Genomic DNA, 841,245 nt, shown 5'->3' on the forward strand with positions numbered 1-841,245 from the left:
CGTCCATTTTCGGCAAATATTTTAAAAAGGCATTTTTTACAGGTGTGCTGAAAAATGAATCTCTGCGCCTACACTAGCACAGGCCATTTTTCAGTGCACTTTAGTAAAAGGACCCCTGAGATTAAACCCCCAACCCCACTGTTTACTAAGCTGCACTAGCGCCGACATAGCCCATTCATTTTGAATGGGCTGTGTCTGCATTGCCGCATGGCTTAGTAAACAGTGGGGGGCAAGTGACCAAAACATCTTCCGAAGTCTTGAAAATATAATTTATTTAAGATAGTAAAATAGTAAAGTGAAAATGAATTAAATCACTGTGTATGCCTTTATATATTACATGATCAAAAAATCATTTTGGTCAAAACCATAACAGTATACTCTTTGTAAATAGGAGTTCAGTGCAAGTGTCATGAGATCTCCACAAAATATAACAGTGTTTACTCTTTAGAAGACCATTTTTATTTTTCCCCTGTGTATTGAAAGTACACAGGGACTTCTGTGGTTTCTTTTTGAAAATTGCCTACATGGTACAGCATACTTGTGTACTTTGCTCTTGCTGTTTATATGAACATCAGAAAAATACTGTACTTACATTTGAAAAAAAAAAACTCATTTATATATGTATTTTCCCTCCCCAAGCATCCTGTCACAGGACATCCCTTTTCCACTACAGGTAAATGAACCTGCCTAGGAAAACAGTGCAATGTGTATCTCAGCTGTGAAATGGACAGCTTTAAACTCAGGGGAAGCCAGCCAGTTACTCAAGCTAGATTCCTTTGGAATCTGTCCTTCCTGTGAACAATACCTAGATTCAAAAGTTAAGGCATGCTCATTTTTACTGAATAAGGTGATAGTTCCTGATTTGCAGCACAACTTTTTGCACCATCGCATGATTTTCATGTGCTGTTTATTTAGCACCTTTTACTGATCAGAGTACATAGAAGGCTCTTCTTCATCTGCAGCCTATGAAAAGGATAGATAGTATAATATGGTACATAAAGAGGTTTTTGGTTTTTTTTTACTAACCTGCATAAAATGTGTTGATTTGAAACTGTCAGATTTAACCAAGGCATTACATCTGTGGATTTACTAAACATAAAAGAGTTCTAGAATATGTACATTGGGGACAATTTTTAAGAAACACTGCTATGAAGAATAAAATGACTGAGGGGCACGTTTAGTAAAGTGCAGTACGTTTTTCCACTTACCACGCCTTAGGTGCAAAACTGAAGGTGTGGGAAGTGCAAAGTTGTGCTGTAAATGCATGGGGCGTGATAAACACCTGCCTTGCATTTACTGCACAGGACAGACATGTACTGCACGGGCCTGTGTTACATTCAGCAGCAGATAACAAGGGTGCGTGCACCCAAGCTCTCTGGGGCATGTAATATGATGCAAATGTAAACACTGCAGCCCAAACTCTCCCCCCCCCCCCCCCCCCGGGAAAACATTATCCATTCAAGCTCCCTCCTCCACAATAAGGTTCCCCCAAGATCAATCCTCCACCTATAGGAACTCCCAAAACACTGGACCACCCATAGAAACTCCCCCACCACCCCAGGAAAGAACACACTCTTTGAAGCCCACTTCCCAAGATCAACCCTTCCAAAGCACTGCCTCCTGCCGAAGAAACCTCCCCCCCCCCCCCCCCCCAACTCACCGGGGAGCTTCCATAACAGTCTAGTTGGCCATGGAGGGAGCAATCCCACTCCATTCCGGCCTAAGGGCTGCGCTGAGTTGGTACTCCCACATATGACAAGATGACTATTGGCACTAATACTATGAGTCTATTGCTAGGGGTCATAGGTGCCATATGGAACCTGGCGAAGCTCTGAGGTGTGAGCAGAAGAGGAACACTCCCTTCCTGACCCATTAGACTACCAGGGAAGTCCCTGTGTGTATCCCAGGAGGGCAGGTGAGGGGGTGCTTTAACTGGACCCTGTGGGGGAAGCAGTGAATTTGGGGGGGGGGGGGGAGGTTGAATGTGAGGGAGTTTCTTTTGGAGGGTCCTTGTGTTAGGGATATCAGAGGGGTTTTGCCCCTGTGACTTGGCCTTGCTACTGAACTGCTGGTAGTGTGGCTGTTGCTGTTGGCAGTTGTGACAGCACATGGCATCGACCATGTGCAATAGCTGTTAGTGCTGGCTATGCCTTGTTACCATCCATTTCTCACTCGAGACGCCATCCTTACTCTCATTAAGTGCAGTGTTTTTACCACGTTGGCTGGTTTTAGCATGTGGTAGCCAGTAGCTCGGATTTGCACTAATGGCTCCTGCACTCTAACACCTACGCTAGCTGCTTAGCGTGGTTTAGCAAACATCTCCCTAAGTTTCTTTTGGAAAACTTAGGACCAGTGGATACTGTAGATAAAGAAGTGCTCAAACTTTGCACCTACTTTGGAAGCAGGGAGCCTGGGATCAGTGGTAACTGCAGGGAGAGCAATGATAAGAGGAAAGTGACTGTATTTATAAGGGTACCTGGCCTTAGAAAAACAAACCCTAGTCTTGAGCCAAGGACTTGAAACTACCTCTTTTTGTATAAAACATGGTGCTTGTTCACAGGGCTCCCTTTTGCTTTGACAGGTTAAAACAAGCCCTTATGAGCTGCATAAAAGTCTCCATTGTTCAAAAGAAATAGAAGGGTCCTTTTACAGAGGCATGCTAGTGTTTTTAGCCTGTGCTAAAAATAAGCACGTGCTAAACGCTAGAGACGCCCATATATTCCTATGGGTGTCTTTAGCATTTAGCAAGCGCTAATCATTAGTACGTGCTAAAAACGCTAGTGCATCTTTGTAAAAGACCCCCAGAGTGAAGTACTTGTGTATATTTTGTGGGGTTGTTTATATCTACGAGTTCAATATTCTACAATCTGGTAAGCAGTAAGGTTTAGATAAAACTATCCGGATAGCTCATCACCACAACCAAACTTATGGACAATGCTGGACCCCCTGAAACACCTTGGTGATAGCTCAATTTTTGTATGTTCATTGAATTGATAGGACAAAATTTAAACACTGTGCAGACAATGTGGACAAAAGATGACAATATCAGAATATGTAAGTGGAATATAAAAGCATTCCAGTGACAATCAAAATGGAAAAGGTGGGGGGGAGGGACAAGAAACAGGAAGAGATGGATGAGTGATCAGAAGATGTCAGAGGTATAATTTTATAGTTTGTAATGGGATAGAAAACTCAGGGTTACTTTTACTAAAGGATTGGCACACAGCAATGGGCTTGCTACATGCCAGTCCGGAACTACTTCTGAGCTCCCCCACCTACCTCCAGCGTGCACCATTTCTGGCAGTACAAAAATATTTTGGATTTTTATAGCACAGGAACTTAACCAGCGGTAATCACTGCCAAGTTAGCACAGGAGCCCTTATCGCCACCTCAATGGCAGTGCGGTAAGTGATTTGATTGACTTACTGCACTGCCATTTCTTTTAAAAAAAAAAAAAAAAGACAGCCTTTTACCCACTAGGTAAAAGAGGGCCTCAGCACAGGTCAAAACCACACGCTGACGCTAGCGCAGGCCCCCTTTTACTGCAACTTAGTAAAGGGACCCCTCAGATATTAGTCTTTCAAGTATTTCATCATCTTAACTTCAAAGTTCTTAGTTTCCTGGATTGTTTTAAAATTTCCCTGTATCATAAGATCATTGATGCAGTGCTCTGGTCCTGAAAAATGCTCCTCTATAGAGGTGTCACCTTAGTTAGGTTTGCGGTATCTGATGTGCCGCCTGTGAAAGTTGTCTTTTGTTGTTGGCACGTGGCACATCGCCCCATCTTTTTTTTAGTTTTATATGGTAGGTGGTATAGGCCTTGTATAATTTGTGTAACGTTTATCTATAGAACTGTTACTTTCTTGAAGCCCTTATGAAAGTGGAGTCTTCCAAAGAAGAAGCTGTTGTTTCTTCCATACTGCTAGCGATTCTGGCATGGATCCTGAACGGGATTGGTTATTAAAACTTTTCTTGAGGCGTAAGAGCAACTCTTTTCTTTCTTTGACTGTAAGAATTTTTCCAGATGTTGCAAAGGTTACTCAGAAATATAATAAGCAGTTTCTTCTGCCATGCACCAGAGCAGGATTGTTCAACCTCAGTCCTAGAGGGCCATAAACCAGTCGGGTTTTCAGGATTTCCCCAATGACTATGCATCAGATCTATTTGCATGCACAGCCTCCATTGTATGCAAATAGATCTCATGCATATTCAACAGGGAAATCCTGAAAACCCGACCTGGCAAGGGCCAAGGTTGGATATCCCTGTCCTAGAGTGTTGCTTTTGGTGCATTATTTTAATTGACATGTTATCAAATATCAGGATGCTACATATATATTTTGATCCATCTCAGTTGATAATTTTTTTAGTAACAAAGGTTTTTTCTGAAGGTCAATTAAAACCCATCTCAGGAGGTCAGGGACTCTTCTGTGTAGTGTGGGGCCTGGATTATTTATAAATGATCTGGAAATTGGAACAATTAGTGAGGTGATTAAATTTGCAGATATACAAAACTATTCAAAGTTGTCAAAACACATGCGGATTGTGAAAAATTGCAGGAAGACCTTGGGAAACTGGAAGACTTGGCATCCAAATGGCAGATGAAATTTAATGTGGATAAATGCAAAGTGATGCATATTGGGAAGAATAATCCGAATCATAGTTACCTGATGCTGGGGTCCATTTTAGGAGTCTGCACTCAAGAAAAAGATCTAGGTGTCATCTGAAATCTTCTGCCCAGTGTTCAGCCAAAAAAGGAAACAGGATGCTAGAAATCGTTAGGAAAGGGATGCAAAATAAGACCAAGAATATTATGATGCCTCTGTATCGCCCAGTGGTGCAATTTCACCTTGAGTATTGTGTTCAATTCTGGTCGCCATATAAAAAAATATATACTGGAATTAGAAAAGGTTCAAAGAAGAGCGACCAAAATGATTAAGGGGATGGAACTCCTCCCATGTGAGGGAAGGCTAAAGAGGTTAGGTCTCTTCACCTTGAAAAAGAGACGGCTGAGGAGGATTATGATTGAGGTCTACAAAATCCTGAGTGGAGTAGAACTGGTAAAAGTGAATCGATTTTTCACTGTTTCAAAAAGTACAAACACCTACTACTCAAATTATAGCGTTGCCTATGATCAGTTACTCAGTATATCTTTAAATATTTCCTAAGCTGTAAACTTCAATGTGTTGTTATTCTGGAGGAAAAAGCCTCAACAGATTCCTGAAGCTTAGCTCAATGGCTATCAATTCAAAGGAGTTCTGTCATCACTGGCTTAAAAAAACCTCCCTGTTGATTATCTGTTAAGAGTCAAAACTTCACTTATCTTTGCTTTGACTCGACGTTGCTCTCCTTAACGCTCAGTCTTTCTTTGCCACGGCCAACTCTGGTCCAGGTTTCAGTATCTCCATCATCAGGCCACACATACGGCACCCTCCACATTTATTGTGTCCATTACTACTCCTAGTTTGCTAATTCATCGGTTTTAAGATAGCTGGGGATAATATTTCTTTAAGATTCCTCCCTCTACTGAAAGCCATCATCACTCCTACTTCTTTGAAATTTGGCAAGGTTTGTACTATGTGCCAGTGTGTCCTGATCATAGTTGCAACCTTCGATGCCATCGGATTGTATCTCCAAACACATATTGCTTTATTGGTCTCTGATGTTTCCTCTTCTAATCTTGATCTCAACAGATATTCTCTGTTATATTTGACTCTTGTATAAGCTTTTTGAACTACTCCTCTTGGATATCCTCTGTCCCATAATCTCTTCCGCAATTCCTTAGACTGCTGTTTGAAGTCCTCCTCTTCTGAACAGATCTTTTTGTATCTTAAAAATTGAGACAGTGGTAAGCTATCTTTTAGCTTCTTAGGATGACAACTGGTGTATTCCAAAAAAGTATTACGATCTGTCTTCTTCCTAAAGATCGTTGTTATTATCTATGTATCCTTCTTTTTCACCAGCACATCCAAGAATGCTGTACACGTTTGACTTGCTTCCATTGTAAATTTTAGAGTCTGATGTTTCTGATTAAGTTGTTCCACAAATTCTTCCAAGTCTCTCTTACCACCGTCCCATATACAGAAGTTATCATCGATAAATCTTAACCACATCTTGATGTGTGAAAAATAGGTGGACGTATATACTGCTTCTTCCTCAAATCGTGCTACAAAACAGATTGGCCACTGACGGAGCCATCGTTGCTCTCATGGCTACCCCAGATAATTGTTTAAATAGCTTTCCTTCAAATTGAAAATAGTTATTCGTCATTGCTATTGAGGCAAGAGTTACAATGAAACTAGTCGGAACCCTCTGGTTCACTCTACGATCTAACTCTCTTTCCAGTACCTGCAATGCCTCATGCTAAGGGATAATGGTGTACAAACTAACTACATCCATGGTGACCATCCACCAGCTATTGCATATTCCTCTCAAATCTTATAAGTGGTTACAAAATTCTGTTGTATCCTTGATATACGACCTTATGTTTTTCACCATTGGTCGAAGGATTGTATCCACATAAATCGATATTGGCTCTAATAATGACCCTCTACTGGATACTGTTGGCCTTCCTGGTGGATCTATTAACCTTTTATGCACTTTAGGTAAGGTATAAAATGCGGGGATTTTTGGTTGGTTGGTTGGTATTCAAAAAGGCAAATTCTTTTTGTGTTAAGTAACTGGAGGCATAGCCACATTGAAGTTTACAGCTTAGGAAATATTTAAAGATATATCAAAACGTACAAAGACTAGGGGACACTCAATGAAATTACATGGAAATACTTTTAAAACAAATTGTAGGAAATATTTTTTCACTCAGAATAGTTACGCTCTGGAACTCATGTGGACAAGTTCCTGGAGGAAAAGTCCATAGTCTGTTATTGAGATGGATATGGGAGAAACCACTGCTTGCCCTGGGATTGGTAGCATGGAATGTTGCTACTGTTTGGGTTTCTGCCAGGTACTTGTGACCTGGATTGGCCACTGTTGGAAGCAGGATACTGGGCTAGATGGACCATTGATCTGATCCAGTATGGGTATTCTGATGTTCTTTCAGGTTGGATTTCTTGATATTATAAACTATTTGATTCTCATTTCCTTATATTATATGATCTCTTGAACTCCCCCAAAATTGAGAACTTGAGGAAGCACTCAAAGGTTTTCATAACATAGTGGGATTTAAAAGAGGTTTTGACAATTTCCTGGAGTGAAAGGCCATTAAAAACTATTAACCAGGCAAACATGAATGCCATCAATTATCCCTTGAAAAGAGCTGTGAGAAATTTGATATGTGTTTTGAGTTCTGCTGGGTACTTGCAAACCAGACTGGATATTGTCAGAGATAGGATTCTGGGTTCCATGGACCTTGGTATATGATTCAGCATAGCTTAGCTTATGTTCCAGTGGTTCTACTTTGAACCTTGCAAAGCTGATCCCTGTGTATCCTAATGGCCATGTTCATCACAACCAGTTAGGATGAACATTGATGAAAATTAATCGAACTTTGCAGTGTATATCTATCACATTGATGATTATTTCTACTCCATATGGACAGAGATTAATGCCAACACAGCCCATTCAAAGTGTCAGCATTGTCGTGCAGTTTAGTAAACAGAGGGGTTCATTTAGCCAAATTACTGAGTGCTCTGCTGTGTTTTGTAAAGGTGTATTTGTGGTAAATATAGTTTGAAATTACTAGCCATCATGTTCAGTATGTGTTTGGAAGCTAAAAGGTTAGCATAAGAAGTAAAGAAACTCATTTTTGCTGATTATATAATTGTATCTTTTTGCCTAGCTGATATTTTCAACCCTTGATACCTGAAATTGTTCAATAAGTAAAATAAGTCGGTTTATAAATGGATTTTTAAGATGTGTATGAAAATATTACTATATGTAAAACTGCCCTTGGTAAGCGTAGTAGAAAATGTTAGTTTAATTTTTTTAATTTATCTTGAAACAACTGTTCTACCAGAAACTTCTATTAAGAAGCTGGATCAAAATTTAACCTACTTATGCCATTAAAATGTTGGTCTATTTTGATCTTTATCATTGGAGATCAATCCAGACAAAAATCTTAATATTTGTAGGATATGTTTTGCCTTTGTAAATCCTGCATTCATAAAACACATGCGTCGTGCAGTTTTATGAAGGTCATGCTGTTAATGCTAAAGACTTATTCAATAGCTACAAAGGGAAAAGGTCACTTTTTGGATAAGACTCTGTCCTTCTTTGTGGTTCACTTAGGGACCCTTTTACAAAGCCGTGTGAGGTCTAACACGCACCAAATCGGCACTACTGGAGTAGCGTGTGCGCCTGCTGGTAATTTCGAGTTTGGCACATGCTGAATCCCGCTGTAGAAAATATTTTTCTGTTTTCTACCGTGAGGGGCGTTCCCATCGGTAATCGGAAGCGCATCCGCGTTGGCGTTGTTGCATGGTTGCCACGCTGGTAGCGCATGAGCCCTTACTGCAAAGTCAGTGACTGACGGTAAGGGCTCAGGCCATAAATAGGTGTGTGCTAGTTTTAATTTTTGCGCATGCCCATTTCTTGGCCTATGAAAAAAAAATGACTTTTTCCCAGCCGTGGTAGAAAGTGGCCCAGCTCGCGCTCACACTACTGCAAGCCACTTTTTACTGCAGCTTTGTAGAAGGACCCCTTAGTTCTGTGGGGCTTAAACATCTGTGCCTTAAACCATGTTTACACTGAAGTTTAACCTGAGCCAAATGCTAAGGAACACTAAACAAATGATGTATAGCATAACATTATAGGTGGTGAGTTTTAGAAGAGTTAGCACTACTTATACATTTAAATGGCCATACACATGAAGGCAGCAATTCTAGAAAAGCTGCTGCTTACACTTGTAACATGAAATGAGTTGAAGAGGCATGGGGTGGACTTCAAAAGTCTGTGGGTATTTTCTATTTTGTCAGAGAGATTCAGCATCTTAGTAAAAATATAGGGGTAAATATTTGGTCGGCAGTGGTCAGTGTAGTTTTAGCCGCCACTGTTATTATTCCTGGATGTTCAGTGCTGAGGCCATGTCATTGAATATCTGAGCATACGTGGCCGGCTACCATTTATGCTGTTAAGTGCAACATTCAGCACTTAACCACATAGGGGAGGATACTATATATGGCGCCTAAAAGATCCGAGTGGAAAACATTTCCGCCTAAGCATATTCTATAAGCCGCACCTAGATTTATGCATGGTATATAGAATATGCTTAGGTGTTAATCATATTGACTTACTCGGTTCTGAGATTTGTGAATATCGAGTAATAGAGAGGTGTTAAGGTAACACTTGAATGTTTATCGTTAAAAATCTTTTTGATATATTAATAAAAAAATACGAGAGAAGTCCTATGATTGAGACATTCGTCCACTCTTTAAAGTGCTGATTAAGTGCCTTGCTTGGGTGAGTTTCACTATCTCTGAGGTCATCTCTCTATAAAAAAAAAAAAAAATGGAGTAATTAGTGTAAAAGGATCACCCGGAACCGTATTAAATCAATCTTTCTACTATAGTAGCTCCAGTAGTATGCTTTTGACATATAGGTGTTAATCATAGTACCTAAATCTATGTGCATCCATTTACACCAATGAAAACATGGCGTAAATCTCTGCGTGTAGATTTAGGTGCAGAGGGCCATATTCTATAACTATGCGTGTAAATTTTGGAAGACCCACGAAACGTCCATTACCATGCCCTTTTCTGTCTGCGCTCGTTAGAAGTTAGGTGCAGTGTATTACAGAATATACTTAGTGAGTTGTACGCATAAATTATAATTATTGCCAATTAGTGCTCATTATTGCTTATTAAGTGCTGTTATCAACGCTAATGAGCTTAAGCCAATTAAGTTACGCTTGTAAGTGGCCTGACTTGAATGTCCATGTTCCAATCTAGGAGCCTGTACAAAGTGGCCCTTTTACTAAATGGCTTTAGAATCTGGACTTAGCACGGCTTAACACGGGACTTTCCTAATGTTAAGCCCAGATTCAACATGGCAGAATTTAGGGCTTCTTTGTTTTTATAGTTTTGCAACTCCTACACTACTCTTTCCATTATTACATGCAGGATTTGCAAAAAAATTAATGTAGGAGCACTTACTTAGTCAATTAAATGGTATACACGTTTGGGTTTTTTGTTTGTTTTAATTAATTAAATAATGTGGTGGCCTATACACCCCTGGTTCCATGCCAGCTGAAAAGGTTTGCATTTAGTTTATCAAAGTTTTAATTTTAACATGTTCCTTCTTTAGATCATTTGCCATTTTTTTTTCCAGAGACATGTAGCTAGAACCTTGTGGTGTTTTTCCCTCTTTATGCTTATTATCGTGAATAGAACTGGTGCAAGTCAAGAGTCTTTTAAAAATTACTTTTGAGTTGTTAGAAATGTTGCCTTGGAGTCAGAAATTCCTGGAAGCATTGTAGGGTGTAGGTAAGCATGACCAAATGTCGGTCTGCTATTTCTGAAAATCTCCATCATTATAAACTAAATCCAACTTGATCCATAGCTGTGGACTATACTGGGAAAAATGAAGTTACTGGCAAATCATATATTAAAAATTAGATGCAACATTTTGAAATGCCTGAGATAGTGTGTTACTGCAAGACAATCAGAACTGAGTGCCATATAAAGGTATAATTGAGTAGTATGCCATAGCAGGCTGTCCACAAATATAGACTTTATCAGTGTGCTGTGCTGTAAGGTGTGCAAGTGCCTTCAACCACCTTTAAAGTGGTATCCATAATAAAACACTATCTAGATTTCTAGTGTATGACAATAAAGTTAACATTTGCACTTCTATTGGTTTTACAATTGTTTTTCTTACTAGAATTTGATGAATAAAATGGCCCTGTTTAACTTTGAACTGTAACAGTGCATCAGATACTATATAGATATGTTTCTCAACTCTGTTGACCAGTGGACAACCTTTATTAATCATATGGTGTAGCAACTATTTTGTGACATGTTGTGGGTATCTGAACTAGATTTTTCTGCATCTGTTCTACAAGCCCTCATCTGTATGAATCTGTTTCAGCAAGTACTGTGTAATATACCATGAAGTTGATTCTTTTTGTATTAGTTTGACTTCTTCCTATAGTACGCTGATGTGCAAAATGAGAATAGGTTAAGCACTGTGCAAATAGTCACTTTTTGCACTGTTTTATTACCTTTGGTCTTCATTAAAACCTTAACCAAGGGATTTTAGAATTGAGTGGAAATACAGTGGATACCACTGCTTCACTATATCACATTTCTTCTGTTAACATTCTTTTACATAAATGTGCTCAACTTATAGCCATGCTGAACCGAACAGAATAAAGTGTGCTTATATTTTTGTGTGGTGACCCAGTTTAATTGTGTTAATAGGTATGGTTGTAATTTTCCAAATATCACTTGTCAAAGTGAAGGAAGAGTGTTTAATTAAATTTTCTACTTCTGAAATGTTCCAGTGTTATGCTGAAACACACTGCCGTCTCTGTTTTTGCTCAGGTATTAGATAGTAGCTCTACTTTCTGTACTGTAACTGGTGATCTTGGTGTACCCAAATAAACTTCTTGACCAAAGGTTTGTGTATGAATCTCACTTGTCCATTTTGGAGAATGATCATTTTCGTACCCATCGCTTGTTATAAAATAGGTATCTGTCTGTCTGAACACACTGCAAGGCTGAGAAATAGATACATACCACCCAGCCTTGGTTCTTTGTCAAAGAGAGTCATTTTGCTTCCCCTGCTAGACCAGGGCTTTTCTAATGTTCATGATGTAGGTCTGAGGAATAGGCTGGCTCATCAGTGCCAACATTTTTACACATTACTTTTGCAAAAAAAAAAAAAATTACACTTTAGCACCCTAGATTGTAAGCCCTCTGCAGACAAGGAAATATACCTACTGTACACGCATGTGACTTTCCTTGAGTTGCCACTAAAATGTCACGGAGGTAAATCCTACTAAACTATTTGACATAGAGGGGCATAATTGAATGGCGCTCCAGAGTTTTCCTGAGGACGTCCTGGCGAAGGGGCGGGGAAACCCATATTATCGAAACATGATGGGCGTCAATCTTTAATTTCGATAATACAGTCAGGGCCGCCCAAATCTCAACATTTAGGTCGACCTTAGAGATGGTCGTCCCCGGTTTTTGGTGATAATGGAAACCGAGGATGCCCATCTCAGAAACAGCCAAATCCAAGCCCTTTGGTCGTGGGAGGAGCCAGCATTCGTAGTGCACTGGTCCCCCTGACATGCCAGGACACCAACTGGGCACCCTAGGGGGCACTGCAGTGGACTTCACAAATTGATCCCAGGTGCATAGCTCCCTTACCTTGGGTGCTGAGCCCCCCAGAACCCACTGCCCACAACTGTACAACACTACCATAGCCCTAAGGGGGGGGGGGCACCTACATGTAGGTACAGTGGATTTGTGGTGGGTTTTGAAGGGCTCACATTTACTACTACTACTTAACATTTCTAGAGCGCTACTAGGGTTACGCAGCGCTGTACAATTTAACAAAGAGAGACAGTCCCTGCTCAAAGAGCTTACAATCTAATAGACAAGTGAACGGTCGGTCCGATCGGGGCAGTCAAATTGGGGCAGTCTGGATTCACTGAACGGTAAGGGTTAGGTGCCGAACGCAGCATTGAAGAGGTGGGCTTTAAGCAAAGACTTGAAGATGGGCAGGGAGGGGGCTTGGCGTAAGGGTTCAGGAAGGTTGTTCCAAGCATAGGGTGAGGCGAGGCAGAATGAGCGGAGCCTGGAGTTGGCGGTGGTGGAGAAGGGTACTGAGAGGAGGGATTTATCCTGTGAACGGAGGTTACGGGCGGGAACGTAAGGGGAGATGAGGGTAGAGAGGTAGTGAGGGGCAGCAGACTGAGTGCATTTGTAGGTAAGAAGGAGAAGCTTGAATTGAATGCGGTATCTGATCGGAAGCCAGTGAAGTGACCTGAGGAGAGGGGTGATATGAGTATATCGGTTCTGGCGGAATATGAGACGTGCAGCAGAGTTCTGAACAGACTGAAGGGGGGATAGATGGCTAAGTGGGAGGCCGGTGAGGAGTAAGTTGCAGTAGTCCAGGCGAGAGGTAATGAGAGCGTGGACGAGAGTTCGGGTGGTGTGTTCAGAGAGGAAAGGGCGAATTTTGCTGATGTTAAAGAGGAAGAAGCGACAGGTCTTGGCTATCACATTTACCACCACAAGTGTAACAGGTAGGGGGGATGGGCCTGGGTCCACCTGCCTGAAGTGCACTGCACCCACTAAAACTGCTCCAGAGACCTGCATACTGCTGTCATGGAGCTGGATATGACATTTGAGGCTGGCAACAAAATATTTTTAATGTTTTTTTAGGGTGGGAGGGGGGTTAGTGACCACTGGAGGAGTAAGGGGGGTCATCCCTGATTCCAGTGGTCGTCTGGTCAGTTCGGGCAACTTTTTGAGGCTTGGTCGCAAGAAAAAATGGACCAAGTCGGCCAAGTGCTCGTCAGGGACACCCTTCTTTTTTCCATTATCAGCCAAGGATGCCCATGTGTTAAGCACTACTACTACTACTTATCATTTCTATAGCGCTACAAGGCATACGCAGCGCTGTACACCATACACAAAAAGACAGTCCCTGCTCAAAGAGCTTACAATCTAGATAAGACAGGTAAACAGACAGAACAATAAGGGTAAGGGAATAAAGAGGTGAGGATAAAGGACAGGGCAAGTAAGTAGTGGTTAGGAGTCAAAAGTAGTGGTAAAGAGGTGGGCTTTAACTTTGGACTTGAAAACGTCCAAAGATGGCGCTAGACATACAGGCTCGGGTAGTCTATTCCAGGCGTGAGGTGCAGCAAGATAAAAGGAACGGAGTCTGGAATTATCAATAGAGGAGAAGGGGACAGATAAGAGAGATTTATCTAAAGAACGGAGTACCCGAGGGGGGGGCGTAGGGAGAGACGAGTGGAGAGGTACTGGGGAGCGGCAGAGTGAATGCTTTTATAGGTTAATAAGAGAAGTTTGAACTGAATGCAGAAACGGATAGGGAGCCAGTGAAGTGACTTAAGGAGAGGGCTAATGTGAGCATAGCGACTTTGGCGGAAAATTAGTCGCCCAGCAGAGTTTTGGACTGATTGAAGAGGAGAGAGATGGCTAAGAGGGAGGCCTGTGAGAAGCAGGTTACAATGAGAGGTGATAAGAGTGTGGATAAGGGTTCTGGTAGAGTGCTCAGAGATGAAGGGATGGATTTTGCTGATGTTATAGAGAAAGAAACGCAGTAACAAAAGAGAGGGTAATACAGCATACAAATATACAGCACAGACAAAAAAGCACCACTGGGCCTTCAAGAAATAAATAATAGCCGTCCTTTTATTGTGAAAAAGACCCTACACGGGCCGTGTTTCGGTGCACAAGTGCCTGCCTCAGGGGTCAAGGTGTATCTTCACAATGTATAAGCAGAAATCCTAAGTGAATTGCCAGCTACTGCTGGATGTACTTTTAATCAGGCTGAGAGCTGGCTGTTTAAGGGACTGATGGAGGAACTGCTTAGCTGAAGTAAGCAGAGCGGAGCCAAGCTTAACAAAGTGAAAGGCATGAACAGCAGCCCTCAGATTGAAGTCCATTGCATCAGAAAGAGAATTCAGAGACGGAGGCAATTAACAACCGGCTGGGAACTGGAAAACAACTTAAGATAAGAGACTGCCTATGATATCAGGGACAGTCTTTAGACTGTTTGGTCTGATATTGAGAACTGTTGGTTGTACAGAGGACCTCAGTGGATAAAACACAGGGATAGGAGTGATAAACAGTGCTGTTAGTGCACAGGCTGGATTTCAATTATGAATATGAGTTAGTTTGAACCACTCAGACTGTGGATTTAAGGTATGAATGTATGTGATTGAAACAGTGAGGACTAGGGAGTTTTATGGATTTATAATTTTGTGAAGGAATAATGAATAAACAAAGATTTGTTAAATATTAAAAGTAATCAAAGTTACTAGGAAATGTTAATTTTATAAAGCTGGGATATACACATCTCAAACACGTGCATATAGCAAGGGGGCATGGCCTGGGTATGTTTTGGGGGGACTAAAATAATAAACAGAATGGCATTGAGATTTACACCTGGGATGTCTAGGTTTGAGGAAAGTGCTGGAGGGGTTAGGGGAAGTCACCCCCTTAATCTTCCAGATGCCCTTCCCGAATGTGAATGGCAAGGAATATCGGGCTCTGCGACATTCTCAGATACAATAAACATATATGTTTATAAAATGGCTGACACGTTTGCGTTCCACCACATACACATTTAGGGCCCTTTTTACTAAATCGCACTAGTGATTCCAGGTGTGGCAAATGCAATGCATTTATTACATTTGCCACGTAGGAATCGCTAGTGTGGTTTAGTAAAAGAGGCCCTTATGTGGGTATTTCAGAACATACACATATATGGCACATACATGTTTGTTGCTGTGTTTGCCTTTTTGATGTTTTAGACATTTATGAGTCTAAAATGAATGCTCCTGCTGCATGTAACCAGTGCATAAACATCCATTCTTGGATGTATTTTAGAACAGGCTCTACAGATGCAAATCCTGTTCTTGGCTTCATGGAAGTAGACAGACTCTGGCTGGATTGAAGGTAGCAGACCCTGTTCTAAAATACTAGCAGAACTTGACACAATTCCAATTTGTATGTCTTTTCTAAAATCCACCTCCACATATTCTAGCTTTAGATTTTAGTTTTCACTGTACTAAATAGCCTTTAAATTTGCTAAAATGCGTGATTAGTATCTCTAATAATCGATCACTTCTAAGAAAACCTTGCTAGTGCTTACAAGCCAGGAAGAAGTGGTGTCATGAGAACAATAAGATGAAACTTTGGGCAAAATGAAACTAAGCAAAAGGGAATGGAAGAAGAAGATGAAAAACAGGAAGCAGAGGATGAGCACTGGATGGAGAACAAGCTGAGAAACCAAATGAAATTCATGAACTAGGAAGCAGAGGTGGACTTTCTATCTTTCTATATGAAGACATAAAAGGCTCAACAGCTTTGTATGTCCAGAGTGTAACTGTCTGGTTTTGAGGAGCCCAAGTCTGGCTTCATTAAAGTGATTAGGCATTGTAGCAGCAGTGAGTGCTATACAAGAGGACCTTGCCACCCCCATGGAGGTCATAGTACTGAATTGGTAATAGTAAATACCAAAAAAGAGAAATGGACTTAATTGTACAGAACAAAACATGCCAGAAATGATCAGTTGTTTTAATTTTATTGTTACCTTTGGTTTGCCCTCACTGAGTCTTATTATTATAAAACGGTATTTTTAATCCAGTGTACAAACGTTCTTGGCACTTTTTTCCTGCACAAAAGTTGCTTCAGGTTTAGTTCTGACTACTAGGACCAGAGCTTTTTTTGAGGGGATACTTGTGGGTACTGAGTACCGGCACCTTTTCCATTGTCTGCTAAAATTGACCCATGGTCCCCAAATTTTAATGAAAGAGCTCAGGCCTTACACACCAATTCTGCCTTGTCATAGGTTCTGTGACTGGTTGCAGGAGGCCTGGCTGTTGTGGGGTGGGTTCCTCAGCAATCACCCCATCCCTGAAGGATGGCCAGGCATTTGAGTAACGGCACCTGTTTTGCTAGAAAAAATGCACTGACTAGGACCAATATTAATGGATAGCGTTACCAGTTAGGGTAAAGGGAAATGTATTTGCTATACTGCCTTACAACAAAGTGGTTTACATTTTTTAAATTATATGCTGGTACTTTGTTCCTAGTGCTTCTCACAATCTAAGTTCCTCAGTCCGCTGCACTAACCTTTAGGCTAACTGCCTGAGGAGTCCTTTTACTAAGATGCGCCGAAAATGGCCTGCGCTGGTGTAGACATGGGTATTGGACACATGCAGGTCCATTTTCAGCACACTTGCAAAAAAAGGCCTTTTTGAGGGGGGGGGGGCGAAAATGGATGTGCGGCAAAATACAAATTGGTGTGCATCCATTTTGGGCCTGAGACCTTACCGCCACCCATTGGCCTAGCGGTAAGGTCTCACACGTTAACCGTGCGGTAATGGTCTACGCGCACGCAATGCCAATTACCGTCTGGCTAGCACTGCACGCCGCAACATTTCCGGTGCGCTTAGTGGACGTGCATAAAAAAATGAAATTACTGTCTGGGCCACGCGGTAGTTCAAAACTGGCATGGCTTAGTAAAAGGGCCCCTGCGTTTGTTATGTAACAGGAGGTGTCCTTTAGTGCATAGAGCTAGGAGTGAGGATCTCTGAAGAACAGAGTTCTAATTCTATTACTGTCTCTTCTTGCTAATCTGAGCAAGCTGTGATTTACCTGAAACAGTGGGAGAGAAAATACATTTGACAGCAGGCACTTATCATACCTGCATGTGTCCTATTGTTTTAACACTGTGTACAACCAGGAATGCAGTAAAAGCAATACTGACCACAGTTTCCAGTAGCAGAGCTGCCGCATGACTGTAAATGGATAAGTAATCCATGTAAAACTCTACGGATTTTTAGCTCTAGGTGTCCTGTTTTATAGAATTGTCGTCATTAACACCATATAGCCTGTCCACTCTGAGGGTAATTTTATATAACAGGGTGTCTAAGTTAACAGGGCAGGAAAGCGCCTATTGGTGCCTACGTGTCTTTATAAAATACTAACCAAACATTGTGCCTATATTGAAGGGACAGACAATATGCCTTCTTAAGAGCAGGTGTAAATGTTAGCACATATTTTATGTGGCTCCACACAAACCGCCTCCCCTGAACAAGCCTACTGTGAAAGAATGTGACACATATACTTTCAGCATCACCTAATTTTTTTAAGAGGCCTTTCCCAGCCATAAATCAGAGTTTCATGTGTGGAAAACTTTATAATGTTACTCTTTGTATTCAGCTCTGGGTTCCCTTCCTTTCCCTTGGAGATCTTCTGTGCTTCTCCCATGCTTTCCTAAATTTTGATACTGTCCTTGTTTCTACTACCTCCACTGAGGGCTGTTCCATCACCTTTTCTATAAAGAATTATTTCCTTCAAATACTGCCTGAATCCACCTCCTTTCACTCGTGTGATCTAATTCTACAGTCTCATTTACTGAGACCTACCTCCTGTTGTGCATTTATGCCTTGAAGTTGAAGTTATTTAAATGTCTCTGTCATATCTCTGCTTTTCTTTCCAGTCGGGTATATACCTATTTTGGTCTTTAAAGCTGAAGACATTGAGCACTGACCATTTTAGAAACTGCCCTTGTTACTTAATCGAGTTTATAGCCAAGTGAAGATGCAGTTTCCAAAATTGCACTCCATACGCCAACTGAGACCTCATAAAACACTTCTGTAGGGCCCTATCTCCTCCTCTTTAATGCTGGCCATTCCTCTCCCTGTGCACCCAAGCATTTTTCAGGCTTTGGTATCATCTTACTCATCTGTTTGTTTATGTTAATATCATTGGATGAGATAATCAAGATTCTGCTCTTGTTTTGTGCACAGAACTGTACGTCCTATATCGCACTTCTCCCTTGGTACTAAGCAGGGGCGTAGCCAGACTTCGGCAGGAGGGGGGGTCCAGAGCCCGAGGTGAGGGGGCACATTTTAGCCCCCCCTGCTGCTGCTGCCGCCAACACCCCCCCCCCCCGCCATTGCCGATCCCCCCCCACCGCCGCCACCACCAACAACAACTTTGACCCCCCCCCCCCCCGCTGACGACCCTCTCAACCTCCCTCCCGCCACCAACCCTCCCCGTCGCCGTTGCCTACCTTTGCTGGCGGGGGACCCCAACCCCCACCAGCCGAGGTCCTCTTCTTCCTTTGTTCTGTTTCTGAGTCTGACATCCTGCACGTTGTACGTGCAGGATGTCAGACTCAGAAACAGAACAAAGGAAGAAGAGGACCTCGGCTGGCGGGGGTTGGAGTCCCCCGCCAGCAAAGGTAGGCAACGGCGACAGGGGGGGGGGTTGATGGCGGGTTGGCGATGGGAGGGGGAGTCGAGAGGGTCATCAGCAGGAGGATCCAGGGCCAAATCTATGGTGGCCCAGGCCCCTGTGGCCCCACATAGCTATGCCCCTGGTACTAAGGACGCACTATATGCTAGACGCCCATATATTCCTATGGGCATCTCTAGTGTTTAGCATGCGCTAATCATTAGTGTATGCTAAAAACACTAGTGTACCTTTGTAAATGGACCCCTAGGTGCGTAACTAGTTTATTAAAAGGACACTTAATTATTTAGGGCCCCTTTTATCAAGCTGCGGCTAAAGGGGGCTGGCACTGGTGTGGCCATTTCGGGGGGGGGGAGCCTTTACCACCTATTAGATTGTAAACCCTCTAGGGACAGGGAAATACCTACTGTACAGTACTTCCATAGCTTACAGGTAGTGTATTAGAAAACAAATGCTGCCTTTAAGCAGACCTGTACATCCGCCCAGTCTTCCCAATAAGATAATGAGTTTGTGATGTGATAATTCATATGTATATCTATCTTGATGTGTCCTTGCCATTTTCAGATCATAGACCATTTTCTAAATTTCTGAAGTTGTGGAAGCCCCTGAAAAGCTCCACTCCAGCCCATCCAAATCTAATCAGCCACAATCAGGGCAGAGACCTTAGAAGTTTTACCCAGAAGATTTATTTTGAGGGTGGGGGGGGGGGGGGGGGAGAAAAATTTTGGATACACTATCATGAAGAAGAGTCAGTCTCTCCCTCCCTCAAAGGTTTTGAATTTAGAATAAATTTCAGTATGTCCTTAAGGAGAAGAGGTATGTGGTATTGTTAAGATGGAGGGTTTTGCTACCACCGAAGACTCTTCAAGATGAGATTCTCAAGGGCCTTTCTGTGACAGATGGACTAATTATTACTGTTCTTTAAACACACCCTGCTAACGTCAATGACACCCACCCACCCACTCTCAGACCACTAGAGATATAAACGGAGAAATGAGTCTGCGGCTAGAGGCAAGCGAGCTAGTGGCACTAGGTTTGCCTAGCCAGAAAAAAAGCCCTTCTGGTAAGTTCTGTTTAGGATATGTGATGTTTTGCAATAAGTTGAAAAGTATTCTAGATGGTGTCTCTCTCTGTGAGAACAGCTTTACATTCTGCCTTGTTTTCTGTCCGTGCATTAGGTTATTTTTCTTTATTTCACCTGTGGCCATAGTGTGCCGAACAGACTGTTGTCTTGATTTTAGACATTAGGCGATCTGCTGGTTTAACTCCAGATAGTTAGCTTCTGCAGGTCTCTCTCTCTCTCTCACTCAAACAGATCACTATGCCTGAAGACATTGGGGTATGACTTTTTCCCTAGCTCAGCTTATCGTGCGATGCACAACCTGGTCGTTATAATCGCAAACGTTCTGCAATGTATCCAACTTTTGCCCTGACAGAGACGGCTATGTGCTGTTGTAGGGGATGTACAGTTATTGCTATGTGGTGTTGCAGGGGATGCACAGTTATTCCTAGTTACTATCTGCCCTTTTTCCAGGTGTAGCTTTCTGTAACTGGTGTGGGCTCCAGCTCCAGATTGAGCCAGCGTCTCGTTCTCTCTCTTCTGCCTCCTGTGTCGTTCTCTCCCGCTCCTGTCCTCCCATCCCTGCAACATGTGCAAAGCGCTGCTTCTGACACTTTGTGCTACCCTGGCTCTGCTGGAGGAGGTGCACGGAGGACCCATTAATGCTGAGGAGAAGTGGAAGCCCCTGAGCAACCCCAGGAACAGAGATCTGGTGAGTAATGCTGCCTAGAAGCACTTCAGCAAACCCTAAACTATTTCTCATCACTGTTATATTGTTCGGATTCTTAATACTTGACCATTTTACTAAGCATCAATATTTTAATGATAAGATTCACCAAACAATGTGGCTGCACAAGAAATAGTTACTTTTTCATCTTCAAAAAGTAGTTTCTGGTGGGGCATATTTGGGGAGCAAAAACATCTCCTTTCGAGACGGAATGATTTAACTTCTACATTTCAGTTTAGCGAAAGTATCTATCAGTTGTCCAGCAGTTACTCTGCCTGAAAGGTTTATTCAAACAAAGGCAGACCTTGGTGCTCTTGTGCTGTGTGAGACGGGAGTCTTCAGACTGAAAACTCTACAGTAGATACTAAAATCCGCCTCCCTCCCCCAGAAAGAAGGCTAAAATACATTAGAAACATCAAAATATTGCAGTGCCATCGAGAATGAGAGTACAGACCAAGATCATAAAGAAACGAAGAAGGCTTTTGCATTTGACTGGAAACTTTCCTATTTCTTTTCAGATGAATATCATTTATATGGGTTTAAAATAACTTCTGTGGCAGAAGTAAAGTAGAAGTCATGAGGGCTTTCTTATTATTTGGAGTGTATTTATATAAATTAGATCATTGGTTTCCAAATGTCCATATACAAGGGGGGGGGGGATCAAAAAGTAAGGTGAAGTTTGGGATGAGGCAGGGGTGTCGCCAGACCTTATGGTGGGAGGGGGCCAGAGCCTGAGGTTGGGGGCACATTTTGAGTGCCGCCCCACCGCCCCCCCCCCCACCACCACGCCTCACCTCGCTCCCTCACAAATACCTTTGCTGGCGGGGGTCCCCAGCCCCCACTAGCCAAATACTTCTTCAGTGTGGTCTCCGGCGCAGCTGCATTCGCTGCCTTCCCCCTGCTCTTCTTTCTTCTTGCTCCTCCTGTGCATGCTGCCGCTAGCGTGCACAGGAGGAGCAAGAAGAAAGAAGAGCAGGGGGTAGGCAGCAAACGCGGCTGCGCCAGAGACCGCGATGAAGAAGGCCAAACCAGGGGCCCAGGCCCCTGTGGCCCCCAGTAGCTAAGCCCCTGGTTTGAGGCAATATTTAAGTTCACCTTATATTCCCACCAAAACATTACTAAGCTGTGGTAAAAAGTGGCCTGCAGTAGTATGGGTGTGTGTTTTTGTGTGGGTGTGTGTTTTGGGCACTTGCTGAGTCATTTTTGTTTTACCACAGCTGGGAAAAAGGTTTTTTTTTTGTTAATGGGCCAGGAAACGGACGTGCACTGAAATTAAAACTAGTGTGCACTTATTAATGGCCTGAGCCCTTACCGCCACCCATTGACTTAGCGGTAAGGGCTCACATGCTACCCATGTGGTAACCATGCAGCACACGCTGACTGCTGATTACTGCTGGAAACACCCCCCACAGTAGAAAATAGAAAATTCTTTTCCACCATGGAATTGGTATGCCCCAAACTTGGAATTACTGCCGGGCACATGCGCTAGCCTAGCGGTAGTGCTGATTTGGCACTTGCTACCCACATGTTTTTTATTTTATTTATTATGATTTATTTACCATCTTTTTGGAGGAATTCACTCAAGGCGATGTACAGTAAGAATAGATCAAACATGAGCAATAGGCAATTACAGCAGTAAACATATTCAAACAACAATACAAAGTATGGCATGGTATACTATTTGCAATGTCAACACAATACGTAATAGAACATTATAATTGATAGTGAAGGGTAAGGCAAAGTTGTAACATATCGATGGGTAAGAAAGTAGGAAGAGTTAGAAAGTAAGGTGACTGATTTGAAGAAAGTTGCACATGAGGTAAAAGAGATGGTTAAATATTAGCTCAGCTAGAGTAGGAGTGGCTAAACATGTCCCACTGCAGTATCTGCAGACCGAGTCACTCCTTGTGTGTGTGAGTGAGACTAACAAGTTAGTTGCTTCTTCCATTAAAGGCCTAGTTGAACAGCCAAGCCTTTACCTGCTTCCTGAAGTAGAGATAGTCTTGTGTTAAGCGGAGCCTTTCAGGCAGTGCATTCCAGAGTGTGGGGGCTACTCCGAAGAAGGTTCGTTTGCGGGTATCACATCATGTAATGTATTTTGGAGAGGGTGCGGTTAGCCCTCCAACACCTTAGTAAAAGGGACCCTATGTAACTTTGTAAGTCTAAGTGCTTTGAAAATACACCTTCACGTCTTCTCTCTTACTTTGAATTGTGTTGTCCCAAAATCCTCCCGTATGGAAAGATAGTTAGTTACACTGCTGCTGCAAGGTTCCCATTAGACACATCCAAAGATTTCAGAGCCATCTAGAGCACAGCTTCCCAAACTGTTGGTCAGAACCTAAATGGGGTCACAACCTGGGTAGACTCCCCCATAGGTGCATCATTATACTGTACCTCAGTCACACAATTTTATTTAGCCATGATCATAGGATCACAGCCACAAAAATGATTAATAATCACTGATCCAGAGGGATTCAACTGAACATTCAAGACAGGTGAGAACTGTTCTATGAAAACTGTCTCCTTACACATCACCCCCCCCCCCCCTTCCCAGGAATGCAGATCACCGTACTGGAGTATATTTACATCTTGGTTAGGATTCTAACTTTGTGTAATATAGTATACATTTCTGGAGGCTTGAGCTGTGCCTCTTCTCTCTTCCTTACCCCCCCCCCCCCCCCTCCGCCACCTCAGAAGCTTTCTTGGTTTCACTACTCAAGGCAAACTTTTATCAGTTATAGCATTGCCTGAGAAATGTGCTGTAGTAGCTCTAAACTATGCCATCTTGAAACATTTTTTAACCTTGCAATGCTCTCATCTCTACCAACTACTACTACTTTGGTGTATTTGAACAATTTTGAGGTGGTCACCCTTTTATCTCTCCACTCTTAAGCAGTGCCTTCCTCCCCCCCCCCCCCCCCCCCCCCCCCCACGGTGAGCAGACCATGGCATCAATTACCTTGTGCACAGAATACACAAAGGAAATTTAAAGCACTCCAGTTATATAAGACTTTTGAATTTAAAATGATACTTTGGATGTGACAAGAAATAAATCTATCTCAGTATGGGCCATAAATTCTAGTGTCTGACATCTTCTGATCACGCATCTCTTTCCCTTTTGACACTTGTCTTGTCACTGGGATGCTTTTTTATTATTCACTTATATTTTAAGGTATTTTGTCATTTTGTTCTCACCCAAAAGACAGTCAAGAAATAGATGAAGCTAGTGCAATAAAAAGTATCACCTTAAGTATTTCCCACCAATATTTAAACACCACCATGCTGAATTCAAACATTGACTGCAGGGTTTAATTTATACCTAGACATATACCCGGATCTTGGCACTGAATATTCAGGAGTAAGGTGGCCACCTGAAGTTATTTGGGTATTACCAATATTCGGTATATACTCAAATAACTATCCAGGTAAGTTAGGACAGCCCGGCACTTCTCAGATGGTACCGAGGCAGTTGGACATGATTTTCAGAAAATCACTGGCTAAGCCCACTGAACACTTGCTATCAAGGTAGCAGATCTTGCTACCCTAATAACTAGCTTTGAATATTGGGCTGTTTGTTTTTATTTGTTAATTTTGGGGGGGGACTTTGAGTGATTTAAGGAACTCTTCCTGACCCAAGAGCAGGAAGAGGCTCATCCCTGGCACTGCTCAAAGGTCAGCAGGGAAGTTGACTTGCCTGTCCTTCCTACGACCTTTGTGACACAGCCATAAGCTGGAGTATCTGAACATGGATTCCAGAGGCACTGATCGTTTTAAGTCATTTAATTTTCAGTGGGCTGTAATAATGCCTGGTTTCTATTGTAATGATTGTTTCTGGTTTAAAATGCTCACACAGAAACTGATGGCACAATATTTTATGCATTCTGCGGGTGTGACAGGAAAATATCATCTTTTCTCCTTTTTGCAGTTTTTCAAAACTCTGCAGGCTTATTTTTCGGGAAGGGGGCTTGATGCTGGAAGGCTCACCAATGCCGTCTCTCTGGATAACGAGAGGCCCCTGCCCATCTCTTTCTACTCAGATCCTATTGCATCTGCATTTGTGGATTATGAAGTACAGAAGAACTCCATTTCAAATGACATCAAAGGCTGAAGGAAGCAGCCAGAGTAAGTGCTGAGAATCATGCTGTCCCTTCATCTTTGCGTATCTATCATCACGTGTACTTCTGCCTAGCTAGTGCATATTGACCTGAAGTTTTCTACTCCCTGAAGGAAAGTTGATGGCTGACTTGTACATCACCACCTTCTTAAGGCACTTTCAAACCACAACCCTGCCACCTCTACCTGCCTATTGTGAGTTGGGAGGTGCCTAACCTGTGATTTCTTGTGAGTGTGAACTCAGTATTTCAAGCAGGCCATATCAGCAACATCTTCCTGACTACTTCACTTCGTCATTTCAAAACAAAGTAAATTAAAGCAGCCCCTCATTTTCTGTGGGAACAATTTTAATCATTCCATTTCTGTGGAGATGTTATCTCCAATTGAGTGGTATATCGAATACCTAATAAACAAACTATTTTTTTTTTTTCATTATTTTGTATGTAGTTCACATTTTAGGGGAAAACTGCAAACTGACAAGAACTGTAGAAATCAGACACCAGGAAAAAGTAGGGTTGGAGGATGGGTCCTCCAACATAGGCCACTGCACTCTGGTTGTTTCTCACAAAAAGTGTTTATTGGATAAATAGCTGGGACTCGACACAGCACCATGTTTTGGCACAAGAGCCTGCCTTAGGGGTCTGCTGTTGGTGAAGAGGTTATAAAAACTCTTCTAAAATTGTGCTCAATATCACAGTGTATAGAACTGATAAGAAAATGCTACAGTCTCTTCCTAGCACAAGCACAGGAAATGACAAAACTTTGTGAGAAATAACCAGTGTGCAGTGTCCTACATCTGAAGACCCATCCTCCAACCTTACTTTTTTCTGCTGCTTGTGGCGATTTTGTAGGGGCCATTGTTCCTCCACTTCAGTGGTTTCTCTGATTCAAGAACTGTAGAAATGGCATTGCTGGCAAGCTCCTTCCTACTCAAATAATTACCTCTGCAAACAATAGAATTGACATTTTTCCACAGGCGTAGAATGGGAGAAGTCCTTTTTTCAACAAGGCTCTCTATTCTTTGGTTTTGTTCTTACTAGGGCCAGTGTTAGACATGCTGGGGCCCAGAGCCTGCCAGCAGACATAAAGGACAATCCTATAACTTGGCACCTAATGTTAGATGCCACGTGCATGCATATGTTATAGAATATAGCACATCTGTGTATCAGAGGCACCAGTACTTGGTAGTTATGTGTATAAGTGCAAGGCACTATTTTAAGATGTACACACCAACGTGACTTAGGGGCGTACATGTGGGTTGTGCATGGGCATGTGATGTGCATAACTTAGAAAATACGATCAGTTGTACACACTGCATGGTCCATTGAGGCACACTGGGGTTATTTTACTAAGGTACGCCAAAAAATGGCCCGTGCTGGTGTAGGTGAATGTATTGGACGCGCGCAGGTCCAATTTTCCGTGCGCCTGCAAAAAAAGGTCCTTTTTTATTTATTTTTTTGCCAAAAATGGACATGAGGCAAAATAAAAATCAGCACACATCCATTTTGTGCCTGAGACCTTACCACCACCCATTGACAGTAACTGGGCGGTAATCATCAGTGCGCGTACACTGCCGATTACTGCCCAGTTAGCACCACATGGTACAAAATATAAATTATTTTCTGCCACGTATTTTGGACACGCGTCAAAATTAGAATTACTGCATGGGGCATGCAGTAGTTCTAATTTGACACGCGTAGGCGCCTATGCATCTTAGTAAAAGGACCCCTAACTTGCTGCAGCCACTGACTTGTTACAAGTGGGTATGCCTTTGTTCTGTCACGCCAAAATAAAGGCACATTCACTGAAGCTATGTATAGAATTGGTGCTAAGCATGTCCTACATCTTGGCACCAAGTTATAGAATTCTCCCTTGTGCCTTCTTTGGCTTAGGGCAAACCTGGACCCTCCCCCCCCCCCCCCCCCCCTCAATAGCATGGGAACCCAGGGCATAGCTGCCTTGTGGTGTGAAAAAAAAAATATCCTTTTAAAAGGAAAGCATTTTAGCCTTCAGAATTTATTTTCTTTCCTGTGAGAAAAAAAGTTAAGCTGCACACATTCCTCCACAGCTGTAAGGGGCATTTGACATCACTGACCCCATCACCTCATCACGTGACCCCATCCAAAATGGTGGCTAATAGTGAAAACAGGAAGTGATGTAGTGTGGCCGGTGGTACCTGGCATCTTGGAGAAAGGGGCATGGCTATTATATCACTTTTCATGACATCAATAAAAGGAGTGGAGTTTGGAGCAGGGTTATACAAAAGGAGTGAGATTTAGGGGTGGGACTATGCAAAGAAGGAAGGGCAGGGGACATGACTATGCAAAGGGGTTGGGTTATGATGTCATATTCGGTGCTGCCACCAAAGGGGTGGGGCATGGGCAGGGAGTGGGTGAGGCTTGGGCAGAACATGGGCATGTCCTTGCTTCTGATTGGCTAAGAACCAGGAAGTTGGCGTATCACCTGTCAAAATCAATTAGTTTAACAAATGCTGGTGAGATACTTTACTGGCTGCTTATGCACAAAAATTATATCTTCTAGAATATTGTCTAGTGGAAAATATGCACCATGTTTTGATGATGCGTATTTTGCTGGTGGCCGTGCGCATGGGTATAGTGTACATATGCAAATTATAGAATACTATAGTGTTCTGTCTAATAGCTAGACAGAGGCATTTAACACCAGGTGAGTGAAAACAACATACGACCATCTAAACTTCAGGAAATCACTAAAAACCTACCTATTCAAAAAAGCATACCTTACTGACATAACCTAAAAGCCTGAATCCTGCTACACAACTAACTAAAGCTAGAATTGGACTCAACGCAACTCCTCCTCGCTACGATTCCCAAATATGTCTGTAACACAAGTATCTATTCTACCATAATACCACTTCGTATTTGTTCTTTACCGGCTGGCGTACGTCTACGGTATTATGTAAGCCACATTGAGCCTGCAAATAGGTGGGAAAATGTAACAAATAAAATAAATGAATAAATGTAAGTACGTTTTCTGCTACTTGTGTAGATGTCTACTTCTCCTTGTAGAACAGACTTAAAATAGACATCATACCCAGCGCCTACAGGAGGTACCGTTATAGAATTACTCTGCAAGTATTAAGCCATTGCATTAACTGTTAGAGTAGATGTGAGCTAACAGTATGTACTAATTCCCATGTTAATGCTTTATGTACCTTAGTAAAAGGGATCCTTAGTCGATTCATGGCACCTTAGTCATGTCCGGAGTAATGCACTGCCAGTTTTTTGCTGGTTTGCCACCACTCAGTGAGCTGCTCTTTGATTTCATATCATGTTCAGTACTTGTTTTTCCAGAATAATTTACCTAGAAGCTTTGGGGCTTACTCACAGACAGATGGCTTGCTTGTTCTGCTTTTCCATACCCCCCAACAGTACAGGTGTTAATTTGGTCCGTTGTTTACGTATTCTAATGGTTAGGACATTCATGTCTATTCTGCATGAAAAATCATAATGAAGGATGTAGCCCAGCAGTTTCCTTGTTTGGGTCTCCACCTCAGTTGGGACCAGTCTCTATTGGGCAGCAAAACTGTGAAACATATATACATATATATATATATATACACACACACACACATTTCCTGGTTTTGCTGCCTGATAGAAAATGGTTTCAACTGCGGTAGAAGCCCAAACAAGGAAACTGCCCACAATGAATATGACGGTGATAAATTTGCATGCACTACCTCCATTGTATGCAAATCTCTCTCATGTATATTCATTGTGGGTATCCTGAAAACCAGAGTGGCTAGCTTATTTTCGAAAGAGAAGGACGCCCATCTTTCGACACAAATCGGGAGATGGGCATCCTTCTCACAGGGTTGCCCAAATCGGTATAATTGAAAGCCAATTTTGGGCATCCCCAGCTGCTTTCCGTCGCGGGGACGACCAAAGTTCACGGGGGTGCGAAGGCGGGTCTTGGGTGTGCCGAACACATGGGAGTCCTCGACCCATAATCGAAAAAAAGGGCGTCCCTGACGAGCACTTGGATGACTTTACCTGGTCCTTTTTTTCTTATGACCAAGCCATGAAAAGGTGCCCGAACTGACCAGATGACCATCGGAGGGAATCGGGGATGACCTCCTCTTACTCCCCCAGTGGTCACTAACCCCCTCTCACCCTAAAAAAAAAATTAAATATGTTTTGCCAGCCTCTATGCCAGCCTCAAATATCATACCCAGCTCCATGACAGCAGTATGCAGGTCCCTGGAGCAGTTTTAGTGGGTGCTGTGCACTTCAGGCAGGCGGACCCAGGCCCATCCCCCCCCACCTGTTACACTTGTGGTGGTAAATGTGAGCCCTCCAAAACCCACCACAAACCCACTGTACCCACATCTAGGTGTCCCCCTTAACCTGTAAGGGCTATGGTAGTGTTGTACAGTGGTGGGTAGTGGGTTTTGGGAGGCTCAGCACACAAGGTAAGGGAGCTATGTACCTGGGAGCAATTTATGAAGTCCACTGTAGTGCCCCCTAGGGTGCCCGTTTGGTGTCCTGGCATGTCAGGGGGACCAGTGCACTATGAATGCTGGCTCCTCCCATGACCAAAGGGCTTGCATTTGGTCGTTTCTGAGATGGGTGTCCTTAGTTTCCATTATTGCCGAAAATCAGAAATGACCAAGTCTAAGGATGACCATCTCTAGGGACGACCTAAATGTCAAGATTTGGGCATCCCTGACTGTATTATCGAAATGAAAGATGGACGCCCATCTTGTTTCGATAATACGGGTTTCCCCGCCCCTTCGCCGGGATGTCCTGCGAGGACGTCTTCAGGAAATCTTGGGCGCCCCTTTCGATTATGCCCCTCTAGGTGCGTTCCGAGGATGAAAAAACCCGAGATATAATATATAGGATAGATAGACGAATTAATACATGTATATATTTATTTATTAACCGCATTTATGAAAAGATTCACCCAACATGGTATACAGGTCCTGAGTCTTGTTAGCTTAAAAACAATCTTTCCTCTACCAATGACTCTTATCTTTGCTCTGTTCTTGCTCTTTATGCATTCTCTTTTTTTATTCTTTCAGATTTTTATCCTCACTCTTTCTGATTCTTCTCTTAAAAAAAACCCCAGGAAATATCCCTAGTGAAAAATGTTTGTAATATTTTTAATGTTTACCCAAGAGTTTCTTAATTTTGATTACTGTACATTGGTACAGTTACAAAGGCCTTCATGCTGAAACCTCAAACCACCTCATCTTTCACGTTACATTGTTGTTTGTATGGCCATCGAGAGAGGTCATTTTTAAGAGACTGTACTTCTTTAGATGTAAATAAATGCAAATTCAAAGACAATGTAGTATTTCCTCTATACTTGATTTAACAGTGTTTTAACATATCCTGATTTAAGGATTGTAAATAAATATATCTTATCTTTTCATTGCTGCCTGTACTGAGCACGTTTCCTTTTTTCTTGTGTGAGATTCTTCTGGCTTGTTGTGTTTACCAGCTCCTTGCTGAGGAGATTTCTTGCAATTTGAGCACTGAAAACTGAAATGGCTGATGTATATGCTCTGGGGAAGAACAAAGATGTGATTTTTTTGGACTTGCTTCTGCTTGACAGGTTGGCGGAAGCTGGAGCTCCTGTAGTGACAGTGTTCAGTCACACGGGAGAGGGAAACCCAGCAGCAATACCTGTAGATTGGATTTAGGGTCTGTGTATATCAGATTCTTCAGTGAGCAAGAGTGGCATGAGTAGTAAGGACTGTTGCTACAACAGATGGGTTGTAGAGAAAATAGGATGGGGAAAGAGGAATAAAAACTGGGAGAAATATTCCTGACGTAGTGTGAAAGAAGGTATAGGGTATCATGCCTCTATGCAGAGTTGAATGCCCTAACAAAGCCACTGGTCCTCCCCTCCCCATCCAATGAACTCAGGGTTCCCGTCACTTCTTAGCAATTATCATCAGAGCTTATCTCATGCATTTTTTGTCTCTGCCACCTCTGCTGGGAGTTCATCCCCTAAAATAATAGCCCTTTCTATTAAAAAATATTTTCTAATGTTACTCCCAAGTTTACTATTGAGAACCTTTTATCAGTTCTAGATAGTGCTGCAAGTTAATCACAGTTAACTCTTGATTAATGCATTATTAGTAGTGATTAAAAAAATTAATCATGTTGCAGAATTTCCTGTCTCTTTTAAATATCTCTTCTGCTGTCTTCTACTCTCAACCCCTATCCTCAGCACAATCTGGCTTTCCCCCACCTGCAATTCAATATCACCCCCACCCCAGTGCCAGTCTACCTTAAAGGTGATCTTCTGTTGGTCCCTAGCAGTGGCAGAATTGCACATATGCTGCCTGCATCCTGCTCCGAAGCTTTCCCTCTGACCCAACCTGCCCATGAAGAAACAGGAAGTGATGTCAGAAGAAGTGGGATGGGCCAGAGGGAAGCTTCTCAGCAGGCCACAGGCAGCGTACGTGCAACGTGGCCACTGTCAGAGATCAACAGAAGACCACCTTTGTGGTAGACTGGCGGGAGGGGGCTGGCGGTGAAGTGAATTGAAAGGGGGCAGATGCTGAACCCCGGGTGGCAGGAGGAGACTGAGCTGCAGACCTGCAAGCAGAATTGGAGGGACCACAGGTGGAAGTTAGGCCAAGGCAGTAAGCTTCAGCAGCCATGAGAAGAGCTTTGTGCTGCTCACCAATACGTTTATGTTGCTACTTATTGGAGTGGCGGGGAAGGAAGGAGAGGTGCTGGATAATGGGAGGGAGAGATGGAGAAAGAGAAAGACAGAGAGAATAGACTCAGGAAAGAAAGAGAGATAATGGACCTGGGGGAAGAGGGGAGGGAAGAAGAAGAGAAAGGGAGAGATGTTGGATCTGGGGGTGGGAGGAAGGGAGATTATCAGTCCTTTAGAGAACGGAAGGGGGATGGGATTTGATATACCAAATTTCTGTAGTTACAATTAAAGCGGTTTACATATTATATACAGGTACTTATTTTGTACTTGGAGCAATGGAGGGTTAAATGATTTTTCCAGAGTCACAAGGAACTGCAATGGGAAGTAAATAAAAAGTTGTAATCATGCAGGGGGACCGACCAAGATGGTGCTGAGACCAGACGTTCTATGCTGAGCTCAGGAGATTCCTTTTTTCCTCTAAGTATTATTTATTGAATTAATAATGCCAAAGAGAAAGGGAAAGATTAGAGGAGGTTCCCCCTTATCCTCTATGGACCCTATTCTTCGTCAGTTACTGATAACAGCATATGCAATGCCAAATGCACCCAGGGGTGCTCCTTTGACCGGCACAGAGAGGAGTCATGGTCTGGAAAGTGAGGTTTCACTTAGCCCGCGGAGTCCAGAGAAGCAGGCTCTAGAACCGAAGAGCATGTTGGGAGGAAATTCCCGTCGAGCCCTCAGAAGTAGGGGTCTCTGGACGAGCTAAGGAGGGCTCTTCCCATGTTACTGCAATGCTTCAAGAGGGAGTTTCTCCTGAAAATCAGAGCTTAGTTACCCCTTCGGAAGCTAGGCAGAATTTGATCAGGCTAGAGGCAACACCTGGAACGCTGATGGGGGTTGAAATGTGGCCTAGCCCTGAGGCAGCCCTGCAGCCGTTGGAGAGACCAGCAAAAGTAACATTGTAGTCCTTATGGTCAGCAATAGAATCCCTGCCCAAGGTTTGTCTTACTTTTGTCTCCAATACAAAGTCAAATGCCTCAATGATAGAATCGCTTCAATCTCGACTAGTCCTTCAGGAGTCAAATATGAAAAATTATGAAACATCTTTATCCCAAGTTAAAGAGGTGGAATGTAAACTATTACAGAATGCTGATGTTGTTCATCATAAGTTGGAGAACTTAGAAAATGGAGCTAGATCAATTGAATTTGAGAATATGAAACTTTCCTTCTATTAAATATAGAAGGAAGTCCCTCAAGGGACTTATTTCACAAATTCTTAAAAGAAGTTCTTCAATATCCTGAGAATGGGCTTCCCCCAATACAAAAACGTTATTATTTCCCATCTCCACTAGCTCAAGAAGCCAGGTTGAAAGGCCAAGTCAGGGTGAATTCATCGTCTGATAGTCTGGATGTCTCAGCGCTTTTAGAGAGATCGCAAGATGAGGGGGCCTTTCGGGCCACCTTGTTGGTCACCTTTGTATTTTTCCAAGATAAAGAGGCCTTGATAAGACTCTGAGTCAATCGGTTCCAGTTTTCTTTATGGAAGAAAAGATTCAGATATTTCCAGATGTCTCCAGATTGACACAGGAAAGAAGGAAGAAATGTGTGTCTATGCGACAGGAAGCTTTGACTTTGGGTGCTAAATTTCAGTTAAGGTTTCCATGTAAATGTATTGTTCAGATAGATAATACTACCTTTCATTTTTTTGAACCTTTACAACTTCGATCTTTTTTGAATGCAAGAGTTCCTAAAACTGACTTATAATGACCCTTTGGACTCGTAGAAAGTAATGATGCAGTTGAAATGATCTTTTGCGCGCTATTTTCTTTTGTTTCCTCTTCCTCCTCTCAGGAATGGTGTATATCAGTCCCCCCCCCCCCCTCATTGTGGACTACAGCCTATAATTATTATTGTATAAGAGGGATTTCCCCTGTTTCCTTGTACATTATGGCAGGTTGCTTGACAAAGCTTGCTTTGGAATTATGTAAAATGTTTAATAAATAAAAATAAAATAAAAAACAACAAAAAAAAGTTGTAATCATGCAGTTCAAGATTTTAACCACAATTAATCACACTATTTTATGTATTTAATTAAAATGCAGCCCTAGTTTTAAAATATATTACTAGGTATGACAGGGGTGGCAAATATATTTCAATGCAGGGCCGCCAACCAGGCAGGATATATTTGTATGAACATATATATTGGCATATCAAATTATGGAACTTGTGTTTTGGTTAAATTGATTTTAATTAATGGATTCTCTGTGCCAGGGGTTTTCAACACCCAGCCAGTTGGAGTTTTCAGGATTGAGACACTTTCCAAACGGACCCAGGAGGAGGAACATTTTTGGCCAGTTCTAGTAAAGTTTGAAGTTTCACACTAGCTGGTTCTTCTGCCCCTGACACAGCCAGATTTTGGTGAAACATAGCCATGTTGGGCAACTGTATTTAAATCCTGGGACTTTTTATGAATTAATAAAGACTGTTTTACTTTACAAGGTCTACTTCCTTTTTGTTTTCCATGTTGGATTCGGTGGACCATCTGCCTTGCTATTTTCTTACAAGTGCAAGAAGGTGCTGCACATTGGAAAGAATAATCTAAATCATAGTTATTTGATGCTAGGTTCCACCCTAGGAGTCAGCACCCAAGAAAATTATCTAGGTGTCATCGAAGATAATACCCTGAAATCTTTTGTCCAAAGCATGGTGGCAGCCTAAAAAGCAAACAGAATGCTAGAAATGATTAGGAAAGGGATAGAAAATAAGATAAAGAATATTACAATGCCTCTGTATCGCTCCATGGTGTGACCACACCTTGAGTATTATATGTAATTCTGGTTGTCAAAACAAAAAAGATACAGCAATCTTAGAAAAGGTTCAAAGAAGAATGACCAAAATGATTAAGGGGATGAAACTCCTCTCATATGAGGAAAGGAATAAGAGTTTAGGACTCTTCAGCTTGGAAAAGCGACAGCTAAGGGGGGATATGATAGAGGTCTACAAAATCCTGAGTGGTGTAGAATTGTTAAACGTAAATCAAATTTTCACTCTTTCAAAAAGTACAAAAACTAGGGGACACACAATAAAATTACATGGAAATACTTTAGAACAAATAAGAGGAAATATATTTTCACTCAAAGAATAGTTAAGCTCTGGAACTTGTTGCCAGCGGATGTGGCAGAGCTACCAAGGGGGTCAACACTAAAAGATCAGCACGCACATTCCTGAACCTCCACTACCCCAGCTGCAAAGGACTAAAATATAAATTAACATATGCATCCAGCTTCTCCTACATAAGCACGCAGTTATGGAATGCATTACCACTCGCCGTGAAAAAAATGCGTGACCTAACTAACTTTTGGAGATCACTGAAGACCAGCCTGTTCAACAAGGCATACCACAATGATCCATCCTAATACCAGACAACGAAACTCAAGCCAGAACTGGATAAAACTCTATATTCGACTACCAAGGTCTACTCTACCACGAATGAACTTTAACGCAATACCACTTTATCTCTCATTCCGAATATGAATTCTTTACACTTGACTGCTTAATCTACAACGTCAATCATGATCTTTAATGTAATACCACTTGTATCTCTCACTCCGGAAATGGCGATCACCATAACGGAACAATGTAAGCCACATTGATCCTGCAAATAGGTGGGAAAATGTGGGCTACAAATGCAATAAATAAATAAACTTTCCGAGTGGGAGATTTAGGGCCCACCTATAGCTCCACCCCACTCCGCTTATAGTGCCACCCCATTCTGCCTATAGCTCTAGACAACCAGCCCATAGCTCCGCACAGTCCTCCCATAGCTCCACCCCAGCAGCAGCTAGGGGCACTAGAAGAAGCCTCCCTTTCCAGCGATAGCAGGAGATGCCTTCATAAAACTCATCTCCTGCTGCCGCAGGACCACAAGCAGCAGGAGATAACGTTTTATGAAGGCACTTCCTGCTGGCAATGGAAAAGGAGACTGTTCAGCAGGAGATCCCGGCTCCCCAGTGGGAGTGTGGGAGATGACCCGCAAAAGCAGGAGTCTTAGCAGGTCTGATGTGGTATTAATGGTTAGAGTATCTGGGTTTAAAAAAGGGTTGAACAAGTTCCTGGAGTAAAAGTCCATAGTCTGCTATTGAGATAGATACGGGGAAAGCTACTGCTTGTCCCTGGGATCAGTAGCATGAATCTTGCTACTGTCTGGGTTTCTGTCAGGTACTTGTGATCTGAATTGGCCACTGTTGGAAGCAGGATACTAGGTTAGATTGTCCAGTATGGCTATTCTTATGTTCAGTGCTCATAATTCGGCCTCACAAAGGCTTCAGAGCCTATCCAGAGAATTAGCTTGACAAAGACCTCTGGGAGATACTGCAGACAGCTTTGATCCTTGGTCTGATTCTTGGTGATGTCTGTAAGTAGACAGGATGTCTTCACTACTACTACTACTTATCACTTCTAAAGTGCTACTAGACGTAATAGAACATTTTAATTGACAGTAAAGGCAGGGCCGGTCCTAGGGTTTCTGGCGCCCTCCTGCAGCCTATTAGTTGGCGCCACTACCCATCCAGGGGCGGGATCACTATGGCATAATTGAAAATATTACAGCTGTCTTCCCTTCCCTCCCCTCCATCTATGTCCAACAATTATCTCCCTGCCCTCCCATCCATCCACCCATGTCCAGCAACTCCCCTGCCCTCCATACATCTATCCATCCATATCCAGCAATTCTCCTCTTTCTCCCCTGCCCTACCCTACCCTCCATGTCCAGCAATTTCTCGTCTCTCCCTGGGCCCTGCCCTCCCATCCATGTCCATCCTTGTCCATGGATGCTCCTCTCTCCCCTTCCCTCCTCCATCCATCCATATCCAGCAATTCTCCTCCCTCCCCTCCCCTCCATGTCCAGCAATTTCTCGTCTCTCCCTGGGCCCTGCCCTCCCATCCATGTCCATCCTTGTCCATCGATGTTCCCTTCCCTCCTCCATCCATCCATATCCAGCAATTCTCCTCCCTCCCCTCCCCTCCATGTCCAGCAATTTCTCCTGTCTCCCTGGGCCCTGCCCTCCCATCCATGTCCATCGATCAATGCTCCTCTCTCCCCTGCCCTCCCGCTCCCTTGTCTACCTGCCCGCCCTCTTTTCTGGTTTAAATCTTGTGTTTAAATTCACCTCCGACGTCGCAGCAGCTGTGCAGCGTCAGTGAAAGCGCTGCTGCCGACGTCTCTCAGCCTTCCCTTTGCTTGTTCGTTCCCTCAGTGTCCCACCTTCTTCTGACTTAATTTCCTTGCGAGGGTGGGACACTGAGAAGGGAACGAATGAGTGAAGGGAAAGCTAGAGATGTCGGGCAGCAGCGCTTTCACTGATGCTGCGCAGCTGCTGCGACGTCGGAGGTAAATTTAAATATAAGATTTAAATGCCCTAGGGCGGCGCGGGTACCAGAGCAGGAAACTGAAGGCAGGGCTGCTGTCGGGGTCCAGGAGCTGAGGTAAGCGGCGAGGGTCAACATGGCGCGGCGGCGCCCTCCTGCCATGCTTACCTCGCTTACTGGGTTGGACTGGCCCTGAGTAAAGGGTATAAGCAAAGATGGAACATACGGACAGGTATGAGTAAGAAGAGTTAGAGAGTAAGTATTGAGTACCTCCAAAAAGTAAATTGGATTGACAATGTATACAAAGAGTTTCTGAAGAGTTGATTGCTGGTTGCAGAAGTGTCAGTAAAATTGGTTTGCATTTCATCGAACTCCTGGAGTGCATAGTGATTTTTCGTGAGAGAGTGAGAATGCTTATTCCTGGACTGAGAGTAAAGCAGCACTATAGAGTCCCTCTCAAGCTCCCAATTTCCCGGATCGCTATTCCAGACAACTGACCCACTCCCAAGTTCGACTGCAGGCAAACTGAACTGTGATTGTGGTGTGTGTGATCCCCTGACACATCTGGTGGTAAAGAAAATGAACTTTGTGGCCTGGGTCAGACCTAAGCTAGCAGGGCCATGAAGTCTAGGTTACACTTACATACATGAGCACTGACTCAGCCACACCTGGTCACAGACCTGTACTCTGCTTCCAAGTGTTGTTCATTTTGTAACAAACTTATTTCTATATAAAAAAATACCCTTTTAAGCCACTTGATTGTGTATTGTTGTGCTACAAACCCCTCTGCCTCTTGAAGGTGGCTCCTAGACCAATGAAGAAGATAAGAATAAAATAACAAGATTACAATAAGATGCAATCAGGTGCTGAGCACTCCCAGTCATCATAGGAGGAAGCTCCACTGGTGCTGAGCAGAGCACTTGCAATCATAGGTAGCAGCTCTGTGTGGGTGCCAGACTGCCAGTGGGGGTTGAGCATTCCCAGTCATAAGGTGCCAGCTGGGGGGGGGTCAGAGGTTCTAAGTACCCCCTGGTGTTCAGTAAACTCTTTCATTGTGCCCAGGGGAGTAGTAATTTGTATTGTTTTGACACCACCAATCATTTTGACATTTTGGTGTCTATGGGCCAGGGTACCTGCCTTGGTTGCTGCCCCTAAAGCGGGCCTTGCTGGGAAGCACAGTGCAAGTGGTGGCAATTGCTTGTCCTTTTGAACAACCGGAACGTCAGTAGCGGGAACTTAGTTTTCTGCCGGAGTCCATTTTTCGGCGGATCAGCGGGTTCGTTCTGTTTGTGTCTCGTCTATCAGCAATGGGAGATGAGGAAGCGAAGATTATTGCTGTGTGACAGTGTCTCCACCTGGCCGGTCAAGCAGTGATTAACCATGTCCGGATTCAGCCCCGAGCTCATCGATTACTTGGAAGGAAAGATTTCCTTTGAGGAGTTTGAGAGGCGCAGAGAGGAACGGAAAGCACAGGAGAAGGAGGTGAGGGCGCGCTCGACGGGGGTTGGGTTTGCTTCTTTCCTAAACTTTCTTTTGAGCTTTTCCTTGTTTTATTCTTTCATTGCTTTAATATTTTTAATTTGCGTTTTTTTTCGCGCGCTGTCCCACGCCTTATGCCGCCTTATGCTTAATTACAGATATACTTTTGCAGCATATAGCACAAACCGGGAAATGGAGGCGCGCAAAATTATTATTAGAAAAAGTACCAGCATTTCCCTTATAACTGGTCAATTATGGGGCTCATTTTCAAAAGAGAAAAACTTCCAAAAAGTGGCACAAGTCCGCATTAAATTTGTATTTCTGAAACCAATTTGTAGACAATTTTCTATGAGGTCTGCTTTCATATCAGAAAGGGGCGTTTTTTTGCCATAATGGAATAAAACAAAAACATCCAGGGCTATAAGTTGGATGTTTTGGTCTAGAGAATAAGCCACAAAAAAAAGTGCCCTAAATGACCTGATGATCTTCCCATACTCCACCTCCCAAAAATGTGATTAAAAACATTATCAGCCTCTATGCCAGTCTCAAATGTTATACATTGGTCCATTAGAGCAGCATGCAGGTTCCTGGAGTAGTCTAGTAGTGGGTACAGTGCACTGCAGATGCAGACACAGGCCCATACCACCCCTCCCTACCTATTATACTTGGGGTGGAAACTATGAATCCTCCAAAACAAACCAGAAGCCCACTGTACCCACATATAGGTGTCCTCTTCACCCATAAGGGCTGTTGCTGTGGTGTACATTTGGGGGTAGTGGGTTTTTGGGAGCTCAGCAGACAAGATAAGGGAGCAACTGTGAGATGTATACCTAGGAAGCATTTATTTGAAGTCCACTGTAGTGCCCCCAAGGGTGCCCTATTCTCCTGGGATGTCTGTGTGGCCAGTCTGCTAAGAATGCTGGCCCTTCCTACATCCAAATGTCTTGATTTAGTGCGTTTTTCACTTGTACTTTTTTTTTTCAAAGTTGAACCAAAAAGATAAATGCACACAGCACAAAAACATCTAGCAAATAGCCATTTTTGAAAAAAAAGGAGAAAATTTTCTGTTTTGAAAATAGCTATATTTTCCACTTGAATTTTGGACATTTTTAGCAAAACATCCAAAGTTGGACTTAGACGTAATTTAAAAAATGCCCCTCTGTGTCTCTGTACTCTGCTGTGGGCTTTGCAATGATAATAAGAGGTAATGCAGTTTACTGATGCACAGCATTTAAACACATTTTGCTGTGATCAATGTAGTGTTGTTGGTTTGGTATCTGAGCTATCGAACCAGTTTGATTTTATTGATAGGTTAGAGATTATAATGCCTGTAGCACTACTGACGTCATAGGAGTCAACTTTTCAAAATGATTGGGGATGTTAAATTCAAGGAAATGACCCCTCCCTGGACACAGTCAAGGACTTTTTGTAATATTGGGCAATATTGGGGGTGCTCAAGCACCCACAGAGCTGGATCCTATGAGGTTGGGTTGTTATTTCAGGATTACAAAGGGAGAACATGGATTCTCCTTTTTTTTTTTGTTTAAATAGTTTTGCTGTTTAGTTTATTTTGCTTGATAAAACTGTGCTGTGATGGATTGTCCAGACAGTGGTATATCTGTATTTAAAGATTTTGCGAGTGACAATAAAAGTGCACTGCCAAACCTCACCTTTCCCTTAACCCCAAATTGGTTCAAAACTTGTCCATAATTAAGTTATTCACCATAACTGAGAATAACAATGTACCAGCAATGGGTTTCATCTATACATTTTTATTTTTATATAAACTTTCTTTTTAACAGAGAATATAGTGTGTTCTTCTGTTTGATATATCCTTACTCGTAGGGGAGTGTTTGCTTGTTTTTTCCTGTATCCTAATTCTTTTTAAGAATACTGGACTCATAAGGTACAGTCTCTATCTATACAAAGTAGGAGATTACATAGTATTAAAACTAGAAAGTTAATGCATATGGAAGGTATGAAGCATTATTCTACATAATAAGTACATGTGTGTCAAATGCTATAAGCACTTTTATTACACCTTACATCAATATCAATTTATTGTTTATATACCGCCATATCCCCTGACAGAGGTTCACTATGGTTTACAATAAAACACATCATGAAACACACAAGCTCAACAATCATTAAAGTTTTGAGTTTCTTCCTAAATACAATATAAGATTAAAGATGCACTATAACATGTAGAGTATTCCACAAAAGAATAATAATAAAGCAAAATAATTAAAATATATTAAAAAATGGACATTTTTTCCACTTGGAGTGCAAAGTATCAAAGATCATTGTAACCATATTGAATAACCAAATAAAATCTTTGAACATATTAATTAACTCTGAAGTGAAGCCATAAATTACTTGTAAAAACAAACAAGCAGTTTTGAATATTATTCGCTTATGTATAGGAAGCCAATGAAGTGAGCGCAAACAAGAAGTAATCCTATCAATCTTTTTTAACCTGAAAATTAAATGTGCAGACGTGTTCTCATTAAGGTGCAGTTTTGACATCAGCTTAGATGATATTTCTAAATATAACATTACAATAATTAGTGTAAGAGAGTACAAATGCCTAATCAATATAGGATCTGACCAGTCTTAGCTGCCTGAGTTTAAAAAATGGTTTCTGCCAGAGATGGTTAATCTGTGGTTCAAAATGAAGGATGAATCGAGAACAATTCCCAATACCCTGGATTTGTTCTCTACCGGAAGAGATAAGTCAGAGGATAAGACTATTGTGTCTGGGATAGTATTATGGAACCATAATAATTTGGTTTTATTCGTATTCCGTTTTATTTATTTATTTACAGCACTTATATCCCATAATTTCCCACCCAAGGGTAGGCCCAATGTACCTTACAACAATCTACATAAAACAAACAGCAGGCAAGGTCAAACAGTTAATGTCCTAGAAGTATAATGGGAAAGGACAGAAGCGAGGTGAAGAAAAAGAGAGAAGCAGAGGTGGTAATATGACAGCGGGGAAGACAGTTCAGAAGTTAGAGATGCCAGACGGGAGTGATGCGTATGCTTTGCCAAATAGAAAGGTCTTGAGGTGCTTTTTGAAGGTAGGATGATCAGCGGTAAATGTCACTAACTTAGATCATTCCAGAGATGAGCACTAGTGTAGGAGAAAGTTGATGCGTAGGTTCTTTTATATTTAAATCCAGAATATACTGGGTAATGGAGGTTTAAATACGATCGTGCTGACCTATGAGAGTTCCGTGGTGGCATGTTAATAGCCCAGTTTTGAATACGATCCAGACAACGCAATAGCCTTGAGGCAATTTCAGACAGCTCATCATATGCTGGTGTTAACATAAAAATATCATTTGCATAAGACAATAATTATTAATTTTTCTCCAGCCTAATGGTTACAAGGGATGTCATAAACAGGTTAAAAAGAAGAGGCAAAAGTGGGGAGCCTTGAGGCACTCCACAAACTGGAGCCTAATATTGGGAAGTTTATTTTTTCTTGCGGACACAATAACTTCTGTGTACTGAAAATCCTGAAACCAATTGAGCACTAATCCAGAAAGCCCAATATCACTTAATTGCTCTAGCATTAAATCATGATCTGTGTCAGAAGCGGCAGAGATATCAAATTGCAATTATATAATTTGCTTACCTAATTCAGTTGTGATTTCACATAGGAGGTCAAGACAAGTAATAAAGGTTCAGTACTGTGAACTGACTGAAACCAAATTGAGTAGGAAGTAAACATGAATAATGATCCAAATATTTAGATAATTGTTTACTGATATGAGATTCAGTTAACTTGATGAAAATGTGTATATTTGCAACAGGATGATAGCTTGCAGGGGCTGTCAAATCTAAACCAGATGCTTTTGGGATTGAAGTCAAAGCTATTCAACCCATTTCTATAGGTGATACACCCCTTTTCAGCAAGTCATTGACCATACTTGTTATCCAGGAAACCAAAGATGTTGAAGTAGAAGAGAATATAAGAAAATGTATCCAAAGCACAGTGGGAGCGAGCTAGCTTTTTTTCATAGGGAACTAATTTTCAGAAATAGGTAAAAAGGTATTCCAATGTTGGTCTAGTGGTTATTGTGCTTCATCCCAGGACTCAATGAATCTAAAGATTTGTTCTTTAATTCTAAATATTTTGCTCCAATCTCTAACCAAATCTGAGTAACTTTATCCTAAAAAAAAAAAAAAAAAAAATCAGCAAGTTCTTGTGAAGTAGGAGGAGAAATCAGATTAGTAGACGCAACAGTAGAAGAAGATGTCATCTTTAACAATACAGAATAGCTTTCTAGTATTTAAATAATCATTGCCTATGATTTTAGCATAATAGGCTCTTCTAACAGCTACCATTTTTCACTTATACAGTTTAAACTGAGCTTTCCAAGTCAGTTTGTTAGTAGGGTCTTTGCTTTTCCTCTAAGACTTTTCTAAGTGGCAACAACTGTTTTTCAAACTCAATAACTCGGGAGTAAACCAAGGAGCGAACTTCCTTACAGTAACTTTCCTAGATCTTAATGGTGCTAGGTCATCTAATACTGAGATAACTAGCGAGTCATCATATGATAAACAGTAAAACACTTCTGTTGAAGGCACTTATTGCATTTGATGCACATGTACTTGGTGTTCTTTCCACACCTCTCTTTTCTGCAACATCTTTCAGTTGTACATTTTTCCAGTCAATGGTTGTGATCATTATAATTTACGTCATGCAGTACTTGTCTAGGCATCATTTGCTGCTGGTGAAATGCACATTGGAGCAAACTGTAGACAACGTAGCAAAGGAACTGGAGGAGGTCAGTCGAGCCTCCAATGTCAATGTACACTTTCCATGCTGTAACAAGGCAGAGGCTGAGCTATTGTGTATAGAAGCAGAATCACCATTTTTTACCCCTCATTGCTATTGTGTACTCACTGAGGAATCTATCCAACAAGCCTCTGCCCCCATTGTTGTATTGTAGATGTCAGTCATTTCAGGACAAGATACCATGATATGATTATGTACACATTAGATGACCCAGTACCTCAGAAGGTAATCCCTAAAAAAAAAAGTCTGTAATGGTTGAAAAAGATACTGTAATACCTGAAAAAACAACCACTGAACAAAAATGGTATGTTATACATAGTCATATTAGAATTGAGAATGTGAATAGAGAGAGAGAGATTCTGATGTGGCTGATGTTGAAAGTTTGAGAAGTGATACAGAATTTGATCAGACTGATATAGATGTGAGTGAGAGAACAACTGAACCTACATGTTCTACCAGGTCAACAAAAGGAAAATGGCCTACTTTTCTCAGCGAACATTATGTCTTGAAATGAAACTGGTTGTAAGAAATGTAGTACCTGTTTTGATCTGAAGTTGGAGTATTTGTGTGAAATGTTGGGGACAACATTTGGTTAAAGAGGGCGCGAATGTAACCCGGTGGGTTATATTTATTTTTTTAATTTTTACCTGGGGTCCGGGGGAGGCTCTGGGCTCCCAGAGATTGTTGGTGGCTAGTGCTGTGACTCCAGAAGCGGTTCTGGACTTACTGTACGGAGATGCGCTGTTTGCAGCTTGCCCCAATGCTCTGAGTGTTGGATTTGGTTTTTTTGAGTGGGCATCGCTTGGGCATGTATGTGGGTGATGCAGCATTTAATTTGATTGAACATTTCTAGTTTTATAAGAGTTTTAACAGATTTATGATAAAAGTCTGTAAATATATTTAAATGTGTGTTTAAACTTATAAAAAATACACTGTATGTATAGTTTGGTACCAATGATTGTAAGATATTTTGATCTGATTATATAGAAATTTTATGGGTTTTTGTCTAAAAATATAACTTTTCTATTATTTCCTATGGAAAGTTATTTTCCAAAATGAAGATTGTGAAAAAAATGTTAATTAGAGTCCATGAGGAAAACACCCTGTGTTCTGACACCTTATTGGCCAGCAGAGGTCAGCTGGTGACTCAGAGACCCAGTGTTCCTTGGCAGCAGCTTGCCAGGAAGTGGAAGGGGGGGGGGGTGGGGCTGAAGACACTGAAGAGGAAAGATGTGTTTGGGAGTGCATGACAGGATTTCTAGGCAGAAAAGTATGTGAAAGTAAGTTTTTCTGTGAGCTTTGAATTCCTGAATGCAGGTGAAGAAAGTTGAAATGTGAAAAGTGTTGGATTTGAGCAGAGAAAGAAAGTTCTAAAACTGATGTTTTTTTTTTGTGTACTGTTTAAGTATCTGAAAGGGAATTTCTCTGCCAGTGTTTAATGGTGAAGTGTGCTGAAGGTGGAAGGTGTTGGATTTGAACAAGAGAAAGAAAGAACTAAACTGTTTTTTGTTTTTTTTTGTGTGTGCTGTTTAAAAGTTTTACAGTTAAGACTATGGTGGAGAGACCCTGTGCAAGGTTGTGTAAGACAGGTTTATGCAAGTGGATTAATCCCAGTTAAGCCACTAGGAAAACTGGTCTCCAAGCTTAAGGTTGGGCTTGCATTATGTGTTCATATGCTGGTGCACTAGAGTGGAAGATTGCATGAGTTTGGAGAGATCAAGTTGTGTGACTACAAGATCCAATGAAGAGTGCCCGTCCTTAGTTAGGGAACTCAGCACAAGAACAGAGAAACTATTTAAGATTATACAATTATTATTTATTTTGTTAGGTAGCAAGCCACAGTTATCCCTGAATCCCAGCTAGTGCTGTTCCTGCTGTTAGGAAGGAAGGTTTTTTTTTGTTGATTTCATTTAAAGGGTGAGGCAGTAGGTTCCTGTACTGAAAGAGAAGATCCTGAGCTCCAGCATACAAGCAAGGAGAAGAACGAAGAAGCTCCAAGAAGGGCCAAAGATAAGTCTTCACGCATATGCAAAAGGACACTGAAAGGTCACAGTTTAATCTGACTTACCTGTTGTAGAGACTGAATCTGTGTGTTCACACCTAAAAGACATAAAGTAATTCAAAATAATGATTCTTGAGACACACAATATAAAGGAAATGTATAGATTGAGAGAGAACAAATAAGATACTTTGGTTAATACTTGTCAATTGGTTTCACTGTTGTTCTACTACTGCACCTGTTAGGAAAATGTATGTTGTTAGTTTATGTTTAAATGTATTTTTATGTTACAAAAGAACCTAATGTGTTAAGAACATCACTTTTTCCATACCCAAAATTGGGTTTAAATAAACAACTAGTAGCTTGTACTTACCATCTGTCTGGTTACTGGGTCCTAAAATCCTTTTACCTCCATGGTCTAGGACTTTGGAGGCGAGGTTAGTTTGTTTCCAAGCTCAAAGGTGAACTGCAGGCTTGAGGTATTCGGCCACGGGTAATAATAGAGCTTGCAGAGCCTTCTGAGATGAGGAAGCTACATTTGTATATGTAACCGAGGTGGTATATTCTGCTGATGTATAGTTTCTGTGTGGTGAATACTATTTGTTCTGATTTCCCAATAAGACATATGTTGGTTGTCTAAGGTAGTGGTTCCAAAACCTGATCCTGGAGGCACCCCAGCTGGTCAGGTTTTCCCGCAATGAATATTCATGAGAGAGATTTGCATGCAGTGAAGGCAGCGCATGCAAATCTCTCTCATGAATATTCATTGTGAGTATTCTGAAAACCTGACTGGCTGGGGTGCCTCCAGGATCAGGTTTGGGAACCACTGGTCTAAGGACTGGTGTGATATTCACAATGCTGCCTTTTTATATGCTCTGGGGTAGGTAAGGGTGTGTGGCATCTATAAGGGTCTGGCCACTCTGGGGATGGAGCCATGGATGGTCACCCTACACTCTCGCTCTTTTTTTTTTTTTCCTAGACATAAAACACTGCATGGAAGCATTTGATTCTGAAAGTTTCAGAACTTTACTAGGACTATATTAACAAAGTTGCAATTAACATTGGTGATTCCCTATGTTAAAAGTGGAATTAAAACTGATTTTCCAACTGTTCATGTCCTTGTTCTTTTTGTTTTTGCTTAATCCATTCAGGATGCAGGAAAAGCAGTGACTGGAGATTCTAAAGATCAGTTTACTTCAGAAGATCCTGATGCACCTTCCACATCAAAGAGGCAAACTGGCAAACACCAGAGCTGTAGTGACAGTGAGGGTATTGTAACCAGCGCAAATGCTATCACTCTTTTTAACTACAAATTAAATACAATTTTAATTAACGATAAATTCTACCATGAATTAAGTAGAGATGTACCCCTATTGCTGTAGAAATCATTTTCCCTGAATGTAATAATTTTACAGCAGGCTTGATGTTATGGCATGCAAAATTGCTATACTAATCCCAGCACAGAAAATTTGCTGCATGTATGGTTTCTGTTTTCTTTTGTAATCTGTTTTGCAGTTTGTAACAATAAGATGGCATATTAAAATAAAGCAAATAAGTTATGGACATAGCGTACCCAGATGCGGGAGATCCTTGGTTAATCAGTCCATTTGTCTTTCTCACATAGACACCAGGCCTCATATCAGCAGTGTAGTTAGTTCTTCGTGTACTGTCTGGGAAGGGCAGCAGTAGCTGAAAGAATGCCACACTGTGTATGTGTCCCTCCTCCCTTACTTGAGTTTTCCTTCCATTTTGTCCCTGCTTTATTTCGTAATCTTTCCTTTATGATATATCTCAGTCTGTGAGTCTTTTTGGTTATAGAGCTTCTTAACATTTTCTAAAAAGATTCTGAGCCCACTAGGAACAGAGAAAATACCTGCATATAATATATATATAAACCATGTTTGGTTGTACCACAGAAAGGCAGTATGTTCCTGTTTTATTTCGTAATCTTTCCTTTATGATATATCTCAGTCTGTGAGTCTTTTTGATTGCTGTTCATGAAGTGTGTTTATTGTTTTTACCCCTCCCCTTGTTTATTGCCTTTTGTACACCACCTAGATTTTAATTATCTTTACAGTATTCCAAATAAATTAAATGTGAACTTAGTGATTTTGGAATGTCACCGAAATGGAATTGTTACTATTGAACTGACTCTTCATTTTGACCTAACATTTGTTCTGTGAGGATGTTGGACTGAGATCTTATTGCCAGGTGTCCATCACAGGTCGACTGTTCTGGTTAGAGGTAGACTTTGGCCTGTTTCGTGGGCTTGTAGTTCAGCTGTGTGTTTTTCATTACACCGTTTTCACTACCCCGGAAGACCCGTTCAGTTTTTAACAACCAGTTTGAGGAAGGGTCACAAGGTCTTTTTGTTTTGTTAACTTTCCAATTTGTCAGTAGTGCTATGGTCCGGTTGTGATAGAAGGAAGTCACATCAGAATTCATAGTGTTATCAAGGTTCCCACTTCTTTTGCCATGGTACTGTTGTGGAAAAACTCTCTGTGGTTTAATCACTTCAAATAAGTAAAATCTTTCTGTTCTAACTTTCCCATTGTACTGTATCTTTTTGCTTTGTTATGTAAAGATACTTTTGACATCCTCAGTGACACAGAGAAAATAACATATGAAGTTCACGATATTTCTTTTGTTCATAATGCTATATAATAATCCTAGTGCTAGAAAGAATGATTTTATCTATTTAATTTCTTATAGGGGTCATGGATTTGATATACCGCCTCTGTGGTACAACCAGAAGTGGTTTATATATATTATATGCAGGTATTTTCACTGTTCCTGGTGGGCTCAATCTTTTTAGAAAATGTTAAGAAGCTCTATAATGGCCATATTTTCCTCATGAAGTAAAACATAGTGGATTGGGAACTGGCTAAAAAATAGAGAACAGAGAGTAGGATAAAATGGTTAGTTTTTTCAGTTGAGAGAAGTGAATAGTGGATTGCCATAGGGATCTGTATTGGGACTAATGCCTTTTAACATACAAGTGATTTTGACAAGGGAACAATGAGTAACATGAATTCGTTTGCAGATGACGCAACATTTTTCAAAGTTGGTACAAAAAACAAGGGGTTAAACAAGTTGTTGGAGGAAAAGTCTATAAATTGTTACTAGTCATGTGAACAATAATGAAAGGATCTTTTCTTTAGGATCGTTCTGGATCGTACCTCAAGGTTCTTCATTATCCCCAAAACTTTTTTGTATCCCCTTCTCATAGTCATTCAAAATTTTGCAGTTATACAGTAACACAGTAAATGATGGCAGATAAAGACCCAAATGGTCCATCCAGTCTGCCCTGCCCAATATGGTGACCAGAACCACACCTGCTACTCCAAGTAGGTTACACTTTATGATTAAACACTGGTATCGCATTCACATTCCATCACCTGTCAAGCCTTTCTCCTTTTCCAGCTTCTTGGTTTGCTGATCCAGTATGACACATTTTATTTTCTTATGGTACTAATGTGATGGTGGCTAAAGATAAGAACTAGACAAGGAATCCTCACCATTGCTAATGATTTTTTAAATATAACCAGCTTATAATCTATGCCAGTGATTCCCAAACCTGACCTGACTTCAAGGACCTGCAATTGTTCTGATTTTCCGGAGATCCAGACACAATTACATGTGCTACCTCCATTATGTACGGAGGACATTTTAGAATCTCTGTGTAATATCTTTGCATGTAAATAGCAGGATTCTGAAATCATCACTTACACATGTGGATTGTAAATATATGTAAATACTGTTATTTATTAGATATGGGCAGCCAGAAAATTTTTGTGGTGTTTCTTTTTTTTTTTTTTTTCATTTTGAATGAATGTTGTGAAGAGTTGTGTGCTCTTTGCAGTGGAGTACACAGTATTTACAAAGAATGCACACACTTCCCCAGTAGTTCGCACAGGTCTGAACCATCTCATAAAGAGTGTACATTCTTTGCAAAGGGTGTGCTCTATTACCAGTGAATGGCATTTTGTCTCAAATGCAGCCCATCCTTACTGTTTACATGTTTGGATGCACCTGAATGCACAGTTTTAAAAGGGGCATGTTTTGGGTGGAATGAAAAATTATACATGTATTTTCTCATTTGTAAGAGCCCTTGTACCAGCTCTTAGACATGCATAAGTTTCAGCCAAGTGCTTATTTTTGACAGGGCTTGCGACAAATGATTAAGGGGGCAATTATACTTAGCCTCTGGTAATTTCTGTCAGTTATAAAATGGTGTTCTGTCCCTAGCTGGCTGTATGTATATTTGTCTAAAATACAAAACCCATACATATAATTATCAGCATTTATACTTGGAAACAGCAAAAGTCTTCATTTTACATAAGTAATTGCCAGGACCTACTCATCAAAACATCAGAATGATGTCACTCTTTAAGGCATAAGTACATAAGTAAATAAATAAGTATTGCCACACTGGGACAGACCAAAAGTCCATCAAGCCCAGCATCCTGTTTCCAGCAGTGGCCAATCCAGGTCACAAATACCTGGCAAGATCCCCCCACAAAACATTCAACACAATTTATTCTGCTTATCCCAGAATTACTGCCAACCTATGCAGCTAACTCCACTCAATGTAACTACTACCAACAAAAAAAATAAGCAGAGTGCTAAGGGAGAATTATATGGTGGAGTTTATAGGTAAAGTCTCATAAACAGGCAGCAGTTATCGTTAAGTATCTCTTATGCTACTTAGTTATAATCATAGATAGGAACTAACTGTCTGCAAGTAGCCCTACCTTGAATTTTTTCTCTCCTTACACATTATGATATAAAACATATTCATAGTGTGGTATATTCTTATATATATGTATATGTGTAAGGGAACCCTCGGAAGATACCACTTATAGGCAATATCATAAATTCTTTTGCCTAGTGGCATAGCATCTCTTCATTGGGCTGTCCCTTGATTCATTATTTTGTAGTGCTATTGCAAACACATAAAGAGTGCTCAAACTGCATGTGCTCTAAACAATAAACTTATCTTTTCTTAAAGTCGTGTCCGTGTCTCCCATTGCTGAAATCCACTTAGGCTTCCCCTTAGGGCGCAATAAGAGGAAGCCTAAGTGGATTTCAGCAATGGGGGACACGACTTTAAGAAAAGATAAGTTTATTGTTTAGAGCACATGCAGTTTGAGCACTCTTTATGTGTTTGCAATAGCACTACAAAATAATGAATCAAGGGACAGCCCAATGAAGAGATGCTATGCCACTAGGCAAAAGAATTTATGATATTGCCTATAAGTGGTATCTTCCGAGGGTTCCCTTACACATATACATATATATAAGAATATACCACACTATGAATATGTTTTATATCATAATGTGTAAGGAGAGAAAAAATTCAAGGTAGGGCTACTTGCAGACAGTTAGTTCCTATCTTTGGTTTTGTAGATTATTTGGTTTCGTTTACTAAAGATCATTCCATTGGGGAGATTTTGAGTGGTTTCTAGTTATAATCATAGACTGTTACCCACCGTCCTACCATTAACTGAGCTACCTAGCACGCTTATTAACCAACTTTTTCCAACTTTTTTACTCTTTTTTTACTTTGTTTCTTGTGTTTTTATGAAGCATGCCATTTAGCTCTTATATTGTAATTATAGCTGATGGCTTAAAGGATCAATCACTTATCTGTATGCCTATACATCAGCACACCCCAACAGGAGCCTGTTTCACCCTCCTGGCTTTCTCAAGGGGAACTCTTCATGCTGTTTCTGTAAGAAAATATAGCATACAAATATGTCAGCCCTTATCTTCATACCGCTCCCCTTTATAGCTTGTAATATTCATCAAAGTTCAAGACTCACCAGGCAATCAGATTGTTCTCGTCTGCCATCTATCAATGATTATAAAATGGCGGCAGTGTCTTTTTAAAATCCTATCTTACCGGAAACAGCTGATCTGAACAGTTGTGTTTCACATAAAGCAGGTCCACTGGATATATGTATTAAGACCACTTGGTTCCAGCGTATGTAGGTGATAAATCCAGTAAGTTTCCCGTTGTAGTAGCTGTCTATTGTGGTCACCCCTGCTGGGGGCTGGACTAATGTGGTCAATAGCCATAACTTGTAGGGTCTCCACTTGGTGGTTAAATTGCATGCAATGCTGCACTAAAGGGGGACCCGGTACTTGAGCTACTATCCGAGAACGATGTTCAACCATACGTTCGTGTAAAGATCTGCTGGTTTTACCAACATACTTTTTACCACAAGGACATACTATACAGTAAATGACTCCGCGAGTGCGGCAGGTAGTATGATGCTTTAAATAATAACTTTTTCCATCATGTGCGAAAGATCGAATTTCCACTGTAATGTCACAGGTTTTACCTGTGACATTACAGTGGAAATTCGATCTTTCGCACATGATGGAAAAAGTTATTATTTAAAGCATCATACTACCTGCCGCACTCGCGGAGTCATTTACTGTATATAGTATGTCCTTGTGGTAAAAAGTATGTTGGTAAAACCAGCAGATCTTTTTATAATCATTGATAGATGGCAGACGAGAACAATCTGATCGCCTGGTGAGTCTTGAACTTTGATGAATATTACAAGCTATAAAGGGGAGCGGTATGAAGATAAGGGCTGACATATTTGTATGCTATATTTTCTTACAGATACAGCACGAAGAGTTCCCCTTGAGAAAGCCAGGAGGGCGAAACAGGCTCCTGTTGGGGTGTGCTGATGTATAGGCATACAGATAAGTGATTGATCCTTTAAGCCATCAGCTATAATTACAATATAAGAGCTAAATGGCATGCTTTGTAAAAACACAAGAAACAAAGTAAAAAAGTTGGAAAATGTTGGTTAATAAGCGTGCTAGGTAGCTCAGTTAATGGTAGGACGGTGGGTAACAGTCTATGATTATAACTAAGCAGCATAAGAGATACTTAACGATAACTGCTGCCTGTTTATGAGACTTTACCTATAAACTCCACCATATAATTCTCCCTTAGCACTCTGCTTATTTTTTTTTTGTTGTTAGTATCCCAGAATTAAGCAGCAGATTTTCCCCAAGTCATTTAATAATGCTCTATGGACTTTTCCTTTAGGAAGCCGTCCAAACCTTTTTTAAAACCTGCTAAGCTACCTGCCTTTACCACATTCTCTGGCAACGAATTACAGAGTTTAATTACATGTTGAGTGAAGAAACATTTTCTCCGATTTGTTTTAAATTTACTTTGTAGCTTCATCACATGCCCCCTAGTCTTAGCATTTTTGAAAAGAGTAAACAAACGATTCACGTGTACCCGTTCCACTCCACTCAATATTTTATAGACCTCTATCATATCTCCCCTCAGCCATCTTTTCTCCAAGCTGAAGAGACCTAGCCACTTCAGCCTTTCCTCATAGGGAAGTCATCCCATCCCCTTTATCATTTTCGTCGCCTTTCTCTGTATCTTTTCTAATTCCACTATATCTTTTTTGAGCTGCTGTGACCAGAATTGCACATAATATTCGAGGTGCGGTCGCACCATGGATCGCTACAAAGGCATTATAACATGTTCGTTTTTGTTTTCCATTCCTTTCCTAACAATACCTAACATTCTATTTGCTTTCTTAGCCACCGCAGCACACTGAGCAGAGGGTTTCAACGTATCATCAACGACACCGCCGAGATCCCTTTCTTGGTTGGTGACTCCTAACGTGGAACCTTGCATTATGTAGCTATAATTCGTGTTCCTCTTTCCCACATGCATCACTTTGCACTTGCTCAAATTAAAAGTCATCTGCCATTTAGACGCCCAGTCTCGTTACGTCCTCTTGTAATTTTTCACAATCCTCTCGCGATTTAAGAAATTTGAATAACTTTATGTCGTCAGCAAATTTTAATTACCTCACTAGTTACTCCCATCTCTAGATCATTTATAAATATGTTAAAAAGTAGCGGTCCCAGCACAGACCCCACTATCTACCATTCTTCATTGAGAATACTGACCATTTAACCCTATTCTCTGTTTTCTATCTTTTAACCATTTTTTAATCCACAATAGGACACTACCTCCTATCCCATGACTGTCCAATTTGTTCTGGAGTCTTTCATGAGGTACTTCGTCAAACTCTTTTTGAAAATCCAGATGCACAATCAACCGGCTCACCTTTATTCACATGTTTGTTCACTCCTTCAAAGAAATGTAATAGATTGGTGAGACAAGATTTTCCTTCACTAAATCCATGTTGGCTTTGTCTCATTAATCCATGCTTTTGAATATGCTCTGTAATTTTGTTCTTTATAATAGTCTCTACCATTTTGCCCGGCACCGACGTCAGGCTCACCAGTCTATAATTTCCCGGATCCCCTCTGGAACCTGTTTTAAATATTGGCGTTACATCGGCCACCCTCTAATCTTCTGGTACCATGCTCGATTTTTAAAGATAAATTACATATTACTAACAATAGTTCCGCAAGTTCATTTTTCAATTCTATCAGTACTCTGGGATGAATACCATCCGGTCCAGGAGATTTGCTACTGTTAAATTTCCGCTGCATATGCCAAGAAATACACATGTGGTTGCTGGCATCCTTACAGATATTTTACAAAAGGCTCTGCATGTGCATTTATCACAACTTTTTCTAAAATACTTGAGGGAAATGTGAATGTCCCATTCAGAACATCCTATTTCCTTCGTAGAGCCCCTATACAAAATAGGGAGCTTCAGGTGTTTTAGGAATATTTGTTGTGGATCTCCTGAAAATCCGAATGACTGGGAATCCTTATGGATAGCATTGTGGAAGGTCCTAGGTATCCATTTCTGCAATATGTCATGTAAACTATTACTTATGTACTCCAGAAGCTTGCTCTTTTGCTTTGTAACTCTCATTCCTTCTCTTATCTCACCATCCTCTCTTGCTCCCCCCTGAAGGAACTTCGAGCAGCTACTAAAGTAAAACTAATTAGCTCTTTGTAAAGTCCATTGGCTACCCAGAGTTAAGAGCTTTCCATTGATTACTGAAAAAGCCATTGGTCTATATTCTGATAAATGTATTGTATTGTATTGTCTTCTTTCTTCAAGGAGAAACAGAGGATGGCGTTAGTAAGTCTGTCCATCGTGTCTTTGCATCTATGCTGGGAGAGAACGAAGAGGAGGGAGATGATGATGATGATGATGACGATGAAGATGATAATGATGATGGTGATGGTGAGGAAATACCTGGGCAGCTGACTGCAGGAGAGGTTTTTGCTTTGGAAATGGAGCTTGATCGAGAGAACAAAAAAATGATGAAAGTGAGTGTCACACCATCTTTTGCTGTGTATGGTAGAATGTAAAACTGTAGTTCCTCATTTGATTGTTTTGGCTTGTTCATAGCTACTAAATATGATTATTACACTGTATCTAACGTCTCACAGCCAAAGGTGATTGCTATGTTAGTATAATGTTCTAAAATAAAATAAAAAGACAAACAGACCTCAGTTTAAACTGCATAAATACTAAGAGGGTTGTTTTATTTCTTTTAATGCTAACTGCTGGATTTATTATTTGGATTTGCTCACACCGTTTTACTAGTAGCTGGATATTCAGCACCAGTATCTGGGTATGGGTTGGCCGCTGCTACTTGTTTGGGTACTGGCAATATCCAGATTGGTACCAGATAGGTAATCAAATAAAGTTAGAACAGCATTTTCTCCGAGGACAAGAAGGCTTATAATTCTCACAAGTGTATGACGCTGACCTGCGTTGCCTAGTCCGGAATTTACCAAAGCTAAATGAGAGTTTTGTGGAGTATGAGACTTGCTCCACCGCGCAAGTGCGAGTGCCTTCCTGCCTGCCGCGATAACACAGTCTCCTCAGTTCTTCTTTTTCCGTGGTGAGGAGAGGGTGTGTTTTTACCGTCTCCTCACATCGCTCAGTCCTAGAGAGCTTTTCGTGTGACTTTCGGCTATTTTTCGTTTCTTTTTTTGTAATTTATTGTGTTCCTGTTGGAACCTCCGTCCTTTAATTTTCCTTTAATTTTTTAGTGATTTTTGCCTTGTTTCAAGTTTCCTTTTATTTTCTGTCATCATCAGGCCGCTTTTAGGCCTTGACTTTGATCGGGAACTTTCCCTTTCTTTTTCTGTGCCTTGCCCCTTTTTTGGGCACCATTGCATCATTTAATTTAGCCAGCGATGTTTTTTCTTCCATGCCCACGAAGGTTCCCAGTGCTTTCAAGCTCTGTACCCAGTGGAATCAGACAGTCTCTGGAAAAGACACCCATTCTTGGTGTCTGCAGTGTCTTGGGCCCGACCATAGCCCCACTAACTATGTTCTCTGTCTTCGCATGAAGAAGAGGACCAAGGTTTCCAGAGAGGCTCAACGAGAGAGGATTTTTGGAGCCAAGTCCAGTTCCTCAACGTCGAGCATCACACTGGCATTGGGAGCGTCGGTAAGCATGGCCACTGCTAGACTCTTAGACACTGGGAGCAGTGAAGCCTGTTTTCTTCCTCTGCTGTGGCATGTCAACTTTCAGCCAAATTCTTCATTCTCAGTTTCCCTCCCTCCTGGGTTCAAAACTGGCACCACTGGGAGAGTTGATATCAGGAATGCATTCAGCCTCAGCGCCTACCATCGGTGTTGGTGGCGGGGAGCTCAGTCTGGGGAGAGCTAGGTCACAAACATAAGGACCACTGCTCTAGCCCCACAACAACGAACACTTCAACAGCTCCTCCTACAGCCTCACAGATGCAGGAAATTATACAGCCAGCTGAAAAGTTAAAGCAACAAGGTACTCATAAAGCAGCCTGTAAAGCACAGCTGCTACCAAGTACCCCTTCACCACCTAGTTCACTAAGAATTCTGAGCATAAAGTAGGTAAGACTGTCAAGAAAATGAAACACTCTGAACCTCAAAAAACCAGCAAGAGACCCTTGCCCCCTTCCACCCTTGTTGCAAGAGACCCTTGTCTTTTGCAACAAGTGTGGAAGGAGCCCCTCAGACAAAATTAGCACGTTCTATGCCTTTCTGCAGAATCTCCCTTTCAGGGGCATGCTGAAGCTCAAAGCATCTTCCTTGCATTTACTACAGTGCTTTGTGCAGGATAGTACAGCCTTTTTGCAACATCCACAGCCACCTACTAGAGTTCCTGCACAAAATATATTGCCACCTGCTCCAGGTCCTCCATATGTTCAGCAAGGCCAAATTTAGTGCCAGCAAAACGTGCCTCAAACACCTATAGAACAGCCTTGTTTATCTACTAGCCCACTTCATGGCAGCATGATCCTAGTTACTACCACATTCAAACATTTCCTTCATGAGTAAAGTGGTATGGTAGCCTTGTTAGTACACTTTTAAAGGTAATAAATAGAAATCAAAACATAGAAAAAATAAGATGGTATCATTTTTATTGGACTGACTTAATACATTTTTCAGTTAGCTTTTGAAAGTAACCCTTCTTCAGATCAGAAATAAGCAAATGTTGACAGATATCAGAATACATAAGTGAAACACAAAAGCGTTCCAATGACAGTGTCACAGGAAGAAGGTGGTATGGGTTAGTTGAGAAACAGGGAGAGCTGTGTGGGTAAGAGACAGGGAGAGATGGTTGGCTGATAAGGGTGTGACAAAGCAGTATTATTTTATGGTTTATAGTGGAATAGAAAGCCCAGATCTTTGTGAAGTCCTGTCTGGTGAGTGTCAAAATATTTCAGCATTTTGACTTCAATGGTCTTATGTTCCTGGATTGTCTTAAAATTTCCTTTTAGTATTCTTACCATGCGATCATTGATAATGTGTTCTGGTTTCGTAAATACTCGAGCAGTGGGTACAGTCTCTCTGGATCCATAAGTACATAAGTACATAAGTAATGCCATACTGGGAAAGACCAAAGGTCCATCTAGCCCAGCATCCTGTCACCGACAGTGGCCAATTCAGGTCAAGGGCACCTGGCACGCTCCCCAAACGTAAAAACATTCCAGACAAGTTATACCTAAAAATGCGGAATTTTTCCAAGTCCATTTAATAGCGGTCTATGGACTTGTCCTTTAGGAATCTATCTAACCCCTTTTTAAACTCCGTCAAGCTAACCGCCCGTACCACGTTCTCCGGCAACGAATTCCAGAGTCTAATTACACGTTGGGTGAAGAAACATTTTCTCCGATTCGTTTTAAATTTACCACACTGTAGCTTCAACTCATGCCCTCTAGTCCTGACTAACACTGCCTCTGCAGTTCCCCCTGGTATAATAGCATCCAGCTCCAGACTTTGCTCCTTCTGTCTCGCTGCACCCTACGCCTGGAATAAACTTCCTGAGCCCCTACGTCTTGCCCCATCCTTGATCATCTCTAAATCTAGATTGAAAGCCCACATTGCTTTTGACTTCTAACCTCTCGCTTCTACCTACCCTCCTCTCCTCTTTCCTCTACACATTAATTGATTTGCTTGCTTTATTATTTTTTGTCTATTAGATTGTAAGCTCTTTGAGCAGGGACTGTCTCTTCTATGTTTGTGCAGCGCTTTGTAGCGCTATATAAATGCTAAATAGTAGTAGTCGTAATAACAAAGTCATGCTAGAGCCAGTGTCCACAAGCCCAGCCACCTGGGTCTGATTCACAATTACTGGTGTGCTGTAGTGTTGTGGAAACTCATTTGCTTCCTTGCTTGATGAATGACCAGTAACTTTTTGTTTCAACAACTGTGTGTGCCTCCTTCGTGGGACTGGAGTGACCCACGAAAGCTGCTAACTTTGGTGCAGAAACTGAAATGCTCTGTATTACAGGCTTGAGATTATCCGCTTTGAAATGTCCTGTACGCCCACACTGGTAACAAGAACGTTCATACATAAAGTCTTAGGTTTGCTGACAGTCTTTGAGGTTGAAGGGATATTTGGCTTAGGGCCCTGGCTGACCTTAGATCCCAGCTGCTGCAGATAAGAATGGCTTATCCATCTTCATTTCCATCTTTAACTCCTGCTCCTCACACCGCTATCGCTCTTGTCGTTCCTCTCGCAGCTGTCACTTTTCCTGTTCTTCTTGCTGCTACTGGAATTCATGCTCTTCACGCCGCTGTTCCTGTTCCTCGTGCTGCCAACTCATGGGCCTCTGCCCACAAGGGGTCAACTCTCGCCCCAGGAGAACTCTGCGCAGGCTGGTCCTGCAGCTCTTCCTCATTGAGGTTATCTGGAGAAAATGAGTTAAATTCAAATATGTCACATGTGCGATTGCCATATCAAAGAATGCAGTTTGTTTATCATGATTTTCATCTTGTAAAATCATGTGTGGTTGTCACGTTTAGTCCATTTGAACTTGATGAACTAGAAGTCAATAGACAAGATATGATGTAGGCACTACTTTTTTTTTTTTAATTGTATTGACTTAACACGTTTGTGAGTAGCTTTTAAAAGTTATACACCCTTCCTCAGATCAAGATAAAAATCGTAGGATCTTCTAATTAACTGGCTTTGAGGCTGAAGCTTTTGTCGCATTAAACCTCTGACTAGTACTGCTTCTTATTTATAATCTGCTTTTTTTCATCAGAAACCATAATGAGTTTTGTCCTTTCTAATATGCAGGAGAAGAGACCTAGAAGCAAGCTTCCAAGAGCTCTGAGAGGCCTCATGGGGGAAGCCAACATTCGTTTCGCCCGAGGAAAACATGAAGAAGCTATATTGATGTGCATGGAGATAATAAGACAAGGTAAGAAACTGTATCATTGCTGACAGTATGATCAAATCTGCAAGAATGTAGTCGGTGACAGCAGATACAGAAAATGATTAATCCAGTTTAGACACGGGCACATACAAAATCCTACATGCAACCCAACACCACCTCCCTCCCCCTCTTTTACTGTCTTTTCAATCCATTTTCAGCCACTATCCTTCACATCTGTCCCAAGCATGCCCAAGTCTGATAAAATGAAGGCCTCTGTTAGTAGGTCATTTTGGACCCTACTGTCTTCAGTTGGCTTCTCACAAAACCAGTACCCAAGCCAGCAGTCAATAATCCTACAACCAACAAGTTTAACTATATTTGGGGGGGGGGGGGGGGGGGAGAATCAGCCTCTTCATGATTTTAACTAGGGTCTGTGTAAAGGAATTAGCACCGTAGGCAAATCTTAACCTTTGTGCCCCTTCAGGTCTTAATATTGAAGCTCGACCGATCATGATCACCCCGATATTGCCTCTTCAAGAACAGTGCTATAAAAACACATAATTAGTGATCATACTTGAATGACTATGTCATAACAAAACTCTGTAAGCCACATTGAGCCTGCAAATAGGTGGGAAAATGTGGGATACAAATGCAATAAATAAATAGTAACACTTGCTATATATGTATATACATAATGAGGACAGTGTCCAAAAGCCATTTACAGGGGGTAAATGTGCTGTTTGGAAATTGCTCTCCCTCCCTGTGGGTGAAAGTACCTGCCTTTGGTTATTTGAGTTTGTGTGGCTCTCAGGACTTTTTTTTTTTGCTTTGATTGCAGATGCTCTTTACTGCCCTGGAGACGGTCTAGTGTGCCTAAATGGTTAAGCAAGCCTTCTAGCTCCAGTTCTGACTGAGTTGGAAACCCAAAAGAGCAGGAAGAAATTGCTGGATGAAAAAAAATGTATAAACCTTTATGTATCTGACCTACTGTAGCAGTGTTTCCTAAGTCCTGTCCTAGAGTACCCCCTTGCCAACCAGGTTTTCAGGATATCCACAATGAATATGCATCAACGTGATTTGCATACACTGCCTCCATCATATGCAAATCTCTTTCGTTCATATTCATTGTGGATATCCTGAAAACCTGACTGACAAAGGGGTACGCAAGAATTGGACTTGGAAAACAGTGTACTACAGCACAGGCGTTACCTGTGGATGCAAGTGCGTAGGACAGTGCTGTTAAAGGCTCCCCTTTCATATTCAGGAAAACCTCTGAAATGCTGTATTGCAGGAACAGTTTACGTGTAATGAAGTTTATGTAAGTTATGTTGTCTTATAAGTTTTGCTACAGAAGATACAAATTTGAACTTAAAATAATTGTGTTTTTATTTCAGTTTGCATGTGTTTCTTTCCGATGAAACAATGTAGAGCTTCAATGTATTTTGCCACATTGAGTGGCTAAAAAGATATTTTGATAAGTGTTATTAAAACTATATGTTACTGTTTGTCTTTTTGATAGCCCCTCTTGCGCATGAGCCCTTTTCCACTCTTGCCATGATTTATGAGGACCAGGGGGATATGGAGAAATCATTACAGTTTGAGCTAATTGCTGCACATCTGAACCCAAGTGATACCGAGGAGTGGGTCAGACTGGCAGAGATGTCTTTGGAGCAAGACAATATCAAACAAGCAATTTTTTGCTATTCCAAAGGTACTGCATTGTCTGTGTTTTCCTTTTGAGTCTAATACTAGAACTTTCATTTTACATGTACAATTACATTGATAATCTTGAGTCAAAAGTAAATCCCAACTCCTTTAAATTAATCTAAACAATATACACCTTGTCAAAAAATACTTGGGACCTCTGTCAGGGTATTGGTTGGGTTATTTAGTTTCCAGGAGACTAGAAGGAACAAAGGGGCCCTTTTCCTAAGCTGCGTAAAATGGGTCCTGCGCTAGCGGCAGCAGCCATTTTTTGCTGTGCGCCAGGGCACCTTTTACTGCAGCAGGTGAAAATTGGAAAAAATGAAATGGCTGTACAGTAAGCACTTGCTGCATGGCTATTTCAGAGAGATCACTTACCACCACCCATTGAGGCGGCGGTAAGGAATCCTGCGCTAACCCAGCGATAACCGGGCAGTGCACAGCACTACCTGATTACTGCCCTTTGGTAATATTTTTCCCTAATTAGTGCGTTGTGCTGGCAGTAGTTCTGGATTGGTGCACGGCAAGCCTGTTGCCGTGTGCCAACCCTTAAGTAAAAGGGCCCCAAAGTTTCTTGGAATGTTCTTCTATTGGTTGTATAGAGGAATGTCATAAAATAGAGGGTAGGGGGTGGAGTTGATAAAACTGTTAAATGTCTGATGATGGACTTTATCATGCTGTGATTACTTAGTTCATTTTGACCTTTGACTTTCTGTTCTATATTGTTGAAAGTATTTATTATGTGTTGTCATCAATAAAAACTTTGTGAAAAATAAAAATATTTGGGACCATATTATATTCTTGAAAATTATAACCATTTGATCAGGGCTGTCCAGGTATTATAGTAATCAGTCCAGTACTCTTATTTCAGAAAACTGTGTTTTGTATTTGAGTCCAGTTTAAATAATTATCCAGACATGAAATTAAAAGTCCCATTGTGACCAGAAGGTGTGTTTCACAACAAAAACAATGAAAGATTTTCACTTATCTCCAATTTTATCTGCAAATCCACAAGTCCGATATGTTTATGTTTTGAGTGACTATCTGTTTCAGGGACAAATGTAATCTGATGGTAGCACTGAGGGGATTTTTAAAAGAACATCCAAAGAAGAAAAAGTACTAGGAGTCTTCAGAAGTGGGACAAAATCTTTATTCACACTACAGGTGTTCCATATATCATTAACCCGACACCGCCCGTGTCGGGTCAATGATATATGGAACACCTATAGTGTGAATAAAGATTTTGTCCCACTTGTGAAGGCTCCTAGTACTTTTTCCTTCTTTTTTTGTCTGGATTTTGGTTTGGTTGTTTGGACCCCCTCTTTTTTGTTGTTGCAAAAGAACATCCAAGTCAGAATTGGAACATCTTGATCATAATGTTCCAAAAAAAACTACATCCATTTTCGAACAGGAAAAATGTTGGAATTTTCTGTTCGAAAATACCTGAGAAAGATGTTCTTATGCTGAAAACATCCAAAATGAACAGCCATTTTCCAAAATGAAACGTCCAACATATGAATGTCAAAAAAACAGGTTCAAAAACATCTGGTACCATTTGTGCAAAAATGGACATACATGTCCTTGCAGAGCAGAGGGGCAGCCTAGTGGTCAGTTCAGAAGACTTTAAACAACAGGACTTGGGTACAAATTACACTTTAATTTCTTTATTTGTTATTGTGAGCTCTCCATGAACAGATAAAAACCTATTGTACATAGTTACATGACTAGTAGCCATCACTCTTGCAAATGCCTTATAAATTCAGGTACAGTTGGTATTTCTGTGTTCAAGGAGAGCTCACATATTTGTACAACAGTAAAAGAGTTAAAGTGGGAGTTAAACATGAGTCCTATTGTTCAAAGTGCATTGCACTGACCACTAGGCTACTCTGTACACTTGCTTGCTGCTTTATTAGGAATGGCCATAATACCTGAAGCTGTCATAGAACCCAGTATTCATTAAGAACATAACAATAGCCATACTGGGTCAGACCAATGGTCCAACTAGCTCAGTATCCTGTTTCCAGCAATGGCCAATCCAGGTTCTCAAGTACCTAGCAGAAACTCAAATAGTAGCAACGTTCCATGCTACCCATCCCAGGACAAGCAGTGGCTTCCCCATGTCTATCTCAATAGCAGACTATGGACTTTTCCTCCAGGCACTTGTCCAAACCTTTTTAAAACCCAGATATACTAACCACTGTTTACTACGTCCTCTGGCAAAGAGTCCAGATCTTAACTATTCATCGAGTGAAAAAATATTTCTTCCTACTTGCACTGGTCAAGGGAAGTTCTAATTTTATCATTCATAGCTGTTTTGAGCATTTCTGTGCTGTGTCTCTGTCAAAATCCTGCTTGTTGAAGGTAAAGAGCTGGAGTTTTGTCTAGAAAGTGAGAGAGCTGGTCAAAGACAATTTTCTCCAAAAGTTTAGAAAATAGAGGAAGGTTAGAAATGGGTCTAAAATTAGTAGGGCCAGCAGGTTCAAGATGAGTTTTTTTTTTTTTTTTTTAAATAGAGGGGTGACAACGACATGCATCCAGGAGGTAGGCACATGTCTAGTGTCAAGACTGATTTGTAAAAATGGCAAGAATAAGGAAAGATGTCCCCAGAGGCTTACAATCTAAGGTTTCCTTTTACTAAAGTTTAGCATGTTCTAATAGAATTAGTGCATGCTAAATGCTAAGAAGTCCATTTTATACCTATGGGCTTCTTAGCATTCTGCGAGCATTAAGCTTTAGTTTATACCTGAGGCAGAGAGTTAAGTGTGCTCAAGATCACAAGGAGCAGCAGCAGGATTTGAACCAGGCTTTCCCAGTTCACAAGTTCTATCCAGCTATGTTTCACTCTCGCACCCATGTCACTGTTTTTGCTTAGAAGTAAGTGGCTTGATGGAGCAAATTTGAGTGCATTACTAAAGAATGTAGCAGGAAAACTGAAACCCTATTATGTAATTTGTTATGGTGGAAAAAGCTTTTGTTTTATGTATTTTATTATTTATTTATAAAATATATACCCTGCGCCATCTACAATTTTGGGCGGTTTGCAAAATTACATTGTAATAATTTTCATATAAAAACACATAAAATGTAAATAAAACCATCACATTAATATACAAACATTATACAATAGCCTTAACTTGCTGGAGTAAAAATGCCTTTAACTACTACTTAAAAGGAAAATCAATTGTGTATTACGTACAAACATTATATAGTAGCAAAAGCTTGCAGAAATAAAATGTCTTTAACTGTTTCCTGAATGGGAGAATCAATTGTGAATCACATGAATGCTGTGGCAAACTATTCCATAATTTGGGTGCTGCAATCTTAAAAATCTTCTCCCTATACATGTCAAGTCTCACTTGATGAAAAGATGGTACCTTAAGAAATTTTGATTCTGAGATCTCATAGTGTGAGTAGGGGTATAGACCTTCAAAGAACTAGCTAAACAGGTTGGAGACTGATCATACAATAACTTGAACAACAACAAGACAGTTTTAAAATTGATCCACCAATGGAGCTGTTTCAGATAAGGTGAGATATGTGAAAATCAAGAACAACCCACAATCAACCGAGCTGTGGAATTCTGTGCAATACTCGGAGAGATCTACTGGATAGTCCTAAAAATAATTAGGTCATCCCAGGAAATATTGGTGTTCATCAGGGCCCTATGTACACTTCTTGAAGTACCGTCTGACCTATGTCTGGGGAGCAATATGTTTTTGGACAGTTGTACACCATGTAAAGCTAATTGCTTGTTCATTTTTTATTGTTAGTGAACTTGTCTGCCATTTGCATTGTGTTCACAGCTGTTAAGTACAGTCCCACCAATGTGCGTTATCTGTGGGAGAGGTCCAGTCTATATGAGCAGATGGGAGAGCATAAGTTGGCTATGGATGGGTACAGACGGATCCTAAATCTTTTATCCCCTTCTGATGGTGAACGCTTCATGCAGTTAGCTAGGGATATGGCAAAGTAAGTAATCCTTGCACCAAGTGTCACACTGCATGTACAATACCTGCAACTAAAAAAAGGCAAAATAGGTTTAATATCAGAAAACAAATAGCACAGTTTTGTTAAAAATTCTCTTGTTGGCTAAATGCATTATTCAGATCAAGCAATATCAATAATTACAATATCCGGAAAGAATTTCACTGTCTGGCTTTGTCATCTGATGGATCTTAGGTTCGGTTTGTGCTTTTTGGGTGGTCTTTGAGTGTTTCAGGGCAACAGGTGTGTATCTTTTGGCTTTTTAGACATGACTTTGGCTCATAAGCTGAAGAATAAGACAACTTTTTAAATTTTTTTATCCTTTGTTAGCTATTTGGAGTATTGGAAAATTTGGTGGCAGAACCTTGGGGGGGGGGGGGGGGGGGGGGGGGAGGCGGCGGCGGAGTTGACTGAGGGAATTAAATATGGGATCTTGTATGCCCAGGAAGTGTCCTAGGTTGGATTAAATCTTTCTTGAACTCTGGGCAGTTTAAGGTATATTAGAAAGGGAAGGAATATAATTTGAAAATGCTGAAATATGGTGTTCTGCCTTCTCATTCCTGTTTTATATGTGTTGCTTCTAACTTTGTCTTTTTGCATCCTAAATCTGCATTGTGTGATTTATTCTGGTGACATTCAAGTGTTTTTGCTAGCTGATTCATTTTCAGATGTTGCCAAGTTTGTGAATCAGGTTTCCTGCAGTAGGTGAATGGATGGAAGTTGACCTTTAGAAACAAAAAAGAATTAGGGGCCCTTTTACCAAGCCGCGTAAGCGTCTACGCACACCCAATGTGCGCCAAAATGGAGTTACTGCCCGGCTACTGCATGGCTCTTGCGGTAAATTCATTTTTGGCGCACGTCTGAAAATAAATTTTATTTTCGGACGTGCGCCAAGTGGCATTTGACGTGCGTAGGTCATTACCGCCCGGTTACCACGTGAGTCTTTACCACTAGGTAAGGTTGCAGACCCAAAATGGACACGTGGCAATTTTGATTTTTGACGCTCGTCCATTTTCGGCAAAAAAAAAAAAAAAAAAGGCCTTTTTTTACAGGAGTGCTGAAAAATGGATCGTCATACGCCCAAAACCTGCGCCTACACTACTGCAGGCCATTTTTCAGCACACCTTAGTAAAAGGACCCCTTAGTTTTTGTATGTCCAAGTACCCTCTTTTAAAAGCCCTTATCTTTTTTATTGATGATGTTGAATTACTAATGTCTTCTCTAGTATGCAGTTTTAGGGGTACTTGTTGATCAGCATATATCCTTGTAGGAACAATTGAAGGTTGTAGTGAGGATTGCCTTTTTCCTTGGACAGATACAGTATATGTTTCCACTAGGAAATTTTCATACCATTCCCCAAACCATGTTTTTGAGTAGCCTTGATTTACTGTCATGATGTTTAACTAGGCCTCCTTGCCACACATGTCTACTTGTTAAAGCAGACCCATGTAGAAAAGTAAAATAATATTTATTCAATGCAGATACATAATATCAGAATATACATAATAAGAACAGCATACAATTCTTCTCTAACCACCCAATATGGCCATGTTTCACCCTCACAAGGGCTGCGTCAGGGGCTTAAGATAAAACCAGCAGGGGGCTAATGCAAGGGCATTGAGGGAACAAGGTAGAAAAAAGCAGAGTAACGAGTGGATTCCAAGCGGGATATGTGGACTGAGGGAGCAGAAAGGGATTAGAGAGGATAGGAAGAGATATAGGGGAAAATGAGGGAGGTAAGGCAGGTGGGGGGAATCGAGGTGCAGAGCCTTAAAAGCCAAAATAAAACCCTTGAATTAAATCTGAAAGAATTTTTTTTTTTTCATTTTTGCCTGGCAGCAACTTTCCTTCTATTGTGAGGAACAGAAATGCTCGCTTCAAAAGGACAGCAGCCAGTAGAGGTAGTGATAATCTCCCAAGAGCGCTCATAGGGGGCCCTTTTACTAAAACTTAACATGCGATAATGGAATTAGCATGCGCAAAATGCTTCATGTCCTGTTTTATACTTGTGGGGGCCACGTGCCACTTAGTACACGCTAATGTCCATTAGTGCATGCTACATTTTAATAAAAGAGCCCCATAGTTCCCAATAAGACTGGGGAAATGCTTCCTTTGAAATGCAGATCTGCTAGGACCATAGATTTTCAACTTTTGGCAACAGGAAGCAAGAGGAAAGAATCAACAGAGTCCATTACTTTATCAACAACCTGTTTTCTGGGAATTTGAATCCCTAGTTTTGCTCTTGAAAACAAATGACCAATTTACAGTAACAATTTTAATTTCTCTATCTGTTCACTGGTGAAATTCACTCCTCTCATATTTTACACTTTAGCAAAAGGCGTTCATCTTATATCTGATTTTTCCCTAGGAGTTACTATGAAGCCAGTGATGTGTCTTCAGCTATCAATGTAATAGAAGAAGCCTTCAGTAAACACCAGAGTCTTGTGGCAATGGAAGATATAAATATTGCCGCTGAACTATATATTTCCAACAGGCAATATGACAAAGCGCTTGAGGTAGGAGAATCTGATGTCTGCTTACTTAACCAGATGCCTGTTTTTGAATATATAAATATGTTTAGATGATGATCAGTGAATCTGAAACTAATCGGTTGTGGCCTGCACCATTGCTGAGGGATGTATGGCATTCTTTTATAATGTGAAAAGCTGTTTACTAAAATGTAGGGTTCCTATCACATTTTATCTCATAGATAGTACTTGAATTTCAGCTTTTGACTTGTGGAAAGTGTAGATTTCCGAGTCTTGTTTTCTCAGACTCCATTATGTTCAAACTTAAAATGTAACCTGCCTTTCTAGCTCCAGGACAATATAGAATGATCTGACCTACCTTTTGTGAATGATGAGGCCACTATTGAAACTTAGTTGATTATAGGCACCTATTTTCAAAGTTAAGCCTGTTATTGATTTGCTAAACCCCTATTTTACTTCAATCAACATGACCCCACCTTTGACCCTACCCACTTTTTAGGAACTTTTTTAGGTGCAGTGTTTCTAATATCATTACGAGCAGCTACAGTACTTGAGGACTGAAGGGTGGGCAATGTAATATGAAATTTTAAGAAGGGCTTACAGCTGACCTAGGAAGTTATAGACGGGGAGCCTGACTTTTATGGTAGGTAAAATAGTAGAAGCTATTCTGAAAAAAAATATTACTGGACATATGACTTGACATGGATTAATAGGGCAGAGCTAACATAGATTTAGCAAAGGGAAGTCCTGACTTATGTGATGTACTAGGTAGCCCTCCACTGTGTTTACATGAGGGAGGTCCAGAGCATGTAACAAAGCTTTGACGGTGAACTAACAAGAGACAAACACAGTAGCAGCGTGCATTTGTGTCCATCTGGTGAACTTAAAAAGCCAGATTTGCAAAGTATCAGAAAATGACAAGCAGAGAAGCTTACGCTAGGGAAGCTCCAGCCAGCCAAGCCAGAAGCATGAATTTAGGAGGAAAATCCATAAATAGGGAACACTGGAGGCTTAGTTGTCAGAATAAACTCAAAACTGTGCACAAGTACTTTTCCACTCTTGTAGTATTATCACAATGAACTCAAAAGGATTTTTTTGGACTTTTTTTCCAGGAGGAAAAGACCTCAGAAGCCTAACGTACTCAGTGCCACAGCACAGACAATTTTAAGCACTTAACAGGGTTCTATGCTCAATCATTGGTCAAAAACCTCTGTTTTTTTTTTTTTTTTTTGTAATTTTGCAGTTAAAAACTATTAGATTCAATTATCAAACATCAAACGGAGGTTTTTGACCAATGATTGAGCATATAGCGCCAGTTAAGTGCTTAAAATTGTCTGTGCTGTGGCACTGAGTACGTTAGGCTTCTGAGGTCTTTTCCTCCTGGAAAAAAGTCCAGAAAAATCCTTTTGAGTTCATTGTGATAATACTACAAGAGTGGAAAAGTACTTGTGCACAGTTTTAAGTTGAGTTTATTCTTACATACTTGTGCAATAGTTTGTGTATGAAGTGGGCTTAGTTGTCAGACCAGTAATAAACATATGAACTTGCTCTTTATTTATAGACTAGTAAAAAAGGCCCGTTTCCGAAACCAATGAAACGGGCGCTAGCATGTGGTTTTTTTTTGTGTGTATGTGTCACAGAGTTATTTTGTGTGTGTGAGTGTGCGGTGTGTGTGCAGGTTGTTGATGTGTGTCTTTTTTTGTTTTGTTTTGTTTTTTGCTTGGGGGTTGGGGGATGTGCTGTGCTGGCAAAGTGGGTTGGATTGGTGTGTGGCTTTGAGGGTGTGTTTCTGTTGTATTGTGTGTGTGTGGTTTTGTCTGTCAAGGAGGTTTGTGGAGGGGGGTCTTTCTGTTGGTGAAATGTAAATGTGGTTGTAGGGGGGTCAGCCTTTGTTGAGTGTTGTTTTTTTTTTCCATGTTTTTTTTTTTTTTTTGTGTTGTGCTGAGGCAGCAGTGTTGTTTTAGATGGGCGGAAGGTAGAGGAGCACGTTCTTTGTCGGTATTTTTTGGCCGTTTCAGGGCTGCTGTAGGGGAATGCTGGAAGAGAAATGTGCTGTTGGAAGCAGCGCCATCCTTTTCCATTGGGCTGGGGTTCTGGGCATCCTGGAGGTGGGTGACGGCTTGCCTGAGGACGGGCATGGTTGTTTTAAGTTGGCGGAAGGGAGAAGAGCACGGTCTCGGGCCATCGGGGGGTGATCCGGTATGTTTGGTCCATTTCAGGCCGGCTGCAGGGGAATGCTGGAACATTTATGCGCTGCAGGAATCAGCGCCGTCTTTTTCCGGGTGCTCGGGGAATCCCCGAGGTGGGAGACAGCTTGCCTGAGGCTGGGGATGGTTGGGCACGTCCTTGGCCGCTTCGGCAAAAAGGGAAGAGGAAGGGGGTGGGGAGTTACCTGCAGCCGCCTGAGAAACCATGTATTCTTTGTTTGTTTTGTATTATTAGTTTGCATTTCTGTTGAAGAAAGAGTGGATGCCTTTCGAATGATGGAGGTGGTGCGTCGGTGTGCGGTTGTTTCGTTAGTTTGGCAGCCAGTCTCCAGCGATTCCTAGGCAGGGAAGGAGTACTCCTCCCCCTTCCTTGGTCGCTGTTTGCTGCTGGCTGGGTCACGGGTAATCCTTCCAGCTGGGCCGCAGCTTGTCCTGTTCGCCCACGTCCCAGATGGTGACGGGCACGTTGTTTTCCGGCTCCTCTGACTCCATGTCAAGCGATCCCAAATATAGTCTGTGCTATAGGCCCTCTGGCACTCTTCAGTACTGGCATTAGGCATTTAAAAATTTCTCCCCCACTCCCCCGGTCTATTTTTGCACATACCCACAGCAGGAATATTCTTCTCTCGTTCCAGCGGTGGTTCTGTGCTCTCCATGCTGCACAGATAATGAGCCATTCTGCTGGGGAATGCTCCTCCCTTATTGTCACGTAGTTTCCTCTGATTGGTCCGTCTTACGTTGCCTGGGAACGGTGTTGTGATGGTCCTTTGTGTTTCAGAATGTTGAGGGTGTTTTTTCTGATTGGTCCGTCATGCGAGGGTGGGGCAGAGAGACATGGTCAGTGTTGTGGCTTCACCACCATGAATCCATGAACCCTTCAGTGAGTGACTGAGTGACTTCAGAACGTTGTCTTCAGAACGTTGAGGGTGAGTTTTATTATAGTAGATAAGGAATTGCCAGTGTCTGGGGCAGAGACAAAGGAATAATATGTATGCTGAGTGAAGTGTTCTGACTAAAAGTCAAATATTGAGTATTGTTGAATATTGCCAGGTAGCTGTGAGAGGACTGGGGAAGTAGCCATTTTATTAGAATTGGATGTAGTTGCACAGGGCTGTACTTAGGTTTTAATGTTTGTAATGTTTGGAGACAATCAAACTAGGAGGAACAACTGAAAATGCTCCATTTTTTTTTGCATATATTTTGCGTTGTGTATAGAGACAAACAAGCTGGAAGCAGTATCTGAACAGTTGTGTTTAGAAAAGCTTCAAAGACCACAATAAACACTCTGCACGGATACTGTTTTTTAAATTTGCAGCATAGAGAACGAATAAATTTCAAAGTCCACACACTGATCCACAAGATCCTCCACAGAGAATCTCCAAGTTACATGACCAATCTAATCGACCTTCCAGCCAGGAACGGGTCCAAATCTTCTCGAACATATCTTAATCTTCACCTTCCTAATTGCAAAGGTCTCAAATACAAAACCTATTACGCATCCAACTTCTCCGTTATAGGTAGCCAACTCTGGAACGCCATACCAAGATATATCTGAACAACCAACAAACACCTGCCCTTCCAAAAGCTGCTGAAAACCTACCTCTTCAAACAAGCCTATCCAAACAACCCAACTTAATTTACGAACCTAATCCACACCACTAACACTACCCATATTTCAATTCTTCCCCCCACACCTCTTCCTTTTGTCCTACTCTGTACAACTGTGTTATCTCTGTGATACCTTTACCCATACATTATAAGCCGCACTAAACCTGCTATCGAGCGGGAAAGAGCGGGGTATAAATGCTACAAATAAATAAATTTATGGCAACTAATCCAATATCATTATATTGACTCAAGACCTCGGTGGTGACTTGTTTTACATGAGTATCCCTAACTCATGACTCGCCAATATCATCATCAGTGTATCTCACATTTTTTTGACCAAGAACAACTGTGTAATCTTTTTATTGTATTTAGAACTAATTCTAAAAGAGGCATATAAAGATTTTTTTTTTTTTAGAAAGTTTTTAACTTAATTTTTTAATGTTATGTTTTTGTTTTCTAGAATTAAGGACCAGCCTTTGAAGCAGTGATTGTGAAACATGGCCTATCTTGAGGTTTTGAATTGCTCTTATTAAGGCAAATATAAGTTAACAAGTTTTTTTCTAAAACATTTTTTTATATGACTCTCTTTTAGAATTGGTTCTAAATTAAAAAAAAAAAGTTCCTTGTCAAATAAAAGTGAAATACAGACTGATGTCAATATTGGTGGGTCATTAGTTAGGGATACTCATGTGAAATGAGTCACCGCTGAGGTCTTGAATTAATATAGTGATATTGGATTAGTTGCCATAAAGGTTATCTATTGATGCAAATTAGAAAATAGTATCAGTGCAGAGTGTTTATTGTGGTCTTTGATTGCTCCCGCTGTGACCTTATAAAGTGTGATTCATTTAGGAAAGCTTTATAGGCAGCTTATGAATCTGTTAAGCCTGCTTTGTGCTGTGCAAAGAAAAGATGTATATACTAAGATAAACTAAAGGTGAGAGTGTATGAAGAATGAACTTGCAAAAGTTCACTGTAAATCTTAATTAGGAAGTAATCTGTTTAAAGCCATGAGCTGTGGGCTCACTGTAGAAAGCCACAAGATGGAAGTTGCTGTAGAAAGCTACAAGCCTTCTTTAAAGGTACAACAAACGTTGGTCTATTTAATGTTATTGTTTAAGGAAAGCACTATGGATAAAGTTGTGCAAGTGGCACCCACCCAATTATTCTAATCCTTGTGTCACATGGCTGAGAATCATATTCCAGCACTTCATCTAGAACTGTACATTCATTACTACTACTACTATTTAGCATTTCTATAGCGCTACAAGGCATACGCTACGCTGCACAACATTCATGAACCCTGAATCCAGCCATTCTTAAGTGATGACTACAGCTCCCTCCAGCTGGGGCTAAGTGCTGCCTCTGCAGCATCCCCGACCAAACCAGTGATCTTCTACAAAGCAATGCATTGCTTAGGCCAGCCAAACCTAGGTTTATTTAATTGAAAGCCATCTGTTATTTGAATCAAATAAAACTGAATTTTATTTTTGTTTGATAGGTCATAACACAGTTTTCTGGAGTTGAACTTAAAAAAAAAGCAGTATCAGAGCCAAGCACTTCAGAACAGACTAAAGGTACCTAGAATATCCGGTGCATTGCATAAGTGTTAATTCATATACTGGTGCTGGTATTTTTGCTTTGCAGCTAGATGGGCAGTGGTAACTGTCCAATGGATTTTTCTGAGAAGTTGTTTGTCTTATATTTGACCATATATTTCAGACTGTTTAATTCAAGCATTGTCAAGCCTTATGGCTCCTGTTTAATTTTTATGTTGTTCATTTCTGTTGTACAGCCCATAATTGTTTGAGGTCCAGTTTAAACATGATTGATCAGATGTTAGGAACTTCCATCTAGTGACGCAAAATCTGAATATTCCTATTATAGTTTCTTGGATCAAAAGTCCTTCGCAGTGCTTCATTTTTTAAAACCCTTCATTAAAGGGTAATTGTAGCTGAAGCTAGAAATTGAAGATAATTAATCCAGAGGGCTAATAGTAATTAGTTTTTGCAGAAAACATACATGTGCTGTCTTTCCTTTCCTTTTTCTTTCCTTTTTATTTCTGTACCAGTCTTATAATAATACAGTAGTATTAAATTGTTCCTTTTACATACCAGCTCACTCAACAATTCAAATGGATTTTCATCATAGAACTCCTCTCTTCACCTAAGAGCTTCACTCTCCCCCACCTTGACCAATCCAGTATTTTCCAATAACTTTCCCATAGGTGTAATAAATCACACTGGAGGAAAGATCATTGAGTGAATTCCTTCAAAAAGGTGGTAAATACTAATAAATAAATTAAGGTGAGCAGTGAATGCTACCCACAGCCCTCCAGCTTCTGCTTTTCTGCTAGACTCTCTCAAGCCTATCCACATTATCCTAAAACTGAGCTGCCAGTCGCATCATTTCATACACACGGTGCAATTTACCTTTCATTATCTCAATGAAATCTTCCTTGTCTGGCTCTAAACCTGTGCAGTAGTCAATCTGGTAGTAGTGTTAATCCATTTTATCAATTCTACCTCTTCCTTGTCTAATCTCAACATTGGCCTGTTCAGTAGTTGGCATCCTTAAAAAAACTTGCACCAATGAACAATCCCACGATACATCCTATTAGACTCTATTCCCCACATTCACCAATGAACAATCCCACGATACATTCTATTAGTCCCCTTCACCACCCCCCCCACATCCCCTCCAATATGATTTGTCCCTATCCTGACAAATTATTGCTACCCAGTATACTGTATAGTACCATTAGAGAGATTTTTAACCATGTTCCAGTATATTGGCTACCAAGCACCTTTTGTAAGGCCCACAGTTGAGCTGTCCTTTTCCTATCTGTGTTTCAATATTCTAATTTGAATGTTAAATCTTCCACCTCCCCTTAATCCATGATTTCAGTTCTGGATTGTCTTGGGTGCTTAAGCCTGTGTACAATCTAGATATTGCCCCTTGTGTAAGCTATCTGAATTTCCTCTAGGGCAGCTACTGTCCATGCTTCCTTCCTCAGATAATGAGACACCTGCAAATAATGGAAGTGATCCCTCTTATCCAACCCATATTTATTGACCAGGTCCTCAAAATCCTCTACTTGCTTATCTTTCTTCAGTTGTCTCAGGGTCTCCAAAATTGCTCACTTTTTAAAGCTGGTGGTCTACAATGACACCTAGACAGTTTTTTGAGTGCTGACTCCTAAGGTTGACCCTAGCATCAGGTAACTGTGATTTGGATTATTCTTCCCAATGTGCATCACTTTGCATTTGTTTACATGAAATTTCATCTGCCATTTTGGATGCTCAGCCTTCCAGTTTCCTAAGGTCTTCCTGCAATTTTTCACAATCCGCGTGTGTTTTGACAACTTTGAGTAGTTTTGTGTCATCTGCAAATTTACGGCCCGCGTAGATTCCGTTGTAGTAGTCTGCATGGCTCAGTACCATTGTTTGTATCAAGTTTTGAAATATTTCCCTCGGGAGGAATGGTTTCACACGCTTAAGTTTCCACATTGAGTAGAACATTTTCTTTATGGTGGAATTTGCTTGATTCTCTAGTGAGAGATTCCGGTCGATTATTACTCCAAGGATTTTCAGATGGTCTGCAATAGGAAGGGTGTGGCCTGGGATGTTAATATTTGTGGATTTGTATGTGTTATATTGTGATGAGATTGTTAGACATTGTGTTTTTTCTGTGTTGAGTTTTACTACTACTACTACTACTTAGCATTTCTATAGCGCTGCCAGGGTTACGCAGTGCTGTACAAGTTTAAACATGGGGAAGGACAGTCCCTGCTCAAGAGAGCTTACAATCTAAAGGTTACAAACTATGTAGTCAGTGTAGGTATCATGAATGGGGAAGGTGGTTAGGCGCCAAAAGCAAGGGAGAAGAGATGGGCTTTGAGTAAGGACTTGAAAATGGGCAGGGAGGGCGCATGGCGTATGGGCTCGGGAAGTCTGTTCCAGGCATAAGGTGATGCGAGGCAGAAGTTTTAGTTGGAATGTGTTTGCCCATGAGTCCATGATGTTCAAACTGAGCTTGATTTTATTGGAGATTTCTGCCAGGTCGTGTTTGTAGGAGATATATATAGTGACGTCATCTGCATATATAAATGGCTAAGGATTTGGCTAGTGGGGTCATCATGAGATTGAAAAGGATTGGTGGTAGTGGGGATCCTTGTAGTACTCAGCAGACTGGTTGCCAAGGTGATGATATGTTTGTACTATCTTTCACTTGGTAGGTTCTTGTGGTTAGGAAGCCTTTTATCCATTTGAGTATGTTTCCGCTGATTCTAAAGTAGTCAGGGAGTCTTAGTAGTATGTTGTGATTGACCATGTCGAATGCACTGGACATGTCAAATTGTAGTAGAAGTATGCTTTTACCTATTGCTATTTCCTGCTTGAATTTAGTTAAGAGGGTAAGTAGTACTATTTCGGTGCTGTGTAAGGGACGGAATCCTGATTGTGATTCGTGTAGTATTGTGAATTTGTCTAAGTAGTCATTAATTTGTTTGGTTACCAAGCCTTCCATTAGTTTGACTACCAATGGGATGGATGCTACTGGACGATAATTGGTGATGCCATTTGATCTTTTCTTGGTGGCTTTTGGTATTGGGGTGAGTAGGATGTTGCCCTTTTCTTTAGGGAAGGTTCCATGTTGAAGTATGAAGTTTAAATGGGATGTGAGGTCTGTAATGAAACATCTTCTTCCGTAAAGACTGAAGCAAAGAATTCATTCAATCTGTCTGCTGTGGCCTTGTCCTCCCTGAGAGCCCCTTTTGGTCCTTCATGATCTAACAGTACCACGGGTTCCCTCACAGGCTTTCTGCTTCTGATGTACCTGAAAAAGGTGTTGCTGTGAGTTTTTGTATCCATGGCAAGTTTTTTTTTTTTTTCATATTCTCTTTTAGCCTTCTTTATCAGTGCTTTGCATCTAGCTTGACAGTACTTATGTTTCTTTTATTTTCTTTATTCGGATCTTTTTTCCATTCTTTGAAGTATGCTCTTTTGGCTCTAATAGCCACTTTCACTTCACCTTTTAACCACACTGGCTATTGTTTGCTCTTCTTTCCACCTTTGCTAATATGTGGAATACATCTGGTCTGGGCTTCCACAATGGTATTTTTAAATAATGTCCATGCCTGATTTGAAGTCCTAATCTTTGCGGCCGACCCTTTTGGCTTCTTTTTAATCATTTTCCTGATTTTGTCATAGTCACCCTTTCAAAAATTAAATGCTGCTATGGTAGATTTCTTTAGTGACTTCTCCAGATATCGACTCAAATTTGAGCATGATATGATCGCTATTTCCCAGTGCATCCAGCACCATTACCTCTCGTATCATGCCCTGCATTCCAGTAAAGACTAGATCTAAAATAGCTCCCCTTCTTGTCAGTTTTTGGACCAGTTGCTCCAAGAAGCAGTCATTTACTACTTATAAGAATTTTACCTCCCTAGCATTCCCTGATGTAGCATTTATCCAGTCAATATTGGGGTAATTGAAATCACCTGTTATGATAATGTTGCCCAATTTGCCAGCTTTCCTAATTTCTGTAAACATTTGTTCATCTGTCTGTTCGTTCTGTCCTAGCGGACAGTAGTACAGCCCTACCAGTATACTCTTTCCCTTCATACATAGAATTTCTATCCATAAGGACTCAACGCTGCTATCTGTTTCATGTAGAATATTTATTTTTTTTGACTCTATTCCCTCTTTAACATATAGTGCAACCCCCCCCCCCCCCAACTTGATCCGCTCTATTGCAATATAATTTGTACCCTGATAACACAGAGGGGCATAATCGAAAGGGATGCCCAAGTTTTTATTTGGGTTCTTCCAGACCAGTCCAGAGCCCACCCTTTTTGTCATGCAGAGTTTATGTTGAGTGGAATAGGGTAAGCTTTCCAGGATGTTTTTCTTTCTTCTCCTTCTCTTCATCAGTATAGCTAACAGAAGTTCTTATGTAACTTTAGCTTTGAATTGTCTGTTGATGGTTTGCTCTTAGAACTTGGGGAATTCTTACTGCCTTATTGCTTTGTTGTAATAAATAGTGACTGGCCAGGAAGCTGCACAGGATTCTTAAAGGATGACATCATAACTCATTAGTTCTCAGACTCTACCTGCTGGAAGGAAAGCATAAACCAAAAGTCTAGAGGGACACAAGGAAAGAAAATTAGCAGATAAGGTCTAAATTATCTATTTTCAGGACTGGAAAATCCCAGGAGTTAAATTACCTGGTACTTAAAATTTTGCATCTGATTCCTACATTTCAGTAGAACAAAAAGAGAATAAGCAAAAACAAAAAAAGTGCAAAATAAAAATACATAAAGAACAGAGCAAAATAGAGGGAGTAAGGCCTGCAAACAGAAACTATAGCATGAAGTAGTGAAAAAGAAGAAAAATTAGGAGTTAAGGTTCCCTGGCATCCTATGTTTTGTTTGGTTTTTAAACTTATTTTCACTCCTGGTTAGTAGTAATAAATATTGTAGTGTAATATGGCTCTTGTATCCCTCTAACTCCCACAAAAGTGGTTCAAAGTGGGTAACAAGAAATGAAAAAAAAAAAATTAACCCCTTAAATTTCTTAAATAAAAATGTTTTTACAAAAAGAATAGTAAGAAACCAAAAAATGCAATTCTAATGGAAGAGATGACCAAAAGAGGAGCTTGATAAATGAAAGAAGCCTCAAGTTAATGGTTGTATCTGACTTCTGAAACAACAAGGCAGAAACAAGCAAAATGGGTCTCTCGTTCTAATGAAACTGTTAACAGAAGGAAATGAAAAAAATCAGGAATATAAGCAGGAACAAAGCCATCAAACATTTTAAATATTATATAGGATAGTTTAAACAGAACATAAGCTTGAAATGGGAGCCAGTGAATAGAAAAAAGAGCTGAAGAACTATCCGATCTTTTAAGTCTTAATATCAATTTGGCTGCAGTGTTTTGCAAGATCTGTAGTTCTGAGCAAAGTTTAACAGTAATGGATAGATATACAGTAGTTAAAATGAGATAATACAGTAGCCTGCATTAAAGTAGCAAAATGTTGAGCATGAAAAAAATGACGATGTTGACGAAGCTTAAAAAATAAAACTTGTGAGATATGATTTACTTGAGGTTCAAAAGAAAGAGTGGTATCCAAGATGATGCCAAGAACCTTTGATGTTCTGTCATCCTTTAAAGAAAGATTATCAGAAATAGAGAATAAAGGACATAATCAATACTTCAATCCAACCAGAGAGGTTTAGTCTTATCAGTCTTCAATTTAAATCCGTGGATAAGACTATAGTTATTAATTTTAGAAATACAGGATGCCACCACTGATGAAATATCGCTCAGTCCCTTCTCAATTGGAATTAATAGAAACATATCATCAGCATAAGAGTAGTATTTTACACCTAGGGAGGAGAAACCAAAGTTCATCTGGGTCATATCAACGTTGAACAAGATGGGTGATAATGGGGAACCCTGTGGGACTCCACATGGTTGATACCAAGATTCTGAAAGCGTATCTCATTTTGACTCTTTAATGTCTGTGATCAAAAATTCTTTAAACCAATGTAATACAATATCTGAGATTCCAATAGAATTAAGCTTAAAAAGAAGAATATCATAATCAACTGTATCAAATGCAGCGGTGAGATCAGATTGTAGTAAAATAAGTGGAATACCTCTAGCCAGAGACCTGGCATCTGAAACGAGAGAAAGCAAGGCCAACTCTGTAGTGTGAAAAGATCAAAATCCAAATTGTAATGGACTTAAGCAATTGTGTTTATCCAGATAAGAAGTCAGTTGAGAGGCTACAATACTGGCTACCGGTCTAAAATTAGCTGGAAGCGTAGGGTCCAAATTAAATTTTTTAAGAATAGGAGTAAGAATGATTCCCCCCAATTCAACTGAGTAGAGGTCTTGTTGTAGTAGGGAGTTAACAAAAGATGTAAGCCAAATAATAATTAAAGATGTTATAAGTAATATAGATATGAAGGGCAACTGTCCAGTAAACAAGCAGAAGCTGAAAGTTTGGGTAATAAACCCTTAACTTCCATGGTACTAACCAGAGAAAAGGCATTCCAATGCTGATTAGCAGGAATAGATAAGGAAGTTTCAGAAGCAGAAATGGAAAAATCAACTACGGATTGTAAATCAGGTGGAACTAAGTTCCTAATTTTTAAATTATTTTTTTTCTGAAAAAAGATAGCCAGACAAGAAGAGGAAGGAAAACATTCTTCATCGGTATCTGAGACAGTATGTTACACTAAAGCCCTAAATAAGCCAAATAGCTTTTTAGAGAAGGAAAATGTACTTCCTGTAAGTGAAACGAAGTAAATTATTTTCGCCTGAAAAATAGCGGATTTATATATTTTCATAGCACTTTTCCACTCTAGTTAAAAAGGGAAAAATGGAGATCAGCTTATCATTACGCATACTTACAGGCTACACACTACATGCAAGGACCCACTTATGTAGGGTGCATGAAGAGGGAGGCCCATCCATTAGAGCTACTGTGTGTTGACTTTAAGACCACACGTGGGTTGATTGCCTCTTTATATCGACAAATAGGAGCCCGGTATAGACCCACTAACACACATAGAAAGAGGTGGGAACAAGAGTTACATTTCACACTGTCGGAGAAAAACTGGGAACAGTTGGAGAAAGGTATATTGAAATCTGTAAGATCAGTAGCTTTGCAGGAGAATGTAGTCAAAGTCTTTTATAGATGGTACTTTACGCTGGTAAGGTTACATCACATGTACCCGTCGGTGACAAGGTTGTGCTGGAGGCAATGTGGGGAGACAGGAACCATGGGACACATCTGGTGGACCTATCGTAAGGCGCAGGCGTACTGGAGGGGAGTCCAATGTAGGCTTCAAAAATGGGCAGGAGGGTCTGTACAGTGGCATCCCTTGATTTATATATTAGGGCATAGGCCTGAGGGTTTAAAGTCATACCAATGGATGTTGGTACGGGGAGCCTTGCACGCAGCCCGGATAAACCTGGCAAAACACTGGAGGGTTTTGAAGGTCCCCTCACTGACAGAATGGATCACGAAAGTGAAATATATATGTGAGATGGAGAGATTGACTGCTAAGAAAAGGAGAACCCTTCCTAAATGGGAACAAGTGTGGCTGCCATTTCTGAATGAGTGCTAACAACAACAGATGCTTGGTCTGGGAGAGGGGGGAGGGGGTTGTCCAGGGAGGGAGACTCGGGGGGGGGGGGGGGGGTGTAGAAGGGGAATTAAGTACGTGGGGGGAGGGTGGGAAGGGTTCTAATAAAATGGCTAAAAAATTGAAGTATACAATGTGTTATTGGGGGTCTGACGATTCTATAAGGTATTTTTATTGTATTTTGTTCGTGGTTCTGGTTGGCTCACTTGGAATACGATGTTTAGAGCCGTGTATAGCATATTATGTTTTATGTTTATTCTGCTCAATAAAGACTTCTAAAAAAAAAATGGAGATCAGCTTGGTGGCTTAGATGGTATGTGCATTACCATGCAGAAGGTCTTCAGTTTGCTTCTTGGGTCAGGACTTTGTTCTCCTGGTTGGATGGAGCTTGGGATGTTCACAGTCCTGAGGGGTGGAGGGAGGTAGTTGTGGTTATTATGTAGAAATAATGGCTAGTTTATTGGACTTAGGGCGCATGAATGTAAGGAGAGACAGGCTACATGGTTGCTGCAGTGACCAAACTGAGTATGATCGGGGGGGAAGGAAATATAAAATAGGAGAAAAACATCCTCAGTAGTGTGATTGAAGGCTCACAGATACAGAACCCTCTGTCGCCTTCCACTCAAGCAGTTCCTAACCCAGTCAGTCACTTTAGGGCCCGTACCGAGGGCACTCAGTTTATTTGTCATGTCTTCGAAACCGTGTCTAAGGCTTTGCTAAAATGTAAATACACCACATCTATCGCTCTACCTTGATCCAACTCTCTGGTCACGCAGTCAAAGAAATTAATCAGATTTGTGGAGGAGTGGCCTAGTGGTTAGAGTGGTGGACTTTGGTCCTGGGGAACTGGGTTCGATTCCCACTGCAGGCACAGGCAGCTCCTTGTGACTCTGGGCAAGTCACTTAACCCTCCAAGCCTATTTCTTTACTTACCACAGAAGTCAGACTTACCAGTCTGTAGTTCCCAATTTCTTCCTTATTTTCACTTTTGTGGAGAAGGGACTACATCTTTCCTTATCCAGTTCTTTGGGACCACTCCTGACCCTAAAGAACCATTGAAAAGGTCAGCCAGAGGAGCCGCCAGGACTTCCCTAAATTCCTTCAGTACCCTTGGATGTATACCATCTGGCCCCATTGCTTTGTCCACCTTTAGTTTAGCCAGCTGTCACAAACCCAGTCCTCTAAAAATAGTTCAGGGTCTACCATATCTCCATTCCTGTTTGTTTTGTCCTCTGTAGCCCAGCTCCCGGTCCTTCAATTGTGAACACAGAACAGAGATATTTGTTAAACAATTCTGCCTTATCTTTATCAGCTTCTACATATTCCTCCCCTTCACCTTTGAGTCTCACAATGCCACTTTTGCACTTCCTCCTATCACTAACGTGTCTAAAAAATGTCTTCCCCCCCCCCCTTTTTACTATGTTGGCTATATTTTCTTCCATTTGCAGCTGTGCTTTTCTGACTACTCAACTAGATTCTCTTAGCTTTTACAGATATTGTTCTCTGTCTTCGTCTTTCTGTGATCTCTTGTAGCTTATTGAAAGCTAACCTCTTTTTCCTTACCTTTTCAACTACTACTTTTGAGAACCAAAGCAGCTTTCTTTTCCTCTTACATGTATTTACTTTCCTTACAAAAAGGCTTGTTGATCTTAGAGTAGCTCCTTTCAGTTTTGCCTGCTGCTTTCCTACTTTATCCAGATGTCCCCATCCAGACAACAGTTCCTTGAAGCAATCTCCCATCTGCACAAAGTTAGTTTTTTTGAAGTCTAGAACCTTCATTTTTGAATGAACCCTCTCCATACTTATCTTTATATTACACCATTCCACCTGGTGACCACTTAACAACTAATGGGGCACCCACATTAACTAACTGTTAATTGTTGTGTCAACAGTGAATGCAGCTTAGTGACTAGGTCTCAGCCCTTACCTTGCGATACTTTCCATGGCCTCCATCCTTTAAGGGGCCCTTTTCCAAATAGCAATAAAAAGTGGCCTTGGTTCACTCTTCTATGGGTCTTTCCTATCCGCTAAGGCCATTTTTACTGCTGGGATAAAATGGCAGAATTTCCTATTTTTGTATTAGTGGCCACATGCTAATTTTGTCATTACCACCACCCATTATGTAGGTAATAAGGGCTCGCATGCTAATTGGTTATTGCACGGCAGTGTAGCTGCGTTAACCGCTTAGCACAGAACATGCCTGCTTTCCACCCCCAGACATGCCCACATTGCAAAAAAAGAAATGTTATTTTTTAAGATGTGGGTAATATACGCATATCCTAAAATTAACACAAAACACCTCAGTGCACCTGTGGTACAACATTTTTTGCTATGGTAAGTACGTGTTAGTGCTTACCGCAGCTTTGTAAAAGGGCCCCTTAATGTTAGAATGCTGGTATTTTTCTGTGGCTAGCAGAGGCCTGTATCTGTATCATTTTTTGCCATTTCTGAACTTGAGAGACTGACTTGGTCTGAAAATTCACACGTTCCAGCAGTTGCCATCAGCAGGAAAGATCCATTAATATTAAGGTATTCCTCAGACTGTATTTGTTTATATCAGGTATCTGCTTTGAAAAATGCATCTTTGCTTTTTTTTTTTTTTTTAATGCAGTCCTCTTCATAAATTGCCATTGCTCTTCTTTTAACTTGAAGATGGACATTAAGTTAGCAGAGGATGTTATGGCTACATATCTCCTTAAATGAGATTTGCTAATTTGCTTTGTTAGTGTAAACCATACTTCTGTTCCAGATCCCATAGACCAAAGAGTATCTTAGTAAGCGTCTGACTTCCTTGGTCCTTTAATGGTCACATTCTTCAATGGAATGTGAATTTAATCAAAACCAAGTTGCTGTATGCGGTTTGTAAATGAATAAAAAATACATTTCACAAATATACAGAAATTCTTTGAATATAAAATTAATATTTCATAATATACACTAAACAAAAAATAACACTTGGAACTCGGTCCCTACTCTCACAAGGGAAAGGGCCATTGGTGTCCAAAGAAATCATGCTGAATTAAATTAACTGCCTTCCCTGTTATATTGCCCAACATAAAACAATTTAAGTATTAGGTCAAAACCCATGTAAGTTAAGCTAATTTGCATTTAGTTTTCCCTAAGTATTTGTGCGGTGTGTGATTTTTTTTTTTTTTTTTTAATCTTATCCTAAAATATCTTTGGAATGTTGATGAACCTGATCACTTTCCTCTAATGTAATTTTGATTTATTTGCAGCTGTAGAGACGGTCCTTTGCCACGTGCCAGATGGAGTTCCCATAGACATAACAGTCAAGTTGATGGTGTGTTTGATCCACCTTAACATCATGGAATCCATTGGTGTAAGTATTAATCTCGTAGATGGGCTAAATAGTATTCTCCGAGGACAAGCAGGCTGCTTGTTCTCACTGATGGGTGACGTCCACGGCAGCCCCTCCAATCGGAAACTTCACTAGCAAAGTCCTTTGCTAGTCCTCGCGCCGGCCAGTCTTCTTTTGTCCGCACTCGGTACGGTCATTTTTTTCGCCGTGTCGAGCCCCGGAAAGTCGACCTCGCGCGTCCAAAGTTTTTTTGAGCGTGTTTTTTCTTCGGAAAAGCTTTGTTCTAGTGCGGGAAGTGCTCCGGAAACCCTCCCCGGGTTTCGTGTCAATCTTCCCCATACTTCCAGCTTTTTGCCCCGATAAGTTTTCTTTCGCGTCGGGGTAGGCCTCTTTCGGCCTCGGTCGAGATTTTTCTCCCTCTAAATTTTGGTGCTTCAATTTTCGCCATTTCGGCTTTTGATTTCGCCGGCGTGATTTTTCCGCCCATGACATCGAAGCCTTCCAGCGGCTTCAAGAAGTGCACCCAGTGCGCCCGGGTTATCTCGCTCACTGATCGACACTCGTCGTGTCTTCAGTGTCTGGGGGCTGAGCACCGCCCTCAGAACTGCAGTCTGTGTTCCCTGCTTCAAAGGCGGACTCAGGTAGCGAGACTAGCCCAGTGGAACGTGTTGTTCTCGGGCTCTTCGTCGGCATCGGCACCGGGATCTTCGAGTGCATCGACGTCGTCAGCGTCCAGACCATCTTCCTCGGCCGCCCTTGCATCGAGTGCATCGAGGCATCGGGCCTCTGCATCGGCGCCGAGACATCGGATAGCTGCATCGACGTCGGTGGTACCGGGACCTCGTCTCCTGATGTCGTCGGACGGTGGTGCATCGAGTGGAGTGCAGGTGAGGGCTGTCCATTCCCCTGCTGGTGGCGGTGAGCCCTCGGGTGGGTCTCCTCCTACCCTGAGGGCTCCTGCGGTACAGCCCCCCCGAGATCGACCCTCTTCGGTCTCGGCCCCGAGGAAGCGACGGATGGATTCTACGTCCTCCTCGTCGGTGCCGGGGAGCTCCGGTGACATGCTTCGGAAGAAATCGAAGAAGCATCGACACCGGTCTCCTCCCCGTGTCGGCACCGAGAGCTCTGGGTCGCCGAGGGATTCGCCACCCAGCAGGCATCGGCACCGAGAGGACCGCTCACCCTCTGTTCAAGAGGTGTCGATGCGCTCCACTCTGGACAGCCCGGAACAGCCTCCTCGCCCGGAACAGGTTCTGACGTCGACGCCTGCATCGACCTCTCAGCCTTTTTCTGCAGCCACTCTGAACGAGAGCCTCCGGGCCGTTCTCCCAGAGATTCTGGGAGAGCTGTTGCGCCCTACCCCTCCGGTACCGGCGGTGCTTGCGCCTCCGGTACCGTCGAGCGTGGCGCCGGCTGGCCCATCGCCCAGGTTGAGGTCCCCGATGTCGGTACCGCGTGCGGTGCCGACTGCGGCCACCTCCCAGGAGGGCTCCCCGACTACGTCGGCGGAGGGAGCTTCGCCGATGCGGGCCAGGGAGTCTACCTCTCGACGCCCCCGTCGTGGACGTGGTTCCACTGAGTCGAGCAGGGCGAGGTTGCAGACACAGGTTCGGGAACTTGTGTCTGACACCGAGGGTGAGGCCTCGTGGGAGGAAGAGGAAGACCCCAGATATTTCTCTGACGAGGAGTCTGAAGGTCTTCCGTCTGATCCCACTCCCTCTCCTGAAAGGCAGCTTTCTCCTCCTGAGAGCCTGTCTTTCGCTTCCTTTGTCCGGGAGATGTCTACGGCCATCCCCTTCCCGGTGGTTGTGGAGGACGAGCCCAGGGCTGAAATGTTTGAGCTCCTGGACTATCCTTCTCCACCTAAGGAAGCGTCCACTGTTCCCTTGCACCATGTCCTAAAAAAGACATTGCTTGCGAACTGGACAAAACCCTTAACTAATCCCCACATTCCCAAGAAGATCGAGTCCCAGTACCGGATCCATGGGGACCCAGAGCTGATGCGCACTCAGTTGCCTCATGACTCTGGAGTTGTGGATTTGGCCCTAAAGAAGGCTAAGAGTTCTAGGGAACATGCTTCGGCGCCCCCGGGCAAGGACGCTAGAACCTTAGACTCCTTTGGGAGGAAGGCCTACCATTCCTCTATGCTCGTGTCCAAGATCCAGTCTTACCAGCTCTACACGAGCATACACATGCGGAACAATGTGCGGCAGTTGGCGGGCTTGGTTGATACTCTTCCCCCCGAGCAAGCCAAGCCTTTTCAGGAGGTGGTCAGGCAGCTGAAGGCGTGCAGAAAATTCCTGGCCAGAGGAGTTTATGACACTTTTGATGTTGCGTCCAGGGCCGCTGCTCAGGGTGTGGTGATGCGCAGGCTCTCATGGCTGCGTGCCGCCGACCTGGAGAATAGACTCCAGCAGCGGATTGCGGACTCGCCTTGCCGTGCGGACAATATTTTTGGCGAAAAAGTTGAATAGGTGGTAGAGTCTCTCCACCAGCGGGACACCGCATTCGACAAATTCGCCCGCCGGCAGCCTTCAGCCTCTACCTCTACAGGTAGACGATTTTTCGGGGGAAGGAAGACTGTTCCCTACTCTTCTGGCAAGCGTAGGTACAATCCTCCTTCCCGACAGCCTGCGGCCCAGGCTAAGCCCCAGCGCGCTCGCTCTCGTCAGCAGCGTGCGACTCAGCAAGGCCCCGCGGCTCCCCAGCAAAAGCAAGGGGCGAGCTTTTGACTGGCTCCAGCAGAGCATAGCCGACATCCAAGTGTCCGTGCCGGGCGACCTGCCAGTCGGAGGGAGGTTGAAAGCTTTTCACCAAAGGTGGCCTCTCATAACCTCCGATCAGTGGGTTCTGCAAATAGTCCGGCAGGGATACACCCTCAATTTGACATCAAAACCTCCAAATTGTCCACCGGGAGCTCAGTCTTACAGCTTCCAACACAAGAAGGTACTTGCAGAGGAACTCTCCGCCCTTCTCAGCGCCAATGCGGTCGAGCCCGTGCCATCCGGGCAAGAAGGGCTGGGATTCTATTCCAGGTACTTCCTTGTGGAAAAGAAAACAGGGGGGATGCGTCCCATCCTAGACCTAAGGGCCCTGAACAAATATCTCGAAAAAGAAAAGTTCAGGATGCTTTCCCTGGGCACCCTTCTCCCCATGATTCAGCAAAACGATTGGCTATGCTCTCTGGACTTGAAGGATGCCTACACACACATCCCGATACTGCCAGCTCACAGACAGTATCTGCGATTTCAGGTGGGCACACGTCACTTCCAGTACTGTGTGCTACCCTTTGGGCTCGCCTCTGCGCCCAGGGTGTTCACAAAGTGCCTAGCTGTGGTAGCAGCGGCACTCCGCAGGCTGGGGGTGCACGTGTTCCCATATCTCGACGATTGGCTGGTAAAGAACACATCAGAGGCAGGAGCCCTGCAGTCCATGCAGATGACTATTCGCCTACTGGAGCTACTGGGGTTTGTGATAAATTATCCAAAGTCCCACCTTCTCCCAGCGCAGAGACTCGAATTCATAGGAGCTCTGCTGGATTCTCGGACGGCTCGCGCCTATCTCCCAGAGACGAGAGCCAACAACTTGTTGTCCCTCGTCTCGCGGGTGCGAGCGTCCCAGCAGATCACAGCTCGGCAGATGTTGAGATTGCTGGGCCACATGGCCTCCACAGTTCATGTGACTCCCATGGCCCGCCTTCACATGAGATCTGCTCAATGGACCCTGGCCTCTCAGTGGTATCAGGCCGCCGGAGGTCTAGAGGACGTGATCCACCTGTCCACGAGTTTTCTCGACTCCCTGTATTGGTGGACGATTTGCTCCAATTTGACTCTGGGACGTCCCTTCCAAATTCCTCAGCCACAAAAAGTGCTGACCACGGATGCGTCCCTCCTGGGATGGGGAGCTCATGTCGATGGGCTCCACACCCAAGGCAGCTGGTCCCTCCAGGAACGCGATCTGCAGATCAATCTTCTGGAGTTACGAGCGATCTGGAACGCTCTGAAGGCTTTCAGAGATCGGCTGACCCACCAAATTATCCAAATTCAGACAGACAACCAGGTTGCCATGTACTATGTCAACAAGCAGGGGGGCACCGGATCTCGCCCCCTGTGTCAGGAAGCCGTCAGCATGTGGCTCTGGGCTCGCCGTCACGGCATGGTGCTCCAAGCCACATATCTGGCAGGCGTAAACAACAGTCTGGCCGACAGGTTGAGCAGGATTATGCAACCTCACGAGTGGTCGCTCAACTCCCGAGTGGTGCGCCAGGTCTTCCAAGCGTGGGGCACCCCCTTGGTAGATCTCTTCGCATCTCGAGTGAACCACAAAGTCCCTCAGTTCTGTTCCAGGCTTCAGGCCCACGGCAGACTGGCATCGGATGCCTTCCTCCTGGATTGGGGGGAGGGCCTGCTGTATGCTTATCCTCCCATCCCTCTGGTGGGGAAGACTTTGTTGAAACTCAAGCAAGACCGAGGCACCATGATTCTGATTGCTCCCTTTTGGCCGCGTCAGATCTGGTTCCCTCTTCTTCTGGAGTTGTCCTCAGAAGAACCGTGGAGATTGGAGTGTTTTCCGACCCTCATCACACAGGACGAAGGGGCTCTTCTGCATCCCAACCTCCAGTCGCTGGCTCTTACGGCCTGGATGTTGAGGGCGTAGACTTTGCCTCTTTGGGTCTGTCAGAGGGTGTCTCCCGCATCTTGCTTGCTTCCAGGAAAGATTCCATTAAGAGGAGTTACTTCTTCCATTGGAGGAGGTTTGCCGTCTGGTGTGACAGCAAGGCCTTAGATCCTCGCTCTTGTCCTACACAGACCCTGCTTGATTACCTTCTGCACTTGTCTGAGTCTGGTCTCAAGACCAACTCCGTAAGGGTTCACCTTAGTGCGATTAGTGCATACCATTACCGTGTGGAAGGTAAGCCGATCTCAGGACAGCCTTTAGTTGTTCGCTTCATGAGAGGTTTGCTTTTGTCAAAGCCCCCTGTCAAGCCTCCTACGGTGTCATGGGATCTCAATGTCGTTCTCACCCAGCTGATGAAACCTCCTTTTGAGCCACTGAATTCCTGCCATCCGAAGTACTTGACCTGGAAGGTCATTTTCTTGGTGGCAGTTACTTCGGCTCGTAGAGTCAGTGAGCTTCAGGCCCTGGTAGCCCAGGCCCCTTACACCAAATTTCATCACAACAGAGTAGTCCTCCGCACTCACCCTAAGTTTCTGCCAAAGGTCGTGTCGGAGTTCCATCTGAACCAGTCAATTGTCTTGCCAACATTCTTTCCCCGTCCTCATTCCTGCCCTGCTGAGCGTCAGCTGCACACATTGGACTGCAAGAGAGCATTGGCCTTCTATCTGGAGTGGACACAGCCCCACAGACAGTCCGCCCAATTGTTTGTTTCTTTTGATCCCAATAGGAGGGGAGTGGCTGTAGGAAAACGCACCATATCCAATTGGCTAGCAGATTGCATTTCCTTCACTTACGCCCAGGCGGGGCTGGCTCTTGAGGGTCATGTCACGGCTCATACTGTTCGAGCCATGGCTGCGTCGGTAGCCCACTTGAAGTCAGCCTCCATTGAAGAAATTTGCAAAGCTGCGACGTGGTCATCTGTCCACACATTCACATCTCATTACTGCCTGCAGCAGGATACCCGACGCGACAGTCGGTTCGAGCAGTCAGTTCTTCAGAACCTGTTTGGGCTTTAGGATCCAACTCCACCCCCCGAGGGCCCTGTTTGTTCTGTTCCAGGCTACACTCTCAGTTAGTTGGTAAATTTTTTAGGTCAATCTCAGTTATGTCCTCGCCGTTGCGAGGCCCAATTGACCATGGTTGTTGTTTTGAGTGAGCCTGGGGGCTAGGGATACCCCATCAGTGAGAACAAGCAGCCTGCTTGTCCTCGGAGAAAGCGAATGCTACATACCTGTAGAAGGTATTCTCCGAGGACAGCAGGCTGATTGTTCTCACAAACCCGCCCGCCTCCCCTTTGGAGTTGTGTCTTCCCTTGAAGTGTATTGTCTTGCTACATACTGGACTGGCCGGCTCGAGCCGGTTTCGGGCGGGAAGACGGCCGCGCATGCGCGCGGGCGCGCGAGGACTAGCAAAGGACTTTGCTAGTGAAGTTTCCGATTGGAGGGGCTGCCGTGGACGTCACCCATCAGTGAGAACAATCAGCCTGCTGTCCTCGGAGAATACCTTCTACAGGTATGTAGCATTCGCTTTAGGCAATGCTTTTCTTTCATTTCTAGTTCAAGGTATGCACTTCTAGAAACAAACTGCAAGTAGTTTATAGTTGTTTTTTTTTTTTTTTTAAACTTTTGTAGAACTTTGAAACTGCCTATTGTTGTTGCAGTTATTCTACTTTTGTCTCCGAAGAATACTGTACATCTCTAGAATCTTTTCACAAATATGAGAAGCTGTCATGGCTTTTCAGGAATATTTGTGGATCTTTTTTTCTGTTGTTGAGGTGTTTTGAGAACCCCGAGGCCCTTTATCATTTTCCATTCTGCTCCCAGGGTGGCAAAGGAAATGTGAAATGACTGCTGGAAATATTTTCTTTTCTTCATGGTGTACTTAGCACCACTTCCTGATGTTCTCTTTTTTTAGTTTCTCCCCTCCTTACTCATAGCTCATTGAAATTTCCCCAGTTGTCTAGTAGTCACTCATGTTTAAATCCTCCCCCCCCCCCAACCAATAGATAACCCCCTGGGGTCATAGCTTCTTCTCAACAAACACACCAATCCTCTTTACCCCATACAGAGTGGGCCTGCTGATCCAAGCTCCCCATTCTTCTGAACTAAAACTTCCACCCACTCTTCCAAACTGCATTTTCAACTTGATCCATAGCGGTAGAACTACCAGGCTACTGCTAGGAGTCAGTCAGCAACATTTTGATGCCTGCAGCCTAGGAGGCAAGAGTGACTGGGCATTACTCCTGTAGACTCCCCCCCCCCCCCCACACACACACAGTAGGCACCAGAGCGAGCCCCGGTATGTCCTGGAGGTGTTCAGAGGGTGAGTGGATCGTGTGTTTTGCAGTGGTCTAGATTCAGGGTGGGGAGCTTGGATTGGCAGGCTCATACTGTCTAGGGTGCAGAATGGTGGGGTATTTGGGGGGGGAGGGACACAATCATACAGTTGGAAGACCACTGGCCCCATCTAGAAGACTCCCCGGATGCATCAGACCTTCTGTTATTCAGTTCACATAATAATGAACTGTTTTCCTTGAATTTGTGTTCTTTGCATTTCATTATTTTCTAGCTTTTGTTATGGTAAACAGACATTAAAGGCAAATAAAGCAAGATTTTGCCAGCTTAACACAGTTAAATGGCCAAATCCTTCTTTATTTGCCCTTAATGAATGTTAATATCTAGCCATCTAAAACAGCCATCTTCTTTCAGATTTGTATTTTGTTTCCAATGAGAAATAATCCATTGTCATCACTATGAATCATTGGAAAATCAGGGAGATGAAAAGAAGCCTGAGTGAGTCATACCTCACTATGTGTAAAATCTGAGTACAGTACAGATAATTGAATGATTGACTGAGAAAAGGAGAGATTTTGAAAACAGCTTGTGAAGAAATTAAAGATTGATGATAAATAAATGGGGCAACAAAGGAAGGAGAGCTAGAAATAGGACCACTTATAGAGTTCAGAAGTATGACCATCGCTTTACGAGACCTGGGATTAAGCAAAGTACCAGAGAAGCTAGGATTCAAATTCCACTGACATTCCTTATGGCCTTGAGCAAATAATTTACTCCTCCATTGCTTTAGATACACATTTAGATTGTAAGGCCTTTGGGGATAGACAATACCTAGCATACGTGAGTGTAACGCACCTTGAGCTACTGCCAAAAAGATATAAGCTAAATCTATACAAACATTTTTCATTCAGAAGTGGAAGTCAAAGGATTGGTTTTAAAGTAGCTGAAAGACCATTTGAGTAGAAAATACAAATGTGATTATTTGGATTTAGTTATTGATTGCAGCTTGCCCATAATATAGCTGTTTTGCTTTCTTGTTTGAAGCCTCTCTTAAACTTGCTGATGGAGCAGAATCCTGAGGACATGGGTGATCTTTACCTTGACGTTGCTGAGGCTTTTCTTGATGTTGGCGAATATAACCCGGCTTTACCCCTCCTGAGTAGCCTGGTCTGTTCCGAAAGATACAACCTGGCTGTCGTTTGGCTGCGCCATGCAGGTAAAGAAATTATTGAAGTTCTTAGCGGTTCATGAAGTGCTTAGCAGTTCAAGCTATAGTGTGGGCTGTCCTGTTTAGTATGGAATATGTGAAAAAGGAAACACAAGAGAGAAAATCCAAAGTACACTCACACAAGTGCGGAAACCAAAAAGCACAAGGAGCCTTCAAGAGTGGGGGTGTCAACTCAATATTTTATTGAACAGACTCGACACAGTCTGTGTTTCAGTGAAACTGCCTATGTCAGGAGTCTGTCAATATAGATGATGTTCAAATGTGCCAAATAATCAAAAATCTTCTTTTTTTAGGTGTAGTGGTCTCAGAGCAATGAAATGATGCCAAAAGCAGTGTGGGTACACCAAGGAGCACAAGTGAAAAGTGTCTGGAACTGGCAGAATAACCTTTTTAAAAGGTTCCTGAAGCTCCTTAGAGTACCCGCACTGCTTTTCAGCATCTTTTCATTGCTCTGAGACCACTACCTCTAACAAAGAAGATTTTTGATTATTTGACACATTTGATAGACCCCTGACACAGGCGGTTTCACCGAAACATGGACCATGTTGGATCTGTTCAGTAAAGTATTGAGTTGATGCCCCTACTCTTGAAGGCTCCTTGTGCTTTTTGGTTTCCACTCTAGTATGAAATATGTAAAATGCCTATGTTGTTGCTTGGATTTTGGCCAAGATCCATTGGGTCAGAGCTATGAGCTGAAGATAGTCTTTTCTTGACTGTTTGGCTGAGATTGAGAACTAGCATAGTACATGGGGTACTATGTACTCATCACCATTGGGGACACTGTTCAAAGTTGTGGACTGTTAGAAAATGCAGGAGAACTTTTGGAGGCTGGAAGACTGAGCAGATAGAATTTAATGTGGAAAGTGCAAAGTGATGCACATTGGGAAGAATAACCAAATTATAGCTACTTGATGTAAGATTACACATTAGAAGTGACCACCAATCTTCTGCTCAATGTGCAACAGCAGCAGCAGCCAAAAAAAAACCAAATAGAATGTTAGGACTTATTAGGAAACGAATAGGGAATAAAAGAAAGGATACCATAATGCCTTTGTATTGTTCCATGGTGAAACCACATCTTGAGTACTGTGTGCAGTTCTGGCTGCTGCATCTCAAAAAACATATAGCGGAGTTGGAAAAGGTACAAAGAAGAGAGACCAAAATAATTATGGGAATGGAAGGACTCTCATGAGGAAAAGCTAAAACGATTAGGGCTCTTCAGCTTGGAGAAGAGATGGCTTAGGGGAGATATGAAAGTGGTCTGTAAAATTCTGAATGAAGTGGAACACACAAACAAGAATCGATTGTTTACTCTATCAAAAAGTACAAAGATTAGGTGACACTTCATGAAGTTAAATAGATTTAAAACAAATATGTTTCAATCATTTTTATTCAAAACTTAAGAAGAAAAGTTAACATCATGTATGAACGTCTGATATTTTCCCCCCATGTGGCTAAACTAACACATAGTAACAGTAATAACAGTGACCATAATATGATCAGTTTTGATATCGACCTTGAAGTAACTGTACACAGAAAGTCAAATACGTTAGAGTTTAACTTTAAAAAAGGAGACTATGATAAAATGAGAAGAACGGTAAAAAAAAAACTTAGGGGGGCAAAAACTGAGAGAGTAAAAACTGTACAACAGGCGTGGACGCTGTTCAAAAATACCATCCTGGAGGCCCAGGCCATACATATTCCGCGAATTAGAAAAGAAAGACAGAACTCCAAAAGACAGCCGGCCTGGTTGAAAAGTGAGGTGAAGGAAGCTATTAGGGCTAAAAGAAACGCCTTCAGAAAATGGAAGAAGGAACCGTCTGAAAATAACAAGAAGCAGCATAAGGAGTGTCAAAGCAAATGCAAGGTGCAGATAAAGAAGGCCAAGAGGGATTACGAAAAAAAGATAGCATTAGAGGCAAAAAAACATAGTAAAAATTTTTTGCGGTATATTAAAAGCAGGAAGCCGGCAAAAGAATCGGTTGGGCCACTGGATGACCGAGGGGTAAAAGGGGCGATCAAGAAAGACGTAGCGGAGAGACTGAATGAATTCTTTGCTTCGGTCTTCACCGAGGAAGATTTGGGTGGGATACCGGTGTCGGAAATGGTATTTCAAGCGGACGAGTCGGAGAAACTTACTGACTTCACGGTAAACCTGGAGGACATAATGGGGCAGTTCGGCAAACTGAAGAGTAGCAAATCTCCTGGACCAGATGGTATTCATCCTAGAGTACTGATAGAACTGAAAAATGAGCTTGCGGAGCTACTGCTAGTGATATGCAACTTATCCTTAAAATCGAGCGTGGTACCGGAAGATTGGAGGGTGGCCAATGTAACGCCCATTTTTAAAAAAGGCTCCAGGGGAGATCCGGGAAATTATAGACCGGTGAGTCTGATGTCGGTGCCGGGGAAAATGATAGAGGCTATTATTAAAAACAAAATTACAGAGCACATCCGAGGGCATGGATTACTGAGACCGAGTCAGCACGGCTTTTGTGTGGGGAAATCTTGCCTGACCAATTTACTTCAATGCTTTGAAGGAGTAAACAAACATGTGGACAAAGGGGAGCCGGTTGATATTGTGTATCTGGATTTTCAAAAGGCGTTTGACAAGGTATCTCATGAAAGGCTACAGAGGAAATTGGAGGGTCATGGGATAGGAGGAAATGTCCTATTGTGGATTAAAAACTGGTTGAAGGATAAGAAACGGAGAGTGGGGTTAAATGGGCAGTATTCACAATGGAGAAGGGTAGTTAGTGGGGTTCCTCAGGGGTCTGTGCTAGGACCGCTGCTTTTTAATATATTTATAAATGATTTAGAGATGGGAGTAACTAGCGAGGTAATTAAATTTGCTGATGACACAAAGTTATTCAAAGTCGTTAACTCGCGACAGGATTGTGAAAAATTACAAGAGGACCTTTACGAGACTGGGAGACTGGGCGGCTAAATGGCAGATGACGTTTAATGTGAGCAAGTGCAAGGTGATGCATGTGGGAAAAAAGAATCCGAATTATAGCTACGTCATGCAAGGTTCCACGTTAGGAGTTACGGACCAAGAAAGGGATCTGGGTGTCGTCGTCGATAACACACTGAAACCTTCTGCTCAGTGTGCTGCTGCGGCTAGGAAAGCGAATAGAATGTTGGGTATTATTAGGAAAGGTATGGGAAACAGGTGTGAGGATGTTATAATGCCGTTGTATCGCTCCATGGTGCGACCGCACCTTGAGTATTGTGTTCAATTCTGGTCGCCGCATCTCAAGAAAGATATAGTAGAATTGGAAAAGGTGCAGCGAAGGGCGACTAAAATGATAGCGGGGATGGGACGACTTCCCTATGAAGAAAGACTAAGGAGGCTAGGGCTATTCAGCTTGGAGAAGAGACGGCTGAGGGGAGACATGATAGAGGTATATAAAATAATGAGTGGAGTGGAACAGGTGGATGTGAAGCGTCTGTTCACGCTTTCCAAAAATACTAGGACTAGGGGGCATGCGATTAAACTACAATGTAGTAAATTTAAAACAAATCAGAGAAAAATTTTCTTCACCCAACGTGTAATTAAACTCTGGAATTCATTGCCGGAAAATGTGGTGAAGGCGGTTAGCTTAGCAGAGTTTAAAAAGGGGTTGGACGGTTTCCTGAAGGACAAGTCCATAAACCGCTACTAAACGGACTTGGAAAAATCCAAAATCCCAGGAATAACATGTATAGAATGTTTGTACGTTTGGGAAGCTTGCCAGGTGCCCTTGGCCTGGATTGGCCGCTGTCGTGGACAAGATGCTGGGCTCGATGGACCCTTGGTCTTTTCCCAGTATGGCATTACTTATGTACTTAGTACTTCTACCCCAACAAATAGGTCTTAACCGTCCCTCCCATTCCCTTCCCCTCCCACCCCCCACCCCCTTTGTTTCCCTTGCTATGGCATCAAATGAACATAATAATGCAGGGTACAGGGCAATATCTAGAAGTTTAACAGTCTACTCCTGGCAGTTGGAGTCAGAGTATTCCAAAAGGGAGTCCAAGTGAGTTGGAAACGCACTCCAGTCTTCGTTTTAAAGTCTTTAATTCCCACCCTCTCTACCCGCAGTAACGTTATCATACGCACACGCCACTGCGATACTGTAGGGTAATTGTATGTAAGCCATTCTGAGAGTATTGCTTGTTTAGCCACTACAATAGCTTTGCGTACAAAAGCGGTAAATCCTGATGGGACAGGGTGTATGAGAACAGGATGGCCCAGGAGCAGCGCTGAGTCATACTTCCAGCCCGCCTTCCACATCTCAGAAACATATTGTACTAGCTCCTTCCAAAATCAGACTATTCCCGATTTAAAACAAATATAAGAAAATATTTTATCACTCAATGTACAATTAAGTCTGGAACTCATTGCCAGAGCAAGTAGTAAAAGCAGTTAATGTTGCTGGATTTTAAAAAGTTTTGGACACATTCCTGGAAGAAAAGTCTATAAACCATTATTAAAGCAGACCTGGAGAAAGCACAGCTTATCCCTGGGGTTAAGTAGCATAGAATATTGATACTTTTTGGGACTCTATATACCTCCCCCGTGGTGTCTGGAATTCCTCCCCCTCCCTCTTTCCAAGCCCCTGAACATAGAGAGCCCCCCCCCCTGACATACTCGAGCCTGTCAGAACAAAGATGCCCCCTCCCCAAGTATTTTCTTAGGTTACTCCTGAATCTTGCCCTTTTCATCTTCATCCTATCCCCCTTCATTCCAGAGCTTGCTTACAATTCAAAGAGACTCACCACTTGTGCATTATGCTACAGAGATATTTAAATGATATAATGGCTCTTGCCATCACCGGAGGGTAAACAAGGAGTAAAGCACATGTTTTAAAAATTCCAGGCATTTTTTTTTTTAGGATTTAATACATGTAGTTCACTCTTTTTGTGTGTGTGTGTAATTAAGCCCAGACTGTTCCAGAGAAAGTATCTTAAACAATTAGTCATCCTTATCTAGGGCTGGCAGCTTGAAATGACCAATTTGCTGCATTTGAAATGTAAATAAATGTCTTGGGTCAATAATCAAAATAAGTTTATACAGATAATAGCATTTTCTGTCCAGGTAAGTGATGCTGATTGAAATATTCAGAGGCACTATCTGGATAGTGCATCTGGTTATTCTTACAGACTGCCACCACACTATGTGGATAGTGTCAGGGTGGGGTCTGGGTGGAACCGGGGTGATCCTGGCACTTCCCAGATAGTGCTGACCACTTTATTTGGATATTCAGTTCAGGCCACTATCTGAAGAGTAGAACTAAATATCTGGATAATTTTTAACCACTGTAGCCAGCATTAAAAAAAAAAAAAAAGTGACTGCAACTGAATATTGACCCATCTGTGTGTAAATAAGGATTCTACCAAACACATGACTCTCAGAAGTGAATTTAGGTAATTTTCTAATAATCAGCACATTAATGGAATAGGAAGGGACTAACCGTAGAGAATGGACATAAGAAAAAAAAAAAACATAAGAATAACCATACTGGGTCAGACCGGTGGTCCACCTAACCCAGTATCCTGTTTCCAACAGTGGCCAATCCAGGTCAAAAGTACCTGGCAGAAACCCAAAGATTCCATGCTACCAATCCCAGGGCGAGCAGTGGCTTCTCCATGTCTATATCAATAGCAGACTATGGACTTTTCCTCCAGGAACTTGTTCAAACCTGGTTTAAACCAGGATATTCTAACCACTGTTGTTATATTCTCCAGCAACAAGTTTCAGAGCATAACTATTGGTTGAGTGAAAAAATATTTCCTCTTGTTTGTTTTAAAAGTATTTCCATGTAACTTCTTTGTACTTTCTAAAAGTAAAAAATTGATTCGCTTCTACTTGTTCTACACCACTGAGGATTTTGTAGACCTTGATCATATCTCCCTTCAGCCTTCTCTTTTCCAAGCTGAAGAGCTCTAACCTCTTTAGTTTTTCCTCATATGAGAGGAATTCCATCCTCTTTATCACTTTGGTCGCTCTTCTTTGAACCTTTTCTAATTTCGCTATATCTTTTTTGAGATACGGCAACTAAAATTGAACGCAGTACTCAAGGTGAAGTTGTACCATGGAGTGATACAGAGGCATTATAATAATCTTGGTCTTGTTTACCATCCCTTTCCTAATAATTCCTAGCATCCTGTTTGCTTTTTTGACTGCTGCTGCTGCACACTGGCAGAAGATTTCAGCATATTGTCTACAATGACACCTAGATCATTTTCTTGGATGCTGACTCTCAAGGTAGACCCTAGCATCTGGTAACTATGGTTCCGATTATTTTCCCAACGTGTATCACTTTTCATTTGTCCACTAAACAGGACAGCCCACTTTATACTGTGGTTGGTTGTAGGATAGATCCCCTGTAGGCAAAATGTATCAATTGTGGTAATAAAATGATTTTTCAAACCATTGAACAAGAGAGAGTTTCAATGTCCCATGTATGAGATTCTATACATCTACTGAAATCCCCAAAATTAAGAGTGCTTTTGCAAAAGGAAAAAAGTTTTGCCTGTAATTTGGGATTTCTGTATAGCTGTATAGGGCTCTTGTACACCTCAAAATTTTCAGAACACCACAGAATAAGATGATGATTTATTTTTTATTTTTATTACATTTGTACCCCGTGCTTTCCCACTCATGGCAGGCTCAATGCGGCTTACATGAGGCAATGGAGGGTTAAGTGACTTGCCCAGAGTCACAAGGAGCTGCCTGTGCCTGAAGTGGTAATTGAACTGAAGTGGGAAATGAAACTGGATCATGAAATGACAGCTGGGTAAAGATTACCAAAGCCAAAAACATCAACACTCCTGCTTTATATGAGCTGAACAGTCATAATGTGGCTCAAGAAGTGGAAGAGGAAAAGTCATGTCAGGATAAGGAAGACCTGAAACTTACAAACCCCAAAGCCGCAGGACCAGCAGTCACACTGCCTAGGAAGTGTAGGGTTGGTGATTGTGACTCTCTTCTGAGGGGCATGGAGGCATCCATGTGTTAACCAGACATGATGTCTTGGAAGGTGTGCTAACAGCCAGTTGCCAAGATCTAAGCCTTTACAGAGGGATTGCAGAGATTCATCAATCCTACTGAGTGTTATCCATTGCTGCTCTTCTGTGTTGGCATGTGTGATACCACTAGGTATCTCTCTGAATATATAAAAAATGACTTCATGTCTTAGAGAAAGAGGGTAAAGCAGGTAGGTGCCTAGATGGTATTCTCAGTCCTCCAGATCGAGGATAAAGGCCAAGGGTGAGAAACTTGCATCTTGGAGATGAATATATTGCTGCAGGGATGGTATAGATGAGTGTTCCAGGGACTGCTGAACAGAGATGGCATCTACCTATTGAAGAAAGAGAGAAGCTTCTTCTTTAACAGATGTTGATCAGGACATCCTGGCTTTGATTCCTTTAAAGTAAGGGGATCCTGGATTCTCTGAGAGGAATCAGTGAAGAAACTGATATGGGAGGGAATCATACTGGAGGAGTAGCCTAGTTGTTAGAGCAGTGAGCTGAGAACCAAGGAAGCCTGGTTCATATCCCTTTGCCAGTGCTTGTGATTTTGGACAAGTCACTTAACCTTCCATTGCCTCAGGAACAAGCTTGAGTTGTAAGCCCTCTGAATACAAGAGAATGCAGATTGTACCTGAATGTAATTTGCCTTAAAATTCTGAGAAAGGTGTTATCTAAATCCAAAGCCTTTGTGCGACTGATGCCATACAGTGTGTGGTAATCTGGGTGGGATCCAGTGATAAAACACACATGAAGATTGTTCATTAAAGGGTCCTAGACTTAAATGTTTTTGGAGGGCTCAGCACACAAGATAAGGGAGCGGTGGTGAGTTGTGTACCTGGGAGCATTTATGTGAAGTCCACAGCAGTGCCCCCCTAGGGTGCCCCATTGCTCTCCTGTGATGTCTGAGGGACCAGTCTGCTAAAAATGTTGACCTCCTACATTCCAAAGGCGTGATTTTGTGTGTTTTTAACTTGTGGTTTTTTTTTCCTTTCATAAATGGCCTAAAAAGATAAACGCACAAAACCTTGTTCAAAATGATATTTTTGAAAAAAAAAGATAGATGTTTTTCTTTTTTCGAAAATAGGCATATTTCCCATTCGGATTTGGTACACATGGAGGCTCATTTTCAAAGCACTTAGCCTCCCAAAGTTCCATAGAAACCTATGGAACTTAGTCTCCCAAAGTGCTTTGAAAATATGCCTCTTAGTGTAAAACATCCAAAGTCCGACTTACTCGCACTATCAAACATGCCCCTTCACATGTAATTCAAAGATCCATTTCTGTTCTTTAAAATTTAGGCTGTGTTCGCTTGTCCACTTGTGAATGTAATCTGAATTTTAAAGAGCAGAGATGGATCTTTGAATTACACACAGTATCGCTTAAGGGAAGTGTGGCAGATGTCTAATTATAAAAGGATTCATTTGAGCATGCCTTCTGATAGCTCATATAAAATATACTGAGGGTAGGGGTTATATTTAAATTCAGTTTTAGATGCTGTATGGTTAGGGGATAGTTACGGAGCTGTTGTTAATTTTTCTACTCCCTTTGAAAAAACTTTATTAATACCAGTGTACGATAACTGTATAAAATGAATGTGACACTCTTTAAAGCCTGAGTCACTGCCGAAGTGGTTCACTGGTTGATAATCAGAGTTTTGCGTATTTCTGTTTGTCCTAGTCGTATTTGTTGGTCAAATCACTACAACTAAAATCCAAATGATCTGATAAGAACTGAAGTCTGTCATATGAAGCATTTTGTTCTTCTGTGTATATTACAGAGTAGTAGATACATGAAGAATGGAGGGAAAAAGGATAACAGAGTTCAAGAAAGTCAGGGAGAGGCACAGAGGTTCTCCGAGGACGAGCAGGCTGCTTGTTCTCACATGTGGGTCGATGTCCGCATCGGCCTGGGAATCGGCAATTTTGCAAGCAAAATATAAAAAAATCTTTACAGAGTCTTCTGGCGTGCGCATGCATAGCCGTCTTCCCGCCTGTCGCGTGAGCGTTCCCACTCAGTTATTTTTTCTCTGCGGTGAGGTGCGGTCCAGTTTTTCCCTGCTCGCAGGCCTGGGAAGGAGTTTTCTGACATAGTCTTTTGTCTTTTTTCTTCTTTGTTGTAGTAGAATTTACAGTTTAAAAAAAAAAAAAAACTCCCTTAGTTTCCTTTACTTTTTTGCCCCTTTTTAAGTTTCCTTTGTTTTTCGAGCGGCTGGGTTGCTTCCTTCTTTTCGTGCCCTTTTTTCTTTTAATAGGCACGATCGCGTCTTTTGATTTCGCCGAAGCCGTTTTTTCTTCCATGTCATCGAAGACGCCCAGCGGCTTCAAACGTTGTACTCTGTGCAACCGGACTATCTCAGGTACCGATACCCATGCTTGGTGTATCTAGTGCTTTGGACCTGACCACAGCCCAGCCGCTTGTAGTCTGTGTCTTCGAATGAAGAAACGGACCCAAGCGTCTCGAGAAGCCCAACGAGAGAAGCTTTTTGGGGCTCAGTCCGGTCTTTCGACATTGACATCGGTACCGAGGTCAGCGGCATTGACATAGAGGGACACATTGACGTCAGGAGCTAAGGTAATGGCTGCGGAACAACCAAGTTGTGCTCGGAGCAGTGTGGCATCGAATGGGTCTCCACCTGTCTCGAGGCCTCCTGTAATGCAGGCCCCCCGGGACTGACCTTCGTCAGACCTGGCCCAAAGGAGACGTGAGGATTCCACATCTTCCTCATCGGTACTGTAGGTATTCTAAATAAGTCTTATAGGAAAACAACTAACAGAGCGTGGGGCACCTCCTCGGTGGATCTTTTTGCCACTCAGATCAATCACAAGGTCCCTCAGTTCTGTTCCAGGCTTCAGGCCCACGTCAGGCTAGCATCAGATGCCTTTCTCCTACATTGGGGGACAGGCCTCCTGTATGCGTATTCTCCCATACCTCTAGTAGGGAAGACTTTGCTGTTACTCAAGCGAGACTGCAGAACCATGATCCTGATTGCACCCTTCTGGCCACATCAGATCTGGTTCCCTCTTCTTCTGGAGTTGTCCTCCGAGGAACCGTGGAGATTGGACTGTTTTCCAGCCCTCATCACTCAGAACGAGGGGTCGCTTCTATATCCCAACGTCCAGTCTCTCGCTCTCATGGCCTGGATGTTGAGAGCTTAGAATTCGCCTCCTTGGGTCTTTCAGAGGGTGTATCCCGAGTCTTGCTTGCTTCTAGGAAAGATTCCACAAAGAGGTGTTACTCTTTTAAATGGAGGAGGTTTGCCATCTGGTGTGACAGCAAGGCCCTAGATCCTCTTTCTTGTCCTACACAGACCCTGCTTGAATACCTTCTACACTTGTCAGAGTCTGGTCTCAAGACCAACTCCGTTAGGGTTCACCTTAGTGCTATTAGTGCTTACCACCGCCGTGTAGAGGGTAAGCCTATCTCTGGACAGTCTTTGTTGTTCGATTCATGAGAGGTTTGCTTTTGTCAGAGCCCCCTGTCAAACCTCCACCAGTGTCATGGGATCTCAATGTCGTTCTCACCCAGCTGATGAAAGCTCCTTTTGAGCCACTGAATTCCTGCCATCTGAAGTACTTGACCTGGAAGGTCATTTCTTGGTGGCAGTTACTTCAGCTCGTAGAGTCAGTGAGCTTCAGGCCTTGGTAGTGAATGCACAACACAACATCACAACAGAGTAGTCCTCCGCACGCACCCTAAGTTCCTGCCTAAGGTGGTGTCGGAGTTCCATCTGAACCAGTCAGTTGTCTTTCCAACATTTTTTCCCTGTCCTCATACCCGTCCTGACGAAAGCAGTTTGCACACCTTGGACTGCAAGAGAGCATTGGCCTTTTATGTGGAGCAGACAAAGCCCTTCAGACAGTCCGCCCAGTTGTTTGTTTCTTTTGATCCCAACAGGAGGGGAGTCGCCACCGGAAAACACACAATCTCCAGTTGGCTAGCAGATTGCATTTCCTTTACTTATGCCCAAGCTGGGCTGTCTTTAGAGGGCCATGTCACGGCTCATAATGTTAGAGCCATGGCTGCGTCAGTGGCTCACTTAAAGTCAGCCTCCATGGAAGAGATTTGCAAGGCTGCAACGTGGTCATCAGTCCACACATTCACATCTCACTACTGCCTCCAGCAGGATACCCGACGTGACAGTCAGTTTGGGCAGTCGGTGCTGCAGAATGTGTTCGGGGTTTAGAATCCAACTCCACCCCCCTGGACCCATTTTTGTTCTGTTCCAGGCTGCACTCTCAGTTAGTTGTTTATGGTTTCAGGTCAGTCTGTGTTATGTCCTGGCCTTTGCGAGGCCCAATTGACCAATGTTCATTGTTTTGAGTGAGCCTGGGTGCTAGGGATACCCCACATGTGAGAACAAGCAGCCTGCTTGTCCTCGGAGAAAGCGAAGATACATACCTGTAGCAGGTATTCTCCGAGGACAGCAGGCTGATTGTTCTCACAAACCCGCCCACCTCCCCTTTGGAGTTGTTGTTTGTTTTGCTTTTTGATTAAACTGAGCGGGAACGCTCACGCGACAGGCGGGAAGACAGCTGCGCATGCGAGGTGCGCACTACACGCGCACCAGAAGACTCTGGAAAGAGTTTTTTATATTTTGCTTGCAAAATTGCCGATTCCCGGGCCAACGCAGACATTCGACCCACATGTGAGAACAATCAGCCTGCTGTCCTTGGAGAACACCTGCTACAGGTATGTATCTTCGCTATCTCTGCTTGTGAATTAATGAAGGGGAAACCAGAGATCAGCTGGAGTCTGTAGTTTTTCAATCAAAAAGTCAACAACCTGTTATTTCATAGGGTGTTCTGATCACCCTCTGTACTCCCAGGTTAGGTACTCCAGTGGCAATGTTAGATTCATTTAATATTTAGGTGTTATATCTTAAATTGTTCTCTTCCCATATTTCTTAAGATTGATTGTGGACTGAAGGAGATTTTATTTGTACTGTTTTATTTCATGTATTCTGTAATCAGCTTACGCTGAATTGAGTTTTTCTTTTCTTTGTAAATGTGTTGAGAATAAGTACATACGTACTTACCAAGGTGTGATAATAGATTTTCATTTGTCCTTTACAGAACATATTTTAAATGTTTTGAAAAAGGACTTTTTTTGTGTTATGTCAGTTGCAGTCACTTAGGAGTATTTTTTCTTATGATGCAGTGTTTCACTCACTTATTCATGTCTTATTGTTTTCATGGATCAACCACAGTAATATAGTTTATGCAGTAATATCTGCCTCTAATTTGAAACAGCTGAAAACACTTCAGAGTTCCACTATGTGGTCACTAAGTACGGCTCAAAGATATGATCATGTGATGCTATTATTAATTCATCATCATTGGCTTCCGGTACATTATAGAGTTGAGTTTATGGTAATAAACCCTGGTGTTTACCCGTAGAGCACTGTATGAGAATACTGCCATATATCTTGCATCACTGACAGTACCATATATTCCTGGAAGAGTATGTAGGTCACTTTGAGATCATAGATTAGTAATACCTACTCCTTCCAAAGCTCATGTGGAGTATAAACACTGGAAGCTGCATTTTTCTGGCTAGACCTACACTCTGGAATAAGTTGCTTATTCCTATCTATGCTGAATTCACTGAATAAATTGAAAATTTTATTGAAAAACCCATTTTTTGTTAATGCCTTCAGAATGTAGGGTCCAGGTGGGTAGAAGTGGACCTATTTGTTTTGGGGGAAAAATGTTTTGTGTGGATCTTGAAGGTGTATGTTTTTATGAGGTGAATTAGCTACTTTCTATCATATTTATGGAGTTCTTTTCTTTTTTTTATTATTGTGAACTGCTGTGATCTGTTTTCAGCTTGGCAGTATAGCAAATTTTAATAAGTGAATTCTGTAGGCTAGGTGTGCCTTCTGGCCCTTAACTGCAGGCATATTTTATATTTCTTTGTTTCCAGAGTGCTTGAAAGCTTTGGGACACATGGAGCGTGCTGCCGAGAGCTATAGTAAAGTGGTCGACATGGCACCCTTGCATTTGGATGCGAGGATTTCCCTCTCCACTCTTCAGCAGCAGCTTGGTCAGCCTGAGAGAGCTTTGGAGGCCCTGGAGCCCATGTATGATCCAGATACTCTGGCACAAGATGCTAATGCTGCTCAGCAGGTAGACTTCTGTTTTGCAGCAAGTGGCAAGATCCCCCTCCCCCATATTTCCCTCTTTTTTTTTTTTTTTTTTTAATATAAATTGCACACCTCCTTCAGCCTCTATCTTAGTCTGTACACCAGTTACAAATAATCTTAGTGGCGAGGGGGGCTGAAAAGAAGTTTCCTCAAGTGTCACTTGTGCTCTGAGTCACCTGCAATTCTGGGATGGGCTGCTCTAAAATACTGTATTTCCTGCAGAATTGCCATGCGAGACTGGTAGGTTAGGTGTAAGCAATGACAGCCTATATCCACCTCTGCACCAATCTGGCTTTTACATTGAGAGCTTAACAGTAGCACTGTTCCTGGGCTGTCATGTCTTCCTGTGCAGGAGATAGAAGGTATGTGGAATCTGTATGTGAGTGAGTGAGTGAGTTGCTCAGAGGGGATGTGAGGTATATGTGTGTGCAAGCTGAAGGAATTAGAGGGAGTGTGCCCATGTTGGTAGGGGGATAATGGCATATATGCATGAGTATAAGTGAAAAAAGAAACCATTGAGAAGAAGTGTGTGAGACTAGATCTCTTCCCCCTCCCTCTACTGATTAGGATCCCTACCTCTACGAACCCAGTTTCTTTAATCCTCCTTCCTTACTACTACTACTTAACATTTCTACAGCGCTACTAGGGTTACGCAGCGCTGTACAGTTTAACAAAAAAGGACAGTCCCTGCTCAAAGAAGCTTACAATCTAATGGGCGAAATGTCAAGTTGGGGCAGTCTAGATTTCCTGAATAGAGGTATGGTGGTTAGGTGCCAAAGGCGACATTGAAGAGGTGGGCTTTGAGCAAGGCTTTGAAGATGGGCAGGGAGGGGGCCTGGCGTATGGGCTCAGGGAATTTATTCCAGGCATGGGGTGAGGCGAGGCAGAAAGGGCAGAGCCTGGAGTTGGCGGTGGTGGAGAAGGGTACTGAAAGGAGGGATTTGTCTTGAGAGCGGAGGTTATGGGTAGGAATGTAAGGGAAGATGAGGGTAGAGAGGTAAGGAGGGGCTGCAGATCGAGTGCATTTGTAGGTTAATAGGAGAAGCTTAAACTGTATGCGGTACCTGATCGGGAGCCAGTGAAGTGACTTGAGGAGAGGGGTGATATGAGTGTATCGGTCCAGGCGGAAGATAAGACGTGCCGCAGAGTTCTGAACGGACTGAAGGGGGGATAGATGGCAAAGAGGGAGGCCAGTGAGGAGTAGGTTGCAGTAGTCAAGGCGAGAGGTAATGAGAGAGTGGATGAGAGTTCGTGTGGTGTGCTCAGAGAGGAAAGGGCGAATTTTGCTGATTTTATAGAGGAAGAAGCGACAGGTCTTGGCTATCTGCTGGATATGCGCAGAGAAGGAGAGGGAGGAGTCGAAGATGACTCCTTCTCCTCCTAATTTGTCCCTCCTCTCCTCTTCATCTTGTGTCCCCTCTTCAGAACTCTAACTAGGCACTTTAGTTCCTGGTGCAAACAGGCTTATTTGCACCCACTCTGTCTGTACTTGATCTCCAGTCCTCTTTCCCATTTTCCCCCAACTCCATGATCCTTCCTGCCCCTTTGTAACCTAGATGGTAGTAGGAGAAAGGCACTCTTACTGGTTTTTCATATGCTGCCAGGTCATGCTTGCACATTTATTTATTTATGACATTTATACCCCACGTTATCCCAAGCAGGTTTGAGTTCAGTGTGGCTTACAGTCAGTTATATTCTCCCAATGGGCTTATTGTACACCACTATTAGAATTATAATAATTGTATGTTGTTTGCAACATAAATTAAACTGGCTAAAATACATCTACTTAACATACACATAAAGGAAGGGGGGCTGCAAAGAACAGCAGACAGTACCAAAAGACAAAACAGCTGGTACATAGGGGGAGGCACGGGTGAAAGAAAATATTTAGGTGGGACAAACTAAAAAGATAGACAACAAATAAAATTAAATACAGTCACACAAAGGAGATGGTAAGAACTTTTTTCTCTCTTCCTCTCAAATAATCTAGGCACACAAGATATGTCAGAGAGAAACTTTATTTTTATAAAGTATAATTAGCTTTATGCTAATATGTTACACAATGAATTTACCTTTCTGCTGCCACAGGAAATGGAAGGCTTGCCCAAGAAATAGTAGTTGTCATCCTTTCCTAATCAGAATTGAGTTGGATTGCACCTCTGGCATTCCTAACCCCTAATGTAACTTAACTGAAGGCCGAGTCTCCTTCGCCGCAGTGCTAAGATCTAACAAATGGGGCTGGCCCCGGAGTGGTTTTTTTGTTATGTTCAAACTTTTTTTATTATTGAACTATAACACACAACAAATAACAAGGTTATCAACAATTATTACAAAAGCCCCCCCAATCCTCTCCCCCCAGAGTGTTTCGTGATTTAATGAAAATGTGAATGAAGATTTGTAAACCTTTTACTTAATGTTCAACCTTTTATTTAGGAATTAAAATTGCTGCTTCATCGATCCACTCTGCTGTTGTCACAAGGCAAATTGTATGATTACATGGACACGCTATTCACTATGCTGGCTATGCTGTTAAAGGTGGGTTCACTCTTGAAGTCCTTCTAGATTTAGCTTCAAAATACAAGTGAACTTCAGATACTAGTACTATTACTACTACTACTGCTACTACTACTCACCATTTCTTTAGTTTTATATAGAGGCTTATTTTTGAAACAGAAAAATGTCCAAAAAGTGGCAAAATGCAGCAGATGGACTTTTTTCTGTTTTTTGTCCAAAACGTCCAAATTGCTGTTTTTGAAACCCATTTTAAAGATGTTTTTCTATGCAGTTCATCTACAGTACATCTAAATCACAAGGGAGTGTGTTGGAGGCAGGATTTGGGCATTCCAAAACTTGGACGTTTTTCTGCCATAATGGAATAAAGCAAAAAACGTTCAGGGCTCAAGTTGGACATTTTGGTCTATACCTGTTTCAGTTACTGACCCCATCACACCAAAGATGAGCAAGAAACAGTACATAGCCTCTATTACAGCACCAGATGTTATGGCCATTCCTATTAGAGCAGCCTAATGGTCAGTGCAGTGGACTGTAGAGAAGAGGATCCAGGTCCTTATCCCATTCTAACTGGTACACTTGTGGTGGAAAGTGAGCACTCCAAAATCCACCAAAAACCTGCTGTATTTACATATAGATGACACCTGCAGCCATGAGGGCTATTGTAGGGGTGTACAGATGGGGGTAATGGTGAGATGTTTTCCTGGGACCTTTTATGTGAAGTCCATTTCAGTGATCCCTAGGGTGCCTCACTGCTCTGCTGGGATGTCTGTGTGAACAGTCTACTAAGCATTCAGACCCCCTTACGTCCTAATGGCTTGTTTTGTGCATTTTTCTCTTGGCCTTTTTTTTATTTTTTTAAACTGAAAATGGTCACAAAAGAAAAATGCACTGAGCACAAAACATTTACAAAATGTCAAGGAAATGGCCATTTTTGAAACAAAAAGATGTTTTTCTGGTTCAAAAATTGCTGTGTTCACTACTTGATTTAGACGTCATATCGAAAATACCCCGCCACATGTATTTGTTGCTTCTCCATGGAGCTTACAGTTAAGTTGAGACCAGAGATGAGACGTGAGGCTTCAGGAAACGTATTTGCTATAGACAGCATGCCTGAAATCAACAAAGCTGTTGTTAGGGAGTGCCAGGGATTAAGAGAAATAAGGCTCAAAAAGATGGTGTTTTAGGTGGGGCTTGAATATGGGTAGCAAGGGGACATGATTTCACCTTGCCGCAGCTTTCCTGAGTTGGTGCATGTGCAGAGTCAGGAGTTGGTGATGGAAGATACTTGGTGCCATCCCCAGTTTTTCAGCTTTCAAACCCAAGTATTCTGGCCTGTAGTTTGTATTGACAAAGCAGGATGACAAAATCCTAGAATGATTAGGTGTAGTAGTTCAGTACACACACATACATACACTTCTTTGCTGTCTTTGAGACACCCACACACACCATGTATTTTTATATCTATGAGTGAGAAAAGCTCCATGATTTCTCTCTGTCAGTGTCTCAGATGGATTAGTTAGCTGAAAGGCATATTAGTGTAGCTGCCTTTCGTGACCAAGTACAAAAACCATGCTTTTCAATTAGAACTGTACCGAATAGCATATTTTACTATTTGGTCGAATACGAATAATGAAAAATATTCAGCCGAATATGAAAAATGGGCATTGAGCTTTTAACATTAAAACATAATAAAAGAAGTAATATGAAATCAGAGATCAAATGTTTATATCAATGGGATTTAGCACAGTAGAGCCCTGGACTAGTTGTATACAAATTTAAATCACTAGTCGGCTGAATACGAATAATGTATTTGGGGGGGGGGGGGGGGGCACTGTTCGAGGCTGAATGGAATCAAGTACGAATATTCGGTACAGCCCTACTCTGCACCCAGATTGCAGAGTTTACATTCTGAAGCTGTAATTCTTTGTTGCATTGTTTTGTTTTTAAATTATAGGAGTGCTAATAAGAGTCCTCAACCTTTGAACCAATGATTGTCTTTAGGGGATATGCTATGATGGATAAGCATTTTGTGTCTTTAGAAATTACCCCAAGACTTGTATGAGCAAGAAAAAGCGTATCAATAATACAAAAGAATAGTTTTATACTTATTAGACTTTATGTATCTATTTGCAGCTTAAATTTTGGTAACATTGAATTTGTGTGACATATGTAGTAAAGAAATTTTTAATTCAGTCCTTGAGCAAGATTGGGCAGTTCATCTAATTGATCTTCGCTTTTGTTTTCTAAGGCAATGACTGCCCAGGTTGAGTCTCAGTTTAGATGAATAGTCATGCAGCTGTTTTAATTTCCACTTGTCTCTGAAAACCAGTTGTTTTAATTTGCTTTTGTTAAAGAAACAGTATTAGGTGGTCCTGGAGTGGGATTTCATATGGTCAGAGATGGGGAAAAACAGCCTTTACATTCTGTTTTTCAGGCAGCAATGAACCGAGCTAAGGTGTGTTTGATATCCAATTCCAAATCTGGGGAAAGACACCTGTACCTGATCAAGGTGTCAAGAGATAAGATTTCAGACAATGTTGAGCAAGAGACAACGAACTGTGATGCAAAAGGTAAAGGTGTGTTTTTTTTTATGTTAGCAATGTCCAGCTATTGTCTTATCAGCTTTCCTTACATTGGGACAATAAGGACATAGACATACACTTCTGTTCTCTCTCAGCAAGTTTTCCTCTACCCACTAGAGTAGCTAATGAACAGCACTTGGCATCATCGTGTAAAGATTTTGAACTTACTGCCACTCCGTCCTTCTTGGCATCTATACCAAGGCTTTGTCTGGCTCTACTGAGGACAGCCTATCCTGAACTACCCTAGGCAGGGTAGATTTATGTGTATTGTGGCCCCTGAGTTGTTGTAATTGAGGCTTCCTCAAGTAGGAAGCAAATTTTAGGTTAATTATAAGGCTGCCAAATGGATCCAGATTCGTAGGACTGGGTTGGTCCAGTCCTGGGTTTACGCCATTGCATGTAGAACAGAACAATAGCCATAATGGGTGAGATCAATGGTCCATCCAGCCCAGGATCCTATTTCCAGCAGTGGCCAGTCCAGGTCACAAGTGCCTGGCAGAAACCCAAACAATCCCAGGGTAAGCAGTGGCTTCCCCATGTCTGTCTCAATAGCAGACTATGGACCTTTCCTTCAGGAACTTGTCCAAACCTATTTTAAACCCAGATACACTAAGCGCTACCACGTCCTTTGGCAACAAGTTGCAGAGCTTAACTATAAGTTGAGTGAAAAAATATTTCCTCCTGTTTGTTTTAAAAGTATTTCCATGTAACTTCATTGAGTGTCCCCTAGTCTTTGTACTTTTTGAAAGAGTGAAAAATTGATTCACTTTTACCCGTTCTACACCACTCAAAGTTTTGTAGACTTTGGTCATATCACCCCTCAGCCGTCTCTTTTCCAAGCTGAAGAGCCCTAACCTCTTTAGCCTTTCCTCATATGAGAGGAGTGCCAATACAAACCTATGGAACTGTTAAATTATGTTTGTTTTTACATTATTGTAAGACTAAGTAAAAGGGACGCCACAAATTTTGTTATTAATTTTTGTAGCTACACAGCATTGGTGAATTAGCCTATATCTTCAGTGGCTTTTTCTCTCAGTTGCAGAGAGTTGTTTCCCACTGATGTTTTTGCAAGTCACTAAATGAGGCCAATAAGAGAAGCCCTTTGATCTGTGCATGTACGTTCAAGTTGAGACTTCACATCAGCTCTGGGCAGTTGAGGCTCATTTGTTTAATACTGAAGTATTAAAAAGGTGATGTTGTTTTTCTTATGACTTTTTAGGGAAAGAGAATTTAGTAGATAGTATAATCACTTGCCTTCCAAAATTTTGTTTTGCTTATTTCTTAAATTGAGCCAGACCTGTTTTTTCAGAACCACTGGTGATTATTTGAACAAGACCAGTTTTTTTTTAAGCGATGAATGTTTATTAATGAATAAAAAAAAAAAGAACAAGCAGAGCAAATATGTCTATTTTCAATGCAAGACAGCAAAACGCCAAAAAAATTGTGGAGTGGAGGAGTGGCCTAGTGGTTAGAGCACCAGTCTTGACATCCAGGGGTGGCCAGTTGAAATCCCGCTGCTGCTCCTTGTGATCTTGGGCAAGTCATTTAACCCTCCATTGCCTCTGGTACAAAATTAGATTGTGAGCCCTCCAGGGACAGAGAAATACCCAGTGTATCTGAAATTCTCCGAGGACAAGCAGGCTGCTTGTTCTCACTGATGGGTGACGTCCACGGCAGCCCCTCCAATCGGAAACTTCACTAGCAAAGTCGTTTGCTAGTCCTCGCGCGCCCGCGCGGCCGTCTTCCCGCCCGAAACCGGCTCGAGCCGGCCAGTCTTCTTTTGTCCGCACTCGGTACGGTCGTTTTTTCGCCGTGTCGAGCCCCGGGAAGCCTCGCGCGTCCAAAGTTTTTTTTGAGCGTGTTTTTTCTTCGGAAAAGCTTTTTCTAGTGCGGGAAGTGCTCCGGAAACCCTCCCCGGGTTTCGTGTCAATCCTCCCCGTATTTCCAGCTTTTTGCCCCGATAAGTTTTCTTTCGTCGTCGGGGTAGACCTCTTTCGGCCTCGGTCGAGATTTTTCTCCCTCTAAATTTTGGTGCTTCAATTTTCGCCATTTCGGCTTTTGATTTCGCCGGCGTGATTTTTCCGCCCATGACATCGAAGCCTTCCAGCGGCTTCAAGAAGTGCACCCAGTGCGCCCGGGTTATCTCGCTCACTGATCGACACTCGTCGTGTCTTCAGTGTCTGGGGGCTGAGCACCGCCCTCAGAACTGCAGTCTGTGTTCCCTGCTTCAAAGGCGGACTCAGGTAGCGAGACTAGCCCAGTGGAACGTGTTGTTCTCGGGCTCTTCGTCGGCATCGGCACCGGGATCTTCGAGTGCATCGACGTCGTCAGCGTCCAGACCATCTTCCTCGGCCGCCCTTGCATCGAGTGCATCGAGGCATCGGGCCTCTGCATCGGCGCCGAGACATCGGATAGCTGCATCGACGTCGGTGGTACCGGGACCTCGTCTCCTGATGTCGTCGGACGGTGGTGCATCGAGTGGAGTGCAGGTGAGGGCTGTCCATTCCCCTGCTGGTGGCGGTGAGCCTTCGGGTGGGTCTCCTCCTACCCTGAGGGCTCCTGCGGTACAGCCCCCCCGAGATCGACCCTCTTCGGTCTCGGCCCCGAGGAAGCGACGGATGGATTCTACGTCCTCCTCGTCGGTGCCGGGGAGCTCCGGTGACATGCTTCGGAAGAAATCGAAGAAGCATCGACACCGGTCTCCTCCCCGTGTCGGCACCGAGAGCTCTGGGTCGCCGAGGGATTCGGCACCCAGCAGGCATCGGCACCGAGAGGACCGCTCACCCTCTGTTCAAGAGGTGTCGATGCGCTCCACTCTGGACAGCCCGGAACAGCCTCCTCGCCCGGAACAGGTTCTGACGTCGACGCCTGCATCGACCTCTCAGCCTTTTTCTGCAGCCACTCTGAACGAGAGCCTCCGGGCCGTTCTCCCAGAGATTCTGGGAGAGCTGTTGCGCCCTACCCCTCCGGTACCGGCGGTGCTTGCGCCTCCGGTACCGTCGAGCGTGGCGCCGGCTGGCCCATCGCCCAGGTTGAGGTCCCCGACGTCGGTACCGCGTGCGGTGCCGACCGCGGCCACCTCCCAGGAGGGCTCCCCGACTACGTCGGCGGAGGGAGCTTCGCCGATGCGGGCGAGGGAGTCTTCCTCTCGACGCCCCCGTCGTGGACGTGGTTCCACTGAGTCGAGCAGGGCGAGGTTGCAGACACAGGTTCGGGAACTTGTGTCTGACACCGAGGGTGAGGCCTCGTGGGAGGAAGAGGAAGACCCCAGATATTTCTCTGACGAGGAGTCTGAGGGTCTTCCGTCTGATCCCACTCCCTCTCCTGAAAGGCAGCTTTCTCCTCCTGAGAGCCTGTCTTTCGCTTCCTTTGTCCGGGAGATGTCTACGGCCATCCCCTTCCCGGTGGTTGTGGAGGACGAGCCCAGGGCTGAAATGTTTGAGCTCCTGGACTATCCTTCTCCACCTAAGGAAGCGTCCACTGTTCCCTTGCACCATGTCCTAAAAAAGACATTGCTTGCGAACTGGACAAAACCCTTAACTAATCCCCACATTCCCAAGAAGATCGAGTCCCAGTACCGGATCCATGGGGACCCAGAGCTGATGCGCACTCAGTTGCCTCATGACTCTGGAGTTGTGGATTTGGCCCTAAAGAAGGCTAAGAGTTCTAGGGAACATGCTTCGGCGCCCCCGGGCAAGAACCTTAGACTCCTTTGGGAGGAAGGCCTACCATTCCTCTATGCTCGTGTCCAAGATCCAGTCTTACCAGCTCTACACGAGCATACACATGCGGAACAATGTGCGGCAGTTGGCGGGCTTGGTTGATGCTCTTCCCCCTGAGCAAGCCAAGCCTTTTCAGGAGGTGGTCAGGCAGCTGAAGGCGTGCAGAAAATTCCTGGCCAGAGGAGTTTATGACACTTTTGATGTTGCTTCCAGGGCCGCTGCTCAAGGTGTGGTGATGCGCAGGCTCTCATGGCTGCGTGCCGCCGACCTGGAGAATAGACTCCAGCAGCGGATTGCGGACTCGCCTTGCCGTGCGGACAATATTTTTGGCGAAAAAGTTGAACAGGTGGTAGAGTCTCTCCACCAGCGGGACACCGCATTCGACAAATTCGCCCGCCGGCAGCCTTCAGCCTCTACCTCTACAGGTAGACGATTTTTCGGGGGAAGGAAGACTGTTCCCTACTCTTCTGGCAAGCGTAGGTACAACCCTCCTTCCCGACAGCCTGCGGCCCAGGCTAAGCCCCAGCGCGCTCGCTCTCGTCAGCAGCGTGCGACTCAGCAAGGCCCCGCGGCTCCCCAGCAAAAGCAAGGGGCGAGCTTTTGACTGGCTCCAGCAGAGCATAGCCGACATCCAAGTGTCCGTGCCGGGCGACCTGCCAGTCGGAGGGAGGTTGAAAGCTTTTCACCAAAGGTGGCCTCTCATAACCTCCGATCAGTGGGTTCTGCAAATAGTCCGGCAGGGATACACCCTCAATTTGACATCAAAACCTCCAAATTGTCCACCGGGAGCTCAGTCTTACAGCTTCCAACACAAGAAGGTACTTGCAGAGGAACTCTCCGCCCTTCTCAGCGCCAATGCGGTCGAGCCCGTGCCATCCGGGCAAGAAGGGCTGGGATTCTATTCCAGGTACTTCCTTGTGGAAAAGAAAACAGGGGGGATGCGTCCCATCCTAGACCTAAGGGCCCTGAACAAATATCTCGAAAAAGAAAAGTTCAGGATGCTTTCCCTGGGCGCCCTTCTCCCCATGATTCAGCAAAACGATTGGCTATGCTCTCTGGATTTGAAGGATGCCTACACACACATCCCGATACTGCCAGCTCACAGACAGTATCTGCGATTTCAGTTGGGCACACGCCACTTCCAGTACTGTGTGCTACCCTTTGGGCTCGCCTCTGCGCCCAGGGTGTTCACAAAGTGCCTAGCTGTGGTAGCAGCGGCGCTTCGCAGGCTGGGGGTGCACGTGTTCCCATATCTCGACGATTGGCTGGTGAAGAACACATCCGAGGCAGGAGCCCTGCAGTCCATGCAGATGACTATTCGCCTCCTGGAGCTACTGGAGTTTGTGATAAATTATCCAAAGTCCCATCTTCTCCCAGTGCAGAAACTCGAATTCATAGGAGCTCTGCTGGATTCTCGGACGGCTCGCGCCTATCTCCCAGAGGCGAGAGCCAACAACTTGTTGTCCCTCGTCTCGCGGGTGCGAGCGTCCCAGCAGATCACAGCTCGGCAGATGTTGAGATTGCTGGGCCACATGGCCTCCACAGTTCATGTGACTCCCATGGCCCGTCTTCACATGAGATCTGCTCAATGGACCCTAGCCTCCCAGTGGTATCAGGCTGCTGGGGGTCTAGAAGACGTGATCCACCTGTCCACGAGTTTTCTCGAATCCCTGTATTGGTGGACAATCTGGTTCAATTTGACTCTGGGACGTCCTTTCCAAATTCCTCAGCCACAAAAAGTGCTGACAACGGATGCGTCTCTCCTGGGATGGGGAGCTCATGTCGATGGGCTTCACACCCAAGGAAGCTGGTCCCTCCAGGAACGCGGTCTACAGATCAATCTCCTGGAGTTGCGAGCGATCTGGAACGCTCTGAAGGCTTTCAGAGATCGGCTGTCCCATCAAATTATCCAAATTCAGACAGACAACCAGGTTGCCATGTACTATGTCAACAAGCAGGGGGGCACCGGATCTCGCCCCCTGTGTCAGGAAGCCGTCAGCATGTGGCTCTGGGCTCGCCGTCAAGGCATGGTGCTCCAAGCCACATATCTGGCAGGCGTAAACAACAGTCTGGCCGACAGGTTGAGCAGGATTATGCAACCTCACGAGTGGTCGCTCAACTCCCGAGTGGTGCGCCAGGTCTTCCAAGCGTGGGGCACCCCCTTGGTAGATCTCTTCGCATCTCGAGTGAACCACAAAGTCCCTCAGTTCTTTTCCAGGCTTCAGGCCCACGGCAGACTGGCATCGGATGCCTTCCTCCTGGATTGGGGGGAGGGCCTGCTGTATGCTTATCCTCCCATCCCTCTGGTGGGGAAGACTTTGTTGAAACTCAAGCAAGACCGAGGCACCATGATTCTGATTGCACCCTTTTGGCCGCGTCAGATCTGGTTCCCTCTTCTTCTGGAGTTGTCCTCCGAAGAACCGTGGAGATTGGAGTGTTTTCCGACCCTCATCACACAGGACGAAGGGGCTCTTCTGCATCCCAACCTCCAGTCGCTGGCTCTTACGGCCTGGATGTTGAGGGCGTAGACTTTGCCTCTTTGGGTCTGTCAGAGGGTGTCTCCCGCATCTTGCTTGCTTCCAGGAAAGATTCCACTAAGAGGAGTTACTTCTTCCATTGGAGGAGGTTTGCCGTCTGGTGTGACAGCAAGGCCTTAGATCCTCGCTCTTGTCCTACACAGACCCTGCTTGATTACCTTCTGCACTTGTCTGAGTCTGGTCTCAAGACCAACTCCGTAAGGGTTCACCTTAGTGCGATTAGTGCATACCATTACCGTGTGGAAGGTAAGCCGATCTCAGGACAGCCTTTAGTTGTTCGCTTCATGAGAGGTTTGCTTTTGTCAAAGCCCCCTGTCAAGCCTCCTACAGTGTCATGGGATCTCAATGTCGTTCTCACCCAGCTGATGAAACCTCCTTTTGAGCCACTGAATTCCTGCCATCCGAAGTACTTGACCTGGAAGGTCATTTTCTTGGTGGCAGTTACTTCGGCTCGTAGAGTCAGTGAGCTTCAGGCCCTGGTAGCCCAGGCCCCTTACACCAAATTTCATCACAACAGAGTAGTCCTCCGCACTCACCCTAAGTTTCTGCCAAAGGTCGTGTCGGAGTTCCATCTGAACCAGTCAATTGTCTTGCCAACATTCTTTCCCCGTCCTCATTCCTGCCCTGCTGAGCGTCAGCTGCACACATTGGACTGCAAGAGAGCATTGGCCTTCTATCTGGAGCGGACACAGCCCCACAGACAGTCCGCCCAATTGTTTGTTTCTTTTGATCCCAATAGGAGGGGAGTGGCTGTAGGAAAACGCACCATATCCAATTGGCTAGCAGATTGCATTTCCTTCACTTACGGCCAGGCGGGGCTGGCTCTTGAGGGTCATGTCACGGCTCATAATGTTTGAGCCATGGCTGCGTCGGTAGCCCACTTGAAGTCAGCCTCCATTGAAGAAATTTGCAAAGCTGCGACGTGGTCATCTGTCCACACATTCACATCTCATTACTGCCTGCAGCAGGATACCCGACGCGACAGTCAGTTCGGGCAGTCAGTTCTTCAGAACCTGTTTGGGCTTTAGGATCCAACTCCACCCCCCGAGGGCCCTGTTTGTTCTGTTCCAGGCTACACTCTCAGTTAGTTGGTAAATTTTTTAGGTCAATCTCAGTTATGTCCTCGCCGTTGCGAGGCCCAATTGACCATGGTTGTTGTTTTGAGTGAGCCTGGAGGCTAGGGATACCCCATCAGTGAGAACAAGCAGCCTGCTTGTCCTCGGAGAAAGCGAATGCTACATACCTGTAGAAGGTATTCTCCGAGGACAGCAGGCTGATTGTTCTCACAAACCCGCCCGCCTCCCCTTTGGAGTTGTGTCTTCCCTTGAAGTGTATTGTCTTGCTACATACTGGACTGGCCGGCTCGAGCCGGTTTCGGGCGGGAAGACGGCCGCGCATGCGCGGTGCGCGCGGGCGCGCGAGGACTAGCAAACGACTTTGCTAGTGAAGTTTCCGATTGGAGGGGCTGCCGTGGACGTCACCCATCAGTGAGAACAATCAGCCTGCTGTCCTCGGAGAATACCTTCTACAGGTATGTAGCATTCGCTGTAACTCACCTTGAGCTACTATTGAAAAAAGGTGTGAGCAAAATCCAAATAAATAAATAAATAGTCAATGGACACAGCATACAACACACCTTAACATAATATCCCTCTCCACCCCCACCCAACCACCCCCTCTTCAAGAATCTTGCAGTAATCGATCCAGGTGAGTCCACTCGTCTGCCAGTGAATCAAACCGACCCACCTGACAATCCGTTAATTTCTCTAGTTCTCCCATCAAGTTTAACTTCAGAATCTAACTAGATAATGTAGGGCCATTGTCCTTCTTCCAGTAGGTGGCAATTACAGTCTTTGTTGCAGCAAAACAGAGGCGTTTAAGACTACGCTGCCATTTCAGACCTCTTCGATTGCCCAAACCAAGCAAACACCACTTTGGATCACATGGGCACTGAGTGCCTAAAGCTGTAGACATACACTGCGTAATAGCTTGCAAAAGCCCCGCACCAGATCACAAGTCCATCAAATAGGAAAAAAGGAACCCAATTCTTTGCCACATCTCCAACATAGATCTGTGGATCCAGGGAACATAGCTTTGATCCTGTCCGGTGTATAATACCAAGTACTCAAAACTTTAAATGCATTTTCTTTTATCAATACACAGAGAGAGGATTTCTTTACCTCCAAACACACTGCCTTCCAATCATTCACACTTAATTCATATCCCAAATCCCCCTCCCAAGCCTTCATATAAGGATGCTTAACCAAGACATTCCCTCTAAAAAAAAATCTATAAATGAGATTGATTGTCCCTTTTAGCTTCCCTAGGGATCCCCACAAAGTTTCAAAGTGCTCCATATCAACCAGGTCCTGTCTTAACCACCCCTGACTGCACATATAATGCTTTAGTTGTAGATATGGAAGTACATCAGATGGGGACAACCCGTGAATCTCTCGCAACTCCTCAAACGAGCGCATGTCCCCCATAGCCAAAAAAATCCCTAAAGTGTACAAGGCCTCTTTGTGCCCAAGTAAGGAAAAGTGGCTTCCTAACCCCCACCGAAAAAGCTGGCTCCTGGGCAACATGTACAAACGATGAGGAGTCACAAGAGCCCCGCAACCTAGGCTTTAGAGAACCCCACAGGGATAGCAAGTGAGACACAAATGAGTTGAGAGACAGCCGTTTATAGGCTAGAGCAGAAAGGGAAGCCCATAAAACTGCATCCAGAGAAAAATACTTCACAAAGTGTTGCTTCAATATGACTGTGGGAGATTGAGTCTCATGACTCAAAATAGAAATAAGCTTTAATTGTTCAGCCCAATAATACCACACTAAATTAGGCATACCCCTACCACCCAATTCTACCAAACCCCACATCACCTTCTTAGCCAACCGTGATGGACTCCCCCCCCCCCCCCCCCCCCCCCCCCCCCAAATAAAACCAGAGATTTCCTACTGTAGCCTCAAGAGCTCTGACCTCGGCACCAAAAGAGGCAAAGACTGAAACAGAAACAACAGTCGAGGCAGCAGATTCATTTTAAGCGTCGCAATCCTGCCCCACCATGAAATCTATCTGTCCTTCCAACCATGCAAATCCCTACGTAACTGTGTTAACAGTTTTTGGTATCTAGGTATTCAGATTCCAAAAGATCTCACTAAATTTTATGCTTTGAATTATAGCCCCCCTAACTCTTGCTGTACGGAAAGCGAAAGAGAGCAGCAAGCTACTCTCCTGTGCCTCTGAAATAGTAACTCCTGGAAATTCTGATTTATCATAATTAACTTTAAATCCAGATAGGTTCTCAAAATTATCAAGTTCTCGGGTTATAATGGGCAAGGTTAAGTGAGGCATGTATACTTAAAACAGTACATCGTCAGCAAACAACACTATCTTATGTTCTACTTCCCCAACAGAAAGTCCTCGTATATCAGGTTGAAGCCGAACTCTGCTCTCAAAAGGTTCAATAAATAATGCAAATAATAATGGTGAGAGTGGGCAACCCTGCTGTGTTCCCCTCAAAACCTGAAACTGTGGAGAATAACCCCCATTAATATTAATTCGAGCTACAGGGGCCTCATATAGACATTGCAACTAACCCAGAAATTTAGGTCCAAAACCCATTCTGTGCAAGACCTCCCAAAGAAAGGGCCATTCCACCCTTCTCAGCATCTGTTGTCAATAAGGCCAAAGCATCCCCCTGGGTCTGCGTTGCCCAAATAATATTCAAAGTCCTCCGTATATTATCCGCTACCTGTTGCCGAGGCACAAGTTGGGGGATCACCCTACTTAGCTGATTAACCATAACCTTTGCCAGTATCTTTACATCTACATTTAGCAATGATATCGGCCTATATGAACCACAAACTGTAGGGTCCTTCCCCGGTTTTAGAATCACCAAAATCCCTGCTTCTTGCATACTAGTCGGGAGCGATTTACCTTCAAAACAAGCATTCCCTACCCTTCTCAAAAGTGGGACCAGATCTGTAGCAAATATCTTATAAAATGTTGCAGTGTACCCATCCATCCCAGGTGCCTTGCCTCCTTTGATATCATTTATCACCCTTTGAATCTCCTTCTCGGTCACTTTCTTTTAACTCCTCCAATCTAGCCCCTGCTATATACTCTGAAATCATAGAAAGTGGTACCTCCAACTCCTTAGAATATAATTTGGTATAAAATTGGACAAACTGTTGCTGAATGTCCACGTCTCGGAAATAAAGAACATCTTTAGGCCCCTTAATTTTTGTAATAGTATACATAAGCCATCGCTTCCGAAGATGACAAGCCAATATTCGTCCTGCCTTATTACTAAATTCAAAAAAACTTCTGTTTGACCACACACCTATGGAATTCCATCTGTTCCACCCTAAACTGTTGTAGTTCACGCCGACAGGCCAACAATTGGGATAAGATTTTATGATCACCCCCCTCTTAGTGCTGTGCTTGTAAACGTACCAACTGCGAACAAAGGCCTAACTCCTTGACACCCCGCTCTTTCTCCGTGCTCCCCACTTAATAAGGTGTCCCTGTACCACTGCCTTCAAGGCATCCCAAAGAGTATCATTAGAAACTTCACCCATGTCATTAAATTCCAGGTAGGATTTAATAACCTCCCATATCTCCTGACAAATCTTCACATCACCCAGAACGGATTCATTAATCCTCCAATAAGTAAGGCACCTTTTCGCCTGTAAACAATAAGTTGAACCGAAAATGGAGCGTGATCAGAAATATGTATACTTCCAATTTTGGTATCCTGCACTTGACCTCACAATGACCGGCCACACCAGATAACATCAATCCTCGTGTAAGTTTGCTGTGCATGAGAGTAAAAAGAATAGGATCTTTGCCCAGGGTGCTGCAATCTTCACACATCCAACAAGTCTAACTCTTTAATCAATTGTAATAATTTCTCTCTGTGAGCTACAGCAGTCCCCCATCCCCTTTGGAATGGTCTAAGGCAGCTGGTGTTAAATTGAAGTCTCCACCAAGAACTACCTCTCCAGCAACAAAATTAGAAAGATCCTCACAGAATCAAAAAATTCCCCCTGCCCTACGTTCGGGCATATATATTAATTAACGTCTCCCATACCCATATGCTACCCTCTATCTTTTCTGCGCGCTCCCAAAACCCATGCCTACACTACCGCAAGCCATTTTTCAGCGCACCTTAGTAAAAGGACCCCTGAATTTTTTATAGGAGAGTTTTAAACAGAGGGACAATGGAAGACAGTTCTATACTGATGGGGCCAAGAAGTATTTCACACTTTCAGATATTATCTCTATTTAGATCACAGTTATACTAGCACAGTTTTGAAACTATTGTATCTCTTGTAACCTGTCAGATATGTTTTCAGGAATTCTTTCCACCAGCAGTGGATTTACTTACAGGTTCTTCCCATGTCTATGTCCTGACAAAACTCCAATGAGTTTTGGAACAGATGACTTACATATAATAATTATGTTTTTAGCAATATTTACTGTTCTGACAAGTGTGTTGACCAAAGATGACTGGTGGAACCTCCTGTTGAAAGCTATATATGCTTTGTGCGACCTCTCCCGATTTAAAGAGGCTGAACTATTGGTAGATTCATCGCTGGAATATTATTCTTTCTATGATGATCGCCAGAAGCGCAAGGAGCTGGAGTTCTTTGGTCTATCTGCTGCAATTCTGGACAAGAACTTTCAGAAAGCATACAACTATATCAGGTTTGATGCATTAGTATACTATTCAGCATGCAAATACTTTGTCTTGACACCTACAGTTGGACTTTTCTTTTAGGAAGATATCCAAACCTTTTTTTAAACCCCTCTAAGCTTGAAGCCCCAGTTTGCATAGGGACTCTATATGGGAAATGGGATGTCCAGGTCAGGATGTTCATGTTTCCCCAGTATTTTATAAAAGTCTCTGCTGCTAAACACATTGATAAATTTCCCCTTAAATTCTTTGATTTTCTTTCTTTCTCTTTGATGGATCTCTATCTTGTAATATAAACTGGAGTAGTTTTCTATTGTTCTTTCTCTGGGCTTGACTGAATAATTGGCTTATGGATTCATGTAGTCTTTTTAAGAAATAATAAATTATAAAGTGTGAATAAATATAGTTTCAGTATAGAAAGCTTGCTGTGTAAAATGAAACCTGTCAAATGTTGTATTTTCATGTAGGGTAATGGTAATGGAAAATGTGAATAAAGCTCAGCTCTGGAACATCTTCAACCAGGTCACTATGCATTCTCAGGATGTACGTCACCATCGCTTCTGTCTTAGGTTAATGCTCAAAAACCCTGACAGTCATGCCCTGTGTATCCTTAATGGGCACAATGCATTTGTTTGTGGCAGCTTCAAACATGCTCTTGGTAAGGATCTCATTCCTCACAAGAACCTGAGAAATTTTCAGTGAATTCTGTAAATCCTGAATTGCCTTTCATGTTTCTGCTAGAGCTGATTAAAGCTCAGGTAGCCAAGAACTGCTTAGGGGGTAATCCTTGGGGAGTCTAATCACAGTGAAATGCCATCATAATTGTGTTAGCATAGAGGTGTGTTTGTGTTGGAATGTTACATACCAGTAGTCCTTAATTCCAGGCCTTATGGAACTAAAACAGGTCTGAATTTTATGGTAAGTAAAAGAGGCAAAACTGACTTAGTATTTACACCAAGGGCATTCAGATATTGATCATGAAAATGATTATAGACATCATGAAAACTCAGAAATTTTAAGGGACTATGTGAAGCCTGGAATGAAGAAACAGTGCTGTGCATAGGGATTTTCTAGGTTTGGCCACATGGACCTGGAGGAATATCAGTACTAATGGAAACCAGATTCTTTGTTTCATATTTCTTTATTGGACCAGTGAAATATTATATAAAATTGTAGTTGTAGGTCTGCTCTTCAGGCCACATTGGCCCTGTCTTCTATTGGTTAAGTACAAGATGTCACCACCTACAAAAAATTAAAAGTCATGGATGAATACATTTATTTGCTGTTTAAAAGTATTGACCATTTGAATTAGGATAAAAATCCTTTAGTGGTCTGCAAGGACAATTTTTCAAAAGCCATTTACATGTGTAATTGAGCTGTCTGAAAACTGACAGTCCTCCCTACAGACTAAATTACATGTGTAGTTCCACAACACATATACTCTTACCCAGGGGCAGGGAATGGAACAACACATATAGCTTTGCATTTTTAAACTACATACATTGTTTAGAAAGGAAAAAGAATCAGCAGAAGAAAACAAGTGCAAATCTCTGTGGATATTTTGTCCTCAGTAGTTCTTAACATGAAAGCATGTGCCTACTTTCTCTTGAGAATTGGTGCAAAGTTTCTAGGTTAAAGTAGCCATGCACTTTGCAGGTCCCCATGTTCTTCTTAAAATTGTCTTTTCGTGGGTATATGTAATCAGATATGTATGTCGTGTTTTGTATTTTCTGTTTTTATTTATTTTAAAATTATGTTTCCTCCTCTATTTATTAGGATTTATTTACCACCTTTTTGAAGGAATTCACTCAAGGCAGTGTACAGTAAGAATAGATCAAAGATGAGCCATAGGCAATTACATCAGTAAAATATTCAAGTAACAATAAAACGTATGGCATAATATACTACTTACAATATCAACACAATATGTAATAGAACATTTTAATAGATAGTGAAGGGTATAAGCAAAGATGGAACATATAGATAGGTAAAAGAGTAAGAGGAGTTAGAAAATAAGGTGACTAATTTAAAGAAAGTTGCACATGAGGTCAGAGAGATGGTTAAATATTATCTCAGCTAGGGTAGGCGTGGATAAACATGTCCTGCTGCAGTTATACTACAGCTAAGCCAGATTTAGTCTTCACTGGTCTATGTGCTATGAACCTTCACTTGCAACTGTCCAGGGGCTTTCTTCTCTTTTGTTTATCTCTTATTCTCCCCCCTTCCCCCACACCTCTCTCTGGACCCCAGTATACATGAATGTTAAGTCCAGGCATTGGGACTCTTCCACACCAGGGGCTGTGATTGCTGCTTCACCAGAATCTCCAGCCCCAGTTAGTCTGGAGTGTTGAATTTGGGTCTCCTGTGGAGGAGTGGCCTAGTGGTTAGGGTGGTGGACTTTGGTCCTGGGGAACTGAGTTCGATTCCCACTTCAGGCACAGGCAGCTCCTTGTGACTCTGGGCAAGTCACTTAACCCTTCATTGCCCCAGGTACAAATAAGTACCTGTATACAATATGTAAGCCGCATTGAGCCTGCCATGAGTGGGAAAGCGCGGGGTACAAATGTAACAAAAAAAAAAAATAGTGCATAGCACTGATGTTGAGCTGCCATGTTTAAGGGCCACTCCCTCCATATGAGGGATGATTATGTGCACTGAGGGAGGAATAGAGTGTAGGGAGGAATAGTTCCCTTTTCAGTCCTGTTTGCCCCCATTATTACAATGGTAAAAAGTCATGCTGCATAAATGTATGCACAATATACAGTGAACTCTGAGCATAAAGTAATGGTTTGCAAAAACACAGAATATATTTTATTTTTGTGATAAGATTTGCGTGGTAGCTTGTTAAATGATTGCTTCTTTCTTTAGGGCAGTATGTGCAGGCCTTCCGTACCAACCCCAGTGACCCTCTGCACAGTCTTTGCATAGGACTGACTTTTATTCACATGACATCCCAGAAGTATGTATTAAAAAGACATGCTCTTTTAGTTCAGGTATGTGATTTTTATATTCTTTGTGTAGAAAGCCTAACATTTTCTCTTTTTTTTCCTTCTATTTCATTGCAAACATTACCTAAAGGTATAGAACAGCAAATTGTCTTTAAACTCTATGTGCTATCACACCTTTAACAAAAAAGGAATGACTCATTTAGCAGGGTGTAAACAAACCTGGTAGGAAGAGCACTGTTGAAAAAGATGCTTTTGAATGCTAATATATTTCATTTAGGGCTTCTCATTTTGTTTTGACCAAGCAATACTGATCAAATAGCCTCAATGAAAAAAGAAATCAGTGGATAAATACAGCAAAAGCCCCACTTCCACTAATGATCTCTCATCCCTCCCTGACCAGCCTTAGATCCCCTTTTGTGCCTTTTCCACACTGAAGACTCATCTTTGGCACAGAAAGATGTATGTTATTAACCCAGAAAGGATACCTAGAAATAGTACTTGTGCTGCAGCCCCCACCCCACCCCACCCCCAAAACCAACAACAAACCAAAAAAACAAAACAATAAACATGGAGATTTGGGATCCTATCTCTAGTCTTTCCTTTCTGAGTAAGATTTTAGAGGTAGTGGTTTTGTTGCAGGAATTTTTGGATTCGGGAAACGTTTTGCATCGAGATGGAGACTGTGTTGATCTCCTTACTGCATATAATTGCATTGGGCACTAGACAGAGGAAGCCGATTTTTGGTGGTATCATTATATGTGTTATCTGCATTTGACACTGTAGAACACTCTTGTCGTGCTTAGACGGGAGAGTTCAGAATGGAGGATGAGTATTAGACTAGTTTTCCTTTTTTCTAACTGGCCGCTGACAACAGGTGAGATGGAGGGATAAGTTGTCTGACTAGACCTTGGGGTTCTCAGGAGTACCTCAGAGATTCACGTTCTCACCACCAATGTTCAACATTTCCTGTTAGATAATAATTGTATCTGCTAGAACATATGTGGATGATATTCAGCTAGCTGCTCCTGTATTGGGTACTATGGAGGAGACATTACATTCCTTGAATAAGAGCTTAGGGGTTGTGGAGACTTGGTTGAAGGAAACATGTTGGTATTAAACAGGGTAAAGACTGAGAATTTGGGTGCTTTAGAAATTCAGAGGCAGAGCAGTTTGGATTTTTTCTGACAGCATTAAATACAGGTGGTTGGATTATCAAGGTCTGAGTTAAGAAGTGGGGTGTAGTGTTAAATACCAATATGCCCTTAAAAAACTAGATGAGTAGTGTTTTATTTTTAAATGACACTTATTCTGACATCTTCACGGTTATCTTTTCAGGATGGTATCTGTTCAGTGGTTCAATTGCTGGTGTTGTCTAGGCTAGACTATTGTAGTGCTGTCTATTTAGGTCTGCCAGCTTCAACTTTATGGGCATTACAGTTGCTTCAAAACTCAGCAGCCCAGTTTACTTGCTGGTACTCTGAGCATGTAACTCCATATCTTAAGGCTTTACATTGGTCACTGATAAAGGAACGGGTAAATTTCAAGACTTTGATAATGTTGTTTCAAGCAGTATATGGCAGAGCAAAATCTTATTTGGGAGACCTAGTGCAGGAAAATATTCCTGGGTATTCACTGTGGTCTTCGGGTCAGCATTTCCTCATGATACCATCACTTTCTGAGGTTAGATTAGTTTTGTCGCTGGCAAAGCTTTTTTTATGTAGCTGGCTTGATCTGGTGGGACACTGTGCTATAGATGATTAGGGATGAGTCTGATGTGTGGTTGCTTTGTAAGAAAATAAAAACAATTTAGTTTGTAGAGATGTATGCAGAGGGATTTTTAGGAACAGTGTACTTGTCAGGAGTTGGGTGGGTTGGGCTTCAGGTTTTTGATTTCTTTTGGAATTATAAATGGATTCGTATGATTCAGTAATTTTTCTGTTTTTTTTATTGCAGTACTGTTTGTATTTACACCTGGTATAAGAGTTGGCTGTCAGATTGGCAGATTGAGAATTTAGCAAAATAAAGAACACCTAATTACAGTATATAAACACCTAAAAATAGAAGCCCTAATTTATCTTCCAAATGAGTTACCTAATTCTAGATTGTTGGTTTATTTTTAAATTAGAAGTATCCCCTTTTGGCCAAAGTCATGGGGCAATGCTTTCGTAGAGATAGGTGGCCTTATTTTTTTCTGTTGTTGACAATTGCCATGAAACATTTGTAGAATTATCAGATTGGTATGTGCAAACCTCTGGAGAATCCACTCATTTTCATTTGGGAATTCTTCCTTTGAGGTATTTAATAGAATTAGAATTGGTCATATGAGCACCATGTTTTGTTATGCTATAGATTTGTCCACACTGCTTTATAGTTTATGTAAGTTTCTTTCTTATAGGGATTCTCTTTTCTGACTCGATATCTGGACCTTCGTGGACCTTGTCAAGAGTCCTTCTACAATTTAGGCCGTGGCCTTCATCAATTGGGGTTAACTCACCTTGCAATACACTACTACCAAAAAGCACTTGAATTTCCTCCTCCAAGGCTTGAGGTACTGTTTGTTTAAATACAAAATATATCTAGAGTTTTCTAACAACTAGGAGACTTAATGGAGGCACCCACATAAGTTCTTTATTTATTTTAAATTATTGCAAGACTTCTGCCTTAGTCAGTTGTCCTGTAGACATTTTTCCCTAGGCCACATGCCTATATGGGTGAAGCACTGTACTATACTCTGGATTCCAAGAAATTTGCTCCCATCTATCTGGAGTTGCGCAAGCCCTTAGAAAGTCCACCTAGTTTGTTTTCTTCTTTATTATATTTTTTTCTTAACTCTTTCATATGTCCGTCTCTCTTCTGCCAGCAAAGATAGGGATATCTTTTTGTTTGTAAATGGAGTTCTGGAAATTGGGATGTTAGTCAGCCCAGAGGCCCGTTGGGTGATTGGAGACTTTTGGGGTCTGAAGGCACAATTTGTTTTGGTGGGGGTGGCAGATTTGAGGGGAAGGTTTTCCACACTGATCAGCCCTATCATTTTTAACCAATTTGCATGAGGACACATAATCCCCCAGATTCTATATAGTACGACTTGCAACTTAATTAATTGCCAATCAGCGCTGATAATTGAACTTAAGCAATTAATGACACTACTTGGCATTAAGTAGAATTTATGTGCACAAATGGTTCAGCATACTCTATAAAGTGATGCGTGTAAATTCTAAGATGCGGATCTGAAAAGGGGGCAAGGCAATGGGCAGGCTGTGGGCATTCCTAGAATTTACACGCACTATTATAGAATATTTCCATTCCGCACGTAATTTAGGCATCTGCTGCATTTACACCAGGTTTTCATTGGTGTAAATGGCTGCAACTAAATATAGTCACAGAAAATGGGTGTTGGGCGCATTCTATAAACTATGCCTAGATTTGGGTGTTTTCTATGAACCGTTTTCTATGAACCACATCTAATTTTAGGCACGGTTTATAGAATATGCTTAGCTGTATTTTTTTTTGGGTCCGATTTTTTTTTTTTTTTTTTTTTGAACGTGATATATAGAATCTAGCCCAATATGCATAGTGCATCAGCATTACCCTGATATTCTCTCTAACATGGCTGTGTAAGACTTCCATATTCTGCATATCATTAGTTTGGGACATGAGGTCTTAAAACCATGGAAGTCAGCCCCCCACCCCCCCACACTCGTTGTAAGTGTAGCTAGATTCACTAAAGCTTCCTCATAAAATATCTGTTTATTCGCGATATAAATTACTTGTACAAGTTAATGGATGACACCCGAGGCTAACTTTCAAAATATATATCTACCTGCTCCATCCCTCGCAATACTGGTCAAGTTTAAAAGCATTAAAATCCGGGAGTCACGTGATGCAGTTGGAGCGATAGCAACGTTTTGGTGCTGCTCCGCGGACCCCGCTCGCTCCCGGCGATCTACAAACTGACTGACCTCAAAATATACTAATTTCGTCCCGTTAAAGTGTGGTGGAAGGTGCATGGACCCATTCCTTGTACCCATGCCGCTTGGAAGCACGAGGAAGAGCTCAAAAAACGAAAAAGAAAAGACCTTGGTAATGAGCGGCGAATCCAAGATGGCGGCCGCGTCGCCGCGAGGCGAGGCTGAGTTTACCGCCAGACAGCTCTCACAACTAGTAGCGGCGGTGGGCACAGCGCTAGAGCCCCGATTCCTCACACTAGAGGGGAAGCTGGAGAAACTGGACAGCCGATTGGGAGAAATCAATAGCAGAACCGCGGAGGTGGAAAGGAGAGTCTCTGAAATCGAAGACACTTGGCAACAACATGAGCCAGAACTTTCCAACCTAAAAAAACGCCTGGCCGCCCAAGAGGAGAAGTTGGATGACTTAGAAAACAGAGCCAGACGATGTAATCTTAGGCTGGTGGGTCTGCCTGAAACAATTCCTGATAAAAATCTGGGCACGCTGCTTGAAAATTGGATTTCTAAAGAATTTGCTATTTCGGACAGCAGAGGTCCACTATGTATTGAAAGAGCACATAGGCTGGGGAAACCACGCCTAAATGGAGCTAAACCTAGAGTGGTAATTATAAAAATTCACAATTATATTCACAAAGAAGAAATCCTACAGGGATTCCGTCAGAAAAGAGATTCGCTTAATTACGCAGGTGCCCAGATCCGCATATTTCAAGACTACTCAGCCAGCATACAAGAAAGGAGAAGGAAATTTCACCCGGTGTGTACCACTTTGATTGAACAAAATACCAGGTTCATGCTGCTTTACCCTGCCACTCTAAAAATTATGGAAAACGGGAAGTGGATATCATTTACATCAGAACACTTAGCACGGCAATACATTAACAAAGAGCTGAAAAGCCAGGAAGCACCGGCTTGAACCAGTTCTGAGCACATGGTGGTGAGCACATTATGCAATTGATTGAAATGTCTTGATGGGACAAACAGCACTGTAAAGACTTTCTATATAGAGGTCATAGTTTATATGTTTATTATAGCATTGTTGGGCCTGGGAGTGAGTGGGGAACCGGCACGTTGTGACTCTGCCTAGATGGGGTTTTCCATCTCGGGGTTAATCTGGGAGCAAAGGGGGGGGGGATAAGGGGGTTAGATACAGGGAGGGAGGGAGGGAGGGGGGTGGGCAAGGATGGGAGGGAAGAGATAGGAGTGGAGTCATGTTATAAAATAGCGAAGAAGTTCTTAACAATGTTTGTTCTCACAAATGGAGTGTTTGGGATAATGAAAAATTTCCCACAGGTTGAACCACATATCCCCTGGGGGAGGCTGGGCTCCCGGAGGAATATTTTGATGCTAACCATAATAGTTTCAATGAAATACAGGAAAGATTAGTCGAACTGGTCTTAAGATACTATCATGGAATGTTTCAGGAGTCATATCACCTGTAAAACGATATAAAATTCTGACACAGATAAAGAGACAAGGTATAGATATTGCATGCTTACAGGAAACAAAGTTATCCGACTCAGAACACAAAAAATTATGTCAGCGATGGGTGGGTGAAAGCCACTTCTCCTCTTCGGGTAATAGGAGGAGCGGGGTAGCAATACTTATTCGTAAGGGATTACCTTGCACAACAAAACTAATCCATAGAGACACTGAGGGACGACTTGTACTCTTACAAATAAACTATCAAGGACAAAAGTTTTACATCTGTGCAATATATGCCCCAAATGTTTATAGCTCAAATTTCTTCCAGTCCCTTATAACACTAGGACTACAGTACAGCGATGCCCCCTGGATATGGGCGGGAGATTTTAATCAAGTACTAGACCCGAGTCTAGATAGATCCTCACCTACAACTATTCCCGGGTCAGGTAAGGGGAAGGGGATACCAATGCTCTGTAAACACCTCCAATTGATTGATCCGTGGCGCACCCTTCACCCCACAACAAAAGACTATACACATCAGTCTAAAGTACATTCCTCCTGGTCCAGAATTGACTACATACTAATCTCACAACCCTGGTTCTTTAAAGTCCAGAAAGCCACTATTGGCCCGATGGAAATATCGGACCATAGCATGATATGGGTGGAAATTAATATAGGTGGGGGTAGTGGAGGAAGCAATAAATGGAGATTTCCTGCATATTTATACCAAGATAAACAACTGTTAGAACACATGCAAGAAAAATGGCAATTATATGAAGATACAAACTTGATTTCATGTGATTCTCCTACAATATATTGGGAAGCCTCTAAGGCGGTTATGAGGGGAGAAATAATAGCATTTCAGTGTGCTAGAAAAAAACGCCTGGCAGCCGGAATATTACAACTAGAAACAACATATATAAAGGCCAAGAGGAAATACTTGGGTAACCCAACAACAATTAATAGAGACTCAATGTCTGCAGCCTTAGTAGCATTGAACTCCCTGATACACGAGCAAACAAAGAAACAGTTAATAGCGCGACGTCTGAATTTTCAAAGATTTGGGAACAAGTCTGGGAAATTATTGACAAGGGTGGCAAAAGCAACTACTACACAGCGATTTATCCCTTTGATTGAAAATGCCAAGGGAGATAAGTTTAATCAGTTACAGGACATAGTAAACGCATTCCACGAGCATTTTACACAGATGTATACTTCCCAAAATAGGGTCCAAGGCCCCCTGACTACAGATTACTTAGAGGATGCAAAAATGCCACGATTGCCAGAGGAAGCCAGTCAAATACTATCTAAACCCCTACAAACACAAGAAGTACTCAAAGTAATAAAAAACTTACAAATAGGGTCGGCGCCAGGATTGGACGGCTTCTCCAATGAGTATTACAAAATGCTAACACCACAACTATGTGGAGTGTTAACTGACTATTTAGAAGCAGTGGTTGCCAGGGGAGCCTTTTCACCCAGAGAGAATGAGGCGTTGATCACCCTAATTCCTAAACCAGGCAAACCCAAAGAGCAAGTAGAATCCTATAGGCCCATCTCCCTCATTAATGTTGATGTAAAGATTCTATCCCGAATTTTAGCAAATAGACTGATGCACCACTTGCCAGTATTAATTGGAGAACACCAGGTGGGGTTTGTTAAGGGCCGTCAAGCAGTTCAGCAGGTACGGAAAGCCCTATTGGCAGTGGCATATGGGCAGGCTACAGGGGATCCCCTCATATTGGTTAGCCTAGATGCAGCCAAAGCATTCGACAAAGTTAACTGGGACTATATGTTCCAAGTACTTGAATATACGGGCTTAGATGGCTGGTTTTTAAAGGCCACAAAAACACTGTACAAAAACACCACAGCACAACTGCTAATAAATGGTACCAGGTCTAAGCCATTTGGAGTGGAGCGTGGTACCAGACAAGGATGTCCACTATCCCCTTTGCTGTTCCTCATATATTTAGAACCGTTATTGCGTACTATGCTTTTGGACCCAGACATACAGGGAGTTACGCTTCACGGGACACTAATTAAAACCCTGGCTTTTGCTGATGATATGCTTCTCACACTTACTCAACCAAAAACTTCAATCCAACGCCTACTAGAAGTCATAGACGAATTTGGGTTTTACTCAGGATTGCAACTAAACTTGCAAAAATCACTGGCCCTTTCAGTACAAGAAACAGTGCAAGAGGAGTGGGAAGGTCCCTTTCCCTTTCAGTGGGCCCGGGGCTCCCTTAAGTACCTAGGGGTCAAGGTACCGAGGGATCTGACAAAGTTGTATAGGGAAAATATAGACCCCTTAATGAGGCATACAAGGGAGGCTCTACAGGGGTGGCAGGGCCTACCTTTGTCTTTGAGGGGAAGAATCACCATGTACAACATGTTTGTTTTTCCCAAATGGACATATACTTTCCAGATGATCCCTGCTATATTGGGATATAAAGAGGAGAGGTGGCTTAAAAAAACCCTTACAACATTTCTGTGGCAAGGAAAACGCGCACGTATTGGGTTACATAAACTTATGAGACCTTGCCTAAAAGGAGGGCTAGGGCTGCTTAATTTAAAACTTATTTCAACTGCTTGTAACCTGAGACATTTATCAGATTGGTTTCGTTCCAGAGAGTTTTTCTCCTGTACGAAAGTGGAAACCTTGCTGATGGCCCCAATGGGATTTGCTTATTGGCTACATGCCCCTCCAGGGGAACTCCCAAACCTGGGCCCATATAGATTTCTATTGAACCCCTTGCGGAGAACATGGAAATGGTTGAGTAAAAGAAACAAATGGAATAGTATGGTGTCCCCATTGCTACCCATTAAAGGTAACTCAGCATTCCCGGAGGGAGGAAACTCTGCGTTGTTTAGGAAATGGGAGATGTGTGGTATTAAATATCTATTCCAAGTAGTGTCGGAGACAGGGGTTATTAAAACATTTCAGGCCCTGTGTACAGAATTTGGACTTAAACAAAAAGACTATTTTCAATATTTGCAACTTAAACATTATATACGAACGTTGCCGGCCATGGCTCTTACCCAACAAACATGGGAATCAATGAGTGAGATGCTGGGCCTAGAAGCACAATTAAAAGTGCCACTCAAATACTTTCACCACCATTTAAGAGAGTTACAGGAAACACTTGACTACGCGCAGGTGTCACAACAATGGCATCAGGAGCTCCGATGGAAACCGGATCCAGAACAGATAAAACTGAGCTTAAAGGGTGTATACAGTGTGACGGAGAATGTAACCTGGCAGGAAATGCATTACAAATTCCTCATGAGATTGTATATATCACCACACAGGGCCTACAAGGCGACTCTGAGAGCAACAGATGACTGCCCAAAATGTGGAACAGTGGGGGCATCTTTGGGACATATGTTCTGGTACTGCCCAAGGGTAAAGCCCTTCTGGATAAAACTTGGACATCAAGTATCGCAAATGTGGAACATACATTGGCAGCCAACACCGGGACAATTATTTGATGTCTATAAAATTTGCGGCAAGTCACCAGAGAGACTTAAAGAATTCTTGAAAAGAGTAATCTTGATGGGCAAACGCACCATATTACAACTATGGTTACAACCAGACCCACCCGAAACACCGCAATGGCGCGGTGCTATGATGCAATGCTGTATGCTGGAAAAAAAAAAGTGGGAGACTTAGCTTCAAAGAAGGGAGACCAGTTCTGTAAAACCTGGCTCCCGTTCTGGGATACCCTGACACCCGTTGTGAGAAGCAGGATATTGAATTGTTAATAGAACTTGTAGCGGAATAATTGAGGGTGGGAACGGGGAGGGGGGGGGGGAGGAGGGAGAAAACGTATAAACTTGATGACATTTTTTTATATGTATTGTTCGCATTATTTGATATGATATGTTCAATGTTATCAATAAAATGATATGGAAAAAAAAAAAAGCATTAAAATCCAACCTCAAAAGACAAGAAAATAGCTCAAGTAGGCAAGTTTGTATCTCTTCCCAGATTCAAGAACCTTGTTAAGTGATACACTCTTGTGCCAAACTCAATAACATGCTGTGAAATCAGTCATCAAATATAGCAATAAATAACAGGGTAGAGATGTAATATTTTTGGGAAATTTTGAAAATGAAAGGAAACATTTTCTCAGGGAACAAGCGGGATCACAAGTCCTCACCACTGGACAATGTCTGACAGAGCCTACAGAGGAAAATTCTCTACAGCTCAGAAAAGACCTGGAAGCTTTCGGGAGGCACTGCTGCACATGCGCATGACTTTCTGCTTTGCTTGAGTGGGACCTCCTATTCTTCCTTTTTCCATGGATCCAGGAGGAAGATGTAACTATTCTGTCTCTGTCAGAGAATAATTTTTGTTTAATTTGTGCTTGTTGCACACTGACCTCATCATTTTTTTTTTTTTTAATTTTTATGAAGGCTTTATTAATAAGTAAAACACAGATTCGCGTACATAGCACATCGTACACAACATAACACATTTCAATTGTACAGAACCAATCTCTGGTAATGTGGATGACAGATAATACAGCACATGTTGAAACTCTCACTGCATACCCAACACACCAGCCACATCTGGCTGTACGAGTGCGCCCATTAAACTATTCAGTATGTCCAGTCCACTACTTCAAGATTTGTAGATTTGTATATATTAGTTCCCATCCCCCTCCACCTACCCCACTTAATCCCCACCCACCCTTACCCCTACCCCTCTATCAAGCATCACCATAACCGATAACAGCAATCATATTATACATGAAGAAGAAAAGGATCCCAGATCAAGTGCCATCTGTTCAGGTGGTTGCGTCTCTCAGCTAGTAATCTTTCCATCTCGCAGATAAGCCTCAGTTTTTGAATCCACCGAGTTATCGGTGGAGTTATAGACTGCTTCCAATGGGCTGCAATTACAACTCTAGCAGCGCATATAGCCTGCCTCAGGAAAGTTTGCTGGGTCTGAGGGCGATTTGCAACACCCGCCAAAAACAGGAAAAAGGTCGGGTTCCATGGTAGTGGGCTGCCCGTCCATCTCTGCAGCCTGCTGCGTACAGATCTCCAGAAGGCACTGACCTTCCTACAAGTCCACCATATGTGTCCCACCGTGCCCTTTACACCGCAACCCCTCCAGCACAGCCCCGCCGTAGTGGGGAAAATGCGCTGAAGGCGCTCAGGCGTCAGGTACCATCGATACAACACTTTCACCGCATTCTCCTTGAAGGGCACATGAGACGACACCTTCACCACATCCCGCTCCAGTCTCTCCCATGTTGCCTCCTCAATTGTCAACCCCAACTCCCCTTGCCAGCCTTTCCTATGATGCGTGTAATTCTGGGACTGCCTATTGACAATGTGATAGAGACGTGAGACCAGCCCACTCGTCTTGGGTGGCCCCTCACAGATGGCTTCCAGTGTGGATTTTTCCCGGTTCACCACCTCCTGAACTGCCCGTGTCTTAATAAAGGTGGATAACTGAAGGTAAGCAAACCGGTCCGACCCAATTATCGGGAATCTCTCAAGAGCCTCTGGATATGACAACAACGAATCCCCGTCAAACAGTTGGCCCCACATTTGTAAACCTCCCTTATACCATCTTGTGAAGACTCCCTTTATTGTACCTGGGTAAAATAATGGATTGTGCGCTATAGCGGACAGACAAGAAAAGTTAAGTACGTCCACGAGGGAACATACTATCCCATTTAGAAAGGGTGACGTATATGGAAGGACACAATCCCCCCTCTAGGGATCTAAGTGAACTCGGGATCCACAGGAGCGCCCCCAGAGGCCGCGTACCTAAGGTGTATTGTTCCAGCTGCACCCACTGTCGATCCGGGTAGTCCTGAAACCATTCCACTGCCGCACGCGCCTGAACTGCTCTATAGTAACAGGCCAGGTTGGGTACCCCCAGCCCTCCTCTCTTCTTATCCTGATACAAGACCGAGTGCGCCAGCTGAGGACGTTTCCCCGCCCAGATAAAGCGCATAATACGTTCCTGCAGTGTTACTAGAAATTTCCGGGGCATTTTGATTGGAAGGGCTTGAAAAAGGTAGAGCAGGCGCGGCAAAACATTCATCTTTACAGCAGCTGTGCGGCTGACCTCATCATTTTTCCAATTTAGTGTTCTTTGTTTATTATTTATTTACTTAAAAATGTATAAACCAATCATACAACATTCTGAGTGGCGAGAGGAGAGCCCTTAGCCCAGCAGATATGCTAGAGTAAGACCTTATAGAGTCACTATTTGGATCTGAGGTTAGTCCCATGGCACACCTCTACAGTTAAGGTGAAGACTTGGGAGGGTCCACTGTGTGGGAGGAAGTAGTCATCAGGGAAGCTACGAGGGAGGTGACTGGGGTAGGTGGGGGGACTAACCCTTCTGAGAGTTAGGAACATAATTCCATGATTGCTGGGAGTGAACGATAGATACCCAGTGACTGAATGAGCGACTTAATTTGAATATGGTTTGCCTAGGCAGGAAAACTGTGGACATTTGGTACAAATTGACCAAGGAAGGGAGAAAAGACCCCTGTAAGGGAAAGGGGGGGGGGGGGTGGTATGATTTATCTTGACCAGGATTTGTTAGGCCAGCCAGGGAATGGACCTTTGGGAAATTGTAAACTCAACCCTGACCTTAAGGGGAGAGCCAAGTCAGGACCCTTTGGCTGGTGGGTCTGCACTGTTAGAGATTGTTCTGTCCCTTGGAAGAGGTGAGATCACCTTCTGCCAGAAGGAATCGAGAAGTGCTGTGGAGCCACGTGGATAGGCCTTTTCTGGGATCCTTGATTGCTGTGACACACAAGGGGGCTGGAGGTCCAGTGGACCTCTAGCCTCCATAACTCCCTCTGACACCAAAATACTGACCCTGGTGGCCCAGTGGGCAACCCCATCCCCACTTGCTCTGGTGGCCTAGTGCCCCCTAAACCCCCCCATACCTTGAGAGGGAGGAGGGATTAGCACTCCCTCCTAGGATGCCTCCTTCAAAATGACAGAATCCTGGGATGCACTGTGCTGGGCTTCAATAACATGTAAGTTAGCAATAGGCCACCAGCGTGGGTGGGAGTGGGGGTAGATATTAACCTTGCGAGGCCACTGCTGGAAGTCTCGGCAGCCATTTTAAAGAAGACTAGACCATCAGGGTGGCTTGAGGTATGTGCTGGGAGGGCACCCAGGTCTGGAGGGAAGGTCTTGAATCATATGTGGGAGAGAGGGAGGGAACTGTAAAAAAAAACCAAAAAACAATATTAATATCTGTTTCCCCTTCCTTGCACAGCCATCATTGCTGTACACTCAAAACAAAGCAAGCAAACCTATGAGCTGCTGCATCCACGTTGTTCTTTATTGTTGGTGGCATTTTTATTTAATCTCATTTATATTTTCAAACATGCCAGCTTCTACACAGAGGAGGTATAATAACGGAATAACTTTTCATAGAATAGTAATTTATTATAAATCGTAATCAGTGTGTCATTTGAAGGGACTGGTTAAAGGGACACCTTAGCTAGCATGTGTTATATTCATGCAGAGATTTTTTTTTTCTCCTGGTAAAAGGCCACTAAAGTAGACATCATGTTATGAGAATCAGGTGCTCAACATTCAGAGTTTCTATCTGTTTATTTTCTTATTTATGACATTTATATCCCACATTCAGCATGAATTAGGTTGAAACCTGGGAGCATTTAAAATATCTTTTTTTTCCTGTGCCTACATCAAAAGAAAAGATGGCATGTGGAAACTTGCTCCTTTGGTTTTGTGGATTGCAGTGGTATCTTATAAAAATGCACTTCCTTTTTTTTTTTAATGCCCATTTGGGTATATATGCTAATCTCAACATTGTTAAATGTTTGACATATCCATCTACTTGCTCCCATGATATAAGTGAATTCTATTATTCTGTCTCACTGTATTTTCAAACATAAGCTACATTGAACCCGAGTTTGCTTTCTGCATTGTCCCCATAGTTAGATGCGTTTCGGGTTGGATTTTTTTGTTTGTTTTTGTGGTTTCCCTACTGTCGCCCCATTTTTAATTGATTAATAGCCTAGCCAGCCTGTTTTGTGAGTCATTTAAGTTTCCAGTGGCTGTATTTTTCAATTATGTGTCCCAGAAAAAAAGTCTTCACAGTTTTAAGATATCCACAACCTCTCTCAGTGCCATTTGCATTCCCAAATGATTAATAGGGAGCTTCATGGCCATGAAGAGCAAAGAGAGAGGATGTTTAGCATTTTATAAGACTAGTCTATTGACATCAGTATTGGAGGCACCATCCTAAGGGATCCAGGAGCTGCATTAGATGCTAGGAAAGCATTGCATTGAGAGAAGCTATTTGGAGCAGACATTGACTAATTTTTGTTTGACCCAGAAGAAGATTAATCATAATCATTATCTTTAACACAGGGAGCCACTGATCTCATATGTCGAATAAACACCCATAAATATCAGCATCAAGCTTCATTAAAGCATGGCATGAAAAGCATCAAGTTACTAGCAGCTGCTCTATCGTTGGCCAGAGGAGTGCTTACCCTCCTCTGTGTCTGGGGGGGGGGGGGGGAGGGGGGGTCACACCAGCCTCCAAAGACCCAGGCATACGCCATAGATGTGACTCAGCAGTACATGGCATTGCCTACTGTAACTTCTTTGACATTGGCATCAACAGGTTTTGAGCAGCCAGATAGGAAGATCACTGAGAGGTTTGCTCAGTTCTTGTTCAATGCAATACCCAGTCTTTGCCAGCATAGTGCATAGAATTGTGCATCTGATGCTCAAGATCCATACTGTTGCTTAGTGGTGTTACATGGATTCTGAGTCATCAGAGGGCCTCGGAGTCTGTACAATTGCCTCAGTGTGTGTCACTGGTGCATCAGGAAGGAAGTCTCCCTCAAGTGCTTTCTCCTTTACAGATTTTATTAGGAAAACAGCTGACTCATTCTATTTAAGTTAGAGACAGAGGAGAACCCCAGGGCACAAATGTTGGATATTCAAGACAGGGTTAATGCAAAGGCAGACTGAGCACATGAGTAGGGCCCAAATGTTAGAAGGGGCCCTCTCAATGCTTGCCATTTTTTCTGTTTCCTTCCACTTTTAGACAGACACAATCTGCAGGTTCTAGACTGGTCTGGTAAGACTAAGGGAAAGAAAATTAGCAAGTAAGATATAATTTTTTCTTATAATTTAAACAGCTACCAAAACTAGTAAAGTTGTTGCACTAACATTTGGCCATTTTGTCCCTGTGGCCTTGCTGAATGGTACCGGGGGTTTTTTATTATATGTTTTGTATTTCATTTCTTATTTGTTAATGTATTTTTGGATGTTCTATTATTTATGTATTTGATAATTACTTTAGAGGGTCTTTTACTAAAGATTAGCTCACGCTATCTGCAGCAGGGCCTGTTGGAATAAAATGAGGACCTGCTGCAGATAACTCGAGATAACCTTTAGTAAAAGACCCCCTTATTTATTATTGATTTTATACCACTCATTATGTAGTCTGCATAATATTGGTCAGCCTCCTGTTTTCCTGGTAGGCTATGTCGGGCATCTGCCATCATCTAAGTGAAGAGGTATCATCTCATGATTATTTTACTTACATATCATACACATCACAGAAGCATCCCAAAGCTGATTAAAATTTTTTCTCCTTCCACTTCAAACCATAACTGGTTATAAGTGCTTTTTTTCATGGCATGGAGAAACATTTGGGAAAGGGAAGGAAAACAAGGAAGAAAGCAAACATTTTATCTTGGTTTTGATTGCTTTTATATTGATGTTGATATTTGTGTGCATACAAAGGGCTCTCTGCTTGATTACTGATGCTGAGGTATTTCAATGGTTTTAATTGCACATTCTAGTGATTTGTTTTCTTTCTTTGTTTTAGGGGATGGATGAGGATCAGTTGGATCTGCGAAGAGACATTGCATATAACCTGTCGCTGATCTACCAGAGCAGTGGAAATTTACACATGGCTCGAAAGCTTCTATATTTGCACTGTGTCATATGAATCTCACTTCAACAAGTTTTGTAGAAGGAAAGATACGTTCACAATCCATTCTGTTGAGCGCTTGAAGCTTTTCAGTAATGTGTCAACCTCTTTGTATTAACAAGTCAATGTGTAAATACTGTATTTATTTTTTTATTTAATATAAATATTCAAGTCAACACTGACTCCTTGTTTTTAGTTCTGCAATTATATTTGCAATTATATTCCTCTTTATAAACAGCCCAAAATAAGCACCTTCTTGGCTTTACACATAAGAGTCTGATGTTACTGCAAATTCTGTACTTTGCATAAAACCATAATGTATTCATGCATGTCACACTTGAATGACATGTCTAAATAGGTACTAAATTAACTCCAATTATAGCTACATAGGCTGTTTAGATTGTGTGTTGTAATTCTTGCCATTGACTGGTTCTGTCGTGGCTGCCATGGTAGACTTAGGGGCCGATGCTCAAAAGTAGCTGTTAAAAATCCGTGTGCATTTAGATCCGGTTACTGATTTCAAAATAGTGAGCGATGCTCAAAGGAAATTGCATGCAAATGAGCTGTATGCAATTTCAGCAAGCAACTCAGTAGGGAAAGCGCCTAACACATGTGTGGAACAGTCACTTAGTAAGCGTCAATGCTATATGCATGCCCAAGAAAGGAACACAACTCCGTTTGCTGTGTATGTGCCTCCAAAACATGATTCAGCCTTTTTTTAAATGTTTTTTTTTTTTTTTGTAGGGTCCATGACAACTTTCACACCCCAGGGGGTTTATTGTTTGTATGTGCATTTATGAAAGCCTTGTGTAGCTTTTTTTTTTTTCTAGCTGCGGGTGCTATGGACGCACCTCCACAACGTGCTTCAGTCTTTTTTGTTTGTTTCATGACAATCTTTTCACAGTGCTGTTACGCTTGGGACACATGCACATGGTATATTTAACACAGAGGTGCAATACTATTAAAATATGACAGCAGGCTGCTCCGCCAAGAAGTCGCTGTCATGCTATGACAGCTCCAGACCTCCCGGAAAATTTTGCATATTAAAGGTAGGCACTCCTTTCTGTGCATCGCACAGAATGCTCATTTTAATACTAATCAGCTTGCTGTAATACATTTGCATAGCATTATAATTGGCTGCTACATGAATGGTAAGATCAATGCAGAACCTCTTTGTTCATTACTCTCTGAATAATGTGAACACTAAACTGGCTAGAACCAGTTTAAATCGGACATTGCTAACATAGTAAGCTTTGTTCATTGGCCCCTTAGGGTTGGTCAGATCTATGTTCTACATTCCATTTCATAGTGATAGTAAAAATGAAGGAATGTGGGCCGTTCATCCAGCATGCTTCTCAAGTAAAGGTATTTCATGTGGTTGGCTTTGAGATGAAAGATACAGAATCAGAACAAGTAATATGCATGGTGATGCCAAACCTGCTTGCATTTGTTGCAGGAAAGTTGCTTGAATAATAGTCACAGTGCTTTTTTTGTGCCGCGTACTGGCACCTTTTTCCCCAGGGCTGGCTCACCTGCTCGCCCTCAGCTCCCCTCACGGAAACAGGAAATTACATCGGAGGAAGGCGGGACAGTGAGAGGGAAGGGAAGGCTGGAGGCGAGCCTGCCTGCTGCCTTCACTGCCGCTGCAACTTGAGGTAAAATAAAAGATTTCAACGTAGGGTGGCAGGAATCTTGGGGAGCTGAGGGCAGGCAGGTGAGCTGGCCCTGTGGAAAAAGGTGCCGGTATGCTGTTTACTTATGCAAGGCAGCAGGAATGAAAAGTTGGGGAGCTGAGGGTGGACAGGTGGGGCTGGAACTGGAACTCGGGGCAGAAAATGGGCAGGTGGAGGCTGGGGCGAGTCACTGCACATGGATGGGAGGATAAGGGGGTAAAGGAGAATCACTGGACATGCAGGGGAGGACAGAGGAGAATTGCTGAACATGGAGGGGAGGGCAGGGTAGAGAGGAGAGTTGCTGGACATGGATGGAGGGGAGGGCAGGAGAAATGCTGGACATAGATGGAGGAGAGGGAAGACAGGAAGGAGATGCACATGGATGGAGGGGAGAGGAGAAATGCTGGACATGGCTGGAGTGGAGAAATGTTGGAGGGAAGGAAAGAGATGAAGGAGATGCACAGATGGAGGGGAAGGGAGAGAAGAGAAATGCTGGACATGGATGTAGGGGAGGGAAGACTGAGGAGGAGATGCACATGGATTTAGGGGAGAGAGGAGAAATTCTGGACACGGAGGGGAGGGAAGACAGGAAGGAGATGCACATGGATAGAGGGGAGAGAGTTGAAATCCTGGACATGGATGGAGAGGAAGTGAGATGAACATGGATGGGGGAGGGGAGAAGTGCTGGACATGGAAGAACGGGAGGGGAGGGAAGACAGGAGGAGATGCACATGGATTTAGGGGAGAGGAGAAATTCTGGACACTGAGGAAAGGGGAGGGAAGACAGAGGAAGTGAGATGAACATGGATGGAGGGGAGAAGAGGAGAAATGCTGGACATAGATGGAGGGGGAGAGTAAAAATGCTGGACATGGATGAATGAGAGGGAAGAGAGAGGAAGGAGATGCATATGAATGGAGGGGAGCGAAGAAAGAGGATGGAGATGCATACTGACGGAGATAAGGGAAACAGAAAAGAGAAAACTGCACATGGATGGAGAAAATAGGCAAAAGCTGGATCCACTCTATACCTCCTCCAGTCAAGGCTGTGGAGGACCCAGCTTTTACCTATGGATGTACTACTACTACTATTTAACATTTCTAGAGCGCTACAAAGTGTACGCAGCGCTGTACAAACACAGAAGAAAGACAGTCCCTGCTCAAAGAGCTTACAATCTAATAGACAAAAAGTAAAGCATTTAAATTTAAAATATTTAAGCAGTCAAGCACAAGAGAACAGTCACAGAAGGACAGAAGATGTTGAAGGGTGGTCAGTGTGATTAGGTGGTCAGTGTGATTAGGTGTAACTCTGGTTGGAGTAGGGCAAGAAATGAAGAAAAAAGGAGGAAAGTAAAGAAATAAATGGAAAGGAAGCCCTGGAAATGGAGTTAAGGACCAACATGATCAGAAAAACAGTCACCAGACAACAAAGGTAGAAAAATCATTTTATTTTCATTTTAGTGTTTGGAATATGTCCAATTTGAGAATTTACATCTGCTGTCTAATTTTGCACAGGGCATACTGGAGCTGTAACTGTTTACAGAAATTATAATGAAAAAAAATCATGTTATTTTTTTCTCCTATACTGGTATAGTATGTTCAATGATACCTGTTTATATGCGCCATGGCTGGTATAAGGGGTGTGGCTACCATAGGGCTACCATAGCCATAGATTGTGACCCCGCTCATAATGAGTACTGGTATTTTTTTTTTTTTCCTACAAAAAAAGCACTGAATAACCATAAGAACGTAAGAATAGCCATACTGGATCAGACCAATGGCCCAGTGTCCTGTTTCCAACAGTAGTCAATCCAGGTCACAAGTACCTGGCAGAAACCCAAATAGTAGCAACATTCCATGCTACCAATCTCAGGGCAAGCAGTGTCTTCACCATATCTGTCTCAATAGCAGGAATGTGTCCAAACTTTTTTAAAACCCAGATAAGCTAACTACAGTTACTACATCTTCCGGCAAAGAGTCCTATCTGTTCTTTCTTCATGTTCAATTGTGAAGCACTGCGTACGACTGGTAGCCACTGTAGAAATGATTTGTAGTAGTAGTGTGAAAAAAATATTTCTTCCTATTTGTTTTAAAAGTATTTCCATGTAACTTCATTGAGTGGCCCCTAGTCTTGATACTTTTTGAAAGAGTAAAAAATCAATTCTCCTCTACCCGTTCCACACCACTCAGAATTTTGTAGATCTCAATCATGTACCCCTCAGCTGTCTCTTTTCCATGCTGAAAAACCCTAGCCTCTTTAGCCTTTCCTCATGTGAGAGGAGTTCCATCCCCTTTAGCATAGTGATCATAAAGCCTGCTTCATCCGTTCACAGTTCATGCTCGAGCTTATCAAATTTGGATTAGCACAATGGCAGGAAAGTGAACTTCACCTACAGGCATTATTTCTTCACATCATTTGACATACTGCTCTTCTGGCTTGCGGCCAATTACAGCGGTTCACAATACATGTCATTGCATAGCTAAAAATCACATCAATTAACCATAAAATGTAAACAATTAGAACTGACATTAAACCAACAGACAAACCCAACATAAAATGGGGAATGTTGCAACTCATAGAGGCTGTTTCTCATCTCAGCTATTAAAATCACCAAAAGCTTGCCTAAAGAAAAAAGTCTCAAGATATCTCTTTAAAAACTAACCAATTTTCCAACCTCCGATGTTAGGGGGGAGTGAGTTCCATAGAGCTGGTGCCAAGAAAAGAAGGCTGATTCTGTAGTGGTGCCTAAATTTTTTTATTTTTTGTTACATTTGTACCCCATGCTTTCCCACTCATGGCAGGCTCAATGCAGCGGGCAATGGAGGGTTAAGTGACTTGCCCAGAGTCACAAGGAGCTGCCTGTGCTGGGAATCGAACTCAGTTCCTCAGGACCAAAGTCCACCACCCTAACGACTAGGCCACTCCTCCACTGTGCTCTTGACTGTCCAAGAATCACAAGATGATTCTGATTTTGAGATATTAGAGCACATATTGGATGATACAGAACTAATAAATTGGCCCGAGTATTGTGGCTTGCATAAATGAAATGTTTTGTATATAAGGACTAGCAGTTTAAATCTGGCACGAAAAATACAGGGCAGCCAATGAGCTTCTCTCAAAAGTGGCATAACGTCAGATCGCCTAGCACTTGATATAATTTTTATAGCTAGATTTTGAATAGTTTGAAGTCGATTTATATTGTATTTTGGAAGTCCATTAAATAAATCTAATCTACTTAGAACAAAGCATGAACTAATTTATGTAAAGACTTTATCTAGTAGGCTGCAGTGCTGCAAAACATGATTTGATAAGTGAGGCAATATGGGGTTCATAGCACAACCTAGAGTCTAGAGTAATTTCTAATATTTTAAATTTCCTTAGCATCTCAACAGATCAGTCCAGACTTGTGGTTATGTCCATCTACCAGCGGATGGATACAGAGAAAGAAAGTAGTTCTTTGTAATCCATCCCAAAGGGTATTGTGCAGCCAGAGAACGTTCAGTATCTTCTCCGTCTCAGCAGTTGGTAGACGCTTCACTGTGCAGCTCCTGAGCTTAAAACAGCTATGAACTCCTAAACTAGTTTTTTTTATTTTTTAGCTTACTTGTCTTCCTGTTCGATATAAGAAGGAGGAATGAGAGCAGCTCTATGTGTAAATCCTTGGAAGTCTCCAAGCCGCTTTCCTTCCCCCCCACCCACCCAGGGAGGGGCTCTTGGGGTTGAGGTGCCTACCCCACCTTACCAAACAAGATCCAGGAAGCTTACAATAATAAAAACAAATTAGCAAAAAAACTCCAATATATATGAATAACTACTACACAATAAAAAATATTTTAAAAAAAATCCCCAAACATACATACAAATGTGCAAAAATCCTCAAAGTATCTTCAAAATCTCTCAGGTGATAGTATGATAACTCGGTGTTGGCCTGTCATGTTTTTTTTTTTTTTCAGGATGCAGTATAAAGTTTCCCGTCAGGCTAATTGCTCAGCATTACTTTAAGGGGGGGAAAAGGTGGTGCCCTGCTATACTCTGTTGTTTGTGACATGTTGTAGTTTTCTTCTTGTTCTGTGTTGTGTTCTTCCTGCCAGAAAATCTTGGTCTCTCCCATGTTCTTTTCTCTGGCATCGTTGTAATACATCAGACAATCTTCCTCTGTGACTTTTCTCCATTTAGGTTAACCTTCCTCTCTCTCAGTACTAAATTCAACATTGTGTGTGTTAAAAAACAAAAAAAATTCCAAAAGGAATTAGAAGAGAAATAGATATGCTCCTCTGCAACCATACCATCAGTCCTAAATTCTGTTGCTCCACCAAGGAAGATATGTCAACACAGGATCTATGGAAACTACTGTGACTTGTAAGATTAGAAAAAAAAAAAAATAAAACAAGGAGCCTGGGGTGCCTCAGACATCTCTCTGCCTTGGATGTCTTTGCTGTTGGTCCTTAGTACTCTTGAGAATGAAATTGGCTGTGACCCAGGCACACTTAGAGAACAGTGATCCTGAAGCCTAAAGGAAACTGCAACCATACCATCAGTCAGTGGTGTACGGTCAGGGCCTTCTAGGGATTCACTGAATCCCCAGCATGCTATTTTACCCTTGAGCCAGTTGGTCCCTTGTCAGCAACTGAGCAGACAGCACAATTAGTGCAAAGGAATAATCCCACCTTGCTGGAGTGCAGTAGGGCTTTCAGTGAATACACTAAATTCCCAAAGGTATTGGGGGGGGGCTGTCAGATGTGCTCAGGATTCAGGAGGCTAGGATTGCCAACTGTCTGGATTTTTTCAGGATTCTAAAAATTTGTGGATGACCAGTCTCAAAGTCGGAAGGATGGCTAAATAAGTGGATATTTTTCAGAGTTTAGCCCACTACAGCTCTCTAACATTCCCCCTTTCCAGTGCAGAAGTTGTGGTAGAATCTAGCCAGTGGGAAGCTTCTAGACACAGGAAGGAGGGGCTGAGCTGGAAGGACTGTGGGGGAAGCTGAACCCTGCACAGGGTCTTTGGAGAGAATCAGTGGAACCAGTGAGTTTTTGGGGGCTGGTGCTGGGAGGGAAGGGGAGGAGATTGCTCAAAAAGAGTAAGACTGAAGAATGAGGGAAAGTGTGATGGGTCTGCTATCAGCTGAGGCAAAGAACTGGCAACAAATGCCAGAATTTTATATGATGTTGGGCAGACCTGGGGTGGGGGCACTGCTTGAATGTGGACATGAGCAGCAGGACAACACTTGAAAAGAGAGCTAGAAAGTGCATGTACATGTCTCTGATGAGGACAGTCTCATATAAATAAAGTTTCCCTTTGAAAATCTGAGCTGGAGTGAAGAAGTTCAGTGAAGAGAAATTTTCAGCCCATGGAATTTTATCCATTAAATTACTTGGGCAAATCCCTTTGAACACTGTCCTAGTGCTGCCTCTACTCTGCCTATATTATTTCAGAAACATCAAAAAAGCTAACCTCCCCTTTTACAAGGCCACACTAGCATCTGCCGATGCAGTAATGCCAATACAGCCCATTCAAAGTGAATGGGCTGTGTTTCCATTACAGTGCGGCTTTGTAAAAAGGGAGGGGAATATTTTATTTTGTTTCTAACATTTGTGCACCTTTTTCACTTGAAAGAGATTTATAAGCTCTGTCAGGCTGAACAAAGCTGGCAGAAGTTTAGAAAAATGTCATATCTTTTAAACATCAGGTAAAATTTATATGTACAGTCAATAAAATTGTACATTGAAAATTCAGAAAGAGAAGTTAAGGACAGAATGTGAAGAAATATGAATGTTTACTGAAAGAGTATGAGAATAATTTGTGAGTGAGATAATTAGGGATTGATAATTATCCATTTGTTTGAGGGGGCAGTTACACTCGAAATAGAAAACAGAAGAAGAGGCCACACTAAAAGAGGGATACATATACTAGCTAGGGAGTCAGAATTGCATTTTTGATTTGTTGAAGTCAGGTTAGTAGGGCTGAGAAGATGAAAGAATAGCAAAGGAGAAAATTTCTTGCCTGAAGATGTCTTCCTGGAATTCCGTGATGCCAGTCCATGCAATAGCGCTCCCTGGAAAAAGAGAATTGGGACCATGATAAGTGACTGACACATATGGGAAATGTGCACACAAAGGGATAGACAAACAAAAACATTAAAATAAGGAAAAAAAGAGTACAGATAAAGAGGCATAGAGGGTAGGGAGAAACAAAAGGGAGGAATAAAATTTATATTAAAAACAAAAAACTGGTGAAGAATTCCAGATCCTGAAGTTCAGTGGATAAGAAGACTCTAAGACTCAATCTGTTACACAAAGATAAAAGAAGTTTAAAGTATCGAGATAGTACTAGCTAAAGCAAGTAATCTAAGGTAAAGATTTTAAATATTTAACTGCAATACTTATCTGATATTAGTCTAGAAGTGCTGAATACATTGTTGCTTGGAAGTGCTGTAATGGGAAAAACAAACAAATGTCATCCTATTCTGTAAATTTGGTAACTACTTTTAAAATATTAGCATCAAAATAAAACTCTCTTAATTGTTAAATTCCCTGGTTTGGTGCAAGTTATTGTGGGAAACCCAAAGTTAATAACAGACCGTGACATAAGTAATATCGTGTTCCCTAAATTGTAACATCACACTTCACCACCAGGGGGTTTACACAGGCATAGTTAGAAAATAGTGCTCCTGAAGCCTAAACTAAAGTGCAACCATACCATCAGTTGATTATCCTAAATTCTGCTGCTCCATCAAGAAAAATCTCTCGATGGAGGATGCATGCAAACTACTGACACTTGGATAACTAGGCTTATAAACCAGGAGCCTGGGATGCCTTAGGCGCCTGTCTGGAGCACTTTAGGTGTCAGGTCTCTCGGGGAAATGTGAGCCCTTGGGCCGCTGTCAAGGAGCAAAACCACCCAACAGGAAACAGACAACCCTAAGACGGGCTGAAGTAGACAGGACTGGAGTGGCTGGGCTGGAGCTGAAGAGGAAAGCAACAAGGAATCCAGGAACAACATCCTACAGCAGGGTACAGGCTTGAGAAGCAGGATTCAGGACACTCAATACAGGCTTCGGGGAAACTGGCACAGCATGACTGGATCCGGGTTCACCCAAACACTAGGCAGGCAGGGTGTCCATGGAAGCCTAGCTTGGCAGGAAAGAGGACACAGGAACTACATACAAGCTAAGCTCAAGGGAATGGGAATGACAGATACACTTGCCAGAGGAAGGTTAAGACTGGAGCTACAGTAGCTAACAGATAGAAAGGAGAGAAATGGCTGCAGCAACAGCCGCTAACCAACCTCAGGCAGGGAGCTGAGCCACTGCACAGGGATAACAGAAAGGCAAAAAGCCCACAGAGAATAATATACACAGAAAGGCTGAAAGCCTACAAGTCAGAGAGATACACCAAGAAAGGCTAGAAGCCCACAGAAAAGGCTGGAAACCCCCAGGCCACAGTAATACACCCAGAAGGCCTGGAAGCCCACATATAAAAGGGATATACACAGATAGAGTGGAGGCCCTCAGAGCAATGGGCACAGAAGGGCTGAAAGCCCACAGGGCAATAGACACAGAAGGGCTGAAAGCCCACAGGGCAATAATACCCTGAGCCAGAAGGCAAGGCCCACATGTGATAGTAACTAGCAAAGCAGAAGGGATGGAAACCCACAAGGAAAGCTAACTGTGCAAACAGCACACTAACCTTGGGACCTAAGGCACTGCATAGGCATTGGCAATGCAAAGGCACTGAAGACTAGAACACCAGTTCCTTAAGAAGGCCCTGACAAATGAGGTCACCCCTTCAGGCCACAGGCATGGAGCATACAGAAGCCCAGAGACCTAACCCACACAGGTGTAGTCTAGTGAGGTAATTAGTGTCAGGCTGGAAACAGCCAGCCCACCCAGCCTGAGACAGAGCTACCTCAGGAACAGCCCACTGAAGTACAGAGAGGCCCAATACACACAAGTGTAGAGAAGTGAAGCCATTAGAGCAGCCAGCCCACAGAGACAGAGATAAAGCTAACTCAGGAACAGTATACTGAGGCACAGAGAGGTTAAACCCACACAGGTGCAGTATACTGAGGCAATCAGCACCATGCTGGAAGTGGCCAGCACCCAGAGACAGAAACAGAGCCAACTCAGAAGTAGACAGAAACCAGCATAGACACTGATTCCCAGAAATAGGGTAAGTCTGAGGGTGGTCACGACCACAGACGTGACATTAGGCCCTTGCTTGGGGTGCCTAACACTCTCATCTGGGGTGCCTTTGTTATTGGTCCGTAATATTGTTGAGAATGGAATTGGCTGTGACACAGGCACATACTGACTTGAATGACTGACTGACTAGACTAACTCAGTGGGTTGACTGACTAACTGATTTAGTTCATTGACTAACTGACTAGGCTGAATGGCTGGACTGACTGACTGACACGGTTGACTGAATCACTGGGTTGGTTGACTAACCGGCTGCGATCAAATATTTTGCAATCCCTAAGGAAAAAAGAGGTTCATATGGCATTCATAGAGGGAATGCATTTAACACTGAACATCTTAAATTGAGACAGGGGTGGGTGTGAGAAGTTCACTTTGCATCAGGGACAATACACCACTTTAATTAGTAAATATATTCTAGTAAAGACACTTAAGGTGAACCATGATCCCCAGGGGAGGCTTTTGGCTATAGTGAATGTATATGCCCTGAGCCAGTATGATAGAGTTTTTTCCAGGTACTGGTCAGCCTCTGCTAGAGAGTTGGATGGGTCAGAAATTTCACCTGTCCCCAAAGGAATTTAACCCATACTTGCTAAGATCCATTCCATCCCCACAATTAATCTCCTTTATCCACACCCTTACTCATAGAAGTTGACACTATTAACTTTCTTGCAGCCCTCTGTTTCCTTCTAACCCCCAACAGCCTCCTGTGGTTTTTTGGATGGTACTCAGTGTTCAACCAATGAGTGTTCCAGTTGCCTCTCTGGGCATTCCAAGCCTAATTCTGGCACGCCAACTGCCGCATTCCATATGTTCCAAGCCTCATTTTGGTGCTCCAGTTGTCTCTCTCAGTGCATTCCAAGCCTCATTCTGGAGTCACCAGAGATTTTGATTACACTCCCGCAGGAATCCACGGCAACTTCTTCCATCCCCATGGGAATCCTATGGCAACTTATTTCATGCTCATGGGAAATCCCACAGGTTCTGTGGGATTCCCGCAATCCCCATCCAGCTCTCTAGTCTCTGCATGGCAGATAATCCAGGCTCCTTAGTAGTAGTTGATTTCAACACAGTAATGGGTGCATACATAGATAAAATGGCTAGGCAGGGATGGGAGACAGGGGTGCACAGAATGGTTTAAAAGCCTTTGTCGGGGCTGTGAATTTAGTTGATGTATGGCGGATTCTTTACCCACTTGCCAGGGATTCTACTCATGTAACTCAGACCCATCCTTCGACGTCTAGAATAGACTACATGTTTGTTAATTCTATATTATTGGAGAAAATAATCAGAATGGAAATAGACACCCCAACCCTCTCCTCTCATGCAGTGGTGTGGATGTAGATGGATGGTCTGCACATATGGTAGAGGTTTCCAGGGCGTTCTATAAAGAACTCTGGTTTAAAAGCTTTCTTATAAAGAAGTACAGTCTATATTGTGAACTGAATATCCCCCATGCTGATACTTTTGTCCTGCTTTGGGAAGTAACAAAGGCAGTTTTGCAGGGAGACACCATATCATGTAATTGCCCATAGAAAAGAGAAAACTAAGATGCTTTTACAATTAGAAAGGCAGGTATAACAATATAAACATACATTTAGTCAGTCACCAACTCATGAGAATAAGGACAGCTTATACATAGAGTTACTGTAAATACACTGGTTCCTAGATATCTGCTAAGCATTATTATTATTATAAGCATAGTGCTTCACTTGGCTGGGTCACCAATTTTGCACAGGTCTTAGGTGACAGGACTTATTGGAAATTAGGAAAGACTGGCCTGTAGATATATTTATCAATCTTATAAGAAATGTTATCAAGAGTGAGCAGTTTTACTGCCAATCCTGTAAGCATGTTTACAAAGACATGGCTGACCAGCTTTGCAGATGCATATGTAAAGTTCTAGAAAAGGGAAAGGAATGGGATTAGATATACTGCCTTTCTGTGGTTACAGTCAAAGAGGTTTTGCATATTATCTACAGGTACTTATTTTGTACTTGGGCAATGGAGGGATGAGTGATTTGACCAGAGTCGCAAGGAGCTGCAGTGGGAATTGATCCAGTTTCCTTGGTTCTCACGCTGCTGCACTAACTGTTAAGCTACTCCACTTATAAAGCAAGTAATATTTTAGAGGCTATTAAAATAAGTTAAAACCATTAAAACACCTGGGCTGGATGGGTTATCAGCCAAATTTTTCAAACTGCTTCAGGTGATAGCAAATCAACAATTTCCCAGGACTCCAAATAGGGCTATAATAAGAGTAATTCCCAATCTGGGTAAGGACCCAGTCCTGGTAGAACCTTACAAGCCAATTTTACTTATAAACTTTTTGAGCTGAAAATTATGGCCAAAATTTTGGCAAATTGGTGTCCATGATGTTCTGTAATACTGTGTGCAATTTTCCGGAACACCCCCTGACCAGCTTATGCTGGAGCAGCCTAGTGGTTGCTGCAGCAGACTTTGATCCTGGGGAACTGGGTTCAGTTCCCACTGCAGTTCCTTGTGACTCTGGGCAAGTCACTTAACCCTCCATTGCCCCAGGTACAAATAAGTACCTGTATATAATATGTAAACCACTTTGAATGTAGTTGCAAAAACCGCAGAAAGATGGTATATCAAGCCTCATTCCCTTTCCCTCCCATGGGAACACCTCCATTGCAGTTGCACGCAGATACACTTGGACTCTATCTTATAACTGGGCTTGTAAATGTATTTCCATGCCAAACTGCTCTTTCAGCCCCATTTTGGCATCTTGCATACGTTGGAACATGTTTTCGCACCTAAATTTGGGCAAAGAAATTAGCACCTAACTTTAGGCAGCATATATAGAATTCCTCAATGTGTGTCCAAGATGAAATTTGAATCTTCCATCAGCCCAACATGAGAACAGATTTTAAAGGGTTTTTCCATACTAGGCAAGTACTGCAGCTCCTTCAATATAATTATAAGCATGGTTTCCTGCAGTCGTATATGCTGCTAACAAAATAGATATTCATCATTTTAAAACCTACATTGATTTATGATGTATATTGAATGACGTTAACCTAAAGTTTGGGTTCTGTTCTCTTTGAAATTCTGAAGCTGAGTTGCCATTATTCTTTACATCCTAGCCAACCTTGTACTTTTCTTGCACCCACATACTCACATGGATGCTGCAGCTTTGGTAAGCCTGTTTAATTATAAGTATTCTCTATGTTATTTTAAGATGTGTGCTGTCAGTACATCTGACTTGGCAAATGCAGAGATAGAGGGATTTCTTGTAAACAGAAGGCAGCAGTTACTGTCAGCATTATCTCTCTTGGTATAGACAGCCATTAATTAGCACAGAGCTTAGAGCAAACTAATTCATTCAATCACTCCAGAAAGAAATCAATAAAGCAACTGGATATAGATGTATTGATTTTATATAATGAATATTTTTTTCCTGCTCATCATTTTTGGTTACTGTAATACTCCCCCCCCCCCCCCCCCCGATATTCAAAGTGATTTCAGTGAGCAGGAGAGGCTCTGGTCCACTGAAATCGCTCCTGGCCACCCAACCACTGATATTCAATAGCACTTATCTGGGCAGTGCCATTGAATATTGGCTCTGACCAGCCTTTTAAAAAAAATGGGCAGAACAGGGGATGCACTGGGCAGGGTTAAACACCATTTAAGGAGTTTTTTCCCTTATATGGTGTTTAGCCCTGCTCCTTGCATACCAGAATACACTGTGTTTTGTTCTGAGCAGGTCTGAGGTAGGAGGGAGGACCTGTTGCCCCTGCCTCCACCTTGTTATAAAGGTACAGGGAGAAGCGGGGGTGTGGGTCGTGAGGTGTGTGCCTGCGCAGGGGAAGGGGGAAGGTTTTTAAAAAAGGTTCTGGGGATACGGGGAGGGGGTGTGGTCCATTGGACTACCAGGGAAATTATTTTTTTTTTCATTCGGTGGGGGCCCCCAGGAGGTGAGAGGTAGGAAGCACAAGCAGGCAGCCTTTATAGCTTCCTGCTTGTGCTTCTCTTCTCTCTGACAGCTCCAAAGCAGCCGTAAAATTTGCTTACTAAATTAGGGCTGCTCTGGAGCTGTGCATCCCATGAAATATACATTAGACTATGAATGAGCTCATTGTAATACATTTGCATGGGGTTCTCAGTGGCAGCTAACGGCACATGTTACAGCCACGGAAAACCCTTTTGTGCATTCATAGCTACGTAAATGTTTGCTTTAGACTGGCTAAAACCAGTCTAAAGCAAATGTTAATAGCAAGGTAAGTTTTGTGCACCTGCCCTAAGCGACACTGCATAAAGACAGGACTGTGTTTTATGCAGTCCAGTTTGGCTACTTAGGAGGATACAGGGGGGATTCAGCAAGAATGTTATTTGGGCCTTAAAGCGACCTAAAAGGCCCTAATGCTGCCTGAACTAAAATACTTTGTATATTTAAGTTGCTTTGGATTAAGTAGTAATGAGATGCAAAATATGCAAATGTATGGTTTGCATCCCATTACCACACAAATGCCCTAACGTGACTTGCAGAGAGACACCGCAAGTCACGTTAGGCCCCAAGCTTTTTGCTGGGGTTATTTTACTGCCCAGGAGCATCAGGCCACAAAAATACGGTCTGATACTCCTGGGTCACAAGGAGAGGGTCTCCTCAAGTCCTTTCTGCATCCTGACTAACCCCCCCCCCCCCCAGAACAAGTCCCACCCACCCCCTCCAGAGGGCTACCTGTTAAAAAGCATTGGTGGTTCGGGGGGGGGGGGGGATGTTTTTGGAGGACCTTGGGTAGGAGCAAGGCCCAGTTGCTCCTGCCCAGTCAGTGTTCTTCTTAACTTTAGCCATCATTTTGAGTCTCATTGTCTACTGAATAGTTTCTCTCCTCCTAATGCAGCTTTGGCGAAACAAGAAGGGCTCCGGAGCCCTGTATCTTGAGAGCCGGACACCACGGACCCTGAGGAAGGATTCGAAACTTGGGCCGAAGTCGGGCCGTGGAAGGTGTCTAAAGGACTGTTGAGTAAAAAAGATAAGTGAATACGATCCATTGAGTAAATATATAGACGGTTTACCTGTTTAAGTATTTGAGCAGAAGCCATACCTTTGAAACAATGAAAGGAGGTTTTTACCCATGATGATTTAAGGGACCTCCCTAATGCTGGGTATACCAACGACGGAGTGTTCCCTTATAATTTGAGTTTTTTTCTCCTCCTATTTAAAAATAAAAAAACATCTTGATACATCGGAATTATCTAGGGATATTTGTAAAGCTTAACAAAAAGTGTAACAGAGGAAAGGGAAGATTTTGTGGAAGGGCACCGAAAAACGTTACTAAGTAAACACTTCATATAGTATATACCAGGGCAATCTCATGTCTCCATTATCTAGGCATTTAGTTTGACTGTTATCTTTTACAAAACAAATTTCTGGGGTAATTAAACCCGGTTTTGCAATTTTACGTATGTTTCGCTACTTACACTACTTTCTTGACTTTGACTCTTTTCATACTGCTCTACCATGCCTTTTTAATACCTTGCCTAGATTACTGTAACACTGTCTATGCTGGTCTCCCCTCATCACAGATTAAGCATCTCCAGACACTCCAGAATTGTGCCACATGGCTTCTCTGCGGAGCTAAAAGATTAGATCATGTTTTTCTTCTCTTTGTATGCTTACATTGGCTCCCTATCCAGTTTTGAATACTGTTCACAATACTGATTCTTACTCATAAAATTTATTATTCGGGAGCATCTTCATACCTTTCAGCCCACACTATTCCTTATACCCCCTCACATATTCTGCGATTGTTAGACACAAATCAACTAGCCCTTCCTAGTCCTAGACAGGCTCATCTGGAGTCCACTCATCGGTCGGCTTTTTATTTTCTTTCCCCTAGACTATGGAATGACCTTTCGATCCACACTCGTAACGAGCAATCGTTTCCTAAATTCAAAACCTTAACACCTATTTTTAAAAATGTATCCCTAAAGACTCTTGGTGGGGGCTGATCTGAGGCATTTCAAATAGTCTGTATGCATGCTGTTGGACGAATGTTGACCTGTCCTATCTGCATTTTGGCATTCCTTTCTTTTAATATACTATTTTTATTTTAATAAATATAAACATTGTCAAATATTTCTCTTAAACATTTAAATACTTTGCTCAACATTATTTATTCAACTAACCCGATTAGAGATTAGATTCTTTAAATTTGTTTTACCTTTTTGTTTCCAATTATTAATTTTATGAAAGAACTTAAACATTTAACTGTGATACTTACCTGGCAAAGTTCTTGAAGTGTAGAATCTATTGTTGCCACTGCTTTAAAATACTGTAATTGAAAGATATATGTGACTGACAACTCATAAAATTGCTGAAAGCTAATAACAACTTAAGATCCTTATTTTAATCTTTAAAAATAAAATTATGTATCTTTAATGTTAAATTCACTGGCTGGTGTTCTTGATTGGGAAACCCTTATATAATAGATACCGCAACCAAAGTAACATAATTTCTAAGAGGGGGTAGTACCTTACTCCATCACCAGTGTTTTACATTTTTGGTGAGCATCTGTGTGGATAACTTTTAGTATAACTTATAGGAGATCAGGACCTGGGTTAGATTACACTGGAAGGCTGACTGGAGTAATAATTTACTAATTCAGCACTCTCCTTGCATCCAATAAGTTAGTCCAGACAACGTTTTAAGTTCTGAACAAAGGGTTTACTTAATTTGGATGTTTCAAGCCAAAACATGGGACACTTCAGCATAAAATAGATACAGTTGGAGGTACTAGAAAAACATTTTCATCACTTGAGGGTCCTTTTACTAAGGTGCGCTGAAAAATGGGCTGCGCTAATGTAGGCACGTTTTTTTTAGGCGCATGCAGATCCATTTTTCAGCGCACCTGTAAAAAAGGCCTTTTAAAAAAATTTTGCCGAAAATGGATGTGCGGCAAAATAATGGCGCGCGTCCATTTTGGGTCTGAGACTTTAGTGCCAGCCATTGACTTAGCGTTAAGGTCTCTCGCATTAACTGTGCGGTAATTGCCTACACACATCAAGTCAGCATTACCGCCCAATTTTCACCGTGTGCCAGAAAATAAAATATATTTTCTGGTGCGCATAGCGGATTCACGTCAAAAATGAAATTACCGCATGGGCCACGTGGTAGCTCCAAATTGACACACGTTCGGTGCGCATAGGAGCCTACACGGGCTTAGTAAAAGGGCCCCTAGGTTTCACAGGACCCCTCTGGGCTGCAGAAGGTTCCAGGTGAAGTCTTTTACTTCTGTACTCTCTGAATCCTTCCTCCAGAAAAGAGCTGCTCTGAAAGTCTCTATCCAGTAGTTGGGCTCTGTGAGCCTTGAAGTACAACGTCCTTGTAGGTGGTCCTTTCCCCAACTGGCATATGGCTAGCGCAGTTTTCTGTTGTGTAGTTTCTCCTGGGACCCTCCTCTTTTTTAAGGCTGCATAAGATCACCTCCTATCACTGTCCTTCAGAGTTAGGATAGCCAATCTTCTGTTGCAGAAGCTACTACAGCACAGTTAAAAGGTCACGCCCAGAGACTGGAAGTAAGATGAAAAGCATCAAAGACAGAGTTAGAGGGGACAGGGAGGAAGGGAAGAAGCCAGTCAGAGTAAAACTTAGAAAATGGAAATGAGATGATGGAAAAGAACTCGGAAGGAAACCAACAAGAAGAAGTGTGAAGAGAGACCAGGGCCAAACCAAATGGAAAAATAAAATGATCAGATAACACATGTATCTTCTGGTATTTGGCCATTCAGATGTGTAGTATGAACCCTGACGTCTGCGTGTGTTCATACTACACATCTGGCCCCTTGACAGGGGTTCGGCAGCAAAAGTTGGATCTGGTTTGTTTTCTTTTAGAAAATTTTATTAAGTTTTAATAAAAGGGGTAGAAAATACAAATTACAAGAAATAATCAGGTAATCACACCAAAGAATATCAGTGGACAGGTAACAGAGGGAGGAAAAGGAGGGAGGTAGGAGGAAGATAGGGGGGGAAGCAATTTATGAATGCATTCAAAGCAAAACCTGCAATTTACACTCGAGTACTATGGAGAACTATTGTTTAAAGAAAGATAGGTTGTTAAAGGCAGCCACACTTGAGCTGGCCTGTTTCTGATTCGGGAGCAGGAGTCAAGAAAGAGGGAGGGAGGGAGGATAAAACAGCTGATAGGACAGTCTGTGAACGGAACAAAAACCTCAGCACAATGCTTTTACCTGCATTCCATTCTCTCAACCACCTTCCTTTCTCTGCACAGCCTACAAATCCCATTCCCATCTTGAAAGCAAAACAGCTTTATTGAAAACGTGTCGGAGTCTTACACAATACCGCGCAGCAGCTTTGGTTCGGCAAAATGGGCTGGAAAAGAACCTGGCTTAACCAATCCGAAGGTCGCGACAGCGGACCAATAGGGAAGCAGATTACATCTGGAGTTGAGGGAGCTGCTGCCGATCTCGGGCTCGGCTGGCTCGGTGTGTAGCTTGTGCTTGTTACACTGTGCAGGTGGCAGGAGAGCGCTGGCGCGCGGTGATGCTTGGTTGCTGCAGGGGTGCGGGGTATCTGGACTCTTGCGTCTGAACTGCAAATTGCTTCTTTAGACCCTAGGATCCTATCCGCTTCTGCACGGCTTACAACCGCCCTGTGTTGATGATTTGATGTGCAGCTGCATAACCCAAAATAATAAGAATACATCGGATGCTGGTCCTAAGCTGCTGGCAGTAAACCAACTCGTGAAACAGGGAGGAGGCAGCTGCGGAACCAGCAGCATTTTAATCTCGAATTAATTGCTCAGTTTTGTTTCTATATAGTGGATCTCAATATGTCTAGTTATTCGTGCCTGGGTACTTGGTGACTGCGTTGTTCAGGGCTTTCTATTGTTTGGTCATGTTCTGAGGGAGCGCAAGTCGGCAGATCCAGCGGCATGAGATGAGTTGCAGAAATCGGGATCGGCAGAAACGAGCTGCATCATTTACTGGCAAAGAGGAAATGTGTTCGGCAACGGCAAGGGCTTTTGGACGACTGACGAAACGAGTTCGGGACCTTTTTTTCCTCGCATTAATCTTGGCGATATCTTTGGCAGCAAAGAATCCGCTTTCTGAAATGTGATTTTTGGAGACGCCCGAGAGGGAGCCCAGGTGTTCACCAGCGGATTGTGGTGAGTTCTATAGAGGGGGGTATTTTGCATGTCTTTTTTTTTTTTTTTTTAATTCATTTCGATTTACAATTGCCACACTATTTCAACTGGTTTGAGTCTGGATCGTAAATGAATGAAGTCGTAATCCCCTTTGCCCCGAAAGCTGTCAGCCTCCGGGTGCATCGGGACTGGATAACGGTAGCAGAGGGAGCGGCTTAAGGCATGTTACAACTCCCATTCTTGCTCACTGTTCCCTGGTCTTGTTCGGCAGCGATGCTTATTCCAGCGGTTAGGAGGGTTTACGTTGTGTGACGTACAGTCCTCTTCGGTCACTGCAGACTAGTGCAATCAGCGCTTCGGAAAGCTTAAGGCAGCGATTTTGTGGGTGAAGGAAAATGCCTTTGGCCTGATAGGAAGTGGCCATGTATCCCTGGGGAATACCTTACCACTTGTAGTTTAATTCTTATTCTCCACCTCTCCAACTTTCCGTCACATCACATCACATGCTGCAGGTATGTGATAAGATGATAAATAATTCGTTGTGTACTATATGCGTAAAAAATACTGTGTAGGAATACTGGTCTGTGGAGTTGAGAGAAGAATAGTTTCATACTGAAATGCAGGTGATGTAATTACTATGCATTCTCTTTCCTATTGTCTGTATTTTGTTAAAAGCATCCTTACTGTGTCCGTTTTACATGCATTTCTTTCAAATCTGGTTAATAGAGTTAAATACCGGATTGGTATAGTGAGCAAATAATGTGCGGATAACATAACGTTCATTAGCCATATTTTTTTGTTTTTATCGGGGAGTTTTTGGACCGTGTAGAATTTTTTATTTGCTGTTTTTGATCAGAAGGTTAAGATGCTGGTGTGTTTGTGTTGGAGTTTTGCTAAAGATGTAAGGGTGCAATGACAAAGGTATTAGTTTATAACCTGTGTAGTCTTTCTTGTTATGCTGTTCAGGCTGTGTCAGATAAATTCCTGTTATACTGAAAACCCAGGGTCTTAAACAGGTTTGGCCTGGCTTTTTTGAGTGTGACTTGGACGAATGGCTGTGTGTTATTTCAGTGTTAATTGGGATTCCCTGGTTTCTGCCTAGCACAAAGTCTGGTTGCTGACTGTGCATTTTGCATCCAGAGTGAGCCTCCTTTCATTGTAGCTTTAATGTAAACCTGGGCACATTCAGTCAGGTCAGATTGCTCAGTTGACTGAATGGCTACTCTCCACCAGTGGGTTTCTTGCGCAGTAATGTGATGGAGGGTATGGGTGAAGGCCACTAGATAGCTGCAGATTTCCTGTGGGACAGTCACGGGCAACTATCTGCAGTGTTTGGGTGGCTCCATGTAAACAGCAGAGCTTCCACAAAGTGCCAGTAGAATGCACTGCACTTCCTAAAATGACATGCCCTCGCTATCCTAGCAGGGCTTAGAGCTGAGTGAAGAGATGTAGCTAAGACTGGGGGAAACACCATATGTAACAGTTGATGATAGGTAGTATAACAGAACAGAGCAGACAACTAAACAGAAGAAACAAATATTTATCGATCAAGAAGCCCGATGTAGCCACATTTCGCCTTCCAAGAGACTTTATCAGGGGCTACACTGTTCAATTAGAACATACGACAGTTAAAATCAAAGAATACTTGATCTCATAACCAAATAAATACATTGAAATCATGCACATGCCAGTACTTAAGATACAAGCAAATAATTAGGGAAATCATAATAAATAATATAACAATAAAAATCAGTACATTCATAAATCGTCACTAAATATAAAACATAAATCTGAAAGTTTAGGACATAAATATAATTCTAAAAGGGACACATACCTATTAGGGTCTTTCAAAACAGTATCTCCTAATAGTGAAAAATATATCCAAAGCCTGAAACAGCAAAAAGTATGTAAGAAAAATTTACAACCAGATTGTGAGCCCTCCAGGGACAGGGAAATGCCTAGGGCCCTGTTTACTAAGCAGTGTTATAGGCGCATTAACGTTTTTAACGCACATTAACCATGTACGTGCCTACAATATCCCTATAGGCGCCTACATAGTGCGCGCGCTAAGTGTAGGCGAGCTAAAAACACTAACACATCTTAGTAAACAGGGCCCCTAGTGTGCCTGAATGCAACTTACCTTGAGCTACTACTGAAAAGGTGTGAGCAAAATCCAAATAAGTAAACAAACAAACCAGTGTGACTTATAAAAACAAATAGGTTAATTGAAATGCAGCTACTCAGAAACAGCAACGTTTCTACAAAACCTAAAACAGCAAAAAATAATTTATTTGAGGATGAAGCCAATGATATCAAGAACACATAAATGAAAATATAAAGATGCAGTTACTCACAAGTAGCAGCAGTGTCTCTGCAGAGAAGAACTCCCCCTCCTTGATCAGCAGAAAAACAACCACACCGTCAAGCTAGCAAATTTATATGCTGCATACCGGATGTCAAAGGTGCATCACATTAAGGGCCTCTTTTATCAAGCAGCATTAGTGGTTCCTGCGTGGCAGTGCTGACGAAGCCCGTTCAAAGTGAGTGGGCTTTGTCGGCATTACCGCACTGAGGACCACTAGCCTAGTTTGACAAAAAAAAAAATAGCCCTAAAAGCATTCAGAATAGCTTAAAGAAGCCAGACAATTTTCAAATAACATAATAAACATACTGAAAAATCTTAAAGCAGATGGCATCTTGCTCAAAAAATTAAAAAATATGCTGTTTCAAAATCCTGATTGTAAAAACGGATCGAGTCATGGAAAATTTAAAAAGTAATAAATAGAAATAAATCAAAACATAGAAAAGAAAATAAGATGATACCTTTTTTGATTTATTTCTATTTATTACCTTTAAAAGTGGACTAATATGGCTACCACACCACTTTACTCAAGATGGAAATTTTAAAAAATCAACCCCCCTGTTTACTAAGCCGCGCAGCAATGCCGACACAGCCCATTCAAAGTCGGCATTAGTGCATGGCAGTGGCTTACTAAACTGGTGTAAAACTAATCATAGATTCAGGTAGAGCAACCTCTCCCCATGTAAAAAAACGCTGCCAAAAACACTCAAAAATGCTAAAAGAAGCTTAACAAATTATGCGTTCCAGGCAGCCATTTTGTATGTATTTCAGTGATGCTAAATGATGTCATCAGAACAAGGGAGGGCTGGAGAGCCATACAATTCCATTGACAAGGCTCAAAAATGCATCTTGAAAACTCTTTATCATGAAAGTTTTTAGCTTAATCAATTAACGAGGGGGCCCTTCTACTAAGCTTTGGCAAAAAGCGGCCTGCGGCAGTGTGAGCACGTCTTTTGGGCGCACGCCGGGTCAGTTTTTACCATGTCATGGAAAAAGGTCTTTTTTTTAAGGGGCTGGAAAATGAATGTGCGGCAAAATAAAATACCAGCGCATGTCCACTTTCTGTCTGAGACCTTACCGCCACCCATTGACTTATTTATTATTTAATTAATTTATTTAGATTTTGCTCACACCTTTTTCAATAGTAGCTCAAGGTGAGTTACATTCAGGTACACTGGATATTTCTGTGTCCCAGGAGGGCTCACAATCTAAGTTTGTACCTGAGGAAATGGAGGGTTAAGTGACTTGCCCAAGATCACAAGGAGCAGCAGTGGGATTTGAACTGGCCATCTCTGGATTGCAAGACTGGTGCTCTAACCACCAGGCCACTCCTTAGCGGTAAGATCTCACACACTACCCGGGTGATAGGCATGCAGTGCACGCCCACTGCCGTTTACCGCTGGGTAAGCGCCACACAGTAGAAAATAGAAAATATTTTCCACCATGTGTTTTTGGTTTGCGCCAAATTCAGAATCACTGCCTGGGGCACGCGGTAGGCCCTTACGCACCTTTGTAAAAGGGCCCTAAGGTATTTAAAAGATGGTCATGTATATAAAGCAAACAGGAATAAATAGGTACATTATTATTTCTTTTTTATTAATTTTTATTTTCAAATCTCAAAATATTGAAATCATAAATACAGGACATAGTAAAATCATAAATACAGAACCAACTTGAAATTATATGTATTTATTTTTATTTATTGGGATTTATTTCAATATTTTTATTGGTGACATTTCCAGGTACATACATCCAAATCTGATCCTATATTGTGACAACAATACATACAGTCATCCATTTTTCAGATATAACCCCCCCTTCTCTCCCTCAAAGTGGGTGTGGTTAGTGGGAGGACCTTGGTGGTGTGTGGAGGAGGATCATTAGATATGTGTAATAAGAATATTTGCATGCCCATCTTTTTAGCTGAGAATACATATGTCCCTTTTATTACAACTGAATCATAAAAATACAGAAAGATCTAATTACATGTTGAGACCATTGGGTGTCATATTTAAAAATGAAGCTTTGTTCTTCCTGTAAAAGCAATCGATTCACATCGCCCCCTCTGCAATGTGTCTCTATCTTATGGATTGCAATGAAATGTAATTCTTCAAATTTATGCTGTATAGCATCATGTGCTCTACAATTGGCTTTTCTACAGCTTTCCTTTTAATGGCACTTCTGTGCTCTGTATATTCCTTTGTTCAAGGCTTTTGAAGTCTTTCCAATATATAAATGTTTACAAGGGTAAATCACTACATAAGCAACTCTTTCACTTTTACTGTTTGAGAAATGCTGTAAAAGTCATATCTTCCTCTTGTAATTGGGTGTGCAGAGAACTTTGAGGTTAACTGTGCAGACGGAACAATTGTAACACGGATAGTGTCTGAAAACGCTGTTCTTTTTATTCTGATAGTACATAGGTAATGCTGACGGGTGCCAAAATTTCTTTAGGATTTCTGTATCTTTTAAAAGCTACTAATAAATGTTTGTCAGCAAATTCCAGTATTGTCTGTACCACATGTTGATGTTTTCTTATCTATATAAATAATTCTCACCTCCAACGTTCTGAACCTCACTGTGTGGCAGGGAAACACTGAAGCCCTGTAGTCTTCTAGGCTGTCAGCACCACTCACTCTCACTCATAGACCCGCCCTCAGCCACGCCCCATCCACACATAATTCACAACCCCAACATTCTAAATGCAAATTTGTAGTTGCAAGATCCCATGAGTGTATGCCCCGCCCTTGCCTCACAACGTGATGACGTGGAGAGCGGGGCTATGACACTCAGCCAATCATCAGTTCCACCGCCCTCCAACGCTACCCCCTCCCCGACGCACTGCGAGAAACACCGGCCTATGCAGGGCCTCCACCTCCCCCCCCCCGACGCACAGCGACAAACACCGAGCTACGCAGGGGGAGGAGTGCCGTCCAAACACCTGATCCGCCGGGGCCCCGAAGCTGCCGCCCGCCAACAAAAAAACTACCCACCTGCACCCTCCCCACGCTGCTACGCTGCCATCCTGTGCCCTCCCGACGCTACCGCAGGTAAACCTTGCTAGCGCCCATTTCATTGCTCACAGAAACTGGCCTTTTTTTACTAGTTATTTTAATAATATCATGGGATAGATGGTCATACAATAAAGTATATACTACTTTTTATTGATTTTCCTTATTTTTGAAGTTGAGTAAATTGTCTATCATGCTGTTATGCTCTTTTTAGGCCCATCTCTAATGTGCCTGTCAGGGTATCCCCTATCTCTAAATCTTTTACACACAGTTGTAGTTTGACTCTTAAAATCTTCCTGCTGTGAACAAATCCTTTTAACTCTAAGAAATTGGCTATAAGTTGAGGGGTCCTTTTACTAAGTTTGCGCTGAAAAATGGATCTCTGCACGTCCAAAACATGCGCCTACACTAGGGCAGGCCATTTTCAGCGCACCTGTAAAAAATGCCTTTGTAAAATTTTGGCTGAAAATGGACGTGTGGCAAAATGAAAATTGGCGCACGTCCATTTTGGGTCTGAGACCTTACTGCCACCCATTGACTTAGCAGTAAGGCCTCGTGTTAACCAGGCAGTAATGGTCTACGCGTGTGCAATGCCTTTTACTGCCGGGTTAGCACCATGCGCCAGAAATGTTCCGGCGCAAGTAGTGGATGCTCATAAAAAATGAAATTACCGCCCAGGTCACGTGGTAGCTGGGTGATAGTTCCAAATCGGCGTGCTTTGGGCGCACATAGGCACCTACATGGCTTAGTAAAAGGGCCCCTAATTTTCTTTCAAGCAACATACTATGACAGCTGTCCCTATGAAGAAAGACTAAGGAGGCTAGGGCTTTTCAGCTTGGAGAAGAGACGGCTGAGGGGGAGACATGATAGAGGTATATAAAATAATGAGTGGAGTGGAACAGGTGGATGTGAAGCATCTGTTCACGCTTTCCAAAAATACTAGGACTAGGGGGCATGCGATGAAACTACAGTGTAGTAAATTTAAAACAAATCAGAGAAAATTTTTCTTCACCCAACGCGTAATTAAACTCTGGAATTCGTTGCTAGAGAACATGGTGAAGGCGGTTAGCTTGGCAGAGTTTAAAAGGGGGTTAGACGGTTTCCTAAAGGACAAGTCCATAAACCGCTACTAAATGGACTTGGGAAAAATCCACAATTCCGGGAATAACATGTATAGAATGTTTGTACGTTTGGGAAGCTTGCCAGGTGCCCTTGGCCTGGATTGGCTGCTGTCGTGGACAGGATGCTGGGCTCGATGGACCCTTGGTCTTTTCCCAGTGTGGCATTACTTATGTACTTATGTAACATTTTGTTTATGCCTGTGGGTTCGCAGTATAAATTTGTCACTGGTCTACGACTAGCATGCCCAATAGCTATGTTGAAGAAGGAGACCTTTTTCTTGCTATAATTAAGTTCAAATCTCAGATTTCCATCCTTTGTATTAACAATCACAAAAGAGAGGGTAATACAGCATACAAGCATAAAACATAAACAAGAAAAAGCAACACTGGGCCTTCAAGAAAGAGAAAACGGCTATCCTTTATTGTGAAAAAGACCTGACACGGGCCGTGTTTCGGCGCACAAGCGCCTGCCTCAGGGGTCAGAGTGTGTCTTCACAATATATGAACGGGAATATTCAGACAGTCTAAGTAAATTGCCTTTAACTTGAGCCAGAGCAGAAATGTCCATAGGCTCTTCTCCCAAGACCTCCTTAGAGAGATCAGGTCTTTTTCACAATAAAGGATAGCCGTTGTCTCTTTCTTGAAGGCCCAGTGTGGCTTTTTCTTGTTTACATCCTTTGTATTAAGCCAGCTATAAAACGATAATAACTCATCTTCATTCCCTTCCCAAATGAAAAGGATATCATCTATATATCTTCTCCATAATTTAATGTGTTCTTTGTATGGATTGTCTGTTAAAAAATTCTCTTCGACATTGGCAGCGTACAGATTGGCTGTTGAGGGAGTCATGGTGGTTCCCATTGCTATGCCTTTTATTTGTTTAAAAAATTGCCCTTCAAAATAGAAATAGTTTTCTTTCATGGCCAGAGCAGCAAGCTCTATGATGAATTCTGTCGGTATTCTCAAATGTAGAGATCTATGTCGTAGTGATTGTCTTATGATATTCAAAGCCTCAGTTTGAGGAATATTAGTATAATGAGACTCGATGTCCAATGTAGCAAGAATTATGTCCTCTACTACTTCAGTTTCTTCAAGAATATTAGTAATATATGTCGAGTCTCATGTGTAAGATGGAATCTGGGGGCCTAAGGGTCTCAGAAATATGCCACAAATGTTGATAAGGGTCATAATACCAAACCTATTGTAGATACAATAGGCCTTCCCATTGGAGAAATAACGCCTATGTTTACTAAGGTGCGCATAGGCGCGTTAGTGCGTTTAACGCTCGTAAATGGTTTACACATGTTAAATGCTATCGCGCCCATAGAAATGTATAGGTGCATTAGTGTTTAACGCACCTTAACTTTACAGGTTCATTAGAAATGCTAAGACACCTTAGTAAACATACCCCTAGGTGATTTATGGACCTTAGGTAATATGTATAACGGAGGTATTCTTGGATGTGGAACATGTAGAAAGTCACATTCTTTGTTCGTCGGGTATCCCACTTCTTTTCTAGTTGTTAATAATGAATCAAGCTTCTTTTGCAATACTGATGTGGGGTCCCCTAGTAAAATTTTATAAAAGCTAGTGTCTTGTACTTGTCCGTGTACCTCTCTCAGGGGCCCTTTTATGAAAGGGTTGCTGCCTGTTAACGGGCTTGCCTCGTGGCAACCCAGAGCTACTACCAGCCCAATGTGGCAACTGGCTGTAGTTCCGGCTTGAGTGCACGCTATTTCCAGTGCACTAGAAATTTTGGGAATGTTTACTGTGGTGCTAACTCAGCGGTAATCGGGCAGCACCATGTGCTGCCCGGTTACCGCAGGTTACCAGCACCTCAGTGGGAGGTGGTAAGTGCTCCCCACTGCATGGCCATTCAGTAAGAGAATCTTACCGCATGGCCATTTTTTGGGGGTGGAGGGCTTTTTACCCACTGCGGGAAAAAGGGCCCTGGTGCATGGAGAAAATGGCCCTTACTGCTACCGCAGGGCCCTTTTTACCACAGCTTGGTAAAAGGACCCCTCACATTGTTCATCACAACAATTCTATCACCTTTGTAGGCTTGCTTGACAGCTATTTCTAGGTCATTATTAAGTGATTCAATAGCCTTCTTTTCTTCTTCTTCTTTCCTTCTAGCAGTTTGATGTCTGTCAGTACTAAAACTTTGAAAGTCTGTATCATGGGGTTCGTTGTTCCCGGAGGGCTCCAAATATTATCTTTTTTTTTTAAATTATGGGCACATCAGGCTTTCAATATATTTTCCACTATTAGAGGAAGTGTTTTGAAAGACCGTAATAGGTATGTATCCCTTTTAAAATGATATTTATGTTCTAAACTTTTAGATTTATTATATTTAGTGACAGTTATGTATGAACTAATGTTTATTGTGATTTGCTTCTCTGTTAATTATTGGGATGTACATGATTTTAATTTACTTACTTGGCTGTGAGATTAAGTATTTTATTCTTTTTATTATTATTATTTTTTAATTTGGATTTTGCTCACACCTTTTTCAGTAGTAGCCAAGGTGGTTTATATTCAGGTACACTGGATATTTCCCTGTTCCTGGAGGGCTCACAATCTTGTTTTGTACCTGAGGCAATGGAGGGTTAGGTGACTTGCCCAAGGTCACAAGGAGCAGCAGTGGGATTTGAACTGGGCACCTATGGATGTCAAGACTGCTGCTCTAACCACTAGGCCACTCCTCCACTCTTTAACTGTCATATATGTTCTGATTGAACAGTGTAGCCCCTGACGCAGCCTCTTGGAAGGTGAAACGTGGCCATGCTGGACATATTGAGCAATAAATATTTGTTTCTTCGGTTTAGTTGTCTGTTCTGTTCTGTTTGTGGACAGTTGTCATTAAGTACAGGAATTTGGTTTATACAGTGGGCGTTCAGTTGAGAGGTAATATAACTTCAGTAAGCCATCTGAGTCATCTATCCACGTTCCATTACAAGTGTATAATATCATAGAATTGGATGGCTGGACTGGAGGCAGGGCTCAAGGTACGCCAAATCCTGGGTGATAAAGCACACCAAAATCCCGGTCTGACATCCATTCCTCTAGGAGTTTGAAGGTAGACCAGATTGGGATTTTAGCGTGCTTTATCACCTGTGCCCTAAGCTAGTGCCTCACCCGGTCCATAGGTTAAGCCAGCCCTGACTGGAGGCAGCCTTAAAAGGTTGTTCAATCCATTTTTTTTGCCTTCAGATGGGATCTACAATGCTTAAAGTCTGCTTTTGCATACGTGAGTTATCTTGTTGGGCAGACTGGATGGACCGTGCAGGTCTTTTTCTGCCATCATCTACTATGTTACTATGTTATGTTAAGAAATGGGACATAGAAGTCTGGATGTTTACAATTTGTAGAATATTTGACCAGAAGCTCACTGAATACAGAGACTTTCATAAAATACCTCTGTCATGCAGCTTTTGCATCAAGTCCAGTAGGAACAGCCAGTAAGGTGGCTAGGCTTGCACCTGCTGCTCCATTCAGTTCACCCCCCCACCCCACCCATGCCCTTGGCTCAGGTTGTACCAGTGTCATGCCACTTTGCCTTCGGGCAACACCTCCCGCATCTCCTTCCTGCTGCGGCACTTCCTCATGGTGTGCTGCTAGAGTGCGCTCCCTTCTGGCTTGGTGCTCCAGCTGCGGCTCTCTCTGCACTGGAGCGTTTCCACTTCCGGCTCAGCACCCCAGCCACCGCTGATGTCAAGGCGACATCAGATGCCCCCACGATCTTATCATCAGGACTGTCTGCACACTTGGGGCCTCAGCAACAGGTTTGCCTGCTCGTGCTGCTGGTGTACGTTGCCTTCTCGGAGCCCACTCCTGCCCTGTGCTTGACTTGACCTGACCTTGTCTGGTTCTGACTGCGTCCCGCTTGCTAGCTGATCTGACCTTCCCTGGTGCTGAGTACATTCTGCTCGCTCCCTGACCTGACTACTGCCTGGTAACTGACTACATCCTGTTTGCTACCTGACCTGACCTCTGCCTAGAATCCTTTTCACCCTTCTCGCTGCCTGATCTGACCTCTGCCTGGTTGTCAACTACTTCCCACTTGCGACCTGACCTGACTTTCTTGCCTCTATTTCCTCAGCCCTTCTGAAGATCTCCTAAGTCCTGCTGGCCGCCCGCACTGTTCGGGGAACAGTGCTTGGTCCAGGTGAAGTTTTGAGGGCTTTGTCGGTCACCACGCCAGTCATCCCTGGCATCGGCACAAGGGCTCACTTCCACAACATACATCTCGGATGCGACAACCAGCTGCTCATCGTATGCGCCCCTCCCATTCATTTGATTTGGGTTGTGCCTACTGCTCTGTGAAGGTTATCCCTTCTTTGCTGTTGTTTAGGGTTGTACCTGTTGTTGTGTGTATGTTACCCCCTCTATGCCTTGCTTTAGAACTATGAAAGTTGTAAGCATTTCTAGTGGAATGTTTCCATCTTGCTATATAGTAGGGATGGGCAGTTGTTTAAAAGGAATATCATTTGCAGTTAAGAATGCACACTGTGTGCACTTTTCTTAAAGAGGGTGCAATATTTGCACATAGTGTGCTCTCTATCCCGATGGGTGTGCACACACACAATCTAGTATGCATGCGCAAACTGTCGCAGGAAAGAGCATTATGTGCTAATAGTGCACACTTTTCTTAAAGCGCGCACACTATCAGGCTCATTTTCAAAGCACTTAGCCTCCCAAAGTTCCATAGAAACCTATGGAACTTAGCCTCCCAAAGTGCTTTGAAAATATGCCTCTATGTATGCTTAGGACTAGATTTAGTAAATGGTGCTTAAAAACGGTGGCGAAAGAAATCCGTGCAGAACGCTGTTTTATAGGGGGCACACAAAGAAGCTACTAAGTAGTAAATTTAAAACGAATCATAGAAAATATTTCTTCACTCAACGAGTAGTTATCTGGAATTCATTGCCAGAGAATATGGTAAAAGCAGTTAGCTTAGCAGGGTTTAAAAAAGGTTTGGATAATTTCCTAAAAGAAAATTCCATATGCCATTAGTAGGTTGGACTTGGAGAAAATCCACTGCTTTTTTCTAGGATAAGCAGCATAAAATCTTGTCAGGTACTTGTGACCTGTATTGGCCACTTTTGGAAACAGGATACTAGGCTTTGATGGACCTTTGGTCTATCCCAGTATGGCAATGCTTATGTTCTTAAATGGGGCTTAGAGCCATTTTTCCACACCAGACTTTGGGTGCAAAGATTTATACCAACTGAAACCTGGTGTAAATCCTAGCGTGTAATTTGGGCGTGGATCCCTGGTATTTAGTAATAATGAGTACATCTTTAGTGAGCGCCTCTGACCCACCCATGCCCCCTTTTGAGTTGCACACTATAAGATTTGCGTGTGAATCTTTATATAATAACGCTCAGCAAGATGCATGCCAAATCCAAATTGTTGCCAGTTAATGCCAATAATTGATTGTTAACACCCAATTGTTGGTGCTGATTGGCTCGTTAGCCAGTTTAGTTACCTGCACATCTCAGGATAGCAATTTTGCGGGTGGAATTTTGTGCATCATTTATAGAATCTGGGGGAATAGTGTGCATTTCTAATGCACTCCTCTAATCTTTAACATCTCCTTTGGAATTCTGTAATCCAAGTGCATCACTCTGCACGTCTTCACCAGGGCCGCCGAGAGACTGGGCCAGGCCTGGGACAAGGCCGCCCCCGGGCCCCCCTCCACCCGCCACCGGGCCCTCTCTCCACCCCCATGCCCTCTGCACTGACCTTAAGTGCTTCACCTTCGAAAGCGCAGCAAGCAGCGGCAGACCACTCCTTCCTTCTGTGTCCCGCCCTAGCGGAAGTTACGTCAGGCGAGGGCGGGACATGGAAGGAAGGAGTGGTCTGCCGCTGCTTGCTGCGCTTTCGAAGGTGAGGCACTTTAAATTCAATGCCAGGGAGCAACGGAGGGAGGGCAGGCCGGACTGCGGCGGCGGTGCCGGGCCCCTCCCCCCCCCGGAGGCCCGGGCCTGGGGAATTTTGTCCCCCCTGTCCCTCCCTCTCTGCGGCCCTGGTCTTCACATTACATTTTAACTGCCAAACCTTTGACTATTCATCTAATTGCTGTAGATCAGATCAAGAGGGAGCAGGATGTTGGCTTTGCCACTTCAGGTGGGCAGGATCAGACCAAAGGGGAAGGAATTGCGAGGGAGGAGGGAGTAGTGTACTGCTGTGGCTGTTCATCTATTAATTACTTATTTTTCTAAGTGGCAATGCTCCCATGCTGTTTGCCACTGCATGTAATGTGGTAGCTCACTGTCTGCCCTATACAGAGCAGATGCTGGTCCCATCCCTGCATTTACCAAACAGGCTTTGCGCTTACCACTTGTTAACTTTTCCTGTTACTGTGTAGTAAGTGCAAAATCTTACTGTACTTTAGTAAACGATTAGTAAACGAACCTCTAAGCACATGACTCAGGCCCTTAGTTTGTACCTGAGGAAACAGAGGATGAAGTGACTTCTTTGTGACCATAAGGAGCATTAATAGGAATGCCCTTTAGAAACCTGAAAATTCTCGGCATTATTATTGACAGCAACCTAACGCTAAAGAACCAAGCCATCACCATTACAAAGAAAATGTTCCACATAATGTAGAAACTCAAACGGGTAAAACAATTCTTCCCGAGGAAAACTTTTTGCAACATGATTCAAACAATGGCATTAACACATGTCGATTACTGCAATGGAGTATATGCGGGTTGTAGGGAACAGATCCTAAGGAAACTACAGACTGCTCAGAATACGGCAGCCAGGCTTATCTATGGAAAATCTAAATTTGAAAGCGCAAACCCCCTCTGGAAAAAACTACGCTGGCTACCAATCAAGGAACGTATTGCTTTCAAGATTTGTACCTTTGTTCACAGAATAATACATGGTCTAGCTCCGAGCTATATGTCTGAACTAATCGACTTACCAATTAGAAACACAATTGAATCAGCCAGAACGTACTTAACTCTTCACGTCCCAAGTTGTAAAAGCCTGAAGTATAAATCAACATACGCGTCAAGTTTCTCTTACATACGCACTCAGCTCTTGAATTCTCTACCAAAATGCCTGAAATCTACGAATAATCATCTAGAATTCTGAAAAAAAACTAAAAACTCACCTGTTCAAGAAGGCATATCCCACAGTATCTGACATAAATACTGAATAATGAAATATGGCATTTTAATCAGGAAATGGACAGTTATCAACCCCAACGCATGATCACACCCTAACATTTTGTCTGAATCACCCCAACCTATTTACCGATACTTCTTTACTGTATTTGTCACTGTAATAATTAAATTGTAAGTTCTGTCAAGCAGGGACTGTCTCTTCATGTTCAAGTGTACAGCGCTGCGTACGTCTAGTAGTGCTATAGAAATGATAAGTAGTAGTAATAGTACCCCTATACTGTATTTGTTGACACCGGAGTCTGTAACCACCTCTCTGGAACTATGTAAGCCACTTTGAGCCTACTAATAAGTGGGAAAAGGTGGTATACAAATGTAACAAATAAAAAATTTTGGGGACCGTGCCAGGTATTTGTGTCCTGGATTGGCCACTGTTGGAAACAGGATGCTGGGCTCGATGGAGCTTTGGTCTTTCCCAGTATGGCAATACTTATGTATTTATAAATAAACAAACAAGGATTTTTGGATGCTTTTGGTTTTGAAACAACCTGTCCATAGATATCTCCACATTCCTGTTTTGTAAGGTTTAGTGCTCAAGCCCCAGTTCCAGTCACAGACCTACTTTACTCCTCTGTCTTTACTCCTTTGTCATCCATGTGATAAGACCCAAAAGCCTTGTGCAGAAAGCCCCTGGCAAATGAATTCTGGTGGGGATGAATGGGTACTGTGGCTTTCTGTAAAGCTCCACTTCCTGTGGAGAGCCATCTGTGGTCAGTGCAAAGAGCCGGAAGAAATATAATATCTGTCTGGAATCTGCATCTGCCTCTCTTACTCGTTGAATGCAGAAACCTCCATGAGTAGAGACTCCAAAGCTATCACAGCAGCTTTCCACAGATAGGACTGAAATAGGCAAGATATATTTCAAATTCATTTGCAGGACAGCTAAAAAAGAAGGTACAGTGCAAATGCTCAACAAAGTAGTTTTTATTTTTAAACTAAAGCCTAGAGTTCTTAGGCTGCAATCAAAGAGTGCACTGTTGTTTTATTTTATTGTGTGAAAATTAACCGAGGTACTGCATGTTAGTGAATCCTCTGGTAAATTTTATTTTTTGCCCTGCTGCTTTTAAAAGATTGGGATGGCAGTTTAAAATAATATCCCTTACTCCCAAATAATTTTGTAGTAAGGGCTTCCCTTCTTACCCCTATCCCCAGCACTTACTGGGCACTCACAGTTGGGTAGCTGGAGAGCAAGAGCGATCCCTAGTCTTTCCTGGAACCCCCTCAGTTAATATGGCAGCCTTGCCCCCTGTAAGTGGTCTTGTGATACTTCCGTGAAGGGTCAGTTTACTCAGTAACGTCTAGAGGGCTCAGGATCATAGGAGTATGGACTCAAAAGAAGAGGGTTTTTTTTTAAATGGTAAATTGGTGTGGTAGAGCAACAAAAGAATGGAAGACTCCCAAAGAGAGGTTCCAAGAAGACCAGAAGTCCAAACGGTTTATTCTCCACAATAACAATGTAAGGTGCACAAACAACTGTGACCCAAGGTGTATGAACAATCCTGACCCAACACTAGATCTTTGTAATCACAGAGCAATTAAGTAATTAACTCCAGTAATTTCATCAACTATTATCTCCTACTCCTGGAAATTTATCAATTAGTTAAATATAACAAGACTGAATACCAGTCATTCTGACCAGCAGACACTCAGTTTGACCCACCTCCTTAATCTCCAGAGGAACTGAAGCAGCAAACAGAGCTGTGAACAGTTTGGGAAAGTTCAGGATTCTCAAGTTTAAATGTCTAGTAAAGTTCTTAAAATTTTTCCTACCTTTTGATGTAGCACCATTTTATCTTGTATCAAACTGGTCTGAGTTGTTTTAAGTTGTTGAACTTGACGAGAGTCCAATAGCTTAAAGTTCTCTGAATCTGCTTTCAACTCTTCCTGACCTTTGATAATCTTATGTGCACTTAATCACTCTGAGCACCATTTATACATTTATTTTGTTATTATTTGAACAGTCATGGGGTATTTTTAGAGGACTAAGTTAATATTTAATGCCAAGAAATGCGTAGACATGCGCCAAAATGAAGTTACCACCCGACTACCGTATGGCTCTTCCAGTAATTTCATTTTTGGTGTGCGTCCGATACGGGTGTCTGAAAAATATCTTTTATTTTCAGGTGCGCGTAATGGACACACGCCAAACGGAATTTGGCGTGTATAGATCATTACCGCCCGGTTACCACGTGAGTCTTTACCACTAGGTCAATGGCTGGCGGTAATGTCTCAGACCCAAAATGGACACACAGCAATTTTCATTTTGCTGCACGTCCATTTTCAGCAAACATTTTAAAAAGCCTTCTGTACAGGCACGCTAAAAAATGGATCGGTTTTGGACCCAAAACCCGTGCCAGCACTATCGCAAGCCATTTTTCAGTGTGCCTTTATAAAAGGACTCCTGAATGAAAGCCAGCAGGCACAATGAGTATTGAAAATGCGTTAAAAGTTGTAATTTTTTGTTTTTGTTGTTGATTACTGTTGAAGCGTTAATGTTTTCTTACATTCATTTTCACTGTTTATTGTATGATTGTAATAAATAAAAAATAAAAAAGTCAGACCTAACATTCTTTTAGCTGTTCTACTGGAAGAATGTTAGGAACATATCATTTATTTATTTATTAGAATTTATTTACCGCCTTTTTGAAGGAATTCACTCAAGGCGGTGTACAGAAAGAATAAATCAAACATGAGTAATAGACAATTACAGCAATAAAAGTATTCAAATAACAATACAAAGTATGGCATAGTACACTATTTACAATGCCAACACAATATGTAATAGAACATTTTAATAGCGTAGGGTATAAGCAAAGATGGAACATATAGATAGGTAAGAGAGTAAGAGGAGTTAGAAAATAAGGTGACTAATTTAAAGAAAGTTGCACATGAGGTCAGAGAAATGGTTAAATATTATCTCAGCTAGGGTAGGAGTGGATAAACATGTTGTGTTACAGTATGTGCAGCCAGTGTAGCTCCTTGTGTGCATGAGTTGGTTACTTCTTCCATTAAAGGCCTGGTTGAAGAGCCAAGCTTTCACCTGCTTCCTGAAGTAGAGATAGTCTTGTGTTAAGTGAAGCCTTTCAGGCAGTGCATTCCAGAGTGTGGGGGCTACTCCGGAGATGGTTCGTTTGCGGATATCACATCGTGTAATGTCTTTTGGAGAGGGATTGGTTAGAGATACCCCTTGGGAGGACCTTAGTGTCCTTGGAGGTGTGTAGAGGGTCATCCTGTTCAAGTATTCTGGGCCATTTCCTTTAAGGGCCTTGAAGATCAGACATATCAATTTAGCCCTATATTGTAGTGGTAGCCATTGAAATCTTTGCAAAAATGGTGTGGTTACATTGCTTGGACATAGCAAACAATGGCCTTCTAGTCCACAACTCAATCTTTTTCAAAATCATTTCCAATTTGTTAGCCCCTTTCATTTATTGATGTACTTTTAACACCTGGATCAATGAAATAGTAGGATCTGACTGACTTCCCATTTGAAGCAGTATCTGTGGGCATCTTTTGCTAAGGTGCACTCACGTTTTTAGCACGTACTGGAAACATGAGCGCGCCTTAGTAAAAGACGCCCTATATGTCTGGCATAGATCATGTAATTTAAATGTAGAGACTGCCAATGATAGCTGCTGAAGGCGAATGTTAAACTACATAGATGGTAAAGCACAGCCTTGAGGAACTGCGTACTACAGTGATCTCCTGGTAGATGCAGATCCGTCACAAACTGCTTGAAAACAAAGGTCTTTCCAAACTTAGAATACAACTTCCAGTGCCCAAGGCTCATAAACAAGGAAGAAAATTGGGTGGTTTATGGAATCAAAGACCGAAGAGATGCCAAGCATCATTAAGAACATCTGACTCCCAGCACTGATATTAGTAAGGTCTCGGAACTGTGATTTTTTTTTTTTTTTTTTTCGAAAGCCATATCGGCACTTATCTAGCAATTCAAATATTTTCGGGTACTCCTCCAATAACCACATCACACTTTCTCAAATATCTTTACAAATGGCAGTAAATTTGAAATTGTTTGCTGGACTGATTAGGTTAAAAGATGATAAGCCATTCTGTAGCAATAGTGTAGCATATTTGCACATAGTCAGAATGTAATATCTACAAAAAGGACAAAATGTAAAAAGGGAAAATATCACTGAAAAATCTGACCAAATTCAATCCAGACTGAACTTTTGATTGCATCGAGTTGCTACATGGGCAGCACACTAACCGCACCTCGAATATTGTGTTCAATTCTGGTCACCGCATTGCAAAAAAGATATAGTGGAATTAGAAAAGGTGCAGAGAAGGGCAAAGAAAATGATAAAGGGGATGGGACGACTTCACTATGAGGAAAGGCTAAAGCGTCTAGGGCTCTTCAAATTGGAGAAAAGATGGCTGAGGGGAGATATGATAGAGGTCTATAAAATAATGAGTGGGGTGGAATGGGTAGACGTGAATCGTTTGTTTACTCTTTCCAAAAATACTAGGACTAGGGGGCATGTGATGAAGCTACAAAGTAGTAAATTTAATACAAATTGGAGAAAATGCTTCCTCACTCAATGAGTAATTAAACTCTGGAATTCGTTGCCAGAGAATGTGGTAAAGGTGGTTAGCTTAGCGGGGTTTAAAAAGGTCTGGATGGCTTCCTAAAGGAAAAGTCCATAGGCCATTATTAAATTGACCTGGGGAAAATCCACTGCTATTTCTCGGATAAGTAGCATAAAATGTATTGAACTTTTTCGGGATCTTGCCAGGTATTTGTGACCTGGATTGGCCACTGTTGGAAACAGGATGCTGGGCTTGATGGACCTTTGGTCTGTCCCAGTGTGGCAATAATTATGTACTTAATACTTATGTACTTGGGGTGCAGAAATACAAAAGAGATATGCCAGATAGGAGAGGAGAGATTGATAAGCTCAGGAGTGGGACCTTGGGGGTCATTGTGTCCGAAGATCTGAAGGTGACGAAACTGTGTGACAGGGCAGTGGCCATGGCCAGAAGGATGCTAGCCTGCATAGAGAGGGGTATAACCAGTAGAAGAAAGGAGTTATTGATGCCCCTCTACAAGTCGTTGGCGAGGCCCCACTTGGAGCATTGTGTTTAATTTTGGAGGCTGTACCTTACTAAGGATGTAAAAAGACTTGAAGTGGTTCAAAGGAAAGTGACATAAATGATATGAGATTTGTGTTGCAAGAGGTACGAGGAGTGATTTACTGACCTGAACATGTATACCCTGGAGGAAAGGAGAAACGGGTGATGTGATACAGACATTCAAGTATTTTAAAGGTATTAATCCGCAAACAAACCTTTTCCAGAGACGGGAAGGTGGTAGAACTAGAGAACATGAATTGAGGTTGAAAGGGGACAGACTCAGGAATAATGTCTGGAAGTATTTTTTCATGGAGAGGGTGATAGTACCTCGAATGCCCTCCTGTGGGAGGTGGTGGAGATGAAAACGGTAACGGAATTCAAAAATGCTTGGGATAAACACACAGGAATCCTGTTTAGAAGGAATGAATCCAAAGAAGCTTAGCGGAGATTAGGAAGCAACACCGGTAACTGAGAAGTAAAGCTAGTACTGGGCAAATGTTTATGGTTTGTGCTCTTATCGTGGATGGACAGATTCAGCTTCAGAAGTTGGAGAACATGTACAGTGCTGGGCAGACTTCTACGGTCTGTGCCCTGAAAATGGCAAGGACAAATCAAGACCAGATGTACTTCGAGCTACTACTGAAAAAGGTGTGAGCAAAATCTAAATAAATAAATATGAAGTATCACATACCATATATAATGAGTTTATCTTGTTGGGCAGACTGGATGGACTGTACAGGTCTTTATCTGTTGTTATCTACTATGTTACTATGACAACTTCACTCCATATGCAAGAATGCAACAATATAGATGCAACAAACAAAAGAAAATAGGAAAAAAGCAAAAATTTTGCAAAGAAAACATTTTTGCCTTGGCTTCAAAAAAAGTTTGGGTGGCTTGCTACATGTTCCGTACTGATGGTAGGTCCTGAAGTGTGGTAGGTGCTATGATTTGTTCTGCATTTGCTTTGTTTGGCATGCCCTAAATAGGAATTTAAATTTGAGATCCATTGCTCACATTTCCAAATTGGAGTCACAAGTTATTTCCTTTTCCAACTGGACTTACAGAGACATCAAGAGCGGCTTTACAAGCTAACAAGGAGTATTAATGGGAGACGTGGGATTTGAGCCCTGGTGCTCTAAGCTAATATTAGGCTACTTCTCCACTCCACATGCAGTATTTTCATGTCAGCATGTTATTTGTTTTAGCATGTGCAATTTTGTGTTACGATATGCTAAAAAGAAACTGAATGAAATGAAAAAAAAAAAAGAATCCAAAGTAAAGGGAAATGGGACTTGATACACCGCCTTTCTGTGGTTTTTGCAACTACATTCAAAGCGGTTTACATATATTCAGGTACTTATTTTGTACCAGGGGCAATGGAAGGTTAAGTGACTTGCCCAGAGTCACAAGGAGCTGCAGTGGGAATTGAACTCAGTTCCCCAGAATCAAAGTCCACTGCACTAACCACTAGGCTACTCCTAAAGCAAAATGAAAGTCAGCACTCTCTCCTGTAAATCAGGCTTCTCCAAGTTCAGTCCTTGAGGTCCACAAACAGGTCAGATTTTCAGGATATCCTTGAGGTTTGCACACAAACTATCTCCACTGAATGCAAATCTTTTTCATGTATGTTCAATAGGGATGTCCTGTAAATCTGGCCTACTGAGCTTGGACAAGCTTGCTTTAATGATTAATAAAACCCCCAAAACAAAAATATGCATAACAAGAAGAATCTTATGTTTCTATGCTAGATATTACTGTATGTTTTTAAGTCTACCTTCCTGTAACTGAGAACAAAGCTTCCTGTTTATTGACTGGAAGCCAATTAACAATCCCATTGAATTCTGTAATGTTTGAATCAGCAATAGATGATACACAGTAAATTGTGTCATCATGTTGAAAGTACCCAGGAGATTCATTTTATAATGGTTTGAAACCAAACTATTAATGATGCCATGAAAACTGCTGTTTAGAAACAAAATTAAACAAGTAATAAAGCTGTTAATAAAATAATACTCTTTGGAAGTCATAAAGGTGAGGAAGATAATTGCTAAGCCTCAGGGATTATAGGAGAGCAGGAATCCTGCATTCTGACTAGTGACAAGTTCCAAGGTTTGCTGTTTTGCCAAGTAATGTTCGTTTCAGTGGAATGTGCACTAGCCTGAGGGAGGAATGGAAAAAGAAGGAGACAAGGATGAAGCTGGGCCACAGGTACCAACTGTCTGGGCCAGATTCACTTATAAACTAGTCAGGCTACAGCTGAGGGCCTCATATTTCACTAACATAGAAAATTATTAAACTTAAAATGTATTTCGTACTCAATTGAGGGGGCCTTTTAAATGATACAGTTTAGAGGCTACAATACACACAAATCTGACCCTGACAAGCAGACTAGGGAACATAAGAACATAAGCGTTGCCATACTGGGACAGACTGAAGGTCCATCAAGCCCAGCATTCTGTTTCCAACTGAGGCCAATCCAGGTCACAAGTACCTGGCAAGATCCCGAAACAGTACAATACATTTTATGGTACTTATCCTAGAAATATGCAGTGGATTTTCCCCAAGTCCACTAAGCTAACTGCTTTTACCACATTCTCTGACAACAAATTCCAGAGTTTAATTACACATTGAATGAAGAAATATTTTCTTCAGTTTGTTTTAAATTTACTACTTTGTAGCTTTATTGCATGCCCCCTAGTCACAGTATTTTTGGAAAGAGTAAACAAGTGATTCACATCTATCCATTCTACTCCACTCCACTCGTTATTTTATAGACGTCTATCATATCTCCCCTCAACCATCTTTTCTCCAAGCTGAAGAGCCCTAGCCACTTTAGCCTTTCCTCATATGGAAGTTGTCCCGTCCCCTTTATTGGTTTCATTGCCTTTCTCTGTTCCTTTTCTAATTCCACTAGTATATCTTTTTTTGAGATGTGGTGACCAGAATTGTATTATAACATCCTCATTTTTGTGAAACATGTTGGGATGTAGTTTGGGGATCCCTTGTCTAGCTGAATCTATTTTTCATAATTATATGTTCAGGATGGCTGTAGGTGAATACAAAAGAGGTATTTTCCCTTCAAAGACTGTGAAAAGCTCTGTACAAATATTTGTATGATATGTTTTTATATTCCAGATGTGGGTTGATACATTTGGAATGCTAATGTTTTTGTATTTTATTTCTAGAGTTTAGTCTTCAAAGAAAGTAAAATGACTGAGCATAAGTTTTTATAGTATTATTCTTACGTGCAGCTGTTTCTAGGATTGTTCAAAAAACATGCTTGCATTCTATTCTCAGTAAGTTCTTGTTTTCTTCACAAAATAATTTACTTCATAAATATTGTAAAAAGTCCATTAAATAATTCCTAGTTAATCGTATCCAAAATAAACTCGATAGTGGCTGTTTTTGTACAGGGCTCATTGTTTCATTGCCTTGAAAGAAATCCCATGATGATAACAGATTGTAGCCCGTTCTTATTTAGAACATTATCTCCAGCCATTCCCAGGCAACATGGAGGAGCATTTTAGAAAGAAACGTCCAAGTTGCGATTTGGACGTCCTTGCAAAACGTCCAAATCCAGGGGTGGGGAAAACCGTATTTTCAAAAAAAGATGGATGTCTATCCTTTTGTTTTGAAAATACCATCAGAGACGTCCAAATCCTTAAATTTGGACGCCCCTAGATTTGGATGTTTCTGACTTTTGGCGATTTTCGAAACCAAAGACGTCCGTGTCAAAAACATCCAAATGCAAGTCATTTGGAGGTGGGAGGAGCCAGCATTTGTAGTGCACTGGTCCTCCTGTCATGCCAGGACACCAACTGGGCACCCTAGCGGGTACTGCAGTGAACTTCATAAAATACTTTACTGATTTTACGACTAGAGGAGTTTGTTCAAGAGAGAGTATATCTCTGTATATTTTTATGCGAAGGGACAGCAAGGTGGCGCAGCACACTGCTTCCATCAAACGTACTGAATTTTATAATAAAGCCGTACGCATTTTGCTGCACTTTGCGACCCCTGACACAGGCGCTCAGCGCCGAAACATGGACCGTGTCGGGTCCATTCAAAGATTTGTTCCCCAAAACACATGATTAAAGGTTTTATTCCCCTGTTTTTTGAAGGCTCCTGGTACTTTTTGTGTTGCTCTATGGAGCTGAGTGTGACATCTGAGGCTGGCACTGTTTTTTGAGGGTGGGAGGGTTTAGTGACCTCTGGGGGAGTAACGGGAGGTCATCCCCGATTCTCTCCGGTGGTCATTTCGGGCACCTTTTTGTGCCTTGTAATGAAAACACGTCCGGCTGAAAACGTCCAAGTGTTTGTCAGGGACGTCCTTGTTTTTTTCGATTATAGGTCAGAGACTTCCAAGTGTTAGGCACGCCCAAGTCCTGCCTTCGCTACGCCTCCGACACGCCCCCTTGAAACTTGGACGTCTTTGTGATGGTCTGCAGTTGGAGACGTCCAAAATCAGGTTTCGATTATACCGATTTGGACGTCTCTGGGAGAAGGACGTCCATCTTCCGATTTATGTCGAAAGATGGACGTCCTTCTCTTTCGAAAATGAGCCTGATAGTGTCCCTTCACAAGGTTATTACAATCCTGGTCCTTTTTTTAGAATATATTAAGACTCCCCCTGATAGGCTGATTCTAAACCATCAAACAGCAGCCTACTGCCAGTGCACTGTCCTTTAGTTGATGGATTAGTACATGTGGCTGTTGCTTATAATACACTGGAGCATCCGTTGTCCTTCTTGTATTTTTTTTTCTTAGAAGGATTATTAGAAGGGATTGTTCACAATACATTTTGGAAACTGGAATATTTCCATAGGGGGATTTTGTTATGTTGAAGCTGCAGTATAATTAGGGGAGCTGTATTCTTTCCTTCAGTACCCTTCTGTATGCTTGTTAGAAATAGTATCTGATAAAGGCCTCCCAAATGTAAGGGATTACCATTTGGTAGCAAGAATAATAGTGGATTACTACATTCAGCTCTGCCTCATAAGCTGCTGTAGTTCCCTGGAGGATTTCTCTATTTTAAACCTTTAGAAATATGTGAATACCAGTACATTAGTCTCTCCATATAATTATGTCATATTATTGTGAGAATTTAAAAATGCCTCTGAACCTAGGAGGCAAACTTCCCAGCCTCTTGGAAAGGGAAAGGGAAATGGGACTTGATATACCGCCTTTCTGTGGTTTTTGCAACTACATTCAAAGCGGTTTACATAGAGGGGCATTTTCGAACGGGGACGCCCATCTCTAAGGGCGCCCATCTCTGAGGACGTCCCCGCGAAGGGGCAGGGCATCCCATATTATCGAAACAAGACGGGCGTACATCTTTCGTTTCGATAATATGGTCGGGGACGCCCAAATCTCAACATTTAGGTCGACCTAAGAGATGATCAACCTAAATGTTGAGATGGTCGACCTTAGAGATGGACGACCTCGGTTTTCACCGATAATGGAAAACGAGGACGCCCATCTCAAAAACGACCAAATGCAAGCCCTTTGGTTGTGGGAAGAGCCAGCATTCATAGTGCACTGGTCCCCCTCACATGCTAGGACACCAACCGGGCACCCTAGGGGGCACTGCAGTGGACTTCAAAAATTGCTCCCAAGTGCATAGTTCCCTTACCTTTTGTGCTGAGCCCCCCAAACCCCCCTCTCAAAACCCACGCTCCACAACTGTACACCACTACCATAGCCCTAAGGGGTGAAGGGGGGCACCTACATGTGGGTACAGTGGGTTTCGGGTGGGTTTTGGAGGGCTCACATTTACCACCACAGTTATAACAAGTGGGGGGGATGGGCCTGGGTCCGCTTGCCTGAAGTGCACTGCACCCAATAAAAACTGTTCCAGGGACCTGCATACTGCTGTGATGGAGCTGGGTATGACTTTGAGGCTGGCATAGAGGCTGGAAAAATGTTTTTTAATTTTTTCTTTTGGGTGGGAGGGGGTTGGTGACCACTGGGGGAGTAAGGGGAGGTCTTCCCCCATTCCCTTTGGTGGTCATCTGGTCAGTTCGGGCACCTTTTCGAGGCTTGGTCATGAAAACAATTGGACCAAGTAAAGTTGGTCAAATGCTCGTCAGGGACTCCCTTTTTTTTCCATTATCGGCCGAGGACGCCCATCTCTTCACCACGCCTCATCCCGCCTTCGGTACACTGCTGACACGCCCCCGTGAACTTTGGTTGGCTCCGCGACAGAAAGCAGTTGAGGATGCCAAAAATTGGCTTTTGATTATGCTGATTTGGGCGACCCTGAGAGAAGGACTCCCATCTCCCGATTTGTGTCAGAAGATTGGTGTTCTTCTCTTTTGATTATGCCGCTGATGGTATATTCAGGTACTTATTTTGTACCAGGGGCAATGGAGGGTTAAGTGACTTTCCCATAGTCACAAGGAGCTGCAGTGGGAATCAAACTCAGTTCCCCAGGATCAAAGTCCACTGCACTAACCACTAGGCTATTCCTCCACTCCACTTCTGTGCCTTTTCCTGTATTTTTGCTCTGGGTATTGAAGACTCTAGTGGGCCAACAGGAACCTGAAAACACTGGGGGGATATGTATTGGATAGTGATGCCACATCTTAGACTTTGGCCTAATGACTTGGGGGGTGAGAGTGGGGGGCAATGCATGGTGCTGACTGATGGCACCACCTCTTGACCTAGGCTGGCACAGCCAGCAGAACTGATTAGTGATGTATGCTTCCTGCATGGGCCTCAGGCAAGCCTCCTTCCTCAAATCTTTTGGCCCTCCTGGGCACACATCTAATTTGCTTATGCCTTAATTCTGACTTGTCAATAACAAAACACCCAGCTCCCTACAATATCACTTATTTTCACGATCTGTAGTAGAAGGTTGCTATTGAATCAGTCAGAGCCGCATGCTGCCACCACATTGGCATTATGCTTGAGCCAAACCATTGGTCTGGGTGGGCATGTAATTGCCATCGATCCAACTTTGCAATTTAGTATATTTTTTTGTATACATGTTTTTATGTGCAATTTCCTAAATGGAGATACGAAAAAGTACTTAACTCCACATGATTTTCATTTTCATGTTCAACCAAAGTGTTCCACTAGTATAATCCAAAATCATTAAGGAGACTTTTCCTGCCAACATGAATTCATGTTTCGCCGGGGGCTTTACCAAGGTTCATCTTCACACAAGTTCTCTTCTTCGCGGTTAATGCTGACTTGGGCACAGGCTGAGCTTATTGTAACTTTGCTCAACTTCATGCAGTTTCCCCTTGATTTCCCAAAGAAAATAATAATAGAATTCATATCTGGGTCAATATTCAGCCAGCGGTGATCAGCGTTTCTTTAAGCGCTGACTGCTGCCAGCTAAATTAGACCCACATCTTCAACGTCAGGAAGGAGTTGTGTTATCAACAGCGCCTGGAAGTTACATTCATATGGCTGGTATTCAGTAAGCAAGCAGGTAAACCACACTGAATATTGACCATATCATTATTATAGTGGACATATGCCACAAAGTTTAGGCGTAATAAATAATAATGATAAAAAATAGAGAGAGGCACAATGGAATGGAGGAGTAATCTAATGGTTAGTGCAGTGGCCGGGGAACCAGGTTCAGTTTCCACTGCAACTTCTTGTGACTCTGGGCAAGTCACTGAACCCTCTATTGGCCCAGGTACAAAATAAGTACCTGTATATAAAATGTAAACCTCTGTGATTGTAACCACAGAAAGGCAGTACATCAAATCCCATCCCCTATTCCCTCTCCCTCCCCAATAGAAAAGGTACCAAGGAAAAAATGTGCACGAAAAACACAAATAAAAAAATAGATGGAGCTCTCTGTAAAAAGTCTTTATTGTCAGTGAGATGTGTTATTTGATCATTCCATTGACTATAAAGACCTTATATTCAGAGCTCTTCCTGTGTTTTTTTGTATTTCTTTAAATTTCTTGTACACACTTTTTTTTTGTTAGTGATGAGAAATAATCAGACACAAAGTATGTCGCTTCCCACAAGAGCTTACAGTGTACATGGGTACCTGAGGTAGTGTAACAAAGGTCTGAACCCTGGCTTCACTGGTTATTAGCCCATTGCTCTAATCACTAGTCCCCTTCCTACAAGTCCGTGCATTTAATGGAAGACTGGCATGCAAAGAATAAGGACCCATTCAGCCTGTCTTTGCTGATCTGGAGCCATCTGGTATCCCTAGGGGACTGAGTGAGGTGAGCCTGAAGATACAGTGCAGTAGACATTATCATTTTGGTTAATTAGATGCGTGCTGATTTGTCTTTGTTTGTGAAATGGCAGTAACCTGGCATTGCCCAGTAAGAGGATGAGTGTATACCACAGCAATAGCATATATAGGTGTTTATTGGGTAACTTGTTAAACCCAGACCTTAAGATTTGATAATCAAGACAACAGCATCATATGCTTGACTCATTTATTATATCAATTAACTTTGTTAACCACAATAAGAAGCAAAAGATGGGCAGTGAAGGCCAAGCAGACAGAATAAGCCAGAGGCAGTGGAAAAGCAATCTGTCCAGTCATGCAGAGATCACAGTGTATTCCTCAATCATTCAAAGAAAGAGAAAGTAATTAAAACCTCCTATCAGTATTTTCTTTGTGGGAGATTACCTGATTCATGATCCTTGGTTTTGATCAGCTCTGTGGACTGCATTTTCGGCTTCATTACTGTACTGCCTTCAGCGATAATCTTCTTTATTCAATTCTTCTTCTTTATCCAGTTCATCCAGGTGTCAATTATTCACATGTCAACTGGGCAGAAATCAGTTTGGCAGAAGATTAAAATAGATTCAAAGTATTTAGCATGAAGTCTGTAAAATACACATTTCTTCATTCACATGGGCAGACAACTCTTGTAGAGCATAACTTTAACTTATATGAAAAACCAGCAAATAATTTCATAAATCCACAGGAGAAAGTGGAAATATTTAGGCTTTGGTCAGCAAACCACAACTGACATGTTTGACTTATGTATACTTAATTAATGCCCTGGAATGGTGAACTAACCAGTAAAATAAAGCACGTGTGCCAAAACTCTACATCCAAGCTTTTACTGGCTTTTATTCCTATGTTGGGCCTCTGGTATCCTGTGATTCCACAGTCACAGGAAGGGCCATAAAATCTGACCTTTACCATAGAATTGATTGGTTTCTAAGGAATTGTTATGGGAGACTGGAGTGGGGTTGAACACCAGCTTCTAAATTCAGCCCTTGATATCTGTAACCAGTTTGGATTTTCAGGGAGTGCTCAAATATCACACCTTGTGGAAACAATGGCTGGCTGGTGGAGACAGGAAGTGGTGTGGTGCTTAGAGCCATGGGCTAAGGACCTGAAAATCCTGCTTCTGCCACTGACACTCTCTGCCCCAGGTATCTAGTAAGACTGTAAGCTCTTTGGGATAGGGACATATGGGAGACAAGAGAACGGTCTACATTTTAGAAGCTTCTGCGAATGCTAGCTTGCATCCCCAGCAAATGAAGCACTAGAATGTGAGTGTGCTCCAAATGCTGTTTTATACCCTCTGCTCAATTATTCTAGATATTTCCGATCTACCTCCAGTGCTGGTCCCATGACACACCTCTGGTCCTCCTTTTAACCCGCCCACTCACACCACTTTCTCGAAGTAGATCTCCTCTGCCAGAATGACTGCTTGTGCCTTGGACTCTGGCCCTTTATCTTGGTTCAAAATCACAAAGCCCCCTGTAAAACCAATACTAAAAAAAAAGCCAATTTGGATCCAGCTATTGTCTCAAATTATTGTCCAATCTCTAACAGCCTCTACATCTCTAAGCTTGATGCCAGCAAGCCTGTTTCCATCCTGGTTAAGGTGGAACTCACTTTTCCAGAATGGGCTCTCACCGTTCCACAGAATGTTGCCCAGTTCCTAACAAATCTAACACTTTCTCCCTTCACCATCATCTCATGCACGCTTGAGATTCCAGAGCTCTGAAGATCATCACAATATACCCTACAAGAACAAAGGATCCTCATATAAGACTGAAGAGAGGAAAGCTCAGAAGGAATGTCAGAAAATGTGTTTTCACTGAGAGAGGGAAGTGGATGCCTAAAACAGACTCCATGGGAGTGCTTCACAGGGTCACTGTTGAACTCCATTTTGGCACACCTGGGGGAAAAGGGGAGGACCTAAATAACATTAATCCACCACAGATGAGGTGTATCCTGAGGGCCTTCTTATGTTTTTCACTGCCTGCTTCTTTAATATCAGGAAACGAGTTCACAATATCAATGTCTCTGGTAACATTCAACTGCTAATAAACACAAACCAGGACTCAAAAGCCACCTACTGCGAGTAAGTGTGGTAATAAACAGTTATTTCACCCGTATGTGATCAATAATTTTTATGTGTAGAGTACCCTCAGATATAAACCACCGTGACTGCAGTCAATAATGCTGCTACAACGTGGCATAGCACTTCTTTCATTGGGTAACTCTTACTATATTTTTTTGGGTAAAGAGCAACCTCTGCTCATATTTTTTTGCTTCCCAATCACCACAGTGCTATAAAATCACTTATACATTTGTTTAAAAGATTACATATACTAGGTGAAAAAAACTGTACACTTATCTCGTGAGTTCTTGCCTCTCTGGCAGAACTGTGTTGCCTTGCTGAAACAATTAGCAATTGCCTTCCCCTGGATCCGCCCGACTCCGCGGGGTTTCAAAACAATTTCCTCAGGGACAAAGGGTTAAGGCTACATAAATCGCTTCTTCTTCTTTATTCTGTCTCAAGCAATCCACAAAACAAGGCGCATTGGTTTGTGTGGTTAGTGTACTGATGCCACCAGGGAAGAAGTTTAAAAACACCTCCGGAGGCCTTGTTAGCTTTGTTGGAATAATGCAGCTTGCAAAGTTTTCTGGAAGCTGTGCTATTCTATTTGCATAATAATTAGCTGCTTTGCTTGCATTTGCATGCAACATAGCTCATTCTTCTTTAATGCATGTTGGTCCTAATTTTTGCTGTTTTAGGCTCCGTTATTTTTCCATATTTACTAAGGTGCAGTACAGATTTGCAGTTGCTATGCAGTAAATTGCCTTAACTGTCGAGAGTGTTCTCAGTGTCTCCCCATATAGTTAACGTTAAGACATTTTCACAGACTTGCATTAACAGCATTGCAGATAATGTGATGCTGTTAGCTACCTACCCTCAACTGTAATACACAGTCCCTGCCCGTTCTGTGTCCAGTCTCTACCCATTCTCTGGTGTTTCACATTAGCTGTTAACATGGAAAATGAACACATTAACTGCAAAGGCCCTTTGTTAATTGCTAATGTGGTGCTCGGGTTAACCTGGCAGTTAACATTTGCTAACAGTTAACAACTAATGCAGCTTAGTAAATAGGCTTCTTAGACTGTAAGCCTTCTGGAGGCAGGGAAGTATCTACTGTGCATGAATGTAACTCTTCTTGAACTAACAGTGCAAAAGTCTGAATTATTAATAAATTAACTAATGATGGAGTGGGGGAATAGCCTAGTGGTTAGAGCACGGGACTGACAGCCAGGGAAGCCCAGTTAATACCCTTCTACTCCTCCTTGTGATCTTGGGTAAGTCAATTTACTCCCTACTGAATCAAGTACAAACTTAGGGTCTCTTTTACTAAGGCACGCTCACGTTTTTGGGGCACACTAAAATTGGGCGCGTGCTAAATGTTAGAGACGCCAATGCATTCCTATGGGCTTCTCTAACGTTTAGGGCGGGCCAAAAACATGAGCATGCCTTAGTAAAAGACCCCCTTAGATTGTAAGCCCTGTGGGGACAGGGAAATACCTACTACTGTATCTGAATGTAACTTGCATTGAGCTAACAAGAAAACAGAACAGACTGGTTAGCACTTTTCCGCCAGCATTAATTTATGTATTGGTTAATGTAAATACCCCTTCCCTGATATGTGGAGTCGCTCGCAGTATCACCAGTATCTGGAACTGGGTGGAAAAAACACACTGGGCATGCTCCAGTTCTGATATCAGCTCAAACCTAGGGCAAGAAGCCAAAAGCGTTTGCCAACACAAGTCCTAAAACTGCCTCATTTCAGAGGAACCAACTCTGTGGGTGCTGAGCGCTCTCAATATTGAGCAATCTCCTTCATTTTGCCCAGGGATGGGTAATTTGTGTTGTGTTAGCATCTCCAATCATTTTGGAAAATTGGCATCTATACCTCAGTTAAGCGTTCTTAGTATCATTTAATATCCACTTTTTTTTCTTTAACATTTTTTATTGATGACACACACCAAAAAAGAAATAGTATTCATCCAGTTTCATCATACACCAAAATGCCAACAACATAACATACACAGTGTAAATAGAACGTGAAAGTCCGTCATCTACTTTTTTAAATATTTTCCTCCCTTCCCCCCAACCCACCCTCCCTCTCCCCCCCCCCCCTCTAAATATGAATCAACCTTTCTATTAATTACTCTGCGGAGATGACACATCTGACAGCATGGATATACAGATCTTCGTATAAATGTAATTACTCAGTAAACTAAAAGACTACAGAGCATCAACAAACTTTTTATATTGACAATCTACTGTATATCATAGCTATGAGATCTCATAAAATGCCAACACCTCACAATTGAGTACAAGAACCGCAAAACTTTTATAGATGCCTCTCCCCCCTCCCCTCTTTACCATGCAGCTCATCCACCCGAACATGGTGCCTGACACATAGAATGCATCTCAGGTTTTCAATTTTATTCTATTCAACCATGCCTATTAACCCAAATTATTCAATACCTGACTCCGAGCTCGTGGGGATATTTTATGCAGGTACGCCCCCCAGATTTTTATAAATCGTTGACGCCTCTTTGGTGTATTACGGGCGTCCTGCATTTCCCATAACATGAGCTCATGGAGCCTGTTTCTCCAATACCAATATGAGGGTTCTCTATCCGTTGTCCAACAATTTAGAATACATTTTTTCCCCAGGATACATAATTTGCTAAGAAACATCTTTTCTTCTACCGTTCCTTTGTTCCATGTCGAAATGGAGCTTAGTATCACCCTCTCAAAGGACAGGTCTACCTGATATCCCAGAACCCAACCCAAGAACCTAGAGAGAGCGAACCAGAACCCCCGTACCTTTTTGCATTGCCACAAACCGTGGCTAAACGATGCATTGGCTTCTGCACACTTCCATATCATCAAGCTGATCAATCCATAGACTGGTGGGTTGTGTCCATCTACCAGCAGGTGGAGATAGAGAGCAAACTTTTGCCTCCCTATATGTGGTCATGTGCTGCCGGAAACTCCTCAGTATGTTCTCTATCTCAGCAGGTGGTGGTCACACACAGCAGCAGCTCTGGCTAGGCCTCCAAGCCTAATCCTTAGGTTTTGTTGAGGCCTGGGGTTGAGGGCTCTTTTGAGCAAGTGCAAACCTGGTGGTGCCAGGTCCCTCCTTTTCTCCCCCCTCCCGCTGGCTCCGTTTAAATAAAAAAAAAAAAAAAAAAAATTTTAAACGTCTTTAAAGGCGTTTAATTCGACGTTTCTTTAAACGTTCATTGCAGCTACTCACTGGGACACCAGTTCGTTACAGCTCGGAGCGGCAAGCAGGTAATTTTACCTTTTTATAGCGGGCAGGGGGTTCCCCGATTCTTCTCCTCGTGGCATATGGCGTCGGAGGGCGAGGGCGCAAAGGGTCGCTCCCCGGATCGCTGGAGCGCTTCTAGAGGGGATGCGGGGGTTTTACAACCTGATTCGCCCTTGATGGGTGACAGTTTAGTGACCGATGAATGTCCCGGTCGTTCCTCCGGCGTGGCGGTTTTTTCCCGCCATAAACGCCCATCCCCCGCTCCTCGCCTCCGCCATCTTGGCCGGCCACGCGGCTCGGACGGCTTCTTCGTGGGCCGCCCTTGAGGTTGGAGACATTAATGCCATGAACGCCCTTAATTTGGGCGACGGCACAAGCGGCTAAAGTTAAGCGCCGTTCTTCCCGCGCGGCTCCTTCGCGGAGTTTCGCGCCGGACGCCATTTTGGATGCGCAGCATGTCTCTCCCCCGCTATTGCGAGCGCCGGTTGAGAGTGCGTCTAGGGCTGTTGCCCAGGCTGCGGAAGTGCACAGTCTGGGGGGTTTCTCCCCCGAGTTTGTTTTGCTGCTGCATCAGGCTTTCCTCATGCAAAACGCTGCCCCTGCTCCCTCTTCTGATAAAGAGGTTGAGGTTCCCAGAGGTAAACGCCCTCGGGTTGATTTCCAGGCCTTGGAGGACTTTGATGAGGGCAGCGTGTCTGAGGTCTCCCAACGGTCCTTTGCGGATTCCTTGGAGGAGATAGATCCCCGCTCGGATGAAGCGGATGACCCCTCTGCAGCGCGGCTTTTTAGCCCAGAGGATTTGCCCAACCTGTTTTTACAGGCCATGGACACTTTGAAGATTTCCTCTCCGGAGGACGTCTCTCTCTCAGCCCATGTTGGCTCTGCCATTATGCTGGGGACGAAGCGCCCGCCTAGATCCTTCCACGTGCATGATGCCATGCACACCTTAATTGCGGCTCTATGGGATGTCCCGGAAACGAGCCTTAAAGTGGCTAGGGCTATGTCCCGCCTCTATCCTTTGGCTGTGAGTGAACGTGAGGCCTATCTGTGGCCTACCGTGGATTCTTTAATCACTGCGGTGACTAAGAAAACGGCGTTGCCGGTGGAAGGTGGCACGGCCCTAAAGGACGCCCAAGACAGAAGATTGGAGGCGGCCTTAAGGTCGTCCTTTGAGGCAGCTGCTTTAAGTTTGCAGGCCTCAGTTTGCGGCTCCTATGTGGCCAGGGCGTGCCTGACTATGGTGCAGCGGGCTTCCCCCTCGGATCCTTCCTTGAGGGCTGATTGGCCGGCCCTGGAATCGGGCTTAGCCTATTTGGCAGACTTGCTGTATGATGTCTTGAGAGCCTCAGCTAAAGGCATGGCTCAGACAGTCTCTGCGCGGCGGTGGCTTTGGCTGAAACATTGGTCTGCTGACCACGCCTCTAAATCCCGCCTGGCTAGATTGCCTTTTAAAGGCAAGCTGCTCTTTGGGGTCGAGCTGGACAAAATCGTGTCCGATCTCGGCACGTCTAAGGGCAAGAATTTACCAGAGGTCAGGGCTCGGGCTAGTACTCGTCCCGGTACCTCCAGAGGACGGTTGCTGGAAGCCCGTCGGTACCGCCCGGGCAAGTCGGGTTCCTCTGCCCCCTCTTCCTTCAAGAGGAATTTCTCCCCCAAGCAGCATTCCTTTCGCAGAGACCGCCGTCCCGGAGGTGCTCCCTCCGGTCCTCCCCCAGGGTCTCGTACCCAATGACGGGGCCTTGGTCCACGCCCCAGTGCAGATTGGAGGACGGCTGTACTCGTTTCTGGGCAAGTGGACCACTATAACTTCAGACGCGTGGGTGCTGGAAGTCATCAGAGACGGCTACAAGCTAGAGTTCTGCCAACCCTTAAGAGACGGGTTTGTACTCTCTCCCTGCAAGTCTCCGGTCAAGCTGTGGCAGTGCAGCAGACCTTGGACAACCTGATCCGCCTGGGTGCGGTCGTTCCGGTGCCAAAAAATCAGATTGGCAAGGGACGTTACTCCATTTCCTTTGTGGTTCCAAAGAAAGGAGGTTCTGTCCGGCCTATCCTCGACCTCAAAGGGGTCAATCGGGCCTGGAAAGTGAGGCACTTTCGCATGGAGACTCTCCGCTCTGTTATAGCGGCAGTGAAGGCAGGAGAGTTCTTGGCTTCCTTGGACATCAAGGAAGCGTACCTGCATATTCCCATTTGGCCTCCTCTCCAACGCTTTCTGCGTTTTTCAGTCCTGAGACGACACTTCCAGTTCAGAGCCCTCCCTTTCGGGTTGGCTACTGCTCCGCGGACCTTTTCCAAAGTAATGGGGGTCTTAGCGGCCTTCCTGCTAAAGGAAGGAGTACAAGTCCATCCTTTTCTGGACGACTGGTTGATCCGAGCCCCCTCTTATGCAGAGTGCGGCAAAGCTATGGACCGGGTAGTTGCTCTTGTGAGCTCCCTGGGATGGATCATCAACTGGAAGAAGAGCCAGCTGCGCCCGACTCAGTCCCTGGAGTATCTGGGAGTTCGATTCGACACCCAAGTGGGCAGAGTGTTCCTGCCAGACAATCGGATTGTCAAGCTTCAGGCTCAGGTGGACTAGTTCCTAGTAGCCTCTCCTATTCGGGCTTGGGACTACGTGCAGCTGTTGGGCTCTATGACGGCCACGATGGAAGTAGTGCCCTGGGCCAGGGCTCATATGAGACCACTACAGCTATCTCTGCTGCTGCGCTGGACTCCGATGTCGGAGGATTATGCTGTGCGCCTTCCCGTGGACCCAGCAGTGCGCAAGGCGCTGAGCTGGTGGACGCAGACAGACAAGTTGTCTGCAGGATTGCCTCTGGTGACCCCGGAGTGGATTGTCGTCACGACAGACGCCTCTTTGATGGGCTGGGGAGCCCACTGCTTGGGAAGGACAGCGCAGGGGCTCTAGTCTCCTGCAGAGGCAAGTGGTCTATCAACCTCCTGGAACTCAGAGCCATTCGGTTGGTGTTATTGGAGTTCATCCCGGTACTGGTGTTGTAGCCTGTACGGGTCCTGTCGGGCAGTGCCACGGCTGTGGCCTATATCAACCGCCAGGGAGGTACCAAGAGCGCCCCTCTAGCCAAGGAGGCTATGAGTCTTTGCCAGTGGGCGGAAGCGAACCTGGAGCATCTTTCAGCGGCCCACATTGCCGGAGTCATGAATGTCAAGGCGGACTTTCTCAGTCGCCATACCTTGGAGCCCGGAGAGTGGCAACTATCTGCTCAGGCGTTCTTGGACATCACGAAGCGCTGGGGCCAGCCGAGCCTAGATCTGATGGCGTCATCGGCCAATTGCCAAGTGCCGCGCTTTTTCAGCAGAGGACGGGACCCTCGATCCCTGGGAGTAGATGCTCTTCTCCAACAGTGGCCGACACAAGAGCTCCTCTATGTGTTCCCGCCCTGGCCCATGTTGGGCAGGGTGCTAGACCGGGTGGCAAAGCATCCCGGCAGGGTAATCCTGGTGGGTCCGGATTGGCCCAGACGTCCCTGGTATGCGGACTTGATCAGGCTCTCAGTCGACGATCCTCTGCGGCTGTCAGTGGAGCAGGGCCGGTTACATCAGGGTCCCGTGGTGATGGAGGATCCCTCTCCCTTTGGTCTTACGGCCTGGCTATTGAGCGGCAGCGTCTGAGGAAGAAGGGCTTCTCAGACAAGGTCATCGCCACTATGCTGAGAGCGAGGAAACGCTCTACTTCTACTGCCTACGCCAGGGTTTGGCGTATCTTTGCAGCATGGTGTGAAGCAGGCTCACTTTCTCCCTTCACTGCTCCAATTTCTTCAGTGTTGGCGTTCCTGCAAGAAGGTCTGGAGAAAGGCCTGTCGCTCAGTTCCCTTAAAGTCCAGGTAGCGGCTCTGGCTTGCTTCAGGGGCCGCCTGAAGGGTGCTTCCCTGGCTTCGCAGCCAGATGTGGTGCGCTTTCTCAAGGGAGTTAATCACCTGCGCCCTCCTCTGCACTCAGTGGTGCCTGCGTGGAATCTCAACCTGGTGCTAAGAGCATTGCAGAAGCCGCCGTTTGAACCCTTGTCAAGGGCATCTCTGAAAGACCTGACGTTGAAAGCAGTCTTTTTGGTGGCTATCACTTCAGCCAGAAGAGTTTCCGAGCTCCAGGCACTCTCATGTCGAGAGCCTTTTCTGCAGTTCGCTGAGGCAGGAGTGACTATTCGCACAGTGCCTTCCTTTCTGCCCAAGATTGTTTCTCGCTTCCATGTGAATCAGCAGCTCTGTCTCCCTTCCTTTCGTAGGGAGGACTACCCAGAGGAGTACTCTGCTCTTAAATATCTGGATGTGAGACGAGTCATCATCAGATACTTGGAAGTGACCAATGATTTCCGGAAATCGGATCATCTGTTTGTCCTGTATGCAGGTCCTCGTAGGGGTCTGCAGGCTGCTAAGCCTACAGTGGCAAGATGGGTCAAGGAAGCCATTGCAGCGGCTTATGTGGCCGCGGGGAAGGTGCCGCCTATACAGCTGAAGGCTCACTCCACAAGAGCTCAGGCGGCCTCGATGGCAGAGGCCGGTTCCGTCTCCTTGGAAGAGATATGCAAGGCGGCAACTTGGGCTTCGGCCCATACATTCTCCAAGCATTACCGCTTGACTGTGGCTGCTCGGGCGGAGGCCCGGTTTGGAGCTTCAGTGTTGCGGTCAGGGATTTCTATGTCCCGCCCTGGGTGAGTACTGCTTCGGTACATCCCACCAGTCTATGGATTGATCAGCTTGATGATATGGAAGGTAAAATTATGTATAATCATACCTGATAATTTTCTTTCCATTAATCATAGCTGATCAATCCATAGCCCCTCCCAGATATCTGTACTGTTTTTATTCTGGTTGCATTTCAGGTTCAAGTTCAGTCTTCAGTTACTTCAGAAAGACTTCGTGTTCAAGTTTTTTCACTTGGATTCTTCAAGAGTTAAGACGAGTTTGTGTTACAGTGAGCTGCTGCATTCCTCTCCCCTCCGTTTTACGGGGCTGGATTGAGACTTAAAATTCTGCCGGCACTCCCTCCCGCTTCGTGCGGCTGTAGGGCAGTTTTGTACCCCTCCCGCTTCGGCGGTGTTAGGGTCAGTCAGCTCCTCCCGCGGTTGCGGTTGCAGGATAAGCCAGATCCCCCCGCATCGGCGGGTGTGGTGTCCCTCCCCCGCTCCGCGGGGATGAGCTGGACGGATTCCCCTCCCCCACTTGTGTGGGGATGAGCTGGGTTAATTCCCCTCCCCCGTTTCGGCGGTGGTGAGCTGGGCAGAGTGTCCCTTCGTGGGTGTAATTCTCTAAGTGCTGAGTCCTGCGGATGGAGCTTTGATATCGACATACTGAGGAGTTTCCGGCAGCACATGACCACATATAGGGAGGCAAAAGTTTGCTCTCTATCTCCACCTGCTGGTAGATGGACACAACCCACCAGTCTATGGATTGATCAGCTATGATTAATGGAAAGAAAATTATCAGGTATGATTATACATAATTTTACCTTAGGACACTTGTTTGTTTCCACCACTCCTGCATACCATGCTTGTTTTACTGAGAAATATGCCCTGTGTATGGTGCAGAAATGGCATTCCTGCAACTCAGCACTATGTACCACCCTTATCCCTCCCCGGAGCGCCCCTAATATCTTCACCTCTGTTATGCGGTCTTCCACCTCCCGGCTCCATCTTTCAGCAACTATCTTAACATCTCTTTCTGGTTGCTTCCCCTCCAATCCCTTGTGAAACCATGACACCGAAATTTGTCCTGTTGCATCCCCAGCCAAGAATTCCCTAATATCCTTCCCAAAACCTGGTAGAAGACTTGCGGTGGGGAGCTCATGTATGTAATGTGAAAGTTGAAGATAAGCTAATTTTGCTAGCATTCCCTCTGCATAGTGCCTCTTAAACTCTGAGTAAGCCATAACTGTCCCATCCTCTTGTAGAAAGTTTTCCAAAAGTATCACACCCTGCTTCCCCAGGTCTCGAAAAAATTTACTTTCTCTCCCAGGCGAGAATTCTGCGTTGCCCGTGACTGGCAGTAACACACTACTCTCTGAACTGTGTTTCCAAAGTTTTGTTATCTCTCTCCACAAGTATCTTAATGGCTGTAAAAGTAAGCTATGCTTAACTTGTTGTGGCAAAGTTCCAAATTTTGCATGTAGTAAGTAATTGAGGTGCCAGGGGCTAAAGTGCACGCATTCTAGTTGTACATCTGTGTAAGTGTTCGTTCCCATGACCCAGTCTCTTAAATGCCATAAAAGGCATGCTTGATTGTATGTATGCATGTTAGGTATCCCTAACCCCCCATCTGCCTGGGCCCCCCTAAGATACTCCCATTTGAGTTTTGATTTCCGTCCAGCCCAACAAAATCGGGCCACCTGTCTCTGGTGAGCCCGGAGATCTTTTTTCCATATCCGTATTGGTAATACCTGCAATACATATAGCCATTTCGGGAATACCAACATGCGGTATAGATGGATCCGGCCCAATAGTGTCAGTGGTAAAGAACTCCACCTGTTTAACTGCTCCCTCGTTTCTTGCAGTAATTGCGGGATATTGGAAACATATATCTGAGCCGGATCTAATGTTAGCTGAATACCTAAGTATCGGAATGATCCCGTTGCCCACCGTAATGGGAACTGTTCCCAGTCTGCCTTCCTAATGTCTGGGCTTACTAAGGCCTCTGATTTTATCAGATTTAAGTGGAATCCGGAGAAGTCCCCATATTCCCTTATGCTTTCCATTAGGTGTCCCATAGTGTTCCTGGGATTTGTTATTAACACCAGCAAATCATCTGCGAATGCTGCTATTTTAAATTCCCGGTCTTGTATCTGTACTCCCTTTATATCTGTGTTGTTACTTATCTCCCTTATCAGCGGGTCAAGTGTTAAAACAAAGAGTAATGGTGAAAGAGGACATCCCTGGCGTGTGCCTCGGCCAATGGGGAACCCATCTGAGGCAAGACCATTAACAAGGACTCTCGCTCTAGGATCGGTGTACAGAGTCCTAATCGCCTGCAAGAAAAACCCAATCATGCCATATGCTTTAAGTGTTGCCCATAGAAATCCCCAATCCACCTGATCGAAAGCCTTTTCAGCATCAAAGCTAATTAACATAGTTGACTTTTTTTCCCTCTGTGTTCTCTCCAGCGCTAAAAGTATTCTCCTCATATTTTTTGCTATTCTCCTGCCCTGGACAAATCCCGCTTGTGGCTCTTCTATCAAAGAGGGGAGATATCTGGCCAGTCTATTAGCTAGCAGTTTGGCCAAAAATTTGGCCTCTGAGTTTAAAAGTGAAATTGGTCTGTATGACTCCGGGTGATGAGCTGTTTTGCCTGGTTTAAGCAGTACTGTTATATAGGCCTGATTCATGTGAAGTGGCAGAGATCCCCGCTGGACAGTTAAATTAAACACCTCGGTCAGCACCGGGCCGATTTCGTTCTGCATTAATTTATAAAACTCATTCCTCATTCCATCAGGACCCGGTGCCTTCCCTAAAGGACTTTGCTTAATCACCCACATAACCTCATCTACAGTAATGTCTGCATTCAACACCCTTAACTCCTCAGCCTCCATTTGAGGCAACTCCATACTAGCCAGATATGTCTCACTAGGCCTGATCAGATCCTCTTGTGGTTTATATAGCTGCTCAAAAAAATCCTTAAACACTCCCGAAATTTCACTATCTTTGTGTACTAATGTTCCGTACTGGTCTCTTAATGTAAGTATCTTTTGATAACCTATTTTCCTACCCATGACCTTCGCTAAGAAACCCCCTCCCTTGTTTGCAAACCTATAAAGCTTGTATTTATAATACGCCTGGGATTTTCTGATGGTGCGGTGCAACAACTCATTGAGGCTCTGTTGGGCCTCTAGTAATTGTACTCTAAGACTCTGAGTATGTCCCGCACTGTACTGACGTCGTAATTTGGTCACTCTCCTTTCTAGTCTAAGAATTTCTTGTCTCCTCATTTTCCGCTTAAAGCTTGTATAAGCTATAATCTCCCCTCTAAGCACTGCTTTAGCTGTCTCCCAGTAAAGCACCGGTTCCGTCTTATGAATCTCATTATTGATGCTGAAGTCTTTCCAACATTTAGTCAAGTGGGGTAAGAATTGTCCATCCCTATAAAGCCAAGTTGGGAATCTCCATATATAGTCCTCTCTCATCCCTCCGTCTAGTTCTAACTTCACCATTACCCATGCATGATCTGAGACCACTATTGGTCCAATTTTCGCTGTGGCCATTTGTGCAAATATATCTCCTGTTACTAATATATAATCGATACGGGACAGGGTACCATGGGCCCTCGATAAGTGGGTGTAGTCCCTTTCTAGAGGGTTCAAAGTTCTCCACACATCTACTAGCGCAAAAGCTTCCTCCAGTGTTGCTATTCCTTTCCCAGGCCTAGCTCTCCCTCTCCCAATAGAACCGGACCTGTCTAATGCCGGGTCTGCTACTTCATTAAAGTCTCCCCCCATTATAATCGGGATTCCTACTAACCCTTGCAGTGCACTAGTGAGTTGTGTGTAAAATCGCTGATCAAACGTGTTGGGTGCATATATGTTACAAAGCAAGACTGGTTGTCTGTCCAATACTACAGATGCCAGCACATATCTGCCCCCAGCATCCCCCACCACCTTGTTGACTTTCACATGTATACCTTTTCGGACTAGTGTGATCACTCCTCCTTTCCCTCCTACTGCCGGGGATTCGAAACTTTCTCCCACCCACCATCGCTTCAATTTAGCATGCTCTGTACTTGTTAAATGTGTCTCCTGCAAAAATGCAATGGATGCGTTTTGATCATTAAGGATTTTCAGGATTTTCTGTCTCTTGATAGGCGAATGGATGCCCCCTACATTCCAAGTAACGACTTGTAATGGAGTCATGTAATCTCTGCTTGTCTGCTAATACTTTCCTGCATTCTTCCTACAATCTCTCCAGAGAGGTGTCCCAGCCACCACCCCTCCAGCTCCTCTTTCCTATCTATTGGTACTCTTTCACCACGCCATGTGTCTTTCATATCATCACTACATTTACACAAACATTTTGTTCTCTTCCCAAACCGTGTCCCTCCCTCCCACCCCACCCCCCAATCTCTCTCCATCCCTGCCCTTACCCCCCTCCCCCCTCTTCCCCTCTTGTCACTCTTCCAGGCCCCCTCCATGCCCTTGACTTCTCTCGCCTATTGAAGCCCCTAATTTGTCTATGAACCATCTTATTCCTAAATCCTCGCCCCTGAAAACGATCAACTTGTTTATAGGTCAGGGACTCATTTGACTTCGTGCCCCAACGGTTGCTGGGACCCCCTGAAACTTTCCCCATATCAACTGTAACTTTTAAACATCAAGAACCTTAAATCCACAATTTGGACTTTCAATACATCTCAAACCATTTACCAGATACCATATCACTCAGGTCCAATCCCTTGTCTTCTCTCACCAAAGGGGAAACTCCCCTAGATTCTTTCTCCTCTCACACTCTTCTTCAAAGTCATGTGTCCGGTTCTTTCATGTCCACGTCTAGGAATTGTTGAGCTTCTTGAACAGTTTGAAAGGATCTCCACTGGTTTCCATGCTGAATCTTTAAGATAGCTGGATAAAGTAGCATAAACCTGGTGTTCTTGGTGACCAGCGTGGAACATATGGGATGAAAACGACGTCTTTGTTCCTGTACTCCTGCCGAGTAGTCCTGGAAAATCTTTATTGGGGATCCCTCATATTGAAGGGAATCACGTTTCAGCCTGAATCCTCGTAATATTTCTTCTTTATGTAGGTAATTTAGCACTTTGATGATGACAATTCGTGGCCGCTGTAGATTTGGCTGCCAACGCCCCAGCCTATGGGCTCGCTCAATACATAGCTCCCCTCTGCTATCTGAGAGGGCTAGTTCTTTTTTCAACCACTGTTCTAGTAATTGTCCAAGTAGTTTCTCTGGGATCTTTTCAGGGAGGCCCACAATTCTCAAGTTGCATCTCCGTGCCCTATTTTCCATGTCTTCTATTTTTTCTTGTTGCAATTTAAGCTGAGCCCTTAACCTGGCAATCTCCTGTGTGTTCTGGGAGCTGGAATCCTCCACTGCTGATATCCGAGCCTCCGCTTCTCCAACTCTTTTCTCCGTTTCAGCCCCTGAAGATTCTAAGTTTTTTAATTGTCCGGCTAGCAAGTCAAATCGTGGGCTTAGAGCTGCGCTTACCGCTGCTGTTATTTGCGCTAATTGTTTGTCAGTGAATTCTCCTTCAGCTGTACCTTTCAAGTCCGCCATTTTGTGGCTAAGCTTAAGAGGTGAAGGCCTCTCTTTATCAAATTTTGTACCTCTACGAGTGGTCCCCGATGGCATGGGTTTCAAGTATTGCTCCATACATTCAGTAGCTGCGCTTTCAGGCACTCTCCCAGCACTGTGTCAAACAGCCCAGCCGCCAATGGATAACTGGCCTCTGCCCGGTCCTCGTTTATGCGCGGGACCCCAGGTACCGTTAAATGTTTGTACCAGATCTTCTACCCGTCGCCTTTGAGTTTTCGTCTCTAGGTACCGGGCAAGTATGGGCGATATTATAATTCCACACGGCTAGAATTTCCTCCCCCAACCCGAGGGTATATCTCCAGCTGCGCAATGGCGGTCACTGAACTTGCTTGTTTGCCACTCCTCCAGCTCCTTTAGTTCACTGTTCCATATTAGTTGCCAGTACTGGCCTGCCAGCTCCTTGCACTGATCCCAATAAATTGTACTCACTTTCACTGTCCTGCAGTGGGATCAATCCTTCCTCCTTCCGTTAGGACTCCCGTCTCTCTCGTTTATCGCCGGGGGTATGTTTTTATGAGCTACGGGCTGCCTCTGCCGCCGCCATCTTGGGGCCACCCGCACGCGTTTCAATTCTCGTTTTTTATATTAGCGACAGCGCCAACAGTGCTGTTTGCGTGTTGTCTCCGGTCCCTGTTGCCCTCCTCACTCATGGGATCGTTCAGGAGCGGGTCCGACGATGTTAAAGTCGGGGCTTCATTCGGGCGGAACGGAGCTCACAGCGCAGCGTCCATCTCGCTGCTCAGCTCCACCGGAAGTCATTTAATATCCACTTTAATTTTTACTGTTCCCCCCCAGGAATTTATCAGTGTTGATTATAACAGCAACAAACATGGGAAAATAGGTGCAAAAAATAAACTTCATGTAGAGAATGACTTATCAATGTAAAAATAGCAATTCATTGATACTGTGTTTGCAAAGCACTTTTATGCCAGAGTCTAGAAATGTACCTTTGTCTTTCATAAAAATCACAGTATTATCCTTTCTTTAAAATGTTCTCTGAGTGACTCAGTTGAAATGTCATGGCTATTACTCTAGCACTCTGACAAATCACTCGCCATCCAAGCAGCCAGACTATGGAAAGACATTGCCGGAACATTTTCTACTTCACTATCATAGCTCCTGTTCCGAAAGAAGATAAAAGCTCTCCTATTTAAGAAATATGTTTTATAATGAACCCCTCTTGCTTTCACAGCCGGTCAATGTAATTATCAGAGGAATGTTCTGATTGCCCTTTAACATGCCTGTCAGCCGCTTAGAACTAACTGATAAGGTAATAGCGGGATATAAGCCACTAATGTATTGTAATGACAGCTGCCATCCCATGGCAAATGTCTTCACAGGTATTGCCCTCTGAATTTACAGTACAGAATGCCTGATAACATGATCATGTCAATTATATGATCTCTGCAGAGGCATCTCCATCACCATATTATATGAAGCAATCACTAGAAGAAAATATACTTTGCAGACTGGTTTAAATCTAATTTAAAATTGAGATGGCCAGTAAATAGCATAAACATGAAATGGAATACATAACAAGGAAAAAAAACTTAACATGTGCATCTTTACTGAATGATTTCAGCTTGAGCCAGGGAAGGAAATTTACATATCACTTCAGTGTGCATTAGGAGGATACTTTTCCGAACAATTTATGTCTTTATTACAGGAGCCAATCCCTATATACAGTATATCTGATAATTGAAACTAAGGTACTAACTTGCTCAATATATACATTTTGAAGGGTGTATAGGAGAATTCATTGTAGCGGCACCTGCAGCAGAGCGTAGATTAAAAGTGAACCAAGTCTATAAACAGCCCATTTAATTGCTGTACACATCACCAATCTTCTTTAATTAACTCTCATTTTTGTATGTGAATGTTTTCCTGTAAATTTAATAAACCCGTGATTGAATATACCAATAGTGATTTTTCACTTATAAATTCAGATTCAAGTAAAAAGACAGGTAAGCAAAACTTTTTTTTGAAGATTTAATGCCTCCATATGCAAAGGTAGACAACTACTTATCTTAATAGTGCTTCATAATGTCCTACAGAGATCCCCCTTTCAGAAACTCCTTCATCAGGCACAAGAGGTGCCAAAAGGTGAAAAACTGCAACTAGATACCTCGAGTTGCCTTGTGACTGTGTACAAATGATTCCTCCTCCCGGAGCAGCGTCTTTGAAATAGGTAAACTGATGTCAGCACGATGATTACTCCAAATACAAAACTATACTGACAACTCAAACAGTAGCATTCCTTTCAATGAACTCATTTAAACCTGCTGGTATGACAGTGTTGAGTTCGTATATCCAATATTGTTCTCTGAAAGAAAAAAAAAGCAAGCCTATTTCCATGGAATTCTATGGAAACCTGTTCAATAATGAACCATCTCATCTGAGTAAACACGTTTAAATTCCAAGCAATGAGCTACTAACGGAGCTGTGAGGGTTTGAGTGTTCAGTCTGCTCCGATGCTCATTAAGACGCTGTCTGATGGTTCTAGTGGTAGTTTTTCATAGGGACAAATTAGAATGTAGACAATAAATGTAGAAGAACAATCACAATCAGTACATGCATATAGTTTGTACTGCCTGAGAGTCCTTGGGTGTTGCCAAACTGAACATTGGAGAGGCGTGGGACAGTGGCCGCATGAACTGTGTTTACCCACATTATTTCTAACTGGAATTTTTGTGATAAAGGCAGGGCTTTTTTTGAGGGGGTACTTGGGGGTACTGAGTACCGGCACCTTTTCCACTGTCTGCTAAACTTGACCCATGGTTTTCGTATTTTAATGAAAGAGCTCAGGTTCTACATACAAATTCTGCCTTGTCATAGATTCTATGACTGGTTGCAGGGGTCCTGGCTATTGTGGGGTGAGTCCCTCAATGATCACTCCACCCCTGAAGGGTGGCCTGGTATTTGAGTACCGGCACCTTTTTTGCTAGACAAAATGCACTGGGTAAAGGTAGAAGATACCAGATGATTAGCCAGATTTTTTACCGTGAGAGTAAGCAATACATGGTCCATTTTGATAGAGATCATGAAGTTGTAATATATGCCGGTGAGAATTAGTACTGCGTGCTATAGCTGAAGTTTTATCTGAATGTGACAAATAGATTCTCTCTATATATATGATAACAAAAGATCAGGATTAGTATTACCATTTACCTCTTCCTTAGTGAGGTTCCTTCTAGTTTTGACGTGCTTTATTACAGGAGCAACAGGTAGGACAAGAGTCACTTTGCATCTAATTTTATAAAACTGTAAAACACACCTTTCCACATCAATGCCAGTGCATAGAAAAAATTTAGGATCATGAATTAGGATGTGAATTATCCAGTAAATAATGGTTATTTGTAGATGTTCCCTATCAGCATCCTTAATTAACTCAGTCTCTCTTCTTTCTGGTTCACCCAGTAACCTGGACCCTGCGTAAATTGCCCAAGATTAATCCCTCTGTTTAGTTTTTACTAGCTTTATCAATAAAGATATTGGAACTCTTGGTTGTGTTCTCTTTTTACCACATAAATGCACAACCTTTCTGGCAGAAAATCTAATGATTTACGGGCTGGATTGAAGTTTTTCACCTCCATAGCCAAGAACAAACTGCAGATCCCAGAGAGTGGAAGACAGGGACGGATGGGTGGTGCAGAGATCTCAAAGACTGGTGAGCTAGATGAAGAGCAGGGGATGGTCATAGTGTCACAGTGGCCCACTTTGAAACAGTATCCCTGGGATTCTATATAGTGTGAGTTAAGTTGCACATGCAAATCTGGTCGTATTCTGGATTTGTGTGCGTAACATAATAGTTAACAAGCCAATCAGCGCCAATAATTGCCAATTAAACAATTATTGACACGTATTGACATTAATTAGAATTTATGCACAGAACTGTCTAAGCATATTATATGGAAACAGGAAGAAGGAGGGGGTCCATGTCTTCCACAGAAATGCAAGCAAAGCAGATCAAGGGTGGAAGTAAAATCAAATCCACCCGGGCCATGCGGTAGCCAGGCGGTAGTTCCAAATTGACGTGTATTGTGCGCACGTAGACACCTATGCGGCTTAGTAAAAGGACCCCTTGATATTCTGCATCATGGCCTACACATAGGCAACTAGCAGGCTTATTTTCGAAAGAGGATGCCCATCTTTCGACACAAATCACAAGATGGGTGTCCTCACAGGGTTGCCCAAATCGGTATAATGGAAAGCCGATTTTGGGCGTTCCCAACTGCTTTCCGTCGCGGGGACGACCAAACTTCTCAGGGGCGTGTTGGAGGCGTAGCAAAGGTGGGACTTCGGTGTTGTTTACACATGGGCGTCCTCGACCCATAATGGAAAAAAAAGGGTGTCCCTGAGGAACATGGACGACTTTACCTGGTCCTTTTTTTCTTAGGACCAAGGCACAAAAAGGTGCCCGAACTGACCAGATGACCAGTGGAGGGAATTGGGGATGACCTCCCCTTACTCCCCCAGTGGTCACTAACCCCCTCCCACCCTCAAAAAAGTTTTTTAAAATATATTTTTTGCCAGCCTCAAGTATCATACCCAGTTCCATGACAGCAGTATGCAGGTCCCTGGAGCAGTTTTAGTGGGTGCAGTGCACTTCAGGCAGGCGGACCCAGGGCCATCCCCCCCCCTACCTGTTACACTTGTGGTGGTAAATGTGAGCCCTTCAAAACCCACCCGAAACCCACTGTACCCAGATCTAGGTGCCCCCCTCACCCATAAGGACTATGGTAGTGATGTACAGTTGTGGGGAGTGGGTTTTGGGGGGGCTCAGCACACAAGGTAAGGGAGCTATGTACCTGGGAGCTTTTTCTGAAGTCCACTGCAGTGCCCCCTAGGGTGCCCGGTTGGTGTCCTGGCATGTCAGGGGGACCAGTGCACTACGAATGCTGGCTCCTCCCACGACCAAAGGGCTTGCATTTGGTCGTTTCTGAGATGGGTGTCCTTAGTTTCCATTATCGCCGAAAATCAGAAATGACCAAGTCTAAGGACGACCATCTCTAGGGACAACCTAAATGTCAAGATTTGGGTGTCCCCGACCGTATTATCGAAACGTATTGTTTCGATAATACGGGTTTCCCCGCCCCTTCGCCGAGACATCCTGCGAGGACGTCCTCAGGAAAACTTGGGCACCCCTTTCGATTATGCCCACATCGAACATAATAGTAAAAAAAAGAAAAGAAAAATAAAGCCTGCATAGAGGCCACTAAGGACTTTTTAAAATCAAGTCACGCTAATAGATCCCGCACAGCAATGCCGAGAAAGCCCATGCAGAGTGAATGGACTTTGTCGGCATTACCACATCGGGGACCGCTAAGGTCTTTTACTATGTCGCGGTAGAGATTTTAGCTCACAGTAGAAATCAGCTTTAGCTCGCAGTAGAAATCAGCTGGCGGTAAACGCCGAGACGCCCATAGGAATATAATGGGCGTCTTTGCATTTACTGCCAGCTGATTTCTACCGCTAGCTAAAAACACTACCACGGCTTAGTAAAAGCCCCCCAAAGTAAATTTCTTAAAAGAGTAGCAGAGAAGGAGGAAAACAGGAAGAAGCAAAGACAGTGCAGTACAAAAAAAAAAAGGGAGAGGGGGAGGTCTGATAGCATGCAGAAAAGATTAGGTAGAAGGTGAAAAGCAGGTTGAGAAGAGGTGGGTTTTAAAGGCTTGCTTGAATGTTGGTAGGGAGGGCTGGCTCCTTATGAACACTGGTAGGTTGTTTTCCTTGCAAATGCAACTTATTTGGGAATCTTTAGCCTTGGCTAATGTCTCATAACAAATTATGATATATAATACTATTAGTTTATCCACTCTTACCCTAGCTGAGATAATATTTAACCATCTGTCTGACTTCGTGTGCACCTTTCTTTAAATTAGTCACCTTATTTTCTAACTCCTCTTACTCTTTTACCTATCTATATGTTCCATCTTTGCTTATACCCTACACTGTCAATTAAAATGTTCTATTATGTATTGTTTTGATGTAAGTAGTATACTATGCCATACTTAGTACTGTTATTTGAATATTTGTACTGCTGTAATTGTCTATTGCTCATGTTTGATTTATTCTTATTGTACACTGGCTTGAGAGAATTCCTTCAAAAAGGCGGAAAATAAATCCTAATAAATAATGATTATATACATATATGATTATAATGTATTCATTGTTGTCAGAATGTTCTAAGCTACTGGCAAGAAATATGTTTGGAATCTGTAACTTGGTGACAACATACACCCTGTCATATCATTGTAGTGCCTCAACATTTTGAGCTCTGTATAGTATCCCATATTGTTGTATTACATTGTAAAAATGTAAACACAGTGGGCCCAATATTCAGTGCTATTTAACCGGTCAGGAACGGCTCCTGGCTGGTTAGATAGTGCTTAGTCAGCTAAGTGCTAATAGTTAGCAAGAGATTTTCAGTTATCTCTGTTGACTATTAGTGCTTAGTGCATAGCGACTAACCGGTTATATCGTGAATATTCATTTCCGGTGACCGGCATCGAGTATTTGGGTTTTTTTGGCTGGCTCTAATTTAACTGGTTACGAGAATATTCAGTGCCGGCTGGTTAAGTTTAGTGGGCAAATCGGACCGCATAAATAGTCCTATCTTTGCCCACTGTTAACGTAACCAGCTGACACTGAATATTCTTGTAACCAGTTAAATTAGAGCCAGCCAAAAAATCCTAGATATTCGATGCCGGTCACAAGAAATGGCCCGGCATTGAATATCTGGGGTTAGCACAGTCAGCGGCAGCTAACTGCGCTGCCTACCACTGACTGAATATTGGGGAGGGGGGGGGGAGTGAACACATTTGAACTAAGAAAAATTTATTTTCATCTTGCTTTTGTTGCTAATGCTTCTCTACTTTCCTCGTTAGTATATTGTCTGAACCAATTTGCAGAATGTCCTTGTCTGTTTTGAAAAGCTGGAGGATTGATTGCTGTCCTTTTAGCTTCTTCCAGTTTCCTTTCTTTTACCTCCTTATGTTCTTGGCTGCCTAATTTGTATTTATAGTCAAATGTGGTATATGGCCTCTGGGTGTGGGTATGAGTGAAGGAGAAAAAGAGAAGAAATGTCTTTCCTGTTCAGGCATAACTCCCTAGGCCTAACTTCCTAGTCATTTGTGGGTCTTTTAACTGGTTCCTTCCTGAGAATCAATATCTCTACCCTATCTGTGTGCAGAAGGGACCTTGGGACTTGTAATAGAGAACATATTTATTTATTTATTTATTGCATTTGTATCCCACATTATCCCACCTCTTTGCAGGCTCAATGTGGCTTACAATTCATCATGGATACTGGAAATAGAAGAGAATATACATTTGGTTTTACAGAGGGTTTTGGGTTACATGGTGGTGAAATACATGATGGTGTTAAAGCAAAGACGTTATAAGACATTTCTGGATATATTAAAGATTATACAATCACATATGCTGGTCTTTGTGATATATCTTGAACATATCACATAGGGATACAGAAATCACCTTGTCTTTCTAACTATAAGACCAATAATTAACTGCACAAGCATACTCTCTTCCTTGTACAGAAGGGCCCTACAATGGACAGGAACTCACTTCAAAATTTTGCTTGTTCTCATTTTAAGACTCGTGCACTTAGAATTTGGAAACCCTATATTACTAGTCCTTATATTTTACCCTTGGTAACAGGGTTGGAGCTTGGGCCTGGCCCCCTAAATCCCCAAGACCTGATATGTGTACACTTCCCCTCCCCATGCTAATTGTATGTTTGGCACAGGAACTTTTTAACAAATGAGAAGTGAACAAGAACAATAAACACGTCAACAGAGTGAAGCCTGAAGTAATGGCAGGATCTGGGATCCATAAAGGTTCCTTTTAAACGTCAGTTTTAAGTCTCTGGTTGCCTAATAATGTATAGTACATAAAGAGGGGCATAATCGAACGCGAACGCCCATTTGTAAAAACGTCCATCTCCGAGAACGGGTCCGTGAAGGGGCGGGCCGAACTGTATTTTCGAAGAAAATGGACGTCCATCTTTTTTTTCGAAAATACATTGGATTAGGGCGTTTTTTGAGCTGGGCGTTTTTGTTTTTTAGCGATAATCGAAACCGAAGCGTGCCAGCTCAAAAACGACCAAATCCAAGGCATTTGGTCGTGGGAGGGGCCAGCATTCATAGTGCACTGGTCCCCCTGAGATGCCTCTATGCCAGCCTCAAATATCATACCTAGCTCCATGACAGTAGTATGCAGGTCCCCAGAGCAATTTTACTTTAGTTGGTGCTGCGCGGGACCCATGCAGAGAGGAAAAATCGGAAGAAAAAAAAAACAAGCAAGCAAGTGCAGTCAGGGACGTCCAAATCAAAAGATAGTAAAAGGGGAATTGAACCAGCAACCTTTTGATTACAAGCTCAGTGCTCTAGCCAGTGCACCACTGATTAGACGTCCTTCCCTTTCCATTAAGTCCCTCCAAGTTTCTGTCAGCCAATCACAGCTCATTTAGCTGACATCTGTGTCAGCTAAACAGCCGTGATTGGCTGACAGAAACTTGGAGGGACTTAATGGAAAGGGAAGGATATTTAAGCACCTGAATAATGTGGTTCACTGGCTAGAGCACTGAGCTTGTAATCAGATGGTTGCTGGTTCAATTCCCCCTTTTACTATCCTGGTAATTTAGACGTCCCTGACTGCACTTGCTTGTTTTTTTTTTTTCTTCCGATTTTTCCTCTCTGCATGGGTCCCGCACAGCACTAACTAACTAAAATTACTACGGGGACCTGCATACTGCTGTCATGGAGCTGCGGATGACATTTGAGGCTGGCTTACAAGTTGGGAAAAAAGTGTTTAACATTCGGGTTTTTTTTTGGTGGGAGGGGGTTAGTGACCACTGGGGGAGTCAGGGGAGGTCATCCCCGGTTCCCTCCGGTGGTCATCTGGTCATTTAGGGCACTTTTTTGGGACCTGTTCATGAAAAAAACGGGTCCAACAAAAGTGACCTAAATTCTCTCTGAAAACGCCCTTCTTTTTTCCATTATCAGCCGAGCACGCACATCTCTGCTCAGCCGATAACCACGCCTCAGTCCCGCCTTCAACCCGCCTCCGACACGCCCCCGTCAACTTTATGCGTTCCAGCGACGGAGTGCAGTTGGAAACGCCCAAAATCGGCTTTCGATTATACCGATTTGGGCACCCACAAGAGAAAGACGTCCATCTCCCGATTTAGGTCGGAATTTGGGCGTTTTTCTCTTTCGAAAATAAGCCTCAAAGTCTGGCGGAGATGGTCCAGTGGCAGATATACCAAGACAGACACATTAGGCTTGTGACACACGCATTTGGGTCCCTTCTCTTGCTCACACACCTAAATGCACTTTTCTCACCCCTGTGGTCTGGTGTCTCTCTAATTCTCCCCCTCCTGCAATCCAGCATCTCTCACTCTCCCCCCAGGCAGACTGCAAACCTTGCCTGTATGGCCGGCAGCATTGAAGCCACACTGCCTCTAGCTGACGCAGACCCCCTTTTCTCTGCCTTCTCTGACACAACAGCAAATAATGCTGTCACAGTATATAACACGTTACAGTAGTCGCATTTGATCTTCGTAGCCAGAAGGGGTGAAGTAATAGCACAACAATAAAAATCCGTTATACAGTGATGGCATTGGGAAACAAATGGGCAAGGAACAGACACAAGCAGTTCATAATGTCATTTTTCTAAGATGTCTCAATGAGTAAGTCTAAAGGGTTATGTCAGGGAAAGCCAGGTTTTAAGAATAACTTTAAATTTCTTTAGGAAGTTAAGCTGATTCCAGAGAATGCGAGTTATACAACAGAACGCTGAATCCCGTGAGGAGGGAAGTGTTGGTTTTTTGACTGGTGTAAATAAATAATAAGTTTGCATTTGAAGAACATAGGGATCATGAAGGCTGATACAGGATCAACCAAGGAAAAAGATAAACCAGTATTCAGGGCCTTGTGGGTAAGATCTTTTAATGAATTCTGCTTTGAAAATGCAACCAATGTTGTTCATACAGGAGAGATGTTACATGATCATATTTCTTAGTATTGTAAATATGTTTGATAGCGGTATTTTGTATGATTTGCAGATGTCTTAAGGAATAAACAATCTAATTAAGTAGACCTTATTTTTAAGTGTGGGGAATATTACAATATCACTTATTCCTCTCCCTGACACAAAATATTTAGATATATGTATATTTTTCAATCAGATATTCCAACATGTATAATATTGATGGACTTATACATATTACTTTGAATATATGGGGATCTTCAGATTTCTATCAGGTATTTCCACCATGTGGGAACAATGTCCCTAGTTGTTGATGGTGTTCCTTTCATCCTCATTGATCAACCCATAAAGTATTGCTCCTATTTATACATATATACAGTGGGGGAAATAAGTATTTGATCCCTTGCTGATTTTGTAAGTGTGCCCACTGACAAAGACATGAGCAGCCCATAATTGAAGGGTAGGTTATTGGTAACAGTGAGAGATAGCACATCACAAATTAAATCCGGAAAATCACATTGTGGAAAGTATATGAATTTATTTGCATTCTGCAGAGGGAAATAAGTATTTGATCCCCCACCAACCAGTAAGAGATCTGGCCCCTACAGACCAGGTAGATGCTCCAAATCAACTCGTTACCTGCATGACAGACAGCTGTCGGCAATGGTCACCTGTATGAAAGACACCTGTCCACAGACTCAGTGAATCAGTCAGACTCTAACCTCTACAAAATGGCCAAGAGCAAGGAGCTGTCTAAGGATGTCAGGGACAAGATCATACACCTGCACAAGGCTGGAATGGGCTACAAAACCATCAGTAAGACGCTGGGCGAGAAGGAGACAACTGTTGGTGCCATAGTAAGAAAATGGAAGAAGTACAAAATGACTGTCAATCGACAAAGATCTGGGGCTCCACGCAAAATCTCACCTCGTGGGGTATCCTTGATCATGAGGAAGGTTAGAAATCAGCCTACAACTACAAGGGGGGAACTTGTCAATGATCTCAAGGCAGCTGGGACCACTGTCACCACGAAAACCATTGGTAACACATTACGACATAACGGATTGCAATCCTGCAGTGCCTGCAAGGTCCCCCTGCTCCGGAAGGCACATGTGACGGCCCGTCTGAAGTTTGCCAGTGAACACCTGGATGATGCCGAGAGTGATTGGGAGAAGGTGCTGTGGTCAGATGAGACAAAAATTGAGCTCTTTGGCATGAACTCAACTCGCCGTGTTTGGAGGAAGAGAAATGCTGCCTATGACCCAAAGAACACCGTCCCCACTGTCAAGCATGGAGGTGGAAATGTTATGTTTTGGGGGTGTTTCTCTGCTAAGGGCACAGGACTACTTCACCGCATCAATGGGAGAATGGATGGGGCCATGTACCGTACAATTCTGAGTGACAACCTCCTTCCCTCCGCCAGGGCCTTAAAAATGGGTCGTGGCTGGGTCTTCCAGCACGACAATGACCCAAAACATACAGCCAAGGCAACAAAGGAGTGGCTCAGGAAGAAGCACATTAGGGTCATGGAGTGGCCTAGCCGACTAGTCACCAGACCTTAATCCCATTGAAAACTTATGGAGGGAGCTGAAGCTGCGAGTTGCCAAGCGACAGCCCAGAACTCTTAATGATTTAGAGATGATCTGCAAAGAGGAGTGGACCAAAATTCCTCCTGACATGTGTGCAAACCTCATCATCAACTACAGAAGACGTCTGACCGCTGTGCTTGCCAACAAGGGTTTTGCCACCAAGTATTAGGTCTTGTTTGCCAGAGGGATTAAATACTTATTTCCCTCTGCAGAATGCAAATAAATTCATATACTTTCCACAATGTGATTTTCCGGATTTAATTTGTGATGTGCTATCTCTCACTGTTACCAATAACCTACCCTTCAATTATGGGCTGCTCATGTCTTTGTCAGTGGGCAAACTTACAAAATCAGCAAGGGATCAAATACTTATTTCCCCCACTGTACAAATATAGTATATAGAATTTTAAAATATTGTGTGCAGAAGTTTCAAAAATTTTGCACAGAATTTTACATTATTTTGTACATAATTCCACCAAGAGCAGCTTGTTCTGTAATTATAGAAATGTTTCTTGAGTTAATTAATTAATAGCATTTATACCCCGCTCTTTCCCGCTCGATAGCAGGTTCAGTGCGGCTTACAAGGTATGGTACAAAGTATCACAGAGATAATACAAAGTATGGTACGAAGTATCACAGAGATAACCCAGTTATAGAGAGTAGGACAATAGGAAGAGACATGGGGGAGAGGATTGGAGTAGGGTAGTGCTAGTGGTGTGGATTAGGTTCGAGAATTAAGTTGGGTTGTTTGGGTAGGCTTGTTTGAAGAGGTGAATTAAGTTGGGTTGTTTGGGTGTTACGTTCTCACCTGATGCCAGGCTTGCGCGTCTAATTCGCCGGCGAGGTGCGGTCCGGCAGAGCTAGCCGGCTTTTTGATGTTTCTCCAGGATGGGTCGGTTTCAGTTTCCCAAGTCTGGCAGCCGTCGTTTCTCAAAGGCTTGTTACCGAGGAGAACTAGTTGCATAGCAACTGGAAGAAGGCCCAACTCATGGACATTAGTCTTTTCATTCTCAATTGTAAAATTCTGTCAGTTACAAATTATGGCAATCTAGTCATCGTGTGACTATGCCATGGATTGCTGTGGCACCTCGTTACAGGTCAGTCAAATTGGGTTGCCCTAGCAAGCCAGGAGATGCCAGAGCCTGCTGACATTTTCAAATTTGCCAACATTTCACATAACTACAGCTGTCACTTTACAATGTTCCATTTTTCATTAGCCACTGTAGCATCCCCACCCCCTGTGTGAATATACCAAGAGCAAAAGTGGTGCCATTCCCATGGATGGCCAGATATGGGTATGGGCACCAGATGACTATTTTTCAAAGATAGTGCTCTATGTTGTGTACTGTAGTATTCCAGGATAAAGTGACATGATTGCACTTTAGTGGAAATTAACATTCAGTGTAAATTCAGTGTACAAGAACTTTGTATTTCTGTTATATACTTAGGACACTGAGGGGTATGTGTACTAAGGTGCGTTAGCATTTCTAATGCACCTTTAAATTTAAGGCGCATTAAACGCTAACGCGCCTGTACATTTCTATGGGCACATTAGCATTTAACGTGCATAAACCATTTACACGCTTTAAAAATGCTAACGTGCCCATCGTGCACCTTAGTAAACATAGGTGTGAAACACCATCAGGCAGTGCTGCCTTGACACAGTAGAAAACGATGTAGCAAAGAAGCCACGGATCTCAGATGCCAATGTAAATGTTTTCACATTTCATCAAACTAACATTCTTTGAACACACCCAATCACCTATACTGGGACTGGTGCTATTTAATATATTTATTAATGATCGGGAAATGGGAATGAGGAGTGAGGTGATTAAATTTGCAGATGACACAAAACTGTTCAAAGCTGTTATAACATGCAGATTGTGAAAAATTGCAGGAAGACGGACTACTGGGCATACAAATGGCAAAACAGATTTAATGTGGACAAGTGTAAAGTGATGCACATTGAGAAGAATAGTCTAAATCATAGTTATTTGATGCTAGGTTTCACCCTAGGAGTCTGCACCCAAGAAACAGATCTAGGTGTCATCACGGACAATATAATGAAATATTCTGCCCAGTATGTGGCAGCGGCCAAAAAAACCCCAAACAGAATTCTAGGAATTATTAGGAAAGGATAGAAAATAAGACAAAGAATATTAAAATGCCTTTGTATCACTCTAAGGTGTGTCCGCACCTTGAGTACTGTATAAAATTCTGGTCACCGTATCTTAAAAAAGATATAGTAGAATTAGAAAAAGTTCAAAGAAGGATGATTAAAATGGTTAAGGGGATGGAACTCCTCTCATATGAGGAAGGGCTTAAAAAGGTTAGAACTCTTTACCTTGGGAAAGAGATGGCTGAGAGGAGATAATGATAAAGGATCTACAAAATACTGAGTGGTGTAGAACAGGTAAACGTAAATCAATTTTTTACACTTTCAAAAAGTACAAAGACTAGGGGACACTCAAGGAAGTTACATGGTACTACTTTTAAAATGAACAGGAAATATTTTTCACTCAACAAATAGTTAAACTCTGAAACTCATTGCCAGAGGATGTGGTATCAGTGGTTAGTGTGTCTGGGTTTAAAAAAAAAGGTTTGGACAAGTTCCTGGAGGAAAAGTCCATAGTCTGCTATTGAGATAGACATGGGGAAGCCACTGCTTGTCTCGGGGATCAGTAGCGTGAATTTTGCTACTATTGGGATTCTGTCAGATATTTGTGACCTGAATTGGCCACGTTTGTAAGCAGGACACTGAGCTAGATGGACCGTTGGTCTGACTGGTATGGTTATTCTTATGTTTAATTTGAATTTGATTAGATTTATAATATTTGATATGCTATCAAGGTAAAAAATATATATCTAAGCAGATTATAGTACAATAAAATACACATAAATAAACAATCAAAAATTAAACATATAATTCCATTAAAATAGAGGCCCTTTTCCTAAGCTGCGGTAAGCACTATTACGTGCTTACCACAGCAAAAATGCATGTGCGCATGCTACCCCCACGCTAAAATAATTGCCGTGCTTTAACCGTTTAGCACATGAGCCCTTACTGCCTTCAAAATAGGAGTAGGTAAGGGCTCGCGATCTCATGGCCACTCACTAAGACCACTTTTTACCGCAGTTTAGTAAAAGGGCCCCATAGCCTTCAATTTTTTTTCTGAAAGTGAATATAAATTCTTTGCGAATCTCCTGTGGTGATAAAGAGTTCCACAGATAATGGTCAACATATCTAACACAGCATCTAGGGGATACTAAACTAATCTCAGGTAAGGGTGGTGTTGGCAGGAATCCCATCTGGGATGAACACAACACATAGGACTATCGAGAGCTACTACTATTATTAAACACTTATATAGCATTACAACATGTACACAAGGTCTTTACAGACACTTAGAAGAGACAGCCCCTTCTGAATGGAGCTTAATGCCTGGTTGACACACATCGAGGACAGTAGGCTAAGGACAAATGCACAGTTAAGAAGAAACACAGATGTTGATTAGGGATCTGCACGACCAAAACAATTTTCAGTTTTCTTCAGAAAATTGGATAATTTCCCACAGATTTCATAGATTTCCTAACATCTGGTTTTGTAAACATTTTTTATGCACATTAGAAACTTTTAACGTGCATAGATAAATTGTACACATATTAATGAGTTAACATGCATTAAATTGAATTTGCGCACATTAGCCCCCTTATTCTGTAACAGGACACCTAAAGTTAGGTGCCAAGTCGCATGTAAATTATAGAACACTGGCACTTACTCGTCTGGTTGTTATATCTATGCACATAAGTGCTAGCCATGTGCCAGCAGTATTTTATAACATGGGGTTGGCGCAAGTGGTGTATTTGTGGGTGGGGCTTGGGCGGGTCATGGGCTGGTCCTGCATTTCCACGCATAACTTTCAGAATGCATTTAGGTGTGCATGTTTATGTGTACTGTTGATGTGGCATAAGTGGATGTGCCTAAATGCTCGCGTGTAAATGCTGACTGACACTAGTATTCTATAATGCAATCTGGGCTCCCAGATGCTCCGTTTGCTGGGTAAATGTCTCCTGTCATCCCCCTTCTCCCCCACTGCTAACTCCCGGCTCCGTTCCTTCTAGCTCGTTGCTCCCTATGCCTGGAATAGACTCCCTGAGCCAGTACGTCAGGCTCAGTCTCTGGCTGTCTTCAAGTCTAGGCTTAAAGCCCACCTCTTTGCTACTGCTTTTGACTCCTAACCATGACTCTCTTACTCAACACTCTCACTTATCACCCCTACCACTGCAATTTCCCCACCCCTAGCTGTCTGTTCGTCTGTCCAATTTAGATTGTAAGCTCTGTTGAGCAGGGACTATCTTTTCATGTTAATTTGTACAGCGCTGTGTAAGTCTAGTAGCGCTATAGAAATGTTTAATAGTAGTAGTAGTAGTTATAAACATAGCGCTTAATGCACTGCATCTTGGTGCCTAACGTTTGGTGCCCTCTATAAAATTGTCCCCTAAATCTTACTAGTGAATGTGCAGTAATGAACTCCCCAAATGCTGAATGTAGTCTGGATGTAAATCTAGTATTTCCTCTTCGTTTTCTTGTTTTCTTTTTCTGAAACTTCATGGGAAAAATATATCATGCTAATATAAACTTGGTTTGAATTTCTGAGCTCATACTTTTCTGCCCAGTTTGCCTCTTTTTCAATTAATTTCTACAACTTTGCAATTTTCCTACTGCTGGCCTGAAAAAGACCTTTTAATTGATGGAATAAAGTTGTCATTATCACAATGCCACCGGAATGCCTTAATATGTTTTACAATTAGTTTTGTCTTCAAATGTAATAAAATTGGTCAAATATGTGGTAAAAGTGGTTTTAGCGGCAGACTGTAATATTTCTGTTCTACCTACAGAGATTCCTAGTATGTACAATATGATCATTAAATAAAAAGGAGAGGCTGATGCTTAAAACACCCGGAGGTATTTCCACTGAAATTGCTGGAAAGCCTTTTGATTGCAATTCATTTGTTACTGAATCAGAAGGTTCTCGATGTATCTGCTTACCAGACTTCTAAAATTATCCCTGGAGAGTGTTCATTTGCTTTAAAGCATCTACAGATCATGTTGAATGAAATGTAATTTTCTCAGCTACAGCTCTGTTCTGCAAGTGCTAAAAATCCATACTATTATAGATTTCAATTTTATTATTTTGAAATCTTATATAGCACTCTGACAGGACACCTTAGAGTAATGCATACACAGTAAATGAACAGTGCAAAGGATAAACTAAATCAGAATACAGAAAGATACAGAGGTAGAGGAGGATGACAAAGATGATGCTGACAATGCTAATGATAGCCCAGACCCCCACCCTACACAGTAGCTGCCCCTAATGCCCAGCGTCCCCCCAGACTCCACCACCCTATGACCAGCTTGATCTCACTGCCCCACATACTCCCACCCCACTGCCCCAGGAGCAGCCTGAGGAGGTGAACCTCTCAGGAGAGGACAATGGCCTCCCATGTGTCTCCTCATCTTACCCAGGACAGGGAGCTTAGGCTCAGGTGAATCCAGGGACAGGTGATGGTGCAGGTGGAGCCCCACATCTGCCTCTGGATCAGAGGCTGTCTGGGAGGAGATGGGGTACATGTGGGACGCCATTGACCAGCAACTAAGGGCGCTGGAAGCTGGTCATGCCAGGATGGATCATGTAGTCAGGTCTGAAATTGTTGTAGCACAGAACTACCAGTTTGATATTTCTCAGGAGTTCCCTTGAGGGGGAGGGTACAGTGGGGAGGGGTTGGAATCTGCTGGTAGCATGGTTTGGGGCATAAGCAGGGCTGACATTAGGGGGTAGCAAACAGGGCAATTGTCCTGGGCCCCCATACCATAGGGGGACCCAAACCTGCCTTAAGCTAAAGTAAGCGAAGGCTGAAAGCCAGCTTTTGGGCCTCGTCCTCTCGGTTTCTGCCCTAGGCCCCTGAATGTTTAATAATAGCCCTGGGCATAAGACTCCAAGCCTCAGCCGTGGTTGTTGCTTTATAAAAACTTTCTTCTTTGTGTTGATTGTTATCGGTTTTGTATAATGTTATATCATCCAGGGGGGGTGGTGGTGAGGTGGAGCAATTTCTATGGAACTGGTTGTATGTCTTTTTTTGCAGCTCAAAAAAAAAGATTTTCAAATTAAAAAAAAAAAAAAAGCATAGTCACCATTTCAGAAGGGGAATGTATGTCAGGAATTACACCTGCTACCTCTGAATAACTAGATTTAAGATACGTGCTCATATTGAGCAGTGCATCACTTGAGGAATTATAGGAGGTCCTCTCCTTAATCACCTCGTGGTTGCTGTCCCTTCTGAAAGTGGAACTGGCAAGGGATAACAGGCTCTATGACAGCTTCAGGAAAAATAAACTTTTATGTTTCTAAAATGCCAAAAATGTTTGTTTTGGAACATAAACAGTTATGTGAATATTTTATAACGTTTATGTTTATTCACAGCATTTGATATATCGCCAGAATTTGGACTAGCCAAGTCTCAGCGATGTACAAAAAAAGCACTATTAAACATTAAAAGAGCAATAGAATAGAACTCCACTAAAAACAGGAAAGGAATATCAATCACACAATAGAAAAGGGATCAAAACACAATGATTGCTCCTCTCATTCGTCACCCAGCATTATTTAGGAAGACTCAAATGCCACTGAAAAGAAGTAAGCTATAAGGCCCACTTTAAATAACAAGTACTTATGTGCTCACATGTAAATATGTGTATCCATTTTCACCTGTTGATATTTTAGGTGTTTTTTTCTAAAATGGATGTTCCCACTGCACCTAACCAGCCTATAAGAGTTCATTTATCCATCTATTGTAGAACAGGCTCTATGTCAGCTGATCCTATTCTAAAATACTAGCAGATCTTGAGATATCCGAATGTTGACATCTTAATTTTAATTTGTACATCGTTTCTAAAATTCTGCAGCGCAGGGTGGGGGGCTTGCAACTTGCGCATGATTCTGACCACCAATGCGGGGATGCCACCAGAACTGCTGAGATCGGGAAACATTGTGGAAATGGGGTGGAGTGGGATGGGGGTTTGCAAGTGAGTGGAAGTCCCTGTACAGTTGCCCGTGACGCTCCTGCCTAAGACTGGTCCTGTACATGCACATCTTACCACACACTATTCTATAAAAATGTGCACTCAAATCCCATAGTGTGCCATCACAAAAGGGGCATGGCCATGGGAGGTGCATGGGTAGGTCAGGGGCAATTTAAAAATTTGCACGCAGTGTTGTAGAATACCAGGGATGTGTGCAGTAAAACAGAAGAACACAAACCCTTTCAGTCACACAAAAAAGTCAAATACAGCTTATACTCTGGAGAGTTCCATCATTTACGTTTTTCTATGAAGAATCAGCAGCAAGGTATACAACGTTACATCATAATTTTTGGTCCTTTATTCTGTAATTGATGAGGGTTGGTCTGTGGTCTGCATGTGACCGCGAGCAGGTGAGAGTTTCTGCTGGCATGTGGTTTGTATGGGGATCTATGAGTCTGACTTGTCTGGCTTTTCCAATGGGATGTGTATTACTGTTGTGTATAGTCACTGCTGCCTTTTTAAAGGTACTGCTATTGGAACTGGTGTTATGGTTTGCAATATAGGCTCTAAGAAGCCTCTTTGCAGGATCACAAAGTATTTGGTAATGAAGGGATTTTGTGGTGCTATTATTGAGGTGCTACTACAATTTGAATACATTGTTCCAGGATTGTGGGGGTGCTAAGCTTTAGTAAAAGAGCAATTTTATTATGCTTCTGCTACCTATGTTGTTGGACATAAACTCAGAAGATCCTTATCACAAAACTTACTGAAGTTATTATGATTTTAGTTTCCAGGAGAGAAAATTCCTTGAAGTGTTCCCTAGATAAATATATTTCCTGACAGTGTTCCTTAGTCTGCCCCCATGGCAAAACAGAGTTCATTACTAAGCTACTTCAAAAAAACACGTGTAGAGGAGCACGGCGAGGATGCAGATAGAGTTGAAAAACCACATCTAGAGGAGCATGGCAAGGATGCTGTGCCCTCAACAAGTTCTACTTTATGCTCACAGATCAGTAAACCTGGTGTGCAACCGATGGAATTACTTTCAGATTTATCCGACATTGATGAACCACCAAAACAGCCAAATTTACAGGCTTTCCCAGTTTCTACAATTAGTGGCAAGTCCCGATGTTTTTCATCTCACTGGTACGATAAATTTTGCTGGCTGGAATACAGTGCAAGCCAGGATGCAGTGTTGTGCAAAGCATGCAGACATTTTTCTGATACCCGAGCTGAAGAAACTTTCACAAGAACTGGCTTTAGAGATTGGAAGCACGTGAATCAGAGCTGCTCAAAACATGAATCCAGCAAGGCACACTCTCTTGCACTAGGAAAATCTGAATACTACAAACAAAGTCACTTACCCGGAGGTTGGGGAAACATTTTCAATCAACTAAACCAAGATACCATGAACTTTTCTGTAGTTGAAAGGAATCGTGAACACATTAAAGTAATACTTGCTATTGTGATATTCTGTGCCAAGCAAGAAATTCCATTACGCGGACACAGAGAGACAGAAGAAGCCTTAAATAAAGGAAACTTTGTGGAAATGTTCAAACTCCTTAGCAAATATGACAATAGTATCCAAAGTTGCCTTGAAAAACTGCCAAAGAATGCAACTCTAATGAGCCCAGATATTCAGAATGAACTGTTAGAATCTGCCACTTTACTACTGTTACGCAAAATCAAATCCGAAATACATGAAACCAATAATACATACTATGCAATTCTGGGTGATGAATGCAAAGATCTCTCTAAACGTGAACTTGTTGTAGTATGTGTCAGGTACCTACACAAAGGGATAATAAAGGAAAGAGCAGTTGGATTTGTTGATACTGCAGACATGACAGCAAATGATAAAATAATAAAAGTGATTGAAGTGCTTGAATTAGATCCAGAGTTATGTGTTGGCTTCAGTTTTGATGGAGCATCTGTGATGTCTGGAAACAAAGGAGGTGTTCATGTCATTTTGAAATACACGTTTCGGCGGGCTGTTTATGTGCACTGTAATTCTCATCGCCTCAATCTGGTTCTCTGCACAGCATCTAAAGCATGTCCCTCTGTTAGCACATTTTTTGAAATTCTGAATTCCTTGCATAGTTTTATGACAGGTACATATAGGCATGCTCGTTTCTTGGAAGTACAGAAACAACTGCATCCTGATAGACAATGTCTTGAACTTGAACGATCAACAGACACAAGGTGGAGCTCAAAATCTGGCTCTGTGAAAAAATTATTGATGCTTTTTGATGTTATTCTTGAAGTACTTGCTGAATTTTCAAATGCTGCTGGACAGAGAAAACTAGATTCCCTATCTCTTCTACATCAGATATAGACAATGAAAGTCTTATTTCTGGCAGTTACATTTGGGAAATGATTTGAAAGCAGTGATTTTGCCACAAAAGGACTACAGAGTGCCATGTTGGTCTGTTACAGATTGCATTAATCTTATAGAGTGTCTAAAAGAAACTTTTGTTCAGTTTAGGGAGAACACATTAAATGACTTTGATAAAGTTCTTAAATAAACAGAGGATCTCATGGAGAAATATGATATTGAAAAGTGGGATGTTTCTTCCTCTCGAAAGACAAAGCTACCTATAAAGTTTGGTGATTCATTGGTTTATTTCCACTTTGGGTAAATCTTCTTCTGTGCAGAGCAATGAAGATTTGAGACATCTGTGGAATGAGATTATTGACTGCCAGCTAAGTGAACTGAATAATCATTTTCAAGATGATGCTTATGGAATGACTAGTAAAAAAAAGCCCGTTTCTGAAAGAAATGAAATGGGCGCTAGCAAGGTTGTCCTGTAATGGCAATTATGTTTTTAAGGGAACTGTTAGGAGAGAGTATATGTGAGAGAGAGTGAATGAGTATGTGTCAGAGAGTGAGTATGTGTGAGAGAGAAAGAGTGTGTGATTGAGAGAGAGACAGAATATGTGTGTGTGAGTGAGAGAGTATAGAGTGTGTCCTGTGTGCACCAATTATGCTCTCTCCCCTGCATTCATCCATATTCAGCAAATGTCCTCTGTGCCCTGCCCCCTTCATCCATCCATGTGCAGCATCTCTCCCCTGCCCCCTCCATCCATCGTGGTGCAGCAATTCTCCTCTGCCCCTTGCCCTCCACCCCCTACATGTGCATGAACTCTGCATTCTCCCCTGGCCTCTCCTCCATCCACCCATATCTAGGGCCCCCCTCCCTCCATCTCTCTCCCCTCTGAGTTCCAGGCCCCCTCCCTACCCCTCTCTCTGTATGCCCTCCCAGTTCCAGGCCCCCCTCCCCCCTCCCTTTTGAGTTCCAGGCCCCCTCCCCCTCCCCTTTGAGTTCCAGGACCCCCTCCCCTTTGAGTTCCAGGACCCCCTCCCTTCCTCCCCCTCCCCTTTGAGTTCCAGGACTCCCTCCCCCCTCCCCTTCGAGTTCCAGGATCCCTCCCTACCCTTCCTTCCGCTCCCCTTCAAGTTCCAGGATCCCCTCCCTCCCCTCCGAGTTCCATGCCCCCCATTCTCGTTCCACACCCCTGCGCCTCCCTCCCTCCCTCCCCTTCGAGTTCCAGGACAACCCCCCTTCCCTCCCCTTCGACTTGCAGGACGCCCCCTCCCTCCGAGGTCTACGCCCCCCTTTCCTCCGACTTCCATGCCCCCGCGCCTCCCTCCCGCCCTCATTTCCTGTTTCTGGAAGGGCGGGACCAGAGGCAGAGCTGAGACACATGCAAAGGCACTTTGAAGCGCCGCTCGCCTTCACTGTGCATGTCGCACCCCAAGGTAAGAATTTTTAAAATACAGCCAGCACTTAGGAAGGTGAGGGGCTGCCGGAGGACAGGTCATGCCTGGAGGGCAGAGAGAGAGAGGGAGGCGCGGGGGGCTGCCAAGTATACAGACTTCCCTCGAGGGCGGGACGATTACGAACACTACACGGCTTCACTGCCATGCTGCCACGGAGTCAGCGCTGCGTAACCCTAGTAACGCTTTAGAAATGTTAAGTAGTAGTAGTAGTAGCTTTAGAACGTTGGAGGTGCGAATTATTATATTAGATGACAGCTTCTGCTGCCTGTATGCCAACTTCTGAGGCCTTTGGCCGAAGAGAGAGTCTACTGCCCCCATGCACTTTATATGGCATTGCCATAGAGGAAGCTGAATTAACAGTGTTTTTTTCAGACATCTAAAACGCAAAGTAGCAGAAGGTAATACATTTTCCATCTTTAATCGAAGTACTAGACAACTGCAATGTGGACATTTCCCCAATTGTCAGTGCCCTTTTAAGAGTACTTATCACTCTGCCGATGTCAACTTGCACTGTGGAGCGACTGTTTTCAACTGTGAACAGGAACAAAACGGCATCAAGAGCCTCAATGCTTATCAGTCGCCTCCATAATCTGTCACTGTTATAATTTGAAAGAGAACATAGTCATTGGACTATGACAGAAATATTGATATATTCAACACCAAAAGACAATGCCTCATTCTTTAGTGAGCATAGTTTCGCGACTTAATTTGCTACATACTGTTATACAGCTTTGGAATTGTACATTAAATGCACTTATTGTTTTTGTATTAAAGCACACTGCACTGTTCTTTTTAAATAGTTACACTTCTTCAGTGCATGTAACCACACCTGTACTTTCTACATTTGAAAAGTAAGAGATGGCTTTGTTCTTGGTTTTAATTTTAAACTGTTTGTTTTTACAAATGTCCCTGACATAGCCTTCAGGCGAAACATGGTCATGTTGGATCATTTTCAGTAAAGTTTTTTTGGTTTTGTTCTTCGTCTGTGATTCGTTCTGTCCTTTGATATACGTTTCTTATAAAGCAAAGTTGAAGGATATGTGCCAAACTGTGGCAATTTTATTTTGTCAGCATCAGAATAGAGAGAAAGCAGTAGAGCCAAAGGAAGAGAAAAAGACTTCAAAGATTTTCTGCCTGTTTTGATTAATCAGGCATTTACATTTGTTATATGCAAAGTGTATGCCATTACTGTAATTATACTGTTATAATTTGCCATTATAGTAGACATATTTGCCATTATAGTAGACATATTTGATCAAGTTTGATATGGCATAATGTAACTATATTTAAAATTATTGTTTTTTTTTCACATTAAGTAAGTGGTTTATGTTAGAAATCCATCATCAAGTGCATTGTAAGGCATTGTTTTGTAGTCTCTCTCTCTCTTATATATATATATATATATATATATATATATATACCCACCCATATTATCTGGGCCCAGCCAAAATGTCAGGTCTGACTACGCCACTGCTATGAAGCTATGAAGAAAAAAGTACCGTGCTGCATGTACAATGCCTTCTAAAAATCGGGCTTATATATAGTGAAAGTATGATACATTGTAAGAACAGAACCTTTTATTATAGGTGGCATTAAATTTTACAATATGTAATTTAGTTACTGCCTTAGAAAACATATATTATTGACTCACCAGTGTTCCTTTTACAGCCAGCCCCAAGAAATGAAACTCTACATTAGTGAGTTTTCTTTAGCCTCTGTGCGTTTGGAAGAAAAAGGCAGCAGGACACTGTAGAAATAGCAGGTTTAGATTTTATGCCTGTAATGCTTGAAAATGTCAGAGTGCTCACTCCTGTGCGAGGTCAGTGCCTGCAGTGCATTCAGGGCTGGTCTTAGGCTGAGGCGACCGAGGCGGCCGCATAGGGCCCCGTGCTTAGGGGGGCCCCGCGCGGCACGCCTCAGTCAGCCTTGACCTAGAAGGCGGGACACAGCGAAGAGAAGCGCTTTTACTGGGAGCGCTTTCACTGACGCTGCCGGACTGGAGGTAAATTTAAAAGGAAAAAAAAGGAAAGGGATCGATCGTGGGGGAGAGAAGAGGGCGGGCAGTTGGGGCAGGGGAAAGAGGGACATGGATGGGATGGCAGGGCTCAGGGAGAGAGGGGAATTGCTGGATACATGGGTGAATGGAGGGGGGCAGGGGAGAGAGGAACTGATGGGAGGGCAGGGCCCAGGGAGAGGAGAAATTGCTGGAAATGGAGGGGAAGGGAGAGGGGAGAATTACTGGATGTGGATGGAGGAGGGAAGGGCAGAGAGGGCCAAGGATGGACTTGGATGGGATGGCAGGGCCCATGGAGAGGAGAAATTGCTGGAAATGGAGGGGAGGGGAGAGGGGAGAATTGCTGGATGTGGATGAAGGAGGGAAGGGCAGAGAGGGCCAAGGATGGACTTGGATGGGATGGCAGGGCCCAGAGAGAGGAGAAATTGCTGGAAATGGAGGGGAGGGGAGAGAGGAGAATTGCTGGATGTGGATGGAGGAGGGAAGGGCAGAGAGGGCCAAGGATGGACTTGGATGGGATGGCAGGGCCCAGGGAGAGGAGAAATTGCTGGAAATGGAGTGGAGGGGAGAGAGGAGAAATGCTGGATGTGGATGGAGGGAAAATTGTTGAATTTAAGGGCTGGATCGGAACACTTTGAAGGCTGATGCTGAAACTGGAGAAAGGATAGGGACAGGGGGCTACAGATGGTAGACAGAACACATAAGGACACAGGAGGATGGTGGACATGGTGAGAGAAAAAATATCAAACGGAAAGAAGACACTGCATAAAACAGAAGACACTGGGACCAAAGCGAATAGAAAAACTAAATGAACAGACAACAAAGGTAGAAAAAAAGTATTTTATTCAGAATTTATTAATTGGAATATGTCAGCTTTTGGAAATGTGCATCTGTGATATTTTGCATGTAAGTTTCAATTTTTCTAGTATTGCTGCATGCTGAGTCTGACTTCTTGAGGTAACTTTCCATTCAGTATTTTGCCTTCATATTTGTTGTCATGTGTTTTTCATGTGTGATCAAGGTACAGTATCCTGCTAGCGTGTAGTATTTGCAGCCCTTTTTTTTTTCACAAGGTAGTGTATTGGTGTTTTAGAGCCTGGTGTAATTACAGTTCTGCCTTTCCATGCGTAAGGTTGTAGCTCGTCCTGTCCTTGGAATTAGTACTGTTATGGTTTGGTAAGGTTCTGACTGTGTTTTTGCACAAGTTTGTGTATAGTGTTTTGCAGTGGAGAGATTGTGTGTCTGCACCTCTGACCCCCCCGGGGTTATGAGAATTGGAACTACTAATTGTGGACTTGAACTGAATAATTTCTTGGGAGGGGGGGTTTTATGATAGCATTGTGCTTATTTCAATCAGTTTTTCTGTACAAGTTTAGCTTCATTTGTCTTTATTTGAAATTTCATAAATAAAAATTTTTCTAAAAATTGAATAATCTTATCAATGGGTGGGGTGGGGGCGGGGATAGGATAGGGGCGGGGCTAGGATGGGGCCCCACCAAATTGGTCTGCATAGGGCCCCGCACTTGCTAAGACCGGCCCTGAGTGCATTAGCCGTACTGCTAGCAAAAGCCCAAAATAAGTTTTCTGTTATAGAAAGCAGTCCCAGTATCAGAAAGAGTAATGTAATACATTTCTTTGAAATTCGCTTCCCCTCCATGTAAATGCAAGCATAAGTGGCTTAAATTAGATAAATATCTAATTCACTTTCAGTTAACAACCCATTGTATGCACAAGATTTATCTGTTTTCCTGCTCATTTGTTCTTATGGTTATGCTTCACATTTGAAGCTTATTGTATTTCTAATTCTACTTTCACCTACTTCATTACAGACCCCAATTTGGCTTTGTAATTTTGTTATATTATAAAATTAATAAACAGAGTTTTATAAAAAAGAAAGAAAGAGTAATATAATATAACAACAGGAAAATCAAGTTATTTAAAAGACAGAAATCTGAAAAACGCTACATTGAAAACATAAAAAGAAACCTCTTAAAATACATTGTGATTGATCAGGCAAGAAACAGGTATGAATTCACTATGCTAAACACTCAAAAGCAGGCAGCAATATTATAACAATATGAAAGAGCAATCAGAGAAGCATTAGGACTTAAATATAATTAGGGCTTCTATTCTTAGCGGTATATAAAAATGTAAGGGCCCTGTTTGCTAAGGTGGAGTGGTAAGGGCTCGCGTGCTAACCTGGTGGTAACCAGGTAGTGCACGCGCTGCCCAATTACTGCTAGCACCGGAAATGCCACGCGCTGGAGGTGGAACTACCACCGGCCGGGGCGTAGCCAGACCTCACAGTGGGAGGGGGCCAGAGCCCGAGGTTGAGGGCACATTTTGAGTGCTGCCCCCGCCCCCACGAAGCCTTCTTTAGTGCAGTCTCTGGCCAGCCGCGTTCGCTGCCTACCCCCTGCTCTTCTTTCTTCTTGCTCCTCCTGTGCAAGCTGACGCTGAGTGTCAGCGTGCACAGGAGGCACAAGAAGAAAGAAGAGCAGGGGGCAGGCAGCGAATATGGCTGCGCTGGAGACCGCGCTGAAGAAGGCTTCAGCTGGCGGGGGTTGGGGACCCCCGCCAGCCAAACCAGGGGCCTGGATGAAATTTGTGGGGGCTCAGGCCCCATGGCCCCCCGTAGCTACGCCCCTGCCGCCGGCATCCACGTGAGCTCCAGATTGGTGCATGGTAAGCTTGTGGTGAGCTTACCACCACTTAGTAAATGGGCCCCTGGGATTGCAACTTCTTAATTTATAGCTCTGGCTGTCCTGGGAAATGGAAGACCTGACCCTGGAATCAAACCTTTGTCCACTGCATTGAGCCATAGGACTGGCCCTAGAAGATGAACGTATAGTTGACTTTGTTTTTTGGGGACAGAGAATTAAAGAATCATTGGCTTGCAGATGTTTCTATGGAGCAGATGACGCTAGTTTAGATGACTACCCTTAATAAAGAAGTAATAGTAAGTGTTTACACTATTGGAAGTGATTTCAGTGGTAAGTAAACAAATTAAGGGGCCCTTTTAAAAAAGAGCGTTAGAATCTGGGGTTAGCATCTTAATGTGGGACTTTCCCACATTCCAAGCTGATTCAAGATGGCAGTATTTAGAGCGTTTTAGATTGTTTAAAATTTTGCAAGTCCCATGCTAATTTTTCCATTAGAGCAAGGGACTTGCAAAAGTTTAACATGGGAGTGAGGAGGCAGTAAGTGTTCCCATGTTAGCCAATCAATGTGCGTTTCTGAGAAGTTCCGAGAGAAGAGGACATTTTTCTGTTAAGTGAACACTATTTTGCTTTGGGAACTTAAAGATTGGGGTTTAAAGGAGGAATTGTAGGTTAGTGATAGGCAAAATAAAAATATAAAAAGCAAATTTTATCAACTAATCTCCATAGTCTTTTCCACTTAGTTTTAAAAACTTTGTACCACAGCATTAACATAGAATCTAGCAGGCACTGCAGGATCTAGCTTAGTCTAAGAAATAAGATGGGAGAGTTAGAATATATTGCACTAAATGAAAAATTAGATATAATAGGCATCTCTGAGACCTGGTGGAAGGAGGATAACCAGTGGGACACTGTCATACCAGGGTACAAATTATATCGTAGTGATAGGGTAGATCGAATTGGTGGAGGGGTAGCATTGTATATTAAGGAGAGCCTTGAATCAAATAGATTAAAAATTCTGCAGGAAACAAAACACTTCTTGGAATCAGTGTGGACTGAAATTCCATGTGTAAAGGGGAAAAGGATAGTAATAGGAGTGTACTACCGTCCACCTGGCCAGGGTGAACAGACGGATGTAGAAATGTTAAAGGAAATTAGGGACGCAAACAAACTGGGCAACACGATAATAATGGGTGATTTCAATTACCCGATATTGACTGGGTAAATGTAACATCGGGGCATGCTAGGGAGGTAAAATTCCTTGATGAAATCAAGGACAGCTTTATGGAGCAGCTGGTACAGAAGCTGACGAGAGAAGGAAAAATTCTAGACCTAGTCCTTAGTGGAGTGCATGATCTTGATAACAGTGATCATAATATGATCGGATTTGATATTAGCTTTGAAGTAAGTATACATAGGAAATCAAATACGTTAAAAATGGAGACTATGATAAAATGAGAAGAACGGTGAAAAAAAAAACTTAGCGGAGCGGCTGTGAGGGTCAAAAATTTACATCAGGCGTGGCTGCTGTTCAAAAACACCATCCTGGAAGCCCAGGCCAAATATATTCCGCGTATTAAAAAAGGAGGATGGAAGACCAAATGACAGCCAGCGTGGTTAAAAAGTGAGGTGAAGGAAGCTATTAGAGCTAAAAGAAAATCCTTCAGAAAATGGAAGAAGGAGCTGACTGAAAATAATAAGAAACAGCATAAGGAATGTCAAGTCGAATGCAAAGCGCTGATAAGGAAGGCTAAGAGGGACTTTGAAAAAAAGATTGCGTTGGAGGCAAAAACAAATAGTAAATTTTTTTTTAGGTATATTAAAAGCAGGAAGCCGGCAAACGAATCGGTTGGACCACTAGATGACCAAGGAGTAAAAGGGGCGATCAGGGAAGACAAAGCCGTAGCAAAGAGATTAAATGAATTCTTTGCTTCTGTCTTCACCGAGGAAGATTTGGGTGGGATACCGGTGCCAGAAATGGTATTCGAATCTGATGAGTCTGAGAAACTTAATGGATGTAATGGGGCAGTTCTACAAACTGAAGAGTAGCAAATCTCCTGGACCGGATGGTATTCATCCCAGAATACTGATAGAATTGAAAAATGAGCTTGCAGAGCTATTGTTAGAAATATGTAATTTATCCTTAAAATTGAGCATGGAATGAGAAGATTGGAGGGTGGCCAATGTAACGCCGATTTTTTAAAAAGGTTCCAGAGGAGATCTGGGAAATTATAGACCGGTGAATCTGATGTCGGTGCCAAGCAAAATGGTAGAGACTATTGTTAAGAACAAAATTACAGCGCATATTCAAAAGCATGGATTAATGAGACAAAGTCAACATGGATTTAGTGAAAGGAAATCTTGCCTCACCAATCTACTACATTTCTTTGAAGGGGTGAACAAACATGTGGATAAAGGTGAGCCAGTTGATATTGTGTATCTGGATCTTCAGAAGGCGTTTGACAAAGTATCTCATGAAAGACTCCAGAGGAAATTGGAGAGTCTTGGAATAGGAGGTAGTGTTCTATTGTGGGTTAAAAGATAGAAAACAGAGAGTAGGGTTAAATGGTCAGTATTCTTAATGGAGAAGGGTAGTTAGTGGGGTTCCCCAGGGGTCTGTGCTGGGACCGCTGCTTTCTAACATATTTATAAATGACCTAGAGATGGGAGTAACTAGTGAGGTAATTAAATTTGCTGATGACACAAAGTTATTCAAAGTCGTTAAATCGCGGGAGGATTGTGAAAAATTACAAGAGGACCTTACGAGACTGGGAGACTGGGCGTCTAAATGGCAGATGATGTTTAATGTGAAAAAGTGCAAGGTGATGCATGTCGGAAAGAGGAACCCGAATTATAGCTATGTCATGCAAGGTTCCACGTTAGGAGTCACGGACAAAGAAAGGGATCTAGGTGTCGTCGTTGATGATACGTTGAAACCTTATGCTCAGTGTGCTGCTGCGGCTAAGAAAACAAAAATGAGGATGTTATAAAGCCTTTGTATCGCTCCATAGTGCGACCGCACCTCGAATATTGTGTTCAATTCTGGTTGCCGCATCTCAAAAAAGATATACTGGAATTAGAAAAGGTGCAGAGAAGGGCGACGAAAATGATAACGGGGATGGGACGACTTCCCTATGAGGAAAGGCTAAAGCGGCTAGGGCTCTTCAGCTTGGAGAAAAGGCGGCTGAGGGGAGATATGATAGAGGTCTATAAAATAATGAGTGGAGTTGAACGGGTAGATGTGAAGCGTCTGTTTACGCTTTCCAAAAATACTAGGACTAGGGGGCATGCGATGAAGCTTCAATGTACTAAATGTAAAACGAATTGGAGAAAATGTTTCTTCACTCAACGTGTAATTAAACTGTGGATTTCGTTGCCAGAGAATGTGGTAAAGGCGGTTAGCTTAGCGGAGTTTTAAAAAAGGTTTGGATGGCTTCCTAAAGAAAAAGTACATAGATCATTATTAAATGGACTTGGGGAAAATCCATTATTTCTGGGATAAGCAGTATAGAATGTTTTGTACTTTTTTGGGATCTTGCCAGGTATTTGTGACCTGGATTGGCCACTGTTGGAAACAGGATGCTGGGCTTGATGGACCTTTGGTCTTTCCCAGTACGGCAATACTTATGTACTTATGTAATGTGAATCTGTTAGCTGGTTAATGCTTCTATGCCCCCTCACTGCCCATGGCATGCTCCTTCTTAAAAAAAAAAAAAAAAAAAATATTTGATGTGCACTAACAGGCAAAATGCCACAAAATGCTTTAATGTGTGTTGCAGTAGCCTGTTTTTCACTTGCTATGCACATGTCAAGGATTAACGTTCTTTAGAAAAAGACATCTACATTTTTTTCTCACAAATATTGCTGTGTTCAGATGTATTATTTTTAAAATTCTTTCCAACCCAACATCGACAAAAAACTCTCCAAACATTTAATAAATAGGATGAAACCCAGCAAAGACACATTGAGTTTGAAAATTGCAGATCACCCCCTCCAAAAAATAGTCAAATGTATTTCTATAAAGTAAAAAATGGGCAAGACCAAACTGGGGATTGCAGAGAAACAACCCCTCCCCTTTGAAAAAAATGGCCCAGTGCATTTCTAGGGGAGAAATTTCAGCTTCAGTAGCATGGAAACTTATGTAAAGTGAAACAACAGTTAGGGAATTCCTACTTTCAAACTGCATCTCTCTATTCTCTACTCTCCCATCTTCCCAAAGTGTCCTAACTCCCTGTATAAACTGCCATGCCTCAAAAACTACCCCTTCGCAACTGCCCTGCCACCGTGCAAATGAACACCCCTAAAACTACACCACAGCAACTGTCCCACCATCCTGCAAACTGTCTGAATCATACCATGTTCTTATTGGTTGCGATATATATTGCCAACTAATGCATATTGCTATCGGCAGTGCTGCATTAAAAGTAGGCACATACCTAGCGTCCACATTTTTAAGGGGACCCTGGTCCCTGCCAGATGTGCTCAGGATTCAGGAGGTTAGAATTGCCAATTGTCTGGCTGTTTTCAGGTTTCTAAAGATTTTTGCTTTCACATCCAAAAGGATGGCCAATTGAATATTTTCTATCTCCAGTGCTCCCCCAGTGTGAATGAGCCTTCTCTGCATGCTTTCAGACTGTGCTTAGGATCAAGGAGATTTCGTTGACAGGAGACAGTGGGAGCTTGCTTGACCCATTATCTGGCCTGAAGCCAGTAGATGGCGCTTGCTGCTATATTGAATCACCCAAAACAATAGCAACTGCTTATTAGAAATAAGGATTGCCTGTGTGTTTCTTGGTCTGGACCAATAGTTTGCTTTGTTCTGAGTGTATTAAGATGGCAGTTACAGCTTCAGCCTTGTCGCTTGGCGCCGTCTCCTGTCAATTAAACCTCCTTGGTTAGGATCCAGCCAATGGGAAATTGGGAAGGCAGTGGGGGCAGAGCGTGGAATGCTGCTCTAGTCACAGGAAGGAAGAAGGTGACCTGGATGAAGTTCTTATGATGCACAAATGAGATTTCTGCATGCTGGGAGAGGTGCACTGGAAAGAAAAATTAAGCTCACCCTTCCAATTACCCCAATGCATTTCAAAGGGAGAATCAGTTCCAACAGCTGCAGCATACAAACACTGATTTTGGTGTAATGTAGTGATTAAGGAATTGCAGTTTTCAAACTGCTCTTCTTTCTCATCTCCTTTCCCGATCACAGATGTACACACACACATACTAACACACCTATGCGTGTACAGACACATATATGCACTGTCACATACACTTTTCTAGACATACAAGCATGTACAGACATACCAGTCCACGTATACACATGCACACACAAACAAAACAGACACAGACATAATTGTTATTTCCTATCTTATTCTCAATCTGTAAAATTGTTCTTCTTGCACTGTAGCCTCACTACAGATTTATGTAAGCCACTTTGAGCCTGCAATCAGTGGGAAAATGTGGGATAGAAATGTAATAATAAATGAATAATAATAAATTGGCATGCAGATACAAATGGATGTGCATATGCATGCATACCCATGCTCATACAGAGGGGCTTGGAAAGAATTCCTTGAGCCATGCATTGCACGCTTTCCTCACTTGTGGGTTTAGGAGGTTATGTTCCTGTTTGTTCCTTGGATTGTTCTGATTCTTAATAATGCACGCATTCACCTCACTGAGGTCTCCAGGTACAATGCTCCAAATGATGCATTTCCTGTTCACTAATGCTAAACTTATGAATGATTTACTGATCACAGCAGGGAAAGATGCATAATTTAAGAACAAGGCATAGTAAGGAACTCTGGCTAATGCTATGGCAGAAGCACATAGATGAGATTTAAAGCTATACTGATTTTTTTTTCTGTGGTCATAAAATATACTTAAGGGCCCCTCCAGTCAAAATTTGTAAACTTATTCCAAATAACAATATAATTTCATAAGATAAAATAGCGTTATTACTAAGTAGAAGAGTGAAAAAAGGCATGATTTTTCTTTGTCTCATGAAATTATCTTGTTTGGAATAAGCTTATGAATTTTGATTGAAGTACCCCATACCTTTGAGTATTTTATTACTATGCTGGATCTTCAGATTCTGCAGCCTCATTTCACTGTGCAATATAATCAGGAGAACACAAAGGAAGTGAGAATTTGGAACATCAACCTGCATGTATCTAACCAAGTATAAGAAATATACAACTTATTTTTGGCCTTCCTTAACCTCCCACATATCTGGGAGTTTCCAGCCTAAATTGGAACCTGCTCCAAACCCACTGACTACCATTTATGATTATGGGAAGGGAACAGGCTGAAATGACATGGATTGTCAGTTGTGGCTATAAGGGGATTTTCTCTCTCTAAAGCCCACTCAGTGCAATAACAGGTCTAGTAGAAGGCCACAGACTGCTGCTTCTTTTAAGTTTCTCTTTCCCACATGCATCACTTTGCACTTCCTCACATTAAACGTCATCTGCCATTTAGACGCCCAGTCTCCCAGTCTCGTAAGGTCCTCTTGTAATTTTTCACAATCCTCCCGCGATTTAATGACTTTGAATAACTTTGTGTCATCAGCAAATTTAATCACCTCACTAGTTACTCCCATCTCTAGGTCATTTATAAATATGTTAAAAAGCAGTGGTCCCAGCACAGACCCCTGGGGAACCCCACTAACTACCCTTCTCCATTGAGAATACTGACCATTTAACCCTACTCTCTGTTTTCTGTCTTTTAACCAGTTTTTAATGCACAATAGAACACTACCTCCTATCCCATGACTCTCCAATTTCCTCTGGAGTCTTTCATGAGGTACTTTGTCAAACGCCTTCTGAAAATCCAGATACACAGTATCAAACGGCTCACCTTTATCCACATGTTTGTTCACCCCTTCAAAGAAATGTAGTAGATTGGTGAGGCAAGATTTCCCTTTACTAAATCCATGTTGACTTTGTCTCATTAATACATGCTTTTGAATATGCTGTGTAATTTTGTTCTTAATAATAACATTGTCTGGGATACCCTCCCTGCTACATTATGCCTGTACCAACCTAATAAGCAAGTGTTTGGTCCAGTATTCTAATTGGAATCTCCCACACAGCAGCACATAGCGTTGTCAGTTGGCTGTTGGGTTGTTTCTACATGTGGAGGGTAATTTTATAATGGGCCACCTAGCTTTGGAGGGCAAGCTGGCACCTATGTGCAGCCTATTTTATAAAGACATATAGGTGTTCTTTCACTAAAGTGAGGTAGCTTTTGCAGTTACTGTGCCTTAACACAAGAAATTAATGCATCATAAGTGCAAATTTAACGCAACAACTATTGGGGGACATGTTCAGCATATCCTTTTCAGGTCCTGCGGTAGCTTGGTTGCAATTAGTGTGGATGCACCTAGTGCCTCCTATTTAGGAGGTGCTGTGGACCCATACTAACTGCACAATTGTCAGCTCGCGGTATGTGCTGCAATATATTCTCCATGCCCATTCTCCGCCCAAGCCCATCTAGATTCTGTCCCTTAACACAGAGGACGAAAGCAACAAAAAGAGTCCAATTCTCCCGTAAAAAACAACTGCTGCGGCTCCTAATGCTACCACCTCCCGTTGCTGCTTCCCCGCCTCCTCTTTACAGCAGATTTGTCCGAATTTGAATGAACCTTTGGATGAATATATGAACATTTGTATAAGTCAATTCATAGACCCCTGAGGAAGGCCTCTTTGGCCGAAACACGGACCGTGTAGGGTCTTGTGCAATAAATTTGGCTTTTCATATCTTTGAGTCTGGTCTTTTTGATATCTTCTGTTCTTTTGTTTTTTCCTTAACACAGAGGGCCAGATTCTATATGTGGTGCCTAAAAAATCCACGTGGAAATATTTCCGACTAAGCGTATTCTATAAGCGGTGCCTAGGTTTAGACACGTTATATAGAATACGCTTAGTCGGTATCCCAGCGCCTAAAACTATGCACCTCCATTTACACAAACAAAAATGTGACGTAAATCCCACCCCGAAGATTTAGGCGCATTGGGCCATATTCTGTAACTACGTGCATGAATTTTGGAATGCCCACAAAATGCTCATGTCCCTTCCTATAACCAAGCCCCTTTTTGCCTGAGTTCATTAGAAGTTAGGCGCACTGCATTACAGAATACGCTTAGCAAGTTGTGCGTGTAAATTCTAATTGTCAATTATTACTCAATATTGGTTGTTAAGTGTTATCAATGTTAATTAGTTATGCACATTTGCACGGATCTCTAGGCGCTATATAGTACCTGGGGGAAATGCCTTTAATGTATGAATTGGTGTGCACTAACCACTAAAATTATTCAAAACCAGTTTAAATATTTGTGTGGTAACAGTTAATGTATGCTAATTTGCATGTTAAGTGCCTAATGCACTTTAATTAAAGGTTCCCATAGGTGCCTAGATGCCTTTATAAAATAGTAGGGTAAGCTGTCAGAAACTGCAGCTATATCGAAGTTGAGACATTTACACTTGTTTGTAAATTATGACTGCCCAAACTCTGTCCGAGAACATGCCTACACATAGATCAGGTACTGCGTATACTGTCACGTGCATAACCCCTGGGGTAATTTTATAAAAGCACAAAAGGGTGTTCAAGACTGGAGCAATCAAGAGTCCTTTATTAAGTAGACCCAACACGGGCTGTGTTTCGGTGGGTTTTCATCTGTGTCAGGGGTTGGTCTCAAATGGAAAGCCTTGAGAGACACACTCGAATATACGGATTAATTTTGTGGTTGCTGCTTTTAATGCTATTGGACTGATACCCTGAGTCTGAGCTAAGTGTGCAGAGGCACTTTCAGTTGCCTCTTCTGTGATTCTGTTTGCTTGATTATTTTGAGGATTTTTAAATATTTGAGTGTCTTTCATGGATTTCCATTTAAGACTGACGCAGGCATAGACACGCCGAAACACGGCCCGTGTCGGGCCTACTTAATAAAGTACTCTTGATTGTTCCAGTCTTGAAGGTCCTTTTGTGCTTTTCTTTTTCTGTTCTTGTTTGTGTACTTTTGAACCCTCTCTTCTGTATCCTGTAATTTTATAAAAAGAAGATTTTCTGCACATAATAAGGCATTTATGCGCAACAATTCCTTTATAAAATTTCCCCATAGTACTTGAATATTGGTTTATTTTATGTATGATTGCATTTTATGCATGATTTTACATGGTATTATATACTGCATTGAATATTTTCAGATATGCAGTCAGCAAGTGGAAATTCTAATAAAATATAACACAAACATCAAAGTGAACACTATTTCCAATATACATCTATTTTAGTGTTTCTGATTTGAAGTTCATTAGATTTTGTTGAAATCAGTGTACTGATTAAAATGTCCAAGACTGCAGTTATAAAACATGTGGTGCTGATTATACCAGTTGAAAACAAATACACTCAATAAAGTAGTAAGGTGATAATAATATAAAATTCATACCATCATAGGAATGAACCTCACTCCTATGCCAAGGTATGCTGTTTTGCTGTTTCAACTGCACTTTTGTGAGAGCCATTTTAAGTTGTCACTTCTGTGTAAACCTGGAAATAAAATGTGCTTTTACTCAGCTGTGGTCCCTAGTTTGATTCTTGGATTCTGATTTAATAGATCAGACATTCCCCCTGTTCAGTATAATGCTACATCTTTTCTGACTTGTTGGTTGTTCTCATTAGATTCATTTGCTGTTGAAAACTGAAGAGGGCAAGACCTAATGTGTTGAAAATCTAAACCAGAATGTCCCAGCAGAGTGAAGAGAGAGACTGATAATAAACAGGTGAGGACACCATGGTAAAAATAAGTGATAAACAGAAGAGAATGTGTACAACTTCAGATAATTTATCATCTGTAGAAAATTGGCAGCTTGTTGCTTTACCTCATGTTTTTAAATGTCCATTGATGTCCCAAAACATTTGCTGTAGGACATCATACAATTAAAAAGAAAATGAAGAAATAACAAGCATAACCTGTAATTAAAAAAAAGAAATCATAAAATAAGTAAAAAGTTAAAATCTAGAGTCAAGTTTAAGTAGAAACAATAAAATGTAAAATATTTAGACCCTCATTTACAAAGCTGTGTTAGCTGTTACTGTTATTGTGCGTTACTTGTCATGTTAAAACAGTGCCACTGAGGGCGGAAGTTATAAACGTAGGCTACTGGTAAGTCGGGTTATTGTACCATAATTCAGGTTAGTTTTTAACACAGGGCTCCATTTTATGCAATGAGACCCTGTGCTAAAATAACCTGACTTATTGTAAAATAACCTGACTTGATAGAAGTGGAGGAGTAGCCTAGTGGTTAGTTCAGCAGGCTTTGATCCTGAGCAACTGGGTTCAATTCCCACTGTAGCTCCTTGAGACTCTGGGCAAGTCACTTAACCCTCCAATGCCCTAGGCACAAATAAGTACCTGTATACACTATGTAAACTGCTTTGAATGTAGTTGCAAAAACCACAGAAAGATGGTATATCAAGTCCCATTCCCTCTCTCTTAGTAGCCCATGTTTATAAGTCAGGTTATTTTAGCACAGGGTCTCATTGCATAAAATGGGACCCTGTGATAAAATGACCTGACAACAGCAATCCATGGAGATAACCCCACCCCCACCCTCAAATATCATGTTTGACCACTTTGGCACTGTTTGGGTACTGCTGGGGGGCAGCGCTAAGGTAGAGCCAAGTTATCCAGGTACCGATAAATTTTATTTATTTAGATTTTTGCTCAGACAGAGTGAATGTGCGAGTGTGTTTGTGTGTGTGTGTTTGACATAGAGTGAGGCTGTCTGTGTGAGAGTGTGTGTGTGAGAATGAGAGTGTGCGGCAGGGCCTCCCCCTCTGTCTCCTGCCCTCCTTCCCCCTTCCCCCTGTCTTGCCTCCCCTTCCCCTTCCCTTTTTTCTCCCCTCCCAGCTTCTGGGTCGTGGCCCCCCTCCCTCCGCCTTTCAGGGTCGTGGCCCCCCCTCCCTCCCTCCCTCGTTCAGGGTCCCTCCCTCCCACTGCCAAGTTCAGGCTGGCTCCCTCCCTCCCACGTTCAGGCAGGCAGGCTGGCTCGCTCCCTCCTTCCCTCCCACCCTCCGAAGTTCAGGCTGCCTGCCTGCCTGCCTGCCTGTCTGCCTCCCTCCCTCCCACGTTCAGGCTGGCTCGCTCCCTCCCTCCCTCCCACGTTCAGGCTGCTTTCCTCCCTCGTTTCCTCCCAAGTGTCAGTGCTCCGCCCTCGGCATCATCGCGTTGTGACGCGAGGGCGGGGTGATGGTAATCCTCCCTTCTTTGTTGCAGGCCGTTCGCTTCGTTTCACGATGCGTCTGACGTTCCGGCGCTGCTTTCATCTCTGTGTCTTCAAGTGTGGAATTTCTCTCTATGTCAGTGGTGTGGTTGTTAGCTTCTGCTTACGTCACGTTTCGTCGAGCGATGCGATTCGCTGAGTGTCAGTGCTCCGCCGTCGACGTCATCACGTTGTGACGCGAGGGTGGGGCAGACACTCATGGAGGAAAAGCGATCTACACAACTACAAATTTAGAACGTTGGGAGACTTGAGGCTTCATTAGAACATTGGAGGTGCGTTTTATATAGAGAGATGCGTAGTCATAAACTGTGCCTAACTGTAGGCGCCTGCTATGAGCAGGCGTAAATGCAGGCACCTACAGTTAAATGCAGTTTGGCCATCTATATCAATATGCATAACGAGGGTGTAGCTAGACGTCGTGGTGGGAGGGGGCCAGAACCCGAGATGGGGGGACACATTTTGGTCTGTCACCCCAGTGCCGCCGCCTCCCCCCGCCGCCTCGCCACCCTTCTGCTCCCTACCCACTGCCGCCGTAAATACCTTGGCTGGCGGGGTCCCCAATCCCCGCCAGCTGAAGCCTTCGTCCAGTGCCAGTCTCCGGCGCCGCTGCATTGCCTGCCCTGCTGTCTCTTCCCCTCACGTCCTTTCCTGGACTAGGGAAGTCAACGTGTAGTTTTGCATTTTTAAAACTATATATGTTCTGTCTAGAAAATGTACCCTCAGAAAAGGCAGATGAAGATCGATGTAGATGCTTTTTCTTTGTGCAAAATCCACAGGTTACAGCAGCCATGGACTTTGCATCTTCTCACATGGGTTCGAACACGGCCTCATAAACGAAGCTGAGAATATATTATGTATTCCGATTTAATGCACAGGAATGAAAATTGTCTCATTAAGAATGTATTATGTATGTGATTTTTGAGTTAAAACCCATCGGGAATCCCAACTGCATGAGTTTTATTCTGTTTTCACAAGATAAATGGGGCCTCCGAGACACATATATTATAAAGCATTTAAGTTGAACATTTGATCAGTTCAGATCATCCAAGCTGGCAAACAACTTTCTGCTGATAATTTTTCTGAGTCCTGAATCTGGGTGAATTAACCCCTGTATTCTTAAGAACTACTTAGCATCATGTTATCTGCTTTTATGCAAACATTGAACAAGGTGCTTAAAGTTGTTAGTAGATTAAAGGCCCTGTTTAGAAAAAAAGGCGCGCTAGCATTTTTAGCACACGCTAAACGTTACAGACACTCATAGGAATATGTGAGTATTTTTAGTGTTTAGCGCGCACTACAAACGCTAGCACCCCTTTAGTGCAGAGTAGTAAATAGGGCCCTAAGTGGCTATTGAACAGCATAATGAGACACCTAGAGTAACATAAGAACAGAAGAAAAGGCATGCTGAGTCAGAGCAAGGTTTATTAATAAGGCTACCAACTGGATCCAGATTCGCTGGACAGGGTTGATCCAGTCTTGCTTTTCTTAGAGAATATGATGGGGAAATCAGAACTACAAGTCTCTGCATGCAACAGGGTAAACCCTGTCCTGGATCAACCCTGTCCTGTAAATCTGGATCCAGTTACATAAGTACATAAGCACCGCCATACTGGGAAAAGACCAAGGGTCCATCAAGCCCAGCATCCTGTCTCCGACAGTGGCCAATCCAGACCTCAAGAACCTGACAAAAACCCAAAAACAAAACAAAAATTGAAATGTTCAATGGACTTTTCCTTCAGGAATCTGTCCAAACCCCCTTTAAACTCAGCAAGGCCAACTGCTGTCACTACATTCTCCGGTAACGAGTTCCAGAGTCTGTCTACGTGCTGAGTAACATAGTAACGTGTAACATAGTAGATGACGGCAGAAAAAGACCTGCACGGTCCATCCAGTTTGTAACTGTCATTTTCAGGGCACAGACCGTACAAGTCTGCCCAGCACTATCCCCGCCTCCCAACCACCAGCCCCGCCTCCAACCACCGGCTCTGGCACAGACTGTATAAGTCTGCCCAGCACTATCCCCGCCTTCCACCACCAGCTCTGGCACAGACCGTATAAGTCTGCCCAGCACTATCCCCGCCTCCCAACCACCAGCTCTGCCACCCAATCTCGGCTAAGCGCCTGAGGATCCATTTCTTCTGAACAGGATTCCTTTATGTTTATCCCACGTAAAGAAAACCTTTTTCCTATTTGTTTTAAATCTACCACATTCTAGCTTCATCTTATGTCCCCTGGTTCTATTATTCTTAGAAAGTGTAAACAAACGCTTCACATCTGTCCGCTCCATTCCACTCATTATCTTGTAGACTTCTATCATATCACCCCTCAGCCGCCTCTTCTCCAAGCTGAAGAGCCCTAACCGTCTTAGCCTTTCCTCATAGGGAAGTCCTCCCATCCCTTTTACCATTTTTGTCGCCCTTCTCTGCACCTTCTCCAATTCCTTTATATCTTTTTTGAGGTGCGGAGACCAGAACTGAACACAATACTCAAGGTGCGGTCTCACCATGGAGCGATACAACGGCATTATAACATCCTCGTGTTTGTTTTCCATCCCTTTATTTTATTTATTTATTTATTTATTGCATTTGTATCCCACATTTTCCCACCTCTTTGCAGGCTCAATGTGGCTTACAATACATCATGAATAGTGGAAATATATTAGAAAATACATATTTAGAGTTATAGGAGGATCTTGGTCAACATGATAATGATAAAACATGATAGTAGTATTACAAGAAGATATTGTATGACAGTCCTGAATATCTGTGGAGGAGTTGTGTGTATTCACATTGGTTGATCTTTATGGTATGCCTTGTTAAAGAGATGGGTCTTCCTTTCCTTTCCTTTCCTTTCCTAATAATACTCAACATTCTGTGCGCCTTCTTAGCTGCCGCAGCACACTGAGCAGAAGTTTTCAAAGTCTTATCCTCGATGACTCCCAGATCCCTTTCTAGGTCTGTAGCTCCTAACGCGGAACCTTGCATGACATAGCTGTAATTCGGGTTCTTCTTTCTCACATGCATCACTTTGCAGCCTTATCTATGATTCTCTCATCCTGTCTCTGGCAGTGGCCAGTGTGGGTAACAAGTACCTAGCAGATCCCATAAATGAGTATGTTAATTATGTTTAATCGGATTCATAATTATCTTTAGACATAGGAACATAAGAGTTGCCCTACTGGGTTAGATCAAGGGTCCATCTAGCCCAGTATCCTGTCACAAGTACCTGGTAGAGTTCCAAAAAGGAGCAGGATTCCATGCTAAACTCCAGGGCTAAGCAATGGTTTCCTCAGATCTATCTTAATGATGGTTTATGGACTTTTCCTCCAGGAATTTGTCCAAGTCTTTTCTAAATCCAGCTACATTAACTTTAATTATTGTAAACTTCTAACAAGAATAAAAATCTAAGCGTATAGTAAGAATTGTTTGAAATGCTCCATGTTGAAACTGTGCTAGCTTGTATGTTTCTTTTGTTGGTTAATTAAAAGATTTCACAATGTATCAAGCCTCTGGTTTTGTCTCGGACCAATAGAGCTATTATAATTCTTCACAGCAGTACTAGCTCAGTTGTTCCAGTGTTTCCTCCCCCCAAGTTGGAGGAAGCTGGGATGGAACAGTCTACAAACCCCATATTCTCTTCTTGTTTTCTAGCTAGGGATACTTTGCGTTGTTGCCTGGATTGAAGAGTGCGGATATGCTTTTTGTCCTTAAATTGATTACTTTGTGTCCCTAGACTGACTAAAAGATTGAAACAACATGTTAATTGCTTCTGATGGACAGTGTGCTGCTGTCAGACTTGTGAGTTCTTGTACCAAGTAGAACGCTGCTGAGTCCGGTACTCGGGCCAGGTTCTGCTTGGTGGCTGGGCAATCCTGGGTTTCACCTGCGCTGACTGCCATTCCCCAGAGGTTGAGCCGCTAGGTGTGGGCGGCCTGCAGGACTTACGGGACGGAGCTGGAAGCGGGATGATGAATGTATCGGCCAGGCAGTCAGCAGGTCAAGAGAGTAATCCAGGTAAAAGTGGCAGTCAGTAGGCAGGCGGCAGGCAAGAGAGTAATCCAGGTACAGGCAAGTCAGTAGGCAGGCGGCAGGCAAGAGAGTAATCCAGGTACAGGCAAGTCAGTAGGCAGGCGGCAGGCAAGAGAGTAATCCAGGTACAGGCGAAAGTCAGTAGGCAGGCGGCAGGCAAGAGAGTAATCCAGATGCAGGCGAAAGTCAGTAGGCAGGCGGCAGGCAGAAGGGTAATCTAGGTACAGGCAAAGTCAGCAATGAGGAACCAGTAGATAAGAAGCAGACTACAGAGTTAGAAACACCTACCAAAGTAGAAGCCGAAACATGGAGTCCAGGGAGAGCTCAGCTGATAAAGTGCTGGCGTCTGACATCAGCAGAGAGAAGAGGCACAGCCATAGGACAAGAGCAGGGGAAGGAGGAACCGGAAGACCAATAGGAGAGAAGCAGAGGAAGAGCAGACCCAGGTGGGTGGAAGCAAAGCAATCAAGGAGCCTGGAAGCCAGGCAGAGAGAGAGAAGAAACAGGTGCATGGAAGCAAAGCAATTAAGGAGCCTGCAACCACCACTCTCTGAACAAATCCAGAGACAACTACACACACATGGCTCAGGCAGTGCCAGTCAAGTGTGCATGTCGACGGGACCCTGAGCAGCCTGAGGACGCTGTTTGCGTTGAGGTAGGGGACATGACAGTTGCATACTTCCATTACCTGACAGGCAGTGTTGGAGGTGGACTAATAATTTATCATTCCAGGTTTGCTTCTGCTTCTTCCTCGCTCCTCTCCCCCATCTTAGTTTTCTGTAAATGCTCTTAGTATCGATGTCATTGACTGAAGCCTTTTACTACTGATTTTTATAAAGTAAAGTGAATAGCTAGGGTTGTAAAGTACCTCTCAGTTAGCTCTGCAATGGGCAGCTGAGAATCAGACCATTCGAGGAATTTGTGTAGGTACAACATGTGAATGTTCTTCTGTAATCTGAAACTAGTTGATATGGAAAAGTGTGTAGCATATTTCCTAAACAAGCTATTGGAAGTACGTCATGTGTTTGATTGTTTGCTTCAACATTTAATGAAAGATTAGTAACAGGGGAAACACATTCGTTCCTTGGCATGTGGAACACAGTTGGGTTACCAAAAAGCATCCAGTCTCATGTTTTTCCCACAGTAGCTGCTTTAGCTAGAGTGTGAACCAACTGTTGATTGTGCATTGTCAATTATGACAGCAAATATTCAAAACTGCCAAAGCCTTGACCTTGTGTTTTAAGAAATCTGTGAGTAGGAACGACTTGAACAACAACTCTCACATTTTAAGCCTTACACTGGTAATTTTAGCACATTTCTTTACAGGCTGTGTGTATTAAGAATGTCAGTTCATTTAATTAGGTTTGAAAATTTGTACTTAGGCGTCTACTGCAGTAGGAACAGGATCAACACCCAAATGTTCCAGAAGCTGCTTAAGTTGGTGGCACACCAGAAAAATGTGCTGCTGCCCTAAGATTCAAGAATAAATTAAGTGCAGACTTAACAAGTTAAATAAGAGGGATAATAGTTTTCAAAGCCAATGTCTTCCCCTTCCCCAAATGCATTAAAAGCCATGTAACTGTGAGGAAATTAATGGCACTGGAGCAGGATATTGGTGGCGAGAAGGTAACCTCTTTGGAAATCTCTCCGACACAAAAATCACCAATTGCTCCTCTGCCTACATGACAAAATAACAATTCAGCACAAGCCCCCACACTCTTGCTGTTCCCCCTACACGACAAGGCACTTAGAGCTCTTGGAAGCTTAACTCATCCTGCCAAAGTCTTCCTGATGTGGTATCAGTGGTTAGTGTATCTGGGTTTAAAAAAAGGGTTGGGCAAGTTGCTGGATGAAAAGTCCAGTCTGCTGTTGAGAGAGCCATGGGGAAAGCCACTGCTTGTCTCTGGGATCAGTACCATGAATTTTGCAACTATTTGGGATTCTGTCACATACTTCTGACCTGAATTGGCCACTGCTGGAAGCAGGATACTGGGCTAGATGGTCTGACCCAGCATGGCTATTCTTATGTTCTTATCCAGTGCAGCCAGAACTCTGCCTGTTTCATAGCACCGAGTGCTTTTCTCCTCATGTAGGTGAAAATGTGGAGGAGTGCTGAGCCTGTCCTATTTTGACAGTGACGGGCAATGCTGCAGGAGGAAAACACCCCTTCTCCTGTGACAGGGGAGGGAGAAGCCATTCAGAGAATTCTAGGTCCTGAGGAGATTTGAGGCATGGGCGGTTGACTGCTCAAGTCTGGATTGTGAATTGCAAGGATACAGGCAGGGCAGAGCTGAAAAAAGAAGCAAAGGCTAAAATAGCAAAATGTATTTTATGTTTCAACGTTTTTATTGATGATTTCACAACAATAAATCCATTACATATCCAGCTATACAAAGTAATGGCTGCACCAGGTCTGATACAATATAAATATGTCATCATATTTTCCATTTCCCCCCCTCCCCCCTTCCATACCTTCTATTGTACAACATCATGTTATCCAGATGGACTCCAAATACAACAACAGGACAATACTTTGCATAGGAAAAACAGTGCATACTTGAAACCCCTCCCAACTTATATTCCTTCCCTCCTTATTATCTCACCATCCCCTTCAACTATCAACAATTTTAGATAACATTCCAGCGTGTTAGTCATAACCTAACAACACAAAACTATATAATTTGTGCATCATAATATGCCTTACTAAACAGAACAATCTCTATATCCCCCTTCCTCCTCCTCTACCCTCCCTTATATGGAGTATTCTTGTTATTGCATTCCACATTTATCTACCTTTTCCCCGTCAACTCCCCAGGTAGCCTGGTTTCTTATGACCCCCTGGGGCAATCGACGGCAATGCAGTAGACTCTGTCCCTTATCTCTATCCCTATCCCTCTCCCACCCCCCTTCCCTAATTCGTATCTACCCCCTTCCCATGCAGCCCTTCCCTATCCACATTGTCCTATTAGTAGTCATTATCTTGTCTTTCTGATGCTCCCCGCGGAAGATTATTTAGTATTTCACTACGCGTTCTTGGAGATACTTGACGTAGGTAAGGTCCCCATTCTGCTAGAAATTTCTGTTGCTGCTTAGGCGAGTGTCTCGCCCCTCGTGATTCCCATAGCATACGCTGGTGAATTTTGTTCCTCCAATACCAATAGGAGGGAGGCCTGTCCAGTACTCAGTGATTAAGAATACATTTCATCCCCACTATACACAATTTGCTTAAAAACAGTTTTTCGGTTTGAGTGCCTACTCTCCACTGATTGGTAACACTGTATAGCATCCGTTCGAAGGTAAGGTTTACTTGGTAGCCCAATACTTTTCTAAAGAAACAGGAAAGTGCTGACCAAAACGTCTTGATATGCCTACATTGTCACAGGCAATGCAGGAATGTGGCTCTCCTGATTACATTTTTGGCAATTGTCGGATCCCACTATGCCCGCATGATATGCTATTATTTATGTAAAATAGGCTCTGTGCACCACTCTGAACTGGAATTCCTGAAGTTCTGCACTATATACAACTCGTGTCACTCCCACCAACGATGTCATAGCAAAATGTATTTTAAAAAGCATTCATTAAGAACTGCAGAAAGATTAGTTCTGAAAAAAAATATTTTAACTCTTCTAATGCATTCTTTTCAAGAACAAGGGAATCTTCTGTATGTCTAAAGTAGCAGTCCAACACTTGTTGATTTACGGTTACAAGTTATACAATAGCATCAGTAAACCAAAATTCAAATTACTACGTGCTTTAAAGGACAAACACCATTCACACTTCATACTGTGAAGCATTAGAAAAGCAATCTGTACCTGGTAAATGTCTATAAGCAAGCACATGTCAAGTTAACCTTGAATTTGATCTTTTGAAAGATATAATACTAAGGGGCCCTTTTACAAAGGCCCGATAGGTGCAACTCACATGCAGCGCGCACTGAAACGACTACCGTCAGGCTACAGCACCCCCTGACGGTAATTTCAGATTTGGCACGCCTATACCGCCGGGATGATTTGTTTAATTAGGGGTCCTTTTACTAAGCCGCAGTAAAAAGTGGCCCAGCGCGTGTATTGGGCACGCGCTGGGCCAGTTTTTACTGCAGCTAAAAAAAAGGGATTTTTTTAATGGGACGGGAAAAGGGCCTGCAGTAAAAGTGAAACCAGCGCGCACCCAAAACTGGCCTGAACCCATAACGCCACCCATTGATCTAGCGGTAAGGGCACACGCTGTACACACGCGGTGACTGGTCAGTGCGCGATTCACCGCTGGAAACGACGCATGTGGGAGGAAATAAATAAATAAATCATCCAGGCAGTATGGGCACATGCCAAATCTGAAATTACTGCCGGGGGGGGGGGGGGGGGGGTGGCACGGTAGCCTAACGGTAGTCTCATTTTAGCACATGCTGCATGCGAGTAGCGCCTAACACGCCTTTGTAAAAGAGCCCCTTATTTCCTCCCATGCACGTAGTTTCCAGTGTTAATCAGCACTTGGCGCACGCTGACCAGTCACCGTGTGTGTAGATCATGAGCCCTTACTGCTAGATCGATGGGTGACGTTAAGGGCTCAGGCTGGTTTTGGGTGCATGCTGGTTTCAGTTTTACCGCCGTCCCATTTCCTGTCCCGTTAAAAAAAGCCCCTTTTTTTAGATGCAGTAAAAACTGGCCCTACACTACCGCAGGCCACTTTTTACTGTGGCTTAGTAAAAGGACCCCTAAGCCAGCCTAAATTTAGTTAAGTTGCTCATGTTACCACTTTGTTGAGATCTGCTCTCTTTTCAGTGTTTAGTAGTGTCCCAGTTTATCAGGCCTGCATACAGCTGGTGGTAGGATACTCAGACAGAAGGATGTCTTCCCAAAGAATATCAGGAAACAGACACAGAGCTTTGTGTGGCATCAACTTGAAAGGCGATATAGTATATCAAGCTGTAATAAACATAATGGTTGATGATGGGGGTGGTAGAATCTGATTTTCTTTCTCTCTTTTTTTTAATAGCTCACATATATGTATATATTCATTGCAAGTACATAAATATACATTAAGTACATGAATTTTATTCACTGCAAATAGATGGACTTCAAGAGAGACAACTGATTGGTCAGTCTATGGTTTTTGTTTTTCCAAATAGACCAAGTTCATTGTAGCATAAATATTCAGTTTGTGGCATTTAATGGTGGTTTTTTTTTTTTTTTTTGGGGGGGGGGGGGGGGGGGGTCACTGCCAGCATTACACCTGGATATTCAGTGCCAGACCATGTCTATGCACCACATGGAGAAAGCTAGGAGGATATGCAGATGGGCTGCAAGTCCTCCACAGCACCACCTTATCACCCTATATATATGCTACTGCACTACTCTCCTAAGAAGATATCACAAATATAGCAGCTATATTAGACTGTAGACCATGTATCTGAGTTATAACCAATCTTTTGCTAGCAAAGACCAAAAACTGGCTAACCCTGAACCATAAAGGAAAATCCCTTTCTCTCACCCTTAGAGGTCCGCAGATTCAGCATCCAATGAGTGATGAATAGGTTTCAATCTGACAAGTCCTTGCTCTGCAATGCAACTGAATTCTCTGTCAAGCTGTGAATCAGCTCTTGAATTCTTTGTGCTGAACTTAGCACAGAAAGATACAATTCATAGATGTTATAGACAGTTCAAGCCGCCTCCTCAGAGAGATGCATACCCCATCAGATGTTCTTTTCTTCTTCTCTCCTAGCCCAACTCACTCTCCCAAGCCAAGGGTTGGCACTGCCCTTCAGGGTCCCCAGGTGATGATCTAGGACCAATCAGGAACCGTATACATCTGTCCAGCAGATTACATATGATCACCACAATGAGAGGCCTTGGACTTCCAGAAAGACCACCTTATCAGGAATAGTCTTGCCACGAAGGTAAGCAATAAGCATTACGTCATTCATGTCCTGCAGTGCAAAACTCTCCTCCACAGTTTCACACAAGGTACCGGAGGCTCTGTGCGTCTGTGAACTTCTCCACCGCAGCTTCCCATGATATAAACTGGAGGCTAGTGCAAGTAAACAGCATGTCCCTTGGATGATGTCAGCTTCAGGATGTCATGCAGAATCCATGTTATTCTTGTTCAGAAAAGATGGTTCATGGCCTAACCAGGCCTCAGGCCTACCAAAGGTGAGATAAAGAGGATACCCCTATAGTACTTAGCTGAAGGCTTGCCTAGGGTGTCAGATACACTTGGGTCAGCCCTGAATATAATGCTTTCACCAGCATTTTTTACTGTGGGGATGGTTTTAGTAGGGTAGGGTCTGTGCTTGTTTTATGCCACATATATTGCATAAAATAGAAACCAACAAGTTCCATTTTGGACTCATCAGACTACAACATTTTCTCCCATGTGCATAGGCGCCAGCATTTCAAAATGATTGGGGGTGCCGTACTCAAAGCAAATTACCCCTTCTTGGATGTGATAAAGTAGCTTGCTCAGTACTGAGGGTGCTCAGAACCCAAAGAGCTGGCTCCTGTGCCCACATGTATAAAGTGTCACCTAAGTGTTTGTTTGCAAATGCTGTGTACATATCATATGACTTTTCTTCCGCTTTTGACAACTGTATTCTGTCTGCCATTATTATAAACTATAAGGTATGCATATTTTGTAGAAAAATGCATCACGGGTGGGGGATCAGTTGGAGAGGGGCTCCACTGACAAATTTTACCCAGGCACCTTTTGATCTAGAACTGGTCCTGTTTTTTAATTGTGAACTTGCATGAACAGCTTTATTTAGCAGAACAAACACTGACTTTGAACAACGGCTGGATGGTTGAATTTGGAATGTAATAGTTTACTGATTTTGGTGCTGCTTTGGAGACGCAATTTGAGCCATCCCAGCTCTCCACAGACAGCCATTACCTACTTTTATTCAGAAGATTTATTGGGATAATATTGTGTCTGCAGTACTGTCAGGAAACTGAACTGAGAAACTAACTAGATGCTGAACTCATTTTTCACTATTAAAGATGAAAGAAGGCAGGAATAGTTTTGCTGTCTGTCACCTGAAAGACATTCTGAAAACTACAGGACGAGCAGCTAAAACCTGCAATTGAGATTGAAAGTGTCACTCAAAGGACTAAAAAAAAAAAAAAAAAAAAAAAAATTACACACCATAATGATGCGCTGTCTCCACTCCTTTCTGATTTTGTTGTACTGATGTTATAGAGTGCGGTATTGTTACTTGTGTTTCTTTAACTGCTGTGTCCTGCTATATATCTTCTACCTTTTGTAACATTACTATAAAGGTCTTTCTCATGACCCATCTTTTGTGTTACAAGACAGAAAAGACACAATATTGGAGATTTTGTAATCTACTCATTATCAAAAGACTCCTGAAGCAGGCCTCAGGCTGAAACACAGTACTGTGTCGAGTCTTTGATCAGTAAATCTTCTTAAAGCACCAAGGACCTTGTTTACTAAGGTGCGTTAGTGTTTTTAGTGTGCCTACACTTAGCGCGTGCGCTAACCATGTAGGCGCCTATAGGGATATTGTAGGCACGTACATGGTTAATGCGCGTACATGGTTAACATGCGTTAAAAACGTTAACGTGCCTTTAACGCTGCTTAGTAAACAGGGCCCCAAGTTTGCTTCCCTTGTTTCTGGAGTCTGTGGTCCATTTCCCACCATCCTTTTGCCTCTGCTAGAACCAGCCACTCTCCATCAGACATCTTCTGATGATGTGCTTCTCAGTCTATGAGGCCACTGTTACTCCACATACATCAATAGAAACCACAAAACTTCAAAAGGAAAATAAGGACTATTTTTAAGTGCTCCCTGCTGACTGGGTATTTCACAGTCTGTTCAATAAATAAAACACATTGCAGGGAAAAAGGAAAAAGAATGCAAGGAAATGTGACATTTTCTGTTTTATTACCTGTGCAGATGGATCATGTAACTAAGATATATACAGTGGGACCCCAATATAATGGTAATTGTCTATGGCTCGTATTTGATTTATTCTTGCTGTACACTGTCTTGAGTGAATTCCTTCAAAAAGGCAGTAAATAAATCCTAATAAATAAATAATAAATAACGTGCCCTGCAATAACACAAATCTATCATGTCTTGGCTCCCCTTTTTTTTACATACAGCTCCTTTTGCAACAGATCAGTTTTTGGTTCAATTGTGTTCATGTTCTATTGACCCCGCTATAACGTGACACCACATTTAACACAATGATATTTTATGGATCCCAATCATAGCATTATATCAGGGTTCCACTCTATATCTGTGTCTATGTAAGAACATAAGTGTTGCCATACTGGGAAAGATTGAAGGTCCATCGAGCCCAGTATGCTGTTTCCAACAGTGGCCAATCCAGTCACAAGTATAGTAACATAGTAGATGACGGCAGAAAAAGACCTGCACGGTCCATCCAGGCTGCCCAACAAGATAAACTCATATGTGCTACTTTTTGTGTATACCTGACCTTGACTTGTTTCTGCCATTTTCAGGGCACAGACCGTAGACGTCTGCCCAGCACTAGCCCCACCTCTCAACCACTAGCCCCGCCTCCCACCACCGACTCTGCCACCCAATCTCGGCTAAGTTTCTGAGGATCCATTCCTTCTGAACAGGATTCCTTTATGTTTATCCCACGCATTTTTGAATTCCGTTACCGTTTTCATCTTCACCACCTCCCGCGGGTGGGCATTCCAAGTATCCACCACTCTCTCCGTGAAAAAATACTTAAAGACATTTTTCTTGAGTCTGCCCCCCTTCAATCTCATTTCATGTGCTCTAGTTCTACTGCCTTCCCATCTATGGAAAAGGTTCATTTGCGGATTAATACCTTTCAAATATTTGAATGTCTGCATCATATCACCCCTGTTTCTCCTTTCCTCCAGGGTATACATGTTCAGGTCAGCAAATCTCTCCTCATACATCTTGTAAAGCAAATCCCATACCATTCTCATAGCTTTTCTTTGCTCCGCTTCAATTCTTTATACATCCTTAGCAAGATACGGCCTCCAAAACTGAACACAATACTCCAGGTGGGGCCTCACCAACGACTTATACAGGGGCATTAAAACCTCTTTTCTTCTGCTGTCACACCTCTCTCTATACAGCTTAGCAACCTTCTAGCTAAGGCCACCGCCTTGTCACACTGTTTCGTCGCCTTCAGATCCTCAGATACTATCACCCCAAGATCCCTCTCCCCGTCTGTACATATCAGACTCTCACCGCCTAACACATATGTCTCCCATGGATTTCTACACCCTAAGTGCATCACTTTGCATTTCTTCGCATTGAATTTTAATTGCCAAACCTTAGACCATTCTTCTAGCTTCAGCAGATCCTTTTTCATGTTTTCCACTCCCTCCTGGGTGTCCACTCTGTTACAAATCTTAGTATCATCCGCAAAAAGGCAAACTTTAACTTCTAACCCTTCGGCAATGCCACTCACAAATATATTGAACAGAATCGGCCCCAGCACCGATCCCTGAGGCACTCCACTACTCACCTTTCCCTCATCCGAGCGAATTCCATTAACCACCACCCTCTGGTGTCTGCCTGTCAACCAGTTCCTAATCCAGTTCACCAAGTCAGGTCCTATTTTCAGCCTGTCAAGTTTATTCAAGAGCCTCCTGTGGGGAACCGTGTCAAAAGGTTTGCTGAAATCTAAGTAGATTACGTCTATAGCACGTCCATGATTCAATTCTCCGGTCACCAAATCAAAGAATTCAATGAGATTCGTTTGGCACGATTTACCTTTGATTCACAGATTGCCTCGTGGCGTTGACGTTCAGGAGGCCGAGATCAGCAGATTGGGAAAGATCGTAGGTGCATCCTTCAACGGGATACACTGGAGAGACAATCGTAGGTGTATCCTTTAACGGGCAAGCTCCCAAAACAGTACAGTATATTTTATGCTTCTTATCCTAGAAATAAGCAGTAGATTTTCCCAAGTCCATCTTAATAATGGCTTGTAGACTTTTCTTTTAGGAAATTATCTAAACGTTTTTTAAACCCCGCTAAGCTAACTGCTTTTACCACATTCTCTGGCAACAAATTCCAGAGTTTAATTATACATTGAGTGAAGAAACATTTTCTCTGATTTGTTTTAAATTTCTTACTTTGTAGCTTTATTGAGTGCCCCCTAGTCCTAGTATATTTAGAAACAGTAAACAAGCGATTCACACCTACCCATTCCAGTCCACTCATTATTTTATAGACCTGTATCATATCTCCCCTCAGCCGTCTTTTCTCCAAGCTGGAGCGCTAGCCGCTTCAGCCTTTCCTCATAGGGAAGTCGTCCCATTCCCTTTATCATTTCATCTCCCTTCTCTGTACCTTTTCCAATTCCACTATATCTTTTCAGAGATGCAGTGACCAGAATTGCACACAGTATTCAAGGTGCAGTCACACCATGGAGCGATACAAAGGCATTATAACATCCTCATTTTTGTTTTCCATTTCTTTCCTAATAATACCTATCATTATATTTGTTTTCTTTGCTGCAGCTGCACACTGAGCAGAGGGTTTCAACGTATCGTCAATGAGCAGAGGGTTTCAACGTATCGTCAATGATGACACTTAGATCCTTTTCCTGGTCAGTGATTCTAATGTGGAACCTTGCATCATGTAGCTATAGTTCGGGTTCCTCTTTCCCACATGCATCATTTTGCACTTGCTCACATTAAACATCATCTGTCATTTGGATGCCCACTCTCCCAGTCTTGTAAGGTCGTCTTGCAATTTTTCACAGTCCTCTTGAGATTTAACAACTTTAAATACATTTGGGCTCATTTTCGAAAGAGAAGGACGTCCATCTTTTGACATAAATCGGAAGATGTACGTCCTTCTCCCAGGGATGTCCAAATCGGTATAACCGAAACCCGATTTAGGACGTCCCCAACTGCACTCCATTGCAAGGACGGCCAAAGTTTAAGGGGGCGTGTCAGAGGCGTAGCGAAGGCGGGCGTGCCTAACACTTGGACGTCCTTGACCCATAATCAAAAAAAACAAGGACGTCCCTGATGAGCACTTGGCCGTTTTCACTCGGACCTGTTTTTCTTACGACCCATACTTCAGCAACTTGTCCAAACTTTTTAAAGCCAAGCTTTACAACTAGATTCATATTTCATTTAGTGATAGACATATTTCCTCTCGCTGTAGATCCAAATCATTTTTTCCCCTAAGGTCTTGGATTGGTTAAAGTTTCCTGCACATAGCTGGATTATTTTACGCATATTTCTGTGCGTGTTGCTTTCTATCGAGTAACTTGGTCCTGGACTTCATTTTCCAATATGACAATAAAGCCTGCCAAGCCTATAATTGTACAGTGTGTAATACCAGTTGACAGCTAGTCTGTTCTTTGGATCTCATTTCTGTGCTCTCATGAACCTGCCTAGTGATCTCTGTTACTCAGCTGCACAACTCTGTTTTTATTAGTTGCTGAATAATTGAATGTTCTCGCCATGTGTGTTTCCTCTATTTCTTATCACTTTGGAGGCAATCAGTCTGCAAGTGGCTCTTTTTTCATGAAGTGCTTTGGGATTCAGGGGATATATAACTTGCAGGTCTGCAGTTCTTGACATCTGTAATAAGACTGTCTCTAGCACAAGAACCACTTAAGGACGGACACAGAGTGCTTTCAGGAGCTCTCTAGTGTTATAAGAAACAATATTCTGCCTTGTACTTAATGTTTTTGGTACCTCTGGTTAGTTTCCTTTCTGCATTTCTGTGATGAAAATTGGCATACAAAATAATACCAGCAGTTGTGATTTCTTATCTCTTCCCCCTCCACTTAAAACGGCGGTCTTCAACACGCGGCCTGCGCAGACCATTTTTGCAGTCCTCATATCCAGCGATTCCCCCACCCCCCCACCAACTGTGGGTAGAGAAAAGACCCCGTGAAGCTCCATTGGTTCGTGTGTGCCTGCATGGACACATTGATGCATATCTGTGCTCACACAAATGCTGGTCAGTTCACCTCTTCTTGTGCGTGCGCATCAATGTGATTACACAGTGACATGCAAGCTAGCAGAGCTTCACGGGGCCTTTTCTGTACCCGCAGGAACAGTAAAACCTCTCAATGTCGCTGCTCAGCTCAGCCAGAAATGGCCGCATCCATCAGGTGAGCAAACATTGCTTTCTGTTTTGGTGTGTGAAGTGTTAAGTATGAAGATTTAAAAATGCCATCGTCAGCAAACATAAATGTGCCCCTGGGAGCAGCTCTTATCAGTTTGACTACAAATTTTCATGTCTTGGTGGCCTACTTTCAGACAACGTTTTGCCCACATAGTTCATTTTGAAAACAGTGGTCTCCTGAAGGACTGATTGACTCTCATGCCAGTCTGCTCTGCTCTGCTCTGCTGTACTAACTTCTAGTTGTCTACCACTCTGAGGAAACCCAGTATAAATATGAGCTTAGATTTTGTAAGACGCCCTTGGTACATTCTTTTCCTTTTATATCCAGAGAACTATTAAGGATAAAATAATTTCTTTCCTTTGGGCTCTTGTGGGATTGGGAAGATTAATAGTAACACAGAAACAGAGAAAACCATGGCAGGTAAAGACTATAAGGCCGAATCCATCAGGTGAGTAATGTTGCTTTCTGTTTTGGTGTGTGAAATATTAAGTCTGTATTTCATTCTGATTTAACAGTTTCAAGTTCTTATCTTTGACTATTATATTGGATTTTTCCACCCAAAATGGAAGATATTACATTTGTGAGAACTCCCCTCCCCGGGTACATTCTTTTCCTTTTATATCCAGAGGATTATTAAGGATAAAAATAATTTCTTTCCTTTGGGCTCATGTGGGATGGGTAGGATTAATAATAACACAGAAACAGAGTCTCATTTTTGGTTTTTGTAACTGTTAACAAACCAAAACAAAGTGATTAAAATAATCTATCCTTGTAGAATCAAAATTAACAATAAAAATTATATTTTTAAGCCTAAAATCTTCTCGTGTCCACTTTGCAGACCTTTACATGGAAAAGCTTGGAGACCATTGCCATAAACTATCATCAGCAGTTAAATGTGAGAGTTTTGTGTTGCAAACTTATAATTTAGCCCAAGCAAATTATCAGCTGATCATGCTGGCTGGCTGACTGCCTGATTGTAGCTGGGCAGTCAATAGTTTGAAACTCATTTGGGTCACCTTCTTAACAGCTAGGCTAGATTCCCAGCAAAGCCTCCTTGTGACTCTGGACAAGTCACTTAACTCTCTATTGCCCCAGGTATAAAAGGGCAGCATATCAAATCCCAATCCCTTTCCCTCCAACCACTTTAGGAACCGTCCCTTTGATGTTTTTGATGCTACGGTGCCCCCTTCTAGTGAGGTCAGCACATTGCATGAAGCTTTTTGAGGTACACTGGGTACTGTGCCAAGCTACTTGCCCAATAGCCAAATGCAGCACCACCTCAGTCATGAACTTGCGTGACTCAGAATACTTCCTCTTCAGAAGGCCCTTGTCACATGCAGTTTAGGGAGTCCCCTGCAGTGAATGCCTCCATTCACCATTATTCTCATTTAGCCTTTGTCCTTTGACTCAGTTATCTAACTTACAGCAAAATCATTCAAGAATGTAGGTGCTATGCAGGTTTAGACCAATGGCCAACAAAACCCAACATCTTTTCTCTGATAGGCCAGATGGGTCACTGGGAAGTACCTGGCAAATCCTAGTAGGAAAGTGCCTTCCATATAAACTCGCTTACGGAAGATGTGGAAACAGCTAAGTCTATCTGGCTTATAATTAATTAATCTGTCTTCCAGAAACTTGTTTGGTCCTTTTAGAAGCTCAACTATGCTACTATAGTCTTGACCACATTCTCTGACAACAATCCACAGCTTAACTGTGTGTGGACTAAAAAAATACTTTCTTAAATTAGAGGGGAAAAGATCAACGCGGGCTACTGTTAAAAAGTGTTATTTTACTGTTAACCAGGGCTATGAGTAACGTGACGTCTAAGTCTGACTTTGGACGTTTTGCAAAAATGTCCAATATCTGAATAGGAAAGAAGGTCATTTTCAAAAAAGAAAAATGTCTACCTTTTTTTTTTTTTTTAAATACTGTTTATTGACCGTTTTTTGAGGACTTCAGCTCAAGAAAGAATGCTCGGGAGCGGTTCTGTAGGAGAAGCTGGCATAATGGAAGAACTATCGGTGTCTCCCGGACTAGATGTTACGCTGAGCCCCGATGCAAGAGCTCCACCCCTGCAGCCACTGCGGACAAGCTCTTCCTCCAAAGGAGCGAGCAGTCAGACGCCAGGGAGCGGTACTGACTTGGCTTTGTGTGAAGTCCAAAGTGAATATCTTCAGCAGAGGGAGTTAGGGGGAAGATTGATGCCCCCAGAAGGAAGAAGTCCGTTGATACGTGGCATGGGTCAAGAATAAACAGGTAATGGGCAGAAAACAGATTTATTAGATATGCCTCTAATGATTTTAGAGAAACTATCTGAGGCAACTCTTGACTCTTTATGGGACCTGGTCGCTAAAATGGTACAACATCAACTTCAACAAACAAATGTATTATCTCAAAAAATTAAAGTTATTGAAAAAGTAATGGAAAAAAATGAAACTGAAATTAAATCTTGTTCTGAAAGGATTAATAAGGTGGAAGAAAAAGTTATAAATGTGGAGAATATTCAAATTGCTAATTTGAAAGATACTACAAACTTTAGAAATAAAATGGAAATTTATGAGAACCATATGTGAAGATACAATCTAAGATTTATAAACTTTCCAAGAGTTAAATTGTTAAACCCATTGGATATGTTACAACGGTATTTTAAAGAAGCTTTGGAGATACCAGAGACAAATTTACCACCTCTTACTCAAGTTTATTATGTGCCTTCAAAACTACAAGAGCAACCACAACAACAACAACAAGAACCTTTGGATGTTACAAATCTTCTGGAAACATCTGATACTGAACAGGCGTCAACTTTGGTAGCCACTGTTGCTTTATTGCCAGACAAACAATGGTGGTTTAAAATGTTTTTTAAACATAAGGACAAAATGTTTCTAGGATTAAAGATATCATTATTTCCAGATGTTTCGAAAGAAACACAAAAAAAATGTAAACAAATTTTGATATTGAAACCAGAAGTATTGCGGCTAGGCACTACGTTTTACCTTCTATTTCCTTGCAAATGTATAGTATGTTGTAACTCACATAAATATGTTTTAATGGACCCATCACAATTAACATCGTTTGTAACATCTAAAAGAATTGAAGGAGCGAAATAGAATTAACCTTGTTTAAATGTCTCCTAGATGTTATATTTCCTTAAAAAGAATGTATTTCTTTATTCCTTTAATTCTCCTACACTAAGGATGTCTCTCTACTTAAAGTGGACTTGAGTGTTGAATTAAATGAAATTTATATTATTTTGTATGTTAATTTGAGAAAATAACACTTTCCAATCAAGTGTAATTCTTTGAAATAACTGTATATATGTAAAAATAAAATAAAAAAAGAAACTATCAAAAAAAATACTGTTTAGAACAAGATTTTGTGATTTGAATGTTTATTTTTTGGTCTATTTTTGAAAAAAACCGTCCGTGCAAAATGCACAAAATCAAGCCATTGTGATGTAGGAGGAGCCAGCATTTTTAGTAGACAGGTCCCCCAAACATCCCAGGAAAGCAGTAGGGCACCCTAGGAGGCACTGCAGTGGACTTCATAAAATGCTGCCTTATCTTGTCTACTGAGCCCCCCAAAACCCACCACCCCCAACTGTACACTACTACCATATCCCATACGGGTTAAGGGGGCTCCTATTTGTGGGGTACAGTGGGTTTCTGGTGAGTTTTGGAGGGCTCACAGTTTCATCCACAAGTGTAACAGGTAGGAAAAGGTATTGGCCTGGGTCCACCTGTCTGCATTGTACTGCACCGACCACTACACTACAGGGACCTACATGCTGCTCTAATGGACTTGAGTATTACATCTGAGACTGGAATAGAGGCCGGCAAGTAATGTTTTAAATCACATTTTTTGGGGGGTGGGAGGGGGTTAGTGACCACTGGGAGAGTAAGGAGAGTCATCCCTGACTCCCTACAGTGATCATCTGGTTTTTTGTGCCTTATTCGTTATAAAAACAGTCTAACTCGGAGTCACGTGACGCGATGCACACGAGCAGTTGCTGATCGCGCTGCTCCGTGCTTCCTCCACATTTTCTGCTGATAAATCCCTTCAAGATAACGATTGAGGATTCGATCTAGTTTATAAACTTACCTAGACTCTAATACGAACGGAGCTGGGAGTCTAGAAACGGCGATGGCGACCAAAACATTGCATCGAGACAAAGAGAAGAGTAAGGCAGGAGACGACAAGATGGTGGCACCGTCGAGCCCGCCGGGAACATCGGTTAGCTCGGCGTGGGCTGCCGAAATTGTTGGTGAAGTGACTACCGCCCTAGAAGCAATACTGGATAAAAAATTGCAGGGCCTGGATGTAAAGCTGGAAGGGCTTAAAAATGATATGTCGCAAATAAGCCAGGACATGGTATTGTTTCAACAGCGCACAGGAGCCCTGGAAGACCAGGTATCTAACATGGAACAGCAGTACTCCAAGTTAATAAAAATGGTGGAGACGCAGGCAGAAAAGATTGAAGACCTTGAAAATCGGTCACGGCGTAATAACTTGCGCTTCGTTGGACTCCCGGAGGAATTAGGAGACAAGGAACTTCGATCGTTTTTGGAATCCTGGCTTGTCAAGGAGCTCAAATTATCAACAGAGATGGGGCCGCTAATAATTGAGAGGGCACACCGCGTGGGACCGCTGCGACAAAATTCCACCAAGCCCCGGGTCATCATTTGCCGGATACTCAACTTCGTGCAGAAAACCGCAATAATGCAAGCCATACGAGGAGGAACGGGGCTAAACTACAATAATCACAAAATCCTATGTTTCCAGGATTACTCTGTGGCGGTGGCTGCACAGAGAAAGAACTTTGCCCCGGTGTGCTCCCAGCTCATACAGCACAAAATCAAATTTGCTTTATTATATCCGGCACGGCTGAAGATTTTTCACCAATCCAATATAAAAATATGCAATTCGGCTCAGGAAGCCCAGCAATTTGTTAAACAAATACTAAGCAGTGGAGATGAATGAACATTTGACTACTGGATCCACTTATGGCAGATACGGAGAGTAAATTTTCAGTTGGTTTTTGGATTACAATTGTTGTTCAGTTCTTATAAGAATTCACAAGTGGCCCGTGGAGACCCATGCGGTTTGGCAACGCTCTAGGGGTGGGGAGCCCTGACAATGTAATACGAGGATAACACCTGAAGTGAAAGGTGATTTAACCCCAAACCACACTGCAACACTGCTGCTGACTCGCATCAGAGCCAACTACAACGCGGTTCTGTCCTTGTGGCAGAACGTATTGTGTAAGACTACAAGGACAGTGTTAATAGGTAAGGGGGACATGCTGATGGATGGCTATTGAAATGCTAATGTGGCAAGGGCAGCTTGCTCATCACTCGGGGAACTGGGCGTGGATAGTTGACTTTTTGGAACTGCCTGATCAAACTTAAATCAATGGGGCAGCTTTGTATTGAAATAGGACTGACCCTGTGATCTTTACATATTGGGCGACAGAATATAAAAGGAGTTACCAGAGACATTTCAACGCGGGTAGAGTGCTCCACATGACCAGGCATAATCGACAGAAAAGAAAGATCTCCTTGTAGCTTATCATAGGAAGACATCGAGAGATCTGGGTTTTGATAAACGGGTTAAGGGCTAAAGTGGCTCTGCTGAACCCCATTGTAGTGAATTTGGGATAAGGAACATAAGTGAATAAAGATTGGTGGGTTGAGAATGTTTATGATGCTTCACAGGGGAGCTCTGCTGGTGGTGTGTACTTCAATCTGCAGGGATAAGCAGCTCCTGATTCACAGATATAATATAACACGGTAACTGTTTATAATGCATGCTGCAGGAGAGCCTTGAGCTTTACATTTTAAGGTTGTTATAAAGTTGATTTGTATAGATATGTGTTCATTATATTTGACAGTTGAATGTGGGAATGTAAGCTGTTGTGGAAGTGACCCTAGGGGGAGATAGAATGGGTAGACTATAGGATATTCTTGAGGGGTAATGACTATATAATTATTGAATATAGGGGAATGCTGGAGGAAGCGTTAAAGTGACTCGGTTCATAGGAACGGGTAAAATGGGGGGTGCAGGGAGCAGAGGGAGGGAAGGGAGGGGGGAAGGGATTTATTCGCTCATGCTGATGCTGGGAAATTCACACAGTGTCATAGAGGAAGAGGGGGAGGCCATGGGCTGGGGTGGCATTTCCCTGGGGATAAAATAATAGTACAGTGGGCTGGGAATCAAAATTTTGACAGCTGCGATTAAAATAGTAACATGGAACGTGGGAGGAATAGGCTCTCCTGTGAGGAGATCCAAGATTTTACGATATTTGCAGAGGATTCGGGCAGATGTGGCTTTCTTACAGGAGACACATTTGAACACCACAGAACATGCTAAGCTCAAAAAATGGTGGGTGGGGGATTGCATTGAGTCGCCTGCAAAGGGGAGGAAGGGTGGAGTGGTTATTCTTTTCCGGAAAGGAGTGGCTGGGAATATTAGTAATATTGTTAAAGATTCAGAGGGAAGATACATTTTTTGCAAGGTAGAGTTGGCTAGAAGACAAATTAATTAGGCAGTATCTATGCTCCGAACCAGCTAGATAATAATTTGTACCAGCAACTGCTAGGCCACCTGTCAAAAGAAGGCTCTGTCCCGCTGATCCTGGGGGGGGATTTCAATATGGTCTGGAACCCACAGGTAGATAAATCACTTGTTACTCCCACGCCGTCTCGTTGGATGTCGAAGGGCCTGCCAAACCTTTGCTCTCTTTTGGATCTATTAGATGTCTGGAGGGTCCTTCATCCACAGGAGAGAGATTATACACACATGTCCAGGGCTCATAACACGCAGTCTAGGATAGACTATTTGTTGATGTCTCATTCCCTAATGGGAGAAATACAAGATACTCAGATTGGTCCATATGCCATTTCAGATCATGCAGAGGTCTGGGCGACGTGGAACCCAGGGGGAGTGGGAACTAAGAACAGGCAGTGGACATTCCCCAGCTATTTGACCAATCATAGTGGATTTCGAGAACACTTGATGAAAAGTTGGGAGGAATATAAACGTTTCAATGAGCATACTGCATCAAATTCCATGATGTTCTGGGAAGCTGCAAAGGCAGTGATAAGGGGAGAGATCATTAGTTTTGTCAGCCAGTTTAAAAAGACAAGAGATAAAGAAATATTGAGACTAGAGAAGCAAATCAGGATATTGAGGAAAATATATGGGGAGAGGCCTACGGTGCAACTGAAAACAGACCTTGTGTCAGCTCAAGTGGCCCTGAATTCTCTCATTCACGAGAGGGAGAAGAAATCTCAGGATTACTACAGATTTCAGTTGTACAGACATGGCAGTAAGGGAGGGAAGATGCTGGCCAGACTGATTGCTCGTAAGCAGGCTTTGAGAACAGTTACATCTCTAAAAGATAGGAACGGCAAAATATGTCACACAGATAAGGAGATTCGAGACATATTCAAAATATTTTATCAGAAGCTGTACCGGGCAGAAGAAGACTCAGGTCTACCGAGTAGTCTATACCTGGATGGTGTGAAACACCCAATACTCTCGGATAAAGAACGAAATGATTTAAATGCCCCTATTACAGTGGAGGAGGTTCATTGGGCAATTGCTAATAGCCAAATGGGGAAAGCACCGGGACCGGATGGAATGCGAGTTGAGTTTTATAAGTTGATGGGCGCAGAGATAGAATCAATTCTGGTGGAAGTCTTTACGAGATGGGTGGAAGAGGGTAACTTGTCTGGGCAACTAAATACGGCACAAATTATTTTAATTCCTAAACCTAAAAGAGATGTGACCTTGCCAGAGTCATACCGACCAATATCATTGTTGAATTGTGAAATGAAATTATTTGCTAAGATATTAGCTAAACGATTGGGGAAAATTTTGCCGAACCTTGTGCAGGATGTGCAAGTAGGATTTGTTAAAGGGAGATCAATTTCAAAAAACTTACGAAAGATCTTGGCAGCCTTGGAGAAAATAGGGATGGAATCAGAACCTGCAATAATGGTCAGCTTTGATGCAGAGAAGGCTTTTGACCGAGTACAGTGGGGTTATCTGTTTGAGACATTGAAAGCATATGGATTCACAGGGTGGTTTGTAAAAGCGGTCACAACTTTATATGCCCAGCCGATAGCACGCATTGTGGTCAATGATAGTTGCTCAGAGGAGTTTTCTATAGAGCGAGGTACCAGGCAGGGATGCTCACTTTCACCTTTGTTATTTGCTCTCTATTTAGATCCCCTGATTAGAGATATCTGCTCCATGCCTGCAGTGCGAGGGGTAAAAATCAATAATCAAGAATTTAAGCTGGCTGCTTTTGCAGATGATTTACTAGTCATGATTACGAACCCAGTAGAGTCTTTGTGTGCCCTGTTGGAAATATTTGAAGAGTTTGGAACTTATTCAGGGTTTAAATTAAATTTAGAAAAGTCTGAGGCTCTGGTCAGTAATGTCAACATCAGAGAGGCCTAGCAGGGTAGATTTCCTCTTAGATGGGCGACGGGTACATTTCGATATTTAGGAGTACAGTTAACCCCCAAGACTGCGGATCTTTATTCTGCTAATATTAAGTTACTACTAGCCCAGACTAGACAACAATTAGAGAGTTGGAGCATTCTGCAGCTGCCGTTAATAGGGCGCATATGTCTAATTCGCATGGTTATACTACCCCGGTGGCTCTACGTGCTGCAAACTATCCCAATATGCTTACTGCGCAAAGATCTTAATGCCTTTTACAAGTTGGTGGTGAAATTTTGTTGGGCAAATAAAAAGGCAAAGGTGAAATATCAATGGTTGCTAGGTGGCTGGGAACAGGGAGGGCTAGGATTGCCGGACTTGCAGTTGTATAATATGGCTTGCTTGCTACGGCATATTAGAGACTGGATTTTTGGAACCAGTTACTATACACCACTTGAAATAGAAGAGGCACTCTTTGAACCTTTTCAGCCGCAAACCTTGCTACAATTGGAGAGATCTCAGATACCTGATAGATGCAAGCAAAATTTGTTGTTGCACCCATTGAGGAGGGCATGGAGGTTTTTGGAGAATAAATTGAGATTAGGAAATGGCATAACCGAGCTTTTAAGTATTAGGGGGAACCCGTTGTTTGAAGCAGGTATAACAAACCAGGTATTTCGATGCTGGGAAGACCGGGGATTGGTCTCCTTAGGAGATGTCTTGAACGAAAATGGAGAGATCAAAACCCGGGAACAATTGTTAGGCACTGATAATACACAGTGGAGAGACATATTTGCATATTGTCAATTGCAACATTTTATTCAATCACTGAATAAGGAAAGACTTGCGCAGAACTTGGGAGCTAAGGTGAAATACTTTTTTGAAAAAAGTTCTATGACAAACCCTTCCATTTCTGGGCTACATAGGGCGCTGTGGGAGAATACAGGCCCCAGGAATCTGACGCAATTGAAAGAGCGCTGGGAAAAAGATTTAGGAATTAGTCTAATGACATGGGATATTAATAAGCAGTTGAAAGGAATACCAAAAGTGGTTGGTGGTGCACAATATAGGGAATGTGCCTTTCGTTTCATACATCGCGCCTATATGTCTCAAGTACAACTAGCAAAGTTTGGAGGAACACAGACATCGTCGTGTAGGCGGAATGCGGAATGCGGAAAATACCTTTTATCATGGCTTTTGGGGCTGTAGGAAAATTAAAGCATTCTGGGGGAAAATATCTAACTACCTGTCCACATTATTAGGATATAGGATAGTGGGCACACCCCAGCAGTTGTTGTTGAATCTGCCGGGATCAGTTGGGGCAGGGACACTTCACGGGACACTCCTATTTCGTAAACTTACCTTGCTGGCAAAAAAATGTATCTTGCAGTATTGGACGTCTGATACAGGGCCTGAGTTTTGGCATTGGCGAAACTTGGTTCATCAGTTGATGATGTGGGAAGCAAAAGAAGCCAAACGTGGGCCCAAACGGAAACTTGCTTTTTTAAAACTTTGTGGCAAATATATAGACTCTTTGACTCACAGGGGGAGAAGCTTGGTCCTTAATACACTGTAGTGGCTGTAAATTGATTAGTTTGGAATCAGACATGAGCGGAGAATCAGGGGGTGGAGGGGTTGGGGGGTGGAAAGGGAAGAGATGTAAAAGGAAGCATAATGGAGCCATTGGGGAGATGGATACCATCGGGGCAAAGAATTTAGTATGGGACTGTAATTTTTGCCAATATTAATATCGTTCTGGGATGCATCTATAAGTAATGTCTAAAGGTTGGGACACATACTAGTCTCTGGGGATGACCTGGAGACTTGACTCCCTTGTTTATGTCATTGAAGAGTTGGTGTCCTACCTGCATTGCTGTTTTAGTGCTGGATGTTGATTTTCTCCAGTATTGATTGATGATTGTAAGACTATGCTTCGCTAAAAAAGGAAGAGAGTGATAATGTAAAGGGGGGGGGGGGACCTGAACACTTGACATGAGTTAATGGTTGCATTATTTTAGTGTATGTTCAATAAAACTTGTTTAATTAACAGTTGAAGAACACATAGAGGGAGGGAAGGGGGGGAGATAAAATGATAAAAAATTTGATGACTGTTAGTAGCACACTGATTCACTTGTTTACTTGATCCGGAATGTATCTATATATATTCAGAATGTGGAATGTGATTTCTGTTTGAAGTGTCATCAATAAAAACGTTGAAACATAAAAAAACAGTCTAACTCAAAACATCTTAGTTTTTGTCCTGGACGGTTTTGTTTTGTTCCATTATGGATGAAAAATATCCAAGTGTTAGGAACGCCCAGATCTCACCCTTAACACGCTCCCGACACGCCCTCTTGTTATTTGAATGCACTTCTGATGGACTTCATAGAAAAATGTCTAAAAATTGGTTTTGAAAATATCAGTTTGGACATTTTTATGAGAAAAACATCCAAATACAGATTTATGCCACTTTTTGGACATTTTTCTCATTTGAAAATGAACTCCATGATCTCATTGAATAACTAGGAACTTGTGCTAAAACAGCATGAGTTAGTGGTCAAATTTTAATGGTAGCCCACATTGATACCCCCCCATATTTCATGTGTTGCCCCCTAATCCTAGTACATTATCCAGAAGTTATACACAAATTATTTGGTTCTTGTTGCTAAACAGATTACAATTAAACTATATGCTAAGAAGTTTTGGGTGATAGTGTCACTGACCTGAAGTGAAGCGCCTGAAGTAAGGTCACATTGCCTGTTATTGAGCTGTACCGGCCTATTGCTCTCTCTACCAGTGCAGCTCATGGTGGGAATTTTCCTGCATATGCTGTGCTGGAAAAAGGGAGAAGGGAAGTGGCCATCACCAGGGCATGGGTGCCATGTTATAAATATGACCACACAAGTTTTTCTTTAACTTTTTCACTGAGTTTTCAAAATAAAATATACGTATACCAACATGGTAGGATACATTAGACCTTATAGAGGTAATTATCTACTATACGCATGAATGTACAGAGTATCTGCATGGTCATTGGTAAGTGGCAGCTAAACAACTAAGAGTTATTCTGTAAGACTGCATGTGCCATAGTGCATAAAAGCAAAACTAGTGTTGTGGGAGTCTAGATTTTAGGCACCCCGATGCCATGTTCCACTAATTTTCTATAACTGCTTCTGGGTGCCCAGGTGCCAGTTAGCTTATTAGCAGTAGAGTATCATGGGTGCGGCGGTGGGGGCGGTCTGCCCTGTGTGCAGGCAGCAAGGGGGTGCGTGGAGCAGGCGTGCAGCTGTCGGCTCTGCCGGTCTCCTGCTCTCCTCTGACGATACCTCCTGTTCAGAGGCAGGGGACCGGCAGAGCTGACAGCTGCGTGCCTGCTCTGCACACCCCCTTGCTAGGAGGAAAGGTGGTGGGGTGATGCACCCGGGGGGGGGGGGGGGTGCAGTGGCAACCTGCCATGGGTGGCAAACAAGCTAAGTATGTCACTTCTTAGCAGTTAGCTTAGCAGGGTTTGAAAAATGTTTGAATAATTTCCTAAAAGAAAAGTCCATAAACCATTATTAAGATGGACTTGGAAAATCCACTGCATTTTCTAGGATAAGCAGCATAAAACCTGTTTTACTGTTCTGGGATCTTGCCAGGTACTTGTGACCTGGATTGGCCACTTTTGGAAACAGGATACTGGGCCTGATGGATCTTTGGTCTGTCCCAGTATGGCAATGCTTATGTTCTTATGCCAATATGGAATAGGTTCTCGCCGCACAGCGTTGGAGTGCCTGAAAGGAGGGACCCACGTATAGAATTACCTCCTACTTCTCCACACTGAATCCATCCATAGTCTAACAACCCTTCTTAGAGGGTATCTTGCCCCTGTGCACTGGAGGCCTAGGCCAAGTTTCCAAGTTTCATTAAAATTTGATATACTGCACATGGGAGCCATCTAGGTGGTTGACAGTTAATTTAAAATTATAAAAGGTTGAAAAGAACTATAAAATCAGTAGGACAGAGGAATCATAGAAGAAGAAAACATTGAAGGAAAGAAACCATAAGGATAGAAAATAATTGTAAACTGAAGGGAAATAGGAAAGAAAGTTGGCAGATTCCAAGCTGCTGCGTACCAATCCATACCATATCTTGATATAATATATCAAAGATCACCATAAGCAACTGAACATAAAAAAGGTTTTTAAGGCTGTTTTAAATGGTGAAAGGTAGGACTCTGAACCCAAATATAGACCTTCAGGCCCTACTGTAATAGCACAACTGAGGCTTGCTCTTGTGGGCCTTGCTTACAGCTGATTTTAAAGTATTCAGGTTTCTAAACCACAAATCCTATTTAGAAAACAAATAAACTGTAACTTCTGCTGTAGTGGGGAAGGTTTTGGATAGAATCTGATTGGTAAAACATACATAAAATTGGACGGCAAAGTATCACTCTAGGGAAAATGACACACCCAAACCAGCCTATTCTGAAGCAGAAGGGCAACATAGTGGAAAATGTGAAAGTAATTCTGTAGTTTGTATTCCAGTGAAGAAATTATTAGTCATCTAAAAGCCAGCAAGCATTTGCCTTCCTTCAGATTATATTCACTTTTTAGACTCTTTGCAAACCTGTGTTTTTATTAAAGCAGAATCTTTAGAGGCCTATGAGCTGCATGAGGAACTACAGCGCTCTGTGCTGTAGGAGATCATTTAATAACAACACATACTAACACCGTTAAATGTTGAATTTATTTGCTGCATGGCCTATTTTATTCACTGGGCCCTGTGGTAAATAGAGCACATTAATGGAATTAGTGCATTTTTAATAAATGACCCTGTTAATATTTATTCAGCAAATATTAAAATGCCTTAAGTAACAATGAGTTTTAATCAGCGGTTAAAGTATTTAGGGTACGATTCATTGAAATCTTTGATTTCTTATTGCCTTGTTATGGGAAAGCTGCTTAGTGAATCAAGCCCTTAATGCTCACATCCTCCTAAGACTCCTGAAGCAGGCCTTTTAGGCCAAAATACTGGCCATGTTGAGTCTTGGATGCTAATAAACATTTGATATTTTCACATGGTCTAGTTATTGTTTTTAGTCATCTTCGCCATGTTTGTGTTTGCTTTGTTGAGTGCGAGGGTTTGTTCTTCTGTTTTTACGTCAAGTCAAAGTATCCACAGCAGGTTCCAAAATGAAAGTATATTCATACTTGTTCAGAGTAAAAAGGACCTATGGACTTTGCTACAATGTAGACAGTTTAAAATTACTCAAAATATTCTCATACCTTTCTTCTGTGAAGTTAATATCTTTGGAAATGTCTACATGTAGAGTGGCTTGATATAGGCTCTCTGTATGGGTTAGTTTCATAACAAAGGATTTAGCTACCTACCTCCATGAAAGGTGGTTAGAACTCTGGAAATATGCCTTCCACGTGCTTGAGAACAGAGGGTGGCTTCCCTACTCTTGTAAAAGGGATCTGTTTGATCTCACAGCAGGGCCGCCGAAAGACTGGGTCAGGCCCGGGACAAGGCCGCCCCCAGGGCCCCCCCCCTCCACCTGCCACTGGGCCCTCTCTCCACCCTCGGGCCCTCTGCACTGACCTTAAGCGCCTCACTTTTGAAAGCGCAGCAAGCAGCGGCAGACCACTCCTTCCTTCTGTGTCCCGCCCTCGCGGAAGTTACATCAGGCAAGGGCGGGACACGGAAGGAAGGAGTGGTCTGCCGCTGCTTGCTGCGCTTTCGAAGGTGAGGCGCTTAAATTCAATGCCAGGGAGCGATGGAGGGCGGGCCCTGTCTCACAGAGATATGTGGGGCCCCTAAACTGCATTTGTTAAATTTAGGAAGCAAACATTTTTATTTGCTGAAGTTGTTGAATAACTTTCAGTCATAAGATTTTTCTAAATCCAAATGTGGTTTAGTGAGACCTAAACAAAGTTGCAGAAGAACTCATCTGACCCTTGCAAACTTGCTACTACTCAAGAATGTATGAGAGGGTGGACGGTAGATGGCAATATAGGTGATAATGGGCTAGTGAGTATGTGAGAGGATAGGTGGGTGCAGGAATCCATAACTTAAGAGTGCCTCATTTTATAGGTGGCTGTTTTTAAACTTCCATGTATGTTTGTTTACTCAGGAGTAGATTCTATTTATGGCACCTGAAAAATTTACGCGGGAAAAAAATACGCCTAGGCGTATTCCTTATAGTATGCCTAAATTTTATAGAATAGGCTTAAATTTTTGTGCAGTATATAGAATTATGCCGAGTGTCTCTCCACATGACCAAATTTGGTCATGTCCATTTAGGCCATGTTTTATTTGGCGTAAGTCCCAACACCTAAATTAGGCGCAGATCAGGTGTATTCTATAGTAATGCGCATAGAATTGAGAAATGCCCATGCCCTGCCCTGCCCATGGCCACACCCCCTTTTCAACTATGCAACTTAGAATTTAGGTACACCACTTTACAGAATACACTTAGCGAGTTGTACGCATAAATCTTAATGCCAATTAGTGCTGATAATTGCTTGTTAAATAGCTGATTAGCTAGTTAACTAATTAAGTTACACGCATTGTTATAGAATATGCTTCGATTTCCGCACGGAAATTAAGGCGTGATATATAGAATTTGGGGGTTAATCTTTATTTCCCAACAGATCAGATATAAGGATCTTCTCTCCCCCTAAGTGATATCCAAAGTGAGAGATTTACACCTTTAGATTGGGGGCACTCTCTACTCCATGACCAGCACCCTCAGAAACAGTTACTTCAGTGGAATGCCAGAAACACCAATACAGGGACTCTATTGTTTGATCTTCTGCACCCATTAGTGGAACTCAGGACCAGAGACGGGTGTCCTCCCTTACCAGCAACCCATTCCTTCTTGCTGAGTCTGGTGGCAGGACAACAAGCTGTTGCCTTTCCCTTCCACTGTCTCCAGCATCCTTAATTGGTGCTTCACTGGGAACAGTATAGACCTTAATAAAAGGATTCAGAGGCCCCTTTATATTTGCATGGAAATAGTGCTCAAATTGGTATACTTTTTTCTCATACATGTTTAGGGTGCAATTCTATATAACGGGCGCTAGCATTTATGTAAGACTTTTTACTCTTGTTTGGCTTTCTGGGTTAGCACTGCCAAAGAGATGTTGTCCCTGTTTTTAGCAGCTTTGGGTAAAGGAATGAGTGCTATGTGTCTGTTGATTGACTTTTAGAATTTTGACTTTTTAAGAACAAAAGATATGCCCTACTGAATCAGATGAAAAATCTATCAAGCCCAGCATCCTATCTCTGATAGTGGACAATCCAGGTCATGAGTACATGATAGGATCCCCACAAGTAAATCCATTCCATTATTACTCATAACCAGAGATAAATGGTAAGTTTTCCAAGTCCATATAGCTAATAATGGTTTATGGACTTATCCTTCAAGAATGTGTCTAAACCCTTTTTAAACCCAACTATGCTAACTACCTTATCACATCTTCAAGCAACAAATCCAAGCGTCATCTTGTTTTAGTACTATTTGAAAGTGTGCCACTGCCCATTAATGTTGATTTTTAAGAAGCGCTGGGTAAATGAGCATAAATCGCAGACCTTTACTATGACACATGGGAGAAAAGCGGTGTAAACTGGCACCTTCTCTCCTGAAGCACCACAGTAATAATCCTGAAAAATTAAAACAGGCGCTCCTTCATAGACTAAAGAGACTCCCTTCTGCTTGAAACCCCTCAGGATTGCCACTTTATGTAAATAGTTATGTACCTTAATGATCATGGCCCAAGGTTTTTACCTACCGTCCTGCAAATGTCCCAAACGATGCACTTGTTCCCAACAGAATGGGCCCACACTATCAGACAAGGCAAGCTCCGTAGATAACCAGTGCTCAAGTAGCGGGCCCAAGTTCCACTCTGGAATAGACTCCGGGAGGCCAATAATGCGAAGATTGCTCCTACAAGAGTGATTCTCAAGCTCTTCCAGTTGTTCCACATTCGTGTTCACTTGTTTCTCTAGCTTTCCAAGGGTTCGCAAGGCCATCCCATTGCCATCTTCAATAGTAGAGACTCGCTTCTCCAAGTCTCCCGTAATCCGAATGGCATCGGTTAACAAGGACTCCATGTGTGGCATCTGTTCTGAGAGCTTACCCAAATGGGGATCCTGAGCTTTGAGTACCACTGCTGTGAGTTGAGTCAGCTGATGTTCAGAGAATGTGGAGGCTCCAGGTAATTCCACTGGCGCCATCTTTTCATCTCCGTTCCATGCTTGATTGTTGTCTTTTTTGTTACTTTTCCCTGCCATCTCGTTCCCAAGCAGTGAAACAAGTCTGTTCATAAATTTTCCACGTAAGAAAACGGGAGGTCAAGAAAACGAGATGCTAATTAAATGTTGAAATTCAGCGTGGGACCCTGGAGAGGGACTAACTACGGCACAACTGTCTCCTTCAATGTATCACATGATCTTCCCCCTTAGTACTATTTGAAAGGGCAAACAACTCTTTCCTAGTTACCCATTCCACCCTACTCATGATTTTGTAGACACTTCTATCGTATCTCCTCTCAGACTTCTTTACTCAAGGCCGAAGAAGCCTAGTCTGTTTAACTTTTCTTTTTTCCTTAGGGGAGCCATTTCATCCCTTTTATCATTTTGGTTTCTCTTCCCTGTTTCTTTTCTAGTTTATTTTTTTTTCCTTACCTTGCCACAGTCGAGCTAGAATGTAGTGATTCTGCCTATGGTCACAACAAAAAAAGTCATTAGCAGAAGCAGGATTTGAGCACTAGTTTTGCTGCCTTTTTTTAAGGCCAGTAGGGTAACCACTAGGCTACTCCTTCATAACCAGAGTGTGATTTCTCGTATCACACACATTGCTTTTCTCTTCCAGTGTTCTGGCAAGCAGTTTCTTTCTCTCTACTTTTCATTATAAATGCAAAATTTAAAAAAAAATCAATACTACAAACATATAAAGGGCTGCAGCAGTCATAAGTACAAACCGCTAATTAAGTGTGATTCGCTATTTCTGGTTTAAATCAGTGAACTGTGAAATACTCTTGAAATTTTGCTGCAGGCTGAACAACTGTATTTTTTGGATACCAAGCCAAATACTAACTTTATACTGTTTTAGATCCAAGAACTACAGATATAGAGAGTAGATTGGTGTTTATTTGTTTTCAGCTATACAGTGCATCAGATTACTGATACTGCTTATCATTTCTATAGCGCTTCTAGACGTACGCAGCGCTGTACACTTGAACATGAAGAGACAGTCCCTGCTCGACAGAGCTTACAATCTAATTAATACAGGGGCCCTTTTACTAAACCACGCTATGAACTGGCACACTAAGCCCGTTTCTAATGTGGCAGTATTTAAGGCATTTTTCAATTCATTTTTTTCAGGTTATGTTTTAACATTTGCATTAGTGTGTATTAACTGAAAATAGTGTGGGAATACTGTGCTCCTTCATTAATTCTGCATGATCTAGTTAGCCTGTGCTGCAGTAAGCCTTTTCCCCCACATTAAGCATATTTATTTGTGGATCTCTGAATTCGCTGACTACACTAACCAGAATTTTTTGAACTCTTACCACGTGGCCATGCCGCGGGGAGCACTTACTGCTGCCCATTGAGGTGGCGGTAAGTACTCCTGATTACCGCCATGTTAGCACTGCAGTAAAAATTCCAAAATTATTTTTTTGCGTGCTGGAAATGGTGCTTGCTTAACCGGAACTACCACTGGAGGCCGCATTGGGCTAGCAGTAGTTCCGGGTTGCCGCATAGCAACCGTTTTGTAAAAGGGCCCCTTAGTTTGATGTTAAAGTGCTTTACCCTCAAATTCTGTATAGGTTGCCCAAATGTAGGCATGCAGTTTTGGGCACAGATTGCAGATAAATGTGTAAAGTAACCGGCTAAATAGGTGATAACCATCAATAATTGGCACTAATTACTGGTTATGTTTATTTTTGCTCTGTGCCCCTATTCTGTAACTATCGTGCCTATTTCATCTGTGTAATTCCTCAGGGGGCTTGACCAAGGGAAGCGCATGGAGGGGTCATGGGCGTTCCCAGGATTTAGGCGTAGAGTTATAGAATACTTCCATCTCCACGCTTTTGACGGGCGTTGCACCTAAAGTTAGGCGTGAAAATGACTTAAGCTAGTACTTTATAAAGACAGTTCTGTGAGTAACTGCCTTTATAGAATTTACACTTAGCACATATCATCCTTTGGGCACTATGGGCCAGATTTCTATAAGCGGCGCCTAGTTTTAGGCACTGTATATAGAATATGCTTAGTTCATATCCTAGCACCTAAAACTATGCGCCTCCATTTACACCAGCGAAAACATGGCATAAATCCTGGCGCATAGATTTATAATCATAGAGGGCCATATTCTATAACAGTGCGTGCAAATTTTGGAATGCCCATGAAATGCCCATTTCCATGCCTATAACCATTCCCTTTTTGCCTGCGTTCAATAATGTTTAGGCGCTCTGCATTACAGAATACACGTAGCAATTTGTGTACATGAATTCTAATTATTGTCAATTAGTGCTCATTATTGCCTGTTAAGTGCTGTTAACAATGCAGGTAGACTTGTTAAGCTAATTAAGTTACACGTATTGTTACAGAATATGCTTGGATTTTGGCGCGGAATGCTAAGCGCATTATATAGAATCAGGAGTATATACTGAATCTATCCCTTAATGCCAGGTGTTCATACCTCAGGATCCATCCTCTTTGTAGTCTGCATGAAGTGTTTCCCTCCCATGGTTAAAAGGCTGAACTGAAACCTACGTTTCAAAACAGATGACTGTAGATTTTTTTTGGTTATGTTAATGAGTTTATTCAGCACAAGATTTACACACGTGCCATGTAATCCAACCTAGCAGAATATGACAGATACAAATAGACTAAGTGGCTGGGGCCTGGAAGATATGAATAATTAGTAAAAAAGGCCCGTTTCTGTAGGCAAGGAAACGGGCCTTAGGCAGGCAAATTCCCCCCCCCCCCCCCCGCGCTACGGCCCCCTCGAAACCCCCCTTCCGCGAACCTGTTGATCCCTCCCCCCCCGTACCGGCGAAACCCCCCCCCCCCACCGCCGCCGTTGTTGTGCTACCTGTGCTTACAGCCGAAGTGTTGTTCTGCCCTTCGCGTAGTTTCCTCAATCATCTTGTCTGGAAGTTCCTCTGCGTGCGTCTGACGTCAGACGCACGCAGATAAACTTTCAGTGAAGATGATTGAGTAACCTACGCGAATGGCAGAACAACACTTGGGCTGTCAGCACAGGTAGTGCACAACGGCGGGGGGGAGGGATCAACAGGTTCGCGGAAGGGGGGGTCGAGGGGGCTGTAGCGCTGGGGGTGACAGATGATTCCGAGGCAGTAGGAGGAGTAGGGAAATACGCTGCGCGTGTTTCCCTACTCCTCCTCTTGCCTTGGAATCAGCTGTCTTGTCGTCAGTGACGTCCGTGCGTGTCTGCCTCGCAGACCACCTCCAGCCAGGGAGCCACGGTCCCAAGTACAGAACGTTGGAGGTGAGAATTATTATATAGGATGAAAGAAACCTTCATTAAAATCACTTCAATAGTCATAGGAAATGGGAGGCTTTTGCCATTTTCTAGTTTAATCCTTTAAAAACTTTTGGCCCAAATATTCAGCAGGACTTATGTGGGTAGGAGCAGCTCCAGCAGGATAAGTCCCGCTTACCAGGACAAACGTGGATTTTCAGTGGCACTTACCTGAATTGTGTTGTTGAAAATCCAGTCAGACTGCTTCGGCACTGTCCCTGGCAGTGCTAGGGTGATCTGGAGTTGAAGTCTGGGCAGAGCCTTCAGTTACCCATTTAGGGCTAGATTCTATATGTGGTGCCTAAAATATCAGCGCCAAAAAATATGCCTAGTTGTATTCCAGAAACTGTGCCTAACTTTATAGAATATGCCTAGGGCCCCATCTATGTGACTAAATCTAGTCACAGGAATTTAGGCCAAGTTAAACTTGGTGTAAATGCTGGCGACTAAGGCGTGGATCGGGTGTATTCTAATATATGTCCTTACAATGTTGCCATCTATTAAGGGCCGCCCCTTGAGTGGGAAAGATGTGAAAAATTTGGGTGTTTTACTGTCCTTGAATGATTAGATTGCTTCAGTTGATCCCAGAACTATGGGTCCCAGAAGTCCTTGCAAGAATGAGAGAAGAGAGTAGTCCTAAAAAAATGGAATGGATTCCCAGCCCCAGCAGGGGGAGCAATGGCTCGAGGCAGGGTGAGCCTGTTACTCCCTTCCCCACTAGAGGGAGAGGGAAGGATGAAGCTCAGTTTCCCTGGCTTCGCCATCAGTATATAATTCCCTCCAGCTGTGAGAAGGGGAGAGCAGATTCCTTGGAGGCTCTCAGTCACCAGGAGAGAGGGGAGAAGAATGGAGAGAGAGATTCCATGGAGTATGTGGAGGAAGGAAGTAGCCTGCCACTAGAGCTGCCCAAGGGAGAGGAGCCAGCTACCATGGAGTGGGAAAACTCAAAGGTTGCCCTGCCCAGCACTTGAAGGCAGTGGAGGAGGCCACACCGGGTGTGCTGCTGAAAGGTGGGAGAAACTGCCAACCCTGCTCCTTACAGGGTTCCCTCTGTGCTGTGAAAAGGCAGGTGATTTGTGGTATTGGTTTGATGTGCAAAGACTGTCCATGAAGATTTGTTCTGAACTGTTGTGCTATATTGGAAGTGTGCTAAACTCTTACTAAACCCTTCTGAAAGAGGGGGAAGGGAAAGCTAATGCCCTAATAGAAGACCTGAGGTCTTGAGGAGCTGAGCGTTTGCTGAGGGATCATTTTGAGACCTAAACTGTACCTTTTTCCTTTTGAAGATTATCTTATGAAGACTGTACCTTTTTCTTTTGAAGACTATATTAAGAGGGCTGTACCTTTTTGTTTTGAAGAATATAATTATGATTTTTGGTATGAAATTGCCTTGATAATAAAATACTTTGGCCCTGAGTCCCAGTATCAGCAGTATTCTGTCCTGGAACCCTGGAAGGCCCGCACGCTTGCTGGCTCCACCCAAGAGGAGGAAGCGGACCCCCTTTACAGGATATTCAGGCATATTCGTCTTTTGTTGGACCAGAAAGATTTGGCGACATTAATCCATGCATGTATTACATTGAAGCTGGGTTATTGTGATAGTCTTTATTTTGGGTTTCTGAAGTAACAGTTGAGGAGATTGCAGCTGGTTTATAATACAACTGCATGTATATTAATAAATAAGAAGTCCACAGATCATATTTCTTCAGTCTTGGCTATACTCCATTGGCTGCCAGAGGAGTACTGGGCTTAGTTTAAGATTATTTGCATATTATTTTGTGCTGTATATTTGGATTCCTTTTGTACTGTGTGAGTTATTTCAGGTGTATGAACCTTGTGGGAGGCTGTGTTTGTCACAGCAGTTTCTACTCTGTCACTAATAGAGTGTCTCATTCACAGTGCTTGACATGGAGTTAAACCAGTATTTAACATCACAAGGTTGACTCAGAACTCTTAATCCAATTATTCTTTAATGCAGTCAGTCAAAGGGAAAGGAAAATCATTTACTATTGAGATGTACTGTAATAAAAGTTAACTGCTTCTGCAGATTGAGGGACCGATGCACAAAGCTTACCGTTCTAGAACGTCCAATTTCGACTGGTTCTATGCAACGATAATCCTATGCAAATGTATTATAATGAGATGATTAGTGTTAAAATGAGCATTCAGAGCGATGCCCAGAAAGGAGTGCCAACCTTTAACATGCAAAATTTTCTGTGAGGTCTGGAGCTGTCGTGTGAAGGCGACTTCAGGGAGATGCATTCTGCTTGTATTTTTCAGTAGCAAAACTTGACTGAGAGCAGAAAGCAGCTTAGGCAGAGAAACAAGCAGGTGGGGGGGGGGGGGGGGGGGGAGGGGGGCTTTCAGGAAGGAAGAGATTTTTTCAATAGCAAATTGCTGTGATGTTGGCTCCATCTGCCTCTTGCAGCTTACTTGCCATCCCTTGTCAGGCTGCCCTGGATGATTTTGCTTGGGAATCTCCTCTTTGCTGAAAGCCTCTTCCCAGCTGACATCATAGGGACCTTCCCCCAGCTGATTGGCTGTCTGGCTGTCTGCCCTTATAATGTTAGCTCGGAGGGGTGGAGAAGCAAACAATCAGCTAGGGAAAGCTCCTATGATGTCAGCCGGGGGGGGGGGGGGGGGGGGGGAGGAAAGAGAGGGGGAGGGGCTTTCAGCAAGGAGGAGATTCCCAAGTGAAAATCATGGGGGAAGCCTAAGGGAAGAAAAGTAAGCAGCAGGAGGAAGGTTGAGCCAGAATCTAAGCACTGCAGGGGAAAGGAAACAGGAGGACAATGGAGACAGCAAGTAATGCAGGGGAAAGGAGAGAGTACAGAGCAGGATTCCTAGGCATGCCTAGAACATGGACACTTACCAAGAGACTGTTCTGCACATGTGCTGGGTGCTTTCCTTATTGAGCTGCTTGCTAAATTTATATAAATCTCCTGTTTAAAAAAATTGATAACTTCTACTGTAGATCTAAATGGACATGGTTTTTAATAGGGACTTTTGAGCATCGGTACCTGAAAGTCTATTCTTTACTAGCCCTCTCAGGCAAGAGAGACTAGGAATTCTGCTAGTAATGGCTGGTAATGTTGTAAATAAGTATTGATGAAAACACAGTGAAAGCACAAGGGACTTCCGCAGCAGGATCACAGCATGGCAGATTCAGTTTCTTAGAGTGAACATAACATGATGATTTTCTATTCTGTCAGACACAATATTTCTCACAGACAGGATGGGAGTAGGGGAACAAGCTCCTTATCCAGCATACTTGGAGCTAAGGCCAGCCAATAAGAAAGGCCCACAGGACTCTGGGAACAGGGAACATATGCCCAGAAAGGGCCAATCACAGAGAACTACAAAACTACAGGGACTTGTAATTCATACCACCTAGTACTTAATATGTACAGATAATGTAATCTGCTCAAATTTCAAATGGGGGCAGAACAGTGAAGTTACAACTTGTTCATTGGCATTTGTGTTACCTGATCCTAAGTTAAGGAACACATTGCCGGTGAAATGGCATTTTGAGAGGAATTACACTTTCTGTCAGAGAGTGGAACCCATATCACACCTGAGTATGGGCCTGTAGAGGAAGGCCTCACACTGGCACTGAAAAGGCTGAACAGCATTGGGAATAGCACCAGCATGGGAATGAGAAAGGGGCACTATACTTGCTGCAGCAGGAGAAGGGTAGGCTATGGGGGGGGGGGGGGGGGGTCATAGGGAAGGGAAAATGCTGAAACCAGCATGAGTGGATAGGGAAGGATTGGGGTGACCTATATGCAAGTCTGCTTATGGGTATAGAAACTAAGGGGCAAAGTAGGGCGCTGACATATACCTGGGAGTGACATGGGAAAGTATGTACGGTCTTCCTGTAACATTCCTTGCTGGATCTTGATGTTAGGAATGAAAAGCTGTCCTTTATAATTCAGATGGGAGTATAGTTTGACACATTTTTATAGTAATGTTGATATACTTAATCAATCTAGGATTTGCTTTGTATATTTTGAGACAAATTATTGTACAAGAGTATAGGATGCTATCAAAAGTTTTTAAAATAATCAATTCATACTGTACTAAGGTTCTATTTTTCTTATAGCAAGCCATAATAGCTTTATTCAACAACAGCTGCTCTTATAGCTCTTCTTTTATTGCTCTTCTGTTCTACATGCATAATTTTATTATAATCTATGTAATTATATATTCTATCTGCATCTGTTGCGGTGAACAACTTATAAAGTGTAGGAAAGTAAGTTAAAGGGCAGTAGATTTGGGGGATGTTAGTTAGGTCTCCTTTATTTTAATATTAATTCTGGTTGTCTGAAAAGTTGATTTTTGCATTTTGCACTTTATCAAATCTCGATGGAGAGATGCTAAGAGGCGTATTTTCAAAGCACACTGAGGGGCATTTTTGAAAGAAACATCCAAGTTGTGATGTGGACGTTCTTGCAAAACGGCGAAATCCAGGGGCGGGGAAACCTGTATTTTTGAAACAAGATGGGCGTTATTTTGTTTTGAAAATACCGTCAGAGACGTCCAAATCCTTAAATTTGGATGTCCCTAGACATGGACATTTCTGACTTTCGGTGATTTTCAAAACCAAAGATGTCCATGTCAAAAATGTCCAAATCCAAGCCATTTGGACGTGGGAGGAGCCAGCATTTGTAGTGCACTGGTCCACCTGACATGCCAGGACACCAACCGGGCACCCTAGGGGGCACAGCAGTGGACTTCATAAAATGCTCCCAGGAACATAGCTCCCTTACCTTGTGTGCTGAGCCTCCCAAACTCCCCCCCCCCCCCAAACCCACTACCCGCAATTGTACACCACTACCATAGCCCTTATGAGTGAAGAGGGGCACCTATATATGGGTACAATGGGTTTGTGGTGGGTTTTGGAGAACTCACTGTTTCCTCCACAAATGTAACAGGTAGTGGGGGGTATGGGCCTGGGTCCGCCTGTCTGAAGTGCACTGCAGTACCTACTAAAACTGCTCCTGGGACCTGCATGCACTGTCTTGGACCTGAGGGGGTTAGTGACCACTGGGGAGTAATGGGAGGTCATCCCCGATTCCAGTGGTCATCTAGTCATTTCAGGCACCTTTTTGTGCCTTATTCGTAATAAAAACACGTCCGGGTGAAAACGTCCAAGTGTTCGTCAGGGACGTCCTTGTTTTTTTCGATTATGGGTCAAAGACGTCCAAGTGTTAGGCACGCTCAAGTCCCGCCTTCACTACGCCTCCGACACGCCCCCTTGAACTTTGGATGTCCTTGCGACGGACTGCAGTTGGAGACGTCTAAAATCGGGTTTCGATTATACCGATTTGGACGTCTCTGTGAGAAGGGTGTCCATCTTCTGTTTTATGTCGAAAGATGGACGTCCTCTTTCGAAAATGAGCCCATAGACTTACAAAGTTACATAGGGGCTCATTTTCAAAGTTTCAAGTTTATTTACATCTTGACTTAGACTTTGTAAGTCTAAGAGCTTCTTTTACTAAGCCGCGCTAGCGATTCTCATGTGGCAAATGAAAGAAAGCCCATAAGAATTGAATGTTTTCCTCTCCAGGAATCACTAGAATGGCTTAGTAAAAGAGGCCCTAAGTGCTTTGAAAATACGCCTTGTAGCAACCAATGGAACTTTGTAAGTCTAAGTTCTTTGAAAATGAGCCCCTAAATGTTTGTGCACATCATGGCCAGCACTCTTTCAGTTTGGGACTTTTCTCAATATAGTTTCCAATTATGTAGGTGCTGCTTCAGGCCTTTTGATCTTTGCCTTTAACAAAGGCCTTTAGCCATGCTGCTGCTCTGTTGTGTTAAAAACAAGCAGGGACAGTGAAGGCAGCTATTACTTTAGATCTTTATTAATCAATCTTCTAACGAGTTGACACGGACCATGTTTCAGCTAGTAGACAAAGGTAATGAATTTCTACTTGTATGAAGCACAGATTTGCTTCACGTGTAAAAGATCAAAACAGCCACGATCTAATTATTAAAATAACACGGAACAGTTTAATGTTATCACTCGCTGCTATTTGCCAATAGTCCATAGTCCGCTATTGAGATAGACATGGGGAAGCCACTGCTTGCCCTGGGATTGGTAATGTGGAATGTTGCTACTATTTAGGTTTCTGCCAGGTACTTGTGACCTGGATTGGCCACTGTTGGAAGCAGGATACTGGGCTAGATGGACCATTGGTCTGATCCACTGTGGCTATTCCTATGTTCTTATTCAGATCTAGCACTAGTGATTCCAAGCAGTAGAGAGGAGACCCTGGGAAAAGAGGTCTTGGAATAGTTTCCTCATTTTCAAGAGGAACAACTAGCAGATCCCTCCTGGAAGGACAGTTTGGAGAGAGCCAAATTGGAGGCGAGTATGGAACAGGGAGCTGAGAGTGTTCGCTTGGTTGTACAGGATAACTTATTGTACAGGGTGGAACAGCAGGAGGGTAGGAAAGAGCAAAATCAACTGATGATACCCCAAGTCTTCAGACAAACCCAATTAACCTTGGCCAATGAAACCAGAATGATAGGCTGCTGTCAAAGGTAAAGCCTAGAATTCTAATGGAAGAATTAAAGTGGAGGGGAGTTCCTCTAATGGAAAAGTGGAATAAGTTATTGTTAGGATTAGGATTTATTTACTGACTTTTTGAGGAAATTCACCCAAGGCGGTGTAGAACAAGAATAAGTCAAATATAGGCCATAGACAATTATAGCAGTAAAAATATTCAAACAGTACATAGAATGGCATAGTATGCTACATTACACTGTCAACACAATCTTCTATATAAATAATTCTCACCTCCAACGTTCTGAAGCTCACCTCCAACGTTCTGAAGCTCACTGTGTGCCAGGGAAACACTGAAGCCCTGTAGTGTTCCAGGCTGTCAGCACCACTCACTCTCACTCTTAGACCCGCCCTCAGCCACGCCCCATCCACACATAATTCACAACCCCAGCATTCTAAATGTAAATTTGTAGTTGCAAGATCCCATGAGTGTCTGCCCCGCCCTCGTGTCACAACGTGATGACGTTGCGGGCGGGGCTATGACACTCAGCGAATTGCCAGTTCCACCGCCCTCCGATGCTCCCCCGATGCACAACAACAAACAGCAACCTACACAGGGCCTCCACCCCCCGACGCACAGTGACAAACAGCGACCAACGCAGGGGGTGGAGTGCCGTCCGAAAAGCTGATCCGCCGGGACCCCAAAGCTCCCACCCTCCAAAAAACAACGAGGCACCTCCTCCCTCCCGACGTTGCCCTCCTGCGCCCTCCCAACTCTGCCGTGCAAACAGCTCACCACAATGCCGCGATCCCAAAGCTGCCACCCTCCAAAAACAACGAACCGCCTGGAGCAAAACATCGGTGTGTAGCAGGCAGGGGGAGGAATAACGAGCCTCGACGCTCAACAGACAGGAAGGTGGGTGTGTAGCAGGCAGAGGAGAAGGTGGGTGTGTAGCAGGCAGAGGAATGAACAACCACGATCGCAGATCAAGAGGCACAGAAGCCCGGAGGAGCAGGAGGTAAAACCTGTCACTGCTAGCAGGCAGGGGGAGGAGTTCAGAATAACGCCGATCAAGTGGCAGGCAGGGGTGCAGGAGGAGTACGAGGTGGGGAGAGAGGCAGAGGGGGGGAGGCCCCTTGGCAGGCACACACGCTGAAAAACATGTCAGTGCTAGCAGCCAGGGGGAGGAGTACCGAATAACGCCTCAAGTGCCAGGAAGGGCTGCAGGAAAACTACGAGGTGGGGAGAGAGCCAGAGGGATGGAAGCCCCTTGGCAGGCACGCAGTCACTGCCACACACACACACACTCACACACTCTCTCTCTCTCTCTCTCACAAACACACTGTCTCTCACACACACTCGCACACACTAACTCTCTCTCTGTCACAAATACACACTTGCATCTGGCATGCAGGCAAGAGGGAGAGAAGGGGGCCACCTGGCACATACTCTCTCTCTCTCTCTGTTACAAACACACACACTTGCTAGCACCTGTTTCATTACACACACTCTCTCTCACACACAAACACTGACACACTCTTTCTCTCTCACATACTCCATCTCTCGCACACAGTCTTTCTGAAACATACACTCCAAGGAAAACCTTGCTAGCGCCCGTTTCATTTCTCACAGAAACGGGCCTTTTTTACTAGTATGCAATAAAACATTTTAATAGACAGTATATGGATTAAGCAAAGGAGTTACATTTTAAAAGGGAGATATGGGGGAAGGGGGGAAGAGAAAGAGGGATGATTGGCAGAAGAGAGAGAGATGAGAGTGTTATGCTATAGGCATTACCACTAGAGAGACAGTTATACCTCTGGCACAAAAAAAGAGAGTGTTGTGCTGGAGCAGCTACTGGAAAGTCAAGGAAGGATGGTGTAATTCTGAATACCTGCTCAGGGTGGAAAAAAATCTGATTTGGAGGAAATGATCATTGATGAACAAAGAAATGTATCCCTAATAGAAAGAGAGATGTGATATTACCTCCACACAGGTATCTGGTGAGTACTTCAGTTTCACTGGCTCCCAGTCCGCTTCCGCGTACAGTTCAAACTTCTCTTACTGACCTTTAAATGCATCCATTCTGCAGCTCCCCATTACCTCTCCACTCTCATCTCTCCCTACATTCCTCCCCGTGAACTCCGCTCACTGGACAAATCTCTCTTGTCATCCCTTCTCCACTGCTAACTCCAGAATTTGTTCCTTTTCCCTCGCGGCACCTTATGCCTGGAATAGACTTCCTGAGCCTGTACGCCTAGCTCCATCTCTACCTGTTTTCAAGTCTATGCTGAAACCCACCTTTTCACCACTGCTTTTGGCTCCTAACCACTACTCAATTCCCCTCTCCTTGTTCCCTCTCACCCAGTACTTTCCTCGCTCTTAATTGTCTTGTCTGTCTGTATTTTTAGATTGTAAGCTCTATCGAGCAGGGACTGTCTCTCTGTGTCAGGTGTTCAGCGCTGCGTGCGTGTGGCAGCGCTATACAAATGTTAATAATAATAATAATAATTTTAGAGACCACATTTAAAGGACATTGCCAAAGTAGAAGCAATTCAAAGGAGGAACATTGAAATGCTGCATGGATTGCACTGTAAGCTATACACACGGAAACTGAAGGAGGTAAAACTTTACTCCCTTGAAGAATCAAGGGAATGGGGAGATATGATACAAATAGTCAAACATCCAACAAGGGTCTATAAAGGTAGTATTTTCCCAAGGAATCAAAATCTCAAGGAGAAGGGGTCATCCTGTGAAACTGATGGGGGTTGGGTGGGGAGGACTGGCTCTTCATGTCCAGTGTGCTGCGTACGTTTAGTAGCGCTATAGAAATGATAAGTAGTAGGACAACTCAATAGAAATGAGAGAAAATACCTTTTCCCTAAGAGAGAGGTGGATATATGAACAGACTTCCCATGAAAGTTATAGGAGACAAAACTGTGGCAGAATTCAAGCATAAACAGGATAGACAGATGGACTTTAGAGGTGGAGGGAGATTGAGTAAGTAGGCACAGTGGACAGACTTGGTGGACCAAGTAGCCTTTTCTGCTGACAACTTCTGTATTTCTGGACAGTTGTATATTTTAGACATGCAGTGGTTTCTAATTCAGTCCTTGAGAACCATCTGGCAGTCTGGTACACAGAGTATCCATACTGAAATAAGAATGAGAAATAATTGCATGCACTGCCTTCATTTTATGCAACTGTGATGGAAAAGTGATAAGAGAGCATGGTAGTATCCCAAATCATGAACTATCTCACCTCCTTTTCTCCTCTTCACAATGCTCAATCTGGTTTCAGACCATGCTAGAGTATTAACCACCCTTATATCTAATTTCAAGAAGGTTATTAGTTTGGGAAAAAGGATTTTAATTTTACAATTTGATATGTCTAGTTCATTTGATGTGGTGGATCATGACATTTTACTAAATACTGGATCATTTTGGAATAGAGGGTGTAGTACTGCAATGGTTTAGAGCAGCATTTCCCAAACTGTTTGCCGTGGCACCCTGGTGCACAGCGGGAAGCTCATATGGATGCCGTGGAGGGAGATCCATACAAGCTGATTGGTCTCCTGCTCCTTTGTGCTGGGACCCAGGTTATTGCGCGTTAACATGTTAACTCTGCTCGGTTCCTTCTTCCTGTCACAGGGCTGAGCTCCTGAGGTAGTGTTGGAAAGGCAGAGTCGTGCACCCGTGAGGCTCTGAGCAGCAGCATTGGGGCCCTGAATAAGTGGCCCATTGAGTTGAAAACCTGTAGCAGATGTGTGCTCAAGAGATTGCTGGGTCAGGCACAATTGCGTAAGTGCAGGACAGGAGGCCCGCCAAGAGTGTGCTGAGCACACCCGCTACCCTATAGTGGCCAGAATGGCCACTGATAGCAGCAGAAGACACCGGGCACCTAGGCAAGGGATGTGCCTGGAGAGGCAGAAAACACTGTAGGGCTGGTGACTGTACTGTGTCTCTGGTTTTGACTGCTGTGTTAGGTGGTAGCCAGCTGTTTTGGCTAAAGGCAGAAACTGATATATGAGAGGGGCTGGGTGCAGACATTAGTGAGTACAAGGCAGCCCTTTCAGGGAATTAAAGGCACACCCCCATGAAAACTTTTTTTTATCCAGAATACCTTTGGTTTTTTTTTTTTTTTTTTTTGGGGGGGGGGGGGGGTTAAGAAATGTGTGACGGTGGCACCACAAAAAATTGCATGGACATTAAGGGTGCCGTGAACTGAAAAAGTGTGGGAACCACTGGTTTAGAGGATTCCTTAAAACAAGATCTTACAGAGTAAAAAAGTCTGGCTCTCTATCCTTCCCTTTATCACCAGAGTGTGGTGTGCCACCGGTCTCCCCACTGTCTCCCATTTTGTTTAATGTTATGATGGCATCACTGGGCTGTAAACTAGAAAAAACAAGATTCCATGCTTTTATTTATGCAGGCGATGCCACTTTATATATCCCCTTTCATAATGAAATTTATAAAATTCTTAACAAAATCAAATCAAGCCTTAATGTCATGGAATCTTGGGCTTACAACTTTAAAAGTGAACTGAGAGAAAACCAAATCCTTGGTAGTAACAGACCCTTTTGATCATACCCCATACAATAACTTTACAATTGGTCAAACTACATACCCAATGGAAAATACAATAAAAGTACTTGGAGTGATCATAGATTGCCACTTAACATTTGAACCACAAGTCTCCTTGGTTGTATCCAAATCTTTCCAAACTCTTTGGAAGCTAAAACGTGTAAGATCTTATTTTCCAACCTCGACTCTTAGACTCCTGATTCAATCCCTTGTACTAACACAAGTGGACTGCTGTAATGCAATCTACACTGGTTGTAAAAAACACAATTGTAGCCTTAGCTAAAATATGTCATGCTTTGACAGTGCAACCCCTCTGCTAACTAGACTTCACTGGCTACCTATAAAAACCAGAGTCTATTTCAAGATCTGCGCTTTTATACATTTAATAATTTATGGAGTGACCCCAAATTACATGCTTTCACTTATAGAACTTCCCCTGTATAATGCAGTCTCTGAAGGAAGAGACTATCTTACGTTACATTTCCTCAATTTAAGAAAGATTGTTTATAAATCTGTTCTATCAACGGACTTCACCTACTTGAGCATGAAATGGTGGAATTCACTACCAAAGTCAATTAAGCATCAATATAATTATCTACAGTTCCGCAAATCTCTGAAATCACACCTGTTTAACAAATTCTTGTCAACAGAAAACTAACCTCTGTTTAATCCCTATATAGCGTCAACTTATATGAAGTATATACATTATGTAAATTCTGTTTACATTAGATCGGTTCTTTGACTACTTCAATTTTATTGTGCTAATAACGATAATACACTAACTGATATTGTACGGTGCTTATAATTAATAATCTCTAATGCGCTGTTGATACTATCTCCCCTCTCATTGTTATAATGACTGTTCTTTGCTATACAATGCAGTCAACTTTCTCTTCTATATCCTTATTATTATCCTCCCGATTTTTCCACTCGTAATCACTTAATCCACTGTTACTACTCTGTTTCCTTCCACTGCTATTATTGATTATTTGTTGTAAGCCACATTGAACTCAAGATTTCTTGGGATAATGTGAGATATAAACGTCACAAATAAATAAATACCTCATGCATATTTATTTGGCAATATCCTGAAAACCAGTCTGACAGCCTAGTCTGCAAGGACTGGGCAAAAATTACTGCTTTGATTGACAGATTATTTTCTTTAAGAATGTAAAAAAAAAAATTGCTGTGTAATTGAACACTGTAATCACTTCTTGAAAAGAACTGTGATTTTGAAAAACCATGTCAGTTTTAAAAAAAGCAGTCTTTTTATATGTTTTTCATGTGTCACTGCAGTAGTGGGTACTTGGCTTTTTAAAAACATGACTATAGGCCAGGAATTCCTGTGGTGACATTTATGGCCTAGTTCCAATTATTGAAATCAATTACAAACACCCTATCGTAATGTAGTCTTTAAAAAAGGGGATCATTAAAAACAGATGCTGTTTCTCAGATCACAACCTTTATGGTGATTGCAGGGTTTGTTTACAATAACAGTTTTAACAAAATATGCATAGTAGTCTTCATTTAAATTGAGTATCAAGCCTCTGTTTTGCTGAAGTCCTGAATTGTTTTGATGGCAGAATATCTGGAAATAGTTGGTTATGTCTCTGTTTTTCTCATGCTGCAAAAAACATGCATAGGTCAGCTGAAATGATATCTATCTGTGACCCGTTGAAGGTTACTTCTGTGTATAGGTTTGTGTACACGTCAAAAACAAAGGAACTGCTGCATTAGCTACATAGGGTCAGCTCTAGCGTAAATGATGCACTGGGTGAAATTGTTGTGCTGCCCCTCCTATAGGCATTCACTTTCCCTTTCTCATCTTCCCTCCAGATATTCACTCTTTCCCTTTCTCCAGACATTCTCCCCTCATACTAATGCATTCTCTCCATTCATTGTTTACCCTTTGTTTTTCCCTCTATTCATTTTTTTCTGTCCTTTCTCTTTCTCCCTTTTATTCCTCATCCTTCTAGCTTGTTTTCCTTCAGAGTTGGCAACCTTAGCCACATTCTTGGAGGGGAGCATCTATCTGCCCAACTTCTCTCCCACAGGGGGAAAGTGGGATGGGTGGACAGATCAGGGCCCTGAAAGACAGATCCGGGCCCAGGGCAAGGCTGCTGCAGCTGCCACCCCCCACTCAGGCCAGGGCTGCCACTGCCCTCCCCACTCAGGCTGCCGCCCCCCTCCCACACACTTGGGCCACTGCTGTCCACTCCCCTTACCTTCCTGTGTCTGCTCCTCCCTCGGTCTGTCACTCTCCTGCTCCTGTGTGCCAGCACCCGAGTTACCGTGTTAATGCAATCACCCAGGTCCCAAAACACAGGAGCAGGAGAGAGACGGACCGAGGGAGCAGAACCTTCTGGATCCGGGCCCCCTTGGAGGCCGGGCCTGGGGAATCTTGCCCCCCCCCCCATCTCAGCAGCCCTGGGACAGATACTCTCCCTGCCCACCTACCATCTCGCATCTTGTGCAAGTTTCACTTTCCTGAACCCCACCAAGACTCCATGTATTATAGAATTCGATTCTCAGACCTCCGCCAATTGCAAACCATACAGAATGCAGTTATTTGGTTGCTATGCTTCTAAATTTGATCATGTTTCATCCTTCCTTTATCGGAATCTTTGTTTGCTAGTACCATATCAGGTACATTTCTTTTGCTTGCTCTCAAAACTTTCTAGACAGGGCTTTCTTTTATTCTCCTTGTTGGTAACACAAGACATACCCTGGAGGACACTTGAATGTCAATGGAAGAATCTTTGGGTAATCCTGCCTGTTTCTCATGTTCTTCTAGGTTTGACCTGCTCTTCATTTTTTTTCTATTTGCACCCCTTCAGAAGGACTGTTTCACTGGCTAATCTGCAGTGAATTATCCTGCATGAAGTCTATGGTGACCTTGAAGATTTATTACTTTGAGGCCACATTTCTCAAAGAGAAAGGCCAAAGGAGTCTGGTTTATAATATCTGGGGCTGGTAGTTGCCTTGCCTGTCCATCCTTTTTAGCACTACCTTTGCAATCCTTGTATTGTTGATTTTTTGGCATTCTTTTCTGTTTCATTATCTAGTATGTGTAAACCTAAAAATTATTGTGGAGGAGTGGCCTAGTGGTTAGGGTGGTGGACTTTGGTCCTGGGGAACTGAGTCCGATTCCCACTTCAGGCACAGGCAGCTCCTTGTGACTCTGGGCAAGTCACTTAACCCTCCATTGCCCCAGGTACAAATATAAGTACCTGCATACAATATGTAAGCTGCATTGAGCCTGCCATGAGTGGGAAAGCGCGGGGTACAAATGTAACAAAAAAAAACCACTTTGAAGTTTATAGGATGAAGGACAATATAGCAAGAATGAATAAACATAAACAAACAGGTTTTTCCCCCAACAGCTGTATCCTCAGCTTTTCTGTGAAACCCCCTCCACAGCCAGCATAAACTCTTCAAAATAGTGCATCACCTTCTTCCGCTGTGTGAAGCCAATCTCATGGATACAACCACAAGATTATGAGATCTTGCAGCTCATGTTCTTGAGACTGGCCTTGTGTGACAGAGGAAACTATTAAGTGCTGCTACTCTTGCTGCTATGCATATAGTAGGGGAGGGTGGGTGTGGCATGGAGGCAGATCTGATCCACCAGTCTTTGGAATGGCATGGACCCATCGGATCTAGCAGACATTGGGGAGACCTAGCTTTTCCAAACTTCTTATACTAGTTGTTTTTCAGCATCTATGCTTCCAAGCTCATTGGCTGATCAACACAATGGACTATGATGATGGTGCTTTTGGGGTTGGCTATCCTTTTGCCCTGCCCAAAGGCTGGCCTACAGGCATAGGCGTAGTTTGACTGTTTCATTTGGGGGGCAAAGAATGGGCGGAGCATATTAGCATATCATTTGCATATATACATATGCAAATGAATATGCTAATATGGAGGAAGGAAATGAAATTTACAGGCAAAATATCACAGATGCACATTTCAAAAAGCTGACACATTTTAATTAATAAATTATGAATAAAATACTTTTATTTACCTTTGTTGTCTGATCATTTAGTTTTTCTATTCGCTTTGGTCCCAGTGTCTTCTGTTTTATGCAGTGTCTTCTTTCCAGTAGGCTTCCCTCTGCTCCCCACCCTCCCAGTCCCATCCATCTCTTGCTCCTACCCTCTGCTCACCATCCCTCCGTCCCATCCATCTTCTGCTCCTTCCCTCTGCTGTGCCTGACCTCTCCCAATCCCATCCATCTCCTGGTCCATCCCTCTGCTCCCCACCCCTCCCAGTCCCAACCATCTCTTGCTCCTTCCCTCTGCTCCCCACCCCTCCCAGTCCCAACCATCTCTTGCTCCTTCCCTCTGCTCCCCACCCCTCCCAGTCCCAACCATCTCTTGCTCCTACCCTCTGCTCACCATCCCTCCGTCCCATCCATCTTCTGCTCCTTCCCTCTGCTGTGCCTGACCTCTCCCAATCCCATCCATCTCCTGGTCCATCCCTCTGCTCCCCACCCCTCCCAGTCCCAACCATCTCTTGCTCCTTCCCTCTGCTCCCCACCCCTCCCAGTCCCAACCATCTCTTGCTCCTTCCCTCTGCTCCCCACCCCTCCCAGTCCCAACCATCTCTTGCTCCTTCCCTCTGCTCACCTCCTCTCCCAGTCCCATCCATCTCCTGCTCCTTCCCTCTGCTTCCCACCCCACCCAGTCCCATCCATCTCTTGCTCCTTCCCTCTGCTTCCCACCCCACCCAGTCCCATCCATCTCCTGCTCCTTCCCTCTGCTTCCCACCCCTCCCAGTCCCATCCATCTCTTGCTCCTTCCCTCTGCTTCCCACCCCACCCAGTCCCATCCATCTCTTGCTCCTTCCCTCTGCTTCCCACCCCTCCCAGTCCCATCCATCTCTTGCTCCTTCCCTCTGCTCCCCACCCCTCCCAGTCCCATCCATCTTCCCTCTGCTCCCCACCCCCGCTAGGTCCAAGATGGTGACTCCGTTTACCCCCTCTCTTCCTCCCTCCCTCCCTCCCTCCGGTGCAGGCAACAGTCTTCAGCTTTTCCAGCGTTCCTGGCAGCGGTAGCGTTGTACACGCTGCCTTCGGTCTGCCCCGGAAGCCTTCTCTTCAAGTTCCTGTTCCCACCTATGCGGGAACAGGAACTTGAAGAGAAGGCTTCGGGGCAGAGCCAAAGGCAGCGTGTACAACGCTACCGCTGCCAGGAACGCTGGAAAAGACTGCTGCCTGTGCCACGGAGGGAGGGAGGAAGAGAGAGGGGTAGACGGACAACAGCTCCTCTCCGTCCGCTTGGCTTCCCTGCCCTCTCTGTCTGCGTGCCGCCTTCCTCTGACGTCAGAGGAAGGCGGGACGCAGACAGAGAGGGCAGGGAAGCCAAGCGGATGGAGAGGAGCGCGTGCCTGCATGTGTTGTTGTTGTTTTTTAACTAATGGCGCGGCGGCGCCTCGCGTCGTTTGGGGGGGCATTGCCCCCCCTCGCCCCCCCAGTCTACGCCTATGCCTACAGGTATTCATAGAATAATTTTTAGGACTTACTACTATATTGACTATGGGAAGGTATATTATAACTGGGGAGGGGGAGGCTAGCACTTTGCATTCCATTTTGCAGTTTAGTCCATACCAAAGGCACATCCCATTAATTACAATTATAATGGTTTTGAATTTTTAAATGAGTGTATCTTATTCTAATTATGTATGCTCTATGCTCATCTTAAATTTTCAGTAAAAATTCAAGGAAAAGCTCAAGTTCATTTCAGAGTGTCAGAGCATCTGTGAGTTTCCATCAGTTCAGAGATTTTGATACAGTGTCCTGGTTTGTAGTGCAGAGCTCCACTGATATTAGAGAAAACTGAGATTTTGTAGGCATTAATATGTTTTCTTGAATTAACAAAAACAATGAAGTGGTATATGAGCTTTCAAGATCACACAGACGGTATGCACTTTTTTTTTGTAGCTACTTCTGACCTTCTGTCACATTAATACTAGTCCCAGAATGTCTTTAAATTAGGAATTCATATGCTTACATCGTTAGGCCATAAATCGAGCTACGCTGCAAAGGTACCTGCGACTCAGTTGATTAGTTGTCAATGTTAACAAGAGTCAGAAGTGTTTTATTTTTCATTCTGTTGTATTCTTGGCATGGTGAATATATTGCAGTTACTTAGAAATGTGAAGCACAGGTAAAAGGGCTGCTATTTTACTGGGTTTATGTTGAAATCAGAGAAAGAGGGCAGTTTTGAAAGGGATCTGGCCTCCTGATCATGGAGGAAGGCAGCTAAGTTCCTTGTATTCCTATGGGCGTCTTTAGAGTTTAGCGCTCGCCTATTTTTAATGCGCGCTAAAACCGCCAACGCGCCTACATAAAAGACCCCCTAACATTTTTGGACAGAGCTGGCAACAGTTTGGTTAGGACATAGTGATCTAAAATTGGTTAACTCTTGTTGGAAGATGAATACCAAACTTTCCTGTTGCTTAAGGTTCTTCAAAAATGAATATGCCATGGGTTCAAGATAGCTGACAAAGCAAAGGTAATAAGACAGAGTTCACCATGGAATGGCTTGTTATATGTCTATATCTGTATGGAGGTAGACTGGTAACATTAGAACAGTACGATGTTATGGTAAAAATGGTAAATTGCATGGATTATGGCTTGACTAATGTGCTGCACTGGGAAATCAAATAAAGGAAGAAAGATGGCTAGCAAGCAAGATGTGAGAAACGATTAAACTGTATAAACCCTTAGGCTCTTCAGGAAGCCCTGTGAGGGATCAAATTTATGGTGAGGAAGATGCTGCTAATTAGTCAAATGACCTTCTGGACTACAGTTGGGTGTAAGAGCAATGAGCAGAATCAATACTGCAGAGCCAATAATAACATTTAATTATGGGCTCACTGCCCATAAAAATTAGACAGAAAGGAATATTTTATTAGAGCAGATAGTAGATTCATGTCATGCTGTTTATGTTGAATACCCAGTCTTGATTTTTCCACATAGATGTCTGGATTTGTTAACACTTTGTGAACTTGAATGGAGTTAATGCAGTTGTTCACTTGCTTTATGTTTTTTAAAAAATGCAAAGGAATGTTAGATTTTGTACATTTAAAAAATGCTTCCAAGGTGCCCTGCTCCTGTGGGTCTGTGTTTCTCATCTGTGCATGTGTGAAGCCTGTTTTGCCCATCATTGGGACTAATAAAATATAAGTCCAAACGTTATGCTGTCCTGAAAAGCCAGAACACAGTAACTCATAGGTTTTGCCAAAACTAAGGGGCCCTTTTACTAAGCTGTGGTAAAAATTGGCTTGCACTAGTTTTGCTATGTGAAATTGGCATGCATTGGGTCACTCTTTACCATGGCGGGGAAAAAGGCCTTTTTAAAAATGAGGCGGTAAATGGCCATGCGCTGATATTAAAATTAGCGCATAGCTATTTACTGCCACCCATTTAGTAGGCGGTAAGGGCTCACGCTCTAACCCTGCAGTATTCGGGCAGTGCATGGCAATATGATTACTGCCCCCCTGTGGTAGAAAATAGAAAATTATTTTCAACCGCTGGAAAATGCATGCGTCATATTCGGAACTAGCTCCCGTGCTACCCCGATAGTAGGGCCGATTTAGTGCACACTACCCATGCGGTATCCCTACTTCACCTTTACTAAAGGGCCCCTAAAGCTAACTCACCAGATGTCCTCTAGTTACTGTATATTTCTTAATATGGAAGCTATTTAACATATGGATGTATTTTCAAGCCTGTAGCAAAAGTCCTAAACATGATCCCCCTGGTATTCAGTGCTATTTAACTGGCTAGAACAGCTGCTAATCGGTTAAATAGCGTGTAATGGGCTATCCGCCCATATTTAGTGGAGAATAACCGGCTATCCCCCGCTAAATATTTCCAGTCAGCATCTAGCAGATAGCTAGTTATATTGCCCGATATAACCGGCTTTCTGCCTATTTTTAAAGTCAGTTTAGTGGCCATATTTGACCGCGTGAAAACATGGGGTATCTTTGGCTGTTTTAAAGATAATCGGCTGAGGGGCCCTTTTACCAAGGCGCGGTAGGCTGTACATGTGTGCAGTGTGTGCCCAAATGAGACTACCGCCAGGCCAGCACACCCTCCTGGCGGTAATTTCAGATTTGGCACATGCCTGTAATGCGTGGATGAATTATTTATTTATTTCCTCCTACCCATGCCAGTTCCAGTGGTAATCAGCAGTTGGCGTGCGCCGACCGGTCACCGTATGTGTAGCACATGAGCCTTTACCGCTAGATCAATGGGTGGTGGTAAGGGCTCAGGCCAGTTTTGGGTGCATACTGGTTTCATTTTTACCACAGGCTGTTTTTCCTTCCATTTAAAAAAAAAAGCCCTTTTTTGTAGATGCGGTAAAAACTGACCTGGCGTGCACCCAAAATATGCGCGTACACTACCGTAGGCCACTTTTTACCGCTGCTTAGTAAAAGGGCCCCTAAGTCTGAATATCTTTAAACCGGCAAAACCCCCCACACGTATATTCAATGCCAGTCACCGGCAGGGGCGTATCTGAACTGCGGCGGTAGGGGGGGCCAGGGCCAGAGTGAGGGGGCACATTATAGCCCCCCCCCCCCCGCCGCCGCTGCCGCCATTGCCGATCCCCTTCCCCCCAGCCGCTGCCATTGCCAACCTCCCCCCGCCGTTGCTGTCGCCGAAAGTTTCTTCTGAGTCTGACGTCCTGCACGTACAACGTGCAGCGATGTCAGACTCAGAAGAAACTTTCGGCGCCAGCTTTGCAGACTGCAGTGGAAGAAATGAAAGGACCTCGGCTTGGCTGGTGGGGGTTGGGGGTCCCCCGCCAGCTGAAGGAATTCTTTTAAAGGCAGCCGGCAGCGGCAGGAGGAAGCGGACCTCGGCTGGCCGGGGTTGGGGTCCCCCGCCAGCGAAGGTAGGCGACAGCAACGGCGGGGGGAGGGTTGGCGGCGGTAGGGGGGTCCAGGGCGAAATCTGCAGGGGCCCAGTCCCCTGTGGCCCCATGCAGATACGCCCCTGGTCACCGGAAATGACCTGATTTTGAATATCCAGGCTCAGCATCAATCGCTGGAGTTAGCTGGTCTAACTCCTGCCATCTGAATATCAGTCCCTGATCTCTTGATAAACGGGAGATATGTTAAGCCAGTGCACAGTACTGTATTAGTTTACATCATGGGGATTTATTCAAAGAAATCAGTTTTTGGATTTTTCTCATATTTACATTCTTCAACAGTTACTGTGGTTTGGATTTTCAGGGCAGTACAGTAGAGAATTAAAAAAATTACAAACTTATGTTGAAGCTATACACAACTAGCAAGTAACAGTGAGGTTGCTGAAAAGTTTAAAAATACAAGGACAAAAAGGACTTCAGTGGCTAAGGTCACATCTAAAGTAAAACTCCAACTAATGACCCACCATACTTTTTCACTAGTCTGAACCTCCAATGTTTAATTAAATGATTTTTCAAAAAAAATTTTTTTAATTTTTAACAACTTTTTATTTAGTCATTCATGATTGAAATCTCCCAGGCACTTATCCGAAATGGAACTGCTACGCTCTACAGCACGGCTGTTTCACACTGGCTTCATCAGGAGCGTTTTTTAATTTGTGCAGCACTACTGGTACTCCGAGCACGTAAGTTAGATGTAGATCCCCGGTATTCTGTAATACTGCACACCTCTTCAGTGAATGCACCTGACTCGTCCATGCCCCTCCCATGGCCATGCTCCCTTTTCAGTTGTGCGCTAAACAATTTGCACGTGAATACAGAATAGCACATAGCATGATGCATGTGCAAATGCAAATGATTGCCAGTTAGCACCAGCAATTGATTGCACCCAATTATTGGCACTAATTGTCTCGTTACCAGTTTAGTTGCGCGTTCATTTCGGAGTCACGTGCATTTTTACATGTGGAAATTTTTGCACCATTTATAGAATTCAAGGGTAATTACATCTTATAGAATACTGAGTATAAAAGTATGAGCCATGATTTGATGGCATGTAGGTTGTCAATGGACATGCATATGGACGAAGTGCACAATGATGCATGTAAGTGATAGGATACTATAATTCACATACGTTCCAACTCATAACTAGGCTCAGGCATTTATAGCAGCTAAAGGGCATGTTGAGATTGTGTAGTTTTTGGTTTAATCGATCATCTGTTTAAATGATTTAAACTATCCCAGAAAAAAAGAAGCAGAAGTCACTTTTGTTTTCAATACACTGGTTTTTTGCCTTTTTTTTTTTTTCAATTCACTTTGTACTCCAGAAGTCTTGGGAGGGAAGTAATTGAGACTTAGTTTATGACCTGATTGTTTTGAAAGTCTAAAATTAACACTGCAAATGTCCCACTGGGAGACTAAGGAAATTAGTCTCTAATACTGAGTGCTGGAGCAGTAGGAGGAAAACAGTGCAAGGGGGAACATATTTTGCTAAAATATTGAGGTAATTGTAAAGCAGGACACTTAGGATTAGAAAGTAAGAATGCACCTATTTAGGTGATATTTTATAAAGACAAGTAGGTGCCTACTTTATCATTCAACAATTTTTATTGATGACAAATGACAAGGCAAGGCATATATAAACACAAGAAATGTACAGGAATATATGCTAGGCATGCATAGATATAACAGAATGTTACTCTCTGTCACCGACCTTTTTCCCCAATTGTTCAAACCCACCCACCACCCTTTCCCTGTGCCAACAAGTCAACCATTAATATACAGTGACATTATAACAAAAATTTTAATAAAGTCCCAACCATCCCTTCCCTCCCACTCCACTCCCACCCTCCCTAAGTGTGAGAACAATATGTCAGCATGGTGGTTGCTAACCCCTTCCTCAACTCTTACTAAAACTATAATATAAGTGGAGAGAGCCTGTATCTTGTACTCTTCCCTCTACCACTTGTAGGGCACAACCTCCATGCCACAGAAAACATTGGTGAAAGAAAGAAAATCATAGGCGTCTACTTTAGAAATGTTAAGCATAAATGTCCGCATCAATATTTGTCACTTACATGCATAAATTATAGTATTTTATAATCTATGTATATACTTGATCTCTCTGCCCATACTTACGCTTGTGCATGTCCACTGGTAAAGTGCACATCATCATGTCATTGCATGTCCTTTTCTACTCGTCACTATTCTGTAAGTATATCTAGTCAGCCCAATTTATTTATTACTACAGCTCCAGAAACGCCAGCTGATCCCTGGCCCTATTTTTGTAGGCTATTTTATGGACCAGAAGCGGTTCTGCTCCTGTATCCCCTGAGGAAGCCATAAATGCAAAACCTGGATCCAAGATGGAAATTTTTTGGACATGTTATCTACTCTCATTAATGAACAAGTATTCTCCAAAAAAGTTGGAAGAAATTAAGCACATTGCTGTCGTTGGAATTGGAAGATGGGACACTGTAAATTGAGATTGAAAGATAAGTGCCTTTTGTAACGTTAAGGATAAGTGCATTTTTTCAACAATTAACAGCATATTGAAGGACTTGTGCGATAATAGATAACAGTGACCATTGAATGGTGAAGGGCATGTTTGTTTTCTGAGCACAATCACTTTATTAGGTGATGTATACATTTTGAATATATTATATACTATGAAATATTATTATATGATAATCATTTGAGAGACTTGAATATTGTGAGAGAAGCTATATTTTTGTAGCCATTGCAGGTGGGGTTTTTCCATTTCTAACAAAAATGTGTAGTTTGTTCTAAATATTGTCTCCTCCAGGTGATTTTTCTATCAGCTTTAGTGGTGTGAGAGCATGAATGATAGAAATACATCCAAGTACTTTTTCCCCTCTTAACCCAACAGAGGACAGATACTGGGCTTGTCTATTCACCTAATTATTTCCTGCTGTTCCCCTATACTGTAGCTAGCCTGAACTAACCTCTAGTCTATAAATAAATAATAATGATTGGCAGGGAGCTCATACCAGTTGTAACTGCACAACCCCTGGGAGTGATTATTAGTATTATAAGTCTCTGTGGGTGGTTTCTCTATAAAGCCTAAACGATGGATCCACTATTCAAGAGTTGATGGTATATTCATGTGATGCATCTGTTTGGTTTTGTTGATAATACAGGCAACAGTATTTCAGTTTACTTAGGTCCATAAGAGTGACACTGTTGAAAGCTTTTCCTGCTTAGCTGCGTTCAAACACTAATATCTCCCAATGCATGAAATAAAAATCAGAATAAGCAAATGGGTAAGGGTTGGGCTGATGTCTGTTGAGGGGGTACTTGAGGGTACTGAGTACCGGCACCTTTTCCGTTGTCTGCTAAAATTGACATGGTCCCCAAGTTTTAATGAAAGAGCTCAGGCTCTACATACCAATTCTGCCTTGTCATAGATTCTGTGACTGGTTGCAGGGGGCCTGGCTATTGTAGGGTGGGTCCCTCAGTAATCACCCCAACCCTGAAGAGTGGCCTGGCATTTGAGTACCGGCACCTTTTTTTGCTAGAAAAAACACACTGCCATTTGGAGACATTACTCTGATAGAGGCCCTAGAACATCAATGTGCCTACTTGTGGAAAAGCAGGACTGTGATAAATAGATCCCTACACAGAACTTACACAACAAAATATTAACCTCTGGCACACACAAAGAACACAGATCACACCTCGCCTAATACAGAATAAGGGATTGCAGATTAGAAATAGAGACAAAAACGGAATTGGAACTCCAAAGTTACACTCTGCCTTCAGTGCAGCATCAGAAAATAAACAGAAATGTGTTGCTTCCAATGAAAGAAGAGATGCCACTGCTTGCCCTGGTATTGGTAGCATGGAATGTTGCTATTATTTGGGTTTCTGCCAGGTATTTGTGACCTGGATAGGCTGGACATGGGGGGAGGGATAGAGATGGGTTGGTGTGAACACTTAGGGGTAGGGAATGAGAGATGGTAGACATCAGGAGGGTCTTGAGCTGCCTTTTGTAGGGCACATGGCTGAAGGTTTGCTTAGGACACCAGATACTCTTGGTCTGGCCCTGTGTGGAGAAAAATGTGAATTTTGAGCCTTGGACACCAAAAATACTGTTTTCTACCCGCATCAGGGGTCACCCTCAGCCCTACTTTTTGAATAACTGGCTGCATCAGTAACTGAAAATGAAATGCTTTTTACTACATTTGTTGTCTAGACAATCTATTTTCTGGTTGCACTGGTCTGTTCTTAATTTTCCCTGTTCATCTTGTTGGTTTTCTCCTAAGTCTCTTTCCATTTCTTCTCTCTCCTGTCTTCTTCCTTTCATTTAATATATCTGACATTGATCTTTACCTTTCATCTTTTTTCAAATATTTTCTTCTCTACCTCTCCTATCCATTCATAGTGAATGGAGCTGCGAGAGAGGAGCGAAGAGGTTGGACCCAGAGCAGCTGGTGATTGAGGCAGCCCGGGAGCAGGACAGTGTAATGCAGTACAGGCCAGAAGAACTCAAAAGGAGTAAGGTCTATGCTGTAAAATTGAAGTTTGGAGTGAGTGGAGCTGTGAGAGAGGAGTGGAGAGGTCGGGCTCAGAACAGGTAATGTGACCAGTGCAGACCAGGAGCAGGATCCGTGTGACACTATCCAGGTGGTGTGGGCCAGAACTCAAAAGCAATTGAGTACAGCTGCAAACACATACCTGAAAGGGTTTGCCCAAAGGGGTATGCCTTAGTACTTTGGATTCCCTTTGGAGCCATGATTGAGCTAGGGAACTTTGCCAGTAAGAACATAGTCAAATAGCTTCCTTTGAAGGCTTTGGACTTTGTGAATAATCTATTAATAAAGGCAAGTCTAAGAACAAAAGAAAGGACATTGTGGCATCTATTCCTGTAGTTCAAAGACTGATGGTTAAACGTGTCTTAGTAATGCTAAGTGGCTTTTTGAGCTCCTCTGCCCAAATTGGGTCCCCATACAGCTCAGGAGCCTCCCTGAGATAAGGGTGTCCCTTTACCCCACTTTTGCCATTGCCTGTCATGTTTGATTCCAGTAGTGGATCTCCCAAGTTGGTATCCTTGTGTACTGGATCAGGCAAGAATTCTGCAAGTACTCCTCAGGTCTCTGGACCTCTAGTACCTATACTAGAATGTGATTTGTGTCCTGTTGTGTCACCGTTGGAGGGGAGAGAACAACATATTCCTCAGGACATCTCTTTGGCAGACATTTGGAGGTCTGTAAGTAGAACTGAGTCTGTGCTGAAGAACTCAGTCTTGCAGTTATGTGATTTTTCCAAACAAACTTCTCTGAAATTTCAGGATGTGGACTCCAGGCTTGTTACTGTTGATAAGCATTGTGAGAGCCTTGAGCCTAAAGTTAATACTCCTTAAGCTATGGAGCTCTCAGCTATTACGGATAGGTTGTCCTTGCATAAGAAATGTGAGGCACTGGAAAATGCAAACAAGTTCAGTAATCTTTGGATATTGAATTTTTCTTATATGTATTTGCTTTCTCCTGAGATTTTGCTTCATAACTACTACAAAGAAGTGTTACTACTCAACACTGAATTGATATCTTTTAAAAAAATGTATCATTTAGGAAAATTAATCAAGGCGCTGAGGGTGCAGCATATAATGTGATGTAATCAACTGTGCAATTTGATTTGTCACAATTTTTAGAATTACACAAGATGAAGTCACTTATCATGTTGCACTCTTACCCCCCTCCCCCATTTACTAAGCCACATTAGCACACGTCAGCGGCATTAGTGCACTCTTACCCCCTCGTTTACTAAGCCACATTAGCATGCGGCTTAGTAAACAGGGGGGTAGTTACTTTTGCTCTTGACATGAATGAATTTGTGGTTTTGATAGCAGATTTCTTGTGTTGTGATCAAAAACTTCAAATTTTTCCTGACATGGCAAGAACTACTCAGATGAGCTGAAAGAAAAACTGTGGACCAAACAATCTTAGAAGAAATCCTCGCTAACAGAGATACGGCAAGATGAAAAAAGCATGTGCAGCTGATAGATATTGGATGGAATTCCTGCCAGTTTCAGAGGAAGAATTCAGAAAGGCAGTGAATAAATATCCTAAATCTCAATGTATACTGGACAGTTGTCCAATCTACTTACTAAATCACCCATTGGAAAGCTTCATGAAACTTGGAAAAAAATGTGTAGAAAACTCATTAAATAAAGGTACATTTCCCGATCAACTTGGCAAAATAATACTCACCCTCATCCCAAGGAACCAAAAGGGTAACTTGGAAGGCATTACCAACTATAGACCGGTCACCTCCATACCACTACTTATAAAGATCCTGGAGGGTATAGTATCGTCACAACTCACCAATATCTAGAACTGTATAATATACTACATCATAATCAGGGTTCAGGAAAAGCTGTAGTATTGAGACATTACTTGGCATGTTATTCAGTGAAATCAGACAGTTTATGAGCCTCAGCCAGCAAGTTATAATTATGCAATTCGATCTTGCTAGTGCGTTTGACATGGTCAACCACCAGGTACTACGGACAATCCTAGACTCAATAGGCATAGGGGGCAATATGTTAGATTGGATAGGTGGATTCCTTAGCCACAGATCTTACAGAGTGAAGATGAATGGAGCTCTGTCAGATGAATGGATTGTCCAATCTGGAGTACCACAAGGATCCCCACCATCCCCGATACTATTTAATACATTGATGGAATACTTTCTCTGATGGAAAGAGAGGGAATACACTGTTTTTCATATGCAGATGATATTATACTATACTTCCCCTTCTCCAAGGAGAAGGATGATGTCAATGATCTAATATCCAGAGGTCTCGCTTTAGTAGAGAAGTGGGCCACTAGCTTACGTTTTAAATTAAACAGTGAAAAAAACAAATGTCTAATTGTCTCCACACCCTGTATAGATACCTCAGATATCAGACTAAACATAAACGGAATCCCCCTGAAACTAGAAGCAGAATTAAAAATACTAGAAACACTAGTAGACAATCACCTGAATTTAGAAACTCATTGTCTTAAAGTAACTAAAAAAGCATTCAACATACTTAGAAAACTTAGAAGAATATCACGCTTATTTTCGAAAGAGAAGGACACCCATCTTTCGACACAAATCGGGAGATGGGCGTCCTTCTTGCAAGGTCGTTCAAATCAGCATAATCGAAAGCCGATTTTTTGACACCCTTGACTGCTTTCCATCGCGGAGATGACCAAAGTTCATAGGGGTGTGTCAACAGGGTTCGCGAAGGCGGGACTGGGGCGTGATTAGGAGAAAGGCGTCCCTGATGAGCACTTGGCCGACACAGCCTCAAAAAGGTGCCCAAACTGACCAGATGACCACCGGAGGGAATGGGGGGGTGACCTCCCCTTACTCCCTCAGTGGTCACTAACCCCCTCCCACCATAAAAACAAGTTTAAAAATACTTTTTTGCCAGCCTCTATGCCAGCCTTAAATGCTATACTTGGGTCCATCGCAGCAGTATACAGGTCCCTGGAGCAGTTGTAGTGGGTGCAGTGTGCTTCAGGCAGGCGGACCTGGGGGGGGTTTGGGGGCTCAGCACCCAAGGTAAGGGAGCTATGCACCTGGGAGCAATTTCTGAAGTCCACTGCAGTACCCCCTAGGGTGCCCGGTTGGTGTCCTGACATGTGAGGGGGACTAGTGCACTACAAATGCTGGCTCCTCCCACGACCAAAGTGCTTGGATTTGGATGTTTTTGAGATAGACGTCTTTGGTTTCCATTATCGTCGAAAACCGAGGACGACCATCTCTAGGTCGACGTAAATGTCAAGATTTGGGCGTCCCCAACCTTATTATCAAAACGAAAGATGGATGTCCATCTTGTTTTGATAATACGCATTGCCCTGCCCCTTCGCGGCACCATCCTTAGAGTTGGACGCCCTTAGAGATGGTCACCCCCATTCGAAAATGCCCCTCCACATCACCGTTTTAACACTGATAGCTTCAGAATACTGGTACAGTCCCTCATCCTGTCGCAAATTGACTATTGCAATGTGCTATATGTCTGCTGTATAACATCAGTTAGAAAAAGACTGAAATTGGTAAAAAATGTAGCTGCAAAACTGATATTCTCCAAATTGAAATTATGAGCACCACCCCTCTACTCACTGAGCTCTGTTGGCTCCCGGTGGAAGCAAGAGGGATTTTCAAACTCTGTGTAACGATACACTTGACTGTGCATGAAAACTTGCCTAAATATTCAAACCAATGGATACCAATGAAAAAGGAGACTTGCTTGCAACATACTAGATCTGCTATTCCCCTCTACTAAAGGTGTCAAATTCAAATCAATACGCACACGTACTGAGTCTGCCCTACTTAACTGCAAAATACTGGAATACCTTACCGACTCAGATAAGGACCATGTTGCACCTCAAGATGTTTTCTGTCGACTTCAAGAAACATGTAAAAACAATGCCTTCCTATTTTTGATTAGTCCTCTAATGTTCCTGTTAGCTTCCCCATAGGAATTTATTTATTCATTCAAATGTTTGAGTGGTAGAACTGATACAGTACAGCTCACTAGTTATTACTCTTCAGCACAGAATAACAGATGAAATGTGTGGTACATTACTTTATCTGGTCAGCAATGTTACTACTTAATAATTCAAATCTGCTAAAATTCATGATAATAAACTGCCTCTCAAAACCAAGTGATTTCTGTAGTACAGAAAATCTAAAATGAGACCGGTTATGTGAAAAAAAGGTGGTCAATCAAGATTAACTATCCCAAAAGTCTGTTGCCATGTATCCGGATGAATCAGTCTTTCCTCAGCCAAGGTCATATGTCAGTGGGTGGCAGAGAAAAACACATTAATTTGTTTTCTTTCTCGCCTGTCCTCCAGAACCTTTACTGGCTTCTGTTGGTGGCCTTACAGGATTTGCTTCACTAGGCTACAATAGCTCCTTCTCAACTCATCAGCTGGTGGGATGACTTTTACTAAGCCACTGCTATATATGCATATAGGAGGTAATTCTACATAATGCAATACAATACTATAGACATTTCTATCCCACATTTATCCCCAAGAGTTCTATGTGGTTTACTAACAAATAGCTAGACATTTCTAAGTAAGTTTTAAGTATTTTTCTAAAAGGTTTATAATTCTGTGAAGATCTTATGGCTACTGGTAAAGAATTCCACCAGGAAGTAGCTTTATATGAAAATTGACTAGCAAACGTTCTTTTATATTTTACCTTCTTTGAATGAGGGTAATGTAAAACTATGTACGATCTCCCTGAAGGCAATTTCTATATGGCAGATCTACCAATTTATACATATATGTAGGAGCTAATCTGTATAGGATTAGACAAATTAAAGAGCAAGCTTTGAAAATAATTCTCGTTTTAACCGGAAGCCAATGGAGTTTCAAAAAACAATGGTGTCACACTTTCATATTCAGAAGATCTGTAGATTAGACATGCTGCTGTGTTCTGCTACATTTGCAGCTTTCTAAATACTAAATCGCTAGCTCCGATATAGACTGAATTACAATAATCCAAATGAGCAAGTGCTGTCAACTGTACTAACAATCTGAAAGACTGTTGATCAAACTTGATCCTGATCCTTCATAATTTCCATATTAACCAAAAGATTTTAGTAATGATTGCATATATCTGTGGTTCAAATGTTTAGCTATCCAAAATAACTTCCAGTATTTTGAGGTGAGATTCCACATTAAAAATGATTCCATTAATAAGAACATTTTTACATATAATTGGTTTATGAGGGCTACCCGCTATCAGGAATTTGGTTTTATCCCCATTTAGTTTTGATTTAAAATCTTTGGCCCAGCACTCAAGCAAATCTAGACCAGATTTCATATCTCTTGGACAGAATTATGAAAAGGAATAAAGTTTGTGATATTGTAATCATAGATGTGGCGCCTTAAATTAGATACATGCGTTGTTTCGTGCAATGCCCCTAGGCCACCCATGCTTCGGCCACTCTCCTTGCATTTAGACGTGCTACTTTATAGAACAGTGTTCAGTGTATCTGTCAATTAAGAGTGGCACTTACATGTGCAAGTCATGCATAACTCCATGTGCCCAATTATAGACTTGCCTCCATATTGTACATAGTTAAAGAACAGTGGCACCTGTTGAGCTGTCTAACTAACAGGGGCAGACTGACCATACAGGCAACTGGACAGTGCCCGAGGGCCCAGAGGCTCTCTCCCCCTTCAAACTAAAGCCTCCCTGAGCCTCGGTGGGCCCTCTCTGGACCCACCTTGAAGGGCCCTGGTGGTCTAGCGACCTCTTTGATGGCAGGAAGGAACCCCACTGTTTCTTGCCCCCTGCAGCTACTCTGTCCGGCAGTGTCACATTTTCAAAATGGCTGCTGAGACTTCCCTACGGCAATCTTGCAAGATTGCTAAGATCCATGAGACTTCCGCAGGAAGTCTCAGCAGCCATTTTGAAAAAAATAAAGAATAAAGCATGCTAAGTACACTTCTGCTAACATTCAGTTAGCATGTTTTATTCTTCACAAAGCAAGTGTGACTGGCACATCCAGCCAATGGAGAATATTACATTCAAGCCCAGGATTTTGTAGCAAATATGTTCTGTAGTTTTTATTTTCATTTGCTTCATTTTGACTCTTTCACTGACTATAGCAATGAAGGCTGTAGAACAGAATCCTTCAGCAATGCTTTTGCTTCTATTGCTATTATATCAGATCAGTTAGTCCTACGAACTGTCTTAGCAGAAGTGTAGAGAATTGTGAGGTTTACTGCTACTGCCGGTGAGGCAGCAGTGGGAGATGCAGATCTCAGAGGCACTGTCAAGGGGAGGAGAGAAATTGTGTATTGAGGATGAGCTTTGAAGAAATGATCTGTTGTGAATTCTGCTGTATGACCTACCTTCCATCAGTGTCACTATACTTGCGTAACTCCTCTCTTCAGGTCACTTCATTGATTCCCTATCCATTTCCATATACAGGTCAAATTCCTTTCAATGACTTACAAGTGCCTTCATTCCTCAACTATCTCTTCCCTCGGGAACTCCGTTCATCGGGTAAATCTCTTATCTGTATCCTTTTTCTCCAACACTAACTTTAGTCTTTATTCCTTCCATGTTGCTGTATGTGAATTCTGCTGTATGAATCTGTGGTATGCTGCACTATACTACCCCTCCTCCAAAAAAAAAGAAGTGTTGGAGGCCTGTAACCCCTTAAACTTACACATCATTGCACAGAAACATGGAAGAGATAGTCCTTGTTCGACAGAGCTTACAATCTGTTCAAGCCAGGCAAACAGGACAAATAAGGGATGGGGAATTTCATTTATTATAGGAATGATTAAAACAACATGGGTATTAAACAAGTATATAAAGGGTTAAGAGCTAAAAGCAGGGCCAGAGCATTTTGTACTGACACAGGAAGTCTATTCCAAGCACAGCAACATTTCTTTATAATATCACCAAAATTCACCCTTTCCTTTCTGAGCACACTACCAGAACCCTCATCCACACTCTTATCACCTCTCGCTTAGACTATTGCAACTTGCTTCTCACAGGTCTCCCACTTAGCCATCTCTCTCCTCTTCAATCTGTTCAAAATTCTGCTGCACGACTAATATTCCGCCAGTGTCATTATGCTCATATTAGCCCTCTCCTCAAGTCACTTCACTGGCTTCCTATCCGTTTCCACATACAGTTCAAACTCCTCTTATTGACCTATAAGTGCATTCACTCTGCAGCTCCTCAGTACCTCTCCACTCTCATCTCTCCCTACATTCCTCCCCGGGAACTCCGTTCACTGGGTAAATCTCTCTTATCTGCACCCTTCTCCTCCACTGCTAACTCCAGACTCCGTTCCTTTTATCTTGCTGCACCTTATGCCTGGAATAGACTTCCTGAGCCGGTATGTCAAGCTCCATCTCTGGCCGTCTTTAAATCTAAGCTAAAAGCTCACCTTTTTTATGCTGCTTTTAACTCCTAACTCTTGTTCACTTGTTCAGAACCCTTATTTTATCACTTTAATATTCCCTTATCTCTTGTTTATCCTGTTTGTCCTAATTAGATTGTAAGCTCTGTTGAGCAGGGACTGTCTCTTCATGTTCAAGTGTACAGCACGACATACGTCTAGTAGCGCTATAGAAATTATAAGTAGTAATAGAAGTAGTAGTAGTAGTAGTAAGGAATGAATTTGAGCTGTATATGGAAATGGATAGGGAATCAATGAAGTGAATTGAAGAGAGGAGTTACGCAAGTATAGTGACACTGATGGAAGGTAGGTCATACAGCAGAATTTTAAACAGATTGAAGGGGAAAGAGATGGTTTAGTGGGAGACCTGTGAGCAGTGGTGTGCTGGAGCCGGCTCGCACCGGCTCGCAAGAGCCGCTTGTTAAATTTACTGGCATCTTGCGAGCCGGTTGTTGGGCAGTGCGAGCCGGCTCACCTCTGCTCCCCCATTGCCCCGGTCATCCATCATCCATCTGCCCTCTGCTCCCACCCCGACAGACCTGGTTTCCTTCCTGCGCCGCTGCTTGCCTTTAAAAATTTTATTTTCCCTCAAGGCGCGCCGGTGTTGAAGCGAAGGCAGCAGGCTCAGCTGAGTTCCAGCCTTCCGTTCCGTTCTCTTCCCTCGCATCATGGCTCCGCCCTCTTCGGACGTATTTCCTGTTTGTGCGAGGGCGGAGCCATGATGCGAGGGAAGAGAACAGAACGGAAGGCTGGAACTCAGCTGAGCCTGCTGCCTTCTCTTCAACACCGGCACGCCTCGAGGGAAAATAAAATTTTTAAAGGCAAACAGCGGCGCAAGAAGGAAACCAGGTCTGTCGGGGTGGGAGCAGAGGGCAGATGGATGATGGATGACCGGGGCAGTGGGGAGGGGGGGGGTGCTCGAAGAAGGCAGATGAAGGGGAGGAGGGCAGGGGGGAGACGAGGGTTGCTGGACATGGGTGGATCATGGAGGGGATGGCAGGGGGAGACGAGGGTTTCTGGACATGGGTGGATGGATGGAGGGCAGGGGAGAGAAGGGTTGCTGGACATGGGTGGATGGAGGGCAGGGGAGGGGATGGTTGCTGGACATGGGTGGATGGATGGAGGGCAGGGGAGAGCAGGGTTGCTGGACATGGGTGGGTGGATGGAGGGCAGGGGAGAGGAGGGTTCCTGGACATGGGTGGATGGAGGGCAGGGGAGGGGAGGGTTGCTGGACATGGGTGGATGGATGGAGGGCAGGGGAGAGCAGGGTTGCTGGACGTGGGTGGATGGAGGGCAGGGGAGAGGAGAGGAGGATTGCTGGACATGGGTGGGTGGATGGAGGGCAGGGGAGAGCTGGGCTTCTGGACATGGGTGGGTGGATGGAGGGCAGGGGAGAAGAGGGTTGCTGGACATGGGTGGATGGAGGGGAGGGGAGGGTTGCTGGACATGGGTGGATGGAGGGGAGGGTTGCTGGACATGGGTGGATGGAGGGGAGAGGAGGGTTGCTGGACATGGGTGGATGCAGTGCAGGGGGGAGAGGAGGGTCGCTGGACATGGGTGGATGGAGCATGGAGGGCAGGGGGAGAGGAGGGTTGCTGGACATGGTGGATGGAGGGCAGGGGAGAGGAAGGTTGCTGGGCATAGGTGGATGCAGGGCAGGGAAGAGGAGAGGTGGGTTGCTGGACATGGGTGGATGCGGGGCAGGGGGAGAGGAGGGTCGCTGGACATGGGTGGATGGAGGGCAGAGGTAGGAGGGTTGCTGCTGGACATGGGTGCATGGAGGGCAGGGCAGGGGGCAGAGGAGGGTTGCTGGACATGGATGCAGGAGAGGGAAGGGAGTGAGAAGAAATGCTGGACATGGATAGAGGGGAGGGAAGAATGAGGAATGAGATGAGAAGAGGGAAAAGGAAGAGAGGAGAATAACTGCACGTGGATGGAGAAAATAGGCTGAAGCTGGATCCACTGGACAGTCAAGTCTGCTGAGGACCCAGCTTTTACTTACAGATGTAGGGCAAGAAATGAAGAAGAAAGGCGGAAAGTAAAGAAATAAATGGAAAGGAAGCCCTGGAAATGGAGTTAAGAGGACAGATAGCAGCAGAATCGGATACTGGGCCAGCATGATCAGAAAAACAAATTCACCAGACAACAAAGGTAGAAAAAATCATTTTATTTTCATTATAGTGTTTGGAATATGTCCACTTTGAGAATCAGGTGCTCAACATTAAAAGTTTATTTTTATTTACTTATTTATGGCATTTTATCCCACATTAAACATGAATTAGATTGCCCCCCCCCCCCCGGCTCTCTCCCCGGCTATAACCAGCTCTGCAATTTGGGGGGGGCGCAGAGGTGGACGGGGACGGGCGCAGAGGTGGACGGGGGGGGGAGGGGAGGGCGCAGAGGTGGACCGGGGAGAGAGCCTGTTGTTAAACATTTACCAGCACACCACTGCCTGTGAGAAGCAAGGTGCAGTGGACTAAGCGGGAGGTGATGAGAGTAAGGATAAAGGTCTCGGTAGTGTGTTCAGAAAGGAAGGGATGAATTTTGGTGATGACAGAGAGAAAGAAATAACAGGTTTTAGCAGTCTGTTGAATGTGTGCAGTGCAGAGAAAGAGAGAGAGAGAGAGAGAGAGAGTTTATGAATCGAGTAGACAGGGAGGAAGATAGTGTTATCCAAAGAAGTAGAGAGTGGGAAAAGAAGGATTGCTCTGTCTATGGGTGGGTCCTATGAGTATCAGTCTCCACCTCTGCTTGGAAGGGCAGCATTCCTGAGCACATGTACAGCCACGTTAAATGTGAGTTCTGTGCTGGCGACACCGGCACACCCTTGACATTTACCATGTCATGAGTTGTGTAGTGTGTCTCAGCACACCTTCATACAGAACTGCAGGAGAGTTTGTAGGTGGTGGTTTGCTTCCTTTATATACTGAATGACTGTAGCTATTAGGCTTATTTTGCAGCAAGATAGTTGCCAATATTATTGAAATAATTGAAATAACTTTTCCTTATCACAGGCTGAAGAAACGAGATTTATAAAATGCAGCTCTTTACACACGAGTAAGTTATTTGATAAGTAAAATATGGCATTTCACAGTCTATAATAAATCAACAGATGCTGTTGGCTAGTCCTGGTCCTTCATCTCTCATACCTGTAGCAAGGTTAACTGTTCAAACATGGGAGATAAAGCAGGGCTGGAAAAATATATGATGGCATTCTTATGCACTCAGCGGGGCATATAAATGTTAGCTCCAGTTGCTGGGCAGCACCATAGCCACCAACCCTCGGATTCTATGTATGGTGTAGCGAATAGCATGCATTAAATTGTGTATATGGCCAATTTACATGCACTACTCAATTGAATAATGAACCAATTAGTGTTGATAATTTGCCGATAACCAATTATCATCACTTACTGGCAATAATTGGAATTTATGTGCTCTTCTTTTTAGGCATATTCTAAAACGAGGCGCATGTACTTTCCAACACGTGTAGCTGAAAAGGGGGCGTGGCCATGTGAGGAGTGTGGGCATGTCAGGTGTCCATCACATTTAACCCCAGATTTTCAGTGATGTAAATGGCCGCGCCTAAACGTATGTACATTCCCTTGGCTGTGCGCTTTTCTATAAACCACATCTTACTTTAGACACAGTTTATAGAATAGCGCAAGCCAGATTCTGTACATGGCATCCAACACACCTTGTACAGAATCTAACATGCCATGTACAGAATCTGGCCCCAAATGTGTTAAACTTCAGCACACATTTTATCGTCAGCAGTGGCTCTCTGCTCTCTGGGTCTGTGTAAAACATGAAGATGAAGGGTGCTGATGGTGGGAAGGGGGTTGAGACTTGAGACATCAAGTAAAAAGCATGGGGAAGGGCGATTTGGTATCAGATTACATATGGGAATTAATATGCACATCTACTCAAAGTAGACAAATATACTGCATACCATTCCTGAACTGTAACTGGCCTCAAGCACAGATTTGGAATGGTGATTAATTAAACTCTATTCCATTCCAGTATCATCTTGGGTCATTGCAGCCTTTATTTGCCATCATTTATTGTGTTATTATGCAAAGAAATATATTTGCCTACACTGCCTTCTTATTATGCAGATGCATCCATTGTATATTCATTGTGGATATTCTAAACACTTGACTTGCTGGGATACTTTAAGACAGGTTTGGGGAATCACTGGGTTATCTGGTTTCAGCTGGCACTCCTCAAAGCAAGCACGTCTAAGGTTGGTCCTCGAGGGCAGATTTTCAGGATATTCCAAATGAATATCCATGAAAGAGAGTTGCATACAGTGGAGGTATTGGGTATGCAGATCTATCTAGTACAATCGGACTGATTCAAACCCACTGTGTACCAAATCTGTGAGGAGCAGTTTAAGAGAGCACCAGAGCTGACAAATAGTGAGTGAAAAAGTGTCTTACATTTTACATTTCAGAATTTTCTCATAAAAATAATGCCTGTGGTACTAGATAGAATTTCAGTTCAGCAAACTGTAGAATAAGAGTCGACAAACTGCTCTGCACTGTTTCATTACTTTCATGTTGAAGAGAGTGTAGCACAGCATAGTATGGGGGTGGGGAGAGAAGTGAGACCTGCATCTACATGCAGACTTTCACTCTCCTGCTCCCCTGACAGTGTACACACAAGTCCTTTGAACAGCATGTGTACCCTCACACCGATTGGTCATTAGATACAAACTGATGGATTCTATATATTGCGCCTAGCATTCTGTGCTGAAATCTAAGCACATTCCATAACAAGACATGTAATTTAATTGGCTTAACATGCCAATCAGTGTTTTTAACAGCACTGAACAAGCAATAATGAGCCCAAATTGGCAATAATTAGAATTTACATGCATAACTTGCTAAATGTATTCTATAATGAACTGCACCTAAATTCTAAAGCGTGCAGTTCAAAAAGGGCGTGGCCACAGACAGGAAATGGGTGTTTTGTGGGCGTTCCTAAATTTGCATGCATTGTTATAGAATATGGCCCACTCCGCGTAAATCTACATGCAGGGATTTACACCACGTTTCCGTTGTTGCAAATGGAGGCTCATAGTTTTAGGCGCTGGGATATCAACTAAGTGTATTCTATATACTGTGCCAAAATCTTATAGAATACACTGAGGTGGTAGGAGTGGGGAAGTAGCCTGGAGTGGAGGAGTAACCTAGTGGTTAGAGCACCAGTCTTGACATCCAAAGTTGATGAGTTCAAATCCCACTGCTGCTCTTTGTGATCTTGGGCAACTCACTTAACACACCATTGCCTCAGGTACAAAATTAGATTGTGAGCCCCCCAGGGACAGAGAAATACCCAGTGTACCTGAATATAACTCACCTTGAGTTACTTCTGAAAAAAGGAGTAAGCTAAATTCAAATAATAAAATTCCTTCTGCACATATTTTTAAGCGCCATATGTTGAATCTGGCCCAAAACACATGTACTGGCTGCAGTATGTGCATTTTCATACCAGGCCACCATCAGACTCATGTGTGCTTCACACACAAGCTGGAACAGTCAGGCTTATTTTTGAAAGAGAAGGACGCCCATCTTTTGACACAAATCGAAAGCCGATTTTTGGGCATCCCCAACTGCTTTCCATCGCGGGGATGACCGAAGTTCCCAGGGGCGTGTCGGAAGCGTAGTGAAGGCGGGACTTGGGCATCCTCGACCCATAATCAGAAAAAAAAGGGCGTCCCCGATGAGCACTTGGACGACTTTACTTGGTCCTTTTTTTGTTACGACCAAGCCATGAAAAGGTGCCTGAACTGACCAGATGACCACAGGAGGGAGTTGGGGATGACCTCCCCTTACTCACCCAATGGTCACTAACCCCCTCCCACCCTCAAAAAAATAGTTAAAAAATATTTTGTGCCAGCCTCTATGCCAGCATCAAATGTCATACTCAGGTCCATCGTAGCAGTATGCAGGTCCCTGGAGCAGTTTTAGTGGGTGCAGTGCACTTCAGGCAGGCGGGCCCAGGCCCGTTCCCCCCCCCCCCCCAACCTGTTACACTTGTGGTGGTAAATGTGAACCCTCCAAAACCCACCAGAAACCCACTGTACCCACATCTAGGTGCCCCCCCTACACCTGTAAGGGCTATGGTAGTGGTGTACAGTTGAGTTATTTGGTTTGGGGGGGGGTTGGGGGGCTCAGCACACAAGGTAAGGGAGCTATGTACCTGGGAGCAATTTCTGAAGTCCACTGCAGTGCTCCCTAGGGTACACGGTTGGTGTCTGTCCTGGCATGTGAGGGGACCAGTGCACTATGAATGCTGGCTCCTCCCATGACCAAAGGGCTTGCATTTGGTCATTTCTGAGATGGGCATCCTTAGTTTCCATTATCGCCGAAAATCAGAAACAACCAAGTCTAAGGACGACCATCTCTAGGGACGACCTAAATGTCAAGATTTGGGCGTCCCCAACCGTATTATCGAAACGAAAGATGGACGCCCATCTTGTTTTGATAATACGGGTTTCCCCGCCCCTTCGCCCGGAACGTCCTGCGAGGACGTCCTCAGGAAAACTTGGGTGCCCCTTTCGATTATATGTGTAAATTGACAAAAATCATCTTAACTGGATTTCTTAATTAATAACATTCCTAAGGGACAATTTTGGGTAGAATACAGGAACGATAATTGCTCACCATGGCCTCAAAGATGATGACAAATATGCTTTTCGAGTGTGACATACTCAGGGACTGACTCACAAATGTAGGAAATTATATATATAGAAAGAGATTTATGTATTTCAACTTAATTACATGCCTTATCAGAAACGCCCAAGGCAAGTTACAGACAGTAAATTATATTAATACAAATCGTTACTATAAATTTCCAACCTTTTCACCACCCACATGTTGGTCCAACCCAAAACCAATGACATAGTGATCCCCACCATACCAGCCCAATCAACCCCCCCCCCCCCAAAAAAAAAAAAAATTACCCCCTCCACTTATATAGCCATCACAACACTTTAAAACCACTGAAGAAATACTAATTAAACCCAGCACTAACCCAACAAAAACATAATCCCTATACTTCCTCAACTGGTTAAATCTTCACCTGTGAATATTTTCAATCCCCTGAAACATCCCTTAGGACACTCAGCAGCTTTGCTTCTTCTACAGCTGATTAAACAGCCAGGATTTGAATCCCTAATGAAAATTTGACAGATCTTCAAAGGATGAGAATTCCACAGCTGGGGCTTCAAAAGCCAAATGCTGTCTGTCCAGTACCTTGTAATCTAGTCTCCAGTTCAAGCCTTGGAGGCATATATAGGGTAAAAAGAAGTGAAAGATATAATTTCCCCAAATGACCAGGCCACCATGAAGATTAGTCACAACATTTTAAACTGAATATGACTCTTGATCTGCAACCAATGAAGAATTCAAGGATATCTTCTTTATCAAAAAGACATTCAATTTGTATTTTGAATGAACTGAAGCTGCTTCAGTTAATCCTTAGCTAATCCACTATAAAGGCCGCGCTAATAATCGTATCTTGTTAATGACAAAGGCATGAACTACCATAATAAAAGTTTCTGTTTCTGAAGGAAAAATCGAGTATGTCATAGCAAATGTTTAAGCTGTCAAAACAATCACAAACCACTGCAGATATCTGCTTGTTTGGATCCAAGTTATGGTCAAACTACGCAGATCAGTCTAAAACTACTAGCAGTGAATCCTGCCCCTCATCATGACTACAAAACATGACAACTAGAATATCATTTTCTGAAAGAGTCATCTTCTCAAAGCATGGCATAAAACTACAAAAAAAAGAGCCCAAAACAAAACAATAAATTCCCAGAAATGTTGAGGAATCTGTTTTCTACCATGAGGAATATTAACTGAACTTTGTAGGCCCTACTGGTTGCCATGTGTTCTAATAGCTAGTGGAAAGCAGAGCAATCAGAGCTGCTAAGTTATCTAGTTACACAAGGGAGATTTTATGCCAGTTCAACTACCCTATCCTGATGGATTATGGGACCTGCAGCAGGGATTTCAATGGCTAGAATCAGCGACTATAAATCCCACACTGCTTTGGAGTGTAAGTTCAAAACCAGGACCATCCAACAGGTCTCCTTTCTGGGACTGGTTAACTTAGTATTTCTGGGGTAATATATGTTGCCTGTTTCAGGCGCTGATGCGCAAAAGTCCCTGTAAAAAAAACCTGTAGCTTTTAGATTCCTGGTGATCATTTAATGAGTTTGAAATAGTGAGCGCATGTGTAGGACAGTCACTTGCTAAGTGTCGACGCTATGCCCATACCCAGAACAGCGTGTGCTATGGACGCACCTCCACAACGTTCCACTGCTGCACACAACTTTAATACATGAATATAAGCAATAAACCACCTGGGACGTGAGCATTTCTTTTTGTGGGGTTCCGTGACAACTTTCACACCCCGGGGGCTTTATCGTATATATGCACATGTATGAAAGCCGTGTGCAGCTTTGTTTCAAAACCGCGGGTGCCATGGGCATGCCTCCACAATGTGCTTTTTGATTCCAAGGCAACATCTTCACAGTGCTGTTACGTGCGGGACATACACACGTGCAAATAATATGAGAGCAAACTGCTCTGCTGAGAAGCTACGGTCATGCTTCGACAGCTCCTGTCCTTCCATAAAAATTTTCTTGTTAAAGGGAGGTGCTCCTTTCTGTGTATTGCTCAGAAACGGCTATGCATTGCTCGGGATGCTCATTTAATATTAATCAGCTTGCTGGAATATATTTGCATACAATTCTTGTTGATTGCTACCGCGAACAGCAAAAAACCATGTAGGACCTCTTTTGTACATTACTCACTGAGGGCCCCCTTTACTAAGCAGCTTACGGTAAGCCCAATGCAGGCTTACCGCTCGCTAAACAGGAAGTACCGCTGGGCTACTGCAGCAGCCCAGCAGTACTTCCCACCTCTAGTGTGCCTATTTTTGTAGCACTGGAGTGTACCTGGCCGTGATCAGCGCGGGAAGTTCTCCCCCCCCCCAATGGTCACGCGGGAAGTACTTTACTTGCCATAGGGCCATTTCTTGCAGGAAAGAGATACTTCCCTTTTGCCTGCTGCAGTAAAAGGGGGCTTCAGCGAATGTGAAAAACATGTGCCAACACCATCACAGGCTCCCTTTTGCAACTGCTTGGTAAAAGGGCCCCTGAATAAGTGCACCTAGCACTATAAACTTTGTGCATCAGGGCCTCAATGGGATCCTTAGTTCAGAGCTTCCCAAACTGTGGGTCCTCACCCCAAATGGGTTTGAGAAACTTGCATTTGGGGGTCACAGCCTGTGCAGGTGTTCCATAGGACATCCTCATCCTGAGCTGCCTGGTTGGTGATACTGTAAAATCCATCCTTTGAAATCTGTTGGCAGTGACATCTAATGGTCAGATCTATTCTCACACTGTGTTCTATGTTTTTCTTTCTTACACACACACACACACACACACACACACATTTGAAAGAATTCCATGAAGCATGCTATGCATGCTTTCCTCACTTGTTTTGCGTGCAATGATCCGATCTGGCAGCAGCTGGTGAGTCTGTGCAGCTGCTCACTAGGCGGAGCTGTCAGGAACAGACTGCAGGAAAAGTTGCAGTTTGGGGGAAGTGCAGGCGACGTGGAAGAGCTAAGGATGTCATCCGAAATGTTGCTGGGCTCACTCTGGCAGAACCTGTCATCTGTGCAAGATCTGCATGCCCAGAAACCTAAGTGAGGTTAGTAGTAGGCGGTCTAACGGAGATTTTCGTCTAGCTGCTTGTCAGTCTCTCTTTTTTCCTGTTGTTCAGCTGCTGTAAATATTTTCGTGTATTGAATTGTTCCAGTCTCCCATTGGGCATGGCAGCAGGGCACTAAGGCATCCTGAATGGGAGAGAGCGTGTGGGTCTGGGGCCAGGTCGACGGTGGATTGTGCAGTCTTGATTTTGCGAGGAAGGAAGGGTTTTCTGCTGCGGGTAGAAATGCGAGCGTGGAGCTGCTGCGCTGAGCCCTTTTGTTTACAGATACAGATCTCATGCGCGGTTTGACAGCTCTTACGCTTTCCAAGCTTTTCTTGTCGCTGGCTGCCTTTTTCTGATGGACCCCATACGTGGTTCCTGCAGTGAATCTAAATCTCCTCCTTTACGATCATGTAATAGTGTTCTGCATTAAAACCCAGCTAATTTTCGAGAGGAAAGCACATCGTTCAACGGAGACGATAAGACCGACTGGTTTTTAAAGATATCTTTGCCTGAACCACGTTAAAGCTTTGTAAGATTCTTTACCCGCTTTTGTTAGTAGTTTTACGTTTTGTAGCTAGATCATTTTGTTATAGCCTTTAAAACAAGCATCGTGGTGAACGAAATAGGAGGAAACTGCTTTTAACAGAAAAATATTAAGAATCTTGCATTAGGAGTTTGTTTTAAGTGTCTCTTGTTTGCTTGAAGTTTGCGGTATTTGCATTGGGGGCTGCATCACCTCTTTCTTCTTGTGCCCTGCGGGGTTGAGCTGCCGGGAGAGATGCTCTTAGGTGTTAAGATAGTCTCGTTTCTTTCTGAGCTTGTGATGAAGACAGGATGCAGTTTTTTTATCTTTTTTTTTAATCTCATATTTTATAATTACTGTGAAGTAAATATTGGGTGGGTGGGGGGGGGGGGGGGAAGTTTGGTGCTAAGGTGTGCGCCTCTTTGATTGTGCAGAATTTTTCTGAAAGAAATATTCCAGTAGAGAAGTAAGTGCAAAAACAGATTTTGTACGTTAAACTGTTCAGGGGCCCTTTTACTAAAGAGCATTAAGCCCTTAGGACTAGATTCTATACATCATGCCTAAAAAAATCAGTGCCAAAACAAAATATGCCTAGGCATATTCTATAAAATACGCTTAAATTTAGTTTAATAGTAGAAACCTAAATTTCCACGCGGTTTATAGAACATGTTTACTGCCCGTCCACATGACTAAATTTAGTCATGGGCAGTTAGGTCAAGTAAAACTTGGTGTAAATGACGACACCCAAATTAGACATGGACCGCGTGTATTCTATAATTACACGCATAGATTTTAGAAGTGCCCACGACCTGCCCATTCCACACCCATGGCCAGGCCCCCTTTTTGACTATGTGACTTAGAATTTACACGCATCACGTTATAGAACACGCTTAGACAGTTCTGCATGTAAATTCTAATTAATGCCAATTAGTGTCAATAATTAAGTGGCAATTATTGGTGCTGATTGGCTTAACTAATTAAGTTGTATGCGCAAATTCAAAATACAACTGGATTTGCACACGCAACTTAAGTCACACTGTATAGAATCCGGGAGTTAATATGTGGTTAGCGTATGTAAAAACAGGCTACCTCAGGAATGTGTTAAAGCGTTTTGTGGTATTTTGCCTGTTTGCATGCGCTAACCCGTGCATTACTGATTTTTAAAAAATATTCTTTCAGAGAGGGGCATGTCCTGGGCTGAGAGTGGACGTTCCTGTATTATCCAACTAGTGTTTTATGATTAGCACCTGCTAACTGGAAAATGCAGAGTTAATGCAGGAGCACTTTGCGCATCCTAAATAGGGGATGGTAAGTGCTCCTGCATTGAGGGCCCCTTAATTTGGACACTGCTATTAGCATTTAAACAATTAAGCACTGCACAAGACTGATCAGACTTATCTTTGAGCAGTTATTATAGGTAACCATATCCCCAATTGCTGAAAGGATCAAATAATACTACCTCCCCAACACAAAGAGAAACTACCTGTCTTCTTCCCTGATGCTTTTTAGGTCAGTGCTTTGCTCTTTGAGCTTTATTTATTTGTTGATCACAATTTAAAATCAAGGTGGTTTACAGTTGAGCTATATGGTCCAGAAGAGAACTAGAGGTGAGGGGCACGCAAAGAGAAATCCATGAATCTCAAATAACATTTATTGTTGTTTTCTCCCAGGGTTCTGGGAGTGTGGGGCCTGGGATGAATCAGCTGGTATTGGTATAGAACCACCCCTCAAGACTCATAATTGATGTCCCCCCTCCATTTTTCTCTGCACTGTACCACTTCTACCTCAATGCTACAACTCCCCCCATCCTTCTCACTCCCTATGGGTCTTTCACTTGAACTTTATTCTATGACTAGTATAAAAGGCCCGTTTCGGTAGGCAATGAAGCGGGCGCTAACAAGGTAATCCCCCCCCCTGCAGCGTCCTTCCTGTCTCCCCTGCCCCCTGCAGCCACCCATCTGGTCTCAGGACCCCCTTCCCACCAACCCTCCTCTGCCCCTGCAGCCACGCATGTGCAGCGGCCCTCCTCTCTCCCCTGCCCCCCCTGCAGCCACCCATGTCCAGCAACCCTCCTCTCCCCCTGCAGCTACCCATGTCCAGCGACCCTCCTCTCCCCTGCCCCCCTGCAGCCACCCATGTCCAACGACCCTCCTCTCCCCCTGCCCCCCTGCAGCGTCCCTTCTGTCTCCCCTGCCCTCCCCTGCAGCCACCCATCTGGTCTCAGGACCCCCTCCCCACCTCCCTCTTCCCTGCCCCCCCTGCAGCCATCCATGTCCAGTGACCCTCCTCTCCCCCTGCAGCCACCCATGTCCAGCGACCCTCCCCTCCCCCCTCAGCGCATCACCCAAACCCCTACCCCCCCCAGCGCATCACCCAAGCCCCTACCCCCCCCTCGGGCACATCAACCCCCTCGCCACCCGCAGCCGCCAATACTAACGCTGTCCGGCCGCTGCTGCGTCTCCTGTTGAACAGCAGCGGCTGGTACAAAAAGAAAAAAGCCAAAAAAAGAATTTAAACCTGAAACACGGCTCTGTAGACAGCCATCTGGCATTGGCTGTCATCTCTGCATTTGCTCCTCCTCTCCCCTCTGATGTCGCTGCACTCCTCCGGGGTCTTCCTGCAGGGGCAGTGACGTGGAGGGGAGAGGAGGGATGAACTTACATCCCAAAGCCAGTGGCGTAGGAAGGGTAGGGCAGTCCGCCCCGGGTGCACGCTGCTGGAGGGTGCAGAGAGCAGCCGCGCGCCTGTCAGCTCTGCTGGGTCCCTGCTCCCTCTGGCCAGGAACAGGTTACTTCCTGTTCCGGGGCAGAGGGAGCAGGGAGCCGGTGGAGCCGACAGGCGCGCGTCTGCTCTCTACACACTACAGCAGCCAATAATGCAACGGGGGGGGGGGGGGGTCGTGCTGCACCTTGGGGGGACGGACCCCGCTGCACCTGGGGGGGGGGGGTGCGCAGCAGCGATCCGCCCCGGGTGGCAGCCGACCTAGGATCGCCACTGCCCAAAGCAGTGTAGTATTTGTAGTCCCTGAATCTACCCATTGAATCCAGTGCTGAAGGTCTCATAATGCATCTGGGTAGGGATTGATAGAAATCTATGACTAGCCTTTAATCTCTGCAGTCCCCATGCTCAGGGAACGAATTGCTTTTGTTGATGTGAATTGATTTTAGCAGGGAATCTGGACCCAGTCCTTGGGATACACCTATCCAATCAGTTTTTCAGGATATCCACAATGAATATGCATGAGATAAATTTGCATGCACTACCTCCATTCTGTGCAGAATTCTGTCATGCATATTCATTGTGGATATCCTGAAAATGACTAGGGTGTGTCCTGAAACTGGGTTGAGACCCCCCTCCCAACAGATTAGAAGGGAGACCTAAGGCTTCCCCACAGTGCTTCCGAAACATTTTGGAAGGGGGACTGAGAGAAAAGGGGGGGGGGGCAGGAATATATGTTATTTATTTATTTAAAATATGTCTAACCTGTTAATCACTAGTGGTGGCAGAGTGGAAAGGGGCAGTTGGACTTGGGGGACCCAGCTCTGCCAGTATCCCTGCTGGCACCAGGGAGGCACAGAGGCAACATATCAAGATGCCTTTGGAAGGTCTTTGGCTGGTGGAATCTCAGATGACTGGTGCTATTTCTGTATTCTTCTGCCATTATAATTCCTGGATGTGGAAAATCCTGGTCACCCGGGCAACTAGAATGTCATTGATTGTTTATTATGAGTGCTTTTATTTCTTCTCCTTTGTACCTTGCCTTGGGCACTTTTGTGGGAGAGTAATTAAATATTTTTAAATAAATAAAATTAGCTGTTCATTAGCCTGCATAGAGCCAGACAAGAATAAGTTAGCCCCTGCTGCTGGCTTCACACAGAGCAGGGAGAGCTTCTGAGCCCAGGGAGATTAGGAGATGAGCAGGCAGTAGCTTCAAAAACTATTGTAGTAATGGGAAGCAGGAGGGGAAAAAAAAGGAGCATAAAGAAAGAACCCAGACAAACACATCCTCTCCAAAACATGAGCCAAAAACAAAAAAAGCAAAATGAAACTCACAAATATTTAATTCTAAGCCAAAATAATTTCCCTGGCTCATAACAATTTTGGCTAGGGCTGATATAATATGAATCTGAAATGTCATTCACTGTGGTAATAGAAAGTTTTACTTTTCTGTGATATCTTTGAGAATATATATGCAGTTACAGTGTGAAAAATGTTCTCACTGCTAAAACGTCCAGAGCTGGAAGAACTATGACCATCTCTGGGAAAGCATGACTAAAGTCACCAGAAACAAAACATGAGGTTTTCATGAATTGTAGTAGAACAAATAATTTGTAATACAGCGGTCCAAACCCCATCCCGTTATCTGAAAAAATAAAAAAAAGTTACAGAAGTTCAAAGATGTCACTGCTAGTAATATTGGAGAAATTGAGCATGTTAGTTCAGAAGGGATCCGTGACTTTAGTCATGTTTTTCCAGAGATGGTCACATTTAGAAAAGCCTAGATTCTAGCAGGAAATTGCTAGGAGGCAGACATGGATGGTGAACAATGGTCCTTGAGTACTTTTGGCAAGGTAGGTTTTCAGGGTGATCAAATTAGGCAAATAAATCTAGATCTTAACCATGTTTTTGTGGTACCAGAGTTTAGTCTTTTTCATCTGTGAACCAGGGAGACACAAATGTAGAAACAGAGAAAATGAAGGCAGATAAAGACCATCCCCCTAATTCTTTATATTGTGCTCAAAATTGCATGCATAAATTTGGGCACACGCCTCAATTATGCACACAGTTAAATTGCTTAATGAGCTAATTAGCATCCATAATTGGGTGCTAAATATTGATTATTGGCTATAATTGGAATTTACGCAAGCATCTTTATAGTCGCTATTCTATAAAGATGTACGCATAAATTGCTCTGTGTGGATCTGGAAGGGGGTGTGTCCACGGGAGGGGCATGGGTAGTTCAGGGGCGTTTCTAGGATTTATGTGTAGTGTGTTAGAATTCAGGGTATCCCGGGGATTTACTCCATGGTTCGGTTGGTGTAAATCCTCATGCCCATAATTCCAGAGCTTCCTTTCAACTGAAGGAGACACCTTCTGTGTATTTATGCTATGTAGGTATTTTAAATGTCTCTATTATATCTCCCCTCTCCTGCCTTTCTTTCAAAGTATACATATTGAGATCTTTAAGTCTGTGCCCATACACTTTATGAGGAAGACCACTTACCATTTTAGTGGCCACCTTCTAGACCGACTCCATCTGGTTATATCTTTTTGAAGGTGCAGTCTCCAGAATTGTAAACAATATTCTAAATGAGGTCTCACCAGAGTCTTATACAGGGACATCATCACCTCCTTTTTCCTACTGGCCATTCCTCTCCCTATGCACCCAAGTATCCTTCTAGCTTTTGCCATCAACGTTTCTACCTGTTTGACCACCTTAAGATCATCACATACGATCACACCTAAATCCTGCTCCCCTTTCATACACAAGAGTTCTTCACCCTCTGTTTTTTTCGCCCAAATGCATGACCCTGCATTTTGTAGCATTAAATCTTAGCTGCCAAATTCTGGACCATTTTCAAGCTTCGCTAGGTCCTTTCTCATGTTATCCATACCATCAGGGGTGTCTATCTGCCCTATTACAGATTTTGACATCATCTGCAAAGAATCAAGCCTTTTAGCAATTTCACTTTCAAAAATGTTAAAAAGAACCAGTCCAAGATCCAAACCTCGCAGCACACCACTGGTAACATCTCTTTCTTCAGAGTGAGCTCCATTTACCACTACCCCCTGTCACCTTCCACTCAACCAGTTCCTAACCCAGTCAGTCATTTTAGGGCCCATACTGAGGGCACTCAGTTTATTTATTGGTCGTCTATGCAGAACCATGTCAAAGACATTGCTAAAATCGAAATACTCCACCTCTAGCATTCTCCCTACTAAAACTAAACATCTCCTACATTTCCCCTCCTTTTCCCATGTTTTTCCTTTCCCTTCCATTTTCCCCCATATCCCACACCATTCTCCTCCCCCCCCCATCCAGCTCACTCCCTCCCATCTTACCTCCTTGTTCTTACAGAAACCAAAGACCAGTAGCACAGGAACAGTTCAAGAGTGTGCACTGCTGGTCTGGGTCCTGCCAAGTCTAATTTTGCCTTATGTATACTTTCTGTTTAGAAAGGATGTACTGGGGAGGAGGAGGAGAAGCAGCCCTGGGGATTCTCATTTTGTTGTCCACAGTGCCAGCTTTCTGAGTCTATGCAGCCAGCTGCCTGGTGAGGCAGGAGCTAGTCACAGCTGCAGACCATCTCCTTCCCTCACTGACCCAAAGTGGTTTGAAGAATGATGGTACTGAATACTGGACCAATCCACTTTAGGCTGAGGTTGCCATCATGGAAATCTTGGGCACTTGTGCAGCTGTGCATCTGAAAAGTTCCCACCCCTTTGTGTTACAGACATTTTAGATAACCTTGTGAGCACAGCACTCCATTTAATTTACTAGCAAGTAACAGTAAACCTGGTTACACAGCAGCTCAGAACCTGAGAATTTTGCTCTGTGTGTGTGTATGCAGGGGCAGCTGTGTTAAAGGGGCCTCTCTCTTCAAAAGCAAGGCAATGGTTAAGCAGCTGACTACTATGCATTTATTTCACTATTTTAATGCATAGAAGTATTCAGATGGTGATATAGATTTTGGGATGCAAGGGGGAGGTGGTGATATAGATTTTGTGGTGCAAGGGGGATAATACACATCAAGTTTCTCTTACATATGCACACAGCTCTGGAATTCTCTACCAAAACGCCTGAAATCTATGAATAATCATCTAGAATTTCGAAAAAAACCCTAAAAACTCACCTGTTCAAGAAGGCATACCCCACAGTATCTGACATAAACACTGAATAATGAAATATGGCATTTTAATCAGGAAACAGACAGTTTTCAACCCCGACCCATGATCACACCCTAACATTTTGTCTGAATCACCCCAACCTATTTACTGATACTTCTTTAGTGTATTTGTTCACACCGGAGTCTGTAACCACCTCTCCGGAACTATGTAAGCCACTTTGAGCCTACTAATAAGTGGGAAAAGGTGGGATACAAATGTAATAAATAAATAATACATAGTTCAAATTTATTTGAATCAGAGTTGGTAGTATATACAATAATAATATATAATATAGTAGATGATGACATCCAGTATGCCCAACAAGACGACCAGAGTTGTAAGTGCATCCCTCTGTGCCCTGTTCAGATTTTGAAGACATTTAAAGTTTTGCTTTGAGTCTTTGGTTGGTCCCCGGCAGTGGCATTGTTGCACATATGCTGCCTGTGGTCTGCTGCTCCAAAGCTTTCCCTCTGGCCCGTCCTACGTCCTCTTAACATCACTTTCTATTTCTGCATGGGTGGGACAAGTCAGAGGGAAAGCTTGGGAGCAGACCACCGACAACGTATGTGCAACACTGCAAGGGATGAATAGAAGACCATCTTTAAGGTAGACCGAAGTAGAGGGGAAAATGATGTTGAATCGATGATGGGGGAAAAATGCTGAATCATGCCGAGGACAGAAGTTGGGAGTGGAAGAGATGTTTGGAGGATACAGGAGACACTGCAACCTGATTAATTGTTTAAAATTGCAATTAATAATTAATGCATTAATCGCAAAGTTAACTGCAATCAACTTGCAGCCCAAATTTTAATGCTTGCTAAAAATATGTTTACTAAAATGAATGTGTGAAACAAACCAAAATCAAATAAGAGTCCAAACAAACCAAAAAACTGTGCACATCCTTATTACTTATATTCCAGTCCCTCATTACTCCAGGGCTGTGGCAAGTCTTTATGAATTTACCATTATCTGTAGAATTTGTCTCTCCTTAATACCCATTTTCCCCCCTCTCTCTCTCCGTTGGTGCTACTGATGTCTACTGCTGCTGCTACTTTTTGTGACCAGCCCAGTGATATCTGTGATTAATAGTCTTCTCAGCCCTTGCTGCTGAGCCCAATGAAGCAGCTGCTGCCTGGATCACAGCAAACCAGAGCCTTGCAGCAGGAGGGCATTTGGCCACAGCAGCAAGAGTCTCTGGTGAAAGGATAAGGACTGGACAGGGATACAATCTGTAAACCTACAGACAGATGATGGCAGGCTGTAAGGCTAATTCAGAGACTAAAGAAAGAAGGGAGGGAGAAAGGGAGAAGGACTAAAATTGGGGGAGGAGGGGACGAACAGCTATGAAGAGAGGGCAGAGATGTTGGAAAGGCAAAGGCTAGCGGAAAGAATGTAGGGATAAACGGAAGGATGAAAAGTTAGTAGAAAGGAGGGAGATGAGGCTATAGGGAGGAAGACTTCAGGAAATATTGGGGAGGGGGGCGTGGAGATGAAGAGACTGAGAAGAAGAGAGGGAAAGATATGGCCTGGAAAAGCAGAGGCAGGTTGGGGACAGAGAGGGAGCATAGCATCAGACGAGACAAAGGAGCAGATGCAAGAAGAAATGTGGAAAACAATACAAAACAGAATGAGAAGTAAAACAAGATTATAGACAAAAATGAATGAAAGAATGATAAGAAATTGAAATCAGAATTTAAGCTATTTCAGACCTTGACATATCTTCTTACATTTTCCAGCTATGAAAGGTATTAAATTAAAAGAAGTGTTTTCATCAACCATCTTCTATTAGGCCTTTGATCTGGAATTCATTACCACAAGACATCAGATCTGTAACTAATTATATTAGGTTTTATATAAAATCAAAAACATTTCTTTTACAAAATTTCTTACAAATGTAACGCTTCTCTCATCCTAGCTGCTTTCACCTAAGGAAAAAATTATTTTATGTAGAAACTTTTATAAAATTAGTTTTCATTTTAGAAACTTGTGATATCCTAGAAATGTCTAGTCTCTTGTAATCCGCATTGCAGCATTTTATGGGTACTGCAGAATAGAAATGCTAGTATTGTGTTGTAGTCTTTGAATCTAGAAGCCAGGAGTTGAGATCTTTCTTGTTGCTCCCTCCTTCCCATCATTGTCTCCACTGACATTTGAGGGGAGGGGTTGAGGCATCCTCTCTGAGATCTGCCTCAGCTCATTAGGGCCCGATTTACTAAGGCTGCTTTCATTTTTCTCTGCCTGAATGAAAAAGAATCTAATAAATAAGACCCCATGGCGCTCATTTTCAAAAGAGAAAAACGTCTCAAAAGCAGCATGAAGTGGCAGATGGATGTTTTTCATGGGAAAATGTTAACATCATGATTTTCTAAACTCAGATTTGAGGCGGTTTTCTCCGCTGTTTGTCTAAATTGCAAGGAGTCGTGTTTTGGGTGGGAGTTGGGCGGGTCCAGAATTTGAACATTTTTCAGGGATAATGGAACAAGATAAAAACGTCTAGAGCAAAAATTGGGATGTTTTTATCTGGATCTGTTTCAATTATGACTAAGTCATAAAAAGGTGCCCTACATGACCAACTGACTACTGTTGGGATTAAGGCACGATCCCCATTAATCCCCCAGTGGTCACTGCCAATGATGTGACCTTGACAGTACATACCAGGTTCTGTGACAGCTTCAGATATTATGGCTGTTTCTATTAGAGCAGCAAGCTGGGTCTCAGGAGTAGGCTAGTGGTCAGTGCAGTGGACTGTAGAGAAATGGATCCAGGTCCATATCCCACTGTAACTAGTACACTTGTGGAGGAAATTGTGAGCCTACCAAAACCCACAAAATGCCAACTATATCTATAGGTAGGAGACACCTGCAGACCTGAGGGCTTTTATAGTGGTGTACAGTTAGGTACAGTAGGTTTTTAGGGGTTCCTGGAGGGATCACAATACACAATAAGGGTGTTAAGGTGGGGTTTGTACCTGGGTCCCTTTATGTGACATCCACTGCACTGACCATTAGGCTGCCTCTGCTGGGATGTTTATGTGGCCAGTTTACTAGGAATGGTGTCACACAGCGTTGCCTTTGGCTTGTTTTTGTGGGCTTTTCTCTAGGACTCTTTTTTTTTAACAGTACCTAAAGAAACACGTACTGTGCACAAAAATAGCAAATTTTAAAACAAAAAAATAGATGTTTTTCCAGTTCAAAAATTGCTATGTTCAGGATGAGAATTTTAGATGTTTTCGCAAAACATCTACAATTGAACTTGGACGTCATATGGCAGCATTGCAAACTGCTGGCAGAAACCAACAGCCCACTCTCCCAAAATACTATCAGCAGTATACAAATGCAACTCTGATAACTGTCTCTGAGGTATTTGCCTCTTAGCTTCACCTGTTGCCATGACCAGCCCCCCCCCCCCCCCAATAAGCCTCCCTTTCTCTCTCTCATATCCCTGCTCATCCCAATCTGTCCTCACCGAGTCTGACTCTGTCTCGTGTCCCCCAACTGTGCCCTCATCTACTTGGTCTCTTTCTTCCAAACCCCAGTTCCAGTGGCAGCAGTCTCAACCCCTCCCCCCATCTCATCAATTACTCCCATAGGTAACTAGCCAGCTGATGTACCTTCCAGGCTGTAGCTATTTACCTCACCTTGCTGTGCACTATTATCAATGCTGTCATTTCATAAATGGACTTTCCAGCCATCTGGGCTATGTGTCTAGGCTCTCAGTAAGTTTACGTTATGTGGTCTATAGGCTTATATTGCTTATCAGGCTGTCTTGAGTCTCATGAGTTTTGACACTGTGAGATTAGTAGGTTGTTCCTGCACCATGTGGCATAAACGTATTGAGAGCCAAACTGCACAGTGCAGACTGCAGGAGAGCCTTTTTCTGTGGTGAAGGTGGTCAAGACTAGGAGGATGGGATTTGATATACCACCTTTCTGTGGTTACATTCAAAGCAGTTTACATATTATATACAAATATTTATTTTGTACCTGAGGCAATGGAGGCTTAAGTAACTTGCCCAGAGTCACAAGGAGTTGCATTAACCATTAGGCCACTCTGAAACAATTTAGGGGGACCTGAAATCTCAAGCACCTGAGCAAGTTATGATAGCCTGGCACCTGGGCTTTGTTATGCCCTGAACTTTAATTTTCAGGAAGCAACTGAAAGCTTTTTTTTTTAAGGCAAGTTTTTGAGTCTTGGCTTGACTTTTGTTTTTATTGTTTTATTGAAAGTTTTTGTATAGTTGATTGTTATGTGTTTTTTGTTTTCTGTCTAGCACTCTTTTTGTATATGATGGAATGTAAAGTAATGAATGGAAATTATCCCCCCATGTAAGAAAGATCGTGCAACTTTCTTTTTGTTAAAAAGTATATATTTGAATTATTTAACCTGTATGCACATTTATACTAGTATGGTATGGAAAGGAAAATGGGGTGGATTTGGCATGCTGCTTTTCTGTGGTTGCAATCAAAGTGGTTTACATATTATATACAGGTACTTATTTTTTTGTATCAGGGGCAATGGAGGGTTTAATGACTTGCCCAGAATCACAAACAGATGAAATGTGACTTGAACCCCATTCCCCTTGGATCTCAGGTTGATGCAGTAACCGTTATGCTACTCCTTCACTCCTAAATTGAATTATTGCATTCATTCAAGACTTTTGCTGTAGAATTCTTAGGTGTCTTGCTTGTAGAAATAAATGACTTGTGTCCTTAAACCTGTTTGGTGCCAAGGTGCATCATGTAATCTCAAACACAATGACCTAATAACCTGTGAGCAGCTAAGTAACTGCAAAACCAGTTAATACTGAATTGTGTTGACATAAGATTGTAGTATTGGATAGTCTAATGATCTGTGTACCATGTTTGATAGGCAAGCATAGTTTTAGGAATGTTGTGACCAAGTTTTAATCTCTTAGAACTGGATTCCATTCCGTACAAAGGTAACTTACGTGCCTCATACTTTTCTTTGTCTTGAACAGACTTTCAAAGAAGAATCAGAGGGTAGGAAGAAGAGGAGGTGGAGAAAATGGCCACTTCAGCCCGGGAACACTTGCTCTTTGTGCGGAGACGCAACCCTCATCTTCGCTATACCTTGAGCCCAGAGAACCTCCAAAGCCTGGCGTCACAGAGTGCCATGTCTGAAAATGTGAGCATTCAGCGTGCTAACAGTGACACTGACCTGGTGACCTCTGACAGCCGCTCTAGCCTAACAGCAAGTATGTATGAATACACACTTGGACAGTCTCAGAACTTCATCATATACTGGGATATTAAGGAGGAAGTGGACCCCACAGACTGGATTGGACTTTATCATATAGGTAGGTCATTGTATAGACAAGGTGTGTTTTATTTATTTATTTATTTATTTATTTATTATTGTTTTCTTTCATTCATTTCTCAATCCATTTGTTCTTGTATTGATAGCAGAGTATTTTCCATCAGATAGCTTGGCTGTTTTGAATATTAAATGTTCCAGTAACATCACATCTGAGGAATCCTGAGATAATCAGCTTGCTGTACCGTTTTATTTTAAACACTGCAGTTTGTAAAAAGAAAAGGATTATTTCAAATACGGGGGTAGACTGGTACTTGTGACCTGGATTGACCACGATTGGAAACAGGATACTGGGTTTGATAGACCTTCCGTCTGTCCCAGTATGGCAACTCTTATGTAATATTCTGTTTACCTGTTTGCTTAGTTTAAGTGTAGTTGCACTGTCTGCCTGATCCCTCCTACAGTTGTGATATAATTTTGGATTAAGCAAGTGTGTTGAATAATATTGAGAAAGTACTGGCGTTGTACTAGGGTTAGCTGATTGTTCTTAATAGGTGGTGTAAAAATGTGAGTATCTCAGGTGTGGAGGAATGCTGCATTTGATCAGTTTTAGCAGAATTGAAGGGGTTAATAGGGAGGTGTTACATGAAGAGATGCCAAGCTACCCAGTTCCAGGCTGGAGATTTTTGATCAGAACGGGTTTTGAACTTACATTCCAAAATGTGTGGGATTTGTAATGCCTGATCCTGCCCATTGAAAACAGTGCTGCATATACCAGGATGGTGTGGTTAGAAATCCAGGACTGGCCCAAAATCTCCAGCCTGGAACTGGGTACCTTGGCATCTTGTACATGGAATGTATGAAAACAATTAAAGGACTGTCCATTTCAAATGCCATGGGCTATGGATATAGAGGAGGAGTACACAGTAGGGGAATATTTAGAAGGGGTTAAGGGAGGAGTGGATTTTATGACTGTGTCTTAATGAGAGAAATTCATTGTAATGGTAGTGATAAACTGGACTCACTACAGAATGTTCCACAGACTACATCAAGTGTGGGGATACACTGGGGATATGTTATCATTGTTGGTGGAACTGTCTGATAATTGCACAGTTTTGGGATCGAATATGGTGATGAAGCGTCCCGTTCCAAAAAGTGCCGAGATACATTTATAGGATCTGGAGGATGATTTGGAGAATGATAGTGTTTATTTATAAGAAAAGCCTGTTTTGTATTTTGTTATACTGGATACAGCAGGATCCTCCAGCACTGATATTATGGTGAAATCAGATGCATTATTTCTCCGAGGACAAGCAGGCTGCTTGTTCTCACATGTGGGTTGATGTCTGTGTCGGCCCAGGAAACGGCAAATTTTCACCAGCAAAATTAAAAAGTTTTGCCAGAGCCTTCTGGCGCGCGCACTGCGCATGCACGGACAACTTCCTGCCGGTCGCGTTGAGCGTGTCTCCTCAGTTTTTTCTTGTCCACAAATGAGGTGACAGGTTTTTTCTGTACTCCTCGTAAGGCCCAGGAAAAGAGTCTGACGACTTCTATTATTCTTTATTTTCTTGTCATTTTTTCTTTAAAAAAATAAAAACTCCGCGTAGCTATTCTTAGTTTAGCCCCCTTTTTAAATTTCCTGTGTTTTTTGACGCGGCTGGCTTTAGGTCACGCGGTCGGGTTCTTCCTTTCTTTTTGTGCCCTTTTTTCTTTTAATAGGCACAATCGCATCTTTTGATTTTGTCGAAGCCGTTTTTCCTTCCATGTCATCGAAGACACCCAGCGGCGTCAAACGTTGTACTTGGTGCAAATGGACCATCTCAGATACCGATACCCATGCCTGGTGTATCCAGTGCCTTGGGCCCGACCATAGCCCAGCCGCTTGTAGTCTGTGTCTTCGTATGAAGAAACGGACCCAAGCTTCTCAAGAAGCCCAACGAGAAAAGCTTTTTGGGGCTCGGTCCGGTCCTTTGACATCGACATCGGTACCAAGGTCGTCGGCATCGACGTCAGGAGCAGAGGTAATGGTTGCTGAGAGACCAGCTCGCGCTGGGAGCAGTGAGGCATCGAGTGGGTCTCCACTTGTCTCGAGGCCTCCTGTTATGCAGGCCCCCTGGGACCGACCTTCGTCGGACCCGGCCCCGAGGAGACGTGAGGATTCCACGTCTTCCTCATCAGTACCGAGGAGTCTCAATGACGGGCGTTGAGCGAAGGCAAAGAACCACTGTCATCGTTCTCCTTCGACGCACGGTACCAGGAGCTCCGGGGTGTCGAGAGAGTTGGCACCGAGAGGATCGCTCCCCCTTGATACAGGAGGTGCCGATGTGTCGGTCTCCTGGCAGCCCAATGCCTGCTCCCGAGCCTTCACAGATTCTGACACCGCCTGTTCCACCGACCCCACAGCCTTTTCCGATGGCGGCTCTCGACGAGCGCTTCCGGGCCTTGTTTCCAGAACTTCTGGAGGGACTGCTATGTCAGTCAGCTTCGATGTCGGGGGTGCTTGCGCCTTCTGTACCATCTGCTGCAGCGGTGTCTGGCCCTTCTCCTGCGGTGAGGTCTCCGACTTCGGTTCCGCCTGCGGCATCGGCATCAGCTGCCGCCCAGGTCGACTCTCCTTTGACATCGGTGGAGGGAGCTTTGCCGCAGTCAGACTGGGCGTCGGCCTCTTGACATCGCCATAGAGGACATCGTTCCTCGACGTCGAGGCAGGTTCAGTGTTGAAGTACCTTAACACAGGCTTTATCTGACACTGAGCAGGAGCATTCGTGGGAGTCAGAGGAAGATCCCAGGTACTTTTCTTCTGATGAGTCCTATGGGATTCCCTCTGATCCTTCCTCTCCGCCAGAGAGGAGACTATCTCCACCGGAGAGTCTATCTTTTTTCTCTTGTCCGGGAAATGGCTATGGCTATTCCTTTTTCTGTGGAGGTTGAGGATGAGCCCAGGGCTAAGATGCTCGAGGTCCTGGATTATTCTTCTCCACTTAAAGAGGCTGTGACAGTTCCTCTGTATAATGTACTGAAGGAAGTCCTTATGCGAAACTGGTCGGCCCCTCTGTCTGGCCCTGTGGTCCCGAAGAAAGCTGAATCCCAGTATCGGATCCACGGTGAACCTGGATTAATGATGTCCCAGTTACCCCACAATTCCATGGTGGTGGACTCCACCCTCAAGAGAGCCAGGAGTACTAGAGACTATGCTTTGGCGCCCCCAGGCAGAGAAGCTAGAACTCTTGATTCTTTTGGGAGGAAGACGTATCAGGCCGCTATGCTCACCACCAAGATTCAAATCCTTGCTCAAAGCCCACCTCTTCAATGTTGCTTTCGGACCTAACCTTTATACCTTTCAGGAAATCTAGACTGCCCCAATTTGACTGCCCCTACTTGACTGACTGTACATTTGTCCATTAGATTGTAAGCTCTTTGAGCAGGGACTGTCCTTCTATGTTAAATTGTACAGCGCTGCGTAACCCTAGTAGCGCTTTAGAAATGTTAAATAGTAGTAGTAGTAGTAGTCTTCATGAGTGTGCACTTGCGGACTCGATACGGAAACTGTCAAGCTTGGTTGATGCACTCCCTACGGAGTTGGCTGAACCTTTTCGCCAGGTGGTCAGTCAGCAGAAGGCGTGTCGAAAGTTCCTGGCCAGGGGTACATTTGACACTTTTGATGTAGCATCCAGGATCGCTGCTCAGGGTATAGTGATGCGCAGACTGTCATGGTTGCATGTCTCTGACCTGGATCATTCTGTCCAGCAGCGAATGGCGGATGTTCCTTGCTGGGGGGACAACCTTTTTGGTGGAAAAGTAGAGGATCTTATTGATCAGATCAAGAAGCATAATGATGCTATGGATCCTCTCTCCCACCAGGCGCCTTCTGCTATTGCCTCCTCATCTAGGAGGTTTTTTTGGGGGAAGAGGAGTGCTCCTTATTCCTATGCTAGGTGTAGGTACACTCCTGCTTCTCGGCAGCCTGCCCAGGCTCAGCCCCAGTGCGCTCGTTCTCGTCAACAGCGTGCGTCTAAGGCCCATACTCCCCAGGAAAAGCAAGGGACGGGCTTTTGACTGGCTCCAGTTCAGCATAGCCTCAGTAAACGTGTCCGTACCGGAAGACTTGCCGGTTGGGGGGAGGGTAATGTTTTTTCACCAAAGGTGGCCTCTTTTAACCTCCGACCGGTGGGTTCTTCAAATTGTCCAGTTAGGATACACCCTCAATCTGGAATCCAAGCCTCCAAATTGCCCATCGGGAGGTCAGTCCTAAGGCTCTCAGCACAAGCAGGTACTTGCAGAGAAACTCTCCACCCTTTTACAGGCTCAAGCAGTCCAACCCGTTCCACCAGGGGAAGAAGGGCTGGGATTGTATTCCAGGTACTTCCTTGTGCAGAAGAAAACAGGGGGGATGCGTCCCATCCTAGACCTAAGGGCCCTGAACAAATTTCTTACCCGAGAAAAGTTCAGGATGGTCTCCCTAGGCACCCTACTTCCCATGATTCAGGGAAACGATTGGCTATGCTCTCTGGACTTAAAGGATGCTTACACACACATCCAGCTCACAGGAAGTATCTTCGATTTCGGCTAGGAACACAGCACTTTCAGTACCGTGTACTGCCCTTTGGCCTGGCGTCTGCGCCCAGAGTTTTTACAAAATGCCTAGCTGTAGTCGCAGCGTCGCTACGCAGACTGGGAATGCATGTGTTTCCTTATCTCGATGATTGACTGGTGAAGAGCACCTCGAAAGAAAGTGCTCTGGAGTCCATGCGAATGACTATTAAGGTGCTGGAGCTACTGGGGTTCGTCATAAATTATCCCAAGTCCCATCTTACCCCAGTCCAAAAATTGGAATTCATTGGAGCTCTGCTGAACACTCAGACAGCTCAAGCTTATCTCCCCACGACAAGGGCAGACAACCTTCTGTCCATGGTGTCCATGGTTTGAGCATCTCAGCAGGTCACGGCTCGGCAGATGTTGAGACTTCTGGGGCACATGGCCTCCACAGTTCATTTAACACCCATGGCACGTCTATATATGAGATCAGCTCAATGGACCCTAGCTTCCCAGTGGTTTCAAGCTGCGGGGGAACTAGAGGATGTAATCCAACTGTCCACCGACTTTCGGAATTCTCTTCAGTGGTGGACGATTTGATCCAATTTGACCTTGGGACGTCTATTCCAAATTCCTCAGCCACAAAAAGTGCTGACGACGGATGCATCCCTCCTGGGGTGGGGAGCTCATGTAGATGGGCTTCACACTCAAGGAGCCTGGTCCTTTCAGGAAAAAGGTCTTCAGATCAATCTCCTGGAATTTCGAGTGATCTGGAACGCTTTAAAGGCTTTCAGAGACCGTCTGTCCAACCAAATCATATTGATTCAGACAGACAATCAGATAACCATGTATTACACCAACAAGCAGGGAGGCACCGGATCTCGCCCTCTGTGTCAGGAAGCCATCCAGATGTGGCATTGGGCATGCCGTCACGGCATGTTTCTGCAAGCCACTTATCTGACAGGCGTAAACAACAGTCTGGCCAACAGGCTGAGCAGGATAATGCAACCTCACGAGTGGTCACTAAACATGGGTGTCGCCCGCAAGATCTTCCGAGCGTGGGGCACCCCTCGGTGGATCTTTTTGCCACTCAGATCAATCACAGGGTCCCTCAGTTCTTTTCCAGGCTTCAGGCCCACGACAGACTAGCGTCAGATGCCTTTCTCCTGCATTGGGGAACAGGAATCCTGTATGCGTATCCTCCCATACCTCTAGTGGGGAAGACTTTGTTGAAACTCAAGCAAGACTGCGGAACCATGATTCTGATTGCTTCCTTCTGGCCACGTCAGATTTGGTTCCCTCTTCTTCTGGAATTGTCCTCCATGGAGATTGGAGTGTTTTCCAATCCTCATCACCCAGAACGAGGGGGCGCTTCTGCATACCATCCTCCAGTCTCTGGCTCTCACAGCCTGGATGTTGAGAGCTTAGAATTCGCCTCCTTGGGTCTTTCAGGGTGGGGGGGGGGGGGTGTCTCCTGAGTCTTTCTTTTTTCCAGGAAAGATTCCACGAAGAGGTGTTACTCTTTCAAATGGAGGAGGTTTGCCGTCTGGTGTGACAGCAAGGCCCTAGATCCTTGCTCTTGTCCTACACAGACCCTGCTTGAATACCTTCTACACTTGTCAGAATCTGGTCTCAAGACCAATTCCGTAAGGGTTCACCTTAGTGCGATTAGTGCTTAACATCGCCGTTTAGAGGGTAAGCCTATCTCTGAACAGCCTTTAGTTGTTCGCTTCATGAGAGGTTTGCTTTTGTCAAAGTCCCCTGTCAAACCTTCACCAGTGTCTTGGGATCTCAACGTCGTTCTCACCCAGCTGATGAAAGCTCCTTTTGAGCCACTGAATTCCTGCCATCTGAAGCACTTGACCTGGAAGGTCATTTTCTTGGTGGATGTTACTTCAGCTCATAGGGTCAGTGAGCTTCAGGCCTTGGTAGTGCATGCACCTTATATCAAGTTTCATCACAACACAGTAGTTCTCCGCATGCGCCCTAAGTTCTTGCCGAAGGTGGTGTCTGAGTTCCATCTGAACCAGTCAATTGTCTTTCCAACTTTTTTTCCCCGTCCTCATACCTACCCTAGCGAAAGCAGTTTGCATACCTTGGACTGCAAGAGAGCATTGGCCTTTTACATGGAGCGGACAAAGCCCTTCAGACAGTCCGCCCAGTTGTTTGTTTCTTTTGATCCCAACAGGAGGGGAGTCGCCATCGGAAAACGCACAATCTCCAGTTGGTTAGCAGATTGCATTTCCTTCACTTATGCCCAAGCAGGGCTGACTCTAGAGGGCCATGCCGCGGCTCATAATGTTAGAGCCATGGCTGCGTCAGTAGCTCACTTAAAGTCAGCCTCCATTGAAGAGATTTGCAAGGCTGCAATGTGGTCATCGGTCCACACATTCACATCTCACTACTGCCTTTAGCAGGATACCTGATGCGACAGTCTGTTTGGGCAGTCGGTGCTGCAGAATCTGTTCGAGGTTTAGAATCCATCTCCACCCCCCTAAACCCATTTTTGTTCTGTTCCAGGCTGCCTTCTCAGTTAGTTGTTTATGGTTTCAGGAAAATCTAGGTTATGTCCTCGCCGTTGCAAGGCCCAGTTGACCAGTGTTTATTGTTTTGAGTGAGCCTGGATGCTAGGGATACCCCACATGTGAGAACAAGTAGCCTGCTTGTCCTCAGAGAAAGTGAAGATACTTACCTGTAGCAGGTATTCTCCGAGAACAGCAGGCTGATTGTTCTCACAAATCCGCTCACCTCCCCTTTGGAGTTGTTGTTTGTTTGTTTATATGCTTTTGATTAAACTGAGGAGGCATGCTCAACGTGACGGGCGGGAAGTCATCCGCACATGCGTGGTGCGTGCGGTTTGCGCGCCAGAAGTCTCTGGCAAAACTTTTTAATTTTGCTGGTGAAAATTTGTCGTTTCCTTGGCTGACGCGGACGTCGACCCACATGTGAGAACAATCAGCCTGCTGTCCTCGGAGAATACCTGCTACAGGTAAGTATCTTCGCTTTACTGTGTGTACTGAGATATTGTCAAAAAAATCTCAATTCATTAAGTTGTGGACTCCTTTTTTGGACTCGACACCTGAGAAGTATTATTTACTAGTTTAGGGGCCCTTTTACAAAGGCACACAAGGGCCTATATGCATCCAGTGCGCACCAAATCAGCATTTCTACCCGGCTACTATGTGCCCCAGGCGGTAATTCTGAATTTGGCAGGTGCCAAAAACACGCAGTAGAAAATCAGAAGCTTAGCGGAAATTGGGTGGCAGTACTGGTGGTGGGAGGCGGGGCTGGTGGTTGGGAGGCGGGGCTAGTGCTGGGCAGATTTCTACGGTTTGTGCCCTGAAAATGGCAGATACAAATCAAGGTCAGGTATACACATAAAGTAGCTCATATGAGTTTATCTTGTTGGGCAGACTGGATGAACCGGTCAGGTCTTTCTCTGCCGTCATCTACTATGTTACTTTAGTTACTGTTTTTTACCACGTCTGCATGTCTACCACCCAGGTAGTGCGTGAGACCTTACTGCTAAGTCAGTGGGTGGTGGTAAAACTACAAACTGCCCAAAACACAGCAGCTCGACTTATTTTCGGAGCATCAAAGTTCAACAGTTCCAGACCTCTTCGTGAGAAATTGCACTGGTTACCTGTACAGGAGCGAATAACTTTTAAAATTTGCACCCTAGTCCTTAAGATCCTCTATGGAGCAGCTCCAGCATATATGGATGCCCTAGTCAACTTACCACCAATGAATCCGCTTCGATCTTCTCGTTCATACTTAAGCCTCCATTACCCTGCGTGTCCTGGTCTCAAGTATAAAACCACGTATGCTTCCACCTTTTCCTATATCAGCACTCATTTGTGGAATACATTACCTAAATATGTAAGAACGGTTCAGGATCATCTGACTTTCAGGAAGTCTCACAAGACCTACTTATTTGGGCAAGCTTACCCTAAAGATCCCGTCCTGCCTCTGTGATTCCTGGACTCAAATTCCTCTAAAGATCTTGTAGACTTACCTACTTTCTCTTAACCCTGTACCTTTCAGCCCTCGTATCACTTTCCATTTATTGTACTTTCCTGTTTGCTAACTTAATGTTGTAAGCTACATTGAGCCTGCCAGTGGTGGGAAATTGTGGGATATAAATGCTATAAATAAATAAATAAGTTCTCAGGCCAAAAATGGACGTGCACTGGCTTTTATTTTGCCACGCATCCATTTTCCACCCATTAAAAAAGCCCCTTTTCCCAGGATGTGGCAAAAACTGGCCCGGCGCTTGCCCAAAAGACATGCTCGCACTACCACAGGCCACTTTTTGCTGCGGCTTAGTAAGTTAAATAGGATAAAACAAATTTGAATTGTTACTGTATGTTACTGAGCAAACGATGTGAGGGTTATGATGCAATTCTGAATTCAATAAAAATATTCTCTACAAAAGTTTGAGGATCTGAAGAATTTAAGTGAGGGTTTTATAGTGCTAGTCTGTTGTATCAGATCTTGTCATATACCTGAGTATTAGGGTAATGAGGCTTTGCTTACTTTGTACCCTTTTACCAAAGAATGTCTAAATACTGCAGCTCTGCAGGTTGAATGAAACTGACTTCATACATCTCTTTTTCTATGCTTAATGTGCCTAAGCCAGTGTTTTCAAGCCCTCTCATGAGGACACAGCCAATTAAGGTTTCAGGTTTACAGTGAGGTGTTATTCATATGTCTAACTACTGGCACTTCCATATATCATATACGTGTGTAGAATCGGTTTTAGAAATCTGACATTTTACACGTGTATACAGTGGTGGAAATAAGTATTTGATCCCTTGCTGATTTTGTAAGTTTGCCCACTGACAAAGACATGAGCAGCCCATAATTGAAGGGTAGGTTATTGGTAACAGTGAGAGATAGCACATCACAAATTAAATCCAGAAAATCACATTGTGGAAAGTATATGAATTTATTTGCATTCTGCAGAGGGAAATAAGTATTTGATCCCCCACCAACCAGTAAGAGATCTGGCCCCTACAGACCAGGTAGATGCTCCAAATCAACTCGTTACCTGCATGACAGACAGCTGTCGGCAATGGTCACCTGTATGAAAGACACCTGTCCACAGACTCAGTGAATCAGTCAGACTCTAACCTCTACAAAATGGCCAAGAGCAAGGAGCTGTCTAAGGATGTCAGGGACAAGATCATACACCTGCACAAGGCTGGAATGGGCTACAAAACCATCAGTAAGACGCTGGGCGAGAAGGAGACAACTGTTGGTGCCATAGTAAGAAAATGGAAGAAGTACAAAATGACTGTCAATCGACAAAGATCTGGGGCTCCACGCAAAATCTCACCTCGTGGGGTATCCTTGATCATGAGGAAGGTTAGAAATCAGCCTACAACTACAAGGGGGGAACTTGTCAATGATCTCAAGGCAGCTGGGACCACTGTCACCACGAAAACCATTGGTAACACATTACGACATAACGGATTGCAATCCTGCAGTGCCCGCAAGGTCCCCCTGCTCCGGAAGGCACATGTGACGGCCCGTCTGAAGTTTGCCAGTGAACACCTGGATGATGCCGAGAGTGATTGGGAGAAGGTGCTGTGGTCAGATGAGACAAAAATTGAGCTCTTTGGCATGAACTCAACTCGCCGTGTTTGGAGGAAGAGAAATGCTGCCTATGACCCAAAGAACACCGTCCCCACTGTCAAGCATGGAGGTGGAAATGTTATGTTTTGGGGGTGTTTCTCTGCTAAGGGCACAGGACTACTTCACCGCATCAATGGGAGAATGGATGGGGCCATGTACCGTACAATTCTGAGTGACAACCTCCTTCCCTCCGCCAGGGCCTTAAAAATGGGTCGTGGCTGGGTCTTCCAGCACGACAATGACCCAAAACATACAGCCAAGGCAACAAAGGAGTGGCTCAGGAAGAAGCACATTAGGGTCATGGAGTGGCCTAGCCAGTCACCAGACCTTAATCCCATTGAAAACTTATGGAGGGAGCTGAAGCTGCGAGTTGCCAAGCGACAGCCCAGAACTCTTAATGATTTAGAGATGATCTGCAAAGAGGAGTGGACCAAAATTCCTCCTGACGTGTGCAAACCTCATCATCAACTACAGAAGACGTCTGACCGCTGTGCTTGCCAACAAGGGTTTTGCCACCAAGTATTAGGTCTTGTTTGCCAGAGGGATTAAATACTTATTTCCCTCTGCAGAATGCAAATAAATTCATATACTTTCCACAATGTGATTTTCCGGATTTAATTTGTGATGTGCTATCTCTCACTGTTACCAATAACCTACCCTTCAATTATGGGCTGCTCATGTCTTTGTCAGTGGGCAAACTTACAAAATCAGCAAGGGATCAAATACTTATTTCCACCACTGTAATTGCATTGTGTATAGATTGCAAGAGGGCACGGTTTGGGCAGGGCTTGAGCAGAACCAAAATCTGCAGGTGTTTTTCCCCATTTCAGAAAGAAGATGCATGTGCATGCCCCACGATATCAACATTGGGATTGACTACTGCTCCTTCCTACTACTACTACTACTACTTATCACTTCTATAGCGCAACAAGGCATACACAGCGCTGTACACCATACATGAAAAGACAGTCCCTGCTCAAAGAGCTTACAATCTAAATAGGAAAGACAAACAATTTGCTCATTCCGGCCATCCCTTTACAGGCAGAATTAAGGGAGTTCACCTCTTTAATCCCCCCCCCCCCCCCATTGTCTAGTTCCCCTTCCAAAATAGAAATAGATTGCAACCTCTGTTGTTAAGTAGCTGCATATATGCATGTAGGTTTGCAAAATGGCAGGCATACACATGTAATTTACACATACAGTATAAAATATAAAACCCCAACTTGCCTGCACTTGTAAGTTGCCAAGTTTCTTCGTTCAGTTTTTTAGCGTATACACATGTACACCTGCATATATTTTAGTAAAGGATCTATGTTTCTAAAACACTGCTGGAAATGTACATGTCCCGTCCCGGACATATCAATTCCAGTTTCAACATTCTAATTAAAATGGGGCTACACATGTGCATGAGAGAGGTTTGCATACACCAAGGGGAGTGGGGGTCTTTTATTAAAGGGTCTTGTGGTGGGTAGCATTTTATTTATTTATTTATTTATTGCATTTGTATCCCACATTTTCCCACCTTTTTGCGGGTTCAGTGTGGCTTACAATATGAGATGAATGATGGAAATACAGTTTGTTACAAATTGGTTAGGGATTACGTTGTGCAGAGTTATGCGAGACAATCGAAGTGTCGTTAAGGAATATAACAATGGAACACAGACATTGAAACATTGGAAGGAGACAATGGGAGCTTAAGGGCGATAATAAAGCATAAAGACATATGGTATGCATATTTCTGTGAGTAAAGGTATGAGTGGTGTGAGATTACGGGGGGTGAGAGTTCAGAAGTGGATGTATGATGCATTAATGAACAGTGAGTATGGACTTTATGTGTTTTGGCTCTTTCCGTAGATTTTTTCAAAAAGATGGGTCTTCAATAATCTGCGGAAGGAAGCTTGCACGTGGATCGTTCTTAAGTTGCGCGGCAGTGTATTCCAAAACTGCGTGCTCATGTGAGAAAAGGTTGACGCGTGTAGCGTCTTGTATTTCAAGCCCTTGCAATTGGGGAAGTGGAGGTTGAGGAAGGTTCGGTATGATCTTTTGGCGTTTCTGGGTGGTAAGTCTATTAAATCAGACATGTAGGCTGGGGCTTCACCGTGAATGATTTTGTGGACTAATGTGCATACTTTAAAAGTGACGCGTTCTTTGAGTGGAAGCCAGTGCAGTTTCTCTCGTAGTGGTTTTGCACTTTCATATTTTGGCTTTCCAAAGATGAGTCTGGCTGCCGTATTTTGGGCCGTTTGAAGTTTCCTCAGTGTTTGCTCTTTGCAACCTGCGTATAGTGAGTTGCAGTAATCCAGATGGCTGAGTACGAGGGATTGCACTAGGCTGCGAAAGATGGATCTTGGGAAGAATGGTCTTATCCTTTTCAGTTTCCACATGCAGTTAAACATCTTTTTAGTTGTGTTGTTTGCGTGATTTTCGAGCGTTAGATGGCGGTCGATAGTGACTCCAAGGATTTTTAGCGTTTCTGAGATTTGAAGGTTAAGGTTTGGTGTGTTTATAGCGGTAAATTCCTTTGTGTTGTATTGGGAGGTGAGTATCAGGCATTGAGTTTTTTCTGTATTTAATTTCAGACGAAATGCATCTGCCCATGTGTTCATGATGTGTAGGCTTTGATTGATTTCGTTGAAGATTTTGTTAATGTCTTGTTTGAAAGGGATGTATATTGTCACATCATCAGCGTATATATATGGGTTGAGGTTATGGTTTGATAGGAGTTTTGCCAGAGGGATCATCATTAGGTTGAAAATGGTTGGTGAGAGAGGTGATCCTTGTGGTACTCCACATTCAGGTGTCCATGCCTTAGACGTGGTTGAATTTGATGTGACTTGGTACGAACGTTGGGTTAGGAACCCCTTGAGCCAATTCAGGATATTTCCTCCAATGCCAAAGTATTCGAGTATGTGTAATAGGATTCCGTGGTCAACCATATCGAAGGCGCTTGACGTCAAATTGTAGGAGGAGTATGTTGTTGCAAGTCGCAATTATTTGTTTAAATTTAGTCATAAGGGTGACTAATACTGTTTCTGTGCTATGATTCGACCGGAATCCTGATTGGGCATCATGCAGTATTGAGTGTTTGTTTAGATAGTTTGTGAGTTGTTTAGTTACCATTCCTTCGGTTATTTTGGTTATTAGTGGTATGGATTCTACTGGCCTGTAGTTGGTTAATTCACTCGTGCTTTTCTTTGTATCTATAAACCTGTAATAAAATAGATAAATATGCATATTTAGTGTGGCAATCCCGAAAACCCGACTGGCTAGGTGTACTTTGGGAGTGGGTTGGGAAATACAGCCTATTGCTTACTATGGCACATAGTTGTATATGAAGATAATACTACTAAGTGCATAATATTTGGTTACAGTGTCGCCTGTGAATGGTAATTTTGCTGCACTGTGGGGTGGCGTTTTGCAGTTGGAAATGGGTTATTCTTTGTTGTCACAGTAGAGAAAAGACTTGCTCAGGTCACTGAAAGTGTTGACTGGTGGTTTGTGTCCAGAAAGCTGTCATCAGCCCTTTTAAGAGGTGGGTACTCTTATGTTAAGTATTTGTGTGGTACCCTGCAGGTTTCCATGGATGCCTCCAGGTTTTAACAGTCAGAAGCATACAGCTTGTTGGCTTGGCAGTAGAGAAGCAATACTATGGGCTGTAGAGAATTCCTTGCCAAGAGATGATTCATACAACAGTGGCACTTATAAACAGGAACATATTTGGCCCTTGTGAAATGAGACTGTAACAGACCCAAAGTATCACAACATAAGGTAACATGGCATGAACAATTGCCTCCTCTCTTCTCCCCTTCTTCCTAGGTGTTTCCCTCTCTGGTTGTTTACCAGATTGTCCAAAATGTAGCCTCACAGGCGACTGGGAGTTCCAGGTGGGCTAGAGTTTACTCACTGCTTACTATGCTGTACTGGCTTCCAATCAGTGAACAAATAGTTTCATTATCAGCTTCTTGTCCTTGCTTTTCATGTCTTAAGAACTGTTAGGCCTTCCTGTCCTTTGTATAATTGGATAAAGTTTGTGATTAAGTGAAGGCTGCTTGTTGATCACTGTGATGACACAGGTCACGCATCATGTTTGTCTGAGAGCGGGTGGCTTTTCTGTGATCACGTCAGTATTTTAGAATGGTCTTCTGTTGGTTATTTGGCAGGAAATAAATCTTCTGATCTTTAGGGGAAAAAATTGAGGGCAATTCTATAAAGTGGCACCTAAATTAAGGTGCCAAAGTGGGGCATGCTTAGTGCCAGTTCTGAAACAGCGTTGAAGCATGCCTAACCTGTTAGAATACAAGTGCAAAGCTGCTTTGACGAGTCATGACCATTTATACTAAGTCAGTATCTGGCATAAGTTGTGCCTAGGTGTGCCATGCAGGGCATGCAACTAATAGTGAGTGGAGGAGTGGCCTAGTGGTTAGAGTGGTGGACTTTGGTCCTGGGGAACTGGGTTCGATTCCCACTGCAGGCACAGGCAGCTCCTTGTGACTCTGGGCAAGTCACTTAACCCTCCATTGTCCCAGGTACAAATAAGTACCTAAGCCGCATTGAGCCTGCCATGAGTGGGAAAGTGCGGGGTACAAAAAAAAATAGTATTCTATAAGTTGTGTGCATCGCATGGTGACACACCCATGCTTCACCCACATGCATGTTTCGGTTATGCACTAGTTGAATGCCAATTTGCTAGAACAGACCCAAGCACTTATGTGCTTATGAGCCAATTAACGATGCCAGTTCCGTGTATAAGTGCCACTGTTGTATGAACTTTGGCGTGCCTCATAGAATTACCTTTTAAGGCTTTTCTGCTCCCTGAATCTATGTGTTAAGAGATTGTAGTGAAATTTGGGTGATATGATAATTAATTTTGCTATCTTTTTATTATTTTGCTGTGTTGCATTTTAGTGTCACTGTAAACCAATGTCTGTGACATTTGGCTGGTAAGGCTGCATAGAAAATGCTATAAATAAATAAATGCTAATACTTAAACTAAGAGCAGCTCCCCCATTATGTCTTATCTCCCTTTCCTGTGTCTTTCTCTGTGCTCTGTATCTGTCTTAGCCTTGTTTAAATTCTGCTGCAGCTGATTTCCACTGGTAGGGCTGGTCTGAGTATGTGGTCTGATTAATGAGACACATGCATTGGGCTTTCTTTCTTTCTTTTTCCTTTATGGCCCAGCAGTTTCTTCTTGCTCCTTTGAGCTTCAACCTCAGCTGGAACCAGAGCTGGTTTCCAGTACTATGCACAGCTAGTAGGCGAGTGGAGGAGTAGCCTAGTGGTTAGTACCTACTACAGCTCCCTGTAAAATCTGGCAAGTCACTTAAAACTCCTATGCCCCCAGGTACAAAAGACTTCGATTGTGAGCCCACCAGGGACAGAGAAAGTACTTTCATTTAATTTAAATTTAATTTAATTTGGGTATTTGTATTCTGCTTAACCTTAAAGTTCAAGGCGGAGAACAGTATAAATTAACTGGTTACATTCTAAAAGAACAGATTACATTTAAACAAAACAGCATTATAACTTACTAACTCCATCAAACATATAACCATTCATGAACATGTGATTGTGTACAGGTGAGCTAGAATGTTGTGATAGTTAAGGACTATATCGATTGAGCATGTAAACCGTGTACCATAAGGTTGGACATAGTGGTAGATAAAGTTAAGGAGTTCTGTGGTTTAAGTCTTAATGTGTTGTTCCATAATATTTATGGAAAAGCCAGGTTTTTAGTCGACGTCGGAAGCTCAAGTAGTCAGATGATAGTCTTGTTTCTAACAGTAAGTCATAACATGTGAACCATCTTGGTTGTACCATGGATAGGTAATATGTCAAATTCGGGCGCCGTTCAGTTAGCCCTGTTACTGCAGTGACTCTGCTGGGCTGGGGGCAGTGCCCCAAGGTGCCCTTCACAACTTCTCAGTCATCAACCTTCAATCCAGTTGCGTGAGGGGCAATTTTGTAACGGGGCACCTGCATTTACGCACCCCTTGTGCATTGGCACCTTCACAGTTAAGAGTACACTTCTGTATGGCACGTGTAAGTAGCATAATGTATCGGTGTAAGGGAGGCGTTTCATGAGGGGAACTGTTACTGCTACTACTACTTATCATTTCTGTAGCTCTACTAGACGTACGCAGTGCTGTACACTAAACATGTAAGAGACAGGCCCTGCTTGACAGAGCTTACAGTCTAATCAAGACAGACAAACAGGACAAATAAGGGAATTTCTTATGGTGGGAATGATTAAACAAAACGAAGGTTGTGAGCTAAGAAAACAAGGATTCCAAAAAGTCAGTGTAGGACCTTTAATATGATGAATAAAGCCAACGCATCAGTGACCTGACACAGCTGTGTTTCGGCGTGTGAGCCTGCCTCAGGGTTCAAAGTACCTGTACTGTATGTTGGTACTATATGGTCTCATATATGTATATGAAATTGCTTGTATTCAACCATGCTGTGCTGTGAAAAAGGTGTGTTCTGGTCGCATTCAAATGCGGAACGCTGGTGGTTTTTCCTGCAGCCAGAACATACAGCACTATCTTTTTCAAAGCACAGTATATTTATTTATCAGGAATTATCAGCACAGAAAAGATACAAACACAGAGAGGATATCACCAGACAAGCCAGGCAGGGATGACAGAATACTGGGGGAAGTGGTGCTTTTTTCAGTGTTTATCCAGTAAATACCTGGGTCACTATTTAAACACCAGTGGGCAGTGTATTTTTAAAACACTGGGCTACAGTATTTAAAGATAATACAGGTGTTCAGTGCCGAATATCTGGATAGAGTGGTGAGTACTGCTGCAGTATTCAGATGGCTATGTGGATATAGTTATTGACAGTTGTCCTAACTTTATCCAGATAGTGGTCTGAATATTGCCGCTCTCTGGATAAGTTGCCACATTGTCCCCACACCAATGGCACTATTCAGGTGATTTATAAGGATATTCAGCCTCACTATTCCTATATTTGTGAGAATACTGACAGAAAACTGGTTGGGTAAATATCTGAAAAAGGGCTGCCATTACCCAATATTTGTTTTGAGTATCTGGCCCACCTATTTTAAATTTTGTTTTGCATTGGAGATGTTTTATTGTATTAATTGGTTAAATCCTAAAATCAGAAACCATATATATTTTTATTTTTGTTACATTTGTACCCTGTGCTTTCCCACTCATGGCAGGCTCAATGCGGCTTACATATTGTATATAGGTACTTATTTGTACCTGGGGCAATGGAGGGTTAAGTGACTTGTCCAGAGTCACAAGGAGCTGCCTGTGCCTGAAGTGGGAATTGAGCTCAGTTCCTCAGTTCCCCAGGACCAAAGTCCACCACCCTGACCACTAGGCCACTCCCCCCCCCCCCCCTGTTTACTGAGCCACACTACACAGCCCATTCACTTTGAATGGGCTGTGTCAGCATTGCCGTGCAGCTTTGTAAACATGGGGGTTAGTTTGATCAAATATATTCAGAATTTAAGTTGATGAGAGAACAAGCCTGAGTTGGTCTTTCAGTGTTTGGTATGAAGCACTAGATGTATTTGCTGTGTGAAATATGATTCAGAGGCATCCGTGCTGTCGAATGTTCTCATCCCCCCTTTCTCTATCACTTCCTCCCCCTACCTTTCCTTTCTTTTTTTTCCCCTCCTTTCCCAGCACTCCCCCTTCTCTTTTCTTTCTCCCCTGCGGACCCCCCTCCCCGACTACTGCAGAAATAAAATGGTCACAAAACCCACTGATCTTCAAATGACCTGGACTCTGCCAATGACAGATCTTGAAAGCAGACTCATTGGCTCCTTACCTTTTGTGTGCCACTGGTTGAATCTTTCCCTGTTAAAAAGAAAAGAGGCAGGATTCCTTTGTTGTGCCTGTCATGAGCTAAATTAATCAATGTGCTCGGCCAGTGCTTGGTAATTTTAAGATTGGCAGCATGTACAGTATATGGATATCCACAGTAGTGGACTGTTATGGTGGCTCCGCTTTCTTATTCTTCTTGTGCTCCAGCTGCCTGGCAGTAAGGTATAAATTAGTCTGAATGCTCACTGCAGGAGACAGCCATATAAATCAGTCTGCTCTGTTTCGTGCCAGTCTAGGGCTTAACATTTTAGAAATAGGCTGCGCATTGGTCCTGTGTGCCCCGCTACCACTGCGGGTGAAATCGGCAGTGACATGCATATTTTTCCCACAGCAGGTCAGCCTTGCCTGACTTCTTCCTGTTTTACCAAGGATGTGTATGTGTGGAGGGTAATTTCATAACCGGTCATCAAGGTTAAGTGGACAGGAAGGTCCCTATTTCTTATCTGTTTGATAAAGATGCACATGGTTAGTTCAGTGGGCTCAATTCCCACTGTGGCTCCTTGTTACCCTGGGCAAGTTATTTAACCCTCCATTGCCCCAGGCATAACAACTTAGATTGTGAGCCCACTAGGGTCAGAGAAAGTACCTGCATATGATAAATATAAATTGCTTTGGTTGTACCACAGAAAAGCGATATATCAAATCTATGATCCCTTTATATTGATTAAAATCGTGATATACTGCTTAGGTGCCTATGAGGGCAATTCAATAAGTTGGTGCCTCTTTTAGGCACCATGATGTTGCACAGTTAGAGCCTATTCTAGAACTGAACCTGGGCACTCAGATTGCATTACAGAATATTTGTGTAACCCACTATCAATGCACCTAACATGCAGTTGCACCAGCCATAGTCCTGGCATAACTGCGGTCACTAAATATGGCATGGATTCATGTAACTTACAGTATAACATGGGCAGCCATGACCATTCCCCTCGCCCTGCCATTTCTTTCTCCTGCCTTTCTCATCTGCCTCAACAGGCTCCGGATAGCTCCACCAAATGAAGGTTGACCTGCCACACAGGTTCTCAGTGGTAAAACATTAGGCTGCAGCTTTATTGATACATTAACATGTATTAACAATTTAGTTCCCAAGCCATCTGATACTTTTATTAACCAACGTGTAGGCCCGCCATGTGATACAGCAAGGCCGTCGTCATTGTTGCACATTGAGTGTGTGATTAGGGTGGCGCTTGCCATCAAGCAAGGCGGCTTCATCCCACATCCTAACAGGTTCGAGCGTGAGCCATGCATTGCCCCGAGGGGTACACTGGCTCTGCAATCAGGGCGCCCCTTTCTCTGGCCATCTCAGTCTCTAGTCCATCCTGATACTTTCTGGCCCGGGTACACCCGCCGCTGCTACAGCTGTGGTTCCAAGGTTGAGCTGTTCTGGGTGGGTGGGCGGGCTAGGATGCTGCCACATGCTCCTGAACAAAGGGAGTTGGAGCTCTGTGGGGGCTGCTTATGACTGCTGCAGCGCGCTCCCGTTGGCCTCCTGTGTCCTGACGGGCCATTATGATGTTGCTGGCTTCTACAATAGCTGAGAGCCACACGTGGAGGGGGGTGCAGAGCAAGGTGACACGGCACTCTTTTATCTCTGGCTGCCTTGCACCGAGGCCCTTCGCTTCCCCATTCTCTAAGTTTCACACAAGTAGCGGCCCAGCCCATATCACCTCTCCCCTTGCATTTATGAGACTTTTTAGAATAGTGTTTAGTTGTTTTTATGTCATTTATGCATGTAAGGGTACACTTACCCACAAAAGTGCTAGTGTTCTGTGCAAGTGACAGATAAATAGCAAGTACCCAGTTTTAGAATTGCCCTTTATGTGTCTTTATAAAATACTTTCAAACAATTTAGGTTATTATCAAAATTATATAAAGCATAAAATATCTAAAAAAAATGTTTTGTGTCTATATTTCACAAATAGAGAGGGTACAACAGCATACACACAAAGCATACAGAAAAAAAGCAACACTGGGCCTTTAAGACTGGGACAATTGAAATTCTTTATTGATGACCTGACACAGGCCGTGTTTCGGCGTTAAGCAACGCCTGCCTCAGGGGTCAAAACTCTGTAACATACACATTGTGTAATTTCAATGCCCCAACGTCAGTTAAAAATGTTCGCTGATGGCCACATGGGCGAAAATAGAGCTAAATGAAAGAGCCTTCTCTGTCGCACAGAATAGCGCTAGTAGTAGGAACCAAAAGCAGTGGTGAAAAGGTGGGTTATTTCTGGGGGAATTGTGCACAAAAAAAATGAAAATTGTGCCCACAATGTTTTGAAAAATCTGCACAATATATTTGAAATTCTTATGCAGAATTTCCCCATTATTAGGGCCAACTCCCCCCCCTCCCGGCTTGAAATCCTTCCTCACAGCTCTTTCCCTCCTCAGGTTCCACCTTGTCCATTAACATGTATCGCTTTCTCTGCCTCTTCTTCAGGGTGAACACCTCCTATTTTTGTTTTCGTGCCCTGCCACCCTCTCAATTTACCTGTTTTCTACCCTCTAACATCTCTCTGCTTTCCACAGTTCTCTATCCTTATACCTCAGCATTCACCGCTTCTCTTTTCTCCCTGACTCCCAGCGAGGCCCCCACCTATACTTTCTTCAGTTCCTCCTTTCTATGGCACACACACTCCATCCACCTTTCTCCAGTACCCCTCCATGGCACACAAACACCATCCACCCTTTTCTGACCACCACCCCCATATGTCATAAATTGCATTCACTCTTCTTCAACCATCATCCTCCCCCTACCTCCAGTGGCACAAACCACACCCCCACCCTTCTCTCCCTCACGGTGGCGTGTTCAAGAGCAGGGGGTACATGGGTGCACATCAATCCTTGTCTTCCTCCTTTGCTTATAAAATGACTCAAAGGTAAGCCATTTCGACCTGCTGACAGAGAGGAACCTCACTTCTTCTGGCATTGCTGTGATACTCTCCATTTCCATCTTTAGGCATCATTTACATTTCCTGGTCCAGCCTATTCTGTGTAACACTGGGCAAGTTACACTGTAAGCTTTCTGGGACAGAAGCATTTTCATAGTTCTGAAGGACTGTGGATAGTGATAATAACAAAATAAACCTTACCATAAACCTGTGAGTCTTCCAATGCCAAGGATGACGTCTCATTAAAACCCTTCTGAGGGGGGAGGGGGGAAGAGAAATAATTATGCTGTTCTTCATGATCCCATTTTGATCCACTTTTTTTCCCAAAACAAATTTAAAAGCCTAGTGGTTAGAACACCAGTCTTGACATCCAGAGGTGGCCAGTTCAAATCCCACTGCTGCTCCTTGTGATTTTGGGCAAGTCACTTAACCCTCTATTGCCTCAGGTACAAAATTAGATTGTGAGCCTTCCAGGGACAGGGAAATACCCAGTGTACCCTCGAGCTACTACTGAAAAAGGTGTGAGCAAGCAATATCCAAATAAATAAATAAAAGCTCTTTGCAGCATTTATTTGAGAGAACTGGAATGACGATGTGGGATTTACACTAAGCTTTGAGAAGTCTGAATTCTGAAAGAGAAATGAAATGTGAAGTCTGTGTTGGTCTGTTAATCAGCTTTTTACTGAGTTCTCTTAATTTGATTTGAGCAACTGAGTGCACATGCAGTGAGAAAGCAAATTAACATATGTTCCCTTGACCCTCTTGCATGCTTATAGACTACTGCTTGCTTAAATGCAGTATGAATAGTCACATATAGATATGGGCTGTTAAAAATATTCAAACAAATCACAAGAGCTGGAAACTCATAAATAGAAAATCACAAAAACACCGAAGTTTCCAAAAACAGATTACCAGTCACTCGGTCTTACTGTACATAAAGGAGGTTAAAGCATTTATCAAAAAGTGGAGAAAAAAAAAACCTCGGTGAACAGCCCATGCTCCTCACTAACATGTAGAGCCAGAGCTGACAACCATCATCGGTCAAAAACACTCCCCAGTCACAGAAAGCAGTAAGTGGAGTGAAAACTGTAGTGATATATACAGGAATAGTTTTTAAAGCTGCAGAGACAAATAGAGCCAAAAAATATCTTTTCTATTAATTTGTTCCCAAATGCAATGCAATCAATCAACCAACAGACACCCGGCAGAGACATCCTGTTTCGCATAGCTGCATCAGGGGATGAACTCCTGCATTCCGACCTCCACTACTTCAAAATGGCGAACCAGCAACAAAGACACCAACCTCTTTTGTAAGAAAGTGGGAAACCCCGCCTTCAAAAATATCCAATAGCTGTCAAAAACACACTAACCAATCAGAAAAAACATCAAAAAATCATGAAGAAAACCATCACATATCACTGGTTATATTCTGGAAGCCCTGGCAAGCAAGAAAAGACCATCAGCTAGCTGTCTGGCCTTGCAGAGCTCAACAGATGCAAGCACAGAGAGGCACACAGGTGACATGGGTTTCAGTTATTAGTCTAACACATGGTTCTTAGGAGATGCCTCTGCTTTTTCACTGTGAACATCCCTCTCCCTCTAACCCATTTTAAATAACTTTTTGTGTGTAGATTTGTAGCTGTGAACTTTAGTTCCTGGTCTGTCACTTTTCTTAGAAGTATTTCCTGCCACATTTCACAGCAGGAATTTTCTGAAATGTTTTCTCTCATTTACCAGACATCTAAAAGAGATCAAAGATGTTTGGACCATTTCCTGCTTTTGTCCTGTTGTGCATATGGACTTTTAATTGTGTCTTTGTATATTTTAATTGCTGTTCACCCCCGCCCCCATCACATTAATTTTTAAAAAGTGAGATATAAGAAATCCTGCTAATGTGTTGATGACCTGAAGCTAGCAATAGGTGAATTTAAACACAAAACAAAAACAACAATGAACGGATGTGAATTTCTGCAAGCCTGTATCAGATTTTGATGAAGCTGTTCTGATTTGTTCTAGATCCATAGGGAAAATCTGAAAATTCTAGCAAGCTTGAAATAGGCAGAAATTGTTCACCTTATCTGTGAATTTTTAGCACGTCTTTTTTTTTCTTTTGTATTTAACTGTTTTTATTCAGTTTTCCAATAACAGTACATATTACTCAACAGAATCAACATTAACACAGCTTTTCTTGAAAACAGCCTAAAGAGCTACAATTATACGAACTCTGTGTGTTCTTTGCCCACAGGTATCATACCGTTAAATCATTATCCCCTATCCCTCCCCCTCCTCCCTCTCCTTCTTCCCCCCCCCCCCCCCAATTCTTTCCTTTTATGGCTTTTCCCCTAATATTCACTCTTCAATCCCTGTATGCAGTAGGTTGTCTACAACTGTCCATTCTTTCGCACTTGGGTTATATCGTCCACTTTTTCTGTTTGTCAGTTTTTCAAGTTCTGCCAGTGTCTTAAGTTTCATTGACCAGTTCTACACCGATGGTCCTACTTTTTGCTTCCAATGCACACCGATTACAGTTTTGACTGCTGCCAAACACATTCTTTTAAGTCTGCGTTGCCACTTCTGTCCTCTTTTGTTTCCCCTGCCCAATAAGCACCATTTCGGGTCCTTAGGGAATTTAGTATCCAACATTGATGTTAACTTGCTGGATCTACAAGACCACCATATGTGGAAGTAACTACCTTGTTCTGATCCACATGTCCAACACTTATCAGAGGCTGTAGGAAACATTTTTTTCACCTTATCAGGCATATAGTAGCACCTGCTTAACACCTTATAAGCATTTTCTTTGATTAGCACACACACTGACGCCTTTTTCACTTCCATACATAACTTTTCCCATTCTTTCATACTCATTTCTTGATGTAAATCCTTTTCCCATGCCCTCATAAATGCTAGTTTAGATTTTAGCACATGTCTTAAGCTAGACTTCACAATACAAAGTAAAACCAGAACTGGTTCATAGGTGCCACATCTTTGGGTGCTCTGGGTGTTTGAGCACCCTCAGTATTGAGCAAACTCCTTCACTGTGTCTAATAAGGAGCCAGGGCTGGCTCAAGGGATTATGGCATCCTGAGCCAACTTCCTTCAGCATCCCACCCTCACATTGGTAGCACTCCACCCCCTTCTACCCACACTGATGCCCCTCTCCTTGTGGTTTGGTATCATTTCTTCTTCCCCTCCTCCCAGCTTCCAACTAGCCCTTCCCTCTGTTGCTCCCGCCTTCTCTGATGTAGTGGCCTGTGGACAGGACGCTGGCTGAGGGAATACCCAGAGGCTACCTCTTTTCATGTTGCTACTGCCGCCTACAGGTTTGCAGGGCTGCAAGGATGGGCAAGGCAGCAATGCTGGAGCTTAGGGGGCAGAGAGAGAGAGATTGAAGATGCTGAACCTGCTGGGAGGAGAGAAACATTTAACCAATGCACCAGATGAGGTATTGGCAGTGATATCAGTGGCTGGGGATTCATAATACATTAGGATAGAAGAGCTTCCAAGTTATCCAGATCCAAACAGGGCCACATTAACCACTCATGTAGCCTTGGGCAAATTTTTTGGATAGACCCCGCCTGCTGGGTCCATCAACACCCTGTTCTCCCTGGTCCAACAGCACCCCAGCCCACAACCCCCCAGGCTAGAAGTATAGCTTACTTTGCTTCCCGGGGATAAAAAGTGACATAAAGACATGAAACTGCCATTGGTCCACACTGTTGTTGAATAATCTGCCAGAAAGTGATGTCGGAAGAGGCAGAACCAACAGAGCCATCAGCAGTGCAGATCTTTTATGCTGCTTTTTATCCCAAGGAGGAGGGAAAGAGAGGGAAGGAAGATGCAGGATTGGAGTGGGCCTTGGACTCGGGGCACTTGTTAAGCCAGGCCCGGGGCAGTCGTCTCCTTTGCCCATTGGTAAAAGCAGTCCTTGGTTCAGGTGGGAGATTTTAGCATCAAGTCCATAGACCGCTACTAAATGGACTTGGGAAAAATCCACAATTTCGGGAATAACATGTATAAAATGTTTGTATGTTTGGGTAGCTTGCCAGGTGCTCTTGACCTGGATTGGCCACTGTTGGGGACAGGATGCTGGGCTCGATGGACCTTTGGTCTTTTCCCAGTATGGCATTACTTATATACTTATGCTAAACTCATTCTGGCGAATTATGGGACCTGCAGCACAGATTTCAATGGGTAAAATTAGGGACCAGATACACCATATTGCTTTGAGTTGTAAGTTTAAAACCAGGACTGTCCAAAAATTCTTCCTGCCAAAACTGGGTGACTTGGCAACCGTGGGATAGGGTTGTCAGAAATCAAGGCCTGGCCCCAAATCTTCCTCCTGGTACTGGATAATGTAGCAGGTAGGGATGTTATCTTCCTACAGGAAGGCGATGGCATAAACATTTATTTACTTTTCACAGGGCATTACTTTTTTGTTAACAGGTTATTTCTTCCTCCTCTGTCCCAGTGGATTGTCTTTGATATCCACTCTCTTTAAAGAAAAGTGTGATGCATTTATATAGATGAATTGTACAGAGATGACATTAAAGCTCTACTGTGAGGCTGATTGTGTAATTGAGGGAGATTTTCCTTGCCAATGTTTGTTTTAGTCTTTTCCGTACAAAAGCTGTATGTATACTTCCAGTTGTTTCTTCTAGGTCTTCTGGAAATTATCCAGGAAAAATAAGCAAATCAGAGAGGATCACCACAAGGAAATAAATTTAGTAAAATTGTTTTAATAAAAGAGCTGTTAAAATAGATGTTCTCAGTTGTCTATTGAAAATGATTTGTATCCTTTATTACTATGAAATTCTATTTCCATCCTAATGTTCTGCAGCCCATAAAAAGAAAGAAAAGCCTGGCGCAATACAAGTGTGAAGAGGCACTCAGAAAGCAAAACAAAATGAGAGCTAACTTGTACCCGCAGTTCTGCAACTCCAAACGAAGGAACATTTCTGACTATGAGGGTCGGTGCAGTAGCACTAATGCATGTATTTTGCTGGAGGATCAATTTTATGCAGTGGGCCCTGCAGCAATAACAGCATATGCTAATACCAATAAGGCATGACCCTATCCATGAATTTAAAACAAACCTAGTTTGGAGATCTAAACCCCCTCCTCCCCCCCCCCCCCCAAAGTCCCAAAACAGTCCAGGAGATTGAGGTTTATACATTATGTACCTTGCTGTAAATATCAGAATGTCAAAGGGGAACAGGATTTTTTAGATGGACATTTTAACACATTCTCCCTGCCCCATCCCATCCTGCTCCTGCCCCACCCACTCTGCCTTCTAGCTCCATCCTCTGCCTCACCTTAGCCCCACAATGATTCCAGAAGATACCCTGTTTACATCAGAGATAAGAGAGGTGGATGGGATATAGAAATAACATTCACCCTATGCTTTGTCATAATTCTTAAGCTTCACTATTGATCACTTTTCTTGTCTTAGGATGTAAATATTATATCAGTCCCTAAAGCATCAATACAGTTACCATTGAGAAACTAGAACAAGCTGGACTACTGCAGATCCCAGGCCCTAGACATACATCTAGTTTGCCTGTGCATTCACCTGTCTTTGAGTAGACCAGAATTAGGTGCAATCCTTATGAATTGTATACCAAACCTATGTGCAAAGGCCGTAAGTAGCATGCAAAATAGTGCAGTGAGAAATGCTTTGCAAAAAGAAAAAAAATCTCATAGAAAGTTATTTATTTTGCAAAATCCAGTCCATGAGTCAAATCTTACATGCACACACTGATAGGCAGTGAGCTGATTTGCATGATTTTGCATCGCAGTAGCACATTAACTATTGATATTAATAATATTTCCTAAATGTAAAATTATATGCAAACTTTACTCTTTGAGAAAAATACAGTTTTCAGATGGTGCTTTGCGTAGTGGAAATAACACATATTGTTTGCCATTTTAATGCTCAAATTCGGTTTCGGCCGAAAATGACCATGAGATCTATGTTCAGACAGCGGGCTGCCTCCCACGTTGGTGGTGAGCCAGAATATTCAGTGCTAGGCCATTTCCAGTGACTGACATTGAATATGTGATTTACATTTGTCCGGTTTCAACTTAACTGGCCAAAGTTATTCTACCTATTGATGTGACCAAAGATGGCTGTCAAATGTAGCTGATGAAAATTGGCGGATAACTGGTTATATCATGCGATATAACCAGCTATCTTCTAGGCGCTAACCGGTGATATTCAGCTGGGGATAGCTGGCTATCGCCAGATAGCTGGCTAAGTGCCATTTAGGCATCTATATTGTTCTGAATATGAGGGAGGGGGCATGTGTCTTTCAGTGGAAGCCGAAAATGTGTGCCCTGTCCCGTTTGTCTCTTTCCCCTCAATTAGGAGTAGCCCCTCCTCCCAGAACTTCCCCTCCCCAAGTGCCCCAACCCATTGACCCTCCTGGGCTTATCTTACAAGCTTTGGTGGTCTAGGAGTGTAGTTGGGAGAGGAGCAATCCCCAGTTACTTCTGCCCATTCTGATTTTGTTCTTGCATTCAGCCCTGACTGAGTGACTGACAGTCATTTCTGACTGACTGACTGACTGACTAATAGTCCGGCGTAACTGTCAGTCACTCAGTGAGTCAGTTAGGGCTGACTGGCAGTCAGTTATGATGTCAGCTGTCGCTCTGAGTGTGACGCAAAGTCAGTAGCTGTAAAAGCACTGTTGCTATCAGTTTTCATTATCTGTAGTCTATATGTGTGGAGGCTATTTTGCTTGGAGGTAAGATATGGTCTTTCATTTTTTTAATTACTACATTTCGGCTTGAATACTGTGGGTTTGCAGGGGATGCAGACTGTAGGCTCTGACAATCCCCAGCATCCCTCACTGGTCCACATTCACACAATCAAACTTGAGTTTTCGATTTCTGCCAAAACTGAAAAAAACAGTTTCGGTTGGCCTCTGTCTGTTTCCTCTCCCTGTTCCCTGCATCTATTTTTGCTTCGCATTCTCGCCTTATTTTCCTGTGAACTTCTCATTTGTTATCCATATTCCAGCAGTTTAAACCTAGTCTCTCCTGTATAATTTCTTACTTCATGTAATGCATTCAATTAATGTTGATTGCTGCTTAGACCTTGCTAAACAAGCTGTTTTTCTGACTTTAAATAAGTAATTTATGTTTTGGTCTTTAGCTGCTACCCAAGTGGGAGCAAAAAAAATAAAACATGAGAAGCGATGACTCATGGCCTGAGTCACTTAGTTTATTTTCTCTTATAGATTTAGAAATGTTTCAGTGAATCAGTCTCTGAGATAAAGTTCAGAATGTAAGCAGGACTAGCCTAGGGCAAGTATGTTGAGCACCCAAGGCAAACTTTGTCTTACATACTTCCTCCAAAATTAACTTTCAGGTCCCTAATCTCCAACCCCACCCCACCCCACCCCAGACACCTGACACCATCAACCATCCTGGGCGGTTTACAAAAATAACATTCATAATAAAAACTATATGAAAACTAAAACAAACACTCCAGTAATGACCTTCACATGAGATTTACATAATAACTAAGCAATCCTCCAATAAAACACTGAATTCTTACAAATCATAGCAGATCATAATCGTGTAACATCAAAAAGCTTGTTGAAAGAAAACAGCTTTTAGCAGTTTCCTAAAAGGAAGAACTAATTGAGTATAACGCAATTGCTGCAGATCCAGAGTTTCCCTGGGTTTGATAGGCCTCAGTTGCCTCAACATTTTCTGATGGTGGAATCGGCGCTCAAAAGAGCCAGGAGTTCTAGGGACTTTGCTTCAGCGTCCCCAATCAAGGAAGCTTGAACCCTAGACTCTTTTGGGCGGAATCTGTATCAAACCTCTATGCTCATCTCTCGCATACAATCATACCAGCTCTACACAAGATTTTTACTTATAGAACTTGGTGTGCAGTATGTCTGATTTGGCAGACTCTCTCCCACCAGAGCATACTGAATCTCTTCACCAGCTGGCCAAGCAGCAGGAAGGTGTGTCATAAATTTTTGGCCAGGGCCGCTTATGATACTTTTGATGTGACATCCTGCATCTCTGCCCAGAGTATAGCAATGTGCAGACTCTCATGGCTGCATGTCTCTGACTTGGACCCCACGGTCCAGCAGAGATTGACAGATGCCTCGTGCCGGGGGGAATAACCTGTTTGGAGAGAAGGTGGAGGAGGTCACTGACCTCATGAAAAATCATACTGATACCATTACTCTCTCCCGCTGGATGCCTTCTGCACCCTCCTTATCCAGGAGGTTTTCAGGCAAGATGAAGAGAGCTCCCTACTACTCTCAGAGGCGTAGGTACGCTCCTTCTTCTTGCCAACCTCAGTAGGCGCAGCCTTACACGTTCATTCTCATCAACAATGTGTGCCTAAGGCCCAGCCGGCTCCCCAGTCAAAACAGGGGATGAGTATTTTACTGGCTCTCGCAGAGCAGAGCCACCGTACAATGACCGTTCAGGATGATCTACTGGTGTGGGGGGGAGGGGAAGCTAATTTTTTTTCCAAGAAAGGTGGCCCTTGTAACCTCTGACTGGAGGGTTCTTCAAATTGTCCGTCTCGGTTATGCAATTCATTGACGCCAGAGACCATCAACTGAGAGCATGTTCTTTTAGCTCTCAGTAAAGGGAAGTACTTGTAGAGGAACTCTCTGCCCTTCTAAAGGACCATGCAGTTGAGCCCGTTCCACCAGGGGAAGAAGGGATAGGATTCTATTCCAGGTACTTAAGAAAACAGGGGGGATGTGTCCCATCCTTGACTTAAGGACTCTGAACAAATTCCTGGTCAAAGAAAAGTTCAGAATGGTTTCCCTGGGCACTCTTCTCCCAATGATCCAGCAAAAAGATTGGCTATGCTGTCTGGACTTAATGCCTACACTCACATCCTGATATTTCCAGGCCACAGGAAGTATCTCAGATTTTGGATGGGAACATGTCACTTCCTGTTGCTGTTTGGCCTTGCGTCAGCTCCCAGGGTTTTCACCAAGTGTCTAGCAGTAGTCACGGCATCACTACGCAGACTGGAAGCCAATGTGTTTCCCTAATCTGAAGTCTGGCATACATAGTTTTGCATTAGTTGCTGTTACTAACTAGTAGTCAACTGGTTGTCAGTCTCAGAGTCCTCGCCGTGTCTGCTCCGCACTCTGCAGCTGTACCAGATCGGATGCATTATTTTTTTGCTACAGCAAGCTAAGCAAGCAGCCCACTACTTAGCCAAGAGAGAGCTGACTGAATATTTGAAGGAACCAATCCTTGGCTTGTATGATCTCTTTAGGGTTGCAGAGGAGGCGGGAAGGGGAAGCGGAAGCAGTGGGCACCTGTGGCTTGTCACCTTGTTCTGTCCAATAGGGTTTCCCTTTCCCAGTCCCAACCTTTCTTGCTGGAGCCTATTATGGAGGTGATTAAAAGACAAAACATTTACAAATGTAAAATTAATCTACATTTAAATATGATATGCATATAGCTATTAAAAAAATTATGGTGGCAATCATTTGAAAATGTAAACACACAACTCTTTCCCTCCTCCACCCTCTCACAAATAAATGTAACAAGCTTTTTAAAAGGTATTTAATTTTAATTTGTAATTTCATTTATTAAGTTTGTTTCATTGTACCCAAAGAGATCTAGACAGATTACAAGTTGATAGGTATATAATCACAATATAGTATTGCTTTAAAGTCGTTTTAAGAGAAGTACTTTTTAACTTTTACTTGAGTATTTTTTTCTTTTGTTTGGATAAGACTTTCTACTTTTGCTTTACTACTTTTGAAGCCAGTACTTTTACTATTTATTTAAGTACTTTTAAAAAGTAACGACCCCATTTCTGCCAAGGAGAGAGGTCCTGACAGATTTTGAGCTGCAGCTGAGAGGCACCTGGAACAGATGCCCAGGAGGAGGGGCTACAATGGTTGAGAGGCAGACATTGGACGGCCTCAGGCAGAGCTGTGGTATGATAGGAGCACCAACCCATCCAAGAGGGAGGGAGGTCCAGCAGCATCTCAGGTGGGAGGGAGGTCCAGTGGCTGAGGAGCAGAGCGGAATAGTGGAGACAGGCCAGGCACCACGGATCCTCCTGATTTCCAGCAGTTACCGGTCCAGTTGCCCTCTTGTCCAATGGTAAGACTTGGGGGTACAGTGGGAAGGAGCATTTAGAGTAATGGATCATAGGGGAAATAAAAGGGTTTCTTATCTAGCCGGTAATATTGTGTTGGGATTGACATTATCTGAATAGTTATCTGATGCTTTATAGGAAGGTACTGTATGAAAGATTCTTGTTCTTTCAATAGCTGTGCTTCAAGGAATGTAATAACTGTGCACTGTTGGTACTTGCTATAAAGCTATAGTTGTATAAGCTGAATAAACTTTTAGGTATCACCTGCCAGCCTTGTTCATAGTCACACTTGTTTTGTTTTTTTCTGGGAGGGCAAGGATAGAAATCCTACCCACTAATAGCATTCTTTCTGAGGCGGAGAGCATTCAGGGACCAACAGAGCCTGCCTGAGGGCACCACAAGGGAGTGCTACACCTAGTTACAGCTCTGTGTGTTTACCCATGTAAAGCTATTTGTGAATTGCATGTCACCTTTATGCTGGTAGAATTAAGCAAACACACTTGCGTGAATGAAATAATGGGCTGGGTCATGTTAGGGGAGACAGTTGTGCAGTGATTGCATTTTGAAATCATTGCACATACGTTCAGGTATGTTGGAAAATTATCCTTAGCATGCCTACCAAGGTTTAGACTGTTCTGCGCTGATGAATATTTGTTTCCACATGTATTGGGTAATGAAAAGTATTGAAACGGTCCACAGCTGTAGTTTGACTGTATATTTTGTGGGGGTTAGTGCAAAGAGGCCAGAATTGGTGGGCAGGAAGAGTTCTTTTCATTTGCCTGTAAACACAGTATTAGAAAAGATTTCAGGGGCTTTCTTGCAGTAAAGAATCTCCCAGCCAATAAAATTTATGATTAAAATTATTTGATGGCATCATTTAACCAGTTCTTCTACATAGGTTTGAAGTCTGGAGTCCTCCTGTACTTTGTCCACAGAAACTCCCCACATTGGGTTCAGAGCAGGAGCTTCCACCATTGCGAAGCACATTGTGAAATAATATAAAACCCCACAAACTGTATTGAATAAATTTGTCATATCATAATAGCACTAGCTCCATAACTCAGGAGTCTTTTTACAAAGGCGCCCTGAAAAATGGCATGTGGTAGTGTAGGCGCAGGTTTTGGGCATGTGCCAATCCATTTTTCAGCGCGCCTGTAAAAAATGGCTTTTAAAAATTTTTGCCGAAAATGGATGTGCGGCAAAATGAAAATTGCCGCATGTCCATTTTGGGTCTGAGACCTTACCGCCAGCCACTGACCTAGCAGTAAAGACTCACGCGGTAATGACCTACCCACATCAAATACCACTCTGCGCACATCCGTTACGCGTGCCCGAAAAGAAAAAATATTTTTCTGACGTGAGTATCGAATGCATGCTAAAAATGAAATTACCGCAAGAGCCACACGGTAGTTGGGCAGTAACTCCATTTTGGCACACATAGAGGGGCATAATCAAATGCAAATGCCCATGTGTATAAACGTCCATCACCGAGAACGGGTCCGTGAAGTGGTGGGCCGAACCGTATTTTCGAAAAAGATGGATGTTTATCTTTAGTTTTGAAAATATAGTTTGTGCCGGCCAAATGCATTTGATGTGGGCGTTTTTTGAGCTGGGCGTTTTCATTTTTCAGCGATAATCGAAACCGTTGCCGGCCATCGCAAAAATGGACCAAATCCAAGGCATTTGGTTGTGGGAGGGGCCTGAATTCGTAGTGCACTGGTCCCCCTGAGATGCCTCTATGCCAGCCTCAAGCAACTGAATAAGTGGTGCAGTGGTTAGAGAACAGGTCTTGTAATCAGAAGGTGGCTGGTTCGAATCCCCCTATTACTATTGTTTTAATTTGGACGTCCCTGACTGCACTTGCATGGTTTTTTTTCTTCCAATTTTTTCTCTCTGCATGGGTCCCGTGTAGCACCAACTAAACTAAAATTGCTCCGGGGACCTGCATACTGCTGTCATGGAGCTAGGTATGATATTTGAGGCTAGCCTAGAGGCTGGAAAAAAATATTTAAACATTTTGTTTTTTAGGGTGGGAGGGGGTTAGTGACCACTGGGGGAGATCATTCCCGATTCCCTCCGGTGGTCATCTGGTCATTTAGGGCACTTTTTTGGGACCTGTTCATGATAAAACAAGGTCCAGAAAAAGTGACCTAAATTCTCGCTAAAACGCCTTTCTTTTTTCCATTATCAGCCAAGCGTGCCCATCTCTCCTCGGCCGATAACCACGCCCCAGTCCCGCCTTCACCACGCCTCCGACACGCCCCCATCAACTTTATTCATTCCTGCGACGGAGTGCAGTTGAAGACACCCAAAATCGGCTTTCGATTATACCTATTTGGGCGCTTTTGCGAGAAAAACGCCCATCTCCCGATTTAGATCAAAATATGGGCGTTTTTCTCTTTCGAAAATAAGCTGGATAGTTGCTTATGCGGCTTAGTAAAAGGGCCCCTCAAACAGCGACAACCTTAAGTATGAAAATGCAACACTATGAATATTACAGTGGGCTCTAGAACACCAATATAGCGCCTACTGGAAAACAGAGAAATGCAGACTTCTACAAAACGCTACAGAGAAACATTTTAGCAGAATATCTTTCGTGTCACAGCCTGGTCCACTCTAGGGGAACACTGGGGATTTTAGGAAATACACTTTCATTTACAACAGTCCTGATGTCTCTAGTTGAACAAGTACTGACAGGGGATTTGGCATTTTAAGAGTTGAGGGCAATCAGTTTTCTGCTTGATGTTTTAACATTTTCTTTTCTTGATAATTCTTTGTAGTATGGCTAATATCAGCCTTATTATTTATTTGGAGTCCCTCTTACTGATGGGCTTATAGTGAACATGGATCACCTTTTTTTTGTTAATGTTAGTGAATAACGTTTTTAGATATTGTAACATTATAAGATTGGAATCTTCTATTTCTTTATACACCAAGTTGATTTTGCTTGATTTTTTTTTTTGTTTTAATATTTGCAATAAAAGTACAGTTTCAAAAAGGGGATTGGGAGGAGCACACATAGTATGGGGCTGCTCTTTGCAACATTTTGGAGGTGTGAAAAATATTGTTCATAGGGATCAATCTGTGTGAGGCAGATCAAAATGTCCTATGTATCCCTCCCTCATGCCACTTAGGGGCCCTTTTACTAAGATGCGCTAATGATAAGAAGCCCTTTATATTCCTATGGGTGTCTTATCATTTAGTGCGTGCTAAATCTGTTAGCATACTGTAGTAAAAGGACCCCTTAAAATATAACTTTTGCAGCATGAGAAAAATTATTGCAGACTGAATATCTCAAGGTATTTAACCATCTACAAAGCTCAGAATTAATTCTGTACTCTGTAGAAGTTAATATAATTATACTGTAAACTTCGCAGCATGTTTGCTTTGTCAGAAACATGAATCTTGCACTTTGGTTTCATTCATACTAGACATTTTTGATGAGTTTAACTCTGTTTAAAGATATTTGCCTATAATTGTGCATGAAGCTCCTGTAAGAAACAGTAATGGAGAGTCAAAATTCAGCTTTTTCTGAGATTAACAGCTATATAAACGCTGTACAATGTTTGGAGCCGTAATTGGAAGGTTTAAAGAACTGAAGATTTTATTTCAATAAGGCTTAATGAGTAGGCAAGGCTGTGGAGTTGGAATTGGAAGCAATTTTGGGTGGAGTCGGTGTTGATAAAAATGTACCAATTCTGACTGTTAAATTTATCATTTGATATATGTAGATAGAGATATATAGAGATAGATAGACACACACACATACCTTTGTCCTGGCTTTAAAGTACTGGTAAATATAAGTTATATTTAGATATTTAGATCCTGAACAAAAAATTTAAAGCCTAGTATCAGTAGGACTCCAATTCAGATAGTAGAAAAAATAGAGGACTCGGAGTCGAACGCTTGGTGTACCGACTCCACAGCCCTGCAAGTAATGCAGAAGTACAATAGTCTTCAAATTCAGATCTTCAGTTAATTTGATCTGTTTTTCAGAATGTCAGCGAGATGTATTTCAATATGTTTGCGCTAAGAATATAGGTTAGTTTGTCCATTTGGTTAATCAGACCTGTTAAGGACCAAATTTCAGAAGCACTGCACTAGGTCAGTGTAAACTAAGGCATCAATATTCAGCAATGTTTAAGTGAGGAGGCGAGGAGCCTGCCTGCTTTAACCATGCTGTGTAGGCCAGCCACAGATATTCAGTGGCACTTAACTGGGCAATGAGGCTGAAGATCAGCTTTGACTACCATGACACTGTCTGGTTAGTGCCAAGGTGGGTGGAGCTTGGGAAGAGCCCGCACATATGGCTGTTTTTACAAAGACACGCTAAAACGTGGCCTGCACTACTTTTAGTGGGTGATTTACCCGCACGCTCAGGCCATCTCTTAGCGCATCTGCCAAAAAGCTGAATTTCTATTTATGGCAGTAATAGCCAGGTGCTAAGTCCAAAATTAGCACCTGGCCATTTACTGCATGAGCCCTTATGGCCGCCTATTGGTGGTAAGGGCTCACCCGCTAACCCCGCGGTAATTGGGCAGCGCACGGCAATGTGGCCATGCTGCCGATTACCGCTGGGAACGCCTCCCATGGTAGAAAATAGAAAATTATTTCTACTGCGAGGAAACTGAGTGTGCCAACTTCGGAACTACTGCCAGGCTCCTGTGCCACCCCTGCAGTAGGCTGATTTAGCACATGGTACCCACGCAATAGCCCTACTGTGCCTTTGTAAAAGGGCCCCTTAACCAGTTAGTGGCAATATTCAGTCCACTAACCAGTTAGGACAGCAAAAAGGCTGCCCTGACTTTTTCAGCAAAGCTAACCGGACACCAGTCTGAATATCAGCCTGTACCTGTGACTGCACTCACCCAGATTGCAATGCCAGAGTCTGGACATGACTCAGCATTGAATATTAGGGCTTAATTCAGTTTATGGCTGTCAGTGGCTTAAACAACACTGACTGCTGTGGGCTGAATATTGGGCCCTAAAAGATTGCTTGGCCCCTATCATCTGGTGAATCCTTTTCTTGATAAGTGCTTGGATTTATTTATTATTTATTTATTTATTGGGATTTATTAACTGCCTTTATAAAGAGCTTCACCCAAGGTGGTGTACAGTAGGTACAGTTTAACATCAAACTTACAATTTTTTTAACACTCCACTGGCTCCCAATTAATGCATGAATCATTTTTAAACTATATGTGCATTTGTGTATCAAATAATTTATGGTTCCTCTCCATCTTCCAGGCAAAACCTAATTGAGCTATCGACACAAAAGATTGAGAAACCTTCTAGAGACTCCCTTATCCTCAATGTAATAACATTAAGTATAAAACGATCCACACTGCTGGTTTTTCATATCGATGTACCAAGAGTTAGAACTCACTACCCAAACACCTCTTTTTGTAAAATGCTAAAAACATACCTGGTAAAATCAACTATTGACGATGGAAGAAACCATCCTAATTTGTAATATATCACAAATTCATGATCTTACTGTTTCCATGACTTGTTTCCAAATGTTTCTTCAATTATGTTGTCTGTAATCAAGTTATCTTGTCTTGTTTAAAATTTGTTTAATGTAATCTAGCAACTGTACAGCTAATGATTTTGTTTTAATGTAAGCCACATAGAAACTGAACCAGTTTTGGGATAATGTGGGATATAAATGTCATAAATAAATAAAATGAACAGCAAAACAATAGTAAAATGAACAAGTAAAGACATAGAATGAAAAAGGAAAACTTGAAAGCAGCAAATTGAGACCTAATAATAGGAATACCATGAAACAGGTTCAAAAATATACACATTTAACAGCACTGAAATTCAAATAACAGAGATATAATACGATATAAGCATAATAGCAATGGAATATCTAATAAGCACACAATTAGAACATTCAAATTGATACTAATGCTTTTCTACAATACAGCTTACCATAGAGCTGAGGGATCAAGTTCAGATGTATAGATTGGGACAAGATGCGTGGTACAAAGTCAGTTGGGATAAATAAATGGGTGGCTAAAGGCAAGTGCTTTGTATATTTAATCAAGATATATGGAACTGGTCTAAGTTACAGTGGGTGTAGCAAGCTAGTCCATGTGCAGAATTGGTGTATTATGAGTCACACTATATAAAGGCTTGAGAGAAGAGCCAGGCTTTTACCTGCTTCCTGAAGTAGAGGTAGTCTCTATATGTAGCCCCTCTGGGAGTAAATTCCAGAGCATGGGGGCTACTCCTGAGAAGGCTCGCTGGCGCTAAGAAGGCTTGCTGGTGGGTATCACATTGCATGATTTCTTTTGGTGAGGGGACAGGTAGTGATGATCGTTGAGAGGATCTTAGAGGTCTCAAAGGTGTTTAAAGAGCTAACCTATTCTTTAAGTACTCTGGCCCATTTTGTCTGAGGGTCTTGAAAATCAAACATAAGAGTTTTAAATTTAGCCCTGTAAGGCACTGGTAGCCAGTGTAGCTTTTGCAGGAAGGGTGTGAGGTGGTCACACTATTTTCAGCCTTCTATCAGTCGTGCTGCAGCATTCTGAATTAGTTGGAGCTGATGCAAACTCTTCTTGGTTTGATCACTGTACAGGGCATTACAATAGTCCAGTCGTGATGTTATCCCAAGATTCCTGACCTGTGATTTTAGGGGGCGTTCATACTTCCCAAAAGGTATTTTGAAGTCCGGTATTTGCCCACATATGTTAGGTACTCGATGAATCTCTGTTTGCTTGGGTTCAGGCAGAGTTTCATTTAATGCTGGATGCAATGGGGTAGCCCAATTTATAAAATATTTTCTGGATTATAAACATATTGTCCACAATTACTCCAAAATCCTTTCCTTAATATGGAACCCATATATTTATGTACCTGTAGATATAATTATTTTTCACTATGTGGATCAGCTTGCACTTGTCCACATTAAATTTCATCTGCCCATGTGCCATTTAGATGCCCTATCCCCTAATCTCACAAGGTTTTCCTGTAGTTCTTCACAGTCCACTTGTGATATTAGCCATTTTAACAATTGTTGTCATCTGTAAATTTAATCACTCCTTTCTCCTTTTTCCCTTTTCTATATGATTTATAAATAAGTTAAAAATCAATGCTCCTTGTACAAATTCCAGTGTTTCTGCTTCCCATCTTTTAGCCAGTGTTGAATCCACAGCTAGATACTGCCTCCTATTCCATGACTTTTTTTAGCTCCAAATTATTGAATTAACAACATTATAATAGCTCTATTAACAACAGTCATGCGAGCATACACCTATTATATCCTTTACAATAATATTAATTATCTCTCATTTGAAGATGACATGTAATTAACCAGCTTTTGCCATTTATATAATCATACAATTTCAAAGCAAGATACTGTATTTCCAAAATATTTTTCATATTTCCTAAATAAACATATCCAGTTCTACCACATGTCTACTATCCATCCAGTGGTTGACTATCAACTTCAAGGCTACTGACATACATAAATCAAATAGATATTTATTTGCTTCAGACATGGGAACAGGAAGCACTAACAATTTCCACATCACTAATTTAAAGGAAATCTCATCATTAATATGTAAGTTCTCATCGATTCTCTTTCAGACATCAGACCAGAAAATTCTTAGATTTGCGCATTTATAGATCATATGAGAAAGTACTGATTGTCCCCTTGTATGACCAACACAAGCTGTCCACAGAATCACATTTCCAAGCTTTAGTTAATTGGTGTCCATAAGGAACAATGATAAAGTACAAGAATTAGCGTCACTTAGCGAAGCAGACAAACAGTCAGGGGCCAAGCAACCAGGTTCCATTGTTGATCTGATAGAGTATCCGCTACTTTGCTTCTATACTTTCTTGGAAAAAGAAACAATTTGTAAAACAAAGAAGCCATACAAGACGAAGATATAATTTCACATGTAGTTGTTTCCTATAACTAGTCATCAGGTAAATCTTTTGAATCTATATTATATGTTAAAGCATGATGTAGTTGGAACCATGCATAAAATTGTGTTTTAGGAAGGCCAAATTGTCTCAAGCATTTGGAAAGTTTTAAGATTTCAGTCATGAATTAGGTGGCCTAAACACCAGATCTGTTTATTTTGCTAGTCTGGCCAATTAATCAGAAAAAATTCAATGAGAATTCAAGAATTATTGCAAATAATCATTCTCACAGAGCCCTAGAAGTGCTCTTGCAAGATTCCATCTAATATGTGGATTGCAGCAATGTAGATGGTATAATTGGGGTTGCTTTGCTTTTGGGACAACTACTCATATTTTTATGGGGATTGGAAAAATAAGCGATTCCTCTAAAAGTAACCAGATGGGCTTATTTTGGATTGGCAGATTTTGAAAGTATAGATTCCCCCCTTCTCCCAAAATAGAGGCAGAGTGATAGTGAAATTGGATAAATTTATCCCCTCCCATCCATGCCAATTAGTTTGCTTCAATTTCCAACTCACAATACACAGGTGTTGCATCTTCCAAAAGAAATTTACCATTATTCTCTCTACAGTTTTATAAAGGAAGAAGGAATATGTTAAGTATATAATTTACCTTGGGAGCCAAGATCATCTTAACAGTCACTAAACATCCCCACCAGCTCAATTATAGAGGAGACCAACATATCATTAGATCTTTCAGGGTGGTTAGTAAGCATTCCCTATTTCTCCTAATGTTTCCTCCAGTGTTCCCCCAAACAAACACCCAAATAATTTAGAAAAGAAAATTACCACTTGAAAGGCTATGCTGCCACATTGAGTTCATGTACAGATTCATTTAATGGGAGGCACTTTTTTCCCCAGTTAATTTCTAACTGGAGATTATGGAAAATTTATCAATAAAGGTCAATAAGGCTGGAATAGACTGTATAGAAATATAGAGCAACAAGACATTTGCATATAAAAACAATGTAATTTCAACTTGAGACAGTCTGAGACTTTGATCTTGGGAAGATTTATTGCTAAGACAAGATACTCTAAGGCAGTATTAAACAAAAGAGGGGGTAGAGGCCGGCCCTTCTCGGGTGTCCCTAGAAACAGAAGAGGCCCTTGATATTTTTCCATGAACCAGTATTCGAGCTCTGAATAACAAATGTGGAGGGGCATTTTCGATATGATGTATGGAACGAACTTTGCTGAAAAATAAATCGGATAGTGAACGTGGCCATTTTTTGAAACAGAAAAAAGTCTATCTTTTTGTTTTGAAATGGCCATTTCTTAGATGTTTTTAGACGTTTTGTGCTCAGTGCATTTTTCTTTTGTGACCATTAAAAAAAAAGTCAAGGGAAAAACACATAAAAACAAGCCATTGAGACATATGGGGGGGGGGGGGGGGCAGCATTCTTAGTAGACTGGCCACGCAGACATCTCGGCAAAGCAATGCAGCACCCTAGGGGTCACTGTAGTGGACTTCACACAAAAGGTTCCAGGTACACATCTCACCATTACCTCTTTATATTGTATGGTGAGCTCTCCAAAACCCATCAAAAACCTACTGTACCCAACTGTACACCACTATAATAGCTCTTATGGCTGCAGGTGTCACCTATATGTAGGTTCGGTAGGTTTTTGGTGGGTTTTGGAGGACTCGCACTTTCTACCACAAGTGTACCAGTTAGAGCGGGATATGGTCCTCGGTCCCTTCTCTACAGTGCATTGCACCGACCACTAGGCTACTCCAGGGATCTGCTTGCTGCTCTAATAGGACTGGCTATAACATCTGAAGCTGTCATAGAGGCTGGTATGTACTGTTTCCTTCACATCTTTGGGGGGTGGGAGGGGGTCAGTGACCACTGGGGAAGTAAGGGGGGTCATGCCTTAATCCCCTCATTGGTCATTTAGGGGACCTTTTTATGACTTAGTCATGACTGAAACAGGTCCAGATCAAAACATCCAACTTTAGCTCTTGACATTTTTGCTTTGTTCCATTATGACAGAAAAATGTCCCAAGTTGTGGGAACACCCAAATCTCACCCCCAACACGCCTATGTCACACCACCTTGTAATGTGGATGCACTGCAGATGAACTGCATAGAAAAATGTCTTAAAAATGTGTTTCAAAATAGTGATTTGGACGTTTTTGCAAGAAAAACATACATCTGCCTCTTTGTGCCACTTTTTGAATGCTTTTCTGTTTAAAAAATGAGCCCCAAAGTCATCTAATTATCGATTGAAAGGAAGGCCCTATCCCAAACCAATATCTGAAAATCAAGACCATTTGCCCTGTTTGAAGGCCTTCTCTGTGTCCAGAGCCAATGCAACTGTTGATTGAGAAAAATTGGGAGCCAAAGCCAAGATAATGCAAAATAACCTGGAATAATTTGTGCTGGATCTGGCTCACATAAAGCCATTTTGGTCGGAGTAAATAAGTGTATCTAAAATTGTGGAAAGTGAGGAAGTAAAAATTTTGGCATCTTGTTTACTATCTACATTTATTAAGGATATTGGTTACTATAGAAAGGCCTTTCTGTGGTTTGGGTGTAACTATCTGTTGTGCCTCCTTAAGTGACCCATGTACTCCTGGTCTGTTATAACTGTTTGAATGTAATAACAGAATCAGTAGAGAAGGCTCAGAATACTGAATGATTAAGCTGTTGGGGCCTAGGGATTTATTAAGCGCCAGAGATCGTAATGCAGTATGCAGTTCTGCCTCAGTTATCTCTGATTCCCAAAATTCTCACTGGGAGTCAGTAGAGAATTGTCAATTTGATGTGAAGAGATCTGCAAATCAGAAGAATATAAGCACTGGTAAAATCTATGGAATAGCTGAAGGATCATGATATATCGCCCTTCTGTTGCACAGCCAAAGCAGTTTACATTTTTATTATATGCAGGTACCTTCTCTGTTCCTAGTGGGCCCACAATCTAGGTTGGGGCAGTGGAGGACTAAATGACTTGCCCAGTTAGAAGAAGCCATAGTGGGAGTTGAACTCAGTTCCCTAGGGTTTCAGGCCACTGCACTAACCATTAGGCAACCTCCTCCACTCTAGTATTTCTACGGTCCAAGTTACAGTACCTGGACTCCTCCTTGTTTACTTATTTGCACACATGTTCATGCTAGCTTTATTTTGTTTGATATAAAACCTGGCTCATAATGTTGCCAACTGGTTTTTGCTTGTTTGCTAACTCTCTGATTGTACTGATATCTAAGCTTACATAAGGTTCAAAGCCCACTGCTGCTCCTTGTGATCTTGTGCAAGTCACTTAACCCTCCATTGCCTCAGGTACAAACTTAGATTGTGAGCCCTCCTGGGTCAGAGAAATATCCAGAGTACCTGAATGTAACTCACCTTGAGCTACTACTGAAAAAGGTGTGAGCAAAATCTAAATAATAATATTCTTCTCATGGACTTATTTATTTATTGGATATTAAAAGTTTGCTGTTCTGACTGATTTCTGCTTCCAGCCTTCTCAGTTCCTTCCTTTGATGATGCTTCCATGCTATTGAATGTCTAATAATTATTCCATGCTTTAAATATGCCCCACCAAGTAACTGTGGATGTGTCCAGTATATTATTGCTCTCACATTAATTCTGTATGGCCTGCAGTCTTTACACACAGCTTTTAGAAGGAGTGCATTAAATCTGAATAATCCATTTGCTGACAGTCTACACAGATCTGTACAGCAGCATGATCTGAGATAGTAGTAGTAGCTAAAATGTGTGTCCCTATGAGTTGGGGAATTGCACTTTTTGTCACTGCGAAAGGTGGGTATGATGGGGTTGGGAATAGAAGGTGGGATCTGCCTTGTAGGATGGTGCAATCTCCAAATGTCATTCAGCTCTTATTTTCACATCTTGCTATTTATTGTGGTGATGTTCTATTTGTAGAGCTTTGGACAGGACAGTTAGACTTCCAATCTAAAATGTGGTCCAATGGAAGATTACATTCCCTACCTACAATAATGAGCATCAGAGTTGTTTGCACTAAAGTATTGGCTACCCTTTAAAAAAGGAGGGATTATTTATATTAGGAGCACAAATGTTACATCATTACGATTTCAGTGTCTCAGTAGTAACCTTGACTGACCTTCTTTATCAGACAACTGAGGCTTTCCTTAGCTTAGCAGCAGATGAATCCAGAAACTGACGGGTTGTGTCCATCTGTTGCAGGTGGAGATAGAGATTACTGAACTGAACTCAGCCTTATAGGATGGCCAGCTCCTCCCTCATTTAGTATGTATATCTCTATCTCCAGCAGGTGGTGGATGGCTCTTCTTCAGTTCCTGGATTCCTCTGCTTGGGGATGCTTCTGGTCTTGATCTGCTGGCTCAGTCGAGTTTGGGGGTGATTGGTTGAGTGGTGCTATCTTTGGGGGTATATTTGGTGAGCCCAGTTCTATATCCCACCCTGTTGTCCCCTTTTCCCTGGTGCCCTTTGCCTATTTTTTGCCTGGACCCTTCCTCACAGATTTGTTTGAAATAAAAAAAACCCCAACTAAAAGACATTTAAAAAAAGAAACACAAGAGAGCATTTGGAGCAGCTTGACTTCTCCATTGTCACTGTGGGCGCATTCGACTCGGGCACTGGTGATGTCCTGGGCGTAGGCCCGGGTTCTTTTTCTTGGAGGAGATCTGTAGGGTGGCCACTTGGGTGTCTTTGAATGCCTTCTCTACACATTATTGTTTGGGCGTGGCTGCATGGTAAAATGCCAGTTTTGGGATGGATATGGATATGTCCGTTCTGCAGGTGGGGGGGGGGGGGGGGCAGCGGCTTCCCTCCCTCTTTAGGACTGCTTTCTTACATCCCATCAGTTTCTAGATTCATCTGCTGCTATGCTAAGGAAAGTAAAATTATGTCTTACCTGATCATTTTCTTTTCTTTAGTGTAGCAGATGAATCCAGGATCCCGCCCTAGCGCCACTCTGTTTGCCTTTGGGGATCTCTGTTCTACGTAGTACATGCATTTTGGTATTATGAATTGTCCTTGGATTTTGTGATATATCTGTGAGGAAGGTTGCCAGGGATTCATGTTCCTATCCTCTACTTTGGTCTGAGACATAACTGACTGAGGGAGGAGCTGGCTGTCCTACGAGGATGAGTTTAGTTCAGCGATCTCCATCTCCACCTGCTGGTAGATGGACACAACCCATCAGTTTCTGGATTCATCTGCTGCACTAAAGGAAAGATAAGACATAATTTTACTGTATAGTGGCATCAAGAAAAGTGTTAAGAAGGATAGCAACTCTGTTTCTTTTGCACAGCACTGAAGAAACTACATCCTGTATATAATGCTTATGGCGTAGCGGGCATAAGGAAAGAAAATGTAAGTGTATCCTGCAAAGGTCTCAGATACAAATTAACCTACGTATCAAAGTTCTCCTACATAAGCACACAACTATGGAATATACTCCCAAAGACTGTGAAATCAATTTACGACCATCTAGACTTCAGGAGATCATTAAAGAAAAGCATTCCCCACCAATCAAAGCTAGATGCCTCCAATCTGCAACACAGCAAACCTCAAGCTGTACTGGACAATACATATTACTTCCTATCCTTTGTCCCCAGACACCCGAATATACTAGTTTTACCCGACCCTAACATCAAATTGTATTTATTTCCACACTGGTTTAGGCGATCGCTTTGACCGGTAAGATGTAAGCCACATTGAGCCTGCAAATAGGTGGGAAAATGTGGGATACAAATGCAATCAATAAATAAATCCTCCTGTAAAAACTATGTCTGAGGAATGATGATTTTTGTCACTTAAAAGGGCTATTAAGTCCTCTAACATTCAATAATAAAATAGAGACAATATAATATGATCTAATAGCTAGTGGAACTGAATGCACTGTAAAGGTGTAATCTACCCATTGTAATACACGGGTATCAAAAGGGAGATGTTGCATATACTCATGGACAACTAACACAACAAACCAAACTGACATAAATACTGTCTCCCCAATATTCAAAGCTATTTAACCGGCCAGACATGTCTGCTGACTGGTTAAATAGCATATCAGTGCCTAAACACTAATATTCAGCGACAGATAATCAGTTATCGCTGCTGAATATTGCTGCTTAGTGCTTAGCACATAACTAGCTATATCATGCGACGTATCCAGTTAGGCATACAGTTCAAGCTTCTCTTACTAACCTACAAATGCACCCAATCTACAGCCCCTCATTACCTCTCTACCTTCATCTCCCCTTACGCCCCTACCCGAAACCTCCCCTCACAGGACAAATCCCTCCTCTCAGTACCCTTCTCCACCACCGCCAACTCCAGGCTCCGCCCTTTCTGCCTTGCCTCACCCTATGCTTGGAATAAACTTCCTGAGCCCATACGCCAAGCCCCCTCCCAGCCCATCTTCAAATCCTTACTCAAAGCCCACCTCTTCAATGTCGCTTTCGGCACCTAACCATTATACCCCTATTCAAGAAATGTAGACTGCCCCAAATTGATTGATTGCACATTTTTTGTCCTTTAGATTGTAAGCTCCTATGAGCAGAGACTGTCCTTCTTTGTGAATTGTACAGCGCTTCCTAACCCTAGTAGCGCTTTTGAAATGTTAAGTAGTAGTAGGCATTGATATTCAGTGCCTAACTGGATAAGTTTGGCGGTCAAATAAGACAGTTATCTATAACCACTAGAAAGTTAACCAGTTAACACTGAATTTTGGCATAGCAGGTTAATTTTAGCAGTTAAAAAACCCAGGTATTCAATGGCGGTTGCCAGAAATGGCCCGACATTAAATATCCAGGTTTAACGCGTATGGCAGAAAGGAAAATTGCTGCCCACCGCCGGCTAAATATCAGGCCCTGTGAGTTTCAGCAAAAGTGCCATAACAGTGGTGCAGCCCAGACACAGAAAACAGTCTAGGTAGACCTGTGTCTCATTGGATCTAGACATTGAAACAACCAGTGGCATACAGAGGGTGGGGGCGGTCTGCCCCAGGTGCACGCTGCAGGAGGGGTGCAGGGGGCAGCCGCTTGGCTGTTGGCTCCGCTGGTTCCCTGCTCCCTTTGCTGTTACTTCCTGTTCTGGGGCAGAGGGAGCAGGGAACCAGTGGAGCCGACAGCTGTGCGGCAGCTCCCAGCACCCCAGCAGGTAAGAAGAATGCACCCAGGGGGAGGGGGAGCTTGGAGGTAATGCGCCGGGGGAGACGCTGCTCCCGAGGGGGTGGTGTCGTGCTGCAACTGGGGGGAGGGACGAACGACGCTGCACCTGGGGGAGGGGGTGTGCAGCGGCGATTCGCCCTGAATGGCAGTCGACCAAGGAACGCCACTGGAAACAAATCAAAATATAATTTTGCATGGTTAGCATCAAACAAGTATTGTCCTATAAGAGTATCTTACTCAATTCTATGATTACCCAGCAAGAAGGCTGCAAGAAACCAGTATTAATAGCAAACCATCGAAAAAGAAAAGTCTTCATATCTGACTTGTCTAAATTATTGTAAGAGTCATCTCAATACCAGCTAATTATTCTGAAATGCAGACTCACTGTTGCACAGAGCACAACAAATGGACCATCTGTCTTTACTTATGGTGGTAGCAAATTACAGAGTAAAGTTCAGTTTTATCACTGATCCTATAGCCAGATTCTTAATCCAGCATTTTCGAGCTGTTTATCTTAATCTGCAGTTACCACCAAATGTCAGCAATGCGGTTCAGGAGTTTCAGCTCTAATCCTATAAAGATGGACCTGGTGAAATGCAACCTGTTCTCAGTGCGTATCCACGTCTGTAAAACCGTGCTGTTGGATTGCATGGTGTTATTGACAGTGATCTTCATTTTCTCTGGGAATAAGAGATTGTATGTATTTATACATTTCAAAACACATGGCTAAAAATTGCTTGTGATTCGCTAAGGTGCGTTTAAGGTCTGGTATGATTAGGATGGTATTGCCTTCATATCATAATGGGGCCTCCATCATAGTAGACTAGCAGGCTTATTTTCGAAAGAGAAGGGTGCCCATCTTTCGACACAAATCGGGAGATGGGCGTCCTCTCAGGGTTGCCCAAATTGGCATAATCGAAAGCTGATTTTGGGTGTCCCCAACTGCTTCCCGTCGCGGGGACGACCAAAGTTCCCTGGGGTGTGTCGGAGGTGTAGCGAAGGTGGGACGGGGGCATGCCTAACAGATGGGAGTCCTTGAGCGATAATGGAAAAAGAAGGGCATCCCTGAAGAGCACTTGGTTGACTTGGTAAATCTTTTCTTACGACCAAGCCTCAAAAAGGTGCCCGAACTGACCAGATGACCACCGGAGGGAATTGGGGATGACCTCTCCTGACTCCCCCAGTGGTGACTAACCCCCTCCTACCCTGAAAAAAGAACTTTAAAAACTTTTTTTTGCCAGCCTCAAATATCATACTCAGGTCCATCACAGCAATATGCAGGTCCCTGGGGTGGGGGGAGGTGTGTGTGTGTCAGCAAAGGCGTGGACGTCCTTCTTTCAAACATTTTGGACGTCCTGAACTGCCCCCCCCCCCAGGGATGGCCGAATTTCAAGGGAGTGAAGTGGAGTGGAGGAATGGTCTTGTATTCCAGAGGTGGCCGGTTCAAATCCTACTGCTGCTACTTGTGATCCAAAATCCAAATAAATAAATAAAGGGGGTGTCAGAGGCATAGCAAAGGCATGGACATCCTCCTCACAGAAACATCCACATTTTGGACGTCCTCAACTGCCCATCACAGGGACGGAGGCATAGCAAAGGCGCCTAACACTTGGACGTCCTTCACCCATACTAAAAAAAAAAAAAGACGTCCCTGATGAACACTTGGACGTTTTCACCTGGACTTATGTTTTTTTAAGGTTGTAGACAGCTATTATACACGCAGCTTGTCTGCGTGTATGAAGCCGTCTTTGGCATGTGCAGAGCAGCCACGCATAATGCCTGGCTGCTCTGCACTGGCTTCCCCACCTTAGCTCATTTGCATGGGATTTCCTTCATGCATGCTCTCTCCTTTCCGAATCGCTAAGGGATTGGTAAGGGAAGGGCTTTTTCTGTTCAGTTAGTGCATCAGTTAATCCACTGTGGTGCCCCCTAGGGTGCCCGGTTGGTGTTCTGGTATGTCAGGGGGACCAGTGCACTATGAATGCTGGCTCCTCCCACGACCAAATGGCTTGGATTTGGTCGTTTCTGAGACGGGCATCCTCGGTTTCCATTATGGCCGAAAACTGGGGACGACCATCTCTTAAGGACGACCATCTCTAAGGTCAACCTAAATTTTGTGATTTGGGCGTCCTCGACTGTATTATCGAAAGGAAAGGTGGACGCCCATCTTGTTTCGATAATACGGGTTTCCCCACCCCTTCGCGGGGATGTCCTGTGAGGACGTTCTCAGGAAAACTTGGATGCCCCGTTCGATTATGCCCCTCCACATGATCGCCAAATCCTGCAGCACCACAAGTAGAGGAGCTTCACACTTGAGATTCTGTGTAATGATGCTTGATGTGCTCTCTCTTGTTTTAATGGTTGTGGGAGCTGCAAGTTCAGAAATTTTGGCAAAAGTTGTTTCAAGAATTTTATCAGGCCCGTACCTTCAGCTCCTTTAGGCAGTCCTAGAATATTGGCTTTGACCATCGCTGCAGTATTTGATTAGTTCCGGGGAGTGATCTGTGGGTGGAGCTTGGGCAGAGCTGGCACTTAACTGATTAGCAGCGATACTCAGTCCAGATGTTGTTGTGACATAATTGATTATTCAGATCTTCCAGATCATGCTCCAGTATCTGGATCGTTTTGGTCATGCAGCCTACTGCTAGTAATTGCTGATCATAAACCAGTACTTGTTCCTCAATCTGCTCTGTTCAGGTGGTATCATCTTATTTTCTTTTCTATGTTTTATTTTATTCTGTTTCTATTAATTTCTTCAGGAATCTCTCATGTCAAATGTCTTCTGAAAATACGGATATCCCATACCAGGAGCTATTGTACTGTTGTCAAGGAAGGGTGAACCCTGCTCATATGGTTGATAAACAGATATTTAAAAGAAGGTTGAAAAAGAGTTTGGATGGCTGCCCAGACCTGTTTAACATTTCCTCAGCTGTATAAATCAGCTTTGGATGATATGCCCAGATGCCAACTAATTTGTTTTTTTCTTATCTAGTATTTTGTTAGGTCATTCAGGTGCACCCTGTGCTTACACCTGATTGATTCAAATGCAAACTCCCTTTTTATTTGTGTACAGATAATGAAGTTTAACAGTAAGAGATGCACATATTTGTGAAATTACACAGTGCGTTAATTACCTTGAAAAATGAAATAGGCATGGATCTCATTTTAGTGCATCCTGAGATCCTCCATGGTATAGATGGGAGGTGACAGGTTTTTATTTTGTACTGGGGTTATTTTAATTGTTATCAGGCAGGTTTTCAAAGGGACAGATGTTTAGCAGCCACACTAAATATATAAGTCCCTATCCATGGATTTTGAGTAGCATTATCCCCCTGATTCTGTAAAGGTCGTCAAAAATTGCATATGCAAATTTAGGTGCGGTCCTGATTTGCTTGCACAATTTAATTGAATAACAGGCCAATTAGTGCCAATAATGGACTTTTAACAAGCAATTATTGGGACTAGTATGAGTAAAGTTAAGCGTGGAATCTGCGCCTAAAATTTGCATGCGTTCAGATAAAGGGGGTGTGGAAATGGGAGTCATGGGTGTTTCAGGGCAGAATGGGGGCGTGGTTTCAAGTTACACATTTAATTACAGAATAATGGTTCTACACATGTAAATTTGGCGCGAGCATTTGCACCACATTTTCGTTGGTGCAAATGGCCGTGCCTAAATTTACACGTGACTTTCCGCTTAAGCATGTATTCTGTAAACCATGCTGAACTTTAGGCACAGCTTATAGAATACCACTTAAGCGTGTTTTATTCAGTGCTGATATTTTAGGCACCATTTATAGAATTTACTCCTATAGGAATAACTGTGGAAAGCAATGGCAAAACCATCCTTCTAATAGTCTGCCAAGAAACCATCATGCAAGTGGCAACCCCCTTAAGTCATTTGCAATTTGGTACTTGCGTGCAGCGGATTTTTTTTACCTTTGTATGAACAAAACAGTAGAAAATTCCTCTAAATGCCCTGGCACTGTCTGGTTAGTGCTAGAGTAGAGCAAGAGTATTTTACCTAACTATTCCTATAGCAACAATACTCAGCCATCATTCCTATAGCTAAGCAGCTGAATTTAGGCCTGTGAAAACCAGTCCTAACTTAAATTTAACTATGCATGTGGCAGCTGAATATCATTGTCATACATATAGCTTACGGTGGGAAGCACTTTCTACATACATTCAGGACTGCTGCCTATCTGGATAAGACATCTTAAACACAAGGGAGAAACAGGTGGAAAGTTTTAAATAAATAAAAGATATAGTACCCACAGGCCCTGTTTAGAAAATGTTCCCTTCCCAATCAAGCATAAAAATATACTCCTCTCTCTAATATTCAGCCCATGTTGGTCAGCATATTCATAAATGCTGACCGCTATGGGCTGATTTGTGCCCAGATATTCAGTGCCAGCCCTTTTCCAGGCTTCAGCACTGAATATCCGGGTGCTCGGTGGCTCCTAGAAGTTATCTGAGTACTAGTGAGTACTGAATATCACCAATGCCTGGATAACTTCAGGGACCACTCTACTACTACTACTACTATTTAGCATTTCTATAGCGCTACAAAGCATACGCAGCGCTGCATAAACATAGAAGAAAGACAGTCCCTGCTCAAAGAGCTTACAATCTAATAGACAAAAAATAAATAAAGTAAGCAAATCAAATCAATTAATGTGAACGGGAAGGAAGAGAGGAGGGTAGGTGGAGGCGAGTGGTTACGAGTCAAAAGCAATGTTAAAGAGGTGGGCTTTCAGTCTAGATTTAAAGGTGGCCAAGGATGGGACAAGACGTAGGGGCTCAGGAAGTTTATTCCAGGCGTAGGGTGCAGCGAGACAGAAGGCGCGAAGTCTGGAGTTGGCAGTAGTGGAGAAGGGAACAGATAAGAAGGATTTATCCATGGAGCGGAGTGCACGGGAAGGGGTGTAGGGATGGACGAGTGTGGAGAGATACTGGGGAGCAGCAGAGTGAGTACATTTATAGGTTAGTAGAAGAAGTTTGAACAGGATGCGAAAACGGATAGGGAGCCAGTGAAGGGTCTTGAGGAGAGGGGTAGTATGAGTAAAGCGACCCTGGCGGAAGATGAGACGGGCAGCAGAGTTTTGAACCGACTGGAGAGGGGAGAGGTGACTAAGTGGGAGGCCAGCAAGAAGCAGATTGCAGTAGTCTAAACGAGAGGTGACAAGGGTGTGGATGAGGGTTTTGGTAGAGTGCTCGGAAAGAAAGGGGCGGATTTTATGGATGTTGTAAAGAAAGAAACGACAGGTCTTGGCAATCTGCTGGATATGAGCAGAGAAGGAGAGAGAAGAGTCAAAGATGACCCCAAGGTTTCGAGCTGAGGAGACAGGGAGAATGAGAGAGCCATCAACAGAAATAGAAAACGGGGGGAGCGGGGAGGTGGGTTTGGGGGGGAAAATGAGAAGCTCGGTTTTGGTCATATTTAATTTCAGGTGGCGTTGAGACATCCAGACAGCAATGTCAGACAAGCACGCTGAAACTTTGGTTTGGATGCAAGGTGAGATATCAGGGGTAGAAAGGTAGATTTGGGAGTCATCAGCATAGAGATGGTAGGAAAAGCCATGAGATGAGATTAATGAACCAAGGGAAGAAGTGTAGATAGAAAAGAGGAGGGGACCAAGAACAGAACCCTGAGGTACGCCGACAGGCAGAGGGATAGAAGTAGAAGAGGATCCACCAGAGTGAACACTAAAGGTGCGGAGGCAGAGGTAGGAAGAGAACCAGGAGAGGACAGAGCCCACTACCAATCTCTCCACTACCAGGCACACTATGAAATACAAAACCTGAAAAAATTCCAACTAGACAAGCATGTAGCAAGCCTGTCATACAGCAGTAGCACTATTCCCTATGATTCAAACAGCAAGAACCCGCCTATGAATCGGCAGCACTACAAATATTACACTGGGCCCTAGTACACCAATACACCTACTACTGGTCAAACAGAACAAGTGGGACTTCTATACATCTCTACACAAACTACATGCAAACAGAATACCATACCTCCAACTAGACAAGCATGTAGCAAGCCTGTCATACAGCAGTAGCACTATTCCCTATGATTCAAACAGCAAGAACCTGCCTATGAATCGGCAGCACTACAAATATTACACTGGGCCCTAGTACACCAATACACCTACTACTGGTCAAACAGAACAAGTGGGACTTCTATACATCTCTACACAAACTACATGCAAACATAATACCATACCTCGGTCACAGGCAAAACATGGTCACATAGGAGCCAGCTCTGTGGATGCTGAGCACCCCCAATATTGAGCAAGCTCCTTTATTGTGTCCAGGGAGAGGTTATTTGTATTGTGTCTGGCACCCCTAATCATAGACCCTCACTAAATACAGGTCACAAGTTTGAAATTGAAATATGAAAACAAAACCTGAACTGCAAACCTCAAGAAGTAAAAACTTGGCATATACCACAACACTGGAGAAATAAATTGATTGCATCTTGTACTGAACAAAATACAAAGGCATTTGTGATGCACATTTCCCCAAAACTAACATATTCCAGTTCATCAATTAAGAATGAAAACACTTTTTTTCTACCTTTGTTGTCTGGGCATTTTATTTTTCCAGTCATATTGGTCCCAGTGAGTTTTTCTTTTCTGCTTCTTGTTTTTCTTCTGTTAACACTTTCCAGTGGCTTCTGTCCTTTCTCCTGTCTTGTTCTGTTCCCTCCGTCTATGATGCATTGATCTTTCCCTTATATTTCTTTCCTCCCCTTCTTTTATGTCTTTCTGTGCACTCAGATTTCACCCTCTTTCTTACCCTCGGTTCTCCAGCTCCTTTTTACTTTCCATCTCCTTCTCTGTCCCTAGCTCTCCCATTCCTATTCTCAGATCTTCCCCAGTCTCCTATTCCCTTCTGAAGCCCACCCCCATTACCACGTTTTTTAGCCAGACTGCAGGATGAAGTCCGCGAGTGGTGAAAACATGGGGGGAGGGGCAGTGACGTCACTTCCGGAGCTGAAGAAGTGCCAGAATGCCATTCCAAACAGTTCCCTTTAGAATAGGTTCAAATGCTTAATAATGTACAGGGATGTACAGTCCATTAGCAAATAAAATTGCTCTGCTAGCAAATTTAGTGAAGAAAGTAAACTAATGGGATCTTTTGCAAAGGCATGTTAACGTTTTTAGCATATGTTAAACGCTAGAGACGCCCATAGAAATGCGTCTCTAGCATTTAGTACACGCTACAAATGCTAGTGTGCCTTTGTAAAAGGTGCCCTAAATTTGCTAATGGACAGCCGCTTCCCTGAAAAAGTTAGCAAAATTTGGCCATGTCGGCATTGTTTCTGTTTTTTTTTCCAAAAGCTAAGTAAACTTGATTCTCTTTCATTTTGAAGAAGCAATGTTTAAAAATTATTATGGTTTCAAAAAAAGAGGACCGATGAAGATTTGAAGCAAGTTGACTCTTAAGTATGAGAGATGCCGTTCTGAGGGTCCACAAAATATTATAAGAAAAACTGTTGAAGTTTTTGGAACTGTCTGATGATTGACTGTGGTTCTACAACTATAAAGATGATCATACAGATGTTTTGTTGCTGGGCATTTTCATTTTGATTGATTCCAAACAGTTTAACTCAAGTTGGGGTACAGCAGGTACAGCTTGACACAGGAATTAATTTATGTTGATCTTTTCATAAAGGCAGTTAATAAATCCCAATCAATTAATTGATAAATTCTTACATTTCATAAAACTGACTCCTTTTCATATGAGGGCTTGTCTGTGCCTTCCTGGGGACCCAACAAACCAGTTGAGTTTCAGGATATAGAATGCTATAATTTACAAATGTATCTCTCCAAGGTAGATTCAAGCATTTACAACAGCTCTGTGGCTAGCACAAGTTCTCATGCGCAAAAACATAATCGTGCATTTATCCGGTTATACTAGTATCCTATAGTAGGCCCTAAAGATTCATATTATTGGCACCTAATTATAGGCATCCTCTTATAGAGGTACATAAGTATTGCTATACTGGGAAAGACCAAAGGTCTATCAAGCCCAGTATCCTGTTTCCAACTGTGGCCAATCCAGGTCACAAATACCTGGCAAGATCCCCAAAAAGTACAAAACATTTTATACTGCTTATCCCAGAAATAGTGGATTTTCCCCAAGTCCATTTAATAATGGACTTTTCCTTTAGGAAGCCGTCCAAACCTTTTTTAAACTATGCTGAGCTAACCGCCTTTACCACATTCTCTGGCAATGAATTCCAGAGTTTAATTACACGTTGAGTGAAGAAAAATTTTCTCCGATTCGTTTTAAATTTACTAAATTGTACTGTTCACATCCATGAGATCACTTTGCATATACTGGGTTTCCAATGTATGCAGATTAATATTGTGGATAGCCTGAAAATTCAACTGGCTGTGAGATCACAAGACAGGATTAGGAAGCCTTGTAATAACCTATTGAATCCAGCTGGAATGTGACTTGCATTAATTGCAGTAGAAAATATTTATATATCTCATATGTGCTGCTTAAATTGTTCACAAAAAGCCTGAGAAATGCAGTTAATAAGAAATGAGTTACATATTAAACCACAATTGCACATAAATGTTTGTAGGGCTTTCCCATAAAATAACGTGAAGCAAGCAGACCAGAGGGAAACAGCAGTATAAACAAAACGTATAGCAACAGTGTATAGTAGGCTGCAGATGGAACAACAAGACGGAGCCAAGGAACAGAGGAAGCAGATTTTATTTGAGGACCCAACACGGCCTGTGTTCCAGTGAATGCCTGTTATTCAGTTCTCTTAAGACTTGAAAACTAACAAAATCTTAATATCCTGAAGCATAAACCTTGGCACACCAGCACACCTTGAAGCCTCTTTGTTTTTCTCATATTTTCTTTATTGCATAAACACATCAATGTACTCACAGTCAGAAAGGGTGCTTCATAGCACAGGGACTTCGTTATTCTGGGCTAAAACAATGCTTGGAGGTAGAAGTCTGAGGAAAAACAATTCTGCTGAGGTGGAACAGGCAGAGACAGCTCAGAAATAGATGCCTGGAACCTGCTATATCTTATTGACCAGATATATTTTACAAGGTAAAAAACCAAGTTCTCTTCAGGGAGTTTATCAGGCCAAGTACTGACAGAAAACAAGATGGAGAAAGTTTCAAAGCTAGAACAAGGGGAAAAGCAGGGGGGCTCCCAAGCCCAAAGAACAAGAGCATAAAGACCAATGAGACAGAGCCATCAGGTAGCAAGACAGTCAAGCTAGGCTGAGAAAGAGAAGAGGTTCAGGCAACATTACATCAATGATAACAGTTTTTAAACAAACAGACAAGTGTGTCTGCAGCAGCTGTGAACTATATTACACATAATGCATTGCTCCTCTAACTTACAGACAGATCTGCAGTAACGCATTAAACACATTTCAGGAACCTACTATAACTAAGGCAAGGCTGTCAAAGGACAGTACACCTGTGCCAGAGGTCTATACACACAAAAATACACATGAACATATTAAAATTGCCTGCTGAATATGAAAATTAAAAAATAGAAATGTCACATTCAAAACAAGCGTAAATACCAGAAAGTGGGTATAGCAATATAAAACTTCCTGTCTTAGTTCCACAGTCAAGTGTGATATCGAATGAGTTATAAGAGAATGATAACAAATCTATGTTAAATAAAATATAAAAGTGTCACAGTCCAGCAGACTAAAACAAATTGTACATGAACAAAAGGTAACCCATTATAATATAAAACATCATGTCTATTGTTCTTGATTACAAATAAAAATACAATAGAAAAGAATTACATATAAGACAATTATAAAACTGTCATCTGAACATAACACTTAAGAGCCACAGTATTTATTTATTTATTGGTACTTATAATCCCACATTGTTCGATTTCCATTATTCAGTTCTATGTGGTTTATATTTGAGAAAAAAGTAGATTCACACAATGTATAGAGCTAAATATATAACATGTGAAGCAACAGAGAAGTTTACAGTAATATTACTCAGACACCAGTAGAAGAATAATTTTGGTTCAGAAACATTGATTCATTACAGTTAGCCTAGAAACTTGTTGAAAAAGAAAGCCTTTAGGAATTTGTAGAAAGTTAAGTAGCTAGAGATATGTTTTATTTCACTTGGAATGGAATTCCACCATTTGACAGCTAAGTGTGAAAAATCCCTATTTAGTATAGATTTAAATATGACATTTTTGTAACTGGAAAAGTATAGAATAAGAAGATAATCCTTTGAAGCTGGAGATGCATTTCGGGCAGGAAGGTGTATCAGTTGCAACATATATTCTGGCACCATCTTGTAAATAATCTTTCCCTTCAGACAGCCAATGATTCCAGAGCTACTCATCACAGTATGTCTGGTGTTCCATGGACCAGCTCTGATAGGGCGCTAGAAGTGACGTCCTTTGGAGAACTCGAGATCACACTGGGCCCTGAGCCACAGGAAGCTCCACCTGCTCCTGCGAGAGCGTCTTTGACTGTAGAGTGGCAGTCAGGAGTGTTGCATGTCAGCACAGTGATTGCAGAGGGGTGTGTCCAGCCCTTGACAACAGCCACAATAGGAGAGGAAGCTTCCAACACTGTGAGCACATCCTGAACAATTACCATGACGGTTACTTCGCAAGTTACCTAGGTATTGGGGAGGAGTCAGGAACTTTCTTGAGTATTTCTCCTTTGACGAAACCAGATACTGTGATGCTTTGAACTTTGTGTGATGCAATTGTTGAGCTTCATAAGTCAATTTCGACTTTAACTTCGGTGGTTCTTGCTAACCAAAAGGCTGATAAAGCAACTGTTGAAAATATTAAAGCTGATCATCTTATACTGGACAAATTAGAGGGGCAGACAACTGACTTGTAAAGAGATCAGTCTGCTTTAATGAAAGATAAAACTGACAGCTAGAAGAATTGAGATTTTGGATAATTCACAGAGAGATATCTGAATTTGCGTTTTCTGAACTTTCCAAAACATCCTATTCTGTCACCTGGAGAGCTATTAAAGAGGTACAGTGGGGGAAATAAGTATTTGATCCCTTGCTGATTTTGTAAGTTTGCCCACTGACAAAGACATGAGCAGCCCATAATTGAAGGGTAGGTTATTGGTAACAGTGAGAGATAGCACATCACAAATTTAATCCGGAAAATCACATTGTGGAAAGTATATGAATTTATTTGCATTCTGCAGAGGGAAATAAGTATTTGATCCCCCACCAACCAGTAAGAGATCTGGCCCCTACAGACCAGGTAGATGCTGCAAATCAACTCGTTACCTGCATGACAGACAGCTGTCGGCAATGGTCACCTGTATGAAAGACACCTGTCCACAGACTCAGTGAATCAGTCAGACTCTAACCTCTACAAAATGGCCAAGAGCAAGGAGCTGTCTAAGGATGTCAGGGACAAGATCATACACCTGCACAAGGCTGGAATGGGCTACAAAACCATCAGTAAGACGCTGGGCGAGAAGGAGACAACTGTTGGTGCCATAGTAAGAAAATGGAAGAAGTACAAAATGACTGTCAATCGACAAAGATCTGGGGCTCCACGCAAAATCTCACCTCGTGGGGTATCCTTGATCATGAGGAAGGTTAGAAATCAGCCTACAACTACAAGGGGGGAACTTGTCAATGATCTCAAGGCAGCTGGGACCACTGTCACCACGAAAACCATTGGTAACACATTACGACATAACGGATTGCAATCCTGCAGTGCCCGCAAGGTCCCCCTGCTCCGGAAGGCACATGTGACGGCCCGTCTGAAGTTTGCCAGTGAACACCTGGATGATGCCGAGAGTGATTGGGAGAAGGTGCTGTGGTCAGATGAGACAAAAATTGAGCTCTTTGGCATGAACTCAACTCGCCGTGTTTGGAGGAAGAGAAATGCTGCCTATGACCCAAAGAACACCGTCCCCACTGTCAAGCATGGAGGTGGAAATGTTATGTTTTGGGGGTGTTTCTCTGCTAAGGGCACAGGACTACTTCACCGCATCAATGGGAGAATGGATGGGGCCATGTACCGTACAATTCTGAGTGACAACCTCCTTCCCTCCGCCAGGGCCTTAAAAATGGGTCGTGGCTGGGTCTTCCAGCACGACAATGACCCAAAACATACAGCCAAGGCAACAAAGGAGTGGCTCAGGAAGAAGCACATTAGGGTCATGGAGTGGCCTAGCCAGTCACCAGACCTTAATCCCATTGAAAACTTATGGAGGGAGCTGAAGCTGCGAGTTGCCAAGCGACAGCCCAGAACTCTTAATGATTTAGAGATGATCTGCAAAGAGGAGTGGACCAAAATTCCTCCTGACATGTGTGCAAACCTCATCATCAACTACAGAAGACGTCTGACCGCTGTGCTTGCCAACAAGGGTTTTGCCACCAAGTATTAGGTCTTGTTTGCCAGAGGGATTAAATACTTATTTCCCTCTGCAGAATGCAAATAAATTCATATACTTTCCACAATGTGATTTTCCGGATTTAATTTGTGATGTGCTATCTCTCACTGTTACCAATAACCTACCCTTCAATTATGGGCTGCTCATGTCTTTGTCAGTGGGCAAACTTACAAAATCAGCAAGGGATCAAATACTTATTTCCCCCACTGTATATGGAAAAGATATTACATATTCCAAGAGGGGAATTGCCTCCTTTTTCTAAAGCTTATTATATTTCCATGAAATAATTACATGAAGGAGGAAAACATGTAGTTAAGATGGATAATGATTTGACTCAAGATAGTTTAGATTTAACAGGATTTTTGGAACATTCTGAAGTTGAAATAGTCAGTAGTGTTTCCTCAAGATCATGATCATGTCTTAAGACTTTTTTTTTCGGTTTAAAAATGTGGAATATATGGGATATAAGATCTGAGTGTTCCCAGACTTTTCTAAGGGCTCTTTTACTAAGCTGTGTAGGTGCCCAGTGCATGTCAATTTTGAGTTACTGCCCGGCTACCGCGTGGCCCTTGTGGTAATTTCATTTTTGATGCGCATCTGCTATATACATCGGAAAATAATTTTTATTTTCTAGCGCACGGCAAAAAACGGGCGGTAATCGTCATTCTACATGCGTAGACGATTACTGCATGGTTACCGTATGAGACCTTACCACTATGTCGATGGCTGGCGGTAAGGTCTCAGACCCAAAATGGTCGTGTGCCAATTTTAATTTTGCTGCATGTCCATTTTCCGCAAAACTTTTTTTTAAAAGGCCTTTTTTTACAGGCAAACTGAAAAATGGATCTGCAGGCGCCCAAAATGTGTGCCTACACTAGTGCAGCCCATTTTTCAACGCACCTTAGTAAAAGGGCCCCTACATCTACTCAAAAGAGAAGGAAGAAATTTTTGACTTCCAGGCACATTGGGTGGCACATTTCCATTACGTTATCCTTATAAATGTGTAGTTGTTATTTCTTCTATAACATATGGTTTTTTTGACCCAGATCAATTGCAGTTTCTTATAGAAGCTAAACATTTGGATCAACCTGTATAGACTTAAGCTAGTAGGCCAATGGAGTAATTATTGGGATGATTAGATAATTCGGACATATCTCCCCCCCCCCCCCCCCCCTTGTTATTTCCTCATTTCTTTTTTTGGTTGCCTTCTATATTTTACCCTGTTGTCTCTCCCCTTTTCACTTGAGGACTAAGCACATATTATTTTTTATTTTATTTTTGTTACATTTGTACCCCGTGCTTTCCCACTCATGGCAGGCTCAATGCGGCGGGCAATGGAGGGTTAAGTGACTTGCCCAGGGTCACTTTTCTTATTCTTGCTTTATGATTGTTATTATCGTGTGTTTTTCTTTCAAGTGTTGCTTGTATATAAATGATAAATTCTAATAAAAAAAATGAGATAGTAATGTCAGGAATATTTAAAAGGACTAGTTTACTTAAATAACCCAGAGAATATCAAATTGCATAGCTAACTCAAAATTTTATTATATATGAATGCACAAAAAGTGTCATTGGAGCACTAAGGGCCAGATTCTGTATATGGCGCCTGGAAAATCTGCACGGAAAAAGATTATGCCTCGGTATCTCTACAGTATGCCTAAATTTTATAGAATAGACTAGAGGAGTGTTCTTTTTTATTCCCGATCTGACGAAGAAGGGCAACCTTCGAAAGCTAATCAAGAAATGTATTAAGTTATGTCCAATAAAAAAGGTATCATCTTATTTTCTTTTCCATGTTTTATTTTGTTTGATTTCTATTGATAATAGAATAGACTTAAATTTCTGCGCAGTATATAGAATACACCAAGCAGCTTGCCACGCAACTAAGGGCTCTGTTTATTAAGGTGTGCTAGCATTTTTAGCGCACACTTAAAATTAGTGCGTGCTAATGCTAGAGACACCCATAGGAATATAAGGCTGTCTCTATCGTTAGCATGCACTAATTTTTAGTGCAAGCTAAAAATGCTAGTGTGCCTACAGAGTGGCTTAGTAAACAGGACCCTAAGGGGTCCTTTTACTAAGTCGCATAAGCGCCTATGCATACCCAATGCATACCAAAATGGAGTTACTGCCCGACTACCGCGTGGTTCTTGCGGTAATTTCATTTTTGGTGCATGTCTGATATGCGCATCCAAAAAATATTTTTTTATTTTCGTGCGCGTGTAACAGACGCATGCCAAGTGCCATTTGGCGCACATAGGTCATTACTGCCCGGTTACCATGTGAGTCTTTACCGCTAGGTCAATGGCCGGCAGTAAGGTCTCAGAACCCAATATGGACGTACGGCAATTTTCATTTTGCTGCTCGTCCATTTTCGGCAGAAATTTTAAAAAAGGCCATTTTTACAGGTGCGCAAAAAAATGGATTGGCGCGTGGCCAAAACCCACGCCTACACTACCGCAAGCCATTTTTCAGCACGCCTTTGTAAAAGGATCCTAAGTAGAGGAGTGTGGTAGCCGTGTTAGTCCACTCTTAAGGTTATCAATAGAAATCAAACAAAATAAAACATGGAAAAGAAAATAAGATGATACCTTTTTTATTGGACATAACTTAATACATTTCTTGATTAGCTTTCGAAGGTTGCCCTTCTTTGTCAGATCGGAAATAAGCAAATGTGCTAGCTGACAGTGTATATAAGTGAAAACATTCAAGCATTGCTATGATAGTCTGACAGGGTGGGAGGATGGGGGTGGGTCGGAGGTATGCATGGGGACATCAAAGCATATCATTGATATTCTAACAGGATGGGTGTGGGTAGGTGAGGGGAGGGTGATCAACAGAGACATACAGTTTTATGGTTTATAATGGGCTAGGAACCCCAGGTCCTTGTTAAGTCCTTTCTGTTGGGTGTTAAAATATTCAATCATTCTGACTTCAAAGGTCTTACGTTCTTGTATGGTTTTAAAGTTACCTTTCAGTATTCTCACTGTGAAATCACTGGTACAGTGTCCTGGTTCTGTGAAGTGCTGTCCCACCGGGGATCCTGTAATTTGGTTGCACGAATTTAGGCCTCGTTTTAAATAAGGCACAGATCGGATATATTCTATAATAATGCGCATAGATTTTGGAAACACCCATGGCCATGCCCCCTTTTCAACTATGCGACCTAGAATTTAGGCATACCACGTTATAAAATACAATTAACGAGTTGTGGGCATAAATCTCAATTATTGCCCGTTCTGGTAATTGCTTATTTGCTTGTTTCTGCGTGGATTTTCAGGCACCATGTATAGAATCCAGGGGTAAAGGTTGACTGCAAACATTACCATCATTGGATGTTGGTTAACTACTTTGCCACTGCAGAGTAAGCTGTGTCCAGTCCTCGGGTTTAATATTATGTGCCATACATATTGCAATACTAACATGGCCTTTCAGATACCATTTACTTCTAATCTTCTGACACAGTTGTCAGAAAGTGAATTTCCCCTTTTTAAAAACGTATAATATTTAGTTACCATCTGTTTCCTTTCCATGGAAGTATAATTCTGTGGATAGTTTGTACTACTGTCTCTATGAATTCCCATGAAGTAAAACGTAGGGATATATAGTTGGATCAGATGAAATATTTTTCACATCTGAGAGAACTGTTTTAATCCCCTTTATGTGTAGAGTGCTGGAGGCTTTTTTTTTTCTAGATGTCCCCCCCCCCCCCCCACCTTTCCTTTTTTTCTCATGATTGTTTTACAACTTGAATTTTCTTATCTTGACTGCATTCAAGTATGAGGAATTTCTTCCAGGATGTTTTGGCTGGCTTCCTTCAGCATTTTGTAAGCTGTCTAAAACATATAACATTTAGGAAGTGTGACTCAGCCCTAGAAAGGAATGTCTTAACTGAGCTGGAGGCCAGCAAAACCACTGTACAGTGTTTCTAAGTTTGGTGTACTGCCTTGGCACCAAGACAGGATTAATCCTGTGGTACCCCCTCCCCCCCATTATAACATAAATACAGTTTTAAAAGTCCCACAGATGGGGACCCACATGCTTCTATCTGTGGAGGAAAACTGCCAGAGGAGGAAGCAGCGGGTGAGAAGCTGGCTTGATTATTCTTGCCAGCTGGAGAGACAATGTACAGGAGCCAGGGAGAACAGACAGACCTCTGTGGGGAGCGGTGGCTCAGGTTCCCTCCTTCCCCACTCTTCTTTCTGCCAGCAGCTGATTTACCAGGGCAAAAATATACCTTGGGAGCCACTGAATTAATACATATGAGAGGACCTTCCTAAGCATCTGGGCCCTAGGAGTGTGCTAGTTTGCTTATGTGTTGCCCTGTTTAGCATTTGCTATGAGTGGTGTGTATTAAAAAAAAAATTATAGCCTACTATCTTACAATCCTAGATGGGTTATGAATAAACATGTATATAATTAAAAACATATTAATAAAACATGTTCAATGAAGTAAAAATGTTTAGATATCATTAAGAACAAATACACACTACTACGCAGGGATCCATCTATAATATACTGACAAGTTGCATAACCTACCTGGATCCTTTATCAGACTGTCTTCACATACCATTGTTTGGGTTTTCTTTTTTTAAACTAGCTTTGAAATCATCATAAGCCTTCCTAAATAAATAAGCCTTTCGATTTTCTAAAAGAGGTAAAGGTAAAGAATTCCACAGAGTAGGGCCAGCTACATGAAATATAGATGAGCAATATTCTTCAAACCATATCTGTTTGAATGCTGGAAGTTCAAGTAAAGCATTGTTCGCTGAATGCAGGAGTCTCGATGGACAATATAGACACACAATGAAGTCACTATTGATAATGGAATGTCATATTACAAAATCTTATGAAAAGGGTTATAATTTTATTGTGTCTATCAGGAAATGGGAAGCCAATGAAGTTTAATTAGAATAGGTGAAACATGCTTAAAACACTCGAAAACAGTACAGTGGAAGCCCCAAATAGAGTGCATTACAATGAGAAAGTACCAGGCTTTGAATCATCATCCTGGAATTCTCATAATTGAAATAATCCCACAGAAATCTTATTAATTTCAGTTTATAAAAAATTGTTTGAATAGTTGACTTTAATTGTGCCCACATAGATAATGTTGAGTCCAATAAAATTTTTAATTAGCATAGTTCTTTGGAAATAGCAATAGACACACCTGGTATATCCAGTTTAGCCGGAATTGCTAAATGAATAATATCCATCCTTTGGATAGAATTTCTTTCATGTATGTTCCTAAAAGCAGAGAATTCTTTCAGTGATTGGAATTAATCTGGCCGATATTTAAAACTATTTATCCGACCAGGAATACCTCCTGGCCAGTTAAATAGTCTAAAACCAGCTAAGCGTTAATATTCATTAAAGATTAGCTGGCTATCTTGACTGAATATTACTGCTTAGCAGCTAGCCTGCTCACTGGCTAAGTTTAGCGGCCAAATAGACCCACGTAAATAGCAGGTCTGTCTTTGGCCGCAATAACTTAGTCAGACGATGAATATCATCTTAACCAGCTACGTTTTGGAGGCCAAAAATCCCGACAATTCAGTGGCGGTTGCCAGATATGGCCCCAATATTGAATTTATGGGTTCCCCGACAGCCGCAGGAGTTAGCCCACGGTCTCAGTATTAGCCCCAATATGATTTACATTAAGGGAGTAATTCTGTAAAGTAGACGCCAACATGTATACACTAAATATGCGAATACTGTTATACTTGTGTGCAGCATACATGCTAATCTGTCTATATGTGCCTATCTTCAGTAGCACATAGTTTGCATAGTGGGTGTTCACATGGGCGGAGCTTAGGCAGGGCTCACACTTAGGCTTGTAACTTATAAAATACTGTAATTACACATGTATCTCCAGAATCCAGGCATGAGCATTTACACCAGCTTAATGGCTCACACTTAAGCACATATGTGTGTATACTGTATACCCAGTTACCGCTAGTATTTTATGATGGAAAGTAGGCACCTACCTTCCTTTATAGAATAGGCTCTAGTTGAGTGCCTCATTTTAGAAGTGCCCTCCATATTTGAGAATAATTAAGATCGTAGGGCTCATATGATCTGCTCATTTTTTCTTTCTGTACTTTTACCACAAAGCATTTTTGGTCTCTCTCTTTACTCCTTGCAGACACATAGAAAGGGCACTAAGATGGGGAACAAAAGACATGTACAGGGAAATACTCACAGTGGGTCACCTCAGTGGGTCACCTCCACCATTCAAAACTGTTTCCTGCATAAACCAGTAGGGCTTCTTTCACATCTCTGGCTCTCCCTCCCATTAACCAGGAGGCAGGATGCCCTATTCAGACTCCCAGACTAGGAGCTGGTGCCTTACTGGGTTAGGGTGAGACCAAAGATCATGAAAAAGGAAGTCATTTCAGTAACTAACTTCATTTTTTGATTTAACCAATACCTTTTCATTGGTAGTTAAAGGTGAATTGTATTCCGGTACAGTAGGCATTTCCCTGTCCACCAAGAGCACATAGTCTAAGGACCCTAATTTCTGAGCTAGCATTATTGGATATTTTTTGCTCATAATGCAGGAATTTCTAATGCAATTCACACTTAATGAGCTGTGAAGCATGGGGAGTGGGGAAATACCAAGGGGTAACCTCATTTTTTAAACCTCCGTAGCTTTTGGAACAAGGGGCAGACTTTTCTGCTTATGATTGACAAGGGTAGGAGGAGACACCCTTGGAGGGAAATTGTGGCTGGTATAAATACCAAGCCCCCAGGTTGAATTTCTTATCTTTGGTTCTAGCTTCCCCAGCCATTTCACCTCCAACCATAAGGGGAAGAGGCTTAGCTCTTACCTCCCTAACTGATGCCCATCTAACTAAGGGAAGAGGGTCCCTGGCTAATATAGCTGTTGCACCTAGAGTGATAAGGAGTGGATTGCATTTACCAGATTTTTTTTAAGCTGCTGCATTTGCCCCCAGGGAGAGCTAGAGCCAGAACCAACTCTACACATTACTACTGTGAGAAAGGGGAGCAAGAGTGAAAAGATCCAGTATACTGAGGGCCAATTGGATGGAACCACCAGCCAAGGATACTATGAGTAAAGGCTCAGAGAACCCTTCTTAAATTAGAGACATACAGAGAGGCTTTTCTTCTGGAAGAGGGGTCCAAGGGAGTAAAGCTGTAATGTCAAGAACCCTTGATTGGAGAAGAAGCCTTCCAGCTCATTCTCGTCCCAGAAATTAGACGCAGTGTTATAGAATAGGGTCACATATGTGCCCAACTGCCATTACCTGCACACCAGTATTTCCACCAGGTTTCAGCAGGCATAAGTGTGGCATCCAAAGTTAGGCGTGAGCAGTGGCAATCCTAGGTCGACTGCCACCCGGGGCGGATCGCCGCTGTGCAACCCCCCTCCCCCCCCCGGGTGCAGCACGACACACACACCTCCCCCAGTACATCAAGCTCCTCCCCCCAGGTGCATTCTTGGCTGCTGGAGGGTGCAGAGAGCAGCTGCGCCTGCCGGCTCCACTGGCTCCCTGCTCCCTCTACCCCGGAACAGGAAGTAACCTGTTCCAGGGCAGAGGGAGCAGGGAACCAGCGGAGCCGACAGGCACTCGGCTGCTCTCTGCACCCTCCAGCAGCCTGTACCCGGGGCGGACCACCCCCACCGCCCTTCCTACGCCACTGGGCGTGAGATCTGTGCTAAGCTAGAATTCTGTAAAGAGTGCTCCGCAAAGAATGCCCTTTGCAGATTACTAGTTTAGTGCAGACCATCCCAGTTCCTATCTTTAGGCCACTTTTACTAAGCGGCTGTAAGCCCAACGCGGGCTTACCACTTGTTAAAAAAGGAAGAACCGCCGGGCTACCACAGCAGCCCGGCGGTACATCCCACCCCTAGCGTGCCATCATGTCAGACGCTACAGAAATATATTTATTTTTGTAGCGCTGGAGTGTACCTGGCGGTAATCGGGCAGTGCCATGCGCTGCCCGGTTACTGCTGGGTTAGCACGGGAGCCTTTATCGCCACCTCAATGGTCACGTGGCTGTTTCCTGCAGGAAAGAGAGACTTCCCTTTTACCCGCTGCAGTAAAAGGGGGCTTTGGCGCACGTGAAAAACACGCGCTGAAGCCAGCGCAGGTCCCCTTTTGCCGTAGCTTAGTAAAAAGTTCCCTTTGTGAGCTATTTATACAATTCTCCCTGTGTGTATAAATTATTAGTACCTTCATCAAGATGATAAATGATCATAAAACTTGAAAAAGCCTCTAGCTGATATGTCTGAGCCTAACCAAATAGGTAAAGCTTCCAGCAGTAAGTAAACTTTTCATCAACCTAAAATTAGAAATGTTCTTTCACAGCTTGTGAATCATGTAAAGAATTACTATATAACAAAACCTTTAGATGTTCACATGCTGTTCCTGGATTTATGATCTTATGCAGTCACCATGCCTTTCTCACTTGCTGCCAGACACATTTTATTTTATTTTAGATTTAAAGTTTTTATTAAGTAACATCAACTTACAAGTCAACTGTTCCAAGAACAACAATCCCAGTACTGTATTATACATAATTGTGAATGCCCACCCCACAAAACTCCTTCCCCCCCTGCTTAGTCTTCTTTCCGTGACACAGTGTAAGTGACTTTCAGTCCATGTCCATAAAGCCTACATAAAGACTTTCCTTTTTTTTTTTTTTTTGCCCGGCTTTGTAACACTTCTAAACCCCATGAAAACACTTCAGTGTAAGACCCTTTGCATTTCCAGGGTTTCAGCTTTCTTCCAACACTTCGCTATTGCCAAGTGAGCTGCAGTAAATACAAAATTCACAAATAGAGCAAAGTCACTTGTCATTGTTAAGCAAGTCCTAATTTAACAGTGCATGCCCATCACATGATCTGTACCTTCCCTGTTATCTATTCTTCAAGCTTCACAACCTCACCTCTTTGGGCATGACCACATAATATGCCTTTTAGTCCACCCTTACGCCATCAACACTTATTATCCCATAGTTTCACCAGCCTCTCAGGGATATAGCACCAGGGAAGGAATATTTTGTAACCATTCTCAATCATGTTGGCAGCAATGAGCCCCATCATTTGCCCCCATCAAACCTCCTTGGTTGTTATCCTAATATTTCTGTCTTTGTTTTTAAAGGAACATTTCAACCCAGCTGATTAAATTAAAACAGTCTATAGTGCTCCTCCCTCTAAAATACAGTGTTTTGTACCCTCCAAAGGACAACATGTCCATAAAATAAAGGGAATTGATTTTCAAAAGAAGTTATCCTTCTGGGAACAGCTCCTACCCTGATAATTTCCACTCATCGAGTGTAACTCGATTTTCAGCAGCACGTACCCAGATAATGTTGCTGAAAATGTGGGCAGATCACCACTGCAGTACTTGGTTAATGCCAGGTGGTCTGCAGGCAGAGATGGAACAGTACTGTGAGTTATTTGAGCACCACTGATATTCCATGGTGGTACTCAGATAGCTAACCAGTTAATTTCGGAGAGAAAAAAGGTGTCTTAAGTTAATCGGGGATCAAACTGGCCTTTGAATACCGCCACAGGCCTGCGTATTCAGTGCCAGTATCCAGATAGGGACCAGCACTGATTATCTGGGTCTAATTTAGCCAGCTGAATATTGCCTCCTAAATATGTTTCCTCTATGATTTAAAGCTTTCTTCCTCATGCTGTTACTTGGCTGCTGTCTGGCCCTCTTGGGAGTCTATGAAGGGAGCCGGAGGGGGAATGCAGGACTTCCTCACAGGTTGTGTCAGGGAAGAAATGGCTTTCTAAGTTGGCTACATTGAAATGTCTAGTTCAGCCAAAGTTTTCATGATTAGGATAAGTCAAATTCCTTCTATCCAGTCTAAATAAAAATCTGAGTAGCAAGAGAAGTAGGCCTGCACTGTTTAACCAAGGGGCCCTGTTTCTAAGCTGCGTTAGGCACTAACGTACGTCTGATGCAGCTTAAAATGGAATAGCATGGAACGCGCTCAGGTGTCCTGTGGTAACTGACAAATGTGTGTGCACTAACTGCTCACTAAAGAAATTTATTTTGGAAGGGGCATCTTGGGATGGGGAGTGGGTGTTCCTGTGCTAATCAGCTACTTTACCTCACTCTAACTGGTTAGTTCATTGATAGCGCGTGAACCTTTGCTGCCTATAAAATGTATGGCGGTAAGTGCTCATATAGTAATTTTTTTAATGGCCGCGTGCTTATGGCTATTAATATAAAAAAAATTCAAAAAGGCAATTTTTATGGCTATGGCAAAAATGGTCTTAGTACTACTACTACTTATCATTTCTAAAGCGCTACTAGACGTACGCAGCGCTGTACACTTGAACATGAACAGACAGTCCCAGCTCGACAGAGCTTACAATCTAATTAGGACAGACAAACAGGATAAACAAGAGATAAGGTAATATTAAAGTGAGGATGATAAAATAAGGGTTCTGAATACGTGAATAAGGGTTAGGAGTTAAAAGCTGCATCAAAAAGGTGGGCTTTTAGCTTAGATTTGAAGACTGCCAGAGATAGAGCTTGACGTACCTGCTCAGGAAGTCTATTCCAGGCATATGGTGCAGCAAGATAAAAGGAACGGAGTCTGGAGTTAGCAGTGGAGGAGAAGGGTGCAGATAAGAGAGATTTACCCAGTGAACAGAGTTCCCTGGGAGGAATGTAGGGAGAGATGAGAGTGGGAGGTACTGAGGAGCTGCAGAGTGAATGCACTTATAGGTCAATAAGAGGAGTTTGAACTGTATATGGAAACGGATAGGAAGCCAGTGAAGTGACTTGAGGAGAGGGGGCTAATATGAGCGTAACGACACTGGCAGAATATTAGTCGTGCAGCAGAATTTAGTACAGAGGAAAAACCCACTTAAGGGTGTTTTAAGGCCATTTTTTTACTGCAGCTTAGTAAAAGGGCCCCTAAGTGATGGAGGCCTTCAGTGTGTCATCTGCTCACTTAGGGGCCCTTTTACAAAGCGGCGGTAAACCCAACATGGGATTACCACTTGCTAAAAGGGAAGTACTGCTGGTCTAACACAGCAGCCCAGCAATAGTTCCCACCCCCAGTGCGTGCCATTTCTGGCGCTACAAAAGTTTTTTAATTTTTGTAGCGCCGGTGTGTACCCGGTGGTAATCGGGCAGTGCTGCCCAGTTACCGCCGAGTTAGCGCGGGAGCCCTTATCGCCATCTCAATGAGTGGAGGTAAGTGCTCCCACATGAAATGGGCTTCACAGCAAGTGCTTCACTTGCCGCACATCCATTTCTTTTAAAAAAAACCCTGCCTTTTACCCGCTGCGGTAAAAGGGGGCCTTGGCGCATATCAAAAACATGCACCAATGTCAGCATAGGCCCCCTTTTGCCGCAGGTTCATAAAAGGACCCCATAGAGATGTCCCTTTTCTTATAACTTTGAATATTTTTGGAGTCTTAGAGATTTCTCATTTCACTCCTTTGGCATTAGCATTGCTCTTTTCTCATCCCTCTTATAAGCTCCATTAATATCAATAGATATTCATTCTTTAACATAAAGAAATAAGCAATAAAAAAAGGAAGAAGAAAGCCAACAATGTAAAGTGATAACAGAAGAAATGTGTCCTGGCATTTTTTCTAAAATTAGCATTTTGTATTGTCAGCTTGTTATCTATTTTTTCCATAGCAATTAGCATGACTTCTGTGGTCTTTGGCTTCTAACTGCACACTTGGAAACATGCCTGATGCATCACGTGCAAAACAATACAGAAGAACCAAATTCACAGTCACAATGACAAGAAAGGACTCAGCTAAAGCTTGGATTTCATAACTCGCTGAATACTAGTCATAAAATTCCACTTCCTATCACCTGCTGATATCTCTAATCACATCAGTACCCTCCACCCAAATCCCCTACACACTGTCTTTTGAAATGGAGGAGAAGGCTAATGGTTAGAGCAGGAGACTGAGAACCGGGGAGTCTGGTTCAAATCTCACTGCAGCTCCTTGTGATCTTGAGCAAGTCACTTAGGGGTCCTTTTAGAAAACGACAGTAAGCCCAACATGGGCTTACCGCTCGCTAAAACGGAAGTACCACCAGGCCACTGCAGCAGGCCAGTGGTAGTTCCCACCTCCAGCGCACGCCATTTCTAGCGCTACAAAATATTTTAAAATCCAGCTGAGCTGGCTTTATTTTTAAATAAATATTTTTAAATCCAGTTAAATCCAGCTGTGCTGGCCTTCTGCTAATCTTCAGCAGGATTAAGTGGGTAGCGCTATAGAAATGATAAGTAGAAGTAGTGCTATTGAATATTGCCTCTGACTGCTGCAGCACTGTCCAGTTAGTACCAAAGCGGTCCAGGGGGTGGAGCTTGGGCAGACCAAAACTTAACCAGTTAGCAATGATATTGAGTTTGCTAACTGGTTAAATAAGTGGATAAAGTTAACTTCCAGATGACTGACTTTACCCGAATATTCAATGCCGGAACCCTGACATAGTCCGGCATTGAATATTTGGACTTAATTCAGCCTGTGGCTGTCAGTGGCTTAAAAAACTTTTCTGGCAGTTATCTTTGCTCATGCTATTGTTGAAATTAAGGACTGCCAACTCCTGACAGTTAATCCAGAAGTTTAAAGTTAGTCTAGTAAAAAAATGTGTTTATTTTATTTTTGTTAGTTTGTTCACCTAAATACGCATAATAAAAGGTAGACTAACATGGGTAAAGATATGGGCTAAACAGAGAGAATTCCTAGTGTTTGGAGGATGGTGATCAATAGGGATGTGCAGTTGTTTGAAACGGCATAGAAAATGCCCCCCATGTCCCACCCCCCTAAAAAAGATTGAAATGAGGTCTCCAAGACTCCCAAAATCCTTGCAGTGGTGACATTTTAGCTTTTGTGTCATGCCGGCAGGATGGGAACCAGCTTCTTCCTCCTGACAGATTTGGAAGAAGCTTTCTGGCTATAAGTAGAGATTTATGGGCCTGTGGGCTTGTAGTAGAGATTGGGAGGGGTGTTTTTGAAGGGTTGGAGATCAGCAAGACCATATTCTGGATACTCAATTTGTTTTGGTGAAGGGGGGGGGGGTAATCTGAGGTGTATTTATGTTGTTGGTGGTATGAGGCTGGAGGTTGTATTGATTGGCAGGGAGTGAAAGGGATTGAGAATCAAAGGTTGTATTTTTGTTTGGAGGAACTGGTTGCCATATCTGTGTTGGGTTGATGTGGGTTATGGGGAGGAATGGGGGCAAAGGCCCATTTTTCAGCCCCTCCTGCTTTAGTGGCGCATGTTAAGTGTTTTAGGGATTAATCCTGGATATTACTTTCAGCGTTAGACCTACTAAACACATTAGAATAATTTTTCTTATATTTGCATATGCTCTAGCGTTACTGCTGTGTCCCTAATGATAGGCCTAATGTGCTTAACACATTTAAGATTATGAAAAAATTTCAAAATTATGCATTTGAATATCCCTATAGGCACTCTCAGTTCCATCATTATAAAGTGGAAACAGTTCAGGTACCACCAAGACACTGTCTCAGTCAGGTCATCCCTCCAAATCAGTAGGATGAACTGAGTAGGTCAGGAAAAAGCTGGTTGGTTGAAAAATCACAATAATTTTAAGTCTGATCATTTTCCTGATGGCTTCTCCTTGCTGCCTTTCAATGCATAGGTGACCACCTGAAATGCTATTTTTTCACATTTTCTTAACAATATAGCCCCTCTCTCAAAAAATGTGTTGCGTTTAACAGTTGCAGTAGTCCTCATGGATTAGCTCTGTTTGAGACAAACTCAATGGGTTGAACACCTCTGGAGAAAAGCTTATAGGATTAGAAGGACAGTCTTTGGGCTTCATATAACAGTGTAAAAGCACTGAAAAGTCCTGGTTTTCTCTGCGGATTTATAGGAATCCCTGTACCCCTAAGGAACTCTTTAGCATTGCTGAGGAATAAGCAGACTACTGTTATAACTCATTTGAACCTAGCTTGTTACCATCAGCAGATCACCTCATATCTTTTCTTTCTGCCAGGATCCTAGAGCTGCGGAAGTCTTTTATTCTGGTTCCATTAAATAGCTCTCTTATCAACTGTCAGTAGACAATCCCTGTGGGTTACACATTCTTCCAGTGGAATCAGAGATCTCTGCTGCCCCCTGACATTAATTTATAGTTGTTCTCCCAGGAAATCACCAGATTTATCCACAGCCCTTTCCCCTTTATGGATGACATTTAATCATGCTACTACCTTTTCCTTGGACAAACTTCTCTCTCAGTCTAGACCTACTACTTCTAGTCTAGACCCTATCCCTTCTAAGCATCTGAAAAATTTTCAGCAGGCTCTCCATTCTTATGTCCTCAGTTCTGGAGAGTTGTCTCCCTTATGGAAGACTGCAGTAGTTAGGCCAATCTAGAAAATAAAAGGAAATTTAAACTATTTTTCGTCTAATAATTACAGACCTGTGTCCAATTTACCATACTTATCCAAATTAGTGGAAAGAGTATTCTTCATTCAACTAAGGTATTTTGTGGCCAAACTGAATTTCCATCACCTTCAGCAACCTGATTTCAGAGAGCTTAATAAAACTGAAACTAGCCTGTAGTCCTTCTGAGTGAGGTTCATGGATTCTTAGATGAAGGCAAGATTGCTCTGTTGGTTTCTCTGGACCTTGCCTCAGCCTTTTATTTAGTGGATCATTTATAAATATATTCGAAAAGCACAACAAAAACATCAAGGAGAGGTCGCAAGTACTTCGCAAGGGGGGTGGTGGAACCAAAATGGTGACTTGAGCTGGTTGACGCTGTTTTGAGATCCTACCTGATCTCTTTTTGTGCTTCTATTCGACATGTCCTATACCAAGAGGAAGGGGATGATTAAGACTGCTCCCCCGATGGTCAGAACTTTGTCCCCAGTCCTGCAAACGATCATCAGGTATGCCGCCAGGACCCCTGCGACTTAAACCAGGTGAGAGCAGCCTGCTGTGGATTCAGGTAGAGGAGAACCTGTTTCCTTTGGGCTGGATATCACTCTATCACCCTCCAATGTTCAACCCTCCACCACGTCTGCTTGACCGTGCGGCACTGGAGGAACATCCACGTGTGGATCTCGCCAGGGTAGAAGCTCCAATCGTGGGCCAGGATGCTGTGAAGTTCAGCAGTGAGTCTTTCAGTGTTGAAGCCTCAGCCATTGAGGTAGTGAGGAAGGCTTCTGTGGTAGTTTCTCTGGAGAGCATTTGAGAGGCTCTCTAGAGAGTGGACTCAACAGTTGTCAGATCGGTGTTTGGAAGTTTCTACATTAGTGAATAAATCTGATTCTTTATCAAAAGGTCTGGAAAGCTCACATCTTGAATTTACAACTCAGATACAAGGAGTTAAAGAAAATGTAAATTCTCTTTAGGAAGTAACATCAGCTATTATTAAGGATAAAATAATACTGATCAGAAAAATTGAGCAGTTAGAAAATTACAACCAGAGATTTAATATACGTCTCTTGTACCCATTGATGCTTTTAAGAGATACTTAACTGAAGTACTTAGGAACAACAAACATAGTTTGAAATGTCTATATGCGAATGCCAGGAGCCTAAGAAATAAGATGTGGGAGTTGGAATATATTGCACTAAATGAAAAATTAGATATAATAGGCATCTCTGAGACCTGGTGGAAGGAGGATAACCAGTGGGACACTGTCATACCGGGGTACAAATTATATCGTAGTGATAGGGTGAATCGGATTGGTGGAGGGGTAGCATTGTATATTAACGAGAGCCTTGAATCAAATAGATTGAAAATTCTGCAGGAAACAAAACTCTCCTTGGAATCACTGTGGATTGAAATTCCATGTGCAAAGGGGAAAAGGATAGTGATAGGAGTGTACTACCGTCCGCCTGGCCAGGACGAACAGAGGGATGCGGAAATGTTAAAGGAAATCAGGGACGCAAACAAACTGGGCAACACAATAATAATGGGGGATTTCAATTACCCGCATATAGACTGGGTTAATGTAACATCTGTACACGCAAGAGACATAAGATTTCTTGATGAAATCAAGGACAGCTTCATGGAACAGCTAGTTCAGGAGCCGACAAGAGAAGGAAAAATACTAGACTTAGTCCTTAGTGGTGCTCATGATCTAGTGCAGGGGGTAACGATACGAGGGCCGCTTGATAACAGTGATCATAATATGATCGGTTTTGATATTGGCATTGAAGGAAGTGAAACTAGGAAATCAAGTACGCTAGCGTTTAACTATAGAAAAGGTGATTACGACAAAATGAGAAAAATGGTAAAAAAAAGACTGAAAGGAGCAGCTCGCAGAGTAAAAAACTTGCATCAGGCGTGGATGCTGTTTAAAAACACCATCCTGGAGGTTCAGGACAAATATATTCCACGTATTAGAAAAAAGGGAAAAAAGACTCAACGTCAGCCGGCGTGGCTAAACAGTAAGATAAAGGAAATCATTAGAGCCAAAAAACAATCCTTCAGAAAGTGGAGAAGAGAACCAACTGAAAGTAACAGGATAGATCATAAGGAATGCCAAGCCAAATGCAAAGCGGAGATAAGGAGGGCAAAAAAGGACTTTGAGAAGAAATTAGCGTTGGAAGCAAAAATACATAGTAAAAACTTTTTTAGATACATTAAAAGCAGGAAACCGGCCAAAGAGTCGGTTGGGCCGCTGGACGAAAATGGTGTTAAAGGGGCGATCAAGGAGGACAAAGCCGTAGCGGAGAAATTAAATGAATTCTTTGCTTCGGTCTTCACCGAGGAGGATTTGGGGGGGACACCGGTGCCGGAAAGAATATTTGAAGCGGGGGAGTCGGAGAAACTAAACAAATTCTCTGTAACCTTGGAGGATGTAATGGGTCAGTTCAGCAAGCTGAAGAGTAGTAAATCACCGGGACCTGATGGTATTCATCCCAGAGTATTAATAGAACTAAAAAATGAACTTGCGGAGCTACTGTTAGAAATATGCAATCTGTCCCTAAAATCGAGTGTAGTACCGGAAGACTGGAGGGTAGCCAATGTTACTCCGATTTTTAAGAAGGGTTCCAGAGGAGATCCGGGAAATTATAGACCGGTGAGTCTGACGTCGGTGCCGGGCAAGATGGTGGAGGCTATTATTAAGAATAAAATTGCAGAGCATATACAAAAACATGGACTGATGAGACAAAGTCAGCACGGATTTAGTGAAGGGAAGTCTTGCCTCACCAATCTAATGCATTTTTTTGAGGGGGTAAGCAAACATGTGGACAATGGGGAGCCGGTTGATATTGTATATCTGGATTTTCAGAAGGCGTTTGACAAAGTGCCGCACGAAAGACTCCTGAAGAAATTGCAGAGTCATGGAATCGGAGGTAGGGTATTATTATGGATTAAGAACTGGTTGAAAGATAGGAAGCAGAGAGTAGGATTGCGTGGCCAGTATTCTCAGTGGAGGAGGGTAGTTAGTGGGGTCCCGCAGGGGTCTGTGCTGGGTCCGTTGCTTTTTAATGTATTTATAAATGACCTAGAGATGGGAATAACTAGTGAGGTAATTAAATTCGCCGATGACACAAAATTATTCAGGGTCGTCAAGTCGCAGGAGGAATGTGAACGATTACAGGAGGACCTTGCGAGACTGGGAGAATGGGCGTGCAAGTGGCAGATGAAGTTCAATGTTGACAAGTGCAAAGTGATGCATGTGGGTAAGAGGAACCCGAATTATAGCTACGTCTTGCAAGGTTCCGCGTTAGGAGTTACGGATCAAGAAAGGGATCTGGGTGTCGTTGTCGATGATACGCTGAAACCTTCTGCTCAGTGTGCTGCTGCGGCTAGGAAAGCGAATAGAATGTTGGGTGTTATTAGGAAGGGTATGGAGTCCAGGTGTGCGGATGTTATAATGCCGTTGTATCGCTCCATGGTGCGACCGCACCTGGAGTATTGTGTTCAGTACTGGTCTCCGTATCTCAAAAAAGATATAGTAGAATTGGAAAAGGTACAGCGAAGGGCGACGAAAATGATAGTGGGGATGGGACGACTTTCCTATGAAGAGAGGCTGAGAAGGCTAGGGCTTTTCAGCTTGGAGAAGAGACGGCTGAGGGGAGATATGATAGAAGTGTATAAAATAATGAGTGGAATGGATCGGGTGGATGTGAAGCGACTGTTCACGCTATCCAAAAATACTAGGACTAGAGGGCATGAGTTGAAGCTACAGTGTGGTAAATTTAAAACGAATCGGAGAAAATTTTTCTTCACCCAACATGTAATTAGACTCTGGAATTCGTTGCCGGAGAACGTGGTACGGGCGGTTAGCTTGACGGAGTTTAAAAAGGGGTTAGATAGATTCCTAAAGGACAAGTCCATAGACCGCTATTAAATGGACTTGGAAAAATTCCGCATTTTTAGGTATAACTTGTCTGGAATGGTTTTACGTTTGGGGAGCGTGCCAGGTGCCCTTGACCTGGATTGGCCACTGTCGGTGACAGGATGCTGGGCTAGATGGACCTTTGGTCTTTCCCAGTATGGCACTACTTATGTACTTATGTACTTAAATATCTGTCTCAAATTAAGATATATTATGTTTCTTCTAAACTTGTAAGTGGGATGCCTGGTACAAAGGGTTAAGAGACTGAAAATTTGAATCAGGGGACTGAAATCTTGAATCAAGGAATTTAGTCTGAGGCATTGAATGTCTCAGAATTGTTGGAGAAGATTCAGAAAGACTAACTTTGCTAGTTTCTTTTGCATTTGAACAGGATTTGAATGCTGTAATAAGATTATTTTTTAGGAACTCCCAAGCTGAATGTACCCCAATGTGATTAAGTCAACACAGGAACATTGGACAGTAGCAAATTGTTTCTGTCTATGGGACAGGAGGTATTGGCCTTGGGAGCTTCCTTTCTATTGGCATACACGTGTAAATGCTTAGTTAAGTATCTTGGATTGAAAAACACCTTCTTTTCTCCTGAACAATTGAGGGCTTTCATAGACAAAGAAGATCACAACCTGAGGAGCCCACTTAATCGGAAGACAATATAATATTTGAACAGGGGTTAAATCATGCTAAGTCTTACTTATATTTTCTTTCTTTTCCCCTAGTGATATAATTTCCTACTTTTTCTTTGTCCACCCTCTCTGACTTAGTTGTCTAAGAAGGATGTTTGGAAAATTCTTTTTGTATTAGAAATATGTAATATTTCTTTGTTTCTTACTGTTGGTTCTGTTTTTCCTACACAAGTGTTAATGTTTGTATAGTTTGCTTAAAATATAAATAAAGATGTTAAAAAACATCAAGAAGATCATAAACAGAGATTTAGTATAAAGATCTCCCCCAGAAACTATTTCTTATGCTGATAACCCCCCACCGCCCACCTCTAATCCTCAAACCTTACTAAGTTCCCCTCTCCAAAATCCCCCCTCCCCCCCCCCCAAAAAAAACTCCCTATGCATTCCAAGGCAACCTTACAGGAAATCACACCATATGAATCAACAATTGAGAATTCTACTCCATGCTGCTGGGGTAAGAATGTCCAGAAGGGCTCCCATGTTGTGTGAAATTGCAGCCCTCCAGCCAAGACCATGTCAGAAACCTTCTGGCGTTAAGACCATACTTTATTACTGACACATTTGAGAGAGAAGTATTTATTATCTTGTGGAGTTCTGCATGGGTCAGTACTCTCCCTGCTTCTGTTCAACCTATTCTTGAGTCCTTTAGCACTTCCAGTTCAATCTGTAGGAGTTAGCACCTATTTCTTTGCTGATGATAACCAATTGATTACTCACATTTCTCCAACTCATCCTGATCTTTCTTCTCTCGATGACTGTCTCTTTGCAGTATCATCTTGGCTAGAGGATAGCCATCTGAAGTTAAACCCTTTAAAGTCTAAAGCTACATGGATTACTGGTCGGGCATAAATCCCTAGTATTGCACCTGTTTTACTAGCCAAAGAAGAAGAGCACAACAGGGCCTTCAAGACTGTGACAACAGGAGTCCTTTATTTTGAAAGACCCGACATAGGCCGTGTTTTGGCGTAAAACGCCTGCCTCAGGGGGTCCAAATATTCTTAATAACATAGAAAGGAGGAACACTGTAAAAAATAGATTCCTTGCTGTATTAATATCTCCCCAGTAAGGTACACACTTTCGTGGTGAACGCCGTCGGTGAAGAAACGCCAAATTTCCACACTCTTATTGTGAACTTACATTTTTTTACCGATGCAGTTTCACAACGAGAGTGTGGAAATTTGGCGGTTCTTCACCGACTGCATTCACCATGAAAGTGTGTACCTTACAGGGGAGATAGTAATACAGTAAAGAACCTGTTTTTTTACAGTGTTCCTCCTTTCTATGTTGTTAAGAATATTTGGACCCCTGAGGCAGGCGTTTTACACCGAAATAAGGCCTGTGTTGGGTCTTTCAAAATAAAGGATTCCTGTTGTCACAGTCTTCGAAGGCCCTGCTGTGATTTTTTTCTTTGGCCTTTCATGCTTGTGTACTTTTTAACCCTCTTTTTTGTTACTTTGTTTACCTGTTAGGCCATGTCTCCCTTTAGAATCTTCACTTAAAATCTTAGGTTGTTTCTTTGACCTTCAGATTTTTTTGATTACCAAGTTAGCTATTCAACCTTTCTCGGACAGATCCGACCTTCTTACATTGGTTTTCAACCTCATGATTAGTAGGCTTGACTATTGTTACACACTATATAGTGGTTTGCCTTTTAACACTTTTACATTATCTTCAAATGGTTCAGAACACTGCAATTAAAATCATTACCCATGTATGGAAATTTGACCATGCTCACTGACTTCCAGTCTTTTATTGCATCAAGTTCAGATTAGTAATCCTGTCTGAGATTTTGCACTCTACCTATATGATCTCTTCATTCCTTACATTCTTAGCAGATATTTATATTCCCAAGAACAAAATTGTCTTGCTGTTCTGCCATTGACTATTGCTAGACTGAATTCCACTAGGCAAGCAGCATTTTTCTGCTTTGCACTAGCTCTCTGGAATGCTGTCCCCTGTATCTTTGGCCCAAAACTAATTTCCTTAGCATTTACTGAGTCCTAGCTGGTGCTGGGGTAATACGGGAAAGCTGCGACTGCTTCAGTACTGAGTGCAACTGGATTCTTTCTCTACTGTCTTCTTTTTTGTGTTTCTTCTCCCTTTTCCTTTTTGAGTCTCTTTGGATATTGCTGAGGCCATTGTAAACCATTTTGATTTGTTTTCCAAGAGGAATTGTATAGCAAGCTTCAAAATAAACACTAACATAGCCGTGAGTTAAGTGCTGAGGAGGAGGCTTAAGATTATTTTAAAAGAACAGTGGTCTCTGGCTGGGTGTAGGGAAAATCTTGATTATTCAACAGTTTCAAGATTATTCCACAAACATGGGCTTTATGGGAGGGTGGCAAGAACGAAGCCACTGCTGAAGAAAAGCCATACGATTTGCCAAATAGTATTTGCGAAGAAACACTTAACAATACACATGCATATGGGAGAAGGTTTTGTGGTCTGATAAAACCAATGTGAAACTTTTTTACTCTCTGTGAAAGCAGTGACAATCCTAACCACTATAATGGGCAGACTGGATGAACCGTTTTAACCACTATAATGGGCAGACTGGAAGAGCCATTTTAACCACTATAATGGGCAGACTGGATGAGCCATTTTGGGCTTTATCCTTGGTCATCTACTATCTTAATATGCTTATTGTGTTACTATATATGCAACTGGGCCCATTAGTACTTAGGCCCTAAGTCCTATGAATTTAGACTAGAGACTTGTATGGGAACAGAGTTCGTGGGAATCCCGTGGAACCTGCGGGATTCCCACAGGGACGGAAGCAGTTCCTGCGGGGTTCCTGCGGGGACAGAAGCAGTTCCTGAGTGGTTCCCGTAGAAGTGTCTGCTGCACTTGCGCCAGTCTCTCACCTACTGAGTACCAAGTTCTTTGAGTTCTGTCTCCTCCTCCTTGCTTTAACAGCACAGATGCGGAAAGCCTCCATTAAGGAGGTGATATAGATACCAATGGTGATGAAATTCAAAAAAGCATGGGATAAACATAGAGGATCTCTAATTAGAAAATAGAAGTTATTAAAAAAAAACCTAAACTTAAATGGCTGCTTGTGTGTGGATGTGTCATGACACTTAGATGGCGACTCTGGCTGTGATGAACTAGGGCTGATACCGGGAGACCTGTATGGTCTGTGTCTCATATATGGCAATCTGGTTTAAGATGGGCTGGAAAGGGCTTAGACAGCAACTTTAGTGGCTGGAACATGAGGACAGTGCTGGGCAGACTTTTACGGTCTGTGTCCAGCAAATGAGAAGATAAATAGGCTGGAGTGGGCTTCGAGGGCAACTCCAGCAGTTGGAACATAAGTATAGGGCCAGGCGGACTTCTATGGTCTTTGTCCCAGAAACGCCACAGAAAGACCATAATCAAGTATATAATATCACATTCATTGTTGATTTAATCATGAATTGATAATGATTATGTCTATTGGGCAGACCGTTCTGGTTTTTATCTGCTGTCCTTTACTAAGTTACTATTAATCCTCCCTGCTCCTGGGCTGATGCGCAGACCTCAGCTCTGACATAGGCACGAGCAACAGATGTCAACTGAACTATTGGCATGTGCATTTGGCGATCTGTTAGCACACAGTTCCAGTGAATCAGAGAAGTCTTACATGTGCGCCAGAGTGTTCCAACTTCCATTCCTTCCTTGTCTGCAGTGCTGCAGCTCGAACCCCGAAAGCAGACAGGAATTTTTTAAAAATCTACCATTAAATTCTTGCGGGGACAGGTTAGATTCCCTGTGGGGATGGGTTAGATTCCCGATGAGGACGGGTTAGATTCCAGCAGGGATGGATGGGGACTGGTTGGATTTCTGTCCCCGTGCAACTCTCTAATTTAGACACAGAATTTTTCCTTATTTTGACTGGTTCACACTTATTTACATTCATTCACAGTGCCATTGCTATATCACTTTCATTAATATGCCTTGTCCCAATTCTCTGCGGCTTGTGTGGTCTACAATTCATCCTATTACAGAGGCTTGATAAGAACATCTACTATAATAAAACTCACCCTCAACGTTCTGAGGACACTGACGTCAGTGAAGCCAAGCTCTGACTTCCTTCAAAAAGGTTCGAAGGTTCGTGGTGGTGAAGCCACCAAAATCGCTCCGGGCCCCGCCCTCGAGGGCGGAGCAATGGCAGAACAACGAAGGGATTGGCAGGGATGGAGGCAGGGAGGCGGGGGGGTGGGAAATCGCTCTGGGCCCCGCCCTTGAGGGCGGAGCAATGGCAGAACAATGAAGGGATTGGCAGGGAGGGAGGCGGGGGGGGGGGGAAATCGCTCCGGGCCCCACCCTCACGTCAAAAATCATGACGTTGGGGGCGGAGCAATGCCAGAACAACAAAGGGGTTGCCCAGGGATGGAGGAGGGTGTTGGCAACGAAATCCTTGCTAGCGCCCTTTTCATTTGCTCTGAAACGGGCTTCTTTTACTAGTAAGAATATAAAAAATAGCCATACTGGGCCAGACCAATGGTCCATCTAGCCCAGTATCCTGCTTCCAACAGTGGCCAATCTAGGTCACAAGAACCTGGCAGAAACCCAATTAGTAGCAACATTCCATGCTACCAATCCCAGGGCAAGCAGTGGCTTCCCTCATGTCCATCTCAATAACAAACTATGGACTTTTCCTTCAGGAACTTTTCCAAACCTTTTTTAAACCTAGATACACTAACTGCTGTTATCACATCCTCCGGCAGCGAGTTCCAGTGCTTATCTATTCTTTGAGTGAAAACATATTTCTTCCTATTTGTTTGTATTTCCATGTAATTTTATTGAGTGTCCCCTGGTCTTTGTACTTTTGAAAGAGTGAAAAATCGATTCATTTTTACCTGTTCTACACCACTTAGGATTTTCTAGACCTCAATCAATCCCCCCTCAGCTGTCTCTTTGCCAAGCTGAAGAGCCCTAACATCTTTAACCTTTCCTTGTATGGGAGGAGTTCCATCCCCTTTATTATTTTGGTCGCTGTTCTTTGAACCTTTTCTAACTCCGCTATATCTTGAATTGAATGCAGTGCTCAAGGTGTGGTCGCACCATGGAACCAGAGGCATTATAATGTTCTTGCTTTTATTTTGCATCCCTTTTCTAATAATTCTTAGCATTCTGTTTGCTTTTTTGGCTGCCGCTGCACACTGAGCATAAGATTTCAGTGTATTGTCTACAGTGACACCTAGATCTTTTTCTTGAGTGCTGACTCCTAATGTAATTATTCAGATTATTCTTCCCAATGTGCATCACTTTGCATTTGTCCATATTAAATTTCATCTGCCATTTGGATGCCCAGTCTTCCAGTTTCCTACTACTACTACTACTACTATTTAGCATTTCTATAGCGCTACAAAGCATACGCAGCGCTGCACAAACATAGAAGAAAGACAGTCCCTGCTCAAAGAGCTTACAATCTAAGGTCTTCCTTCAATTTTTCACAATCTGCATGTGTTTTGACAACTTTGAATAGACATCTGCAAATGTAATCACCTCACTCGTTCTGTTTTCCAGATCATTTATAAATATGTTAAATAGCACCGGTTCGAGTACAGATCCCTGCGGCACTCCACTATTCACTCTCCTCCATTGAGAAAAATGACCATTTAACCCCACCCTCTGTTTTATATCCAATAACCAATTCATAATCCACAGAAGGACATTGCCTCCTATCCCGTGACTTTTTAATTTTCTCAAGAGTCTCTCATGAGGAACTTTGTCAAAATCTTTCTGAAAATCTAGATACACTACATCAACCGGATCATCTTTATCCACATGTTTATTCATGCCTTCAAAGAAATGAATCAAATTGGTGAGGCAAGACTTCCCTTGCCTGAACCCATGCTGACTCAGTCCCATTAAATCATGTTTGTCTATGTGTTCCGTAATTTTATTCTTTATAATAGTTTCCACTATTTTGCCTAGCACTGAAGTCTGGCTTACTGGTCTGGAATTTCCTGGATCACCATTGGAATGCTTTTTGAAAATCGGAGTTACATTGGCCACCCTCCAGTCTTCAGGTACTACAGAAGACTTTTAACGACAGGTTACAGATTATTAACAGCAGATCAGCAATTTCATGTTTGAGTTCTTTCAGTACCCTGTCCAGGTGATTTATCACTCTTTAACTTGTCGAGTTGGCTCAGTACATCTTCCAGATCTTTCAGTTCCTCCACATCATCACCCTTGAAAACCATTTCTGGTACAGGAAGATCTTACATCTTCTTTCATAAAGACCGAAGCAAAGAATTCATTCAATCTGTCTGCTATGGCCTTGTCCTCCATGAGTGCCCCTTTTGCTCCTTCATGATCTAACGGTTCCACGGATTCCCTCACAGGCTTTCTGCTTCTGATATACCTGAAAAGGTGTTACTGTGAGTTTTGTCTCTGTGGCAAGTTTTTCTTCATGTTCTCTTTTAGCCATCTTTATCGATGCTTTGCATCTAGCTTGACAGTGCTTTTGTTGTTTCTTATTTTCACCATTCGGATTTTTTTTTCTGTTCTTTGAAAGGTGCTCTTTTGGCTCTAATAGCCTCTTTCATTTCACCTTTTAACCATGCTGGCTGGTGTATTGCTCTTCTTTCCACCTTTCTTGATACATGGAATACATCTGGTCTGGGCTTCAAGGATGGTATTTTAAAACAACGTCCATTCCTGATTTAAAGGCCTAGCCTTTGCGGCCGATCCTTTTAGCTTCTTTTTTAACCATTTTTCTCATGTTGTCGTAGTCACTCTTTTGAAAATTAAATGCTGCTACAGTTGACTTCCTTAGTGACTTCACTCCGGATATCAGCTCAAATTTGATCATGTTATGAACACTGTTACCTCTTGTACCGTGCCCTGCATTCCACTAAGGACTAGATCTATAATGCCCCCTGTTTAGCTTGATTAAATGTATCTTGCTGCTCAGTTTAAACAAGATATTCTCATCGTAAACAACTGGGCCAACTCACTTAAGCAGAATGAAAATACAAATGCTTGAACTAGTGTGAATGCATGTGTGTTGGGAAGCAGAAAAGTTAGGACATGAAGATCCCAAAAATAGAATCCTGATTAAAAACAAGTGTTGTAAAAAGAGCTATAAATATAGTGTGTCCTATAGTCCTCTGAGCACAAATCTATTAGCACCTCAGTGTCAGACTGGGTACTTAGGAACAGCTAGCACTGGCAAAGAAGTGGAAAAATAATGCTCTTTCTCGCAGATACATTAGTAATATACTAGTAAAAAAGCCCCGTTTCTGATGCAAATGAAACGGGGGCTAGCAATGTTTTCTTCTGTGTGCATGTGGGAGTGTGTGTGTCCCTGCCCTCTGGCCTCTCTCCCCTCCCCCCTCTGAGTCCTTCACTGTTACAGAGCCAGCGATTTGATTTCGTGCTCTGCTGTTTTCCTTCACTGACTGTGTTACAGAGAGGGCGGGGCAGACACTCATAGGGAAACCGGATATCTCACCCCCTTCACACTTCCAGCTGGAGGCTTCATAGAACGTTGGTGTTGCCTTTTATATAGAGAGATGTTAAATGCAAATTTGTCATGGTTATGTGACAGGTTTGATACTGGATAATATTCCTGTACGATATTATACTACCAGTTAACATGCACTAATGCTGCCTAACAGTCAGCCTCTAAGGGAAAAAGCAGTTCCAGGAATGTTTAGCAAGAGCCACATCCAGGATCAATAAGAAGTATTTTTAGAGCTTCACAATCAGCTAGAAAACTAGAGTGCTGTTAATTGTTATGCATTTCCCCCCTCATTCTGTAACTTTAGCACCTAAATGTAAGCGCCATTTGCATTCTGAAATTATAGAACACTAGCCACTCACACAGCTGAAAGTATATCTGCACACCTATGTGTTGAGTGCTGACAACTGCTGTTTAATTTAGGTGCATAATTTGCTTACCTCCAAATTCAATATATGGCGCCTTAATTTGTGTGTGCTAATTTGGTGGTTACTGACTTTTTGAATTGGACCGGAGCTTTTTCTATGCAAATGCTGTTGGCTGCATTCTTTTACGTTTGACATTGGACCTCATTTTTCTTTTAAACACAGATGTTGCAGTACATGCTTTGAATCTCTGAACGTATTGTGGAAACCTATGTGACCCCTGATGAAGATTTTTCTGAAACATGACCAGGTTGGGTCCTGTTTCTATTAAAGTTGACATTTGGATAAACTGTAGCTGTGTTTGTCCTTCCTTGGATCACTGCTGCTGTTGGGTTGTCAGAAATTAGCCTGTGGCCATTAATGCATGACCCCTTACCACCACCTATTTTGTAGGCGGTAAGGACTCACGCTAATCATTGTGCTGATCAGTGCATGGTAATGCCCATATGCTAATTGATTAGCATAGCCACACCTACTCTCCGCCTCCAAACTTGCACCCAGCATTAAAAAATAATTTCAGGATCGGTGCAACAAATGTTTAGGTGTGATATATAGAATCTAGACTTAAGCGGCTAGCCACAAATATTCAAGCACTGGCTGGCTAAGTATAGCAGCCTAATTGGACTGCCTAAATAGCAGTCCTATTTTTGGCTTCTATAAACTTAACCAGCCAGCACTGAGTATTCACTTAACAGTTAAGTTTGAGCTAGCCAAAACCCCCCGGATATTCAATGCTGTTCACTGGAACAGCCGGTATTGAATACTCGGAGTCATTGCTGATCATGGCACCTATGCGGATGCCTCTCACGGTCTGAATATCCTATAAATACAAATAAATATATAAAAGAATACTATAACTCATATATAAGCAAAATCTTATAAATAAATAATTTTAAAACATCAGGTAAAACGCGTAAAAATGTTAAAAGTCCTATAAATTTAGAACACAAAGGATCTCTATTTAGAAAACGGATGGTATGAAAAAAAAACCCCATAAATGGTTGCAGGTGTGTGGATGTGTGCGATGCTTGGATGGCGAGACCAACTGTGAAGAACTAAGGCTGATGCCAGCAGATTTTGTAGGTCTATGTTCTGTATATGGCAGTCCAGTTTAGGATGGCAGTAAAGGGTTTCAATGGCAACTTCAGTAGCCGGAACTGAGGACAGTGCTGGGCAGACTTACACGGTATGGGTCCCGCAATTACAAGATGGATTCGGATAGGCTGGAGTGGGCTTTGATGGCAGCTCCAGTAGTTGGAACATGAGGACAGAGCCAGGCGGACTTCTACAGTCTATGTCCCAGAAACACCAAAAAAAAAAGACCATGATCAAGTATATAATATCATGTTCCTTGTTGATTTAATCATTAATTGATAATGAGTGTGTGACTGTTGGGCAGACTGGATGGATCGTACAGGTCTTTATCTGCTGTCACTACTACTACTACTACTACTTAGCATTTCTATATAGAAAAAGCTTATACAGAAAGAATGAATTATGTCTTGCATAAACAAACATGAGTATCAAACAAATAAAACAAAATTTCATACAAAACATACTGTAGGCACTCACAGGAATAATAAGAAAGTTGAATTCCAAATCAACCAATATCCTTAGACCCTGCTACAACTCAAAACCAAAAGAAAATTGTTCTGATCAATGTACACCATGGCTACAATGATGTGCAAGCCAAATAGGAGAAATAATACTGAGAGGCAGCAGTAGCTCTCTTTTCCTTTCTAAAGTATGCCGAAGCGACGGGTAGAGCAGCGGTCCGAGCCCCCCCCCCCCCCCCCCAGCTTCCCCTATTGTCAGTCCGATGGATCAGCATTTGAGGACTCCAGGGGCTGGAGGAGTGATTGGGAGCAGTCCCATAGAGGATACTGGCTCGAGTGAGACATCTTCAGAGTCTTCTGGGCTGTAAACAACATTGAGCCCCGATCTGAGAGCTCCTCCCCTGCAGCCACAGCGCTCAAGCTCCCCCCTGATCGAATCGACGGGGCCACCATTGGAAAGTGGGCAAGTCTCCGAATCGAGGGAGGCTTGAGTCCAAAGGGAAGAGCTAGGAGAGGAAGGACAAGTAACACTCTCCCGGGTGAACATGCCTGCTGGGACTGATGCGGGAAGACAAAATGCGCTGGACCAAGAGGAGGCAGCAGTAGTCTCAACGTTGGAGACCCTACCTGAATTTCGCACTATGAAACCTGAAGAGGTAACTTTAGACTCTCTTTGGTTATTAATTTCACAATTAGGCAAAACGTTTCTTACACAAGCAAATATTGTCTCACAGAACGTCTCCTATGTGGAGCAGAGAATAGAAAAGTTTGAGACTGAAATTAAATCCATAGTTGCACGAACAGAACAAATGGAAAAGAATATTCTTAAGGTGGAAAATATACAGCTTTCAATGATTAAGGACTTATCTATTTTGAGAAGCAAATCTGAAACCTTTGAAAATTACCTCAGGAATAATAATCTCCGATTTATAAACTTTCCAATGGTTACTCTAGTGAGGCCATTGGATATGCTGAAATGTTACTTAAAAGAAATCCTGGGAATCCCAGAAGATAAACTTCCTCCTTTTACCCAAGTTTATTACTTACCCCAAAAAATATCAGACCAACAACGGCAAAATACCTTAGACGTATCATCTTTATTGGACACTTCGGACTTAGCCACTCCAGCCACTTTGATTGCAACAGTGGCACTATTACCGGATAAGCAATGGTTATTTCGTATGTTTTTCAAAAATAGAGAGAAATCCTTTTTAGGTTTCACAAATTCAATTATTTCCTGATTTTTCAAAGGAAACCCAACGAAGACGTAAGCAGGTGTGTTTTGCAATTAGGGGGTACTTTCTTTTTAAGGTACCACTGTAAATGTATTGTAAGATATAATGCAGTAAAATATGTATTTACAGAGCCTACTCATGTAACAACTTTCATAGCAACTAAAAGATCATTAGGAGGTTAAGTAAGCTCAAATAGTTAAATATCAGCAAGTACAATATTACCTTAGAATATTTTTTTATTTGTTTCCTCATTTTTAGGAATCTTGGATCTCATGATTGTGGACTTGAGTGTTTTTTGTTGTATACATTGATTTTATTTTGTGTACAAGCTACATTTACCTGAAGTTTCTTTTGCGTTGTTGGAACAACACTTTTCTGTACAAATATAAATTCTTGCATTAAAGTTGTAAAACTTATTAAAAAGAATTATTATCATATGAAATCAAAAAGCATGAAAAACTGAAAAATCAAATGTGCTGTCATGTAGATATTATTGCATGAACTCACTGAATTCCAAACTCCCTTCAGTAAATCCTGATGGCTTTTTTGGAATTTTCTGTGTGGTGTTTTCTGCTTTAGCTGTTTAACATGGCAACTAGTGTACACTAAAAGGAAACACATTGTACTATTAGCACGTCATGCTTACTGTTAGCGTGTGCTAAAAACCATGTTAAACAGCTAATGCAGCTTAGTAAATAGGCATCTTTGTGTTCCTTTGTTAAAAACATTTATGTTATTAAGTGAAAGAGCTGGATTTACATAGAAACATAGAAAACAACGGCGTTTCACTTAAATGCGTTTTCAAGGAAGTCCCCTAATATTAGCTTCCTTGTAAAAGTAATTCAGCGAAACATGTGCTGTGTTGGAGAAGAGTGCCCCTAAGCTGAGTAGATCAAGTGTTGTACTTTAAGATGAGTATTAAGTAACATAAACAATACAAGCTAGTTAATTAAGTTTATTACTACAAAAGGTTTACTTAACAATTAAAAATTACATAGGAAAGTGGCAGCTGCTGAACTAATGACGACTTAAGCATGTAAAACACTGTGTATGAGAAGATATAAGCACAGCATGTTACCACCGAGGTTCATTGACCAACACATTTACTTTGGCAATGTCGCAAACTGTAATGACAGGAAGTGAGCCCTTGTGCCAAACAGTGTTTGGCGGCCGAACAACCCCAGTCTTACCTGAAGTAAAGAAGCAGAGCAGAGAACCCAGGCAGGAGTCTGGTCTAAATAAGTCACTAGACAGGCGGAAAACAGAAGCAGTGGTCAGGTCCAGGCAAAAGTTCAAAGGCAGTCGGCAAGCAAAAGCACAGTCCAGGTCCAGGCAAAGGTTCAAAGGCAGACGGCAAGCAAAAGCACAGTCCAGGTCCAGGCAAAGGTTCAAAGGCAGGCGGCAAGCAAAAGCACAGTCCAGGTCCAGGCAAAGGTTCAAAGGCAGGCGGCAAACAAAAGCACAGTCCAGGTCCAGGCAAAGGTTCAAAGGCAGGCGGCAAGCAAAAGCACAGTCCAGGTCCAGGCAAAGGTTCAAAGGCAGGCGGCAAGCAAAAGCACAGTCCAAGTCCAGGCAAAGGTTCAAAGGCAGGCGGCAAGCAATAGCACAGTCCAGGTCCAGGCAAAGGTTCAAAGGCAGACGGCAAGCAAAAGCACAGTCCAGGTCCAGGCAAAGGTTCAAAGGCAGGCGGCAAGCAAAAGCACAGTCCAGGTTCAGGCAAAGGTTCAAAGGCAGGCGGCAAGCAAACGCACAGTCCAGGTCCAGGCAAAGGTTCAAAACAGAACAAGCAGTAGAAACAGTGAGAGTAACAAGCGCCCAGGAGTCTACACCAGTAGAAGCCGAAGCAATGAGTGCCATGAGAGGCTGCTCTAAAATAGCCCTCCCCATCAGGAGGGCAGGGAACCGCTGTTAGGAGGCGGAGCAACCTAGTCAATTACCAAAGAGCCCCGGATTGGCCGACCAGTAGAAGGAGGCGGCGTCAGCCTCGAGTGGCCAATCAGGGTGTCGGAAGGAGAGTCCTCCATGTTCTTGGGTTCCGCGCCCAGAAAAGATCCCGTTGTTCAGGAACACCGGTGCTGCCAACATGGCCGGCGCTCCCCAGCCGCAACCGCCGCAAAACGAAGAGCCGGAGCAGCCCAGACGGCCGACAGAACGCCCCTGGAGCGATGGCAACGACCAGCATCTGACCGATTCTCCTGACCAGCGCCCCCTCCAGCAGAGTCGCAGGTGAGGAACGCAACAGGCAATTCAGTTGGATTCTGCGGGTATCTGTAAAGAGCATTCGATATCCAAATTGTGCATCACTGATAGCTGGCATTATTTTAGACAGGTATGGCAAGTAGGCAGGAGAGGAGTCACCTTCCTCAAGGCTCATTTTATCTAAACGCTTCTGCATTCCTTGTCTTCCTGCAACTGGGGCAGGTTTGGCATGTCATTAAGGATCTCATCTCCGGCTTTAACTCTGTACAGCAGGCTGGCAAATCATTTAGCTGGCATAACTCAACTCTGGAAGGAGTAGCCTAGTGGTTAGTGCAGTGGACTTTGATCCTGGGGAACTGAGTTCAATTCCCACTGCAGCTCCTTGTGACTCTGGGTAAGTCACTTAACCCTCCATTGCCCCTGGTACAAAATAAGTATCTGAATATATATAAACCGCTTTGAATGTGGTTGCAAAAACCTCAGAAAGGCGGTATATCAAGTCCCATTTCCCCTTTTCTTCACCTTCACTTGCTCATATTCTGTGGCCAGACACACACACACACACATACACGATCATGAAGAAGGCAGAGAAAGACGATTTTGTTAATTCTTTTCCAGTTGGATTTATTTATAGCATAAAATCCTTTGCATTGAGAACTTTGCTGCCAAGTTCCTCTTATTTTTTAAAACTTAGTTTCACTGGACAGTTTAAAAGTTAAATATAGTATAGCAAATAAACAAGTCAGTACTGTATGGCTTTGGTTTTGAAAGTGCTTTGCCACTACAGATGGCAGTGAGAACCTTACTCTGTATTTTCCTTGATGTGGTGTTCCCAAGAAACCTGTCATTTGTAGCAATTAAGTGCTGTTTTGTTTCTTCAATGAACAGCATTTCTAATATGTAATTCAAACTGCCTGAAAAGTATTTCTTACACAAATGAGGTATGTAGTTTTCTTGTTACTGTTAATTTTTGACCTGTGGTTTCTTTGAGATGAAATCAGCATGAATTTTTCTCCATGAAATGTACATTCGGCAACCAGTTCTGGAAAGATCTGGCATTCAGGTGTTTCTTGTGGGATTGTTTAGCTGGCACACTAGCAGCATGACCTCACTTTGGTTCTGAGGTCAAGTCTTCGTTCTCTAGACTGACCAGGCCTGTGGCTGCCACAGAAGCAGAGCTCACAGCCCATGGAAGGACAAAGACCCAGTCATTGTGCAAAAGCGACTTCTGGTGACTAGATAGGGCCCATGATTGCAGGGTTCTAGAAGGAGCCTTGGCGCATTGTCGCTATCCAAGTACTGTTGCTACAATAATTGGGCTAAGTGAGTTGGGAGAGTTTATGTGAAAATCCTGGGGATTGTGCAAGATCCTATCCTGATTCCGGTTGAGCTGGAAGCACAAGGAAATAGGAGGATATTGACTGTCCCCCCCCCCCACCCCCCAAAAAAATCCCTTACAGAAATTGCTTTTGTTCTGTATGTAGAAAGCAAGTAACCACTTTGTCAAGGTTCAAATAAGGAACACCAAAAGGGGCTGGATGATTCAGGGGAATTGGCAAAGGGTTTACTGGGCTTTTCACTTCTAGAAAACCATTCCAGTCTGGCTGTGGTTTTGTTTATTGTATTTTTGCTCCACAACTGGTAATTTAAAGTGGATCACAAGCTTTTTCTCTCTGAAAGCTGTTTTGTAGTCTGTGTGAAATGAGATGGTGGTAGAAGTCCACTTTCCAGTGGGCAGGCATCACATCACTGAATCCCTCCCCCCAAAAAAACAATTAACTTGAAACTAATTGGCATTATTTCAACAGAGAGGTCAGACCTACTCGCCCTTTCACCCTTAGAGACGTTCCTGACAGAGCAAGGTTAAGCAGCACTGGCATTTCAATCACTCTTTCCTTCTGTCTCTGCAGATATGTCATTTTCTTCCTTATTGAACTCTTCTCTTCCCTCCATGACAGCTTCTTTGGTTCTTTGTTATTTCAATCCCAATTAGATTTCCCCCAGCAAAAATTATTGAATATTTTTATTGCTGCTGCACTTAAAATGTTTCTTGCGCATTGGAAAGACAACACCACTCTTAATCCTCATTTTTGGTGGCATTCAATACTTCAAATTTACAAATTTGAATTATTTTTAGCAGATAAACTTGGAAAGACCTGTTCAGTGGTTAAAATGTGGTCCTTACTGGACACTTATCTCCAATCTCAGTCCTCCTGACTAATTCATTTCTAGACCGTTACTTCTAATTATGCAGTATCCAATCATTTCTGATTATGTTCATTTATGGCAATATGTTCTGATATGTTTGTACACTTTTTTTATCACTTGATATTTTGTACGTGATAAATACTATATGTATATTTCAAACCCAATAAAATTCATGGACTGGTGAGCAATCATCTGTTGACTTTAGTTCAGCAAAACCCAACCTCCTTCAAGATGATGAGTGGTAACCAAGTGGTCAATTGTTTGTCTTACTCCATTTTCGCAGTCTACAGAAACTGAGAGGTTCCAGCAAAACCTACAAAAATTAAAATGCCTAACACTGATATGTGAACATTTTAAATGGCATAATGTAACCAGGGGTTAAGAAAAAAAAAAAATTATAAATACTTACCTGGGTCCGGGGAGGCAGAGGAGGAGAAGCAGAGAAGAGAGGTGCTGCAGGAGGCAGCAGAGAGTTTTTGGAAGCGCTGGGGTGGAGAAGTGGCGCTCCCCGAGAGTTTTTGGGGACCTCCGGTGTCCCATTCTCGGGAGGGTGGAGAGGCATCGCCGGTTGCTCCCGGGGTTGATCGGAATGGGTCCCGGGAGTGAAGAGTGGCGCCGTGGTTTTGGGGGCCGCGTTTCAGGACGAGTGGTGTCCGGGAGGGTCGTCGGGCCCATTTCCGAGGCTGGAGAGAAGCGGTGCATGAGGCAGCGCTGCGGGCCCAGCATTTGTTTTTTTGAAAATGGCTGGCGATCCGCGGGACGTCGGCGCGAGCGTGCATGAGGCAGCGCGCCTCATGCACGAATCGCGAACGCGCGTCTTCGCGGCTAGGCCGAAGCCGGGGCCTAGATTTTGGGCCGGCTTCGGTAGTTTTTTATTTTTAACTCCGATTTCGTGTGGAGGGCGTCGAGACAGGAACGGATGGGGGTCTTCGAGTGTGGGAAAATTCTTCTTTGAGGTAAGGGGTCTGGTGACCCAAAATTGTAAGTTGTTTATTTTTAAATTGTAGAAATGGGGTTTTTTATTTTTAAAAAATCAGGAGTTTATCAGATTTTGATGGGGTTTTCATATTTGGGATCAGGAATTTTTTGTGGATTTTTCTGGGGGGTCAGTTTTGTGATTTTAACATTTTGAGGGGGTGTTTTGGTGGGAGGTGGTTTTGAAGGGGTTAATTAAGAGTTAGGGGGCTGAATTCGACGTAGTGTGTCCGGGGGGAGTTATTGGAATTTTTGAGAGGGATTTTAAATTTTTTGGGAATTTTTACAGGGATTTTTGTTAGGGTGTTGTAAGGCGGGGGTTAAATTTTGAGATTTTTAAATTTTAAAAAGATGGTTTGAATGAGGACGGAAAGTTTAATTAGCAGGGGAAATTTGGGGAAAATTATTAAAAGTTTAAGGGGTTTTAGGGTTAATTGAAGAATTTCCTATTGATTCCTATGGGAATTTTTCAATTAAAATGGAGATTCAGCAGTGCTGCTCAACATTCCGCTTGTCAGTAGAGGAGCTTGGAATGTTGAGCAGGACTTGGGATTGGTTGGTAGGGTTTAGAACCCCAAGCTCAGAGCTGGTCTCCTAGGTAACGGTGACTCTGGCGGTTGGCAGAGTGGTTTGGACGGTCAAGGTGGAAGGAAGTGTTGTGTGTGGCCAGAGCAAAAGAGGTGTTTTGAATGAAAAAAGAAATTAATTAAAGAGAAAAAAAAACAAAAAACAAAGAGTTAGGGGGAGCATTAATATAGGAGGGTAGTAATATTGTAAGAATAGTGTTGGGGGGAAAATTACATAAATTCATATAGGGGTTAGGAATTTGGGTATAAGGGAAGGTGTTGGGGAGTGTTCATTGGTGGGAGTGTATAGGTAAACAGGTGTTTGAATAAGGGGCCGTGTGTGAAAATTTATTTTAAAGAAAAAAAAAACTATTTACTGTTAGTTAGTCAAGGGTGATTTGGGAAGGGAAAGAAGAGGAAATAGAGTGATGGAATGTTGTGACTGGGGAATATCTGAGGTGTGGTGTGAGTGCTGTTGAAGGTGAAATACTGTCTAACACTCTTTAATTGTAGAGTAAATAAAAGTTTAATTAGAGGTAGGTTTAATAGCTAAGGGAATTTTTGTTTTTTTATTTTAGTAGTTTACTTGGGCCAAAGTCTTTATTAAAAATCTTCCCCAGAGTAGAAACTGTTTCAGCCAGTCAGGGAGAAAGGGTTTTGCCTACTTTTGAGTTTCTTAAGATTAGGTGTAGGTGGAAGAGTTCCGGAGAGAAGATCTGTGGTTCATCAAAACTATCACGGGCCCCACCGCAAGAAAGGCTGCATCGCATTTCAGCGAGAGAAGGTTCTGAAGCTAAGTGACTGTGTGGGACATTTGGGAAATCCTAAATAAAGAAGAGAGAACAAGGATATTGATAAAGAAAAAAATATATATATACTTACCTTAGAGATCCGGAAAGGTGCTGGGTGGAAAACCTGAAATAGAAAATTAGACACAAAGTATCAATTCTTTGTGATTGATGAGTAAAGAAATAAAAGTAGATATTACATGTTAGCCTAATTAAAATTTGGAAATACTTATCTGATAGATCCTCTTGTTGAGGGAGAAGTACTTGTAACAGAAACAGAACAAGAATTATTAATTGAGTTTACTGTTATAAAGCATTGGTTTTGGTTATATGAAAGATGAAATGTTTTCTTACATACACTAGATAGAAAAAGCAAAATCGTTTTAATAAAATTGTTGACATTTTTTGTTAAAGAAATCTTGAAGTGTGTGTTTTCTCAACCAGAACAAATTGGGAAAGAAATCCAAAATTAGTTTATTTTTTCCTCTTCCGCTCTCTGAGAGTGGAAGACGAGGTTAGTTTTTTTTCTGCAGCACCCCCGGGATTCTGAAGTGCAACTCAGGGACTGGCCTGACTACCGACATCTGTCCTGAGGCACTTAAATTTCATCCGGAATTTCAGGGGTGCATGACAGAAATTTGGCGTAGTCGGCAGGATTCTTTCCTGAATTTGGGGGGTGAGAAAATTTGCTAAAGTTGGTGTTGGTGAATTAGACCTTGACTGGTTGTTTCAGGTTCCCAGTGAAATTTGAAGATTTGCTGTGATAAAGAAAAAAAAGTGTCTTGTGTTTGTGTCTCTTGCGGGGTTTCTTTGTTCTCGGGGCGACACCCAACCGAAGATGGAAGGCGAAGCTTCAGGAAGTAGAGCTGCTCCACAGATTTTAATGCATACAGTCATCTTCCCTCAAGATCGGAAGATGCCAGAATTCCAGGGGTTCCCTAAAAGCGCAGAAGATCTGAGCGTGGAGGACTGGATAGACAAAATGAGATCAAGGATGAGAATACTGCGGATCCCTCCAGGAGATCAGGTGGAGGTGGTCAGGGATCACCTCAGAGGAATAGCCCTGGATACGGTGAAGTATTCCCTGCCCCGTGACTGCTCCGTGGAGGAGGTATATGATCTTCTGAGGCAGGTTTATGGAGATAAGGTGGCGCTAGGGCTGAGAATGCAGGAATTTTACAATCTGAGACAGAAGGAATGTGAATCCATCCGAGTTTTTGCGTACAAGCTTCAGGAGAAGCTTGGGGGGATAATGAAGAGAGATCATAGGAGAGTGTCTAGTCCAGATGAAATCCTGAAAGAACAATTTGTAATTGGACTTCGAGATGAAGCGCTAAAAAGAGAAGTGATGAAGAGGGCAGAGGACAATCCCGCAATACCCTTCTCCGAACTGATGCAGGCCGCGATACGATGGGCAGGAGAAGAACGTGGTTTAGTCCCGGTGGAACCCGCTCCGAGAAGAATTCTACAAAGGAGCCGAGAGGATGCCGGAGACTTCCGGAGACCGGAAATTTCAACAGCGGAAGTCATGATGCAGCAAGTGGCTCAGATGTTTTCCCGACTTTGTGAGCGACAAGAAGAAGAATGGAGTCGGCAGAGAAGAGAACGCAGGAGCTCAGGATCTGCTAGTTTCCGTGAAAGTTATAGAGGGTTTAACCCGAACAGACCATCCAGAACGAGTACGGGGGAGATCATATGTTTCCGCTGTCAAGAGCCGGGGCATTATGCCAGGGATTGTTATAGTGAGAAGAGTAACCGTTCTTATTCCGGAGGACCGCAGGAAGCCTCTGAGAAATCAGGATCCAGTGGTACCCCACCGAGAAGTGAGAGGAAACGGGAGGAATCGTCCCCTACAGTGGAAGCCAGCAAGTCTGTGGTTAGAATCCAGAAGTTCTTGGAACCCGGAGAAACGCCGGAGGAAAAGTTGATGGGGGAAAGAGCAATTGGAGCAAGCCCATTATTAAAAATCTTGATTGAGGGTGTAGAAACATTATGTACGGTTGACACCGGGTCAAATGTGTCAACAATCCTTGCTAGTTTTTATTACAAAAATTTCCCTAATACTGAACGGTTGCAGGATGCTAGTCAGCTTACCTTGGTAGCTGTGAACGGATCAGAGTTACCTGTCCTGGGATACATTGATGCGGATGTCAAATGTTTGGGACAAGTAGTACCACAGCGCTGCATTTTCGTTGTGAAAGACAATTTTCAAGGTGGACAGATCGAAAAAAACCCCGTTCAGGGGATAGTGGGCATGAATGTGCTACAGCATCTAGAGGGTTTATTCAGAGACCTCTCAGTGTTTGTGTTGGAACCAGTGAAGATCTCCGGCATTCTGTCCAAAATCTCTGAGAAGCGTGCATCCAAGATGAAGAATGTGGATGGGTTAGTGAAAGTACAGGGAAGTGTTGGCCAGATAATACCAGCCATGTCCGAGCGAATCATTATGGGAAAGTGCCAACAAATCCGTGGTACGTCCGGAGGCTTACTAGTGTCAGCGTCTCGGAAGATAAATCTCCCTGATAAAGTAATGGTGGCGAATACGCTAGTTACTTCACATCGAGGTAACGTGTTTGTCCGCATGATTAACACTGGAGTTCGTGATGTGATAATACCTGGACGATCTCAGATAGCGGAGATTCATGAAGTCCAGTTGATACCGGAATTGGATCTTCAGGAACATGAAAGATTGCTGGAGGGATGGGAACAGGAGATACCAGCTGTGAAGGTTGACTGGAACCAGCTGACTTTAGAGCAAGCTAGCCAGCTGAAGCAGATGCTTTGGAGGTACCGGGATGTGTTCTCGGTATGTGACACGGATATAGGTTTCTCAAAACTGGTCACTCACCGAATCAATACAGGAGATGCTAAACCTATACGACAGCCATACCGAAGAGTGTCTCCTCACATCTTTGAGCAATTCAAAGAACATGTGAACGATCTGTTGAAACAAGGGATTTTGCGGAAAAGCCAAAGCCCTTGGGCCTCCCCGGCGGTCGTCATAAGAAAAAAAGATGGAAGCATCAGATTTTGCTGTGATTACAGAAAGCTCAACACAGTTACCATCAGAGACGCGTATCCACTTCCCAGAATAGACGAATCCTTGGATGCCCTGGGGGCTTCCAAATGGTTTTCGTCTCTCGACATGACATCCGGTTATTTTCAAATGGGAATGCACCCGGGGGATATGGAGAAGACTGCGGTGACCACGCCCATGGGGTTATTTGAGTGGTCTAGAATGCCGTTTGGGTTGTGTAACGCACCCGCTAGCTTTCAACGACTCATGGAAACTGTCTTGGATGAGTACGTTTTTGATATCCTCCTTCTATATCTAGACGACATACTGATCTTTGCATCCTCGTTTGAAAAACATCTTGAGAGAATGGAGCTAGTCTTCCTTCGGATGAGAAAACACGGTCTAAAGTTGAAACCATCCAAATGTCGTCTGATGTGTCAAGAGGTAAAATTCCTGGGCTATATAGTGTCTGGTCAGGGAGTGTCCACGGATGTGGAGAAAGTAAAGACACTGCGGGAGTGGAAAATTCCTACAACTAAGACTGAAGTTAGAAGCTTTTTGGGATTTGCGAGCTTCTATAGACGGTTCGTGCAGAACTTCGCACAGGTGGCAGCTCCTTTGCATGCTCTGACCGGGAAAACTGTTCCTGAGAGATCCAAACTCCTGTGGACTAAGGAGTGTCAGGAAGCGTTTGATATCCTGAAGCAGAAGATGTCATCGGCTCCGGTGTTGTCTTATCCCATTTTTTCAGAGCCTTTCATCTTAACCACAGATGCGAGCAGTCGTGGTTTGGGAGCGGTGCTCAGCCAAATACAAAACGGAGAAGAGAAAGTTATAGCATTTGCAAGCAGAGGCCTCCGGAAATCCGAAAGGAATGCCAATAACTATTCGGCGTTTAAGCTGGAATTACTGGCGCTCAAATGGGCCGCTACCGAAAAGTTCAGAGAATACCTGATTTATCAGAATTTCATTTTGAGAACCGATCATAATCCATTAAAATATCTGGATACCGCAAAAGTCCATGCGGTAGAACAACGCTGGTTGGCTCAGTTGGCAGAGCTGAACTTTTCTGTAGAGTATAGGACCGGCAAGAGTAACGTGGTGGCGGATGCTTTATCAAGACTGCCAGAAGAGGAAGAACCAGAGTTGGAAGGTGAAGATTCAGAAAAAGATTTCCTGAGGTTCTCTTGCGCTTGGATTTCCGCCAGGCCGAAGAAGAATTTGAAGAAAAGAGGAGAAAACAGAAAATGTCAGGGAATTCTTCTAGAGTTCCGAAATTCGGAAATTGCGAGAGCCCAAAGAGAGGATAGTGTGCTCAGAGAAGTAATTACTTGGATCACAGAAAATCGGGTCCCAAGCGGAGTAGAGTTGAATTCCACTGAAAAGAGAGCTTTGTGGAAACATAGGGCCAGATTGCATGTTGAAGAAGAAATTCTTTTCAGGAAGTTCGAGGATTGCCGAACGGGAAAGGATGAGATGCAAGTGGTGGTACCAGACATCTTGAAGGAGCAGGTGTTGACGATTTTTCATGACAGGATGGGACACTATGGGGCTGAGACCACTTTCAAAAACCTGAGAAAAGCCCATTTTTGGGTTAACCTGAAGAAGGATGTAGTACGGTGGGTCAACAACTGTAAGAGGTGCTGTTTTGCCAAGGAACTTTTCCCGAGAGAGAGAGCTGAGATGGGATGTTTTCATGTCATCCGTCCGCTGGAAGTCCTAGCGGTTGACTATACAGTCCTAGAAAAAGATAGAGGAGGATATGAGAACGTGCTCGTCCTGACAGACATGTTTTCACGTTTTACGATAGCGGTGCCAACTAAGAACCAAACGGCTAGAACTACCGCTAAGGTGATGATAGACCGGTGGTTCGCAGTGTATGGGGTGCCGGAGAGATTGCATTCCGATCAGGGGCCTGCTTTTGAATCTCAGCTGATTAAAGAGGTTTGTGATTTCTACGGCATCCAGAAAACCCGCACTTCTCCATATCACCCGCAGGGGAATGGGCGCTGTGAGCGGTACAATCGTACAATGCATCAAATTCTCCGTACTTTCCCACTTGAAAAGAAAAGGAACTGGTCTAGATTTTTACCCGAAATCAACCAGATTTATAATAGCTCAATCCATCATGCTACAGGGTACACTCCAGCATTCCTATTCTTGGGTAGAGAAAGTTTATTACCTTATGTCGAGCTGGTGGATAAAAATGAAGAGGATTATAAGGATATACGCAACCTGGAGGATTTGTTGGCTGAACACCGAGCGAAGTTAGATTTCGCTGAAGAGCAGGCCAGGAAAAATGCAGGAATTCAGTTTGGAAGAATGAAAGAACAGTATGAGAAAAAAAGAATTGAAGCGGAGCAACTTCAAGTAGGAGATTGGGTGTTGCTCCGGGAGCGGGGATTCCGTGGGAGGCACAAAATACAGGACCTTTGGGAGGAACAACCATATAAGGTAGTGCAAGTTTTGGGGGAATGTTCCAATGTAATTAAAATACGGAATTTGGCTCACGGGGAGAAAGTTGTGCACCGTGACTCTTTAAAAAAATATAATTTGGAAGTTATAGAACCTGATATAATAACAAGATCGGGTGCTCAGATTTTGGACAGGGTTGGGTTCTCAAATTCTGACAGGGACTTGAAAGAGAACACATGTGATTATGTAATTGTAACTGAAATTTTGGTTAATCCGGCTAGAGTGTCTACTGCACAAGAGAATACAGGGGAAGTTAAAAGTTCGTCTAGGAGTAACAAAGGAGTTTGCTCCTCTTATTTAAAAGAAAACTTTATTTTGAACTAACCACAAAGTAAGAATTTGTGTTAATATTAGAAATGTTATTTCAGGAAGAGTAAAAATTTACTGTGACTATAGTCAATTATTGGGTCAAACTGGGATTTATCTATAAGATGGAATTCTAAATTAAAAGAATGTTGTTAGGTTGAATTTGTTGTTCCCTAAAGTGAAAAAAGGAATGATAAAGAGCTTTTAAAATTTTTTTTTTGTATTTTACGTATGAAAAAGAAAAATGAATGTGGGCAGCAGTGGAGAACTTGGATGTTGGAGTGTTATGGAAGTGGAATTTGGGAGACAACATTGGGGACAATGTTTGATTTTAAGACCGGACGAATGTAACCAGGGGTTAAGAAAAAAAAAAAATTATAAATACTTACCTGGGTCCGGGGAGGCAGAGGAGGAGAAGCAGAGAAGAGAGGTGCTGCAGGAGGCAGCAGAGAGTTTTTGGAAGCGCTGGGGTGGAGAAGTGGCGCTCCCCGAGAGTTTTTGGGGACCTCCGGTGTCCCATTCTCGGGAGGGTGGAGAGGCATCGCCGGTTGCTCCCGGGGTTGATCGGAATGGGTCCCGGGAGTGAAGAGTGGCGCCGTGGTTTTGGGGGCCGCGTTTCAGGACGAGTGGTGTCCGGGAGGGTCGTCGGGCCCATTTCCGAGGCTGGAGAGAAGCGGTGCATGAGGCAGCGCTGCGGGCCCAGCATTTGTTTTTTTGAAAATGGCTGGCGATCCGCGGGACGTCGGCGCGAGCGTGCATGAGGCAGCGCGCCTCATGCACGAATCGCGAACGCGCGTCTTCGCGGCTAGGCCGAAGCCGGGGCCTAGATTTTGGGCCGGCTTCGGTAGTTTTTTATTTTTAACTCCGATTTCGTGTGGAGGGCGTCGAGACAGGAACGGATGGGGGTCTTCGAGTGTGGGAAAATTCTTCTTTGAGGTAAGGGGTCTGGTGACCCAAAATTGTAAGTTGTTTATTTTTAAATTGTAGAAATGGGGTTTTTTATTTTTAAAAAATCAGGAGTTTATCAGATTTTGATGGGGTTTTCATATTTGGGATCAGGAATTTTTTGTGGATTTTTCTGGGGGGTCAGTTTTGTGATTTTAACATTTTGAGGGGGTGTTTTGGTGGGAGGTGGTTTTGAAGGGGTTAATTAAGAGTTAGGGGGCTGAATTCGACGTAGTGTGTCCGGGGGGAGTTATTGGAATTTTTGAGAGGGATTTTAAATTTTTTGGGAATTTTTACAGGGATTTTTGTTAGGGTGTTGTAAGGCGGGGGTTAAATTTTGAGATTTTTAAATTTTAAAAAGATGGTTTGAATGAGGACGGAAAGTTTAATTAGCAGGGGAAATTTGGGGAAAATTATTAAAAGTTTAAGGGGTTTTAGGGTTAATTGAAGAATTTCCTATTGATTCCTATGGGAATTTTTCAATTAAAATGGAGATTCAGCAGTGCTGCTCAACATTCCGCTTGTCAGTAGAGGAGCTTGGAATGTTGAGCAGGACTTGGGATTGGTTGGTAGGGTTTAGAACCCCAAGCTCAGAGCTGGTCTCCTAGGTAACGGTGACTCTGGCGGTTGGCAGAGTGGTTTGGACGGTCAAGGTGGAAGGAAGTGTTGTGTGTGGCCAGAGCAAAAGAGGTGTTTTGAATGAAAAAAGAAATTAATTAAAGAGAAAAAAAAACAAAAAACAAAGAGTTAGGGGGAGCATTAATATAGGAGGGTAGTAATATTGTAAGAATAGTGTTGGGGGGAAAATTACATAATTCATATATGGGTTAGGAATTTGGGTATAAGGGAAGGTGTTGGGGAGTGTTCATTGGTGGGAGTGTATAGGTAAACAGGTGTTTGAATAAGGGGCCGTGTGTGAAAATTTATTTTAAAGAAAAAAAAAACTATTTACTGTTAGTTAGTCAAGGGTGATTTGGGAAGGGAAAGAAGAGGAAATAGAGTGATGGAATGTTGTGACTGGGGAATATCTGAGGTGTGGTGTGAGTGCTGTTGAAGGTGAAATACTGTCTAACACTCTTTAATTGTAGAGTAAATAAAGTTTAATTAGAGGTAGGTTTAATAGCTAAGGGAATTTTTGTTTTTTTATTTTAGTAGTTTACTTGGGCCAAAGTCTTTATTAAAAATCTTCCCCAGAGTAGAAACTGTTTCAGCCAGTCAGGGAGAAAGGGTTTTGCCTACTTTTGAGTTTCTTAAGATTAGGTGTAGGTGGAAGAGTTCCGGAGAGAAGATCTGTGGTTCATCAAAACTATCACGGGCCCCACCGCAAGAAAGGCTGCATCGCATTTCAGCGAGAGAAGGTTCTGAAGCTAAGTGACTGTGTGGGACATTTGGGAAATCCTAAATAAAGAAGAGAGAACAAGGATATTGATAAAGAAAAAAATATATATATACTTACCTTAGAGATCCGGAAAGGTGCTGGGTGGAAAACCTGAAATAGAAAATTAGACACAAAGTATCAATTCTTTGTGATTGATGAGTAAAGAAATAAAAGTAGATATTACATGTTAGCCTAATTAAAATTTGGAAATACTTATCTGATAGATCCTCTTGTTGAGGGAGAAGTACTTGTAACAGAAACAGAACAAGAATTATTAATTGAGTTTACTGTTATAAAGCATTGGTTTTGGTTATATGAAAGATGAAATGTTTTCTTACATACACTAGATAGAAAAAGCAAAATCGTTTTAATAAAATTGTTGACATTTTTTGTTAAAGAAATCTTGAAGTGTGTGTTTTCTCAACCAGAACAAATTGGGAAAGAAATCCAAAATTAGTTTATTTTTTCCTCTTCCGCTCTCTGAGAGTGGAAGACGAGGTTAGTTTTTTTTCTGCAGCACCCCCGGGATTCTGAAGTGCAACTCAGGGACTGGCCTGACTACCGACATCTGTCCTGAGGCACTTAAATTTCATCCGGAATTTCAGGGGTGCATGACAATAAGTCCTTGCATGGTAGCCTGCAGCCTGAATTAGTAAAAGACAAACAGCAGGCAATAAAGCCTGTCAAAGGGTTTTTATTTTCTTTGGGCATTATAATTAATTCATTCCTTCTAGGTGCCTTCTAGGTGCCATCTGACTGTATTAAAGCCAGGGCTACTCTGATGGAAAGTTTGTATTTTTAAGGCAATGTGCTGGTAGTGTTAGATGAATCTTATGGAATGGCTGGGCTGAATTATTATCAGCTTTGATGTTGCCAACCTAACTGTCTCCGATAATGAGATGTAACGTCTAATGGAATGTGGAAATCATGAATTGATGCTGGATTTAGCCAGTTGCTAATAATGCCACATGACATCTTTCTTTAAATTTTAATGCACAATTACAGCTTTTTTACAGTGAATATGGCAAGTGCAATAACTGCTTCCAAACATGTCCTGCAGCCAGCTAAGAGACTTTCTGTTTTTGCTTTTGGAATTTCTTCCCACTCTTCTAGCTCAGAAATATTGTTAGGTCTCCTTGCATGTACTGCATGTTTAAGATTTCCCAACAGATTTTCAATAATATTCAAGACTGTGGCCTGTGAAGGCCGTTCCCAAACCATCCGCTTTCTTTCCTATAAGTGCTTCATGGTTGATTTCCAGATGTGTTTCAGATTGTCTTGCTGAAATACCCATTTTTTTTTCAGTTTCAATTTCTTTACTAACTATGGGACACTAGTTTCTACTATATGTTGACATTGAGTTGAATCCTTTATTCCTTCCACTTCCACAATATTTGTTGAGCTGCTGGCTGCCAGACAGCCCCAAAATATAATGCTAGTGAGATGTTGTTTTTTTTTCTCCAAACTTATCTTGTGTGGATGTGGACAAATAGTTCAATTTTTGCTTCCTCAGTTAAAGCACTTTGTTCCAAAAAGTTCCCAGCGTATTGAGGTTTTCTTTTGCAGACTTCCTCCAGATTCTGTATAGGTCTCCCAAAGTTGGATCACACAAAGCTGGGTGCAGATGCCAGATCTGAATACAAACTAATTAGTTAATTAGGTGGTAACAATCAATCCTGCAGCTCTAGATCCCTATCAAAGACTCATAGGAGGAACTGGATTATATATAAAGTAGTGAACCATATGGGAGGAGCTGGATATGAATTACCTGAGAAGAGATTATTAATTCCTCCTCTTCTGAAGAACACCGTTGGATCAGGCTGTTCACTCAAGGTTTAGACCTGCAGCTAATCTCCTGATATTGTCGAAAGTGATAGATTAAGTAGTATTGGTCCAGTTTTAGAAGGTTATTGATGAGTATGGGTTGCTAGACTCTCTTCAGTCTAAGGAACGCTGTAGGTACGCTAACTATGGGTGTCTCTAGCGTTAGCGCATGCTAATAAGTTTGTGTGCCTACAGCATGGCTTAGTAAACAGTGTCCTAAGTTTGGAAAGGATCATAGTTCAGAGACTCTATTGCTTTCTTTCTTGAACACCTTTTGTTTGGGATTGAATTAGGGGATATTCTTTTTTTAGTTATTTGTTTAGATCTTCAGCCTTTAACGCTTTGAGTCAATCCTGTTTTGTTGACACGGTTGCAGGCGCTGTGTTTTAAATTCACAAATGTTGAAATCCAGGTACACCAGGTAGTAGGCGGTAATTTCTCATCATGGTAACTATATTATCTCTGTTTTTATTCAACTTATACTTCCATCAGTTCTGCCAGCTTTTGACTTTGGTGGAGGTTATAACATCTGTGTGGATGATATTCAATTAGCATTTCCTATCAAGAATATATTTCAACCAAGACATTAGAAAAGGGTAACTTCCTGTTTATAGGCAGTTCCAATTTGGATGCAAGAAAATTGTTTAGTTTCGAATGTTGCTAAATGAGAGGCTTTATGTGAGGATATTCTGTTGGTCCTAAATGTAGGTTTCTCCCCGATATTGAAAGCTATTTAACCGGCCAGACATAGCCACTGACCAGTTAAATAGCATATTGGTGCCTAACTGCAGATATTCAGTGGGAGATAATCGGTTATATCTCACTAAATATCAATGGTTAGCAGCTAGCCATGCGGCATAACCAGTTAGGCATGGATATTCAGCGCTTAACTGGCTATGTTCAGCAGTTAAAATAGGCCACATAAATAGCAGGCTTATCTTTAACCACTAAAATGTTAACCGGTTAGCACTGAATATTGGCTTAACTGGTTAACATTTTAGTGGTTAAACACCCCTCCCTCCCCACCCTGGATATTCAATGCCTGTCACCGGAAACAGCCCGACATTGAATATCTGGGTTTAACATTGGCAGCGGACAGCAAAAGCGCTGCCTACCGGCTGCTGAATATCGGGACATTTGTCTTTTCCTCTTGACACAGCCTCTGCTAAGAGTGATAGTTGATGCAAAATTAGCTGTGAAATTACATATTAAGTTAGGGCAACCAGCATTTTTACAATGGATTTGGTTTTGTGTGTTTTTGTGTCAGCATTTGTAGTTCCTTTCTTCCTCTATTAGCTCTAGTTAATTTTATATATTGTAAATCGCGTTGATCTGCGAGTTAGCAAAGGCGGTATAGTAAATTCTAATAAACAAAAATAAATTAATCAGTGCTGATGATAAATATTCTGTACCAGTCCTTGAGATCTCAAGACACTTACTCATTATGTGCCATCTTTAAATTGTTTTATTTGTCAGAAAACTGCTCTCAGGCATGCACATTGTGCAATGCCTTATTAACCTCACTACAACAAAAGAACCACTACCTTATTTTTCTTAAGAAGTTAATAGTTTTTTCTGTGCATATGAGGCTGGAGTTGATGTGAAAGAGGATAGACTCAGGAGTACTCGAAAGAAATACTTTTTTTTTTTCCACAAAAAGTGTGGTGGATGCATGGAACAGCCTCTAGCAGAGATGGTGGAGACAAAGACTCTGAATTCAAGAAAGCATGGGCCAAGCACAAAGGATCTGTAAAGAAGAGGATATAGAGCTTGGCATGGATGGTCAGGCTAGACTGGCTTTGGGTTACTTATCTACCATCATTTTCTCTGTGGTCTGGACGGTGTTATAAGAGTGTAGCACTATTTCATAGCTTTATGTAACGTATGTCGGAGTGAGCTTTTTTTTTTTACTTTGTTGATTTTAATATGTTTGTTTTGATTTGATTAAATAATTTGATAGCCTTACACACAAGTTTTTTTTTAAGCAGTTTACAATAATGCCACATTTTTGTAGGTGTAAATGGAAGCATGTAGGTTTAGTTTTAGGATATCAATTAAGGGTATTCTATATACCACGCCTAAATCTAGGCGCTGCTTATAGAATATGCTTAGATGGAAATATTTTCCACATGGATTTTTTAGACGCCTTATATAGAATTATAATAATGGTAAAGATATATATATGTGTGTTAGGGAATTGCACTAACCTACACTTTATAATGTTTAAGAAAATGTGCTCAGAACATAAGGACTAGATTCTTATTCTCAGATACAAATAAAGTTTATTTACAATACAGATAATGCAATAATTTTAGAAGGCAGTTTATGGATTTTACACAAGGGAAATGTGCATTCCCTTTCTGAAATGGGGGATACACATGTAGCATTTGGTATCACAACATGTCCAAACCACACCCCCTTGCCATATGCACATAGTACAGATTGACGTTTAAACCCATCTTTCTAAAATTGAGTTTTCTACATTTATTCAGGGTATTAATTTATATACTGTGAATAGACCTTTTAAAAGAAGGGCCATAATGTCATTAGAAGAAGACTGTTAAGTAGTTTCTTCACCAGCAACAGGACTCTTGGTCTATGAATGGTATTCAGGAATGATGGCTGTCAAGCAGATGAGGCTTGCTGATTGTACAACAGGTCCTGAAGGGTTAAAAATACAGTTCTAGCTGGAAATACTGAAGCTTGATAAGGTAGAAGCTGTAGGGACAATGTACTCTCTTCTCTAATATTTTTCTGGTCAACATGGAGACTTTCACTGTTGTGCTAATTAAGTTTTGAACGCATGGGATTTCCAAAAAACTGAGGTTATATAAGCCTGGGAGAACTGAATGTCCTTTATATTTTCATGTTTTCTTTCTTCTGCTAGATTTATCTTGTTTGTCTATATAAAGGGTTTCAAATTCTGGTCATTGAGGGTACCAAAATAGTTGATTAGGGTTAGCCTGACAACCTGACTGGTTCATGATCGTCAAGGACCAGAGTTTGAGACTCTGGTTTATACACAGAGCAGTACTGGCCATAATGCAATATTGCTCTTTAATCTATGAATAAATTGACGTGACGTTTACATCTTAGACTCCTTTTTGTTGGACCTCACTCCTTTTTGTTTCTTTATATTTTGGGATAAGCATCATTAGGTGAATCTCTCTTGATAAAGCACACCACACTCCAAGACAAGTGTATTCATAATTGCTGAACGTACTCATGGGTGACAGAGAGGAAGGGGTGGTCACATGGATCTTGCTACATAAGCAGATATTTTTTTTCATTCCATTCCCAGTCTATGTTATTTTTAGATCCTACAGCTGCTTATTTTTCCTGCCTGTTGAAGACATGTTATAGACATATAGCATGGCCTTTAGAGTCCACATAAAATGGACTTCTAAAACAGCAGCTGAAACCACTAGAGCTGTAAAAAAAAAAAAAACCCCAAACCAACAACTAGACAGCTGTTGACAACCAGCTGCCTAAATTGAGAAGACGATACTTGCTACCCTTGGCTCCTCATTGACATTCAATGTCTGATAAAGTGGAGACCAGTATCTAATTAAAGGAGATTTCAAATAGTATGAAGCAGCAGCAGCTTACTATCATCTCTTCATCTCAGAGGAAAGAAAGGTGAGTTGTGGTGAAACTCAAAACTTGTGGAGTGCCTCAAAGATTGATTCTGCGGTGATTCTGTTCAATATCCTTGTAAGTGATATTGCTGAAGGGTAGAAGGAAATGTTTGCCTTTTTGCAGATAACGCAAGATTTGCAATACAGCGGACTCCTGGGGGGGGGGGGGGGGGTGATCTACAAAAATTAGAAGTCTGGTCTAATATTTGGCAGTTAAGATTTAATGCAAAGAAGTCTGGTATACAAATTGCTATATGTGATAGGAGGTGAGAGGCTGATGTGCACAGATCTAAAAAGACACTTCAGGATGATAGTGTCTGAGAATCTCAAGGTGGTGAAATAGTGTGACAAGGCAGGGGCCAGCACCAGAACGATTGCTAGGCTGCATAGAGAGGGGCATAACCAGCAGAAGAGATGAGGTGATTTCTCTGTACAGATCATTGGTGGCACCTCACTTGGAGTACTATATTTAGTTTTGGAGGCCATGGGGCTCACTTTCAAAACACAAAAAAGTCCAAAAAATGACATAAGATAGCAGAAGGATGTTTTTCTCTCAAAAACGTCCAAGTTGCGATTTTCGACACCCCAATTTTAGATGTTTTGCTCCACAGTTCAAATTTCAAGGGGGCGTGATGTGGGCAGGACATGGGCAGCTCCCAAATGTAGACACTTTTCTGCAATAATGGAGCAAAATGAAAATGTCTAGGGCCAAATATAAGACATTTTTGACTAGACCTGTTTCAGTTATGACTAAGTGACCGAATGACCACTGGAGGAATTAAGGTATAACCTCCCCTTACTGCCCCAGTGATCACTAATCCCCCTCCCAGCCCCCTAAGATGTGACAGTGTCAGTACATACCAGGCTCTGTGACAACTTCCCATATGATGGCCATTCCTATTAGAGCAGTAAACAGATCATAGGAGTAGTCTAGTGGTCAGTGAAGTGGACTGTAGAGAAGAGAACCTGGGCCCATATCCCACTTTAAAGGGTACACTTGTGGTGGAATGTGTGAGAGCTCTCCAAAATACACTAAATACCTACTGTACCAACATATAGGTGACACCTTCATGCTTAAGAGCTGCTGTAGTGGTGTACAGTGAGGTATAATAGGTATTTTTATGTTCCTGAAGGGCTCATCATACAAAATAAGGGGATTATAGTGAGATGTGTACCTGGGATCTTTTATGTGAAGTCCATTGCAGTGCCTACTACTCTGCTAGAATGTCTGTGTGGCCAGTCTACTAAGAATAATGGCCCCCCCAGACATCCCAATGACTGTTTTTTGGGTATTTTTCTCATGGATGTTTTATTTTCCAAAATGGTCCCAAAAGAAAAACTCACTGAGCACAAAACATCTAGGAAAAAGGCGATTTTGAACCAAAAAGATACTGTAGATATTTTTCAATTTCCAAAATGGCTATGTATACCACTCAATTTTTAGACGTTTCTAGCAAAACGTCCAAAATCAGACATAGCATTTTATTGAAAATGCCCCTCTATATCTCTCTAAGGATATAAAAAAAGATTTGAGGCGCTTCAGAGGAAAGTAACCAATCTGGTATGGTTTCTGCATCAAAAGACTTATGAGAAGGGTCTTGAAGACCTGAGTATGTATACCCTAAAGGAGAGGAGGGACAGGGGAGATATGATACAGACTTTTAAATACTTGAAAGATATATTAATGAACAAATGAACCTTTTCCATAGACAGGAAAACTGTAGAACCAGAGAACATGGAGCAAAACTGAAGGGAGGAAAATTTAAAAGCAACATCAGGAAATATTTTTTTCACAGAAAGGTTGGTAGATGCTTAGAATGCTCTTCTGGTGGAGGTAGTGGAGACATAAACAGGTATGGGGTAAACACAGAGGATCCTTGTTTGGCCAGCAGATGGAATCAAACTATAGAGCATTTCACACTTTAAAAAGTATAGAGGGGAGTAGCCCTCACAGAGTAACAGTCACAACCATAATCATCTTACCAGGCAGACAAGATTGGCTATACTGGTCTTTATCTGCTGTCATTTACTATGTTGCTATGTAAGATGGTGTTGGTTTTCTCACTGTTTTCCCTGTGTTTTGGGTCAGCACTGGAGCTCCCTGCTGATCCTCCCTCTTAGTGGGAGAGACTGATGTGCACAGACCAGGAAAGAGACCTGAAGGTGATAGTGTCTGAGGATCTCAACGTTGCAGGACAGTTTGACAAAGCTGTAACCATAGACAGTTGCATAACCAGCAGAAAAGAGGAGTTGATAATGCCCATGTACAAGTTGCTGGTGTGCCTTGGAGTATGTTGTTGTTTGGGAGGCTGTATTTCACCAAGTTATAAACTAGAAACAGTCCAAAAGAAAGCAATCAAAATAATATGATATCTGCACTAAAAAAAACATATGAGAAGAGAATGAAGACCTAAATATGTCCGTACAACAGAAGGGAAAACTGTAGATCTAGAAACATGAAATTAAGCTGCAATGAAGTAAACTTTAAAGCAACACCAGGAAATACGTTTTTCATGGAAAAGGATGCAACTGGATCATCTGGCACTGGCAGAGAGAGGAGAGGACTGGAGACAGACAGGATGGGGACATGGGGCACAGAGGACAATAGAAGATGGGAGAGAGAGGACAGGGTCCAGGAGGTCAATGGTAAATGGGTGAGATGGAGAGAGAAGGAGCAATGCTGGAGCCTGGATGGGAGTGAGGAGAGAGATCAGATAGGTGTAACCATGTGTTGTGGAATCTGTTACAGGTATTTTCCATCTTATACAGATTTTATTTTGTTTCCTGACTTGCCATTTAGGTAAGAGCAATGCATCACTTTTCTTTGGAGCCTTCTGCAAGGTGTATTCAAACAGGAAATCTCAATTGGAAAAAAATATCCTTCTACTACAGTTTGACATGGTGGATCATACTATCCTATAAAGAATACTCAATAAAACAGGAATTGGAAGGAAGGTGCTAGAATGGTTCAGGATTTCTGACCACTAGGTCTTACCAAGTGAAGACAAATTCTCTAATCTCCTCCCCATGGAAAGCGGAGTGCGGGGACCCCCAAAGCTCACCGCTTTCACCAATACTATTCAACCTATTGATGGTCCCCTTAGCACAGTCACTATCCAAGCAAAGCTTCAACCCATTCATATAAGCTGATGACGTGCCATTCTTTATCCCCTTCAAAAATGATCTATCGGAAATTGCTACCAAAATCATGCACAGCATAAATACCATGGAATCCTGGGCATCAGCTTTCAAACTGAATAGGGAAAATACACAATGCCAGATACTCACATCACCACACAATACTGACCATCAATGCTATGGGAACACTCCTCCCAATAACAGACAAACTGAAGATCCTAGGAGTCACCATAGATCTTGAGCTAACCTTTGACAACCAGGTAACCAACACTACAAAGAAAATGTTCCACACAATATGGAAACTCAAACATATTAAAAACTATTTTCCAAAGGATGTATTCCGTACTCTTGTCCAAACTATGGTCCTCACCCATGCAGACTATTGTAATGGAATCTACGCAGGATGTAAGGAACAAACCTTAAAAAAATTACAAACAGCACAAAACACAGCAGCAAGACTCATATTTGGCAAAAACCAATTAAACCGATTCAAAAACACGAGACCTACTCCAAAACCTACACCAGCTACTTATTAAAGCACACATATCCTTCAAGATCTGTTCTTTGGCCTATAGAATAATCTTCGACCTTACCCCAACATAAATGATCAGCCTAATAGATCTACCACTACGCAATGCAACCAAGAGCGTGAGATACTACCTTATCCTCCACTTCCCCAGATGTCAAGGCCTGAAATACAAAACCACATACACAACCAGCTTCTCATCCATCTGCACCAAAATCTGGAACTCCTTACCGAAGGACCTAAAATTCATATACAATTACCGAAAACACCTGAAATTCCACTTTTTCAGAAGATTCCTTTATGACAATTTTACTTAGTCAAGCAGACAACTGGTCAACACTCCATAATCATGATCATGGTCTAAATGGAACTAAGCTCACATCACTCCATATGGCTGTATAACATGTACCTGTCTACTACGTTAACTGTAAGCCACATTGAACCTTCCACTTGGCTGGAAAATGTGGGATACAAATGCAGTAACTAAATAAATAAATAATTTCATTAGAACTATTTTTGATCATTTAGGCCACCTCCACAGACACTACGTTAACTGTAAGCCACATTGAACCTACCACTTGGCTGGAAAATGTGCAGTACAAATGCAGTAAATTTTATTTCACTAGAACTATTTTTGATCATTTTGGCCACCTCCACAGACACAACAGTAATTACTTTACATCAGTGACCATACTTTCATTACTGTCTTTTATACAGTGGATTTCTTCAAGTCAGTATTTGATTTCAAATGCACCCTGTCTGATTTTCTTACTTTGAGGTACAATCCCTTCAGATTTATCATTTTTCTGTGATTGGAAACTGGTTGATTGACAGGTGATAGAGGGTGGTGGTGAATGGGTTTTATTTGGAGGAGGCAAGGAAGGCAAATAGTGGAGTCCCTCAGGGATCAATATTGGGACCGATTTGAAGGACTAGAAAGAAACATTTGATGACACATAAGTATCCAACAGATTAGACACTATAGAGGAAGTAGAAAACATGAGAAGGGATGTACAAGAATTAGAAATTAGTCTAAGGTCTGGCAGTTAAAATTTAATGTGAAGAAGTGCAGAGTGATGCACTTGGGGTGTAGAAATCCAAAGAGTAATACAAGATAGGGGTGAGAGACTAATAAGCACAGTTTAGAACAGAGTCCTCGGGGTAATAGTGTCTGAGGATCTCAAGGTGGTGAAACGGTGTGACAAGGCATTGGCCGTAGTCTAAAGGATGCTAGGCTACATAGAGAGAGGTATGACCAGCAGAACAGAATTGGTGTTAATGCCCCATACAAGTCATTGGTGAGGCCCCATTTGGAGTACTGTGTTCAGTTTTGGAGGCCAGATCTATCTGAGGATATCTGACGGCAACTCCAGCAATTGGGAAGTAGGACCAGTGCTGGGCAAACTTCTACAGTCTGTGATCCGAAAATATTTTGTGTTGAATCCACATCACATGCTATGAGTATATCTCAAGGGGAAGGGGAGACAGCTTAAGGTTGATAGCGAGTAAATTTTTTCTGCAACATTATTCCTGCTAGTTTTCTTGGGGATATTTTATTAATGAGCAAAGCAAAAAGCATAACAGAGACCTTCAGGAGCACGACAATGGAAGTGTGATGCATATTGTTTTATCAGGGATAGTATGGCTGTAATGTTCTTTTTCTGTTGTACTGGCTTTATGAAAATTTTACAAAAATATTTAAGCAGTTTGCACGTAAACCATCTTGCTAGGCACTTTTTTCAAGGTTTTGCTAAAATCCTGTCTGTGTGTGGCAAATATATTTATACTTTTTCTCTATTAACATGGATTACCAGCTTGCTGACATTGTTCAGAAGGGTATTTCTAAACTACTTTGTTGGTTCAGATTGTTTCTGTATTGTAATACAGGCCTCTAAAGATGCAAACTTAATATTTATGTAGCATTATCCTATTACTGAAATACTGTATAATTTGTATTCTGTATGAATGTGAAAAGGAAGCCTATAGGAAATATGAATTGCTACTATATTTGTTTAGCTTTCTGAGCTATTTTCTATGTGTTAGCCGTTTATTTATTGGGATTTATTAAGTGCCATGTACATAAAATATATTCATTTAGGGAGTCTTGTGGCTAAAGTAATAGAGTGGGAACCACAGACATTTGTCATGACCTTTGGCAAGTCATTTTCCACCTCATTCTATAACTTGGTATCTATTGTGCACATAAGTTACAGACACTAGCATTTGTGTGCATATAGAACTAGATTCTTTATATGACGCTGAAAAAATTGGCATGGAAAACCCCCCACTCTTAGAGTATTATATAATGTTAGGTGCAGTTTGTAGAATATGCGTAGTACCTTGATCTGCAACTAACTTTAGGTGCGACCATTTACACCAACTAAAACCTGCCGTAAATGCCCACGCCTAACTTAGGTATGGATCAGGTGTATTCTACAACAGCGCGCGTAGTTTCTAGGAATGCCCATGACCCGCTCATGCTCGTCCTATGGCCGTGCCCCCTTTTGAGATCAGCACATTAGAATTTATGTGCACCACTTATGGAATATGCTTAGAAAGTTGCACGCGTGTTATTGACCGATTATCAGCGCCAATTGGCTTATTAAACAATTAAGTTGTGTGTGCAATTTGGCCTGCACTGCCAAATTCGCATATATAGCTTTAATTACCTTGTATAGAATCTGGAGAATAATGCACACCTATGCTGGGTGCTATTCTATGACTTATATTCACAAGTCACTTGGGGGAATGCTATAAATGCTGCTCAAAAATGGGTACCAGAAAAGTTTGGCACCAAGCACTATTCTATAAAAAGCTCGCACCCTTTATAGAATAGCACTTAGCATCGGTTTCTGCGCCTAACTCTGGGTGTCAAACTTGTGTCTGCTGAAACCTAGTATATATCCCGGGACCCAAGTTAGGCTCGGACTCGGGAAACCAATTATCTTATAACATTGGAGCACCTATGCCTCTTCCATGGCCACGCCCCCTTTGGGGTTGTGTGCTATGGGATCACATGAACTGGCCAGTTAACATCAGTAAATAGGTGTTATGCCTACTTCCGTAAAATGAGATAGTTATCTCAGTGGAAGATCATCTCTGATGGTCCGTTAACCAACAAAAAAAAAACAGTAGTGGAAAATTTAAACTGCAGAGAGATTTATGGTGAAGGTGCAAACAATTCCACCATGTCTATGGCATTTACAACTGTTGGTGTCTAAATACAGCATTTTAGTGCGTAACATACAGTATTCTTTTAAGTTAGGGGCAAAACTAGGAGATCTGCCCATTCATCTCCCACATGTATGTCCCCTTGCATTTACTCGCTAACCGCCGGATTCTATATATGGCATGCTGCTGAGACGCATGTACAACTTAATTGGCTAATAAGCTGTTAACCATGAATAACTGGATGCTAACAACCAGATTGTCATCAGTCTGCATACATTTTTAAACTATTTTAAATAATTTTTTTCCACTTTTTCTTGTTTTATTACTGAATAAGTATCATCTTTCACGTTTATGATTTCATTGCTTTCCATAGAAAGTGAAGTATTTATCCTCAAATTTTCTTCCAAAGGGGGTATGTGCCAAATTGTTTGCACCTACATGTTGGCACGCCAGTGCCAATTACACTAGAATTCTGTAATGGTATCTGGGTGCACAGATGCCATTATAGAAACAGCGTGCAGCATCAGCACATCCAAATTGTGGCACTCTTTTTATCTTCTAAAATAACCTCAGGTGCTGACTTAAGTCAGCTTTCTGGAGAAGGGACTCAGTTCTTGTGCCTGTATATAATTTGTTGTAAAGTGCCCTGGTTTACGGTGCTGTATAAATGCTGGAATAATCAGAAGAAAAGTATTAGAATTCTGCTACTGTTGGCTTCTGTAGCTATTAATCCTTGTTTATGTGTTTTGAGTGCTCCATTATATTCAAGCTTGTCAGTGCTATCACTGCTTACTATGAACAGCAATCAGCTGAACTGTGTAGTGCCCAAATCCCTAAACAGACAGATTAAGCAGTATAGCATGTCTCCACCTTGACTTTCCAGTTACCTCATTCCTTCCCGAGGGAAATGGCTCTGGCGGAAAGAGGAAGTTCATTTGGCATACTAACTCAGCTCTGGGCTTCCCTAGGGCAGAAAATGGGAGTTGTCACCAAATAACAGTGGCACTATGCAGGGAACTTGAGACCACCACTCATTTTGCACGAGATTTCAGTTGCAATATAAATTTGGCTTTTCCTCAATCACTTGAAAATCCTGAGTTCTATTTTCTGAAGACTCCTAGTGATTCTGGTTAATTTATCAACTAAGATCCTTTTGTTTCAAATTGGCTGCAATGGCTGTAAATTGATGATTTTATTAGCAAGGAAACTTGAGCTGTTTGCTTCAATATATCCTTAATAAGATAACTCAGCCTTCTGTATGCTTCCCACAAAAGCTGTCCTAGTGACAGATGGCACTCTGCATTGCTGCCAGGAGACAGAGATTTCTAATACCCAGAGCAGGTTTCAAATGCTAGCTTCTGTTAACTGGTGACATTTAATGAATAGACATAGCTTTCCACATTGTACCTTACTAACTAGTTAGATTATACTAAGGGTTGAAAAGGTCATATCTATCTATCTATCTATCTATCTATCTATCTATCTATCTATCTATCTATCTATCTATCTATCTATCTATCTATCTATCTATCTATCTATCTATCTATCTATCTATCTATCTATCTATCTATCTATCTATCTATCTATAATATTTGTGGGAGGAGTGGCCTAATGGTTGGTGCAGTGGGCTTTGATCCTGGCTACCTGGGTTTGATTCCCACTGCAGCATGACCTTGGGCAACTCACTTAACCCTCTATTGCCCCAGGTACAAAGATTGTCAGCCCTCTAGGGACAGAGAAAGTACCTGCATATATTGTGTACAGCGCTGTGTACGTCCAGTAGCGCTATAGAAATGATTAGTAGTAGTAGAGGTTGTTAGATTTTCACAGTTTCATTGAGACTAACTAACTGATTTGTTATTCCATAAAACAGGGTCACTGAGAGACAGAGCAGGGCTGCCACAGCCGCCACCCCTCACCACCCCCACTCGGCCCGCTACTGCTCCTGCCCCCTTATCTTTCTGTGTCTGCTTCTCCCTCGGTCTGTCACTGTCCTGCTCCTGTGTGCTGGGACCCTGGTTATCGCGCTAACATAGTCATCCAGGTCCCGACACACAGGAGTAGGAGAGAGAGACCACGGGAGCAGAACCTTGTGGCACCGGGCTCCCCTTGGAGGCCGAGCCCGGGGAATCTTGCCCCCCCACCCCCAGCCAATCTCTGTAGCCGTGCCATAAAGAGGAATATGCCCTTGAGTCAGCCCTAGAAGGCTTCAGGGAAAGCTCTTTGTGAGTTCTACAGAAACCAGCTGATTTTATTTTCTCCTGGAAAGGAGATATTCATGCTTATTCCCTTCTAATTAGTGCAGTGGTAACTATGGTCATAGCATCCACAGCCCCTAATGATTTACTGGGTAATAAGCAATATACTGCAGAAGAATTACCTTGGGGCTCATGAATTCCAAGGCATATAATGTTTAAATCATATTTACTGAACAGGCCAACAAAACAATATTTAGCAACGTTATCAGCCACAGTCTCCAATTTCAACAGCTGAAAAACTAGAGAAATACAGCAACGTTTTCCATATATACCTCACCCCCACCCCTACCCTCATGGCACCATGGGAGGGGTGGGGGGGAAATGAAGCAAACTTCCAAAGCATGTTATACAAGTGATTTGTTGCAAAGAGGAACTAGTGTATCAGATGCCCTAAAGAGATCTGCCAGACATCTTACAATCTTCCATAAAGCAATAGATTTGTCTATGATAAGGGACAGCTACACTCTTTCTACTTGTCCAGTACCATACGTTAACAAGCATTACTGCTGCCACTTTTGTGGATGACACAAAATTATTCAACGCCAATAAAACGATAGAAGGATCTGCACAAGGAGACACGGCGTCTAAATGGCAGATGAAAGTGAATTCGGACAGTACAAAGTGCTGCACATAGGGAAAGATAAGCCTACTATAGAATGGAAATGCTGGGTTCTGAGTTAGGAATTATCACTCAAGAAAAAGACCTCTGGCATCATCGTGAATAATAACAGATCATTTTTTGGGGTGCTGACTCCTAGGGTAGAACCTAGCATCAAATAGCTATGATTTGGATTATTCTTCCAAGTGAGCATCATTTGCACATGTCCACATTAAATCTCATCTGCCATTTGGATGCCCAGTCTTCCAGCTTCCTAAGGTCTTCCTGCAATTTTTCACAATCTGCATGATTTTGACAGCTTTGAATAGTTTTGTGTTGTCTGCAAATTTAATTACCTCACTCGTCATTCCCATTTCCAGATCATTTATAAATATGTTAAATAGCACTGGTTCCAGTACAGATCCCTGTGGCACTCCACTGTTCACCCTCCTCCACTGAGAGAAATGGCCATTTATTTATTTTTATGGATTTTGCTCACACCTTTTTCAGTAATAGCTCAAGGAGAGTTACATTCAGGTACACTGGATATTTCTCTGTCCCAGGAGGGCTCACAATCTAAGTTTGTACCTGAGGCAATGGAGGGTTAAGTGACTTGCCCAAGGTCACAAGGAGCAGCAGTGGGATTTGAACCAGCCACCTCTGGATTTCAAGACTGTTGCTCTAACCACTAGGCCACTCCTCCACTCCTAACCTTACTGTCTGTTTTTTATCCATCAACCAATTCCTAATCCACAACACAACATTGCCTTCTATTCCATGGGCTTTTAAAAATTTTTTCTTAGGAGTCTGTCATGAGGAACTTTGTCAAACACTTTTTGAAGATCTAGATACACTACATCAGCCAACTCCCATCTATCCACATGTTTATTCACACACATTCAAAGACATGAAGTAAATTCCCTTAGCTGAACCCTTGCTGACTCTGTCCCATTAAACCATGTTTGTCTATGCGTTTAGTGATTTTATTCTTTATAATAGTTTCTACTATTTTTCCTGACACTGATGTGAGGCTTACCGGTCTGTAATTTCCCGAATAACCCCTGGATCCCTTTTTAAAAATAGGCATTATATTGGGCACCATGGATACTTGTCCTTTCTGTTGTATTTTTCCCCCCATTTTCAGCTTGGTAACTTTCCAGAAAATGTTCTTGTAGAATAAGGTCTGATACTTTATAAAAGAAACTCTTCAAGTAGTTTAAGCTCTGCTCAGTGGGGAGAATAAAACATTGTATATGCATTTTCATTTTTCAGGATACAGGGCTTATTTGCCCTCTTTCAACCACTGACACAACTTTGTGACTGTGAATTGTCAAAATGGAAACAACATAGGTATGTTCCCTATAAAAACTGGCTGCAAGTACCTGTTTACATGGCTAAAAACATGGGCTATTAAAAACTGACCTCACAATTTTGTGCTGTACAGTGCAGATTGAGTTCATTTTATTTCCAGTTCACCAGAAGGTAGAATTATACGAAAGGGGTCAAGGATGTCTGTCTGAGGGAAGTTTACTCTCTAAAAATTTAACAGAATGGGATGAAACTTGGCATGCAGGAAAAAACTATTAAAAAAGAAATATGGAGTTTGAAAACTTTCCAATTTGGACTAGGGATTCTAGAGAAATAACACCTCCACCCCCCCCCCCCCCCAAAAAAAATAAGGTTCAATGTATTTCCATGGGAGAAGGAGTTCCAGTTTCTCTAGCATAGAAGCTTACATTCAGCGAAACATAACAGAAAATTCCTCTTTTCAAATGCTGGTTCCTGTTCTCTACTCTCCCAAATCTCCAAACTGCTCCACTCTACAAAACTACCTTCCCCCACATGAACTGTCTCACCCCAAAAATACTCTTACACCTATCTGCCTCACCACTCTGCAAGCTGCCCCACACCCCCCAAAATACCCCTGCATCAGTTCCCACCCCGAAAGCTATCTCAACAACTGCCCCAACACGTTAAAAACCACTACCACCACCCCAAAAACTACCCCTTATAACTGCTCCACCCACTAAAACTACTCCTTGCAACTGCCCCACCCCACAAAACTCCCTCATCTAAAAACTAACCCCTGTAACTCTCCTGCCCCCAAAACACACCCCTACAACTCCCCCCCCCCCCAAAGTGCCTCAGCCTGAAAAACTAGCCACTGCAACTGCCTTCTCTGCACCTGGCTCTCCATTGGGGATGGAGGCAGTTTGTGAGATGGTGAGCGATTGCAGGGGGTAAGATTTGAAGGTAGGGAAGTTTTTAGAGTAGTGGGAGAGTTGCAGAGGGCTATGTTTGAAGATGGCAAAAGTGTGTGGGGTGTTGGCGCAGTTCAGTGGATGTAGTTTTTAGGTTGGGGCACTTTGAGTTAGGGGTGAGGGAGTTGGAATAGTTTTTGGGAGTGGGGGCATTATGTGGGGTGGTGGGCAGTTGCAGGGAATAATTTTTGGGTGCATAGTTTTTAGGGATAGGGCAATTTGCAAGATGGTGGGGCAGTTGCGGGTGTAGTTTTTGGAAGTGGGCAGTTGTGGAGATAACTTTTAGGAATGGGAGTTTTTGAGTTTTGGAGCCGTTGCATTGGGGTAGTTTTTAGGGGTGGGGCAGTTGTGGGGGTATGGTTTTTTGGGTTGGGCAGTTGGGGGGGGGGGAGGTTGGTAGAGAACAAGGAGAGGCAGTTTAAAAGGATCAGTTCTGTAAATGCTGCGTTTCACTGTTTGTAAGAAGCTGGAATTCCTCCCACAGAATTGCATTGGGCCACTTGTTTTGGAGGTGGGGGGGGGGCTTATTTTTCTGGAACCTGTGGAGGGGCATTTTCAAAAGGGACATCCAAGTTTTGATTTGGACGTCCTCGAAAACATCCCGATCCAGGGGTGGGGAAACCTGTATTTTTGAAACAAGATGGACATCCATCTTTCGTTTTAAAAATACCATCAGGGGGGTCACGTGACGCTATGAGCAGGAGTGGAAGCTAGCTGAATCGCTCCTGTCTTCTCCTCAAAAATCTGGGCAAAAATATCGTTACAAAAGGGTCTAACAACCTGTCATTCGAGAGAGAAAACTAGCTGAAATCATAGTGGACACAACGAGTGGATAAGGATACGGCAATGACGACTAAAAATACAAGAAAAGAGAAAGAAAAGATTCGTCCAGCTGAAGACAAAATGGCGGCGCCGGCGAGTCCGGGAACGTCGGCGGTGGGGTCCGCCTGGGCCGCCGAGATTGTGGGAGAAGTCACACAAGCACTAGAAGTAATTCTAGATAAAAAATTGAGCTCCCTGGACATTAAATTGGAATCGCTCAACAACAGCATAAATCAAATACAATTGGATATGGCGCAATATCAGCAGCGGGCCAGTGACACAGAAGACCGAGTCAGTGTCCTAGAAGCGGAGGTTAACCAACTGAAGAAAACACTCACCTCCTATGATGACAAACTTGAAGACCTAGAAAATAGGTCGAGGAGGAACAATCTCCGAATTGTGGGATTGACCGAAGGGCAAGGAGATCGCGAACTCAGCAAATATCTCGAAACGTGGTTCACAGCAGAACTGGAGTTACCGGAGACGCTGGGGCCACTTAGAATCGAGCGAGCGCATCGACTGGGGCCGAAGAACGCGACGGAGGGAAGACCACGTGTAGTCATCTGCAAAATTCTTAATTTCAACCATAAGAATGCCATTTTGCAAGCCCTACGCAGTGGAAAAGAATTATACAGCGGAAATTGCAAAGTACTTTGTTTTCAAGATTATTCAGCGGCGGTAGCGGCACAAAGAAAAAAGTTTTCTCCGGTATGCTCAGCACTGGTTCATAAGAAAATTAAATTTGTGCTATTATACCCCGCGAAGCTGAGAATAATCCACTCTTCGGGCACGAAGTTGTTCGCCACCGTGAAAGAAGCAAAACTTTTTGTGCAGCAGTTGGAAGAGAGACCGGAACCTTGAGATTGAAAGGATTGCATTGCAGAAATAAGGCATTTTTCAACCGACTTTGTCATAATTGAGACCGTTTACAATGTTATGAAGAACGAAGTGAGAAGGAATGGCGGTCATGGTAATGGCCTAAGATCTGAGGTGAGAATAGTATTATGAGGATATCGGGGCAGTTGACCCATGAAGGAGATTATTAAAGGATAACTTGAACAGGGAAACATGGTGGAACTAAAGCGGACAAGATGGACAGTGAAAAAACTGGATGGTCAACTGTCATACAAGTACGATGAAAAAATGGAGGACATGAGCATGAAAGGTGACCATGAGTCTCTGATACCATGAAAGCATGCTATAATAGACATTGCAAACTGATGTAAAGTTATTACCTTTGTTATTAGTTATCTGAATACTGCGAGAAATTTAAACTGTGGTATTAGAAAGTAGTTAAATTAGATATGAAAGTATTACAATATTAGCCTGGAAGAACCCGACAACTGCAGGAATTCTTAAGGTTAGCAGTACTGATATTGCCTAGCAGATGTAGAGGCTGGTAAATATAAAAGTTAAATATGTTGGGGGATTGAATGATGGGGGGGTGATACCCGCTCATACACGCAATGTATCATTAAAGGAAGTGCGTGCAGAGAAGGGACGGATACAGATGATGGGAGGAGGAGCGTCGTTAGTGACCTGCTTCCTACGGGAAGGAGAGGGCTATTGGGGGGGAATGGGGGGAGGAGGGAGATTAGGGGGAAGATAGTTAAGGGACTACAAGTTAAGGGGGGGAGGGGGAAGAGAGTAACTCAATGTAACCTACAGAATCATACACTTGGGGTAATGAGAGCATGGTACAGGAACAGGAGTGGCTGGAGGCTGGGCTGGCTACTCTTAGCTGTAAAAGGTAATCAGATGATGGAAAATCGGACTATGAAAGATAATCACTTAAGGTAGTATCCTGGAATGTGGGGGGAATACACTCCCCCATTAAGAGATCAAAATATTGCGTCATCTTAAACATATAAATGCAGATATTGTACTGCTCCAAGAAACGCATTTATCAACAGTGGAACATGCCAAATTGACCAAATGGTGGGTGGCTGATTGCGTAGCAGCTGCGGCTATGGGTCGGAAAGGGGGGGGTAGCCATACTTTTTCGTAAAGGGTTAGCATTTAAAATACGTACAACTATTGCAGACCCGGAGGGTAGGTTTATACTAAGCATAGTAACCATTAATAAAAAAACTATAATTTTGGGAAGTATATATGCTCCCAATGTATTAGACTTAAAATTCTATAAGAAATTGCTTTCACAAATCACCCAATTAGAAACCTTACCCCTAGTACTGGGAGGCGATTTTAATACGACTTGGGATCCGATCTTAGATAGATCGCACCCGCCAAAAGAGTTGCGAAAAATAGATACTAGGGGCCTACAGGATTTATGTGTAATGCTAGATTTAATAGATGTCTGGCGTACCTTACATCCAATGGATAAAGAATATACACATCAATCTAGAGCACATGGGTCATTATCCAGAATTGATTACTTGCTTGTATCTCGTAATATATTAACAGATATCACCGAGGCACACATAGATTCCTGTGTCATATCGGACCACTCGGTGGTCGGAATGACATGGAAGGGAGGGGAAGATGAGGATTTGCTAAAAAGTTGGACGTTTCCAACATATTTAATTAAAGATGCACGATTTGGGGAACACTCACAAGCCAAATGGGCAGAATTCAAGCACTTCAATGAGGGCTCTGTTGCTGAGACCAGTACCTACTGGGAGGCAGCGAAAGCTGTGCTGAGGGGTGAAATAATAAGTTATGTAACGCAATATAAACGAGCGAGAGACAGAGAAATAATGAGGCTTGAGCAACTCTTAGGCAAATTAAACCGACAATATGGTCTGAAGCCCAGCAATAACATTAGACAAGAGATACTGGCTATACAAACCACTTTAAATACCAAATTACACGAGAGAGAAGTGAAATCTCAGGCCTACTATCGTTTTCAACTTTACAAGCATGGGAACAAAGGGGGCAAATATTTAGCTCGACTTATAGCACCTAAGTTTGCTTCCCGAAATATAACAACTCTTAGAAATAAGAACGGGAATCTCATACACTCCAATAGAGAAATCCGACAGGCTTTTCAAACCTTTTACCAAGAGCTTTATAAGAGGTCAGATCAAGATGAGCTACAGGGGGAATCTTACTTAGAGGGTATCCAAATTCCGAAGCTGCAAAATAGAGACAGGAAGCGGCTTAATGCCATGATTAGTGTGGACGAGGTGGGCTGGGCAATCAAACAGAGCAAATTAGGTAAAGCAGCAGGCCCAGACGGCTATAAAGCGGAATTCTATAAGTTGATGGGGGACTCGATTCTTTCTACTTTGACCGAGGTATTCAATGAATGGATAGAGAAGGGCACATTGTCAGATAATATGAATTTAGCTAGGATAGTAGTATTTCCTAAACCCAAACGAGATGAGCAGTTGGTTACATCCTATAGACCCATTTCCCTACTCAACCACGAGGCAAAATTATTTGCAAAAATATTGGCCAAAAGATTGGGTGGGATATTACCTCATCTTATTCATCCAGCACAGGTTGGATTTGTCCAAGGGAGATCGATTACAAAAAATTTGCGGAGCATTCTGGCATCCTTGGAAAGATTGGGGCATTCCAAAGAACAAGCTTTGATGATCAGTTTTGACGCAGAGAAGGCGTTCGACAGAGTGGAATGGCCCTTTCTGTACTCGGTGCTAGAGAAATATGGATTTAATGGCACCTTTGTGCAAGCAATTAGAGCATTATATCACAGGCCAAGAGCACAGGTACTGGTAAATGGAAATGTATCGGGTGAAATTCGGATTAGTAGGGGTACCAGACAAGGCTGTCCTCTATCGCCTTTGCTCTTTGCACTTCAATTAGATCCATTAGTTAGAGATATACATGGTTGTGCAGCGATTTCGGGGGTAAAAATTAAAAGACAGGAATTTAAGATAGCTGCATTTGTGGATGACTTGTTAATGATAATTACGAAACCGAAAGACACTCTAGGGAATCTCTTGCAAATTTTTAGAGAATATGGAGATTATTCGGGTTTCAAACTGAATATAGACAAGTCAGAAGCGCTTCCGATTAATGTGGACATACACAAGCTGTGGGTGGGAGATTTTCCTTTGAAGCAGGCACAAAAATCTTTTCTATACTTGGGTATACAGTTGCCGGCTAGACCAAAAGAGCTATATCATTTAAATGTTGAAAAATTGCTGGAGCAGACAAAACAACAGTTAGACTCATGGGGGACGTTAACACTCTCGCTCACGGGGAGGATCAGTCTTCTTAAAATGGTGATATTACCGAGATGGTTATATATTTTGCAGATCTTACCTATAGCCTTGTTGCAGAAAGATATAAAGCGCTTGTACCGAATAATGTTCAGGTTTTGTTGGGCAAAGAAAAAAGCTAAAATACAACAAAAATACATGTTGGGAGGATGGAGACAGGGGGGCCTGGGAATTCCCAATATTAAATATTATAATATGACATGCTTATTACGACTGGTGAGAGATAGACTATTCCATTCTCCTGATCACACACCTATAGAGATAGAAGATGCACTATTCAGTCCATATCACTTTACTACCTTATTGCATCTGCGGAATGTGGAAACCCCTCATAGAATTAGACACAATACCCTACTTAAGCCCTTGAGAGAGGTGTGGAAATTTATAGGTACATTTTTAGGTGGAGACTCAAGAATAACGGAGCTACTAAGTATTAGAGGAAATCCGGTCTTCAAACCAGGAATGGAGAATAAAACTTTTGATGAATGGGAAAAGTTAGGTGTGAAAACCCTGGCAGACGCACTAGAGGAGAATGGGGATATTAAACCATTACCGCAGTTGCTTCATCAAGAGGAGCCAGGCTGGCATGATACTTACGCATATTATCAACTTAAACATTACATACAAAAATTAAATAAAGAAACACTTAAACTTCAGTTAGGTAATAAAATTATTAACTTTTTTGAGGAAATTACAGAAAATGCCCCTTCTATATCACAACTATATCAGAGATTGTGGAGCCTAACTCCTGAGAAGGAGATGACCCTGCTGAGACAGAAATGGGAAAAAGATATAGGGAGGGACTTGCAATCCTGGGATATAGTAGCACAAATCAAAAGCATTCCATACCTGATAGGGGGAACTGATTATAGAGAATGTGCATTTAGAATGATACACAGGGCATATTTTACTCAGGTTCAACTGTATAAATCGGGGGGTATTGAAACAGCTCTTTGTTTAAAATGTAATAACGTTGAGAACTCCATTTATCACGCGATGTGGAACTGTGGATTAATACAACGATATTGGAGACAAATAACTACTTATCTTACAGGTGTGTTATGTAGTAGAGTAGCTATGAATCCATTGCAACTAATATTAGATATGAAGGAGGTACAACCGAGTTTAAATGCAGATAAACTATTGCTACGGCGCAAATTATGTCTGATAGCAAGGAAATGTATTATGCAACACTGGACTACGCATAACCCGCCAAATTTCTGGCACTGGCGTAGTCAAGTACACCAATTGTTGGTCTGGGAAGCAAAAGAGGCTAAAGGAAATGATAAAAGGAAAACGCGATTTCTTAAAATCTGGGGCTGCTACTTGGAAAAGATGACACAGAAAGGGCGGAGTCTGATTATTAATACTTTATGAACGGAATCTATGTGATACCAGAAACGTTTGGAAATTAATGTGGGTTACAGGGGAGAGTAAGAAGAATGGGAGGGCATGGGGGGGAGGGGTATGGGAAGGGGAACTAGTAGATATAAGGATGGAAGAATGAAACATAATAACATTATGGAAGATAATAGTTGATTTTATTGTATTAATACAGGATAAATGAGGTGGACAATATCTGTTTATGTTAAACACTGGCAATAATACAGTGTTATGTTGATTTCTTTAATAATAAAATTGTTGAAACATAAAAATACCATCAGGGACGTCCAAATCTGTAAATGTGGTCGTCCCTAGACATGGACGTTTCTGATTTTTAGCGATAATCAAAACCAAGGACGTCCATCTCAGAAACGACTAAATGCAAGCCCTTTGGTCGTGGGAGGAGCCAGCATTTCTAGTGCACTGGTCCCCCTGACATGCCAGGACACCAACCGGGCACCCTAGGGGGCACTGCAGTGGACTTCAGAAATTGCTCCCAGGTACATAGCTCCCTTACCTTGTGTGCTGAGCCCCCCAAAACTCACTACCCCCAACTGTATACCACTAGCATAACCCTTTGATCCTGGGGAACTGAGTTCAATTCCCACTGCAGCTCCTTGTGACTCTGGGCAAGTCACTTAACCCTCCATTGCCCCTGGTACAAAATAAGTACCTGAATATATGTAAACTGCTTTGAATGTAGTTGCAAAAACCTCAGAAAGGTGGTATATCAAGTTCCGTTTCCCTTCCCCCCTTTCCCTTACGGGTGAAGGGGGGCACCTAGATGTGTGTACAGTGGGTTTGTGGTGGGTTTTGGAGGGCTCACTGTGTCCTCCACAAACGTAACAGGTAGGGGGGATGGGGCTGGGTCCGCCTGTCAAGTGCACTGCACCCACTAAAAGTGCTCCAGGGACCTGCATACTGCTGGCATGGACCTGAGTATGACATCTGAGGCTGGCACAAAATATTTTGAAAGATGTTTTTTGAGGGTGGGAGGGGGTTAGTGACCACTGGGGGAGTAATGGGAGGTCATCCCCGATTCTCTCCGGTGGTCATCGGGTCATTTCGGGCACCTTTTTGTGCCTTAGTCATAAGAAAAATAGGTCCGGGTGAAAACGTCCAAGTGTTCATCAGGGACGTCCATCTTTTTATCGATTATGGGTCAAGGATGTCCAAGTGTTAGGCAAGCCCAAGTCCTGCCTTCGCTATGCCTCCGACACGCCCCCGTGAACTTTGGCCATCCCTGCGACGGAGTGCAGTTGGAGACGTCCAAAATCGGCTTTCGATTATACTGATTTGGATGTTTCTGTGAGAAGGACGTCTATCTTCCGATTTGTGTCGAAGGATGTACATCCTTCTCTTTCGAAAATGAGCCCAATAGTCTGAGTTGGCTCACTTATGAACTTCGTGTGTCTTTCTATCAGGTTTTCCATATGGTTAGTTTCCTCCCCTTTTTGATAAATTTTGAAGTTATTTGCACCCAGACCAAACATTCCCCTTTTCTGTTTTTTCCAACTTGTGTTGTCTTGGAAGAATAAAAAGCTTCTAGCTCCCCAAGTACAGGGTTCTTTATAGTTCCCTCCAAAGCCACAATTTGGGAGCATACTTTATACTGTGGTGGATAACCTTAAGTACACAAAGAAGTTAATAGCAAGCTTCTGATTGTTCCTGCCTGAAACAAGTAGAGAGGAAAGTTGATGTTCTGCTATAGAGTAACAACTATTTTCTGTATTGCATTTGAAACTATATTACCCAAAGATGGTGATTACATCTACCTTATTCGAACACAACATAACCTTGTATCTGTTCTCTCTACCGGATTTGGCAAACACCTTTATGGTACTGTGTAAGCCACATTGAGCCTGCAAATAGGCGGGAAAATGTGGGGTACAAATGCAACAAATAAATAAATAAAAATATTCAGCCCCATTTTAAAAAGCACATAGAAGTCAGAATTTAGACATCTAGGCAAGGATGTTTCAAGTTTCACTGGTACTTTAGAGTCTGCAGACATAGAGGCTAAAATACAGGAGAAATGCACCTTTATGCACAGAGTATGGGCTGCATAAACATCCATTTTAGAAAAAACATCGGAAATTTCCTCAGGTTGAAAACCAGCACATAAACGTGTATCTTTGTCATTTTAGAAATATAAATGTGTATTTTCCCAGTGCTGTCACAGAGACCGGTTTCCTTGCCAGTTTGACATTTTTATTTTTGGGGGAGAGCGACAAAACTCTCTGGGGGATTAAGACAGCAACCTCCACTAATCCCTCCACTGGAGTGCTGCTCAATAGCAGCTGTTTTCCAAATCCTAAACATGCTTGTAGCAAGTGTGGCACTCCTGACATTGATCTTTTAGCAGATAGATATTTAGTCCCCTTCTGAAATAGGGAATAAATTGTCTGTTAACCTGACATCATTCCTGCCACTGCTAGCATGTGACAACACAACGTACATATTGGACCACTGTTGAAGCTTGATTTGGTCTGAATCCAACGCACCCTGACCAGCCCTGATATCAGACAACTGTCTGGTCTGCATCTGGCATCATTTCTTCATTCTGTCCTCTCCTTTTGGCTGCCACCAATGTTGGGGAAAGATCTCACACTGTGGATGCTCAAGAATCCACATCACTTGCAGAGTGATGGCTAGTGCCACTGTTATGCATTTCAGTAAATCAGGGTGCTGATTTTTGTCACAGACAGCAAAGGGATGCATTTGGAAGGAAAGGTAGAAAAGTGAGTGTGTTCATGGGTGTATATGCTATCACAAAAAAGTATTTTATCAGGATGAAAAACAGATGCCCACAAATAAGAGAAAAAAAAAGAGGAAGTGGTAGAACTCCCCCCCCCCCCCCCCCCAAAATAGCTTCATTGATAATTTGAAGACCCACTAGTATCACTACTGTAACTTTGTGATCATTTCCTTCCTATTAATATACAGTTGAATGATTGCCAGAATTATTTAGAGAGGGCAAATGAAAGAGACAGACTGGAGATGAGAGAAAAGTATAAAATAAATCTCCAAAGTACACACAAGCCAGCTACCCAAACATTGGACCAAAATTAGAATGAATGTTGATGTGAATGTTTTAGGAAACTTCCTCTCCCATAGCACTTATTCCTTCCTGTACAGTCAGACTTGTTTTTGGCTGGTTTCCTCTGATAATGTCACAGATCAATGTCTGTAACGCTGCCATCCTTGCAAATGATAGTGACGTATACATTCCCAGAGGGGAGGGAAGCCGGGTGTTACATTAAGCGTGGGATCTTGTATGCTTATCTGTACAGGACGGTAGAGAACCAATGCAGAAGAAAACAAAAACTAACTTTGATAAGGCAATGTTTCCTACAAGCAGACGATCTTAAGTGGCTGACAGCTGGGGTCTATCCTTGCAGCGTGGACAGCAGACTGAATAGGTCAATTATTTTTTCTGTCATCTATTCAATTACCAGATTTAGGGGGCAGTTCTTTAAGTGGGTGCCCCCTATGGGCTCCTCGGTGCTGCACAGTGAGAGCCTATTCTTTAACAGCAGCCGGGCATTCAGATTCCATTATAGAATACTACTACTATTTAACATTTCTAGAGCGCTACAAAGTGTACGCAGCGCTGTACAAACACAGAAGAAAGACAGTCCCTGCTCAAAGAGCTTACAATCTAATAGACAAAAAGTAAAGCATTTAAATTTAAAATATTTAAGCAGTCAAGCACAAGAGAACAGTCACAGAAGGACAGAAGATGTTGAAGGGTGGTCAGTGTGATTAGGTGTAACTCTGGTTGGAGTAGTGGGAGAAGGTGATAGAAGAATAGAAATGGGTGAGGTAAAGTAATGAGTGGGTTGATAGGGAGGTTATATAAGACATGTCACTCTAGGGGTGGGTGGGTAGAGGGGTAGGGTGGGTAGGATTAAGTCTAAAGCAGGAGAAGGTATTCTCTGCAGCCTATCTGTGAGATGGAAAATGCTCTCTGAAGCTGCTGCTATAAGTTGTTAGTTTTCTCTCCCTGAAAGAGATCCAAGCCACACCCACGAAGTTCAAACTGTCAGTGGGGAGGGTGAGGGGAGGAAATGGCAGTGCTTGATGAAAAAGAGAGCTCAGTTTGATAGGAGATATACTATAGGATGTCATTCTGAGGCCAGGCTAAGTCTAAAGCAGGAGAAGGTATTCTCTGCAGCCTATCTGTGAGATGGAAAGGTGCGTAACGCAGCATTGGCGCACCTAAAATCTAAGCACCCGCAGTTACACATGCCGTAGACAAGGGTGCATGTAAATGGGAACCATTTAGTAAGTGAGTAACCAGCTTATAATCGAAAGTGATCGCTGGCCATTTCCCGACATAAATCGGGAGATGGCCGGCGATCTCGGAAAAGTGGCAAAATCGGTATAATCGAAAGCTGTGTTTTTGACAGCATCGCCGCTTTCCCGTCGCCTCGCCGGCGAAAGTTCAAAGGGGTGTGTCGGCGGCAAAGCGAAGGCGGGACATGGGCGGGTTTGGGCGTGGCTACCAGATAGCCGGCTTTCGCCGATAATGGAAAAAAATACGGCGTTAAGCAGTATTTCGCCGGGTTTACTTGGTCCTTTTATTTTCACAACCAAGACTCAAAAAGGTGCCCAAACAGACCACATGACCACCGGAGGGAAGCGGAGATGATCTCCCCATACTCCCCCAGTGGTCACTAACCCCCCCCCCCCCCCCCACCAAAAAACCCCCACTTTAAACACTTTTGTTTCCAGCCTGTATGCCAGCCTCAAATGCCGTACCCAACTCCATGACAGCAGAATGTGTTCTGTCCTCCGACAGCCTTTTCCTGCTTGTGATGTGGCTCTGGGGTGAGTGTGATACGTTTTCTGTTATTTGCACTGCAGAGTCACATCAGCAATGCATTGTGGTGGGTGTAGGTATTGGTAGTTGGTAGGCTCTACTCCCCTGGTGCTTTCCCCCTGCTTACTGGGTCAGAGTGTGCCCTGTTTTGTTTCCTGTTGTAGTCCATGCAGTAGTGGCCATTTTTGTAAGCCAGTTTTAGTTTCCTTTCCTGTGTTACCCACGTTAGAGAACGTAGTTCTTACCTTGAATGGTGCTGAAAGAGGACATTGTACACCATTGTGCCAGCTCTGACCTACTGCTAATCTTAGTACCAGGGGACTCTTTGCCAGTGGGGCACAACCTCTGATCTGCAGTTAACTGTGAGTAAACGTGGTTATTTCAAGAAAGGACTTTTTCAGAGAGATTAGTCTTCAGGTGTGAACTGGTGTGCCAAAGTTATACAGCAGCAATAAGTCCTAGAGGCTGTATGCAGGTCCCTGGAGCAGTTTTAGTGGATGCAGTACATTTGTGGGTAGTGGGTTTTGGGGAGGGGGGGTTGGGGGGCTCAGCTCCCAAAGTAAGGGAGCTATGCACATGGGAGCTTTTCTGAAGTCCACCGCAGTGACCCCTAGGGAGCCCGGTTGGTGTCCTGCCATGTCAGGGGGGCCAGTGCACTAAAAATACTGGCTCCTCCTACGACCAAATGCCTTGGATTTGGCCGGGGTTTGAGATGGCCGACATAACTTTCCATTATCGTTAAAAAACGAAGCCGCCCATCTCAAATCCCGGCCAAATCCAAGGCATTTGGCTGGCTGGAACCGTATTATCGAAACAAAAGATGACTGGCCATCTTTTTCGACAATACGGGTCTAGCCAGCTGTTTGCGGCACCGCCAAAATACATCGCTGGCCATGTATTTCGCCGGCGCCGTTCAATTATTCCCCTCCACGTGAACCATTTATTCAGTAAGTGGGAACCATGCCCATGTCCCATCGATGCTCCATCCATGTAAACACCCTCTTGCATTTTCATGCTATGCTACTTAAATGCGCTCAGAGGGGCCCTTTTACTAAAGGTATTGCCCCGTAACATAACATAAGAGTAGCCATGCTGGGTCAGACCAATGGTCCATCTAGCTCAGCATCTTGTTTTCCAAACAGTGGTCAAGCCAGGTCACAAGTACCTGGCAGAAACCCAAATCGTGGCAACACTCCATACTACAAATCCAGGGCAAGAAGTTGCTTCCCATGTCTGCCTCAAACAAAAACATATTGACCCTTGTTACTTTGCCTTCTCGCAATTCAGTCTTTGGTGCAAGAGACTACCCGCGTCTTCATTTTCCTACCTATAACAAAGGAGTTTATAAATCTATATATTCAGCTACTTTTTCATACCGCGGTACTAAATGGTGGATTTCCTAGCCAAAAAATATAAGATCCTAACATGATTATTTTGTTTTTCGTAAGTTTTTGAAATCTTTCCTTTTCAAAAAATTTCTGTCAGTTGATCCTGGTGCCTAATCTCCCCCTTCCATTCTCCCCATTATGCTTTATTATTGAATTCTTTATATAATTGCGATTCTTTCCTTATTTATAAGTGTGGGTTAATGTTTTTTGTTTCATATTTGTAATGACTTCTTCTTAGCTTGTTAGCCACATTGAACTCGAAATTGTACAGGAAAATGTGGGGTATAACTGTCTTAAATAAATAAATAAAGGGTTGGCACGTGGCAACAGGCCAATCCAGAACTACCACAGGAGCCCGGCTGTAGTTCCCACCCCCAACGTGCGCCATTTCCAATGCCGGTGTTCACCTGGTGGTAAGCTGCCCGCTTGCCGTCGGGTTAGTGCAGGAACCCTTACTGCCACTTCAGTAGGTGGTGGTAAGTGCCCCCCCCCCCCAAAATGGCTATGCATCAAGGGATTCACTTACTGCACACCATTTCTTTTCCAGCAAAAAACCCAGACTTTTACCCAGTGTGGTAAAAGGGGGCCTCAATGCACGTCAAAATACGTGCTGACGCTAGTGCAGGCCCCTTTTACCGCAGCTTGGTAAAAGGACCCCTTAGACACTGGTGCTTAGCTGCATCTCCGCCATTTAGGCTCATAAGTGTACACTTACCCATGAAAGTACTGATATTCTGTATATTTAAATGCACACGTGGCCTGTAAATGAGGGCGCCCGGTTCATGAATTGTGAAATAACTAAGGGTAAATGGTCACACAGGGCCCGATATTCAGACCGTGGGAGGCAGTCTGCATAAGTGCCACGATTGGCGCTGACCCAGATATTCAATGCTGGGCTGTTTCCGGTGACTGGCATTGAATATCCGGGGTTTTTTGGCTGGCTCAGACTTAACTGATTAAGTGAATATTCAGTGCTGGCTGGTCAACTTTGTAGCAGCCAAAGATAGAATTGCTATTTAGGCAGTCCGATTTGGCCGGTAAACTTAGCTGGCCAGCTTTCGCATATTTGTGGATAGCCGGTTAGCCGCTATCCCCCAGATCCTGTACAGTGCGCCTAGAGATCTTTGCTGAAATCCAAGCGGATTCTATAACAATGCACTTAACTTAACAAGCATAACAAGCTAATGAATGCTGATAACAGCACTTAACAAGCAATAATGTGCACTAATTGGGACTAATTAGAATTTACACGCACAACTATCTAAACATATTCTGTAGTGAAGTGCGCTGAACAATGTGCACAGGCAAAAAGGGGTGTAGTTATGGGCAGGGAAATGGGCGTTATATAGGTGTTCTGAAATTTATGCATATAGTTATAGAATATGGCCTAGTGCACGTACATCTACGCGCTGGGATTTACGCTACATTTTTATTGGTGTAAATGGATGCATGTAGTTTTAGGCGCCGAGATTATAATTTATTTAGATTTTACCTAAATCTAGGTGCGGATTATAGAACACGCTTACTCGGCACTGATTTCAGTGCTGATCTTTTAGGCGCCATATATAGAATCACCCCTATGCGCTAACCATGAATATTCAGCAAAGGTAACCGGCTATCTCCCACTAAATATTAGCGGTTAGCTGGCTAAATGCAATTTAACCAGCCAGGAACCGTTCCTGGCCAATTACATAGTGCTGAATATCGGCCAGATGGACTTTCATGATCTGCAATGATGTAAAAAGCCATAAATATAGAGTAGGCCAATAGATCAAGTAATACTTTGGAAAATATTATGCTAAACTTCAACCTCACATGTCTCAAAGTGGCTAGATTGAAGCCTCATATCTTGCTGGCATCTACATCAGTCTCTCTTTTCAGGTTTCTCCTGCCTGCAGATGTTTGCCTCTGTTGGTTGCATATTCCTGAACCAGACCAGTAGAAAATGCAGCCTCCCAAATCTGAAGTTGACATGGGTCTTCGATAACTAGATGGAATTTACTGTTTTTATAAAGCTACTGGGAATATGCAGTATTTTCATTTTCTTGTATTAAAGGTTGCAAGGAAACTGCATGAGGCATAATCTTAGGATCATATGAATATTCAGCTTTCCCGTACCATACAGAAAGTTTTGCAAACACTACTGAAAAACATATTTTTCCACATTTTAGGAAGTGAACTGCTGGGAAGGATGTGGCAAAAGGCTGTGAATCTGAATGAAGCATCAGGTTTGAGAAATTGGTGAAACTTTCCCAGAGCTGCTGTACAGTCTCCAAAAACAGTACAGTTTGTCAACAAGAGAGAAAATATCAGTTTCCTTATTTGCTACACCTGGCAGCTTAGCGCCCCCCCACCCTCTACTGAGTAGATGACAATGTTTTGTGAGAACTGGAAGTCCCATTTCCTGTTTCATATACAGTTTGTACTGTCAGAGGCCTAAGAACGTTATTTCATTTGTCTGACTGAACTCGAACATTGATTGACATGTCTGTGGCATTTTAAGTACAGTGATCTCACACATAGTACTTTGCATACTGACAGAGCTATCTATCATGAATTACTAAACCTTTAGTAGACTGCAGCTCTGCTTTCAAATTTTTAATCCCATGTTTTCCTGGTAGAGTTACCATATTTGGAGACAAAAAGAGGGCACAAAACAATAAAATGCAGCCCCAGTCCCGTCCTCCCCTGCCGCACCCCGCCACACAGTCACCTTGAACCTCCCAAGAGCAGCCTGTCCCCCTTTCCTTTTCCTCCCATCCGTGAGCAGCATGTCCCCCTCTCCTCTTCATCCCCTTCTATGTGCTGTATTTCCCCTTCCCCCCATGTACGTCCATATCATCACCAATCTTTTTTCTAGCCCCCTCCCTGCACCCACATTCTATCCACTTTTTTTTACAGCCCCCTCCCTCCACCCACCCACACGACTCCATCCATCCATCCATCCATCCACCCACCCACCCACCCACCTCCCCTCCCACCCTAAGTCAGGGAAGCCTTGTGAGGCTGCCGCTTGGTCTCATAAGTCATTTTGAAGAAGCGGTGGCAGTGAAGAGGTCAGTGACAGCAGGCAGGAAAGAGTGGGGTTCTTTCCTTTCCCTAAGAGGCCACAAGACCACCAGGGCGTGTTATGATAGGTTCGGGGAGAGCACCCTGAGGCTCGGGAGGGGAGGAGTCATCAGCCATCCAGCCTGCAAACCCAGACAAATGGGCTGTCTGGAAAAAAAATGCCTGGACCCCCGACAGTCCCATGACAAGGAGGACATGTCTGAGGAAATCCAGACGTATAGTAACCCTAGCTCCTGGAGCATGTGTGCCTGATGCTTAGGTTCAGAAGTTAATGGGGTTTGCTCTCAGCATTCCATGACAACAAGAGACATCGGTAGTGGCTCTTCAGTGTGCAGATGCTCCTTTCTGAACACGTGTAGTTAATGTGCCTCTGTCTTTCCTAGATTTAGCATGAGCAATGGAGTGTGGGAATTACAACACAACCTGTAAGGGACACACACCCAGGCTCTGCTTTTGCCCAGCACAAACAATGTACACAGAACCTCCTAAGCCTCTGGTGGGGATTTTAGTGCTTTCTTAGCTTCTTTTTTTGTCATCTGAGTTCTCTCCCATGTCCACAGTGCCTGCTCTGTGGAAGCTGGTATGCCACTCAACATTTTTATTGTTTCAAACCCATTGGAAGTTGGACTAAATTATATATAGGGGTTGAGAATGTTCTTCTGTACGGGAAAAAAAGAACTCGCAAAATTTTAATAGAATAGGATGAAGTTTGGCATGTGGAACAACTAGTAAAAACACACATCGAGTTAAAAAAATTGGGGTTCCAGAGAAATAAGCCCCACCCCCATATGGTCTAATGAATTTCTGTGGGCACAGGCAGTCCAGCTTCTGTAGCATAGAAACTTACAGAAAGTGAAACATTGCAGTTAGGGTCGGGAATTCCTCTTTTCAAACTTTTCTCTCCCTGTTCTCAATTCTCCCAACGTCCAAAATCACCCCCCAAAATACTCCCACAGTTACCCCATCACCCTACAAACTACCCTATCCCTCCAAAATACCCCCTGTAACTGGCCCATCACCCCTCAAACTGTCTGACCCTCAAAACTGCCATCATAATTCTTCCACCCCCATTCAGACTACAGCTATATCCAAAGCCTACTCACTGCAACTGTCCTACCACTCGCATAATCTTTCCCCATCCCCAAAAACTACCCACTGCAACTGCTCCACCACTACACAAAGTGCCCAACCCCCAGAGCTGCCTCCCACTGCTGCCCCATAATGCCTACAAACTGTCTCTACCCCAACATCCAGAAATTACCCCCAAACTAACCACCCACAATTGCTCCACCTCTGCAATCTGTCCCATCCCCCCCCCCAAATACCTTTGCAATTGCTCCACCATCCTGCAAACTGTCCCATCCCCATCCCCAGCAAACATCCCATGCAATGGCCCTACTACTCTGCAAACTGTCCCACCCCAAAAAAACTTCCTCAACAATTTTCCCACCACCGTGCAAATGGTCCCCATACCCAAAAGCTAAAATCTGCAACTGCCTCCACCACTTCCTAAAAACTTTCCCCACCCTAAAAAAACCCTACCCACTACAACTCCACTTCTACTACTACTTATCATTTCTATAGTGCTACAAGGCATACCTTGCAAAAGCCTTCAACTGCAACTGCCTCACAACCCTACAAATTGCCCCATTTCCAAAATCTAGCCGCTATAAGTACCGTAACACACCCCAGTCTGCCCGTTGCCCTCAAAACTAGCTCACTTACAACTGCCCCACCACCCCAGTTATCTCCCCCACATGTTCAGCACTTAGACCAGTGGTTTTCTACTTGGTCCTCAGGGACCACCCGGCCGGTTGATTTTTCAGGATATCCACAATAAATATGCATGAGATAAATGTGCATGCACCACCTTCTCTTTATGCAAATCTAACTCATGTATGTTCATTGTGGGTATCCTGAAAACCCGACTGGCCAGGTGGTCCCTGAGGACTGAGTAGAAAACCACTGACTGAGACAATACACATCAGAGATACGTACACCCCACAAGTATCTACTTGAGCGTTGTAAATAATGCTTTCTCTCTGTATTTAATTTTCTTAGTTGCCAGTTCTACTTTGGAAACTACTCACTGAATCATACAGTTTTTATTGGTTGTCATGTGTACTGGCAACTGATATCTCTTGCTGTGGGCAGGGCCATATCAAAACACTTACAGACTATGCACATACTTTGTGTCCTCATTTTGGGGATCCTGTGAGAAGTACTCAGGAGGTTAGGAAGTCAACTGTCTGACTTTTTCAAGATTCAGCAGAATTTTGTATTAATGTCCTGAAGGTAGAATGATGACTAATGACTGTGTCTGGACATTTTAATAGTTTTAAACAGTGCTCTTCGATACAAGGCCCAGGGGGCAAGTGGAAGCCCCTGGAGACCTCTGGAACAGCCTTCATTGTCATTTTGGCTTTTTTTTTCTGCCATGATCTGCCTCTCTACCCAAGCTCACTATACAGAAAGGGGGAAGAGGATGGAAGGAAGAGCCATATCCATGAAAGACAAGGCATTTCTCAATAGAAAAAGAGAATGTATTTGGATATTGCCACCTCTGTGAGGATAACCCCAATGAAAAGTTTGAAGGCAGGCTGGTGGGGGAGAATGTCATTGCCATACACTGGTTAGCAGTGTTTTGGCCCCACATGGGATGATATTTTGTGTCTCTCCTTCAGCTCATTTGAATCCAAAAGTGGCCCAATTTAGTGAAGAGCACAGGTTTAAAAGCTGTCTGCACTTCTATAATCCTTCCCCCACCCTCACCCATGTGAGCCTACCCTGCCTGCTTCCAGTGTAATTAGCAGCAAAGACTGAAGGAAGGATGAAGGATCCTGCTGATGGGTGCAGGGCACTGCAAGGCTGTACTAATCACAGAAAGGAAAAGGGGTGATTTGGAGGAAGTTTCTGTGCTGTACAAGTTAATTTTTCTGCATTGTAGTGGGGATGAGAAATGAACCCTCCCCCACACACAAGAAATAAGCATTTCCAGCAACTGGAGCATATGCACACTGATTCACTGATTAAGGAATTGAGGGTTCCTTTTACAAAGGCGCAGTAGCGTTTTTAGCTCACGCTAAAAATAAGCATGTGCTAAACACTAGAGACACCCATAGGAATATATGGGTGTATAGTATTTAGAGCATCTTTGTAAAATAAGGACATTCCAAAACCCTCTAAATCCAAGGCAACTAATGTGTACTTAGCTGGTTTTGGAAATAAGCCCTTCAGTTATACCTTTCAAACTGCTTTCCTCTCTCATCTCCTTTCCTGATCACAGACACATAGAAAGCCAACACAGAAATACAGACACACACACATATAAACAAATCCATGTATGCATGCATGTGCGCACGCACACACACACACACACATACACATATATATATATATATATACATATACAAAATAGAAATTCATAGACAAACACCATGTGCAAAACACAGACAAAACAGACAGACACAGGGCAACGCAGAAACAAACAAATGCACATGGGTGTACACACACACAAGCAAATGCAAAGGGATGTCCCCACTTGTTGAAATACATGCGTGTCTAGGACTAGAAAACATTGGGAAACGCTGTCCTATTTTTCTTGGGTACCAGAGTTATTGTGCTGGTGCTGTTATTTGCTGCTGGAATGATCTCATAAAATGGGAGATATCACATTTCCTCACACTTAAGGAAACAGTCTCAGCTAAGGAATATTAAAATAAAATGTGTGGTCCTCAAAATTATGATTGTTTTACAAAATTTGAAACTCTCTACATTTACAGTGAAACCTTTATTTTTTTGACATTAGGTGGGTGCCTTCTGAGTATATCAGTATTAAGGCCGGGAACTGGAATCATGTGCGCCAGTGCTGTTTTTTTTTTAACCGTCTTCAGATGCATCTTGGCACTGGTAGTACTGGTTTCACATCGGAACAGCAGGACTCCAGGTTCCACAGTGCACTGGAATGTGAGCTTAAAATCCAGGAATTAAAGTCCTGAAGTCTCCCCTCAGTAGGAACTGAGTCATATGGGAATGTTTGCTTAATGGTAAAAAATAAATTTGTAATGAAAAGCTCTGATGAGCTATCTTGAACTTAAATGAACCCCAGACTGGGGTGGAACAGAACTAAAGGGAGCAATGGGGGTTCAGATTTCATTCAACATAGTTCACACTAATTTTCCAGGTCATAAGAAAGTACTAAATGTGTAAGATATTATTTTGTATAGTTCAATCTGCATGTTCTCATTACTTTCAGAATTTTAAAAGGATTATTAAAGAAGTAAGAGGCCCTCAGGGCACTGGCAGACTTAATATGCTTTCAGGAGACTTCTAGTTATTTCAGTTTATTTCTTTAAAAAAAATGTACTTCTTTAATAACAAAGTGCAGTTAAAAAGAGAAACAGACTCCAAATCTTGAGTTCCTCTATACATTTTGTTTGGCTTCCACTTCAAGGTTACCAGTGTAGACATGTCCTTAAAGTGAAGATAATCTCACTGTGTTGCCCTCTCCCCAAATGTTACTTACCTTGGTGTAGAAGGCATTTTTCTAAGAATTTTTATGTCATTAAACATATAGGGGGTTGTTTACTAAAGCTTAGCTTGAGTACTCTGCAGCAAGGCCCATAGGAATAAAATGGGCCCTGCTACAGATAACTCGAGCTAAGCTTTAGTAAACAACCCCCATAATGTAAAGTCATTTTGATATAAATGTACATTGGTATGATGGTGGGTCCTATATCATAGTGTCCAATACGTGTATATCACAAAAAAGGATTTGAGAGAGTATCACTACTGTATAACCTCAAAAGTTTCTCTCATATGTTGGCACCAAAGTATTTTTATATATATGTATGAATATGGTTCTGTGAAGTGCATTATAGGACATCTTAGCTGTAAAGTTCAATGTTTCCTTTTGAAGAAAAGGGGAAAAAAGCCTCGGCAGAAAGCTTGGTGATACCATTATACTAAGGCTAAATGTGCCTGATATTAATGGTCCTCTATGCCTTGAGACAGCTGATTGCGAAACTCTGGCCATTACCTGTTCTACTTGATAATTAAGTTAAGTACAAACTGTTTTCATGTTTGGGGATCCACTTCAAGTCAGTTCTGTGAAGTCAGCATTTTTACATTATAGTTTTGGAGTTAGAAGGGTTTTTTTTGGAGCCCGTGAAGATTAAATAGCCCATTGATTTCTTTCCACCCATGTTGTTTTTCAACGTTGTTTTCGGGTGGTTGGTTGGGCTTTCTGCTGAGGCCTTTTCCCCCTTTTCTTCAAAAGGAAACATTGAACTTTACAGCTAAGATATTCTATAATGCACTTCACAGAACCATATTCATACATATATATATAAATGCTTTGGTGCCAACATATGAGAGAAACTTTTGGGGTCCTATATCATATGCATATCATTTGATGGTGCTCAGGGTTCCTTGTCATTTCTTAAGTGGTAAGAAAGAGAACATGGGGCACATGACCAAAATCATGTTATACCTTTACTGTCAATTTCAAGTGGAATTCATTATAAAATTATTTTTCTTACTCTTAAGGTCTGTTATAAGGGCTAACTTCCTTATTTTGCAAGACTACTTGGTCTATATCATTCAGTGAGAATGTTTTATTCTCTTTATATTGTAAGCTCTTTGAGCAGGGACTGTCCTTTATGTTAAATTGTACAGCGCTGCGTAAACCTAGTAGCGCTTTAGAAATGTTAAATAGTAGTAGTAGTAGTAATACAAATGGGGATAGTGTGTCAAATGTCCGAGTGGCTGCACACCTGGGAAACAGTGACCATCAAACGGTTTGTTTTGATGTAACGGCTCATGTGTATGGCGGCCACTCTAAACTCAAAGTCCTGGATTTCAAGCGAGCTGACTTTAACAAAATGGGAGAATACCTGAGGAAGGAGCTGATGGGCTGGGAGGACATACGAGAAATGGAAGGACAGTGGTCCAGGCTAAAAGAAGTAATAAACAGGGCCACAGACCTTTATGTAAGGAGAGTAAATAAAAGCAAGAGAAAAAGGAAACCGATATGGTTCTCAAAGCAAGTGGCTGAGAAAATAAAGATTAAAGAGTTAGCGTTCCAGAAATATAGAAAATCTCAAGAGGAGGAACACGGGGAGGAATACCGGATGAAACTGAAAGAAGCCAAGAGAGAGGTACGTCTGGCGAAGGCGCAAGCGGAAGAACAAATGGCTAGAAATGTAAGGAGGGGAGACAAAAACTTCTTCAGGTATATTAGTGAAAGGAGAAAGACTATAAAGGGAATTGTGAGACTAAAAGATACAACAAAACGCTATGTAGAAAATGATGAAGAAAAAGCCAATTTGCTAAATAGATACTTTTGTTCTGTTTTCACTGAAGAAAACCCTGGGGAAGGACCGAGAGGGACTGGCAAAAGTACACCTGAGAATGAGGTGGATAGAGCGCCGTTCACGGAAGAGAGTGTGTATGAACAACTTGGAAACCTAAAGGTGGACAAAGCCATGGGGCTGGACGGGATCCACCCCCGAATACTGAGGGAGCTCAGAGAGGTTCTGGCGGGTCCTCTTAAAGACTTGTTTAATAAATCCTTGGAGGCGGGAGAGATTCCGAGGGATTGGAGAACGGCGGAGGTGGTCCCTCTTCACAAAAGTGGGGATAGGGAAGAAGCTGGAAACTACAGGCCGGTAAGCCTCACTTCGGTTATTGGAAAAGTAATGGAAGCCATGCTGAAGGAAAGGATAGTGAATTTCCTGGAAGCCAATAAGTTGCAAGATCCGAGACAACATGGTTTCACCAAAGGGAAATCGTGCCAAACGAATCTCATTGAATTCTTTGACTGGGTGACAGGAGAATTAAATCAAGGACGTGCTATGGACGTCATCTACTTAGATTTCAGCAAGGCTTTTGACACGGTTCCCCACAGGAGGCTCTTAAATAAACTAGACGGCCTGAAGATAGGACCCGAAGTGGTGAACTGGATTAGGAACTGGTTGACGGACAGACGCCAGAGGGTGGTGGTGAATGGAGTTCGCTCGGAGGAAGGAAAGGTGAGTAGTGGAGTGCCTCAGGGATCGGTGCTGGGGCCCATTCTGTTCAATATATTTGTGAGTGACATTGCCGAAGGGTTACAAAGTAAAGTTTGCCTTTTTGCGGATGACACCAAGATTTCCAACAGAGTGGACACCCCGGAGGGAGTGGAAAACATGAAAAAAGATCTGAAGAAGCTAGAAGAATGGTCTAACGTTTGGCAATTAAAATTCAATGCGAAGAAATGCAAAGTGATGCACTTAGGGAGTAGAAATCCAAGGGAGACGTATGTGTTAGGTGGGGAGAGTCTGATAGGCACGGACGGGGAGAGGGATCTTGGGGTGATAGTATCTGAGGACCTGAAGGCGACGAAACAGTGCGACAAGGCGGTGGCCGTAGCGAGAAGATTGCTAGGCTGTATAGAGAGAGGAGTGACCAGCAGAAGAAAGGAGGTTTTAATGCCCCTGTATAAGACGTTGGTGAGGCCCCACCTGGAGTATTGTGTTCAGTTTTGGAGGCCGTATCTTGCGAAGGATGTTAAAAAAATGGAAGCGGTGCAAAGAAAAGCTACGAGGATGGTATGGGATTTACGTTCCAAGACGTATGAAGAGAGGCTTGCTGACCTGAACATGTGCACCCTGGAGGAAAGGAGGAACAGGGGTGATATGATACAGACGTTCAAATATTTGAAAGGTATTAATTCGCAAACAAATCTTTTCCGGAGATGGGAAGGCGGTAGAACGAGAGGACATGAAATGAGATTGAAGGGGGGCAGACTCAGGAAAGATGTCAGGAAGTATTTTTTCACAGAGAGGGTGGTAGACGCTTAGAATGCCCTCCGGCGGGAGGTGGTGGAGATGAAAACGGTAACGGAGTTCAAACATGCGTGGGATATGCATAGAGGAATCCTGTGCAGAAGGAATGGATCCTCAGAAGCTTAGCTGAAATTGGGTGGCGGAGCAGGTGGGGGGAAGAGGGGGTGGTGGTTGGAAGGCGAGGATAGGGGAGGGCGGACTTATACGGTCTGTACCAGAGCCGGTGATGGGAGGCGGGACTGGTGGTTGGGAGGCGGGAAATACTGCTGGGCAGACTTATATGGATAGGTCTGTGCCCTGAAAAGGACGGGTACAAATTCAAGGTAAGGTATACACATATGAGTTTGTCTTGGGCAGACTGGATGGACCATGCAGGTCTTTTTCTGCCGTCATCTACTATGTTACTATGTATGTTACTAGTCATTCTGTCCTTTAGGATTGTTGGCTTGAACATTTTTCTCAAAATGGCTCTTTTTTTTTTTGTCTGACTCCAACATTATGGAATCGATGATGGAACTCTCTGTGCTCAGATTCTTCTTTGATTCATTTTAAATCTGGCCTTAAGTCCTGGCAGTTTGAATGTTCTTATTCCCTATCACAATGATTTATTCATCTTGCCGTCTTAGCACCTGAGTAAATACCCATTGGGTTCTTCTATGTTTATGTCTCCTTTGATGACATTGATTCTGTTTTACTTAATTGTTGTTCTATGCTTTCTCCTCCCTTTATGTTTCTGTATTGTCCTGATTATGATGTTTATTTTCTTTTGTGCTGGTTCTTGCTTATGCTATGTAAACGGCCTTGATACTGTTGAGATAGTTCTGTATATCATCATTCTTTAAATGAATAAACAAACATTGCAGCAATCATCAGAGCAGCAACTTGTGGTTCCCCAACCCCGTCTGCGAAGAGCCACTAGCTAGTTGGGTTATCAGGATATCCACAATTAATGTGCATGAGAGACTTTTGTGCATATGTGCATGAGAGGCTGTAGCCGCTAATTGATCGTATGCATATCTATTGTTTTTATGTTGATTAAAAAAAAACTTGACTAAATTTTGAAGTTAAACAACAAAGAGGTAGATGTCTTGAAAAACTACCTATCTATGAGCTTCCCAAACTGTGGGTCCGGACCCCAAATGGAATCACATAACACGCATTTGGGGTCACTATCTGGTTTTCTTAGGTATATCATTATTCTGCACCTCAGGGAGGGGTCCCACAATTTTATTTGGCCACAATCATGGGCTCACAGCCACAAAAAGACTGATAAGTACTAGCTACAGGCTCCTTTAGGACTCGCTGTCAAATGTTTCAGTATACTTCAGTGACATTAAGTAGTCCCAGTTGCACTAAATTTGTGGTTCAAAACCCAATCCTTAGTCAAGTTTTCAGGATATCCTCAATGAATATCCATGAGATGCATTTGATGGCTGATGAGGCTATCCATAGAACTCCGCTTTGTAACAAGATTGATGGTACTAAAGACAAGTGAATTATGTTGGTTGATGTGTGCTTTCACTGAGTTCTGTGGGTGCAGAACAGAGTGAGTGTTTCAGCACCCCTATTATTGAACAATCTCCTTCACTGTGTCCAAGGAAGGCTAATTTATGTTTGTTTTTTTTTGTTACATTTGTACCCCGTGCTTTCCCACTCATGGCAGGCTCAATGCGGCTTACATGGGGCAATGGAGGGTTAAGTGACTTGCCCAGAGTCACAAGGAGCTGCCTGTGCCGGGAATTGAACTCAGTTCCTCAGGACCAAAGTCCACCACCCTAACCACTAGGCCACTCCTCCACTCCACTTAGTTGATATCCCAGCACCAAAAACTATGCGCCTCCATTTACACCAATGAAAACGTGGCGTAAATCCCAGTGCCTAGATTTAGGTGCAGAGGGCCATATTCTATAACATTGTGCATAAATTTTGGAACACCTATGAAACACCCATTTCCTTGCCCATAACCACACCTTATTTGCCTACGTGGATTAGAATACAGGCACAGTGTGTTACAGAATACACTTAAGGGTTCTTTTACTAAGGTGCACTGAAAAATGGGCTGCGATAGTGTAGGCACGTGTTATGGATGTGCGCAGATCCATTTTTCAGCACACCTGTAAAAGAAGGCCTTTTAAAAATTTTATTCTGAAAATGGACGTGCGGCAAAATAAAAATTGGCGCGCGTCCTTTTTGGGTCTGAGACCTTCCCACCAGCCATTGACTTAGCAGTAAGGTCTCTTGCGTTATCCGTGCAGTAATCGCCTACGCACGTGAAGTCAGAGTTACCGCTTGATTTTCGCTGCACGCTGGAAAATAAAATATGTTTTCTGGCGCACGTAGCAGATGCACGTAAAAAATGAAATTACCACATGGGCCATGCGGTAGCCGTGTGGTAACACTGAATTGATGCATGTTGGGCGCACGTAGGCTCCTACGTGGCTTAGTAAAGGGGCTCCTTAGTTGTGTGCGTGAATTCTAATTATTGACAATTAGTGCTCATTATTGCTTGTTAAGTGCTGCTAACAACGCTGATTAGCTTGTTGAACCAATTAAGTTGCGTTGTTATAGAATACAGCTGGATTTCAGCGCTGAGCACTAGACACGATATATAGAATCTGGGGGAATGTATAGAATTTGGCCCATAGAGTACATTTTGGAGCAGTTGTAAATTGGTGTGAGATTATTTGCGCTGTCGAGGGGTCATTGAGTGATTCTATTCTGTAAAGCCACATTGGTGCCTAGGCTCTCTGTATAAAATAGGCACTTTTTCCCTAATTTGACCTAAGCACCTTATTATAAATTAGCCCCCTCCTGCCTTTTTGTAGGGCTTTTTATATACCATTTGACACACTTGCTTTAAATAGGATTACATACATTCCACAAGAGTTTTTAGTACTGTATCAGTGAGATATTAAAAACTTGTGTTGATCTGGCATTGGTGAAGACTTTGATGGGTTCTCGAGTACTGAAAATGCTGGCAACACCCACAAAACATTTTAGATAGGGGTGGGGGGAGCTTGAACTCTCAGCATTCTTCTGGGATAGGTTTGGAGAGCTGGATTGGTTTCTTTCTGAACTATTCCACTGACTATTCTGAGAAATATCACAGTTTGTGGAAGGAAAGCAGTAACCCCAGTGTTGTTTATTGAAGCTAATGACTGTAGTAGTGGGTTTAGTTATGTCATTTGGAACTAATCATCCCCTGTGTGTAGATATGGCTCTTTCCTCATAGCTTGCCCATGCAATGGGAAAGGAAGGAAGCTGAGGGAGGATGGGGCTATTGCATCCTGTACTGGCCAGAAGGGAGTGGTCAGGACTGGCTAACTGTCATGAACTTCTAGTGCATCTGTGTCTTAACTTAGATAAGCACGTCATTAAAGGGACCAGATATTCAGTGTTGCTTGCAGCTGGTCGGATTCTCCTGAGGAGTTTATTACAAACACTCTTGTGTAATAGAGGAAAGACAGAAGCACCTTTGAAGTGGCTGAGCCCTTTTTGGCTTAAAAACTGGACTGTGCTAGTCTGGGCTAGCTGGTTTCAGAGCATGTCTTCCGTGGAGTGCGCTGACTGGCCAAATGTGACTGGCCAAAGATTTGACAAGAGAAGCTTGCTAATTCTGTTTTTGTTGGACCTGGCGCAATGAAGCAGACTGTGAGATCGCCAGAGATGCCCTGGTATACTGAGGTAAGGCTTGAGAGTGCAGCACAGTACCACCCACTGAAGAAAAGTCTGGCTTGCATTGAATCTGAGCTCTGCATAACAATCAGAACTTTTTATTCACCAATTAAATGCTTGTCTGCTGGACATATTAAACAGACAACAGGCAATAATAAGCATATGAAATGTTGTTGAATAGAGACAGTGGTTTTGTTTTTAAATCAACATTATATGTGATATAGAGAGCAGAAGCAGGAGATATGATAGATACATACAAATAACTCAAAGGTATCAGTAATGCACACGAAAAAAACCTTTATCTGATGAAAAAGGAAAGAGGTTTTACCTTATCACAGCTCGTTTTAAGTCACGGTTTTTCTATGTGTTCTATATTATTTGACTATTCAGAATTCTTTGCTTATTCTCCTACTAAGATTGTGCTCACGATGCCGTTTTCGTTTTTATCTTTCTTGTCACTCTCACCAGTTGAAACATATGCGCTTACGATGCTGCTGTCTCGTACGCACCCTCCATTTTAATTGTAATTCTATATTGTTCATGCCCTTTTCCCGCCTTTTAGGGCTGCTGTTTTTTTGGTTCCACGCACACGCTATATGAGCTCGTTGAGCAATTATACACATAAGAACCAGTTGGAATACATGTACTCACAACACCGCTATCTTGCACGCACTCTCCGTTCTTTCATTTGTAATTTTTAATTTGTAGTTTTTATTACTTTCCCCCGCAAATCTGGGCGGTTACTGTCATGGCTCCACGAATGTAATAGATAATTGTATACACTAGATCCGTAGCGGATCACCGCTGCCTCTTTTCAAACAGCACCTTTCCATTTGTTTAGCAATAAATATGCGACTCTATATAGGTTATCCTCACTGGCACTGCTATTGTTTTTGTATCTACATGGAGGCTTGTTACAATTGTTTTAAACCTTTTTGACAGTCTGCAAGCTGCACATTTCTAGAAGACCTCTTCGTCTTCCAGCAAATGCTATAGCAACGACATACAGGTACCTTTTTGACAAAGAATTATTTTATATATACATTTTTAATTCTCATTATTCATTCTTTATAAAGTGTTTTTATGTTGAATATTTTAGAGTACCAAACCCTTTTAGTCTAACATTAAATAATCTGTCTTATTTTATTTGAGTTCAAACATATGCAAGTGCCCTATACAGATGATATATAATCTGCCATGCTATTTTCAGTTTTTCACTTTTTATTGTTAATCTTCATGTCTCATTGTTTTATTACTTTTTTGTTGTTAACCTTGAGTTTATTACTCTCTTCTGAGTTGGCTATATTTTTCCAACATTCGCATTTTTTTGACAGATTATATCCAGGTCATTGTAGAATGATGTTTACTCTTATTCTTACAGGGTATTTAATAGTCCTGCATTTTTTGCTTCCATTCTTGTACAATTTTGGCAGGATTATATATGTATTTATTTATGTAAGATGATATAGTAGTATATTTTTAATTAATTTATTTTGTTTGATTCACTAGTGTCTTTGATATGCGTATTTTCGTCTTTTTGTTTACAGTTGTATTATTTCAATGGCCAATTTCATAATATCATTAATCATATTATGTATGTGTCACGTATTGTCTTTACATTTTATATTTTATTACTTATATTTTATCATGTATATGTTATGTATGTTTTAAGGACTGCTGAGGCAGGCCAGAGTGGCTGAAACATGACTCGTGTCGAGTCCAGATTGTTTCAATAAAATTTTGCTGTGACCTTTTTTGAGTCCAGTAGAAGTTTTTTTGGGATCATCCATCTTGTCCCCTTCGCTGTGACGTTGTTCTTTACGTATTTATAAATGCATGTAAATTATAGTGTGCTCCACTGAAGCTCGGTCTATAAACATGCCCAGCAGCAAAGTATATTCCATTAAAATATAACATAAACCTTTCCACTAGTCGTATTCTTGAAGAGGTTATTTACACATGTAAGCGACCGCTTACACAGGTAAATGACTAGAATACTGCCATTCATGCACCTAAAATCAGACAGCTCATTAAAGAATTACCTTCTATGTTATTTATTTATTAGGATTGATTTACAAAAGCATAAAAATAGCCATACTGGGAAAGACCAATGGTCCAGCTAACCCAGTATTCTGCTTCCAACAGTGGCCAATCCAGGTCAAAAGTACCTGGCAGAAACCCAGTTAGTAGCAACATTCCATGCTACCAATCCCGGGGCAAGCAGTGGCTTTCCCCATGTCCATCTTAATAATAGACTATGGAGTTTTCCTCCAGGAACTTGTCCAAACCTTTTTTTAAACCCATATATGCAAACCATTGTTACCACATCCTCTGGCAACGTGTTTCAGAGCTTGCCTATTCTTTGAGTGAAAAAAACATTTCTTCCTATTTGTTTTTAATGTATTTCTATGTAATTCATTGAGTGTCTCTATACTTTTTGAAAGAGTGAAAAATCGATTCACTTTTACCTGTTCTACACTACTTAGGATTTTGTAGACCTCAATCATATCCCCCCTCAGCAGCCTCTTTTCCAAGCTGAGGAGCCCTAACCTCTTTAACCTTTTCTCATATGGGAGGAGTTCCATCCCCTTTATCATTTTGGTCGCTGTTCTTTGAATATTTTCTAATTTTGTTATATCTTTTTTGAGATATGATGACCAGAATTGAATACAATACTCAAGGTGAGATCACATCCTGATGTGATACAGAGGTATTATAATATTCTTGGTCTTATTTTGAATCCCAGGTAACTAACTTTCCAATATGCACCACTTTGCATTTGTCCACATTAAATTTCATCTGCCATTTGGATGCCCAGTCTTCCAGTTTCCTAAGGTCTTCCTGCAATTTTTCACAATCCACATGTGTTTTGACAACTTTAAATAGTCTTGTGTCATCTGCAAATTTAATCACCTCATACGTCATTCCAAGTTCCAGATCATTTATAAATATGTTAAATAGTACTCCCCTTTTCACCCTTCTCCATTGAGAAAAATGGCCATTTAACACTATCCTCTGTTTTCTGTCCAATAACCAGTGCCTAATCCACAGAAGGACATTGCCTCCTATCCCATGACTTTTTAATTTTTCCCAGCAGTCTCTCATCACGAACTTTGCCAAAAGCTTTTTGAAAATCTAGATTCATTACATCAACCAGCTCACCATTATCCACATGCTTTTTTTTTATTTAGCACATTTATACCCCACTTTTTCCCACAGTTTTGCAGGCACAAAGTGGCTTACAATCTAGCTTATTTTCGAAAGAGAAAGACGCCCATATTTCGAACTAAATCGGGAGATAGGCATCTTTCTCCCGTGGGTGCCCAAATCGGTATAATCGAAAGCCGATTTTGGGCAGCTTCAACTGCAATCTGTTGCAGAAACGACCAAAGTTGGCGGGGGCATGTTGGAGGCGTGGTGAAGGCAGGACTGGGGCGTGGTTATCGGCCGAGGAGAGATGGGCGTCCTCGACCGATAATCGAAAAAAGAGAGGCGTTTTTAGCGCGAATTTGGGTCACTTTTTTGGACTCTGTTTTTTCACGAACAAGTCCCCAAAAAGTGGCCCAACTGCCCAGATGACCACCGGAGGGAATCAGGGATGACCTCCCCGGACTCCCCCAGTGGTCACTAACCCCCTCCCACCAAAAAGAACCCACTTGAAAAACCTTTTTTGCCAGCCTCTATGTCAGCCTCAAATGCCGTACCCACCTCCATGACAGCAGTAGAATGTGTTCCATCCTGTGACAGCCTTTCCCTGGTTCTGATGTGGCTCTCGGGTGAGTGTGACACCTTTTCTGTTATGTGCACTGCAGAGTCACATCAGCAATGCATTGTGGTGGGTGTAGGGTATTGGCCTCCGTGATTCCACTAGCTTGTGTTAAATGCTCATGATGTTGGTAGGTGGTAGGCTCTACTCCCATGGTGCTTTTCACCCTGCCTACTGGGTCAGAGTGTGCCCTGTTTTGTTTCCGGTAGTCCATGAGGTAGTGGCCATTTTTGTAAGCCAGTTTTAGATCCCTTTCATGTGTTAGCCACGTTACAGAACCTAGTTCTTACCTTGAATGTTGCTGAAAGAGTGCATTGTACAGCATTCTGCCAGCTCTGGCCTACTGCTAATCTCAGTACCAGGGAGACTCGTTGCCAGTGGGACACAACCTCTGAACTGCAGTTAACTGTGAGTAAACGTGCTTATTCCAATAAAGGACATTTTCGGAGCGATTAGTCTTCAGGTGTCAACTGGTGTGCCAAGGTTATACAGCAGCAACAATTCCTAGAGGCCTGCATGTATGCAGGTCCCTGGAGCACTTTAATGGGCACAGCAGTGCACTTCAGGCAGGCGGACCCAGGCCCATCCCCCTCCCACCTGTAACACTTGTGCTGGTAAATGAGAGCCCTCCAAAACCCACTGTACCCACATGTAGGTGCCCCCTTCACACCTAAGAGCTATGGTAGTGTTGAACATTTGTGGGTAGTGGGTTTTGTGGGAGGGGGGTTGGAGGCTCTGCACCAGTGGTAAGGGAGCTATGCATGTGGGAGCAGTTTCTGAAGTCCACCGCACTGACCTCTAGGGTGCCCAGTTGGTGTCCTGGCATGTCAGGGGGGGCCAGTGTACTACGAATCCTGGCCCCTTCCACGACCAAATGGCTTGGATTAGGACGTTTGTGAGCTGGGCATTTTTAGTTTCCATTATCGTTAAAAAAACAAATGCCCAGCTCACAAACAACTAAATCCATGGCACATTTGGTCCGTACAAACCGTATTTTCGAACCGAAGTATGGCACTACTTATGTACTTATGTACTTATGTACTGCTTATCCCAGAAATAGTGGATTTTCCCCAGTCCATTTAATAACGGCCTATGGACTTTTCCTTTTTTAAATTCCGCTAAGCTAACCGCCTTTACCACATTCTCTGGCAACAAATTCCAGAGTTTAATTACACGTTGCGTGAAGAAACATTTTCTCCAATTCGTTTTAAATTTACTACATTGTAGCTTCAACGCATGCCCCCTAGTCCTAGTATTTTTGGAAAGTGTGAACAGACGCTTCACATCTACCCGTTCAACTCCACTCATTATTTTATAGACCTCTATCATATCTCCCCTCAGCCGCCTTTTCTCTTGGGGGGCTGTTTGCTCCAGGCACCTTGCAGCTCAAAATCTAGGCCCTTAGGAGGGTTTCCTTTGCCATGGGTTGCATTCCTGATAGGTCCACAACTCAGCAGGTTTAGCTGTTTGTGAGCTAACAGAGCTCATGGCCTCATTATTCAGCTTCACCCACTGGGAGGGACTTCTCTCTTGCCAGAAGTCCAAGAGCCAGATAGGAGGCTAGGGAGGCAAAATGTGCAAGATCTCCCTTGTCAATTTCTTATCTTTAATTTATTCAGAATCTAGAACTTAATGTGCACTCCTACCAGTTGAGAGTCTGCCTTCCATATGAAATATATTCTTGCAATCTTCTTGATATTTATTCATATATGTCCACATACAGTATATATATGTATGTGTATGAATATATATTCTTCCCGTTCAGCTTGAATGATATTATTATTATATAAATAATAGTGGTAAGTGATTTCCTCCTATCAAGTCAGCAAATTGCATGAACCACTCTGCAGTTTACTGGGTCTGATTACAGATGTTGCCTGGTTACACACTGATGGATCATATTGGAGTTTGGAATGTTTGCTTTCCTGCGCCAAAAGCTTATTCCTGCTTTAAGCAATAAGCCTTTCCTTTTTCTCCCCAAAACCCCTGGGGAAGTTGCACTAGTTACATCTCAGGTATGACAGTTCTCATTGGTTGAAGAGACCTTGGAATGAAGAGCAGACCAAAGCCCATGCACAAGGCAAGAAGAACTAGAGAATGGGGCACCCCCAAGACTAGAACAAGGAGCCTCCTGAAGCAGCCACCTTTCTCTCAAGTTCAGTTGTCAGATGCTGGTAGCCACCAAGTCTTGGCTGCAGAAGGTTGGCACTAAGGGGTGAAGTACTGGGCAAAGTGTAAGCATTGACAGAAAAGACAGGTTCAGCAGAACATATTCACAACAGGAGTACCACTTCCATGGCCACGGAACACCACAGACAGAGCATGGCGAGGAAACAGGATCCGGGGTATAGCAGATTGCAGAAGGGAATCTGTGTCTGAAGATTAGCAGGAAAACAGCAAGGTCAGATAACACGGAGATAGAATGGTGGAGGGCCAAATTCTGGCAGGAGATGTGTAAAGTTTTATGTATATATATATATATATATATATATATATATATATATATATATATATATACACTGGAACAGGAAATGTTCTCAAGCTAGATGGCTCTCGAAAGGAAGTGAGATCCTTAGGGCAGGTAGTAAGGATCAGTCTGACCAGCAACACCTGATGGTTGCAGGGCAGAAGGTCGCTCCATCACAAATTCCTTTTAGAAACAGAGCTGTCCACAGGCTGGCTGCAGAACCTCACTGTAGGGTTTGGTGTTCTGAGAGGATCTGAACAGTAAACTCAGAATTTACACGTTGAGAAATGACTTCAGGTCTACTGGTGAAAACAGAATGTGATTTCAGTGACCTTTTGCTGTAATGTTTTGTCTAACCTTTGTACTCTGGAACAATTGTCGGGAATTCATTTTCTTGGTGAAGCGTCCAAACACTGTACAACTTTTATGCAGAGGCATGGGAACAAGTTCAGGTGCTGTTCTGTCTGGCTTTCTAGAAATCTTCAATCGTGTCACCCTGGCAGTTTTCTGCCAATAGCTGCCTCTTCTGTGTGCTTTATTCTTCTGATCAGCTTTGTTATATCCTCAGTGCACTAACAATAATAAATCCGTATCTGTGTATACATACACCTCTGTTCTGAAATGTTTTGATACATAATTACTTGTCATAGATTCCACTGAAATATTACATGGTGGATATTGTTTTCTTTTAGCAAAAGCAGTACCTTCATTGTTCTGTGCAGTATTTTGGTGTATACAGTAATTAGAAACACCCACTCAGTACCAATAATGCAATGCTTAGTCATTACTTTTGAAATTCTTTAAGCAGATCACCAGCAATTCCCTTGAATTGCAGCTCAGATGGCAGCAGGGTTGGCCTAAGGGATATTTGATGCAGTGGGTGAACCTTCAGTCATGCACCCCCCTTGCGCTTGCCGTACCCAGGAGCAGCTCAAGTCAATCTGCTGCATGTGGCAATGGATGAGATGCCGTCACAAGAAAAAAAAAATACACTTTTGCTATCCTGATTGATTCACCTGTTGTAAACCACACTGAACCCTTAATGGGGATATCAGCGGTATACAAGACCTATTTTGAATTGAATTGAATTTATATTCCTAGGTTATCTAATGCAGAAATAAAAAAAAAAAACTTAGCAATTGCTGTTTATGCTCATCAAAAAACTTTAGCAATTACACTGTGTCCTAGGACCTCTGACCAATGTTTCCTCTAAGGAGTGGCCTGGTGTGTGCAAATTCATTCATTATTTCAAATTACCAATCAAGTTTAAACTCTTGTGTAAGAAAATCAGAAGGTAACAATACTAAAAGGAAAAATGTGTGCAAATTGTTTTTTTTAGTGTGAGGAACAAGTTTTAAAAACCAACAATTTTTGAGCACCAGTATTAGCAATTCATTTCTGTATATAACACACAAAAATTTTTTTGTGAGCAACCATGTAAAATCTGTGAGTGACGCTCCTAAAATGTATGAGCAATCGCTCATGTGCTCCGCTTAGAAGGAACATTGCCCGTGACCCTGCACACTGGACCTGCATGGTGTTAACTATAAACATATATTCTGCATCCACAGAAGTTCCCCTCGCCTAACAATGGTAGCAGAGTAGAACTAGGTCATTTCCCCTATGGAAGTCACCATAGAAAAAAGTGAATTCCTTCAAAAGGGCGTTAAATAAATCCTAATAAATAAAATAAAAAAAAGAATGTCTGGTTCTGGTTTTATTTCAATTGTGGCAACATAAACCCTCTCCAACACCAGAAATATTAGGAAGCAAAAGAAAACCCTACACAAAAGACACTTGGGATTGCAGTGGACCCTAAAAAAGATCATTACCTCTGCAGCAATGGCATAGCCAAGGGGGCCCTTGGGGGCCTGCCCCCTGCACTTTGGGCTCAGGCCCCCTCCAAACTGGCAGCACCCTGTTAAATGGCTGGCGGGGATGCTAAAGCCCACCAGCCAAAGAAATTCTCTGCCGAGCCACTCCCCTCCTTCTCTTGTTGCTACAGGAAACAGGAAGTCAGCGACTTGCCTCCAGCTGCAGATCCTGGAGTTGGCGACTGGAGGCACGCCACCAACTTCCTGTTTCCTGTGGCAGGATGAGAAGGAGGGGAGTGGCTCGGCAGAGAATTTCTTTGGCTGCTGAGGCCTCAGCATTCCCGCCAGCAAAGGTATTTTTAACACGTTGGGGGGGGGGGGCAGGGGAATAGAGGGAATGTGTTGCCCCCCAATCTGTCCATGGGCGCCCCCAAAATCAGAGAGCTGGCCACACCCCTGCATTTCAGGGAAAACTGAACAAGCTGGATTATTGATCCCTACAGAAACACGCCATGCTAACGGAATACCTAGCCTTGTCAACATGCTGAACCTAGATGGACGTAGATAGGTGGTTGCTGTCAGATGTGCTGAGGACTCGGGAGCCTAGGATTGCCAGCTGTCTGGTTGATGAAACCAAGATAGATGTGACGCTACATTAATTGTGATTTTGCCTTCAGTGTACAGGATACAGGTTCATAAGGTTAATCATTCAGAAATGCCAGTTCCTTTACTACTATCACAAGCTAATCTAAAAGCAATTCGATAACAGCGTGTGTGCAGTTACAGAAAAAGCAGCAGTTATACACGTATGTGCAGTAAACATTATTCTATAAGGACACATGAAAGTGCTATAGTGCGTAACTGTAAGGGTGTGTATACATGGGCAGAGCATGGCGGGGCTGCCACTTATGTGCACAAGTTCTAGAATAGTGCAAGTTACGTGCACTGCATGCATACTTATGTACATCCATTACCGTTGGCAATGCTCACTAACACTGCCATTGGCATGGTGTTAGTGAGCGTGCCAATGCAGGTTTACATTAGTAATGGAATCCAGGTGCCCAGATGTTGTTATAGAATAGGTCAGTTGATTTCCCAAACCTGGTCCTGGAGGCACCCCAGCAAGTCAGGTTTTAAGGATCTCTCCACCATGAATTTTAACGAGAGAGATTTGCATGCAATGGAGACTCCCTGTACAGCATTCGGGCACTTAAGAGAAGGCGCCCAGTTATATCTGAAGTTCTACATAGGGGATTCTCTGCCTTCAGATTTGGTTACACCAATTGAGCATGATAAAGCCTTAGATAAAATTCACTAGTTTGCTGGAGCGACCCTGCCCTTCTAGGGTGGTTACATTATTGGATTAAGACATTTGTTCTGATTTATCACAGATTACTTATTCATCAAAGATTGTTTCAACAGGGACATGCATTCCAGATTTTGATGGTTAGATCAGTGTTTAAAAGTGAAAGATTGGATATTGGGTATATAAAGGGCAATTTTGTAACAAGTTACTTACATTCACATGCCAACTGTGCACTTAAATATATAAAATACTGACATTTAGGAACCTAAGGGACTCATTTTTGAAAGAGAAAAACATCTAAAAAGTGTCATAAAGCACCATTTGGACGGATTTCTTCTCAAAATGTTCCAATCGGTATTTTCGAAACCTGTTTTGCAGATGTCTGTCTATACATTTCATCTGCAGTGCATCCAAATCACGGGGGCATGTTGAGAGCGTTTCGAAGCCAGAATAAGGGAGGACTTAGAGTGTGTCTAACACTTGGACGTTTTACCGCCATAATGGAACAAAACCAAAACATCTAGGGCAAAAACTTCAACGCTTTGGCCTAGACCTGTTTTTCTAATGAATAAGACACAAAAAGGTGCCCTAAATGACCAGAGGCCCACTGGAGAGATTCAGGGATGACCCCCCCCTTATTCTCCAAGTGGTCACTAACCCCCCTCCCACTCCCCGAAAATGTGAATAAAAATAGTACTCACCAGCCTCTATGACAGCCTCAGATATTACAGCCAGATCCATTAAAGTAGCATGCAGGTCCCCGGAGTAGTTTAGTGCTGGGTGCAGTACACTGTAGGTAGGTAAACCCAGGCCCATACCTCCCCTACCTGTTTCACTTGTGGTAGAAAGTGTGAATCCTCCAAAATTCACCAGAAATCCACTGTACCCACATACAGGTGCCCCCTTCACCTATCATGGCTATTGTAGTGATGTACAGTTGGGAGTAGTGGGTTTTGGGTGGATTTTGGAGGGCTCAGCAGACAAGATAAGGGAGCAACAGTCAGATGTGTACCTGGGAGTCTTTATGGTACCCCACTGCTCTCCTGGGATGTCTGGGGGACCAGTCTGCTAAAAACGCTACATCCCGATGGCTTGATTATGTGCGTTTTAAACTTTTTTAAAAAATGGCCTAAAAAGATAAACACACAAAGCATGAAACCTTGTTCGAAACAATATTTAAAAAAAAGATAGGTTTTCTTTTTTTGAAATTGGGTATATTTCCTATTCAGATTTGGTACGTTTAGCGCAAAACGTCCAAAGTACAACAGTACTGGTGTACAGTGGGGGATAGTGTGTTTTAGGTGAGTTTTGGAGGGCTCAGGGGGTGAGATAAGGAAAGGTGAGATGGACACTTGGGAGCATCTTTATGAAGTGCACAGAAGTGCCCTCTAGGGTGCCCCATTGCTCTCCTGGGATGTCTGGGGGACCAGTCTACTAAAAATGCTGGCTCCTCCTACATCCCAATGGCATTAATCTCTCTGTTTTGAACTTCTTCTTTTTATTATTATTATTATTATTTTTTTTTTTTTTAAATGAACCCAAAAAAAAAAACAAAAACCAAAACATCCAAAGCACAACAGTAAAAAAGGTAGATGTTTTTCTTTTTTGAAAAAGAGCTTCTTTACTGTTCGGATTTTGGACATTTTGTGCAAAACGTCCAAAGTCAAACTTAGACGTCATATCGAAAATGCTCCTTCCCCCATCTAAATGCTAAGATTTATTTGCCTATTTCTAAGAAGCAACTGGTTAAGGAGGTGGTTGAAGTTCATAATCTGGATATTTTGAATGTATCAGCATTGTTGGAAAAATCAGTGTCTGAGGACTTATTTGCTGGGACATTATTAGAACAGTTGGCTTTGGCTGTTGATCAAGACTGGTTAGTGTATAATATGCCAGTTGTTTTTCTTCAGTTTTACAATTAGAATGTTCCTGGATGTCTCTAAAGAGATTCAGAAGTGGGGGAAAACAATACTTAATGTCGACTAGTGGTTTTACAGTTGGGAACAGTTCCTTTTTTGTTTGAAATTTCCATGTAAAGTATAGTTAAGTATAAAGATAGGAAATACATATTGTTTGATCCCTCTTACTTGTCTATGTTTGTTTCCACAAAAAAAAATGGTTGTAACACCCATGGAGGTCCCCTTAATTGTGTCTTTGTAATGGTGCATTAATATTTTTCTGGGTAATAGGTGAATTTGCTTAATTTTGCCTAAATTATTTCTTAAAGTTTCCTGTCCTTTTCTAGTCTTGGATCTTTCTATGTTGTGGAGATGAAGGGCAAAAGGAAGTTTTCCTTTTTCTCCATTGGAGTATTTATTATTTTCCTTTTATTGATAATGCCCTGTTATTGCTTTACAAGTTGTTACATGGTTATTATATTGTGTACTTATAAAAATAAAATAAAGACTTAAATTAATTTTGTAATACCAAAAATGCTATACATTATAATCTGTTAAATAAATTAACCTTTCCATTAATTTAATCAGTGTTGGGAGTGGCCCAAATATTTTTTCTTCCAGTATTACAAAACAATAGCATTCATTAAAAGACAGTACCTCACCTCCATAGGGAAGAGCCATGAAAATGTTACTCATTACAACAATAATGAGTTTTTGTTATGGTATTTTATTTATTTGTTTTGAGATTTTGTCTTGGTTGATAGAAGATGTGGTTTTAAAGATTACAGGGTCTTTTTACCAAGGCTTACGAACAGATTTAGTGCACGTTAACGATTAGCACGTACTAAATAATAAGATACCCATAGGAATATAATGAGTGTCGTATCATTTAGCATGCACTAAGGGGTCCTTTTACTAAGGTGCGCTGAAAAATGGCCTGCGGTAATGTAGATGCATGTTTTGGGTGCACGCAGATTCATTTTTTAGCGCACCTGTAAAAAATGGCTTTTTAAAATTTTTGAGAAAATGGACGTGCAGCAAAATTGTCACGCGTCCATTTTGGGTCTGAGACCTTACCGCCAGCCATTGACCTAGCGGTAAAGTCTTATGCGGTAACCAGGCAGTAATGACCTACACGCATCAAATGCCACTTGATGCGCGTAGCTGACGTGCGCCAGAAAATTAAAAATATTTTCCAGACACGTGTAGCGGACATGCGTCAGAAATGAAATTACTGCAAGGGCCATGCGGTAGCTGGTCGGTTACTCGGAATTGGAGTGCATTGGGCACATGTAGTCGCTTACGCGGCTTAGTAAAATGGCCCCTAAATATGTTTGCGGGCCTTGGACCCCTTTTTTATGTTAATTTTGTAATCTGCCAAGAACATAGGATTGTGCAGAATAGAAATTTGGATGAATAAATAAAAAATAAATACGTTCTTTTATTTAGTAGAAGATTTTTGATGCCAGATGTTCCTCTTTTAGAAATATAGCACCCTCGTTTGTCATTACTGAGAGTTGGCAAAAGCAGTGGCCTTGATGTTCTGCTCTTAAATTTTTTCTGCCACCTAAATCCACTAGAAAGGAAAGAGCCCCATTTTATGCAGAACATAGAGACTGGAACTGGGACATTTATTTGTTATTAGGGTTTATTTACCGCCTTGTTGAAGAAGTTCACCCAAGCAGTGTACAGCAAGTATAATCTAGACATAGGCAATATATGTTTAAAGCAGTAAAAACATTCAAATAACACTATACACTATAACATAATATGTTTCTTCCAGTTCCAGTCAACACAGTACACACCAGGATAGTATTTCAACCTGTTTCTTGTTGTCCCACAGAGGCTTCTTGTATTAAGGTTCAGGAAACCCCAAGGCCTGTGCTTTGTTAATGCCTTTTGAGCTGAAAATGTATCATGGATTTTGAAAGAAGTAATCTCTCCCCAGTAAATTGAAAAGATTTTTCCTTTTATTGCAGATGAGAACTCTCCAGCAAATTTCTGGGATTCCAAGAACCGGGGTGTGACTGGAACTCAAAAGGGACACATTGTATGGCGAATAGAGCCTGGTCCCTATTTTATGGAATGTAAGTACCTCCGTTGGTAGTTTGCCATATGCAAGGATAATTCCTAGGAGAGAAGCTAGATTCAGCACACTTGACCTCTGAAATGTTTTTTGTCTTTTAGCTTTGCAGCCAATATTGGAAGGGTTTGTCCAACCAACTCTGGGAATAAGCTGGTCAAACTTTCACGCTTAAAATCTGTAGCCCTTTTGCTGCTCTCTAGCTAAATTCTACCTGAGATATTGTTGCCTGTACAAAATGGAGCTGGGTGACACTAGGGAGAGGGAGGGAGATGTTCTCAGGGTATTGACAGCTCACCACTGATTCTCAGCACTGACCTGCCAAAGTTACCCAGATTACAGACCTAAGGACAACTTCTAGACCATATATTCAAATCAACATATTTGGGCTGAATATCAGGATAAAGTTAACCAGGAAAAACAGTATCTCGGCAATAAATCCATTGTTGCTGGCATTGCTTAGCCATGTCTGAGAAGAACTATTATACAGAAAAGAAATATAATGAGGATTGTTTTAGATTCATTCTACATGTTTAAGTGGCAGCAGGGGTCCTTTATTTGTGTTGGGGAAAGGCGGAGGAAATCCAGGGATCTTTTATGTTAGGGAGATGTGAGTGAGGGGCTTTATTTCAGTTGGGCAGGTAGGATGGGATAGTGATCCCCACCACTGGCTCCCGAATAGTGTCCTAATTCCTGAAAGTAAAATTACTGCTCCCACTGGGTATGCTGGGAAATGAACTTGCACTCCTATATATCATTCTAGGTATTTTACAAAAGACTGCATTTGGCAGTGCTGTTTGTAAAATACAGGAGTAACGGTGTGTGTCCTGACCTGGATGTCTTAATTCCTCCCTAAACATCCTATGCAAAATGGGCCTTCATGCTTAAAGTACTCTGTCACTTACAAACTTTAATGCAATACCACTCTGTATTTCTCATTCCGATAATGGCGATCGCCACTACGGCATAATGTAAGCCACATTGAGCCTGCAAATAGGTGGGAAAATGTGGGATACAAATGCAACAAACAAACAAACAAATAAATAAATAAATAAATAAATATCTAGCATTCTGATTATTCTCCCTTTTTGCTTTTATGCCATGACACTGATAGGTCTTCTTGGGTAGTTATAAATAATTCCGTTTGGATTTCCAATGAATGCAATACTAAGATTGATCAGCAGCTCATTTCTTTTGGGGCCTTTACCATTCGTATCCCTGTTTACTTTGGCAGTTCAGCAGAAAGACTTTAAACTGTACCAGACATGTGCAAGAATGAGAAGGCATTTCCCTTTTCTGTGTAATAAACTTTAACATCAGTGGATCAGCAGAGAAAGGGGACAGAAGTTGATCACTAGCCAGCAATGAATTGAATAACTGTTGCTTCTTTAGCTGAGTTTGCAGTGCCTTGCCAGTGGTTAACACCAAAATACAATTACAATTTAATTTTAATTTATTTGAACATGGTAATTTATAGGCCACTTAACCAACCAAGCTCAAGGCAGCTTACAAAGGAAAATGAATCCAGTTTGCAGTTTTTCACAATTAAAATAGGTACAATAACATTTCCAGCTTCAATACAGTTTAAAAGAAATAGTTATGAAAAAAAAAGTTTTCAAAGTGCGTTTGAAAAGAGGATTGTTTCATAAAAGTTTATTTCTGCAAGTTGGGTACTCTATATTATAGGGCATTCCATACTTTAAATAGAGATATCTATTTAGATTCCATATCGTAGATAGGGCGTTCCATACTATTGATACAATAGAATTTCTAACTTCAGTACTACTACTACTATGTATCATTTCTATAGCGCTACTAGACGTACGCATCGCTGTGAACTGGACATGAAGATACAGTCCCTGCTCGACAGAGCTTACAATCTAATTAGGACAGACAAAAAAGCCGATTTTTTTTCAAAGCACGGATAGCTTTGCAGAAGTTTTTATTTCCACAGGTAGGGCATTCCATACTATAGGCCTTTGCCTATATTATTCGATTTCTACTTTATGTTAAATTGTAATTTTTTTATACTTGGTACTGCAGAGAGTGAACAGGAACATTTCAGTGGATTAAGCAAAGAAATAAAGCCACAGGTTATCCGGACAGAGACCATGTAGAATTTTGAAAATGAAAATTTACAATTTAAACTCAGACATAGCCTTCACTGGAAGCCAGTAGAGTCCAATCAAATAAAGTGTAACGTGATCTGTAATGCTGCATCCCATTACCATTTTTGCTGCAATATTTTGTAAAACTTGAACTCTATGCATCTGCCTTTTAGGCAATCTTAACATAATCATGTTATAATAGCATATGGAGCTCATTTTTGAAGCCTAGAGGTGTCCCAAATGGCCAAAAAAAAAAAAGGTCCATCAGGTGATTGCATCTAAATCTTGATTTTCAAAAAGGCAGAACTGGAATATTTTCCACTGAGTTCTTAAAAAATAGCAAGGGGGTGAGTTGGAGGCATGTTTTGGGTGGGACTAGGGTGGGGGGGGGGGTCCAAAAGTAGGACATCTTTCAGTGATAATGAAACAGGAAGAAATGTCCAGGGCAAAAAAGTGCATTTTTATTTAGACCTGTTTCTTTTACGTTCAAGTTATAAAAAGATATGCTGACTGACCAGCTGATCACTGGAGTGAATAAAGTTCGACCCCTCCATAATCTCCCAGTTCATGCTATCCCCCTCCCTCCCTCCCCCTTAAGAAGTGAAACTGAAAGGGGATACCAGGCACTATGACAGCATCAGGTATTATTGGCATACCCAACAGAGCAGCAAGCAGATCCCAGGAGTAGCCTAGTGGTCAGTGCAGTAGACTGTGAACAAGGGGATCCAAGTCCAAATCCCACTCTACCTAATACATTTGTGGTGGAAATTGTGAGCTCTCCAACTTGTTTATTGTTTATAGGGCATTTACTATCCCACTTATCAGTGTTGCCACTATAAAGCGGTTTACAAACTAAAGCATAGCCAGAAAAGGACTCCAATTAAATTGATAAGATAGAATGGAATAATTCAGGAGAAAGGAGAAAAAACATCCATGACAGACACACTGAGGGGCATAATTGAACGGTGCCGGCCAAATTGATGGGCAGCCATCTTTGGGGCCTGCTCTGCGAAGGGGCGGAGCCAAGCGTATTTTCGAAATACGTTTGGCGCCGGCCAAATCGCTCACCGGGGTTAGATGAGATGGCCGACTCTGATTTTCAGCCATAATAAAAACTGGAGCCAGCCATCTCAAATCCGGCGCAGTGTAAGGCATTTGGGCATGGTAGGAGCCAGCATTTCTAGTGCACTGGCCCCCCTGACATGCCAGGACACCAACCAGGCACCCTAGGGGGCACTTAAAAAAATTAATAACAAAAACAAAATTAGCTTCCAGGTGCATAGCACCCTTTCCTTGTGTGCTGAGCCCCCCAAATCCCCCCCAAAACCCACTGCCCACAACTCTACACTATTACCATAGCCCTAAGGGATGAAGGGGGGCACCTACATGTGGGTACAGTGGGTTTTGGGGGGCTCCCATTTACCAGCACAAGTGTGACAGGTAGGGGGGGATGGGCCTGGGTCCACCTGCTTGAAGTGCACTGCACCCACTATAAACTGCTCCAGGGACCTGCATATTGCTGTCAGGGAGCTGGGTATGACATTTGAGGCTGGCATACAGGCTGGCATAAAATGTCTGATTTTTTTATGTGTGTGGGAGGGGGGTGGTGACCACTGAGGGAGTAAGGGGAGGTCATCCCCGCTTCCCTCTGGTGGTCATCTGGTCAGTTGGGGCACTTTTTTGGGACTTGGACCTAAAAAAAAAAAAAGGTCCAAATAAAACGGACCAAATTCTTCTGACGGCAGGCTTTCTTTTTTCCATTATTTGGCGAAGCCGGCCATCTCAATGCACGCCCCCTTCCAACTTTCACCGGCCCCGCGACGGAACGCAGTTGAAGCCGCCTAAAATCGGCTTTCAATTATGCCGATTTGGGCGGATTCAGGAGATCGCCGCCCATCTCCCGATTTGTGTCGGAAGATGGGCGGCGATCACTTTCGAAAATGAGCTGGAGACTGTCACCCCCAAGCCACAACAGTAAATATTTGTTCTTTGTTAAATGGAACCATGCAGTAGTGAATCTTCAAAACTATTTTACATTTTGCAAAAGAAAGTTCGGCCCTAAGTGCTATGGGTAAAGAATTCCATAAAGCCGGTGCTAAGTAAAAGAAAGCCACAAGCTTAGTAGAGTCTAGATACGCCTTAGACAGCGGTGGCAAATTAACTAGTTGTTCAGATGAGGAGTGAAGATAGTGGACTGGATGGCATGAACTGGAAATGAGGCCAAGTATGGAGGAGAACCTTGAAGGTCTTCTAGGCAAGTATAAGAATCTTATACTTCAAACGATATTGAATTGGAAGCCATTGATATGGATATAACAGAGGAGACATGTGGCCGTGCTTCCTGGCCCTACATAGGAGCCTAATAACCATATTATGGACTGATTGAAGACATTTCAAGGATGACTATAGGAGACCTGCATAGACTATGTTACAGTAGTCCAAACGCGAGGTGACAGTAGCATGTAAGATGGTTTCATGATCTGAGTCATTGAAAAGATCTTGTACAACTCTAAATTGATGAAGTGCATAAAAACAGTGTCTAACTACATAAGAGATATGCTGATTGAAGGAAAGCCAGCTGTCTAGAATAATCCCCAGATACCTAAAAGAGTCTGTCAAAGTAATGGGTGAACCTTAAAGGATTGGCAGTAGAGATGGTGATGAGGATTTATCTGTCAACCACATTGCTATTGACTTAGTAGGGTTAAGAACTAAACGGTTTTCCTGAAGCCATGTAGAAATCACAGATAAGCAGTGGTTGAGAAAGATCTGGTAAAAGAGAATCAACCCAATATATTTACAGGATGTCATCTGTATAATAATACGTGTTGACACCACACTCCTGAATCAAAAGACACAATGGACTAAGATAGATATTAATAATGGTGACAATATAGAACCTTGGGGAACCCCACAAGGCAGAAGATGCTTCATAGACTCTACAGATTGTGTCACAAATACAACAAACTACCTACAGTACCTACATATAGGACACACCTGCAGGCCTGAAGGCTGTTGTAGTGGTGGTGTACAGTTGGGTATAGTAGGAGGGCTCACAATTCAAAATAAAGGAGTTATGGTGGGAATTGTATCTGGGTGCCATTGTTTGAAGTCCACCTCACTGACCTCTAGGCTGCTCCTCTGATCTGCAGAGACATCTGTGTGAGCATTTCTCTCAAAATGATGCCATATAGATGTTCTTGTGCCTGGATGTTTGGCATTGATAAGTTGGGCATGTTAGTTTAGAAAATGGCTCTCCTTTTAAAGACACCTTTTGTGCAAAAACATCCATCTTTGAGCCATTTTTAAAATGGAAACACAGATGTTTTTCCTGTTCGAAAATGGCTCTAAGAGAGGCATTTTTTTTGGTGGTGGTGGGGGGATGTAATGAGTAAAACTTCTCAATTTGGACTTGGACGATTTATTGAAAATGTCCCTCCATATGTGACAATGTAATGCCCTCCCGCGGGAGGTGGTGGAGAGGAAAACTGTAACGGAATTCAAACATGCGTGGGATAAACATAAAGGAATCCTGTTCAGAAGGAAAGGATCTTCAGGAGCTTAACCGAGATTGGATAGAAGAGCCGGTAGTGGGAGGCGGGGCTGGAGGTTGGGAGGCGGGGATAGTGCGGGGCAGACTTATACGGTCTGTGCCAGAGCCAGTGGTGGGAGGCGGGACTGGAGGTTGGGAGGCAGGGATAGCGCTGGGCAGACTTATACGGTCTGTGCCAGAACCGGCGGTTGGAGGCGGAGATAGTGCTGGGCAGACTTATACGGTCTGTGCCAGAGCCGGTGGTTGGGAGACGGGGCTAGTGCTGGGCAGACTTATACGGTCTGTGCCCTGAAGAGCACAGGTACAAATCAAAGTAGGGTATACACAAAAGTAGCACACATGAGTTGTCTTGTTGGGCAGACTGGATGGACCGTGCAGGTCTTTTTCTGTCGTCATCTACTATGTAACTATGAGGCATATTTTCAAAGCACTTAGCCTTCCAAAGTTCCATAGGTCTCTATGGAACTTTGGAAGGCTAAGTGCTTTGAAAATATGCCTCAAAGTATGTTATGTTATGGCCTGTACAATCAATTGCAAATGCATAGTTTCCAGAAAAGGCTTAAGTAAAATTAATACCTTTTTCACCACTGAGTTAATATGTTTTTCCATTGACAATTTGGAATCAACTATAACTCTTAATTGCTAAGAACAATTTCCTGTAGCCCAGCTTGACCTTTAGATGCTCTGTTGGTCATTTTGCTCTTTGGGGATATCAGGTTAAAGACTCACAAGATCCTAGGCTTACTACTGCTATCTGGTGGCTCAAGGGCAAAGATATTGGCATGCAGACTCCAGTTTGAGTCTCACTGGTGTCACATTCTGATATAAACATACAAATATAGAATATGGTAAAAGATAAGTACTATAAAGCACAATTAGTCTGTCCAGTGTGCTTCTTTTTATTTATGTATTTATTTATAGCATTTATACAGTGTCATAGAACATCAGGCTTCTGTAGAAGAAAATTAGTGGACTGAAGTTTTGCTGTTTACCCCATCACTAGATGTAGAAGTATAGAAAATGATGGCAGACAAAGAGCATACAGCCTATCCAGTCTTATTCATATATATGAACTAATAAACTATACTATCATTTCTTCTCCCTTAGAAATTCTCTCTGTTTATCCCATGTTTTCTTGAATTCAGGATAGTTTTAGGGAGCAAGGACAGTTTGTGGGTTTGGAAGAATAGGACATTCCACCTTTTAAACTGCCTTACCCTGTTCTCTAACTGCTACATTTCACTCTAGGTTTCTGTGATATTTCTATGATACATGATGCTTGACTTCCTTTTCCCATGCGCTAGTTTAAGAGTGTGTGTGGGGGGGGGGGGGGGGGGGGGGGGGGGGGGGGAGGAGCTTATTTCTCCAATTTGTCCAGTTTCAAATTTAGTGTGTCTTTTTTCTGGTTTTGTCCACTAAATGTTTCTGTGCTACAGAAGCTGCAGCTCCTTTTCCCATAGAAATGCATTGGTCTAGGTTCTTTTGAGGGTCCAATTTGTCCCATTTTCAAACTCGTTTCTTTTTATGTTTTTTCTTATGCCAGGTTTTATCCCACTCTGTTAAATTTTTAGATAATTATTTTGCTCCTAGACAGAAAGACAGACATTCTCGACCCCTTTTGTATAATGCTTTCCAAATTCGTTGAGTTGGAAAGACTAAAAACTTAGTGGAATAGGTTGAAACTTGGAATGTGGGAAAAAAAATTGCTAGAAGACATATTGAGTTTGAAAATGGGCCATATTAGGCCAGGGTTTCTAGAGAAATGGGCCTCTAAAATATGGCCCAGTGCATTTCTATGGGAATGGAGCTCTAGCTTCTGTAGTATAGAAACTTAGGGGTCAATATTCAAAGCGATTCAACTAGCCAGAAAAGCTGGCTGATAAATCGCTTGTTCAGGTCTAACTGGTCATATTTAGAGGCACTTAACTGGTTAGTGCGACTGAAAATGTCCAGTTAGCGCCTAACACAAAACCAGCTATTCTGGGAGCATTCCGGGGCCAGAGTCAGCACTTGGCCAGTTAAGTGCCGATGGCATAAATAGGACTGCATAAACCCAGTCCTATCTTTATATGGTTCGCCGTAGCCAGTTAACTGCTGAATATCGCACTTAACTGACTATATTTTCACCGGCTCCGTATACCTGGAAATCCAATGCTTGAGCCTGGACCTGGCCCGGCATGTCCAGGCTGAAGCATTGGGGGATAAACCTGGCAGTGGTCAGCAAACTTGCTGATCACCGCTGGCTGAATTTTGAGCCCTTAGAGTGAATTGCACAGAAATACACAAATATTTACACGCACATACTCACTAATCCCCTCCCTTCCCCCACACACATGCATTTCCATGCAGAGGAGTTGGAAAGAATTTCATGAGCCATGCTGTGCATGCTTTCTCCATGTGTTAAGTTAATCATTTGTTGAAAATGAATAGGCACTATAAGAGTTTGTTTTGTTTTTCAGCTGAAATAAAGATTTGCTTCAAATATTACCATGGTATTAGCGGAGCTTTACGAGCTACTACTCCATGTATCACTGTGAAAAACCCTGCAGTGATGGTAAGTGCAGTCATTTTCCCTCTTTTTACAATATCCAAAACAGGTCTATTATTATTATTTTGGCTATTAATATATAGATATATAATGAGGGCATTTGTCAACATCACTCAGGTGGATATATACTTCCATGGCTAAAAATACACATGGCTTTCACAGCTATATACTTTTGTTAGTTAAAAAAGGAACATTCCTAGGCAGGGGTGGCCCAAGGCAATCTGCCACCTGAGGCTGCCTCCGTCCAGTCTAGCATCTAGATTTAGATTTATTATTTATAACCCGCCATTATCCAGGGTGAGGTACAATGTACAATATAACCCCCTTCCCTCCTCAACCCTCTTCCCTACGTTTACCTTACATTTTTCTTTTGCAAAAGGTGGCAGTGGCAGCAATTCCCATACGCTACCCTGCTGCTGTGCCGCTGGCATCGGCCTCTCCGCTTTCGCTCTACTGTATGTCTAGGGTTACCATACGTCCGAATTTACCTGGACATTTCCTCTTTTTTGAGGACATGTCTGGGCGTCCGGGCGGGTTTTGCCAGTCCGCCCGTTTGTCTGGATTTCTGGACAAACGGGTGGGCGGGCGGCGGACCTATCCTAGCCTCCCTTCCCTTACTTACTATCTACTGCCCTGGTGGTCTAGTGACCTCTTCGGAACAGGAAAGAGCCCCCTCTTTCCTGCTCGGAGCGCTGCCCTTGCCCTGCATCCTGTTGCTGTGTGACGGTCTCGGGATTCAAAATGGCCACCGAGAGTTGAAGCGGCCTTGCGAGACTTCAACTCTCGGCGGCCATTTTGAATCCCGAGACCGCCACAGCAACAGGATGCAGGGCAAGAGCAGCACTCCGGGCAGGAAAGAGGGGGCTCTTTCCTGCCCTGAAGAGGTCACTAGACCACCAGTAGATAGTAAGTAAGGGGAGGGGAGGGGAATATGTGACCCGGGGGAGGGGAGGTGATGGAGGGGAGGGGAATATGTGACAGGGGACGGGGTGAGAGTGAGAAAGGGCGGGGCGAGGATGCGAAAGGGGCATGGTGGGGCAGGGGGGCGTGACATATGTCCTCTTTTTCAGAGGACAAAATATGGTAACCCTATGTATGTCCCTCCTCTGAGGAAACAGGCAGGCTGCAGTAGAGAGAAGAAGCCGGTGCCGGCAGCAGGGCAGCCTATGGGAATCACTGCTGCTGCCACCTTTTTGAAAAGAAAGAAATAAGGTAAACGTGGGGAAGAGGATTGAGGAGGGAAGGGGAGAGTGCCGCCTGAGGCTTCCACCTCAGGTGGCCTAATGGTGGGGCCACCACTGTTCCTAGGGGAGGAAAGCAGTGTGTATACATTCCATTTTCAAATATACACACACTGTTTTGTTCCAGATTAGATGTCTGCACAAGTAGCAGATACAGAGTACATGGGATACTTCTGAGTGTACATAAATATGTAAACAAAGTTTCAAAGGCTGGTTTCTCTTCAGAAATGATTGGGCCTAAAGCTGGCCACCGCGTGTTGCCTCTGTAGGATTATTTGGTATGTTCTCCACTTAGGAGCTGTGACTGCAGCCTCCAAAGCATCCACCACAGTTCCAACTATCCCAAGGGGGGGGGGGGGGGAGTTTTCTTCTACTCATTAGCCACCATCTTGTTACATTTAAGAAACTTGTAAGTCTAGTCTGTCAAGTTTTAAAATTTCAGAGCTCATCTTAATCTTACAATCTTGGGATTGATTCACTGAGATAAAATTATGAGGCAAATTATGCCTGAATATTGACTGGCCAATATTCAGATGGTGGTCAGTTTTTTTTTTAAGCTGCTGACAACCCGCAGGCAGAATTATGCCCAATATTCAATGCTGGCCCATCTCAAGGGACCAAAATTGAATACCTGGGTCAGTGCAAATACCTGGAAATTACGCAAGCACCAGCCAATATGCAGTCCAGTGCCCGAGTAGCTCAGCAGATCAAGTTAGAACAGTATTTTTGGTGGCCTGACTTTATCTGCTTACTTATCCAGTTAGCAGTCTGAATTTCACCGCTAACTCAGCTCTAACCTGACTCCACCCCCCCCCCCCCCCGACTGCTTTGCTTCCAGATAATGCTATGGTGGTCAGGGGAGGTATTCAGCATCATTGCCCAGCTAACAAATGCTTGAATATCCTCTCCAAGCTCTCTCAGCATGGTTAAAAAAAAAAATCGTGTTTGGTGCCCAGCAGTAGAGAATGACATGGGGACAAGGACCCGCAGTAACCGCGGGGATGGGGACAGGGGCAGAGCTTGTGGTGACGGGGCTGGGACAGATCCCACGGGGATGGGGCAGGGATGGGGACAGAGCCCACGAGGACAGGGACAAACTTTGTCCCTGTGCCATTTTCTTCTTTGAAGCCTGTTAACGAACTGGACTGTTATTTATGTTCGAGTGATGCAGACAACAATACTGTATTTTGATTTTTTGGAAAAATAAGCAAACCTGCTGGCCACAACTAGCAAAATTTGCATGGGGGATCCTGTCTATCCTGCTACCAGCACATCTTCTAAGAAGACATCTTCTATTGCAGAAAGGACTGTGGAAGACAGGAGAGCTAGACTGAATCCTGAGATTGTTGATGGCTTATTCATCCACAGATTAAAAAATCATAATAGTGCTTCATAGGTCATATTTCTTCCCTCTAGGGCATACAGAATGGGTTGTATTTTGTACCCCTGGATATTTTAACAGGGTGGATTAGGATTCCTTGGGGTAGTAGAAATCAGCTATTGTTGGGGTTAGAAGGGTAGAGGGTGGTGGTGGTGAGGAGGGGTATTATAGCTGCTCACTGTTACTATTGTTTTCTGTTTGTAATTTATACACAATAGTTGCACAGCATATTGTTCCTTTTTATCCTATATAATAAAACGCACCTCCAACATTCTGAAGCTGCATGGCTGAGGCATTCCTGCTCTCTGTATCCATCTCCTGAATTGACATCACGTACTTCCGGGTTCGTCACAAGCAGAAGTGACCAACCACATGAGGTTTCTCGGCTTCAGAATGTTAGAGGTGCATTCTATTAAATAGGATTGGTCAGTTCCTTGAAGCACAGCCAGAGCTCAGTGTCCTGCACAGTAACGCTCAAACACCAGAGGGAGGGAAGGGGGGGCCTGACACCAAAGAGGGGGGGGAGGTATCTCTGTCGCACACATACTCTCTCTCTCACAGTCAGTGTCTTTCTCGCTCTCATTCTCACACACTCTATGTCTCACACTGTATCACATTCACTCTCTATGTGTCACACAGTCACTTACACACTCTCTTGGTCTCACACACTCAGTCTCACAGAGAGTCTGTGTGTCACACACACTCTCTCGCACACACTGTATCTGTGTGAAACACACTCTCTGTCTCTCACACTGTGTCTCACATACGCACTTGCCCACACTCTCATTCTCACACACACACACACTCTCTCTCTCACAGACACACTCACACACAGACTCACTCTCTCTCTCTCACACACACACACTCGCACATTCACTCTCTCTCTCACACACAGTCATTCTCACATACACTCTCTCAAACATACACACTCCGAAGAAAACCTTGCTAGCGCCCGTTTCATTTGTGTCAGAAACGGGCATTTTTTACTAGTACTTTAATAAAAAGATTTAACTATAAAATTATAATTGTTCGAGGCTTCTGCAGATGAGGACATGGCCCATGGGGATGGGGCGGGGACGAGGACAGAACCTGCAGGGACAGAGACAGGGCCTGCGGGGACGGGGCGGGGACGGAGGCAGAACCTTCGGGGGTGGGGATGGAGACAAAACCTATGGAGATGGGGACAAACTTTGTCTCCATGTCATTCTCTACTCAGCAGCTCCTCCTTGCACTGGAAAGGTGTGTATGCAGGGAGGGAGCTGGGGGGGGGGTGTGCCTGGAAAAATAGCTGGATGGAATGGTATATGCTATGGGGGGGAGGAGTCTTTATACCAAGGATGGGGGGAAGTCTGGAGCAAGGAGGATGGGGTGGTCTGTGCCAAGTTAGGGCCGGGGTTGGAGAAAAGTGAATGTGTGTGTCCTGGGTGGGGGAAGTTGGAGGAAGGTGGATAGAGTGTGTTATTGGTGGGGGGATTGGAGTAAGGTAGATAGTGTGTGTCATGGGTGGGGGAGTTGGAGGAAGGTGGATTGTGTGTGTGTCATTGGTGATGGGTACGGGGCTGGGGAAAAGTGGATGGTGTGTGTGTGTCTCTTTCTCCTCAAACCCCCCCCCCCCCAGCTGTCACTGTATTCCCCCACCATATCCCCCATGGCTAGCCTTCAGCTTGCTGCTCCTATCCCCATTACACATTCAACCCTTTACTCTGCCCCCAATCCCCCCATAGTACATTCACCCCTTTAGTATGCCCCTAATCTCCCCCACTGCTATCACTGTATCCCCCCACCCATCCCCCATGGCCAGCTTTACTACTACTACTTCTACTACTACTTATCATTTCTATAGCGCTACTAGACATTTGCAGTGCTGTACACTTGAGCATGTAGAGACAGTCCCTGCTCGACAGAGCTTACAATCTAATTAGGACAGCACAAATAAGACATAAGGGAATTACTAGGGTGGGAATGATAAAATATAAAGCAGCAACACAAAGGTGGGCTTTTAGCCTAGATTTGAGGATGGTCAGAGATGGAGCTTGATGTACCGGCTCAGGAAGTCTATTCCAGGCATATGGTGCAGCAAGATAAAAGGAATGGAATTTGGAGTTAGGGTGCAGATAAGAGAGATTTACCCAGTGAATGGAGTTCCCAGGGAGGAGTGTAGGGAGAGATAAGAGTGGAGAGGTACTGAGGAGCTGCAGAGTGAATGCACTTGTAAGTCAATAAGAGGAGTTTGAACTGTATGTGGGAACGGATAGGGAGCCAGTGAAGTGACTTGAGGAGAGGGCTAATAATATGAGCATAGCAACACTGGCGGAATATAAGTTGTACAGCAGAATTTTGAACAGATTGAAGAGGAGAGAAATGGCTTTGTGGGAGACCTGTGAGAAGCAAGTTGCAATTGTCTAAGTGAGAGGTCAAGTGTGGATAAAGGATCTGGTAGTGTGCTCAGAAAGGAAAGGGCGAAATTTGTTGAGGATATAGAGAAAGAAACAACAGGTTTTAGCAGTCTGCTGAATATGTGCAGAGAAGGAGAGAGAGGAGTCGAAGATGACCCCAAGATTACAAGCTGATGAGACAGGGAGGATGAGATTGTTATCCACAGAAGTAGAGAATGGGGGAAGAGGAGAGGTTGGTTTAGGGGGAAAGATAAGCCTTCAGCTTGCTTCTCCCATCCCCATGGCACATTCACTCCTTTAGTATGGCCTACCATGGCACATGATTCACCCCTTACCTCCACCCCCAGTCTCTCACTTCACACTCAACTTTTCTCTGCTGCTCAGCTCTCCCTCTCTCTCCTTCTTCCCCTCCCCCACTGAACTCCCCTGGCAAAGAGGAAGTAAACTGCAGCACAGAGGGTCACTTAATCCTTCTATACCAACTTAGATCTGGCTGTTTATGTGAACCGCAGGATCGTGGTTCACATAAACAGTCGGGTCTAAGCCAGTACAGGAGAAGGAAGTGTCACGGTTCACTTCCTCTGCTTCTTGCCACGGGAGCTTAGCGCTGAGAGGGAAAAGAGAGTGAGAACTGAGCTTCTGCCCGTTTTTGCCCTGAATTCTGCTGCAGTGGGAGTGAAGAGATTTGAGCCGGAGCTGCTTGCTTTCTTGTCCAGCAAAACCCAGGTGCCAGGCCCGAGTTTTCAGTCATCATGGTCATGGCAATCTGGCACTTGGGGTTTGTCGAGGCCCTGCACTAACCAACTGTAATGCAGTACCGCAGGTTAGTGACTCCCATGATACAGGAATAATGCAACTTGTATCAACCCTCAAGCTGTATTATTCTGCTCCCTGGGAGCATCGGGCCACTAACTCACTTTGAGCTGACATTATGTTTCCTGGAATAATGCCAGCTTGTGAAGTTCAATGCAAGCTGCATTCTGATAACGAGGTGTTTTGCATGCATAGACTGAATATTGCCAGTAATCCAGATAAGTTCCACCACTGTCCACTTTTATCCGGATATTCAGTGCCAACTCATATCTGGATAGTGGCAGAATATCCAGATATGTTTTTGACTGCTGATCGTTGTGGCCGTCCGTGTAATTTCAACTACACTAATTATAAAGTCAACAATGGAATGTGTATGCAGAGACAGGAAAGAAGCTTTAAGGGCAATAATTACTTATGTCTGCTTGTATCCTTCCTGCACAGCATCTAGGCTGATAAGACACTTAACCTTCACTGCCATTGCTGCTTTTACATCACTGTCAAAGCTATCATCATTAACATTATCAGCAGTGATGAATATTGTACTTGCATGATGCAGGGAATGTATGCATCATTTATCACTACATTGCTGCTGAAAAGAATCATGGCTGATTCTTTTGCACTTTGTTTGTGCCTAATTAAAATTAAAATTGAAAGTGTAATTGAATAGAATGTAAATTACCCTGATGAGACAAAAGTGTAGGCTGAGTTACTGTTCCAGATCTAGTAGAAGTGTTCACACTAGTTTAGGTATTAACTGGAGCCCTAATCCTCAGGAGACTGTAGAGAGACTGAAGGCTGAATACACATAAAAACTGGACTAGCCTCTCAGGCCCCCATGCTCAAAGGGCTAGTGCTAAAGCCAACAGCGCAGACCCCAGAGCGCAAGAGCAGTGCAGAAACCAACTCTCCAGTGCCTAAAGGAAATAGTATTCAAATTATATGCAAAAAGCAAGGGGGAGGAATGTGCCTGGCGCATGCGCACAAGAATTTTGCGGTAAGCGCTGCTCTTGTGCACATGCCCAGGCAAGATCGGAAATGCAGGCACACATGGGCATCTTTCTTCTTCACCTTTTAAATATAAGTATTTCAAAAATTGTTTTCACTTGAGAAGCTCATATTCAAGCTCAGAAGAATGGCACAGATGCGTGCTTTCATTTTTGCTCAGACTCTCGTATATTTACAAATGCATCAGATACAAATGCGAAATATTCTTATATTTCACAATAACCACCAAGTTCTATGTGGATTACAATGAATAAGAAATTCAAACAATCCCTGGAGAATTGCAAAAACAGAAAAATATTTCATATATTAGTAAAATAATTGACATAGCAGGAATTTCCTAAATAGAAAAGCCTTCAAGTATTTCCTATATAAATGCAGTGGAACCTCAATATAACACTGGTTGGGATCTATAAATATCATTGCGTTAAATGTGGGGTTGATAGAACATGAACACAATTGAACCAAATATTGGGTTTTACTGTATGTAATTAAAGGGGAGCCCAAGACATGATCACGTTGTAAGTGGATTTGTGTTATTGTGGGGCATGTTATGTCAGGGTTCCACAGTAATAACTAGTGATGACTCTAACCTGAACTGGTAAAGCATTCCAAATGTGAGCTGCTAAAAATGGAAAATTAGATGAAAATATCATCTTAAATGAATACCTTTGGGTCTTGGATATTGCAGCCTGAAATAATTTCTAAGTGCTTCTGTCCTACATTAGAGAAACCTATTAAATCAGGCATATAAAAAGGGGCATTCCCATATAAAATCTTAAAAATCATTGTACATACCTTAAACTGAATTCAAGCCTCCACTGGTAGCCAGTGTAATTTCACCAGTAACTGGGAGAAACTGATCTCTAATGTGTGCTGAGAATACCAGCCTAGCTACAATATTTTGGATTGTCTGCAACTTTTTGAAAGGAAACTTCGTACATCCCAAATAAATTATTTTACAACTAGTAAAAAAGGCCCGTTTCAGAAAGCAATGAAACGGGCGCCAGCAAGGTTTTGAGCGATCAGCGTGATCGCCGGTATGCGAGCCCTGCTCCCCGCCCCCATGTTCTACAGCACTCGCACCTACCTGCACCATGATGGACAGTCGCAGCGAGTCCTTGGCGATGCTGTGCCCGCATTTCTTGCACGAACCTCGGCCGCTTGTGGCGTACTCAGCCCGGTAGAGCTTCTCGCCTGCCTGACAGTCCTCCATGGTAACGGCTGCAGTAGACAGTGGAGCAGGAGAGGAGGACGCAGACCGTTGCCCCTCGCTGGCGCAGAGCCGCCTTCACCGGTGCAGGCCACCGAGCAACGGGTTGGCGAGGCGATGCTATTCGTTCAGTGTCAGCGCTCCGCCCTCGACGTCATCACATTGTGACGCGAGGGCGGGGCAGACACTAAACCGGATATCTATGCCACCTCAAGTTTCTGGCTGAGGCTTCATTAGAACGTTGGAGGTGCGTTTTATATATATAGAGATAGTCTAGTTGCCCTAATATCAGGCTTTGCACCACCAACCTGACGGCTAAAGGGATCTAATATATCTCTGATTCTCCTTAATTTTTTCAGAATTAAAAAAGATTTCTTTATCAGTGTATTAATTTGTTACTCTGGTGATAGGGTATTGGACAAAACAACCCCTAAATGTTTTAAGATAGTTTCAAATGTAAAATTCGGATTACTCATTTAAAAAATATTATCATTCCAAATATCAGAAGTCTCCCCGATTAGCAAACATTTGGTCTTGTCTTTGTTCAACTATTAGTGCTTATAGACAGCATGGACTTCCTTCTGCTTCTAAAAGGAGACAAAACTAAGACCAGTGAGACTACTGCAAGAAGTCTCGGCACCCATTTTGAAAACACGGTGGTGCTGGGCAGAATAATGGTAGTAGGCAGGAATGGAGTTCTTTCCTGCCCTCAAAGAAGCCACTAGATCATCAGGGCCCTTCAGGGTAGGACCGGTAAGGGTCCACTGAGGCTCTGGGGACTGTAAGTGTGTGGGAGAGAGGTGATGGCAGCGTGGCGGTGCGAGGGCAGTGCGGCAGTGGGGGCCCAATGACCTTTACTGCCCGGGGGCCTAGATCACTGTCAGTCCATCCCTGGGAACAATCTAGCAGTCTGGGTGAGTCATTAAGTTCTTACCTGCTTTTACTATGAAATATTTATCTGCACATCAGTGACAATTGATGTTTATGGGTTATTCTTTTCATTGCAGTAATTTGGATCACAAAATCACTCAGTATATACATGTAGGGCCAAATTCTATAAATGGCGCCTTAGAAATTGGTGCCAAAAAGCCATGTGCTTAAGCGATTCTATTAACTACACCTAAAGTTAGGTTTAGTTTATAGAATATGCTCACATGCTGTTCTTGTGACTAAAATTTAGACTTAGCCATTTAGGCCACCTAAAACCAGGCCTAAATACCTGTGCCTAACTTATGTGCAGATTGGGTGTATTCCATAATGATGTGCATTGTTTTTGAAATGCCCATGACCCGCCCATTCCACACCCATGGCCATGACCCCTTTTCAGCTGCCACATTAGAATTTATGCACACCATGTTGTATAATACATCTAGAAAGTTGTGCGCGTAAATTCTAATTAAAGCCAATTAGTGCTGCTAACTGGTGAAGTACCAATTATTGGCACTGATTGGCTTGTTAATTAAGTTTTGCATGCAGTATGGCTGTGCGGCCAAATTAGCGCGCACAACTTAAGGTGCCCTTTATAGAATTTGGAGGGTAGTCTCACAGATTCTAATGTCATTTAGTTTGATAGCAGCCTCAGCTTACCCAGTTTGAAATAATAGTTTTCTATAGTACTTTAGATGAAAATGTTGGAGTAGATATTTAGCGCATATTAATGGATAGAAGAGGCGCCTCTCTGTTTAAATAGCACTGACTGGGTTCCTGGCTAATATTTAGTGACACTTAATTGAAGAGTGCCACTGAATATTAGCACAGAACAATATGGCACTATATAGTTTTGTGGTTCAGTGGTCCAGAGTTGGAAATTAGATAGTGCCAGGTAAGTAGGTCCACATAAAAGTTGTGCCTAACTCACCTGGATAGTTATCCATCCCCTGCATTGAATATCAGTGGTATCCAGATAACTTCAGGGGACCCGCTGGGGACATGGATATTTAGTGTTGGAAGTCGGATAAGGCCCAACGCTGATTATTGGGTCCTAAATCTGACTACCGCAGGCTGATTATCGACCTGATTATCTCTTATATTAAGCCTATTTACATATTTTCATTAATATTCCCTGCAGTATCTTTGTGGAGAACAGTATAGTGTATAGGGCAGTGTGCTTCCCCCTTGCTGTAGTACTCAGCCAGTATCTGCAGACAATGGGACAGGTAAAGGGGAGCTGGTGAACATGAGGAAAAATAGGGATACAGAGAAGGGAGAAAGATAATGGGCATGGAGAGAGAAGAAATGTCAAAGGAGAGGATACCCTGGCAAGAGTTGAGAGAATGTTCCCAACGCAAAACTGTTCTCAATTATTTTTCTACTCTTGTACATTCACAATGGACTTTAAAAAATGTTTTGTTTTGTTTTTGAGGAAAAGACCTCAGAAGCCTTCGGTGCTCAGTGCAAAAGCACAGTCAGTTTTAGCACTTAATAGGCGGCCTGCTTATTCATAGATCAGAAAAACCTCAGTTTTTTTAAATTTTGCAATTAAAATACTAAATTCAAAACTGCTTATTTTTAGGCACTAAATATCCAGCTTAATGCTTTAATTCAGGTATTTGGCTTGGTGGTTGTAAAGTGAGATTAGGCAAAATGATTGAACTGAGTTGTTATGTTACTATTGTTCAAAAGGTGTTGCTTGGGAGATAGGGGATGAGTGGTTTGGGAGGGGGGGGGGGGCAAAAATGGCTGGCTAAACTATGTTTAATCCAGTTGGAGCAACTATGTAAAACTGGAAATGTATGCTGACACCTGGAATGTGTTATACCAGGCTGGAACAAAAAGATTGAACTATGTTAATTGATCTCAGTGATAGTTTTTTGATTATTTGCAGTTGATTTGATTGCTTCTTCTCCAGTTGTACAATTAATGCAGGTAAAGTAAGTTTTTAGGGCTGGTGGAGTGGTGAAGTATTTTATAGCTTAGAGGGGGGTGGGGGTACAGTTATGGTCATTTGTGCAACAGCAATACTTAGTGGCCAGATATAGAGCCCATGATTTGCAGGCTGCAGGAGCCTTGAGGCATATCCCTGATACAGACTGTCACTGCAATCACTGAACTAAAGTAAACCAAAAGGCAATATAAAGCAGGACAGTAGTTACCAATTAAGGCTAATAGGCCACAGCTCAGCCCTTGCCTCCTATTGAGCTAGAAGCTCACAAAAGTAGGAGGTCATTGCTGATTCAAACATTTAAAAAAAAAAAGGCATTTAAAATTTATTATGTAGTCCTGAAAAGAAACTATTTTGTTTTCATGTCTGCAATATAGTATATATGGCCAACACAAATAGTGACAGGTTTAGACCTATTAGCTTGCTCTGTTATCATAATGTGCCTTATTAGATGGGTTGTGTATGCTGAACCAGTTACTGCAGCTATAAAGGGTAATTTTTAAACTGTTTGCATTGGAACAAATATCGTGGTCATTTTCTGCCTGTGGGCTTTGCACCAGAAACTTGCCATCGTTTATCATTTATTTATTTATTATACCGTTTCTTATTGCGTTCGCAAAACAGAACTGTTTACATCATAATAGCTAAAGTTTATATTAAAAACATATAAGAAATCCATTAATTTGATAGAAAAGCACTGCAAAACACTAACATCCATATTAAAAAGTATGTAGACAGTAGACAACCATCCATACCAAAAATAAAAACATATTACTAGTTAATACATATTCATTCTGTCTGTTTTTCCCCTTTCATCCCAGATTATTATCAAATGTATTTTGAAACAAATATGTTTTCAGAAACTTACAGAAATTAATATAGGACTGTTCTATGTGTACAGAACATGTGTGGTCCATCACACCTTCTTTTTCAGCAGGCAAATCTCCTGGAAAAGTATGCACAAAACCTTGTTAGTGCTATCTGTGTACACATGTTGTTTCCCTCTACCCAATCTAAACTTGATCTCAGGAGCACATCCTCTTAATGAAGCTAGAATTTAGTGAGTACCACAAAGCATAGATTTTTAGGCAGCTTGACAGAGGGCACTTTGAGGGTAGCCAGTTAACATGAGTAGAAAGCTTTATCCATGTACACCACTTTGAAATTTGCCCTCCCCTTGACCTGAACCAGACTGGAACAATGTCAGTCACAGCTGGTGGACCTGAAGTAGTTTGACTCTCTACTTTGACTTGTTTCTGGCTTTCATTCTTCCCCACAGCACAATCTGCCTGGAAAAGCAAAATGGTCTCCCTCAACCCTCATGCAATTAATTTTCCTTTTCCCTCAGATGGGGGCAGATGGTATGGATGAAGATGCCGCTACTGCACATCAGTGTCGGAAACTAGTCAGCTTTACATTATCCGGTAAGCTTTTTTGATTGTCTGCGTCTCATTATTTCAAATCCACATTTTTAGACTTGGATTGTCACAAAGAGAGGCTTAAAAGCCATTTTGGGCTACATTCTATATACAGCACCAAACAAATCGGCACCGAAAATCACTATTTTATAAGCCGTGTTTAAAGATAGGCATGGTTTACAGAACAGCACTTACGCCCAGGATTCACACCTAACTTTAGGCACGGCCATTTGCACCAACTGAAATGTGGCGCAAATGTATGCACCTAAATTAGGTGCATATCCCCATTATTCTATAACAATGCACATAAATGCTAAGAACTCCTCCATTCTTCCCATGACCCTCCCATTTCCATGCCCCTTTTTTTACTGGCGTGTAAAGTTTAGTGCAAATAATTGCTTGTTAAAAAGTCAAGTATTGTTGCTAATTAGCTCGTTATTCAATTAAATTGCACACACAACTTGAGCATGTGCCCAAATTTGCACGTGCCATTTTTGGCAACTTCAATAGAATTAGGGGTTTACATAGAACATCAAGATCAGAATTGAGGTGTCTAGGTTGGTACGCACTCAGTTCTAGCTGTATTTTAAAATGGCTCCGCTGAATGTGGAGCATTTTGTTGTCTACCTACAGTGGTGGAAATAAGTATTTGATCCATTGCTGATTTTGTAAGTTTGCCCACTGACAAAGACATGAGCAGCCCATAATTGAAGGGTAGGTTATTGGTAACAGTGAGAGATAGCACATCACAAATTAAATCCGGAAAATCACATTGTGGAAAGTATATGAATTTATTTGCATTCTGCAGAGGGAAATAAGTATTTAATCCCTCTGGCAAACAAGACCTAATACTTGGTGGCAAAACCCTTGTTGGCAAGCACAGCGGTCAGACGTCTTCTGTAGTTGATGATGAGGTTTGCACACATGTCAGGAGGAATTTTGGTCCACTCCTCTTTGCAGATCATCTCTAAATCATTAAGAGTTCTGGGCTGTCGCTTGGCAACTCACAGCTTCAGCTCCCTCCATAAGTTTTCAATGGGATTAAGGTCTGGTGACTGGCTAGGCCACTCCATGACCCTAATGTGCTTCTTCCTGAGCCACTCCTTTGTTGCCTTGGCTGTATGTTTTGGGTCATTGTCGTGCTGGAAGACCCAGCCACGACCCATTTTTAAGGCCCTGGCGGAGGGAAGGAGGTTGTCACTCAGAATTGTACGGTACATGGCCCCATCCATTCTCCCATTGATGCGGTGAAGTAGTCCTGTGCCCTTAGCAGAGAAACACCCCCAAAACATAACATTTCCACCTCCATGCTTGACAGTGGGGACGGTGTTCTTTGGGTCATAGGCAGCATTTCTCTTCCTCCAAACACGGCGAGTTGAGTTCATGCCAAAGAGCTCAATTTTTGTCTCATCTGACCACAGCACCTTCTCCCAATCACTCTCGGCATCATCCAGGTGTTCACTGGCAAACTTCAGACGGGCCGTCACATGTGCCTTCCGGAGCAGGGGGACCTTGCGGGCACTGCAGGATTGCAATCCGTTATGTCGTAATGTGTTACCAATGGTTTTCGTGGTGACAGTGGTCCCAGCTGCCTTGAGATCATTGACAAGTTCCCCCCTTGTAGTTGTAGGCTGATTTCTAACCTTCCTCATGATCAAGGATACCCCACGAGGTGAGATTTTGCGTGGAGCCCCAGATCTTTGTCGATTGACAGTCATTTTGTACTTCTTCCATTTTCTTACTATGGCACCAACAGTTGTCTCCTTCTCGCCCAGCGTCTTACTGATGGTTTTGTAGCCCATTCCAGCCTTGTGCAGGTGTATGATCTTGTCCCTGACATCCTTAGACAGCTCCTTGCTCTTGGCCATTTTGTAGAGGTTAGAGTCTGACTGATTCACTGAGTCTGTAGACAGGTGTCTTTCATACAGGTGACCATTGCCGACAGCTGTCTGTCATGCAGGTAACGAGTTGATTTGGAGCATCTACCTGGTCTGTAGGGGCCAGATCTCTTACTGGTTGGTGGGGGATCAAATACTTATTTCCCTCTGCAGAATGCAAATAAATTCATATACTTTCCACAATGTGATTTTCCGGATTTAATTTGTGATGTGCTATCTCTCACTGTTACCAATAACCTACCCTTCAATTATGGGCTGCTCATGTCTTTGTCAGTGGGCAAACTTACAAAATCAGCAAGGGATCAAATACTTATTTCCACCACTGTATATGGCTATGCAGGAGTGAATGTGTATATGGCTGCATGTTCAGCGGAAGCAGCTGTTTGACAAATACACATGTTGAAAAAAATGAATGGCACGAATTCTGCAGCTTCCACATGACAATGCTGATTTTGCAACATCCTTGTTTAAATGGCACTGCTTCCACATGTATTTGTTCTATTTTATAAACCTAGACATGTAAATGCTACCAATTTAATGAGGCTGTAGTTTTTAGTTCTCTGCATTTTGAAGGTGGATATAAACAATGGCAGATTAAAAAGAGTGACTCCCTTGTGTAAAACTCTGGCCAAAATGAGCACTTCTTAAAAATCTGTGGGCTCATTTTACAAAGTAGTGCTACAGATTAGCATGCACTGAATGTGAAGAAGCCGATAGGAATTTAATGGGCTTCTTCGCATTCACTGTGCCGCTAATCAGTAGCGCTGCTTCGTAAAAAGGAGCCTTGTCTATGCCCCTGTGCTAGTGTAAAGCCCAGTGGGGAAATTTTTTTCCCATAAAAGTGTATTTTCTTTTTTAAAATGGGGAATATACATGTAGATTTTTGCCCTGCACATGGCATTCCCAAACCATGTCCCTTGAAATCTCTGTGTGGCATGGATCTCCACGTGTAACTAGTAGCTTTCTGAAATTACCATTTATATGTGTATATTAAATTGATACCTGGAACTTGCTTAAAAAATGTAGTAACATATAAGTCCACTAATGCCCTAGTGCACTCATCCAGCATCGCTGGCCTGTGTGATCTTTATATTTTGCACAGTATAGGAGGAAATGCATCTCTTTCAATTTCTTTGGTGTTGTACCACATGCAAGGTGTGTCTTCTTGGGATTTTGATTTAATTTATGTTTATTATTTTTGGTCAGCTATTCTGTATTTGGCATTTGTGTTCTGTATGTGTGACCGAGGTATTCTGTTAGCATGAATTTTCTATGTTCTGTAATAATTTGGCTTGTTCAGTTTTCCCAATAGTAGAGGGCATGTTTGTGAAGGGGGAGGGGGTGTTGATCCTTGTTCTATGTTATTGTTTGAGATTTATAAATGACAGTTGTACAGAATATTGTTCCTTTTTATATTTTAATACAATGATTTAAATATAAAATCCTAACCGAGGATTATGCAGGGGGGGGGGGGGGGTCAGATTGACAGATTTTGTCCCCGTGTCATTCTCTAGTGTGTTCTGCTTCCCGTATAACTTTTAAATGGATGAACCTAGCTTAGTTAGACTTGGTGTGGAGTTAGGTCATTGAGGGAAAATGGGGCTGTTCCATTTCTTTCTTTTTAAATTTTTTAATTATAATTCAAATAACATCCAGACATCTAGCACACTGTTGTCTTTGATGCAACAGTCTGACAACACTTAACTCCTTTATCATTTTTATTTCCCCTTTGTTACCCCCCACCTTGCCCTCATTTATTTGCTCATTCAAGAAACTACACTACATTTAATTCCTCAATGAGGTAAAAGTTTAATAGTTTAAAAACACTTGATATGCCATCCTTCTAATACAAGTCAGAGGTGGTTCATAGTAAAATAATAATTTTACAAAAAGAAACTCCAACATTGATAGGAAAGGATCAATCATTCCCATTCAAACAGTCTTACATAAATTATTCTCATTATTCTCCCTCCTCACTCCCCCTCCCGATCCCTTCAACCACAGCTAACCCCCAACAGCATGCAGAAGACAACCCGTGAAGACACCCCACTCTCACCCAACTTCCCCTTCACCACCTGCACACAGTCTTCAGGATGAGTTCCTATTTCTCCCTACTCCAGCCCCCTTCATTCCTCCTCTTTTTGGGTCCATTTCTCATCGCTCCTCCACACACGCACAAGCTTCTTTATCCTCTCTTTAGCTTCTGCATTCAACTTGATCATTTGATATATGCAATAAAGTTTATTCAGCACTTTCCCCAGAGGCCAGGGCCGTGCCAACACGGTAAGTGAGGTAAGCATGGCAGAGGGGCGCTTCCCTCTGGGGGGCGCCGCCAGACCATGCTCACCTCGCTCGCCCTCCCGCTCCCATTGTTCAACTTCCCGCCCTCTTCTCCCCCCCCCCCCCAACATCCCTTTTCTTTTTTTTTTCTTTTTAAATTTACCTCCGTGGCAGCGCAGCGTCAGTGAAGGAGGCAGCGCTCCCGATGTCTCTAGCCTTCCCTTCACTGTGTTTCGCCTTCTTCTGATGTCAAGGAAATGACGTCAGGAGAAGGCGGAACACAGCGAAGGGAAGGCTAGAGACGTCGGGAGCGCCACCTCCTTCAATGACGCTGCGCTGCCACGGAGGTAAATTTAAAAAGAAAAAAAAAGAAAGGGGATGTTGGGGGGGGGGGAGAAGAGGGCTGGAAGTTGAACAATGGGAGCGGGAGGGCAGGGGAGAGACGAGAGCATGGATGCGAAGGGGGAGGGGAGAAGAGGGCGGGCCAGGCCAGGCCAACTGGGACATGATGGGACATGGGAGCGAGAGGAGAGAGAGGATCATGGATGCGAGGGGGGGTCATGGAAGGGAGAGAGGGGAATTGCTGGATAGGGATTAATGGAGGGTGACAGAGGAGCATGGATGGGAGGGGCAGGGCTCAGGAAGCGAGGGGAATTGCTGGAAAAGGATGAATGGAGGGGGCAGGGGACAGAGGAGCATGGATGGGCATGGATTGGGAGGGCAGGGCAGGGGTCAGGGAGAGAGGGGAATTGCTGGAAAGGGATGAATGGAGGGGGCAGGGGACAGAGGAGCATGGATGGGAGGGCAGGGCTCAGGGAGAGAGGAGAAATTGCTGGACATAGAGGGGAGGGAAGAGAGATGAAGGAGATGAAATGAGGGAAAAGGAAGAGAGGAGAAAAACTGCACATGGATGAAGAAAATAGGCAGAAGCTGAGGACCAGAAATGAAGAAGAAAGGAGGAAAGGAAAGAAATAAATGGAAAGGAAGCCCTGGAAACGGAGTTAAGAGGACAGATAGCAGCAGAATCAGATACTGGGCCAGCATGATCAGAAAAAGAAAGTCACCAGACAACAAAGGTAGAAAAAAATCATTTTATTTTCATTTTAGTGTTTGGAATATGTCCACTTTGAGAATTTACATCTGCTATCTTATTTTGCAATGTATAGCAATTTGTTTCTAAGAATATTGCTGACAATTCCTGTCAGTGTGGCAAGTGGTGAGCGATCATTTTCACGGGGGGGGGGGGGGGGGGGGGCGCCGCCAACTGATAGTCTGCAGGGGGGGCACCAACTGATAGTCTACAGGGGGGCGCCAGAGACCCTAGGCACGGCCCTGCCAGAGGCTGTTTCTGGACTTCTCCTCGGGGATGTGAGAAGAGGGCAAAGTTCTGATGGCAGAGGGGAGTTCCTTCCCAAAAGATGGGATTTGCCTGTTTACAGTATGTCTAAAGGGGCATTAATGTTAAAGTTGCAGTTTTTTCTCTAGAAAATGCATTGAGACTCAAAACATGCTGCTCCTACTTTTTTTTTGTAATGTTTATGGAGCTTTAAAAAGTACTTTTATACAAGAAGCATCTACTGAATAGAGGCACGGGAATTTAAGTGAAAAATTATTTACAGAGACCTTATTAGCAAAATATTTTGGTATATAAAACTCCACAGGCTCTTTTTACTTGCAGTTAAAAATGCTCAGTGGCCAGCAGGGTATTCTTATTATTAAAAGATGTATCTCAGCAGTTACTGTTTGAGCTCAGAGGCCATTATGACCTTATACAAGGATTTGAAAGAGGCTTTGATCCTCCTGACTAGCAAGTCTTGTGCCATACCTGGTTTTATCAAGCTTTATCAGCACCAGCTGTAGTTGGTAGAATCAGGCAGACCCCTTATTTCCAGATGTTTCTCTGTAGGCACAACAAGCCTTGCCAAGACAAATTGGGAATTATATGAAACATCTTAATCAGAAACCATAATGGCAGAACCTCAGCAGAATGTTGCCCAGTTCCTTACAGATGTAAAACCCTCCTCCCTGCACCATCGCCTCATCCATGCATTGAGACTCCGGAGCGCTGCCTGTCTCTTGGTCCCTTCACATGGAATAGGGAACACTTCTGAAAATGCTAACTTAGAGGTTCTGGATTTGAGCTTTGTACCCAAGAGCCTAAATTTGGCTTCCAGAACCTCCCTCCCACATTTTCCTAAGTCCATTGGTTCCCACATGTACCAAAACAGCTGGCTCCTCCCTAGCACTATCTAAAATCCTATCTAGGTAAAATGTGAAATCCACCACCTTCACACCAGGCAGGCAAGTGACCAGGCGATCCTCATGTCCATGAGCCACTCAGATATCTACATGACTAATAATCGAATCACCAGCTACAACAGCCATAATAACCCTTCCCTCCTGGGCAGAAGCTCCTACAGACACATCCTCGGTGCAAGAGGATATTGCATCCCCTGGTGGGCTGGTCCTGGCTACATGATTACTTCCAGCTTCACCAGGGTGATGCACTCGTTTTAGAAGAGACTTCCCTCCTATGAGCAGACTGGAGGTGGGACTTCTCTACAATGTCCCTGTAGTCCTCCTCTGTGTACTTCTCTGTGTCCCTCAGCTTCTCCAAGTCTGCTACTGTAGCCTCAGAACGGACTCGTTCTCTGATAGCTAGGAGCTCTTTGTTTATCAATAACCTACAATTCTTCTTTTAAACCCAATCTTTAAGGTATCAAGCACAGAGCAAAATAATGTCACTTACTCAGAGAAATGTCCTGAAAAGGTACAGTGGTGGAAATAAGTATTTGATCCCTTGCTGATTTTGTAAGTTTGCCCACTGACAAAGACATGAGCAGCCCATAATTGAAGGGTAGGTTATTGGTAACAGTGAGAGATAGCACATCACAAATTAAATCCGGAAAATCACATTGTGGAAAGTATATGAATTTATTTGCATTCTGCAGAGGGAAATAAGTATTTGATCCCCCACCAACCAGTAAGAGATCTGGCCCCTACAGACCAGGTAGATGCTCCAAATCAACTCGTTACCTGCATGACAGACAGCTGTCGGCAATGGTCACCTGTATGAAAGACACCTGTCTACAGACTCAGTGAATCAGTCAGACTCTAACCTCTACAAAATGGCCAAGAGCAAGGAGCTGTCTAAGGATGTCAGGGACAAGATCATACACCTGCACAAGGCTGGAATGGGCTACAAAACCATCAGTAAGACGCTGGGCAAGAAGGAGACAACTGTTGGTGCCATAGTAAGAAAATGGAAGAAGTACAAAATGACTGTCAATCGACAAAGATCTGGGGCTCCACGCAAAATCTCACCTCGTGGGGTATCCTTGATCATGAGGAAGGTTAGAAATCAGCCTACAACTACAAGGGGGGAACTTGTCAATGATCTCAAGGCAGCTGGGACCACTGTCACCACGAAAACCATTGGTAACACATTACGACATAACGGATTGCAATCCTGCAGTGCCCGCAAGGTCCCCCTGCTCCGGAAGGCACATGTGACGGCCCGTCTGAAGTTTGCCAGTGAACACCTGGATGATGCCGAGAGTGATTGGGAGAAGGTGCTGTGGTCAGATGAGACAAAAATTGAGCTCTTTGGCATGAACTCAACTCGCCGTGTTTGGAGGAAGAGAAATGCTGCCTATGACCCAAAGAACACCGTCCCCACTGTCAAGCATGGAGGTGGAAATGTTATGTTTTGGGGGTGTTTCTCTGCTAAGGGCACAGGACTACTTCACCGCATCAATGGGAGAATGGATGGGGCCATGTACCGTACAATTCTGAGTGACAACCTCCTTCCCTCCGCCAGGGCCTTAAAAATGGGTCGTGGCTGGGTCTTCCAGCACGACAATGACCCAAAACATACAGCCAAGGCAACAAAGGAGTGGCTCAGGAAGAAGCACATTAGGGTCATGGAGTGGCCTAGCCAGTCACCAGACCTTAATCCCATTGAAAACTTATGGAGGGAGCTGAAGCTGCGAGTTGCCAAGCGACAGCCCAGAACTCTTAATGATTTAGAGATGATCTGCAAAGAGGAGTGGACCAAAATTCCTCCTGACATGTGTGCAAACCTCATCATCAACTACAGAAGACGTCTGACCGCTGTGCTTGCCAACAAGGGTTTTGCCACCAAGTATTAGGTCTTGTTTGCCAGAGGGATTAAATACTTATTTCCCTCTGCAGAATGCAAATAAATTCATATACTTTCCACAATGTGATTTTCCGGATTTAATTTGTGATGTGCTATCTCTCACTGTTACCAATAACCTACCCTTCAATTATGGGCTGCTCATGTCTTTGTCAGTGGGCAAACTTACAAAATCAGCAAGGGATCAAATACTTATTTCCACCACTGTATGTGGTAGAATCACAAGTACAGAAGCCTTGGAGGTGGCTCTTTTTACACTAGGAACACAGCCTAGTGCCTCTCTCAAATCATCATCAGCTTCAATATATGTCCAAGTGCTAAAACATACCACTTGCACTACTTGGATATCTTTAATATGAAGTTCATAAAACAACACTTATCTCTTAAACAGGATCATTGATTTAGTGGCACCAAAGTGATGACTTTGCCCTGACGCAGCTTTGTAAATATGATTCATGTTAGGGGTCCTGTTTACCTAATGTTTGTATTTAAGAGATACACTTTCTTGCTTATTTTCGAAAGAGAAGGGCGGCCATCTTCCGACACAAATCGGGAGATGGCCGCCCTTCTCCCAACGCCGGACAAATCGGCATAATTGAAAGCCGATTTTGGCTGGCTTCAACTGCTTTCCGTCGTGGAGACGGCGAAAGTTCAAGGGGGCGTGTTGGCAGGGTAGTGAAGGCGGGACAGGGGCAGGGTTAAGAGATAGCCACCCTCGGCCGATAATGGAAAAAAGAAGGGCGGCCCTGACGAGCATTTGGCCGACTTTACTTGGTCCATTTTTTTTCACAACCATGCATCAAACAGGTGCCCGAACTGAACAGATGACCAATGGAGGGAATCGGGGATGACCTCCCCTGACTTCTCCAGTGGTCACTAACCACCTCCCAACCCAAAAAAAAACAACTTCAAAAACTTTTGTCTTTTTTTTTTTTTAGAATATGTCCTTTGCTATGCCTCCGTCCCTGTGACGGCAGTTGAAGACGTCCTTCCCTGCAATGGCAGTTGAGGACGTCCAAAATGTTTCTGTGAGAAGGACAGCCATGCCTTTGCCACCCTTTTTATTTATTTATTTAGATTACAAGTAGCAGCAGTGGGATTTAAACTGGCCACCTCTAGATTGCAAGACCAGTGCTCTAACCACTAGGCCACTCCTCCACTCCCTTGAAATTTGGCCATCCCTGTGGGGGGAGGGGGCAGTATGCAGGACCCTGGGGGGTATGTATATATTTATTTATTTATTGCATTTGTATCCCACATTTTCCCACCTCTTTGCAGGCTCAATGTGGCTTACAATACATCATGAATGGTGGAAATATATAAGAGACTATACATTTAGTATTACATAAGGATATTGGGTAACATGATAATGATGAAACATGATAATGATGTAGCAAGCAAATATTATAAGACAATTCTGGATATGTGTGTAGAAGTTCACATTTGTTGATCTTTGTGGCATGCCTTGTCGAAGAGATGGGTCTTCAGTAGTTTGCGGAAGTTAGTTAATTCATAGATCGTTTTCAGGCTGCGCGGCAATGCGTTCTAGAATTGTGTGCTCAAGTAGGAAAAGGTTGACGTATGCGTTAGTTTGTATTTTAGACCTTTACAGTTGGGAAAGTGAAGATTGAGGAATGTGCGGGATGATTTTTTAGCATTCCTGGGTGGTAAGTCTATCTGGTCTGACATGTAGGCTGGGGCATCTCCGTGAATGATTTTGTGAACTAGGGTACATATTTTGAACGTGATGCGTTCTTTAAGTGGGAGCCAGTGTAGCTCTTCTCGTAGGGATTTCGCACTTTCTTATTTTGTTTTTCTGAATATGAGTCTAGCTGCAGTGTTCTGAGCTGTCTGAAGTTTCTTGATTATTTGTTATTTGCAGCCAGCGTATAATGCGTTGCAGTAGTCTAGGTGACTAAGTGATATATATGTCAGCGGAGGCATAACAAAGGCATGTACGTCCTTCTTTCAAACATTTTGAACGTCCTCAACTGCTCCCCCCCACAGGGATGGCCAAATTTCAAGGGAGTGGAGTAGAGTGGAGGAATGGCAGTTGCCTAGTGGTTAGCGCATGGGTCTTGCAATCTAGAGGTGGCCAGTTCAAATCCCACTGCTGCTACTTGTGATCCAAAATCCAAATAAATAAATAAAAAGGGTGTCAGAGGCATAGCAAAGGCTGTCCTTCTCATAGAATATTTTGGACATCCTCAACTGCCGTAGCTTCTCCTCCTTAGGAAGGAAATCGTGTACAAATGAGCTAATATCGAGCAGCTCATTTGCATGCAATTTCCTTCATGCATGCCCATTCCTTTCCAGATCGGTAAGGGAAGGGCTTTTTACATTCAGTTAGTGGGACCAGTGCACTACAAATGCTGGCACCTCCCACGACCAAATGCCTTGGATTTGGCTGGTTTTGAAATGGCCGACCTCGGTTTCTATTATCGGCGAAAAACGATGCCGGCTATCTCAAACCTGGCGATTTCAACATTTATGTCGAGATTTGGCCAGCCCCAACTGTATTATCGAAAAAAAAGATGGCCGGCCATCTTTTTCGAAAATATGGTTGGCTCTGCCCATTTGCGGAGCCGGCCACGGAAATGGCCAGCGCCGTTCGATTATGCCCCTCTTTGTTTTATGAACATATTAAAAATATCCAAGTAGTGCAAGTATGATATGAAAAAATTAGTATGTTTTGGCACTTGGACATGTATAGAAGTCATTGATGATTTGATCAAGGCACTAGGCTGTGTTCCTAGTGTGAAAAAGAACAAATCACAAATATATGCATAGTTCAAGACACTGTGTTTTGGGTGGGACTAGGCCAGGGCTAAAATACAGATGTGCATTCCTCAATACACAAGACTCCTGGGTATTTCTAGGTTTCATAAAGGTTCTCATTTTATGCAGTACTTTACTGGAGGGATTAGGGAAAGTCACCCCTTTAATGCCCCCTCCCCCCATGCAATACTGGCAACTGATAGCTTGCAGAAACACAGATGTGTAGATTTCTAAAATGTCAGGCATACATGTGTATGTTCTGAAATACCTATTTAATCAATGATTGATTACGTAGACATTAGACATTTTGCCGTCCTATATTTGGATTGTTCTGAAATACCAAAGTACACATGTATGTTGCCATGTTAATATTGTAGACATTGACTCTTGTAAAATGTGTGCTGACTCCACATGTGCTCAGCACATACACATCCATTCCTACATGTATTTTAGCAAAGGCCTCATGTCTGCAGATGCTTTTCTAAATTACTACCAGAATCTGACATGTCCCAATCTGAACATCTCAATTCTGATTTGTTCGTTCTTTCTAAAATCTGCCTTTAACTGACTTAATTTATAAAATAAACTTTTTCTACTTCGGTGGCAGCACTACATGTTTCCATATGGAGTAGTAGGGCTTGATTCCCAGATGAGGTCTTGCATTCCCCAGGGCAGCTGAGGCAGAGAATGCTTTAAATGCAGTATATGCATTCTCAGCAGGGAGGAAGTGTCAACAGTAACTCCAGGTGGACATGTACCAGGCTTTAGAGGGAGCCATGAGTCTGCAGCCCTGGGAATAGGTTTTAAAAACTCATAGGTTATTTTCCCTTACATATTCCTGGCACATAAAGTGCAGCTGAATATGCTTAAGTTTAGCAATATCAAGATATCCAGTTAATTTTAGTACAGCTGTTGTCTGCAGCTTGAGTTATCTGGCTGAGCCAAACCCATGCCCTTGGAATGCTCAAATCACTGCTTCTTTTTAACTGTAAACATTTTTAAAAATGAACCTTTGTCTGGGTAGCTCCCAGAATTGCTTGGACAAATCTTTGGAACTTCAGCTTCTCAGAGTTTAGCGAATAAGTAAAGGAAAAGTTAGCTTCTATTTTCGATCTAGTGTTACAGTTTTATGAGATTTTTTGATCCAGTGTTAGTTTATGTAATCTTTAATTTGTTGACAGGAAAAAGAAGGTTAAGTTGAAAGTTTTGTTTTCAACTGGGTTCCTAGAGGCTGACTTTAAGAACAAGGCAAGCTACAACAGTAGGGGTGTCCATGGGAAAAAATGTTTTGTTTTTAGGTCTTTTTTAGGTGATGGAAAAAATATGTGTAAGAAGCTTCTTACACATATTTTTTCCATTATTTTTCCCATCCAAAAATTGCAGGTTATAAAAACCTTGAGCAAAAGAAACATAGAAATGGTTTCAAAACCCTACACTCCCACAACCACCCTCTACCACCCTTCTATACTCACAACCATAACTCCAAAAATAACACTCTTCAAACTCCAATAAACATACAGCCCATACCATACATTTTTCACCCACAGAACCATCCCCCCAGCCATGACTATTTTCAGCTTTTTAAAGGGCCTCAGCGTGCGGCAAAAACAAAAGGGCCCCCACCGCTAGCACAGGGCCCTTTTTACCACAGCTTGGTAAACGGACCCCAAAGTATGCTAAGCTGATTAATATGTCTTAGAACATTATAATATGCATTTTAAATGTTTTTATTATGATGAAGATCAGATTGAAAAATGATCAATGTCCAAAATAAAAAAGAAATTCTGAGAAAAATGACTCCAAAGTTCTAAAGACTTTATTATGTATATTGAGAGGGTATTTCTACCTACTAATGACAATAATAATGACAAGGTTTGAGGATGAATATTAAAGTGAAGCAGCATTGACTAAATTTATGAAAAATGTGGACCTTGATTGTTTTTTTCCTCTGAGTCTTCAAATGTTAAATGAAAAAAAAAAAAATCAAAAATCTTGGAAAAACATCTCAAAATGACCAGGTATGGCACATATCAGGGCATGCTGGGGAGGTAAAATTCCTTGATGAAATCAAGGACTGCTTTATGGAACAGCTGGTTCAGGAACCAGCAAGAGGGGGAACAATTCTAGACCTAGTCCTTAGAGAAGCAGATTTGATATAATATCTAGAGGAAGTACACATGAAATCCAATATGTTAGCATTTAACTTCCAAAAAAGAGACTATGATAAAATGAGGAGAATGATAAAAAAAATAAAAAAACAAGCAAGCAAATTAGAGGAGCAGCTGTAAACTAAGCATGTGTGAGGAATGCTGATGGTGGTTAGAAAGGAGGCCACCAACTTCTTCGCTACAGAGGAAGGACTGGGGCAGTTCGAGCAGTGGACCTCATCAGCTGGCAGGTCAGATTATTAGTGCAGTATCGGGGGGGGGGGGGGGAGGTGAGAGGAGAGGAAATGCGTTGCCTACCCAGTCCACCCCAGGTCCCTCCCCCCCAAAAAATCAAATTATGACTAAACAACCTTGATCGGTTCTTTTGATCAGGATGGTTTCTCTGTCCTTTCTCTTTCTCTCTCTCTCTTTTTTTTTTTTTTTTAAGATATTCGGGCAGTTGGCTTAAAGAAAGGGATGTTTTTTAATCCCGATCCTTACCTTAAAATGTCCATTCAGCCTGGAAAGAAGAACACATTTCCCACATTTGCTCATCATGGTCGGGAAAGGAGGTCTACCATCATCAGCAACACAACTAACCCTGTTTGGCATAGAGAGGTAAGATGAACTCTATGAATATGCTCTAAATTCAACACAGTTTAACTGTTAAATTGTTCTGTCCATCCCAACTGCTAATCTTCAGCAGCACTTAACCAGATAGTGTTACTGAATATTAGTGCTGACCACCGTAGCACTATCTGGTTAGCGCCAAGGTGGTCTGGGGGTGGAGTTGGAGCAGATCCAGAAGTTATCCTGGTACCTCATATATTCAGTGCTGGGGCCTGGAGCTAACCAGGCATTTTGGACCGCATATAGGGCTAGATTCTATATGTGGCACCTTAAAAATCAGCGCCGAAAAAAAATACGCCTAGGTGTATTCTATATATACCTAAAGTTAGGCACAGTTTATAGAATAGGCCTAGCACCCGTCCGCTCAACTGAATTTAGTTGTGGGCACTTATGCCTACATTAAGCGCAGAGTGGGTGTATTTTGTAATAGCATGCATAGCTTTTAGAAACGTCCATGACCTGCCCATGGCCACGCCCCCTTTCCAATCTGCATCTTATAATTTACATGCATCACTTTACCAAATACGCTTAGAAAGTTGTGATCGTAAATTCTAATTCATGCCAATTAGTGTCAATAATTGCTTGCTATGTGGCAACTGTTGGCGCTGATTGGCTTGTTATGATAATTAAGTTGCATGTGCTAATCGGACTACGACCGGAATTGTACGTGTAACTCGAGGTGCACTGTATAGAATCTGGGGGATAATGCTGTTCTAACTATGCCCAGTTTGCTATCTGGGTATGGCACTGAATATCATCCATATCTGGATAACTTCCAGGCACCTCCAAACACTCAGATATTCAATACTGGTATTCAGGTAAGTGCCAGCCCTGAATATCTGGGCCTAATTCAGCCTGCAGTGGTCAGTCTATGCCCACTATAGAAGAAACTGCTTCTAATTAAAGATTTTAGCATCTTTGATGAGTCAGGCAGACTGATAGAAGTTCAGCAAATTATTGATGATGATGATGTTGATGGTAAATTATGTAATTTTGGCTTTATGAGTAAGATTATAGGGATGTTAAGAGTAGGGGAAAGGGGGTTAATAGCATTTAGTTGAGCCTTATAGTCATGACTTTTTTAACCTTGCAATCAATTATCCCAAAGTTTGGATAGTATATTTATTTTAGGTGAGAGTGTAATTACGTTTTAAATATATTTTTGTATATATATTTTGACATAATATGCTTATTATATGATTTACTTCATACTACTTTGAAAGGTTAATGATCTGATGTAAGTTATTCAGTTAAGATAATCGTTAACTAGGCTAATACTTTTGATTTTCGCAGGTCTCTTTTTTTGCTTACATAGAAAAATGTAGGCAGATGAAGACCATATGGCCCATCCAGTCTGCCCATCCATGCCATCTACTCTCCCTTTCACTCTCTTAGGGATCCTATGTACTTTGCCCAAGCTTTCTTGAATTCTGATACTGGGAGGCCTTTCCACAAACTCACCAACCTTTTCTTTTAAATCATTTATTTATAATTTTTCATTTTACAAGGGTCACTTGCAAACAGTAATACAGAGATGACTGTACATTAATATAATATTAGAGGAAAACAATCTCAACTAGATAAATGGATTATATACAGTCTTTCTCTTTCTTAGACCACAAAATAAATAGGGAGAGTGAAACAAGACAAGGAGATCAATTAAACAACAGTAAACAAAGAAAACGTGGTATTAACCTGATTATCCCAAGTTATTATTTATCTGAATCATTATTCCACATTGATCGTCTGGTTGGCTTCTTCAAACCCAAGACGGTGTATAGTCAATTAATTTCGTTGGAAACATACTTATTGTCCAATATTGGTGGAAATAATACACCTGATTTCATTTTTTTCTCTTTTAAAACCAGAAATTATTTAACAATACAAACACTTGAATCTCTAATCCAATTCCCACTGATTAAGGTAATCCCAGTTTCACAGGCTTCACTCCTTTTGAATTAATACACTAAGAGGAATCATTTCAGAGAAAAAAACTTTAGGAGTCATACCTGGAACTCTGGGAAAACAACAATCTCGATATTAATCATCTGTAATAATATTCATTTTGTTCAGATTTTTCTGGTCTATTATCATTTTCAAAATCTTAACTTCATTTGCTGTATCAATTTTTTCATTCTCAAAGGATTCGATTCGATTATCCATGTGGCTCACTAATAAGATTATATCTGAAGCACTGCCACCGTTAGGTCCTGGACCGCCTTCCAGATGATATTCAATGTAACCTCCACGGGAGCCAAAATCTCCAAGCTGATAGCTCTTAAGGGTTTAGGAGTGGCACCACCGACATGGGTTCAGCTGTAAACGACTTCCGTTTCAGCATACACTCCTAACTCACTCCTCCGCTCCTTTGGACATGGTGGTTAAATGACTCGGGAGTGATGAAGTTGTTTCCAGGTCCAAGAGCATCGATGCTCCTTCGCCGGGGCTAATCAAAGGACTCATCAACCCAATCATCTGTGGGCAGCTCGTCGCGCAGCAGTCCCACACTTGCTGCACACGGAGTAAAACGCTGGTCATTGGCGGCTGATCCCCCATCGTCCCCTTCCTCTCAGTTAAGGTAAGTGCAAATGCAAGAGGAAATTTCAAGTAAACAAAGACAGAACTTCAGAGGACAGCTGGGCCGTTGAGTGTACGAGCTTCAGGTCGCCATCTTTCCACTGTCCCTAGTTTGGGACACTCTTTGTCTGGTTTCTCCTCAGAGGCCTGTCTGATCTGGGTAACCCTTCAGCATAGCCCCCTGAGTCATTGAAACACGGAAGCCCCTCCACCACTACAAGGTGGTGTCCCTTCGGAGGGGTCACCAACCTTTTCATGAAAAAGTATTTCATCCAGTTATGTCTGAGTTTATCCTCGTTCACCTTCATTCTATGCCCCCTCATTCCAGAGCTTCCTTTTTCCAGTGCATTTATACCACATAGGTATTTACATGTCTCCATCATATGTTTCCTCTCCCAAAGTATTCATATTGAGATCTTTAAGTCTGTCCTCATACACTTTATGATGAAGATCACTGACCGTTTCAGTAGTTGCCTTCTGGACCAGCTCCATCCCCTTAACTGAGAATGTCATTAAAAATAGCATGAGCTATATTTGAGACTCACTTTCTGGAATTTTTGTATTATACAATGCAATGCTATATGAGTAACTGAAATAGAGAGGGTAATACAGCATACACAGAAAGTATACAAACAAAAAAAGCAACACTTTTTTCTTTCTTTTTTTGTTAATTTTAGGAGGTCTTTATTAACAGTATGCATAAAAATAGAGTAACATAGCGAGTGAACCTTTTTGAGATCGACTTCCACCATGAATAAAATATTATTTATCATACCCTTAATGATTTTCTTGCACCCTGAGACACAAATAGAACTGGCTCAACGCAACTGACAAAGAAACAACTTAGCCGTCACCTATTTTTTTTTTACAGTTTTTTTACTTTTCGTCACCCTCGTCCCCCAAAACCAACTCCCCCTATTCCTACTATCCCAATGAAAACAATAAAGGGCCTGCCAGAGCAAAACTAAAACTACATCAAAATAAAGCAAGAATTCAAGGGCAAGTAAGCAAAAACACACTCCAAATTCTGTTCCTATAGTAATAAATCAAATTTGGGACTCCCAAGCCCCTCCCCTTTTCTGATCCCAATAAAGCAAAGTCCATATCCCCCACCTGAATTCCTGAGATGTTAACATTGGCCCAAATGGCTGAAGCAAATAGCTCCATGATCAGTGCAAATAGCAGGGGTGAGAGAGGACAACTCTGCCTCATGCCCTTCCCTAATGGCCCCCATTAACCATGACACAAGGCTTGTACCTATTTCCTATAATAAGTTCCCACTGCCCCTTTTTCTAAGACCCTATCCATAAATGCCCAGTGGACTCTATCAAAAGCCTTTTTGGCATCTATAGTGACTAAACAACCTGAGAAAACGTGAGTCCTCCCTATATGCAAAAGATCTATCATTCTCTAGGTATTATCGGAGACCTGTCTTCTAGCAATAAACCTTGGTGTGTGAGTCAAGTCAGTAACAGCTATAGATAATCTGTTTGCTGAGACCTTTGCCAGAATTTTGATTCTATAATGAAGATTGAAATGGGGCAATTTGATTTGACATTTTAACCAATCTTTTTGTGGTTTGGGCAAAACAGGAATCCACATTTCTAGCATGGTTGAGGGCAAAGCCTAGCCTTCCCTTAATGAGGTAAGGGCCTGCTGCAATAATGAGGCTAAATCTCTGGTAAGGGCATTATAAAATTCACCAGTGAAGCCATCCAGTCCAGGGGCCTTACCATCAGGAAGGAACTTCATAGCTTGGAGGATTTCCTTAATAGTTATAGTACCTTCCAAACTATCCCATTCGGTTTGAGTCAAAGAGGGAAGCTCATCAGAAATTCGGGTGTCTCTCTGATATAAAACCTGATAATAGCTCCAGAATCTCTCTCTAATTAAAGGAGAATTAGTTAAACATGAACCATTCTTACTTTGATCCTAAATATACTCTATTAATCTGCATTTTATGCAACTTATGTGCAAACATTTTCCCGTCTTTATTGTTCTGTACTTAAAACTGTTGCCTCAGCCTAGATGCCAATTCTTGTTTTGCAAATCATCTAAGTGTAATCTTGCTGCCCGTGGTGCTTGAAGATCCCATTGGGACCCTGTTCTTTTATGCTGGGCTTCTAAATGTTGGAGTATTGTGTTCAGTTTTGGAGGCCGTATCTTGCTAAACGGTTTCAAAAAAAAAAAAGCTACAAAAATGGTATGGGATTTGCGTTGCAAACGATACGAGGAGAGACTTGCCAACTTGAACATGTATACCTTGGAGGAAAGGAGAAACAGGGGTGACATGATACAGACATTCAAATATATCAAAGGTATTAATCCGCAGACGGGAAGGTGGTAGAACTAGAGGACATGAATTGAGGTTGAAGGGGGGCAGACTCAGGAGTAATGTCAGGAAGTATTTTTTCATGGCAAGGATGGTAGATACATGGAATGCCCTCCCGCGGGAGGTGGTGGAGATGAAAACGGTAATGGAATTCAAACATGCATGGGATAAACACAAAGGAATCCTGTTTAGAAGGAATGGATCTATGGAATCTTAACGGAGATTGGGTGGCGATGCCGGTATTTGGAGAGTAAAACTGATGCAGGGGGGACTTCTACGGCCTGTGCCCTGATCGTGACTGAATAGATATGGAGGGGCTGGAGTGTAAATTTTAAGTGGCTTTGACATTAGCTACAGAACTTTTAGCACAGGAATAGTGCTGGGCAGACTTTTACGGTCTGTGCCCTGAGAAAGGCAGGGACAAATCAAACTCGGGTATACATATAAAGTATTACATACCGTGTGAAATGAGTTTATCTTGTTGGGCAGACTGGATGGACCATTCAGGTCTTTATCTGCCGTCATTTACTATGTTACTATGATTATGTACACCATGGAGACACAGAATGCACAGATACAGGAGGCAGAGTGGCACTACTGTGTTTCTCTAGGCTAGGAAGAGATGATTAAGAATGAGAGGAGCTGTAAAGAGAGGGGATAAAAAGTGGAGAAGTGGGGGAGAAGTGCAGTTGAGGAGAGGAAAAGAGATGGAGAGGGAGAAAAGGAAGGGAAAAGTGGACAACAGGAGAAGGGAAAAGAGATGGAGAAGAGAAAATAGAAAAATGGCAGGGAACGTGGTGATGGGAAAGCGGGAGATTGGAAGGTGCCTTGGGGGAAAGAGACAATAAGATATGGGATAAGGGCAGTGGAGATTGAGAGGAAGTTGAGAAGGAACTGAGATGGAGTTAAAGTTGAAAAGAGAAGATGGAAGAAGTTGGGGAGAGACATAGGTAGATAGTGGAGTGAGAGATGAAAAACAGAGTGGAGAGGTAAGAAGAGGCAATAGATTTTTGTTAAGTATCTCAAAAGTAATACAGGATCTTGAGAGCTATGCACAAGCATAGAAATATAGGAAATATACAGAAATATAAATGTGATACAAAAATGGAGAAAAGATTGCTCTACTCCTTATCTACCAGTTGCCAGGAGCCTGGGCCAAGACCGAACCTATTATATTGGAGGTCATGTCATCCATCATGTTCCAATTTCCCAAAGTAATTATCCTGGAAGATCTAAACTTACTAAACTTACACATAGAGAATGATACGGATACCAGCGTTTATAATTTCAAATCATTCTTGAAGACAAATGAACTTACCATGTTCAGAGAAGGTTCAACCCATTAATATGGCCATATATTGGATTTCCTTACTTCCTATCCCACCAGTCTGATTGGCTCATCTAAGTGGAAACCTATACCATGGTCTGATCACTACCAACCAGATTTCACCATTAATATCTGTATGACAAGCCAGCCCAAACATCAACCTTTTAAACAAATAACCTCTAGGGGGGAAAATCAATGAATCCAGCTTCTGGAATGAGTTAAAAGACTCCCTCTCCCCTGAAATCCCAACTCATGAATCAGTAAAATGTCTGTCTGTCTGGGACACTAAAGTCAAAACAGTGCTGGATAAAATAGCTCCAATTTCTACTAGAAAGGTTGAGGCAGTACGAAATTCTCCCTAGTACTCTGAAGAGCTCACTCACCTGAAACAGAAATGCTGAAATCTTGAAAAGCAATGGAGAAAAAGCAAATCTACCGTTGCCAGATCCAACTGGAAACATGCCTTTCGCTACTATAATCTAAAAATAGCTGACTCCAAACAAAATTACTACAGCAGCATAGTGGGCCAGGATACCCTCGACAATAAAAAAAACTATTCACCCTAGTTAGAAGTCTAACCTCCACCTACTCTGCTGATACAACACATCAAATTGGTCCCAACGCTCAAGAACTAGCCAACTACTTCGAGAACAAGATCGATCAAATTAGATCTGACCTAGCTAAAAGCAACCCAACTGAAGAAAACTTAAAATTCTATAACTCAAGAACTAGTTCTGGCTCAGATCCAGTTCTAGGAAATATAGCAAACTAAATTTGGGAAGCTTTTCAACCACTAATATTCGAAGTCTCAAAATCAGTAGATATGGGCAAAATTGTTCTCACATCACTACTGAAGGGCGCAGGTTTAGATATATCAACAACAGCAAATTATCGCCCAGTAGCGAGCATACCACTCTTTATCAAAATGCTAGAATCCTATGTTAGCAAACAATTTTCAAAATATCTGGAAACTTTTTTAACTTTACACCAATTCCAATTCGGATTCAGACCCACATATATCACCAAAACCCTGCTCTTAGTGCTAACAACATATATCAAATAATACCTATGTAAGGGGAATCAGGTTCTACTACTCCAGTTCGACATCTTGGTGTTCAACACAGTGGATCATGTAATGTAACTTGAACAACTGAATCACATAGGAATAACTGGTCGAGTCCTCAAATGGTTTAACAAATTCCTCTAAAACCAAAGCTACTCTGTAAAACAAAACAAACACCTTTCAAACCACTGGATCCTGAAATTTGGTGGCCCCCCAAGGATCCCCACTCTCTCCTATGTTGTTTTACTTCTTCATTTCCTCCCTCAGTACAATATATCTGGGATTAGATGAGCTACTACTATCATACACTGACAAAATCATGTTCTTTCTACCAGTGACACCTCCACACCAAGATCTAATCTGATTGGTAACAACTGGGATGACCACTATTCAGGCCTGGGCTATAGCAAACAAGCTGAAACTGAATGCGCAAAAGACCAAGATCCTTTGGTTCCGAAATCAAAGAGTTGAGGTCCCAACTTCAATAACATTATCAAACAACAGAACCTTCGTAGTCGAATCAGAAGCTAGATTGCTTGGGGTCCTTCTAGACTCTATCATTCTCATCCCACATCAACCAACTATGGATGAAAACAATGTTTAAAATGAGACAGCTAGGTCTAACCTGATCATTCTTTGATCGAAAGGCATTTACTGTGTTGGTCCAAAAGCTGATCCTACTGCATCTGGAATACTGTAATGTCTTATTTTTGAGCATTAAGAACCAATATTTAAAAAAAACAAGGAGGATCCAAGATGGCGCATAGAGCAAGAGGTGTGTCTCTGAGCTCCTGAGAAATCCCGAAGCGGGCAGACAAAGAGTTTTTCTCCATACGTTGTGATGGGGAAAAGAAAAGGGAAACCCAGGGATTTTACCTCCTCCAACCTGGTGATGACCCCCTCTGTGCACTGGGGTGAGAGCGCTGGAAGAGCGGAGGCCCGCCTCAATGGGCTCTGCGTTTGTGGACGCGGACCATAGCATTGAGGGAGCGTCGTTGAGCCCTCCCTCTAACACAGTTCCCCCGTGACCTGAAAGAGAATTGGCACCCACGATGTCTCAGCATCTCAAACCGGTGCTTGCTGAGGGAGGAGGACCCCGTGACACCTCAACCCCGAGCGGAGTGACAACGGAGGGGAAGCAGGGAACGCTGTTCGCCTTTTCTTCAGCCCAGGGTTTGATCTCTGATGGAAACGATGGCGTGTTGAGACCAGTTGTGGTGACGATGGAGTCGTTATGGGATGCTATACAAGGTTTGAACCTAACCTTTACATCAATCTCTAACTCCTTTAAAGGAGAAATTGTTGATCTGAAACAGACTGCTCGAAATCTGTCTGAGAATATTCAGGTACAGAATATGAATAAAATGGAGGCAATGAACAAAACTATTCCTCAAAATCTGTAATTTCAAAAAATGTACAGGAATAGAAGTATATTTAAACAATGCTTGTCTTTAATTAATATCACACTTCTCCACTAACATATGAAATCTATTATCTTAATACTAAACATAATAAAAACATATTGTATCTTACATACTACAGTTTCCTCTCATAAAATGTCCATATGTTCTTGAAATATCATGTTGAAACTCATCTGTTAGATATTCCTTGCAATCAACGTCTCAATTATTTGGTCCCATCATGTCATATTGGATTACTTCATAATGATAATAATCCTTCTCCAGCCTAAAAACACTGGTCAAATAAATGTTTACTTGATGATGTTCATACACTTGTTTCAATGATTTATATATGAAACAACAGTTCACAGCTCTACACAGTGCTGTGTTTCGCCATTGGCATCCTCAGGAGCTGTTCATAATTTGCTATATTAGCGATGTATCAACATGAATAATCCATTGAATAACGTTTTTCAATGATGGTAGATTATGACGATATTCATCTTAACTTCTCACTGACACATTCCTTCAGACAGGAGACCTATCTTCGTAGGTTCATCCTGTATTCGTACATTAAAATGTATGAACACAGGATTAACCTACGAAGATAGGTCTCCTGTCTGAAGGAATGTGTCAGTGAGAAGGATTATTATCATTGTGAAGTAATCCAATATGACATGATGGGACCAAATAATTGAGTTTCAAAATGATATTTCAAGAACATATGGACATTTTATGAGAGGAAACTGTAGTATGTAAGATACAATATGTTTATATTATGTTTAGTATTAAGATAATAGATTTCATATGTTAGTGGAGAAGTGTGATATTTATTAAAGACAAGCATTGTTTAAATATACTTCTATTCCTGTACATTTTTTGAGAATATTCAGGGTCAAGTTAATCAAATAACAGCTTTGAAGGGAGAAGTTGCTTAATTACATAACGTTACAACAAAGCTTATAAAGGATAAGGATATTCAAGCCCAGAAACTGGAATTCCTGGAAAATCAAGACCGTAGGAACAATTTGAGATTTATAAATTTCCCAACATTACCATTAATACCAGCCTTGAACATGTTAAAAAAAATACTTTGGAGAAATATTAGGAATACCATTGGAGGGGTTTTTCACCTATAGTGAGAACTCAGTATATAACTGCTTCCTCAAGATCTTCTAATTTTCAACCCCAATCTCCTTCTGATTTAAATTTGACGGAATTTTTGGAGAGTTCATTAGAAATGGTGACTGAAAGAACTACACTTCTGGTGACTTTCGCTCTAGAACCGGACAGGAACAATATATTTCGTGCTTATTTTCATCATATAAATGCACTCTTTTTGGGTAGTAAAATTCAAGTTTTGCCAGATTTGGCTAGGGACACACAGAAAAGAAGAAGAGAATTCGTGGTGTATAAACCAAGAGTTCTCAGTTTAGGAGCATTGTTTAAATTAAAATGTCCTTGCAGATGTTTTGTGTCCCTAGATTCTAATAATTATATCTTTTTTGACCCCCAAAAGCTTTTGCAATTTATTATTTCCAAAGAAAGTCTTAGGGACTCTTTGGATACGCCCATTACTTAAATGCTAATATTGACTGCGGGCTTCTTAGACTCTTCCTTGCTCTAATGATATATAGTTTTTTTTTTTTTTGCTTTGGTAAGTTTCTTTTTTTTTTCCTAGTATCTGGATCCCAAGTGTGTTGTGGTAAATCTAAAAAAGGAATGATTTCTGTGTAAATTTCTTTATTACCAATAATCATTTATTTTCAAATGTTGCTTAAACATTTATACTGAATGTAAATGTTAAAAATTAATAAATATATTTGACATAAAAAAACCAAAACTACAGATCATACAGAACACAGCAGCAAGATTAATATTCAAAATACCAGTGTTACGTCATATCTTAGTAAACTGCATTGGTCACCCATAGCTGAAAGAATGAGGTTTAAAGCTTCCTGTCTAGTCTTTCAGATTTTGCATGGCGCTGCCTCTGAACTATTGATCAGTATCTCATCTGTATGCATTGTTCACTCAAACAGACTGAAAAAACAATTGATCTTAGCCCCACCTTTCTACAAGGTAATTCGATTTTGGAAGATCTTTAACTTGCTCTTCCTGGTATCAGGAAACTCTTTATAGAACTCACTCCCCCTGGCTTTGAGATCAGAGATTAACTACCTCAGCTTCCGGAAGAGAATAAAAACCTACCTTTTTCCAAAGCCTGCTACTTGACAATCTCTACTCCTCTTACCCCTGATAGACTGTTGAACTACTAAATGAAACACCTACCACCCTTACACCCGATAATATTATAGTGATGGGCAGATAACATTGTATCTAACCAACAAGATTGTATTCACCCAATGTCCTACTTACATTATTGTACCAATTGAATGCAACCAACAATATCATATTCACCCAATGTCCTTCCTATAATATTGTACCAACTTCTGCCCCACTGATGATGTTAACCCGCACTGAACCCTAAAAAGGGGATATTAGTGGTATATAAGACATAAATTGAATAGCAAAAAGATCATGGATACAAGAAAATTCAAGAAATGAGAAGACCAGAAAAGGAAAAAAACTGGAAAAGTGTGGATTCTTGTTAGCAGACATAAAAATGATTTAATTCTAATTTAATTGACTTGGCTCACATTTTTGCTCTAGGAGGTGAGCCAGAGTCCTTAGCTGGGTTTTGATTCAATTCACTGATCATTTTATTTTTTTTTTTAGCTTGCCCACCTCAAATTAGAAAACCTATAGGGAGTTTACAAGACAGTGTTACCACAAGAGTCCTGAAACCAACCAAAAGAAAGTCAAGGATTGTTTTATCTATTGAAATGCTAAGATACTGTAACAGAGCTAACCTACTACTTCTAAATCATTGTCATGCTCATTGAGCAGTTTAAACAAATTACACTGAAGTACTTGGCACAGTACAGAATGATTAGAACAAAGAATGTAAAATGGGTAGTGAACTGTTCAGCCAGCTGACCTGTTTTAGGAATCAGACTGAAGTGTTGCAGAAATAAATTTGTAGGAGCCAAGACCATGGACTGGTTATTAAATAAAGGCCCCATTAATCTTATTTTGGTGTGACTACAAGTTAGTCTCTTTATGGTATTTTGTTTGCCAGAAAAGCTTGAGTTGGCAAACCTAGTATGTTGCTGATGTGCAAAAAGATTTGAATCAGGCCCTAAGTGAGTAACTAGGAAACATTTTTTGCCTAGCCCAGCTCTGTTCATAATACAGGACATATTTAAATCATTATTTAGATTTTTTTTTTAAGTAGACAATGAAAAGATTGGTTTGCAAGCAAATTTCACAGGTAAATTGCAGCAACACATGTTAGATGGATATTTGGCTAAGAGTAGATATGTTCCTCAACATTCAGATGGTTAGATCCATTTAGGGAATGTGTTCCCAGGGATGCATGTTTTGGGCAGGACTGGAAAACAGTGCATCTGGATTGAGTTTATAAGTCTGTGGCTCCAATTTACTAAATCACGTTAGGTGTTTAATATGGGTTTTACTCCATGTTAAACTGTTAATTTTCCATGTTAACAGTACATGTTATCTGCTGCATTAAATACCTAATGTGAAATTTCAAAATAAGGGGCAGGAAGTGCACATACTTTCACTGCTAATATGGCAGATAACAAGTAACAGTTAACACCTCTGGAAGTATGGTTAACTGCAATCCGCATTAGCAGCTGTAACATGGAGCAATCATTGCCCTGAGTTAGTGGCACGGCGGCCTACCTCAAGCATCAGGAACAATTTCTACAATTACCACAGAGGTTTTGCACCTACTCTGGGATAACTTTTTTCAGTTAGCACATATTGACAGCAAAACCTTAAATCAACTAAGTAAATAGGGGCCTATGTGCATTATTTTACAAATAAAATCTACCTGCACATAAAGGAATTCCAAATGTCTGTCAGCTTTAGGAGCTAGCTCTGTGGGTGCTGTAATATTGAACAAACTCCATGACTGTGTCCAGCGAGAGGTAATTTCTGTTGGGTTTTGCACCCCCATAATTTTGAAAAATTGGCTGCTGTGCTGTCAGCACTTTGTATTCAGGGCAAGTTTCAAACTGAAAATATACATGCACCTTCTCTTTGAAAATTGGCACAAAGTCTGCATTGAAAAAGTATGCACAGAATATGTCTCAATGGAGGCACTTTGGAAATATCCCCCTAAATAAGCAATTAAATGCTTTTCATGACCAACTCTCCCAAGGGTGGGGCGATGCACTCAGGGGAAGGACCAATTATGATTTCAGAACAACATCACTAAAACCAAACTTGAATGTAGTTACCATGAGAAAGCATGCCAGCTTTTCTCTTTTTAACCAAATCAGCCACCCCCAGGCAGCTTTGCAGTAAAGTCAATGGACTAAAATAGTTTGGTCTAGACGCCAGGGTTTGACCATCCCAAAGAGGGAGGTTTTTCAGATGGCCCTATGTGAGGTATGCATACAGAAAGAAGCAACACACAATGATATTTGTCTTTCTTTGACGCCTCTGAAAAGATATGAACAAAGTGTGGACAGTATGAGATCAATTTTCAAAGGACTCCATCCCGATAACTGAAGAGTTACTGTGGGCTTAAAAGTGCCCTCCATTCAGTGACTGAGAGTATGTGCCTAGGTTTCACAACAATGCATGTATTTGTAGTGCAGGGGAAGCAAAAATAGGTAGGGAGGTGTGCATTTAGATTTCTTCATTTTGGTGGGGTGCCTGGCTTTTCTCCTCTTTGAATTGCCTTTTGTTCTGGAATTTTCTGGCTTTTTCTTTTGGGTCTGCTTATTTCTGTGTACACTTTCATGAAAGAAGCAATCAGGATCAGAGGTTCTAAGGAGTGGAAAAAGGAACCCTGAAGAGCATGAGAGCGAGACAGCCTAAAAATCAGTATGATACCCTCCTAAAAATAATGAAGTATGGTTGTCATGTTAGTCCGTTTTAAAGGTAATAAATAAAACACCTTATTTCCCCATCTTTGGTTTTGTCTTATTTCTCTTTAGTATACTTCTTTAGAGTGAGATTTGCCATCTCTGAGAAGGCTCTTCCTAACCATTGCTATCATTACTTTATTTTAAAGGTGCACGGCTTTTCTATTAAACATTATTTTCCTTTCTTTTCAGAACTATTCGTTTGTTGCCCTTCTTACAGATGTCCTGGAAATTGAAGTTAAGGACAAATTTGCCAAGAGCCGCCCCATCATCAAGAGGTTCCTTGGAAAGCTAACTATTCCTGTTCAGAGACTGCTCGAGAGACATGCTATAGGGTAAACTCATGCTGGAGAGCTTGCAGTTACTTTTACAGCTGTCAGGTACCATAGGTAACCATCGCTTGGTGGTAATACCCTGCTTGCAAAAAGTAACGCTTGTCCTGTCACTTTCCCCCTAGGCTGATGATGCATGAGACACTTTCTTTCATCTGAAGGCTGTTGCCCCTCTGTTAGTGTGTGTCCTCAGCATGTACATGGGAAGCGCTGCTGGATTTTATAAAGAATGACATGTGACCTCACTTTGGCCCACTGGATCAGATATGAGCATGAAAGGGAAATGGGAGTTCATATACCACCTCTTCATGGTTTTTGAAACTACATTTAAGGCGGTACCTGGGGCAATGGAGGGTTAAGTGACTTGCCCAGAATCACAAGGAATTGCAGTGGGAATCAAACCTATGGGTGTCTCTAGTGTTAGCGCGCACTAATTTTTAGCACTCGCTAAAAACAGCGTGCCTACAGTGCGGCTCAGTAAACAGGGCTCTTTGTTTATGTCCTTAAGATCACCAATAGCCACTATATCATCATATTGTAATTCCTTCTGAAATGCAAGTAGCTCCACAGGTTTAATCTTCACTTATTCATATAGTTTTTCTTGTCAAGCTGAGATTTCACCTTGTGGCAATATTGAATCTTTGCGGGTTTGCACTGTGCTATCATGCTTATTCCTTAAAAAAAAAAAATGTAGTCTCCCAATCTAGCTGTCCTCTATGCCAAAGTTCAACACATTACCGTGCTTCACCTTTCGGCATCATCAGGAGCTAAGATTGAGCCAGCTCGTGGTGTTCCTCCTAAAAACAGTGAGGACACCTTCCTCATGAATATGCATGAGAGATTTATTTTATTTTATTTTTTCACTGTCCATCAGAAATCAAGCTTTACTGCCCAAATGTAAACAGGCCCTTAAAATTCACCCCTTTGCCATCTCGGCTGTACTTAGTCCTTTTAAACTCAGGTTTGTTTTTTGTTTTATTTTATTTTGGTTTGTTTTTTTGAGACTATTTTTACTCTTATGTTTTTACTCTTATGTATTTTACACTTATGTTTTTATGCCTATTGTTTAAAATATATATATATATATATATGTGTGTGTGTGTGTGTGTGTGTGTTATTTTGTATTTGTAAACCGCTTTTATTTATTTATTTATTTATTTATTTATGCATTCTTGTAGCCCACTGTTCAAAAACAAGTTTTGGTTCTAATTGGTTTAAAATTTACATTTTGGTGGTGTTACAGTAGTGTTGTGCAATGTTGAGAGAGCATCTATAGTTTGTGTGGTTATTCATAGAGTTTTTGAAGTGATAGATTTTAAGTGGAAAAGGTAGTGGTAGCTTTTGTGTTCAGTTGTAGAGTTTTGGTGATAGATAGTTTTGTAAATGTAGGAGTAGGTTGTTTCTGTTTCTGGACTGGCATTTCTTGAGAATAGTTCACTCATATTAAGCATATATTCGGATGCCATTCCAAATAGTATCTTGAAAATTAGGGTGCTCCTTTTGAAAAGTATTCTTGCCTTGACTGGTAGCCAATGTAGTGTTTCAAGCAGTGGGGTTGCTGTTTCATATTTCGATTTCTTGAAAATTAGTCTTGCTGCCATGTTTTGGACTGCTTGCAGCAATTTTAGTGTTTCTAGGGAAATATTCTCTTATTCTTCGCAGTTTCCATATTGTTCTGAAGCATTTTGATGTTACTGCTGCTATTTGATTGTCCAGTGTTAGGTGTTTGTCGAGAATGATTCCTATTAAGTTGTGTTTCGATGTGGTATGTTTGTTGGTTGGTTGTGAATTTTTGGTAGGATGTGGAGTTGTATGGGCTGGATAGTACTAGGAATTTGTTTTTGTCTGTGTTCAGTTTGAGTTTGAAAGTTGTTGCCCATTCTTCCATGAGGCCAAGTCCTTTTTGTATTTTGTCCTGTGTATTTGTGATATTGTTTTGGAAAGGTATGAAGATGGTGATATCATCTGCATATGTAAATGGGTTGAAACCCATTAATTAGTTTTATTTTCTGAGTGGCGCCATCATTACATTGAACAGTATTGGCGATCCCTTTTGTACCCCGCACTCAAAGATCCATGAGGCTGATGTTTGGTTGGACATCTTTACAATGTAGGGTCTGGTCTTTAGAAAACCATTGAACCATGTTGCCACTGCACCGCTAATTCCTATGTTGTCAGGCAATGTCATTAGTATGGTGTGGTCTACAAGGTCGAAAGCACGTAACAAGTCGAATTATAGTAGTAATACGTTTAGTCCTTGACATATTATGTTTCTGAATTTTGTTATCAGGGTGGTTATGACCATTTCAGTGCTCTGTTGTGGTCTGAAACCTGATTGGGATTTATGAAGAATTGAGAATTTTGTCAAGTATTCCGTTAGTTCCTATGTTACTAGACCTTCCATCGTTTTGGTCAATAGTGGTATTGAGGCTACTGGTCTGTAATTTCTGATCTTGCTGGTAGTATTTTTGGAGATAGGTGTGAGTACTATGTCACCTTTATCTGTTGGAAATTGACCTCTTTGAAACATGTATGTGATGTGTTTGTGAGGTACTCGATAAACCATTCTGGTGGGTTTTTGATCATGTAGTTCGGGCATTTGTCAAGTAGGCATTATGCATGTGCATATTTTGTCAATAGTGTCTTTACTGTGTCTAGTTGGGGTGGTTTGAACGTGGTCCATATTCTGTCTGCTGCAGTGTGGTTGTCATGTGTTTCGCAGTCCTATAGGTAATCTGTGATGTTTATTTGTGCTTTTGCAAGGTTTGATCTTGTGTTTATTTTGTTTTTGAAGTATCATGCAAGCTCGTCTGCAGTTGGTGGTGTTTCAGTTGTCGCCAGTATTTTCTGGGTTTTCAGTAGTTTGTTCACAAGTTTGAATATTTTTTTCGTATAGGCCTGGTCAACGTTCGTGTGTGTACTGTAGTGTTCTGTTTTCACTTTCTTTATGCTGTTTGTGTATAATTCTTTTAGCTTTCTCTAAATGGTTTTGTTTGCATCTGTTTTGTTTTGAGTTTCCTACAGAGTTTCGTTATGTGTAGTAGTTTGTCATTAAACCAGGGGCATGGTTATTTTGTGATTTTTTGTTTTTGTTTTGTTTTCAGTGGTGCTATTTTGTTTAGTGTGTTTTCACTTGTTTTGTCCCAGTTTCTCATGAAGTGTTTATCCTCGGGTGGTATGTTATTGAGTTCATTTATCGTTGCTGTCCAGAATGTGCAGTTGTCTACTTTTCCTCTGGTGGTGAATGTGTGTTGGGTTCTTGGCTCTCTTTTCTTGCCATTTTCTTTCCATTGTAGTGTGAAAGCGAGCTTGCTGTGGTCTGACCATGGTACCTCTTCCCATGTATGGTTTGTGAATATGTGTTTGTTACTTATTGAGGATCTTTGGGCTAGTATGTCTAATTGGTGTCCTTTTCTGTGCGATGAGACTCCTTGTGATGTTGTGAAGTTCCATTGGTTTATGAAGTTCATTAGTGTTCTAGTGTTTGTGTCATTTTGTTTTTCTGGGTGCAGATTTGTCACCTATTAGTAGGACATTTAGATGATTGGGTCAGGTGTTTGATACAAAGTCCATGAAATCATCTTGGGCATTTGTCCAGGTTCCTGGAGGGTGGTAGAATAATGTGATGCATAGTTGGTCAGTTAGTGTTTTGTCAGTGATTTAGCGACAGGTTCTGCTGTGAAGGAGGATTTGCATATTGCAACGCCTCCTCCCCGTCTTTTGATTCTGTTAATATGTATTATTTTGTATCCTTGTGGTCTAGTAGTGCAGGGTCGTCTTCAAGGTGCAGCCATGTTTCAGTTATGAGCAGTAGTCTGAGTTGTTCCATTTCTATCTTGTCTTTTAGTAGTGTTTTCTTATTTACTGCCAATCTTGCATTTATGTAACCTATTTGTATGGGACATACGTGCCGTGTTTAATGTTAGTGTTTTTAACAGTTTGTAGTTGTCTGTGTGGTCTGCCTGTTTTGCTGTTGTGGTTTTGTTGGGGAGTGTTCATGTTTGGTTCCATGTTGATGGTTGTTTGTTTGGCCACTGCGTTGTTGTTTAGGTGGCGGTTAGGCTCTTCCAGTTGTTGGAGTGGGCGTCTTCTTCCTGTGATGCATACTGGTATTTTGTTTCATTCGGTTGGAGTTGTTGCTGGTATCCCCATTATCCACATTGTTATTGTACAGTAGAATATTCTTAACCTTGGGTTGGTCATTTTTGGGAGTGTTTGCATTTGAATATGCTATAGGCCTTAGTGGTATATCAAGCGCATGTAATAAATATACAATAATCTCCAAGAAGAGCTCTTGTAACAGAAAATGTATACAAGAACCCTTCCCCTATATCCATTCTAAAAGGAAAAATTCAAAAAGAAAAGAATAGGCTAGCAACATTGTTCAACATTTCTATGGAGTAGATGAGCTTACCATTCCTAAAGCTGTTGCTGCAATTTCCCCAACCTTGGAGTCCAAAAAGATAAATAAGTGTGATGGTTCGTAGAAAATATACTTAACAGAATGGTATTTAACTATACATTTACAAAGATAATTTAGCCAATACAAACCGTGCAACTGAACAACACAAGATCTCGAGAATAAAAATTACTGATGCTTTTTTTCTGTAGGCCATGAGACATCAGGGTATACCTGAACATTACAATTCAAGAAAGGTATATTACAGTGCCAGAAGGGCAGTTTTAAAACCCAGTTCCTATCTGGTTCTAAGACAAAGTTGGCAAAAAGTGTTGCAGGGGTCACATTTTCTTCTTCCCTTTCAATTGGGTAGTATTCAGAGAATCAAATGACATATCAGTTCCAGGTACTAATGGTAGGCCTTCCTCTCTTCTTAGAAAGGGTGGAAGGTACTAAGCTCTCGAAACTGGAGGACAGAACTGTTCTAGAATTTTCAAAATTTCCAAGAAATATTTTTTTAAAGTTAAAGCAGGAGCTGCTGAGGGTAACTTGGGAAAATTAATAAATTGTAAAGTATGAGAATGCACTGTATTCTCCAAATTCTTAATTTTTCTATGAATAAGCAAATTGTCTTTCATTAGATTGCCTTGTTCATCAAAAAAAACTTTGAGAGACTCTTCAGATTGAGTAAACTTGTTTCTTTCTTTCTTTCTTTCTTTCTTTCTTTCTGTTATAATTTTAAAATGTAGAAACCTATATTAAGGAGAAAAGGTAGTACAGAAATGGAATTTTCATGAAATTGTTAAAGAAACAAAAACATTCTCACAAATTCAACTAGTCCATATTAAGAGACGAGGTAAATACCAAAAAAAGAAAAAGATTAAAGAAAACAATTAGGCTATATTAACTTATGGCCTCTTTAATCAAGCTGCTGTAGTGATTCCTGCATGGCAATGCCGACAGAGCCGATTCAAAGTGAATGGACTTTGTTGGCATTACTGCACTGGGAACCGCTAGGGTGGCTTGATAAAAGAAGCCCTAAATACATTACATCTTTGAATTATCTTTTACTCCAGTAGTCTAAGGCTTCATTTCTCATGACCTTTAGGAAATTGTTATAATTGCAATGAATCCCCCAAAATATACTTTTTGCCCTGGTGAGTAAGCAAACAATTACAAGGGTATTTAAGAAAAAAAGTTGCCCCTGAGGCTACAACTCTAGGGCCCTGTTTACTAAGCTGCGCTGTAGGCATGCTATCATCTAAAAATTAGCACACGCAAAAACTAAAGACACTCATATAATTCCTATGAGTGTCTCTAGCATTGGCACCCGTGTTAAAAATGCTGGCTCACCTTAGTAAACAGGGCCCCTAAATTTTAAAGATAAAAACAACCTTTCGCCTGAGCTGAGTAGCTGTAGCTACATCAGGAAAATTACAGAATTTTGAACCACAAAAAAATATCTTTTTTTTTTTTTTTTAAATAATGTTTCAAAATCAATGATGCATCACTCTCACTGGCTAAAGTTACCAAAGGAGTAGATCTAGTATTTATGGCATCTTGGCAGTTAAGTCAGTTTCTGAAAATACTAATTGGTATGCACCTCGTTTTATTTATTTATTTATATGTCGCATTTGTATCCCACATTTTCCCACCTATTTGCAGGCTCAATGTGGCTTACAATTTTCCGTCATGACTTATGCCATTTCAGAGTACAGATACAATTGGTAATACATATAGAACATGGATGATATAATGAACAGTCAGGTAAAGAAGGGAAGACATACAATTGGTATCACATATTTACCATGGATTACATACAATTGGTATCACATATTGAACGTGGATTACATAATAAAATTAGACAATACGATATAGGGAGAAAATAATCCGATTATTAAATAAATGATGTAAAATTACGGTTCCAAATATGAGTCATTATGGTATGTCATGTTAAAGAGATATGTCTTCAGTGCCTTACGGAAGTTAATTAGGCTGTGAATTATTTTCAGGTCAAGTGGTAGAGCGTTCCACATTTGCGAACTCAAGTATGAAAATCTGGATGCATGTATTAATCTATATTTTAGACCTTTACAGCTGGGAAAGTGAAGATTTAGGAATGTGCGTGCTGATCTTTTAGCATTCCTGGGTGGCAGGTCAATAAGGTCTAACATGTAGGTCAGGGCATCACCGTGAATTATTTTATGCACCAGAGTGCATATTTTGAAAGTTATACGTTCTTTCAGAGGAAGCCAGTGTAAGTTTTCTCTTAGGGGCTTAGCACTTTCGTATTTTGTTTTTCCAAATATAAGTCTGGCTGCAGTGTTTTGGGCAGTTTGAAGTTTTCTGATGATTTGTTCTTTACAACCAGCGGCTTACACTCTGGATCCTCCTTCAATGCTAGTAGGCAGGAAACAAACCATCAGTCCAACTGGCTGTGAGGTTGATGGCACTGCAGATTAAGTGCACATCTTGTCTTTCCTGTTAACCATCAAGAAATATGAAGTTCTAAGTAGTAAAAATGCAGAGCAGAGAGAGGTGCTGCCTATAGAGCCTCCATCTTGCTTCCCTCATGCTTGAGAGATTTGTATGTCCATTATCTCCATTGTATGCAAAGCTCTCTCATGCATATTCATTAGGGATATCCTGAAAATCTGGCCTGTCTACAGCTCTCGAGGACTAATCTTGGGCAAGCTTGATTTCAAAAATTTAGCTGAGTCAACTATTTTATGAGTTTTTAAACCATAAAAAATGAACAGCATTGAAAGCTTCATTGTATCTTTCTAGCTCCATCATGCACCTCCATTTTTCTTCTTTTCTTTTTCTTGCATTTCTGGGCTGCACTATTCCCTTTGCCAGATTTTTGTGTTCCCAGAAAAAAGACACTGTAAGTGGATCAAGTGTGGGGGGGGGGTAGGAGGGATCCATCTCCCTTGGATGTTATAGCCCACCAGGCAGGGTTAAAATTTCAGGGGTACATCAACACATTTTTAATACAGTTAGAATAAGAAAATATTCCCTTATCAGGAATATTTTAGCACATTTTTCATGCAGTCAAAATAGGTAAATATTCCTAGTCCCAGCACTCAGCCTCTCTCTGTCTCTCCCTCACCCTTGTCCCTAGTATTTAGCCCCTCTGACAATCAACTACTTAGCTGCTTGGAAAAACTACTAAAAGCAGAGCCTGGTGTAGGAATGAGATATGTGTCTCTTTCAATGGTCCCTGCACCTATGAGCACCACTCTGCCCACCCTCCTCCTCTTCTCCCCACCCTGACAACATACTGCAGGGCACAACTTGCCTGTCACAGCCTCAAAGACACATGTTAAAGGTGAGCACTGTGCATAAAAGAGTCACTCCTACACTCCTCTTTGCCCCCCTCCTGTTACAGCCACTGCATCTCCAGGCCTTTGGCCCTTGGCCATGTCTTCCATAGATCGGATAAAGAGGGTCATCAGGCCTTGTGTTTGACACCCTCATCTTACAGTAATAGCAGCCACGATGAGAATTCTAATTATTTCCCTCTACAAATGTTTTAGAAAATTGTATTTGACTGCAGTATGCAAATCCCACAATAAGTTGACCTGCTAGATGGCCATCAGTTTTCACCTGTTCAGACATTGACATGTTCATTTAATAAATATGCATGTTGCATCAAAGCAAGTTGCATGATTAGTATTTGATGGCTTCACCAACTGTAATGTGGAGTTGTGAATCTTGCATTGTGCTTCAAGCTCTGAAAAAAAAGCACATCAGTTACAGTGTAAACGAATTTGAAGATACTGTGAGTTGATTTATAAAATGCACAGCCTACACAAAGATTCTCAGTGACTCATAGGTCAGCTCTGCCAAGTTAACTAATTAAAAATGATACCCTTGCACACATTTAATTGCTTTAAAATAAAAATCTAATGAGGCTGATATACAAAGAGTGGATATACCAATTTTCAAAGGATGCAAGAGCCTCATTTTAGGCATGTTGACTAAGGCTGGATCTAGGGCCTAAAATGTGTGGATAGTGATAGGTATGGTTTAGGGCAGGGAAACATATTTGAAGCTTAGCAGTGATTTTCAGCACTGAACATCTAAATTAGAATATTACAGCTAGGAAAATAAATTGGAGGCCTAAAGGTGATTTTTCAGCTGAAAATATATGCTCCTAAATTTGACTGAAAATAAAGTTCTCAAATTTTGGTTTTCAGGTTTTTTGCGTATTGGCTTCTGAGCACCGAAGTTTAGGGTTTTAAGGTGCCCTTTTGCCAAACTTAGGGCCTCTTTTATCAAGCTGCGCTAGCGGCTTCTGATTCATTAATGGCAATAAACCCCTTTCACTTTCAATGGGCTCCATCGGTTTTGCCACACTGGAACCGCTAGCACGGCTTGATAAAAGAGGCTCTTAGCTTGCGCTAACAGCTAAGAAGGCCCCGTAGGTATGAAATGGGCTTCTTAGCAATTAGTGTAAGCTAATTATGTTAGTTTGTGCGAAGCTTTAGTAAATGGGCCCCTAAGTTAGGTGTCTATTTTCAGCCAAATGTGGAATCTTAAATGTTTAGCTGAAAATTCACTTACATTTAGATCCTAAAACTGGAGCCTAAATTTAGGTCTCTAGGGAAGTATCTAGTGCTGAAAATCAGAACTAAGTGCCTAACGTTTTTCCCAGTGCAACCTGTGTTTTAGGCTCCTAGGTGCTGAAATTTAACTGAGCCCTAGTCAGTTTTCAAAGGAACCAGTTCAGGGGCCCTTTTACAAAATGGTGGTAAGCCCAATCTGGGCTTACTGCTTGCTAAAAAGGAAGTACTGGCGGGCTACCGCAGCAGCCTGGCAGTAGTTCCCACTCCTAGCACACTGTCATATGTGTGTACCTGTCGGTAATTGGGCAGTGCCACATGCTTCCTGGTTACTGCCAAGATAGCGCAGGAGCCCTTACCACCACCTCAATGGGTGGCGGTAAGGACTCCCCCCGCCCCCAAAATGGCCATTTCCTGAAGAAGAGAAAGACTCACCTTTTACCAGCTGTGGTAAAAGGAGGCCTCGGCGCGTGTTAGCACAGGCCCCTTTTTGCCACAGCTTAGTAAAAGGGGCCCTTAGGTTTCTAACTCCCAAAGTTAGGCCCCTAACCCCTTTGAAAACTTAGCCTAGTTATTGTTTCATTAGCTGACGTCTGATGCTTGATGATGTCAGCTCCTGAAAGAATTAACTTACACTTTGAACTTTGTTGCATTAACTTTTTTGTTTTTAACCAAAGCAAGCACTATAATATCAGGTCTGGCAGCATTAATATAGTATTCTTTGCTACACAAAGAATGGTCAGCTCTGGTCCTTGAGATAATACATACAGATCTGTTTCTGGATAACTAAAACATTTGAATTAGCATGAACCATACACCAAATAAATACAGATGTTATCTGATATAACTATTCTTGGTGGGTCTCCTGCAAACTAGAACCATTTGCCATTTACAAGGAACTAAGTTGAAGAGTCTCTACCTAACTGTGATTCATTTTGTAAAATACAAGAAATAAATGACTAAAGTGTTACTAATGACTGCATAGGTTATGGATTATTTGCTTGAGCTGCACTGCCTTATTTTGCATTTATTTATTTTTGTTTTAGAGTAATTGTGGTTTATTTTGTGCAGTGGGAAAGGGGATGGGACTTGCTAAACCGCCTTTGTAGTTAGAATCAAAGCGGTTTACATATTATATATACAGGCACTTATTTTGTACCTGGGGCAATGGAGGGTTAAGTGACTTGCCTACCAGCGTAACAAGGAACTGCAGTGGGAATTCAACCCAGTTCACCAGGATCAAAGCCTGCTGCACTAACCATTAGGCTACTCCTCCACTCCACATAATGGCATTATGAGGGCAGTTCTAGAACTGTGTACCTACAATGACGTGAAAAAGTTTAAATCCCCTCTCCAATTTCCCCAATTATAACATTTATGTCACTCTGATTGGTTTCTGATTTTTAAACAAAATGTAATATTAGACAAAGGAAACCTGAGTAAGCAAATAAAACATTTAAGGAAAAAGTAACTGCCCCCTTAATTATTCAACCAACTGACCAAATTTAATTGATCATTAGATTCAGCTGATTGAACACAGCCAGGCTTGACTGCAGCCATCCCTGTTGAATCTCAACCTCAATCTATATATGGAACTTTACCATGAGAGTGAAATAGTCACCACAAAGTTTTAACAAAAATGCTAGGCCACAATCAAAGGAAATTCTGAAGCATATCAGTCTGGAAAGGATTACAAAGCCCTGTCTAAAGCTCTGGTACTCCACCAAATCATACTGAGAGCCATTGTCTCCAAATAGAATAGTGGCAGATCTTCCCAGAAGTGACCACCCTCCCAAAATTACTCCAAGGGCACAACAACAACTCATCCAGGAAGTCACAAAACATCCCAGAAGAACATCCAGAGAACGTCAAGCTCTGTAGCCTTAGCTAAGGTCAGTGTTCATGACTGCACAATAAGAAAGAGACTGGGCAAAAATTAGAATTCATGGGAGAGTAGCAAGGCAGAAACTGCTGCTTCCAGAGTAACATCAGTGCTCATCTCACATTTGCAAAAGCACATCTGGGAAAGATAAGTCAAAAGTGGAACTCTTTGGACAATGCAGGTCCCATTATGTCTGGTGTAAAGCAAAGATAACAATCCATAGTAAGAACATCATGCCAACAGTCAAAATAGTGGTGATGGTGTGGGGATACTTCGCTGCCTCAGGACCTGGAAAATTTGCCATTAGTGAAGGAATTGTGAATTTTGCAATGTACCAGAAAATTCTTAAGGAGAATGTCCGATTATCTGTCCTGAGCTAAAGCATCATTGGGTCATGCAGTAAGACAATGATACAGAACACAAAATCACTTATATATCTGAATGGCTGAGGGAGAAACAAAATTAAAGTTTTGGATTGGCAAGGTCAAAGTCCTGACTTGATTCCAATAAAGATGGTGTGGCTGGACCTGAAACGAGCAGTTCATGCATGAAAAACAATGAATGTATCTGAATTAAAGCAGTTTGCAAAGAAGAGTGAGCTAAGATTCTTCAAATTAAAAGAAGCGTTTGGTTACAACTATTTCTTCGACCAATTCATACGTTTAGAGGCAGTTACTTCTTCACATGAGTGATATGGGTACTGGATAACTTTTGTTCCTTAAATAAATGAAGTAATAATTTAAAACCTATGTTATGTGTTTTCATAGGTCCCTTTGAATATTATTACTTTTTGTTTAAAGATCAGACCTGTCAATGTGACATAAATGCAATAATAGGGGAAATCAGGAGGGAGGGGGGAGATTGAAACTTTTTCATATCAGTGAATATATAGGTGCATAGAAGGTACCTGATGGGAGCCTTCTCTATAAAGAAAAATGCACCTACATTCCTTTTATAGCAGTGGTTTCCAAACTTGGTCCTGGAGGCACCCCAGCCAGTCAGTTTCATGAGAGAGATTTGCATGCATTGCCTCCATTTTATAAAAGAGGGTGTGGCCATGGAAAGGGAATGGGTAGGTCAGGGGCATTCCCAGAAATTAGGCATGATATTGTAGAATAGGGTCATTTACATACCCAACTGCCATTGGTTGCGCGCCAGCATTTACATAGCAGGCGTAAGTTCTGTGACCAAAGTTAGACACGAGATCCGTGCTAAGATAATATTCTGCACCCTTTCCAGAATACTGTCTTAGTTTGGGTCTTCCCAGCACCTAACGTTGGGTGACAACTGAATTATAAGTGTAAATGTGCTCCCCACCACTCTGCCCATGTGTACACCCATCTGTCAATGATAACGTGTAATTACAGAATAGTATATATGCATATCTAGAAAATACGTGCATATATGCACACATGTGCACTTACATGTTGGTATTTTAATTGTGTAATGGGTGTTGGGTGATTAAATGCTTGCACCTGTTTTATTACCCCCTATTGTGTTGCTGTTATTCTATTTGCTAGCATTGTCTTTTTGAATTTATATTTGTTAATTTTAAAATAATAAATCTAATTTCTTTTATAGAATGCAAATGTAACCAGCTATATACCCCACATATGTGTTTAGGTGCAAGCATTTATGCCAATCATAGAGCCGGTGCGAATGCTTGCACCAAGATTGGGGTATTCTATAAGTTACATGCATAACCATGTGCCCTGTCCATACTTTGCCCATATATACACACCCTGAGCCTGATTATTATCATTTATGCACTTGTGTTCATATCTACTATAATAAAACTCACCCTCAACGTTCTGAGGACACTGACGTCAGTGAAGCCAAGCCACTGACAACAGTTCCTTCAGGTTCGAAGGTTCGTGGTGGTGAAGCCACCAGGCCCCGCCCTCACGTCAAACATCATGACATCGAGAGCGGAGCAAACGTTGAGGGTGAGTTTTATTATAGTAGATAAGATGCACCGATGCAACAAGCAGCAGCAGCTGTCTGCCACCATTTGCTAGGAAGTTCACGTTTACCTGCTGCTTCACATACCTGGGCTGAAACACCCCAAACCTGCCCGCACCGCAGCAAACCGACCACTGGCACTCTGAGGCACCCGAGCTCTCCCGCTGCCACTCACAAACACCGCAAACCCCCAAGCCCGCCCACACCACGACCACCGGCACTCTGAGGCACTGCCACTCACAAACACCGCGAAACCGCCCCCAGCCAACGAAACGAAACCGCCGTTGGCTGATCGCTCAAACTTGCAGCGCAGAAATATCCAAAGCCCGCACCAAAGCAAAGCAACCACTGGCACTCTGAGACACACGAGACGTCCCGCTGCCACTCACAAAAGCGAACCCGCCCACAGCCAAGGAAACAGAAAACCCGCTATCTTGCTGTGCACACAGGAGAAAAAAAAACAACAACAGGTAACAGGAAAGTCTTCCCCCTCACTCCTATGGACTGACCCTTCCCCCGCACCACGCTCCAAGTTTAAAAAAAACCCCACTTCCACTTTCTGACACACAGACACGACCAGACAGAAACACATACAAGGGCAGCTACACTACCACTCAGACTTGCAAAAACCAAATCCACCCCCCCCCCACCCCTTCACTGTCACACACAGACACAATTTCACTATAACAGAGACACACTCACACACCTGCACCCACCTCACCCCCACACCACCCACTTCCCCCCCTTTCCCCACCAAAAAACAACAACAAAAAAAACACACACACACATTTATTGACATTAACACTTCCACATTCCCAGCCTGAACGATGGTGTGAGGGAGCCTGCCTGACCGTGGGAGTGGGAGGGAGGGAGGGAGGGAACCAACCTGAACAAGGGAGGGAGGAAGTAAGGAAGGGGGCCCACGACCATGACAGGCGGAGGTAGGGGAGGCCACGACCCTGAAGCTGGGAGGGGGGAGCGGAGGAAAAACTGGAGGGGGACGGGAAAGGGGGAAGGAAGACAGGGGGGAGGGGGAAGGAGGCCGGGAGATGGAGGGGGGCCCCTGCCACACACTCTCAGTCTTTCTCACACACACACTCTCATTCTCACACACACACACAGAGTCACACACACACACACTCGCACATTCACTCTGTCTCTCTCTCTCACACCATCTCTCTCTCACACACTCTCACAGTCAATGTCTTTCTCTCTGTCATTCTCACACACTGTCTCTCACACACTCTGTCTCACACTGTATCACATTCACTATGTGTCACACAATCACTCACACACTCTCTTGGTCTCATACACTCAGTCTCACAGAGAGTCTGTGTCTCACACACACTCTCGCACACACTGTATCTGTGTGAAACACACTGTCTCACATACGCACTTGCACACACTCTCATTCTCACACACACACACTCTCTCTCACAGACACTCGCACCCAGACTCACTCTCTCACACACACACACACTCGCACATTCACTCTCTCTCTGTCACACACAGTCACTCTCTCAAACATACACACTCCGTGGAAAACCTTGCTAGCGCCCGTTTCATTTGTGTCAGAAACGGGCCTTTTTTACTAGTACATATATAAATGACTAGAATTCCAGGATTTACATGCATACTTGCTGCCTAAATCTACATGGCTTCTTACATAATTACTCTGTGAGTCTTTATTCAGAGGAATTTACTTTCTTCTACTGTTTATCCCTTCTTTAACTCAGTTCCATCTTTGCAGCAGCCCAGACCTCTCTGCAGAATCCTGTAAATCATAGGCCCCCAAGTCTGACCACTAGGTGTCACCATTATGCAATGGCTGGGATACCCTTCCTGTGAAGGACTGTGAATGCTGCCTCTTAATGAATCCCTCATCCAGCCTGGACAATGGGAGACCTGACTCAGAAATCAAACCCATGTCTTCTGCAAGGCACTGAGCTACTGAAGTGGCACCATTTTTTGGTTCTGAAGTCATTGCTGACTGCTCTAGCAATTGATTTCAGGTTTCTCAGGCATGCTTTTCTCATCTTTCCCTAGTGAAATATTTGAGCAACTGAAGTATGTGGTTCACCTAAATGTAAATTGTAAGCCACTTTGAATAGAAACTTGTTTTTGGATAAGAGTGGGATACAAAAATGCATGCATGCATAAATAAAAATAAAATATTGCTCTGAAACAAACTGGTTTTGTTTTGCAGAGACCAGGTTCTGAGCTACAATCTGGGCAGAAGGCTGCCAGCTGACCATGTGAGTGGATATCTCCAGTTCAAAGTGGAGTTTGCATCATCCATCCATGAAGGTAATATTAGAAGTGTTAAAGTAGAAAGACCAGTGCCCAGCAATATTATCTGTGTTGTAAAGGGACACCATTAGCTCCACTCCATACCCGAAGGGAAGGGAAATGGGACTTGATATACTACCTTTCTGAGGTTTTTGCAACTACATTCAAAACGGTTTACATATATTCAGGTACTTATTTTGTACCAGGGGCAATGGAGGGTTAAGTGACTTGCACAGTCACAAGGAGCTGCAGTGGGAATTGAACTCAGTTCCCCAGGATCAAAGTCCACTGCACTAACCACTAGGCTCCACCTCCGCACCAGCCTCTTACCCTTCAGCTGGTCTTTTCTCCATTTCTTCAGGCATCAGTACCATTATCCCTATATGAATGGACACATATTTTGGAAGGTATAATGCCAAATTATGAAACTCAGTACTTCAACGCTGTCAACAGAATCTGGTTTTCAGGTTATCCACAATGAATATTCATACAGTGTATTTGAATGCCAAGGACAGTGGCGTACCAAGGAGGGGGCGGTCCGCCCCGGGTGTCAGTGGGTGTGCGGGTGATCCGCTTTGCTCCCGCTGCTCCCACTTTACCTTTAAAAAAATGTTTTTGAAGCGTCGTAGCGTCGTTGCAGGCAGCGCCTTGCGTCTGCCCTGCTTGTTGTGAAAGAAGTAAATCTCTTCTTCGTCGTCGTCGGGCCTCACTATGTCCCGCCCTCGCGGAAATTACCTCAGAGGAGGGCGGGACATAATGAGGCCCGACAACGACGAAGCGAAGAGATTTACTTCTTTCACAACAAGCAGGGCAGACGCAAGGCGCTGCCTGCAATGACGCTTCAAAAACATTTTTTTAAAGGTAGGGTGGGAGCAGGAGAGTCGGGTCGGGGTGGGCTCCTCAGATGGGAGAGGGGTATTGTGGGGGTTCTCACATGGGGAGGGGAGGGGGTTTTCATATGGGAGAAGGGGACTGGAGTGGGGAGGGGGCTCTCACATGGGGAGGGGAGGGGGTTTTCATATGGGAGAAGGGGACTGGGGTGGGGAGGGGGTTTTCATATGGGAGAAGGGGACTGGGGTTCTCAGATGGGAGAGGGGTGTTGTGGAGGTTCTCACATAGGGGAAGGGGTTTTTATATGGGAAAAGGGGACTGGGTGGGGAGGGGGTTCTCAGATGGGAGAGGGGTGTTGTGGGGGTTCTTAGATGGGGAGGGGGGTTTCAGATGGGAGAAGGGGACTGGCGTGGGGAGGGGTTTCCAGATGGGAGAAGGGGACTGGGGTGGGGAGGGGGGTTCTCAGATGGGAGAGGAGAGGGGTGTTCTGGGGATTCTCAAATGGGAGAAGGACTGGACTGGGGTGGGGTAGGGGTTCTCAGATGGGAGAAGGGGACTGGGGTGGGGGTTCTCAAATGGGAGAAGGGGGCTAGAACTGGGGTCTGAGAAGGGGTCATGACGGAAAATGGGGCATGCCTGGGTCAGGTGGGAGAATGGGTCGGGCTGAAAAGGGGGGCAAGGCATGTGGATGAAGGGGGCTGAAACTGGGGGCTGAAAGGCAGGTAGGTGGGATAAGGGGGCTAATACTGGGACTGGGGGCTGAAAGGCGGCAGGGGCTGAAATTGTGGGGACTGGGGGCTGAAAAGGAGACAGGGAGAAGTGGCTGGGGCTGAAGCTCAGGACTGGTGAGAGAAAAGGGCTGGGGGTTGAAACTGGGGGATAAAAAGAGGACAGGGAGAAGTGGCTGGGGGCTAAAGCTCGGGACTGGTGGGAGAAAAGGACTGGGGCTGAAACTGGGGACTGGTGGGATAGTGGGGCTGGAACTGGGGGCTGAAAAAAAGAGGCAGAGAGAGGGGACAGATCCTGGATGGAAGGGGGAGGAGAGGGAGGGCAGACCCTGGATGGATGGGAGAGGGAGGGCAAATGATGGATTGAAGGGGCAGAGAGAAAGGGCAGAGAGTGGATGGAAGGGATAGAAAGGGCAGACAGTGAATGGAAGGAGAAGAGAGAGAGGGCAGACGGGCAGATGGTGGATGGAAGGGGCAGAGATAGAGGGCAGATGTAGATGAAAGGGGCAGGGAGAGAGGGCAGACACTGGATGGCAGAGAGAGAACAAAGACAGATGCTTGATGGAAGGAAGACAGTGAAAAGAAGATGAGGAAAGCAGAAACCAGAGACAACAAACTGTAAATAAAATATATATTGTAAAGTGGATCCTCTTTCCTCCTGGGCTGCAGCTCTTCCAAGAAAAAAAAACTCAAACAAAAAAAACACACTCCTGTATGACTCCCCTTTGTCTCAAAAAACAAATATAAGGAAGCTTTTTATTGAATAGGAGGAACGTCCCTCCTTCTCCCAATTGCTTCTCCAAAACAACAAACACTGCTACACCGTGCAGGCTTCAACCGCTGCTTTCTCTCCCGGTCCCCTGGAGAGTAGCAGAAAAAAAAAAAAACACCCAGCGCAATTCAGCCCTGGTTTCCAAAACACAGTTCAATTTTTAGCCAAGCTTCAAAACCATAGCTCAGTCCGGCTAGGCTTTCAAAACACAAGTCAATCTTAGCCAGGCTTTCAAAACACAGTTCAGTTCTAGCCAAGCCTTCCAAAACACAGCTCAGTTTAGCCAGGCTTTCAAAACACAGTTCAATTTTTAGCCAAGCTTCAAAAACATAGCTCAGTCCAGCTAGGCTTTCAAAACACAGTTCAATTTTAGCCAGGCTTTCAAAAACACAGTTCAGTTCTAGCCAAGCTTTCAAAAACACAGCTCCGTTTAGCCAGGCTTTCAAAACACACAATAATGGCTTTGCGCGGGCTCAAAACCTAGGGTCCCACCCTCTTGGTCAGTCATATTCCTACCTGACCTCCTCCCGCTTGACCCGGCTTGGCCCCGCTACTTCCTTGGCTTTCGCTGAGCCAGAGCTGAAAAGTCCATCGGCTCTTCCAGGGTGTTCTCCGGTTTAGTCAACTCCATAGGGCAAGGTTCACTCTCTCCCTCTCTCTCCTCAGGAGCCCAATCCATATTCTCCTCGCCCCGCCCTTCTCCCAGCTGCTCACCCTTTCTTTCATTAAAGCTCTTTGGTGGCTCTTCTTTCTCTACCCACCTGTTCCACCACCTCTTCCACCAGGTTGGAGAATCAGCCTTATTCCTTCCCCTGCGGCCCTCCTCTGGAGACTCCTGGGAATGCACATAGTTTCTCTTATCCCCGGTCTCCCTTGGGGCATGCTGGGAGTTGTAGTTCCTTATTTCTAGTTTTTTTCTGGGGAATGCCTGCCTATACCGGGGGTATTCTGGCCTAACCCAGGGTTCCTTTGGGGCCTTTCCTACATACTCTTTACAATATATATATATATTTTTTGCTTTAGGATAAAGTAGTATTGTAGCTGTGTTAATGTTTATAATAGAACATGTAAACAAGGTAATCTTTTTATTGGACTAATTTTAATACATTTTGGCTGACTTTCGGAGAACAAAACCCCCTTCCTCAGGTCCGGATAGGATATTGTAACAGCTCTATACTGTATTGACCTGAGGAAGGATGTTTTGGCCTCTGAAAGCTAAATGTATTAGTCCAATAAAATGGTATTATTTTATTTTCTATATTTGTTTTATTTCTATTTGTTAATTGGTAAAGTGGTGATTGGTACTTGTTAGTTTTTTCAAATTTACATCTGCTGTCTTTATATTTTGCACAGTACTAGGGGACATTTTCTGTTTCTGTGGTGTTGCATTGTATGCAGAGTCTGGCATCTTGGGGGTTCAGTTTAATTTTTGTCTAAATAGAAAGGTTATTATTGCTTATTCTATAGTGGATTAGGGTGTATCTGTGTTTGTGAAAAAGACATGGCTTTCGGTTGGCATTGACTGTGTAAGATGGACGATCTGTGTTATTCTGCCTGGTTTCGTTTTACAGTAGGTGAATTGATGTTCTAGTGCTCACTGTAGTGTTTAAGATGCTTTCCTTTTCCTTGTGTGACTTGTAGAAATTACTGCTTATGGTATGCTAGAATTGCTCTATAGGTCCCGAGTGTTTTGTATTCTCGGCATGCCTAGTACTAGATTTTGGAGGGGGGGGGGTGTTAAAAAATGACCGGCCCCGGGTGTCAACTACCCTAGGTACGCCACTGGCCAAGGATTCTAGGTTTTGATAAGTTTGAAACCAGACTTTTTTTTAGATTTTCCTGAGATACTGTGGTATCAAATCTGATATTTTCCCCATGGATTTTGGGAGAATCTGTTGAATTTTTTCCATCTTAAAAGACGTCTTTAAATTTTCCTAGGTCCCCCTTGATGGTCCCAATTCAAATGGCCAGGAAGTATCTAATGGAGACTCTGGGAATGCCGGAGAATTCCTTGCCTCCCATAACTAGAGCTTATTATATACAAACAGATGTGAAATTATCTGAAAATCAACAAACACAAGAAGCAATGAATCTTACGGCATTCCTTGAGTCTTCATTGGAGGTTATAACTCAAAGAACTACACTTTTGGTGACATTTGCGTTGGAATTAGATAGAGATGCAGTCCTTAAACTTTCCGTTAGACACTTGGATTCTATGTTTTTGGGATCAAAGGTTAGGGTGTTTCCTGATTTGGTTAGAGATACTCAACAAAGGCGTAAAAAGTTTCTATCTTTACTTCTTAGAGTAATAGCAATAGGTGCAGACTTTATTTTGAGATATCCATGTATATGTAGAATAAAATTTCAATGTAGGCAATATCAATTTTTTGACCCGAAACAGTTGGAGGAATTTCTGTTAAGCAGAGAGGAGGTAAATGTAGAAGTCTAGTCTCACATGTAACACTGTATGGCAACTTGAGGCAGCCGCTCGAGATGTAACTTGCTCTTTTGATTTAATTTGTTTGTGATTATGCTTATAGTTAAGTATTTTTAATTCTTCTAATATTCTTGGACCATTACCTTAAATTTGTGATCGATAGTAGAATACACTTGTGGAATTGTTAGAATTTTGTATTTGGATTACTAATTCGTGTATTATCATTCATAAGGATTTATTATGATTGTTAAAAAGTATAAATAAAGAATTTAAAAAAAAAGACGTCTTTGGGCTCTGTTTACTTAGGTGCACTAGCGTTTTTAGCGTGCGCTAATTTTTAGTGTGTTCTAAAAATGCTAGCATGCCTATAGCACAGCTTAGTAAACAGGGCCCTAACTTGTAACTGAGTTGTGTTCAGAACAGATTGCTTGAGACTTCAGAGGGAGATCCAAGATGGCCGCTTAGAGAGCTGTTGTACCAGATGTGCTCAACTTACTCTTTCAGAACGCTGCGAGAGGGCTTTGATTCCCTATCACTGTGGGGGAAAGGAGAGGGAAAACTCGGGTTAATCCCTCAACTCCGAGTGGAACCCACCTTCTACAGCAGCCCACGCTTGAGCAATTTGGTGTGGTCTCTGGCTCGAGTCAAACATCTTCCCCTGCTATCGGAGCCGCAACTAATGAGCTGGCCGACAGTGTAGACGGGGTTTCTTTCAGCCCTGTCATGCACACGGCTCCCCCGCAACCAAGAGGGTTGGAAGCTGGAGAAAGTGCTGTGTCACAGCTTCCCACAGAGGAGCTGAGAGAGCATGGAGGGAGCCTCTCTTCAGCAGTGTTAACATCAAGGGCGTGGAAGAGCAGACTCTAAGTACACTGAGGCAAATTGCTAATGCCCCCCCTCTTGCTTTTCAAGCGGAATGTGTTAAAAAACCTGCCCTGGTGACATTAGAGTCACTTTGGGATCAAACTGCTGCTTGCATTCCTCTTTACAACAACAAACAATAAAGAACTCAGCTGAAATAAAGTTGTTATCTCAAGTTGCCCTCCAGCAAGCACAGACAACTAATCAACATACTTCTAAAATAGAACAATTGGGAGAGAAAATGCAATCTTTGGAAGTTATCAGTCAAACCTCAATTAGGGATAAAAATTATATGTTACGACGTTTAGAATATCTTGAAAATAAATCAAGAAAACTTAATTTGAGATTCACGAACTTTCCAAGATCTCCCTTAATTTCCCCGATTGATATGGTGAAAAAATATCTGATTGAGGTATTAGGAATGCCAAGTGATTCCTTACCTCCTATTGTTCGGGTACAATATCTACAAAATAAATCAAATTCAGAGACTCTCCAACCGAACAGAGGAGAAGCGATGAACTTGACATCATTTCTTGAATCATCTTTGGAAGTAATTTCTCAGAGGTTGACTGCTTTGGTTGTTTTTGCTTTAGAAATGGACCGCGACGCAGTCTTAAGACTTTCATTTAGACATTTAGAATCTACTTTTTTTGGATCTAAAATAAGAATATTCCCTGATATGGCTAGAGAGACCCAAAAAAGACGTAGTGCTTTTTTAGCACTACGTCAGAGGACTCTGGCACTTGGAGCAAATTATATGTTAAAATTTCCTTGTATATGCAGAGTATCATATTAAGCCAAATCATTTCAGTTTTTTGATCCTAAACAGTTAGAGGAGTTTTTAGTTTCAAAAGAGGATGTGAATGTAGTAGTAGGATTACCAGACCATACTGTATGATATGCTTAGGGAAGGTTTACTTGGTAACAACAACCCCACTGTAAAAAACTTTCTCCTTTTTTTTTCCTGTTCTCTTCTTGGATCCTATTACTTTATATTTCTGGTCGAAAGTAGAGTGTAAACATTTCAATTGTAATAGATATTAGAGATATTGTAAATTTTCTCATATTGTAATCTTCTCTTGTGAGTTGTTAAATTTGGATGAAAATTATAAATAAAACTAGGAAAAAATGCCCGTTTCTGAGCAGAATGAAACGGGCGCTAGCAAGGGGCCCCCTCCCTCCGTCCCTCGAAGCTACTTGCCTTGTTCGCCCTCCCTCCGTCCCTCGAAGCTACTTGCTGCCTTGTTCGCTGTGGGCCGTTTCGGCCCTCGAGTGTCAATAGCTCCGCCCTCGACGTCATGACGTTTTGACGCATCATGACGTTTTGACGCGAGGGCGGTGCAGACACTCCAGGGCACACCGGATATCTCGGGCGCCTCAACTTCCGTGGAGGCTTCAGAACGTTGGGGTTGCCTTTTATATAAATATAGAAGATATATATAAAAAAAAGAACAGATTGCTTCATGCATCCTGCTTTTCTCCCACTATTCTAAAAGCTTATAGTGTTGACTGTTTTCAGCTGTTATGTTATGCTATGTTATGATGCCAAAATGAACTGGGCCTAGATGCAGGTAGGAGACAATTCTGTAAAATAAGCACCAACATTTACATGCCCATTATGGACTAAGTTCTATAAATGGCACCTAAAAAATCAGCGCAATTCTATAAATGGCACTTAAAGTTAGTTGCCTTCTTATAGACTAGCTCTTAGCGCCAGGAACCGCAACTAAATTATGCACAACCATTTACACCAACGAAACCTTGGTGTAAATTCCCTTGCCTAAATTAGGCATGGATCCTCGTTATTGTTTAACAATGCACACAAATTGTGGGAATGCCCCTGATCCCTCCCATGGCTGAGCCCCCTCTTTGGACTCATGCCTAAATGTATACATATAAATTTTAATTAAATCCAATTACCACCAATAATTGCTTGTTAAGCCAATTGTCATTGATTAGCTCATTATTCAATTAAATTTGGCACACACCCAAATTTGTGTGTGCAATTTTTAGCGACTTTTATAAAATCTGGGGGTATGTGCATAAATGTTTAGAATATAGGCACTTACATACATACTTGGCAAAATTCTACCTAAGTGCTATTCTGCAAATACCTATTTAAATTACATAGCAAGGGGGGGGGGGTGTACACATAGTGGGGTCCCACTTATACATGTAACTTACAGAATACTGTAAGTTATGGGCATATCTCTGACACTTAGGCACAATCGCTTACAGCGGCTGTAGGGCTGGTGTGAGTCTTTGTGCTTACCTTTTAAACACCTAAATACCCAGTTACACTGGTATTCTATAAAGGAAAATAGGTGCCTTCATTTCTTTATTAGAAACCTTGCAATAGAATTGCCCTTTAAATGGGTAAGTGCTGTGTGCATAAGAACTATAGTGATTGAAAGGTAGTCAAAAGAAAACTGTTTCCTGGCAGCTTTAAAGAATGTTTATATTTATGTTTATGAGATTAACTGTTATTGTAAAATTTAAGCTGTATCTATAGTTAGTTAAATACAAGAGTGAAAAGATTTATAACTATGATACTAGTAGCATTCATTCTCAGTACGCAGGAATTTTAGAACAAATAGATTGTATATGTTTATCAGTTTTCTTTCCTTATTTTTACACAGATGCTTCTCCAGAGACAGTTGGCACATTGCTTGAAGCCAACAATATAAATGGGGATCTTGGAAGCCCCTCAGATGATGAAGACATGCCAATGGGACATCATGAGACAACATCAGTCTGTACAAATGGCCCAGTCCCTGGAGAGCCTGCCGGAAATGGCACTTCAGAGAACTCCTTAAGATTTAGCAGTGCTTTAGAAACAGACCCTGATGAGGCATCCTTCAGTGTTTCAAGAACATCACCAACTAGAGATCGCCAGGATTCCCTAAATGACTACCTGGATGCAATTGAAAATAGTTCTAATCCCAAAGATGAGACATCTGCTGCTACCAGTTGTTCATTGGGTGCATCACCAAAGCTACGGAGTAGCTTCCCTACGGATACCAGGCTTAATGCCATGCTTCATATTGACTCTGATGAGGAGGACCATGAATTCTGTCAGGATCTTGCCTTTCAGTCTTCCTTATTAGATGGAGCAGGTCTCATGATGCTTAATGGTGCTACAAGTGGAGTTGAAGAGGATACATTAAACTGCCCATCAGATTCCATAACGCAAGGCAAAAGTTGTGTACGGAATAGTGAAACAATGGCATTAGAAATACCATCACAGACCTCAAATGTCCCTCCAGGAAGCCTTCAAGGGCTTCTCATTAACCTCCCTTTGCTAGGGACAGTTGGAGAAGAAGATGAAAGTAATCAAGAGACTCGCCTTGATGAGGAGCAGACCATCAGTGACTTGTGTGGCTGCCAGGAGGCAGATCAGACTGCCTATGAAGTAGCAGCTGAAGATGCTGACCAGACCACCAACTGTGACAACAGGAGAGGTGTTCTGGAAACTGAATCCATTGGTCAAGGATCTGAACCTTCTCAGGTGTCCTCAGAAAATGAGCAGAGTGATCCCACACGCACGGAAAGTGTGAGTGAGGCCAGTACTCGACCAGAAGGGGAGAGTGATGCTGAAGGGGCTGATAGCTCCTGCAATGGCAGTGCCACTACTCGCCTCTCTTCAGCTGAGACGCGCTTTTCTTCTTTTGAAAGCTCACGATTTTCTGAGACACATGCATTTTCCTCAAAGGATGAGGAAGATGATGCCTGTGCTGTAGACCTGGGGAATGGGGCTGTGGCAGCTGCTATTGCAGAGGTACAGCTTTCCATGTACACACCTGGCTCTCTGCCCGCGGTGAATGTTGTCACCAGAAACGAAGAAGAACAGCAGAATAAGGCAGCAGAAGAATTACCTGAAGGGAATGAGGACCATGACATCTGGCAGCGGAGGGGCTTGCAGGCTTCAGCAGCTGCAGCAGCAGCAGCTGCAGCAGCAGCAGCAGTAAGGAGCTTATCTCAAGAGGATGAAAGTGGAGCTGCACAAGCATCTTCTGGGGAAATAAATGGAGCAACATCTCAAGAAGAAGGATCTAGTTCAGGTAATAGTATTGATGTACAATGGAATTTAGAAAAGACAACTGTAAGATGAGATTTTCAGCATGATCAGTGGTTTACCTTAAGAAACAAAGGTCGCTACTTATAAATTGGTGGTCTACAACCCTTCATGTATGTTTGTCTTGTATGTAAAATATTCAGAATGTTCATCCCTTGTGGCCCATGACTGAAGACTAGCTTTTAGTTTACAGTATTTGCAGGTTATTGCAAACTCAGCCAGTAGTACCAAACAGAGTTTGACAGTATCCTAACAAGTATGATAATATGCTCTTATGATAAACATTCAGTCATTAATTCAAATGTGCATGTTTGGTCCAAGATCCACGCTACATACAGTATGTTTCTGTAATGGTTTTTCAAGCATTTATTTCTTTGCTTTTGGTGCCCCCTACCTGCAAAATGCAGTTTCTGCACCCCCAGATCTAGTGGTCATAGCAGTGTACTTACATGTTAAGGAGTTACAGACAAATTTTGTTTAACTGGTCTGTTGTGGGGTTGCTTTCATTGGACATTGTATATCCCAGTTCACTGTTCAGTGTTTACACAAGAGAGCCACTGATTCTCCCTATAATTCTTCTCCCACTTAAATAGTGGGACTGAATCTGTCACTCAATTCTATGTCTGTACATACCTACCAACGAAATTGAGACCTACTCTGCCACAAACCACCTTTTGGGCGAGATTTAGCAATAAAAGTCCCACACTAACTGCTTAGTGCAGTATGTGGTGAGTTATGGGCAGAGGTAAGGTGTGGACAGTGCTTATAGTTGGGACATGGTAATCAGGTACATTTCCAGTGGCAGCAGTAAACATGGCTGCTGTAAAAATAAATAAATACATTACTGAATCCCCTTTAGTAGCATCTTGACCCTTTTAATCCTCTTCCCTATCATCTCCACTCCCTCTGATCCCCTTCCCAAATAGTATCAACCTCATCCCCTCAATCCCCATTACAAGCAGTATAAGGTTCATCCTACCTCAGATCCTCTTTCCAAGCAGTATCAATATCACCCCTTAATCCTCCAAGTATAACATCATGGAAACGGGACAGGAGTGATGCCCAGAAGCTCCTAGCACCTTGCCTTCCGGTTTCAAACCACACGCAACAAGCCCCCATTTTGAACCCAGAAGGCAATAGGTCAAGAGCGTCTGAAGATTGCTCCTACCCCCATCACTATACCACCATAGAAATTCCTACTAAGTGGTACGGGGAGGGGTTTCGGGGGGGGTGGGGGGGTGGAGAGGTTCAGATGATGATTGTACTGCTTTGGTGGATGGTGATTCTGCTTGAGGGGATTGGGGAGGACAATGCTTATTAGGAGGGGTGGGAAGTGGGGGGGGGGGAGTAATATTCGGATTTGGGGTCAGTAAACGATTGGGTTGTGGTAAATGCTTCAGCAGGTAGTGCCAGTTCACTTAACGTGCTATTTACCAATGTATCTACTGTGTCAGGCCTGTGTGGTAACTGCAGAGCAGATGCTAGCCACACACCTGAAGTTACCACACAGGCTTTGCACTTACTGCACTTGAGTAAAAAGGTCTTATAATTTTGAAAATACAAAAATATGCTTGTTATTATGTTCTGCTACCTAACTGTACCTCAAACCTGCCTCTTTTACTTGGAGATAGAAGTATCTTTGAGCCTACTTCTACCTGGGCAATTTTCAGACAACCTATTTACCTGAATAGATAGACTTACAAAGGTAAATGACTCTTGAAAGTTGTTCTCCATATAAAATAGTGTATATTTATTGCATTTCTCAAGGGGAGGATCTACCTTTCATTTTGCATCTTCAAAGCAAGTCTTGGACCCCAACCCCCTGCCCCCCCCCCCAGTTGGATATTTTAGCATGATTTTTTTTTTAATTTCATATATATTACTTGCTGTATTTGTAGAGCACCTTAAAACCACCCTGGAGGGATCTGGCACATTCTATAACCCATTTAAAGATAAATAAATCTTACAGGTTGCATGTTATATAAAAAATTTCTGTACCTTTATTCTAGGTTCTCAAGCAAATGGTCACCAGCCCTTGAGGTCACTGCCTTCAGTCCGGCATGATGTTAGCAGATACCAGAGAGTAGATGAGGCTCTCCCACCAAGTAATGAATTATTTAATCTTAATGTAGCTCTTCAGCATTTGTACTGCTCCAGGAGTGCTAGAAGCCTAGTGCACTGCATTCTGTAGAGAGAACGACACCTAGTGCACTGGATTTGGGTTAGCTACAATGGTCGTAGCATGTTATGCCAATAGTGTTTCCTGATCCCTGTATGAAATTGATGAACAGCTGGAGAGGGATTTCTTATCTGGAATAATGATACTGTAGAAGAGGCAGAAAAGGATAGCTGCTGATACTGTGATGTGAGCAGACATTTGCTAAATGTAGCCGGTGCTGTGATACTGTGTAAAGGTAAATAGAAAACTCCATGGCATATCTGGGGCTGATATTCAGACCGCGGGAGTTAGCTAAACCTGGATATTCAGTGCCAGTCCATTTCCAGTGACTGGCGTTGAATATCCGGTTTATTTTTGGCTGGTTTGAACATAGCCAGCTAAGTCAATATTCAGACTTAGCCAGTTATGTTCATACTGGCCCAAAATATCCCATGAATTCACGTGGCCAAATATAGCCGCTAAAGTGGGGTTGAAATTCAGCAGATAACCAGTTATATTCCCGGATATAACCGGCTATCCACTAACTGGCAATATTCAGCGGGAGACAGCCATCTTATCCCCTGCTGAATGTCACTGGATAGTTGGTTATGAGGTATTTAACCAGCTGGGTGCCAATCCTGGCCAGTTTAATGTTTTTGAATATCGGGGGGTCTTTAGGAACATGATCCTTTGAGGAGCTGGACCAATTTTTCAACTTGGGGGGGTCTTTTACTATGGCGCGCTAGTGTTTTTAGTGGGTGCTAAAAATAGCCATGCGGTAAACACTAGAGACGCCGATGTATTCCTATGGGCATCTCTAGTGTTTAGCATGTGCCCATTTTTAACGTGCACTAAAAACACATGCCTTAGTAAAAGACCCCCTTAGAGAGGAATAATTTTATAAGCAAAGTGGGTTCGTAGAACAGCATTTTATATGCTAAAAGAGGCAGTTATATAATTTCCCTGGTGTATACATTCATAAAATAGGTACTAAGAAGACATAACACTTACTTTTAGATGATATATGATAAGCATTTCTGGGGTTGGAGTAGGGGCAGGATCAGCTGTATCTGTGTATATCGTATAGCACAGTGCTTCTCAACCCAGTCCTTGGGGCACACTCAGCCAGTCAGGTTTCAGGATACCCACAATGGGCAAGATTCTACAAATGGTGCCTGAAACATTCTACACAGTAAAAAAAAAAATACACCTAGGTGTATTCTCTAAAGTATGCCTAAAATTTATAGAACACTGTATATAGAATACACCGAGTGCCTCTCCACATGACTAAATTTGGTCACGTCCATTTAGGCCACATTTTACTTGGTGTTAACACCGGCATGCAGATTTGGGCACAGAGGTATTCTATAACAGCGCACGTAAATTATGAAACGTCCATAACCATGCCCCTTTTGGCTGCGCGTATTAGAATTTAGGCGCTCTGCATTTCAGAATACACTTAGCAAGTTGTGCATGTAATTTCTAAATATTGCCAGTTAGTGCTCATTATTACTTGTTAAATGCTGTTATGCTGATTAGCTTGTTAAGCCAATTAAGAGCCCGGGAGAATGAATATGCAAGAGAGAGAGTTACTTGCTCTGCCTCCTTGGTATGCAAATCTATCTCAAGACTGAAGAATTTTGGTGTCGGCAGGATGGATGAGGCTTAATAATTAGGGGGTCTCCTTAGGAGACAAATCACCAGCCATTCACATTTTGTGTCCTGGACATATTCTTTCAGGTCTGACTTAGCCAGGACACAAAATGTGAATGGCTGGCGGTTTGTCTCCTGAGGAAGCAAGCTGTGAAACAGAGGCGCTCAGTTGAGCAAACTGATGTGAATCATTTCAAAATTGAGATGTGTCCTTGATTTTTACGTTTCCAAATGTGGGAGATATATAGGAATATTATGCCATAAAATAAGAATTGAAAGAAAAAAATAAGAAAATTAAGAAAAAATAATTATAAAATAAAATTCACTGAATGGAGGTTTTTATGACTGATGAGGAAGTTTGCACGGCAGTTCTGGTTGAAGAATTACAACGATAAGCCGAGTATCTGAAGTCTTTTCCTTCATTCAAAGAGAGAAGTAAGATCGGATATACTTGCTGCAGTTTATGATTAAAGGTTTCTCATAAGCAAGATAATTGCCATATAGTTAATACAATATTACATTGATATACTAATAAAAGATTTGTGGAGCAATGTTAAAAATTTTTATTATAGTTACTCATAATTATATAATGAATATGCATGAGTGAGATTTGCCTTTAATGGAGGTAGTAGGCATGCAAATCTCTCTCATGCAAAGTTATTAGGGATATCCTGAAAACCTGACTAGCTGGTGATCCCCCGGGACAGGTTTGAGAACCACTAGTATAAGATACAATTATCACTGGGAATCACACTTATTTCCCAGCCTAACTCAATGTATGTGCAAGAAGATGCGTCTGTGCCATGCTAATCCAATGTCTGTTGATTTGCCTTTTCTAATGTTTGAAATGGTATAAGATGCTGCAATGAAACTGCATTACTTCACTATTAACACTGCTGTTGGGTATATAGAAGACTGATGGTCATGCTGAAAAGATGCTGATTTACTTCATCAGTTCATCTCAAGTTGCACCCAAAAAACAATTTGAATTTCTGCGTTTGAGCCACCATCTTTAAACATAAAAGCCAAACGTGTTAGTTTTACAGTACAAAAAAGGGAGATCATGGGTCATCACTAGAGCTGCACATAGGATAAAGTTGTTATCCTGAATACAGAGTTAGAAAGCAAATCAAGTATGTCTTATTTCATTCTTTAAAAATGTGCTTGAGAAAAGCTTTGTGGGCAAAATCATTTACTTTTTCTGCAATTTCATGCCACATTCTATGACTACTACTATTACTTATCATTTCTATAGTGCATCTAGACATATGCAGGTACTTCCTCTGTCCCTAGTGTGCTCACAATCTAAGTTTTGTAGCTGGGGTAATGGAGAAGTGACTTGGAAATGCTATATGGATAAAATAGAAACAAACTGGAGAAATGTATTTGTTCAATCTGGTATAAGGGCAAATGTGGGATAAGATAGAGCAGATGTTGGTGCTTAGTTATACTCACATGGTCAAATAAGGAAAAGAAGTGTACATATTGGCAAAATATGTGCTAAATTGGGTCACCAGAGGTAGAGAGCAGGAAGTGATAGTCACAGTTAATCCTGTCACAATTGTTTTTACCCAGACTGGGAGGCACGGATTGACAGCCATGGCAGGATCTTCTACGTGGACCACATTAATAGAACCACAACTTGGCAGCGCCCCACAGCTCCTCCTGCTCCACAAATTCTCCAACGGTCAAATTCAATACAGCAGATGGAACAGCTGAACCGGCGGTGAGAACTTGTGTTACTGATCTTAATAATACCATGTCTTGATAATAATAGCACTTCTGTAATTAATATATATGGTTAAAGTGGTTAAGAAGAGCTATGTTCTGTGTCAGGATGTTTTTCCTTTAAGGTCTTGCTAAACTTCCCTTTCCAGATCAGGCATCCTTCTGTAAAAGAGAATTTACAGACCAGGCAGGTCTCTTCCAGGTGGAAGTGTGGTTAAAAATAAGGCTTGAGGATGGGGGGCACTGACAACCTTAGCTCTGTCCCTGTATTTCTGGTGCCAACAGAAGATGCTATGAGTGCTGAAGCTGGCAGTGTTCCTGTATTTCCCTGTGCCCATTGCTTACTTCTAACCCTTTTCTTCCCCTCCACTAATTGCTCATATTCCCTATCACCAACAACTTCCATTGCTCGCTTTCCCACCCATATAGTCCCCATTGTTTACTCTCTCTCCCACCCCTCAGTAACTCACTTTCTGATGCTACTGTGGATTCCTGCCTAGCTGTGCATGGTTGTCAGTCACTTTGAGCCACTTACTGCCAGTACACCTGTGTTCCTAGGCAATCACTGGGACACAGTATGGAATTATGAGTACTGCACAGCTCGGGCTTCCAAAGAGCCACATGGAGCTGAGAGTCAGCAGCACAGTACTGCCACGTGTTGTGTCTAGTTCCTCCTCCTTCCCTCCTTAAAATAGCCAGAGTAGATAAGAGTTGGGATTTGGACCATGACCCACTATTGGACTGTGAGCCCAAGTTTGTAAAACACTGTTCTGTGGCATTGCATCAAGAATGAAACTGGCAGACAAGGTGAGCCTAATGGTCCTTATACTGTATCCGTCATGTTCTTTATTTCTGTATTTCTGGATCTGGCAGTAGCATAGACAACCACAAGGAAGAGAACATCTGGATTTCTGTTGTCTGTTAGTCTCTTCCTCATAGCCTGGATATTCTGACCTGTTTGTCCCAGAGGGTCAGTGGTTCCTGATTTCTCTAGTTCCAGACTAAAGATATAGAAAATTGAAGGGAGATAAAGACCTTATGGCCTGTCCATGCTATCTACTTTCTCTTCTTCTCCCTTAGAGATCCTGTGTACTTTTTCTTGAATTCAGATACAGTATTTGTCTCCACCACCTCCACCAGGAGGCCGTTCCATGAAGAAATGTCACCTTTCACCTTGTATTCTGTATTTAAGCTGATACAAATGCACTAGACTTGTTCTCATCTAGCCTAACAGTAATAGATGAGGAACTGTTTTTAAACTAAATGATGGGTTTGTTAACTCAGTGTGCCCCAAGGTTATTATAAATTATGTGATGGGTAAGGCAAAGGAACTTAAAAAGGAGATGGCTAAATTGGAGAGGGAGATTAAGCAGTTGGAGAGTACTTGTCTATCTAATTATAGGGCAAACGTTTAAACCTTCAGGAAAAAAAATATGCTTACAATTCCTTACTTAGCAAAGAAGCAGGTCAGACTTTTTTATGCAAAAGAACAATAAGGCTGGTCACTTGTTGGCACAGTATCAGAAGGGGCAGAAGTGTAGTGTGATAATGTGAGCGAGGGTTGAGGATAGGCCTCCAAATAACACAGCCATCTAAGGTTAGGGAAATAAGGTAAATGCTTTATTCACTAAGCCTGAGGCCTGTTGCTTCACAGGTCCAGGAACAGAAGGTAAAGTCTCTTTAATTCAGAGGGAAAAGTCTTGATCAGGGCTTGTGGCTGACAAGGCCCAAACACAGTCCATGGCCTTTGACCACCATGCCTAAACACAGTATGTAAAGTTCTTTTCCACTGTCTCTGGGTCAGCCAGGCCTCAGAACCAGGTTCACAAATATCCCCCCAAAAAGGTTGACTTATCTCAGCCAGGTTATAGTAGCTAGATGTATGTAGTGAAGGCATATGCTTGGAGATCACTTTTTCCATTTCAGGCCTCTTAAATCCCATTCTGGTCCTTTCTTTTTATAGTTCCTGGTTTCTATCCTTTCAACTCGACCCCTCCTTCTCTGGACGATTTGGGGCAGTGTTCTATATACCCCCTCACAGGTAGATAGAGGGTTCCTATGATTGGTGCTCCCTAAATGATCCACAGTGTTAAGGACTCTGCTATTCTTCACAGTTTCCGACTTCTTATCAGTCATTATATTCTTCAGAGGTGAATTTTTCTGAGCCAGAGTTTGATAATTTTGTGCTGGAATGCTGTGTTTCTCACTAGGAAGTATCAAGAAATTGCTGCAGTTAAGAGATGGAACTTTTCAGTATTTAGAAAGATGTGGTCTCTATTAGATTTGTTTTATCATTAGGTTGATATATAAAGAGGATTGATTTTTGGCCTTTGTTAAAAGGGACTATTTATTGTGTTTGTTAGACCTGAGGCTTTTGGGGGATTTTACCACATTATATTGTATTTGTATCTGAGGTTTTTTTTTTGGCTGCAATTCAGAATACAACATTGTAGGAGATCGATGTTGGAGTCGGGCTGGTAGGTATGTTGAAAGTAATTGTATAAACCATTCACACACACAGAATGCTATTTTATGCTTGTAAATGGGCTCTTGTAAATTTAGACCATGCCCAAAAGTACATGCAGTGCAAGGTAGTGTGTATTTGTGTAGTAGGTGTACTCATAGGAGGAATTTGAACACAGCATTGATGGAGTTGCAATTTACTCATGTATAAAATACGAACATGCCCATCTATTGTATGCACATATATTTACAACTGCTCTTAATGTTGGATCAATGAGGATGTGATTAATGAACACCAAAAATGCTGGAACAAGTTTCCTAGAAGGTGTATGTTGTCAATGAAATCTGAAGATCCACATTTATCACATGGAGTTGTGTTATGAACATTTATAAGAAAGAGAAGAGAAAATGCCACTGACTAACTTGGGAGAAATGTTTAAGTTTAGTGTTTGAGATATTTATAGTAGCGTTCTTCCGACTAGGCATGACTTCTGCAGGATTTGTGCTAGCATTTTATCAAGACACGGTGCACCTTCCTGCCCAGTTAACCTAGGTACCCTGTTATAAAATTACCCTTCACAGCCTGATTTTCTCCGGATAAGGGCTGAACACATCCACATAAGCAAGTTATTTGTTCACTGCCTGCCAGCAAATGCATAACTGTTTGAATACCACGTTGCTGGCTCAGGTTTAGTGCATCTGGCTCTGAGTTTGACTGTTGTAACTTAGCTCTTCTTGGTTTGCCTGCTTATCAGCTACACCGGTTGCAACTGGTCAAAACACTGCAGTACAACTTCTTCATATATGACTATATGTAACTCCACTCCTTATTGCAGAACAAGTGCTTCCTGTGGCTTATAGGATTCCTTTCAAGGTTAGTGTCTTAGCTTACTGTATTCGTTCTTCTGGCCTACCTTCTTTTTTACCTTCTCTTTTGATTCCATGTAAACCAGGGCTTTCTTTCAGTCCCTTTTTTTTCCCAGGTCTTTCCAGATGCGTTCAGGAGCACCTTTTACAGTGTGGAGGCCCCTGCATTGTGGAATACCCTTCCCCAATACTTATATCTTGAGAAGTCCCTTAATACTTTCAAATCTCAATTGAAGGCCCACTATTTTTCCTTGGCCTTCCCCTCTCCTTGAGGTTTCTTTCAGCTTTCCCATTCCGTTGCATCTTATTTGCAGGCATAATAGAAGGATAGTATCCTCCATCCTTATGAATCTTCCTTTTCCCCATCCTTCCTTTTGATGACATGCTATCTTCCCACTACCCTCTCATTTAATTTGCTTATTGTGAACCGCTTAGATTTCTCTTTGAAAATTTGTGATATATCAAATAAATTGAACTTGAATGCAAATACAGGATAGAACATATTCCAAAGTATGTTCACACAAATATAGACGGTCCAGCCCACTGTTTTTATTTGGGGGGGGGGGGGATTGGTTTGCATATTTTATGATGAGTATTTTAATATTTATTTTTCATTTACTACAGAGTTTTTGTTTTCAGTTTTGAAAAAAGTCACCAAAAAAATGAGGTTTTTAGTGAATTATGTGAGAGCAAACAATTTGTAACACAACAGTCTGAACCCCAACCTTTTATGTGAAAAAATGAAAAAGTTACAGAAGTTCAAACAAGTAACTTTTTGCAGACTGCTTATGGACCAATGATATGAACAATCAGCCATTCTCAACATTTTGGATCTACTTGTACTCTACTGCAGATATCAGAGTATCCGCCGAACTATGACAAATGACCGGCCTGAAGAAAGCACAAATATTATAGATGGAACTGGAACGGGAGCTAGCGAAGATGTTGACTTTCACCATGCTAATGCAGGTCAGGACATACTGGTCTCCTGAAGTGTGCACAAAGTTTCACTTTTCAATAAAGAATTGCATTCCAGTGTTACTCTGGTTTTCTTCTGTTGACTTATGAAGTACTAAGGGGCCCTTTTACTAAGCTGCGGTAAAAGGGGCCCTGCGCTAGCAGCAATGGCTGTTTATGCTATGCACCAGGGCTCTTTTTACTGTAGCGGGTTAAAAGCCCCAAAAAAGAAATGGCCATGTGATAGGTTCACACTTGCTGGACGGCCATTTCAGAGGGAGCACCCGGCGGTAATATTTTTCCAATATTTCCACTAGCTAGCTCTGGAAATGGCACACGCTGGGGGTGGAAATATCGCCGGTACCCACATTGGGCCGGCGTTAGTTCCGGGTTGCTGTGTGGCAAGCCCGTTGCCATGTGGCAACCCTTTAGTAAAAGGGCCCCTTAGGGGGGAAATTTTTAAGTTATGTTAAAATATGATATTTTACTGCTGCATACTTTATCACAGTAGTGACTCCCATGATAAAGGAATAATGAAACTTGCAAGCTGTATTATTCTGCTCCCTGCACAGCCTGATGCTTTTGGAGAACCTCTCTTACAGGGGCTGTCACTTAAAAAAAAGTTGCATGGTTTTGGGTCCCCTCGCCCCACAGCAAGGACCACTCTCCTTAAAAATACCCCCAGACGCCCCTATTCCCTGAGGACACATTGACGCTTTTATGTTTTTTTCCCATTTAAAAACTCTGCAAAGCTGACTTTATCTGAACTGCTACGACCCGTGAGGAAGGCTTTGTGCTGAAGCACAGCCCATGTAGGGTCTTTGTGTCAGCATATTTTGGCAAATAAACTCTTGGACATTCTTACTCCTCGTTTGCCTTGGTTATTTGGAATTCTCCTCACTTTCACCCTTGTTGGTTCTGCTTGACTTTTTTGTGGAAATTGTGAGGACCCCCCCTTTTTTCTTGCTTAGAGTTCCTAAATGTTAGCACACAAATGCCAACTTAAGCTCTATCTACAACGGAATCTGGGCACCCAGATGTCATTATAGAAGACATTATAGATGGACCAATGGTCCATCTAGTCCAGTATCCTGTTTCCAACAATGGCCAATCCAGGCCACAAGTACCTGGCAGAAACCCAAATAGTAGCAACATTTCATGTCACTGATCCCAGGGCAAGCAGTGGCTTGCCGTGTCCATCTCAATAACAGACTGTGGACTTTTCCTCTAGGAACTTGTCCAAACCTTTTTTAAAACCAGATACAGTAATCACTATTACCACATCCTCAGGTAACGAGTTCCATAACTTAACTATTCATTGAGTGAAAAAATATTTCCGCCTATTTGTTTAAAAGCATTTCCGTGTAACTTCCTTGAGTGTCCCCTAGTTTTTGTACTTTTTAAAACAATAAAAAATCAATTCACTTGTACTCCACTCAGGATTTTCTAGACCTCACTCATAATCCCCCCCCCAGCCGTCTCTTTTCCAAGCTGAAGAGCTCTGGGCTTTGCATTTTAGCACCAAAATTTGGGTGACCTTTAGAAAATTGCTCCTAAAATGCTAAGGAGAGCAATAGGACGTAGAGGTATGCTCTTGAAGAAACAGAATTCATCTTTCCTACACTATAGGAGTAATTTTGTAAAGTTTTATTTAGTGCATATGAGAGAATGTCATATAATCATTACTTTAAATGCACTCATTTAAATAAAAAAATAAAATTGGTTGCAGTGTGATGATGTTCAGCTTACGGGCTACAGCAATGATTTGGCTAGAAATCCTAGCATTTGATGTGTTTGCCCTTTGCTGTACAGATTTCCGAAGAGACAGCACCCTCCCTCACTCGACTTCCCGATCCAGGCTTAGTCTGCTGCTGCAGTCTCCACCCGTGAAGTTCCTTGCAAGCCCAGAGTTCTTCACAGTACTGCATTCAAACCCTGTGAGTACCACTTGGGCCACCTCTTTAGCAGATGGGAGATGCATTCTCCAGTGACACCCGCAAAGACACCTGCAGTGGACAAATGGCGACAGGCTGAGGAATTTCTATTTTTTTTATTGCATAGCTTGGTTTACTGTTTCAGGTGTACGCAGAAGTCAGGGTTTTCTTGCTCAGTACAACTGCATGTCAGCCTGATACAATAATCTGGGAATTTATTATTCTGTGTTTATGTCAACTGATGTTTTTGGGACCCAGGACTAACTCAGAAAATTCCATCTGTCCAGTAATACCTGGATATTGAGATATGTTTAAGATTGCAAACTCAATCCCAATTAAGAGTTTGTCCTCTGTCCCAATTAAGAGTTTGTCCTCCTGGCTCTGACTTATAGCGACCAGTTTCTCCATGACCAGCAAAAACTTCTACACCAGTTAGTGGAATATTTTTTTTCATAGGTGTAAAGTAGATTGGTTCTTGCAATAATACAGAACTAAGTTTATCAACATGTTATTAGCAGGGCACATGAAAGAAAAAGATCAGAAAACATAATAGTCAAAATCCTCATTGAATTATGCAGTAACCTTTATTCGTACTATTACAGTACATTCTTCTATCTAAAGCAATGTGCTTGATATTTGTTTTTGGTTCAGACTTCTGTGCTTTCTTGATTGTTCCATGCCACTCCTAAACTGGAACAACATTACCCACCAGGCTTAGAAGCTCAGGTTTCCATTGGGTTTTATTTTATTATCAAAGTTCACCAGTTTACAAAGAAATAGTGAAGGCTGTGAAGTATCTTCACAGTGGTTGACGTGCTACACATACTGAGCTTTTTGTCCACAAGAGAGTTATACAGGTTAAGTGATCACGCCTGCTAGGGTCTGCTTCAGAAGGAGTAAATTAATAAGAGTGTTTTTGTTTATAAAGTGTTTTATGCACGAAAAGCATGTTTTAATGTGGAAAATGGTGCTTATAAAATTGCACAGCAGAATACGAATATAAAAGGTAGGCACTCAGAAACGTAGCACCCACTTTCACATCATATACACATGGGCATACTTGGGGACAGAGTTGCAGTATGAATATTAGTATGTAAAGTATGTAAAGTAGACACAAGCATACTTCATTACATATGTGCATAAATTGCAGCTTTGCCCCAGAACACGCCTATACTCAGGTCATGTAAAAGCATGCACCTTTTTGGCACTGCATCTATTTTTATGTGTGTAAGTTGTGGGATAGTTTTATAAAAGACCTTATACTTCTGTAAAAATCAATGTTGCTCACCAGTAGTAACTGTTTTCCATAGACAGCAGGATCAGTCAGACACACAAGTAGATGATGCCATTCGACAGGGGGACGGAACTTCTGTCCTCAGAATTTAAATACAACGTTTTCAGCATGTGTGGTCCTTTCCATGAGCAATGATCTCAGTTAGTTCCAAAGCTCTTGGGAAGGTGGGAGGGATCAGTCCTTCCATGTGTGAAAAGCACCTGTTACAAGTGAACAGCATTGCTTTTTCCAACGACAACAGAATTGAATTAGGCACACAAGTTTAGGTCTGCTTGTTCTTTTATCCAAGAGCAGCCTGCACCTGTCCGAATATCAAAGCTGCTAGTAAAAGGGGGGCAGTTTGGCTAGTACAGCTTGACCAACTCACTGTCCATTATTGAAGTTTGGTCCAGGCAGCAGTGCGAAACAAAGGTATGAAGCAAGGGTCATGTCACTGCTTTGCAGATGGTAGCTAGTGAGGCAGACTTCAAGAGAGTCACAATCAACTGCAGTAGCTCTAACCTGATGAGACTTTGGAGGTGAGAAAAGCACTCTCTTGTTCATAACAAAATTGGATGCAGTACACTAGCAAGTTCGCTAGAGTTCTTTTTGCAACTTGTATGCCCATCCTGTTGGGATCCAAGGAGATGAACAATTGTGTATACATCCTGTCCAGTTTAGTTATTTCAAGATAGTACACAAGAGCATAGGAGCTGACTCTGTGGGTGCTGTGGGTTCTTGAGCACTCCCAATATTGAGAAAATTCTTTGTATGTGTCCAGGGAGGGGTTATTTAGCACCCCCAATAATTTTGAAAAGTTGGGTCCTATGCACAAGAGCCTGTTTACAGTCCAGAATATGGAGAACATTTTCATGTGAGTTTTTATGCAGTTCTGGATAAAAGGGAGGACGCACGTATTTCCTTGTTGATTTGGAAATGTGTCACTACTTTAGGTAAACATTTAGAGTGAGTTTGGAGAACAAACATGATGAAATTGAACGTATGGTTTGTCAGTAATGCTTGAAGCTTACTCAGTCCTCTAACTGAGGTAACTGCAGCTAGGAAGAGTATCTTCCATGTGAGGAACTTCAGAGAAATGGACTCTAATAGTTCAAAAAGCAGCTTCATAAGTGAAGTTAGCGCAGATTTAAGGACTGAACGCTCAGGAGGCTTCTGAGGAGGGAGATTTGACATGAAGAAGACTCCTCATGAAATGTGAAATGATACAACAGTCAAAGTGGGAAGGTTATTCACTGGAGTGTGCAGTAAGCAGAGAGAGCACTAAAGCATGCTTTAATGGAGGATGTTTGGGGCCCTAAACAATGTGATATGATTTACTTTACTTTATTGGATTTATATCCCACATATGTCCTAGTCGAGGACTCAGTTCTATGTGGCTTACATTGAGTTAATCATAATATAGTTACAGATTGGGATTGTTTACATTGTAAAATTAATAAGTTCTGTGTGGCTTGCACTGAGTTGATCATAGAAAAGTTACAGGTTGGGATTACTTACATAGTGAGATTAATCAGATATATACATGTTCAGGTTGGTAGTAGGAGGAAACATTGTAAGATTGTGGTCATTAGTGAAATACCAGATAGAAAATCTCTTTTGCTTGAATACATATATGTGTGTAGTAGATGGTTTTCTGGCAGCTATAAGAGCATCTTGAATATGTTTGGGGTAAACCAAGGGTGAAATTAGATACTGCTCTATTTCTGTGCTGTGTGGGCAACTTCAAGGTTGAATGAAGATGGTGGCTTCGCTGTTAAGTTATTAATATTGGAAATTGGTAGAGTTTTCACTGAGGTACCTTTACTAGCCTTTTCAGAAGCAAAAACCTTCTGAGGCCAGTAGGGTACTATAAGAATCATGATACTTTGAATTTGTTCAAGATTCTCATGAGAGGAATTGATTGGGGCAGTTTATATGAGTACTTTTGATTATATGGTTTAGATATATATCTTACGGAATAGAGGAGTAGCCTAATGGTTAGAGCAGCAAGCTGTGAACTGGAAGGCCCAGGTTCAAATCCCATGGCAGCTCCTTGTGGCCTTGGGCAAGTCACTTAACCCTCCATACCATGGGAGAAGGCAATGTCATACTATTTGTGTATCATACCAACAAAACCACAAGTGTGGGGGGGGGGTCTCTCTAACTTGAGGGCACACCTGGACTAGATGCATATCTCACATTGGGATTAAGCATGTTTTGGGAATTTTTAAAAGGTGCCTCTTATAACATTATCCCCCCAGCACGACTGCTGCCAATAGGTGAGCACAATTGAGAAGTTTGAAAGTCTTAAAGGATACAAATTGATTTAAAGTTTTATGTAATTCTCTTCAATTTGTTTTAAATGGATGGGTTCTGAATTGACAGAGATCTATCCAGAAAACTGTTGCAGCAGTCAGAGCTGTAACCTATTTGACAGACGCAGGTAATGTATGGAGTCATTTGGGAACACATTTCAACATGGTGTACATTGCACAGTGGTACATTGTCCTGAATTATCAGATCAAGGGCTCCTTTTGCAAAGCAGCACTACTGATTAGTGAGCGCTGAAATGGAAGAAATTCATGGGACTTGAATACGCTTCTTTGCATTCAGCGTGCCGCTAATCGGTAGCACCACTTTGTAAAAGGAACCTCAAGTTTGTTACCACTGTGTTTCCTTTGGGTGAAATAAATATAGTATTACAGCTCATTTGTTATTTTAGTCTTGTAAATCTCTTTGATTATTGTATAAGAGGAGAATTTTAGCAAAATTAAAAATAAACAATGAAATAATAAATCAAAACCATGTAACACACATATGACACACCACCAGTAATCAAAACACACACAAATAGACATCACAAATAAAATACATATGAAAATAACCCAGAGAGATTAAAAGCTTCTTTAAAAAGACTTGGTGCCACATACCATGTTTTATTTCAGTATATGCAATTCATTTGGAGAGTAGGAGGCAGTGTGAGTGCAGATGTCTTCTCCTTCGTGATGGGGTAAAACCGTGTCTGACCCTGCCTTCCCCAGATCCCCTGTGATAGTGTATTCACAAAAACACTAACAGCCACCTTCTGGGATGTTCTAGAGATCAGCAGAGATTTGTTTCAGAAATTATGTCTTTAATTGAATTTTCTTTACAGAGTGCCTACCGCATGTTTACAAACAACACGTGTTTGAAGCACATGATCACCAAAGTCCGACGAGATACTCACCACTTTGAGCGCTACCAGCACAATCGGGACCTGGTGGGATTCCTCAACATGTTTTCCAATAAACAATTGGAGCTGCCAAGGGGCTGGGAAATGAAGCATGATCATCAAAGCAAGGTGACAAAAAAACCCCCTCCTAAATGTTTATCAATGGGTTAGGATTAGGTTATATGATGGAGGGAATCCGTTTGCTACATTCTAAGGTGCATGTTTTTCCTTGCTAGACTGGGACTTGGTGATGTTCTTACCTAGAATAGGCTGCGGGGACATGCCCTTATCAACAAGATGTACAAAGAGCAGCAGTAGAACTGGGGCCTCCTGACATTATCATTCTAGTGTAGGGGTGGGCAACCTTAATAAACAGAGGGCCATATGAATGTCAGTACTATCCCTAGTGAGCTGTACACAGAAGATTAGCAAATGCTCCATATAATTCACTGCCAACAAAACCCAATGCCATGACTGAATGAACATAAGTTATTATTAGAATGCCTATTCTGAAAATATTTGTGAAATACAGTATTTTAAATCACCAAAATAGGGCTGTTGTCTGTGTATAAGAAGATAAGAACATAAGAATAGCTATACTAAGACAGACTGACGGTCCATTTAGCCCAGTATCCTACTTCCAGCAGTGGCCAGTCCACAAGTACCTGGCAGAATCCCAAATAGTAGTAAGATTCCATGCTACCAATCCCAAGGGCAAAAGTGGCTTTCCCCATCCGGGAATTTGTCCAAACCTTTTTAAAACCCAGATATGTTTCTCCAGCCTGAATAAATTCAGCTTAGCTGTTTCTGAGCACTGTTTTTTATACTGCTTTGTATCAACCAGACAGGGAAAGAATTGACCTGCTCCTGCTGGTTTGTGTTAAGCCCCTGACGCAGCCCTTGAGAGGGCGAAGCATGTCCATGTTGGGCTGTTAGAGGAAAGTTATATGTTGCTTTTACTTATCTGCATTAAATAGGTATTGTCTTATTTCACCACATGGACTTGCTCTTAAATGAAATATGCGCATATGTTTGTACATCTACCTCCAAGCAGTTGTAAATATATGCTGGTTCATTACAGCTACGATTTCTTCGGATTTTATGCTGGCATTTTATAAAGACTCATAGGCCCTGTGTGTCTTTATAAAATAGCTTCAAAATAGTCTGACTTCAGCATTTAAAATTGCCCTCTTTTTTAGCGTCCCAGCTATACCTGTCTGGAGAAAAGAAGGTGTTTTCCCTTTCCTACCAGCAGATGGAGGTAGAGAGCTGAAATTTCCAGTGACATCTCTGGGATATAGGCTGGTGCTCTGCTGGACCTTTCCAGTATGCCACTGCCAAAGCAGTATAAGGTCCTTGAGCCACCCCAAAGCCCCAGCTACCACTGCAGCATAATTAAATTCCACAGTTGACCTCTAACCTAAACTATAAACACAATGAGGGAAAAGCAGAGAGCCCATGGAGTCCCTAGGACACAGTTTTCCAGGGCAGATCCCAGACTGTTGTGGCTGGACTAAAGGAAAAGAAATTAACGGGTATGACTAAATTTCACTTTTCTTAGCATCCCAGCTATACCAACAAGTGGGATGTACCTAAACAGAATGGCACTGAGAGGGGGAAGATAAGGCCCTCTGGATCACCACCTCGCTAAAAGCTGAGCAGTCTCTGGCTAGAATATCAAATCTGTAATGTTTTACAAGAAAGTGAAGAGATGACCAAATGGATGCCTTGCAAATGTCTTTAGGTGAAAACAGGCAAAAGCTAAGCATGAGCATTTACACCCACTCCATGGCTATCTTGTGCCTAAAGACATACACACATATATACCTGGTTGTGCTAGTATTCTGTAAAGGAAAGTAGGCTGCAAATAGGCGCCCCTTTTTAGAATAGCCCTCCTTGTTGGGGGGGGGGGTAGGGAAGATGCTGGACACCTTCAGAGGGTTAAAGAAGGAAAGAGGAGATGCTGGACATAGAGGGAGGTGGTTGGAAGGGAAAGGTAAGATTCTGGACACCTTAGGGCCAATATTCAGACTGCGGGAGGTAGCCTGGCTGCCTCCTGTGGTCAGCGCAGAGTCTGGATATTCAGTTCCAGGCCGTTTCCGGTGACCGGCATTGAATATACAGTTTATTTTTTTCCGGTTTCAACTTAACCAACTAAGTCAACATTCAGTGCTGGCTGGTTAAGTTGAAACAAGCCAAAGATAGGTCTAATTTGGCCGCCAAACGTATCTAGTGATGCATTCAATATTAGCAGATAACCAGTTATATCACGTGATATAACCGGTTATCTGCTAAGCGCTAACTGGCAATATTCAGCAGGAGATAGCCGGTTATCTCCCGTAGGATATTTCTGGATAGCCGGTTAAGTGCCATTTAACTGACTAGGAGCTATTTCCGGCCAGTTAAATGGTTTTAAATATCAGGCGGCTTCAGTATAGGAAAGGGAAGATGCTGGACGCAGGGGCAATAGGGAAGGGAGATTCTGGGCATGGTGAGGTGGGGGGTGGGGAGATAGTGAAGGAAAGGGGAGATGCTCTACACTTTGGAAGTAAGGAAGGGGAGAATTCTGGGAGAGGAGGTAGGGGAAATACAGGACTATGGTGGTGGGGCCTTGAGCATCCCCTGAGTTGGAGGCACATGACTGAAAGTTCACCTAAGGTCAGTGGCGTAGGAAGGGGGGACGGGGGGGGCGGTCCGCCCCGGGTGCACGCTGGTGGGGGGTGTCGGCTCCGCGCTGGAGCACTGCCCTCTCTGCCCCGGAACAGGTTACTTCCTGTTCCGGGACAGAGAGAGCAGTGAACCAGCGCGGAGCCAACACACCCCAGCAACGTGCAGTCAGGGTGGATCGGCCCTCCCGCCCATCCCTCGCCGCAGGTATGCGCTCCGGGGTGGGGTGCGCTCCAGCGGGAGGAGGGTGCGCAGCGGCGACCCGCCCCGGGTGTCAGCTCCCCTCGCTATGGCTCTGCCTAAGGTGACAAATACATTGAGCTCCCCTGGAGATGGATAGCAGGGTGTTAACCTCTCCATGCCACTGTACAGATTCTCAGACAGAAGGTCAAGAAGAGACCCTCGTAAACTCCTGACAGACCTTAGCCAAAAAGGCTGAGAAACATACCATTCTCTTGCTGCTGCATACCCTATTGTTATAGTGATACAGCGATGTATAGGTAAAAACAGTTTTAGTTATATTAAACATGGAGTAGTAACTGTGTTATGGGATTGTTTTCTCTCTCTCTTTTTCCAGCCTTTTTTTGTTGACCATAATTCTCGAAGCACAACCTTCATTGACCCCCGGCTTCCTCTGCAGAGCAGTAGACCAACGAGTGTTCTAGTCCACCGTCAGCATTTGATCAGACAGCGAAGCCACAGTGCAGGCGAGGTTAGCCCTCTTAGTAACCAAGAGCTTCCATCGTTGAAGCCGATGAAGATAGAATACTTCAGACATCCATTTACAATGGATAAGGGGATGGAGATGGAAAATACTGAAACTACAGCATCACAAATGCATCTGAGTGGCAGCTTGTCTTAGATGGGGGGGAAAATTATTGCCTAAAATGGACATCTGCCTTAAAATGAAAAAACAAAAATGGAAGTTTAAATTCTGCTGCTGTTATAGAAGATACTTTGGGGCTGATATTCAGACCGTGGGAGTTAGCCCAGCTAACTCCTGCCATCACCACTAAACCCAGGTATTCAATGTCAGGCTGTTTCCTGTGACCGGCATTGAATATCTGATTTTTGGCCAGTTAGACTATAACCGATTAGACAGGTTAGACTATAACCAGCTATGTTGATATTCAACCAACCAAAGATATCTCACATATTCATGCTGCCAGATATAACCGATAAAGTGGGGCTGAAAATCGGCAGATAGCCTGTTACGTCGGTCGATATAACCAACTATCTGCTAACCGGTGATATTCAGTGGGAGATAGCCGGTTATCCCCCACTGAATATCGCCAGATAGCAAGTTATGGGGCATTTAACCACCAGGTGCTAATCCTGGTCGGTTAAATGCTGTTGAATATCTGAGGGCTTGTCTCAACCATCCTTAGTACTGTACCTGAAGAGCCTTTATTTCCTCAAATACAAGTAATCTTGTTTTGAGCATAAGGAGAGAGAGGCTGTCTGGGCCATGCAGAGTTGCCAGTATTTGAAACTCTGATAGGAAGGCGAACTATTTTATGGGATATCAAGGGACACATCGTAATCTGCTACTTAAAGTTCACAGGATTAGAAACTTACTTAGAGGAGGCAATGCAAAAAAGGGCAGTTCTTTAGCTCAGCGTATAGGCCATTTCTCCAATGAAGCACAGCTGTCAACGCTGGCTTCTATAAACCTGTTGCTTAGGTCCTTGCAGGTTAATATTCAGCTAATGGTGGTTAGTGTTTATAGAAACACTGACCACTGCTGGCTAAATTAGACCTGGACATTCAGTGCTGGGCAATATCCAGGCAATGGCATTGAATATCCGGGTCATTGACAGACCTGAAAGTTATGCGGGTGCCAGCCAACATTTATTTCTTTTACCCACATATCGAACCTGGCAAAGATAGTACAGTTTTTTTTTAATGTGATACTAATCTGCCTGGTTAAGTGGGCACTGAATAAGCACAACTTTCAAACACATGCCCAGGACACAGGCTGTCAAGTGTCAGCCAGGGCTGTCACTGACAGCTCGGGGGTCTAGTGGACCCCAACCCCCCCACCCCCCATCGTAAAGACCCCAGGGTGATCCTCCACTGCTAGGGAAAGCTTTCGGGGGGAGCGGGTCAGGTTGGGCCCCCTGTCACGGGTTATATTGGACCCGCTGTGGCCGGGGGGGGGGGGGGAAGAAGAAGTGAGGAAGGGGTCCCACTGGACCACCAGATTGGTTGTTTGTATTTCCTTGCGGGGGTCTGGAGGTCCACTGGACCCCTGGGGCCTTACCAGTTCAGCGGGGGGTCCACTGAACCCTGGACAGCTGGGGCTGATGCTGACAGCCTGGGCTGCCTTATCAGAGCAGGGGGGAGGCTCTCCCCTTAACCCTAACACCAGCTCCAAGCTGACGTAGGGTTAAGGCGGAAGGAGCACGGGAGGATCAGAGCGCAGTTCTCTGATCATGAGGGGGGAATACCAATGAGCTAATTTAAATTACATGTAAATGAGCTCTGCGGTATTCCCTGGTGCACTTGTTTGCTGCTCTAGAGCCCTCTGATCATTCTGCGCAGGTAAATACGGGTGCTAGTGGCCTCTAGCTCCCACATTTACCTTTGATCATCTCCCTATCAATGAAGCAAGGGAGGGAAAGTGGGTGTCTACATGCAGAGCTAATATATACCTAAAGCTTATTCAAGGGCAAAGACTGATATAAGAAAGGGAGGTTTTAAGTACTCAGAATTACATCATATTCCAGGACAGCTATATACTGTTATCACAGCCAGCCCCTGTAAATTATTTCTTTTGAATTGTGCTTAGTTAAATTCACTATTTCTGTAACGTTGTCTTTAAATGTGTGCCCAGAACCTAGACGGTGGAATTCTGGTGAGGTGCAGAAATCAATATTTTTGCGCAATCCCCTAATTATGTGCTCTTGAAAACAAAATTTGACTTTGCAGATGATACAGATTCTAAAGTTATCATCTTAGTGGTACATCATGACTAATTAGAAGAATCCAGAGGTGCAGTTATAGCCTTGTATTAATACGAGGTTAAAACGTATCCTGTAATCAAAGCCTCCACCAGGCTCCAAGAACACCCAATGGCACATTAGCCATAACAATACCCATTAGACATCCGTACTGTGCTGTTCTGAATGTCATAAGTGAGTAGGTCTCTTCTCTCCTCTTCTTCATCTCTCCTACACACGCTATATGGGAATACCTTTATGCTTGATGCCTAAAATGAAACTTTTCTAATTTCATCCTGGCTATGTTGGCTTTGAACTGTGTCTCTGGTGAGTTCTGTCCTGCAGCCTTTAATTTCACTCTTCCCAAGGGTGGCTTTTGGGGAGCACATACAGATATAGGGCCGTGTGCAGAAACGCATGGCAGAGTCTTATTTGCATAAGTCAGTAAAGGCTGAAGTGCGGGGCCATGTGCACATTTGCTGAATGGTAGGGCCGGCCGTGGCTCTTCCCAGGACCATCCAGATGCAACACACTTTCCCCCCTAAAGTTAGGTGCCAGTTGTGCCTATAAGTTAGAGAATGCTAGCACTTAACGTGCCAGACTGTTAGTTGGGTGCGGAGTGGTACTCTTTAGCGTGCAACTCACTTAGTACTTAAATGCAAGGGGGCATATACAGGGGGATGCACATGAGTGAGGCATGGGCAGGTTCCCCATTTACTTGTGTATCATATAGAGTACTTAATTTATTCACTAAGGTGCCATATTTCATGTATTTATTCCTGCTATTGACATGGCATAAGTGGACGCACCTAAATATTTGTACATAAATTCCAACTTACACTAGAATTGTAGAATGGAATCTGGGTTCCAGGTGCCGTTATAGAAATAGCCCTTAGCATACTGCATCTTGGTTTCTACTTTTGGCGACCTTATAGAATTGCCTCCTTTGGTTTTGTTTTGTTTTTTGCCTTTCTGCACAGTGCTTCAAACACCATGTAATGCCATAGAAAGGGTTAATAGATGTAGTGGAGATGTATGCACAGCAGAGTGCAAGAACTGGAGGACTTTTTCCAGCGTACTCCAGTATGGCTTGACCTCTACCCCTCAAAGTAAACACACAGGGTGCAATTAGAATAATCTAGTCTTTAATGTGAACATGGAAGCGGAAGGAAAAGGAAAGTAAACAAATATTTGCCTGAGGGGTCACAGAGAGGAAAGGCAGGGTCTTAGCATGCCAATAACAAAGTAAACCATACCTGTTCTACTTAACAGTTAATGAAGATTTAAATGTAGAGGCTTTTATGACATCGTCACCAAACTGTGGTTTATGGGCTTTATGTATAAAGTCTTTCCATGTAGAATAAACACAAGGGAAAAATATTTTCATTATATTCTAGTCACCGTCACCAAGAGAAAACAGGCCCTAACCCAGGCATTTGACAAGTACTTAAAGGAAGGAGGGTGGATGTACAGATACTATACCCATCATTCCAAAAGCATTACTTTTGAAATGTTCAAATGTGTTTCATAGACCATATCCCCTTGCTGGATTCATCATTATTGTATAAGATGGATATTAAAATCAAGGTGTTATTTGTTAATTCTGAACAGTATCCCTCCATTGCATTTCCAGGTAGGAGAGGACTCACGTCATTCGGGACCTCCGGTCCTACCAAGGCCGTCCAGCACATTCAACACAGTCAGTAGGACTCAGTACCAGGATCTGGTTCCAGTGGGTATGTCCATACTGCCAGCTTCCATTCTCTTTCCAGTCTTTTCTGCCTTATCTGCTTAAAGAGATTTGGACATGTGGAAAAGGGCCTATATGTGTCTTTATAAATCAGCTTCTCAAAGATGCCAAAAAAATGGCTATAATGCTGCTGAGTTGGGTGACTTAACTCTTGCTCTCTTTGTGCAGTGCTGCTTCAGATAAATACTTGCCTGTTTTCTAAAGACTGTTTAGGATTGTTTAAACACTGTTTCTAATTTCACATATGGGATATGAAGCACAACATAGATTGCTAAAACTATTGGACGAAATGATTGAGAAGAAGTTTAAGGTCTGGAAATGCTAAGGAAGATATTCTCTGGAAAATGGCCTTCAACTTGTTTTAAGCACATGACTCTCTGATGTCCTAAAAATAAAAAAAAATTGAGGGCCCTGTTTACTAAGCTGCACTGTAGGCGCGCTAGCGTTTTTTCAGTTTGTTCTCTTGAGCGTTCCAGCGTTAGCGTCTGTTCTTGAAGAATCAGCAGTAAGCTGAATGATACTACAGTCCAGTTATAAATTAGTATACAGCATTATATGTATTATCAAAAAGCTAGCTAGAAAGTCCATACATCCAATAGAAGAGTCCTGAGGCAGGCCACTTTTGGCTGAAACACGGCTCATGTCAAGTCCTGGATGTTTTAATAAAGCTTCCATATATTGGATATCATCTGCTGTTCAGTCTTTCTGTCACCCTTGCTGTGTTTGGCTTGTTTGTGAGACTGTGAGGGTCACTGTTCTTCTGTTCATATTGCCGTGTTAAATACAATCTGAAAGACAGCATATGGCTGAGAAAGACAGGAACTGTGTGTGTATCCAGGTTTTCAATGATTTTCAAAACTGCTTCTAATCAGCAACAAATTTCAGTACAGTTGGGAGTCCATTCCACATTGATGGACCTGCTTATTTTTGATCTAAACTTTTTCACAAGTACCCAAGGTGACATGTAACAAACTTGGAGGGGGGGGGGGTCTTTTACTAAGGTATGCTAGCGTTTTTAGCTTATGCTAAAAATCAGCTGGCACTAAACGCTGAGATGCCTGTTATATTCCTACGGGCATCTCAGTATTTAACACCAGCTGATTTTTAGCATGAGCTAAAAACACTAGTGCACCTTAGTAAAAGACCCCCTAAAAGCATAAAAAATAAAAACAACATTTGTAAAAAAACAAACATGTACATCTCCCTACATTCATAAAACCTAGCAGCATACATATCTCCCAGTTTAATTTGGCTATATTTGAACTTACTCAATCCCACAGAATATGACACTAACCAGATAAAATTACCTTTTGTTTGGGGGAAAAGAGAGAGTGCAAAAAAGAAAAAGCGAGAATATATTAAATTCAGATTAATATTCCTCAGTTAAGCCATCTAGAATCACCATGTTGGAACAGAAAACGTTCCAGATCCAAATATGCCCTTGAGTCAAACTGACTCTTGGTGGCCATACAATGAGGCTCCCCCACCCCCTTTCATGCTTTACAGTGCTATCGTCCTAGAAATTCTCCATTTTACTGACTGCGTGGTTGGAATTTTCATCCCAACTGCCTCTTCCACATAAACATATAACAAAAAATTTGTGACAAGCTCATAAAAAGCCTATATTTGATCAATAATTATAATAGTGATCATAACATTCTTTTGGAAAGGGAATTTGCTGCCATTTAATGCCCTCCGTGGATGTAAGGTTCTTGACTTCACCTCATGATTTTTCCTCTACTCGCTGCTAGTCTGTTGGGGCTTATTGCTTAATTCTAACTGCACTGACTTTTCAGTGCACTAATGGTTTATACTAGCCAGTCTGCTCTGAGTTCCTAAGGGTTCTCCAGGCTACAGAAAGCCCCTTGAATAAATAGGCTTATGTAAAGTTTTTCAACAAATAAGCTAAAAATGATTCAAGGAACTTTAAGTACGTTTTAAAATATTATTAATTTGTCCATCATTTAATCTCCTTCACCCAATTCAGCCTTCCGGTAGACACATGTCCACCTGCTAGCTAAGAAAGCAGAAGGGGGGGGGGGGGTATCTTCTGTGGCTGAATCTCGCCACTAGTCATCTGGCTGATGTTTGGGGCACCCATCTTCCCTACCTCCATTGGTTCTAGTAGTGCATCACCTCTGTGGCACACCTAAATTCTGCTCATCCCATCAGACAGGAATCTCAAATTGTAGCACAGTGCTATGGCCAGAGATGTGAAATTTGGTCTAATTTTTAAGTTTATTAATTCAGTTTTCCAGATGTATTATCATTAAAAGTACCTTAGGTTTCTTGGTACTGGCTCAGACAAAGTTAATTGTTGTTGATTTCATTGGATGTAGTGTGGATTATCCAATTTAAGCCTTAACTAATTATTTTATGGTTATACTTGCTAATCATTGAGTTATTGGTTAAATATGTAAAACAACACCCCAGGGTTCTGACAGAAAGCAAATCAAAATGTGAAACAAAGATTTTGTTGACTGATGGGGAAAGATTTTTTTTATATTCCACAGAGAATAGGAAGAAATGGGTTATTATATTACTGATGGAACTGTTTGTTTCCCTGTCAGTTTACTTGTCCTTATTTTTATTAGACTTAATGTACTTATAACTTGTTAATGGAACAAGAAGCTGTTTTTCTCTTTATGCTTCCAGCCTATAATGATAAGATTGCTGCATTCCTGCGCCAGCCCAACATCTTTGAAATCCTCCAGGAGCGTCAGCCAGATGTGAGCAGGAATCACTCACTCAGGTAAACATCTGGTACCCTTCCTCCACTCTGCTGTCAGCTTTTCCTTGGCTTTTTGAAACTCAAGTGGTCATACTAGTTGTGACAAGTCCATGGCGATTACCTTTTTACTGCTGAGGCCTTTTCCCCCTCCTTTTTGAAGAGAAAAACTTGAAAATTTTAAAAAGATTCCTTTGAAGAACACATTCAGTGTCACATGACATATACGTTAATTGGGTGTGTTCATGTTTCTTTCTTGATGTTTTAGTTTGACTAACTTTTGTGGAACAGTTTATCTTAACATATAATTCTATTCCTTCACCCTTTTTTCTTACTCTTTCCTTACTGAATAGATTATAGCCAGGTATAACTATATCCCAGTCATGGTTCTTCATGACGGCCACTAAGTCCAAGTTGGTTTCTACCATTACAGCCTCTAGATGTAGAAATTTGTCTCCCATGCTGTGGGCATTGGTATACAAAGCTCTCCAAATATTACCTTTTCTAACCATTTCTATAAAGGTATTTGTGTCTTACATTCCTGAGGGATATTAATGCCTTTTGGGCATTTTTCACGCATCCCCAATGAATTTAGTCTTAAGGCCTCTTCAGTACATTAGCCAGTCTGTTATGAAAGACACTTCATCCCTTCTTTGATAGATGGACATCATCTCTGCTCAGTAGCTCTTGGAAAATCATCCCATGGTCAAGGAAATCAATGCGCTCATGTTGAAACCATCCACACATTTAGCTCCAGAATGTGAACTTCCCTCATTTGGCATTCACCCTCAACAGGAAGGATCAGTGAGAACACTGCTTATGCACCTAACTGCTTCACCCTCTGTCCCAGAGCCATGAAGTCACTTTTGATATATTCAGTGGTATCCCTAGCAGTATCATTTGTGCCAACATGGATGAGCAGCGTAAGGTAATGGTCAGTAGGCTTGATGAATCTCGGCAAACTTTCTGCTACATCACAAATCTTGGCACCAGGCAGACAGCATACTTTCCTGGACATCATGTCTGGTCAGCAGATTGGCGCCTCTGTACCCCTCAGAAGAGAATTACCAATCACCACAGCCTTTGGCTTCTTATTGGCTACTGATCCAGCAGCTTTGGGATTTTTGAGCTTTGTTTCCTCCTATTTGTGAGGTGTTTCCAGCTCTTCTACCTCCAGGGCTGCAAAACAGTTCTTTAGTTCAACAGAAGATAGATTTGGAAGGTTGATTTTGCAGGATCTGGTGATCCATGTACAGCTATCCTCTTTCAGCACAACATCTTCCCCTTTGCTGGATATCCCTGATACCTTAAGATGTCATCAGAGACATGTCATCAGGATAGGAAAAGCATGTGATATAAAAAGTTCTAAGCACTTGTTGTAATCCACTTAAATAAATGTTAAGGAGAATTGGAGAGGGCAAGGAGCCCTGTGGTACCCAATGAGATATATGCCAGGGATTTGACAGAGATTTGCTCCGTGTGACTTGTAAAGATCAATGTTTTTAAAAACCAGCAAACTACTTCAATACGTTGTCTGAGATACCAAGTTGTATTAATCTCTCAAGCAGGATCTCATTGTTAACCAGATCAAAGGCTGCTGATAAGTCTAACTGCATGATCAAGGTTGGTACACCCTTATCCAAGTTGTTTCTTAAGTTCATCAGCAGTGCTAATAAAACAGTTTCTGTACTGTAATTGGGGCAAAATTCCGATTGCATGGGATCTAATATTCGATATTGAAAAAGATAGTCCTGCAGATTCATTCCCACAATGCCTTGACCATTTTAGCCAGAAAATGGATGTTGGCCAATGGTCTGTAATTAGAACAGGAGCCACACTAGAACCTTTCAAAAATGGTGTTAGCATAATATGATCTAGTTCAGAGTTTCACAAGTCCAGTCCTGGAGTACCTCTTGCCAGTCAGGTTTTCAGGATATCCACAATGAGTATGCATGAACTTGATTTGCATACACTGCTTCCACTGTATGCAAATCTTTTTCATGTATATTCATTGTGGATATCCTGAAAACATGACTGGCAAGGGGTACTCCAGGACCGGACTTGGGAAACACTGACCTAGTTAATTTGGCATATTACCTTCAGACAATAGTTGATTGACTAAATTGGTGAGTTTAGGCAGAAAATGTAGTGAAAGTTTCCTCATAATTTTAGCTGGACATGGGTCTAGCGGACAAGAATCTTTAGCAAATTTAAGAAGTTTCGCTATCAATTCTTCATCTACTGTGGTAAAAGAACACCAGAAACATTCTCTGGGGTTCCAAGGGATTGTTCTAAAGCCATATCTTGTACTACTATATCTGAACTCTTTAGAAGATCTCGTTCCCTGTTCAATCCAGTTAGAATTTTAGAAATGTGCAGAATATCAGGCTCTTTTTTGGGTAAGTGTACAAGTGGCAGCTAAGTGACTGAGCACTATTCTGTAAGGGTGCACGTGGCATAGTATGTAAATGCAAGGGAGCATTCATAAACACTAAACTTACAGTATGCTGGAAGTTACATGCACCCTTGCCGCATTTAGGCACTCACAGTTACGGCAGATCTATGACTGGTATAACTGCAGGTGCATCGATGCTGGGTTATGCTATTATTCTACAAAGGAATCTGGGTGTCCGGATGCTATTATAAAATAGGCCATCACCAAGCAGAATCGAGATACCTAAAAGGAGGTGCCCACATATAGAATTGCCCCCTAAATGCACATTAATTACTCCTTTTCAAAAATAGGCCAGGTCAACCGTCCATGAACTATTATTAGGATGTGGAACGTTATCTGTACATAAAAGTGATAGAAAGACATTACATATGCTTGTGTCTCTGTATTGCCCTAGATAGATGAACTGGAGAAAATGGGAAAGTAATTATATACCAAATATTGCAGATTATTGCATGTTCAGTCAGGCTTTCTATACCTGATCAAAAGGGTTGATGATCATGGCTATGCAGATGTGTACTAGGTCCGTGGTGCTCAGATTTGTCATGGGGGACCACCAGCCGGGCAGGTTTTCAGAATATCTGTAATGACAATGAATGAGAGAGATTTGCATATAATGAAAGTGGTAGGTATGCCAATGTACTTCATGCACACTCATTATGGCTATCCTGAAAACCCAACTGGGTTGTGGCTCCCTCAGAACAAGTTTGAGAACCACTGTACCAGCTGATTGAATGGAATAAAATAGCTGTTATGAACAAGAAATGCAGTAGATGGATTATATGTTAATGTATGTGGTTCTGAATGGACATGTGTGTGCTCTGTCCCTCTACTCTTCTAGATTTTACGGTGTAGAGCTGTTGGCGTATGCTATCCTAAGAAAGGTTTACTGGAGAATGTTGTCTCATTATACTGAATTGCAAAGATGTGTGGGTTTTGGAAAGGATGGGCCTTCTTAATTTGCAGTTTTATTCATAAGAAAATGAGAGGAAGGCAAAGCATGCCAAAGGGCTTGAAATAAGATCTGATTTTCTTTTATCCTATTTACATGTACACATTCTTCCACTATCTTTTGATGCTGTCTTCAACTTCTGTCTTCTTACAACATTTTTGTATATCTAATAGGAATGAAAGATTGCTGTTCTTTCTCCATTTTCTTCATTGATTCTTCTGGAATTGGGCCTTGAAAATGTTTTCTGCATATTTAAATAAGGCACTATTATGACTGATGTATGTGTGGGCAAGCATGTTTGGCTTCTTACCCTTAGTTCAAACTGCTATTATAGTGGGAACATGCTCAGGTTGCTTTTGTCACCCAATAACAGCTCTGCATATTGGGAAAGAGGTAATAAAACCCTTTGATGTTATAATAGAGCTAGTAATATATTAAACGAGTCAGAAGTGGGAGATATGGTCTAAACACCAACCCCAAAATTCTATAAATGGAACTTAAAATTGCATGCACAAATTTAGGCATGCACACAATTTAATAGATTAATAAGCCAATTAACACTGATAATTGGGTGCTAATAATCAGTTATCAGCACTGATTGTCTTTGATTGAAAATCTGCTTGGCTTTGAGAGAATCATGGGTGGATCAGGGGCATTCCTAGAATTTATGTGCACAGTTAAAAGGGGGATATGGGCCTAATTTAGACTTCAAGATTTACACCAGGGTTTACTTGGTGCAAATCCTCACATCTAAAGTGAAGGCTTCCTCTCATTTGTTGCACAGGAATCACTGGTGCGGCTTTGTAAAAGAAGTCGTAAAAGAAACAAATGTTTTCTGTTCCAAATTTGGGTTAATTGAGCCCATACTGAATAAAAGATGCTATCAGTCTTTTTTTTCAGCTCCCCAGATCCTCTACAGGGATTTCACATGTTTAATTCAATTCAGGGGTTCTGAACCCAATCCTTGGGACACACCCAGCCAGTCATGCTTTGGGGATATCCACAATTATATGTATGAGATAGATTTGCATACCATGGAGGCAGTGCATGAAAATGTAACTCATGCATATTCATTGTGGATGTCCTGAAAACCTGACTGGCTAGGTGTGTCCGTAGGATTGGGTCGAGAACCCCCAATGTGTAATCAAATTTGATATGCTTCCATTTGGAAATACTGAGATATATATATATATATATATATATATATATATATATATATAAGTTGAAGTAGCCCCCTCCACTCCCCTGTGAGAAAGTAGAAATCTGGCACACAGCAGAAGGTAACTTTCAGTGGTCTATGATTTCCCAAAATCATTCTGAAATGGAAACATTTTATGGCTTTTCCTAAAAACACTTGATAAGATGACTCAAGTCTCAAAAAATTAGGCAGATTGTTCCATAAAGTTAGAAGCTATGTCTGAGATATGGAAATGTAGCTGAACAGCCAGTGCTCAGTGGAAAGTCAATCCTGTTGAATGAAACTGCAGCATCCAGCTTGCCCTTTTAAATAGCTCACGTTTAGAACTGTGATATCTTGCCAGAGCAATCGAGCTGTAGCTGCTTAGAATTCAAGGCCCACTTCTGGAATTAAGTTCAGAGATTGATTTTTGTTGGTTGGATGGCCATGCTACTTGAGGCAGCCTGAATATTTGTGAGATAAGAACAGCAGGAATATCATTCTTCAGAACAAATTAGATTTCTGTCTTTTTGTTTTGTTTTGTTTTACGTTTCCATCACTCATACGGAAATAGTGTGGCAGATAGAATGGAATCAGAGAGCCAGAAAGTCGCCCCCAAGCTCCACATCATCTACCTAACACTTTTTATTGTTACATTATTATGTGCCAGTGCCTTCCTTGCCAGACATTTTGGAACTGTTTCTCTGCTCAAACAGGGAGAAGATTCAGTTCATCCGGACGGAGGGTGCCTCAGGACTAGTGCGTCTGTCTGGTGATGCAGACCTTGTCATGTTGCTAAGGTGGGTGACGTCATAAAGCATCACTGTGAACCTCTGCTGTGCTTGGCACTGCTCAGTGGGTTCCAATTTATCGACCACTGAAACCCCTTCTGGGTGCCATATGTAGCCAGCAGTTGTGCTGTGGCATGAGCTTCAAATGTTGAAATTAGTTCCTGTATGCTGTATTTCTAGATGTAGAATCAGTCATTGTATTGAGGTTCCATTCACTCCTGTCATGAGGGGTGGGATGAGTTCCAGTTAGGCGAAGGGATAAGCCACTGGAATGAAAAGTATATTCCTCACGTTCAGTTGCCATTCATCAGAGAAATTTACTAGAAGTCTTGCTCTATAACCTGTCCGCCCAGAGCACTTTGATATTTATGTCTCTTTTAAGAAAGAGGGGACTGTATGGAAAGAGAATGGAACCAAACAAACTTAGCAGTGCTTAGATGGCAACTCTAGTAATTGGGAAGCAAAGCTTGTGCCAAGCAGACTTCTATGGTCTGTGCCTTGATCATGGCTGGACTGATTTGGATGGGCTGGAGTGGAGCTTTGATGACAGCTTTAGTAGTTTGAGAACAAGGCCAATGCTAGGCAGACTTCTATGGACACTGAAAATGGCAAGGACAAATCAAGATCAAGTATGCATACAGTGGGGGAAATAAGTATTTGATCCCTTGCTGATTTTGTAAGTTTGCCCACTGACAAAGACATGAGCAGCCCATAATTGAAGGGTAGGTTATTGGTAACAGTGAGAGATAGCACATCACAAATTAAATCCGGAAAATTACATTGTGGAAAGTATATGAATTTATTTGCATTCTGCAGAGGGAAATAAGTATTTGATCCCCCACCAACCAGTAAGAGATCTGGCCCCTACAGACCAGGTAGATGCTCCAAATCAACTCGTTACCTGCATGACAGACAGCTGTCGGCAATGGTCACCTGTATGAAAGACACCTGTCCACAGACTCAGTGAATCAGTCAGACTCTAACCTCTACAAAATGGCCAAGAGCAAGGAGCTGTCTAAGGATGTCAGGGACAAGATCATACACCTGCACAAGGCTGGAATGGGCTACAAAACCATCAGTAAGACGCTGGGCGAGAAGGAGACAACTGTTGGTGCCATAGTAAGAAAATGGAAGAAGTACAAAATGACTGTCAATCGACAAAGATCTGGGGCTCCACGCAAAATCTCACCTCGTGGGGTATCCTTGATCATGAGGAAGGTTAGAAATCAGCCTACAACTACAAGGGGGGAACTTGTCAATGATCTCAAGGCAGCTGGGACCACTGTCACCACGAAAACCATTGTTAACACATTACGACATAACGGATTGCAATCCTGCAGTGCCCGCAAGGTCCCCCTGCTCCGGAAGGCACATGTGACGGCCCGTCTGAAGTTTGCCAGTGAACACCTGGATGATGCCGAGAGTGATTGGGAGAAGGTGCTGTGGTCAGATGAGACAAAAATTGAGCTCTTTGGCATGAACTCAACTCGCCGTGTTTGGAGGAAGAGAAATGCTGCCTATGACCCAAAGAACACCGTCCCCACTGTCAAGCATGGAGGTGGAAATGTTATGTTTGGGGGTGTTTCTCTGCTAAGGGCACAGGACTACTTCACCGCATCAATGGAGAATGGATGGGCCATGTACCGTACAATTCTGAGTGACAACCTCCTTCCCTCCGCCAGGGCCTTAAAAATGGGTCGTGGCTGGGTCTTCCAGCACGACAATGACCCAAAACATACAGCCAAGGCAACAAAGGAGTGGCTCAGGAAGAAGCACATTAGGGTCATGGAGTGGCCTAGCCAGTCACCAGACCTTAATCCCATTGAAAACTTATGGAGGGAGCTGAAGCTGCGAGTTGCCAAGCGACAGCCCAGAACTCTTAATGATTTAGAGATGATCTGCAAAGAGGAGTGGACCAAAATTCCTCCTGACATGTGTGCAAACCTCATCATCAACTACAGAAGACGTCTGACCGCTGTGCTTGCCAACAAGGGTTTTGCCACCAAGTATTAGGTCTTGTTTGCCAGAGGGATTAAATACTTATTTCCCTCTGCAGAATGCAAATAAATTCATATACTTTCCACAATGTGATTTTCCGGATTTAATTTGTGATGTGCTATCTCTCACTGTTACCAATAACCTACCCTTCAATTATGGGCTGCTCATGTCTTTGTCAGTGGGCAAACTTACAAAATCAGCAAGGGATCAAATACTTATTTCCCCCACTGTACGTAGTATCACATCATACCTTATGCTAAGAGATTATCTTATTGGGTAGACTGGATGGCCTGTACTGGTCTTTCTCCGAGGACAAGCAGGCTGCTTGTTCTCACGACTGGGTGACGTCCGCGGCAGCCCCCACCAACCGGAAATAAGCTTCGCGGGACGGTCGGCACGCAGGGCACGCCCACCGCGCATGCGCGGCCGTCTTCCCGCCCGTGCGCGACCGCTCCCGCCAGTTACTTTTTTTCCGCGACTGAGAGAGTTGTGTTTTCCCCTCTCTCTCGTTTCAGCCGCCGGATTTTTTCGACCGCGTTTACGCGGATCGTCGCTTTTGGCCTGTTCGGCCTCTTCTTCTTCTTCTTCTTCTTTCTTTTTTAAAAAAAAAAAAAAAAAAAAAAAAAGAATTTTGCGCGTGTGGAGCACGCGCTCCTTCTTTTCCCTCGCTTTCTAGCGGGGACGCCTCGTTGCGGCCTAGTGGCCGCTCGGTTGGTTTCAGTTTTCGTGGTGTGATTTTAGCCACCATTGCCGACTTTGACTTCGCCGACGCGATTTTTCCGTCGATGTCCTCGAAGGTCCCGAGTGGATTTAAAAAGTGTGGTCGCTGCGGCCGGCCGATCTCGCAGACCGACACCCACGCTTGGTGCCTCCAGTGCCTCGGGCCGGAGCACAATCTCAAGTCGTGCGTTTTGTGTCTCGGTCTCCGGAAACGGACTCAGGTTGCGAGGCAAGTTCTGCGGGACCGTCTTTTTGGAACTTGCGCCGGCCCCTCGACGTCGACCTCGACGGCATCGGTATCGAAGACCGGTTCTTCGGTACCGGTATCGATGCCCGAGACATCGGCACCGATGGCAGCGACCCCAGGAGAACAGGTCCCGTCGGCCCGCCGGTCCGCCGGCGAGAGTGGGGTAGAGAGACCGCGTGGGCAGTCGGCCCCGGTCACTCCCTCAACTCGTGAGCCACGGGACCGAACCCTGTCGGACCCGGTACCCCGAGACCGAGGGGGATCGACCTCCTCCTCCTCCATGCCCTCCGGCACCGGTGACGTGCACCGGAAAAAAGACAAGAAGCGCCGTCACCGGGAGCCCTCGGTGCACCCTGAAGAGGAGTCGACGCCGAAGCGTCATCGCAGAGAGGAGAGATCTCCGTCGGTGGTGGAGGTACCGACGCGTCGGGGTTCCGGCACCTCGGTGCCGTCTCCTGGCCCCCAGCAGCTTCCGGCACCGACACCCTTACCGGCCCCACCGCCTTTCCCGGCAGCGGGCCTGGACGAGTGCCTCAGAGCCATCCTTCCGGGGATCCTGGAAGGGCTGATGCGCCAGGCTGTGCCGGCGCCGGGGGTGCTTGCGCCCTCGGCGCCGATGACTGTGGCGCCGGCGAGCTCTAGCCCGGCGCCGGGGCAGTCGACAACCGCCGCCGCTTGCGGTGCCGGTCTCGACAGCCACGCAGGTGGAGTCCCCGTCGACGTCGATGGAGGGAGCTCCGTCCCCGCCGGCGCGGGAGTCCACCGCTCGACGACACCGAGACCTCGGTGCCTCGACGTCGAGCCGGGCCCGGTACCGGACGCAGCTACATGAGCTAATGTCCGATACCGAGGATGAGGACTCGTGGGGGGAAGAGGAGGACCCGAGATATTTCTCCTCAGAGGAGTCTACGGGCCTTCCCTCGGACCCCACGCCGTCACCGGAGAGGAAGCTCTCACCTCCTGAGAGTCTCTCCTTTGCCTCCTTTGTGCGGGATATGTCTATAAGCATTCCCTTTCCCGTGGTCTCTGTGGAAGAGCCGAGGGCCGAGATGCTCGAGGTCCTCGACTATCCATCACCACCTAGAGAGTCCTCCACGGTACCGCTGCACAATGTCCTGAAGGAGACGCTGCTCCGGAACTGGGTGCGACCACTAACTAATCCCACCATTCCCAAGAAAGCAGAGTCCCAGTACAGGATCCACTCTGACCCAGAGCTCATGCGGCCCCAGTTGCCCCATGACTCAGCGGTCGTGGATTCTGCTCTCAAGAGGGCACGGAGTTCGAGGGATACCGCCTCGGCGCCCCCGGGGCGGGAGTCTCGCACTCTGGACTCATTTGGGAGGAAGGCCTACCAATCCTCCATGCTCGTGACCCGCATCCAATCTTACCTGCTCTATATGAGCATCCACATGCGGACCAATGTGCAACAGCTGGCGGACCTGGTCGATAAGCTCCCCGCCGGAGCAGTCCAGGCCTTATCAGGAGGTGGTCAGGCAGCTGAAGGCGTGCAGAAAGTTCCTGTCCAGGGGGATTTTTGACACCTGTGACGTGGCATCTCGTGCTGCGGCCCAAGGTATAGTGATGCGCAGGCTCTCATGGCTGCGTGCCTCTGACCTGGACAACCGCACCCAGCAGAGACTGGCTGACGTCCCTTGCCGGGGGGATAACATTTTCGGTGAGAAGGTCGAGCAGATGGTGGACCAACTGCATCAGCGGGAAACCGCTCTCGACAAGCTCTCCCACCGGGCGCCTTCAGCACCCGCCCCCACGGGTGGGCGTTTTTCCCGGGCACGGCAGGCTGCACCCTATTCTTTTGCAAAGCGTAGGTACAACCAGCCGGCCCGAAGGCCTCGCCAGGCACAGGGACAGCCCCAGCGCGCTCGTTCTCGTCAACAGCGTGCGCCTAAGCAGCCCCCTGCGCCTCCACAGCAAAAGCCGGGGACGGGCTTTTGACTGGATCCACGGGAACATAGCCGCCCTACAAGTGTCCGTACCGGACGATCTGCCGGTCGGAGGGAGGTTAAAATTTTTTCACCAAAGGTGGCCTCTCATAACCTCCGACCAGTGGGTTCTCCAAATAGTGCGGTGCGGATACGCCCTGAATTTGGCCTCCCTGCCTCCAAATTGTCCTCCGGGAGCTCAGTCTTTCAGCTCCCTTCACAAGCAGGTACTTGCAGAGGAACTCTCCGCCCTTCTCAGCGCCAATGCGGTCGAGCCCGTACCACCCGGGCAGGAAGGGCAGGGATTCTATTCCAGGTACTTCCTTGTGGAAAAGAAAACAGGGGGGATGCGCCCCATCCTAGACCTGAGAGGCCTGAACAAATTCCTGGTCAAAGAAAAGTTCAGGATGCTTTCCTTGGGCACCCTTCTGCCAATGATTCAGAAAAACGATTGGCTATGTTCCCTGGATTTAAAGGACGCATACACTCACATCCCGATACTGCCAGCTCACAGACAGTATCTCAGATTCCGCCTGGGCGCACGGCACTTTCAGTATTGTGTGCTGCCCTTTGGGCTCGCCTCTGCCCCACGAGTGTTTACAAAGTGCCTCGTGGTGGTGGCGGCGTATCTACGCAAGCTGGGAGTGCACGTGTTCCCATATCTCGACGATTGGCTGGTCAAGAGCACCTCGGAGGCAGGAGCCCTCCGGTCCATGCAGTGCACTATTCAACTTCTGGAGCTGCTGGGGTTTGTGATCAATTACCCAAAGTCCCATCTCCAGCCTACTCAGTCTCTGGAATTCATAGGAGCGCTGCTGAATACCCAGACGGCTCAGGCCTACCTTCCCGAAGCGAGGGCTACCAATCTCTTGGCCCTGGCTTCGCAGACCAGAGCGTCTCAGCAGATCACAGCTCGGCAGATGTTGAGACTTCTGGGTCATATGGCCTCCACAGTTCATGTGACTCCCATGGCTCGTCTTCACATGAGATCTGCTCAATGGACCCTAGCTTCCCAGTGGTTTCAAGCCACCGGGAATCTAGAAGATGTCATCCGCCTCTCCACCAGTTGCCGCACTTCACTGCTCTGGTGGACCATCCGGACCAATTTGACCCTGGGACGTCCATTCCAAATTCCGCAGCCCACGAAAGTGCTGACGACGGATGCATCTCGCCTGGGGTGGGGAGCCCATGTCGATGGGCTCCACACTCAGGGTCTGTGGTCCCTCCAGGAAAAGGATCTGCAGATCAACCTCCTGGAGCTCCGAGCGATCTGGAACGCACTGAAGGCTTTCAGAGATCGGCTGTCCTGTCAAATTATCCAAATTCGGACAGACAATCAGGTTGCAATGTATTACGTCAACAAGCAGGGGGGCACCGGATCTCGCCCCCTGTGCCAGGAGGCCGTCAGGATGTGGCGTTGGGCGTGTCGGTTCGGCATGCTCCTCCAAGCCACGTACCTGGCAGGCGTAAACAACAGTCTGGCCGACAGACTGAGCAGAGTCATGCAACCGCACGAGTGGTCGCTCCATGCCAGAGTGGTACGCAAGATCTTCCGAGCGTGGGGCACCCCCTCGGTGGACCTTTTCGCCTCTCAGACCAACCACAAGCTGCCTCTGTTCTGTTCCAGACTTCAGGCACACGGCAGGCTAGCGTCGGATGCCTTTCTCCTCCATTGGGGGACCGCCTCCTGTATGCTTATCCTCCCATACCTTTGGTGGGGAAGACCTTACTGAAGCTCAAGCAAGACCGCGGCACCATGATTCTGATCGCGGCCCTTTTGGCCCCGTCAGATCTGGTTCCCTCTTCTTCTGGAGTTGTCCTCCGAAGAACCGTGGAGATTGGAGTGTTTTCCGACTCTCATTTCGCAGAACGACGGAGCGTTGCTGCACCCCAACCTTCAGTCTCTGGCTCTCACGGCCTGGATGTTGAGGGCGTAGACTTCACTGCGTTGGGTCTGTCTGAGGGTGTCTCCCGGGTCTTGCTTGCCTCTAGGAAGGATTCCACTAAAAAGAGTTACTTTTTCAAGTGGAGGAGGTTTGTCGTGTGGTGTGAGAGCATGGCCCTAGAACCTCGTTCTTGCCCTGCACAGAACCTGCTTGAATACCTTCTGCACTTATCAGAGTCTGGCCTCAAGACCAACTCAGTAAGGAATCACCTTAGTGCGATTAGTGCTTACCATTATCGTGTGGAAGGAAAAGCCATCTCTGGAGAGCCTTTAGTCGTTCGATTCATGAGAGGCTTGCTTTTGTCAAAGCCCCCTATCAAGCCTCCTGTTGTGTCATGGAATCTCAACGTCGTCCTCACCCAGCTGATGAAACCTCCTTTTGAGCCACTGAATACCTGCCATCTGAAGTACTTGACCTGGAAGGTCATTTTCTTGGTGGCAGTTACTTCAGCTCGTAGGGTCAGTGAGCTTCAAGCCCTAGTAGCTCATGCTCCATATACCAAATTTCATCACAACAGAGTAGTGCTCCGCACCCACCCAAAGTTCCTGCCGAAGGTGGTGTCGGAGTTCCATCTTAACCAGTCAATTGTCTTGCCAACATTCTTCCCCAGGCCGCATACCCGCCCTGCTGAACGTCAGTTGCACACATTGGACTGCAAGAGAGCATTGGCCTTCTACTTGGAGCGGACACAGCCCAACAGACAGTCCGCCCAATTGTTTGTTTCTTTCGACCCTAACAGGCTAGGGGTCGCTGTCGGGAAACGCACCATCTCCAATTGGCTAGCAGATTGCATTTCCTTCACTTACGCCCAGGCTGGGCTGACTCTTGAGGGTCATGTCACGGCTCATAGTGTCAGAGCCATGGCAGCGTCAGTGGCCCACTTGAAGTCAGCCACTATTGAAGAGATCTGCAAGGCTGCGACGTGGTCATCTGTCCACACATTCACATCTCATTACTGCCTCCAGCAGGATACCCGACGCGACAGTCGGTTCGGGCAGTCGGTGCTGCAGAATCTGTTTGGGGTGTAAATCCAACTCCACCCTCCAGGACCCGAATTTATTCTGGTCAGGCTGCACTCTCAGTTAGTTGTTCTTCGTAGGTCAATTTCTGTTGTTCCCTCGCCGTTGCGAGGTTCAATTGACCTGGGTTCTTGTTTTGAGTGAGCCTGAGAGCTAGGGATACCCCAGTCGTGAGAACAAGCAGCCTGCTTGTCCTCGGAGAAAGGGTATGATACATACCTGTAGCAGTTGTTCTCCGAGGACAGCAGGCTGATTGTTCTCACCTACCCTCCCTCCTCCCCTTTGGAGTTGTGTGTTTCATATTTTTTGCTAGTCATTCAACTGGCGGGAGCGGTCGCGCACGGGCGGGAAGACGGCCGCGCATGCGCGGTGGGCGTGCCCTGCGTGCCGACCGTCCCGCGAAGCTTATTTCCGGTTGGTGGGGGCTGCCGCGGACGTCACCCAGTCGTGAGAACAATCAGCCTGCTGTCCTCGGAGAACAACTGCTACAGGTATGTATCATACCCTTTATCTGCTGTCATCTACTTTGCTACTATGGAGCTCATTTTCAAAAGAGAAAAAGTCCAAAAAGTGGCATAAATCTGCATTTGGACATTTTGTTTCTCACAAAAATGTCCAAATCGGTATCAAAACCAATTTTTAGATGTTTTTCTATGAGGTCTATCAGACGTCCATCAGAAGGGGTGTGTCAGGGGTGGGATCTGGGCATTACTAACACTTGGACGTTTTTCAGCCATAATGGAACAAAACAAAACCATCCAGGTCTAAAACTAAGATGTTTTGAGCTAGACCTGTTTTTATAACGAATAAGGCACAAAAAGGTGCCCTAAATGACCAGATGACCACTGGGGGGAATCAGGGATGACCTCCCCTTACTCCCCCAGTGGTCACTAACCCCCTCTCACCCCTACAAAATATGATTAAAAACATTATTTGCCAGCCTCAGATGTTATACTCAGGTCCATTAGAATAGCATACAGGTCCCTGGAGTAGTCTAGTGGTGGACCCAGGCTCCTACCTCCCTCTACCTGTTACTCTTGTAGAGGAAACTGTGAGTCCTCAAAAAAACTCAGCAGAAACCAACTGTATCCACATATAGGTGCCCCCTTCACCTGTAAGGGCTATGGTAGTGGTGTACAGTTGGGGGTAGTGGGGTTTGGGGGGCTCAGCAGACAGGTGAGATTTGTACCTGGGAGCATTTTATGAAGTCCACTGCAGTGCCCCCTAGGGTGCCTTATTGCTTTCCTAGGATGTCTGGGGACCAGTCTACTAAAATTTCTGGCTCCTCCTACATTCTAATGGCTCGATTTTGTGCCTTTTGCATTTGGACATTTTTTTTCCCGAAAATGGACCACAAAACAAAATGTCCATAACACAAAACCTTCAAGATTTAGGCAGTTTTGCCCATTTCATGCTGTTCTCCTTGTAATTTTTTGCACATAAACTCTAATCTGCAAAATTCTTCACACTTTATTAAATTGGCCTCATAGACTGGAAGTCCTCTGGGAAGGAACGTAACTACTGCATCTGAATATAATCATTTTCAGTTTGGGCCTGGGAAGTCAATCAATCAGATCCACATTCTCTTTGAAATACTGTTAAAAAGAAATATAACAATTGCCATTGCCTAATTACGGAGCCCATTTAGCAAAATTGTGCTTTAATGCACAGTTTACTGCTTTCCTCAAGAATGTTGGGATTTACTGAAGGGCATTCAGTCATGCCGTGGCCAGGAACACACATATATTATGAGCAGTGTAACAAGATGTGGATGCCTGGGAGCATCAGCAGGTGCATTCGCATGTTATTGTTCTAGGGGAAAAGCTAACCAGCCCTTGATGGCAATGGCGTTTCTAGACAGAAATATTAGGGGTGGCAACAGGAGAGGGAAAGGTAGGTATGTGGACAATGCAAAGCGACATTTCCATATATCATACCCCTTTTTCCCTTCACTTTTAAATTAGTAATAAGACACCATGGCCTTATATGTATAAAGAAACCCTCTCCTTCCCATCCAGTTTCAGCTACCTGGTAAAGCCGCCATTATAATTGATAGCATCATTCAACAAATTCTTCTTTATTTATTTTATTTTATTTTGTTTGGCACACTTGATATACCACTAATTTGATCTCTATACAGATAACTAAATGGTTTACACAATAAAAAGAATTCAGGCCAGAGCTGATGCTGGGAACACAAGGGTAGGGAATGGGCAGAGGGAGTTGGAACAGGAGAAAAGCAGAGGAAGTAAGGGAAGGAGGAGTGGGAGAGAGGGTAGGAAAAAGACCAGAGTAGAAACAGAATGCCCGGTTAACATTTGAAGGACTCTGAAAAAAAGAGAACATTTCAAGAGCGCCTTAAACGACTGGAGATGCATTGGGGATCTAAGAGCAGAGTGGAGCGAGTTGCAGTGCTTAGGCCCTAAATAATTAAAGGCAATTCCCGACAAAGTGAAAGGTGTAATGCTGAAGGTGAGGGACTACAAAGGAGATTGTCTGTGGAAGAGCAGAGAGTGCAGTTAGGACAGTACGGGATGAGCAATTTATTCAGATAGGCTGGTCAGAGGGGGAATGGCCTTTGAAAGTTAAAAGGAGTATTTTAAAGTGGATACAGGCAGAGTTGGGGAGCCAATACTCAAGATGCAGGAGAGGAGTGATATGGCCGAAACAGTGTGTACAGTAAATGAGCTTGAGAGCGGTTGATTGAATGAGCTGGAGGCGTTTGATACAACTAAGGGGAAGACCAGCATATAGAGAATTAGAGTAATCAATGTGAAAAATAACCATAGCTAGCACAAGTGAAAAATAGAATGAGATGATAGAAATGGGCGAACAGAGTGGAACGGTGACATGAACAACAGAGTCAATTTGGTACTTAAAGGTGAGCTTAGAGTCAAAGATAACACCAAGGATTCTTACAGAGTCCTTGAAAGAGAGTGGCTGAGCATCAAAAGGGGTGCAGGAGGTAAAGGGGAATGAGGGCTAGAAAATACAATAGCTTTGCACTTAGCTGAATTGAGAAAGAGACCAGTATCCCTAAGCCAAGAAGAAACAGCAGCAAGACAAGAATCCAGAGTGGTGAGAGGTGCAACAGGGTCACTGATGCGGAAAAGAATCTGAATGTCATCAGCATAGCAGAAAGGAAGACAGCCCTGTTCCTGGATAATAGTAAGAAGAGGTGCCAAGCACTATCTTCTCTCCCACAAACAGCGTGGGAGAGAAGATAGATCCCTGAGGCACTCCAGAGTGAACAGGAAGAGCAGAGAAAGAGTGAGAATGATGGACAAGCTGAAAAGAACAGCCAGAAAGGTAGCTGGAAAACAAAGAAATGACCACACCAAAAATACCAATAGAATGAAGATGCCGAAGAAGAAGTGAGTGATCAGCCAAGTCAAATGCTGAGGACAGATCGAGGGAGAAACGGTGATCTAAGACCACATGGATAATGTCATAAAGCGACATTCTTTGTGGGAATGGAGTCTGAATTCTCTACAGAATTGGTCAGAGTGTCAGTATAAAACCTGAAGCTCCAGTTCTGTACCACAAGCTCCATATTCCTCAATAACTCTTACAAGTTGCCATACAAAAATTATTCAAATTGTGCTTATCACCTTGGGAACAGCACACGCTCTTTCTACTTTGTTTAAAGCAGATAGGTTTTTGTTTGTGTGGAGACCACTAATCCTGAGCATTTTTATTTTGTGTGGCCCTTGCCCCAGAGCCTACTTTAAAATAGGCCATACACCAGCCCTGGATTAACCATTAAGCAAAATAAGCACATGCTTAGGGACCAAGGGAAGGGGGGGTACCACAGAATTTTTCCCCTACTTATCATGCCCTTAACTCTTTTGCTGCTGTCTGCCACACCCATTATCCATCATGAATTTCATTATTTTTCTAAACATTGTAAATATATATGACTAGTGAGAAATGCCCGTTTCAGATAAAAATGAAACGGGCGCTAGCAAGGTAATCCCCCCCCCCACCATCCTCCCTCCCGAGTTCCAGACCCCCCCTCCGTCCCTCCCTTCCGATTTCCCCCCCCTCTCCCTCCCTCTGTCCCTCAGTCACCTGGTTGCGAGTTTGTTCGCAGCGCTCTCCCCGCTGCTGTCACTGAATGTGTGGGACTCCCCGGTGTTGTCATTGAATCTGTGGAACTCGTGCGTTGTCGTGCCTTCCCCTCCCCGCCCTCTAAGTCCGCGTTTTGATGCGAGGGCGGACGTACAGTGACTGCAGGCCCACCCCGCCCTCTACGTCATCGTGTTTTGACGCGAGGGCGGAGCTACACTGACTGCAGGCCAAACCAGATATCTCTGGCGCCTCAAGTTTCCGGCTTGAGGCTTCATTGGAACGTTGGAGGTGCCTTTTATATATATAGATGTTTTGCTTCATACAAAAATGATATTTCTCTGCACATACTGAGTCTTAATGTCTTGTCAGTTAAGTAGAGCCAAGGTGCATCATTGTTGGACTGTGCTTAGGGCATCAGTTGGCCCTGCCAGACACTGTGAAATAACACAAAACCCTGCAAATATATACTCAAAACCTATGTAGGAAACTTATTAAACCATAAAGCTCTAATCCACCTATGAAGAGACAGTGCTATGAGTATTACACTGGGCCCTAGCACACCAGTATACCTGCTACCGGAGAACTGGAACAAGCTGGACTGTTACAAATCACTTCATATAAGAACATGAGAACATAAGAATTACCATGCCGGGTCAGACCAATGGTCCATCTAGCCCAGTATTCTGTTTCCAACTGTGGCCAAGCCAGGTCACAAGTATCTGGCAGAAACCCAAATCGTGGCAACACTCAATGTACAAATTCAAGGGCAAGCAGTTGCTTCCCTATGTTTGTCTCAATAGCAGACTATGGACCTTTCCTCCAGGAACTTGTCCAAACCTTTTTTAAACCCAGATACACTAACCACTGTTACCACATCCTCCGTCAAAGAGTTCCAGTTGAGTGAAAAAATATTTCCTCCTATTTGTTTTAAAAGTATTTCCATGTAACTTCCTTGAGTATCCCCTAGTCTTTTGTACTTTTGCAACGAGTAAAAAATTGATTTACTTCTACTCGTTCTACACCACTCAGTTTTTTGTAGACCTAAATCATATGTCCCCTCATCTGTCTCTTTTCAAAGCTGAAGAGCCTTAACCTCTTTAGCCTTTCCTCGTACGAGAGGAGTTCCATCCCCTTTATCATTTTGGTCACTGTTCTTTGAACCTTTTCTAAGGTGACCTGAATTGAACACAGTACTCAAGGTGCAGTTGAACCTTGAAGTGATACAGAGGCATTATAGTATTTTCGGTCTTATTCACCATTCCTTTCCTAATAGTTCCTAGCGTTCTGTTTGGTTTTTTGGCCACCGCCGCACACTGAGCAGAAGATTTCAGCGCAGTGGCGTAGCTAGGGTAGTTGACACCCGGGGCCGGTCATTTTTTAACACCCCCCCCCCCCCCCCCAAATCCAGTACTAGGCATACCGAGAATACAAAACACTCAGGACCTATAGAGCAATTCTACCATACCATAAGCAGTCATTTCTACGAGTCACACAAGGAAAAGGAAAGCATCTTAAACACTACAGTGAGCACTAGAACATCAATTCACCTATTGTAAAACGAAACCAGACAGAATAGTACAGATCGATCCTGCACAGTCAATGCCAATTGAAAGCCATGTCTTTTTCACAAACACAGATACACCCTAATCCACTATAGAATAAGTAATAATAAACTTTCTATTTAGACAAAAATTAAACTGAACCCCCCAATGCCAGACTCTGCATACAATGCAACACCACAGAAACAGAAAATGTCCCCTGGTGTACTGTGCAAAATATAAAGACAGCAGATGTAAATTTGAAAAAACTAACAAGTACCAATCACCACTTTACAAATTAACAAATAGAAATAAAACAAATACAGAAAATAAAATAATACCATTTTATTGGACTAATACATTTAGCTTCCAGAGGCCAAAATCTCCTTCCTCAGGTCAATACAGTATAGTGCTGTTACAGTATGCTATCCTGACCTGAGGAAGGGGGTTTTGTTCTCTGAAAGTTAAGTCAAAATGTATTAAAATTAGTCCAATAAAAAAATTACCTTATTTACATGTTCTATTTATTAAACACAGTTACAATACTATATCCTAAAGCAAAATAATAAAAATATATATTTACAGTTTGTTGTCTCTGGTTTCTGCTTTCCTCATCTTCTTTTCACTGTCTTCCTTCCATCCAGCATCTGTCTTCGCTCTCTCTCTCTCTCTGCCATCCAGTGTCTGCCCTCTCTAATGTCCCTTCCATCCACTGTCTGCCCTCTCTCTCTGCCCCTTCCATCCACATCTGCCCTTTTCATCCACCATCTGCCCAAGTCTGCCATCTCTCTCCTCCTTCCATCAACATCTGCCCTCTCTCTCTCTTCCTTCCATCTACATCTGCCCTCTATCTCTGCCCCTTCCATCCACCATTTGCCCAGTCTGCCCTCTTTCTCTCTCCCCCTTCCACCCACCATCTGCCCTTTCTCTCTGCCCCTTCAATCCGTCTGCCCTCCCTCTCCCATCCATCCAGGGTCTGCCCTCCCTTACACTCCCCCCTTCCATCCAGGGTCTGTCCCCTCTCTCTCTGCCCCCTCTTTTCAGCCCCCAGTTCCAGCCCCCTTATTCCACCTGCCCCTAGTTCCAGCCCCAGCCCACATCTCCCACCTGCCCCCCTTTTCAGCCCCACTATCCCACCAGTCCCAGCCCTTTTCTCCCATCAATCCCAAGCTTCAGCCCCCAGCCACTTCTCCCTGTCCCCTTTTCAGCCCCTAGTTTCAACCCCAGCCCTTTTCTCTCACCAGTCCCGAGCTTCACCCCCAGCTAGTTCTCCCTGTCCCCTTTAAAGCCCCTAGTCCCCACAGTTTCAGCCCCTGCCCCTTTTCAGCCCCCAATTCCAGTACTAGCCCCCTTAGCCCAACTACCCTCCTTTTCAGCTCCTAATTCCAGCCCTCTTCATCCACCACATGCCTTGCATCCCCCCTTTTCAGCCCCAGACCTGTTCTCCCACCTGCCCCAGGCATGGACCCATTTTCCCTCCTGCCCCCTTGTCAGACCCCAGTTCCAGCTTCAGTCCCCTTCTCCCATCTGAGCACTCCCTCCCCAGTCCCCTTCTCCCCTCTGAGTACCCATCTGAGCTCCCCCACCCTCCCCAATCCCCTTCTCCCCTCTGAGCACCCATCTGAGCTCCCCCACCCCTCCCCAATCCCTTTCTCCCCTCTGAGCTCCCCCCACCCCTCCCCAATCCCTTTCTCCCCTCTGAGCTCCCCCACCCCTTCCCAATCCCCTTTGAGCACCCATCTGAGCTCCCCCACCCCTCCCCAATCCCCTTCTCCCCTCTGAGCTCCCCACCCCTCCCAATCCCCTTTGAGTACCCATCTGAGCTCCCCAATCCCCTTCTCCCCTCTGAGCTCCCCAACCCCCTCCCCTCTGAGCACCCATCTGAGCTCCCCCACCCCTCCCCAATCCCTTTCTCCCCTCTGAGCTCCCCCACCCCTCCCCAATCCCTTTCTCCCCTCTGAGCTCCCCCACCCCTTCCTAATCCCCTTTGAGCACCCATCTGAGCTCCCCCACCCCTCCCCAATCTCTCTGAGCTCCCCACCCCTCCCCAATCCCCTTTGAGCACCCATCTGAGCTCCCCAATCCCCTTCTCCCCTCTGAGCTCCCCACCCCTCCCCAATCCCCTTTGAGCACCCATCTGAGCTCCCCAATCCCCTTGTCCCCTCTGAGCTCCCCCACCCCTCCCCAATCCCCTTTGATCACCCCCACCCCTCCCCAAACCCCTTCTCCCCTCTGAGCTCCCCCACCCCACCCCAATCCCCTTTGAGCATCCCCCACCCCTCCCCAATCTGAGTCCCCCCTCCCACCCGACACGACACGACCTGACACACCTACCAGGCACCTCCGTTCGCCTGCTCCCACCCTGTCCTCTCTTAAAAAAAAAAATTGAAGCGCCGGAGTGGCAGGCAGCGCCTCCCGTCTGCCCTGCTACTAAAAATCTCTTCAACGTCGTCGTCGGGCCTTCCCACATTCAGTCCCGCCCGCCCTCGCGGTAATAGGAAGTTACTTTAGAGGTGGGCGGGACTGAATGAGGGAAGGCCCGACGACGACGTTGAAGAGATTTTTAGAAGCAGGGCAGATGGGAGGCGCTGCCTGCCACTCCGGCGCTTCAATTTTTTTTTTAAAGAGAGGACAGGATGGGAGCAGCGGGAGCGGAGCACCCCCCACCCGCTGACACCCGGGGCGGACCGCCCCCACCGCCCCGCCCTTGCTACGCCACTGTTTCAGCGTATTATCTACAACGACACCTAGATCTTTTTCTTGAGTGCTGACCCCCAAGGTGGACCCTAGCATCAGGTAACTATGATTCAGATTATTCTCCAGTGTGCATCACCTTGCATTTGTCCACATTAAATTTCATCTGCCATTTGGATGCTCAGTCTTCCAGTTTCCTAAGGTCTTCCTGCAATATTTCACAGCCCTTACATGTTTAACAAACTTGACTAGTTCTGTGTCATCTGCAAATGTAATCACCTCACTCGTTCTTCCGATTTCCATATCATTTATAAATATGTTAAATAGCGCCAGGCCCAATATTGATCCCTGCAGCACACCACTGTTCATCCGCCTCCATTTAGAGAAATGACCATTTAACCCTACCATCTGTTTTCTGTCGAATAACCAATTCCTATGCCACACCAGAACCATCTGTTTTCTGTCGAATAACCAATTCCTAAGCCACACCAGAACCTTGCCTCCTATTCCATGACTGTTTCATTTTCTTTGGAGTCTCTCATGAGGAACTTTATAAAAGCTTTCTGAAAATCTAGATACACTACATCAACCGGCTCACCTTTATCCGCGTGTTTATTCATGCCTTCAAAGAAATGAAGCAAATTGGTGAGGCAAGACTTCCCTTGGCTGAACCCCTGCTGTCTATGTCCCATTAAACCATGTTTGTCTATGTGTTCTGTAATTTTATTCTTTATAATTGTTTCCACTATTTTTCTTTTCACCTACATCAGGCTTACTGGTCTGTAATTTCCCGGATCACCCCTGGAACCGTTAAAAAAAATCGGCGTCACATTGATCAACCTCCAATCTTCAGGTACTATGGATGATTTTAAAGACAGGTTACATATTATTAACAGCAGATCAGAAATTTTAAGCTTGAGTTCTTTGAGTACCCTTGGATATATGCCATCTGGTCCAGGTGATTTACTACTCTTCAATTTTCAATTTGGCTCAGTACATCTTCCAGGTTCACTGAGATTTCTTTCAGTTCTTCCACATCATCACCCTTGAATTGGGAGTACTTCTGAAAATGCTACCCTGGAGATTTTGGATTTCTATTTTCTACCTAAGAGCCTCCTTCCCATATTTTCCTATGTCATTGGTACCCGCATTTACCAAGACAGCTGGCTTCTCCCAGCACTATCTAAGATCCTATCTAGGTGATGTGTGAGGTCCGCCACCTTCGCACCAGGCAGGCAACTGACCAGGTGATCCTCATGTCCACCAGCCACCCAACTGTCTACATGCCTAATGATCAAATCACCAACTACAACAGCTGTCCTAACCCTACAGACTAGCAGCAGAATCCTCCATCCCAGTCAAATATGTAGAACATGGACAGACCCTTACCTGATACAAAAAGGAGACGACAAAAAATGTGCAGACAAAAACTGAAATGGAGCCCCACCCCCAGAAAGTCAGACTCTATAAGCAGTGTGATACTTGTAAAATAGAAACAGAAATGCATTTTCTCCTATACTTTGCTAAATACAAAAATAGAAAAGATGTATATTTCCCAAAATGGAAACTTTCCTACCCTTAAAAATATTAAAATAATTTATTTTTTTCTCTCTGTGTTGTCTGGGGCACTTTTTTAATAGGGTTGGTCTCAGTCTCTTCAACTTTTTGTGTGGATATTTTCCTAAATTCTTTTCCAGGTTGGTCTTTCTATTTTTTCTCTCTCTTGTCCTTCTTTGTTTCCTTCTTTATATTTGTCTGACACTGACCTTTTTTGTAGTGCCCCCCTTCACCCATAAGGGCTATGGTAGTGGTGTACAGTTGTGAGTAGTGGGTTTTGGGGGGGTTTGAGGGGCTCAGCAGACAAGGTAAGGGAGCTGTGTTCCTGGGAGCATTTTATGAAGTCCACTGCAGTGCCCCCTAGGGTGCCCGGTTGGTGTTCTGGCATGTCAGAGGGACCAGTGCAGTACAAATGCTGGCTCCTCCCACGACCACAGGGCTTGCATTTGGTCATTTCTGAGATGGGCGTCCTTGGTTTCCATTATAGCCAAAAATCAGAAACAACCATCTCTAAGGACAACCAAAATTTCAAGATTTGGGCGTCCCTGACCGTATTATCGAAACAAAAGATGGGCGTCCACCTTGTTTCGATAATACGGGTTTCCCCACCCCTCCATCAGGACGTTTTGCAAGGACATCCTCAACAAAATTTGGGCGTCCCTTTCGATTATGCCCCTCATGGTAAAACCTTTTTTAGGTATATTAGAAGCAAGAAGCCAGTAAAAGAATTAGTTGGACTGCTAGATGACCGAGGGGTAAAAGGAGCACTCAGGGAAGACAAGGTCATAGTGGAGAGATTAAATGAATTCTTTGCTTTGGTTTTTACCAAGGAGACGTAGGAGAGATACCAGTGCTAGAAATAGTATTCAGGAGGAGGAACTGATGTCACCAAAGGGAATGGACGCATAGGAGAAGAGCTCCAGGCAGTTCCCTTACAATATAGCTTCTCATTCTGACCCATCGGCTATTTTTGCATGTTGGACCTACTCTGGTGATGGACAAACCACGTACCTTCCTATTGGTATACGTGACTGGGGTAATTTGGTGGATTTATCCAGGTTTGTATATTCTGGGGCAGCAGAGCCGAGTACCACAAGGCCTGATCCCGTGGACAAGATAGTGGCACTGACATCAGCCTCCACTTCACCACAGTTGCAGTCGCCCGAGCTGTTTCCATTGGGGACACCACAGGCTTCATCGCTGACTCACTGTGATGATCCTCTTCAAGAGATCCAAATCTGGCTCTGGGAGATTAAAATGGACGTTAAAGCTGTCAGAGTGGAGCTCCTATCGCTGGGCGCGGAGTTGTGCCAAGATATTTCAGAGCTGGGAGAACCGGGTTGAGGAATATGAGCAGCACCTGGAGGAGCACACGGATGCATTTACAACAGCTGAGGCACAATTACAGGACCACCGGACTTCTAACAAAACCTTGCTGGACAAGATGGAGGATATAGAAAACAGGAGCCGGCACCATAGCTTGCGCTTCCGCAGTGTGCCAGAAACTCCTACCTATAATAACTGTGAGTAGTTGGTGCAAGCTATAGAAGGAGCACTATTCAGGAGAGATGACACCATTATTAAATTGGACAGAGCCCACAGAGCAGATGGTATACATCCAAGAGTACTGATAGAATTGAAAAATTAACTTACAGATCTATTGTTAGTAATAATTTATCTTTGAAATCAAGAATGGTACTGGAAGATTGGAGGGTGGTCAACGTAACACCAATTTATAAAAAGAGTTCCAGAGGTGAGCCAGGAAATTATAGACTGGTTAGCCTGACGTTGGTGCCTGGCAAAATGGTAGAGATTATTATAAAGAACAAAATTACAAAGCATATACATAAGCATGAATTATTGAGATAAAGCCAACATGGATTTAGTGAAGGGAAATCTTGCCTCACCAATCTACTACATTTCTTTGAAGGGATGAATAAAAATGAATAAAGGTGAGCTAGTTGATAGTGTATCTGGATTTTCAAAAGGCATTAGACAAAGTACCTCATGAAAGACTCCTGAGGAAACTAGAAAGTCATGGGATAGGAGGTAATGTCCTATTGTGGATTAAAAACTGGTTAAAAGGTAGAAAACAGAATAGAATTGAATGGTCAATATTCTCAATGGAGAAGGGTAGCTGGGGTTCTCCAGGGTCTGTGCTGGGACTGCTGCTTTTTAAATATTTATGAATGATCTAGAGATAGGAATAACTAGTGAGGTAACTGAATTTGCTGATGACACAAAATTATTCAAGGTTGTTCAATTGCAAGAGAATTGTGAAAAATTGCAAGAGAAAACTATGGACTACCTTTCACATTTTTCCCTACTACACAAATCACAATCAGGTTTCAGATCATGCTATAGCACCGAGACTGACCGAGTGGAGGAGTAGCCTAGTGGTTAGTGCAGTGGACTTTGATCCTGGGGAACTGAGTTTGATTCCCACTGCAGCTTCTTATGACTCTGGGCAAGTCACTTAACCCTCCATTGCCTCTGATACAAAGTAAGTACCAGAATATATGTAAACCGCTTTGAATGTAGTTGCAAAAACCTCAGAAAGGCCGTATATCAAGTCCCATTTCCCTTTCCCTTGCTACCCTAGTATCAAATCTCAGAAAGGAAATTAGCATAGGGTCTAAGATCTTAATAATGCAGTTCGATATGTCTAGTGCATTCGATGTAATAAATCATAATATCCTACTAAACATACTAGACAACTTTGGTATATGTGGCACAGTCCAAAAATGGTTTCAAGGATTCCTGAAATCAAGATCTTATAAAGTGAAAATGTCCTTGGTCACCAGACTGTGGCATCCCTCAGGGTTCTCCATTATCGCCCATTCTGTTTAATGTAATGATGCCACCACTAGGCAATAGTCTGGAAACAGCAGGATTCAAAACATTCATATATGCTGATGATGTTACCATATACATACCCTTCAAAAAGAACATTAAAGACATCTTACAAAAGACAAAACTTGGCTTAAATTTGATGGAAACCTGGGCCACACTATTTGACCAAAACAACTACAACAGTTTCACAATTGACAACACTTCATTCCCCGTTGACAATAATCTGAAAATTCTAGGTATAATTATAGACAAACATTTAACATTTGATACTCAAGTTTCCTCAGTAATCACAAAATCTTTCAGGTCTCTTTGGAAACTGAAAAGGATCAGACCCTATTTCTCATCAGAAACATTCAGACTATTGGTATAATCATTAACATTATCCCAATTCGATTATTGTAATGACATATATGCTGGCTGTAAGGAGTACCTGTTGAAAAAACTCCAAACAGCTCAAAACACTGCAGCCAGGTTCATTTATAAAATGCCTACCCTTTATTAATCAAATTACACTGGCTTCCCATCAAAGCGAGAATCACCTTCAAATTATGTACCTTTATCTTTCAAATACTAAATGGCACTGCTCCAGACTATATGGTACCATTAATAAACTTACCTCAAAGAAATTTGAGACAAGAAACTATCTCAGACTACACCTCCCAAATTGCAAAAAAGTAATCTACAAAACTGTCCAGTGTGCAGACTTCACTTACCTAGGAACCAAATGATAGAACTCCTTACCACCCAAAATAAGAAATATACAGGAATATACTAGATTCCACAAAATCCTCAAATCGTTCCTATTCAAACAAACCCTCACAAAGAACAACCATATCTCAAACAATTAATTATTACCTGAATTTGTTATTACTCTATTTACCATTAACTTTCTCTTTGCTTCATGTACAGTTTCTCATTCATAATAGTTTTTCTAAATGTTAAACATCCATAGCTATCCCGGTATATTTATGATATTGTATTGTAAAATTGGATTCTTACAACAAATTACTTTGTTACGTATCCTATACTGTTTATTGTAAGCCACATTGAACTCAAACTTGTTTGTGATAATGTGGGATATAAATGTCACAAATAAATAAATTTAATGTGAGCAAGTGCAAAGTGATGATAGGGGGAAAGAGGAACCCAAACTATAGCTACATGATGCAAGGTTCTATATTAGGAGTTACTGCCCAAGAAAAGGATCTAGGTGTCATCATTGATGATACATTGAAACTCTTTACTTAGTGTGCAGCAGCAGATAAGAAAGCAAATAGAATGTTAGGAATTATTAGGAAAGGAAAGGAATGGCAAACAAAAATGAGAATTTTATTATGTCTTTGTATCGAATATTGTGTGCAATTCTGGTCACCACATCTCAATAAGGAAAGGTACAGAGAAGGGCGATGAAAATGATAAAGGAGATGGGACGACTTCCTTATGCGGGAAGGCTAAAAAGGTTAGGGCTCGTCAACTTGGAGAAGAGATGGCTGAGGGGAGATATGATAGAGGTCTTTAAAATACTGAGTGGAATGGTACGGGTAGACATGACTCTCTTGTTTACTCTTTCCAAAAATACTAGGACTAGGGGGCACGCAATGAAGCTACTAAGTAGTAAATTTAAAACAAACCAGAAAAAATATTTCTTTACTCAATGTGTAATTAATCTCTGGAATTTGTTGCCAGAGAATGTGGTAAATGCAGTTAGCTTAGCAGGGTTTAAAAATGGTGTGGATAATTTCCTAAAAGAAAAATCCATAAGCCATTGTTAAGATGGATTTGGGAAAATCCATTGTTTATTTCTGGGATAAGCAGCATAAAATCTGTTTTACTGTTCTGGGATCTTGCCAGGTAACCTGGATTGGCCACGGATGGAAACAGAATACTGGGCTTGATGGACCTTCAGTGTATCCCAGTATGGCAACACTTATGTTCTTATATAACTACACCAATGGGAGCGCCTGCATACAAAGTACATAATAGTAGGACACACTTTCCGTGCACATACGTTTTACATCTGTATGTGGTTGCGTAATTTTATTAAAAAACTCTTTTTTTTTAGAGCCAGCTGAGTGGTGGTGCTGCACATGGCTACATACAGGATGTGGTTTCAGTTTCCCAGCCAGACCTCTACTCTCTGGGTAGCCCAGGGCAGAGACAATTTTCACCAATTCTGAGCACACAAAGCTTTCTCTATCACTCATCAGTTATACCTAGAGGTCACACTTTTAGGATACATTAGCAACAGCCACTTAAATTTGTAGGCTATTGACATGCAGAAGTTACACCAATTTTTAGAGCTACCAAGTATTAGTTCACTTTGAAAATTACCCTGACAGAACTACCCATACACAATCACATCTGCCACTTGGTGCAGGTAGTTTTGTGTTAAAAATAAATAAACATGCTTAATTTTTAACATCTAAAGTTCAGTGTGTAAATGATATCTCTACCCAGACCCCACCACCCCCAAAATACCCCTTGAAGGTGGAAAAATGCACACATGGAGGACATTTTTACTCACGGATCAAGAGGAGTGCTTTTACCACTGTCCTGCAAAAATATCTTTCAACGTTACCTTCATCTGGTCAATCACAAGGAGTCATGGTTGATGACATCATTGCACTGGCTGTGGTGAGTTGTGAGGATGTTAAAAAAATTGGGTGGAAAGTCCCAGGAAGTAGCAAACGAGGGTAATGGAAGTTCATTCTGGCTGAGCAGAAAGCTCAAAGAAGCTGCAGGAAAATTGCTGGACCAAACAAAAATGGTTCATTGTTGTGTCGACTTAGTTGACTAGACATTTCTAAAAAGAAAGCTAACAACATAGTTTTGCAGAGCTAATACCTTAACCTGGCTAAGGAGTATTTAGAGACACAAGCTTTCAGGATTTCGAAGATTACTTCTTCAGATAGTGTCATTATCATGGAAGGATACGCATGAAAATGTGCGTTCACTTAATTCAAGGGATTACTTCTCACCTATATAAGTTTTCTTGTAGCACATTTTATTTTTGGTGGCTGGTGCAATATTCATTTTTTTTTTAATTTTGGCTATAGGAACACCCCAAAAATATAGACTCTCGGAATTTAAGAGAGAGACAATAAATTCTATCCTGTTCATATGCTAAGTCAAAGAAGTGCAGCTCTGATCCTCGAGGGCTGTATGTAGAATGGGTTTACAGGTTATCTGTACTACAGCAATTAACTTAACTCTCAACCGAAATGTACACGGTTTGTCTTACTGAATATTCATTGTGGATGTTCTTTAAAAAGAGACCTGGTTTTGGTCCTCCACTCTAGCTTGCTCCTGCAGCACTAAGACTTTCAGATATTTCCTTTTCATGGCTCCAAGTAAAAGAATTAAATTTTTGCCTACATTCATAACAGAATAGCGCAGTTTGGGCTTCTTTTACGAAGCCGCTCTAGCGATTCCCACGTGGCAAATGAGACGAAGCCCATAGGAATTAAATGGGTTTCCTCTCGTTTGCCGCACTGAGAATTGGTAGCGCGGCTTTGTAGAAGAAGCCCTTAGTTCATTCTAATCTGTTACTCAACCACTGGTTTGAGGTCCACACACATCACTCTTTATCACCTTCAAGGTGATTATTTCAAACTTGAACGAGTTCACAGCAGTACCCAGAACCAATACATTACACATTAGGGGTAAAAAGAAGAGAATGCCTTTGGATGATCCGTGGCTTTTAAAGTCTTACTTTGTCTAGGTCTTCTAGTAAGAAAAAGAAAAAGGATGTTCAAGTTCATAATTTATAGCATATTTTGCAAAGCGTGAAGCCTGTTGCAAAATATCTATAGAGTTGCGGGGAAAACACTAGTACTTGGCACAGGTTGAGCGGGGGAAACTGTTTTACAAAGAAAACGTTAAAGAGCAATATCATTTAGGGCCTTCAATGTGTAAGCAGCTGCACTTACATGTGGAAGTGATTCATTTTGCAACATACACCTTAAGTGCTAGAAAAGTTTACAAAATGAATATCCAAGGAAGGAGCCAGTTAATTACCTAAGCTTCAAAACTCTAATTTTCGACTTTTCAAGATCATTTGAAGCACCAAGGAAGAACCACCATTATCTTCATTCATTTCTCCCAACACCTGAGTCCAAATAAGCAAGTGTAAATTATGTGTGTATTGCTATTGCAAAGTAGTATATACATATCAGGCCTACCTGGGTCATGCACCCTTCAAAATGGTGTGTGCCACAGATACACATGTATAAGCAGTGTCTTCTCCAGTTAGACATGTAGTGTCATTTACATGTGTAACACACTATTTACACAAGCGAATGCTGCATAAACCTTCTAAAATGACCTTCTTGTTATGGAAGTAAGTCAATGCAGGAGTAGCTTAATGGTTAGTGCAGTGGGTTGAGGAACTGGGTTCAATTCCCACTGCACCTCCTTGTAACCCAGGACAAGTCACTTAACCCTCCATTGCTCCAGGTACAGAAACGTAGATTGTGAGCCTACTAGAGACAGAGAAAGTACCTGCATATAATAAATATAAACTGTTGTGGTTATACCAGAGAAAGGTATTATATCAAATCCATGACCCGTTACTCTTACAATGGAAGCACATTTTCTTATTGTACCACAGAATTTATATTGGTTAGTTTTGCGCATACCATAATGATAATGAACCTCATGTCTGTGCCAGGGTGCGTACAGAATGATCTGTCTCTCTAAATTTCCTCACTATAGTAAACTTGGGTTCAGAATAATTTATCTTTTTATATATATATATGCACTTTAAAAAAATGCTAAAGTGTTTTAAATTGTTTTAAATTGGTTTAAACAAACGGTGAACTGTATGTTTTATTATCCATGTATCAGAAGGTAATATGGAATGTACCATAATTTACGGGCGGAGGTTTGAGCTCAAGTCTAACAATATTTAATGTGAATAGTCCATGACTTATACATATGTATTATAGATATACGCATACATTGGTGAGTAAGATCTACTTGGGCGCAGCTGTATGTACATACACAAATATTAGGAGGTGGAACATCATATGTGCAATGATGGTTCCATTGTGACACCACCACATATTCCTCTTGGGGATATAATGGGTGTAAACGGTATGGTCTGAGCACATTTAAAACAATTTAAAACACTTTAGCATTTTTTTAAAGTGCATATATATATATATACTGTATATATAAAAAGATAAATTATTCTGAACCCAAGTTTACTATAGTGAGTTTAAGGTTTAACTTGGTTGGTTGGATTTGATCTTCCTGATTTTTTGTAATTCTCTAAATTTCCTGCCAATATATGGATTTGATTGGAGTATCAGTCCTGTAACTTTTATTTGAGCACATGTACTTATATTAAAATGTAAAATAGGATCGTAAGTAGGACCATCTCAAACTCTTTTGCATGGCTGATAGTTATCATCAAAAGTGCCCTGTTATAAAAACAACTTGAGGACCATTACTTGTAAAAGCAGTATGTTGATAAAAACACTGATGTAAACTTTTACAGGTTTGCGCCAACTTGCTTGTTAAATGCATGAGATTTAGGAGTGGGGGAGGGGGAGAGAGAGGGGTATGACAATGTCTGTCTTTGGAAGTGGCCCTAGTAGGCATTGTCTGTTCTTTCAGATCCTCTCCTCTTTCTCTGCCAGCGACATTTAATTCAGCTCAGCTACTTTGTAGGGAAATCAGTTGATAAATGTGTTATTTGAAGTTTCTAAACCTGCATTTGATGGCTTATAGTTGTCCGTGCAGTGTTTTTGGTGGAGTGGGCCTGTAATAACTACTTCTCCTCAGATGGCTCAGCATTATATTTATAGTGCCTATTTATCCCTTTTCTGTCTACTTTGATGGAGTTCTTTTCTTCTATTTTCTTAAGTGTAAACTGCCTTGACATTTTATTATGAAAGGCAATATAACAAGCCTCAGATATAAACATGTCCATGGGAAGAAATGTTTGAAAAGAGACTCTAAAGTACTGTGGAAGCTTACTGTGAGAAAATGAGATCTTTGCAGTTATCCATTAGAGTTAAGTTCTAAAATAACAACAATATTGTCTTAAAGACAGTAAATCTATGCTTTTAGTAATCTGGGCACATGGAAGTGGTTTTCAGGTATCCACAGGCTAGCACTAGAGGCTTCATTCACACATCCATTACTAGAAAGTGTAAAAGAATGCCTTTGTTCTCCTAATGCGTTCTCTCTTTAATTCTTTTTCCTTGTATGCCCCTTTGCCAGTCTGTTTGAAGAAGAGATAATGTCGTATGTGCCTCCACATGCCTTACTTCACCCCAGTTATTGCCAGTCGCCTCGAGGGTCCCCCGTGTCCTCTCCTCAGAACTCTCCAGGTATAGTGCCATCGATTCCAGTTGCAACTCAATAGATCCATCCAAAAACCTTATTTATTTTCTGTTTTGGGTGTCTTATATTCAACAAGGTCATTATTCAAAGAACAGTTACACATTTTTTGATGTGCTAAATGTATAACTGATTTTTTTAATTTATATCCAGGGGTCTTATATGCATTAAGGACAACTCTATAGCAAGGTGCTCATCTTTACATGCCACTTGAACACATAAATGTACAGAATACTGCCACTTCGGCACGTGGGTTTACACTTACCCATGAAAGTGTCAGTAAGGCGACAAACGGGCATTTTCGAAAGAGAAGGGTGCCCATCTTCCGACACAAATCGGGAGATGAGCATCCTCTCAGGATCGTCATAATCGAAAGCCGATTTTGGGCGCCCTCAACTGCAGTCCATCAGGGAGATGACCAAAGTTCCCTGGGGCGTGTCGGAGGCGTAGCGAAGGCGGGACTGGGGCATGCTTAAGAGATGGGCATCCTCGGCCGATAATGGAAAAAAGAAGGGCATCCCTGATGAGCATTTGGCCGACTTTACTTGGTCCATTTTTTTCACGACCAAGCCTCAAAAAGGTGCCCAAACTGACCAGATGACCACCGGAGGGAATCGAGAATGACCTCCCCTTACTCCCCCAGTGGTCCCCAAACCCCCTCCCACCCTAAAAAAAATAAAAAACTTTTTTTTTGCTAGCCTCAAATATCATACCCAGCTCCATGACAGTGTGCAGGTCCCTGGAGCAGTTTTAGTGGGTGCAGTGCACTTCAGGCAGGTGGACCCAGACCCATCCCCCCCCCCCTACCTGTTACACTTGTGCTGGTAAATGTGAGCCCTTCAAAACCCACCCGAAACCCACTGTACCCACATGTAGGTGCCCCCTTTCACCCCTTAGGGCTATGGTAGTGGTATACAGTTGTTTGGAGTGGGGATTTTGGGGGGGGGGGGGTTGGGGGCTCAGCACCGAAGGTAAGGGAGCTATGCACCTGGAAGCAATTTGTGAAGTCCACTGCAGTGCCCCCTAGGGTGCCCGGTTGGTGTCCTGGCATGTGAGGGGGACCAGTGCACTATGAATGCTGGCTCCTCCCACGACCAAATGCCTTGGATTTGGTCGTTTTTCAGATGGGCGTCCTCGGTTTCCATTTTCGCCGAAAATCAGGGATGACCATCTCTAAGGTCGACCTAAATGTTGAGATTTGGGTGTCCCCGACCGTATTATCGAAACAAAAGATCGACGCCCATCTTGTTTCGATAATAGAGGTTTCCCGCCCCTTCACGGGGCCGTCCTGCGAGGACGCCCTCAGGAAAACTTGGGCGCTCGTTCGATTATGCCCCTCAAAGTGCTATTCTCAACAGCATGCAAAAGTGGCATAGCATGTAAACGCAGAGGGCGAGGGGCGTATACATGAGTGGAGCATGGGTGGGGATGTAGGTGGGGCTTACACTCACATGCGTAACTTACAGAATACTGTCAGTTACATGTGTTCCTGCCACATTTATGCAAGGTCTATGACGGTGTCACTGCCCGCGTGTAAATGTTAGGCACACTGATACCAAGTTACTCTAGTATTCTATAATGGAATCCGGGCACCCAAATGCCATGTGAGATTAGGCAATCACCACGTGTCATCGGGGTGCCAGAATGGAGATGCCCACTTATAGAATTGCCTCTGTAGCATTGAAAGTCGGAATTTTATACATAGATTGTCAGATTCTATTTAGAGCGCCTAGAGATCTGTGCCGAAATTCAGGCATGTTCTATAACATGCATAACTTAATTGGCTTAAGAAACTAATCAGTGTTGATAACAGCATTTAAGCAATAATGAGCACTGATTGGCAATAATTAGAATTTACATGCACCACTCACTAAGCGTATTCTGTAATGAACCCTGTTCCACAAAATTATACACGGGGAAGCCCCGACCTATATGTCAGACCTTATAGACCTACCTACCAGGAACGCAAAAAGATCAGCACGCACATTCCTCAATCTCCAGTACCCCAACTGTAAAGGACTAAAATACAAGTCCACATACGCAACCAGTTTCTCCTACATCTGCATACGACTATGGAACGCACTACTGAAAGCCATAAAAACAACGCAAGACCTAGCTATCTTCCGAAGGCTACTGAAAACTGACCTGTTCAAGAAGGCATAAACAACCATCCTAATTTCTAAATAACAAGACTGATCACGAACTAGACAGAACAGAACTCTTATCACTTTACTGACTAACCTCACTTCTATTAATGAACAAGCACTACCACTTTAATCCTAATGTCTAAACTGTTTTCTCTATAATTGATGACTCAACATATGTTACAATCCAATCTATTACTCAGGAACTTATATGCAATACCATAACGTATTCTACTTTACCATGTATGTACGCACCTTATGCAATACCACTTTAATCCTTATGTCGAAAACGATCTTTCTATAATTGATGACCTAACATATGTTACAATGCAATCTACCACTCAGGAACCTATATGCAATACCATAATGTATTATTCTTTACCATGTATGTACACACCTTAATGCAATACCATTTGTAATTCTGTTAACCGGAAATGGCAATCGCCATTACGGCAAATTTAAACCACATTGAGCCTGCAAATTGGTGGGATACCAATGCTATAAATAATAATAATAATAATAATAATAAACTGTACAAGAGGGGCATGGCTATGGGTGGGGAAATAAGCATTTTGTGGATGTTCAGTTTATAGAATAGTGCTTTTTTTGGCACCAATTTTTTGGGCATCATATAGGAGTCATTTTACTAAGATGCACTGAAAAATGGCCTGCGGTAGTGTAGGCGCGGGTTTTGGGCACGTGCAGATCCATTTTTCAGCTCGCTTGCAAAAAATGCCTTTTTAAAAATTTTTGCTGAAAATGGACGTGCGGCAAAATAAAAATTGCTGCGCATCTAATTTGGGTCTGAGACCTTACCGCCAGCCGTTGACTTAGCGGTAAGGTCTCTTACATTAACTGAGCAGTAATACGTTCGTCAAGTTGAAGTTATCGCTCGATTTTCACCGTGCTCCAGAAAATAGAATATATTTTTGGGTGTGCGTAAACAATGAAATTGCCAAACGGGCCACGCGGTAGCCGGCGGTAACTCCGAATTGGCGTGAGTTGGGTGCACGTAGGTGCCTACGTGGCTTAGTAAAAGGGCTCCTTATAGAATTCACTCCATAATGCTGCTGAATAGAGGAATAATTTCAAATTTCTAGATTAGATGTTTCGAGTTATTCTCAAGACATTTTACTGAAGAGTGACCTGAAGGTTAGGCTGAAACCACCTTACCTCCATTTGAATTTTCTGCAGAGTTCAAGTTGTACTCTAAGCAAGGGTGTGGTAGACTCAGGGCTTTTTTTGAGGGGGTACTTGGGGGGTACTGAGTACCAGCACCTTTTCCATTGTTTGTTAAAATTGACTCATGGTCCCCAAGTTTTAATGAAAGAGCTCAGGCTCTACACACCAATTCTGCCTTGTCATAGATTCTGTGACTTGCAGGGGGCCTGGCTGTTGTGGGGGTGGATCCCTCAGTGATCACCCCACCCCTGAAGGGTGGCCTGGCATTTGAGTACCGGCACCTTTTTTGCTAGAAAAAATGCACTGGGTAGACTCCAGTCTTTCTGCAGCAATTATGTTGTGATGCTATGGAGTCTGGCATTATAGGCCGTGTTTACTAAGTTGCGCTGTAGGCACGCTAACTTTTTAGTGTGCATTAAAAATTAATGCACGCTAATGATAGAGACACCAATAGGAATTGTTAGCGCGTACTAATTTTTAGCACAAGCTAAAAAGTTAGCGCACCTAGTAAACAGGGCCCTATATTTTAATCCAGCCTTGCAGGAGTTTCAAAGAGGAAGTGCTACACATGTGCTGCTTTGAAAATTACTCCTGGAAAACAGTGTGCTTATATTTACACCTGCTCTTTGGGGCACACAGTTTTTCTGGACATAATTGGGCGCATTTGCTTGAATTTTCAAAAGTGTGCCTGTACATGAAAGTTTTGCCCTACCCCACTCCCATGAGTACCTCTGCTCACTGCAGATAAATGTACACACATAACAAGCTCTATGCACAGGTAAAGAAAGGCTTTGAAATTTCTTCTCTAGAAGGACAATAAAGGGTATTGGAGGGCTGAGGTTCAGCATGTTTCATCATTGGTTTGATTTTCTTCATGTGAATTACAGCAGATAATCAGTACTTGTCTCCATCAGTTCTCATTCTAGTATAATAAAGCAAACTCATGAATGTACTGCAAATTAAAGTGAGTTGTTATCTGGAGGGTTGGCCCAACCATTGGACAGACTAGGCAGTTGCCTAGGGCAGGAGCAGCAAAGGGCAGCTGCAGTCAAAGCAAAACAGTAGATCCTTGTCAGCCACACAAACTCAAAGAACCATCAGCACATACTTTAACCTGCATTTTTATAGGAATTTTGTGTGATGGTCATGTTCATTGAGTTTAAATATCAAAATATTAATGGGGGAGGGGAACTAGTGGCCTGAAAGTTAACTGAGGGGGGTGTAAGGCTGAAGATTTGCCTAGGGTGCATACAACCCTTGAACAAGCTCTGGCTATCTGTTCTTCATAACTTCATGTGAGTTTCAGAAAATTGCCAGTCTCAACATACTGTGCAGTATAACTAGAGGCTGCAAGTGTGGACCATGCAGCATACTGTGCGGTTTGCATAGTCCAGCAAAGACTTGTGCATGAAAGAAATATTAACAGTTTAATCTAGACAAACCAAGAGGTGCACAGAAACAGATAAATGAAATGTTCTTTATGAAAATGATTACATCAAGGGGGGAGGGGAGAGGATGAGTTATCACGCCAGGGGAAGTAAAAAAAAAGTCATGTGGCCTCACTAAGTGATCTCCTGATTTCTTTATTTATGAAGAGAGAAAGATGTTATCACAGGAAGTGCTTTAAACCATATGTCTCATCATGTATCATGTCAGATCTTCCTACCACAGAAAGGAAATGACATTATTCATGTTACAACAACCAAAAAGAAAAAAGATTTCTAAGAAAACCATTTTACCCCATATACAAGGTATATGTGAGTCAAGAACCATAAATTTTTCTTGGTGGGGTTGAGTGTGCATGCTTCATTTTGTGTAGTAAAGGGCATGCAATTGTTAATGTTTGATTATCATGTCAGCATCCCTCAAAGAAGTTTCCCAGTACTCTTCAAAATGACATAGACTCAGAATTGTGCTGGTTGCTGTTCATAAGTAATTAATTACCGTTACTGAATACTTGTTAGCTTAAAGTAATTAGTTACAGTGATTACATTACTCATTTATGAAAGTGATTACTGATTACAGTTACCTGCTTAGAGTAACTAATTTATTTATTTATTTATTTATTAGTATTTACTGCCTTTTTAAAAGGTGGTGTACACTAAGAATAAATCAAACATAAACAACAGACAATTACAGCAGTAAAAATATTCAAATAATGCAAAGTATGGCATAGTTTACTACTTACAATGTCAACACCAGGGGTGTAGCCAGACCTCGCGGTGGGAGGGGGCCAGAGCCCAAGTTGGGGGGGCACATTTTAGTCTGCTGCTCCGCTGTCACCCCCCGCTGCCTCACCCCCGCTGCCTCACTGCTCCCCCCTCCACCCTGCTGCACCCTACAGCAGCAAATACCAGCTGAAGCCTGGTTTTGCTGGTGGAGGTCCCCAACCCCCGCCATCTGAAGCTTTGTTCAGCACCAGTTTCTGGTGCCACCGCATTCCCTGCCCTGCTCTCTCTTCCTCACATCTTGCATGCTCCTTTAAGTGAAACTGAGCATGCTCAGTTTTACTTAAAGAAGAGTGCAGGACGTGAGGAGGAAGAGAAAGCAGGCCAAGCGATGCGGCAGCGCCGGAGACTTGGCGCTGAACAAGGCTTCAGCTGGCGGGGGTTGGGGACCCCCACCAGCAAAACCAGGGTCCCGGATGAAATGTGTGGGGGAGGGGGCAGGCCCCCATGGCCCCAGGTAACTACACTACTGTTATACACAACCCCAATGTGAGTATTGCATAACTTCATCTCTTGATGCTTATTTCAAGCAGTTTTGACATCCTCTGTCATCTCACATCATGTGCTAGTTACTCTTCAAAAGTAACTAATTACAGTTACTGGGATATCGAATTTATTTATTTCAGTATTTGTAATCCACATAGCTAAACGGTAGATTCAACCTATGCATAAGTAGATAATTACTTTATTGATTACTTTAAGAAAGTAATTAACTGCAGTAACTAATTAATAGTAACTCAATATTGCACAACACTACATAGATTTGCTAGCAAGGGTTTCGTTTGTGTCTCCCCTCTTTTTCTCCTCCCTTTGTCAATATACCAATATCCCTTATGTCTGAGACTGGAAGAGAAGCCATTTCTCAGTTGCAGTTTCCAGTGCTCCCTTGCTTGTATAACAAGATCCCTTATATCTGAGACTGGAAGAGAAGCCTTTTTCCAGGTTGCTGTTTCCAATGTTTTTTTTTATGCCAGCAGCAGATACTCCAGCAGAACATAGCACAGCCATCAACATCACCTTCCCCCCATCCCCTTGTTCAACACATCTGAACCTCATTGGTTCCAATGACATAAGTACCTCAGTCTTGCCATGCTGGGACAGACCGAAGGTCCATCATGCCCAGCATCCTGTTTCCAGCATTGGCCAATCCAGGTCACAAGCACCTTGCAGGATCCAAAACAGTACAATACATCCTATGCTGCCCATCCTAGAAACAAGCAGCGGATCTTCCCCAAGTCCATCCTAATAATGGCCTATAGACATTTTCTTTAGGAACCTGTCCAAACCCTTTTTAAACCACGCTAAGCTAACTGCTTTTACCACATTCTGTGGCAGCGAATTCCAGAATTTAACTACCGTATTTTTCGGACTATAAGACGCATTTTTTTCCCCCAAAATTTGGGAGGACAATGGGGGGTGCGTCTTATAGTCCGAAGGTAGATTTGGCTGGCTGTCTACCAGGCCGCCCGCCCTCCGAGTTCGGGATCGCCGTCAGGATTACCTCCTCCCCCCCCCCGGCCCTGTCACCACTTCTCCCACGCGATCTTCCCTGGTGGTCTAGTGACATCGGGGCAGGAAAGAGCCCCCTCTTTCCTGCCCAGCGCGCTGCTCTCCATCCTCCTGTATGCAGCCTGACGGTCTCGGCGAGATTCAAAATGGCTGCCAAGACTTCAATTCACGGCGGCCATTTTGAATCTCGCTGAGACCGTCAGGCAGCAATGCATACAGGAGGATGGAGAGCAGCGCGCTGGGCAGGAAAGAGGGGGCTCTTTCCTGCCCCGACGTCACTAGACCACCAGGGAAGATCACGTGAGTAAGGGGAGAGGTGGTGACAGGGCCGGTGGGGGGGGGGGGGAGGAGGTAACCCTGACGGCGATCCCGAACTTGGAGGGACGGATTCGGACGAGACGCACCGGAGCACGTAGGTTTTAGAGGAGGGAAAAAGGAAAAAAAAATTTTTCCTATTTCCCTCCTCTAAAACCTAGGTGCGTCTTATGGTCCGGTGCGTCTTATAGTCCGAAAAATACGGTACACGTTGAGTGAAGAAATATTTTCTCTTGTTTGTTACTGTGTAGCTTCATTGCATGCCCCTTAGTCCAAGTATTTTTGGAAAGAGTAAACAAGCGATTCACGTCTACCTGTTCCACTCCACTCATTATTTTATAGACCTCTATCATTTCTCCCCTCAACAGTCTTTTCTCCAAGCTGAAGCACCCTAGCCGCTTTAGCCTTTCCTCCTAGGGAAGTCATCCCATCCCCTTTATCATTTTTGTTCCCTTTTTTGGGTTTATCTGTGACAGTGTACAGTATCACTGTCAAGCCATGGATTGAAATGTGGCACACGGTATACTGGTCTTGTGTCTGTTAGTTACAAAAGCCATTAGCCTACAATTATATTATTAAAGTGTTAACCCAAAATGATGGCATCACAGCTAATCACTGAAAACTGGGAAATCTCCTAATTATTAGCTCCTTCATTTTTGTGCAGGACATAACTTGGGCTGCCCAAATTCACCAAGGCAGCAGGGATTATCACTTCTATAAAGTATGTCTCACAAAAGGGCCGATATACAGATCGTGGGAGTGAACCCAGCTAACTCCCTTGGTCACCACTAAACCCCGGGCCATTTCCAATGACCGGCATTGAATATCTGATTTATTTTTGATATTCAAACTTAGCCGGTTATTTAAATGGCCAAAGATATCCCACATATCATGTGGCCAAAATATAGCCACTAAAATGGGGCTGAAAATTGGCAGGTAGCTGGTTGTCTTGCTTATAATTGAAAGAGAAAAACGCCTATATTTCGACCCAAATCGGGAGATGGGTGTTTTTCTAGCAAAGGCGCCCAAATCGGTATAATCGAAAGCCGATTTTGGGCGTTTCCAACTGCACTCCGTCGCGAAAACAAATAAAGTTGACGGGCGTGTCAGAGGCGGGACTGGGGCGTGGTTAGCAGCTGAGGAGAGATGGGCGTCTTCAGCTGATAATTGAAAAAAAAAAAAAGGCATTTTTACCGCGATTTTGGGTCACTTTTTTTGGACCCTTTTTTTTCACGAACAAGTCCTAAAAAAGTGCCCCAACTGACCAGATGACCATTGGAGGGAATCGAGGATGACCTCCCTGGACTCCCCCAGTGGTCACTAACCCCCCCCCACCCAAAAAAAACCACTTTAAAAACTTTTTTTCCCAGCCTGTATGCCAGCCTCAAATTCCGTACCCACCTCCATGACAGCAGAATATGTTCGATCCTCTCACAGCCTTTCCCTGGGTCAGATGTGGGTCTCGGGTGCACTACAGGGTCACATCAGCATTGCATTATGGTGGGTGTAGGGTATTGGGCTCCGTGATTTCATTAGCTTGTGTTACAGTCTCACGATGTTGGTAGTTGGTAGGCTGTTCTCCCATGGTGCTTTTCCCCCTGCCTACTGGGTCAGAGTGTGCCCTGTTGTGTTTCCGGTAGTCCAATAGGTAGTGGCCATTTTTGTAAGCCAGTTTTAGATCCCTTCCATGTGTTAGCCACGTTAGAGAACTTAGTTCTTACCTTGTATGTGGCTGAAAGAGGGCATTGTACAGCATTCTGCCAGCTCTGACCTGCTAATCTCACTACCAGGGAGACTCATTGCCAGTGGTGGGGCAGAACCTCTGATCTGCAGTTAACTGTGAGTAAATGCGGTTATTCCAATAAAGGACGTTTTCGGAGAGATTAGTCTTCAGGTGTCAACTGGTGTGCCAATGTTATACAGCAGTAGCAAGTCCTAGAGGCCTGCGTGTATGCAGGTCCCTGGAGCACTTTTAGTGGGTACCGCAGTGCACTTCAGCCAGGTGGACCCAGGCCCACCCCCCCTACCTGTAACACTTGTGCTGGTAAATGGGAGGCCTCCAAAACCCACTGTACCCACATGTAGGTGCCCCCTTCACCCCTAAGAGCTATGGTAGTGTTGTACATTTGTGGGTAGTGGGTTTTGGGGGAGGGGGGTTGGGAGCTCAGCACCCGTGGTAAGGGAGCTATGCATGTGGGAGCTTTTTCTGAAGTCCACCGCACTGATCTCTAGGGTGCCCAGTTGGTGTCCTGGCATATCAGAGGGGCCAGTGTACTACGAATCCTGGCCCCTCCCACGACCAAATGGCTCGGATTAGGACGTTTTTGAGCTGGGTGTTTTTAGTTTCCATTATCGCTAAAAAAAACAAACGCCCAGCTCAAAAATGTCCATTTTTTCGAAAATACGGTTCAGCCCGCCCCTTCACGGACCCGTTCTCGGAGATAAACGCCCATGGAGATAGGCGTTTCCGTTCGATTATGCCCCTCTGTGTCTGCCAATATAGCTGTCCCCCACTGAATATCGGGGCATTCAACCAGCCAGGTGCCGATCCTGGCTGGTTAAATGCTTTTGAGTATTGAGGGGGAAAAGATTCCTGTGGAACAATATGGCCGTTCACTAGAACATCTCACTCAGAGCTTTATAAAATCATAAGTGGTGTTCATCTCCCTCAAGAGTCCTCCATCCTTGCCTTCCTGCCTTTCAGAATTTAAAACTCATCTTACCTTGCCTCGCTCAGTCCCAGTAGCAGCAGTGAAAGGCGAGCAGGCTCAGCGCTTCAGCCTTCCCTGCTCTCTCAGCTCTGGTCCTGCCCTCATTTCCTGTTTCCGCAAGAGGTTGGGCCTGGAACTCGGAGGAGAGGGGGCCTGGAACTCGGAGGAGAGGAGGGGGGCTGGAACTTGGAGGGGAGGACAGGGGTGCCTGGAACTCAGAGGAGAGGGGGGGCTGGAACTCGGAGGAGAGGGGGCCTGAAAAGGGGCAGGTGGTGGTTGGGGCGAGTTACTGGAAATGGAGGGGAGGAGAGAGAGGAGAAATCGCTGGACATGGAAGGGAGGGCAGGGGAGAGATGAGACATGTTGGACATGGATGGAGGGAGGGGAGGGCAGGGGAGAGAGGAGAATTCGCTGGACATGGATGAGAGGGGAGGGAGGGTAGAGAAGAGAGGAGAATTGCAGGATATGAATGGAGGAGAGGGCAGGGGATAGAGGAGAATTGCTGGATATGGGGGGAGGAGGGGAGAGGGTGGAGGAGGGAGGGGGTAGAAGGGGGGAGGGAGGGGGAAATGCACCACCTGTAAAAAAATAAAAAATTTCAGCACCCCCAATCATTTTGAAAAGTTGGCTCCTATGAGTGATAGTACATACCAGACTCTATGACAGCTTCAGATATGATGGCCACTCCTATTAGAGCAGCAAGCAGGTCCCAGGAGTATGGTGGTCAATGCAGTGGACTGTACAGGCCAGTATCCCATTCTAACTGGTACACTTGTGGTGGAACGTGTGAGCCCTCCAAAAAACACTGAATACCTACTGTACCTATTTAGAGGTGTCACATGCAGACATAAGGGGTAGTGTCACTGGGCAAGTCACTTAACCCTCCATTGCCCCATGTAAGCTGCATTGAGCCTGCCATGAGTGGGAAAGCGCGGGGTACAAATGTAACAAAAACATTAAAAAAGTAAAAAAATAAGGGGTAGTGTAGTTGAGTACAATAGGTTTTTGGTGGATTTTGAAGGGCTTACCATACAATATAAGGGGTAATGGTGAGATGTGTACATGGCATCTTTTAAATGAAGCCCATTATGGTGCCCCCTAGGGTGCCCCACTGCTCTTCTGGAATGTCTGTATGGTCAGTGTACTAAGAATGCCCCTCCCTCCCCCCCATACATCCCAGTGGCTTGGTTTTTATTGCATTTTTTTCCCATGGATTTATTTTTTCTTTTTCAAAAATGGTCCAAAAGCTAGATGCACTGAGCACACAAACATCTAGCAAATGACCATTTTCAAAACAAAAAGTTGGACATTTTTCTGGTTTGAAAGTGGCCATGTTTGCTACTGGATTTTTGGACGTTTTTTGTGGAACATCGAAAATCAGATTTAGACATCAAATTGAAAATGCCCCTTATGTGTTTCAGAGTTTGAAGGGGTTTGCATTTCAGGGCTAAAGGCTCCCAATGTTTATTTTCTGCTAGCTATTGGTTAGTGTGGTTAAACTTTCTTAAAACACTCAGGATGTAAGATGGTAGGGGACTAGATAGGTCAGTGAAGTGGCTGAGGAAGCCTGCCACCTTTAGGTCAATGGTTGAAACCTGACTTAGCTTGATAGTAACTGGATGTTATGATCAGTGAGACCTCTGCTAGTACATGGGAAATTAGTTGTAGGGGGAGGAGGAGGCAATGCTGGGTTCCATCTCAAGTTCCTCAAAGAATCCTAGGAAGCATGTAGGATTGTAGGCTGGTGGGTGGTGATAATGCATGGCTAGTGCAGATGAGTTTGTTTTAAGATTGTAGAGGTCACATGATGCAATGAACAGAGCTGAACATGTTTAGGCCTGTTCCAAAGCATGCCTTGTCTTCCTGGGTTTTTCCCCCCACAATTTAATTAACTTTCTGTACCACTAAACTACATGGCAGTAGTGTAATAATGAAGATCTTTTGTTCTCCAGAAGATGGAGGTATGACATTAAAACAGTGGGAAAAAAAAAACAAGGAGAAAGGCTGATCTCTATATCCCAAGATAGCAAGCACTTGTATCGGATCCATATGGACAGTGGAAATTACTGCCGAAGTGATTGTGGCAGTGGAGAAGGCCCTTGACAAAAAAAAAAATCTCAACTGGTTTTTGAAATACTAGAATCGGTGCACAACCAATTGGAAGGCTTCAGTTCAGATTTTACTGGCTGTCATCAATGAGTGGTTAAGAAAACAGTGCATCGGGCAAAAGAGGGACGCAGTGCCATGCATACCGAGCTTCCACAACTTAAGGAGAAGATCAGCAATTTAGAAAATTAGTTCCAAAGAAACAAACTGAGACTAGTGGGCATCTCTGAAATTATTTTCAGAGGTGGAACTACGAAACATCTTAGAAAAATAGCTTCAGGAGAACATAGTTGAATAATACAGCAGGCCCATTCCACATCAAGAGTGCCCACAGGTTAGACCTGAAGTGAGATTATAGCGCTAGGCCATGAGTGGTAAAATTAAAGTTGTTAAATTTTGCCCATAAAATGGACATCCTGCAATTGCTCCACAGCAGTAAGACTTTAAACTATGAAAGCAAAAGAGTATTATACTTCCAAGATTACTCTACACATGTTTCACAGCAGAGGAGAGAATCTTTACTGCTTTGCTCTAAGCTGGTTGAATTGGAGTGCTGGGACACATGGCCAGCAGTGCACAAAATGAGGACCGATGCTGAAAACGTCCTTCTGAGGAGTTGGAGATATGATGTTGTGATGTCATTCATAATATGGTGGCTTCTAGGAAAGGGAAAAGGGGATGGCATTAATCAAAATGGTTTACATATTATATACCGGCACTTATTTTGTACCTGGGGCAATGGAGGGTTAAGTGACTTGCCCAGAATTACATGGAGCTGCAGTGGGAACTGAACCATTAGGCTACCCCTCCACTCTAGTAACATATAGGGGAATTCTTTATATGGCATCTAGCATTATGCACTATTATAATGGAAGCAAGGCACCGAAACATCCCAAAAATGACAGATCAGTGTAGGCTTAGGACAAATCTGAGGAAATACTCTCACGGAAAGGGTGGTGGATGCGTGGAATGGCCTCCCGGTGGAGGCTGTAGAGACAAAGACTGTGTCAGAGTTTAAGAAGGCATGGGAGAAGACACATGGGATCTCTTAGGAAAAGGAGGAGTTAGTGGTTACTGAGGATGGGCCCTGTTATAGAATAACACCTTTATAGAATACCATTCGGCACCCTTTATAGAATACCATCCTGAAGTGCCCTTTATAGAATACCATTTGGCGCCCTTTATAGAATACCATCCTGAAGCACCCTTTATAAAATACCATTCGGTGCCCTTTATAGAATAATATCCTGAAGCACCCTTTACAGAATACTATTCAATGCTAGTTTTTCAGCCTCATATACCAAATCCAGCCTATAATATACAACTTTTGAGGGGTTTTTTTTTTTTACAGTTTGAGACAGCAGCAGGGGCATTTTATGTCATCAATTGCCAGTCTGGAGTGTGGATATCATGCAGATGCAATGTGTCCCTTCAGACCAGATGGATCTGAAGCATGCTGTTAAAGTACTGTAAAAAGTGGAAATAAGCTCTAACAAACCTTAATTTTGTGTTATTTTGAGAGCTTAATAGGAAGTTATAAGAAACCAGACCTCCCATTTACTGGCATGTCTATTAACAAAAGGAGATGATGGGGTTTGGTAAGGGAGGGGGTAGTAAAATAAATATTTGTTGATCTGTTGTTTAGGAATATCTAAATGCTGTTTATGGATGAATTCTTGTTGAAGTTGGATTTGGTCATTGTGTTCTTTTGCTTTAATGTACTGTTGTATAAATTATCAATAAAAAGATTTTTGTAATAATTAAGCTGTATGTTAAGATACATAAATAGATCAATAAATAACATAAATGGAATCTATTAATAATCTTGGACACATGGACCATGGATCACTAGATTGCTCATATACCTGTTTCATGGCAGGCCTAAAACCAGGCTTTACACATTAGCCTTTGGAAATTAGAAAAGGGTTGTGAAACGAGTGTCTTAGGAGTATTGATAGTGTTACATTTTGCCATTTTTATTCTACTTTTGCTATTGTTTTATTATTTTTAAGGGATTTGAATGGAGTACGTTGGGATTAGACATTGTTTTGTATTTCTGGTCATTTTTATAAACCATTCTGATTGTCTACTAGAAAAACCTTTTATCAAATTGTATAAATAAATAAATAAATATTGGCTATTTTTTTCCCTTTTTGGCCTTAACACCGGTTCTCATGGGTGAGAGTGGTGCCTCAGTGACTACTCAGCTATTCTTCTTTCTCTTCCTTAGCTCTCCTGGCTGACCCTTTGTTTCATATACTTTGTGTTTTTGTGTTCAGTTCTGTTTTATACTGCTTCATTCTTGTTTTATGGTAAGCCACTTTGATATTGTGGTATATCATTATTACATTAAATTGCATTAAACTAATGGGGGGGGGGGGGGATAATCCTATAAAGGGGTGCCTACCTGGAGCTTAATCTATAAAGGCACCTACTTTCCTTTATAGAATGCTGGTATAGCAGGGCAAATATTTGCATATAACATAGACGCAGTTATAGAGCTGGAATAAATGCTCATGCCTAAGTTGCTAAAAACCATGTGTAAACTGTAACATTCTGTAATGTATGCATTCTGTGCCCATCTTCAGACTATACATCATGGTGTTTAGACACCATTAGCACATAGCCAAAATATTGGTGTTTATGCACTTATGTGCACACATTGGGGCCCTTTTACTACAACTTAGCATGTACTAAATGTTGTGCATCCTATTTATACCTATGGGTCACGTAGCATTTAGAACACACCAATGTCTGTTAGCACGAGTTAAACGTTAATTAAAATTCCCATAATGCATGTATATGCCAGGATTCTGGTCATTTACATATGTTCTTTGCACCTAAATTTTGGCACCCTCTTTATAAAATTACACTCTTACTCATCCCCTGATTCTAGAAAGTTGCACACCCAAATTTGTGAATAACACACAAGTTATAGAATAAGGTCAGTCACACATGTAAGCTTAATAATAAGCTAATAGTTGGTGTTAATACCCAATAATAGACTATAATTGTACTTAATAGGCACTAATTGGCCTTAATAGTCATAGGCGTAGTTTGACTGTTTCATTTAGGGGGCAAAGCGGAGCATATTAGCATATTCATTTGCATATATACATATGCAAATGAATATGCTAATATGGAGGAAGGAAGGAAGGGAAAAAAAGCTGGCTTTTTTTGGGAATAACCATAATGAATATGTATGAGATATCAAGCCAGCTCTTTTTCCCTTCCTTCCTTCTTTCCTTCTTCCACTCCAGTAGTATTTCCCCACCCCTTTTCCCATACCATGCCAGTGTTGACCTTAGAAATGCATAAGCTCTATATGTAGATCCTTCAAGAGGTAGTGTGTCATGATTTAGGCTCTACACCCTTTCTGATGTTTTGGTGCCACCTCAGTAAAGCCAACACACAATCTCTCCACTGCAACACACTATACACAAACTTGTGCAAAAACACACTCATAACCTTACTAAACCATAACAGCACTAATTCCAAGGACAGGACGAGCTGCAACCTTATGCGTGAAAAGGCAGAACTGTAATTACACCAGGCTCTAAAACACCAATACACTACCTCGTGAAAAACACATGACACAACAGACATGACACAAGGAACTAGAAAGCAAAAAATATGAAGGCAAAATACTGAACTGGAAAGTTAACTCGATGTCAGACTCAGCATGCAGCAATACCAGAAAAATTGAAACTTACATGCAAAATTTCACAGAAAGCTGACATATTCCAATTAATAAATTCTGAATAAAATACTTTTTTCTACCTTTGTTGTCTGATCATTTAGTTTTTCTATTCGCTTTGGTCCCAGTGTCTTCTGTTTTATGCAGTGTCTTCTTTCCATTTGATATTCCATTTAATAGATTCAAAATAAAATACTTTTTTGTACCTTTGTTGTCTGGCCATTTTACTGTTCAATCATGCTGGTTCCAGTTTCCTCTTTTCCTGTCTTTCTGCTAATTCTCCTTCAACTGCTTGCTGTCCATTTGTCTTTTCTCTTCTCTCCTGTCTTATTCCATTCCTTCACTACACCTACCTTTGACACATTATTTCTTTTTTAGCTGTTTCCTCTGTTTTTTTTTCTTTGCTGCCTCTCTGTTCACTTAAATTTCACCCTCGTCCTCATCCTTCTCCTTTTTAGTTTTCAGCTATCAAATTCCATTTCCTTCTCTCACCCACTAGCTGCCCCATTTCTCTTCTCAGTCCTTCCTCCAACCTTCCATTTCCTTTCATCTTTAATCAACTCTCCATTACCACATTTCTCCCCCCCCCCCCCATCACTATCATCCTCTCATTTGTTTCCTTCCCACCTCCCCTTTGGCCTCTCCCAAATAGTTCCACCATTTGCAGCATCTTCCTCCCTCCAACCTTCTAGCCCAGCACGCCTGCTCCCTTTCTCTTCTTGTAGCCTAATATCTCCCTGTCCCTTCCACACACACATCCACACCCCAGTATCTTCCAGCCCCCCCCCCTCCCTGTGGTCCAGCATTTCTTCCTGTCTCTCTCCCCTCCCTCCAATTGTCCAGCATTTCTCCCTCACTCCCTTCTGTCCCTGGATCCACAATCTCCCTCTTTTTCTCTTTCCCCTCTAATGTATATCTATCCCTCCCTCTCATCCATCCCCATGTACAACCTCTCTTCCCTCCTTCTTCTCTCCCACTGCCCACATCACTCTCAGTATCTCTCTTCCTTGCACCCTGGGCCCAACATCTATCTCTTTCGTTCTCTTCCTTCCCCTTTTAGCATCTCTCCCATCCCCATACAGCATCTCTCTCTGTCTCCCTCCCTCCCACTTCCATGTTCCAACATTTCCCCTTTTCTCTTGCTGTCCCTCCCTCCTCCTCCACATCCAGTATTATTTCTCCCTCTCTCTCCCCCATGCATCTCCCCCCACCAACATTCCCCACCTCTCTCGCTCACCTCTACCTAGCATTACCCCATCACCTCAACAGTGCTCCTGTGACTGTCTCTCCCTGCCACCAGCCAGCATGCTGCCTCGCTCTTCCTCGCCGGCGCTGCCTCGGTCTCTGACTCCCTGCAGCATTTTTGTCCGTCGCCGTCAGCGCTGCCATGCATTCTCACAGGCAGCCTCGTTCCCGCTCCCCTTTGCGGCTTCCACTCCTCCGACCGGCTCTCTCTGATGCACTTCCTGTTAAACAGGAAGTGCATCAGAGAGAGCCGGAGGACGCAGCAAAGGGGAGCGGGAACGAGGCTGCCTGTGAGAATGCATGGCAGCGCTGACGGTGACGGACAAAAATGCTGCAGGGAGTCAGAGACCGAGGCAGCGCCGGCGGGGAAGACACAATTAAGCCCCGCCAGTTCGCCGGTGCGACTCGTTTGGGGGGGCAATGCCCCCCTCGCCCCCCCCAATCTACGCCCATGTTAATAGTGACTATTCTATAAGTTGTACATTCAAATTCCAGAGTGCAACTTCAAAGGGGGCATGGAGATTGGTGCGGCATGAGTGGGTCAGGGCATGTCAGGCAGAGTTATAGAATACTAGCGTATACGTGTCTAAGTTTGGCATGAAAATGCAGACTTGTGCTAGTATTCTAGAACAGCAGTTGCACACATATCTGCCGTCATAGAATTTGTGCTTAGTGTGCATCATCCTGGCGCCTACATTTCAGCAACCTTTTGAGAATGTACCCCTTAGTGCTAAAAAAAACTGTTGGTGGATAAACACATTCTTTTGGTTCTCTAAGATAGCTTTTCTTTTCCCAGCAAATTCTGAGTGATCTTGGATTTTAACTTCCTTCCGATTGGTCGCCCTGTGGTGAGGTGCCTTGTAGTCTTTGATGCTTATCTTCCTTTTTGCCACAGGTACTCAGCGTGCCAATGCCCGAGCTCCAGCTCCTTACAAGCGAGATTTTGAGGCCAAGTTGAGGAACTTCTATAGGAAGTTGGAAACAAAGGGATATGGACAAGGCCCTGGGAAATTAAAGTGAGTAGAAACTTCCTGTTAGACACCAGAAGCCACGCCCCCAAGCCAGCAATGGATGTGCTCCTTCTTCCCCTAGTATACAAGGAGATCAATATGCAAAAGCATTTATGCACTCAGCAGAGAGGTTGACTGCATAAATGCTTTTTAAAAACAGAATACTGGAGGTGCTAGAATGGATCATTCTGGATGTATAAACTATTATATTTGCTCTGTTATCCATCCAAAAAGAAGGTGAGATTTAGGGTATTCTGGAGGCGGTGCCACTTACCCATGTAACTTGTATGCCTATGTGGTGATATTTGACCTCTAAGGAAGCAATTGTAATAAGGGTGTGTAAAGTGAGTTTTACACATGGAAAAGGCTTTTTACAAAATTGCATGGCCTTATGCATCCGCAGAATTGTGTGCTATAAGTTCGCACGTTTATGTTTATTAAAAGCTTGCTATACCGCATTCTGTTAACAGGTAGGTCAAAATGATTTACTAAAATAGTGAAAAGAAAAGAACCCCAGAAATGTTTATAAAATACTAGGGGGAAAAGTGGCGCTAATCATGGATAAATTGAAACTGCAGATAATTATATCTGTCTGAGAGCGACATAAATGTTGATATGTAAAGTACACGTGTAGGTGGGTATTTTATAATGTAGACATATAAATCATGACTCTGCCCACAGTCTACACAAAGTCAGCCCCAGAACATCTCTATACGCAGGTGATGTAAAAGTATGTGTCTTCTTGTCACCATTCCTGGGGTAAAAAAAAAAACTATCAAAATTGTGGCTGTATTGCATCCGTGTACATTTACACCAGCTCAGGAGCAGATGTAAATGTATGCAGCTGATATATGGGCATAGGTGTGTACTTTGTGACTCCACTCAACCCAGACTCTTCTCTCAAAAAGGCTTACAAGCCTGTTTGTCATAGTGCATACTTTATAAGAAGCCTTTTACATGTGTACAAGAGCATTAATGCACAAAAAAAGCCTTCATAAAATTACCTCAAAATGTAAACTCTGCTACCAACAGAAAAGAGTTTTAATAAAAACATGTCACAGCAAACGTGTAAAAAGTACACCTACTTTTACCCAATCTGAACACAGGTGTCCAGAGAGGGTTAGTTTGAGCAGAATGGAGGCAGAGTTGTGATGTATGCATGTATATACATAGAGTGCATACACACATGTATTTCAGAACAGGTGTAAATGTTTGCAGTGTTGTTTATGCATTTTGGGGGCTGGATCTGGGAGCCTGTTTTATAAAGGCACAAAGATGCTTATTTTCAAACCAGTAGCATTCCTAGCTTGTTCGCCAACTGAGGTGGGTCATCGCCGCTGCGCCCCCCCCCCCCCAATCCCATCGTGTTAGCCCCCTGGTGCATCAGTCCCCTAAGGCACACCCCACTAACTTTCCTCCTAGCAAGGGGGTGCGCAAAGCATGCACCTGGCTTTCAGCTCTGCTGGTCCCCTGCCCCCTCTGACATTACTTCCTGTTCCGGGGCAGGGGGGCCGGCAGAGCCGACAGCCGCATGCCTGCTCCGTGCACCCCCTTGCTGCCTGCACCCCAGGGCAGACTGCCCCCATCAGCTTGCCCTTGGTATGCTACTGGTTCAAACCTTTTTTATTAAAGAACAGTAACATTTCACTACAAGAAAAAAGATTCTGCAAAATGCTATACAGGAACATCAGGAAGCTTGGACTCTTATAGCTTCTCAACACCCTATAAACAAGTATCACTGTCCCAAGACACAAAGATGCTTAAAATGAGCACTTTTCTGGACTTCTCACATAGGCTTCTATTACAAAATCAAGCCCTGAAGGGTCAGTTCTGTCATTTGGGTCATGTTTATAAAATCAGGTTTCTATGAACACAGAATGGAAATCTTTTGAAAACCAGGTCTGCCTTGTAGTAAATGATCCATGTCTTGTGCTACTTCCTCAGGAAGTGACAGTGTTCAAAAACATACGCTTGCTCTGCAGATTAATCATCCGGAGAGACCATTTATTGGAAGATGCATTCAACCAAATTATGGGTTACTCAAGAAAAGATCTACAAAGAAATAAGCTGTACGTCACATTTGTAGGGGAGGAAGGGTGAGTAGAAAAGAGAAGTGGCTGTGATATGAGTTGCATGCTGCCAGTTGTGTGGCATGATGTTTTTCCTGACATTTTGGTGGTTAAGATTAAAATAGACTTGACTTAGTTCTTGAATATGCCAGAGACTTTTAATACCTCTAAAAAGCAACAGTAGAGAAACAACTGGGGAAAGCATACAGAGCGTGGCTTATGGAATTCTTTACGCCTCATTGCATATATATGTGTGTGTGTGTGTGTGTATATCTTTGTTTTGTATGGTTATCTGTTTTGTGTGTATATCTTTGTTTCGTATGGTTATCTGTTTTGTGTGTATATTTGTATGTCTGTATATCTCTTTTGTTTGTGTGTTTCTTTGTGGACTGGTATCTTTAAGTGTGTTCTTATGTATACATATGTTTGTGTGGCGGTGCATATATGTGTCTGTGCATGAGTGGGCATGTTAGCTTGCCTGTGTCTGTATGTGTTTATATGTGTGTTGGTTCTCTGTCTGTGATTGGAAGAGAAGATAAGAGGAGAGGACTGTTCCAAAGGTGCAATTCCCTAATTGCCATGTTGTCGGGCCTCAAAGTATGACAGGATCACACCCTTCTTATACTATCTTCACTGGCTTCCGATTGAAGTCAGAATAAAATTTAAGGTCCTCATTTTGACTTATAAAGCACTACATTTCTCAACCCCATCATATCTAGCAAATCTCACTATACCGTACTCACCGACACGTATACTTCGGTCACTTACAGATAACAGATTAGTAATTCTGTCACCCCTAAGGGCTAGAAGGGAATCCACGCAAGCTTCAGCTTTCTTTTTCTTATCCCTTACACTATGGAACTGCCTTCCAAAAGTAATTAGAATAGAAGAATCATATACTTGCTTTCGTAAAGCTTTAAAAATGTATTTTTTCCAGACTACGTTTGAAAACACCGCATGACAAAGGGAAAGAAAATAAAATAGATATGAAGGATGTTCAATTTCATAATGTAGCATTATAATTTTGGTTTTTTAGTATGAATGACATCATATTTGTTTAGTTCTTCAGTATGGATGTTTTTGTGCTTTCCTATCAAACTGGATTTCTTAGTTTATATTTTGTGTTTTAAATGTATATTTTTTACAATGTAAACTGTTCTGTTTTGCTGATGCAATAAGTAACGGCATAGTAAATAAATAAATGATAAACGATACTATGAATCAGTGCGTGTATCCTGCATCTGTTGGAACTGCTTTTCCCATTTGAGGGGGTGGTTTAATTTCTTTTCCCATCTTTCACCATATACAGAAACTTCATTTCTGTAGCACAGAGCTCACCAATTCCCTTTCTGTACCTAGAGCAGCCTTTTGGTGCTCTGCCCTCACAGCAGTTTGCATTGGCTGGATCTTGCCCACAGTTGCCACTCCTAGTTACCCTGGAAGCAGGCAGCGCAACTCATTCACACAGATAGGCGGGTTGGAATCTCCATATAGTTTTTAAACTCTGAAAAGTGCCCAGACATATTAGCCATCCTTTTAGCTTCTGGACATGAATGTAAAAATCAGTAGAATCCAGAATAAAGCCAGACAGTTGCCAATCCTAATTTTCTGAGTCCTGGACACATCTGACAAGACTCCAGGGGCATAGCTACTATTGAGTGAGCCTGGCCAAAAGTTGGAGGTACTTAATGGTAAGGACTGCTTCTTCCATCCTGAGGCAAAAGCACAAGAATGCCCCCCTCCTAAAGAATGGCTGACAGAAGCAGGAGAAACAAAATAGCAGCACAGTGGCTTGGAGCCATGCATATGCTTGGTGTCTGCTGGTCTTTCCACCTCTGACATAAGATGTTATGTCGGAGGGGTCAGGACTGAAAGACACTGAGCACATATGTGGTCTCCAAGATGCCACAGTACCATTTTCTGTAACAGCGATGGTGGAGCTGTAATGGGGAGATGCTGGACTTATTGTGGGGGAGGGGTAGAATGAAAGACCAAGGGGGATGCTAGACATGGTGGAGATGGAAACGGAGATGGGAGAGATTATGGATATGGAGGAGATGGAAGGGGAGATACAGACATGGGGGAGGTGGAAGGGGAGATTGAGATTCTGCGGAAGTCTTGTGAGGCCACCACTTGAACTCTCGGCTGCCATTTTGAATCGGCACCAGGAGAAAGACCACCAGGGCACCACACTAAGGTAAAGGGACAGGAAAGATAGGACGCCTGTCCGCCCGCAAATCTGGACAAATGTGCAGACTGGCAAAACCCGCCCGGTTGCCCGACCGTGTCCTCAAAAAGAGGACTTGTCAGGGTAAAACTGAACATATGGTTTCCCTAGGCACACAGGAACATATGTTGCCTTTCTAAAACAGGTGCAATGTGTGGATCTCTGTGCTTTCACAGCAGGCTGCCCTGTTATAAAATAATTCTCCCTGTGCGTATCACTGCATGTGTCAATATTCTTCATTACTTGACTCGTGCACCAAAATACAACATGCCATTTTGCACCTATGTAGCAGTTATATTTAAGGGAATTTTCCAGAATTGCAGGCTGGAATGTTCTGAGTATCAGCTTGTAAATAAAGTGAGGCTTGTACCTCACAGATGCCAAAACTGATAGAGCCATTTTAAAAACTTGCTTCAGAGAACAACCACCAACTAAACATTTCGGTGGCAATTCACGGTCTGTTCTCTGCCTTTTCTCCAGTGAAAATCAATCATATGATCCAACGATTTTAAACTGGTCACCTTTGATGAAGATTGTAAAATCATTTTTTCACTGCAAAATTAGTTTCAGATGCTTCCATTTTTACCACTCTTCTTTTTCCCCCCTCTCTGCCAAAATCATGATGCATACATACTCCATTAATCTGCCTTGTAACAGAATGTACCAAAGAATTCAGTCCAGTATGGGACTCCAGATCTGCACTGAATTCATAAGGTTACCACCTCTTTTTCAAGAAATGCAGTGTACTGCACAGAATTGCCAAAACAAAAAAAAGAGGATAAGCAAAAAATGTTTGTCATGCATGAATCTGTTCATCTCCGTCTCACGTGCTTGCTCTCTCAACTTTGTTTAAGTACTCATTTGCTCTAGCTGCACAAACACTGTCACATGATCTTGCCTCCTATTTTTGCCCTCTCTTAGGGGTCCTTTTACTAAGCTACAGTAAAATGGAGCCTGCGCTAGCGTCAGCGCATGTTTTTGACACACGCTGAGGCTCCCTTTTACCGCAAGGCTGTATTTTTTCCCCGACAAGAAATGGCTGTGCAGTAAGTTAACCACTTACCATGCAGCCATTTCAGAAGGGGGGGGGGGGAGAGAGCACTTACCGCCACCCACTGAGGCGTAGGTAAGGGCTCCCACACTAACCCGGCAGTAACCGGAAACACTTTCTTAGAAAGAATATGTTAACTTGCAACATCACTGAATTTACAATATCTTCATTTGAGTTGTATTTGTTAACCCAAGACAAGCTAATGCCAGCTTTACAGGCATCAGTGTCTATGCTCCGTTTCAGATAGCACCAACGTTTTTGTGCTTATTCTTTCTACCCCGTGTAATTTTGGAGGAACATCTGTATACGTCACTTTGAAGACCCCTGAGGAAGGCCTATTTGGCCGAAACACGGACCGTGTAGGGTCCTAATAAAACTATTTTGGTGCTCTTACTCTTTGTGGTCTTCAGTCTGGTCCTTTTGGTTTCTTCCGCTCTTCTTGTGGTTGCTTGTGTGCTTTGCGGGAGATTTGGATCCACTTTTGGTTGGCCTATGACCTTGTAGCATGCAGCTATCTGTGGGAGGGTTTCCACTTAGATCACGGAAGAGTTTCATTTCTGACCAATTCAGATTTGAATGTTGTCATTAGAGGCTGGAGAAAACTGCCCTGGTTACTTAGGGGCCCTTTTATCAAACTATTGCAGTTTCCCACCCTGATAAATGTGAAGTATAAATCTCTTCATTCAATTGCCTATAGATCCATACAATGTTAGAATTCACTTCCTCTTGAACTGAAACTGACTTGAAGTTTCGTAAGTTGCTAAAAACACATTTGTATTCTATATATTTGAGCTAGTGTCTGAGCTTATTTTAATTTTGGTATATTGGATGTTTGTTTAGGATGATGTTACTTCCTAGGGTTGGCCTAGCTTCTTTTGTATTATAATCTGCACTGATCCCGAAATGGTTTGAGGTGGAATATAATTTTTATTGTAATAATTGTAGGCGGTAAGGTCTCAGGCGCTAACCACTCACTGATCAGTCAGCGTGTGACAATATAGCTATGCTAAGCAATTAGTGCAGAATACACTCACTCTACACCCCCCAGATACACTTCCAGTGCAAAAAGAAAATCAATTTTATTTTTTAGCGCATGGGTAGCGCGTGCACATGTAAAAATTACCATGGGACGCCTGAGCTTGCTATTTTGCTGCAGTAAGCACATTATAGTACATCTTGCAGCTTAGTAAAAGGACCCTTGGGCATCAGTTTAACCCTGCTGTTCTCAGCCTCCTTTGAGAGAATATTGGGGAGATTTAGGCTTCTCAAGTAGCAATAAAACGATATAGTTGACAAAAAGCTATTCATTAGGCCTCAAAGTAAGTTATTCAGGGTTAGTAGGGTATGATTGAATTAGATGTTAGGTTGTTTTCCTGCTGTTTCCTTTTTTTTTTCGCTTTGCTTTTTTTTTTTTAGCGTCTCATGAACGTGGTGATCACACCCCTCTAATTATTATATTCTTCATTATATATTTTTTGTAATTTAGGGCCTCTTTTATCAAGCTGTGCTAACGGATCCCAGTGCGGCAATGACAAAGCCCAATCACTTTGAATGGGCTCCATCGGTATTACAGCGTGGGAACCATTAGCGCAGCTTGAAAAAAGAGGCTCTAAATTTCCTTCTTTTTAAAAAGTTCTATATTAATGGCAATATTATGGTACAAAGTTTATTCTTTGTGTATAATTTAAATTGCATAAATATACATATTTTTATAAAACAGTACTTTTGAGTTCTCTGTCCCTGGGGGGCTCACAATCTAAGGGGTATGTTTACTAAAGTGCGTTAGCATTTTTAGTACACCTGTAAATTTAAGGCGGGTTAAACGCCTAACACGCCTATACATTTCTATGGGCTCCCATAGCGCTGCTTAGTAAACCTAGCCCTTAGTTTGTACCTGAGGCAGTGGTGGGTTAAGTGTTCTATTCAATGTGGAAGCTCAAATGATTAAAACCTTTCTTCCCAAGAGCAACTTTTCGATACCTAATACAATCAATGGTCCTAAGCCATGCAGATTATTGCAACGGAATCTACGCAGGCTGCAAAGAACAACTCATAAAAAAACTCCAGACACCCCAAAATACAGCAGCCAGGCTGATATTCAGTAAAACACGCTTCGAAAGTGCCAAACCCCTCCGAGAAAAGTTGCATTGGCTCCCAATCAAAGAACAGATCATCTTCAAAATCTGCACCTTAGTCCACAAAATCATATACGGCGTAGTCCCAGGATACATGACAGACCTCATAGACTTACCAATAAGAAACAAAGTCAGATCATCAAGATCCTACCTAAACCTACACTACCCAAATTGCAAAGGACTGAAATACAAAATAACTTCCGCATCTGGCTTCTCCTACATAAGCGTACAACTATGGAATGGGCTCCCAAAAGCTGTGAAAACAATCCACAACCGCTTGAACTTCAGGAAATCACTAAAAACCAACCTCTTCAAAAAGGTCTACCCCAACGACCCCACATAACCCTCTTCACCTACCAACACAGCATGACTATGATCGAACAGGACAACACGCAATCTTCATCCATTCCGACCCTCCATTTATACCTCATACGATCACTATACAACTTTGTATTTGTTATCCACCGACTGGGCAAATGCCTTTGACGGTACTATGTAAGCACATTGAACCTGCAAATAGGTGAGAAAATGTGGGGTACAAATGCAACAAATAAATAAATAAATGTAATTGTTTAATAAAATCTATATAAAGAAAATTTTTTAAAAACTCAAGCAACCTTATCATGAGACCAGCAAACTCCTTTTCCCACTAATATCACTTGAGTATTGGGGCAAAGCAATGCTAATATGACACGTTGCATTAAAGAGGAAGGATTTTCAGTTCTCCTGGAGATAATGACAACAGTGTTTCTACCCAGGGTTTTTACAGTAAGACTTTTTTTTTTTTTCATTTAAGCTATCTTGTAACAGACTGGCAGACTTATTAATGGAGTTTCTGTGTTTTTGTGCCAAGCTTTCAGCTATGGATCAAACCAAACTGGTAAAACTGGAATAAAACTCATATTTAGTCTCAGCTCTGACAATGAGTCACATAAACATTCTAAATGGACAAATATTGCATGAAACAATTTATTACGACATGAAGAGACTTGAAAAGGCGCTGTTACTCTAGTTCTCAGTGCTTAGAGCTACATTTATAAAAGAAATCGGAACCACATATTAACCGCTTATAGGGCCAAACATATTATTTGATGTTTCACCTCACCAACAGCTTGAGGCAACTTACAGTAAAAACCGTGTACAATACATTTCACTGCTTCCTCAAACAAATTCAAATTCACTTACACAAATTTACACTTGCTCTGATAAAGGTGTACATCTTTGTATGTTGTTTATGTGTGTGAGTATATAGTTCATAAAATATGCATGCACATTGCAACTCACCTCCACTTCACCCAGACTACACCCCCTGAAAACACCCATGTGCCGATCCCATAAAAGTGCACAATTTCCGTGTAGGTGCCTGCTTTTTACATGACTGTGTGACCACACACTTAGGCACTCCCATCTATAACAAAACTGCAGAGGTGACACAAACACCACTATGTACATTGAAAGTGCAGCATATTTCTTTATTGTCAATGTAAAAAGACTCTACATGGGCTGTGTTTCGGCCTATCGGCCTGGTTCAGGAGACTGGAGTATGCTACAGTGTTGTCCCTAGATTTGATGGCTTTTCAACTTGATATGACACCAAGAAGAACCAAAAAGAACACTGTTAAATCAAACCAGGCAGGGTCTGTAAGCTGAATCAATACAAATAGGCTCTCTTTGCAGGAGATAGTTGTAGCAATGAAACTGAATCCTCAAGATGCCTTTAACTAGATGATATTTTTGTATTGATGGTATAGCAGTTTGCCAGCTGAACAAAGTGCCATTCGGCTTACAGACAACCGCCTAGTTTGCTAACCACATGTTTGATTTAACACAGTCAGTTCTTTTTGTTTCTTCTCAGCATCATATACAAGTTGAAAAGCCATCGAATCTACAGACATCATTGTGGCATACTCCAGACTCCTGAAGCAGGCCAACAGGCCAATACATGGTCCGTGTCGAGTCATTTTACATTGACAGTAAAGAAAATTGTGACACTTTCAGTGTACATAGTGGTGTTTTTGTCACTTCTGATCTTTTGCTGTTGTTTTGACTTGAGAGCTGTGGAGGTTGGTTCTTCTGTTCTTCTGGCACTCCCATCTATGCCAGCTCTACATCAGGTGTAAATAGGGGCACCTAAATACAGACTCACCAGTGCTGAGTTTATGCTTGTATCCTATGAGGACACTTGAGTACCCAAGTATCTATACAGAATAGGCTCTCACCCCTTGTATCTGGGGCACCTAAATGGAGGTGCTTTGTTGGCTGGTGTGTTTGTGCCTAAATTATAGGCACATATTTTACCCATTACACTGGTATTCTATAAATAAATATAGGCGCTTACTTTCCTTTATAGCAGGAGTTCTCAACCCAGTCCTCAGGACACACCTAGCCAGTCAGGTGTTTAGGATATCCACAATGAATATGGATGAGATCAGTTTGCATGCACCTTCTCCATTGTATGCAGATCTATCTCATGTAAATTCATTGTGGATATCATGAAAACCGGGCTAACCTGGTGTGTCCCAAAGACTGGGTTGAGAATTGCTCTCTACAAGTCTAACCTGGGTTCAGAGGAACTCTTAGACTTTCTTTGCAGGAGATGGTTTTAACAAAGAAATCTGAATCCTCAAGATGCCTTTAACTATATAATAATAATAATAGATTTTTGTTAGCCTTTAGTCAAAAGGGAAAAGCTTAACTTTATGCACAGAGGTCATTGAGAACAGTGGCATAGCCAGACCTGACATTTTGGGTGGGCACAGAGCTAATTTGGATGGGCACTAGGTGTGAGTAGTGTTTCTTGAGATACTCCTAAATAATGTCTTAGAGTGCACTTGATGATGGATTTCTAAGTAAACAGTCTGTGTAACAGCTCTCCTGCATCAACATAAACCACATACATGCTTCATGGAACACCGACATTTTTAAATATAGTGATTTTATCCCATATCTTAAATTTGACTAGATATCAGGCTTATTTTCAAAAGTGAACGGTGCCCATCTTCCGACACAAATCGGGAGATGGGCGTCCTTCTCTCAGGGTTGCCCAAATTGACATAATCGAAAGCCGATTTTGGGCGCCCTCAACTGCTTTCCGTCGTGGGGACGACCAAAGTTCACGGGGGCATGTTGGCAGCGTAGCGAAGGCGAGACTGGGGCATGCTTAAGAGATGGGCGTCCTCGGCCCATAATGGAAAAAAGAAGGGCGTCCCTGACGAGCACTTGTCCAACTTTACTTGGTCCATTTTTTCTTGCGACCAAGCCTCAAAAAGGTGCCTGAACTGACCCAGATGACCACCGGAGGGAATCGGGGATGAACTCCCCTTACTCCCCCAGTGGTCACCAACCTCCTCCCACCCTAAAAAAACTTTAAAAAATTTTTTCAAGCCTCTATGCCAGCCTCAAATGTCATACCCAGCTCCATGACAGCAGTATGCAGGTCCCTGGAACAGTTTTAGTGGGTGCAGTGCACTTCAGGCAGGCGGACCCAGGCCCATCCCCCTCTCTACCTGTTACACTTGTGGTGGTAAATGTGAGCCCTTCAAAACTACTACTACTACTACTACTACTATTTAGCTGTACCCACATGTAGGTGCCCCCTTCACCCCTTAGGGCTATGGTAGTGGTGTACAGTTGTGGGGAGTGGGTTTTTGAGGGGGTTTGGGGGGCTCAGCACACAAGTTAAGGGAGTTGTGCACCTGGGAACAATTTGTGAAGTCCCCCTAGGGTGCCCGGTTGGTGTCCTGGCATGTGAGGGGGACCAGTGCACTACGAATGCTGGCTCCTCCCATGACCAAATAGCTTGGATTTGGTTGTTTCTGAGACGGGCATCCTCAGTTTCCATTATCACTGAAAACCGGGGACGACCATCTCTAAGGATGACTTAAGGATGACCATCTCTAAGGTTGACCTAAATGTTGAGATTTGGGCGTCCCCAACCGTATTATCGAAACAAAAGATGGACGCCCATCTTGTTTCGATAATCCCGCCCCTTCACGGAGCCATCCTGTGAGGACGGCCCCAGGAAAACTTGGGCGCCCTGTTTGATTATGCCCCTCTATGTCTACTATAAGGCAAACATGTCAATGACACATATCCTTCAAACTTTGCTTTGTAATAAATGCAAATGCCTGATTAAGCTGTATTCATAAAACAGGTAAATTCTGAGACTGACATTCCCATTGAAAAAGCCAGAGAAGTCAGACTCGTATAGATCCCCACACGAACTGCATGCACACAGAATCTTTTTCATCGGTCACATGCAAAACACAGACCAACCCTTACCAACTGCAGAACAAAAGACAAAAAAATTAGAAATCACAGTGATGCCAAGAACACAGACCACCCCTTACAGATTGCAGAATAAAACACAAAAAATTAGAAATCACAGAGATGCCAAGTCACCCAGTTCCAGGCTTGAGATTTTGTGCAGTCCTGATTTAAACTTTATAACCCAAATCAGTGTGGGATTTGCAGTGCCTGATTTTGCCCATGGAAATCAGTGCTGCAAATCCCATAAAGATGGGGTGGTCAGAAATGCAGGACTGTCACAAAATTTCCAGCCTGGAAATGTAGCCTGGCATCACCCTGCCCTTCCCCCTCCCCCATAGTTTAGCATCAGCTCTGTTCTCTCCCCCCCCCCCCTGAGTTTAGCATCAGCTGTGCCCCTCCCCTCCCGAGTTTGTCTGCATAAGAGAAAAAGTAGACTCCCAAAGAAAAGAAATCATAATCCATGGCTACCATTGAATATCTGGATATGTCCATTGACAAGGAAGTTAAGCAGGCACCAGCCATTATTCAGACTGGTGTCTGATTAATTTGATATATAAAGTTAGCACAGCTGTTTTGCTGTCCTAACTTAATGCACTTAACTGGTTAGCAGACTGAATATCTCTGCTAACCAGCTAAGTTGATGCTCTGCCCTAACTCTGCCGCCAGCTCACCCCTAACCTAGCTAGTTAGGGGATGGCCAGTTAGTGGTGATATTCAGCGTCACTACCCAGTTAAATTATGCCGAATATCAGTGGCCAGTTAGCTCAGCAGGAGCCTCTCCTGCCCAGTTAAACCCTTTTTAATATTGACCCCATAGAATAGTGTCACATATTTGGAACAAATATTTGCAATCTATTTCCCATAAAGCAAGAAGTGCTGTTTTAAATAAGTTTCACACGCTTTAGAAGTAAATTATACTAAGAGGGGGAAGAGAGGCAATAGGGAAGAGACAATAGGCGAAGAAAGCAGAGGGAGATTTAACGAGGGGCTAGCTATGTATTATCCAACAATATCAAAGTGGACAGATGTTTGGTGCGGGATTGAAACAGTAGACACCATGAAGAAAGGAAAGAAGCGTGGTAGTCTAAGTAAGGGAGGGATAAGGAATCTAAACAAGGTACCTTGATAAATATAACACAATATGTGAAATTTAGTGACAACAATCTTTCATTTTATTATTCTTTATTATTCACTTTAACAAAGGATGTTAATTTCTTTCGGGTACAGCGTTAATAGTTTGTGGGGCTGAGGGGGGAGAGAAAAATGTTACAAAATACAAATTGGTGACACAAGTTACAGACATGTTTGATCAAAATGTTATATCAATGGCTTTATCAATGGTTGTATATTAAGGCTTTGTTACAGTTCTTGTATCATCAATAAAAACAGTTGAAACATAGAATAGTGTCACATAAGTGGCATAGCATGTAAATGTAAGAGGGCATGTACATGGGCGGGGCTCCCACTTACACGCATCACTTACAAAATACTGCCAGGTATGTGTGTGTCCCTGCTGCATTTATGCAAACACAAGTTACGCCAGGTCTATGGTGTAACTAGAGATGCATAAATGTAAGGCACGCCTACGCTAGTATTCGGTAATAGAGTCTGGGTGCATCCAGATTCCATCATATAATAGGCTTGCAGCATCAGCATGTCCAATTGGAGGTGCCCACTTATAGAATTTCCTCCGTAATGACATATGCAACCAAAATTCATCTGTCCAAAGGCCTGATGTTTTTAGAGGAAACCACTTATGGAGTTTGTATCCACATAACTGGTTTTGAATATCAACCTGGCCTTCTACTGCCATTGTTGCAATTATAATTACAAGCAAATTATTTTCCTTTGTATTTTTAAAGGTTGGATTATAGTGGACCTTCACGCGAATTTTTTTTCCTGGTATCCAGAGAGCTGTTCAACCCATACTATGGCCTATTTGAATATTCAGCCAATGATACTTACACAGTCCAGATCAGTCCAATGTCAGCGTTTGTAGACAATCACCATGAATGGTAAAATATTTTAATTTAATGTTCAGTTTTGGTATTCTTTTGTTGTTGTTGTTGTTATTGCAGCTGTTTGTAGACATTATTTCTTGCAATATGTTATTTAAACTAAAATCCAATCCTGTTCTGGTGCTGACACTACAGATTCAGCTTTTTTAAAACCAGTTCAGCAAAGCTAAGACTTACGGATTTGAGTTCAATCTCTAGAAATCTATTGCACCAGGGCTCTAGGGCGGGTAGGGTGCAAAGTTTTGTGGGGGGGGGGGGGGGGAGCAGGTCAAGCTTAACTATTAGGCAGACTAGGTGGTCACCTTGGGCAGCAGCTTCTGGGAGAGAGCAGCAACTGTCAAACCTAAATAACAGGGCCTACCAGCCACACAGACTGAAAGAACAATCAGCACGTACTGTCTACCTACAAAAAGGCTAAGTAATTTTCACATAATTCATTTACCTAGGTCAGTGATTTTTGGAAACTGCCTTCTTTGGGTATATGTGATATGTGTGTATGTGTGTGCGCACGTATATATATACATTGTTGGTTTAATCAAGTATTGACGATGAATGTGACTATCGGGCTTATTTTCGAAAGTGATCACCGGCCATCTTCTGACAAATCGGGAGATGGCTGGCGATCTCTCAAAAGTGGCGAAATCGGTATAATCGAAAGCTGCTTTTTTGACACCATCGCCACTTTCCCGTCGCCGAGCCGGCAAAAGTTCAAGGGGGCGTGTTGGCGGCGTAGCGAAGGCGGGACATGGGCAGGCATGGGCATGGCTACCAGATGGCCGGCATCAGCACATAATGGAAAAAAAAGCGGCGTTAATCAGTATTTTGCCGGTTTTACTTGGTCCTTTTATTTTCACGACCAAGCCTCAAAAAGGTGCCCCAACTCACCAGATGACCACTGTAGGGAATGGGGGATGAGCTCCCCGTACTCCCCCAGTGGTCACCAACCCCCTCCCACACTAAAAAAATAAAAATATAAACCTTTTTTGCCAGCCTTAAATGTCTTACCCAGCTCTCTGACAGCAGTATGCAGGTCCCTGGAACAGTTTTTGTTGGTTGCAGTGGACGTCAGGCAGGTGGACCCAGGCCCATCCCCCCACTACCTGTTACACTTGTGGTGGTAAGTGTTGAGCCCTACAAACCCCCCAAAACCCACTCTACCCACATGTAGGTGCCCCCCTTCACCCATAAGGGCTATGGTAGTGGTGTAAAGTTGTGGGGAGTGGGTTTTGAGGGGCTCAGCACCCAAGATAAGGGAGCTATGCACCTGGGAGGTATTTGTATATTTTTTAAAAATTTTTAGAAGTGCCCCCTAGGGTGCCCGGTTGGTGTCCTGGCATGTCAGGGGGACCAGTGCACTACAAATGCTGGCTCCTCCCACGAGCAAATGCCTTGGATTTAGCCAGGGTTGAGATGGTCGCTTTTAGTTTCCATTATCGCTGAAAAACAAAACTGGCCATCTGAAACCCGGCGAACTCTGGCATTTGGCCGGGCCAAACCGTATTATCGAAAGAAAAGATAGCCGGCCATCTTTTTTGATAATATGGTTCGGCCAGCTGTTTAAGACGCCTCCGAAATAGATCGCCGGCAATCTATTTCGCCGGTGCCGTTCGATTATTCCCCTCTATGCTACAACCAAAATGATAAAACCAGTCTTCCAAGATTGCATCAAATATACAGTGGTGGAAATAAGTATTTGATCCCTTGCTGATTTTGTAAGTTTGCCCACTGACAAAGACATGAGCAGCCCATAATTGAAGGGTAGGTTATTGGTAACAGTGAGAAATAGCACATCACAAATTAAATCCGGAAAATCACATTGTGGAAAGTATATGAATTTATTTGCATTCTGCAGAGGGAAATAAGTATTTGATCCCCCACCAACCAGTAAGAGATCTGGCCCCTACAGACCAGGTAGATGCTCCAAATCAACTCGTTACCTGCATGACAGACAGCTGTCGGCAATGGTCACCTGTATGAAAGACACCTGTCCACAGACTCAGTGAATCAGTCAGACTCTAACCTCTACAAAATGGCCAAGAGCAAGGAGCTGTCTAAGGATGTCAGGGACAAGATCATACACCTGCACAAGGCTGGAATGGGCTACAAAACCATCAGTAAGACGCTGGGCGAGAAGGAGACAACTGTTGGTGCCATAGTAAGAAAATGGAAGAAGTACAAAATGACTGTCAATCGACAAAGATCTGGGGCTCCACGCAAAATCTCACCTCGTGGGGTATCCTTGATCATGAGGAAGGTTAGAAATCAGCCTACAACTACAAGGGGGGAACTTGTCAATGATCTCAAGGCAGCTGGGACCACTGTCACCACGAAAACCATTGTTAACACATTACGACATAACGGATTGCAATCCTGCAGTGCCCGGAAGGTCCCCCTGCTCCGGAAGGCACATGTGACGGCCCGTCTGAAGTTTGCCAGTGAACACCTGGATGATGCCGAGAGTGATTGGGAGAAGGTGCTGTGGTCAGATGAGACAAAAATTGAGCTCTTTGGCATGAACTCAACTCGCCGTGTTTGGAGGAAGAGAAATGCTGCCTATGACCCAAAGAACACCGTCCCCACTGTCAAGCATGGAGGTGGAAATGTTATGTTTTGGGGGTGTTTCTCTGCTAAGGGCACAGGACTACTTCACCGCATCACTGGGAGAATGGATGGGGCCATGTACCGTACAATTCTGAGTGACAACCTCCTTCCCTCCGCCAGGGCCTTAAAAATGGGTCGTGGCTGGGTCTTCCAGCACGACAATGACCCAAAACATACAGCCAAGGCAACAAAGGAGTGGCTCAGGAAGAAGCACATTAGGGTCATGGAGTGGCCTAGCCAGTCACCAGACCTTAATCCCATTGAAAACTTATGGAGGGAGCTGAAGCTGTGAGTTGCCAAGCGACAGCCCAGAACTCTTAATGATTTAGAGATGATCTGCAAAGAGGAGTGGACCAAAATTCCTCCTGACATGTGTGCAAACCTCATCATCAACTACAGAAGACGTCTGACCGCTGTGCTTGCCAACAAGGGTTTTGCCACCAAGTATTAGGTCTTGTTTGCCAGAGGGATTAAATACTTATTTCCCTCTGCAGAATGCAAATAAATTCATATACTTTCCACAATGTGATTTTCCGGATTTAATTTGTGATGTGCTATCTCTCACTGTTACCAATAACCTACCCTTCAATTATGGGCTGCTCATGTCTTTGTCAGTGGGCAAACTTACAAAATCAGCAAGGGATCAAATACTTATTTCCACCACTGTAACTGCCTGTATGTGCCTTCATTTACTGTGTTACTGTGTTACACACACATATACATCAAAAGATATATTTAAAAGTAGGATGTCCACTTATGAGTTTTTACAGATCATTCTGGGAATGGTGGTATGGGGTGATAATGATTATTGAGTTGAATTATCATAATCTTGGTGGGGAAGCCTCAGAGGCCTGAAAATGAACTGAAGGGGCATAAGGTTAAACATTTGCCTAGACTACCCAATACCCTTGCACCGGCTTTTTGTGTGTGTGTGTGTGGGGGGGGGGGGGGGGGGGGGGAGGGAATGCTCCAAACACAGAAGTCACTGGCAAAAGGCAAGGAGGAACGTAGCCAGTTCTATCCCTGATGAGGAGAAAGAGATCAGACATTTTGACTCCATTCTGACAAAGAGGTGAAGGAAAGGGGACCATTTGTAGTTGCAGCACATGAGGACAGTTGGATGCTGCCTTCTGCCTGTGCTACTGCTGGCCTGGATCAGGGAGGAAGGAAGGGACAGGAGGAGAGTTGTTAGTCTGGAAGGGATAAGTGAAGATGGCTTCTTTCTTTCACTTGCTCCTGCCCCCAATGATCACCACTGGACCACTTGAAATTAAGGTAGGCCCGGGGGGGGGGGGGGGGAGATGGGTGGCTTGTGGCCACTAGTTGGGAAGGGGAGAGAGAGGGGATGCGAGACGTCAGGGGCTTGAAGGGGACACTTCAATTTAAAAACAAAAAAACATATGGAACCTAGCCCGATATTCAGCTGGGGCCCACATAAGCTTGAGAGGGTGAATTTAGGACAACTTTTCAGCTGTCCTAAATTCACTCACTTAACCTTAGGTGGGCATCAGCTGAATATCGCTGGCACCCACATAAGTCCTGACTGTTCCCCAACATGCTCCCTGACCCGCCCTTGACTGGTCCACTTTTTTGGGGCTGGTCAGAGGTGATATTTAGCGGCACTGCCCAGTTCAGTGCCGCTGAATATTGGCAGTTAGGCGGGGACAGGCGATTCAAGTGGGCCAGTGTCTCTCCAGCCCACTTAAATCACTGTGAATATTGGCCTCCTAGTCCTTAATGGAATGCAGGGCATAGTACAAGAGGTAACGGTGTTGGGTCCACTGAGAAACAGTGATCATAACATGATCAAATTTCAGCTAATATCTGGAGTGAAGTCATAAAGGAAATCTACCGTAGCAGCATTTAATTTTCAAAAGGGCAGCTATGATAAGTACATAAGTATTGCCATACTGGGACAGACCAAAGGTCCATCAAGCCCAGCATCCTGTTTCCAACAGTGGCCAATCCAAGTCACAAATACCAGAGCTTAGAGCCAATATAGCAGAAGAGTGACGAGAGGTGGAGAGATGGAGTTGGGAACAGGAGAACAGAACCAGGAGATTATTGTCAGCAGATCGAAGGTAGCATGGGGGATGAGGTGGATACTGAAGTAGGCAGGAGCAGAGGGGAGCCTTGATTTGTAAACTAGAAGAAGGATCTTAAATGTTATACAGGCAGAGACTGGCAACCAGTGTTCAGAACAGAGAAGGAGGGTTCAGTGGTCAAAGCGGTGAGCATTATGAAGTAATTTCACTGCTGTAGACTGGACTAGTTGAAGGTATTGGTGAGACAAAGGCCGGCATAGAGAGAATTACAGTAGTCCAGATGAGAAATGACAAGCGCCAGAATGAGAGGACGAAGAAGGGCAGGCAGGAAGGAATAGGCGAACAGAGCGAACACGATGAAGTGCAAAGAATGAAGAGCGAAGAACGGAATTAATCTGGGGCTGGAAAGTAAGATGCAAATCAAAAGTAACACCCAGAATCTTGATAGAGTCCTTAAAAGGAAGTAGATTGCCATTGAGTGAAGGAAATGGAAATGAAGCATTGCTGGAACATGGGAAGAAAATAGATTCACATTTGGCAGTGTTGAGGTAGAGAAGATTGTGAGCCAAGAGGAAACCTGTGATAAGATAGTTGTTCAGACGTGAGATTGAGGAGGCATCGGTGATTTTGAAAATATCTGAATGTCATCTGCATAACAGAACAGGGTGTAGGAGTGATCTTGAATAATAGTTAATAGAGGCGCAAGAAAAATGTTGAAGAGGGTTGAGGTGAGAATCGACTGGAGCCTTAGAGAGCACCAGATCAGAGTGGGAGGGACTGGATGGAGGAACATTGAAAGCAAAGTTGATAGGAGCGGTCAGAGAGATAACTAGCGAACCATATGAGAGCTGTACCAGAGATTCCAGTTGAGTGAAGGTGGTGCAGAAGGAGTGTGTGATCCACAAGATCAAAGGCACAGATACTTGAAGCACTCTGTGCTGTGGTGCCCTGTCCCTCACGCAGGTTTCCATGGTAACAGGAAGCCTGAGATGGAGGAGGAGCCATGGCACCATAGGAGGGCGGGAAGGCCAGAGAGGCCAAGTTACTCAGTTCCAGACTGGAGGCTTGCCTGTCCAGGTTTTGACCTTATATTCTAAAGCAGTGTGGGTTTTGTAGTGCCTGAAACTGCCAAGAGAAAATCAGTTCTCCAAGTCCCATAATTCACCAGATGGGAAGACCCTGGCCTGAAGTCACTGGCTGAAAAAGAGTTGCTGTTGGAGGAGTGGGGCCAACCTTCAGTACAAAAGCAGGGGCAAGGGGGAAGTAAAAGAAAGAGGGATCTGGACTGGGGAGGGATGATAGGGACAAGATCATCCCTCCAGTAATATCGGGAGGGGGAGGGGACTAATCTTCCTTTTCCCTGATTGCCTATGGGCGCCCATAACTGAAATCCAGCCCTGGAAGATGCTGTATTTGATAGACCTTTTTGGTCCGATACATCATGGCACTTTTTGTATTCATACATAAGCACCCTTGCATTTTGTTTTGTGTTTTGCTGTTGTTGGTTTTTGTTTTTTAATTTGACCCCTGGCTGCAATAGATGTTTGAGTTTGAAATTAAACATTATACAGGACACCTAAATGCTAAATTGTCCTACTGAAACAAGGCCAAGAAATGTGAAACATCAGAATTCCATTAGGTTTGCATTGAAGTGATAGTATAGTAATGTCTGCTTCCCTTTATGCTTTATGCTTTATGCTTTAGGTTCAGGTTCAGTGGTCGAATTCTTGGTCTTGCTCTGATACATCAGTATTTATTAGATGCCTTCTTCACAAGGCCGTTTTATAAGGCCCTTCTCAGAATGTGAGTAGAAATGTCTTTTTAAAACATCTGTACATACTTTTAAGATGTAAATTCCAGCCATTTTGGTAATCTTTGTTTATTATGTCCCTATTCAATTTTCCTATTAGCAGGTATATTAGAACTATTTATATAAATACACTGATCACAAAACCTTTTACAGTATAGTATGTCAACAATGATATGCAACAGTTTTTATGTAAAAAAAAGAAGAAGAAATTCACTGCACACCTGGGTTGTTTTTCTGAGACACGTGTCCCCCCCCCCCCCACCCCCCCACCCCCAAGTCATTGCTGAGTGCCTTTGGCACCGCAGAGCAGCACATCAGAATCCTTTAACACAGTTTTAGGACATTTTATGCAATAAAAACATTTATGTATATGGTTTGTCTGTCTGTCTGTGCCTGGGAGCTAACAAGCATGCACATCAGTCAAAATGGCCACCTTGACCCCTGTGATGACATCCCCAACTGCCACAGTGACTGAGCTGAAGAAGGACCTGCAGCTGCGGTGACAGAACCACATCAGGGGTGAAATCAGGATAGGACTAGAGGGAACAAAGAGACCGAGGCAGTGAGAATCAGGCTGCAGGTCCCAAAAACAGGTGTTTTGAAGGGAAATAGAGAATTTCCCCCTGAACATGTGATGGTCAACATTAATTTATGTGGTCACTGTTTGATGGCAGAAATAGTTAAGCTCAGTGACCAAATGGTTGTTGTCTCTCTTGATGAAAACTGAATGCCATTTTCTTGTATGTTTGCCGTTTGGTACCTGGTTACAGGATTTCTTGCTGTTGCCCTCTTTACATTTTGCAGTTTAACAAAACAATTTACAGAGAATTACTTATCCAACAGCTATATAAAAGGGCTCTTTTACTAAAGTTTTGCACTTACTGCATGTTACAGCAAAAATTAACATGCAGCAAGTGCAAAGCCTTTGATATAAATATAGGGGGGGGTGTCCAGCATCTGCCATGAATTTACATCACAGAAAAGATGCTTAGGGCATGGACTGCATTACATTAACTATCTGCCACTGCATGGAATGTAGTACAGGCTCAGAAAATAAATTAAAAGTGCCATTGCTACAGCAGCACTCCCCCCACCACATATCTCGGGCCCCCGAATTGACTTCTCCTCCTGATTTCCCCCCACCTCGACAGGACTTCTTCCAGTCCCTCCCCAGCATCACTCCTCTTTCCATTCCCCCCGACCCTCAACAACACTTTTCCTTATGATCCCCTTCCCCAATATCACTGTTCCTTCTGATCCACACCCTACCCCCAATATCACTCCTTTTCTGATTCCCCCCCCTGGCATTACTCCTCCTTCCAGTCCCCTCCAATAGTCAGAACCCCTTTCCAGTCCCCCTAACCAAAATCCCCCTCCTGTGCCCAACTCTCCCATCATCCCCCGGTTCCCCCCCCCCCCCCCCCCTCCACCAGGACCTATGTAGGGGACTCTACTGCCACCTGGGGCTACACTGGGATCCAAATGGCCACCTAGCAGTCATCTTGTGGTACTGCTCTTAATTTTTACTGACGAATACCAGCAACTTCAGTATTTGCTATTCCATTGATTTCTCTTGTGTCCCTCTATTCCTTGGTCCACTTTTGTACAATCATTCAGTGTGGGCAATGTCAATGAAAGCACACCGTACCAGACTACTCAGTTTAATTGTCTTTTTTTCTCCTTTAAATAATCTTAGTCTCTGTGACTTAAGTGACTTGGAATACCTTGATGAGGAATTTCATCAGAGTCTCCAGTGGATGAAAGACAATGATATCCATGATATTTTAGATCTGACATTTACGGTGAATGAAGAGGTTTTTGGGCAGGTATGCAACATTTCCTTGTCTCAGAAACCAATAACACTCTTTATGTCTTCATAGTTGTGCATGCTGCACTTTGCTGAGTGTCATCTTCGGATAAGAGTGGATCCAGGTCTTGGTCATTTACTACTATGAAATGTCTTTGTTGAGTCTAGCATTGGGCCACTTTATATTTGAGACGGATTTCAGTCACAGTACGGTACATGTGGGCTGTCAACACTCATGAGTCACTAGGCAGCAAAAAAATTGTACGTGCCTGTGGGAAAGAGATGAGAGAAGATATAGGAGGGTGCAAAAACATGTATATTACTGTTATAAAGAGAGTCACAGTGCAATGTAACATTCACCAACACAATATACATGATGATACAAAGGAATTCTTTTTAGATTACTATAATACCTATTCACCCACTTTTTTAGCTTCAGGGGAAGACAAACCCAGTTTTGTATAGGGCATATAGGTCTGAGAAGGCATGCTGAACTCAGGATGTTCAAAATTTGTAAAGGCTCACTTAATGCAGAAAAGTACAAGTATCTGGCAGCACTGCCATTTTACAAATCAGTCTGAGAAGAGCGGCATCACATGGAGCTTTGTTCATGTAAGTGGTGACTGGCAGATTTTGCTACCTACAAATTTAAGTGCTGCCGCTTACTTAACTTTATTTATATATAATCCACTTATGCCTAGATGGAGTACAAAAAACATACATAATCATAAAAAGAAACATGTAAGTGGTGACAGTGACAGATTTTGCTACCTACACATTTAAGTGCTGCCGCTTACTTAACTTTGTTTATTTATAATCCACTTATGCCTAGATGGAGTACAAAAAAACGTACATAATCATAAAAAGAAACATATACACACCATGTATAATATCAAATATCCTCATTCTGACTGAGATCAGATTACCTCAATCATGCACTGATTAACTGCAATCATCATCATAAATAAATCAGCATAACATACTAATCTGCTCACTGCAAAGATTAACCTGATATTCTCCAATAAATAGCAAGGGCCACTCTAATTTCTTAGGCCATAAGCTTGTGCAAATATACAGTGGCCTACTGGTATACTGGAGGTCTCCCTATTTCAGATACTACTTTAAGTCTTGGAACTTCTATTTTACCTGTAGATTTCTTTCATTATCTATGAATTATTCTTGACTCTCAACTCATGTTCTCTCCACAGATAACTAATTCACGTAACACTGGCTTCTTTGTTCTCCGGCAACTGCATTCAGTTTGACACATGACACATTTCATTCTCTTTTCTCTCTCTATTAGTCACTAAGCTAGACTATTGCAATATCGTATACCTAAGTTGTTTTCATGCTAATTTTTAAAAAGCTCCAATCCATACAAAAATACAGCTACTAGATTATTATGCCATGCTCAGAAATTCAATCATGTTAACCCATTACTTCATAATCATCGCCGGCTCCCTATTGAGTAGCGAATAATATTCAAACAAATGACACTTACTTTTAAGCCCCCCATTATTTAGCGACTATTACTATTACATAGTCTCCTACACGTCTTCTTCGCTTCATTAATGGTCATCATCTGGTTCTTCCCAGTCCCAAATCTGATCAGCTTGAATCTACCAGACACCACACTTTCTACTTCACAGCCCCTTTTGGAACCCCCCCTCCCTCTGAACGTCTATGCCGAATTATCTTTCAAAAATTTCAAGGCTGCCATAAAAACCTGCTGTATCCATAGTTGAATCCACTGTTTCCCCACCTACAGTACCTTTCCTGACTCTTTCTTCCTTTCTTTTCCCTATTTTTCATTATGATGATCTTTGAGTCTGATTGCTTTTAGGATGAGTGTGTTGTCTCTTATTGTAGTTCCTTTCCTACTTTGGAAATATGATTTTAGTTTGTAAACCGCTTAGATCTGTAAGTTAACTTAGGCGGTATAGCAAATTTTAATAAACTATTTCTTAAAGGCAGATGTGTCAGATATGAATTAAAGACAGCCAGGAAGATGGTTCCATTCTGCCGGCCCTGTTAACGAGAAAGAATGGTTTCCCTGTTCTGCAAAATGAGTCTTCTATAGCAATAGAATTGTCAAGCAATGGTCAACCTGGTTGGCAAATGTTCAGTCCCATCAATAAATAGCGTGGTGCCTGCTGGTTTAATACTTTATGTATCGGCAAAAATATCTTAAATCTCACTTGTTCATAAATAGGTACCCAATGCAGCTCAGCCAGTACTGGTGTAGCATGCCACATTCTGTGCTATCTGTATCTAAATATATAATTGGTGGATGTTGCATAGCTGCACTTCCAATGGAAGCCAATACAGGAACCGAGCTTCAAAAATGTTTTGCTTTTTGAGGTTTTTTGTAACACCACAAATGGAGACACTGCCTCAATCGTTCCCCCAAACCCCAGGTCAGATGAAACTTACCTGGAAGATATTTGTGACTCCGAGCAGATGGAAATGCCAGTGAGGAATGTTTTTTGAATTAGACATGCATTTCCATAGCAAATAAACTGCATAATAGGGTGCTTAGGATAAGAGGGTAAGAAGGCACCTACTTCAAGCCTATTCTGTAAAGAAAAGTAAGCGCCTACTTTTCTTTATAGAATATTGCCCCAGGGGGCATAAAATGTGCTTACATTTATAGTTCCATCGCTTACATCAGCCCTATAGCATGTGTAAATACCTATGCCAAAATGTTAGCCAAAACACGCACAAATTATAAAATGCACTGGGGCCCTTTTACTAAGCTGCGCTAAAAGGTGGCCTGCACTATGATTAGCACGTGGGTCTCCCCGTATGCTGAGGCCACTTTTAGTGTGGCTGTAAAACGGCTGCATTTCCATTTTTCCCATTAATGGCCAGGTGCTAATTTCTAAATTAGTGCGTGTGAGCCCTTACCGACACCTGTTTAGTAGACAGAAAGGGCTTACACACTAAGCATGTGCTAATCGTTTAGCATGTGACAATGTAGCTGCGCTAACTGATTAGCACTGGACACGCTTACTTTCTGCCCCCCTCAAACACAGATGCATGAGCTACCTCAGGGCGTCTTATTACGCCTTGCAGTAGTGCATTCTGGCATGCGGGAAGCTTGTGGTAGTGCTTACCACCATTAAGTAAAAAGACTCCTATATTTGCGTGCTGTGCCCATATGCATGCTCAGTGACAACATATGCACCCTCAATACTCTTCCACTAGTCAGTATTCTATAACAGGTCATTTACATCTGTAAAAGTCTGCGAAAATCGCGTGTGCAGATTTGGGTGTGCACCCAACATGCGTGTGCAATTTAATTAACTAACAAGCTAATTAGCACAAAATTGGCTTTTTAACAAGCAAATTATTGGCACTAATTAAAATTAATTGAAGTTTACGTGCATAAATTTAGGCACAGGATCGGTTCCTACATTTTATGCCCGGTTTGATAAAGGGGGCACAGAAATGGGAGGGTCATAGAACAGTGGCGTTTCTAGAATTAATGCGTGTTGTTGTAGAATAACCGGGATATGTGCCTAAATGTAGGCGAATACATTTGCACCATGTTTCAGTTGATGCAATTGGCTAAGTTAGGCACAATTCCTGGGCATAAGTGCTATTCTGTAAACCACGCCTACCTTTAAGCTCAGCTTATAAAATAGCACTTTTTTCAGCGACAATTGTTTTGGCACCATATATAGAATCTAGCCCCGTGGCTAGAATACTGCCATTATGCACATTCTTGCTGCCTAAAACCTAATCAGTTCCTTATAGAACTACCCCAGTACTTCTAAGGTCCACTGCTGCGCCCAGAACACTTCTCTTTCAAATCAGTGTGTGTCTTGGGTACACACACGTAAGTAGCAGCTTTTCTAAAATTACTACTTTGTGCACATGTGCTCATCTACACATATAAATCAGCATTTGTCACATGTAAATGGCACCTGACTCTTCTAAAACCACCTCCATAGTTCCTCGATTTCTTTCCTTATTTTATTTATGTATTAGGATTGACGTACCATCTTTCTGAAGAAATGTACCCAAGGCGGTGTATAGCAAGAATAATCTGGACATAGGCAATAGACAATTACAGCAATAGAAATACTCAAATAATAGTATACATAATAGTACTGTATGCTACTTACAGTGTCAACATAATACACAATAAAATATCTTTTCAGACAGCACAGGATGTAAGCGGAGGGAACATATAAACAGATAAGATAGAGTAACAGGAGTTAGATAGAAATAAGGGTGACTAACTTGAGATAAAATTGGAAGTGAAGTCAGAAATGGTGCAGGAAAATGATTTTAGCTAGAGTGGGGGTGGATGAGCAAGTATGTGCAACTGGTAGAGTGGATAAGCAAGGAGTGCATAAGCATGCATGTACAACTACTGTTAGTCCATGTGTGTGTGACTAGCTAGTTAGTTGCTTCTTCCATTAAAGGCTTTGGAGTGGAATTCTTACATTTAGAAAACTCAGGGGCCGTTTTACTAAGCTGCAGTAAAAAGCGACCTATGGTGGTTTGGACGCGTGAAATTAGCGCACACTGGGTCACTTTTTACCGCAGCAGGTTAAAAAGTCTCTTTTTAATGGGGCGGTAAATGGCCGTGCGCTAATATTAAAAGTAGCGCTTGGTAATTTACTGTCTGAGCCCTTAATGTCACCTATTTACTTGGCGGTAAGGGCTCACACGCTACTCCTGCAATAATCAGACAGTGTGCGTTAATGTGGCTGCGCTGCCAATTATCGCCGAGAAGGCCCCCCCCCCCCCCCCACAGTAGAAAATTATTTTCTAGCTTGGGAAACAGCACGCTCTAACCTTTAAACTACCGTGGGGGGGGGGGGGGGGCGAAGATTAGGGGTTAAAGTGACTGGTGATATTTCAGAAGAAGGGGAAGGGCCAGTTCTTCTTTTGAGCATAGGAGGGTGATCTATTTTGTTTAACGCAGTTTTTTTGTGCGTGGTTTCCTATTACTTCTCCCCCTATCCTCCAAAAAGAATGTAAGAGATGAGTCGGGCTTTTATTGTCTAATTACTATGACCAATAGGAATGATTGTAAATGAGCTTGGGGGTAGGGGGAGGAGGAGCTAGTTGTTTAAAAATTGATGACTATGGATATTGTTCTGTATGTACAATGTTTAGTTTTGTTCATCGATCTGTGTCATCAATAAAAATTATTGAAACATAAAACTACCGCAGGGTGCCCATGCTTTCCAAGGGAAAAATGCACAAAAACAAGCCTTTGGTATGGGGAATGGGGGGCCGCATTCTTAGTAAACTGGTCATACAGACATTCCAGCAGAGCAGTGGAGCACCCTAGGGGGCACTGCAGTGGACTTCATATGAAATATCCCAGGTACACATCTCACCGTTACCCCTTATATTGTATGGTGAACCCTCCAAAAACCCACCAAAAACCTACTCTACCCAACTGTACACCACTACAATAGCCCTTAAGCCTGCAGGTGACACATATATGTAGGTACAGTAGATATTTAGTGTTTTTGGAGGGCTCACATATTCCACTACAAGCGTATCAGAGTGGGATATGGGCCTGGGTCCCCTTCTCTAGAGTCCACTGCACTGACCACTAGGCTATTCCTGGGATCTGCTTGCTGCTGTAATAGGACTGGCCATAACATCTGAAACTGTCATTGACCCTGGTATGTACTGTCACTGTCACATCTTAGGGGGCTGGGCTGGGAGGGGATAAGTGACCACTGGTGGAGAAAGGGAGGGTTATGCCTTAATCCCTCCAGTGGTCATTTGTCATTTAGGGCACCTGTTGGTCATTTAGTCATGATTGAAACAGGTCTAGCCAAAAACATCTTAATTTTGGCCCTAGTCCTTTTCATTTTGCTCCATTATTACAGAAAAACACCCCCCCCCCAACATGGTAACTGATATTGCAAACTTTAAAATATAAACATTTAACAGAATAGTTAGCCTTCTGATAACCCTTTGATTTACTGCTGTAGTAAATACTTTTTTTCCATCTTAGATCACGGAGCGAGAGTTAAAACCAGGAGGTGCCAACATCCCAGTAACAGAGAAAAACAAAAAGGAGTATATTGAGAAAATGGTGAAATGGAGGATTGAGAGGGGAGTTGTGCAACAGACAGAGAGCTTAGTGCGTGGCTTTTATGAGGTAACACGTTCTGTCATTTTGGATTTCACACATTTTTAAAGAGCTTTCATAGCACATCCTAAATACCTTCCAGTAAGAGCTATAAAGCAGAGCTTACGTTCAAGAAGGATCTGTTTTCCATCATGGCAGTGGTTTCTTGTAGTATTATAATTTGCACTCCCACCTTCTCTTGTGCAATATATTCAGAACATTCTGATACAATACATGTCTAACAAATGCATTATGACATCCTAAAAATAAAATTTGGGCTATTTGCATCTCGTAATTTTAGCTCAATCTTCTGTTATCCAAGGTAAAGCAGACATTTCTTGCAAAGTAATGGAGCCTGATTTCCGAGATTTGCTTTCATCTGTTGGGTATATGTGGATAACCCTCAAAAGGATCTTCTTGGCCCTTCTCCTCACAGAAATATGTTGAAAATTGGATGTGGACAGGACACCAAACACACTCATTCTGACGTGGCTATCTCATAAGATGCTTTCCCTGTGGAATACTGGCTGAAAGGAGGAAAATGGTTCTCCCACCTGACCACTTGTTAAAAAAAATTTTATTTTCAAAACTACAGATCTACATCTATGTCTGATTTCTTAAGTTCTTTTACAGGTTGTAGATGCTCGTCTAGTGTCTGTCTTTGATGCACGAGAACTGGAGTTGGTCATTGCTGGGACGGCAGAAATTGACTTAAGTGACTGGAGAAATAATACGGAATACCGAGGAGGTAAAATATTGGCACCAATTGCATTAGCACTATAAGTTCTTATGAAGGATTTGCCTCTCTGAGACAGAGTAACAGAGAACTGGGGAAAAATCACTTCTCTGCCTTCTTGAGAAAAATTAGGGGTAGATTCAGCAGTGGCATACCTAGCTTGTTCTCCACCTGTTGAGAGTCACCGCTGCATCCCCCCACCCCGTTACATTACCCTGAAGGTGCGCCACACCCCCCTCCCCTGAAGCGCACCACCTCACCACCTTTCCTCCCAGCAAGGGGGTGTGCGGAGCAGGTGCATGGCTGTCAGCTCTGCCGGTCTCCTGCCCCGAAACAGGAATTTATGTGAGAGGGGGCAGGGGACCGACAGAGCCGACAGCCATGCACCTGATCCATGTACCCCCTTGCTGCCTGCACCTGGGGTGGACCGTCCCCAGCGCCCTGTCCTTGGTACGCTACTGAGATTCAGTAAATGGAATCTGAAGTTAAGCGCCAGGATACAGGGCACTAAGCGCGAATTCTATAACAACAGTTCTTTGTGGAAATGCTGTTATAGAATACTAGCTTAAGTTCGCATTTTCACACCTAATTTTAAGCAGGAGCAGTTGGCCTTTGGCTGGTATAAAAGCTTCCATCTAACTACTGGCATTTAGGAACATAAATGCAAGTATTCTATAAAACCATGCCTAAATGCAGGATATGCCCCTGACCTGCACATGCCCCTCCCCTGCACATGCCCTTCCCTTGGCCCTGCCCCCTTCCTTCCTTGGCCACACCCCCTTTGGGGTTGCACACTATAGAAATTAGACACAATGTTTATAGAAGAGGAGCATAGAATAGTCGTATGAATAACTACTAATTAGTGCCAGTTAGCAGTTAAAGCCAATTACTGATAGTTATTGCCAATTGAACCAATTAATTTATGCACTTAAATGATTCTATTCTATAACCACATGCCCAATTGAACACCTGTCTTTGGGCGTCATTTATAGAATGAGGGGGATAGTGTGTTATTTTAAGCTTGATTACATTTTGAACTGGTGAGATAGTCTAGGATTCAGTGGTCTAGAAGCCAGATGTGCTGTGGTATATCCTTTGAATTACTGCAATAAACTGTACCATAACAATTAAGATAAATTGAGCATTTTGTAAATACAGATAAAGGGAACTACTATTTCATCAGATGTTATTCTAGATAAAATACCCAGATAATTCACATATACATTTCTTTATTTAATTTGGATTTAGCTCACACTTCACTGGAAGTTCTTGTATGTATTCAAGTCTAAAGGTTTTGACAAGGCTATGACTTAACCCTTTAGTGTCCAATGTTCCCATAATAAGCCATATGGGAACAGATTGGTGGGAACATTGGACACTAAAGGGTTAAAAATGTCAGTGCCACTGCTATTGGACAATTTGTATCCACCATGGACTGTGGGATCTTAGGTGCGTGAGGCATTTAAGGTCTAGGGGAAATGGAAGATCCAGTACATAGATGATTCAGTCAACTGCCTTGTGAGTTCAAGATGATTTTTGGAAAGGTTAGGTGCTATTTACATCTGTAAAAAGTTGATTTACATGAATAAATGGACATACACCCTATAAGTAGGAATTGTACAAAAGATGCTTCTTATATATGGAGGCGGCACATACAGATTTGACAGGGAGCATGTTCTGGGCAGACCTTATAAGTATATAAGTATTCCCTGTTTTGCAATATAAATACATACATTCTTTAAAATAGGGATGCTGCTGGAGTCCAGGCCTTGAGTGCCAAAAACAGTCCAGGTTTTCATGATATCCCTAATGAATATGCAGGAGTTAGATCTGCATGGATACTACCTCCATTGTACTTCATGCATACTCATTAGGGATATCCTGAAAACCTGGCCTGTTTGTAGCACTCAAGGCCTGAACTCTTGCATCCCTGCTTTAAAACATTTCCCCATCAGCATTTACATCTCAGAGACACACAGCCATGAGCTAACTGCAAATTTGGACCTCAGCTTTGGACATAGGCGTAGACTGGGGGGGGGCGAGGGGGGGCAATGCCCCCCCAAACGACGCGAGGCGCCGCCGCGCCATTAGTTAAAAAAAAACAAAAAACCACATGCAGGCACTCGCTCCTCTCCATCCGCTTGGCTTCCCTGCCCTCTCTAGCTGCGTCCCGCCTTCCTCTGACGTCATTTCCTTTCGGCGGGACGCAGACAGAGAGGGCAGGGAAGCCAAGCAGACGGAGAGGAGCGTGTACCTCTACCCCTCTCCATAGGCGCCCGGTATAAGAGGCTTGGGGAGGCTAAGCCTCCCCAGCCAGAAGTGCAGCAAGGGCAGGGCAGACTGGACCGGACTGGACCACCCCGGGTGCAGCTCCCGCTGCCTTGAACATCTCCCTCCCGTGGACCGCGTGATCATTACCGCCACCCCCCCCCCCGACTACTGCAGTATCGCTCTCCCCCTGCGCTCCTGTCCTGTCACGTCGTCTTTGAATGTCAAGGATTCCTTCCGGTAGCAGCAGAATTGGCAATGATGTAAGCGCTGCTTTCAGCCTGCCCCGGAAGCACTCTCTGTACAGTTTCCCGCGTAGGAGGCTTCTGGGGCAGGCTGAAAGCAGCGCTTACATCATTGCCAATTCTGCTGCTACCGGAAGGAATCCTCGACGTTCAAAGACATGACAGGAGCGGAGGGGGAAAGCGATACCGAACTAGTCCGGGGGGGGGGGGGGGGGAGAGCGATGCATTATGCCAGCCAGCTGCTAGACCAAAGGGAAAGGGGGTGGAGAGAGGAGGATGTGAGGTGCCACATCTAAGGGGAACAGGGAGGAAGGAAAGCAATGGCAGGGAATAGGAAAAGGGGGGTGGAGAAAGGAGTGAGAGTGATGGGAGCAAGAAGGGGAGGGAAGAGAAAGGTAGGATGCATGAGGACGCTGGAGGAGAGAGAGAGAAAGTGGAAAAGTGCAGGGGAGAGCCAGGGACATGCAAAAGAGCAGGAGAGAGTCAGAGAGAGATGGGGAGAGAAAGAGGGGACATGGAAGAGAGCATGGGAGAGCCAGAGAGAGATGGGGAGCGAAAGAGGGGACATGGAAGAGAGCAGGGGACAGCCAGAGAGAGATGGGGCGCGAAAGAGGGGACATGGAAGAGAGCAGGGGAGAGCCAGAGAGAGATGGGGAGCGAAAGAGGGGACATGGAAGAGAGCATGGGAGAGCCAGAGAGAAGATGCTGGATGGAAGAGGAGAGAGAGAGAGATTAGTGGAAAGATGGGGAGAGAGAGAGAGAAGCTGCTGGGGAGAAACTGGGGCAGACCCTAGCTGTCAGACGGAGAAATGCTGAATGAAAGGAGGGAGAAAGAGGGAAAATGCTGGAAGGAGGGGGCAGAAAGAGGGAAGACACTGGACGTAAGGGTAGGGAGGGAAAGAGGAAAGACACTGGAAGGATGGGGATAGAGAGGACATGCTGAATGGAAAAGGGTCGAGAGAGAGAACTGTTTAGAAGGAAGGGAGATAGAGGGAGACAATGGATGGAAGGAGAGGGAGACAATAGACGGAAGGATTGGGAGAGGGTAATGGGTAGAAGGATGGAGAGAGAAAGAGGGATGACACTGGATGGAAGGGTAGAAGAGAAAGACATGGATGGATGGAGGGGAGGGAAGAAGGAGATGCACACGGATGGAGTGGAAGGGAGAGAGGAGAAATGCCGGACATGGATGGAGGGGAGGAAAGACAGAGGAAGTTCATGCACATGGATGGAGGGGAGACATGCTGGATTTGGATGGAGGGGAAATTGCTGAATTTAAGGGCTGGATTGGAACACTTTGAGGGCAGATGCTGAAACTGGAGAAAGGATAAGGACAGGGCTACAGATGGTAGACAGGACGCATAAGGACACAGGAGGATGGTGGACATGTTGAGAGAAAAAATATCAAATGGAAAGAAGACACTGGGACCAAAGAATAGAAAAACTAAATGATCAGACAACAAAGGTAGAAAAAAGTATTTTATTCAGAATTTATTAACTGGAATATGTCAGCTTTTGGAAATGTGCATCTGTGATATTTTGCATGTAAGTTTCAATTTTTCTAGTATTGCTGCATGCTGAGTCTGACTTCTTGAGGTAACTTTCCAGTTTTGCCTTCATATCTGTTGTGTCATGTGTTTTTCATGTGTAATCAAGGTGCAGTATTCTACTAGTGTGTAGTATTTACAGCCCTTTTTTTTTGTTTCAATAGGTTGTGTACTGGTGTTTTAGAGCCCGGTGTAATTACAGTGCTGCTTTTCCACGCATAAGGTTGTAGCTCATCCTGTCCTTGGAATTAGTGCTGTTATGGTTTGCTAAGGTTATGAGTGTGTTTTTGCACAAGTTTGTGTATAGTGTTTTGCAGTGGAGAGATTGTGTATTGGCATTCCTGAGGTGGCACCAAAACATCAGAAAGGGTTTTAGAGCCTAAATCATGACACACTACCTCTTGAAGGATCTATATATAGTTGTTAATAAAAGGAGCTCATTGTGAACACTATCCACCCTAAAAGGGTGTTTTGTGGCTCTACATGAGAATTGTGATATTATGATCCCTTGTTTCATATTGTTGACGGTCTGCATTTTCTATATGGGTAGTATATTGGTGTATTAGGGTCTGCCTAGTGTTATGGTACAGTAAGGTTTGAGTATGTTTTTGCACAAATTTGTGCATAGTGTTTTGCAGTTGAGCGATTGTGGTTAGTATATGCTTTGAGCAACCACTTTATTCTTTGACATATGATACATATCTAATATCTAAATTTAATAAAAGGTATTGTGACTATTTTATTTTTACTTATTTTTTTTCTGTGTTAATTGTGGCTATAAGCTCCGCCCCTGGCTCCACCCCTAACCCCGCCCCCTTTAGCCTCCCCAAACAGTTGGGCCACCGACCGCCTATGCCCCTCTCTCTTCCTCCCTCCCTCCGGCGCAGGCAGCAGTCTTTTCCAGCGTTCCTGGCAGCGGTAGCGTTGTACACGCTGCCTTTGGCTCTGCCCCGAAGCCTTCTCTTCAAGTTCCTGTTCCCGCATAGGTGGGAACAGGAACTTGAAGAGAAGGCTTCCGGGGCAGACCGAAGGCAGCGTGTACATCGCTACCGCTGCCAGGAACGCTGAAAAAGCTGAAGATTGTTGCCTGCACCGGAGGGAGGGAGGAAGAGAGGGGGTAAACAGAGTCACCATCTTGGACCTCGCGGGGGGGGGGAGCAGAGGGAAGATGGATGGGACTGGGAGGGGTGGGAAGCAGAGGGAAGGAGCAGGAGATGGATGGGTCTGGGTGGGGTGGGAAGCAGAGGGAAGGAGCAGGAGATGGATGGGACTGGGAGAGGAGGTGAGCAGAGGGAAGGAGCAAGAGATGGATGGGACTGCGAGGGGTGGGGAGCAGAGGGATGGACCAGGAGATGGATGGGATTGGGAGAGGTCAGGCACAGCAGAGGGAAGGAGCAGAAGATGGATGGGACGGAGGGATGGTGAGCAGAGGGAAGGAACAGAAGATGGATGGGACTGGGGGGGGTGGGGAGCAGAGGGAAGGAGCAAGAGATGGATGGGACTGCGAGGGGTGGGGAGCAGAGGGATGGACCAGGAGATGGATGGGATTGGGAGAGGTCAGGCACAGCAGAGGGAAGGAGCAGAAGATGGATGGGACGGAGGGATGGTGAGCAGAGGGAAGGAACAGAAGATGGATGGGACTGGGAGAGGTGGGGAGCAGAGGGAAGGAGCAAGAGATGGTTGGGACTGGGAGGGATGGTGAGCAGAGGGAAGGAACAGAAGATGGATGGGACTGGGAGGGGTGGGGAGCAGAGGGAAGGAGCAAGAGATGGATGGGACTGCGAGGGGTGGGGAGCAGAGGGATGGACCAGGAGATGGATGGGATTGGGAGAGGTCAGGCACAGCAGAGGGAAGGAGCAGAAGATGGATGGGACGGAGGGATGGTGAGCAGAGGGAAGGAACAGAAGATGGATGGGACTGGGAGGGGTGGGGAGCAGAGGGAAGGAGCAAGAGATGGATGGGACTGTGAGGGGTGGGGAGCAGAGGGATGGACCAGGAGATGGATGGGATTGGGAGAGGTCAGGCACAGCAGAGGGAAGGAGCAGAAGATGGATGGGACGGAGGGATGGTGAGCAGAGGGAAGGAGCAAGAGATGGATGGGACTGGGAGGGTGGGGAGCAGAGGGAAGCCTACTGGAAAGAAGACACTGCATAAAACAGAAGACACTGGGAACAAAGCGAATAGAAAAACTAAATGATCAGACAACAAAGGTAAATAAAAGTATTTTATTCATAATTTATTAATTGAAATGTGTCAGCTTTTTGAAATGTGCATCTGTGATATTTTGCCTGTAAATTTCATTTCCTTCCTCCATATTAGCATATTCATTTGCATATGTATATATGCAAATGATATGCTAATATGCTCCGCCCATTCTTTGCCCCCCCAAATGAAACAGTCAAACTACGCCTATGGCTTTGGAGGTATAATTAAGAGGAAGCTGTGCTTATCTGTTCAGTGTTCAAAACTGCCTAAAAATCAAACCTTAATTGTTTCCCTTGGACATGTAACTTTTCAAAATCCACCACTTAATACATGTAAATAGTAAATCCTCTGTTTTTAGCTACAAAGTAGAGAATGACACAGGGACAGAGGCCCGCAGTAACCATGGGGATGGGGACAGAGTTTGCAGTTGACAGGGACAGATCCCACAGGGATTATTATTATTTTTTAATTGTAAATGTATATACAACAGTTGCACAGTATATTATTCCTTTTTATATTTTAATAAAAAGATTTCAATATAAAATCATAAGTGTTTGAGGCTTCTGCAGATGAGGATAGAGCCTACGGGGATGGGACGGGGACAGAACCTGCAGGAATGGGGCAGGGATGGAGACAGGGCCTACGGGGACAGAAACAGAACCTGTGGGGATGGGATGGGGATGGAGGCAGAACACATTGGGACGAGGCAGGGACAGGGACAAACTTTGTCCCCATGTCATTCTGTACTACAAAGCCTTGAGTGATGCCACTCTTTCTTTTTAATTTGTATTTTAAATTGGCTATTCCTGCTGTATATACTGCCAAGTATACATGTTCTTTGGGTGGCTTTGTCTTTATTTCACAAAAAGCTCTGTGTTCAGTGAACCTTTTGTAAAATAGGTTGCAACTTGTGAACATCTCAGACTTAGATGCCCATTTTACGACCTAGATACTAGAAGCAAAATTGGGCTTCACATGTGCTATGTGTTTTTGCTGAAGCTTCATACTCTTGCATCAACATTCAAAAAGCAAGCAGAATGTTAGCAATTGTTAAGAAAGGAACACAGAATAAAACAAAGAATTTTATAATACTTCTATAGCACTCCAAGGGATAACCACACCTTGAGTATCATGCATTTTGGTTCATATAGAGGCATATTTTCAAAGCACTTTGGGAGGCTAAGTTCCATAGGTTTCTATGGAACTTTGGGAGGCTAAGTGCTTTGAAAATGAGCCTGATAGTGGATTTGAAAAAGTTACAGAGAAGGGTGACCAAAATTATAAAAGGAAAGTCTAAAGAGGAGGGTTTGGGGTTTTATTTCCCAGAGCTTGATATACTGCAAGTGATCCCCTAAGGTGACTGTCAGGCTTATTTTCGAAAGAGAAGGGTGCCCATCTTTCGACACAAATCGGAAGATGGGCGTCCTTCTCCCAGGGTTGCCCAAATTGGCATAACCGAAAGCCGATTTTGGGCGTCCTCAACTGCTTTCCGTCACGGGGACGACCAAAGTTCACGGGGGCGTGTCGGAAGCATAGCAAAAGCGGGACTGGGGTGTGCTTAACACATGGGCATCCTCGGCCAATAATGGAAAAAAGAAGGGCGTCCCTGACAAGCACTTGGCCGACTTTATTTGGTCCATTTTTTTCTTGCGACCAAGCCTCAAAAAGGTGCCCAAACTGACCAGATGACCACCAGAAGGAATCGGGGATGACCCCCATTACTCCCCCAGTGGTCACTAACTCCCTCCCACCCTAAAAAAAAGCTTTAAAAATATTTTTTGCCAGCCTCTATGCCAGCCTCAAATGTCATACTCAGCTCCCTGACAGCAGTATGCAGGTCCCTGGAGCAGTTTTAGTGGGTGCAGTGCACTTCAGGCAGGCGGACCCAGGCCCCCTCCCCCAGCTGTTACACTTGTGGTAAATGTGAACCCTTCAAAACCCACCACAAACCCACTGTACCCAGATGTAGGTGCCCCCCTTCAACCCTAAGGGCAATGGTAGTGTTGTACAGTTGTGGGGAGTGAGTGTTGGGGAGGGTTTGGGGGTTCAGCACCCAAGGTAAGGGAGCTATGCACCTGGGAGCAATTTGTTAAGTCCTCTGCAATGCCCCCTAGGGTGCCCGGTTGGTGTCCTGGCATGTGAGGGGGACCAGTGCAGTACGAGTGCTGGCTCCTCCCATGACCAAATGGCTTGGATTTGGTCGTTTCTGAGATGGGCGTCCTCGGTTTTCATTATCGCTGAAAAGCGGAGACGACCATCTCTAAGGACAACCATCTCTAAGGTCTACCTAAATGTAAAGATTTGGATGTCCCCGACAGTATTATCGAAACAAACGATGGACACCCATCTTGTTTCGATAATACGGGTTTCCCCACTTCTTCGAGAGGACGTCCTGCGAGAACGACGCCCTCAGGAAAACTTGGGCGCCCCATTCGATTATGCCCCTCTATGTGGGTTACAATTTCTATTACAGGTACTTTTGCACTGTCCCTAAAGGGCTCACAATCTAAGTTATATATTGTACCTGGGGCAATGGAGGGCTAGGTGATTTGCCCAAGGTCACACAGAGCTGCAGAGGTAATTGAACCCGGTTCCCCAGGATCTCAGCCTACTTCTGACTCATGTAGCAGTGAGAATCAAACCTGGTTCCCCAGGTCCGCATCCTGCTGCACTAACCATTAGACCATTCCTCAACTCTTTAGCTTGCAGGATAGACAGCTGAGGGGGGATGTGATAGAGGTCTATAAAATCCTGGATGAAGTGAAATGGGTAAATGCAGATTGATTGTTTACTCTTTCAATAATTCATTGGACGTGAGTTCCATAACTGAGCACCTTCAACATACACCATTGCAGAAATATAAACATCAAGTGTGAGCTGCCTAAATGAAGGCACTTCAAGGAGGAGTGGCCTAGTGGTTAGGGTATTGGACTTTGGTCCTGGGGAACTGAGGAACTGAGTTCAATTCCCACTTCAGGCACAGGCAGCTCCTTGTGACTCTGGGCAAGTCACTTAACCCTCCATTGCCCCATGTAAGCTGCATTGAGCCTGCCATGAGTGGGAAAGCACAGGGTACAAATGTAATAAAAAATAAATAATATCTTGTCAGAAGATCTTAGATACCGCACGGGACAAAAAAACCTCAATAAGGATGCAAGTGCCAGAGGGGCCTCATTATTTAGAGCTTTATAAATTAACATCAACGCTTAATTGAATGTGCCAGCAAAGTGGAAGCCAATTAAGGTCCTTCAGCACTGGTGAAATTTGCTCACTATGTGAAAGACCAGTCAAAAGTCTCACAGCAGCATTTTGAGCAATAGTAGATTTTGGGAGACCCAAGTATATAAAGAATTTCAGTAACCTAAAAAGAAGTAATCATAGCTTGCAAAAGAATATGAAAGTTAAAATCAGATAAAAGACATTTAAAACATCTAGGAAGTTTCAGTAAAAAAAAAACATTTTGAACTGTACTCATAATTTGAGATTTAAAAGAAAGTGCAGAATCAAGAATAACCCCCAAATAACACAATTTCAACCTCAGTGTCATTAATTTTAACAGATGAAGGGACCTTCATTGGAATAAGCTCATTTGACAAAAACAAAATTTGAGTCTTGATAAAATTTAATTTAAACCTATTTGCTATTTGATTAGCCACTGTATAGGGTATTTAAATTAATACTGTCAAGGTCACTTTTTTCAGACTTTCCTGTACTTTTTTAGGTTATCATGATAATCACATTGTTGTTCGGTGGTTCTGGGCAGCTGTGGAAAGATTCAATAATGAACAACGGCTAAGGCTGCTACAGGTGAGGTATCAGTACTCTATTTTACCTCTTAAAGGTCCATAACTTTGAGTATGGTATCTTTCTTAATCATTTTAAAAAAAGAAGCAAAACCGTACTTAGCTTCTCATACAGGGCCATGTTTATTAAGCCGTGCTGTAGGTGTGCTAACCTTTTTAGCATGCACTAAAGATTAGCGCGTGCTAACACTGGAGACACCCATAGAAATATTTGGGTGTCTCTAGCATTAGTTCGCACTGAAAATGCTAGCACATCTTAGTAAACAGGGCCCACAGTGATGCACAGGGTATCCCAAAGCGTTCCAGAATCTCACTAAATCTTATTTAGAACGTGAAGTGGGGCAGAACAGACGTTTGGGTGAGTGGTGGGAGGGTTACTATGAAAAGCCTGTTGAAATGACTAGGGGTGAGAGTGCAGTTGATCTTTGTTCGCCACATCCCTTTGTTGGATTTTACAGCTGTTATACGAGTTTGTACCATTGTGTGTTGCTTTTTTATAGTGCTATCTGTTTTGTGCATTGTATAATGTTGTTTTTTTGTATGTTTTGTTTGGAATTTCATTAAAGATGTCTAATAATTAATACTGTGCTTGCTAAACCTTACCCTCAGTAACCTAACCTTGGTAATAGTATGATTATGAACATTAATAATAGAACACATAGAACCCACACTAGATGCTGCAAACTCCATCTGTTAACAGGTCCAAAGTAAAAAGGCTGGTTAGCAGGGTGAATTTCATCCACTTTCTGTAAAAATTGTGTTGACCCCCCCCCCCCCCCCAATCCCCTCTCTGGTGTAAATCCTGAGCACCCCAGTCAAAATCCCAACTCCTTATTAAACAAGTCCAAGAAACTCCTTTCAAAGCTAACTGCTTACTTCCCTTTCCCCTCCCCCCAATATCCTCTATAGGCATGTAAAAGCCCCCTCTTGGGCTACCCAAGATACCCTCCAGCCTCACCCATTCCAGAGGTGCTTCCTTTCTCCCCCCCCCCCCCCCCCCCCCAAGCTAAAGGTGCTACAGAGTCCTCCTGGCAGCATGCCACTGAACCGTGAATGGCACCCCCTAGCAGCATTGCATAACAGAGTAAAATCGCATAACTCCATGAAGTTGACTCTTCTGCTTGTGCTAACAGTTTGTCACAGGTACATCCAGCATACCTTATGAAGGATTCGCCTCTCTGAGAGGGAGTAATGGACCAAGACGATTCTGTGTGGAGAAATGGGGAAAAATCACTGCGCTGCCTCGGTAAGAGAAATGAAGTAATGTATTATTTTAAGCCTGACTACAACTTGAACTGATAAGATTTTCTAGGGGTCAGTGTTCTAGAAGCCAGCAACGTTATGATATTTCCTTTGAATTATTTTATTAAACTAGAGCACGATGACTAAGATAAATTGTAATGTTCTCTATATACAATACATGAGCATTTTAGAAATACAGCTGAAGGTAATGCTGTTATTACCAGATGCTAGTCTAGATGAAATCTCCAGGACTGTAGGATAATAGTAAGCTGATGCACCTATTGTCTCCCAGATAATTCACATATATAATTGGTTTATTTAATTTGGAGTTAACTCACACCTTTTTATTAGAAATCCACTTGTGCATTCAAAGTTTTTAAAAAGTTTAACAATTTCAGCAAGTTTAGACCCCATGACTTAGTGTCAGTGCTGCTGTTAAACCTATCATTAGGGGGAAAAAAACCCTAGGCTCAGATAATGTCACTGAATATCCACTCTGACTGCCATGGCATTCGGCAATTAGTGCCAGAGCAGTCGAGAGCAAAGCCTGGTTGAAGCCAGGAGTTATGTGGTCACTGGCATTATTCAATCCTGGTGCCTGCAGAGCTAAGTAGGCAAACAGGACCACATAAATAGCTGTCCAAACTTTGCCTGGTTACCCAGATAGCCTCCATGTGCCACCAAAGACCCAGATAGTTCTAGTACCTGGATAGGGCCCAGCACTGAGTTTCTGAGTCTCATTTAGGTAGCGGCAGTCATCATTTATAGAAACCATTGTCCGCCACTGGCTAAATATTGACCACAGGATTTCTTAAGAAAGCAGTTGAGGATATACAAAAAGTTGAATCACCTCTGTCAGGGCTCCATTTTACTTTATACATGACTTGTTTAATTTACATTCTTCCACTTATATCATCAGCTCTGTTGGTACATTGCACACAGAGTTTCCTTAGCGCTTAAGCAACTTATTCTGCTTCAAAATAGGAAGATGCAATTATGTTATTCGCTTAGCCTCTGAGTGATTTTGGAAGAGACCACCTATATGTTTTTTGAAATAGGAATTCCCAAAAACCAAGGTGCTGGAGACAACACTGATAAGGTCATTTTTGTTATTGTTGGTAAAGTAAGCAAAAAGGTAGAGCAGTATATGTGTATTAATTTATTTAAAACAATTTGTATTTCATTGAATTCAGTCAACAGACTGTCCATGATGGAGATCAATGTACATACATAAGATCAATAAAACACAATACATAAAAATGAATAAAACCATAAAAACGTAAGGGCCCTTTTACTAAACAGCGGTAAAAAGTGGCCTTAGTGCACTTTTATGTGTGTCTTTCCCTCACACTAAGGCCTTCTTTACTGCTGGGGTAAAATAGCTGAATTTTCTATTTTTTTTTTATTTATAGCCACACGCTAATTTTGTCATTAGTGTGTAAGCTCCTATTGCCATCCATTATGTAGTTAACATGTGGCAATGCAGCTTCACTAACCAATTAGTATAAGAACACACCCACTCTCCACCCCAGACACACCCGTTGCGTCAAAAAATAAATTTTAGGGTTTTAAAAAAATGTATTTTAATGAAGTTTATTGAATGCATACAAAGGAAGCACATTACAGGCCAACTAGAACAATATACAATAAACCACAAGCCCAATCTTATAAGGACTGATTAACAAAAAAAGATAGTCACCAAAGTGAACAAATACCTCACATTTTCTTCTGTTTTTCCAATGTTAAACCCCCACTACCCCAAACCCATCACTAACTCCCCCTACCAGACCCTCCCCACACCACCTACTTAAACCCTCCCCCTCAAAAAATACATAGATAGCACATTAAGATAATTGAACATTTTTCAAAAGACCCCAGACTTTCTTACATTTAGACATACAGTTAAGACTCTCAGCCATTAACTTCTCCATTCTGTACATGTAACTCAGCTTAGCTCTCCAGATATGCATAGAAGGTGGTTCAACCCATTTCCAACAAGTCGCCAGTGTCAAATTTGGCAGCATTAAGCAGATGACAAACCAGTTGCAACTGGGTCCACTTCAGGCCTGGAATCACTCAGTTAAATAAAAACATTCCCAGGTCCCAAGGCACCCAATATCTTGTACAGTAACAAATCTGGTACTGCATACTCTTCCAGAAAGCTTTGGCCTTAGGACAGCACCACCAGATATGGCCAGGAGTGCTCATATGACCACAAGGCCTCCAACACACCAACGAAGCTTAGGGAAGCCAGTGTTTGACCCTGTCCAGGGTCAAATACCACCTGTACAGATGTTTATAATAGTTCTCCTGAATACTGGAAGCTATTGCAACCTTGCCCAACACATCCTCCATGGCTTTCCAGTCAGAGAGCTCATATGCAACTCCAAGCTCACGTTCCCATCACACCCAGTGTTGCAAGGCTGGAGGCATCAGGTCACGAGCATGTCTATATAAGGCTGCCAATAAATGTCTAGTAGATCTAAAGTCTTCACATGTGTTTTCCAACTCAGTGTATTCCCCAAACAAGTGAGGTTTACATTGCAAAAAATGTGAAACTTGACAATAAGCAAAATGGTGGTCTAAAGAAAGATTGAACTCCCGCATTCAAAGGGTGTACACTTATCATCCTCATGTACAAATTGCCCCAAATGTACCAACCCCTGAGCCTCCCAAGTTCTATAGACCTCATAGATCAGCCCAGGGATAAACAACTTCTTATACCTTATGGAAGTACCTAGAGATTGGAAAGTCCTTGTGTGTACCCAAAAAAACCCAGATCCGTAGGGTATGGAGGTGGCAGGACTAGCAAAATCCCCCAGGACCTGAATCTTGTTAGGTAACCACATAAGATAGCCCACGGGGATCTCTCCATCAAGGGCCTGTTCCAATCCAACCCATAATTTATAAGAATGGTTCTAGAACCATTCCACGGCCGCCCGGACCTGAGCAGCCTTGTAGTACGTATGCATGTGAGGAACACCCAGCCCGGCCCTTTCCCGATACCAGAACAATATCTTTCTAGTAAATTGAGGCCTATGACCCCCCCCCCCCCCAAAAAAAAAAAAAAAACTTTAACAGAAGATCATGCAACAAGTCTAAAAATCTCCTAGGGACTACTAGGGGCAGGACCTGAAACAGGTAGAGAAAATGGGGCAAAACTTTCATTCTGACCATGGTAATACATTCAAACCACGAAAGTGTTAAGGCCTGCCATCTATTCAAGTCCTCTCTCACCACTCCAAGGAGCCTAGGATAATTAGACTTGAATAAATTGCTCCAAGAAGCCATTAGCCACAATCCTAGGTATCTCAGACTACCCTTCACCCAGCGGAAAGGAAAAGAAGACTGCAACCCCACAACTACCAAAGCCGATAGGGAAACATTGAAGGTCTCAGTCTTACTCATATTAAACTTAAAACCAGAGGCTAAAATAAAAGGCCTCCATTTCCACTAACAAAGTGGGCAGAAAGGCTATTGGGTTAGTGATGGTAAGCAAACATCAGCAAAGAGGCTGATCTTGTATTCGGAGTGCCCTATATGGATACCTCCCACATCCGGGTTCACCCTAACCACAGCCGCAAAGGACTCCCATCGTCAAAGCAAAAAACAGCAGAGGTGACAAAGGGTAATAACATTCCCCCTTGTATTTAATTTTAACAATGTGTCGGTCAGCCCGAGCCTTATGTAACTAAGATACCAACAACCCGTGGACCTTCCCCATGTGTTCATACCTCTGTTGCCTAACACATTCCATCCAGAAGGCTAATTCATCCTGCCGGAGAGCTTCAAAGGACAAATAAGCTGCCTGGATCTCCATCCATAAAGCCCTTGCCCTGAGCTTATGTTGATACTCAAGCTTCAATTTAGCTGCCTCACGCTGTCGTTTACACTTGGCAACTTCCTTGATTAAAAAACCCCTTGAGATACCACCTTCAAAGTATCCCACACTGTAGCGATTGAGGGGACAGAGTTCAGATTATGTTCCAGATAGTCTCAAAAAACTGCTCTATAACCTTGCGCTAAGGCTTCATTTTTAAGTAGCCTTGTGTTCAAAGTCCACCGTCTATCCCTGAGCTCCTCCCTAATAGATGCCAAATCCAGACAACAAGGGGCATGGTCAGATAGGGTGATAGTACAAATGTCTGCACCCATTAATGGCCTCACAAAGCTTTATCTATGAAAAGGTAGTCTAGTTTAGAATACATAAGGTGGGCAGTTGTATTGATGATGCATCGGCAGCTGACGCTCTGTTTGGCAGATTGGTTCTGTCCTCGTCCTTGTGAGGCACCAACTCACCTCCTCCACCAACTCAGGTAACAGTTTCCTACTTTATATGTTACTTCTGTATTTACCTGTTACCATGTTTTCGAGTCTAACTTGGGAGTCTTCAGCTGTGTGGCTAGATGATCACAGTGTCCATGGAGAAATAAAAGTTGCTTACCTGTAACGGTAGTTCTCCTTGGACAATTGATCATCTAGCCACACAGATCCGTCCTCCCACCCTGAGTTGTTGCCAGCTGGAATATCAACTGGTTTGACAGGGGGGCGTTCCTCTATTTATACTACGGTACGGGCGGGAATGTTCATACATGCTCAGAGAGCTGTCAGAGTTTTCTGTGCTATTGGAAGCCTGGGTCAGTAACGTCACCCTGACGTCACTTCAGTTGTGTGGCTAGATGATCAACTGTCCAAGGAGAACTACCGTTATAGGTAAGCAACTTTTATTTCCTATTTATTTCCTGTTTTACTAGCTCCACCTCCCCCGTGTCAATTCCCCCTTAGGTAGGGCTATGGACCTTAAGGTGGTTCTGACAAGTGAGGGAGTATCCTTAAGGGGAAGTGGTCTTGTCCTGTAGACTCCCTCACAGTATTTTAGCACACAAAGCACTATTTAACATATTTTTCTGCATTCCAGTGCCTTGGTTTTATTGTGTCTAATAATAGGAATTACTTCATATCAGAAGTCAGTGCTGTTGTGTGGCAGCTATACAATACGAAAAGAGGATCTCAAAGATAGTTCTGCAAAAGTAGGTCACTATAGCTGAAGAATGTAATTACAGCAGTTCTGTGTTCTCCAGGTTACAAGTACACTGTCCTAGTGAGCTCTGCCAGATGTCTGTGTCAAACAGGATATGCCTGTTGTGTTGCTTAAAAGTTCCTTTCTACACCAGTCAGTCAGGACATCCAGGACTGCACAGAAACTTTTGAAAGAAAGATCTATATGTTCAGCATTCTCGGATTGTAGGATATGTGGAGTACTAACATGTCACGTCCTGTCAATGGATGTTATCAGTATTGGCTGTGATCCTTTCAGGCTTGTAGGCTATATAGAATATTTTTAAAACAGGAGAATAAGGCAGATAAGGATCACAGGCTTCCATCTTGTACCCCACAGAGCAAGCTGTAAAAAAAAAAAAATAAAACAATATAAGATCATATTATGCCTGTCATAAAAATGCACAAAGACCTGATAACAAATGACTCTGCATTTCTGTATTGAAATGAAGCCACAGAGCTAATTTTTAAAGCTTGAAAAGGAACATTTTTTTGTTTGTTTGTTTGTTTTTTTAATTTAAATAGTGCCTGTGAGTATCAGAAGATAACATATAGCCTCAATAATCTACCTCACCAACCTACCCAGTTATGAAAGTCCACCTTCTACACTTACCATATTCACTTCCTTCTTTCTTCCCTTAATTAATCCCTGCACATTACTAATTGTATCTGATATCCTGAAATGACAATGTCATAACAAAACTATGTAAGCCACATTGAGCGTGCAAATAGGTGGGAAAATGTGGGATACAAATGCAATAAATAATAATAATAACAGCCCCAAACACTGAGATCCTGCAGGACTCCCACCAAAGTCCCTGAAGCTTTCCCTTCAAGATTAAAGGTTTACACCTGTGATAATAAATAAATAAATTGTACCTGAGGGTAATTTTCAGATGAATCTAGCAGCTTAAACACTGCTCCATGCCGATTGACTAAATGTAATCACCTCATTTCATCCCTTCCAGGACCTCCCCATAAAGAGTGTGGTGGTACCCCACTGCCAATGCAGAGGCCTAGCATAGAAGCCCCCTTGTGGGCATACCCTTCCTGCCCCAACTCTCCCACAAGAATGCAAAAGTCTCCTCTGCGGCTACCACTTCTGATTCTTCCCTCCCAGCAATGTAGAAAGCAGTAGCATAGCCAGATAGCAAATTTAGGGTGGGCCTGAGCCCAAAGAGGGTGGGCCTGAAAACTCATCTCTTCCCCACCCTCCTCAGCCCCCCTCTGGTTCTCTTCCTCTCCCCAATCAAACCAAAAGAAATACCTGAGCTGGTGGGGATCCACAAACCTGGCCAGCCAAAGACTTCCTCACAGCATAAATAACACTTATACCCTGAGCAGCCACTTATACCCTGACATGGCCAGCCTCTGCACATACGTGCAAACTTAGCATGCGCGAGGGATGGGGGCAGCAGCGGCTCAGCAACACTGCTGGGTGCCCAGAATGTAAGTGTTCTTTCTTCTGGGAGGAGATTTTCTGCTGACGGGGCTTGCAGATCCCCGCCAGCCACGCCTACGGAGCACTGATTTCAGGTGGGCGTGAGCCCTGGCCTGCCCAGGCCCACCTGTGGCAATGCCACTGGTAGAAAGAAAAGTATTCATGGGGTGTTAATCTTAGTATCTCCTACCCTAATGTTCAGTCTTCATCAGACCCAGAAATATAAATCGGTGCACACATAGAGGTAGTCACTGATATCTGTATCAAAAATGTAAATGTAGTGCATGCATATTGTATAAATTGTCCAACACAAACTGGAGAGGCACTATGAATCCATAACAAATCACAAGCCAAAGAACAGAACAGATCCCAGATGAGAGTCACACAACAAATATTTATTGAAAGTAATCCAATCTGGGATCTGTTCTGTTCTTTGTATTGTATAAATTGTGCAGTCCCAATGGATAACATGAGCTGATCACAAATGGGACAGCACTGCTTTTGTGGTGCTGGGAGGTGAGGATCAACTGCTGAATTTCTCAGCTGTCACTTGAGTACAGATGCATCCAGGAAATCCGTAGTCATCGCAATAGATCAGCTTCCTTACTCTTTTGAGTCATGATGCAATTTTTGCACCACAGTCTTTATTCTTACTTCCTATACCATCACTCTACCCACACCCACAGGTTGGCCTGTGTGAACATGAGCAGGGAAACCAAAGCTAAAGGGGTCAGTACACACCCACCTGGGACTTAGACAATATTTGGCAAAATAAATTCATGCACTACCTTGGACAAATAAAAACAATCACATCCTGGGTAAGTAAAATGGTGCTGAGAGACCCTAGGATTTTAGATCTGCCCCTATTGTCTGGCATGTGCTGTATTATCAGCTTCAATGAATGATTATACACGAGACTCTATCAATTTTTGGAAAGTCATTTTGCTGATAGCAATATTTGGCAAGGGTGGAAGGATATGCACATAGTATTTTAATGGTGTGACATTTGGCACAGTCTACAGGTAAGCAGCCAAAATTATTTGTTCACCTTTCAGTGCCCTGTCTTATTTAAATATGCTCTGTCATGAACCAGCTCCTTAAGAAACAAAGGGAAACAGCATTGTATCACATAATTTAAAAAAACCCAAAAAAGTAATTTGCCATCATTGACTTTTTGCTTCTGCCGCTCTGGTTCTTGTAGTAGATTTCAGTCCCAGGGTGGGGACCTGTCATACCACATTAATGTGTCTGGAAATATGTGCTACATTAAGCAAGAATTACTAATCTGCAGTACTCAGGTACAGTAAATTATTAAATCCCTTGGTATTTATTTATCGCCTGTTGGAAGAAATTCACCCAAGGCAGTATATAGCAATATACCACATGCTAAATGTGTTCTATTTTAGTGCAGTTTAGTAAATAGACTCTTACTGAAACAATTTTAATGGCATTCCTAAGTGAAGTTCATAGAGCATTTGACCAGAGAAAAGCAGCATTGGTGGTGAAGGAATAGGCTGATGGTAAGTGTAGTGGGCTGAGGAACTGGGTTTGATTCCCACTACAGCTCCTTGGGACCCTGGGCAAGTTACCTAATCCTCCTATTTAGGAGGCGCTAAGTGTTCCTTTATTAACTATTCATTAGCCAGTTATCACGAGGTAAGTATAACACACTAACTGGATAGTGTTTCCATGCCCATTCCCCACCCTTGCCATACCCCATGAGAGTGGAAATCAGAGTAATTCATGAACACAATAGTAGACAAACTACTGCAGTTGTGCATTATCTTGTTTTTGTGCGTTTGGCTTCATATTTTGACTATAAGGTTAAGTCTACAACTAATCCAGTGCAATCTAGTATACTAAATCACACCTCTTTATCCCAATCACTATCCCCCAGATTCCATATATGGTGCCCAGATTTGGGCGCTCGCACGAGGTGTGCACACAACTTAATTGGAGTGGAGTGGATTGGAGTGGAGGAGTGGCTTAGTGGTTAGGCTAGGTACAGCAGGTTGCGGACCTGGAGGTTAGGTGCAGTGGGTTGCGAACCTGGGGAACTGGGTTTCGATTCCCACTGCAGCTCCTTGTGACTCTGGGCAAGTCACTTAACCTTCCATTGTCCCTGGAGTGGAGGAGTAGCCTAATGGTGTGCAGAGGGCTGAGATCCTAGGGAACTGGGTTTGATTCCTACTGCAGCTCCTTGTGACCCTGGGCAAGTCGTTTAACCTTCCATTGCCCCAGGTACAAATAATACTTAGATTGTAGCCTATTTGAGACAGAAAGTACCTGTACAGATATTTGTGTGTGAACTGCTCTATGCATAGGCTTGAGCAATATATCAATATAACCATCAATACTACTACTACTACTACTTCTATCATTTCTATAGTGCTACAAGGCATACGCAGCGCTGTACACCATACACAAAAAGACAGGATGTGAACAACTTGGCACCAATTAGGATTTGCATGTGCATCTGGCTGTGTGCTATTCTGTAATGCTGGGCACCTAAATCCCATAGTGCGCAACACAAAAGGGGGGGTGTGTGGCCATGGGTGGGTCGGGGCATTCCCAAAAGTTGAATAGAATAGAATAGAATAATGGATCTCCACACCCAACGTAGGCACCAGGAATTCCACCAGAGTTGGGCTTAGAAATCGTCACTAAGCGTTACTCAATAGAGGGCATGCACCCTTTATAAAATAGTGCTTAGTGCCAATATTTTCCAGCACTGAATTCCCCTCTATGCTCATTGTACACTATACTCAGTGGCACTTCTTTGGTCAGTACTTCAAGAGGTATGTTTACTCCTTTTAATAGTCTCACAATTGCTTCTATTCAAGAAACTATGAAGATATTCAGTCTGACGACCACCCCCTTATTAGAGGTTGACCAAATTATGGTTTTGGCTTCAGATTTGGCACCAAAACTGGACCGAAATCATGATTCAGGTTTCAGCCGAAAATGCCTGTGCATTTTCGACTGAAACCCAAAACACAACTCCCCCCTTATGGTCACTCCCCCCACAATCTCACCAGTAGGCTCTCCCTGGGCCTATTTAAGAAGGCCTGATGATTTATTAACGTCTTTGGGGGCAGGAGCAAACCCTTCTCATGAGACTGCCATAGGAGATCCCAGGAACCATTTTGCAATTGGAACCAGCACGGGCAGGAGACTTGCCGGTTCCATTTGCAAAATGGCTGCCAGAACCTCCTTCGGCACTCATGCTAGGCTACCATAGGACATCTTGGCAGCCATTGTGATGGAGCAGCTGCAATGGGCAGGGACGAGTGGGTTCATTTCTGTCAACAAAGCTGCCTCTAGACCGCCTGGCCTTCCGAAGGTAGGCCCGGGGAGGGACTATGGGTGGGATGGGGGAGGGAAATGATTGCAGGGAGGGGGATTGCCACTGGGGATGGAGTCAGCTCGAGAGGGGGACATTTTGTCGGGTGGGGGGAGGGGAGTTTCATTTATGGTTTCGGTTTCTACTGAATCTGAGTGGGCTATTTCGGTCGCAGATTCAGTTTCAGCAGCCCTCCCCCACAATTCTCAGCCTTCGGACAAAATGGTACCTCTGGTGGTAGTCTCAGGGTACTGTATGATCCTCTAGAGGTAGTAGTGTGAGACTTCCACTGGGGACATCATTTTATCTGAAGTCTCTGGAAAGGGCAGGAGCAGCTGGGGATCAGTTCTGTTTGGGGACCTAGTATGGCATCAGAAACTTTGCAGTAGGCCCACAGGGATCAGTGGGCATGGGGGCTGAGTAGGGTTACCATATTTTGTCCTCTCAAAAAGAGGACACATGTCCCTCCCCTTTTACATCCTCACCCCGCCCCCTGTCGCATATTCCCCTCCCCCTGGGTCACATATTCCCCTCCCCTGCCCCCCTCCCCCAGGTCACCTCCTCTCCCCTCCCCTTACTTACTATCTACTGCCATGGTGGTCTAGTGACCTCTTCAGGGCAAGAAAGAGCCCCCTCTTTCCTGCCTGGAGCTCTGTCCTTGCCATGCATCCTGTTGCTGTGACGGTCTCAGGATTCAAAATGGCCACTGAGATTTGAAGTCTTGCGAGGCCGCTTCAACTCTCGGCGGCCATTTTGAATCCCAAGACCGTCACAGCAACATGATGCAGGGCAAGGGCAGCGCTCTGGGCAGAAAAGAGGGGGCTCTTTCCTGCCCCAAAGAGGTCACTAGACCACCAGGGCAGTAGATAATAAGTAAGGGAAGGGGAGGCTAGGATAGGCCCACCGCCCGACCGCCTGTTTGTCCAGAAATCCGGACAAACGGATGGACTGGCAAAACCCGTCCGGACGCCCAGATATGTCCTCAAAAAGAGGACATGTCCGGGTAAATCCGGACATATGGTAACCCTAGGGCTGAGGCTTGTGTCAGAGTCTTGGGTTCTGCATCAGGGGGTTTGGGCTGAGCATCAGAGGAGGTGTAGAATTTTGAATCAGGGGAACAGGAGGATGATCAGGGATGGAAGGGACAACATTGTGGCCCTTTTAAAGTGTAACCCAAGAGCATCAGACCACAGCTTTGAGGCCGAGTACTCTCGGGCCACTGGAATAACACTGCTGTGATATTGCAGGTTGGTGACTCCCGTGGTAAAACAAGATGCAGTACAAGCTTACCTTTTACTGCACCTTGATAACTTCACCCCTAAATTCTTCCTCAAGATTAGAATCAAATTAATGTGAATATTTTTTGAAAAGCGAGAACCATCTAACCCTTCAATTCATGCTATAAAATTTTATATCTTTATGATTTTTCTGGATAACTTATCATTCTTCCTTTTTTGACAGGGCACATACATGTTTCAATCGGCTTGACCTACCCCCATACCCATCCTTCTCCATGCTCTGTGAAAAGCTCTTGACAGCTGTTGAGGAAACTAGTACATTTGGACTTGAGTGATACATAAACCACAGTGCCCATCTTTTGTTGGACCTTTACAGTTCCATTCTCTTCAAGAACAATTAAGCATCTATGCTGGATTTTCAAATAAAAGAGTATAATTTGATTTGATAGTCCACATTAAAGCACCGTATCTCATTTACCTACAACTTGAGTTTATGGAGCCAGCCTCAGTGGAAGTTTTAGTGGTTGAGATGCCAAACCTCCCTCTTCAAAAGAAGCACTATTCAATTTTGCCAGAAATTAACAGTGTATATACTTTTCTCTTTTAAAATTTTCCTAATTCTGGTACATTTTGATGGGGGACTACGGTATAACTCTTTCCTCAGACCTGATACCCGGGAATTTACAAAGTTTGGCATTTGAACAGTAGTGGAGAGCACAGAACCTGAGCTTGCCTGTTAAGAAGAGAAAGCCAGCACTCTTTCAATCAACAGTTGTTCTTGGCTGCCAAATTTTTACAGTTGTTATGTAACAAATCTTCCTCTTCCCCTTCCCCTTTATGATATGGTCAGCGCCACTGGTCCTTCAAGAGACAGAAAAGCAGAACGTGGATTGTCTTGAATGTTTCTGAGTATGCTTCAACTGAAAGTGAAATCACTGCATATCTCTCACCAAATTATAAAAACGTGAACAATATAATCTTTCAGTATATTCTAAAAAGTACATTACTTTTTGCTGCATAAAACGAACTATGATAATTGAATATTTATTATAGCTGTACCTAAGGCTATGAGTGCCTGGTCTGCATGGTGTGCACCCTAGATTTTGACTTTATTTGGAAGAAGTGAATAAAGAGCAATGTTAGCAGGAAATTGTCATAAGAATGGCTTGCAATAAGGACGTCTTTGTAAATGTATATGCAAGTGGCGTGTAACAGTGGGTAAAAAACTAAACTGTTACAAAGAAAACAGAAACTAGGGAGCCTTTTACAAAGATGCGCTGGTGTTTTTAGCTTGCGGTAAAAATCAGCTGGTGGTAAGTGCTGAGATGCCCATAGGAATATAATGGGCGTCTGAGCGTTTACTGCGAGCTAAAAATGCTAGCTTGGCTTTGGAAAAGACCCCCCCCCCCCCCCCCTTAATGACAGATCTTATAATTTTTAATGCATGGCATCAATTTTAGACAAACGAAAACCAACTAGCAATTCATCATGGCTTATCAGGAAGAAGAAATGTACAACTAACGTTTTACAAAAGTTTTATAAGTTCATTGTATTTTGTTGTGTAAACTATAATTGTGAACCCGGGACGCAGAAAAACAATAAGCATCTGTTTTGTTCACCTCTCATGCTTCATCAACTAGACATTGTGCTGTTATTTTTTTCTTTAAGCACTCAAGGAAAAATGTCTTATTTTTATAAGGGTAAAAAATCTCCCTAAAAATATTTTGCACTGAATGTACCAAAGTTGAAAGAATGTTGTACTAAACCTGTCAGTAGCTGTATCACTCTCACCAGTATGTTGGAAACAGTTCTTTGTAGTGCCATGTCTAAAGGCAGCAGGACTAAGCACATAGTAATAATTTTGTAATTTTCACCATGTTGTAATCTAATACATTTTTTTCAGATGCATTAGATTCGTTTTTCATCCATCCAAGCAACTCAGAGATGAAGTTTGAATATAATTGTAATAAATAAGAGTTGTTTCGTATTTTCCCCACCAGTTTCATTTTATTTTTTCTTTGACATTCTACATTGTTGTAAATCCTTAGTTCACTTGAGAAGTGAGTGACGTGGAGGGGCATAATCGAAAGGGGCGTCCAAGTTTTCCTGAGGGCGTCCTCACAGGACGTCCCGGCGAAGGGCGGGGAAACCTGTATTATCGAAACAAGATGGGCGTCTTTTTCATTTCGATAATACGGTCGGGGACGCCCGAATCACGAAATTTAGGTCGACCTTCGAGATGGTTGTCCCTGATTTTCAGCGATAATGGAAACCGAGGACGCCCATCTCAGAAACGACCAAATCGAAGCCATTTGGTCGTGGGAGGAGCCAGCATTCGTAGTGCACTGGTCCCCCTCACATGCCAGGACACCAACCGGGCACCCTAGGGGGCACTGCAGTGGACTTCACAAATTGCTCCCAAGTGCATAGCTCCCTTACCTTGTGTGCTGAGCCCCCCAAACCCCCCCCCCAAAAAAAAACCCCCACTGCCCACAACTGTACACTACTACCATAGCCCTAAGGGGTGAAGGGGGGCACCTACATGTGGGTACAGTGGGTTTCTGGTAGGTTTTGAAGGGCTCACATTTACCACCACAAGTGTAACAGGTGGGGGGGGGATGGGCCTGGGTCCGCCTGCCTGAAGTGTACTGCTCCAGGGACCTGCATACTGCTGTCATGGAGCTGGGTATGACATTAGAGGCTGGCAAAAAATATTTAAAAAGTTTTTTTAGAGTGGGAGGGGGTTGGTGACCACTGGGGGAGTAAGGGGAGGTCATCCACGATTCCCTCCGGTGGTCAGTTCGGGCATTTTTTGAGGCTTAGTCGTAAGAAAAAATGGACCAAGTAAAGTCAGCCAAGTGCTCGTCAGGGACGCCCTTCTTTTTTCCATTATCGGTCGAGATTGCCCATGTGTTAGGCACGCCCCAGGCCCGCCTTCGCTACGCTTCCGACATGCCCCTGTGAACTTTGGTCGTTCCCACAACGGAAAGCAGTTGAGGACGCCCAAAATCAGCTTTCGATTATGCCAATTTGGGCAACCCTGGGAAAAGGATGCCCAACTCCCGATTTGTGTCGAAAGATGGGCGCCCTTCTCTTTTGAAAATAAGCCTGATGGTGTCGCTGTGGAGTAGAGAATACCTTCATGTAGTTTCAGTAGGCATGAGTTTCTGTGTGGCACTATTTTCTAACTGGGCATTTTCATAGAATAATTTTTTGTTCTCATCTATGATCTTTAAAATTAAGAACTTTTTATACCAAGATTCCCCAATGTCAAGCAAGTTTCACAGCCTTTCATTCCAATATACAAGGATTTATAGAAAAATCTGAAGGGCCTCACAAATTGAATTGTGTTTCCATTTACACACACATCTTTTCTGGTCGTAATTAACTACTGAAGTCAGACAGGTTTAATTGCAATTTCAGGATACTGAGTTGAAATAGCTAGTTGTTATTACTTTAAAAAGAAAGCAGTGACCACATTGAACTGTATGTTTGGATTTGGCTTATAGATTTAGGGTTCCTTTTACCAAGCTGTGGTAAAAGGACCTCTGCAGTGGCGTCAGCACGTGGGTTTGCCACGCACTGAAGCCCCCTTTTACCACAGCAGGTAAAAGGAGTTTTTTTGTTTTAAAAAAGGAAATGGCCATGCGGTAAGCTAAGCGTTTGCTGCACAACCATTTCCTGGGGAAGCCCTTACTATCCCTGGCACTAAAAAAAAAAAAAAAATTCCGAGCACCGGAAACAATGTACAGCACACATTGGAACTACTGCCGGGCTTTGTAAAAGGGCCCCTTAATTACTTGTTTTTCCAAACCCAAGTTCAAAGCAAGTTACATTTTGTCCTGGAGAATTTACAGTCTATAGGACAGTGATGTCTCTAGACATAAACATTTGGGGTGACAACAGGAGAGCAAGCTCGGTATGTGGGGGGGGGGGGGGGGGGCAAGTCAAAGCAACATTTACTACTACTTAACACTTCTAAAGCACTACTAGGGTTACGCAGCGCTGTACAGTTTAACAAAGAAGGACAGTCCCTGCTCTAAAGAGCTTACAATCTAAAGGACAAAATGTGCAGTCCCCTACTTTTAAATTAGCAATCTTCTATATATTAAAAAAAAACCCTCCCCCCCTCCATCCTGTTTAGACTACCAGGTAAAACCATCACTATATAACTGATAGCATCATTCAACAAATTCTTCTGTATGGGCGTGAAGTTTGGTCAGAATCTCAATATAAACCTTGAAGCTTCAGTTGTGTCTCACAAGCTCATATTCCCAACAATGAAGCTATCCAGTTACAACTGGCCACACAAAGAAAATATTCAAATTATGACAATTAACTCAGGAGCAGCACATGGTCCTTCCACTGCCAGATAATTTGTTTAAAGTAGATGTGTTTTTGATTGTATGGTGACTCTACCGCAGCACTTCTCAACCCAGTCCTTGGGGCACACTCAGCCAGTTGGGTTTTCGGGACATCCACAATAAAGATGCATGAGATATGTCTGTATACAAGGAGGCATGGTTTGAAAATCTCTTTCATACTTCTCTTCATTGTGATTATCCCAAAGACCCATCTGGCTGGGTTTGCCCAGCACTGTTCTACCAGAAGTGGAGACCCACTAGTCCTGAGCATTTTTATTTTTCAAACAGACCAGACACTTTGAAAACTAACACAAAACCCTGCAAAAAGGCACTCAAAACCTAGATAGAAAACTTACCAAATCATAATAGCCCTAACCCACCTATAAAGACAGGCCCTAGAGCACCAAAATAACCTGCTACTTGGAAACTGGAACAGGATGGACTGTTGCATAATCCTGCACAGACACCACATGCCAGCAGCATCTTTCACCTAGGATAACCATATTTGCTGTGATAAAAAAAAGAGGACACCCATCACACCCCCGCTACACCCCTTGCCACGCCTTCTGTTACACGCCCACCATGCCCCAGCACCTCAGTGTCACCTTGATCTCCCCCTAAGAAAGCCAGATTCCCTCCCTCTCTCCCATGTATGTCCCTTCTCCAATCTTTTTTCCAGCCTCCCTCCACCCACCTTTTTATATAGCTCACTCCATCCACATCCTCTCCCCTGCCTGGTAGTCTAGTGGCCTCTTTCCAGCCCAGCACTGCCACAGACCTCTCACTCCTGATGCTGCTTCAAAATGGCTGCCGAGAGTTCAAGCGGTGACCTCACAAGATTTCTGTGGAAGTCTTGCGAGGTCACTGCTTGAACTCTCGGCAGCCATTTTGAAGTGGTGCCAGGAGCGAGAGGTCAGCAATAGCGCTGGCAGGAAAGGGGACTCTTTTCTGCCCCAAAGAGACCACTAGACCACCAGGACACGGCGATAAGGTACAGGAGAGGAGGGGAGGATAGGACACCCTGAGGCCTACTCGTCCACCCACTCGCAAGCCAGCCTGCCCACAAACGCGGACAAATAGGCAGGCTTGCAAAACCTGCCTGGACATCCCATGGTGTCCTCAAAAAGAGGACATGTCTGGATAAAATCAGACTTATGGTAACCTTACCTTCACCTCAGTTGCAGATGCAGAGCATGAACTCACCTGATACACAATAGGGAAGTGCAAAAAATATGCAGATAAAAACTGAAAGCAGAGATACCAGACTGCATGTCATGCAACACCAGAGAAATAGAAAGAAATGCATGTCCTCCTGTACAGTGCAAAATAACGCAGAACAGATGTAAATTCTCAACACCGACACAATTCAATCTCTAAACTGAAAATAAAATCATTTTTCCTACCTTTGTTGTCTGGTGATTTTATTATTCTAATCATGTTCCCAATTTCTGGTTCTGCTGTCCTCTGTCTATGCTCTTGTTTCCAGGGCCTCCTTTCCATTTCACTTGTTATTTCTTTTCTCACCTCCTTTCTTCTTCACTTCTTGCCTTATGTCTGTTTGGCACTGATCTTTCACATTCAGCTTTATTCAATTGTTCTGCCTCTTTCTCAAATCTATCTAGCTTTTCCCTCTTTCCTTCCCTTCATGTGCAGCCTGTCTCCTGTCTTCCCTTCCCATCATGTGCAACACATCTCCCCTCTTCCCTTCATATGCAACCTCTCATCCTCCCCCTTCCCTTCTGTTCCATCCTTGTGCATTTCCCCTACTCCCTGCCCTCATATCCAGGAGCAGCATTACCCCCGCTCCCTTCCCTGCCCGCCTGTCCAAGTGCAGCATTGCCCTCACCCTTCCTATCCAAGTGCAGCTTTCCCCTCTCCCTTTCCTTCATGAGCATCATTTCCCCCTCTCCCTTTCCTCCTGTCCAAATGCAGCATTTTGCCCTCTCCCTTCCCTTCCATCCTTATGCACTTCCTCCTCTCCCTTCCATTCATGTGCAGCCTTTCCTCCTCCCTTCCCTTTCATTCCATCCTATCCATGTGCATTTCCCTCCTTTCCCTTCCATTCATATGCAGCCTTCTACCTCTCCCATTCTATTCATGTGCAGCGGAAGAAGAGAGCTGGTAGCTGAAGCAGGAGGTCCCCATGTGAAGTACTGGCTGAGCCCTTTGGACTGGTAGTAGAACTGTGGGTTCCAACAGCAGGCTGAAAGTCCTGGGATATCGCTTTTAGCAGTTTTAGTGCTATTTTTTCATCTGACCTACAAGGCACTTTTTTCTACAGATAACACTAGACCCCTGACGCAGGCCTCACGGCCGAAACACGTCACGTGTCGGGTCAATTTTGCTACTGTTAATAAAGACCTTGTTCAGGAAGACACTCATTGTGAGAGGACCTTTTTTTTTTGATCCACTGTGTGTTTTGCCTATCGTTGGTTTTCCTGTGGAGAGCTCACCTTCTGTGGGTGTTTGCCTTTTTCCCCATCCCATCCATGTGCATTTCCCTTCCATTCATATGTTTCCTTTCCCCCTCTCCCTTCCCTGCCCTCCTATGCAAGTGCATCATTTCCCCTTCCCTCCCCTTCCCTTCCCTTCCCTCCTATCTAGGTGCAGCTTTTCCCCCTCTCCCCTGTTCATGAGCAGCATTTCCCTCCTCTCCCTTCCCTCCTCAAGTGCAGCATTTTCCCTCTCCCTTCCCTTTCATCCATGTGCATTCCCCCCTCTTCCTTCCCTCCTATCCAAGTACATCATTTTTCCCTTTTCCTTCCCTTTCATCCAAGTGCATTTCTCCCTTCTCCTTTCCATTCCATTTATGTGCAGCTTTCCCCTCCTCTCATTCCATTCATGTGCAGCCTTCCCTGCTTCCATTCCATCCCATTCATGTGCATTTCCCTTCCATTCATATGTAGCCTTCCCCCCTCCCTTCTCCATCCTACTATCCAAGTGCAGCATTTCCCCCTCTCCCATTCCATTTATGTGCATTTCCCCCTCTTCCTGCCCTCTTATCCAAGTGCAGTTCCCCCTTCCCTTTCATCCATTACATTTCCCCCTCCCTTCCATTCATATGCAGCCTTCCCCTTTTCACTGCACTCCTATCCAAGTGCAGCAATTCCCCCTTCCTTTCCATATGCAGCCTTTCCCACTTTTCCATCCCTCCTGTCCAAGTGCAGCTTCCCCCCCTTTCCCTTCCCTCCTATCCAAGTGCAGCCTTTCCCCCTCTCCCTCCTTGCCCCCAATGCAGCACCTCTCTCTCTTGGGCAGCAGCAATCCCCAGTCGCTGCTGCCCTTGCCGGCTCTGAGAATCAAAATGGCAACTGCAACCTCTCGCAGTAGTCTTGCAAGAGTTTGCGGCCACCATTTAGAACTGTGGAGCCAGCACGGGAGCAGCGATTGGGGGATTGCTGCTGCCCGACCAACACCAAAGCCCCCTTCATAAATTGGGGAAAGCCCTGAGTCCCCGGACCTATTTGAACCATTCTAGTAGGTCCAGAGACTCGGGGCTTACGCACGCGGCTTGCACTGGGGGTGAAATTAAGATTTTAGGGGGTACATTTGCACCCCGTGGTGACTCCTATGGATAGAAAAATTTGGTATACTGGTATATACATCATTGTTCTGGAGTGACCAATTATAGACAATTGCAATTTATGTTGGTGCATCATATTTATTGGGCGTTTCATAGGGAGAAACATTTGGCCACTTAAAGTAATAAAGACGGCCTTTGCTGGGGGAGTGTGGGTCAGTGGGTACATATGAACATCATTGGTGGGATGTGTAAAAAGTAAACACTTTAAGGATTCCATTTGGGATAATATTTCAAAGTGGACTGGATTTTTTGGCATAATTCACCAAGCATTTACTTGTTGGAGCTTCCTGATTATGATTTTACTTATGGCTGCAAAGATCACGAAAGGCGAGGCCCAGCTATTCAAGCCTAGAAGGGTGTTTGTGAAGGACTTTGCAGATATGAGAAAATTACAGGTGTGTTGCAGGGCAAGAAAGATAAATATGAACAAAAATGGCTTTTAGTTAATTGGTAAATGCTGCATTCCCCTTCATACAATCTTGTAATGTCCTGTATTTTTTTGAACCAGCAATACCTGATAAAATGAACTGGGAATTTATATAGTGAACTACTATTGGGCAAGGAGATAGTGGTAATCCCCCTCCCCCTTTGATTATGTCACATTCCTTTTCCACTTTTGCGCTATTTTTATATAAGTACATAAGTACATAAGTAGTGCCATACTGGGAAAGACCAAAGGTCCATCCAGCCCAGCATCCTGTCACCGACAGTGGCCAATCCAGGTCAAGGGCACCTGGCACGCTCCCCAAACGTAAAAACATTCCAGACAAGTTATACCTAAAATGAGGAATTTTTCCAGTCCATTTAATAGCGGTCTATGGACTTGTCCTTTAGGAATCTATCTAACCCCTTTTTAAACTCCGTCAAGCTAACCGCCCGTACCACGTTCTCCGGCAATGAATTCCAGAGTCTAATTACACGTTGGGTGAAGAAAAATTTTCTCCGATTCGTTTTAAATTTACCACACTGTAGCTTCAACTCATGCCCTCTAGTCCTAGTATTTTTGGATAGCGTGAACAGTCGCTTCACATCCACCCGATCCATTCCACTCATTATTTTATACACTTCTATCATATCTCCCCTCAGCCGTCTCTTCTCCAAGCTGAAAAGCCCTAGCCTTCTCAGCCTCTCTTCATAGGAAAGTCGTCCCATCCCCACTATCATTTTCGTCGCCCTTCGCTGTACCTTTTCCAATTCTACTATATCTTTTTGAGATACGGAGACCAGTACTGAACACAATACTCCAGGTGCGGTCGCACCATGGAGCGATACAACGGCATTATAACATCCGCACACCTGGACTCCATACCCTTCCTAATAACACCCAACATTCTATTCGCTTTCCTAGCCGCAGCAGCACACTGAGCAGAAGGTTTCAGCGTATCATCGATGACGACACCCAGATCCCTTTCTTGATCCGTAACTCCTAACGCGGAACTATAATTTTTATAGTTATTTTATATATATATATATATATATATTTTATATACATTTTATGCAGTTATTTTACTTCTACTTTAGTTGTACTATTAGTATTTTTCTTTTTTAGAAGGAGTTTTTGTGGGTTGGAGGTTGGGGGAGGGGGGGTGATTGAGATGTGTACTTGAGAACCATGGGTAACATTTGGGTTTTAGGTTATTTTTTCTTGTTAGAATAATGTTAAAAATGTACATTCTGGTAATTATGGATATCTGATGTATTATGGCCGTGCATTTTTTCAAGTTTGTACCAGAATGTTTCATAAAAATTGAATAATTAAAAAAAAAAAAGAACAGGCATACAAAGAAAACAAGAGAAAGTATAGTGACTGTAAGCTACGCAACATTAGTTGTGTGTTTAGTTCAATCTTAATCTTCAGTCCTGCAACACAATACTGGTCTCATGCTGCACAAGATCATTAGCCAGGAAGTTCCGGCCTGCAAGTTTTGAAACTGTTTGCCATGCTGTCATAGACTGTATGGTATTGTTTGGGCCTGGCGGGACCGGTTCTCAGAACCAGAAGCCAGCCCCCTCCCAAACAAATTCCCTGACTGGATTTTCTTGGGATTACTGGCCTGATAAGTAACAAAAAGAAAACTACAAACAAAAGAATCTTTTTACATTAGTAATGTTTTATTTATGAACACTTAAGAAATTAGTAACAGCAAAAATAAAAGCGGGGTAATTGGGAAACATAAGTACATAAGCATCGCCATGCTGGGACAGACCAAGGGTCCATCGAGCCCAGCACCCTGTCACCAACAGTGGCCAAAAGAACAAGCAATTTGTCCCGCCCATCCTAGAAATACTGTATTATTCCCTCTTACATTCAATAACATTCTATGGCTTTTTCCTCCAGGAAGCCGTCCAACCCTGAAGTAAAAGGAAAAGGAAAAAAGCCAGTGAAATGGACACCTATCACAGTCAGTGGAGACTAACTGAGAACAATTGTCAGTGACTCTGGCCCAGATGCACAAAACTTTAACGACCCTTTAACGAGGAAATTTTAAACCGTAGCATGCATTAAAGGCCTTTTTCCGACGAAGCTAGCAGCTAATGAAAACGGAATATAAACAAGTAACTACCATTGTAATGTGGATGATTCGGAATGCACTAACCGACGATTGCACCGAATAATTTACCGCGATATATTTTACGTATGGTCAGAGCTACGTAGGTTACTTACGTCAGACGGGGGTGGCCCAGCTCAGGGAAAGAGAGACGTCCTGAAGACTCGCGGTGATCAGATGTTCTTCTTGCCTGTGCAGCGCCTTCACACAGAGGTGAGAGGCGCTGCGTGGGCCCGGTAAGGCGGAGGGGGGGGGGGTCCGGTGGAGGGGGGGAGCGGCGGCAACGACCTCAGGGGGATGGGGCATGGGGGTGGAGGATGGCAGGAGGCAGAGCTGTGGGAGAAGGAGAAAGAGAGAGAGAGGAAGGGAGGGGGTCCGGGGCTGCTAAACTTTTGATTTTGTTTTGATTTTTTATTTAATACAGGGGGAAGCGGGGAGCAGCAGCGACCTCGGGTGGGGGGAGGGCAAGGCCGTCCAAACAGGACACTCCTGACGAGCGCCTTTGCCCCCTCCCGATCCTTTTTTGCTTTTTGGTTTGATTTTCTTTTTTATGCAGGGGAAAGCGGGGAGCCACGTGTTTGTGTGGGTTATTTATATTTTCAAACGTGCCAGCTTGGATTTTTATGTTGCAGGGAGAAGCGGGGAGCCTTAACGACAGCTCTGACCTCATGTTAAATATTTCACGGTAAATGATTCGGTGCAATGATCGGTATGGTTAGTGCATCCCGAATTGTCCACATTGCAATTGTAAGTGACTCATTTGCATTCCGTTTTCGTTAGCTGCTAGCATCGTCGGGAAATGGCCTTTAATGCATGCTACGGTTGAAAATTTCTTCGTTAAAGGGTCGTTAAAGTTTAGTGAATCTGGGGCTAAGTGCATCAGAAACAATGACATCCTGAGAATTAACAACTCCATCTAAACTGCATAAAAAAATCTGAGAAAGACCAATGCTACCATTATCATCCACTTACAGGTGGGATTAAGAAAGGCACAGGGAAATAACATGATTTGTGCAAACTTTTCTCTCATTCCCTTAAGCTGCAGAAGAGTTTTGGTATTAGCTTCAGGACCAATCTGAGGGCAACAACATCCTGACCTGATCCATGGTGCATGTACCACACAAATTCTGAATCTAATGCGCTTCTGTTGCTGGACATCACAGTGACAACTTGAGCCAACCCTGTAAAGGAGGGGGCAGAATTTTGTAAGATTTGGTCCCCTATTTTCTCTGTTCCCCAACAAACTTCCCTGTCTTCCTTCTCAGGCTGTCAGTTCAGGTTCAACATAAAGATTATTCCGTGCAAACACAACAAAAGCTTGCCTCCTTAACATGACAAGTTCAGCCTCACAAAGTTCCTCTAAGCAGTCTCTGGCACCAAATACAGAAGCCTGTCCTATCTTGCAAGCTGTAATTCTTCAGACTTCTTGGAAATCCTTAGCAGTCCATGGATGTTTCCTGGAGGCTCCTTTCTCTTCTCTCTGGGTCTCCCTGACTTTCCATAATCTCAGGTGATTATTGGGCTCATTTTCGAAAGAGAAGGACATCCATCTTTCGACATAAATTGGAAGATGGACATCCTTCTCCCAGGGCCGTCCAAATCGGTATAATCGAAGCTTGATTTAGAACGTCTTCAACTGCACTCTGTCGCAAGGACGGCCAAAGTTCAAGGGGGCGTGTTAGAGGTGTAGCGAAGGCTGGACTTGGGCGTGCCTAATACTTGGACGTCCTTGCCCCTTAATCGAAAAAAGCAAAGACGTCCCTGACGAGCACTTGGACGTTTTCACCCGGACGTGTTTTTCTTACAACTAATGCACAAAAAGGTGCCTGAAATGACCAGATGACCACTGGAGGGAATCAGAGATGATCTCCCCTTTCTCCCCCAGTGGTCACTAACCTCCTCCCACCCTCAAAAAACATCTTTAAAAATATTTTGTGCCGGCCTCAGATGTCATACCCAGGTCCATGACAGCAGTATGCAGGTCCCTGGAGCAGTTTTAGTGGGTGCAGTGCACTTCAGACAGGCAGACCCATCCCCATCCCCCCCTCACCTGTTACGTTTGTGGAGGAAACAGCGAGCCCTCCAAAACCCACTGTACCCACATCTAGGTGCCCCACTTCACCCGTAAGGGCTATGGTAGTGGTGTACAGTTGGGGGTAGTGGGTTTTGGGGGCCTCAGCAGACAAGGTAAGGGAGCTATGGTCCTGGGAGCAATTTATGAAGTCCACTGCAGTGCCCCCTAGGGTGCCCGGTCGGTGTCCTGGCATGTCAGGGGGACCAATGCACTACAAATGCTGGCTCCTCCCATGATCAAATGGCTTGCATTTGGTCATTTTTGACATGGACGCCTTTGATTTTGAAAATCGCAGAAAATCAGAAGTGTCCATGTCTAGGGACGTCCAAATCTAGGGATGGCGAAATTTAAGGATTTGGACGTCCCTGACGGTATTTTTGAAATGAAAGATGGACGTCCATCTTGTTTCGAAAATACAGGTTTCCCCGCCCCTAGATTTCACTGTTTTGCAAGGACATCCAAATAGCAACTTGGATGGCCCTTTTGAAAATACCCCTCCATATTTCCTGGGTGGGACCTCACCCTACTGGCTAGGGTTCCCTACTCTAGCTTTAAGGAGGATAGACATAACCATGTAAATATACCTGATTATTTTATCCCCTCAGCAAGTTTTTGAATATTTGATATCATGTTATTTTCTATTCCATTCCTTGGTGAAGGAGGAGGAAAGAAGACAAAACCAAAGACCAAATAGCAGCTGTGGTATTGCAATAAGAAGAGGAAATGAGCAGGCTTTCTAATACCCTCTCGTTCAGGGGATCAATGTGGACACAGTATCAGGGACCTCAGAGTTTGATAATCAACTCTTTCTGGTGACTGCATTAGCAATATTTGCTTCCTAAATCTTGACATTAGCTGACTTCTTCATCTGTTATGGCCACAAAATTCCATTGGTGGTATTTGAGAAACACCATTCTAGTTGACCTGAAATACCCCCAAGTCTGTAGTCCAGCTTCCTTCATAATATTTTTCCTCTTTCTCAGATTTAGAACCGTGCAGGGTTTTCTTTGTTCTTTCTGGATACCTCTCTCCTACCTGACTGGATTGCCTGAGGCAGCTGCTCATAAACCTTTGCCCTTGACTTTGTTTTAAACCTAGTTGCCATTATATAAGCATGAAGGAGATGAGATTAAGGAAGGTTGAAGCGAGGGAGGGAAAGAAGCAGTGGTTTGGTGGATGTGAGAGAATAAAAATGAGAAAGATAGGAGGTGGTCAGGAAAGATGACCAATTCATGATGGAGCGCAAGGACAGAGAAATGTGAGGGAAAAAGCAGCATAAATAAGAACAGAGGAGAGAGAGAAGAGAAATATGTTTATAAGAATGGAGAGAGAAATGGCATGAGAAAGAAACAATCAGAGGGAATAAAGCAGCATGAGTGAGTGAGAGAAGAAGGAAAGAAAATGGCTTGGGCGGGGGGAAGAGAGAAGAAAATCAAAGAAGCAGGATGAGTGGGTGAGAGGAGAAAGGGTCTTCAGGTTTTGCACAGTGTGGCATCTAATAGAGAGGGGTGGGATGCTTCATAAGCAATCACCAATGATGTAGTGGCTTGGATTTCAAGCCCCACTAGAGTTAAGCAATTTTTTCCTTTTTTGCTTGAAAGTTTTGTCTCCCCTCCACCTCCAGAGGGTCAAATTAGCCTCGTCTGGGTCCTGGGTCTGTTCTGTAGCCCCTGGTAGAGTGACTTCTCAGTGCTATAGACCGTACAAGCAGAAAGTGGTTAGTTTGAATAGCATTTGACGTGCTGAAGGGAATCTTATAGGGAAAGCGTGCCATACCAATTAAACTCTACAATCTTCTTCCTCTCCTTTAGAGACGTTGGTTGAAAGTAAAGTAAAAAAATATCAGTTTCCCCATGTTTGCACTTTGCACCTAACACAGTAGGGGAAAAGAAACATGCAATGAGACGGATTAGTTCATGTGTGGCTGGCTCATCTTGCTTGTCCACGGGGAAGCTGCAGCTTGATGGGCACTGAAAAATGGGATGAGGAGAACCTAACAGACTCGGGTGAGGGAAGGGAATAAATTGCTGTGACACTGCAGATAAAGACAAAAAAACTGAAAACAGTGAGAGGAAGACAGAAAATAAGAGAACAGTTTGAGAAGCAACAAAGGAATGAGAAAGGAGAGAGAGAATTTTGGAGAACAAGAAAAAAAATAAGAGATGACAGGATAAATCAAATCTCAGACACTAAGGTTTAAAAATGGCTTCCTTTTATTTTATTGATTGTTCTTTTTTTCATGTGCCAGTTAAGTTGGCTCAGTTATGTTTGGCTCTTCTTGATTCTTCTTCTAGACCATTGGCCCAGTTGTCAATTGAAAGATGAAGAAGTGGACTAATAGGCAAAAGAGGAGATGTATAAGTGATACATAAAATCCCATATTATAGCAGGACATGTTTATCCACTCCTACCCTAGCCAAGATAATGTTCAAGCACCTTCTGATCTCATATGCAACTCTCTTTAACTAGTCTCTTATTTTCTTACTCTTGTTACTCTATCTTATCTATCTATATGCTCCATCTTTGTTTATACCCTATGCTGTCTATTAAAATGTTTTGTTGGGTATTGTGTAGGGATGGTCCCGGGGTCCAGTTCGTAGAGGCAGTAGGTTTCCAAAGAATAAACAATCCACACGAGTTTGGATATATAAAGTATATTATATTTGCAGATATGTATAGGCTCACAGCACTTAGTACAGGTAAAGGGTACAGGCTGTCTCTGGGTGTGTGTTTAGAGAGAGAGAGAAAGAAAGGATAGGGTGTTTGTTCAGAGGAAGAGAGAAGCCTTGGGGTTGCGCTGCAAGAGGTATATATGTGTGCAGAGAGAAAGGAAGAGAGAGAAGGGCCTAAGAAAGCTAATCAAGGCTCTGGGAGAGAAGACTTTGGGGAACAAAGGGGGGGGCCAGAGCCGGAGCTCTGGTGGCTGGAGATGGGTAGGTGCAGGGGGAGAGACAGAGAGAGAAGTAGTGCATGCAGAGTCCTGTGTGCTCTGCTGCAAAGAGAAAGAAAGAGAGAGAGAGAGATCCCCCCGAGCACCATGTGCTCTGTTTTATACCTCAAGAACAGAAAGAGATCAAAAACTTATCTTCCTTCCCAGCCAAACTCCAGTTTGCTTTCTGAAGTCACTATGCCATACTTTGTATTGTTGTTTGAATATTTTTACTGCTGTAATTGTCTGTTGCTTATGTTTGACTTAATCTAGTGGTACACCGCCTTCAGTGAATTTCTTCAAAAAGGCGATAAATAAATCCTAATAAATAAATAATTCTCATTTGTGTTAAAGATTTTTTTTTTAAATTTTGACTTACATCATAGCTTTATCTGGGGTATGTGAAGATGAAGTAGATCTTGCCCTGTTACTTGAAAAATGTACGATTTCCCCCCCTCTGACACACTTTAGGGCATTTCTCCAGTAGTCACTGTTCTTAGAGCAAATATTAAAGAAAAAGGCTTTGTGATCAAACTTATCCTTTAAGAAGCCTGTTGGTGGCAAATTCTATCAAAAGCAGCAGTGATATTATCGCACCTCCCCCCCCCCCCCCCCCCCCCCCCATACAAAAGATTTCACTCGGGTATTATGGTCAAGTATGGAAACTCACTGCTTCCCTGGAGGGAAAAAGGACGTTCAAGGGTCCTTTTACTAAGGTGTGCCGAAAAAGGGCCTGTGTTGGTATAGACACATGTATTGGAGGTGCACAGGTCCATTTTTAGCGCACCTGCAAAAATGGCCTTTTTTTTGGCCGAAAATTGACGTGCGGCAAAATAAAAATTGGTGCTCATCCATTTTGGGCCTGAGACCTTACCGCCACTCATTGACCTAGCAGTAAAGTCTCACACGTTAACTGGTCAGTAATGGTCTACGCACATACAATGCTGATTACCACCCGGTTAGCGCTGTGCACCGGAAATTTTTCGGTGCGCATAGTGGATGCATGTAAAAAATGAAATTACCACCCAGGCCACATGGTAGCTGGGCGATAGTTCAAAATTGACGCGCATACATGCCTACATGGCTTAGTAAAAGGGTCCCTTAATTAGTCAGTGAAAGTCAGATGGAGATAATATAGCCAATAGCTCCTGGTCTAGTTACTTCTGCTGTACTGGAGTTTCTCCAATGAGAGCAAAGATAGAGCCCAAGTCCCTCGGCAGCTAGCTGTTTCACTTGCACAAACCTCTTTGACCCAGTTCAGAAAAACCATATGGGAGATGGGTCCCTCAAATGCCCCCACCGTGAAAAATAGCAGCGATCTTGACTAGTGTGAGAAGGCCCGGGAGTACAAGTCCTCAGGGCCTGATGGAGCACTGAGTTCCATTCACAGGGCATAGGTCATGGCCCTCATCCCCAAGAGCATTAGAAGGGCTCCCCCTGAAAGACTGGAATTACTCTGTAGCACCTCTTGTCCCCCTGGGGGTCAAGCCCACAGTTTGTTGTTCCCGCTCGCCACCGCTGCTACACAGCTCTTCAGTCTTTCCGTGCATCAGCCTCATTCACTGGCACTGCCGCGCTTGAGGGAAAACCGCATCTTCTACCAACCTACGCTGTGAAGAAAGCTACTTCTTCTGTAGATAACTCCCTCAGGAGCTGTATCTGCAATCAACTGATCTCCTGTGTCTCCTGAATGCCACTCGGATTCATTTGCAGGTAACTGGGTGGTTTACATCTCTCCTAAGGGGATTTATGAAGGAAGGCACAGGGAGCTCCATTAACACACGGTTATCTGTTTGTAGAGGCTGAATGAATCTTTGACCTTTGGTAGGTTGTAATGCTATCCCCAAAACCTGGGGTGCAGCATAAGAAGAACTGAACTAATAGGAAGCACAAATCTTGCTGAGGACTACTATGACATGTCTCTTAAGAAAATTACAGTCAGCAGCTATGAATACTGGCTTGTAAGTTTTGAAATTGCTCATGGTTCTGGAGCCAACTACATAGCAGCCAGCAGCCAATGGGACAGGTTCCCACCTCTGCTTCTACTAAGTCTAGTTACTGTCTTCATGGCTAGGTATGCAGCAGGAACAACTGCTAAAGGCCTGCTCTGTGTCCCTGAATACCTTAGAGGAAACAAACATTATCCAGGATCCCAGCTGGAAAGAGTTGCATATTAGGGGCAGAGCTCCTGGTGAACCAATTCTTAAGTGAAACAGACTAGAAACAAACATAGAATACTGAATGAATCATGGAACAGAATATAATTGAAGAGGTGTGTTGATAAGAAGTAGAAAATAACTGTTCTTAACACTATTTTAAATGCCAGCCAGCGCATTTAAATTAGTCACGGATATTCAGCGCCACTATCCATGCAGATAGGGAGTGCTGCAGCTATCTGAATAGCAGCAATAGTCCACTATAGATAACCAGATAAAGTTAGGGCAGCAATTTTTCTGGCCTAACTTTGGGTAATTATCCAGATAGTGGTCTGAATACTACTTCTTTCTGTAGAACTATTGGCTCCTTCCATGCCCTGCCCTGACACCCTGTGGATAGTGCCAAGGAGGTCTGTAAGGATATTTCAGTGGCATTATCCAAATATCCATGGTCAGCACCAGACAAGGCATTTATGTGGATAATGACTGTCATTATCCAGATAAATACCTTTGAATTTTCATAGTAACATAGTATATGATGGCAGATGAAGACCCACCTGGTCCACCCAATCTGCCCAACAAGGCAGCCAGATCCGCTCCTGCCACTCCGTGCAGGTTACACTCCTGTATGATCAAATACTGAAGTCACTAATAGGACAGTTGACAATTTGCCACAATATTGACCAGTTATTTTGATACAATCATGGAAGAGTGGTTTTAGAATTTTGGGTGCATCATCATCACAGTTATTATCAATATTTAGGACTCCAGACACATGTTAACACAGTAAATAAATATATAAAGTTCTGGTCTGTTCTGTTTTTACTGGTGCCATTTTGAAACTCTGATAAATAGATGAAGTTAACTCTTAGTATAAAATTTAAATTCATCCAGGCAAGAACTATATAGTGGGATTTCTTCACCTTCCAGAAACAGCTTTAACCAGGACTCTTGTAAAACATGACTCTCCACATGTTCATGTAAATATGTTGTCATAGACTATGACTCATCTTACATAACTGTTCAATTAGGTAAACTTGCTTTTGATATAAATTTTGCAGATTAGATTTCTTTATACTGTGCAACCAAAATTATTAAATTGTATGTGTGAGGGTAAACCATGACTATATTGCTACTCAAGTACAATTTAATTCAATTCAAAAATTTGGGAAATTTACTGTATGTCTCTAGTCAACATTATAGCTGGAGAACTTCTATATTTTAATTGAAAAAAAATTACATAATTTTTCATTCTGAAAATTGTAATTATTTTTTTTATTGTGATTAGTATAATATACATTTTAAAGGATTAACTGACAAGGTTTACAGTGCTCTGTCAGGCTTTCTAACCTTTGATAATGGAGATAGTGTTTTCTTGCCAGTTCTTTCCAGTTCATTAGGGTTATGCATTAGCTGACTGTGCGTGGCCCATAAAAAATTTGCAAGTCTCAAATTGCAGTAGCTATAAATGTTTCCTGCAAAGTAAGATATATATATATATATATATACAGTATATATATATATATATATATATATATATATATATATATATATATATATATATATATATATTCAGCCATTTTTATAAGAAATGCTAAAATGTTTGTATCTTGACCTCAAGGTCCAAAAGTCTAGCATATGTGTATGTGTTTTATTGGGCTGTTATCAGGATTATGCAAGTCTGTCAATAAAAATGTGGTAGAACTGTTCTGGTGTGCAAAGCTACAATGTTCAAACCTACATGAACCGGCAAAACGTCATGACTGACCAATGTGCAACCATTACTCTATTGTGATTATGCTTTTTTTTATTCTAAGTCAGGGGGGTTCCCAAACATTTTGAGTGTATGAACTCTTTATCAGCTGCCAAAGCTTTTGGGAACCACCAGTTCATCCCTACCATTCTCACTTTCACTTTTCATTTGTCCTGCTTTCAGGCTTTCACACAACCTCCTTGCCCTTTTGTACACTAGCCTCTTTTTCTGCCTCAACCAAAATACTGTAATATTTCCCAGGCCCTCATTTTTCAGTGTGGCAGAGAGAAGGTCCCAGAGTAACCATACGCTGCAAATGAATTAAAGTGGATTGAAAAAAGTGTTCATAGATGATGCCTATGCCTCCATAGACGCCTTCAGCCAGTCTTTCCTCCCTCACTCTCAAACACACACACATCCCACCTGCCCTCAGCCAGTCTTTCCCTCCCTCCCTCCCTCACGTTTCACCTGCCCTCAGTCTGCCCCTCCCTCCCTCCCTCTCTCAAACACCCCACCTGCCCTAAACCAGACTGCTCCACTCTCTCAGAGAGCTTGTTGATTTTGCTGTTTTATGAGATTGGGAGTTGCAAGATTAACAGGCTCTTCTTGCACCTTAACACACGTCTAGGAAGGTGAAACGTGCCAATGTCAGGCATTGTATGTTCCAGACTGATTGGAATAAAGTTTTTCCTGTATTAGAAGATGTGTTTTCAGCTTGTGCACTGCTTGATATTTCTTGCAGATTATAGCTTCCTCTGTTTGGTTCTCTCCTACAACAGGTGTGATCCATCTAAAGAAGAAATCGCTGCGATAGGTGGAAAAGATGCATGTAAAGAAGCTATTTTAGTTTCAAAGAATGTAGCTAATGATCCAAATGATTTGAAATCTGAAAATGAACTGAATGGGTGATTGAACTGAATATGAACCAAACTAAAAATGCCTGCCATTCATACAAATGTTAATAATAATAATAATATCATTACAAATAGATCATAGCAGTTTACAGTTCCTAGAAATAATCTAAGTTAGGACGCCTCATTTGGCTGTGGAGCTTTCTAAACAGCTCAGATTTTTTTTTCCAGTGATTTATTCAGTCCTTGCATATCAAGAATGTGACCAGAGTAAGCTACTGAATCTTTGAAAAACTATTTTATTTGATTCTTGTAATTCATTTCTTTCTTGAAATATTTATACTATGTGCAGAGTTTCCAAGAGTTTTTCATCTTATGTTTCAATAATATCTAATCTAAATAGCACTGTATCTAAGGAATATCTTGCAAAATTGGATTCATTGCCCATTGCCAAATAGTAACAGGAGAAGCAATACCAAATTCTAGCCTAGTACATTCCTTCAGAGTTTGGATCTATTTCCTGTGAGCTGTTTTCTGGAATCTTCTTCAGCTTATATCTGGAAGTAGGCTTGTGAAAAATACATTTAACTAAAGCATTTCCTATTGTAAATGTAGCAAAGATGTTGGTTGCGATGAATGAACTACTTACTATAAGTGATGCAGCAGGGTGACGTCTTCATCACTCACCTTGTCCCTCTCTTTCCTTTTAATTTTGTTCTGTCATGTCCCTTCCTTCCCATTTTCTCTTTCTCCTTTCCTCTCCTAGTGATTCCAGTGTGGCAAATGAGAGGAAGACCATAGGAACTGAGGGGCCCTTTTACAAAGCAGCAGTAAGCCCAATGTGGGAAGTACTGCCAGGCTACCGCAGCAGCCCAGTTGTTGTTCCTTCCCCCAGCATGCGCCATTTCTGGCATGGCAAAAATATTTCAATTTTTGTAGCACTGATGTGTACCTGGCGGTAATCAGGCAGTGCCACACGCTGCCTGGTTACTGCTGGGTTAGAGCGGGAGCCCTTACCACCACCTCAATGGGTGGCGGAAAGTGCTGCCCCTGAAATGGCCACGCAGCAAGTGGTCAATTGCCGCATGACCATTTAAGAAAAGACAAACCTGTCTTTTACCTGCTGCGGTAAAAGGGGGCCTTGGCATTCACCAAAAACATGCAACACCAGTGTAGTTCCGCAGTTTCATAAAAGGAATCCTGAGTGGGCTTCCTCTCATTTGCCGCACCAAGAATTGGTAGTGTGGCTTTGTAAAAGAAGCCCTTGGTGTGGTAGGTCTTAGTTAATTGAAGTCTCTGGCTCGAGAATAGTAAAGGCTCTATCCTGCCTCTTCACTTCTGGGTCTCAGACCAGCAACAGCAGGATGGGTTCAGTTGACAATCCAGAACCTATTTGAACATGCTTCTTTTTACCCATTGAAGTTGCAGTGGAATTTGGAAACGATCAAAAATTTAAAACAAATGACTAAAGAGTGATTTAAAAAGCATGTGTCCCTGCCATGAGAATAAGAAATGTAAATCTTATTCTCTAGATAATTAACAGTCCATTTTTTGTAAGTCAATTAGATTGGAATTGAGACAGCCAGTTTGAGATGTGCTCAGGTCCTCTAGTATTTTACAAAAAGCTCTGCTGAACATGGAGCTTTTTGTTAAATATGTATAAGGAAGTGCAGGTCTGTACACATGTACAAAAAGAGCACATCAGAGCAGCAATTTATTATTCTTTAATAGGTGATGGTCTTGGTTTTCACTATGTAACTGGAAGTTCAAGACTTTGTTAACATGTAGATTCTATGCAGGATCTGTAGCAGTCCATCTTGTTCTGCTTTTACAAGCTGGAGGTGTATTGGTTTTCTCAAATATTTGCAGTGCTGACTTTTCATAGATAGGGTTGGTGTAGTTTGAACTCTTGGCTTTGGTGTTGGTAAGATATGGTAAGCTTCTGAGTGTCTATTTCAAATGTTTTATGTTGCTTTACACAGTATCTGGCAGTGGCGGAGTTTGTATTGCTGTCACTAATGTGACACCTGAATCTGAACAGAATTTTTTTTTTCTGTATGCGGAGTTGTAAAGTGAAACATCTACTTCTGTTCTGCACCCAGTTTTGGGGAAGTTTTATTGGTTGGTCTGGGAATGTCCCATGTGAATGAATGATTATACTCTATTGGATCAATATTCAAATGCAATTATGTATTTCCCAGTGAACACATAATTGCTTATCCATGTAACTGCAAAAAAAACATATGGATAAAACTGGGCCATTTCAATTTCTTAATAAACAGATATCTGTATATTCGTGGGCCGGGATAGGGGAAGAGCAAGAGCAGGCCAAAATATTATCTGGATAGTAGAGATGTTCACCTGCTGTTTGGATTAATTCTAGGTTTAGTTTAGGCCTAAACTAAATAGTGCCACGATGCTTACTGCACTATGGGGTCCTTTTATTAAGGTGTGCCAAAAAAATGGCATATGCTGTTGCAGGCACGTGTATTGGACATGCGCAGGTCCATTTTTTAGCGTGCCTGCAGAAAACGCCTTTTTGGGGGGTCGAAAATGGATGTGTGGCAAAATAAAAATTGGTGCGCATCCATTTTGGGCATGAGACTTTACTGCCACTCATTGACTTAGTGGTAAGGTCTCACGTGTTAACCGGGCGGTAATCATCAGCGCGTGTACACTGCTGATTACTGCCTGGTTAGCACCACACGGTAGAAAATAAAAAAATATTTTCTGCCGCATGTATCGGACGCACAAAAAAAATGGAATTACTGCCCAGGGCATGCGGTAACCGGATGGTAGTTCCAAACTGACGCGCACTGGACGCACGTAGGCGCCTAAGCGCCTTAGAAAAAGGGCCCCTATCTGTATATTCAGTGCCACTATTTTCTAAATGGAGAGTGGTGTTGAATATCTTGATCAAGTTAAACTGTGGCATCAGCATTTAACTTAAGCCGGCTCATCTGTGCGACTCACACTGCAAGACTGGCCCAAAGATGGGGGCGTACAAAAGCAGAGGCTGACTCGAATCATTACTCCATGAGCTGGCCCTGGACCATGACCTGCCCAGGCACTATGGGGGCAATTCTACAAAGGATGATAAAAATTAGGCGCTAAAGAATTGTGTGCTAAGCCAGTATTCTATAACGGCATATGTGCATGCATAAGCCATTATAGAATACTAGATGATGTGCCTATGATTAGGATTGCCCCCTTATACCTATTCTATGGCAAGTGTAAATGTTCATGCCTAAATGCAGCAGTTGTGTGTGTAAGTGACAGAATTGTATAACGTGCATCCCAACAAAGTTAGAACTCCAATGACCAAACCATACCCCGCCCACATCAGTGCCCTATTTTCAGATGCATGCTATAGAAGTTACACACTAAGAACTAAGGGGTCCTTTTACTAAGCTACGGTAAAAGGTGGGCTTCGGTAGTGTGGGCGCATGCTTTTGGTGCACACTGGGCCATTTTTTACTGTAACTGGGAAAAAGGCTTTTTTAAATGGGAGCAGTAAATGGCTGTGCGCTAAAATTAAAAGTAGCGCATGGCTATTAACTGAATGAGCCCTTACCACCACCCACTGACCTAGCGGTAAGAGTTCATGCGCTACATGTGCAGTACTCATGCAGCACGCACCAATGTGGCTGCGCTGCCGATTACCGCTGGGAACGCGTATGCCAACTTCAAGATTACCGTCAGGTGGGAGTGCTAACTGGGTGGTACTGTCGATTTGGCACATGCTACATGCGCAGTAGCCCTACCACTGCTTTGTAAAAGGGCCCCTAAATTCTAAAAGTGCATTTCCACCTCCAGGAACACTTCCCAATATGGACATACTCTTTCATGTACATAATTGTTGTTGGGCAGTTTTCCAAAGCCCCATTTCTGAGCATAATACTGTTGTATACATGTAATCAATAGAAATAAAACATGGAAAAGAAAATAAGATGATACCTTTTTTATTGGACATAACTTAATACATTTCTTGATTAGCTTTTGAAGGCTAATCAAGAAATGTATTAAGTTATGTCCAATAAAAAAGGTATCATCTTATTTTCTTTTCCATGTTTTATTTTGTTTTATTTCTATTGTTGTATACATGGAAATGCCTTTGAAAAGTGCTCTCAGTAATAGCAATTTCTTTACAGCAAATAATTAAATTGGGTTCAAATTAAATGACACACTGAAATAAAAAGTAATTTATTATTTCATCACTGATGCATGTTGGCTTATTTTCGAAAGAGAAGGGCGCCCATCTTTCGACACAAATCTGGAGATGGGCATCCTTCTCCCAGGGTCGCCCAAATTGGAATAATCGAAAGCTGATTTTGGGCGTCCTCAACTGCTTTCCGTCGCGGGGATGACCAAAGTTCCCAGGGACGTGTCGGAAGTATAGCGAAGGCTGGACTGGGGCGTGCTTAACACATGGGCATCCTCGGCCGATAATGGAAAAAAGAAGGGCGTCCCTGACGAGAACTTAACCGACTTTACTTGGTCCATTTTTTCTTGCGACCAAGCCTCAAAAAGGTTCTCGAACTGACCAGATGGCCACCAGAGGGAATCGGGGATGACCTCCCCTTACTCCCCCAGTGGTCACTAACCCCCTCCCACCCTAAAAAACTTTAAAAAATATTTTTTGCCAGCCTCAAATGTCATACCCAGCTCCATGACAGCAGTATGCAGGTCCCTGGAGCAGTTTTAGTGGGTGCAGTGCACTTCAGGCAGGCGGACCCAGGCCCCCCCACCTGTTACACTTGTGGTGGTAAATGTGAGCCCTTCAAAACCCACCATAAACCCACTGTACCCACATCTAGGTGCTCCCCTTCACTCCTTAGGACTATGGTAGTGTTGTACAGTTGTGGGGAGTGGGTTGGGGGGGTGGGGGTATAGTACCCAAAGTTAAGGGAGCTATACACCTGGGAGCAATTTATGAAGTCCACTGCAGTGCCCCCTAGGGTGCCCGGTTGGTGTCCTGGCATGTCAGGAGGACCAGTGCATTACAAATGCTGGCTCCTCCCATGACCAAATGGCTTGGATTTGGTCGTTTCTGAAATGGGTGTCCTCGGTTTCCATTATCGCTGGAAACTGGGGACGACCATCTCTAAGGACGACCATCTCTAAGGTCAACCTAAATGTTGAGATTTGGGCATCCCCGACCGTATTATCGAAACGAAAGATGGACGCCCATCTTGTTTTGATAATACAGGTTTCCCTGCTCCTTCCCAAGGACGTCCTGCGAGGACGCCCTCAGGAAAACTTGGGCACCCCTTTCGATTTTGCCCCTCCACGTTAACTTTTTAGCTCTTCAATAATCCTTTAACTATTCCTTTCTTCCTCCATCCCACAGCTTATCTTAGAGGGGCCCTTTTACTAAGCCGCATAGTCACGTTCACTCATCCTATGAACGTAAATTTTGAACTATTGCCCTGCTACCGCAAGTCCCGGGCGGTAATTCCATTTTTTATGTTGGCACATGGTGCTAACCAAGCGGTAATCAGCATTGTATGCACACTGATGATTACCACCCAGTTAATGCATGACACCTTACCTCTATGTCAATGGGTGGCGGTAAGGTCTCAGGCCCAAAATAGATGCGCGCCAATTTTCATTTTGCCGCATGTCCATTTTCAGCCAAAAAAAGGCCTTTTTTGCAGGTGCGCTGAAAAATGGACCTGCCGTATCCGATATACATGTCTACACCAGCGCAGGCAATTTTCGGTGCACCTTAGTCAAAGGACCCCTGAGTGTCTTATTGACCCTGCTTTATCATATGATAGAGAAACTGGCAAAAAATATGTTACTAAACACTTAAAATCATAAGTAAAAGCTGGAAAAATTACTATCTACAGTTAAATATTATGTAGAAGAAGGCGGAACACAGCGAAGGGAAGGCTAGAGACGTCGGGAGCGCCGCCTCCTTCACTGACGCTGCGCTGCCAGAACCGCCACGGAGGTAAATTTAAAAAGGAAAAAAAAAGAAAAGGGATGTTGGGGGGGGGGGGGAGAAGAGGGCGGGAAGTTGAACAATGGGAGCGGGAGGGCGAGCGAGGTGAGTATGGTGCGGCGGCGCCCCCCAGAGGGAAGCACCTCCCCTGCCATGCTTACCTCGCTTACCGTGTTGGCATGGCCCTGGGTATCCCTGCCAGACACTTCATAGGTGTGCTGCTACTGGGTGGGCCTGAGCCCAAAGTAGGTGGGCCTGGGCCCACCCAGGCCCACCCTTGGCTACGCCACTCAACACCTGAAAGTTAAGCGACGATCAAACGGAGAATATGGCAACAGATTAGGCAATAAAGCACAATTAATATGTCCAGTTTTCTCATTTCCTGTTATAACACTGCAAACCCTCTTAATTTCTGGTGTCATCCTGTGCTCTCTTGGATTTGCCCCTATTGCTTACACCTAGAGGCTGTTCAATCATCTACTGTCCTTTCTCTAAAGAAATAGTTCCTTAGGAATAATATAAGGAGTGAGTCTACCTCTTTTAACCTTATATCATGATCTAGAGTTTTCTTTCCACTGAAAAATGTGTTCTTTTTTTGCATTAGTTGTAGCTTTGAGTTATGGCTGGTGGTATAGACACCTTGAAAGAATATTTCTCTCCTTGCCAGGAAATGACCAGGGACCTCATGAGGGGTTTAGTGGCCTCTGCTGCTCTCAAACATGCTCCTGCATCTGACCACGATGAAACAGGTGTTAAAACATGAGTGACAGCTGTTTGTGCCACAGAGATGTGTAACTGACACCATGTAAGACATTTAAACTTATTTTAAATGTTATTTTTCTGAAAAGAAAATTCAATTCACCATAACTTTATCACTAAAAATATCTTCTTTGATGTTTCTGGTAGATTTTCTGGTGTCATTTAAATTTTATGATTGACAAGTTCTTGACAGCAGGAACATCAGAACATCTTTGGCTTGGAGGGCCAAACTAAGGGCCCAGTTTACTAAGCCACGTTATAGGCGCGTTAACATCTTTAACATGCGTTAACCATGTAGGCGCCTACAATATCCCTATAGGAGCCTAAACGGTTAGTGCACATGCGCTAATTGTAGGCACATTAAAAACACTAACACGCCTTAGTAAATAGGGCCCTAAGCTCTGTCCCCATGCTCCCATCTCTTTGGTTGATCTTGCTATATGGGACAAAAAATTAGGACGAGAAGCCCTGTGATCCACCCCATCTTTCAGCCTTGTGACAGCCAGCCTTTCAAACTAAGGGCTCCTTTTACAAAGCTGTGCTACTGATTAGCAGTGTGCTGAATGGAAAGAAGTCCATGGGAATAGAAAGGGCTTCTTCTTCACATTCAGGGGCAGATTCTCAGAACTCCAGTGGTGGAGCCAACAGCCTACACTCCATACCACCAGAACAAAAAATAGCTCTTCAGTATTCAAAGTAAATGATATTCAAATTATATGCACGCTGTAAAAGCAAAAGCAAGCGGAACATGCTTGGCACATGGGCAGAAGAGTTTTGCAGTAAGTGCAGCTCTTGTGCATGCACAGAAAGCAGGCAGTGTTGCCAGGTGGGCGGTTTTACGCGACCCACCGCGGGAAAAGTTTGCCTGCGGCAGGTTGCGGTTTTTTGGGCTTGTTTTCTGTCTTTTGGGCGTTTTTTTAAGTGTTTTTTTCGGCCGCGGGGGGCAGGGTTAGTGACATTTTGGGCGGGGTTAGTGACGTTCTGGGCGGGGCTGATGATGGGAGAGGTGGGGCCGATGACGGCGGGGGCGGGGTTGATGATGGCGGGGGTGGGGGTGATGATGCGGGGGTGGGGGTGTCAGGGGCGGGGTTTGAGTTTGGGCGGGTTTTGGGCTGGATTTGGGCTCGTTTGGGTGGGAAAAAAATTTTCCACCTGGCAACCCTGAAAGCAGGTGCCAATGTGTACTTTCACTTTTGGATTTGCCTAGATTTGTGTACATTTCTTTCTCAATACAGGCGCTTACAGGCTTGCACGGGCTTCCTTCCGCTCCCAAAAGAAATCAAAACCCGCAGATTTTAAACTGGAAATCAAAAGAAATCCTCTTTGCAAACCTTCCACCGTTAGCTCCGAGTTGGTGTTATTTTTCCAGTGGTAAGAGCAGGGTTTGTTTCTGCACTGTTCTCTGAGCATTGGGAAGGCATAGCAAATGATGTCATTTAACATGTATTTGACTACACTTAAATACAATTTGCAGCCATCTCTGCCACACAGGGTGTTTCTAGCACTAGAACCCTTTGAGGATTAGGGCAGCTTTGTAAATGGAGGCCTTAGGGGTCCTTTTATTAAGTGGCGGTAAAAGGGGTATTGCCGGGGCTGTTTTTGCTTTGTGCTGAGGCCATTTTTACCGCAGTGACTAAAAAGGCAGAAAAAAGGCATGCCCGTGGTAAAATTGCTCTTATTTACCAGCGGATTGCTGCTTAGTAAAAGGGCCCCTAAGTTTTCATCCTTCTGAAGTCTATTTGTCACTGCTTTATTTAATAGCTTTTATCATGAGCTACTTGGCAAATCAGAATTAATTACAAGAACTAACCCTACACCTAACTTTTGTTGGCATCCTAAAAGAAACTAAGCATCCTTCCCTTCCTTTGTCCTACCCACATTCTTGGTATTGGCAGGTATTGAGACGACACACCATCTAGATTTGTTTTAACTGAAAATTAATCATGCAAGGTTAATAAACAAGTTGAATAAAAGCAGACAAAGCACCCCTTCCCCTTGCTACTCTTCAGGACTGCGTGAGGGCTTCCTTATTGGCGGAGCTTGGGGTACGAGGTGGGATCAGGCCAGGGCTGCTGACAGTGGCAGACGCTGCTAATCTTGCTTAGGTAGGTTGCTGCCGAGAATTACACATTTAATTTAACCTCCTTGATTTGCCAGACAAACGCGTAGCGCTCGCGAATACTTCCAAGCTGAGTAAAACCTGTCAGTCATAATGGAAGCCCCTCCTCCAGGCGTTGGTGGTTGGCTGAGCGAGAGAATGACGAGCCCCTGGGTTGACGTTTGTGCCGAAGAATGTGTAAGCTCTTTTCAAACGCAAACGTCCGGGGCCGCTGGAGAGGTGCGGTTTGGGGCTTCCGGAATTAGGGAGCATCGCAATTGAAGGCAAGGTGCGCCTCACGTGCTCCCCGTTCCCGCCGCTGTTTGGGGGTTCCGGAATGGCAGATTTGTAGAGGAGCGCAGCGTGTGATCAGTGGACTGAGTGGAAGGGGACCGCATCTGTAAGTTGGTCTCTGTAGCTGGTCCCTGCTAGTCTGGTGTGTCGTTAGGAAGAGCCATAGAAGTGCAGTCAGCAGCAGGATCAAGAGTTTCACGGGAGAAATAACGCCCAGTTTATCAATCTGTTAAGTAGTAAGGTACTTGACCGCTCTTGGTTGACTAACCTTTTCTCGTTTATTGATTGTTTCCTTTACTCCCCCCCCCCCCCCCCCCCATTTAATATCATTGGCGTGACATCGGGTTCTTGGTTCACTTTGGAGTAAGTCACGCCATAAGAGCCAGCTTTTCAAAACGGTAGGGTTCGATGTTAGGGGTGCTCAAGCACCCATGGATCTGACACCTATGAACCATTTCCTGTCAACGTTTTGCTAGGGAAGAGCAGTCAATGTCAGTGGTAAGGGGAAATGGGTCTTGATATACCGCCTTTCTGTGGTATTTTGCAATTACGTTCAAAGCGTTTTACATATATTCAGGTACTTATTTTGTACCAGGGGCAATGGAGGGTTAAGTGACTTGCCCAGAGTCACAAGGAGCTGTAGTGGGAATCGAACTCAGTTCCCCAGGATCAAAGTCCACTGCACTAGGCTACTCTCCAGAGTGCCCTGTCCTCAATTAGTAGTAATATAGATTAAATGCTTGTAAGGTTAGTAGAGGCTAGGGCATAAAGCAGTTCTTGATGATTTTTAAATATTGTTGCCAAACATTTATGGCTGAATAAGAGCCAGCCTCATCAGTGATGACACAATGACTTGATTGCCTGATATTTGGCTCACTTCAGATATTGTGATGTCATAAGGCAAAGGGAGATGGGACTTGATATACCGCCTTTCTGTGGTATTTTGCAACTACATTCAAAGCAGTTTACATATATACAGGTACTTATTTTGTACCTGGGGCAATGGAGGGTTAAGTGACTTGCCCACAATCACAAGGAGATGCATTGGGAATCGAACCCAGTTCCCCAGGATCAAAGTCCACTGCACTAACTAATAGGCTACTCTCCAGAGTTCCCCTGTCCTCAATAAGTAGTAATATAGATTAAATGCTTGTAAGGTTAGTAGAGGCTAGCGAATAAAGCAGTTCTTGATGATTTTTAAATATTGTTGCCAAACATTTATGGCTGAAAGGAGTTGCCGTCACTGCTTGAGGGTTTACTAAGCCTAGTAGTTAGAGCGCTTGGTTTAGAAGCAGGAAAGTCAGGGTTTATTTAGATCCTGTTGACCTGTCGACTTTAAGCAAAGCCATCTTGTTCTTGCCTCAAATATATACTTGAGGTCGATTTCTTTAACCTGCATTAAGTGTTTAGCTAACAAATAGGCCTTAATGACAATAATGCCTGTTAACACAAAGGACTGTTTTCTTTATTTGCTTATTTAGTCCTTAGAATGTAAGCTCTGTAGTGGAAGGGAAATAGACTCAGTACAATAGGTAATTTGTCAGGAGCTGGCAGGACTAGTGTTGTCACTTTCTGAAACAGTTCTTAGTGGCACATGTGTTTGGGTTTTATACTCCTAGCTGGCCGTTGATCTACTTTTTGGGCTAGTGGAGAGGCAAGAGTCAGTGTCAGGTATGTCTGGCTAAACTTTCCTTTGAGACAATAACTTTGTAAAAGTTAATATTCCATATCATCATGCTGATCAATCCATAGACTGGTGGGTTGTGTCCATCTACCAGCAGGTGGAGATAGAGAGCAAACTTTTGCCTCCCTATATGTGGTCATGTGCTGCCGGAAACTCCTCAGTATGTTCTCTATCTCAGCAGGTGGTGGTCACACACAGCAGCAGCTCTGGCTAGGCCTCCAAGCCTAATTTTTAGGTTTTGTTGAGTGCCTGGGGTTGAGGGCTCTTCTTGAGCAAGTGCAAACCTGGTGGCGCCAGGTCCCTCCTTTTCTCCCCCCTCCCGCTGGCTCCGTTAAAAAAAAAAAAAAAAAATTTTGAACGTCCTTAAAGGCGTTTATTTCGACGTTTATTTAAACGTTTATTGCAGCTACTCACTGGGACACCAGGTCGTTACAGCTCGGAGCGGAAAGCAGGTAATTTTTACCTTTTTATAGCGGGCAGGGGGTTCCCCGATTGATCTCCACGTGGCCTATGGCGTCGGAGGGCGAGGGCGCAAAGAGTCGCTCCCCGGATCGCTTGTGCGCTTCTAGAGGGGATGCGGGGGTCTTAAAGTCTGATTCACCCTTGTTGGGTGACAGTTTCGTGACCGATGAGTGTCCCGGTCCTTCCTCCGGTGTGGCGGTTTTTCCCGCCATAAACGCCCATCCCCCGCTGCTCGCCTCCGCCATCTTGGCCGGCCACGCGGCTCGGACGGCTTCTTCTTGGGCCGCCCTTGAGGTGGGAGACGTTAATGCCATGAACGCCCTTAATTTGGGCGACGGCACAAAAGCGGCTAAACTTAAGCGCCGTTCTTCCCGCGCGGCTCCTTCACGGAGTGTCGCGCCAGACGCCATTTTGGATGCGCAGCAAGTCTCTCCCCCGCTCTTGCGAGCGCCGGTTGAGAGTGCGTCTAGGGCTGTAGCCCAGGCTGCGGAAGTGCACAGTCTGGGGGGTTTCTCCCCCGAGTTTGTTTTGCTGCTGCATCAGGCCTTCCTTATGCAAAACGCTGCCCCTGCTCCCTCGGCTGGTAAAGAGGTTGAGGCCCCCGGAGGTAAACGCCCTCGGGTTGATTCCCAGGCCTTGGAGGACTTTGTCTCCTCCGATGTAGATGAGGGCAGCGTTTCTGAGTTCTCCCAACGGTCCTTTGCGGATTCCTTGGAGGAGACGGATCCCCGCTCGGATGCAGCGCGGCTCTTTAGCTCAGAGGATTTGCCCAACCTGTTAGTGCAGGCCATGGGCATTTTGAAGATTGCCTCTCTGGAGGACGTCTCTCCCTCAGCCCCTGTTGGTTCTGCCATTATGCTGGGGACGAAGCGCCCGCCTAGAACCTTCCACGTGCATGATGCTATGCACACCTTAATTTCGGCTCAGTGGGATGTCCCGGAAGCGAGCCTTAAAGTGGCTAGGGCTATGTCCCGCCTCTATCCTTTGCCTGAAAGTGAACGTGAGGCTTATCTGTGGCCTACCGTGGATTCTTTAATCACTGCGGTGACTAAGAAAACGGCGTTGCCGGTGGAAGGTGGCACGGCCCTAAAGGACGCCCAAGACAGAAGATTGGAGGCGGCCTTAAGGTCGTCCTTTGAGGCGGCTGCTTTAAGTTTGCAGGCCTCAGTTTGCGGCTCCTATGTGGCCAGGGCGTGCCTGACTATGGTGCAGCGGGCTTCCCCCTCATTCCTTGAGGGCTGATTGGCCGGCCCTGGAATCGGGCTTGGCCTATTTGGCAGACTTGCTGTATGATGTCTTGAGGGCCTCAGCTAAAGGCATGGCTCAGACAATCTCTGTGCGGCTGTGGCTTTGGCTGAAGCATTGGTCTGCTGACCACGCCTCTAAATCCCGCCTGGCTAAATTGCCTTTTAAAGGCAAGCTGCTCTTTGGGGTCGAGCTGGACAAAATCGTGACCGATCTCGGCACGTCTAAGGGCAAGAAGTTACCAGAGGTCAGGGCTCGGGCTAGTACTCGCCCCGGTTCCTCCAGAGGACGGTTTCAGGAAGCCCGTCGGTACCGCCCGGGCAGGTCGGGCTCTTCTGCCTCCTCTTCCTTCAAGAGGAACTTCTCCCCCAAGCAGCATTCCTTTCGCAGAGACCGCCGTCCCGGAGGTGCTCCCTCCAGTCCTCCCCCAGGGTCTCGTACCCAATGACGGGGCCTTGGTCCATCCCCCAGTGCAGATTGGAGGACGGCTGTCCTCGTTTCTGGGCGAGTGGACCACAATAACTTCAGACGCTTGGGTGCTGGAAGTCATCAGAGACGGCTACAAGCTAGAGTTCTGCCGACCCTTAAGAGACGGGTTTGTACTCTCTCCCTGCAAGTCTCCGGTCAAAGCTGTGGCAGTGCAGCAGACCTTGGACAATCTGATCCGCCTGGGTGCGGTCGTTCCGGTGCCAGAAAATCAGCTTGGCAAGGGACGTTACTCCATTTACTTTGTGGTACCAAAGAAAGGAGGTTCTGTACGGCCTATCCTCGACCTCAAAGGGGTCAATCGGGCCTTGAAAGTTCGGCATGGAGACTCTCCGCTCTGTTATAGCGGCAGTGAAGGCAGGGGAGTACCTGGCATCCTTGGACATCAAGGAAGCGTACTTGCATATTCCCATCTGGCCTCCTCATCAACGCTTTCTGCGTTTTGCAGTACTGGGCCGACACTTCCAGTTCAGAGCCCTCCCGTTCGGGTTGGCTACTGCTCCGCGGACCTTCTCCAAAGTAATGGTGGTCATCGCGGCCTTCCTGAGGAAGGAAGGAGTACAAGTCCATCCTTATCTGGACGACTGGTTGATCCGAGCCCCCTCTTATGCAGAGTGCGGCAAAGCTGTGAACCGGGTGGTTGCTCTTTTGAGCTCCCTGGGGTGGATCATCAACTGGGAGAAAAGCCAGCTGCGCCCAACTCAGTCCCTGGAGTATCTGGGAGTTCGATTCGACACCCAAGTGGGCAGAGTGTTCCTGCCAGACAATCGGATTGTCAAGCTTCAGGCTCAGGTGGACCAGTTCCTAGTAGCCTCTCCTCTTCGGGCTTGGGACTATGTGCAGCTGTTGGGCTCTATGACGGCCACGATGGAAGTAGTGCCCTGGGCCAGGGCTCATATGAGACCACTACAACACTCTCTGCTGCAGCGCTGGACTCCGATGTTGGAGGATTATGCTGTGCGCCTTCCCTTGGACCCAGCAGTGCGCAAGGCGCTGAGCTGGTGGACGCAGACAGACAAGTTGTCTGCAGGAATGCCTCTGGTGACCCTGGAGTGGATTGTCGTCACGACGGACGCCTCTTTGTCGGGCTGGGGAGCCCACTGCTTGGGAAGGACAGCGCAGGGGCTCTGGTCTCCTGCAGAGGCAAAGTGGTCTATCAACCTCCTGGAACTCAGAGCCATTCGGTTGGCGCTTTTGGAGTTCATCCCGGTACTGGCGTTGAAGCCAGTACGGGTCCTGTCGGACAATGCCACGGCTGTGGCCTATGTCAACCGCCAGGGAGGTACCAAGAGCGCCCCTCTAGCCAAGGAGGCCATGAATCTATAAAAACGACAGAGTCCAGTTCTTCCGTAAAAAACAACAGAAAAAACAACAAAACGGAAGAATGCAAAAGAACCAGGCTCAAAAAATATATGAAAAGCCAAATTTATTGCACAGGACCCTACACTGTCCGTGTTTCGGCCAAAAAGGCCTTCCTCAGGGGTCTATAAATTGGCTTATACAAATATTCATATATGTATCCAAAAATACATTCAAATTCGGACAGATTTGCTGATCCTGTGCAATAAATTTGGCTTTTCATATATTTTTTGAGCCTGGTTCTTTTGCATTCTTCCGTTTTGTTGTTTTTTCTTTTTTTTTCGGCCATGAATCTATGCCAGTGGGCGGAAGCGAACCTGGAACAGCTGTCAGCGGCCCACATTGCCGGAGTCATGAATGTCAAGGCGGACTTTCTCAGTCGCCATACCTTGGAGCCCGGAGAGTGGCAGCTATCTGCTCAGGCGTTCTTTGGCATCACGAAGCGCTGGGGCCAGCCGAGCCTAGATCTGATGGCGTCATCGGCCAATTGCCAAGTGCCGCGCTTTTTCAGCAGAGGACGGGACCCTCGATCCCTGGGAGTAGATGCTCTTCTCCAACAGTGGCCGACACAAGAGCTCCTCTATGTGTTCCCGCCCTGGCCCATGTTGGGCAGGGTGCTAGACCGGGTGGCAAAGCATCCGGGCCGGGTAATCCTGGTGGGTCCGGATTGGCCCAGACGTCCCTGGTATGCGGACTTGATCAGGCTCTCAGTCGACGATCCTCTGTGGCTGCCAGTGGAGCAGGGTCTGTTACATCAGGGTCCCGTGGTGATGGAGGATCCCTCCCCCTTTGGTCTTACGGCCTGGCTATTGAGCGGCAGCGTCTGAGGAAGAAGGGCTTCTCAGACAAGGTCATCGCCACTATGCTGAGAGCGAGGAAGTGCTCTACTTCTACTGCTTACGCCAGGGTTTGGCGTACCTTTGCAGCGTGGTGTGAAGCAGGCTCATATTCTCCATTCACTGCTCCAATTTCTTCAGTGTTGGCATTCCTGCAAGAAGGTCTGGAGAAAGGCCTGTCGCTCAGTTCCCTTAAAGTCCAGGTAGCGGCCCTGGCTTGCTTCAGGGGCTGCCTGAAGGGTGCTTCCCTGGCTTCGCAGCCAGATGTGGTGCGTTTTCTCAAGGGAGTTAATCACCTGCGCCCTCCTCTGCACTCGGTGGTGCCTGCGTGGAATCTCAACCTGGTGCTAAGAGCATTACAGAAGCCGCTTTTTGAACCCTTGTCGAGGGCATCTCTGAAAGACCTGACGTTGAAAGCAGTCTTTTTGGTGGCTATCACTTCAGCCAGAAGAGTTTCCGAGCTCCAGGCACTCTCATGTCGAGAGCCTTTTCTGCAGTTCACTGAGGCAGGAGTGACTATTCGCACAGTGCCTTCCTTCCTGCCCAAGATTGTTTCTCGCTTCCATGTGAATCAGCAGCTCTGTCTCCCTTCCTTTCGTAGGGAGGACTACCCAGAGGAATACTCTGCTCTTAAATATCTGGATGTGAGACGAGTCATCATCAGGTATTTGGAAGTGACCAATGATTTCCGGAAGTCGGATCATCTGTTTGTCCTGTTTGCAGGTCCTCGTAAGGGTCTGCAGGCTGCTAAGCCTACAGTGGCAAGATGGGTCAAGGAAGCCATTGCAGCGGCTTATGTGGCCACGGGGAAGGTGCCGCCTATCCAGCTGAAGGCTCACTCCACTAGAGCTCAGGCGGCCTCGATGGCAGAGGCCGGCTCCGTCTCCTTGGAAGAGATATGCAAGGCGGCAACTTGGGCATCGGCCCATACATTCTCCAAGCATTACCGCTTGACTGTGGCGGCACGGGCGGAGGCCCGGTTTGGAGCTTCAGTGTTGAGGTCAGGGATTTCAATGTCCCGCCCTGGGTGAGTACTGCTTCGGTACATCCCACCAGTCTATGGATTGATCAGCATGATGATATGGAAGGTAAAATTATGTATCATACCTGATAATTTTCTTTCCATTAATCATAGCTGATCAATCCATAGTCCCTCCCAGATATCTGTATTTATATTCTGGTTGCATTTCAGGTTCAAGTTTAGTCTTCAGTTCCTGTTCAGGAGGACTTCGTGTTCAAGTTTTTCAATGGATTCTTCAAGAGTTGAGACGAATTTGTGTTACAGTGAGCTGCTGCATTCCTCTCCCCTCCGTTTTACGGGGCTGGATTGAGACTTAAATTCTGCCGGCACTCCCTCCCGCTTCGTGCGGCTGTAGGGCAGCTTTGTACCCTTCCCGCTTCGGCGGTGTTAGGGTCAGTCAGCTCCTCCCGCGGTTGCGGTTGCAGGATAAGCCAGATCCCCCCCGCATCGGCGGGTGTGGTGTCCCTCCCCCGCTCCGCGGGGATGAGCTGGACGGATTCCCCTCCCCCGTTTCGGCGGTGGTGAGCTGGGCAGAGTGTCCCTTTGTGGGTGTAATTCTCTAAGTGCTGAGTCCTGCGGATGGAGCTTTGATATCGACATACTGAGGAGTTTCCGGCAGCACATGACCACATATAGGGAGGCAAAAGTTTGCTCTCTATCTCCACCTGCTGGTAGATGGACACAACCCACCAGTCTATGGATTGATCAGCTATGATTAATGGAAAGAAAATTATCAGGTATGATACATAATTTTACCTTGATCAGTTCTGAGTGGACATTTTTGAAATCGTATCATATTCTTCTTTGGTTGCTAGGTGAAAATTCAGTAGCAAGAGAAAATACTGCTTTGCCCTGCACATTTCTAGAAAAGACAGCATGGCTAGGAGGAAGTTGGAGAATAAAAGTTTCCCTGGTTTGCTATCCTGTATTCACACTGCAATCAAGACTGATGATTTCCATAATATATATACTCTTGATTCTAAAGAGCTTGGGAGGTAAGGCATTTTCTTTTATCCTTGGGGAAGGAAGTAGATGAGGGGTTATGTATTCTACACAAAACAAGAAAACCTCTAGACATGTATACACAAGCTTTGTAATGTTGTTCAAGATCATATAACAGCAGAATAATCAGTTTTTCTACTGACTTTGAATGCAGACATTGTGATGGTATTGTACTGGCATACTACTGACCTCTTATAGCCAGTGAAGGTTTTTAAAATTTCAGGTATTGAACTAACCAGTGAAACCATACATTTTGCCACTTCGTGATTCCGAATAATGTGCTCTTTCTCTTGAGTAATGTCGGCACAATTTTCTTTTTGCTATCTCTGTCAAATATATATAACTCCCAACCTGAAGCACTGCCCATAATCCAAAGATTTTCACATAGGTGTGGTTTATTAGTTTGCAATTCTAGTAATCATAGTGAATAAATAGAGAAAAACAAATCCTAGTTGCTAAACTGATGCCTCAGTAGAATCCACCAGGGTTAGTTCTCACCAGGGGAAATGGCTTCTTTCAACCTGTGCTGCTCCTTGACTTCCTACCATAGTGGCTTGTTTCAGACTGCACAGTTGCTGGAGTTAGCAGCATGATTCAGAGGCCAAACAGGGACATGCCTCACCAACAGCCTGACCCACTTTCTTATTATATTATGGGGCTCATTTTTGAAGCATATGGACGTCTCAAAACGGCTAAAAAAAAGTTTGTCTGGTGAAAATGTCCAAGTGCTGATTTTTGAAAAGCAAAAAACAGGACATATTTCACTGCAGTTGGTCCAAATAGCAAGGGGATGTGTTTTGGGTGGGATTAGAGGGGGCCCAAAATTAGGACATCTTTCATTGATAATGGAACAGGAAGACAAGTCTAAGTCTAGAAAGAAGGATGTTTGTATTTAGACCTGTTTTCAGTCACGTCCAAGTAACAAAAAGGTGCTCTGATTAGCTGACCACTGGAGGAATTAAGGTGTCCTTCTCCTACCCCCTTAAAAAGTGAGACTGAAAAGGGATATCAGGTGTATTATGGGCATTCCCAACAGAGCAGCAAGCAGCTTCCAGGAGTGGTCAGTGCAGTGGACTATACCCAAGGGGACCCAGAGGCTTGAAGGCTATTTGTAGTGGTGCATAGTTGGATACAGAACTTTTTTTTTCTGTGCCTGGTGGACTCACAGTACATATTAAAGGAGTTAAGGTGGGATTTGTACCTGGGTGCCATTTATTAACGTGCACTACTAGTCTAACCCGCTGCTCTTCAGGGACGTCAGTGTGGCCATTTTTGTACAAATGATGCCAGACAAATGTTTTTCTGCCTGCCTTTTTGGTGCTTATATTTTGGACATTTGTTTGGAAAATGACTATTCATTTTGGGTGTTTTCAGTGCAAGAACGTTCTTCTCGCACATTTTTGAACAGGAAATCCCGACATTTTCCCTGTTCGAAAATAGGTGTGAGATGGACGTTTTACATAATGAGTGGGATGTTCCAATTCTTTCTTGGAACGTTTTTTTGAAAATTCCCCTCCACGTAAAGGAACAGTTCACAATAATAACTTCTAAAATCAGGTGCAAAGTCATGCATTTTGGGGTGGGGGGGGGGGGCACAACTGTTTTCTTTTGCTTCTTTTGGGCTTCCAGCTCTATTGCAATCAACCTTTATTGGACTAGATGCCATACTTGGCTTTTTCCCCCCAATGTTTGTTTTCATTAGCTCCTCTCCCTCAGCTGAACCCAGTTATTATGGTGAGGGTACAACAAATAGCTCCTTTCTGAACCTAGCTAAATGTAGACCCTAACTCGTGTCATTCAACATTGGTATTAAACAATGGCCAAAGCACCCTCCCTCCTTCCCTAGGTGCTGTGATCTCTGTAGCTTCCCCAGCTCTGATTATAGCTGAGCCCAGGAGCTGAACACAGATCTTCCCCATGGCAGTGCACAGCACTTGGAGTTGAGCTACCAAGATGGTCTATGTCATACTTTTAGATGCCTAGTTAAATTGTAGAGCTAAGTCCTTGCCTGAAACATAGCACGGGTGCTGGAGGGAAACAAGAGGCTATCTTATCTCTAGAAGAAAAGAAGCTGATGCACGATTCTAGAAGTACAATTTCTGTCTCCGCTTCATTAAGCATTTAAGTGTTGTCTTTTGAAAACTTTATAAAGATTGGTTAACTGAACTGGCTTTTTGCATTGCATCTGTTGTATTTTGTATTCCCTCTATAACATTTTTTGGGGGGGAAAGGCTATATGATCCTATTAAATAAATTGGCTTGTAATAGCCTTTTTTTAAAAATAATTTTCAACAGATACTAGAAACTATTGTGGGTTTTTTTTTTTTTAAATATTGGTCAAGGTTTTCAGCCTCTCAATTTTGTAGAAAGGGCTGCTTTAGCACTACGGTTTATTCCCACCCCTATGAAAGGTCGTCTACTGTCAAGAAATAACTTGAGGTGTGCATTATTTTTTTGTTTACCTAATACCTGTTTGGTGATCTTTCATGCTTTATCCCTACTGTAAGCCCCCAGCTTTAGATAAGTAGGGATGCATGTCCTGTTTTACTTGGAATGACCTGTGAATATCATTTACATAGTTGTGATGTTGAAAGTTTGTTGTGAAACGTTGTTTAATTTTATATTTTTATAACCTGCACTTTCAGCTGAAAAGGCTCTACAGGGCGGGGAACAATATATAAAACAGTTAGTTACAAAATATATCAAATAACCCTCCATCACAGCCCCAAAGACTCAATATATTGACTAAAAAGCCATGTTTCAATTGATGACAAAACTGTATAATCGGACAAACAAACTATCTGAAGTTTGTTCCACAAAATCAACATTACATCCGAAAAACATTGAGAGCATAGTAACTGAAATTCTCTAGCTGAGGGAAGTTGAAGGTCATGAACATATCTAGAGCATAGGGCTCGAGCCAATACAGGTTTAAGGCAGGACTGCAGATACACCGGACCTATCCCATGTAAAACCTTTAAACCCCAAGCACAGAACTTTGAATAGAACTCTAAATTGTACTGGTAAGTGGTGCAGATTATAAAGTAAGGGTGTTATCTTATCCCACATATTATAAGTAATCATACGAGCTGCGATATTCTGTATCCTCTTTTTTTCAGTATTCAGCTAAATCCAGGTACAGTGCATTACAGTAGTCCAGTGACTCAACACAGTTGCCTGGACCACTGTACAGAAGACCTGAGCAGGTAGATAAGATTGGAACTGACGCACCATCTTCAACTTAACCCAGGCCTTATAAACAACATGGTCAATCTGAGATTCCAGAGTCAATGTGGAAGACAAAGGAATCACCCAAGGTCCTTTCACCTTACCATTCTCGGCATATCTACACAAGTAACTATTGCCAATTCCGTAGGTGGAGCACAATGCCTTATCCACAAAACTTTTGTCTTTGCTACATTTGTTTTCAAACAATTACATGTTAGCCATGAATGAATATATACCTCATTGTTTTGATGATGAACAGCAGTAAGCATTTTTAAAGGGCTGATTAAACATGATATACATTGTGGACTGGGTCATGGCCACTGATTTAATCTCTGCAGTTTCCATAAGAACATAAGAATAGCCATATTGGGGCAGACTGATGGCCCATCTAGCCCAGTACCCTTGCTTCCGGCAGTGGCAAGTCCAGGTCACAAGTACCTGGCAGAATCCCAAATAGTAACAAGGTTCCATGCTACCAATCCCAGGGATAGCAGTGACTTTTCCCATTGCTTTCTCAATAGCAGTTTATGGACCTTTCCTCCAGAAACTTGTCCAAACCTTTTTTTTTTTAAACCCAAATATGCTGTTACCATATCCTCTGTTAACAAGTTCCAGAGCTTAACTATTTGAGTTAAAAAATATTCCCTCCTATTCCTTTTAAAAGTATTACAATGTAACTTGAGTGTGCCTTAGTCTTATTACTCGTCAAAAGAATAAGCAATCAAGTCACGTTTACCCATTCTATACTACTCAGGGTTTGGTAGACCTCCATCGTATCCCCCTCTTGGCTGTCTCTTTTCCAATCTAAAGAGCCCAAACCTCTCAAGCTTTTCCTCATATGAGAGGAGTTCATCCCCTTAATTACTTTGGTTACCCTTCTTTGAACATTTTCTAATTTCGCTATATCTTTTTGGAGATACAGTGACCAGAATTGCAGACAATACTCAAGGTGAGGTTGCACCATGGAGCGATAGAGGCATTTTAGTATTTCTTGTCTTTTCTATCCTTTTCCTAATAATTCCTAGCATTCTGTTTGCTGCCACCACACGCTGTACAGAAGATTACAGCATACTGTCCATGATGACATCTAGATCTTTTTCTTGAGTGCAGACTTCTAAGGTGGAACCTACCATCAAGTAACTATCATTTGGATTAGTTTTTCCAGTGTGCATCACTTTGCATTTGTCTACATTAAATTTCGTCTGTGATTTGGATGCCCAACCTTCTAATTTCTTAAGTCTTCCTGCAATTTTTCATTGTGCATGTGTTTTAACAACTTTGAATAGTTTTGTGTCATCTGCAAATTTAATCACTTCATCATTCCTATTTTTAGATCATTTAATAATATTAAATAGCTCTGGTCCCAGTACAGATCCCTGGCACTCCACTATTCACCCTTCTCTATTGAGAGAAATGGCCATTTAACTCTACCCTCTCTTTTTCTATCCATTAACCACAACAACAGAACGTTGCCTCCTATTCCTTGGAAGTTTCTCATGAGGGACTTTGTCAAAAGATTTCTGAAAATGTAGATACACTACATTAACTGACTTTACCTTTGTTTGTTTATTCAGGCCTTAAAAGAAATGAAGCAAATTGGTAAGGCAAGACTTCGCTTTAGGCTGAATCCACGTTGACTCTGTCCCATTAAAACCATGTTTTAACCATGGTCTGTAATTTTATTCTTTATAATAGTTTCTACTATTTTGCCCAGCACTGATGTCAGACTTACTGGTCTGTAATTTCCTGGATCATCCTCGAAACCCTTGTTAAAAAAAATTGGCATTACATTGGCCACCTTCCAATCTTCAGGTACTATGGATGATTTTAATGACAGGTTACAGGTCACTAACAGCAGATCAGCAATTTCATATTTACTCTTTCAGCACTGTCGGGTGTATACCATCCAGTCCAGGGGACCCTTTTACTGAGCCGTGTAAGCGTCTTTGTGCACTAAAATGAAGTTAGCGCACTGCTACCGCGTGGCTTTTGCGGTAATTTTATTTTTGCTGCGGATCTGAAAAATAATTTTGGCGCATGTAGGTCATTATCGCCCGGTTACCACATGAGATGTTATCGCTAGGTCAATGGCTGGCAGTAAGGTCTCAGATCCAAAATGGACTTGCAGCAATTTTCATTTTGCCCCGCATCCATTTTTGTCAAAAATTTTAAAAAGTCCTTTTTACAGGTGCGCTGAAAAATGATTCTGTGCACTCCCAAACCCCGCGTCTACACTACCGCAGGCCATTTTTCAGCGCACCTTAGTAAAAGGACCCCTAGGTGATTTACTACTCTTTAATTTGTCAGTTTGGCTCGGTACATTTTCCAGTTTCATTGACATTGATTTCAGTTCCTCTGCATTCTCGCCCTTGACTACCATTTTTGATACAGTTAGATCTCTTGGATCTTCTTCAGTAAAGACAGAAGCACAGAATTCATTTAGTATCTCTGCTATAAGCTTTTTCTCCAGAGTGCCCCTTTTACTCCTTGATGATCTAATGGCCCCACAGATTCCCTCACAGGCTTTCTGCTTCTGAAATACCTGAAAAAATTATTACTATGAGTTCTTGCCTCTGTGGCATGTTTATTTTTTTTTTAGCCTTCTTCACCAATACTTTGCATCTTGACTTGCCAATGTTTGTTGCTTCTTGTTTTCTTTATTTGGTTTCTCTTTCCATCTTTTGAAGGATGTTCATTGGCTTTAATAGTTCTTTCACCACTCCCTTTAACCATGTTAGCTGCTGTTTGCTCTTCTGTTCACCTTTATTAATATATGGAATACATCTGTTCTGGGCTTCCAAGATGGTATTTTTAAACAAGTTCCATGCCCAATTTAAAGTCCTAATCTTAGTGGCTGATCATCTTGGCTTTTTTAAACCATTTACCTTATTTTATCATAATTTTTGTTATGAGAAAACATACTGTTAGTTTTCTATTCTAATCTGTCAGAAATAAGTGTGAAATTTTATTTTTGTTGTGGTATTAATTGTCTGACTGAATTGTAGCACATTGAAGGCTGATTTGAATACTTCAAATCAGCGCTTTCCCCCAGGGTACATAAGTATTACCATACTGGGACAGATAGAAGGTCCATCAAGTCCGGCATCCAGTCTCCAGCAGTGGCCAATCCAGCTCACAAATACCTGTCAAAATACCAAAACAGTAAAATAAATTTTATGCTGCGTATCCTAGATATAAGCAGTGGATTTTCCCCAAGTCCATGGCTTATGGACTTTTCTTTTAGGAAGCTATACAAACCTTTTTTTTTTTTTAACCCCACTAAGCTAACTGCATTTACTACGTTCTCTGGCAACAAATTCCAGAGAATTACTAATGGAGTAGAGGAGTAGCCTAGTGGTTAGAGCGCTGGTCTTGACATCCAGAGGTGGCTGGTTCAAATACCACTTCCATATCATCAAGCTGATCAATCCATAGACTGGTGGGTTGTGTCCATCTACCAGCAGGTGGAGATAGAGAGCAAACTTTTGCCTCCCTATATGTGGTCATGTGCTGCCGGAAACTCCCCAGTATGTTCTCTATCTCAGCAGGTGGTGGTCACACACAGCAGCAGCTCTGGCTAGGCCTCCAAGCCTAATCCTTAGGTTTTGTTGAGGCCTGGGGTTGAGGGCTCTTTTGAGCAAGTGCAAACCTGGTGGTGCCAGGTCCCTCCTTTTCTCCCCCCTCCCGCTGGCTCCGTTTAAAAAAAAAAAAAAAAAATTTTAAACGTCTTTAAAGGCGTTTAATTCGACGTTTCTTTAAACGTTCATTGCAGCTACTCACTGGGACACCAGTTCGTTACAGCTCGGAGCGGCAAGCAGGTAATTTTACCTTTTTATAGCGGGCAGGGGGGTTCCCCGATTCTTCTCCTCGTGGCAATGGCGTCGGAGGGCGAGGGCGCAAAGGGTCGCTCCCCGGATCGCTGGAGCGCTTCTAGAGGGGATGCGGGGGTTTTACAACCTGATTCGCCCTTGATGGGTGACAGTTTAGTGACCGATGAATGTCCCGGTCGTTCCTCCGGCGTGGCGGTTTTTTCCCGCCATAAACGCCCATCCCCCGCTCCTCGCCTCCGCCATCTTGGCCGGCCACGCGGCTCGGACGGCTTCTTCGTGGGCCGCCCTTGAGGTTGGAGACATTAATGCCATGAAAGCCCTTAATTTGGGCGACGGCACAAAAGCGGCTAAAGTTAAGCGCCGTTCTTCCCGCGCGGCTCCTTCGCGGAGTTTCGCGCCGGACGCCATTTTGGATGCGCAGCATGTCTCTCCCCCGCTATTGCGAGCACCGGTTGAGAGTGCGTCTAGGGCTGTTGCCCAGGCTGCGGAAGTGCACAGTCTGGGGGGTTTCTCCCCCGAGTTTGTTTTGCTGCTGCATCAGGCTTTCCTCATGCAAAACGCTGCCCCTGCTCCCTCTTCTGATAAGAGGTTGAGGTTCCCAGAGGTAAACGCCCTCGGGTTGATTTCCAGGCCTTGGAGGACTTTGTCTCCTCCGATGTAGATGAGGGCAGCGTGTCTGAGGTCTCCCAACGATCCTTTGCGGATTCCTTGGAGGAGATAGATCCCCGCTCGGATGGAGCGGATGACCCCTCTGCAGCGCGGCTTTTTAGCCCAGAGGATTTGCCCAACCTGTTGTTACAGGCCATGGACACTTTGAAGATTTCCTCTCCGGAGGACGTCTCTCCCTCAGCCCCTGTTGGCTCTGCCATTATGCTGGGGACGAAGCGCCCGCCTAGAACCTTCCACGTGCATGATGCCATGCACACCTTAATTGCGGCTCAATGGGATGTCCCGGAAACGAGCCTTAAAGTGGCTAGGGCTATGTCCCGCCTCTATCCTTTGGCTGTGAGTGAACGTGAGGCCTTTCTGTGGCCTACCATGGATTCTTTAATCACTGCGGTGACTAAGAAAACGGCGTTGCCGGTGGAAGGTGGCACGGCCCTAAAGGACGCCCAAGACAGAAGATTGGAGGCGGCCTTAAGGTCGTCCTTTGAGGCAGCTGCTTTAAGTTTGCAGGCCTCAGTTTGCGGCTCCTATGTGGCCAGGGCGTGCCGGTCTATGGTGCAGCGGGCTTCCCCCTCAGATCATGCCTTGAGGGCTGATTGGCCGGCCCTGGAATCGGGCTTAGCCTATTTGGCAGACTTGCTGTATGATGTCTGGAGAGCCTCAGCTAAAGGCATGGCTCAGACAGTCTCTGCGCGGCGGTGGCTTTGGCTGAAACATTGGTCTGCTGACCACGCCTCTAAATACCGCCTGGCTAGATTGCCTTTTAAAGGCAAGCTGCTCTTTGGGGTCGAGCTGGACAAAATCGTGACCGATCTCGGCACGTCTAAGGGCAAGAAATTACCAGAGGTCAGGGCTCGGGTTAGTACTCGTCCCGGTACCTCCAGAGGACGGTTGCAGGAAGCCCGTCGGTACCGCCCGGGCAAGTCGGGTTCCTCTGCCCCCTCTTCCTTCAAGAGGAATTTCTCCCCCAAGCAGCATTCCTTTCGCAGAGACCGCCGTCCCGGAGGTGCTCCCTCCGGTCCTCCCCCAGGGTCTCGTACCCAATGACGGGGCCTTGGTCCACGCCCCAGTGCAGATTGGAGGACGGCTGTCCTCGTTTCTGGGCGAGTGGACCACTATAACTTCAGACGCGTGGGTGCTGGAAGTCATCAGAGACGGCTACAAGCTAGAGTTCTGCCAACCCTTAAGAGACGGGTTTGTACTCTCTCCCTGCAAGTCTCCGGTCAAGCTGTGGTAGTGCAGCAGACCTTGGACAACCTGATCCGCCTGGGTGCGGTCGTTCCGGTGCCAAAAAAAAAAAAAAAAAAAAAATCAGATTGGCAAGGGACGTTACTCCATTTACTTTGTGGTTCCAAAGAAAGGAGGTTCTGTCCGGCCTATCCTCGACCTCAAAGGGGTCAATCGGGCCTGGAAAGTGAGGCACTTTCGCATGGAGACTCTCCGCTCTGTTATAGCGGCAGTGAAGGCAGGAGAGTTCTTGGCTTCCTTGGACATCAAGGAAGCGTACCTGCATATTCCCATCTGGCCTCCTCTCCAACGCTTTCTGCGTTTTACAGTCCTGAGACGACACTTCCAGTTCAGAGCCCTCCCTTTCGGGTTGGCTACTGCTCCGCGGACCTTTTCCAAAGTAATGGGGGTCATAGCGGCCTTCCTGCTAAAGGAAGGAGTACAAGTCCATCCTTATCTGGACGACTGGTTGATCCGAGCCCCCTCTTATGCAGAGTGCGGCAAAGCTATGGACCGGGTAGTTGCTCTTTTGAGCTCCCTGGGATGGATCATCAACTGGAAGAAGAGCCAGCTGCGCCCGACTCAGTCCCTGGAGTATCTGGGAGTTCGATTCGACACCCAAGTGGGCAGAGTGTTCCTGCCAGACAATCGGATTGTCAAGCTTCAGGCTCAGGTGGACTAGTTCCTAGTAGCCTCTCCTATTCGGGCTTGGGACTACGTGCAGCTGTTGGGCTCTATGACGGCCACGATGGAAGTAGTGCCCTGGGCCAGGGCTCATATGAGACCACTACAGCTATCTCTGCTGCTGCGCTGGACTCCGATGTCGGAGGATTATGCTGTGCGCCTTCCCGTGGACCCAGCAGTGCGCAAGGCGCTGAGCTGGTGGACGCAGACAATCAAGTTGTCTGCAGGATTGCCTCTGGTGACCCCGGAGTGGATTGTCGTCACGACAGACGCCTCTTTGATGGGCTGGGGAGCCCACTGCTTGGGAAGGACAGCGCAGGGGCTCTAGTCTCCTGCAGAGGCAAGTGGTCTATCAACCTCCTGGAACTCAGAGCCATTCGGTTGGTGTTATTGGAGTTCATCCCGGTACTGGTGTTGAAGCCTGTACGGGTCCTGTCGGACAATGCCACGGCTGTGGCCTATATCAACCGCCAGGGAGGTACCAAGAGCGCCCCTCTAGCCAAGGAGGCTATGAGTCTTTGCCAGTGGGCGGAAGCGAACCTGGAGCAGCTTTCAGCGGCCCACATTGCCGGAGTCATGAATGTCAAGGCGGACTTTCTCAGTCGCCATACCTTGGAGCCCGGAGAGTGGCAACTATCTGCTCAGGCGTTCTTTGACATCACGAAGCGCTGGGGCCAGCCGAGCCTAGATCTGATGGCGTCATCGCCCAATTGCCAAGTGCCGCGCTTTTTCAGCAGAGGACGGGACCCTCGATCCCTGGGAGTAGATGCTCTTCTCCAACAGTGGCCGACACAAGAGCTCCTCTATGTGTTCCCGCCCTGGCCCATGTTGGGCAGGGTGCTAGACCGGGTGGCAAAGCATCCCGGCAGGGTAATCCTGGTGGGTCCGGATTGGCCCAGACGTCCCTGGTATGCGGACTTGATCAGGCTCTCAGTCGACGATCCTCTGCGGCTGTCAGTGGAGCAGGGCCTGTTACATCAGGGTCCCGTGGTGATGGAGGATCCCTCTCCCTTTGGTCTTACGGCCTGGCTATTGAGCGGCAGCGTCTGAGGAAGAAGGGCTTCTCAGACAAGGTCATCGCCACTATGCTGAGAGCGAGGAAGCGCTCTACTTCTACTGCTTACGCCAGGGTTTGGCGTATCTTTGCAGCATGGTGTGAAGCAGGCTCACTTTCTCCCTTCACTGCTCCAATTTCTTCAGTGTTGGCGTTCCTGCAAGAAGGTCTGGAGAAAGGCCTGTCGCTCAGTTCCCTTAAAGTCCAGGTAGCGGCTCTGGCTTGCTTCAGGGGCCGCCTGAAGGGTGCTTCCCTGGCTTCGCAGCCAGATGTGGTGCGCTTTCTCAAGGGAGTTAATCACCTGCGCCCTCCTCTGCACTCAGTGGTGCCTGCGTGGAATCTCAACCTGGTGCTAAGAGCATTGCAGAAGCCGCCTTTGGAACCCTTGTTGAGGGCATCTCTGAAAGACCTGACGTTGAAAGCAGTCTTTTTGGTGGCTATCACTTCAGCCAGAAGAGTTTCCGAGCTCCAGGCGCTCTCATGTCGAGAGCCTTTTCTGCAGTTCACTGAGGCAGGAGTGACTATTCGCACAGTGCCTTCCTTCCTGCCCAAGATTGGTTCTCGCTTCCATGTGAATCAGCAGCTCTGTCTCCTTTCCTTTCGTAGGGAGGACTACCCAGAGGAGTACTCCGCTCTTGAATATCTGGATGTGAGACGAGTCATCATCAGATACTTGGAAGTGACCAATGATTTCCGGAAATCGGATCATCTGTTTGTCCTGTTTGCAGGTCCTCGTAAGGGTCTGCAGGCTGCTAAGCCTACAGTGGCAAGATGGGTCAAGGAAGCCATTGCAGCGGCTTATGTGGCCGCGGGGAAGGTGCCGCCTATCCAGCTGAAGGCTCACTCCACGAGAGCTCAGGCGGCCTCGATGGCAGAGGCCGGATCCGTCTCCTTGGAAGAGATATGCAAGGCGGCAACGTGGGCTTCGGCTCATACATTCTCCAAGCATTACCGTTTGACTGTGGCTGCACGGGCGGAGGCCCGGTTTGGAGCTTCAGTGTTGAGGTCAGGGATTTCTATGTCCCGCCCTGGGTGAGTACTGCTTCGGTACATCCCACCAGTCTATGGATTGATCAGCTTGATGATATGGAAGGTAAAATTATGTATAATCATACCTGATAATTTTCTTTCCATTAATCATAGCTGATCAATCCATAGCCCCTCCCAGATATCTGTACTGTTTATATTCTGGTTGAATTTTAGGTTCAAGTTTAGCCTTCAGTTACTTCAGGAGGACTTCGTGTTCAAGTTCTTCTTTCACTTGGATTCTTCAAGAGTTGAGACGCGTTTGTGTTACAGTGAGCTGCTGCATTCCTCTCCCCCCCATTTTACGGGGCTGGATTGAGACATAAATTCTGCCGGCACTCCCTCCCGCTTCGTGCGGCTGTAGGGCAGCTTTGTACCCCTCCCGCTTCGGCGGTGTTAGGGTCAGTCAGCTCCTCCCGCGGTTGCGGTTGCAGGATAAGCCAGATCCCCCCGCATCGGCGGGTGTGGTGTCCCTCCCCCGCTCCGCGGGGATGAGCTGGACGGATTCCCCTCCCCCACTTGTGTGGGGATGAGCTGGGTTAATTCCCCTCCCCCGTTTCGGCGGTGGTGAGCTGGGCAGAGTGTCCCTTCGTGGGTGTAATTCTCTAAGTGCTGAGTCCTGCGGATGGAGCTTTGATATCGACATACTGAGGAGTTTCCGGCAGCACATGACCACATATAGGGAGGCAAAAGTTTGCTCTCTATCTCCACCTGCTGGTAGATGGACACAACCCACCAGTCTATGGATTGATCAGCTATGATTAATGGAAAGAAAATTATCAGGTATGATTATACATAATTTTACCTTCTGCTCCTTGTGATCTTGGGCAAGTCACTTAATCCTCCATTCCCTCAGGTACAAACTTCGATTGTGAGCCCTCCTGGGACAGAGAAATACCCAGTGTACCTGAATGGAACTCACCTTGAGCTACTACTGAAAAAGGTGTGAGCAAAATCTAAATAAATAAAATAATTACATGTTGAGTGAAGAAATATTTTCTACGATACATTTTAAATGTACTACTTTGTAGCTTCATTGTGTGCCCCCTAGTCCTAGTATTTTTGGAAAAAGTAAACAATCGATTCCACTCATTATTTTATAGATCTTTTTCCTATCTCCCCTCAGCTGTCTCTTCTCCAAACTGGAGAGCTCTAGCCATTTTAGCCTTTCCTCATAGGGAAGTCACCCATCCCCTTTATCATTTTCATTGCCCTTCTCTGTACCTTTTCTAATTCCACTGTATCTTTTTTTTTTTTTTTTTTTTGAGATGCGATGACCAGAACTGCACACAGTATTTGAGGTTCGATCGCACCATGGAACGATACAAAGGCACCATGGAGTGATACTAAAGCATTATAACGTCCTCATTTTTCTGTACCTTTCCTAATAATACCTAACATTCTATTTGCTTTCTTAGCCGCAGCAGCACACTGAGCAAAGGGTTTCAATGTATTGTCAACGATGACTCCTAGATCCCTTTCTTGGTCAGTGACTCCTAATGTGGAACCTTGCATTACATAGCTATAGTTCGGGTTCCTCTTTCCCACATGCATCACTTTGCAGTTGCTCACATTAAACGTCATCTGCCATTTGGATTCCCAGTCTCATTAGGTCCTCTTGCGATTTTTAACAACTTTGAATAACTTTGTGTCATCAGCAATTTAATTATCTCACTAGTTACTCCCATCTCTAGATCATTTATAAATATGTTAAAAAGCAACGGTTCCAGCAAAGAGACCCCTGGGGAATCCCACTATCTACCCTTCTTCATTGAGAATATTGACCATTTAACCTCACTCTCTCTTTTCTATCTTTAACCAGTTTTTAATCCACAATAATACACTACCTCCTATCCCATGACTCTCCAATTTCTTCTGGAGTCTTTCATGAGGTACCTTGTCAAATGCCTTTTGAAAATCCAGATACATAATATTGACTGGCTTACCTTTATCCACATGTATGAACATTACCTTGTGTGTAGGCAAACAGGGAGGTGGAAGGTGGGTCACAAGGACATGGCCCTACCAATTTATTGCCTCACATAGCATCAGCAACCAGTGAGATGGGAGACTTTAAGCTTAGCATGCTAACAGAATTAGCATGCACTAAACACTACTGCCTCTGGGTGGATTCTCAATACTTTATATAATGGGAATGCAATGACTGATGTGACCCACTTAAATTTTTAGCAAAAAAAAAAAAATTACCCATCTACCTTGCACATATGACTGAGGCATTACTAAATTTATTTGATGGATAGGAAATTATAATTTCAAAAAACATTTATATAAATTGCGCTATAACAGGCAAAGACATCCATTTGGCATGCACACATGGATTCCTGATCATGTGACTCACAGAGGGGGAAGGGTAACTTGTTGCTGCAGTTGAGTAAGGGCTGTAAGGAGTGTTTTTGACAATTAAATATTTGTCTCTTCTCCTTGACTCCATTGCATTTGTATCTAGCAACCAGTAAACTTCACTTATTGTGGAGTTTTTGGCCTCTTGTAGGTGGAATTTGGTGTATGTTTACTAGTGAATTTTTCAATTCTGTACATTTTTTTCCTCCCCTAATTTGTTTTCTAATTTTAGTTAATACATTTTGAGCTCTGTTTATTAAGGTGCACTAATGCTAGAGACACCCATAGCTTAGTAAACGGGTCTCTTGGTTTTTCTCAAATTCATTTTCTGATCTATAGTGCCAGGCATATTTTGGATTTCTTTGTTAAACAGGTGAACTGTAGTAGTTACTACCTAGTCTCAAATTTTACCTTCTCGTGTGAAAGTACTTGAGAAATATGTGTTATATTAGCTGACTTTTTATTTATTTGTTAATCATTATACGCTTTTGAACCCTTTCCAATGTGGGTTTAGAAAGTGTTCTACCATGGAAACCTTGCTTTCCATGTTATAATTTTTGGGTAGAGGAACAGTCAAATATTTCTGCTTGTTTTGCTATTTCAAGTGATGTTGGTGCTATTGACTTTATGGGGTTTTGACTAACTCCATGGATGCCGTAGGGATTTCTGATAGTACTAACTTGGTTATATTCCTTTCTTGTGATAAGTTCTTTCCCCCTTTAGTTTAAGGCTCAGCCTTTTCATTTGCACTGTTTAATATTTATATGGCCCCTCCCTATTACTACTTTGAGAGCGGGTTCAGTTTTCAAATGTATGCTGATATTCAGCTGATGTTTCCTTTTAACAATACAGATTATAGTTACAAGGAATTGATTGAATGTATTGAGTTCCAGGTGGTAGCTGATTTATTAACTTTGAACCTCAAAACTGAAGAATTATGGATAGATCATTTTGTCCTCAGGTGCTCCTAACAAGTCAGGATTTCAGGATACCAACAATGAATATCCATGAGATTAGAACTGTAAGCCAGTCTAATCTCATGCATATTCATTTTGGATAGCCTGAAAATCTGACTGGGTATGTCCTGAGGACTGGTTGAGAACCCCTGCTTTGTATGGCTAAATACATTCATGGTATTCCTTAGGGTGCGTGTAAAGGGGAGGTATTCCCTGGGGCATATTCAAGTCACAGGAGAGGGGAATGAAAATAATGCATGTTGCGGATTTCAAGTTTGCCTGCATTAAAGTAGGCACAAATATTTGCATATATGCATTTTTTTTTAATTGACACATTTTCCCTTGGGAATTGGTGGGAAGCCAGCAAGTAAAAGCTTTGTCCTAATCGGGTATTTTATTTTTGAAAATTGCCACAGATTTACTAGTAAGACACATTTTGTTGCCACTAATCGGTACAGTGTTGCCTTCCTTTACCAGCTGTGTTGGTTTTCTTTTTGTTTTCCCCTTAGAGGAAAATTTGCTGTTGTTCGGAAGTGTGTAGAAAAATCTACTGGATATGAGTATGCTGCTAAGTTCCTAAAGAAAAGAAGAAGAGGCCAAGACTGTAGGGCAGAGATTATCCATGAAATTGCAGTGCTCGAGCTAACCAAACCTAGCTCACGCATTGCTCATCTCCATGAAGTTTATGAAACTATGAATGAAATCATCCTGGTTTTGGAATAGTAAGTATGCATTAGTTGTGCCAAGAGTTCTTAAACTTGGTGTTGGGCTTTGTTTTTACAAATTTTTTTTTGTGTAACCTAGTTAAAACAATTGTTTATATGTTTCATTATACATTGTGGGGTAGAGCAGTAGGAGGTAGGCTTCAGGAAAAGGCATACATGCAAACAAATAATGACCACCGGGGCATGTTGCTCAAGAATGGAACATAAAGCAGAAAAACTGTATTGTGCTTCATCCACTGAATTAGAATGTACATTTTTGATATTAAATGTTGGTTATGTATCTTGCTACTATGATGTGTGACAGGGATGTGCTTACTTTGCATTCTCAAACATGATATATCCTCTAAATTGGTTTAAAGTTAATTGTAACATCAGTTAAGAATGCAAATTGACATACATAAATAATGACTCAAGTCTAGAAAGTTTCTCTGCAGTCCTTATGTTAAGGCTGGAGTTGGAATAAATTTGTGGTCCTGAGTGGGAAGTGGTACAAAGCTGTTCCCATTAGTCAGCTGTACAGTAATAGAAAAAAGAAGTAGAAAATAAAATAGCAGAACAAAAACAGTGTGAAGGGGAGGAAGGAAACACAATTGTTTGGCATTGTACAACCTTGCCTAAGCTTTATTAAGAAGACAATAGAAGGAGGTGGATGAAATGAACAGTGACTCCCTAGACTTGGAATAGTAATTTGAGAATTTATAACCTGCCTTTTCCAAATAATGCTTAATATGATGGCACTGGATCACTAGCTTTATTCATATTTAAATATTTTCAAGATTGCCAGTTATGTTGGCACCTGTAAGTACTAGTAGACACCTATAAAACATTTGTATTGGCCCCAGCATTTGTGGGATAATTTTATAAAGCCAGTTTGTGGGTGTGTGTCAGTGTTGTATAGTAAGTAAGTAAATGCAACTAGTTACTGTACTTTGAAGTTTTAAGAACATAAGTGTTGCCATACTGGGACAGACCGAAGGTCCATCAAGCCCAGCATCCTGTTTCCAGCAGTGGCCAATCCAGATTACAAGTACCTGGCAAGATCCCAAAACAGTACAATACATTTTATGCTGCTTATCCTAGAAATAAGCAATGGATTTTCCCCAAGTCCATTTTAATAATAGCTTATGGACTTTTCTTTTAGGAAATTATCCAAACTTTTTTTTTAAACTCTGCTAAACTAACTGCTTCTACCAAATTCTCTGGCAACAAATTCCAGAGTTTAATTACATGTTGAGTGAAGAAATATTTTCTCCAATTTGTTTTAAATGTACTACTTTGTACCTTTATTGCGTACCCCCCTAGTTCTAGTATTTTTTAGAAAGAGTAAAAAAAAGCAATTCACGTCTACCTGTTCCAGTCCCCTCAGCTGTTTTTTCTCCAAGCTGAAGAGCCCTAGCTGCTTTAGCCTTTTCTCATAAGGAAGTTATCCCATCCCCTTTACCATTTTTGTCACCCTTCTCTGTGCCTTTTCTAATTCCACTATATCTGTTTTGAGATGCGGTAACCAGAATTACACACACTAATTCATAGTGCTGTCACAACATGGAGTGATACACAGGCATTAATGACATCCTCATTTTTTTCCTCAATCTATAGGGATTCCAAGGTGTTTTATGTCCTATAGAATTTTTAGTCTATTTGATTCAAGGCCCTCCTTAACGTATAATGCTACCCCTCCACCAATTTGATCCACCCTATCACTGCGATATAATTTGTACCCTGGTATGACTGTCTCAGTGATATCCTCCTTCCACCAGGGCTTAGATATGCCAATTATATCAAAAGACTAAGGAGGCTAGGGCTTTTCAGCTTGGAGAAGAGACGGCTGAGGGGAGACATGATAGCGGTATATAAAGTATTGAGTTGAGTGGAACAGGTGGATGTGAAGCGTCTGTTCACGCTTTCCAAAAATACTAGGACTAGGGAGCATGCGATGAAACTACAGTGTAGTACATTTAAAACAAATCGGAGAAATTTTTTCTTCACCCAACGCGTAATTAAACTCTGGAATTTGTTGCCGGAGAACGTGGTGGAGGCGGTTAGCTTAGCAGAGTTTAAAAAGGGGTTAGACAGTTTCCTAAAGGACAAGTCCATAAACCACTACTAAATGGACTTGGGGAAAATCCACAATTCCAGGAATAACATGTATAGCATGGTTGTACGTTTGGGAAGCTTTCCAGGTGCCCTTGGCCTGGATTGGCCGCTGTCGTGGACAGGATGCTGGGCTCGATGAACTTTTGGTCTTTTCCCAGTGTGGCATTACTTATGTACTTAAGTAAAAATTTTTTCATTTAGTGCAATATATTCTAACTCTCTCATCTTATTTCTTAAGCTTCTGTATTTGCATATAGATATTTCAGACTGTTTGTGGTTCTTATTTACCATCTTACTCAGCGGTTGACAGTGATAGTTTACAGTCTTGAAAATCTGTTTGCTTTTTATTTAGACACCTGGTCTACTATGATCTTTATTGGAACCTCGCTGTCGGGATGCCCTCTGTTCCCTTTTATTTGTAAAGAAGTGTAGGATAACATTTTGTTACTTTTACTGAAGTAATAATTTCACTAATTTATACTACTTTTACTCAGTTACATCTGATGCTTGCAGTTAAAAGTAAAAGTTGGAAGCAAGATATAAAGGACAACTCCTCAATAAACCAAATGAAACAGCAAACCTGGAACAGGATTTTGCCATTGTAATTCTTGTCATGCAAACAGTGGATCATCTAATCTTAAATTTTGCTGTTCAATGAATATAGCTTATAAGAACAGTGGGGGGTTGCCTCTGTTTTGAAATTGGTTACTGGTCTCCATCCAAACAGAACAGTAATGAGTTGGGTCAGTTTGAAGTGGAGATGAAGCTGAAGCTGGTAGCAATTCTTGGTGAGCAGACATGTCTCTATCAAAACAGATTGCTGGTTATCTCATGGAAAATTTACATTGGGGCGACTGACCACTGGATTGATTGCTTGCCTAGCCTAGCCTCGAGACTGCAGTTTTTCAAGATATCAGAGTTTGCAATCAGATTAAATATCATTACAGCAGCCATGTTTGCTAAGCCGTCTTCTGAGGATGTCAGCTGTGCCAGTCTGAGGTAAAGTGTTGCCCCCTATAGGGGACTTAGAGCTTCAGTAGAGCTCCCTGGACCCTATGAAGGTATTGGCAAGTATTTTGGGCCCTCTGGAAACTCTGAGCAGACCCAGAAAGCAGGTATGCCTTTCTCCCTAGACAATATTTTACTGCTTCATAAAGCTCTCTTGTTGAAATGATCTGAGTGTTCAGGGGACAGAATCCTTCCCCATACATTGTAAGGAGCTGGTGAAGCTCACTGCACAGAATCAGAGATGCTTACAAACACTGGTTGATTGGGAATCAATTCAGTTTAGTATGTAATAGTCTCAGATCATGCTGGGTCTATAGGAACCGGAGCTGGCTCAGAGATTGGCTAGAAGGGGATTCAGTAATTTATCTCTTCTGGAGGGATGATTTGGTGGCAATTTCTAAGAATCCAGAGGAAAGGGGAAAATCCTAGTCGAAAAAGCACAAAACGCAACTAAAAAAGAAGGGGATGGACCAGTAGTTACGATAAAAGATATTAAAAAATCAGTAAAATGACAATGCCTCAAAATTCAGTAAAATGGTCTTGCAATTGTCTTATTTATCGATTTACTCATTTATTGTTTATGTATTATCAAGATTCAGGCGCATTGTGGTGATCTGTAATGTAAACTGTTGAGTCATTGTAATTTTTTTTTTTTAAATAAATATCCTTTGTTGGAACCACTGGTCCACCCCCTTCTTTTTTGTTTGGTAATTTATAAGACTCTTGAAGTTTTAAGCATCTCAATAACCCCAGCACAGGAGACTGTCTACAGGAGATACCAACCTGTTAGGAACTAGGAGGTCTTCCAAAACCTTTTCAATACATCAAGCCAATCAGATCCTTGTATCAGTGGAGTAGGAAACTACCAGATTGGGTTATAGAATAGGCAGAGACATGGCTAAGCTGTATCTTTAGTTCCTAAGGAGAAAAAAGTTAGTGGCCTAAAGAAGATGCCTTGGAAATTGTGGTTACCAAAAACACTACTATTTTTGTAGAGGAAGCTTTTGATGGTCTGGCTCTGAGTCTTCAGGCAACAGTGTGTAGTGTTTATGTTTCAAGGGCTTGTATCCTCTGAGTTCAGAAGGGAAAAAGCCTCTTGCAAGGAGAAAAGGAAGATTCTGCAGATTCATTCAGTCTGGAAAGAAGTTTTTGCGTATGTACAGTGGGGGAAATAAGTATTTGATCCCTTGCTGATTTTGTAAGTTTGCCCACTGACAAAGACATGAGCAGCCCATAATTGAAGGGTAGGTTATTGGTAACAGTGAGAGATAGCACATCACAAATTAAATCCGGAAAATCACATTGTGGAAAGTATATGAATTCATTTGCATTCTGCAGAGGGAAATAAGTATTTGATCCCTCTGGCAAACAAGACCTAATACTTGGTGGCAAAACCCTTGTTGGCAAGCACAGCGGTCAGACGTCTTCTGTAGTTGATGATGAGGTTTGCACACATGTCAGGAGGAATTTTGGTCCACTCCTCTTTGCAGATCATCTCTAAATCATTAAGAGTTCTGGGCTGTCGCTTGGCAACTCGCATCTTCAGCTCCCTCCATAAGTTTTCAATGGGATTAAGGTCTGGTGACTGGCTAGGCCACTCCATGACCCTAATGTGCTTCTTCCTGAGCCACTCCTTTGTTGCCTTGGCTGTATGTTTTGGGTCATTGTCGTGCTGGAAGACCCAGCCACGACCCATTTTTAAGGCCCTGGCGGAGGGAAGGAGGTTGTCACTCAGAATTGTACGGTACATGGCCCCATCCATTCTCCCATTGATGCGGTGAAGTAGTCCTGTGCCCTTAGCAGAGAAACACCCCCAAAACATAACATTTCCACCTCCATGCTTGACAGTGGGGACGGTGTTCTTTGGGTCATAGGCAGCATTTCTCTTCCTCCAAACACGGCGAGTTGAGTTCATGCCAAAGAGCTCAATTCTTCTCTCATCTGACCACAGCACCTTCTCCCAATCACTCTCGGCATCATCCAGGTGTTCACTAGCAAACTTCAGACGGGCCGTCACATGTGCCTTCCGGAGCAGGGGGACCTTGCGGGCACTGCAGGATTGCAATCCGTTATGTCGTAATGTGTTACCAATGGTTTTCGTGGTGACAGTGGTCCCAGCTGCCTTGAGATCATTGACAAGTTCCCCCCTTGTAGTTGTAGGCTGATTTCTAACCTTCCTCATGATCAAGGATACCCCACGAGGTGAGATTTTGCGTGGAGCCCCAGATCTTTGTCGATTGACAGTCATTTTGTACTTCTTCCATTTTCTTACTATGGCACCAACAGTTGTCTCCTTCTCGCCCAGCGTCTTACTGATGGTTTTGTAGCCCATTCCAGCCTTGTGCAGGTGTATGATCTTGTCCCTGACATCCTTAGACAGCTCCTTGCTCTTGGCCATTTTGTAGAGGTTAGAGTCTGACTGATTCACTGAGTCTGTGGACAGGTGTCTTTCATACAGGTGACCATTGCCGACAGCTGTCTGTCATGCAGGTAACGAGTTGATTTGGAGCATCTACCTGGTCTGTAGGGGCCAGATCTCTTACTGGTTGGTGGGGGATCAAATACTTATTTCCCTCTGCAGAATGCAAATAAATTCATATACTTTCCACAATGTGATTTTCCGGATTTAATTTGTGATGTGCTATCTCTCACTGTTACCAATAACCTACCCTTCAATTATGGGCTGCTCATGTCTTTGTCAGTGGGCAAACTTACAAAATCAGCAAGGGATCAAATACTTATTTCCCCCACTGTATCTGTCTCTAACTGGGGGAAATATTAGAGTCAAAAACGGTGATGGAATTCAAAAATGCAAATGATCCCTATAGGGAAAAAGGATGGAATCGCAAAACTTAGTGGCAATTAAACGGCAACACTGGTAGCTAGGAAGTAAAGGTAGTGCTGGGCAGACTTCTATGGTCTGTGATTCAAAAATAGCAAGGACAGATCAAGAACAAGTGTGCATATTTTATATTGCATTCAGCTGCTCTGGTCGCCTTGGGCAGACTGGATGGACCACGCAGGTCTTTATCTGCCATCATTTACTATATTACTATATGTGTTGGATACATTCTATTATTTGATTAGAACTTATGCAAGAGATATCACTATAGCAGTTTCTTCATGGCATCTTTTATGTCTCCAAAAGTCTCAGCAGACTTCCCTTTTGGGGCATGCTGTAAAGATCAGGAGTAATTTGGCAAAGGATGTGGAAGACTTCAAGCTGCACAGGTTGCCTAAAGATAGACCTAAGTCCTCTTTGACACTAGGGTCTTCTTCATAACCCAGATTTATAGATTCAAAAATACATAGACCAGGGAAACTAGGATCATTTCAGTGGGCTAGATTTCAAACCCATAGCTCTACATTTTAGACAGAAAAGGGCCAATCGTGAGCTTCTAGATTGGCCCAATGATGCCCTGTGGGTCCACTTCATGGAGGAAGAGGCTGACAGAAGTTTGTTTCTGGAGGAATGGACCTGAATCACATCCTAGTGGGTTTTGGATGCGATATAACATGGTTACAAACAGATTCTTTTTTTTTTTTTGCTGAATGCTTTTCCCATGTGAGTAACGGTGGGATTTTGTGATATGTGTGCAGTTTGCAGCTTGATATATTTTACTTTATTTCAGCGTTTATATCCCACATCTTCCAATTTACATTGTTTCAATGTGGCTTACAAACAAAAAAGAATTGTTACATTTGATGAAATTATATGTTATTGTGTTAGAGATTTTAAACATTCTTAGCTTGTGCGTGAGAGATGGTGTTTGTGTATTTCTAGGTTTTTGGGGATGGTGTATAGTTGGAGTTTGCAGTCAGTGGCTTGTCTTTGGAAGGAAAGATCAAGTTCAAATTAGTGGTGAGGATCGAGTTAACAAAGTGCATTTTATTATTATTAGCATTTGTATAGCGCTACCAGACGCACGCAGCGCTGAACACCTGACACAGAGAGACAGTCCCTGCTCAATAGAGCTTACAATCTAAAAATACAGACAGACAAGACAATTAAGGGCAAGGGAAGTACTGGGTCAGAAGGAACAAGGGGAGGGCAATTGAGTAGTGGCTAGGAGCTAAAAGCAGTGGTGAAAAGGTGGGTTTTCAGCATAGATTTGAAAACAGGTAGAGATGGAGCTAGACATACAGGCTCAGGAAGTCTATTCCAGGCATAAGGTGCTGCGAGGGAAAAGGAACAAAGTCTGGAGTTAGCAGTGGAGGAGAAGGGATGACAAGAGAGATTTGTCCAGTGAGCGGAGTTCATGGGGAGGAGTGTAGGGAGAGATGAGAGTGGAGAGGTAATGGGGAGCTGCAGAATGGATGCATTTAAAGGTCAGTAAGAGAAGCTTGAATTGTATGTGGAAGCGGACAGGGAGCCAGTGAAGTGACTTGAGGAGTGGGCTAGTGTGGGTATAACGATTTTGGCGGAAAATAAGTCGTGCTGCAGCATTTTTGACAGACTGGAGAGGAGAGAGATGGCTGAGTGGAAGAGTGAATTTATGTCTAAATTGGTGGTCCCCCGATTCATAGAAGAATTTTTTGAAGAAGGCTTTGAGCTGCTTACGAAAAAGCAAGTAGTTGTTTATATTTCTTTGGGCGTTTTAGGTTGTTTCTTGATTTTTGCTGATGTTGCGCAATGGTAGAGTTAGCACCTTGAGTATTGTGTTCAATTCTGGTCGCCGCATCTCAAGAAAGATATAGTAGAATTGGAAAAGGTGCAGCGAAGGGCGACTAAAATGATAGCGGGGATGGGACGACTTCCCTATGAAGAAAGACTAAGGAGGCTAGGGCTATTCAGCTTGGAGAAGAGACGGCTGAGGGGAGACATGATAGAGGTATAAAATAATGAGTGGAGTGGAACACGTGGATGTGAAGCGTCTGTTCACGCTTTCCAAAAATACTAGGACTAGGGGGCATGCGATTAAACTACAGTGTAGTAAATTTAAAACAAATCGGAGAAATGTTTTCTTCACCCAACGTGTAATTAAACTCTGGAATTCATTGCCGGAAAATGTGGTGAAGGAGGTTAGCTTAGCAGAGTTTAAAAAGGGGTTGGACGGTTTCCTAAAGGACAAGTCCATAAACCGCTTCTAAACGGACTTGGAAAAATCCAAAATCCCAGGAATAACATGTATAGAATGTTTGTACGTTGGGAAGCTTGCCAGGTGCCCTTGGCCTGGATTGGCCGCTGTCGTGGACAAGATGCTGGGCTCGATGGACCCTTGGTCTTTTCCCAGTATGGCATTACTTATGTACTTAGTCTGCCATGTAGCTGGGAGCAACACCAAAAATAATTCTGTATGCCAGTGTACAGAGCTTGAATGTTGTTCATGCTTTCACTGGGAGCCAGTTTAAGGTTTGGAGTAGTGGGGTGACTTTTGAAGTGAGATTTTCCATGAATGTCACGTGGCAGTGTTTTGTACTGTTTGTAGTCTTTTTCAGGGTTTGATCTTTGCATCCAGCGTAGATTCCATTACAGTAGTCTAGCTGTGCCAATGTTAGTGTTTGCACTAGCATTCTGAAGATTTTTCTTGGGAAGTATCCTCTAATGCGTCTAATGTTCGGGACATTTTCATTACTACATTAGTTGTCTGTTGCTTGAAGGATAGGTTTTGATCTATTGTAATCCCTAGGACTTGCGAGCTGTGTAGATGAATGGATTGAAGCTGTTTCTTGTTGCTGTGTAGGCTAGTGGTATCATGACTATGTTGAAAGAGTATAGGTGAGTTTGGTGATCCTTGTGGTACTCCGCATTCTGCTGTCCATAGGGTGTGGGGGTGGGGGAGGGGAGAGTGTGCTGCCCATCTTTACTTGGCAAGATTTGGATGTCATGAATCCCTTGAACCATTTTAGTACTTCTCAACGGATACCGATTTTGTCCATAAGTCTTACCGGATCTTGTGACCTACCATTTCAAAGGTGCTTGACAGGTCAAATTGTAGTAGTAAGAGTTTCTTGCCTGTGCTGATCTCTCTTTTGAAGTTGGCTAGTAGCATTATTAGTACTGTTTGTGCTATGGTGTAGCCGGAATCCTGACTGGGATTTGTGGAGTATGGAGAAGTTGTTGAGGTATTCTGTGAGCTGCTTGGTTACTAGGCCTTCCATGACCCTGGTCATGAAGGGTGTGGATGCAACTGGTCTGTAATTTTGAGATTTCTGTTTTAGTTTCTTGTGTATATTTTGTGATCAGAGTTAAGACTGTCCTGCTTTTTCTATAGGAAGTAAGCCACTGGAAAACATGTATGATGTGTGAGAACGGATTTGGTATATGAAATGCGGAGGGGCTCCAGGTAGTTAGGGCATTCGTCTAGCACACAGAATGCCGTAAAGAATTTGTTTTACAGTTTGACTAATGATGTCCAGATTCTTTCTGCTGTTAAACCTTCATGTTGCAGTTCCATTTTCTCATGTCAGCCCCTTTCTTAGGTCTACGATCTTATTCTCGAAGTATTTTGTTAGATCTTGGCGCCGATGGGGTCATTTCATTTTGTGATGTCACTGGATTTGTCACATAGGTTGTGTATTATTTTGTTTAGGTTCTTTGTGTTTCTGTACTTTGTTCTCTATAATAGTTCCACTTTGCATGTCTTATGTTCACTTTGTATATTCTTACTGCTTTTTTTCATTCCATCTTTGCTTCTTTGATTTTGTGCTTGGGCCATCTCTATTCTAGTTTTTTGCAGTGACTTTTCGGGGTTTTTAAATCCATTATTGAACCAGGGAAATGATTTGGGTCTTCTTTTCTTCTTATTCGTTACTGGGGTAATCTCGTCTAGTATGAATTTGCATTGTTCTTCCCAGGTTGTAAGGGATTCTGTGATTTAGTTGGCAGATTTTTTAGTGTTGAATAGGATTTTATCCAGAACTCTTTACCTTTTGATCTTGCCCCTGGTTTTAAAGGATTTCAAACACAACTGTAAGTAATTCAAACCTAGCCCTGGCTTCAATCGGTAGCCAATGCAGCCTTACAAGCAAAGGACAGGCTGATGTAAATCTACCTGCCGAAAAACAAATTAGCCATGCCGCTGTATTTTGAATAAGTTGCAACTGTTTTCCAAGCTTCTTTGAGAACCGTTATATATTGTGAAGCAATAATTTAATCTAGATAGGATTAGAGCCTGGACTGTTAACCTAACTTATAGTCAAAGTAATTTCAGATTGTCCTCGGTTACCTTTAATGTATGAAATGATTTCTTAGAGATTTTACATTTTGAGAAAGTGTTAACAAGCTATCTACCTCAACTCCCAGAACTCTAGAACAGAAATCAAATGAAAAAGTGTTTTTGTTCCAAGAGAAAACTGCAAAGGAAGTTTAGTAGAATTAAACAAACCTTACCTGTTAGTTTCCTTTCCTTTAGTCGGCTGCACTGTTTCATAGCCTGCTGTTGGGGTGCTTTGCTCTTTCCTTGTGAGTAACAAAAAAAGACATGACGATAAGAGGAAACAATGACAGTCCTTGGAGATGCAGGGTAGCAAGTGCCACTCTATGGTGTTTGCCTGATGATCATTACAACTGCAGTGGTTGATGGGGCATGGTTTTGCGTTACAAAGGGACCTTCTGCTGTTTTGGCAGACTTCCTTGAACATCTGCAGGTTACACTGGTGAGTTCATTGGAAAAGACCTCTGTCTGCTGGTAGGAGGGGATAACACCCACTTGTTATGCAGCCAACGAAAGGGAAAGGAAATTATCAAGCAAGGCAATTTCATTATGTATAAAATATGTGAGTACTTTTATATGAGAAAAGTCTTAAAGGGGAGTGGAAGTGACCACAAACAAGTCTGTTCCAGGAAGATAAATAAAAGTCTAATTTTATGCAATGCAGTACATACAATAATCCCACAGATGCTACAGCAGATGGACCCTACATGGGCCATGTTTAGACTGCTTCTCATTATTATTATTAAAACTTGCTATGCTGCCCATACTGACTCGCAGAGCTTGGGCGGTTTAAAATCAATAAGCCTTCCTCGGGAGTCTTGATTATTCACCAACTTGGATGGAATCAGAAATGGAACACCTGAAGATAACAGGAAGCTATATACAAAACAATACACCCTGAAAAAAACGATGGTGCCATCTACAAACAAGGCAGTACTTTTATACTTGCAGACTTTACATCAGTTTACAAAGGTGAAAATTTACTTTGGAAAACAAAATTGGGGGAAATATACATTTGCAGATTGCAACTGCTGTTTGTACAGGTAGTTTTTTTTTTTCTGCATGCACACTTTTAAAAATACAAAAATAAACTGTAAGTGTGTACACTGCCCCAGCCCTATCCCTCAGACGTGCACTTATAAATGCACTGTTGGAACCCATATAATTCAGCTTGACCATTGTTGGACCCACTTAAAAAAATAAATAAAAGGCACATACTGTTCTGTAAGCATGAGCAAAAAGGTACTGAAAGTGTGGTTACAAATTAGAGATAAAAGCTATAAAAGTTTGAAAGGGTAAACTTGGGCAACTTTTATTTTTGAAATTTGGTTAGTCGGTCTTTGCAAAACATGGCAAAAGTTTATCCATAACTACCTGTGGATTACATACTGTAGATGTAGATGTTTTTAAGCTTACTATTTTGCACATGCATTTTTCTGAAAACCATATTTTCAAAAATGAGAAATGTTTATCAATTTAAAAAGACATTAGTCCATACCCGAGGTTGAAAATTTTCAGGGTTATGCAGTTAACTATTCTATCTTGTGGTATAAGTAAGTCACGCACTCTGCTTTTCGTACCTTTTTCATTTAGCGGGTCACTCATACTTCTCTGTGTCAAACTAGTCCTGCTGTCAGAGTGCCTGGTAATCTATTATAATCACCTCTTAACTGATTTAAATGAATTCACAATAAGTCAGATGCTTTACCCTTTCCACATCATATTATTAATATATTGGGGATGCCCAGAACTTAGGGACCCTTTGACTTAGCTGCGTTAGAATCATCTTGTCCCATTGCAATTGCTGGAGTATTTTGTAGTCTTTGCATTGACACCAGGGTGGGTGTAGTATACCTTACCCAAGGCAGAGTGAACAAGCTGGCCCAGAAGAGGGCATTAGTTTCAGGTTGTTGGAGCTACCTTACATAATCAACTGCTCAGTTTCATGGCGGCTACTTTGGAGTTGGTGCCTTGGGCGAGAGCTCACGTTTCCCAAGTTTCGGCAGTTTGAGGTCTGGCTTGAAAATATCCCTCCCATTTTGAACTCCATCATTTTGATTGAATCTAGTTGCAAAGGGTTGGAAAGGTGGCATCCCACCCCTTTATTCCTCCCCCCCCTTTTTTCTGATTAATTTCTAAGCACCACTATGACTGTATCTGCAAAAATATTCATAGTAACATAATGTGGCGGCATTATAAATACTTATTTTGTGTTGCAGTATTATTTTTGGAATAGGAGTCAGATGATTCTCTTATGTATACATACATTCCTGTCTGTATTCTTTGTAAATTGTGGTTGAATACATGTGTATTTTTTCCTTTTGCACTATAAGTGATATTTCAGTGTAGAGATATTCCTTCTTGATTGGCTGTATATCAAGTTGTATCATTTTTATGTCTGAGAGATGGAGATATTTAACAAAATATTTAATAGTTACGTAACTTGTCCCTTAACACTCTTTTAATTTATAACTTTTAATTTTCAGTTCTTGATTTCTTCATGTTCATATTTTATGTTTTTTAACCTTTTGGTCTAATTGATATGCATATATTTGTCTAGTTTTCAACCCCTGAGGCAGGTATTCTGCTGATATTTGGCCGTCACTATCATGATACACTTGACTGTATCATCTTACATGAATAAAGATATTTCTGTGACTTAGGCCCTCGGCATAGTCGCTCGGCATTAGCGCACTCACAGCTGCTAGCGCGGCTTTGTAAATGGGGGGGGGGGGTAGTGTCCCTCTGTGGGTTTTGCTCCTTTCTTGTTTGAATATCTGTGGAGGCGTTTCCTCCTTACTTTTGTGTTTCCAGATGATAATGGCAGCATGATGCCCTCATCTTTACACCCCTGCTCAGATGTAGGAGTCCTGAGAGCTATTGTGGCTTCCTCCCGCCTGGTCTGAGCGGAACTTGCTAATCCTACTTGTCTGGACTGATCTGGCACGGGTGATAAGGAAAGTGAAATTTAGACTTACCAGTTATTGTCCTTTTTTTTTTTTTTTTTTTTTTTTTTTTAAATCCTTCCAGACCAGTCTAGAACCACCTATGGAAGCTGTGGCAATCGAGGTGTTTCAGTCTGACAAATCAGAAAATTAACAGCGGGTATGTTGTATGCCCCTCTGACTGTAGCTGGCCGAGTTGTACTTTTTGGTGTATGGTATTCCTGGTTTGGTGGCCATGAAGTGAAGATTTGACTTTGGTGATTTGGAAACCCTGAACATAACTGTCTTTGGTTGCTTTAGTTCTGATATAGGTTACTGAGGAGCTGAAGGTAGCACAAACCCTCCTATAAGGGGAGTGAAGCTTTCCCCCTCCCCTTCATTCCATATGTTGGCAGGGGGACATTGCCCACTTGTGTGGTAGGACTCAAAGGAATTGGTACATTTAAGTTCAAATTTCACAATTACCCTTAAGTATAATCCTTTTACCTTGTTTACATTAATGTAGGTTATTTTTTTTAATGCCTGATTTGTTAAGGCAATTTTAGGAATGGTGAATCATTTGTAGACTGCACTTTAGCGTCTTTACCCTTGTATGATTTTATTTGGTGTTGGTATGTAAACTTATACTTTTCCTGTTTCAGTGCTGCAGGAGGAGAGATTTTTAACCTGTGTGTGGGTGACCAAGATGAAACATTCGCAGAAAAAGATGTTATCAGACTTATTTATCAGATCCTCGAAGGTGTATGCTATCTACATCAAAATAATATTGTGCATCTTGATTTGAAGGTAATTTAGTCTTCTTATCTAGTGAATAAATAAAGTATACTAAGTTGAAATATGTTCCATAATAAAAGGAAATACAAGTGGTAGAAAAACATATCAGGTTGATGGATTATATTTAACTTGAAGCAGGTAAGAGATGATAAACTGGATGACTGATTAAATTGGGAAGGGCTGGCAGTTATAACTGTGCTGCAGTGTTTTGTACAGTGGGTGCAGATAACTAAAGGTTATAAGAATAGTAAAGGGGAACTACATGGAATAACTGCAGAAGCAGGGATCCAAACGTAAGCTGGTTTGAAATAGTATAACCAGTCCACTCAGGTTAAATTGGCAAAATGAAAAGCTATCCATTCTAAATAATGTTTTGTATAATGCGGTAAAGCCCATGTATACAAGTTCAAGAAGCATGAGAGAAAATTGCAGAGTTTAGAAATAAACAAATGATCTTGCTCTTAAAACTCCCCGAAGTGAGAAAAAAAAAACACTATTGGAAAAAAAAAAACTGTCGGTCATGTACAAAAACAATTAATAACAAAGGCAACTACTTTAATCAAATTTTAAAGTGTTTATAGTCAAGGATTAAGACTTTGAATTCTGAGCCATGAATTTTGGAATGCTGTTTTCAGCATGTTTTCTACAATTGAAGAGACTATAAGAAAGCTAAGTGCTTACATTTATAAAGTTTTATATATGCAAATGTAGCGGCTCAATTCGGGTCTTGAAACTGAAGTGAGTTGGGATAGTCTCCCCCCCTTCCCCCCCCCCCAAGCACATTGGAAAGACAAGCTTCAATAGCAGAGGTGGCAGAAGGTATCTTATGGTGGGGGAACAAGTGATCTGACCTATTCTGGAGAGGGCTGTTGAGCTTTGGACCGCAGAGATTAGCGATTCATTAGAGGGAGGGGGGTTCAGGACAAGGATCTTTGGGGTGCTATCTAGAGATGACTTGAGTAAGAGGGAGGGGGCTGGAAAGATTGTATGATGTGTGATCTTTTAGGGTTGTATATACCTGGATATGCTAGTATGCTATTTAAGGAGCAAAGGTGCCTAAGTGGATTGCCCTGCAAGTTTATAAATAGGTCCTATTGAGAATAATGGAGCTTATATTAAATGTGCATTAAATTGCATTAATGTACATATATGTGCATTAACTGGTTATAGAAATTAGTAGTAGTAACAATAACGCCCATTATAAATGAGTCTATAGATGTGTTTACTTAGCATGATCAACAACTATGTATTTGGTGAGCTGTTTTGTATTTTGTTTTCTTTATTTAGCCTCAGAACATCTTGCTGAGCAGCATAGATCCTCTTGGTGATGTAAAGATTGTAGATTTTGGTATGTCGCGGAAGATAGGTACTTCCAGTGAAGTGCGAGAAATAATGGGAACGCCTGAATATGTAGGTAAGAAAAATGATTTGATTGTATAATTTCCTTTTCCTTTGAAGTTTTATAGACTGAGGTACTACAAAGTCTTGATTTCTTAAGGTGCTTGATGCCACCTGTATGTGACCAAATGAGTGCACGAGAGAGAGAGAAGGTACTCTTTAGAGAACTGCTATCTATAATCAGTTGACATCAACTTTTGAAATGATTGCTTCTCTAAATTTGATACTATCTGATTCTTAACTTTTCAGTTGTGTGGTGTAACTTTTTCAGTATGCTTAGTAAGAATCTTAACCTTATCCTTTTCAGCTCCAGAAGTCTTAAATTATGAGCCTATTACTACAGCAGCAGATATTTGGTAAGTTCATTATTCTGTATTTGTTAGGACATGGTTCTAATTTTGGATCAGTTACTTTTTTTTTTTAATAACAGAATTAACATGTGGAGGACAAATTACAAAACCGTTTACATGGGAAATCTCAGCCTGAGTAAATTGGCTGCCTGAAAACTATTCTTACTCAGATTATAAAACTATGCACAGGGTACATAGAGCAAGTAGATTGAGGGAAGGTGTTCCTGGGGCATGTTTTGGGTAGAATTATAATCTGTGTGTATCTTCTGTTTTCAGATCTGCCCAAGTGGTGTGTTCTACAGAAAATCAGATATAAATTCCATGGGTCCTTCACACCCATAGACAGTTTTGAAAAAGAAAGTACATGTGCATTTTTGCACTTAGGAAGACAGTTTGAAAATTATGCCCCAGAACTCTTCCCTTTACATTTGTTTTGTTGACTACTTTGGAATATTGGTGGCTTTGCTTTTTTCTGGGGATGCATAAACTGTAATTTAGTTTAAGGTGAATTATAACAGGTCTTAATAGTACTTTTTTTTTTTTTTTTGCTGGCAAGCAGGATTGAGTCCAGTACACACATACGTGAGGTCATGAGCATGTGTGGCCTTATCAGACACTGAGTGAATGCAAAAACATAGCTATCTTGATACTTCTGAAAGCTTTTTACCTCTGTTTCTTTTGGTGATATGCATCATTCATTTTTTTTTCTAATTTTTCTTTCCAAGCCAATGGAGGTTGGAAAGAATTATATAAAAAGGATCAAGAAGTGTCTGCCTGCCTTTCAGTTTGGGAGCAAAAATAGTCTCCAAAAGTTAAATTGAATGGGATGCCACTTGGCAAGAGGGAAAACCAGAGGAAAAAAAACACATTGAGTTTGAAAATGAACCAGTTCACACTGGGGGTTCCAGAGAAATAAGCCCCCCCCCCCCCCCCCCAAAAAAAAAAGGCCTAATGCATTTCTGTGAAGAAACTGTTCAGTTCCTCAGTCTTAATTTGAATGGACAACAGTTGCCATGTTTTATGTCAACAAATAGAGCATAGGATCCCTGCATCTCTTCTGAAAAGCAGGAAAGAATTGGGACTTTGCCATCACTAATCCCATAGAAATACAGGTATCTTATTTCCCTGGTGTTCTAAACCAGATAGTTGACAGGTTTAGCAGAATATTTCAACCACATAAATGGTACCTGGATTGGAGAACTTGGGAGAACATCTTTTAGGTTTCGGGGCAACTCAGATGGATCTCTTGGTCAGCAATCAAAATACAAAGCTTTGTTCAAAAATCCCACCCTCGGATCAGATGACAAGAAACTCTGGCAGTCCCTCTGGACTTAATGCTTATCCCACCCATTGCAAATATTCCATACAATTTTCAATAGAATGGACAGCATGATTCTCATAGCATTATACTGGCTCATAGCTGGCTTTCTGTGCTATAAAGGGTAACAGTTTTAACCTACCCATTATTTCTGTTTTTAATCACTCAAAAGAGGGCTGCCTTCTCCATCCCAGTCGCAGATCATTAGCCCTCTAGGAAATTGAGCAGCCCTTAAGATCTCATAATCCTAGAGTGTAGACTATTTGGGATATATTAGTTGCTGCAAGAAAACAGTCTATGAGATGTGCCTTTGTTTTTAAGTGGAAAAGGTTTTCCATTCATGAATGGCTGTGTTGGCACGCACTCTGCCTTTCACACTTCAGTTGATGGGCTTTGTTCTTCCTAGTGTCCTACTATTTCTTGGTTTATAAAAGGGCAGAAGCCTCCTATGCTATGGGACCAGTTTTGTCCTAACATCACATATAAAGCTGCCATTCAAGCCAATGGAGCAGGGGCGTAGCCAGATGGGCAATTTTGGGTGGGCCTGAGCCTAAGGTGGCTGGGCATGGAATTCGCACCCCCTGGCCCCCCTCTGGTTTGCTCCTCTCCCCACCCCTCCTTGCCCACAAACCCCAAATATTAAATACTTGAGCTGGCGGGGATTTCCTCCTCCTCCAGCAGCCAGTACTCTTCCAAACGGCAGCCGGCAGCACTTGCCTCAAACTGATGCTGCTGCCGATAGGCCATGCATGCTCAGTGCTTTTACATGTGTGAAAACTGAGGATGTGCAGAAGGGCTGGTCTCAGCGTCAGCTCAAGGAAAGTGCTGCTGGCTGCCCAAGAAGATTAAAATCTTCAGCTGGCAAGGTTTGGGGATCCTAACCAGCCACAGCAAGATTGTCACAATTTTGGATGGGCCTGAGTCCAAAGTGGGTGGGCCCTGGCCCACCTGTGGCTACGCCACTGCAATGGAGTCTGCTTCACTTAAGCATATCATGTGGAACATACTTGTCCTAGTAGTGGTTACCATGGCTTGAAGAATATATAAACTTCTGGTCTTAGTTACTATGAACCGTACACTCAGTTTCATTATGTAAACAAGGAAACTCTGCTTCCCTATGTTCTGTGCAAAGCCTTATAAAAGAATCGATGCAGGAGAGTCCTCTACACTGTAAACAGGCTCTTCTTTACTAGAAAAGAACTGAATCAATTGTAAATGCTACAGTGGTGGAAATAAGTATTTGATCCCTTGCTGATTTTGTAAGTTTGCCCACTGACAAAGACATGAGCAGCCCATAATTGAAGGGTAGGTTATTGGTAACAGTGAGAGATAGCACATCACAAATTAAATCCGGAAAATCACATTGTGGAAAGTATATGAATTTATTTGCATTCTGCAGAGGGAAATAAGTATTTGATCCCCCACCAACCAGTAAGAGATCTGGCCCCTACAGACCAGGTAGATGCTCCAAATCAACTCGTTACCTGCATGACAGACAGCTGTCGGCAATGGTCACCTGTATGAAAGACACCTGTCCACAGACTCAGTGAATCAGTCAGACTCTAACCTCTACAAAATGGCCAAGAGCAAGGAGCTGTCTAAGGATGTCAGGGACAAGATCATACACCTGCACAAGGCTGGAATGGGCTACAAAACCATCAGTAAGACGCTGGGCGAGAAGGAGACAACTGTTGGTGCCATAGTAAGAAAATGGAAGAAGTACAAAATGACTGTCAATCGACAAAGATCTGGGGCTCCACGCAAAATCTCACCTCGTGGGGTATCCTTGATCATGAGGAAGATTAGAAATCAGCCTACAACTACAAGGGGGGGAAATTGTCAATGATCTCAAGGCAGCTGGGACCACTGTCACCACGAAAACCATTGGTAACACATTACGACATAACGGATTGCAATCCTGCAGTGCCCGCAAGGTCCCCCTGCTCCGGAAGGCACATGTGACGGCCCGTCTGAAGTTTGCCAGTGAACACCTGGATGATGCCGAGAGTGATTGGGAGAAGGTGCTGTGGTCAGATGAGACAAAAATTGAGCTCTTTGGCATGAACTCAACTCGCCGTGTTTGGAGGAAGAGAAATGCTGCCTATGACCCAAAGAACACCGCCCCACTGTCAAGCATGGAGGTGGAAATGTTATGTTTTGGGGGTGTTTCTCTGCTAAGGGCACAGGACTACTTCACCGCATCAATGGGAGAATGGATGGGGCCATGTACCGTACAATTCTGAGTGACAACCTCCTTCCCTCCGCCAGGGCCTTAAAATGGGTCGTGGCTGGGTCTTCCAGCACGACAATGACCCAAAACATACAGCCAAGGCAACAAAGGAGTAGCTCAGGAAGAAGCACATTAGGGTCATGGAGTGGCCTAGCCAGTCACCGGACCTTAATCCCATTGAAAACTTATGGAGGGAGCTGAAGCTGCGAGTTGCCAAGCGACAGCCCAGAACTCTTAATGATTTAGAGATGATCTGCAAAGAGGAGTGGACCAAAATTCCTCCTGACATGTGTGCAAACCTCATCATCAACTACAGAAGACGTCTGACCGCTGTGCTTGCCAACAAGGGTTTTGCCACCAAGTATTAGGTCTTGTTTGCCAGAGGGATTAAATACTTATTTCCCTCTGCAGAATGCAAATAAATTCATATACTTTCCACAATGTGATTTTCCGGATTTAATTTGTGATGTGCTATCTCTCACTGTTACCAATAACCTACCCTTCAATTATGGGCTGCTCATGTCTTTGTCAGTGGGCAAACTTACAAAATCAGCAAGGGATCAAATACTTATTTCCACCACTGTATGTAGCTCATGTCTCTTTTGACACCCCCCTCCCCCAGCAGAATTGATATTCCAGTTGTCAAATGAACTCTAGCAAATTGGCTGGCATCCTGCATCCAGTTCTGTTATAAACACAAAGAGTGTTCATCTAACCAATGAGTGAAATCTCATATCAGGGCCACTGTAGTTACTGTTTGCTTGTAAACAGTCCACGATAAGAGAGAGTTCATTTGGTTGAACTGGGCTAGCCAACTTTCTGTGCTGTTTTATATGTGGACGTCTTGGAAAAATGGACATTACATAAGTGAACCAACCCGTGCTTTTGTCATCCACTTGTGTACCTGACTTATTCTTGCTTGTCGAGATGAGGAAAAAGCATTGTTGCTCATCTGTAACATAATGTTTTTCATTGAGAGTAGGATTGATAGACATATAATTCCTTCTGTCTCCTAGCTAGTTGTGTGTGTGTGTGTGTGTAACCATGTAGCTGAGGAGACTGCTGAAGTGGAAGGGCTGCACATGCCCAGCAAAACTTTACACAAGATTCTGAGCTCTGTGACATCACCCATATGTGCCTGATAGTTCCTGCTCTCTACAGGAAACATCTGTTACTTGTGACCAAAAATGTATTTCATTCACATTCAAATAAACATAATTTATATATCTACAAGAAACATCATTTCAGTTAAATTCATAGAAAGCATTTAGTGGGATTGTATTTGGGGGAAAAATACAACCTGGGTACAAAAGACCTGATTAATTTTCTGCTTTTATTTTGGGTAATTTTTCAGGAGTATAGGTGTGATCTCATACATGTTGCTAACTGGAGAGTCTCCATTCCTTGGAGCTGATAAGCAAGAAACTTACCTCAACATCTCTCAGGTTAATGTGGTTTATTCAGAAGAAATATTTGCATCCATTTCAGACCTGGCTATTGATTTCATTCAAACACTTCTTGTGAAAAATCCAGGGTAAGTACTGATTGATGATGACTAATAGTTTAATAGTGTTTTTTTTTTCTCTGTGTAAAGAGAAGTTTTGAAATTAAGCTTATAATATAAACTGCCCACAGTTGAACTTTTACATAAACGGACACTTTTAGGTCCATGTTTACAACTAATCACTGAGGGGTGCCACACAACAGTCATGTACTGTTACTGTTCTATTTCGCTTAGGAGAAACTTCAAGTAAAAATAATAAAAACTACTCTTACTCAATCCATGATTCAGAAAACATTTTTTTCTGCCAAATCAGATCAGATGCCCCTTATGGAGCAAGAGGCCCCAGAGGTTGAGAGCAGGGCAAAATGAATTTTGACACCAAGGGTCCAGTCCATTGATGTCAGCATCAGGAACATTAGTCTCTGATTCTGGAAGCTGCATCAAAAACTGGGGATGGATCAACCTGGAGGGAGTCTAAACCTTCCTTGAAATCTAGAGTCAATCAGAATTGTTATTTCCCCGGTTGTGTAGACAGTTTTTTTTTTTTTTTTTTTTTAGCGTATTAACATTGTCATTGAGAAGACGAATGGGTGGTTTGCAATTGGGGTGGTGTTGGGTGGATCCTGACACCTTATGGGGGACATAGACCCCATTATTAGGGAATATCTCTGATTTAAGGCAAGGATGCAGTTAAACATTGGGATGAGACTTTAACAGTGCCACTAGAGAAGAGAGTGGTAGTGAGATATGAGAAAGGCGAAGGGGTGCAGCGGGAGTTACAGCAGGTAGCTAAGAACATAAATGTTGCCATACTGGGACAGACCAAAGATCCATTAAGCACACTATCTTGTTTCCAACAGTGGCCAATCCAGGTCACAAGCACCTGGCAAGATCCCAAAAGAGTAAAACAACTTAAAAGCCCTACCTGTGCATACACTTATTCATGGGCACACGCTGTATAAAAGCAGGACCTGTGGACCTTGCTGATGAGAGGTCTCTACTGAACACACATAACTCTCTGGGACACTTGCATAAACAAAGGATACCAATGGCGTATGTTGCATAGACCGTGCATGTTTCCTATTTTGTATATAATTTTGTATGTTCTTTTTTTCTCCTACCCTGGATAAGTGTGGATTATAAATAATAATCCAATCCTCCCCCCCCCCCCCCCCCACTGAGGACCAGGAAGAATTCGTCCTTATCTTTGAAAGTGCTGAGGGTTGTCAATATAGTGCATCCAGTGGAGGTGAAGAAGCATCAATATTATCACTTCTTGAAGCACGGCGCCAAGGCACAGAGGTTACTAGTGTCTTTGAAGCACCCTTGAAGTGAGGGTAGCTTTCTCTCCCAGGCATTGGACAGGGCACACTAGCTGAGTCCCCCTTCTTTGTCAATGGCAGCCCTCAAGGAGCAGTTATAGGCAGTTTCCAGGAAGAGATGCATTGCTTCTTTGCTTGGCAAGAGGCTATGGCTTCGAGGGCAACATTGCTGAGGCTGCAGGTGGTTCACTTAATCCTGGAAGCCCATGGATAGCTGTCTGCAGATAGCGCATCAACATTGAGACCTCAAGGGACATTGAGATCTCTGCACACTGTGCTGGTTTTGATCACCAGCCCTTTGGGGAAGGACGCTTTCTCTGAGGACAAGCAGGTCAGAATATTCTCACATGTAGTTTTTGTCATCCAATGGAGCCCAGTAAGGAAAGGTTACTCAGCATACTGTGTCTTTAGTTTAAATCCTTTTTTTTTCTTCCAAATTGAAACAGTAATAGACAACTGATCAAAAACACCTCGGAACTAGAAAGACAAAGATAACCCCCTACTGTCAGTACAAAACAATAGTAAATCTCCCCCCCCCCCCCCCCCCCCATAACAAACCTATACCTGTAACATTCCAAAATAAGTGGAAGCAATGAATCCATACAGAAAACGCAATAAAAAGGGTATCATCTATATTCCATAGCTTAAAGCCTATACTCCCTTCCCTCCCCTCAATACGTTCTGTCCCCCAGTGCTGTAATGTGAAACCCAGTAGCTTCAAACGTTGTACCCAGTACAGTCTGATCATCTCTGATTCTTAAACCCATAACTGGTGTGTCCCCACCTTAGTAATTCCCTTATCTTGTATCTGTCCTAAGTAGATTGTAAGCTCTGTTGAGCAGGGACTGTCTCTTCATGTTCAAGTGTACAGCGCTGTGTACGTCTAGTAGCGCTATAGAAATGATGATTAGTAGTACTAGACCATAACCTCCTAAACTGTGTTCTTTGTGCATTCAGAAAAGGATACAGAAGGCCAGAGAGGCTCAGTGTGAAACTTTTTTTGGAGCATGGTCCAGCCCGTCGGCATTGGAAGCATTAGCCCCTATGGCTATGAGACCTGTCTGACACTGGAAGTTTATAGTTAATTAAAACTTGCTATGTCGCCCACTCAGTTTACAATCTAAAAAAACACAAAATATATTAGAGCTAGCAAGGAGTTGCAATAATTTGATAGGAAAGGGATAGTACACACACAGCAAGTCATTCAAATTAACAACAAAGAACTAAATATAAACCTATATTTAAAAGAAACAAAGGTGGAAAAAAGAAGGGAGGGAGGAAGGAAAAGGTAAGAGAAAGTGGGATTGGGGAAAATTGGCGTTTGCTAGTTTGTCAGAGTTTTGGACTATTTAAGCACATCGGATCAGTGGAGTTTTTTTTTTTTTTTTTTTTTGAGCCATATGATGGTGAGCCGGGCCCATGCCTTATAACTTGATAGTTCAGGTTTGCTGGGTGGCGTTACTGAGGCTTTTTTTTTTCTCCACTTTTTTGAGTGCTGTAATGTGGTCCTCTGTCAATGTATCAGCATTTGTATCAATATAATTGCAGATTTTGCACTTTTTTTAATTGACTTTCTGATTTAAGTCAGATGTGTGTGGACAGAAGTTGCCAAGAATAACAATGGGTAGAGGCATCAATGTGGGTATTAAAATCCCTAAGAATAAGAATATTTGATTAGCTTCTGTTATCGCCTGGAAACAGAGGTCCCATTGGGCCTGTGAGAGGGAAAGGGGGCAATAACATAGAGAACCAAGGGGGTAGACGCCACAATCCTAACTACAAAAATCTCTGGTTAGGAGAAAAATGGAGAAATTTCAGTTAGCTGAAGGTCTGAAAAATAGATGAGGCCAGGCTGCCCCTAGTTGAGTGTCTCACAAGAGCTATAACCTCAAACCCTTCAGGTAGGCAGAAATAAAGATAGCTTTCCTGTCCAGATTTGATTCAGGTTTCGGTAAGACAAAAATTTTAAAACCAAAAGAATAGATGAGGTCACGGATTAATCCTGTCTTCGACCAAAAATATCTGCAATTCAGTAAACTGACAGTTTTACTGTGAGACCTAAGAACCTATTCAGGGTTACTTTGTGGGTGTAGTTCAGTGTACTTCCTTGCCTGCTATTTTTTTTTCTATACACTACACAACAGATTTAAAAATTATATATATAATAGAATTTCTAAAGCCTAAAAGGATAAGCTAAATCACTGTATATCCAATAACAGGCAAGGAAGTACTTTGAACTACACCCACAAAGTAAATCTGAGCAGGTTCTTAGATCTCACAGTAAAACTACCTGCTTCCTGTAACTTACAGAACAAGTGAAGAAAAAAAATAGGGTTGGGGCTTTAGTGGGCCTCTTCCCCCTCCCCCTCACCTTTTTATTCTTTTATCCACAGATACAAAAACCTCCTATATTTTTAAAGTATGTCAAAGAAACGTTGTGCCCCTAAAACATTTGCTCTCATTACAGCTTCTACCTCTGTCCAGACAATGCTTAGTACAAGGCAAAGATCTGATTTCCTGTGATACATGTATGCACATTGAAACCCTCATGAAAGTAGTACATGAACTAAGAGAGGAGGTGGCAAGACTTAGAAGCATCTGTCAACCAGAAATTCATTCCAGAAATGCATGTTGAAACATTGGTGATCTACAGAAAAGGGAGAGGAGATCCAGTGGAGAAAGAGGACAACTGGACACAGGTTACCAGATCCTGCAAAATCAACCCCTCAACTCCTATCTTCTGTTGAAATTAAGAATCTGTTCACAGCCCTGAACGTAGAAGAGCTGAAAACATCTCAAGAACACGAAACAACGATAAAAAATCCCAAAGCCTCTGGATCAGTGGCCAGTAAGAAAAGAAAGGTAGTGGAGGTTGTGATTCTCTTCTGAGGGTTACAGAAGCACCCATCTGCCAACTGGATATGTCTAGGGGTGTGTTGTCTGCCTGGTGCCAAGATTCAAGATGTAACAAAGTTTGCCGAGACTCATCAAGCCTACTGACCACTATCCTGTGCTGCTCATCTATGTTGGCACATATGATACTGCTAGGTATTCTATTGAACATATCAAGCAGGATTTCATGGCTTTGGGTCAGAGGGTGAAGCACCTAGGTGCAGAGGCAGTGTTTTAATCAATCCTTCCTGTTGAAGGTAAAGGCTGGATGAGGGAAGCTTGCATCCTGGAGTTGAATGTGTGGATGGTGCCAACGTGAGCGCTTCAGTTTCCTTGACCATGGGATGATTTTCCAAGAGCCGCTGAGCAGTGATGGTGTCCATCTATCAAGGAAGGGATGAAGTGTCTTTAAACTAAATTTGCTGGGGATGACTGATAGAAGCCCCCAAATAATTAATAACCCTCAGAAGGGCAAGACATCAAATACCTTTATAGAACGGGGGGAAAAGAGTAAAATCTGGAGAGCCTTGTATTCCAATGCCTGTAGTATGGGTAACAAATTTCTAGATCTAGAGGCTACAGTGATAGAAGCCAATTTGGATTTAGTGGTGGTCACAGAGACATGGCTCACGGAGAACTATGACTAGGACATAGAGACCTGGCTATAATCCATTCAGGAAGGACAGGGTAGGAAAAAAGGGTGGAGGAGTGGCATATGTTAAGAATAAAATTAGTGACAGAATTGCAGGACATACGGGGTTAAAAAGAAGCACTGTAAGTTAAACTGGTAAGAGGGAAAGGAAAATGTATTTACATTGGTGTAATATACAGGTCACCCTCACAGAAAAAATGGACAGACTTAATTGAAGACATTCACAAGGTAGCTAAGAAAGGGGAAGTACTACTAATAGGTGACTTTAATATGCGGGACGTTGATTGGGGCATCCCTGCTGCGGGGTCGTCTAGAAGCAAAGGGATCTTAGATTCTGTACAGGAAGAATGTTCCAGCAGTGGGTAACAGAACCGATGCAGGATGGAGTGATTCTAGACCTAGTGTTTACAAATGGGGAGAATGTTTCCGGTGTTATGGTTGGAGAAGGAAGTAGAACATCAGTGGGCAAAACTGAAAGGAGCTATTTTAAAGGCGACAAACCTTTATGTTAGAAAATTACATAAAAGTAAGAGGAAAAGAAGGCCGCTCTGGTTCTCAAACGTAGTAGCTGAAAAGGTAAGGGAAAAAAGGTTAACGTTCATACGTTACAAGATGACTCAGAAAGAGGAAGACAGGCAAAAAAGCTAAAAGATGCTGGAAATGCTGTCAGGAAAGCGAAGAGGTAAACAGAGGAAGTTATGGTAAAATTGGGGGACAAGACATTTTGTAGATATGTAAGTGACAGGAGGAAGTGCCATAATAGCATTGTGAGGCGCAAGGCTGAGGAGGAGGAATATGTAGATCTGATAAGGGTAAAGCTGAACTGCTAAACAATTATTTCTGTTCTGTATGGAGAAGGGCAGTTAGTGGGGTTCCTCAGGGGTCTGTGCTAGGACCGCTGCTTTTTAATATATTTATAAATGATTTAGAGATGGGAGTAACTAGTGAGGTAATAAAATTTGCTGATGACACAGTTATTCAAAGTCGTTAACTCGTGACAGGATTGTGAAAAATTACAGAAGGACCTTACGAGACTGGGCGGCTAAATGGCAGATGACGTTTAATGTGAGCAAGTGCAAGGTGATGCATGTGGGGAAAAAAGAACCAAATTATAGCTACATCATGCAAGGTTCCACATTAGAAGTTACGGACCAAGAAAGGGATCTGGGTGTCGTTGTCGATAATGCACTGAAACCTTCTGCTCAGTGTGCTGCTGCGGCTAGGAAAGTGAATAGAATGTTGGGTATTATTAGGAAAGGTATGGAAAACAGGTGTGAGGATGTTGTTATGCCATTGTATCGCTCCATGGTGCGACCGCACCTTGAGTATTGTGTTCAATTCTGGTCGCCGAATCTCAAGAAAGATATACAGTGGGGGAAATAAGTATTTGATCCCTTGCTGATTTTGTAAGTTTGCCCACTGACAAACACATGAGCAGCCCATAATTGAAGGGTAGGTTATTGGTAACAGTGAGAGATAGCACATCACAAATTAAATCCGGAAAATCACATTTTGGAAAGTATATGAATTTATTTGCATTCTGCAGAGGGAAATAAGTATTTGATCCCTCTGGCAAACAAGACCTAATACTTGGTGGCAAAACCCTTGTTGGCAAGCACAGCGGTCAGACGTCTTCTGTAGTTGATGATGAGGTTTGCACACATGTCAGGAGGAATTTTGGTCCACTCCTCTTTGCAGATCATCTCTAAATCATTAAGAGTTCTGGGCTGTCGCTTGGCAACTCGCAGCTTCAGCTCCCTCCATAAGTTTTCAATGGGATTAAGGTCTGGTGACTGGCTAGGCCACTCCATGACCCTAATGTGCTTCTTCCTGAGCCACTCCTTTGTTGCCTTGGCTGTATGTTTTGGGTCATTGTCGTGCTGGAAGACCCAGCCACGACCCATTTTTAAGGCCCTGGCGGAGGGAAGGAGGTTGTCACTCAGAATTGTATGGTACATGGCCCCATCCATTCTCCCATTGATGCGGTGAAGTAGTCCTGTGCCCTTAGCAGAGAAACACCCCCAAAACATAACATTTCCACCTCCATGCTTGACAGTGGGGACGGTGTTCTTTGGGTCATAGGCAGCATTTCTCTTCCTCCAAACACGGCGAGTTGAGTTCATGCCAAAGAGCTCAATTTTTGTCTCATCTGACCACAGCACCTTCTCCCAATCACTCTCGGCATCATCCAGGTGTTCACTGGCAAACTTCAGACGGGCCGTCACATGTGCCTTCCGGAGCAGGGGGACCTTGCGGGCACTGCAGGATTGCAATCCGTTATGTCGTAATGTGTTACCAATGGTTTTCGTGGTGACAGTGGTCCCAGCTGCCTTGAGATCATTGACAAGTTCCCCCCTTGTAGTTGTAGGCTGATTTCTAACCTTCCTCATGATCAAGGATACCCCACGAGGTGAGATTTTGCGTGGAGCCCCAGATCTTTGTCGATTGACAGTCATTTTGTACTTCCATTTTCTTACTATGGCACCAACAGTTGTCTCCTTCTCGCCCAGCGTCTTACTGATGGTTTTGTAGCCCATTCCAGCCTTGTGCAGGTGTATGATCTTGTCCCTGACATCCTTAGACAGCTCCTTGCTCTTGGCCATTTTGTAGAGGTTAGAGTCTGACTGATTCACTGAGTCTGTGGACAGGTGTCTTTCATACAGGTGACCATTGCCGACAGCTGTCTGTCATGCAGGTAATGAGTTGATTTGGAGCATCTACCTGGTCTGTAGGGGCCAGATCTCTTACTGGTTGGTGGGGGATCAAATACTTATTTCCCTCTGCAGAATGCAAATAAATTCATATACTTTCCACAATGTGATTTTCCGGATTTAATTTGTGATGTGCTATCTCTCACTGTTACCAATAACCTACCCTTCAATTATGGGCTGCTCATGTCTTTGTCAGTGGGCAAACTTACAAAATCAGCAAGGGATCAAATACTTATTTCCCCCACTGTAGTAGAATTGGAAAAGGTGCAGCGAAGGGCGACTAAAATGATAGCGGGGATGGGACGACTTCCCTATGAAGAAAGACTAAGGAGGCTAGGGCTTTTCAGCTTGGAGAAGAGACGGCTGAGGGGAGACGTGATAGAGGTATATAAATATTGAGTGGAGTGGAACAGGTGGATGTGAAGCGTCTGTTCACGCTTTCCAAAAATACTAGGACTAGGGGGCATGCGATGAAACTACAGTGTAGAAAATTTAAAATAAATCGGAGAAAATGTTTTCTTCACCCAACGCATAATTAAACTCTGGAATTCGTTGCTGGAGAATGTGGTGAAGGCGGTTAGCTTAGCAGAGTTTAAAAAGGGGTTAGACGGTTTACTAAAGGACAAGTCCATAAACCACTACTAAATGGACTTGGGAAAAATCCACAATTCCAGGAGTAACATGTATAGAATTTTTGTAAATTTGGGAGGCTCGCCAGGTGCCCTTGGCCTGGATTGGCTGCTGTCGTGGACAGGATGCTGGGCTCGATGGACCCTTGGTCTTTTCCCAGTGTGGCATTACTTATGTACTTTTGTACTTATGTATTCATGGATGAAAGGCCTGGGGTAGGACCGCAGAAAACAAATGCTAATGAGGATGGATTGAAGAGCAGGACTGATTCTCAGAAGACAGTGTCATGAGGAGCTGGCCAAACTAAAAGTAGACAAAGCAATGGGGCCTGATGGTATACGTCCGAGGGTACATAAGAATAGCCATACTGGGTCAGACCAGTGGTCCATCTAGCCCAGTATCCTGTTTCCAACAGTGGCCAAGCCAAGTCACAAGTACCTGGCAGAAACCCAAATCATGGCAACATTCCATGCTACAAATCCCATGGCAAGCAGTTGCTTCCTCATGTCTGTCTCAATAGTACTCGAGGAACTTGGAGACGTTCTGGCGGCTCTGCAGTCTGACCTCTTCAATGCTTCTTTAGAGTCTGGAGTGGTCCCAAAGGACTGGAAAAGGGCAAATGGAGTCCCTCTGCACAAGAATGGAAGTGAGGAGGAGGTTGCGAATTGCAGACCAGTCAGTCTGACCTCAGTGGTGAGTAAACTAATGGAAATGCTTTTAAAGCAGAGGATTGTGAGGTTTCTCAAATTGAATGGACTGCAGGACCCGAGGCTGCATGGTTTCACTAGAGGCAGATCTTGTCAGACAAAACTGATTGACTTCTTTAACTGGGTGACCAAACAGTTGGACGTGGGAAGGGCACTAGATGTGTTGTACTTGGATTTTAGCAAAGCCTTTGACACGGTACCGCACAGGTGTCTGATAAGTAAACTGAATGCTCTCGGTATGAGACCTAAATTGACTGACTAAGTGGAAGGAGACAGAAGGTAGTGGTAAATGGGAGTTTGTTCTGAGGAAAAGGATGTTATCAGTGGTGTACCTCAAAGGTCAGTCCTTGGCCAGCTCTTTTTAACATCTTTGTGAGTGATATTGAGGACTGTCTGGTAAGGTTTGTCTCTGAGGATGATACCAAACTCTGTAATAGGTGGACACCCCGGAAGGTGTGGATAGCATGAGGAAGGATCTAGCAAAGCTTGAAGAAAGTTGCCAATTTTGGACCAAAGATTTAATGCTAAGAAATGCAGGATCTTGTGCTTGGGTCACGAAAACCCAAGAGAACGGTACAGTAAAGGGGGGTGAAATGCTTTTATGTATGAAAGAAGACCGGGACTTGGGGGTGATTGTACAGAGGCATATTTTCAAAGCACTTAACCTTCCAAAGTTCCATAGAAACACTCTGATGAACTTAAGGTGCCCAAACAGGTAGACAAGGCAACTCTGAAAGCCAGAAGAATGATTGGCTGCATAAGGAGAGGGAATGACCAGCAGGAAAAAAAAGGTGATAGTGCCCTTGTACAAGTCTCTGGTGAGGCCCCATTTATACTGTGTGCAATTCTGGAGACCGCACCTACAGAGAGAAACAGGATGGAGTCAGTCCAGAGGGCAGTTACAAAATTGGTCAGCGGTATCTTAGGAAAAGGAAGAGTTAGTGGTTTCTGAGGATGGGCAGACTGGATGGGCCATTTGGCCCTTATCTGCCATCATGTTTCTATAACAGTCCTTAACATAATGGGTAGTAGGGAATGATGCAAGATGAACAAGGCACCATAACTGTTGAGCTGGAAGAAACCTAGAGAACTGACAGCGTTGAATACTTATCAGCACTTGGATTAGAAAACCCAGGGGGCTGTCATGTAACCTGTGGGAAAAGAAAGCGGAGCAGGGCATAAGCTGTCCAAACAGAAGAAAAAAATGCTAAGAATGATTACAACACAGATGGCCATTTCTGGTCCAGTGGGTAGCAAGGGAAGGAGATTCCACTCCTCAAATCAGTGGTGAAGGCAGACAGTTGTAGTAAAGCGAGCTGGAGCTTTCTGGGAGTATGCTTACTTACTGAGAGAATGAATCACATGCGCAGAGAGCATCGGGAACCCTAGGCTCCACAGCGGGGGGGGGGGGGGGGGGGGGGGGGGTGAGAGCTTAGTAGGCAAAATCACCAGGGAGACTGCCTGAAAAAAACATCAGTAAAGCATCCATACAGGTTAGCCAGAAATAACTCAAATCGGTGGGAGTGTCAGCATCAAGTGGGTCTCCACCTACATCAACACTGGCCTTTGGGCAGGGCTGTCTGGACCAGTCAGCATCGGAACTGGCACTGTTGTGTTGCATGTGTTTGCATGCTACTCTCAGAAGTAGAAAGAATCGGACTGGACTCAGAAAGAGAAAAAGAAAGATATGTTTATTACTCACTAGTACAGAAAATAAAGAAGGAAATAACACTGGCTCCGAGCATCAGCAGTTTTACAGGATATGATGCATAGTGGTTACAAAATAGAAAAGAATAAAGTTTGCAAGGCTGAGAAAAAGGAGAGCAAGAAAAAGAATGAAAGATTCTTAGCTGCAAAGGTTTAGTCCTCACGGGAAATAGGCTCTGGCAAGACTATAAAACTAATTTGTCTAGGAGTTGTATTCCAAGGTTCTTTGTGTGTATTGTACTTTTATCTATGTAATAAGTTATGCCAGGCAGTTGAGTTGCCCTGGCAATGGGGGGCCTTATTAGAGTTGTAAGCCTTGTGCTGATGTCGGCTGAAACTAACAGCAAACAAGAAAGCAGAACTGAGACAAAAATTATTATGCCTGAAAAATTCTAGAACATCACCAGGGAGGCGTGTGGATTCAATGACATCCTTGTCTGCACCGAGGGTCCTCAATGCTTGGCATCGGATGAAAGCCAAGAAGCACAAGCATCGGCCCCCTTCAATGCACGGTGCCGGGAACTCTGAGGCATTGATGTCTTCAGTACCTGAGAAGCATAGGCGCTGGGAGGAGTGCTTCCCCTCCATAGAAGAGGTGCCTTTGCAACAGTCTCCATGTATGCTGGACCCAGGTTCTGCATCGGCACTGACAAGTCTGCAGGCTGACTCCGCACCGATGTCCCAACCTTTACCAATATCTGCCCTCAATGAACAGATCTGGACCATTCTCCAAGAACACTTGGCGGGGCTACTTCAGATGCAGAGTTCATTATAGTTGGACGAGGTGGAGTGCCTACTAGTACTCAAAAAGATGTAGGCGCACTCCTTCCTCCTGCCCTGCTCGACATTCTCAACCCCAGCGCGCTCGTTCATGTCAACAGTGCGTATAGAAGGTGCAACCTGCCCCCCAGTGAAAGCAAGGGACAAGTTTTTTGACTGGCTTCAGGAGAGCGTAGCTGCTGTAAAAGTGACACTCGGGTGACTTACAGTGGGGAGTGGGGAGCCTGAGGGTTCCTCCCCCCCCCCCCCCCCCAGAAAGGTAACCTCCGACCAGTAGGTTCTTCAAATAATCCATCTTAGCTACACCCTCCATTGGTAATAAAAAGCACCAAACTGCCCACCAAGATCATCTTACCTCAGTTCTCTGCACAGGGAGAGGTACTTGTAGGGGAACTCTTCACCCTTCTCAAGGCCCATGCAGTTGAGCCCATACTACCAGGGGAAGAAGGGAAGGGATTCTATTCCAGGTGTACTTCCTTGAGCTAAAGAAGACTGGGGGGGGGGGGGGGGGGGGCGGATTTCATCTCATCCTGGACCTGAGAGCCCTAAACAAATACTTGGTCAAAGAGACATTCAAGTGTCCCTGGGCACCCTTTTCCCCATGATTCAGGAACAAGATTGGCAATGCTCTTTGGACTTAAAAGATGCCTATACTCATATACCGATGCTTCCAAGTCACAGGAAGTATTTCAGATTATGAGTGGTTAGATGGCACTTCCAGTGTTACACTGCCGTTTGGCCTTGAATCAGCTCCCAAGGTCTTCACCAAATGTTTAGCAGTAGTCGCAGTGTCACTATGCAGACTGGGAGTTCATGTTTACCTACTTGGACAATTGGTCAAGAGCACGTTGAAGGAAGGTGCTGTTGAGAGCTGTTTGGGTGTTAGAGCTGCTACTGTTTGTGATCAGCTACCTGAAGCCACACCTTCAACTAGCTCAGCAATTGGAGTATATAGGAGCACTGCTAGACATGTTCAAGCTCAAGTCTATGTATCTCCGACACAGGCAGACGCCCTTGTTGCCATTGAAACCCGGTTTCGCAGCAGCTAGCAGGTCACAGCTCAGCAGATGTTGATGTTGCTAGGCCACGTGACCTCCATTGTTCGTCACCCCCATAGCAAGTCTCCATATAAGACCTGCCCAGTGGACCCAGGCTTCAGTAGTTGCAAACCAATGGGAATCTGGCGGATGTCATCCAGGTTCCTCCAGAGATGACGCTCTCCATTTTCTCTGGTGGACAATTTGGACCAGTTTGACCTTTGGCACTACTATTCTAAATTTCCCCACCCCAGAAAGTCTTGACCATAGATGCACCCAACCTGGAATGGGGGGGGGGGGGGGGGGGGGCCTCATATTGACAGGCTTCACACACACAGTATCAAATCAACCTCCTGGAACTTCGGGCAATTTGGAACGCTCTAAAGTCTTTCAGAGATCAGTTGTCCAACCAAATTGTGCTAATTGAAATGGACAATCAGGTTGCAATATACTACGTCAACAAGCAGGAGGGTATAGATCTTACCCTCTGTGTCAGGAAGTTGTTGGGATGTGGAACTGGGCCATCAGCACAAGATGGTGCTCAGAGCCAAATACCTGGTGGGGAAATTGAACTGCCTTTGTGACAGACTGAGCAAAGTGCTGCAACCTCACGAGTGGTCTCTCGATATGGGCATAGCCCTTGAGATGTTTGGAGAGTAAATCCTAGGTAAATCTCTTTGCCGCTCAACACAGCAGCAAAGTCCCTCAGTACTTCTTCAGGCTCAGATCACATGACAGACTAGCATCAGATGCTGTCCTCCTACATTGGGAGACAGGTCTTCTGTATGTGTTTTCTCCCACTTCTTTCATAGGGAAGACTCTGTTGAAACTCATATGATCCAGGGAGCCATGGTCCTGATCACCCCATATTGGGCGAGATGAATATGGTTCTCTCTTCTGGAGTTATCCTGAGAACCACTGTGGAGATCGGATTGTTTTCCGACCCTCATCACACAGAGTTAGGGGTCTCTTCTGCATCCCTACCTCCAGTCCCTGGCCCTTACAGCCTGGATGTTGAGAGTGTAGAATTTGCTGCCTTGAATCTCCTGGAGGGTGTCAGGAGGTATTCAAGCACATTCTGTGTACAGCAAGTAAGAGGATTTAGGGCCTTGCATTCACAACAGACAGCAAACATCCTCCATTTGAAAAAGTAACACCTCTTAGTAGAATATTTCCAGGAAGCCAGCAAGACTCAGGAAAGGTTCTACTAAGAGGTGTTACTTTTTCAAATGGAGGATGTTTGCTGTTTGGTGTGAACGCAAGGCCCTAAATCCTCTTACTTGCTCTACACAGAACCTGCTTGAATACCTCTGACATCTCTCTGAATCTGGCCTCAAGACCAATTCTATAAGGGTTCATCCACTGCAATTAGTGCTTACTGTTGATGATGACGTTACAGGAATTGTAATTTATGCTACTGCATATGTATCTGCTCTATTTCCTAAGGCTATGCTTTAACTTAGTCAGGCGATGGTGATAAAAGGAAACTCACTCTAAAATTAATTAAAAGCTTTATTCAGGCATCACGTTACAAAGAATCATAATGCACTGCACAGATATTGAGTAAAAAGGAAGAGAAAACAAAGCAGTTCAAACACATTTTAGGCATTCTATATTTGTTACCCATGCAAGATCATGTAAGTAGGCCATAAATACCATATTTACATAAGTACATATATAAGTACATAAGTAATGCCACACTGGGAAAAGACCAAAAGTCCATCGAGCCCAGCATCCCATCCACAACAGCGGCCAATCCAGGCCAAGGGCACCTGGCGAGTTTCCCAAACGTACAAACATTCTATACATGTTATTCCTGGAATTGTGGATTTTCCCAAGTCCATTTAGTAGTGGTATATGGACTTGTCCTTTGAGGAAACAGTCTAACCCCTTTTTAAACTCTGCTAAGCTAACCGCCTTCACCCTGTTCTCCGGCAACGAATTCCAGAGTTTAATTATGCGTTGGGTGAAGAAACATTTCCTCTGATTTGTTTTAAATTTACTACACTGTAGTTTCATCGCATGCCCCCTAGTCCTAGTATTTTTGGAAAGCGTGAACAGACGCTTCACATCCATGTGTTCCACTCCACTCAATATTTTATGTACCTCTATCATGTCTCCCCTCAGCCGTCTGTTCTCCAAGCTGAAAAGCCCTAGCCTCCTTTGTGACAGACTGAGGAGCGCATTTATATAAACTTTAATATTAAAAGTTCACTCTTATAGCTAGTTTTATCATGATTTGTGTAATATGTACCAAATGTACATGGCGCTTTATAGCGAGACAAGGAACGGTCCATTCTCCTTGGCACTTAAAAGCTATATTCTAAAAGCGGCTCATTTGTGCAGCAATGGGGTTGTAAAGTCAATGTATTTAGCATCTTGCAGTTTTGTATCTTAAAGTTGGTAGTATATTCTTTGATTCAAAGATATATATTTAAAGTGTGATAACTAACTTAAGTATGCCAATGAATCCTATTATATTTTCCCACCTCAAGCACTAACATTTGCTTAATTGTGGTTGTCTCCAGGAAAATGGTGACTAAAGAAGTGTTTCTATAATGTTGAGACTGGCTGACTTTTTTTTCATGTCGTGGGTCCATAAGCAGTTTGAGAAAGTTATGTTTGAACTTTATTTTTTCACATAAAAGGATGGGGTTTGAACTGTTGTATTACAGATTGTTCTAACAGAATTCATTAAAAGCTACATTTTTTTCTTTGTTTCTGGTGACTTTAGAAATCTTTTCATCTTTTCCCAGAGATGATCACAATTACTAGCAGTCATAGTAGTGCAACGTATTGTAGGCAAACGATGCAGTGAATATAACAAATAACTACAACCTTTCATTTGTTTTTCTATAGTTCTAAGTCTAATTGCTTTTTTCTTTGATTTAGAAATATTACAATCTCTTAAAAATGGCTTTTGACTAAAAATTAATACCTTGTCTTAATGTACAACTTGCAAAATGAGTTTCATAAATGTGCATTAGCATACATTTCATAAAATACATAACGTATAATTAATACTTCTGTTAGGACTCCCTCCTCACTCTTGATACTATCATAACAGTCAAATAAGCATTATATTAATTGAGGTTTGTTTTTTTAAATTCAACAGTGAGAGAGCTACAGCAGAAGCCTGCCTGTCCCATTCTTGGCTACAGCAAGGGGAATTCATAAACTTGCATTGTCTTGAAAGGACTATCTGTACTTCCCCAGTGGAAGAACGCATGCTAAAGTCATCAGAAGAAAAGAATGCAAAATGTATTTGCAATTGTATATTCCCTGGTAAAGAAGATAAAGAGAATATTCCAGATGACAGCAGTACAGCCTCCAAACGATTTCGGTTTGATGATTCATACCAGTATCATATGTGTTCTTGTTAAATGCAATATGCTGATATGTTTACCCTGGTACTTGGACTGAAAATGGGTTTAATGATACAATCCAGTGTTACACATTGAGGAGTCATGGTTTATATAATCATGAAATAGGGTTAAAGTGGAAATGCACTTTTAATTCATGACAGGCAATTTTGTCTTGGTATACAACTTGTTTGCAATTTCAATTCAGATTTAAAAAAAGAGACTACTGAGTTGCAAGGGGAAATCCTCCTTGTTTGATGGCTAATAAATGGAACTTGGTTTGAAAATAATAATAAATAAAACAGAAGTTGGTTGCAGATTGCTTAATGTGGGACCACTTCACTCATCTTTAGGGTGCTTTTAAGGACTAAAGTCAATAAATTATGCCTAACAAAATTGGCGCTGAAAAATATAGCGCTTAGCAGTATTCTATAAACGGTGCCCAGGTGCCATTTATAGACTAGCACTTAGTTCTAGGGACCGCAACTACTTTTAGGTCCAACCATTTACACCAGTGAAACCCTGGTATAAATCCCTGCGCCTAAATTAGGCACAGATCCCCTTTATTCTATAACGAATAAATTGTGGGAATGCCCTGATTTCACCCCCCCCCCCCCCCATATGATCCTCCTGTGGCTACACTTCCTTTTTGGATCCATCCATAAAATTTATGCGCAGATCAGGTCATGTAAATTTTAATTAATGTCAATTAGCACTGATAAATTTATTGTGCTAATTGGCTTGTTCAGTTAAATTGGGTGTGCGCAATTTTTAGCGTCTTTAATAGAAGTCGGGGGTAAATGTTTTGGTTAAATAAGGTAAATAGCACTTTAAACTGCAGTACGTATAAAATTGCTGGCTATGTGCCTTGAACCTATCTGTCTTCTACAGCAGACCGGTATGCCATCTGTGGAAGGAATAGTGGTGAAAAAGAAAGCAGAATGTCAATATGCTTGTCAGCTGAAGTAGAAAAGGCCTTCAGATCTGATCCAGACAAAATTCTCATAGAATGCTGAATAGAATAAACCCAAATTGATATATATGGTTCTAAATTTTTGTTTGTTTCATATCGTGCTTAGGGGGCTAATCCATACCATTCATATGACTACATAACGAATGACTTAACCATCAAGACTGGTCATTTTAGGCTAATATCACAGCAATGAGAGGGTGAGACAGCCACACAAATAGGATTAATGGACCATTTGAATTCTATCTTTTTTTTTTTTTTTTAGCAATTCATAGCCAAATTAATTTGAAGTAGTCTAAATATCATTTTACAAGCTTAAATGATATATTTTAAATACTTTTTAGTCAATGGCGATGGGGGGAAAATTGTCCTTCAAAAAAGTTTTAGTTTACTGATTGTTATAAAAGTTATTTAAAAGAAAAAAAATGTGGTTGGATAAAGGTAGCAAAGCTGCTTGATGAAGGGAACACAGCATATCCAAAAGATTGCATCTCAAAAAAAAAAAAGGTGCTGAGTAAATACTCAAATAATCCTTATTATAACATTAACGTAATGTTTACATTTAAGTTTTTATATTTTTGTATTTTTCACTGGGCAGTGCTCCGTAGGGGTTTCATCTCTTCCACAGCTTATTGTTTTTCTTTTGGTGAGCTAACATTGTACCTCTTCTGTGTTGTGTGTGGCAGAGGACAGCTGTAAGATATTGCAGACATTTTTTTAATGAACAAAGTGATTTTTACTTTTTACTTGTTATAATTTAAAATATATCTAGAGCTTTTAATTCATGCTAACTTCAGCACATAGAAATCGGGAGAACTGGAGAATTTTAACTGAAGTTGAGTATATTTAAAAAAAAAAAAGCAAAAAAAAACTTTATTTCCAAACAAAACAGAGAACAAATTTTAGTTTTGAATTCAAAGATTGCTTTGAGAAGGATGCTATTTTTATTTGTGGAAGAACCACAATTTTTAGATAAGACTCCAGTAATCGTGTACACTGTAGTACATATAGAAATTTTCTTTGATATTTATTTAGAACCAAGTGATATAGGATTTAAGATAGAATACATCTAGAGGCTGATGAATTAAAGTGCGAATGGCTTCAGAAATGTAGTTATTGCATGACACTGAATATAGCAGTAATCACATTTGAAAATTGTTTTTATTTCCTATTTATTTTTCTTCAAGCTATTTGCAAACCTTATTCTATTTGCAGATATAATGCAAAATTACTAATGACTTGAAGAATCATGCTAATTGGCTCTTTATAAGCTTTGCATTAGCAAAATGTTGCACAAACAATTTCATAAAGAATAAACGTCTGTGAGACACAACTATACTTCAAGAAGGTATAGTAGAGGTACATAACAGCTTTTTATGAAAAGGTCAATTTTGCACAGACCTTTTCACAATATTTAACCCCACGAAGCAATTGGATTATTATCTGTATGAGCTGGTACTCCAAGAAAATCTTTACATGATATTGACTCATTTCAGGACACTAAGGAAAATACAATTTGCAATTATATTTATGCAGAGTTGAAAGTTGTAATATTTTGATCAAATTACTCCAAATATGGTCAATTTACAAATATATTGTAATTTAAATTGATATCGATAAATAATACCTGATGGGGCGCACATTACTTTGTGTTAGATTATAAGGGAGCAAGCTTCTAAATCTGGTTATATCTAGTGTTGCACATTTTTAGTTTCTCAATACGTAGTTGAATTGCACAGTTGAAAGAGATCTGTGATTTACAAGGTGCTGTCTGCATTCAAATGTTGCAGTAAATTCATCTGTTGAGGCTCATTAGAGCTATTCATACTATAACTGTTTAAAAAAAAAAACCCTGATTGCAGAGGGTATATTAGATCATGTGGTCTTTGTATGGAAAACTGTGCTTATCTGGTGCATTGTAACTTCAGAATGCTTTCTGTTTTAAGTCCCCCAAATCATTAGTTTAATAAAGATTAATATTAATAGAACATCTGTAGTAATGGATATTCTGCTTTGGGGGAAGTTCTAAATGTGAATAATCTGCAGTAGGTTAGTAAGGTGATTTATCTTGATTGTCAGAAGAATCAGTAATTGTAAAATATATTCATGTGAAATTAGTTACCATATACATTTTAAGCATAGCCAAACATCTGGATAAAGTGAGCATAGGTTGGCCAGATCCAAAGGTCTCTATTCTATTCTCTTGACCTATCTGCTGTATTTGACACCGTTGATCACCACCTATTCCTTGATACGCTGTCCTCACTTGGACTTCAGGGCTCTGTTGTTTCTTGGTTTTCTTTTCTCCCATCGCACTTTTAGTGTGTGCTCTGGTGGATCTTCCTCCACTTCTATCCCACTATAAGTTGGTGTACCTTAGGGCTCTGTCATGGGACCTCTTCTTTTCTCCATCTATACTTCTTCCCTTGGTGCTCTGATCTCCTCCCATGGTTTTCAATATCACCTTTATGCTGATGACTCCAAGATCTACCTCTCCACACCAGAAATTTCAGCAGGAATCCAGGCCTAAGTGTCAGCCTTCATCGCCAAATGAAACTAAACATGACCAAGACTGAGCTTATTTTTCCTCCTAAACCCACATCTCTTCTTTCCCCATCTCTGTGGATAATGATTTCATCAGCTCATAACGTAATCATCTTTGACTCCTTTCGCTCTTTCTCTGCACACATCCAACAGATTGCTAAAACATGTCATTTTGTTTTCTCTACAACATCACCAAAATGTGTCCCTTCCTTTCTGAGCACACTACGAAAACCCTTATCCCCACTCTTATTTCTCGCTTAGACTACTGCAACTTGCTTCTCACAGGACTCCCACTAAGCCATCTCTTCCCCCCCCCCCCCCCCCTCAATCTATTCAAAACTCTGCTGCACGACTTAGATTCTGCCGGTGTCGCTATGTTAATGGTTAGCCCTCTCCTGAAATCACTTCATTGGCTCCCTATCCATTTTTGCATACAATTCAAACTCCTCTTATTGACTTACAAATCCATTTACTGAACAGCAGTAGTCTGCTAAAAATGTCCAAATTCTGATATTGGAAGGTCAGCATTTGGGCGTTTCACCCTGCAGTTTGTCCAGATAGCAAGGGGGTTTGAGCAGGACTAGGGAGGGCCCAAAAGTAGGACATCCAACAGTTATTTTCGAATGGGAATAAACGATCAAGTCTAAAAAGGATGCTTCTATTTAGACATGTTTCAGTCATGACCAAGTTACAAAAAGGTGTTCTGATTGAGCAGCTAACCACTGGAGCGATTAAGGCATGACCCCCTCCATTCTCCAGTGTTTGATGTCCCCCAACCCTCTCCTTTGAAAGTGAAATCAGAAAAGAAATCCAGGCTCTCTCAATTGCAGGTATTACAGCCATTCTGAACAAAGCAGCAAGCAGGTCAGAGAGTAGCATAGTGATTAGTGCAGTGGCCTGTAAACCAATGGACACAAGTTCAAATCCTACTGTAACTCTAATCTCTTAATGGGGTTTCCTCCAGAAACAGAAAAAATACTTACTGTACCTAAAGATATGACACTTGCAAGTCTGAAGTCTATTGAAGTAGTGTAATTCAGGTAAAAAATAGCTATTTTTCTGTTCCTGGAGCAATTTAAAAAAAACAAGTTACAGTGGGATTTAAACCTGTGTTCCTTGGTTTACAGTCTACTGCACTAACCACTAGGCTACTCCTCTGTTCTGCAAGGATGTCTGTGTAGCTGTTTTCATACAAATGCTGCCAGACAAACCTCCTTGTGCCTTGTTTTCCCCTTTATTATAATGTTTCAGTTGGTAAAATGGTTGTTCAGGATGGCTGGCTCCAGCATAAGGTCGTCCTGGGTATTTTTGAACAGGAAAATGGCTGTGAGATGGGAGTTTTTTGGCACTTAGACATCCTTTCAAGAATGCCCCTACCAGGGGCGTATCTGAACTGTGGCGGTAGGGGGGGCCAGGGCCAGAGTGAGGGGGCACATTATAGCCCCCCCCCCCCCCGCCGCCGCCATTGCCGATCCCCCTCCCCCCAGCCGCTGCCATTGACAATCTCCCCCCGCCGTTGCTGTCGCCTACCTTCGCTGGCGGGGGACCCCAACCCCCGCCAGCCGAGGTCCGCGTCCTCCTGCCGCTGCCGGCTGCCTTTAAAAGAATTCCGTCAGCTGGCGGGGGACCCCCAACCCCCGCCAGCCAAGCTGAGGTCCTTTCATTTCTTTCAGAACTTCCAGTAAAGCTGGCGCCGAAAGTTTCTTCTGAGTCTGACGTCGCTGCACGTTGTACGTGCAGGACGTCAGACTCAAAAGAAACTTTCGGCGCCAGCTTCAGTGGAAGAAATGAAAGGACCTCGGCTTGGCTGGCGGGGGTTGGGGGTCCCCCGCCAGCTGACGGAATTCTTTTAAAGGCAGCCGGCAGCGGCAGGAGGACGCGGACCTCGGCTGGCGGGGGTTGGGGTCCCCCGCCAGCGAAGGTAGGCGAGCAACGGAGGGGGAGGGTTGGCAGCGGTAGAGGGGTCCAGGGCGAAATCTGCGGGGGCTCAGGCCCCTGAGGCCCCACGCAGATACGCCCCTGGCCCCTACACTTCTCCATTCTCTACTGCCTTACCTGCTGTAAGACCACCTAATCTGCCACCTGCTAACTGTGCTGACCAGGCCTCTATCATGTTACAAGCTAGCTGCTTTTGTCTGGTTAGCTGACCCAGTATGTATTGCGTAGCCTCTGCTCTGTGTGCCTTGTGAATTTTCAGAGGGCTGGGTAGGTTATGAATATCCTTCAGTTAACTGCTCTAGATTACCTTTCTGGCTTGGGAATGCTGCCATAGGCATATGGTACTCCATGTCCCCTCTCCCCAAAATAAATTAAACAGAAGCTTGGTAGCTTTAAACAAAGCTGTAAAGAACTTCCTTACACTCTTGCATGTTTATTCATAGATGTGTAGCTCATCTCATTGGTATAGTCCTTTATTCGATTTGTGCTACCATCTTGTTAAACCTGCAGTCCTATCTACTTGTTAACTTTAAGGCCTCGGTTTCAGAGCGATTCCTGTCACTGCTGGCATCTACATATAAAAGCTGCCTTGGTGGAGTCTATTTTATAAAGACAAGAATGTGCCTGCTTTTCTTTATAGAATACTAGTATAGCTGGGTAAATATGTACTTATATTTCAGGTGAGCACTAGCTGTAGAACTGCTGTCAATGCTCATACCTAGAAACACATGTAAATTATAATATTCTATAACTTAACTTGTAACTGTGTGCCCCACCTTTACTCTACCTATGTATATATTCACCTGGGAATTACACACCATCACATTTTGGTGCTAGGTTATAGAGCAGCATGTAGCTGGAATATTGGTATTTACAAATGTGTGCCAGTATTCATTTATGTGTGGACTTAGTGCCTACAACTATGTATGCTGTTACAGAATTATCCTCATTACGTCTGACAAAATGATCTTCATGCTACAAAGCCAGGATCCTAAGTGGTCTCGTTTCATCATCCTTTTAATTTAAAGAAGAAGAATGAATATGGGTTGTTGATACTCAGTTCTGTGACCAAAGTATTTTGGGGAGGAAATTGAAAAACATGTTGGTCTGCTTTAGGAAAAAGGTAAATTAGTCTCCTACCATATTAACACACTACTACATGTGAATGTCTAAGGCAATCTGAATTACATAAGGGCTCTGAAATACTCGCTTTCCTGCCCAGAAGTTGGAGTGGCCAATTCTTCACGTTGTGCTGTGAAAATCTTGATATGTCTGTTGCTTTTAGACTTCTAGCTCAAGCAAAATTCTGGTGGTGTGAATTGGATGTATCACAAAATAGCCCACTAAATAAACACATCGCTGCTTGGCCCACTGAGTTATGGATCCATATCTATAATTTCTCCCCTCTTTGCTCTCAATTATAAATAGTAGCCCAATATACTCTGTGCTAGTTTTTGATGCAGCTACCAGGTCAGTGATTCAAGGTGCCTCAATGAAAGCTAGTGAAACTTTCACTAGAAGAAAACTGTCTCAAAGGGGGACTCGCACACAAAAGTGTGCCACAGTTTGACTAACACATTATATAAATGGGTCACTGCCAGCTATGTAGTAGCTCAACTTTTCTCCTGTCCCTGCCCACCATTCATACCATATACTATGGCAATAAACTCCAAAACCTATGCTTTCAGAGGTATCTGATTATAATTTGAGATTCTATTGGATATACTCTTTTAAGATAACTATACACCCTAGTCAATGCTGCTTATACTTATGTGGTGATAGACGTATACAGGAAGATTCACTCTATTAGAATCGTGTGATATACAAAATTCAAAATACCAGTGATGGTCTACATAATGTAACTTGCCTTGAGCTCAGATTTGGGAAAAAAATGCATACTCTAAAATCCAAATCGAACTTGCTCTAATGTTAACCACCTTAACTCTTACAGTTTCAACTGCTTGTATCTGATAATCTTAACACCAAGACTATTTGACTCTAGTTGGGCTTTGTTTAATTGTAGTTTGTAAACTGCCTTGTACAAGGTGGTATAGTAAAAATGTAATACATCATAATAAACCATGTGCTAGGTCTGCTACTGTCTGAACAGTGTATAGTAACAAAGTGCAAGACAGTGAAGTCTCTAGACTGTGGAGTTCTCAACCTACTCCTCTCGATACACCTAGCCATGTTTGCCTTCATTCTATACAAATCTTTCTATATTCATTGTTGGTATCCTGAAAACCAGACTGGCTAGGTGTGTCCTGTGTTAGACCCCTGAAAAAAAGAATCATCAAAGTAGTACCTTTTTTCTGCTTGTGGTCACCTGGTCTACAATAATGTAAAAACTAGGGCTGCCTGTTAATTGTGATTCTTCAAAAATTAGTTGTGATTAATAATTAACTGCCCTCCCTCCCCTACACGCATACATACATGGTTGGTCCAGCATATCTCTCTTCCCCATTCTGGTTTACCTTTTTTCAGTAAATCTTTGCCTTGCAGTGGCAGCTGTATTGAAATGCTGCCTTGACCTGCATCAGACCTTTCCTTTTGACCTGCCCTGCCCTGCCCCTTCTGACACAGCTTCTTGTTACAGGAGTCCCAAGGAGTCACTTGAGTCGCTCTTTATGCTTTATTTATTTTGCCTCACTACATGTGATAAGCTTTGAGCTAAATTAATGAGCATCTCTGACTCAGGAGTCTTGCTACTCCCTTTCTAGGTGCTTCCTTTTTTTACTGACTAAGCTATCTGCATATTCATGGGCTCCCTCCAGTACATTCAATATGGCTGGATTGTTTTCCCTGATGTGTGTTACTACAGAGCCTGATCACTGTGTGTGTGTGCTTCTTTATTATCTCTAGTTCATTCCTGATGAGTGGGTATATGACCTCCTCCGAGCAGTTGTTTGGGCTAGACCTATTTTAATAATGACTTAGTCACAAAAAAGTGTCCTAAATGATCAGATGCCCACTGGAGGGATTAAGGCATGACCCACCCCATTACTTCCCTAGTAGTCACTGATTCCCTCCATCCCCAAAGATGTGCAAGAAACATTACATACCGGCCTCTATGACAGCTTCAGATGTTATGGTCAGTCCTATTAGAGCAGCAAACAGGTCCCTGGAGTAGCTAGTGGTTAGTTCAGTGGACTGTAGAGAAAGGGACCCATGCCCTTAGCTCACTCTGGCACACTTGTGGAAAGTATGAGCCCTCCAAAACCCTACAGCACTAACATGGAGGTGACACCTGCAGGCATATGGGCTATTGTATTGTTGTACACGTGCTATAATAGGTTTTTGGTGGGTTTTGGAGGGCTCACCATACACTAGAAGGGGGTAACGGTGACGTGTGTACATGGGATCTTTTATGTGAAGTCCACTGCAGTGCCCCCTAGGCTGTCCCACTGCTCTGCTGAAAAGACCGTGTGGCCAGTCTACTGAGAATGCTGGACCCCATACATCCCAATGGCTTGTGTTTGTGTGTTTTTCACTTGGATGTGTTTTTTTTCCTGAAAATGGTCCAAAAAAAATAGATGCACTGAATACAACAACGTCTAGCAAATGTCCATTTTCAAACAAAAAGAGAGATGGTTTTCTGGTTCAAAAATTGCTATGCTCACCACTTGAACTTTGGACGTTTTCAGCAAAACATCCAAAGTGGATTTAGACGTCATATCAAAAATGCTCCTCTACATCAAGCAGCCCGCTTTATCCACACATTCATTAACACCTTCAAAATATTAGTAGGAAACCTTGGTTCTAAGATAAGCAAAGATGGTAGCAGTTGCTCCTTTCTTTGACTGCTGATATTGATTGCCTTAAAAAGGGGTTAGACGGTTTCCTAAAGGACAAGTCCATAAACCGCTACTAAATGGACTTGGGGAAAAATCCACAATTCCAGGAATAACATGTATAGAATGTTTGTACGTTTGGGAAGCTTGCCAGGTGCCCTTGGCCTGGATTGGCCGCTGTGGTGGACAGGATGCTGGGCTCGATGGACCCTTGGTCTTTTCCCAGTGTAGCATTACTTATGTACTTATGTAATAAGGTCAAATGGAAGAACACCCCATGTGTTTTTACTCTTTGAACCTCAGCAGCTTGCTGTTGGCCCTACTGCTACTTTTTTCCCCCAGAGATCATGGATATAGGAAGCTTATTAATTGGCTGGCCTTGTTGTGTCAAAACCGGCTAGCGATCCCAGTGCCTCCCCTTGAGATAGAGAGATCTTTTGAGCCCTGATGAATGGATGCCACATCTACAAGCCTGTGTTACGTATCCTCCAGATGGTGGTGGCTGCAGTGTCACATGCTGATGAGGAGCCATGGAAATTGACTTCAGGGGCAGCATTTTGGGAAGATAAGGAGAATCAAACACTAACAGAAAGCTTTTTCAACCTAACCTATTAAAGGGGCCCTTTTACTAAGCTACGTTAAGTGCATTCTGCACTAGGTTTGGTATGGATAAACACAATCCCAGCACACTGTATCTTCAGTACATGTCACAGGTAGACTGTCCCTTCATTTAAACGGTTTATTGAAAACTTGTACAAAATTTCTCATTTATTCCTCATTGAATTCATGAAGCAATTATTTTTTCAGGTCCTGCGTCAACATGGCCATGTTTTGCTATAGTTGTGTCAGGACAACAGCCCTAAAACATATAAAACACATTATAATATCTTACAATGTGCAATAATTTACTACAATTCTAAAATCCAAAGGACACCATACCTGTTCCAAAATGCTGTAGTCTTTAGCGCTTCATTATTTTAACAAGATGGAGGCTAAATGCCATTGTATCCACTAAATAGACAGCCCACTCAGCAACAAGCAATCAGCTACTCCAATCACCATTCAAATCCCATAAATGACAACAAGTCCAATTCTAGATTCAACCCACCCAGGGAAACTGTACCCAATGAGAAGATCTACTACTATTCTTTGTAATTTAGCAACCTATCAACATCACCCCCTCTATGGCCACCTGTATTTACTCTAAAACTCGCCACCGTAAGTCACTCTGCCCTTTTTCCACCCAGTGGGACATCAGAGGGGCTTGCAAATTCCTACACTGAATTCTGTATTTTTGTTCAGTCAACCGCACCTTAATCTGCCATTTGGTTCTCCCAATATATATTAAATCACAGGGACACACTATCATGTATATGACATTAATAGACTCACAATCAGTATCTGCCCACAACATCAATAATCTATCAATTTTAGGGACCCTAATACGTAAGTCCCACCAATGCAATCTTACACCATTGGCGTTTGCCACAAACAGTGCGTCCCACTACATCTAATCTATTCACTTCATAATCAATATGTTTCTATGTAAGAATTTCCCCCGCTGTCTGGCCACTCTGGTATGCCACTAAAGGTTTCTCCTCAAAGCAGGAATGAATAGATAAAATGTGGCAAAACGTATATGTTGCTGCAGTAACTAATGAAAATAAACCACTGAAATTCCCTTAAATCTTTGGTATTATTAATGAAACCCAACTACTAAACCAAAGATATGATGCCACTGATGCAGACAAATAGCACCGTACTCAAACATATAAATTTATTATTATTTTATTTATATTTATGTGTGTAACTTTAAATGTTAAAGAGAGCCCTCAGACAAACTTTAAGGCGAACTCATTTCTTTCTGCCCGGTGGAATAGCACCTCTTTCATCGGGCAATCTCTTCTAAGTGAACATACGTGCTATTAAGTCTACACAACAGTGCTCTAAAGTGCATTGTGCTCCAAAACACAACATAACTTAAAATACTGAAACGTGAACTTATCTTTAGTCTTTGTTATTTGTTCCCATATTCATTTTTTCATTTCTCCATATATCATCATTGTTCACTCCTCCATGTTTCGCTATAAATTTTATAGTCCTTGCCACTCTCAGTCCATAAAAATCAATAATCCATAAGGCTTAATCCGCGAGGCTTCCCTTGGTAACACCCGACACCGCGGGTTTCACTATTTTCTTCAGGGACTTGGGTTAAACGCCCAACGCTGCTATTCAAATATAAAAAAATGTTCTTGACTGAGGCATGGTCACCATGGATCTCCAGTGCACTCACTCAATTCTTACTAGGCACTTTCTTTTAAAAGAGGCTCAGGCGATCATCGCTCTGCTGACGTCACTGCAACACAAGAACATTGAATCAATCACTCAATCTGTCCAATCAGATCTAGAATTTCATATAATTCACCACAATTAAGTGAACTTCAAATCATAGTATTCCACTCGATGTTTTCATTCAGACCCTTTGGATTAATAGTCTGGAGTTTATATATCCACCACTGTTCCCTACGTGTCAAAATAACAATTCGATCCCCACTCTCTGCTAATTCCGGCACATGGTCTATAATGAACCACCTCAACTCAGCAAAGGAATGGTGATGACGTAAACAATGGGGTACTAATGGAGCTGTTAAAGTTTTTGTAGTAAGACGACTCTTATGCTCCACCAAGCGAATCCTCATAGATCTAATTGTTCTCTCCACATAATATAGAGAACACGGGCAGAAGATCACATATACTACTAATGATGACTGACACGTAGTGGCGTGCTCCACCGAGAAAGTTTGCTGAGTGCCTTCATGTTCCCATTGTGTCACTATACTTGTTTGGGAACAAAACTGACATTTACCGCATGGTCTGTGGCATCCCTGGTTGTTATTAGACGTAGTATGAACTACTTTAGTATGCACCAGCTGATCTTTAAGATTTCTCCCCCGTGTATACGCCTGAAATTTACGATGAAAAACAGTCATGATAACATAGCTTTTTTGGACACATGGGTATATAAAGATCAGGGTCAGTTACAGGTGACAGTTTAGTTGGGTTGCAGTAACTAATGAAACATGCATCATCACATATGGGAAAACAATAACAAGTTTATCCAAAACCTAAACAGTGCAATATCTTAACAAAATATCAATAGAGGCAAACTTCATCCAATAATACGCCCTCTTAATAATGTATGAACTGGCTTACTGGTAAGCTTGCTTGTAGAGAATATGGATGAAAACTAGAAAAATGTAATAATGTATTTCTAGTTGCAGGTTTTCGATACAATGTAGTACAAATTTTCATTCCTGCTTTATAGACACAAACTTCCAAAAACTCAATACTTGCCTCATTGAATGTTGCTATTAACTTGAACTCACAAAGTAACATTTATCCAAACCAAAAACTCCTGCAATATCTCAACATCCCCTTTCCAGATGAAAAATAGATCATCCAAAAATCTATGCCATGCTTTCACATATCTAAACCAATTGGATAGATATATAAATTGTTCTTCCACTTCTGCTACCATTAAAATAGCCACAGAGGGTGCCATTGTACTACTACTACTTAACATTTTTAGAGCGCTACTAGGGTTACACAGCGCTGTACAGTTTAACAAAGAAGGACAGTCCCTGCTCAAAGGAGCTTACAATCTAAAGGACGAAATGTCAAGTTGGGGCAGTCTAGATTTCCTGAATAGTGGTATAGTAGGTGCCGAAGGCGACATTGAAGAGGTGGGCTTTGAGCAAGGATTTCAAGATGGGCAGGGAGGGGGCCTGGCGTATGGGCTCAGGGAGTTTATTCCAAGCGTGGGGTGAGGCGAGGTAGAAAGAGCGGAGCCTGGAGTTGGCGGTGGAGGAGAAGGGTACTGAAAGGAGTGATTTGTCTTGAGAGCGGAGGTTACGGGTAGGAATGTAAGGGGAGATGAGGGTAGAGAGGTAAGGAGGGGCTGCAGATTGGGTGCATTTGTAGGTTAGCAGGAGAAGCTTGAACTGTATGCGGTACCTGATCGGAAGCCAGTGAAGTGACTTGAGGAGAGGGGTGATATGAGTATATCGGTCCAAGTGGAAGATGAGACATGCATAAGAGTTCTGAACGGATTGAAGGGGGGGTAGATGGCTAAGTGGGAGGCCAGTGAGGAGTAGGTTGCAGTAGTCAAGGCGAGAGGTAATGAGAGAGTGGATGAGAGTTTGGGTGGTGTGCTCAGAGAGAAAAGGGCGAATTTTGCTGATGTTATAGAGGAAGAAGCGACAGGTCTTGGCTATCTGCTGGATATGCGCAGAGAAGGAGAGGGAGGAGTTGAAGATGACTCCGAGGTTGCGGGCAGATGAGACGGGGAGGATGAGGGTGTTGTTAACTGAGATAGAGAGTGGCGGGAGAGGAGAAGTGGGTTTGGGTGGGAAGACAATAAGCTCGGTCTTGGCCATGTTCAGTTTCAGGTAGCGGTTGGATATCCAGGCAGCAATATCGGATAGGCAGGCCGATACTTTGTCCTGGGTTTCGGCAGTGATGTCTGGTGTGGAGAGATAAAGCTGGGTGTCGTCAGCATAACGATGATATTGGAAACCATGGGATGAGATCAGGGAGCCCAGGGAAGAGGTGTAGATTGAAAAAAGAAGGGGTCCAAGGACAGATCCCTGAGGAACTCCAACAGAGAGCGGGATGGGGGTGGAGGAAGAACCATGAGAATGTACTCTGAAGGTACGGTGGGAGAGATAAGAGGAGAACCAGGAGAGGACAGAGCCCCGGAACCCAAATGAGGACAGTGTGGCAAGAAGTAAATTGTGATTGACAGTGTCAAAAGCGGCGGATAGGTTGAGGAGGATGAGAATGGAATAGTGGCCTTTGGATTTGGCAAGGAAGAGATCATTGCAGACTTTAGATAGCGCCGTTTCTGTAGAGTGTAAGGGGCGAAAGCCGGATTGAAGTGGATTGAGGATGGCATGAGAGGAGAGAAAATCAAGGCAATGGCTGTGCGGCGCGTTCAAGTAACTTGGAGAGGAAGTACTGTTTATAATATTTGCCCTGAAAATAAAAATAATTATGGCATATGACCAACTACAGTAATTTCATCAAAAGATCAGTAGGCATATAATGTGGATGATTGCAAGCTTCTAAGTGTTGACAAATTACTCTTAATGCAGGTTTGTTGTGAAATCACAGTGTATAAAGATACATCTCATTACACAAACAGAAGGTAAAATTAAAGACATAGTGGGGGCAGCTTTCTTGGCTAACATTATCACTGCTAAGGAAATGGCATATTTATGTCATCAGTGTCCTAATATTCTTAAAATTTACAAGAGTGTGGACAATCACATGGGGCATCCCATTGTATCTTTGAGAAATATTGTGTTAGAACCTTTGAGCAAGTTGGTGGATATCTATTTGCAACCTTGCGTTTGTGTAATGAGTTCTTATTTACAAGATACCACCCACTTTCTCTGAGCATTACAAGAGGTTGAGGTGACTTAGAGGGGCATAATTGAACGTCGCCGGCCAAATAGATCGCCGGTGATCTATGTTGGCGGCAGCGCTACAGCTGGCCGGAACTGTATTATCGAAAAAGATGGCCAGCCATCTTTTTTTTCGATAATACGGGTTAGCCCGGCCAAATGCCTTGGAGTTCACCGGGTTTGAGATGGCCGGGTTTGTTTTTCAGCGATAATGGAAAGTTATGTCGGCCATCTCAAACCCCGGCCAAATTCAAGGCATTTGGCCATGGGAGGAGCCAGCATTTTTAGTGCACTGGCCCCCCTGACATGCCTGGACACCAACCAGCCACCCTAGGGGTCACTGCGGTAGACTTCAGAAAAGCTCCCAAGTGCATAGCTCCCTTACTTTGGGAGCTGAGCCCCCCAACCCCCCCCCCCAAACCCACTACCCACAAATGTACTGCACCCACTAAAATTGCTCCAGGGACCTGCATACAGCCTCTAGGACTTATTGCTGCTGTATAACTTTGGCACGCCAGTTCACACCTGAAGACTAATCTCTCTGAAAAAGTCATTTCTTGAAATAACCACGTTTACTCACAGTTAACTGCAGATCAGAGGTTGTGCCCCACTGGCAAACAGTCCCCTGGTACTAAGATTAGCAGTAGGTCAGAACTGGCACAATGGTGTACAATGCCCTCTTTCAGCACCATTCAAGGTAAGAACTACGTTCTCTAACGTGGGTAACACAGGAAAGGGAACTAAAACTGGCTTACAAAAATGGCCACTACCACATGGACTACAACAGGAAACAAAACAGGGCACACTCTGACCCAGTTACAGGGGGGAAAAGCACCATGGGAGTAGAGCCCAGTACCCTACACCCACCACAATGCATTGCTAATGTGACTCTGCAGGGCAGCTAACATAAAAGGTGCCACACTCACCCGAGAGCCACATCGCAACCAGGGAAAGGCTGTCGGAGGATACAACACATTCTGCTGTCATGGAGGTGGGTACGGCATTTGAGGCTGGCATACAGGCTGGCAAAAAAGGTTTTTAGTTTTATTTTTTTTAGTATGGAAGGGGGTTGGTGACCACTGGGGGAGTATGGGGAGGTCATCCCCCATTCTCCGAGGACAAGCAGGCTGCTTGTTCTCACGACTGGGTTGACGTCCGCGGCAGCCCCCACCAACCGGAAAAAGCTTCGCGGGACGGTCGGCACGCAGGGCACGCCCACCGCGCATGCGCGGCCGTCTTCCCGCCCGTGCGCGACCGCTCCCGCCAGTTACTTTTTTCCCGCGACTGAGAGAGTCGTGTTTTTGCAACTCTCTCGTTTCAGCCGCCGGAATTTTCGACCGCGTTTACGCGGGTCGTCGCTCTTGGCCCTTTTGGCCTCTTCTTCTTTCAGTTTCGTTTGTTATCCAAAAAAAAAAAAAAAAAAAAAAAAAAAAGAATTTTGCGCGTGTGGAGCACGCGCTCCTCCTTTTTCCCTCGCTTTCTAGCGGGGACGCCTCGTTGCGGCCTAGTGGCCGCTCGGTCGGTTTCAATTTTCGTGGTGTGATTTTAGCCACCATTGCCGACTTTGACTTCGCCGACGCGATTTTTCCGTCGATGTCCTCGAAGGTCCCGAGTGGATTTAAAAAGTGTGGTCGCTGCGGCCGGCCGATCTCGCAGACCGACACCCACGCTTGGTGCCTCCAGTGCCTCGGGCCGGAGCACAATCTCAAGTCGTGTGCTTTGTGTCTCGGTCTCCGGAAACGGACTCAGGTTGCGAGGCAAGTTCTGCGGGACCGTCTTTTTGGAACTTGCGCCGGCCCCTCGACGTCGACCTCGACGGCATCGGTATCGAAGGCCGGTTCTTCGGTACCGGTATCGATGCCCGAGACATCGGCACCGATGGCAGCGACCCCAGGAGAACAGGTCCCGTCGGCCCGCCGGTCCGCCGGCGAGAGTGGGGTAGAGAGACCGCGTGGGCAGTCGGCCCCGGTCACTCCCTCAACTCGTGAGCCACGGGACCGAACCCTGTCGGACCCGGTACCTCGAGACCGAGGGGGATCGACCTCCTCCTCCTCCATGCCCTCCGGCACCGGTGACGTGCACCGGAAGAAGGACAAGAAGCGCCGTCACCGGGAGCCCTCGGTGCCTGAGGAGGTGTCGACGCCGAAGCGTCATCACAGAGAGGAGAGATCTCCGTCGGTGGTGGAGGTACCGACGCGTCGGGGTTCCGGCACCTCGGTGCCGTCTCCTGGCCCCCAGCAGCTTCTGGCACCGACACCCTTGCCGGCCCCACCGCCTTTCTCGGCAGCGGGCCTGGACGAGTGCCTCAGAGCCATCCTTCCGGGGCTCCTGGAAGGGCTGATGCGCCAGGCTGTGCCGGCGCCGGGGGTGCTTGCGCCCTCGGCGCCGATGACTGTGGCGCCGGCGAGCTCTAGCCCGGCGCCGGGGCAGTCGACACCGCCGCCGCTTGCGGTGCCGGTCTCGACAGCCACGCAGGTGGAGTCCCCGTCGACGTCGATGGAGGGAGCTCCGTCCCCGCCGGCGCGGGAGTCCACCGCTCGACGACACCGAGGCCTCGGTGCCTCGACGTCGAGCCGGGCCCGGTACCGGACTCAGCTACATGAGCTAATGTCCGATACCGAGGATGAGGACTCGTGGGGGGAAGAGGAGGACCCGAGATATTTCTCCTCAGAGGAGTCTACGGGCCTTCCCTCGGACCCCACGCCGTCACCGGAGAGGAAGCTCTCACCTCCTGAGAGTCTCTCCTTTGCCTCCTTTGTGCGGGATATGTCTATAAGCATTCCCTTTCCCGTGGTCTCTGTGGAAGAGCCGAGGGCCGAGATGCTCGAGGTCCTCGACTATCCATCACCACCTAGAGAGTCCTCCACGGTACCGCTGCACAATGTCCTGAAGGAGACGCTGCTCCGGAACTGGGTGCGACCATTAACTAATCCCACCATTCCCAAGAAAGCAGAGTCCCAGTACAGGATCCACTCTGACCCAGAGCTCATGCGGCCCCAGTTGCCCCATGACTCAGCGGTCGTGGATTCTGCTCTCAAGAGGGCACGGAGTTCGAGGGATACCGCCTCGGCGCCCCCGGGGCGGGAGTCTCGCACTCTGGACTCATTTGGGAGGAAGGCCTACCAGTCCTCCATGCTCGTGACCCGCATCCAATCGTACCTGCTCTATATGAGCATCCACATGCGGACCAATGTGCAACAGCTGGCGGACCTGGTCGATAAGCTCCCGCCGGAGCAGTCCAGGCCTTATCAGGAGGTGGTCAGGCAGCTGAAGGCGTGCAGAAAGTTCCTGTCCAGGGGGATTTTTGACACCTGTGACGTGGCATCTCGTGCTGCGGCCCAAGGTATAGTGATGCGCAGGCTCTCATGGCTGCGTGCCTCTGACCTGGACAACCGCACCCAGCAGAGACTGGCCGACGTCCCTTGCCGGGGGGATAACATTTTCGGTGAGAAGGTCGAGCAGATGGTGGACCAACTGCATCAGCGGGAAACCGCTCTCGACAAGCTCTCCCACCGGGCGCCTTCAGCACCCGCCCCCACGGGTGGGCGTTTTTCCCGGGCACGGCAGGCTGCACCCTATTCTTTTGCAAAGCGTAGGTACAACCAGCCGGCCCGAAGGCCTCGTCAGGCACAGGGACAGCCCCAGCGCGCTCGTTCTCGTCAACAGCGTGCGCCTAAGCAGCCCCCTGCGCCTCCACAGCAAAAGCCGGGGACGGGCTTTTGACTGGATCCACGGGAACATAGCCGCCCTACAAGTGTCCGTACCGGACGATCTGCCGGTCGGAGGGAGGTTAAAATTTTTTCACCAAAGGTGGCCTCTCATAACCTCCGACCAGTGGGTTCTCCAAATAGTGCGGTGCGGATACGCCCTGAATTTGGCCTCCCTGCCTCCAAATTGTCCTCCAGGAGCTCAGTCTTTCAGCTCCCATCACAAGCAGGTACTTGCAGAGGAACTCTCCACCCTTCTCAGCGCCAATGCGGTCGAGCCCGTACCACCCGGGCAGGAAGGGCAGGGATTCTATTCCAGGTACTTCCTTGTGGAAAAGAAAACAGGGGGGATGCGTCCCATCCTAGACCTGAGAGGCCTGAACAAATTCCTGGTCAAAGAAAAGTTCAGGATGCTTTCCTTGGGCACCCTTCTGCCAATGATTCAGAAAAACGATTGGCTATGTTCCCTGGATTTAAAGGACGCATACACTCACATCCCGATACTGCCAGCTCACAGACAGTATCTCAGATTCCGCCTGGGCGCACGGCACTTTCAGTATTGTGTGCTGCCCTTTGGGCTCGCCTCTGCCCCACGAGTGTTTACAAAGTGCCTCGTGGTGGTAGCGGCCTACCTACGCAAGCTGGGAGTGCACGTGTTCCCATATCTCGACGATTGGCTGGTCAAGAACACCTCGGAGGCAGGAGCCCTCCGGTCCATGCAGTGCACTATTCAACTTCTGGAGCTGCTGGGGTTTGTGATAAATTACCCAAAGTCCCATCTCCAGCCAACTCAGTCTCTGGAATTCATAGGAGCGCTGCTGAATTCCCAGACGGCTCAGGCCTACCTTCCCGAAGCGAGGGCCACCAATCTCTTGGCCCTGGCTTCGCAGACCAGAGCGTCTCAGCAGATCACAGCTCGGCAGATGTTGAGACTTCTGGGTCATATGGCCTCCACAGTTCATGTGACTCCCATGGCTCGTCTTCACATGAGATCTGCTCAATGGACCCTAGCTTCCCAGTGGTTCCAAGCCACCGGGAATCTAGAAGATGTCATCCGCCTCTCCACCAGTTGTCGCACTTCACTGCTCTGGTGGACCATCCGGACCAATTTGACCCTGGGACGTCCATTCCAAGTTCCGCAGCCCACGAAAGTGCTGACGACGGATGCATCTCGCCTGGGGTGGGGAGCCCATGTCGATGGGCTCCACACTCAGGGTCTGTGGTCCCTCCAGGAAAAGGATCTGCAGATCAACCTCCTGGAGCTCCGAGCGATCTGGAACGCACTGAAGGCTTTCAGAGATCGGCTGTCCTGTCAAATTATCCAAATTCGGACAGACAATCAGGTTGCAATGTATTACGTCAACAAGCAGGGGGGCACCGGATCTCGCCCCCTGTGCCAGGAGGCCGTCGGGATGTGGCGTTGGGCGTGTCGGTTCGGCATGCTCCTCCAAGCCACATACCTGGCAGGCGTAAACAACAGTCTGGCCGACAGACTGAGCAGAGTCATGCAACCGCACGAGTGGTCGCTCCATGCCAGAGTGGTACGCAAGATCTTCCGAGCGTGGGGCACCCCCTCGGTGGACCTTTTCGCCTCTCAGACCAACCACAAGCTGCCTCTGTTCTGTTCCAGACTTCAGGCACACGGCAGGCTAGCGTCGGATGCCTTTCTCCTCCATTGGGGGACCGGCCTCCTGTATGCTTATCCTCCCATACCTTTGGTGGGGAAGACCTTACTGAAGCTCAAGCAAGACCGCGGCACCATGATTCTGATAGCGCCCTTTTGGCCCCGTCAGATCTGGTTCCCTCTTCTTCTGGAGTTGTCCTCCGAAGAACCATGGAGATTGGAGTGTTTTCCGACTCTCATTTCGCAGAACGACGGAGCGTTGCTGCACCCCAACCTTCAGTCTCTGGCTCTCACGGCCTGGATGTTGAGGGCGTAGACTTCACTGCGTTGGGTCTGTCTGAGGGTGTCTCCCGGGTCTTGCTTGCCTCTAGGAAGGATTCCACTAAAAAGAGTTACTTTTTCAAGTGGAGGAGGTTTGTCGTGTGGTGTGAGAGCATGGCCCTAGAACCTCGTTCTTGCCCTGCACAGAACCTGCTTGAATACCTTCTGCACTTATCAGAGTCTGGCCTCAAGACCAACTCAGTAAGGAATCACCTTAGTGCGATTAGTGCTTACCATTATCGTGTGGAAGGTAAAGCCATCTCTGGAGAGCCTTTAGTCGTTCGATTCATGAGAGGCTTGCTTTTGTCAAAGCCCCCTATCAAGCCTCCTACTGTGTCATGGGATCTCAACGTCGTCCTCACCCAGCTGATGAAACCTCCTTTTGAGCCACTGAATACCTGCCATCTGAAGTACTTGACCTGGAAGGTCATTTTCCTGGTGGCAGTTACTTCCGCTCGTAGGGTCAGTGAGCTTCAAGCCCTAGTAGCTCATGCTCCATATACCAAATTTCATCACAACAGAGTAGTGCTCCGCACTCACCCAAAGTTCCTGCCGAAGGTGGTGTCGGAGTTCCATCTTAACCAGTCAATTGTCTTGCCAACATTCTTCCCCAGGCCGCATACCCGCCCTGCTGAACGTCAGTTGCACACATTGGACTGCAAGAGAGCATTGGCCTTCTACTTGGAGCGGACACAGCCCCACAGACAGTCCGCCCAATTGTTTATTTCTTTCGACCCTAACAGGCTAGGGGTCGCTGTCGGGAAACGCACCATCTCTAATTGGCTAGCAGATTGCATTTCCTTCACTTACGCCCAGGCTGGGCTGACTCTTGAGGGTCATGTCACGGCTCATAGTGTCAGAGCCATGGCAGCGTCGGTGGCCCACTTGAAGTCAGCCACTATTGAAGAGATCTGCAAGGCTGCGACGTGGTCATCTGTCCACACATTCACATCTCATTACTGCCTCCAGCAGGATACCCGACGCGACAGTCGGTTCGGGCAGTCGGTGCTGCAGAATCTGTTTGGGGTGTAAATCCAACTCCACCCTCCAGGACCCGAATTTATTCTGGTCAGGCTGCACTCTCAGTTAGTTGTTCTTCGTAGGTCAATTTCTGTTGTACCCTCGCCGTTGCGAGGTTCAATTGACCTGGGTTATTGTTTTGAGTGAGCCTGAGAGCTAGGGATACCCCAGTCGTGAGAACAAGCAGCCTGCTTGTCCTCGGAGAAAGGGTATGATACATACCTGTAGCAGTTGTTCTCCGAGGACAGCAGGCTGATTGTTCTCACCTTCCCTCCCTCCTCCCCTTTGGAGTTGTGTTTCATACTTTATTGCTTGTCATTCAACTGGCGGGAGCGGTCGCGCACGGGCGGGAAGACGGCCGCGCATGCGCGGTGGGCGTGCCCTGCGTGCCGACCGTCCCGCGAAGCTTTTTCCGGTTGGTGGGGGCTGCCGCGGACGTCAACCCAGTCGTGAGAACAATCAGCCTGCTGTCCTCGGAGAACAACTGCTACAGGTATGTATCATACCCTTTCCCTCCAGTGGTCATCTGGTCAGTTGGGGCACCTTTTTGAGGCTTGGTCATGAAAATAAAAGGACCAAGTAAACCCGGCGAAATACTGCTTAACGCTGCTTTTTTTTTCATTATCGGCGAAAGCCGGCCATCTGGTAGCCACGCCCATGCCCGCCCATGTCCCGCCTTCGCTCATCTACTGACACGCCCCCTTGAACTTTCGCCGGCGAAGCGACGGGAAAGCGGCGATGCTGTCTAAAATGCCGCTTTTGATTATACCGATTTCGCCGCTTTTAAGAAATCGCCGGCCATCTCCCGATTTGTGCTGGAAGATAGTCGGCGATCACTTTTGATTATAAGCTGGTTAGTCATCTATATTTGTGACTATGGACATTGTATCTTTATACACTGTGATTTCACAGCAAACATCATTAAGGTTAATTTGTCAACGCTTAGAAGTTCATAATCATCCACATCATATGCCTACGGGGTTTTGATGAAATTAGCGCAGTTGGTCATATGCTATAATTATTTTATTTTTAGGGCAAATATTATGAACAGCACCGTGGGGTAGCCATGGGGGCTACAATGGCACCCTCTGTGGCTACTTTAGTGGTAGCAGAAGTGGAAGAACAATTTATATACCCAACCCATTGGTTTAGATATGTGAAAGCATGGCATAGATTTTTGGATGATCCATTTTTTTTTATCTGGGAAGGGGATGTTGAGATATTGCAGGAGTTTTTGGTTTGGATAAATAATTTGCTTTGTGAGTTCAAGTTTACAGCAACATTCAATGAGGCAAGTATTGAGTTTTTGGAAGTTTGTGTCTATAAAGCAGGAATGAAAAATTGTACTACATTGTATTGAAAACCTTGTTGTTGTTTTCCCATACGTGATGCATGTTTCATTAGTTACTGCAGTAACATATAAGTTTTGGCACATTTTATCTATTCATTCCTGCTTTGAGAAGGAACCTTTAGTGGCATACCAGAGTGATTAGATGTAGTGGGACACACTGTTTGTGGCAAACGCCAATGGTGTAAGATTGCATTGGTGGGACTTACGTATTAGGGTCCCTAAAATTGATAGATTATTGATGTTGTGGGCAGATACTGATTGTGAGTCTATTAATGTCACATACATGATAGTGTGTCCCTGTGATTTAATATATATTGGGAGAACCAAATGGCAGATTAAAGTGCGATTGACTGAACAAAAATACAGAATTCATTGTAGGAATTTGCAAGCCCCTCTGGTGTCCCACTGGATGGAAAAAGGGCACAGACTGACTTACGGTGGCAAGATTTAGAGTTAATGCAGGTGGGCATAGAGGGGGTGATGTTGATAGGTTGCTAAATTACAAAGAACAGTAGTAGATCTCATTGGGTACAGTTTCCCTGGGTGGGTTGAATTTAGAATTGGATTTGTTGTCACTTATGAAATTTGAATGGTGATTGGAGTAGCTGATTGGCTGTTGCTGAGTGGGCTGTCCATTTAGTAAGCCAGTTTATTCTCATTTGGCGGATGTGCTCTTTTGATGAGGATTTTGAACATCATGTCCAAGCCTTAAGGCAGTGGTTATTGGATCGTGGTTATCCTCGATCCATTATTAAGAGGGCTTATTATTGGGTGATTTGCCTCTAGATATATTTTGTTAAGATATCGCACTGTTCAGGTTTTGGATAAACTTATTGTTGTTTTTCCATACGTGATGCATGTTTCATTAGTTACTGCATTAATATATACGTTATGTCACATTTTATCTATTCAGTCCTGCTTTTATGAGAAACCTTTAGTGGTGTACCAGAGGGGCCGGACAGTGGAGGAAATTCTTACATATAAACGTATTGATTATGAAATGAATAGATCAGATGTAGTGGGACACACTGTTTGTGGCAAATGCCAATGGTGTTAAATTACATTGATGGGATTTACATATAGGGTCCCTAAAATTGATAGATTATTGACATTGTGGGCAGATACTGATTGTGAGTCTATTAATGTCATATCCATGATAGCATGTCCCTATGATTTAATATATATTAATAAAACCAAACAGCAGATTAAAGTGCAATTGACTGAGCACAAATCCAGAATTCGGTGTAAGAATTTGCAAGCCCCTCTGGTGTCCCATTGGGTGGAAAAAGGGCATGGAGTGAGTGATTTATAGTGGTGAGGTTTAGAGAAAATACAGGTGGGCATAGGGGGGGTGATGTTGGTAGGTTGCTAAATTACAAAGAACAGAAGTGGATCTTCACATTGGGTACAGTTTCCCCGGGTGGGTCGAATCTGGAATTGGATTTGTTGTTACTTATGTGATTTGGATGGTGATTGGAGTATCTGACTGCCTGTTGCTGAGTGGGCTGTCTATTTAGTGGGTATGATGGCATTTGGTCAACATCTTGTTAAAATAATGAAGTGCTGAAGGCCCTGACTGCATTCCATTGCAATGGGATTACTTCATTGTACCAGTCGTGCTGTGTGCTCTATTGCTGACAAGGGAAGGGACCAAATCAGATCAAAGCCGGCTGGGACATGAGTGGGGCAGCCTGCTCCCACTGTGTGACTAAGAGTTCATGCATGTCATATTGAAACAAGGTGTTTCCAGGAGTGTGCTTAGGTTGGGGGAGGAAGAGCTTGTGCATAGATAACATTTTCTGATCTTTGTCTGTACATTTGAAACTAAAATCCTACCCACTAAAAAAACAAATGCATGTGATTATGCATAGCTTGTAGCCACAGCAATATTGAAAGTGAAAGTATGAGTGTGCTTGAAAAGCCCATGGATAAACAGTATATGTGGTCGGTGAACCCTTCATGATCTATTTGGGACAGTTGTGATAAAATCAACTATTCTAATCTGTTGTAGACAAACAACTTGTACATAACCTGCACTGAGCACAAGAGATTACTGTACCTGGCATGGTGCACTGTAGACATTAGCACTGCTACTAGGCTGATGTTATAATTCAGTAATAAGAATATAAATGTTGCCATACTGGGACACACTGAAGGTCCATCAAGCCCAGTATCCTTTTTCCAAATGTGCCCAATCCAGGTCATAAGTACCTGGCAAGATCCCAAAACAGTAAAACTGAGACAGACTGAAGGTCTATCAAGCCCAGTATCCTGTTTCCAACAATGGCCAATCCAGGTCATAAGTACCTGATAAGATCCCAAAACAGTAAAATAGATTTTATGCTGCTTATCCTAGAAATAAGCAGAGGATTTTCCTAAATCCATCTTATTAATGGCTTATGGATTTCTTTTAGGAAATTATCCAAACTTTTTTTAAACCCTGCTATCTGCCTCTACCACATTCTCTGGCAACAAATTCCAGAGTTTAATTATATGATGAGTGAAGACATGTTTTCTCTGGTGTGTTTTAAATTAATTAATTAATTTATTTATTTGTTTAACACATTTGTACCCCACATTTTCCCACTATTTGCAGGCTCAATGTGGCTAACATCAAACCGTAAAGGCAGCAGCCAATCCGGTAACTATACAGATAACATAGTGTAGAGGACAGGGAGATTAAAAAAATGGGGTATAAGGGCAAAATGTGAAAGGGTAAAAGTGGTCAGTACGGTCCATTAATTTGCTGTGTTGCAGAATATAGGGACTTATGTTGGATCCTTGGGGTAGGCCTTTCCGAATAAGCTGGTCTTGAGTGATTTCCTGAAAATAAGATGATTGTGGATTGTTTTCACAGCTTTTGGCAGTGCACTCCATAGTTGTGCACTTATAAAGGAGAAGGTGGATGCATAAATGGATTTATATTTGAGACCGTTGCAGTTAGGGTAGTGGAGGTTTAAGTATGAACGGGATGATCTGGATATATTCCTGGAACGTAGATTGATTAGGTTTGTCATGTATCCATGGGCTTTTTGAAGGTGATACGTTCCTTAATTGGAAGCCAATGCAGTTTCTCTTGAAGGAGTTTAGCACTATCGAATTTGGATTTTCCATAGATTTTTTTGTTACATTTGTACCCCAAGCTTTCCCACTCATGGCAGGCTCAATGCGGCTTACATGGGGCAATGGAGGGTTAAGTGACTTACCCAGAGTCACAAGGAGCTGCCTGTGCCTGAAGTGGGAATTTAACTCAGTTCTTCAGTTCCCCAGGACCAAAGTCCACCACCCTAACCACTAGACCACTCCTCCACTCCATAGATTAATCTGGCTGCTGTGTTTTGAGCGGTCTGTAGTTTCTTTGTAAGTTGTTCTTTACATCCTGCATATATTCTGTTGCAGTAGTCTAAGTGGCATAATACGATTGATTGTATTACGAAATACTTCTTTCAGGAAGAAAGGTTTATCCGTTTGAGTTTCCACAATGAGAAGAATATTTGGCTTTCGAGTGTTGGATTGCGATCGATTATAACACCAAGTATTTTTAGGCTCTCAGAGATAGTAAGGGTAAGATTTGGGGTGTTTAAGGTACTTAGTAGCTTCATTGCATGCCCCCTAATCCTAGTATTTTTGGAAAGAGTAAACAAGCAATTCACGTCTACCCCTTCACTCAGTATTTTATAGACCTCAATCAAATCTCCTCCCATCTGTCTTTTCTGCAAGCTGAAGAGCCCTAGTCACTTTAGCCTTTTCTCATAGGGAAGTTGTCCTATCCTCTTTTTCATTTTCATTGCCCTTCTCTGTATCTTTTCTCATTCTTTGAGGGTGAGTGTTTAAATTATGTACAATTACTTAAGTGGTTTTGCTCCTGTAATATCTATCAGATCTTGTGATTCTTTTACAATGTCATGGTGCCCCTATAGACACATTGGCTTTTTTTTTTTTATTATTGCAGTATCCTAGTCCTAGGGGTGTCATTTACAGGTTCATTTTTGATGGATTATTTCCTTTTCAGTCTTTGAAATGGTGGAACTCCTTACCTTTGAATTTTAGAACAATAGGCCAGTCTAAATGGTTTAAGAAAGCAACATATCTTTTTCAACTATTTTAATATGTACTGAAATGTAGTCTTAAACCTTGTAGCTCGAAAGGAATGCCTTGTACTTTGATCTTGTTGTAAACTGCAGAGTGCTCTTATGGAATCTTGCAGATATAAGTGTCTATATAAATGTAAAAATAATTTTCAAAAATCTTCTGCTATATATTTTTTGAGATGCAGTAACCAGAATTGTTCACAGTATTTGAGGTGCAGTTCCACCATGGAGCGATACAAAGGCATTATGATATGTTCAGTTTTGTATTCCATTCCTTTCATAAGAATTCCTAGCATTCTATTTGCTTTCTTAGCTGCTGCTGCTGCTGCACACTGAGCAGAGGATTTCAATGTATCATCAATAGAAATCAAACAAAATAAAACATGGAAAAGAAAATAAGATGATACCTTTTTTATTGGACATAACTTAATACATTTCTTGATTAGCTTTCGAAGGTTGCCCTTCTTCGTCAGATCGGAAATAAGCAAATGTGCTAGCTGACAGTGTATATAAGTGAAAAACATTCATGCATTGCTATGACAGTCTGACAGGGTGGGAGGATGGGGGTGGGTAGGAAGTATGCATGGGGACATCAAAGTATATCATTGGTATTCTAACAGGGTGGGTGTGGACAGGTGAGGGGAGGGTGATCAACAGAGACATACAGCTTTATGGTTTATAATGGGCTAGGAACCCCAGGTCCTTGTTAAGTCCTTTCTGTTGGGTGTTAAAATATTCAATCATTCTGACTTCAAAGGTCTTACGTTCTTGTATGGTTTTAAAGTTACCTTTGAGGATTCTCACTGTGAAGTCACAGTGAGAATCATCAACAATGACACCTAAAAAGCAGCTGTCCCAGCACAGACCCCTGGGGAACCCCACTAGCTACCTTTCTCCTTTGAGAATATTGACCATTCAACTCTTCTCTGTTTTCTACCTTTTAGCCAGTTTTTAATCCACAATAGGATGTTACCTCCTATCCCATGACTTTCTAATTTCCTCAGGAGGCTTTCATGTGGTACTTTGTCAAAGCCTTTTGAAAATCCAGATACTTAGTATTGACTGGCTTATCTTTATCCACTTGTTTATTCACCCCTTCAAAGAGTATTTACTAAATCCATGTTTGCTTTGTCTCATTAATGCATGCTTATGTATATACTCTGTAATTTTGTTCTTTTTAATAGTCTTTACCATTTTGCCCACACTGATGTCAGGCTCATCAGTCTGTAATTTCCTGAATCACCTCTGGAATCTTTTTAAAAATTGGTGTTACATTGGCCACTCTTCAATCTTCTAGTACCAGGGCCGGTCTTAGGCAGAGGCGACCAAGGCGACCGCATAGGGCCCCGTGCCTAAGGGGGCCCCGCGCAGCGCCTCAACTCTGCCTTGCTCGTGCCTCCACTCCGACCTCCACCGTTGCTCGCCTTAGTCGCCTGAGATGATCCCCATTCCCGCGGCTCGGCCACTCCGCTCCCGCCACCACCGGTGCAGCATCCACCCCCGGCTTGGGCCCGCTACTAATTGTAGTGGACTTGAACTGAATAATTTCTGGGGAGGGGAGGTTTCATGATAGCATTGTGCTTATTATTTCAATCAGTTTTTTTTGTACAAGTTTAGCTTCATTTGTCTTTATTTGAAATTTCGTAAATAAAAAAATGTTCTAAAAATGGAATAGTCTTATCAATGGGGTGGAGCTAGGGTGGGGGCGGAGCTAGGGTGGGGCTAGTGTAGGCGGGGCTATGATGGGGCCCCACCAAATTGGTCTGCATAGGGCCCCGCACTTGCTAAGACCGGCCCTGTCTAGTACCATGCTGGATTTTAAAGATACATTACATATTACTAACAAGATCTCTTCAAGTTCATTTTTCAATTCTATCAATGCTCTGGGATGTATACGATCCAGTCCAGGTGATTTGCTACTCTTTAATTTATCAAATTGCCCCATTACATCTTCCAGGTTTACAGAGATTTGTTTCAGTTTCTCTGACTCATTAGCATTGAATACCATTTCTGGCACTGGTATCTCTTCCACTTCTTCCTCAGTGAAGACTGAAGCAAAGAATTAATTTATTCTCTCTGCTATGGCATTGTCTTCCCCGAGTGCTCCTTTTATCCCTCGGTCATTTAGTGGTCCAACTGATTTTTTTTTACTGGCTTCTTGCTTCTAATATACCTAAAAGGGTTTTTCATGTGTTTTTGCCTCCAGCACAATCTTCTTTTCAAGGTCTCTCTGCCTTCCAGCTCTTTGCATTTGACTTGCCATTCCTTAATGTCAGGAAGTATTTTTTCATGGAGAGAGTGGTGGATGCTTGGAATGCCCTCCCATGGGAGGTGGTGGAGAGGAAAATGGTAACGGAATTCAAACATGCGTGGAATAAACATAAAGGAATCCTGTTCTGAGGGAATGGATCCTCAGAAGCTTAGCTGAGATTGGGTGGCATAGCCGGTGGTGGGAGGCGGGGCTGGTGGTTGGGAAGCGGGGATAGTGCTGGGCAGACTTATACAGTCTGTGCCAGAGCCGATGGTGGGAAGTGGGGCTGGTGGTTGGGAGGCAGGGATAGTGCTGGGCAGACTTATACGGTCTGTACCCTGAAAATGAGAGATACAAATCAAGGTAAGGTATACACAAAAAATAGCACATATGAGTTTATCTTGTTGGGCAGACTGGATGGACCTTGCAGATCTTTTTCTGCTGTCATCTACTATGTTACTATCACTATGATACTATGTTATGCTGTTATCTATTACTTTCAGTCAGATCCTTCTTCCATTTTTTGAAGGATTTTCTTGTAGCTCTAATAGCTTCCTTCACCTCACTTTTTAACCACGATGGCTGTTGTTTGGCCTTTCTTCCTCCTTTAATGCATGGAATATATCTGGTCTGGGCTTCCAGGATGGTATTTTTCAATAGCATCCATGCCTGATGTAAATTTCTGACCTTAGCAGCTGCTCCTCTAAGTTGTTTTCTTTTGACTATTCTCCTCATTTTATCATACTCTCCTTTTTTAAAGTTAAATGCTAATGTATTGGATTTCCTGTGTGTATTTACTCCAGATATTATATCAGATCTGACCATGTTATGATCATTGTTATCAACTGGACCCAGCACCATTACTTCCTACACTAGATCATGTGCTCCACTAAGGACTAGGACTAGAATTGTTCCCCCTCTTGTTGGTTCCTGAACCAGCTGTTCCATAAAGCAGTCCTTGATTTCATCAAGGAATTTTACCTCCCTAGCATGCCCTGATGTTATATTTACCCAGTCAATATCAGGGTAATTGAAATCATCCATTATTATTGCGTTCCCCAGTTTCTTTGTACCCCTAATATCTGATAAAATTTCTGCATCTGTCTGTTCATTTTGGCCAGTAGCTGCCCCCTCCACTTGGGCTCCCACCACCCCCTCCACTTGAGCTGCCATCCCCTGCCCCCTTACCTTCCTCTGTCTGCTCCTCCCTTAGTCTGCCACTCTCCTGCTCCTGTGTGCCGGGACCCAGGTTATTGTGTTAATGCAATCACCCAGGGAGAGACATAGGAAGGGAGCATAAACTTCTGCCTGCCTCCGGAAGCCTTGCTGGCACCTGACCCCCCTTGGAGTCCGAACCCAGGGAATCTTGCCCCCCCTGCCCCCCCCCTATTGGTGGTCCTGCCTATCACTATCCTTTTCCCCTTTATATATGGCTATAAGGCTTCCAATATGTGTTTTGTGTCCTGCAGAATTTTTAGTCTCTTTGATTTCAAGGCCCTCCTTAAGGTAATGCTACCCCTCCATCTATTTGATCCACCCTATCACTGCGATATAACTTGTACCCTAGTATGACAGTGTCCCATTGGTTATCTTCCTTCCACCAGGTCTCAGAAATGCCTATTTTTTATCTATTTTTTTCATTCAGTGCAAAATATTCTAACTCTCCACCTTATTACTTATGCTTCTGGCATTTGCATACAGACATTTCAAACAATGTTTGTTGTTCCTATTTACAAGTTGGTCAGCAGTCGATAGTAATAATTTGCAATCTTTAAAATCTGTCTGCAAGACACGTTGTCTACTATGGTCTCTATTGCAACCTTACTATTGGGATGCCCAATCTTTCCTGTTCTGGCAATATCTTTTAAAGATACCTTGTTCTGAATCATGCGCTTCTGAATGACTGTAGGTCTCTCCTCCCATTTTCTAGTTTAAAAGCCTTTCTATCTTCTTTTTAAATGTTGATGCCAGCAGCCTTCCACCCTGGTTATGGTGGAGCCCATCTTTCTGGTATAGGCTCTCCTTTCCCCAGAATATTGCATAATTCCTAACAGCTATAAAATTCTCCTTCCTGCACCATTGCTTCATCCATGCATGGAGACTCCGGAGCTCTGTCTGTCTCTTGGATGGAACAGGGAGTACTTCTGAAAATGCTACGCTGGAGAGTGTGGGTTTCAGCTTTCTACTTAAGAACCTACATTTTGGCTTCTAGAATCTCTCTCCCACACTATGTCATTAGTACCCATGTGTACCAAGGCAGCAGGCTCCTCCCCAGCACAGTCTAAAATCTTATCTAAGTGATATGTGAGGTCTGCCACCTTCCCATCAGGCAGACAAGTGACCAAGCGATTCTCATGCCCACCAGCCACCAAGCTGTCTAGATGCTTAATGATCAAATCTCCAACTTCAACTGCCATCCTAACCCTTTCCTCCTGGGCAGAAGCCCCTGGATACAGATTATCAGTGTGAGAGGATGTTACATCCCCTGGAGGGCAGGTCCTGTCTACAGAATCACTTCCTGCCTCTCCACAGAGATGCTATTCATTCAGGAGACCTTTGTCCTACATGGCAGCAGAGATGAGGTGGGACTTCTCTACTATGGCCCCTGTAGAAATTAAGATGTTCATTTCATTAAACAGGTGGAAGTAATGGACACTGAAATGGACTTCATTGTATGGAAATGTTTTACTTATCACAATATTCCCTACAGGGTTGCACAGTGCTACCTGAGAATCTTGTAAAGACTTAGGGGTCCTTTTACAAAGGCATGCTGAAAAATGGCCTGTGGTAGTGTAGGCATGGGTTTGGGCGCGTGCAGTTCCATTTTTCAGCGCGCCTGCAAAAAATGCCCCTTTTTTGCCGAAAATGGATGTACGGCAAAATCAAAATCACTGCGCATCCATTTTGGGTCTGAGACCTTACCATCAGCCATAGACCTAGCGGTAATGACATATACGTGTCAGGCACTTGGTGTGTGTCCGCTACACACACCAGAAAATAAAAAATATTTTTCAGACATGCGTAGCGGACACACGCCAAAATTGAAATTACTGCAAGGGCCACGCAGTAACTGGGCGGTAATTCCAATGTGGCATGCATTGGGCATGCATAGGCGCCTATGCGGCTTAGTAAAAGAGGCCCTCAGTAATAGGAAAGACTTTGGTGGGCCTGCTCTATGAACCCTACTGTCACCAGAGAGAAAAACTTAATTGGTCCCTCTGAAAGTGCAAAGCTGTAATCTGTATTGCTCAATATCCATACTGCTTAATGCAACACTTGGAGATATGATTGAGTCTATGTAAACACTAGTAAGTTTATAAGTTCAACATATAACGTAATCAGTCAATTATGCACAAACAAGGAAAGCCCTAAAGTACACCAGGTTTTATAAGAAAAGAAGAAAAGGTTTGTTTGTGCTTTTTTTTTTTAAAGGAAGAATTAGATTTCATTTCTGGTGCAGCTAAAAGGAACATGACTAAGAGAAAAAGAATCTGTTATGTCACAGACATATCTCATACCTGTGCATACCATATCCAGTCAGAAAGATTACCACAAAGATATTTGTAAGTTGCAGCACTTCTACTGTGCACATGATAAATGCAGGGCTGAAGTTTGTACAAAGGTTTCCTAATGGACAATTTTACCTATTACATCACCTCAAAAATGGGGAAAACCATTTAGCAGTATCATGTGCTATTAAGGTCCAAGGTACTAATAGAACTAAGCATTCCAAAAGAGAGAGGTAAATGCAACTTTAGTCTCCCACTGACACTCATTGTGACCTTGGACAAATCACTACATCAACTATTGTCTCAGGTACAATTCAGCTTGCAATCCCCCCTTAGGCAGGGAAATAAGGAGTCCTTTTACAAAAGTGTGGTAAAAAAATGGCCTTAGTGTGTCCTTATGCAGTTCTTCCTGCATGCTAAGGCCATTTTATTGTAGCTGTAAAATGGCATATTTAAAACTTTTTATATCAATGGCCATGTGCTAATGCTAAATCAGTATATGGGGTTCTCCTTCTAAATGTTAACACACAATGTTACTGGAGGAAAAGCCCCGAGAAGCTCCTAGACTTCTAAAATGTCTTACAGGAGCAGGACTTCTTCATCATCAGCAAAAACCTCCATAAAGCAACTTTATGCTATCAAAAGTGATTAGCTTAGCTTAGATCGCCTGGTCTCTTTCCTTCTTCCCAGGGCCCCGACCGTGATCAACGGTGGCCAGCGTTTTGAATCAGGATCACAAGCCAGAGGGATCTACGGTGGGGGGGGGGGGGGGGGGGATCTATACTTATGGCTATGATTTCTGAACATATGGTATCAATAAAGGACAAACTTTTAAATGCCCAGTTGGGTATACATGCTAATCTCAACTTTGTTAGATGTTTCAGACATATCCATCTATTTATTCCCATGATATAACTAAATTCTATTATTCTGTCTCACTGTATTTTCAAATGTAAGCCACACTGAATCCGAAGCTTTCTCCCTCTTGTGCAGCACCGGCAATTCACAGTCAGCGTTCTGCCAGCATCGGGGCCTCTCTCTCCTCAGGCGCGTCCCACCTCTGTGGAAAACAGGAAGTTGCAATAGAGTAGGCTGGATGCGCCTGAGGAGAGAGAGGCCCCAACGCTGGCAGAACGCTGACTGTGAATCGCCGGTGCTGCGCAGGAGGGAAAAAGCTTCAGGGAAGTAAAAAGTGACCACGTGGACAGGAGCGACGGGCAGAAGAGACTGGAAAAGATTAAAGACTTGGGAGGGAGGGAGCAGAAAAAAATATTTATTGGCATGAGGCGCATAGGCGCCATTTTTTCTAAACAGCTGTTTGGGGGAGCGACTGCTTCCCCTGCGCCCCACCTAGCTATGCCACTGTCTGCTGCCCCAGCTCCACCTCCATGACCCCGGCTTGGCTCTGCTCTTCCCACCCCACCTCCCCCCAGTCTGACATCTCCCCCTTCCTTCCTTCCTTCCCCCAATTTACCTTCTTTCCTGGCTTTCCAAAAGTCGGGGCGGCAGTGGATCCTATACGCTGCCCTGCCTCCGGTCCCAGCCCCTTCTCTCTACTGCAACCCACCCTACCTCCGAGGAAACTGGAAATACGTCAGGGCGGTGGGCCATAAGAGAGAAGGGGTTGGCAGCAATGCTGCATATGGGAACTGCTGCCGCCCTGACTTTTGGAAAGCAAGAAAAGAAGGTAAATTCGGGGAAGGAAGGAAGGGGTGATGCCAGAGTGCGGCGGGCGTGGGGGTGGATGCATCTCCAACAGAGTGCCGCCTGAGGCCCCCACCTCAAGTGACCTAATGGTAGGGCCACCACTGGATATATTCCAAATGTTATTGAAATTGGCCAAGTTTTGACAGAATTATGCAGAATACAAGCTTTGTATAGGTTTTTAAATTTTTTTCTGAAACACAGAGCCAGATTCAGTAACTGTCATTCAAAATTCAGCACGGAAAAAAAATGCCACTGAATGGTATTCTATAACAGGTGTTCTGGGATTGGCACCCTTTATAGAATAGCACTAGTGCTGGGATCCACACCCAACTTTGTATTTGAGGAGTTGCACCAATTGAAACCAGGTATAAATCCTGGTGCGCAAGTTGCACGTGTATCCACACTATTTTAAGGGCGCACCCATGACCCATCCATGCTCCTCCTATGGCCATGCCCCCTTTGCAGATCAGCACAGAAACACTTACGCACTATTCTATAAATCAGTGTATATGTGTGCTTTTGTATGGAACTGCCGTTTCTGCCCTGTTTCAGTGCCTTGCATCTGTTAGGTTGATTATCTGCACTGAAACTTTGGCACAGAACTAACATCTAGCATTCAGCACTATAGAACTCCCCTGACAGTAAATGATAACACCTTGGCACCCAGGTCTTATTATAGAATACTAGTGAGACTCAGTATCAACACGCTTAACATTTAGGCACCCCCCCAGTTACACCGGCCATTGACCTGGTTTAACTGCGGGGCATCTAAATGCAACTGGAATGTGCATTACTTACAGTATTCTGTAAGCTATGTGTGTAACTGGGAGACACATCCATGTCCTGCCCATGTATTTGGCGCCCCTCCTTCCAGCTACACCCTAAGGCAGTTATTTGCACCCTTATAGAAAAGCACTTATGGTGCTTACATGCATGCATGCTGCTTTTCTGTGCACTTATGCACACAAAGAGGCTGTGTAAACATGGTCACCTAATTATAGAATTATCTTTAATATGGATGTAGCTGGTACTTTCAAAGCTATGAACATTATTTCCCAAGGAAAAGTACCCATATAAAAAAAAATACTGTGTAGTGAAAGGTAAGTACATACTTTCATTTTAAGAATTGGGGTAAAGTCAGCAGGCGCTTCCTGCTTGAAGACATATGATGCCAATTGTACAGTTGTGTCTCGGGATATAATGCTTCAGCTTCATCTCCACTTAAAAGTGACCCAACTCATAACTCTTTGGCTGGAGATCAGTAACCAATTTAACAAACACAGGCAACTCCACTGTTCTTATAGGCTGTTTTCCTTGAACAGCAAAATTTTAGATGAGATGATCCACCGTTTAATCCTGTTCCTGGTTTTGCTGTTTTGTTTGGTTTACATCTTGCTTTTGCATTTACTTTTAACTGTAAGCATCAGATGTAGCTGAGTAAAAGTAGTAAAATTGGTGAAATTATTTTTTCAGTAAAAGTAACAAATGTTATCCTGTTCTTCTTTACAAGTAAGTATCAAAACTTTCACTTAAGTACAGTAATTAGTTACATTTACTTAGGGCTTCTTTTACAAAGCTGTGCTACCAATTCCCTTGCTGCAAATGAGAGGAAGCCCATAGGAATTGAATGGGCTTCCTCTCATTTGCCCCACCAAGAATCAGTAGCGTGGCTTTGTAAAAGAAGCCATTAGGGGCCCTTTTACAGGACAGTGGTAAGACCAACACAGGCTTACTGCTCGCTCTTCTGGTACTACTGCTGGCTCAACGCAGCTGCCAGTGGTAGTCCTCTCCCGAGCATGCGCCATTTCCAGGGGAAAAAGAAACCCCCCCCGGAAATAGCTTGTGCAGCGGTAACCCGGCGGTAATCGGGTATTGCCGTGTGCTGCCTGGTTAATGCTAGGTTAGCGCAGGAACCCTTATCGCCACCTCAATGGGTGGCAGTAAGGGCCCCCCGCCACATGGCCATGCGGTAAGAGTTTTCATACCGCATAGCCATGTGTGTCTGGAGTATTTTTATCCGCTGTGGTAAAAAAGACCCTGGCGTGTGGGAAAAACAGCCCCCGCCACTAGTGTAGGGCCCTGTTTCCTGCAGCTTGGTGAAAGGACCCCTTAGTTATTACACAACACTGAGAGCCACCCCTGAGACTTAAAACCCAAAAAGAGGAATTTTTGTAGATTCAGTACTTTGGTGAATTATGACTGCTTGATTCACTTGTTTCTGATGCTCCTTCCATTTGCATTTCTTAATGTTTCTGGATTTCTGAGGTTGGTTAATATTTTCTGTTTAGTAATTTACTTTTGCACATTTTAATTATGTTTGGAAAGGGAAATATTTCTGTAGCAAGAATTTTCTTGAGATGTTATTGGAAAAGTTATAAATATAAAATAAAAATGTAGGTCATTGAAATAAGAATTGGGGGGGGGGGGGGGAGGGAGTTGAGAACAAAAAAATGTCCAAAAAAAATCACAAGGCGGCAGAAGGACATTTGATTTCTCAAAAAGGACCAATTGTGATTTTTGACACCCCTATTTTAGATGTTTTGCTCCACAGCTTGTCCAAATTTCAAGGGGGCATGTTAAGGGCATGTTTTGGGTGGGATATTGGTGGCACCAAAATATAGACATTTTTCTTCAATAATGGAACAAAATGAAAAACATCTAGGGTGAAAATTAAGACATTTTGACTAGATTTGTTTCAATCATGATTATGTGATGAAAAGGTACCTTAAATGATCAGTGGCGCGATTAAGGCCTAAAACTCCCCAGTAGTCACTGATCCCCTCCCAGCCCCCTAAGCTGTGATAGTGATAGTACATACCAGGCTGTATGGTAGCTTCAGAAGTAATGGTCATTCCTATCAGAGCAGAAAGCAGGTCCTTGGAATAGCCTAATGGTCAGTGCAGTGGACTGTAGAGAAGGGAACCCAGGCCCATATCCCACTCTAACTAGTACACTTATGGTGGAATTTGTGAGTCCTCCAAACCCTCCAAAAACCTACTGTACTGACATATAGGTGACACTTTCAGGCATAAAGGTTATTGTAGTGGTGTACAGTTGGGTACAGAAGGTTTTTGGTGGGTTTTGGAAAGCTGACCATAAAATATAAGGGGGTAATGGTGAGATTTATACCTGGGACCCTTTATGTGAAGTCCACTGCAGTGCCTCCTAGGGTGCCCCACTGCTTTGCTGGGGCATCTGTTTGGCCAATCTACTTAGAATACTGCCCCCTCCCATATATCCCAATGACTTGTTTTTGTGTGTTTTTTTTCATTGGACAAGTTTTTTTTTTCAATAAAGGTCCTTAAAGATAGATGCACTGAGGACAAAAACATTAGCAAATGGCCATTTTCAAAACAAAAGGTTTGATGTTTTTCTGGTTTGAAAATGGTCGTGTTTGCTACTGTGTTTTTGGATGTTTTTTTTTCAAAATGTCCAAAATCAAATTTTTTTTGTTACATTTGTACCCTGCGCTTTCCCACTCATGGCAGGCTCAATGTGGCTTACATGGGGCAATGGAGGGTTAAGTGACTTGCCCAGAGTCACAAGGAGCTGCCTGTGCAGGGAATCAAACTCAGTTCCTCAGGACCACCCTAACCACTAGGCCACTCCTCCACTCAAGTTCCAATCATTTTTATTGAGAATTTCTTTTATAAGAACAGTTACAATATACAACAAACAACTAAATGTATAGAGAACATAACAAATGGTATAATAATAAGAATGTAGATATATACAAGATGTTGTATTTCAGTAATTATATAACCAAAGGTATGATACAGTGTTAAAAGAAATAATATATGATAATGAAAAAGAAGATTTGGAGAGTACTATAATAAGTGGTCAGTGATAGAGAAGTCCAATAATATTGCACATGTGCAGAAATTACTGTGTAATGGAAATAAATATGAAACAGAATAAAGTATAATGCTGGAACCATCTATGTGCAATCATTAGAGCACAAATGTTTAATTGGCTCCCATATTTTAAGGAAGTGGTCATAGTGATTCAATCTTTCAGCAATTTTACTTTCATACTTGTGAATAAGACTCACAGTATTCCACCAAAAGGAGAATGATACTTTGGTATTGTCTTTCCATTCTGAGAGTATTGTTTTAATAGCTATAGCCAATAAAATATCTAAGAGGTTATTCTGAGTTTGGGATATAGAAAACTGACAACTAAGGGATCTAAAAATGATAATTTGAAAATTTAGGGTGGTATGAATATTTAGTAGTATTGATATTCTATCCCACACCTGATTTCAAAATAATTGTGGATTAGGACAAGAATACAACATGTGGTTCAATGAACCTATCTGAGAGTTGCATGACCAACAAAGGTTAGATGAAGTACCATCTAGACTTGTTAATCTTGCAGGTGTCCAAGGGGCTCTTTTACTAAAGCTTAGCTCGAGTTATCTGCAGCAGGGCCTATTTTATTCCTATGGGCCCTGCTGCAGATAACTCAAGCTAAGCTTTAGTAAAAGACCCCCCCCCCCCCCCCCCCCCCCACACACACACACACAAATTACTCTATGCATGAGAAAATAAAGGGATTGCAAAACTGGTGCTGATGCTAAAGGTCTACTAATTTTGGACCAGAAATCAGACCATTGTTGATTAGATAAGGTAATTGATAATTCATTGGACTATAACTTCTGCAGTTTTGTAGAGGAAGCATTGCCCTTTACTGTCTCAGCAAAAGTACCATAAATATCTGGAGAGTTATCCAAAAGATTAGAAAGACAGAAATGAGTTTATTGCTGACCTAAGCTGAAGATAGCAAAAAATTTGAGTGTTGGGGAGGGAGAATTTAGAATGTAGAGATGTAAATGATGACAGGTGATTATCTTCCATTATCCCCAAAAGAGTGGATTCCAGCGGATATCCATGAATGCTAGAATATAGGGGAGTTGTTAATTTTGAGCTTGGAATGTTCCCATATGGAGGTAAATTTGGACTGATATATAGAATATTTTTGAGTAGCATCTAGTCCAAAATCAATTTAGATATACCGAAAATGGTCCTCTGTGTCTTATTTCTAGTGATTTCATACAGGATAAATTAAACAGTAAGGGGATCTTTTACTCAGGTGTGCTGGTGTTTTTAGCACGCGTTAAAAATAGGTGTGCGCTAAATGCTAAAGATGCCGATGTATTCCTATGGGCATCTTTAGCGTTTAGTATGCACCTATTTTAAATGCGCACTAAAAACACCAGTGCACCTCAGTAAAAGACCCCAAAGAGAACAAGTTTGAAACCTGTGAGAAGTACAGCTATTCCTCAAAGTCTCAGGGGTCCTTTTACTAAGGTGCAATGAAAAATGGCCTGCGGTAGTGTAGATGCATGTTTTGGGCACATGCAGAATTATTTTTCAGCGCACCTACACAAAATGCCTTTTTAAAATGTTTGCCAAAAATGGATGTGCGGCAAAATGAAAACTGCTGCACGTCCATTTTGGGTCTGAGACCTTACTGCCAGCCATTGACCTAGCAGTAATGTCTCATGCGGTGACCAGGCTGTAATGACCTGTGTGCGTCAAATGCCATTTGGTGCATGACTGATATGAACGCCAAAAATGAAATTACTGCAAGAACCATGCATTAGCCGGGCGGTAACTCCATTCTGGCACGCGTTGGGCGCACGTAGGCACTTACGTGGCTTAGTAAAAGGGCCCCTCAATCTTTGTCACAGAAATGAAAGCTAGTGAGGAAATTAAATCTTATGTGAGGAGCCAGGGTACAGATTGAAGAACATAATGACTTCTGTCAAGAAGTACAAACTCCTGCCCAGTTCAGTGGATTGTTCCAGGAACTACGGGAAGAGAAAGGCTGAACACCATGCAGCAGCAATTATGTGCTAACCTGATTCTTCTGATGTGAATACTGTGTATGACATTCTCGACCTTTAGTCCAATGTACCGTAGTACTGATAATGAATTTATAAGTCTGAGGGCTGGCAAACAAATTGAGCAAAGTATTTTTGGTTGCCCCAAGCAATTAGGTAAACACTGTTCTGTAAGTACACAGTCACTTAACTACTTAAATATGATAAGAGCTCACTTAGGGCAAATCAAGAAGTGACGTGAGAACACACTTTCATATTTGCTGTCATTGTTTAACTTTACATGAGAAAAATCATGCAGTATTATCTCAGTTGAAATGGTTCACATTTTTCTAAGGGGCCCTTTTACTAAGCTGCATTAAAAAATGGACTTAGTGCACCCTTACACAGGTCTTTCCCACACGCAAAGCCCATTTCTAGCATGGCCATTAACTCAGACTTTTTCTATTATAATTTTTATTTGCCATGCGCTAATCGTAGTATTAATTAGCATGCAGCCATTAATAAAAAAATGAATGTGGGAGGCCTTATTCAGTTTGGGGTGCTTTTACAAATTTGTAGAAAAAGCGGCCTTAGAACGTGCTTAAGCATTTCATTCCCATGCGTTAAGGCCATTTTTATCGCGTGGGTGAAATGTCCCAATATTTCCCTTTCTAGCGTTAATAGCCACATGCTAAGATTTCCATTAGCGCATTGCCATTAGCACATGAGCACTTACTGACACCTATTTTGAAAGGTTCACACACATATATCCACTGTTAAGGCCTCTACTGGTTCTGTTTCAAGATCTCATTTCTTATTTTTGTTTTAATTTTATTTTCTAGTTTTGTATGTTTCATTCCCATAAAAGGTGGACAAAGGCAAGACACCCTGGAGTGGTACAGAGTCATTGCCTATTGCTAACAGAGTGCAATATAAGATTCTGCTGTTAGTGTTTAATTAAGGTGATAACCAACAAAATTTCTCCAGTGATCTCAGCAAGTTTGCGTATACATCAGCCCTCTAGGTCCTTGAGGTCTGCATCCTCTAACCTGCTTGATGTTCCCTCTTTCAAAACTGTTTTTCTAGATAAATACAGGAATTTAATCTTCCATATTGCTGGACCTAAACTGTGAAACTCCTTGCCTGACTAGCTCCGGGCCTTAAACAATTTAGGCAAATTCAAAAAAAGCTCTAAAAACTATTCTTTTCCAGCAAGCCTTTTGAGATCCCCTTTAAAAAGTAAACCTTGAACCTTTTGTACAATGATACGACAGTCTTGATTACGGTGTATGTCTGAAAAATGTCTTTAGTACTGTGAATGTGTATTGTTCCCCGCTCAGGATTGTAGATGTGCGGGTTATAAATGTTTTAAATAAATAAATAAATATGTATGTATTTATTAATTCTCAGCCTTATTTACCATCTTTTTCCAAAGTTTATTGTCCTGAGTTCACTCACTAGATGTAATAAAGATGCAGTTGAGTCATAGTAGAATCACAGTAGAACAGTCCCGATAATGATTAGCTCAACAGCACACTTTTTCATATGGAGCAACATCATAAGGGCTTTTTCACACGTAAAGCATGTTTTAAATGCAAAACAATGGTTCCTATAAAATTGCAACAGGTATACAAGTACATACATTTTGCCAACAAGAACAAGCATATTTTTGTAAGATATACATGTAATTTTCCCAGGGGATGCAGGGATGGAGTTGCAGTGTACAAACTGATAAAGATCCTTTCTGAATTCCTTTATCATGAATGAGCAGGACACAGGTGTGCTATTTAAATACTTTATAAGCTTTAGTGGGTTATTTCTCCATAGACGTCTAACAACTTACCACACTTAACATATAGACATATAGCCAGTGGCATCTCTAGAAGGAAATATTTGGGGTGGCAACGGGGGGGGGGGGGGGGGGGGGGGGGGGGGCAAGCTAGGTAAATGGTGGGGAAGGAGCAAGTCAAAGTGACATTTCTATACATAACCCTCTCCCCCTACACTTTTAAATTAGCAGTCTTCTATAGATAAAATAAATCCTCCCTCTCCAGCCTGTTTAAACTACTCAGTAAAACCATCATTATAATTGATAGTATCATTTAACAAATTCTTCTATGTGGGCATGACGTTTGGATTCTCTACAGGATTGCCAAATCCTCAATATAAACCTTGAAGCTCCAGTTCTGTATCAAAAACTCCATATTCTCCAACAGTGAAGCTATCCCCCTTACAACTAGCCACACAGAAAATATTCCAATTATGATAATTACCTTAGGAACAGCACACACTCTGTGCACTACCACACTACCAGATACTTTGTTTTTAGTAAATGGGTTTTTGTTTGTGTGGTGACTCTAGTTCTTCTCAACCCAGTTCATGGGGCACGCCCAGTCAGTTGGGTTTTCAGGATATCTACAATGAATATACATGACAGAGGTCTGTATACCAAGAAGGCATTGCATGCAAATCTCTCTCATTTATATTCGTTGTGGATATCCTGATAACCTGACTGGCTGGGTATGGAGACTCCACTAGTCCTGAGCATTTTTATTTTTCAAACAGGCCAAACACTTTGCAAAATAACACAAAATCCTGCAAAAAGGCACTCAAAATGTATATAGAAAACTTACCAAACCATAATAGCTCTATATCACCTATGAAAAGATAGGCTGTAGAGCACCAATATATCTGTTACCGGGAAGCTAGAACATGATGGATTGTTACAGATTCCTACACAGACACCATATGCCAGCAGAATCCTTCATCTCAGTTGCAGATGCAGAACATGGCTCTCGACTTATGCAAAATAGGGAACCACAAAACTCATGCAGACAAAAACTGAAAGCAGAGATACTGGACTCTGCTTGTTGCGCAACATCAGAGAAATAGGGACACAGAGAGGGGAGTTGCTCAACACGGCAGGAGAACAGGGGTAAGGACACAGGGGGCGATGCTGAGCAGGATGGATAGGAACACAGAAATGTGGATTGTGATCATGGAGAGAAAAGAAACGCCAAATGGACAAGGAGACCCTGGCAAGACAGTTAAGAGAAGACAGAGGAAAACAGAAACCAGGGACTGGGACCAACACAATTAGAAAATAAAAAGACCAGACAAGAAAGGTAGAAAACATAGTTTTATTTTACAAAGCGTCGGTAAGCCCAACGTGGGCTTAAAACATGCAAAATCGGGACTACCGCTGGCCCAGTGTGGCCACCGGCGGTAGTTCCACCCTGGGTGGGTGCCATTTCTGAGGGAAAAGAAAACCCCTAGAAATGGCTTGTGTGACGGTAACCCGGTGGTAATCGAGCATCACCACGTGCTGTCTGGTTAACGCCGGGTTACTGCGGGAGCCCTTATCGCCACCTCAATGGGTGGTGGTAGGAGTTCTCTTACCGCATGTCCCTATTTGGGGGCTTTTTACCTGTTGCAGTAAAAAGGGTCCTGGTGCACGGGAAAAACATCCCCTGCCGCTAGTGCAGGGCCCTTTTTCCTACAGCTTGGTAAAGAACCCCTGTATTTTCTAAGAGGGTGGGGGGTTCTCAGAGACTAGTGTTAATCTGCTAAGGCAGCCGGAGGCACTATACCCTCCATGCTCCAGACTGGCAAAACTGGCCCTCTTTTGTACTGCCCCAGCTCTTCGGAATGCGTTACCCAAATCACTTTGCGCTGAAGCCTCCTTTCCCAAATATTAGGGCCCTGTTTATTAAGGTGTGTTAGCGTTTTTAGCACTTGCCAAAATTAGTGTGCACTAAAAACGCTGTACCACGGATTAGTAAACAGGACCCTAAATTCAGCTCTGAAGACATACCAATTCCAAGAAGCCTATGGATTGGGGCTGGGTTATAAGTGCATACACTCTACAGCTCCTCAGTACCTCTCCACTCTCATCTCTCCCTACATTCCTCCCCGGGAACTCCGTTCATTGGGTAAATCTCTCTTATCTGCACCCTTCTCCTCCACCGCTAAATCCAGACTCCACTCCTTTTATCTTGCTGCACCATATGCCTGGAATAGACTTCCTGAGCCGGTACGTCAAGCTCCATCTCTGGCCGTCTTCAAATCTAAGCTAAAAGCCCACCTTTTTGATGCTGCTTTTAACTCCTAACCCATATTCACTTGTTCAGAACCCTAATTTATCATCCTCACTTTAATATTCCCTTATCTCGTTTGTCCTGTTTGTCTGTCCTAATTAGATTGTAAGCTCTGTCGAGCAGGGACTGTCTCTTCATGTTCAAGTGTACAGCGCTGCGTACATCTAGTAGTGCTATAGAAATGATAAGTAGTAGTAGTATTTTCAATTTATTGATTAGAATATGCTGTTTTTTGGCATGAACATCTGTCAGAACTGGTTTTAGATATGGCTGGGGTCTGTGAGGAAAAACCTCTATCACAGCAGTAATAAAATCTCCAGCTTTGGGATGGGCCACCCTTGGTATCTCTGCCTCTCTGTGAGCTGCTAGTTAACCCTATGTAATCACATGCATGTTCTCTCCCTCATTGCCAAGATCTAGTGCTCTCCAGGCTTGCCGTGCCTTCTTTCTTCAAAGCTGCTTTCCATTCTGTACACGTTTAGTCCCCTATATTTGCAGAGCTTTAACTCGACCTGAACAGACTCACACGGCTTTCCCTGCATGCCTTTTTGTAGCCCCCTTTTAAAACATTCATTACTTCTGGCTACAAAAGCATAGAATACTTTGGGGTTTTTTGAAGTTCTGGTGTAACTTCCTGCTTCCTACACTAGGGAAATATTTGTCTTTGACAAATCCTTCTTCCCCTTCCAGGCTTCCTGCCTTTAACTCAGTAAGCACACTTCCTTGTATGGCCTAGCTGTATGTACCTTCTGCCCTGAAGAGACTGTCCTTCCCCTCTCAGGCCCACGTTGAAAAAATGAACTATACAAACCCAACAGCTTCCACAGGAACATGGCATTTTCACAACTTCCATGTGTAATATTGGTCATTTCAAGTTTCAAGTTTATTATAGGTTTACTAGCCCAACCTTTGGGGTGCCTTCAGGGCGGTTTACAATCTAAATATCATAGAAAAGGAACACACATAGACGCCTCATTTCACAAAACAACATGTATCAGTGCCACCAATTAAATAGTGCGGCTGCATTTTAACTTGATTTGAATTTGGGGGGTTGAAATAAACTAGATGGGATTAAGAAGAATGACTCCATTAATCCCTCATGTAAAGCACTGGCTGAAATGATCACTTTTTAAAATCCTGTATGTGCCTTTGAGCAGGTGTAAATCTCAATGTGGGAATTCTCCTCTAAACATGTATTCCCCATTTTACAAAGGAAATACACGTGTAGATTTTAATCCTGCCCAAACTACACCCTCTTGAAATCTCTATATTGTGTGAATAGTGGATGCCAGAAATCAGTATTTACACATATATGTAAATGCTGCTATTTACTTGTGGATATGTTTCTGAAATAATGGACTTGGCTTAAATCTAAAAAATCTCTTTCATGGCTGAAAATAAATAACTGCTTTCTTTCTACTGCATTCCTGCCATCTGCTGGTCCAAACAGGCTGTAATAAAAGCACAGGATAAGAATAAAGAACTACATATAAAAAATGCTAGCAGAATACTAAAAGCTCCCAGGAAGACTTCATGCCTATTCAGTTAAAGTAGAAGGCCAATACAATTTTTAGCTGAAAAAAATAAAATTATTGTTTTGTTCTTCCTGTTCAAGGGATTTTAATTCAAGCTATTCACTCTTCACCTGTGCAGTTATTTTTGAGCTGCAAAGAAAACTAGGGCAATGAATCCTAGAACCCCGGGACGGCATCACTGCTACACACATAAGGCACTGTTTACCAAGGTGCATTAGCAATTTTAGCATGTGCTAATGCTAGAGACACCGATATATTCCAATGGGTGTCTCTAGTATTAGATCTGCTGTCAAAAATGACTAAAGACCTTATAATATAAGCAGAAAAGGCCTCAAAAAGCTTCCAGATCTTGAATTGATCTGTTTGAAGCTATATCGGGTCCATAGACCCTGCTTTCATCATTGGCCTGAAAAACCGCCACAAATAAATGGTAATGATTACAGTTTCAAAGACATTATTATTCTTTCATTTGTTGATCATTTGTTGATCCATCTGCTATGTTTTATCTGAGAATCATTAAATAAACACCTCACTTATCTTTATAGCGGGTGCTACTTAGGATGACAGGATCCTGCCACTCATTGCCTTTGTAACAGGTTGCAGCTTTCCTGTCTCTAGCCCAGTCTCAGCGTTCCTGTCTCCAGTTCCTCCACCAGGTCCCGATATGTCAAGCCTGCCCCCAAGGGCTCTTTTCAGAACTGCCTCAGGTCCTGGTCTCTGGGCCTGCTCCCAAGGGCTCTTTTCAGAGCCACCTGCTAGTCTATCTCCCTTCAAGGTGTGATTCATCTGCCAGCAGCCAGGACCTCCTGGTCTTTGGGCTAAGAGGGTAGTGCCAATCTGACTGTGGCCTAAGGGCTCACCCCTTCGAATCACGATAGACATAACAAATGGTTCCCCTAGACAGCATGTGAATCACAAGGAGAACATATTGCAGCTGGCTAAAAAAGGTAATGGGATGATACCATTTCTTGAGCAATTTTTAATGGGCATAATCTAATTGCGGTTTCCAGATTTTTTAGATATTGACCCACAGAAGGTTCTAGGAAGAGCAGTTTCAGTGAGGAAACACACAGGTAGCAGGGTGTTGCTATGTGTTGGGCAACAACTGCAGACCTGTTTCTGGGTCTTGTACCCTCTTGTCCTCTCAGCAGCCTGCCCTCACCCCCACATTAGTTCAACTTATAAAAAATATCTGAAGTGGTGGGGATCCCAAAGCTCAACCAGCAGCAGAGCTCCTCAAAAGCTGGCATCCTGAATTTTCTCCCCCACAGCTCGGAAGACAGCGGCAGCTTTAGTTAGCTACCCAAACTGACACTCAGCACATACTCAGCTTTCGCATATGCCTTTGGGGAGCTCTTCAACTAGTGAGACTTTGGGATCCCCACCAGCTGCAGGAAGGGTACACTGCTGCTGGATGGGCTTGAGCCCAAAGTGGGTGGGCCCTGCTTTGGGGACCCCCTTCCAAATTTTTGCCTTAGGTCTCAGCATGTTTAATATCCATAATTGATCTGAAAAGTTAGCCCCTATGATTTGCTCACACTCCTGCTTTCTTCTATGCTGCTCCTTTCCCTGTTATCTTTTGTTGCAATCAAAAGTGGGAGGATGCCAGGGCCAGCTTAACAATTAGGCAAACTAGGTGGTGGCCTAAGGTAGCAACTTGTGCGAATGGCAGAGAGCAACTGCAGTTAAAGCAAAACAATAGGTTCTGGAATCCATGCAATCACCAGCCCATAGTTTTACCTGAAGGAAAGGTGGGCAATTTTCACATAGCCTGTTTACCCAGATAGAAATTGTTTTCACTATGTATGTGTATAGGAAACAAAGTTTATTATTTAAAAGTATGATGGTCCAATTATGCATTTTTACAATATTGTTCTGGGAAAGATTGTGTTGAAGTGATCATGATTACCTTTAGTTATCAAATCTCAGGACAGGTGGCCTGAAATAGTATCTGAAAATTAATGTGTGGGGCAAGTATTTCAAAATGACTGTGGGGTGCCAAACAATATAAATTACCTCTCTCTAGATACAAGGAAGAAGCTTGCTTAGTATTGAGAGTGCTCAGCACATATTGCATCCACAAGGCTAGCTAGCTGGCTCCTATGGGTGATGGGAAGAGATTAAAGGTTTATCTAGGGGTCTAGGGTAGTTTATACACTGCACCGGCCCTAGGGGAGGGCCCTCTGTTGGTGGTGGGGAGTTTTATAATAGGGTCTGACGAATTTTCCACCTGCTTGACACGAACCAAAAAGCCGCGGGGCAGAGCGACGAGATCCAGAGAACTACGCGCTTTTGCTAGCTGTATACAGTCAGTCATTCTGCTTCATTGCGCCGCCCATCCTGCCCCTTCCCCAACTTTATTCTCAGTTTTGAAGTACAAACACGACGTGTAAAGTGTCCTGCCAATAAAGTTACATCAATTGAAATGCAGGGGAGCGAAAAGAGTACGCGGTGCTGGGTTGCTAAGCGACGGGCTGTCAACAACCTTCAGAGTAAGCGGCCCAAGAGAGGGAGGTCGCTGGGGACCAAAGTAACTTCAGAGTGGCAAGGTGAAAACGAACTTCTCACATTAAGGTGATAGTTCAGAATGAGTACAAACCAGGTGAGGATTTTTCGTTGCCTATTTTTAGAAACAATGAAAGATTTTGCTGCATTTTGGAGAATGTTTATCTAGAGCAGTTTTCTTTTGGTTGGGCAGTTTCATTTTGCTTTTGTACTTCCAGGATAATTGGAGCCGTTTTCTATTGAAGCTACAAAGCCAGGAGCCTTTGCAATTAGCCATGGGATTTCCCAATTTTATTTTTTAATTGCTGCCTTTAAATCCATGCTATTCTGATGCTCTTAGGTAGAGTTCTGTTGCTGCATCGCCCTCTATAACCTGATATATGCGTGTAACCTCTGCCTGACCAGTAGGCGTTATTTTTGTACGACTCTGGAAGCTGGAAGTCCTAGCTCCAGGACTGTTTTGAGTATTATCTCTGTAGCATTCCCAGCCTGATTGTCTCCCCCCCCCCCCCCCCCCACTGCACAACATACAGGTTTGCCGTCCAGATGTTTTAACCCCTTTCATATTTAGACAAATGTAGAAGCAGTGATTGGAGCCACAGACTTCTGCTACAACAGAAAGCCAGTAGGTATAAATTTTGAACCTTACCAGCAGGTGTGGCTGTGCTTAATGGGTGGGATACCCTCTCTCAGAGGCTGTAAATGTTGTCTTTGCAGTATCTGTGGTTCAAACTGAATTGGCCTGCATAGCAGAAACAAGGTGCAGGAATTGAACCCAGAAGGCTTACATTTATTTGAATTTAGCTTGTGCTATTTCTTTGGTAGCATAAGGCAAATCACATTCAGGTATAATAGGTATTTTCCACTAGCCCCAGAGGGCATAACCATGGCAAGATCAAGGCATAAGCATATTAGGCACCTGCCTAGGGCCCAGCTCAGATGTATAATTCAACAATTCCCAAGGCAGATTGTTGCCCTTGTAAGTTAGCTGCTGGCAGAAAAAAGGATGGGGGTAGGGGGAAAACAGTCACCCAAGCTCATAAAGGTCTTGTCTATTCTACCCACTCTCTTATGCATTGTCTTCCAGTTGGTAGGAGGAGTCATGATAAACGGTTTGTACTTGCTGCTGCTTCTTCTTCTATCAGTTTCCCCTTACAGTCAGAGCCATGTAGGCATTGCTTGTGGGACTTTTCTATTCATATTATGGTAGGGAGCCCACTATGCCTTTTTGCATAGAACCCACCAAAGGATAATCTTTCCCTGAGCATAATACTACTACTGAACAATGGGGCTGAAGCTGCTTGTCATTTTTTAAGACTACAGTACTTTATGGGGTTATTTGTAGAAAATTCTCATGTTTCTGTAAAACTGATAAAATGTAAATTCTAACTCTGTGGTCAGCATTTCTTTTAAATGCTGGCAGTGGTGTTTAAACATATGTCCAGATATTCAGCTTTGGCCACTATTTGGATAGCAGTGCTGACTATCTAGATATGCTGCTTACACAGGAGTTATCTGAATAGCAGTGATATTCAGTGCTGCTATCATATAATTATCAAATTATATGATATAATTATAATTATCGTATAATTAGGAAAGCTAAGTAGTTCCTATAGTTATCTGGATAGTGGCTTTGAGTTTTGCCACTGTTTTGATCATTTCCCATCCCACCCCATACTGCTCCAGCACTATCTAGATAGTACCAGGGCAGCCTAATTATTTTCTGTGGCATTATCCAAATAGGCCCACTGAAAATCAATGGCTGGCCACAGTCAGCGGTCCTTATCTGGATAGTAGTGCCTGCTACCAGGATAAATGCTTTTGAATTGTGGGCCATTTGAGTACTATTTATTTTACAACAACAGTGGAGAGTGAAATAGTAAGCAAATAAAACTAGTGGTTTTATGTAAAGATTATTTGGTCTGATAATGCAAAAGCATGTACGTGAATAGTGTTAGCTACTATGAGCTGGATTCTATAAATAGCACTGAAAAATGTGTGCCACAAAAGGTCAGTGGCAAGTGTGATTCTATAAAGGTGTGCATCTTTTATTCAATTGTACTTAGTGTCGTTTCTCGTGCCATAATTTTAGGTGCCAGATTATGCCTACAGAAACCTGTTGTAAATGCTGGCTCCCAAGTTGGATGTCCTGACCCAATATTCTATAACTATGTGCAAAACATTTTGGAGTGCCCCTGACGCCCATGCCCCTCTCGTGGCCATGCCTCCTTTTCAGATATGAGCTATGGGAGTTAGGTGCACTGCCTTATAGAATAGCATGCAGCCAGAGGTGTCAATTGACTTCAATAAATTGGTTGTTAGCACCCAATTATCTATAGTTCAGATCTTGTTATTCAATTCATTTGCATGCACATATCAGAAGCACACCCAAATTTGGGCGTGCAAATCTGGGTGCCATATGTGACCATCTCTGGGAAAAGGTGACTAAGTATCAGATCCAGAATGTTGAGAATGGCCAGTTTTTCATGTCATGGGTCCATAAGCAGTATGAAAAAGTTATATTTGAACTTCTGTAACTTTTGGTTTTTTTTTTTTCACGTAAAAGGATGGGGTTTTTACTGTTGTATTACAAATTGTTCTAACAGAATTCATGAAAACCTCATTTTTTTCTTTCTGAAAACTTCACCTTTTCTCAGACGGTCACATTTATAGAATCTGGGGGGGGGGGGGGGGGGGGGGATCTGACTACGTACCACACCTGGGCCCCTATCCATGAATTTTTATGGGCACTATTTGTGTAGTGCCACTGAAAATTCTTACACACTGCCCCAGCACTATCTGGATAGTTTTGGATGGAGCATGAGCAGAGCTTGGGTGATTTGCCTAATTCTATGGCTAGTTCACGATATTCAGCTGTTATCCAGGTGGCTATGACCTTTTGGCTTGTCTTATTGCGTATTTATATTTTCTATGTATTTGCTTCCAGGTGTTGAGTGTGCGATCGTCTTTTATTTTTATCCATGCTAGTTCGAGCTTCCTGGTTTGTGTTTTTAGTTTTTTGATGATTTAATACATTAGAACAACACAGATTTGTTCTGATGTATTAAATACTACCTTAAAATATACTAATCTTACTACTGATTTTTTTTCTGCTTTAGTGAATGGGGTTAAAACTGATCAAGTGGGAAAGCGTGGGGTACAAATGTAATAATAAATAAATAAATAAATATGGGATTCTTTTCTGCTTTTGACATCTACAATTACTGCCTCTGTATTAAGAAAATGTTCTTATTCTCAATGTGTTCTAGATCATTGTCCTGTTTCTATGTTTTCAATTATTCCTCAGGTGAATTTAAAATGGCTAACTGATGAACTGAATTCTTTACTAACATCTGGTTCTTTACCATTTGACATGGATAAAATTGTATTGACACCATTACCTAAAGGCAGTACTATTGATCTTTCTCAGCCTTCAAATTATCACCTTATTGCAAATGTACCTATCTTTACTAAGATAATTGCAGCTTATGTAAGCTGATTTTTTTATGGACTATATACAGTGGGGGAAATAAGTATTTGATCCCTTGCTGATTTTGTAAGTTTGCCCACTGACAAAGACATGAGCAGCCCATAATTGAAGGGTAGGTTATTGGTAACAGTGAGAGATAGCACATCACAAATTAAATCCGGAAAATCACATTGTGGAAAGTATATGAATTTATTTGCATTCTGCAGAGGGAAATAAGTATTTGATCCCCCACCAACCAGTAAGAGATCTGGCCCCTACAGACCAGGTAGATGCTCCAAATCAACTCGTTACCTGCATGACAGACAGCTGTCGGCAATGGTCACCTGTATGAAAGACACCTGTCCACAGACTCAGTGAATCAGTCAGACTCTAACCTCTACAAAATGGCCAAGAGCAAGGAGCTGTCTAAGGATGTCAGGGACAAGATCATACACCTGCACAAGGCTGGAATGGGCTACAAAACCATCAGTAAGACGCTGGGCGAGAAGGAGACAACTGTTGGTGCCATAGTAAGAAAATGGAAGAAGTACAAAATGACTGTCAATCGACAAAGATCTGGGGCTCCACGCAAAATCTCACCTCGTGGGGTATCCTTGATCATGAGGAAGGTTAGAAATCAGCCTACAACTACAAGGGGGGAACTTGTCAATGATCTCAAGGCAGCTGGGACCACTGTCACCACGAAAACCATTGGTAACACATTACGACATAACGGATTGCAATCCTGCAGTGCCCGCAAGGTCCCCCTGCTCCGGAAGGCACATGTGACGGCCCGTCTGAAGTTTGCCAGTGAACACCTGGATGATGCCGAGAGTGATTGGGAGAAGGTGCTGTGGTCAGATGAGACAAAAATTGAGCTCTTTGGCATGAACTCAACTCGCCGTGTTTGGAGGAAGAGAAATGCTGCCTATGACCCAAAGAACACCGTCCCCACTGTCAAGCATGGAGGTGGAAATGTTATGTTTTGGGGGTGTTTCTCTGCTAAGGGCACAGGACTACTTCACCGCATCAATGGGAGAATGGATGGGGCCATGTACCGTACAATTCTGAGTGACAACCTCCTTCCCTCCGCCAGGGCCTTAAAAATGGGTCGTGGCTGGGTCTTCCAGCACGACAATGACCCAAAACATACAGCCAAGGCAACAAAGGAGTGGCTCAGGAAGAAGCACATTAGGGTCATGGAGTGGCCTAGCCAGTCACCAGACCTTAATCCCATTGAAAACTTATGGAGGGAGCTGAAGCTGCGAGTTGCCAAGCGACAGCCCAGAACTCTTAATGATTTAGAGATGATCTGCAAAGAGGAGTGGACCAAAATTCCTCCTGACATGTGTGCAAACCTCATCATCAACTACAGAAGACGTCTGACCGCTGTGCTTGCCAACAAGGGTTTTGCCACCAAGTATTAGGTCTTGTTTGCCAGAGGGATTAAATACTTATTTCCCTCTGCAGAATGCAAATAAATTCATATACTTTCCACAATGTGATTTTCCGGATTTAATTTGTGATGTGCTATCTCTCACTGTTACCAATAACCTACCCTTCAATTATGGGCTGCTCATGTCTTTGTCAGTGGGCAAACTTACAAAATCAGCAAGGGATCAAATACTTATTTCCCCCACTGTAGGTAGATTTTCCTGTTTACACTTCTCTCAATTTGGATTTAGACCTGCTCACAGCACTGAAATACTTCTTTTAGTAATGACCTCTTATATGAAGGAGATTTTGAATGCTGGGAGACAGATCATTCTATTACAGTCTGATATTTCGGCAGCGTTGACGATGTCGATCATGCTTTATTACTCTCTAGGCTGGTAGCTATTGATATCTCGGGGCACATGTTTAGCTGGCTCACTGATTTTTTGTTTTGTTTAAGGAACTGTAGCTATTGTGTACTTCAAAATAAAGAGTTTTCAAGATACTGATCACCTGGGTGTGAAGTCCCTCAGGGATCACCTTTTTCCCCAGTATTGTTTAATTTTTTTATGTCACCTTTAGGACAGCTTAGGTTGAATACTGGAGAGATGTTATTATCTTATGCAGATGATATTTTACTTCTTTTGCCAGTTCCTCTTAATATCTCTGAACTGTCAGATATCATTATGTCGGGGATATCTAAAATTCAGGAATGGGCTTCACTAAATAGGTTAAAATTAAACTCTAACAAGACTTAGGTTTTGTGGGTCAATAGATCAGTTAAATTATTCTTCCTTCTATCAGATTGGCTGAGGATAAGATCTTACCTATTGAAAAGGAATCTCAGGTATTGGGAGTGATTCTGGATTCCTCATTGTCTTGTGGCTTTCAGGTAAATTATTTATGGAGGAAGACTTTTTTTTAAGCTGAGGCAATTGAGGTTGATATGAGCTTTTTTTCACTAGGGAGGCATTTGCTCTTTTGGTTCAGATGATGATATTGCCCTATCTTGATTATTGTAATGTGCTGTATTTGGGGCTTGGTTCCAAATATCAAAAGAAGATTCAACTTATATAAAAAACTGCTGTAAGATTAATTTTTAAAGTGAATAGATTTACAAGTGTTCGAGTTATATGAAGATGTTACATAGGCTTCTGGTAGCTGAACATGTTTTATTTAAAGCATTCTGTTTATTACATGTTTATTACATGATTATTTATGGTTCTACTTTGCTCGATTGATTAGCTCGATTTCAAAATCCCTTTTTGGTCACTCTAACACTCTATTCAGTCACAATCAGGGCGTAGACCGTAGAAGTCTACCCAGCTCCTGTTTTGTTTCCCAATTACCGGTGTCGCCACCCAATCTCTGCTAAGATTCCACGGAACCATTCCTTCTAAACAGGATTCCTTTGTGTTTATCCCACACATTTTTGAATTCCATTACCGTTTTCATATTCACCACATCCTGCGGGAGAGCATTCCACATATCCACCACCCTCTCCATGAAAAAATTCTTCCTGATGTTAGTCTTGAGTCTGCCCCCCTTCAACCTCAATTCATGTCCTCTAGTTCTACCACCTTCCCATCTCCGGAAAAGATTCATTTGCGGATTAATACCTTTTAAATATTTGAACGTCTGTATCATACCTCCCCTGTTTCTCCTTTCCTCCAAGGTATACATGTTCAGGTCAGCAAGTCTCTCCTCGTACGGTTTGCAATGCAAATCCCATACAATTTTTGTAGCTTTTCTTTGCACTACTTCTTTTTACATCTTTAGCAAGATACGGCCTCAAAAACTGAACACAATACTCTTAAGTGGGGCCTCACCAACGACTTGTAGAGGGGCATCAACTCCTCCTTTCTTCTGCTGGTTATGCCCCTCTCTATACAGCCTAGCACCCTTCAGGCCATGGCTGTCGCCTTGTCGCATTGTTTCTTCACCTTTAGATCCTCCGACACCAACACCCCAAAGTCTCTCTCCTGAGTCGAGCTTACTAATCTCTCCCCTCCTATCCAGTATCTCTCTTTTGGGTTTCCGCACCCCAAGTGCATCACTCTACACTTCTTGGCATTAAATTTTAACTCACTAATCATGTAAGGGAACCAAACATAAAACTGGCATAGGAAATTATCCAATTCTCTGTAGCACCAGAAAACAGTATTACATCTTACTCAAATCCAATTTTTTTGATTTTTAATATGCTGTGCTCAGTAACTCTGTTATGCCCATTAAACCAAATATTCTGGATAGGGTACACAGTTGCCAAACATCATCGCACATGCCCTTCCTTCCTTTCTTCCTTCCTTCCAACGTACACACTTCAAGCTGCTCACTCGAAGTGCTACTATCAATAATATACTCTAAGGTTGGACTTATCTTTAGTTGGCGTTATGCACAGACTATGATGCCAAAAGATCACCCATAAAATTAGTGCATCGTGTTTAAAATCTCCAACTCCATCGTAATCCCTGACGTGGAGCCACGTTTCACTTTAAAGCTTTTTCAAGGGGATTTATCGTCAATCTGTCAAAAAAAGCTACAAAAATATAATGTTGAGCTCTATACACTCATCAGAAAATAATTTTTTTAAATACTCTTATAACCATCCTATTATAAATACATTTCATGACTTACCAGGGGAGATATCTAAGCTCGCTCCTCCCTACTGCTGAAGATCCAGGAACTGACATGAGCCTTTCTAATTAATACTAATGCAGGGTCAGCTAAGAAGACCCTCAATGGTATCAAAAGGTGTTCCTGGTACAACAAGTCCATATCCATAATGGATGCTCACAATTGGTACCTGCAATACCTACGACTTGACCATGACTGCTTTTATTGTATTTGGCATCTAGGAACACAGAAAACAGGGATTCATGGCACAGAGAAGCAGAAAGAAAGCTTTTTGACACTAAGATTTTGGCACACTGGCATCGAAGCATCAGCCTCAATGGGTCCTAGAGTTGCATTGGATACTGGGGATACATTGACATTGAAAGCGTCTCAATCACCCTTGACATTGAGCGTTGATAGAGGCCATCAAGATTGGCCATTGTCCAATTTCCTCCATTGGTGCCGAGGGAGCGTGTGATGCCAGCTGTCCGGTGAAGTCTGGGTCGCCTCAACTTAGCCTCTTATCAGACACAACACTGAAAGCATTGAGACACCTAGATTGCTGGTGTCCTCTAAGTGCTTATCCTCTGTAGCATTGGAGAAGGTGTGACAACCTTTATGGACCTGAGATCCTGGTTCTGTTACATCCTAAATAACTCAAGACAATATGGACACTTCTATTGTGATTCCCACACCTTTGTTGATGGCAGCCTGCGAGGAGCAGCTCATGTAGAAATTCATGGAGAGGATGGAGCACTTCTTTTCTGAATGCAGTGCTGCTGCTTTGACATCATCAGTGTCGAGATAAGAAGGGGTCCAGCTCATCCTCCAGACCATGCATTGCCTGCATATTGGGAATCATCAGTGAATTGACACTCCTGGCCAAGGCCTTACATTGGTGCCAGTAGTTCGAGACAAGCAGAGACTCAAACATCTGTTGTGGAGTATTTTATGAGTCTGATTTGGAGCATTCATAAACTTCTGAGGAAGAGCTGGAGGTCTTCTTGGAGGAAGGGTTTCTGGGCCTTCCTTTAGATCCCTCTCCACCTCACAAGAGATCTAAATTTCCACCTGAGGAGTTCTCATTCATTGATTTTGTGAAGGCTATGGCATCCCATTTAAGTAAGAGACAGAGGAGATGCTGAATGGATATCCTCCAATTCATTGACCCACCCAAGAAGGCTGTAACAATGCCTGTTCACAGAATTCTAAAGGAGGTTCAAATGAGAATTTGGAATACCCCCTCACTGTTTCTCCTACTGTATATAGAGTACAGTAGGCAAACAGATTTGAGAAGCTCCAGCTTCCTCACCATTCCATTGTGGTTGAGTCCACTTTCAAAAGAGCCAAGAGCTTTTATAATATTGCCAAAATTCGCCCTTTCGTTTCTGAGCACGCTACCAGAACCCTCATCCACACTCTCATCACCTCTCGCTTAGACTACTGCAAGTTGCTTCTCACAGGTCTTCCACTCAGCCATCTCTCTCCTCTTCAATCTGTTCAAAATTCTGCTGCACGATTTGTATTTCGCCAAAGTCGCTATGCCCATATCAGCCCTCTTCTGAAATCACTTCACTGGCTCCCTATCCGTTTCCTTATACAATTCAAGCTCCTCTTATTGACCTATAAGTTCATTCACTCTGCAGCCCCTCACTACCTCTCCACCCTCATCTCTCCCTACACTTCTTCCCAGGAATTCCGTTCACTAGGCAGATCTCTTCTAATTGCACCCTTCTCCTCCATTGCTAACTCCAGACTCTGTTCCTTTTATCTCGCTGCACCTTATGCCTCGAATAAACTTCCTGAGCCATTACGTCAAGCTCCATCTGTGGCCGCCTTCAAATCCGGGCTAAAGGCCTTCCTGTTTGATGCTGCTTTTGATTCCTAACTTGTCACTTGCTCGTAACCTTTTGTCTTCCTCTCTTCAATAATCCCCTTTCCCTATGTGTCCTTTCTGTCTGTCCTACCCTTTCCCTTATTTGTCTTGTCTGTCTGTCCTGATTTAGATTGTAAGCTCTTTTTGGGCAGGGACTGTCTTTCTTCATGTTCAATCGTGAAGCGCTGTGTATGACTGGTAGCGCTGTAGACATGATTTGTAGTAGTAGCTCCAGGACTCCCTTCTCAGTGCTCCCTGGGAAGGAGGCTAGGACATTGGAGTCTTTTGGGAGGAAATCTTTTTCAGAATACTATTCTTATGTCTTGCATAGAATCCTTTTAATAAAAAATAGGAGCTGAATGTTTAACATAACTATATCACTCAGAATACATTCAGATACAGGATACATTAGTAGGAGGCAAGAAAACAATTGGAGAAAAGACTTTAGTATACCTTGATGGGAAAGCCTACACATGTCACTGTCAACCAATAGCATAGGGCTACCCAAGGGAAACAGTGGTTAGAAACACTCCAAAGTTCAAACTATCAGATATCAAACTTTGTGCCCAATAGTCTTATTTCTTTTTGAAATCCACATTTTATAATTATTTCACAATGTAATTATATAAGAAAGTAGAAAAGTGATTTTCAGTACTTAGCTAATTCTGTAGAATTAGTGCACAAGTCACAATATACTGATAAAAGTTCCATCACCCTCCACATCCAAAGTACAACAAAACACTGGCAAAGTGATGACAGAGCTGGTCCCTCCAGCATGTGTCTCAGCACTGCCTCAAAGGTACTCTCTTTGGATTCTTGATAGCGGCCCTGTTTTGCTTCTGCTGCTTCAGGAGAATCATTTGCAACAAAAACGCTGCCTGGCTCACACATTTCAAAGATGGAAATATGGTTTTCAAGAAGAAATAAGACTATTGATCACAATGCTTGATATGTGATAGTTTGATCGTTGCAGTTTTTCTGACCGCTGATGTTTCCCTTGGGTTGGTTGGTTGACAGTGATGTAAGCTTTACCTTCAAGGTATACTGAGGTCTTTTCTCCAATTGTTTTCCTGCCTCCTACTTGTGTATCCTTTATCTGAATGTGCTTTGA

The 841,245-nt window shown here is 43.0% G+C and overlaps 4 protein-coding genes and 1 long non-coding RNA gene across 12 annotated transcripts; 4 read left to right on the forward strand and 1 right to left on the reverse strand.

The window, feature by feature from the left end:
• The first annotated feature begins 20,566 nt into the window (after positions 1–20,566).
• Positions 20,567–24,812, forward strand: C7H2orf66 (chromosome 7 C2orf66 homolog). The gene is made up of 2 exons (XM_030208992.1): positions 20,567–20,689; positions 24,630–24,812. Exons 1-2 carry the CDS (start codon positions 20,567–20,569, stop codon positions 24,810–24,812), a joined length of 306 nt encoding a protein of 101 aa, XP_030064852.1.
• A 13,043-nt stretch (positions 24,813–37,855) lies between these two features.
• GTF3C3 (general transcription factor IIIC subunit 3) lies at positions 37,856–140,097 on the forward strand. Of its 2 annotated transcripts, none has more exons than XM_030209743.1 (18): positions 37,856–38,323; positions 46,281–46,398; positions 54,165–54,376; positions 58,633–58,756; positions 60,231–60,422; positions 64,219–64,384; positions 66,768–66,915; positions 72,205–72,280; positions 83,101–83,204; positions 91,199–91,370; positions 104,322–104,524; positions 106,975–107,076; positions 109,490–109,631; positions 121,369–121,606; positions 122,063–122,253; positions 124,464–124,588; positions 126,939–127,091; positions 139,796–140,097. In XM_030209743.1, the coding sequence occupies exons 1-18, from the start codon at positions 38,222–38,224 to the stop codon at positions 139,916–139,918; spliced, it is 2,691 nt and encodes an 896-aa protein (XP_030065603.1). In that variant the 5' UTR covers positions 37,856–38,221; the 3' UTR covers positions 139,919–140,097. The 2 variants fall into 2 exon arrangements, with proteins under 2 accessions (XP_030065603.1, XP_030065604.1); XM_030209744.1 differs by having other exon boundaries at positions 37,857–38,323; positions 109,490–109,625.
• A 7,483-nt stretch (positions 140,098–147,580) lies between these two features.
• Positions 147,581–158,075, reverse strand: LOC115474959. The gene is made up of 3 exons (XR_003942947.1): positions 157,986–158,075; positions 156,020–156,070; positions 147,581–148,002 (listed from the first exon to the last, which is right to left on the reverse strand). It is a non-coding gene; the product is annotated as an uncharacterized LOC115474959 (long non-coding RNA).
• A 308-nt stretch (positions 158,076–158,383) lies between these two features.
• Positions 158,384–693,977, forward strand: HECW2 (HECT, C2 and WW domain containing E3 ubiquitin protein ligase 2). 3 transcript variants are annotated; one of them, XM_030209455.1, is made up of 31 exons: positions 158,384–158,923; positions 238,313–238,413; positions 249,666–249,840; positions 330,154–330,492; positions 491,309–491,416; positions 499,533–499,627; positions 511,897–511,972; positions 525,677–525,846; positions 539,711–539,853; positions 554,868–554,968; positions 563,219–564,640; positions 566,664–566,759; positions 570,041–570,191; positions 574,377–574,492; positions 576,293–576,417; positions 580,842–581,027; positions 584,143–584,277; positions 588,141–588,243; positions 590,913–591,009; positions 596,283–596,366; positions 623,169–623,278; positions 641,321–641,441; positions 643,418–643,531; positions 655,049–655,201; positions 661,555–661,653; positions 663,357–663,486; positions 669,460–669,606; positions 670,210–670,324; positions 680,299–680,384; positions 681,514–681,626; positions 692,926–693,977. In XM_030209455.1, the coding sequence occupies exons 4-31, from the start codon at positions 330,201–330,203 to the stop codon at positions 693,035–693,037; spliced, it is 4,800 nt and encodes a 1,599-aa protein (XP_030065315.1). In that variant the 5' UTR covers positions 158,384–158,923; positions 238,313–238,413; positions 249,666–249,840; positions 330,154–330,200; the 3' UTR covers positions 693,038–693,977. The 3 variants fall into 3 exon arrangements, with proteins under 3 accessions (XP_030065315.1, XP_030065316.1, XP_030065317.1); XM_030209456.1 differs by lacking the exons at positions 158,384–158,923; positions 238,313–238,413; positions 249,666–249,840 and adding an exon at positions 317,675–317,762; XM_030209457.1 differs by lacking the exons at positions 158,384–158,923; positions 238,313–238,413; positions 249,666–249,840; positions 330,154–330,492 and adding an exon at positions 477,851–478,087.
• Positions 693,978–721,979: 28,002 nt separating this feature from the next.
• On the forward strand, positions 721,980–783,070 carry STK17B (serine/threonine kinase 17b). 5 transcript variants are annotated; one of them, XM_030209765.1, is made up of 8 exons: positions 721,980–722,167; positions 729,988–730,147; positions 745,696–745,908; positions 759,757–759,901; positions 761,177–761,303; positions 761,595–761,643; positions 766,540–766,719; positions 782,243–783,070. In XM_030209765.1, exons 2-8 carry the CDS (start codon positions 730,029–730,031, stop codon positions 782,508–782,510), a joined length of 1,101 nt encoding a protein of 366 aa, XP_030065625.1. In that variant the 5' UTR covers positions 721,980–722,167; positions 729,988–730,028; the 3' UTR covers positions 782,511–783,070. The 5 variants fall into 5 exon arrangements, with proteins under 5 accessions (XP_030065625.1, XP_030065624.1, XP_030065627.1 ...); XM_030209764.1 differs by having other exon boundaries at positions 721,980–722,165; positions 729,968–730,147; XM_030209767.1 differs by having other exon boundaries at positions 722,000–722,054; positions 729,968–730,147.
• The last annotated feature ends 58,175 nt before the right edge of the window (positions 783,071–841,245 follow it).

The sequence above is a fragment of the Microcaecilia unicolor genome, chromosome 7 (genome assembly GCF_901765095.1).
Source record: "Microcaecilia unicolor chromosome 7, aMicUni1.1, whole genome shotgun sequence".
Lineage (NCBI taxonomy): Eukaryota > Metazoa > Chordata > Amphibia > Gymnophiona > Siphonopidae > Microcaecilia > Microcaecilia unicolor.

What these genes read in the sequence shown, in the direction of transcription:
- GTF3C3 (XM_030209743.1), top strand. Translation starts at nt 38,222, where the DNA reads ATGTCCGGATTCAGCCCCGAGCTCATCGATTACTTGGAAGGAAAGATT. An exon ending in CACTTCAGAACAGACTAAAG is followed by an intron (nt 72,281 to 83,100) that starts GTACCTAGAATA and finishes ATTTATTTGCAG; the next exon opens with CTGTAGAGACGGTCCTTTGC. An exon ending in ACATCATGGAATCCATTGGT is followed by an intron (nt 83,205 to 91,198) that starts GTAAGTATTAAT and finishes TCTTGTTTGAAG; the next exon opens with CCTCTCTTAAACTTGCTGAT.
- STK17B (XM_030209765.1), top strand. Translation starts at nt 730,029, where the DNA reads ATGGCTAGGAGGAAGTTGGAGAATAAAAGTTTCCCTGGTTTGCTATCC. An exon ending in GGGAACGCCTGAATATGTAG is followed by an intron (nt 761,304 to 761,594) that starts GTAAGAAAAATG and finishes TATCCTTTTCAG; the next exon opens with CTCCAGAAGTCTTAAATTAT. An exon ending in CTTCTTGTGAAAAATCCAGG is followed by an intron (nt 766,720 to 782,242) that starts GTAAGTACTGAT and finishes TAAATTCAACAG; the next exon opens with TGAGAGAGCTACAGCAGAAG.
- HECW2 (XM_030209455.1), top strand. Translation starts at nt 330,201, where the DNA reads ATGGCCACTTCAGCCCGGGAACACTTGCTCTTTGTGCGGAGACGCAAC. An exon ending in ACATTTGTAGGGGAGGAAGG is followed by an intron (nt 643,532 to 655,048) that starts GTGAGTAGAAAA and finishes GTATTTTTAAAG; the next exon opens with GTTGGATTATAGTGGACCTT. An exon ending in AAAATCACTGCGCTGCCTCG is followed by an intron (nt 681,627 to 692,925) that starts GTAAGAGAAATG and finishes CTTTTTTGACAG; the next exon opens with GGCACATACATGTTTCAATC.
- C7H2orf66 (XM_030208992.1), top strand. Translation starts at nt 20,567, where the DNA reads ATGTGCAAAGCGCTGCTTCTGACACTTTGTGCTACCCTGGCTCTGCTG. An exon ending in ACCCCAGGAACAGAGATCTG is followed by an intron (nt 20,690 to 24,629) that starts GTGAGTAATGCT and finishes TCCTTTTTGCAG; the next exon opens with TTTTTCAAAACTCTGCAGGC.